Source organism: Rattus norvegicus, chromosome 4, assembly GCF_021556685.1.
Source record: "Rattus norvegicus strain SHRSP/BbbUtx chromosome 4, alternate assembly SHRSP_T2T, whole genome shotgun sequence".
Lineage (NCBI taxonomy): Eukaryota > Metazoa > Chordata > Mammalia > Rodentia > Muridae > Rattus > Rattus norvegicus.
The window spans coordinates 126,040,158-127,083,531 of record NC_141537.1 but is presented as its reverse complement, the minus strand read 5'-3'; the positions used below and the strand labels follow the sequence as shown (position 1 = coordinate 127,083,531).

Here is a 1,043,374-nt window from a genome sequence, read left to right as displayed (position 1 = left end):
GGTTCAATTCATATCAAGCCAGCCAACCAGGATACATGGTGGTGTGTGATAGAAACCAAAGAGCTGAGGTTTCTCTCTCGATTTAAACAAAATTAACCTCTGAGTGAGCTAATAGTGTGGTTTCCTATAAACAGAGTTTTCATGCAAACCAGCTCACAGGAGAACAGAAGTGTAAGGTCAGCTGAGAACTAGTCTCACATTGCTAACCTAGCACCGATTCCCACGGATATTTAGGGGTTGAAAACAATTTTTTTTTCTTTGCCTAATTTCTTACCACTGTGAACCTGGAGCCAAGATCCTTTTCATAGCAGTTTCAAAGCAATCTTTTTTCTTAGTTTGCTATATGTTATATATATATTTTAATATCATCAAATATTCATCACTGTTTTGTGAAGGTGAAGTGTGTGTGGGGGGAGGGGGCGGTGTTCCAGAGCTTTCCAAGCCAGGCTTACCTCACCAGGGGCATCCAGAGAGTCTTTCAGCAAGACTGCCCTGAAACCGGCTCAATTACTTTAGTTCAAAGGACTACCCAGGTGTTGTTTGACCTTCAAACATATGGGCTGTTGAAGCAATCGAAGTCTCACCTGTTCCCATAATGCCCTGGGAAGAGGATGGGGGTGTGCTTTCATCTCTGAGTTTTGTGAAGGGATGATTAGATTTGGGCTGAATGGGTTATTTACTTTTCTTTTCTGCACAGTGGCAGGCTGCTGTTGCCTTTGTTGGAGGAACATCAGGTGTGAGTTGACACTAACCTTAACTACTGAAATAGAGCGATAAGGGATAACTGGGATACACAGCAAGGGCTTAAGCTCTGAGCTGTACAAGAATGGATGCAGGATATAAGTCACAAGAAGACCCCCCAAGCTGTGCCTCAGGCTTAGGAAGTGAACTTGATGCCTCTGGTAATAGGGAGCTGAGGTGCCACAGTGGCTTTTTCCTTTTTCAGGTAGTAGGGTGACTGCTGGTGTTTTAAGACTTGTAACCAAGTGATAATCATGTTTTTCTTGGGTCTTTTTTATTGAGGAGGCTTTTTAACCTAACAGTCCACGGCTTTTGTTCATTTATATGAGTATTTATTCATATTTATTTATAACTCCCTACAGGCATGATGTGTTTGAAGAAGGGGTGTGTGTGCATGCTACATGACATATATGGGGTCAGCTCTCTTGTCTCTGTGGGTTCTGAGTAGGGACTGAGCCTAAGTAACTGGCCCTTCCTGACCAGTACCTTTATCTATTGAGCAATCTCTTGGCCATATCCTGTACATTTGGAATCTGAACATTTCCCAAGAATATTAGGGGATATTGAAAAACAATCATTCTGGGGTGTTATCGAACGTGGGGGTAGAAACCTATGCATCAAGCCAGGTCTGGCAACTTGTCCCCAATAAGCCAATTAAAATAACCAAACTAAAAGCGGAAAACAGGGGGAAAAAAGGTTTATTTAGTCAGTGTGGCCCTATTGAGAAGTGGGCTAAAGAGATTTGGGGAAACTCACTAAGTCTGTCTTTGGGCTCCTGAAGAGAGATCAAAGTTTAAATCAAAGGGCCAAGGATATGCACATCTTAGTAGGCACAGGAAAGTGCTGCCCCGCCCACCACTCACCCATCACTCTCTGGGTTTTAGTGCCAGGTGGCCTGACAAGTTGTTAGAACTGAGCTCCCCCTCCGACTGGCACCTTTTCCCAGCATGAGATTCCTGAGGAAATCCCCATTTCTTGGGTCCATTGTTTCAACAATTTGAGAGACACAAAGTGTCTTCTCGAATGTCTTCCTTTCTGCCAGGCTGGTAACAGTTTGGAAGTTAGAAATATCCAGTTTCAAACAACTGTCCTTCCTGTTGGCAAATTGGGTAATATCAGGTAAGTATCTTTAGCCCCCCCCCAAAAAAGCCCTGCTGTTCTTGGCTATAAATGAAATTAATAGTTTTTCCTTTACTATTTGACAATGGTTGAATGAGAGTTTTGTCTGACTCCAACAACAGCCATAACAAAAAGGAGAAATAATGGCCAAATACATTTGGAAAGACCTTTAGATAATTTTCATGCATCTTGTCAGACTGGGACATAAAAACTTTTATAGAAAATAAAACTTTAACTTCATTAAAATCAAAATGTCAAAAGGTATTGGGGGTCAAGAACCTTGTTCTTTCCTTTCGTAGAAAATGGAAGCAGTATTTTATAGAATGCAAATTATTATTCATGGTGATTACAAAGGTAAAAACAAATTTAAGTGGATGTCTTTTCTGTCTATCTCAGAATCACCAAGTAAAGTAGGCAGCATTATAAATACATAACTGTGGAGGATCTGAGTATCCATACATCCATATTTTAAATAGAGCCCTTAGATCAGTGTTTCCAGTTTGTTTACAAAGTCCAGCTATGAAATGGTTAGTGGCTGTGGTTTAGCGTCTGTGCCGAGCCACTCTGTTGGTTAGCACAGTCATTCGCATGTTCAGTGGTTCCAATTGCTTTTGCTTTTGTAGCTGTGGATTGTGTCTCAAAAATAACATCTCTTGGTAATTTAGCTCCAGGTTTGTCTGACCCCTTTATTAGCTAAGTTGGGATTCTACAAATCCTTAGGGGTTTGTAAGATGACGGTGACCTGGAAGGCTATTGCATTAGTTAACTCTAACTGAAGCAAAGCCTTGACTAACATGAACCATCAGAGGGTTAAGGATATTGGAAAGGTCGTGTTCTAACCATACCAAAAATCTTGCCTTCGTGGAGTTCACTATTTCTCTTGTCTTGAAGCCTGGAACATGTGCCTTCTCTGTCCAAAACCTTCTTTTGTTTTGTTTTCCTGCAGTTTGCCACTCAGGTCTGTGACTGTTGAGTTTCCCAGCTCTGCCAGTCAGAACTAATGCATCTTCCCTTGGTCCTCTAGCCCTTTGCACTCGCCTTTCCTCAGATCTTACATCTCCTTCTCAGGCTTATGATTTGTTTGTCTTCCCTGTTGAACTGTGAGCAGCAACTAAGCCTAGGCTGGCTTCATGATCCCAGCATGAAACACGGCATCGCTACTGATTAGTGAATGAAGGGTGTCAAGCCCAAACTTCAAAATTATTTCAGCCTTCAATGGAAAGAGTAAGAACATAGCCTACTTGTTACCATCTACATACAGGATTATCAAAGCATTGCTTCATAGAACTACTAGCTGAAATAATCTTGAGAATTTCTGCATTAAAACAATTCTTATTAGTAAATTACATTGCAGGACTGTTAAAAGAAAGAGCCTATTTGGGGCTGAGTCTTGAAGAGATCCAAAGAAAAGCAGGTTCAGAATCTCACTTTTTAACAGCTCTCTGAATGATTGTGAATGAACTCAAGGGAACCAGTTCCCCGGAGTCTCCCTTGAAGACTGTGACCTCTCCCTGTGGACTCCTCTCTTGATAAACTCATGTCCTGGTCCAGTTGCACAACTTCTCTCATTCTTATGGTCTATATTCTAAGTCCCACTCATCTTTCCCCTTCCTAATGAAGACACGTAGACTCTGAAAATATCGCGGCTTATCAAATACACACAGCTAGATAGAGTGTAGGAATAACATTTAGGAAACTTCACCCCCCTCCCCCCCCATACCCAATAGTCTGTGTTGTTACATTGAGGCATAAGCTTTCTTCATGGGAGCTACACTAGCAACTCAAGTCTTTCTTACTGGACGTTGATGAGTGTGTTTCCACTGGAAACCCTTTAACCAAAGGAAGTGCACTGCACCGGAGCTGAAACAGACAGCAGATTATTTCAAAGTTTTGTGCTTACATTGATTTCATTGTTTGAGCATCCTTGGCACTAAGTGTCAGTCATGGTTTTATTGGCAAGGAATCACCTTGGTTTTAAGGAGCCACAACCTCAAAATTTGATAGGTTATTTCTTGCAAAGGTTTCTGTACTTTGTACAATATGTAGAAGGTAAAATGAGACAGGAAATTGCTTCTTATAGACACTTTCTCAAATAAATTGATTATTTTTAATTGTATGGTACAGTAATGCATTGATAAGACATTTTTCCCCATTAAAATGACACAATGCTGGAGAAGTAGCACCAGTGTGGAGGGAAAACCTGTTTAGTACGAAGCACCAATGGGCAGGGGACAGGAAGCTAGAGAAGGTGCCCAGAGTCTCGCATTATTGGTGATGTATGCCCCTCACTTTACAAATGTTGTAAAGGTCACCATCAGTGTTATGTCCTCTGATGCTACAACTGGACATGAACTGGGTCCTAACAACTGATGTGACCATCCAAGGAGCCAAGGAATACAAATTTCTGGCATATAGCAGTTCGGGGTGATGTTCTGTCCACTTTGGTTTCACAAGATGATCTATTCTAATTTGGCCTCTGGGTTGGAATGGTTTAATTGACTGCTCAGGGCACCTTTGTTTAACTGTACTCTGTCCGGCTCCTGAAGGAGAGGTCATTCCCAAGCCTCTTTTGTAAACAGAAGCATTTACTCTTCTATTAGCTGGCTTCTCCGTGTTTTGTCTGAGAGCCACCTGCATGAGGTTTATGGGCATTTGAACCACAGTTGTCTACACCTTTGACCTACAATACCCATATTTCAGTTCTCTTTCATCTTTTAGCTTCCAGAGGGTGAACTGTGAGAGACTGGGACTCCGAGAACACAGGAAGAGGCCTGGAAGACCCTACAGCCAGTCAATCCTCATCACTTGACAGATGGGACAGCAAGGCATAAAGAAGCACCACAGTGGTGGGCAGCGCTCAGACAGAACCATAGTTTACTGTCTCATGTCTCTCAGACTCTTGTGTCAATATTCATCCTACTGCACTGTAGTTGACATTCCCTTTGTCTGTATAGCTAACAGAGTTTGGATTTATTTTTTATGCCTGTGTTTTAGAGGGAAAATATTCAATTTGGGATTTTCTAGTCTTCGGAGTAGGGTTCAAACAGTCAATAGCTCCCATTTATGATAGATTCTTCTCTCTCTTACTCTGTTCTTCCCCTCTCCTCCACCAGCTTTGCATCCCACTTTCTATATATCCTTAGCTGTTTATGGAAGACCCAATAAATGGGATCCCTGCCTCGGACAGGTCAGGACAGGCATTGTCTCCTCAGCACTTTCCCCAGGGAATGTCTCCTCCTTCAAACTTAGACAGAAGCTTCCACCCTTCCTTCCCTGGATTTTTCTCTGATCCCTCTAATCCCAAACATGGATTCCTAAGATCTCTAGGTTCTCGTTTTGTATGGAATATAACTCTTTTCAGGTTGACTGAAATTATTTTTATACATGTGTCCCCAACTCTGCGTTATAAAGAGGACAAGGACCATGCTTAGTGCTAAAGGACATAAACGAAACCAGTAGCAGTTTTTCTTTATCCATGGGTTTACTTTCCATGGTTCCAGTTATGGCCAACTGTGGTCCAAGGATGTCAAGTGGAAAATTCCATAAATAACTTGAGAGTGAAGAGTTAGACTGTCCATCACTCTGACGTGTTAATGAAATGCTAAGCATCTTGCTCAGCTCTCTGCTTTGTCCACTCAGTGGCCATCTTGGTTATCTGATGGACAGCCTCAGTTCTTGGGTTCAAGGAACCTTTACTTAATAGTGGCAACAATGCATCTCAGATACAAAGCGGGGCATACAGGGATTTATTAACTGAAAAAGTAAGAGTTTCCTGTTTAAACTATCTGTGCTGAGACTACGGAAATTTATCTTAAGAATAAATAAACGCGGGGTTGGGGATTTAGCTCAGTGGTAGAGCGCTTGCCTAGGAAGTGCAAGGCCCTGGGTTCGGTCCCCAGCTCCGAAAAAAAGAACCAAAAAAAAAAAAAAAGAATAAATAAACCTGATGACACGAAGAGCTCTATCTTTCCTTGTTGTGGTTTGCCCTGAAGTTATCTGTATTTTGATGCTAATTCCACTGCCCCAAGGACAGCTGCCTAGTCATGTGCTGGGGATCAGGTAACTTCACCAGATCCTTCGCCCCACTGAATTTGTAAAGTACAGGTGAGGGGCAGGTACAGGATAGAAGGAGGCTTGTCATTGGACTAGAAGGAAGGATGGGTGGGAGAGAAGTTTGAAGGAAGAGGAGGAGACTGGAACAGAGAGGAAGAGAGGAGGAGGAGAGGGGAGAAGCCATGGCACGTGATGTTAAGATTCTGCTCTGTGGGGGTTGGGGATTTAGCTCAGTGGTAGAGCGCTTGCCTAGGAAGCGCAAGGCCCTGGGTTCGGTCCCCAGCTCCGAAAAAAAGAACCAAAAAAAAAAAAAAAAAGATTCTGCTCTGTGTATTTACAGGTTGTTATTAATGTTCCTAAGGGATGGATGGTACCGGGTTTTGTATGTTTAAGTGGGCAGTTGGGTCAAAGATTATTGTGTTGTGTGTTCTTTTATGTGACAGTTTGAGTGTAGGAAAATGTGCGGCGGCAGGAGACACTGGGCTGCTGCGGAGTTGGGATGTGTTTCCGTCAAGATATCTAGCCGATATCTTGGGGCACTGCAGTGCAGACCTAGAGAGGTAGAAGACAACTGTACTTTTTAAATTTTTTTATATTTTTACAACATTACCTGTGTGCCGTGGGAGTGTTGCAGAGTGTTCCTGGTGGTAAGGGGATGTCCTCCTTACATCTGTCATCAACGATCCTTCGGCAGAGCATGGCGTCAGAGTCCACCCTGACACCTTCATCTCAGAGACAAACCTTTCAGGAATGACCCCAGCTAATCCTGACCTACCTTCCCTCCTGCTGCTTGTCAATGTTGGTGCTGATCATCACAAGCTGCCCCGATGTTCATCAATAACTTGGCATGTGAACTTCGCAATCATCCTGCGATATATTTATCACTACTAAATGATAATGCCAGCCATATGAGAATTTATAGAGGGTGTATTACCCAGCAAGTTCTAGGTCATGGTCTTTGCACTATCTTTTCCTTAGAATCACCTTGCAAGATGGTTTTGTTTATCCTTTGAGATAAGAAATCAGAAGCTAAAGTAAGTTAATTTCCAAAAATATCTAGACCCAGTAAGAAGTGAAGTCTGTGTTTCTTTCTCAGATTCTCTTCCACTCTGAGTGAAACTGTGAGCTAACCAGGGTTAGAGCTCACTGCTGTATCACTGTGAGTCTGGCTGGGTCTTTGGACCTAGTTGAACACATAAGCAACAGTGGGAAGCACGTGAAAGCAGTTGCATATTGCCAGGAGTAGTCAACAACTTCAAGCTGTCTCCCAAAGAATGTCTTTTAATTGAGAGGAAAATTGAAGAGTCATTTTGTAACCCCTCAAATCAATTTAGATTACTGTGGTTTGGGAGCTTGTAAAACTAGCACTGTCCACACCAAACTCTTGTACTCTGTAACCTTTGTCACTTAGCAGACTATGATGTGCCTTCAAATATCAATGTATTGAAAAGCTTCTGTCTCCCAGTTTCTCTCCTTCCTTTTTCCATGTAGAGTTGAGAGTACCAACCTAAGCAAGGGCCCTTCCACTGAGCTAAACTGCCAGCCTCCGCATTCCCATTATACACAAAGTAGGAAGAAACAGGATAATGGTAGCATGCAGCTCATAGGGTGTATTTGAAATTAGATAAATCAAGGAAAACTGGTACCTTAACTGTTGACAATACAGCACACAGTGTGTGGAGACATCTTCTCACCATAGGAGGCCTAACTGGTGTCTAGTTGGTAGAGACCAGCTGTGTTGCCAAGCCTCCTGAGATGCACAAGATGAGGGTCTCACAGAAGAATTATCAAGGCAAAGTGTCAGGCAAGATCAAAAAAGCATGGGGTGTATCTCAGAAACACCTGAAAATCTCCTTGGTAATATGGGTGCTGGGACACTGAGATACAGGTTCGTGGCAATTTCACTTTTCACCTAAATATTTTGAAGTCATGGAAACTACGTTTCTGTTCCTCTGCTGGAGTTCTTTGTCTGATGTTAAAGAGCTTCCCAAAGCTGGAGGTTCATGAGACTGGACGCTCTGTTTCTTCCATTTCAAAAGTCCCTTACTGCTTAACATCACTAGGGGAAGTGGAGTTTTATTTGTTTTTATCCATTTTGTGTAACTTAAAAGCATCTTGAATTATTCAGCCAGCTCTTTTCCAGGCCTGCAAATGTTTTCAGCGTGTTGCCCAAATTTCCTTGAGTCAGCACATGGAATGATCTTAAAAGACCTCAGTCAGCCAGGGCCTCCTCCTTCTCACGTGGACAGGTTTCTTCTGGATTGACATCTAGGGTGTTCACACTGACCTTAAAGAACGGATGTCTCTCCCAGAACCCTATGGTACCTTTGCTCAGGACAAAAAGGGCTGTCACATTCTTCTAGTCTAATGAACAGAACAAAGGGGTAAGGATCCAGCCAGTCATTTCATATTTTCCCTGATTTCTTGGGCTGTTGTTCACTCAGTTTAGCCAGAAGCCAAACTATACAGTAAAGCCTCCAACTCATATTTTATGGAAGACAATAAGAAAATACTTTGAATTACGGTGAAAGAATTCTTTCTTTCTGTGGAGTCAAATGTTTTTAAAAGAAACAAAGGGGGTGGGAGAGAGAGAGAGAGAGAGAGAGAGAGAGAGAGAGAGAGAGAGAGAGAAACTATGTGAGTCAAATTGATGAAAACCAGTCAAAATATGGCCTTGTTGTGGCTGATAGACCTCCGCTGACTAGTCCTGGAGCACAGAAGGCATTTGCAGGCATTGCTTTCTTTGCTGACTGAACGAGATATCTGTGTCAAGAGTTTGAAAGTTACAGCCTTTCACCCCACATGTCTGAGTATATTATTGAAAATTATCAGATCTGTTTTGCTCATTACCAGGAAATTGAAAAATGACTTGGAAAAAAAAAAGGCTACAAGGTGTTCTGTAGCTGGCACAGGCTGGTTTTTAAACAGATGTGTCTTGAGCTCTTGAGTCCATCATGGAGGGTCACAAGCCTGCGGGAAGTTATCATTCATAATAACCCCACGGGAATTTCTACTGGCTCCTTGGGGATGGATAGATTCCCAGCTAAGTGTGCTTGCTTCAAAAGGATTCTGGGCATAGAATTTGCTTTCCAGGTATAAATGCATGCACCCTTTATAAATTTCATCCATGTTTAACTGATACAGAGTCAATGTAAATAAGGCTATCTCTTCATGTCCATCTGAATACTGGAAATTGAAAGCCAGCAATTGTATCCTCAGGGAAGCAGAGAGGACATAACTCGAGGCCTAGCTGAGATTTACAGATCCGGGGAGATCCCTTAGATTTCCCAGCTAATCAGCCTGCAGGGAGCATAAGGGACCCCAGGCAGGGGCCTCGTGATGTGATACATATAGCAGCTGAGCCACACTGAGTCCTATCGACTCCTGACTTTCTTGTTTTCCTGGAAGACTCAAGGGCACAGCTCTCATTTCTCCCGTTATTCCTAACAGTTCATTAATAACCCTTGTTCCCGTCTCCCCCAGCTGACTTTGAAGAACCTGACTTCATTTGGGCTTTCATTAGCAGTAATTCTTTACCTGTCAGACCCCAGCTGGACTGCATCTCTGAAGAGAGTCACTTCACTTTGCTTCTAGGGACTGACTGCTTCCAAACAATTAAGGCAGAGGAGCACCTGTGTAAATATGCAATATTCAGCGATAAGAAAACGATTAGGCAGTAGAGCCTGAGCTGAATTTGTTAAGAAAAAAAAAACAACAACAAAAAAACAATTTTCCTGGGGGGTGGGGGGTGGGGGGTGGAGGGTGGGGAGGTCCTTAAGCAACTCTGATCCCAAGAACAAAGTCAAGTATTTTCCACTCCCCCCCCGCCCACACACACACACACACACACACACACACACACACACACACACACACACACACACACATTGTTTTCTGGGAAAACCGAGTTAAGCTGCTGTTCCTTTTTTTTTTGGTTCTTTTTTTCGGAGCTGGGGACCGAACCCAGGGCCTTCCGCTTCCTAGGTAAGCGCTCTACCACTGAGCTAAATCCCCAGCCCCAAGCTGCTGTTCCTAGATTCCAGTTTGCTTGGGAAAATGAAAATGTTAAAGGATGAAAGTGGAGATATAAGGTAAACTATTAAAAAAAGTGGTTTTCTAAGGCCCAATTGTCTATATCAGCAGACTGAGAATGGAAACTCATGTTGGACAATGGTCTCTGTCCCACTGTGTTGGGGACTTCTGTCGTGGTGCCTGAACAGTAAAAAATAGCAAGAACTTTGTAATCTCACAAACCAGCTGTGTGAATCTTAGCTTCACCTTTGGGATCATGTGATGTGGGACCCAGTGGGGGACTCAGGTGCCAGGCTTGTGAGAAAGACTTGGTAGTAACCCTAATTCCAGGCCGTGCCACATCTACAGTGCCAGGCTTAGTACCTGCTAGAGAAAATGCACATAACTCTAGGTGAGAAAACCCATCACCTTTGGCTTGCTCACGATTCAGGAGGCTGAGTCTATGTTTCAAGCGGCTCATTGGTAACGAACACCTTTTAGCAGTATGAGGTGCCACCATGAAGTTATTCTAAAATTCCTTCATCTCTCTTAAATGGTGCCCCATCCCCTTCAGGAACCTTCTTTTCTCCTGTGCCTCAGACTCATGTAGACAAACCATCAGAAAGATTTTTTTTTTCAGTCCTGCAGTTGGACATTGAAAAATACTGGTTTTTTCCTACCTGTTGATGTAGTTTTTGTTTTCAGTCTAATGGGTCTTTTTAGCTGAAGGATATCCACAAAGTCATGCTTTGGGATGTTTGTCTCTTCTTTTCCTCCTCCTCTTCCTCCTCCTCCTCCTCCTCTCCCTTCTCTTCCTCCTCCTCTTCTTCCTCCTCTGCCTCCTTCAGTTCCCTCCAGTTGTATGTATTGATGTTGAGAGATTTTGGTGTCATCGTTGTTTGTTTTTTAAAGGTCAATGTTCATTATTTTTCCTGCCTCGGTTTCTCCATGCTGAGTGAAGACGACCAACAGTATTATTCAGAAAATTTAGTGAGTTGAATGGGATTTGAACAGAGAAACAGCTATAAAAAGTTGGCTGTGGTGGTGGCTCTCATTATTATGGGGAGAGATGGATGCAGCTAGCCGTACAGCTGGTCTCTTGGGAAAAGCTGGTATATGCGCCGTAATGTTCAACCCAGTCAAGTCTTGCTGAATCACAGAAGTCACTACTGAACATGGTCTTATCTTTATAAAAGTCATACATGTTTTGGATTTATGTTTGAAATAGTGGTTTATACTTGTGGCTTCTGAACAAGACAATAAAATGTGAGAAATTCTTCATGGTGATGCCATTGGATTACTCCTACAGGAAGGTTCAATGGGCATTGGACCTTGAGTCTAAATTAAATAGTCACTATCTTGAAAATTCACAAGATGTATTCTCTGACTTCAAGTTGATATATTTGCAAGGCTGGAAAGGGAGAAAAAACAGAAAGTGGTTGTAAAAAGTCAGTAGTTCTTTGTCAACAGTTTTTAAATACATATGTTGAAGCAGTAAGGCGGAATATCGGTGTGGGTAGACATAGCATTCTCTTCAGAACTACACTCCGAAGTTGCTTTAAACCTGATCGAATTCTTACTTTAATAGTGTCTTCTGTGTTTGGTGACCCCGTTGCTTATTTTCACTCTGCAAAACGAGTATAAAACATGAACAATCTAAACAGTTAAGAAGTCCTGGAAGCAAAGGTGGACTCTTAAGCGGAGATAGGAGCACCAGTACAGATCTGGAGAAGGCTGTGAATGGAGTTCTGAACACAAAACTTACAGATAAGAAGAGACATCACAGGCTGGAGAGATGGCTCAGCTATTAAGGCTAGGCTCACAACCAAAAATGAGAGACATCACTTGATTTAGCATGAGCCCTTTTACTTCCTAATTTTTTAACCAAAATGATCAGTATTGACTAAAGAGATAGGTTGAGTTGATTCTCTTTGGACTACGAAAGGCACTCTCCTAATGACTAAGCTTCTAACACATTTAAAACATAAGTTTCCTCTAAGAATACCCTTAGGTCGTATCGAATTCACTGAGCAATGAGCTTGCCTTGTTTCTTTTATCCACTCTATATTCCTGAGGGTATTAACACTCATTGTACTGGAGTGGAGCTCTAATGGGCTTCCTCCCTGAGGTGCTATCACTTAACTAGTCTGTTGATTAACTTTGTACATCAATATACCATGGTCCTATTGAGGAGGCTATATGTGTGATAAATACGACAACAATAACCTCGTAACATCTGAGCGAAGAAATAGATGGAGTGTTGATGAATGCAAGGGTCAACATTGGATTCCCAAGATGTGCTTTCTTTCTGCTCTTTCAAAGCCATAGTTTAAATGCCCAAATGTCCTGCCCATGAGCTTGTCAGTGCATGGTCCTTTAAATTGGTCCCACTTTCATAAATATTGGTTAACTTCTCTAAGGAAATCGAAGAAGTTATTCTTCTAATTCTACTTTTGGGAAGCTCTATAATGAATCTTAATTTTTCCCTCAGTCTGGTTTAAATATTCTGCCTGTACCTTTCATACATGACTTCCCGGTCAATTTCCACTTAAGTCTGAGCAGCTGCGAACTCTCTGACAGCTATTGATCCGCAGTCTCCTTGCTAAAGGTTGCTAACTTCATCCCCATTGATGCTGTAAACTGCATCTCTCATTCCTTGGCTTACAATGAACGTTTAGTTTCAAGCTGTTTAATGTGTCGACACCCATTTCACTGTCATTCCACAAAGACTTAAACCTTCCTGAAGACTATTGCTAAGTTAACATACCTGGGCTTCTGACTCAGAAGTCAGGTTTTGAAAACAGTCTTAGTCGTCAACAGAAGCAGCTTTCAGAGAAGCAAAATCAGTGAGGGTTTGCTGAGTTTCACACCAACCACCTTCCTGCCTCCCTTCAGTGATGTCTGCATGCAGGAACAGGTCTGTGTTCAGAATGGGAGAGGTGTTAAAGGCCTATATATGTGACAAGTGGTTAATGTATACACCGTGGTATTAATATGAATTGGAAGACTATAGAACCCTGGGTGTCCCCTGGGATGGCATACACTTTTCTCAGCTGTAGCATTGACTCGTGAAATGTATGTAGTTTGCGTCTTGTACAGCTGAAGTTATGGCAACATCTAGAAATTGTTATCTTGATCTGTGTTTGTCATATAGTATGAAAATGAAGCTTACAAGGGACTAGAAATCCATAGAATATCAACAAAAGAAACTTTAAAGAGAGGGAGTATACCAGCATGGTGTTACAGGCCTTTAATACCAGTACACAGGAGGCCAAGGCAGATGGAGCTCTGTGAATTTGAAGCCATCCTGGCTATAGAGAGTTCCAGTCCAGCCAAGGTGACATGGTGAGATTCTGCCTCTAACTAACTAACTAACTAACTAACTAACTAACTAACTAACTAACTAACGAGGTGTGATACCATAGCTATATAGGCAGAAAACAGTTATAACTTTCCCCTAGATGTTTATGAATGTACATATGTATATAATTTCATTAAAACCTAATTTACAAAAAATAAAAAATTAATTTACATAGGACACAATGTATCTTAAAGTATAGCTCAGTGAGGTTACTATTATTTTTTCTAGATAGTGTTCAAAACAATGGATTCCATTATGCCATTTTAATTCATTGATACTTTGTTCATCCTCTCACTGGTCTCCTGGTCCCTTACTTCCCTCAAGTATCCTACTTCAGTTTCCTTGCTGTGTGTGTGTGTGTGTGTGTGTGTGTGTGTGTGTGTGTGTGTGTGTGTGTGTGTTTTCCTTTAGACCTAGATTCTGTCCTTAAAAGAAAGCACATGGTATTTTGCCTTTCATTTTCCATTGCCCTCTCTGGTCCCCTCTTCTCTTCCCTTCATTTTAGGTCTTTATTTCAACCTAGACTCTGTATATGTGATAAAATCTGTTGTTTGCCTCTCTGAGTTTAACTTATTGGGTAACATGTTGATCTCCAGTTCCATTAATTCCTGTGAATGACACAATTCTGTTCCTCGTTATGCTGAATAAATTGCATTGTGTGCATATATAATATGTTCTTATCAGTTCACTTTCCGTGAGCATCTAGATTACGTCTATGTCCTAGCTATTATGAATAAACGTGAATGCGGAAGTATCCCTGGGATATGTTGACTTTGAAGCCTTAGGGCAGATACCTGAGAGCAGGAAAACTGGACCATCTAGCAGTTCTGTTTTCAGTTTTTTGAGAAATCTATATTTCCATAATGGCTGTACCAGTCTATACTTCAACAAGGATGTATGAGCTTTCCTCATTTTAGACGTCCTTGCCAGCAGTGATTGTCCTTTGCTTTCTTGCTGATAACCATTCTGATGGGGGTACATGGACTGTATCAGTTGTATTTGTATGGTGTGTGTGTGTGTGTGTGTGTGTGTGTGTGTGTGTGTGTGTGTCTATTTTTTATTGAGAATTTCACACATGCATATAATGTTTTCATCAAGTCCCCCCTACACAAACACATTTCTTCCCTCCAGTTCCTTCACTATTTCTACCATCACTGTTATTCCCTCTCGATTTCATGTTTTCCCAAAACAAGTGAATAAAAGACCCCAACAGAATCCACTTAGTACTCATAACATGAGCATGGGTGAAGGACCAGGTACTATAAAGTGAGAAAGCTTCTTGGGGGCCTCATCCCTGAAGAAGACTGACTGTCCCCTAGCAGCTGTCAACTACCTCAGATAGGGGTGGGATTTCTTATCACCTCTTTATACCAATGCCAGGGTTGTATTGGGTTTGGCCTTATGTAGGTCTTATGTATACATTCATAATCACTGTCAGTTTATGCATACACTGCCCTGTTGTGTTCAGAAAACACTGTGCAACTCCAGTCATACAGTGCCTCTGACTCATAATTTTTCTGTCCCCTCTTCCATGATGATCTCTGAGTAGTAGGTCTAATACAAAATCCATGTTCAGTACTGACTATGAAATTTCTTATTCTCTTCATGCTAACCAGTTGTGGGTCTCTGTTAATAACTATCTACTGCAAAAGAAGGCTCTTTGATGAGTGCTAGTCTATCAATACAATGACTAGACATTAGGAATCATTTTAATATTATGTCATATTATATTTATAATATGCACATACACATTACATTTTATATGTAATTATAAATATTGTAATACTAATAATATCTTATTAGCAGAGTAGTAGTAGACTCTTCCCTAGATCATATGATCTTCTAGCCTTGAGTTCTTGGCCCCATTAATGGAGCCAGACATGAATGAGTTCTCTCTTTAGGAGTGGGCCGTAAATGCAATCAGAAAGTATTTGGTTGCTCTCATGACACTTATGCCATCATTGCACCATTGGGAATATCTTGCCAGGCCAGTCTTTATTTGTAGTTCACTGGATTCGCAGTGAGATGAGACTAATGCGTACTTTTGTCCTCTGGGAGCTTGTCTATCAACTGCCAGCAGTATAAAAGCTAGGTAGTAAAGATGAAGCTTCCAGGACAGGGCCAGCTTGGTTTCTCCCTGGTCTGTGACTCAGGTCTGTGGTTTCTTCAGCACTAGGGTCCTACTGTCAAGCTCAGAAATGTAACCAAGAGCATTGGTAATAGGCTGCGATGTTTGTAGGTCTAAGGGACCCAACTGACTAACAATTACAAAACAGCTAACCTAAAGGCTTTGGAAAAGACAAAATCAGACAACATCCAAAAAAACATCGATGAAGAGAAATAATTAAAACCAGGACTGAAATTAATGAAGTAGAAGTGGGAAAACAACACAAAAAATCAATAAAAAAAGAGGATCTTTGAAAAAATTAAGAATATTGGCAGGCTTCTATCCAAATTTTGAAAAGGAAGAAAGAAGATTCAAGTAAATAAAATCAGAGATGAAAAGGGAGACTGTGGAAATTAAGAAAATCAGAAGGACATGCTTTGGAAATCCATATTCAACTAAATTGGAATATCTAAAAGAAGTGGACAAATTTCCACACATATGTACTTATCAAAATTAAGTCAATACGGAGTTAATAATTTAAACAAACCACCAAAACCAATGATAGAGTGGCAGTATTTAAAACTCCCACTACTAAAACAAGCCTAAGACCAAATGGACTCAGTACGGAATTCTCCTTGCCCTTCAAAACACCAACACCTGATACCAAAGCCAGATAAAGAGCTTCCATTAAAAAAAGAAAGAAAGACAAAAGAAAAGCATAGACCAATCTTTCTGGTGACTGTAGGCGAAAATAAAGAAGGAAACCTTTTGCAAACTTAATTCAAGAACACATCAAAAAAAAAAAAGTCATGCACATGAACAAGATGACTTCCTCTCAGAGACATAGGACTGATTCAGCATATGTAAATGAGCAAATGTGATCTATCACATAGGTAGACTGAAGGAGAGAAATCACATGATCACCTCATTAGATGCAGAAAAGTCCTTCCGAAAAATTCACAACCTCTTCATGACTAAAGTCCTGGAGAGAATAGCTATCTAGAGGACATATGTCAACATAACAGCGACAATATACGAACATCCCACCATCAGCATCATGCTAACCTGGAGAAAACCCTCAAAGAACTTCCACTGAACCCAGAAACAAGAAAAGGCTGTCTAATCATTTCCCTCCCATTTCATAAAGCGTTTACTGTCATAGCTACAGAAAGACGGCAACTAACTGAAGGAGACACGGGGATACAAGTTAAGAAGAAATCAAAATATCCCTATTTGCAGAGGATATGGTTCTATGTGCTCTAAATAAATAAATAAATTGTTATTTTTTATTATAAATTTAGAAAAACCTAAAAACTTTACCAGGAATCTTCTCCAGCTGATAAACACACTCAGCAAAATAGCCGGACACAAAGTTATCACAAAACAATCAGTAGACAACCTATATTACAGTGTCAAATATATGAAGGGAAAACGTGGACACAATCCAGGTAGCTTTAACTTGTGTTCCTTCAGAGCTAATGATGTTGAGCATTAAGATCTCTCAGTGAAACTCCAAGCCTGCCTCATGTGGCTGGTTTCCCTCACCAGCTTTCTCTGGGGATTCCCCTTCTCAGCTGTCTAAGGTTGGAATTATAGGTGGCTGATACGCCTGCCTAACATTTACATGGGATCCTGGGAGTCACCATGTGGGTGCTGGGAACTGAACCCAAGTCCTCTGCCAGACCAGTCAGTGCTCTTCATCTCTGAGCTACTCTCCAGAAACATAGGTTCTTGGCATCTGAACTCCTGCCCCTGTGTTTGTCAGGAATGCACTTTAACCAGCTAGTAAATCTCTTTTTACTAGTATGGGTCCTCAGATGTCTTTCCTGCTCAAGTTCATAAAGTTTTATAGTTTTGGGTTTTATGATTTGTTTGTAGTGTATATTGTGTATGGTAAGAGGTAAGCGTCGGGCTGATAGTTTCCAACACATGCTTCATTTTTATAGCATCAGTGATTGGAAAGAACAGATTTTTGCCATTTTTGTTCCATTTAGGATTATGGACTTTCTGTGATATCAAATTGTTGTTGTAGGCTTCCTGTGCTTTTTTAAATTGTTTGTCATAGGTGAGTTTTTTCAATATAAGTTTGTGTCTATGGTCAGAAACAAGACAAGTTGTTCTTTGAAAACAGGAAAGGGGATATATGGTGCTAAAAGGACCCGAGTTAATTGAAACGCTACTTAGAGCTAAGCTAGCACCCTGGCAATTATTAGGCACTATCAGGATGGAGGAATTCTAATGGGCATGACTGTTCCTCAAAAAGTAAAAGTATTAATATGTGTGTTCCATTTGAATTCTAATTAAAATATCTTAGTTCACTGACTCATAAGAAAACTTATTTGAAAAGTATATTCTTCAATGTTATTCTAATTGGGATCAAGAAAGTAATTCTGGTTTTACAGCAAACATTAAAATCAACAAGGGACTCTTTACACAGGAATAGCTATGTTTGGGCAAATGGTGTATTCTTTTAGTCCTTGGGACTGTCTTTGTACTCTTGGTCATGTTGGAATAGCCCTCCTGGGCACTGCGTGAAGAACAGAGATGAATGATGTGTTGCAAAATGGAGCAGTTGCCTTCTGTCTGTACTACTAGAGCCACTAACATTTCACCTAGCATGGGCACAGAGAATGCCCGGCTCTTGAAGAGAATGCTCTTCAAGGTTCACTAAGTGCTGAGCATTTCTTCAGAGCTGATATTGAAACAGAAAATAATACACACACACACACACACACACACACACACACACACACAGACACTCACACTCACACACACACTCACACACATACTCACATACATACACTCACACACACATACTCACATACATACACTTACACACATACACACATACACACACACACACACACATAAATCCTTGATTTTTTGGTGCTTGTATTTATATTATCTAATGTTCCAATGACAACCAAAGATAGCTCCTGGTTACCTGGTCACACATTGTCCCTAAACACCCATAAGAATAAAGAGTTCTCTACAAATAGTTTCATAACCATCTCAGTCTAACCAGAAAGATCCCAATTTACTTTAAACTTCCTACTGAGGCCATTTCTTATGCTTTTAGGCAATAGTTGTAATGTGTGGAGAGAGAGCTTTTTTTTTTTTTTTTTTTTTTTTTTTTTAGCAACAAAGTACCCATAATCCATTGCAATCAAACAACCCCTGATCTTTCCAGAATGCAACATATGCTATTGCTGGTAGAGAGCGCTCATATTAGATGAGTATGTCTTCCATTGAGTTTTATGTTCACTTCCTTGATTTTTTAAAAGAATTTTCTGAATATCGTAACAGATTTCTTGCCCAAAGTCAGGGTCCATCATCTCTATCAGTTATCAATTCCTCTATCTGTACTGAAATTCATACAGATCTGGAACCTCTTCCCCATTAAGCCCTTCTTGTATAAGGAAAAGACTCTATTCTGACATTCCAGTCTGGAAAGGTGACTCTCTTTCTTAGATTTTCAATGTTTTTCACAGGCACAGCCACCCCCAGAGAGGCTGCAAGGAAGGATGGAAGAAATCTTCAAAAATGTGTTTGGGCATACACTTGGTCCTCCTTTTTGACTTACAGTCAGTGGAATTATGAGGACTACTATGAACTCATGGAATTTTCAGTCCTTAGAATCCCCAGATGGCTTCAAGTTATCTTTGAAGCATTCTTATTTTACAATGTGTGTTTTTTCTTAGAGAAGGAGAAAAACAGAGTTGGTCTTGTTAGAGAGCAAATGAGACAAGGTTAACTCCTTTTTATTGTGGATTCACTATATCCCAGTCATTCTATAATTCACTATCACTTTCGCCTGAAAACACACACACACACACACACACACACACACACACACACACACACACACAAATGAGCTACATGTAACCTTATTTTACAAATGAGAAAGTAGTATATTTTGGTCAGCACTTAATTTTTCTAAAGTAGAGTCAAGATCGACTTCTGATTGATTTCAATAAAAGTTTTCCATAGACAGTTTGTTAATATTAGTGTTGAAGTTAAAATCAGGAACACAGAAATATGTAGAATTTTTCCTTCTATATTCATTTTGTAGCTAAACAAACTGAGTTAAACAAAATGTGGCATTTCTCTCAAATTAACCAAGTGTCAATATGAATGAGAACTCTAGTCCTTTGAATTTTATTTATTTCACACACACACACACACACACACACACACACACACACACACACACATATTGTTCATCCTTGGGTCAGATAGGATTGCTCAGTTTAAACTCAAAGGCTCAACCATTTCAAAGAATATCTAAGAGTGATAGCAGTAACATTGCAAAGATACCTATTTCATTTTAGTCAACAAATACTTATTTCAATATTAAATTAGTCTGTGTTCTCCCTCTTGGCCACCCAGCTACCCCCAAGGAAACCACATGAAAATAAATGATAAAATTCTCTTTCAAACCGGAGGAGAGTGTTTTGGTCTATGCAGATTAGCTATGACACTGAGAAAAATGTGCAGATGGGCAGCAGGTGAAAATACAAGAAAAAAATGTCTCTTTAATAAAAATATCCCATTAAGATTGGTATTTGAAATAAAAAAATCGTCTAATTAGAGGAGGCACCTAGTTGTGGAAGACAGGCATGTTTTAGTCACCCTCACTGCAAATGCAATTACGTCCAATTCCCAGGAGTCTGCCTAATAAGAGAAGGCTGTAGTGCGCATGGCTAACAAGGGAAGCTAATCACGGTAACTTCTTTTCAACATTTCCCTCGGCTAAACTTCTTCAGCAGAGTTGCTGCATGGACTGAGACTTGCAGGCTCTGGTTTCCTTCCTTTCCCCCTACGCCCAGTATCCTTCAGCCAGCCCCCGTTACCCTTTGATGGAGAAGTTTAGAAGCCATGAGGTAGCCAAAAACTGTAGGAGGAAGAAGAAAGAAAAGTTAGTCAAAATCTTGAAAAAAAAATGCAAGTTATTTTTATCTGCATACAGTGGAATGGACATATTCTTTTAGACTAATATTCTGATCATACATGCGTGTACAAGAAGCATGTCTCAAATACAACTTTTGAACACCCTATATATAAGTGAAACAGAAATCCAGTATTGTTTTAAAACATTAAAAAATACAGATATGGTTGACATTTTTTTTATCTTTATTCTAGAATTTAGAGCAGCTTTTTTTTTCAACAGGAACTCTGCCGTCTTAACCCCTGCTCATTACACCAAAAGGTTCAGTTTTGATGCAGTTTTTATGTTTGCACAGAAATTTAGTTTGAGAAAATGACTATGTTCTTTCTGTGTACAGTAGTAATTGGCTTCTTATGAAGCACAGCAGTGCACAGACCTAACCACAGTGACCAACGCATTGCCTTAGCTGGAAGTGTTGCCAACAGATGTTTTCAGTTGTGCAGACAGACACCCAAAGTTGCCTCCTCCTCCTCCTGGAGTCAAATACACCCAGGACTGACCCAGTTTCACTTGATCCCGTGCACTAGCTTTTCAAGTTTATTATGGTCCTATGCATACCATGCTGGGACGGTCCAAGTTTTCACAACTCAAAAAGACCTTCTTAGTGCCAGAGCACCCTGTGGGGTGACCGAGTTACTGTTGACTCTATATCACAGCTCCTATCCCTTTGTCTTATCCTGCTTCTTCAAATGTTGAACTTAAGAATATTCCAATAAATACATCAATTTCAAATTATAGTCCACTCTCTACAAGATCTAGCCTTTGGTTTACCCAGTACAGCACCTTATAAGGTCTATTTACTGAAAAACACAGATATATCTCTTGAACATTGGAATATGTGTGGCAGAAAATGGTAAATTTCTGTTTTTCTTTCTCCTTGAACCTGAACTGTATGTAGACTATATTATGATTGGCTGTGGCTATTACTGACTTCTGTTGAGTGGACAGTGGAGAGAAGAGATGGGTGACACTTTCTGGCCTGGTCAGTTAAACACTACTGAAGGCTGGCATCCTTTTTAATGAATGCTGTTTTCAGCAACTTGACTGAAAGGATGCAGGAGAGGACGTTTCCAAAGGCTGCATAATAACAGAGGTAGAAGATGAAAGAAAAGTGGATCACTGAGTAACCAGGACAGATTCTGACTCTCTTGAATTATTTAAGGGTGTTTCTTATATAAATTAGCCATATTTACATATTTATTTCTGAATTGCTTTTTCTAGGCAACTTCTACTTTCCCCTTAAAAGTTAAACAACTCGTTGCTTCCTGCACATTACAAACCACACTTTCCTGAATACTTTATGTTGCCTTCTTCTTTACAGTGTTTATTATCGCCGTTATATTTTCTAGTGCATATTCTTTATGTGTGTTCTCTATTTGAATATTCTCTATGTAAATTCAGAGAAGTGAAGCTGCTGTGTCTTGAGATGTACCAACTTTAAAGTTCAATACATATCTTTGTACAATTTTCCAAAGGAATTATACTAGCTTGTATTTTCTCTAGCAGTGTAGTAGAACACCCCTCTCTTGTGTTTTATACACACGGCATATGCAAAGTACAGTGCCAAGCAATTTACATATATGAGCTTATGTGAGCCTTCTGATATGTCCTGGTCCATTGATTAACTTTGTTTTCCAGATAAACAAACCTAGGTCAAGTCAATGTAATGTATAAATAAAATAACTAAGATATATGCTGAGACTAAGGGCTAGCTAGCTCTCTTATTAGTTAAACTATAGTGCTAATGAGTAACAAGGTCTTCAGAGTTCAAGGCTGTCAGATAGAGCATTTAATCAAATTATACTGTACCTCAAGTTTTATGGGGCTAACATGACCATGAATATAAATTTCTTATGAATGCTCATGCTATATTTCCATGGGTAGAAACCCACACAAGAAAGCCGAGCCTTTTCTCTTAGCTTTGAAAAACATATAAAATCATGGAGATCTATAAATTGTTTAAAAGTTTTTCAACAATGACTAAAACACAACCAATAAAATATGCATCTGGGCTTCTATTATCAAAGCAGCTGTCACCACTTGGCCACATCACATCTTGCTCAATGTCTCTCCCTGAACTTCCTTTGTCCTCCTTCAGACTGAACATCATACAGAGAACGACTGTATGGGTGTCAGACACGATGGAATTGAATCCAGCTATTTTCAAAGGCTACACTAGAAATGCAAGAGGCCAAAAAAGGTTGCTGTGAAAACTGCCTTGGAAACCTCCATGCGATGCCATGTGTCTGTTCCAAGAACTATGGTGAGGATTAGATGGGTAACATACAACACAAAAAAAAATTCTTAGGCTGATATAGGAGGCGCAAGAACATATTTGACTTCTCAAATTTCTCCCATTTTTGTGGTTTTTGAGGTTGCAGGAGAATTCAAACCTCTCTGGGTACAAGTTCATGTTATCTTGACAAACTATGACTTCCTATGTCAATGAAAGGAGGTTTTGATTTTCTTGTTAAATGAAGATAATTTGGTGAAATAAATAGTTTTGACCAAGTCTAAGTGAATTAAGATTAGTTCTGTTAACATATACAGGAATAAATACACATGGGAATGAAACATAGGCAAACTTTTTGGGAGGTTGCCTTTGCTTTGTTAATTCAGAAAAACTCAGAATTCCTCTTTCCAGTTTGGTAAGGGGACAAGATGGCCCAGAAAAAAATGGAGGGTTTTAAACGGGCATATCACTGTTAGTCAGTGGAGTAAGTTTGATGTCAAGCATCCAAGCTGTTATCCTCTTTTAGAAATGATATGTACTTATTCATTAAAACATAAGGATGACTTTGTGAAAGAGTTAGACATTTGCTCTGCATTGAAATAGGGAGACGTTGATGCATTTGTTAGCATTTGTTCATAGCTCATGAACAAGTCTATAAGCCCAGACAACTGCAGGTAAGACAGTAAGTAGACTGTACCAATCATGGTGAAAGAGGTGACCTGTGCACACAAGGCTCTCCAGGCCCATACATGGGAAGGGGCATGGACTCCACTACTCACTTCTCACGAGACACAAAGACAAAGAAGGGCTGGAGTGTCTTGGAGTTTGTGGCTAGAGCTTCCTGCAAACATTAGTCAGGATATTATTGAGGGTACCATGACCTAGATGGTCCCAGACAATGGAATGTCCCTGGAGAATTTTAAGCAAAGAGGCAACATGGTCTGATTCACTTTTCAGAAACCTTATTCTAACTGTAATGGATATACTCCACTTAGAAAAACACATGAAAGAGAAAGAATGAGGCGAAAGCAGGGGACAAACATTCTTTAAAAAGCAAGAAGGCCGAGGAACAAAAGCAGAATGTATTTATTTGTCTGTTCTTTTATCATTGGCTGAACTCTCGTGGAACTCTGTCCAAAGTGACATGAATGTGTAATGTTTGAATCCATATAGCATGGGTTCCATTAAGTATGCTTGGTAAAATTACAGGCAGACTGGAAGGAAATTTTAAAAGTTTGTGAATTGTTCAAGGCCACAAGAATCCAAAGCATCTCTGTCTGTGATTATACCAGTGTGCAAAATATTTGATTATCTGGGGTTTGGCCAGTGTTTGTATGTGATGCTGATGGTCATCATGACAGTAAGATCCATTGGCAGGGTGTTAAGAGATGCTCTTGGCTTTGAACCAGTTACTATTTAATGGAGAAAGTAGGTAGTATCGTATGTGATGCACTTCTGATTGTTCTGTGCTTATGTTCATAGAATATATGAAAAGGGGGAAGGGGAAGCATAATGTCTGTTGCTTGGTGGCTGTTTTTTAAAAGGTTAAACATCATCATGGAAAGGCTTTGTTAGAGAATTTTGACTGGCTTTCATGTGTTGCACTGCTCATAGATATGCACCAAATGGAAACATTGGTAGAAACTTTGTTGGTGTGGTGGTTTGAATATGCTTGATCCAGAGAGTGGCACTAAAAGGAGGTGTGGCCTTGTAGGAGTAGGTGTGACCTTGTTGGAGGAAGTGTGTCACTGTACAATGAGTCCCTCTTCCTAGCCACATGGGAGCCAGTAGTCTCTTGGCAGTCTTCATATGAAGATGTAGAACTCTCAGCTCCTCCTGCACCATGCCTGCCTGGATGCTGCCATGCTCCCGCCTTGGTGATAATGGACTGAACCTCTGAACCTGTAAGCCAACCCAATTAAATGTTGTCCTTATAAGAGTTGCCTTGGTCATGGTGTCTGTTCACAGCAGTAAGCCCCTAAGACAGTTGGGGTGACTTATAAATACTTCACTGTCCACTGGAGATATTGTTGAGATTGCCTAGGTTTATCCATGGATTAGCTGTTTTGGAGAGAGTGGGACACTGGAAGTCCCATAGAGCCACCTTATTCTTTAAAATATTAAGGTGACCCAGACCCAGAAAGAAAACAACACTTGTCAGTTCTTATTTGTGGTTCCTAGCTCAAATCTTTGGATTTGGTATTTAACTAGAAAGAGTACCCATGGTCAAGAAAGGAGAGAGGTACCATGGGATGAACAGGGAAGAGAGAGTTCCAGAGAGGGATTGTAGAACACAGGTACCATGAAGAAGGATGGGGAAAGTGTGGAGGACTTTAACTAGGGACAGGAAAAAGGATAAATAACACAAAAGATATTTCATAAGGAAACATTCTATTTTAACATACTATGTTAAAATGCATAAGATACATGTATATGTGTTCATATTAACTACTGTCTAATTGGGTTCACGATCTATTCAACAGGAGGGAATTGATGCCTGAAAATGTAAACATTACCATCTACCCATGGCTAGAGAGGTCATAGACCCTAGAATAGGACCTACTCTTGCCATTTTCCTAGACCAATATAGTTTCTAACTGTATTCTAAGTGCTTACCACAAATAAGTGGTAATTCTTATCAAAGAAGCTTTCTTTTTGCAAGAGAGACTACTACAGAGATGCACAACTATTCAAAATGCAGCTAATAAGTGATTATGGGTGCCCGACCCCAATTGACATATCTACAATCCAAGTTTCAAGGAAATTTGTGAAAGGAAGAATAACTGTAAAGTCCAATGACCAGGGTGCCTCTTGGGAGAGTATCTTCTAGACGGGGCAGGGACACTAAATCCATGACATTTCAACAATATGGCTCGCTAAACAAGAGTTGTATAATGACACTATTGTATAACGACATGCTAACACAGACAGGAAGATCCACATGGTCCCAAACCTGGATGAAAAGCTATGAAGAACCAATGGCTACTGACAAAAAGAGAATCAGTTTTCTCCTTTTGCAACAGGCTTCCTGATCTACTCTCCCAATCCCAACTGATCATATGGTTAATACTAGATAGAATGATATGATTGTACATGTATACATATACATACACATGTGTATATATGTACATCCTATACATTAAAACATATGTGACAATAGTAAGCACAAATGAAGAGTCCATGGATTTGGGTGGATGGGAGATGTAAGGGAGAAAAGAAGGAAGGGAATAGGTGATGTAGACACAGTACTGATGTAGGAAATTCTCTAGCTGGAGAGATGGCTCAGTGATTAAGAGCACTAAGTGCTCTTCCAGAGGTCATGAGTTCAATTCCCAGCAATCACATGGTGGCTCACAACCATCTGTAGTGGGATCTAATGTCTTCTTCTGGTGTGTCTGAAGACAGCTACAATGTACTTATATTCATAACACAAATAATAAATCTTAAAAAAAAAGAAATTCTCAAAACAAATAGAAAATTTAAAAGTCACAATATTAGTTTCTTGCAAGGCAAATAATATCTTCAATAGTAAGTTTGTTTAGAGCTGAAGAAATAACTCATTTAGAGAAATTTTATCTTCAGAATTCAGATATGGTAGCTTGATAATTTCAGCACTGGTGAGGTAAAGACAGATTGATCACTGGACAGTTAAGTTAGCTCCAAGCCAATGACAAATCCTTTCCCAGAGAATGAAACAAGGTAGTGGAGGTGATTAATGATAGAGAAACAACACACAAGGCAGTCCTCTGGTCTCCACATGCAAATGTGACCACACATGTACTTGCACACCCATACATACACATACAAAATATGTTTGTCTAATTTATTTCCATTAGCTATGGCTTGGGTCTTGCATTCAGCATAAGTCACTGACTGAGCATCCATCATAAGACTAATGCTGTGTGGACTGAGCCCCCCAGCATTAAGCTAAGGGAAGCAGAATGAGGGTGGGAGAGACAGTAGACAGAACTCAAGGCCGATCGAAATAACACAAGCAAAGGAATTTTGGAATCCCTGGCCTTTCACTTCCTCATCAGTTCTGGTCTACTTGACATGCAGGGAACACTTTACCCCACGTTTGTGCTGCCTTCTTCGAATCCAAATGCTTAATTGGGTGTTATCCCTTTTGCCATAGCACACAGCGGGGAAAGGCAGGCAGATCTCTGTAAGTTTGAAACCAGCCTGGTCTACATAGCAGAGCTCCAGGCCAGCCAAGGCTTCATAGTGAGATCTGCCTCAAAAACAAATGTAATTTGAAGGTTTAATTAAGCATCAGCATTCTTGGCAGCCTCTTAGGGAAGGGTGTGATCAAAGTACTGCTTATGGCAGAGTCCATATTCCACAGATCACTGAAATGAGTAACTGCTAAGGATTTGAACATCTTTAATCTTTTAAATTGCATCACTCCCTTCTCCCTCCTCCTTTTCTTTTTCCTCCTACCCTCTCTCCAAGCTCCCCCCGCCTTTCATATATATATATATATATATATATATATATATATATATATATATATATATATATATATATATATATATACCAGAGGACAGTTTTCAGAATCAGTTCCACCATTGGGTCCTAGAGGGGTCTGGTCTGGCTCAGGTCCTTGAACTGAGCAGCAAGCTCCTTTGGTCTTGCGGCCTCTCACTGGTCTAGATCTAGGCATCTTATTTAATGAGGAACAACATCAAGTAACTTTGATACAGCTCTCATCAGACACTGCTCTGAGCTCTCTCTGAGGTTTTCTGTTCCCTAGAGAGAAAATAGAAAAGAAATTGCTGTTCAACAAGTTTATGTGTTGGAACTTTTTGCTGTCTCACTGAGAAGCAAAAATCCTATGACGTGAGTGTGTGTGTGTGTATGTGTGTTGAGTTATATATAATTTTATGTAAAAATTGACAAGAATCTTTAAATATTCGAAGCAATGGTATTAAAGCCCTTTCTAGCTCTTAGCATTGACATCATGCCCCATGTTAATTTAGTCAAGCATGGCTAATCTAGACACTAGCAGCAGACCGCATGCCACTCTAGTGAACTTTTAGTTATCTCTCCACCGTTCCCAGCAAAAAGATGCAAATATCTTCTCACTGTAAGGAAGAAACAAAAAGAAAAGCTATAACCTAGAACTTTCTGTCTCAAGTGCTGATCTTTTTACATTTGATGAAGGAATGCATGCTCTCGGGGGCAGTGGTTCTCAGTCTGAGGCACTGGGACTTTCAAAGTGTGAATGCAATGTCTAGACAGTTTTTAGTTGTTGAGGAAGGGAAGGAAATGTAGGTAGAGACCAGAGATAGGGTTATATGTATGTGACAGCCCCGACCCAACAAAAAGTTATTTGATCCTAAATACAGTAGTGCCATCACTAACTCTTTGAATGCTTCCACCACAGAGCCATGTGTGGAAGGCTTGTTTGTCAGTCTGTGATGCTATTAGAAAGTGCTAGAACTGTTAAGAAGTAGAGTCTGATGTGAAGAAATTAGGTTACTAGGGGAAAGCCTTTACCTTCCAAGGGAGTCCTGGGACCAGCATGTCTTCATCTATCTGTTTGCTTCCAAGTTGTCACCAGGTGAGCAGTGTCTGCACCAAACACTTACACCATGATGTCTTGCCTCACTGCAGACCCTAAAGCAAGGCAGACAGCCCAGAATAAATCTTTCCATATGACAAAAGCTAGGCACAAAGGACAGTCCTTGCATGACTCTGCTTTTACAAAGGGGCTAGAATGGACAAATTCCTAGGGATTGAAACTCTCCAAGGGTGAGCTGGAGAGCACAGCGTTGTTTGTGAGTTGTTGTGCACAGAATTTTGGTTTCAGATAGAGTGTTACGTGAATGGTAGTGAGGGCTCCACTATAATGGCACTGAGTGTGCACTGAGAAAAGATGCCTGGTAGCTTTGATATGTATAGTTTATCACAGTGAAATATTTTAAAGCAGCTAGAATACAACAACAAGATTATTTCTTAATGCTTATACTTAAAAAAACAAGCATCATGTAATTTATTGATTACATGCTGTATACTGTGGTAATCATTTTGGATAGCTTCTATTAAGTAAGTATATTAGATGCTTACGTTAACTAATTTACCTTAAGGATTCAAACCACACTTGTACATCATTCTTCCCAGGCAGCATCAGATAACCCAAGTGTGCACAGCTAGGAGGGGGCAGAGCTGAGATGAAAACATACATATCTACTTCCATTTTTAAAAAGACACCAATGGCTTATGTTTTCAACGGTGCTTTCAGGATGCCACACGTGACGGATAGCCACTACAAAATCTGAAGCTTCGTAAATGAAGTTCGTGGGTGTACTGATGATCCACACCGGCCAAGACCATCCCCAGTTGATTGCAAACCTCAATCATAACCTGGTCAGGAGCAGAACACGAAGGAGCTGCAATGTAGGCCACAACTTCTTTTAGCTCTGGCTACCTCAGTCTCATCAATGGAAACTTCTGTTTTCTTTACTCTGGCTTTAAACTCCACGGAGAGCACTCTCGGATGGTGTCAGGGTCACTGACAGTCTGCAAGGCATGTACGTCGGATCCATTACCATCCCTGCTCTAATGAGAATAACCTGCCTGACTTGGCATAGCATACAGTGTTAGACTGAGCATACTTAAAGGTAGTGGTGGTTACACCCCACCAAGTCTTCATTCTGCATAACAACTTTGCTAAATAATGACCTGTTGGCAACATTATTTCTCTTCTGGCTTAGATGAAGACCAAAGAATGTTCTAACAGCTTTTCCATTTGGTCTGTAAGAATGGACCATCTGAAGAACAAAGGAGTTTTCTTTTTTTCTTCCATTCTTTTTCTTTCTTTCTCCCAAGGTTTTGTTTATTTTACATACGTGAGTACACCAGCACTGCCAGTATCCTCAGACACATCAGAAGAGGGCATTGTATCCAATTACAGATGGTTGTGAGCCACCATGTTGTTGCCAGGAATTGAACTCAGGACCTCTGGAAGAGCAGTCAGTGCTTTTAACCGCTGAGCCATCTGTCTGGCCCACTTTCTTTTCTTTTCTTTTTAAAATATTTTCAAGTATTTTTTTCCATATCCTAGGGCAACAAGACCATCAAACACTCTCAAAAAATGATTTTTGCAGTTGGGTCATAACAAATGTCAGGTTATAATATATCAAAATTATCAAATGAAGATATCCCATGGCCGCTCTTGTTCTTGAATATGCGGTGGGTGTAGACATGAGTGTTGGGTAGAGGTTTACACCATGTAGACTTCTCCAACTGGGATTCCACCAGCAGTGCCTACCAGGTTGATTTGCTAGCAAGAAACCACAACTGTAATATCTAACACTTCTCCGAGTTCCTTCACCAATGGTCTGACATTCCAAGTACCACACCTGTTTATGAATCCTGGGGCAGCACTGAGAACCACAGTGGGGCTCTTGGGCTTCAGTGCGTACACCCCGGCAGGAGTCTGATGAGGGTTCCTTTGCTGTACTATTTCCTGAAGTAATCTGAACTGTTTTTATCACATTGTGGGAGTGTGGCATCTGTTTCCTGAGAAGGTGTTCTTGCTATTGGAGCTCTGCATCACTGCAGGCATTGCCACCGTCCTCCAGTTTACATAGGACTGCCCCTCTGCATGGTTATTGAATGCAGCTCTCTGCGAGGTTATTCTGCCAATATTGACTGGCTTTAACAACTGCAGCAACAACTGTATCTGGAGAAGCCAGGATCTTCATGGATGCATATAGGTCACACTAAAGTCTGTCTACATTGGCATTATCTTCTGGAATACTGTGCCATAATAGACTGAAACCACCACCACCACCCCATGTCAGGAAACCCCATTTAGCTCACACACATTTCTGACTGTCAGGCGACCATCTCTGAGAGTTTTTTTTACCATGTCTCTGGCAATGACTCGATTCAAACTGACAAAGGCAAGATTTCTGGAAAATTCTATGAGGCTAGTTTTGTAAGACATTGAACAGGGCGAGGTGGATGAGAGCTATGGCTGGGAGTCTGAGGACCAGGCATACAGTCCATGTGCACATAGACGCAAACATGGTTACCCTGTCTTACAATTCTGGAAGTGGGTACTATGTTTACTCCATCACCTGGTTCATACATGTACATATATACATATACATATACATATACATATATATATATTCATCACATTTTCAGTCTTTAGCCCAGACCTTAGAAGAATATTACTTTATGCCCCCTGAAGGTAATTGTAAAAGAGTTCCCATTTATCTTGACACAAAGGGGAAAACTGAAACACTGTAGGTGGAATGATTTGCTCATGCCCTGCCTGTAGCAGAGCTGGAATTCCAACCCAATTTAAAGCCAGAGTCTTAATATAAGTACCATCCCAAGGAGCCCAAGAACTCCCTGGTCAAAGATAAACTTTTCAATATTTTAAATTTTCTGAGCTGAGGATTCATCTTATTTTATCAATATAGTACTCTCCCAACACTTTAATATTAATATGCTTGATATCATCAGAGAGCTCAGGCAGTGGGGGCTCCAGGGCTTAGAATATATTGTAGGTGTATGGCATTTATATGTTTATTTTAAAATGGTACCTGTCTGAAGAGTACCGGAAACTAGACCCTAGGTGCTAGATGCAAGAGGAAAGAACTCAGGTGACAAGAATGGGCATGTGCTGGGGAGAAGCTTCCTCCCACTAGGTGCTTCTGAGACCAGAAATGTGAGGTCATGCTAAGATTAGATCATATGCCAACTATGTAACATTAATACTCATTAAATGCATGTGATACCTCTGGATGAGACTATGCCTATGTAATTTTAGAAAGTTTAGATCTTTCTGTAGTCCTTCCAGTCACTGTTCCCTGTGCCCAATGTTGTATTTCCTCCTTCTCACCATTATCTTTGCCCCACTATGGAGACCTGAGTGCATGTGAGCCCAAGATCTTTGCATATGCATGGTTAAGAGCTTTAAGAGCTTTTCAGATTAGAGAAAATGGGGCAGGACAACTTAGAGCCAAATAACAGGCTCTAAAACCTGTATCCTTGACTTGTGCTGATCTTAAGAGATGCTCTGGAAAGGAGAATGAATCAGGTAAGTTTTGCTGTGAGAGCTCTCTAACAAACCCATCTCCCTAGGTACTATGGTGAATAGGAGGGTTTTCCTACAGCAAAACAACGTTTTTGTTAACGCCAAGAGGCCAAGAGGCCAAGAGGCTGGGTTTGTAGACTAGAAAGAATAAATGATCTGAACAGAGTAAAAGAAATAAGAACCTTTTCCCTCCCTCCCTTTTCTCCTTCCTTCCTTCCTTCCTTCCTCCCTCCCTTCCTTCCTCCCTCCCTTCCTTCCTTCCTTCCTTCCTTCCTTCCTTCCTTCCTTCCTTCCTTCCTGTCTTTTGTCTCCCCTCTCTATACTTCTCCTCTCCCCTTATTTTTCTTCTACCACTTGCAATAGAGAATATCCTTCAGGAAAAAAGTCTTACTTAAGAGAATAATTGGGTATTCCTTAGTAACCATAGCATTTAAAAAGCCGTGGTAGTAAAGGCAATCACTTCCTAAGGACAGTTATCTTTGGTGGCACTAGGAATCAAGCCCAGGACCTGGTTAAACAAGTGTTCTATATGGAACTATATCCCCATTCCCTCCCTTACAGTTATTTTTATTGAGACGATATATAATATTTCACAAGACATAGCCAAGGTTTGGGTGGCTAGCTTAAAATTCTCTGAAATTTTCCAAATCATTGTCGCTACTATAAATCCAAAGCGCTGCTGAGATTTCAAGGCTGACCTCACGGTTCTACAAATGGCAGATGGAGAGAATGAGCCTGTTTCTGCGGAGGGCTTTGAATTATCCTCATCATCTAATATTCATGCTATAAAAACTCTGCAAAAATGCTATTGCCTAAGTAAATGTCAAGAGTCTAGATGGCATTCTGCGAGTGATTCCAAGAAGAGTGCAAACAGTGTTTCCTTAATTAAAAGCAAGCAAAAAAATGATAGCTAATTAAATGTCATGATGTGAAATGGAATGAATAGGAGAAACAGAGAGCTCCAGGGGACACCCATGTCAGAGAATGCATCAGACTCTGAGATGAGCTCACATGGGAAAAACCTGCCCCAACTACTGTAGAACCATGTCCAGCAATGCTAAAATATTACCAGAAACTGAGTTCCCAGGGGAAAGGCTATCTATCTATCTATCTATCTATCTATCTATCTATCTATCTATCTATCTATCCATCCATCCATTTCTCCTCCCTCCCTATTTCCCTACTGAGACAAGATCTCACTATATAGGCCAGATTGGCCTGGAATTCATGATCCTCCTATGTCCTGTTGCTGAATTATAGGTATGTACCACCATGCTCAGTTTTAGCATCCTTTGGAAACAGAAGTAATGAATGGGAATCTACAGTTATGCAAACTGCACTGGGCCACTGTATCTTCCGTGCTAAGGAATTTCTAAGCACACTACTGGACACCATGTCAAGTTTGTGTAGAGCACCAATACAGCTCATTAAATCTTTTTTTTTTTTTGCAGACATCGGTATTTTAGTTTGTGTTTCCTCCAAAGCACAAATCCTTATCAGAAGGGGATCTGGGATGTTGCGGAAGATGTTTACAGAACACTGCCTTCATCCTACTTTGAATTGGAACTGTTATTTCACCTGAAGTAATGGGTGGATAGGCAATACCACACCATTTTAACATCCCATAGCTTCCAAGTGTTAGCCTGAGTCTAGCTTGTTAGGGTTGCCTTGGCCCAGACCCTAACAGTTCTAATAGGAGGACACTATTCGTCTTCCTGGCCTAAATTGGCTCTGAACCCCAGGACTGGAACACCGCCTGCCCAGGGCAGGTACACTGCCTGCTGGAGATTCCCTTTGTCGCTACTCTGTGCACTCTGTGCCTCACTCCATATCATCACTCCTCAGGATATTTCTCCCCAGGTTGAAAACACACATCCTACTTCCAGGCATCTGCTTCAGGTTTCCTGGATGGCCGGGTAATGTGTTTGTTTAACTCACTTAGCGTTGGACTATAGATTTTGCCAGTGGCCCTTGGCACACCGGTCTCAGGATGTTTGTTTTTCTAAGTTCTGCCTTATCTTACTTCCTCTGGAAAAGCCTCACTTTTCACAGCTTGGCTGAAGCTTGAGCCAGCAGCTCTCCCGAGCCCTGCCTAGAGAGTTCGCCCAAGTGGGCTAAACCATCTGTTGTTTGAAAATCATAAGCACTTTGCCATGTAGTGTTTCACCTGAAGGTGAGGGAAACAACCTGAGAGCGTGGCTGAGACACTGAGCCTGAATTAGCAGTCGTCCGTTTCTGGCTGCTCCTTAGTCTTTCTCACCAGTGCCTGGAAGTTAGTTGAAGTTCAGGAAGTCTCGTATACATGGGATGAACTTGGGTTGCTTGTTAAAATTCCTTTTGTCTTCCTTTTCTTGTTTTATTTGATATTTTTTATTTTTTTATTTATTTATATTTCAAATGTTATCCCCTCTCCTTTCCTGACATTCCCCTACACTGGGGGGCCCAGCCTTGACAGGACCAAGGGCTTCTCCTCCTTTTGGTGTTCAACAAGGTCATCCTCTGCTTGTTAAAATTCAAGTTCCCAGCCTATATCCTCTTAGAGTCCAACTGAAAACAGCTGGAGGGGCCTGGGCCAGTTATTAATTAAGTCATAATTGTTTTACTACTCCTGGGCAGTGTTTTTAATTGAAATACCCCTGACTGGCCATCTTGGTGAAATATTTTATAGATCTGAATGGGAGAAACCTCAGTGAAGTGCTGGCAATCTGGCATGTGAACATCCCCTATCTCCTTCTGAATTCTGGTGAGTGACCTTGACCCATTGTCTTCAAGTATGGACAGAAGTTAAGGTGGCAAAGGGGTCTCGAGGATTTGGCCCCAGTGTTCAATGAAGAGTAGTTCTCATTTTTATGTTGTTTTTTTCCAAAAGCAGCACAGTTTTGAATGTGAAGAGGGCAGACCTAGAAACTAAGGCAACATGCCTGGAGACTGCAGTACGAACAATAGAATGAAATTGCCTTTCTCTGACAACTCTGTTGATCTCTAGTGTGTGTCTCTTCTTGGCTTGATAGTGTCGTGAGCACCTTTTAGTGATCTCCACTTCTTCATGGACGGGAACTACTAAATGCCTAGGTTAGCGGTGGTTAGTTCTCTCCAAACGCTCCCCAAGTCTTATTGCTGACTTCTGACTTGATGTTAGAACTGATTTCTAACTCCCTGCTAGAGGCTAAATTCCAGTAAGGAGTGGGATCTACCTTCCCCACCTCCTGTCCTTATTCCTGGGCTTTGGATAAAAGTTAGGGTGTACTTTTAAGAAAGCTATTAGTGCTGCTTAGCTTAGGAATGGAAAGCCTAGACACCCTGACTTGCCTGCCACAGTCTGTTCATTTAAATGGACGGTTTGGATGTCCTTGCAATGAACTCATTGACTCCTTTTTTTTCCCCCAGGCAGAGAAAAAGTTTTCTGGAACATCTGAAGGCAATATTGGGCCATTTTTATTAAAGAAGGGCAGAAACCATAATGAATGTAAAGAGCTAGACAAAGCACACAAGAAAACCTCAGATAACAACATCAATTTTTGTTAGTTTCCCATGAAGCACCTGAAGGGGCTCTCTAAATGATGCATTGCTATAGCCCACAGGACCTCTCAAGGATGGCAGGAAAAATTAACGGGGTATGGACAAAATTATGTTATTTACCAATCTTTGAAGCTTTTCTGTATTTCAGTTCTTTCCCCTTCCTCTCATGGTGACGTCTTACATCAGTGTTAATATCCCACAGAGACAAGGTAATTCACTGGGTGATTGAATTAAGCCCTATGTCATAACTGTTCTGAAACCTTGGAGAAACAGCAAAATTCACGCCTCATTTCCAATCTGGAGGAGCTGAACTGAAATTTTTCTCCGTTGTCTTTCTGTTTCGGGTTCTAACCCCAAACTGAAAGGCACTTTTATATCCTTTGACACGTGTTTCTTGTGAGGAAAGAAACCTTCCAAGTGCGCCTGAGTAGACTCAGGAAACAAATGCAGAGAGCTCTGTTTCTTTTGGCATGGAGTCAGTGAATTCCGTTCTCCGGGCTGAAGTTTACATTGCTGTGCTACAGAAGGATACCTGGACCAAAAGTGAGAGGGGCAAAGCAGTCTTTTACCCGGTGCTTTTAACCAGCTTAGTCCTTACTAGAATTTAATCCACAGGGCAGACCCTTAGACAGAATATTTATTCTTCATTATGCACAGAGAGGATCAGCACAATACCATAAGGACTCCCAGGCCCATATTAAGAAGCACATGACAGTGCACATATTCCCCATTCTTCGTTTATTTTGCAAAGGCATGGAGGTGCCAGATTCAAGGCTTTCTACAGATATTTCTGTGCATTTATTTGAACCAATTTATTTTCTTTCACCCAGTAAAGAAAATACACGGAAAACGAAGGAACATTTTATTCCCTGGCCAAACGCTGACAGCTCTGACTCCAGACCCCCACAGCTCTGTAAGGTCACTTTACAGGGGCAGGGATTCAGCCAGTTTGAATAAAGCCCCTGTACTCTTTGTTTCTGCTTTTTCAGGCTTTACCCCTAGTAAGGACAAAGGGGACGTGGGCTTCCCTACTATCAGATGGGAGCGGGGGTTGTTTTGTTTTGTTTTCTTTTGTTTTGCTTTAGTATCATATCTTCAAAGAAGTTTACCTGGGAAAACATACATCCAAAGCAGCGAGAAGATTTCACAGTAGCGATTTGCTGCAAGATGTGTTCCTCAGGTGACAGCGTCCAGTAAGTGTCCTGACGTAACGCCATTCAGGTTTTACTCTATGGAAGGCACTCTATGGATTACTCGGTTCTGGAACAACACATATTCTATTTAAATTAGCTCTGTTCAAATTCAGCCCGCCTGCTTCCCAGCATCTCCATTTCTAATTATGAGCCTCCAATGAAATTTCCTGGGCCGACTCACCAGCTCCTTCCCCACTCAGCTACCCTGTCTGTCCTCTCTTCAGGCTTTGTTTATTGTGAGGATTAACTGTGGTAGTCTCAGAAATGCCGGTATTTTGCAAGTCATACCACACATAGAAGGTATGATAAGCACCTGCCTATTTCACACACTCTAGTAGCTACGGAACCCGCCCCTTTCCACTTTTTGCCTTCATTTTGTATTGCCTTACTTTTGTGACACGCTTTGCTTTTACAAATGCTGGCCTAGAGGTGAATCCAGGAGGACCCATCACATGGGGAAAACCTGTATACACAGCGTACCAATAGGGTAATTCCACCCAAGGAGCTAATCGGTATGTAACAGGTCACCCCACTTCATCTGTTGAAAATACTTGTGCTGACCAAGCACTTCCTTCTGCTGGGCCATTGCTTGTGAAAGCAGGCACAGGCACGGGGTCTAGCACCTTCCGGTGGCATACCTGAGAGTGTTTGCAGAGCTTTGTTTCAGGAGTGGCCACCTCTTTGCCAATCCATGTCAAGTACATTTCATTTTTCCTGCCTTGGTCTCTGTCAGGGACAGAAAACAAGACTGAGGAGGTTGAAGGGAGGAGCAGAACATTCTCTGCGATGGCTGGAGGATTTTTCACTTCCTTTCAGCTAGGGTCGAGCTAGTCTGTCTGTCTGGGTCTGTCTGTGCCCTCCCTCTATGTGTGTGTGTGTGTGTGTGTGTGTGTGTGTGTGTGTGTGTGTGTGTGTGTGTTTGTGCGTGTGCGCACGCGCACGTGCAGGTGCACATGTTTGTGGAGGAGAGAAAACAATCATCTGGATTATTGTTCCTCAGATGCTGTTTGCCTTGATTTTTTTTCTTTTCTTTTCTTTTCTTTTCTTTTCTTTTTTTTTTTTTTGAAACAAGGCTTCTCATGGCCTAGGATCTTTCCAAGTAGGTTAAGCTGATCCACAATTCGAAGAGCACTTTGTTTTGGGGGGAGCTCCTCACATTCGCCCCTCTGCCAGTCCTTGCATACCTCCAAGTTCACAGATGGATCTGATTCTCAATGCCAGAGCTGCAAGTGCTGGAGACAAACATAGCCAGGTGGGTGGCCACTGGCAGGGGACAGTCATGTTCCAATGGGCTCGTGGGTATTGGTAGGATTCCAGGTGTTTTCCAAATACGCTGTTAAACTCTGCTTCTCGTCCCACTTTTAAATCCCTAGGCTCTTTTGTCACTCTTGTTTCCAATTAAATAGTTTGTCTTCTTTCCATTTCCTTCAAAAGTAATCCATACCCATTGCTCTGAATTAATCTACAAATGATCAAAACAAAATAAAACGCAGAGCCACCAGTAACGCCATCATGTAAATATAATCCGCCCTGCCTAAGTGTTCGTTAGTTACTTTAAAACATGGAAACATCCGTGCATACTGTATTATAAACATCTCCCACTTGCTTATGCATCTTGACTCATTTTAGAGACAGAGGAATGCTCTTCGGTTCTATCCAATCAAGAATCTGGGTTCTGCTCTGTGGCTCTGTGTGTCGTGATATAGTTGATTCACAATCTGTGGTGACATAGCAGGCAGTGGTCTAGTGCCTTGGGGTTTTCCTCCCACAACAAGACAGGGTTATAGTTAATATCCCTATAACAAAATCTTTACACTCATACCCTCAGGTTTGTTCTTTCCTTTAAAAAAAAAATCAAAAACAGGAAATGTTATCCTTTAAGTCTGTAGTGTCTCCCATGGGCCGGTGTTTTAAATGTGTCTTCCTTAGTAAGTGGCAACTTTAGAAGTATGTGGATCCTTCCACAGGGCCTAACTTGTTTAAACAGGTAACTAGAAATGGGCCTTTAAAGGGCCTACCCTGGCTCCTAGTTCTGGAACTCCCCAGCCTGGCCTTGGTGTCGGGAATATCTGCCATATGCTCCTGTTGCCATGAGCTCTGCCATGCATTTCCTGCTATCATGGACTAAGACTCTCTGAACCAACAGGCCAAAATCAACCTTTCTTCTGAACTTAGCCAGTATTGTAGATCCCACTGAGATGAAGCAGTGACCAGTGATGTTGCATGGGTACTTTAACACGCCTCATGACAGTCCACGGGCAAAATGCACACATGCCATCATGTGTGTTGGTGCTTTGCTTCTGTCTTGAATATGGCCCTTCATATGCAGTGAGCTAGAGAACTTCCAGAAAGCTTTGGATTTTGAGACATGGCAAACAGACTTTAGATTGCAGATTTTGGGTGCTCTGCTTATGTACAAATGCCCCATTATAGTCATATTCATGACATCTGTGCTGTCTCTACCCAGCTCTTATTACCTCAGTCCTACAGTAAGCATCCATAACTATACAGGGTGATACATACAGTATGTAAGGTAATATAACATGCAAAGTAATACAGCTTCTGAACTGAATTTCCTCCACTGGCCCACTGACCTATGTTGGCCCCACAGTTAATTCTACCTTAGTGGTGCTGTCTGGTAAGGCATGTCCTCTCACTTCAGTGTCTTATTTGCCCCTTGTCTCTGTGTACACTGGAACCAGCTAACTAAAATTTAGAGGGTGGGATTCCATTGGAAGAGGTTGTATTTTAAACATTATGGTGGCCTCTAATCCATGGGCATTTAAGTAATCTTAATAACTCTTAATCAGATTCTTGTAAGCTCTTCGAACATCTTTACCTCTTGAGTTAGATTTCTCCTTACAAAGTTTTTATACTATCTTCTTAAATCTACATTTTTGATTTCTAGTTTATCATAGAACAGTTGGGTTTATAGATTGATTTTATACCCAGTAAGTTTATATAATTAGGTAAATCAAAATAAAATAAAAATATTTTAGGCTTTATGAACATGAAGTCATCATTTTAAAAATGGAACTTCTTTTTCCCCCTTTCTAATGGTTATGGCATTTATTTATTTATTTATTTATTTATTTATTTATTTATTTATTTTTGGCCATTTCATTGTATGAATACCATCATAGTATTCATTAGTTTTCTTCCTATAACTGTGATAAATAGCATGACTAAAAACAACTTGGTGTGGGAAGGGTTATTTGGCTTACTCTTCCAGATCACCGTCCACCATTGAGGGATCCAAGGTATGAACTCAACCAGGGCAGGAACTTGGAAGTAGGAACTGAAGCAGAGACCATGGGAGAATGATGCTTATTGGTTTGCTCCTTGTGACACTCTCGGTTTGCTTTTTATACAACCCAGGACCACCTTCTCAGGGGTGGTACTGCCCCCAGCGACCCCCCCCCATCAATAATTAATAAGAAAATACCCTCACAGACTTGCCTACAGGCAATTTGATGGAGATATTTTCTCAATTGAGATTCTGTTTTCAAGGATTATTCTAGTTTGTATCAAGTAGACAAAAACTATCTTGCACATTGATTATTTTGCTGATTGGAACTTTTGGGATGTTACTGGAATTGGCACATCTATTTTACCATATTCAATTAATTAAAGTAAGTCAGTAGGCCAGCCCAGAGTCAGTAGAGGGTGTGTCAAGTAAAGTTATGGTGCTGGATTTTTATTTTTGAGGCATTTATATATGAAGCATCATTGGTTAATTATGGTCAATATAAAATATATTACAGTCAGTTTTATTCTCAAATGTCCATCTGTTCCTTGGATAACTGCAGTAAACTCAACTTGGTCATGAGGAATCATCTCCTATATGTGTGGTGTGTTTGTGCGAGTGCTTGTTTGTGTGAATGCACATGTTATGCACATGTATATAGAAACCATCGAGGCTGACTGTTCAGCAAGCCCTTGGATCTCCTAGTCTCTGTTTCCCCACTCTGGAACTACAAGTGTGCATCACTGAACCCTACATTTTTGTATGGATTCTGGGGCTCAAACCTTCACACACAGGCAGCAAGTACTTTATTAACTTTGCTATCACCAAGTCATAATGCATTCTTTTTAACTCTTGTGTATTATTGGCTCATTTGTTAATTTTCCCTCTGTAATACAGTTTTTAAATGGTGAGATGCCTTTGCCTTGAAAAGAATTCAGTGTCACCCACATATGCTAGTAGCTGATGCACTCCATTTTCTCCTAGCCACATGTCCATCGAGACTGGAATTCCTTGATCTTTCTTTCAGATCCATTGAGCCAGCCCCAGTGCTCTCAGCCTGGCAGCACCGTGGAATCTATGATTTCACTCCGTGAGTCATCCTGATCCTTGTGGATGGTGCCACCTTCACACAAAAGCATTCGTCACACCCATCACTGGCAGTGAAATGAATGTCCCAGAAAGCCCCCTCTTCTATACAACATCACAATAGCTTCTCTGGAAGGATTGTGACAGCAGCTTCCTTATGCAGCTCAATAAACACAGGGTGACTCAATGCCTCCCACGGGGAAGGAGATGCTTCTTTTCAGTGATTACTATGGTCTCTCTCTTTTCTTTCACTCACTCATTTGCTGATCATAACTTCCGTTAATTTCATGAAAAGATCAGAATACCACCATAAGGTTATTAGAATGCCATTTGGTTATTGCCACAATAGATGCTATTTGAAATATTAGAATTTAACGTATGTTGGACACTGTGCTTTGCATATGATGGCAAGCTAGACATTCGCAAAATTGGAGCACCATCCCTTCATTTGCAAGGTTTCTAACTCTGTGCTGGGCAGTTTTATGTCAACTTGACACAGATAAAGTGTCAAGTTCCTTCTGAGAGGAAGGAACTTCAAGAAGGGCTTGCTGAGACCCCAAAAGTACAACAATGCCAAGCAACCAGAGCTTCCAGGGACTAAGCCACTACCTAAAGACTATACATGGACTGACCCTGGACTCTGACCCCATAGGTAGCAATGAATATCCTAGTAAGAGCACCAGTGGAAGGGGAAGCCCTGGGTCCTGCTAAGACTGAACCCCCAGTGAACGTGATTGTTGGGGGGAGGGCGGCAATGGGGGGGAGGATGGGGAGGGGAACACCTATAAAAAGGGAAGGGGTAGGGGTTAGGGGGATGTTGGCCCGTAAACTAGGAAAGGGAATAACACTAGAAATGTAAATAAGAAATACTCAAGTTAATAATAATAATAATAATAATAATAATAATAATAATAATAATAAAGGGCTTGCTGACAGGAGCCTGGTAATAAGCTGTCTCCTGAGAGCCTCTGCTAGCACCTGACCAATACAGATGCAGATAATCACAGTCAACCATTGGACTGAGAACAGGGACCCCAATGGAAGAGTTAGGGGAAAGACTGAAGGTGCTGAAGGGGATTGTAACCCCATAGGAAAAACAAAAATATCAACTAATTGGACCACCCCGAGCCCCCAGGGATTAAGCCACCAACTAAAGAGTACACATGGAGGGACCCTTGGCTCTAGCTACATATGTAGCAGAGGATGGCCTTATCTGACATTAATGGGAGGGAAGGCCCTTGGTCCTATGGAAGCTTGAAACCCCCCACATAAGGGGATGCTAGAGTGAGTAGGGAATGGGTATGTGGATGGAGGAGCACACTCATAGAGGCAAAGGGGAGGAGAGATGGGATGGGGTTTGCAGAGGGGAAACCGGGTAGGGTGATAACAATTGAAATGTAAATAAATAAAATAACCAATTACAAAAATGCTTCCAGAAGACCATGTTGTAGGGTTGTTGTTGTTGTTGTTGTTGTTGTTGTTGTTGTTGTTTGTTTTGTTTTTTTAAATTAGTGATTGACTGGGAAAAGGGCCTGGCACTTTGTGGATGGTGCCAGCCCTGGCCTGGTGGTCCTGGATTCTATACGAAAGCAAGAAAGCAGGCTGAGCAAGCTACGAGGAACAATCCAGTAAGCAGCACTCCTCCATGGCCTCTGTATCAACTTCTGCCTCTAGGATCCTGCCCTGTTTGAGTTTCTGCCTTGGTGTCCTTTGATGATTGTCTTAGTCAGTGTTCTATTACTGTGAAAAGACACCACGTCTACAGGAACTCTTAAAAGGGAAAGAATTTAACTAGGGCTTACTTACATGGTTTAGAGGTTTAGTCCACGGTCAGCATGGCAGGGAGCATGGTAGCATGAAAGCAGACATGGTGCTGGAGAGGCATCTGGATCAGCAGGCAGCAGAAACAGAGAGAGAGATTGGGTCTAGCTTGAGTATTTGAAACCCCAAAGTCTGCCCCTAGTGATATAATTCTTACAAGGCCACACCACCTCCAAAAAGGCCACTCCTCCTAATTCCTGTCAGTAGTGCCACTCCTTATGAGCCAATGGGGACCATTTCTGTTCAAACCACCACAATGATCAGCAGTGGGATGGAAGTATAATCCAAATAAACCCTTTCCTCCCCAACTTAGTTTTTGGTCATGGTTTCATTGCAGCAATAGAAGCCCTAATTAAGACACTTTTCCTCCTATGTCAACAGGGCATTGGAACTGCTTTGAACAGAAAGATAAGCAGAAAATAATGTTGAATCTATTTGTAGGTCCAGGCCTTAGTAGACTTAAATTTCTATTTCCTCTCTCTTAGGGTGAGACTAGCTTTTAAGTAGAGCATCCCATGCTTTGGGAAAACCATTAGCCACAAAGAGTAGAAATTCTTTACTAACTAACCAACCATCATTCATTCCAGCTATCCCAACACAGGTGCTAGGCATTCTAGAAGAGAAGCCCTCAGATGGGCTTTACTGTCATCTGACGATGTCCCGGGAAAGCCTCAAACACCTATGATCCTTCCTGTCACCACAATAACTGAACAAATTCTTAATAAAGGTCTTCCTTAAGCAACTATAGGCAGACTTAATAGGGAACTAAATAAGCTTTCATCTTATTTAACTTTTATTAGATGTCTTGGAGGCAGAGACTACCACCGTGCTTATTTGACTGATCAACAAAGAGAGATTACATGTTTGCTCAAGTCTGAGGTAGAAAGGTAGCTCTGCCTCCATGACTTCACCACCTCACGTGCTCAGGTCAGTGCGCATGCTTTGATCTTTCTTTCTTTGTTGGAACTAAGAGCCTATGTTCTGTTATCATGGGATTCTTTCAGTCTAATAAAGAGAAAGGGTGGGAATGAATTTGGTGGTGTCTGGGGAATGAAGTTGGTTGGTTGAACAAAACTGACTCGTATCTAATCTGGAATTTTGTCCAGAGAGGGCAAAGAAGATCTCTGCCCATTCAGAGGTTCAGGAGGCAGGAGGGAAGGTTCTTGAACCATACTAGTCCCCTGTGGTCCCTGTACGTTTTGTTGAAGACCGTAATCTTCCCACAGTCAGTGGGAATTTGATGCTTAAAATAAGCATCAGCCATCAGCTCTTTTTAGATCAGGTATTTGGGAACTTCTTTTGTGAAGAACTCTGGCTGGTAGCTCTAGAATTTGAATCTATTGAATAAAGAAATTTACTACTGGCAGGGGTTGGGGGTTGTGGGGGATAAGGCTGAGACAAGTGGATTCCATCAACTCTCTGAAAAGCCAGACTATCCTTGACTAGCCTTGGCAAGTTCTAGGCCAGTGAAAGACTGCCTCTTAAAAACATGGACAATACCTGAGAAATAATACCAAAGTTTGTCCTTTGACGGACACAATGCACATACAAATGCACACGTGCACACCTGCACACATACACAGAAGAAGAAACTTCAAGAGGCCCAGCAAACGATAGCTTTGCTTTCAGTAACCCCTGGATTGTCACTTCCAACTGGGATGATTAAAACAAGCATGAGGAAAATCATTGACTAATGTGGACATCTGGACTGTGTCCCAGCAAGTCACATCAGGATTGCTGGGACTCTGCACTTTCTTGCACAACCCCTAGGTGATTCCAATATACAGGCAAGTTTAAGGGATGACCCTGTTTCCCTAGCACATAACTTTCCACCCTCTCCCACTTTCTTCTTTCCCTTCTCATTTGGTTCCAGAACTTTCTTCATTTATCACCAGTTCATTCAGATGTAGAATGGCTACTGACTGGACAGGTAGCTTATACCGATTTGGTGTCAGTTGATACTTGCTGACATAGAGAATGTCTTCTGAGTCTAACTTGCTTTGGTTGTACTGTGTTTGAGGTGCTGTAGTAGTAGAATAGAGATGCTTGAGATTTGATCTGAAGGTTAGTGTGGATGAAAACCCTGAGTGTGAGTATGGTTAGGTTAGGCATTGTTACTTGTAGCCCCCTCTTGTAGAGAAATGTTGCTCACTGGGTGTAGCAGTTACATTATAGTGTTTTATTGTAAGCTATATTATAGTGTTATATATATATGTATATATATATATATATATTAGAGAGAGAAAAGTGATAGACTCTATACAACCACACCCTTTTCTAAGGCAATTCTTATGTGTCCCCAAGAAAAACTATCAATTCTGCCTCCCTCTATAAAACTAAAATGAAATATAAAATTGGTAAGTACTGTTTTCAAATATGAGCTACTGATTATGGGAATGCATGGTCTTTTGTGAAGACATTTTCCCAGGGTAAAGTTGATTTGAAAATTTATCTCTTCCTGTATCTTTTCTCATGACTTATAAACACCTACCCAATATGGTCATTGACTCTTGCCAGGGCCTTATTCCTTCCATCATGTCTCTGATTCAGTTTTCTCTAGCTAACCTGAGGTTTTGAATACAGAACTCTCCCTCCTTCTTTCCTCCTTCTTCCTCTTTATTTTTGGAGAGAGAGAGGATGTATTTATGTATGCATGTTCATGGGCACAAAGTATGTAATATATTTATACCAATGCACACATGCATGCAAAGATCAGACCCTGGTGTTCAGTGTCTTCCTAGCTCACTATCCCTCTTGCATATTAAGACAGTGGTCCTCAGTTCAACCCAGAGCTCACCAATTCAGCTGGTCTAGCTATCTTACTCTGGGGTTCCCCTGTCTCAGCCTCTTAAGTGCTGGATTACAGATGGGCTACCACACCTACCCAGCTTTTACACAGGTGCTGGGGATATGAACACCAACCCTTATATTTTCATAGTATTCATCTTACCCCCTGAGCCATCTCTCCAGTCCAACATTTGCTTTTGATCTTCCCACAAACCTTCCCAGGTAACTCTGGCTCACGGTCAAGAATGAACCTAAAACAGAGCTATCATCTTCTCAGAAAGGCTGTGTCAACATACAGCAGTCACACTTGACTTCCACTTTTAAAAGCATCTATTTGTCTCTAGTACATTTTTTTAAAAAATGTCAAACTTTTATCTCTATAAAGTCATGACTTTTGAAATTCTAATTCCTGGAAATGAGCTAGTACATGGGTGTCCAGTAAACAGCTTCCCAGCAACTCCCCTTCTTATGTACTCTGGTTCATATCAGTTGAGAGACATCACTACCTGTTTTTAAAACTGGATGCATCTTTTCATGATTCTCGTAGCTCCCTTATGAAGCACATTCTAAGAGACTATAACAGTAGACAAACAAGGCAATGCTAATCACTAAAGATACCCCCCAATTCTTAACCTAGGTATATAACTGGGCTACTAGTGTGGACCTTAAGCAACAAATTTCAACTGCTTGGTGGGACTGTTTTGTTTTGTAAGGGAAAAGAACACAGAGCTTTCAGTGGAGGGCAAACCAGGGGTGGTATATAGGCCAAATCCAGAATTTTCCAAATTAGTGTCTTTCTTGGATATTACATGTTAAAAAAGGATAGGAAAGTAACTTAGCAGTCCTCTTGGGAACAGAAGGTTTTGACATTTTAAAGGTCGCATCTGTCCCCCAAGGGAAGTGTATAGAAAATAGAATCAGGTTCATTCCTTAAGCTCATGACTTGAATGATTTGAAGACCATGCTAACAATACTAATGGACAACACAGAACAGCAGAGGTTGGCTGAGAAGAGAAAGCAAAGCCGAGAAATCTTCTTTTGAAGGAAATCTAACTGTAATCCCAATTTCTAGAACTGATCAAAGCATAGGAGCTCTGTTTGAAGTGTTTGTAGCCTGAAGGCTTAGCTCTGTCAGGTAGCCTTACACAATCCCTATACCCTGGAGGCCCTGGAGGACTGAAGCCTAGTGCTAGGCTGAGTGTGATTTGGAAAGCATTAGCCTAGATATTGCATTTTCGGGGTGGTGCCAGATCTCACCTAGCTAAGAAAACCTGTTGTAGTAAACTTTGAGCTAATGAGTGACAGACTCTGCGGGAGTCTGCTTTTTTCATCTCATCATTGCCTGTAACACTGAGACTGGCTGGACTGGATCCCTTCTAAAGGCATTTCAGCGTACAGAAGCATCATCTTGATACCACACTTTGGTAGGTCTGAGATACGGTCCCAGATCTTTGTTTCTGACTCTCTGCCAATGGCAACCACAGTTTAGGCTCAAATATTTAGAAAATAACCAAGAGGAAGAGGAAAAAGCAAATTGGGAATGACTCTGCATTTTAAAACCTAAAAGCCCACTCCCAATGACACACCTCCTCCAACAAAGGCACACCTCCTAATCCTTCCCAAACAGTTCTACCAACTGGAGACTAAACAAATGAGCCTATAGGAGGAGTCATTCTCATTCTGACCACCACATTCTATTTCCTGATTCCACTTCCTGACCCCCACAGGGCTGTGCCCATCATGGAGAGGGGGGATGCTTTGAGATTTCAGGAGCCCGCATCACTTACATTTATCTTTAGCTCTCTGCCTTCTCTCTGTGGATCAAGATGTAGCTTTCAGCTATTGCTCTAGTACCCTGACTGCCTTGCTACTATCAGGTTCCCCAACCATAATGGCCATGAGCTCACCCTCTGAAAATATACATTCCCGATAAACTCTTTCTTCTATAAACTGCCTTGGTCACAGTGCTTTGTCACAGTTACAGAAAAGTAATGGAGACAGAAATTTGTACCAGTGAGTAGGCTATTGCTATGACAGGCCATACACTGCGGTATTTGGGAGGAATGTGGAAGGCCTTGGGATTTGGTGCTAGGAAAGCAGTTGAACTCTCTAATCAAGGGTTAATTGGTCATCATGGTAAGAGTTTGGAAGATGACGGTGTTCAGAGCAATATGGGCCATGGAGGTTCAGCCTAAGAGGTTTTAGAAGGAAATAATATTAGTAATGGGGGAGGGGTAGAGACCATTGTGGTACTTTGGCAACAAATCTGACTGCTTTGTTTTTTCCTTGTCTTAAGAATCTGCCTGGGCTGGAGAGATGGCTCGGTGGTTAAGAGCACTGACTGCTCTTCCAAAGGTCCTGAGTTCAATTCTCAGCAACCACATGGTGGCTCACAACCATCTGTAATGAGATCTGATGCCTTCTTCTGGTGTGTCTGAAGACAGCTACAGTGTACTTACATATAAATAAATAAATAAATAAATAAATAAATAAATAAATCTTTAAAGAATCTGCCTGAAGCAAAATTGAAGAGTTTTGGACTAATTTCACTGGCAGAGGAGATTTCAAGACATCCTAATAATGACTCTGTCACTTGGTTATTAGTAATCACTCTTAGGAAGATCTGCAACAAAAAAGAGCAAGGAAGGCAAAAAGAAACACAGATGTCCAGTTTAAGAGGAAAATGGGGCACTGGGATATTTAATGTTAGCAGGAAGACTTGTGCTGGAGTGATGAGAGGCTTGGTGTTCAGTGAAATAAAGGGAGTGGTAGCCTCAGGGCAAGACTCCACCCAGATAAACTTCCAACTTCTGAAAAGAAAATGCCTAAAGATACTTCTTACTAAAGCAAATGTAATTCAAGGTGGTGGGGGCCAGGTTCTAACCCAAAAAGGCAATGGAACATAACTGATTTGGCCTCATGGTTCTTGGTTGAACATCAGAAGGACACCTGAGTAAAGGACTTTCGGATTCCTCCCCCGTGGTTAAAGAAAGCCAAAGCCACTGACTGGGGCAGAGGAGTCCCTGCATACAGGCCCAGAGGGACTGCTGTATGAAGCTTTGATTTTGAAAGTAAAGCCCAGATTGTGTTGGAGATCCAAAAATGCTGGAGATGCCATAGGTGGTTCTTAAGATTGCTACAGACAGGGTGTGGAACCAGCATAAGAGAGGGAGGTGTGTTGTAGTCAGAAAAGTTTTAAGGAAAGACCCAAGTCCTTTAATATCCAATATAGAGCTACAGGATGTAGAGTTTTTCCTGCTGGATTTCACTCTTGCTTTGGACCAGTGTTTCATCACTGTGTCCCTTTCCTACTTATAGAATGGTAACGTATATTTTGTGTCATTGTATGTTGGAAGTATGTAATTTGCTTTTCGCTTTTTACAGGTGGTTACAATTAAGAGTCTTGAGTCTCAGAAGAGACTTTGAACTTTTAAACTTTGTTGAGACTGAAAAAACTACTGGGACTTTTGAAGTTGGACTAAATATATTTTTGTATTATGATGTGGCCATACACATGAGGGTCAAGTGGTGGAATGTGGAAATTTAAATAAAATGATCTCCATAGGCTCATAGATCTGAATTCTTGGTCACAGTGCTGGACCTGTGAGAAGGTTTAGGCCGTGTGGCCTTGTTAGGGGAGGCATGTCACTGGGGATGGATTTTGAGATTTCAAAAGTCCATGCCATTCTCAGTCCCCTTTGCCTTCTGCTTGTGGAAAACATGTACGCTCTCAGCAACTGTGCCAGTCTGCCTGTTGCCATGCTGCTTACCATGGTCATAGATTCTAACCTTTGGAATTTTGAGGTCCCAAATTAAAAGCTTTCTTTTATGGTGTTTTTGTCATGGCACTAGGAAAATAACTATGACAGGGACTTACCTTCTACCTTTAGGGACCGAGCAAAAGCAAGGGCAATAATAAGTTGATAATGTTTTGGGAATCTCTTAGACAGAGCTGATCCTTACCTACATTCTAAATATTTGTCCTTCTACACACAGATGAATATAGTCATCACCCCTCATCAAGGAAGCTTCTTTTTGAAACAGATAGAAACCATTACAAGAAAACTACAGCCAATAAAAATGTGGAGTTCTGAAGTCCAATCCCAATGGATACATCTACAAAACAATTCCTGCATCTAAGGCTCAGGGATCACTGGGAAAGAGAGGTTAGAATGATTGCTAGAACCAGGGAAACAGGGAGTTCGCTGTGAGTTTGTGTCTCCTAAGAATGTCAGAAGCTACACCCATAAAGTCTCATTAACATGACTGCCTAACAGGAGCTGAACAAGGACAACTATTAGACATGTTAACATGTATGAAGGTGGAAGTGGAGGGGTAGCTCAGGAGGCCTCAACCTTGCACAAAGATCTACAGGCACCCAAAGAATGCAGAGAGTAGGAGAAATAATGTTCCCTAGGGACAATCATACCAATTGATTATTCAATTCCAATGGTCAGCACTGCAACAAATACCATTGTATGTGTGTGTGTGTGTGTGTATACATATATATATATATGTATGTGTGTGTGTACATATATATATATATGTATATGTGTGTGTGTGTGTGTATCTAACAACGATTAATGAAAATTAATCTGTATATTTGTATGTGTGTGGAGTCGGAGTGTTGGATGGAGAAACCAGAATTGGGGAAATGATTTAATTATATTGTAATCTTGAAAAACAAAACAAAGCTAAAAGGAAAACAAAACATTCCCAGTGTTCTTTAAAAAAGAACTCAGGAAGACAACAAACTCCAGGGCAGCTGAAGAGCTTGCAGATAAGCCCAACTTTCCTTCTGGTGAGACCGCCAAGGCCCCAGTGTCCATCCGACTGTGCTAAATTCCCTTCACTTGACTTGGCATGCTCTAGTTTCTCCTGGGACACCAAAGGCTTCCTTGTCCCTGCTTTTGTGTCTGGGACCACAGACTCTTTCCCTGTGGCCTTCTGCTGTATTGCCAAGGCCTAGCACAATGTCTGGTACCGGTCGAGTATTAGGGAAATGGGACTGTTTCACCTTCATGCTGGGTCTGTGCTTACACAATTATTTATAAGCTTCTTATTAATAATACTAAGCTAGAGAAAGGAACACTGATGGCCCAGAAGAAAGTGTCAGAGCTCTCTGTGAGTCTAAGGGCTGAGAAATGGCTCAATTTGGTGAAAGGCTTGTCTTGCAAACATAAGGATCTGCATTTGATCCTCAGGATTCTTGTAAATCAAGCTCAGCCTGGTAGTGTGGACTTGTAATCCCAATACTGGGAAGGTGGAAACAGATGGATCCTGGGGCTTTCTGGCCAATCAGTTTAGTCAACTTTACAAATTCCAGGCTGTGAGAGAGGTGGGTGGCTGAAGAAAAACAACATCTGAGGTTGTCCTCTGGCCTCTTCATGCATGTGTACACACGTGTACACATGCACACAAACATCCTGGCACACCCACCCACACACAAAGAGTAGAAATACAGTAGGCAGTAACAACAGTGGCCTGCAGATAATAGAGGAAATGAATTGGAATCTGGCTCTGACTCCCTATTTATTCAGGCAAAAATCTTAATGATTTTGCTTAACAGCTTTGAGTTTCAGTTTTCTAATGGATGAATTGGAGACACCAAAACATGAGATGCCATGAGCTCCTGTGACTACCTACTCAATGGCTGGTATAAAATGTTTAATGCACAGTCGGGCACGCAGTATGAACAGTTCAGTAGAAGCCCTGTGGATGACGAAAGTGAGACAAATGATTGTCTATGAGTGTCAGCACGGTCCACACTGAAAGCCCCTTTTAAGAGTGCAAGAGGATCAGCTCTGAACCTCTCCTGTCTTGGGTTTATGTAACAGGATAGGATAAACAAACTTAGTTTTGCACAGCTTCCAGATAAACTTTTCTATAAGATATATGATGTCACCCCTGTAAGACATAAGTGTATTGAGATACTAAGGAATAGAGTACTGGGATGGGTCACATATAGAGGCAGTCAAGGGGTGAGAAAGAGTAGGATGTGTAAGCTGAATTCTCCATGGGCGTCTTTCTGCAAGGTCCAAATATTGGCAGTCTGGCTTAGAGTGTGCTGCAGATACTTGGTACAAGGGTTTCTGGGGCAATGTGTTTCAATCAGCAGCCAGACGTTGTAGGCAGGTTATTTTTAGCCTGATTACCAAATGGAAGAATGTGACTTTGAAAGCCATGCTTCAAGAGTTCTCTTGGGTAGCCAAGTTTGTGTGATCATTACTAAGAGGAAGTGTGTTTTCTCAAGTGTTCAGGTTTTTGGGATAGTGGTGATTTTCAAACACTCGATCCCCTGTTGTGCGAGTAAAAATCTGTTTGTCGAAGCAGATATGCTGAGCTTGTGGGGAAGTACTTGAGGAAGCATGAGGAGCTTAGACCAACACAGATATCACATTAAAGAGTCTTGGTGTACTGAGTCAAAATTACTACATATTATAAATTGGCATGACTTTCTCTGTTCTTCAGTTATGAGTCAGAATTGGGTTTTGTTTTGGTTTTTAGTTGTAAGTGATAGAAACTGATTCAAACCAGCTTACACAAAAGGGTATTTACCAGATTTCTAACTGAAAAGTTCTGAGGACTCATAGAATGTTGGCTGGCTGAAGATTCTCAAGCAATGACCTGGCTAAGCCCCCTCTCCTTTCCTTCTCGCTTCCTGTGCCCTGTGTTAGTCTTACTCTCTTGGGCTGAGTCATCTTTGAAATGTCCCCATAAGACCTTGGTATATCCTACCAGCTTAGCATCCAGACAGGAAAGAAGTAATGTATTAAACTATTTCATCAAAATCTCTGGCTCAACCTGGATCATTTCCTGATTCTTTCCATCAGTCAAAGAAGTTGAGAACCACATGAGCTGGAAGGTACATCTTACTTCCCACCATCAAAGATACTAACTAAGTTTTGGATGTGTTATGATTTGAAGGTGAAATGCTCCTTAAGGTGAATGCATTTGAATACTTGGTCCCAACTGCTCCCATTGTCCTGGGTAGTTATAGAGGTGTTCCAACCTAGGACATATCAGACAACTATGGACAAAGTAAGGTCAAGCTTTGAAAGTCAGAGGCCATTCCTTGCTGTCAGTCCCATTTCTGATTCCTGATTTGCCAAGATCTGAACAAACCAAGCCACAAGCCTCCTGACTCCCCCTTACTGCCAGGGGGGCTATACCCACTGAGGTCAAGAGACAAAATCAATTCCTCCTTTTTGAAGTTGCTTGAATTGGGTGTTCTGTCACAATAAAGAGAAAATATAACACCCAGAGAGGATGGCATGGTCACTGGGGAGGGCAACAGAAAGTCTCCTCTTACCCCTTCCCTGGGAGTCAGAATTTCCCATTGCCCCCTTTATAGCTAGTTTTCTTAGGGTAAAATCCCCTCCCACTCCACAGTGAGATCTATCCTCAAGAGATCTGCCTCTTGCCCACTGATGATACCCCTCTGGCAGCTGTCTGTCTGGAGATTTGAAACCCTGACAGGTCCGTGGTCTAGTTGCTGACTTTCTCCATGTGAGAAAATATTCCTGGAGATTTTCTTCCTGACACATGGGCTTCCATTTGCTTCTTCAGTCCCCATGAAGGTCTGTCAGTTAACTCCTGCAGTTCTTTCACAGTTGGAGAAAGAATGATGATACTTGCCCCTGTGGGCTGCCAGGAAATGCTACTTCTGGAGTTTCCTAGGAAACATGGAGACTACTGCCTCTGTGTATCATCTATGTGGAGTGGCCAGTGACAGAAGAGTGGGCACACAGTTTATCTTAGCCAGAGCTCCCAGGATGATCGACTTATGACCAATCTGCAAAATGCATTTAGAGAACTAATTACTTAGGCATTTTCAAATGAGAATCATTGTCCTTATGAGCAATAGTTTACTTTATTCAGGGAGAATTAACATGTATGTGATGTAAAGAAAACAAAAACAATAACAACAACAACAACAACAAAAAAAAAAAACCCAACACCTTAGCATATTAATGCTCATGGTGAGGCAAAAGGAAGAATTCCATTTGTCCAGTGTTTAGATGAGGATCTGAGGATTTAGAAAGGAGACAAACAGTATATACAATATATATATTTATTTAATACAGTGAATTAGCCTTCCTGGAGGGCTGGTTGTAAAGAAACGACAATGAAGGCTGAATAGATGACTCAGAAATTAAAAGCATTTTCTGCCCTTGCAGGAGACTCAGTTCAGATCCCAGTACTCATGTCAGGTGCTCAGAAAAGCCTGTAACTTCAGTGCCATGTGATCTGATGCCTCGTTCTGGCCTCTGCAGGCACCCATACACTTGTGCATATGCACACAGAGACGGTTATATATTTCAAAATAGTAATAAATGAAATAAAAACTTTATTTTTTTTGGTTTTTGAGACAGGGTTTTTCTGCTACAGCCTTGTCTATCCTGGAATATGCTCTGTAGACCAGGTTGGCCTTGAACTCACAGAGATCCACCTGCCTCTGCCATGTGATTAAAGGCATGTGTCACCACCACCTTTAAAAAGTGCAATAATTTTGCATCATTCATTATCTGTCAGACAGCAAATAGAACAGCAAATAGCTCTAATCCTTGGAAGGAACAATACTATTATTATTTCCACTTTTTTTGTTGTTTAAAAAGAAAAGCTAAGGTACTATGAGTCTATCTGTAAGAACAGAACTGTACAGAACCCTTAGGCCATTGATATCTGGACCCAGGATTCTAAAAATATCAGATATTTTGGCTACCTAACAGATATTTTTAATTTTCTCATTAAGTATTGAAGCCCTTTGCAGTGCCAGAAATTAGATGTGTGTGATACACTGAAAATTTTTGAAAGACAACTTCCAGATAGTACCAGATAGAGATGAAAGGCAACGATACCTAAAACCGGTGGATGCTTTCTGACATGTCTTTTCTGACAGGCTCCTTTCTCTGACCCACACACAGCTTCATGAATTAGAAACTACCCTCACTTTACAGTAAAGAACAAGGCTCATAGAGGTAACTTACTGTTGAGAATCTACAAATCCAGTGGTGGAGCTGTGACTTGAACCCACCAAGCTGCAACTTTTGCCTTTGATGTCTTGTGCTATGACAACCAACTAGATTCTGTCATCTTCTAGCTGAGTCCAATCACACCCTCTTAAAATCCAGTTAATTTGTGTGTATATGCATGCACATGCATGTGCATGCATGTTAGTTTGTGTGTATGTGTGTACATGTGCATGCATGTTAATTTGTGTGTATAAAATGTGCAGTGCATGCATGTGAGCATGAGTATAGAGGACAGAGGTTAGCCTCAGGTGTTATTCCTCAGATGCCAGCCACCTTTTCAGGGTCAGGGGTAGAGTATTTCACTGGGCTGGAGTCCGTCAATTTAAGTAGGCTAGTTGGACAGAAAGCCCCAGGGATCTGTCTGTCTCTACCTCTGCAGGCACTGACATTACAAGTGTATGCCATGCTTTTTCATGTGGTATATGGGGATCTGGATTCAGGTCCTCCTGTATATTAAACAAGAACTCTACTGACTGAGCCATTTCTCTAGCTCCTAATATGCCAGGTATTAGTAACCAAACAATATTATTTCCTGCATTCACACACACAGTGAGAGAGAGACAGAGAGAGACAGAGAGAGACAGAGAGACAGAGAAAGACAGAGAGAGAGGCAGAGAGAGAGACAGACAAAGACAAAGAGAGACAGAGAGAGAGAGAGAGAGGGAGAGAGAGAGAGAGAGAGAGAGAGAGAGAGAGAGAGAGAGAGAGAGAGAGAGAGAGATTTACTGCTAGCCCAGCCTAGGCTCTGACTTGACTCGTGTTCTTCCTATCTCTGCCTATGACAACTGAGACTCACAGCTGTGGATCATCACACCTTGCTTAGTAATTCGATGTTCTGTTTTCTAAGTCCTATTAAAGCTTCCCATGATGGTGTTTCATATTAAAATTCAATTGCAAAAGGAAAAGAATTGGAGTAAGATGTGTGCTGCTGAGGACAGTGACAGTGCTGTGTTTTTCATCCATCCTACATATTTCCCAAGAGGTCTGAGCTGCATGTGAGATGCAGGCGGGCATTCATTCCGACTGCATTCTCTGGCAACACGCATGTCAGGCTTTGTGAAGTAGAGGGAAGGTGGAGCAACATTGGGGATGGGGGTTGTCAGAAGTACTTTGCAAGCCAGTAAAGTGATCTCCCAGCAGCTGCTTATGGAAGGTATGCGCTACACCAAAGGGTATAATATTTATAAGACAATATATTTCTTTGAGAGCAACGCTAGTTGCAAATTTTAACAAATGTCACCTAACAGGTACTGAAACCGTGCACAATCAGGTCCTTTCCAGCATTGGCTTGGGTGCTCCCTGGTCTCCCAAGGTCCTTTATGTGTACTGTGTTTGTTAGTTGATAATGTCCCATGCACTCATTGTCTCCATTATCACAACATGGCTGCTGTTACTCCAAATGACGTCAAGGTAGAAAGTAGGCAAGAGAATGCTGGTGGAAACTATCTTTCTTATGACGGCACTCTCTCTTTAATCAATGAAGGAAACAATTTTATCCAAAGTTTCCTAGAAGACTTCACATCACTTTGGTTATAATTGTGTCACTCCATGACGTAGACCTTCCTTCAAAGAAGGAGGGGAAGGAGGAGTTCCCAGCTTCTAGGCTTCACTGGGAGAGCTCAGGAGGAAGACACAATGGCTGACTTAGCTAAACCACTAGTTTCTGCTACAGAGTGCAGCAGCAATACGGCTGAAGTATCTTCAACCATATAACTAATGTAACTGTGTGAACAGGGACCAACTACTCATTGCCATGCACCCAGCTAGTTTTGTGGAGTTAATCATGTAGAATCAGGAAACAAATAGGAGACTGGGAAATACATGCCTATCACTCATGAGGTTTGAAACTGTAACCATGGAAATTAGTAGTTTGGAATCGGGGGGCTCGGGGGAGGCTTACATCCTCCCTCACACAGGAGTTAGAATAAGATGTGATTTAAAAAAAAATAGTAATGTGGGACTGGATAACATATTCTACTGCTCACTTCCAGGAGTTTTCTTTAAACTAGTCAGCAGTTGGACTGAATTAACTTTCAAAACTCCATCTTAGTTCTGACTTATAAGCTACGCAAATCTCACTGCAGTTGGTGACTCTCACAGAAAAATTAAACGGTGGGGCTTCTCAGTAGATATACGATCAAGAGTTTTAAGTCTGTGAGAGCAGGGCTCACTGCCTAGCACACAGCCATGTGTAATGGCCCAGTTCCAAGGCTGATGGAGGGCTTTTGTTTTGCTGCTGGAACCTGGATATGAGAGGGTGGGAGATTACTATGGAGAGGCGATTGGAGGTGGGATCAGCTCCTCAGAGGTACCACATCATAGCCAAGATGTCCACTGATGTCTTTTCTCAGATATTTTTGATGTCACTGTTGTAATGGTTAACACAGACTTGGTTAATTTGCAAAAGAGAAATTGTGAAGCCCCTTTTATAGTGAAACAGTGATTCATGATGACTGTTTTCCCTTCCATGATCACAAGTGTGTGACTGGGAAAACCCAGCCATCTTATGTGTCCCGGGGCTTACGATGAAGCTCCTGTATTTCATGAAAGCAGTTCTGTATTCATCGCCTCCCCCCCGCCCCCCAGCCAGTCATAGGCAAGGTGAGCATTTTATGAGAGGTTAGGTAAGGTTCTGAACACTGAGTGGGGCTCTCCCAGCTTGTCGCTTTTGTGTTTATCTGCTAAGATATGAATGTGCATGAGGAAAGGCTTTGATCTTAGAACTGCTTGCACCATGACTTCTTATCTGGAAACAAGCTTGAATCATGAGGAGCCTGTCTGAAGAAAAAATATTTATGAAAATAACTATGTTGTTTGGCCAAGTAGGCTGAAGGCTCTCATCATGGAACTGGCAATCTTAGAATATGCATTAGAAGGCTGAGGAGGTAAGTCACATGCAGGGAGTTAATTTCTTCAAGAGAGATTTTCATCTGTCTAGGATGCAATGGGGATCATTTGTTTAGTTTTTCTTTTTTCGGTTTTTAATTCGGAATATTTTCCCACTTTCTGATTTATTGTTTAATCCGTAAGGAACATCTTAGCTATCACAATAAAATCTCAATTTGGTTTTGTGTCTAACGACTTAATTTATTGAAATTTGTGAGTAAATTTAAGGAAGTTTGGGGAGGGGGAACATTACACCAAGTCTTCTGAGGTAACGATACTGTGGTATCTGGGCTCTTGGGCATCACCTGGGTGCTTCTGTGCTCTCCCATGACTTCCTCTCATATGAATGACCCAGGGGAAACCTCACTTTTACAGGCATGGTGCTGTAAAAGAGACTTCTTTGTGGGGGGTGGAAATACTGCTTCTCTGTAGCATTCAAACATGTAGCACTCAGCTGGGAAGTGAAGAGCAGCGGGAATGAATGGAGCAGTTGATTCCTGCCCAAACCCATTGGAGAAGAGGAAGTGGGTCCTTTCTGATCTTTGACACACAAAAGCACATTGCTTCCTGGTAGATATTCCACAGAAAAAGCAAAATCCAAACAAACAGCGCCATTTTGCTCTAGCCTACGTACAAAGCCAGTGAGATTCCAAGTATGCGAGCTGTGGGAGGAAACAAAGACTTACTTACTGCCCCAGTCAGTGGCCACTGTCCACAATACGAGCTCTGAACCCATAAGGACTGATCCACATCCATGGCTGCATCTTCCTTGCCTCTGGAATTTGGACTTCGGTCTGTGTCTGCTGTTGCTGCTCTTGCTGTGTTGCTCAGGGTGCAGAGTGTTGAACATAGGGCTGTACTTGCCATCCCCTTCCTCAGTCTGAGATTTTCTTGGTGTTTGTCTGTTTGTGGTGTGTCTTAGAAGTTTCATAGCTGTGAAGAGACACCATGACCAAGGCAACTCTTCTAAAGGAAAACATTTAATTGGGGCTAGTTTGCGTGTTCTGAAGGTCAGTCCATTATCATCATGGTGAGAAACATGGCAGCATCCAGGCAGGCATGGTGTTAGAGGAGCTGAGAATTCTATATCTTGTTCCAAAGGCAAACAGGAGAAAACTATCTTCCAGGTAGCTAGGAAGAAGGTCTCAAAACCTACCCCGAACAGTGGCACACTTTCTCCAAGGCCACACCTACTCCAACAGGGCCACCCCTCCTAATAGTGCCTCTCCCTGAGCTAAGCACTCTAGGATCTGGTTGACACCATTCCACTGCTGCTGCTGTTCTTGGTGATCATCCCATAATACTGGCATCTCAAATTTGCTGGTGTCTGCTACTGAATCTGGGCTTCACCAATAGCTTCTCATAGGCTTCCTTCATGGTTGCAAGCCTCAACTTTCTTGCATGGTCCCTTCAGTCCTGGGTCATTAACTATAACTAAGGCTGCACCTTCACCAATGGCTTTCAATGACCTCTCACAGTGCCCAGCCTCAGCTGCTCTCCATGACCCCTTCATGCTCTCAAAACCAGTACCATCTGGGTGATTTCTTACATATTACCAAGTCCAGCTGAAGCATGAGGTACAACCTTGGCTGTCTCTGAAACATAGCTTCTTTATGCTCTCAAAAAACACTTCCCAGAAGATTTCCCCTCAATGATGCTGATCTCCTCTTAATCACCACCATTTCTTAGTTGGAGCTAAGAAGTTGTCACAGTATCAATTGTTCCAGTAGTCCCTTCTATTCTAGACTCTAAAGCCAGGGCTACATGATTGAAGCTGCTGAGTTCTGCTGCTTTCTGGGACTGGAACATGGCCCCCTTGTTCTATTAGATTGTCACCAGTTTTCTATTTTCCAACTCCTTCACATGTAAGTTTGGCTGTCCTGAAACTTGCTCTGTAGACTAACCTTGAGCTCAATTAATGCAATTAATATATAAATAAATGCAATTAATATAAATCTCTTTACCTTAGCTTCAGGTTGACTCTTTAGACAAGGGCAAAAAGCAGCCACATTTTTCACCAAACTACCATAAAAACAATCTCTAGGCCACATACTGAATTCTTCTCCACTGAAACCTCTTGGCCCAGGTCTGCACAATTCAAATAACCCTCAGCACCAACGTCTTCCACATTCCTACTAGCATGGCCCATCAAGTCATCTACTGTATTCCCAAATCCAAAGTCCCACAATCTGCATCTTCCTAACAAAAACATGGTTAGGCCTATCATAGCACTACTCTAGTCCCTGGTACCAACTTCTGTCTTAATTGGGATTTTTAACGCTGTGAAGAGACACCCATGATTAAGGCAACTCTTTCAGAACAAATTTAATTGGGGTTGGCTTACAGGTTCAGAGGTTCAGTTGGTTAACATCATGGCAGTCTCCAGGCGGGCATGGTGTTGGAGGAGCTGAGAGTTCTACCTCCTGTTCTGAAGGCAAACAGGAGAAGACTATCTTCCAAGCAGTTAGGAGGAACATCTCAAAGCCCACCCCCCTCAGTGACACACTTCCTCCAATAAAGCCACACCTACTCCAACAAGGCTTCCCCTCCTAATAGTGCCGCTCCCTGGGCCAAGCATATTTAAATTACCAAATGTTGTGCATGCAAACATGTGTGAGTGTATATGTACTGGGCTGCCTATGCTATGTGAGTATTTAGTGGCCTGAAGTTTCATTGCTTTCTACTTTATTCACTAAGGCAGGGTCTCTATTGAACCTGGGGCTCATGATATGGCCAGTCTTGCTACCTAGCTTGCTCCAAGGGTCCTCTTCTGAGAGCTGAACTTCTAAGCAGGGTTCCACACCCACCCAGCATTTATGTGGGTGCTAACAATACACACATTTCAGTCCTCATGCCTGCTCAGCAAGTGCTTTATGCACTGAGTCATTTACTCAGCCTCCTCACCTGTCTGATGTTTATCTTCATTGCTCTTATTTTATGTGTGTACATGTGTGGGTGAATGGGTGGGTGCGCGTTCCTGTGGAGGCTAGACATCAACATCAATTTTCTTCTTCAGTCACTTCTCCACTTTATTTTATAAGAGTCTCTCATTGAATCTGGAGCTCACCAATTGGCTAGACTGGCCTGCCAGCAAGCCCCAGGCATCTGTCTGTCTCCACATTCTCAGAGTTGGGATTCTAAACCCAGCCCCAAACCACCCAACCCCAGCGATTTAGATAGCATTTGAAAGATAGAAACTTGGGTTCTCATACTTGGATGGCAAGCATTTTACCAACTGTACCACATCCTAAGTTCCTTAATTCTCTTCTACAAAGAAATACAGTGTTCTTCATTTAGACAACGTAACTTTCTGTCAAAATATCTAAGGCTTGGTTTTGTCTATCTTCTGGTTGAGGTGCGAGTGAGATTGGTGTTGGCTAACCAGATGCTCCTACAGCCTAGTTTGGAGCCATGTAGCTTCAGACACAGGTGCTCTGTCTTCCCATCACACCAACCTTTTGACCAAGGCCCTTTGAGTTAGGTTACATGCTAACATCTTCACTTCTTCCTTAGGCAGGGACCTTGATCACTGGCCTTTGTGTCTCTCTTACCCTAAGGACCTTAACAAGCATTCTCTCCCAAAGAAACATCGTGTGTTCATTGACCATGTAAACCCCTATAGGAGATAGTTTAGGGCACTGTTGAAGGGGGAAGGGGTTGGCTTTGCTAAAGCCATACGAAGGAGAAAAAAAACTTGATCCTACTGGCCACGGTGAACTGCCAGGAGGAAGACTGTTTAGAAAACTGGATGTAGAGAAGACAGGATAAAAACCAGGATGTGGGGGATGGAAATAGATGTGTAGCTCTGTCTTTGGAACTGAGCTCATGGAGGTTGTATATGAACATCGAGGAATCAAAAGCAATAGGATGTCAAACTTCATGGACTTTCCTGTCTACTATGGCAGTCAGTAGCCAGATGCTATTAAACTTATTAGTTAAAATGAGATGAAATAGGCTTACAAGATGGCTGCGACCAGTGGTGGCTTCCAACCTCGTGAGCGGCGTTTTTCAGTGCAGGAACAGGACTGGGACCCTGCGCCGCCTAAGAGACCCCGGCTTGGGGCAGGAAGCAAGTGTGGAGGCCGTAGGCTCATTGTGGTGTTGGAAGGGGCCAGTCTGGAGACAGTCAAGGTAGTTTTGAACATGAATGCGGAGGTAGTCCATTGATGAACCAGATTCTGTGGGGCACAGAATGAATGGAAAAACGGAGCCGTGAAATTTGCTTTTGAAGGATGACCTAGTTTTGCAGGCGGTTGACATCCTGGATTGGCAGTGTTTTCTTTTGCTCTTGACTCTCATTTTAGCTTTTAGTTAATTTATCAGGGACTCTGTGATATAAAATGCAAAATGGGGGAAGCATTGAGGTTTCCCACATTTCTAAAGGCCAAAAAAAAAAAAAATGAGATGAAATAAAAAACCTAGTCGGTGAGATTTCCTAAGTGCCACATATCAAGTACTTAGTTGCCACTGGGGACTAGGGACAGTGCGGAGCGGCACAGAGCATTTCCGCGTTCTCAGAATAGATCTGGGACAGCATTGCTCCTCTGTTTGTTTTTGATTCTAGAAGCATTAACTGACCAACGTCTTTGTTCTTGGCACTGCACCGAGGAGGGTTTCAAAGCATAAGCACTGCAGCAGGACTGTTCAGGCACTCACTGCATGACCACGGGCAAGCCATGTATGCACTCTAGAGTTTACTTTTATCAGCTCTTAAATCAAGAGAAATTTGTGCAATCCAGGGAGTTGTGAAAGAGTAAGTGGATGTGTTTGTCTAATGTGCCTCTTTACACATATGCATGTATATGAATATATTCATGTGGGTATATTGTATGCATTCTTGTGTGTATGCACACAGATATTCATATGAACCTCCGCACAGTTTCTAAATGGATTCACTGAGGGCAGAATGTGAAGTTTTATCATTTGTTGGGGTTTATTACAGAGTAATATTGAAAACCACTATGACTCCTACTGCCCTGTTTATCATCCAGGGAGAAATGCATAAACCCAATCATTAAGCAAATTGACAATTGCATACTAAGCCAGGCATGGGGAACATGATTGGAATTCTAGTGTTCAAGTGTTCAGAAGACCAAGACAGAAGGATAGCCATGCATTTGAGGCAATCTTACATTACGTAAGTTTTAGGGTTTACCATTTGGTAAAACTATACTTTAAAAAATCTAACAACAATAAACTATGTCAATAAATGTGGAGGAAATGACTGGGCTGAATGAGAGAACACTACAGAGAACGCTGGAAGGAAGTAGCATTTGCAGTGAAACAAGAGGAGAAGAGATGCTAGCATTGCAGAGGAGGGAGGGATGGAAAGAATCAGAGGGAGAAGAAAAGTGTTTACTGCACAGGAATATGTTGCAGCCATAAGACAGTAACGGTGTGGGGTCGTTTGCTGGGGAGGCAGGCAATGCTAGAAAGCCTGCACCAGAGAAAGGTGTCTAAATGTCCCCCTTGGGCTATGTGAGGACCACGTTGGAAGATAAGCAGCAGTGAACTGGAAGAATTACACTCTAGGAGAAGAAAGAATTCAGACTCAGTCAGGAACATGGAAATAGAAGGAAATGAGCAGCTTCTGGGTGTGTTGGAGATAGAGAGCCAACTTGACTTGTGGAAGAGTTGGGGAGGGGGATTTGGGTGAAGAGTGACTAAATGAACTGGGCCAGTAGGATTTTCATCTCCTGAGGAGAATGTGCAGAAGCTTTTTTTTTTTTTAACTTCATGCGACCCCACGTGTGGATCATTGATTTTACTTCCTGTGCTGCGGAAGTCCTGTTAAGAAACTGTGAGTTGAAGTCTATCCCTATTTTATCTTATGGCAGGTTGAGGGTTTCAGGTCGTACACTGAGATATTTGATTGACTAGGAGTTGAGAGATAAGGCTGCAGTGTAATTTTTCTGCATATTGAAATCCAGTTTTCCCAGCATTGTTTGATGAATATGATTTCTTTTCTTCAACATGTATTCTGGCTTCTTTGTCAAGAATCAAGTAGTTGCATTTGTGTGGGCTTCTATTCTAGTTCCCTGATCGATGTGCTCATTTTTGTCTTTTTGTTTGTCTGTTTGGTGTGTGTGTGTGTGTGTGTGTGTGTGTGTGTGTGTGTGTGTGTGTGTGTGTGTGAAAAGAGAGAGAGAGAGAGAGAGAGAGAGAGAGAGAAAGAGAGAGAGAGAGAGAGAGAGATGTTCTTTTTAATATTGTATTTTTCTTCCCACAGTGTTCTTTATGTTTGAGATTGCTTTGGCTTTCCTTCGTTTTTTGTGCTGTCACATAAACTTCAAGATTGCTTTTCTATGTTTGTGAAAAATGGCCCCAGAATCTTGACTGGGATTATGATGAATCTTCAGATTGTTTTTAGTAGGATGGCCACTTCCACAATACTTATTCTTCTAATCAATGAGCCACCTTCTAGTGTCTTCTTCAGTTTCTTTCTTTAGCGCCCTAATGTTTTCATTTCATTTCCTGGGTTACATTTAGTCCCCTGAGTTATTTTTGTTTGCTTTATGGATGGTGTGGCTACTATAAATGAGATTGTTTCCCTGATATGTTTTCCAGTGTGCTTGTCACTGGTACGTAGAGAATAATCTGTGTGTGTTAATTTTGAAAAAAGAAGCAGGAGCTGTTGAGGAAGAGTTTGAACAAAAGTACTCAGCATGGTGAACAATGCTGCTCCCAGAGTACATGGATTATTAATGCAAACCTTAGTGGCAGGCACAGGATACCTCCCTATGAGTCAGAAGCACCCCAGACAATACAGGATCTTGGCATTGTTCCTGACTGCAGTTGACACTAGATGGTAAGAGCCTATTGCTAAAGATGCCACTCATCTTGGATATAGGACACAAAGAAATCTATTTCAAGTTAGCCAGAAAATATGCATCCTACTTACTAGTGTATATCATTCCACAGAGTGCAGGGCAGGCTACTAGGGGAGAAAAGTCAACAGCGTCTTACACAGCTCTGGACCATTCATATTACATACAGTATCAACCTGCTGGCAAAATGTGTCTGCTGGTGTAAGAGTGGCTGATGGGTAAAGGGTTAACTATCTGCTTTTTCTTGGTTATGATGCATGTTCTGTAGGAGGGATTTCATACCCTGTACTATAAACATGCTCAAAGCCCATGAACGGGAAGATCATAGACCCTGGAGGGAACATACTATTGTTTTGTTAAATGATTATGCTGTGAAACGGCCTTCGAAATATCTGTGTTAATATATGAAGACTTGAGCTGCTCTCAATTTTGATCATAGAAACTTGTGTTTGCAGTGAATATTGGTTAATACAGAGACTCATAACTAGTCAAATTGCCAATTATAAATAACTCTGAGCACTCAGTTACCAATACTTACGACATCTATATCAATCATAAATCATCCAAAGCCCTAGGATCTTCGTAGAAGGAGGAGGAGGAGGAAGAGGAGGAGGAAAATAGAGAGAGCTATGAAATTCATGGACCATGCATGAATCAAGTCAAAGTAACTTTCACTGCCTGCATAAGATGTGAATATAATCAAGCCAGTTCAAGTTCCAGCATGGTTGGGGGAGGAGATCCTGAGGCCCCACCCATAACAGAAGAGCTATTGGCAGTCTATAGTTACTGTAGGAAGGAGAGTCACTCTTCTTTGTATATATGGCTCCTGGCTGGTTGTTTGTGCCCCAGTGAATAGATACACATTCATACGGGCATTGACTAGATTTAGGGGTTTATTAATTAAAGAGAAATGTTTTAAAAAGTACATGAAGTTGGAAAAGAAATGGGATGGAAAGGACATGGGGGAGTTGAAGGGAGATGGTGGGGGATGGATATGGTTCATGTACATTGTATGAATATAGAACCCAGCATTTTCACCCCTAGTTATATATCCAGTGGAAATGAAAACCTTTACTTGCATAGAAATTTATACAAGAATGTTTGTAACAGCGGTTACTAATCATAGCTCGGAGGCAAAAAGACCAATGCTTGTGTCCATCAACAGGTGAACAGATAAGCATATTTTGTTATGTTCACAAAGTGAAATATTATATAACCATAAAGAGGGATGGAGTACTTATGGATGAACATTGAAAACACTCTAGTGAAAAACAGACATAAGTTACATAATGCATGAATTTTTAAGTAAATCATCTAAGATAGAAATACCATTGAGATTAAAAGACTGTGTTTGCAAAGGGACGAGGAAGAGGGTGTGTGGAATTTCTCTGAGGCCATAAAAAAATTCAAACCAAAGAAACTACAGAATGTGAGGGTTATACAATGTGATGAGTGAGATAAAAGCCATGAAATTTTCCACTTTAATAAGTTTAGCATTGTATGAATTTCACCTAAGTTAAAACATAGTAAAGACAACAGTATTGAGTGTGTACTCCTGGTAAGAACTGCATAATAAAACAATGTATATATACACCCACTATTGGGTTTATAGGATGCTGAAATGTCATACATTTGAAAACAGGAGCATAAAGGACATGAACCAAAATGATACCCAGCACTCAGGTTAAGTAAAGAGACCAGACAGCAACTGAAATCTTCAGAAAGAAATGGAGCAAATCAGACTTGGTGAAAGGGAAGATTAATGTAATACTTTGCAAATACGAATTTATGTGAATCTAGATTCTATACGATATGTACACTATGTAAAGTAATTACTAGAATTCATGTGAGGTTTGTAACATGTAAATGGCAATATATAAAGGATTAAGATTACAAAATATGGAGAGAGTGTTTATATACTAGGTTTAAATCTTTTCATACAAAATACATTGTATGAAATTCACAAGGAATTAATAAAAGTATTTTAAAAGTCAAGTACCAGGTGATGTCCCCAAACATTCTAGGCCATTGGCATTGCTCTTGGTTTCCTATCAGAACTTGATATTAAGACGCTATTGATGAAGAAACCACACTGTTATGGAGGAGGACATGGAGGAATGAAGTTCGTACTGACCATGAAGCTTTCTCCCTGCTGCTGGGATCTCATAGTCCTGGAAGGGGCTATGCACTGTGGGCTGCTGGAACAATAGTCTTACTCAGCTGTGAACTACTATAGTAACAGCAGTGCAACAAGCTATGTTCATGGGCACAGTAGTGGCACAAATATTATGGCATCAACCAACTGCCTTCTGATTGGATTTAAGAACTACCCCACAGGAGGAACTACATGCCTGATATTATATATCTGGCCAGAACTCATGGTTGAGGAGCTCACAAGCTTCGTGGGTGATCTTATTACTATTATTTTTCTAAATGGGCTCTGTGGTGAACTGACATCTCTATATCCCTAAATTAGTACAGCTATTACATCCCATAGAAATTTCCTTAAGCAGTAGATATCAGTTAACATAGAAACCTCCAATCATAAAAGTATAGAGAACAAGAATCTGGGGAGTGTTTTGTCATAAGTGGGACACCGTATCACACCCACTCCTCCAAAGATCGGGATCATTTTGGAAGTGGGAGCAGAAGGCTTGTAATGGCAAGAGGTGGAGGAGGACTAGAGGGAAGCAGTGTCTTCTGGATATGACAAGGCCAGTGCACTCACAAAATCTCAGTAGCTGTGGCTGTCTGCACAAGACCAGCACAAGATCAAGTCAGTCAACATTTCAGCGTGGAGAGAAAGAGTGCCATAATTTCTTACCCTCAATGAGCAGTTGTTGACAGTTGGTGGCTTCTGGGGAAGGAGGAATACACATTCTTTAAGGGTGTGGCCCCTAGTGTATTAACCATGCACGTGTGTGCCTATGAGTATATAGGCAGCATATACTGGACTCTCTAGTATTTTTTTAAAAAGAGAGACTTAAAATTGATAGCAAATGAAGAGTAAGAATAGTTTCAGGAAGAGTTAGAGGTAGAAGTGGGGGTAAATATGATCTTAAAATTATATTGTATTTATGTATGACATTCTCAAAGAAATAATAAAAACATATCTTTTAAATCAAAGACATGAAAACATTATACTATAAAATATCTAGTTCTCATAAAGGAAGGCAGCAAAAGAAAGATAAAAATCTATGAACAACATTTGAAGAATGAAAAGTCAAAAGCAAAGAGGCAGAAGTAAATTGAACCTTAATTACGAATAATTACCCGATCTAGTCAAAAGGCAGGAATTATCAGACTGTATTAAAACCTGAAACAAAACCTAACTATATGCTGCATAAAGAAAACACACTTTAGATATAAAGATTCTCCTAGGTTGAAAGCAATAAGAAGGGAGAAGATGAACCATGCAAACAGCAACTCTGAGAGGCTGCATTAATATCAGACAAAGGAACTTTGAAATAGGAGCTAGAAAAGGGCGAGACCACCCAGGAAGAAGACAGGGGCATCGAGGAGCAGAAAGTGTAGGGTGAGACTCTGGAAATTCTCAAATTAAGAAGTAAGATGAAGAGGAAAGGTTTTTGAAAAAGAAAACCCATATTACAGCATTTTTCTAGGCCACAGTAGAAAATGCACACTTTAGAACCCTTCAGACCAGATGCAAGACTGCAGGCAGTAAGCCACGTGCTCCTCACTGACCCGGCTGTGTTTGACAAATGACGAAATGATAGACAGTAACAGGAACTTCCCAAGCCAGAGGAATAATAGAGCAGAACTGAACCTAAACCCTTCTTTCTTTCTCTGCCACTTTCTGTCTTGTCTTCTCTCCTTTCCCTCTGTTCCCTATTCCGACCTCTCCTCCTAGTTCCCTTAATGCTCCTGGGTCTTTTTATTAGTCAAGGTTCTCAAAGAGTAACAACTTTTAGAATGAAACTCCCTATATATAGAAAGGAGATTTATTAGAACAGCTTCTAGGTTGTGCTCAAGCTAGTCCAACAATGTTGCCTATGAATGAAAGGTCTAAGAGTCCAGTAGTTGTTCAGTCCATGAGGCTGAATGCTTCAGTTGTTCCTCAATGTGTGCTAGAATCCTGAAGAAACAGGCTCTAATGCTAGTGAATGCACTTGTAAAAGCAAGCAGGCAAAAAGCAAAAACTTCCTTCCTCCATGTCTTTACGCAAGCTTCCAGCAGAAGATATGACCCAGATTAAAGGTGGGTCTTCCCACCACAAAAGATCTAGATTAAAGGTAAGTCATCCCACCTCAAAGATCAAGATTAGAAGTAGATCTTCCCACTTCAAAACCAGGTGTCTCCCATTTGAAAATTTTGGTTAATTCCAGTTGTAGTCAAGTTGACAAACAAGAATAGCCACCACAGTCTATATCACTGTTTTGGGGGACCTTGAGATTGTAGAGTTGCAATCTGCCTGGGATCTTGGTAGAACATTAAGATTCCAAATTAGTGGAAGAATTCAGTGTGCTCTTTAATTATCTATTCCTTTGTGGGTGGATGGCTAGATTTCCTGGATTTTAATTTCCATAATTTCAAAAGAGAAGTCACACTGTTAGAGAGATATAACTTCTAAGAAATGAATGAGAAATGCACCCTACTTGAAGGAGTTTACACAATGTATTGAAGACCAAAGCCATTCTATCAAGGACTTAAAGACCCGAGGAGACCCTAGGGGTCTTTTAAAAAGTAATGCCCCTTCAGTAAGAACTTGATCCATATGTAGAGAGAAGCAATTAGGGAGAGCCCAATGCCTCTAACACATTGTGAATTAGTTGCTAAAGAAGACCCATTGCAAAGCTAACAATGACTTCAGATGTTAGGACCCACTAATGTTTATGCAAAAGCAAATGTACAGGCATTCTCTTGCCATGGAAATGCCAGTGATTCCTGATGGCCTGGACATTTCAAGTGCTGCTGCTGATGCATGACATCAATGCCCTTGGGTGGCTTTTATTTGGAAAAGCCATTAACAAACAGATCCTTTCATTCTCAGAGGTCCATGAGAATTCAATAGAGATAAGCTGAGTTTATGGTTTAGATCCTTCATAATGGTTTCCATGCTTCCTCGCTGGCATTATCTGCAATAAGAATCTGAAACCAGGGCTAGTCTACCACAGTTGAGGCGAATTCCTTTATTTAAGGAGGAGGAAGAAGAGGAGGAGGGAATAAAAAGGCTCTTATATACAGAATTGTTTCTAGTAGTGGTAAAAAGTAATTGTTTAGAATAGTAAATCATTATCACAATAAATACAAACAGAGCCAGATCTTCTTGGAACATAAACAGTGATAAGAAAAAAAGATTAGGCAGCTTGGAAAGCCTGCCATGGATTAGCGCAGAATGTCTCATACAATTTACAAATGAAGAGTGAATGGAACATGGGACAGTGTAAGATTTATCGGTTCCTTTCCTTTCCATTGGGAAGGTTAGCTATACATTGTGACACACACACGCACACACACACACAGACACACACACATAGACACACACACATAGACACACACACACACACACACTTCCATTTTCAATTCTTAGCAGTTGGGCACAGTAAGAATTCTGATGCTCAGTTGAAGGTGACTCTGAGGGTTGTTGGCTACTTTTCTTTTCTTTTTTTGTTAATGGAAGAAAGAGATTATAGATGCATATGCCCTGCTGTTCTGCTGATTTGATGCAGAGAACACTCAGTAGCTTGGCGTTCCTGAAAAGGACTGAGTCACTAGCAACAATGCTCTCTGTAGAGCATTAAGTGAACTAAATAGGACTATTGAAGTGCACTGGTTGAGTATATGCTCATGCATATGCATGTTTATGTGAGTACACATGTATGTATAGGTACCTGTACTTATGTGGAAGCCAGAGGTCAACCACAGGTATCAGTCTTCAGAAACCTAGATTTGAGACATGCCTCTTACTTGGACCAGTGGATCACCTAATACATTAGACTGGAGGGTCAGCAAGCCACAGGATCCAGCTGTCTCTCCCGCTTCAGCATTGGGATTCCAAGTGCAGGCTACCATCATTCCTGACATTTTTAGGGACGTCCTGGGAATTGAATTCAGGGCCTCATGCTTACACTGCAAGTACTTTGCTAACTAAACATCCCCCGGCCCCTTTATCCTCTGAGTTTGGTGTTTATGATATAGAAAGTAAGAAGCATCATGACTTTTCAGAAGCAATTACAAAGGCAGAGGGAGACTAGAGGGAAAGGGAAACCATGAACCCTCCCTGCTATAATCCATGGCATCTTTACTTGTTTAAAAAACATCTTTAGTTTTTAAGTAAACATACATGGTGCTATTAAGAAAGAGAAAATTGGGGCTAGAGAGATGGCTCTGTGGTTAAGAATACTTGGCTGCTCTTCCGGAGGAACCAGTTTCAACTCCCAGCCCCCAGTGACAACTCTCAACTGTCCATAGCTCCTGTCCCAGGGGATCTGGCACCTTCACACACACACACATTCAGGAAAATACCAATGCACACAGAATACAAATAATCTTTTTTAAAATTGAAAGAGAAAAATAAGCTTTGTTGATCACCAAAAGTGTTTACTTGTGTGTGCAACATATTACTATTACACAAAGTATAAATGTCCATTCTTACTTCTGAGGACTATGAACCAGCTTGAGCATTAATGTGAAGGGTAATAATGTTGAATATGGAAAACCACTTTTAAGACATGGCTTATTTTTACTAGAGCCCAATCTTTTTCTTGAGATTTTTCTTGTTTCATTGTAAAGTTTTATCCCTTAAAACTTCACATTTAGTAATGAGCCCTGTGTCGTCATAACCTGCTTGACTCCCTGCTAAAGCTTTACAGTGGTGGTGTTTCTCAATCACAACAGCATTACCTCGAACTGCTTAGATTGATGTGCCAATGAGCCCGAGTAACAATGAATTTTAAGTCCTCAATCCTAAAAAAAAATAATTGCTTGCATCTTTTCAACAAAAATATCTCAAAAATATTTTGAGAGATCACCACAAAGGCAGAAACAAATCAGCTTCCCCAGTGCTTTCCCCACCACTCTCTAGTTATTCTTCCCTTTAACCTTACAACAGAGGCACCACCAATGTAGCTACTTAAAGAAGGAAGCAGGGGTTTACATGTATGTGAGGGGACAGTTTACAGAAAGGGCTACAAAAGGAACCACTTGCTGCCCATGTCAAACTGGGATGAGCATTGCGTGTCTTCAGTGAATGGGCATTTCCTCTTCAGTGCTGATGATCAGATCAATGGTGCTTCTTAAACTGTGCAAGAATCCAAAGAAGCATTGACAGGAAACGACTTCCTTTTCTTCTCATTCAATCAAGTGGATTAGCCATCGGCTTCCTGTAAGGAGCAACATTAGTAAATAACACAATAGCATCAAATATTCCAGTTGTCATTCCTGATTTGGAAAGCATCCTTGGAATCTCAGAATTATCTCTTCTAAACTGAAAGGAACATAACTCACTGGTATTTATCGCCTCTCGGAACGTGAATTCCTTTGAGAGTCTGCAGAAGTAATTGCCGTAGCTTCTTGTCCCTGAAAAATAAATAAAAATAAAAACTTCCATTAACTATTCCCATTCATAAACCGACGTTTGCCTGTTCAGGAGATCAGAAACAGACCCAAGACCACAAAGTTTGCATGCCCACGTTCCTGTAACTCTGACCTTGGTTCCTTTTCGAATTCTTCATTGCTGCCTTTACAAGGACTGGTGAGTGTTCTACAACTACAACTACAACTGGTGAGTGTGAGGAAATCACACTCACGTTCTGCTGAGGTGCGGCTCTCTTCATCCAGTAACGATGTCTACTGAGTGTTGTCTATGCATTAGGCACAATTCCTGACCTACAGAGACATTTTTTTTCTTCTATATCATGGACCTCAAACCAAAGAATTGAAACAGAACTCTTCCCCATTGGTTTCACGGTTGGGAGAGTCTCACGGAACACTGTTTTGCTGGTGCCTTATGTGAGGTGGAGAGCTTTCAAGTGGTCCTAGATTAACCCAGAACACTCAATATTTCTCTGGCACTTTTATGACCAAGCCTATTTCCCTTCTTAGCACTAAAAGCTCAGGTATACACACAACATTTAAATCCATTTTCATCTTGACAGTTGTAATCTCCACATGACTTTCCTCAAGGCAGATATTTCTACTCCACACTGTTTTTTTTTTGTTTTTGTTTTTGTTTTTTGTTTTTTTTTTTAATGTCAGGTCTATTGGGAGGGGAAGATGGACCAATGGGCGATATGATAACAATTCTTTTCGTAAATATGAGAACCTGAGACCAAATCCCTGGCACTCACATAAAAGGTGTGATGTAGGGTGTATGATTGGAACCCCAGGCCTGGGAGAGGGGCAAAAGAAAAGAGGATTCAAGGGTTTGCAAGCCACCAGCCTAGCTCTAGGTTTGATGAGAGACCTTGTCTTGAAGTATTACGATAGGGAGTGATGGCCTTCTCTGCCCTCTGCACATATATAATGTCCTATATACCAGCATTTACATGCACACATGCACGAACATGCGAACACACACACACACACACACACACACACACACACACACACTGTAAAACTAAAAAACACCAGTACTGCTGCTTCATCAAGTGGTTCCACTCTGGAAATTATCATAGTTTTATACATTTTTCCAAGCAGGGATCACTTCTCCCTGGATTCTATTTTGATTGCTTACGTTAAAATCCCCATTCACTTAGCCTCTTCCTGATTCTTAAAGCTCATAGGGCTATGCCCATGTGGGTGTTAATGGTTGATCCTCCGTGCAGGTTTGTGGTTCATTATTGACTCTCCCCCACCTCTTGATGGCTCGGTTTAAATGAAGACAGGTTAAATAGAAAAAGAAAAGGAAAAGGAAAAAGAAAAAGAAAAAAATCATGCTTCAAAGGAGCCCAAATTATTGGACGTTTTAGTAACTGACTATTAATAGTAAGCCCCAAACATGCTGAAAACTTAGTCTACCTTCAATACGGATCCTATAGCTCAGAATATTCCTCTTACTTCTATTTTCTTCCACTGTAGAGCAAACATTGTAAGACTGCCTTTCAGAGTGACAGGAGTGTAATACGCAGACCAAACCAACAAGACTATGTAAATGAATATTCCAGAAGCCTAAGACATAGAGTGTCTTCCATTTCTCTGCTCAGCCCTAAATGCCTCCTGGTTGTAATTAAGTGCTTCAAAGTCTTCCACACACCCTTTTAGAAATGACTGCCCCCAATACAAAATGATGTCCAATCAGATGTAAATCATCCCACAGTAGGGAGAGAGAGAGAGGCTGGGGAAGCAGTCGTAAGCACTTGGACTAATCAGAAAGTCTGATCCCCTGATGAGGATTTTCGTTTTTCTCATTTGTCATTCTAGCCACTGAGGTCTCAAGTGGCCAATTTGCTCCCTATTGGTAATCAGCTAGTTATTTTTACTCTCATTCTTCCCTCTGGAACTGTCAGAAGACTAGGAGCAATTCATCGCCCATTTGGGCCAAACTTTTCTATGACGGGGAGTGAGGGAAGAAAGATATTCTTCTGCGAAAGATAAAATCAAGGAATATTTCATCATTTATATTTAGTTTTTAAACAATGATTTCCCCAATGAGGTAAGTAAAATAATGACACAACTGGGTAGATGTGGAAAAGAAAGGAAGGAAGGAAGGGAGAGAGAGAGAGAGAGAGAGAGAGAGAGAGAGAGAGAGCGCTCCAGGCTATGAACATTACAGGATGGAAATTATCTCCCGCTGTGAAGTTTGCTACTCTGAGATGACTTGTTCTTAGATTGTCTTTACAACTCCCCAAAGAGCATTGCCTTACACTCATTACTTACTTTGCAGGAAACTGCCTGTATGAAAATTATAAATGCAGAAAGGACATAATAAGGCTGGAGGAGACATTAGTAGTTATCCTAAACCACGCTGCCCTGCCACCTGGGAGGAAGGCAGTCTTTGACGGTTATTTGGTCTGAAACAGGACAGTTACTATGTTACGAACAGCCCTCCTTCATTTGCAACCCCACTCCTGCCAGAACTTCTCGCTTACAGCATCCCCCTTTAAAGAGCCTCTTGCGTTTCCTTTCCTCCTTCTCTCTGGCAATTGCTGTCTGTCTCTAACAAAATCATTTCCAAACATGTTTTTAGGTGTTTCATTTCTCCAAGTTCACCTTGGGAGCCATGCGAAGGTTGACTCTGCCACTCATTGCTGCTGGTTCTCTGATGTCAGTACATTGTCTAATGAGTGGGTGTCTGAGTGTTGATCTCTGCTCAGATTTCCCTCTGCTATTCTAAAAAACCAAATTTCAAACCCTCAGGGCCAACTGTTCCACACAGGCGGTGGTTCATATTCTCTGAGTCCAGGTTCAGCCCTGAGAGAGATGTTAGTATGACACAAATTGGCATTTTCTTGGCATTTCCTTTGCCCATAGCCGGCTCTTTTATTCCTTGGAAGGAGGCTGAGAGTTGAATAGCCCTTCTAGCTGTTTCCTGATCTGAATCTTGAAATGTTTATCTTCCTCCACCAGTATTGCTGTCTTGAACCCTTTCCTGTGTCTTTACAGTTTATAAATGCTGTCCTATGTAACTTTACTTTTAGGTGTGCCTATCTATAAGAAGAATGCAAAGAGACAGCGAAAGCACGTTTACATGCCCGTATCAAGTGTTCTACCTTTTCATCTGCTAATTCCCTCCATGCATGACTATTTGCACACTGGATGATATCACCCAACAGCTGTCTTGGACTAAAAACTGAAAATGCCTGTAGATTTCCAGGCTTTCGTCTTACCTACCCAACAATTTGTCTCCTTTCCAAAACACTAGATTAATGAAGGAATGCTTGGCTTCCCTTGGCTGAGAACTGAATCCTAGAGCTTTAAAGAAATCATTTCACAACTTACCTAATGTTTTATTTTAATTGTCTAATTTAGTTTGTAATTGTCAAATTTAATTCTAAATTTGCTTTCAAGAATCATTAACTGTGATGCCTTCTGGATATGAGCTTTACTATTTAGTAAAAGAGAAAAATAGATTTTTATAAAAGTCTGTTTTTCAATCTGTCTGCACTTTGGGGAGAGGACGTGTGTGTGTGTGTGTGTGTGTGTGTGTGTGTGTGTGTGTGTGTGTGTGTGTGTGTGTGTGTGTGTGTTTATGGTGTAATAAAAGGGTTGACACTTTACTTGCCCAGTGTTGCCAGGTTGACCTAAATGAGAATCTTTGTCTGGTAGGCTTGTAGATCCCTTAGGTACAATGAACCGAGTTTTCTGCGTCCCATTTTACACAAAAAAATTAGTTTAATTACTTATTATCCTTTAACGAGTATCATTATTATCCATTCTTACTAAATGACATAATATTCATGCATATATACAAATGCCTTCTCAGTGAAATATAGATTTCCGAGATTCTTTCCCTTCCTCCTGATCTACTCCCCCATCTCAGTCTCTGTCACCATGACAATACCCATCCTCCACTCCTTGTCTCTATTTTGGTCATTGTTTGATTTCTCTTTATACTCCACAATGTTTGTTTATGTGAGAGTGAAACTGTTACCACTGAACGCTTCTCCAGACTGCTACTGGATTACCTGGGAATATGCAGACATGATTTGCAGTGAAACACATTTACAAATGTTAACTGTTTAACCAACACCCAGACTGAGGAAAAGAATCCTGAAATTAGAGAGCACTTGACCTAATCATAATAAACAAAACAAGAGCTCACATTTTGCAGATTAAAAAAAATAGACTAATAAAAGGTTCAGAAAGAAAAATCCAAGCCAAGTGAAATTAAACAACAGAACTGGTCCTTTGTCTCAGATCAGTTGAAAAGAACTCAGGCCGATGATCTAAGACCCTATCAGATTTTGAGCCTGTCTATTCTCAGTTGCTAGGATAGCCTTCTTGTGAGATCGATCATTCTTTCCCAGGGGACCCAGGTCTCCCAAGCAGTCAGGATTGCACCCTCTACATCATGCTTCCTTCTAAGAAGCTATCATACTTTCTACAAAGCCATTTCTTTGGGTTTAAATGAAGTTAAAATAGAATGTCTCTTCAGAGACTTAAAGTCTTGCTTTCCCTTGGGGTTCTTGCCTGGAAAATGTCAGTGAAACTCAAAAATAACTAGGGAAAGGCTCCCTGGCTGAAGACCAACCTCTAGTACAATGGTTACATCATAAGCTACGTCATAGAAATTATTTTCCCGGTTTTTCTATAGAAGCTGACATACAGGTCTGTATTTGTCTTCCTCTCGTGCTAAGATCATGTGCGGATGTCAAACTTTCCTGTTCTGAATGAGTACAAGCTGTGATATTGCCATTCATGGACTTCCAGTAGCTGCAAAAGGAAAATTACGAACCAACTCCCCTCAGAGAGGAAGTGCCTATTCAAACAGCCGCTGTTGGCTGTGAGCACAGGCAGAGGTTAGCTCCTTCCTACCAGGAATGGCCCACTCTCCAGCACTGTTGCCTCTCCAATCACAGGCTGTTAAGATTGGCATGGCAGGAGGATGCTTGGCAAAAGCAGCATTTGGCATAGTCCCACTTATCCCATAAGCACTCGGGGAAAGAATTAGCTACGTGCATTTCCCCCAAGTTTTCCTCACTGCTGGAATGGATTATAGCCAGGCAAGAGGTAGTACATACACTGCAGACAGGACAGGCCTTTGCTGGAGCAACTGATATGTTCCTCTCCCATTTTACATCTAAAATTGCAGAAAGAGTCACAGAATTATCATTTGATTCATATTTTTACTGCCTCCCAAGGACCTCACTTCCTAAGCTCTGGTGTCTGCTCTTTTGCCTGGGTCACATTTGGGATGGAATAACTGGAGATTCCCAGAAAGCCCTTCCCTGAATGCTGTTCCCTTCAGCTTTCCCACAGTCCTTGGTTTTGAGGTCAAGACAAGACACTCTTGATTGTGGCGATGGGGCTGTACTCCTGCCAAGAGCTCTGCCTCAATGAGACTTGAGAAATACTGGACAGATGACTTCTCCTCATCACTACTGACTCCAATGTAAGCCATCCCTTCTATGGACGTACTGATGACTTTTCACCATGGCCCTTACAGGAATCTCTTTTCAAAAATCTAGTAAATGTCATGAGGATGATGCATTATTTTTCTAGTTATTGTGATAAAATATATGATAAACAACTTAGAATAGGACGGCTTTATTTTGACTCACAGTTTGAAGATGCAACAAACGCATCATGGTGTGGAAGGCATTGTGGCAGGAGCCTGAGGCATCCCCAGTCAGGAAGAAAAGAGCAATGAATGCCGCTCAGTCACTCTCCCTTTCTTTATGGTTGCTCTCCCCACACTCTTAACCTAATCTAGAAGCTTTCTAACAGGCATGCCCAGAAGTCGGTCACTTCTGATTCCAGATACTGTCAAATTGGCACTATTAGCTGTCACAGATGGCATCTAAATCATTGCTATGACATTATTACTTTATTTCTTTCTACAATTCACCCTCCCATTTGTAGTCTTATCTAAAGCCTGGCACTGGACCAAGTGGACAGCTTTTAAGAGGGTACACATAGTCCCTTCCCTATACAGCCCCATTTGCTAGGACACAGACATTATGCTGGCAGATATATCTAAGTATGGAAAGTGTAGAATCTTATCAAGAAAGGTTCCAAAGGACTGCGGCTGGGACCTTGACTAAGCAGCCTGAGTCAGATACTTTCCTGTGTACTTCTCCTAATGAGGAAAGTACACATTGGTAGGCACTGGAGCATGCTAAGGACTTATTATTATCTCTCCCTGGGTATCTCAGCTGTAGTAGCATGTCCTAAGGTGATCACCTTCTAACGAAGCTCACATTACACCTTGGAGTAAATGTAAGGCCAAATTAAGACAAGAATATAGAGGAAGGGGAACAGGCAGACAGAAACAAGAATAAGAATAAAGAAAATAGAGGAGAATCGACAATAGAGACAAAGAAAAAGATACATAGGAACGTGTATGTGTGTGTGTGTGTGTGTGTGTGTGTGTGTGTGAGAGAGAGAGAGAGAGAGAGAGAGAGAGAGAGAGAGAGAGAGAGAGAGAGAGAATATGTGATCACGCTGAACTTTCAAATAATCCTGAGCGAGAACATGATTATGCTAACTTTCAAGTAATCCTATTGGCAGACATTCTTCCTTGTCTGGAAGAAAACATACATAAAGCCTGACTCAAGACACCTGGACATGAGTCACACGCCATGCTCCCATCACACACAAACTCACCTGGACATGAGTCACACGCCATGCTCCCATCACACACAAACTCACCTGGACATGAGTCACACGCCATGCTCCCACCACACACAAACTCTGGCTTTGGACATGTGGCCTCTGTGTCTTCATTTGTACTCCAAAGACTGGAATAAGATAAGCAAGTTAGTGCCCAGCAGCGGTGCTTCCAGTGTGTAGAATGCTTAGACACATTCCTCCTCACTGCTCTTAATTACATAAATGAACATGTGTCCAGAGCATGGAAAGGAGTACTCTGCCTTGGACTTGCTGGAGTTGAAAGGCAAACAAGGCTGTAGAACTCTGTGGTACCCAGAAAGAGGGGATATACAGATTTTTCTCTACAATATTTCCTTTCCTATCATCTCCAGTGTGTGTCCCTAAGCTCTCCAAGCTCTCTCAAGTCAGTCATTTCCCATCTGTGCTGGTCTAACTTAAGATTGCTATCTAGTGACCATGTTCAAGCTTGCAGGAATCATAATGCATGTTCTTTGGCATGTGTCCATTAATGTCCTCACGAGGCTATCGGGAGATAGAACATCCTTGCTGAAAGAGTATACTTACATTTGGCAAGCAAAGTTCTCCTAGATCATGTTGCTCTGAGAACCCAAGGGAAAAAAGAATTGCAGCAAAGTAGATGAGGTCAGACTTAGGGGAGCCCATTGATGAAAACCATGCTTGCCAAATCAAAAGCAATACTCCGTCAAATTTGGGAATAATCAGTTCTTGGGTACTTAAAAGGGTGACAAACTTCCTATCTTCAATGCTGGATTATCTTATTCCACTGTTCATTATCAGGAAGGAATTCCTCTTGGGGAATGGAGAACAATGAACTTTTAGGAAATGTTCCACTTTAGATTTCAGGTGACACCCTTCCTTCCCACTGTCCAAAAGGCTTATTTGTAAAACTCTCCCTCTAGCTTCTGATGCCACTGAAAGTTGATTGAGCCACAGAGACTCCACATTCATCAGTGGGTGTATCCATTTATGGATTTGTAATAGGATATCATCAGGAATGCTGGAAACTTAGAAGGTGGGGCCAGCTTGGAGGAAGCAAGTCACTGGAGTGTGTTCTTGGTGGCTATGTCTTGTTGATGGATGCTTTGGGCACCCAGGAAGTGAACAGCTGTGCCCTCCTCATATGTTCTTCCATTGTGACCTTCCATCTCATCATAGCCCACAAACAATGGAGCCAGCTGAATGTAAACTGTAACATCTGAAACTATAAGCCCAAATACACAGATCTGTTGTCTGCTCTGCTCAATAAGCAACCATTATCAAGCACCATGTGGAAGAGAGGATGATCAAGAACGGAGAGAAGCAAGCATCCAGAAGCAGCAATAACCAGCATCGGGTTCTTTGGTCTCTTGGGGAGTGATAAGGTGACTCTTATTTGAGTCAGTGATGACTGCCCCACAGTTTTCCCTTACTTTATGGCCCCACATCAATCCAGGAAAGAAGGATGACTGAGGAAGGGCAGTGTGGTAGAAGGCAGAAGGCCAGCATGGTAAAAGGGCAGCTGGATGAGGGGAAAGGAAGCTTGCTGGAAGGAAGGACAAAATGGAGGAGGTCTGAAGAACAGAGCTGAGTTGGATCTGAGTATACAACCCAGATATACTTAGTAACTGTAATCTTAAACAGTCTGTTATCCTTGTTGAGACCCACCTTCCTCATCTGAAAAATGGATGGTATTGTTCTAAAGCTACTAAAATAATGCCAGGTCAAACTATTGAGAAAGTACTCACCATAACTCCTGAAGTATAGTAGGTAATTAATCTGCAGTAGGTTTTTTTTATTCATTTATTTAAGAGGTCATTGTGTCCACAGGATAGTTTAGACCTCTTAAAATTCTTTCCTTCTTTCCTCAAAGGGGACTTTATCATTGACTCTTGTTCTAATTGCCCTATTTAGACTCTAAGCCACTCTCCACTCTTGTGTGCTACCTTGTTTCTATCCCATGGGACCTTTATGTCTAGTGGGTCACACAATTGACTTAGGTTGATTCTGTCTCATAGTGGCATGGACTTTCACCTGTAAGACATTACTCGAAAACACGACACATAGTGGGTGCTAATCAATATCTGCTGCTTGAACTAAAGAAGACTAAAGAAGCAGTTAAGTATGGTCCAAGGCTGGTGTTTCCCAGCACTATGAATGTAATGTTTGGGATATTCCTGTCAGCCTGTTTCCTCCTCCATGAGACACCAATGATGCTCTTTTTTTCAGGGTAGACACAGAGCACTACAGACGAAGCATGGCCCCCATCTTTCAAAATAAAGAAAGGATCTGAGAGAAAAGATCAAGAAGAATCTCCATCCATACCGCAAGAACACAAGTGTAGGCTTTAAAATGCCCAGTGAGACATCTAAAACACACATACATTGACAAGAAGTATTCCTGCAAATGCCTGCATCTGAAGGAGACACATGTCTAATATGGTGACCGATATGAAGAGGCAGGGGCATTGCCATTTTTCAAGACCATCTTCACTGTATCCACAGGGACAACTGCTTCAGGAGGAAACATTAGAATGTGCCTGTGTAACTTCCCCTGTTTCAGGGCTGTGAAGATGAGCAATGTCATTACCATAGCCCCGTGCAGGGTCCTGAACAGCAGCAGTGTGCCCTTCAGTATCTTAGGGTTAATACTGAAAAGCAGTTCCACAAGGTCTAAGACTGAATGGCAGTTAAGTTATTTCCCACTCAAAGAAAACTAAATAGCAACAAGTAGTTACAGCAATGATTTTTGCCAATCAGAGAGTGAAGTGAGGTAATTCCTGTAGAGAATTGGGCCAAATCTCTGGGGCATGGTAACTACTAACCAGAACAATTAAAATATGTGTTGAACACTTTCTTGATTTCTAATCTAGCATATACACGAACAAGCCTTCTTTCAAACATCTCTAGCCTGTCATTTGGTGGCCAGTGGGAAGCCCAGAGGCTGTCATAGGTTTGGCCCACAGTTTGAGTGGTGCTGGGATTATGTCAGTGTGGCTGCCCACGACCTGTCATGTTTCTATGAGTCTGTCTTGTGATGGAAATAAGAATTATTGTCACTGGTCCTAAGAACCTGTTAATCCCACAGTTTCTCAGACATTGACCAAGGCTTTGCTTGCCAACAGGCATCATCATCTGTGAGTGTGTGTGTGTGTGTGTGTGTGTGTGTGTGTGTGTGTGTGTGTGTGTGTGTGTGTGGTGGGGGGGTTGGGCATGATTGGATCCCAGAGGCTGAGGGTGTGCAAGAGCCACAGAAGTTTCTGGTAAATGAAGAAGGTAGCTGTCATATTTTCTTATGTTCCTTCCACTCACATGAAAACCTTAAGATAGATTATTGGAATGCATTAAAAATGAAGTCTGGAGATGTGGGGAGATGGCTCAGCACTTAAGAGCACCAGATGCTCTTCCAGAGGATATGGGTTCAATTCCCAACACCCACATGGCAGTTCCCAACTGTCTGTAACTCCAGTTCTAGGGATTCCAACATTCTTATACAGACATACATGCAGGCAAAACACTAATGCACATGAAATTTAAAATAAATAAATACATTTTTAGACGAAAGATAAAAATGAAGCCTGGAGCCACCTCATGTCTTTGGGGAAGAAGCTTAACCTTTCTGAGAGTAATTAAAACTAACATTTGTTTGTGTGTCAGGTCCTTTCTATATTAGTCATTTTTATGGCCATTTACTCAGCTATTTTTTCTTGTTTACCTTGAATTGGTTGAATGCCACCTTTATACAAGGCACTGTGGATTCAATGTTGACTAGGACATAGGTGTATACTATATCATGAAACTTCAATATCGATGATGGAGGTAAAGAATGAGCAGCCATTGTATTGAATCTATCTACTCGAATCATAATTAGTTGTCAGTTCATTCATAAGAACTTGGTATTCTCAATTGCTTGATTGATTAATTGTGATCAATACTGTCAAGCAGGTATACAGGGTACTTTTCTGTTCCCATGTAGGTAGGTAATATTCTAGTTTGAAAACTTAGCAAAGACTTCTAAGCAGAAGTAACAACTGAATTATGAAATTCAAAGTTAGGTGAGGTTTATATGTGTAGTCTTATTTTGCAGATGATGAAATACGAACTCAGAATTGTATTACTTAAAGAGTTGAGGTCTGAAACAAAACAACAAAAACAACAACAATCAACACCACAACAAAAGCAAACAAACAAACCAAAATCAACCCACAGCTGCATTCTTTGTGTAGAAGAGATTGCAGTTCTAGAAGTAGGAAATTTCAAGATTAGGGACAACCTCTGATGAGGGCACCATATGGTGCCATACAATGACATATGGCATCACATGGGAAAGTAAATAAAAGAATGAGTGATGCTTATGGAGGAGAGGGGGGAGCATGGCAAAAAGAGAAGCAGTGGAGCAGTCTCAGGAACCTGATGTGTGTTCGTAGAAACCAACCCAGTGTCTTGAGACCTAGCCTAACTACTGATGAACACCCATGCCTTCAGGAATGGTCATCCACCTGGGAGAAGGCTCATCTGGGAAAGTACTCCCTCACAAACACCAGGGCCTAGTTCATATCCCCAACATCGACATAAAAAGCTGTGCCTATAATCCAAGCACTGGGGACCCAGACCATAGCATCCCTGAGGTTTTCTGGTCATCCAGTTTAACTGAATCACTGAGGTCCAGGACCAGTCAGAGAGCTTATCCGAAAAGATAAAATAGAGTCAATAGAAAGAAATACCCAACATTGACCTCTTATCATCATGAACATACCCATGTACATGCATGCATGGGCACTACATACAGAATAGTATACACACACATGAACACACACATACACTCCACAAAGAACTGAGTCCTCATAACCTAACCGCCTATTATGCCTTCATCTCTTAAATGTTCCAACACTTTTTTCTTAGGGATGTGAAACTTTAAGGGAACAAACGATTTGTGAACTCTAACATACTGTAATTCACAGGGTCCAGATTTTATGGATCCAGTTCTAACTCTAGACCTGGTGTTCTTTCTGGCATGCTGTATCTGATGTGATTTTATTCTAATGAAGAAATATATTTTAGTGTTGCTCAAAAAATTTTTCTCTAAGTCTATGAATTGTGTGCTGGGGATCCCTGAAGAGGTTCTGGTTCAGTGGATTCCTCTGGTGTGGGCTCCACAAGTGGTTGCATGCACAGTGCTGAGGAAAACATTGCCTGGGTCTTTCTGATGTTCTCTACACCAGAAAGTTATAGCACTTCATGGGGGAAGCAAATACCACTGTAAGTGGACGCTCTCCCCGTCACTAGCAGCCTTAGCACTCTGGACCTTCCAGTCTCTATAAAGCTATGCCTACATTGGTACTTTCTCAGTAAATGATGCTTAGATCTCCAGTATGGACAACTGACCCTGAATCTTCAGAGAACGGGTCCAGGAATAGGCACTTACTGGAAGTTTCCATTTAATTGAATGGTAGATGATCTCAAAGGTCCCTTCTGACTTGGAAATCTGCATCTATGAAATCAGCCAACCCCTGTGGCCTGGAGATGTTATGGGACAGTGGAGGATGCAGGGAACATTACGGAAAGCTCAGTTGGGGGTGTGTGTGACTGGAGCTGGGAGCTGACATATTGCCAAGACCCGCTGCTCTACTCGGCAATGTCTTTGTGAAAATAGTAACCCCCGTTTTTTCCCTGACTGATTTATGTGACAGTTGGAAAGCAGCTTCCAGAACAGCGTGTTCCTCCCCTCAGCATTATTAACATAAATATGTGCACCGGCCTTCAGCTCCTGCTTTCTGTGTACACTAGGCTTAAGGGGCCTTGAGAGCCGCAGGCCAGCTGAAGAAAAACCAGAAAGAGGAAGTGTTGTTAGAAACACTGGAATGAAAGGGGGAAAAAGGACAGGAGGTTGCTAAGAGACAATGTCAAGCTGGGCCATGGGATTAACAGCCAGAATCAAAGCAAGAACTTAATGGTATATTCTTGCAGTATGAGCCTTTTCCAAGCACAGGGGGTGGATGGTGATTACCCAAGTAATTCCACCCTAAATCAGGCGGAAAGGGCCCCCTTTCCTTCTTGGCTGGATGCAAAGTAAAAACTAAGTGATTTAAAAAAAATAATTCTAGCTAATACCATCCTCTAGCTCCAGGAAATGTGGAGCAGTGCTTAACTGTCTGCTGACTGGCAGGCATACTATGCTAATGAGTAAGGAGATCACTAATGCTGAAATTGCTTGCAACCTGTTTATTGAGAGTGGTCAAACATTTTCCAAGGCATGTTTTGGGAAACTGGCTTATAAAATGACTAAGACATTTCATAGCCCCGTGTTTTTGTTTCAAACATAAATCAGTTGATTATGTCTAAACAGTAGCCTTGTGAATTGGTTATTCCACCCTCCCAGCCCCCACACACCTTTGCAGAAGTAAAGGCCTGAAGAGGCTCACCGATTTGTTGAAAATGACGCAGCTAGTGAGGAGTGATAGGGGGTTCTAGGCTCTGGGCTCACATCTTGCTCCTGCTGACACTTCAAGTTAGGGCTTAGTTTTCAATGTGAAAAATGGAGACGTATCTTACAGAGTCGTCACTCTTAGAGATGATACGCATGTTATTTGTTTCAAAAATAGCCATAGATACCATCACTTCTTCCCCTCCTATCATCAACACCGTCATCGTCGTGGTTGTCATCGTCATGAGTTTAATGCGTGGAAAGGCAGTTCATAGAAGCACAGCGTAGGGAATATGAGTTTTGGTTGAATCGAGTTAAATCATAGCTTTAGGCATGCAAGAGGCTTGGTAAATGATAAACCTCTTGAGAGAAATGAAAGATCTTGTTGCCATTCTTTGGGCCAAACCTGCTACCAGCTACCAGACATAGAATCATCTTGGCCAAGAGACTTCATGGGGCTGGGTTCTGTTTCACAGTAGATGGTTAGTAGAGCCAGAGGAACTGGTGACTTCTGTCCATCTTGCCACAGTAATCCTTGGACTTGCTCACACAGCTTTCTAAGTTCTGGCCTTGACATGCCTGAACCCGCCTGTCTATGATGATTCCTGGGAAACACAGGCATATGGGAACTTCCAAGGGATCCTAATCATCAGCCTGCTTTTGAAGCCACTGGACTGGACTGGGTATGGCAGCACAACCCATAAACCCCAGCACTGGGGAAACAGAGGCAAAGACAGAGGCAGAAGCATGTGGGTCTCTATGAGTTCAAAGCCAGTCCATGTAGTGAGTTCAAGATTATCTAGGGCTTCAGAGTAAGAGCTTGTCCAAAACAAACAAACAAACAAACCAAAAAACAACAACAAAACCCTCCAACTCTCCACCCCCCTAAAACCCAAAACAAACTAAGCAAATAAACAAAACCTACCAACCTCTGTGCTGATGAAGATGTGAAAATCACTGGACTCAAGAGAAACCGGTAAAATTATCTCTTGGACCATTTTTGGTTATTATTCTCAGTTGGGTTTTTTGGTTATTATTTTTGGTTATTATTTACTGTGGTCTTCCCTTGTGCAAATACACAGCATTTAGACATTCTGGCTTCTGAATGTTTTCCACACTTCGTGTTCAATATAATAACTTGCATTGGTGAATAGAGGACCTTGAGAGGCTTTGTGTGAAGACACTGCACAGATGTGTATGCTAACTAGGCCTGGGTTCAGATCACCATGTAGAATTAAGGAGAGAGATAAAATACACTGTAGATGGGATAGGAAAACTATGGAGTATGGAGACCGTGTGTCCACCTAGAAGACCATGATATTCAAAGTGTTTAATGTCACTGCCATCAGCTCTGTAATGGCAGTGAAAAGCCAGGCAGGAGAAATAAAATCCCCAGTTATGGTTTAGTAATTGCCTCCAAGACAGCAGGAAATAAAAGTGCTCCCAAGTTCTTGTATATTGGCATGTTTCCCTTCGTGGGCTAGCATGCACTGAGTAACATTTTCATGGCTGACTTTAAATTAGCCTTGATTTCTCTGTCAAGTAGAGTTAAAGTTCTCTGTAAGATATTTCATTGCTTGCCTTAACGTGATGATTTCAAGCCTTCTAAATATTTATGCCCATGTCATTATTTAGGAAAATAATCAAAAAGAAAAGGCTAGACTTTACCACTATTATTGGCCCGGGGTTCTAACGTATGTCCTAAAATAGTTCATACTTGAAAATTGAATTCTCTATTAATATGTCACCTCACGAAGATATGTACTAGAAGGAATATGAATGCTTGCCTCTTTTTAGTTATGTAATCCGAGGCAATGTTCTTCAACTCCTTACATATCGCTTTCTGGTTTTTTTCCTCATTCTGATTCAAAGATAATTGTATCTGATTTGATGGTTTCTAGGAAGGTGAAAATAGAGAACCAAGGTCAAGAGTTTGGCACATACTAAAAGCTTAAGAAGCAGTAACATTTTTATCTTTAGTTTGCTCCAATTCAGTTTACTCATTACATGTCCCCCCACCAAGGTTATGTTCCCTCATCTGTAAAATAGGAATAATTCTATCTATTTATAATGTCGTCATGTGACATAGGCGATGGCTCCATGCAAACACCGAGCAGCCTGTATGTTCATCAGTGTTGACTTGTGTTGTTTGCAGAAATGATGGACTCTCCTTTTTTGCACAGAGCTCCTCCATTCAAAAACCACACCACTCATTCATTCGTCTTAATACATCTCAATCCACTTGGGAGCCCTGGAAACAAAGTAACTCAAAGGTATGATGTCACTTCTTTCTGTTCTCAGGGAGGGCATCTCTCAGATGAGAAGAGGCCAAGAGCCAAGTGCTAGGAAGCAAGTGCATCATCACCTAGTGATATCTAGGGCCCCTTTGCCTACAGAACTTCTGTTATCATCTCCCAAAATGATATTATCGACCATCATGTTGGCGGACACCAGATGCAATGCAGATGCACTCAGTGCAATGGTGCACTCTGTAAACCCTTAACTCAAGTCCTTTTTCTTCATTATTATGCACTCAGGGCTGAGTGATTGTGTTGGAGATTTTTATGTCATCTGGACAGATGTTAAAGTCACCTAAGAGGAAGGAACCTTAAGAAAATGCCTCCAAAGCCAAGTAGTAGTAGTGAATGGGAGCACTGGGGAGGCAGAGGGTGATAGATTTCTGTGAGTTTGAGGCCACCTTTGTCTTCAGAGTGAGCTCCAGGACAACCAGGGCTATACAGAGAAACTTTGTCTCAAAAAGAAAGAAAGAAAGAAAGAAAGAAAGAAAGAAAGAAGGGAAGGACAAAGAAAGAAAGGACAAAGAAAAAAGAGAAAAGAAAGAGAAAGAGAAAACAAAGAAAGAGAACACAAAGAAAGAAGGAAAGAAAGGAAGGAAGGAAAGAAAGACAAAGAAAGGAAGGAAGGAAGGAAAGAAAAAGAAAGGAAGGAAGGAGAGAGAGAGAGAGAGAGAGAGAGAGAGAGAGAGAGAGAATGAAAAATGCCTCCATAATATCAGACTGTAGGCAAACCTGTAAGGCATTTTCTTGATTAGTGATTGATGGAGAAAGGGACCAATTGTGGGTGGTACCATCTCTAGGCTAATGTTCCTGGATTCTGTCAGAAAGCAGGCTTTCTTATAGCAGGCTCAAAGCCAGAGTGAGTGAGCCAGTAAGCAGCATCCCTCCATGGCCTCTACATCAGCTCCTGCCTCCAGGTTTCTGCCCTACTTTAGCTCCTGTCCTGACTTTCTTCAGTGATGAACAATGATATAGAAGTTTAAGACAAATAAACCCTTTCCTCCCCAACTTGCTTTTGTCATGGCGTTTCATCACAGCAATGATAACCCTAACTAAAACAGTGATAAACTGTTAGCGTTTTCTATCCCCCATGAGCTCTGTAGATGACTGTTCATTTTTCTGGGCATGATGAGGCTCGAAGAGGACAGTATTTGATAGGAGGATAAGAAGAAAAACAGCTTGAGTGTAAGAGGCAGGAGTACAGGAAGATGTGAAATTCACCATGGCTATTCCTTGCTGGGGTATTTAGAAGAAGTGGAAATGGTGCTCACTAGACCCCACATGTGGTTCCTGTGGGAGATGATTTCCAAGACCGTGCTCAATGGACTTCACATCTTGACGTCCAGACCCTTAAATAACCTCTCCTCGTAAAGGTGAGCTTACTGAATACTTCCTTTTAGCAAGAAGAGTGTAGCTAAATTGATGAGCCTTCCATGACTGTGCTACAGAAGACTGAAACACCCATCGCACAGACATTGCTTCCCTGTCCTCAACTTGCTAACACCCCCCACACACACACCCCTCCCACACATCTCTCCATGCTTACTCTGATGAAACTCCCTGTTGAGAGGTTCTCAGGACAAGGAACTGAGCAGTTCAACCACCCTTAAGAAACCAAGTCTCAACCTTAGCTGGGGTAATCACAGCTAGAGGCAGAGCCTCCTTGTAGCTTGAAAGACATTCCAGGTCCAATGACTCAGGTAAGCTGTGCCTGGCTTCCTGAACCTCGGAAAATGTTAGGCCAAAAATTGTCTTGTTTTAAGCTGCTAAGATGATAAGTGACTAGTTTGATATAAAACACCTAGAGTCAAGATACTCTCATATAATGTCAGACACCAAGAGAAGGGGCACAGTATCGAGGAGAGTGAATGACAAGTACTCACATATATGGCCAGGACAGCAGAAATATCCGAGGATGGTAAGACAAGAGAAAGCTTGACAAGTTAGCTGGTGCTTAGATTCACAAAGAAATCACATGAACATATTGGGAGGAGTTGGAGAATAAAGAATGTTGGGGTCTCTGGGCTTACACACCTCCAGATACTGCTTCAGGCACCAGTGTGACTTTTTGAGGGTTAATAATACGATCTGGTTTTGCTTTCCATACTGTGCTCAAATTCTTGGTTGGATTTTATGATTCTGCATTTCTAAATGCTCTCCCAAAGACATTTATTAATGAATTTAGCAGTTGGCTCTGCAGAGGCCCTCCAAATTCTTCTTTCTCTGTCTCTGGATTCTGAACCCAATGGTGCACTCCGTAAACCCTTAACTCGAGTCTTTTTTCTTCATTATTATCTGTCATCCCTCGAGCCGACTTGGAAAGACTGTGAAAAATACACATACGAGTGTGACGTAAGGGTCTTCACTGCTACAGAGTCAGGTTCTTTCCTTGCTTGCCTGTCAGGGGTTTATGGGTTGTCCAACTGGTCACTCTCCCTAGAGTAAACCGTTCGCATTTAGCTCAGAGCAGAACTATCAAGGGATTAGGAAGTACCATTTCAGTGCCTCATGGGTTCAAGGATATGTATTAACTGTTCTGTGGAAGTGTTTAGAAGAGGAAGGGTTGAGTACAAATTCCCAAATGCCCAGAACTGTGTGAGAAAGGAGCTAACCTTTGTGGTTTCTTTTTTGGTTCTTTTTTTCGGAGCTGGGGACCGAACCCAGGGCCTTGCGCTTCCTAGGTAAGCGCTCTACCACTGAGCTAAATCCCCAGCCCCACCTTTGTGGTTTCTTACCTGCCAGGCAAACCTTACACTCTTCTAGAAGCTGCCGAGCCAGCAGCTGCCTGAGACATGTCATGAATAGCCTGCAGGGCAATTTGCTTTCAAAGAGAAATAGGTAAGGGAGTGCAGGGAGGCAGCAGCAGTGGGCACAGCCTTAAGTCTGGACAAATTTGGCAGCAGTAAAATGCACACTGCTCAGCCTGTGTCTGTACAGGACCTCACAAGCTCAATACTGTCCCGAACCCCCACCCACTCCTACATTTATGATCAAGATCGGTTGGGGTTACTCCATGGCACCTGTACCTACATATTTTAAGCCCGGAGTTGCCTCAAATTACCTTGCCCTTTATTATTATTAATTTTTTTTAGAGCCACCAAGGCCTTCCCCACCTTCTGCCAATAATGTTTGTTTTTTCTCCTTGATTTCTCTCAAGGCAGGAGGAGCAGATGCAGGGACTATTTGAGAAAATATGCAGCACACCGAACAGCTGTTGCCAGCACTTCAGAGCGTTGATCTCAGAAGAGGATATGATGGCTTGTATACCAGAGACTCCTGTCACCAGATTCCTGGCTTCCTTGTTTTCCTTCTGGAAAACAACATGGCTCTTCTAGCCCCAGGTTGGGATGTGGTTGTACCATTTTTTAGCTCCAGGGTAAAGAGCTGATCACCTCCCCAAAGAGGCCCTTCCTGCTAAGCCATCTAGCCCACTCCTCCCCAACCTCCTCATAATGATTACTTACTGCTCTTCAGTAGCCCATTAAATTTTCTTAACACAACATGATTGTGTCCACATTCAAGATCAAAGCACTAGTTAGTAGTAGCATCCGGACTGGAATTTTTAAAATATAGTTATGCCATCCGATGTGTTAGTCATGTATTGTTATCGGGCACTTGAACTGTGGCTAGTCAAATTGAAATATTCTATGACTACAAAATGCATGCTGGAGTTGAAAGGCTTAACCCCAGTTGGCTATCACTTGTGCAAAATGCTTGGGACCAGAAGTGCTCGGACATCCAGGTTTCCATCTGCATAGACGTAACCAATTAAGTGAGCCCACTTAATCTGAAAATCTGAACATCCTGAGAACTAGCATGACCCTTGAAATCTTTTGGTGTTGGAGCATTTCAGATCTCCAAGTTTTCATTAGGCATGGTCCACCTGGGTGACAATAAGGGTGAGGTTGCTAAACTGTGACTAACGTTCTTTACATTGATTGCAGTATAATGATAATTTCATGCACTAGGTTAAATAAAGTAGAATGTTGTAATTAATTTGGGCAGCTTTTTCTTCCTCTGAAAACTATAGCTATTAGAGAATTTCAGTTGTATTTCTAGAGGACAGTACTGAATTGTTCCTTTCACCACTGTATTTGTAAGTGAAATGCCAGTAGACTTGACATAGTGTCCCCTCTGGATACTACTGGAACCAATAACTTATAATCTCTTCTACTGGTTTCAAAAGTTCATTTCTTTTAAAAAATGGAACTATTTTCCCTTTAACATTCCATGTTCATTGGGTAGCTACTCTACATAAACTGCTGTGCAAGATGCTTCTTACTGCAGATACAACCTAAGTAAATCAAGAAGGACCAGAAACCTAACACAAGTTACCTCGTAAAAAAGCCTGGGTATTTGGAAGGATTGTGATACCCTTCATACATTTGAAGTGAGGGCTGAATGAATGTCAGAGATGAGGCTCCAAAGCCTCACCCTTCCTCTCTCAGTTCTTCCTCTACATGAGTGTTGGTTCCACTTTTCTTATCCCTTTCCTCCTGTGAACATAGCTAGAGGCAAGTTTGAAGGGGGTTTACAGAGATGTCTTGAGTATAAACTCCAAACAGCACTCTTATTCATTGGCTTGGATTGATCCTGTGGAGATCCCTGGTACAATCACAGGTGGGGTATAGTGATTGGTCAATGTGGTATTCTGTGCTCAATCATGTAAACAAAATGTTGGTTAAATCAATGGTGAACCCACATTAAAACAAATAATTAAAGCCATGGAGCAGGCATTTACAAAGCAAAGGGGCTACTTTTGAATTAAAGAAGAAATGCTTGGCAGACAGAGCAATTCGTCCACGCTGCACAGTTTGTTTCCCTCAGGGGAATAACCTTGAGAAATTATGGACATCTTGACTGAAAGTAAAGACTGTGACACCGGCTCTAATGCTTCTGACCAGCAGGAAAACGTAGGTGTTGTTGTTTCTTTGGTGTGTGTGTGTGTGTGTGTGTGTGTGTGTGTGTGTGTGTGTGTGTGATGAGAGAGTGTGTGTGTGTGAATGTGTGTGAGTGTGTATGAGAGAGAGTGTGTGTGGGAATGTGTGTATGTGAATGTGTGTGAGTGTGTATGAGTATATATGTGAGTGTGTGTTTGAGTATGTGTGTGAGTGTGTATATGAGAGTGTTTGTGCATGAGAAAGTGTGTATAAATCTGTGAGTGTGTGAGTATGTATATGAGTTTGTGTGTGTATGTGTGTGGGAGTGTGTCTATTTGTGTGAGTGTGTGTGTGTGTGTGTGTGTGTATGTGAGTGTGAGTGTGTGTGTTGTATGAGAGTAAATAAACCTCAGCATGAAACTTCCTTTAAAATGGCAGTTCTCAACCTGTGGGTTGTGATCCCTTATGGTGGGCAGTAGAACAACCCTTTCACTGGGTTTCATGGTTTTAAGACCATCATAAAACAAAGACATTATGATTCATACTTATGAAGTAGCAAAGAAAATAATTTTATGATTGGGGGTCACAATAACATGAGAAACTGTATTATTAAAAGGTCAACATTAGGAAGGTTGAGAACCACAGCCTTACAAACATTGTTTTTATCCATTATGTCTGCTCAGGATAGCAACTTGCACATGCAGATGCTTCAACACTGAGTGTATTTGACCTCTGCACCACTTCTTTTTGCGTGGCTGTCACTCAAATGCCAGACAGAAACAACTTGGCAGGGGAAGAGTCTGTTCTCAGTGACTATTTCAGAGGGTCTCAGGCCACTGTGATGGGGAAAGCATGGCTGTAGGGTGTGTGGCAGAGGCTTGTCACACAATAGAGCAGGAAAGAGAGTGTGGCTAGAACTAGAGGCCAGGCTCCAACCTGCACAAATGCACCTCCCTGGCCCTCTCCTGCTAGCCAGGCCCCACCTTCTGAGGGTTCCAGAGCCCCCAAAAACAGCACAATACCTCTCTGGGAGTACCTCACAAATGCAACATGAGATTGTCAGGAAAAGTTTGTATCCAAGCTATAATGATGTGGACCTCTGGAATATCGCTGCTAACAATTTATTATGTGCTAACAGTGCAGAACATAGAATTAAAAACAGTTCTGGTCTACTAGACAAATAGCCACATCTCACTAATATTATCTGAGCATGCCCTGCAAGGAAATGGAGAGCTTTACCACTCACTGTCAATATTTTCCTCTCTCCCTCCCTCTCTCCCTCCTCCTCCTCCTCCTCCTTCCTCTCTCTCTCTTTCTCTCTCTCTCTCTCTCTCTCTCTCTCTCTCTCTCTCATGAAAGAAAAGAGAAGAAAAGAAAGGAAAAGAAGAGAGAAATGTTTTGGTTCCTACACGGAAAACGTATTTCCTCTTTGTTTGGGGTTGGGTTCCCCATTTCCAGCCTCATGCTTTAAAGCTGCCTGCTTAACCTTCCCACCACTACTGCCAGTATCCATGAACCCATAGACTCTTTCCCACATGAGTCACGTTTGAACACATTTCATTAGGATGGAGAATATTGGGCTTCAGGAGCAGGTGAAACTGCAGACACTGAACAGATCTTGGCGTGATGGAAAATCCCACCTGTGCCCTGAAAGCCCAGTGCACACATGTGCATATCTATATTCTCATTTCATACAGAAGTGCTTCAGAACATGTGTAGTCTTCCTTTATTTCTGGAAAGGTAGGCAAATCATGGGATTTTACGGTCTTATTTTCTTTCTGGATACTCAGTTCCATAGGCACAAGGAGATAAGACTTTTCATCCAGGATGCTGGGGCAGAAGACATGGGAAATAAGAGATGGTATGTTGCCTGGGAAGCTCTCATGTGGAGAAAAGAGTGGGGAAGAAGGGTTCTCTACATGACTAGGGTGTACTGGACCCAGTCAGCATGTTCTTGGACTCCTTTGAGCTGATGTTTCCAGTACCTCTCCTTCACTGTGCATCACGGAAGTCACAGACAGGTGGCCCAGGAGGCTAGTATTACATCGATGCGTTGAGACTCCCTTCAGTAGTGTACTCATATCAGAGAGTCTTGATATCTGACCAAACTTGGGAGTTTTCTTTACGTTCATCCCCATGGCACGGGATGCAGTTTTCCTGATGTGGGTCACACGGATACTTTCTACAGATCCCTGCGAGTTACTTCTCTAATATATGCAGTGTCTTGGGAATGGAGGGAGATCTATAGAGATGTTGCTAAAAGGGTGAGTGGTAGTTGGGGAACATGTTTTCCTCCCTGAAAGCTTTCATGTTTAATTAAATCTGTGGATTCAACATTTTTCCCCTTCTTATTTAAATCCCAGCCAACTGGGGCCTTGGCTCACACACCAACCTACATGTCTAGCTTTGCAGGTAATGGTGATTCATTGTTGTAGCTGACGGAGGAAGAAGACACACACGGAGGGCTTCTTCTCTTGCGGCAGAGCACAGAATATAATTTTTGGAACAGTCAGTAACTTCTAGCTAAACATTGCCAGGTACATTGCCAGGTTTATTTTAAAGGGACATTCCATGACTGTGTTTGTGTGCATTTGTGATTTTTATGCTTGAAGTTATTTCAGAGTAAAGAAAAAAAACAAGTTAATCATCCATACAGGTAACCAATGTTGACTTGTAATTATTTGCCTAGGCAAAACGCCAGTAGGTATGAGATCAGAATATCCAACTCTGTTTAATTTTAGGCATTAAAACCAGCTAGAGCTATTAGTGGTAAAACCCTTAGTTTTTTTTTTTCTGTTGTAATTCTGGTATTTTTCTTATTCTGTGATATATGAGTACTTTTCTACCATGTGTCCACAATGTTGCCTTGGTGATTTGAGTATCTAGCAAGCAAGTAATTTGGTTTTTATCCTGAGGTGAAAGAGGAAATAATTCATCATTAAATGACTAATACTTTTATCTCCATAATTAAGCACTGAGCCAAGTGAATCAGATTATTAGTGGATTCCAAAATATTGGGCAAAGAATTCAGGATGCAGAGTTCTCTGCCTTTACTACCTCCCGCCCTTTGGACATGCTGTTCCACGGCCAACACCTCCCTGTCCACTCCCTTCCTCTGACGATCCTCCTCACTACTCTTCAGTTTAATATCATGTCCTAGATACTGCCCGACTGGTTTAGTTCTCATGCATACTCTCATTTTTCTTACAAAAACATTGTAATTTATCAGATCTGGTCTGCACTGGGGCAGTCACTGTGGGGTGAGTGTGGCTGCAGTGTCAACAAGAGTTCACACTTAACCGCTACTCTATTCCATCCATCTTGATGCAGGTCAGAAGTGGAAGATGATTCCCACTTAGAACCTACATAAACCTTAGAAGTTGAAGAGTCCAATTTCTGTTTCCAGACCAGGGCTATCTCTGGAAGTTCAAGCTTCCTTCCCATAATGCATGTTGATAACCTCTGTAAGTGTATCTTGCTGCTTCAACACTGCTTCTAACACAGACTCGGGAAACTGTCATTATACATAGGTGTTTGTGATGGCCCCATGACCCTCCCCTTGGTCACTCTCTGTATGTTTGCCTCCCACCATGAATGAATGCTGAGTTAGGAATGGTCTCTGCTCACTTCCTAGGTTACTGTTTGGCTCCAAGGTTAGGCCACTTTATTGGTTAATCTTGATTGTCAATCTGATTGGATTGTGATGCCTTGAAGATTAGCAAGGCGTGTTTCTGGGGTGTGTCTGAGGATGTCCAGAGAAAATTAAGGGAAAAAGACCTGCCATGTGGGGAATTGGAGTTGTGAGTAGTTCCATCCCAAGTTTTAGGGCTATTAAAAACTAAACATGGGACACCCGCGGATCCCGGCCCGCAGCAGCTCTCTGCTCCCAGACCCGGTGAGAGAGAGACCCAACCGCCTGGTCAGGTGGGCACTCCTGAGGCTGCAGAGCGGAAGAGACCACCAACACTGCTCACCCCTGCCCACATCCCTGGCCCAAGAGGAAACTGTATAAGGCCTCTGGGCTCCCGTGGGGGAGGGCCCAGGAGCGGCAGGACCCCTGCCAGAGACACCGCCGGACCCTGAAGGAAACAGACCGGATAAGCAGTTCTCTGCACCCAAATCCCGTGGGAGGGAGAGCTAAACCTTCAGAGAGGCAGACAGGCCTGGGAAACCAGAAGAGACTGCTCCCTGCACACACATCTCGGACGCCAGAGGAAAAAGCCAAAGACCATCTGGAACCCTGGTGCACTGAAGCTCCCGGAAGGGGCGGCACAGGTCTTCCTGGTTGCTGCCGCTGCACAGAGCCCCTGGGCAGCACCCCACGAGCGAACTTGAGCCTCGGGACCACAGGTAAGACCAAATTTTCTGCTGCAAGAAAGCTGCCTGGTGAGCTTGGGACACACGGAAGCAGAATTTCTCTAGAACCGGGCACGTTCTGTGTTTACCGGAAGTCCCACACCCGCGGATCCCGGCCCGCAGCAGCTCTCTGCTCCCAGACCCGGTGAGAGAGAGACCCAACCGCCTGGTCAGGTGGGCACTCCTGAGGCTGCAGAGCGGAAGAGACCACCAACACTGCTCACCCCTGCCCACATCCCTGGCCCAAGAGGAAACTGTATAAGGCCTCTGGGCTCCCGTGGGGGAGGGCCCAGGAGCGGCAGGACCCCTGCCAGAGACACCGCCGGACCCTGAAGGAAACAGACCGGATAAGCAGTTCTCTGCACCCAAATCCCGTGGGAGGGAGAGCTAAACCTTCAGAGAGGCAGACAGGCCTGGGAAACCAGAAGAGACTGCTCCCTGCACACACATCTCGGACGCCAGAGGAAAAAGCCAAAGACCATCTGGAACCCTGGTGCACTGAAGCTCCCGGAAGGGGCGGCACAGGTCTTCCTGGTTGCTGCCGCTGCAGAGAGCCCCTGGACAGCACCCCACGAGCAAACCTGAGCCTCGGGACCACAGGTAAGACCAAATTTTCTGCTGCAAGAAAGCTGCCTGGTGAACTCAAGACACAGGCCCACAGGAACAGCTGAAGACCTGTAGAGAGGAAAAACTAGACGCCCGAAAGCAGAACACTCTGTCCCCATAACTGACTGAAAGAGAGGAAAACAGGTCTACAGCACTCCTGACACACAGGCTTATAGGACAGTCTAGCCACTGTCAGAAATAGCAGAACAAAGTAACACTAGAGATAATCTGATGGCGAGAGGCAAGCGCAGGAACCCAAGCAACAGAAACCAAGACTACATGCCATCATCGGAGCCCAATTCTCCCACCAAAACAAACATGGAATATCCAAACACACCAGAAAAGCAAGATGTAGTTTCAAAATCATATTTGATCATGATGCTGGAGGACTTCAGGAAAGACCTGAACACACTTAGGGAAGCACAGGAAAACATTAATAAACAAGTAAAAGCCTTCAGAGAGGAATCGCAAAAATCCCTGAAAGAATTCCAGGAAAACACAATCAAACAGTTGAAGGAATTAAAAATGGAAATAGAAGCAATCAAGAAAGAACACATGGAAACAACCCTGGATATAGAAAACCAAAAGAAGAGACAAGGAGCTGTAGATACAAGCTTCACCAACAGAATACAAGAGATGGAAGAGAGAATCTCAGGAGCAGAAGATTCCATAGAAATCATTGACTCAACTGTCAAAGATAATGTAAAGCGGAAAAAGCTACTGGTCCAAAACATACAGGAAATCCAGGACTCAATGAGAAGATCAAACCTAAGGATAATAGGTATAGAAGAGAGTGAAGACTCCCAGCTCAAAGGACCAGTAAATATCTTCAACAAAATCATAGAAGAAAACTTCCCTAACCTAAAAAAAGAGATACCCATAGACATACAGGAAGCCTACAGAACTCCAAATAGATTGGACCAGAAAAGAAACACCTCCCGTCACATAATTGTCAAAACACCAAACGCACAAAATAAAGAAAGAATATTAAAAGCAGTAAGGGAAAAAGGTCAAGTAACATATAAAGGGAGACCTATCAGAATCACACCAGACTTCTCGCCAGAAACTATGAAGGCCAGAAGATCCTGGACTGATGTTATACAGACCCTAAGAGAACACAAATGCCAGCCCAGATTACTGTATCCAGCAAAACTCTCAATTAACATTGATGGAGAAACCAAGATATTCCATGACAAAACCAAATTTACACAATATCTTTCGACAAATCCAGCACTACAAAGGATAATAAATGGTAAAGCCCAACATAAGGAGGCAAGCTATACCCTAGAAGAAGCAAGAAACTAATCGTCTTGGCAACAAAACAAAGAGAATGAAAGCACACAAACATAACCTCACATCAAATATGAATATAACGGGAAGCAATAATCACTATTCCTTAATATCTCTCAATATCAATGGCCTCAACTCCCCAATAAAAAGACATAGATTAACAAACTGGATACGCAACGAGGACCCTGCATTCTGCTGCCTACAGGAAACACACCTCAGAGACAAAGACAGACACTACCTCAGAGTGAAAGGCTGGAAAACAACTTTCCAAGCAAATGGTCAGAAGAAGCAAGCTGGAGTAGCCATTCTAATATCAAATAAAATCAATTTCCAACTAAAAGTCATCAAAAAAGATAAGGAAGGACACTTCATATTCATCAAAGGAAAAATCAACCAAGATGAACTCTCAATCCTAAATATCTATGCCCCAAATACAAGGGCACCTACATATGTAAAAGAAACCTTACTAAAGCTCAAAACACACATTGCACCTCACACAATAATAGTGGGAGATTTCAACACCCCACTCTCATCAATGGACAGATCATGGAAACAGAAATTAAACAGTGATGTAGACAGACTAAGAGAAGTCATGAGCCAAATGGACTTAACGGATATTTATAGAACATTCTATCCTAAAGCAAAAGGATATACCTTCTTCTCAGCTCCTCATGGTACTTTCTCCAAAATTGACCATATAATTGGTCAAAAAACGGGCCTCAACAGGTACAGAAAGATAGAAATAATCCCATGCGTGCTATCGGACCACCACGGCCTAAAACTGGTCTTCAATAACAATAAGGGAAGAATGCCCACATATACGTGGAAATTGAACAATGCTCTACTCAATGATAACCTGGTCAAGGAAGAAATAAAGAAAGAAATTAAAAACTTTTTAGAATTTAATGAAAATGAAGATACAACATACTCAAACTTATGGGACACAATGAAAGCTGTGCTAAGAGGAAAACTCATAGCGCTGAGTGCCTGCAGAAAGAAACAGGAAAGAGCATATGTCAGCAGCTTGACAGCACACCTAAAAGCTCTAGAACAAAAAGAAGCAAATACACCCAGGAGGAGTAGAAGGCAGGAAATAATCAAACTCAGAGCTGAAATCAACCAAGTAGAAACAAAAAGGACCATAGAAAGAATCAACAGAACCAAAAGTTGGTTCTTTGAGAAAATCAACAAGATAGATAAACCCTTAGCCAGACTAACGAGAGGACACAGAGAGTGTGTCCAAATTAACAAAATCAGAAATGAAAAGGGAGACATAACTACAGATTCGGAGGAAATTCAAAAAATCATCAGATCTTACTATAAAAACCTATATTCAACAAAATTTGAAAATCTTCAGGAAATGGACAATTTCCTAGACAGATACCAGGTATCGAAGTTAAATCAGGAACAGATAAACCAGTTAAACAACCCCATAACTCCTAAGGAAATAGAAGCAGTCATTAAAGGTCTCCCAACCAAAAAGAGCCCAGGTCCAGACGGGTTTAGTGCAGAATTCTATCAAACCTTCATAGAAGACCTCATACCAATATTATCCAAACTATTCCACAAAATTGAAACAGATGGAGCCCTACCGAATTCCTTCTATGAAGCCACAATTACTCTTATACCTAAACCACACAAAGACACAACAAAGAAAGAGAACTTCAGACCAATTTCCCTTATGAATATCGACGCAAAAATACTCAATAAAATTCTGGCAAACCGAATTCAAGAGCACATCAAAACAATCATCCACCATGATCAAGTAGGCTTCATCCCAGGCATGCAGGGATGGTTTAATATACGGAAAACCATCAACGTGATCCATTATATAAACAAACTGAAAGAACAGAACCACATGATCATTTCATTAGATGCTGAGAAAGCATTTGACAAAATTCAACACCCCTTCATGATAAAAGTCCTGGAAAGAATAGGAATTCAAGGCCCATACCTAAACATAGTAAAAGCCATATACAGCAAACCAGTTGCTAACATTAAACTAAATGGAGAGAAACTTGAAGCAATCCCACTAAAATCAGGGACTAGACAAGGCTGCCCACTCTCTCCCTACTTATTCAATATAGTTCTTGAAGTTCTAGCCAGAGCAATCAGACAACAAAAGGAGATCAAAGGGATGCAGATCGGAAAAGAAGAGGTCAAAATATCACTATTTGCAGATGACATGATAGTATATTTAAGTGATCCCAAAAGTTCCACCAGAGAACTACTAAAGCTGATGAACAACTTCAGCAAAGTGGCTGGGTATAAAATTAACTCAAATAAATCAGTTGCCTTCCTCTATACAAAAGAGAAACAAGCCGAGAAAGAAATTAGGGAAACGACACCCTTCATAATAGACCCAAATAATATAAAGTACCTCGGTGAGACTTTAACCAAGCAAGTAAAAGATCTGTACAATAAGAACTTCAAGACACTGAGGAAAGAAATTGAAGAAGACCTCAGAAGATGGAAAGATCTCCCATGCTCATGGATTGGCAGGATTAATATGGTAAAAATGGCCATTTTACCAAAAGCAATCTACAGATTCAATGCAATCCCCATCAAAATACCAATCCAATTCTTCAAAGAGTTAGACAGAACAATTTGCAAATTCATCTGGAATAACAAAAAACCCAGGATAGCTAAAGCTATCCTCAACAATAAAAGGACTTCAGGGGGAATCACTATCCCTGAACTCAAGCAGTATTACAGAGCAATAGTGATAAAAACTGCATGGTATTGGTACAGAGACAGACAGATAGACCAATGGAATAGAATTGAAGACCCAGAAATGAACCCACACACCTATGGTCACTTGATTTTTGACAAAGGAGCCAAAACCATCCAATGGAAAAAAGATAGCATTTTCAGCAAATGGTGCTGGTTCAACTGGAGGGCAACATGTAGAAGAATGCAGATCGATCCATCCTTATCACCCTGTACAAAGCTTAAGTCCAAGTGGATCAAGGACCTCCACATCAAACCAGACACACTCAAACTAATAGAAGAAAAACTAGGGAAGCATCTGGAACACATGGGCACTGGAAAAAATTTCCTGAACAAAACACCAATGGCTTATGCTCTAAGATCAAGAATCGACAAATGGGATCTCATAAAACTGCAAAGCTTCTGTAAGGCAAAGGACACTGTGGTTAGGACAAAACGGCAACCAACAGATTGGGAAAAGATCTTTACCAATCCTACAACAGATAGAGGCCTTATTTCCAAAATATACAAAGAACTCAAGAAGTTAGACCGCAGGGAAACAAATAACCCTATTAAAAAATGGGGTTCAGAGCTAAACAAAGAATTCACAGCTGAGGAATGCCGAATGGCTGAGAAACACCTAAAGAAATGTTCAACATCTTTAGTCATAAGGGAAATGCAAATCAAAACAACCCTGAGATTTCACCTCACACCAGTGCGATTGGCTAAGATCAAAAACTCAGGTGACAGCAGATGCTGGCGAGGATGTGGAGAAAGAGGAACACTCCTCCATTGTTGGTGGGATTGCAGACTGGTAAAACCATTCTGGAAATCAGTCTGGAGGTTCCTCAGAAAATTGGACATTGAACTGCCTGAGGATCCAGCTATACCTCTCTTGGGCATATACCCAAAAGATGCCTCAACATATAAAAGAGACACGTGCTCCACTATGTTCATCGCAGCCTTATTTATAATAGCCAGAAAATGGAAAGAACCCAGATGCCCTTCAACAGAGGAATGGATACAGAAAATGTGGTACATCTACACAATGGAATATTACTCAGCTATCAAAAACAACGAGTTTATGAAATTCGTAGGCAAATGGTTGGAACTGGAAAATATCATCCTGAGTGAGCTAACCCAATCACAGAAAGACATACATGGTATGCACTCATTGATAAGTGGCTATTAGCCCAAATGCTTGAATTACCCTAGATCCCTAGAACAAACGAAACTCAAGACGGATGATCAAAATGTGAATGCTTCACTCCTTCTTTAAATGAGGAAAAAGAATACCCTTGGCAGGGAAGGGAGAGGCAAAGATTAAAACAGAGACTGAAGGAACACCCATTCAGAGCCTGCCCCACATGTGGCCCATACATATACAGCCACCCAATTAGACAAGATGGATGAAGCAAAGAAGTGCAGACCGACAGGAGCCGGATGTAGATCGCTCCTGAGAGACACAGCCAGAATACAGCAAATATAGAGGCGAATGCCAGCAGCAAACCACTGAACTGAGAATAGGTCCCCTATTGAAGGAATCAGAGAAAGAACTGGAAGAGCTTGAAGGGGCTCGAGACCCCAAAAGTACAACAATGCCAAGCAACCAGAGCTTCCAGGGACTAAGCCACTACCTAAAGACTATACATGGACTGACCCTGGACTCTGACCCCATAGGTAGCAATGAATATCCTAGTAAGAGCACCAGTGGAAGGGGAAGCCCTGGGTCCTGCTAAGACTGAACCCCCAGTGAACTAGTCTATGGGGGGAGGGCGGCAATGGGGGGAGGGTTGGGAGGGGAACACCCATAAGGAAGGGGAGGGGGGAGGGGGATGTTTGCCCGGAAACCGGGAAAGGGAATAACACTCGAAATGTATATAAGAAATACTCAAGTTAATAAAAAAAAAAAAAAAAAAAAAACAGTAAAAAAAAAAAAAAAACTAAACATGGGGGTTGTGGGGGAGAGTCAGAGACAGAGACAAAGAGACAGAGAGAGACAGAGGCAGAGAGATCCAACTCATGCATGTAATCATTCAATCTCTGTCTCTCTGTCTCTTTCCCATGACTCTGTCTCTGTGTCTTGCTGTCTGCCTCTCTGTCTTTGTCCCTCTGTCCCTCTGTCCTTTCCCTCTGTCTCTGTCTATCTGTTTCTCTCTCTCTCTCTCTCTCTCTCTCTCTCTCTCTCTCTCTCTCTCTGCCTCTTCATATGAAATCTCTAAAATTGTGAAGCAAAATTAATCTTTTTTTTCTTAAGTTGCTTCATTTATGTAATTTTGCCACAGCAATGAAATAACTAAGTCCTTAAAGGCATTACAACCCATGTCTGCGTCTTCCGGAGGCTAGTTTCTTAAATCACATACAGTGTTTCATAACTGAATGAGGAGGTCACAAAAAAAAATTAACACTAAAGGGGTTCTGGACACACAATGGCAAAAGGTTGATTCAGAATCAAACACAAAATGAACCTGAAGTACTTCTAGCAGGTTTTACCGTTGGTGTCTTGTGATGTCATTGTGGCCTTGAATTCACGAAACCTGTTCTTCGTTCTCTGCGTGTCCCAAGCCCCACACTGCAAACAATCTCAGATTCCAGCCTACTGTACATCATGAGCTGCCTTTATGGAAATATAATGGTTTAATTTTGGAAAACAAAGATTTCTAACATTTTCCAACCGTCACTCCCCAGCATGTAAGTATCAAATGAATCTATCCTTGGATTGTCTTATATTAGAATTTTTGCTTTTGAATAACACTGGTCTAGTTGCTGACTTGTGTATTATTCAGAGCAAACGAACAAAAACATCCAGCGAACTTTGCTTTGGGATTAAGACAGAATTTTCAACAACTTCTGAAGTGATCTTAAATCTGCTTCTGCTGCCTTGTGCTGCATGGTTATGAGAAACTTGCTCAGTGTTGATAATCACAAAATCAACATTGACAGCTCTGAAAACTGCTGAGGATCTACAACTTATACTGCCAGTTATTCATGGAAATTGCATGTGTATAAAATAATCATCTTTAAATAAATGTATAGTTATTATCAGCAAATGTTTGGTTTACCTCTCTCTCTCTCTCTCTCTCTCTCTCACACACACACACACACACACATACACACACACACACACAGGATAATATATAAAGGTCTTGTATAAAGGGGTCATGAGTGGAAATGAGTGGAAATGTTTAGGAAGTCCTACTTTAGAGACTATGTTTTGGCCAAATCCAGCTATCTTGCTAGAAAACACAGGAGGTATGGGAGCTGTCTTTTTATCTCACTGCTGTGACAAAATACCCAATGAAACAACTCACTGAAGAGTTTCTTCTGACTTCCAGTAGGAGGGTACTGTCCTCTATCATTGTGAGGTCATTGTAGCAGGTCACATTGTGTACACGGTTGGAAGCAAAACGTGATAATGCTTAGCTCTCTTCACCCTTTTTGCTCAGTCCAGCATCCCTGCCCATGGAATGGTGCCATCCAGGGTGACCTAATCTAAATAATCCATCACAGGCTTGCCTGGTGGTTTATTTTCTAGATCAGTGCTTCTCAATCTTCTAATATCATGACTTTTATATAGTTCCTCCCATTGTGGTGACCTCTGATCATAAAGATTATTTTTGCTGCTACTTCATAATTGTAATTTTACTACTCTTGTGAATAGTAATATAAATATCAGCATTTTCCAATGGGACTAGAGATCGTGAGAAACACTGTTCTAGATGATTCTAGAGCCTTTTAAGTTGACAACAAAGATGAACTGGTTCTATGGAGAGGTCCATGTAGAAAGAAGCTGAGGCCTTTATTACTAGGTAGGGACAGGTTTCTACAGCCCCTAAAAGTAGCTTCAGAACCTTAAGCTCATGGTTTCGGGAAGAAATTAAAATATTATAGTAGATATAATTTTCAATACTTCATACTTTGTCAACAGTCTCTTTGGAAAACTTCTGAAAATAAATACAGAACTGTGCCTCAATGGTACAGCACTTGACTAGCGGGCTTAAGGGCCTGAGTTCAATATTCGGGACCAGGAAAAAATGGAAAGGCATTCTGTGGGAACTGAGAAATTAGCTCAGTAGGTGAATGATTGCCTAGCAGGTTCAAGGCCTTGGAGTCACTGAGTTGTGTGAACAATAATAATGACAACATTTGTTTAATATTGATTGGAAACTCAAACTTTGAATACTCTTCACAACTTGACTAATGCAATGAATTCTATTCAATTAAAATCAGTTTTTCAGGTCAAACAATAGTTTCAATGACCTCAATCTCACCAGCAAGCTGGTCTTTATATTTTTCATAATTAATTTTTGGTTCCTAGAATACCTCAGTCAATGGTGCCTTTGTGTCCCTGCAACTGGGCTTTCTGCTTTATAAGCAATAGTTTCTGGGAGCATTATCCCTCTGGAGAGGAGAACTTCAATTAAACTGTAATGTGTATTATGAAGCTTATGGAATTTTTGGTCTCCATGAAGGTTATTTCAACATCTTTAGTGTTAGCTGTTCTTCCTTCTTCTTACCTACTCTTGGCATAAAGAATGGATGTGTGTGTTCCTGTTTCACACGGCCTCATCTCGTGCCACAGAGCACTGTCTCCCTCTGTCCCTCTTTTTCTTTCCATTTTCTATTTTGCCACTTTGTTTTGTGTTTGTTTTGATTTTGTTGTTGTTTGGTTTTTTTGTTTGTTTGTTCGTTTTTAGAGTTTTGCATTTAGAGTGACTTTTGTTTGGGTTATCTGATCCTTTCCAATAGCTAGCCTAGGTTAGACTGAAACCTATGCTTCAAGGTCAGAGTGGTTTAATCTATTCCTTTTATACTTTTCCATTTCCCTTTTTTAAAATAAAATATTATTATAAAGAGAATAAATCTATGACAGCTAGAAGCCACTATGATTAATAGTTTAGTATTTATATCTTTCAAAGTTTTATGTTTGCATTTCCTTTGTATAAGTAAACATGTATGCATAAGGAAAATTTTGTTTGTATAAACAAGATCATTTAATGGTAATCTGTAACTATAAAAATCTCAGCAGTACAAAGATATTTACTTGACGACAGTGACCTTACATTTACTGAGTTATTTAGATGCAAGATTATCTTCCCCAATTCTAAAAAACAATATCATGTGAGGACTACTGTTAGCGTCTCTGCTTTATAGATAATGTTGGCATCTTGGAGAAGTCAAGTATCTTGTCTAGTGCCATAGAACTGGTAAGAGTTGAGTTCTGTTTTAGTCTTCAGCAGCTGTACAGCAAAACTCAGCCACCGTCTACCTCACTCTCCAGAACTGTTTCTCTTTGGAGCAAATCCCAATTCCCTATGACTTACCTGTGAGGTGCTCATACTTTTCTGCCCCAAAATGAGTATTCTTTTTAAAAAATTAATTATTTTATTTATTTACATCCCAAATGTGGCCCTCCCTTCTGGTCCCCCCTTCCAGAGTTTCCGGCCCCATCCACCATCCCTCATCCCCTTCACCTTTGAGAGGGTCCCCCCTCCCCCCGGCATTCTCCTTCTTTAGGGTAGCAAGTCTCTTTAGATACATCTTCTCCTACTCGGGCCAAACAAGGCAGTCGGTCCTCTGCTAAGTATGTGCAGGGGTCCTCAGACTAGACAGCGCATACCCTTTTGTTGGTGGGTTAGTCTCTGGGAACTCCCAGAGGTCCAGGTTAGTTGACACTGTTGGTCCAATGGGTTCTGCTCAGCACCCTCCAACCACCTACCCTTGCTGACTATGGTTTTGCTCTACTATTTCCAATGAGTCCTTTCTCTCAAGGTATGTTTTGCCTTCTTAAATTGTCTGATGGTAGTACATTGTGGGAGTGTTATTCATAAAATTTGCTGGGCCTTATTTCTTAGAAATAAGTACACCCAAAGGGCAATGGTCCCTTCCTTTTCCCTCTTACTCAGATTTGCAGTACTCATACCTGACTCAGTTCATTCATGGTCTCCTGATTAATGTTCCCAGCAATGCTTTTGGCTTGTTCCCATGACTTTAAGTTTTGTTCTTGAGAAAAAGAGGACCTACTTGTTCTGTGACCTGGAATTAGAAGGGGGATGGGAGGAGATTTAGGATCAGAAAAGGGTGAAGCAACTGCTCTTGGTTTTCAGACTTGGAAGCCAGTGTGAATCTCTAAATCTGCACTGTGTCATGACCCAGGTCTCCCACATATGACACAGTCACTATGCAGGGAAAAGCACATTTTCTGAGACCTAATTCCTCAGGTAGAAGTAGGCCTTTTACTTCGTTCTTGGCATGGAAAAAAATGTAGTTTGCTTTTTCTGGGAAGCAAAAGACCGTCACAATTAGGGGAATTGGTGGCTTCCCAACTGGCTTGGTGGCAGAGAACTCTAGGACTTTTTACAAAACAGATTGCTCTGTAGCTTGTGAAGTACCAAGTCTCTGATGAACTCTGTTTCTGGAACTTTCCAAGCAGTCCTCATAAAGTAACACTAACCACACATTGTGCACTGAGAATCATGCAGTGTTGTTATGGTAACTATACAATGTTGTCATAGAAGCTGCTAAAATGGGGAGGGGTACTAAGCAGAAGTTGACCTTGGAGGAGAAAATAGACTTGCTTCAGGAGATGAGCTGAAATAGACCAGTACTGGCTCTCTACAATATGGAAATAGAAGGATTCTGCAGTCATTCTCAGAATCAAAGGGAAACCCCTCTAAGTTTGACTTGTAATGTCTGAAACATCATGTTGCACTGTGTGTGTCATAAGGACAAGTTGAGGAGTTCTTTTAAGGCTGAGCTCAGCTCTGTTTCTTGTTAGCTGGAATTAGAACTTGTAAAATTGACTTATTTCTATATCCTCAGTTTTTCCACTTTCCTGTTGACTATTTTTTGCAATGATAAATTCTTACTAAGATATCTAAGCAATAAAAATTGGTGAGTGTGAACTGTCTAGACAAATGAATAAAAACTTTATCACTAGAGAAATATCACTTGAGTCAGGAATAAAGCAAATATGTATGATCTTAGCATTTTAAATGTATTATTGAGTCTGAAGTCCATTTCTCCTTCTGCCTTTTATTTCCATTTTGACTAGGTTATGGTTCTGTGTGACTGCCATAAGCTTTAGTGTATGTCTGTCTTGTTATTAACAGAAATTTAATTAGGTTCTAGAGTATCTTAATTTTACTAACTTTAAAATAATATTATCTATGTATACATTTTTGTCTGCATGTGTGTCTGTGTACCACAAGCATGCCCATTGCTTTCAGCGGCTTGTAGAAGGAAGGCATCAGATTCCCTGGGATTGGAGTTATAGGCAGTTGTGAACTGTTGTGTGGGTTCTGGGAATCAAACCCAGGCTCTCTGGAAGAGCGACAAGGGCTCTGAACTGCTGCACAATCTCTCCAGCATTGGTTCCTTAATTTAAAACCTGAATTTCAAAAGGCAGACATAATAATGTAATTTCAGAGTTGGAGACAGGTAGGGTAGAGACGGATCCTGGAGGTCATTGACTACCCAGATTAGTGGAATTGATGAACTCCAAGTTCAAGGAGAAACCCTGTGTCAAAATCTAAGGTAAAAAGCAATTGGAAAAAAAAACCTGATATTGACCTCTGACCTCTTCATACACACACACACACACACACACACACACACACACACACTAACACATACACATGCATACTTACACATGTACAGTGCACACATGAGCACATGCACATACTACACATACATACACAAAATCTTCATTTGAATTATTTGCAATAGTATGGCTCTTATACTAGAGACTAAAGTGGGATATTCTGATTGGTTGTTTTTCTTGTGTCTTTGAGAAAATAACTTAATGACTCTGAGGTTCAGTTTTCTTTTTAATTAAATAAACATATGCAAGAGGCATATAGAACAACAAATAGGCTCAGAAATGAAAACCCTCTCATCATACAAAAGCCCAAACACTAAATATATCGGACAAAGAAAGGATATTGAAAGCTTCAAGAAAGAGCAAGTCTCATATAAAGATCCATCAGAACAGCAACTGATCTTTTAATAGAGACCTGAAAGTCAGAGGGCTTCAGGGATGTTGTACAAGTTACAAAAGACCACAAATGCCAGCCTAAACTTCCTTATGCAAAACTATAAGCCATAAAAGAAAGAGAAAGGGAACCTTTCCATGACAAAAACAGGTTTGAGGAATTGATGACCACTAAGTCAAGTCTACAGTGGCTATTGGAAGAGATACTTCACTCTGAAGAGATTTATAGTTTCTATCACCTACATGGTGGCCTACAAATGTCCATAACTCCAGTTCCATGGTTCTGATGACTCTTCTGGATTTCACGGACACCATGTCTCTCTCTCTCTCTCTCTCTCTCTCTCTCTCTCTCTCTCTCTCTCTCTCACACACACACACACACACACACACACACACACACACAGAGTTCCACATAACAGCATAACAGTTCATCATCAAAAGCAGTGAGGAGAGGAATTCATATGGTAGGAACATCAAGGGAAGAACTGATGCAGAGGCCAGTGGACGACTGTCGCTTACTAAGTTGCTCATCCTGACCTGCTCACCCTGCCTCGTTAGAGAATCCAGGACCACCAGGGATGGCATCATCCCCAATGAGCTGGGTCCTCCTCCATCAATCACAGATTATAAAAATTCCTTAAAGGTTTGCCTACAAGTTGATCATATGGAGGTATTTTCTTAATTTGGCTTCCCTCTCTTGGGTGACTTTAGCATGTGTCAAGTTGACATCAAACTATCCAGCATAATGTCTTCTTCAGTTGCTTTGCTCTCTATTTTTTGAAACAATATTTCACTAAAATTGGAGTCCCACTAGACTGGCTAGCCAGTAAATCCCAGGTATCTACCTGTCTACACCTCACTCATCCCAGAACTGGGGTTCAGGTATACATAAAATAAAAGTAAATAAATATTTTTAAATGAATTTCCACAATTATAAAATGAGATCTAAAAACTCACCACAACAAAACAACAAGAATTAGCACACATTATTCAATAATAGGTCTCCAATGGTAACTGCATCATTTCCCCAATAAAGAAATACAGACCAATATTGATTAGAAAACAGGATCCATCTTTTTGTTGCCTCCAACGACCATACCTCACCATCAAAAGTGATACCACCTCAGGGTAAAAAGAGAGGGCAAAGCATTTCATGAAACTAAGAAACAAGCAGGTACAGCTATTCCAATATCCAACAAAATACATGTCAAATAACCACTAGTTAAAATGATATAGAGGATCACTTCATGCCCAGTAAAGAGAAATCTACCCACAGCATGTTTCAATCCTAAACATATACGCTCAAAACACAAATGCACCCAGTTTTATAAAAGAACTATTATATCTAAAACTACAGGTTAAACACAACATATTGATAGTGAATGACCTCAGGACTTTATTCTTACCAATGAAAAGGTCATCTGGAAAAAAACTAAACAGAAACTCTGGAGTTAAATTACACCATAAATCAAATAGATCTAACTGATATCTACAGAAATTTCCAACCAAGCTCTAAAGAATACAGGATATTCTCAGCAGGAGCCCCTGGAACTTTCTCCAAATTTAACCACATATTAGGATATAAGGCAAGTCTAAACAAATATGGGAAAGCTGAAATCATATCCTGCATTCTGTCTGAACACAATGGAATAAAGCTGGATATCAACAACAATAGCAACTACAAAGAGTACACAAACTCACAGAAACTAAGCAACATACTACCAAATGTTAATAGAGCAAAGAAAGCAATCAAGAAGGAAGTTTAAAAATTCTTAGAGTTGAATGAAAAAATATAGAAATACATATTATAATGATATATAATATGTTATATGACATAATAATATATAATAAATGTACAAATAAATAAAGAATAAATATACATATTATATAATATATAAAAGTAAATATAATATATATATAAGTAATATATAATATAATATATAAATAATATATATAAATAAATATGTACAAATATATTCCCATATATGTGGAAGTAAATTTCATCATGTAGTGAAAAACATAATAAAAGATTTTAGACAGTGAATAAAAAACCTGAAGACACCAAATAATAGAAAGACTTCTAGATTTATAGAATATCGTGAAAATGATCATCTTACCCAAAATGATCTATAGACTCAGTGCAATTTTCATCAAAATTTCAATGCATATCTTCACAGACATTGAGAAACTAATCTTAAACTTCGAATGGAAACACAAAATACCAAGGGTAGTAGTAAGGTATTTCTCTGTGGGTGAAATGGGCCAATTCAAGCCAGATTCGATGATATTAAATGCAGGTTTATTGGAAAGCTGCTCTTTCATGAGTCCACTGGCCTCAGGGACAGATGCCAGGAAAGTCACCATAGGGAGGCGGATGTGCGGAGACTGACCCCAAGGACTGAGGCCAAGGATGTAGCCATGGGAAGGGAAAGAAAGGGGAGGAGAGAGAAAGAGTCTGCACAGAGAAAGAAGAGAAGAAAGGGGGAGCAGGAGGAAAGAAAGAGGGAGCCAGAATATCTGGATGATAAATGGAAGAGACTCTGAGGGAAGGGAAGCCAAACCAAAAAAGTTCAGGGTTGGGGACAGGGTATGCCAAGTAGGGACTGAGGGATGCTGGGAAAACTTGGAGGCCAGTTCTACTTTGATATGAAAAATATGCAACTCAGTCTGAAACCAAACAGGTAGCCAAAACAATCCTTAGCAAATAATTGTTGGAGGGATCCTTACCTTAGATTTCAAGTTGTGGTTCAGAGATATAGTAATAAAATCAGCATGGTACTGGCATAAAAACAGGCTCATTGATCAACGGGATGTAATTGAGGACACATATAGAAGGCCATGCTCCTAAAGCAACCTGATTTTTGACAAAGAAACCAACAACATATAGTATAGAAAAGACATCATCTGCGACAAATAGTGCTAGTCAAACTGGACAGCCCCATGAAGAAGAATGAAACCTGCACATAACCCAACTCCAAATTCAAGGACCCCAACATAAGACCTGATACTCTGAATCAGGTAGAGGAGAATGTAGGAAATATACTTCATCCATGTTCACAGGAAAGGACTTTTGGAGCAAGACCCTCATACACGGGCATTTAGACCAACAACAAATGGAACCTCATGAACTAAAAAAGCATCCATTCAGCAAAGTATGGCAAAATGTGGGTGAAGAGGAAGCCTCCAGAATAGGAAACAAGCCCAGTATGGAGAGGAAATATGGACATGGAATCCTGACCTAGCTAAGGAAACTGCTGGCAGTGGGGCAGTTAGCTTTTTTTAGTAGCATGGCCTCTGGTAGGTTGACTGTACACCCAAGACATACATAGACTGCACAAATTGGAATTAATGGTTCTTTGAAAATTCATAGGCAAAAATGTTTGTGGATATTGATAGTGGGGGGACCCTGGAGGAACTGGGGAAGAGAGGGTAAATATGATCAAAATATATGAAATTCTCAAATGATTAATAAACACAAAAAAAGACATTAAATGGCCATAGTACCATGCTTCACAGTTTAAGTGTCTGTCAGTAAGAGGTTTACTAGTGCAATGTAGTGGTTCTCAACCTTCCTCATCTGGGACGCTTTAATACAGTCTCCTATTTTGTGGTGACCACCCCAACACTAAAATTATTTTCATTGTTACGTCATAACTGTAATTCTGCTGTTGTAATGAATCATAATATCAATATCTGTGTTTTTTGGTGGTCTTAGGTGACCACCGTGAAAGGGTCAGTTGATCCCTGAGGGGTTGAGACCCACAGGTTGAGAACCACTGCTCTAGTCCTTCCTATCTAACCATCAAAGAATAGACTACCATACAAAATGTGGAAGGCACATTCAGTTCAATTTTAAGTTTCAGATAATCAGTGAAACATATTTATAGTAAGATTTTTGTAATTTTTCTGAAAATCAAGCCTTATTTGTGTAGTTTAGGTGTGCCCCCAAAAGATCTAGTGTTAGATAGTCTGTCCCAAATCCATCTATGAGTGACATTTGGAGATGAGGCATTCGGGAAATAATTAGAATACAATCAAGTCAATAATGATGACATTAATTGTTTTACAGGAAGAGAAAGAATTCTCAAGAGAGATATATGGGTAAAGGAGTCTGTGTTGAACCTTGATGTGTAATCTGAGTTTAATCCCTGGGATCTATGTTCTGGAAAGGGAAAACCAACTCCTTCAAGCTGCCTTGTGACTTCCCCGCACTCATGTGGTGCACCCTTCCCCAAATAAACAAATTAAAGAAGAGGGAGCAGAGCTGGCCTACTTCCTCTGTCTCAGCAGGGGACACCTTCCATGGTTTTCTGGTGTAGTAAGTAGCCCCTCAGTGGATGCCAAGAAGATGCCAGAACCATGCCTAGCTTACCAGGCTCCAGGAGGCTGAGCCATTGTAAACTGCCATTCTTAGACATCAACTGGACCCAGGTCTTTTTTTATAAGAACTGAAAATGAACTAGCAATGAGTAGCTGAGGTCTGTGACATTAGTGAGTGGGAGAAGTGGTTAACACATGACACCTATTGGGCGTATTCATAGTAGTCAACAAATTAGGGGTCCCATTATCTGAAGTTCCTTATATTTATAAGAACACCCAAATATTTCCAAGCTTATTATCTCCTTCTTCTCCTCAGCTTCTGATGGGGGCAGGATTGGCATTCTTGTATCCTTGGCAGAGGGAGTAATTTAGAATCCAGGAAGAGGAAGCCACTTAGTGGCAGTCACCTTGCACAATGAGGAGGAGTGGGTATGACCCACAAGCTTGGTTCCAAAGTCTATGTTTATCTTCTGACCCATGGCACTTCCTTCCTTGTAAATATATCCTTGCATGAGAACTTCCAGCATGGCCTGATTTAGTTTTTATTAAATTAAAATCAGCATTCACATCCAAAGACAACCGGGGTGGTTCTTTGTTATAAAGAAAATAATCCCATCTATGTTGGATTTTTCATTCATATTTATCTATAAGATAATAAAAACAAATAGTCCACAAATCCTGGGGAGAGATCAGAAAAACAAGTCTCACTGTTATTTTTGTGCTATAAGAACGGTGAGCTAGAGCCATAATTGGTAGCGAATGTTCTGTAGCCTGCACTATTTCCCTGTGCTAACGGTAAAGCAAAGGCTGCTTCCCCTCTGAGTCTTTAAGACTCAGAACTATCATTGCCCCCATGTTATTACAATAGCTTAAAATTTCAGTCTCACTCCAAATGGTCCTTTGGAAGCCAATTGAATCCTTGTGCTGCGTCTCTGGATTATCACTAATAGACCATCCTCCCATCTTTGACTATCTTTCTACTTAAAAAAAAGAAAGGAAAAAGCAAAAAAAAAAAAAGAAAAAAAAGAAAGAAAAAAGAAAGTTGTTTGTGGAAAATGCTGCATTTGGAGACAGTAGATGGAAAGTGCTTTGAAAAACCAGGCAGGCATCCAAGCTGACCTCAGGCCAAAGTCTTTATGAAACCTGATGGTCTGCAGCCCACAGGTACAGGACAGTGTGGGAGGAATTGACAATGGGTGGGTGCCCTGAGAGTTTCCATCGTTCTGGAGTACCTGCTATTGAGGAAGAAGGCTGGAGGCAGGGGGATTAGCAAGAGGCAGCAACTTCATGCTTCTGCACAAGGTCTAGAGGCTCAAGTACGTGTCAGATTAACAAGGAGAACAAGTATTTAAATGTGTAGATCAAGACAAATATTCATTCAAAAAATAAGCAAAGAAAATGACAGAAATGAGGGAGGAAGGAGGAGAACGAAGGAGGGAGGAGGGAGGAGAAGAAAAGAAGAGGAGGAAGAGGAAGAGGGTGAAGGAGACTGACAGGATAGAAAACACAAACTACAATGCTTCTTTTTGAGTGGCTAGTCAAAATGATTCCACTTGTAAATACAGAATTTCAGCTGAACCCAGTGTTAGTGAAAAGGAGAAGAGTCACACTGGATTATGTACACAAGTGACTGTTAATAGCTCCAGATGGGCTTAGCACTGGGGCTTTAACGTGTCTTCCAGCCTGCTCCTACATCACTGGCATTTGCTCCCTTCCCTGTTCTTCACACTTACTAATCCTGCCCTCCAGAGCCCAGGAAATGAGAGCATCTTCCAGTAACTTCAACAGAAGGCCCACGCAAAAGAATTGTCCCCCAGGATTTCCAGACTCCCTGTCCCACCCTAAGGAAGAGCCAGCTCCATTCAGGCTGAGTAGATCGAGTGGGACTACGAACAATCTGGAGAACTGACACACTCAAGTAAGGGCTTCAGGCCAAGCAAAACCATACACTCCGGACTGGATTTTTAACCTGCCTTTTTCTAGACTTTTATTTCAGAATAACTTGCGAACATTCCGTATTATAGTATTATATTGTGATAAGATCTTAAGGCTTTATTTTGAAAGGTATTTTGAAGTAGGGAAGAGTCTAGCACCTACAGGGTCCTACACTTTAATGCCTATAGTTGCCTTTTAAGTAGATGCTGGCAGCTGGCATCAACAGTGACTGCATCTGGTCTTGCCATAGATAATGGCCCTAAAAGGAAAAATAGCCCAGGCCGGCCCAATTGAGGCTCACCTGTGCAGATGAGGCAACTTTGTCATACTATGCCCCAAGCACCTCACATACTTCTTATGAGAAATGTGGAGGGGGTAAGGTAGAGTACTGTATGCATCTGCATAGTCAGTTAGGTTCTGTAAGTCAAAGGAGGCTGTGAAGACAATTTACTTCTCTTTCCATACTTTTGAAGTTCTCATTTGAATGTATCTTCTGACACTGACTTCACTGTGACTGGAATTATTAGATGGTCAAATATGTCTTTCCTTTTCAAGAGGTCATTATAACTGGCACCTGAGACCCATGAATTACTCCTTCCTAAGGAGCATAGAGCAGGTGTGCAATAGCCACAGATGAAGAATTGAGATTGATTCAGGCACCTGAGTAATGCTTCCATGGAGACTAGACACCTCTGCCATGACTTCAGCCCAAGGGTGGGGCTCTTCCTTGTCTGCGCCAGAACCTGACCTTGCTAGATACTACGTAATCACCATTCTTTGACACTCACAGACAATGCATTCTTAAAGCTGATCCATCACAGCCTTTCTTGTGGTACAAAGTTGAGTCATGGGAACCCTGGCTCTAGGCACTGACAGTACATGGAGTGTTTGCCTTGCCAGGGTTGAGACTATACATCAGCAAGTCTCTCTGTAGAGACCCTGAGCCCAGCTCCTTCCAACAAGAAAAGGTCATATTAAGGAGGTGTTCTGTTTCCTGAAGCTATTGCCTTCTGAAACCAGGACTGGAGAGCTTTTGAAAAGAAGGTCGACATGTGGTTTTTAAGGACTGGTTTCAATTTGTGAGATGGCTTAAGATCTTGGAAAAGAACAGGCTAAGCCCTCCTGGCCTCGTCTCCCAGAAACATTTCAGGAAATTTCCTTCTGGAGGATGCTCAGCAGTGCAGAGAGCAGTGTAAGTTGCTCAGCAAGTGCGGTTTGTTGGTTTGGGAAGTTGCTTCCTTAGAACAAAAGAAAATCAAAAAGAATACATTAAATTTCCACTTCTATTAAAGAAGCGTGGTGGTGTAGCCCACTTGTCATCCACCCCAGCTCTGGGGAGGATGGAACTAGTGAACCCCTTGGAATCCCTATCCATCGGCCTAGGTACTGAGGAAGGACATCTGAGGTCATCCTCCACTCGTACATGCACTTGCACACATGTGTACATGTACTTGCACACGTGTGCACATGCACCTCACACACACATACCCAAAGAGAGAGAGAGAGAGACAGAGACAGAGACAGAAACACAGAGATAGAGACACAGAGATAGAGAGACAGAGACAGCGAGACAGAGAGACAGAGAGACAGAGAGACAGAGAGACAGAGAGAGACTTCTGACAGCAGTCTTTCTTGCCTAACTTTTCTAATCACAGTCAGACTTTTCATGATATTTCCTACCTCTCTTCTGTTCCTGAACTACTCCGGTTGTGTTCTCATCATGGGGTGTTTGCACAGTCCTCCACCCGAGATGCTATTTCTCTTGTTCCATTCTATCAAAGTAGGGTTAGCTAATATTTTTCTTCCTCTAAGATGTCATTTTGGATCACTCCGCGTGACCTCACTCTCCCCAAGTTCCTCTCTCCTCATTACAGTTGTTTTTCTCTATCGGGATGATACAATCTGACTTTAGCAGATGTAACTTCGTTAAGAAAGGAGCCCCATAGCCTTTATGCTTACATCTGTCTTCCTTTCTAAGTAATATCCTGTGCTCATCATCTCTAGGGCTCAGTTAAGATGCCATCCTCTGCCCATTGCTGAGGAAAGATGACTTTGCTATTTTACAGACAAAGTTAGAACATGACGACGTTTGGAATTTTGAAGCTCTTCTGTGGGGCAGCACTCTACACATTATGATTTTCCAAGGGTATTTCTGCTGAGCCTGAAATTTATGTGCTTGGCATTTGGTGGCATTTATGGGAATTCCTTTTGGAGTTTTACCAGCTATAGCATAATGTTGTCTCTATATGTCAAGCTAAATCAGAGCTTCTTAGAATTCATTGAACTGCTTGAATGCATTGGGCATTATTCTGTTTTCCAATTTCTGTTTCTCAAACACTATTCCAACCAGGCCTTCCTACCTGAAATAGAAAAAAGATAGAAGGGAGAGCATGCCTCCTACCCCATTATGCCACAGGCCTCTCCATCAACACTGCCTGTACTGCACAGAGACTCAAAGCACCATGGCAACCGAGACCATCATCACTGAGGTCATGCTCTCTCTCAGTGTTGTGCTAGGTAAGTTAGAAAGACTATACATAGTTTCTTCCTTTCCCCAGCAGAAGGAACTCCATTTACTATGGCTGTTGAGCATTTTAAGTAACCAACTCCTCGATCCTTAAGACAAGACATCTGAGAAGCACATTCTTCAAAGCTGTCCCGAGGACTGGTTGTCCAAAAATTTAAATTAGCTCCTTAAGGCAACTTGAGTTGGTATCTATTTCCAGCCTAGCTTCCCATTTCCTCTGCTAATGCTTCTTATACATTCACCTTCTAAATAAAACTGTTTGCATTGAATCCTTATCTCCAGGTCTGCTTTTAGTGCTGTCTAATCTTAGACAGCATTCTACAGCTAAACATGCAAAATAAACTTAGATGTGCTGAGCCAATCCCCCCAAAGTCTTCCTTCCCTGACCTTTGGCTTCTCACATGGGCTAATACGTATTGTGAAATTCCATGGCAGGACTCGTGGCAGCATTTCCTTTAGCTGTGGAATTTGAAGGGATATTACCCTTTCTAAAGGAAGCATGTGTAATTGGTGTACCTTAGAATAAGACAATTTAGCAATCACTAATCCCAAGCCAAGAAAATTCAGAAGCACATATCTGGAATCCTGGAACTCAGGAGGCAAAAGGATCTTGAATTCAGGGCCAGCTTGGACTAATAATGAGATGTTATTATAATAAAATAATGATAACGGCCACAATAAAAATAATAATGAAACCAACCACTTATCTCATTCTTGTCTCCTTTATTTGGTGTCAGCCCTCTGAGCTTCAAGTCATGGTGTTGCAATTGACACGCAGATGCAGTCTGCATATTCTCTTGGCAAAAGCGGCCTCAGGTATGCTAAAATTTGGTTCAGAAGTAACTTAAAAGATGAAAGACTCGAGACCCGGTGAGAGAGAGACCCAACCGCCTGGTCAGGTGGGCACTCCTGAGGCTGCAGAGCGGAAGAGACCACCAACTCTGCTCACCCCTGCCCACATCCCTGGCCCAAGAGGAAACTGTATAAGGCCTCTGGGCTCCCGTGGGGAAGGGCCCAGGAGCGGCAGGACCCCTGTGCCTGAGACACCGCCGGAACCTGAAAGAAACAGACCGGATAAACAGTTCTCTGCACCCAAATCCCGTGGGATGGAGAGCTAAACCTTCAGAGAGGCAGACAAGCCTGGGAAACCAGAAGTGACTGCTCCCTGCACACACATCTCGGACGCCAGAGGAAAAAGCCAAAGACCATCTGGAACCCTGGTGCACTGAAGTTCCCGGAAGGGGCGGCACAGGTCTTCCTGGTTGCTGCCGCTGCAGAGAGCCCGTGGGCATCACCCCACGAGCGAACCTGAGCCTCGGGACCACAGGTAAGACCAAATTTTCTGCTGCAAGAAAGCTGCCTGGTGAACTCAAGACACAGGCCCACAGGAACAGCTGAAGACCTGTAGAGAGGAAAAACTACACGCCAGAAAGCAGAACACTCTGTCCCCATAACTGACTGAAAGAGAGGAAAACAGGTCTACAGCACTCCTGTCACACAGGCTTATAGGACAGTCTAGCCACTGTCAGAAATAGCAGAACAAAGTAACACTAGAGATAATCTGATGGCGAGAGGCAAGCGCAGGAACCCAAGCAACAGAAACCAAGACTACATGCCATCATCGGAGCCCAATTCTCCCACCAAAACGAACATGGAATATCCAAACACACCAGAAAAGCAAGATCTAGTTACAAAATCATATTTGATCATGATGCTGGAGGACTTCAAGAAAGACATGAACACACTTAGGGAAGCACAGGAAAACATTAATAAACAAGTAAAAGCCTACAGAGAGGAATCGCAAAAATCCCTGAAAGAATTCCAGGAAAACACAATCAAACAGTTGAAGGAATTAAAAATGGAAATAGAAGCAATCAAGAAAGAACACATGGAAACAACCCTGGATATAGAAAACCAAAAGAAGAGACAAGGAGCTGTAGATACAAGCCTCACCAACAGAATTCAAGAGATGGAAGAGAGAATCTCAGGAGCAGAAGATTCCATAGAAATCATTGACTCAACTGTCAAAGATAATGTAAAGCGGAAAAAGCTACTGGTCCAAAACATACAGGAAATCCAGGACTCAATGAGAAGATCAAACCTAAGGATAATAGGTATAGAAGAGAGTGAAGACTACCAGCTCAAAGGACCAGTAAATATCTTCAACAAAATCATAGAAGAAAACTTCCCTAACCTAAAAAAAGAGATACCCATAGACATACAAGAAGCCTACAGAACTCCAAATAGATTGGACCAGAAAAGAAACACCTCCCGTCACATAATTGTCAAAACACCAAACGCACAAAATAAAGAAAGAATATTAAAAGCAGTAAGGGAAAAAGGTCAAGTAACATATAAAGGGAGACCTATCAGAATCACACCAGACTTCTCGCCAGAAACTATGAAGGCCAGAAGATCCTGGACTGATGTCATACAGACCCTAAGAGAACACAAATGCCAGCCCAGGTTACTGTATCCAGCAAAACTCTCAATTAACATTGATGGAGAAACCAAGATATTCCATGACAAAACCAAATTTACACAATATCTTTCTACAAATCCAGCACTACAAAGGATAATAAATGGTAAAGCCCAACATAAGGAGGCAAGCTATACCCTAGAAGAAGCAAGAAACTAATCGTCTTGGCAACAAAACAAAGAGAATGAAAGCACACAAACATAACCTCACATCCAAATATGAATATAAAGGGAAGCAATAATCACTATTCCTTAATATCTCTCAATATCAATGGCCTCAACTCCCCAATAAAAAGACATAGATTAACAAACTGGATACGCAATGAGGACCCTGCATTCTGCTGCCTACAGGAAACACACCTCAGAGACAAAGACAGACACTACCTCAGAGTGAAGGGCTGGAAAACAACTTTCCAAGCAAATGGTCAGAAGAAGCAAGCTGGAGTAGCCATTCTAATATCAAATAAAATCAATTTCCAACTAAAAGTCATCAAAAAAGATAAGGAAGGACACTTCATATTCATCAAAGGAAAAATCCACCAAGATGAACTCTCAATCCTAAATATCTATGCCCCAAATACAAGGGCACCTACATACGTAAAAGAAACCTTACTAAAGCTCAAAACACACATTGCACCTCACACAATAATAGTGGGAGACTTCAACACCCCACTCTCATCAATGGACAGATCATGGAAACAGAAATTAAACAGTGATGTTGACAGACTAAGAGAAGTCATGAGCCAAATGGACTTAACGGATATTTATAGAACATTCTATCCTAAAGCAAAAGGATATACCTTCTTCTCAGCTCCTCATGGTACTTTCTCCAAAATTGACCATATAATTGGTCAAAAAACGGGCCTCAACAGGTACAGAAAGATAGAGATAATCCCATGCATGCTATCGGACCACCACGGCCTAAAACTGGTCTTCAATAACAATAAGGGAAGAATGCCCACATATACGTGGAAATTGAACAATGCTCTACTCAATGATAACCTGGTCAAGGAAGAAATAAAGAAAGAAATTAAAAACTTTTTAGAATTTAATGAAAATGAAGATACAACATACCCAAACTTATGGGACACAATGAAAGCTGTGCTAAGAGGAAAACTCATAGCGCTGAGTGCCTGCAGAAAGAAACAGGAAAGAGCATATGTCAGCAGCTTGACAGCACACCTAAAAGCTCTAGAACAAAAAGAAGCAAATACACCCAGGAGGAGTAGAAGGCAGGAAATAATCAAACTCAGAGCTGAAATCAACCAAGTAGAAACAAAAAGGACCATAGAAAGAATCAACAGAACCAAAAGTTGGTTCTTTGAGAAAATCAACAAGATAGATAAACCCTTAGCCAGACTAACGAGAGGACACAGAGAGTGCGTCCAAATTAACAAAATTAGAAATGAAAAGGGAGACATAACTACAGATTCAGAGGAAATTCAAAAAATCATCAGATCTTACTATAAAAACCTATATTCAACAAAATTTGAAAATCTTCAGGAAATGGACAATTTCCTAGACAGATACCAGGTATCGAAGTAAAATCAGGAACAGATAAACCAGTTAAACAACCCCATAACTCCTAAGGAAATAGAAGTAGTCATTAAAGGTCTTCCAACCAAAAAGAGCCCAGGTCCAGACGGGTTTAGTGCAGAATTCTATCAAACCTTCATAGAAGACCTCATACCAATATTATCCAAACTATTCCACAAAATTGAAACAGATGGAGCACTACCGAATTCCTTCTATGAAGCCACAATTACTCTTATACCTAAACCACACAAAGACACAACAAAGAAAGAGAACTTCAGACCAATTTCCCTTATGAATATCGACGCAAAAATACTCAATAAAATTCTGGCAAACCGAATTCAAGAGCACATCAAAACAATCATCCACCATGATCAAGTAGGCTTCATCCCAGGCATGCAGGGATGGTTTAATATACGGAAAACCATCAACGTGATCCATCATATAAACAAACTGAAAGAACAAAACCACATGATCATTTCATTAGATGCTGAGAAAGCATTTGACAAAATACAACACCCCTTCATGATAAAAGTCCTGGAAAGAATAGGAATTCAAGGCCCATACCTAAACATAGTAAAAGCCATATACAGCAAACCAGTTGCTAACATTAAACTAAATGGAGAGAAACTCGAAGCAATCCCACTAAAATCAGGGACTAGACAAGGCTGCCCACTCTCTCCCTACTTATTCAATATAGTTCTTGAAGTTCTAGCCAGAGCAATCAGACAACAAAAGGAGATCACGGGGATACAGATCGGAAAAGAAGAAGTCAAAATATCACTATTTGCAGATGACATGATAGTATATTTAAGTGATCCCAAAAGTTCCACCAGAGAACTACTAAAGCTGATAAACAACTTCAGCAAAGTGGCTGGGTATAAAATTAACTCAAATAAATCAGTTGCCTTCCTCTATACAAAAGAGAAACAAGCCGAGAAAGAAATTAGGGAAACGACACCCTTCATAATAGACCCAAATAATATAAAGTACCTCGGTGTGACTTTAACCAAGCAAGTAAAAGATCTGTACAATAAGAACTTCAAGACACTGAGGAAAGAAATTGAAGAAGACCTCAGAAGATGGAAAGATCTCCCATGCTCATGGATTGGCAGGATTAATATAGTAAAAATGGCCATTTTACCAAAAGCAATCTACAGATTCAATGCAATCCCCATCAAAATTCCAATCCAATTCTTCAAAGAGTTAGACAGAACAATTTGCAAATTCATCTGGAATAACAAAAAACCCAGGATAGCTAAAGCTATCCTCAACAATAAAAGGACTTCAGGGGGAATCACTATCCCTGAACTCAAGCAGTATTACAGAGCAATAGTGATAAAAACTGCATGGTATTGGTACAGAGACAGACAGATAGACCAATGGAATAGAATTGAAGACCCAGAAATGAACCCACACACCTATGGTCACTTGATTTTTGACAAAGGAGCCAAAACCATCCAATGGAAAAAAGATAGCATTTTCAGCAAATGGTGCTGGTTCAACTGGAGGGCAACATGTAGAAGAATGCAGATCGATCCATGCTTATCACCCTGTACAAAGCTTAAGTCCAAGTGGATCAAGGACCTCCACATCTAACCAGACACACTCAAACTAATAGAAGAAAAACTAGGGAAGCATCTGGAACACATGGGCACTGGAAAAAATTTCCTGAACAAAACACCAATGGCTTATGCTCTAAGATCAAGAATCGACAAATGGGATCTCATAAAACTGCAAAGCTTCTGTAAGGCAAAGGACACGGTGGTTAGGACAAAACGGCAACCAACAGATTGGGAAAAGATCTTTACCAATCCTACAACAGATAGAGGCCTTATATCCAAAATATACAAAGAACTCAAGAAGTTAGACCGCAGGGAAACAAATAACCCTATTAAAAAATGGGGTTCAGAGCTAAACAAAGAATTCACAGCTGAGGAATGCCGAATGGCTGAGAAACACCTAAAGAAATGTTCAACATCTTTAGTCATAAGGGAAATGCAAATCAAAACAACCCTGAGATTTCACCTCACACCAGTGAGAATGGCTAAGATCAAAAACTCAGGTGACAGCAGATGCTGGCGAGGATGTGGAGAAAGAGGAACACTCCTCCATTGTTGGTGGGATTGCAGACTGGTAAAACCATTCTGGAAATCAGTCTGGAGGTTCCTCAGAAAATTGGACATTGAACTGCCTGAGGATCCAGCTATACCTCTCTTGGGCATATACCCAAAAGATGCCTCAACATATAAAAGAGACACGTGCTCCACTATGTTCATCGCAGCCTTATTTATAATAGCCAGAAAATGGAAAGAACCGAGATGCCCTTCAACAGAGGAATGGATACAGAAAATGTGGTACATCTACACAATGGAATATTACTCAGCTATCAAAAACAACGAGTCTATGAAATTCGTAGGCAAATGGTTGGAACTGGAAAATATCATCCTGAGTGAGCTAACCCAATCACAGAAAGACATACATGGTATGCACTCATTGATAAGTGGCTATTAGCCCAAATGCTTGAATTACCCTAGATCCCTAGAACAAACGAAACTCAAGACGGATGATCAAAATGTGAATGCTTCACTCCTTCTTTAAATGAGGAAAAAGAATACCCTTGGCTGGGAAGGGAGAGGCAAAGATTAAAACAGAGACTGAAGGAACACCCATTCAGAGCCTGCCCCACAGGTGGCCCATACATATACAGCCACCCAATTAGACAAGATGGATGAAGCAAAGAAGTGCAGACCGACAGGAGCCGGATGTAGATCGCTCCTGAGAGACACAGCCAGAATACAGCAAATACAGAGGCGAATGCCAGCAGCAAACCACTGAGCTGAGAATAGGTCCCCCGTTGAAGGAATCAGAGAAAGAACTGGAAGAGCTTGAAGGGGCTCGAGACCCCAAAAGTACAACAATGTCAAGCAACCAGAGCTTCCAGGGACTAAGCCACTACCTAAAGACTATATATGGACTGACCCTGGACTCTGACCCCAAAGGTAGCAATGAATATCCTAGTAAGAGCACCAGTGGAAGGGGAAGCCCTGGGTCCTGCTAAGACTGAACCCCCAGTGAACTAGACTATGGGGGGAGGGCGGCAATGGGGGGAGGGTTGGGAGGGGAACACCCATAAGGAAGGGGAGGGGGGAGGGGGATTTGCCCGGAAACCGGGAAAGGGAATAACACTTGAAATGTATATAAGAAATACTCAAGTTAATAATAATAAAAAAAAAAAAAAGATGAAAGACTCTTCCGGAGTCCACCTTTTCTCCAAGCAAGTCTCATAGTGTAGTTGAATGGCTACTATCATCCTTCGTTCTTTACCTTTGCAGGGCTGAACACTGCAAGGTTAGAAATGAGCTTAGAGGGGTTAGGGATGTAGCTCAGTGGTAGAGCGCTTGCTTAGAGCAGCTGGCATATGGCTGGTTCAAACACTGAGGATGGTAAGGCACTCACCAGTCAACCCTTAACACTGTGGAATGTGAAATGGATACATGCAGGGCCTCATGGAATCTCAGTCAAGGACAGAGAGGCGAATGTAGGAGATGCAAAAGTTATCAGTCTACACCCTGAGAAGCAACAAACGAAAGTGTACGTTGTCAAGAGAGCATGCATCAGGAGTATTAGCCGAGAAGCAGGGGTGTTTCCTGGAGATGTGAAGGGTGAGGTAGGGAGCCCCAAGCCTGAGTGTAGAAAGAAGCAAGACTTTAGGGGACTAGTTTTAAGTGTCTGGAGAAGGGAAAGATGCAGTGGTGAGAATGGACATGGGCCAGGTCAAGGTCATGTACTAGCTTTGTGGACTCAGCTCCCACATTGATACTGCTCTGAAAAGCGGGAAGGAGTAGCAACAGCTGTGTGAAGTTTGTAAGGATTACTCAAAATTAACATCTGTAAAGCCCTTTGCAAACATCTTGATATGAAGCAGGTTCTTGGTAAATGTTGTCACTTTAATTTGCTCAGAAGCCAGTATACTTTTTTTTTATTAACTTGAGTGTTTCTTATTTGCATTTCGAGTGTTATGCCAGTATACTTTTTTTTTGGTTCTTTTTTTTGGAGCTGGGGACCGAACCCAGGGCCTTGTGCTTCCTAGGTAAGTGCTCTACCACTGAGCTAAATCCCCAGCCCCCAGTATACTTTCTTTAAGGGGAACCCAAGTTGGGTCTTTCTGGTGGATCCTTTGTTATTAAAAGTACTGATATATATTCCAGGTTGACTTTATTGACCATATCTCATACAGATTCTATGAAATTTAAGTGGCCTCTGTATATAATTATTTTGACTGTACCTAGGAATCAAACATGTAAGAAAAATGGTTATAATATTTTTGGTAGAAAATTTGCTCTATAGGATTTTACTTATCATTATGATAATTTGATTTTTGAAATAGGTAGGTTTTATTTTAATTAAAGTGGTAAAAATGTCATTGCTACACAATAAAATTCTAGGTGACTTAATGCTGTATTTATAACTATTCTCCCAAAGGTAAAAAACCTGCTAGAGTTCTAGGTATTCTTCCTGGCCCAATATTCAGGAGTTACTCATTTCCCCAGTTCTGGAAAAGAAAACCATGTGTGTATGCAGGACTCACGTCCTACCAGGAATTGACTTAAAAGACTATGAAGCAAACTTGAGAAAGAATCCAGCCAATGTTGACGCTCCCCTTTAAAAAGGAAGGGGTACTTCCTGCTTTTAAGGGAACTCAATAGGAAGTATAGGAGTGGCGCACTTCCAGGCAAACTCCTCACTGCTCAGAGTATGTGTATGCGTGCCCAAGAGCAGCCACACACAGCTACAGTACATGTATGTGCGCGTGCATGTGCACACACACGCATGCACACACGCACACACACACGCACACACACGCACACACACACGCACACACACACACACACACACATGCACGCACACACACACACCAGCAGCAGCAGCAGCAGCAGCAGCAGCAGCAGCTACATGAACTTTATTTCTTTACTTAGACTCAAAGGCTTAAGGCATTTTTCTATATACATTAGAACCAGAACTGGACTGGAGTAAGACCTTAGAATTAGCAGGGAAATCACTCATGGGTATTTGTTTTTGACCCAGAGAGAAGGCATTTTCACTAAGGTCCTTATTCATCTTTTGCAAGGCAGGAACCATAAACATACGACTGGCTGTGGGGTCGAGTTCACCAAAAGCGTGGCTCGGGCTTCACGAGAACCAAATTGGGATTTGAATGTTCCTCTTTAAGCATGCATTCTCTCCCCCATCTCCCCATCCTCCCTCGTGTGTGTGTGTGTGTGTGTGTGTGTGTGTGTGTGTGTGTGGTGTGTGTGTGTGTGTGTGTGTGTGTGTGTGTGTAAATGTGGACATACGTCACAAAATATGAAGGGAGATTGTAGGACCTCAGCATTCTGAGATCGCAGCCATGTGTTGATGTGTCCAGCTTTACATGCATTCTGAGGATCTGAATTCAGTTCCTCATGTTTGCATGGTAAGTGCTGTACCCGCTAAGCAGTATCTTGACCCTTACCCATCTATCTCTTTGATGTTTTTATTTGTTTGTTTTGTTTTGCTTTGCTTTTTTTTTTTTTTTTTTTTTTTTTTTTTTTTTTTTTTTTTTTTTACTATACAGATACTTTGTCAGATCACAGTGTGTCTCCGGCTGATAAATTCCATGAGCTGGAAAGTGTTTGGTGAAAAACTGCTGCGGTATTGAGTCCTAGTGCTGATGCTGCATGGGGAGCTTTTATGTGGATTAGGCTCCAGCCAGAAAGAAGAAGGGAAAAAGAAAAAGAAAAATGAAAACAAAACAAGCCTGTCTCTTGCCAGATTCAGTCCTCCCTCTCTTCTCAGAAAACTGAGGCTACCCAGCCTTCGTTTCCCAAGAGGTACTTGGAGCATCCTAGAGCATGTCAGGGGATGATCACTTATTAAATGTCTACTGTGTTTCATATACTCCAAAGGCATGTTCAGAGAAGAGAAGTTAGCCGCTTCTCTAGCAGGCAGACTTTTTGGCAAACGTTTCCGAGGTAAATGGGGATTTATTTGAAGCTTAAGACAGAGGATGTGGGTTCCAGACGGTACTCGTGTGACTATGAACTTTTAAGTAAAACAGGGCTGACCTCATAGTGTAAGGAGCACGTTTTTGCAAATTATTAGACCATCCGTCACTGGAGGACATTTGAATAATGCCTTCCAGAGGAAATCGGAGGAGGTTACGTGCCTGTTTTTGAAGGTGTTATTTCTGAAAGAATTTGCTCACGAGGTACTTCATGGATTCAGAGGGTCGGCCCTCAGGGTATCTGAAAGGTGTGCTGAAAGCCTTAGAGCCTCAGGAGTCCCTACCACAGCCACGAGCAATCACCGCCTTCAAACAATAAATAAGCAGAAGACCATTGCTATGTGTTGGTGTGGAAGCATGTTCACAGCGGATAGTGCAGTGCTCAGGCCCGGCCTGAAACGCTGGTATTCTCAGACTTGCTGGTGTTCTATTGGAAGAGGCAGGAGGCAGGAGGGAGAGAGAGAGAGAGAGAGAGAGAGAGAGAGAGAGAGAGAGAGAGAGAGAGAGAGAGAGAGAGAGAGAGAGAGAGAGAGGAAGATAGAAGGTACATGCTGAGGACTTTAACATCAGCCATCATGTCTCTTAGACCCGGTTTTTACTCAAAAGAATCATCTTCCCTGGGCTCCTCCTGAGATACTGTCTTCTTCCTTTCTTTCCAGGTGATTCTTTTTCCCTGTTCAATATTGCCTCGGGCAAATCTCATTCACACAGGCAAGATGTCAGTTGATTCTCTAGATGACCATCCCATTGTGGCCACATGATCACATTGCTGTCTTTCACTAGGCTGTGAGTAATCTGTTAGTGTTAATCATCTCTGTCCTGTTACACAGGATAATGCCTGAAGCAGCTGTAGTGGAAAATGAGTTAGAAAATGAAGGAGATTTGTCTAAGAAACTAATGTTGTTCTCATTCATTAGTAAGCATGTGTGTATGAGTGTGTGTGTGTGTGTGTGTGTGTGTGTGTGATGTTTTCAAAGAAGAACAATGAGATATAGGTAATAATTACCTGAGAATGTTTTGAAATAAAATTCAAACATTACCTGGCATAGTTGTTAAAACTCAATATTGGGAAGTGGTAGTATTAATCTAGGCGTACTATGAAATTGCAAGTATATTTTATGAATCTTTTTCCTTTGCTTTTCTATTTATTTATTAATATCATTCATATTTTCTATTTATTCATTATTAGGAGCAGGGACACATACATGTGAAGGTCAGGGAAAAACTTCGGACTACATTTTTTTCCTTTTGGGAGAAAGATTGCTTGGCTTCAAGGCTCTTTTTACAAAAGCTCGCTCTTTTGGAAAGAGAGTGAATTTTCTTGCCAGCTTCTTACATGCATTTTTATGAACAACCATTGTAGTGGTTCAAAGTTTAGTTTCATGGGTCAGAATAGTTGGGTTGGGTCCTGTGACCTTGTCCACATAATTTGTGCTGCCCCCAAGTTTCAACATCATCACTATAAATTGGGGATATCTTTTATCTCATGGAACTTAGTATTTTGGCTAAATCACAGTAAGCAAACTGCCTAGCTTAGCACATGGCACAGAGATAGCTCTCAATGAATATTGCCTATTTTTATTATCAAGAAACAGTCTGTGTTTCATTTGGGATTTAAATGAAAATACATAGTTTTGTTCAATTCAACAAAACTTCTCACTGGTGCTCATTGTGTTGGTGTCTTAGGGTTTTAACACTGTGAACAGACACTATGACCAAGACAACTCTTATAAAGGACAACATTTAATTAGGACTTACTTACAGGTTCAGAGGTTCAGTCCAGTATCGTCAAGGTAGGAGGCATGGCAGTGTCTAGGCAGACATAGTGCAGGAGGAGCTGAGAGTTCTACATCTTCATCTAAAGGTAGACAGAGACAAGAAATGAGTAGCTTCCAGGCAGGAAGGAAGAGGGTCTCCAAGACCACCCCTACAGTGATACAATAAGACCAAACCTACTCCACCAAGACCACACCTCCTAATAGTGCCACTCTCTGGGCCAAGCATATTCAAACCACCACAGTTGTGTAGTGTGCCTTGCACAGGATGCTCAACTTATGTTGATACATGGTCTTCTCATTAAAGTCTCAAAATTTATCATGAAAACCAAAGCAGAGACAAGTAATTAAAACATGGTATCCATGCCCTCTTTGTAAGGCCATAAACAAGGTATTGCAACAGACATGTCAAACATATCTTGTTAATTATGTTGAGACTGGCTGCTTTGACATGCTGTTGTGAAGAGAGCTATGATCATTTAATAATTTCTGTTGGATATAAAAGTCAGGAAACTTAAGGGGTCTGGTATCATACATAGATCAGTTAAGAAAGGGAAAACAGGAAAGACATCTGAGAGGGATGGGCATTTCCACTCTATGCTAGTTTATACTCTTGGGGTGAATCAAAGAATGGTAAAGAGATAATTAAGGCACAATGAAGTTAATTGGAGCAGTGATTCTTGAATTGGACAGCTCCAAACCAGAAGTGGCTCAGGAGTTCCTAGAAGGGAATAGCAAGTGTGTCTTCAGTAGGACAAACACAGAAGAAAAACAGAGAAAATCTTTGGTTACAGTCATATAGCTGTTGTCATTGGTCTACCTCATTGGGAAGTCCCCACTTATATAATTTTGAGTTTGGTTGTCACTTCAGATTGGTTGAGCCTAAACTTTGTTTCTGTTTTTCTTATAAGCGTTTGTAAGAAATAGATCATGTTAAGTTTTACTTCTTCTTGCACAAGTAAGCAAGGTCGTTGCCAGGAGTGTAACTCCATGGTAGAGCTCATGCTTAGAATGTTCAAAGCTCTAGGATCACTCCAACAAAAACAGCAATAGAGCCAACACCAAAGTTAAGCAAGTTTGAACCTAACGTGCTTTGTCTGCCCAAAACAGTCTTCAGGCCTTGTTTACATTTGAATTTACTTTAACAGGGATCAGATTAAAAACTATTCAAGGTTTGATTGCTTGTTTGTTTTCTTGATTGAGCCAGATAAGTAGAGCTAGGTAGGTAGGCCCTGCTATGTTATCCGTACATATTTTAAACTCATGGGACTCAAGAAAATTCCCCTGCATCAGCCTTCTGATTAACTGGAGATATAGGAGTGTGTTATTATGCTCATTTGTGGGTTCAAATTGGTCCTTGCTGCCTTTGCTTTGTACAAGTTACTAAGTATTTCTGAACCTCATTGGTCACCAAGGTAAGTATTTCTGAACCTCATTGGACACCAAGGTAACACAGATGATTATTGTGTGGATTACATGCAAATACTTGGCAATGGCCTTGGCACTCAAAAGGTGCTTAAGAAACTATTAATCATTGTTACGGTGATCTAGGACTTCCTAAACCACTTTGGAATCATGATGTCGCCCCTTAATTTTCTGCTTGCTTGAGTCAAAGACTCAACCCTATTTGAAATTCAAAAAAGGGCTCAATTTTTATCTCATCAAAACCACAGCTCCCTCTTTTGTCATGGTCTTCAGTTGCCTCCCAGAAATTGAAAACGTTATTGCTGAAGACACCACACACATTGGAAGGAGAACTTGAAGACGGAACTGATGGTTGTTCCACTGGGGATTAGCAGAAGGAGCTGTATAAGCTGCCAAGGGAGAAAAGTCTTACTCCGCTGTGACTTCCACGAAACCTAATGATCAGAATGACAAGATACCACCAAGATGTGATAGTGCCACTTACATCCTCAGGTAACATCATCTAATGCCTGTTCAGTAGGATGGAATCCCTATCTAGCACTATAAATCTAGCCACTACCCTTGGCTGGTGAGGATATGAACCCTGGAGGAGAACCACTACTACCACTTTCTAAGAAACTATAATTTATAACTCTATTCTAAATACTTATATCCAGAGAGTAGTGCAGCATCAAAGAGATGTAGCAGACAGAAACCATTACAGAAAGACACAACTGGTTAAAATACAAGAGAAGAACTGACTACAGTAAGAGTGTTACAATTATTTCATTGAGGTTACAAGAGACATGAGAAGTCAAACTTCAAATAGCTAGCACTGCCTTGTTCCTCACAAGCTTTCTGTCACATGGCTATTCCTTCTAAACATGATAGGTAAGAGAACCAACTCATGCATTTGGCATACCTGTCAATCAGTTAGAAATAATTCATTTTCTGTGTCAAGCGAGAACCTTATGTTATATAGCTGCACAAATAGCTCCCAACTTAGGATGATCTGAGTAACTCCTTTTTTCAGCTTTATGTTGGTGTCCAAGCTTTGCACGCTCAGTAAAATCCTTACTTTGATGTACTCTTTTTGATCACATATAGGACTGTTGTCTTTTTCTTTGAGTCTGGACAGTGACAGCGAGTCGTGACTCCCAGGCAGTCCCATGATACAACTGAGATTTTGGACATTGTGTTTGATGTTTTTGTGCCCCATAATTTCTGAAAGATGCTGACGTGCATGAAAGTGAACTGTTTATGATTAAGTAGGTTTTGGGTTAAGTGGTGTTGGCAAGTGTGCAAGACACAGCTTATTTAAGACATAGTGGACTAACCATTGACAGTCAGTAATTTAGAAGTATCAAATTAGTTTTCCCTTTATGGAATGTGCAGCTTCTGATGGGCTTACTGTAGGGTGCAGTCCTTTTGAAAATCAAGAGTATTTGTCTGTCAAGAAAAATCAAGAGTGTAGATCCTGCTCCCTTACCGCATGCTTAATTCTAGGAAGGTTTGAGATGATTAAATCTTACACACTTGGATACAATTCCTCAACACACTTTTGTTGTCTTCTAAAAGTTAAATATGACAGCTATAGAGATGGCTCAGCCTATGAAGTACTTGCACTCAACCCTGAGGACATGAGTCCAATCTTTACCCAGGTATGGTGACCCGTGGTACTTGTAATCCAGGCACTAAGGAAGTAAAAAAAAAAGCAAATTCTTGACAAACAGCCTATCTTACTCAGTGAGCTCTAAGTTAACTAGAAATCATATCTCGACAAAACGGGCTGTGACTCTGGGAGAGCACCTGAGGTTGTCCTCTGCCCTTTACATGCATAGGCATACACATATGCACCCATACCCCAAACACACCACACACACACACACACACACACACACACACACACACACACACGACACCCATGCTCCGTGGATGCTCCACAAGGTGCATGTGTAGTTTTAACATTTCGAAAATCCAAACATTCTCAAAGTTTTGTCATTTTAAGGGCTCAACAGTGTGTTTGTGCAGCTCTCACTATATTTGCTGAGTACATTCAGATTTTCATAACTGAAATTTCATAACTGAAATTGATTGGTTCAGAGCATACCTAAGATGACGTCCATATTCTGAACATGTGAGTATCTAGCAAAATTCTGATAAGTAGTCACCTTGTCAGTCATGGCTATAAAAGCAAACAATCAGCTGACTGAAATCATTCAGGGCAGCACATCCCACTAGGCAAATGTCTACTTTACCAGTGCCAGTAAGTCTTACATTTAGATTTTTTTTTTAGCTGTTAAATTATTGTGCAACTGTTTGGGGAATTTACTCTATCCTTATCAGGACATTATCAGCTCTCTGTCTGTGAACATACTGTTTCCTAAATCATGACTGGCACTATGATTTAGATGTGTATATCATTTCCTTTTTGGTAAAATGGACAATAGGAACTTAATTAGGAAATTAGTTTACCCACTGGGAATAGACATACTTCTCTGTAATACACTCTTCGTCCCTTAAAAGCTTTTGTCTGTCATAAAAGGAAGCTTGGGACATTGTATGATCATTAGAGTTTCTATGCAAATATAAACCTCAGATGCCTTGTCGTGTTCTTTATAGAACAAAAAATGAAACTAAAATAAAATAAAAGTCTGAAAATAGATCTATACCATTAATATATCCATCCAAGAGCTGTCTATACCATTCTTGGGTATATACCCCAACACAAAGAACTTATATCTTACTGCACGATATCTTGTCATCTATGTTCATAGCTTATATATCTGTAATAGGCAGAAATTGGAAACAGACTAGATTTCCATTAACTGATGAATGAAAAATGGAAATGTGGTACATTTACACAATAGAATATTGTTTAACTGTTAAGAAAAATGAAATTATGAAATTTTCAGGTAAATGGATGGATCTGGAAACAATCATCCTGAGTGAGGACCCAGACCCAGGAAGACAAATGGTGCGTGTTTTCTTTCATATGTGGATGGTAGCTTTTGTGCTTTTTATGTTTTACTGAGAACACCCACAGTATTTAGCTAGTAAAGGACCAAGGGAGAGGAGGGATCTTCCAAGGAGGAGGAAATAAAATCTAGTGTTATAAAGAGAGAAGAGGGAAGTTAGAGTAGGAGAATGGAATGGGGGGGAGGAAAAATGAAACTCTAAAAACCTTCTTAAAAAGGCACAGGAAAAACTACTATTGTAGGAACTTCCTAAAATCCATACATATACAAAAAGAGTTTAAATGGAATAATCATATAACAAGAAGTCAATACCCCAACTAAATACTATTTGCTACCAATTAAATTCCTCAGTTCCAGGAATGGCCATCTTTTTAACATATTGGCCAATGGGTTTCCAAAGGCATCCTGCCACCAAGTATCACAGGCTGTGGCCAGTGCTATTGGTTGCCTTCCCAAATTTGACACTAAGATCTTATTGCTAAAGACACCATGTGCTTATGGCAGAGAACATGAAGAAATATAATTGGTGCTCAACTGGGAGGTTCATTCTTATTGGTTCATAGTGCTTGAAGATACGCATGCTTCCAAAGGAGAAAGGTAAACATTAGTACCGTCCAGCTATGAACCCTGTGCACTACAACACAACCTGCCTGCATGATAAGCCTGCTAGGGCTAGAGCGGCATTCATGTGTGAGAGCAACCAATCACTTTTTGAAAATCAGATTTAAGGCCCATTCCAGGAGAGAGGAGCCCGTGTTGACACTATCAATGAAGTCAATAGATAAATAGGTCAGAGGTCATAAGGGAAAATCTACTACTAGGTATTCTGGTATATGAACATAGAATAAAAAGACTCCTAAGGACATATTGCTCATCCTACGGATCAATGTATCAAACAGCCCTCATCAGAAACTTCTTGCAGTAAACAGTAATTAACACAGACAAACTCACAGCTGTTCGATATGCAGAAAGTAAGAGATTTTGGAATGCTCAACCCTAAATGGGGTATCCATGTCATACTCCTCTATTCAAGGCTCAGGCAGAAAAATTGTGAGCCTGAGGTGGCAGATTTCCAAGGAAAGAGCATTTCATATACACAGAGCAGACGAACTCAGAACACTTGTGACAGCATACACAAGACCTGTGTATGCGAGCCAGACAAAATCCCAGCCTGGAAGAGAGGAAGTGAGCAGGAACTCCTACCCCTAATAAAGGAGCTATTGGACATTGATAGCTGCCAGGAGAGGGAAAGTAAGTTTTCTTCAATGGAGTAACATTGTATCAACTATACTCCAGATCAAAGCTCAGGAAATACAGACCACGGGAGAGGAGACTGTGGCTCAAAATGGACTCAATGGCTTTATCTTTTCAGAGAGAGAGAGAGAGAGAGAGAGAGAGAGAGAGAGAGAGAGAGAGAGAGAGAGAGAGAGAGAGGGAAATGTTAGGTAAGTAGAAAAGTAGTAGAGATTCATGGAGAAATTGGGGGAGAGGAATGAATATAATAAAAATTATTTGCATGAAATTCTCAAAGACTAAGTGAAAACATTAAAATAAAAAATAATCTTAGTTTTTTAAATTTCTTATTACTCTGTATGCATCTGGTGTGTGTGTGTGTATGTGTGTGTGTGTGTGTGTGTGTGTGTGTGTCTGTGTGTGATGTGTGAATGACACATGTGTGGGAGTTATGGGACAATTTTCAACAATCAGTTCTCTCTTTCCACTATATGGGCTTTGGGGATAGAACATGGCCATGAAATTTCATGGCAACTTTTTCTGGCTGAGCTACCTCTTTGGTCCTTAAAATTTGTTCATTTAAGAACTCAATAATGTGTCTCTGATAGAGTTCACTTTATCTATTCAGTTCTTTCATATAATTGGAAAACACAGAGACAATGTACACTACCTAATTAAACACATGTACAACCAAGTCTGTGATGTGGATTAATAGGTATTTAAACTTCTTTCTCTCTCTTTCTCACTTACACACACACACACACACACACACACACACACACACACACACACACACACCACAAGTAAGATCTGTTTTTTTCCACTGAGTGTAACTGAAAAACCCCGAACAGAAGACAGGTAGCATGCAGAAGAAGGCAGTATGCCATGTATCATCTAGACATGGAGTTTCCATGGCTCCACTCATCTGGACCCAGCAGCAACACGAGTCCTAACGAGTGCATGGAGCACAGAGGCAGTGAACCCAGCAGATGTTTCTCCAGTCTGAGCTATGGGAAGGAGGGAGCTCTACGAGACAGAGACAACAGTGGGATGTGATGTGAGTTCTTTTTCTTCTATTCCCATTGTGGTCCAGAAACTATAATCCCAGAGAGTGGTGAGCACGATGGAGTTCAGTCAGGCATCCAGAACTGCAGAAGGAAGAGTATGTGTTCTCTAAGCAGAGCAAGTGGGCTCTGGAGAGAGGAGAAAGGGAAGGTTCCTGGGGATCTTCTTTTTATCCCTCTCTGTATTTGCTTGTCACCCTGGTAGCAGCTCCAGCTGTGAGTAGAGGGAACACTGAAGCCTTTGTTTTCTAGTAAAAGAACCAGGACAACAGTCCCTGTCCATCAAAGAACATCTAGTAGGGTTAATATACTTCATGTAGTCCATTGGACCTAAAATATTCCAATAACAAAATATTACTTTGATGTATCCAATTTATACATAAACTATATTTATATATAATCTCTTGTGTACATCCCTATACATACATATGTGTACATATATGTATGTCTAAGTCTGTGTGTGTCTATGTGTGTGTGTCTGTCTGTCTGTCTGTGTGTATATTAAGGCCACTGATACTCTATCTCTGTGACCTTTGAACTTATACAATGTGGCAAGTCAAAATTGAGATGTGCTCTAAAGATAATTAGATGTCAAAACGCCTGTTGAAATAAATTTTTCAAAGTCAGAGTCACTAATTACTTTTCCTTTCTTTAGTCACACCACTCAGAGATGTACAATGAGTTCTAATCACTTCTAATCACACGACATTACTGAACTGCTACAGAAGTATTTCACTGTAAGACCTTTAGGGAGAAGTCGATTCAGGGCCTGGAGGTCAATGCCACTGAGTGCCAGAGATCCTGGAGAACAGAGTACAGCTGGGATTATTAGTGGTCTGCAGGGAGCTGCTTTCCCATGGAGCAGGTTGGAGCTGACACGGGAAACCCTAAAGCTGTGGTTCTCAACTTCCTGATGCTGCGATCCTTTAATACAGTTCCTAATGTCCTGGTCACCCGCAACCATAACATTATTTCATTGCTACCTAGTAACTATATGTTTGCTACTGTTATCAATAGTAATGTAAATATTTGGTATTCGACCCACAGGTTGATAAACAGATGCCTTAGAAAGAGGAAAGGTGTGTGAATTCCTAAGGCCTCTGCTGCCAACGGTTTGTGGCTAAGGATAAATAAAAAGGAGACAGGCTGGAAGGTTCCCGTGGAGTTGACAGCTGATCTTGCTCTTCAGAGCCAGGAGCCAGCTTACAAGGTTTGCAGAGCTAGGAGGCGACCCCCACGGCTAAGGAGTGTCTGTCTAAACATTAGCGTAACACAAAGCCAGGAGGATAAAAATCAGACAAAGCCAGGAGGATAAAAATCAGAGACTGGTCTAGAAGTTGTCAGGCCCCAATTTTCTAACTTCTTTTTCCCTCTAGGAACTGGGTCTTCAGCTTGTTGGAGAAAAAGCTGTTTTAGGTATCTGCCTCCTCACCCCAACTCCCAACTATGCGAATTGAATGTCAAAAATAATAACCTTGGCTCATATTTATCTAACAGCTTATAATGTTCCCGGGACTGTACTGGGTGTTCTTTCATTCATATTGTCAGGGAGTCCTGGTCTGTAGGAATTAATAATTTCCTTTTGTAGTATCAGAAGAAAAGCTCAGAGCAATGAAGAGACAACATTCATAGTCAATCAGCCGCTACACAGCTACATACAGTCTAATCAGAGTATGACAGTGTGGCTCTAACAAGCTGCCCCACTGTGACATCACCTGTGGGCTGGCTTCTCAGCTATTGCAGTCCTCAGTACTCTGGGGAACCCCAAACAGCCTAGCAGAAACAGGATAGATGTCTGCTGTTTTGAGCCTGCAAGAATTCAGTACCTGCCTCTCTCCACTGGTACTTGGATACATGTCATAGGCCAGAGTGTACTTTGAGTCAGGTATGCTACTTCAGAGAGGTGAGTGAGGGGATCTGCTCCTGCCTACCTTTGGGCAAATAGTCTCATTCTATCACTAAGAAAGTTTCTTTTTTTTTTTAATTTTTTTTTATTAACTTGAGTATTTCTTATATACATTTCGAGTGTTATTCCCTTTCCCGGTTTCTGGGCAAACATCCCCCTCCCCCCTCCCCTTCCTTATGGGTGTTCCCCTCCCAACCCTCCCCCCATTGCCGCCCTCCCCCCATAGACTAGTTCACTGGGGGTTCAGTCTTAGCAGGACCCAGGGCTTCCCCTTCCACTGGTGCTCTTACTAGGATATTCATTGCTACCTATGGGGTCAGAGTCCAGGGTCAGTCCATGTATAGTCTTTAGGTAGTGGCTTAGTCCCTGGAAGCTCTGGTTGCTTGGCATTGTTGTACTTTTGGGGTCTCGAGCCCCTTCAAGCTCTTCCAGTTCTTTCTCTGATTCCTCCAACGGGGGTTCTATTCTCAGTTCAGTGGTTTGCTGCTGGTATTCGCCTCTGTATTTGCTGTATTCTGGCTGTGTCTCTCAGGAGCGATCTACATCCGGCTCCTGTCGGTCTGCACTTCTTTGCTTCATCCATCTTGTCTAATAGGGTGGCTGTATATGTATGGGTCAAATGTGGGGCAGGCTCTGAATGGGTGTTCCTTCAGTCTCTGTTTTAATCTTTGCCTCTCCCTTCCCTGCCAAGGGTATTCTTTTTCCTCATTTAAAGAAGGAGTGAAGCATTCACATTTTGATCATCCGTCTTGAGTTTCGTTTGTTCTAGGTATCTAGGGTAATTCAAGCATTTGGGCTAATAGCCACTTATCAATGAGTGCATACCATGTATGTCTTTCTGTGATTGGGTTAGCTCACTCAGGATGATATTTTCCAGTTCCAACCATTTGCCTACGAATTTCATAAACTCGTTGTTTTTGATAGCTGAGTAATATTCCATTGTGTAGATGTACCACATTTTCTGTATCCATTCCTCTGTTGAAGGGCATCTGGGTTCTTTCCATTTTCTGGCTATTATAAATAAGGCTGCGATGAACATAGTGGAGCACGTGTCTCTTTTATATGTTGAGGCATCTTTTGGGTATATGCCCAAGAGAGGTATAGCTGGATCCTCAGGCAGTTCAATGTCCAATTTTCTGAGGAACCTCCAGACTGATTTCCAGAATGGTTGTACCAGTCTGCAATCCCACCAACAATGGAGGAGTGTTCCTCTTTCTCCACATCCTCGCCAGCATCTGCTGTCACCTGAGTTTTTGATCTTAGCCAATCGCACTGGTGTGAGGTGAAATCTCAGGGTTGTTTTGATTTGCATTTCCCTTATGACTAAAGATGTTGAACATTTCTTTAGGTGTTTCTCAGCCATTCGGCATTCCTCAGCTGTGAATTCTTTGTTTAGCTCTGAACCCCATTTTTTAATAGGGTTATTTGTTTCCCTGCGGTCTAACTTCTTGAGTTCTTTGTATATTTTGGATATAAGGCCTCTATCTGTTGTAGGATTGGTAAAGATCTTTTCCCAATCTATTGGTTGCCGTTTTGTCCTAACCACAGTGTCCTTTGCCTTACAGAAGCTTTGCAGTTTTATGAGATCCCATTTGTCGATTCTTGATCTTAGAGCATAAGCCATTGGTGTTTTGTTCAGGAAATTTTTTCCAGTGCCCATGTGTTCCAGATGCTTCCCTAGTTTTTCTTCTATTAGTTTGAGTGTGTCTGGTTTGATGTGGAGGTCCTTGATCCACTTGGACTTAAGCTTTGTACAGGGTGATAAGCATGGATCGATCTGCATTCTTCTACATGTTGCCCTCCAGTTGAACCAGCACCATTTGCTGAAAATGCTATCTTTTTTCCATTGGATGGTTTTGGCTCCTTTGTCAAAAATCAAGTGACCATAGGTGTGTGGGTTCATTTCTGGGTCTTCAATTCTATTCCATTGGTCTATCTGTCTGTCTCTGTACCAATACCATGCAGTTTTTATCACTATTGCTCTGTAATACTGCTTGAGTTCAGGGATAGTGATTCCCCCTGAAGTCCTTTTATTGTTGAGGATAGCTTTAGCTATCCTGGGTTTTTTGTTATTCCAGATGAATTTGCAAATTGTTCTGTCTAACTCTTTGAAGAATTGGATTGGAATTTTGATGGGGATTGCATTGAATCTGTAGATTGCTTTTGGTAAAATGGCCATTTTTACTATATTAATCCTGCCAATCCATGAGCATGGGAGATCTTTCCATCTTCTGAGGTCTTCTTCAATTTCTTTCCTCAGTGTCTTGAAGTTCTTATTGTACAGATCTTTTACTTGCTTGGTTAAAGTCACACCGAGGTACTTTATATTATTTGGGTCTATTATGAAGGGTGTCGTTTCCCTAATTTCTTTCTCGGCTTGTTTCTCTTTTGTATAGAGGAAGGCAACTGATTTATTTGAGTTAATTTTATACCCAGCCACTTTGCTGAAGTTGTTTATCAGCTTTAGTAGTTCTCTGGTGGAAAGAAAGTTTCTTTTGATGAGGACAAAGGCTGGGCCCTGTTAAGTCAAAATTCAGAGGCATGGAGCCTCCACACCGAGGAATGGGTGCAACGCCCACACACTCTGAGTTTCTGCTCAGCCTCCATGTCTGAACGTGGTCTCTTTACCTCAAGCTTTGTGGAGTACAAGGCACAAAGCAGCCACCCAACCAACACCGATTAATTTAGAGAGATGCTAATGTTCATCTCCACCTGTCTCTACCCTCGTGCCATATCAAATATAAAAGCATATCTGCTTCTTAAATCAAGTCCCTGGGAAGCAAAACAATAAATGAGGCTCGGAAGCTGAGAAGGAAGAAGACATCTGAGTCTGAGGAGGAAAGGGGAGGGGTGAGGCAGGGCCTGAAGCCATCAGGAGCCAAGGAAACTGAAGTGTGGGAACGGCCTCCAGACGTGAGGGTGCTGCCCGGCTTCCCCAAGGACTTGCATGAGAACTGTTGAACCTTGTGTTTTTCAAATGGTAGGTTATGATCCTGAGGTGAGGAAATCCTTTCCATGAACCATGGCCAGAAATATGTTTTAGCATAGTAGAATGTGAAATAAGATTTATATTACTGCTTCACAGCATAAAGTTGATCTCTCTACGATGCTGTAATGCAAGATTCCTGGGAGGTTGTTGCTACTCCTTCGTCTAAACTCACCACACCCTCCTGAAAATGATCTTTTCGACTGCTGGTAACAGGAATTACGGTGCAATATTCTCATCCTGAAGCACCTTTCACCTTCCTCCTGTCTCTTCCTACAGAGACCAAACCGCTGCAGAGTATTTTATTAGTGAAGAGTTGGTACATGCATCCCCTTAACTCTTGGCAACTTATAGACGTGACTCTCATTTAATCTTCCCCCCATTGTATTCTAAACTGACAGCTACCTCCACAAGTCAATTCAGCTTCCCTCTACACCCGTGTAAAGACTTTGGGTCAGCCTTGATGTCATTATTGATGTCACTTTCTGAGAAGATGGTTAGAACAAGATTTGAACCCTCTCTTCTTCTTGTGTACCTGTGTGTAATGTGTGCATCTATGTATATTCCTGTGTGTGGTGTGCAGGTGTTTAGATGGTATGTGTGATATGGTGGGGGTTACATATATGTGTGTTTTACATGTATATATACGCGAATGTGGAGACCTGAAGTTGGCAAGAGCTGTTTTCCTTGGTCGCTTTTACTTGGTTTATTGAGGCATGGTCTCTTGGTGTTCCCAAACTCTGAGACTCTAGCTAGATTAGCTCCAGCTTGCCCCAGGGGGCCTTGTCTCTGTTTCCTTAGCTCTGGTATTACAGTGGCCACTGCCTCCCTTTTGCTCTTGATGTTAGTGAAAAGTGCCAAGTGCCATCACAAATCCTTGCTGAGCAAAGTTCAAAACATGACAACACAGATAAGTAAACGTTATTAGTGTTGTCCAGTCAGCCTGCGCAGCCTGACTTCTCTTTGGAGCTCGGTCAACTCCTATTTCAGAAGAATGGAGTCTTGCATTTCCTAGTTCCAGATCAAGCGTTTGCTCTCTTGTCTGGGATCTACAAGGGATCCTCAGCAGGGTGTGGTCACTTTCACAGCTTATCACACTGGAACATCCCAGCTCCACATCTTGCCAGACCACCTACACTGTCTTTTCACATTCTCTCTACTGTCTGGTCTCTTCTGGTCTTTCTCAAATGCAAGCTGCATCACCACCGTGTTCCTGTGTATCTCTTTGCTAATACATAAAGACAGTCAGTGACATCCGGCAGCTTCATGTCACCAGGGTCTAACAACCTTCCTCCTCTCCCCTCTTATCTCTTTCATACATAACCATGTCTTTATTCTGTCACTTTGGGCATCATTGTAGCAAAAATTACTAATGAGTACCATAAAGGTTTTTAGGACTTTTACAGTTTAAAATCAAACTTTTTGGTTGGCAAAGAAATGAGTTTCATTATGTTAATGAAACTTTTTCTCTCTTGTTTTTATTTGATCTTTGATAATTTCATACAATGCATTTTGATCTTAGTGATCCGCTTTATCCAACCCTTCCCATATCTACCCCCTCTCTACCCACCTTTGTCCTCTCTCTCTCTCTCTCTCTCTCTCTCTCTCTCTCTCTCTCTCTCTCTCTAGACCCATGCAATGCTATTTGGTCATCCATATATTCTTGGATGTGTGGCCTTCCACCAGAGTGTGGGCCCCTTACCACGGCCTACACTGTAAACACTGACATCCTTCTCCCCATAGCTGCCAATTCTCAATTCTCACTGTGGGGGCTGGACTTGTATTATACTATTCCCTCAGGACGTCTTTCCTGTGATGTTCCTTGTTCCTTCTTGCCACACGATCATAAACTAGGCTGTGCTTTCTCCTACAATCATTAGCTTTATTGACTCCACTAGAAGTGACCCCTGTCTTTCTAGGCAGGTGACTTACAATGCTATCTCAGAACACCCTGGGGCTTTTCTTCATAGTATTGTACTGCTTAATTTTACACATCATTTAGTTCTTTGACTCATGTCAGTCTCTCTCATTGGACTATGAGCTCTACTAGGATAAGTATACTGTGTGTGTGTGTGTGTGTGTGTGTGTGTGTGTGTGTGTGTGTGTGTGTGTGTGTGTACTTTTGTCCCAGGGCCTAGAACTGTGCTCAGTTCAGAGTATAGATCAGGACATTTTACCTTCAACTTCTTGGGCCTCTTTTAAAGCAGGCATGTGAACCAGGTGCTCATATTTGGCCTGGACTCTCAAAGCAGTGGAGAATACCCAAAGGCAAGTCTCCAAGGGATTAAAGAGCCAGGTTTAGGGGCAGGAAGAACCTTTTCAGTATCAGTGTTGATGTCTCGAAGCCTTGGTATTTATGGTTTCTCCTTTGTTTGGTTTGGACGCAGGCATTCCTCTATCTCCTTTGGAGTCTGCCCTTTCCTTGTTTAGAGATTTAATTAAGTCTGCTCCCAACATGCTACAAAGTGAGAGAGAGAGAGAGAGAGAGAGAGAGAGAGAGAGAGAGAGAGAGAGAGAGAGAGAGGTGTGAGCTGTCTACACTGGGGAGATACGTTAGTTGTGCACAGTTCGGTGAAGCTGAGGGTTTTACTGTGAGCCTAACTCCATGGTGGATCTGCATGTGTTCTTAGTCTAATCCCAAATTTTGAGCTGTTCCCTTGGCTTTCTGTTTCCTAAGGGATCTAAGGGTAAGTAGTAGTAGGAAAAACAGAAATCAAACTTCTCCGTAAACGAAGAGAAGTATTTTCTTCAGGCCCCCTTTCCCAGCAATGGACAGACCACGCTGTGAGAATACTAACAATTAGCAGTGGTGGTGAAATAGCCTTGATAGAACTTCTTTTTTAAAGTGTCAAGTGCTTTGCCTACAGCATCTTCTTTAATATCTGCAACCATCCTAGGAGGGGCTCCATATGACCAGAGAGAAAACTGCAGCAGAAAGGAGGAAGCCGGCTCTTTCCTGGAGACCACACAGGAAGTAACAGGTGGTAAAAGAATTCAGAGAGAGAGATGCAGATGATCTTTCTGTCTCATTGCCCTTGACCACTGTTTTATCTCCCCACTTTGGTCTTTCATTATTCCTTCCATAAATCTTTTATTTTCAGGACTTTATTGTATAATGGTCACCAGGGAAATCAAAGGATGATAACTTCCAAGCCTCTTTCTCTGGAAAAGTTGACCACCCCGTGGGTTATAGAGTCACTAATTTCCTTGCTGATATCTTTTCTCTTTCCTCTCCCTTTGGCCCCTTTTAATTAATTAATTTTAATTTGTTTAAGCAGAATCTTATTCATACCCCAAGCTGGCCTGGAATTTACTATGTATCCCAAATTGGCCTTGAACTAGAAGGCAATTTTCTTTTCTCAGCCTCCCAGGTGCTGGGATTACAGGCATGTGCCGCCATATCGGTTCCTTACTAACCTGACCGAGCACTTCTGGGACCCAGGTTTTCAATGTCTTATATGTGATAATTTATTATGCCTAAGTTGATGCTCTTACCACTTTCCGTAGACGAAAAAATGCAAGCCTGAGGTGAAATAACTTCCCCTAAGTATTCAGGGAGTCACCTAAAAGTTCATTACTTAGGAAGGATAATTTACTCAGGCTGGATGAAAGAGAGCCTCAGACTTACCTGACTTAGTGAAATGTCTATACATAGCACTAAACTATATCAACATGAAGAATGCACAGATAAAGGGACCTCCAAGGCACTTTAAGAGCTTTGGGTTAGATGCTTGTAACTTTTCCCAGAGAGGGCTTCTTGAAGAATTCTAGGACTAAGAAAACTTAAACGTGTCAAGTTTTTGTGGTAACTTAGTCCTTTGCGTTACACTAACTGGACCCATAACTGGGCAGGTGCTTCTGCCAAACACAAGCTCCTTGGCTATTCCACTGAATATCCTAATGGTCCTAAGAATCAAGTCACAGGCCTTGCACATCCTAGAGATGTACTCTACCACTGAACTACCCCCAGCCCTTCCAATGGCCATCCTGATTCAACAGATCAGAAACAGGTTTCAGACACATTTGCATGTGTGACAAACTCTAAATGTAGTTCTCGAGTTCCTGACATCACAGAATCTCAAGTGCATCGATAAGCTCTAAATTTTTTTCCAACATGGAGGTTCTGCAAGCTAATGTTTCCTAGTGGATACGCCATAAACCACTCAACCAGAAATAGGATCAGCCGTCTTGATCTTTGGAAAACTAAACAGTGGAGAATTTACATTTTCAAGATTGTCTTGTCTCTACCCCAATGACTCAACTTAAAGCCATAGCTGGTGCATAAATGGGTGAGCTGGTGGTGTTTCAATAACATTTTGTTTGCAGAGTGGGTGGTAAACCAGATCTGGCCTGTAGATTATAGCTTGCTGACCTTAAACTGTAAAAACCCAGGTTACAAAAATAAGATTATGAAAGCTGCAAACCATATGTCTTCATAAATATTGATGATATATTAGCATTGTGAGGATTCTAAGGCATGAGAAGTAAAAAAAAAAAGAAAAAGAGGAAAAAAAGAAAAGTAATTGGTTTAATTTTGAACAAACTTAATTTCTCAAATTTACTTAACCATACAACTCTATTAGGAAATATTAACATTCTCTAGAACTGTAATTACACTCTTTACATTCCAGAGAACATACTTTAGAAACCATCTTTCATGTCTTATACGTAGGCAGTTTTTAAGAACAATTTGTATTTGGTGCTTCAACTTTGCCCACTGGAGGCATGACCTCAGATTAAAATGAAAACACCCTTGGTATAAATTCCTTTGTCTAGTTTTCTCATCAGAGGTACTACTGGCTTTGTTTTAATGCTTTTTTGTTTTTGTTTGTTTGTTTGTGATGATTCTTGTTCTGTTTCTAGAGAAGGTCTCTGATTCCTGGGCTCACATGATTGTTCTGCCTCAGTCTGCCAAGGGTCTTGTGTTACAGGTACAGGTATGCATCTGACCAGGAATGTTTTTCAAAATGATGAAACAGAGGAAACTGGATTATTTTGAAAGGGACAAAAGACGTATGAAAAGGAAAACTAGAAAATGGGCTAAACAATAATAGACTTATTAAGCACTTGCTGTGCTCACTGCCATAGTAAAAGCTTTGATCTAGATTTGCAGTTCCCAACTAGAAGAGTTTTACTACCTGAGGGACATTCATCAAGGAGTCATTTCAAATTGCTGTGACTGGGCATGGCACAGAGCATGAAGACCTAGTGGCAGAAGCCAGCGATGCTGCTGGTACCTACAGGACAGTGTCAACTGTCCCTAGTGCCAGTGACAAGAAGTTTCTCTGATTTCTGCCATGCTGTGAAGCTGTAAGGTGAAACATATTTGTACGTTTGAGACATTTAAATGGCAAAACAGAAACAGGTGGGCAGCCAGACTTAATCCTGTTGCCTTAAGGCATCTCATAGAGAGTAACAGTGTGAGCATAATTCGTAAGAATGCAAGTGCAAAGGCAAACGACCTCAGTGGCTGTGCACTGCCTAGGACTCCATAAGTTCCTGCCTTGTTCTTTCACATTACTCCTCCCTCCTGCCACTTCCTCTCTTTGCTCTTCACCCCCATTTTTTCTCCTGCTGATGCATCAGGCAACTGTCCTAGAATGCTGACCAGCACACAGTGTGTCTACAATGACCACTGAAACACTCCTTATTAGAACCCTGCATTCCATCTGATGACAGCCCGACCACTTACAGTGAATTACCTTTGTGACATTAGGCCAGTGATTTTAATCTACAGGTCTTGGTTTCACCTTCTGGAATGGGAACAATGCTTAATTCAGTCAGCTCCACTCAGACATAAGCCTTAGGCTCAATACTGTGCCTGGAGAGTTGGGGAGATCCCAGGAATGCAAAACCTCCCAGGGATACTATGTCCCTGGTGACAGGATCTTGTGGGAGGAGACTTTTTTTTTATAGGCCAGCCCAGCTCCAGTTTCTCCAGCAGCTAGAAGAATGCTGCAGAGTGTGGGCTTAAGGGGGTCTGGACAGCATCACCAAATGACAGTCATTAGCTCTGATGCATGGCCAGGGGATAAAACGAGCCAAAAGTACAGGAATGGCAGCACATTAGGAAGTGAAAAGGTCCTAGATTCACCTCCGGGAAGACACTGAGGAAGACTATGATCAAGATGCCTTAGAGGTATCATCAGGGCCTTGGCTCTCAGAACAACTAGTCACTCTCCTGTCTGTTAATGAGGAAACGTGAAGCCCTCATGCTTCATTTTTATCATGTCTAAGTTGAGCGATCCATTTGAGACAGTTTGTGAATAAAAAGGCTGTTTCTGGAAACACGATGCCTCATGGATTCTCACAAAACTCTGAAAGCAGTACTCAGAAAATAAAAGCAACAGAATAGCAGGAGTCTTTCAAATGGCACTTCCTGGCTGCAGCGTCTGGGGTATGGCTGGGAGTCTTGAAGCTCCCAGCCACAAGAGGTTAGGCGGTCCTCTCTGCCTTTCATCTTTTGCTCCTTTTGGTGACATCAGCTCCTTTGTTCTCTTTCCATCTATACCGCTCTGGCAGTTCAATTATTTCACAGAGAGAGGAGAGATGCTCCAGGAATTGGAAATGACAAAAGAGAAGCTACAATCATGGTGAAACTTTCTTTTCAGAATCTCCGAGTCTCTCGGAAATGAGCAATTGCTGAGTACTGCGCGCTTGCTACTCACAAACACCAGGAACTGAAGAGTAAAGAAAAAATCATGGAAGAAAGACTCTGAAGTCACTGGTTCCTATTCCTAACATTAACAAAGGAACAAGAAATAGTGCGATGTGAGTGTGGGTAAAAGCTGGAAGACACTAGGTAGGGTGCTAAGTAGGGAACTTTAGGCACATCCCCAGGGAGATGCATAGTGATTGCCCAACTCATGAATGGCTGAACCACATGAGTTCGTTCAGTTATTTCATAGCGAGAGCTATGTCCCATGTGATGGATATTTGTGGCAAGTCCTAAGTTATTTGTGCCAGATTCTCCCTTTGCTTTCTACTGTGTTTCCAGAAGGAGAATAGAGTGAAAAGGCATACTTGGAATAGAGAGAAAACCTGATGTTCTTGGCTCCACCCGTGATTAACTGGATGCTTGTGGACCCATGGTCTCACCTCTCTAGGATTTAGTTGTCTTAATCTTCCAGTGAGGAGATTTTATTTATCTTACAGGCTTCTTGGGAGAAATGAAGGAAATGGTGCATGCGAGGTATTTAGATTATATCGGGCACTTAAAAGTAGCAACTTTGTTCTCCAGTCAAATGAAAATGAAATTATTTCGATACCCCAGTAAACTATGTTTACTGGAGATACCTGAACTGGGGAAATGGTTCATGATTAAGGCACTTCCTGTATGAGTAGAAAGCGCATCGGAGGGAAAGGGAATAACACTCGAAATGTATATAAGAAATACTCAAGTTAATAAAAAATAAAAAAAAAAAAAGAAAGCGCATCGGGCAGTCTCCACAGAACATATCTACTTGTGGGATAGATGTGGTGGCCTGTTTACAATCCAGCCTCTAAAGGCAAAGACAAGATTCCTAGAGTAAGATGTCTAGCAAGACTAACCTTTCAGCTAGCTGTGGGTTTGACCTAGAAACCTGCCTGTAATAGAATACTGTGTTTAAGTTCATGACCAAGGCAGGTTACAGACGGAAGAGTTTGAGTTTGTGGTTTTAGAGGAATAAGAGCTCATGATGGTGGGACACAGGCATGGCAGCAAGTTTAGAGGCTGAGAGCTCACCTCTTGAACCCCCAGCACAAAATAGAGAACGAAGACTGAAAATGCCATGGAGTTTTTAAACTCCCAAAGCTCTTTCCAAAGAGTCACCAAACGAGGACCAAGTATTCAAATATTTGAGCCTATGGGGGACATTCTCATTCAAATCACCACTACATTAATAAATAAGATGAGAGAGAAATTAAATAAGAATCATATATCGCTCTGGTTTTTCACGAGTACAGACCCAAGAAGGAGAAACAGAAAGATACATGACTTGCCTCCTAAAGACAGTGAGCTTATCTTTGGTGGACCTGGTCATCAGTGGGAAACCAGATTGATCATCGTTTTCACTTGCTGCTTGACTCAGGTGGGTGTTCAAAGTAGGAAGTCACAGTGCAAAGCAAGCAGCTGGAGTGAGCAGTGCACTTACAGGAATCCAGATTTGATTGCAGATGAATGACTTTTAAGAAATTCTTGTAAACACAGGGTTAATCTCCCATAGGAGCACAGTCTGATCTGGTTCATGTTATCATTTCTGGGTTTCCTAAAACCAGTGACTCAAAACCAGGCTGCCCTTTTAGCCTGGGAACTCTGTAAAGCGGAAACTGGTGGGGGAAAGAGGTCCTTTGTGATTCGTCTCCAAATGAATCACTAGCGATTAGAGCCAAATTCAATTTTGGATTCATTCAGCTAAGTTACCTTGAACAGTGGAAGGACCCTGCCTTTCCCTTTTCCTCTCTTTGTTCCCCTCCCAGCCAGGGCTCCCTCCCTCCACAACACCCTTCACCTTTCACACAAAGACCTTCAGAATTCTGAAATTTCAGTGGCTCCCCCGGGACAATGCAGGTGGACGCCCACTCCAGCACTACCCGCTACTCTTTCCTCACAGGTGCTCGTTGACTAAGTTTCCCCTCTGCACAGCTGTGATACTCTGTTTTTCCTCTCTTTCAGTAACCTCCATGAGTCAGGTACTCACCATTGTCGAGGAGAGTTAGCAAACACTTGGGGACTAGTTAGTCCTCATTGGTTAGTCCTCATTAGTCATTGAGAGTTGCTGGTTAACAGTGTTAAGGGCATGGAAAGCCCTGCACATCACCAAGCAGGCATTCCTAATGCCTAGAAAACCTAGGCAGAAGATGTAACCAACAGAGGTATCTGACAATTACCTGAGGACAGGCTCCTCTGGGACTCTATGTGACCTCTTGGGGATGTGCTGGGCAATTCTTTCCTATCTTCCTGCTTTCCTTTTGTCCTAAGACAAGACACTTAGTGCTTTGAGAATGGCAAGGGTAATTCTGAGGCAGGCTTCTATGGTTTGTTCTCTATTCCAATTCAGTCAACTGTCCCTGAATATGGGACAGTTCTGAGACCTACGGGGCTTATTTTGGCCCCATCCTTGCCCTCTGAGAACTGCCATCCATGGGGGAATGGATTTGAGGATATCTGCATTAAATCATATCTGCCTTCTTCAATGCTGGCTGGCTGATTGCACCCTACCTTCGCATGCTTTGCCGTAAAATCAATAGACAGACTAGCATTTTCCCACCAGTTTTCTTCAGCTATCCCCTCTTTATTAAGTATAGTTTAATCCTAACCAGTATGCACTGGGAAATTATAGGTAGCTGCATGTCTGCACTATTATATGTACACATTAAAAGATATATACAGTAAAACACATACAAATAAATATAAAGACCTATTCATCTGTGTACCTTATACCTAGAATACTTCCATCTCCCCCATGGTGTGTGTTGCCCATAGGAGAACTTGGTCATACTGTGTGCCTTGTGAAGTTATGTGTTAGATGTCTTACAGAGGCTGAGGCAGTAGGTCCAGGGAGGAGGGAGAGGAGAAGAGGTGTAGCAGACTTCCCTAAGAGCCTTAAACTGAGAGTCACAACATGAACAGGAGATTGCTAGAGATTCCCAGTTGGAAAGTTGCTCCAAATGAAAGGAACACAGACTTTTAGCTTTAAAATACTAGAGGAGGGAGTATGGACGGTATATTTAAGCAGTCAACATTTTTTGAGTGCTTAGTTTAAAGTCACATGTCTATCAGTTTTCTCTGTGAGGCTGAGATCATGTACTAGGAAATTCGATAAGTCCCTGTCACGTAGTTTACACTTTGGTTAAATAGTCACCACACACACACACACACACACACACACACACACACACACACACACACACACACGGATACAGTGCTCACTATTTGTGGGCTCATAGCCTTAGATTCAGCCAATCAAAAAAGAAAGTTACATCTGTACTGAACACAAGGGGACTTTGTTATTATTGGGTTGTCATTTCTTCTAACTGAAACAGTGTAACTCTGTCCGTTTATATTATACTGGGTATGAGAAGTAATCTGGAGATGTTGGAAGTGGACGGGTAGATGTGCACAGGTTATAAGCTTGAGTATCTGCAAACTGTCATATCCGTGGGGGTTGCGAGAGTAAATTCCCTGCAGACACAGAAGGAAAAGTGTACAGGCATCAGAGATAAGCAATTCAAAGAGAGGCCACACTTAAGGACCAGAATAGCACTACTGATAAGAGTTAGTGTGAGCTCAGACGGGGAGCTCCCATAGAAGCCCCAGACTGTGAAAGGCATCCTGGAAGCTGGAGACCATGAGGAGTGGGGTGGAATTTGGAGAGCAGAGTAAACAATACTTCAGGCTGGAGGAACGGATGAGAAGAAACAGAGGACAGACAGCAGAACTGAGATGACAGAACTATAGACCCTGCCTCCATCCCTCACAGCCAGTCAGATGCAGATGGTGGGAACAGTTTCTATCCTAAGCACTTAACCCTGGGTTCTGGCTTGCTGTTAGGGTATCTGTGAATTTTGTGAATTCTTATGTTCATTGTGGGAGGGGGACAGTGAGCCTCTCTACTTTTTTGTCATGGCCTCCAAAATTCTCAAGAGTTTTTCGGTGTCTTTGGTTTCATTATCCCAGCCTCCTATTTTGTTTCTTTCGATATCTGATTTCTTTTTCTTTCCTTTCATTACAAAAAGAATTCAATTTTCACAATCTGGAAAGAAAACAAAATTTCTCAGAATGATTAGATTAACTTGCCCAAGGATGCTCGGTAAAATCAGGCCTCTGAGGTCAAGGTTTAACGCCCACCCGAGCTCTTTGCCAAACTCTGTGCTTCCTCACATGGTTTCCATGTCCTCCTTGGCTCAGAGTGTTGTGTCCCCCACCAGGACTTTATCATCTCAGTTCAGTAAAACACTAGTTGGGTATTTCTCCCGGTCACTGACCATGACTTGTATGCACATTTTTTCCCTTTGACACTTGGCCCCGTTACCCGTGTGCTGTCCTCAAGAGTCACTGGAACTTGTGGAAAGTGAGATGGCTTTCCAGGCCTTCAGTGCAACCCTTGCTTATAGCAGAGTATTTCCTTGCACTAGTAAGGTATAAAGCGATGTTCAAAAGCAGCACCACCCTTTAAAAACTGAGCCTGCTGGCGAGTCCTCTGCTGCTTCACAATTATTTACCGACCACCTTTCCTTCTTTCTTCATTGTGCAACGGCATGATGAAGACGATAAGCAAAGCTTATCTCCTCCCCTCCTCCTGTCATTGAACAACTCATGGCTAGCCTGGCTTCCTCTTAGCCCCTTTCTTCCACAGCCCCTACTCAGATTGTTTTGTAACCAATGGTATACATCATACAATTTTGCCTTTAAACATTTCAGCATTGTTCAGGGTTTTAAATAGGCTTTGATATATATAAATAGCCCGGGGCACTTGCCAGGTCACAGAAAAGTTTGATGTTCTAGAATACCACATGGGGCAGTTGGATCGGAGCAGCCCCGAGGTTTTCCTCTGAAACATGTCTTTGTTCCGTTGCGTTCGTTAAAGTCTCTTGGATTGTGTGAACTACCGTTTGAGTCAGCTCTGTGGAATTAACTGTACAAGCTCAGTTCTGTTATCCAGCTTGTTCTGTAAGTAAGTCCGTGTGGGCTCCAGCACTGACAGCATGGTAAGGAATCCTTTGAACATAAACTGAATTTCACGTTCACTTACTCACAATTTCACCCCTGAGAGGCTCAGATGGACGCAGAAAGTAGTGCCCAAAGACTTGAACTTCGTGGGAACATGCCCAACACACACTGGGACACCCACCATCCATCTCAGCTCCACAGGTAGAGTAGACCACACCCACACACATCTGTACTACAGCTAGGGTTTGGAGAAGCCCCTTCTACCACTTTCCAGTAACTAACAGGCAGCTCCTTGCCCACACTCACGTCCACAGGCAAATGCCAGGTCATTTGCAGAGCTGACTACAGTGTGTGTTAATGTACTCACATATCTACAAAACATTTAACGTGAGCTACATTGTACTAGTATTTAATCAGATTTTTATCATCTTGCTTTCCTTTCTGTAATGTAACTCTAACACATTTTTGAGTGTTGTTCATAAATCCTGGGTTTCTCAGCCTTAGCCCTACTGAGTTGCCGGCGGGGTAAATCTTTGCTAGGGATCAGTGGAGAGCCTGTGTATCACAGGACATTTAGTAGCAGTCTGTCTTGGCCTTTATCCACCACGAATGCTAAATTCTGATCTCCCCTACCACACCTTAGCAACCAAAAAAAATTATTATAGATATTGTAAATATCCCCTAGGAATATGGGTAAAAACCACAGATTTTTCTGAGTACCTGGAAATGGTTGCCTTAATTCTGATTCCTATAATCTTTGTGGTGTTTATCACATTGCTCTGCATAGTATGATGAGTTTTAGGACTATGTGTGCACTGTAGAAGAGCTGATTCAAAGCTTTGCACAAGTATCTTTGCATAGGTCCTCAAGCTAACACAACTTATGGCTTGCTATAGTAGTCATCTACAAGCTGTACATCGAGCTTGAAATGCAGACTCTCAACTTAAGATCATTGATTGATCCTTATTTTCAAAGTCTGTAGACCTTGAACCATACCAATGTTGGCATTTAGACTAGGCTGTGCCTCACAGTTACCTGACAACAGCCAGGTACGCCTGACTCACTATAAAAGGGGCTGCTTGCCCCTCCCTCTCTTGCTCTCTTGTTCTTGCTCTGTCCTCTCCACTACTGATCTCCCTCCCCCTCCCACTCACTCTCTATGTGCTCGTGGCTCTTCTCTCTCTCTCTCTCTCTCTCTCTCTCTCTCTCTCTCTCTCTCTCTCTGCTTTTCTCTCAACTCCCCTCCCCATGCCCTGAATAAACTCTATACTATACTGTCTTATGGCTGGTCCCTCAGTTGGGGGAAGGGATGCCTCACCATAGGCCTCATACGCATCCCCTTCCCCCACACCTTACCTCACCTCCACCAAACATATTCCTTCTCTATTTTTATAAAACAAACACCAAGTTTCTGACAGCAATAGCTTCCTACCATTTACTGAGACAACTCACTATGCTCTACCCCTCACAACCTATGTCACATTTAACCCTCCCAAGAGCTGCTTCTGGGAGTCATTGTCCATCACTCCTAATCCCCAGGTCTTTAATAGACAAAAACTCTAAGGAAGAATACGAGACCCTGAAAATGGAGCTATCTGCTTGATGTCCACCCTCGACCTAAAAAAAACAGAGGCATCAAGCCAGGGTCCTAAACTATCTTTTCTGTCCTAGGAACCTCTTCCCTTAAGGATACAAGCAGCTACTTCTTAAGTACCTGTGAACATTTCCAAGGTAGCACATATTCAGAAGAGTCAGAAGTTCTTACCCAAAGCAGCTAAGTGAGACAAAAATCATCTCATAGGGTTATATAGAAACTGTATGCTACTGCTACAAATAAGACAACAGTAAGGGGACGAATTATATAGAAATGTGCTCATATGTTAAGGGTTTTTTATGTTTATTATTATTGTATCTGTGTGTGCTGACCGTGTCAGTGAGGTTGTATGCATATCACAGCATTCACATGGAGGTCAGAGGGCAACTGTCAAGGGCTGGCTCTCTTTCCACATCCAGGTAACCAGGTTCGCATGGCAAGAACTTTAAGACATTGAGCCAGCTTGCCGCTATTATTATTATTATTATTATTATTATTATTATTATTATTACAAACAAACCCAACAAAAAACAAACCAAACCGACAACAGAAACCTTGTTTGTTGACATAGGATTACACACGTCCCAGGTTGGACTTGAACTTACCATGTGTGACATCACCAGGTGTTCTCATGCTTCCTTCATCCATCGGCACACGTACCTGCCTCCACATTAAAAAAGAAACACACACACACACACACACACACACACACGCACAAAGGCTATCTCAAATGAAGAAGCAAGAAGAACAGGTTTTTAAAACAACTTTATTTGATCTAACTATAGCTTTTGTATAAGTCCAGCCATCATACATTACATATATGTTGGTGGATTTTTTTTTGGTTAAGAAGCATTTTAGAGAGGAGGTTTATAGACAAAAAATTTGCACAAGAGATAATAGCAGAGGAACTGGATACTTAATGAGTTCAAGTTGGATTAAATTCTAGAATACAGAAAAGACTTGCAGATGTGATTACAAAACCACTGTCAGTGTGCTTAAAGAAATCAGAGACTGGGATGGAAGCCAGGCTATTGGAGACAAGAATATGCTACTCCAGTTTTCAAAAATGAGAAAAATGTGGATTCTAAAGACTAGGGGGAGATGATCGTAGGATACGGCATCCAATTACCCACTCGTATTTTAGGAGACTGTAGGAAGGGGGTTTGGCAGGGATGGCCAGGAGCCTGCAGGGCTCCAGTCGCTCCTCTGCCCTAAGCTGCTTCCTCTTTCAGTGGTTTACTTTTGATAGATCAATAAAATATTCCAGACAGTATGCACTTTTATTTTAGCAAGCTCATTTGATACACAGATGTGTGTTTTTTCCTTATGAGAGCAAGGCTGAAATGGTGACTCAGTGAAGGGATCCACAGCTCACTGAACAATGAAGAATCACTCAAAGGCTCCAAACTGCCTCTCCTGGTCACTCTTCTATGCTAAATACCTGGGACACACAACCCAAACAGATGTCCACCCACTCCGGTTAGTCTTACCTCCAAAAGGAGAGCTCTGTGGGCTTCCGGAGGAAGAGTCATATTCTTGAAGACACACAGCATCTCAGTGGCTGAGTTGGGGTTTGTCTATTTGACCCCCTGGGCTCTCTATTGCCTTCTTAATAAACAATGGGATTGAAATGAAAATTTTAATTAAGGCTGTGGTTTTCCGTCCCAGGCAGTATGTGGATAAAGTCTCCTCAGAATTAGCCACCCTGTGCTGGGCTCCAATTCCTCTCCTTTGCTTGGAAATGGGCGGACTTTACAACTGGTGTAGCTGGGTCAGACTCCCTGAGGAACCCCAATCCTTTCTTTCCAAAAACAGCATCTCTAAGACCAGTGTGAGGTTCATGTTTTGCCCGAATGAGAAAGATTAATCCCATTTATTTTACTAACAGATCTTTGGGGATAAAAATTCTCCCGGCTCTAAAAATAAAGGACTTCTGTCTGTCTTAAGCATCCTCCCATAGCACTTTGTTTTGGAAGTAAAGAAAAGAGGGGAAAGTTGAAAAAGGAAGAGCAGAGGGGTAATAAAGAGACAGGGGGAGGAAAATTTTAAGACAGGAAAGGGGGGAAAGGAAGAGACACACAAAGTGAGGAATGAGCTGAGGAAGCCTCTCCCTTGTGTGGTGTAACCAAATTCCTTCTCAAGTCAGCAGGGCAGAATTAAATGGTTGCCGTCCCCCAGCTGTTTGGTCTGAGATGCTGTGTAAACAAGCCCGCCCCTCATCTGGCCCCCAGGAGGCTGGAACCTCGGGAGGGAATCCTGCTCTGCCAAAACCACCATGAACTCTGCAGTGGGGTCCCTCGCCTGCTTAGTCAGCAGGAGCCGCCAGAGGAATTCAACTGTTTCCAATTTTGTTTCTTCTCCATGTCAAGAGCAGAGTGCTCAGGTGAGGGTGACGTCCTGGGACAATCAAGGTCAGCTCCGGCTTGGAAATCAATCGGGACGAGGTTCTTAGATCCTTCCTGACATTGTAGAGTCCAAGTTTGTGGCAAGATTATTCCACACTGGTGTCGTCCAACGCGCACAGGGAGGATTTGACTGGGCAGAAGCCCGAGGCTTTGTGTTCTACAGTGCCTTCTGTGATTTTCTTTTCTTTCACAAGAGAATCCTGGCATATTTGTATCAGTGGAACTTTCTGTGGTCATTAGCATATTTGACATACTTTTGAGCAATATACATTTTTTGTCAGGAGAAGGTACCTGCCATCTATTGGTTACAGAAACACAAATGTGTCCTTACAATTAACATGTTATCTCTAGAAGGTAGGTTTGAAGGTTTTATTTTTCTTTAGCTAGGCTTTTATATATAATATGTACAGAGAATTTCCTGTGCATGAAGGGCCACATGGACCACCCAAAGGCATCCTTTCAAAAGACCCATGAATTAGCTATTGCTCTTATTTGATGACGCGGCCTTATAAAATCACTGGCCTAGGCTTACGTCCCCAAAACAATGACCGAAGTCAGACTTCAAACCCACACTAGAGTCCATGCTCTAAGCACCTGGGATAATACTTTTTCCACAATTAATTAATTAATTAATTAGAAAAACAAGAGAATTAAACATAAAAGTAGTCTGACAACTTTGTTATTGTATTTTGCTTTTTGTTGCCATTGTTTTGCTTTGTTGTTTTTGTTTTGTTTTGTTTCGATATGGAGTTTCTCAGTGCAACCAACCCTGGCTGTCCTGGACTCACTTTGTAGACCAGGCTGGCCTTGAACTCACAGAGATCCACCTGCCTTTGCCTTCTGAGTGCTGGGATTAAAGGGTTATGCCACCCCCATGCCCAGCTCTGACAACTTTTTAAATCTGTTTCCAAACCAAATGCAGGTACTTGAAGTGAACTGGCAAGCAATCTCCCACTAACACGTAAGATGTTTCTAGAGCTTAATTATGTGGCTAGGCTGGTCTCAAAGATCATTCGTGAGCATGCGTGCATGCACGAGTGTGTGGGTGTGTGCTTTCTTTATCCCCCAAAACACAAAACCTTAGGTCTGATATGCTAACGGTTACTCTTTTAATGACAGGAGGGGATAATTTTAGACTCTTCTTCTGACGCATGGTATTTTCAAATTCTCTGTCATGGCAAGTACAACTTTGGTAGGAGGCAGAGGCAAAGGACGGGGGTTACTTTACCCTGCTTTTTAGCTTCTTAGGGTGCCACCCCAGTACAGTTTCCTAAGGTGCTTCTCGAACAATTGCTTATCTTCTCCTTCTTTCTCTCCTGGGACGACCTAAGGCCGCATGAATTTGAGCTTCCTTTAGGGAAAACCTATGTTGGTGCCTCCAGGCAAGGGACACAATCCAGGACCTCCACAGAGTTGGCAAAATACCAAGAGATAAGGCTGACTTAAAAGTTTTACTTCTCTGGCCTGTCTACACTTTGGCAGCTCAGAGGCCAAAGACTGCTTATCGGGTGGGGCTCATTAGTGGTAAAGTCCCTTGACTCCTGGGGACTTCGGCTGATCATTAAAAACTCATGTTAAGGTTCCCAAAAAGACCTCCATGAAGGCAACTTCATAATTTTTCTTGCTCCCAAAGGAGAGGGGTTGTACCACAGAGGGACTAAAGAAGAACAGGCTTCCTGCCCTCATGCATGCTATGCTCTTGTTTTATAATGCAGTGATGATACATTCAGTGAATGCCTGCTGGAGTCAAGAGAATGTTCTAGTTGATGGGAAGGTTCTATGGTTTGAATCTGAAATGTCCCCATCAGGTTAAACTTACCAAGTGTGGGAGAAATCCTCCAGGTGCTTTTCAAAACAGGTCTTTGTGGACATTTTAACGCCCAGCCATCTAGCAGCTAGAATTAAAGGTACGATTCTCAGTATATGATATTCTGAAAAAGGCAGCATATAAGAGAGAGCAAAGTTACAAAGGTTGAAATGAATGGAGGTCAAAGTTTACTACAAATAAGCAGAAGGGAAACTTGGAAACGACAGCCTGTCCCTCGTTTGATCGCTGTGTCATCACACAATGGTACACAGTGGCCCAAACTTGTAGGACTATATTCTCCATCACCATGTTTGGGGGTGAAGAAAAAAGCAAACGAGATGTACCACACAAAGCATCTTAGGCGCAGTGCCTGTGGACATTTTACAATTAGAAAACGGGAATCGGTGGTAAAAATCCTCTCCAATACTTTTCCTGGCATCTCAAAGGCCGATACACAAGAACTGCTCACATCAATACCAAGAGTCGGCCCCACCCACTCAATCACATAACCAATCTCTCTTGCCCCTTTTCCAGCCACACTTACTTTTACTTACTTCTGCCTCTTGGTGTTAAGTCCATAACAAAACATCAAAGGTTGCTTTGAAAGGACTTAGAAAGAAGACATGAGGTATGTCTCTGTAGTAGGCTTGTCAATAGAAATGGGGGCTAATACAGGTCCTCGCCTGGTAGCACGTTCTTCCCCAAACGTCTTTCCCCGCTCATTTGAGCTAAACCAAAACTGTAAACTAGACTAGAGTGGGCTGACAAGAGGCCTTGAGGATGTATGTGAACATGCTGACCCACCTCCAAACTGCAAAAGGAAACACAAAACCCACAGAGATGAATCCAGTCATCCAAAAAGATGGAGGAACGTGCTATGGAAGGACTTTGCTTAGTAGCAATGACAGAAATCTGGACATTGGAATGTAGCTTAGTTCATGGAGGGCTCACCTAGCACAAGGGTCACTCTACATTTGACCCCCAGCACTACATCAATTAGGAGTGGTGGGAGTCCCTGTAATCCCTGCACCGAGAGGACAGTGTCAAGTCCAGAGGCATCGTTAGTTAAGTATTGAGTTCAAGGCTATGCAGAGAGATATGAAAGCCTGTCTCATAACAAAAACAAAAGATACTGAGATCATCCCATATGGAAAGCTACTAAATTTTAAGGTCTTTTTGTTAAAGCAATATAATTCTTAATCCTGTATTTTATCGCTAAATTTACAACAACCTTAAGGGTACTTGACCCGGAATAAAGGACTAAAATTCTTTTTAATTAATTATTTTATTTATTTACATCCCAAATGTTGCTCCCTCCTGATGCCCCCTTACAGAGTTCTTCCATGCATCCCCTCATTTGCCTCTGAGACTGTGTCCCTGACCCTGGGCATCCCCTTTCCTTGGGGTATCAAGTCTCTACTGGATTAGGTGCATCCTCTCCCACTGAGGCAGACAAGGCAGTCCTCTACTACACATGAGCCCAGGCCTCGAACAAGTTCATGTATGCTCTTTGGTTGGCAGCTTAATCTCTGGGAGTTCCCAGGGGTTCAGGTTAGTTGACACTGCTGGTCTTCCTATGGGGTTGCTATCCCCATCAGTTAAAGAACTAAAATGAACTCTCTTGGGTAGACAAATTCTAGGAAAATGTTGCACTCAGTTTTGTAATTACATGATCTTGAGTGGGAGGAAAGATAGAAAGTTTTACTAACTTAAAAGCAGGAGATAAGACAAGAGCTGTTGACTGGAAAGTTGCTGGGTTTTGGACATACAGAGCATGTGGGAGCTAGAGAGGTAGAGGCTGATCTTGCCATGGAGAGACTTTGTAGGACTAGACAAGCCTGAAAGGACTTCTACAGTATTTGAGAAAAATCTAATAGGTAAGAAGGGGATAGGAACTGCACTGGGTTGGGAGGGGTTTCTGATGGATCCTATTTGCTTGATAGTTACACTTCAGTATTTTTATTTACTGAGGGTGGAGCCTGTGTGTGAATATCTGGAGGCTCAGAAATTGTGTCTATTATGTTTCATCTTACTCTTTGAGAAAGGGTCTCTCAGTGAATCTGGAGCTCACAAATTGGCTTAGCCGGGAGCCGCTCCCCCCACACCATGCAAGGGAATGATAGACGCTTAGCTTTTTAGGTAAGTTCTGCGGATCCCAAATCAGGTCACCATACTCTCACATGCTAAGCACTTTATCGCTAGTCTTGAAGGTAGATCTTAAAAGAGCTTTGCCAAGAATTTGGTAAGAGGTAGATGACCACTTTGTCTCCCTTCTCAGAGCTGAAGCATGTAAACTGTGTGCACGTGAGCATGTGAGTGTGTGTGTGTGTGTGTGTGTGTGTGTGTGTGTGCATGTGAGAGACTGTGTGTGTGTTTATGCATGTGTATGTGCACTTGTATGCTTAGGGGTGCATTTGGAGGCTAAGTATTCCTTCATATGTCTTCCCTCAAAAGCCATCCACCTTCACTTTCTATATTTTTGAGTCAAGGTCTCTCACTGTCCTGGAACTCACCATGAAGGTTAGGATGACTGAACGGTGAATTGCATGGATCTGTCTACCTGCTTCTGCCTGCACTAGTCATGGTATTACTGGCACAGGCTTCTCTACCAAGCTTTTTCATGTTGCTTCAGGTATGTGTGCATGGTGGCAGGGGCTGGGGGTTGTCACGCTCAAGTTCTCATACTTACAAAGCACTTTTCTGACCGAGCTATTTCTAAACTCCTTTTCAGACAAAGTCCAACTAGAGGAGGCAGCCACAGAGTGCTGAGCTGGAGCCCAGGCAACATGGTCTTCTCTGAGATTGGAAGAGTATGGTTTCTAATAGCTGCTGGCAACCACATTTCTCCACTTATTCCTCCTCTCTCCTTGACCTCAGGGTAGCCTATGATCAACAGGGATGGCTTAGGGAATGAAATCACTACAGAAAATCAGGTCATGAGGTGGATCTAAAAATACATTGTTCCTCTGAGATGAATTTAATAACTTAAACACACACACACACACACACACACACACACACACACACACACACACACACCTTGTTTCTTTCCCTGCAAACCATTGGCTCCAAATAAGGAATGGAATTGTACGTCACTGTACGAAAACTCACACCCATCGCCCCCACCCCCAGTCCACCACTCTTTTGTTCTCTCTCAAACTCTCTTCCATTCCTATTGTCTCATCTCATCATTACATGATGTGATATAGCATTGTGTGAGACAAGCCCTGCTCAGGTTAAATTTTAGTCATGTGAGAAGCCCCAGCCAGTACTGTCTATAAGGCTGTGTGATTAGTTACAAAGCAGTTAGCTGGAGAAAGGAAGTGTCAGCATTCAGATGCACAAAAAATTCAGATGCATGAAAAGAGTCAGAATCTGCCAAACAAAATGCTTTCCTTAGAGCCGAGTCAATATTCTCTCAGGGACAGACCTGAGGAACCAGGCAGCTGCATCTGTTTAGAGTTTCCCATGTATCTCTCACCTCTTCCTTCATCAGCCAGCTCTAACCCAAAAGCTGAAGCTCTCTTCACCCAGCCTCCCTCTTCTCAGCATGGGACACAAGTAGGGAAAGAGAGAGAGCCAGCTGTCACTGAACAGTTATATCATCTGCCCTTTCCTTATCTTTCCCTCCTTTGCACACATTCAGATGCTCTTTCCTGTTTATCTGTCTGCAAGAAGTTCGAGTTGTCCTTACCATCCTCATGCTCCACTTACTGAATACCTACTACATCTGAAGCACCATGTTTGTAGGTATAAATATATGTATGTGTGTGTATGGAGTAACTGCTGTAGGTAAAACACAGCAAAGTTAATGGAATAGTAAGGCTCATTTGACCTGATGCTACAACTGAGGATGAGCATTGCCAAAAGCCGCACAGCTTCAGTGGCGTTTCTAGGAATTTAAACTTGTCTCCTCCAAAAGAAGCTTTAGGCTATACTGATAATCCTTTAGAAAATCAAGTGTGTTTGAATAGTTTTGTCACCCTTCCTTCCTTCCCTCCTTCCTTCCTTCTTTCCTTCCTTTCTTCCTTTCTTTTCCTTTCTTTCTCTCTCCCTTCCTTCCTCCCTCCCTCCCTCCCTCCCTCTCTCTCTCTTTCTTTCTTTCCTTTCTATTTACTTTACATCCCTCTCACTTCCTCCTAGGCATCTCCTCCCATAATCCATCCCCTGTTCTCCCTTCCCTTCTCCTATGAGAGGGTGGAGGACCCCCTTGGGTCCCTGCCCCCCCAAGGCACAGTCCAGCTAGAAGAACGTATCCTATGCACAGGTAACAGCTTTTGGGACAGTTCCCACTCCAGTTGTTCGGGACCCACGTGAAGACCAAGTTGCACATCTGCTACATATGTTGGCACCCTTCCAACAATGGCGTTTTAAAGTTTTTTAAACTACTTTTAGTAAGTGCATGAAGTATGAGTTTCTTGATGGCATTCCCTTGTGGGTGTTTCAGTGCATTTCGCTCTGTTTAGTGCACTTTGCTCTTGTTTGTCTCCAGAACAATCCTTTCTACCTCTCCGCTTCTGCCTAGTCCCTTTCCTCCACTCGAATAGTATCCCCATTGCTTTCATGTCATGTACACACATAAACACACACATATAGAAATATGCATTGTAACTCAGGGTTCTGCATATGAGAGATCACGTAATATTGTTTTCCTTTCTGTTATCAGTGCTCTCTCTTCATTTCCCTCCCGTATCCCCAAAGTCTTCTTTCTACCACTGTGTGCATCACCTTTTTTTTTTTTTTTTAAAAATCTACTCATATGCTGATAGGCATCTACACTGATTCTACATCTTGGCTGTTATGACTAGGGCTTCCCTAAACATTTCTGTGTGAGCATCTTTGTGATGCTTTATTAGATTTCATTGTATATATGCCCTTGAACAAAAGAGCTGGATCATATGGTAGCTGTATTTTTAGTTTTTTTGTTTTTTTGTTTTTTGTTTTTTGTTTTTTGGTTTTTTTTGGTGGAACCACTGTACTGATTCACATAGTGTTCGAAACAGCTTACAATATGCTCTTTTCAAGCTATAGAAATGCCCTTGCAACTTCTACTGTCTCGTGAACTTCTAAGGGTTTTAAGAATTCTAAGATTATCTTTTCTCAAAGACATGTATACTTGATAGCTAAGTCTTAGAGAACAAAGGAGCTTAGGGACCTCATGGACCTGTGGCTGAGTCTCAGAGCTTGGGAACCAGGCAGGGAAGAGCTGTCCTGCTCAGCTTTAGTGAAGGAGTCTTCCCAAGGACTTGAGACTACTCAATGTCTTAGCAGAACCCCACCCTCTCAAAACAGCTACACAGAAATCCTCCAATTTATTCACACCAAAACGACAATGCTTCAAGGCCACTGCTCTAAATCCACAGAGCCTGAGGAAGTGTGAGGACAGTTTTATAAATATAGCAATTCAAATCCCTGGTGTGGCTTGTATCAGATGGCCCAGGTGGTGGTTTTCTAGCAAATAAAAACATGCTCTTTGGACATTCATCCCCTTGGGTCCCCAGGATATGTCTTTCTCTCTCTGCTCTTTACAATCCAAAACATTCCAGTTGGCAAAACAATAGACTTTACCCCTGGTAGACCACTGTGAGTTGACTTTAGACAATGATTGTTCTATTTCCAGAAAGTTACTGGGGATGGAAGAAGGAGGCCTCAGAAAGCCAGTCCCAGTTAGATACCACCTCAGGGGCTCCTGCTCCACAGACCTTCCAACCCAGACCATTTCCAGTGTTTGCACTTCCTTAAAGAGCTAGAGGATGTTTTTTGTTCTGCTCTAGAATGGTGTATATGAATTTCTGGTCCCGCAGCCCTCATGTGTGCTGACCTGTAAGCTAGGAGATACAGTTCAACAATAGAGCGGTTGCTTTCTTTTCTTCCCACAGTGTTCTGCTGTGTACAGGAAGAAAGGTTGAGTAAGCGCTGCTCTGGGCATTCGATTGGCCCTTTGCTGTAGGTTTGTGGAAACAAATGTTTCCCTGGGGGTTTTCTATGGTAGCTACATTTTTCTTCTTCACTAAATGAGTCATTAATATTTTAATATGGAGCTGGGCCTCATGTCGACAATTTATATGCAGGAAAACACCCTCCTTTTTCCTCAAAGCAATGAGATCCCCCACTCCCCACCCCTAAAACCCACTAGGAGGACAACTTAAAAATAAGTAAACATTTGGGTGGTCTGTTGATATTCACAAAGCACATTTGAAATTAACTAATTTGCCTTCTATGAGAAACAGATTTTAACGCTGTTCAAAGAGTTGCTTCTTTGAAATTAAGTAGCACAAGTTGTCTCTGCATGTCCTCTAACTTGTTTAGACTGTAGTCCTAAGGGCAGCATTTGCTATTGAGGGGAAACAGGTCGCCAAATCTAGGGACAGAAGGCTACAAGGATTTCAACCATCAACAGCAAAGAGGCAAAAGAAGTCTTAGTATTTATGATTTTGTATTTTAAAAATTTGTTTCTTTCTTATCCTCTTCCTCTGGAAAACTCTCTCTGCCCTAGGGGAACCACCCTTGTAAACTGCATTCTTGATGCTCTGGGATTAACTAACTTCAAGTTGGGTTTAAAGAGCTAGACATTAGCCAGAAAGCCATAGGGAAGGGAGAGGTTGCAGGCTTTTCTGGTCCCACAAGTCCTGTAATCCTTTACCAATACACCCTTCTGTGGATCTTCAGCCCAAGGGGCCGTCAGGAATTCTGAGCTTGTTAGTCTCTGGGCATCTTCCTAATTCTCCTGTTTCCTAAACCACTCCCACACCTCCCTTAATGAACAACTTTCAATATAATCACTTAACTGCCAGGATTCCAAAAAGTGAGTCTGCTGGCTTTTCCCGAGAGAGCCTTAAGAGTAGTAGGAATGGTGTCTTCATGATGACTCAAGAGCAAATGGATCGATTACAATCCCTGTGTGCTTTTTCCTAAGTTTTCTGATATCCTATACTAAGCCTTGCAAGGTACAATCTCAGAACTGGAGGCTGGAAAAGTCCACTAAAGTCATGAACCGTGAGGCAGGAACCACTGACAGAGTACTTAGAGCCAAAGCTTGGGAATCTCCAAAGGAAAGAATTCTTAAATAGAAATATTAAACTTTCTTTTTGTAGATATTTTTAATAGTGTATATTAGCTATCCAAAACGGTGGGCTTCTGTACGATAATTTCATATGGGCCTATTCACCTTGCTCATTACTCTACCTTTATAAAATATTTTCTATGAATGGCCCTGGGTAAATGTGGACACTTTCTTTGTTTACTAATAGCTATGAACTTGTCATTAACTACTGCTGTTTCTAGTGGCAGTGACAGCCAAGTAGCATTTGGCCTTGCAAACATGTCAGTATTGAAGTGATGATGAGCTTTCCTTTTACAGACATATAGCATGGCATAAGCTTCACCCCTTTTCGTTACAGATTCTGCACATTTTTGGGATGTTTGAAATTAGCAAGCATTGCCACTATGGGATTCCAGATTGCTGTCATCGCTCCCAATTGAAAGCCCATGACTGCTAGAGCCCTCCCCTCTCATCCCCTGGGAACTACTAACGTCTGGGCCCTATGGCTTTGCCTACTGTAGAATTTCATGTAAGTGGGGTTATGCAAACTTTCACAACTGGCTTCTTTCACATAGCATGTTATCTTTAGGATGTATTTGTGTTATAAATATAGTCTTTCACTCTTTCTGGGCAAACAGCCTCTTGTAGTGTGATTTCAGTCTGCTTACTTTTTCATTGGGTGATAGATTCAGAATTTTGGGCACCTTTGAGATACGGTGCTTAATATTGCTGTCAACATTTGGGTCCAAGATTTTACGTGGGCATGCATATCGATTACCTTGGGAACTATGTGCATTTGCCTCCCTACCTAGTACCTTCTTCATTCTTGCAATTAGTCCTTGTGTTTCATATGTGTTTGATTAATTCCAAGGATGGCCACTTGATCAAAATTAACCATCAAAAGAATTTTGTACTCCTGGCATGGTTAGCAGTTCATTCATTAAGGATCATTCAAGGTAAGTCAGTGTCCTTTGATAGACTAATATTATCACCCAGACATACATGGAAGAAGTGATTTCCCAGGAGAATACCTTATCATATAGATATTAGAGTCCCCCCTCACACACACACCCATAGGGAGAAATTACTCAAATGATGGAGAGAAACACAACTAGATTTATTTGAGTGCCTGTATCCTCTTGGCTTTCATTAGGCTACTGAGTTCATACTTGTTTCAAAAGAGTCACAGTATCCTTCTCCTCTCCTAATTCTTTGCTTAGAGTCCAGAGACATATACATAACAATATTCTCATATAGCCTCCTGCTATGTGCTGCTCATCAGAAAGATGTTGGTTTCTGGGGGCCAGTGTCCCGGGGGACTAGTTCCTGGCTCCTAGAGGCACTCTCCAGGCTGCTTCAGGTTTTGACACTCTTGTTTATGTGGAAGTGATAGAGCTCGGGAAAGAAAAGAACTCCTCCTCACACCTGCCCCCAACATCTTGCATTTTCTCTTGAAATTTGTGTTTTTCTCTGACCTTTACCCAAGCTTAGGGGGATAGTAATTTGAGTATGTTTGCAGTCCTGGTGCTGGGACAGTGGCTTGCATATGCTTCCTGTGTCACATGGATTTTATCTGATCTACTTCTGTCCTATGCCAAGCAAGTTTGAAAAGCTTTTGATGTTCTGTTAGTTTTCAGGGACACCGAACTCATGCTGTGACACCTGTCACAGACAATGAGCATTTCTGATGACACACTGAGCTTATCAAGAACAAACAAAGTCAGGATGAAGATGGCACTTCTCTGTAAGGAGAATTCAAAGGAAAAGGTGTTCAAATCAGAATGAGATAAACAAACATGAAAAAAGTCATGGCTTGCAAGATCAGATTGGAGGCAATAAATATCACCTTCTTCCATGGTCTTGGTGGCTCTCTAATGTGACAAGTGACACAGTTAGTATTCACTGCCATGATCTAATTTCATCACTGTAACATCCCTACATATAACTGTTCTCACTATCATTACATAGATGGGAAATCTGATGTTCAAGGATATTGGATAGATGGCCTAAGACTGCACAGCTTGTATGTGGTAGAATATTGACTTTAACCTCCGCCCATATGCTACCAAAGTCTTCAAAACAATGACATAAAAATTCCTATGGATATATGCAGCTTTGGTTTTAGTTTCAGTTGTGTAGGTCTTTATGTCTTAAAAAAATCAAGCTGCAAATATGCAAATGAAATGAGAAAACTTCCCATCACTCTCACTTTTTTATGTGTCATCTCTAACTTCTTGCATTGTCCGGCTATAGCTTTATGGACTCTGACCCAGTCTTCAAGGTTTATTGCTAATGCTGACTTGGTAGGAAAGCTGAGTATTTGGCTGGTAGAGTAATCTGCCCAGAGTTTCAATGCTAACTCTGTTTAAATCTTGTCCCTACTGAGTATAACTATTTAATTTCTTTGTCAGAGTATACTTTGTAAAGCGTGACACACACAATACCCTCCATAGATAGTAAACACACATCTAATATTAACTCCATAGCAAGGAACACAGGAGGATGATCAACACGGTTTAAAGGTGAATTATACATAGTTCATTAAAATGCTAGACATGGTAAAGGGGTGGGCTCACAAAGCCCCATCCCTGGTTGAGGAACTATTAGCCATTGATACCTTTTACAGGAAGGAGAATCCTTTTTCTTCACTGATTTTATCTACAGGTTAGCTGTCCATTTCCTAGTAACGCTATAACCATGCACATCCATACACAATACACAACCCTAATCAAACCTAATAGGTTATTTAAAAATAAAAAGGGGCACCTATTGGGAAAAAAGAGATGTATATGAAAAAGATATGTGTGTATGTACATATATATATATATGTATATATATATGAAATTATCACAGAGTGAATAAATGAAATTTTCCTAAAATTTCAGAACAAAATTGTGAATTTTGATCCAAAGTTGATTGATTTCAGGACAATTAACTGGCATCTTAAAGACTTGTCCTTTTCCTGAATAAAAATTATTTTCAAGGTAAGATCAGACAACCATCCAACTTTATGGTCTGGGCTCTGGGTAGCAGTCAAGTTTAGGGCAACTTTACTTCCCCTTAGAGAAACCGTCTGAACACATTTTATGCAATGAAGGAAATATTCAGTCTCATCTGGCTATTAGGATAGCCACTGACCAGCTTCATACAGCCCCTGAGCTTTGTGTGTGAGTGACCAGGGGACTAAAGTTTTAATTTCATTTAATTCTGTTTGATTAATATTTAATTTTGAAGAGCCATGTGGGATTAGTGACCACTCTACTGTATGGTCAAATCCTCGACTGAACATCAAATGACCTTTGTGTGAACTAGCCAGAACACTTCGTGTGACTTTGAAAGGGCTCAGGGTAATATGTTTGCTTTATTTCCCAGCTTGGGGATTGTCATAATTAGTTTTGTCAACTTGACACAAACCTAAACACATCTGGGTAGAGGGAACCTAGATGAGGAACTGCCTCCCCAGGACTGGCCTGAGGGCATGTCTGTGGGGGGTTTCTTGATTGCTAATTGACGTAGGGGGGGCCCAGCCCAGTGTGGGCCCTTGCCACCCGTGGGCAAATAGGCCGGGATTGTATAAGAATGTCGGCTGAGCATGAGCCAAGGAAAGCAAGCCAGAAAGCAACATTTGTCTATGGTCTCTGCTTCTATTCCTACTTCCGGGTTCCTTCCACGGCTTCCTCAGATCATAGACTCTAAGCTGTAAGCCAAACAAGCCCTTTCCTCCCCAAATCAGTTCTAGTCAGTCATTCATAACCACAGCAGAGAAACAGAGTTGGTCAGGGGTATTTTTTTTAAATAGGCTTATTTTTTTTCTCCTATATTTCCTTCTATCAATCTACATTTTTTTTGATGAAAAAAATTGGGAAGAGACTGGTCTATTTATAGATGGCTGCTAGTGGGGCTCGTGGCCAGCGTTCAGATCACACTGAGGCCTCTCTGGGGAAAGAGTATGCAGTGCTGGGGCACCACTGCAGGCAGGGTGGGTGCAGGCCCGGCTGGGGACAGAGGGAACTAACATGCTGTCCTTAGGAGGTGAGGGGTAAATGTCACAGGAAAGACCTTGAATATGGTGGTACTCATCCCGTTCCTCCATCAAGGACATTAGGAGATGAACTGTTCTTCAAGGCTGGACTTGTAGTGTTATTCACCCTCCGAGTAAGTTTCAGCTAAGGTGATCCCAGGATAGGAAGGTTCTTGGATTTAATTGTTTACCAGCGAAATTCCTAAAAGTCTCTTCATACAGAGAATAAGCTCATCTAATAAGAAAAAGAGGGAAGGAAAAAAGAAAAATGTATATTCTTTGTGGTAAAGGGGCTGTGGGTGGTACAGCACTATTTGTCTAGTGGGGTTGTTTCAGAAAGAGAAGAGGGGAGAGAGTGGGGTCATGGAAAGAACACCCCTTTAGAGGCCCTGGCATACCTCATTTAGAGTAGACCTGTCCCTGGTCTGTGTTCCCAGTTCTTACAGGGGCTTTGCCCTTATTGAATGCAGGGCTCCTCCTTGCTGACTCCTCAGCCTCCGCACTCTTCCCTGCACAGAGCTGTCCCTGTCTCTTTTCAATGCGTCTTCAGCATGGACTCCCAACGATTATGTTTGCCCTGGCTTGCCTCAACGTTTATCTGCTTGTTGTTCTGCCCCAGATTTGCTGTCTCTGGATGGGACCTAAAGCTTAAGGATTCCAAGTTTGAAATCCATTTTCCAGGCCTGGCAACCTGTGATGCTGGTTTCTTTAATCCTCCTCTTTCACATGGCTCTAATATGTTGAGGACTTTCCTGAAAGGTTAAGTAAACTTTGGTGGAAGTCACAAGAAGTCCCAGAGAAGGAAAGAAAGTTAAAGCAGGAATCGTGACTGCATTCAAACAGCCTTGAAATTTTTTCTCTTCAATATTTTTAAGCCCCACTCACTTTAAATGGAAGACTCCTGGAGATATGTATCAACGATACCATAAAACCACAATGGCTGTCATTCCCCCCAACCAAGACAATGGAACTAAATGATTCGTTTATTGCTCTTGTTCAGGAACATGGCTCTTGGGTTATAATGAACAGTTTATTGAGTAATTACTATGACCCAGCCAACATGTTAGAACTGTCAACAAAAGCACGCTTTAATGCTCATCACACAGAGTTAGTCCTGTGTTCGTTCCCCTGAGAAAAGTTTAGATGCTTCACCCAAGATCACTCATCTAGCAAGAACAAGATCGACCCATAGATTAAACTCTAGGTGTGTTAATCCCATTGTTCAAATCAACAGTCTTGAGTTCCAGTGTAAGCTTTGAGTTTTAGAGAGTAAAGAAATTATTTGTAAAATGAAGATGACAATATTCTGTCTTTAAGGTTAAGGAGTTGAGACGAGTGAGAGTTCATTTCTAGACTTTAAAATGATGGGCATATGTACCGTGTTATTATTTTATGCATCCATTAGTTAGTGGGATACCATGCTAATAGGATTCTAATTAATTGGCAAAGAATGCTCAGACTGTAGCTGAGAAGCCTCACTATCCATAAAAGGAAGACATTGGCTTTGGACTTGCTCCAGCTTGACTTAGTTACTGAGTGACATTGAGCAGCTCAATTAAAGCTGGCCTGGCTAATGAAGTAGCCAGCTCGAAGCTCCCTGGTTCTGCCCTGGGTTTTGACACTCTCATTTGTTTTACACAGTATGCAAATATACAGGAGTCCAAATACGAGACTATTACACTGTTGGTTTTTTACGTGTTTGAGGTCTAGGTTAGAAAACTTGACATGAATTTGAAGAGCCTCATGGTATTCTCTTTGCCTTATTCGAAGTTTCGGGTGATTTTTCTACTTTTCTGGTCCTACCTTCTTATTTCTATTCTAATGACTCAGATGGTCTTCCTAATTCTGAACGAGTCTTCTCATGACTTAAGAGTCTTTTTCTCTGCCCCAGGCAAAGAAAAGCAAACTGGACTTAATTGAGATACCTCTTTAATATCCAAGTCCAGTGCTTCTCCAGAAAGGTTAATGTCACATGCCAATGATCAGAGACACGCCCTTCCAAAACCAGCCCTGTCGAGAATGGCATGTTTGTGAAGGGACATAAAACTCAGCATGTTGTAGAATTCTCTCACATAGTATTGAAACTTGACTTTTAATTTTTTCAACTTTAGGAGAAAAATGCTATCTCAGTTTAAACAATGCTTCCTTAAGGGACACTGCAGAGAAATGACCGAGTCCCTGGAAACTGACTGGGCAATACTGTTGGTATTCAGGAACTTCAAGTCGTAAGTTAATCTCAAGTCAAATTTTTGTGAAATGTCAGATTTTAGCAACCAAAAAACAAATCAGTCAAACATATCCACAGATATTATCACAGAATATGATCTGTACTTCATGCCTTTCCGAGTGAGCCACTTCTGAAGACATTGTGAGAGAATCTACATTTTCCCATAATTTGCAATTAGCAAGGTGGTGCTGAAATGTTTGTTAAGGCAAGATGGTGATGATGATGATGATGATGATGGTGGTGATGATGATGGTGGTGATGATGATGATGGTGGTGGTGGTGGTGGTGGTGGTGGTGGAGGTGGTGGTGGTGATGATGATGATGACAAATAAAAGAAAAAATGCTTAGCCCTGGTTTGGATTGAGTGAGACCATGGCAAGCAATGTTACATTCTTTTCTTTCTCAATAGCTTTGACTCTTCTTTTCTTTGAGTATTGGTAATGCTCAGAAGACATTTTCAAATATCTGACTTCCAACTCTAAGGCCAACTAAGAAAAAATGACCTGGAATAGGGATTTAGCAGAAAGACAAACAAAAAACAAAACAACTTCAGAACATTTAGCTTGGGCTTCACATCAGAGAGAGGTTAAATAATATATATGGCCAAAGAAATATTTATCCAATAAATTCTACCTGTCAACATTGTAAACGTGGTATTAAAAGCCCCAGTCCTGTTTTTAGGAAGCAACGACAGAGGCAAGGGACTATGAACAAGCTCTGCCATCCGCTCCTACTTGAAAAAGACACCCAGCCTTCCACAGTAGATCCTCCAGGTCTGCTTAGAATGATTGACAAGGGCTCTTTAGGAAAGAAAAGACAGGGGAGAAAACTCAAACCCTTTGAGTTGGTGCACATCATGCAAAGAAGATAAAGCATTAGAAATTTGGTAAGTTGACCCTTGGTTTTCTCTTCTGAATGAAAAAGACTATCTCCATTGTTCTTGCTGACTAGCATCGAGGCAGGCCCACCTCTAATCATGTTTCTTACTGAGGAAGCCTCAGAAGGTATGGGAAAAGATCAATCTTAGCATGATATGGCTTCCTTTTTTAATTTGATTGATGCCAAAAAACCTGCTTTGAGTGGAAGGCTTCAAAAAGCCTTCAAAATGCAGTCAATCCATTTCCTTGGCCTCTGCAGGGCTCCTGAGTCATGGCCCTTAGGTTTTGCTTCTTTTTTTTCTTTTTCTTTTTCTTTCGTTTTTTTTTAAATCCTCCCTCTCTGGATTCTGCATATGAATCAGAACACTTTGTACCATGGAGAAACAATATAAATAAATCATGTGATAAAATGACCTTTTTGAAATCACGTTTTGGCTGGACGATGCTTTTCACAGCTGTCTCTCTGCTCTGACTGCAGATGCCAGGGCGAATGCAGCTTTTACAAGTCCCTCACTGAAGTCTGACATCCAGTTGAATCCAATTCTGAGGAAGCTAAATTCAACACACTTCCTTTTCACATTTTTTTTTTGGCGGTTTGAAAACACAAACTGCCAGTGATCTGGCATGTGTGCAAGTAATATCCTTATCTTTGGCCTTCAACATTGCTTCTGGAGGGAAGACAGTGGTTCTACGAGAAGGGGCCTGATAACAAGATCTGGAGACAGGATTGCTTGCTTATTTATTGTTTTTGTTTACTGGAATCATTACAGAAGCTCACTGTCCTGGGAATTGTTTACTGCAGTGTCATGTAAAGAAGGAAGTGGCCTGAGAAGTGACATGGGAGTCCTCTCTTTCTGTTGTCCTTTTACTAAAAAGTGTGACAGGTCTACATATGCCAGGAGCTGAGACACAGATACAGGGGTGAGACCAGGGGCAGGATGTGAGATGACTGGGGGTGGGGGCATTTCTCCAGGTGTCCCAGTTTTGAGGAAGTATCTGACAGACTGCTCTAGTTGTCAACATTGCCTAATCCACATGTCAAACAACATTTCCAGGAAATGTCCTGTTTGTGTTCCTTTCCAGAAGGATTAGAATTAACAGATGCACGAGTCCCCAGAATGACTGGAGAAGCTGTGAGGGAGAAAAACATGGCTAGCTGGCCTCCCTTCCTCCCTTCCTTCCTTGCTTCCTGCCTGCCTGCCTTTCTGCTTTCCTCCCCTCCTTCCATTTTGTTTTCAAATTAAAATTTATCTGAGTTGTTATGTATCACTGGGGGCAGAATAAAAAGTAGAAATTAAACATTTTCTCTGAAAGCAGTTCTGGAATGTTCCTGCCCCTTTCTTTCCTAGTCGCGCTAAGTTCTTCTGGAGGGATAGAAAGAATAAATCATAATTTAAAAACAAGAAGCATCTACTCTTCTCCTATCCAAGTGACCTGTGTGTGACTCTTGCCTGGAAGCTAGGCCCTCCCTTCTCCCTTACTCTCCTTGTGACTTCTCTCTGGTGCCCTCCTTTGGATGGCTCAGCTCTTCACTTCTCAGAGTTTATCTTCTTTCACTTCCATCCACTCCTCCTCCTTTACACTCCCATCCCCCTGCCTCTCTCTCTCTCATCAAGACAGCTTCTGTACCTACTTTACTCACTTTCTAACGATAGAAATTGGGTTTGTAGTTTTCCTTGGAATCCTAGCCCAGATACATTGCCCTGAGGTGGACATAGAAGAGGGAAAGAGCCCACTCCTCCCACTCCTGCCCCTGTGCCCTTTTTTGATCATTAAGACAGATACTTAGCTTGTCATGGGCCAGCTCCACCAGGGATGGTTGTAAACTCTACAGAGAAATTAAAAAGGTAAAATAAAGCGATATTTTAAAAACTGTGTTAGCCACATCTCAGCGCTCAAACTTTGCTTTGAAAAACCCGAACAAGAAAATATTGTTGTGTTTTTGAGGACTTCATACAAAATAAATGTTCATCATTTTGTTTATAGTTTAAAATTTGTTTAAGCTTCAGATGGCAAAAAAGATGGTGAAAAATCATTAATGCCAATCATTTAATACATGTAATAAATAAAGATACTTCCTTTCCATTAAAGGCAGCTGACATGCTAGCTAAGCATTAGTATGGATCCTATAATGGTGCCACCAGTCAACCATTTTGACCTACAAAAATCAGACTTTCATGTGGTTCCATGTAACAGACTGACTTTATGTTGTTTTGCTTTGGACTAAGTATGTCTATAGTTTCTAGTCCTGGAGAACACACAAGGGCTTCATCCCTCACTCCCACTGCCAATCCTTTAGGAGCTAAAGAGGTTGGGTCTTCTTTCCTGACAATCTGATGGTACAACTCACCTAGAGGTGCCAATCACAGGTCAACAGCTTAACTCTTACCAATCTAGTGGAGATTAGAAATACATCAGGAGCCCTGATCAAAACTATGCATTTCTTACAGGTGTAGTGATGTACTTGATGAAGACGTGATTGGTGGATTAGAGATGGTATGCTATACATTGTTTTGGATGAGCTCAGCCTAAAGTATTCATTTGTTTTTCTTTTTCTTTCTTTCTTTTTTTTACCAATCCTTTATTTTGAAAATGGGAAAACGAGGGCTAGGGCTATAACTCAGTTGGTAGAATGCTAGCCTAACATGCACAAAACCCTGAGTTCAGTTCCAAGTAATGAGTAAGTTAGGCTGATGACGAATGCCTGGAATCCTAGCATTCTGAAGTCGGGGGTGGGGGGGGGTTGGAAGTCACTCTCAGCTTTGTACTGAGTTAGAAAGTAGCTTGAGCTAAAGGAGAACCAGACTCTAAAGATTAAAATAAAATAATAAATCAAAATAAGCAAAAAGCAAACCAAAACAAACTGTAAATGCCTTACTTTGGGTTTTATTGCTGTGAAGAGACACCATGACCACGGCAACTCTTATAAGGGAAAACATTTCATTGGGGCTGGCTTACAGGTTGAGAGGGTTGGTTCATTGTCATGGTGGTAGCATGTAGCCAGACATGATGCTGGAGCCAAGAGTTCTACATCTGGATTGAGAGCAACAGGAAGACAGACAGACAGAGAGAGAGAGAGAGAGAGAGAGAGAGAGAGAGAGAGAGAGAGAGAGAGAGAGAGAGATTGTCACCAGTGACATATTTTTCCAACAAGGCTACACTTCCTCAAACAAGGAGACACCTCCTAATAGTGCCCCTCCCTATGAGCCATTTTCATTCAAACCATCTAATTAAGCATCACAACCATCCCCCTCACATGGCACCTTAGAGTGCAAGTGTCAGTGCTTCTGTGCTTAGTTTTACCTGCTGCATACACCTCCCATTGATTTTCTGGTTCTTTGTCTTCTTCTCAGGCTGTACCTCTTTTTCAAAGGGAGTAGGAAGGACCTGTGTCTACATGAACACTTTTCACTTCCAAATGGTAACATAAACTTCAGCCTCCCCCAAGCAGCTACAAATAAATGAGAGCGCTTCAAATAAATGGATTTAAAATGAATATGCAAAACCAGGAAGGAGCTTTCCATGAGCCAATTACTTGTGAGAAGACTCCAGAAAGTAGAAAAGAAAGTAAAAACTAGCATTAGACAAAGGTAAAACTCCAGCCCTGCATGTGTTGAGAAGATTAATTTGCAGTTACCAATTTCCATGCTTCCTCCCCATCCCAGGCTGAGTGACAGTCTTTGCCCCTCCCTTGACCAAACATTCCTTCATCGTTTGATCCTACATTAGTTTTTATCAATTCACAAGGAACTTGTGAAGCCATTCTTCCCTACTAGATTCACCCCAGTGAGATTTTAATACTATGATATACATCTGTGTATACAATGTAGTCTGTGCCTTGTATGTAAAACGAGTAAGAGAATTTGCAATAAAGAATAGCTATCTGATACATTTGAATTTCTAAGGCACTTTTCCTTTCTACAAGATTATTTACAGTTTATTTAAGCTTTTGCTTGACAGATGTTATTTTGGCTGATCTAGAAACATATTGGACACAGCACTAAGTGCTTTACTAAACCCAAAATAAGTAAATGCCACATTTCACATTATAATTATTTTAGGTCCCATATTTTGAAGTCTGAGTTTGAAGTGAGACATAAATGAGTCTAAACAAATGTGATTTGCTTGCATAGAAGTAGCCATACTCAGCTGACCTCCCTTTAGTCACTGCTCGATTCTGACTACTGCATTAGTCCATTTATGCTGCACCAATACACGATCCCGACTATTTCCCAAGGAAGGAGATTCATTTTGCTCACAGTTTTGTGAGTTGACAATCCAAGATTAGGTGGCCCCACATGTTCAACTTCTAAAAGGGAGTCCACTGGAGTCCATGGCTGAAGCCAGACATGCAGCTGCTTTGTAACAGCCCACACTGTTGAGAACTAACTCTTCAAAAGTAGCATCCAGCCTTCCCAAGGGTAGAGCCCCTAGTAATCCACCTCACACTGTGCCTTGCATTCAGGATTTCATTACCTCAGTACTGACACACTGAGGACAAGTTCCCTTACGCATCTAAGCTATAGCAACTATCTAATATGACTTCAGGCCTTCTATTCCCAGTAATTCAGTAGCTGTAAGCAGTAAAGTGTTCATTATCTCTGTGCAATTTATAAAGACTTAGCCCCAAATATATGGCAACAAGAGATTGACAAGGAGTGTTCAGCAGTTCATAGTAACAGTTCCTTTCCAAAGCACAGTAACACCCTGACCCACATGTCAATGGATAATTAATGGCCTTGTCTATTTGCTGGAATAGAGCCAATGGCTCTACTATGTGGTTCTATTTTTGCCCAGTTCAAGTCATTATATCCTCCGCATGTTGGAGTTTGATTAATCAATGCATCAAATATCAAAAAAGATAATGACTTTCTCTTTTTAACTCATATTTTAATTAAGGTATTTTATTAATTCCCAGTTGTCTTTCCCCCCGTCCCCCGGCACTAATTTAGTGAGCTCTTCCTTTGAGACATTTTTAACATCATTATTAGCTTGGGTTTGTGGGTGTTAAAATTGTTTGATTGATTCAGACAGCAGCCTCCCTTTTCAAAATAATCAAGATTTTCTTTGATGAACAATAAACCTAGAAAAATGATGTTTGTCTAAAAGTTTTTGATTAATTAAATTGCCTTCTACCAAAAACCTATGTAGATTAGTGTAAAGAATGACGCAGTCATGGCTGAGCTGATGAATAGAAGAGAGGAGGTTCTGAGGTAGCAGCTGAGGGTCCCACACTGTGCTCATATAGTAAGTAAGCAGGCCCTGGACCTGGAGTGGCAGAAAGGTAGTTCCAGATTTGCAGGTCAGGTGTGTGTGTGTGTGTGTGTGTGTGTGTGTGTGTGTGTGTGTGTGTGTGTACGTGTGTGTATACATATATATAATATATATACATATATATGTATATGTGTGTGTATGAATGTTGTATGTTTTTATGTATGTATGCATGCATGCATATGTAAGTATATTTTTAGGAAGCTTCTCTAGCACTGGGTTTCCATGTGACTTTTTTATGTAGAATCTTCTAAGGATTCCAAATCCCCAGAGTTTGATATCTAAACAACTAAGCAACTTGTCATTTTCTCAGCCCTTGAGTTGTTTAAACATGGAGGCCTAAAGTCACAGAGAAGGTGAGGAGACAACAGAGCTTGTTGCCTCAAAGTTTCCTCTTGCATATCATCCAATCCAGAATTCTTCAGTTGGTGACAAGGTCTGGATTCACACCTCCCTGCTGCTGGGGAGTAGACTCAGTCTTTCAACCTCACGGGGTCTGTGTGTCAGAGAAAGGAGTCTGTCGATGAAAAGCCTTGCAGAACCAATATTGGAATAAGACCAGCTAGATTCCTTTTGTATTTATGTTCTCATGAGTTGAGTTCCCATTGGAACAGTGTCTCAACTCAAAAGAAAAGAGCACAGGACTGACGAAGGAGGTCTTCCTTCCCCCTTTTGCTTCTGCATTTCATATCCCTTGTCAACTATATAGTAAAGCCCATTTCAACCAGCATGTATGTAACATTCCAACCAGCATGTATGTAACATTCAACTACCATGTATGTAAACCAGGCTTCTCTTAACACTGGTCTGCCTTATTTTTTTCCCCAGTAATTTTCTTCATAAACTCCAGGAATCATTATGATGTGTGTGTATAGTTACTGTTTAGTGTCTCTATGTCTAACCCTTGCCATAACATACCCGAAGCGGAAGACAATGCTAACTTCTTCATTGGGTCATCTTCATAAGCCAGCACGGTACATGATGCATTTATACAACATTACTTGATGAAGGAATAAATGTAAACCAAATTGACTTTCACTGAAACACTTCCTGTTCCATTTCTTGCTGTTGTTAAGTTATGAACCAAGAGACAACTTTCCACATTCTAGGAATGAATATTCCTAACTTCTATTTCTCCCTAGATCTGAGATAAGTTTGATCTAGAAGCAGTTGTTTGGAATCATAATTGTCTCTAACTTCAAGATCCAGGGATAGGTCCCCTAAGGATGAGTCCCTTCAAGGGAAAGTTATTCAAGCAGTTATGTGAAGCATGCAAATGTCATGTCTAAAGCCCACTTAGACATAAGTTTGGGGTATTCTACTTCTGGAAAGAGGGTGCATCAGTTTCATGTTGTTCAACAAAGCCCCTCTTTGGGACCTTTGGATATATAGCTGCTGAGATAGCATTTTGAGAAGCATTTAGCACTTATTAGGATTTCACTGTTTCTATTGGACCAGAGGGCAGGGCTAAGTTACAAAGAATACCAAGGTGATGTGGCTTCAGTTTAAGGCTACAAATCTTACAAACTTGATTTTACTTCCCAGCTTGGTCACTTCTTGGTGGTCTTGGACAAGTTACATATCCTTCATAAACCTTTCGTTCCTCATCTAATTGTGATAACAGACTACACACTGTACTGTTGCAAAACAATTTAAACATTTTCCCTTAAAAATTACAGGGCCCAGCACATAGGAAGCATTTTATGAATGCCAACCATATAGGAAAATTTAAAACTGGGCTACAAATTCTTAGGTACTTTTCCATAGAAAGCAAAGGTATGTCCCTGTTTTTAGAATGCAGAGGAATTTGTGGTGACTCTAATGGTAAACTTTGGTAGCACTGGCATTTGGTTCCCTTCCAAGCAAGAAGTAGTAAGCAGACAGTATCCCCAATCTTTTGTATTGGCATACTGATTGACTCATGGAGTCCCACTTCCATGAGGCCACTATGCTGCAGAAGACATGATACTCTATGCTAGTTGGTAGGTGAGCTTCTGGGATTCTCCTGTCTGCACCTTCCAGCTTCCTGTAGGCATGCTGAATTTTTAGACACACTGTGTGTCCAGCTCTTAGGTGTGTTCTGTAGATGCAAACTCAGTTCCTCGGGATCTGTGCCACAAGTATTTTACCCACTGAATCATCATCCTGGCCTCACTATGAAGCTCCGTGGAGGCAGCCTCTGTAGCTGGCCTATGCCAGCATCTTCTTATCTAGTTTTCTAGGGGGAGAGGGGTGTCCCATACATACAATTTTTCCTTCAGACAACAAACTGAAATCTGTTTAAAACCAACATCTAAGGGCCATCTCAGCTGTTTCTTTTGTCCCCTTCAGGAGTATAGACCTGGTCTACTGATGGAATAACACTATCTTGTCAGTGGGTAGAGAAATGACTTTTCCCCCCAGTAAGTATGCAAGTAAAGATGTTAAAGCCAGCTGCTGAGGTAGTTCTTGCCTTTGAAACATTCTGTGTCCACCCCTCTGAGGAGGGAGCTACTGAGGCTTATTCATAAGGAAATGAATGGCCGGTCAGAGTCACCCAGAGACAGATCCTCCTTGGCAGCTGCAGAATGCTTTTTCCTGTTTCATGTCTGTTTGTAAGCACCCTCATGAATATATCCCTATGACACTTGGCAGAGAAAGTCTTTAATTGTGAAATAATTATAAGACCTAGTTGCCTTACATCAGCATAAATTTTAGAAAGAAGGAAAATGGAAACATCTTTGGAACATACCCATGAGTCTGTCTGACCAGGGCTCTGTGACTGATTGACCCTCTCGCTATCTCTTTCTCTTGGTGATGTGCTCACGGCTCAACTGGCATCGGCACAGCTGTTCACAGCTGCACACAAGATGTGAGCAAGCGATGGACTCAGCCATTTCTCCTCATGTGGTGCAGCTTCATTCAGAGAATGGACTGTGTTCTAGCTGGGATCTAGTCAGGAAATCTGAAAGGCATTCAGATTTCCTGAAATGAGGTGTGTTCTCTGTATGACTCTTCTCTGAGTACCCCTCTGAACACAGGGAGTCCTCAGTACTCACCCCCACCCTCATAATACAGTGAGAAGGAGTCTCTCCACAGTGAGTGTGTTTTTAATAGACCCTGAGCAGGAAGTGAACTGAGGTGGAACAATTGTCCTCATTATCTGAGGGAGAACCACAGCTGCCCTAAACTGCTTGGCCATATTAACTGACACCAGAATGCTCGTCACCAAATAGTTCCATATAATATGACAGTGTGTGTGTGTGTGTGTGTGTGTGTGTGTGTACATATATATGTATGTGTTTCATATATTCATAAATATAAAATATGTAATTTAAATATATAAATATATAATATAAATTGAGCATTTACTATGTACAGGGCCAAAAGGAACCATTTTATTAGAGTGCAACGTTCATGTGTTGCTCCTGAATGACTTCAACATGGTCAGCACAGTTTCATGCTTAATAAATGATAAATGAGTGAATAATAATAATAGGGACAGAAATGAGTCAACGTTGATAGAGTGTTAGCAGCCCCCCCAGTGAGCTGTACCCAAAAAGATCAGAAAGCCATATCTAGGTACGGTGGGAACTGTGATCTTCGAGGCAGTGTCTCTCAGGGGAGGGAAAAGGTAAGATCCAGTGTGCTGTACACCTACCTGCCTTCATGTGCTAAGCATAACCAGCACAGCTCTTCCAACACCCCTCTCACCTGTTAGTTTGGGTTTTGAGTTTGATTTTTAACCCTTTGCTCTCAGTTTCTGAAAAGAGTGGCTGTCCGGGTCCAATCACAGTAAAACTCTCTGCCTTCATAGCTCTTGCCCCTCTCAATCCATTCACTTCTGCTTTTATACCCAAAAGCTTTGTGGTTTTGTCTGTTTTTCTAAGTTTCACAGTGTATGCTGTTCAATAGAAAAACATTAAACACATACTTTTGATCAGGTGTTGGGGTCCACGCCTACTCTCCTAGCATAGAAGATGGTGGCAGGAGCATTAGGAGTTCAAGGTTGGGCTGAGCTATATGAATCTCTGTTTCAAAAATAGTGGAGATAACATGGCAGAGGGAGATGGCCTGAGAATCAAAGCATTTGTCACACAAGTCTGGAGACCAGAGTTCAGATCCCAATACCCAAGTAAGTGCCAGCTGCAATCCCAACACATAGAATGCAGGAGACCCCCCCCCACCAGAGCAAGATGGCTAGCTAGATTAGACAAATCCAAGGGCCCTAGGTTCAAGTGAGAGATCCTGTCTCAATACACAAGGTAAAGAGGCCAAAAAGACAGCTGACATCCAACTCTGGCCTTGAACGTGTCCACACTATGTGAAATGCACACCCGAAAATACATATGTCCACACAAGTAAGCATGTGTGCACATACCCCATACATAATAAATCTACACACATAAAACACAAATATTTAAATCTCATACTCAATTAACAAAACCACCTTCTTACATTTAACTCTTTTAGAGCCAAAAGAATAAGTATTACTTATGAGAAGAAACTGTGAAACAATGATATTTTCTGACTATTAACTAGAGTTTCTCTCTAAGTGTTTAAGGAAACTCACCCAAAAGCTCTTGGAGAACAACCGTTGTGCCAGTAATTGAGGCCAAAACCCACCAACCATAGCTTCTGGTTGCAGAAGCCAATCTAATTGATCTCTGAACAATTAGGTCCAAAAGTTTCCCAACAAGGCATAGTCAACATTTCCCTTCACTCATTTAATAAGTGAGTATTAATTCATAAATTGGAGAAAAGCAATTATGTGAATATAAGTAAAAATAAGTGTGAATATATAATCAGAAGCTCTTGTTTCTAACAGTACCCTTTTGATAGTAAAAAAAAAAAATGAACTAAAAGATTCACAACTAAGACCTAATGTGAGGAGAAAGTTGAACTTGAAATACTGAAGGAGAGTGAAGAATAGATTTCACATCCAAATTGTATAGTGAGTTATCCCTATAAAGCAAACATGGCACTATCTGACTTTGTACAATTTCTCATTTCCTAATATTTTCTTGGAAATGTTTTTGAGAAGTAAATAAGGATATATCTTTAATTTAAAACATATCTTCTTAAAATTAAAAAGATTTGTGTGTGTGTGTGTGTGTGTGTGTGTGTTGTACATGCATTTGTGTGTGTCTGAGTGTTTTGTATGTATACTGTGTGTCTTAGTCAGGGTTCCTCTTTCTCACAAACATCATGACCAAGAAGCAAGTTGGGGAGGAAATGGTTTATTCAGCTGATTTCCATGCTGTTCATCACCAAAGGAAGACAGGACTGGAACTCAAGCAGGACAGGAAGCAGGAGCTGATGCAGAGGCCATGGAGGGATGTTACTTACTGGCTTGCTTCCCCTGGCTTGCTCAGCTTGCTTTCTTATGGAACCCAAGACTACCAGACCAGGGACAGCACCACCCACAATGGGCTGGGTCCTTCCCCTTGATCACTAGTTGAGAAAATGCCTCATAGCTGGGTCTCATAGAGGCATTTCTTCAAGGGAGGCTCCTTTCTCTGTGATAACTCCAGCGTGTGTCAAGTTGACACACAAAACCAGCCAGTACACTGTGTGTGCAGCGGCCTCTGGAGGTCAGAAGGGGGCATCAAATCTCATCTAGAACCGGAGTCATAGGCTGTTATGAGTTGCCATGCAGGTGCTGGGAACTAAACCCAGGTCCTTGGCAAGAGCTTCAAGTGTCTTAACTGCTGAGCCATCTCTTCTGCTCCCTGGGATTTTTCATTCTGATACAAAGGTTTAAATTCATGGACCATACTGATAGCCAAGAACATGAATGATAATCAATCCATCTTGACCCCTGAGCATAACCACTTTGATAACTCCACAGTCAAATAAAAATGCACGGTAAAATAAATACAGAGTTAAGTCACTAAACACGAGTGGCAGGATTCATTAACTAGTGTGGTGGGTGTTAGAGGACATATCATAATTTCTTCAAGTTGCCTGCATCAGTACTTACAGTTTAAAGCAGCATGGTGCTGCTAAGACAGCAAGAGAATCCCTTAGCCAAGGAAACAGACGATCACAATGAAGCCTACAGAAATATGGCAGATAGGAATACGCACAAGCATCCATCTCAAGTCTAATTAATGTTGGAGCATTTATTGAAATGCTCCACGATTTAATTCCATGCTAACGGCATCAGAATTAATTTGTAAATGTGCTTCCTAACGCCAAAGAAAACAAAACTTATGACACGAAAGGCTTCCTGATCCATCCATGGAGATAAGGAAGAAATAATCCTAAACCATGAACAGAATTTGAAAGACACCAAAAGAAAAAAAATCTGAGATTAGGTGATGGATAACTACTTAATATGCAAACAACTACCGTGCTAAGGGACTGAGAGTAGGTCAAGAGCATTGGCCTGTGTTTTAGTTATTTTTTGATTGCTGTAGCAAAGTATCTGACAAAGCGAACTAAATGGGGAAGGGTTTGTTTCGTGTAGTCTTCCCGGAGTTACTGTCTATTGTTGGCTAGAAAATGGAGCTTCAGCCACCAGGTCACATTGTGCCCTCAGTCAGGAGGAGCAGAGACGGCTGCTGCTGCTCGGCTCACTGCGTTCGTCCATCCTCGCCTCGTCTAAGACCCAGGTCATGTAATGGTGGCACCCACATTAAGGGTGGGTCTCCCAACCTCTGTTAATCCAATCCAAAAGCATTCCCCAGGGAGCTGTCTAGAAGCCTCTCTCCTGGTTGACTAAAGATCCTGTCAAGAGGACAAGCCATGTTATTAACCACAGACCAGCTCTAGGCTTATGGCTATGGATGGCTGTCATTGGCTCATGCGTTGAGATCTGGCTCTGGACTCCTTGACCCACCTTTGTTTTCTTTTTCTTTATAGGATTGTGCTTCAGGAAAGGAAGAGAGATTCAACCAGGACACCGTCAGCTTCTGCTGTCTCAAGTCTGCCTAGGGGGCAGCCCTCTATAACTGAACACTGGTGAACCTGATCTTACGAGGACTGTGACAGGTACCCACTGAGCAGACTTGATTTTAGAGGCGAGGTAGTATCTTCTCTCCCTGACCCAGGGCTGGAGTGTGCTGCTTACTGAATTTAGAAGTTGAGACACTATCCTAGAGACCGTATAAATACTTCTGAAATGTTAATGTTTGTAAGAGTAGCCTGGGCCTGGAGAGATGGCTCAGTGGTTAGGAGCACTGACTGCTCTTCTAGAGATCCAGAGTTCAATTCCCAGTAACCACACGGTGACTCACAACCATCTGTAATGGGATCCGATGCCTTTCTCTGGTGTGTCCGAAGACAGCTATAATGTACTCATATACATAAATAACTAAATCTTAAAAAAAAGATAGCCTAAAGGTCTTTTTGAAATATGCTGGCCCTTACCTCAGAATCCATAGTACCCTGAGTCTGGAGCCCAAATAATTATTTTTTTGAGCAAGTTCCTAGGTAACACTGGTGTCTAGGAACAAACTTCTGAGACTCATCTTTTGAGAAATTAAATTAAAATGAGATTATATTTTATTTTGTCTTAAAACTCCTTTGTCCTGAACTGTTTCTATCAAGTACAATGAAATAAGCTGCCAGAAAAGAGAAACAACAGAGACTTATACCTGCAAACTCCACTGACAATCTGGATCCCACAAGCAACATTTACTGTTCAAATTTCTATAAATATTTCCAAAGAGTATCTCATCTCTTCTTGGTGTTGGGCCTTGGCTGTGGGTCTGCCGTGGCTCCTTGCCTGATGGGTGAGCACTGTTTAGACATCCTCGAAATGATTAATTGCCTCAGCAATTTCTGGAGTAATATCCAAATTCCCCAAACCTAAACCATAATTCCTCCAGGCTGGCAGCAAAAAACCAGCAGCATTCTTTTAAAAACCATTCTGATAGTTTCATAACACACAATGTGTGTGACTGTATTCGACACCCCCTACCCCTTTCCTCCTTCTTCTCAACTAGGCCCCCAGTGGCTATACCATCCAAGAAGATGCCACTCCCTTCTGTAGCAACCATCAACATGTAATAGTCAATAGCTCCTCAGGGAGGGGTGAGTCCTTTGGGTGACCCTCTGTGTAAGAGGCAGTGCAGAGGGCCCACTCTTGTGTCTGTGTCCACAAGTGTTTGGGGTTGCAATGGCCATGCCACAGGTGGATGGTTGAATTCCATGCACACCTCTCCACCCCCCTCTTCTTAGTCTTTCTACCTTTCTTCCTTGTGGGCCTTGGAGGGATGATGTACCATTTATGGTTGAATGCCCATCAGTCACTTGCCCTCAGCACTGTGACCAGGTCTGTCTTCATAGTTTCCTTATTAAAGAGGAATGTGGTGACTTACTTTCAGGCTGAAGTCATATTAACAAAAGAAACTACATAGTACTGCTCATTGTACAGCATTCTCAAGATGGTTCTGTTGACAACGTAAACATTAACACATACATATTTATGAAATATCAAGATGTTTGATTCAGGTGTACCTTACATGATGCTTCAGTCATTCCTCGATTGAAAGCATCTATGGCTCACACTTTCAGATCCTTTTCTGGCGGGTAGCTCGTGCTGTGTGAAACGAGCCGTTATCTGCGGTCACCTCACCGCGCAGCAGCAGCAGCAGAACTTCATGCTACTGCCGAGAAGTGGCTCAGTACTGCATCACCAGTCCACATCCCCTTCAGTCTCTCGCAGCTACCCTTCTGCTCTGCACTGCTGTGAGATCAACGCTATCTGGATTCCAAGTGAGTGAGGCAGTCACATGCTCTTTGTCTCTCTGTGCCTGGAGTGTTTCATTTACTACATACGGTCATCTCCAGTTACAGCTATGGAACAAATACCACTATTTCTTCCTTTTTTTACGGATGAATGGCATCTCTCTGTGTGCGTGCATGGTATTTTTGTATCCATTGGGGTTGGCGAGAGCAGTTGAGTTTCTCTGCCTTTCTCGGCTTCTGTGTCTAGTGCTCACTGTGAATGGAAGTGTAGCCGTCTCACTACACCGCCTTCATTTTCTTTGACTGCATCTGCAGAGTAGGGCTACTGGGTTCCCAAACAGTTCTGTTTTTGTTTTGTTTTGAAGAAGCTCCATATACTTTCCCACCACCACTAGTGTACTAATTTACATTCTCACTGGCATTGGATGGGGTCCCATTTTCCCCATATCTCACAGCACTTGTTATAGCTGATAATAACCATCCTTTGTGAGCCTGAGTTGCCATTCTGAGTTTGATTTGCATTACCCTGTTGATTTTTTTTAAAGGAGCCTCTTTTCCTATACTGTTGGCTATTTAATGTCTTTTGAAAAGTATGTTAGGGTTTATTGCCCCATTCCTGACAGGTTTTTTTGGGGGGGGGTTGGGGTGTTGTTTTGTTTGTTTTTATTTTGTTTGTTAAAGAAAAAAATTTAAAGTCCTTAAAGATGAAAGTCCTAGCAAACAAGCAGCTGTCGCGTGATCTCCTTTATTATCTATAACATCTGCTACCCCTTGAAACACTGACAATGACTGGTGGTGTTTTCTGAACCCTTGCTGTTGCTGATAATGCTGTTATTGATAACTAATGCATGTTCCTTTCCTACATTCTTCACTTACAGTCTGAGCAGCTCACAAGGCAAGTACAACCATCCTCGGCATAGAGGAGGAAGGTGAGCCTCTCGAAGTGAGACCCCGTGGTTCCCAGGCATCTTGCATCCTGAATACATGACACCATTCAGAGAAGACAAGTGCCCTGGTGGGTTTGTACACCTGTGTCCTCACACATCCGTGTGTTACTCCAGGTCTTTTCCTTCAGAAACCCAGGCCCGGGGAAAGTTGTGGGCTTTATGCAAAGCCTCCTGAGAAGGCACTGGGACAGTCAGACCACAGCTAGGGCTCTGGCCTGACTAATTAATAGGCTTATAAAGCCCCACTTTCCTCCTTGAACATCCTCAAGTGAGTCCTCAGCCAGGTTTAAAGAACCAGCATTCCTGAGAGATTAGGAGACATCCTACCACAGATGGGTCCTGTAGTCAGATCACTTGGAAGTGTTTGATGTCTGGGATCACCACCAAATTGTGAGCTGCTATCACGAGCTAGGAACAATGACAAATCATTTATAGATTGTTAGAGTTTTTATGTTTTCATCTCTGACCCGAATACCTGAAAACAACAGCTTAAGGGGAGAAAGTTTTAGTTTGGCACGAAATGTCAATGTATAATCCACCGTGGTGAAGGCATGGCTCGGCTCTGTGGTGGTGGGAGCCTGCGGGTGAGCCTTGTTCACGTTCTGGCTATGGACCAGGAAGCAGAAGAGAAGTCTAGAGCCAGAAGAGAGTGTGACCTTTCTATCCACCCTACATACCCTGCCATTCAGGCCTTGATTACTATAGTATTCATGGCTTTCAACATGTTGCCCAGGGATCAAGGTTTAAGCCAGGGAGAGAGACCCTGTCTCAAAAAACAAAACAAAATAACAACCAAAACCCAAACCAAACCAAAAATAAGAACATGTGGGGAAGGGTTCAGATCCAAGCATCACAGAGAGACTGACTAGAATATTCCCCCTTTGAGATGGGTGCAGCCAGGTGCCACCTTAAAAGGTTGATTTTATTTAGCTTAACATTTCTCCAAATTTAGAGGTAAAGGAATCCCTTTCTTATATAACAAATATCTTGGGGTTTTTTGGTTTGTTTTTGGTTTTGGTTTTGGGGGTGTGTGTTGTGTTTTGTTTTGTTTTGTTTTGTTTGCTTGTCTGTTTTTGGTTTTGTTTCTTTGAGACAGGGTTTCACTGTCCTGGCTGTCCTAGAGCCCATTCTGTAGATGGGGCTGACCTTGAATTCAGAGATCACCATGCCTCTGTCTCCAGAGATTAAAAGTATGCACCACCACAGTGGGGCACAACCAAGATCTTAAACAATGCAGACACACACAGCAACAGACTGAAAACAATTTCCCAGCTTCCACAGTCTATGGCCATATGAGTGTTTTCTTGTTCAACAGAGTAGAAAAGCCAAAAAATAATCACAAAAATAATAATAGCTACACCTTATAGTAAGAGCTGTCATTAACCCTCCACTAGACCAGACACCCAAATGCTGCTGGGATTGCTTCATCCTGACTGACTCACTTAACACCTAAAACCACTGCACTATGACAAGTAGAGTAGCTAATGTCTATAATTGGCATAGAAACTACTATCCCATTTTACAGCTGGGGGAAGCTGAGGACTTAAAGAACAGCTGTTCTCTGAAAGTGAACCCTCTCTGAGATGGAGGTTTTCATGATGCCCCAGAGGCAGGGTTAAGCAACACTCAAAGCACAAGCCCATCCTACTTGTATTTGATTGTCCTGGGGCTCGTTAGCATATCAAAGCCCCTACTGTGGCTGTAATCTGTCCTGTTGAACATTTCTGACTTTCTCTACTGTCCCTCTGCTTAAAAACCTGACTCACATTCATTACCCTCTTGATCAAGTTACAGACAAAAGCAGCCTTCAAATTAGGTCTATTAAGATTTATTTTTAATGAGGAGATAATTCCTCTAACAACACAAGCCAGACTCGTGTGGGTACGATTACACAAGCAGGCTGTCTTCAAAAAAGGGTAAAGAAAAACAGGTTTGTGCCTCCCTCTACTTGCAAGGGGTTCGGCCTGCCTTGATTAACTCCATGCTACTTAAAAGCACAAAGTACATGGGAGGGCTTTGGGAGCCATCACACACACACACACACACACACACACACACACACACACACACACACACACACGCAAACACACACTCCCATGATTAAACCATCACTATGACGGAGGGGAGTTCCTGATGCAGGAATGTGGACATCATAAGAGGGCAAGTGTCTTGAGCTGTGGTGCTGGACATTACAGAAGAAAAGTTGTTCAGAAATTGGGCAGTCTGCTTGTTCTCCCATGTGCACAGTCCTGTATCCCCTGAGCCCCCCTGCCAACCTTCTGTTGGGTTTTCCTGAGTCCCTCCAGAGAATTTGATAGTTAACCCCAACATTTTCGAGTTCCTCTGAATGACTTTTATGTTTTAGTAGTAGAAAATAATACAAAAACTTCTTCATACTCACTTTCTAAAATATCTCCCCCCAGGTCATCTTTAGACATCTATATCCTATGGCCATTCCTCCTTTTTAACCCCAGCTAAACAAATTATTTTATTTTAATGAATAATTTATCCAGTAATCTTTTTGTGTTTAATAACTACCACAAAGAGTCACTGATATAAAATGATCTTTTCATACAGTTCATAACAAGCAGAATTCAGGCCATCATAGGCTTTGTGGTCCCCAACGTTAGTCCCTGGTCCTTTTGCTCTCTCTCTGCAGCACCGCTGGGAGGGAGTGGATCAGCTTACCCAAAGAGTAGAAGAGACTGAGCAACAGCACGTTGTTGAAGAGGTTTGTGTAGAATTAGCAGGAACAGCAAGGCACAACTCCTAAGCACAGGCAGGACAGACAGATAAAGGAAGCCCTAGGGGAAAACAAGAGGTATCAGCAAACGTATGATACTACCACATGTAATCCTAGACTCTGCCAAATGATTCTCCTGTTTGTGTAAACGTGGCAGGAAGTGCTGCGCAGCACTGGGGATACGGGATGGATATCATGGGCAGTGGGCTGCTCCGAACCAGAACAATGAGTCTAACTAACCCTAGGGTACTGTGGCCCCTGTTCCCGCCAGATGTACATACACATTTGCACACTCACATGTGACTCATTGTGGATTTCTGCACACTTCTTCTGTGCAGTAGATCTGTCCTCCTCCTCGTCTGACAGCACCCAATCCACAAACCCTGTTGTGATCTTTTTTACATACTCATTCAAACATTACATGGACTCTCTCTCTCTCTCTCTCTCTCTCTCTCTCTCTCTCTCTCTCTCTCTCTCTCACACACACACACACACACACACACACAGAGTTAGCTCAAGTAAATCATAAACAGCCACTCTAGGCACTATTTCTAAAGCCATCTTTTCCAACATTGATCCCATTGGTTATCCTTAGATGTGATATTATAACAGTGAGTTATTGGAGACATTTTTCCATTCTTTTCAGGCTTCTTCTTATAATGCTTCTTATTATAACACTCTTTAATGGCAAAGAATATATCCATCCTGCCCTTTCCTGTCTCTTACCCACAAGGAGTACGACAAAATAGGTGTCTTATGTTTAGCTTGCAGGGCAAAAGATACCCACTTGACCAAATTTCAGCAGCCATTTTGGTCTTCATTTCCTGGCATTAATTCCCGTCACTGGAGGCAAAAGTTGAGTTTTTAATGTGGATCCCAGCCTGTTTTTAAGAAATGCCTCTCACCTTCATTCATGTGTTTCCAAGTGTGGTTTAATCCACTATCACTCAGTGAGTGTTATAGGTAAAAATGCTGGAGAACTCCATCCTTTGAAACTTTACTTAATATTTCTCCCAGATGAATGAATTACCTTATAAAAGGACTCTTTGTCTCTCACAGTTAACAGGCTCTTTGTCTAGGCTGGTACCCAGCATCCCAGAGTAAAATGTCAGATCTCTGTTTCATCAGTGTTTGAGTCTTGGCTTGTATTTCAATAAGGGGGACAAAATGGTAATTCAAATGTCATAGAAGATACGTTTTTGCGCCTTTTCCTGGTATATGTATATGAATCCCAACAACACAGAATTTACTTTCAGCCCATACTAATCTCTTGGAGAAATGTGCTATTTATTTGCCAAAGGACTAAACAGCTGCACTGACCTGTCAGACACCTGGCATATGCCATACCTCTCCCCACCAACAAGAGGTCATTTGATTGTACTCAGCTTCTCTTCCTCCTCTTCCTCCTCCTCTTCTTCCTTCTCCTCCTCCTCCTCCTCCTCCTCCTCCTCCTCCTTTTCCTAATTCAAAAATAGCAGTCTACTATTTAAAGACTATTGGTTCCCATAGTTCATTTTTTGGAAAACTTATCTATAAGAAAACTTTTCTAAAGTATGGTTTGTGTCAATTAAAGAGCTTGAATATCCAATTACATTAGCATTAATAATTAATTAGTTACACATTAACAATAACATTAGCATCTTCAAGATGGAGAAAATATATCAGAAAATCATCCTGCTTCATTTAACTGACTAGTTCCTCAATGTTTTTGGCTGTAGCAGTGGCTCACAAACTGAGGGTCCCAGGCCACCAGATAACTTGTTAGAAATGCAAAGTATTGGGTCCCAAGATGAAATTACAGAATCCAAAACCTTAGTGGGGAGGAGAAGCCTTGCAGTCTCTATTTCATCAGCTCTCCTGGAGATTTAGGGATGTGTTTAGTTTTAAGAGCGATGCAGGAGCTGGAGAAATGGCTCAGCGGTTAAGAGCAGTTGTTCTTGCAGTGAACCCAGGTTCAGTTCCTCACATTACATCGTGGTTCACAGCTATCTGTAATTGTATCCCCAGTTCCAGGGGGAAGCCAATGCTCTTTTCTGACTTCTGTGGGCACCAGACATATGTGTACTATGTAGGCATACATGAAGGGAAAATGCTCATAAACTACAAATAAATAAATTTAAAAAGATTAGTAGAAAAAAGCCACTGGAATATGAAATTCTTAGGTGAGGACCCACTTCCAATGTCTTGGGGTTCATCATGTTTTAATCATCTGGGAAAGCACCTAGTAGATATGACCCAAGATTCATTATGTGATACTAGTTCCTAATACTGATACTTAGAGTATGCATTGACTAGTGGGAACTTTAAACATTTACAGCCTAGAAAGACATGGCTGCTGTGGATAAGGAAGACTCTTTAGACAGGTTCTTCTAATAAAAAATTGCAGGCAGAGTGTTTCCAGTGGTCCATTGGGCCAGCCATCCTCCAGTTTTCCACACATATTCGTTGAAAGATGAGTGGAAATGGTAACCAGATGTTCCCTTATCAGACCACACCAGGCAGCAAATGAGGAGGTGGGGCCAGGAATTCTTGAACAGAGGGATTTTTCTTGCCATTGCAAATAGGAAAGTATCACCTATATGATGTTGACAACTTACATAACTCCCTAGAGACTCAATTTCTCTAACTAGTCAAGCAGTACCTATTGTCTTATCTGTAGTGAGAGCAAATGTCACATTCTCATAGGATGCTGACACCATGGCACAAAAGTGATGACGATGTCATTAAAATAAAGTAGCTAGAAGTCACCTCATGAGTCAATAGGAAAAGCGGATGTGAAAGCCTTAGGTCATGTTGTTTCCTTTATCCCTGGGAAATAAAAGTTTGCCTTTTCACCCTGAATCTCTGCACAGTACCTGGTGCATGAGAATCTACCTAAATTTTTACAAACATTCTAATTGGCCTTTGCTCCTTTGTAAAACACAATGTGCATGCACTCGTGCACACACACAGGTACTCATGCACACACATACTTGCAAATACAATAACTGAACAAAAGAATAGTCTCTCCTAAGGGTTGATATCTTCTCTCATCTTTAAACATTTCAAGATTTCCTATTTACTTGGGCTCCGTGCCTGTTGCTGTGTGGGCTAGGTGATGGGCAAGCTTTCTCAATGGGAAGAAGCTGGATACAAACTAGAAAGACAAGAGAGCAACATGGGAAAGAACCAAGACTGTGGATACTAAGGTTTGGTCAAGGAGAGGAGGCTGGGAAGTCAGTAGAGGTCAGTGGCTGGGGTCAAGTTTAGAGTTGAAGGCAGAATGATGTACGAGGAACTGCTTTGAGGAGAGACTCTAATGGAGGGACGGAGAGCTCATCCTGTTTCCTATACCTACCTCTCCTAGGGAAGACTTCTAGAAGAATGCAAAGTTTATTTTTAGTGATTTGAGGATGTCGGAACTCTGCTTTTGTTTACTGAAACAACATTCAGACACTAACTGGGAGGTGATATTGTATTACCTAGGTAGCATGTTCCCATATTTTGTCAATAAAAGATTGACTAGCATGTACTTCATGCTTTAATAAAGGAAATTTCTCCTTAAAATTTAAACATACAGATTTGTCCAAATTAGTGTTTGTCAGTTGGGGCCTGCTTCACCACCCTCACCAAAAGATCTATGGCAAAAGCTAGCTATCATTTAGCTGTTGTTATTTTTAATGATGTATTTATTCATTTTATGTATATGTGTGTGCCTAAGTGTATATGTGTGTATCATGTACATGCAGACATCTGCAGAGGCCAGAAGAAGGTGTTGGGTCCCCTGGAATTGGGGTTCCAGGGGCTCATGAGTCTCCTAACTTGAATGCTGAGAACTTAGCCTGAGTCCTCTGCAGGAGTGGCCAGTGCTCGCAATCTCTAAGCCATCTCTCCAGCTTCTTTTCTTGCTATGTTTGAGACAGGATCTCATATATGTCAGCATGGCCTTGAATTGCTGATCTTCCTGTCACCACTTCCTGAGAGCTAGGATTACAGGTGTATTCTTTATGCTTGACTTCTGTGTACTGGAGATAGAAACGGAAACTTTATACATGCAGTACGAACAGTATGCGGGTATAGTACAGACTGATCTATAGTCAAAGTTCCAACATATTGCCCAGGTTAACCTTGAATTCTCTGTTGTTTTTGCTGTTGTTGTTGTTGTTTGAGATATGGTTTCTCTGAGTGGACCTGGCTGTCCTGGAACTCACTCTATGGACCAGGCTGGCCTTGAACTCAGAGATATGCCTGCCTCTGCCTCCCAAGTGCTGGAATCACAGGCACGGGCCACCATGCCCAATTTGTTCAGTCTTTATAATTGAGCCCAGAGCTTTATGCTATAAGAAATATACTACCAGCCAACTGACCTATATTTAAAGCTCTAGGCACCATTTTGGTTATCACACTTGGGGGTAGTTGTGGCAAATGGTAGGGAGAAGTCAAGGAAGCTAAAAATGTAAATCATAATTAATCCATTCAGACAATTCCAAACAGGCAATTGTCTGGTTCAAAATTTCAGTGGTGCTGTAGATTCGAACTGGAGTGTGCTTATTTTGGAAAAAAAAAAAAAAACCTCTCGATATAATTTACATACTTTCAGTAATTAAAACTGTAAGGGAAGTTTTCTACATGTATCAGATTAGGAGATGTTCTCTCCCTTTTACTATAGTCATGTCGAAGTCCTAATAATGACCAGTTTTGGGGGGCCATCCTTGTTATAATATACTCAATTAACAAAGAAATTGTCTAATTCTATGCTATCATATTTTAAAGTTTTCTTGCAAGTAACAAAATGTAGGCTGCCGGACATGACTGCTGTAGTCAGTGCAGTCACTGAGGGAGCTGCCATCTTGGCAGCATTACTGCCAAACAGTAGAGGGGTGGTATTGCCTAATGGTAAGAGCATCACGGAGTTCATGTGCAGGCTCAGTCCCGCCACCCTTAAGTTCTGTTCCTTTTGGTCTGCTCTGAGGCTCCCTCTGAACTCTGAACTCTGGCTGAGAGCCTTCTCCACGAGGAATGATGCCTTTCAGTTCATCTCTGAAAGAACATTAAATAAAGATCAGGTCAGCCTCAAGTTCAAGAAAGTATTTGTGCTGCTCCTGAAAAATGGAAAGAAAAGAAAAAAGGAGCTGCCAATGTTAAATTATGTCTAAATGGAAAGGCAGTGTTTTCCCTAGTATGAGAAATTTGTATCCAAATAGAATTCGAAAAATAACAAAGTGTAGATTCTTCCCACAACACAACCGTGAATCAACACTAACATCTGTTGGATGTTTTTTCATCAGCCAAGCCAACATCATATTAGGAGTCACAGCCAGTCCTCACCCACCCTCCTTACTATCCCCCTCTGAAACGAAGCTAAATAGTTTTAAACACACACGAAACAATTTGCATTGACTTCATTGTAACAGAATGTAAAGACAAACACATCTTTGAAGTTCCCCACACAGATGGCTTGTCCCAACTCTCCCATGGTAAATGCTAAGCATAAAACGTGACTGAACCACAGGAAGCTGAGGAGACCACAAATACCTCACATCACAGCGAGGGCCCCAGAATGCCACTGACCAACATTGAACCCAAGCATAGTTCTGAAGCAGTCTGTCACTGCATCTTTTGGAGCTCTCCTTCACTTAACGTGCACTGCTGGTAGGTTTTTACATCGGAGCCATGGGGTCTGCTCACTTGAGTCTTATTTCTTAGAAGGAGAAAGGGACCTATGTGCTTCCTTGGTGAGGTCTACTACTTGGTTCCCATGGTAACACGCAGCTGGTATTTGTCAGGCTTCCTCAGATTTGGAGTCATATTGGACAAGTGATTTTTTTACTTCAGCACTTAGAAATATATGTCACAGTGCTATCCAGTAGACGAAGCTGCACAGACTCTCAAGTTTACATTTGCTTCATGACTCTTTATCTGCATATGTGTAGTATATGTTAAAGTTCTTATTCTCTTCTGTTTCTGGCTTCCCTTTTGCTTACATGCTGATCTTGAACCCTTATGTTGACTTCATGGTCCAGTCCAAGAAAAAAAAATATATATAATCTTGACAACTTTTAGTCCTAGCAGCCCCTCACTGGCATAAGCCATAATCTCACACAGTCATAATCTTTGCTCAGCAGTCCAGCCATTCTATTCTCTCCCTCTGGAGTGATATTTTCTCGGTGCAGAATGGATCTTGTTCTTAACTACTTCATAGTCTTCCATGGGGACAAGGAGGATTTGATCACTCAGTAGAGCGCTTGCTACAGAAGCAGGAGGATCTACGTTTGGATTCCAAGTCCTCATTCAAATAGCTGGGTGCTGTGTTACATGCCTGTAGCTCCAGCACTGGGCAGACGGAGGCAGACAGCTCTCTGGGCCAAATCACTGAACTCCAGCTTCAGTGAGAGATCCTCTCTCAAAAAAATGAAGGAGCAAGCAATAGATAAAGATACCCAGCATAAACTTTTGGTCTCCTGACCTATACATGTGTGAATACTTGCATAATCTCACATAATCATGAACACACACACACACACACACACACACACACACACACACATATATATATATATATACACACGCATGCACGCATAAGCACATGCATTCACATTTTCCAACATTTATCCTTTGGATAAATGCCTTCAAACAAAGCTTGTTGATATATGATTACCATTCAACTCTCCTATCTTTAGCTCTCGATAAGAAGTCCTGTCTCTACCATCTAATTCTCTGTACCTGTGTGCACAGAGCTGCCAGTGTCATAAGCACTTGTTGATTTCTCCTACTAGGTCTAGTGTAACCAGCATCTTCTGACAGATCCCAATTCCCAAAACATGCACTACGCACATCAAAGAAAAGCATACAGTTTTTATTTTATTTTTTTTTAAAAGAAGTCAATCCGACAACGTTCTATAATCTAAGTCTTGAGGAGTAACAATCCTACGTCTGGAGACTCTAAACATTTTTATGGTGGTAATTTTTTACACATATTTTGTTTTTCATTGAGACAGGCTAATCTAGGCTTTCTATGAATAAAGATGCCACTGTGCTCCTGATCCCCGTGCCAACACCTGCCAAGTGCTAGGTTTGCAAGCAACGCCATACCCCGTGTGCATGGTGCTGAGGATCAACCTGGGCCTTGTGCTGAGCTCTGTGACAGGACTGTGGTAGGGATGGTTAGCTACAGAGAGGACCCCAGGGAACTCATCTGACCACACTCTTTAAAAAAGGATCTTAAGAAGGACACAAGAAGAGAGGGGGCAAGAAGTTCAGGGAGACCCCAAAGCTTTCATCAGTGGGGATAACAGGAAGCTCAGTCTCAAAAGAGGAAACTCAATGAAATCCCATTCCATGGTTGTGGTAAGAATCTTGGTGAGAAGTAATGGTGACCACAACACGATTCTCAAAATGGAAATGGTTATTCTAAAATCAATGTGTGCTATACAAAATTATACCTGTAAGACAATTGAAGAATATGAGGCAGACATTAGTTTTTTTTAAATGTAACTATATAAAATCTGATGCTATCCTATTACTATGGTTAGTGATTTTTTTGCATGTGTGTGTGTGTGTGTGTGTGTGTGTGTGTGTGTGTGTGTGTGTGTGTTTGCATGCATGTGTGCAGGTTCACATATGGCTAAGTGCATGCATGCAAATGCATGAAAGACCAGAAGATGTCTTCCTTGGTCACTTTCTACTTTATATATTGTACTGGCTGGTTTCATGTGTCAGCTTGACACAAGCTGGAGTTATCACAGAGAAAGGAGCCTCAGTTAAGGAAATGCCTCCATGAGACCCAGTTATAAGGTATTCATTCTCTCAACTAGTGATCAAGAGGGGAGGAACCAGCCCATTGTGGGTGGTGCTGTCCCTGGGATTGTAGTTTTGGGCTCCATAAGAGAGCAAGCTGAGCAAGCCAGAGGAAGCAAGTAACATTCCTCCATGGCCTCTGCATCAGCTCCTGCTTCCTGACCGGCTTGAGTTCCAGTCCTGACTTCCTTTGGTGATGAACAGCAATGTGGAAGTGTAAGCTGAATAAACTCTTTCCTCCCCAGCTTGTTTCTTGGTCATGAAGTTTTTGCAGGAGTATAAACGCCAACTAAGACATTTACTAATGCAGTGTCTCAGTTGAATCCAGAGATCACCAATTTAGCTATTCTAGCTAGTGGGCTTATTTTAGAAATGCTCTGTGTCTGACTTCTGATTTACTTAACTGGTTGGAATCCAGCCTCCAGTCCTCGTGTATTCAGGGCAACAACTTGACCTCCAGATCTTTGCTAGATAAACTGTAATATTTACTCCTGAAATTGCATTAAAAGAACATACTTTAGGAAATCGATAAAAATTAAAATGCCAACATGCCAATAAGTCTAAGGAGTTCTTTTCTTGGCTTTTGTATGGCTTGTGCATAACTATTATGAAAAAAAAGTCAAAGGTAAAAGAGTTGTGAGGTAGAGTAAGAAGGAAGACGCTTGACATCTTAGATTGGATGTCTCAGGAAATGGAGGTAGAGATGTGCATAGGAGCTGCTTCAGTATTCTCTTGAGGCAGTTACAAGAAGTAGAAACAGGCAGAAAGTGATGTTAAACTGTGATACAGTTACAGGAAGGACCACAGCTCCTTCCAATGGGAGCTTTGGAGCTGCCTTGGGGGCGGGGGGAACCAGGTTCTTGTGCACCTCTTCTCCTCACCCCCACTCATACACGTATGCTGGCCAAACTCCCATGGGATATGGCCTAGGATAAGGACATCTGGCTGAGAAGAAGTACACAGAGTGACTCTTCTAACCAGGAGTCTAAAGTTTCAGTATCAGGGCTCACGGGAACAGGAAGAAATCCCCGAAGAGGACTCTGGGCAAAATACCATGGCATGCAGTTTACTCATCATTTCCTCACTCTTTCTTTCTCTTTGATGTGTGTGTGTGTGTGTGTGTGTGTGTGTGTGTGTGTGTGTGTGTGTCTGTATGTCTGTCTGTCTGTCTGTCTGTCTGGGTTATATTTACATGTATCTGTGCTTGTGTGCACACAGAGGCCAGAGGGAAAACATTGAATGTCTTCCTCTATTACTCTCTGTTTCTTTTCCATAAGAGAGGGGGGGTCTCTAAGAATCTGGAGCTCCTGTTTTTGGCCAGCCTGGCAGCCAGTGAGCGCCAGAAATATTGTCTCTGTCCCACTACCTGCAAGCAGTTGGATTAGAGGCACAAACGGCCATGCCTGGCCTTATTATGTTAGTACTGGGATGGTAACTCAGATCCTTACGCTTGCGGAGTATGTGTTCTTACCCACTGGATCATCTTCCCATGTCTTCATCCTTATTCTGTTAGCATGATGATGGTCTTCCCATTTCACATGGAGTCAATGGTTATATTTGTGCATCCTTGGCTATTATAAGGAGGGGTGTATTTGCATAAAGAGGGCATGTTTTGACAAGACAGAGATCTACTGCTTTAAATTCTTCTTGCAAGTGGTTTTCATTGAAATAGCAGGAAACTAATGTTCTTTTAAAACTTTATTAAAATCATCTGGCTATACTCAGCCTAATAAAAGCACAGTGCAAGGCTGCTGTACTTCCTGTAGCTGTAGATATGGAGAAAAGGGGCTTAAACAGCAACCTACATTTGCAGTCATGTAGACAGATATGTTGTAGGCATGAGGAAATATGTCTTTAATGAAGTGGACACACAAATAGCATCCTGCTCCATTTCTGGGGCAGAACATTTGGTGTCTTTTGGTATTCTAGCTCTCCTGGTCATTTTGTTGCTTGTGTGCTTATGAACATCAGCACGGTCTTATTGGGGCTGTCATCTCATCTTCTTCAGTCCAAGATCTTTCACCTCTCTACTCGGGAAAGGCTGGTTACCAAGTGCATCTTTACACAGAGCTGTACAATAACCCTCGGCTTCAGGACCAAGTTTGTTTTTTCAATCCAAGAGGCCAGTCCCATCATCATAACTCAAGGCTACCTAACCTAGCCATGTTAATTAGTTAAAACTATTAATCAGAAAGATGAGGCGGCCATATTTAAGGAACTCATTCACACGGATATAGCCAGGCTTTCTTCTCTCCCTCCCCTACCCCTGAACTTCTCCTTTATCCCCTGTCTCATACTTGTTCTCTCTCTCTCTCTCTCTCTCTCTCTCTCTCTCTCTCTCTCTCTCTCTCTCTCTTCTTTTTCCTTCTATTTCTTTTAAATCAATTTCAGGCAAAAGAAGAAGGAAGAGGAGGGGGGAAGGAAAAGAAGGAGGAGGAGGAAGAGGAGGAGGAGGAAGAAGAGGAAAAGAGGAGGAGGAAGAAGAAGAGGAGGAGGAAGAAGAGGAAGAGGAGGAGGAGGAAGAGGAAGAGGAGGAGGAAGAAGAAGAGGAGGAGGAGGAAGAGGAAGAGGAGGAGGAGGAAGAGGAAGAGGAGGAGGAGGAAGAGGAAGAGGAGGAGGAGGAAGAGGAGGAGGAGGAGGAGGAGGAGGAGCACTTCTTTGGGCTGTTTTAGAAAAATGGCACCAAATGGTTGGAACTGGAAAATATCATCCTGAGTGAGCTAACCCACTCACAGAAAGACATACATGGTATGCACTCATTGATAAGTGGCTATTAGCCCAAATGCTTGAATTACCCTAGATCCCTAGAACAAAGGAAACTCAAGACGGATGATCAAAATGTGAATGCTTCACTCCTTCTTTAAATGAGGAAAAAGAATACCCTTGGCAGGGAAGGGAGAGGCAAAGATTAAAACAGAGACTGAAGGAACACCCATTCAGAGCCTGCCCCACAGGTGGCCCATACATATACAGCCACCCAATTAGACAAGATGGATGAAGCAAAGAAGTGCAGACCGACAGGAGCCGGATGTAGATCGCTCCTGAGAGACACAGCCAGAATACAGCAAATACAGAGGCGAATGCCAGCAGCAAACCACTGAACTGAGAATAGGTCCCCCGTTGAAGGAATCAGAGAAAGAACTGGAAGAGCTTGAAGGTGCTCGAGACCCCAAAAGTACAACAATGTCAAGCAACCAGAGCTTCCAGGGACTAAGCCACTACCTAAAGACTATACATGGACTGACCCTGGACTCTGTCCCCATAGGTAGCAATGAATATCCTAGTAAGAGCACCAGTGGAAGGGGAAGCCCTGGGTCCTGCTAAGACTGAACCCCCAGTGAACTAGACTATGCGGGGAGGGTGGCAATGGGGGGAGGTTTGGGAGGGGAACACCCACAAGGAAGGGGAGGGGGAGGGTGATGTCTGTCCGGAAACCGGGAAAGGGAATAACACTTGAAATGTATATAAGAAATACTCAAGATAATAAAAAAAATAAAATAAAATAAAAAAAAATTAAAAAAAAAAAAAGAAAAATGGCACCACTAGTCATTAAGGATACAAATGTAAATCACAAACATGTCCTCCAACTCCAACGAGATACCTTAATTGCATTTGATTCCGGAACTTTGAAATGCAAAGAGAAATATGGAACACAGTAGGGGGAAAAGTCCTTTGCAGCCAAGACCTAGGAGGAAGTCTTGAATAACATTGCTGTAGCCAATGTACACAAGCTGAACACTGCTTTTTAACCTATGGCCATGTGCATTAAAGATGAATATCTTGCCTGTGAAAAATTAATATCCCAGACCTCTTACAATTATTGTTTGTGTAGCGAAGTATCCAAGATGTCTTTGAAAAACACAGCCTTCTAGGGGATTAGATTGTTTCTTTCCCCTGGCCTGCACCACGAGTTGGGAGGTGACGTGGAGCAAGTGAGCAGATAGCAGGTAGAGATTATCCAACGGCTTCACAACAGCATGGAGGCAGTGGATCTGGTGAGTGAGATATTTCACCTCCATGTAAAACAAATAAAACATCTCTTCTGTTTTCTTTTGATCTTGTAAAAGCATACAGGCTTCCTTGCTCTTTGCTTGGCTAATAGACTGAGTTTTCAAACAAAGAAATCTCATTTGGAAAGTTAGCGTCAGAAGAGCTCTGCTGAGGAGAACAGGGCTGGCCTGGAGACTGTACGAGTTATCAGATTTATGCTGTGTCTGGCGTAGAGACTTTGATAACCAAGTCTCCCGGGGCCCTATACAATTTAATTTTGATGAACGACCAGTTTGGTAAATATTATTTACATTACTGCAGTTTGCTGCCTGCTGTTTCATTCATGTGCGAGCAACCCATGTTGTCGTCGAAATAAGTTTCTCAAGTTAATTTGCACAGGCCGCCTCTCTCCACTGTTAGTTCACAATTAAGAAGATGATTGGTAATGAATGAGCTGTGCTTTGAACTAAAAATGAAAACATGAGCTCATCACTCAGTAATCTAGAATTGTACCTTTTTTTTTTTGCCTCAAAAACTTCAGAAGTATATTTTTGAGGATGTACAGAAATGGAACTATTGTTTTTAATTTGTTTCTGCTTTTAAAATATAATGTGTACATGCATATGTGTATACATGTGTGCACATGTGTGTGTATGTGTGTCATGCACATGTGAAGCATGTGAGGTGTATGTTTGATCATGGGTACACTTGTCCCTGCATGGGTGTATGGAGGCCAGAGTTCAGCCTCTGGCATTTTTTTCTGTCACTCTCCACATTATTTTTCAAGAAATGGTCTCACACTGAACCTGATGATCCCCTGTTTGGCTAGGTTGGAAACCCCTGGAATCTTCTTGTCTCTGATTCACCAGTACTGGGGTCATAAACACTTTCACATCTGGCTTTCACTTAGGTGGTGGTGATTTGAATTCAGGTTCTCACAGGCCCACAAGCACCTTACCCACTGAGCCAGATCCCTAGTCCTAAAATCAATGTTAGGAAAAAATGTCAGGGTTTAGGCAAGATATTCCAAGTACAGTCTCATCCTCTTAATACATTATGTCCTCCACTCTTTATCCTTGTGTGTTCATGCATCTATTCTCTTTGTAAAGCATTCCATGTGTGTCAGCCCATCATGGGCCAAGTGGTATTAGGTTTTGAGGGCCCCATGGTGTCTGATCAGGTAACACAGAAGCAAAGGGCCTGGCAATGTTCTAATAAAACTTTATTCATAAAAACAATGGGTCAGAATTAGCCTAATGCTTCCACAGACTATAAGCCTATACACACACACACACACACACACACACACACACACACACACACACCCCAGTGGGTACTTCAAATGGAGGAAGTAGATAACCAATTAAAAAGAGATTGGGCAGCATATGGAATTAAACACATTTCTCATATTAAATACATTCAGTTAAAGTTCAGTGTGATGCTTTACTCAGGTATTTTGTGTGTGTTTTCTCTATATCTATCCATCCGTCATTTTCCCTGCTTCCTAAGAGCCTGCCTATAGGAGATGCTATACCAGATCTCATTCAGTACCTAATACATCTACTTAAACCTAATTTATGGAACTATCAATGAGAGAACAAGGGGATCAGCATGTTCATCTTATCATCAATTCATTCTCTCTATTCTTCCATTCTGCTTTGGACAAAGAAACCCAGAAATTCTGATTCAAAAAAAAGAAAGAAAAAAAGAAAAAGAAAGAAAAAAAGAAAAAGAAAGAAAAAAAGGAAGAAAGAAAGAAAGAGAGAGAGAGAGAGAAAGAAAGAAAGAAAGAAAGAGTGCATGTGGAAGGGGTTGACTGTTGACTGGGGAGTTAGTTAATGTTACTTTCTGCTGCTTTCCTGCAGCTTTGGGGGACCCTGAAAACCAGATCCCAAGAGCTAGAAGATCAGAAAAACATAAGAAAAAGATACATGTGACCTCCTGCTTCCCAGTCAGAGTTTGGATACTGCTGCCACACACCAGCCCCTGCCATCCATTTAGCTAGGAGCGATATCTCTTAAAAAACAAGAGTTCTTAAAACTCAGAAGATTCGTTGACTGCCAACTGGATGTAGAATACAGTGAGCAGACTCCTGTCAGGAAAGGGTATCTGATAGTATGACCCATTCCCTCTGTCTAGGATTTAGAGACTGAGGGTAGGGACAGAGCTGAGGTAGACGGCAGATGACAACAGGACATGTGGGGCAAGCTTCCTTCCCCTCTGCTTGCATTTGGTGCAAACTCTATCCCAGGCAGTGTAAAGCATCAGAGAGCTGCTCTATCCATCCCTCATGCTCGCTTTGGGGAGAAGCTTTACTGGAACACTCTAATAGGGCGACAGGATTTTCCAAATAATGGCCAACCTCTCTGAGTCTATGCACCAGTCACGAATGTTACCATTTACCCAATCCTCATATCCAACCTAATAAGTAGTGCCATTATCATCCCTACATGGGATTTTATACATGGGAAGACCGAGTCACAGCAGTACAGGGAGACTTGTCCAGCATACCTTCTCACACACCTAGCCTTGGGATTTGTGCTCTCCATGTCACTACTCCATAACTCCCATGAGGAATGAGAATATTCTACTAAATTCTTCCATACCCAACTCAATTCCAGTACACAGGCCCTGCTCAAAGCTTCACTGTCTCTGACAACGGCATTGGAAAAAATTACATCTGGAGATACCCAAGGTTGCTGTGCTATGAGCACGAAAACTAAACCGTGTCAATAAATTCAGCCATTTTGGTAAGAGAAGTAGAAATTTTCATCTCTATTGCTTTGGATCGTGGGTCTATTTTCTGAAATTATGGTACCCAATATTGAGGAACAAGGATGTAATTAATTCTCACTCTATGACCCCAACATAATAGAAGTACGGCTAGTAGCAAGAGTAAAAAGTAGCTAAAATCACTATGTCCTAGCAGGCATTGTCCAGGGTGGATCACATGCAGTGTTATTATCCCATTAAGGGAGGCACTGCACGTTATAGAAGGCAAATGAGGAATTAAATTTGAGGTTGTCAAGTGGGCTTTTGGTATATAAAAGGGCAATGACTATTTTATTGGCTATACTGTGTCTTAATAAGCAAGTCTAAGATTTGACTACAATAGCCTTTGATGTTAACATCAAATAATTTTGCCTTTCATGGGGCCACTCACAATAGATGGCAATTAGTATTGTCTGAGAGCATTCAAAGGTAGAAATAGCTCAGAGGTGCTGACTGCAAAGTAGCAATGTGAGATTAGGTTAGGCCATTGCACTTGAAGACCACTTTGATCTGTTCAGCTCTTCGGCATGTGGACATGCCCGATAGCAAGTCATTAATGCCTGTCACTTACACACAGCCCACACAGCTCACACAGCCCCTACACTCTCAGCCTCATATACTGTAGTCTATTCATAAGCTGCTTTCACAATACAAATTGTGGGACCTTGCTAAAAAGTCATGCTCTCCTAGATAAGACATCCAATGTCAGCCTTTGTTTTAGGGTAAGAAACAAATCTGCGGTGTGCACTGGAAAGTCTGAGCCCCGCTATCTTTGTATCCCTATGCCTCCAGGTTTCCTTCATTTTTGTACCATGCTTTTTTTTTTTTTTTTGGTTCTTTTTTTTTCAGAGCTGGGGACCGAACCCAGGGCCTTGCGCTTCCTAGGTAAGCGCTCTACCACTGAGCTAAATCCCCAGCCCCTGTACCATGCTTTCTTACTCGGGCCTTGTGTTCCTTCATGACTTGGATTGCGTTCTCCTGAACAGTCCTCTCCTATGCTGGATGTCTCATTTATGAACATACTTATTCTTCAGGCTACAGCCTGAATGCTCCCTGTCTTCCTTCCCTGTCTGCTTAGCACCACAGTTCCACACCCAGTTCTTTTCCAGCCTTTCTCAGCATGTTTCTCCGTCTGTAGTTATTTGTTTTTCTGTGGCTACTGATTCTTCTGTCTGACTTCAAGAGAGACATCATGCCTGGAACATGCTTGGTACTGCCTGTGGATATCAAATCTTGTCGATGCTGTGAGCCTCGGTGAGTTTTGCCAGTGACCTTCTGTTTCTGACTCTAGGCTTCTGTGCACAACCTTGAAGTGTGGTCAGTACTGACACCATTGGTGAATACATTTAAATGGTATTGATTTAGGTCTAGTGGATATGGTTGCATGGTCTGTGCACTCTCCAGCTGCAGGGGTACCGGGCACTTAGTCAGTACTGTTAATGGTGTTGATTAGAAACATAAAGCACAATGGCTCTTCATTGGGTAAATAAATGAATAAATGAGTGGAGGAATAAAAGAAACCATTGATTGATGGGTCATTGACACAAAGGTATCTAGTATGGTAAGTCATATTTGACAGATAGTATTTCTTAAAACCTGCAAAATTCCATATGGATATAAATGCCTTCATATGTCAGAGCCCCAATTATTTTGATACTACATGTATTCCAATTGAAAACCTTTTCCCCCTTCATTTGCATTCCCAGAAATCCTTTTCAGAATCTTGAACTTCACCCTCAAGGTGACAAGATGACATTCCATTTGACTTTTTCAGCGTACAGAGACCTCACTTTTGATTTGCAGGGAGGGGCTAAAAGCTGCACTTCTTTGGGAAACAGAATGCACTTTCAATATAGCATCTTCTCCGGTGGGACCTCTTGAATGACAGCTGAAGTATTACAGTATGATAGTGAATTAAATGCAATCACCAGGGGAGGGGAAATGTGACAACCAGAGGAAAGGTCTAACTTGTGGGGTTGAGAGCTGGATTAGCAACGTGAGATAACTCCCTGTCCATTTGGCTATGGTGACATTCTCTAGGTCCTCCCACATGAGAACTCTGTTTCTGACCACAGACTTCAGCCCATCAGAAATTGATCCATGCTTGTTAGAAAAGCTGTTTATTGAAAAGGGAAATGACTCAAGAATAAAACAAGGGCTTAAAAATAAGATGATATAGCTCAGAGGTGAAGAATTTGCCTGCCGTGAATGGGGCTATGGTTTTGATTACCAGCAGGGCAAAACCCAATCCTGCCTCCTACTCTCAGCCTTGTTTCTATTTATCTGGGCAGGGCAGGATTGTTTTGAGTCTCAGGTTTCACATACTGAAGATGATGTTGAACTTCTGACCCTCCAAACTCTATTTCCTGCGTGCTGAGACTATGAGTACGAATATCATGACTTCTTTCTGCACTGATAGAGAAGGATACCTGATTGTTCTCTAACCTTTTGACATGTACACACACACACACACACACACACACACACACGCGCGCGCGTACACACATGAACACGTATAAACACATGTAGCACACTATTGATGACACTAATGTAAAGGCATTTAATAATATTTTAGCAATAGTATATGGAAAGAATCTCCTGTGTATTGTATGGTTGCATCACTTGTCAATAAAAAACCTATGGCCTATAGGAAAGGGTAGAATAGAAGGTGGGACATCCGGTATGCAGAAAGGATTCTGGGATAGACACCAGAATTTGGAGGCGGTCAGAAGGATGGGAGCTGAACAAAGGTAACCAGCCACAAGGCAGAACTTAGCATAGAATAACAGGATGGTTAATACATGAGCTAGTCGGAGAACAGCCTAAGCTTACAGCCAATGTATCTGTAAATATAATCTGAATCATTATTTCAGGGGGCTGGAGGTGGAAGGGGAAAAAGTCCTCTATTACAGTAGTGCTCTTTTAGTAGGAATCAGCAAACTAGAGGTACAAGAAGAAAAGGAGGCCACCAACAGGAGAACCAGGTTAGACCTCCATGATTACTCACTGTTGGTAGTTGATGTCATGGTACCATGAAAGAATGACTCAGAACAAACTAGTTATAACAGACATTACACAGCCTGCAAAGTCTAATGTGCAGTTTGTCCCATCACAAAAGAAGTTTGCTGAGCCCAGTCTACAATGACAACAGGCCATACTAAGACAATGTTCAGTGGGGTGAGCACACCCGGGAGGCAAGCAACTCTCTCTGTGTAGGGAGCAAAGAAAGTGCTCATCGATGGCTGTTGAAGATAGAGACATAATTTGTATTTCACTTTTTGTTCTGTAGTCTCTACAAGAACATGAATAATTGCTGTGGGATGTTTTTAAAATCACTCTTTTGAAATTTTACCCTGTTTCTCTAGTATATTTCACCATTAAGGATTTTGTGATGAGCTGGCTGTGGTGAAAGCTGCTGGGAGTGGAAGGGGGGTGAGAACCAAGGAATTTGTTTCCTAACACTCCTCCGCCCCCACTCTGAGTCAAAGGAAAATATGTAAACAATGCAGTGTAGATAGTGAAGCCTTACTAGCTTTGGGAGTGAGTGGCCAACTGGCCATGAGAAGGCCTTTTGGTGGTTATCCTGTGTCTCATCTCTTTTTGTTTTCCCTCAAACAACAGGAATCCTGATGATGTTTCCACAATAGCTTGCTGTATACGGTTATACCATCTATGCTGAGAAGAACTGGTTTTATTTAGCTTGTGGGTGTCGGTGCTTTTTAAATTCCCAAGTGAATGTAGAATGCCAGCCCATTCTGCCTATAAAAATAACATAGCCATCCCTACAATAATATAACTAACAATTGTGGAAGAATTCTCCCAAGAAATACCATGCTTACAATCAGTGCATTTTATACACTTAGTAAATTTTCAAGAATGATCTTGCCTGCCAATTCTTACCTGAGGCAGTAATGTGCTAGAAAGGTGGCCAGGTGGCCAGGTGGCCAAGGAATGCCCCCAACACACATAAACACACAGATACACACGCATACATACACACATACAGAGAAGTTTGTTCTTACCAATTGAAAGCTTTGTTTTTCTTTCGCTGTTTAAGTTAAAGTGAGTATTATTAGATTTCTGACCAAGTCTGCTGAAATGTCTGTGTCGATAATTGATCACTTCATAGTACTACGCAGAAACAGAATTATCTTTAGCATTTTGAAATTCTTATTACTTAGTCATGCCAAACAAACACCTAGTTCTAGTAAATGCTTCTATTTCATCGGTAGAACTGAAAGTCACTACCATCTACAAATACAGTAAAAGAAAAAAATTAACATGGGCTTTGAAACCAAAATATAAATGCTTGGGACATCTTATTCTTGCTAGTGTGACACTTAAGAAATGCTGTTAAGAATCTGGACAAAGGGGATGTTTGTGCACTGTTGTTGGAAATGTAGGTTAGTTTAGCCAATGTGTGAAATGGTACAGAGGCTCCTCAAAGAATTAAGGTCAGAACAACCATACACTCAGCTTGCACACCAATGTGCTCAGCATACCCCTGACATATCTGCACTTGTGATATCCACAATAACCAAGACATATCTACCAGGGCGTCCACTGACAGATGAATAAAGAGAATTCCCTGCCTCCCTTCTCCTCCCACACATGTCCACGCACACCACAATGAGGTAATAGTCACAGATAGGAATGAATTTTTGTCATCTGTGTCAAAGTGCATAAAATTACAAGAGACTTTCTTCAATGAACTCTCCAGGCACAGAAAGATAAATATGGCATGTTATCCATTATCATGGAGGTCTAAAACAATTGACTTCATAAAATAGAGGAGACTACAGCTCATTAAGGACTTAGGGGGAGGAGTTAGGAAATAGCCAGCATACATAGAAATTTATCAATAGTCAATAAACAGGAAGATTTTTTTACTATGTTTCATGCAGAAATGGCCTAATTGTTGCCTACAGTAAGTAATGATATACTTTGAAATAACTAAAAGACTTTGATGCTCCCCAGAGCAGAGAATGATAAATGAAGAAATGGAAAAACTAAATCCTCCAAACCGATCACTCACTATCATATGTTAACTTGCGACTGAGCTCTATAAACATGGACACGTTAAGCTGACAGTTTGCCCTCAAATCTTGGAAACTTCTCCTTGAAACACAGTAGGAAATAAATAAAAATAGAACATACATTTAAACGTTTACAACTTCCTTGATTAAACATTAATGAAATTAGGTATCTTACTGTTATCTTCATTTTGTAGAAATAAAACTTGAAATTCAGAGGATCAAGAAGCATGCCAAGAACTCTGGGTGTGTTCAATCCTAGTGCTAAGGAGGCAGAGATAGGCGCACTGGAGACCACTGGCCGGCTAGCCTAGCCTGCTTGCTAGCCTAGCCTGCTTGCTGTGTTCTATGCCAAGGAGAGGCTGAGAGGCTGAGAGGCTGTCCCTCAAAAAAAAAAAATAATAACAACAAAACCCTAAATAGCACTTGACTCCCCATCCCTTGGCTTCTGCATTCATATGTGCTTAAGCACCCAAACATGTATACATACAAAGAAATAAACATACCATGGCTGTACAACCACAAAGAGGCATTATAAAACACAACTTCTGGTATGGAGAGATGAACGGCTCAGTGGTTAAGAGCACTGATTATTCTTCCAGAGGCCCTGAGTTCAATTCCCAGAAACTGCATGGTGGCTCACAACCATCTGTAATGAGATCCGATGCCTTCTTCTGGTGTGTCTGAAGAGAGCCCTACTGTACTTGTATACAATAAACAAACAAACAAACAAATAAATAACCAACACACACACACACACACACACACACACACACACACACACACACACACTCACAAACTCTCTAGACTGCAGGGCTGGATTTCTCAGTTTGGGACCTATTGACATGGAGTCATGGTGGTCCTTTGTATCTTGGGAGGTGATGTGTTCTTCCCCAAGCTCTAACAATCAAATGTCTCTGAACAACTCGTTCCCAGGGGTCAGATGTGCCCGGTTTAGAACCCCTGCTTTGAGTCCCTATCTTACACACTGTGTTTTTTGCCTTTTCAAGAAAGGTCATGGTCACTGCTGTTCAGTGTCCGCCAGAAAACTGTTCTCCACCTGTGCAGATCTGGACCACAGCAAGTTCAATTTTCTCTCATTTACCTTAAAAGGAAATGCCAGGCGTCCCCAATCTGAGGTGACTTGGGGTATGGATCCAAAGCTAAATTAATAAAAATTAATGAATTGCCCTGCTCTCATTACAGAAATCTGAACTAGAACTGCATCCATGTGCAACACAGGGACTTCTAAAGGGAAGGCTGGGTGGGAAGACTTCAAGTTCAGAGCACTCACCATTGCTCTTAGAGTTAATTTGATGAAGAAATAGAATAAGAATTGCAAAGTCATCAAAAATGATGGGTTTTCCTTTATGACCCTTGGCACCAGAACAGAGAGTCTATTTTTGTGGGTTTTTGAATTTCCAGAATAAAGGGAATAAGAATGTTTAGGTAATGTTTGGATGGCTTGGAGACTGTTCTTCCATTAGTGATAGGTCAATTAATATCAGAACAGTTCAAAGAAGCAATTATTTTAATTTATAAATCACATCAGAGGTAGGAAGCTGCCATCCATTAATGTGGTTTTTACAAATCAGAGAGCTCATGGTTGTGTGTGTTCCTGTGTGTGCTTTCCCTCCATGTCATCCTATCTGGCCCGAGTTTCAGACCAGATTACATACCTTCATGATTATGTATTTGTCTCTAGGGCCATGCCAAAAGCATAAAGCACTGAATCTTGCAATTTGAGCCCTGCCTGAGACCTCCTTCCTTTTTGAGATTTTGCTCTGCTGAGAGGTACTACCACAGACGATGTGGCTTCTAAAAGTCAGCTTCTAACTTTACACTGTACATGGCAGGGTCTCTGAGTGGAGACCCCTCAGCAGGTTATGCTGTTTATTGGTGATTAGGGGACACAGAAAGCCAAAGTAACTGATGGGTAGAGGGAACACAGTAGACAATTAGCTGGTGAGTTACCTCCAAATATTTTTGAAAGCCATGCAAATCAAGATTTCCTTTCTTAAAAAAAGTCCTTTTATGGATATTTAAAATCACTAATTACTGAAGCTGGAGATGGCTCAGTAGTTGAGAGCACTTGCGCTTTGCTGAGGACCAGGGTTCAGTTCCCAGCACTCACGTCAGGTGGTTCACAACCACCAGGAACTCCCGTTCCAAAGATCCAAAACATCCTTCGGACTTCTGGGGCATGCACATACACATTAAAATGGATACTCTGAGTGACAACCAAGCACCAAGCACCACAGCCAATAGTAGAGCTATGAGAGTACTTAAAACAAATGCAAACTTAATGGAGAAGCAAACTAAGAAGCTGGACATTGTGGGAACCCTGCTGGCTGTCAGAGGCACCATACCTCTTCTGGAAGCTTTCAGAAGGAAAGCATTACCACTTCAAAGCTGAAATAAATGTATGTTAATCCAGTGACTTGGAGAATAGGGGGGAGCTAGGGAGGAATGGGGGGTCATCATAAGGAACAGGTGCCAAGATCCAGAAACAAAAATTTCTGACAATCCCAGAGGGCAGAGTTCAAGAGAAGGAAGTTTAAGAAAACGGAGGGGGAAAGGATGGAGCTAGCAATGTGGGTAGGCACAAAGACATTAAATAGTTCCTAAATTGTGGTAGAGTTGCAGTGAGAACATTGGTGCATGATCTCAGGATATGGCATATTAGCACCTCCTTTGTGCTGAGGACTACTAGGGCAAGATTAGTGAAAAACATTGGGAACCAAAAAAAAGCTGTTGGGAAAGGGGTGCAGGAGTGGGGGTGGGGGGAGGTGGTACTACACCCATGCCTGTTAAGTGTGAGACCAGAAAGAGGATCTTCTGATGGTTAATGGAAATTTCAGAATTTGGTTGTGACTCAATCCAGTCAATAATAAATCCCCCAGTAAACCTTTCCATTACTTGTTTTTCACCCTTATAAATTTAGGCTATAATTATGTTGCCAGAGACCCACATAAACAGAGTGGTGGGAGCAGGGAAAAGAGAGGGAGCTTTCACTGATTGACTGCACTAATAAAAATGTTCAGGCATTCATTGAGTTTGTTGAGTCCCCAGCCCATGCCTGGCACTGTTCTAGAGTTGGCCATTGACTGTCTTACTTTCCGAGAGCACCCCTTTTAGTGATGGGGCTGGTTCTAGGAGAGACAAGCAGGTATTCACCCAACAATCAGTTCTAAAGATGAGAAACCGCAAGGTTACATAGCAGATCATTCTTTACAGAGAGGAAGTTTCCTCAAAGGTGACACTTTAGCTGTGACAGTAGCAATAAAGACCCCACCAAGGTAATTCCTACACACAACCAAGGCCTTGGGACGGGTTGACGGTGATGTTTCAGGGGGCTGAAGACCCAGAGAAGCACTTTATGGGGGTCTTCTGAACCACAGCAAGGCAGCTAGAGACCACCCTTAAGTCATTTCCTTAATGATTAGACATTGGCAGACTCATTCCAAAGGCTGAAATAAACCACCTGCTTTGAGCTATGACATATCTGTATTATTGCAGAAAATTGTTTATTATGAGATTCCTACTTCCTAGCACCAGCTGATGAAGCCTTGGCTGCAATACATTTCAGTGGGGAAACAAAGCCGATGGCCTGAGTCAGGAGCCTTAATTAGAGCAATGATTATTCACACCCCAAGTCTAGGCGGCTAGGTGTGTCAACAGTCCAGACCCTTTCTGGTAAGAAGAACAAAATGGGTCAGCTGAGCCCACTCAACCATCCACTTAGCCAGAGGGACACGTCCAACACAAGTAGGATCTGTGTGAACTCTGGGCCAGGTGCCTCGTTAGTAATTAACTCAATTCTCTAATTATGAAAAGTGTCTAGGAAACTGAAGTAATGAGTAGAAGATCAGCCTTGGGGTTGTGTATGCTCTAAGGACCATTCTGCCACTGCCAAGTCTCCTGTGCCAGCTGGGAAGGAATTTATGGGAAGAAGCTGGGGAGACGGTTTGGTGTGTAAATCACTTGCCACACAGGTGTGTGGACCTCCGTTTATATCTTCAGACACCACACAAAAGCTAAACACAGTCATACATGTGTGTGTAATCCATGTGCTCTCACGGGAATGGGAGAGATGGGAAATTTGAAGTGTGGCATACTGTAAGCAGCAGTGAAACCTGTTGCAAATAAAGTACAAATGGAAGACCAAAACCCAACATTATCCTCTTACTCCCAGGTCTCACACCCATATCCCCCCACCCACAGGAATTTACAAGCAGAGAGTTGTGGGTGTGAGACTGGGTTCTGCTTCCTGCTATGGCTTCAGGGACAAAACACTGCAACGTCAGTTTCAAGTATAGAAACTTTGATTGTGCTCGGCTTAAGTGACTGATGATAGAAACGTGGGCACACTGGGTGGACAAAGTCACTTACATTTTCTTGGCTTCCCATCTCCATGAGCCTCTCCTTTTCAGTAGAATCTCAAGTTTCACAGACTCCAAATAAAAAACCGGTTACTTCTTCAGCAGCCATCACCTTCCCCTGGAAGACAGAGCAGACTGCTGTGTTAACTTGGTTTCATTTTATCACCACCAAAGGATAGCAGTTAATCAAGGCATGGCATAAAGAAAGTCGTGATGTTCTCTCCATGATGAAAGATTTACCTAAAGGCTATTGTTTGTTATTGAAGTACTGTCGGTGTCTAGTGAAATTTAAAAACACAAAACAAGATGTGGGCTAAGTACGTGGTTACAGATAGGAGAATTCTTAGAGAAGTTAATTTATGTGCGGCTCAGCCAACACATTACATCACACTGTTTTGAAAACATTATCATAGTACCATTAAATTTAATCTTGTGGTCCCACGACATTATCACATTCAAGTCAAGAATACTTGTTACCATGAAAGGTATACTAATAACTAGAAACTTAAATAATCATTTTATTTGGATAAATTTCAACCTTAATACTCTCTACGTTGTCCACGTTTCATGGCATCTTAATATCCAAAGACAGCAGGAAGCTGAGTGATCTTGAAAGAAATGTAGGTATGGACCCCCTTTGTGATTAACCTACTAACCTGCTAACCTATTAACCTGCTGACCCTACACATGTCGAGGACCCAGTTTGTAACCTTGGAATGGTGAAGACTGGCATTTGAGTCCCAAATCTACCTCTCACCAGATGTTTGATCTTAGCACAAATTGTGTTGTCTTAAAACCTCAGTTTCCTTCTCTGCAAAGTGGGAAACAACAACAACATTTGCCTTATAAACTGTCATTAGACTTGAGCCTCATGACAGTGCTTGGGATAAAGCCTATTGCGTAGTAAGAGGTCAGAGAAAAAAGCCATCATTCGCTGTTAGCTGTGCTGCCTTTAGCTGATCACTTTAAGCAACTTGGACACTAAATACTTAATTTGTAAAATGCAGGTCTTCCTCCTGCTTCTCATGTACCCCATCTGCTTTCTTGGAGTTTTGTGTTAAAGCCTGGGATAGCTTTGAACTCACAATCCTTCTGCCTCAGCCTCTATGATACCAGCAAAACACAGGTTCCGGATTACAATCAGTTTCCTAAATGTAATTATTCTTCTATGACCTTCAAGTCATTTGTCGTTTTTGTGGAAACTATAACAGAGTTCTGAAAAAGTATGAAATCACCCTCAATATATCCATGTAAATCTATGAATTGAAAATCGATATTTCACTCTGTGTAGGTGAAGTGACCATTTGATGTAGGGATCAGAAGCCCTGAGTGACTGAAGTCTGTAATGACAATGTCCTGTTGACATAACCATGTCAAGGATCTCAAAGCCTCAGTCCCAAGGGAAATGGCAAAGCTTTCAATGGGCTAGGCTCCAGAAAATGACAAAGCCTAACTTCCTGGTTCAGATGTGGGTGTTAATAATGTGTGGAGAAAATGTCCAACATAGCTTTATTTCTGCAACAGATATTTATGTCCTAAAGACTGCTTCCCTACAAAGACTGCTCCTACAGTGTTAGCTATTGAACCTGCCTCATTGGTTGAGATGTATGTCATAGCCCTGACTCCTTAAATCATCTCATGCAGTAACCCCCTTCCCTGTCCAGATATATATAATAAACACACTGTGCAGTGTCTCTCTCAGAGAGCCCAGTCCACCCAATCCCCAATCCGAGTGTGTGGCTGTCCTTTATTTCCTCACTATAGCAATAAGCTCAAGTCCCTGGATACCTGCAAGGAGGTGGGCATTTGGTTTTTTTTTCATTTTGTTATTTTAAGGCAAGTTCTTCCTATATTTCTAAGCCAAGCTCTCCCCAAACTCACCATGCAACCTACGACGGCCTTGATCTGTTGCAGTTTTTCTTTCCATCTACAGCGTTGGAATCGCAGGTGAGTACTGTCATACCCGACTAATGGAGCTGACTGTGAGAGCACAGAAGATCGCTCCACATACCTCTCCAATGTGTGGTTGTGGAAGACTCCATCACTGGGAGATAGGCCCAACCATAGACTTCATGTTTGTAACAAATGAGTTACCAAAACTCTGCACTCCTGAGGTACCTCTGAAGCCACTGTGTCTAGTTATCTTTTTTTTTTCATAATGAAAAGTCTTTCATTTATTTGGTTGCACTTTGCATAATGTTATCAGTGTAAATAATAGATGGGTCATACATGTTATAAAAGCCAGGCAATAGTGATGCATGCTTTGGCTCCAGCACTCAGGAGGTCCATGACACATATTTTAAATTTTTCATATCAATTCTAAAACAAACAAACAAATCCAAAGGAACAAAAAAAGAGGCCATAAATTTGAAGGGAACAAAAAGTGATGAACAGGGGTATTTGGAAATAGGAAAGGGAAGCTAGAAATGTAATTAAAATTATTTCAAACACATCCCAATAAAACACATATGAAAGTAATGTTTTCTATAGAAGGGTAGAAGACAGACTTCAAGCTAGACAGCTTGCTACCAAGTGACACTTTTGGTTTCATGACAAAGTGAGTGTTTAACAACTGTGTGCCTTCATCTCCCTATCTACAAAATCAGGATGAGAAAGCAATAAGTATGGTTTTGAGATCTTTAGATGAGTTAACAGACAAAGCAGTGAGAATACTCGACACAAGCAACAATATCAGTTGTTCTCAACTGTGGGTCTCGACCCTCGGAGGATTGAATGATCCTTTCACAGCTGTTCCCTAAAACCATTGAAAAAATCTACATTACAATTCATACCAGTAGCAAAATTACAGTTATGAGGCAGCAATGGAAATAATTTTATGGTTGGGGGTCACTGTATTAAAGGTTTGTAGCATTAAGGAGGTTGACAACCACTGAACTATACCATACTTTATCAAACAGGGGAGTGTATCATCTCAGAATTCGATTTTGTCCCTGAAATCTCTAACCAGTTAGTTGAGGATATGTGGGTCCCAAATCTGTAACAGACAGGTGATGTACCTTGTTGAGATTTTTTCTTCCTATAAAATTGTAGAATATTGTCTCCTAAGTACAGTAAAAAGCTACAATTGGCAAAGGCCTGTATTTGAGCAGCTATAAGCATCCCATCGCTCCACAAACGTTCCTGCTGTAGCCGTGCATCTAGTGAGCCTAAGCAGGGCATTGATGTGAGGACCAAATGTTGATTGGTAATTCTCCCCTGCGTAAGCAAAACCATAAGGGAATAGAAAAATCATTTCTCTTGCTACAGTTTTCCCACCAAGAATACTGAAGAAAACTAGACATAATGTGAATCCCATATGTCCAAATATATCACTAATTCATTTGGTTATAAAAAGTAAGTCTCTCTGGCCTATCATATTTGAATCCATTTTTATCTCATATTCAGACTCTGCCTCTAAATCTCCACACACCTGCATCACGTTGACATCCAAAGCAAGCATGATTCCTTGAAGCCTGGGGTATTTCTGCCCCAGAAGAAGCTCCACAAGAAGAGAAACACTGGACTGAGATTGGAAATGGAATACACAGATGAGTCTGTGTGGCTAACTCGCACAGCCTTCATACTGGGAGAAGCTCAGGGGGACAAATCAACTGTTCCGGCTACTCAAGCAGAATTACCAGATGCTTAATTGCTATGCCTCACTTGAGAAGGTTTTTGAAAATTACAATGAACTCAAAGTCATGCTTTAAGACTTACTATGGCAAATTTTTATGGCTTTTAACTTGAATGGGATCGGGTTTTGCTCTGTAGTTAAGTTCTTGTGTCAAAGCTAGGTGGACGGACAAATCCTAACTAAAGTAACACTGTGGGGTGATGAGGGCAAAGCCAAGTGCACTGTGCTTTGTTCTGTTTGAGAAGAAGGCTTTGAAGCTGCCTGTGTGTTTTGGTTTCTGCCTACTATCAGGGGACTACCCGTAAGGTAACAATTTTCTTTTTCTTTTTCTTTTTTTTTTTTCTCGGAGCTGGGGACCGAACCCAGGGCCTTGCGCTTGCTAGGCAAGCGCTCTACCACTGAGCTAAATACCCAACCAAGGTAACAATTTTCTACTGAGATTACCTACTGTCTTAGAGTCTACTTACATGTTTCTCATAGAGATTTTTACCATTTTTATGTGTGCCTTTCAAACAAATTAGTAATTTGTTAGAGAAAGCACAATGGAGACAAGAATTATTTGCTAACGGACAAATTCTGAGAGATGCGTGCATAGGCAATGGTGCTGTGTGACCACCGTTGAATGTGCTCACACAGCTCTGTGTGGTACGGTTCATGACACAGCCTCTAAACAGTGTGCACCCTGTGTTTGTGATCCATCTCTTGCAAACACCATGTGTGGTTCCGAGTTGTGTATATGAGATGTTAATTCAGAATCCACTCAGTCAACCCTGTCATTCTACTGGGTTATGGCTGGCCATGGAGATCTGTAACAACCTTTCTCTAATGACTTCTTCCTAAACCAAATCCATCCTGCTGACCTAGCTCAGATTATTAATTCGGATGCATTGCTCTTTCCACCCTTTGCATTATCTTACCATTTTTTTTCTTTCTGAAGTTTTATTCCTCCCACCCTGCCTAGACCTGGGTAGATAAGACTAGGGGTGAGAGTGTTCTTGACTGAATATGATTCTTCAAAGAGCACTCTGCTGAATCCTATGTTGCCCAAGTCGAGCAAAGCCTATCTGCATCTATTATACCCAAACAACCCCACTGAATACAAGGGACTAAGACAAATGTCATATGTATTGTAACTTTGTATTATATACATTATTTATGAAAAATATCAAGGAAGGCCCCATTCTAAGATCTTAGCATGTAGAAAGCACCCATGCTTATACATTTATGGAAACACCTGACTTGGCATATGCTGCTATTTTTTTAATGAAACAATATCTTATTCTTTGACATTTGCATAGACATATACAACCAATCTTGGTCACATCTGCCCTCTCTATCCCCCTCCGTCTGGTCTTCTCTTCAGTTAATCACCCTTCCTGACTTAAATACTTTTAAAAAAATCTATTTATCTATGTATCTATCTATGTATCTATCTATCTATCTATCTATCTATCTATCTATCTATCTATCTATCTATATCTATTTTTACACACATATAACATACGGAATCCATTATTCATTCCCAATCCAATGTTTCCATTTTTAGTGAATTTTTTGATATCCCTTCAACTATCTTACTATATATTCTTCCCTTTACTCACTGGAATATAAATTGACAGATATGTCTCTAACAACTGGGATAGTCTTTGATACATAAAAGGGCTTTAATAAATAAGCATTTAATTATAAAATTGTTTAATGACTGAGACCGAAGAGATGTGTCAGAGGTTTGAAGCTCTGGCTATTCTTTCAGAGGATTCAGGTTCAATTCCCAGCACCCACACCACAGCTAACCGTCAATTCCAGTTCCAGGGTTCTGATGCCCTCTGCTGGCTTCAGTAAGTGCCAGGCATGCACAGACAAACATGAAGTCAAGACACCCACATTAAAAAAAATCTTTAAAGACTGATTAATGAATTATATTGCAGTGTTTTACTGAATGTCCCTTGAATCCCACAAGGTCTTCTAGTCCATCTTGCAAGACGGATTGGTGCCTCCGTAAAATGTTTGCTTCTCACTCTAAGGCCTTTAAAACGAAAGCTTGATTTTCACATCTGTGCTCTTACCCAGCAACAGAAGACTAGATCATCTGACCTCCTGAGAGCTCTCTGGCCCTTGACATCCTAATTCAATTCCACTTAAAAGTCCTCAAAGTAATTTGTGGAGAAATTCTTTTCCTCCTCATCTCTGGATTGGAGTTTGCATTTATCTAATTATTTCCTTGGTACATTGACCCAGCTTGAAAGGAGCACCATGTCATCTCCCCTGGAAATGCTCTAAGCCCTCACTTTATAAAAAAAAAAACCAAACCAAACCAAAAAAAAAAAAAAAAAAAAAAAAAAGGAGAGGGCTAAAGACTCAGATCTCTAGGGAATTAAATTGCATTCAAATACAATTAAGGCTTTTTGACTCACAAAAGCAAGGACAATCAGAGGCTAACTGAGCCAAAGCAATTGTTCAGCAAACTAATCCCCGGACCTGTTATTCACAAAAGGACTCTCACAACTGAAAAGAGGGAAAAAATACCCAGAAAGGAATGCTGAACTGGACTGAGTTAGGGGAGAGTTCTTGAAACCTTGCCCCTCCCCTCCTAGGTACTAAATGGGTCCTTCCTCAGTTCTGTTGACTCTGGTTCAATACCTCCCAATGACCTCAATGAGAATCTTTAATGCGGATGGAGGAGGTTCATCCTCTGCAGACATGTTGAATAAGTGCAGAGAGCGAAGGTGCAAGACAATGTCACCGGGAATCAAAGGATGAATGCATGTCATTCCTCGATTTGAAGGGTGATATTTTGATCTCTTAAAGGATATAGATTCCTTCTTTAATAAAAAATAGTATTTTGGTATAATAAAACAAGGAGCACAAAATTGCTAAGAAAACCAATTACATTAAAATCCATGTTAGCAAAAAATATTTTCTCCTCCAAACAGGTGAGTAGCGCATGCATTTCATTAATACATTCAGCTGAGGACCAGCATTAGTCTGATAATTACAGTAATTTTATAGTGGTGACACATTTAAATGACAGTTTGAAGTGTTTCAGCAAACAGTGCTATGCTATAAATATCTATAATTTATAAATTTTGTATGAAAAGGACAGATGTCACAGGTAAAGCTAATGCTGCTGCGGCTTATCCTCTGCATTCATAATGGAAAGACGTGTAATTTCGGGTAAATATGAGTATAAGTAATGATGGATGTAATCATCCCATTCGAGTTCATGGATGTCCCTCACACTCTATCCCAGGTTGGAAAACCTGATGTAGACATTACAGAGTTCTCTGAAGAGTTCCGGAACTAATATACACTATCCGCACCTTCCCTTGTACTTAATTGTGTTCACTCTGACCGTTCGTGGCCAACAAGTATAATTGTTGGCCAGGTCAGTAAGAAGGCTTGAAAAACTGGAAGGTGACCAGCCCTGTCATGTGTGCTTTTTGCTTAGAGAATAGACCTCTTCAGACTGATGGGGGAAGGGTTCCCAGTTGCCATAGAATTCTGGCTCTGGGTGCTCAACTTGCCCCTAATGTGGCTTGAAAAATACAAGCCCTGTACCCTAGAAACAGCTCAGTTCTTGACAAAGCTGGATGATTAGTGGGTGCTTTAGAGTTGGAACCCTGTGCTCTCCATCAGTGCATTAGTGCTCAGAAGCTGGGCGTTTTAATTTCAATATGGGGAGAGCAACATCATCAAGGCTGTAATAAGAATGAAGCAAGGACGTATGCGGAACGCAGTGCCTGTCACACCCTACACCCTTAAGAAGCCCTGGCATCCGTGATCATTGCTGCTGCTGTTGGGACAGCTCCTTCTTTCTACTGATCTCACCTTCCTGTGTGCCAATGCAGAGTTCAAGACCGTCCACAGAGTCTGTCTTTTCATGAAGACTTCAATACTTTCAGATATGCTAATAAAATAGCATGCTACGCTAAACCCAGAAGAGTGACAGTTTTGTAGCACAACGGTTCACAATTGATATTGTTGCACAGTCCAGCGTAGCACATGACATTGATAGCAGGGACTGGTGTATAGGAGACTGTCTCTCTAAAGAGTCTTCCTTCCTTCCTTCCTTCCTTCCTTCCTTCCTTCCTTCCTTCCTTTCTTCCTTCTTTCCTTCTTTCCTTCCTTCCTTCGTGATTCTGCCCATCCTTCCACAGTCACCCCTGAGGTTCACTGAGGTTTCTGGTGTTCTGTTAGAAAACTCTTTTCTATTAAGCAATTACTTGGACGCTTAATAAAATTCTTTTAACATGATATAAGCTACATGAAAATAAAACATAATAAATCAAACTGAATTTGGAGGTGCATGCCTGTCACCCTGGCACTCAGGAGGCTGAGGCAGGATACTTAGTAAAACTCGGTTGTCAAGAAGGAGGAGGAGGAGGAGGTGGGGGAAGGAAGGAAGACAGAGAGGGGGGGGAGGGAGACAGAGACAGACAGACAGACAGACAGAAAGAAAGAAAGAAAGAAAGAAAGAAAGAAAGAAAGAGAGAGAGAGAGAAAACAACAAAAGAGAGATTACTTGGAATTGGGTGTCAGCTCTCTACAGCAGCCACTAAGCCATCTTCACTCGGAGCTGAGGAGAGGGTAGCACCTTGTATCATCCCTTGTCTCTTTTATAATTGTGATTAAGTAACACCTTCCTAATAGTCTTTGTTCAAAGAAGCTCGGTAATTGTGAATGATTGAAAAGGAGGATTTAAATACCATTTGAAGTAAATGGAAAAGTTATATAGCTAAGGTTGGGAACTCAAAATAACATCATGAAGGCAAGATCATTTATTTAACTCTTATAGGGAACAGCATTCTCCTGTGTGGAATGCCCAGCCTCCTGTGCCTGCGAATTCCCTGAAAGGCAGTTAGGCAGAAGTGAAATGTGGCCATGCACTAAAATGCTTCAGGAATGAAATACACACTGGATTTCAAAGACTAGGTAGTAAATAAAAGATATGAAATGCATCATTAATCATCTGTATTGTGATCACATAGCGAGAGCACAGCAATTTGGACATATCAGGTTAAACATGTCTCGTATTATCATAAATCCAAAGTTTAGCCAATAGCTCAAAGACAGTAGTAAAACGAACTTCTCTCTTTCAACTGGCTTTTTCCAATGTGTCCACTGACACACTTAGCACTCCGTCCCTGACACAGCCAAATGTTCCTTGACAGATGGGTTAGTAACTGAAATGAAGACGCGTGCAGCAGAACACAAGCCTTAAGGCGGAATGAATTCCCTCTGCTACAACGTGGATGACCTTTGAAAACACACCACGGGGAAGAGAGCAAGTCAAATACAACCGAGTAAATACCGTTGGATTCGGCTTGTGTGCAGCACCGACCGCAGGTAAACCCACGCAGAGAGAAAATGGTAACTGAGGGGAAAGGGCAAATGGAAGCCTACTGTTGAATGACGACAGAAATGAATGGTCTCTGGAAATGTTGGGTGGCAAGGGCTACCTGACAAGAACATACTGAATGACCGGTATCAGATTGGGCCAAAATGGATACAGTGGTAAATTTTTGTTATATGTATTATATGTATTGTTATGTGTACAATTAAAAACTTCCATAAATGGCTCTCTCATGTGGCTCACATTTCCGTGGGTGACACTGCTCTAGAGTTTGAAATGGGGGCTAAGAAGCAAGTGCCACGCTACTGTGGTCACTGAGGCTTTGCTATGGAAAACTCAGGCCTTGAGTGCTGACTAGCTAGCTTCTCCATCTGAGAAATAGGCAAAGTGTGGCCCATTGGGTTATTTTAGGTCTAAAAGAGTTCGTCTATTTAGTGAGTAGCACAAGCTAAGTGGTGCCAAATAAAGGTCCTCGCTGCCCATGCAAGGAAAACCGGGCGTCTTGCTGCTGCTGAGACATCACTAATGCGGAAATGACTAAGAAATACCTCAAAGGTTCTGTCAGCATCACCCAGTTTTGTTGTGGGTTTGGTCTAATGCTTCTTATATTATGTTAATTTGGTCCCCAAAATTACATGAGAATCTGCACGTCTGCACATAAGATGCTGAAGGACTCTGCCCCCTTAGTTTTGATTGGTAAATAAAGTTGCCAGTGGCCAAATGGCTGGGCAGGGAGACAGAGGTGGGACTTTAGGATTCCCAGGCAAGGATCTGAGAAAGGAAGAGAAAGGATATAGCTGTCATGCCGGGAAAGAAAAGGAGTAGAAGTGTGTGTGTGTGTGTGTGTGTGTGTGTGTGTGTCTGAGTGTGTGCCTGACAGAGAACATAGCCGTCTTGTAGGTACTGGGGAACTCAGCTGGAGAGGCCTGCAGGTCTGGGTCTGAGGCAGTAAAGATGAAATATAGGTTGTAGTAAGCGATTATCAGACAGTACATTTGCCACATGGAGGTTAGGAAGTATCCCAACCATCGAGCTGTTTAAAGCATATTAAAATATAAAGGCTGGGGCTGGAGAGATGGCTCTGCTCTTCCAGAGGTCCTGAGTTCAATTCCCAGCAGCCACATGGTAGCTTACAACCATCTGTAATAGGAGCTGATGCCCTCTTCTGGTGTGTCTAAAGAGAGTGACAATGTACTCACATATATAAATATTAATGTATTTATTAACATATTTATGCTTAGCCAATAATTATAAAAATATTTAAAGGCTGTGTGGGTGTGTCTTTCATTCAGGAACCCAGAACATTGCAATGGGTAGTGAGGAGTGCTGCCATCACTCCATCAGGGTCCATTTGAGTAGGATGAATTGGGAACTGCTATGTGGTTTTCCTGGGCAAAGCTTATTCTGTAAGTGTAACTTACTGGGGACTGGGAGGGAAGGGTTGGGCTCTATTTTATAGGAAATAGGCACTCTGGGGCTGTGGAGATAGTTCAGTATATCAAGTGTTTGCTCACAAGCACTTGAACCTGAGTCAGGTCCCCTGAAACCAGGCGCTATGGCATGTGCTGATAATTCTTCTCCTGAGGAGAACACAGAATGATTCCTGCGATCTTTGAGGAGTCCTGGCTAGCCAGCCTAACTGAATTGGCAAGGCCCAGGCCAGTAAGCTACCCCATCTCAAAACATAAGGTGAGATGTTTCTGGAAATATCCCTGGAGGTTGTCCTTTAGCCTCCCCATTCATATATCCATATGTGTGCATGTGCCCTCACATATATGTGTACACCATTGACAGCTGTGCTCTCCTTAACTCCCTCGTCCACTGTGCTCAGTTGTAGCAGCTCATACTGTGACATAGACTTCCCTAAACCAATTCCCTCCTGTCCCCAAATATACACTAACGACAGTCAAGCTGCAGAGGTGCCCATCCCTCCAGCAGTCCTACTTCTCACTAACAAAAGCCACTCAGCATGGCTAAAATCTGCTCTGGTGGGTTTTGAAAAAGTAAGCCCACACATACGCAGACAGTGGCAAGCGTGGGTAAGCTAGGCAGTTCAGCAGCCTCACCAGGGCAGGCCTGAAGAAGGCTGAGAGAACAGAAGCAGAAGCAGAGCTCTGAGCTATAGGACCGCCATGGAGCTGGACACCCACAGGCAGTCAACCTACCAGAAGCTAAGAACCAAGCTGATCTCTGGGTGCCTGTTTCTGAAGATGCCCTAGTTGTGGATACTTGTACTAGTGTATTCTTTTAACACAATTTAACTGTCTCCCAATGTCAATATCACTGCAAGCCAAGCTGAAGCTATTCCTTTAGGATTCTCACTGCCCCAGTGCACCTCATCTGTGGAAAAGAAGCATCACCAATGAGATCCTTCTGCACACACTGCACAGTCAGCATTCTTCTTATACAGAAGGTTGACCGATTTGGAGCCCAGAACCATGAGTTCTGTATTTGCTTCATTCTAACGAGCATGCCATATGGCCGAATCATCCTACTTGAGATTTACAAAACTTGTACAGAAATGACATCATCATGTGCAGTTTATTGTTGAATACTTTGCTCAACAGCCCCAAAGTAATCAAGTTGCTTTAGGATTCACATCCAGTCAGCTAAGCTCTGAAACAGTTCTCTTAGGCACCATCCTGCACCGTGCTCATTTTAGGCTATTAGAGTTATAAGACATGTGACCAGAACTTTGTGTTTGCTCACTCCACAGCCTTTTCTGAATTTCCTGTTAACTACAGTACTGATGAAAATAATTTAAATGACCCATGCCTTGTTCATTTATGTTGCTAATGTTGTTTGAGACAAAGGATCTCACAGAGGCGCTGCTGGCCTCTAACTCATAGCAATACACCTGGCTCGGCTTTGCAATTGCTGGGATTAAAAGCTGTTCTATGTAGCTGTTCATGGACTGATCTAAAATGAACAGTGGAAGCAGAAAGCAAGATATCTCATCATCACCTTTGTAGGTCTCCATTTCTGGGGCTATTTTTGTTCGTTTATCACCTGTCAAGTAAGCAGGAGAGGATCCCTGGCCAATTGCAGATGGCCAGCAGCTTGTGTAAGCAGGATGGTCCCTATCTAGCCCCACAGCAGTTACTGAGGAGCAGGAGTTACTGAGGAGCTCCATAGCAAGCAATCGAATCTTCAAAGCTAGAAGAAAGTCTAAGGAAGAAAGTACTTGGTTGAAATTTAAAACGTGCTGCTCTTTCCAGGGCGTTCAGTTAATGGAGCTATGCTAGCCATTAAGACACTAAATAGTTTGAATGCAGTAGACAAGTACCCATCTCTTGAGCTTTCCAAATGCTCCTTTTATGACAGTAGTTCTCAACCTGTAGGTCAAGACCCCTCTGGCAAACCTTGATCTCCAAAACTATTTACGCTACTACACATTAACAGTAGAAAATTATAGTTAGGAAGTAGCAACAAAAATAATTTTATGGTTAGGGGTCACCATAGCGTGAGTATTAAAAGGTTCAGCATTAGGAAGGTTGAGAACTACTGCTCTAGCTAAACTCTTGAGATTACAGTAGTCCATTTGTATTCATGGCGCAAGGGGTAGAGAGGGAAAGGGCACATTGGAAAACAACCTGATTCTGCTACTTAAATGTTTAACTACTGTGTGTGTGTGTGTGTGTATACAGGTAGTCATGAAAAATTCTCAGTGCTTGAGGTCCTGTGGAGTGGTTAAATTTGATTTGGAGATGTGTTTTTTAATATTCAAGAGTATATATAAATATTAATTCAGAGCTGGAGTGTACCTCACTTGTAAGCATGCATGAAGCTCTGAGTTTGATTTTTAGCATCTCGAACCTTTTTTCAGCTCAATGATTGAGCCAAAGAAATAAGGGAAGAAGGGAAAAAAGGAGGAAGGAAGAAAGTTTGTTGATTGTGGCTCCCCTCCATCCCTGTATCTTCATCTACAGCTCTCCCTCAGAATCCTAGATTATCCACCAAAGGTGATTAGCATTCTCTCTATTCTATGCCCACGTGATACTCTCTTTCTCCTAGTAGTACCTTCACATCAGTTGGGCCGACCCCAGCAAATTGTTCACACTGAGCTATGTTGGTTCTACTTGGTATTGAGAAATGGGTATGAAAATCTCGTGAGCCTATTTGTGTTGAGCAATGCCTTTGAGAATCACTCTGGGGAGGTAGCCAATTCAACTTAATTTAACTGTTTTATAGGACTTGGGCAGGTCTATTTAGATTTGATTCATCACTAATTTAGCACTAAGGAACATATTTTCATGATTCCAGAAGTCTTCTGAGCTTTGCAGCAGACACGCACTCATCTCATTTCCTTGGGCTCTTTTCCTCCCTGTCTTAAAGGATGGTATGGCGGGTCATTATAAAGTCTGTGTTCTCCCTGTCTTCCCAAGAGCTGAGGATGGGATCTGGGGCACTGGGGTAGCTTCTGGCTGTGGGCCACCTCCCTAGATTATTCATGTGGAGCCAAGATTGGTGTGTGTCCAGCCACAAAGAACCAGGACCAAGGCCCAGGGGGAGACTCTGGTCAGAAATAATTGCAGACAGCTCTACTGGCGCCTTTGACTTGGAAGCTTCAAGGAGAACCACATGACTTCAGCTCAAGTCCAAGTAGCCTTTGACCCTCTGCCCAACTCTTATGCTCTCCAGAAGAGGTGCTCCAAGGAGCCAAGGTGTCTCTCTGGCCTGGCTTAAGCTTGAGTTTTGATTCATCATGTTTTATTTTTAAGCCACCCTGCAAGAGGTTTTAGAAGGTCCTGAGAATTTAGAATAAACACTAATCTCTAGTCTCTAATTTTCTCCTTCTGAACTCTTGTAATTATCTGATTGGTGTGAAGCTGATTGTATGGTGTTAGTGTAACCACTGAGTGCCTATCACACACACAGTGCTGTGAGAGTTACGATGGGGCCATAGAGGTGGAGAAGACACATTAATGGTAACTTTACATTGGAGCCACGTTGATAGCTGACGTTAAGGGCAATGTCTTGAGGTAAAGCCTTTAGAAGAATTCTGCAGTGCCACAAAGCATCATGGGATAGAATAGTGGGATCTAGTCTTACTCCCTGTGGCAGAAACTCCTTTCTGACTAGCAGTCTAATAAGAGAGAAGATGTGCCTCCAGTCAGCCACACAACTTTAATAACATATTGGCCAGAGAAAACTAGTTGTTACTATTTTCTGGGTACCAGATCTATTCATGATGTTAGGTAGGCATTTAATAAACAGTTCCTCTTGCATTTTAAGAATACTGAGCATCGTCCCAACAGGGTCACTAGTAAATGTTATTGTGCCTGAAGTTTGATCTGTGGAGTCTTCATTCACGCTCTAGTTGCAGACTCACAGTTGTATATTTATCCAGTGTGTGATAAAAGAAGTAGCCGACGTTCTCGGAAGCCATCCCATATTCTAGCCCATTCTCAGAGTGTAAACTGTCAGTCACACCTTGATGTCTTAAGTCCATCCCAACTCCACAAGCCACAGCTCATTTCTCTCATGAGTAGATGGGTTGACCCATAGTAACTGACAGAGAGTGATTAAAACCATGTATGGGTCCTGTCTGGAAATAGCTCAGGGGCTTACTGGCTGTCATCCTGAAAAAAGAAAGATATGCTACTAAAGTGCCCACACGCAGCCCATCTGAGTGGATTTTGGACTCTCCTAGGTTTGAGGAAGACATAGTCAGGGAAGTTGCCCAGAGTGCAGTAACTTAAGTACACAGGGTGATATATGAGATTTGTTAATCTCTCATAGTCATGACCAGGTCACTGAAGACATGTGGAGAGAATATGCTCTGATAAAGAATACAAAATGAACTCTTTTAATTATGTCCGAGACACACGGCATTGTGGCTGAGCTGTGTGGACATTATTGAAAACCTTGTCAGCTGCCATTCAGTTGCGCAGCCAGCCAAGGGAGCCCTTGGGAATCTTGGCTCTGTCCTTTATCCAGGCTGTTTGTCTATCTGTGTAACTTTAGGAATGCTCTTTTGAATAGGCCAGCTGGACAGCTGCTGACCCTAACACACAGTAGCCTTTTAATCCTAAAGTATCCTTTATCACATCACGGGAAGAGCAAAAGAAAGAAAGGAATCTCCTGCTCTATTTTTCCTGGAGGAACACAGAACCAGTTAATAAATGAGAATGAAGACAGATTCTCTCTCTCTCTGTCTCTCTCTCTCTCTCTCTCTCTCTCTCTCTCTCTCTCTCTCTCAGCATTCTAGATATGTTTCTTAACTTACATTGGAAAACACATCGGAACTTAAAAAGCCGGAAGAAGCTGGTCGTTATTTTATTTTATTTTTTTGCCATGCATTCATACTTGAGTTGAAGCAATGTTTTTTGCATTTTTTTTACAAAGGGCTGGCTGTGATGGTAGTCCCCCATATTTGGGGAGGCTGAGTAAAGTGCCTCATGTGGAGCAGGCTAGCCTAGGCCATGTAACAAGCCTATATAAAAACAAACAAAAGGAGGAAAAGCCAGATAAGACAGAAATGTGAACCACTGCAAAGATCATATTAAAATTTGAAATCCAGCTGGGTGGTGATGGCACATGCCTTTAATCCCAGCGTCCAGGAGGCAGAGGCAGCTGGATCTCTGCTTTTAAGGCCAGCCTGGTCTATAGACAATGAATTCCAAGACAGCCAGGATACACAGAGAAACAAAAACAAAACAAACAAAAAAATCCGAACAAATGAAAATTGAACTCCAGAGGAAAGGATTTGCATCGCATAAGGAAAACTGTTTACATTTGTGCTCCAGCTGGAATGGGTACCCTGAAACTTGGGGCAAAAAGTCACTCTTTGATGTTTGTTCTGGGACAGCAGTTAGTGTTACACCTCGTATAAGGAGGGCTGCCTGTGATAGCATTTAAGGGTGTACCCCAAAGACCTGGAGGCTCTCTTTCCTAGCAATCCTTTTGGTGTCAAGTGAGTGAACCGAAAAAAGATTTGATCCCTCAAACAGTCTCTGGAGGAAAAGAGGAAATGGGTTCTATTTCCAGACTTTTTCATATTTTTCTCAGCACCTCACTCAGTCCAGTATAAACTCCCAAAGAAGAGCTAAGCAGTGTCTAGAAAGAACAAAGTGAGGCAGAAGACACTCTGTGTCTCTCAGACTGTATCACTACTTCCTCTCTCCATCCATGTCTTTAAACCTCAGTGGGAGGGAGCAACTACAGGAACATTACCTGGGCACCCAGGAGTCTCTGGATTTGCCTTCTTTCTCATTAGACTTTTGATTGCTGCTTATCTAATGCTTTGAGCACCTGCTTTAAGGCATCATTCTCGTGTTGGGTCAGCTGGGTGGCTCTTCTGTAGATGTCATGTAACATTGTGGCGCTACAGAGCCAGGTGCTAGCCTGATGATCTCTCTAGAAAGATGTTCTGGGTCTTTACCTGGGTAATGCCATATTGAGAGGCAATAGCGATTCATGATCTGTGGATAGAGTCTACATAACTCTAACAGCCTGACCCAGTTGGCAGGAATGGGTAGCAGCAAAGACGAAATTGACTTTTAGTGTTGGTCAAAGACCAGAGGACAAGGCTCCAGTACTTGGAATTCCCGCCTTCAAGCTGAGGCAAGGAAGGATGACAAAGACATTTTGTTCACATTCAGGGAAGTCCTCATTTCTGCTTTGAAAAGTGGCCAGCTGAAAATGAATTGGATATTTCAAAAAAATATTTTCCCTCCATTGGTCTAATGTCAGAATGAGTACTAGCTTTATATATTCCCCAATTATTTATTTCCATAGTCTGAGTCTGAATTAGTACCCAGCTTTTCTCACGAGTACCTGTTACACATAATATATAATATAAATAATGCATAAATTATATATATATATATTACTGAGATATGGAATGCTAGCCGTGTGAGCAGAAAGTTAGACATTAGAGATTTAGATTTTCAGAAGCACCAGTCAGCCAGCCACTCTTGGGTCTTCACCATTGAGAAACAGCCTTAGCACAGCCAACCTGAGCACAACAGCTAGAGAAATGGACATGCTCACACACAATTACGTTTGAGCTATTTGCCCGGAGGACTATGTGTAAGATCAGAGACTCTCCAAGTGGGAAGGAATCTCAGCTCTTTCCTCTTCTCTACTCTACTGTGGTCTAAATTATTCAAGACAGATGGACTCAGCTTAACTGATGCTCCCCTCATGCCAAGTTCCTCCCCACCATCGCGTAGTCATTTTCCCCCTGCCTTATGGTATAAAAGGAGTTAACCTCTTGATTACAACTACAAATATAATTACAAATATATAAGATAAATGGGACCTGGAAGTGTTTAGAACTGACAAATGAGGTAGAGGGAAAGGAGAGAGAGGGAGAGAGAGAGGTGACATGTTGAAAGACTACAAAGGGACAGATAGAAAACAGTATGCACGGTTTGGGCAGTCTTCCAAAGAAAGCCTTACTTTACTTTCCCCATGTTCCAGGTAACTTCAGGCACTTAAGCATTGTTGCAGTGTGAGAACACTGTCTTCCAGATGCATTTGAATTCCTCCATGAGGCATATGAACAGGAAAAGATATCAATAAACATGACAGCATTGACCCCTATGTCACGTAAGTCTTTGCTTAAATTTAGGCCACACTAATTCACACCTTGATTTTCCCATCATTTTGAAATAGTGGTGCCTTATCCTTTCACCAAGAAGTTGGGCGCCTCTCCTGCACCCATGAAGTTTTGAAACCAGGAGAACCAGAAGCCCAGCACCCATTTGGGGACATATTTATGAATGTGGTCACTTCATAAAAAGATGTCTCCTGTGTTTCCTTTCTGGGGCCAGAGGAAGCGAAAATGCAAAACATGCAGACAGTGAAGAGACCTCAATCAGTAGAGCCTTGCAAGCATGAGGAGTGGACTTCTCTCTCCAAGACACATGCAAAAAAGCTGGGGGTAAGAAAGTGTACGTGTAAGCCCTGATGTTGGGGATGATGAGAAAGAAACAGATCCCTTACGCTCCCTGCCCTTCACTCCAGCCGAAGTGGTGAGTTCGGGGTCAATGAGAGGCCCCGCCTCAACATAAATGTGTGCAGTGCCTGAAGAATGACACCTGAGATTGGCCCTCAAATATCACTCTCATGCTCATGTGCAGGCATGTGCATCCCCCACACAAGAACACACACACACACACACACACACACACACACACACACACACACACAGGGACTGAACTTTCCCAGCAGAGCCCATTAAAAATAGTCATCCTGGAGAGGATTTACAATGGATGGCTTTCAGCTTCTAGGGAAATATTCAAAGTGTATACATTTGTTTCCCTAATTGCCACAAATACTCAAATTGTTATCAGTGACTTGTAGCATATATTTATTTAAGACTATCATTATAGTCCTTCCCCTAAATTGGAAAAAAAGCAGCTGTTTTGCCCTTCAAAGAACAAGACTTGTCCCTTTGACTGATCACTTAAAGAGGACAGGGATTACAAGTATTTACTTAGGATTTTTAAAAATAGGGCTGGGGTCAGTTCGTTGCAAAATGGAAATAATTCCTTGGGAATCTTCCATTGTGACTGATTACTGCAGTAAATGGATAAACAGGAATTTGAGATCAAACGGCATTCCTCTGGTACAAATACTATGTAGATGTCGTTGCCACCTGAATGTGCCACTTACTGGGTCATGGTCTTTGCTGTCAGTGGCCGATAGTGAGCACATGAATCCATGATGTTGCTGATTTGTTAACTAGTCTGCTAGCTAGCCACATGAGAAAATGTTCTCTGAGATGGACTGCTCATTCAAAAAAGGAAAAAAATAAATATGTCTTTTACAATTTTGCCATTAATTCAAACAATAAAAATGTAAAAAATTAAATGTCTAGATTTTAATGGATGATTTGCATTATGTTGCACTGCATACAACGAGAAAAGGACTTAAAGTCAAGCTTTGTTTTTAAAATTTAAAATGGATGGAAAGCCAACATTCTCGCTTGTGTTTATGTACAGGAACTATAAAATGTATGATGAATTTGGCTTTTCCCACATAAAACATATTGTTTATATATGAAAAACTGCTGTACTTTTAGGGGAAGAACTTAAAAGTAAGTTCACTCTCAGTGTAACTATATTAACGTAAGAGGAAATAGCTGTGTTTACTAATGCCATAGTTAACAGTGTGTGAAGTTTAATTTAAAAATCATATACAAGTAGTTTATTGTTTACAAATTGCCCAGTTGAAAAAAATTAGAAGCAGAGATTTAAATAGATTTCTATCAGCACAGCATTCCAGTACACTTTTACCATCCAATTATTTCAGACTATCTTCAAGGGAAATGGTTTCTTATCCAGTAAGAAGCACAGTACAGCAGTCTACTTTTGAGGGAGGAAGAGTGTTAGGAATGAGCATGGACATTGCTGTACTTTGGTTCATGACTGTAGACGTTTTTGAATGTAGCTAAAGGTTCTTGCCTATTTCAGAAAGTTACTGAGTTCAGAAGTGGGCCTGGAATAAAACTCTTAATGCAATAGAGTGACAAGTCTGTGTCCTAGACTCCAGGAATGGCCTGAGGTCTCTTTACAGAATTCCCACACGGTGGAAACACCCAAAGAGACAGTAAAACTAAACATTAGACCCAAATAGACATGGTACAAAAATAAGCCCTTGAAGATTGTCGTCTGAAAAGACAGGCATGGGAAGCTTGAATAGTGATGGTGAAAGCAGATCTGGAGGTTGGCCTCTTTATGGTCACCAGCTGGTCTTCAATGTCAACTGTCCCTGATCAAAGCCAGATGCCAGGTTTTACATCATCTGTGTTCTGGGACTCCTCTTGTACTTTCTCTTCAGGTGATTTTTCTTTCTTGTCTTTGCAACAACTATAACAGTATCATGCCCTCCCTTGGGTAGGGTAAATTTAATATAATTCTCTTTTTCCTTCCCTTTCCTTCCCTTTCCTTTCCTTTCCTTTCCTTTCCTTTCCTTTCCTCTCCTCTTCTTTTCCTTCCTTCCTTCCTTCCTTCCTTCCTTCCTTCCTTCCTTCCTTCCTTCCTTTCTTTCTTTCCTTCTTTCTGCAGATGCTCATGTAGTTGGGAATGGACTTAATGTTTCATTTTTCTGCCTCCAGCTTTCAAGTGTAGGTATTATAGGTATAGCCACACCCAGTGTAGGCGGCGCTAAGGGACTGAACTACATGTGGACAGTACCAAGTGAGCTGATATCATTCTGACCGACTGATTGCTCAATGTAAGGCTTTTCTTTGAGTCAATCTTTGAATCCTCAGCGCAATCACATACCTGATACTAAACAGACATTCAGTGAAGAAATATTAAATATGGAGTCGTTTCAAGGGTTAGAGAAGTAGCTCAGTGATAGAGCACTTGCCTAGAGTGTGCAATTGGTTGGTTTTTGGGTGTGTGTGTGTGTGTGTGTGTGTGTGTGTGTGAAAAGAGTAAAGTATACAGTTAATCTTGTGTCTTTGCAGAGCATATATTCAATATATAAGACATATCATTCTTTTTTTTTTTTTTGGTTCTTTTTTTCGGAGCTAGGGACCGAACCCAGGGCCTTGCGCTTCCTAGGTAAGCGCTCTACCACTGAGCTAAATCCCCAGCCCCAAGACATATCATTCTTATTATTAGCCTTAGATCAGTATCTGCCACATAGATTCATAAATGCTGACTCTTCAGACTCCCTTATGGCAAAGTTTACCAAGCAATTCAAGCTTGGAGACCTGAAGAACTATATACTCTAGTTATTTTGTGGTGGTCAGGACTGAGGAAACCACAGACTTCTCAGTCAGAATGGCCATCTGTCAATGTACAACAGAAGATATAATTCTCTTAGATTCAAGGCTCATGGAACCAAGTCCTGAATTTGTAGAATTTGCAGTCAAAAGGTTTCTGTGTGTCTCTGACTCAGAAAAAAGAACATTATTGTCTTAGCTAGGGTTTTATTGCTGTGAAGAGACACCAAGGCAATTCTTAAAAAGGAAAGTATTTGATTGGGGCTGACTTATAGCTTCAGAGGTTCAGTCCATTGTTATCATGGCTGGAAGCATATCAGGATACAGACAGACGTGGTGTTCTAGGTGGGGCTGAGAGTCTACATCTTGATCTGAAAGCAACCCAGAGAAAACTATCTTCTGCACTGGATGTAGTGTGAGCTTATGTATGAGACCTCAAAGCTCACCTCCACAGCAGCACACTTTCTCCAATAAGGCCACACCTACTCCAACAAGGTCACACCTACTTCAACAAGGCCATACCCCCTAATAGTGGTATAATGGTACACCACTCCATATGGGCCAAGCATTATATGGGGGCCAAAGCTATTCAAACCACCACAATTACCTAGATGGTCATAGGTTGCAAGTCAAAGGCCATTCTGTTTGTTTCATTACATGTCATTTTCTGGGTGTTGTAAAGTTCATATCCAGAACCCTTCTCTACTGTTAAGAGAAGGAGAAATAAGTTGATTTGCCCCAACTATGCCTTTGTAATTTCCAAAATGGAAGGAAACTTAGGGATCTACTTCCTTAGACAATAACACTTTTGCTATAGATGTGAGGATGAGGCTAAAGCTTGTTTTCTCTGAGAGAGCTGGATAGACAGTGGCACAGCAAAGACTTGACTCTGTTCTCTCCATTTGAGTCCTTCAGGTTCATTCTTCTCTGTCAATCAACAGTCCCCACAATAGAAAAGTCCCAGCAGCATTACCAGTCTAATTCCTGGGATCAATAAACATACCTTGAATGAGAAAAGTATTTTGAAGACATGAAGAAACGAAGTAACCTGATGTTCAGAGGTCAAGACTGGGTCAGAAATGATTGATCAGGAGCACATGGGAGAAAAGATAGGTTTGCTGGTACAAGCCTTGGAGTCTGGCATGATGTGGCCCCATATCCAAGAATAGCAGCCTAGAGAAGCAGAGGGGCAAAGAAATAAGTATTCTCTGTAAAGCAGCAGAGAAGGCAGGTCCCTACTAGCACCTTGATTTTGGCTGGGGACACTGATTCGAGGCTTTTTGACTCCAACACTGTGAATGAATCAGTTTCTAGTGCTATGAGCCACAGGGTGACAGTGCTTTGTTACAATACTCACAGGGAACTACCCCTATGGAATGGAGAAACTGTATTTTTTTTATCTTAAAAAAATGGGCACATAATATAACTACTATGCAAAATATTTAATAGACAAACTACCCCGGGAACTTCATATAACTTTTCATCCAAACTCAGCTTTTCTAGCACAAGTGTTTCAAGGTTGACCAGAGTATATTTATTTTATATTTGTATGTATTTAGAAAGGATTCTTCAAGAATACCCTTGGCAGGGAATAGAGAGGCAAAGTTTAGAACAGAGGCTGAAGGAACACCCATTCAGAGCCTGCCCCACATGTGGCCCATACATATACAGCCACCAAACTAGATAAGATGGATGAAACAAAGAAGTGCAGGCTGACAGGAACCGGATGTAGATCTCTCCTGAGAGACACAGCCAGAATACAGCAAATACATAGGCGAATGCCAGCAGCAAACCACTGAACTGAGAACAGGACCCCCATTGAAGGAATCAGAGAAAGGACTAAAAGAGCTTGAAGGGGCTCAAGACCTCATATGAACAACAATGCTAAGCAACCAGAGCTTCCAGGGACTAAGCCACTACCCAAAGACTATACATGGACTGACCCTGGACTCTGACCTCATAGGTAGCAATGAATAGCCTAGTAAGGGCACCAGTGGAAGGGGAAGCAATCGGTCCTGCCAAGACTGAACTCTCAGTAAACGGGATTGTTGCGGAGAGGGCAGTAATGGGAGGAGGATGGAGGACAGGGAGGGAAACACCCTTATAAAAGCGGAGGGGAAGCGGTTAGGGGAATGTTTGCCTGGAAACCGGGAAAGGTAATAACAATTTAAATGTAAATAAGAAATACCCAATTTAATAAAGATGGAGAAAAGGAAGAAAGAAAGAAAGGGTTCTTACTCAAAAAAAATTGTAGATGTTTTTAGAAACTCCCTTATCTTGTAAGCAATGTGTGTAAGGAGTATCGTTTGTTATATATCTTTTTGCAAAGAAATTTATATGATAGATGGCACTGTTACTAGCTTTTTTTCCAGAGGATGGTTTGTTTGTTTGTTTGTTTATAATTCATTATGAACTATAATTATACCATTTCCTCTTCCCCTTCTCACACCAATCCCTCACAAGTTCCCAGCTTCCTTTAAAATTCATGGTTTCTTTTTCCTTATTATTGTTACATGTGCGTGTGTGTGTGTGTGTGTGTGTATGAATAAATATATAAATGTAACCTGCTGGGTCTGTTTAGTGTACTTGTATGTATATGTTTAAAGGGATTAGATAACCCTTTGGGGATTCATCTCTAGGGAAGACTAATTCTCCCTCTTCTAGCAGTTTTTAACTCTTCAATACAAGTAGGTCCCCATGTGATTTTCTGCTCCAAGCTAAGATACACTCCCTCTGGAGGAGTTATGGTATAGATAGTTCATATAGCGGTAGACTTCCATCATTCCTCCCAAGGGTGGATTCAGATCCACTGCATCATCTTGGCTTGGCTGTATCAGCTGTTTCTTTAATCTTTCACAAAACACATCTATATACATTTAATCTTAAACATGTATGCACCAGTAGTGCAAAGGAGGTGGCCATACATGTTGCTAAGACAAAAGAATAATTATTACTGAATGTTTATCTAAATAAATTATGACTAAGGGTAGAACTCTTAGCGCACATTGACCTTTGCGGTCACTTAGGGTACCACATTAGGCATTAGATTTCAGTAGCAGTGGAGTTCTGTCGCCTGAGAGTGACCTGACTTTAATGTTTTATCAGCAGTTCTCATATGGCGAACACAGAAAACAAACTTTCTAAAACTTACCCAATTAACTTATTTATTAATTTATTTTCAGTAAATAATTACTGAAAAGTACAGGTTATGAGGAACTTTCTGTACTCATCTGCTAGCTATCTCCAGCACAGAATGGAAAAGACAACATGGCATCTAGCACTGAGGTAAGAAGACATCCCAAAGGGATAGAGACACAATGAAGATCACATTCTCCTTGAGAACCAGAGTCACATTGTTTATTGCTGATGATTATTAAGAGTGCTAGAGAACCCACATCAAATAAGAGAAATATGGGTGCCACCATTCCATCAGTTGGGACCCCAGAAGCCTTGTTAAAAAATAATTATTAGAGGAGAGATTAAGGAAAGCGTGATTAACAGAGGTGTGGGCCAGGTAAAAAGAGGCCACACAGGACAACATCCTTTGCAGGGCTGGTAACAATCACGAAACTTCTCAATCCGAAGGAATAAGAGGAAGGCATGGTTATTAGGATGGAGAGAAAGCAAGAGAAGGATAAGCCAGGAGGGGCTGGAGCAATATCTCTGACAGGAAGTGTGACAACTCTGCAGAGAAGGATCTTTAGGCTAAAACTCCAAACTCTCTTTTCTTGGGATCATTTCTCTTAGGCAAAGGACATGAGCGTCAAGCATTGCCACCCATACAATTTAGCCTTCTGAATCCCCAGCACTGGAAAAGGATGGAAAATGGATCTAGGGAACTAAGAAAGACATTCAGGACACCAGCTACTCGGAGCTAGCTTTGAATGTCAGAGCAACAGTGTAACACCTGCATTACAACAAATACATCTCATGCTCTTTTGTCAGGAACAGAGGAGGAGACGGAAGCGGAAGTAGTGAGATAATGATGGAGTGCCTCCTACATCCTAGATGATGTAACCACACTCCAGGTGACTGGAACATGTAATCTAAATGCAACACCTTCTAGCTAGATCACCATAAAGTCACGGAGGCTAGAAAGCTCCATTTAAATGACTAAGATCATAAAGTGGCTGACCTGTGATTCACTCCTGAGACAGAGTTGCACATAATATGTTCCCACACATATAATAAACCTATTACATATTAATTAGAGAGTTGGGGGCTCATGTATGTGGATATTCAGAAGACCACAGCAGGGAAACAGCTCAAGGAAATGTCATTCTACATGTCAATCTACATGTCTTTAGTGCATGATGGCCCAACAGCTTCCAAAATGTAATCATTTAGACCCTTTCCTTCCTTGGCCTATCATGTCATACTTCAATCTCCTTCCTTCCATATTTATCATTTAAAATATTCATGTCCATCAAGATACAATACACAGCTTTTTCTAAAAACATAAAAAAAAGAAAACCCCACTTGTTGATTCCTAAATATCTCCAAACCAATGACTTTTCTTTTTTCTCAAATGGCTCGTATGGAACAGCTATGATGCTCAGGCTTTTGTGATAGCAAGTGTTGAGTGTGCCCTTCTTTTTCAGCGTATGATACCTGAAGAATTTACCTTCCATGAAGTTGATTGTCAGCTTGGAAGGATCTAAAATCATGAGAAATAGTTCTGCCAGAGAAAGTTAAAGGCCAAGGTACCTACATTAAAAACTGAGAGAAAGCACAAATAGATAATTTAATAATACGATTCAGAGATTTGGAGAAACAAGAACAAGTTAAACTCAAATTCATTACCAGTAAGAAATAATAAGAATCAGAGCCAAAATTAATGAAATAAAAACAAAGAAAGCAACACAAAGAATCAAAAAGTCTAAGAGCTGGTTCTTTGAGAAGAAAAACAAGATCAACAGACCTCAGCTTCAACTAATTAAAAGAAAGAAAGCAAGGACCCAAATTCACAGAATCAGAAATGAATTGAGAAACATTACAACAAGTCCCGAAGAAATTCAGAATACTAAGACGGAGTAATTTTAAAACCTGCACTCTGTTATTCTGGAAAACTTAGAAGAAATGCACAAATTTCTAGATTCAGCCAAACAACCAAAATTAAACCAAGAAAAAAACCAACAACCTGAACAGACTCATAAGGAATGAGGGTATTGGATCAATAACAAAAAAGGCTTCCAAATAAAAAACTCCAGTCCTACACAAATTCACAGAGGAATTCTATCAGACTTAAGGAGTATTTATAACCAATTCTTCTTGAACTGCAAAACAAACAAACCAAAACAGAAGGTGCACTCCCAAACCCAAAACCCTTCTTTGAAACCAGGATTATGTTAATACCCAAACAGCAGGGTATAGACACAACAACAACAACAGAAAAGTGCAGACCAATATCACCATTGAATATACACTCAAATGTGCTCAATAAAATTCTTGTGAACTAATTACAGACACACATCAAAATGACTGTCCACCATGACCAAGTTTCGTTTATCTCAGTGATGCAAGTATGCTTCAGCATACATGGACTTACAGACAAAAATCACATGATTATCTCAAAAGACTCAGGAAAGGCCTTTGACAGATTCCAATATGCCTTGATGATAAAAAGTCCTAGAGAACTAGAGGGAACATACCTCCACATAATAAAAGCTATATCTGAGGAATCTATTCCCATCATGATCATAAATGGAAAAAATTAGACCAATCTCACTGAAGTCAAGAAATAAATGAAGCTAGTCACTATCCCAGGAGCAGAAGTAATTAAAAATTCTACTCAGCTATGAACCATAATGACCAGCATGACATAATAATCATAAGTGTGCAATACTGCCTTAGTGATAACCAATACCTCTCTAATTGGTCTTATGGCCTATTCAACAACAAGGAGACAATGCCTAGTATTGGAAACCTAACAACCAACTGTGGTTAATGAAGTCATGGATCTTGGAGAAGCTACAACTACCACTTTGCCAAACTAACATACCCTAACTGTATAATGAATATTTATCGTTATGCCTACAGATAAGTATAGCTCTCATCCCTCATCAAAGCGGTTTCACTTTGTAACAGATAAGGAGGCCATTACAAAAAACCACAATGGATCAAAGTGCAGAGAACAAATCGATGCCCAGTCTCAACTGATATATCAAAAAATGATTCCTGTACCTAATCAGGAATCATTATGGAAGAGGGGGCAGAAAGATTTTAAGAGGCAGGCCAACAGGAAGCTTGCCTTGAGATTGTGTCTACTAGAAATGTCAGAAAGGCTACAACCCTGAAGTCTACCATATGTACCACATGCATGGTTGCATAATCAAGACCTGAATAACAATGGGCATGCTAACATGGAAGGGGGAATGGTTTTAATCATAGAAATATATCTAGAGGCAACTATATTTTCAGTGGTATTGATGACTGTACAGTTGAGAAAAGGGACACAGAAGGCTTCTGTGACAACCTTACCCTCACCATCCCCCAAAAAAGTAAGAGCCTAGACAGAAAGACATCACAGAAAAGTCTTTAAAATTGTGATAAACATGATAAAGTGTATCTCTCAACAACTGATGACTTCTGGCAGGAATATGGGTGGGAAAGCATTCAGTTTTCTTTAAGGAGCTCGCCACTGGGAGTTTCACCACACTCCAGTGAGTTTATGGGCAAATTGGAAAACTGGACCTGTTTCTTCCCCTTCCTCTTCCTCTTCCTCTTCCTCTTTTCTTCTTCTTCTTCTTCTTCTTCTTCTTCTTCTTCTTCTTCTTCTTCTTCTTCTTCTTCTTCTTCTTCTTCTTCTTCTTCCTCTTCTCCTTCTCCCTTCCTCCACCCCTCCTCCTCCTTCTTCACACTGTCCTCCTCCTCCTCCTTCTTTTTTTGGGGGAAGGTCAAAGGGTGGAGAACAGACCTGGGGGGACTGGGAAGTGATTGTGACCAGAGTCCATGATGTAAAAATAACCAAGTAATCAATAAAAGTATTATACATACAGACTGAGAATGTTGTATTTATGTATTTAAGAATACACAAATATACATGTACGTATGTAACAAGAACTAAAGAAAAAGGGGTCATAAGTATGAGAAAGGGCAAGGAGGATGGATAGGAGTGAGGAAACAAAAGGGGAATGATGCAATTTCAGAGAATAAAAAATATTATAAATAAAGCCATAGAAGACAAATCTCCTGGTAAATCTTTGACAGACATTCAAGACTAGGTTAAGTAAGGTAAGAAAATTGACCCTAAATGTGGTAACACCATTCTAAGGGACTGGAGTCCTAGACTGCATGAAAAGGAAAATGCTAGTTAACACTAACTAAGCATTATCTGTGGACTTTTGCTGGAATGTGCAATAGAAATAGTTGAGGCAGAGTCAACTAACCTGGAACCTGGGGACTGCCAGAAACTGAACCACCAACCGAAGAGTGAGCATGGGCTGGATATAGTCCTCTCTCACATGCGCAGCTTGGTCTTCATGGAGGACCCCCAACAACTGCAGGGGGGCCGTCCCTGAATCTGTTTGCTGCCTGTGGATCCTGTTCCCCTTCCTGGGCTGGCTTGTCTGGCCTCAGCAGTAAGAAAGAATGTACCTAGTCCTACAGTGACTTGATGTGCTGGAGGGAGGACACACAGGGGAGCAACCCCTTCTCAGAGGAGAAGGTGAGAGGTGAGGAGGAGGATCTAGAAGAAGGGACTGGGAGGGGGCTGATATTGGGATGTAAAATGAAAAATAAATAAATAAAGGAGTGAGCGAGTGAGTGTGTGAATGAATGAATGAATGAATGAATGAATGAATGTAGTTGGGGCATGAAAGTCTGTTTTTTCACATGCTGTAAACTGTACAATATAAAGTCTGGAGCCACTCCCTAGCTAAAGGCTTTACAGAAGTGAAGCAGATGCAGAAAGAATTGAAGTGAAAAGATCTGAAAAGACCAAATCCTGGTGACAGCTCACTTGAATCTCTCATGTTAGCCAGTGGGACCTCTACTTCTTCAAGCCCATGAGCCAGCACATCTCAGTTTTCAGATACTTCCAAGAAAACATTTCTAACTCCAGCTACCCAGAAGAGCACCTGACTATTGCAAATCCTTAGAAAGCATTCCTGTAGCGAACGGAATGGCATCCTTTCACACTCACCTGCCCGCACAAGAAGGTCCGAAAACCAAAGTCAAGTCGTAACTGTATCTTCCCAGGGTCCAAGTAGCACTTAACATGTGTCTATTGAAGCCTCACAGAACTCTATGTTCTCCCTTAGTGCGTGACACAATTGCAGGGAGACACAGTGTGGTTAAAGAAATGCATGTGGCAGCCAGAACCACGCCTGGTGTTTTTGAGGCGTTGAAAGCTGGTGATAAACCTACTGATGGTGTCCAAACCATCTGCTAAGTGGCTCCCATGGACAGTTTGTCGTGTGTGTGGGATAAAGATGGTTGAGATGCTAATTGCGTAGGAATAATACAATTGGGATTCTCCCTTCTACTGTCGTGTCATTGACTCTTACATACATATTTTTGTTCTTAGACTACTCTTCTGATTAGAGTATGTGACACATTTAGATTTATATGGACAGTCTACAGTGAAATATTTGCTAGTTCTCACCCAATCCATAGCGGAAGACCAACAGAGGCGAAGCATTTGGATTTTACAACCTATTAGAATTGGGATGAGTGTCTGAAGTGGGCCAGGTCATGGTTTCCTAGATAAAGACCATTTCTGACTCCGTCATTCCCTGTGAGTGGAACCCCCACATGTGGCCTTGGGAGCGGCGGGAGGGCATCTCTTCTCACCATGTGAAATAAGCAGAGAAAAGCAGCCGATGAATAATAGTAGAGTTAGACTCCGTGGCTTCAAACCTGGCCATCTCTTTCCAGGCCAATTCTAGTCTTGCTTGAACACTCACTGCTCTCTTCACACCATTACAGAGCGGAATCCTTATGCCTTTATACTACATAATGATTTTATGTTGACGTTGCCCAGGCTGATCTCAAACTGCCTTGGACCACCCTGAATTAATCACCCCAGTTACCAGGACAATGTGTGCACACCTGGGTAGCTTTCTCATCTAGTGATTGAGTTAACCCAAAGTAATATCTGGCTCATTCCCTCTCTCTCCCTCCACCTACGCAAAACCTCCTACAGTAGTCAAAACTTTCTTAAGATGGGAAATTACCCAGGTGAGAAGGTCAATAGTCAATTCCCAAACCACCAAAGACATTCCCCTCAGTACCAAGAAGAGAAAAATAAAGCTGGCCGGTGCAGAGCTGAGATAAGGTGCGTGGACTGCTCCATGGTTCGCAGAGCTCCAGAACATGAATTCCTTCTCTCTCTTCAGCCTGCTGCTGAGCTGGGCGTTTTATTCTTAAGTACCATCCCATGACTTCATAACAGCGTTTACACACCATAAAGACTGCCAAGTCAGATAGCATGTTTGCCGCATCCCTGACACAGAGATAAGTGTTCAGATCAATAAAGCCAGTGTCCGGTACAAGGTACGAGCACAGCAGGCAGTTTGACAAGCCTGTGTCTTCATGGCCTCCGTGGAGTTGGAATTCCCCAGCTTGGCTCAGTAAGAAGAAACAGGCATGGTGGTTGTGTCAAAACACACTTGCAGATTTTTCTTCTTCCGTTACTGTTGCTCATTGGCATTTGTGGAAGATAACAGATTTTAGGTTATGAAATCTACATTTCCTGCCTGTTGTTTCAAAATTATGCATGGTGCAAGGGAATATCATCACCTCTAACACACAAATGAATTGACATCGCCATAAAAAAAAATCTATCTTTGGTCCTCTGCAGCTGAGCAGATAAACCATATAAAACAATAGGAATTGTTTTTTTGTCCTTAAAAAAAAATGACCTTTCACTCGCTTGAATTGTAAGATGATCCACATATTATTCAATGTCCTTTTTTTAAGGGCCTAGATAAAGTTACAGATGTCATGTTAACGACATCTGCAGGTGACACTAAATTGGGAAGGGTTGCCTTTATTCTGAAGGATAATGGCGTGTAAGACAACAGCATCACCGAGAGAGAAGGATCAAATAGAGAGAGTTATGTTCTAAAGGAAGAGAGCAGGAGCTATGGAAGATGAAAATAAATCCGTGGTGTGAGAGCAGAGTGAGCTTAGACAGATGAGCTCTAAGAACTTCTCACATCTACACGGACACACAGTGGACAGCAATTAGAAGTTTGAATACCTTGGGGAATGAGAACTGAGCTATTTTTAGTTCCACAAGCCCAGGCATTGTGTCTTAGAACAGATAGTCTTTTCTTCTGAAACTTTAATAAGGCAGCACCTGGCATGGGGCGTTCAGTTCTGGAATGGTACCAGAATGACATTAAAAAAAAAAAATTCTGAAATGGAAATGTTCAGGTTTTTTTGTTCTTCTAAGAATGCAGCCATCTTTATTTTTCCCCCGCTCTCTCTGACAACGTATTACCTGCATTTGTCGATTGGCTCCTTACTGAGTGTATCCAAAAGAAATGTGAATGCCTAGTAAGTAGATTATCCCCAAATTATCATTTCCAAGCCTAAGGCTGGCCCGCTTCCCGTGTGCCTGTTGAAGCCTGCCCACCCCTCACTGTTCCCGTCTCAATTTCTGAACTCAACGCCTCCACTTAGTCCAACTGCAGAGCATTCTGCAACTCCACTCTTTAAACAACACATCATATTCACAACCAATCACTATTAGCTTTACCTGCAAATAGACCCAGAATATAACCGCACGCCATGCCCTCCGGTGCTACTCCACTGATGCAGATCACTTGAGCTGCCTTCTCAGAAAAGCCCACTGAGCCAATAAGACCCTAGATGGTCCGCTATCGTGTGCTTCATTGCTTACATTTTCCACTCCCACTTCGCGTTCTTTGCCACACTCTGGCCTCCTCCCTGTTCCCAAAACACCAAAGTCAATCTCTACTTGTATCTTTGCCTTTGAGATTCCCGTGCCTGGAATTGCCTTGTCTGAATGCTCACATGTCTTTCTTCCCTCAGACTTTACTTCAAAATTGCCTTTCTCTTGGAGGTATGGGGTGGATGAATTTCACAGCCATCCTAGGATTCATACAACATATTCTCTCCTCTTCTCTGTACATTACCTTTCCCAATCAATCCTTCCTTTGTCTACAGTGTAAGTGACCAGTGTAAGAGGATAAGTAGCACTTTCTAGCCTGGTCTTGTCTAGGTAGAATGCTGCTCTGTGAAATTTTTAATTCCCCGGAAGATATTTACAGAAGTGGGCAATGGCTACAGTAAAAGTCCACTTTAAAGTCTCAGAAATAAATTCCTGAGAGTGAATCTAGGGAAAAGAATGTTCATTGAAGAATTGGACAAGAGCCCACGTGGTATTCACAAGCACCATTGGGATAGAAGTACTATTGCTATTCCCTCCACACAGAAAGACAGCCAAGCCAGAGAATGTGGGAACACTACTCAGTGTCCAAAAATCTCTTAACAGATAATTGTGTAGGTCTCCCAGGAAGAAGTGGTTCCAGACTCCACGTTCTCACATAAAGATTTTCACATGATTGGGCTCAGGACCCCCTAAGAACCAATGCAGACCCAAAATCATTTCGATTCTGTATATGATTCTTATTTGTTGAATTCAAAATTAGAGCTTTTATAGAATGTCTTTATTAAATTATTTTAAATAATAAAAGCTCACTAACATATTTTGAAAAGAAATAATATTTTCCAAAAAATCAAAAACTTGGTGTGATAGATGATAAACCTGGTTATCAACTTGAAAACATCTGGATCAATCAAAACCCAAGCAGCTGGGCACACCCGTGAGTGTTTTTCTTGATGGGATCGTTTGAGGTTGGAAGATCCGCCTTAAATTGGGATCACTTGGAGTCAAAAGAGCCATCTAAATCTGAACCATACCTCTTGGTGGCGGCCCACCTAAGGTGACATGAAACAGGGAAGCTTTGGCGTTTTGCCTGTTGCTCTCACTCTGCCAGGTTCTCCTATCCTGCTGCTGAGACATTCCTTCAGTATTAGAACCCACTTCTCCAGGATGCCAATGGAGACCGAAGACCAGCAGCTGTCTAGGCATTCCCCAGAACACCAGAAGTAGATCAGGACTGATGAGACAGCCAGTCTCATGGACTAACCCACTACCAGATCAGTTATCAGAAAGCCAAAGGGCTTTTCTGATGGGAGACAGCCATTGCAGGATACCCAGACCACAGCCTGTCAGCCACTCTAATAGATTACATGTATTCTTCCTATCAGTTCTGTTCCTTTATAGCACCCTGACTAACGTGCTTGGTAAAGCGAGTAGTGTCCATTCGCCTGCAATGTCTGCTTTAATAGAAAGCAGCTGGATGGTCCATCTCACCGGTTTCTGCTTTCAATCTGCTGTGATGGCTTGTTTTGACTGAAGTCTATGAAGAAAATCCAACTCTGTAGATGCATAATTGGAAAGGGCCATTAGTTTAATAGCTTTCGAAGTCATCATAGCCGTACTTTTTAACAGCACGCAGTACCTGGCGAGTGATATTTCCATAAAGGTTAGTTGCAATGTGGAATCTGAAACTGGAGCAGTGAACTTTTCATGGTCTGTTACAAGAGAAGCTATGTATTTCCTGCATGTTCACCCGCTCTTCTGGGGAGGGAGGCTCCTTTAATGTTAGGTCGCGGACATTTGGAAGACACTGGTTCACTGAGTCTCACCAGTCTCCTCAAAATTGTTTTTGGAAGTCACTCTCTTAATGTCACCGTAGCTCTTGCTTTTGCCTTGAGAGGTAAAAAGCAGACGAGATCATTCCTGGAGTCACAGACTTTCTAAAATCTGATGTTTTTATGTAAGAATTCAATCACATTACTGATGGCCGCATGCCGTTGTCCCAAAGGCCTTTACCTTGTTGGTATTATTTCTAGACATTAGCTTCCAGGTGCAGTCTTGTTTTCATCTCCTGACACTTTTTTTTGATGACTGTGTTTATACAAAGTCCACGTCTATCTAGGGAAAAACCTAATTCTTGTCTATGATTAAGATTGCTAATAAAAAAGTTAAACATGTTGCTGAGGTACAGACAGCTTTATTCACCCTTGCTCCTGACTCATGGCTGCAAATGCCAACGCCATAAAAAAGATAAATAACGTCTCGGCGCTACTTCGACAGTTGTTGGAGTTGTTGACCACTTGCCCCTTGCAAAGGCCTCAGGCATCACAGAGCATGCACCAGGGAGAGACTAACTGTACTAAAGAAGCTTAGAAGCTCGCACTTACCTTACACAAATTGCACCACTTACTGTCTCTAGGCTGCAGTCCTCCATCATAAAACAAAGATGTGTGTGTGTGTGTGTGTGTGTGTGTATGTGTGTGTGTGTGTGTGTGTGCATATGATACATATCACTTCTGGTTTTGCAAACCATGTCAACTTGATACATGTTACATTCTTGGGAAAGCATGTGTCACACAGAATGTTCTAGAAAAGTGGTACCTATCACTCATGATAATGTCTAAGCCGTTTGCTCTGCTGCACCATACCAAGTGAGTATAGCAGACCTCGGTGTGGCAACAATGGCTGCAAGGAGCAAAGCGGCTGATTATTTTAGTTGATCAAGGATCTCACTGGTGAATATACTGGGTGATTATGGCCACAGTCAAGTGAAGCTGTGAAGACTGTGTATGCTCTGTTCTTGGATTCTAAAGGTGCCGTGTACCAGCCATACGGCTTTGTACAAATTCTCTGAGCTGCCGATATGTAATTTCACACTTGGATAATAATAGCATCCTGGGAGGATGCTATGAGAATTAAATGAGATAATACACAGGTATAGACTTAGGAATATATGTGCCCCAAATAAGTGTTCAACTAATGGTTAGCTACCTGTTCTTATAGTGATAGAACTTAGTGGGTAAAGGTATTGACTGCCAAGCTGACCTCAGTTCAATCTCAGGGACCCGCACACGGAAGTAGAACACCAGTTCCTGAAAGTTGTCATCTAACTTCCACATGGGAACCTTGACATGAGTGCCTCTAAACACACACACACACACACACACACACACACACAATCAATCAATCAATCAATCAATCAATATGACAAAAAATAACAAAGAAGACCTTTTGTTAGGCTCCTACCTCAGCTCAATATCTCTTCTTCTCCAGGGACACTTTTATGGCCATCCAGTGAAGTTGGCCCATTTTCAGACCTCATTAATCCCTATACCCATCATCAGACATACAGTAGCAGCAGTGCCGCATCTTGTTATACATGTGATAAGTTTGCCATGCACACGAGGCCACGCTCAATGAAGACAGACATAGAGTCTCTTTTGCTCTCTATTAAATGCCCACTCCTGGCTCTGGGCCCAGCACAAAGCAGGTTTCAATAAGTACTTATTGAAAGAATGAATGAAATAACCAATTTACTGGCTTGGCAAACCATCGCCTCACTCCATTATAATTTTATCTGAACTTCCTCTAGCACTTGTGACTCAAGTGTGGTCTTTGTGTGGATGGGGACTAGCAACCCACCAGGGCAGGTTGAAATACAGATTTCGGCCAGGACTTCAGACCTACAGAGTTGAAAGCTTTTGTTTTAACAAAATCCAGAGGTAATTTTTATGTTTGAAGAGCTGACGCCTGCCTCTCTTCTTCCTCACCAATTTGGTAGAGAGAGAAAAGAAGACTCCAGGGAGAAGAGAGGGAAAAAGATGGACAATAGATGTGAGGAAGAAAATAGAAGAAGAGAGCAGAAGGTGACTCCCTGATCCCCTCATGCAGTAGCCCTCCCTCCTGCAATTCCAGGTCCATCCCACACCAAATACTAACACTACCACCAACATGGCCAATTCCCACATTACCCAGTCCCAGCCAATTCTATGTACTGTTTCCACTCTTCTCTCTTCACGTGTGTGTGTCTGTGTGTGTGTGTATACAAATATATATATATACATACATATACATACATATATATATATATGTCATTTGTTCCAGAAGACTTGGTCCAAAATATTTTCTGGAGACTGAAGTCATACCATAAGTTCCCACTCCTGAATAAACATCACCAAACCATGCTCTCCTGTTGCCAAATCTGAATGTCTGCTTGTCTATTGCAACTTCAGAGAGAAGAGAGAAAACACAGCAAAACCTCTTCCTTACTACCACCAAAGCAGACCTTGAGCAACACAAAGAAATATTTAAACAAACAAACAAGCAAACAACTTCCTGCTGCCTGTGTGGCTCCCGAGGACACCTAGGTCTCTCTGTAATAAGAAGGTCATTGGCTTTAGAACTTAGCCTCACACATACACGCTAAAGCTCAGTCAGAGACTTTATAAAGACTCCATTTTCCCATGCTCAACCTCCCCACATTGTGGGGTCCTGGCTTCGGCACTCTCCTTGCTGCAGTGCTCCCTGCTCCCCCAGGAAGGCACAGGCCTAGTCAGTTGTCAAGCTGTATTTCAGCCCTGGGGTCCTCTCAAAGTACATTGGCCTGGCTGAAGCCAATGCGCCAGGACTGACTGGCAACCCAACAGGACTGTTGGCTCTTCAAGAGCTGTTATTTGCTGGGTCCCCCTCCCCCTCCCCTCCCCCTCCCCTTCCCCTTCCCCCGCCCTCTCTCCCTCTCTCCCTCTCTCCCTCTCTCCCTCTCTCTCCCTCTCTCAATCTGGCTTTCTCCTTCTTCCCTCCTACAGACACATATGAGAGTTGCCAGCTCTAAGAGCTGCTGGGATTTTGGAATCAGCCTTTACGTGGTTCATAGTCTCATCACCAAGTCTTCTAACTCTTCATTTAGGTTCCCCTGGCATCTCGGGTATGAACAGAGTGAGAAGAAAATGCCCGGGTTACACTAAAAGATGGAGATCCTAAGTGAAATCCAAGCTATTCTGACGGTGTTTTCTAACCAGATGAGCCGAGGGATTTCTCCTTTATTGCTATACACACCAAACAGCACAATTTCAAACCTTAATCTTGGCTTTAATATTACTAGCTCTGGTTGCAAGATTGTATTTTATTATCAGTACTTGGTTTCTGTGTCATAAAAATACATGTACTATATCCCTTCATTATATTTTGAAAGATTAAAGGGTGTGCGAGACAGAAGGAAATCTTGAGATGTGTTGATTGGCAGCTCTCTCTTTTCTGGTTTTATTGCATTCTCTTTGAACCTAGAATGATGACTGGCAGTAAGGCAGAGACGATTCAGATATATCTTATATCTTACATAGTTATGTATGTATATTTAGTTAAGCATATTCACACTATACGCTTATGCTATGTAAGTATAATGACTAAGGACTTGGGGCCAACTCATAAACCCCACATACAGAACTGAGAATGTCAGGGCACACTTTTAATAACAGAAGACAGATCCCTAGAGCTTGCTGGCCAGGCAGTGGAGCTAAATCAGTGAGCTCCAAGTTAAGTGAGAGACGCCCCCCCACCTCCAAAAGAAAAAAAAACCCATGAAACGAGAGAGATTGAGGAGGACAGCCATTGTTGACTTGTGTCCACATGATGTCACACCCTGGCAGACTTATACACCCAGAAAGACAGATCAGTGCTGATGCAAAGTGGAAGGAAGTGAGAGTGCATCAGGGAGCGAAAAGGCAGAGACTCTGAGCTGGAACTTACCTGCAAAGGTGACTTACAGGGATCCTGGTCATCCATCTCAGCGCATTCCCAAGGTTGTAAGGTTAAACTGGGGTATTCTTTAAATCATAAAACCTGTATCGGGTTTGTCTGTTTTTCCGATCTTAAGCTATTTAAGGCTTCCTCTACTGAAATATGTTTCCTACCACCCCAATGCTTCATCTTAGTCCTCAGGACTTCAACAAGAAGACGACTCTGACTCATTGTTGAAGTGTTGATCCTGACAGCACAGTGAACACTGCTAACTGTGTGCTAGCGAGGAAGAATAACATTACCGGTAGCGACCAACTTCCACATGTCTGCACTGGTCAGCTACTGTGCTCGATTGGGCAGCGCTCTTTCAGTCATCCAGGGACACTGGGGTAAACAGGACTAACCTGTCCTCATTACACAGGACAATTAAAGTGCTCAAACCCCTACCTAAGGCCGCACAGGGCCAACACATGTCAGAGGTGAGGTTGTAAGCCTGGGGTATGATCTCAAAATCTTAGTCTGCCATCACCAGAAATAAAATGACAGTCCCACAATAGTCTACCCAAAGCATTTGCTGATGTAAGCATGTTCTTATTTCTGAGCCTGGAACAGAAGAGAGGAACTGGATAGTTTTAATAAAATATATTAGTAAGATGCCCCAAATGTCACACATTAGAGAACATTTTATTCCCTTAGGTTGGGAGGATGATGGAGACTTACATAGAGAGGGTATTTTCAGAAGGACTTAAAGACTGACTAGGAGCCTGCCAGACAGAAACTAAAGGAAGTACGCCAAAGACCACACAGACAACAATAAAAGTCTGCAGTATTCTGACAAAATAAATGCCTAGCCTAGATCGCTAATCCTCATGATTTAGTTCAACTGAACTCACAGGATTTTTTTTTTCTTCAACAAACTAAGGAGGCAGCCAAGTCCTTGGGGCTTCTGATGAACTAAAAATTTGCATTTCTAGTGAATTTTCATGTGCAGCTTTTGACTACTCTGCTGAGAGAGCCTGTGCCCCAAACCAAAGACCTATCTGGAACCCCCACCACTTGTGTGTGTACAGGAGAGAGATGCCAGGGTCAGCAAGCCCTGTTCTGAAATTCTCAGAAGACCTGAGGGTTTCTCTGCCTGCAAGGAGCAGTAGTGAAATTTTACTGTTGGTTTGGGGAGCAATTAATACTGAAGCTGTCCAGTGGGAGGAAATAGGAAACCACAGCTTGAGGCTGAGCTAGGGAACCTAGGATTTTATGGCGTTTCTGTCCCCTCAGTGCCCCTATTCACAGGCGGGTGAGGGCCTGAGGCAAGAGTATTTTGAAACACAAGTTCTTTTGTTGTGGGAGTGAGGAGGGAAACGATGTTTTCACAATTCCTCCTCCAATTTTGAGGCTGGGTCTGCTGACTACAGCTTAGTTTGTGTGCTTGTCTCAAGGTACTTCTGCTGACCTCAGCACCCAGCCAGGAGTGAGGAGGGACAGGCAGGAATCCTAGCTGAGAATGACAGGAGTAAGGCCACGGCCAGCTCTGTGGATGCAGCTGGGACAGATGAGAGCCTTGGGAAATCCTTCCACTTCTAATTCAATTTCTATGCTTAGCTCTTGTTTTCCAGGATGGAAAAAATCTAGACTCTGAAAGGTCAGCTTCCAATTGTAGACTCCCTCTCAGACCACACCCACCGGCTCCCACAAGCCCCTGCAGCTCTGAAGGTCACAGCTGCCCAAGAATTGAGGAACAGGAAGCCGCGGAGTCCCTGTCTTCTTTTCACCAGATTGCTTTGCTAGCTGACAGCCATCAGCTGTGCTAGCATTCCCGGCCTGTCCCCTCTGCACCCGCCATACTTGGCATGGAGGATAGGGAAAGAAGGGCAAGCGGTGGCTCCTAGAGATCAGGAAAGGAGATGAAAGCAAGAAGTTCAGGTTCTGCATTTCATTTCGGTGTTCGTTTGTGACGTAGCTGTCTTGCGGCTCTGCAGGAGTCTTGTGGGAATTTCTAGCCATCTAGTTGGCAGTCCTAGGTTACTACACCATTATGTCCCAGAGCCACTTAGTTCAGGACAATCATTAGCCTACTGTTGACCAATAAGGAAGAGACTGACGATTATCTACATGAGAAATACTACCAGAGGCAGCGCGGTCTTGGCTCATCTTCCCCTGGCACCCAGACTGTTATTCCCCAGGTTATGTGATCCACACTTTCTTTGTAGAGATGGAGTATTTTTGTCATTGTGTCTGTTTCACGCAACAACACAATTAGGGGAGGTTGCCTCAACAGAAGAAGCTGATTAAGGTCACAGAGTTATTGTGAAACCATTTGGGAGTTGTGGAAAATGAGTCTCACTGCTAAGCTTTCTTGCTTTAAGAAAAAGAAAAGCCAAGCTGCACCTTGAGTTATCCATCTATAACAGATCATAAAATACCCATAACCTCCCATGTAATTTACTCATCTCAAGAGAGATACTAAATGCTTCTTCCAGGCTCTCAGTACCTTCCCAAGAGTTCGGCGATTTTACGGGATGGGAGGGGGTAGGACTCTGATTCTGCAGCGGGGTAGGGCAGACAGTGGCGAACTGCCAGGATACGTGTCACAATAGAAGACTGTACTTTGCACAGCTCGCAAGCCAGTGGGCGGGAGAGCCTTGTTTTATTTGAGTCCCAGGAAAGCTGCTGTAAATAGGACTGATGGAAACTAAATCCATTTTCAGTAGCAACGAAGACCGCATTGATGATGCACCTTTGACCCGGATGCCCAATGTCCTGGAGACAGAATCACAAGCCATACTTCAAAAACCATGCTTTCATGGAGGTATCAACACACAGCTTCGGCTTTCACTTACCTAACACATATCTAATGCAGGTTTCTGCAGAATATGGGTTTCTGCAGAATTATGTGATAAAGGTCAATGGTGTTCCACTCCCTTCATTCAGAATCCGTAACAATTGGATAGAAGACCATTCGTAAAACTCCTCTTGAATTGGCCAAGGTTTGTTTATTTTATCAAATCAATATTTCAAGAATATCAAAATGAGCATTATCTCCTTTGCTACACAGTCTGCTGAGGGTTGGATTGGTTTGTTGAAATGGACAGTTTAAAGGGCCAAGTCAGCTTTAAATCCACTCTTCTTCTTGTGTCTATGATCTTAACCACTGAGCTTATCTCCTCCCTGACACTCTATCACATGACTGCTAATGTACCTTAATTCACCATTGCTTTTTTTTTTTAATACAATTGAGTCTATTTCCAGTCCTCAAAGTTGGTCACCTGTTGCCTGTATCTATACTTTTTTAGTCATAGAGCCTGCCTGGTGTCACATTATATGATATGTCCCCCACACATCAGATTGTTGTTTTCCCATCTTCCTGGCCCTCTCCTCCCATAATCATTTCAAGCATGCGTTCTAGGAGCCCCACCCATATTTTTGGTGGGTACACAAAGATGTAAGGGAACTGGCTGTTTCTAGGTTTGTAGTCTACTTTGGGCAAAGGAAATTTATTCTGCAAAATTAAAGCCCATGAAGATCCTGATAAAATGGTGTTGAAAGTATCCTGAGTTTTATGAGATTTAGATTTCCTCTTCCCCCATTTTTTTAAAGTGCAAAACTATAATCCAGAAATACGAGTAGTGCTCTAACACAAGAGCAGAGAGCAATGAGTCTAGCTGCCTCCGGAGCATCCCTCTGTACGAGCTGCCAAGGTCAGCCCAGCACCGAGGCAGAGGCAGAGAGCGGTAACACAAGGAGCACGATCTACAGCTGAAACCCAAAGCATCGAAAGCTCGCTGACAAACACACAGACTCAGCAACTCCTGATGCACTTTCCATAGTACAGAATCTGAGACTTGGATTTCTTCTATCATCACTATCTTATGGCAAAATCATGTAAGAGGAGAAAGAGGCATAGGAGGAGGCAAGGAGTTATCCTAAATCCTTCTTCTGTACCTCAAGTTAACTGTTGATAAAACTGGGTATCATCACACTCACACACATACACACACACATACACACACATACATACACATACACACACATACACACATACATATACACACAGACACACACATATACACACACACATACACACATTCACACACATACACATACACACACATACACACATACATATACACACAGACACACACATATACACACACACACATACACACATTCACACACATACACATACACACACATACACACATATATAAATACATACACACAACACACACATACACACAACACAAACAGCTACTTGGGAATCATGTTGTCTACTGATGACCTCTTCAGTGCAGATAGCTCGGGAAATGGAACTTTTGAGGCAGGCAGAGTAGTGATTGAAACTTATTATCACTGACCCTGTCATAGCAGAGGTAGAGCCAAAATAAAGGGGGGTAGTGTGCTCAGTTCTGTAACATTTCACCTGAACCCTGGCCTCTCCAGTTCCCTTCACCTCAGTGAAGCTGGCTTCTTGGACAGACTTAGCTGTGGCTAGGAATACATCTGTGACAGGATTAACCCTGCTTTGGCACCCATGGACAGACTAATTTAATGAGCACCTAAATGAACTCAGCCCTTCCTTTCTCCACGGGCCAAAGGCGCTGGATGGCTTAGCGCTGTTTGCAAGGAGTTTTTGTTGTTGCTCCGCTCCATAGTTGATGCGCTCAGTGGGTTTTCCTCCTTTGTTCTCCAGAACAGTCTTAGAAGGTGGAACTGTCATTAGTTGTGGTTTATGGATGGCTACACTGAGTCTTGGAGAGAAACGGATGTTTAAGAAGGCATCTCTCTCCAGGTTGTGCAAGGGCATTCAGCTCAGACCCTGGCGTTCTATGGCCTATTCTCTCCACAGTGAACTCCCATCCCAGCCTTCATGTTATAGGATAGCTGAGTGGGAGCATCTCTTACATATTACTTTCCTGGACAGATTAGGTATGTTCTGTTCCAGAATGTAAGTAAAGAGAAAAATGTTTGATCTATGTATTGATAGTGAATTTGTGACTGTTATGAGGAACTGTAAGTAGGACCTCCAATGTTGCTGGGGGTGGGGGCAGGAGATCATTTATTTCAATAGAAACACTAATTATAAGGCTATAAATTTGTTGGATACAATTGTCATGAATACCAAAGCTGCCTGCAGCCCACACCAACTTAATCTAGTCGGATCACAGTTGACATATTACAGTTTGTTCTCTGTTTCTCTACCTTACAAAAGAATCACTTAAAATTTGCCTCTAGTTATTTTAGTTTTTGAAATAACACACACAATAAAACCATTTCTAAAATTTAGGTTATCTCACAGGAAATAATGGAAAAGGGGTCGGGGGAGTGGGAACAGGGCCAAGAATCTTACTTGTTACATGAAGAGCTTTTAAAGTAAGGTAGAAGCTATTTGACAATAAGGTCTGGATATTGTTTCATGGTGTAGCACTTGGCCATTGTAAGAAAGCCGCTGTGTTCAATCCCCAGCACCTCAAGAAACTATCGAGTAGTAAAAAAGGAAATGAGATATCGAGGCACCCAAACAGGAAAAAAATTTATCCCAACTCAGACTTACCCCAAAGCTCCGTGAAAGATGCTTGTCTGAATGACTGTAGGGATGCTGTCAACCCTACGGCATTCTAGAGAGGGTGAAAGTGTGAGAGCTTGCCCAGGAGAGTGGGGAATAGGAGTGAGGTGTGAGCTGTTAGAACACACACGAACTTTAGGGTAGTGAAAGTCCTTTATTGTACACTAGACAGTGGTAGGTACGTGTCACAATGCTGACCAAGCCCACAACATGAACAATGCAGAATGGACCAATGTAAGCTGTGCGCTTGTGATATGACCTAACATAATTATTGTAATAAAACAAAGTATCAGCACCTGGCTCATCACTGGCTTTACAAACATACCATCAATGCAGATGGCATCACCAGGGAAAACTGGAAGAAGCTGTTGGGGAAAAGAACACAGCTCTTTGTACTTGCTTTTTATCTTTCATGTAAATATGAATTTGCTCAAGACAGCACTTTCCTACTTTTAAAAACTAAAAGCAAAGACCAAAGAGAAGCGCACCACTCCTCAGCCCCACAGCATCTCTATAGATGGTGTGCCCCTTGTGGGAAGAAAGGAGAATATTCTTAAGGACCCCCAACACTTTGGCACTTGGATTGTGACAATCACAGAGTATATGAAAGGTCAACTTACTTGTCTCAGTGGGTTGGAAAAGACAAAGCAGACTTTGTCCTCAGTAGAATTCACCCCTTGAAACCCTAGCGATGGCAAGAGATAAAACAATACTCTTTATCAAGGCAGATTAACCAGCAAAGACACGTTCCTTCTCCATTTATCCTATGGGCTTCTAAGGACAATGGGCCTTTTGTCCTTACACCTGTTGGGGGGGTGGGTGGCAAGAGCCCAGGACGCAGGCTGATGAGGGTTAGATGAGGTCATTTGCTTCAGATTTCTTACCTGCATCTCCAATGATACATCTCATTTCATAACATGCCTTCCAATGGAGAGCCTGCTCTCAGAATGCAGAGGGATACCAACAGGTCCCAGGCTTATTGGAGAACGATAAAATGAAAATCCCAATTGGAGGGAACTAGAACATGGCTATGTCACCACAGTTCAGCTTTTTGAGTGACTTCAGGCCCAGGTAGGTACCTTGAAGGTCTTGCTGCTGCCTTGAGCTCAGCTTCTAGTGCCACACCAGGCAGAGAGGGCAGGACACTCACTAGAGGCTGAGCAGGTAAATGAATCCTGAGGTCTTGGCTGTAAGAAAACACACACACACACACACACACACACACACACACACACACACACACACATACACACACACACAGAGAGAGAGAGAGAGAGAGAGAGAGAGAGAGAGAGAGAGAGAGAGATCTTCCACATCAACATCAGGTTTACCCAGCTGCTGCATTAACATTTCTTGGCTCACAATTTTACAGGCATGTGTGTGCTAATGTCCTTCTTTCTGAACCCTTGCTTGGAATGGGATCTGTCAGCTTTGACTTTTTTCCTTTGTCTTCTTTGGGGAACAATGCTCCAATTTTACTTTGAAGCCACCAACCTTTCCCCTCCTCTTAAAATGTGAAGGTTGAATTTAATACTTCTATTTCACCTAAGGGGATTGTGTTTGGCCAACCAATCAGGATGCTGTTCCCATTCTTCAGAGAACAACACATAATTCATGCTGGACCCATGAAAATCCCCTCCTGGAAACTCGCTGCATAGTTTGTAGTGTCCTTTCTGCCAGTGTCATGGTAAGGCTAATGTAGTGGCTAGGAGATGGCTCCATGGGTAAAGCGCTCAAAAAGGAGGCTAGGAGTCCAGATCTCCAGCATCCACTTAAATACTAGGTAGGTGTGGCAGCCTGCCTGTAATCCTACTGCTTGGGAGACACAGACAAGAAATCCCAGGGTCCACAGGCTAGCTGGACTAGCTGAAACAGCAAGCTCTGGGTACAATGGAGAGGATCTCCCTCAATGAATAAAATAGAGACTGATTAGGGTTGGGGATTTAGCTCAGTGGTAGAGCATTTGCCTAGCAAGCGAAAGGCCCTGGGTTCAGTCCCCAGCTCCAAAAAAAAAAAAAAAAAAAAAAAGAAAGAAAGAAAGAAAGAAAAAAAAAGAGACTGATTAAGCACGCACACACACACACACACACACACACACACACACACACACACGTACAAGTAGACTTAATTTCCATTGCAGCTGGGGTATGGAGACGGAGTAACTCTTTCAAAATAAAAACCAAAACAGAAGAAAAGTGAGATAGAATTTGAAAGAATAGCTTTTGTGGAAATGGTTGAACAATAGGAAGCAATCAAGTCAGAAGTCAACATATTCACTGGATCTTCTATGAAAAAGACCATTAAGTTTCCAGAAATTCCGTAGCCCATTATAATAAGAACGTCTACTCTTCTCCCTTATATTTAAGTCTACATCATTATTCCATATAACCCTGTCATTCTGGTTAGAAATCAACAGAAAAATCTGGAATTAGAGTGGTTCAATCCAAAGCCTCATTCACTTTCCTTGGTCCCTGTCGCACCTCTAGATAAACAAAGAACATATGAAACGGAGCACTGGCGTAGTGCTACCAAGTTCCAACAGAAGGCACATACCACACCTCCATCACCGAACACTCAACTGCAGACACCATGAATGTGAAATGTCTGTGACTGAGAAGAAGCTTGCATTCAACATAGCCCTGGGAAGTACCTGGCTCACTTCACGAGGACATGGCCCAGTGCCACTGCCCCTTCTAACCTTCCATGCTCGATTTAAGAATAGGAGTGAAACTCGAGAGTGAGGAAAACTTGGATTCAGAAATAACCTTAATTTGTGGGTGAGTGAAATAAAGGGAGAAACACAGGCCTTACTACACATTCATCACTTAACCTTAGAGAAAGTAGCACGTACCAAATACTGCTGCTCTCCTGGGACTTTTTTTTTAACCGTCCTTCACAATGTTTTGTGGTAGGCCCTGCTATCATCTGGTTCTACAGTACAAGGAATACACCTAGAAAATTTAGAAAATCCGATCCCTGATTCCTGAGCAAGACTCCAACCAAGTAGCATGAGCCAGGCTTTCAACTGAAACATAGCCTTGTCCTTTTGGTAGCAACATCTGAAACTGTGCATCTATCATTAGCTTAAAAATTGTGACAATTCAGGTTGTACCTGAGCGTTAGTCTCAACAGCATCATGTTAACCTGACGAAAGAACTGGGATGGAGGGAGAGAGATGATTTCCACCACATTAGAGAATTATGCTCTGAGTATCTTTTCCGGTTCACACCTCTTGCCTTGGGGTCTACACATCTTGCTCCACACACCCACCATTTCATTGAGCATCCTCAGTATAGATCCAACAGGAATTGTATCTTTAAAGCAGTTCCCTGATCACTTAGCATACCTCCACTGTCCTCAAAGTGCCTCCCTCTCTCAAGGGTCACAGATGATCCCACCATTCAGAAATCAGAAAGCAAGTATGCAGGCTTGCAGGACCTCTCTGCATCCCAAAAGCCAACATCCACTTTCATGAGTCAAGCTCTGCACTTTGACCTAAGTATTTTAATGGGAACTCTTCATTAACATGATGCCCAGCACGGATATTGAGGACATTCGGGTGGATTAGTAGGTCCTATCTTGGTTTTTAAACTGGTTATCCCAAAGTAAGAAGTATGCTGTGCCCAGGATGATGTGGGAGATGCCAGGTGGGAGGAAAACCAGTTTTAGTGTTCAGAGTCCAAGGACTTATCTAAGAAGGCAGTTTTATCTCCTTCCAAAAGATACCCTCAGCACAGAGAGAAAGGTGTCTGGCCATCTGATTGTAGGGGGATGCCAGGGTGTTGAGGTGGGAGTAGGTGGGGGGGAGCATCTTCATGGAAGCAGGGGGAGGGGGAGGAGCATGGGAGAGAGGGAAAAGGGGATAACATATTAAATGTAAATACATAAAATATCCAATAAAAATAAATAAAATAAATAAAATTTTTAAAACGAAGGCGAATTGAAGATAAATAGAGAAAATTTCAATAAACTAACTCCAGATGTACAAATCCCAACACATAAATAAAAACATTATTAAAAGAAATAAATGACATCTCCAAAAAATATCATCCTATAGTCATGAGCAATAATAAAAATAACATGGGAAATTTTACAGAAAAAATAATTCAAAAGAGTAATTATAAATATGGCCAAAAAATGTGAATGGTTTGAATGGAAAACATCACCCATAGTATCAGGTATTTAAATCTTGGTCCCCAGGTATTGGGGATGTTTAAGACTGTTCAGAAGGTGTCCTGAAGGAAGTATGTCGCTAGGGGTAAGCTTTGAGCCTTTGAAGACCCAAGTTATTCTCAGGTTGCTCTTCCTGGACGGTGCTTGTGATTCAGGATATGAACTCTAGCTTCCTACTCCCGCTGTCATGGCTGAGGCCTCCCCTCCAGGATTGAATCTGGCTTGTCTGAAACCATTAAGTCCAAATAAACTTCTCTGTATATAAGTTGCTCTTACCATGGTGTTCTATCATAGCAACAGAAAAGTAACAAGTACACAACTCAAAAGAGACAAAGTCACACAGACAAATGGTTGAAATAACAATCTGCATTCAGTCTTTGAAGGGATAAAGATGAATAGCAAAAGCAATAGAAATGGCAGAAAATACACAAACTCATGGGAAGTAAACAACACACTACTGGGTCATTGGAGAAATCAAAAAAGAAATTAAAATCTATAGGACACAATGAGGACAATTCTAAGATGACCATTTATAGCTCTAAGGAGCCTACATTACTTCCACTTAAATAAATAAATTATACATATGTATATATATTTGTATATATGTGTATATATGTATATGTGTATATGTGTGTATGTATATATATATATATACACATATATATGTATGTGTATATATATATATTCTCATCTTAATTTCCAGAGAGGTTGTACCAGCTTGCAAACCCACCAACAATGGAGAAGTATTCCTCTTTCTCCACATCCTTGCCAGCATCTGCTGTTACCTGAGTTTTTTATCTTAGCCATTCTGACTGCTGTGAGGTGGAATCTCAGGGTTATTTTGATTTGCATTTCCCTGATGACTAAGGATGTTGAGCATTTCTTAAGGTACTTCTCAGCCATTCGATATTCCTCAGCTGTGAATCTTTGTTTGGTTCTGTACTGTATTTTTTAATAGGATTACTTGGTTTTCTGGAGTCTAACTTCTTGAATTCTTTGTATATACTGGATATTAGCCCTCTATTTGATATAGGATTGGTAAAGATCTTTTCCCAATCTGTTGGTTGCAGTTTTGTCCTAACAACAGTGTCCTTTGCCTTACAAAAACTTTGCAATTTTATGAGGTCTCATTTGTCGATTCTTGATCTTAGAACAAAAGCTATTGGTGTCCCTGTTCAGGAAAATTTCCCCTGTGCCTATGTGTTCGAGGCTATTCACCATTTTCTCTTCAGTTAGTTTCAATGTATCTGGTTTTATGTGGAGGTCTTTGATCTACTTGGACTTGAACTTTGTACAAGGAGATAAGAATGGATTGATTTGCATTCTTCTACATGCTGACCACCAGTTGAACCAGCACCATTTGTTGAAAATGCTATCTTTTTTCCACTGGATGTTTTTAGCTCCTTTGTCAAAGATCAAGAGACCATGGGTGTGTGGGATCATTTCTGGGTCTTTAATTCTATGCCACTGATCTATCTGCCTGTCTCTGTACCAATACCATTCAGTTTTAAATCACAATTACTCTGTAATACTGCTTTTGATTCCCCCAGAAGTTCTTTTATTGTTGAGAATAGTTTTTGCTATCCTGGGTTTTTTGTTATTCCAAATGAATTTGCAAATTGTTCTTTCTGACTCTAGGAAGAATTGAGTTGGAATTTTGATGGGGATTGCGTTGAATCTGTAGGTTGCTTTTGGCAAGATGATCATTTTTACAATATTAATCCTTTCTATCCATGAGCATGGGAGATCTTTCCATTTTCTGAGATCCTCTTTCTTTAACTTCTTCAGAGACTTGAAGTTCTTATACAGATCTTTCACTTGTTTGGTTAGAGTCACACCAAGGTATTTTATATTATTTGTGATTATTGTGAAGGGTGTTGTTTCTGTAATTTCTTTCTAAGCCTGTTTATCCTTTGAGTAGAGAAAGGCTACTGATTTGTTTGATTTAATTTTATATCCAGCCACTTTGCTGAAGTTGTTTATCAGGTTTTAGGAGTTCTCTGGTGGAATTTTTCGTGTCATTAAAGTATACTATCACATCATTTGCCAGTAGTGATATTTTGACTTCTTCCTTTCCAATTTATATCCCGTTAACATCTTTTTGTCGTCTAATTGCTCTGGCTAGGACTTTGAGTACTATATTGAATAAGTAGGAAGATAGTGGGCAGCCTTTGTCTAGTCCCTGATTTTAGTGGGATTACTTCAAGTTTATCTCCATTTAGTTTGATGTTGGCTACTGGTTTGCTGTATATTGCTTTTACTGTGTTTAGGTATAGGCCATGAATTCCTGATCTTTCCAAGACTTTTAACATGAAGAAGTGTTAAACTTTGTCAAATGTTTTCTCAGCATCTAATGAGGTGATCATATGGTTGTGGGTTTTTTTTTTTTTTTGAGTTTGTTTATATAGTGGATTTCGTTGATGGATTTCTGTATATTGAACCATCCCTGCATCCCTGGGAAGAAGCCTACTTGATCATGGTGAATGATCATTTTGATGTGTTCTTGGATTTAATTTGCAAGAATTTTATTGAATCTTTTGCATCAATATTCATGAGGCAAATTGGTCTGAAGTTCTCTTTCTTTGTAACATCTTTTCATGGTTTAGGTATAAGCATAATTGTGGCTTCATAGACGGAATTGGGTAGTGTTCCTTCTGTTTCTACTTTGTGGAATAGTTTGAAGAGTATTGGTATTAGGTCTTCTTTGAAGGTCTGATAGAATTCTGCACTAAACCCATCTGGACCTGTGCTGTTTTTGATTGGGAGACTTTTAATGACTGCTTTTATTTCTTTAGGGGTTATGGGACTGTTTAGATGGTTTATCTGATCCTGATTTAACTTTGGTACCTGGTATCTGTCTAGAAAATTGTCTATTTTATGAAGATTTTCCAGTTTTATTTAATATAGACTTTTGCAGTAGGATCTGATTTTTGTTTTAATTTCATTAGAATCTGTTGTTATGTCTCCCTTTTCATTTCTGATTTTGTTAATTTGGATACTGTCTCTCTGCCCTCTAATTAGTCTGGCTAAGGGTTTATGTATCTTGTTGATTTTCTCAAAGAATCAGCTTCTGGTTCTGCTGAGTCTTTCCATAGTTCTTTTTGTTTCTAGTTGATTGATTTCAGCTCTGAGTTTGGTTATTTCCTGCCATCTACTCCTCTTGGGTGTGTTTGCTTTCTTTTGTCCTAGAGCTTTCAGGTATGCTCTCAAGCTGTTAGAGTATGCTGTATTCAGTTTCCTTTTGGAGGCACTCAGAGCTATGAGTTTTCCTCTTAGCACTGCTTTCATTGTATCCCATAAGTTTCGGTATGTTGTGCCTTCATTTTCATTAAATTCTATCTTAATCATCTAGTGATATACTTGAAAGCTTTAGAAAAGCATGACTCTCTGATAGAAAGTTACTATCTAGAATATATAAAGAGATAAAGCAACTGAACATCATGAAAATGAAACAATTAAAAATGAGGCAAGGAACTAAGCAGAAAGTTCTCAAAAGATGAAATGCACAAAGACATAAAACAAATTTAAAGAAAAGTTTAAGGTCATAGGGAATTTAAATTTAAACTACTTTGTGATTTATTTTATTCCAGTCAGAAAAGCCAACATCAATAAAACAAATGACAGTATATGCTTAAGTTGGTTAAGTATTCAGAGAAAAAGAAACATTTGTTCTTGCTGGTGGGAGTGCAACCTGGCACAACGACTGCGGAAATCAGTGTGGCAGTCTCTTCAGGAAGTTGGTAATGGATCTATCGCAAGATCTAGCTATACCACTCTTGGGCAAAGAACTCTACATCTTACTATAGAAACTCTTGCTCAACCATGTTCACACTCAATTCATAACAGCCAGAAATTGAAAAAGGCTTAAATGTCCACTAACTGAATAGATAATGAAAATTTGACATATTTACAAAATAGAATATTATTGAATGTTAAGAAAAGTGAAGGTATGAAATTAGAAGGTAAATGAATGGAGTTAGAATCAATCATTCTGAGATAACCCTGAAAGACAAGTATCATGTTTATTTCTCACTTGGGATGTTAGCCTTAACTCTTCAGATATGTTCTTCATTTGTAATACCCTTAGAGTTCAGGAAATTAGGAAAAGGATATGGATTGTTTCAAGGGAGGAGAGATAAAACAAAGAGGTAGAAAGGATACTAATGGAACATGGGTAGTTAAATGGAGAGTGGAATGAGAGGGCAAATAGAGTACAGAATCTAGGGAGGGGTAAGGAACACTGAAGACATTTTGAGGAAGTTATATGGGAACTTACTCCTGAAAAAACTCCTTAAAATATATACTTACACATTTATAAAAAGAATTTTAATGGAGTTTCCCTATAATGGATCAGCTAACAGCCCTAGTAGACAGAATAACAAATAAAAGTCCAGTGTCAGAGGCACAAAAAAACTTTTGTAGCTGTGGGCAAGTGAGCTCACATGGGCCTCCAAAGTTTACAAGATACTGTTGGTGCTCTTGGTTGCCCTCCAGAATTTGAGAGTAAGACTTCACATACTGAGTCATAGAACAAGAGGAAACAATCTGGTATTCACCTGAAAGCTTTATTCCTATTGACAATCTTTTACAGTGTTATAAGGTGTCATGCATGTAACCAGTAGAGAAAAGTAATAATCTCATCCAGCTGTGATTCCTAAATGCTCAAAATGACCAGTGGATCAAGACAGCCCTACTGGTGCAATGGTGGCACAAATGTTACTGTAGCAACCAACCACTTTCTGATTGCATTTAAGGCCCACTTCCACAAAGTGGAACCTATAGCTGGCATAGTAATTGGGACCAAGAATATGTGGTGACATAGGTCAAAGGCTCTAAGGGAAAACCTACTACTATCACTTTACTAAGTAGACATAGTGTTACATTGACTTGTAATGACTTGTTAGCCACATAGAGTAGTGTATCTGTTAACCTTTATCAGAGAAGCTTCTTTTTTCAGTGTGTGGTACTCATTAACTCAAATTAACTCAAATGCCCACAAATGGTCAGGGTGCAGAGAATAAGAGACTTAAGCATTATTAACCCTAAATGAGATGTCTATTTTACTCCTCCTTTCACCAAGGTTCAGAAATCATTGAGAAAGAGGAGGCTGAATGATTATAAGAACAAGAGGTGCTGAATAACTACAAAGAAATAGTGTTTTCCTGACACAGCAGTATATTTGCACAATGAGAACTCACGGTAGTTGTAACAACATGTACAAAATCTGCATAAGGTTAAACCAGACAAAAATCTCAGCATGGTGTTAGGAGAGGTGGTAATGAAGTCTCCTTGGCTAAGAAGCTGTTGACAATTATAATTGTTGGGAAAGAGTCAGTATTTTTAAAGATCCAGCTCCTGGTGGACTGACAAAGGGAGAGAAGGCCACATATACAAGAGTAAATGAGCAGTAAAAATTGTATTTGATGATGATGATGATGATGGTGGTGGTGGTGGTGGTGGTGGTGATGATGATGTGTGTGTATGTTTTGTTTTGTTTAGATACAAGGCTAGATATGTAAAGAAGAGACATAGATGTGGTAGAAGTGTGGGAGTGGTGAATATCATCAAATGCATTGTATGAAATTCTTAAATAACTATTTTAAAAAGAGGGAGGGAAAATAAATTTACCGTATTAATTTGACAATTTAATTGAAGGTCACAATTAAAGTATACTTTATTAATATAAAAATAAATTTAGTTATGTTTTATGCTAGGATTTATGATATAAAATACGAAAGACATTTAGATTGAAATGGTTCTTTGTGTGTGTATGTAAATAGTCATTATGAAGATAGTGTAAGTCTTATCATTGAGTACTCGGGACTATTCTAAACCACTGTAATTCACAGAACGAACTTTGTATTAAACACCTAGAAAATATTGTGTTCTTTCTTGAACACATTTATAAAGCATACTCTGAATTCTTTGATTAAAAACACGATCATATTACAAAAAAGTAAATTGAAATTAGCTTAAAATCAGCAGTTTTGGCTACAAGATGGTCTATGTAAGCATTAGGATAACTCTGCAGCAGATACCCAAAGGAAGACACGGGAATCTAAGACAAATGGCTGGCTGTGTTGCTAACTATTAGCAAGTGGAAAAACCTTACTGATACTAGCCCTTAAGTGTTCTTCCCTGACTCCCCTGCATATAAGGCCATCTGCTGTGTGTCATTGAGCTAGTCTAATTGCTTCGAAGCCTTATGCTTCTTGTTATGTTTGTAAAATTGTTGGTGAGAGTGGTGTCTTCTGTGATTGTGTACTGTAATCTAATTTCCTTGATCCATCATTCATTGATTCACTGTTTATAAAGTTGTGCTAGAAGATACCCATTTGCTTTATCAGTTCCCCGGGCTTTACACTATATATTTCTAAATGGGGCACTTAGGTTATCCTTAAGTCAGACCACTATCAAATCAGTGACTATTAGTATTTTTATATTTCAAATCAACAATATACATCCTTGATCTATGTCTTAGGTACTTTATGTACATGTTTTTAATTGAAAATAAGTTTTAAAATTTTAATCAAAGTAAACTCTATCATTTCCTCCCTACCCTTTTCTCCCTCCAAGCCCTCTCATAAGTCACACTCAAATTCATAGCCTTTTACATTTTAATTATTAATATTAAACAAACATACATATGTAAATACATAAATGTATAAATACAATCTGCTCAATCCAAGAAACACACCTTAATATCAAGAATAGACAGCAACTCAGAATAAAAGAATGGAAAAAGATATTACAAGTAAATGAATCAAAAATCCAGCCAATATGGCCTTTTTTTCTTGAGACCTGATTTCTCTGGGTAGCCCTGACTATCCAGAATTCATTTTGTAGACCAGGGTGGACTTGAACTCAGAGATTCGCCTGTTCCTGCCTCCTAAGTGCTAGGATTAGAGGTGTGTGCTGCTATCCCCCAGTAGCATACTTAAATGTAATCATTTAAATATCTGACAAAATGGATTTCAAACCAAAACTAAGGAAAGTCACTTCATACTATCAAATGGAAAAAAATCTACCAAGATGATATTGAAATTCTTAACATCTGTTTACCAAATGTAAGGGCACCCAGGTTCACAAAAGAAACAATACTGTTGCTTAAGCCACATATTGACTCCTACCCACTAATCGTGGATGACTTCCACACTTTACTCTTACCAACAAAAAACTAAACAGAGACATCCTGAAGCTAACTTATAAGACAAATAGTCCTAACAGATATTTACAGTCCATTTTACCCAAATATGATAGAATATACCCAATTTTGAATTGTACTACAAAACTATAGTAAAAAAAAAAAAACCCAGCATGATATTGGCACAAAACCAGAAACATTGATTGAACTGAAGACCCATGAAAAAGTTTACAAACCTATGGACACCTGTTTTTTTTTAAAGTAGCCAGAAAGGTGCACTGGAGAAAAGATGGATCTGCAACAAATGGTGCAAGCTAAATTGGATGGCTGCAGGTAGAAGGATCCAAATTGATCTATACTCATCACCCTGCACAAAACTCTGCTCCAGATAGGTCAAAGACCTCAACATAAGTCCAGATACACTGACTCAGATAGAGTAGAAAGTGAGCAATGTTCTTGAATTCATTGGCACAGAAAAAGACTTTCTGACCGGAACACTGATAATACAGACACTACAAACAATTAATAAATAGGGCCTTACAAAACTGAAAACCTTCTTCGTGGCAAAGGACACCATCACTTAAAGAAAGCAGCAGCCTATAGAATGGAAAAAGGTTTTTACAGACTACATTTTTCAGCAAAGGGTTACATATCTAAAAGATATAAAGACCTCAAAAGGAAACTGGACATCAAGAAAACAGTCCCATTAAAACGTGGGGCACAGATCTAAACAGAGAATTCTCAAAAGGGAAACTCAAATGGCTGCGACGCATTTAAAGAATTGTTCAACATTCTCATTTATCAGGGAGCTGCAAATCAAAACTACTTTGAGATTTCATTTTATATCAATTATAATGGCCAAGATCAATAAAATAAAAGACAGATCATTCTGGTTAGAATGTGGAGTAAGGGGTACACTCATCCATTTCTGGTGGAAATACAAACTTGTACAGCCACTGTGGAAATCAGCATGACTCTTCCTCAGGAAGACTGAAATTAATCTACTTCAAGATCAAGCTGTATCACTTCTGTGCATATACCCAAAGGACACTCCAACCTACTACAGAGATGTTTGCTGAACATATGCTCAGTGCTGTTCTATTCATAATAGCTAGAAATTGGAAACATCCCAAATGTCTGTGAACAGATAAATGGATAAAGAAATGGTGGAACATTTATATAAGAGAATATTATTCAGCTATTGAAACAATGAACTTTGTAGGTAGTTCCAGAACTAGGAAAAATCACACTGAATGAGGTAACTCAGGCCCAGAAGGACAAATATCACATGTATTCATTTATAAGTGCCAGCTGTCAAGCCATTGATAACCAAGCTACAACCCATATAACCATAGAGGTTAGGTAAAGAGCAAAAACTAGTGGGAAGAATGAATCTTCCTAGGCCAAGGAAATCAAGCTGAATAGATTCCAGGGGGACTGGGATGGGAGGGTCAAACCAGAAATGAGTAGGGAAAAGGAACTCCAGGGAGGGAATATGGTGAGGACAGCTAAAACCAAAAGCCTTTTGAGGTATAGTGTGAAAATCTAACAGTGGCAGCTTCCTTTATAATATACATATATGAAGGCCATCTAAATAAAATCTCAAATAATGAGGGTGACCCAACTTTTGTCACCAAATGAAGCTTCCAGTACTGGAAATTGGTTACATCTAATTGAATTGTTAGCCAAAGGCCACCTATGGGAAACTCCAAACAACACAAGCTATTGCCAAAACTCTTGGTGGCTCCCCATAAACTGACAGTAAGGTCCTATTGCATACACCCTCATAACTCATTAAATGCAGAGAAGTCTAAATAATGCCTAACTAGAACCTTCACCACTACAGACTAATATTCATGGTACTAGAAGGCACTCTATGTGCTACTAAAGGGAAAATATAAACACTATGCCAGGTACAAATCCTTCAGTCTTCAATGGTGTCCTACTTGGAAGATATACTGGTGCAGTAGTGGGACAGAGTTTATGGGAGTAACTAAACAATATCTGATTAGAGTTATTTATTGCCCAGGCCATGAGATGAAACTCATGCTCAGTGTTGCTTGGAGTCTGAGACTAGAAAGGCCAAGGACCTAAGGGAAAAGCAAATATTTCTGTTCTGTTAAAGGAACATAGCAATAATATGAGACCTAATGGCATTCTGCTATAGTCATATTATCTGTGTCCTGCTCAGTCATCATCAGAGAAGCTTCCCCCGGTAGCAGATGGGAACAAATACAGAAACCCACAGCTAGACAATAGGTAGAGAGTGAGAGATCTTGGAATATGCAGCCCTCAAAAGGATGTCTCCATCAAATCCCTCCCATTAGGGTTCAAGGAACTCTGAGGAAGACTCAGGGAATGGAGGACACCAAGAATCAAGGTCTTCTAGATACAACAGTGCTGGTGCACATATGAACTCACAGAGACTGAGGCAGCATGCACAGGACCTGCATGGGTTTGTACCACATAGGGTCCTAGAGACCTAGAGAGACACAGGTCCACATCCATTCATAGCTTCTTGCAAATGAAAACTCAGTTTTCTCCAAGAGAGTCTCACTAGGGAATCGCCACTGTTAAGAGTAGTTTCTGTGTCCAGCGGTAGATGGCCAAGTAACTCAACAGCATCTTTGTAAGTGCTTTTCCTCCTTATCTTAAGTCAGTGGTATTTTTGTATTGTTTTGTTCTTCCTACCTGATGGGTCCTTTGCATATATATACTACAGCTTCCAGTTCGGGGTTCATACGGGATTTCCTGAGCATGTGCAAGTGTGAGTCTCTGTGTCTGTACATTTCTTCTACTTTTTCTTTGGCTCTTTTTCTTGTTTGTTCTTTCATGTCCTGACGTTATTTTATTTTAATTCCTTAGATACCCATTTATTTTCTAATGAGAGCCAACACACACACACATGTATGTGTAAAACAACAATAATTAATGAGAAGTTCTTGGAGGAGCACAGGAGGAATGGAGGGGAGAAAGGGAAGGGTGGAAATTATATAAATATAGTATTTGTGTATGTGCTTCACAAAAAATAGATAAACTAAGTAAAAATACAGTTAGAATTGGTAAAATACATGGTATTATGCCATTTCTTATAAGATATGTTAAGAACCAATAAATGAAAGAAGTTACAATGTTTGGTAATATCGGGCACTCAGACCTAATATCAAACTTAAGACGGTACCTGCTCTCCTTTATTGATACTACATTTCCTTGCTGACTGCTTATGATAACAGATTTACACTGCTTAAAGGAGTTGAGGTTTTCAGTGTTTAGAAAAGTTTTCAATGTCACTTTGATTCTGAAGTAGCAAAGCCAAGATCTGACTTTAATATTTCTAATAGGAAACTGCATTCTGCTGTCTTTTGTGTGACACTACCATCCACACGAACACACTCATGAGACTCAGCAAATATTATTAACGCTCCTTAGCATGTGCTGTGTAATAAAACACTCAGGAAGTAATAAAACACTTCCGGTAGCCTGCCCCCTCCCCCTGCAAGTCTGTAAAGTGCCACCAACATGGGCTTTCACTCCTCTCCCCAAGACCGAGTATTAATAACAATGCTAGACCCTAATATGAAGGTGAGGGGTCAGTATGCCTTGCAGCTTGGCACAGATCATTCAGACGGCCATTCTGATTTTTACATTTCTGGGAGATATTCTATAAAGTGGCCATAAGAAGTGTTGTCTTAGACAACATATAAAGGGTAGATTCATACATTCTTTCTTTCTGGTTTATTTTTTGTCTTGTTTTTGTTTTGTTGTTGTTGTATTTTCTTTATGTGTTTTGTTTTGTCCCAACAATCAGAACATTGTCTCTTGGCAGTCTGCAGGAAATTAATGTTACTCCCTTCACACGCTTATGACTCACAGTGTGAAAGAAAAGAGTATATGCATTATGCATTTTCCTATTTTATCAAATGCAAAAGATTGCATTATTCAGCTGCTGCCCTATGAAGCCATGCTCGAGTAATTACTTTGCTTTAAGAATAAGAAACCATAGACATCTCTCAATATTTTACAGGAATTAGTTTCACCTGTATGAATACCGAAATCCTAGGGTGTTTGAGTTCATTAGGTAAAATGGGATGATGTTTGTATAACCTACACAAACCTTTCTGTACACTTTCAGAACAACACTTTATACAATTCAAACACTAGAATTTCTTTAACTTATTATTTGTGGAATGAAGACAGCATGGGGGGAAGTCAGCACATAGTGCAGTAACAATTCGATTTTTAGGATTTTTTTTGTTAATTATTTTATTTATTTACATTCCAAATGTTGCCCTCCTTCCTGGTCCCTCCTCCACAAGTTCTTCATCCTGTTCCCATGTCAGTTTATTGAATTTGATATGGAGAGTCAACTGAAATTGCTGGGGAACTGTGAACTTACTTTCTAATCAGGAGGCCCCATAGCAAAATGCTTGTAATGTTAGCAGTGCTGCTTGTAAACTTTATGCCATATGGGTAAGGAATCTGAAAGGTTTTTATAACATAAAGCTAGGTAGCAGCATGTATGTGTATCCATGTGTGCGTGAGCTTATGCACGCATACACACATGCATGCACACACGAGTGCAATAGACATTGTCTTATCTGGCCGGAAATACCCCAGGGATGAGATAAAAAATGCACACCACCTTACCTAGGTTGTTGATGTGAGCTCTGGGGATTGGCAAGCACTTTCCCAACTCAGGTGTCTGTCTCTTCAGCCCTGAAAGGATCTTTTATTGTTGGGATGTAGGTTTGGAACTTTAAATACATCTCACACATGAAGTGGGTATTTTGTCTCATTTAACAATTTGTAAACAAGAAGGGGACCTATGACATTTTCCAAGCTCAAGAGCCTTGACTTAGCTGAAAAAAAAAATAGTCTAAGATTGCAAACCACTGTCTAAGCAAATGGGTTACACTAATAAGAATATACATCTGGATACATCTGAAAAACAGCTTCCACTCCTAAGGCTCAGGGAACATTGGCAGAGGGGATGGACAGATTGTAAAAGTCAGAGGATCCGTGGCTTGGAAGTGAGACTGTGTCTCCCAGAAATGACAGGATTTACACCCATGAAGTCTCACCAACATGACTGCCTAAACATGAGTTGAACAAGGACATCACCAATAGACATTCCCACGTGGATTTGGACTGGGAAAGCCCAGGAGTTCTCAATCCTACACAAAGAACTGTAGTCAACTAAGAAACACTGAGAGTGAGAGACATAGGTTTCTCCTGGGAAGAGAAAACATTTGGTTAATCCAATACCAAATGCTCATCTCTGAAAATATGCACACAAGGAACATCATACAGACTGAGCAGGTTGTATTTAGGAATACACATGCATGTGTATATACATATATGTATATGTATATAGCAATTAATGAAAAATGAGGCCATGAATTTGGAAGAGAGCACAAAGGAATATATGGGAGGATCTTGATGGAGGAAAGGAGTAATTGATGTAATTACATTATAATTCCAATAATAAAAGGGAGGGGGGAAAGAATATTCATCTGCACTTTGTCCCATCAACCCAAGTCTTGGTGTCTGACACCACCCTCTCCACCCCCTACACAGGAAATCCTGCTGCATTTGTGTTCCTTCAGTCCTTCTACCCAATTAACCTTCAAGTGTTACTAATTCTACTTGATTGCCAGCTCTGCAATCTGTCTGCCGTCGCACCCCAACTGCCTGCACTTCCAGTCAGCACCATGGCCCACCTAAACAATTGCCTGGGTCTCTACGTGAGCTACCTGATCCTTTCTGCCTTTAGCCCCGCCGCTTGTTAAGTGAAAAGTCTAATCATATCACTCTCTGGCTTAATCTCTTCAATGGTTTCCTGTAGCTCTTCAGATAAAGCCCCAAGTCCATTGTACAGCTAACTGGCCCTGCAGGAGGGGCCTCGTTAATTGTCTGAGCCCCCATGTCCCTTTCCCCTTCTTCAGTCAAGTAAAACTAATTTCAACAATTCCACCGGCCCACTCTCCGACTCGTATACATGTGTAAAATACCCTCCCTTTTCAAGTTCATAACTAGGTTTTGCATCCTGATGATGGCTTGCTCTTGCTAGTTTCCTGTCTCCTACCCCAGGACGGCTTTCTTCTTTAGGATTATCCGATACAGACATCCATTTCTCAAGAGCAAGAACAGGCTCTTAGTCTCTGTTGTAGACCAGGGAAGGCGTTTCCACACTAGACACAGCCTCCATGTCTGAAAGGCTGACAGGAAGCGGGGCACAGACATTCACTGTAATACTTTTAGAATGGTAATACATGTTTAATGAAAAATATGTTCATTTCCTTTTAGTAGAATCCCAGATAAGTAGAATTAATTAGATGGATAGTCTTTGTTCCCAAGTAGGGTTGGGGTTGCTTTTTGAGTGGGCTATTTTGAATCATTTTTACTATAGTCGGTATCCTCAAATCGTCTGTGCTAAATGAAAGCTAGGATCTCACAGCAATGGCTGGGATGCAGCTCAGTGGTAGAGAACACTTGAATACTCAGTGTGCTGGGCAAATTCCCGGCGCCACAAAGCCAAACCAAACATAAAACAGACAACGTCTTCTGAAGAGCTAGCCATGCATATAATCTATCTGATCTGGTTTTTGTTTTTTTGTTTTCTTTTGTTTTTTTATGCACAAAGTACATTCCTACTATAACCAGCATTCTCTTCCTTTTTGTATGTGTTAATTATCTTTTTGTTTCTAAAATTTTATTCATACTATGGTTGTTTCATGATGTTATAAAATAGCATTGTGCTGGTGTGATATAGTGGAGACATTCTCATGTAACTTCTTGTTGAGAGTCAGTCATATTGCTGGATGTTGCTGTTGGTTATCTGGTCTGACTATATCTTCTCTCTTTGTTTGTTTGTTTGTTTGTTTGTTTGTTTTGTTTTGTTTTCAAGACAAGCTTTCTCTGTATAATTGTCCTGGTTGTCCTGGATCTCAGTTTGTTGTCCAGGCTGTCTTTGAACTCAGAGATTCACTATGTTTTTCACTGTGAAAGTTCAAAGGTGAGCTTTAAACCTTTAAATGTCCTATATTCTGTAATCCATTAGACTATAATATTTCATATACACTGTAATCCATTAGACTATAATATTTCATATACACAGTGTAAAGGAAGGCATTACACACACCATGTGTGCAATCATGACTGGTAACTGAACAACAGCAATCCTACTGCAACTATCTATGTCAACCCCCTTCTCCTTTCGCTTAATTTGCTCAAATATTTTGGAGATTTACCAGGTGTTGGTCACTGTCTGCGACAGTTATGTTGGAATAGTGAACAGAAAAACAATTGATGTATGGATCTTCTCATGGTACAGAACTGCTTGTGAGCTCAGGATAGAAGTCTGTTACAGAACACTCCCTTTGTTATGCTGTACCCTAGCTCTAATCGCTAGCATGGGAAGACAGACTGTATTTTAAAGTTACTCTTCTGAATTTAGGTCCATCCTTCTCCTTAACCTTACAGTTTTATTATGTAACTATGACTCTCCAAACTGTTTATTGGTGAGCTTATGCTAACACCACATGTGTTCTTGTAAGCTTCTTTAGCACTTAATGTTCTTATACTGGAAATAGTAGTCTATTTATCTTTAGTCCCTGAGGTTTTCTACTGTGTGTCTATGTCAGAGTTTATCCATCTCCTTGCTTCTGAAGGTTTCAGTGTCTTTAGATTTTCACTCTTGCGAACAACGCTTCTATAAAATGTGCTGCATAAATATATTCAATTTTTACTGTGTGCAATTTATCCTTGGATTTATCTCAGCATACCTTTCATGCAATGTTTTTGATCTGACACACAAATATGGACGGCACACTTGTGTTGGATAAAGCTGGGCCTTAAGTAGGGATATATGCCTGTTTTAATAGCTGCTGTTGGAAGATTGTCAGAAGTGCTTATGTGCTTTGTGCTTCTACCACAGTGCTTTTGCAGAAGATGTTCTAGTCCGGTCAGCCTGAAGATGAATGCTAGTGGTGATAATGACTTAAGCAGACATGCACAGATTATTTGATGGTGTCTTTCATGATACAAAGTTCAACACTTTTGCCTGCTTTGTTAATTGCTACATATTATGTACTCATTTCTTGTTGATATAGGTCTTCTGCACTGACTATTCTAATGCTTACTGAGGAGAGATAGCACAGTGATTTAGATTTGTGTTGTCCTGATGTTTCATAACATTGGACATCACTCCATGTGCATTTGGGCCATCTGCATCTCTTCTTAGAGGTGAAGTGTCCAGTTCAGTTCTTTGCCCACTTTTATGTTTACTTAGTTTGCCACTGTGCTAGAGTGCGTGCCGCAGTTATGGGGTATACATGAAGGTCATAGAACGACTTATGAGAGTTGGTTCTCTCCTTTGACCATGTTAGGCTTGGAGATTGAACAACTGGCTTGGAAGCATGTGTCTCTACCTGTTGAGCTATCTTGCCAACCCCAATTTCACAAGTTTTGAATAAGGACTTCTGTTGTTGCTGTGGCATTTTGGGAATACTCTTTTCAGAATACCCTTTCCAAATATATGATGTAAAACATATAAATATTTTCTCACATGCTGTGGGTGGTACTTCTTATTCGGTGGATAATACCTTTGATGCACAAAATTTTTAATGTAGTCCAGTTTCTCAAACTTCTATACCATTGACTGTATATTTTGTACCTAGAAACCAAATTCAACCACATGAAGCTTTAGTTTTCTTCTCAGAGTTGCATTGATTCTATATTTAGAAATTCGATCCATTTTCAGTTCAGTTTTTGTACAGAAAAATATCAAATTTCATATGGACAACCAGTTTTTCTCTATCTTTTTTTAAAGGACAGTCTTAGTGCATTTGTCAAAATCATTTATAAAAGGTCTTTTGTGTGTGTGTGTGTGTGTGTGTGTGTGTGTGTGTGTGTGTAAACATATTAAGGCCAGAGGATAACCTTATGTGTACTTACACAGGTACAATCCACCTCTTTCTATTTTTTTAGACAGTGTCTCTCACTGGCCTTGAGATTACCAAGTAGCTAGCTGACTAGCTAGTGAACCTGGGAGATATTCCTGTCTCTACCCTCTCAGTACTAGGATTGCAAACATGGCCATTACTTCTCATCTTTGTTCAGAGAGTTTGGGGTAACTGAACTCAGTTCTTTATGCTTCCAAGGCAAATGATTACAAACTGAGCAGTCTCTCTAGTTCCTGCACAGGTTATTTCTGAATACTCTGAATCTATTTGGTCTATGTTATAGTGATAATTTTATGCCTATATTGGTTACTTTACATTGGTCATAAGTTTTGACATCAGAAGATGGACTTCCTCCAGATTTGTTCTTTTTTGAGATCATGTTGAGCATTCAGTAATGGTCAACATTTCAAGGGTCCATAAATGTTTTAAGGTTGCTTTTCTATTCTTAAGGGAAATTTCAAGGGGATTTTGATAAGAGTTGTAGAGACTGTTAATAAACATTGGTTAGTGTGGACATTCTAACAATATTAAGTTTTCTAATCCAGGAATATGGATACACTTCAATTTTCAATCTTCATTTATTGGTTTCAGTAATTTTCATTATTAGTCCTTCATTATTAGTCCTTGTGGTTGAGTTATTATTAAATATTTTACTTACAAAATGGCAGCTTACAGAATTGGAAAAGCTCTTCACCAACCCTACATCCAACAGAGGCTTGATATCTAAAATATATAAAATACATAAAAGCGTCAAGAAATTAAACACCAACAAACCAAATAACCCAATTTAAAAATGGGATACAGAGAATTCTCAACAAAGGAGTTTCTAATGGGTGAGAAGCAATTAAAGAAATGCTCGATGTCCTTAGTAAAAAGGGAGATGCAAACCAACACTACTCTGGTATTCCATCTCACGTCTACCAGAATGGCTGTGATTAAATACTCAAGCGATAGCACATGCTGGCAAGGATGTGGAGCAAGGAGAAGACTCCGCTATTGCTGGCAAGAATGCAAACTTGGACAACCACTTTGGAAGTCAATCTGGCTGTTTCTCATAAAACTGGAAGTAGCTCCACCTCAAGACCCAGGTAAGCCACTCCTGAGCGTATGTACAAAACATGCTCCACCGTACCAGAAGGACACCTGCTCAGCTATCTTCAAAACAGCGTTATTTGTAATTGTCAGAAACTGGAAACAATCCAGATGTCCCTCAACTGAAGAATGGATAAAGAATATGTGATACATTTACACAATGGAATAGTACACCTAATGACTCTTTGCCAAACTCCTTTGAACTAATCTACTAGTTCTAATAAATGTGTTGTTTTTATTTTTCATAGATCCCTTAAGAGTGTCTAGAAAATCATGTCATCTACAAACAGGTATAAGCTTACTTCTCCCTCCTTACTCGGGATATGTGTTTTTCCCTTAAGTTGTAAGGCATTGGCCACTAGACATTATGTTGCCCATAAAGTTTTCATGCATAGCATCCATTATGGGAACATGCATTCCCTGTATCCTCACAGCTGAGTGGTATCATGACATGGTGCCAAGTTTAAAGGATTCAAATGCCTTTCTCCATCAACTGAGATGACCATGGTGTATTTTCCTTCCCTCTGCCAATGTGATGATTCATATATTAACACACCTTTGCATTCTAGAAATTAACCCCACTCGGCCATAGTCTGTAGACATTTAATATGTTGCTGACCTCACTTAGCTAGTATTTTCCTAGGAATTTCTGAATTCAAGTCTTAAAGGAATATTGAACTATACTTTTATCTTGGGGCATCTTTCTCTGGCTTTGATGTCAAGGTAACGGCCTCATAGGGCATATCTAGACATACTGCTCCTTTTCAGTTTTGTTTGTCTTATAAAGTTTAGGAAGGACTTGTATAAGTTCTTCCTTCACAGTTTTGTGTCATCCACAAAGACAGCCTTTTGATCTAGTTTCTTTGGGGGGGGGTTGTAGTACTCATTCAATCTCCTATCTAGTAAAAAGATCTGTTCAGTTTTAGATTCTGTTCTTTATATTTCCCCACGATTTGGTAGGTCTTCTATTTCTAAGAATTTTTCCTTTTGATGTGGGTTATCTGGTTTATGGGTAGCCCTTTGTTTCCCCCATGGAATGACCAGCAGTGTCCTCGGTTTCTAACTAGTGTAATTTGAGTCTTCTCTTACTCCATGGAGCTAAATGCTTACCAGGCTTCTTGATCTTCTCAAATAATCACCTTCAGCTTTGACGATTTTTTTTCTGTTGTTCTTTTAGTTCTCTGTTTTCTCTTTGCTCTAATCTTTATTATTTCCTTCCTTCTGATAGCTTTGAGTCTGTTATTTTCCTAGTTCCTAAAGTTGGTAAATTAGATCATTGATTTGAGGTCTTCTTTATCTGTTAATAGCACACATTCACAGGCAGTATATCCATAGCAGCATACTAACCAGGACTGACCCTACTTAGCTTGCAAAATCCAGGCAAGATTGCACACCTTCAGAGTGATGTGGCCATCCATGTTCGTTAATTTCTAAGTGTTTTTTTTTCTTGTGGTTCTTCCTTTAGTCCTTGGTCATTTAAGAGTGTATAGTTTAATTGCCACATATTGTTTAATGTTTCTGCTGTTTCTTCCATAAGTAGTTTCTAATATTGTTCTGTCATAGTTAGAGAAAATACTTTGTGTTCTATCTATTTTCAAAACTCTATTAAAGAGTGATGCACATCCAAAACCCCACCTCTTGATAGCCTGAAGAAGGAGTCTGCAGTAAGCATGAACTGAATAAATATAAAGATCTTATTGCTGAAAAAAATGTTAACATTCAATTTGGAGCATAGCATACAGTCTGTCTTGTGAAAGGATCATGTGCATTTAAAGTAGTTAACCAATGAGGGGAGAGACTTCTCTCATTTTGCTGTCATGTGCCTCATAGATTTTTGCCTGCCTTTTTTCTGCCTTTCAGGCTTTAGTTGATTTCTCATAGTGAATGTTGGGATTTCTTTCTCATTTTCTTAATTCCTTCCACCACTGGGTCTGTTTCCTGGCTTTGTTCTACCTTCCAATACACTGATGAAGTCTTCCATCTGACCAAATCTTCTCCTGAAACTCTATAATGGATTTTTCATTTCAGCCATACTTAACTTTTAGATTTTTATCTTAATGTGCTCTGTTTACTGATTTCTATTTTTCTTGACTTCTTCCACATCTCTGAGCTCTTAAAGACATTTTAAGCATCTCTAGCTAGATGCTGAATTCTTAAGTCTTCTTCATGGTCAATTTTTAAATTTTTTGTGCGCATGTTTTGGTTTTTTTGTTTTGTTTGTTCATATATTTTTTGATTTATGGCTGAAAACTGGACTTTTGAGCCTAAAAAACCAGTGATGGTAGAAATCAGATTCTCTTCCTCCTTGAGGCCTGATAGCTTTTATTACTAAATTTGATGTAGTTTTAATTTACTATGGGTTCACTATATGCCTAGGACCAGCTGAGGACTAACCTTAAGGTCTCCTCTCATCCTTTATTACTCTGCACTTCCTGCAAGCATGCAAGCCACTTTCCAATGTTGCCCATGGATTTCGATACTGTAGGTTTTTTCTTTTTAGTATGTATCTCAATTTTATTATCATTATTAGTTTGTAGTTGATATTCAGTCTAATGAGTTTCAGTAAGACATTTTCACGTGTATGTAACACTGTAATTCACTCATTTTCTCCTCCACTTTATTTGTTCTATCCTACCTCCTTCTCCCATTAATTCCCTTTCTCATCCTGTGCTTGTTAGTTTTTGTCAACATGATACAAACTGGAGTGACCCAAGAAGACAGAACCTCAACTGAGGAGTTGCCTCCGTCAGATTGGCTTGTAGGCAAGTCTGTGGTGTATTGATTAGGGTGATCCATGGGGGAAGGCCCAGACCTCTTTGGGCAGTGCTGCCCTTTGAGATGGTGGTTCTGGGAGGTATAAGAAAACAGGCTGAACTGGGAAGGTTGGCACATTCCTTTACACTCAGACACTTGGGAGGCTGAGGCAGTCAGATCTCAGAGTTCAAGACCAGCCTGGTATACATAACAAGTTTCCAGATAGCCAGGGCTTCATTGACCTTGTAGAAGAGAAGGAGAAGAAGGAGGAGGAGGAGGAGGAGGGAGAGGAAGAGAAGGAAAGGAAGGAGAAGAAGAAGGAGAAGGAAAAGAAGGAAAAGAGGAGGAGGAGGAGGAGGAGGAGAAAGAGTCGGAGGAGAAGAAAAGAAGGAGAAGAGGAGCAGAAGGAGAAGGAAAAGGGGGAGAAGGGAAAGGAGAGGAAAAGAAGGAGAAGGAGAAGAAGAAGGAATAAACTGTATGAAGTAAGCTAACAAGAGGCATCCCTCCATGGCTTCTGCTCAGGTTTTGCATTCAGGGTTTTGTTGTGAGTCCCTGCCCTAACTTACCTTGATAATTGACTTTAACCTATAAGATACAATAAATCCTTTCCTCCCCAAGTTGGTTTTGGTCTTTGTTTGATCACAGCAACAGAGAAGCAAAGTAGAATACATTCTAATGTTCATCAGAGTCACAAGGTCTTCCCTCTTAGCTCCTTTGTATTGTTTGCTCTTGAAAACATCCCCTTCTAATTATATATCATAAGTATAAACAATTAAATCTAAGATATCTGTATGAGAGAAAACACATGTGTCTTTTAGAGTATAATTTATTTCTCTTAACATCATTGTGTCTTATTTAATATACTTTCTATATATCTTTTGATTCCATTCATTTTAAAGATTAAATAAAATCCCACTGTGGATACCTACCACTTGTTTTGTCCATTCATGTAGTGATGGACAACTAGACTGATTCCATATCTTCGCTATTCTGAATAATGTAGCAGTGTTCTTTTAGACATCATTCATGTGTAGAGATGTGTCATATGGCATTCTACTTTACATTTTAAATGTTCCTTATTCTTTATTGTTTTGTGTAGTTATACAATGAAATGTGATCATATCTACTCTTTCCCAGTTTCCTCTCAACTTCCCAGATATACTTTAGCATGTCCCCCTCCCAACATCATATTTCTATCTTTTTGCTTCCTGGCCTGTTTTTGAATAGTACACTAAGTCCAGTTAATGTTAGCCATAAGTACATGAGTATGGAGCCAGTCACTAGAATCTAGGAGGTCTACACATGTCCACATCATCAAAAAGAATGATTTTGCCTCCCGCAACATCTATCCACTGCCAGTAGCCCCTCAGTAATGGGTAGGACTTGGAAATCATCTACCCCATCTAGGTTGGGATTTTGTCTGCTTAATCTTGTCCAGATCATTTGCAGGCAATCCCTGCTGCTTGAGTACAATACCCATGTCAGGTCGAGGAGACAGAATCCTACAGTACTCCTCCCCCACATCTTCGAATTTGTATGTTTCCCATCTTCTGTTTCAGAGTGTTCCCCAAACCTAGGTTATGGGTGGGTAATAAGAGTACTTGGCCTCTGATTCTTAGCACTTTGGCCAGTTAGGCATCTCTACATTGACTTCTTCCCACTTTAACCAAGAAAAAGGAGAAGGAGAAGGAGAAAAAGGAGAAGGAGAAGCTTCTCTGGGCCATGATTAGAAGCAGCTAGATCTCTGAGTATAAATACAAATATTTAGTAGAGATTTTAACAAAATGAGTATTTGGCAAATTTCTACCATGGGGCTCTTGTCCATGTAACTAAGATTACAAAGTATGAAATTCCCCACTGTGGAGCTGGCCTCAAATCCAATCAGAAAGTAGTTAGCTACCCCATACCCCAGAACAGCGATGCCATTATAGACCATGCCACTATTGCATCAGTGGACATATCTGAATAGTCTGTCACTATTTTAGGACACAGAGTCTAGTGCTAATGCCTTTTCTCCACTAGCAATCTACATACCACTTTCCAAAACTATGAAAACTAGCCAGCAAGGAGGAAGATTCTTAGTGGATTTGAGATTAATTTCTAAATGTTTTACCATGCAGCTATGGTGGATAATCAAGGGCAATGGCAGTAGCCAGTATAATTTTGGAGACCTCCAGAGCCTCCTTGACTTGTAATTTATAAGGAGATAGCTCATGCTTTGTGTGCAACTTTCACTTAATGACCCATGTCTTCTAAGAGGGACACTATCCACCATGAAGGGTAATGCTACTTTAACTTTTTTTAATGCATTGCACTTGGAAATTAGCTAAATAACTAATGGGTATCGTAGGACGTTTTCCTAGATACTTACTTTTGGTCAAGCCACCAACTCCTCCTTTCTCATATATTCCTCTCCCTATCCCTGCTTAATCCTTTTAACCCCAGAAACTCCTCCTCTTATTTTATTTTATTGTCCACCCAATTATTACTTTAATTGGAATGTGAAACAAATGCATCCGTAGAGCTTTTCACAACTTCTCCTTGGCTCTGCCCTCCACCCCCAACTTGTACACTCCTCCCTGCTTAAGCCTTTCTAGCCTAGTACTCTGCTCTCAACTTTTATTTTACCCACACGACCCCCTCCCATTGCTTGCCTTTCTCTGAAAAGTATACTTTCTATTTCCCTGGCTTCCACTTATGCTTTAAGTTAAACACAGAACAAAAGATTTGAAGTTGGGCCTGCTTATGAAAGAGCGTGTGGTATGTGTGGTTTGTCTTTCTGGATCTGAGGGTTACTTCACTTGGCATAATCTTTTTACCAGTTTCATCCATTTGCCTGCAAACTTCATTGTTACGATTTTTTTATTCCTGAGTAATGCTCCTTTGTGCATGTGTACAACATTTTTCTTATTCATTTATCTACTGATGGATATTTAGGTTGATCCTGTTTTCTAGATATTGTGAGTAGAGCAGATATGAACATGGATGTGCAAGTGTCCCTTTGTAGTATAGAAAGTCTGTTGGGTACATGCCCTTGAGTGGTGTAGTTGGATCACATAGGAGTTCCATTTCTATTTTGTTAAGAATCCTCCAGATTGATTCCCAAAATGGCTCTACTGGTTTTCCATACAGCAAGCAGTGCTCAAGTTTGCCACATTCAACCTAGCATTTACCATGACGTGTATTCTTGATCTTGTCCATTCTGACTGGTGTGAGGTAGATTCTTAAAGTAATTTTAATTTTAATTTCCCTGATGGCCAAGGATATTGCCTTAGTTTTCTTTCCATTGCTGTTATTAAAAACACGGATCAAAACAAACTTCGGACAAACAGGGTCTACTTTTTGTTACACATGCAGGGTCACATTCCATTGAGGGAAACCGTGACAGTAACTCAAAACAGGAACCTGGAGATAGCAACTGAAGCAGAGACCATGGAGGAAAGTTTCTCCCGGCTTTCTCAGTTACTTTCTTATACACTCCAGGACAATCTCCCCAGGGATGGTCCCACATACAGTGTATTGGATCCTTCCACATCCATCATCAACCAAGAAAATGCCCCTGCAGATCTGCCTACAGGCCAAACTGATGAAGAAATTTTCTCAACTGAGGTTCATTCTTCTCAGATGACTCTATATTGCATCAACTTGACAAATAATTAACCAACATAGATGTTAAGCATTTAAAAAAATTGTTCCCTGGTTATATTTATTTCTTCTTTTGAAAGTTTTCCTTTTAGTTCTATAGTCCATTTTTAAATTATGGTATTTAACAGAGGTGAATGCCAGCAGCAAACCACTGAACTGAGAACAGGACCCCCGTTGAAGGAATCAGAGAAAGAACTGGAAGAACTTGAAGGGGCTCGAGACCCCATATGAACAACAATGCCAAGCAACCAGAGCTTCCAGGGACTAAGCCACTACCTAAAGACTATACATGGACTGACCCTGGACTCTGACCTCATAGGTAGCAATGAATATCCTAGTAAGAGCACCAGTGGAAGGGGAAGCCCTGGGTCCTGCTAAGACTGAACCCCCAGTGAACTAGACTGTTGGGGGGAGGGCGGCAATGGGGGGAGGATGGGGAGGGGAACAACCATAAAGAAGGGGAGGGGTAGGGGTTAGGGGGATGTTGGCCCGGAAACCGGGAAAGGGAATAACACTCGAAATGTATATAAGAAATACTCAAGTTAAAAAAAAATAAAATAAATAAATAAATAAAAAAATAAAAAAATAAACAATTCAAAGGAAAAAAATTATGGTATTTGTTTTCTTAATGTTTAGTTGCTTTAGTTCTTTGTATAATCTGAACTCAAATCCCCTGTTAGATAAACTCTGGCAAAGGTGTTTCGTCATTCTGGGGCCGCCTCTTCACTCAATTGACAGTTTCCTTTGCAATCCAGAAGACTTCAAGTTTCACGAGACCCTGTTTGTCAGTTGCTGGTCTTGTTTTATGTGCTTTTCTATCAGAGCCTGATTTAGAAAGCATTTACCCATGCCTATAAGTTGAAATATACTCTCCCACGTTTTCCTTCTATGTTAGGGTCTTTAATCCATTTGGAGTTGGGTTCTGTACAGGGTGAGGCGTAAGATCTAGTTTCATTTTTCTGCATTTTGAAATCCAGAATTTCCAGTATCATTTGTTGAAGATGGTGTTTTTTCTCCAATGCAAATTTCTAGCATCAAAATGAGGTAACTGTAGTTGCATGGACTTATATCTGAGTAGTCAATTCTATTCCATTTATCTGTGTCTGGTTTTGCACTAGTGCCATGCTGTTTTTCTTATGATGGCTCTGTAGTACAATCTAAAATCAGGTTGGTAATATCGTCTACCTTCTTTTTGTTAAGGATTTCTTTGACTCTCCTTGGTCTTTGTGCTTTCATATAAAATTTTGGATTGTGTTTTCTATGTCTGTGAAGGATGGAATTGAAATTCTGATTGGGATTGCATTTAATCTATATAGATTGCTTTTGGTAGGATGCTTGTTTCACAGTACTCTATCTTCCAATCCATGAAATACCTTTCATCTTCCTTGGTTTCTTTTTTTTGATGTCTCAAAAATCTCAATCTAGAGGTATTTGATTTTCTTCATTTCCTAGTTATATTTATTCCCATATGCATGTGTATGTGTGTGTGTGTGTGTGTGTGTGTGTTATAAATGGGATTGTTTCCCTAATTTTTTTTCTCAGTTGAAGGCATACAATTTTTGCAACCTACTTTTAATAAATGTCCAACTGCTCCTCTTGCCCACCACCCACCAGAGGTAGTGAAAGAGACAAGTTATTAAAATATAGGGGAAGTAGACATGTTTAGCATTGCATTGTAAAAGTCAACTTGTGGTAACTCTGCCATAAGAGAGAAACACCAAAGAACTGCTAATGAGGTTCCTGTAGTGGCGGCTTTCCATTTCAGTAAGGTTTCTTCAGAATTGAACTACAGCTTCTAGTTCATGTATGTCTGTATGCCTACAGGACTAGACTGAAGCTGCTGGTTCAGGTGTGGTATCTGTCTGCCTAGAGAACTGGTTTGCAGCTGCTGAGTCATATTTGGTGTTTGCTACAGGACTGAACTGCTGCCCCAAAAGAGCTATTGCGAAACAGATTTCAATCACTGTATAAAAAAGAAGTACAGAGAGTGGTTACAGTTGTCTTTTCCTTATTTCCGTGGAAATCCTTTGAAGGTTTTCTCCATTTATTACTATGTTGGTTATAGTTTTGTCATAAATAGCTTTTGTTATATTGAGGTATATTCCCTTTTCTCCTAGACTATGACTTTTATCATGGAAGAACGTTTGATTTTGTCAAAGACTTTTTCTCTGTCTATTGAGATGACCGTAACATTTATTGATTTATAAGTTTTGTACCATCAAGTTGATAAAGTAAATTTGAACATGGTGAATGAGCTATGTAATGTGATTGTTAAGTGTTTTATTAAGAATTTTTGTGGGACTGGAGAGATGGCTCAGTGGTTAAGAGCACCCGACTGCTCTTCCAGAGGTCCTGAGTTCAATTCCCAGCAACCACATGGTGGCTCACAACCATCTGTAAAGAGATCTGATGCCCTCTTCCGGTGTATCTGAAGACAGCTACAGTGTACTTATATATAATAAATGAATAAATAAATCTTTTTTAAAAAAGAATTTTTGTACCTTTTTTCATCAGAATGATTATTCTGTAATTTTCCCTATTTTGTAATATCTTAGGGTAATATTGGCTCCAGAAAAGAAAAATATGAAAGGTTTCCCTGTTTTTTTTATTTTACAGATTAATTTGGTGTTCATTATTCTTCAAAGGACTGGTAGAATTCTTCGATGACTCTATTTGGTCTTGGGCATATTTTTAGTCATGAGATTTTTGCTACTGCCTCAATCTCATTGCTGGTTGTAGATCTGTTTAAATTATTTCATCTTGATTTAATTTTGGTATATCATGTATATCTAAAAAAGTTCAACCATTTCTTTTAAATTTTTCAGTTTAATGGCGTATATATACATTTTTAAGGTACATAGTCATGATTTTTTTAAAATGTCATGGTGTCTGTTGTAATATCTCCCTTTCATCTCTAATTTTATTGATCTGGGCCTTCTCATTCTTACTTTCAGTTGATTAACTAAACATTTGGTAATCTTGTTTGTGTTTTCAAAGACAGGCACATTATTTCATTACTTGTTTGCATTGTTTTGTTGGTTTGTTTCTGTTTCATTAATTTCTGTGCTAATTTTGCTTATTTCTTCTCATCCACTGTTTTTAGGTTGTGTTTGGTCTTGTTTATCTAAGGCTCTAAGCCTTAGGCTTTATCATTGTTTTATTTATCTGTGACCTTTAAAGTTTTTTGATGTAGGCCTTTAGTCAAATAAACTTTCCTCTTAGGATTGCCTTCATTAGGTCCCACAGAGTTTGTGGTAAGTTGTGTTTCCATTGTCATTTAACTCTGTGAGGTTTGTAATTTCCTACCTGATTTCTTCTGTGATCCACACACTGTTCAGTAAAGTGTAGTTTAATCTATGTGAGTTTGTATACTTTTTACAGTTTCTATTATTATTGCTATCTACCTTTATTTTAGTGGTCAGACAGAATACAGTATTTTACTTTTATTCTCCTATATTTGTTAAGACTCACTTTGTATCCTAATGTGCCATTAATTTTGGAGAAAATTTGGTGATCAGCTGAAAATGGAATGTAGTCATAGTGTTTGGGTAGAATGTTCCGTAGATGTGTGTTAATTCAATTCAGTTTATTGTGTCTTTTAGCTCCAGTGTTTTTCTGATTCTTTTCAGAGTAGACTATGTAATCACCCACTGTCACTGCACTGGGATTATTCTGTAGGTTTCTATATAGTAGTATTCATTTGGTCAAACTGAATGTGCCTATACTTAGTATGTACGTTTAGAGTTGTAAGTCCTCTTGATGAATTATTACATTGACAACTACGAAGTGACTGTCTTAGCTACTTCTTTATGATGTTGTTTCTTCACAGCAATAGAAAAGTACCTAATACAGTGGTCTTTTTATTTCTCCTATTTTGGGTTTAGAGTATACTTTTCAGGTTATCAAAATGCCTGGGCCTACTTGTTTCTTAGTTTTATTATTTAGAATCAATTTCTTCTGTCCTTTTACTCTAAGATGGTGTCTACTTTTGGTCATGAGGAGTGTTTCTTGAATGTATGATAGATCCTATTTTCTAATCCTATTTTGAAGGCATGATGAATCCTGTTTTTATTTGAGTAATTAAAACCACTAACATTCAGAATTATTCTTGAGAGATATTCACTGATTCCTGTGGTTTCATTGATTTAGTAGCATTTTCTTAAACATCTTTGAGTAGTTGTGCTATCATTGTTATTTACGCCTAGGCACCTAATATCCAGTTCTTTATCCACTGAATGAGGAATACACAAAGAGAGAAAAGAATGTTGGCCACTGATTTTTAAAAGGTGTTGTAAATGACTTCTGCTGGAGGAGAAAAAATACAATGCTGGGGGTAGGGACAACTCAACACGAATTAATTTCTCATGGTTCTGAACTCTAGGAAGTCCAAGATCAAGGGCTGATTTAATGCTCAGTTAAGCATGTTCCTGTTTTGCATGTGGTTTCCTTCTCAATATGCCTTCATATGTCAGGAATTAGAAATATAGGCAAGCTCTTAATGTCCCTTCCTTCAAGGGCACTGCTCCCATGGTGATGTCTTACCTTTATAACCTCATCCAAACCTAATTTTTTTCCAAGGATGAATCTTAACACCATCACATTGGGGATTAATCCATCAACAAACACTTTTTGAAAATGTTGTGATATACTGTAGTACACGAATCCCAGCTGCAGCACAAGACATTAGGAACATATGGATTTACTTTGACAAACGTTACACTAACAAAATACAGAGCAAGTAGTTATTCAAAATGCATGGAGTCAAATAAAATTGGAATCTTATTTAATCAATTAAATTAATCAATTAACTAAGTAATCAAGCAATTTGGTGCTGCTGGGAGTCAAACCAGGGGCTCCTTAGAATGCTAAGTGAGCCACCTACCGCTGAGCTGCAGCCCTAGCCTTCTCCCCTTTTTCTCCCCTTAAAGCATCTATGATCTAGCATGTACTCACTTTTAATATATAACTTATTCATTCCTATATTTCTTCTTTGAAATGAGTAAACTAAGGTAGGTAATCTGGGGTCATACAGGAAAAGGCGAAGCAAAATTTGACTTTAGATTCTCTCTCTTTTTTTTTTTTTTTTTTGTTCTTTTTTTCGGAGCTGGGGACCGAACCCAGGGCCTTGCACTTCCTAGGCAAGCGCTCAACCCCTTGACTTTAGATTCTTAACCCAAGTGTTAATATATCCCATTTTTGTGTGGTTTTTCACAAAGTAGAGTTCACAAGAGTTAGCGTTGTTTTTCTACTTTCGGAACCTCAATCTGAATGAAAGACTTCATGTCAACCCTTAGGTGAGGGTCTGATTGGACTAGCACTAGTCACATGCCAACAGGCCAAAGGTCAGAATGCTGTGACTGGATACTGTTATTTTCCAAAACAGAAAATATATTTTGAAAATCAAATCTCTTAAATGAAAGCTTTACACAATCCCATGTAAGATTAATGCCATAGTTTAAAGTATACATGGAAGGTGATATAGTCCAGTCAAAAGATAATAAGCAAAAGGAACAAATTGCTTTCTTAGTCAATCCAGCCTGTTGGTCAGCCCCACTTGATTGGCATACAGCGTGCAGAGCAGAAAGAAAGCCAAGGCATGCCCACTGAGCCACAGTGTTTGTTCGTATCCTGTGCTATGCCCCATTTGAGATTAAATGGTCTACTCATAAATGTAGCAGTTGTCGTAAGTAGTTCCCAATGCCCTCCCAGCCTGCAGGTAGCTCTAATTTTCTATATTTAGTCATAAATTTTGGATACAGATTCCTAGATAGCCAAATATGGGGATAAAAGAGAAGCATTTTATTCTGACTCAGTCTAAATGCCTCTTTTTAAATTGGTGCTTGGTCTTGCAGTGCTTGTAGGACCATAGACATTTTAGTTTCCCATAGGCATCACAGAGAGTGCACAGATTCTGAATCAGAATCTCATATGAAGAAAATGTAAACAACAACGAACCCCGTCAAGTCATTGTTCAATGAATATAATCTACATAAAGGAAACTAAAGTAAAAGTCCAATCTGTAGCTTTTACTGGCCCAATATATCTTTAAAGCAGCAAATTGCACTGTTACCAGCTCATTCATTAAGAGTAGATACAGAGTTTTCTAGCCTTTTGCAATCCACGTCTTTTGATAAACTTACACGCATCACCCCAACTCTCAGAATTTTTGAAATTTTCTATCTCTGTGATCGAAAAGCCAACTTCTCTACTTTCTCCATTAATAGTCAATAAAGCAGCCAATCTTCACATACAGCGCCTTGGCAAGAGTCATTAAATTTTGCTTGTCCCAAGTATACAATTTTAAATGTTTTTTTTTTATTTCACCAATTAAATCAAAACATTAACTATGCATTTATAACTCCCTATAAAGGAGGGGAAGTGTGCCTCCATGAGACTCCTACGAATGGTCCTCATTTACTACAGACCTTCCTTTTCTCTCGACATTTGTTGAACATTAACTAACTTCTCCATGATGGTTTCTGAACCCGAGTCCTTCACGCATAGGCAACACACAGTAAGGTTTCATAAAAATGGTCATGAAATTCCTGGGGTCATTATTTGTGGACTATAATACAAGGTCAGTGAATGTTAGATTCTGATGAACCATGTTGCTACGAACGGGCTGCTCACTGCGCAGCTCCGAGGGCTGCAAACCCAACTGCAGTGTGAAAGCTGGCTCCAGTGGTGCATAAGCAGTAATACATATGTGGACAGACGAATGAATGGCGATGTGGGGAGAAGATAGATGCGAAGCAATATTATTTTACATTCTTAATGAATTATGAAAATTGCCCAAGACCAGGATGACTGAATTACCCAGCTTCACTTTCTGCTCCTGCTGCATGGTATCACCAGAAGAGCAGGAAGTCCAAGCCAGCCAAGTATGCAGTATCAGGCCATCGGGATCCTATCCAAGTGATTTCCCAGGCCAGCTTTTGAAAAGGAATAGCATTTCTGACCCACAACGAATGGGAGTGAAGAACTAGAAACATCCAGAAGGGGCCATGTGAGGTCTTCTGAAACTTCCAGGCTCCGGAGGAAAGGGTTTGTACCATTTTAAATGTTGGCTGTTTTTATAGGGATCGCCCCAGAGCAGTTGCTGGACTGTTCTGAGTGTGCACAGATGAGGGGGGCTCTCTCTGTTTGGACCAGCAGCAAATGTCTGCCCTGCAGCCTGTGGGATGGAAGTGTTTCATAACTGAGGGATGCTTCAGTTCGTGCTAGAGATGTGTGACCACAGAACAACTGGAGAGGAGAGGATAGTCAGAGCAAAGGGAGACTGGAGGACATTCAATTCACCACAAGCTCCTGGACCATGTGTCTTATGGCATGAAACACTCCAAGAAGAATGTGACATTAAAGGAAATAGAGGGATCTGTGACCAAATAATATTAGTGTGGGGAATTCTAATTGGGCTTTCTACTCAGAGAAGTTCAAATACTTCCAAGTAGTGGGAGGTTTATCTCCCAGACACGTAAAATGGTACTGCTAACTTCTCTCCCTTTCCATTGATTTCTATTTAACCCCAACACTGCCAAAGCTGGACTTTCATAGCAGGAAATGTGTAAGCATTTGGTTCAATCCAAAGGCATTCTTTGCCTACCTACTATATGCTGGGTAAAAGGGTGCAGGGTAGGATTAGAATAAAAAAGATGTACACTCTCTACTGAAAGGCAGATAGAGTGGCCAGGGAGCTTAACAGAAAGGGAAATGCCTGCAGAGGGGTAAGCGTGCAATCACCCAGTGACATGCACAGTCCTTTGAGAATGATGGACAACCAGAGAAAACAAGACACAGATTGCCAATTTATTCTCACAGGAAATTTACAAAGAACTTGATGACACAAAGAAATGTTGAATTTAGAACAGAATCCAATTTGCTGAGGGAAAGGCACCCACAGCCTCTCCAGGGAGAGGCTCGTCTGTAGCTTTTCAAAGTTGTGTTTTCACCTGCTACACTGCTGTTTTCTGTTTGCTTTCACCTCAGACATTGAATCCATGATTAATTAATTGATGTGGGAAATTTTTCATGATTAGTTGGACCTAATTTATTTGCTGAACTCAATGTATCTGGGAGCGAATGTGGTGACAGAGCCTTTCAAAAGGCTGTCCTCGATCTCGGTTCCTAACCATGCAGACCCTTCATCCTGCAGGAGGAAGAAGCACTTCCAAGTCTGAAGAGCAAAATCTGCCTAAATGTGGACTTGGACAAATGAAAGTTCATTTATGCACATTTAGTATTTTGATATATTTTTAAAAAATGGCGCATGGCTTCACTCTTGTATTTGGCAGGCCTTTCAGTACCAGCCATAATCCCCCTCCTGTTCAGTAACCTTAAGTCCAATTAGAGAGCTGCTGGCTAGCAGCAATGTCTGAGGGCCACTATTACCCCTTTGGAGTTACCATTCTATGCAAGTCATAGGTATCAGAGATGAGAGGAGGCTCTGGGTCAGATACAGCTCTATTTTTTGGAGTTCTATGTGTGAAGCCAGTGGTGTCTTTAGCAATAAGAACTTAACTTCAGTCTTTGGAGGCAAACTAAGGACAACAAAAATAGCCTATAATGTTTGGTGGTGGTTTCTTCAGTTGGAATTTTTAAAATAAATCTACAAATTCTAGGTTGAAAATAGAAATCAAAATGTAGCTCTTGTAGGTCTCCAGGTGTTTACTGATTTAGGTCATTTCTTGAGTTAGTTGTCTGTTGTATTCAATAATGGGTCCCCAATCATTTAAGAGGTCTGCATATAATCTGAGTCAGTCTTCTGTTCATCTGAACAGAACAATAGAACACAGTTCTTTCCCTGTAAACTAAATGTCCTACTAAATGTCACTTGAAGAAATCACAGTGAACCAAAAAAAAATCAAACCATCAGTTGTTCACTTTAAACAAAATGATGACAAGTCCTCAAATATCTCTTCTAGATGAGGTGGGGGATTTGGATCTACTTAAGCTCTTGTTAGTGCTTTAAGTGAGATGGTAGTTTTAATTGGCCATTTTAGAACAAAGACAATGCCTTATCCAAAGCCACGTGACCAATGAAAGCCACAGAGGGGATGGAAACAGTCTTCACAGAAACCCAGGGAAAGCAGTAGATTTTGATCTCCATGTTTTTACTGCAATACTGCTCACAAAGTAAAAAAAAAGTCTCAACTACACTTAGTTCTTCTGTCACAGAATAGCGAAAAATTCTACTAATATCTACACACCTCCATTATCTATGAGGTAATGAATTAGACATTACATTGAGAAATAGCAAGAACAGAGATGGAGGTGCCAAGGCCATTAATCTCATCACATAATGAAAGCAATATCAGTAGTATCTTCTGCTCTTCATGTAGGGGCTCAGTCATTCATTCAGCAAACACTCTTTGAATGCTACTGCCTGTACAGACTTTTCTTAGTGTTTTCTTCGTTTCTAGAAGCTGCATATAAGGATCCTGTTAAATGGTGTAGTATGTATAAATTGTTTGAACCACTCCAAATTTCCCCAATGCTCTGTCTCACTACTGTAAGGTTAACAATACAGTATCTGCATGTATGTGTTTACATGTGTGTGTATACATGGGGTCTGCACACATGTGGATACACTGGGTATGTACATTTTATGCATGTACATATGTGTATGTGAATAAAAAGTATGTAGAGGCCAGAGGTCTTAAATTTATTTTCCACACAGTATCTCTAACTAAGCCTGAGTTTGTCAGTTTGACCTGGCTGAGTGGCCAGATGTTTCTAGGGACTGATCTCTTTCCATGCTGCCCCAAAACAGAATCACAATTGAGAATTGCCACACCTAGTTTTTCAAGTGGGTCCAAAAAGTCTGGACTCCTTCTCTCAAGCTCACAAGTCAAGTACTTTCCAAAGTGAGCCATCTCCCCATCCCTACGACTTCAGATATAGTTTGAATACCCTCCTGGTTGACTTCGTGGCGGTATGTATTTCTCCTGTAAACCCTCATTGCCTAAGGTCTCGTGCAGATGAATGACACTTGGCAAACACTCTGTCATGTGTTGGTTCCAGACATAAATACAGTGTCAAGATATCCCTCCCATGATGAAACAGCCACAAAGATACACAGAGTCACAGATTTGGAAACAGAGTCAACTATATTCTTGCTTGAAAACTATGGCCTCTGCTTTAGCAGCCTATATGGTTTGGTTTGGTTTGGTTTCCTGCAAAATGGGAATATTCACACCAGTCTCATAGAAGGGTGGAGATACAGAATTAACTATACGGATGTATTCTCTAGAAAGGAAAGCCACTTAACAAGGAGTGTTCATGCTATATTGGGTGGGCAGGGCTCCTTTTCTCACCATTTGTACAAATGTATGTGCATGAAGAAAATTTGCAGACAACCAGGGGACATGGATACAGCACACTGCCTTCCCCACTGCTCATCCTCATCCTTCATCCCTATGTTTAGTGCTCCACCACCAGCCTTGTGGTAGACCAGGGTTAGTGAATGTCTTCTCTCAGCTCCAAATTATAAGAATTGCAGGTTTTGTGAGTCACTCGGTGTCCACCATAGCTTGTATGCTCTGCCTCTGTAGATCTGGAATAGGCACAGAGGACGCATGCACACTGTGGTCAGTAATATTGAAGAGAAGGACACTGTAGCTACAATCCAAGTACTTTTTGCATATTATAAAATATATTTTTGGTTCCCCGTGTCCCTGTCTGAACTACTTAAAAATAGTCAAACTGTTTTGATCTCACAGTAAAAAACAATCGGTCAGCTAGAGTTCAACTGAATTGGTTGGAACTTGCTAACCCTAAGTGAGAAGGGAGAGCCTACCCCTTTCCCTCCAGTAGCATCCGTTTCTATATCTATTTGCCAATCTGGCCATATAATCCCACTCTCCCTCTCTGTAATTTCCCCACTTTTGATCCTCTCAAATTATGGTTTGAGGGTGGGAGTAGGGATGCTAGGCAATCTGCCAAGAACAATGCTGGTTAGCAGTAATGAGAGGGAAGGACAGGAGGATTAGGAGCCTAAGGTCAGCCTGGATTACATTGTGATACAAAATAAAAGATTAATGGATCAGTTTATTCCTAACTTTATCTGAAACATCTCTGAATATTAATCCCTTGGTATTCAAGGTTTCAGGGCAGCAACAGAGAACAAACTCTTATGAATATCACATTTCTTACACAAAATGCTATAGCGTCTGCATATGCCATATGCACATATTTTTCTATACATCTCCTCATCAGTACATTACTTACAATAGTGAGTGCAATACAAATTTTATACAAAGGTATTGCAGAGGGAATAATGGCAAATGCCTTAACATGTTGACAACAGGTACAACTATTTCTTGTGACTCTTTTTGATCTGCAGTCAGTTGGATATGAAGATGAGGAAACCAGGCTTATGGAGGGCTGATTACCATACAAGTTTATCCTACCCTACCCCAACCCAGTGCTGTGCTCTCACTGCTGCTACACGAACTATTACTATTATTATACCCAGCTATTCTTTCTGCTGTTTTGTTAACATCATATGTAAGAGTTGGGGGAGGCAGAGAACAACTTAGTGTAGTTGGTTCTCTACCCTGCTTTTACGTCAGATGTGAGGATTGAACTCAGGTCTCCAGGCTTGCACAGCAAGCTGCTTTACCACTAAGCCATTCACTAGCCTCCTCTTATTTAATCTGTCATACCCCTGAGTATGTTAGCTACAGGACAGTTCCCGTGTGTGGATGGAGTCGCTGTTTCTATTAGTAAGTGCATTAATGTTCCAAACTTGTGAAACAGTGAGCGGGACTTCTCAGATAAAAATTCAGATCTCCATATTTAAAGAGACTTTAGCCATCATAAAATTTTTCTTATTTATTTAATGTTGGGGAAAAAATAGGGACTGTTCTCAAGGTGTCTAGCTCATAGGCAGCAGAGAAATCTAGTCACCTCAAACTAAGAGACCTTTCTACTTGGATTGTTTTGGCACACTCTGTATTCCCTTTCAGCAGTGGACATCAGTATTCAACCCTGCTGTTCTTCCTCGTCTAGACCAGTCAGTCTCAACTGACAGCCATTGTCGACACTCCAGCTATAACCCATTACTGACTTGTCACTGGGAATATAAAACCCATTTTGCCATGTGTGAGCATAAAACATTTAATATGATTTGGAAGCTATTGCTTAGTGATGGGTACCTAGTACACAGCAGCGGGCAGAGGACAGGCAGTGCTCAGTGGTAACATCACAGCAGCCCTACGAGCTTGACTGTTACCAGTGCAGAAACTGAAGTTAATAGACGTCATATACTTTAGCCAAGGCCACACAGCCAGATGGTAGCAGACTGAAGATTTGAGTCTAGGCCTTAAAAAAAAATGTGTCCATACATACATGCATGTGTACTTACATGTATGTGGATATATGTGCTTGTGTTTCACCTCAGCTTTCTCAGTTTCAATACAGTTCTAAAACCATCTTGATCAGGTTCTGTTTTTCTTTCATTTATCCTGATTCTGGAAAGGCGTCTTTCTTTTTCCTTTCCAAATTCAGCAGTGAGATCAGATGTTCCAGGTTCCCTGGCTTTGAAACGCAAAGCACGTCTCTATCTTTGCCATCTCACCTCTGTTGTAACTTGCAGGTCAGAAGAGATCTTTCCCTGAAAGTCATATTTGGCAAAATATAGACTGCCTTTTGTTCATGCTGTGTTGGGGCTATGCTTACTGTACCCCCTGTCTTATGCACACCCCCTCCCACTCCTGGCTTCACACAGCTTCCTGACCATCTTTGTCCTGGGACAAAAATGAACCAATTCAGCCCTGCCCAGACTAGCATCTTCCATAAAGCTAGAGCTGGGCCGGAATCAAACACTCTAGCATTTTCTAGCAGTTTGCCAGCGAGAAAAATCCAACAGATCTATGGCAGTTTCAGTGACGAGTAGATGCCACCCATAGATAATGAGGCCTGATATATTCTAGAACCTCAATTCTGATCAATCAAAAGAGGAAAAAGAAAAAGAAAAACTGAGGAGTGGTTCACTAGGCATAACTTTGTTAGTGGCTTGCCCCAGTCTGGAGGACAAAGGTCAAGGAAGAACACCACAGGCTGTCCCTTTTTGAACATGCAAAGGATCCATGGGATAGACCATTCCTCAACCAGTATTCCCAGCTGTGGATGACCCAGCTTTGTTCCTACACTACAAACTGGAATTCTAACTCACACCTTCAGTATTAGAGTGGCCCACGGGGCCTGCTTCCAAGCCATGGATCCCACTTTATAACACCAACCCTTCTCTAAGCTTCTACTTGATACAGAAGTTATATATCAGTCATACCGAATGATCATCTGGAAACAGCAAATTTCATTTATCTACCTACTAAAGAAGCTGGAAAAAAATAACATTGGTGTTTGAATACTGGGAACAAAGAATCAACCTTCTCTACAGGAAGCCGTACCCTCAGCTTGTTTCTGCACCAGATTCTAACGAAATTCTGATGCTCATGTCCCCTTAGAAAGATGAACAGGTCACAGATCCCAGACATGTTGGCTGGGATTGCTTGCCCTGCTGGCATACAACATGAGTCGCCAAAAAGTGGTTATCCTATCTGCAGACTCAGGCGTCATCGGTAAACAGTTTATTCTGTACTTTGTTAATACTCAGAGGTACTTAATGTAAACTCTGAATTATTCAAGTGCTGTGCAGCACTTGGAAACACAGCTGCACCTCCTGGCGTTTTGTTGAAATCCCTCTGTTTGGTCTCCATCAAAATCGTGTAGCGGTCATGTGCTGGGAAGCAGAGGTAAATAGCTGTTGATTTCATCCTTTCTCTACATCTGTGTTTGTAAGCACAGGGCTGCTTGGTGCCGTATGCAAATGCCATTTGAGGTTCTTTGGTTGAGTCGTGAGCTAAAGAAGTGCAGTGTCCACACACACTGCAAGCGAAATCAAATCAGCACACGTGTCCAAACTAAACAATGAAAGCAGTTTCTAGCATGTATAGACAATACTGCAATTCTTAAGAAAGAATGATTCAGAGGCCCAGGAAAAGATGGCTGACTTGGTGGGTGAATTGCTTGCTGTACACATGTGAGGACTTAAGTTCAAGCATCCAGAACCCACTTAAAGCTGGCCGCTTCTGTAATACCAGCACTCTCACAGGAGAATCCCTGGAAGCTGCTAGTTTAGTTAGCTAGCTTGGCAAACTCAACAGCGAATGAAAAGCCCCTGTCTCATACCAGGAGGAAGGCAAGGACTCACACCCACTGTTGCGCTTCACTGACCTCACACAGTGGCGTGCATGCCTCCTCCCACATCCATTTCCTCCTCCTCCTCCTCCTCTTCCTCCTCCTCCTCCTCCTCCTCCTTCTCTCTCTCTCTCTCTCTCTCTCTCACACACACACACACACACACACACACACACACACACACACACACAGAGTGAAGGTTAAAAAGAGAGTGTGCACTCATCTCGTGCATACTCAGTGATGGCAAAGACTTTAGTGTCAGCCACAGACACCGATTAGTGTTTAACTAGAAATGGACATGCCCAATGCACATACACACCCACAATACAACTTTGAAAGCAAAGTCTTGAATGACAATTTGTACGTCACTTATATGCCTATGCGTCTCCGTGCAACTTCCTAGCTTTATTTTTCTTACACTTTAACACTTACAATTTTCCTCATTCTCCTTCCTAAGAGTTTTGTTCTTATAAGTACTACACATATGTATCTTCCACTGGCCCCTACCATTGTGCCTGTGGTATGTGGTTGACATTTAGCAAACATTTATTCAATGAAAATCTCATCCACAATCTACTTCTCAGTTTCTTTTCCAATCTCATCCTATGAATTATTTGATTTTTGTCCCTTTCTGCTCTGTGTGCCTCTTACTTACCTCAATTGTAAGATTAAGTGTTATTGTTACCATGGGCAAGATATACGGTTTGCAGGATACAATTCTAATACTGAAGCATCGTGAGGCCAGACTCATTCTGGAGGTGATCTGACTGATTCCAGTGAACAGCACTCTGAAGCTAGGAACATTCACTCTCATGATATTGCAGATGACAGAAGTAGAACGGAAAAGGAAAATCATTGGTTCAAGGTTCACCCAGAACAGTGCTTCCTAATACCCATATAATAATAATACGTTGTGGTGACCCCAGCCACAGTTGCTACTTCAGAACTGTAATTTTGATAATGTTATGAATTATAATGAAGATATCTGATGTGAGGGATGTCTGATATGCAACTCCTGTGAAAGTGTCATTCAACCTCCCGAAAGGGGTCATAAACTTTATAGGTTGAGAGACACTGAACTAGATGGTATGTGGGGGATATAGCTCAGTCCTGCCCACTTCACCTCAGCTCTCAGATCTGGAGTCTGTTCAACAATTAAGCCATTATTTCAAGATTCCATACAACAGGGTAAGGCTTTGACACCTCCTTCAAGACACCTCTGACCTCTATGTGGTATAGAAAAATACCAAAAGAAAAAAGGCTGGACTAGTGTAACAAAAATATCACAAACCAGGTAACTCATAAATGCCAGAAAGCTATCATTTACAGCTGTGGACACTGAGAAATCAGAATCAAAGGGTCAGCAAATTTGGTGTGTGAAAACACTAGTCCCTCACAAGCAGTCCTTACACTAGTCCTTTCTCTGTGTCCTTGCATAGCAGAAGGATTAGAGGATCCTGGCTTCCTAAGAGGCCCCAATTCTTATACTATCACATTGGAGATTAGCTTTCAAGAAAGGAATTTTGAAAGGATGTAGACAGTCTATAACAAAATCAGAAGAGGCAGGAAGGGTGGGGATTGGGCTTCGATCCACCACTAAAGCCAGCTCACGTGTGCATATGGTTTCTCAGGCAGGTTTGCTATACTCCTTGAATTTTTTACTATTACTTCCAGCTACTGAGTGAGAAAACAGTTCATGAAGCACAGTTTTGTCACATAAAGTCTACACGGGGAGGCAAGAGGTCCTGGGGATGTGTTACCTCTGAAGGGCTTTACTGTGGGCATAGTTGTCCTTTCACTTGCTTGCAGATGTCAGAGAGAGCATCACTGGGCATTGTTCAGGAATTCCTTACTTCTCTCCACTTTCCAAGCTACTGTCTCCCACCAGAGCTTCGAATATAGGTTTAGTGCCTACCAGAGTTTGACGTCGACTGTCCACCAGTTTGTAGCTATGGAAAGACTTGACTAGTGGAGAAAAATCTTTGCTTCCCTCACAATTCTGAATGTCCATTTTCTTGGGATTCAAACTGTCTTCTGTCTTTGGGACAGGGTTCAAATCCATTTTGTCCAACAGTTCAATTATTACTGAACATTTCCCAGGGCTTATCAGAAGCACATAGTTAGGTAGAAGGCTTTCCTACAAGAAGCAGGAGGGAGCGAACCGTGGAAAGAGGGTTCTGCCTACCTATGTGCACAGAGTGGGGCTTCACTGCTATGGCCCATGTGGACTTATCCCGAGTATAAGACTTCTCTTCAGGAAGCTGAGAAAATTGAAAGACTCCAAGAATCAATTTTCATGAATTTTAAGTTTGGAAGTAGTTTTAGCAATTTTTCAAGCCAGTAATTTTATGAGTAAAGAAACCAAAAATATCCCTGGAACAAGATTGTTTTGTTCCTTTAAGACTAGGTGACAATCCCCAAATACATTTAAGAATTTTCTAAGCCTAAATTGAAGATATGGGAGAGCTATTAAACAGTGTGGCAAAGCATACCTCACCCTCAAATAAATACAAGGTACTCAGTTTCTTCTCATTGTCTTTCCCGTGATGCCCTCTTCCCCAGATTTGATATCTCTATACTTTTCCATGTGCCTTTCATAACATGATTATTAAAATTTCTTCTGACAGCCTGACCCTCTTTCCAGGCAAAATCAATCCTTTCTATTCTGCTGCATCCCCAGTGGCCTTGCTATATCAGAATGCATAGAAAGGAAAGTCACTTTGAGAAAAGGGCAATACGATTCTGTGTGCTAGACTCAGTTCTTCTGTTACCAATAAATTAAACTGTTTATCCAATTACTGCCACTCAAATTCCTGTCTGGAGGATGAGGGGGCTGTAAGTGCCAAGTGGAGAGATCACCTCCTGAGCCTTCTCCTTCCCAGCTCCCACACTAGGCTCTAGGAGCAGGTAGGAGACATTCCTGCCTCAGGAAGTCAGACAGCCTACACGTCAGTATCAGGACAGTTGAGTGCAGGAGGTCACAGGTAATGACATGGAAGAGAATCTGTCACTCAGTGCGTCAGTCTCCTATGAGTGACTTCCCTCTTCCACAGCCAGGCCAACGCTGCATAGAGGAACCATGAGGTCACATGGGTGACCCCAGGCCACCAGGGCCATGCTCCATCACTGGATGTTTATGTTGGCCTGCTTCCAAGAGACTAAATATTTTCAGAAGTGGAAGAGGAGAGAGCTAAAGGAAAAGAAAGTGCTTCTAGTTAGAGCTGTCTAGCACTTTACTACAGAGCGAACTTGCAAAGAAACAAAAACTGGAACAGCCTCAGCCTATATGGAATGCTGAAGCATCCTCGAGACTTGTGGGCATGCTGAAGTGACTCTGGCCTCTTTGTAGCATGTCCTACAGTCTTCCCAACTCTTCATGTTACCAACTCGTTCCCTGTTTGGGCACAAGGAGACCTTCTGCCTTGGTTTCTCCCACTCTATGCCTTACTTAGCTAATGCCTATGAATGCCTTGTGTTTTGGCCTTAATTTTGCCTCCTTTGGGGAGTGTGTTCCCCACTATCATCAGCATCTGTGTGTTCTGGAGTGGATGCTAGGGCCAGCATCAGGCATTGGGAATCTTTCATGAAAGGTTTAGATATGGTGAGGTTTGCCTTGAAATAAAGGGAGAAGGAGGGCTTTGCCTTGCAGCACCTCAGTGATGACTGGAAGCAGAGTGATCTATGGTTCAGTGAAATTTTACTAACAGATATAAGTGATAAGCTGGATTTTGCCAACAAAAACTTATGTTTCCCTAGTCCCTTTACCTGTCTGTCAACACCCTAATAAGACCCAATAAACATAAGTCTTTAATATTGATACTCTCAAGAAGCTCACATCATGCATGTTGTCAGCTATATAGCTGAAAATGATCGTGAATTCCTGATCCTCCTGCCTCCACTTCCTTATACTGGGATTATAGGCATGTACCAAGTCTGCTGTAAGATGTTTTGTAAAACACTACAGTTGTATTTGGATTGGGATGGCAGATGGAGTTAGCAAAAACTTTACCCTAGTCAGCTCTCTGAGAGATTAAAAAAAGGATGGAAAATTTCTTCCTTTTTAAAAAAATATATATACATATATACATATATACATATATATATATGCATGAATGTTCTGTCTGCGTGTTTGCATGTGGTCTGTGTCAGAAGAGATACCAGATGCCCTGGATGTAGGCTTGAGCATGGTTGTCAGCTATGATGTGGGTGCTGGCAACACACCTCAGGTCTTCTGCAATAACAGGGAGTGTTCTTGGCCACAGAGCCACCTCTTCATACCCCCAAAATTTGTCCTTTACAAAGTTTCAGGCCCCAAGTCTCCATTTGTTCTTACTAGCTATTCCTCCTTCTATCCCCAAGTGCTTAGTGTATCTGGTCAAAGCAAATCATTCCTTGAGCTTCTACACTGGGGCAGACAACAGTCTGCACACTCTAGGAGATGTCTATGTGCTGCCTTCTACTCAGCACTCAGCTAGCCTGGCTGTTCCTATGTAAGCCTCCCTGACTGTCTCTCCAAAGCCATGACAGCTAGCTACAATGCCTGAGCAGACCTGCATATCCCTCTGGACCCTTCATGGACTGAGGACATTCTCTCCTGTTCCCTCTGTAGTTTAAAACCAAGTGTACTTTAGGATGTCCTAATTCACCATAACACCTTCAAAACAAAACAAACGAAAATCTATATCCTGCCACTGTTCAGGGAGGCAGAAGGAAGGGAAAGTGAGGTTGGCAAAGACACAGGTAACTGTTGTTCTTTCTTTCTTCCTTCCTTTTTTTTTTAATTGTTACTCAGTTTCCATCTCCTTTGAACTTTTGTAAAATTACCCCCTCCTTCAGGCCATGCGTTCTACATGAGCTATGTCCCAGAGGAGAATGCATGATCAGTATCCACCTCCCTGGCCGGAGAGACTGCCTTAGAGCACTGCCAACTTAACTCACTCGTCTCTGGGGAAATTGTGTGGCAGTGGGAAGATAGCATGTGCAATCGTGTGTAAGAATCAACAGGCAGTCGCCCAGTCAATGGATACAGGGCGAGAGCTGGTCACGGTGGTGGTTGTTGCTTTCCTTTGTTTTGCGTGTTTGTTTTTGCCTTTTGGAGACAAGGATCCACATAGCTCAGGCTTTCTTGAAGCCCAAGTCGGCCTTGAACTCATTCTGTAGCCAGAGATGATCATGAATTTGCGATCCTCCTCCTCCAGCGCTAGGATTAAAGGCAGGTGTGTGGCAAAGCCAGGGTTCTAATGGAATTGTTTGGGCCTCTGAGATTCCTGACATGACACAGCATCCTCTCTGAAACTTCCTGGGTTTAAGGGGTCAATAAACAATGATTTTTTTACTTAAGTTTGAGTCTGCTTTTGGACATTGTGACTCAAGGAATTCAGGATAACACAATGCATAAACACTTCCCCCAACTACTGGAGAAAGCTGGGGAATGTGGGGTTCCCCATTCTGGTAAATGCACATGGGGCTAACAACCAATTTTCTCATAGTTACCACTTTCAAATCAGTCGCACACGAGAGACTCTCCATATTGTCTTCTAACCACACAAGTTCCCTGGCATACATATGCATCCACGTATCCACCACACAGAGAGAGGGGAGAGAGGAGAAGGGGGACGGGAGATGGAGACCAGAGACAGACAGGACAGTATAGGTTTTAACTTGTTTGAGACAGGTTCTTTTGTTGTCTGCATTATCCTGGTTAGTTTTTCTCAGATTAGAGTCACTTGGGAAGAGAGAGCCTTAACTGGGGAACTGCATCTACCAGACTGGCCTGTCAGTATATCAGCTGGGCACTTTCTTGCTGCATGATTGATGTGGGAGGGGCCAGAACGCTGAGAGCAGTATCATTCCTGGGTAGGTGGTCCAACGTTGAATGTATAAGAAAGCTAGCTTTGAGCCAGTGAGCAGCTTCCTCCATGGGTCCTGCCTCTGCTCCTGCTTGAGTTCCTGTCCTGAGTTCTCTCAGTGATGTGGAAGTGTAAGCCAAATACATCCTTTCCTACCCTAACCCCAAGCGACTTTTGGTCAGTGTTTTATCATAGCAGCAGGGAAACAAACTAGGACACATGGATAGAAGCCTGGCTGGCTAGCAAGGTTCCAAGGATTCTTCGGCTCTGTCTCCGACCTCAGTGCAGAAGCTCTGGGACTCCAGATGTGCATTACCGTGTAGGTAAAGCACCATTGTGGGGATCCAAGCTAAGGTCTTCATGATTGTGCAGTCAACGCTTTACCAACTGAACCATCTTCTCAGCCCTGCCATACGCTTTCTTCAGAAAAGAATTTTGCTGTAAATCACTTATGACCTTCTACTCTGAATTTGTATTTCTGGGTTCTTGTGGTAAGGAAATGCTACAATTAGAATGCATGTGTGGACTTGGCTTTTTAAAATCTCCCCTTATTTCAGCACTATTTGTACCAGTTCAATGTTGGCAACATTCTAAACATTCGTCTCCTGGAAGTGGCGACTGTGTATGGAATTTCAGGAATGGTTTGGTTAGGGCTCGCTTGGCTCAGAAACCCATTCTTAGGAAGTCAGAAACCACTGTTCAGTAAGGCTTGGTGCTGTGAGGTCCCTAACCACTAGGGAGGGTGCATCAAAGCATGTGCACTTGAAATAGATGCCTTTTTGTTTGTAAAGCTTATTTTACTAAAGATGGGTAGGCTTCATTTACTCTGTGCATTTATGGTTAGTAAAATTTATCAAACAAAGTAAATTAATGAAAGTGTGCTTATTTGTGTGAGATTCTTTTTGTTTGAAAAATAGTCATGAAATGATGATTATATAGCATTGTATATTATGTGACATATAAAGTAAAAAACAAAAAAAATCTAGAAGGTTATACTCCAAAATGGTCTTTAAATAGTCTAAGAAGTGGGGACAGAGATCATTTTTGTTTGATCTTTTGTCGTTGTCTACATGTTTCTGTGAGTGCTCTGTTTATTTGTGTTATGCAAGCATCTCCCCACGTTGCCTTAGCTGTCCACAAGTCACTATGTACGGCAGGTTTGACTTAACCTTGTGATGACTCTCTTGCCTCTGGCTCTAAACTGCTGCCGTTTCATTTATTGTTCTTTAAAAGTAATTTTACTAGACAAATTAAAATGTGCTCCCCATTTGAAAAAAAAATCACAGTGCAAATAAAACACAAGATAAAGACATCTCCAGGTCCTTCTGATAATTGCCTTTTTGTGACTTCTTGACGAGCTTTCTAAAGCACACATAAGCATATAGGAGAATAGCTGAGATTTTTGAGGTATAAATAAGTCTTCTGAATACAGAAATAAAAGCAAGTCAACTGTACTACCTGGAGTTGTCTCTCCTTCACGGTTTATCTTGAGGAGATTTGAGGACCAGTGTGTGTAAATAAATCCATGCTGTTATCATCTTGTTGTAGATTATTCCACTATCAGGATGCCAAACCACTTGTAATGCATTTGCCAATCTCAAATCCTATTACTATTTTTCTTCAATAGATTTGCAAATATTCTAGACAAATGACTGAAAAGTGGATTTGGAAGGACAAAGGATATAAGTGTGATTATCTTTGTTTTGTATGCCTGTATGTAATATTATCTGATTCTATGGTGCATGCTTTAAAATTAAACAAATAAATAAAGTAAAATTAAAAACAAAAGATGAGTTACATTTAAATGGCAGTGGTGAGCCACGGTTCCTTAGAGGTCCTTGTTACATTCAACTGTTGCTCATTTGACCTGGGTATTAAGCTGACTGCGGTGCCATGCCCAAAGGGCACAGTCTCAATGAGAGGATGGCTAGAATCCAAAGGAACATGCTTAATATACAGTCCGTGTTATTGTCCAGAAGCATCTCAGGCCTATTTCCCAACACTGTAAACCTGTTTAACAAAGAACCAGCCAAGAAAAGTGTTGGCTGGAGGAACTGGGACTCTACTACTGATGCCTTTGGCATCAAAATGCCACGGAGACGAGCTTGAGATATGGCTCAGAGGTTAAAAAGCACATATTCCTGTCCCAGGGGGCATAGCTTCAGTTCCCAGTACCTACAGGATGTCTATAACTCCAAGGTCAGGGAATCTAACATCTTCTGACCCCTGTGGGAACAAGGTACGCCATGATGCACATGTCTGCACATACATGCAGACAAAATATTCACGTATATAAAATAAAAATCATTTTTGAATGATATTGCGAGGGTAAATGGTGAAAACCCTCTAAGACTCCCATAGTTATTACAAGTATCATGGCAGGCTCTATAGAAACTAGGAGCAAAATGGTTTCATTTTCATAAAATGGGAAAAAATAGAATCAGTGTTCAGACAAAACAGCTCTAAGTTATTGTAGAATATTATTAAGAATATTATTAAGGAGCAATGTTAGTGAGCTAGGACTGGGACAACACTCAAGTGACAGACAATAATTTTCTTCGCAACTGGGATCATAGCAGAAATCTGTTAACCGTGAGTTTGGAGATTAGATCAGGAAAGAGCATTAGAGCAACTGTCTACATGGGATGATACAAACATATATTGCCATGGTTCCTCAAAGGGGAGGAAGGGTAACGTTGCCAGCATTCCTCAAACGGCAGAAAATGTGTTTGCTTGGATCACCCAGACACGGGATTAAAACAACATCATCCAATGAATTACCTCCCACCCCTTAGGCTTCCTGCTAACCTTACTCAGCTTGCTTTAAAATTCTTTACAGAGACAGAGAGATGGTCCAGTGCTTAGGATCACACATTGCTCTTGCAGAGGGCCAGAGTGTGGATCCCAACACCCACAGCAGGGGGATCACCACTGTCCATCTCCAGGAAATCCAACACCATCTTCTGATCTCTACAGACACTTATACCTACGCTTGCACAAAGCCACACATGTACGCATAATCAAAAATAAAAATATAAACATTATATAGGCATATTTGTTTGTGGTTCTTGTATTTCTATACAATAATAAATTTTATGTAGTTTTGCTTTTTGCATCTACCTCTAAAAACTCTTTGGCTTGCATTATCTTAATGTTGATGCTAGAAATTAATCAGAGAGAATTAAGTTACATGAGAAGGTGATTCAGATGTTAGATTTAAACACCTTTCGAAGCTGAAGAACAGAAGATCATGGAGGAATTAAAAGTAACCAACAGAATGAACAATGGGAAGGCTGGAGGGGGGTGGATGGCCCAGTCAGCTGAGAGCCTGCTATGCAAACTTTCAGATCTGAATTCAATCCCCAGAACCTACTTAAATAAGCCAGGTAGGGCAGTGCCTCTCTATAACCCCTTTCCTGGGGAGATGGCAGAGACACTGGAGTCTTCTGACAGCCAGATCAGCCAAACTGGTGAGCTCAAGGCTCAGCAATCAAAAACCAAGATGGAGAATGAATGATGCATGTAATTGACATGGACCTGCCCCCCCCCCATTCCCATGCACATGTAAACACACATGCAGGAACACATACACACACATTGAAAAAAATGAATGAATGGTTCCAGAGTATGTATTTTCTGAGCTGTATAATACAGGGGTTGCACGTAGCAGTTAATATTTAAAATTAAAATTAAGTAAAATGTAATCCAATCTGCCTCCTACTGGTCAGTCCCATTCAATAGCTACACGTGGGCCTGGCTTCTCGATTGGACAGTGTGGATTTACACATGTCCTCATAGAACATTCTAGTGGAAACACCTGGGGAATGAAAGTCTCTCCTTTGGCCACAGCTACCACTGAGGTTTCTGAATGTCACCGCTAGTCATTCCCACCTCATTTTCGGTCCTCCTTTTAAGTCATCTGGTGAAAGGACAGGAGTATCTACAGCTAGAGGCTCTCAGAGGACAGATATGATGTTTTATACCTAATTCAGGGCCTGGAGTAAAACTGACTCTTACTAAACGTTTATGGACTTAGTGATTTGTTAAAGGAGGAACAAATCTGCCAGAACTATGCCGATCTTTCCAGACAAACAGCAGTCTTCTTAAAGGACAGCAAACAATACACTGAGGTTGACGTGAGAATGGTTGGACAGAGGAAACGGGCCCTTCTCAATCTGCAACACAGCCTCTTCAGTTAGGCTTCTGGATGCCATTTTGTCCGGATACCCGTCAAGCCTGCAAGGCTTCCTGTAACAGATGATGCCATGTGTGGTCTGCAGGCTTGCCCGCCAAGAAAGCGCACAAGGCTACGGAAAGAGTACTGCTCACGCACCGGCTTAAATCTTGTCTCTGCCCCTCCCGTCTTCTCAAATCCACCCATCTTCTACAAACAGAGGAGCTGCTCAGGCCAGCTGATTGTTTAACCATTGTTTCCCTTTAAGCCGAGGAGCAGGGTACAAGAAGCAAATTCGAAGATGGCCCCTTCGGCTTTGCCTTCCGGCGTTACTTCCAAGGATCTGTGGTATATCAGACTGTGTAGGTGAAATTAAGGTCACTGATTTGTAGACTTCACGGCAGACTATCTGGAGGCCCAGCTCAGTCACAGGCACTGGAGGTGGTGCGGGACGAGGAAATACGTGAGACTACAGTGTGAGGTAGAGGCCGCACGCTGGTGGGCCCACCTACATGGCTGAAGCAGGAGGATGCTACAATTGAGACCAATCTCAAACCGGAGAGTGAGACAGACCCCTGCAACACCACAAAAATACAAAGCGGTTCAGTGCAAAGGGACGGACACTCCATCGCTGGCTTTGAAATGACATTGCAGGGACTCCCATGGGACGCGCATAAGCAGCAATCTTTTCTAGGGACAAATAGATGAAGACAAGATGGCTTGGTGAGGAAAGGCATCAAAAACATATCGGAAAAAAATCCACCAAGTACAAGGAAGCTCCATTCCAGACTTGCAAGAACGGAAATTTGTCAGCAACCAGAGTGGACTCAAAGCAGACTTGTCCAGAATGCCCAGGCAGGCTGAAACCTTGTTTCAGTCACTAAAGCCCTAAGTAGAGAAGCTTACTGAGGCTGCCCAGACTTTTGACTTCTAGAACTCTAAGGTATTGGATGGTACTCTAAAAGTCTGTTTCTGGGCTGGGGAGATGACTCCTGAGTAAAAATGTTTGTTGTGCAAGTATGGAGTATTGTCCAGAATACTCCAGAATTTTAAGGTACTTTGGTATACAAGTTGTGTGTGTTGTGTTGTGTGTGTGTGTTGAGGGGTGTGTGTGTGTGCATGTTGTGGGGTGTGTGTGTGAGTGTATGTGTGTTGTGGGGTATGTTTTTGTGTATTATGGGGTGTGTATATGAGTGTGTGTGTTGTGGTGTGTATGTTGTGTTGTTTGTGTGTGTGTTGTGCTGTGTGTGTGTGAGTCTGTGTGTGTGGTATAGTGTGTGTGTTTTTGTGTGTGTGTTGTGGTGTATGTGTGTGTATTATGGGTGTGTGTGTTGTGGTGTGTATGTTGTGTTGTTTGTGTGTGTGGTGTAGTGTGTGTGTTTTTGTGTGTGTGTGGTGTGGTGTGTGTGTGTTTGTGTATATGTGTGTGTGTGTTGAGGTGTGTCCTTCTGTGAATGTCATGCAGAGGCCAGAGGGGCAGCACATCCAGTGTCTTCCCTGTTGCTCTCTGCTTGTAACAAGATCCCTAAAATCAATGGAAGCTCATCTTTGTGCTAGGCTGGCAAGTCGGGGCACACTGCCAGAGTAACAGGCGCGCACATCCAATTTTAGCTTATGTGGATGCTGGGGTTTCCAACCCAGGCACTGCTCCATGCTCTTATCCACAACACAGCATTTCGTTTTTGATGTTTTATCTAGGTGTGCTGGAACCATTTGTATAAGCAACGTCTCTGGGAATCGCTTTGAAAACTCCGCTCATGAAAAGAAGCGCTATGAGCAACATGTGTCATGGAAGCAATTGAAGCTTTGCCGTCTGAATCAGAGTTTAATGGGGGGTTTGCCGGGTGGATAAAGTAACTGTTGGAAAAGCTCAAGATCAGATTTAGAGCTGAAAGGGCTTGACTCTGCCTTACTGATGTCTAATGGCTGCTGAACAGAAGACAAGGGATCTGTGCCTTGCTTACAGACTTGGAAGTAAATTGGCCCCATTAAAAAGAGTTTGGAGAATCATATTGATGATGATAATGCTAATGCGACGACAACAGCATCCCACTCTGACCTTGACTGGGCTTTGGTTCTGGGCCAGCTTCCTTGGAGCCCAGCTACTTAGCTCACACTGGCTTTCACTGCTGATTATCATAAACCTCTGGGACAAAGGGCAGTCTCCTACCTCCGAAGTAAGCAAGCAAATAAACATGACAGTCAAGACCTTCTGTGGATGCCCTCCCATGTGAGGCCTTGGCCACTCTGAACTAAGACTGCAGACAGGTTTAAGGGCTTTTGCCATTTACTGGAAATCTATGTAACAGGAAGACTTACTGAGGCCAGTGATTCTAAAACAATAAATATAAAAGACATGGACTCAAATCCAAAGCCACACAAAACTGCCAGGCAAGCTGTAGAAATAAAAATCTTAACGCTGAAAGAGAAACCAGATTACAAACCTGTGGGTTCCTGTCAGCCCGTCCCTGCTTTTCATAAACACTTCAGCCAAACTACAGTTTTAGCTCATTTTCAAGCAAAGCTCTTCCCCCTAGTTATCTGGAAATAAACACAAAATTTACCTCTTATCAAGGTAAGCAGAAAAATGGGGGTGGGGAGTCTTTCACCGCCTAAGAACAATCCTGGGGTCAGAAGATTGGGCATGACTCCCAGGGCCATCAGCACAGGAACCGGAAATGGGATGAGACGGTGAATTTCTCGGACGTAAGGACGAGCGCAACACTCATCTTTCATTATCTCTTCTCTCATTCCTGGTTTTCCTCCTTCTCTCCCCTTTGTAAGGTTCTATTTGGAGTTACACTTTTAAACAGATAGCTGCTTAGTCCACAAATGCCATTATCCTTAGTGGGGCTAAAAAAGAGCACAGCACACACCCCCACTGTGGCCCTTGCCAACAAACTGCATGTGTTTGGAGCTGATCTCAGCCTTAACCTCCCTCTAGGACCCATCAGAATAATGGATAGTGTAACTTCTCCCTGATAATGCGTGTATGGAGTTGGGATTTTTTTCTTCTCTGATTAATAGGTACTCAGACCTTGCAATCCTTTCGGTGTTTTCTTTAGATTAGAAGTAAGCTCGGTTTAGAGTCCAAAGGGCAGAAAAAAGTGCTTTTCAAATCCCGGCAGAAGGGATTGCTGTCATTTCCTTTCTGTTTTGCTTTTCACCTAGTGGTACAACTAGCCGTTGGGAGCCTGGAGGAGGGCCACATTGGACAGACCGAGTTATTGCCACTTCAGGACTTCTCAGCACCCCGCCTCTCTAGGGTAAAGGAATAAGTTTCCATCTCTCAGGGCTTGTGGGAGTCGACTATCATAAAAGATGGAAAGGCCATTTGCAATGTGTGTGTGTGTGTGTGTGTGTGTGTGTGTGTGTGTGTGTGTGTGTGTATACAGATGTGTGCACATGAGCATACCTACATGTGAAAGCTAAAGATCAGATTCAGATAGTGTTCCTCGGGTACTATCCACTTGTGTTTTGAGATGCCCTCTCTCGTTGGCCAATGACTCACATGGTAGGGGATATTGAAAATCCAGTGAACTCTGGGAACTCTTGTGTCTACCGCTCCACCACTGCAATGGCCAGTGAGAGCTGCTCTGCTAGACATTACACAGCTTCCTGAGCTCACACTGGGGTCTTTATGCTAATAAAGCAAACATTTTACCAATTAAGCTATCTTCCTAATCCCATTAGAAATTATCTTGCCAGAAGGCGATCTAATGTTGCCAGAACGTTTCTTAAATTCTCCAGAGATTCTGATCAGGCCTCAAAAAGATCTTTGACATTGGATAACTGGTTAACTATCCAAGAAAGGATGAGGCCTTATCAGATACTAATGCCCATGTGACCAGGGACATCGGTGTTCCCAGAGTAGAATTCTTAGTTACATTGATTTAAAAAAAAAATTTAAGAACAGATTTGAAAGGAAGCTGGAGGGAATTTTATTCTAATTCAAAAGAAAAATCTCTAAGCAGGCAAACTATAAATCTAGGCAGCTGCTCAGAGGGATGAGATTGACCGGAGGACAAGAAAAAGCCATGCCGTTTACATTAGGTCTGTGGTTAGCCATGCGGTGGACAAGCAGATGACTGGTAATAAAGCTGGGGGTGGGAAGGTAGAGAAAATGCCAGAAAAATCATACTTACACTCTGGCCAGCACCCAAAAGACAGAAGAGGAGGGTGGTTAGGACGCAGGGTTAGAAAGGAGCAATCTCATGGTTATTGTACTGACTGCACTGTGGGGTGGGGATTCTGAGAAAGAAAGTACATTATCTCATAAAACAGGTAATTGTTCCTCCTATCTCTTAAGCATGACTTAAGGTGGATTTGCCTTGTTGAGGGGTGGTGCCTTAGCTAACTGATTATCCACCTTAACTGGATTCTTAGGTCTCCACCCAGGCCAGAGATACCATTGTCTTGACCAAAATGAAATATGATAGTTTTTCCTCAATAGGCCTTTACTGATACTTAATACCAGTACACATAAGGGAAGGACCTCTTCGGGTCGTAGACAGCAAATATAGTGTGAAAAAACAAACCCTGTGTTGAATTGATACTGGCTGTTTACAAACTTACAGAAAGGATCGTCCATTGTGGGCAAAGAAGACATTGGTCAGACGAGCTCCTACTCACGGCAGTGGACATACGTCACATAATAACACAAAAGACTTGGGCAGGAAGTAGGGTCAGGTTTTAGCTTTAAGGCATGTCCTCCTGACCCACTAATGGCCTACTTCCTCTAACTAAATTCTACTTCCTAAAAGTTCACAACCTCCCCCAAATCACTCCATCAGTTGAGGATCAAGTGTTTACACATTGAGCCCGTGGAGGACATCTCACTGGTAAACCATAACAAACTGATCTTGTTACCACATCAAGGCCATGACAGCTCAGAGCCTAGGGACTTCTCAGAAATGCAAATTCCTAGACCCACTTTCTGACCCACTATTTAAAAATGATGAGGTGACTCTCCCAATATGTACATATTAAGTAGTCACCCAGGTAAATGTGATTGATGCACGTTAGAGAGAAACATCCAGGGCCTCGCTTTGCTAATCTGTCCAGGGTGTGGGATGAAATTGGCTGACTCTGGAGGGAAGTGTCAGAGGAAGCAAACTAATGTCCAGGTCTCCATGATGGAAATGGCTTGGTCCCTTGAAAAGCACATGAAGCTAAACAGTCAGTCATCCTGATATGATAGTCCTTCTAGATATGGGTGCTAAGCCCAGTTCAACCAAACAGCTGAACGCTACTTGTATTCACTCTGTGGAATCAGGGACAGGCACTAGGAATTAGTCCAGTGAGGGCCTTTTTGCCCTGTGTGCACTGAAGCTAAGGAGGAAGTAAAAGGCACTAATGTGTTTACTCGAAGAACAATATTTCAAAGCTAGGCAGAGTGCGGAGCAAACATAGCTGTTAGGTTTAATTGCATGAAAATGTGACTGTGTTGGGCATGGTTCTTTTGTTCTTAATGGAATCAGATTGGCTCCATGTTGATTTCACAGATAGACTGAAGCTGAACTTCATGTGGGCCAGAGTTCTTTTTCTTACCATGATGACTGGTCAGGAAACCCAGGCTGGCCAGTGAGAATAGGTGCTTCCCTACTGAAGAGATCACAATGGTCAAAGCTGGAGATCTTCATTGGTCTGAATGAAGCTCCTGGAGATCAGAGATGGCTTACTTCCATGAATGACGCTTACTTTGGACAAGGCTAACACACAGCACCATAAATATCAGGTGCTAGCGTTATCAGCTTCATTCTTAAGCATGTTGTCTCAAGTCTTAGACAGTATGCTATTTACAAGAACATCTGAACAAGGCTAAAGGGAGGAAGGAAGGAAAGAAGGGAGGAGGAAGGAACTTGCTGAAGAGACCAGAGATAAAAGCATACTGAAGAATTTTCCAAACAAAACAAGAAATAAATCAAGAAAGGAACATGGCAGGAATCACTGCGTTCTGGTCTAGTGGTAGAATACTCAACAGTGGAGACCTTAGTGTGTTAAAAGTCACTCTCGCCACTTGGGCCAGAACTCAGAAAGCTGTGACACTTGTGATGTAGAACAGAACTAAGGCAAAGAGTGGGAGTAACGATCCTTTAAGGCACGACAGAGAACTCAAACAGCAAATGGAAGTATAGCACATCTAATAAGTGGATGAAAAGGCCAGCGGTTGGAACATAAAGAGCAAGAAGCTTGGTTCACAGGTAGTCAAATAGCAGCAGGTGTGCCCCGCTGGCTTGAGGAGCTGGTTGTTCTTCAATGGTGACTGGCTCACACGGACATGTTTGGCTATGGTGGGCTTTCTTCTGTGGGCCACAAGAGCTACAAACTGAACTGGAGCGGCATGACTCATTTTAGAGAAAGACAAATACATGCCTTGCTCTCCTTACTGGTCTCTGCCCATGCAAAGGCATTTGGGGGTCACACCATTTCCATCACCTCAGCAGAATCCAGAGGGTTTCCTCAATGACCATGACAACTCTGCACACTGACAGGAGCTTTGGGAAAGGTGAAAGAGGAGCCCATACAATCCTTTGCATGGAAAGGAAGCCCCCAAAAAGAGCCCCAAGCTAAAACTCTGACACTCCTCATCTTCCCTCTGGTACTCAGTCACCTGCTGCAGCTGGTTTCAGTGCTGTCACCTGCCAAGAACCGAGAGTTTTGCTTCCTGTGTTGACCATTCCTCTCAGTTGGAAGACGCTTCCAGTGTTCTTTACACACATGCATTTCTGACACTAAAATAGGAATTAAAATACACATTTAATGTAAGATTTCTTTTCTCTTTACCCTCCAAGATTATACTAATTTAAAGGTGTGTCTTATAATTCATGTGTTCAGGAACTATCACAGACATGATACTCTTGATAACTATCTCCTTCCATTGATCTCTCTCTCTCTCTCTCTCTCTCTCTCTCTCTCTCTCTCTCTCTCTGTCCCTGTCTTTGTCTCTAAACCGCCCCCCACCGTGTGTGTGTGTGTGTGTGTGTGTGTGTGTGTGTGTGTGTGTGTGTCTGCATGGATAGCACATATGTGTGTATTCGTGACACATGTACACTGCTGTGTGCCAGTAAGTATACATGGGTCTGCCATGTGAAGGCCAGAAGTAGATGTTTATTGTCTCCTCAATTGCTCTCCACTTAAGACAGGGTCTCTCCCTGAGGCTTGAACTTACTGATGCTGATAATTTGGCTGGCCAGTGTACACCAGATACCCTCCTGTCTCCTCCCACAGTGCTGGGATTACAGGTGTTCACCACCCCAACCAGATTTCTACATGCTGGGGATCTAAACTTAGCCCTTCATGTTTTTGTGAAAAGCACTTCAGTGTCAGAGCCATGACCCCAAGCCCACCCCAACTCCTCTTAGGTTAATAAAACATCATATTTTGCATTATTTTTCTCTCTGGCATACAATTGCCTGTTCAAGTCTTTTCCCGTGTGCAGTAAACTCCCCTAGGTCAGTGGGTACTTTCCTGTCTCCTCCTCAACTACCACTAAAAAGGCCCATGCACATGCTAGGTGTGAAACACTTCTTGAATCAATGGAAAACTAATAGGCTGTTATATAAGTGATGACCCCTAAGCAGGGTTCAAGAATATCTTTTAAAGCACTTTAAACTATATGGTAAATGACATAGAGTTCTTTTTTCTTCTATAATCTGAGCAGAATCTATAATCTCAATCATTCTAAAGGAGCCACGATTGGACCAAACTCTGTGCTAAAAGCTTTACATGGTACAGCTCATTAAGCTGCAAATAAGCCTCAGTCACTATAGCGTCATCCTCTCCACTTTCTACGATAGACTGATGTGAGAGAGTCTGTGTCCTGAAGTCGCTAGCTCAAAAGTAGCAATGACATAACTGTGTCCCAGCTTGACCCGCAGATTGCCCTCCTATGGCCACAGTGAAAATGGGAAGCATCCCAACTCCAGATTTCAGTAAAGAAATTAAGGACCAGGCTCTTTGAACCTGTGGTCTCTGCATCCCTTTCCACCCCTTCCGTAGTAATAATAGAACCTGGCTGCTGAGTCGGGAACACTATGCAATGAAATGGGCCTCACCCCACCCCCAATTCCTTTGTTATATGAAAGCCCAGCTCAGGAGAGATGCACATATTAATAGAACTATTTGAAGATTTCTCTCTATGTAGGAAATTTTCTCTTACCCCATTTCAACTGGGTGAGGTTTATCTGCTTGTATTCAACTTTGAATGTAAAAAATCATTCTCACTAAATCAGACATCTCTTATTAAAAAAAAAGAAAGAAAGAAGTGGAAAGAATTACAAGACATCATGATAGGATGATGGTACAGATGAGTCAGCTGAGATAAAATGGAGTGGGAGGTATTATCCCATTTAGAAGAGTGTCAAATCATGTTCCCTTGACCTGAATATATTAGGAACTGTGTGTGATTCTACTGCGCCCCCCCCCATAGGAAGAAAGATCCTGTTTTAAGTGGTTACCAGGACAACAGAAACAAAGACTGTACCCTCAGAGTTGGGAGGAAACAGATAGTAGGGGCTGTGTGTGTAAATTCTTCCCAACAACCTATAAGTGAAAGGTTCACATGGTGACCTACAAACATGGCTTGAATGTCTGATGCCTCAGCTCCTTTGTGCTGTGTTTTTTATCTCTTCTTTTCTGATGCTTGAAATTTCCAAGGAGTGGCTGAAGTCACCTTCTTGGGCCATGGTGATTTGGGAAATGAAAATCTGTGCACTGAAAGGAGACACAACAAGTTCACAAGGTCCCTGCAGCTCTAAACTGACCACATCTAGATGTTGTTGTTAATGATGATAATGTGTATCTGTGTGTGTGTGTGTGTGTGTGTGTGCGTTTGTGTGTGTGTGAGAGAGAGAGGGGGGGAAGGAGAGAGAGGGAGGGAGGGAGGGAGAGAGAGAGAGAGAGAGAGAGAGAGAGAGAGAGAGAGAGAGAGACCTTTGCTATGACACAAAGCTGGAGGTCAGAGAATGACTTTTAGAAGTTGCTTCTGTCCTTCCACCATGGGTTCCAGGGATCAACCTCAAATCACCGGGCCTGAGTTGAAAGCACATTCACTTGTTTAGATATCTTGTCATTCCCTAATTTGGCATGAGGGAAAAATAAAGCTATATATTTTTATAAGCCATTGTCAGCAGTTTGATAAATAGTTCAATCAGATATTCTTATAACAGAGGAACATGCCAATAGCATTCAGTGAGCTCTGACAGTACTGCCTAGGCCACAGATATGAATGTCAAATTTATACCAGCCTTACAATGGGATCAAATAGATTCCCTTTAAGATACAGGTCATTCATGCATATGCTATCTGGAAATAATATACAAATAGTGATTATTTCTTGACAGTTAAGGAGTCCTATAATAATTAGAAAAATAGTAAGTAGAACACATACACATAACTCTACCTCCCTCGGCCCCCACACAAAATATAATACAATAGACAGTTCAGCTGCAAAATGTAAGGAAGTTATCCACCTAGGAACTAGAAAAGTAAGGGTAGGAAAGAGGAGGGGTGGGGGATAACTAACACCAAGGATCTTTGAAAAAGCTGTACAGAAACCTATTCTTTTATAAGCTTCATATAAAAGACTTGGAGTTTTGCTACACGTGGGGATTTTGTTCATCCCAGAAGCCATGGTTGTCAAATAAAAATCCCATTGCTAGAAGTAGGAATGTTCCTCTCAAGTTGTTGGTCAGAGGTGTCCTAGAGAACGTGCTCCAAACAATACAGACTATTGACACTGCTTATGATTGCCCACAAGAACTTGATGGTAAGATTCTATTGCTGAAGACACCATACACAGTAGTCTCAACTCATAGAGAAATCAAATTGATCCTGACCCGAAAGTATCTCTCTTTTTCTCTGATGCATAGCTCTCATAGTACCAGAAGGTGCTATGTTTCTGGGAACAGGGGGCATCATCAATATCTTACCCAGATACGAATCCTGTCACTTACAATAATTACTGACATGACAAGATATGTCCATGGTGCAAAGTTATAGGTGACAACCAATGCTTTCTAATTGAATTTGAGGCCTCCTCCACAGGAAGAAACATGTGTCTGATATTACAAATCATGGTTGGGTGCCTACAGGCTGTAGGAGTGAACTTACTACTGCTAAATAAGCATAGTATCAAACTGCCCTCTAAATTAACATCTCTGTACCCATTGATACAGCACAGATATCAGATATCATGAGAGAAGTGTCTTTGTATAATAGACAATGACAACACAAAAAAAATCATAACTGTTCTGTGCTATACTTATATCAACTTGACACACAAACTAGAGGCATCTGAAAGGAGGGAAACTTAATTGAGAAAATGCCTCCATATGATCTGGCTGTAGCACATTTTCTTAATTAGTTATTGATGGAGGAAGGCCTGGTCCATTGTGGGTGGTGCCATACCGAGGCTGGTGGTTCAGGGTTCTATAAGAGAGCAAGCTGAGCAAGCCACGGGGAACAAGGCAGTAAGTAGCACTCCTTTGTTGCCTCTGCATCAGCTCCTGCCTCCAGGCTCCTGGCCTGTTTGAGTTCCTGTCCTGACTTCCTTCAGTGATGAGCAGTGCAAGTGTAAACCAGATAAAGTCTTTCCTCATTAACTTGCCTTTTGATCCTGGTGATTTATCCCAACAATAGCAACCTCAACTCAGACATGGTCGAAGTTCAAATAACCGAGTGTAGAGTGTTAAACCACATGGGATGTCGAGGTCACATCTACTCCCCAAGGCTCACAGACTGGAGAGAATGGAGATTGAAAGATTGTAAGGGTTAGAGGTCAGGAGGACAAGAGTGTCTACTGGACATGACAAAATCACTGCACTCTGAACTCAAGCTGTGGTCACCCACAAAAGATCAATCCAGTTACATTCTAGTGTGGAGTGGAAAGAGGTTCATGATGCCCCAGCCCTAACTGAGGAGCTACGAACAATTGATAGCTTCCCGGGAAGGGAGAGTCCATTTTTTACTTTTTGTTTTTGTTTTTGTTTTTAAAATCTGATTTCTGATACTCAACTCCACTCCAGGGCATTGCCCCATACCCAGAAATACACAGCACAAATGGGAGTCATTGGGTTATTAAATAAAAATAAGTATAAAATGAAGAATTTCATTAAATAATCCAGTGAGAAGTAGGATATGGAAACAAATTTGAGTTGGCCCTGTAAAATCTGCTAGTCCGATTCACTACCTACCCCCATGAAGAGCGAGAGTGGGGAACTTATCTCGTGAGCCTCTATCTCACCTTAACACATCTACTCTATTAAAACGGCTCTCGACCTGGCCACACTGAAAAGGCAGATACTGCTTCAGGTAGCCTGGGAAGACCTCCAAACAGTCTTTTAAAGCCATTCATTGACACTTTAATACTTGTGTATGCCTACAAGGGAGAGGGTAAAAATTCAGTATACATACAAAATAGGTAATGAGCCAACTTCCAATTTTGTCATTTCCACTTCCTTAAGCATTTGTTTCTTTCTTTTTGCAGCCTAGGAAATCTTTCCTCAGTCTTTGGAAATTATGTGGTAAGTTATAGGCAATATTCACCATGTTGTATATAGAAACATCTCATTTATTTCTCTCTCATTGAATTTTAGTAGTCACTCTCTAACCTTCCTTAATCCACCTCTTCTTCCTCCTCACCCCTCTTAAATCTCCTAGTGACATCTCTCTTCTTTGATATCAACTTTCTTTGCTTCTTTGTACGGTTGAGAACACGCAGAATTTGGTGTCACTGCCTATAATAGTCTACAGTTCTGTCACTTTTGCCACCAATAATGGGGCTTCACTCTGTTTTAGTGACTAAATGATAATCCATGGTACATCTACACCAGGTTTTCCGCATTCTTTTGCTGATTGTGTTTATTAGATTTTAGGAGTGTTGCAATAAATACTGGATGCATACATCTCGTTGGTATCCCCGTTTCCTCTCCCCTAAATGTCCACCAAGAAGTGAGAGAGCTGGATTGCTTGTGTCTTCTTTTTTTTTTTTTTTTTGTTCTTTTTTTTTCGGAGCTGGGGACCGAACCCAGGGCCTTGTGCTTCCTAGGCAAGCGCTCAAACCACTGAGCTAAATCCCCAACCCCTATTGTGTCTTCTTTAATGGGTACACGGATGTACATTTTCATCAGCAGGCTTCTTGACTTCCATTTGAGCTCAGCGACGGTGGTATGTTGCCAGTTCACATGCAGGCCATGTTCAAGGACAAAGTATCCACAGAGTGCCAACCAGATCTCTGAATTCCCAACCAGAACACATCTATCCTTGACTTAAAGCTCCCCAATAGCTTCTTGTGAGACCCACCATAACCTGGCCCTGGCCACATAGCTGTCCCAACACTCCTCTTCATACCCTTGTCAACACTGCTGCTTCCACAAGAAGATTTATTTCTTCCTCTAAACCCACTGTGCTCATCCCCTTGCCATTGTTCGAATTTGTTTCTATGATTCTTTCTGGCATGAGTGTAAGTGTCTGAAGCAAAAATATTCTCAACATCTAGAATGGTGCCCTACAAAATAAGAATTCAGTACAAATGAGTAGTAAAATCCAAAAGTTTGGAATCTGAGGAGATAGTTCAGTCAATAAAATACTTGCTATGAAAGCATGCACAAAGACCTGAGTTCAATCCCACCCTCCAGGTGGATCCCTAGAGCTCAATGACCAGACAGTGACTAGGTAATCAGCAAGCCCTACTGAGAGACCTTGTTACACAAAAACAACACATCAAAAAATAAAAATAAAAACAGAGCAGATGGCTCCTGAGACAAAATAACCTCTGGCCTTCACATATGTGCATGCACATGCATGTGTACACACACACACACAAACACACACAGACAACAAAAGTAAAAGGTAGACTACAAAAGTAAAACTAGTAAAAACAACACATTCTTAGGAACACAAATCTGATGAACAAGAGGAACTTAAAGACAGAGTAACAATGCCATTATCTACAACACACACACACACACACACACACACACACACACACACACACACACACCCTACTATCCTGGAGGAACCAACTCTAATGTACAACCATCACCACAGCAAACAGTTTTTGATCTGTACTCTCAGTTTAACAGGAGATGGTGCATCTTCAGCAATGTCAGAGATAGCAAAAACACAAGACAACACATGCACTCAGGCACAGGCTTGGTATTTGGTGTAAAATCCAGCCTTAGGTTTCCTTTGGTGAGACTGATCATTTTGGTAACAAAGAAGCCTGGAGGCAGGGCCTCACCGATTGAGAGTCCCTTTCCTACTGCTGAGCTCCTGAAGAGAGTGCACCTCACCCATTTTATCCTCTTGCCCCTTTACTTATGACGCTATAAACTACAAACATGCATAGTTCAGAAGGCTGGCCAGTTCATGCCATTGGAAACTGGCCTTCATGTGTTTTCTTTCAGCTCACCCCTGATTCCCTCCACAAGGATGGAAATAAAACATTTTGAAGGTCTGAGAACATTCAAAGCAAGCCATCATTTAGAAGTAACTGCTGCTTGTGCTATGCACATAAATAAAAATCCATTCTAAGCTTAAACACATTTACAAGGTCTATGTAAAGACTTTGCCTTTTCTCTATAAATGTCTGAAAAGATTAATGAAGAGAAGGATGACTCATCCATCTAGATTGATTTAATGTATACTTAAGGGTCAGACTGGAAACAATGCTTAGACACATTACCATACAATTTGCCCACAGTCATTAGTCTATTTATTTTTACTTGCTGACAATATTTCTAGAATTAAGTCATTGTTAATCTATGTCTGAAAGGAGAGACAGGACCACCCAACTCCTCATCCAAGAAGACACATCTTCTCTCACTTCCCAATATGAGCATACACATTCCAGTCTTCTGGGTTTGTGACAGGATCAAGTTATCACAATACACTGGAGATGTTACTAAAGGCACCATCTTACTCTCAGACCTCTGCCTCCCACCAGCCTTCTGAACAATACTTCTGAACTTCTTTCTTTCTTCCTTTCTGTAAAAGTGTCCACTTGCACTGAGATAAAACTGTTTTGGGAACTCTTCTGTTGCTTTGATAACACACCATGGCTGAAATCAACTAGTGAAAAGAAGAGTTTATTCTGTCTTATGGTTCTAGATGGAGAGTCCATCGCAGCAGGTGGCCAGAGCAAGAAGCTGAGTGATCATATTCTCAACCACAAGCACAAAGCAAGAAGATCAAGCTGGAAATGCGTCCAGGCTATGAACTCTCCAAGGCCACCCTCCGTGATATTACTTTTTCCAGCAAGACTGAACCATGGGCCACAACAATGGCACTAAACGAGGGCTAAGTGTTCAAGTACCCACATCTATGGGGGATAATTTTTACTCAACTAACCATAGAAACTTATGCCCTCTTCCCAGAAAAGTGACTAAAGAATAATGTCTAACTATTTGTAACTTATTTTTACATGTCTTATGCCCCCTTTATTTTAATTAATATGCATAAGTCTGTAAAAAGTCCAAAATGTATTCATAGATGAGGGAAACTTTTGACTTTCATGTAACTTTAAGAGCTGTAATTAAACATCTATATACAGGTAGTTTGGTGTATCACACCTATACTCCATGATTTGGGGGTTGGTTTTGATCAGTTTTGCTTCTTTAAAGTAAACCCATCACTGTTCATATACCTAATGGCAAAGCAGAGTCAGCCTCAGCCCCCGAAAACATTTGCCCGGGTTGTTGGAATGCATGGTATGTTGTTAATTTTTATTTGACTGTTATTTGGTTATGGTGGCCAATTCTCAATGCCATGTTTATTGATATAACTCCTAGGAGGATTTTTTTTAAAGCTTGTCATACTTCTAGGCTGACCACACAGTTCTAAAATGAGACTACCAACACAGGTCTAAAGAAAGCAAAGTCAATGAACAACAATGCCAAGCAACCAGAGCTTCCAGGGACTAAGCCACTACCCAAAGACTATACATGGACTGACCCTGGACTCCAACCTCATAGGTAGCAATGAATAGCCTAGTAAGAGCATCAGTGGAAGGGGAAGCCCTTGGTCTTGCCAAGACTGAACCCCCAGTGAACATGATTGTTGGGGGGAGGGCGGTAATAGGGGAGGATGGGGAGGGGAACACCCATATAGAAGGGGAGGGGGAGGGGCTGGGGGATGTTGGCCCAGAAACCGGGAAAGGGAATAACAATCTAAATGTAAATAAGAAATACTCAAGTTAATAAAGATGAACAAGAAGAAGAAGAAGAAGAAGAAGAAGAAGAAGAAGAAGAAGAAGAAGAAGAAGAAGAAGAAGAAGAAGAAGAAGAAGAAGAAGAAGAAGAAAGCAAAGTCAAAGGGACCAGAGCGCAGTTCTGCTCGTGTGTAGGGTTGGGGATAAGAAAACTCAGGGTTTGCATCTGCTTACCACCATCATTATTGGACAGGAGAGTTACGTCACTTGAATGTCAGACTCTGGGTTAGTTGACCTGTAGGCAGTTGAAAGTATTAAATGAGGTGCTGAAGGTAAAGTACATTGTGTCTGTCACATACCAGCATCTCAAGCACTCAAAGTCTTAGGATCCCTACCACTGCGCTTGAGAAATATTTAGATATCTCAGCACCTGTGCACCAAAGGGAACCTTTGACAACCTCAAAGCACAATGCTTCCTCTGAGGTTCAGAACCAGGGAGTAAAATCCCTAAAGATCAAGGTTTTTATTATCCTAAAAAGAGACAGACAGTTGTAAGAAAGTAGCAGCCAATCTGGTTCCTCGGGTTGTCACAACAATAGAGTAAAACATGAAAAATATTTAGTAGTCCTTGTTTCCCCTCAAAGATCACAAATCCTCCTTTATACAATTTTATATAGCTTCTTGTTAAGAAAACACTCAGGGGTTTGACGGTAATTACAGCATTTTTCTTTAGTTTTGTCATTTTAGATTTAATAATCCTGCCTTCTTTGGCTTTCCCTCTCATGTTTATTAATAATTTTTATTGCTTTATCATTTCTCTGTATCATTTATATCTTAAATCTTATGTTAAGTCTCAACAAGGAAATAACTCTTAAAAACAAATTTGAAATATTCTATCCTTTGGCCACTGAAGGCTTAAAGACAAAAGAAAAACAAAACAGAGACCCAAAACTTCATCTGTTAGATCTCCAAAAGAAAATAAGAATTCAGTTTATGATGATTTGGTCGCATGACACTCTGTCTCTCTGTCTCTGTCTCTCTCTGTCTCTTTCTGTCTGTCTGTCTGTCTGTCTGTCTCTCTCTCTCTCTCTCTCTCTCTCTCTCTCTCATCTTTTAGACACGTGCATGGGCTAGGGAGGAGGTTTCAGTGGGACAGATCTGCTCCATAGGAACAAGAGAAGGAAAACAAAAAGGATGAAGGACAATGAAGTATCCTTTAAAATGCCCAAATTTCCACAGAACTGTTTACGAGAGAAATCATATGAAGTCCATGGCTTAGTATAAACATATATGTAAGGATATTAGAAATAACTCTATTTTCCAAATGGTCTGTGCACTGTAGTTAAGGATGTGGAAGTGTTGATTTGGGGCTGTTGTTGTTGTTGTTGTTGTTGTTGTTGTTGTTGTTGTTGTTCACAAACTAGTAGGAAGCAGTAGTTGCTTAGCAATTATATGGCTTTGACACAGGAAGCAGAGGGATTTCTACTTAGCTGGGGACCAAGTACAAGCATAAAATGAACCATCCTTTTTGGAGACTACATTGGTAGTATTAAAGAATGTTGGAGAATTATGAATGCATGAGTCCTAGCCCCGGTTCCCTAAGCAGAATAACAACTGTAACCGATTGGCTGAGCCAAGCCTCCTCTGGGCCTCCTACCTTCTGGAAAATTCCTGAAATTGGCTATTTACTTACTTTAAAGTACCCTGTGAAGTATAAGGTAGGTGATGTGCAAACTGGTGGGTCTTACTGTTTTTTTTTAAACCGTTACCTCCAGACAAGAAGGCTTCGGGAGTGCTGAATTTTCCCAGTGCTCTGAAGAATGGGAAGAATGAGGAGACTTGGCTGGAGAAGGTCAGATGTTGTAAACTTAATGGTGTCCTATGAAACCTTAATGTGACCATATTGGGACAGACCTTTAAGGAATTAGATATAATTAGAGGAGGTAGTAAGGATGAAGCCCTAACCCAATGGGAGCAGTAACCTTGCAAGAAGGGTCAAAGATACAAGAGTAAACATACAGAGAGGGAAAAGAAGGCCACCCACAAGGCAAGCAGAGGGAACTCAGGAGAAGACAAACATAACTGTTGAAGCCAGCCCTCAATAGGATTGGATTAGAGCCGTTCTAGCATGGCCACATGGGGTATATCAAGGCCTCAGTGAGGGATGTTAATCTTCAATGAGTGAGGAATAGTTCATCAGCAAAAAGCATAGGGAAAAGAAGGCACTTTTGGTGTTCATGCATCCAATTAAGTTGTTACCTCCAGAAATAATATGTGTCTCAGATGCCTTTTAAATGTCTTACCGGTTTATAAGTTATCAGATTTCAGAATGGGTTGTCTTTCAGCAAGAGGAACTCAGGGAGCGTCTGACTTGTCTCTACTTATAAATGTGCAAAGCACAGCGCTCCCAGCTTAACTTTTAAGGATTCAGGGATTCAGTGCAGCCTAGTATTTTAACAACCAGGCGTTCCCCCCCCTCTCTTCCTCCCGCCCCCTTCTTCTCTCCCTCTCTCCCTCTCCTCCCTCTCCCCCCTCTCTCCCCACTTCTTTGCCTCCCTCCTTCTCACTCTCTCTCCCTCCCTTTGTACCTTCTTGAAGGTTGTTTTGAAGCTCTTGTAAAAGCTTTATCCAAGCTATGAAAAATTCAACACACTCTCCCACCCATCCACTCTTAGCTAGTGCCTGGCAGAAAGTGGCATGAAAATGCATTGCACATAGTAGTAGTGAGAACTCTGAGATCTATGTCCCCTACTGTTCTTCAGTTCCCCTACAGGCTGTCAGTTCTCCCACGGGCTTGCAATCACACCCTTGCTGGAATCCTGGTCTTGAAATCTGCTTTAAGGAAGAATATAAACCAAAATGTTGGAAATCTTAGGTAGATTTTTCCCATCTTTCTGTTTCTAGTTTCCTTATCAGTAAAACAGAGCCTATGTGACCACTTATAGGAAGTCAAATACGAGGACATATTTGAGGTGATGCTAATCTAATACGCAGTGCTGCTCTTGGCAATGATGATCCTTTGAACTGACCCACTTCCTCTGTACAAAATCTCTGATGGTTGAACAATCGCACATAGTGTTCATGTGACAGGTCAAGCTCTTCCTGAAGACACAGGTTACCATCCAATAAAAGGCAGCAATACCATTAAACTCAGAGCCACAGTGCGGATGGATTTATTGTGTCCACTCTCTCCCCTACCGTCACGTCCCAAATCAGAAGACTCCATCCTGAGCCACAAGTCCCGTCTGAAGGACGCCATGGCTCCTGAGTTCCTGGTTAACACACTGGACTGGAGCCTGCTGCGTGCCTGACCCCAGGAAACTGCCCCTGATCTAAAGGAGGAAAAGTGTCAAGGAAGTGAGGCAGACAATTAGAAAAGCATCACTTCCCCGCAGCGCAGCGGTGTAGAGCGAGCATGACTTCATATGGGGAGGAGGCTTGCCTTTTCGCCTGTCATAGAGAAATCTGTTCGCTCTGAGCCCTGCCCTCCCTGTGACAATCAATGAATACAACATACAGCATGGTTAGAAAGAAAACCTTAAAAACAAGCTTCCTCCTCGGGGCGTACGTTCTGTTCTTATTTAAAGGTTCTCCATAGTTCTCCTTTAGTCATCATGACTTAACCTCGAAACATTCAGGGGTCTCTGCGGGAAAAACTGGATACCACAAAGTACTCCAGGAACTCAACAACCTCCCCGTGTCCGCGCAGAAGGACACCCTCAGCCCCAAAGAGAAGCAGCCTAAGATGTTAAGGGCTGTACTCTGGATCGGGGCCAGGCCAGGAATAACAACAAAGCTGAAATGAACTCAGAGGACTGTGAGTGGATGTGACTATTTTAGAAGCCAGGAACATCTCTACAGCTACATGAGACACTATTGGGGAAACCCCCTTTTTACTAGTGTCGTCTTCTTGTCCTGCAGTAGGATGTCAGTGTCGGGGACATTTCCTATTCGAAAATCACAGGACTCCATGTGGCACTTGGAGAAGCTTGAAAGACTGCCCTGGTTAAAATGCTAGCATTTCTCTTTCCAGGGGAAAATAGTTTCATTCTCATGTTTTATTGGGTCAACACAATTAAAACAGTTTGTGCCACAGTCTTTCTGGTCATGAAGCATAAATTCTTAGCAATTTATCCTTGCATGCGAGGGTTTCTAGAGATTCTGAAAATGTGTATGGTAGGAATAGAATGAGCTGGTTTTAGGTCCTCCGATCTCGCTTTCTCACAGCCTCGGTTTCTCCTATATTCCCATGCAAGCTCCCTCCACCTTCTGGCAATGTTAGACATGTCTGAGGAACAAGCACTCACATTCCTATCACAGAGCATGCAATCAAGCCAGGGGGGTTCTGGGATTAAAAGGAGTCTCGTGGCTCTTCCGTTTCTATGAAAAAGAACATAAGGAACAGTACTGGAGGCAGGTACAGTCTACATGCCATGGAATCAAAAGGGAAAAGACAGTGACCTTTGCCTTACAGAAGCTTTGCAGTTTTATGAGGACACATTTGTTAATTCTTGATCTTAGAGCATGAGCCATTGGTATTTTGTTCAGAAAAATTTCCCCAGTGCCCATGTGATCGAGACTCTTCCCCACTTTTTCTTCTATTAGTTTGAGTGTATCTGGTTTGATGTGGAGGTCCTTGATCCACTTGGACTTAAGCTTTATACAGGATGATAACAATGTATTGATCTGCATTCTTCTACATGCCAACCTCCAGTTGAACCAGCACCATTTGTTGAAAATGCTATCTTTTTTCCATTGGATAGTTTTAGCTCCTTTGTCAAAGATCAAGCGACCACGGGTGTGTGAGTTCATTTCTGAGTCTTCAATTCTGTTCCACTGGTCTATCTGCCTGTCTCTGTACCAATACCATACAGTTTTTATCACTATTGCTCTAATACTGCTTGAAGTCAGGGATGGTGATTCCCCCAGAATTTCTTTTATTGTTGAGTATAGTTTTTGCTATCCTGGTCTTTTTGTTATTCCAAATGAATTTGCAAATTGATCTTTCTAACTTTGTGAAGAATTGGATTGCAATTTTGATGGGGATTGCATTGAATCTGTAGATTGCTTTTGGCAAAATGGCCATTTCTACTATATTAATCCTGCCAATCCATGAGCATAGAAAATCTTTCCATCTTCTGAGATCTTCTTCAATTTCTTTCTTCAGAGACTTGAAGTTCTTTTCATACAGATCTTTCACTTGCTTGGTTAGAGTCACACAAAGGTATTTTATATTATTTGGGACTATTATGAAGGGTGTTATTTCCCTAATTTCTTTCTCAGCCTGTTTATCCTTTGAGTAGAGGAAGGTTACTAATTTGTTTGAGTTAATTTTATATCCAGGCACTTTGCTGAAGTTGTTTATCAGGCTTAGTATTTCTCTGGTAGAACTTTGGGGTCTCTTAAGTATACTATCATATCATCTGTAAATAGTGATATTTTGACTTCTTCCTTTCCAATTTGTATCCCTTTGACCTCCTTTCATTATCTGATTGCTTGAGCTAGGACTTTGAGTACTATATTGAATAAGTAAGGAGAGAGTGGGCAACCTTGTCTAGTCTCTGATATTAGTGGGATTGCTTCAAGTTTCAGGACACTGTTATTAGGACAAAATGGCAACCAACAGATTGGGAAAAGATCTTTACCAATCCTACATCTGATAGAGGGTTAATATCCAAAATATACAAAGAACTCAAGAAGTTAGACTCCAGAAAGTCAAATAACCCTATTAAAAATAGGGTACAGAACTAAAACAAAGAATTCTCAGCTGAGGAATATCGAATGGCTGAGAAGTACCTAAAGAAATGCTCAACATCCTTAGTCATCAGGGAAATGCAAATAAAAACGATCCTGAGATTCCACCTCACACCAGTCAGAATGGCCAAGATCAAAAACTCAGGTGACAACAGATGCTGGTGAGGATGTGGAGAATAAGGAACACTCCTCCATTGTTGGTAGGATTGCAATCTTCTACAACCACTCTGGAAATCAGTCTGGAGGTTCCTCAGAAAATTGGACATTGCATCACCTGAGGACCCAGCTATACCTCTCCTGGGCATATTCCCAAAAGATGCTCCAACATACAACAAAGACACATCCTCCACCATGTTCATAGCAGCCTTATTTATAATAGCCAGAAGCTGGGAAGAACACAGATGCCCTTCAACAGAGTTATGGATACAGAAAATGTGGTACATCTACACAATGGAGTACTACTCAGCTGTCAAAAACAATGACTTCATGAAATTCATAGGCAAATGGATGGAACTAGAAAATATCATCCTGAGTAAGGTAATCCAATCACAGAAAAACACACATAGTATGCACTCACTGATAAATGGATATTAGCCCAAAAGCTCAAATTACCCAAGATGCAATCCATGGACCACATGAAGCTCAAGAAGAAGGATGACCACAGTATGGATGTTTCAGTCCTTCTTAAAGGCGGGAACAAAAATATTCATAAGAATGGGTATGGAGGCAAAGTTTGGAGCAGAGACTGAAAGAATGGCCATTCAGAGCCTGACCCACATTTAGCCCATATATATACAGCCACCAAACTAGATAAGATTGATGAAGCTAAAAAGTATATGCTGACAGGAACTGGATATAGATGTCTGCTGAGAGACACAACCAGAGTATGTCAAATACAGAGGCAAATACTAGCAGCAAAACATTGAATTGAGAACAGGACCCCCATTGGTGGAATTAGAGAAAGGATTGAAAGAGTTGAAGGGGCTTGTAACCCCATAAGAACAACAATGCCAACCAACCAGAGCTCTCAGGGACTAAACCATGGATTGACCCATGACTCCAGCTGCATATGTTGGACACTAGTGGCCTCTTTGGACACCAATGGAAGGAGAAGCCCTTGGTCCTGCCAAGGTTGGACCCCAGTGTAGGGGAATGTCAGGGGGTGGGAAGGAGGAGGTAGATGGGGAGGGGAACACCCTTATAGAAAAAGGGGAGAGGGATGGTATAGGGGGCTTATGTCCAGGAAATCAGGAAAGGGAATGACATTTGAAATGTAAATTAAAAATATTCAATAAAAGAAAAAATGCAAAAAAAGAGAGAAAAGAATGGGCTTCAGATATAAGGCTTGCCACATCCTAAAGGCATGACTATGAATGGTGCTCTTCTCACATCAAGCAGTTCAAGGATCCACTCTATAAGACTCCTAAGGATTGAGTGATAGAATTCACACAAATACGACCCAAAGTCTGGGACCTGGTCACTCTTAAAGTGGATATTTGCTTTCATTAGTACCATAATACATATTTTAAATCAATAAAAATTTTATTTCTTTGGTTTTTTTGTTTTGTTTTGTTTTTTTGTTTTGTTGTTTGTTTGTTTTTCATGCCTGAAGTCTCAAGCTGTAACACCAGGCACAGGTTTCTTTTTTTTAAAAAACTCTCTCTCTCTCTCTCTCTCTCTCTCTCTCTCTCTCTCTCTCTCTCTCTCTCTCTCTCTGTGTGTGTGTGTGTGTGTGTGTGTGTGTGTGTGTGTGTGTGTGTGTGACATGTTCATAAGTAGGTGAATATGTATGAGTATTAGTGTGGGTATTACTGTGTCTATGTATGTGTGCCAATTCCAGGGACAATCACAAGTCTTTCTCCTCACCTTTCACCTTGTTTGAGACAGACTATATTGTTTGTCACTGTATTGTATTGTTGACCAGGCAAGCTAGCCTTCAAGCTTCTCTGCCTCCCAGCTTGCCATGGGAGCTCTGGGATTACTGGTATGCACTATTTCAGTTGGGATTCTATGGGTGTAGGAGAATCATAAGAGAATCTGAACCCAGATCTTCACACTTCCACCACAAGTACTTTATCCCTGGAGCCATCCCTCCAGTTCTGGCTGCTGACTGGGAGAAGCCCATTATGTGGCCACCTCTGAGCTGATAGTTCTGGATTCTATAAGAGAGTGGGCTAAACAAGTCACAGGGAACAAGCCAGTAAGCAGCATCCCACCATGGCCTCTGCATCAGCTCCTGCCTCCTGATTCCTGGCCTGTTTGAGTTCCTGCCCTGACTTCCTTCAGTGATGAACTGCTATGTGGAAACCAAATAAATCCTCCCATTCCCAACTTGTTTTAATCATGGTGTTTCATCCCAGCAGTTGTAACCCTAAGACAGCCATTCAGAAGGACGCAAAGTTCTTGACAGCATTATCATGATTGGTGGAGGGTATTTTTCCAGACTGCAGATTCCACCCAAGATAAAGCTAGCCACTCCTCTTATCACAGAATGAGTTCAGATCCTCAGATGTTACAAAATACACCTGTCTATCCATCTGTACTAGGCCAACACAGTCTGGATGGGTCTCCAGCATGACAGCTTGCGTGAGGCTTGATAAAAGAAAGCTGTTATGAATTTTATTTATAGCATTTGTGTCTGTGAACATTTCTGTTCCAAATAACAAACTGGGCAGAAATAAGGTTCCCCAGATCAAGCACACTTCTATTTCCTTGCAATGTTAGCTTTGTTATTGTTAAGTGAGAGACCATGGAAAAGATTTGCAGTTTGCTACTCTGAAAATGTTTGAACCTATACTGATTATAGTGAATGTTCCCTGTCAACCTATACCTTATGTATCCCAGCCACTTAGACATTTGCTTTTCCATTTGGTGTTTATTGACTTCTTCTATTTAACTCACTTGGCACAACAGAGAATTATTATTATTATTGTTATTATTGTTGTTGTTGTTGTTAATTTAGTTACTTTGTTTTTTGAGACAGGGTTTCTCTATGTTGTCCTGGCCATCCTGGAACTCACTCTGTAGACCAGGCTAGCCTCGAACTCAGAGATTCCCCTGCCTCTGCCTCCTGAGCACTGGGATTAAAGGCATGCACCACTACTGCCCAGTGAAGTTTAATCATTTTATTTTCATTTTACATAAGCTATGTCTAAAGCTCACTGACAATTAAACAGCATGATCTTTGTCAGTTGATATGTGATATCCGGGAATTTCTCACTATCCTAGATATGAGTCTCCAGTTCTATATATATTCATACCTATAGTTAGAGCAATCGCTGACTAGCGGGGCTAGAGATAGACTTGTGGAGAATAGACCTCATTCATGGTTTCCTTTTTGTCACAAGAAAATTTTAAAGAATCTGAGAAGTGCTAAGAAGCCAATAGGTGAGTTAATTAGCTTTTCACTGTTGTGATAAAATACCTGGGGTAAAGAATTCTCTTGGCCTGTGTCTTAGAGACTTTAATTTAGGGTTACTTGTCCTTGTTCCTTTAGGTTTGCAATGAAGTAGAACATCATGACAGGGAATAGGTAGAGGAGGCTGCTCATCTTCTTGTCAGGAAGTGGAGAAAAAGATCGGGAGAATTTCAATAGCTCCTTCAAGGTCACACTTCCTGTTACCTAGCTTCCTTCCAATAAGCTACACCCCCTGAAGCTATGTCAGGCTAGTAATAGGCCTTAAGCATAGGGCTTTGGTGGGATACTGAAGACCCACACCACAGCAGTAAATGAACCACAAGACAATGGCAAGATTGATCACAACCCAGAAGCAATTAACAGGCAGCAGGATACAGTATATCCAGCAAGGAATTAACACTTAAAGCCTTCCTATTTGCATGGAAACAGTCACTTTGCACATAGCTTTATCCCTGCTCAATCCCTGTTCCCTTCAGACCATCCTGTAGATGCAAAATAAACACAAGCACCACCAGACAAACAAGAATCAGAGGGGCTGGGCAGGAAGAAAAGGGTTTAGAAACCCTTGCCTGCAATAGACAAAGGTTAGTGACTGGCAAACCCCAGGCTTTGCAGATGCTATTTGTACACACAGAAGCCCCTCAAAAAGTCACGTTTTCCATATTCTATTTTTAAAGTAAAAATTGTTAAAGGACCTATATCATTTTTAACTGTAATATTCCTCTCCAAGAAGTTACTGCACGAAGAGCTAAGCACTTGTTGTTGCTCCCCTTGATATATGGTAGGAACGTCCACATGAACATTAATGACAACCAAGGGATCCTCTGATTGAAATGCTCATTTCAATGAAAAATAATATTGGTGACCTGGGGTGAAAGCTCAGTTAGTAAGGTGCTTGCCTTTACAAACATGGAGGCTTGTATTAAGACACTCAAAGTCTACATAAAGAAAAAGGGAGTGTGGTGGTAATTCCAGTGCTGGGCAGCAGAGACAAAAGGATCTCTAGGTGTCTATGGCCAACCAGCCTAGCTGGCTTGGTAAGTTCCAAGCCCAAGAGAGACTCTATCTCCAAAAACAAGGTGTCAGAAACTGAGGTGCCCAAGGTACCTCTGCATGCGTACATATCTACACACATGTCTATGTGCACACATATAGTCATGCACACACACAAACATACACTAAAGAAGAAAATAAATATTGTTATCAAACTGGACTTTATTTGCCACCATTTTCAGTGAGCCCTCTGTACACACTGGTGTCTCATCTACATAGAAAAGACTTTAAAAAGAAAAGAAAAAAGTGGCATTGTTGCTGCTACAAGTAATGTAGTTGGCTTTGCAATGTGGTCAGATGCAGATTTTTTATCATTGTTTAAATAATGTAGCATAAAAGCTATGTACATAATACACATATTGCATTAGCTATGCAGAATTTAGGCCTGAATTATTAAGAATTCAGAAAATGTGCTTAAATGCTATAAATTTTACACAGATTTTGATATCCACAAAGGTCTTGGATACCCAGGGACAACCATGCTCTTTCTCCTAATACATAGTTTTAACCATGGCAGGATCAGCAGGAAGAAGAGTTACAAGAGACAGAAACAGGAACCTGAGGCCATTTATGCTGAACTAGACTGGTAAACTCTGGCCAAGGAGCAAGAACTATCCTGATAAAAAGCCTGAGTTCTGCAAGGCTCTGTTCTTGGGTTGTGAAGGTGGCCGTGTATTCTAGAGGATAAAAAGAATTTCCTTCATTATGCTGGCTTTCCCTCTCAGTACTCAAGAGTCTCTTAAGAAATTTCAGAACAGAAGTGACAAGATCGAGATCTGTCTTCAAAATACTGTCCTGACAGTGGTGTGGTTGTCAAAGGGAGGGGAAACTGGCATACAGCAGTGTGCAAAGCTCATGGCCCAGGCACTTCGGCTGGCTACAAAGAACTCCTCAGAACTGAAGCCTTTCCAGGTTGAGTGCAGCCCAGGGATGACTGTGTTCAGCATTATCCTGACTCTTCAAGGCATCAAACAACTCAGGGAGGTGAGCAAAGAATTATCTTACATTCATAGAGGAGGAGGTGTCACCCGGTAACAAGACCACAGCACACTCTCCTGTTAGTGTAACCGTGTTAGCTGAAGCCCACTAAGGTTGAAATCTTTTTCAAGATTCATTTATTTTTATTTCATGTGTGTGTTTTATCTGTGTGTCTGTGCACACTGTGTACAAGACTGGTGCCTACAAAGGCCAGAAGAGAACACCGGACCCCCTCACATTGGTGTTAAGGACAGCTGTGTGTGTAGGTGCTGTGAAAAGAACCCAGGTTCTCCGAAAGATAGCAAGTTCTCTTAACTGCTCAGCTGTCTCTCCGGCCCTGGAACTGGGATTTAGTATATGTAGCTAGGAAGAAGAAAATGCTTAAAATGCTGGGGAAACTACTTGATGCCCATAAGCAAGAATCAATGACAACCAATGATCCAGAAGCATTCTGGGGTTTTTTTTTTCTTATAAAAACATTTAATTGGGGCTGCCTTACAGGGTCAGAGGTTCAGCCCATTATCATCAAGGCAGGAATGTGGAGGCATCCAGGCTGGCATGGTGCAGGAGGAGCTGAGAGTTCCACATCTTCCTCTGAAGGCTGCTAGCGGAATATTTACTTCCAGGCAGCTAGGGTGAGGGTCTTAAAGCCCACTCCAACAGTGGCACATCTACTCCAACAAGGCTACACCTCCTAAAAGTGCCATTCCTCTAATCAAAGTCAGCGGTAACAGTAAAGAGCTCTGAAACTCTTGATGTTCACATGGGCAGCTTTGACTGAAGATCAACAGGAAGGCCTGAACAAGGAAAGCCTCCACAGACTTGGGAAAAGATTAGTAGTTTTCCCCACTATAGTGGGGGGTGTGTGTGTGTGCAGGGGACAAGTAGCTGCAAGAATCAGTTTTAAAGACATTCAGTTGAGAAAGAATAATTTAATTCACTAAGCCCCATGCTCTAGACAGCCCATGGGACAGTCTGACTGCAACAAACACACATCTGAGTGCAAAATTGAAAAGTAACACTTGTCACTGTGCAGCCACACTCTTCAGGTGACACTGACTCCTTAATATCCCGATTGTCTGTCTGTTCCCAGCTCACCAAGTTTTTCCCAATGGGTCAACAGCTTGATGCGTCTAGAGACACTGCCCTGATGAGCAGAGCCCACCTTCGCAATGGCAAAAGCAGGAAACGCACTTCTTTTTGTTTCAGATATTGAGTGGTCTCAACAAAAGGCTAAGTAATTAATACAAAGTCATGTACAGCATGCCTGAAAGCCTAGAAGCTGCTGTCTGGGATCTGAGAAATATTAAAAACACTTGACAGGACTGGGGAGATGGCTCAGACAACAGTGTCTGCCATGTAAACATAGGGCCTGAATTTGAATTCCCAGAACCCACACAAACAGCTGGTCACACCACCCATAGCCCCAGGACTGGGAGAGACAGAGGCTGGCAAACCCCTGAATCTCATTGGCTAGCCAGCCTAGCTGAATCAACGAGATTCTGTTTTTTAGTGGGAGTCCCTCAATCAAAACCATTCACAATAGAAAAAGGTCAAGGAAAGAGACCAGCATCTATCTCTGGCTTTCAGAAGTACCATCTGCACATACCTACATTAACGTATACACATTACACACACAACATATTATATACACGCAAAAGCACTTCATAGAAAATATTATCATCTCTTGCATCTAACATTATAACCTTTAAAAAGATGTTTTAATGTGGAATGTTAGGCTTGCTCGATTGTGCAGATTACAACTCTTAGCAGACTATGCTAAGATTAGCTTTAGAAAAGCATTTGGAACAGCCTGCAGAGCACACATACTCTGAATTGTAAGGGAAAGCCAGTGGCATGATTCAGTGTGAAGGCTGGAGCAACCTGGGCCTTCACCAAAAGCTAAAGACCTGAAGAGACAGGTGGCAAGGTAGAAGTTGGGCTACAGTCTCACAAAAACCCTTATTTCAGCTCTTCCCATCAGCCTTTCAAAGCACTACACGAGCCCTGTCTGTTTTTGTGAAACTGCTATTTACTCAATCTGTTGACCCACACAGAAACATCCAAAAGTAATAATTGACCCACGCTATGGGCATCCTCTGGCCCAGTGAAGTTGACACACATAATTAATCATCATGATATTTTTTTCCCCTGACAATTTTTTGGACGTTCTGCTGAGCCTACAGATAATATTCCCAAAGTAGGGAGAGAGATAATAAAGTGCTCTTTAGTGCAGAGGACGACACGTATCATCAACTTTGTGTTTCAACAGAACACGCCAAAATAAAATTGGGTCAGCTTCGTTTTCACTCACCCAGAGCTCTACATGATCAAGAGAGATTTCAGGTGATTAGAAGGACAGGAGGACTACACCGCCCTTAAATGAAATTTTCTAGACCTTCATGGCATCAGTGTCAAATGACCCATGGGCTCTAAGTTCCCTGGCGTCCAGCTGCATCTCCTCTATGGACATATTTCCTCAATTTGCTCTTCCTGTTCCTCCAGGGAGGCCCACACACGTCTTCCGGATGCATCAAGCACACCGATCTGAAGCCTTCCCACTTACAATCTGTACTTCCCAGAAGCAGCTGCTTCTGAGGATGTTTTCAGGCTCACTTCCTTCCTTCTTTCACCCTCCTCTTGAACAGCCATTCTGCAAGGTGGCTTCTTTTAGCCTCTTAGTCTGGTTTCTTCGTTGCTATAACAGAACGCATGAGTCTTGGCACTTTGCGAAGAACAAATCTATGTACCTCATAAGTATGGAAGTCCAAGAGCCTGGTTGGAATCTGGGTACCTTCTGATAAGCCCCTAAGTCATTGTAAAAGGCAGAAGGATGATCACTCAATAGCAAAGGGACAAATCACACCGTGACCTTGTTTAGAAAACCACACTCTGCAAAACTGACTCACTCTCCTGGGAGCTAGAAGGGCAAATCCCTCATGAACCTAAGCGCCTCTTCAAGCTTTCAACAAGATCACACTGGGAATCTAATTTCAACATGAGTTGTGCAGGGAATGACAGACATGTTATCCATTGTCTATATCAACAGATTGCTCTATCAGGCTATACCAATAGATGGCTGTAAACCATAGCAACCAGGAAGTGGTTCTCACCGCTCTTTGACATTTCTTTCTGATGCCCTGATTGCACCCAGCATTCTTATCTACCTGTGGGTGGTTTTCTTTTTATTATCCACTCCTACCTCATAGGAAAACGTAAAATCCATGAGCATCAGAACTCAGTTCTTTCTCTCCACACCACCAAAGACCTTCAACTAGTGTTGGCAGATAAAGTCAATTAATATTTATAGAAAAGAAGAAATAGATGAGAGGAAAGAAATGCCAATTCACTAAAAGTGGCACAAAGTTATTTCTATCAATAGTACAATTTTCATTAAAATGAGATCTAATCATCATCATATCATCATCTTTAAACTTTTATTTGTAACAAACTATACACAGCATGAACATGGACCTTACACATTCTTAAGTAACAGTTCAGTACAGTCCTCTGTGGTCATTCCTATCATCCATAAACCACCTAGCACATTAAGCTACAAATCTTCATTGCTTTCTCTCCGTGCCCTGGTAAAGTATCTTATGTCTCATGAATCTGATTGCTTAAGAGACTTTTAAAAATATGTATTTTTCCCTGCCTCATAAAACAAAAAATATATTTATCTTCTTTTACATGTGTGAGTATCTTGACTTCATATGTGTACATCCTGTGCATACCTGCTACCCAAGGATTCTTGGAAGCCCTCCCAAATAAATCATATGCACGAAGAGGGAATTTGTATGTAAACTTTGTCTTAAACGGAGCCCTGGACTTAGCTCTCCATTGTACGCTTCTAAACTTATTAAAGACTCTACAGAGATGTTTCAGTTAAAAAATGTATGCTCCATTCCTAAATATTTTCATTAACTAGGTCAATTAATTTTCTTAATATCTGAAACAATGCAATGTAACTTTCTTCTGCCAAAGCAAGGGAACGGAACTTAACTCTCAAGCTCAAACCAACAAAACCCATTAACTTTTAATACACTATGAACAGTATGGTTCAATGATAAAACAAGAACATAAGAATGTAAAGCAATATAATTAACTTCCTGTTTTGTCAATGATCTAAGGTACATTAAGCAAAACCTTGCACAGTAAGAATGCCAGACACTTCCATTCGGAGCTCTTTGGGAACAAGGAATGGGTCAAATGACCCTTGAAACACAATTATTTTACATCACAAGATTGGCCAGGTGGCGGCTGAGCCTAGGGAGAGGCTGCTGCTCACCCAGGCAAAGCTAGTACTCCATCCGGGTCTTCTGACAGCAGGTTCTGAGGGTTCCACTACACAGGGCTACAAAGTGACATCCCTGGATGGGATAGGCACATTTCGTCTTTTTTCTATTTCTTGCTCAGCTTTTGAGGGTAACTCTAGGTGCAAATCTCTTCCTCCAAAACTCACAAAGTGTTTGTTTGTTTGTTTGTTTGTTTGTTTGTTTGTTTGTTTGAAGAGAAACTTAAGCCATGAGTTCTCTAGACTAACATAGCACGTGGCACCTCAGACCTTGCTTTAGGAAATACAACTTAGTTGAGTGGGATGCTGAGAAGCGAGCTTGGGATGGATGTAACAGCTTAATAATAGTCGCTGGCCAGATGGTATTCACTTGCTCCTAAACTTCCCCTTGTATTAAAATATGGCTTTTTTTAGATTACCATAGCAATGACTAAATAGGTTGAGATCACAGTTTTGATCCTAAAGGGGTCAGTTCCTCTGTTTGGAGCTTTAAGGTGTACTAGATGGCTAGCCTCCATTTCACGGTCACCATCTTTACAGAGTGAAGCGGGATGAAGACTCAGAACACACCCATTGCTAGGAATCCTAGCGGCAAGTGGTCAAGTCACTCAACCAAATGCAACTATGAAATTCTTGAATACATTTGCGTGTATTTATACATCTAATACAGTGGAGAAGATTCGGAGGTAGCACCCACAAACAAGAGAGAACAGTGGCCTTTGTCTTTCCGAGTCTGAGTTGCCCTAGCACTTGCTACAAAATTCTCTCCGTCCATCCACTTATCTACAAACTTCATTTTTCTTTACAGCTGAGATGGGTGTGTGTGAACATGTTCACTACCCATCCACTGGGTGAATGGCATTTCAATTGCTTCTGTTCCCTAACTATTGTGACTACAGTGACAAGGAAGTGACCGAGCAACTCTCTGTGAGCTAGGGTGTGGAGCCCTCTGTGCACATGTCAAGGAGAGGAATAGCAAATAGTAAAGATCTATTTGCTAGATCTACTTTTAGCTTTGTGAGAATTATCTATACTCATTTTAATTCACCAATTCCCATAAAAAGTTAGCGACATGTGGCAAGTTCTTATTATGTAAAAACAAAACACGAAGAAAAGGAAAAACTGTATGGATTGAAGGTTGGAATACCACAAACCTCGGACCCAATGAGATGTGGCAGACGCTTGCAGTCCCACTATTAAAAAATGTAACGAAGAGGATCAGAATTGCTGCATTAGGCTCTGCCACATAGCAAATTCAAAGCATACCCTGGCTAGATGAAGCCATATCAAACTAATACATTGTTATTATAAAATTTAATATAGTGACTACTGCAATAAGCTGCAAAAGCCATAGAGAATTTACATACATGTGAATAAAGTAACTATTTTGTGTTGTCTAGCACTTTTTAAGTGAATGAACACTCACCATTATCAAATGCTGCTAATATTGAGAAGTGTTCACTTGTCCCTAAAATAAAACTCTCTCCCCTTTTTATGTTTAAAACCAGAGAGGGGTCAAGAGATGGCTCAAAGAGAAAAGATGCTTGCCACCAAGTCTGTCAAGATGAGTTGTATTTCTGCACTCACATAGTGGAAGAAGAGAACTGACTCCTTCCAATGGTCCTCTGACCTCCACATGTGTACGAGTGCTCTGGCATATACATGCTTATGGGGAGAGGAAGAGAGAGAGAGAGAGAGAGAGAGAGAGAGAGAGAGAGAGAGAGAGGAATATAATGAGAATAAACAACAACAACAACATGCACATTCTCAGAAAGCTCTTTTTTTTATTAACTTGAGTATTTCTTATTTACATTTCTTTTTTTTTTTTATTAACTTGAGTATTTCTTATATACATTTCAAGTGTTATTCCCTTTCCCGGTTTCCGGGCAAACATCCCCCTCCCCCCTCCCCCCTCCCCTTCCTTATGGGTGTTCCCCTCCCAACCCTCCCCCCATTGCCGCCCTCTCCCCATAGTCTATCTAGTTCACTGGGGGTTCAGTCTTAGCAGGACCCAGGGCTTCCCCTTCCACTGGTGCTCTTACTAGGATATTCATTGCTACCTATGAGGTCAGAGTCCAGGGTCAGTCCATGTATAGTCTTTAGGTAGTGGCTTAGTCCCTGGAAGCTCTGGTTGCTTGGCATTGTTGTACTTATGGGGTCTCGAGCCCCTTCAAGCTTTTCCAGTTCTTTCTCTGATTCCTTCAATAGGGGACCTATTCTCAGTTCAGTGGTTTGCTGCTGGCATTCGCCTCTGTATTTGCTGTATTCTGGCTGTGTCTCTCAGGAGCGATCTACATCCGGCTCCTGTCGGTCTGCACTTCTTTGCTTCATCCATCTTGTCTAATTGGGTGGCTGTATATGTATGGGCCACATGTGGGGCAGGCTCTGAATGGGTGTTCCTTCAGTCTCTGTTTTAATCTTTGCCTCTCCCTTCCCTGCCAAGGGTATTCTTTTTCCTCATTTAAAGAAGGAGTGAAGCATTCACATTTTGATCATCCGTTTTGAGTTTCGTTTGTTCTAGGGATCTAGGGTAATTCAAGCATTTGGGCTAATAGCCACTTATCAATGAGTGCATACCATGTATGTCTTTCTGTGATTGGGTTAGCTCACTCAGGATGATATTTTCCAGTTCCAACCATTTGCCTACGAATTTCATAAAGCCGTTGTTTTTGATAGCTGAGTAATATTCCATTGTGTAGATGTACCACATTTTCTGTATCCATTCCTCTGCTGAAGGGCATCTGGGATCTTTCCAGTTTCTGGCTATTATAAATAAGGCTGCGATGAACATAGTGGAGCACGTGTCTCTTTTATATGTTGAGGCATCTTTTGGGTATATGCCCAAGAGAGGTATAGCTGGATCATCAGGCAGTTCAATGTCCAATTTTCTGAGGAACCTCCAGACTGATTTCCAGAATGGTTTTACCAGTCTGCAATCCCACCAACAATGGAGGAGTGTTCCTCTTTCTCCACATCCTCGCCAGCATCTGCTGTCACCTGAGTTTTTGATCTTAGCCATTCTCACTGGTGTGAGGTGAAATCTCAGGGTTGTTTTGATTTGCATTTCCCTTATGACTAAAGATGTTGAACATTTCTTTAGGTGTTTCTCAGCCATTCGGCATTCCTCAGCTGTGAATTCTTTGTTTAGCTCTGAACCCCATTTTTTAATAGGGTTATTTGTTTCCCTGCGGTCTAACTTCTTGAGTTCTTTGTATATTTTGGATATAAGGCCTCTATCTGTTGTAGGATTGGTTACATTTCGAGTGTTATTCCCTTTCCCGGTTTCCGGGCAAACATCCCCCTAACCCCTCCGCCTCCCCTTCTTTATGGGTGTTCCCCTCCCCATCCTCCCCCCATTGCCACCCTCCCCCCAACAATCTAGTTCACTGGGGGTTCAGTCTTAGCAGAACCCAGGGCTTCCCCTTCCACTGGTGCTCTTACTAGAATATTCATTGTTTCCTATGAGGTCAGAGTCCAGGGTCAGTCCATGTATAGTCTTTAGGTAGTGGCTTAGTCCTGGAAGCTCTGGTTGCTTGGCATTGTTGTTCATAAGGGGTCTCGAGCCCCTTCAAGCTCTTCCAGTTAGAAATCTCTTTTAAAATGTCTGTTTTAAGTCTTTTTCCTTCCGTCTAGCTTCCATGGTTCCAGAAAATACTGTGCAATCTGCCAAGGGAGGGACTCCATTAAAGAATCCTATCCAGCTGTGACATCTGTGAATTATGTCAATTACCAGAACAGAAGGAGGATCCTACCATTGCTCTTCTAGAGAAGCATAACTTCATACTGTATTTGAAATCTTGTCCTTATACCCATAGATAAGGAGCCTCTCTCTACAGCAAATTGAGACCATCAGAGAAAACAACAGCTGAGATGTGCAGCAGACCATGGAAACCAGTCCCCATGCAACAGCTCCTGTACCTACCTACATTCAGGGAACATCTTGGAAGACGAGGTAGAAAGATTATAAGAGGCAGAATATCAGAAAGTCTGCTATGAAACAGTCTATCCCAGAAATGGCTGTATAAGCAAGACATGAACAGTGTCACTATCAATGGGCATGTCAATTTGGAAAGGGAAAGTATCAGGGGGCCCCACCCCTAGACAAAGATCTTCAGGCAACTATTGACAGCTTGAAGAAGAATTAGCTCTCCCAGTGATGAGCCTTCGTACTGGTTTTTCAGTGCAAAGTGGTCAGCTTTAAAACCATATACATACAAACAACAAAAACAGATTCAGTAAGCAGTATTTATATATTGGTATAGACACATACACACATACACGCAAGATCAAAGAAAAAGAAGCTATTATCTTGACAGTTGGGGAGGGATTCAAGGAAGAGTAGCTAGGAAAAACTGGAGGGAGGAAAGGGTGTGATTCTATTTCAATTAAAAACATATTTAAAATAAAATTTTACAATAAAAACTTCCTGTTTGGTTTTTTTCTTTTAAGAGTTCAAAATTCATCCACACTCCTATAACATGGTAAGTGTCTAAGAAGTGGCCTTCATTTCTTTTGTACCTGGGCACAGACTGAACACTGTGTTCTCTTTGGGGACCCTAAGCATATGAATGTTTTATTAAGTAATCACTGAGAGAGTATGTGTCAGCTGTCAGCTGCCTGAAAAGGCCTACTTCAAAAGAATCGCGTCACCAAAAGCTTTCCCTCAGGTGAGCTGTATGCTTTCCAACAATAAATTTCTTGTTCGAAAAAGATAACCCAGCTTTTGGACAGGTTATCAGAGTGTAGAAGCTGATGTTGACATTTGCATGTCTTTTGGTGAGATCATGAGTTTGGGAGCCAGCGAGACCAACCTTTGAAACTTGTCCCTAGACTCTCCTAAACTGTAGTTGGACACTAGCTCCTTTTTTTTTAGCTATGACAAAATGCATTCAGTAATAACTCAAGAAGAGATATATTTTGATTAATGATTTCAAAGCAGTTTACTCTATCACTGTAGAGAAAGCATACGAAGGCCGCTCCAGTCATGGCGGTGGGAATGTGTGGCAGAAGCTGCTCACATCGTGGTGAACCAGGAATTGGAGAGTGAGTGAGAGTAGCTATGAGAAACCTAACAGTATCTCAGACCCATCAATTTGTTAACCCTAAGATAGGGTAAAGTAATCTCTCTTCAAGAAATGGTTGGGAAGACAACTGATTTGTGCAATAATGAAGCCAATGCCTGTCCTATAATATGAACAGGAAAGCAGTAATACTAATGATGTCATTGGGAACAGTGAAGGTAGGGATGGGACAGCACCAGAGCAGCCGGTATCCAAGAGGGATGCTGATGAGGATGATGTTCATCTGTTCAGTGTGTCTTTCTCTCACACCCAACTCATACTTCCAATTGTGTGATGTCACGCAAATGAATTACATTGAAATTTAATAATCCCAAACACCAAACAATGTGCGATTATTCCTCCAGATTTCCTAAGCCATCCTAGGAAACAAAAATTAATTCATCTGAGATGGCTAACTTGCTTTCACAAAGCTAACTGGCCTAGACAGAGATAAGATCTTGGCCTCACCAATGTCATCTCATACCCAACTAAGCTAACATGAGTCCAGTATGAAGAATGAACACAGTCCCAAAACAGTCCCTGGGTTATTTTCATTGGCTCCATTATAGAACTGGCTACAAGAGATATTTTTATTATTCTAGCCCTTTCTAAAAGTCCCCAGTGAATGTTCATTTGAAATAGTTTCCTTTGAATTGCAATGGTTCTCTTAGCAAGAATCGTAAGAAGTTGGAAAGCAACTCCCATTCCTGGGACTTAAGAATAAATACTCCATTTCATTGTGACCATCTAATGAGCTCCCAAAATGCAAGCGCCATAGTGAAAAGTCAAGTCAATTTGAAATTCTAAAGTTAAGACAGCAAATAGTAAGTTACTTTCCTTTGTAACTCTAGTTTCTTTACAGAGCAGAAAATATCCATTACTCTATACATAGGAAATAGATACTTTCACAACACTATTTTTTTTACATAGTTTGGTTTTTAATGTCGTTAGCTGGAAGAATTTCAGTGTACTCAATAAAGTAAAAGCTTTGAATAATGCACAGTTCGAAATAGACTGAGAACTGAAGCAACATCTTAGCATTTGACACTACTGTCCAAGAGTTGGCTTCTGCTTTGGCAAGGCCAGGCACTCACGTTGTAGCTGTTCCAACCTGGTGAAATGTGTCACACAATACTTAGCTGTAGCATTTTCAAAATTAGTAAATTTAGATGGAACTAAGCCTGAATTTTTAGACACGTATCTTATCTTCTTACACTGTTACTTGGGAGTTAGAATGCTAAAGGTTGATAAAGTAAAGTTCATCTAATATTTTTAATTGAGTTATTTAATTCGACTTTGTTTTGAACATGATCAAGTTTCACTAAGGGTTGGAAGCTAGTGTTTCAGTGTGAATAATGAGGGTCCTGGAGGATGCAGAAAGAGTCACTTAAGGAAAAGGTGGTTCTCTAAAAGAACAGAACCGATAGAATTAATATACATGTATTTTACATTTTATTGCATATATACGGGCCTACATAAATAATTAAAGGAGGATTTACTACAGCAATTGGCAGGCTGTGGTTCTTATAGTTCCACGATGGGTCTGTCAAAGAAATGGCCAAGAAACCAATGGCTTAGTCCATGAGACTGAATATCTCAGCAGCCCCAATCTGGTGCTGGCCTCCCAGACGATTCCTAGAGAGCTGTTGGTACTCTAGGATAGCAGAACTTAAGGTTCCAGAAACAGGAAGCAGAAATTGTTTCCATGAGTGATAGTGAATGAAACTATCTCTAATTTTACCCCTGATTTCTTGATCCATTAATCCTGCATAGGAGAGAAGCTACATTGGATGCTGTTTCAAAGCATATACCATCTTCAGGAGAAACCTGCCCCAGCCCTCTAGGCTACTGTCACCTAATTGGTGCTGTAACTGTGTTTTCAAAAGAAAACAATGTTCTAGTAAGCCAGCCATGTCTAGATGGTGAGGGACATGGTAAGACCAGTGGATTGCATAAACATGGGCCTGCTGATGCACTTCTATGGCTATGATAAGTTCCTTGATCAGAAGCACCATGTAGAATACCATGATGTTAGATAAAGCATTCTCTAAGTTCACAGATGGTGGTTTTAGTAGAAGCATTACATGCAGGAAAAGCAAATCCATAGCAGAATGAGTATACACTCCTGTGAGAACAAAACATTGCCCTTGCCATGAAAGAAGTGGGCAACCTGCTGCCAGGTTGCTGGCTGGTCTCCGAGGAATAGTAGCATATCAGACCTCATGTTTGCTCTCTGATGCTGGTAGATCTGACCCTCAGTTGCAGATATAACCATGTCAGCCTTGGGTGAATAGAAGTCCATGTATTGTTGAATCCATGCATCTCTGCCACTGCGGCCACTTTGTTCAGGGGCCTATTAGGCAATAACAGGGATGACTGGGGAAAGAGGCTGACAGTCCACAGAGCAAGTTATCTTAGCCACTCAATTGCTGAATTTCTCCTCTGCTGAAGTCACCTTTCAATGAGCATTTGCATGAGACACAAATATCTTTGAATCCTTCACATATTTGCAGAGGACCATCTACACTCTACTTCCCTAAATGTCTTCCTTACCAATTTTCCAATTGAGTTCTTTCCAGTTCTGACCATCCAGCTAATTCATTGCCATACCACATACCAGTCCACAAATCAGGGAACAATCGTCTTCATAAGACACAGAGCCATCACTAAACCAGGCCCTAGTCTTCTTCAGTCAGTTAATCATCGGGCATACCCTATGAGGCTGGTATGTGCATGCTCAGGGAAGGCATTGCAATGGGAGCAGAAACTATAGGCATTTGAGCAACTTCTTCATGTAACTTGCTTGTGCCTTCGGGACCTGTTCAGCCCAATCACATATGCACCACTTCCATTTGATGTTGGAGTGCTGCTGTGCATGTCCTACTTTATGGCTTGATAAATGAGTCAGATAATATCTAACTCATGGTGGGAAACTCAGGCTGAGTGATAACTTGTTGACCTATTGTCTAGTGTTAAGCTTCCACTAAGGTCCAATTGTAGGCAAAGAGTCCCACAAAGGAAAAATAGTCAAGATAATGATAATGTATTGCTCCAAAATCTCAAAGGTCTTTACTTTGATTCATATAGCACTAGTTATGATAAGCACTCCCTGAATATCTATCATATCTCATGTACATATCACAGCTCTCTGAATAGGAAAGCTTCTATGAAGTAAAACGAAGGATGTGTTGTGCTACAATGTTTGAATGACATCAGAGGAAAAGAATACCAAAGCCTCTAGATACTGTTTTTAAAAAGGTACAGATATAAACATATATACATATTTAGATAGTTTGTTTCACTTGGCACCCCCTAGTGTGAAGAACAGAGAAAGCAATTTCCTGCTAAGGCTACCTTTGCATTTCTCCTAGTCATCATTTGCCCCTTGAATGTGAGACAGAGTAGAGAGTGAAACAGACTTGCTTCTATCTTCGAGGGGTTCAGTGTGCAATATGAGACTCATAGCAAACGATTAAAAGTTCTCAGCTCCTCTTGGTGGTGATCCCGTTCTCTAGCAGCAACCTAGGTCCTGAGGTGGAAATAATTGGGAAGCCCTAGCAGGTAATCATTCTGCTAAAATGAGGAGCGCTCTGAGTGGGGAACAGAATGCTCAGACGTGCAAATGTGCATCTGTCCTTAGACACCATGGAAAGCAACTCGTTGTAGCTGAAGCCTTGTAAGGGAAGAGTGAGCCTAGGCATGTGAGGCAGCTATGCCTTAATGAAGATGAACCCAGTTTCAAGATGTTTATCCTGTGTGTGAAGGGAAAAGGCAAGGAATTTAAGCTGGTCCCTAATTGTGGGCTGCTGTACTATGAAGACCATCCTGTCTGCTCTGGGCAGAAAGAAGAAAGGTCTTACTGCTACTGGAGAGACTATCAAGAAGTCTCTGTAGGAGTGGGAGAAGAGGTTCATTCTTTGGATTGGACTAGAGGTTTTCTAGCTCCGTGAGATTTCCTCCAGGGCAACGCTGGTGATGTCTAAAGGGATGTTTGTGTTATAGGACACCAGTGATAGCAAAAGCAGAGAGAACAGGGAGCTACTAATGGCGCTACAGTGCCAAGGAAAGCATCCACAACAATGACAGGAACACATCTGCCCAAATGTCACTAGTACAGCTGGAAAACCCCATGCTATAGGCTTGAGGTCCTGACAACAACACGCTGATAGTCGTTTTATTTGAACTGGGGAAGAAAAGTGTTGAGTGTTTGTGGAGTGACTAGGGAGATAGAGGTACTCAGCAGGACTGTCTTAGGGGTACTATTGCTGTGAGTAAACACCATGATAAGCAAGTTGAGGAGGAAGGGGTTTATTTGACTCACGCTTCCACACTGAAGGAAATCAGAGCAGGAACCTGGAGGTAGGAGCGGACGCAGAGTCCATGGAAGAGTGCTGCTTACTGATTTGCTCTTCATAGCATGCCCAGCCTGCTTTCTTACAGAACCCAGGATAGCCATCCCGGAGGTGGCACTATCCATAATGAGTTGGGCCCACTCCCATCTATTGCCAATTAAGAAAATGACCTACTGCTGGATCTTATGGAGGTATTTTCTCAATCAAGGTTCCCCCCTCTCAGGTGACTATAGCTTGTGTCAAGTGCACTTAAAATTAGCCAGTGCAACAACTCTGTAACTCTCTGACTTAAACAATGGTGGGGTGCCCTTCACTGCGACAGAGAAGACTGAGAGACGCTAGATTAACAACACAGAATTAACTCAACGCATAGAATTAATTCAACAGATTTTGAATATGTCAAATTTGAACTGTCTGCCAGAGAGCCAAGTGGAGAGAGCAGATCTTCCAGAGCTCAGAGCTCACGCATATTTGTTAACATTGATTACGTCTGTTGGGCAACTACGGTGCAGTAGGCCTCATTTGGGGATTTTTCCACATCATTTTTATCAATTCTATCAAGAGAACATCAACATCCTTTCGTTGAATCCTTTTGATGTGTGGTTAAGTTTCCGTATCAGGACCAAAGAATTTCGCTCTAATATTCCAAAAAAGCTTTCAAGTAAGAAAACACTCCTCAAAGCTAACAGTAAACACATGTTTCCTAATAACACATAGTGTCAGTGAGGTGGCTACCCTAACCACTCTGCCGTAAAAATCATCTACATTGTATTATTGTTCAAATGGCCTCCATTGTTTTCTAACAATGAAACGTTCTGAAATTATCTGCCTTCTTTCACTTCTCTAGTTTGCATAGTAGCAACACTTTGCCTCACACAGAATACAACCTAAGAAATGTCTGCACACTTTCTAGAAACAATGAAGGCATCTTAGGCTGCTTTTGGCCATTTAATATTTGTATAAAGCCATCTGGCCCTCTATTTTCTCAGCCAAATGATACAGTGTCTTTAAAATCAGCAGATGGTCACCAGCTCAAGTCAGAGATCCTGGAGAAAGCCAACAGCCAGGTTCTGAGTTATATGATACAGACGTCAGTCCTCAGGGTTCTTGATGGATGTCTGGGAACAAGTTCTGCTTATTTGGTCTGGGGTGGGGGGGAGAATCTTAAATAGCATGACTATGAAAGCTCATATTGTCACTGCTCGAGTCCTCTTGTGGTTTTGAGAGTCAGCTAGACCTTAGGAAAATGGGACTTCAGTTAGGAATTCATCAACACAGCCAATTCTTGGTTGAGTCCATTTGTAATTTGGCCTGAACCCAGAGTTTCAGGTCAACTCACAGTAAAAGAAAATGAAGTATTTAGTTCAGGTAGGGAAGGAGCTGCTCAGCTCAGACCAGGGATGCAAATCACTCCTGGTCCTCACACAGCTTGGATGGTCTATGGGAGATCTTTTCAGGTACTTGTCCCCACCACTTTACCAAGATCCTGGCAGGATTGTACCAGGTGAGAAAGATTGCTGAAAAATCAGGCCCTTCCTTAACACAACAGAAGGTGGTCAGCCTCAGACTGTGTCCTGCAATTCATATTTTGTTTGTTAAATGCAAGGCCTTTTGGTGTCTACAGAGAAAAAAAAAGAATTTCTAAATTCTGCAGTTGGCTAGTCTGTATTGAAAATCCCTTCCTTAGAGTCAACAGCTTTTCCTGCCCTTCATTACACAATTTCCTTAGCTGTTCTAAAAGTGGCTTCAGGATTTTTTTTCCCTCCAGGGAAGGAGAAGGGTCAGGGAGTTGAGTACTGAGCAAAGCTTCAGTGGTATTTCCAGGCGCAGCCAAGGTTGACAAGCTGCTGTGGGCGGGCAGTGTGGAGCACCTGTCTGCCACCTTGCATGAGTGGCCTGAACAGGAAAAAGACTTTTTTACCTCACTAGTTCCAAATACTGTTTCAACCAAAGGCTGTTAAAGATGGCAGAAGACTTTTTACTACACATTTCAAGGCAGCGACTTCTCTAACTTGCTTTTCAATCTCTCCCTCTCCTTCTCCCTCTCCCTCTCCCTCTCCCTCTCCCTCTCCCTCTCCCTTTCCCTCTCTGTCTCTCTTTCTCTCTCTATCGATCTATCTAGCTAGCTATCTGGAGGAGAGTATCTCTTGTTTGGGAGGAAATTCGGAAAGTCATCTAAAATTCCACCAAACATACAACTGATAATGTGCTAATAAACAAATATATAAATCTTCCACTGTGTTAACCTTTCTCCTAGTCCAGGATCCACATCTTAAAATTCTGTGACTCTAGCTTTGTGTCTCTGATGCTTTCAATTCAAAATTATTGGCAGTTTTTGGGACACGTGTACCCTGTTGGATCAGTAGACATAAATATGACCCACGTATAAGGAATGAATTAACCTCATATTGTGGACACAGATCTCTGCTGGGGGTTTACCTGCAGTGGTGAATTCATTAGGCCAGTACCATACAGGGAACTCATAGGCATGTTCACACTAAGTATACAACCTTCTTTAATTCTGAAAGCAATAAATGCATATTCTTTACTCATAAAATTACACATGAATATTAAATGGATATTAGCAAAATAAATATGTTTGGGAAGAAGTGATAATCACATGCCCAAGAAATAGTTACAGTTCAGTATTTTCTTTTTTTAAAGAGTGAGTTATTTATTTATTTATTTATTTATTTATTTATTATTAGTACACTGTAGCTAGCTATCTTCAGACACATCAGAAAAGGGCATCAGATCCCATTACAGATGGCTGTGAGTCACCATGTGGCTGCTGGGAATTGAACTCAGGACCTCTGGAAGAGCAGTCAGTGTTCTTAACCTCTGAGCCATCTCTCCAGCCTTCAGTATTTTTTTACATTCATTTTTTTCTAGGTTAAAATTTTTGAGATCTTATTTTACATATGAATATTTTGGCTACATGTATATGTATGTGTTTATAAGTATACACACACATACATACATATATATGCTGAGGGTATCTATATATATGAGTGTGTGTATACAAACATATATACATATTGCATATGTGTATACATATACATATACATATACATATACATATACATATACATATACATATACATATACATATACATATACATATACATATACATATACATATACATATACATATACATATACATATACATATATATATATATGCCCTGTGTGCTAAGGCTTTCTAAAAAATCTACTTGCAATAATATTAAATTATAGGTGTCATGCATTACATGTAATAATGCATAATGGTTTATTTTTTCAGTCAACACCAAAAGTGCTTTTTTATAAAGTGTTGTCACCTTGTTTTATTCGTTCTTTGTAAGTTTTTTACAGCATTTTTTGATCATATTAACTCTCCATCCCCCAGCTCTTGCAAGGTCTACCTCATCTTCCCTACCCACCCACCAACTTTGTGACCCTTTATTTCTTTCGTTTTAAACCCTTTGAAATCGATTTATGCTTTCCAAATATTCTTGGATGAGTGTTCTTCCACTGAAGCATGATCTTTGAAAAATCTCTCTCCTCTCCCATCAGCTAACAATTGCCAATAGCATCTCAGCTAGGGGTGGAGTTGTGTGTCCAACGCCCTTCTCTGCTCTGGCATTTGTCTGTCGTGGGCTTGACAGATGCTGCTATGCTATCACAGTCACGAAGTTTACATGAACACCGCCCTGATGCATCCAGAAGACGCTGCTTCCGTTTAGTCATTCATCACCTCTAGCTCGTACCCTTTAACGTCTCTGAGCCATGGTGGGGGATTTGGAGTGAGGAGCTGCTCTAGGCACCACAGTCAGTTGTGGGCCCTGTATTCATCAGCATCTGCTGACAACAGACATCTCGTAGGTGAAGGTTGAGAGATGCACTGATCTATGACTAAAACATGTTGGTTACGAGTTGGCTTGATGATGTGTATATTTTTACCAGCACAGTAGTGTTTGTTTCTTGCCTCTACGAGCTTGTCTAGACACAGGTTCACGATTCAATAACAGTACTAGCTATCGGTTTCAGTTTGTGGTCGTAGCCAGCAGGGTTCACCGCTGGGTGTGACAGTAGCTGCTTCTCTCCTCCAGGAGCTTCTAGAACCAGGAAAGCTAGCCAGAGGGAATAAAGATTTCAGCTCTGCACCAGATTGATTTCTTCATATTTTATGACTCAAGTATGTTGTCTTTAAAGCAATATGTCTTACCATCAGGTTCTGGAGGGTAACTGAGAGCCACAGTAATAGCACATAGGAGTCTGTGAGACCTTGTTGTTCAACAACTACAAAACAGGTCACCCATTCCTGGGATTGGGCTTCAGGCTTTTTATTTGTTATTATCTGGAGTATAGTAAGGCCATTGTCCACCTTGGACCCTCTATACCAGAGCATTCTGTTCCCCTCCCTTGCAGGTCCCTAGTCAGGGCCCTTTACTAGCTTCCTGACCTCTGCAAGTATTTTTTCATTAACTTATTTATTTATTCACTTTACATCCCAACATCAGCCCCTCCCCCTTGACTATTTCAAAGGAAACGTACATAAATGAACATTCAAAACCATCGTCCACAGATGAAAGAGAATGTGATTTTTCTTCTTTTGGTTTGGGTTGCCTCACTTAGAATGACTGTTTCCAGAACCATACATTTACCTACAGGTTTTGTTTTTCTTAAGAGCTAAATAATATTCTACTGAGTAAATATACCACTTTTTTTTTTGGTTGATGGAATCTACCTGGCTATTGTGAGTAGAGCAGCAATGAACATGGGTGAGTGAGGATCTCTAGAGTAGGAGATGTGATGCTTTGGACGTCCTACCAAATGCCTGAGAGTGGGATGGTGGTTAGACCAAGGGCGGTAGATCAGCTTGAAGGTTTTTGAGCAACTTTCACACTGATTGGCAGAGCGCTTGTGCCTATTTGCATTCTCATCAGCAGTAGATGAGCGTCCCCCTTTCCCCACATTCATGCCAGCATTTATGGCCATTTGTTCTATTGGACCTTAGCCATCCTAATTAGAGGAAACTACATATAAAAGAAGTTCTAATTTGCACTTCCTCGATGGCTACAGGTGTTGAGCATTTTTAAGTATTTGTCAGTCATTTGTGTTTCATCTTTCGAGAACTCTCAGTTTAGTTCTGTCCCCTATGATTTTGATCCTCTTCTGGTGTGGTTGGTCAGAGGAGTCCAAGAGGCCCCCCCCCCAAACAATATAGACTGTTGCTGCTGCCATTGACTGCCTTTCAAAACTTGAAAATAAATCTCTATTACCAAAGGCATAACTTATTTTGGATAAAGGACTTGGAGAAATCGAGCTGAATCTGACTCAAAAGCCTCTTCTCTGAAGATGAGCTTTCATAATTCTAGAAGGTGCTATTTAAGCTGCCAAGGGAGGAAAGCAGTCAACGGCCCTGCCAAGGTGTGGTATCTGTGATCCATAACAGTGATTGGTATGGGAAGATTTCCCCAAAGTGTAACAGTGGTATTGGCATCTCGGTGGTAACCAACAGCTATCTAATTGGACCTAAGGCTCACTGAACAGGAAAGAATTCATGCCTGATACTGATAACCTAGCCAACAAGCTGTGCTTAGTGAGGTCACAGATCTCAGAGGAGAACCTACTAACACCACTTTCCTAAACCAGTCCAGTTCCTAGTGGCATTCTAAATACCAAGCTCTCACCTTCATCAAAGCAGTTTCCTTCAGAACAGACGGAAATCATTACAGAAACTACAAATGCAGAGAACAACTAACTTTGGGTGCCCAGCCCAACTGATACATCTACAGTAACTCATTTGTTTGTTTGTTTGTTCGTTTTTCAAGATAGAGTTTCTCTTCGTGGCCCTAGCTGTAATGGAACTTGCTCTGTAGCTCAGTCTGGCTCCAAGCTCAGAGATCCACCTGCCTCTGCCTCCAGAATTCTGGGATTAAAGACATGTACCAGCAAGTCTGGCTGTTCAATAACTCTTTTTTAAAACATTTTTATTTTAATTAATTAATCTATTTACTTTGTATCTCAACCTCAGTTTCCCCTTTCTCCTCTCCTTCCAGTTCTTCCTTGCCCTCTATCCACTCCTCCTTCCTTTCTCTTCAGAAAAGGGAAGGCCTTCCATGGATATCAACCAGCCTTGGCATATCAAGTTGCAGTAAGACTCGTGGCACACCACATCTTGTATCCTGTCCTATTGAGTCTAGATGAGGTAGTCCAGTAGGAGGAAAGGGCTCCAGAGGCAGGCAATAGCGTCAGAGACAGCCCCTGTTCCCACTGTTAGGAGACCCACTGTATGACAACTCTTCTAAGGCTCAGGAAATATTGTGGAAGTAGGAGTTAAAGATTGTGAGGACCAGAGGACCAGAAAGTCTGTTCCAAGGTTGAGTCTTCTAGATATGACAGGGAAACTATGCCCATGAAATCTCTACAATTTAGCTGCTTCAACCAGAGCAATGTCAACACTTGTTGACTTGACATGCCAGCATGGATGAAGGAATCACATGGGACACCGCCCTGCCACCCAGACGAAGAACTACAGGCAATCAACAGCTACTGAGAAAGGAAGAATTAGCCTTTTCTAGAGATGAGCACCCTGAAGAATTACTCGATCCCAAATGGTATCATAGACAAACGAACAATAACAACAAAACCATACATGTGACAGAAAATGAACTCATCAGGTTGTATTTTATATGTGTATGCGTATGTCTTACATATATGTGTATGTATGTGTATATTTACATATGTTAAGATAGATGAATAAGAGCATAAATTTTAAAGGGAATGGAAGGAATAATGGAAGAGTTTGGAAGATGGAGAGGGAAGGACAAAAAGATAATTAAATAAATAAAAGGAAGACACTCAGAACAAACTGCGGTTCCCCTCCCCTGTCTGCAGTGATCATACATCCATGGTGGAAATTGTCACTTAACTTGGCAAACACACTGTCACAGAATGGAAGGTCTAATTCGGAAGATGTCTGTTCCCTCCCAGTCCAGAACCAGGGTGTCAGCGTGGTTGGTTTTGTGTCTTGGAATTGTAGACAGCTGCCTCATGACCCATAAAGTCTGGCCTCACTGTGTTTGTTTCTAAACGATCTCTTCCTATGAACGTGGGTGATCATGGAGGAGGCCTAGTTTCGTGTCCTTACTTTACCTTAATCACTTCTTAGAAGGCTGTGGCTCCAAATACTGTCACACCCCATGACCTCAGAGGTCAATTCAGTATGTGACTATTGAACGGATACATCAAGCCCTTCATACATATTCGTGGTTCTCAATGAGGAGACACTCTCCCTCCCCTTCCCCCTCCCCCTCCCTCTTCCCCTCCCCTTCCCGCCCTCCCCCTCCCATCAGCAGTCCAAGTCTACTTTCCCTCTCCTGCTAGGATGACTAGCAGGCAAACCCCAGTTCAGAAGGAAAAGAAAGCAAAGGAAAACAGATGTGCCATCTCTCTGACACTCCCCAGCCTCCAATGCTAAGGAAAAAACAATTGAGGTTATTTTCCCCATTTGAATTATCAGATCACTACTGCTTTGCTTGGGCAGGTTTTCAAATCTTGGGCAACATTTTAGGCGAGCAAGACCCATAACTTTTGCACTACATTCCTTTAAGAAATAGCCTAGCTTAAACTACAGTGTCAAAAAAGAAGAGAAAGGGGAGGCTGGGGTGAAAAGAATCTGCTCCTGGAAGCCAGCTCTAACATAGCCTTGGGCTGTTCTTGTCAACCAACCTTCTGACACCTGAGCCCCGGGGACATTGTCCAGGGCTGGCCACAGGCAGGTCTGTCCCACTTGGGGCTCAGACCAAAAATAAACCCTCCTTTCTTCTTTGTACGTGATTACAGTCTTTCCTACTAAATCTAAACAGCTCTAAATACGCCCTGAAAGGTATCCTCAAGAAAAAAGGCACATATGTGAAATAAAGAACCTAACTCTGTAAAGATTTTGTTTAAAATGAGCCACCCAAACTTCTCCATCGGAAAGAAGTTGAAGCCTGGCGGAGACTCTTCTCGGAGGGCTCTTCTTTGAAGACATGGCCGCCGCTGGCTCCTTTGTTCTTTGAGTTTTGCGGGAGACCCAGAGGAGAGGTTTTGTATCCCTTCCCATATCTTTTTGTGAAATCTAATCCTGTTTTCCTAAAGGTTGCCTCTTGTTCAGTTTGCTGCGCAGGTGGGGGTGGAAGGCTGCCATTTAGCCCAGCATGGAGCTCTCTTGAGCTTATAACATGGGGGCTGCTGAAGAAAAATCTGTCTCCCTGCGAGGGCCCTGGCTCCCAGACGAAATATCCGCTTTCTCTAGGACATGTTATGATAAATAAAATACTAGATGATTATTGTATTTGAGATGAAGTGACTGATTCTGAATTTTCTTTCTCTGCCAAAATGAAAACAAAAGATGACTCAAAAATCCTAGTGGGAACACGGAAAGATTTTTTTTTTTACCTTTGTTTTGGATGGTGATTAGTATAACTAGAAGTCAACTACTCTGAGTCTTTTTGTATGTTGTGGCATAGGGCAAGCCACCTGCTTGGTCAGGAGACCACCTGTTGTGGACTAGTCCTTGGGACTGAGGAAAGGGAAAATACCCTATTAATTTCATCTTCGTAAGGTTATTTCATTGTTAGAGAAGAAAAGCCCACTGATTAGACCAGACTTGGTTATTTTAGCTACCCGCCCTCCTCTATTGCTGGAAACTATACTGACCCCACGGTGTGCACCTTGCAAGAAAACATCAATGTCGTTTATGAATGGATGGTTTCATGTAAATCTCTGGAAAATCAACTCATGGACCTGACAGTATGAGTCAGTAAGACCAGCTTTCACGATTTGAAATGTAGGACTCACCCATGTTTTCCTCTAAACTATAAATCTATGACGTTGGCTTGATTGACTAAAGAATTGAAGGAAAGGCTGGAAAAAAAACCCACATCACGTGACTGCAGGGGCCTTGTGAATAAATCTTATACCTTAACTCTATGACCATGAGGGGTTTTTCCGAATGATGCCTGTGCTCCTCACGTCGTGTCAAGTATTTTATTCTCCATTTTTCATCTTCCAAATAGGATTACCCACTGTACTCTGAGAGAATGTTCTGAGTTCCTGACTCTTAGGTTACCATCCATCCTGGCTTGTCTAGAACTCGCAAGGCTGGGATATAGGCTGGGAAGGTGGGCTAAGAGGGCTAGCCTGGGAAAACTTTAGGAAAATCAGATTGAACTCTTTACGCTGTGGCAGGGACCTCACCATCTCGTACTGGTTTTTATCCCACCCAGTCTCACCGGCCCTCCTGGATAAATGGATACCTCTAGTCTTCCCATCTATCGGTGAGACTCATAAATGTCAACTAATAAAAACTCAGGACTTTATCAAAGCCTGAAGATTGGTCACATACGAATTAGATGGGATGACCATGGAGCTCTCCTATTACCTAGGATGACCGTAATGGATTCCCATGTATCATTTTATCATCCACAATTACCACTATCTCGACACTTATCCGGGTTTAAACCATCTACCCCATCATAAGTCTCTCAGGGCACGGAGGATAGGGACAGTGCCCTATACCAGTGTTCACATCTATCTGTAGACTCAACGAGATAAAAATCCATAAAAAGAAAATCCAAGGATCACCATAGAGTGGAGTTTTTATATCTACTTGTTCACAGGTCAGAAAACATTGAGTTAGGAAAGGAAGAAAAGACATAACTATGGAGAAGGAAGGCAAGACATCTTCGCTAATGTGTGTAGTGTGGTTTATAGCATGAGTGAAACCTTATCATATATTTGGCAAGATGGAGATTGGAAAATGAGATGCTTACATAGGTTTGGTGAGAGAATATGTGTATTTGGGCGTTGCCACCTGTTCCTGGCACACAGTACCTGACCCTTTGGAGTTTCCTGTGTGATGGGTGATCAAATCCTGCCATGCAGGAGAGCTCCAGGGCTCCTCACTTCTGCTCTTAATGTCTGGGTGGTAAATGAGATTGAACTGGCTTAAATAATCCAAATAGCCTTAAGTAAACTGTCACAGGCAGTGAATTAGTATTAAAATGAGAGAACAGGACAACGACGTGAATGAACAGAAAAACAAGTCCAATATACGATAATTAGAACACAAAATAGCACTTTTCTATATAGTATTAGTAAGCAAAATAGCAGGGACACCAAAAACCATTGTCAAAAATGTTCAAATGGACAGAAAGAAAATATTTACAAATGAGTTCAGTATGCAGAGGATAGGTAGAGTTTCTACAGTTCAACAGCAAAAGACAATTGTGTTTTAAAATAAGAACTTGGATAGATATTTCTCCAAAAGTACACAGAGGCAAGCAAGTAGGCACTAGCAGACACACTCACACACACTAACACATACACATGCATGCACACGTGCGTGCGCGCACGCACACACACACACACATGCTAACACATACGCACTCACACACACATACACACACACACACATGGATTGCAGTTTTTTTTAAAAAAAATAGACAACAGCAAGTGTTAGAGGGGATGTAGAAAAATTGAAACTTTTGTATATTTCTCATTTGAATGGAAAATGTTTAGTACATTGGCAATTCATTAAAAGTTAAAAGCAGAGGTGCCATATTACCTGGCAGTTCAGTACCTGGACACAGAGGAAAATAAATCTGAGTCAACCGAGACACTAGTGCTATGGTTTACTAAAGTGCCGGCTGCATAAGAATGAAGACCTGAGTTTGGTTCCTTAGGACCATGTCATAAAACTGGGTGTGGTAGCATGGACTTGTAACCCAGTACTGAGAGGTAAAGCATCCCTGGAGCCCATGGCCAGTCAACCTTGCAGAATGCCAAGTCTTAAGTCCCAGCAAGAGACTGTCTTGGAAAGAATGGTAGTCAGCCTATTAGTAGCCTATAGCATCCACACCCACGTGTACCTACACACACACACACACACACACACACACACACACACACACACACACACACACGAGCCCTTGTGCCCACACACCCTGCCCTCCCTCACTCATAAGAATGATACTGATATGTGCTACAGTTTAGATGAACATGGTGCCTCAAATGAGCTGGAGACCAATGGTCACGTGTGAGTCCATGTCTGGAAAATATCTCGAATAAGTGCTATAGAGACAGAGTGAAGACTGGTAGTTGCCAGGGCCCGAGGAAAGGGAGGTGGGGTGGAGAAAACAATCACTTAATGGACACAGTGTCATTTCTGGGGTGATGAAAATATTCTGGAATCAGACGTGATAACTGTACATTATGAATGTATTAAAGATTACTGAAACATTTACTTTAAAACAGCTAATGTAGTGTGCGAAATTCACCTCAACAACAGAAAAATAGAGGTGGAATGTGAAACCATTGGGATAATTTTATTAGGAAAAGTTTTGTTTCAAATGTATATAAATAGGTTTGCTTATGAGACAAATCTTAGTGTGCTGCCCTGAGCTCAAGCAATTCCCTTGCTTCAACCTCCCAAGTAGCTGGGCCTAGTCACCAGGCCTGGTTCTAGATGTGATTTTTAACAGTTTCTATTTATTTTTATGTCATGTACATTGATGCTTCTCCTGAATTTCCATCTGTGTGAGGGTGTCAGATCCTCTGGAACTGAAGTGAAAGACGACGGTTGTGAGCTGCCATGTGGGTCCTGGGAATTGAACCAGAAGACCAGCCAGTGCTCTTAACTGCTGAACCATCTCTTTGGCCCTCTTGACGTAACTTTAAAGTGATGCATTAAATGTAGGCGTGTGTGCTTTTTCATTGGACAAAGATGTACTTGTTTTTATTTCTTCACAGTTAGACAGTCCACTTGAGAGACATTCATAATGATTGGTGTGACTGGTAAACAAGGGGATGGTGCCATGGAAACACATCTCGGGATCACCTAGTGACAGCATTCCCCGGCTGGGCGCTGCCCTGCTCAGAAATCTCCACTCTGTCATGTCCTCAAGATCAGCATAGGCAGCCTTAGGTAGCTTATATTTGGGTTTCCTGGATTCCATTTACATTCTGTTGGCAAGGTTTACTCGTGGCCCATGTAAAATTTCTTCTCATTAACTATTTCTGTCAAACATTTGCTAATACCTGACACAAGCTTGATTCAGCTTCTTCTGAAAATCCACATGAAGATGCGAATCGTAACGTATCATTCGATCACTTCATATAAACCTATGACATGTTGGATCTAGGCATGCATACACACACTTGTATCAAATAGCATCCTACTATACACGCCAAGAATAGACTCTTTTGTCACTAGCTGTGTCTGTTTCTTATGTCCAGCTTCTTCCCGATGTCTGTAATGGCCTTATTGCCATTCTCTCATGAAGAGGGCATAATGAGGGCATGATGGCATAAACCCCATGGATCTGTGACTTTTCCTTCACTCTGGCACTAAATTTCCAAGCTTTCCCTCCTCCTTTATCTCTCTCACTTCTCTTTCTGTTAAGATGATATTAGCATCCTGACAGATAGTAAAATCCTTACAAATAGTAAGCCAATGATTTAACTTAGACACATGTGCTCATCTGTGGATTAAGAAATCTAGAAGATTCTGACACCAATAGATTTCCTTCCTTTTAGATTTACAGCCTTTGGCCTTCGAATGACCATTGTCCTGCATTCACAGCAAAATGGCAGTTCATAACCAAAGCATCGCTTTGCTTTTTTTACACTTATTTGTAGTTAGACAATATGCAATAGGGTTTAAATATCCAAAGAATTATCGAGCACACAGGGAAACAGCCCTCTTCTGTTCACAAATGTCATGTTCTTTTGGGAGTGACCAATATTTTCATATCCTTCTGCATTTCCTTGTTTTAAAAAAAAGATACATTCATAAATACTAGTAACCCAAACACACATTCTGTATCTTGTACTTTGAGCATGTACAGTTTGCTCTTCCTTTACAAATGTATATTCTACATTGTTGGGTGTCAATGTACCAAACCAAACATTTTTTTGATGAATTTTCAAGTCTCCTCTAACCTTTGACCCCTGTGAGCCATCCTGTAAATAGACTGCTTTGTCCAAGGACAAATATATGTGTCTAACTCAAAACTGGCTTGCTAATTTAAGGATCTCAACATTATTTCAACCGAAGAAAGAAAGGTTCAAGAAGGAAGAAAAGCTGATGAATGTAATGGTTTTAAGAGAGTAAGAAATGATGCAGTTTCTCAGGGCTGCGCACTTGGGAAGTCCCTAACCAGAAACTTCTTCCTTCTCTCTTCTTCCTTCCGTCAGGGTCCGAGATTTTCAGAGGATTGAGAGCAGCAGAAAGGGGCTAAGTGCTAAATCCCCAAAGGCAGCAGAGTCCTTTCCACCCCACATCTGCTGTCTTACAAAGAACCAAATGACCTTCCAGAGAGGTATCTGAATTCAGGAAGGGCTAAGGGGCAAGCCCGGCAGGAGGACTCAAAACTCCCTGTTCACAAAGTCAGAATGAAAACACTTACTTGAAACATGGTTTCATATTTATGTTAGAAATTGATTGCATTTACTTAAAGGGAAGCTTTTGAAGAACCTTCAGGTAGCAAGGACATTGATCACAGTGGTATCACTTAATGAATTTTTCACAAAGTAAGTGAATTTAAGATATTTTCACACAGATCAACCAACAAGATGTGATCAGGCCCCCCCCAGAACCCAGATGAACCCCTCCCTCCACACACTAACCCTCAACACCCCACATCTCTCAGTTTCCACTGCCTGTACTCATCTTTACGTAAACAGAGGTGCACGATGTGCCTTCTCTGTCCTATTTCTCAACATGATGGTAGAATTTATCTATGATTTCTCTTCTATCTCTGTTCTGTGTGGCTTTGCTCATTCCACAAATATTTATGGTTACTCTGTGCTAGGCATGAGGCTAGTGCCGGACCACGATGGCAATCACACTGATAAAGTCTCCACTCTTCTAGGACACACACATAGAGAGATTGTTTTCTTCTAATCCCCAAAAAGGGGCCTCCGCGGACTGAAAATGTAATTCTTTCCTGGGAGTCTAAGGAGGTTTGTCAGCATAGGTCACTTCATGGAGTGCATTTGTTAACAAAATCTAGGAGATCGTTCGGTTGAAGTGGACTGAAGTGATTTTTTACATTTGGACCCGCAGACTCTCCCAGCACCATTACCTGTTATATAAGACCGGAAATCTGAAAAAAAAAGTCTTGGCTATATCTCACGGTTGCATTCCAGCATAACATTGAATAGCTCTAACATATCCACCAGGTAAGACTCTAGGGGGAGGCAGCTGAATCTATGTAATTCTGCCTCAAACAAGCTTCAAAGAAAAGTAAAGGCCCAAGAAGGTTTGTCATCCATCCATCCATCCAATCAACCATCCATCCATCCATCCATCCATCCATTCTTCAGCATCTGATATTTTCTTGAATAAGAAAATAAACTGGGAAATGTTTCATACAGTTCGTGAGGATTCTGAACTAATCCAGGAAAGAGAAGAGACTATGGATATCCCTGCTTGGGTCTCTCACACAAGTCAGAAATTCTAGTAGTGTGTGTACATATTAGGAAATGTTGTCATTTTCAACAGATTTTTTAAAGTTTAAATTAACACAACACTAAAATTATAGAATACATGAATTTATCCAAATACTTTAAAACTTAAGGGCATTGCAAATAAATTTGAGGTGCCTTTAAACAAGCATCATCTACAGCCTTGTTCTTTCCCCTTCCTCCAAATGAGAATTTGGAGTGATTTCTTCTAGATCTTTTTATGTGTTGTTCTACATAAGCTTCTAGTGACCTATTTTTTAATATAAATGATCATACCTTTTTTCTTTCTGGCCAGTTGAAAAGTATATGGTTCACTCTTTTGAGCTAAAGAATAGTATCCCACCATTTGAGCACTGTTTAATAGAAAATTGTCATTTCTCAGCTGAAAACATGTAGCTTCCTGCTGTTCACCTTATAAGTCATGTTGCTACACACATCTTTGATGTGAGTCCTGAATTTGAACACATATCTCCCTATAGAAGTGAATAGAGGGACTACAGAGATGGCTTAGTGGGTAAGTATGGGTGGCTCAAAGTGTGAGAACTAGTATGCAAATCCTAGAATCCACAAGAAAATATAGTAGCGGATAGATCCAGGAGGATCTCTGGGGCATGGTGACTGCCAGCCTCGCTCTAGGTTCACTGGGACATTGTCTGAAAGGAGGAGGTGGAGAGGGATAAAAACAGGGCACTCAACATCTGTCTCCAACACACACAGACACACACACAGTCATACACACACAGGCAGGCATACACTCACAGACACAGACACACAGGCATAGACATACAGGCACACATTAGCACATACATGCAGGCATACACTCACAGACACAGACACACAGGCATAGACATACAGGCACACATTAGCACATACATACAGGCACACACAGACAAACACAACACACAGACACACAGAGAGAGACACACACAGAGACACACAGACGCATACAGGCACACACACACAGGCATACACTCACAAGTTCAGACACACAGACACACCACAGGTACACACAGGCACAGGCACACAGGCACACACACACACACACACACACACACAAGCACAAGCACACATAGGTAGTGTACATATAACGCACACATATATGTCACATTCACACAGACACACAAAGAGATGCAGAGAAATAAAGTATCTCTGTATTTTACCCTAGAGTTTGGGCCGTATGCTGTCTTCACACTTCTTAAATTACTCAGTCTTCATGTCTTCATATTTTCTCTGAATTTTTTGTCCTTAGAAAAGATCTGCTTATCCCACCCCAGCCTTTTTGATCAAGTTGAGAAATTTTTCTGCTCTGAAGAACTTGCACATGGCATTTTCTGCACATAAACATGTGACGTGCGTGAAATGGAAAGTCTGGGTCAAAGAGTGTAAGACTTTCCAGCTCTGATGAGTGTTATCAAGTTGCCTTCTAAGGAATTAGGACAATTCTCATACAAACAAGGGTGTCTAGGAGTACCCACATCTTATCAAACTGTAGGATTTATATGCCTGGTAACTAAAAGGCTGCAAATGAGAGCTTTTCAATTTGAAAAAAAAATGTTATGAGCAAAATCAAGTATATTTTGTATCCTTTGTACTTTTGTATTCAAGTATCAATGTATCTTTTTGTATCTGCACTTGTATCTCCTTTCTTCACTTGATCTTAGCCAAAAGGCAGAGAAGCAATTGTATCTCCTTTCTTTTGAGACTTTTTTATGCTGTGATAAGTTTTTCATATAAAATTGAAGAAAACCTTCTTGTGTTATGAGCAGAAATCCTTCTTTTCTTTTTACATTTTGCCATTTGATTGTTTCCTGATTGTTTGTTCTTGAATGTGTTTGCTCCAAAAGCATTCGTTGGAAGTTTAATCTTCTAGGAAGTAGGACCCAGGGAGAAAGCGATCAGGTCTTCAGTGTAGAATAAATGAATTAATGCCATTATTGCTGGAACAGATTCCTGCTGAAAAGGGACTTTGGCTTCTCTCTGTCTCCATCTGTCCTTTCCTCACCCTTCCACCACCTGAGTAATGAATAAGATGTCACAGGTTCTATGATGACACCTTGACATAGGACTTCTTATCTCTGGGAACTGTCAGCTGCTCCATCCATTCACATTGCCTGCTCTGAGTGAAGACTTGTGAGGCAAAATTTGTGTTTGTCTCCTTCTCAATGAAGTTGAGAATTGAATGGTTTTCTTTTATGGCTTCTGGATTTTGAGTCATAATCCTGAGGGCTTTTTGGTACTTCAGGTACAAGAACAATATTTCTTCCTGTTTCTTTTTAAAGCAGTGCTGATCTAGGTTTTATGTTTCATTCCTGGTGCATTTGTTGCAGATGAAGTATATATTTTAAGTATCAAATACAGTTGTTGCTTTGTGAAGCATGTGTGTGTTCATGTGTGTATGTGTGTGCATGTGTGTGCATGTGTGTATTCATGTGTGTATGCATATGCATGTGTGTATATACGTGTTGTGTATATGTATATATGTGTATGTGTTCATTTGTATGATAGAGGTGGGGGTGTATATGTGTGTATGTGTGCATGTGTGTATGCATGTGTGTATGTATTCATTTGTATGATAGAGGTGGAAGAGTATATGTTTGGGGGTGTGGATATGTACATGTGTGTTGTATGTGAGGTATGGAGTGTGTTTATGCATTGGTTCTGTCTCCAGCACCACATAAATTTGCATAACGGTCCATTCCTATCATCCTAGCATTCCAGAGATGAATACAGGACGATCACCCTTGAATAGGATGACAAAAAAAAATAACTTAATGCTATTTTGTGGGAATAATACAGAAATGAACAGAATAGAAACTATATGAGATTTTAATAGAACTGCTCAGGAAGAACAACTGGTTCCATTTGGATGTGTATTTATAATTTGGGACATTCGACTGCGTGTTTTAGCCTCTCTGACATAGATGGAGTTAGTTATTATTTTTCTTCCTTTTTATGATGGGAGGACCCAGTTAAATAAATGCCGCTGTGATTCAGTTGCTGGGTCAAGCATTTTGGGCATGTTTAAATTCTGAACATCTAACTTTTCCATGTCCTTTAAACAACTACCTAATATTTCATTTATTGAAGGTCTCTAGACAGCTCCTTTCCATTCACAGCAGGACAGCCATGCTGAACCCTTACCACAACCTTCATTTGGTTCAAAATCGTACCACAGAAGTACTACAAGTACCCAAGTCTAGGTTTAAGTTCAGGAATAAGAAACTAAACAATCTGAGAAATACTGACTTCGAATGTTTACAGAGGTAAATTTGTGCTCTGTACTGTGACGAGGAATGCCCTACTGCCCCAGTGGGGTGTCCCAAAGAAAGCCATCCCCCTGAGCTCCTATCGGCCATAGCTGTGCCTCTTGCAACAGCAGCTGCAGCTTGGACGGTTACATTACTGTGAATGCCGCTGATGTACACAAGTCACGCCCATTTCAAGTAGGAGGAAAATCTGCAAAACTAGGGGTTTTTTTTCAGCATCTGATGGGTCTTGACAAGGCACTAATTGCTAGGCTTACATTTCAGGAAGCAACTTATCCTGTTATTGGTACCTGTTAATACAGAGGCCATTTGTGGTGAATACACCATGGACAACTGGCATTGATCCGACACCACCTAAGCTCATTGCCAGGTCTCGTTGTAACATGTGACGCTGGACATTTCAAATATCTGCACACTCCTATGAAGATTCTTCCAAAGCCCCACCCAATCCCCACTGTCCATGGTAAGGAGGTAACTTGAAGAGTTGTTTGAGAGGCTCTTTCAAGAGGCCCCAACTTAATTTACTGCAAAGAACACTGCAAGAGGCCCCTCTTTCACAACCCCAGGTAGGAGCTATTTATCCAGAAGAATCACAGCATAGCCCAGACACTATAGAGACCCTGGATAGAACTGAAGACAACCAGAGCTTATAGAAATGGTTGTGACAGTGAAGTTGCTAAAGACCAGTGCTCCCAAAGGCTGGTCTTCTAAAGCGGGGCAAGCCAGCACCCTAACCCTCAGGGAAGGCAGTCCACCCATCCCTCATCCAGTTGGCCTGATGCCCTGCATCACAGCCCAGACTGACTCCCTGAGACATTCCCGGTAATTCCCTTGATTCCTATTGCCTTCCATTTGAATTCTGCTAACATTCACACTTCCATTCCTTGGAACAGAATCCCTAAGCTTTGCCATTTATCCTGAACTAAGCTTGATAAAATATAAACACATGTGAGAGACGCTGCGGTTCGATAGTGGGGGAACATGGGCCTTGAAATCAGACTGCGTGGCCTTGAATCTTTGTTCAGTTACACTAGCAGTGCATTTGAGGCAAGTTGCCTAACTTCTCCGTGGCTTCATTGCTTCCTGCGCAAAGTTCCCCGGGTTGTCAGAAAGATTACATGTGGTATTATTCATTAGTTCTGGAAGTAAGCTTTATCCTAAATGTAATTAGGACAGAAAAACCTGTAAATACCATCTGACTCCATTACTTATTTAAAAAAAAACTGAAAAAGAAAAACAAAAAAAAACATTATTGTGCAAGTGTAAAAATTGATTTACCATATAAAAACAGGAATTTCTTTCAATGCTCATAGGGAAATAAAATTTTGGCTGTTTCAAGAACTGTGGGGCCAGCAAGATGGCACATCTGGTAAAGGGCCCTCCCATCAAGCCTATCAACTGGGTTCCACGCCCCCAGAGTTCATATGGAAGGAAAGAACCAACTTCACCACAATAATCAAAAGAGGAAACCCAAAAGAGCACTTGAATGTTCAACATCCTTGGTCATCAGGAAGATGCAAATCAAAACAACCCTGAGATTCCACTTCACACCAGTCAGAACGGCCAAATAAACAAGACAAATCATATTCATATTGGCAAAGATGTTGAGTAAGGGTACTCCAAAGTTCATCCATTGCTGGTGGGAACAAACTTGTGCAGGATAGAAGTCTGTGGTAGCTTCTCAAAGACTGGAGTCAATCTACCCTGAGATCCAGCTATACCACTCTTGGACATACACCCAAAGGACACTTCACCCTACCACACCAGAGATGTTTGTTCAACCATGTTCATTGCTGGACTTCATAAGAGCCAGAAACTGGAAACAACCTAGATGCCCCTCAACAGAGGAACTGGTCAAGAAAATGGAATATTACTCAGCCATTAAAAAGTTAAATCTTAAAATTCATAGGTAAATGGATAGAACTAAAAATCAATCAGTCAGTCAATCAAACAAACAAACAACAACAACAATAACAACAACAACAAAAAGCCCCTCAAGTGAAGTAACCCAGACCCAGAAAGACAAATCTGACATACATTACTTATATGTGGATACTAGCTGCTAAGTCAATGCAAGCTACAATTCATAGAACCACAGAGGTTAGGTATTAAGGGACTAGGGAGGATGGATAGATCTCCTAGGGAAGGAAATTACAGTAGATAGTTATAGATGGATGAAGTGGGGGAGGGGACAGGAGGGTAAGTCAGGGAGTGGGGAAGAAGGACACAAGGTAGGACATATGGGTAGAGACAACTAAAATTAAGGATCATTATGGGGTAGTATGGAACCCCAATAAGTAGAAGCTTCCTCAAATATATACGTATATAAAAGCAGTCCTAATGAAATTGCCTGATAAGGGGAAAGACAGAGGCCCAACTGGACCTCTCTTACTACTAAATGAAGCTTTCAGTACAAGGAAGAGGTTACATCTAGTTGAGTTGTTCCCCAGTAAATTCCTATAGGTTGCTCTCCAGTGAAGGCAACACCTACAAAACTCATCGAACACGATGATGATGCCGAGCTGGTGCCTACACAGAGCCTTTATGCCTGTGGGCTGGTGTTCTCAGTACTGGAAGGTATTCTGCATACCACCAAAGGATAAAGGTAAGCACCAGCCCAGCTACAAACCCTTCAGGCTACAACGTGTCCTGCCTACAAGATAAGCTAGGGCAACGGTGGCACTAAGCTTGTGGGAGTAACCAACCAACATCTGATTTGGGTTAAGGCCACTCCACACAATGGAACCCATAGGCAACAGTGCTTGGTGGCCAAGAACGTGAGACTAGACAGGCCAGGGATCTATGGGAAAATCCATTGTTCTACTAGAGTAATGTAACAATGAAATGACTCCCAATGGCATTCTGCTATGCTCATAGATCAGTGCCTTGTTCAGCCATCGTCAGAGAAGTTTCATCCTGCAGCTTTACTGCTGGGAACAAATATAAATTAAAAAAATAGTCCCTTTTTTTCTTTTTCCTCCTTTTTAACCCTACAGGTCCTCTACATATATACTATGGCATTCAATTTTATGTTTTTTATAGGATTCTTGACTGTGAAAATGAGTGGTCTCTGCATTTATTTCTGTTCTTGGTGCACTGTTCCTTCTGTTTCTTTGTTTAGTCCTACTCTGCTGTATTAGAAATGTTTATATTATATATCATTATAATCCTTTAGGCGACTTTTTTTAAAAAATGAGAAACAGTAAGAGGGTGGACCCCAATAGGAGGAGAGGTAGAAAGGAACTGGAAAAAGAGGGAGTGGAAATTGCAATCAAGATATATTGTATGAGACAAATCAATCTTCAATAAAAAGAAAAATAACAACAACGACAACAAAGAAAAGAATTATTACTATGACCTTCCTGCATATGCTGTGACCTACAGTGGATGAGAGCACACGCATGCACGCACGCACGCACGCACGCACGCACGTACGCACGTGTACTCACACGCGAATAAATAAACAAAAAAGCAAAGAAGCAAAGAGAAAAATGTTCTGGTTAAAAAAGTAAAATAAAAAATAAAATGCCTGAGAGAGAAAGAAGTGTACAATTTATATGCATTGGCTGTATACGAAAACTCTGAGATAAAAAATAAACTCTTGTCTTTTTTTTTTTTAAATTCAAGTGAAGGAATAACTAGGTCAGTAAATTACTTACATCACAAGCACAAGGACCTGAGTCCAATCCCTAAGGCCCATGTCAAAGAATGATCAGGGCTGTGATTGTGCAACCCTGGAACTGGAGAAGTGAAGACAGGTGGATGCCTGGGGCTCAGGGGCCAGTCAGTCTAGTCAAATCTGTAAATTCAGGCCAGTAAGGAGGCTTTTGTCTCACAGAACAAGATGGATACACACACATACACACACACACACACACACACACACACACATATATATATATACACACATATATATATTCATATATATATATATATATATATATATATGAGAGAGAGAGAGAGAGAGGGAGAGAGAGAGAGAGAGAGAAAGACGCACATACACACAATGCCAAAGGATAATGGGACTAACAGCAAGTGTATGTATGAGAACTATTCACATAATGGACACATAAGTGCACAGATAGAAAGTGAAGAAGACTCCTAAATGATGGCCCTGATGATCAGGTTACTTGACAAAGACATACTGAGCCTCTCGCTCTTTCTCGTTCTGAATTCAAGACTGGCACCTCCTGAACAGCAGGTCTGTTCCAGGGGCACTACTGATTAGAAAGTGTAGAGTCCTTGGCTTGGAGTCAGCACATTGGAGTCATTTCTTGACACCCTCTGGGTCTGGTGGCCTTCATTCCTCCACCTTCAGGTTAGGTAAAAGCTATATAAAGACGAGGCCTAACTCTAGTGCGCTGCACTGAGCAGACAAGGAATGCTGAGTCACGTACTAGAAACAGCCAATAGGGAAGAATAGCCCTGAAAGCTTCTGTTTCCAAATAAATAAATAAATATTCAAACTTGAAATTCTGATGAATTTTTGTTAAACCAGTACTTGCTTTCCCCAGAATGGTGACATCATGAAGAACAGAAATTTACTCAATTGTATGAAATTATATAAAACCTGTAAGAGTACATATTTATAACTGAGTGATTTTCATAAATTAAGTGAAACGGTCCCTTTTAAAACAATAACCAAATTGGTGGCAGTGGTTAACACATTTGACAAATACAGAAGAACCTACGCTGCCTGTATCGTGGCAATACATTGAAGCAGATACAGTTGCCTTTTATGTTGGTTCCCACAGCAACAACCACTTACATCTCAACTGGGCCAGGAGAAGTTCTGGACTCGGACCATACACATGTATAGCTATAAATACTCTGACCCTTGCCAGCTTCTAGGAAGCCATATTTCCAGTAGCCGTCACTGTCCAATATGCACTTTTAGGACATAGAGGACTCAAACAGAGGGCGCAAATCCCGTTGTCTTCTAATCTTGCTTCACTTGCATGGTTTTGATCTAATCTAGAAGTCTAGTATTTCTGAATGTCATTTGTGGTTAAATCCCCGGGCCTCAGGACAGCAGAGGAAGCAGAGGAAGAACGTGAGCGCCTGTGTACAGCAAAGGAAACCGCTGTAGAATTCATATAAGGAATTATCGACCTGAGGTTAGAATGACGAGGAGACGAGGAGCACCTGGTGATTAAGCAGGCTAAAGGTGGAAGCTATGCTGTGACCTGATGGGTGTTTTAAAGAGCCACCTCACAAGCCAGACCAATAACTTTATGAGGCGGTCTCAGTGGAAGCTTTTCAAAACTCAGTAGAAGAATAGACAGGGTTCTGTCCCATCATGTTTACCAGGTCAGATATAAAGGCTGAAAGACGGTGAACAATCAGACGAGGCAGCACTGAATCATGGAGATCACAGGTTTGGGAGCTGAGCCGAGCTCAGTGCGCACACATGCTCTGTACTCTTACTTCAGTGAGGCTCAGCAGGGCACTGCCCTTTGCTGTCTGACTCTCTTCATAAGTAAGGTGAGGATACTAAAAACTCAACAGTCAGGTTGCTCTGAGGACCAAATAAGCAGCACAAAGGAAGAAGTGCCCACTTATAAATCCCACGACTCAGGAAGCAGAGTCAACTTCAACTTCCAGGCCAGCCTGATCTCCAGAGTGAGTTCCAGGGTACACAGAACCTAATGTCCTTCATTTCACAGGAAGATACATTCTTAGCGTGGCAGTTTTCTTGGAGTCAGTAGCTGTGACACTAAAAGGTCAGTTAACCACGGGGCAAGCAAAGATGATGTAGTTTCTTTCCACTTCCATCCTGTAAATAAGTGGTTCCTGGGGCTAGAGAGATGGCTCATTGATTAAGAGCAACAGCTGCTCTTGCAGTGGACCCAGGTTCCGTTCTTAGCACCAACATGGCGGCTCACAACCTCTGTCATTCCAGTCTCAGGGATCTAATGCCCTCTTCCGGCCACCACAAATATTGCATACAAAGGCATCTACATGCATAGGCATAAAAATGAGGGAATCTTATCTTTAAAGAAGCTGACTCCCAGATAATGCACGGGATTGTAGAGTTCAGCTACCATCCGTTCCTCATTGGGGACCTTGTTTACCAGAATCCAATGAAGTACAATTCCTGAGGTTTATCTTTCTCATATCTCCTGCTGCTGGCCCTTCAGGAGACATGTCCCTGTGGTTTCTGGTTCCTTTATATCTTTTGGGTGCGGGCATTCTCCTTCAGTGAGATCTTTGCTCCCTCTCTCTTTCCTGTTCCTTCATTGTCATTTATTTCAGCAAATGGAATAATTTATAGTATGATCTCTCTTACTTCCATCTTCTAGGCTATCCACTGCCAGGAGCACTCCTTCGGGACCCAATTTTCATGCAGAGTCGGCCAAAGAAGGCCTCCACTTTAACCCACAGTAACAGTCAATTCCAGTAAAGACTCCGAGAAAAACTGGCTAGCAACTCTCTCTCTCTATGAACTCAAAATGACTTCAGAAAGCACTGAATCTTTCAGAGGACACTTCTGTGGACATTGGGGTAGTGGGGAGGGCAGTGCTCAAAATCTACATTTCTCTCTCAGACTTGGGCAATCTTAATACCACTTTATAGAGTCAACCTCCAATACTCTTTCCCCAGTGTGTGCGTGTGTGTGTGTGTGTGTGTGTGTGTGTGTGTGTGTGTGTGTGTGTTGAAGGTGAAGAGTGTGTTCGATTATTTGTTTGTTCAGATCTTTCAAGCACACTATGTGCAGGGACTGGTCTGCGTCCGATGGAGAAGCTATGAAAATAGGAGATGGTAATTGTTACTCAGCATCAGAAAAAAGAGCCAAAGTGGCGTCTCATGCCTCTAACTCCAGCTACTCTTGAAGATGACAGGAGACAATGACAAGTTCAAAACCTGAGACCTGCCTGGGGTACAGTGAGAGTTCAAGATGAGCCTGAACAACTTAGCTGAACCCCTTTCGGGACCAGGGATGTAAGTCAGTGGTATAGGGTAACAAAGAATATACTAGACTTGAATTTAATGGTTTAATCCCCAGCCCTGGGGAGAAGAGGAAGGAATAAGACATTGAAAAACAATTTTCTGGACAATATTAATCACCTCCAAACCTAGCTACATTTCTACTTAGTCATTTACACATTATATAACTATGGGTTTATTGTTTGATTTTTGAGACAGGGTCGCACTCTATAGATAGCTCTAACTGGCCTGGAACTTATATAGATCTACATAGAGATCTGCCTGCCTCTGCCTCCCTAGTACTAGGTAGGATGTGAGGCACAAACACCACGGCATCAGTTTACGCACAATTGCAACGTTAGAATAAACTTCCGAAGCAATTTGAATCAGTTCACTTACTAGCCAAGTATTTTTGTTAAAGTACTTCATTTTTTTTTTCACCTTGGTATTTTAATCTGCAAAATAGTTAACACCACCTGCCTTGTAAGGCTATTTTAAAAATTAAGTTAGATGTAGTACATTAGCACAAGGTCTGGTACGCGGCCAATCCGCAATGAAGGAATTATTATTTAAGATTAACGCCTGGAATAGCAAGCTCATTTCTGCTTTTCTCAGGATTTGAAGCAGGGCTCTCTAAGATTTCCTTTACAGGTGTGCCTTCTGAGGCTGGCCAAAACATTTGCTCACTGATAATCACTTTCCTGGTGGCGAGAAAGTCATAAGCCCATGGTCCCCAACACCTCAGGAGGTCAAGGCAGGTGCTTTGGTTCTCTTTGTCCCATCAGCTGCAAGCAGAATCTGGTATTAAGGTTTGAGACATAAAGCAAAAGTGTGAAGCTACACCGGAGAAAATGTGTCCCTTTCTGTGGTAATTTTTAAGACCTTTTTTATTTTTAATTACACATATGTGCATATGCGTGCAGAGTGTAATTTAGGGGAGTGGCCAGAAGAGAGTGTGGGACCTCCTGAAACAAGTTACAAACAGTTGTAAACATCCAAATATGGGTAGTGGAAACCAAACCCAGGATCTCTGTAAGGGCAGCAAGTGTTTCTTACCAAAAAGCTATCTCTTCAGCCCCTCACATGGTAAGGTCTGTGAGGTTAGCATCTCTTGATCAGGAGGTGTTTGAATTAAAATTGAGGAATTGTCTGGTAGAAGATACTATCGGAAGCGCTAGGCTTATGAGCTACTGTGGTAGTGCTATAAAGTCCTCACTGCAGTTGGTTCCTGTGGACTGATTTCCATGCTCAACTCCCAGCAACTCCCAAGCACCAGATTAAAAGTGGTCTTTACCACCTAATGCAAAGGAAGGTGGCACGCGAGAAGGAATTCACTTTCATGAGTTATTTTGAAGATTCAAGGTTGAAAGGACACCTTTTAAATTCTCTGCTTCTTTTGTTTGCTATTTTATTTTACATCGTGACAGGGTCTCTTGTATAGTTTAGGCTGGCCTAGATCTCTCCAACCTCCTGTCTCAGCCTCCTGAATAGGTTTCAAGTGCACACCAGCACAGGGATACCGGATGCCTGGCCCTTTCGCTGTGGCAGTGCTGCCTAGCCAATTGGATCAGCAACATCTTTAGGAAATGGCAGCCAAGTCATTTTTCCGCTATCATCAGAACTGTACACATCATTGTTTCCAGGATGGGTGGCACTCGCAGCACACTGCTTTCTGGTCTCTATCAGCACTAATATTCTCAGCTCTGAGTAGCGGGCCAAGCAGCAGAGAACTCCGGTTCTAGGAAACGTGGACAATTATAAATTTGTTAGTCATATCAGTTACTGAAAATGCCTTTTTCCTTTCCCTTTGAATTAGTGCATCCTCTCTTCCCGAGAGCTAAGGGGGAAAGGTGCTTTTGAATAATCCATGGTTTTAACCATTTTCCCTCTTCACTTCCTCCCCCTTCTCCCTGTTGCTCTTTTCTCCTTTTCTAGAGTTCTGAATTCCAAATGTTCATCTTCAACCGGAGGGAGATGATAGATTACTTGAAGTATCTGTTTGGAGCCACTTCCATGCTCGCATCCTCTCTAACCGCTGAAAGCAAGCGGAAGTGACTGCGAACTCCCTGGGGGTTTGAGTGCCTTCCCCAGGACCTACAGCTTCACAGTCCTTCCCTACTCCCTTCCCTTCAGATGTCGGGAAGAGTTGGGGGCTTCCAAGACCCCAAACCCCACTAACTGCACAGTAAGCACCTTAACCTTTTTGGGAAAAAGACCTACAGAAACCTGTAGACGCTCTAGCCACAGAGACAGAAGTCCCGGGAAGACCCGGGTTTAAACTGTTGCGAAACTTTCAGGCAACTACGGATCTGAAACACTACTGGAACTACAGGACTGAGCTAGATCCCTGACTTTTAAACTCTCGACTTGGGGCAATTAAGTAGAGTGGAGCTCAGGTGACAAATCTGGTTTCTAGTGATCAAGTGTAGGATCTAGACCGAGCAAGGCTACTTTCTCTTGTAAGGAATGCCAAGTGGGGTGATGGAAAGAGACCAGGGCAGAATGAAGAGAACAGGCAGAAACGGTGAAATGGAGAAAGCGCAGTAGAAAGTGGAGAAGGGAGAGACCATCGGAGAAGAGGGACAGGGGCCCAAAGAGACCTTCACCAAGACCTGGCTAGGGAGAGATTCCAAATGGGAGACCTAAGTCGTAAAGGAGAGTCGGAGTGGGTGGCTGAGCGCCACCGAGAACTTTCTCTGCTCTCCGTCCTCAGTCTCTGAAAACCCCACCTCGGGGAGGTGACGCGGACGGCCGCCAATTGCTCCGGCGCTGCCGGCGTCTCTGGCCTCCGCCTCCGGCAGCTGGAGGGGCCTAAAGCGGTGAGTCCTGGCACCCGCGGCCGGCCGAGGAGGGGACAGGATCTGCAAGGAGGCGGGACGCCTGCCCCGCTTTCTCCTCCCCTCTCCTCCTCCTGGAGGCGTGCACCTAGGGTATTTGAGCGCCCGCGGGGGCCCCCGCCCCCTGGCCCCCCATTCAAGAAGCGGCTCGGCTAACTCAGCCAGCAAAGGGCGCCCGGCGCGCCTCGGAGCGCACGTTCCGCGCCTTCTCCTGCCCGCAGGCTGGACATTATGCGGCGGAGCCGCCGAGCCCTAGTCCTCCGCCTCCTTCTCCTCCTCCTGCGGCCCGAGCGCCTCAGCTCACGGCAGGCGGCAGCGTTGCTCAGCGGAGCGCAGACGGGACCCTCTCTGCAGGACCTCAGCGACTCCTAAAGTCAAAAAGTTGGCGGCAGGGCGCCGGGGTTCCGCGCGCTCTCCACGGCCGCTGCCTCGCGTCGCCGCCAGCCACCAAAGCCGGCAGGAGGGAGGGGGTGGGAGAAGCGGGGGGAGGGGTGAGGAGCACCATGCAGTTAGTATCCTGGGCCACACTGCTAACGCTCCTGGTGCCGGACCTGGTTGAGATGAGGAGCCCCGACTCCGCGGCGGCCGTGCGCAAGGACAGGCTGCACCCGAGGCAAGGTAACATGGCTCTGGACCCTCAAGCCCCCCCCACGCCCCCACACACTCCATCTCCACCTCCTTGAACACGCTCTGGGGCGGGCACCCCGCAGTAGAGGCCTCTCTCCTTTTCCTAGAAAGAATTACCTCCCGTTTTGGAACCTCTCCCTTCTCTGGGTCATCCTTAGTCAACTATTAGGGAGGGAAGCACTGCAAGAATTTTAGGGTCACCCCCCAGTTCTTTTTACCTGACTTTTTACCATCTTATCCCCTGTCCCAAATCAACTCTATTTAATAACTTGGATCACCAGAGAGCGCACATTTTATTGTATTCAGGATATTTATCAGAATATGTAATTATTTTGTTTTTAATATTTGTTCATTGTCTGACTTCTAATGCTCTAATCTCAGCCCCTCACCTAGTTCTCGGCTGTTACTATTACAGTAGGCGCTCAACAAATATTTATCCAGTGGTGGAGCCTGAAAGAATTGACTTAAAGTGGCTGCAAAATAAATTAGGACAAAGCCCCCCATCTTCTTTTTAAATTAAAACTTTCGGGGGAAATGAATGATTAGCTCATTTGCCTCTGTTTCTCCCTGCAGTGAAATTATTAGAGAGTCTGAGCGAATATGAGATCGCGTCTCCCATCCGAGTGAACCCCCTCGGGGAACCCTTTCCCACGAACGTGCACTTCAAAAGAAGGCGACGAAGCATTAACTCTGCCTCTGACCCCTGGCCTGCCTTCGCCTCCTCCTCCTCGTCTTCCTCTACCTCTTCCCAGGAGCATTACCGCCTCAAAGCCTTCGGCCAGCAGTTTCTATTTAATCTCACCGCCCATACCGGATTTATCGCTCCACTGTTCACTGTCACCCTCCTTGGAGAGCCAGGGGTGAACCAGTCCAAACTGTATTCCGAGGAAGAAATGGAACTTAGGCACTGTTTCTACAAAGGCCATGTCAATACCAAGTCTGAGCACACTGCGGTCATCAGCCTGTGCTCCGGAATGGTAAGTGGGCGCGTGCCCCTTCCCTCCTCCCCGCCTCCTCGTCTGCTTCTTTAAGACTTAATTGCACCCTAGTCTGAACCTACCGAGTCTATGCTCTGGCGTTAAATATCAACATTGGCTTAGGTCTCGGAACTGGGGGTCTACCGGTGTAGTGCGTGCTCTTCCACTCAAGAAGGGTGTACACATCTATCCCGAAAGGGTCGTGTACGGTTTGGAGCTGTCTTAGATTGGATGAATTGGGTTTGCTGTACGCAGCCCAGCTCTGCAGAGTAGCTTGCATGTAGGTTTACAAACTCGGAGAAAGTTGCTGGGGTTGTGGTTTCTTGTAGCAAACTTGGCTGCTCTGGAGCCCTGCAGCTGAGCGCAGGGCGGACTCAACTCCTCATTGGCGCGTCCAGAGTCAGGGATGTAAACTGACAATCCCTGGACACCCTTACTGGCGCGCTGGGATATCTCTCTGGTTGTGGACGCTGCTACACAGCCTAGTGTCCCCGCGTTCTTTCCTCTCGGAGCTTTTTATCACGTCAAGGAATTTTGAAACCGAACCAGATTGACAGGGAAGCCGATCCTGTCCCGGGAAAGGAAGGGTGGGCCAAATACTCTGAGAGCCGGGAGTGAGGGCGGAGCCTGTCTCTAAGGCGGTGTTTAGGGTTGGAAGGTGGGGGGAGGGGTGATGCACTGCAGTCCGACTCTGCACCCTGCTGGCGTGGTGGCTGGAGGCGCTAGAGTAGTGGGAGAGCCTGGAGAGATAACCTTAAGACGAACCCTATTCTAGAACCTGTGGCTGTTTCAAAATGTAGGAATGAAAATGTATAGCGCACGTTTCTCTAGGAAAGTTGGGTGCGACGGATACCGCCGGGAGCTGTCTAGTAGGCGTTTAGTGTGAGATCCAAGTTGGTATCTCCACCCTCTTTTTCCTGACCCCTCTGTTACCCTCCATTGGGATTAACAAGGCATCAGTCCCCAATCCCTCTGACAGTTGAGAGTCTTGTACAATTCTGGACCCAACTAGAGTAGCCCTTCGCTTTCCCAAGCGACATGCGTTTCTACCACGCGCGTATGACGCAGAAACTTTCCCGCGGCTGTCTCTCCCAGCTCACTGCACCGCGCATTACGCACAATTGGTTATTAAAAGTCTGTGCCCCTGGCGCATTTACTCTCTCCCCTTGACACACACACCCTCCCTCTCGTCTTTCTAAATGGGGGCTTGGGTACTCACTCGCATGCTCGGCTGCCACATTTGCTGGCTGGTTCTTGCGTCTTAAATTCCGGGTCTGGAGGTTATATCCTTCTTCGACTACCAAGAGCCTGCTCTTGGATCCCGGCAGGAGTTCCGCACTCCGGAAGACTGGGAGGAGAGAAGGTGGGATATGGGGAAGAGGGTGAACCCCTTCACCCACCAGCTAAGTGCTGAGAATCCTGGCGCCCAAAGTACTTCCTTGAGATTGATTGAGGGTAGGCGGAGACCACAGTTTAGCAAGGGGAGGCGATGCCGCGTTGAGTCATCACAGCCTCAAACCTGGGCTTAGACACTAGAATGGCTCCAGTCTTTGAGAGGTTATTGCCTAGGTAGACCTAGGCTGAAGTCTTGGGGCCGATCCCAGAGAATCAGTACACCTCACGATTTAAAACTAGGGACCCCCAATTCCTGGATCTTCGACTGGACTGCTTGTGTACTTCGTTGGTAAACAGTCTTTACTCCTCCTCTTTCCCCGCCTACACACCGGTGGAATCTGAGTGGCCCCAGCAGTTGTATAAATATTTTTCTGCGTAGGTCCTTAATTTCCATTGGTGGTTTGACATGGTAACACAGTGCACGTGGTCTCCTTAAGAACTGAGAACCCGGGCTCCTGAAAAGACTCTCTGGGGTATACCATCCCCATTATCATGACATGTAACTTGCAGCATGTCTGGGGTCCCCCCAAGTCCCGCATATATTTTTAAAATAAGCGAGCTAGATTTTTATGTCTTTAGCCACTAATCTAGCTCAGAGCTTCCTGCCTCCTTTGTCTCCTGGAATTTTTATTTCCTCCCAAGACCCCTCTTCATCGGTTCTGCTGCTGTCAGTCCCTGTATAATGGTGTTCCTCACTTCGTCCAGAGAGGCCTGTAGGTGATCTGCCCTCATCAGAGTGATCCCACACGGTGCACCGCACACCCATACCATCATACCCCACTGCTCCCCTTGGCAATTTCTTTGAATCCCACCTCACACATTGCTCTTCTCTGCCGAGAAAATGTCTGTACCACAGTTTTGTTTTGTTTCTTCCTTTCTTTTTAGGACCACTGTCTGAGAAAGACCTCCACCTCCCTGCTTCTCTCCCAGCTTCTTTTTTCTTTCTCAACTCCTGCCACACACCAGTAACAGATCAATCAGTGGGCTTCGAAACCTCCCCGACAGCCACCCTTGATCACATAGCCTACACCACGTCTCCTTATATCCTAGTGAATGATATCAAACTCGGCAGCTGACAATAAGATCCTGACATTACATCTTGTCACACATAGCCTGGGGTCCGATTTCACCTTCGTTTTCTCTTCTGAAATTCTGTATTTCAAGTAATTGGCTTTATACTTTCTTTAAATTCTGTCTTAATTTCCTGTGAGATACACACACACACACACACACACACACACACACACACACACACATATATATGTATATATATATATATACATATATATTCTCCCACTGTGTGTGTTCATGTGTGCGTATGTTGGTATGTTGCTGATAATTGGATTCTGAGTCTTGTGTTTGCAGGCAAGAGCTTTACCACTGAGCTACATGGCCACATTTTTTTTTCTTTGAAAGGGTTTGCATCATTTCTACTTCCCCACAAGACTCCATGTAATATTTGTTCCAAAATCATAGACACTGTCTTCTCGGGGTGTGTGTTCTCTTCTGTCCTAGGCGTTGGCACCAGAATATCTCTCTCTCTCTCTCTCTCTCCATACTACAGTTTAGATGATACATGGTGTCTATATGTATATAATGCATGTATTTAAAGGAATGGTCACCTCAGCCAGCATAAGACAAGTTAGGCTCCATTGATTATTTCTGAACCAACAACAAAACTGATTTCGTCTCCATGTTGTCAGCATTCATTGAGCTTTTGCTGAAGGCTCTTAGATACAATGGCCCAGTCCTCAAGCTACCTATTTTGTTTGTAAGAATATCTGGGCCTTGAGAACTACCATCCTCTCCCAGCCTCATAATGATAGGTGACCGAGTTGGAATTATATTACTCAAGAGAATGACTGGATCTGTTTTTTTCATACACTGAACTAAAAATCATGATCCTGGGTCCAAGAACTCTGGGTCCAAGAATCGGCACTAACACCAGCCTGCTCTATACCACTGAAAAGCAAATCATTTCCTGTCTGTGCCTCTGGGGCTCCTTTTACTCTCTCCCTAGGCCTTGCAAGCCCTGTGTTTATGAGATACCAGAGTTGCAGACTGACTGCCAACAGAGGTGAGCATGGATGTACTAACCTGCTGCTTCTCTGGTGACCCGTCAATCTGTCACAGACTCTACTAAAACTGACTTCTGCCTGAGTCTATGTTCTTGAGTCATGAGGGGAGCTGTGTTAAAATGTCAGGTTCTAGACATCACGCCTAGAAATTCTGAATCTGGAAATACAGTGCGTCACTCGGAATCTCATCAGAAAAAAAGTTTTTCTCCCAGGCTGCTTTGATCTTCCTTGCTTTGGGAAAGCAAAGCCTGCCTTGGCCTGGCATTTCTAATGCATTTTCTCGAATAAGACACCTGGGAGGAAAGCACACTGAAATTCTGATTCTTGAGTTGACTCCAGAGATTTTGGTGCAGTTCAGCAGAGAGGAGGCATGGGTCAGTGATCTGACTCTCTAATCAGCTCTGGAGGACGCTGGTGTAGGTACCCACACTTGTATTCAGGGGTGATGGCTTCTCTTGTGCATCGGAAATGAGAGAAGGCTTCTGCTTATTTTCTGTGTGTGAAGAGAGAACAGTTTTGTGTCTCCTCTGAGACCAGGCACTTTGAATGTTCATATAACATTAAATGGTTCGAGCTTGAGGCCTTGTGAATCATTTGCAAACTTTGTACAGATGCGGAGAGGGTACCAGGAGAATGGCCTTTTGCAAGGTGTTCATTCATAGTGCTTGGTAAGAGCAAATTGGCCCGAGACCAGTGAGCTACAACAGAACCCACTGGTCAGTTCAGTGCCTGAGAAGGTTCTCGAACCTCGCTAATCGAATGACTGGTATCCCATTTAACCTTCACAACTGCCCTTTAGGAACTTCACCTCCAACTGACCAGTAAGGAAGTTGATTGATGAGGATAGGTGTGGTTCTGGGCGTGCAAGTAGCAGCCTGTGACGACACTGGTTTTCAGGATATTGCTCTGCCTTAAGGGAACAGGAAGAGCCCATGTCACAGGCCTCACTACCTTTAGGGCATTGTGGCCTACGTACGTGTACCTGGTGAATGTGAAGGGAAGGTTTCGGCTTGTTCCTCAGCTATACACTGGTGTCTATGACTTTCCAGGCAGCCTGAACACTCCACAGGATCTCTTTTAGCTGCCTGTTTGCATTAAGAGATTAAGCACCAAGGAAAAGCTAGCTATGAAAAGCAGGTGAGATGAAGTTGAGAACTAGCTCCCACTAAGGCAGAAGGTGGAGATGAGCCAAGACTGCCCCAGGCTACCTCAGAAGAGTTTCAGCAGCCCCCCCCCCCCCAGGGAGGAGCCAACAAACTGCTCTGCTCCTCCCTGGAATTACTTCAGTCTTTGGGTTGTTTTTGTCCCTTCTGTTGGCTGAGTTGTGTTAAATCAACCACTCTTCTTTCTTCACAGATGGGCACGTTCCGGTCTCACGATGGAGATTATTTTATTGAACCACTGCTGTCCGTGGATGAGCAAGAGGATGAGGAGGAACAGAACAAACCCCACGTCATTTATAGGCGCAACAACCCTCAGAGGGAACCCTCCACAGGAAAGCATGCCTGTGACACCTCAGGTATTTGCATCTTGCTTAAATATAGATACAGTGAGTGTTGACATGGGTTCATTGCCACGCTGCAGCTTTCTCGCTGTTTGCAGGACCACTACCCCGTACAATATGGCTTAGTCATTCCCCCAGTAAGGTACGTATAGCCCCTTGTATAGATGGAAACAACAGAGAGGTTTACTGACTTGCTCAAGATTGCACAGCTCAGAAATTCCAGTCAGGATTCGAGCTCAGAAAGCAATGACTCCAGTCCATCCGTGAGCAAAGCCTCCACTTCTGTTGAAGTTATTGATACTTAGAACAGGGCTGGAGTCTGAACCTGTGACTCAGTGAGCAATGGTTTGGTTTTCTTCATCTCTTCTGTTCATTTGGTTCCACTTTTAGTTTCATGCCACGTTTGTAACTTATGCATGCTTGCATAGGTTTTTCCATTTGTTTGTTTGTTTTTTATCTTGTAATGGAGCTCACAACACCTGCTATGTATTTCTCAGTTTGACTAATGCCCTGAAACCAGGAAATCCAAGAATGGATCTGCGAGCTTCTTAGTAGGTTTCAGTCCCATCCTTATACTACAAGTCTAGGGCTAAACTTCACTCCATTCTGGGCAGATCGTCATGGATTTGGGGCTGATGTGTGGGTCCATCAATTAGGGGTGTATTTTCCTGAGCTCCTGAGGAAGCAGGTACTTGTCTGTGAGCTTCAGTCTGTAGGGTTGCAGCATTTCCTACTGACTCCAAAGTCTGGCTGTTTTCACCCGCTTGTAGCTTACCACTGAGTAGCATCCTTACCGTGTTCTCGAGTATTAAGGTGTTTCTTACAATGTTTTTAAAAGTCCATTGACTTCTTGGCTGTGGAACCATTTCTTTCTTTCTGTCTTCATAAAAACTGCGTCAACAAAGTGACCGTCTATTCAAAGTTTTCTGGTATCTCCATACAAGACCAAGACTGCCTTGGAGTGGCTTTAAATGCTAGCCCAAGGAGTTGCCGGCCTCAGCTTCCATCTATAGCAGAGTTGCTCAGAGTGAAGCTGTCTCCTGTCCTCATCTCCACTACAGGTGTTATTTCTAAAGTGAATCCTAAAAGATGAGGACAGCTGCTTATAGTCTGAGAGTAGTCAGTGGCAATGGTAGAATTATCGTTCTCCAGACTCATTGCATCCACTGCGGTGGTCTTACCTGAGAGGAAGGCGGGATATGACTGAAGTCACTTTATTCAATCTCTCTAAAGGACTGAAGAAGCCATATGGCACACACCTGGAGGATCATGAGTTCAAGGCTAGCCAGGGCTACTTTGTGACCTCCAGAACTGCCTGGTCTATGTATTGAAATGTTGTCTAAAAACAAAGGAAACAAAATAAAAAAGCCAAATGTTGATGTTGGTTTGATGTACTGAGAAATAATGCTCTCAGATGCTTAGTTGAGACAAGTCTGCCAGCCATTGGCTAGTTTAATAGTTAAGATTTGTCAACTTTTATTTTGTAGACCATGGTAAGCCAGGCTTATTTTAATTTCTCAAATCTGTATTAGCGAGCACATATTTTAAACATGTGTTATATGTGTTTATATGTGTTGTAAACATGTTTATACATGTTTAATCTGTGTTATTAACGTATTTTATGTGTTTATATATTATAAACATATTTTATGCATAGGATAGAAGGAAATACATGATTTCTCCCTTTCTGTCTAATTAATGTGTTAAAAAGACATGGATATGATACTTGTGTTTAATGTCCTGAACACGTGATCCATGCGCTGATGTGCTTTTCCATGCTCTAAGGTTCTTTTCCCTAACATGGCTGCAGAATAGCTTTTAAAAGGTAGCTAGGATGTCCAACACAGAGGTCAATGCTAGCAGCAAACCACCGAACTGAGAACAGGATCCCCTTGGGGGAATTAGATGAAGGATTTAAAGAGCTGAAGGAGCTTACAACCCCATAAAAACAATTCCAACCAACCAGAGCTTCCAGGGACTAAACCACTACTGAAAGACTATACATGGACTGACCCAGGGCTCCAACTGCATAGGTAGCAGAGAATAGCCTTGTTGGGGCACCAGTGGAAGGGGAATATGGGGGGCAGTAAGGGGGATGTATAGGGGGAATACCCACATGGGGGAGGGGGAGGGGAGGAAATGGGGACTTATGGACAGGAAACTGGGAAGGGAATAACGTTTGAAATGTAAGTAAAGAAATATATCTAATTTAAAAAAAGGTAGCTAGGAAATCCTTGCCTTTTTTTTTTTTCCTTTTTGGATAGTCACTGTACAAAGCACAGGCTCTACACTCTTCCCCTCCATCTCTACTACAGACACAGCAAGGCAGAACACATTCTCTTCTGCCTCCTATCTGGTAAGGAAACTGATGCTCATGTGGGTGAAGCAGCCTGCCCAAGACCTCACTGACAGCCCAAAGTAGAGCCCTGCAAGGGTCTGCCTTCTCTTCCACTCATCTTCACTCTGCAGAAATGCATGTAGGAAAGTGAAGCAGGAGAAAGTCTTAACCATATCATTCAAGAAAATTTTCAAGGTTTTTGTTTGTTTGCTTTTGCTTTAATGAATTACATGACACAAGTTAATAGACTTTTGATTTTTCTGGGCTAGAGGACACATTTTTCAGATCTTGTTTTAAAAGAAAGAAAGAAAGAAAGAAAGAGAAAGGAAGGAAGGAAGGAAGAGAGAAAGAAACAAACAAACTTAAATGCAGGAAATTGAAGATGATCACTGGAGGATAGCTCATCTGTCACTTAGCCTCTAGTTGTTGCATTATTGGGGTCAGAGGATGCAGCCTTCCAAATCACCAAGACCAAATGTTTGTTTACTTTCTGACATTAATTTGCCAGTGACCGCTGATCTGCTGAATACTTCCTTCACCCTATGGGATGAATCAGAAGCCTGACAATTTTGGGTTCTTTAAGACAGTGGCTCCTGCACAGCCCAGGCTAACTTGGAATTCACTTATGTGGATCAGGCTGACCTTGAACTCACAGAGGTTCACCTATCTCTCTACCTGCAGAGTACTGAGATTAAGGATGTGTATCAACACCCCTAGGGAGCCTGGAGTTTTGATTGCCTCTACCAAAAGGTTGCTGTTGGACTTCGCCCCTTAGGCTTTTCTGTCCCAGTTGCTTCTGTATCTCTTTGAGTTCAGATGCAGTAGTCTCAGAAGAGTCTTTAAAAAATTTCAGAACGTGGTACAATTCACCAACACCCTTAGCAGCACTGACAGGCAGGTCTTGGATAACAGGTAGCCTGGGCCTAGGGAGTGAACATAGCATGCTGGTGGGAAGCAATAGCTCTTGGCAGAGAGGAAAGGATATGCCTAGTAATGTCTGTCCACTCAGCCACAGTGAATTCTCCTTCTAGTCCTTAGCAGGGATTGGTCACTTCCCCTCTGGAGAATACGGATGCAGACTCCCTTAAAACAAAGAAACCGACTAGTCTGCGTCTCTCAGGCAAGTGAGATGGGGTCAGGTTAGCACTTTTAATTATTGTCCAGGTGATTGGGATCTTTAAGTAAATTCAAGCCTCACTGCTAAAGCTGAATGGAAGGCGTATGTCTCTCTCTCTCTAACTCGTGCAGTTTGGACCACCAGGACTTCATTTTCTTATATCAATTCCTTCTGGTCTTTGCTGGTAGAGCAATAGACTATTTGAACGGGTATCTTCGGTAGTAAAGTCTAGTTCAATACTCTAGTTGTAGATGGGAAGGGAAGTCAGAGCTGAGCTGTGGACTTCGGTGCTTATTTTAAGGAGCAATCACCCTGCACTGTCGATAACTGATGGAACTTTCTCTTGCCCAAGTCTAGGAGTGGCCTCTGGGAGCCCTAGACAGAGCTGGGTGTCACCTTTTAGTTGCCAGATAATGGGATTCTCAGCAGGGCAGGCTACTCTGCCTCTTGTACTGCTGCACACAGATGGGGTGTCAGCCTCGCTCGTTTCTGATTCTTGATGTAGGTCTCGTTCTCAGAACAGAGTCTGAGACGGTGTGTGAGAAATGTGTGAAGGAGCCTAACGCACTGGGAACCGGGGACTTACAAGTGAAGGTGTAGCTTTGTATGCGTTTATTCATCGAGCCATCAAGCACTTGTTGAGCAACCTTTCTACGTCCTGATGAGAGAACTAGAAGCCACCTATTTTATATGACCTGAATCATATTATAGGATACCAAAGAGAAATCGTGAATCCTCCAAGGCATGTTCAGACTGAGCATGAAATAATGAAGGTCCCAGGAAAGGGTTTTGCAGATAGTATGTATTCATAGGATGGAAGATGAGAGAGAAAAAAAGAGGAAAGTTCATGAAAATAGGGAAGATAACATTGTGGTCAGGGAAGGGAAAATAGAAACACCAAACCCAGATGTAATCACCTGGAGTTTTTCCGTAAGCACATTGTTAATGGAATATGCAGCTTGCCCAAAGCTGTTGTGACCACCATTGGTAAGACTGAGTGCCCTTCCTGTCTCTTAGTTCCTCTTCAGCCTGTGTAGCATTTTGTTGATGGAAAGCTCTTGGCCTAGTGTCTACCCTTGCTGACCTGGCTCTGTTTGGAGGCCATCGGATGTATACTTTGATTCCTTGGATATATCTATATGTTTTGTCTTTTCATTCTGTTTGTGAATCCACTGAGATTCACAATGGAGAGGAGGGTGTCAACTTCTGGTTGCCGTCCCTTTGAGAGAACAGAGACAGGTTCACTGATCTCTCTGTCTACCTGTTCTTCGCCCGAGGGACCACCAGCGGCAGGTTGGGGCAGCCCTCAGAAGGACCATTCTCATTTCCACTGTTTGCTTCCAGGTAAAAACACAAGCCCTGTTTCTCTGTCTTTGTCTCTCTCTTCATCTGTTTATGTGTAGGTTTGGGGTGTGTGCAATTGTGTGCAAGTGGATGAGATGGCTGGCAGTTGACATCAGGTGCTGTCCTCCACTGCTCTTCTTACTTCTTCAAGATGGGATCTCTCAGTAAACCTGGAGCTTGTCAACTTGGCTAGACTGGCTGACAAGGAGCCTCCAGAATCCTGCATCTCCATCTATCCTCCCAGCGCTGGAATTAGAGGATGGCACACGAGTGGGCTTTTTATCATAGGTGCAGGAACAGAACTCATGCCCTCATGCTTGCAACATAACATTTGCCAACTCCCCATCCCCAAGTTCTGCTTTTGTTTGACCCGGAACCTTTCACAGGAAAATTAGTCTGATCAATGAACTGACAGGCTTGCTGGTAACTGTTACTATAGTTTCTCCTTTAGTCTGCATTGCACCAAGACCAGCTTCCCCCACCGCCATTAGGACCTTGAGCATTACGTTGCTCCTTGGCTCGTCAATGCCACACTTAAACAATTGGACAGTTGTGTTCAAGCGGTTCTGAACTGTTTCAGTGCTGCTTATTGTAGGAAAGAACTAGAAACAAGTACTACCTCCCCCCCCCCCAAGAAAGACAGGTGAATACGGTACTGTGCTAATGCAAGAAAGATTCCCGTGGAGTCATTACAAATGAGGGTGCAGATTTAACACTAGGAAGTACAGAGCAGATGCAGATTGTGAATTAGATGCACGTAAAGTCCCAGCTTTTAAAAATGACCAAGATGATCTGTGCTTATGGTTTTTTGTGCTGTATCCTAGGGCACAGGACAGTGGGCTATATTAATAGTTGTTTACCAATAACTGTATATTTATAATTAACAAGATTTTTTAATAATATAATTGTAACATAATATAACAGTATATGCAGAGGCACAAAAGTATGGGAAAGTGATTATTTCTTGTTTTAAAGAGCATAGGCAATCTTTGCTTTTCAAGTTTATACTCTTTTGCTTTGTTTTATTCTTTTGCTATTATTCTGTAGTACTTTTCACAGAATTTGGCAAGTGTGTCCAACCTGTAGTCTACTGGCCACATGAATGTAAGGGTACATTGACCAAAACATAAAGCTTACCCAAAGTTTTTGAGGTGTGTGTATGTGTGTGTTTGTGTGTGTGTGTGTGTGTATGTGTGTGTATGTGTGTGTGTATATGTGTGTGTGTGTAGGTGTGTGTGTATGTGTGTAGGTATATGTGTGTGTGAGTAGGTATGTGTGTGTATGTGTGTGTGTGTATGTATGTGTGTGTATGTATACGTGTGTGTGTATGTGCGTGTGTGTGGATGTGTGTGTATGTGTGTATGTGTGTGTGTGTGTGTGTGTGTGTGTGTGTAGCTAAATTGCACAGTTCCTGAGCATGAGCTTTGTAGATGACAACATCATGTCACAGGGTCAAAAAATCATACCCACTTGATTCTTATCCCTTAGGACTAGAGACTGCAGTTACTTTTAAGTGGACTTGTCACAGTGAGATAGATGAAGGTCCTTCTCTGTATTTATTTCTTTACTCTGTATTTACATGGTCAAGGTTGAGTCTCTATCTCAGCTCAGCAGCCTCCTAGACTGACCGCTGGGTACTGCAGTTAGTGTGTATCCTGACTACTTAATGGGCCCTCAAGGGTGCATACTTAAAGACTGGGGATCAACACAGTTCAGGCCATCATATGGGACTCTCCTCGTGTGCATCTGAGATTGCTTTACCACATATTATCATATCATTACGTTCTTCATCATCATAGGAAGTCATATCATTCCTATTCAACAACTGAGAAAAAAACACAGCTTTCCAAAGTCACACTCACGGCCGGAAGTGGGCGTACACCTCCACCCCAAACAAACAAGTTTAGTTTGTTCTATACTAGGAGCCAGACTTCACTGAAAACACAAATAAAAGCTGCCTTCTAGAGAATTCTATTTTGTCCCCATGTTGGTGAGATACATACTATATAGTCTGGCTTCACCTTGAGCTTCTGGTCCTCCTGCCTCTCCTGGCTGACACCGCAAATGGATGCCATCATACCCAGATTGTAAATTCTTTCAGACTTAAATTTTCAGAGCATCGCTTTTGATTTGCATCTAATGTCCAATTTTTGAGCAAATTTCCTATGGCTTGTGTTGAGCATGCATCCTGTATGGTTATGAGTCTTTATATAAATCACATGAGGGTTTTTTCCTGTTTTTTTTTAATTGTTATATGTTAATTATATACAGTAGGAACTGGTATGGCCTGTAATACAATTCATCCCCCTCTTTCACGAATTTGTCCCCTCCCTCTCTCACTGATCCCTTTCCCTTTCCCATCCTTTGCTTGCATGCCCCCAACTCCATTTTGAAATGACCCAGTGAGTTTTATTACTGTTGCTTACAGAGGGTAAGTGAAGAGTGGTTTACAGAAGAACGAGCACCTTATCAGTGGCTCCTCCATTGAAGTAAATGTTTCTCCCTCAACTCTACCAACCATTAACTGAGTAGCAACCCCCAGGTGGGAGTGGGGCCTTGGGAGCTACTCCTCTGGGTCATATGATGTAATTCTTCAAACACCTTCCACTTGTTGGTGAGAAAACTGAAGCACAGAGCTCATAAAGCAGAGTGATGTAAGGTCTAAATAACTCATAAGTGTAGATTTCCCCCAAGCCTTAGATCTGGTCTAGTTAGAAGACTTTCCCAGGCCTGCTCCTTTGTGGATTCAACCGCAATCATAGGAACTACCGTTCCTGGACAGATAACCCACTGGCCTTCCTGGAGTCTGGTTTGATTATGAGGAACTCCATGTCCCAACTTTTTACCCTGTGGCTTTGTGACTCTAGCATGCCCCTGTTGGAGTGTCTGCTTGTTACAGATTACCTTCTGGGATCCCCGTAACAATTTAGCATCAACCAACTGATTCCATCAGCACCTGCAGAGCAGGGAAATGCTCAGGAATCCCTCTGGGGAATTTTATGAACAACCCCGAGGCAGCTGGCCAGTGCCTGGGTTAATGGTGCTCCACAGTGGACTGATCAGTTTTTAGGCTGAAGCCAACCCTATTCTCCTTTGTACACATTTCCTGCATTTCCCTCTCATCTCCATCTCTCACCCTGTGAAATAAGAACAGGCAACTTCTAATTCAGGGGGACTCTCGGATTATTGTGCAGGACTCCAGATAAGTGCCCTGCTGACAACAGAGTGAGGACTTCGGATGTAGGAATGAACGATGTCTTCCTTCGTTTGTTCTCTCAGTATCACTATCTCACCTAGGCCTGGCCTCCAACTTGACCCTTCACTCTTAGTCTTCACAGTGCTAAGATTATAGGTATGTCCTGACACATCTGGTGCCATCTTGTTTGGTTTTTTTTGTTTTTGTTTTTATTAAAAACCACATTTTATTATGAATGTATTCAAGTGTGCATAAAATAGAGGTGATAGCAAAAGGAAAACGCCATCTATATTTAATAGAGACTAAGGATTTCCCACTTACCTCTCGTTGGTTTGCTTTTTCCTGGAATGTTTTGAGCTCAAGATTCATGACTTTACATCTCTAAATATCTCAGTCTGGACACCTAAGGGAATTTCTCTACAAAACTGAAATCCATTTTCTGTGGTAAGCAAAATTAGCACCAATTCCTCCACAGCACCCGAACAGCAGCTCCGTTAAAACAATTCCTACTTGTCTCGCAGTTCCTTCCTATTTGTTCAGATTGGGCTCTCCACACAGTCTGGGAATTGGGTGGAGCAGTTGCATCTTCAATAGTGTTTGTGTCGTTATCATTGCTGATGTTAAAATCGCCGTGTGGTTTTAGATTTGCTTAAGCTGGCCCAGTTTGTTTGTCTGTCTGTCTGTCTGCTTGTCTGTTTGTTTTCTGTCTGCTTGTTCTAGTCTGTGCTTCATCCTGGTCAATTTGCTGCTACAATAATTTGAAGATCGAGCTAGCCCTCAACCATAGGGTGGGTATCACATGAAGTCTTTGGTAGTTTTGGAGGGATTCAGAGAAGCGCAAAAGACAGTGTGGTTGGGCACTTTTGTTGTTGTTGTTGTTGTTGGTGGTGGTGGTGGTGGTCATGTGTGTGTTTCACATGCATGTACGTATATGTGTTTACCTATGAGGGCTCCTATGTGTATGTGTGTTCTTGTGTAGACAGCCCAATGGTTTCTGTCAGGTATCTTCTTCAGTCACTCGCCACCTAATTTATAAAGGCAGGATTGCTTACTAGATCTGGAGCTCACCAACTCTGTTCATTTAATCTAGCTAACAAGCTTGCCCTGTATCTCTGCCTCCCAAATATTGGGATTACAGAGAGGCCTCCATGCCAATCCAGCATCTATATGGGTGTTAGGGATCTGAACTATGTCTTCACATTTGCATGGTAAGATCTTTACCTACTGAGCCATCTGCCTAGCATTGGGCTGGACTGTTTTATTGTTGTTGTTTTGCTTTGCTTTGTTTTAGTGTGTGTGTGTGTGTGTGTGTGTGTGTGTGTGTGTGTGTGTGTGTGTATGTGTGTGACTCTATGCTTTGCTTTGCTGTCTCTTGGACTTTTCCTACCAATAGAAACAGTCTCTATTCATAGCACTTCTTCCCACTGTCTTCTATGATGCTCAGGGTGGTCCCTTACCTGGGAGTTGCCAGAAGAACTAGTTTGAAGATAGAAATGTAAAGTGGCAAGATAGCCTTGGACCTGAGGACATGTTGTGAGAAGGACTCTCCTGTGCCTTACTTCGAGCATTTTGAGTTTCTGAACCAGAGAGAGCCTGGAGGTGCATTTCCCTTACTGCTGCCAGGGTCAGGTATTTCCTGTCTCTTGCCCATCAGGATCTTGGGAGTTCCTGCTGTACTTTGGAAATCTCTTTCTGCTGCTAAGCGCTGCTTGCTAATGTGTTCATGTTCCCAGAAGCCACTTGAAGTGGGTGTGGATGCACATCGTTCTGTAAAGGGACCGTGAGAATTGTCAGAGGGCTTCTGCTGGTGGGAGCAGGAGCTCTTAGAGTTAGTATGAGGATCCTTCCTTCAACCCTTATCCAGGATTGGCTATTTCCAAGGTTTCTTTGTATGAGGAGACAATTGGCCTAATAATCATAGACTATTTATCATACAATGGTGATTTAGATTCCATAACTCTGTTTCCTCCAAGTTTTGATTCTTTGGGATAATCAGACCATTGCCGAGTTGATATTATGGTCTTTCTGGGTAAACTTTTGCAGATAAACTTTCTCATGCCACTTTTTGTAATGTTTGGACCAGATGTCTGGGTGAGCATTCTGTATGAATGCAAATCTTAAATAAATAGGAAGTACCACTGAGAGGAAGACAGGTAGATGCTGCTGGGTCAGGCTTATAGTGGGGCTGGTGGCTTTCAGGAGAGAAGAGACCCCAGTGAAGGCTGATCTGGGGTGTGCCTTCCGTTTTCATCCATTCTTTGTGATGTTAGAATGTTGAGAAATGCAGCTTGTGTCTGGAGAGGGTTCAACCTGATTTCAGCATAGCCTTAGAATGTTTTCTTCTCTGACTTTTAAAGATCTTTTTATTTTCCTCTTGGGTTTCCCAGTATTCCTGTTCCCATTTTATTTTAAGGTACAACTTACCTGCTGGAAGAGTCTTAGCATACAGTTGTGCGAGTTTGGGCAAATATTATGATATCAAAATAGTAGTCTCTCTTTTCCCACCAATACTCTATAAACAGGATCAGCAAGTTCATTGCATTTGAGATTCACCCACACCCCTGTCTTTGCTAGTCATCTACCCAGCCAGTTGTAGCCAGTTGTCCTTTTTACTACGAAGCACTACTCCATTCTATGGATGTAATGCTCATCCACTGTACAATTGGTGAGCACTGATTCTTCTGTTGCACATAAAGCCATTCTAAACACTGGAGTACAAATCTCTCTATGAATACACTTTTCATTTCAGCTGTATGTCCACCTTAGAGAGACTGGCTAATATAAAAAATGTGTATATAATTTTAAAAAGCAACAATTTACTAAGCTCTGTGTCATTCTGCAGTAGGGTATGAAAGTCTGTTTTCTGGGTCCTTACAAGGTCTTGCTACTTTGTGTATTTTGTTTGTTTGTTTGTTTACTTATTTATTTATTTATTTACTTAGCAAGTCTAGGATGGATCAGAGTCTCTGTGCAGTTTTGATTTGCATTCCCTCGTGACTGCTGGTACTGAGCATCTGTACTCAGGGTTGTTCGCCATTCGTGTATCTTTGATGAAATAACTATTTATATATTTTGTCCATTTTTTAAAGAACAGGAATGCTTTTTTCCCCTCACTATTAAAGTTTGAGAGTTCGTTATCCATTCTGGATATAGGACCCTTATCAGACACAGTCTCTGTGAATATCGTCTCCTGGGCTAAGGCTTGTCTCTTCCGGAAGCTCCATCGTTTGCAGACACGAGCTTCCCAGGCAGCTTCTTCCCTTCTCTGGCAGCACTTAATGCACTTCAGTGTTCCACACTGTCATGGACCTCCACGGCAGCAAAAGCCAAGGGCTTGTCAAGAATAAGTGGAGAAAAGCGGAACAGGAGAGGCGTATTTAGTGCTTGTTAGTCAGAAACAGTTTCTCCTACAGGATGGGTACGCTGATGTTTTTATTTCTGGCTGGCATCCAGCAGCGTGGTTCCAGTGTTCATCCACCAAGCTGTGTGTTAGGAATGTGGGTGATGTCAGGGCAGACCCGAGGATGCTGTTCTGTACCTGTGAACAGGTGTGCACATAGGAGGATCAAAGGAGCCAGGGGAGCAACAGGGCAGACCTGGGCAGAGGACTTGGCAGTGGAAGTAAGTCCCACCCAGCCATGGGCTGTTTGGGGAGGAGGAAAAACAAACACATAACTCCATTATTCTTGAAATTTCCTATTCTGGGCTCTGCAGGTTCTCCCCCGTACATCACTTTCGCTCATTCAAGCCAATGGCTAATCCTCACGTCTGATGTCATATTAGATACAAATGGAAGTAATTATATTCAGACTATCATATGTGTTAGAAGGTCAAAAACAAAAGCAAAATAACTCACTGTATCTTCTTCAGCATAATTTAACATTAGCTAAAAACCATCTTTTTCATATTGGTCTCTCCTTGGCAATTATTCCATTCTACCCTGCTGAGGGTTGTTTCCATCCATATTGCCTCTGTGAGTCTAGTTTTCGTTACTATTACAAAATGGCTGAGTGTGGGTAGCATGTACAGGAAATAGGTTATAACTTGGGAAGCCACTAATTAGACCTGTGGTGAGGGCCCAACAGAAATTGGCATCACGACAGGAGAGAAAGTGGGAGACAGAGATCAGATCGCTAGACCAGCAGCTGTAGGATAATTTAGGATTTAAAATCACTCTTGTGAGAACGGGCTTAGGTCTTACAAAAGGGGCAGGACAAAATTCCTATTGAATGGCTTAAGAATCTTGAAGATCCAACCACCTTACTGCCAAACCAGACAAGACTCTAACATATGATGTCAAACTTCATCTAACTCCTAATACAGTCTTTGATTGACCATAGCCAAGAAAAAGCCTTGGATTTTACTGATTTCGAGGCTAAGGACTCTGTTTATCTCTGTCCATTTTTATCTAATACAAATGTTCTGCTTCTTTTTTCTGTATTGAGAGGATCAAGGTCAGGACACCAGAGGTGGGATGAATGTCAGCCTTAGGTCCCCAAGATAGGCCTCGGTTTTCAGGCCCGTGTCTTTTCTGGGATGTGACACAAGGGAAAGCTGCCTCTGGGTGGTGCAAACTGGAGTTTGGCTGTAAGCGTGAGGATAATTAAAAATAAACGTGTGAGATTGTTCAAGAAGCTGCTTCAAACCCACAGAGGAATTTTTCACCCTCTAGTTCATTTAAAAGATTAAATTGTCCCAGTGAGAGCTGAATTTACATGAAATATTATTCAAGAATAATAAGATAGGGAGTGGTTGTTGGAGAGATGGCTTGGTCAGTGAGTGCTGGGCACACAAGTGTCCCCAGCACTCAGACTAAAATGCCAGACTCAGGAGCCTGTGTCTGAAACCCCAGAATTGGGAGATAGAGACAAATTGGTGAGCTCCAGATTCAGTGAGAAAACAAGATTGAAGATGGCCTCTTCAGGATAGTATTCAAGAAGAGGGATGCTGTCCCAATGTCCTTAACATATAATACAAACATATGTATATGTGCAGCACACACACACACACACACACACACACACACACACACACACACACACACACACGAGAAAAAGAAAAACAGAACTTTTTAGAACCAGGCCAGGACACTGGAGGAAGTGCCCTATGGTTATACAGTTCTCATTGTCATCAAAATATAGGAAGCCACATCCAAACTACTCCCTTCTGTGCCCAGTGGTACAGGCACCCTGGGATGGGAAAGAGTTACTGTTGCAAGCCCTGGTATAAGAAGGCATCCCTGGGAGGCTCCTGCTGTATCAATCGCATTCACAAGGAATGCTCTCTGGGAAGTGGTCCTAATTTTTAAAGCACTCCAGCCCTACAAGCTCTTTAATCTCAGTTCTGGGAAGGGAACCTGGTTCCCCCACAGGCATCCCAAGGCCACCCACGAGCTGCACTGAAGTGTCAGACAGCACCAAGCTCTGGAGCCGCCTGGTTTCTGCAGCCCCGAGGCAGCCCTCTTCTATGGACAGTGATGGCAGCTCTTACCCCTAGAGCCCAGGTCAGGTATAGATCCTGGTTCAGCATCCAGTACCTCTGTAGTCCTTAAGACTGGCCAGCGAGCATCCCAGGTCAGAGTGGCTGGAGTTTCTGTTTCATAGGTAAGGAGAAAGTGGTGCGGGTGCAAGGTCACACAGAGCAAATGAGGAGAAGCTGGCTTTTGAACATAGTCCCTCTGAATGCTGACCCCACCTCTAAACCCCCCAATCCCACTGCCTCCTGCATTTACTTTGCAAACTGCCTAGAAGTCTCTGTCCTCTGTGATCTCCAACTGATCTTAGACATGACTAAGGCTTCATGTTAAAATGGTAATACTCTGGATATGCTCAGTTTGTGGTGTGTTAAGTAGACTATATTAAGATTGATTTCTTTTTTAAATATGTATTTATGGTATGTGTGTGAATATGTGGTGGGGTACACACCACCACCAACTGGGGACCAAGCATTCAAATACCCGAGCTGCAGAGAATAAAGGACATTGCTCATTTAAACCACCACACAGTGGTCCAGTTTCATGTCTTAGTCCTCTCTCCTTGTCTCTGTGTGTGTCTCTCTCTCCTCTTTCTCTCCCTTTTTACCTCTGTCACTCCCGTGCGTGCATGTCTGTGTGTGTGTGTGTGTGTGTGTGTGTGTGTGTGTGCATGCATGCTCTCTTAACTGTCTCTTCTCTCTGCTGTGTTCTCTGCTGTGCAGACATGTTTAAATTTCACGTGATTCCATTTGTCAGTTCTTGGGGTTATACCCTGAATTATTGGAACCCTTCTCAGAAAGTTCTTGCCTCTGCCTATACTGTCAAGTATCTTCCCTATGTTTTCCAAGTAGATTTCCTGGAAATATCTTTTTTAATTATTTCAAGCACCCTTCATTTTTCTGTCTATGAACTGAAATCAATAGTCCCTATCATATGTGTTCTCTGTGAGGAATAATGGGGCTCATCGCTGTAAAGTGCCTAGGACAGTAACTCACAGAGAAAACTCACACAGAGCAGCCAGTAGCATCCTAGCCCAGAGCCGCCATTGCTAATTCTCTGAGCTTTTTTAACCCCAGGACACAGACTTCTCTCGCCTTGTAAAGAAAACTCGTGTGCAGTCCCTCTGCCCTGTTGTATTTCCCGGGGATATTTAGTCCCCACCCCTTCTCTTAAATGGGCACAGATCCCATAACCACACACACACACACACACACACACACACACACACACACACACACACAAAGTGATTAAACTTTGTAAACTTTGTAAACAGATGTAAACTGTTTTCCTTCATGAAAGATGTCTCTGAGCTTTCAAAATGCTTATGTGTGTGGAGAAAGTTCCAGATGTGAATATCGTACATCATGTTTAACCTAATTAACTTGTTTTTTGAAATATCTTATGACAGAAATGTCCAGAAACCACTCTCACAGAAACATCATTCATAAAAGTCCAGGCAGCCAAAAATAAGTCTTCTGCCCCAAACTCTCTCATGCCCTTGTGTTTGCACCCATCGCTTGCCTGTACCATGCATGTGTCACTGGACAGTGGGGAACTTGGTGCTTTTTGTTCTTGTTCCTGCTTTTTTATTTTGTTTTCTAACACAGCCTATAGTTGGTTGCAGACACTCATGTTGGGAACATAACCCTGGGAGTATCTCAGAGCCCATTATCATTTTTGAAGTCAGGACGCCGAAGGCCTTTAAAGAATGATTAAACCCTGTTGGTTTCCACTCACGCCAACTGGAGCTTTATGCACCTGTAACATCCTGACCCTCACTTAACTCTTCCTGCACCTGCATTGAAGCTCGGGGCAACTTTACTGAACTATCCGGGGGGGTTTGGGGGCTTTTTCTCTTCCCTTTTTCCCTTGCCCCGTTGCTTTGTCCTTTGTTGCTTCTTACTCCTCTGACCCAATGGGACTTTCTTGCATTTTTCAGTCTCTGTCTGAAGGCTTCATTACGTATCTATGAACATGACCCCAGCAGTGGGAATCCTAGCTCCAACTAGAACTACAATGGCAGAGGCCGATCAGCTCTGTGCTGTGTCCTCAGCTCTCCGGTCAGTTAAGACATGGTGGTGTTTGTTGCAGCGACTCAGGGTGGTGCATTCGTGGCTTTTCTCGTTGCAAGGAGAAAGGGGGAGGCTGCGATCAGGATGTAAAGTGAATAAATGAATTGAATTAATGAAAAAACAGAAGGGGTCTCTTTGATACCGTCAGTATAACAGCACCCACTATGTTACAGTGTTAAGTGGGGGTATTTAATGCTTTCCAGGCTCCTGCTCTAAAAGAATCCGATGTGCCGTCCCCTTTAATAGCCACAATTCTCCTTTTGTAGGTTTACTATTATTATCTTTATTTTACTAAGGAGGAAAGTGAGGTTCCATGGCAGGAAATTGTTCAAGGAAGGGCAGCTGGTGAGTTAGAGCAGGAATGGGAGCCGAGACCTGACTCCCCTAACTAAGTGGGGAACAGTAATGGTGGCCGCTGGCTTTCCTTCCCTCGGCCAAGTTCCAGCACAACAGAAAGGAGTAGGGGCTTTGTTCTTGAGGCCTCCCTTTGGTCCTCGCCATGTGATTCCTCAGCCCACCAAGACCATGAAGTCACAAGGTCACCCTGTGCCTTAAGAACACTCGGTTAAACTTTGATAAGTTTGCGAAAGTGCACAGCAGTAATTAACCTCCTGACTGTTAACATTAACATTTGGATCGGCTCCACTCAGCCCCAGCTGGCAGAAACAGTTTGGTGAGTAGCCACTAAGTAACAAGAGTGTGTGTGTGTGGTTCTCTAAAATAACCCAGACTCTTTAGTAGTGCGGTGAGCATTTCCATACATTATAAAATGAGACTTACTTAAAATGTTTTCAACAATGTATGAGCAAACATCCCCAAAATTTGGTTGTAAATTTTTTTCCCTAGTGAGGCATGCTAAATGTTTACGATATTAGATTTTTAAGAGTTGAACTCAGTTTTAAAATTGCTCTGTGGTTACTTTTGTCCCTTTCAACTTACTTGGGCATGAAATAGGTGCTCAAGACGATGTCTTAAACTTCCAATTTATAAGGAATGTTTCCTATAAGTACTTTCTTATTTAATTCCCAGACACGCTTGAAATGGAAGCAGGAGTTTTGTTTTGTTTTGTTTTCCTGCTCCACTGGGAGATGGAAGGCCACCCTCAGTTCCTCTGGCCACACCCATCTTACTCCTTTCACCCTAAGGTGCAGTGATGTCAGCACCGAAGTGTGGTGTGCTGTGCTCATCGGCCCTACCCATGAGGACAAAGATCGTTGAAGTCATTATCCCGAGCCAAAACATTATTTTTAAGTGCACTTAATCACTCTACCCTAAATGGTTCCTTTTAAAATCTAACTCATATTATACTTTTAGGACTGGTTTAAAAATAGCAAGCAAGAATAATGACAGGATTTATTTACTCCTTCCTGTGCACCAGGCAAGAGTTAGCATGTTGCATTCATAAACGCCCATTATCCAAAGGAGCTGTAAACAGACACTGTTTTCCCTTGGTCTGGAAGTGGGAGAACAGAGAGATAGACAGGGATGTGCCCAGTGTCAAGTGGGGCTTCTGTGATGTCTCCTCTCACTGTGTGAGTTCTTAGTGCTCAGGGTGTTTGGTGGAAGAGAAGCATTAGTACTTTTGATGACATCAAAGTCAAAATGATTGCAAAAGCCAACACTAACTTAGTTTTAGTAATTGCCCATAGGAACTGTAGTGCCTAAGCTCTAGTCACAGGAGAGACGACTGCCTGGCCGAAAGTCTCTCTGGGTCTGTCTCTCTCTGTCACATGAGCACATGCATGTGCACACGCATGTGCACACACACACACACGCACAAGCACACACATGTTCCATTTCATTTCATTTTGTTTTGTAAAACATGGTCATATGTAGCCCAATCTGGCTTCAAACTCCAAATCCTCCTTTCTCTACTTCCAAAGTACTGGGGTTACAGGTGTGCACCTCCCCGCCCAGCAAAGAATCTGTTTACATGCACAGATGAGATTCATATTGCTTAAATATTACATTTTCTCAGACATGCCCTTGATTCTCAGAAGAATCAACACACTATTGTAGTGTTTGAATGAGGTCAGTTTTCTTATAAGCGATTGGACAAAGTAAATGAGCTTAATTTTCCAAGACTGATTAAAGAAGAAGAGATATGAAAAAGGATTCCTTGTTTCTAAGGTTTTTATTCAATCCCCAGGAAGCAATGTGGCATTTGGAAAAAAAATGTTATAGCTGCTAAAAATGTAAAATGCAGACTTATCATGTGGCCTTGAAGTTCTACTCCTGCATATATATACATCTATGTACATATATATATATATCCACATTTAGAACAATGATACAATTTTTAAAAATTTTTAGCATTAGAGAACACTAGGCACTTTGAAAGCAATTTTATTGCTGTTTGAAATGCAAAATGTAGCATTGTTGTGTGATCTAGAATTCTACTCCTACATATATATTTATATATATATATGAATATATGTATGCATATGTGTATATTCATATATATATATATATGCAAAATGAAAACACACCCATCCATATATCAGCTTCCTTCTGTCAGTTTGCTGACTATCCACCCAGATATCAAATAGAGAAGCGTGTTGGTATATCCTTTACAGTGGGTTATTTGGCAATAAAAAGCAATAGAACACAGACGTATGCTACAACATGGAAACTTTAAATGAGGTAAAAGAATCTAGGCACAAAATGCTACACAATGTATGAATCAGTTCATATGCTCTGCATAAAGAGGCAAACCCACAGATGTCAAAATGTAGATTCGTAATTGGTAGGGCTGGGAAAAGGGAGCAGTGGGGGAGTGAGTGCTGATAGGTGTAGGGTTTGTCTTGGAGACGATGAAACTATTCTAAAAGTAGACAATGGCCGTATGGTTCAATTCTATGACTAGATTAAAACCCACTGAGTTGGGCTAGAGGTGGGGAAAACTCGGTGGTAGAGTATTTATGCGGTATCATGAGAGAATGGGCACCTGTAAGAGCACATACACGCCTACACAGAGGGCGAGGATACACTTCAAAGGGACATGTTCAGTGGTGTGTAAATCTAAACGGAATTGCTGTTGAAAGGTGATGATGAATATGAAGCTATGTATGAAGAATTGCACCAAGACTTAGCCATTTGTAACACGAGAATAAAATTAATCAGTCCATTTTTATAAAAGTCTAAACCAAGTGACACTGTAAATTCCTGAAACACACCCCTTGATTCTTTTATGCTGGAAGACCACTGAAGAGAATGTTCTCCAGGACTGAGAACTACCCTTCTGTTTTGAGGCTAGAGAATGAGTAAGTGTATTGGCTCAGTATCTCTGTGCTGTTGTTGCTGCTGCTGTTGTTGCTGCTGCTGTTGTTGTTGTTGTTGTTGTTGTTGTTGTTGTTGTTGTTGTTGTTGAGATGGGGTCTCTCTATGTAATCCCGACTGTCCTGAAGCTCACCTTTTAGATCAGGCTGGACAAGAACTCACGGAGACTCTCCTGCCTCTGCCTCTTGAGTTCTGGAATTAAAGGCATGCACCACCATGCTTGGCTCTAATGCAACATTTTAAATAACTTGCTAAAATGACCAGTGTGCTAGACACTAGTTGGGCCGATTAAATCAATAGATAACTCATGAGGAGGAAAAGTGAAGTAGGTGAAAGGCTGAGGAGTATCACACACGAGAATGTCTTCATTTCGTTATGAAGAAGTGATTTGATTTCTGCAGTTTGGTTTAATATTTATTTCACTCTTCGTTTATTTGTGTTTGGGAGGGTTGGGCTAGTGCGTGCCTGTGGAGTCAGAGCACACATTTCCAAAGTCCGTTCTCCCCTCCCACTGTGGAGCCTGAAGATCAGGCTTTCCCATTCCTAAGTTTCTTCTGACAAGAGTAAACCTTTTTTTCCTTAATGCCTAAAGTAGTGTGCTACAATTTGGTTGTGGCTTGTCCTTCCAAGGTGGGTGTGTTCTGGCTTCAACCCAGTGAGGCAGTGTGAAAAGGGAAGGCTTTACTAGGTGAGACCTAATGGGAAGGTTTCCTGGCTGCTGGGGACAGGTCCCTAGAAGAGGTGTACGTAGTTCTCTTGAGTCCCTGGTTAACGACCCCCCCACCCCTGTGTCTCTCACAATGGCTTCCTCTGTGATGTTATCCTGAGAACCTTACCCAAAGACAAACAAACTGGCTGCCTGAACTAAGGTTTCCAACCTCCAAAACTGGGAGCTAAATGAACAAGTTTACTCACACATTTTCTTTGCTAGATACAGCTACTTATGTATTGAGAATTCCGTGTGTTCTGTATTTACATTACTCTGCTTCCTCTCCGTCCTCCAATTCCAAGTCCCTCCTACCCCTCAACTTGTGATCTCTGTTCACTAATGATAATTACTACTACTACTACTACTACTACTACTACTCACACACACACACACACACACACACACACACACACACACACGCATACTCCCAGGTAATTTTCACTCCCTGCCATTTTCCCATTCCCCTCTCCATGGCACCTACATGTAGCTATTCCCTTTTCTGTATCTCCTTCAACCCCTGCTTCTCCACTTCTGGTAGTTTCTTTTTACTTTCCTGGTGTCTGCAGTTATTCCAAGCATGCATTTATATTTAAAGATTTGGAACTGAGATCTCTGTGAAAAGAAAACATCACATTTGTCCTTCTGGGTCCGGGACGCCTCATTCAGTATAGTATTTCGTTTGTTTGGTTGCTTGGTTAGTTTTGGTTTTTAAGACAGAGTTTCTCTGTGTCTTTCTGACTATTCTGGAGCTGGTTCTGTAGGTCAGCCTGGCCTTGAACTCAAAGATTTGCCTGCCTCTATCTCCTGAGTGCTCAAGATTAAAAATGTGTGCCACCACGCCCAGCTTTTATTTGGTATAATATTTTCTAATTCTATTCACCTGCAAATTTCATGATTCCACTTTTCTTTGCAGCTGAACATGTTACACGTTCTGATCATCTGTTCCTCAGGTGAAGGACGTTTGTCTGTTTACATTTCCTGACAACTGTCGAGTAGACTCGCCATGACCTTGGCTAAGCGAGTATCTGTGGCATAGACTCTGGAGTCCTTTGGGCATCTGCCAATTAGTGGTCTAGCTGGCCCATACGTTAGGTCTATTTCTAGCTTTTTGAGAATTGTCAACACTGATGCCCGTAGTGACTGGACAGTTTGCAGTTCCTCTGACTGTGAATGCCTCCTGTCCCCACTGCCTTTCCAGCATTTGTGGTTGAGCTTAGCACTTTCTCCCTGATGTAAAATGAAGTTTCAGAATAGTTTTAATATCAGTCTCCTAATTGGCAATAATGAGATATTTCGTAGCCCTCGTCATTTCTTCTTTTGAAAGAAATCTGTTCAGATCTCTAGCCCACTTTTTTTTCATTGGCTCATTTATTTTCTTGACCCTATTTTTTTTTAGTTCTTTCCATATTCTGGATATTAATCATCTATTAGATGCATAGTGGGCATGGATACTTGACCTTTCTCTTCATTCACTTGATTATTTCCGTACAGAACTGTTTTAGATTTATAAGGTCCCATCTATCGATGATTGGTCTTAATTCCTGGGGAAATAAATCCTATTCTGAATGCCTTTCTGAAAACTCCAGTCAAGTGGCAGGATGTGAAATGAACTTAGAAAATCACTAGGCTTTCTATACATCAGCAAGAAACACCCTGAAAAGGAGATTGTGAAAACAGTCCCATTCGTAACACCTTCAAAAACTGTGAAATAAATCTAAGAGGCGAAAACTCCAAGTCTCTGCAGGAGGAGACTGAGAAAGATATTGGGGAAGGGAAAGGGAGCCCATGCTCCCAGATTGGCAGAATTAATCATGGAAGAGTGATCATTCTACTAAAAGCCATTTGCAAATGTAATGTAATCTTTATAAAAATCCCTACAACATTCTTTATAGAAGTAGAAAAAAATTCAACTTCAAATGGAACCCCCAAACCCTAATAGCCAAAGTAATCTTGAGCAAAAACGAACAATTCTTGGGAGTTTATAGCTCCAGATTTCAAGATATGTTACAGAGCTACAGTCATCAAAACAGAGTGGTACTGGCAAAAAAAAAAAAAAAGCCACGTAGATCAATGAAACCAAAGTCCTGCAGATAAGTGCATGTAGCTACAGGTATCTGATATTTGGCAAAAGTGCCAGAATATACACTGTGGAAAAGGCAGCATCTTCAACAAATGGTTTTAGGAAAACCAGATGTCCACATGTAGAAGAATGAAATCAGACCCCGTATCTATCACCTTGCCCAGAAAATTGACTCTAAATTAATCAAAGACTCAAGTGTGAAACCTGAACTCTGAAGCACAGAAGAAAGCATAGGCTTTTCCTACTAGCGTTTGGAAACAATGTTACTGAGTCACAGTTCTCTAACCATATGAATCACTCCCTCAATGTGTTAATGAGTGTGATCATCATCGGTGTCTCGGGGGCACACACAAGTGAAAACCCTACTGTTTAGCACACTTTGAGATTAAAACGCTCTCCTCCTTCCGCTGCCACTTCCCTCCTCCTGTCCTCACTACATGCCCAGCCTGAAGCAGCTGCTCCTTTTTCTTCTGGCTCTGCCTGTGGCTCTGCCTGTGCTCATTTTCTGAGCATTTCATGTGCCTAACGTCATGTCACCTGTGGCCTTTTGTGACAGACATCTATCATCTGACTGATACAGTGAAGTTCAGCACAGTGTCTTCTAATGACCCAAAGGTCAAGTTGTTTCCATTCAAATTAGAAGTCCGGCCCTTTCGCTATACACCAGGACCTGAGTTAAATGCCTAGAAACCACACAAGTGTAGGGGTGTACACTTGTGATCCCAGCAGTGAAGAGATGGAGAAAAGCGATCATTGGCCAGCCAGTGCTACCTTTTCGGTGAGCACAGGTACCAGGGAAACACTATGTTTCAAAACTAGGGTGGAAAGATTTTAGGAAATATATACATACATATATATATACATATATATATACATATATATATATATATGGTCCTTTGCTGTCCTCTACATTCATGTGCATATATGTCCCATCCTTACACCCTCCTCAAAAGAACATTCGCAGATGTCATCAAGCACAGAGTATTTCCTACGCAATGGATGAATTGTATGGAAATGTGTGGACTAATTTTACATTTCAACATGCCTCATTCATCTAATGCAAAAAGCAAACTCCCTTGGAAAATGTCCATGGCTAACTGTTTTGTTACCGGTTCAGCTTCCCTTTGGTAATGGTTAATCTCCAGCTGTTGAAAAATGATGCCAAATGACCGACACAGTTAGGGTGCTGGTAGGATATGTGCCTGGGACCTTCTACCAATGTCCACTGCTGTGTAACTTTGGCCAGCTGCTCGGCTTCTTGATATTAACTTCTTTATCTGTAAAAGGAGAGGTCATTTTCTGAGTTTGAAAAGTAGTTTAGTCTATGAGATAATAGACAAGCCTAAGAGTCGCAAAAGCACAGTGCCTGGCCTGTGTGAGATGCTAATCAGTATCTGTTCTGCGTTCATCTGGGGATGTGAAACTTGAATGACAGCCTAACCCCTGTGGCATTGGTAGACTGAGATTATACCTGAAAGAGAAGCTAGGACGACACGTCTAACGTTGCAGGCTCTCATGTCCCAGGTTTTGAGTTAGCTGTGTTCTTTGTAGTTGTATTGCACAGGACTTGTTCAACAGTTCGAAATTTTTCACCATTTTAATGATCAGAATATTCAGTTGGGCCCAATACACACCCCAGGCTTAATTCTTTAAGCAAGTGGTTATAATTGTCAAGTACTCAGGCCCATCAAGTATGAAAACACTTAAAGTCTATCCTTTCAATTTGTATCTTTGGCATTGATGGAAGGAATCATTTCTCAGGTCCTAGGCACTGAGGAATACTTCTTAATCATGCAATTCTGCTCCATTATTATAACATAAATTGAATGCATATTTATGAACAATAAGCAAGATAACTGATGAAATCAAGTTTTTTTTTTTCAAAATGTGTTTTGACAGGCCCTTTCATATGTATTTTTTTTTTGTTCTGTGGTTGGTGATATGAAAATTGAATGTTGCATTTCAACATTTGAGCTTTTTATTAAATTCCTCAGAAACAGTCTGGCTTCCACAGGTGTACGCACACACATGCACACACCTAGGCCTGGGTAGGACAGAGGAGTCCCTTTCCCAACAAGACTACAGGTCCTTACAGGGTTGCTACACCATGGACCACGCTTTGCAGAAAACCTGGAAGCCAGGAGGCTTGGAGATGCATCAAGCTACCCTGGCAGAAGCCGGAGTCTCAACTCCTGGCCCACACTCTGCCCTGAATCTGTTTCCTTTCCTGATCGCTGAAATGAATTAATTGCAAGTTCAGAGATATCAAATAGCAGTGACTCTTCTGTCTCACTGCCATGATGACCTGAGGAAGGAATAGGACGTTTTACTCTGTTCTCTAGTGTCTTTTACATTGTTAGCCGGTTACCTCTCAGACATCTCTCTGCTGTCTACCATTGGATTTCAAACAAACAAACAAAAACCATTTACAACTTTCCTTCCTTGGCCTTTACTATATCCATGATAAAGATCAACGGGCAAGAACCATTTAAATCCTAATGGAAGGAGCCTTATGCTGTCATTTTCCTTAACCCAGGCCTGATAGTCTAGGCTAGTCAGTATGAATCTATTGAAGCTTCCCAGGGAAACTACTTCCAGATGTAGTCATTTCAGTCAGACACACAGTGAGAGTGTGGCTTAGGTTCTATTTATACACCTCATAGTCTGTAGTTTATTTTGTATGTCATTTGAGTATAGAGGCATTTATTTATTTAGTGTATGTGTATGTGTATGTGTGTGTGTAGTGTGTGTGTATATGTGTGTGTTGTGTGTGTGTGCAGTGTTCGTATGTGCATGTGGGTGCTTGTATATGTGCATCCAGGTGTACATGCACATGTATGTATGTGTTTGTGTATACTTGTGGAAGCTAGAGGTCAATGTTAGGTGTCTTCCATAGTTGTATATATTATTTTTTTGAGATAGCATCTCTCATTGGACCTGATGCTCACTAATTTGGCTATACTGGCTTACCAGTGAATTCCATGGATCTAACTGTGTCTGTCTTCCCAGCCATGGTATTTCAGTTCTCAGAACCAACCTGGTTTTCTATATGGGTGCTAGAGATCCAAAGTCAGGTCCTGGTATTTAGACAGCAAACACTTTACTAACTGAGCCATCTCCCTAGCACCTAAAGGCATCATTTTAAAGCATGTACAATGTTTAGCATAAGTAGAGACTGATGTGTAATGAGTGCCCTCTGATATCTTACAGAACTCAAAAATAGCTACAGTAAAGACAAGAGGAAAACCAGACTTCGAAAACGGAGAAAGAGGAATAGCCTGGCTGACGACGTGGCAGCGTTAAAGAGAGGCGTGGCAACTAAGGCGTTCTCTGGTTATAACAACAGGACAAATGGCACGAGGGACAGAAGGAACCACAAAAGAACCAAACGCTTTCTGTCCTATCCACGGTTTGTAGAAGTGATGGTAGTGGCTGACCACAGGATGGTTTTATACCATGGATCAAACCTTCAGCATTATATTTTAACCTTAATGTCAATTGTAAGTATACCAGAGACAAGGCTGTTCATGAGCTGACTCAATGTGCTGCTGGAGGGCGGGCTTGCTTTTCCATTCTGCTTGTAGTATCAATTGGAGACGGCATTTCAGTCATTCAAGTAAATGACCAAAGAGAGTATGTGGTTATTCACGGGCTGCCTTTTTATATTAAAGGTAGTAGTAGACACCAGCACTGAGTGTTGGTTCTCCTATGGCTATTGCACTTATTACTGGGAAAGCATTGCTTGGCTTAGGTCGAACTATCATCCTCTTTTGGTAGATAGGAACACTGACTCTGGAGTTAGGCCATTTGCTCATGATCAGGCACAGCTAGTAAGTGCCTTAGAGGCTATGCGTGACCTTCAGTTTACTGTTTCTTTGTTTCTTTATTTGTTTTCTGGAGACTCGTGTTATTTAAGGAGCTTCACACAGTCTGGTGATACTATGCAGTGCTGGTTTAGAGTCTCAGTCATCCATGATGCTTTGAAAAAACATATCTGCCCAGTCTAGCATCGTACTAGGGGTTATAATCAGGTAGGCCAGGGGAGAAGTTAGGGATCTCTGTATTTTTCTGCTCCTGTATTATATTGGAAACACAGTAAGTCTGCATGATTAGAAAACCAAGTAGAACCTAACACTAATCGTCCATCTTTGTGCATACATGTTCCCTGCACCTCCCGGGGGCAAACACTGGGAAGGTTCCTGCTGCTTCTAACGAGCATGGTCCAACAAAAATATAATCTAATTCACATTTTGAATTTTGAGTATTCTAGTAGTACATTTTAGACAGTAACAAAACAGATAAAATTAATTTTAATCTATTTTTTGTGTCCATATACTATCATATCAATAATTATGGTGAAAGAGTTTCCATAAGTTTTCCACACCAAGCTTTCAAAATCCAGTTTCTGCTGGTTCAACCAACCATGTATCCAAAATATTTGGAAAAGCCAGAGTGATAACTCAGCAGGCAAAGTGCTTCTCTCTCAAACATAAGGACCTGAACTCAATCCTTAGCTTACATGTCAAAAGCATACATGTTGTGGGCACATGTAATCCCAGTACTGGGGAAGCAGAGACTGCTAGAGCTCGCTATCCAGTCAACCTAGTCTACTTGACAGGCTCCCAGCCAGAGAGAGATTCTGTATCAAAAAACAAGGTAGACAGCTCCCAAGAAAAAATACTCCACGTGCACATACAGCTGTGCACTCAAATGCACACGCACATACATATGTGCACACGCACGTGCATACATACACACATCAGAAAAAATCTTGCAACTATGCTAAACATGCAAAGAATTTCTTTTCACTCTATAATCAAGACAATATAACAATTGCTTACATTTTTTTTTTTGGCTCTCGTATGTAACCTAGAGATGACTGACAGGCTATGGTTATCCATAGGCTCTGTGCGGGTAACGCACCATTTCACAGAGACAACTTGAACGTGTGCATGTTCCCCATCCTCAGCAGTCCTGGAGCCAGACTCTCAGATATACAGGAAAGTTACTTCACAACTTCCACTGAAGCAGAAAGGGAGCATTCTCATGCACTCCCTATACCTTGTTTTTGTTTTTGTTTGTTTGTTTAATTAATTTTACTCGGTGATGCACAGAGATCCCATGTCACTCATTTTCCTCTGATGGGTTAACCCTTCTTTACCTGAACAACAGTCTACTTAGTAGGAATTTCTAGGTGTGTGAGAAAAGCCACCAACTATGCTTGGAGATGCCTATTGCTCTAGGCTGTCCTCTTCCCTCCCCACACCCTGTCCTGCTTCTTGCTCATTGTTGTGGACCATCTTTCCCTCCTCCTGCCTTTCCTCAGTTCTAACCCTCCATGTCTCATAGGCCCCAGCCCTCTAATACCCAGGGGATAGAGGGAAAACCTAAGCAGACCTCACAAGCCCCAGTTCCACATCCATAACACTGTTTCCGGATGTCAGAGGATTTTGACTACAGACCTGGCTTTTGGGTCAGATGACCTAGATTGGGATTTCTGGTTCTGCTATTTGCTGCTGTATAGCCTTTGTCTAGTTACTTTATCTGTCTGAGCCTCCTCCGTGACCTCTCTTGTTTCAAAGGGATGGTTGTAGTACCTAGCCCAGGGTTTCGCTGTGGGAACTAAGTGTAAATCCAGTTTTCTGCCAGAATCTAGTCTATGGTAAGCGCCAGCCAACATAGCTGACATAAATCAATAATTAATAGCAACAACAACAATAATAATAATATAATAACAGTGCAGAAACAGTTTGCATTGCAGTTGAGCATATAAATGGGCAATGAGCATGAGGAACGTGTATCAGTATTTATGTGGGAACTCAGGAATTCAAATGGCAGCGAAGTGCTTGATGGAAAATTAATATGCAATGCCTTGGGACAAATAAGTCATACAATGATGCAGCATCAAGGGAAAATGCCTCAGAATTTAAATTTGCTAGAGTTCATTTTTATCTTAAAAAAAAAAAATCCTGCCATCTATGAATTTTACGACAATGCCGTAAGTCAATATTTGTACCGTGAACATTCAGAACCATAGACCACGTGTGTTGCACGAAACGTAGGAAGCGATGAAAGCCAACCTAAGAAGTGAATTGCTTGTTGCTTACCCAGAGAGCCCACCATTAACTTTGAAAAATTTATCTCGGTTGCAGGTAGCTTCTATCTATAAAGACTCAAGTATTGGAAATTTAATTAATATTGTTATTGTGAACTTAGTTGTGATTCATAATGAACAGGTAATAAAGTTTATTTTTCTCTTTTCTTTTCTATCTGTATCCGAAATGGCATATCTAATTGGTGTTGTTGCATAGACCAAGAGCACTTCTTCTCTGTGTTTAGGAAGGACCTTCCATAAATTTCAATGCCCAGACAACATTAAAGAACTTTTGCCAGTGGCAGCATTCCAAGAACCACTTGGGTGGGATTCAGCATGACACAGCTGTTCTAGTCACAAGGTAAATGGATCATTGGTTCCTTGGACCCTTGATGTCAGCAATGGGAGGGGCCCTAGATTGCTGGTAGGCAGTCCTACCAGGAGAGGTTCTTAGCATAGTCACTATGGGCTAATTATAGCAGCTAACTCTGTTGCTCTGGCTGCCCTGAGCACTGCAGTGCTTTTGACAGAATCCCTGCCTCTGTTCTCCACACACCAGTAGCACTGTCTCAACCCTGACAACCAGCAGGGTCACCAAACACTGCTACATGTGCCCTGCGGGTGAGGGGGTGTTACCACTCTGGCTGAGAATCTCTCACATACAAGCCACAGGAGGACTCAGTCTGTAAGGCAGGCCCAAAAGCAAATGCCCTTCTCCAGCAAGGGAAGCTGCTAATAACACCCAGCTTGTAGCCGCCGTGTAGGACCTGAGGCTAGTGTTGCCAACTGATAGGATTTTTTTCATTTTTGCAAGAAGCCAGAAAGAAGGAATTTTTAACAATACAAAAACCTCTCCATGTTTATATGATAAGCTAATCATGAAGGATGTGTTTGAAATGTACAAGGCAAACAGAGAGGTGCTGGCTTATTGGTTTCTCTTATCATAGTTTCTCTTACCACCTCTGACATAGTTATAAATACTCCCATTGCCCCACAGCCCATTATCAGGGATTGAACCCAGGGTTTGCCCAGCCCCTTTTCATGTACTTTACATCTAAGCCACAGCTCTCAGCCCATCGTTCCTTTTAAATGGTCTTAAGTGCAAATCAGTGAGTGCTCTGTAGTCTCAAGGATATTGAGGAAAGCATTTCTGGGGACAGGTGGAGGACATCTAACTGTGCTGTGGCTACCCTGGAGACAACAGTAGACTTCTCCATGTAACCTTTAACCCTTAAATCCATGCTTCACAAAGTTTGGGGGGGGGTGCAAAACCCTGACCTTGCTAGCTAGCCTTTTGCTAACCCCCTCCCTAATAGGAACCAGAAGTCTCTGGGGGATTCTCTCTTGTCGCCCTTTACTCTGATGTTGTCAAAGCCTAAGTCTGTTTTGCTCCTAGGGAGGATATCTGCAGAGCTCAGGACAAATGCGACACCTTAGGTGAGTCCTCGTACATGTCCCCATGGCTAAAGCTAAACTGGTTTCCTCGATGTTTCTCTTCTGAATCATAATTGCTTTTTTAAAGCAAACCCACATTGGTTTCTCCCCTGCCTCCTAACAGGTCTTGCCGAATTGGGAACCATCTGCGACCCCTACAGAAGCTGTTCCATTAGTGAAGACAGTGGCTTGAGCACAGCGTTCACCATAGCCCACGAGCTGGGCCATGTGTAAGTCATTCTATTTACAGTCTCCTAAAGCTTGTTTGATTTTTACCAGTCAGTATTTCCTCAACTTCAGCGGAGCCCAGACTTCAGAGCAGATTTGACAGGATGGAAAGAGTCAAGGCAATCCACCCTCCTCAGGCCCAGTTCTGGGTGCCTTTGGTTGAACTGTTTATGTCTGATGTTCAAAGTCTCCATGATTCCTCTCCTACTATCGAGGACTCAAAGAAAGATGCATTTTGATTCCTTCTAATACAGTAAAGAATGGGTTAACTTGGAGAACTTTCTTGACTCAACATATAAGTCTGGAAGGTTGCCTCAACATGGCTCTGGTCCACAGATTTTTGACAAATCCGTATCATTCCCGATGCTGGTTACACATAGCTCTAACCCAGACAGGTATTATCTGGAAAAGCAATGTCACTCCTTCAGAGGATAAAATGAACCGCGAAACAGAGAAAGGTTCATTTCCAGATTATGATCAGAATGCGGCCATTATGAGATGACTTCTCCTGTTTGTTTTTTCAGAGAGAAAGAGAGAGAGCACAGAGAGAAGACAGGGAAATCAGTGTAAATGTACCTGAAATTGTTCTGATTTGGGACCACGTTAGTGTATTTCTAAAATAATTGAAGTATATATCATTGGTGTCTTCTTAACGGCTTCCTCAAGAGAATCCTAGTGTAGTCTGACTGTATGGCCTTCTGTGTCAGATGTCAGCTTGAATGGAGCTAACATCATCCTAGTATAGTCTGGCTGTATGGCCTTCTGGGTCAGATTTCAGCTTCGTATGGAGCTAACATCTTCAGTGAGGAAAGCTTTTCAGCTCCATTGCTTTGCAAAGGCCTCTTGTACATGCTATGCTAGGGGTGGAGTACAACATACCCTCACACTTACACACGAACAGGCACAGACTCACAAGTTTAATTCATTCAGTGCCTTTCAACCCGATGTAAGAACACATCTTTGCCATTCTTTCCCAAGGAAACGCTGTGAGAGATGTAATGTTTAGAATGTACTGAAAGCTTTCAGGGTAGGCAGGCCACACAGATTTTTAGTCAGCATCTCCTTAGTCCGTCTGATTCCCAAGACAGTCAGTCATGAAATGCAAAGAATCCTCAAGATGACTTATATTTCCAGGTTCCCCCTGTGAGTAACAATAGCATGACCTGAACGGACCAGGCAGGGAAAGTTCTCTATCCCTTACTTGTTCATCTACAAAGAGTAGGGAATTCTACACTTATCCTTAGGTGTCTGTGGGAAGCTGCTTTTCAGGTCTGTCATAAATACCAAACTCCACAGGTACTCAAACCCTTTCAATGAAGAGGCATTGATTTTGGCATCACCTGTGCATATTTGCTATATACTTTAAATAGTATTCAGGTGACTCATAATACCTAGTACAGCACAGATAGCTGCTATATTACACTGATTAGGGGAAGAAAAGTCCTTGCCCATTCAGTACAGAAGCAAGTTTGTTTTTTCCCCTAAATACCTTCCATCCACAATGAATGGAACCTGCGGGCGTGTGATCCATGGATGCAGTGGGTCAATGGTACTGTTCGCTGCATCCACTGAGTGCTGTAATGGAGCATCCAAAACACTGAATACATGTTCTCTTGTGAAGTCTCAGTTATCATTGGTCAGGAAATGTTCAAAAAATAATTATTACATCTCCAGCAGTGAATAAATGTGCTAGTTTAAGTGAAAATAAGTTTCTGCTTATTTGTCCGAGGAAATAAATAAATTCCATTTTACCAAGTTATGGGGAGTTGGGAGTAGAGGGCAGCTCCTGTCCACCACAGAGGAGCAAGGTAGGGTCGTGTGCCATCCTTGCCTGAAGTGTGCTTGAATCAGTGTTGTGACTACATAGCTGGCACCTACAAGCCACGTAGCTTCTTTGAAGAAGAGGGCTCTGCAATGTTTAAAATCTTTTAGTAAATTTATCTAATACAGATCACATTTTTTTCCATCTCTACTGGCAAACTGAAGAACCCACATGTTTTAAAGAAAAAAGAAACAGAACACAAAAGAATTAGTGGAACAGACGCACGGGCTTTAGTCCAGGATTTTCTTTTATACGAAACAGGTCTACACTCCTGTATCTCACTCACACTTCCTGATGAACTCAGGAAGGGAATTCCTCTCTAGGTGCTAAATTAACCACATGCTCCATGTTCTGATTGACAGCAGCCTTTCCCAGAGAGAAAAGATGACCCCCTGACCTTGTCAACTGGTGGATAATTGCCTGGGCTGGAAGGCCATGTGGGTCATGGAGGGGGTGTACGTTGAGGAAATGCTATCGTTTTTCCCCCACTTCCTCTGGTGAAGCCAAGAATGGAAAGTATGTGTGAAGGACGCTGCCACAGCCCGAGAGGACACTGGCGTGCTCTGTAGGCTCCCCTCAGGCAGAACGAGAAAGAGTTTAAGAACCTTTTTATGCCTGGCTTTTCAGGAAGCCAGTTCCTGTGAGCCGACATTGGTGTGGGAATCCCTTTGCTATCTCTGCCTTCAGCTGGCTGGGCATATATGCCTGTGCACTGTGTGTCACTCCCTAGGAGTTCATGTGCACATTTTATGTAGCTTCATAATGAGACTTTATTTGATAACACAGGTATATCACTTGTCACTCTGTCCCAAAAAACGGGAGATGCAAGCCCCACAGGGATCCTCCTATTACAAAGTGCTTGGTTTCCATTTATGACACCGATTTATTCTTTATATCTATCGACGACAGTATAACATCCTGCCAAAACCTTGTTCTACGGATTGCCCTTTGGCTGTCTACTAGCATTCCCAACTACTGTAGTCTAGCACCAACTACTGCACGTTCAGAGCCTCTGCAGTTCCAAAATACACACTTGCACCCAACGAGTGGCCTGTGCATACCTTCCTGCATTCAGTAAAGGCATTTATAGCAATCAAATTGGATTTAAAAAAAATCCTCTGATGTTCTATGCTCCATCTAGAATTGTCTTGTAATTCATTCTGCTCATTCAGAGTCTTAGCCCCTGGCACAGTAGGTCAATGGTTGTACTTTCTTCTTAGATTTGTTAGGCAATGATGCCATCGTGAACCACTGTGTGTTCTGACATTCTCGCCGTCGCTTCGTTGACTTTAGGTTTAATATGCCTCATGATGACAGCAATAAATGCAAAGAAGAAGGCGTTAAGAGCCCCCAGCATGTCATGGCGCCAACACTGAACTTCTACACCAACCCCTGGATGTGGTCCAAGTGCAGTCGGAAGTACATCACCGAGTTCTTAGAGTAAGACAAGTTCCCTTTTAGCGGCAGCTCTAGGGTGTCCATTCTCAGCCCGTGGATAGCAATCCTTTGGGGTCGCATATCAGAAGCTTTGCGTATCAGACACTTATATTATGATTCATAACAGTAGCAACATTGCAGTTATAAAGTAGCAACAAAATAATTTTCTGGTTGGGGGTCACCACTATGTGAGGAGCTGTGTTTAAGGGTCAAAGCATTGGGAAGGTTGAGAACTATTGCTCTGGTATCTGCTCTAAATGAGGTAACTCCTGAAGGGAAAGAAAATCCAGAGTTCGGCATTGTTTTTGTCTTGTTTTTCTTGATAACATTCCTTGGAGGAGGAAAAAAATTACTCTATAACATCTGCTAGTTCCTAGCCTTGCCAATGTTTGCAAGATTACAAACTCATCTGAGCACGGAGCAGGGTTTGTAAAGGGACTATGCAAATATTTCTATGTTTGTGTAAATGCTTTGAAATTTATTCAGGCCTTTGGAAAGTGCCATGATGATGAAAGGCCCAAATATTTATGTACTGCTGACCTAGTAATCGAGGCTTGGGAAGGAATAGGGTAATGAGAGGTTGCCAGAAGAGAGTATGTGGTAGAAATAGGGGCATTGTTTCTATCTCTATCTCTATCTCTCGCTATCTCTATCTCTCTCTATCTCTATCTCTCTCTATCTCTTTCTTTATCTCTGTCTTTATCTCTATCTCTATCTCTTCTGCCCTCCTCCTTATGTCCTTTCTTTTCTTTAAGGTACTTCAAAGATCCAGTTATGTTATGCAATGGCCACACATCACAGACTCAGGGGTCTCCTTTCCCAGAAGTGCAGAAGGTTAAGCAATTACCTCGTCACTGCTTTATATTTCTGCAATTCCAGATGGGGTAGGGGAGCTTTGTTAATCAGAACTTAACTGGTACAGATTTTCCAGGAAAGATGTTCGCAGAAACCTGATTGAACTGGAGGGCCGATGCTTTCCCTCTAAGCAGGTGGCTTGAAATGCTATCTTGCTATGAGTCATCGAGCCCTTACTCATTGTTCAGCAAACACTTACTGAATATCTTGTGCTACAGACCAGGCCCAGTGCAAAGATAATCAGACAGAGTTGTGGCCCTAAGATGCTTACTGTCTATTGGGAAGGATTGAAAAAAGAAGAAAGCAGATAATGACCTCTCCAGGAGATTAGTGCTCCTTCAGATACTATGTGCCCTGGCTGTGTCGTATGTGTAAAATATCTTTCTACAGAGTATGTGTCAAAAATACAGCTTTCAATTCTAGAATTACCATTGACCTAACCGTGGATGAAGGGAATAAAGGCTAAAAGAACCAGTCCTTGATGCCTTTAGGTGTACGTGTAGCCTTTGCCTGTCTCTGCAACCCTCAAGAGCCTATCTCACCATCCATATGTTTCTGTTTCCGATAGCACTGGGTATGGAGAGTGCTTGTTAAATGAACCTCAATCCAGGACCTATCCTTTGCCTTCCCAACTGCCCGGCCTTCTCTACAACGTGAATAAACAATGTGAACTGATTTTTGGACCAGGCTCTCAAGTGTGCCCATATATGGTAAGTGTTCGGGGTAGTCTCTGCCCTCAACTGGTAATTGATTCTGGACTTGTTTATGGTCACCTTTTCCCATTGATTCTCACTCTGAATCAATTACCCAAGTGAAGGGTCAGAATGAACTTGCTGTCAGCGGCGCTGTCCGTGGAGACTGTGGTGGGCTTGGTAGTTTAACTTGGGTTTTTCATTGCATTCCTAAGACATCTCAAAGATGACATTGTCACTTGCAGAGAGTAGGAATGAGAGCCCGGGGTTGAGGAGGTCAGCTCATTGCTCTCTTTCTATGCCATTCAGCTTGTAAAAGTAACCTGAACTATTGGGAGTTCTCCACATCTGTACAGGGAATTCATGAACCAATCCTAGCTCGCTGACATAACTTGTCAAGAATGTGTTCTGTGACCAGCTGGGTCACTTCTGATCACTTCTGATCATTGTCTAGTTGGCTGGGTGTCTGGGTAGTATTTTGATGCGTTAAGGATCTGTGTAGATAAGAGGACATATGGTTTGTCCTGGGGTGCCTCGGGCTCATCTTTGGGAATGTGTGTTAGTTTTACTGAAGAGGGCCTTCAATAATGGTGGGAAGGTTGGGAAATATAGGGATTCTGTGGAGATGATTTAAAAGTTTAAATAGCTCCATCTAAAATGATGTCTACTTCTCTGTCACTCATACGGGAATGAAGCCCTTGGGTTGGGCATGATAGTGCTGAGGCGGAATGATAGAAAACCCTCCTGAGGGCAGCATGAGCTGAGTAGCTCTATATCAGAATGCATAGGGCGAGGGGAGAGAGGTCAAACACACTTTAGTGTCACCTTTTAATAAACTGTTACATGGCAGTGAGGCTCAGTACTTGGGAATATACACCAGAGTAGACTATTTGAGAGCATATGTCTTCAACATCAATGAGAAGGAAGATTCTTCATCAGGAGAAGGAAAACTACTAAAAATCCAAGTGGTTAAAGGCTTCTTTTTATGCTTTTTAAAAAAAAAATGCATCTCATCTCTGGTAACTTTTAAACATTTCTCCTGTAAGTCTGGTTTGCTTTAATAATTAGGATAACGTTAAGGACTTAGGACCATCTTTTAAAGTATACCTTGAGAGACTGGAGGTTTGGTTCCATAGATAAAATGCTTCTCTGGAAAACTGGAAGAGCCGAGTTTGATGCTGTGTGGTACCCCTGACTTAATCCCAATGCTAGGGACACAGAGACAGGAAAACCCAGTGTCTTGCCAGCCAGCCAGTCTAGCCTAAACGGTAAGCTCTGTGCCACTGAGAGACCCTGCCTCAATGACTATAGATGACACCGGATCGGGCAGTCCTCTGGTACCCTCATACACATGTGCGAGCACACCTGAACATATACCAGCACACAAGGAATATACCTTGGATATAACTTTAAATACAAATATACTTAAAGTATATTCATGGGCTAAGTGTTAAAAGCAGTACTCAGTAGAAGAAAAAGGATACAAAATGTGTCCATGGGTTTCCATTGATAGGAAGCTTAAATGCTGTGCTAAAGAGAGTCACCACTGAGGTAAAAGGACAAGGAATTGGAACTCAGGGGGAATATACAAGACCTTAGCTTCCCTGTGAATTGTTCTTTTCCTTAATTTGGTAATAATGGTAACACATTAGCTATTATATTTTGTGTGTGTGTGTGTGTGTGTGAGAAATATATTTTAGTATTTTTTTCTGTATTTCCTCCCACAACCTCCAGATCTTAAAAATGGCTCATTACATGATCATGGTATTATGTGCATACTTATGCAAATGCATGTACATGGGGGAGAGGACTGACAAAGGACCCTGTGATGTCATGTATGTCTCAGAGGCTCCTTCAGGCAGTCCCCCTTTTACAGCACCATCTCTCTTGCTGGGACAGGAATGTGTCTTGGGTGGCTACATTTTGGAATATGTAATAACGATAAGTATGTCATACCAAGAAAGAAAAAAATCCCTTGGCAAGCCAACTTTTACCACCTGCAAAGCGTGAGTTGAAAGGGATTCTTGCCCTGCATGCTTACACTGTGTCTCCCCTTCCCCCGAATGGAACAGATGCAGTGCAGACGGCTCTGGTGCAATAACGTGGATGGAGCACACAAAGGCTGCAGGACTCAGCACACGCCCTGGGCAGATGGAACCGAGTGTGAGCCTGGAAAGGCAAGTAACACGCTGTGTTGCCTGTTCTCCTGAGACAGAAACGCTCCTGACGTGGATGGAGGCAGTGTGGTATGGTGTCGTGTACTATGTTATGGTGTGTTCCAGCACACGTATTCTTTTGAGGATGAAGGTGTGGCTTACAATTGAGTGGTGTGAAACAATTTTTTTTTTTTGGTTTTTTTTTCCGGAGCTGGGGATCGAACCCAGGGCCTTGCGCTTCCTAGGCAAGCGCTCTACCACTGAGCTAAATCCCCAACCCGGTGTGAAACAATTTTAACATATAAGCCACTTAATCTCTCTTCTGAGAAGGGCTCTGGAAAGCTATTACAGTTGAGCCTATTAGAATCAAAGAAACACCATGACCCTGCTAGCCTGGTGTCTTCATTGCTATTTTCCCAGGCTTCTTACCGAGTATGTTGTTTTCTTTTATATAGTTCCATGATGCTACCTGGGACATATCTTAACCCAGGTTCTCATGAGCTGGTTTTAGTTTTAATGATTCCAACAAGTTCGTTAATATCTCAACAAAAACACACTGTTTGGGCCAGTCATAACAGGGCTCCGTGCCCTTAGGAGTATGATTGATCTGACCTTCAGCACCTGGCATGTGCCTATGAACAATGACAGTGGTCCCTCCATTTCCTCATCACACCCAACTGTCTGCTGAAGGAAAAGTCTTAGTGCTAGGTCCACGTGGGCTTGTGTCACTCAGCCTGGATGCAATCTGTGGGCACTATTTCCAAAACTCTTATCCTTCCTTTCATTTCTTGCCTTTTCTCTGTCTTCCCATTTATTTTATTTTATTTTACTATTCCCTTTGAACAGTTTTGAACATCTGAGTTCCTATGCCTCTACTTTACCTTGTAGATTTAATGATATCCAGGCTGTTTTCTTGGAAGGAGAACTAAGAAATCAATGACAGAATTTTATTCTCCCTTAACTGATTTTATACATAGGGAACTAAAAACAAAGCAAAACAAAACAAGTGTTTCCCCTGAGATCAGTCAAGTCATCTGGGGAAAACTGCCCCAAACCCTTCCAGGGTAAAGCCTGGAAGCCTCTTGCTTCTGAGAGACAGTGGGTTGCTTGATGGACCCTGAATTCAGCCCTCTGAGTGACTCCACTTTCCAACGCCAAACTTGAGGTCATGACCCAAACAGATTTTCATGACTCATCTCTCAAGGTGGCTACGATGAAAGGAAACAGAGGATGTGAAAAGTACCTGTCAAATTTTATTTATGAAGTTGGTTTTGAATTAAGTTGAGGATAAAGTCAGCTCATCTTCTCTCTTCCCCAGGGCTGGGTCCTAAAAAATTAATTCAAAGTACAGCTTTCCAGAGTAATAGCTTAGCAGGGAACAATAGACATCCTAGCTTCTGGAACTTTCATCATCTGAAAAGATAGAAAGAAAGAAAGAAAGAAAGAAAGAAAGAAAGAAAGAAAGAAAGAAAGAAAGAAAGAAAGGAAGGAAGGAAGGAAGAAAGAAAGAGGGAAAGAGTATATTCTTTGTTTGAAATTTGAATTTCTTTTTTATATATTTTTAAAATTTATTCTTATTTTTATTTTATTTTTTCACTTTACATCCCATTTATTGCCCCTCTGCCTAGTTACCCCCCCCACAATCTTTCCCCCCTCCCCTTATCCTCTGGAGGGTATCCCCTCCCCTGTGTACTCCCACCATTGCACATCAAATTTCTTCAGGGCTAGGCACATCCTCCACCCACTGAGACCTGACAAGGCAGCCCAGCTAGAAGCATATATCCAACATGAAGGCAACAGCTTTTGGGACAGTTCCTGCTCCAGTTCAGGAGCCACCTGAAGACCACGCTTCACATCTGCTACATATGGGGGGTGGGGCTTGGGGGGAATTGGCTAGGTCTATCCCTTGTATGCTCTTTAGTTGGTGGTTCAGTCTCTAAGAGCCCCAAGGGTCCAGTTTAGTTGATTCTCTTGGTCTTCCCGTTGAGTTCCTATCTCCTTTGGGGCCCCTCAATCCTTCCCCCAACTCTTCCATAAGAATTCCCAAGCTCCAGCCACTGTTTGGCTGTGGGTGTCTGAATCCCTTAGAGTCAGCTTCTGGGTGGAGCCTTTCAGAGGACAACAATGCTAGACTCCTGTCTGCAAGCATGACAGAGTATCATTAATAGTGTTGGGCATTGCTGCTTGACAATGGGATGGGTTTCAAGTTGGGCCAGTTATTGGTCGGCCATTCCCTCAGTCTCTGCTCTGTGCTCTGTCCCTGCATTTCTTGTAGACTGAATACATTTTGGGTCAAAAACTTTGTGAGTAGGTTGGTGTCCCCATTGCTCCACTGGGGTTCCTTTCTGGCTACAGGAGGTGGCCTCTTCAGGTTCCATATCCCCCAATGCTGTGAATCACAGCTAAGATCATCCCCATTGATTCTTGTGAGCTTCCCTTATCCCAAGTCTCTGTCACTCCTTAAAATGCCCCCCACATCGTCAGATGCAGATTTCCATTCATTCTCGTGGCCATCTGACCATCTCTTTTGTCTCTCCCCACACCCAATCCTGGGACCTGCCCAAACCCATTCCTCTTCCCATCCCCCTCTCATGACTATTTTATTCCCCCTTCTAGAGGAGATTCACGCATCCTCACTTGGGCCTTACTTCTTGTTTAGCTTCTTTGGGTCTGTGGAGATAGCATGGGTATCCTGTATTTTATGGCTAATATTCACTTATAAGTGAGTACATACCATGCATGTCCTTTTGGGACTCATTCACACATTCTCAAGTTCCATCCCTGTGCCTGCAAAATTCATGGTGTCTTTGTTTTTAATAGCTGAATAGTATTCCATTGTATAGATATACCACATTTTCTTTATCTATTCTTCAGTTGAGGAACATCTAGGTTGTTTCCAATTTCTGACTATTACCAATGAAGCTGCTATGAACATAGTCAGGCAAGTGTCTTTGTGGGATGGTAGAGCATGTTTGGATACATGCTCAGGAGTGGTATAACTGGGTCTTGAGGTAAAGCTATTCTCAGTTTTCTGAGAAAACACCAAATTAATTTCCAAAGTGTTTCTTGTGTTCAGCAGAATGATAGATCCTGGTTTTGCAGCAGAATGATGGGTCCTGTTTTGACATCCATTCTGTTACCCTGTGTCTTTTTATTGGGGAATTAAGTCCATTGATGTTGAGAGATATTAATGAACAGTGATTGCTTATTCTTGTTATTTTGATGTTGGTGGTGTTGGGAGACACACACACACACACACACACACACACACACACACAGAGAGAGAGAGAGAGAGAGAGAGAGAGAGAGAGAGAGAGAGAGAGAGAGAGAGAATTTCCCTTGGTTTTGCTGGTATGGAGTCACTTATTGTGTTTCTTATATGTAGTTGTCTTCCTTGGGTTGAAGTTTTCCTTCTAGTATTTTCTGTGGAGCTGGATTTGTGGATAGATATTGTTCACATTTAGATTTGTCTTGAAATATCTTGTTTTCTTCATCTATTCAGTGTTCAGTGTTTTACTGGGTATAGTAGCCTAGGTTGGCGTCTGTGGTTATTTTAGAAGTTGCAAGATATCTGTCCAGATCCTTCTAGCTTTTAGAATCTCTGTTGAGAAGTCGGTTGTAATTCTGATAGGTCTGTCTTTGTATGTTACCTGGTCTTTTTCCCACAAAGCTTTTAATAGTCTTTCTTTGGTCTGTAGATTTGGTGTTTTGATAATTATGTGGTGGGAGGATTTATTTTTTCTGGTCCCATCTGATTTTTGTTCTGTAAGCTTCTTGTATGTTTGTAGTTATCTCTTTCTTAGTCTAGAAAAGTTTTCTTCTATGATTTTGTTGAAAATATTTTCTGGCCTTTGGAGCTGGGACTCTTCACCTTCTTCTTCCTTTTATTCTTAGGTTAGGTCTTTTCATGTATCCCAGATTTCCTGGTTGACTTGTGTCAGGAATTCTTTTAGTTTTAACATTTTCTTTGGCTGATGTATCAATTTCTTCTATGGTATCTTCTTCGCCTGAGATTCTTTCTCTCAACTCCTGTATTCTATTAATGATACTTGCATCTGTTGTTCCTATTCTCTCCCCTGGGTTTTCCATCTCCAGGATTCCCTCCCTTGGTGGGTTTTTTCCTTTTTCCTGTTTCTTTTTCCTTCTATTTTCATTTTCAGGTCTTGAACAGTTTGATTTATTTCCTTCACCTGTTTCATTTCATTTTCTTGTATTTCTTGAAGGGATTTATTAGTTTCCTCTTTAAAGACCTCTACTTGTTTGATTGTATTTTCCAGTATTTCTTTAAGGGATTTATTTATTTCCTCTTTAAAGGCCTCTATCATCTTTATAAGATTGGATTTAAGGTCATTTTCTTGTGCTTTGGTTGTGTTGGGATATCCAGGGCTTGCTATAGTAGGATAGCTGTGCTCAAAAGGTGTCCGATTGCCCTGGCTATCTGGATGACTTTGGTCTTGGATGTGTCCTGTTGTAGTAAGTATTGGGAGGGGGGTTAACCTTGATGGCCTGGTGTGGCAGGCCTCTGATGGGTATCCTTGGGCTGTAAGGCTCCAGATGCACAAGTCTGATGAAGGTGGGCAGAGAGGTTGTGGGAGAATGGAGGTCCACCGAGGACAACAGACTACTCAGGGCCAGTTTTGAATTTCTTGTGGAACATTTACCTTAGTATGTCTGGGTGGAGAGATGGCTAAGTTGTTGAGAGTACTGACTGCTCTTCCAGAAAACACAGGTTCAATTTCCAGCACCCACATGGCAGCTCACTACTGTCTATAACTCTTATGCATGTGGTATATAGACATATGCAGACAAATCACCAGTACATATAAAATAAAAAACATGAATAAAATAAAACTTGGTTTTGTCTGTGGGTGCAGAGTCACAGGCTTTTGTAGGAATGTACTTCTCGGGTTTCCACAGCAATCCTTGAAAGTCGAATATGACACTCATTCTTACACAATCAAGCATGATTTCTAAGTCCTTCTAAACACAGTAGCCCAGGGGCTGCTACCAGTTGACAGTAGATAACAGTAAGCATGATTGATCCCTGACAACTTGCTTCCTTAATTAGAGTAGAGTCAACCCAGATCACTCAGATTGACTGATCTCAACAAAATCATGGGTCATTATATGGTGGTTCTTCACCTGTCTTCTGATCCACCCACCCACTGTCTGTTTCTGACATGGGTTACTGCTGGGAAAGTCACACTAAAGGAGCACAGTATGATGAACTGACTTGTATTTAGTAAAATCATCGTGAAGGGACTCCCGAGCTCCATGCAGTTTCAGGGTTTCCGACAAATTCCGGACCACAGAAAGCCTTAGAGGAGGTCTACTGTGCCAGGTTCTCAGATTCTAGGTTTTGCAGCCAACCAGAAGAGAAAGCAGTTCAGGACACTCTCATAGCTTCTGATAGAGAGAGTGTGTGCATGTGTGTGTGGGGGTGTTCTTGGGCAACCTTCCAGAAGACCCTTCCTCAATGGTTAATGAATTCATCTTAGAGAATGGAGTTGAGGCCTGCCACAGAATAAGATACAGACCGGTGTCAAGCAGTTTTAGAAAAATATCTGTACAAAAAAATATATATATATATAAGCTTGATTTTACACTCTTGATTGTGTTTTAGAACTTTGGTCAAGCCTAATTAAAGAGAGATAGAGGGAGAGATACAGATATAGATAGAGAGATAGACACATATTCTTCATATTGTGAGGAATCTGTATACGTTTTGCAGATGCCAAAGGAGATGTTTACGCTGGCATAGGAGTTGTGATTATTGTTTGTTTGTTTTGTGTTGAGTGCTCAGATTTGACAGTGTAGTCCTTTTCTCCAGCTCATTCTCATTCTCTTTGTCCAAGCCCTTCCCCCACACCCCTTCCTTTCTTTCTGCCCTGCTGACTCAGCAGTAATCTATTTTGAACTAGACTTCTACTACAATGTTATTTTTGATGAATGACTCACTTCTAATGTCTCCTTATTTTCTCTGTTCTCTTGTTAAGCCCACGGACATTTTCATTTCAATCCTGTTAGTGAGCCTGAAGTTTGGAATTCTCTTGTTTCAATACTTCTTAGAGCAAACCTGACCTCCACGTCCCCCTCTCTGACCTCTTAGAAAGGTGCATGTATAGAAAATATGGTGTGAATCTAAGAAAGATTGGAGCAGAAGATAACTCATTGGTAGGAGTGCTTGCTGTGCTAGCTTGAGAACCTGGGATCATGTTCCAGAACACAACTATGCATGGCCTTCCACAGGCCTGTGACCCCAGTATTACAGGAAAAGACGAGGCTTGCTAGGAATCAGCCTGGCTCCAGGTTGAATGAGAGACACTGTCTCAAAAAGAATACGGTAGAGAGTGACACAGGAGGACACCCACTTCCTCTTTTGGCCTCTGTCCATGCAAACATGAGCTCATATACATACGACTCCGTGCTCACACAGAGACACATACTAGCACATATGTGTGCACAGGCATACATCAAAGTCTGGTCTGCTCTAACTCAATCCACTAGCCACTTAAACCTTGATTGTTGTCTTAGTTTTCTGTTGTCATGATAAAACACCATGGCAAAAGTGACTTGGAGAAAGAAGGGTTTATTTGGCTGATCATACTCCTTCACTGAGATAAGCCAAAGAAGGCTGGAGGCAGAATTGTAGCAGAGACCATGGACGATTGCTGCTTATTGGCTTGCTCCCTAGAGCTTACTTAACCATCTTTCTCATGCAACCCAGGACAGCCACAAACCACATGTGGCCTCTTGAGCATTTGAAGGGTCATTGTGGTCTGTGATGCTACTTATGCACACAGCAGGATCTAGAGACAAGTTATGGAAAAAGAGGATCAAAACAATTTTACAGTCTGGACTTTATAGTGCATATTTTTAATATTAGAACTCAGGAAGCAGTGGCAAGTGGATCTCTGTGAGTTCAAGGGCAGCCTGATCAACATAGAGCATTTCAGGCTAGTAATGACTGTCTTCAAAACAACAGACAAAAAAATCACTTCATGGCTGGAGAAATGGCTCAACGGCATAGAGGACATATTGTTTTTACTAAAGATCTGAGTCAGGTTCCTAGCACCTTGTCAGATAATCCTTCCTCAGATGCCTTGAGAAGAAAGTTAAAGAGGAAGAGGCTGGGATAGTCCAAGATTGTACTCCTCCATTCCCCACCATGTCTTCCTTTCCTAGCAGGGATCATCCCTCTGTGTCCTTCCCCTGTCTCCTGTTTGCCTCTGCAAACTACCCAGGCCTCCTCCTTCCTCCTCCCCTCCCCTCTCCCTTCCCCTCCCCCACAGAGACATCACCACAGTCCAACTCTAGCCTTCCACTTCAGAGGTTCAAGAGAGCCACAGGAGTCACCCCCCTGTAGCTGTAGCTACTGCCACTTCTTTTGTCCCCAGCTCAATTGCCTGGGCTTTATGTCACACATGAACAAAAGCAGGGATTTGAAGTAGGCTCCTCCACTCCTTGTCTTGCTGGGGAGTTTTATTGTGTTTTTATTATTATCATTATTTTTTAACATCACAGGCCTCTTCCTGCTCCAGGCTGGAGAGTCTGAAACCATCAGGACAAGGAAAAAAAATGTAATAAAGTTTAGGACTCTCTGTAATCTGCCCCTTTGCCTTAGTCTGATCCTAAGGGCTTTTGTGGGAGTGGGTTTAGAAGAATTAAGTAGCTAACCCCCCTCCCTCACTGTAATCAAAATTGGGGTTTTCAAATCAGGGCTATTAATGAAGCTTTCGATTTTAGCGAGATTGTAGGGTCTCGAAGCCTTGCTAGTAGAGTCTGCAAATTCTCGAATTCATTATCAGCAACTCTCTGCTGTCCGTGCCCCATTTCCACTCCTTGTTTTTCCAAGTACACAGAATAATTGAGCAGTTTAAAGCTGGCCGTTAGAGCTACCCATTCAGCATGGAGCCAGCCACTCACTGGCTTGTATTTTATTTTAGAGCATACTGTAAATGCAAACGCCACCTAAAAAATCGATGAGCATGATATGAAAATGCCTGCAGTATCAGTTACTCATGCTGGTTTCAATCCAGCACATGAGGGTGAGAGGGACTTAGAAATGTGTTGTATTTCCATGGACAGCTGGTCCTATGATGGCTCCCAGCTCCAAGCTCTCCCTCACTGTTCCTTTTATTAAATGCAGCACTGCAAGTTTGGATTCTGTGTTCCCAAAGAAATGGAGGGCCCTGCAATTGATGGATCCTGGGGAAGTTGGAGTCACTTTGGGGCCTGCTCAAGAACATGTGGAGGAGGCATCAGAACAGCCATCAGAGAGTGCAACAGACCAGAGTAAGTTCCAGAAGGGACTGCTGTCGCCCCTCTTGTGCAGAGAGATGGAAAAGTACTCAAAAGGAATTCTTAAGATGGGTGCTGAGGAGAGAGAGCTGGTGGACTTCCAGGGCTGGGAGACCTAAGGTACCCAAGGCACTTTAATTCCATGGTATTCTTCTCCTTTCCAGAACTGTTGCTATTCATTAAGTTTGTCCACCAAACAACTGATGCTTTTGCATTGGCTGCTCTCCATGATCCGGCAGTGTCCTTGTACCCTAGAGTTTGGGATAGCAGGCTCAGAGAGAGCAGAGAGATTACAAGTTGGCGTGTACAGCACTAACTGGGGCAAGGAGAGACACCATCAGACTTAAGGGTTCAGCACTAACTGGAGCTAGAAAGGGCACCATCAGACTTGTGCGTCCTTCTCTTGTTATTTTGCTTGCAAATTTGGCTCAGAGGTTCCTGATGGCAGGAAAAAGAACCTATCTAGAATCTGTTGATAGGAAACAAGAAAACTGGAAATAGGAAAAGAGGAATCAGAACAAAAGCCTAGTTAAGAAAGTCAGACAGTTATTCCTTCTTGGTGCTTCTAGTTTGCTTTTAAATTAAAAATAGGTCAAATTTCAAAATTACGATGAAATTTCAAATTTGTCAATTTGGAAAAAAAAAAAAAGATCATGAACTTGATTATTTCCCACTCGAGCTCTTACCATAGTAACTTCTTATAAAAATCTTACTTTAAAAAAATTAGCACATGTATGTTTCATTAAAAAAATAAATTCTAAATGTTATTTTGTCAGTACAGATGTAACAGAAAGGCTTAAATTCCTTTACATATGTATCCCTTTATGCTTGTGCACAGCACATGTGCAGGGGTCAGAGAATGACCTGAGGATGTCCATTCTAGTCTTACATGAGGGATCAAATTCAGATGGTCAGACTTGGTGGCAAGAACCCCCAAAAGTTGAGTAATTGTCAGCGCACCAGGTTTTGAGGCATTGATTAAAATGAACCATTTTCAAAATGTTGAGAACCGGTGATTATGAAAGATCCAGTAACTAATGAAGAATGCAGACATCAGTCCCATAGCGTACCCTTTTAGAAAGAATCATTAAAGGTCGACGGAAACCCCTAACTTCTCGTCTAACTCTAGAATAGAAATCCTGCCCTATACTTCCCTGTAAGTATAGGGACCAGCCCACCGTCGTTATCTCAGGAGAGAATTTTTTGGGCTAACCCAAATCTGATTCATCTAAATACATCAAACGGTTGGTACTTCTGCTCCAGCCAATGGGTAGACAAAAACGCGGCTATCTCGAAGAGGAGGATGCACCTGCGGTCGCCTTTGCACAAACTCCTTCCTAACCTTGAGGACAGTGTAAGATCCAAAGTTAACAGCTTGGGTTGTGTAACATTGAAGGGATGACCTAAGCTGCCTATACAGAGTGATAATTAATGTCCCGGTCTCCTGAAGTCCTTTCAATGTCTATTTGGCACAAAGTATCCTTAAAAGACCTTTTATCTAGAAGATACAACTAACAAAAGAAAAAAAAAAAGCTGAGTTTCCTCTAGTTTCAGTATTTGCCTACATGGAAAAAAAATATAGTAGCAGCCAAACAAATTTCTTAATTATGAGATTAATTTTTTTCCATTCTGAAAGGTTTATGGTTATAGATTTCCATATTATACGCTACACACAGATCTGATAGGAATCACATTGTCTAGGAGACATACAGTTCAAAAGGGCACATTTACATTCATTAAAGCCATATGCAGAGGGAAGGAGGAAATTATAATCTGCCTTTACACAAAAAACAAAGTCATAGACGGAGTTTGATATGCAGAGTGCTGGGATTGAAGACATGTGTTAGAGAAGGGGAAACTGGAGCTCAGGGCACAGTAAAGAGTGGGCAAGACTGGTAGCCAGAACCAAACTTACCACCTACAGCCTGCCCCTGTCTCTTTGGGATTGACATATCTCCCAGTCCCTAAGATATCTTCTTGAAAAACAGAACAAAACCTGTTTGGTTTTCCCCCTTCAAAATCCACTTCTTGTTTATGATTACTCTGAAAAATTCACTGAGACAAAAAAAAATTGTAAACTTCCTCTTGGAGCTCCATGGTGTTCTGAGATAGTTGTGTGTTCTGAGCTGTTCAAGCATTTGTGGCTGGGTTCTGAGGCCTTCCCTACCTTCGTGATGAATTTGGCCGGCTGCTGATAGCCGGGGGCAGGGGAGTTGTGTAACTTATACTCTGGGGTCACATCTGGAAAAGACATGTGCAACGTTTCATGCCGAGAATAAATTTGCACTATGGCGTATCACCAGAGTGTACCTACTTGAGCGACACAGAGAGAGGTAAGGAAGCTGGGGTGTTTTCTCCTCCTCCTCTGAAGGGGGTCAAAGGTGAACATATGGCGTGTATGCTGTTCTAGTTTATAAATCAAAACAAAAGAAGGCTGTTGGAAAGAAGACAGGGAAGGGCAAAGTGCCAAGCAGTGGAAGAGGGTGTGTTCCTGTGGTCTCCTGTGTGGAGGTCAAGGTGGAGAAGACTGACAGGAAGCAATCTAGTGGCAGTGCTGCTTTTCCTACAAAATTCTCACAGTTGAAGGACTACAGTCACTTGGGAGAAGGGAACAAAGCTTTTTGTTTCATACTTGACATACTCTCCTCAGAGCAGGTTTACCAAATCTAGGTCTGGTGATGCTTGCTTGTAACTCCGCCATTCCGGACCCAGGGGTGGGAGAATTAGGAGCTCAAGGTCATCCTCAGCTCCATGGGGAGTTGTAGGACAGCCTGAAATACATGACACCTAGTCTCAAGGAAAACAACACAGAACCCAGACATAAAGTAGCCACATCCCGTTTCACAGTTGTAAGTGCCAAGGCAAACGTTAAACTGATTTACTTAGGTTGACAGGTAAGCAAAACTGGGCCCAGAGGAGTTGAAGGGCAAGAGAATGCAAACCTGAATCTGGAGCCATGTTCTTACTAGGAAGGTGCGGGGACCTCCTTCAGGGTACTGAGGTGGGGAGGCCAATCAGTTTCATGGACAAGGGGCCCGGGACATACAAGGTTGTCACAGCAGCTGTTCTGCAGAGATAAACCAGTAGATCTTTTTCACAGAATTAGTAGTCAGTATCTTTTTTAAAATGAGCTGAATCAAGCTGAAAGACTTGAAGACTCTGAGCCCTGAGTAGATGAAGGTTGCAGAGTTGTTCAAGAAGTCTCTGTAGATGATCACTGTGGTGATCCAGTCCCAACACAGTAAGGATGCAGAAGCCTTCAGGGGCAGCCTAGAGACTTGAGGTAGAGTCACCCAGGAGAGTGTTTTGAGTCCACAGACAAGTGCTCAGTGTTAAAGATAGGATGGAACCGTAATAGGATGGACATGGTGGGGAACCTTCCATGGGATGGGATGCAAGGGACGGGGGGAGCCTTGTATCTCCATGGGCAGGGACACAGGACACAAATGTTACAAACTAAGAATACTGGCCCAACAGCTTCAGGTAAGTTCTTGCTTTAAAGTGCTCAAGTGATTTCTTCTTTTGTCATTCGCTAACTCAGAGTTGCTTCCTTAAGACCCAGCAAGTCATAAGTGAGGTCATGATAGAGACATAATTTCCAATCCATTGTGTCTGTCGTTCTCCATTTTCTCAGGCCAAAAAATGGTGGGAGGTACTGTGTAGGGAGGAGAATGAAGTTCAAATCCTGCAACACCGAGCCCTGCCCGAAGCACAAGCGAGACTTCCGTGAGGAGCAGTGTGCTTACTTTGACGGCAAGCACTTCAACATCAATGGTCTGCTGCCCAGTGTACGCTGGGTCCCTAAGTACAGTGGAAGTAAGTGTACTAGGGGTTGGAGCATGTGGCTGACAGGCCGGCATTCAGTCCAGGCATGGAAGTCACATTGCATCACGATCTTCCTCTCTAGTTTTGATGAAGGACCGATGCAAGTTGTTCTGCAGAGTGGCAGGAAACACAGCCTACTACCAGCTTCGAGACAGAGTGATTGACGGAACCCCCTGTGGCCAGGACACAAATGACATCTGTGTCCAAGGCCTTTGCCGGGTGAGTCCAGGTGACATTTTCTTCATCGAACCATCCTGTTACCAAAATGATTTGTGGCTTCCTTAATAGAATGACAGCTGCTTTTATCTGTGACTAACTCTTGGGCAGAGTATCTCAAGGTGTAGTCCATGGATGCAGTTAGTTTCTGTCTTCATATGATTCTGATGCATGTTATGCCAAAATTTGAGGAACAATATTCTGGATTTTTCTTGGTGGTTTCAATCTCCATGAGGATCTATGCAAAAGTTCTCCCCATAACTGTGTAATGCTTAAGGTTAAACCCAAGCACCTCCTTACACACACACACACACACACACACACACACACACACACACACTTATCATAATTGAGTGCTCAAGGTTAAACACCAAGAACTTCCTAACAGAAGTGTTTCCTGATTGAATTGCTTGTATTCTAGAACAATGGAAGGAGGAGACCCTAGCCTCTCCCAGATGTCTCTGTCATTTTAACTACAATTGCCTCACCCAAACCCCTGACTGTTAGTACTAGAAAAAGAGAGCTAAGAAACGCCTGGCAATGTGCAGAATCCGACTGATCTCTCAGGGCCTTGACACTATTTTGTGTTTTCATTAATCGGAAATCATTGCTAGCTCAGCCAAGCTCTAAACTGATGAAAATGGTCACTGTAGGTGGCCCCTGAGCCAATTATGGTTACTAGAGGATCAGATTTGATTGAAAGATCACCTAAGGGGCCTGAGAGATGGTTCCTTGGTTAAGAACACTAGCTGCTCTTGTAGAGGACTTGGGTAGGGTTCCCAGCACCTGCATGACACTTGACAGCCATCCCCTAAATCCAGTTCAAAGAGGATCTGATGTTTTCTTCTGACCTCTGACAACAGGCATGTGTGCGGTTGACGTACATATTCAGGCAAAACATTCACATACATAAAATTAAATAAATATTTAAAAAGAGAGCGTAACCTAGGAGGCTTACCTACCCCTCACCTTGCACTGAGAGTATGGACTCTCTTGTCATTCCACTCAATGACAACACATTGAGCTTCTCAAAGACAAGTTCTCACTAAGAAACAAGAGATGAGAAGGCTCACTTCTCCTGAGGACTTGGCTGTTGCCAGGGTCCTCCTAGGATTGGCCAGAGTTCTCCCTGGACCTCAGTGCTCGCTTTGCTAGGTAACGGATTATCCTGTCATACTTTCCAAGGTATGCAGAGAAAACATTTCAACCTTGCAGATTGCACTGCGAAACAGACTCCCAGTCTCTCCTGATAATTTGGAACATTTCTTCCCCCCCCCCCCATCTTTATTAACTTGGGTATTTCTTATTTACATTTCAATTGTTATTCCCTTTCCCAGTTTCCGGGCCAACATCCCCCTCCCCCCTCCCCTTCTTTATGGGTGTTCCCCTCCTCATCCTCCCCCCCTTGCCGCCCTCCCCCCAACAATCTAGTTCACTGGGGGTTCAGTCTTAGCAGGACCCAGGGCTTCCCCTTCCACTGGTGCTCTTACTAGGATATTCATTGCTACCTATGAGGTCAGAGTCCAGGGTCAGTCCATGTATAGTCTTTAGGTAGTGGCTTAGTCCCTGGAAGCTCTGGTTGCTTGGCATTGTTGTATATATGGGGTCTCGAGCCCCTTCAAGCTCTTCCAGTTCTTTCAATTTGGAACATTTCAACACTGGAATTCTGGTTCTAAACATCAGCAGTAGCCAGGAGTGACGTGACTTGTCCCTTAGGATGTGCAGGAGTTCCCTGGTGCGACACCAGCCTCACTGCTCTCTTTTAGCTTTCGTTGCCAGGCAGTTTTTCTCATTGACTCTACTTATTCACAGAGCGTTATGTCTCAGACTTTAATTTGTGCATGAAGCACCTGGGAAACTGGCTAAAATGCTGGTTCTGATTCACTGGAGAGGAGGGTCTAGTACAGTGCTTCTCACCCATCCTAATGATGCAACCTTATAATACAAGTTCCTCATGCAGTGGTGACCCCCAATATTAATTTATTTTTGTTGCTTCTTCATAACTGTATTTAACTACTGTTAAGAACCATAATGTAAATGTCTGTGTTTTCCAATGGTCTTGGGCTATCTCTATGAAAGATTGTGTAAACCCCAAAGGTTGAGAACCATTGATCTAGAGGTTCACTCTATCAACAGAATCCAGGCTGTCAGGTGGCTGCGGGTCCAGTGACCACATCTTAAATGGCCAACTGTGGACAATTTGAGTTCCCGACCTTTGCAAGTTTTAAAACTGATGGCTGCTTTGTCACCTTTGGACTCATGTGACAGGAATGCACGACTTGCCATTTTATTATCTCTGTAGTACTTACCACTTATTTCAATTGTTTTTCTTTTAAAAAGCAAGCTGGATGTGATCATATTTTAAACTCAAAGGCCCGGAAAGATAAATGTGGGATTTGTGGTGGCGATAATTCTTCATGCAAAACAGTGGCGGGAACATTTAACACTGTCCATTATGGTAAGGCTCTGCTCCTGAAAATCAGGGGGAAGGGAATGTTTAAACATAAATTGTTAACTTCATGTCATACAGAAAAGTATTACTGTGAAGGGCAAAATCAGCCTGGCTGTAGTATATTATTAATCTGGCTATACGGCATCTCGTGGCCGTAATTGTCTTTCTTTTTCGTTGCCTGCTTTTACTCCGTCCTTGGAGACTGCGTGATGTTCAGCCGAATACTGATTTTCTGCCAAATTCTTTGCAGGTTACAATACTGTTGTCCGAATTCCAGCCGGTGCTACCAGCCTTGATGTGCGACAGCACAGCTTCTCAGGGAAGTCCGAGGATGACAACTACCTAGGTAAGAACCCAGCCTGGAGATTTACAGGAATTCCGACTCTCTTTCTGGAGCGGCGGGCATTCACTCCTCCCTTCCTCTGTCTCCCAAGGAGAGCTTCCTTCCGTAAAGAAGATGATCATGAAATCCACTCTTTTATTTTTTTCTCCTGCATACCCCCTCAGAATATTGACCCAGGGGTTATGTTGTTGAGGCATTCAATAGCAAGGGATTTGCTTCAGATCTTAGAAATGCCCTCTGACTTTAGCACAGATCTGGAGGAGCCCTTTAAGAATGTGTGGCTCCTGTGTAAACTGACTTGCAAATGTTTTCTTAGAAGCATTATTTGACTTCATTTTTATGTTATCAGCTCTAACCAGGAGCAGACTCTTTTTAGGCCTATTCCATTTTTTTATTAATCCTGATTCCTATCTCCATTTCTCCTTTCCAAAAGAGTCTATCATGGCATTCGTTATTTAAGTCATCATTACAGAAGTCAGCCTGTTATAGGTTTTTCAATTATTTTTCCTCTCACATATATTCCTTACATCTAACCACACAACTATTTTATATCTTTTCTTATACTTAACCACATAAGTAGTCCGTATATATTTCTCACTTTTTAAAAGCACAATACACCAAAGACCTCCACTGATTTTTTTTTTAGTTGCCTTCCGACCAAGACTAACTTCAACTTCTTGCTCTTCAAATCACCTTAAATAATTATAAAATTTGCCCTCGGCCCTGTGAAAGAAGGATATGGGGAAAAGAGGAGTGACAGAAAGGGATTTGGCAGGTCACCTTGTACAACTAGGCTCCTCCTCAGGCCTCGGGGCTTGACCATAGCTGGTACTTGGCTGTAGAAACAATCAAAGCTGTCATGCTGAGTGGTCATTGTTTTTAAAAAAAGAAATTGATTTACTGTTTCTCTAGAATGTGCTGGCAGGAATTCCATTTATCCGAGTGAAGCCTAGAGAGTTCTACTCAAGCATTGGACCCGCAGAACTGGTTAACCAATAAGTGTTGAATCAAATGAGAACTTACGTGTGTGTTTTGTAATGTCTGTAAGAGCTCACGCATTTATAGCCAGGCATGCTGGTCATGCTAACTTATATGTGGCTCTGCTGCAGTCTCCTCTACTCTGTCACCGTCCCCTAGCCACTTGCTATTGTGCACCAGCATTACTTTCAACACAAGAAGACAGACTCTAATCACGAAAATCTATCGTTGTGAAGCCTTCTTTTCATGGGACGGGAAAGACAATAAGCAGAAACCGAACAGGCAGGGTCTGTATTGGAAGACGGTGATAAGTGGTATTGGAAATCCAAACAGCACACAGAAAGCAGGTTTCAAGGCTAAGGTGGAGACGAAACATTTACATCATAGGGACAGACCATGAAGAAAGTTGTTGTAGGGGAGGGAGTCTTTGTAAAGTCTTTGGGTGTGTGTGTGTGTGTGTGTGTGTGTGTGTGTGTGTGTGTGTGTGTAGCTGGTGGTGGAATGTGTGTGTGTGTGCACACACAGATCCTATCACCTACCCTGTTCTATCTCTCCTATTATTCTTATCAGGCCTCTTAATGAAGCCGAGGCTAGCCTGAGGGCCAGCAAATGATCTCTCTGCATCTGGCAACACCTGGGCTACAAGCCTGTAGAAACACACACACCCCTACTTATTTCAGTGGGGCTGGGAGTGGGGGTGGTTGTTTTCCTGCCCTTAATGGTTGTGTGCAGCCATTGTTCTGACTCATCCTTCCCAGCCCCTCTTTGTAAAGTCTTTGAAGTCGAACTATATAAAGAGCAAAGACAGAGAGGTCCATGTGCCTGGTGCCAAATGCAGGGGTAGAATCTTAGGACTAAACAGTTTTACAAAGCGAGATCATGTTGAACCATGAAACTACTGTAAGGACCTCGTTCTAAACTCTGAAGGGCACAGGAAGCTATTGATGGTTTTGAGCTGCTGCTAGCTGCCGCTGGACATTTCGAAAGGAATGCTGGGCTGTCATCTTGAGCATCTCTGGTCAGGAAGTTATATCAAGAGTCCAAGAGAAGTTTAACATGGTTAACTCCAGCACAGAGGAGGCTGAGGCAGGAGGGTGTGAATTTGAGGCCACTCTGGGCTACATAGGAAGGTGTTGTCTCAAAAATTAAAAAGGAAAAATAATACAAAATAAAGAGGAAGATGCTATGAAGAGGAATGCTGGTGGCTGGGTCTCAGTGAGGGGTGTGGAGGTGATTCTGAGTGGTAGGGGCTCGTATCTACAGTTTGTCTTCAATTTGGAGCTCTCTTGATTCGTTGATGGATTGAGTGTGGTATAGGAGGGAGAAGAAGGGTCAAGGGCTGTTATCCCTGGGATTAACCCTTGCAGTCTGTGAACAGAACATGATAGCAGACACTGTAATCCCAGCACTCCAGAGATACACTCAGGGGGATCAGAAGTTCAAGGTTATTTCGATTACATAGTAAGTTTAAGGCTAGCCTGGGCTACATGAGACCCACTCAGAAAAAGAAAGGAGAAGGAGGAGTGGGGAGGGAAGAAGAGGGAGAAGGACAAAGGTCAGAGCCAGGTTAGAGTCAAAGGAGTGGAGAATCCTCAGGTTTGGACCTAAGCAATGGGAGGCAGTCACTACCATGGAGATAGGACTTGTTACTTACTCATCCACACAATCCCAGCAGTTCAAGGTCAGGGCCGTTGCTACATCTTCAGCTCCTGATGCAGTGTGCATATGAAAAGCCCTGAGTAAACACTTGCTGGATTGCTCAACCACCATGGCTAGTGCTTCACAGAGAATGAAATTCTCTGGGAGATAAAGGTTCACCTTTTTCAAAAGGCTATAAAGCCTTATGTGTAATTAATTACGGAACAGCTGCATCCGCCTTTAACACTGAGTATTAAATGGAGCGGCAGCTTTACAGGAAAATGATACAGGGAGTGGGCTGTAGCTCAATTAGGAACTGTGTGTTTACAACTGAACATCTATTGGGCCCTAGGTTCTGCGACACAGACACACAGATTAATACATGTATGCTCAGGAACACACACACACACACACACACACACACACACACACACACACACTCACACATGCATGAACTAAAATAAGATAATTAACAGGCTTAAGTTACTTTTGGGGAATCTCACATTTCCCATTCCATGACTGCTCGAAATATGTCAGGCATCTTCTCCCCACCCTCATACTTAGAGTTTGTAGTGGTTTTAATGTTCTAAGTTCATCCTAATTAAGTTAAAGAGCGTGGCATGACGCGTCCCTTATAAATTAATCTCTTGAGAGCCAAAAACACCACATTGAATCATCCGTCCCTCTGCTCCAAAGGTTCCCTTCTATTTTCCTTGGGAAATAACCTCTGTCCGAGTACTGTCCGCCTCGCTTCTGTTGATGGGTAATCAGCACGTGTGAGGGGCTGACCTCAAGCAGAGTCTGCTGACAATCTTTTCTTCTTTCCTGGGCATTTCTTAATCTCCCTGTGAAAGAATGAGAAGAAAGTTAAAGGGGACCGGTCATCAGGAACGGGCAAGTATGGGGAAGTCACTGCTCCGCCCAAGGGAAGCCTCTCTGAAAGCAGATGTGGAGTGTGCAAGCACGGATGGCGGGTCACAGCCCATTGAGTGTGAAAACGGGCCTCTGAGGGAGCCTCACAATGGTTCTTTAAGAAGATCTGGTTCGCAAGGAGGATCTGGTGTCACCCTGGCTGGAGTGTGTGCATATTTACCCTTGGCTTGAAGCAAGGTGCTGTTAGTGGAACCTTTTAGGTCCTTTACAGTACCTAAAACCACCCTGTTTTGCTGAGCCCAGTCATTGCATTCTGTTGCTAAGCAACCTTCATCCTTATTCTCAAAAGCTATGTGAAGATTGGTCAAGTCTCACACTCTCCCTGTGTGTTTTGAGGAGGAATGCTTTTCTAGTGGAACGTCTGCAGCACTCTAGTTCTGATGGCTGCAGCAGGAGGGACAGCAGCTCAGGAAATTAGCTTCCCTAATCTCATTAGCAGGAAGTGGAGCAGGGGACTCTGGATTTGGGGAAATGGTTTGTTTCTCGAGGTACTGAAGCAGAAAGCCTGCCAGTCAAAGGTCAACTTCCAAGGGGATCCCTCTTGTTGGGTTAAAGCCATGTTGTACTGCCCCTGCCTTGTTCCTCTCTCTTCTGGAGGTGTAAGCATTTTTGTGATACTTACTTGCCTCTTGGATGCTTAGCCCTGGGTTGATTCTGGCTAGGGGAAATCTCATGCGGTGCAAGAGAAAGCCAGCATTTCAGTTCACTGATACCTTTACCGAAGTCTGTGGGCATATCATTATAGGAACAAATCTTAAGAAGGGTTTTACATCATATGAGGTCTTGTCTCATTGTGCACTCACCACTAACTGGCACAAGAAACAGGCAGTGATGAGTGGCCTTCTCCCCAGTTCGGTTAGAAGCAAGAGAGGCAGCTGAAGCCATGGGAAGAGACTGGGGATTAACACAGAAGAGACCATGTTCTTTGCAAACAAAGCCAGACTGATGTTCAATTTATAACTCTGACATGTGGCACTTCATTCCCTGGTTTGGGGTAGCTGGTGTGTGACTTGTGATGGTGTTGACAGCTCATCATGCGATCATGTGCAAGTGACCTGCCTTGGAACCACCCTGGGTTGCCAAGGGAACAATCGAATTTCTTTGTAACCCATTGGAAACCCCGCCTCTCACTCAGCTGGCGGGTCTCCAGGTTCAGGAGCTAAGAGGAGTGAGATGTGATTTTCTGAGGTTCATACCAGCTAGGGAAATAGGCTTCAGGATAGAAGTGTTCTGTTCTCCTCACGGGGCTGTCAGCTTCAACCACCCTTTCATCTTAACAGCATCTTCACTGGCCTATTATTGGTTGGGATCCTGGGCTTTGCAGAGGTGAGCTGTGAAGTGATTTTCACTGTATGAAAAGGTTCCTGGGGTTTAGCAAAACATGCCAAGCTGTTAAAGAGCTTAGCCTATCTCGCTTCTATTTGCAAACAAGAGAAAGAATGAATGAGTGGATTTGCCAACTTGACAAATGTTTGCTGGCTCTCTTCTTGGACCATTTGATTGCCCTCGGTAAATGAAGTTACTGATTGGTAACTCATACTTTTCTCATTTGGACATCCTTATCTGCAAATGTGTGACGCGTATAACACAGCAGCCTCATAGAGGTGTGATAAGTAGTACACTGCAAGCTACTAAGGGTGGAATGGCTGGCCAATGGGATGCAGGTGTAGAAAACAGGCTTAACCTGTGGCCAGAATTGTATGGTAAGTGCTAAAGAAAAAAATGATCCCATCAGGTTTAAAAACGCATATGTTTTTAACATTTTATTTATTTGATTGAAGTGACATGCATGTGCCACTGTGTGTAATATGAAGGTCAGAGGACAACTTGAAGGAACAAGTTCATTCCTTCCATGGGGATCCTGGGGGTTGAACTCAGTTTGTCAGGCTTGGCAGCAGGCGTCTTTACCTGCAACTGTCGCTGGTATATGATTCACTTCAGGCTACTGAGGACTTCTATATCATACATAAAAACCACAGTACATAGGCGGTTTTCTTTATCTCCATTTATAAATAAAGGAACTGAGGACATGAAGGATTGATTGTCCAAGGCCACATAGCTAGCACATGGAAACCAAGACTGTGGAATCATGGCCTGGCTGACAAGCCTCAGGTCTTCTCTTCTGCCAGCCCTTGCCAGTCAGAGTGTTCTTGGTTGTTTGTTTGTTTATTATTTATTTAGAACACAGCTGGTCACTGGCGTCACCTCACCCAATTCTCTTTTCCGTCTACAGCTTTATCAAACAGTAGAGGTGAATTCCTGCTCAATGGAGACTTTGTTGTCTCCATGTCCAAAAGGGAGGTCCGCGTGGGGAGTGCCATGATTGAGTACAGTGGATCCGACAATGTGGTGGAAAGACTGAACTGTTCGGACCGTATCGAGGAAGAACTTCTCCTACAGGTAAACGCTCGGCTGCTGGCTAGTGGCCCTCTCCTCTTGGCACTGCAGGCCAGCAGACTTCTCCCCAATCTCTCTGCACGTTGCAGGTATTGTCAGTGGGGAAGTTGTACAACCCAGATGTGCGGTATTCATTCAATATTCCAATTGAGGACAGATCTCAACAGTTTTACTGGAACAGTCATGGGCCGTGGCAAGCATGCAGCAAACCCTGCCAAGGTACCTGCTCAAGTTTCCGCTTCTGCGGGTTTGAGGATGGGGTGGGAGTGGGGGCGAGGGGCTCTGTTTCATTTATTTACTGATTTACTGGTTTTTTGGTTTTTTTTCTTTTTTAAGAACAGCTATGTATATACAATCTGCAAACCTTTCTCTAACTCTATGCATCCTCTCACCTCTTTTACTCCGACCTTTCTGGTTGTCAAGTTGAACTTTATAAAATTCAGGTCATATCAGGTCATTTTTGCCTAAGAAATTTGAATATATGTGTAAAGCCATGCAGAATCAATACTGCCACTTTAATTTTCTATAATGTGACTTTACTGGCAATAATTTATATTAGTTTTGTTTCCTTTTGTTAAATTAGGGTCAGCAAACTATAGCAACAGGATCAAATTCAGCCAGCCCCCACCCTCTTTTTATTAATAAAGTTTTATTAGAGCCTGGACACACCAATTAGTTAACAATCTGTCTATGGGCAGCTGGTTTTGTCCTGTCCTGGTAGAGTTAAGGAGTGTGGCAGAGATCATATGACCACCAAAACTGAAAATACTTATTATCTAGCCTTTGATAGTAAGTGTCGGAGAGTCCTTGATCTCAGTAATTTAGAGCAGATTATGTCCTCAGTATAATGTTCCCACTCTTTGCTTAGGGGAGCGGAGACGAAAACTTGTTTGCACCAGGGAGTCTGATCAACTTACCGTTTCTGATCAAAGATGTGACCGGCTGCCCCAGCCAGGACCTGTCACTGAAGCGTGTGGTACAGACTGTGATTTGAGGTGAGGCCTCTGTTTTCCTTGTCTCTTTCTTCCGGAGTCAAGTGGGCTTGAGGGCGGTTTCTGTGGGGAATGCAAACGAGACAAGAGTTGCCAATCTTTTCCTAGCCTTCCAGTGTTTTCCTCACACAAGCTCCAGCCAGTTCTGAAACCATTCAGCCGAGTTCTATAACTCTGGATTTCTTGTTCTCCTAAGAATTAAAAATAGTTGATAGGGCAGAGCACTTGTCAGAAAACAACTCGATCTTCACAACCCACTGAATCAGATCTTATGTGAGATTCCTCATGGTGTTTCCTTTCCATCCAGAGCAGACACAGTGCAAAATTCTAATGTGCATAAAAGTCTCAGCGTCCACATATATCAAAACATACACAAACCAGACAGAGAGAGGAGACACACACACACACACACACACACACACACACACACACACACACGAGAGAGAGAGAGAGAGAGAGAGAGAGAGAGAGAGAGAGAGAGAGAGAGAATGCTATGCATTATTGTAGAGGCATAGAGGGAATAAGAAGAAAATCCAAATATGGCTATGTAGGTATTCACGCAATTCTGTGTTTAAGAAAGGTATGGCGTCTGATGGAAGAAATATTGAGGGGGTGGAAAATTCTAAAGTATTTCTATTGCCTGAGAGGGTAACTGTGTATAAATATTCAGCAGCAGGAGGGCCGTTTTGTACAACCTGCATGCCAAGTCTGCAACTGTTCTGGGAGATAGACTAGTACAGGAATGCGCTAAGGTCTCTCCATTCACTAGGAGCCGAGTGAAGAAGTTCCACTTTACCATGCCCGATCTTCACAGTGTTAGCTACCTGGTACAGGAGTACAGATCATAAGGCCCCTTTGCGTGTCTGAGAGAAGAAGTGTCACGATCAATTACTAGTGTTCTGTTCTAGGAGTCAGAGAAGCAGTAGTGATGTGCGCATCATGGATCTTCTGGTCCTGACCTGAGGCTCTGACTTCAACACCAGGCCCTTTCCACCCTGTCACACCTTTTCTTTTTTTTTTTTTTATAGACTTTGACAATACTTTTTATTGTTTATTTAGCCCTTCACAGCTCACCCCACACAGAGAAAGGTTCTTATTTGTAGTGGGTAGCTCATTTTGTAGCTTATGTGGGGAATATGGTTCAAGCAGAACTCATGTCTGGCTGCTGGTACTGCAGAGCAAAGGGGAATCTAGGCACACCCATAAAGTGGGTTGATTGGTAGGCTGGAAGACAAAGCTCCCAAAAAAGGCACTTTAACAGGGATGTAGCTCAGTAGAGAGTGCTTGCCCAGGAGGCACACAGCTCTAGGTTCAATCTCTTGTACCATAAGCAGTTTCCATGGGGTCAGAGAATGGCTGGAGAGTTGTAGAAACCAGAAGAGGTATTGTTTTGGAGACAGGACCTCACTGTGTAGCCCTGGCCTCAAACTCAGAGATCCACCTGCCTCTGCCTCCTGAGTGCTTGGATTAAAGGCATGCACCACCACCGCCGCCTGACAGGAGGAAGTTTCTGATGGAGGAGCTATTGACAGGTAGCAGAGACAGCCGAAAGACGATCATGGGCCATCTGTGGGGTCACACCTTTTCTGAGGCTATTGTCACTGACTAGGTTGCTCAGTGGCTTGTCAAAAAGTATGGACAGAAGTCACTGTAAAAGCACGACGTTAAAAAGTTAAAACAAAACAAAAAGGAAAGGAATGGAAACATTAGGCAGTGCTTTATTTTAGGTAGTGTCTGTCATTCATGTAAACCTATTTGCTTCAGTCAGCTGAGTCTAACTAGATAAGTTAGGACTAAGTAGCCCTTTGATGGGAAGTTAAGATGACGAGTCACTGAATTCTTGCACAACTTCCTTGACAAGCATTGTTAACAAGCTGAGGAAGATTGTGCTTTCATAGTGCCTTAAGTCTAGCCACGCTACATCTTCCGCCATTCTCCAAGTAATTATGGTAGAGTAAGCCATTCCCTAAGACCTGGGTTTGTGTCCGTTGCATTTGCTGTTGCTATTGTTTTCACAGAAGTGGACATGGAACCGAGAGAATTATACATTTCAGGCCGTTGAGTTAACCCCAGCTTTCTCTCTACGTTTTAAGATAGGGTCTCACTATTTTTTACAGCTTTATGTAATATCGCCGCAGTCAGAGGATGGGTTTTATGATTCTATTACCACAATTAGTAGTCTATAAATTTTTCAGGTACTGCTTCTGTCTCAGTCACTGTGCTATTGCTGTGAAGAGACACCATGACCAAGACAACTCTTAGAGAAGAAAGCATTTCATTGGGGCTGGCTTGCAGTTTTCAGAGGTTTAGTCCATTATCATCACAGCAGGGAGCATGGCTGCAGGCAGGCAGGGTGCTGGAGAAGTAGCTGAGAGCTATATTCTGATCCTTAAGTATATGTGTGTGGTGGGAGGGCTGGCATGACATTTGAACATCCCAGTGACACACTTCTTCCAAAAAACGCCACACTCGGTCCACCAAGGTCACACCTCCTAATCCTTCTACAATAGTGCTGCTCCCTCGTGACATTCAAACAGATGAGACTATAAAGACCATTCCTGTTCAAACCACTACAACCGCGGCATAGATTTTTATCATTATTTTACATATAAAAAAATATTAAACCTGACTGCTGCTATACAGATTGCTTCGGTTCACACTGGCTAGCACAGCAGCCATGGCTTAAATGTGGCCCATCCATTGGGGGAGTCTGTGTAGTTCAGCTCTGGAAGAAAGCTGCTTCCATTCTCACTTTGTTAACTCTGTAGAATGGTAGTTATGCACCCCATTCTGCCATCCCGTATACAAAGAAGTAACCTCTGCCAGTGTTTGTCCTGCGTCATCCATTCTGGGACGCCATTGTCTGACTCAGACTGGGGCTAGTCACATCCTGAATGATACATGCAGTGTCTGTAGGCCTGCTACCTCGAACATTAAACCTCCTACTCTAATGGTGGCAAAGAAAATGTGTCTGTGCAAAGCATTTCAAGAAACCAAACGTGTGAAACCAAACAAATGCTATTCAATAATCCTATTCCAGGCTTATCCAGTAAATACCCTTTTCAAAGAGGAGTTAATGTTTATTGTTACTTTAAGAACCAAGTACTTTTCTCTTTGGGCAATCTCAAGATGAGTCACAATTCAGGATGTGATAGTTCTGGATTACCCTGCAGTAGACACCATTAAGCATAATGTTCACACAGATCTTAAAAGGCAGTGTAGGACAAGGCAGACTCACTCAGAAGAGTGTCACCTTTGGTTGCATGGACTATCACAAGGGTGCTGCTTCCTCATTGGCTGACTTTTAAATTGAGCTGAAACTAGGCACAGTGGCCTAACATCGGTGAGGGAAGTAGGGAAATAGGGGCAGAAAGATTGAGAGTTTGAAGCCAGCCTAAACTACACTCTAAGACCTTGTCTCTCAAAAACCAAAGGCCTAGGATGCAGCATGGACAAATATGGACGAGGCCTGGGGTCTGCTCCCCGGCACTGCAGAAAAATTAAAAGAAGGAGGCAAAAAATAGAAGCTGCTTGGAGACTCAAATGCCAAGGATGGCAATAGTCATAATGATAATGATAATAATAATAATAATAATAATGATAATAATAATGGGTAATTTATTGTGTGTCCTCCACGGGTGTGACATGCTACTCTCCACCTTCTCCCACTTAATCGCCCCCCCCAAATGGTCAACTCAGGCTCTCTCTGCTAATAAGCGTGAGAGCTTCCATTCCTTCCCAACATTTGCTGATTAAATAGCACATACTGATTTTTGTTGATATTCTCATCATAATGCCAAATGATGCTTCAGCCTGAATGTTCTATTCTGATCAATAGTGAGGTCAATGTGTTATTATTTTCTAAATTCCCCCTTTAGAGTCAACTTTTAAAAGCTTTTTTTTTTTTTTTTTTTTTTTTTTTGGAACTCTGCAGAGGCCAAGTAGGGACAAGAGCCGGAAGCACAGAGCTGAGTGACAAAGGCAGTTCTGATTGCAGATAAGAGGGGACTGCATTTCTGTCTTCTCACAGAGGTAGCAGATCAGAGTGTGGAGGAAGTCAAAAGCGGAGGGCTAGCTTTTAGAGCCACACAAAGGGGCAAGCTTATGCTGGTGCTTAGAAGTCAGCTAAAGACTGTAGCTTTCAGTCAGTGCTCAGACGCATCTCTCACTACCGGCTTTTTACTGACCGTTGGGAAAATTAAAGGTCTCTGCTAAAATATGCAGAGACGCAAACCAAGTCTCAGAAAGATGCGCTGTCCCTTTTTACCCATCTGACAGTCCATCTAATCAAAACTCCTGCTGAAATCTGGCCAATCGGCTGTGAGCACAACTGAGAGAACAGAGAGTCCGGTTGGTCAGACTCCAAAGTGGTTTCTCCCATTCATGTTCATGGGATCGCTAGTCAGAGGAAGCAACTCTCAGCCTGTGTGTTTGAGAAGCCCTCCGAAAGATCGGCTTCCTCGTGGGGAGATTCTCGATGCTGACAAGCAGATCTACATTGTAGCAACCCATTTCTTCTAGTAATTCTCAGAATCATGTAATCCAGCCCCCATATCTACCCCTACACATGTGTAACACATTTTTCTCGATTCTCACTTATTAACATATTGGACTGCATTTTATTTTGCTTTTTCAGTGTTGGTAGCCAAACACAGCCCTTTTTGCCTACTGGGCAAGAGCTCTACCATTGAAGTACATCCCCAGTCCTTGGATTTCCGAGGCAGGAACTCTCTATGCAGCTCAAGTTGGCTTTAAGCCCACAGCCCTCCAGCTCCTACCTCCCAAGATACACATACACGTAACTAGAAAATACTTTCCTGAAATATATATAGCTAAATATAATCATAGCATTTTATTTCCCATAAAATGAACCAGCACCACACCATACTGAAGAACAGATAACTGTCTAGAAAGAATATAGAGCAAATTAGGTATCATTTAGAGTTTGATTGTTTATATAGATTCTTCTTGGGGATCTCTGCTTGGCCTCTAGGCATTAAGGGGTGACAGGGAAGTGACTCTGGCAGCTGAACTGCAAAGTGCTTTCTTGTCAGGACATCTCCCTCCTTTCCCCAGATGGTAAATAACCTTCCCACAGGGAAGTGACCATGCAAGCATGAGGAGGTAGCCAACAAAGTGCAGATGAAAGTTCCAGATGCCTCTGTTGAATGAGTTCGCTATTTTTTTCCTTACTTCCTGTAGGAAGTGACAGTTTGCCCCAACTGGCCTGTGACAGGATGAGATAAAGCGTGGGTTTATAAGCCCTCATTTACTGTGTTAGAACAAAATCTCCCTGACGTTACTTCAGTGTAATGGAAAATCACAGCCCACTTTCATTGCCCATGGTCAACTCTGACCTACTTTTGGACATTACTTAGAAATTCCTTGATAAGCATGTTGGCCTGAGTTCCTCTACTTTCCCAATCCCTCCCCTAGACAGGTGTGTATGAGTGAAGTGTTAGAACATTGAGGAGTGCCACACTACCCAATCACTGAGGAGATGTAGAGACTTAACAATGGAAAATAAAATTCCCTGCAGGTTAAAAGGAAATTAGTTATCTTTTTCTAGATTTCCAAATACATTTCAAAATCACTGACTTAAAACTTTGAATTAAGCATTTTTTTATTTATGTTTTAAATTCAAGCACTTTGGATTCTGTTCCTGCTGCATTATAAAAAAGAGTCATCATTAGTATATTCTGTGTACCTGCTGTGTCAGAAGGCTTCGTTGTGAATATCAGGGATATAAAGGTGGCAAAGTCTTGTGGATTCAAATCTCATTTTAAAAGTGTAAAATGAGTATTTGGGAGACAGCAGTTATAAACTGCTTCTGCAAGCACAAGGCACTGAGTTCAGTCTCCATAGCCCACATTTAAAATTTTGAGTGCAGTGGTGTGGCTGTGCAACCTCAAAGATGGGGTTATAGTGGAACCCACGAGGTGGAAGAAGGTTTTTGGCCAACTGGCCTAGCAAAATCTGAGATTCCCAGGTCTCTGTGACAGAGCCTGTCTCAGAAAATAAGGTAAGGCTAGGAAAATAGTTCAGAGGGTTCATGACCTGAATTGAATCCCTGAAACCACATGATAGAAGGTGAGAACTGTACTCTGAGCTCTACACCTGGTATATACACACAGACACAGACACAGACACAGACACACACACAGACACACACACACAGACACACACACAGACACACACACAGACACACACACACACACACACACACACACACCACAGTGATTAAAACAACAAGGTAGAAGGCACCGGAGAAACAATACCTTTAGTAGCTTCCACATGTACCCATGCACATCTACACACATGCACACACACACATGCACACAGAAATTTACACATATAAACACAAGCACACACACTGACACACAGTCACATATACACTGAAACACACAATAACACACACACACACACACAATCTGCCGTCTTTAAGAAGTTTCTAGCATTGTGTGTGTCTATGTAGTGTATACACATATGTGCAAGGGTGTGTGCACCTGCTTCCCAGAACCTGGAAGAGGTCAGGTGTCCTGTTCCATCACTCTGTCCTGTTCCATCACTCTCTGCTTTATTCCTTTGAGACAGGGTCTCTTATTGATCCTAACATTGAGCTGATAGCCACCCCCCAAAAAATTTAATCTTTATTCCAAAATAATAACAACAACAATAATGTGTGTAAGAAGTACACTTGAAATTTTAATTTTACTCCATATTACTCATCCCTGTGTTATTATCAGAATAGTCCCTGAGCACTTGCAAACACAGACAAATAAAAAAGGAGCATTCCACCGGTGAGTTTCCCAAGAGCAGGAGTAAGGAGCCAAGCGAAATGCCACATATAAAAATTGCTGCCCCTGCTTTGCTGAGTTCCCGGTTTTGATGGTTTTGTTGTTTTGGGGTTTTTTGCTTGTTTGTTTTGTTTTGTTTCTTTCTGCTGCTTGAATTTCAGACTAACTGTACTGAGAGACTCTTCACAGAGGTAGCATTTCTGTCTATGGTTGTGTGACTTCCATGTACATTGGCAGCCCATGAAAAATACATAGACACACTGGCTTGAAGTTGGCTTGTAACGGGCTGTGACTTTGAGCTTTCGCCATATTTGAATTAAGAAAGAAAGAACTCAGCCATCCTACGAGTTGGATGTGACAGTCGCATTTAACACAAATGTTGGTTTTCCACCATTATTTACATTTAGGTGGCACATCGCCAGCAAGAGCGAATGCAGTGCCCAGTGTGGTCTGGGTTATCGTACTTTAGATATCCACTGTGCCAAATACAGCAGGGTGGATGGGAAGACGGAGAAGGTAGATGACAGTTTTTGTGGCAGTCAACCCAGACCAAGCAACCAGGAGAAATGCTCAGGAGAGTGCAGCACAGGCGGATGGCGCTATTCTGCCTGGACAGAAGTAAGTTGGTTCTCATCTGAGTCTCGGACACCAAGTCTGCTGAGCTAGCTGATCATGTCTCCTTCTGGGATGGTGTTAAGAAACCCATGGAAAAGAGATCTGCAATTGACTTACAATGCCTAGCTAAGTCAAACCCTGCAAGGACGACTCCCAACGTTAATTTGTAATGTCTGATTTGAGTATAACATGCAGAAGACTGTTAACGGCACAACTAATCAGCCAACCATCTTTTTGTTTTAGATCCCAACTTTAGTCTCAATTTGCCAGTGAGATAATATTGACTTCAGTATAAACCTAATAATTAGCATTGAAAAATGCTCATAAATAAAAACTAAAGTTGGCTATGGTGGGGCATTTATTTCTTAAGGGTTGAAAGAAAGAGCATGGCCGTGATTTTAAGCATTCTTTATAAGGAACTCAGAAATGCCCTATTTTCTTTTATTTTTTTAAATGATCATAGTGTTCTAAAAGCTGTGATGGTGGTACCCAGAGAAGAAGAGCAATTTGCGTCAACACCCGCAATGATGTCCTGGATGACAGCAAATGCGCACAGCAGGAGAAAGTCATCGTACAGAGATGCAATGAGTTCTCCTGTCCTCATTGGAAAACAGGAGAGTGGTCAGAGGTGAGAAAGGGGAGCTCTGGTTTCTAGCTCAGCTCAGATGCTTCTGGATTCCCCAGCCTCTGGTGGAGGTGTAGACTGCTGTATCGTTCTTCCGTCCCACACCCCAAGCCTGAGGAAACAATGACTCTGATCCTCCATTCACGTTATGATTGAAATCCTTTAGTCTGCCTGGGACCTCAGAGTCACTAGGGCTCTGGCTGGATCTCATAGCTCAGTAGCTTCTGCTGCTGACTGTGACCAGTGGCTCTCCCCTTCCCCCACTTTGAACTATAAATCATTGGCTAGAAATTGAAGCTTAATTAAGAGTGAGGTTAAAATAGTTTGGACATGAATCCAACAAAGAGGATGTCCATGTCTTCCTTGTCTTTGAAATAAGAGATTAGACCACCTGGCTTACACTTCCAGTCGCATGGGAGCACTTGGGTAGGGGGAAGCCCAATCTGAGTGTCCCAAACGATGACTTCTCATCTCTTGCTTTATGATGCCCAAGGCGATCCCGTTTGTGCCCTGTCTATGGATCTTTGGATACAGTTTCATCTTCACTATTAATGCACGAATTAATTAACTCAACATTGTTATAGCCCAGTGAGATCCTCAGCAAGAGGGATCCTCACTTCGCCTCCTTCAAGTAGTTGAAAAAGAGAAGTCCCTTATTAACTGGACAAGACAGAAATGTGGGGAAGCAAAGTTGCTACAACCATAGCTTCTTACACACACACACACTTATCCCCCTGCATGTGAGTGCAATGTTAACTGTTTATTTCAGGCATCAAATCTGAACAGAGTACCCCTAATGGGGCTGGAATGGTCAAGTAGCAACATGCATCCTTACCTGTGTCTGATTTGTGGACACATGATCAACAAACTTGGTGCTTTCCCAGTAGGTTAAACACTAAATCCTTTATTTTTAAAAAATTGTTATTGAAGATAGCGGTTTCACACTTTATGCAGATAGCGAATATTTTAATGTCCGGTTATTCGAGAAGCCAGAAGTGGTGGTGCATGTCTCTATTCTTACTCTTGGGAGATCAGGAATTCAGGAGCACCCTTGGCTGTGTGTAGTGTAGTGAATTTAAGGCTCGGCCGGAGATACATGAGACCCTTGTCTTAAAAATAAAAAAATAAAGGAGAGGAAACTTTATAGCAAGCCCTGACTAACCAAGTGTTTGAATAAATACTGAGCATACAGCTCAATTGTCCCAACGCTTAGTTAACACTTAGTACCCTTGGATAAAAAGACTGGAAAGGGAAGAGTAAAGAGCTGAAGAAAAAAAAACATTTGATTATTTTACTTTGTCTTTTGTGTTCTTTAGGCATTTTTAAAATGTTTCCAAAGTGAGCCCAAATAATAATAATGATTATTTTTAACATTTTTTTTTCTTTTTTGAGAATGTCATATATACATAATGTATGTGCTAGACACTTTAGCTTCTCTAGGTCAGAATTATTGTCATCCCCATTTTATAGATGTAAATATTGAGGCACAGAGACACTGTGATTGGAAAACCCTGACTACTGATTGTTCCTTAGAGCATGGTACTCTGCTTTTCTGTGTTCAAATCTGGCCATAAGACCTCAACTACGAAGGGAATAAGAGAAAATGATTCAGGAAAAAGGGAAGAAGAAGGTGGGAGAAAGAGTGGAAGGAATGGGGGGTGCACAAATATGGGTGAAACATAATGATAAGTATGCATGAGAATTCCATCCTGAAATCGAGTAAGAGGCCAGAAGGAGGGTGCTGAGGATGTAGCTCAGTTGGAGAAAGCACTTACCTCACATGCACAAAGCCCTAGGTTGGATCCCCAACAGCATATAGCCCAGACTTAGTGGGCAAGCCTACAATGGCAGGAGTTGGGCAGTAGAGACGAGAGGATCAGAATGCCCAGTGACCCTCAGCTACATGGTGAATTGGAGGCCAGCCTGGGCCTCAGGAGGCCGTGCCAGGATAAAAAGAATGAGGGAAAGGAGAAAGAAGAAAGAGAACGGGATGAAAGGAAGTGAAGCTCACTGGATGTGTTTGCTCATTGCTGCCAGCAGTGGGGAGGGGCTGGGTGTGGGAAGAGGCCACCTGCTCTCATTAGAGAACAGCCCCCACGGGCCCCAGCACATTGATCAGAAGCAACCCTGATGGCCTCTGCTTCTCATTCCAGTGCTTGGTCACCTGTGGAAAAGGACATAAGCACCGCCAGGTCTGGTGTCAGTTTGGTGAAGATCGATTAAGCGATAGAATGTGTGACCCCGAGGCCAAGCCGGAGCCCATGCAGATGTGTCAGCAGCCAGAGTGCGCAGCCTGGCAGGCGGGTCCCTGGGGACAGGTATTTTGAATGATAAGATTCTTAACTGCATTCTTTCCCCCCTTATCTGGAGAGGGGCATTCCAGTGGTGAGGTTTTACGGCCTTGCACTGTGTGACTTGGCCTGGGCCGTACTTCAGTGGCTCCAGGTCCAGCACATGGCACTCAGCAACTTGCTGTCCTGCAGCCCTTCCAGGGTTACCTTGCCCTGCTGGAACTAATTACTCCAGTTACAACTCCACGTGCAGGTTTTCACCCTGTTCTAAACTGCACACAAGTATTTAAACAAATTCACAACAGACGTGGCATCTGGCAGATGTGATCTTCCCTGGAGTGAGCCTCTGTGGGTATGTGATCCTGCCAGCCAGCTGATTTGGACCAGAGGGGTCTGGGCTGGGCTTTGGAAGGGATCTTTTGGCTGCCAGTGAGAGGAATCCAAAACTCACCTCTCTCGTAAATAAGTGAGAGTCTTCAAATGTAGTCAGATCAAAGGGGTCCAGCATCATAACCATCAGGTTGAGAATCTTTTCCCAGTCTTCTAGTGTGTAATGGGTTCCATGTCTACCATTTCAAAAGGAGAGAGTGCACGTCCCCCGGGCCCAGTTTGCTCTTGGAATCTAGTCTTTCCTAATATAGAAGCAAGAGAGTGCTGTGTACTATTTAAGCAGCACTCCAAGTTCCCAGTAGAAGTGGAACAGCTGTCTGCTGTCACTTATGCAATCTGTTGAAGAATGACTCTCTCTGCCCTGGCCAGCCACAGTTACTCCCACTCCTTAGCCTCTGTCTCCATTTTCAAACGTGCATGCAATACATAGGCAGCTTTACAACCGTGCCTCCAGCTTCCTCAGCCTTACTGACAGTGTTTTCGAAATTTGTCTTGCTACATTTTTTAAAACTTAGTGTGTCTGTGTGTGTGTGTGTGTGTGAGAGAGAGAGAGAGAGAGAGAGAGAGAGAGAGAGAGAGAGAGAGAGATCTGTCCTGTACATTTGGAGGCTAGAGGACAGCTTACAGAGCTGGTTCCTCCCTCCATCATGTAGGTCCTAAGGACTCAACTTAGAAGCAAGCACTTGAACCATTTTCAGACCCCCATACTGTCACCTTTCTGCTAGAATCTTCTGCTACAGAGGACACCCCAGTCCAGTGGCAAATCATTTCTAAACAAAGAAAAGGAGCCCTTTCATCCTCTCAAATAGTGCTTCTTATTGGTCCAGATATCTATAGCACTTCTTGACTAATGAGAGAGTGCTAACATACCTTGTGCTCACTGTCAAGAAGGGACTGTCATATCTACTACAACTGACAGGCCAGTTTCTCATCCATCCTTTCCCTATCTCTCTCACAAGGGACCTGCCTTTCTCCAACTGATCGTGCAACCTAGGCAAACACTTATTTTTAAGATGTTATTAAAGAGTCAAAAATACTCGTAAGAAAAAATTTCCAAAATATGTGTTAGCAAAGAGAAAAAAATCAAACACGTTGCTGACTGAGCACAGCATTTAAAAAAATTTTTTTTGGAATGTATTAGAATTATATTCTGCCTGTATTTTTGATTGGATAGAAACACACAGGACATGAAATTGACTATCTTAAAGAAATTGGTGTTATTCAGTGTGTTCATGGTTTTGACCTTGATCTACTTGCAAACTATTTCCAGCACCCCAAAAGAAGCCCTATACGCACTTAGCAATTATTTCCCACCCCACTCTGCGATAGCCTCTGGCAACGCCCCAATTTGCATTCGGGGGTCTGTGGATTTGCGTAAGCTGGACTTTTCATAAGCATGGGCGTCTGTATATAACAGGCTTCATTCACACTACACAAAGCTTCTCATACTCATCTGCATAGCAACATGTGTCAACTTCTGAATCCTATCCCATTGTGTGGATGAGTATCTAAAATAGAGATTCAGTTCTCCCCACACTTTGACAACTATGAATTTTGCTGACATAAATGAACAAGTATTTATTTCACTGCCCAATGACACTTTTTTGGAATCTGTTCCCCAGGGATATAATTGCTGGATCCTATAATTCTGTGCTTAGGTTTTAACTTCCAAGTGGCTCTCCCAGGAGGCTGCACCATTTTCCAGCCCTCCCAGCACTATGTAAGCACTAAACAATTTCTTTCTTATCATTGTCAACAGTTGCTATTTTCTCTTTGAAATCGTAGCCCTCCTCCTGAGTGTAAAGTGCTGTCTCGCTATGGCTTCTGCTCACATTTCCCTAATAGAAAAAGATGTTGGTCAATCTGTCATGTGTTTGTCACCATTTGAATATCTTCTTTGGAGAAATGGCTAGTCAAACTTCTTGTCCATTTAAAAAGATTAGAATGTGCCCCATCTGATCTGGGCTGAGGCTCTGTAGGCAGAGTGTTCTTGTAGCACGGACCAAGTCCTCGGTGCACCCCTTGCACCAGACATGGCACATACACTAGGAAGGCTGGCATATCCTATCAGTAACCGGGAGATGGAGGCAGGAGGGTCAGAAGTTCAGTCGACCCTGATGACATAGACAGCATAGGGGCAGCCTGAGCTACATAGAACTCTGTCCAAATGAAAGGGAATCAAACAGACCTGTCAACCACTTTAAAGCGTACCCCTTTCCCCACTTCTCACATGATCTACCCAGTACCATTCCTTTTCCTAGTCCCATCCAGTCTAGGTCAGAGGTCAGGAGGCTGCTGACGTTATTTGAGTTCTGTACATGTCCTGGGTACCGATCCTTAAAAATCAGATACATCATTTACAAATACTTCCTTCTCTCTCATTTGCTGCTTTATTTTTTTTTTTTAACTCTGCTGATGATGTCCTTTGATGGACAGATGTTTTTCATTCAGGCACAGTGTAATCTATCTGTTCGTTTGTTGTCTTTGCTTATGGTATCATAGTGAACAGACCATTGGCAAATCCAATAGCACGAATGCCCTTTTTGTTTTTAGAGTTAAAAATAGTTGGAGATGCTGGTTTTAGGCAGCCGATGCAGATATGAGATGGGAGTCTGACTTCACGTGTGTGGGTCAACAGCTGTCCCTGTACCATCTGTTGAAGAGACTTTCTTTCTCCGTTAAGAGTATTGGCGCACCTGTCAAAAACCACTAGAGCATAGTAGACATAGAAGTCTGTTCCTGACTCGGAGCTCTGCCCCACTAGTCTGACTACCTGTCCCGATGCCAGCATGAAACCATTTCAACTCCTTTCAAATATGAGTCCTCCAACTATATTCTCCTTTTTCTATATTTGTTGGTGCTTGGACTCTCTTCCTATTTTATATAAACTCTTTCTGTATGAAACAGTTGGTATTCATGCTTCACAAAGGCCATGTGATTCTTTGACTGGGTGTGAGTGGACTCTAGATCTGTTTGGGGAATATTGACATTTTTACCCTTATTATACAGTAGATAAGTACCTTTCCATTTATTTAAGCCTTTTAATTTCTTCACTCTTCTACAGATTTTAATCGTAGAAGTCTTTCACATTTATGGCTACATTTTTTCCTGATGTTTTTATTCTTTCATATAATATTATAAATGCACTTATTTTCTTAATTTCCCTTTTGGTTATTTTTGATGATTTGTGGAAACATATAATTAATCATCATCATCTTTTTTAATTATTATTATTATTATTATTATTATTATTATTATTATTATTATTATTTCATTTGGTGTCCAGAGAGTGCTGGATTTGAGTGTTAGCTACAGTGGTTTCTCTGCAGATTCTTTGGGATGTCTGTGTTTGTTGTGATAACGCCTGCAGACAGGCTAGGCTTGGCTTCTCTTTCCACCTCTCCCTGCTTTATCTCCAGGTACACTCCAGTGTGCTCAGAATAGTGACCTCAGAGGAGAAAGCCTCCCTCCCTGCCCTGTGTAGGAAGGAAGCATGTGGAGGGAGGGGCATTTCACCACATTGAGGAAGGGCCCCCTCACTTGTTCTCTGGGTGCATTTGCATGAAAAGGGTTTTTTCTTTTTTAATTTTGCCAAGTGACTTTTTTTCAGTTGACATGATCGTAGACAGTTTTAAGCATTTTTTTTTCTGTTTTATATACTTATATGATACATTTCATTAGTTTTTTTTTAATCGCAAGCCAGCCTTGCCTTCCTAGGCTAAATCCCGCATGACTACAACCCATACTGTATTACAGGGTTTAATTGCCAGTATTTCCTTGAAAGGTTTTGTATCTTTATTTACAAGAGATATTTGTCCATATCCCCTCAAAACACATACACTTTTGATATTAATATCCCTGGCCCTTTGGGATAAATTTTCAAAAAAATAACTGAAAGTTGTATCAATATTCTTGCCTAGAATGCTCTTTGCAGTATTTTTAATAAGAGACAAGATGTTTGGTTCTTCCATATTTAGGTGCTGACCCTGTGGAAAATGATCCTTCCTCAATATTTTGGGAGTGTTTGAAAAGAATTGATGTTAACATTTCTTTAAATATTTAGTAGCATTCGCTCCGACTTTATTGAAAATGTTTTGTTATTGAGTCAATCTCTTTGTGTAGATATATTCATATGCTTATTTCTTCTCTTTCGTGTGGTGATGGGGATTGAACCTAGGCCCTCATGTATGCCAGGCATGTGCTTTCCTACCAAGCCACGCCTCCTGTCCTCTGGGTTTTTGTTTCACTCTATAACTCATTCAAGCCCACTGTGGTGGTATTTATTACTCTCTTCTTCTTTTGGATTTAGCTTGCTCTTCCTTTTGTCCCCTGAGATAAAAATTTAGGTTATTTTTTATTTCTTTGGGAATTTTCTATAGTACATTTTTCTCATGTTTTTTCCTGTCCCTCAACTCCTCACAAATCTCCCCCATTTTCCTAACCACCCAAGTTTGTGTTCTTTCTTTCAGTGGCCACAGAGCCACCAAAAACCATGGAGTCTGATTCGTGTTGGTTATCTACTTCTGAGTACAGAGAGTGACTCAGAGTGTGATTAATATACCCAGGGTCACTTCACTGAAGACAACTGAACTTAAACAAAGTCACTGCATAATAGAGGACGGTACCCTAACTAGCCACTAAATGCTACCAAATTAAAAACCCTAGTACCAAGGATTGGTTACATCTTTTTGTGTCATTGGCCAAAGGGTCCCGTAGGCATCACCATCATCACCATTACCATCACCATCACCATCATCATCACCATCACCACAGAACATTGCCAATGCTATAGGTTCCCTTCCACAACTTGAGGGTAAGCTCCTATTGTTAGTAAGGCTGCTGTTTTGAAGTCTTTCTTCTTATGTAGCCATTTGCTGAGATCCATTTCCCTGCATGCCTTGCTTTCGCCTTGTCTCTCCAGTTCTCTTCTGCTTTTTTCATCTTTCTCCCCGGAGTATTTTTTCATGTCTCCACCATTTGTTCTCTGGCATATTGCTTGCTTCATCAATCCAGGGAATTTATCAGTTCCCACGCATTGGTAAACTTTCCAGGTTTGCTTTTGTTACTGCCCCGTTTCACTGTGGCCAGAGAAGATACATCCCGTGTTATCTCATCGCTGTACTGATACTGGCTGTGTGGCCTCACTGGTGGCCTGTCTCGAAACAATGTTTCATATACATTGAGATGAATGCACAGTGAGCTTGGAAGAGTAAAAACTGCCGTGATCCTTTGTTACTCAATCTGGTGGCTTCTTACTTCATTAAGTACGTGTCTACTTACTGCTAAGTCATAAGGTTTTAAAGTTATTACCAGTAAAACTCCAATTAACAGTTGGCTTGTATCCATTGTTGCTTGATTAGTGACGTTTTCAGTGTAGGGATGGGTTCTTTCAACATCTTCTGCTGTCTTACTCATAGCATCCCCTTCCCCATCCCCATCCCTTTCCTTGGCCTGTAACTCTGACAGAGTGCCTTGCAGCCACTGTATTGATCTCTGTATTTCTTGTATGCTATGATATGTTTAACTAACTTTTGACTATAGTATATGTAGGTGCTTTCCAATATCTTGTCTACTTCTTACTAATAACTCTGCGAAAATATTGATAACTTTCAATGATTTTTCTGGAAATTATTTCCCAGAAGTTAATGATCACAGAAGTCTACAAAACCCCTGTGTTAACCAGGAAACTCTAGCTGGTGGAGTGTCAAAGGCCTGACAGTTATGGAGACATGTTCCTCTTCTCCCTGGAGCTGAACCCTTACAAGTGTAACTCCAATAGCAGACAGAAAGAGTTCTAAATATCATTATAATAACTGACCAGTGTAAATTGTGTGGGGCAAGACTGCATAGTTTTACCGATTCTGTGTTGGTGTCAGTCCTGAGGTCCACTGTGACAAACGGGCTTTTCTCTTGGAGAATATTATGAAGTGCGTATGTGAAAGAAAGGTTTTGGTGACATTTTGCTTTATTTCATTCCCCCAGTGCAGTGTCACTTGTGGACAGGGATACCAGCTAAGAGCAGTGAAGTGCATCATGGGGACTTACATGTCAGTGGTCGATGACAATGACTGTAATGCAGCCACTAGGCCAACCGATACCCAGGTGAGTCTCCTGTTTTAACACAGGTATTGGCTTTGGGCCGTAAAGGGCCAAAATCTCACTGGTTCAGACAAAACTGAAGCATTTCTACAGAGAAATCCATAGACTGAACAGCTGGGTTATTAAATTATCTGGGAATTACTTATTTTCTGCATTTGTAATCTAACTTCCTTTTGTAAGTTGTTTTAAGTATCTGTGGATTAGTGTTTCATTCTTCTCGAATAGCAAATATTAGCTGGCTTTTTCTTGAACTTGGAAATCTTACATACTTTATTTGAAGATTCCTCCCGGAGTTCACGCTTAAGTGCAAGGAGTGTGCGATGTTCAAGCTTGTCTGGAGCAACTCTTAAGACCCAACAACAAACTTCACAGGGCCCTGTGAGCTGCAGGCTGTTCTTGGGACTGCAAAATACTGGGGAGGAAGGACAGCGGATAAATCCTCACAACTCACCACTTAGAAAGTTACACTCTTTATCGAAGTCACCTGTGCTCGTGAGGTCACTGACCCCTGCATGCGTCTGTGTGGGCTCCTCAGCTCTGTTAACAAGGTCAAGTGCACAGCTTGGCATCTGGCGTGGTGAGAGAGCACACAGCACACAGGTTGCTATAGCTTGCAGCTTCATTTACTGTTTTGTCCATTGTTTCTGACTTCAGAAAGTGACAGAGACACTTTAACAACTTGTAGTTGGTTCACTACAAATAACGCCTGCAGGTGAATATTTGAAAATTATTATCTGATTCTGTAATGAATTTCATTTCAGTAGGGTAAGTTCTCAGGCAGCCCAGGCTGGCTTCACTCTTTGTAGCTAAGAACAATTTTGAATTGCTGATCCTTCTTGAGTTGTGAACCTCCCGACATGTGTCCTTGCCTTGGTTTAAGCAGTCCTGAGCATTGAGCCTCGGGTTCCATGCATGCTAGCAAGGATTCTACCCACTCAGCTACGTCCCCACCCGCCCCTCACCCAAACACTGTATGAAATTCAGCAATACACATCAACTATCATTTTCAGCAATTATAGTCATCCTTTGGCAGTAGGTTCAAAAGTTGAACAAAAAGATCAATAGAAGTCTCTTATTAGAACCAATTGGCTATATGAAATCTGAGATGATTGTCGGTTTTAATGTCATTGGTAAATTTTTCACTATACATCATGTAACTCAATAAAATGTCCAAGTGTGTACAGAAATACAAATATCTGTATGTAATGCCTGCTTAAATGTACAAACACACACAAACACACATACACACACATACTCACACATAAAACACACACACATACACACACATGCACACATATACACGTGCACACACACATACACACACACATACACACATGCACGCATACACATGCACATATACACATGTACACACATACACACACACAGTTTTTCCCCTCATGAAAATATGGTGCTTCACAAGCTTACTGTTCTGTGAGTGATCTTGCTATCATTTACATCAAGAGAAAGAAGGTTTGAGTTTGTGTAACAGATTTGATTACTACTAAAGATAGATTTAAGCCAGCCAAGTCTGTCCTCAGAACTCAGATTTAAAAAAAAAAAAAAAAAAAAAAAAAAAAAAAAAGGCCGGTGCAGCAATGGACTGTCTCCAGGTAGGTCCATTCACTACATTCATTGATGGGTAAAGACTCACGGAGGGTGAATGTAAGGACATTCGTCATATTATGGCTGCTTATCAGTTAACCTGATAAATGGTATACCCCTATAAACTTTGTTTGTACGATTCTATTAAAATGTTCAAAATGACATACATGGAGTGGGTTGCAGGGGTGGGGAACTTTCTCTGTCCAGAAAATATTTTTCTGTCCAAGCGTGAGGACTTGAGTTCAGTTCCCCAGGGCCCGTGTAAACGCTGGGCACAGGGGTATGTCTGTAACCCTGAGGTAGGAGGGAGAAGAAATAGGTGTATCCCTGGAACTCCTGGGCCCGTAAGATTCACATTGTTCGAGATATCCTGTCTCTAAAACTAAGGTACCAAGTGATTAAGAAAGACATCCAATATCAACCTCTGGCCTACACACACACACACACACACACACACACACACACACACACACGCATACATAGTAGTTCATCGCAAGAAAATGCCAGTCTTCACATCAGGAGAAATGTTAGTAATTCCCTTAGTAATTTCAGTGGGATTTTTCTCATTCTATAGTGTTCATTTATCCATAGGCTCCCACAATCCATGGACAAATTGTTTACTTTTTGCGAAAGTCCCCTGGGACTCTCTTTGGAGCACAGGCAAAGGAGAAGGCCAGGCCTGGAGCCAGGTCGTACGGAACGTTATGCCATACTAAAGTTTGTAGGAGACCAAGCATTGGTGACCTTCAGTCTCAGGCCCCAGCAGCTGCACCGAGTCAGCTGACTCCGGGGCCTTTGAGAACTATGTATCAAACCGAGGAGCTGCGGGCAGTCCTGAGGTTGGGAGTAATTTTAAACAGGTGTGCTCTTTTGTTTTCCACTCTGTAAATAAGAGAAGTGTATCCACCCACAGATGATGGAGTTCACTACTGCAATGTTCTCAGAGTGACTGAGGGGCATTATGCAAATTCCTGCCACTGGCCTGCAGAAAATTCCTTTTTTTATCAATGGTTGACCTTCAGGGCCCCGGGTGTTATCTCTAGGTGCCCCCTGGGAAAACAAGTTTAGGATTAGCAAATTTTGATTAGGAAACTACCTGAAATGTGGGAACACAATTTAGCCTTGAGAATATTTAAACATTAACAGTTAATAAATTTTTAATGTAATTCCTGTTCTTTCCAGACACATACACCCCTCACAGTGTTTCCTCTCCTTTCCTATAAGCCGGTGACTAAGGAGGACTTTCTTGATCATTCAGGAGACCCTGCCCTGTGTTAAAAGCATCCAGAAAAGAATTCAGGTCATATCCCTCTTTGAAACTGAAGCAACTTGGACTAAGAGAAGTCAGGGGCTAAGTGAGACATGGGTTTGTAGAAACAGGCAGAAATAAGAGAATTTAGACTTCTTGGTGTGGCGTGCTCTCTTCCTGTAACTGTCTCTATGTGCTGCCTCGGAGGTAAATGTTTTCTCCTTTCATATCTAGGACTGTGAACTATCGTCCTGTCACCCTTCCATACTCACCCTGGAACCAAGGAGACATGTACACGGTGTACCCAGAACCCAGTGGCGATTTGGGTCTTGGACTCCAGTAAGAAACGGACCGGGGTGGGAAAAGTGGGGAGGTGCACAGAGGAGACAAAAATTCTCTGATCTGACTATAGAAAGGTGGCTAAGAACGGAGAAGAAACTGGGCTAAGTGAAAAGCACTAGGAAGCCATTTCAAATATGTCTGTTTCACTCACTCCAACACCCAGTGCTCAGCCACTTGTGGAAAAGGTACCCGGATGAGATATGTTAGCTGCCGGGACGAGGACGGTTCTGTGGCTGATGAGAGTGCCTGTGCTACCTTGCCTAAACCAGTAGCCAAAGAAGAGTGTTCCGTGACACCCTGTGGACAGTGGAAGGCTCTAGACTGGAGCTCTGTAAGCATGGATTTTGTGGGGTTGGATGGGATTGGAAGATGGGGCGTGGGGGTAAGGACTGGGGGGTCCATATTATGAACATGATATTTCAGAATTGGGCATGAGACTTAAATTACCCTATTTCACACATATATATCTAGCTAAGTGTGAAATAAATATTAGTCAAATGTCCAAGGAGTGCACATTTAAAAATAGCATGTGAATCAGTACCTGTCCTGCTGGGTGAATTGCAGATGTCATTCTGAAGAGGTGTATCAGTACGTGACTGACTTACAGAGCCCAAATAGTGGCAAGGAGTGGAAGCAGGATGGGGCTTCTCTGACTGAGTCTGATAGCTCACGCATCCTGTGATCTCTCAAAGGCAGGTGTGTCCCTTGGTTCCCTTCCAGGAGTGCCATGGGACCTTCTCACAGTGCTGTGAGCCCTGTCTTCTAGGGACACGAGCACCATTTGTATGGACTTTTATAAAAGCGGATGAACCTTTCTTTCTTCAGGCAACTTCCGATGTCAGCCCTTCAACCCTCCCACAATCCAGGAAGTAGCTTAGGTTAGGCAAACAGGGAGGCTGTGGAAAAATAAGATTAGTATTACAGGACATTTCAAAATATATGTGTGAGATAGGGAGTCACAGAGCTACGGGAAAAGTCAGACCTAGTCATTTATTGATTGCCTGATTCAGAGCAATGTAAACTCTTTGAGCCACATTTTCCCTCTGCTCTTAAAAGAAGAATGGGCCTAGGATATGGTTCAGTGGGTAAGAGCTCTCTCTCTATGTGTGCCAGCAGGACCTGAGTTTACATTCCTGGCACCCACATAAAGGCTGGGCATGGCGGGCACGCTGGTAACTCAGTGCTGGGGAGCAGAGATAAACAGATTCCAAAGGATCCCCAGAGCTTGCTGGCTTGTCAGCCTAGCTAAAAACCAAGAGTCTATGGTTTAGTGAGACACTGTCCCAAGGGAATGAGACAAGGAATTATAGAAGGACAACGCTGGTCATTCTCAGGCCTGCATGCATTCGCACGCACACACACACACACACACACACACACACACACACACACAGGCACACATTGTTGGTGTGACTGAGATTATATATCTTAGATGCTTATCAGAAAATAGGGGCTCAACAAATGACAAACAGTCTCACTTTAATCCATGAAGTGGGGGGAGAAGAAAGTGAAGCTGTCTGTGGTTCCACAGCAACTGCATTCACAGAAGGGCCCTGAGATGAGTGCTTCTCGGCTCGTTCGAGAATCTTTAAATACACTATATCAAGAGTGAAAGAGCAGCCAAGGCAGTAGCCAGAGGCTTCGTAGTCGAAGGCCTAGCAAATCGACCAGGAGTTTGGCTATTGTTTTAAGTGAGCTGGGAAGTCACCAGATGGGTGCCTGAGTTAGGCTGTAATTTTGTCACTGCTAAACAATACATATGTGGGGTGTATCAAGTCCTAAGCAGAAGAGCCCAGCTGATAGCTACGACATTAATTCTGGCAAGAGACATCAGATGGAAACGGAAGAGAGCATCAAGGCTGAGCCTAACACTTTTAGCTGGGCACCTGGGAAAACCATTCAGCCACCCGAAGAAACATATACTCAAACACATAACTCTGACTCCCAAATGACGGCCCCCTCTTTCTTTCTAAATATTCAACATAGTGTTCCGTGACTTGTGGGCAAGGTAAGGCGACCCGACAAGTGGTGTGTGTCAACTACAGTGACCACGTGATCGATCAGAGTGAGTGTGACCCAGATTATATCCCAGAGACTGACCAGGACTGCTCTATGTCACCATGCCCTCAATGGACTGGCTCGGCTTACCCATTTCAAAACGAGGATTTCCGTCCCAGGAGTGACAGCCCTAGCCGTACACACGTGCTTGGAGGAAACCAGTGGAGAACTGGCCCCTGGGGAGCCGTGAGTACCCACTCTGCTTACTTCTCTCTCAGACTTGAGTAGTGTCTGGTGGGAAGCGGACTAGAATTGCTTCTGAGGCCGTTTTCCTTGGAAAGATTATTTGCACACATTTGCAGTCAAGTGGGGTGAATACCGATGGGTTCATTTCAGTCCCAGGGAATAGCCCCTTTGGAGGAGGGGGTTTCACTCCTGGGTGAGGAGTCATCATGATTGCACCATGAAGGCCAGGCACAGTATACCTGGAGGAGAGAGAGCAGAGAGACTTTCCTAAAGAGGCGTTCTTTTTTTCTTTACTTCTTAAATGTTTATTTGTACGTGTGTGTGTGTGTGTGTGTGTGTGTGTGTGTGTGTGTGTGTGTGCCGGCAACTGCATGATTGTGCAAATCAGACAATGGCTAGCTAGCTGCAGTGGATTCTCTCCTTCCACTGTGTGGGCCCGAGGATTGAAGTCAGGATAGCAGGCTTGGCAGCAGGCCTGTTCCCCTGAGGAGCTATCCCCCAGGCTGAACGGAGGCAGGTGTCCCTTCCTAGGTAAACCTCAATTTCCTCATCTACAGGAGGATGACAACATTAAGTCCTTTCTGTAATCTCACGGGTTAAATGAAAGGGCTGCGTGCTTCACCTGCTTCGGGATGAAGCCAGGCAACCGCTGAGTTATTTTTATCATGCTCATTATTACTGGCCTCCCAGCCACCAAGGCCTTGAAAAATATTTAATGTCAAAAGGAAAGAAATTGCATTCGGATGGTTTTAAACTGTTACACTGGATGATTTTTCAAAACTGTGTTGTAGAATGCTGAAACATGTCATGGCATTCTGAAGGGAAGGATGAGAAGAGATTCTGCAGACTGAGTAATTAGAGTGGGCATGCAGGTCCCTGGGAGTCTTGTTGGTTTTTTATGTCTAGTTTCCCTCCAGTACCGCTAATTGTGTTAAGTTATTTCTGGGCTGAAAGGAATTAGAAGTCTGCCGCTCCCCCACAGTGAGTGTAAATGTGGTGGAAATACTGGCCTGTGAATGCTGATTGGAGTCTGTGTAGACTCCTGAGTGTGACTGTTGGCTTTCTAACCCAGCACTTTCACCTGCGCTCCTCCTCCTCCTCCTCCTCCTCCTCCTCCTCCTCCTCCTCCTCTTCCTCTTCCTCTTCCTCCTCTTCCTCTTCTTCCTCCTCTTCCTCTTCTTCTTCCTCTTCCTCTTCCTTTTCTTCTTCCTCTTCCTCTTCCTTTTCTTCTTCCTCTTCCTTTTCCTCTCTTCCTCTTCCTCCTCTTCTTCCTCCTCTTCCTCTTCTTCTTCCTCTTCCTCTTCCTTTTCTTCTTCCTCTTCCTCTTCCTTTTCTTCTTCCTCTTCCTTTTCTTCTTCCTCTTCCTCCTCTTCTTCCTCCTCTTCCTCCTCCTCCTCTTCCTCTCTTATTTCCTGTAAGTCTCCCTCCCCTACTTAGGAGAAAGTTTTCAGTTCTAAAAAACTGACCTGTGATCAGAGTCAGTGATTACTTGGGTTTTCCTGGTTTGAAACAAAACAAAACAAAACAAAACAAAACAAAACAAAACAAAACAAAATGTGTAATTCAGAAGTCACATGTGTATATTTCGATGATGTTATGAAAAGTTTTTTGTTGTTGTTTTTGTTTTTGTTGTTGTTTTGCTGTTGACAATGTTTGGTGTGGGGAGGGGTTTCGTTTTGTCATTTAGTACTATTTTTATTTAAATCCATTTATAGGGAAGATGTGTTTGTTTCCAGTTGAATGATTCTGCCCTGAGGCAGAGTCCCCAATCTAGAAGGATTAGATCAGAGAAGAATATTATTTTCCTTATGATGCTTTTGGTTTTCTCTTGTGTTTATTTTTATTTTTTCTCTTTTTCTAAGTGAGGCTTCAACTGGGCAGTGTAATTTTAATCTTTATTTTTGTATTTTTTGCCTCATGTTGTCTATTTTTTTGCCTCATGTTGTCATGTATCCCTCCTCGGGGAGTGAAATTTGCCCGTGAATCTTTGCATTTAAGATGGCAACTGGGTGGGCACAGCTTGTAACACTGAGTGCTCCTTATGGTAGGGTGACAAAACTCATAGGTGACAACATAAAAGAGCGATACAAAATGGTAGAAAGCTCAAGGGATGTTGCAAGTCCATTTGCAGCATGCAGGCCTAATGTTTTAAATTCTGCTCCTCAAAGCTATTAAGATAATTGTTCTCTGTGTCTTTATTATATATTAGCTTGAAACTAAAACAAACAAGCAAAAAACAAAGTAGGCTGAGAGTAAATATCCATAACCTTCAGAGAAAAAAGAATTTGTAAGACAAAAAGCACGTAAATAGTTCTCGGACAATACCAATCGATCTATGGTCCTGCCCTATGATTGAAAGTGGCGGTTCTGTATAGGGTGTGTTTTTACCTCTTTTTCTTTTTCCTTTGTGCACACATGAGAGAAGATCAAAGGGCAACTCCCCAGAGTCAATTTTCTCTTTCCACCACATTAGTCCTGGGAATCAAACTGAGACCATCGGCTTTAGAGGCAAGAGCCTTTACCCACGGCTGCACCATATAGCCCCAGGATACTATGAGAGGTTTTTAGCTTTTTAAATCACTTATAAATTGACCAAGATAGGTGAGCAACTGTTATTTCTCAGCACAGAAACTGAGCTGTAATCAAATGCCCTCAGCGACATATTTTTCCTTCACCTCTTGATATGGCTCAGGCTGGCGGAAGCACAGTCGGAGGATGGTTTTAAATGACACTGGCTTTGAGAACCAGTGAGTGGTGGGATGGATTTGGTGGCCCCCATACCTGCAATCCCAGAACCCTAGAGGCCACAGAGAATCTAGAGGCAGGAGAATCACACATGGGTTTGAGATTAGCCTAGGCTGCACAGTAAGACACTTTCTCTGAAAATTAGAACCTACGACTAAAACCAAACCACTCAGCTTGTTAGTTAGAGAAAATTCCATAGCTTCAAAGACTCATTGAGTATAAGTGTTCCAGTCTTTCCTGGTCATCATAGTGGAGGGTGCCGAATTTCTGGAAAGAGAAACACTCCAACTGTAAGTTCATAGGCGAGCTATGAGAAGTGTGTGTGTGAAAGCACTGAAATGCAAACAGCAATGGCCATTCAAGAACATTCCACTGAAATGGATTGAGAGATTTGTCAAGATGGAATTCAACTGAGTTCATTGAGGAAGCAGAAAGCACAAAGCACGCCTTACTAGCACCAGCTACTGAAGGAGACAGGTTCTTGTGAAAAAGCAAGGGTGGGGACTAGGAGGACAGTCACCCACTGTCTAATGTCTAAATGACATTCGATGGTACCATTCTGGAGTCACTGAAGGAGTTCACATGCAAGATCGATTATTTCCATAATTGGCAGTTTATCAAGTACGAGCGAACCTCTCATGTGAAAGAGAAAATCCCATTGCTTCAAAGACTCACTGAGTGTAAGCGGTCCAGTCTTTCCTGGTCATCATAGTGGAAGGTGCTAGAAAGCACACTAGGTGTTGAAAGAGACTCAAACATTGGTTCTAGACGCTCTTGACATTTTGAAAAATGTCCACAAACTGTGACACTTCTGTCCCTCTCAGAAATGAGAACGGACATGGGGTGGACAATGAGCAGGAGGGCTGCGCAGAGAACACTACACGTGATCGCTAACAGCAGCGGAGCCCCTAGTGACAGCCTGGAGAGTGTGAAAGGAGGCCCCCTCTATCATCCAGGCATCTGCATGTGTGTACAGAGTGAACAGCCCCAGCTTGGGGAGGTACCCAACCTCTTTACGAACTCTCTCTGCTGTCTGTGAGGACTGGAATGCTGTCTCTGTCTGGCTGACTGAGGGGTGGGTAGGGGGAGGCAGGTGACGCTGAAGATAAATCCGCTGCTACGTGTGCTTAGTGTTCTAGTACCTGTGCCGGAGGCTCCCAGAGGCGAGTTGTGGTGTGTCAGGACGAAAACGGATACACAGCCACCGACTGCGTAGAGAGAATCAAGCCTGATGAGCAAAGAGCCTGTGAATCTGGCCCGTGTCCCCAGTGGGCTTACGGCAGCTGGGGAGAGGTAAGAGCGAACCATTCGTCTGTCCGTCCTTTGTTGCCTGCCTACTGTTGTTTAAGATTTCATTGTTCAGAACCAGATCTAGGAGAAGCTTCTGGATCTGAGATTCCCTAGGAGATCTCTGTTGGCTCCATACTGCCTTTTAAATGCACTTACTACTAATGAGAAAGCTTGACTATATAAGGGGTGATGAGGAAAGGCTGTGCATAAATCTGGGTTCTTGATTAGTTAGCTGGTAATAGTTAAAAAAGAAAATGAAGGCCTATGAGGGGTGGAAACCACGTGTTAAAGTAGCTATGGGAGTCTTGCCATTATTCTTATAGTTTTGAGTGCACTCGTTCCCATAGCAGAGTGCCCTCCAAGGTTTCAAATTCTTTACAAAACCAGAATGAGTGTTACTCTTATCACAGATGACACTAAGTGAATGTTGAGGTGTATGTTCTTCATTCTCCAATAAAGATCTCTTTGGCCATTAGCTTTGCAGAATTGCCCACTTTTCCTGATAAAGGCTAACATGGTATTTGGAGTGTGTGAAAACAGGTCCACTTCCTGACTGCAGTTCTCTTTTTTTCTAGGATATAATTGAGTATAATTATATCTTAGAATATAATTCTAAGATTATATTTTCCTCTTCTCTCCAGCCCTTCCTGTGCACTCCTTTGTTCTTTCTCAAATTCATGGTCTTTGTTTAATTGCTGTTTTATATACATTCTCTATACATATATAAATAAACCTAAATAGGAACCAAGCCGTGGCAGCACATGCCTTTTGCCCCAGCGCTTGGGAGGCAGAAGCAGGTAGACATCTGAATTCAAAGCCAGAGTGAGTTCTAGGGCAGCCAGGGTTATACAGAGAGACCCTGCCTCAGAAAACAAAACAAAACAACAACAGCAATAATAATCTTAAATACATACATAAAACTTGTCTGTTCCATATACTGTTACTTCTGTGTTATGATTCCAAGGATGACCACTTGTTATTGGATAACCGATCTGGGTGCTCTTCCCTGGGGAAGACATCCTCTCACTTTCAATCTTCATTAGTTGCCTATAGTTCTTGGTCTAGGGTTGGAGTCTGAGGATATTTCCCTTACATGGTAGCATCTATCTGTTGATGCCATCTTTGTTTAGGGCTTGTTAAGGCAGCTATGTTGATGAAACTTCCTAATTGTAGCTTCCTGGCATTTCTAAGACATGAAATCTCACAGCAAACATCCTGTTCTGGCTGCAACAATCTTTTCACAGCACTCAACTCTGATCCCTTAGCTTTAGGTGCATGAGTTGTGTTAATAGCTGGGTTTACATATATATATATATATATATATATATATATATATATATATGTGTGTGTGTGTGTGTGTGTGTGTGTGTGTGTGTGTGTGTATGTGCACGAGTTGTATTATAGTCCATTTGAGGCTAGGTACCATATGGCCACTTGTTCTCTGCATTTTGAACAGTTGTGGTTTTCTGTAGTGGTTGCAAAGAGATATTTGTTTGATGGTGGTTATAAGGATAAATATTTAGAATGAATTTGGCAAATATGGAGTTTTAGTAAAGTGATGGCTGCAGGTTCTCCTCCAAGACCACAAATTCATTAGCCTCAGGTAGCTGGCTATGTTTCCAATACCATGCGTGATTTCCCTGTTGTTGAGTCCAAGTAGATAGCTGTTGGTTACCACCAGGGTATGCATGCCACTGTGCACCCTTAGGGATATTGTCATGCTGGATGTTGTTTTAACACCTAAGCATTATAGCTGGGAAGTTTGTATGGCACGTTATGGAAAGACAGTCCTCATGAAGGAGGCAGGAGCTCAGGTCCTCTGGATCCCAGTTCTGATGAAGACGTGGTGTCTTCAGCAATGGGAGCTTAGCTTCCATCTCAGGGAGGCATCAAGTATAACAGCAATCACCTATGTTTTGGAGTCTCCTGGATAAGTCTGACCAACAAGTCAAAAGAAAGCTCACACCTTTAATCCCAGCACTCAGGTGGCAGAGACAGGTAGTTCTCTGTGAATTTGAGGTCAGCCCGATCTACAAAGTGAGTACAGGACAGCCAGGGCTATTACACAGAGAAACTGTGTCCCTCCCAACCCTACAAAAAAAGGCTTCTCAGCCCAGACAATATATGTAACTCTATATTTATATGTATACACAGACTTGTCAGTATTATATGTAAAGTTAGGTAGATAGAGAAGGAGTCCTATGACTTTTCCACACATCTTAACTATCTAATCCTCCTCTCCACTTCTTGTTTATTTCCCTCTCCCCTCCCTAAAGAGCCCCCCTTTCCCAATCTCTCCTTTGAAATCATTTGTACACTGCTACTCCTCTCTCTACTGCTCCCCACACCCTACCGTCTCTTTTAGGAAACTCAGATTAGGGGCTGGAGAGATGGCTCAGCCGTTAAAGGCTAGGCTCACAACCAAATATATAGGAAACTCAGATTAGACAGAAAACAAGTGACATTTGTCTCTCTGGGTTTGGGTTTGCTCATTCAATATGTTCTCTTCTAGTCCTGTCCTATCTTCCTGAAAGTTTCATAATTTCATTTTCCTCTGCAGCTGGATGATATTTCATGATGTATGTGTGCCACATTTTCATTTCAGCTATTGTCAGTTAAAGGACACTCGGGTTGTTTCCAACTCCTAACTGTCATGAACAGAGAGACCCACAGTGTCCCCGGCTGAGCAGGTATCTGCAGGGTAGGAAGTCCAATCCTTTGGGATCTGCCAAGGAGTAGCGTAGCTGTGTCATGGAGCAGACTTATGTTTAGCTTTTTGAGAATTTCCCATACTGATCTCCATAGTGACTGGACCCCTTTGCAGTCCCATCAATGGTGAATGAGGGTTTCCTTTCCCTCCAACATCTGTTTTTAAGAACGCTCTTTTCAGATCCCAGGCCCAGTTGCTGTTTTTGTTTTTCATGAGAAATTGTAGTTTAGCAATTCTTCGAACTTAGAGTTCTTTATGTACTATGGATATTAATTCTCTGTCATATTGTATAACTGGCAAGGATTCTTTCCCACTCCGTGAGATTCCTCTTCACTTTACTGCTTGGTCCCTTTGCTGTACAGAAGGCTTTTAGTTTTGTGACGTCTAACTTGCCAGTTGTTGCCCTCAATACCCGGGCAAATTGGGTCCTATTTGGAAAGTCCCTCCCTGCTCCTATGTCCCGTCCTATTGCCCACGTTTCTTCTAGCCAGTTCCATGCTTTAGGTTTTGCAATGAGCTCTTTGATCCATTTGGACTTAGTTATTGTGCCAGGTGATAAATATAGGTCTAATTTCATTTTTCTTCATATGGACATCTAGTTTCCCCAGCTCAATTTGTTGAGGATGCTTTCTTTTCTCCAGTATATGTGTTTGGAATCCTTGTCAGATATTAGATGGCTGTAATTAAGTGTGCCCATACTTGGGTATTCAATTTTGTTCCATTGGTCTATATGTCTGTTATTGCACTAGCACTTTGGTCCTCACTGTTTTAGTTTTTTGGGGTTCTTTTGTTTTGTTTTTGTTTGTTTGTTTGTTTTTTCTTACCAGTTTGACACAAGCTAGAGTTATCTGTGAAAAGAGAACCACAATTGAGAACATGCCTTTAAAAAACCTGGCTGATAGGCAAGTGTGTGAGGCATTTTCTTTTTCAGTAATTGATGTTGGCGGGCCCAGACCATTGTAAGTGGTACCATTCCTGGGCTATATAAGAAAGCAAGTTGAGTAAGCCATTGAGAGCAAGCCATGGCTTGTGCCTCAGTTCCTGCCTCCAGGTTCTTGCCTTTCTTGAGTTCCTGCCCTGACTTTCCCCAGTGATGAGCTATTACCTGGAAGCATAAGATGAAATTAACCCTTGTTGCTTTATGTCATGGTGTTTTATATCACAGCGATAGAAAAACCTAAGGCAGGTATTGTTTTGATTACAACTATGGCTCTGGAATATATCTTGAGGTCTAGAATGATAATCTCTCCTGCACTGTTCTTTTTGCTCAGGACTTTTTTTTTTGGTAACATATTTTTGTTGATTTTAATTTCTGTGATTTTGATTGGGATTGTACTCAAATTGTAAATAACTTTTGACAAAATGATTATTTTGACAATACTAATTCTATCGATCCATGAACATGACAATGGTACGTCTTTCCATTTTCCAGTGTTTTTTCTCTAGCTTTTCCTTCAGAGGCTTAAAGTTTTCATTGTAGAGGTCTTTTACTTCCTTGATTAAGTTATGCCTAGATACTTTATTTTCTTCGAGGCTATTGTGAATGAGAGTGTGTGCATGATTTCCTTCTCTGTATGCCTGGAGGTTGAAGGCCACACAAGCTGGGATGCCAGCTTTTTCTAGGGCACTGGTTGTGGAACTTTGGCTAGAGCTGGGGAATTGAGGAGGGAAGGATCAGTCTCATCCCACTAGACTCTGGTTCGAGATGTGCAGAATCTGACTGGACCTAGCTATGATCTTTATCCGTTTTGTGATATTTGCAAGTAATAATTTAACCTAATTTTCACATCATTATCTATAAACTGGAATAGTTATAGTACCACCTGCATAATGCTTATGACTATTACATGAGACAGCGTCTATTAAATGCTTAACATGTAGTCCTTGATCAATCAAGTGATACTGTAGTAATTTATTAATAGTAAGAATGATATGCATTAGTAGTAGTATGGTTGGGAGTGCTGAGTTCCTGTTATATTTTAAAGTGGGACTTATATACATATTTATGTTAATCAAAATCCTTCTCTATTGTTGAATCTGTAAGAAAGGCACATACTTAAAGTTTGTTGAGTTGTTCTGTTGTGACTGTTTACCAATTAAAGCCTGAAAATTAACACCTGGGAGACCCCAGCACTAGGAGAAAGAAAAAAAGACATAAGAGACGACGGGGCCACTTGTCCAGTCTTGCGTCTCATCAGATCATACGCATAACCTAGAAGTCACAGGAAGTTGTCCTGGGGGACTTTTGTTGCCTCTCACTGATGTCATTCTGGGTAGTGCTGCTGAAGGGAGGGAGGGAGGGAGGGAGGGAGGGAGGGAGGGAGGGAGGGAGGGAAAGTTTGATGTGAGTCTTCCCAACGCTCTGGGCAGTTTTGTCCTGTGGGATCCATAATTAGGCTTCTGTAATTGGATCCAAGCCAGGTGAGCCTACGCCTTTGCTGTAATGCTTTCGTTATCATGGTCCGACTCTTCCAAATGCTGTGGGAGAGCTGGCCTTGACGCAACAGGGAAACTGAATGTCTGTGTTCCTGGATTTGAGCACAGCAGCGCTGTCCAAGAACTACAACTTGTTCCTGTCTCACAACAGTGAATTCTGCCAGGAGTGGGAACCTCAGCTAGCAGTCACTGCTCCCATGCTGACTGTTTAGCCCAGGGGAAAACTATACTTGTCCTGGGCTTTGAAATAGACTTAAACAGCTGAGCATCGTTAGAGTAAGAGAATCAGCAAAGGCTCATCCATGATGACTTCATAGAAGTTGCTGGAACCTGTGGGTTTGTGTAAAACTCAGTCCTTGGATTAAATCCCCAGCAACGTTTAAAAATAAAATTTGAACGTGGACCTGGTTGCTCATGTCTGTAATTTCAGCACAAAGGAGGCTGAGGCAAGAAGCCAGTCTGGATTACAGCGAGTTCCTCCAGACCAGCCTGGACTGAACAGTGAAACTATGTCTCAAAACAAAAACCAAAGAAAGAAATTATCAACTGCCATCAAATAAAATATAACTGGCCAAGCCTTTTTCCCTTTATTTGATATTGAGTAGTTTCTAGTTATTTATTTACTGGGTTTTGTATACCTTGAAGAATTTTATCTTGGCTACTGGTTAATAGATTGAGATTAACTTCTCAACCTTCAGTTTATTATGTATGAGCAAGTAACCGCGTTCTCAACCTGATGAGGTAAACTATATAAAAGTCCTTAGTACAGATGGAAAGGAAGCCCTCACTGAGGGATACCTAATGTTCACAGGAGGAATCATGGTCCATTGGCTGTATCATTGTTGTTAATTTGCCTTGGCTCTGCCTGTCAGTTAGGCTACCCCAATGCTATAATAAAGTATAGCCAAGAAAAGCTTCCTGTGGGGAAACAGAATTTGTCGTGTGCTGTTCACACAAAATAACAGTAGCATTCTTTGTCCCTCTTCCAGTGTACCAAGCTGTGTGGTGGAGGCATGCGGACAAGACTGGTGGTCTGTCAGCGGGCCAACGGTGACCGCTTCCCAGATTTGAGTTGTGAAGTCCTCGACAAACCTCCTGACCGTGAACAGTGCAACACACACGCTTGCCCACAAGATGCTGCGTGGAGTACTGGCCCGTGGAGCTCGGTACGGCCCTAATGCTTCATGTTTGTTCCCCAAGCTCTGAGACGATTGTTAGGAGTATTCTGGTGCATGCCTTCATAGCCGAGAACTGTCACGCCCGTGAAGGCACACTAGATACTGTGCTATGAGCGACTCATTGCGCTCTCCCTTGTATAGCACAGTCAATTGACACTGGATTACACTGCCAAAGTGACTTTATAGAAAACATATACCTCATGCAGGAATGGCACCAAGAAGTAGCTTCCTTGGCTTAGAAGAACAATGTGTGTATATATTGCTAATGACTTAGAGAAACAGCTGGTAGTAGCTAATCTTTGCTTTCTAAATTGTAGTAGCTGTGACTATTGGAGTAAGGTTCCGGCTTGTTGAAGGCCAGGCAATTTTTTTCTTCAGCGACTATTATTTACTTTTGTGAAACTTGGATATACCTTAGCACAATCAACAGGAAGTTTATACCCACCAATAGACTAGTCATTTTTGAAATCCAGGAGATTAATTATTATTAGAATTATTATTTTCCAGTGTAATAACCAGTGACCCAATATCTTCTAAGGTATCTGGAGTCTCTTCCCTACCCCCAGACAGAAAGTCCGTCTCGACCATTTCTTACTTTGCTCCTATTTTTCTGTAGCCAGTAGCTGACACGGTGAGGCAGGTTTGCCACTGTAAATGCTATACAAACTTCTGGGGCAGTGCTCAGCAAACAGAAGGATTAACCGTGTCAACACAATACCTTGGCTAAGCTGTGGCAAAAATTATGGAGCCAGTAGGTCTGATGTATGCAAGTACAGTAAATGTCCTACAAGCACATTAATTGCAGTGAAGCTGAAGTCAGCCATTATGTAAAGTCATTTCCAGAAACCCTTTTGATTTGGTCCGGTCCTGGGAAACTCCTTCTCATTCCTAGTGTCAGGTGAAGAGCGAATTAACAGAAGTAGTGTGATTGACGCCCACTGATGCTTTTCTAATTCAAGGGTTTCAGCATTTGTGGCTGCATCGGTGGGGATTGGCCCTATAACCTAGTTGCAAGGCTCTATATTCGACCGAGCTGGAAGTCGAAGCAGTAGCTAGGCCATGGGATTTTATTCCAGAGTTTAAGAAAAGTTACGGTGTCCCATCTACGGTTCTCCAGGGATATTCTGTCTATAACACTGGCAGCTTTTCCAGGCGTATGCTTTGAAAGAGGCTTTAGGTAACCTTAGGACAGGCAGGATGTCCTCTGAACGCTCCAACTTCCCTCTGTCACTTCCACATACATGAAATGTTCCTTCTCAAGCCCGTGGCATGTTCACTTGGCCTGAGCTAATTCTTCCACAGCTATTCAGACTCTCGAATGTAGTGTGTCACTAGTTCCAAAGTCACTGGTTAGGCAGGTCCCTGTGAGATCCTTAGAAGCCTCCTTATTACATAGTCTTGTGGTTTGATGAAGAAAAGAAATCTGTGTTTTCCTTCTCCAGATTTTAACCCTTACATCATCCCATATTTTTCTAAAATAAATTGTTTAGAAAAGTGGGGGAAATATATTTATAGTGAGTTATAAAATATAGTGTTAGGGATATATTGACTTGTATATATGTATGTGTGTATATATATGTATGAATATACGCACGCACACATATATGGATGTGTATATGTGTGTATGCACATACATATATATATGCTGGTTTCTCTTCTCTTCTTTGAACATTCTCTTACTATATCCCCTATTGGTAATTTAAAAGCTTAAATATGTAAGCACAAGCTGCCTATTGTTTGAACTGAACAGCATTGCTAGTCTTCTTGGGGCTGCATACAGTCATCTAAACTATAAGAGAGGAAGAAAGGAGATTAAATTTTCCGTGCTCTGGCATGCAGATTATGGGTTTTAAAGCTAGTCTCACTGCCTATGTAATCTCATAAAGCTTTTGTTTGTTTGGCTTAGATTCCAATTCTACTGTCTTAAGAGAAAGGTCACTTTTACTAGGTTTTTAAGCTGTGACTTTTTTTTTTGAAGAATTAAATCAAAAGCGCTTTGTTTAATTAGATAATTTAAATATATTAATTTTATGTACATGTGAGAATGCAATCATTCAAACTCTTACTGTAGGATTTTGATTTTATGTTTATTTACATGAATGCTCTTAGGAATTTACGTTTTGGCATACCTCAGTGACACCTGTTTCTAGCCATAAAGTCTTTTTTATGGTGCTTCACCATGGTAACTACAGCGAAGTTAACAAGACTACAAAAGAAAGAATAATGCTTTTGAGGTGCTAACGCCTTGCTTCCAACAGAAAGCAACGTAGACTGACAAGAGGCCAGAGTGATAGTGACTCCTCCAGCAGGTTGCTTTTGCTCCCAGGGACTCCCACACGTAGACACTGCCATATCAGAAAGTAATTACTGCTCTGTGACACAGCCAAGGTCAAGTGGAGACAACTTATGTCTGCGCTGCCCGTGAAGGAGCAGTATTTGAGGAAGAAACCCCAGGTCATTGTTACTTCAAGCTTCAGAGTCTTTACCATGAAGCTTCTTTGAATTTAAGATTCAAACGTCCCTTTTAGAGAGACTACAGGTTCTGGCTCAAGTCACTGCAGATCTCTTGTGGGTATAACATTGGTTGCAGTGTCTCAGTCAGGGGTGTCACTTCTAGCTCGAGACCATAGTAAGTTCCCAGCCAGCCAGAGCTACAAATACCCCTGTCTCAAAAACAAAAACAAACAAAAAGGGGGCAAAAAAATGATTGAGAAAAATATCCTGCAAAAAATGTCTTTTCTAGCGGTTTAAAAATGTCCTTGGATTCTTGATATTGTTTTATTTGGGAAATAGTGTTCTTTGGCTCTGTCGAGCCCGTCCTAGAGCACATTGGGTAGCAAATAGACTGTCCCATGACAAATGGGACAAACTGGAAAGAGAACCCTCTATTGTCAAGGTGAAGTAAGAGCATTCTAGACCGAGCTAATCCATCTAGAAGTGGCGTCGGTATCAATGCCACATTCGCAGGACAGTTAGGTGACATTTCTTTTTTTGCAACGCCCCGTATTTCTGTTTGCTGATCATCCTGGAGATGGTGCTTCTTTGCAGAAGCTGCTTGTTCAGGTGTTTCCATGACAACTCTATAACAAGCATTCTCTGAGCCTCTGAGGCCTGTGCTTACCAACAAGGGTGATGGTAAGCTTTTGTGAGCTTGCAAGGGAGCTATGCTTTTGTTTCAGCCTGGCAAACTTAAGTATTTGTGTCTACCTCATTTTCATATCACAATGTGCAGTTTCTATAGGTAGAAAGAGAAGATGTTTGACATCAGTGTTTCACAACCTCATTATATCACTAGAAAGAAAAAAAACTATAAATATCACAACCATATTGCTAAAAATAGTTTTAAGCTGCCACATCTACATATTTCTGAGTATTTTGAGTGGTACAGATTTCTACATGTTTATATAATAAAGTATATTTATTTTTTCATGTTATTTAACTTCATAAGCAATGTTTAAAAACTAGTATGTGTGAGTTGACTATGAAGGCCAATAGGCTATGTGAATTAGAAATGAATGTATGTTTCTTTTGATTAAAAATATACATATATATATTAATTTTGTAAACTCTGTCCTGTCGCCCTCCCCCAAACTCTGAGCAGCCATGTATTAAACTTCCTGTCCTTGGCTAGGCTAAGGTGTACATTTTGAAAGGTTACTTTGAAAGAATTCTGAATCAAACGTGATGATGGGTTCCATGAACAAAAATCTGTGAGGCTTAGCACTGTGTTGGCTAGCTCACTCTTTTCTAATAATGAGGTCTTGATTTATTGAGTTTCAACTACGAAATTGGAATGCTCTGTTTATTGAACTTGAAGATAATGGTATACCACACCAAGAAGACAAAAGCCAAAAAGATGACTAGAAGAGGTGATTCTGAGACAAACCACTAATGTACGCACACAGGATTACACCTGGGTCTCTGCCCAGACAGCTGCAGAAGGCTTCTGTTTGCCACTTCTTTTGTTTGCTTACCTTCAGTCAGCTTCAGAAAGCATTTATTACTAAAGAAAACTAAATGTAATAGCAACGAAGGTGGAAGTTCCAAGACAACCTTCCCTTTGCAAAAATGTAAATCCAGAGGATAATGCCTCAGCCCGTCCTCCATTTCCTCCTTTCGTTTACAGTGGTCCCTACACACAACACATCCATAATAAGGGAGAGGAGATTCTTGTGTGAGTTAGAGGTTTATAAAGATGGGACATGAAATAGCCCTGCAAAGTAGTGATAAAAACCATAGCTAACCTTACTGAGCAGTCTCTGTCCTTTTGCTGTCCTCTGAGGGGGACCACCGTTATGCCACAGTGCATGCTGCTAAAGTCTGCTTTAGTGACAAGACCTCTCAAGTCATGTGCCTACTCTATTAATACCACTTTGAGAGACATAAATCAGTTTATGTTTAATGAATTATAAGACTTTTGGTAGGAGATTCCTAAAATTTAAATATCACTCAACCTGGACATTGTGCCTTTCAGCTGAACACCAGAATATCCTAAATATTGGTGCTATTGGCAATTTCCTATACCCAGCAGTTACAGAAATGTCATGTGACTGCCTTAAGGTAGGCATTGCCAAAACAACCCTCTCTTTCATGTTAAAGATACATTTTTGGCCACAGTTGGGTGATCACATAAGATTCTGACTTTGAGAAAAAAACTATAATTAAGTATAAAAATTTAAGTGATACTTTTACTAAAATAAGCATATTGATAACACTTTTAAAAATGAAATACTCACACGACCTATTTTGTTTTGAGGCAAACATCTTGCTATAGCCTTGGTTGGCCTTGGACTTCTGATTGTCTCGCTCAACCTGAGCTGGATACATTGTTTTGGATTTTGTTTTTTATCAAAATACCATGACATATGAAATCACATATTCACTAAATTCAATATAGATTAAGACTATTTATGAAACACCCCTGTCTGGGGTGTTCAGAGCCATCAGAATGCATGTCTACATCTGCTTATTGAAGGGAAAACAACTGACAAAATTTGTTTTGTGTTTATGGTGACTGTACACCTAAGTCACTTCTTTTGTGAGCTATTTCAGCACATCTTTTGTTAGCTAGTTCAGGGTGGCTTAGTAGATTTCACTTCTGTGGATTTAGGTCTGAGGATGGGAGGCTGGGATGGGAGGCTGAGCACAACTAGAAGTGTTCTGCACTCAAGGGAGTCTACTTCCTCCCCACTCAGCAGTTGTTGCTCTATTGAGGAAAGGGATGAAAACCCTGGAATGTGGTGGGGGCAGCAGGGGTTGCACCCAAGAGTGATTGGTTGGGAGGGGATCCCCAACATTAGCAAGGGCTTATCCAGAAGGTTTGTCTTGGGGGGAATGTAAAGGAATAAATGACTTGACCTTGTTCCCTTCCAAATAAAAGCCATCCATTTCCCAGCCAATCCTTCCAAGGCGCCTACTGCGGGTGGTCCTGTTATAGGTACAGTAGATACAGCGGGGAGCAAGTCAGAGCTGGGCTCTGCAAATGACCAAGGGAAATTTTAACAGGAAATGGAGACATCCAGACTCATGTAATCAAAGACCAGTCACACCTTTTGCTGGCAGCTCCACCAGTTCCAACTAAAAGGACAGATGGCTGCTAGAACCCATGGCCTCACCGATCCTGATGATGTTCACTCAATAAATAAAAATTAGCCATCCAAGTACATGTGACGTTGTCCAATCATTTTTAAATAGACACCAACGCTGTGGGAAAAGAGACCTTAAAATGTGTTTTTTGTTCGTTTATTTGTTTTTAAAGCCCTGCCCTACAAACTACACATAGTTTATCCCAAATGTGGTTGATTGGTCTGAGGCCCACAATCAATGGAGGACCGGCTTTCTGCCTCCTCCTTGCTGGGACCCAGAGGCTTCTCCTGGGGAAATTGTGATCCAAGAGCACATTCCCCCTTTGTTATTTAATAGAGGCCAATAAAAAGACCTGTGATGTGGGGATGACCACTGCCTTCCCTGTGTCTTCTCCATTTCCCTTGAAGTGGGATTGTTAAAACAGCTTTAAAACCAAAACTTCTAGAAGTTTATAAAATAGAAAACTGGCAGCTAAATAAACGTGTGCAGTTGGTAGTAAGCAAGATTAACGCACATCAGGTTAGTCCACACTCCATCATCTGTCTTCGTCTGCATCCCACGGCTCTTCTGTGAAACACTTTATGCCTTGATCCAGAGGCTGACAACATCCTACACTGAGGGAAATATTTTGTACTCCTGTCTTCCGATATGGAAGTCGCTAGTAGCATGCTACCAACACTAGACACATAAAGTGGACCTGGTGGCACAGACCTATAATGCCAGCAACGAGGCCGCCTGAGGAGGTAGAATCCCAAGCCTTGGCCTAGGCGACCAAATAAATCAGCTTGGGCAGCTTAGCCACACCCTGTCCCAAAAGTCCTTTCAAAGGGTTAGAAAGCAGTTAGGGGTATATACAGCTCAGTGGTAAGGCATTTACTAGCAAGTACCAGACCGGAAACTCTATCCCCATACCACCCGAAACAAAACACAGTATAAATAAGAGGCAAGAAGTTACATCTTCGAAGGTATTAATTTAACACTTTTAACCATAGTTACCCCAAACTTTTCTAAACTTCCTGTTGCTGGTGACTACCAAATGGACTATTTGGATTCTAGTAACAAATACAGCTATAAACTAGTCAAAAACCAAGTTTAACAAAGTAAACGCCCAGACTACTTTTGTTTCAGCGCTGAGAGGTCCCTGTGTAGTAGAGTATGGCCCCAATAATTAGCATTCTCTTGCCCTTCTGGTGGTTTGTGCTTTGTTTTACAAAATGTCAGCTGGCCACAGCTGGGCATGAGAGAAAAGCAGGATGGTGGAAAGACAGACTCTCAGAACCAGCTGTCCCCGGGAGGACTAACCCCAGCCTTTCTTCGCAAACGCAGCTGTTACAACAAACTCCTCTCCTTCCGCTCAGAGTTCAAGTTCATAGTGGCAGGAAGTTCGTGTAAGGAGAGAGATGTTTACGTGTGCAGTGGCTTGGAAGTGCAAGACCTGACTAGTGCCTTTAGGGAAAGGGCGAAAACGAAGAGCACCAGGTATCCACCTTGTAGATTCTGGAATTCCAAGAGATCATTGTCTCTTTGAAGCGGAAGCTTTAAGGAGACAGCTTTTCATAGTCACTGAACACCGTGGGTGAGTGACACTGAGCAGATTAGCTTTGCCGACTCCATTTCAAAGACACTTTAGAAGACTCCAGAAGCTGTGGTGGCCTCTTTTTCTTCATCTCCATTGTTGGCCTTGGTCTTGGCAAACCTCATCATCCTTTGCAGAGTTAAGAAAACCTGGATGGGTCCATTCACAGTCATGCCTCAAACTGAAGACAATCCCCCCAACACACACACACACACACACACACACACACACACACACACACACACACACACACACAGTTGAAATACATGCAAAAGCATTCCACGAAGCTACCAATTCTCTTTCTGAAGGTGGGCTGTGATCAAGAAGTACTTACCAGTCTTATACTCCTTCTCAGAGCACCTAAGCTTTAGAACAAGACTAAAGTAATCCTCCCCAAGCCCCCAGCCACTTCCAAGCATCTCAGACCTAAATAAATAAGTCAAATAAAAAAACAGTCAAGACTCCCAGTCATTCAGAAGTGACCTGATATCTTCATTGATCAGGAAAAGAGGAAATAATGCTGGCCTGTCTCCAGGCAAGGAGAAGCTAACACATAGTTGGAAGGTTGTAAATGAAGAGATGGATGTGTGTGTGTGTGTGTGTGTGTGTGTGTGTGTGTGTGTGTTTTGTGTGTGTGTGTTTTGTGTGTGTGTGTGTGCGTGTGTTAATATTGTTGGTTCGAGCACTCTAGAGAGAACGTAATAAGGATTATAATTTTTATGTATATTTGCAATTTTACAAAACATGTTATTCTTAAACACTTATTTAAGTAAATATGTTCAGACTGCATGTTCCTTCACAGGGAAGAAAAGAGTAGATCTGGGTTTATTTCAAGCCTTTGAAATTTTGGATAAGCTTTAGGGAGCTGTTTGTAATCCCACTTTGGCCCTGTAATGACAGAAATAAGGGATGTTACTCCCTCCCTACCACCCGGGATAGAATCTGCTCACCTTCTTAGTTTTCTCTTTCCTGGTCTCTCTCTTCCTGCATGGTTCCCCCCGGCCCGTGTAATTGAAATAAAAAGCTTCTGGGTATCTGAAAATTGTGCCTTTTATGCCTCCCTTCCCCAAGGAAATCCCAGCTTTCTTTCAATACAGTCCCTGCTCTCAAATTCTAATAAATAGCAACACCCTGCCTTTAACCTGCCCCTGCCCAAAGTCTAAACTTGGAAAGCCAGAGACTTTTTCCAAAACCGTGTGCTGTTTGTTTTCTTTGAACTTAGTCAAACCCCCTCACCCAGCCAGCTTACCTGTTTCTGCAGTTCTGCATGCAGGACACTGATGAAGCCATGTTCCCTTCTTCCTTTGAATCAGCTCTGACCTATCTAAGAACCCCTTAGGTGGCCAGTGACCTGCTGGTGTCAGGGAGGAGCTCTGTCCCCTAGAGCTTGTTGGCTGTAATTGAAATCCTGTGAAATGTGGTGTAAGGGATTTCACGACCCACATGACACACTCTCTATAGAGCAAGGCTCCCCAACTTATCAGCCCAAACCCTAACTTTGCAGAAATGAAATCCGCATGAGTCCACAACTTCCATTTATCAGGAAGATTATGTGCCCTGCCCCCTCAACATGCATTCAAATCAAGTCACTTCCGAAACTTGAAGGACTTTCCTGGAGCCTAAGGATGAATTGGTGATTCTCACTTGTGGGCAATTTTATCCCTTAATGAACCTTTAATCAGTCTGGAGACACTTCTGGTAGTGACTTCCGTGAGTGGAGGTTCTCCAGGCATCAGACAGTTGAAAGGAGGAAAGAGGATGCATCAAAGACAGGGTAGCCCAACCTGAGAATTTTACCTCACCCAGTGTCTCAAAAGATGCTAAAGTTAGAAGGTCTGGTTAAAATGGAGTCATTCCCGTTGAGAGGGTGTGACGTTGTTGTTAAATACAATTCTGAGATCCTAGGATACCTTCCATATCTGTCAACTCCCAACAAGGTCGGCAAAGATAAGCCGGGAGCAGAAGGCTCCAGAAAGTAGATTGTCTAGCCAGAATGTGAATTCGCAAACCAACAAGGAGTGTCACTTATCCCAGAGGTGGGGTGCACTGGGTGGAGGTGGGGTAGTGTAAATGTACTAACGTGGCCCAGTATGGTGAGCTGAATTTCACATGGAAATTCTGGCTTGAGTGATGGCCTTCATAAACAAAATAGTGATGGTGTAGATAGGAATATTCCTCAGCATTTCAGGACATTGGATATAGTTCCTATTTGATTCTTATTCATCAGATGTTTCATCAATAGTAAAACTCTGCCCCTGGGTACGAGTCCAACACCCCCTAGCAACTGGTGGGTCTGTGTGTCATGTTTGAATATGTTGGTTGTAGTTTGGGAAACTTGTTCAAAAGTATAATTCATTCTGTTGAGCATTTGTCTGGGAAATGGGGAGCACAATTCTGATTAGGAACTAAGACAGCAGTACAATCTCTATACTGTAAATAAGTATGAATCAGACTTTCTGAAACATGACACTTGCGACCCCAGAACTCCATTCTGTGTAGCATCATCCTGGACATTGTAGAGTGCTTCTTAGCTTCCTTGGCCCCTACCTACCTGGTGCCTATAGCATACCCTTATATCGTGATAATGGAAAATGTCTTCAGACATCACCAAATGATGATCTGGGTGAGGATGACAAAGTAAGATGCCCTTTAAGCTTATTGATTTCTCCTTGCAGAATTTGGCTTTTCATATTTTTATGAGCATTGGGTCAGTGATGCTCAGCATTTCCAAAAATATATTTGATACCAAATCTTTACTTTTAGGTCAATAAAGTCTTTGAAGTTATACAGTTATTCTCTTTCTCTTCTCTGGGAAAAGAGGGGTTGTTTTGCATAGTTCTCACTGATTTATGACCTTGGGACATTGGTTGTTTCTCTGCTATTTTTTAACCCATTGGAAGAAACTATTCATGGAGCCAGCTCTTCCAGATGTGTTGATTTGGCTCTCCTGAACAGGAATTTCTGAGGGTTTCTGAGTTCCACTCCTCCAAACCAACATTGTTTTTTCTCTTTGCAAATCATTACTGCTTTAGCAGCCGACAAATTATATCTCTACCTACCAGTCCAATCCCATGCCACAAATATGACAAATATACTCAGAATGGAAAGGTCTGAGATCATATGCGCAGAGAACATTGTAGATGACATACATCTTGGATCCAAAAGAAAAAAATGAATCTTGTTTCTTCTCTTTCAATAAACTCATAAACATGACCAACGCTCTAGACTCTCAGATGCCTACAGTTTGACACTGTATCTTGGCATTGATAACTGCATAGTTCATACTTAATAATTGTACAAATGCAATTACAAAAATATCAAAGGAGATGAGAAGATGTCTCTGTGGTTAAGAGCACTTGCTGCTTTTTAGAGGCCCCAAGTTTGATTTCTGAGCACCCAAGTCAAGCAGCTCACAACTTCCTGTAACTCCAGCTTTGGGGGGCTCCAACACCCATGTAGTCTCCATGGTAACCTGAAAACAGGTGGCACACATTTACATAAACATACATACACATAGCAAAAAAACTAAAAATAAGTTCATAAAAATAATCTCTCTCTCTCACCACACACACACACACACACACACACACACACACACGCACACACGCACACACACACACAAATTCCCCTATGTTTTAAGTTAATTTGTACTTTTCTGTTGGGCCATATTTTGCCTCTGTTCTCAGCCAAGTTCTGTGTATGAAAACCCTGCCCAAGTGGTGCTGAAGTTGTGATGCTAGAGTGCTCTGTTGGTAGGGATGAAAAAGCAAATGAAATAATCCCAAGAGACTACCATTAGCCTAAGAAATAGCATAGCAGGACTTACCGTGGAACACTGCACCTCCCACTCCAAATTTAAACTAGGTGCTGGAAGATTGCAGAAAACCTGACTGAAAGCAGGTCATTTGCACTTGGCTCTTCATGAGATAATGGGTGCCATTTTCTATAATTAAATTGAACCTAAAGTTATTAATGGACTACCTATCTCAAAGGCTCTTTAAATTAAAGCTACAAGGCCTGGGGAAACAGTTCAGTGGGTAGTGCCTAGCATGTATAGAGGGAGCCCCGTGCTCCAATCCTGATATACATGAACTGGCCAGAGTGGCACATTCCTACAATCTCAACAGTCATCAGGTAGACACAGGAGGGTCAAGGACTTAAGGTTATCCTCAGCTACATAGTAAGTTAAAGGCAGGTCTAGGGGATGCATGTGATCATGTCTCAAATAAATAAATGAATGATTGAATGAATAATAAATAAATAAATAAATTGAATTTGTTTCAAATATTAGAATTTTGACCTCTGAATACATATATAACCTTGCCAGTAATTCTAGGTTAAGGATTTAACATGTCCAGATTTTCCCTAAAACCCACAAGCCACTTCTTAAAAAAAAAAAATCATACCTGCTTGACTCAGTGTAGTCCTGAACAGTCTCCAGTTGGTATCTCATTGGCTGTCTTACTTCTAAACTCGGTACCCATCTATAGTTGGCCAGATGGTTTTGACTGGGATGGAGAAATAATAGCCAAGACTCCCAACATTTTTGGCTCTGTGCTATGGGCCATGGTCCAGATCATGTGTACTATACCCACAACTGATAGTCCTCATATAATCCCGCAGAATATATTTTGTCTTGTCCATTGTGCAGGTAGGAAAACTGAGGCATCAGAAAGTTAAGGAACTTTTTTCAATTTCATGTGTCAGAAAGCTGTGGATGCAGATATGATAGAGTCCAAACTTTTGAGCTGACTCTAATCATCTGAAAGCTCCATTAAAAGAACACCACCACTTGCTCAGGTGAAATGGTTTAGCCCTACCCCTGCTTTTGAAAATTCCTTAAGGCTAAATCCTTGAGATCTGAATGTTCCCCAAGAGTGTTTTAGCTAGGACCTGCTTTTTGTCATACTTCTCACTAGTTGTGGGGGCTGAGCGTTTGCATTGTTTGAAGTGGATTTTTTTTTACACTGTACTGTATTTGATAAAGCTATCTAGGTACCTTGGAAATTGGATTTGATCACCCAGCGCTCTCTGAGCACTGAGTTTGAAATGGCTTGGTTTTCACCTGGCTGCACCTACAGGATGGGGCTTCCAATGTCTGTGAGGAAGGCCTTTCTGGACATGGCCTGATCCTAACATCAGGGGGTAGGACCTTGCCAAATAGATAGGCACACTAGTGGCAGCTTATCAGGATCTCGTAAACACAAACCTCAGATTCACACCACACAATTCAGTTACAAAATCCTGGGCTCCCCGTTTGCTTCTTAGTCTCACATAAGCCTATATCTGTTCACAATGAAAAGGTACTTTTTAAAGGGTCAGTGTTAAACAGGGACATACTGTCTCAGGAGCCATGTGTGAGTTTGCAGGTGTTTTTCACATAGGTTTTTAGTCAGAATGGAAATAGAAATTACCTGGCCCTGATAGACTTCCTTGCCTGATAGACGTGCTTCCTTCCTTCTCTTCCTCCTTATCCTCCTCTCCCTTCTTTCCCTCCTCCTCCTCCTCATGGATCCCAGACAGGCCTTGAGCACTCTGTACCAAAAGTTTCAGTACCACAGTGCTCTTAAGTGGTGGTGTGAATCAAGCACAGGATTTCATACACACTAGGAGAACTCTCTGCCAATGAAACTCTACGCATAGTCTCTCACTCATTACGTATCATACATTATATATATTTCTATCTGGAAAAATTCTATCTAAAGTGGCACTTCTGGGTAGAAGTAGCATTCTGGACCACTGAAGATCCATGGTGATCATCCATCAGCAATTAGAGAGGAGCTCTTTCTTAGTTCTTCCTCCTTCCTTCCTTTCTTCCTTTCTGTCTTCCCGTTTTTCTGACTTTCTGTCTTCTTGACTATCCTCACTGTTGCTTGATACAGGGTCTCATTATGTAGCCCAGACTGACCTTGAACTCACCATGATCATCCTGTCTGGGCTTCCTAAATGCTGGGATCATAGGCATGTGCCTCCATGTCCAGCTGGAGCGGAACTTTCTGTGTCTGTCTAGCATATGGGGGTAGCATAGATTTCTGAGTTTCTAGTTTCTGCCTTTTGCTGTTTGTTTGATATTACGATCTCAGATAAGCTTCCTCTTAGTTGTTTCTTACACAGTAACCAGCTTTATAGTTGTGAATTAGCATTAAAGTACAAGGGTGATTAGTCAGGTAGGGTTAAGGTACACAGGAGATTGGAGAGAAGATTGTTATTTATTTGTCCTTAAAATAAGCTGAGCATTGTGGGAAAGGTGGACTTGTTACTTCACTGTTCTTGTAGGGTAAATGGCAATAACAGTGCTATGGCAGCACTCATTGGTGTGTTTTATAATTACTTGTATGTTTTCCACATACCAGACTTGTTTTTAGTCTCTAGGGATTGAACAGAACACACATGCATGTACAGTCTCTCTCTCTCTCTCTCTCTCTCTCTCTCTCTCTCTCTCTCTCTCTCTCTCCATATGAAGTATGTATTTTGGGGAGTAAGGGAAGCCTATCAATAACAGTAAAGAAAGGAAATAGAGATTTCGAAAGAAGGTGATAAAAATGTATAGATTCAGGGGGAGAAGTAGGGCTTCCCACGGAAGAGTGAATGGAGACATGGGTTTAAAGGAGATTGGAGGAAGGTATCCGACAATCTTTATTTGAAGATAAGGGGAAATACAAAAGAAAACCAAGCAGCATCCAGAAACAGGATGTTTCTGGAGGCAGGAGTGTGCTGCATTTAGTGATCCTGAAAGGCAGGGGAGCTGAAATGGAAGAGGAAGACATAGGATATAGGAGTTACAGAGGGAACGGGAGGCATGGAGACAAGTTGTGGTGTGGGTAGAGAGGGGCAAGGACTAGATCACAGAGAGAGAGAGAGAGAGAGAGAGAGAGAGAGAGAGAGAGAGAGAGAGAGAGAGAGAAAGAAAGAGAGAGAAGAAGCCTCTAGGGTGGAGTGGGATGGGTTGAACAGGAACACGAGTTATTTTACAAGGGTGACTCTGGCTTCTGAATTTGGGGAAGGAAGCAGGGGAAATCCCTTTCTAGGAAGACATTGCGATAACTAAAATGAACTGTGGCTTGGAGAACTGTGCTTGGAGATGATGAGGCATTGAAAAATCTTTGAGGTAGAACTAAAGGATTAGCTGAGAGTTGGGATATAGAATAAAAAGGAAATAATGGAGTCAGATGACTGCAGGTTTTATGGACTAGGAAAACGGAAGGACAGCATTCCTGTTGTTTAAAATAGAACTGCCTATAGGAGGAACAGACATGTGGAGAGAAAAGAGAACTTCTGTTGGGAACCTAGTCATGTGATACGCACAGTGGCTTTGACTTCACATCTCTGCTGAACACCAATGCAAGCAGATGTTGGCAGTGTTGAATGTCTTTAGGTAGACAACAGAGGGAAATATGGCACTTACCTAACCATACTCTTCTTCCTTAGTCTTTGGACACCCTCTTCAATAAATCTTAGAGCAGTACAGGAATGATTTAAATTTGTAAAACAAAACAAAAAATTAAATATAATCCTAGTCCTTCCCTTAGTCAAGTTGTTTATTTTTGTATATGTCTGTTTTCTTCTCCTCTCATCTCATTCGCTGTGGCATTTTTTAACCTTGTTTTTTTTTTAACTGAAATGTGGGCAGAAGGAGAAGAGATGAAGGATTTGAATGGAGCATTAAGAGGGAAGGAGTGTGGTTTGATCTCTCAGTAGAGTAGTGTGAAATTGGAGGACCATCTGACTCAATGACCTTTGCCCATCTGTTCAGACATGGATCTCTGCAAACAGGCTCAATTATGTATGCATACTGCATTAGTGTTAGAACCCGGATGCCACTTGGTTACCCAGACTGCTTCCTAAAACACAGGGGAGATTTCAGTTCTCCCTTAGTATCTTGGAGTTGTGTGAGGGTTCCAGGACCCCTTGCAGGAACCTCCAGGTTCTGTAGATGGAGAAGTGCAAGTCTTTTGTAAGAAATAGCGTAGCACTTTTTAATACAATCTGTGCGTGTCTTTCCTAATACTATAAATCAATATAAATTCTCTACAAATATGTCTGCACTGCTTAGAGAATAATAAGAAAAAGGTCTCTACATGTTATGTGCAGGTGTGATTTTTCCCCCAGATATTTTTGATTCAAGGTTAGTTGCTTCTGTGGACTCAGAGTCCAGGGACATTGGGGGGCCACCTATATGCTTTATTTTATAGCTTCTAAGTATAAAGATGCTCCCATTACACCAAGCAGTGTATTCCCATTATGGAAAAAGTGCCAGATAGACTGAGAAAGCAGTGTGGAATGAAGGAGACCAGAAAAGACACACCGTTTCTATGTCTTTTAGCTGACCGACTGGTACTTGGCCTGAGAGAGATGCAGTTCAGCAGGAAACACTAGAGTCTAGAGATAAATTGATGAATTGCTTTTCCTACAAAAGCATTCAGTTGTAACTGAAGCTTCCCAGATCTTGGATGCTAACATAGGCCACACCACGCTGGACTGCCAAGACCTGACAGCTGCTAATTGACGAACATCTCCAGATCGCCTTGATGGCTCCAGCCCAAGACCTTTGCTCACACTCCGCTTTCAAGTTTCAGGAAAGTTTGGTTACCACTCCCACCAGTCATAGCTTGCCCATCATAGCTGAGCTACTAACTCAGACCCTTATGTTTCCTCCTTCCTTCCAGGCATATGCGTGTGGTGCACAGGAGCATGGGTGTACATATCCAAATATGTGTGGGTACATGTGCATGGGTTTGTTCCTGCACAGATATGGACATGTGCAGAGCCCCAAGTCTTCTACTGTTGCTCTCCACCTTCTTCATTGAGTCAGGTTCTCTCAATTGAACCCAGAATTCTCCAATACATCAAATATTGGCTAGCCAGCTTGCCCTAGAGATCCTCTGTCTCCTCTTTCTGAGCCCTAGAATCACTGGTGAGCTACCATGCCCAAGTAACATTTACATTCATGTTGGAGATTCAAATACAAGTTCTCATGTTTGTAACGCAAGTGTTTTAATCATTGAGCCATTCCCCTAGCCCATTTCTCAGATACGTTTCTACTTACCTTTGGAACAAGGAGATTAAGGTTTTTGAGTCTGTATCTCACCCACTACTTCTTCCAGCTGCTTTCATAAACACTTTTATTGCAGGCAGAGTGGGTCCTTACACCATCCTCATTCCCTTCCTGAAAAACACCAACGGTTTATGGATAGCCTAATGGGTAACCTCTAGAAGGATAGAAGAGCTACAGAACTGGGCAGTGGCCTAGGGCAGTCACAAGGTACATTAAGAAGAATCAGATCTGGTGATAGGATATGCCTCAGACTGCCCAAGCATTATTTAGTCAGCATGAAATTCACCAGATACCAAATTTGCAGATTTTCCTGGTTTTTGTCTCTCTTGATGAGGAGAAAAATTCTAACAATCACATTTTTGCAGAATCAAATGTACAGCGGTTTGGGTTTTCACAGATTGTCTGAGTTCATGGACTGGTGTTATTAGTGCTAAAATACATTACTCCCTCTAGGATGAACTATTTACACTGTGAGTGAAGGTGAAAGAGGGGAAGCTAGAGAGCCCTGTGCCTCCTCATTCTTGGGGGGCTTGTTGGGTTAAAGGCACTAGCACTTGACTTCAATACTGACAGATGTTTTGAAGGATAGCCCAATAGATGACATATCAATCATAGTTTCTTTTCTTAGATCTTTTAGCATTTAGCATGCCCAGAGCAACGGGGTGGGATGAGGCCAAGAACCGAATGATGGCCTCATGCCCCATCCAGCTGGGATGATTGTGACCACCATATCACCTTTCTTCTGTGCTGTTGCCTGGCAACCTCATGCTTTCTGGGGTCCTTTTCATACTAATAAGTGCCAGGGTGGTCCTGGACAGAAATAGTCATCAAGCAAGGCCATTAACACTGGCTTTACACCCTGAAATCACAGCCCTTATTTCCTATTGAAATTCTCCCTTTTCCTGTTCTGTAGTTTGGCTCTTGACCAAGAGAAGTAACTACTTACACATGAGCAGAGCACAGAAGGGGGGAATATGTATTTAGTGATAGTTGTTTCTGGTGCTAACTCTGTTCCTAGGATACTTGAAGTAGCCATATCCCAAAGTCCAGGGAAGAACAGCTGTGTTGATGGAAGTGAGAAGGATAAGCAAGAGTGGTGAGCAGAAAAGATGCATGGCACTCAAGTATGGTGCCAATTTTTCCTTACTTTGGTGAATAGAGTCCATATTAAATAGGGAATAGTCTAGAGAAGAGCAAAGAGTGTTAGCAAAGGTGTCTTCAGCACGCGTATCTGCTCTGCAGATTTTTCCGCACTCTTTAGAAAAGAAAGCACTTCACTGATATACACTGTCACCCAACTGGAACTTTGCTAAAGTCCCATCTTCACAAGTCAGCATCTCACAGAGTGTTCGGCTTAGGGTATATAAGCTGACAAGTATTTTCTTTAAAAATGCTACCTCTTTGGTGGCATATTTGGAGACATGCTAGAAATGGATAGAAAAACCATTGTGGTAATAGAAAATCCATGTTATTTTTATGTCATCTGCTCAAAATATGAAGTTTTGTATGCATTATCTCCTTTATTTGCCACAAAACTGCATTGCTCAGATTGACTCGTCTTAACAGAGAACAAATCCAAGGCAAGAGAAGTTGTGTTCCCAAGCAGCACAGTGTTATGATAGCAGTTGTGATTCAAACCCTTGGTTGCACGTTGGAGCAAGGTGGACCCCTTGCAAAAAGCTGTTCTTTTTTTAACCTCCGGTGAACAGCCAACTCTTGGACTTTCTTCTTTACTGGCTTCATGGGATCACTCTTACTAGAAGTCCTTAAAAGTCCGAAGGGCATAGTATCTGCTTGAATTCACTCTTTTCTGCTCTTTATGATAGCTGTAGATGACATGCCCAATTGGTAAAGCCAAGAGTGGGTGCCTGGTTAGCCATGGTTCTGGGCAGCATGCAGAACCATTAAAACCTCCGGTGGGACTGGCGCCAAATGATTTCCTCTTCTGTTGATCAAAACGCTATGTGTGGCTTTCTTTCTGCCTGACCTATGTGTGTCATCTAGTGTCTTCTCAATCCTTGAGCCTGAAATTAATAGGTGGATAATCTTTGTGATGGCTCACAATTCAAATATTTGAGAAATTGACCTTCCATGAATTGACAGCCCATAACTTAGAGCCTGCACCCTTCCATCCATAACTGTACTAAGATCCATTCATCAATCAACAGAATTGATAATTCACTGCAGGATATTAGGCAGTTAACAAAGAGTTAGTTAATATACTTCAAAAATGACAAAGAGAGAAGCAGGGCGTGTTTTTAGCTAAGGGGCAGGCCACTGTAAAAAAGTGTTGATATCAGAACTATTAGCACTGCCTAGCCACTCTTCCTTTTAGGAAGCTGAATGATCAGAGGACTCTGGGAGAGTCTTACAAGGCATTTCTCTGTGGCCCTTGCTTCTAGGTATTCCCATAGGGAGGTAGACATGAACATTACCCTGCTTACCCAGCTCCTTATCTAATCTAAGGACTAACATGCTGCTCATGGAGATGTACTTAAATCCTAACTCTGCTGCTTCCCGGTTTTGTGACCCTGGGTAAGTGATGTCACTCTTAGGCCCTCGGCTACTTCCTTTATATAAAGGACCCCTAAGAATACCTGATCCACATGTTTCTTTGTGATTAAAGGAGGGAAGCTAATGCATTTTAGCCCAGTATCCTGTTCGCATTAACAATTAAGTAAGAGATGCCTAATCTAGTGGTTAGTATTTATGGTCAACCTTTATCTTTGGGTAGCCTTTTTTTGATCTTCGCTTATATCAGATTAGTTCTGCACTAGAACTGAGAGATTCTGAGGGGCTCTTTCTTTATCAATATAGTATGTAGTTTATGGTTCTATTCTACAACTTAATGTGTGTTCATTTCATAAATATGTTCTGACTAGCTATAGTATGCAGAGAAGAGAATAAATGTATGTTAACTGGAGCCACATCTACCGTCTTTTTCCATCTTCTGCATGGTTCTCTAGGCTTACCATTCATTAGTGTTTGAAACTATGACCCCCGAGTCTGTGGAACAAAAGCTGTAGGCAGTTGTTCTTTTGTTTTCCCCAATGTTGTGACACTGGTGCCCTATTCGTTTCATTTGTCCCTGTATTGGCAATACAGCCTGGCAAATGGCCTTGCATCCTCCCTGATGGCATACTTCTGGGTGGCATTTAACTTTATTTTGTTAAAGGCAAAATGAAAGGAGAATCAAGAAAAACCACTTCTTTTAAGTGTAACAATTTAGGTATTATCTGCAAATTCCATAGAATCAGAAGAGAAAGACTTTGAGAAGTAATAAATACAGTGTCTAAATAGAACTCTATTCACCTACCTCAGTATGATGTTAGCCATCTGACTGCCAGAACCACTTAGAAGATTCGCACTCTTTTGCTAATTGGCTCCAGCACATGACATCCTCTTGGTCTCCCAATCCTTGTTATTCTCTACCTGCAAGTAATCAATCCTGGGCTTAGAAGTATCTGCTAGTTGATCAGGATCCCTCACTGCACATTTCACATAGGCAAAACCTCATCTGTCGAGATTAGAAATCATCTAGGCAGACACTAGACAAGGGCTGTCTTCTTGGACCACCCACTAACCGACATCTTTCAGACATCTGGTACAGTTTGACCAGTCCTGGCCCACAGTCTACCGGAGCTAGAAAAGTCAAGCCCCACCCAAATGCTTCCTACTAGCCATATTCCGTGAGCACACCTGGCCCCACCCTCCTCTCCTTACCTCCGCTAGTCCCCTCTTCTTTCTTCTGAGTTCTTTGTGATGAACTTGCCAAGTCCATCAGGAACTCTGTCATCATAGGGATGTCCATTTCCTCCTCAGTGTCACAGCTCATCCGCGTTCACCGTTGAATCCCTCTCCATCAGACGTGTACACCAGCGTGGCTTGCAGACTTCTTGATAGTTAAGGAAGCTTGACCCTTAGCCCAAGTTCAAGCTAAAAAATGCCTGGATCCTCCAAGACCAGGACCAGGGACCCACATCCATCCTCACGTTTAAAACTATGTCCCTAGAGAGCTTTAAGCCTTTGGGGAGAAACGAAGAACACGCTGCCTTCATCTTGAGTTTCCTTCCCACCAGCTGAGCTGAAATGCAGAGATTTCACATTTTCAGACAGTAGTGAGTGGAAAACGTCAGCACTTCTGACCACAGCCCAGCTTCCAGCATGCCCTTTGAATGGCCTCGCAGAAACAAAAGCTTGAAATCTCAGGCATTCAGACTGGCTGACCTCAGTGCTTCTAAGTATCAAGCAGTGATAATGATGTTTGGACTCTTGCTCAAATTTGGGGTGGGGGTTGGGACAAGGAAGAATCAGTCTCGTAACTATGTTGAGTCATTTCCCAAGAGAAAAAAGTCAGTATTCCAGGCAAACTAGGAGGCTATTTCGGCTACAAATGTAAGGAATTAAATGTTCCCAGGAGCAAGAACTTTGAGATATGTAGCCAGTAAATAACGAGTACTGGTTGACGTACTAGATGTAACTACTGTGTGTTGGTGACGCTGGCTGATGTAAATGTCATCTTTTCCCGGGAAAAGACAAAATGATCAGATGGCATTTTCCCTTGGAATGTAAGAGCTGGAACCTGTGTTTATTTGATTATCAGGGTGACAGCTCCTTTATGAAGTCATAATAGACCCATTAGTGAGCCTGGTATTTGAGTATTTCTGTGAACAGCTGATTTTCTTCCATGGTAATTTAGAAAGCATGGAATGAAGAGTGTTTGCTGTCAGAGGAGATTCCGTGAGGATTTCCAAATCACTTTGAGATCTTAGTAATTGCAGGCGACTAACATGTGTGGTGCATCATGCTAAAGTAACATTTTTTCTTTCTTTCATCACTTCTATTCAAGTTTCATCCAAAGCAAATGTGTATGGAGGTGGATGGGGGTAGTTAATCTATATATCGAAGGCTTCATGTTTAGAACTTAGTCTCTTCATCACTGGCTCCTTGGCAATGACGTTAATAGCAGGCCTCGCATGCGTCATTGACAGTAAAATACTTTTTTTTTTATTGTTGCACCGTCATTGTTCCCAGTAGAAATCTATCTACTTGTACTGGAGCAGTGTGCGTGAAACAGAATTCAAGGCATTGTGGTTGCACCGTTTTGTAGATAGCACTTGACTTATCTCGAGTGACAGGACCTGTTTCTGTTATCACAGTGTATTGGGAGGTTGGGATAGCGAAACTATACAAGGTTTAGGGATGATAACCTCTTAGGGCAGTGTCTGGCACATAGTGAATGTGAGAATATTGAGGCTCTTCTAATTCCAATGTTTAGACCCTGTTTTCTAATGACCCTGGCAGATTATTAACTCTCTCGTGAACTCTCTTTCCCTACTTCACATTGAGGGATGGCTTGTTTGTACAGTTTGCACACTGAGATGACTATTCCTAAGGATGTATTTGCACTAATTTCACCCATGTTTATTTGATGAACATTTAAAAAACTAATCCTTTTTTACTCTAGTCAAGCAAATGTTACCACCTACTATTCCATATGCTTTGTATCAGACCCATTTCTTACAAATAAAAACACTCTTGATGCTCAGTGTTTTTTTTTTCCTACCAGGGTGTACCACCTTTAAAGTGGTAGCAAATATTACCATCTGTTTAGCTGCCCAAACCAGAAATCTGAATGTCATCTTTTGCCCTCTTCCTTTCATGCTACTGCTGACCCATAAGGCACTATCACTTTTATTTAAAAAAAAAAAAGGCACAACCTTAACCTACCAACTATCCCCACCCAAGTATATACCAGCGGCTCACAACCTCCCTAATGGCATTCAGTTCCTTGTGTTGAGATGACCCCAATGTAAAATTATTTTGGTTTTGCTACTGTTGTTAATCATAATGTAAATATATGATATGTGACAACCCACAGGTTAAGAACCTCTGTTCTTATATTCATCCAAGCCCCCACCACCACAGTGACTCTTGCCAACACAAATATGGTGGCTTCATTTCCACTGACCTTGTATTCATGTCTAGTACTTGCCTCTTTAGTCAAGGTAGAATTTTCAAAACAAAAGTTAGAATATTCCTTATCATGAATTAAGTCTCCACTAAGATTTCCCATCATGTGCCATATATAATTCAGCCTCATATTTATGACCTTCAGGCTCCCCTGGTGTAGCTCTGCAGAAGACCTCAGGGAGCTCTCTGTGACTTACTCCAACTATTTGTTTCTTAGAAGGCAACTCAGTGAAGAGTCACACTACGCAATAATGAGTCATAGTTTGGACAATGTTCATTTCCATGACTTGTCTCAATGCTCCCTGAGGTCAAGGGCTTTGTCAATTTTGTTATTACCTTATCTCTAGTGTGTCATATGATTTCTATCACAGGACATGTACACAATAGATGTTCTGTTCATTAAGCCAATGAACTTACCCCAAATTGTAGTTATAACTTCATGTTTTCCTATTGAAAATGATCAGTTGATTGCTTACAGTAGAGATTATCTTTATGCAAGTCATTAGCCATTCTCAGACACTGAACTTCTAAGAACTTTATTACAAGCAGCCTATAAGAATGATACCCAGTACTCTTCATGTACCCAAACACTATGGGTTAACTGTTGTAGTTTTTGTTTGGATACAGACATTCCAACTAGGCTTGCTCCTTCCAACTTGTAAAATATTAAGATTTCCATAATGGCTACTCCAAATCATATTTTCATGAATATTTTAATCTTAAAGTAAAAAGTTAAAGCCAAATGCACTAATATACATATTTTAAGTTCTCTACCAGCTCCAGTGGAAAATTTTATAATGGTTTGTTTTTTAACAGAAAAACATTTTTGGCACATTTATGAATGGTATAACTTTGAGGATGTCTGGTAATAATGATAAAATTAGTACTTGGCTCCTTAGTTTACATGGAGCTGTTTGTCTATTAGGCATAAAAGGGCACTTTGGTAATTTAAGCCAAAAAATAACAAAGTTATTGCAGGGAGTGGGGATAAGAAATGTGAAATCAAGAGAAATATAATGTGAAATCTATTTTCATTGAGACTTTGCTTTTTTTCCCCTCCATTCTTAAATTTACTCCTCTCTAGAAAACAAGACAATTATATTGGGAAATAAAATGTCTGTAAAGATCTGAGCCATCGGTTTATGATGGCTGAGTAAAGACTCATAATTGCTAATGAAGCCTTGGATGTTGAATGTCTCAGTGCACCCATTGGGGCCAGCCACTTGCCTGTTCTACAAGAAGCTGTCACGTCAAATTCTTGTCCAGACTCCATGGGCACTTTGATTCTTAAACCTTTCTAAGAAACCTAATCTGAAATCAAAGTCAAGTTCCCTAGATGTGGTCAGACAGGGTCACATTTAAAACAGTCCAGTGAACCCACAGATCAAAGTTGAAAGGTAATGCCTCCCTCCTGAGGTCGGCACAGACTCACCCACCAGCTAACCTTTTCAGGGGTTTTTTCCTTGCCTCTTTCACCTCTTTCCAATGGGCTGGAAAAATGAGAGCTTTTTCCCTTAAAGAAATAGATGGAGAGTTTCCTTAAATAGGATCTTGAAAAAGTTGGGCGCGGCCATCTTGAAAATGTAGTTTATACCAGTCAGTGAATTGGGAGATATTTCATTGAAGATGTGTTTTTAAGCTTTTGTAGCTGAACTTCCCTCAGTAAAATGGTCATAGTAATTTCAGAATCAGTTTTCAGGTTAAATTGTCAGGATCTTCCCATGCTCCTGTACGAAGCAACACACCACACAGGGCTCCTGCCAGAATGTTACACTGCATGGGCTTTTGTTTGTTTGTTAGTTTGTTTGTTTGTTTTTCTATTGCTACCTTTCTTCCCTGTAAGACTTTGAGTTATTCTCCAGAATGGCCCTGGAAATAAGTGGGTAACTCTCATTAGACTTGATCTTATCGGCATATGACACGATTTCTTTTTTTTTAAAATCAAAGTCACTGTGATTAAAAAAAAAAAAACAACAACCTTGCCATTGCTTTATATTGCAGTGTTCTGTCTCTTGTGGTCGAGGGCATAAACATCGAAATGTTTACTGCTTGGCAAAAGATGGAAGCCATTTAGAGAGTGATTACTGTAAGCACCTTCCTAAGCCACATGGGCACAGAAGGTGCCGAGGAGGACGGTGTCCCCGATGGAAGGCTGGCGCATGGAGTCAGGTGAGCGATGCTTCTCTACTGCTTCTTACTGTCCAGCCCTGGGCCTGACACCAGCATATTCTCTTGTGTCTCTCTGCCCTGCTCTCACTTTACAAACTGGGAGGAATCTTCACCAGGCAGGCTGGGTGGCCTTAGACAAGTGATCTCAGCCAACAGTGCTTTGGGCCACTTGTGGGGCTATCTCAGATGGTGATAGGCAGCAGACGTCTAATACAGAGTAGCCCTTCCGTTTGTGGCTGGTGGCCATGAGCCATCATTTGCCACTTACAAAGGTTTCACTTAGAGTGCACTGAGATGAGCTATTGTCACCTGGCTGGAATGGACACTCAGTTTACCTCAGAGATTCTTTCCTATCATATAGAGTATCTAACAGAGATGACTTTGGGGAAAAGGAGTATATTTTGAATTTCCATTTCAGAGGATACTGATCTGGCATAGCAGGGAAGGCATAGCACCTGGTGCAGCACAGTCTGTGGACCAGTGGTTTGGGGCACAGCTGTTCAAATCTTGCAGGTCAGGAAGGAGAAAGACAGAGCTGAAAGCAAGCAGGACCAATCTGTAACCCTCAAGGGCAACCCCCAAGGACCTGTCTCCACTAGTGATAACTCCCACCCCACAGTGCTACCATCTGCGAATGAGGATGGACATGTGGGACACTTCACCTTCAATCCTAACAATTGTCAGTATGAAATGCTGGCTAACATCTCTCTGCCAGTTTGCTTGTTCACAACTGAAATGGGGAACATGAAGGAGAGCTCTCTGTCATTTTGTAGCTGTGGAACATTGGGTGGCTTGTTTGACCTTCCTGGGCCTATCCCATGTGGTTCTTAGGGGGGTTTAAAGTAGCAATGAATGCCAAGCGCTTTGCTGGTGGGAGAGAGTCGGGGGAGTTGAATCCAGTAGAGTCTCAAGTCATTTTGTTTGGATAAGGGTGATGTATGCTTTAGATGGGGAGGAGAAGAGGGACCCAGGACTCCAAGTACCTGCAAAAGCAACTTTAGAAGCTTGACAAACTCAAGTCATTCTTATGTCCTTAGAGTCGGTCTCCTAGAACCCCACTGCTTGTATATTCTCCCACTATGGTTCACGGTGCTCGCTTGAAAGTAGTGAGGTTCAATTTCTTTTTAAAACATTCTACTCTTAATGCTGAGCTGATCAGATTCAGCAGGAGGTATCCAGTCTTCTCATTCTCCCAAGCTGTGGTAAGTCACGCTAATGACTCCCAAGGATCAGTGAAAACTAGGCTTAGGGTTCATGGTTTCCAGAAAAATTCTTCCAGCTCTGGATGTAGCCATATTAGCACCAGGAGAGCTGTGGATTTTCCACTTTAATATTCCAGAGGAAAATCCCTCTAGAATCTGAATGCTGCTTAAACGTCCTCCACTGATATTGCTGTTCTCTCTACCCGAGTTCTACTTTACAGAAGAGTACAATGCAGGGCACCATTCCCCAGCACAATGGCCTGGCCCTCTTGAGGCTTGTGTCATAAAGAAACATCTGGGATTTGCTTGTTGGCTTTAATTTGGCAATCAAAGAATGTGTGCTCTGCCTTCCCCTGGCTTCCGTCAGGGATCCTGTTCAAGGCACTATGTCACACTTGTCATCTTCTCTAATGGTTTCTAAGTGACCATTATCATCTCTTAACTTCCAGCCCTTTTGTTTTTGGAGCTATTCAGTTCATGCAAAGCCTGCAGCTAACATTATTTAAGATGCCACACTAATTAGGTTGTCCTCTCGTAGGCTTTCATGCTCTGTTACTCTTTGCTATGTTCCTTGGCCTTTTCTTATCTATTTATCTAATGCACTCCCCCACCCCAGAATATTAAGTTTAGAGCATGTAACCATCATACATCTTAAAAACCAATTTATTCACTGAAGAGATGCATAAAAGAGTCATTTGCTCTTTACTAGGAAACAAGAACTGAGTTTTATTTCAATATCCAGGAGACGCCTAAAATTGCTTACAAAGTAGGATGTTAGGTCTAAAACCTGTTTTGTTTGTATCTTTGTTTTTTTAAACATAGATTATTATCAAAATGTCTCTTTAAAAAAAAAAGCACACCTGTTCAAAACAGTCACTCAGAATTGATTTGCAGGGATATATTATGAAAAGAGGCAAGACCTGAAAATTACTTGGACTTCCGGTTGATGGAGAAAAACTGCATGCTTAAGGATTATGGACTCCCTAATTAGCTAGTGGTAAACAAGGCTATCCCTAAGGCTATGATGTTGAGCAAAAGAAATGAATGCTCACTTGTATAATATTCAAATTTTTTATCTGACCCTTCTGTTGTCTGGTAGTCTATGTTCCAGTCATCTTGTCTTCCAGATATAAAGAATTATTAGTACGACTGTTCATCTTGTCAACAGGTCTGATGTTTCTAGGATGTATTGAATGTTGCCATAGAGCTCTACCATCCTTAATAAGCTCCCAAAATGGAGTGTTTTGTGAGGTAAAGTGGATGTTCCATTTCCGGATCCTTTGAAATCCTAAAGCTGTAAAGGAAATTCACTTAAAAAAAATCCTCAGTAAAGTCTTAAAGGGTTTCTTTTTCCCTCAAACATTCATGTTCAATTTGTTTGGAAGATTTTGATCAAGGGCTAAGGGATGTTGATGAAATTCTAAGACAAAATCACCACTGGGTTCTTGATTCAGCCTGATGATGTGAAGGCTCAATGCTGTCCCCTGGGGCCAATGCCCTATGAGGTACAGTTAGCTAGGATTATGCTGATCTTCTAGAAGATCACCCCCTAAAATGATCAGAAAAAAAGCATATTGGGTCAAAAGGAATACTTCTTTACTCATTGGTCCTGATCCTGAGGCGCTGCCCCTTTTCTGATGGGTGGGGTCAGGATGGGCCTTACAAACCATGGAACTCCATCCACTTCACTTCCTTACTGATGCAACATGTAATGGAATTCTCCAAGCCATGATGTCTCAGATTCATAAGATTTCACTACCAAGTGATCTCTGCTGCAGACGTAACAATGAAACTGTCAGGTTGCCCTCTCAATCACTGCCCTTCTTGGTGTTGAAGGGAAGCAACCTGATTGTGGCACTTGCTGCAGGAGGCTCGTCAAGTGTGTTCTGGAGACAGCGGTAAATACGCTGCTTGTGCCCTTTGGGACATTAAGGGGACAGTCCTGTGAATGGTGACTAGAAACAGTTGCTTTAGTGCTTTCTGGTACTAATTACTTGATTATTTGGGTTTTATTTGAGCCATGATCATTGATGGTGCACAGTATAAAACGTTGCCTTATGGTAGTACCGAGTTTGAAAACTGAGAGCCAAGCTTTAATCTAATCTACAATGGCTTTGCCACATTGCGGTGCCAAATTTGATTTTGATTCAATTTTTTTTTTTTTTTGCTTTTTTTCCCCCTTGAGCTATGGTAATTGTCTCTGTTCTTCACTGTGTTTGTGGGATGTCTATTGGAAAGGCTTATTAGGAAATAGAAATTTAGTTTATAGAAGATGCTTAGCACACTGCTAATCACTTAACTGGAGGTTATCTTGTACCCCATGAGACAATTAGCAGCGAAGTCTGGAGATGGAGTCTTCACAGCTTGTACTGAGGGATCCCTAACTGGGTTTAGTAGAGACAAAGGAAGAACACATCCGAACTTCTATGGTGCCCAGAACATCCCAACAACAGAGAAGTACTTGGCTGAGACCCCTGTATAGAACTCAGCACATGGGTTGCACTTAGTGAAAGCCTAGCAAGTGATATTATTATTTATAGAAGTTATTATCATTATTATTATTATTTCTAAAAGATTTATACATCCATTTTCAAGTTAATTCCCATTTTTAAAATAATGTTACCACAAAAAAGCACAGCATAAGTCTAGAATAAATTGTGTGACAAAAATCCTTTCTAATTTTTCAGGTTATACATCGATTCCCCCAAACATGAGAAATTTCACAGATTTTATATTTTTTTTTAAATCTATATAAGTGACAGGTTCCACTTAAGCCAGTGAGTTCTATATTCTAGCACTGCACAGCAGGGAGCTAAAAGAGATGAAGCCGGGCTCCCAGCTCAGCTCACCGTGAAAAACACCCCCTTTCAGAACCTTTCAAACAGACAGGCCCTACCAAGATGATGGGAGGGGCGCCTTAATAAAGGGAGTGCAGACATCCTCTGCCTTGGAACTAAAAAATTCACTGAGCATAGCTAGATCCGGGATCGTGCTGGGGGACTTTCTGATGCTGGGTTTTTCTAAGGGATTCAGCAAAAGTCCCTCAGAGTTCATCAAGCAAAGCTGGATGCGACTGCACATAAATTGTTGTCTTCCGGGAACCAGTGCAGGAGAATGAAATACAGTTGGAGCATACCTCGTTCTGTGAGGAGATTACCACAAATGCACTATCCAGAAAGGCAGGCTTTGCACGTCACTCTTCATTTAAGTCATAGTAATTGCTTCTAACTAATAAAAGTATTAGTTCAAAGTTGCCCTCAGTATTATGATAATCAGAAGCCAGAACAACGTATTGTGTGATAAAGGTCTCCTGTGTCTTCAATTTGTCTCATGCAGAATTGTGAAGCATCTAAGAAGTGATTGTTAAAGCTGTAGACACTTAACAACTCTCAGCTCCTTACTTTCACTGCCCGTTAGGTGCTTCGTTTTTTAGTAGTGATAGCCTCGAAAAGAGGTTTGGGGGTCTAGGGAAATAGCTTGGCAGAATAGTCCATGTTCTGTCAGCATGAGAATGAAGATTTGATTCTGGGCCACCCAGGTCAAAATCTGACAGCACACTCTTGTCGTCCCACTTCTAAAGGAGGCAAAGCCTGGAAGATCTCTGTTGCTTGTTGGCTAGCCAGTGTAGTTGAATCTGTGAGGGAGCCTTTCTCAAAAAAGAGTGATTGGGGAAGAAACCCACCATTGAATACTGGCCACCATATGTACTTCACCACCCGCTACATACACAAAGGAGTTTCATTTACTTAACAGGCTAATTAGTACTAGATTTTCTAAAGGTCTTGTCCACTTTTATTTGTTGTGAAAACATCATGTGATTTTTTTTTTAACTTACCAACTTTATATCAAATCCCTGTGTGTTTGCCTCATTCTTCTCTTTATATTTCTATTGCATACTGTTCTAGAAGTATATTCTTGGATTTAAGGATCCAAATCCAAATAGCCAGAACTCTTTGGTTGTTGTTAACGACATTTGAATATTTCTATCATTTGCTGGGCAACTCTACTCTGGTCCTTTTTCCAGTGCAGCCAGTGTAAAATATTATAACTCACGTAGTCCCTGTCAGCCTTAAGTGGCTGTTGTTTGAAGACAAAGCCATTCGAGGTATTTAAGAGTCCTCCCCTTATCCTTCCCGGAACATAATGACTTTAAAGTCTGGTTCCTTGTGGGTCACAAACTCATTCAATTCAATTAATCCAATTAAACCCAGACAATGGCAGCCATGTTGGGACGAAGCATTGTCTTCCACTCCCTTTGATGTGAGCCATGAACCTCTTCCCCAGCATAGATTTCTCTGAAACAATAGGATTTCCAAAGCCGCCTTCTTCTCGGAAGAAGCCTAAGCTGCAGAATCATCCCCTTGGCCTTACAGACATCTTGACAGAATTTCCATCTTTCACAGAGCACCTTGAATTTTCCTACGAGTAAATTGGACAAGCGTGCAATTGTAACATAAAGAACCTGGTTCTGATTCAGAAGAAGACCTCTCTCTTCCTCACTACATGGCATGAATGTCTGATAACTTGGTTTCTCGACACCAGGCAAATTAATAGAGACTGATTATACCCACCCCCAAATTGCTAATAAACTCTAATAACCAAGTGCAGTGTTATGCAGCTCTTTCTAATCAAAGGTTGCCTTTGGTTTCTGACTGCCAAAACCTTAATAAAGACAATAATTCTTGGCTTGCCCATAAGTGAGATTATGCAACCAGCAAGGAGGAAACCATTAAAAAATTAATTTAGGGGAAAGTTAATTGGTGTTTTGCAACTTGGTCAACAAAATGTTTCTTCGTGATTAATGGGATTTTTCAAGGACTGAAAAACAGTAAGCCTGAGGAAATTACTTTCCCTTCCTAGCTTTTATTCTTCATCTATCCATTTGAGATTATAAGGAGGCAGAGATAGTTAAGGAATTCCATGATTTGAACAAACAAACAACAAGCGAAGCAATGTTCTGCCTCCAGGAATAGAAACTAGAAAAATAAAGAATCAGGAGAAAGTCATTCTGCTTATGTGGTCTTAATTGTCAGTGGTTGGCTCTCTGTGGGTTAGACTATAGAACTGTATCTCCCAATTTTCACAACCCATCCATCTTCCAGCAAGGAAGTCATGCACAGTTTTTCATTTGTCTGTTTCAATGTGGCAGCAACACTTCTGGATTGTGCTATTTCCCCACAGTCTCTCCACCCTCTGTCATCCACTGAGAGCTTTGCTTCCTCCCCGCTTGTGGCTCCTGCTCCTTGCCCAGCACTGGCAGCAAGTTTCCAGCTTTTAGACCTTGCCTTGGTGTCCCCCTCCTTGGAAATGAGAAAGCATTTTGACTGCTGTGAAAATCATTGGATTAAGAAAGCATTGGCCTCCCCGTGACCCACCCCTTCCCGCCCTCCAGAAGGAGCCCAAGTGCCTACTTACATCCTGTGTCTTCTCAGTGCTCTGTGTCCTGTGGCCAAGGAGTGCAGCAGAGGCATGTGGGCTGTCAGATCGGGACACACAAAACAGCCAGAGAGAGTGAGTGCAGTTCATACAGCAGACCAGAGTCGGAGCGTGTCTGCCAAGCCTCACCATGTCCTCTCTACACTTGGAGGGCAGAGCAATGGCAACAAGTAAGTAGAGCCATGAAGTAAGTGCACACCAGTCTGCATGTCGCTCCACCCCCTTGTCAGCATCAGATCCGCACCCTATGGAGCCGGCAAAGCCATTGAGCACAGTGGCATTGCTGGCTCCTTCCCAAAAAAAAAAAAAGTTTGCTGTCAGGCTCTAGACAATTCCTGTTTGTGTCTCTCCTTGTGTTCTTGGATATTCCAGAGCTGGGTTCACTGAAATGGGAAGGGGGAGAAAAAGCTTTGGTATGCCTCTGGTCAAGAGTATAGGGATAGAGGAGGAAACTGCCCTTCACTGGAGGGCAGATGACGATGACGGGAGGAATAGTTTAGTATGTGTTTGGACTGGGTTATTCTGTGTTCATTTGAATAGCCTTAACCTGCTAGTACTTGTGGTAAAGCTTAGTCTCTTATTTTCCCTTTTCCTGTGCCATTGACTGTCAGGGAGAGAAAATGAGCTCTCGAGTGAAACACTCACCAATTAGGGTAGAATTTCCAGTGGTTTCCACAATTGGTAGAATCCACAGGAACTGTTAAGTTCGTGCAGAAATGGGCTGGACTTATTCTCCTACTCCTCAAGTTAATGCTTGACTTTAGCAGACATTTAGGTGTCTGTGCTGGAAAGTCTAGTTGCTGAGGGGAGGAGGGTAGAGGTGGTATAAGACATTAGAGGGAGATAACCCCAGTTTCCAGAACAGAATGCTGGGTTATAGAACGAATAGGACAGAATTAGAAAGTAAAATCAGATCTGCTGACCCTGGAATTACATAAAATATGCACACTGCTGAAGAGGGAAGATGAAGGTCCCACCTGCACTGAGACTGGCTGGCAACCCAAGGCAGCATACTTTGAGGGTGATTGTTCTGCACTTGGCGCTGTGCTGGGAGCTTTCTGTCTATCGTCTCAATTTATCTTTTGGACAACTAGATGAGGTGAGAATTATTATCATCCCCTTTCTCAGGTGGTAAAAGTAAGGTTCAGACAGACTTTGCCAGGTGTCCAAGGATCCCACATCTAGCAGCTTGAGGAAGTCACACGTGGCCCTGTTTGATTTCTCTCATCTTTATGATTTTCTACTGTATTCTGCACCCCTGGGATTGGCTTCCCAGCCCTGCTCACCTCTGTCCGCTCTTGGTGATGGATCCATTCCTTACCACAGTGGTTCATCTCTTTAGGGATGCTTCCTTCTCCATCTGCTTGGTCATGTTGCTTGTTTTCGTTCTAGACCTTTCTTGCTTCTGTCAGATAGTATCGGGAACAACACGTAAGACAGTTAGGTTTAAGATTATTTGAACTTGAGCCAGATATAGTATCAGGAACTTGTATGCTTAGAATAATACCACCGTGGTCTCTATCTCAGCCACATGACTTGGAGCAAGAATTCTTATATCTCCGAGTCTGGGCTTGCCATTTGTAGGATGGCAATGGTAGTAGCTGTTGTGAGAAAGTTGGAAAGGATACTAATCGGTCATCCGTTGCAGTCTCAGGACTGGCTGTGTCAGATAAAGAAGAGGTTACCTCATCTCCCTGACTCACTGAGACTTGCAACTGTCTTTGGGATTCCTACTTCAGACTTACCCCTGTCGATTTTCTCCAACTCACTCTTCACACCCTACTCAACTCTGTCTCTGTCCCAAAGATCAAGAAGTGAGAATGTACTCATAGATGAGGCAAAGCTAACTGCTTATGCTGTAGCCAGCGTTTGAGAGATCAAGAGCCAATCATGAGCATCTAAGCTCCATTCCCAATTCCTTCTGAATCCCATAATGTAGAAAACCACACAAGAAATGTGGCCCGAAGCTTCTGTCTTTGCATGAGCTATGCAGGTGGGTCTTTTGAAATCCTTCCTTAAATATTGCTATCAAGCTCCATGTAAAAAGACTTAAGCTTGATGACACGTCTTTAGTCCCAGCACTCAGAAAGAAGGAGCAGTAGATCTGTATAAGTTCCAGGCCAGCCAAGGGTACAAATGAGACTCTGTCTCAAAGGAGGAGGAAGAAGAGGAAGAAGAAGACAATGACGTGAGGAGGAGATGGCCTGATGGGGCTTGTCTGTAGTAAATTCAGCAGAGTTTAACCGTAGTCATGGAGAGAATGGACTCTGTAAATGATTAAACAAAAACAAAAACAGAAACAGGTTCTAGCTTTACCCTACTGCTAATGTGCTTTTTCCCAAGGAGGAGAGTTTGAAGAGGAACCACATTGGTGAGGGAGAGTAAAGTTCAAGGTAGCAGAGGAGAAATAGGCCCCATCAAACCCTTGTGCACGGCACAGTGTGAGCCTACTAGAGCACCAAGGCTTAGAGGGGAGGTTGAAAACCACAAGGCAGCCATCTTAAGTAGCCACAGCAGAAAGCTATGTCTCAGTCACACTCCCCTGCAGTGGGATGATATTACCAAAGATGTTCTCATCAAACAGTAAGTGGTGCTGACTGCACAATGCAGCACCTCCCACCCTCCCCTGCATCACCTTCTCTCTTCCTGTCTGCCTCTGGTCTCCCCTCACATCCTCTCAGCTGCCATTTCACCTGATCTCATCCCCGAACAGGCTTATGTTCTAGAGACACATCATTTAAGGTTGGTGACACCTTAAGTGTTAGTTAGTTAGTTAGTTAGTTAGTTAGTTAGTTAGTTAGTTAGTTGTTGAGTTTGTTGGTGAGTTAGTTAGTTAGTTAGTTAGTTAGCTAGCTAGCTAGTTAGTTATCAAGGTGCATTTTCTACTAGGCCCATGAGCAAATGACACCGTTCTCCTGTTAAGAAACAACTAGGGAATCTGTGTGAAGCAGAACTTTCACATGCTCGCCCTGAGATGATTATCGGGGATATTTCCTACAGCTGCAAGGATTGTGAACTGCACAATCCCAGGGAGAGCTTTTCCTATGAGGTACAGTGTGAGGGGCTTCCCTTAGAATTGCCCAGTTCAGAGGCTCCACACTGATGATACCAATCATAATAGAATATAGCATTTACTAAGCAATGCACAAGGCATTCGATGAGTATTTTTACATGAAGTGACCTATTGAACTACTTCCTTAACTCTTCGATGTAATCTTATCTTATCCCATTTATTGTGAAGAAACAGGCAGATAAGATAGGCTAATCCATCACAGTCCTCACATGCAAGGTGAGAATTTGAGGCCCAGGGTCCTGGACTCTAGAACACAAGCAATGAAAGTTTGTACCCTTGGTCCCATCAGAGTGACTCTTGCCTGAATTATTTCAATTCCTTCATGGTGGTGCCACAAGCCTCCTCTTGAAGAGTTGGTTTCAATGTATTGCTCACTTTCCTGGGTTGCAATGCCCACCTGCTACTAAAACCAAGATCCTCTGTGCCATTGGGTAACTCTGACGTAAGGATGGTAGGAAGGCCCTGGTGTTAGCACCAGTCTGCTCACAGGGATGCCTGTGACTGTGCCAGTGAGTATGACTGGCAGCTGTTTAAGGCAGGGACTTCATTTCCAGATTTTCCCCAGCATCTAGCACAGTACCTACAGCACGTAAGCTAACTTTGAATAGTTGAATTTATGAATGGAGGAGAGAAAATGGTGGGGGTGCAGGGGTTGGGGAGTGGGCAATACCTGCTTCTTGAACTAAAGAATAAAGACATTCCATTGTCTTCTGGATCAGTTAGCAAATGTTCTTTCTGGAAGAGCAGCTGCTGTGTTTTCTTGTCACAGGGCCATGAACATGCTGTGACTTTGTAGAACTGCCCGATCTGTTGCTGTTTGGCCCAGAACAGGAACTGGGGCCCCTTTAGAGCATATTTCAAGTTTAAGAGCATTTCTTGTACTCGCTGTAGAGTGATTCTTGAGTTCATCTCCTTAGAACAGAACAATTGGAATGAGGAGCAATTCCTTGGTCAGTTGAGTGATAAGATTTTCATGATGTTTACAGCAGGAAGTGGAGAGGACTTGGTGTGTTCAGAGTTAGACCTTAACCCTTTATTACCCATTCTCTCCTTCAACAGCATGTGTCAGTCACCTGATGAGTACCAGGTGCTGGATGTTAGACCCGTTTGGAGTTTGGGGGTTTTATTGCTTTTGTTGTGTTTTGTCTTTAAATCTCCAAACCTCAAATCCTATCATCTAAAAGCCTTTACCTGAGTCTAAGTGTCATGATGGCATGTGCCCACAATCCCAGCAATGAGAAGGCAGGAGGGTGGCAAGAGTGAAGCCAGCTAGAGCTACATGGGGAAGCCCTGTCCAAAAAGAGAGCTGAGCCTGTAATAACTCAGTGGCAGAGGTTAGAGTGCTTGGTTACCATAGAAGACCTTGGTTTCAGGCCCCTCCATCCTGAGAAAGGATAAAGGCGAGACGAACTGAGATACAACCGCTACCCGCTGTAATCCTCACCTCGCCATCGGCTGTAGCTGCTCACCTCCATCCTTACTAAATCTTGAGGTGGTCCCTCCCCTTCTGGTAACTCACTTGCTCCTGCATTTCTTTTCATCAGCTGCCGGGTACACTTTCAATATCAGAAGGACTCCAACTCCCTCCTCTTTCCTAATGCATGGCTCCCATCTCGGTAACATTATCTATTCTGGAATCCACGATGACTTGCATGATTACACAGGGGACCCTTAGGATTAAGCCTCAGTGGTTACCTAAAGGACATGTGAGACCCCAAGCTGAGAGTGGCTGGCTCCCTGGCTGTCAAGCAAGTACAGAAACAGTTAGAAATCATTAAGCTGACTTCTAATTCACAGCACAGACCTGTGCCCACTGCAGATGTGAGTCAGGTGAATGACTTAAGAGTTACGAATACCTCCACAGTAGTGTCTCTGCCTCCCTTTTCCATACAAATGGCTGCTTTTTCTTTCTTTTAGACAACAGTAGATGAATCCCTTTATCCTTCCCTTCCCTTGGGACATAAAAACCCAGCAAAAGCAACTCAGTGTTATCAACTTCCCCAGTTGGGTCTGACCTTCATCTGTCCATGTGCTTCCCAACAAAAGTGATCTGATACCAGAAGTGACAAATCCTGTCATCCCTGGGGCAAAGAGCCTTCAAATAGTACAACCTGTGAATGTCCAATGGTTTTCCTTTTCCCTGTGGTTGGGAAATTGTGACACGATATATGCTTCAAGATGAAAAACAACTTTATTATAATTCTTAAGGATTGCATTGAATGACCCTACTTAGACCACCAACCTAAAGCCAATCAACATGTTGAAAGAAATTTAGGAATTTATTTTAGGTCCTCCTCACCCTCCAATTTTGAAAGTTATTTCTGGTTAGTTTCAGCACCCGGGAAGGCATGCACCCTGCAGGACAACGGATGTGCTAGCCTGTTTAACTTGGCACTGCGACTATTTCCTTTCTGCATCTAACACATGCTGAGATACACAGAGGCCAATGCTGTCACCCAGCCATTTATCTGGTTGTTGCTTTATTAATTCAGAAAGCCTTAATGAAAACCCAGAAAACTTTCTGCAAATTGAAATGAGGTAGCTGGAACGTTCTATTTCCTTAGAACAGTCTAGATAATATCCCAGGATAAGAGATGCTGTAGATTACTGAGGACAGGGGAAGTAGCATTTACCAAAGCTGAAACACCCCAGTAGCATGGGCTGGATTTACTTCCCCCATGACTTTGCTAAAACTTAAGTTTCCAGGAGAAAAACCTTGGTCACATGATTTCCAGAGCATGAAAGAAGTCAATTATTTACCTGGTTTAAAATTTAATTTCCCAGAAAGTTTTATTCTAGCTAAGTTTTCTCAGTGCAATTCCCTGCCCCTGTCAAAACAGTTTTTTATAAGAGTTAACTATTCTTCAAGATGGGAAGAAAATACTTAACAAACAGAAACTGTTGACAAACCCTGATATTTCTGCTGGGAGCTGTTACTTATTGACACTGATTCAAGCCTCGCGGATTAGTGAGAATGTACTTGGACATGGCAGGGTTTAGTTGAGGTTCAGCTGTGATTGATGTTCCTCAGTCCTAATTTTCCAAGAAATTATTTTGTGCGTAAAGTTTCCTTCGAAGGTCCATGTGGTTTTTAACGTTCAGCAAAGCATTATAACTCCCTAATAGTTGCTGGTTTACTTCAAGGAAACCCAGAAACTCCAGACTCCTAAAGCTTGAACCAGGGAGCAAGGCTCAGCAGTTTCCCACCAGTTTAAAGTGGTTTAGAGTCTTCTCATCATCCCGTGACTTCGGCTCATATCTGTGCCTCTAAAAACATGCCAGCTATGAAAGTTTGCTTCCAAACAGCTAAACATTTTAAGAATCCAATGATAAAGCTACTGGAATGACCGATCATGTGTCCTTTGCTTCCTAAAAGAACAATGACTCGTGAAACACAGAGGACTCCATCATATGCTCTAACAACTTCACTGCTAGGAACAGACTCACTTGAATTGAAATCAAGAGTTAAAATTGTTGTCTGAACGTCCATAATAGACTCATTCACAGTAGCTCAAAGGGAAACCACAACACGCTCATTTTCAGATGGGTGAATGAATGAAGTGTGGCATATCCACACATTGGACTACCACCCAGCCGTGAGAGCGATGACGCACAGAGACATGCTCCAACTTGGAAGAACTTAGGGAAAACTATGCTAAGTGAGAGAAGCCTAGCAGAAAAGGACACTGGGTGGGTCTCTGAATGTGAAGTCCCCAAAATAAGCAAATTCATGGATACAGCAAGCATGGTCATAATTGCTAGGGTCTAGGAGAGGGAGGCAAGATGAATGAATGACTGCTTCATGGAGTCAGATTGGAGTGATGAAAATGGACTGTAGTGATGGCTGCACAGCCTTGCATTTGGGGTCATTGAAATGACATTTTAAGATGGTGAAATGGTGGGTTTAAGAAAGGGTTCTTTCTTTTTCCATTATTGATGTATGTGCACATGTGTACATACATGTGTGCATTCATGTGTATGAATGGGAGTATTTGGGAGGCACATACATATGAGGTTGGTCAGAGGACAAACATTATCTTTTGTGAAAGAACCCTGAGTTATTCTCTGCTGTGTATGTTCAGTTAGAAGACCCTCTAGCTCCCAGGATCTTCCTGTCCCATTTCCCATTTCCCCCGCAGGGGTGCTGGAATTACAGATACTCACACAATTCCTCCAGCTTTTACCTAGATTATGGGAACTCAAATTCAGGTCTTCAAACTTGCATGCCAAATGTGTTTAACACTGAGCCATCTCATAGCCCTTGTATTATTGTGCCCCCCCCCTTTATAAATCATGTAATAGATGTAGGATACATTGGGGAAGACATTTCAGAGTGAAGCTGTGTCTCAAACTCAAAAACCTTCCAGGCAAAGCAGATAAGAGAGAATTTCTGCCTGTGGTGACTACTTTTATGTCAACTTAACCTGGCTAGAGTCATTTGAGAGGAAGAAACCTCAGTTGAGAAAACATATCTGTCATATTAGGCTGTGGGCAATTTCTTAGATAGTGATGGATGGGAGAGGGCCCAGCCCGCTGTGGGTGATGCCAATTCTGAGCTGGTGGTCCCGGATTCTATAAGAGAGCAAGCTGAGCAAGCCATGAGATGTAAGCCAGTAAAGCAGCTCCCCTCCATGGCCTCTGCATCAGCTCCTGCCTCCAGGTTCCCGCTTTCAACGATGAACAGTGATATGGAAGTGTTAGCAAGAGAAACCCTTTCCTCTGTAAGAAAGGAAATGGTTTGGGAAATGGGGTTTCATCACAGCAATCGAAAGAGTAAATAAGACACTGCCATTATGCATAAAAAGAGAGGTGTCTGGGCTCTCCCTGAAGAACTTAAAATGAGGAATTCTGAAGGGAAGAGTGTGACAACACACCCAAAGCTTGCTGATGTTCTATGAGCCAGGGCAACAGACACCCAATCTCCATGCAAAAGACTCAGCAACTCTCCCCTGCAGCTTTCTGAAGTAATCCAGACTTACAATGCCAAGTAACAGTAAAGCTCTGAACAGGCTTTGGTGACCAAGCAGATGACAGAAGTCTACCTTCCAAGTGGAGTTTGCTGTTGGAAGGAAGCATTCCACATGTTCTGATTCCCTTTGCGAATCATGGAAGTAAGCGGGTGTGGCAGGGAAAGTGGCTTAGGCTCTAACTGTTCCAGGTTCTGCAGCTAAGGCTTGGAGATGATAGTCTCTGCCCCTTCACACTGCCCACGTGTCCCTCTTTACTGTCCATCCTTCCTGCTCAAACAGCTCCTTCCTGAGAACAAGGGAAGTCCCGATTATGGTCACCCTTGTCCATCAGGACCTACTTTCAATTTTAACTGGGTGAATATTTGCTAAGAAACTAGAGCTGAGAGCAGATCACCTGCAAGAGGTCATGCTTCCCTCCCCCCTCCCCCCTTCCCTCCCCTTCCCTTCCTTCATCTTCCTCCTCTTTCTCCTCTTCATCCTCCCCCTGCCCCTCTTTTTTCAGACAGAGTTTCCTTGGCTGTCCTGGAACTTGCTACATAGAGCAGGCTAGCTTCAAACTCAGCAATCTGCCTATCTCAGCCTCCAAAGTGCTTTTCTTCTTTTCTTTTCCTCCCTTTCTCAATTTCTTTCTCCCTTCCCTCCTTTACTTCCTATTTTTCTCTTCAGCAATAGAGGGTGAGCCCAGAGTCTTACACAGGCTAAGCAAGTGTTCTACCGCTATGCTACATCCCTGACCATGGATTTAGTGTTTAAGTGAGTGTTGAATTTAAAAAAAAAAATACCTTGAGAGCCTCATCCAACCTGGTGTTCATTCATTCACCCTTTTGTTTCCTCATTCAGACAGACATGCATGGGAAAACGATCCCTATGTTAGGGACAAAGTTGTCAGGTGCCTAGATAGGAACAGTCAACACCTAGAGCGCTCACATTTTAACAGCTGTGTAGCTAAGTCATAGAACAACTGCAAGCATAAGAGCTTGAAGCTTTGTGAGTCGTCATCTCACCCCACCCCCATCTGTCTCTTGCAGTGCACCAAGACGTGTGGAGAAGGTTCCCGGTACCGGCAGGTGGTATGTGTGGCAGAGGACCAAAGTGAAGTGCACAGTGCACATTGTGACTCAGACCAACGGCCTCCAGACCGTGAGAGCTGCAGCCTACAGCCCTGCGAGTACGTGTGGATCACAGGAGAATGGTCTGAGGTACTGTCCTGGGGAATCTGTGATGCCTTCAGTGTAGGAGCAACAGAGTAAAGGGGACAGGAAACCTACCTTCCAGGTCTGCTTCTGAAAATCACGGGTTCTCACCCAATGCCAAGTTCCCTGAGTTCTGCATTCTGTGAGTCACCTTGATTTCCTTTTACTAGAGATAAAAAGGGACTTATGACAGGGGCTAATAATTCATAGGATGCCTTTAAGTGCTAGCAGAAGATTGTATCTTGAGGCTAGGGAGAAAGCTAAGTGAATAAGAGTGTTTGCAGAACAAGCATGAGGACCCAAGTTCCAATCCCCAGAGCCTATATAGAAACTGGACATCATGACTTGAGCATTTGTGACCTCAGCACCCCTACTGGGAGATGGGAAGTAAAGGAAAGAGAATGCTTAGAAATATATGATCCGCATATCCTCTTGTACACAGAGGAAGGAAAGATAGAAACCCTGTCTCTAAACAAGGTGGAAAGTGAAAACCAGCACCTAAGGTTGTCCCCTGATCAACATACACCCTGTGACATGTGCACACAGATGAACTTCAATACACACACTAAAAAAAATAATATTTCAGTGTAGGGAGATGCTAGGTAGAGGTAAGGGGCTGGCCCATGTGACCAGACACTCTTTTATGGTGATAATAGTTGTACATGAACATGCATTCACCATTACCCCACTGGAATTCTCAAAAAAAGGACAAAAGTCTGGACATGTGGTCTCTTAACTTGAAAAGGGGGCCTAATATTTTTATTTGAAAATATTTTTAGGCAAAACCAAATGCTTTCTGCCATCCAAGTGTGGGTTGACCATTTAAGCACCTTGGTCCCAGCGAAACCAAAGAATGTTCTGTGATATCTAGTGACTCTCAAGCCTTATTTTTCCCCATGGGCTCTTGAGGACAATGCCTACATAGATACCTTTAGTTAGTAATAAAACAATACCAATAACAGCATGGTTATCTGATCTTCAAACTTCATGGTGTTTTCAAAGCACTAAAACATCTAAACTTCAAAAACATTGCAATTGCCCAAAAGAACACAGACATTCAAAGTAGAAGCACCTTGGTTCACAGTAGAGGGGATAGCAATGGTAGATAACATACACATTCACCTGGGGTCTCTCCACATAGACCAGAAAGTTCCCCCCCAAATGACATATTTGCCTCTAGTGATATATTTGCTGCCTGTTGAACTGTGTCTGTACTCAAATTGGTCCAAAAAGTCTTTCCCAACCATGACCCCCGACCCTGTACTCTATGGCACTGATTTTTGTCCTCTCAGAAGATGTCAACATTAGGAGGTATGTCTGGTTGTCACAACTCTGACAGGGATATGTCTGGTATCTGATAGGTAGAGTCCAGGGTCATTACAAAGTGATGGACATTGCACTGGACCTGACCACAACACACACTTATATATCTGAGGTCTAGAGTTCAGAGTAAAAAGCCCTACTTTGATATGTCTCATGTGTCTCCAGACAGCAAGAAGAGCCCTTAAACAGTGAAGGGAGATGGCTTAGTGGATACTGTTCAAGCATGAGAACCTAAGTTCAGATCCCCAAGGCCCATGTAAAAAGCCAGGCATGCCAGCACATATTTGCAATTGCAGACCTTGTAGGCAGCAGCAGAGAGTCCTCCCTGGATCCCCCTGGCCATCCAGACTAGCCAATCAGTGAGGTCAAGGTTTAGTAAGAAACCTTTCAAAATAGAAAAAGCATCCAGCATTGAACTTTAGCTGCTACATTTGTGCCTGTGATCATGTGTGTGTGTGTGTATGTGTGTGTGTGTGCGCACGTGCGCGTGTGCACGCACACACACACACACACACACACAAAGATAGAACATTAGGATATACATTTATACAATTGCCACCTAGGAACAGGTGAGTCCAGATGAGCATTCAGAAAATTCATTGACTGGCTCAAGGCATAGCTTCCAAACATTCGGATCCCAGCAAGGGAAGTTTGGGGAGGGTGTCTGGATACACTTCCTCTCTTCTCATTCTTTTGTTCTTCTGCTCCTTGTCAGACATGGGCTTCTGGCTATTTCAAGAGACTCACCTCCCCTGGCTCTCAGAAGCAGAGAGCTCTCCCTCACACTTCTCCTTCTGTCCATCCACAGGTCTTTCTGTCTCTGTGCCTTCCCAGCCTTCTGCCTCCTAGCAGACTCTTCTTGGCTCTGGTTCCTTCTGGCTGTAGTTGCTACGCCTCCCACTCAGTCAATACTGGTATCTTCCTCTCGGTTAGCCTCTTATATGGGGCTTTATTATGCCGAGAGACTTGTGGTCTCTTTCTGAGAGTCATGATGTACCTGTCTGTAGTTTTAATGCAGCCTCAATCATCAACAAACGAGAGAAAGAATGGCTTTGTGTACATGTACATGTGTGAGCATAGTCATGTATACATGTGTTTAAGCATATGTGGAGACCAGAGGGCAGCCTCAAAGGTTATTTCTCTCTTCCATGGTTTTGGACCCTGAGTGTCTTATTACACTAGAAGTCACCAAGTAGGCTAGGCTGGCTGGTCAGGAAACCTCAAGGATCCATGAATCTCTGCCTCCACAGTGCTGGGATTTCATGTGCATGCCACCACTTCTGGCTTCTTCTGCCTGGGTTCTGGGGACCAAACGTAACTCCTTTGAACTGCACAGCAAACTCACCAAGTTGTCTCCTCAGGCCCAGAAGAGCACCTTTTGGGACATAGCTTTCTACAGAGTTTCAAGTATGCTATGGATTGAAAGCTAACCTGCATATTTTATAGCAAACAATTGGAAACAGATTTGGGGACAAACACAAGGACAACAGCACAGGGCCAGGGGCTGCAGGGTCAGGGACTGCAAGGATGTAGGCAGGGAAAGGCTGGCCCCAGAACACCTTCTAGAAACTGTGCTTGAAGATGCTAGAGCCACTGGAAGCCATTCCCTGACTCTGGGCCCTTTGCTTTGGTAGAGTTCTCTGTGTTTTGCTCAACGTTCACCCCACCTGAGTGTGTGGGGCCTAAAACAGACATGTGAAGAGGGCTGAAAGGAACTTGTGTAACTCCTCAACAGGAGGTCTGAAATGCAGTCCTGGAGAACACAGCAAGTTTGCATTCCTTTGTTGGTGCAGTCAAGTTAGACAATGAAGTTACCCATGATGAGCTTTATACATAAGGCCACAGCATGTGGAGTCTACTTACCACACAGCTTCAGAATCCAGCATGGGAGAAGTTGGAAGCCGTCAACTGTTCCCTATCATGGCTGTCAACCGACCCATAGTGTCGAGTTGTTCTGGATGCTTTTCAGGGGTTCCGAGGCCTCTGACCGTAGTTGCGGACCAGGTTTGTCAGCAAATGTGTGTCTCCTTAGGAAGCACAGCTCTTGGGCATGCTGCTTTTGCTTTTGATTTATAGGGGTTGGGGTCTCAGCATCTGCCTTCTCTGGTATACAGCCTTGGGGAAGTCAGTACAGACTGAGACCGCAAAGGCATGAGGTCATACCCTCTAGAACACCCACAGCTCAGTTAGGCAGAGCTTGTCAACATTGCTCTGCACTGAGACACTGGGGTAGCCTGAAGTGCCCTGGCCAGGAGTCAGCTGGGTCTTTCCAGCATGTGAGTGGCAGCCAAAGAAGGAAGAAATAAGGATGGCCCATTTCCAGGTCTCCAGCCAGCTGGGAGGGAGGGCTCAGGGACGCTCAGCGTGTCTCTGGTTCACTGCCTTCCAGCTTGTTGCTAGGATTTCTTCAAGGCCCACCCAGAAAGGTTAAAGGAAAAGAAAATGGAGTGGCTTAAAGGGACAGGGCAAGAGGTGCCAGGCAGACATGATGACTTTTAAATATCCTTAGGGATTAATGATAATGGGTCCCTCACCCCCAAAAAACATGACGTGCATGTGACATGCTATTCAGGAGCTCCTCTCATGTCCTACAGAGCCCAAGGTCTGGGGAAGAGGTATACAGATTGACCCCACTCTGCATTTCTGCTGTGCCTTTACAAAGAATGGCCCTTACTCAATGACACTACCTAGAGGTGTCCTCTGAGTGACATGGCTGTAACTTAGTTTTATTTTATTATTTCTATTAGCGCATGTTAATTATAAACTAAAATGGGCTTCATTATGAAAATTTCATCCAATTACCCTCTCTTTCCCCCTCCTATTCCCCACTGATCCCCTCCCTTCCCTGCTAGTCCTTCTTTTACCGTGTGTGTGTGTGTGTGTGTGTGTGTGTGTGTGTGTGTGTGTGTATGTGTGTGTGTGTGTGTGTGTGTGTGTGTGCATACATGTGATATGTGGTTGAGTTTCATTAGTGTTGCTTAAAGGAGCATGGGTAAGACGTTATTTACTGAAGTAAACTACACCACCATAGAAAATGTTTCTCTCTCTCTCACCAACCATTAATTTTGTACAGCTCCTCAGAGAGGGGTGGGGCTTGTGAGCTCTTCCGTCCATCATCAGAGGCTGACTGGCACAATCTTGTGCAACTCTAATACAGGTTGTCATAGCTTCTGTGCACTCAAGAGTGCCACAGCCATACCATGCCCAGAAGGTTCCAGAATTCCAAGAAACTCTTCATCCTCTGGCTCTCAAATTCCTTCCCTTCTGCCCTTTTTTCCACAATCTTCCCTGAGCCGCGCACATGTGCAGAAGGGGGTCATAGGATGTCTCATTTGTGGCTGAGCACCCAACAGTCTTATTTTCAGCTTCGCCCAGTCATGTGTCTCTGTAATTACTGCAAAAAAGAAGCATCTCTCACCAGAGCTGACAGCAGCACTAAACCAGGGACATAAATGTAATTATTTAGGAGGCAATTGACAGAGTGTCACGTCCACCACTGCCCAAGTGGCAAACTGGAAGTGTGCGAGTAAAACTGTTGCTGACAATTCTCTCACCTGCAGAGCACATTCTGTCATGGTGGAAATGGGGAGGGAACTTCCAGTGCAATCCCAGCTCGGTTTCCCTAGGTCCTACAGTCAAAGCATCCGGTGCCTTTAGTCGATATGTGGCAATCAGCCACAATTGCTTGTACTGTTTGGGGTGGGGGTGAGCGGTGTTTTGGAAATCTCCCTGACCAAAATTCACAGGGAGGTAGCCCACCCCATCACTGAGATTTCATCTTGTTATCTGTGGTGTGTGAGGTCAGCTTTACCCACCTTTTCAGGATACCATTTTTAGACTTTGTATTTTTAGTTTTACTTTTTAACCGGCTCACCAAGTATCACACTTCCTTGCACCTTTTTCATATGCCCTTGGCTTACCCCTCAAACCATCCTCTCTCCCATCTCCCTGCTCTGCCCACCTTCTCCGCTTAAGCCATGCAACCCCAGTATCCCTCCTGATGTTTTCACAAGTTCTAGTACCCCCTCCCCTGTTCCACTCTCAATCACCCTACCCCACCCCCGTGATGGTCCCTTTCTAGGTTCCTGGCTTCTATACATACTCACTCCCACATAAACATGCATATGTAAAAATTAGCAGCTGGGACCTGCAAATGAAAGAGAGTCTGGGTTATCTCACTTAACAGATTGTTTTCCACTCCACCCATTTTCCTGCAATTTAATAACTTCATGTTTAGGAATGGCTGGATTAAGTTTCATTGTATATTGCACTGTATTTTCTTAAAGATTTTATTTTTAATTATGTAGATATGTATGCATCTGTGTGAGGCTGGGCACCTTAGTGTAGCGCTCAATGAGACCAAAAGAGAACGTCAGGCACGACAGAACTGCGGTTCCAGTGATGATTGTGGGTGTTGGGAATCAAACTCAGTCCCTCAGTGATTAAGACAAGTACAGACTGTTCTTCCAGAGGTCCTGAGTTCAGGTCCCAGTAACCACATGGTGGCTCACCAACCATCTGTAATGGGATCCAGTGCTCTTTTCTGGTGTGTCTGAAGACAGCTACAGTGTACTCACATACATAAAATAAACAAACAAATATTGCTCCACATCTTCCTTATCCATTCTTCAGTTTATGAACGCCTAAGCTGACCCCATTCCTCTCTGTTGTACACAGAGCTGCAGTAAGTATGCAAGTGTCTGGGTACTGGAGTATAGGGTCTTTTGGGTACATTTCCAGAACAGCATATCTGGGTCACGTGGTTGTTCTAGATTTTGGTTTTAGGGGAAACTTCTGCATTGATTTCCATAGTAGGCACATCAGTTTACCTCCCACAGTGAATAAGCTATCTCTATTTCTATAAACTTGCCAGGATTTGTTTATATTATAGTAGGAATTCTGACAGGAAGAGATGAAATCTCAAAAACTTATAATATGCATTTCCCTGGTAGCAAATGATGCTGAACACTTTCTAAACATTTTACTTGCTGTTATCTTGGTTAGTTGATTGGTTGGTTGGTTGATTGGTTGGTTGGTAGGTGAGTGGGTGGGTGTGTGGTTGGATTGGTTGGTGGTTGGTTGGTTGGTTGGTTGGTAGGTAGGTGGATTGGTTAGTTGGTTGGTTAGTTGGTTGGTTGGTTGGTTGGTTGGTTGGTTTTTCAAGACAGGATTTCTCTGCAAAGTTGCTGTGCTGCAACTCACTTTGTAGACCAGGCTGGTCCTGAACGCAGAGATCCACCTACCTCTGCCTCTTGATTGCTGGGATTAAAGGTGTGTGCCACCACTGCCCAGACAATACTTCTAAAAATTATTTGTTCAGATCCAGAGGCCATTTTTAATTGGGTTGCTTGAGTCTTTTTAATTTTTAAAACTTTTATATCTTTAGTAATCCTTGGTCAAATGTATAGCTGACAAACATGTTCTCCTACCTTATAGGCTGTCCCTTAATGCAATTAAGTCTTTCCTTTGCTGTGCAATGTTTTAATTCTATGGGGTCTGATTGTTGGAGTTATTTTCTGAATGACTGGACTGGTCAGAAAATCTTTACCTATGTCTAAAGTTTGGAGTGTTTTTTTCCTTATTTTTTCCTATATTAGTTGTGGAGTTTAGAGTCTTACATTAAGGTCATTGAGATATTTGGGTTTGATTTTGTGCAAAGGAAGTGATGAGGTCCAGTTTCAGTTACCTAACCTATAGAAATCCAGTTTTCTCAGCACTGTCTTCTGTGCAGGCTGCTCTCTCAACTAATGTGTACTTTTGACATCTTTGTCAAAGATCTTGAGGTTATAGCTGGGTAGTTTATATGTAGATATTCTATCCCAGTGGTTTTCAACCTATGGGTTGTGACCCCTTGGGGGAGGTCACATATCAGATATCCTGCATATCAGATTCATAACAGCAGCAAAATTACAGTTATGAAGTAGCAACGAAAATAATTTTGTGGTTGGGGGTCACCACAACGTGAGGAGCTGTGTTAAAAGGTTGCAGTGTTAGGAAGGTTGAGAACCACTGCTCTGTTCTACTCCATTGATCTACCTGTCTGTTTTCATGCCAGTACCATGTTGATTTTATTACTGTGTCTCTCTAGTATGACTTGAAGTCAGAGGTGATGGTTCCTCCAGTATTATTCTTTTCTCTAAGGATTTCTTTGGCTCATTGGTGCTTTCATGAATTTTTATTTTTATTTTCCTAAAAGAATGACATTGGAATTTTGATGGGGACTGTACTGGTTCTGTAGATTGCTTTTGGTAGGATGGCTATTTTCATACTATAAATCCAATCCATGAGAGGTCTTTTCGTCTTCTGACATCCTCCTCTGTTTGTTTCTTCAGTAATTTAAAGTTCCACAGTAGAGGTCTTTTACTGCCTTGTTAGTTTTATTTCAGGGTTTCTGTCTTTGAGTCCATTTATGTGACGAATTGCATCTATGGATTTGCATATGTCAAACCACCTCAGTGTCTCTGGAATAAAGCCAGTTTGGTCATGATATCTTTGATATGTTCAAGAATTTAGTTTGCAAGTATTTTACTAATAATTTTGTGTCTGTTTTTATCTGGGATATTAGCCTGTCCTTTGCATTTTTGCCATATACTTACAATCAATAAGAGTCACATGATGACATGACTTAGAAGAAAAGAAAGGAGAGAGGTGGCTTGGTGGCCAAATACTAATTGGTAGCTAAAGAGAAAAGAGAAACTGGGGGAAGATGGATGTGCAAAGCAGAGCCCCACAGAGAACGGGGGACTAAATGGAGGGCCTCTGAGAATGTGACTCACAGGTCAACTGCAGGCTCCTTTCCCCCTCCACTTTTGGTGGGTTTCCAACATGGTCTTAGAGGTCCAGGAAGGGGGAGTCTGGTGGCAGATGGATATCTTTTTCTTCTCCGGGAGTCCCAGAGAAAGAAAGGTTTTGAAATGCCTGCCGAGTGAAGCCCTAGTTTGGAAAGTGTCCTGGGGAACTTGCTGTGGCTGGAGGTGAAGGGTGAAGGGTTGAGAAGATAGGTAAGAGAGAGCATTCTGCAGTTTCCACAGGAGGGCAAACTCGATGTGGAGGATGGAGGCCTTCTGTGACTGTCATAGGAAATCTTTGAAATGTCCCCTCTTGACCCCTTTCTTTTCAGTGCTCAGTGACCTGTGGAAAGGGCTACAGGCAAAGGCTGGTCTCCTGCAGTGAGATTTATACGGGCAAGGAGAATTACGAATACAGCTACCAAACCACAGTGAACTGCCCAGGCACACAGCCTCCCAGCGTCCATCCCTGCTACCTGAGGGACTGTCCTGTCTCGGCCACCTGGAGAGTTGGTAACTGGGGCAGTGTAAGTAGGGGGCTTGGGTTGTCAACTCTAAAACCTCAAATCTTCTCTGAACCCTCCTGCCTGCTTACAACTTGGCATGGCTGATAGGAAGAGAACTGGTTATCTAAATCCAAGCTAAAAGTTCATCTTGCTTCATCCAAGGAAACTGCAATTCACCAAGGTTTGTCCTCCATTTTTTTCATTTATATAGTGGACGGCTATGAAGATGAAGTGAGTTAATATATCAAAAGCACTTAGATTTCTGTGGCTGGTTTCACGTTACATTTTTTCCTTTTTTTTTTTTCTACATTTTTACTACACTTTTTTTCCGACAACCCTTTAAAATCTGACATCTTGCAAGAGATGCACAGGATACATTTTGCTTGCTTCCATTGTTAAAGACTCTATGTTCCAGTCTGTTTCTGTAAAGAGGACTTGGTTTACTCGGGGCACAAAACAGAAGTCTAATGAGCATATTTGGAAAACCCGTTGCCACAGTTTTCTGGCTTTGGGCTATGAAGCTCTCAGGCAAAAGTGTGTGATGTGATGAAAGTTGTTGGGATTTGAATCCCAAGTTAATGAGGACCTTGAACAGATTCCTTAATCTGAGCCCAGGTCTTCCTTCTGTAAAAGCAAGTAGTGGCAGTTCTATCTCATGGGGTTACTATGCAGTTTAATGGGGGAGAGTGTATGTATAACTACAGTATGACCCATGTGTATAAATGCTTCATGTAGAAATGGGTATTATATATAGAGAGGTAGAGTATATATGTTTCATATATATGGAAATATATATGGATATAAAATGCTTAAGTGTATATATGTGAAGCTTAACACAACAGCTGCTCTTAGTAAGAAATCAGTAAATGCCAGTTGCTGTTGCACAGCCTGGGACTCCAAGCTTCCTGTCATCGGATGCTCAGATCTCTCAGGCTCCAGAGCCACCCCCTGACTCTCCTTTTCCCTCCAGTGCTCAGTGTCCTGTGGCATGGGAGTGATGCATAGATCTGTGCAGTGTTTAACTAACGAAGATCAACCCAGCCACTTATGTCCCACTGATATAAAGCCAGAAGAAAGAAAAACCTGTCACAATGTTTATAACTGTAAGTCACTCAGCTGAAGCCTTCTTTGTCACGGAGGACAAAGTGACTTTTCATCTGTCAGTCCATCCGTTTTAGAGATGTAGTAATCCTCTGTGTGTCTGTGTGATGTGCTCATGTGGGGGTGCGGGGTGAGTGCCCATACTTGTATGCTCAAGGTTTTGGAAGACAAGGATTGATCTCAAGTATCTTCCTCAATTGCTCTCCACCTTCCTGTTGAGACAAAGTTGCTCATTGTACCTAGAGCTGACTGATTCATTAAACTGACTTCCAGTAGACTTTCATTCTGTCTCCACCCCCAAGTCCCGAAATTACACAGTGCACATTCACACCCAGCTTTTCTATGTGGGTCCTGGGGTACCAAGCCCAAGCCCTCATGTTGGCCTGGCAAACACTTTACTGACTGAGCTATCTCCCTCTCCTTGTCTCTCTTCTCCCCACCAAGAGCTCTCTCTCTCTCTCTCTCTCTCTCTCTCTCTCTCTCTCTCTCTCTCTCTCTCTCTCTCATCTACCTCTTGGACAGTTAGTGCAGACTGTGTGATGTACTCTGTTGGTAGATACTGAGCATCTAAGACTACTGCCTCCATTTTTATGACTTGTGTCACCTAGGTGAGTTACCCCAGAACTGCAAGGAGGTAAAAAAACTCAATAGCGCCAGCGTTGATGGGGAATATTTCCTGGCTGTCAGGGGAAAGCCACTAAAGGTGAGTATTGAAGTCATTGTTTGCAGAATGTTTTCATAGTAAGGTAACCGTATCACTCCTTCTGAGTGCCTCTGCTGGGTCCTTCCTTGTGTATCTTGCAGGTATTCTGTGCAGGGATGCATTCTGACTATCCCAAGGAGTACGTGACGCTGGCCCATGGTGACTCAGAGAACTTCTCCGAAGTTTACGGGCACAGGTAAGAGGCTCGGTGTCAGAAGAGCTCAGATGCCTGAAGGTTCCTAGAGAAAACCATCCCATTCTTACCAGAATGCTATCTCCACGGCTTAGGTTGCACAACCCAACAGAATGTCCCTATAACGGGAGCCGACGGGATGACTGCCATTGCCGGAAGGATTACACAGCTGCTGGCTTCTCCAGTTTCCAGAAAATCCGAATTGACCTGACCAGCATGCAGATCATAAGTAAGTTCAGGGAGGTATCCCACAGTCTTGAACACCTCCTAGACACTCAGGGGACACAGGTCCTTTGAGTAGGTAGGTACAGAAGGAAAGTCACAGAAGGTGATCCAGGAGTGACAACCCTACCATATGCTTAACAGGCCAAAACTTTGTTCTTTGTGTTCAGTAGGGAGCTCCAGGGCCTATCAGATGGCTGCCTGTCTTCGTCAGGTTTCCGTTGAATGAGGAAATGAAATAGATAAATATTTGGAAGTTTCACCAATCAGGGTGGCATCCTAGTAAGCATGGCCTTGGGATCAGGACCTTAAGGTTATGAAAGGGTTAGGCACCAGGTGTCTATACAGAGAAAGCAATAAAGCAGAAAGAAGTTTCTAGAGCACCAGAAACAGCAGCCAGGAAACCCTGTAGCAAAGTCATTTGTAAGACACATTCGCCTCCAGATGGATCTTCCCAGCACAAAGCACACATGCACTTAGGCAGAAAACTAATTTGATCTGATTGTTGATTTATGGAAGAAAAATGGATCCAGAATTACCTTTCCTAACAAGCCCGTGCACAGTCTGACTTCATACTCTGGCCAGCACTCTGGTTCTGCTGGCCACATTAATCATTGCTGCCGGTAAAGATAACTAAAATATCTAAACACATTCTCTTGAATAGTGAAAGAACAGAAACAATGAAGGATTAATTTTTTTCTCATTAACATTGCACCCATAATATTACCCTGGTTCCCTCTTAAGTTAGATTAAATGTGATTTTTATGGAGGGTTTTTTTTTTTTAATTTGCTGTCAGCTATACAAATTAGACCTAGATGCAGTGTGGGTCTGCAGTTTCTTTGTTAAGAAAAATCGGCAGAGGTTGGGTGTGGAGGGGTAGCTCATGAGTCTGTCCCCGTAGCAAGCATTGCCTTTAATCCTACCCAACTGAGAGGCATTTCCTTAGTGGTGTAGTCATGGATAAGTTTCCCTTTAAATAACTCCTCACCCATGTAACTATAAATGACTGTAATGAAACTTATTGGGTCCCACACATAGACAGTGAAGTTCTTGGGAAGAAAAGAAGTTGAGTGGGCATAGGAAGGGGAGAAGAGAGGGTAATGGGGTGAATATGTTCCAAAGATATCATGTGTGTGCACCGATGTGTGTGCATAAGTGTGGGTGAAGAGGCCATAACCCACCACCATATATAATTAATATTTACTAATGACAACTTTAAAAAGAGAAGGACCCCAACGAAGAGCTACTAAAGTGACTGAAGATGTCTTTGCTTGAGAATGGGAATCCCAGATCTTTCTCCCTCAGAAGCAGGACTTGCTGTGGGAAGTGTTGGGCCTGGAGCTGTTTCTGAAAGGGCAGAAAGATAAAAACAAACGAACAAACAAAAACCCTACCCATCCCCCAGAGCCACCATCTGCAGACCTTCTGCTTGCTTGCTGCTGATTCTCCTGTGTGTGTGTGTAGCAGTAACGGGGTTACAGACAACTGTGGGTCCCCATTGTTTTGTGGCTTTTTCCCCCTTTTAAACTTTAAGCTAGCCCCGAACTTGAGAAATTGCCATTAATAATTTCAAGATGTGCCTTCTAATTGTTCTACATTCTGGCAAGAATAGGCCTTGGGCCACAGGAGGACAGGAGACACGTTGGGGATGGCCCCTGAGTGGCTGGAAATACTTCCCTGGCTTCTTGCCCTGTCCTTAAGCTGGGGACGCCGGGGAACAGGAGGTTCACCCGTGCTCAATCACACTGTGCTTAAGTATTCCTGTTTATGTAGGAATCAATTCTAAGGTCATGTTAAACCTCTTGTTGGCTTCCATACTCTGCCGAGACAGACAGTCAGTGCTGATAAAGCCCAGGGAAAGCTCTCAGAACCGCAAATGCAATAGGGAAACACCACAGCACATCTGGATCCATTTGCTCACTAATAATTCAAGTTATTTCTTTCTCTCCCATTCCTCCTCCTCCTCTTTCTCTCCTTCTCCCCTCCTCCTCCTTTTCCTCCCCCTCCTCCTCCCCCTCCTCTTCTTTTCTCTTTTTCTTTCTTCCTCTTCCTCTTCCTCATCTCTCCATCAATACCCTGTCCCTTCCCTACTTCTCTCCCCCTTCATTTCTTCCTCTCCCTTTAACCCATCCCCCACCCCACAGCCACTGACTTAGAGTTTGCAAGGACAAGTGAAGGGCATCCTGTTCCTTTTGCCACCGCTGGGGACTGCTACAGTGCTGCCAAATGCCCACAGGTATGTCCTCAAGCCTTACCCTTACCAGGAACCCTCTACTTGTGCTGCTTCTCAGGCCACTCTGCCCATTGCCCCTATAGATAGAACTAGAACAGTCGATCAGGGGACAGTTTAGCTGCATTGTTCCATCCAGGGCCTCACTAATACTTTTGGAGTATTCGGCAAGATGCATCAGGTATAGTGGTCAAGACTTGTAAACGAATCAGATGTTGGAGGCAATGACTTGATTCAATAAATTATGGCTCCTCGAGCAAATGCTGTGGTCAGTAGAATGTTGGATAATGCTTAAAGATGGGCTTTTCATCCACAAAATTCATTTCTCTGGTATAAATATTCTCCCCATAACTGATTTAAACTGTCACCAACAGTATGTCACTAAATGAGAAGACGTGGATAGAACTGACTCTTTAAAAAAAATCAGCATAGAACCAAGGTTGGTGATATAGGTCGGAAATCTCAGGTATTTGGGAAGATGAGGCAAAGGGTTAGAAGTTTGAAGCCTACCTAGGCTGAAAGGAATTCCAAACGAGCTTGGCAGCCTACTGAGTTAGACCTTACCCCAAAAGAGCTTACCCAGCATCTGTACACAAGAGCACAGATTCAACCCCAACACCGGCCCAAACAAACAAAGAAACAGGAACAAAAAATATTTCAAGTGATCCTCAGCATAGCCATTTGTCATTATAAATTCTGAATATTATAAAATATAGAAAAACACACATGGGGCTATGAATGAGAAACCAATATCAGAAATAGAGTATGTAGCATGATACCATCTATGTGTTTTAGGTTGCTTTTCAGTGTGTGTGTGTGTGTGTGTGTGTGTGTGTGTGTGTGTGTGTGTGTGTGTGTGTGTGAGAGAGAGAGAGAGAAAGAGAGAGAGAGAGAGAGAGTGAGGGGGGTTGTAGTGCTTGGGATTGAACCCAAGGCCTCACGCATGCTAAATACCTGTTGAACAGTTGAGCTACTCTACCTGACCGTTTTTCTTAATTTAATTTTTGAGAATTTCATATGAGTAGTGAGTTTACATTATTCCAACCCCTCCCTCTCGGTATGCTTTTGAAAATGTGTATTGATAGAGAAAAACTTCAGAAGGAGTATTTTTTTAAAAAAAAATCAGTGGGTGTTTTATGGTTTCAAATAAATAAATATTGGAACTGGTTTGTCTCAAATTTTGTAAGGCGTTCATGAGTTTCCTTTGACTCTGTTAACGTTGGGCTTCTAGAACAGCTTCAGCAAGTTTACACATACTCTGAGCCAAGTCACATCTCTGTTGCTGGAGATTCACAACGCCTGAGCCCAAGGAACCCATCACCCACGAGGAGAATAAAACAAACAACTATGATATTCTAGAAGTCCCCTTCGAATGAGGCTTGGGTCTCTGTAGGTGTATTGATTCCAATTGCTAGCTCCATTGCAGATGTATACAGTTCGTGTTGTGTGCACCACAAATGCAAGTTCGGCGTCTTCAGCCCTTTCTGCCCACTCTACAGTCATTGGCTTTCTTGCCTCTTCCACGGTTCAGCCTTGGGAAAATGCTGTGTTAGGAGACCTGGGCTAATTTTGGAATATGGCCAGTGGTCTTTGCAAGAATCTTTAACACTTGGAGCAAAGGACAAACTTCAAGAACCTTCTTCTAGACAGAAAACCCAGTCCACTGCTTCCATTGGTTCCTCCGAGGTCTTTGCAAAACTGTTGTTAGGCTGTGCTGGGAATTCTCCACTTGGGAGCATTCAGAAGCCTGGGCATTGGGATTGGAGGCTGCATTCTAAACCCCAGGCCTGTCTCTGAAGGATGAATGGATTTGTCCCCAACCACAGATTCATCCAAACTCATGTGAACTTTCTTCTACAGAAGAAGTGTTCTCAAAGTGTTTTGTAAGCCTGGAGCTTTAGGACAACATCGGTAAGCATTTTAGAGGCATGCACAGGTGCTCCATGGGAGAGAGACAGGCAGCAAAGGACTTAATGCTTGGAGGGTGTTTCCTCCATCACCAGGGTCTAAATGCTTGCACTGCAGGTTCTTCAGAGGGTGCCTAGCTCCAAGCATCCTGTCAGTGTGGCTTGCATTTCAGTGGCTAAGAGGCTGGCCCTGCCCTGCCTTTTTCAACCGTCTCAGGATTTCCTCATTTCTATGTGCATATCCTTTGGGAAGTTAATTCTTCAATAAATGAAGGGTAATTTGTTTTCATTTATTTTAATAACTCAGAGACACGAACTCATTTACTAAGTTCTGATAAGAAGCAATGGCTAAGTAGGAAAAGTCTACGCCAGGGAGAGGATTTATATTTTCCCCTCAGACAATACTTCAGACTCTATTGGGCTCCTTAAAAATTTATTGAGCACTAACTGTACTTACGAAAACCAGGAGGTTCTTTTTTTATTCCAACTTGATTTTCCAGGGAACGGTTTATAGGTCGTCTGCTTGTGTGCAGTAGTCTGCAACTTCATGGTTGCATCGGCATCAAAGCAGAGGGATGCTCCATTTGAGCCTCTGTTTCCTCCTCTTCATCCTTGGTCTTTGTTTTAAAAACATATTTTTCAGTACGAGTAAATTTCCCCACCCGTCACCTCAGCAGATGCTAGGATGTGGGTTTATTTTTACTCTGACTGTGGTAGACTCAGCATTGCTTCCATTGCCCCTGAAGTCAATCACTCGCCGTTCTTGAGAGTTTTCCGTATTTCAGACGCTGTGCTTAACACCCTTAAGACATTAGCACTGAATCTCACTTTCCCATCCCCTTGAGATGAAGTTCTAACTTTTCCAAACCACACAGATGTCTAAGGACAGGATGGACTTGATTTCAAGATGTCTGACTCCATCTCCACTATGGTAGATGTCTTTCTCACTCTGTTAACAGGCTGAGTTCTGACTCATTCACTCCCTCCTGTTGGTCACAAATAGGATCCCTGTTGGTCTAAGTACCTTTTTCTGCAGACCCTCAGTATATATCCTCATTCCCCCCTGCCTCCCACCCAACCAAGAGGCAGCGGTTACAAGTCATATGCCTCTTAAATGCCAACGACAAGACTATTGGTGCAAATATGTTCCACAAGAGAGATAGAAGGAGCATCAGGGTTTCTTCCCCTCTCAGGTACTTAGCTCTTAGAGTGACTGGATTGGAATTTCCATGCCAGCCCCTTCACAGCATCTACATTCTGGGGACTTCAATAACAAAGCAGACCAGGTGTGGCTTCTGCAATGCAGCGAGGTGGAGTGGACAGCAAGTGGGAGGGAGAAAGCAAGCAGCCCTGGGTCACCTGTGATGTGGGACACTCCGCATGGTGGCTCCTGCTCCTCTGAGTAACAGTGACCAGGAGCTCAGGGAGTGACCGGTGGAATCTGGGCACAGTCTTGTGCACTCTCAACACTCCAGAGGCTAAAGCAGGAAGACACCAAGCTCCAGACAGCCTAGGCCAATAATGAGACTTTCTCTCCAAACTCTTTCATTAGGAAGGAGGCAGGGCATGGGGGAGGGACTCTGTGAGGGGAGTACCAGAAGGGGAACAGCAATTGGGATATAAAATGAATGAATAAATGATAATAGGGGAAAATAGTAAGGAAAAATGCCAGCAACAGAAAACTCTGAGAGGAACCTGGCTTGGAAGTCCCAAGCAAGCCATACTCGCAAACACCTTGTTATAAAGCCACTCTATATAAGGAGCACTAACATCTACACAGTATGGTCATTTAAATTATCTAATAATACTTCTCTTTTTCTGCCAGGTAAAAAGCTAGGTACAGTATAGGGAGGCCTTCCATCCCATAGCCTCCTTTGGAAAACAAAGTTTGGTTTCACCTACTTTATGGGTAGGCTGGCGAAGTGAGCCACTTGTCTACCCTCCCTGACACAGATGCAGGAGAGGCCGTTGTGGAATGGATCCACCTTTTGCACCTGCTCCAACATTTCTCAGTGCAGCAGCTTGGACCTGGAGAAGCAGGCCGGATAGCTCTGAGGGGAAAGGGGAACTCTTCTGTTACTTACAGCAATCCCATGGAGTTCTTGGTGTCCAGCTGTTGCATACATCCCTGCCATTGACTGGAGTGTCTCGAACTGTCTGTAGACATTGCCACATTTCTTCGGAAGATGCATCACCCCTACTGGTATCAGTGATTGGTCACTCTGGAAGCAGAAATCTTCTTTCCCATGTCATATTTGTAGTGCCTTAGCTCCAGAAGGATTTGGAAGTCATTATTTCCTATTTATGAAACTTGCAGGGAGAAGAAACTCTGAGGCACTCCTCTTAGAAATTTCACCCGAAGACCTAAGATGTGTTATTTACTGGAAAAAACGGTCAACTTCCAGGGACATGTTACTACCAATAGCTAATATATATACATAGACCAAGTAATACTGAGCCCCTCCCCTAAGTAATTACCATTAAACCAGGGCAAAGAAAACAAGAATTTGTTAGGAAACAGTTAGGAAATTCAGGAGCATTTAGAAATTTAGAAAACACAGAAGTTATACTTGTATTTTTGTTACAGATGCCAGTGTTTCTACTAAGTATCAACAACATGAGAGCTTATTTACTTTCATATTTCTCCCAAGTTTTGTTTAAGGCAAGGTTTCCCTAGGTAATGCAGGTGGCCTGGATCTGACTGCCATCCTCCTCCTCAGTCCTCTGAGCAGTGATATCATAGGCAGGGCCTACCACAGCCAGCTTCTACACTTCTAACTTTATTTACTTCTCATTACTACAGTAAATGAGGGAAGTATGTACATTAACTTCCATTTTAAAGATGGACCAACTGAAGTTTGGAAAGGGCTGAACTAACCCCTCCTTCCCCCCTCCCCTCTTCCCCTCCCTCCCTCCCTCCCTCCCTCCGTCACCCCCTCCCTTGCCTCTCCTCCTCTCTCTCTCCTCCTCCTCCTCCTCCTCCTCCTCCTCCTCCTCCTCCTCCTCCTCCTCCTCCTTCTCTCTCTCTCTCTCTCTCTCTCTCTCTCTCTCTCTCTCTCTCTCTCTCTCTTATCTAATCATTGCTGAAGGAGTTAACTCTGACATACTAGGTTTGGTTCTGAGTAACAGCTCTCCGTTATCTCTTTGTTTTAACTTTTTTCAAAGTCGTGGGTTCTCAGTTCTGGGAGAAAGTAATCCTGAGAACATGTTCAGGGTCACAGAACATTCTCAGCTTGGAAACCGCCAGTGTTGGATCTGGTTTTGAGAGAGGGGAGACCGGTTTAGTACTACGGCACTGGCTCCTTAGAGATAAATATCAATATTAAAGGCCCAGACCACACACCCTTGTGGCCTTTGGGAATTCTGTTCCGGAACTAAGTCTGTGTGTGCCCGCGGGCGCGCGCGCGGGCGCTTGGGTGGGGGGGTGTTCAGAAGATGGACTGGGAGTGTGCGCTATCTTCAGCAGGCCAAGAGCGTCCTCTTCTGGCTACCTTTGGAAACGCGCCACTGCTTTGAACTCACACCCAGCGGTGCTTGGTACAGAGTGTGCTTGCTCTTCGCCCCAGGGAACTGGAAGCCCGGGAAACTTTGGCAGCTAGATCTTGTTAGAAAAATTACACTGTGGCATTTTGGTCGTGAAGGAATCCGATAATTGCGAGCAACATCGGGGTTACTGTGCTACGGAGGCTGGCAGGAGGAAGCTTTGAGAGAGGATTTAGAAGTCAGTAAAGACGACCTGAGAGCTTTCTGTGTTCAGGAGGGAGTTAATCGACTGTGATCCAGGGTTTCACCATCTGTAAACAAAATCCCTACCTAGAAATCATGAATGTAACACACCTGGTTCTGACAATGGAACAACAAAATACCTTCAATGATTAGCGGCCATCAAAATTAATTAACACCCTTCTACTTACCAAAGTCCCTTTGAATGTGTCAGCTCTGCCTTGGTTGGTATGTCACACGGGCTGAAAGTCTTTTGTGTTGGCTTTGTGTTCCAGGGCCGTTTTAGCATCAACCTTTATGGGACCGGGCTGTCCTTAACCGAGTCTGCCAGATGGACATCACAAGGGAATTATGCCGTTTCAGACATCAAGAAGTCGCCGGTAAGGCTCTGTATTGCTTGGGGGATGGTTCTTGTTTAACATCTTATGAAGACGGTGGCTCTGTACTGAAGGAGCAGAGCCGGCATGCTTTTCCCATTCACCAAACTTTTGTTCCCCAAAGTGCCAGAGAGAAAATTTAGGACACAAATACGGGAAGGAATTTAGAGGTGGGTGAAACAGGAGAGACTCACTGGTTGAAGCTTTTCCCACCTACTAAATTCGAAGCCATCCAAGCGCCTGGAAAGACTACTGGATCAAAAGGGGTCGGGGCAGGGCTCTAGCATACACACAGCTCAAATATCTTAACTAATCAAATGCAACTTGCCTATTCGAACCTCGAAAAAATTGATGTTTTGGTTTGGTTTGCTCTGCCCAGAAACAGTTGCAGTTCCAGTAGGAAGAGGTTATGGGGTGATATTTTCTGGAAAGTTAGGAATACAATAATCCACTTTTGGGGAGTGGAGGTTGAACCCAGTACACTTAGCATGTCAGCAACCCCAAAGCATTTGGAAGGCAGGAGCTAGGACCCTGGTCTTCTGGGTCCAATTCTGTAGCTGAACAAGCCCCCAAGTGGTTGACAAGCATAGCCCGAGAATCACCCACCCTGTGGAACCACCTGTTTAATTGTACCCTCTGGTCCCTCTGACTAGGCTGAGGGGATCCAAACCTCTGGGGCTGTGTCTCCATGGTGATCCTAAAGGACAGTGGGGCAGAAACTCCTCCTTAAAGCCCTTCCACTGAGTTCTCAGGCCAGTGCAGCATCCAGCCTCCTGGAGATATGGGATGTTTCCCAGTACCTATTCAGGAACTGCACCCGTGACCTGAGAAGAGAAAGGGGGAAGAAAGGAGATCTGAGTCCAGAATAACCCGGCCAGATGAGTGCAGCTACCTCGTTAGAACTGCAAGTTAGAATGCCAGGTCAACCATGACACTTTTTTTGGTTTTTTGGGTTTTTTTTTTTTATTTCTTTAAGCTTGCATAGGGGATTTACATCTTTTTAAACAGTCTGTTCCCAGGACACAGCTATTACCTCAGCACTGGAGAAGCAGAATAGGAGAGCCTTCAGTTTAAGACAAACTTGGCCCACATAGCTAGACCCTGTCTCCTAATGACTAGTACTACAAATAATGACACGTAATGCTAATATGTTGTTTACCTGAAATCCATATTTGATGAGCATTTGGACTTTCACTGGCTGAGTTTGGCAACCCTCCAAGTGTGTTGCCTCGGGTTGGAGCCAAAGGATGAAGCAGCCACTCAGTCTGCACTGCCCTGAACCCCCGGCACAGGGGAGATCCCGCAGGGCGCCTCAGGACGATGTGTTTCCTGACTCCTTTTTAAACTTCTGGAATCCTGCCTGTATCTCAGGTCCTGGTCTTGCCACAAAGCTAAGCAGGGGTCCCAAATCTGATTCAATTCAACGTGATTGCTATGACTTAATCATAAGTATTGCCCTCCCACCAAATGGAATAGAGACAGTTGTGATCTTTGCCTGAGCCCTGACATCACGATACCTTCCCCTACTACTCCCCACCCCACCCCTGATCCTGTAGACTTTTTTATAGGAAATAAAATTAGTATTTTTTATTGTGTTCATGTTTTGACAAATGCATTATGTCTCTATGACAATATTTGAAATGTTTAACTATTTTAGATGTGGTTGAATGAAATCATCTTTGTAAGATATGTATGCTTCATTCATACATACGTACATGCATGCATACATACATACATAAATACATACATACATATGTTAGAATTTTGCTAGACTGTGTCAATCTATTGAAATTTCAGCCAGAGGCTAAAAGTAACTCGAGTGCCATCTTATGGACATGTCAAGTAGTGCAAGGCTGTTCCACCCTTAGAATAAGTCTGCCTGAGAGAGTAGCATGGATCTCTCTCTCCCTCTCTCTCTCTCTCTCTCTCTCTCTCTCTCTCTCTCTCTCTCTCTCTCTCTCTCTCTCTCTCTCTCTCTCTCCCCTGAAGGTGTTAAGTAAGTAGAAGCTAGGACTGCAGTCTTCCTAACTCCTGCCAGACCAGAGGACTTCCAGAACTGTTATGGTTGGGGGAACATACAGATGGTGTTCTCTCTCCCTGAAGAACATTTCCTACCTCCAAGACTCAGGGATCATCTCCTAGAAGGTGTGGGAACATTGTGAGAGTCGCATGCTGTGGACACCTGCAGCAAAAGTGTCGGAGTTGCACCCTGTGAACTCACAGTGTCTACCGTGCACAGGACCTGCACAAAACCAGACCAACCCCAAGTCCAGCATGGAGAGAGGAGGGGCTATTGGCAGCTGATAGTTGCTTGGGGAGAGGGTCAGTTTCCTGCAGAGATACGGTCTATGTTCCACATATCATCTCCTATCCACACACATACAGCTAGCTTCCCATGGACTCAATGGACTTTAGAAACTAGAAGGAGAAAATATGAGGCAGGTGGGCAATGTGAAAACATTACCTTGCTAGTGACAACAGTAAAATCCATTGGCCATGTGACTTTGTTTGGAGCAGAATCCTCAGAAGAGGGGCGTGTTGCAGTGTCACCTGCAAAGCTTATTAAACCATGGTCAGCCTCTTATTCAGCCCCCTCCACTTCTGTTCTTGGCACTGAGAACACATGCAGGGCTCGGCACCTGCTGTGTCACTACAGGCCGAGTCCTCAAATGTCCATAACCTGTATAAGAAACCAGAACTAAACATCTCTAATGTCTTCCAGGCTGATATCCTAATCCTAGTCAATAACTACGGTTTGAAAGCTTCTGTCCTAAGTTAAGCAACCTGGGTCTCACATTTACGCCTATAGTATATCCACACGAGCAGTTCTACCTGGGGCACTCTGGGAATTGTGTGATACTCCACTCCCAGGCAGTCCCGCCCCTCAGTGAAAACCTCCCTTCTCCAAGCCTGCTTAATAATAACACATTCTCCATGAACAAAACTGCATGATCTCAGTGATGTAGGCTCAACCCGGATCTGTAGTGCAACCAGAAGCCAGAGATGCCACCTCACTCCTGGGGACATTTTCAATGCACTCCCTAGGATGAAGTGCAAAGAACCCTAACACCTGTCTTCCCCTAAAACAAATTAAGATTCTCATTCAAAGGCAGAGGTTCTCTCTTGTACTTCTAAGGCTCTCAGGCAAGGCCTGAGATCTCAGGTGATACCAAACTCTGACTACCGCCTTTCTTCTGTCTGCCTGTTCCTATGATGGCTTGATTTATGAATAAGTCACAGGGAGAGGTTAATCACAACTTTTGATAAAATCAAAGCAATTATAGTGATATACTGTAAACAAGGATGTGTGAGTATGTGCTGTCGAAACGCCCACAACAAACATGCGTGTTTGCACGTGTGTGTACACAGTATAGTAGAATCTCATGTATGTGCCTGGACTGCTCTCCAGCAAGTACCCAGACCTATAAAGTGGAATTCCATAGGTTCACATGCATGTACATTTTATTCTGCACATTTCTTTCTTTTTTTTCCCAGAGCTGAGGACCGAACCCAGGGCCTTGCACTTGCTAGGCAAGCGCTCTACCACTGAGCTAAATCCCCAACCCCGAGTCTGCACATTTCTATGGAAAGTGGACAGTGTTTATACATACATAGATGTATGTCCGTAGTTGTCTGAGGACCGTATTGGGAAAAATTATGTGTTACATGTTTTATACAAAGTTTCAGAAAAAGTCAATTTTGCGTGTCCTCTTAACCCTAGCATTTCATTTTAGGTCCTAAAACTATGTCTCTGTTAATATCTTTATGTATTTTCTTACCAAAATCTTGCCTCTTACCCCTTCCACTAAAGACAGGTGAATGAACAAGCTTCCACCAAAGATAGGCCCCTCCCTAAATCACAGGCATCAGCTTCCCTGAATCCTGTCCACCGGGAAAAATTTAAGACTTGGTGAAAACTGGGAATACAAACTATGTCTAATAGGGCAGTGAGTCATTCAGTTAATTTATATGCAATAGTTGGGGCTATTATTAACAAACTATTTTTTAAAGAGAATTCGCCTGTAATAAAGAAATAAAAGCCAGTTTCGTTGCATGCCAGTGAGGGCTTCTGGGTCCCTTTCCTTCTGAAAGAAGCTGTCTCCATGGCAGCCATTTTTTCTCACTGTGAAGTTTTTTGCTTTTCAATCTGGAGGCTGTCGGGGTGCCGACATGCTAGGACCATCTTCAACGTCATTTGAGGACAGTGCCATCACAGGCAGTAAAAGGTTAGCCGCACTTTTTCTGTTTTGCCTAAATTAGCAGAGTTTCAGTGGAGGACGTAGTACAACTACTGTAAAGCCAATATCAACTTTATCTTGCTTTCAACTTATGACTACCAAGGCTTTTTCTCATTTGATGAGAAGAGGCCACTATGGATGTCCTCAGAGAGTGGCTTTGTAAGGACAGAGAAATATAGTCACCACAGTGCAGAGTTCAATTCCCAGAATTCACATAAAATGACTGGCTAGACATAGCAGCACATACGTGCAACCCCAGTGCTGAGATGGGCAGATCCCTCAGCCTCACTGGTATGCCAGTCTAGCCTATATGGTGAGGGGTAGGTCAGTAAAAGGCCCTGTTTCAGCAAGTATAGAACGACACCACGCCGTGGTCCCAGGTCCCACACATACACACAAACCAAGTGTGCTTACCAACACACACAGATACACGCACAAATGCCTTCATGATGATGACAGCTAACACTTGTGAAGTCCGCAGGTTAGGCCGAGTCCTATGCCAGGTGGCTAATGCGTGTTCTTTCACTACAGCAAAGTATGAGGAGAGACATGTTTGCCCATTTTACAGGTGCTTCAGAAAACCGAGGCCTCCTGGACTTAATTAAAGCCAACTCCAACCTTAGCAACCAAACCAAACTAAAACGTCTGTAAAGAGGCTGCGTCCGCTGCAGACCTGTGCACCAGAGCCTCTCCCCTGCTGGATGAGGAAAGTTTGAGCTTAGATTAGCTTTGATGATGCTGAAGATGGTCCTAGCATGTCAGCATCCTGTGTTCTGCTTACAGATCCCGACGGGAGAACCAGATGGTCCAACATCTGCCTCCAGGCCGAGCTCAGCACTCAGGAGATGATGTTGGGACTCATTCTCATACCAGTCACTCCCACAATCAAATGCATGAAAAATGTTAAAGTGGAGAAGACATTTTGTTCTCTCCTTTTATTGTTAAATTAGCACTGCTTTTCTTTCTCATTCTCTCTTCTGGGTGGGGGGAAAAAACCCTGAGGTTACCCAGTGCCATTGTTTGCAAGAGACATCACAAGTGGGCTGTAGGAACCATTTCCTCATGACCCTTGACCAGTTCTGGGGATGAAGCCCAAAGATATGAGGGATACGTGTGTTCAACTCATTCACAATTGTGGAGAGAGTACAGTTTTGTCCAAGGAGGCTTCGGGGCAGGGCTTAGTTAGCACGGTCCATACAGAGAACAGAGTATAGCGCTACATTGCAGAAGGGGATATTTTCAAAGTGTGAAAAAGCATCAGGGAAATGAATTAGCAAGACATTTACAGCTCAAAAGGAAATCCAGCTTTGTTTCTCCAACTATTCATCTCATCCATTTAATAAATGTGTGGTTAGGATCACTATTGGCCTTGCACAGTCCTTGGTCCTAGGTGCTTCCAAATTAGCAAGATAGCACTTGTACACCATGGGGCTTACATCCTAGCATGAAACAGGATGCTAAAGAACACGATCCAGTTGTGGGGAGCCAGCTGCAGATAACAGCCAGTTATGTCCCAGTGGAGGCTGCCCTTGAACTGAGTTACGGCACATTTCCCAGGCGTTACCAGGCTGGGCAGCACATACAGGAAAGAACAAACGAGCATTTCAGCCGAGGCAGAATGGCATATGCAAAGGTCCTGTGGAGGAAGGCTCATGTCATGTCAGAGGTGCAATCCAAAGAAATGCAGGTGTGGAAAAGACTGGCCGGAGACAAGTGTGCCAGGGTGGCCCAGTATGGACGGTGTGGGGCTAGACTAGGGATCAGCAACCCTATTCAGGGAAAGGGCCAGATAGAAAAGATTTGGGGTTTTTGTTGTTGTTGCTGTTGATGATGATGATGATGATGATGATGATGATGATGATGATGAAGAAGGATTTGGGGTTTTTCGATTGGCTTTGCTTTTTTGCCAAATGACAGGATTAGTTATATATATGTAATATGTGTGTGTACATATCAAGAGACTACAGGCATCCTCAAAAATGTTATCATGTGGGCTGAAGAGATGGCTCAAGGGTTAAAAGCACTTAATTGTTCTTCCAGTGTAACCAGGTTCATTCCTAGAATCCCCATTCCAGTCCCAGGATGATCTAATGCCCTCTTCTGGCCTGCGCGCACGCACACGCGCGCGCGCACACACACACACACACACACACACACACACACACACACAAGTAAACCTTTTTTTTTTCCCTTAAATGTTACTGTTGAATTCTAAAGATAACTGGGTAACATTTCAACCCAAATCTACCAAAGCTATAATGGAATATTGGAGAAGGAAAATATTTTGTCTCACTGGTGGTTTCTCTTATCAAAATTTATGGTAACCATTTGTCTGTTAATGCTGATGGGAAGGAGATCTTACGTTTCATGTTGGTAAATGCCTTTTTACGTAGACAGCCATTGCCAAACTCTGCTATCTCTTCACAACTATACAACTTTAATCAAGCGTGCTCATGTCTGCCAGGCATTTGTAAAATTTTACTAGAGTTTTCTTCTGGTGCTTGCTTGTTTACAAAGTTTATTGTTTTGCTTGTGAGTGCCTGCCTGACTGCATGAGCTTGACTTTCCAGATGTGTGCGTGCAGGAGCTCAAGGAGGCTAGAACGCCTGACTCCTTGAGGCTGGAGTTAGAGCCAGTGTAAGCTGCCTGCTGTGGGTGCCAGAGAGCACTGAGCACTCATAACTGCTGAGCCATCTCTCCTGCACCCCGATACCTGTTCTTCCATTAATCATTTGCAACCGAAGGTGATATGGAAGCGTCTTGTTAAATGGCCTGGTTAAGTGGCTTTTGAAATATGAAAATGCTGTCCTCCACACACCACAGTGCAAGTCACACTATTGCCTTTGCAGTTTGTGCTCAGGATACATAATCACTGCCAGTGTGCACGGAATAGAGATGCATCTCCTTGTTTTAACTTGTGATGTCCCAGGTAGAGCATTTAAAACACTTAACGTTGCTCGTTATTCAAACAATATTACTTTGACATAGTGTAAGGTTGTCTATAAGGATCATCTCCCTCAGTTATGGGCTAATTTTCTATGGATAGCAAAGTTAACTTTCAAAGCCACTGAGGGTTCAGTTGTAGTGACCCGGAACAGATTTTATTCTCATCTATGACCTCAAAAATGTATTCAAAATATTGGCTGCTGTTCAGCTCTTACTACTTACAATAGGACAAGTCAAGGGTTTGGACTCTAGGTCTCACCACAACTAATCCTAAAACTGTGGGTGGCTGAAGGGAAGGGTACCACTGTTCATCTCTCTCCCTGCTTTCTGACTGGGCCATCCAGTGTCTGTCTCGCTCTTTCGGGTAGCCTGCCACACTGCAAACTCACACTAGGCTGGACTGGAGGGAGGGAGCTTAGCTGGGATGGTTGGGTGCAGACAGGATCCATGAGCAGCTTCGGAGAACTAGTTCAGTTTATTGAGTGAAACAAAGACTATTTAAAACTTTGGGGGTGCGTAGGGGATATCATATCGGGATGAGTGCATGTCATTGGCTGGAGCTAGTCGCTGGGGATGCCTCATTTGCATAAGAAAGAATTCCGGGTGCTGCCAGACCGGACTTTATAAGGGAAAAGGAAGTTTAGCCTGGCTACTGGCTATGTGACCTCCTCTGGTAAGGCAAGGGTAGGAGCACAGGGCTGTGTCCTTCAGGAGGTGCTGGCCCACAGGAGGGGTGAGGAGGTGGTGCAGGAGGTGAGGGTGCGGAGGTGGGGAAGCGATCCTACTGCGGATCTCAGGACGGGATTTTCGGGCTTTGGACGTGCCTCAGCCTCACTCCTGCCCCAGGTCTTCTCCTGGTCCCCGGGTTCCCTGGTCCCACACCCCCCGCCCTGCTGCCTCACTCCCCTCCTGCGGTATGTTTTCCCACATGTACTCTCAAACGGAGTCCTCAATAAACCCTGCCTTCTCTCTTGAGCTGCTTCGATTGGGTTCGTGTGGATGAGAAAAGTTACCGAAATCTCCAGGGAGTCTCTCGGTCCCTCTGCTCTGGTTCTTTCTCCACATCTTGGAGATCTCTGAATCCAAGTCTGCTCCTCAGAGACAGTGCACACACATTTATCCTAGTCATTGTACAGTGAGTATTGTCTCCTTGAATAAACAGCAAGGTCTTTTGACTCATCAGAAGTCAAAAAATACCTACACAAAGTGACCTCCCTTGCTCCTCACTAACTAATGGTCTGACTCCTGTTCTCAGGCACTTTAGAGAACCCCTTCTTCTTGCCAAGAGCCGATTTTCTTAAGCTGGTTTGCTTCCCCTGCATATACTAATTCAGTTCTTGCTGTTAAGTAAAATATAATTAACTCAGCCGGCAAATTATTTTTCTTATTTTGCTAAGAATTGAGGCACACGGAATGCACCTATTCCCACTTTTTGGTTTTGTGAGCAAACTACATTGTGTTGATATTCTATCTTAAATTTTCCACACTTTGATGGCAGCTTTCTCATAAGTTGGAAATACTGTGACAAGTGCTTAGGGTGGGGATGTCGGTGTCTGGTTTTTTTTCCCCCTTTAAGCATACTTGTAATGCTGTTGTGCAATAACACAATAATTTGTTGCCTAAAATTAATTAATCACAGAACACTCCACATCCCCCTGTATCTTAAAAGCAGGACTTTTAAAACCCACTGCCCTCATCTTTTTATTTTCTTGATGTATCGTGGTCTGATGGGCTTGTTCGTGTATTAGTGATTCGTCCCAATGATGTGACAAAATGTCTAATAAAAACAATTGAAAAAAAGAAGGATTTATCCTGGCTGTCTGAGGGTACACTGTCCATCTTTGTGAGGAAGGATGGCGATAGGAGCAGGAAGCGATACAGCGATCACATTTAATCCACAGCCAGAAAACGAAAGATGAATAGGAAAACGCATGCTTTCGTGATTCTTCCCCACAACTGACTCAGCCTGAGCTCTGAGCCCGTATTTTAGACTGCTGTTCCCTCCTCTGAGACATATCCAGACGTGCATTTCTAGGTGATTCTAAATCCAGACAAGGCGACAATGAAGATTTACCATCGCCACTGTAGTAAGAAAATAATGAAAACACTGTGATCTAGCAATGCACCTCACACCTGTCACACAGTCGAGTTGGGGCTGCGCTGCTGGATTCATGGTGTATTGAGCAGTAGCTTGGAACTACAAACTACCCATTCCTCTTAGTACACCATGAAAGCAGCTACAGGCTTTAGAGACATGAGTGATGCTGGCTGTGCCAAAATTTGAATCGTGTACAATTTTTAGGTGTCAAGATAAACTTATCATAGTTTTTCTCAACTCTGTAGAAAGGCAAAACTAAACAGGCATCGAGGCGCATACCTATAATTCCATACCCAGGAGGCTGAAGCAAGCCTGGATATATAGCAAGACCCTTGCTTCGTATCAGACAAACTAAAAGGCAAATGCCACTCTAGCTTTTAGGACATTCGGAAACAGGCGATGGCCTGGATTTGACCCTGTGAGCCTAGTCTGCTGACCTATGCAATTAGATCATTATGGGTGTGTTGAGTTTCATTTCAGTACTTACTATGGGTACAAGAATTACTTTCCATCAAAACCACCACAAGTCCCAGAAACAATAACCTCGCACACTGTCTAAGATGATACATGTTTTTGCAGGACGGTACCCGGGTCATAGGGAAATGCGGCGGTTACTGTGGGAAGTGTACACCATCCTCCGGCACTGGCCTGGAGGTGCGAGTTTCATAACTAAGGTAAGATCTCCCTCCCCTCCTGACTTCTTTCATTTTAATCTATAGCCTAGTGATAAACAGATGTGGGTAAGCAACCTTTCCCCCAAACAGAGCTACCGCCAAGCTGACCCAGTAAGGCATTCTTGCTTGTCTGTCTTTCTGTGTCTGAGGCCATGTGTCCCTCACCCCTGAACCCAAGGTCCCCAGGCCTCGTACACTAAGTTTCTCTTCATTGCCTGCTGAAAATGATTCTTTCTGTGCATCTCACCTCCAGGAGTCTTACTTCCTAAGGTCTCTGGTAGATCCAGGAATCTATATTTTAAATATTGGAAATTGTGAAGTAGGGGCTGAGATATAGAATATCTCTGGATATAATATATATCCTGGAATATGTATGATATATAGTAATTTTTACTTTTATGAAAATAAAATATATATAGTATGTTATATATAATAATATCAGGGATATAAAATAATCACAGTGGTGCTGATGTTTGTTGAGCTTTCACTGCACCAGCAATTTACGGGAATCGTTTTCAGTGACTCCTCACAGGCGGTCATGAGGTAGAGAGCCCTTGTCCTTATTTTGCAGTAGAGGAAGCAGAGGCCACAACCATTAAGTAGCTTTCTAAGGTCACAGTGAATTCCCTTGCAGACTCCAGTGATTCCTCACACCATGAACTGTGCTCTCAATCACTGAAGTGTCACAGATGTGCCGCTCACAGCAGGGCCAGTGTCATCTGAGATCGTATTGTCCATGCAGATCTTAGACCCTCTCTGCACACAGTGAAAACTGAGTCTTTATTCTATCCAAGTCCATAGGAGACAAATTCGTATGCCAGCAAGTGCTCCCTCTGCTGGACAGAGATGAAACAGGTCACTTTTCATTATCCTGGTGCCTTCAACTGCAAGACACGGAAGTTCAACCGACTTGTGTGGCCTTCTAACACCTTCCCTATGCTGTCCAGTGGTCCCTTCAGTTCCTCAGATAGCCCATTCATGCTCTGACACATGAGTTACTATTGGACAAGTGCTTCAGTAAACATCAGTGTTAAAAAGTATTCTTTTAATTTTTTTTTCTTTTAATTTTTTTAAAACAGGCTCTTGCTTATTAGCCCAACCTAGGCTCACACTTGGGACTCTGATGCCTCTGTCTCCCAAGTGCCGGGATTTCGTTTGCACACAGTTGCACGCCACCACACGTAGGCAAAATTGCCATCTAAAATTAGTACTGTTTGTGTTGCAAAAGGCAAAGATGAATTGTTAAATAACTGGGACGCTCACATGGTGTGCTCCCTTCAGTATCGTTCTCCATTGGTCAGCAGTGAGCCCTCGTGGTGCTTCTCCCTCAACATGCTACCTTTCCCATACCTAGGTCTCGCTATGATTACATCATCGTTAGAGCTCCTGATTAAACCAAATGCCTTCCACAACCATTCTGAAAAGTAACTCTCCCAGGGCCGAAGAAATGGCTCAGTAGTTAAGAGTACCTACCACTGGCTGTTTTTCCAGAGGATCTAGGTTCAATTCCCACCACCCATATGGCAGATCATCTGTAACTCTAGTTCCAAGGACTTGATACTTTCTTCTGGCTACCCAGGGCACCAGGCAAACACATGGCACATACATATACCATCAGGCAAAGCACCCATATTCAAAATAAATATTAAAACAAACAAGCAAGCAAAAGACCTCTCCTTATGTCTGGTTGGATCACTGGGTCAGTTCTGAAGCAATTAGCATCTGGTGGCCTGAGATCTCATGCATACAGAGACAAGTGACTGACAGCTGCATTTGGAAGAGAGTCAGTTCTAAAAGAGCAAGGGGAGGTTTGACTTGGGACTATAGCTTAGTGGTAAGGCACTTTACCAACATGAACAAGGCACTGGGTTTGACCCTTAGAATCAGAACAATGAACAAAACAATAGTGAGTAAGTTCCAGGACAGCCTGGGCTAAAGAATAAAACACATACATACAACACACACCACAAACACACCATATCATACACACACACACACACACACACACAACACATACACACCACATCACACACCACATACACACATCATACACACACACAACACATACACACCACATCATACACACACACAACACATACACACCACATCACACACCACATACACACCACATCATACACACACCACATACACACCACATCATACACACACACATACACACACACCACATACACACCAATCATACACATACACACACACATACACACACACCACACACATATACATCACACATATACGCACCACACACACACACCACATATATACCACATCATACACACATACACACACTCACAATCACAGTGGTTGAGGGAAGACTTGACATCTAAAAAGAGAAGATGGGGTGCAGTATGCAAAACTCAGCAGATATACTCCAGAGACCCCATTTTTGTATGCATTCTATATCTTCTTGTGTCTGTCATGTGTCATAAAATATGAGTGCATACATACAAAAGTTACATGTATGTAAGAAGGCTAGAAGGAGATGTACTAGCTAGCATTCAAATGTTATCCTAGATGAGATTTCTAGGCATGGACTCTTCTCTTTCATTGTTTTGTAATTACTCTTGTTAAATTACATTCATATATTTATGTGTGTATGGATTGGGGTATGGATCTGAGACCAACTCACTGGAGTCAGTTCTCACCTTCCGGCAGGTATCTCTCCTCGATCTCCATGTGCCTGTTCTCTCTCTCTCTCTCTCTCTCTCTCTCTCTCTCTCTCTCTCTCTCTCTCTCTCTCTCTCTCTTCCCTGTGGTACTGGAGGTCAAAACCAGGACTTCACAGCACTGGACAGGCACTCTGCCACTGAGCTACATCCCCAACCCACTTCTGTAGTGCTTATAGTTGATAGACAGACAGACAGACAGACAGACGAGTCCACTTTCCAACCTAGAGAATATTCTAAGCGACTACTTGTGCACATGGAAGTGCAGGGTTTCCCTATTCTTGACTCTCAGCTTTTGATGCGGACGGTTTGTAACTTCTGGTTTGTTTGTTTCAGGGGCTCTGAAGAGGAAGCCGTATGAGACGGATGAAGGATGAATTCAATACCTCCACCTTAAATTTGGGTGCATCTGTGTGAGTGTGTGTGGATCTAGCTGCGTGTGTGTGTGAATGTGTGTGTATGTGTGTGTACATATGCATATATATAAATATATATTATATATATATATATATACAGGTTGAGCATCCCTCATCTAAAAATTTAAGCTCTGAAATGCTCCAAATTCCGAAACCCATTGAGGGCCAGCGTGAGATCTCAGACTTCATGCCATGAAACTTCGTTTCATACACAGAATTATATTTCTGTCACGCATGTAAAGGCGTATAGGGAACACAAACAAGACGCAGAACCCACATTCTTAGGCATGTATTGCTCTCTTCCTGGGTACCTTATTTCTTAAAACCTTTGCTAAAATCTCCTAGTAGACTACAGCTCATTTAAAAGAAAGAAGCATAAATTAATACCATGTTTAGACGAGCCCCACCTCCAAGAGATCTCATTTTAAATAGGAAAAACATCGCCAAGTCTTCAAAACTTCTGAAACACACACTGATGGTCTCAAGCATTTCAACGAGGGATACTCAACCTGCGGAATCCCCTAATGATGTAAAGTTTAATATTTATGTTTGAAATTATTTATTGCGATGTAATATTTTTGTACGTAAAATGATTTTATTGTGACTGCCCACGCATGATGCTCCCCCTTGCAGTCAGACCGCTGCATTTTACGTACTCTACGTTATATGTAGTATATGACAAAGTGACTCTTCGTTATCACGGTACACTGTTGTTTACCTTTTACCTGGAAATGTGTTTTACTGTTACATTTTGAAAATTGTAATTATTTTTTTAACAACCTAGCTGACATCAAGGTGCTACGTGAGTTGAATAAGGGTATTTTTGGCAATTGTGGGAACGTTTCATTAGCCAATGTGTAAGTTAAGCAACATCACAGGTTCTACCACTTTTAATCATAGCCTCTGTTCCGTTTCATGTGATCTCTGGGAAGAACTATGCTGCCTTGGTGCTAATATATTATGTTTTTAAAGTAATTGTCAAGAGGAAAAACTGTAAACACTTAACAAAAGGGAGCAAGAGCTAGACAATTCCCAATGGATAAAATCGTTTGCCACAGTAAGACCCCCTATTTACGCTTCTTTTTAGACCTGTCTCTTTTTTTATAATAGCTGGACTCTTTTCTTACTTACCGTTGTTGTTGGGAATATGTTCTACTCTGGTCCATGGTGCCTTGGACTCCTTTCAATCACTGGAAGGGTCCACCAATAGCTTCATTACAGAGTAACACTGGGAAAGGAGGCTTTCCTGCTGATTTGTCACGATATCCTCCAAGTTTATGAGCAGCAAGACAAAGGATATACCAGAGGAGTATGGCCGGGCCTTAACACGCCTCTGCATACTCATGGCCTTCAGCACCCTCCGGCATACTTGGAGAATGACAGGAGATCGACCACCTTTTACCTGAAAACTTTGGCCAATGATATGACGTCCCTTGAGGCTGGTAGCCTAATACCCTGCCGGGTTTCCTGTGGTCTTCAGCGTTTGTGTGAAAAACAAACTGGTGTATAGGATGCCCAGGTCTTTCTGATCTTCCAGGAATCCACCTTTTGTTACTCCTTTCAGGAATGAACATGCTGGAGGCAGTGGTCACAGACGTTTTACTTGAGAAAGTCTGCCCAAGCTTTCCAAGACCAAAGAAATTAGGAAAACCCTGACAGTATTCTCCAACTCCACAGAAATGCCAGAGCACTTGGTGTATGAACAAGTGTCATTTTTCTATTGTTAATACATGTGAAACATATTATGAATAAATATTGTGACCACATCCAAACCATAGTTGCTTCTCTTGGCTTCTGGACTCTTGATTAAAGTTCAAATATGAATCTCTAGGGGTATATATATCTCAATATACATTATATAGGTATACATATATAAGATTGTATCTAAGTATCTAATATTATATATTATAACCCCAATATACATATATACATATGTACATATACATATATTGCATGTATATTACACATATTATGTGTACATATATGTATAAAATATTATATACATATACTTATAACCTCAATGTGTATAAAATATGTATATTGAGGTTACAATATAATTACATTATTTTTTCCATCGCTTTCCAGCCTCCAAGCCTTTCCATATACCCCTCCTTGCTCTCTCAAGTTCATGGCCTCTTTTTTTTTTAATTGATTGTTACATATATAAATGTAACTTGCTCAGTCTGTGTAATGTTACTTGTATGTTTGTCTTCCGGGCTGATCTTCTGGCCATGGATAACCACCTAAGGCTAAGGTTCTGTGGTCTTTCCCCATCCACTTAGCCATGTCTGTCTTGTCCTTCTGCTCATGTTTAGGTCGTCATGCTAATGAGATTCTTAGGAGTGTAGCTTTTGATACTCCTAGGACACAGCTGATAAGCTCTCTGGTTCTCTGGTTCTCTGGCTCCTACAATCGTTCGTCCCTCTTCTATAATGTCCCCTGAGCCTTACCTGTGGGAATTGTTTTGTGGAAGTGTACGCTGGGACTGGGATCCACAACTGTACATTTTTGGTTGCCTGTGATTATCTGTAAAGGCATCAATCTGTTGCAAAGAAGAGTTTGCTTGATGAATGAGGACTATACTCATCTTTGGGTATAAGGACAGATATTTAGAATATGATTAAGGATTATGTTGAATTAGTGAAGTGATGGCTGTGGCTTCTCCTCCAGAATTCATGACTTCCCTAGCTGTGGGTTCTAGGTATGGTTCTCCCTTGTTGAACAGGTCTCAAGCTCACTTAGAGAGCTCTTGCTAACCACCAAGGTATGCACTCCACTGCTGCATCCTTAGGGTTATGGCGCCATGCTGGTCATTGTTAAGGTTTACAGGCACTGTCGCTGGATAGGACTGCTGATTGCTTCCCTCCTTTGGAAGCTTGCGCAGTGCCTTCTGGTACCTGAGTTAGTGCTCAGGAAGGAGGCATTCGGGTCAGCTCCAGCCAAGGAGCTACTGAGCCTCGTGCCTGAAGACAACTGTGCATGGTGACTTCAGCTATCACCTTCTGCTTCTATGGGGCAACCATGGGCAATAGCAATAGTTTATAATGTTTGGAGAGTCTCTTGGACAACCCTTTTCAATGATTCAAAAGAGGGTTTCTCATGTAAACTATATGTGCATGTTTATACATAAGGCTTTGTGAGGTATAGTGGTTATTTGGGTAGATAGCTAATAATATGATTCCTTATGGCCTTTCAGACAGCCTTACTGTCTTACCTTCCTTCTTCTGTAGTTATCTTCCTCCCTTCCCCATTGGATCCCCCATTTCTCTCTCTCTCTCTCTCTCTCTCTCTCTCTCTCTCTCTCTCTCTCTCTCTCTCTTTCTCCTGCTGTTTCTGCTGTTACCACAGGATATGTACTCACAGCTGAAATTTTGGAGCTAGGAACCTCTGATGAGAGAGAACATGTGATATTTCTCTGGGTTACTTCATTCAACAAGATATTTTCTAGTTCTTTCCAATTACTTGCAAAGTTTGTGATTTCACTTCTCTTTACAGCTGAATGGTACCATGTTCTCATCATTTGTTGGTTGAAGGCATGTAAGTAGTTTCCATTTCTAGCTACTGTGACTAGAACAGCAATGAACAGGGCTAAGCAAGTATACATCAAGTAGAGTATTGAGTCCTTTGGGCATATACCAAGGAGTGGAATAGACTAGGTCATGTTGTAAATTTATATTTAGTTTTTTTCCCAGAAGTCTACACACTGATTTCCATAGTAGTTGTACCAGTTTGCAACCCCAACAATAGTGAATAAGAGTTCCCCTTTCCCCATATCCATGTTGTTGTAAAATTATTTTAAAAAAAGGGGGGGTTGTCTTCTATCCCACACTAGATCTGGCACCATAATGCCCCCAAGATATCTGATAGATATCTTCATCTCAGTCAGCAAAGCCTCTCACCCACTTTGTTCCATCCCATATCACACTGCCAACGGCCCCTCCCTGGCCCTGGCAGCAATCCCTCCACCCATTCAGTTCCCAAGGCAGGCTGCTACCATGCCAGAAACACATATCCCAATTCTGTGGTGGCCCAGTGTCCCCTGCAGCCACATACTTTCTTAAACTCAAATCACCAAATGAAAGAAAACACAACACAATAACCTCTGATCCAATTGATAAGATATAATTGCCCACTGAAACATGCAAAGCCCTATACACATCCACCCCTTAAGAATATTCATAATATCCTGTAAATACACAGAGTGGAATCTTAACATCAGCTTTCATGTTCTCCCCGGGGCTTCCTCTGCCTCCCTTTCAGTCTCCTCCTCTCTCTAAAACTTTTCTCCCACCCATCCTTCCTTCTTGTCCAATGGCAGGCCTCGTTCTATCTTGTCCTGCCTTCACCTGTGTAATAACATCATCCCACATATCCACACCAGTGTTTGTTGCTAGTTGCCATTCTGATAGGGATAATATAAAAACCTCAAGGTTATTTTAATTTTCATTTTCCAAATTACTAAGAACAAAGAATTTTTTTTCTGTTCTTTTGAGAACTCTGTTCAGGTTCTAGGCCCATTTTTTAAATGGGTCATCATTGGTTTTGAAAGACCACCTGGGTGGGGAAGACCCCCACTCAAATCTCAAGACGACGCAACCCCCCAAGAACTCACGAGAAACCGGTCTTGATGTAATAAACAAGAGTTGTATTTAAGGAACCAGAGCTCTGGGGACGACACGTATGTCACACAGGAGACAGAGGAGTTGACCCTGAGCCCAATTAGGGGAAGGGATTTATAGGGAAAATTACATAGGTAGTTGGCAACAGTTACACAAAGCAATTTCATTGGTTTGTAACTTGGGTTCAGTTCAACTCTTGCCCCACCCTGCTTCTGGGGCAAGCTGACCCTAATTCTCGTTTTTCTCAGGACATGTTATGTTATTCTTTGCTGTGAGGTGCACTTGTCCTCACAGCAGGGTCAGTGGGGGATAATTTAAAATCTTTATTCCTCCAGTTTGAGTTTCTGTTTTGTCTTGAGTTTTGTTTTTTGATGTTTCTTATTATTATTGGGGAGGTGAGGTTCTTTATATAGTCTGGATATTAATCCTTTGTAATGCATATCTGGCAGGTGCTCTTCCCTTCTGTGGGCTTCCTCTTCACCCAGTTAATTATTTCTTTTGTGGCCTGTGACCAGTGTGCTATGGTGTCTTCAGCAATAGCCCCTTACCATCAAGTTCTGGTGGGCAATCATAAACTATAAAATGCCTGTGTTGTTTTAAGGGTATCTGTGACACCTCTGAGAAAGTGGAAGCATCCCACGCCTGGCAGTGGGCTTTTATTTAGCAACGTGTAGATTGAACATAACTCCCAATTAAATGTTTGTATATGAATATATGTGTGGATTAGATTTCCATGTGGCTTTTCAAATACCCTTAGAGTTAGCTTATGGTGACCCCCAACCCACTTCTCTGCTCTACCCTGCCATCCCTCTTCCCAGGTAAGCCTCCCTCCTCACCATTCCACAGTTCCCTTCAACTCTCTCAGCTCCCTTGAGAGCTTTCTTCTACGTCCCTGCTAACTGTCCCTTTCGAGTTTCCGTGATTCTGTCAGTACCTCAAATTAAATGCATGATTCTAAAGATTCAATGAGCTGCACGTGAAGGAGAATACATGACAATAGTCTTCCAGGTCTGGGTGCTTCACTCAATATAATGGTGTCTACCTTCGTCTATAATTTTGTTTTCCTTTACAGCTGAATAAAATGCCATCGTACCACATTTTCATCAGGGGATGGGCATCTGGGCTGTTTCTATGTCCTACCTGTTGTGAATAGAGCAGCTATGAACATGGATGATCACGTCTTCATGATAAGCAGCCCTTTGGGTATATGCCCAGGATAGGTAGAATCATGTCAATGGGTAGATCTAGTTTTAGTTTTCTGAGGAACCACCACACTGATTTCCACCAGCCGGTAACTGCACCAATTTTCGGTACTACAGTGCACAGGGGTCTCCATGACTACCTATCGTCAGTACTTAGAGCCTTTTGTTTTTTTAACTCGGCCATTCTGACAGGGGGTGGGTAGATGAAATATCGAAGTAGTTTAAATGTGGATTTTCCCGATGGCCAAAAAATGGTGAATACCTTTAAAAATGTTTCCTAGTCATCTGTACTTTTTCTGAAAATTTTCTCTTGTTACATATACCACTTTTCTTTTTTTTTTTAAAAAAAAATGAGTTTCACTACATACCCCTAGCAAGCCAGGAAGTCAATTTGCAGCTCAGGCTGACCTCAAACTCATGTAGATACCCCTACCTCTGCCACCTGAGCGCTGAGGTTAAAGGCTTTTTCCCTGATGCCTACCCCCATAGTCCGCTGTTTCATTGGGCTGTTTTTTAGTTTCTTGTGTATCAGAGACACTAACAGCCAGATGAACACATGCAGATCCCCACTCTGCAGACTGCGCCCTCAGTTGACTAAAAGTTCCCTTTGCAGGAAGGAAGCAGTTTTAATTTTAGGAAGCTCTGCTTAGTGATCGTTGTCGTATTTCCCAAGCAACTAGAGTCTCATTCAGACAGTATATATCCTGAAGTGTGCCCAACCTGTTCTGTCATATATGCATAGGTACAGGGCCTTCCATTAGAACATGGCCAACCTACCACAAACCATAACCTAAAGAAAACTGACTTACCTCCCCGCCTCAAAAAAAAAAAAAAAAGAAAAAACTGTTAATGGATCCTGAGCTACTGTGTTGGGAAACCATGAGTCCCCGCCCCTCCACAAACAAACACCAAACAAAAACATGGAGTTAAATGTCAGCCTAAATCAAATGGACCTAATAGATACCTACAGCACATCCCACCCCAAAACTAAAATATATACGTTCTTCTCAGCAACTTACGGAATGTCCTCCAAAATTGACCACCCATTAAGACACAAAGTAAGTCTCCACATTGAAGTGTTAACTGTGTTAATCTTATGCAGGTCTTGTGCAGGCAACCACAGGCACTATGAATTCATCAGTGTTGTAGTCCTGCCGTGTGCAGAAGACACTGTTCCACTCCGATCCGTCCCAAGTTCTGACTCAATTTTTCTTTTTTTTTTTTACATTGTATTTATTTTAGTTATATTATTACACTGTAACTATCTTCAGAGGGCATCAGATCCCACTATAGATGGTTGTGAGCCGCCCTGTGGTGGCTGGGAATTGAATTCAAGACCTCTGGAAGAGCAGTCAGTGCTTTTAACCACTGAGCCATCTTAATGGCTGAGCCAGGCTGACTCCATGACAAGTTGCAAACTAGCAGTTTAGGAGACCAGGCCTGAGTTCATATTTCCCAGAACTGGGCGAGTCAGTTACTGGAACAACTGCAGGCTTATGTCAAGAGGTACTGGTCCCCAGCTTGCAAAAGGACAGTTAGCTAAGGTTGTGGCCAAGAGGTCAAGAGCTACCTTTCCTTGTCATAAAGCAAGAATAATTAGTCTGAATCATAGCATTACCCAGACTCCCAGAGATAGAGCCCACCAATCAAGATATAGATCACCTACCCAACATTCCTCTAGTTGGCTTTATAACTAAATCTGTGAGTTCAGTTGGGGTCCTTCCATCCAGATGGAATTGGGCCGCTGCATGCAGGAATAAAAGTTCCTTGCTTTTGCATGCTATTTGAGTCTGAGGTATCATTCTGAAGGGGGGTGGTTCTGATGATTTGATTTAATCAGGAATCTGGGAGTACTGACACTGAACGTCCTTGTCCTCAATTGGTTCTTGATCAATTAATAAAAATGCCTGTGGTCAATGACTGGTCAGAAAAAAAAAAAAAAGAGGTGGGACTTCCAGGTTCCTGTAAGCCAAGAGAGAAGAGATCAAAATATTTGGGAGATATAGGACAGACTCGTAGCTACAGGGGAGATCTTCCAAAATGTAAGTGGGAAGAGAAAGTGCCCCGAAAATGTCTTGTGCAGCAAGGCCAATGGGCTTCACAGAACGTAACTGGGCAACTAAGCTGAAGGAAGATGGAGAGTGTTGAGTTAGGAGTGAAGGTAAGGGCAAGCTAGTTGCGGAGGGCTTAGAAGAGCCCAGCTACAGAGCCAGTAAGCCGGTTTTAAAAAGAGCTAAGGTGGGTGTGTCTTTTATCTGCAGATCTGAGATAGCTCCTGGGTGGGTGTGTACGTGTGATCATGGAGAACACAAAGCGCTGTAGACAAAACTACATGCTACATCATTCTTTAGCAATTCACAGACCCTAACACCCATAAAACATGGATTTCCTCTGTGAAGCAGGCCTTAAATATAATCATCAAATGGTCGGCTACTTCAATAACACCCATGCCACTAATGCACCCACAGGCATAGCTTACCAAGCCAGTTGCTACTGCAGCTCAAGAAAGACACAGCTGGATACAAATGTTGATGACGTTTTCCCCAAGAAACCTGCATAGCACCTTCTAGTACTGTGAAAACTAGCCAATTAGGAAGACAGGCAAGAAAAGGTGGAGATAATAGGAAGGGGCTTCAGTGAGGAGAAGGATGGAAGGTTAGGGAAGGGGCCTAAGAATCACCTAACTGACAGGCTCACCCAGAAGCCTCATGCACACCCCAGAGGACTACCTTTCAAGGCACAGGGGCAGTGTGAGAGATAACTAGCAGTAAAGATATTTAAGGAGACTCTATGGAAATATACTATTTTATAGGACACACACACACGATTTAATTAGAGTTAACTTACAATGAGAATGATTTTCCCTTCAACCATAGGTCGCCAAACAAACAAACCAAGCAGGATGCTTCCCTTTGACTCATGGCTGTGCTGCAGCTGCCCCCCAACTAATACAGGCTATTGCCATTGATCTCAGTTGCCCACCAGTACTTGATAGTAAGGTTCTAGTGCTAGAGACACCACAATCTTTGGGTACAGGACAGGAAAAAATAAAATAATACTGGGTCCAGAGACCTTTGAACTTTATAGAATTCTACATTCGTTAATATACTTTCCAGGGCACAGAATTCTTAGAGCTATCAAGGGGTGGTTGAGTGTATGCTAGATGTCTTTTGTTGTTTTATCTGACCAAGGCTTGGAGAGCCTCTTCTGACAGGGCAGACTTTTGGGACATGGGCAGTTATTAACTACAGAAACTCTCATGGGTATGTGGAGGAAGCAGAGCTTTCATTATTCTGGGTGACCTGTAAGATAACCGTCACTTATTTCTTAGCCTCATAACAGCAGCTACACAACTTGGAGTCTCCTGGGTCCCATCATATGCAAAGCAAACCACAAGACCTCAGAAGGATCTTTGGGGTTTCCTGAACATACCCAGGCCTACTTGAGAAGGGGCTTGAGAATTGCCCTAACTGACAGACTTCCCCAGAAGCCTTATGCACACTCCAGAGGACCACCTTTCAAGGCGCTTTACACACACTGTGGTGAGCTGTACAATATGAGATCTTTCATCCTGTCATTCTGTCCTTTTATCTCTGTTTACAGTTTCGTGTGCAGATGATATAACTTGTGATATTTTCTTTACTCTTTACCTGTGGAGCCTGGGATATGACTCTTTCGCTTCTTCAGAGAGAAAGAACATGCATGCACCTATGTCTATCTTATATGTCTATAGATGGTAGGTATAGATAGAGTGGGATAGAGATATAATATATATAATATATTTTTAGCTCAGGCTATAAGGTTGCTACAAAGGTCAATATACTAATACATTTAAAGCATTTAGAAGATAGCATGGCATGTAGTAACTTCTCAGTATGACTTTAATTCCTTGATTATTAGAAGAGATATGAATGAGCAAATGATGTCCACATATCATCCCTTATTTGATTAGGAGAAGATTATCATGTGGACACTCTTGGCTGCAATTTTAACTTCACCACAGGGCCCAGTGTTGAAAAAGAAAACTGGATTTTCCTGAACATATCCCTCTTAGATTCCATTTGTACATAGTATAGTAGCGTTCTTTCTGGATGCTTTCCAAGAATATGAATGAAGGTTGTAAATCAGAGGCTCTTGGGACCAGAAAGATCCTAATAAGGCATATAAAGCAGGGAAGATGGTAACTGTACCACAGGAATAACTAAAACTATGTTTATGGATCATGTCTCAGCCTGTGTGAAATATAACAAGACAAACACCATAGACTTGGTGGCTATAAATTACAGAAATGTATTCCTTAGTTCTGGAGACTAGGAATTTGGAGATTAAGATGCCAGGAGATTCTCTTCATTCTAATCCCAGACAACAGAATGGCGAGGGGGGGGGTCTCTCTTCCTTTTACAGGGTCATTAATAGTATTCATAAAGGCTCTGCCCCCAAGACCTAATTACTTTCCAAGAGTCCCAGCTGCGGAGAGCGTCTCTTTGGTGTTGAAGATCTCTATATACAAATTTGCCAGCAGCAGAACAAACATTTTTAAGTGCAGCTGTCCTGGTTAATCTTAACTGTCAACTAGACACAGCCTAGTCACCTGAGAGAAGAAGCTTCATTTTAGGGATTGCCTAAAATGGTTGCTGTGTGGACACGTCTGTAATAATTATCTTGATTATTAGTTGGTGTAGAAGGTCACCCACTGTGGGTGGCACCATTCCTTAGGCATGAATTAAGCAAAGTCTGTACTAGGAAGAGAGCCAGGGAGGAAACCAGCAAGTAGTGTTCCTTCATGGTTTCAGGTCCAGGTTCCTGCTCCGACTTCCCTCAGTAATGGATTATGACCCAAAGTGTAGGGTGCAGTGAAACTTTTCTTCTCTTGAGTTGCTTTTGATTGTGGTATTTGTCAGAGGAACACAAAGAAAGAAGAGCAGTGTCGCGCGCCTAACGTCTCGCCAGCAAGAATGACGCGCGGACACCAGGATCCTTCTGCAGCAAAGTGTTTATTGCATCTTAAAGAGGAAGAGACCGAGCCCCAGAATGGCGCTGCTTATATACACCCTAATGTGGCATGTCCACGCCTGATTGGTCGCTTACCCATGATCTCATTGGCATGCCCCGGGGTGGGCAAAGACTTGGCGCGAACACACTCTTGCACATGCGCACACAGCTAGTTTCCTGAATGGAAGTCGGGCTGGCGCAGTGGAAGCCAGCGCCATCTTGTTACGGCGAATGTTATCACGGCTTTCCACATCTCCCCCTTTTTGTTTTACTAGAATGAGGCTGGTCTAGGCCTCTGCAGTTACGTCCATCTGCTGTGGCTCCTGTCTTAGGTCGTTCCTCTATTGTCACAGCCTTATCCGTCATAGGGTAACCCTATCGCCACCGGGCCCCGTGTCTTAGATTGGACTGTGCATGAGGAAAGTTGCCTGTCTCTGGATACCACAATGCTGTGTGACAGTAACTGCTAAACGACCTAGGGCGAACTCTACAAAAGAGGCCAGCCAGAAAATGAGTTAGTGGGGAAATCATGATCACCCTATCTCATGCAATGAGGAAACCTCAGTGATGTAGAAGGGCTGATCAAAGAATCATTGAGTCTCTCTAATCCCAGTGCAATGGATCCACAAATCCATGGGGTGCAAGAGCAGAGAACTCAGATGCCGACTAATTCCTGAGCATAGATAACCAAATTCCAGGGGAGGCCCCTTGTTCAATGGTCACAAGTGCTTGAGTGACAACGACCTTGTCACGTTTCTGTTGAGATCTGAGTTTTCAAACCAACCACAGCATGAACACTAATCCACAGCATAGGGCTGCACCAAACAGAGCCACTCCCGATAAGTAGTGGGCACCTCATCTGGTTCTCCTCAGCTGCTACCACCAAGGGCCATAGTCAAGCCGCTCCTATAATAAAATTTAGAATTCCCAATTGTTAGCAACTACTCCAGAAAGTTCACCCACTGTGCTTGCCTAACAATAGATTGGGGGAGGGTAACTCTAGACACTGCAGACACAATGGCTGCAGCAGTAATGGCTGCTACAATAGCAGCAAAAGTAACAAGGTCTTTCCCAGGACAGTTTAGGATCGGTCATTCTTCTCTGGAACAACCAGCAGGCAATGGAACCATGTCTGAGATCTGCACAACCAGGGCAGAGTTCCCCAGTCCACAGCAGCTTCACACAGATGGCATTCCTGTGAAGCTACAGACTGCAAGATGACAACACCAGTTAAGGCAGCAAGAGTCACCAGGGGAATGAGGGGGGCAGGGGTAACAGCTGGAGTCCAGATTCTCCAGCAAGCAGCAGTGCACAGAGGGTCTGAGCGTAGGACACAGTGGGACAGGAACACGCAGTGGTAACGCTGACTATAGCAACGCCAGAATTTCTGTGATGACAAAAGATGAGGGGGGATCTTCCATCTTCCTCTCAGGGCAGAGGAATGACTCCAGGGACCCGAACCATGAGAGCTGAATCTTCATGTAACCAGGATCAGCACGTCTCACCAACCACCTCTGGCAGCTGGCATACTCTTGTAGCATCCTGTAGAAAAAACACAAACATTCCGTCTTCCCCAAATAAAATATCTGAACAGGATCATGTCAATATGTGAATCTTTCTATTTCACCTAGGTAGAAGTATGCCTAGTTGTAGGGTGTCATAAACACTCAAGGGTTCCTTGGCATCCAAATTTTAAAATTGAAATAAAAGGAGCATTATTTAGCATACAGGGATAACTCCCCCTTTTTGTTTATTAAGATATAAACTGTCTAGTATCATTGTCCTCCCTCGTTAAGGGGTCTAGGCAATCCAGTTTGAGTTCTTAAATGGCCTCTAAAGAAACAGTATTTAGTGTTCTTAACCACTAAGCCATCTCTCTAGCACCTCACAAACTTTATTTCCAATGAGGATAACAAAGACCTAAGTCCTCTGGTAAGGTGAGGTACTTAGCCAACTAACATATCCTTAGAAGTTTAAAATTAGTTTCAAATATTCTTTTCTGGAGTAGTGTAACAGCTACTCCCCAAATATTAAAGCTCATTTTGAGAGCAAAGGTTTGTAGTAAAAATTTCCATATACACTTAGATTTAAGTTCTAACTTCTTACATTGAAGAAGCAACAAAATTACATAATACAAGGCTGTTAGCCATTCTTAATGATATCACTTTATGGGCTCTCTAAAATTATAAGCAAGCTCACAAAATGAAAACTCACAATCGCCAGGACGTAAATAAATTGCATAAAAACAATCCTCTAAATCTATCTTGAAATGGCAGTTGGAGTAAGCAAACAGGCTCTCACAAGTTCCAAAACCTCATCAATCCTTAACGATCTCTACCTGTTTGATTTTTTTCTTAATTACAAATAAGTTTGAGTTAGTCAATGTAACACTGGCAATCCTTAATCACAATCCTTAAGTTCTCCTTGTAACACCAGAGCACAGCCACAACTTTGGAAAGTCACCTGAGTTCTGAGTACTGTCCTTGGGGCAGTAGAATTAGCATTAAAATACAGATAACTTCAGGGCAAACCACAATTTTGGAAAGTAAAACTCAACCTCTAACAACCTAGTCTCTAAAATCCAGTCTGTCCTTCATGCTACAAAGTTTGACTGTCAATTCCTACATATGAAAACACGATGGTGCGCTCTCCAATACCTCAACAAAGAGACATTGCCCTAAAATCTTTTAGAAGCCTGGTTTCTAGAATAAGAGTTCCATAAAAATATTACCTCAATTTAGACCTGTTTCCCTAGGTTGGCTCATGCCACATGTTGTCTAGAATGACTCCATACAAATTACCAGCTTTATGTCAACTCTCTGTTACTAATATTATACTTTTTTAACCATATCCAATAACTTAAAAGCCAATAGTCCATAACCAAGGCATGTAGAGCATATTTATACATTTATAACCAATGAGAAACAAAAGCACCATTTTTACTTTTTCTAGCTGTAATATTAAGAGAAGCACCTTGTCACCTGCTAAGTAACATAGAAGCTGAGGAGCTGTTGGTGCCTTTAAGATCAGCTCATGTAGACGCTCACCCCCGGGCAGCTTCTCCAGCTGACCTATGCTCCTAGCTACAGGTGTAGGGCTCTAAAGGCCGATTGAAACTGCTTTTTATTCATTTGTTCCTTTTTGAAACGAGTTAAAGCCAAATCAAGATGTGAACGATTGACAGATAAAGTTTTTACCATTTTTTCTTTTGAACATAAAACATAAAACATTTAAACAACGAGAAACAAAAACCACAGACATGGGGTTGGGGATTTAGCTCAGTGGTAGAGTGCTTGCCTAGGAAGCACAAGGCCCTGGGTTCAGTCCCCAGCTCCGAAAAAAAAGAACAAAAAAAAAAAAAAAAAACAACCACAGACATAAACTGACATACATGGACAGCTTGATGCACCAAGGACAGACAATAGACATAGAGGGAAAAAACTAGATGGTGTCCCACCAAAGGGACCCAGATTCCAATAGGAGTCAGCAGAGAGGTAAGATTTCCCCTTTCCCACCACTTCCATGGTGACCATCCACTCGAGTGGAGTTGATATGGACGATGGATTGTCTCAATTCCTGGACTAGTCCATCAACGTGTTGAAACCAAATTCCTGTAAGATACTGAGATATATTACGGGATATCTGAGCAGCACGACTGACATTCACAAATGGTATGGAAGTGAAACACAGTCCTGAATAAAATACAACTCTGAAGACAAAAGTTTAGAATTGAGATATCTTTTTGTTTGATTCTCCTGAATAAATGTTTCAGGCGGTCTACCTCTATCAAATCTGATCAGTATGACTCTGTGAAGTTTCCAGAGCCTAATCACACCTTTTACAAGCACAAAGACAAAATTTTTCTCCCAAAATACTGTGTTCCTTTTATCTCCTTCCTGTTTCTCTCCCAGGGCGTACTTTCCCTTATCTCTCGCTTCCTCGGATCCAAGGTCCTTGGAAGGGCCTTTTTTCTTAGATGCACCTTTTCTCTTTGAGCTCTTTAATCTTTCATTCCGCTCTGTTTCTGACATGCTGTCCTGTAACTCTCCTAGCACTCCCTGTCCTGCTCTTACTGTTGGGCGGCATTTCCCATCTTCTAGGCACGACTTCTGACTGTGCCTAGCGGCAGCCGCAAAATCAAAAACCAAAAGAGAAAGAATGAGCGCTGCCAAAACGATAACAAAAGCTTCCACCACAACCGGGGAGAGAGACGAGAGAGATCAAGACCAAACATGCCTCTCAGAGCCTACCTGCAGTTCTGGACCCTCTCCGCGAACAGAGGCTCTCCTCGGCGCCGGCGATGGTGTGGCGTTTTCCCCGGGTTTCGGCACCAAATATTGAGCGCCTAACATCTTGCCAGCAAGAACGACGCACGGACACCAGGATCCTTCTGCAGCAAAGCGTTTATTGCATCTTAAAGAGGAAGAGACCGAGCTCCAGAACGGCGCTGCTTATATACACCCTAATGTGGCGTGTCCACGCCTGATTGGTCGCTTACCCATGATCTCATTGGCACGCCCCTGGGTGGGCAAAGACTTGGCTCGAACACACTCTTGCACATGCGCACACAGCTAGTTTCCTGAAAGGAAGTCGGGCTGGTGCAGCGGAAGCCAGCGCCATCTTGTAATGGCGAATGTTATCGCTGCTTTCCACGTGGGGCACAGCGGAAGCCAGCGCAATCTTGTGACGGTGAATGCTATCGCGGCTTTCCACGTGGGGCACAGCGGAAGCCAGCGCCATCTTGTTACGGCGAATGTTATCACGGCTTTCCACAGAGCAGGAGCCATCCTTTGTTTGGCTGACCAAACAACTGACCAAAGCCAGCTTGAGGAGAGCACTTTTTTGGCCTGTAGGTTACACTCCATCATGAAGGGAAGCCAGGGCAGGAAGTCAAGGCAGGGACTGAAACAGAGACCGTAAAAGTGTGTTGTTTACTGGCTTGCTCAGCTCTCACTTTTAGACTGACCAGGAGTTACAAGTCCTCTCGCATCATTGATAAAGAAAATGGCCCACAGACATGTCCAAAATGCTAGTTGGATTGACAGAGGCAATTTCCAAAATTAAGACTCCCTCTTCCCAGGTGACTCTGGCTTGTGTCAAGTCGACAAACCCAACACGACAGTAGATTTTATGGTAGTTAATTTTTGTGTTAATTTTGAATAGGCTATGGGATCCAGTTTGGGGGTCAAACAGCAGTCTCATCGATGTTGCTCTTGATTACGTGGATTAACATTTAAATCAAAACAGAGTAAAACAGGTGACCCTCCATTGGGCTTTATCTAATCAGCTGAAGACCTTAAAAAAAAAAAAGACTGTGCATAGCTCAACGTAAAATTACAGAGTCGGCCTCCATATTTAAGGTTCAACATTGTTGGCTCTTCATACCAACTGGAGCAGCAGGGAGGCTTTTCCTGTCCTGGACTCCCTTTGTAAACCATGTAGGCATTGTAAAGGCAGGGTTTACAAAGAGGTCAGCGCCCCACTCAGCAGCGCCAGTGGCCAGGATGTGCCCCTAGACTTTCCTAAAAGCACCAAGGGTCCTTTTCTAATATTCTCTAAGGAGGCTGAGGCTGAAGAGTGGCCAGGACCCAGGCTACAAGAAAAAAAAATCACAACAATTCCTGAGCTTGCTCCAAAGATCAGGTCCTTCAATCCCAGGCCACCCTGGAAAGCCCCACCCCAACACCCTCAAGGAACACTATGTAAACCCTGCATTCTGCTCAGCTCTCTGCTGTTTCCCTTCTGAGAAGAGGCAGCCATCCTCCTGGATTTTCTCTCCCAATAAATCTCATGTGTGAGGTTTGTTGTGTGGTGCGATTTTTATGGTATTCCTTGGCTCCCGACTTCCTCCATCCCTCTCAGAACAGAGCTGTAACACCTTCCCCAGGGAAACATCTCCCTACCAGAGCAGTTTTGCTGGGAAAAATTCCCTCCCACCCCTCCACCGGGCTCCCCAGAACAGAGCTGTAACACTTGCATTTGGGAAACTTTCCCAGCAGCTACAGTGCAACTTCTGTAGGGGAAGCTTTTACCTTCAGAGCTGCAGCAGTTATAGACATCGCCTTCACACTGTGGCTCCAGCTGAACATCCTCTTGCAGATTCCCAACTGCCCCGTCCAACTGTCATGTGATTCCTTCCCTTCCCATCAGTCATTGCTGTACAGAGCAGTACAGAAGTGTGTGTGTGTGTATGTGTGTGTGTGTGTGTGTGTGTGTGTGTGTGTGTGTGTAATCAACAACAACAAAATACAACTTTCACCTCAAAGGGAAATAAGAGTTTATTCTGGAGTTGATTATTAGTGACTGCAGCCTAGGAACACAGATTTAGATTACCTCAGATTCCATGTTACAAGTTGGAAGCTGTTTGGTGAAATTTTTCTAGTAACAAAACAAGGAAAGTCACAAATCAACGTGCTTCTCACATGCCCTGGTGGATAGCTTAGGGAGGCAGTTACAAAAAAAATCTAAGGAATCTCACCAGTAGGCCTCAGAGGCTACCTGATGAATCTTAGTATTCTGGTTTATAACTATAAGCTATGGTTTTATTAAGCCATTCCAAAAGGTTTTTTTTTTTTATCTGTTAGTCATAGGATGTCAGTTAGGACACTGAGGTGGGCAAGGGGTGGCTATTTAAAAGCCTAAAGATAGCTCAAGGTAAATTGTACGTCGGCTCTGGACCTGAATATTCCTACCTTTACGTCACAGAAACTCTAAAAAATTCTTCAGCATTTGCAGATACAGCTCCTTTCCAGGAGAGAGACAGACATGGCTCTAGGTGTGGATGACACTGTGTGTCTGTATATTGTTGGTTCTCCCTCTATGGATATCCTGCCAATGACCCATACAACCTATGAGAGACCAGGGTTTATTCTGCTTCCCGAGGGTGCCATGGACTCCAAATCTCAAGCCCTAAAAGCTATGCTAAACACTGGGCTCCCATTCCCCTTATGAAATCCTTATGACACCTCTCAACTAGATATGGTGTTTTTTTTTCCCATTTTAAAGATGGGGGATTGAGCTGACTCAAGCCTGCTGTCTGAATCCGTCGAATGAACTGAGCTCCAAAGTCACAGAGCCTAAAGCAAAGCTTTCTTCAGCACAAGGCTGGAGTCAGAGCCCCTGACAGCCCTGACATGCTGGCCTGCACACCTTCTCATAGGAAGCAGAGCAAATGAAGAACCTTGTGCTTCACGCGATCCCATGGAGGCTCCCGTTGGTCCTCGAAGAACATTTCTTGTGCCTCCAGACTGCTCTGCAGTAGAAACGAACAGGTAAAAACTCCAGGTTCCTCTGAGACTAAAGATCAAATAATTTTCCAGTTAGTTAGCTAGATCTGCTGCCTTTAAAAACCTGCACTGTTTGAATCTACTTTTAATACAGTTTAGAAGTCATTAGGAAGGCATTCCAGTCCTTCCAGACTGCTTTTTGGTACAGAAAGGTCCAGCAAAAAGTGTGGGCTAATTTGCGCCCCTCAGTGATGGGAGGGGAATAAACACTTCTTGTCCAAGGAAAGCTCCCAGCTCTTCACTCAGCAGCTCACTGCTGTGAAGAACCCTGTGGCTGTTAACTAGCCCCTCGATGTCCTTCTGAGGTAAGGGCTGTTTTCTGACTCCTCGTAGGTATTATTCAACTTGGAAAGTACAGTGTTAAAGCAATTGCTTGGCTGGTTTAGGCTAACCCAGGGGTTAGCAAATCCATGCTTCTTGTACAATTTACAAAATATTTTCTTTGTAGTTGTCCTGGAAGCCCAAGTGGGACTAATGGCTTTAACTACCACCCAACACTTTCAAAGTGATTTCCCACACCAGGAAGCCATTGTCGGCTTCCCCAGACACTTAATTGGTACAGGATGTGAGCCATTCTAAAGGACACACTTCTGGGCTTGGCTCAGTCATGGCTCCAAGAGAAGCTAGTTCCTGGTAAGCATTTCCATTTCTGCCTTTTTGTATGCGTTAATCATTTTGTGGCTCCATTTTTTCTGTGGACTCAACAGTTTCCTTGGTAATAAAAACACATTATGGACCCTTGGTGTCCAAGAAATGGAATTGGCTTTGTTGCCACAAGGCAAAGGTGCTCTGTGTTGCCATAAAATCTTAGCGGGCCTACTGTCAAGCACAGTCTTTGTCAGTGAGGAAGGGAGTACGGAGATAAGGGGGTATGGTGTATAGGAGGGGTGATGGTGTATATGGATAGGTGAGAGGGGTTGGGTCTGTGAGAGGGAGTGTGGGTGGATGTGGGTATGGGTGGGTATTTAGGAAGAGGTGTGCTTGTATAGGCAGGGGTGGCATTCAAGGGTGCAAGCCTTGAACAGCTGAGCAAGTCTCCTTCTCAGTTTCCTTATCTGTCAGAACAGTCCAGCATAGACAAGGGTGAGTCGGGGATTAACAGAATAATACACACTTCCTTGGAACAGAGATGGGCACACAGGACAGAAAGAAATCCTCTTGACTTTGCTTTTCTCTTACTTCTATTTGCCATCTGCTTCATCCTCGTCTTTGGGGAAAGGCCCCTTTTAAGAGATGGTGGGAAATGCAATCAGTAAGAGAACATGAAAAAAGCTTAAAATCACACAGGGAAAAAAGAAAACATCCAGAACTGAATTCAAAAATAGATGATAGGGAGAGGGAAAAATGCTTTTCCACACATCTGCCAGACAAAGAAGAGCTACCTAGTTCTGTCCTTTTGTTTGTTGCTTAATGTTGATCTGAAGAGAAAGTTCAGTCCCTGAAGTGTTTGCCTTGCAAGCCGAGGATGAGCTCAACCTCTAGAACACCTGGGGAAAGAAGCCAGATAGGACGGGTACATCCTTGTAAGCTGGATGTTGGGGAGGTGGAGTTAGGAGATTTCCTGGTGTTCACTGGATAGCTATCCTTGCCTACATGAGGTTTTGGATGGGATGGACTATTCCAGAGGACACTAGGCCAGTGACTAGCACCATGGACAGACAGATAGACAAGGGGACAACAGTATGGCAAAGGCTCCAAATAGTTTGGTCCTCAGAAGACATGAGTGTCTCTGAAGAGAATCCAAGCCCATACAACAGATGAGGGAAGTTTCATATTGAGAGCCTGCAGCCCGACCCTCTGGTTCCCTGACAGAAGATAGGAAAAGAGGTGGGGGAAAGGATACGGCCCACCCAGGTGAGATGCTACTGTGCCAGCTAGGTGGGCGATCACAGAGTGTTCGAATAGGCTGCCTCTTGGTATCTATAAGAGGAGGTTCAAGCAGAAGCTGCACTCTAGCATTACATTTTATAGCCTTTGCAGTTAGTGGCAGAGGACTAGGGTGACTGCTTTGAAATGTTTGAAACATCTTCTGGACATGACCAAGATGCTGCTCCCATGAACTCGTATCTCTCAGTGGTGATGGCTGTTTACACAGGATCAGCCAACAATCCAGCATGGGGGTGGAGAAGGGCTCGTGAGGACTCCCCTAGCAGAGGAGCCTCAGGGATGGCTGCTGAGGGAGGGTTAGCTTTCATCGGGAGTCTTGTGTGTGAGAGGGTGGAAGTAATAGACATAGGAAAAGTCACCCGTGCCAGGAAAGTGGATGACAGGAGGGGAGAGTGGGGAGCACAGATGTGGGGGGCCACCAGGTGACAGTCACAGAACAGACAGACACACAAACTTTATGAGAATGAAGAGCTCCATCTGGGATTATGGGAGTGGTCCCAGAAGCGGGAGTCCACCAGGGGAGTTCTGGGTCAAAGGTTTCACAGGACCCAGGGACTCTTCCTTTTCCACCTGATTCCCAGTCTCTCATTGGTCCTATCCCCTCCCACCCCAGCCTTTAGTTCCTCAGGAGCAAGGAGCAGGCAGGCCCCCTTAAAGAGTCTAGTTCCTATTTTCCAGCTAGACCCAAGCCCCCCGACCCTCCTTCAAGTTGTCCATGCCCCAGTGGTCAGCCCTACACTCATATGTTTTGACCAACACTAACAGGTTGTGTGCGTGTGTGTGTGTGTGTGTGTGTGTGTGTACACATATGTATATCTAGGCCCACATAGATATGCATATATATGTTTGTGTATGTATATGTATATCTTTATGCAGACATTTATATACATGTATGCATGTGTAATGCATGTATATGTGCATATTCACACATGTATATGCATGAATGTTTGGGCATGTATACAAATGTATGTATATATGTGTGTATATGTGTATATGTATACATATGTTTGTGTGTGAAGAGGACATGAATTCAAAAAGAGGCTTGGGGACACAGAAGTAAAACAAGTACACCTTATCAAGTGCATATACTTGTATATGAAATTCTCAAAAAGTATTTAAAAGAAATGTTACCATCTAGAAGTCTAGATCAGGTTCATTTTTCTCTGCCAGTTAAAGAATTAAAAGGCAGAAAAAAATCTGTAGGGTAACAGGTAGCAGCAGGGAAAACCATAGTTACAGTGGACAGAATAAACTGGAGTAAAAGACTTAGATTACAAGTAAAGAAACACGCTTGTACACACACAATCAGCAAGACACACAGAAAGACCCACTGTGAAACAGAGAGGGGAGTCAGAATTCTATCTCTTCTAGAGAGAGGACTTGGGCCTTGTAAAGGTCCTGGAGGGTCCTCTTTCCCCAATTTAGAGTTGAACAGTTTGTACAAAGAGAAGGAATCTGATTGGCTCACAACTGTGGGTAAATACAGCCATCCACATTGGTCTTGAACTTGACAGGTGGGTCTGCTGGCAGGAGAAGAAGCTTGACTAGGTTTGTGTCAAGTCAGAAGCATAAAGAAGAAGCCAGAAAGTCACCATCTTTATTCTGTGACCCCCTCTCCCGTCTCTCTGCCTACCAGGGATCTGTCTAACTCTTATCCCTCAGGAAGAGGAAAAGAGAAACCAGGAGAAAAGGGAGAACCTCTATCAATAAATAAGGAAGGACCTGCACCTGAGGAATGACATCCAGAGTTGTCACCTTGTGTCCACATGCACACAAACATACATGTACAGGCGCCATGCCCGCATATGTATTGTCATTCACACAAACACGTAAAACTAAGTGCTCACTGAAGGAAAGCAAAGTAGCTAAAATACAGGATAAGGATAGAGAAAGGACAAGGAGGAGAAGAAATAGAAAATCAATGATGAAAAGACACAAGTGGGCAGCCCCCAGAACGTTTAAAATAAATAACAAATAAGTGAGAACGACCCTGTTTCTTTCCCAGTGAAAGATAAAGTGTCAGCAATCAACAGAGGGACAGCTGTTACTGCTCAGTAGCTGACAGAGCGTCCTTTGCAATACATTTGTGTTTACTTTTCATAGCTGATTACAGCCCTTTCAAGAAAGCAGCATTGACGGAGGTGCAAGCTGGTGAATAGTCTGGAGTCAGTTTGGGAAATCTTACAACCCCAAAGGTTTAAGTCCACCGTAAAAACGCCTCCTTAAAGCAGGCATACGGAGCATCATTGTCCATGCAGAACAGTAACTTGGATGTTCCTGAACAGTGGATTAGTTGTATAAGGTGCTGTAAGCTATGCAATGCTATACTCGTTGCTTATAGCTGCCTAACAAACTAGGCCAAGACACGGCAGCTTCAGTCTGTCCAATTATGTACCAGTTTAAAGCAATCATAAGAAACCCAAACACCACATCTATTTTCTCACAGTATCTGTGGATTGGCACCCAGGGGTGGCTCAGCCGAGTCTAAGGTAGATGGTGATGGGACTTGTAGTGAAGTCTGGGATGGTTGGAGAAGGGCTGCTTCCAGGCACATGCCTACAGGCTTGGGTATGATTTGTTTCCTTGCGGACAGTTGGCTATCTGGGCTCCTTATCCTAAGGATCCGACTGATCTCATCATTAGCCCAGAGGGCAGTGCCAGACATAGTACTTGTTATATATCAGAGTAGGTCCTGGGAAGCCAAAAAAGGACTCTCTCTCTCTCTCTCTCTCTCTCTCTCTCTCTCTCTCTCTCTCTGTCTCTCTCTCTGTTTCTCTCTCTCTCTCTCTCTCTCTCTCTCTCTCTCCCTCTCTCTCTCTCCCTCTCTCTGTGTGTGTGTGTGTTTAAAATACACTAATCTTGGAGGTGACCTCCCAGCCTCCTTGCTGAATTCTAGATGTTAGAAGCAACTCATTAGAATTTCTAGCATCGTGAGCTTTCAATCCCAAACTGTTCAGCATTCATCTTCCAAGAGTAAGAACCTTGACCTCATCAACCACAATGCAATCATGACATCTTGTGTGATTAAAACAATTCCCTATTGTCACCTTAGACCACATTTTCATCTTCAGGCATTTCTGGTTGTCCCCCAAACATCGATTTGTAGTGGGTTTGTCCTAAAGTTGCTTGTATTCTAATGTTAATTTGGGTCCCCCAAACTGCTTACCCAAGTGTTTGTACACAGCTTCTGGGAATCTGCTCCCAGTTGATTGTGATTGGTAAGTAAAGATGCCAACAGCCAATAGCTGGGAAAGACAAACAGAGATGGGACTTTTAGGATTCCTGACCTAGGATTCCTGAGAAGGAGATCCACCCCAGTGGGGGAGGGGGATTGGGGGAATGGTGCGTGGGGGGGATGGAAGGGTGGGTCCTGGGAAGCCAAAAAAAAAAAGGACTCTGTCTGTCTCTCTGTCTCTGTGTGTGTGTGTGTGTGTGTGTGTGTGTGTATGTTTAAAATAAATACACTAATCTTGGAGGTGACCTCCCAGCCTCCTTGCTGAATTGGGGGGATGGTGGGGTGGGGGGATGGAAGGGTGGGAGGACAGGGGGGTTGGGGGATGGGGGGATGGGGGATGGAAGGGTGGGGATGGAAGGGTGGGGGTTCAGGGAAGGAAGTGTGGAGGAGAGGAGAGACATATCATGTCTGAGAAAAGTGCAGGACAGGGAGGCATGGCTGCCATGTGAAGGAGCCTGGAGAGTGCAGCCCAGAGCAGCCTAGATGAGTACAGACTTTAGTAAGTAATAACTCAGGATTATCAAACTCATGGAGGTTAGGAAGTGGCCCAGCTATTGGGCTACACGAGGCATATTAAAATATTAAATATTAAAATATAAAGGCTGAGTGTGTGTCTTTCATTCAAAATTTTATGAAGGAATTAATTAAAGATCTCTTAGAGATGTTTCCTTACATCCATGATCCAACTGAAATCCACATCTTGAATAAAGTTGTTTCCTGTGTTTCTTGACTCTTTTAACCCAGTCCACCAAACTGCCTTCATACACACACACACACACACACACACACACACACACACTATTTATCGACTTATTGGAAAGAAGAGTGCAGCCCTGACATCTTGTGGATTGGTCTGAGTACTTCCACAGACACTCTTACACTTGTTCCTCTAACTCCTGAATTATTACACAGATACTAAATCTCAGCGTTCAGCAGAACTACTTCCTAAGTGCTCTCATTTCCCTCCAGTTCTCGGAGATGCAGAATGACTGTCCTCATTACTACTTGAAGCTTTAAAATGGACCAGATGATCCTTATAAATGCTCCAGTCCCAGGCTGGGTCAATAGCTCAATGAGTAAAGTGCTTGCTCTGAAAGTATGAAGACCCAGGGTAGTGGGGTGGGGAGAGAGTTTGAAGACCTAAGTTTGTTCCCACAGAAACTGTGTAATTCCTGTAAACCCCCCCCCGCCCCCATCCTGCTTGTAGTTCTAGCCTGAGGAGGTGGATCACTGGGGCCCCCTAGCCAGCTAAGCCAGCCTACCTGGATATTTTAGTACACAAGATGCAGAGTGGAAAACATCTACTAAAGAACAAAATGAAGCACTGGCCAGTTCTTCTGGGGAATTTTTAATTTGATTCTACTTCTCCTTATCTTTTGAAGGGCTCTGTAATGGTTTGACACCAGAGAAGGCATCTTCTCAGTGTCCAGCTGGCCCTTGTGAGACACCAGAATCTGAGGCACCTGGCCAGACTTACCAAACAGGAGCTGCAGTTACAAACCCCCAGGGGGTCACATGCATTTTATTTGAATTATAGCTTATTATGGTCTTTTTATTAACTTTTACCATAGATTCAAATTAGCATAAAAAGTAATGGATTTCTTCATGCGTTGTCATACATAGTCTGCGTCCATTATACCCCCTTGCGTTTTGCCATCTCCCTGTTGCCCACACTCTCACCTCCCACCCACTGGCCCTCACCCCCACTCACCTCTGCCACTGTACCCCTTCATCCTCATTATTACACTTTTAATTTTGTATCACATGTTTTATTGCTCAATCCTCCTCCCCACTTTAACCCTCTTTTTTCCCAACTCCCAGGCCCCCTTCTAGTTTCCCCGGCCTTGCCCATATTTGATTGGCCCTGAAGATACACATATGTAAATAAAAGCTAAGGAGAGAGAGAGAGAGAGAGAGAGAGAGAGAGAGAGAGAGAGAGAGAGAGAGAACACGCATTATTTATCTTTTTGAGACTAGGTTACCTCAGGGTCCTCCACCACCACTACCACCCGGTTCTATCCATTTTCCTAAAAAATTAATAATTGTGTTTTTACAGCTGAATAAAATGCTACTGTGTGATTGTGCCACGTTTTCATAATTTATCCACCAGCAGATGGATATCTAGTACGATTGCATTTCCTTTGCGTGCATCTTAAAGTCAGAGAGATTACCTGATCACTTCTGAACCCTTCTCTCCTTTCCGCTCCACTTTCCAGTTCTGATCCAGCCACTGCCATTGTTAAACTTCAGAGCCCAACCCAGGAAGCAGCTTCCGGTGCCTCCTGAAGTATTTATCTAAGGCGCGTCTGTTCAGTTCCTTCCCTCCAGACTTGAGCTGTTTGTAAACATTGAAATTGTCGTGCAAACTGTGCGGGAGCTCTTGGTCCAGAGGCCTCGCGTTTCCTGGCCAGTCCGCCCCCTTCCACTTCAGTTCTCTGGGGACGAGTAAACAAAATGATTTATTTCCCCTTGGAGGGCGTGCCTTCTCCCTTCTTCCCTCTTGTTGATCTGCTTTAGTTCTGCTTAGGAAGCTCCGAGTGCTGGGACTGAGGACCAGAGAGAGCTAAGGGCAACCTTTTGCCTTCACTCAGCAGAATTTTCCTGAGCAGCTACCATGTGCCATTGTGTGTGTGTCAGAACACAAGGTCAGGAGCTGGTGAAAGCTCCGAGCTTGGTCTAAGGTAAATGAGAAGAAGCACGTGCTTTACCAGTGGATTTCAGAAAAGACAACACTGACTTGTGTTTTATTGTTTTGAAATTGATTGCTAACTTATTTAAATGTCTCCTGTTTAAGAAACAGCAAGGTTAAGCCGGGTGTGGTGTCTTTAATCCGAGCAGTGGAGGATAGATAGAGGCCAGCCTGGTCTACAAAGTGAGTTCTACACAGAAAAAAAAGAAAAAAAGGAAAAGAAAAGAGGAGCAGCAAGGTTTAAATTCAACTCATGTATCTTTTAAGTCTTATAGTCTTTCAAACTCTTTGGAATAATGTTTGATTTCATTTTCAACCTTAATTCTAACACTAGCAAGCAGGTTTAAAAACTTCAGACGGTGCAGGCCTCTACTGGAGGATGGGTGCAGTCCAGAGAGGACCTTGTAAGAATCAGAGCTTCACCTACCTGTCACTGCTCACAAGAGGCCTTGTGGGGTGGATGGAAGTTAATGGAATACAGAAGAGGGAATGGGCGGGGGGGGGGGGGGGGGATATATGTCAAGTGACTGGTGAACATTTCTCGTGGGCAGCCATCATTAGAACTCCACAGGTGCGTGGCCAGGAAGTTAGGCTTTATCTACTATGGCCGGACATGACATGTGGGGTTGATGTGTGTGCATGTGTGTATGCATGTGTGTGTGTGTGTGTGTGTGTGTGTGTGTGTGTGTGTGTTTAGGGGATGGCTTTACTTTTGGAAAATTAATTACTGTGGTTTGGGGAGATTTCTCAACATTGGAAGAACCAGAGCATATGTTTTTATTAAATATATTTCTTTATTTACATTTCAAATGTTATTCCCTTTCCCGGTTTCCTGTCCATAAGGCCTCCCTCCCCTCCCCCTCCCCCATACTGGTGTCCCCCCCCCCCACCATCTACCTCACCTTACCACCCCCCAACATTCCCCCTGCACGGGGGGGTCCAACCTTGGCAGGACCAAAGGCTTCCCCTTCCACCGGTGCCCCAATAAGGCTATTCTCTGCTACATATAAGAGCAGACATTTTAAAGCCACATTTAAAAACCCTCTTTTTGGTTTCATTTTTAGTAGCTCATTTGTGTTATTGATAAACCTTCCTAGGTGTTTAATCTTTATAAATCTACTAAATTAAGCTAATTGACACAGTTAGTGTCCTTAAAGTGTCTTGAATACTCTAACATATCAGCTTAATTAGATTTCAAATTAAAATCTTGAGTCAAGATCAGTTATTGCTCAATTACACAGCTTAAGTGGGTTCTATTGGGCCACATTCTAATACATTCTAATAGAATTATTAAATATAAGCATATAAAGTATATTCTCACATAAAATATGTAACATGTTGCAATGAATTTGGCCATATATATGTGTGTATATATACACATATATATTATGATGGATATATATATATATATATATATATATATATATATATATATATATATATATGTTCCCAGGTTGCAATGATGGCATGTGGCAGCAGCCCCTTCCAGCGTGAGAGAGCACCTTTCAGGTTTGCTGAGCTTCATCTTTGTCTTTGTACTTCGAACTCTCCAGTTCTCACAAGATGCCTAAGAAGGGGTTGGGGACAGTCTTAGTCCTGTCCCATAAAATCACCAAGTTTTGAGGATGAGACTCATGATGTGGTGATCCATGCCTAAAACCCACGAGCAAGAAACAGGAAAAAAAAATCTCCCATGTTTTGAAAGTAAACACCTCCTTACTCTGTTAGCCATGCATTAACACAGTTAAGTCCATCCTATCCTATTTGCCTAACGGGTACATGAACTTAAGCAGAGTCTGGCATGTTAAAACTAAGTCCACAGCTCCAGGACAATTACAGATGTATGACTGAATCATGACCGTCTTTCTGGAAGAGGTGGAATTTTAAAACCTGATGTCCAAGATGATCTTCCTGATAAGATGTACAGCATGAACTGAAAATAAATGAGAGCAGGGGGATTGTGGGTAATGAGAGGCTGCCATTTTATAGGTGACCAGGGGTAGCCATGGGATCACAGACTGAGGATGGATGGACACAGACAGGCCCATGGACATCCTTGCCTGAGAGAGTAGTGTTCAAGGCAGAGGACTGTGCTTGGCATTTTTGAAGGAACATAAAGAGGGATGTGAGGGAAGAGTAGGAGGGGTGAAATTAGAACAGAGGGCCATTTAAGCATGGCTTTAGCAATCAGGTCTTTTCTAATCAAGAAGACATTTATTTGACTTCAGCTGTAAGAAACCTTCTGTGCCTGTTAGAGAGCAGGAGGCCAGGGCCAAGGTAGAAGCAGAAAAATGGTTGAATGAACTTCCTAGAAAAAGCCAGTCCAGAAAGCAGGTGGTCTGTGATTACCATGGAAACGGTGCAGTGTCTAGCTCTTAGACATGTTTTCATAGCAACACAGTGATTAGCGAGTGGAGGGAACAGAGAGAACTACCACACCTGGAAGCTTGAAGTGGGTCATTTATGCACCTAAGACTTGTCAGGTGGGAGGCACTTGGGAGACACCATGGACACATGAAGGTGGAATCCACGGTTAGCATCCGCTCTCATCCACGCTGAGCTTCAGGATGGTGCCCAGCTGTACCTTGATGCCCCCTCTGGGTGTCCAAGAGTCATCTGTGACCTGGAGCAGGAGGTAGTGACTGCCCATGAGCACCGTCTGCCTTGGGTGTCCGGTGGGAAAGGGCTCTAGAGGAAGGACCTGGTCCATTCTATTAAGACAACTAGACGGTGCCTTCCGAGTAGGTTTCTAGGATGCTTAACTACTTCTTGTGGTGGGATTTCAAAGGCTAACCTGTCCAGATGTCCAGTTCAGTCAAAGCATGTGACAGGCTAAGGACTCAGCATAGAGTCCTGATGTGAGTCCTTCCACCTGCCAACTTCTGGCCTCATGGTGGTTCCTCTCACATGCTGGTGTATTCTTTTACCTGGATGCTGAGTAAGTGCCAACACTTTCTCTCCTGGGCCCAGAGGCTCCAAGCCAAGGTGCAAGCAGAGGAATTGCAGTGGCTGCCAGCACTCCTGCTGCTTCAGCGCCTCAGTTTTGACCTCTTGAGTTCACAAGCCTTTTTCTCTTCCTGGATTCTACGCCATCTCTCATGGGGACACTTCTCATTGGATTCAGGTGACAGAGGATGGTTGCAGCTCCAGATCTGTAAATTAATTAGCTGTATCTCCACAGACCCCCTTTCCAAGTAAAGCCTTACTAACAAGGCCTGAGAGACGGAACCCATGATATCTTTGGGGGATGCTCAACTAACGAACCCATTATGTCCAGTTGGTGCTTACACAGAAGAAAAGATACCACCATTTCCGTATTCCTTTAGCTGTGAAGTATTTAAAGAGCCATTGCTTGGGCGTACACATTACTGGTGACTGGATATTGACTGCTACTGACTAATCATTGGTGAAAGATCATTGGTGAAGCTTAGCATGTGTCCCAGCTTTAGGGAGCAGCATAAAGAGGAGGGGGCCCTCTCATGGTTTTCCCTGTCTATTATTCTATTTAACCCTCTCAGTTCGGGGCAGTAACTATCGAGGCTCCCATCAGTGTAAAGCAACCTGCACGCAGTGGCGATCAGTAATTCGGTCAGGGTTGGAACTCAGGTTGTCTCGGCCACAGCACAGCTTTCTCTGGTCCCCTCAGCTCTGCTGTCCTCTAAGACACTGTGTTTGTGTCAGGCCCGGCTGACTTCTGTGGCCCAAAGCTCAAATTGGTAGGAAGGAGTTTTAAAGTTAATTTCTATGTAACTAAACAGAGTGAAATATTCCTGGAGTTTTCAGGTCAATTCTTCAGGCAAAGTACTTATGTTTATTTTTTTTATTTTATTAAATTGGGTATTTCTTTTTTTTTTTTTGGTATTTCTTATTTACATTTCGATTGTTATTCCCTTTCCCGGTTTCCAGGCCAACATCCCCCAACCCCTCCCCCTCCCCTTCTCTATGGGTGTTCCCCTCCCTATCCTCCCGCCATTACCATCCTCCCCCCAACAATCACGTTCACTGGGGGTTCTGTCTTGGCAGGACCAAGGGCTTCCCCTTCCACTGGTGCTCTTACTAGGCTATTCATTGCTACCTATGAGGTCAGAGTCCAGGGTCAGTCCATGTATAGTCTTTGGGTAGTGGCTTAGTCCCTGGAAGCTCTGGTTGCTTGGCATTGTTGTTCATATGGGGTCTCAAGCCCCTTCAAGCTCTTTCAGTCCTTTCTATGATTCCTTCAACGGGGGTCCTGTTCTCAGTTCAGTGGTTTGCTGCTGGCATTCGCCTCTGTGTTTGCTGTATTCTGGCTGTGTCTCTCAGGAGAGATCTACATCCGGCTCCTGTTGGCCTGCACTTCTTTGCTTCATCCATCTTATCTAGTTTGGTGGCTGTATATGTATGGGCCACATGTGAGGCAGGCTCTGAATGAGTGTTCCTTCTGCCTCTGTTCTAAACTTTGCCTCCCTATTCCCTCCCAAGGGTATTCTTGTTCCCCTTTTAAAGAAGGAGTGAAGCATTCACATTTTGATCATCCGTCTTGAGTTTCATTTGTTCTAGGCATCTAGGGTAATTCAAGCATTTGGGCTAATAGCCACTTATCAGTGAGTGCATACCATGTGTGTTTTTCTGTGATTGGGTTACCTCACTCAGGATGATATTTTCCAGTTCCATCCATTTGCCTATGAATTTCATAAAATCATTGTTTTTGACAGCTGAGTAATATTCCATTGTGTAGATGTACCACATTTTTTGTATCCATTCCTCTGTTGAAGGGCATCTGGGTTCTTTCCAGCTTCTGGCTATTATAAATAAGGCTGCTATGAACATAGTGGAGCACGTGTCTTTGTTATATGTTGGGGCATCTTTTGAGTATATGCCCAAGAGAGGTATAGCTGGATCCTCAGGTAGTTCAATGTCCAATTTTCTGAGGAAACTCCAGACTGATTTCCAGAATGGTTGTACCAGTCTGCAATCCCATCAACAATGGAGGAGTGTTCCTCCTTCTCCACATCCTCGCCAGCATTTGTTGTCACCTGAGTTTTTGATCTTAGCCATTCTCACTGGTGTGAGGTGAAATCTCAGGGTTCTTTTGATTTGCATTTCTCTTATGACTAAAGATGTTGAACATTTCTTTAGGTGTTTCTCAGCCATTAGGCATTCCTCAGCTGTGAATTCTTTGTTTAGCTCTGAACCCCATTTTTTAATAGGGTTATTTGTCTCCCTGCGGTCTAACTTCTTGAGTTCTTTTTACATTTTGTATATAAGCTCTCTATCTGTTGTAGGATTGGTAAAGATCTTTTCTCAATCTGTTGGTTGCCGTTTTGTCCTAACCACAGTGTCCTTTGCCTTACAGAAGCTTTGCAGTTTTATGAGATCCCATTTGTCGATTCTTGATCTTAGAGCATAAGCCATTGGTATTTTGTTCAGGAAATTTTCTCCAGTGCCCATGCGTTCGAGATTCTTCCCCACTTTTTCTTCTACTAGTTTGAGTGTATCTGGTTTGCTGTGGAAGTCCTTGATCCACTTGGACTTAAGCTCTGTATAGGGTGATAAGAATGGATCTATCTGCATTCTTCTACATGCTGACCTCCAGTTGAACCACCACCATTTGCTGAAAATACTCTTTTTTCCATTGGATGGTTTTGGCTCCTTTGTCAAAAAATCAAGTGACATAGGTATGTGGGTTCATTTCTGGGTCTTCAATTCTATTCCACTGGTCTATCTGTCTGTCTCTGTACCAATACCATGCAGTTTTTATTACTATTACTCTGTAATACTACTTGAGTTCAGGGATAGTGATTCCCCTAGAAGTCCTTTTATTGTTGAGGATAGTTTTAGCTATCCTGGGTTTTTTGTTATTCCAGATGAATTTTCAAATTGTTCTATCTAACTCTCTGAAGAATTGGATTGATATTTTGATGGGGATTGCATTGAATCTGTAGATCACTTTTGGTAGAATGGCCATTTTTACTATATTAGTCCTGCCAATCCATGAATATGGGAGATCTTTCCATCTTCTGAGGTCTTCTTCAATTTCTTTCTTCAGAGGCTTGAAGTTCTTATCATACAGATCTTTCACATGCTTGGTTAAAGTCACACCAAGGTATTTTATATTATTTGGGACTATTATGAAGGGTGTTTCCCTAATTTTTTTCTCGGCTTTATTTTTATATTCTGAAAACATACAGGTCTCAGGTTAGCTTACATTGTGAAGTTCCAGAGGCCTTGATCCTATTAAATAACCCAAGAATGACAGAAAGGTGTCTTTGCCGTAGCAGCTGAGGACCAGGATTGTATCTAAAAGGGATATCCCCCAAGTCTACTACATCCAAAGCCCAGTACTGCTCATACTGATTAGAATTAGAGTTTATGCAGAGTCTCCACCTGGGGAGGCATGCCTGTATGCAGAACAGGGTTTGGAAAGATTACCTTTGTTTATCTTCACAACCTAGGAAGAAGTAAGAGAGTAGGGAAAACACACACACACACACACACACACACACACACACACACACACACACACACACACATGTTGCTTGCAATGCTCGGCCTAGTCCCAAGAGCTCTAGAGTCCTCTTAGAGATGCTGTTCTTGACCCCTGGGTGACATGGGTTGTACAGGCTGTTCCAACCTGAGCCTTAGATTCCTGTTGCGAAGGTGAATATTTCTACAGTCACTGGCCCCTCTGACTCTGAAATGCTATAACCACTAGCGCTAATTCCGTTGGCTAGGATGTGTTCTTACGGCCAGGCATAGTTCACTTTTATTTTAAATGAATGGATACATGAAGTAAATAAGAATAGTTCATTTTAAAAGATAATGAATTCTGTGTATGCATCCATTAAAAATTAATTTATGTGGGTGATAATTGTGTCACTCCAGGATTTAAAATTTGTCCGCTCACTGGATGCACTAAGTGAAGGACCATTTCTTTAAGGTCAGCTCTACAGCAGTACTATCCTGGGGGCGAGGATCAGCCACTCCCTATGTGTACAAAGGAGGCAAATGGAGGAGCATGTTCATGCAGCATTATGGGTCTCTTGTCTTTGTCAGTTTCCTACCTCTGCCAGAGGTAAGGAATGTACATCACAAAAAGGTGTCCTTACTATTCTTCCCCTACTATGTGCTCTCCACGGTTGCCCTTACACTATACAGTGTCTTCCTGTAACCTGGCAACTATACCCATTCAGGAAACACCACTCTGCAAACAGCTTAGGGGACAGAGGCTCTGAAGTAGGCTGTGGCTGGACAATAGAGCTAGGGATTGTTACAGTACTTAGTTGTCCCCTTGGCAATGAACATTCTATCCCATCAAACAGAGCAAGTCTGTCTGTCTCAACCATTTAAGTTGCCGCTCTGTCACGGATGTGGTTTGTCTTTATTTTGAAAAAGCCCGTGAAGTAGCTTTGTTGGAGGTTGCCCACAGAGGCTCTTAGGGGTAGGGAAGAGAATGGTGTCTCGGAGGAAATGGAGGAAAAAGATCCATCCTATAGCTGAAACAAGATGACCGCAAAAAAAAAAATATTCGTTAGTTTGCTCTGTGTAGTGAAGTGACCATGGCTTTTCCTACTTTGTTGAGTGAACTGTAGGCCCCAAGAAATTGAGGAACTTGGATGATGTTGCATAGCAGAGGTAAGATGTGAACCACACAATCAGGGAAATAAATCCTTGCTGTATTCCAGAGATCTTCAGTTACAGATGGGGATCAGCTCCTGGGGACAGTTGACAGTGTTTGGAGACATTTGGGCCTGAGCAGCTAGGGCTAGGGCTCTGCTCTGCTGGTATGTCATGGGTAGAGGTCAGAGATACTAATAAAGCATCTCCTAATCCTCCAAGTCACAGGCAGGCCTAGAGTCAGGATATTCTCAGAGGATGGGGCTGCAGGCTTCAGGCTGCAGGCTGTTGGGACACTTTCTTGGCACTGCTAGGAGTGGGTTTCTATTCCTGGCAAGTGGATCATATGTCATCTTGGCTTCTTTTAGTTACTGATACCTCACCCTCTTCTAGAAAGGCTGTGAAGCTGCTAACAAGGAAAAGCAAAAAGCCCTAGGTGCGTGTCGATTACCCCAAGTGGGAGTTGGCTCAGTGAGCCAGTACTCTACTCTTGTGCCACTCAAGCTCAAGCAACTGAGTTTGGTCCCCAGCACTGGCACCAAAGCCAAGAAAGGTGGCAGAAGCTTACAACCCCAGTGCTGGGGGGGGCAGACGCAGGGAGACCCATGAAGTTCTCTAGACAGCCAGACTAGCCTAAGCTAGTCCCAGTGAAAGCCTGTCTTTAAAAGGTGTTCCTGAGGAAGACCACCCAAGGTTGTCCTCTAGCCTCCACCTGTATGAGTAAACATATGTACAAACACACCAGTCACACACACAGTCACACACACACAGTCACACACACACACAGTCACACACACAGTCACACACACACAGTCACACACACACAGTCACACACACACAGTCACACACACAGTCACACACACACAGTCACACACACACAGTCACACACACACAGTCACACACACAGTCACACACACACAGTCACACACACAGTCACACACACATTCACACACACAGTCACACACACACACATATATATACAGTCACACACACTCATGAACGCAGTCTCTTACACACATACACACATAGTCACACACTCATGAACACACACAGAGAGAGAGAGAGAGAGAGCACATAGCACAGGGCAAAGAGATACAGGACGGAGGCAGACATGAGGCTTAAAATGGCCCTGAACACATTTCTGGCTACTGTAGATCTGCTGTGAGGCTGTGAACACTGTGTCCCACCTCTGCTGGGCCCATGAGTCTTCATGTCTCAGCACGTGAACCTCAATATTCATCTGTCAGACACTCTGCACCCTCAAAGCAAACAAACTTTTTTTTACTGAATATGTTTAACTAAGACTCCCTGATACAGTGGAGGAATGGTGTTTGTGAAGAGACACTCTGGTGAGAAGTCTTTTAATGTTGTTGGTGGCGGTGGTGGTAGTGGTGGTGGTGGTGGTGGTGGTGGTGGTGGTGTGTGTGTGTGTGTGTGTGTGTGTGTGTGATGTATGTATATGAGTGTGCAAGTTGCAATGCCCATGTGAAAGTCAGAAGACAACTTTTAGGAATCAGTTCTCTTCTTTCACCTTTACTTTGGTTCCAGGAATTGAACTCAGGTTCCCAGGCTTACAAGACAAGTGCCCTTAGTCACTGGGCTATCTCACAAACATCTAGTGACACAGCATTGACAGAAGGATAAGTCCCTGCCCCCCATAGAGTTTCTTTTCCAGTGAGAGACACAAAGCACAGAAAAGCACAGAAGCCAGCAGGTACCAGAGTCCACACCTGTAGTACATTTGTTGTATCGGATCATTAAATGAAACTCTCAAGGTGTCATTTATGCTATAATGGAGCAAACAAGAAAAAGACTCAAGAAACAAGGAAGAGGAGAGAGTTGTTGGATGTGAGGTTAGGGGGTTATTATGTTAATTTGGAAATGTGTAACCTGAAGGAGTAGGTGACAGTTATTACAGACTGGAGGTCAAGGTCTCTCATCAAAGAGACAGATGGACAAAACACCTTGGGGTGATATTTGAAGAACCCAAAGGAAGCCAATGCCCCAAAGGGAATTGAGGTTATAAAACAATAATCCAGACCCTGTGAGACATGCAGAATTCAGTCTTTTCCCTGTGCAGTAGGGGACTGTGGAGTAGGGGACCATAGAGAACTGTGGAGTGTGGGACTATGGAGGACTGTGGAGTAGGGACCATGGAAGACTGTGTTGTGGGGGCTATGGAGGACTGTGGAGTGGGGACCATGGAGGACTGTGTAGTCACTGAAGGTCACTGTGTCCACTTCCCCTTTTCTTTTCTGAATAAAATCCTCAAAGAATCTGGTGATGAGTTTAGATGTCTAGTATACACAAAACCCTGATTCAGTCCTAGCTTGTTGCAGTTCTATAATTCCAGCACATAAGATGTAGACTTAGGAAGGTTAGGAGTTCAAGGTCATCCTTGGCTAGGTGGTGAGTTTACAGGATACTGAGACCCTGCCTCAAATAAATAGATACTTTAGAAAATCAAATAACAGCAGCTCCAAACCAACAAAACACTACCAACAACAACAAAAAACAGCCAACAGACAAACAAAAAACTCCGCAAGATAAGAATAGGAGCAGTATTATGCAGTCAAGAATCATGCCTGTCTCTTGGAAACAAGAGTTTGGAGACAATCATTTCATCTTTTAAGGTCTCAGTCTTTGCCTCTGTAAAATGGAGCCAGTAGCTCTGTCATATGATTATTGTGAAAATTAAATGAGAATTTGTGTGTTGAAAGACAGTCTGGATATTATATTTAAAATTTGTAATAATGAGTATTATCTTATCTATGATATATAATTTATAATTGAGCCTTCTATTACAACTGTCTCTAAAGGCTCTATCAAAGAAAGAGTAGAGCTGATGTTATGTTCATTTATTGACTGGGTCATTTTCCTAGCATTCCTGTAAGCTAGGACAATTCCTGTAAGACATTGAATGCTCGATAAGGGTTCACTTGGGCAATGAAATTTTGAAAGACCTGGAATTGAACTCAAGGTCAAAAATTGAAGACCACACTTGTCTTCTTCTTAGCTAGAATTGAACTTAGAAAAAGAAACTTTCTTGCTCATCTTCCTCCCCAACTTTTCTCCTTCCTCCAGTCTCCTCTCAGACTACACCTGACAACTGAATTTTTCTGTAATATGAACAAGAGATCAAGGACACCTCTCCTATGGCCAGTAGCCTTTGAAGTCATCTCTATAATTTTGGAAACTGCAATTCAAGAGACCCTGCACCATGGTAGAGAAATCATCACAGACTCAGGAAATAAGGTAGAAACTGCTGGCTGTTCAGTAACCTTGACCAGGAGACTACATATCCCAGCTTCCCTTGCAACTAAGTATAGCCATGTGTTGTCTCTCTGACACAGCATATTGGAGAGAAGCTGTACTCTGTTTCTAGGTTTGATCCATTACAACTTCCTTATCTTTACCTTTCCCCTTCCCTTACAGGAGGCCACCTGTTCCAGACAGAGGAATCCCAAGAAAGAAGGTGGTTGTGTCTTTGAAGTGATACTCAGAAGAGACACCCCAGTGTGAAGATCATTTGTTGAAGTGGAAGTTAGTTATATTTTGTGTTAAGTCTTTGAGTTTGAGGAGGTAGATATTTACCACTGACATCACATCCAGTGCTACCTCAGCTGTAACAGCAACGAGGTGGCTGTACGAAAGAAAGCTGAATGATATGCCATCAGTCTTCTGTATCTACAGGTTCCCTTACTGTTGATTTAATCAGCCATCAATCAAAAGCAGAGTTTGGCTTCTGTCTGTGTCAGTGCTGAACATTACACTTTCTCTTTGTGACATCATTTTCTGAGAACACAGTACAGGAGCTGTTTGAACATCATTGATTTTGAATTAGGCACTCTGGGTAATCCAGAGATAAGTCAAAATATCTGGGAGGATATACAGAAAGCATGTGCAAACACTCCCGCTTGGATTTTAGTTTCTACAGCAGGGTCTAGATTAATCCCCATGTGGGTGCCAACAGCTTGCTGAGGAAGAGCACTGTATGCTGATGCCGCACTATGACTCCAGGAAGTGTTCTGGTCCTGCCCCCACTACTTCCTGTCAGTGCTGTGCTTCCAAAGGCTCTGAACAAGTTTTTTAAAAATGGGAAGTGTTCTGCCACCCTTCACTGAATCATCAGTCTCTTCAGAGGTGATTCTGGGAGAACCAAAGAGCCAGAGGGAAAGGCAAGAAGTTTTGTATCTCGGCTCCTTTTGACATTTCTGTTTTGGCTAAGAATGTAGAGTTTAAAATCTCCACAGGAAGAGTTCTCATCTTTTTGTTCTGCTTCTTTCTCTGTGTGGTGGCAAGTGTGGAAGCAGCTATCCAGGGTTCATGACCAATTCTGCCTCTCCAGGAGTGTGGCCTCAGCCAGGCTTCTTTGCTTTTCTTGATCTCTGTTGAAGATACCATCACCACTCTTTCCGAGTCCTTCTGTGGACACAATGGGACATGATGTCAAAAGATGACAGCACACTAACAAGCCTTTGAGTCTAAATGTCACACTTTCTGGTCAGGGGCTCTATTAACTCTTTTGTCCTGCAGTCATTTACTGAGCACCCATGGGGTTATCAAGATGAAGCCCCTGCATTTAGGAGCCTTGAAATCTAGCCACTGTGTTCTATGTGAACAGACTTGAAAAATAATTGCAGTAAAGGAAATAAGTCTGGTAAGGAAAAGAATGGGAAAGTGTAAGGGGAGGCACATATAGAATAGGGCAGTCAGGGAAGGCATCCCAGAGGATGTGACCTTTTATCACTCTCACAAACCAAGGGGTATCTAGTCAGCAAAACTATAGGTAGATTCATCTGGCCAAGATGGCGTCAAAATCTCTAGGTGAACAAGGGCAGGCAGGAGACGAGGGTGGAGCTGGAGCAGAGGAAGTGAAAATCTACAAGACCAGCTGGGCCATCTACTGCCTGGCAGACCACATGGCACAGCATGTGAATTTTTAAGGTTTTGTTTTTATTTTTGTTTATCGTGGTGTTGGGGATAGGACCCAGAACTTTCTTTGTGAGTCCTAGGCAGGTGCTATACCACTGAACCATAGGTTTGGCTACCCCTGCAGGCTTTTGGTGTGGTCCTCAGGCCAAAGTAGCCCTTGGGGGTTTGTGAAGAGTGGGAATTCTCAGGTACACTAAATCAGAAACTATAGGTGAGCCTCAGTGGTCTGTGGGGCTTCCGGAACTTCTGGTCTGGTCTAGAAGTTGAGTGATTATCTAGTCATCCACAGAAGAATCATCTAAAAGCTTAAGGAACCATGAATATTGGACTCTTCCCTCTGCTCGGTGTCTTTAAGACATCTTTAATCAAGGATTAGCTCCGTTAGTTCTTGGACAGTCCGTAGGGTAATCCAAGGGCTACAGAAGCTGGATCCATTGCTTTACTGCCTTCTGAAGACAACAGACCAGGGAATGAGGCGACGCCCCAGTCTGGGGAGCGGTGATGGAAGCTTGTCCTAAGCTGGTGTCAGACAACAGGAAGTGCGCGGACCACTGTAAACATATTCAAGCTGCTTTCCTGTTGACGGGGCAGGAAGTGGCACTTGGGTTCAGCATCAGATGGAAGATTAAGTAATCTCGTGTTTGTGGGTAAGACAGCCCCTAGACACTCTGGGATCGTGGCTATTAGGACCATACAAAAAATAGGGACCAAACCAATTCCCTTTCTTCCTCTGCAGAAAAGGCTGTGACGACTTTAAGGAGGTTAGAACAATCTAAGTTTCTCCTGAGGCTTCAAGGTCCCAGTCTCTCTTCCTCCACCCGGTTCTTTGACCTCTGTGCTATCAAAGGACTCAAGTGGGGAAATGACCAGCAGGGGGCGAGCAAGACTCAGAAATGTGTTTTGCCAAGCGCAAGGCAGGTCTTGCAGTGTGGGGTTTACCAGGTAGAAAAGAATTCGCAGGGAAATCAGAATCACGTGCACTTCACTGAGGCAGCTTCTGCACGTTAGATTCTGCGTAAGTGCGTTGGATGTTTTCTCTTTTACTCCTCATTAGGTGCCCCCGTGTTACACACACTCGGAGTTAGAAGTGACACTGCCTGTGTCACCTAGGCAGAGATGCAAAAGGACTTGTGCTCCAGCCTATTTGATTCTAAACGCGTGTCAGCAACAAATGCCCGCTCCCCTGTAGCTCCTTGCCCATGGTAGTGTTTTCTATGTCTTAAGGAGATGGCCGTGGAAGGCAGCATCACCACCTTACGTAAGGAAAGGCTGTGGAGTCTGGCTCCTTAGCTTTACATCACACATCTGCTGTGTGATGGTGAGTTACTTAGCCCTTATAAAGTTTCCACACGTCTAAAATGAGGTCATGTATGAGGTAATGTGCTGTGGTGAAACGAACCTGTGGATTTGATGGGGAACCTTTCCTGTCTCAGGAGACAGCCTCAGTGAAAAGTCACTTTTCAGAGCTAAATGATTTCACAGGAGGCAGATCCCATTTGTGGACCCTAACACTGTGTTTTCTGTAAGCACCTTCCATAATGTAGAGTGTTCTCTGCATGCTGTCCACTAGACAAGTCCTGGCCCTGGGTGGCATTAGAGCACTAGGTTGGGAAACTGAAGAACTGAATTTAAAATTTCAGCTACAATGAATTTAAATCGAAATAATCATGTTTGACTAGTGGCCATGCTGTTAACAGTGCAGCTCTACAATGTATCTAACTAAGTTTAAAAAAAAATCTACATCTCTCCCGAAACCCTTTGGATGTAAAATAAAATAGACAGCGCTCACCATTTATAGCCTGGTTTACAGCAAGGGTTTGGTGCGTTTGAGTTTGGAGGAAATATAAGAGAAAGGAAAATCTATAAGCATTGTTAGGTTTTGTGCTTGGCAGGTTTTGTGAATTGGGGGGTGGGGCTAGACTTTCCTAAGGGACACCCTCACCCTGCCCCCCACCCCTAGCAGAGCTTAGCACATGCAAGGAAGATGGATGTGATGGGCAGTCTTATTTGACTCCCCCCCCCGCCCCCCCTGCCCCGGCTGCCTCAAGCAGAGTTCTTTAAATATTTCTTCACCTTGTGTTTGTAAGGCAGAACAAAGCCACAATGTGTGTGTGGTGTTCAACACAAATTCTCCTCACCCATTTGTTGCCTAAAGAAAGTCTCCCATCTGAAGCCTCTCACACTTCAGCTTGCTTTTACAATTTTATAGACAGACGGTGTCACAGAAAATTCTTAAAGGTTCAAAGTGTGAATAATAAAATAATTGCTCCCCCGAACAGTGTTCCACAGTGTAGTTCTCAGTTTCAGCGTTGTCCTTATAGGTATTTGAACTTTGCCTTTAATTGGTGGCTATTGGTGGGATCCAGAGTCCACTGGCAGAAAAGCTGCCCTGCAAAGGTCAGTTTGCATTGGGGACATTGTTGTTCATGTCTCCCCGAGGGGCAGTCCTCTGACACTCTTAGGTTCAGTTTGCCTCCAGTTATATAAGGAAACCTGAATTAGCAGGCACATTATTCCCAGAACATTCTAAACCATGAGCAGTGTTCCTTGCAGACTGATACCTTGAACTGCTAGCTTGCCCCTCATCTGACCCTGGCCCAATTACTACCCAGCCACTGTCTTCCAGAGACACTCTTACTGCTGGCTCACCATGTCCTGCTTCTCTGGGTGGTCAGTTAGATCCTGGTGTCATTTCTCACCTCCCCAGGACTTGCATTCTCTGTGGGTGCCCTGACTACTGCCCTCATGTAGACCTAATCACAGTAATTGGAGAAAGATTGATGGCTCTGGTGGTGAACAGCTCAAGTAAAAGAGCTGGTTTTGCTTCCTGTGTTTTGTTTCTTTTAGTTTCTTTCTCCCTTGTTGCAGAAAGGTAGAGAACCTTCTGCCCAAATGTCCTTCTGTCATTTAAGACTCTTTTCCTTGACACAGCACTTTGCCAATTGTGCCACTAAAGTTCATTTGAACTAATAGGGTCCAGATGAAAATAAAAAGCACTTCTCTGACTCCATCTTGTGCTAGAAGCAAAGACGGCTACAGACTGACGAGTAAGAAGTCCCCTCACCTTAATGTCCTCATCATCCCCAAATTGTTGTGACCTTTTCCCTAGAATTGTAGCAACCAAGCAGCCATGAAGATATGTCTATAAGGTGTGTGTAACTGCGGTCAGTGAGATAAACATCATAGTCTGTTTCGGTTTGAATGAAAATGGTCCCATTAGGTTCATAGGGAGTGGCACGATTAGGAGGCGTGGCCACTGGAGTGGGTGTGGTCTCCTTGGAGGAAGTGTGTCACTGGGTATGGGCTTTGAGGTTTCAAATGCTCAAGCCAGGCTCAGTATCTCCCTCTCCCTGCTTCTAGATGACTCTGAGCCACCTCTCCAGTGCCATGTCTAACTGAGTGCCACCATGCTTCTTGCTATGAGGATAATGAAGTAAACCTCTGACCCTGTAAGTCAGCTGCAGTTAAGTGCTTTCCTTTGTAAGTGTGGCCAGGATCACAGTGTCTCTTCACAGCCATGGAACACTAAGACACAGTTTGAGGCTCTGCAGGACACAGGAACCTTCTGCCAGGCTTAGCTGGCTCCTTCTTAAAATTGACTTAGTGGCTGGCTGGGTTTTCACAATATATTATTGCTTGTTAACATAGGATCGTCCTGCAACCTTGTCCCCTGCCTCCCCTCTCTAGCCCTTCTGAACTACTTCAACCTTGTCTCAGGGGAAGGCGTTCGCATCTTAAAATATTCCACTCCAGACCCCCTATCGGCCCATGATGACTGATTATTGGTCATAGACCTTTGGCGTTGATGGGCTCAGCCAATGCAGAGTAGGGGACTTGGAAGAACAGCAAGTAGATGGGATTCCTTGACCCTTGCTTTTGAGATCCTGCTTAGCCAGGCAGTGTCCCCAGACTAAGGTCTCTGCTGCTTCAGACTTCGAATGTCATACTTCTCTCCTAGGTGCTGACCACAGTTTTCTTCTCTTGCCCCTTGTCCTTTGAGCATGCTAAGCCTTTTGCTGCCTCTACCCTTGAATTCTTGCTTCTCTTGGTATCTAAGTTTGCCTGGACATGACCCCTCTAAATGCATATTTTATCTATACCTAGTTAGCCTAGCTTGAGTGGCTCATCCGGCTTTCTCAGGTCCCTCACTGGTTTGTCTTGCATTGGCATGGTGATATATTTGGCCGTTACTTTCTTTCTGGTTTTGGTTTTTCCGTGAACCTTCCTAGCAACATTTTCTTTTGTGTTTTGGGTTGATATGTTTGCTAAATCTCCCACCTTTCAAGTGTCTCAGGTCTCGTCTTTTTATGTAAAACATTGATTCGTTGTCCTTCTGCTTTTTTTTCTCATGTTTTGCCCTCCCTCCTGTCTCTTTGTCTGCCCTTTCTCATGGTCACTTACACATATAAACTCCAGAGCTGAACTGCCTGAGTCCTAGGTCGTCTACCCACTGACGTTGTGATATTGGCTTGTGTACTTTAAATGTTCACGTCTGGAAGGTAGAGCTAGTGGTTGTCGCACCAATTGAGCAACGTCTAAGGATGCCATTTTCTCCTTCTCCGTGTCTTAGGTTGCCAAGGACTCACTTTTTTGCCTTTCTACGTGGTCTCTGTCCTCATTACCCATGGTTCTGAAGCACCTTTGTGAGCTGTGATCATTAAAGAAATCCTTACATTCCCAATATAACCAGAGAGCAAACTCTCACCTGCTTCTTATACTTCAGTTCTCCTATCACCCATACCTACTGGTGGAGGGCAACAGAAGGGAGTTTTAAATTGCATTATTATTTTTAGGATCTCCTGTCAAGTACCAGCTCTTCACAATGCCACAAAGGGAAGCATCAAGAGACACACGGCTCTTTTCTTACCAAACCATGCACAGCAAGAGGGAGACTCTGACACCAAATTCTAGCAGACTTAAGAGGGAGGAAAACACAGCACAAGGAAACACTGAGTGCTTGTGGCTTTGCAGCGGATGTCATCACCCGTCACAACAGTTGCCTTGGACATTTGGGAAGGTCTGTGACCAGTGACAGGTGTATGAAGGGGGGTGATACAACTTACTATTTCTAAGCACCTGAGAATTTTAGGAAAGGTGTCAGGAAGGAGTGTGTGTGTGTGTGTGTGTGTGTGTGTGTGTGTGTGTGTGCGCGCGCTGCGCGCGCGCGCGCGCGCACAATCCACTGACAAAGAGTTAAAGATGCAGCTACAATAACACCCACAGCTGAGCACATTTTCCCGATGCTCCATTGATTTCTCATTTTTTCATATTTTTATTTTCTCAACTGTTTCCTAAAATAGCAATCTGTGCGCATTTGTCTTCTCATCTAATTTTGCTTTAATAACAGTTGGGAAAACACAGCCAGATGCTTTCTTTAAAACAAAAAAGATATCATGTTGATATCTTCATGTTGATATCAATGTAAAAATGAATCCTCAGGCTCCAGAAAAAACACTCTCTCAGTTTAACTGATGATGAAGTTCAAAACCTTACCTCTCAAGTTCCAGGACATCACAGTTAGGATCTAACCTAGATCTAACCCTTAGCAAAGTCATCTAGCTCCTCCTCCTTCTCCTCTTCCTCCTCCTCCCCTCTCCTCCTCCTCCCCCTCCTCCTCCCCCTCCTCCTCTTCCTCTTCCTCCTCCTCTTCCTCCTCCTCCTCCTCCTCCTCCTCCTCCTCTTCTTCTTCTTCTTCTTCTTCTTCTTCTTCTTCTTCTTCTTCTTCTTCTTCTTCTTCTTCTCCTTCTCCTTCTCCTTCTCCTTCTCCTTCCTTCTCCTTCTCCTTCTCCTTCTCCTTCTTCTTCTCCTCCTCCTCCTCCTCTTCCTCCTCCTCCTCCTCCTCCTCCTCCTCCTCCTCCTCCTCCTCCTCCTCCTCCTCCTCCTCCTTCTTCTTCTTCTTCTTCTTCTTCTTCTTCTTCTTCTTCTTCCAGGCTTCCTTATTTAACAATTAAATGTTGATTATCTAAGTTGGAGGTGAAAACACTATACATTTAGGGTGTAGTTTTCCAGACTTTTTATTTGCATTTCTACACATATATGTACATGTAAAAAGTAAATCACATGTATTTTTCTTCAAGTTTGCTTTTCTGGATGTTTCCTATAGTCCTGTTTTCTCTGGCTTCATGTTCTGGAAGATCCCTAAGACCAAAGACCTTCTGAGTGTGTTGTTTATTTTGCCTCGGGAGTAGGAAGTTGCCAGAGCCATTTCTTTGTATGACATACAGTTGAAAAACTACATAAAGTAGGGGCTATACGATGGCTTAGCAAAGGGTCTCTATGCAAGTATGGGGACCTGAGCTTGGATTCCCAGTGCCAAGGGGATGAATGGACTCCATCATCCCAGAACTGCAGAGGTAAAGATAGGAGAAGCCAGAGCTTGTGGGCTGGCTGGTAAGGGTAGCCAAATCAGTAACCTCCAAGTTGAGTGAGATACTCTGCCTCAAAAAATGAAGTGAGGGAGAGTGATTGAGAAAGACACTCAATGTCAACCTGTGGCCCACATGCACACATGCACATATGTGCACATGCATGAACATGTAAATACACATATACACCAAAAGGGGAAACAATTTAATGTGGCTAAAAAAATTTTACTTTTATTTCCATTCTAGTGATGCTTAATAAAAACATTAAGAAGAAATTTCCCACTAAAAATGGAGTAGTAGAATTTAAATTGGAATTTAAATTGGACAGATTTCATCGAACATACATTTTACATATCAAGGAACATATTCATAGGAGGAAATGAAGCAGCTGAAAAGAACAGAGATCAGGACCTTCTTCATTCAAATGAACATCCCTCTCTCACTTCCCTCCTCCTTCCTTCCCTTCCACTGTACACGGCCTCTTTCTTCCATTCCCCTAACTCAGCAAATTTTGTTTCCCGTTCTACTACTTACCTAATATATGTGGGTTGGGCAGGGCCTGGGGAGTCCTGGGTTGCTTCAAGGTCACTCAGTTTCAAGCAGCCTGGCCAGAAGTTTCCTCCTGTTTCTTACATTCCTACTTTGCTGCAATGGGTGAGTCCTCTGCTGATGTACCAGGGCCCCGAGCACTAGTCTGTCTTCTATGTACTTTTCAGTGTCTAAAGCAAATTCTGTGCCCATAGCAATGTTGGTGGTTACTTTGAGATGCAACACTCTATGGCTGGAGAAGGGGAAGACCTAGAATAGCACTGATAACTAGCATCTTTATTTCTGTTCGCTCTTTGTTTTTTGAAGAAAGGTATCACTGTGTAGCCCAGAAGGTCTCACTATGCAACCTCGGGCTGGCATTCAGCTATTCATCCTTCTGCCTGAGCCCTCAGTGCTTGGGTGATAGGTGTGTATAATCATTACCAGTTCTGAAAACTCTCCTTAAAAACATATTTCACTTCTTCTTGCCAGTATAATGAGACTCTGGGGGTGGGGGTGTTAGGAGCTGTTTTATTTAACTTCCCCCTTCCCTAGTCAGACTCCTGTAGTTGTGTTCTTCTTGGCAAACTCATCTGCTCACCCCCATTCATGGACTTTCTGCTTTGAATTTCTTAGCATCTCAAGCTGACTGCTAAATGCTGATGGAGGTTGTACTGAGAAGGATTATAGAGTGTTCTCACCCATCCACCCTCACAGGACACCATAGGCTATTGGCACTGTTATTATCCAAGGCTTACCCTGTGCTACCATGTATCCGGTAGCTTTTCAGAACAAGCAAGAAGAAATTAGGAAGGGAAGAGGCAGATTAGACACACTGAGTAGGCTGGCAAGCAATCATTCTGGCAGTGGGAGCTCCATGCATGCTAATGACTAACTGAAAAGTGACCTGGGCAAGACACCTGCCCAGTATTTGGCACTTCCTGAAATCCCAATGTGGAGTAGGTATTACTGATTTGCAGGTCCAATTATGTCAGCATTTACGCCTTTCAGCTCCTCAGAAGGCAGACTTTTCCTTGTCCTCAACACCGAGTTCAAAGGCGCTGGGGGATAATGGTATATGGTAGGCATTTGATAAACATTCATTTCTTATTAATGGACATTTTACAGGTCACACTCTTTGTAGCCAAGCTTCTGTTACCAACTCACATGTTTATTAAGCTAATCATTATGACTTATTCGGTGATGAATTATTATTATTATTTTTAGCGTTGAGCACACGTCATGCTTTGGACTGGGTCTGGAGGACACTAGAAAATATAGTTGGCAGTATCTATCATCCTGTAGCCTGTAGCCCCACAGGGATGGCAGATGTTCTACAGAGGTGCACAGACAGTGGTAAGACTGTGTGGTCCGTACTATGAGAAAAATCACGAGGGCCAATGAGGACACATAACAAAGGGCCAGGGAGTTTAGCGTATCAGGAATGGGAAGTCACACTGAAGCTAAGTACTCTGTATGAGTCTACCATGTGGAGAAAAGGAAGATGGACCAGGGGAAAGTGTCTCACAGGGCCCTGGTCAGGAAGAAGACCCCGGTAACCCAGAGGACACATCCTGGAGGCTTAGGAAACCAGGAGAAATAAATCATGCACCAAACTGCCGCCTTTCAAAAAACAAATGCTCCTCTGTTGGAACCAAAATAACTGACTGGTGGGTGAGAAACCCACGATCAAAACAAATGCCCCAGTTGTCACTGAATTGGAAAGCATTTTATTGACGTCAAGATGTTTAAAAATATGAGTGGCAAGTTTAAAATAGCCCCTTCCTGCTTTTCCCGGATCTGTTCCTGCTCCAGTGATCAGAACTTCAGACCTTCGGGGACCTCACGAGTGGAAAGAACCAGGGAAACATGATGAGCCCTGGTCTGCTTTGGCCTCACCATGGTGGTGGAGGCACTTTCACCTAAAGGCCTGGAGGGCAAGGTTTAAAGGAATGTATACAGATTTGGAGGTGCAATGCAAAGACTGTCACTGGAAACACGAGGTCTTATTGTCATCTTTCGTTTGTGCTTCTGTTTCTTGCCCATTGTATTTATCAACACTGAAGTCAAGCTCAAGAACATGAGGTGTTGCCTCCCTGTCAGACATGGAACCGAGGGTTCCACGTATGCCTTCTCACTGAATCTCTGCAGAAGTCCATAGGATAAGCGCTGTTAGCGTGATGTGAAACTGTCAGTATCTGACAGTTTTATACAGAATGTTCATTACATAAAGTGGAGCTAATGTTACTTTTCTTTTTCTCTAGGGGATGTAGGGCTTGCAAAACTGGTCCTAGTTCATGACTAGGAAGATGCTGGACTGAGATTCCTACCCATTTGTATGGAGGACCAAAGTTTTGTTCTGATGGATGAATGAAAAAGATAGGAAAGGAAAGAAGCAGGAAGTAATTACCATGAAGATTTGTTTTTCTTTCTCCTGCCCTTGCCAACCAGTCTATGTGATTTGTGGGTTCAGAGATGAGAGAACTGTGAGAATAGCCAAGGTCTGAAAAGCTTCTGTGTCACCTTCTTATGCTGCTAATCCATTCCCACCCTAGCCCCATCTGAAACCCATCTTGCCAACCAGAGACTCATAGATTCAGTCCTGGAAAGTCTAGATTCATCCAGGCAGATCCTTCAACAGTACTGAGGAAAAAAATTATCTTTGTGTAGATATATCAGATGTTCTCTCCACCTATTGGTACAGGCTCATACCACATGGCCAACCACCCTGCTGGGAAGGGAGGGAAGAAAGTGAGGGTAGGAAAGAATATGAGGTGTTTCTAAAGAAGTCCCTTTGGCCTACCATATCATGTATCAAGGCCTGAGCAGTGATGGTCCCTTCCTTACCTCTCTTCCTGAGGATATGGCAAATGTTCTCCCCAGTTTTTTGCATTTGATAATTTTATTAAATTCTCCTTTTCATATCTCTATCTTCACATTTCCCCAAACCTACAATTAACAAGATACATTATGGTTGCCAAGTCTGGTTTGGCCATGGCAGGGATAGCATAACATGATTCCTGCCCCAGGAACAGAGCCAGTAGGATGTGTGCCTCCAAGAGTTGCTGTGGGCATAAGGGGTGTGTGTGTGTGTGTGTGTGTGTGTGTGTGTGTGTGTGTGTATTTTTCCTTCATGTTCCTCCTTCAGGAAATGTTTTTCCTTCCAAGGTTAATGATGCCATGATTATTAGAAGCAGTATGAGTCCAGGAGTCAAGGGTTTACGGTAAATGCTGAGACCTTCAGGATAGACCTTAAGGCTGTGGGAAGGAACTCTGAAAACATGAGTTCAAAAATATATAATTTCTCAAGTATGCAAAGTATAAGGATGCAATATGAATTATATGAGGGGCTTCATGGACCTAAAAGAACAGAGGCAGTTGCACTTATGAGTGTTTGACAGAAAGATACTAAGGAAAGGGACAAAGAGATTTAGGGGGTGGTGATCACAGGGCAAGATCCCACCCAGCTAAGTTTACTTTTTGTTCTTACAAAGTAAGGCAGATTTATGAGTTCTAGGTCAGCCTCGGATAGAGGGAATAGCAGGAATGTCGAGGCCCAGTCATGGTAGGATTGATAATTTCAGGGCAGGGTCCCACCCAGCTATCTTATCATCTGTGCTTACAAAGACAGACAGATCTCTGAATTCTTTTGCAATGTTAAAAAAAAAGGGGGTGCTTGCTGTCTTCATCTAAGAAAAAAGGGGCTGGGATCATGGGATGCTGATTCATGGGATAATCAAAAGGCAACCTGGGGTAATGACTGACTTGATATGTAAATAAAAGAAAGGGATTTAAAAAAAAAAGTTGTCTCAAGATCTCCAGAAAAGACTGGAAAGCTGTCTGGAGCAGAACCTGAGCCTTCAGCTTTTAATCCCAGATTTGACGTCGAACATCCTTTCCTCAAAACCCCCCTCCAAGCCAAGGCTGGTCCTTGGCACATGGTGATAAATTTCTTCTTTAATTTTTTAAACTAATTCTTTGAAAATTTCAAGCACCGTATCTTAATCATACTGAGACCCCACACTCCCCTCAACTCCTCTTAAACCCACCCTCTCCTCACCCCAATCCCCCCCCCTCTCTCTCTTTGAAGGAAGGAAATGAGAGACTTTCCTAGTCCTAAGGCTCTTAAAATCTTTTTCACATCCCTTTCAGTGATGTCTCCCTAAGCCATAAGTGTAGAAGCTGTGTTACAGATGTATATATTGGGGCAAGCACCTTATGGTCAGTTGATATCTGCATTTTGACTACTGTTTTGTTGTTGTTGATGGTTTTGTTTTTTGTTTTGTAATGACTCTGCTGAAAAAAGTAAAAAGGAAAGAAAAGAAAAGCTTTTGCTTTAGCCCTTTGGGAAGTCTAGACACTAATTTTCATGGTGGTTGCTTATCATTCTCCCAACGGTGCGTAAGACCCCTCCCCTTCCACATTGGTGCTAGCATTTGTTGTCAGTTGCTTCTTTCTGCAGTAAGATGAAATCTCAAAGCTGTTCTAATTTGCATTTCCCTAATTACTAAGGATGTCGGGCAATTTTGAGATATTTCTTAGTTATTGTTGTTTCCAGTTTAGAGAAGTCTCTGTTCAGATCTATAGCCCATTTTTTAATTGGGTTGCCTGCTTTGGTGACTCTTTGTATTTTGAATTCTTTATATATTATGGATATTAATACTCTCTCAGGAGTTTTAGAGAGATCTTTCTGTATCTGTTCTTTTGACTATTTTAAAAATAGATATTCTTGGAGTTGGGGATTTAGCTCAGTGGTAGAGCGCCTGCCTAGGAAGCGCAAGGCCCTGGGTTCGGTCCCCAGCTCCAAAAAAAAAAAAAAAAGAACAACAACAACAACAAAAAATAGATATTCTTTGAAAATCTTGCTATGAACCCATCTGTGCCCAGACTGTTCTTAGTTGGAAGTTTTTTGTTTGTTTGTTTGTTTGTTTTGTTCTTTTAATCACTGGATCCCCTTATTGTTATGTGTCTGCTTAAGTTGTCAATCTCTTCTCGGCCTAACTTAAGTGGTTTGGATGAATCTAGACATTTATTTATTCTTTTCAGATTTTCTGACTTAGAGGTGTAGGTTTTTTTAAGTTTTGCCTTATAATATTCTGACATTTTTTCCTTGTTGATTCTGTTAATTTGCATCTTCTCTTTCTCTCTTTGGTTATCTAGTCTATCTTCTCAGACAATCCTCTCTGGGATTCATTGATCCTTTGTGTTGTCATTTTTGATTCTGTTTTATTAATTTATGCTTCAAATTTTTTTTGATATTTCTTGCCATCTACTGAATTTGGGTTTGGTTTGTTCTTGTTTTTCCAGATCCTAGAGTGACATCATTAAGTTGCTTATTTGTGTTCCTTCTGGGTTTTTATGTAAGCACTTAGAGCTATAAGTTTTCCTTGTAGAGCTACTTTTAAGGAACCCAAAGATTTTGTTGTAATGAATTTTTATCTTATTTAGTTCCAGGAAATCTTTTATCTCATTCTTGATTTCTTCTTTGACCCACTCATTATTTGATAATGTGTTTAATCTCCAGGAGTTATGTTCTTGCTAGAGATTCATTTGCTGTTGGCTATACTTTTTTGCATTGTGGCCAGAAGTTTTTGACGTTTATTGTTCTTCATTCTTCTCAACAGCTCTAAAAATTAAGGGCTATCATCATCACCCCATTTTACAAAAACTGGGAAGAGACTAAAGCAGAGAATGATCAGAGAAGTGACCACAGGACAGAGAGCTAGTACACTTAAAGAGCCCTGTGCCTCTTTAAGGACTTGGAATGTACTGGTTGATAGCCATGCCTATGTCTGGGATGGGGGAATGGGAACAGGATAAAGAATCAGTTCTGTGCATTTTAGCACTTCAGCCACATAAACTGATAGTATGGGAGGGTTTTTCCTATGGGAAATACAGTGTTCCTCTCTGGAGACATGGGTGTGGGTACCATTCAAGTACCTTCTACAATGAGACTATAGAAAGTTCAGGGTGGGGGGTTGGGGATTTAGCTCAGTTGTAGAGCGCTTGCCTAGCAAGTACAAGGCCCTGGGTTCGGTCCTCAGCTCCGAAAAAAAAAAAAAGAAAAAAAAAAAAAAGAAAGTTTGGTGTGTGTGTGTGTGTGTGTGTGTGTGTGTGTGTGTGTGTTTGGTTTTTTTTTTGTTGTTGTTTCTTTCTTTTTTTTTTTTAACACAGAGGGTATTTTTCTCTGCAGTCTGAAGTTGGGCCCTGATTTCAAAGGACAGGGGGCTATCTACAAAAAGCTCAGAGGAAGGAAGTGGTAATTAAAAGGTCACTACTGGGTTTTATGATAAAAACAAAACAAAAACAAAATCTCATAGCATTATAAATTAGAGAGAATCATAGCCTATAGCTTACTACTAGGAATTGGAAGCAGGACAGCCAGCAGTTCATTCCAAGAACAATAAAGGGATAGGTTCTATTGAATTCCACTTACTTATTTGCAAAATGGAAATTAAAATACCTAGTGTACTGATAGGGATTTAGATGCTTTAATAAAAGGCAAAGCCTTGGCCTGGTGCTTGGCATCTGGCTAAGAATACCATGTATTCTTAGTACATGGTAATGGCTGTCAGGAATGTTGCTGCTAAAGCTATTCAAATAGCTGAGTCCTGGGCACTCTTCTTCATAGGCCTCTCTTAATTCTTTTGTTCTTTTTGCAGGATCACAAGATCAAGGGCTTCTCTCAATATCTATAATCACAGACCTCCCTTGGCATTTTCCCAGAACGTATGGTTTGAATTGGGACTTGACAATGTGGCTGCCATCCACATGGACCACTCCAGTATTTTTTTACTCTCTTCTGTCAGATATTTGGTCAGGAGTATACCAATGACACACTGCCGAGTCATTATTCCCTTCCCACTGCTTGGCCTTCTAAAGGGCAGCCTGTTCAAACTCTTATATTCCACCACTCTTGGCTACTTCTCCTGGCAACTTTGCAGGGCTCAACCTCAGAACCCACTTTTCTGCCCTGCCTACTCTTTGAACTCTGCCAGGATTCTGTGCACTTGACACTGTAGATGTACCTTGCTTCCTGACTGATATAAGTGGATCTGGTTTCTCTTTGTAGCAAATGACAGAAACCCAAATTGAGGTCACCTTAACATCTATGTAATGGCAAAGTCAAGACACGGTAGAATCTAAAGATTCAGGCAATGTTGGCCGGGCTCTGTGTTGTTTACCTCTGTTTTGTTTTGTTGTTTGTTTGTCTTGTTGTTTGTTTTGTTGTTTGTTTGTTTTGTTGTTTGTCTTTACTTTTGGTTTTATTTGCATACTTTCCAAAGCAGGTAGCAAAAGAGCTAACTAGCTTAACTGCGGCTGTCACCCTTCCTCAATGCTTGCTCTCTACCTATGACTTTGCAGTTTCTTTCACCAGAGGTAGAGTACATTTGTCATCTTACCCATGTCGTAGGGAGCCTGATGATCTAGTTAAGATGAAGGAATATAGTTCTAAATCACAAGATACTAGTTCTTAGCCCAGGTCTTAAGAGAAATCTCCTGTTTTCTTTTTGTTGCTTCCTTGTATATTTGCAAGTGCCATGAGCATTCACCACACCTAGCCTGCTAGCTCACTGCAAAGCCAAGACTGTGAGATGAGAGCTACCCTGCATAACTACAAGTATACCTTACCTCCAGGAGCAGAGGTGCTCTGGACACCTGGAGACGCGTGAATGTGATAACAAATACTGTCCCACGACACTGAATTATGAGAAGATATGTTGTGTATCCTTATTAGGTCACGGTTGATAAATACACACACCATCTGCTAACAATTATAGTCACAAGAGACTTTCGGTTGAGCAGACATGAACCTGCTGCCAGTGCCCAGATAGTAAAGAAAGAAACGGGCCCTGTACAAAGTCATAGGGCTGAATGTGAAGAAGAAATTATGGTGTTGGTAATGAAAGAAAGATAAAGGATGCTGAGCAGAGAACATGACTTACTCTCCTTCACCATCCCAGAATGCACTGTAGAATTTTAAGCCCCATAGTAAGTCAAGTATATAGCAAGCCAGGACTCAGATGTTTCTCATCTCCGTGTAGCTGGAGAGGAAGAGCTAGGAGCTAACCACCACAGACAGGGCCATGTAGTGACTCCAGTACAGACTTACAGCAATCAAAATCAGGAAGAACTGTACCTTGACTGCTCTCCCTTGCAAGGTGGATTTGGCCAGCTATCAGGCTCCACTTGGCAACACAGTAACTTTCCTCCAAGTACAGTTCCACCCAAAGGAGAAAAGTAATGTTTAGCTGCTTAGTCCATGGCTGGTTCTCAATTAGTCCAATCTTTTCTTTGCCAGCCCTAAGGTTTGAGTGGACACGGAGGGTACCTAGTCTCCAGAACACTGACATCCCTCCATGTTTGTCCTTTACAGAGAACAGCCCCACTTCATGGGGTCATTAAGTCCCCTTCTGAATATAGTGCTAAACTACGTGATCCAAAGCTGCCATAGCCTTGTTTGCTTTCTTCCTCTTTGCTATCCCCACCTTTGTCCTTGCTTTATTTAGTAGTTGGTGTCTTTAAGGAGCGGCACCCAGTTCTAAGATAATGATGGGCATCATCTTTATTTGTGGGTGAGGTGGGTGGGTGGGGTACACTTGGAGACTGGAGGCTGGGGGTTGACTTCTGGTGTCCTCCTCCATCAATATCTTACTTTTTGAGACAGGGTCCCTCACTGAATCTGGTGCTCACCAATTCAGCTAGCCTGGCTGGCCAGCAAGCCCCAGCATCCTCTTTCTCCATCTCCCTAGTGAGGGAATTATAAGTGCATGCTGTCATATCTGGCTTTTTACGTGGGTGTTGGGGATACGAACTCAAGTGCTCATGCTTCTGCAGGAAGCAGTTTACTGACTGGGACATCTCAGCCTTCTTCTCGGGTTTTTGGTGGACCCTATGTTGCGAGAAAGTTACTTTATGCCTCATTCTGACTGAATCTATCTCAATGTTGTAAGGCATCTTGCGTTTCCTCTAGGGCATTTGCCACATAGAACCATTTACAGTTAGAAAGAGGCTTTGCTTTCTTTATTCTCTGGACTCACCCAATCCTTTTGCCATACTCTCCCCTCCCCCACGCTCTCTTTAAATGCCAAATCTCCCGGTGGAGATGGGAGAAAATGTTGGGAGAAAGCCCGGTGGGGAAAATAAACAGTGGCCAGTGTGTTCACTCTGATTACAGCCTTAAGTGCCAGACAATAGCTCCTGTGAGCCCAAGCAAGCAGAGTTCAATGCAGCTTTCTTCCCTCCTCAATGCAACTCTGATTCAGCCATGGCTACCCTGGAGAAATGGCGATCTAACTGGGACAGCGCAACCTGGGAATCATGTGCTGCTGTTCTCTAGGGTTGTCTCCTCTCACGGTCTGGAAAGCAACTGAGACCAAGCTTGAAGTGTTTCATGGACATGAACCACTTCCACAGCAGCAGAGTCCCCTTACCGTTTGTTAGCAATCGTTCTAGAAACCGAATGATCTCTAGTGCTGCTGTCTCTCAGGCCCAAATCTACCTGTGTTTTGGGAGGTGGTGCTTTAAAAATCATTTCTTCTCTCGGGCTGGTGCCATGTTAGATTTCACCACTAGGCGGCATCAGAGGGCGAGTGCAAAGCTCTGAGCTGGGGGAGGGGAGGGAGGCTTTCGCCTTCTAAATCTTATCAACTTCATCCTGCCAGGAGCATTTGTTTTGTTTCTAGCGTTCTCAACACTACTTGTACTAGCCTCTTACTCATTTGTCTGCCCCACAATTTACAAGATTTCTCCTACTTAATTAAAAGATGCTCTTCTGGTGTTTAAAAAAACACAGTTCCACTTCTCTGTATCCGTCTTTTACTCAAAACATAGAAGAGAAGCACGAACAGCTGCTTCGCGGGGAGAAAGGTCCCTCATGCTTAAAGATCCAATTTCCTCCTGGGTGGTGGATAAAGCTAAGGAGATAAAAACTGACCTTTCACCTCCAGGAACAGAAACGTAAGATTAATCCGAAGCTTTGAAACTAATGAGTTGGTTCATCTCATCAGAGCAGCCCATGAATAACATGCCATGTGTGGAACCAGCAACCTGGCAACTTTTGTTCATCATATGGGGCTTGGGAGGGAGGAGAGCTGAGAAAGGAATTCATTTTTAAAAATAATCCTCAGAGGATGCTATCTGCTAGGTCTCCATGAAGCTGGTATTAGAGGGGGGAGAGATGGGGGGTTTGGGGGGGTGGAGAATCCTGAGCCTTTAATGAGCTTGGCTTCTCCCTGTAGGATAACAGAAGGATTCAGACGGGCAGGAAGACTGTGAGGTGGTTAAGGCCATGATCTTGGAGTTGGACTCCTTGGTATCTGTGGATTCCTCCATGTGAAATCATGGGTGTGTTTCTTAACTTGTGCTTTGGGAGGTTTGGGTTAGATAGCGCACGGAAAGTACTATATATTCTAGCCAAGAATCTGGTTAGTTTTGCATTTTTACTAGTGATTGAAGGAGGCAGGAGCAATTTGAGGGTGATTTATCCAGGGAGTAGGAAGTCTAAGGTTTCTTCTCCGACGAGAGGAAATGTCTAACAACAGAAGACCAAAGTAAATCACAGAAAACTGGTTTCGGAATCACCCAAGTCTCTTAGGACGCCAGGATGGCTGAGCGACCACAGGGAGGGCTGTCTAAAGAGATGCTCTGAACACCTTCTCTGCAGGCTTACGAGCAAGCAGAAACTCTCTATTCCAGGAAATGATAAGTTATTGGTAAGGATCCTTCCCCTGCCAAAGTTCTGCCTCTCCTTCCTGCTAAAAAGGGTTTCTAGGATTATCGACTCTCTTGGGGTCTGGGTTGCTTCATTTGCGAGTTAAGCTGATGGAGCTATTGATCCCCCTCGTAGGATCATGTTCCCTTTGTCTATTGCTTCCTCCAACAAACGAGTGCTCATGAGGTGGTAGGCACTGTGCTAGGAACTGGGACACTAATGGGAACGGAGAGATATATAGTCATTGATTCAGCAAAAGTGCAAGCATTTAGTGAAGGGGACAGAAAAATAAACAGATAATTGTTTGCAAGCTTGCCCAATAGACAGCCATTGGCTGTCCTGGGAGCACAGAGAAGGGGCATCTAACCTGATGGAGGTGACATAGGAAAGGAGTCAGAGGACGCTTTGCTATTGGACATTGCTCAACTAATTACAGAGTAGAAGCAGAAGAGGCTGTGAACAAATACCTAGATATAAGAAAAAACAGAGAACATGGGACAGTATAGGAAAGATAGCTTCATGGGGCTGCAAAGTGGGGGGCAAGAGAGACTGAGATAGAACTGAAGGGGCAGCAGAGGCATCAGGATGTGAACCAGAATTCAGCACATCACCAACATCAGACTTCCTACTCCCTGAATAAATCACCCTCCGACTGCTCCTGCCTCCTTCAATCACTAGTAAACATGCAAAACTAACCAGATTCTTGGCTAGAAAACACTGGGTGGCACGTGCAGTTTTCCAGTCAGAAGGACCTCTCTGGAGAGAGGTCACTGTGGAAGATGAACTAGAAGGAGGCCAACCAAGCCAGGCCACCAACTCAGACTACTGCGCTCAGGAAGCCATCTAAACCAGAAGGAAAGATGCCCGGAGCAAAGCTACGTACAGACCTGCAGGGACCATCCAGTGACCGGGCACTCCTGGAAGCCCAGAGCAGCAGGATTCGTTTTGTATGTACAGGGTCAGTATAATTATGGTCACTGTGTAAAAGTTGGATTTGGGAGCCCATTATGAAACAAACAGACAAACAAAAACAAAAAACAAAAAAAAAACCCCTGCCTCCTATCTGAGCTAGATTTGACCTAAAACCTATTTCCCTCAAGACTAGCTTTCATGCTTGCAGAAGGTGTCATAAACCTTTCATATAGGCTGTGGGAAGCAGCCAGTAGTCAGACCCAGCTAGAATACCTATGAGCTAAAACAATGACTAGTGCCAGCACGGCATGCCATCCTCAGGATGCAATGATGACACACATACCTTTGTGATAACCAACAGTTCTCCGATTGAATGTAAGGCCTACTGAACAGGGAGCAAGTCATACCTGGTACTGGAAACCCAGTCAAATCCCCGGGGTGCGTAAGTCATGGATCCTGATGAAACTACTATTACCACTTTTCTTGAACCAGCATAATTCCTAACTCCTTCTAAATAGTTATGCTCACAGATAAGTAAAGGTCTTAATACACATCAAGTAAACACCTCCTTGAACTAGGCATAGGCCAATCCAAATACAGAAAGAAATGACCATGTGGTGCCTAGGCCTAACTGATACATCTACAACATAATTCTTGCACCTAAGACTCAGGGCTTGCAGTGGAAGAGGTGGGGGGCAAAAGAATGTAAATGCCTGAGGAACAGTAAGTTTGCTGTGAGATGTTTATCTTCTAGAAATGTCAGAGAAGTTACACCCTTGAATTCTCACCAACATGGCTGCCTGAACAAGCTGCAAACAAGGATGACGCCATGCTAACATGGAAGGGAAGTCTCATGGGACCCCAACCCTCCACAAAGATCTATAGGCAGCCAAGGGGTGTGAGTGTAGGAAAAATAGTCTTCCCTGGGAAACATCACACCAACTGGTTATAAGATACCAAGTGGTCAGTGCCGAAATCATACATAAAAGTACCTCTATTCAGACTGAGCAGGGGTGTGTGTGTGTGTGTGTGTGTGTGTGTGTGTGTGTGTGTGTGCGCGCGTGCGTGCACGCCATAAAGAAATAGATGACATGAATAATTTGAGAGAGAACAAGGGGGATGGACAGAGGACAAGGACTGAAGTTGGAAAGCAAAGGGAGAAAATGATGTTCTTGGCCTTCTTACTACTTTACCTGGGCAGTGACAATAAAAAGCACACATGTGGCCTACAACAATATTAAGGATGTTTATCCCTAAAACATGCTTTTAAGATGGTAATGAGGCCACTGACTTGAGAAACAATTTTGAAGATGTTTCTGGAATAAAAAAAAAAAAGGACTGAATTCTGTTGATATTGGAAGAATGGGGGAGAGAAAACACAATATTAAATTTCATGCAGGCAAAGTACAAAGGGGATACTCTCAAATGTGCTGAACTGTTTTTGCAGACAGCTGTAAATTCACCCACATAATCTTTTGTTACCAGCATATTTTGGACCTTTGGAGAGATGCCCTGGAATACCCCACCTCAGGGAAATATAGAGGAGTGTCTCAGTGCAAGTGTGGGGTCTGCTTCCAATGCTGTTTATGGCAGAGCTGAAAACTGTCTTCAAAATTAACAATAGATGTGCATAAATCTTCCTCAGTTACCTAGCAACTGATCTAAGACAAGGCTGAGGTTCACTGGGCTGGGTGGAGGTAAACCTGTTTCAGGAATGCCATGGGGTGGTCTAATAATACTTGGAGACTGCAAAAAGGGAAAGAAAGAAAATCAACTCGATAATTAGATGTTCAGGGTTTTTGTTGTTTTGTCTTTAGCAAAAGTAAATACAATAATGAAAATGTTTTGGTTATCTCAGGTGAAGGTTTTTACAAAAACTGACTAGTGTGTGTGTGTGTGTGTGTGTGTGTGTGTGTGTGTGTGTGTGTGTGTGTGTGTGTGTGTTAACAGGAGAGACAGGGTGCCATTATGCAGCCCTGACTGGCTGGGAATTCACTAGATAGACCATGCTGGGCTTGAACTCACAGAGATCCAGCTGCTTCTGTCTCCCAAGGGTTTGGCTTAAAGGCATGCACTACCCATCTGGCCTCCACTAAGTGGCTTCTGAGTTACTTTCCCAAGCTAAAATTTGGGGGCATATATTGGTTGTATGCCCTTATATGTAAAATTAGAAACCACAATAAGAGGATTGTAGTTTTATCCTCATTTCTAGGATTTATGGGACCCCAGGGTGTTTATATTGGTTTTGTTGAGTATGACACCAAAGACGTATGTCCAAAGTTAAAGTTAATCCTGTAAAAGCAACAGTGTTGACATCATGATGCCACAGGTAACTCAAGAAACATACACAGCAGGCTGGCAAGATGGTTCAGAGGTTAAGAGCACTGACTGCTTTTCCAGAGGATCCAGGTTCAATTCCTAGCACCCACATGTCAGCTTATAACTGTAACTCCAAGAGCTGACACCTTCACACAGATACAGATGCAGGCAAAATACCAATGCACATAAAAATAAACAAAAGAAAGAAACACATACATATGGCATGCCCCTACCCCATGTGTGTGTGAGTGTGTGTGTGTGTGAATGTGTGTGCAACTATTTTCTGAAGAAGTTATATAGTTGGTGATGATTCATGAGAAATAGATATGAGCTTGTATAGACCACTGGCTAACAAACATACCCAGTTTCTTTAAAAATAACAAAATAATTTAAAGCTATTTGAGCAAACAGAGAGTACAAGCCAATAGTAGCAGTCCCTGTAGTCAGTGCTTCAATGTCTGCTGCAGGTTCCTACTTGAAGTTGTTGCCTTAGCTTCCCTCAGTGATGGAGTATAAACTGTAAGATGAATTAGATTTTTTCCACCAAGAGCAGCTTTTGATTACAGTGTTTATCACAGCAATGGGAAACCAAAATAGGATGACACATGGCCAGTAACGGCCCAATGCGATGTTAAGGCAAGAAAGCATGAGCCGTGTACACAGGGTTCTTCATGCACAGCATCCCAACCCTTTTGGTTCTGTGATGCTGGGAAGCCCTGACCTTTCTGCAGGGGATGCTGACTGAGGTTTTATACACTCCATGTGTGTGTGTGTCTCTTCTTCGTAGAAGGACACCAATCCTAGTAGATTAGGGTTACCCCAAGTCTTCATTTTAGCTTACCTCTTCAAAGATCTTATTATCAAATACAGACTTATTAGTTACTTTATTATACAGCCATGACAAACTACTCAACAGAGGCAACTTAAGGCAAAATGACTTGAGGGTACAGCCTATCATGGCAAATAAGGCATAGCAGTTGGGTGCAGCCTATCATGGTGGGCAAGGCATGGCAGCTAGATCTGCTCATAGCTTTGGTGACAGGAACGTGTGGTTGTTTAAAACTGCAGATCAGGAAACAGAGAGGATCCATCTCCATCGGGAAACAGCACCAGCCTATAAAGCCTTATGACCATCCAGAACCCCACTTCCTCTAGAGGGTCCCCACCTTCAACAGGTTTCACAGCTTCTCAAAACTAGCGCAAACAAGTGGGGACTGAATGTTCAGGCACATGAGCCCACTCAGGACATTTCACACTCAAGGCATCACATCCTGAGATACTATGGATGAGGGCTCTAATGAATTGGGAGACACAATTCAGTCCCCAATAGAAGCCATTTATTTTCTTTTTCGTTGACTTCACTGTAATATTGTTTTTAGTATTGGAGTGGCTGGGAGAGGCCTCTGGCATCCTGGAGACAGAGTGTGGGACAGCATGTTAGAGAACCCGAGGGTATGTATGTATCTCCTGATCCCCGTAAAGGCTGACCCAGCCTTCAGTAACTGCAGCATGTGCGGAGGAATGCAGTGTTTTCCCACCCTACACCTCAGCACTCACACATGAGAACACATGAAATGGAGGCTTACAGTTAGCATGGTCCTGTCTTACTTAGGATTCTTGTTTTTATCCACTGGCTTCGATTTAAAATACTACAGATGGGAACCAGTGGCATCGTCCATCACATCAGGTATTGAAAGTAATCGCAAAGGTTTCAGTAGAATAGGATTTTATACATACTTTGGAAATTGCTGCAGAAAAATATTGGTGGTGTGAGAAAATATGCATGATGGATGAAGAAAAACAAAAGCATTTTTACAAGGAAATACGCATTGTTTTGTTCTAAGCTTTGAGGAAGCTGATTATGTGTGCGTTTGTCTTCATACTTGTGTATTCATCTAAATAACGTACTCCAAAATATTTTAAGTTACTGATTTCTCAGTGAAATTAAATTTTTCTTTTGTTTTTCTTTGTTTTAAACTCTTGAAATAAGGGGGAAATTAAGATAAAAGTCTGCAGAGAGTGTCCTTTCCTTTAGCATCTGTCATAAGAATTGCTTACTGTCATTGGGATGGCAATGGGCTAGAGAGATGCCCCAGTGGGAAAATTGTGTGCCAAAGCTTGAAGACCTGACTTCAAGTTCCCTGAAACCCATGTGTCTTACTGTCTGATTGCTGTGAAGAGACACCACTACCAAGGCAACTTATAAAAGAAAGTGTTTAATTAGGAACTTGCTTATAGTTTTGGTCCATAATAATTATGGCAGGAAGCATGGTGGCAGACAGACAAGCATGGTACTAGGGCAATAGCTGAGAACTTGCACCGGTCTGCAAGAAGAAGAGAAAGCAAGACTAGGCCCGGCGTGGGCTTTTGAAAAGTCAAAGCCCCCTCCCCCCATTAAACACATCTCTTCTAATAAGGCCAGACCCCAACTACTTTCCTAAGAGTCCACCAACTGGGAACCAAACATTCAAATATATGAGTTTATGGGGGCCTCATTCAAACCACCAGATCATGTAAAACCAGACACAATAGAACATGCCAGTATTACTAGTGCTTTTATAGTGAGATAGAACACCAAGACAGACAATCCCTGTCCAACAAGCCTGGTGGACACATTGGCAAGACCCTGTCTTAATCGAGGTGAAAGACTAAGACCAACACACTAAGGGGGGGTGATCACCCACACTTTTGCATTTGCGCATGTGCGCACACGCACAAACACAAATACACACACAAGTGCACAATTTTTCAAAAGCTTAACTTACAGTGTCCCAACATAATTCTTAGCATCATTACTTGTGTTCTAGGTGTGTGTGCATGTGCATGTGCATGTTCGTGTGTTAGGTCTACCCTCCTCTCTCTTTTTCCCCCTATGGTTCTCAGTTCCCATTAGGGGTTTTAAAGGGGTTAGAGAGTAAACTTGGAGAAAAGGTACTAGTGAATAGATCTGGAAAAAAGTGATAAAAATAAACAAATGGACTAGTTTAGTGTGTCCAAAATATCATCCAAGGTGACCTAAAAAGAGGCAAGATTTGCTTCATGGTGAGTTTATTTTTTCTCTTTCTTTGAGGCATCCTTTAGGCACATACTCTTTTTAGAGAAGGCTTTGATTGGTTAAATGACTCCACAATGTATTATTCTACAAAGAAGAGGCTCATGAGGAGTGTGCCGCTGGGGCTCCAGTCTCCAGCACTAGGTAGGCATCTTGAGTTCATAAAACCTCAGCATCCCCTGCTGTTGTAAAGGTCAGAGCTCCACGACATCACAGAACTAGAAGGAACCTGGGTTGGAATCCTGTGCACGAAGAAACATTTCTACCCCGTCTGTGCTGTCTCTCCTTAACATCCCAATAGGCAGTTACTGAATATGTGTTATCCTAGTTTGGTGTTAGTTCCTACCATAAACACTGTGACTAAAAGCAACTCTTGGAGGAATGAGTTTACTTCATCTTAAAGCTTGCACTCCATGATGGAGGGAAGCTAAGGTCGGAACTCAAGGCAGGAACATGGAGTTGAGTCCATGGAAGAAGGCTGCCTATCGGCTTCCTCGCTCTGTTGTTCTCAGAGATACCTTAACTTTTATTTAGTTGGTTTATCCATGTGTATTTGTAAGTGCCTTAATCTATGAGTGCAGAAGCCCATGGAGTCAGAAGAAGGCATTAGATCACAGGACTGGATGCATGGGGTCACTTTGCTAGTGTAGCCCCAGTACAGTCTAATGTCTGTGTTGAGTCATCTCCTCCTGAACAGAAATAACTGCAGTGGAGACTTGACATCCAGCCTCAGAAGAGTGATGTGCAGCTTCCAACTTGTAACCTTTATAGAATTTCTCAAGGTCATTTTACCTTCCCTTCCTGAGACTGCCAGAGCATCTCACCCACTGGCCTCACCCCAGCTCTCTCTAAGAGCAGCCCACAGGCCTGGCCTGGCTATTTCATTATCTCTCACCTGCATTGGCTCTCAGCAGCACAGCGGATCAATTTTTTCCCCACTGCTTCTTCTTCATCCTGTCTCCTTCTCCACCATCCATAATACCCACACTTCCTACAACAAAGGAAAATCTACAAAATGCTTAACAAACAAAATCTCACCCCTGCTCCTCTATTCCAGTGGGGTCTGTTTTTTCTATATGCAGCATCCTGATTTTGTGATTTTTTTTAAGTACTAAAGAAAAGCAAAGTTGATGTCAAAGACAGATTTCTCTTTATTGAGTAAGACGAGAGAGGGCTAAAAGTGACTGCCGGGCAAATTAATAAGCCTTCCTGCTCATCCCAATATTGACTTCTCTGGCTGCCCCCAGAGCCCAGTGGCTGCTCCACAGTGTATGGTCTCCTCAAGTCATTTTAACACACAGGTGTTTCAGACAAAACCCATCTACTCCAAGCTACTGTCTGTGTAATTTCTTTTTCAGTCCCTGCTCTTGTTTCTGCCCTCTGGGAATATCTCCGGCTGAGTTCCTCCCTGATTACCATGCTGGGGAATATTAAACAGTGGTGTTTTGTGCACCACTGGCTCAGAATGAAATATAGACCACTGCACTCTGGATCCAGTACTGCTCATGAACTAAAGTTGGCCTTTGATCCCAGCTCTGTCTGCCATGTGACACCTTGTTACCCCAAATCACCTCAGCTTCCCCTTCTGGAAGCCAAGACCCCTAAAACCAAACTCAAAGTATTATGAGAATTCAGTTTAATTAACTCAAGTAGAGTGTTTTTTGCCCAGTGAAAAAGCTAGTTCTATATGTACCCCAGTATTTCTGCTTTTGCACTTACCACTCTTTTTGTGTAGGAAGGGAAGGGTGATTTTGCCAGGAAGGTGTATTGTTAGAGTTCTCTAGAGGAACATAGCCAATAATATGTATGTAAATATTTATTTATACGTGCGTATAGGGGATTTACTAGGTTGGATTACATGACTGGAGGTTAAAGAGTCCTGTTACAATGGAGTGTACACACAGAAGAAACAGAGAACCCAGAAATTTCTTAGTCCAGGATAAAAGCTTCAGAAAAAGAGCAGTGATGGAGTCCTAACACTGCTGACAGTCTGGATGCTCCATGGAGACTTTCTGGAATGCATCTCCATAGAAAGGGTGCAGCAAAACAAGAGCTACGGCGTCTTGTTCTCTGGAAGAATGCATCCAACAGGCTGGGTTTCTCTCCAACCATTCCACCCCATTCAGGTCACTACCCCTGTAGTGGATGGTGCTGCCCACTTTCCAGGAAGGCCTTAGCCCCTCAGAGGCTATTCCACATGTCAGTCCTCTTCAGAAAATCCCTCAGACACAGGCCCTTTACTAGTCCCCTAGACATGTCTTAGTCCAGTCAATTTGATGACCAAGATGAATCATGGTAGGAGGGAAGAGATCTGGGAAACAGCTTAGAGCGGTTGCACCCAGGAGAAAATTCAACCCACCACCTGTTCTGTAAAGCTTCAGTGAAGCACAGTCACACTTTACAGTGGTGGCTGAGTCGTGATAAAAAGCTGTGTGACCCACACAACGTAAAATATTTCTTAATCTGGCCCTTTACAAAAAAAAGTCTTTTCATCACTTGGCTTAGAACATACAAACAAAATAGCTTTTCTCTATGACCTCCAGTGATGAGAAGTCTAGCCTTGCTTTTTCTGTCAAGTAAAGTTGTCAGCCATTAATTAGGCATTGCTCTGTGCCTACTGGCTAATTTCTATTAATATTTGGATTCCTTGTTTTCCTAGCAAGAGGTAATATCTATGTGGCTCAATGAAGAATGAAGTAAGAGAACTTGGGGCATAAGTCCGTGGTACAGCCCTTGTAAAGCAGACTCAAAGCATTGTGGTCAGTTCCCAGCAATACATGCAACCCCACATACTAGGATGAGTTACTGTCCCTTAGAAGCTTGGGCAGTACAATCAGGAATGTGGCAGAGGGTGTCTGAAACAGCTCACATTTCTGCCCATGCCATTGTGGAGTGATGACAAGCACATGCTTATATTTCCTAAGCACAAATCGGGCTCCAGTAGTGCGAGCCACGACTCAAGTTTCTGAAAATAGCATTAGCAGTGAAATAAGTTTGATATTCTTCGGTAACCTTCCACAATTCTCCTCTTTCTTACCTCTTCTTGTCAGGTTCATATTATCCAGTGGAGAATAGTATTCAAAGAAAGCAATCTAACCGAATTGTCTGGAATACTGGGAAAAAGCCTCTATTCTGCATTGTCGATTATCATTTAGTTACATGTGGCTAATATGATTGAGAAAGAAAATTTTTCACTTTTAGTTCATGCTACTGAATAGTCACATGTGACCAGTGACTACCATATTGGACACTGAAGTCCTGGGTGATGCAGACGCAGCCACTAGTAAGTCACAGATGCAAATATCTGGATAGAGCTGAGTACTATCTCCCATCTCCTCATTTCCTCCCACCCTCTCTCCACCACCTCCTACCCCTTCTCCACCTGCTTCATTGTTACAGACATAAAACCAACCATTCTTTTGGCAGTCCTGTAGAATTTAATTGTACCGGAAAAGCCAGAAGCCTGCTCTAACTCTACAGGACCAAATTCTTACAACTACTTTTATGAAGAAATAACAATCCAGTCTACTACTCATCCGTTTTACAAGCCCAAGGAATGCCAGGAGCCACCATTTGGGTCTCGTTTCCAACTTGGTCCATGACAGTGATTATCTCAATTAAATGGCAAAGTGGACACAGAGCAATTGGCCTACTGACCCCAATTGTGAGCTACAAATGAAGGCTAGGTTTTTTTCAAAATCAAGTTCTATAATTCTTTTTTAAACAACTCCTTTAAATTACACGAGCCCTAACCATGACAGAGAGAGAGGGGGGCATCTGGTTTGAAGATTTATGTATGGTGTGGAAGAAGAGCACATGGAAACAAAACCAGAAGTTTCATACCCAGGAGATAAGAGTTTGTGCTGGAGAGGAAGTGAGTTCATGTCCAGGAGTCACTGAGCAGCCAGACATCACTCTCTGGGGGCCGTTCCCACAGGGGCCATGAGCATTTAGCATGACATTTTTCTTGGTCATTTCCAAAGTGAGATGTTTAGCATGCCACTGGAGCAAGACCTCTGGGGGCCCCTTCTCATTTCCCTCACCCTCCCATCCCCTCTCTCACAGTAACTCAGAAAAGCCCTTAAAGTTTCAGTCCAAAGCATGAAGAGTTGGTATCACACCAGCTGCTTGCCTGCTGTGTGCTTCAGATCTCCCTCGTGTCCTGAAGTAAACTAGCAGAGACAAGTCACCTCACTTTTCTCGGCCTTATTTTCTTTCAACAGAGAATAATAATACATTTGCCTCACAAAAGCGCTATCAAGCATGCAGAAACACTTAAGCAGGCTGATGGTGGTGCTTCATACCTTTAATCTCAGCACTGGGAGGCAGAGGCCAGCAGATCTCTGTGAGTTTAAGGCCAGCCTGGGGTATAAAGCAAAATTCAGGGCAGCCAATGATACACAGTGAGACACTGTCTCAAAAATCCAAATACAGGTGTGTGTGTGTGTGTGTGTGTGTGTGTGTGTGTGTGTGTGTGTGTGTGTGAGAGAGAGAGAGAGAGAGAGAGAGAGAGAGAGAGAGAGAGAGAATGATAATAATGAAGAGAAACAGGATTTTGTGGAGTCCATAGCCTGGGGAAACAGGGTTTACACCATATAGCTCCAAACCCCATGAATCAGGGAAGGGCTTCTGGGTGTCCCTGCCTTGAAGATGAGGACGTAAGCCTCCATTAGAACAGTGCTTCTCAAACTGCATAGCGTCTGTTAAACACACATTCTGAGTGATTAGACTAAAGGAGGCCAGGGAGCACATGGGTGACTTTAAGGCTGCTACTAGGTCTCCGATATCACAGTTGAGGGGCAAGGAATTAAAAGCCTCGTTCTGATCTGTTTCTTCTGTACAGCTACATGAAAGAGAGAGCACAGTCTACTGTGGGGAGTGGGGGTGAGAAGCTTTGTAAGAGGATCATGTGGGGTAGCACACAGAGGATAATGTGGGGTAGTGCACAGAGGATAATGTGGGGTAGTGCACAGAGGATAATGTGGGGTAGTGAACAGAGGATAAGGTGGGGTAGTGCACAGAAGCAGTGTCTGGGCAGATGAGTCAAGAAAGTATGGGAAAAAAGAGATTTTCAACCTTGGCTAGGCTCTAACTCACTTGGAGAACTTTAAAAACTATCGTTGTCTGGTCCCAACTCAGGATATACTGGTTTAATTCATTTGGATGGGGCCAGCTGTGGCATATTAAATAAAACAGCTCCCCAGCTGATTCTAGTGTGCAGCCAGGTCTGGAACTGCTGGGCTAAAGAGGTGACTTCCCCAGCTGGAAAGAATCAAGGAAAGGTCAGATCCAGATACTATGTCAAAGTAGGTTTTTAGAGGGGGGAGGGGGAGTTGCTAGTTAATTACAAGTAGGAGAAGTCAATTGATTGAAATCTTAAACAACCAGATTAATTTGATAATATTGTTAGAGAAAAAAAATCCCCCACTAAATCTCCAATTCAACTGAAATCATAGACACTTAGCCTTTAAACTGATATGTCTGTTGAGAAGCCAAGCATGAATAGGAGGGATGAAATTTAAAATATTTATTAAAATTGGACTTGCTTATTTCATTAGATTGTGGATTTAGTTATACTCTGTCCTTGTTCAGACTGGGGAATGATTTTAATTAGGATATATAAGCTGCTCTATTCTGGGAATCTTTGGGGGCAGTTCCCACAGGGGTAGTGAGCATTAGCATAAAATTTCTCTTAGTCACTCCCAAAGAGAGGCATTTAACTTGTCACCAGTGCAAGACCTCTGGGGGCTCTGCTTTCTCTCACCCTCCCATAGTAACTCAGAAAGAGTTCTTCAAGTTTCAGTCCAAAGCAAGAGGAGTTGGTATCACACTAGCTGCTTACCTACTATGTGTACCGACCTGCTTCTGGTTAAAGTGATCTGACGTCTGATTTCTCATAAAGAAAATTAACATTGGAATCAAACAGCTCTCCATCAAAATCCTGAATCTGTCATGCGCCCACCAGCATGGGGAAAAAGAGCATTTCATTTTTCTCAGCTTTACTTCCTCTGATAGGGAGTAAAGATAAGCCTACCTCACAAAAACCAGTAACGAGGACATAGGGACACTTCAAGCAGGATGTTTTTTAGAGTCCATACCTTAGGAACTGAGGGTTTAAATCACATTCTTCTAAGTCTAGTGAGTCAAAGACTAGGTCTGCACTTCAGAGTGACATACAGTTTCAGCACAGGTGTTCCAACAAATTGCAACGGAGGAAAGTCATGGGTTTTGCCACAAGTTGGGTTAATGTTCTTGAAAATGAAGGACAGACTGCCTCCTTGTTGGCAGATGACAGTTCAACAGTGGCCTTTCCCAGCCCAGACACACAGCTCAGGCCCCGACTTGGATGCTCTAATATCATGTCAGGGCAAGCATCTGCAAATGTTATGATTATATACCAGAATGAGGCTGACTGAGGAACCAGACAACACTTACTTGAACAATTCCCAATAGATACATCTCCCCTTGAATCACATGACCAGTGTGCTGTCTAATTTCACGTCAACTTAATATCATAAGCTAGAGTTATCAGTGAGGAGGGCGCCCCAATTAAGAAAACGCCGCCATATGCCTCAGCAGCAAGGCATTTTCTTAATAAATGATTGATGGGTGGGCCCAGCCCATTGTTGGAGGGCCATCCCTAAGCTGGTAGTTCTGGGCTTGGAGCAGAGACTGAAGGAAAGGCCATCCAGAGACTACCCCACCTGGGGATCAAGCCCATATACATACAGTCAATATCCCTGATGCCAAGAAGTGCATGCTGACAGGAGCCTGATATAACTGTCTCCTGAACGGCTCTGCCAGAGCATGACAAATACAGAGATAGACGCTCACAGCCAACCATTGAACTGAGATCGGGGTCCCCATTGGAGGAGTTAGAGAAAGGAGCAGAAGGGGCTTGCAACCCCATAAGAACAATACCAACCAACCAGAGCTCCCAGGGACTAAACCACCATCCAAAGAGTACACATGGACAGACCCATGGCTCCAGCTGCATATGTTTCAGAGGATGACCTTGTTGGGCACCAATGGGAGGAGAAGTCTTTGGTCCTGCCAAGACTCAACATCCCCCCCCAAGTGTAAGGGAATGTCAGGGCAGGGAGGTGGGCAGGGGTGGGTGGATGGGTGGGGGAACACCTTCATAGAAGAAGAGGGGGGGAATGGGATAGGGGGTTTATGGAAAGGGGATAACATTTATAAGAGAGAGAGAGAGAGAGAGAGAGAGAGAGAGAGAGAGAGCGCTTGAGTAAGCAGCCATGGGAAGCAAGCCATTAAGTGGCATTCCTTCATGACCTCTGCATCAGCTCCTGCCTTCTGACCTGTCCTCACTGCTTTTGATGAAAAACTGAGTGAAATAAACCTTTTCCTCCTCAAGTTGCCTTGGTCATACTGTTTCATTGCATCAGTAGTAACCTAACTCAGACAGACAATTGAGTCTTTCTCTTGGTCTCCATAGCGCTCACCCCTTCCTCCATTCCTTTAAGAGGCAGTGAGCATCATCTCTTCTAAGCATTGCACAGTTGCCAGTCTCTTTCTGGTTTAAACTTGAAATGTCCCCCATAGGTTTGTGTTTTGAATGCTTGTTTCTCAGCCACTGATGGTATTTTAGGAGGCCATGGGTCTTTGGGAGGTGGAACCTTTCTGGCAAATATAGATCACAGATCCAAGTGCCTAGCTTCCTCTGCTCCCGGGCCTTCTTTCCAGGGTCCAGCTCTTCCATATGTCCCTGCAGCCACAGACTGATGGACCATGTTTTCTCACTCTGATGGACCAAGACCCTCGGTGTCTAAGAACTGTGGACCAAGTACACTCTCCCTCCCTTCAGTTGTTCTTTCAGCTACTTGGTTCCAGAGTCACAAACATAACTTAATCATGGAGTATATCCAGGTATGTCAAGTACAGTCTTCTAGAGACTAGACTCTGCCTCCTTAGACACCATGGCAACCATCACTGGGTGTTGACCAGGTCACTCTGACAATAGTAGAGGTGGGTACAGCTTCTGGTAAGACAAAAGACCCTGGAAGATGCTCCAGCTAAAACAGCTGGCTAGAGGAAGATTTGTTATATCATGGGCGAAGCTCTGGAGTAATGCTTGTTTGAGGGAATCAGCTGGGGAGTCCTTTTTAAATATTTTTTCTATTATAATGCAATCCTGTTATTCCCCCCTCCCTTTCCTCCCTCCAAACCTTACCTGAGAAATTCTTAAAGTGTGGACAGCTGGGTCGTGACTCCCACCCAAAAGTCAGGTTTAAATGACCTAGGATTTGGACTGGGCTTATGAGCTCTCTTTAACTTCTCCAAGCTCTTCCTGGGAGACACTCTCTAAGCTGTTTAGGTATATTTGCCGAAGGAAAAAGGAGAGTAACAGTTGACTTTTATGCTGTAATGGTCACGTCCCTGTAGTTGACCTACTTTGGGTTTTGTTTGGAAGCTTTTAATCCATTAACTGGGATTAAATTCAATTAAACCTCCAATTTTACCAGCAGAAGCACAGAAATGTAGAGAACCACTCTGTAATTCTGAATTTTTTCTAAAGACTTACTTATTTTAAGTATGTGACTGTATATATATGCAGATGTACACACACACACACTGGGAACCCAGCCCGGGTCCTTGCAAGAGCAGCAGGTGCTCTTACCCATTGACCCATTTCTCTAGCCTCCTAGTTCTGAACCTTACTTCAACAAAGATTTCTGGGAGGGGTTATGAGATGGGGAGAGTTAATTTCTAGCTAGCATTGAGAAGACATAGCAGATTTCTGTGTCAGAACAGTAGCCTTCATTTCTCCATGCTCTCGGGGATGGATTAGGAAGACCATGGTCATCCGCTGCATGGAAGTTTTCCTCTTTTCATAGCTCCTCCTTTCCAGTTAGGTGAACAAGCCAGTCATGACAACTTAGACACTGCAGAGAAAAGTCTAATACAGGTGAGAGCTGGAGAGAAAGGTTATCAGGAAACAAAAGTACTCATGGGGAGACTGAATGTCTACTCTCCTCCCTGCCTGGCATGCTGGTTGCTTAAACACACTTCCGGGTGAATTAGAAAGCACCATTCTTTTCTGGATGCATCCAGATCTCCTATCAGATCACATGTGGGAGCAGAACAGTCTTTAGGTCTTTTCCTATGAAGTTATTCCTTGGGATACTAAGGGATCAATACACTTAAGCTCATCTCTCTCACCACCACTGGTACTAGACAAGTCACTGTCTTTCTTGTCTTCCCCTCTAACCTTACCTGAGGCTCCCAGTTCTGATACAGATGCCAAGGAATCTGCTCTACCTCAGTAGACTGACATGAGAAAGAAGATATGATTAAAAAGTTGATTTTGGGTCAATGTGCTTTTAGAGAGTTTTTTTTAGCAAGCACACATACATTGTAAAGTCAGAAGAGACCAAAAACAGTTTTCTGTTAGTACAAAAACCATTTAATATTTATAACAATGGTAACCCAAAAAGTATAGCAAACTGCAAAGAAAATATCTGAAATATCGTCATCAAAACCCTAATGTTTGTCTCATAAGACAATTATATATGTGTATTTAAAATGTATAGTTTCAGTTTAAAAGTGAACTTTAATTTTGGTGTAAAATATAATTTTTAGTATAAATATAATTTGGTATAACATAAAATTAGAAAGTTGTGTTAATTAAGTTTCTGATGACTGTGACAAAATACCTAAGCAAAGAACTTAAGGCAGAAGGATTTGTGTTGGCTCAGTGTGTGTGCGAGGGGGGGGGGCGGTACAGTCCATCATGGTGGGGAAGACACAGCAGCAGGAGCACAATGCAACTGTTCATAGGATCTGCAACCAGGAAACAAAGGGAAACAGATGCTGGGGCTCAGCTCACTCCCCCTTTTTATTAGTCCAGGACTCCAGTCCACAGGATTCCATTCACATTCAGGGTGGGCCTTATCTGCTCTGTAAGTTTCTCTGGAAACAGACTCTAAGAAACCCTCACAGCTGTGTTTCTATGACGACTCTATATTTTTGGTTGTGAGCCCAGCCCTTAACACCTGAGCTATCTCTCCAGCCCTCTACAGTGATTCTAAATCTAGTCAAGCAGACAGTGAAAAGTAATAGTTACACAGTAAACTATTCCATCACTTGAAAGTCAAACTAATTCTCTTAACTTGTAACACTGTTTATTTTTAATTCTAGTCTTTTCTTTCTGTTATTTTTCTGTGTATCTAATTTTTTATTTACAAATGCATGTGTTTTATAGTGGGTACCCCATATCTTCCATATGTGTGTTTTAATTATTATTTTGTAAACTGTTTTTCAAATAAAATAATACTCAGGAAAAGTGTCCCATATTCTATATTTTCAATGAAAAAAGAGTATCAGTCAAAGAATGAGATACCATATTCTTAGTTACTTAGTATTTTCTGTTGTTTTGTAAACCTTCTGTGCTTAGACAGTCAGATAAATGGTGACATTTTTGTCTCAGAAACAACTCTGGACTATTCCTTTAGCCACATAGTCATAATTTTTTTCTTTGTATTTAACATTTAGGACGAGTTGGGGCCATGTCTCTAAAGGTGCTAAGGTTTCTCAATGAGAAGTATGCACATTGGTTAGTTCTTTTTAATTTTTCTAAGTGCATTAGAGCATACTTATGAATTCTAGATTATTTAATGCTTTGTAAAGTACTTAGCCTAAGATTCTGTTCTTTTCTTTCCTATTTATTTTCTGATTATATACTTATATGTATATATATCCACATATATAAGTGACCCATTTACATATATGAAAATTGTGTATATGTGTGTCCATAATATAAATGTATATGTACATACACACATATACACACACACACACATATATATGTAATATATATCAACGTGTGTGTGTGTGTGTGTGTGTGTGTGTGTGTGTGTGGTCTATGCTCAGATGGGAAAATTTGTAGAATACAAAAAAAAAAGGCTGCTTGGGAAGAAAGAGAAAAATCCGTATTTTCCATCACTAAGAGTCTCTGTGGTCACCCTCCTCAATTTCCCCAGTCTGAAAACCTCTTTTGTAAAATACCACTTGTAGACTCCTGATCCCAAGGACATCCTGATGGTACTTGTAAATGCTGACTGCTGTTCAGGTGATTTTACCCTTTCACAGCATCCACATTTGTCACTAGTACATTCCACAAATAAATGTTCCCCTGGTGAGGCTGCACACACTCTGTTCTTCGTTCCTGTTATAGGCAGCTCTTTATGGACACACCTTTGAGGTCTTCTGCAGGTATGCTGGCACAGCAGGAGAGAAGCTTCACCTGACTTAAAAAGCCACAGATTTATATAAGAGAAAAAATAGAAAAGCCAAGCTAAATAATTTAGGGACCTCTATATAGGTTAAGGTGAGGGGAGGCACACAGTGTTTGCTATACATGGTCCGGATTTAATGTTGAAAAAAAAAAACCCTCTCAAGCAACAAGGGCATATTTCTCAATTTTAGATCCTTTTATGTTTCTGTTTATGGAATGAACATATGTTCATTACAGGAACTATATTTCAGGAGCAGAAAGGCAAAAAACTTTAAATCTCATATCAGTTCATCCTGAGGTGTGGTGTATGTCTTTCCTAATCAAAGCTACTCTGCCTTGGTTTTGACTTTCCACTTCATGTTTCAGCAGAGACCCCCATGCTGACAAATGTGTGTGAAGATTTCTTCATGCTCTGTTAGTAATCGTATTGCCTGGAGAGACTAGGAGGGAACGTAGATCAAAGACCACAAATGCAAAAGTACAGCAGAACAAAGTTGTCTGCTGTATGCATACAGCTGATGGCAAAAGTTCGTCTTCCTTCCTCACTAAACATCATCTTCCTAATCAAGAGAAAACGACTGATGAGTATATAGGGAAGATCTTATAAGCCGCAAGACATTTATACCTGTCTGGCAGGAATGTGTCAGTAGAGACCAGGTCCATGAAAAAATGCTCTCATAAAACTATTCACAGAGAAAGCACTCCTGCAGCCTGATTTATGGGGTGTGCTAGGGCTCATGCCTGTGTTGTGTGATACTACTCCTGGGGAGACATAAATAAATGTCTCCTCACTAGAGATTGAAAGCTAATGACAGACCAAAGGATGGATACCACCAAAGTCTAATTTGATGAACAAGTGAGTTCTATTGAGTTACTTAGAGGAATATGGGTGAGGGGTTACTTCCAGGAGCAGAAATGACTCAAATAAAGCTCCATCACCAGAAGTCCACCCACTATGGGGGACAATGAGTTCTGGAAATCTAGACCACACTGCATATCCTGAAAGCATTTTAACAGGTTTGAGAGTGTCCATTCTAGATGTGATTCCCTTTCAGGAAGCTCAGCTTGTCTAAGAGCATTTCCCAGCAGTTTTTACTGTGTCTATATACCTGGGGAGGAGGAGCCTAGTGAATCTGGTCAGTTTCTGGAACTTCCTAAAGTCTTTGAGTTGTTTACTTCCTTAGCTTCCCTGCAAGATACACTGTGTCACTTCCATTTAGACCAGCATGTGCTTCATCTCCCTTTTAACATCTTAATGTTAATTCCCTCCATGATGGAAGTGTTTCATCTTGGGGAAACTACTATGTAACAATGTGGCTTATCCTGATAACTCATGAAGTTCACTCACATCATTCTTGCATGGCCTCTTTATCTAAACAACAAACGTTTCCTAGACTCACATTCTCAAGGATGTCATTATTGCTCATTCTTTACCAACCAAATCTATCTAGGAGCAAGACCTGGGACAGGGCACCCGCCAGTAGCTCCTGTGGCCACTTTTGGGGAATAAATAGCAGGTTTCATTTCCTCTGAACATCTGCTGTCCATCTCCTGGAAACTTACTCAGCACTGATGCTCTTACTGTGTTGTCCTAAAAATGTTTACAATTAAAAATATGTGTAGACACCATCCATAATTTCTAGCATCAATGGTGTTCCTCATCCTTGTTCCTACAGGGCAGACAAGAGTGTGCAGAAACTCTCCTGAGAGCATTCTTCAATGGAGAAGTTTCTATTACTATACTACCCCCCCCCCGCCAAAAAAGCTGAAGCTTCTGCCTTATATTTACTCAATAAAGTGCATTTTTACTAATTCTTTGAGGATTTAATAAGTGCATGCTTGCTCACCCCCTCCTTCTACTCCTCCTTTGTGTTCCCTTTGTACAACTCATAGGTATGGGGTCATCCATTGATACTGGTAGAGCTACTAGAGGACACACCCTTAAAGAAAATTGACTCTCCCTTCCCCGATGCCACCAAATGTCAATAGCTCCCTGGTTAGGGGTGGGGAGATCAGGCAACCCTTCTTTCTGCACATTGGTTGGCATGTTGATGGCTTGACCTTGTGCAAACAACTCCAGCTGCGGTACACCCATGAGGGTAGTGGTTCTGTTATGTTCAGAAGACAGCATCACTCCATACGCCATGGCATATTCTCTACGACTGCCACCAAATATGATAGTGGGAGTTCACCACTTACGTCAGTGAAACAGAAGATAATCAGTCTTTACTGTCTGAATTTCAGAGCATTTCAAGTGCACGCTGTATACATGTTCAAGTGTGCGCAGGCGCTCTGCTGTCTCAGGGGTTATCCACTTCGTTGTTGTTGGGATTTTGTTTTGTTTTGAGACAGTGCCTTTCACTGGTCTGGAGCTCACCAAGTAGGCTAGACCAGCAGATCAAAGATCTTCCTGTTTCCACATCTCGAGCTCTGAGTTTACGTGTGTATTCCACCATGCCCAGCTTTTGTTTCCTTCCGTTTTTAAACGTGGGTTCTGAGGATCAAATGCAGGCTTCATACTTGCAGAGTAAGCATGTCAACAGCTAAACTCTCACTGTAGCCCTCTGGGTCTCAGAGCATTTTTATAAGGGCTGGGATGTGGGTGAAGTAGGTGAGGCCAGGCAGGATAAGGCAGGATTCAGCGGATATATCTGGTATTGATTTTGATTCTTTGATCACAGTACGTAAATATTTGTCTTAATTACTGAATTTCTTTCCTGTAAATTTTGCTCCTGAGGCATAGGCCTTACATCTCCCCTAAGCACGGAACTAAACTTTGTTGTCTTGTTGGTGAAGGTGGACAGCTTGTTCTGATGAAGGGGGTGTCTGAGTTGCATCTGGCTATCCCCTTGACTTTGATAAATAGGTACCCACCCTCACCACCATTGATGTGTTATTCCAGGTGCAGATGGCTTCTCTTCATTCAACTTCAATGCCCTGTATATAAAATACCAAGCCAGAAGATGAGCATTTTTTTCTTCAGTGATGACAAATTGCCTTCTTTTGATTTACAGGAATATCCAGAGTGTGCGAGCCTACATAAGTGCTAAAGTAAAGAAGACAGACAAGGCCCTCCTGTCATTTGGCTTTGGTTGAGAACAGATGTCAACACATACTTTGTATGTCAGGAATGTGTAAGAGATGGCACATTGGGTGGTGGAGAGAGTTCAGGGGAAGCGTTATTTGAGCTGAGGTATCAATGACTAGTGGACACTGTAGCCTGTGTGTCTTAGAACAGCATCCTTGTTCTCCATTCCCAATATTCCATCAGTCCTGAGTTTGTGCCCACCATAACCACTGCACGTGTCCCGACTCACCCTTCAACCATGCTATAAGATAAAGGCTTCTGTTGCATCATTTAAAAAAGGATTGATACAAGGGCAGACAATGGTGGTACATGACTTTAATCCCAGTACTTAGATGCCAAGGGCAGGCCAATATTTTTGAGTTAACGGCCAGTGTGTTCTACATAGACCAGCTAGGGTTACATAGTGAGACAACCCCCCCCCATCTATCTACCATCGATATCTACCTACCTATCTACATATATAAATTTATATATACATGTTCAATATACATACATTTATATGCATACATTTATATTAGACACATATCTTAAGACATAGGAGTTTAACAAATTTTGAGAGATCATTAATACACAGCGGAAGAAGAGTTTAAATGTTTAGTTTAACGTGGAAATCTCTCATCTTTGCATCCCCGCCCCACGTCTGTGAAGTGTCCCCTGCCCCCTAACTTCAGGGACACAGTGAGTGGAAGAGCTTTTAGGGGCTGGGCCAGCCAAAGAGTTCTCCCCAGAGGGCAAGGAAGCAGGAGAAAAGAGAAAGTGGCCTCAGCTGGTGCCAGAGAGGATGGGACTGGCTAGGGGAGGGCGGGGAGCTCGCAGAGAGGGGAGGGACCAGCAGGCGGGGAGCGAGCTGCAGAGGGAAGGGAGGAGGGTAAACGTGCTCTCCCGAACCAGGCGGGACAGCTAGGCGGAGACCGCCCGACAGACGACCGCGCCGGGCCAGGCCACCCGCCCTCCCGGCGGCTGCAGCGCGGACACATTCAACCGACAGCGCTGCTGGCAGGAAGCGCCCGGCCATGTTCAGCCGGAGCTCGAGGAAAAGACTGTCCCGCCGCTCGGTGAGTGTCCTCCACCCGAGCGGAGCCGCCCGCCCGGTCCCCACCGCCAGCAGCCAGCGCCCGGGCCCTGCCCCTCTCCGCCCCGCGGCCGCGCACCTGTGGCCCCAGGTAAGCTGGCCCCGCGGGCGCGCGAGGGGCTGGGCCCTACCCCAGGCCGGGCGATAGTGCCACTAGGGACCTGGACCCTAAATGCCATAGTTCAGGGCACCGGGGGTGAACCTTTTTCTTTTCTCTTAAGGAAAATGGGAACCCCGGCATAGAGACAGAACCTGGGACTGGCTTTTGGGCGTCCCAACTACCCTTTTTCTAGGAGCCCTGGCTTAGTCCAGGGCAGCCACCAGGTGGTCCCCGCAACTCCAGGGAATGGAAAGGTCTTGCTTTTGTTTCTTAGAAACCGGTGACCAAGGTGTCTGGGGGAGACAAAGCCCCAGCCAAGCCATTTCTTGGTGATTTGGTGCCCATGCTCTCTGTATAGACAGCCCACCTGGGACCACACGCCCTTCTCCAGGTGGGAGAATCTGGCCCCAAGTCCCCAGCATCAGAAAACAGTTGAGGTGGGGTGGGAGGGGCAGGCCTTCCTGCCTAGGATACAAGTGGGGCTTTGAAGGGAGCCCTGATGGTGGACATGCTTGTGTTGCTTTTTGTTTTGAAGTTGACCGGACTGGGCCGGATTGAGAGAGGCCAGCCATGTAACGCCTGTGGTGACCAGTGTCCTGGGTTCGCTTTGCATAAATGGAGGTAGGATGGTCTTAAACACATAACACTGTAGGGAGGAAAATACAGACACTTTCCCCCTTTTAAGTCTATCCTGTAAGTCACATGGAAAGAATGCAAACACTGTTCCTTTAAGAGCCCAGCTACATCTGCTACAAATATTGAAGGTGGAAGTGGTGGCCAGACACTGGAGGATGCAGGAGATGCATTTTCCTGATGCCAGAGCTTTAAGTGGGAAGTCTCTAGGTAACCCAGCCCCAAACAAGTCAAACCTGGAGCACGGTGGTGTTGCCAGGCACCATGGTGCAGTGGGTGGAGGATTGCCTAGACGAACTGGTGTTTTCCAGTTGTGCTTTCAGTTCAGCCCTTGTAACTCTGGGTCCCAACCACAAATCCACCACTGCCTGCCTGTGCTGTGTCAACCCTCTTCCCATGGCCAGATGTTTCTTATTAATGTGCCTCGAATGTTGATTTTCAGGCAGCCTCAGCTGGCTCGAAATGATTTTGTTTGGGAGCGGAGGGATCCGGGTACCCTCCCACTGCATCTGACTGGTAGGAAAGTTGGGGTGTGGGTAACTTGGTGACATGAAGGTGAGTTCTCGACTCCCTGTCATCTTCATGAAAGGGAAAAAGTGGGTACAGTGGCCAGTTGGCCAGTATCATTCTTGGATTAAAGCATGCTTCCTACCACTCGCAGGGTCCTTTGAAGGACTGTTTTGGATACAATGGAGAAAAGTTATCTGTGGTCCCTCAGCCCCACTGCCACCTTTGCACGTCTCTAGTTTCCTACAGCAATGGCACATGTTGGGCATTCCATGTTAAGGAACCTCCTCCTGGTTTCTTCAGAGATGAAGTGCTTTTGTTCCCACCTCAGATGAGCCTGGCAGGCTCTCTGCCTTTGTTTCAGGGCAATGAGCAGAGACTTGGGGCTTTCAAGCATTTAATGACTCCTCTGGCAGAGTCCAGGCAGGCGACATTATAAATATGTGATTGGAGACATAGGCATCTGTCAATAGCGTCAGTGCTGGCTTCAAGGTGACAGGTTCTGGACAGGCCGTCGGCTGTCTCAGGTATGAAAGTGGCTTACACCTGGGCGTGGACATTGAAATCTTTTCGTAAGCTAAATTCAGTGTGATAGAATAGCTCATGGCTTCTCTGGGTCCAGCTGGCAACGTCATAGAAGTGACGAGTAGGGCAGGTGGTTTGCAGTCTCCCTGTCTCCCTTTGCCTGTGGATCACCCTCTGACCAGAGGCCAGTTGGCGAATGGCTCAGTGAGGGTATAAAGCTTAAACCTTATTCTCAGCTGTGTGACCTCTGAACACTCAGTCCTTAAGAGTCCGCACTTCCCAATTTCTCTGCCATTAGACAGGAGTGGCAAGGACACTCACCTGGGTTTAAGTGCGGTGTTCAAAGTATTATTTATTTCCAAGCCCAGAGTAAACGTGCACTAATTTCGTTGGTCCCAGCTTCCTTCCAAGGGCTGCTCAGAGAGCCCTAACTCACTTATCTGAGGATGCTGGATGACCACGACTGCTTTGACCTTCATGATCATAGCTTCTTAGAACTTTACATCACTTCAACCCAGTTGATTTTGTGATGGGAAAACAAGGGTTTTATTTTCAGCCCATGAAGGAAAAGAGACCTTTTCATCAAACTGGGGGATTTTTCACATGGAAGCAATTTCCCCACGAGCACCAGCAAAAAGGCTTCCCTTTGTGCCATGAATAGGGTTTTTATGGTGTTTCCTCTCATCACTGGACAGGAAGCAGTGTGGGTGACCTTCTGCCTCATCATTTGTGGGGTTGTGGTAATCTTTGTGGTCTTCTTTTAAATGGTCCTGCTACCTTCTTTTACTGGGGAACCCTCAGCCCTTTGTTAGACACCAATGCCTGGGGATGAAGGGCTGGAGTGCCAGGCATCCAGAGCTTGCTTTTGTTCTGACACAGGGAGAAGAACACACATCTTTCCCCAGATTTCAAGTCTCATTGCTGCGGCAAGCTGTATGACCAAAGTAACTTAAGGAAGGAACAGTTTATTTTGATTGTAGTCTGAGGGTGGTCTGCAGCAGCTTGGGTCTGATGCTGTTTGTGTCCTGTAGCCAAAACTGGTTCCTCAAGGTGTAGCTACACCCAAGGAACAGATCTTCCCAAGTGACGCCATGGCAACCTCCTCCCAAATTTAAGTGGTTAACAAAAGGCTAGCGCCTGTGACTGGGCAATGGAGGGAGGAAGATAGGCCTGGAGGTTCAGGAGGAGGTTGCGGATGTAGGGGAGAGAAGAGGATAGACTGGAGGAAGCTGCCATAGACCAGAACCATGTGGCCAGGAGAAACAGCAAGTACCAAGGGACTTTCCAACTGGGGAAGAAGTTACAGTAGCCCTAGATCTGCCCAATCTAGGCATTGGTCTTGTGAATAAAATATCTGGATTGTGTGTCTTTTATATGGGCTTATTAGAACGTTAATTCCAACAACAGTAGTCTATCACCATGGGAAGGGCATGAGGGCAGAAGCTGGAATCAGCTAGTCACATTGTAGCCATAGTCAGGAAGCAGAGAGAGATGAATGCTGGTCCTCTGGCCTTTGGGGTGGTGTCTTCCAAAGTGGCTTTTTCCTTCTCGGTTATACTTTTCTGGAAACAGTCTCACAGACAAGCCTAGAGATACACTCCCCAGTGTATTCTAAGTCTGAGAAACTTGTGGATGAAGATTAGCCATTGCAACAAAACCCCCTAAGAGCTTCCCTTGTGACCTCAGTCACTTAACTGGACTGTGTACGTTCAGCCTGCCCCTCCTCCATGCCAGCACCCACATGGGCAGCTCTTCAGAGTCAGACAGAAGTAAGGTATTGCCTCCTAGCATGAAGGGCTGTGAATTTTAGGAAGGAAGCCCAGAGAAAACGAACTGCTTTCTTCTGGCACAGTGCTCAGACCTGGGGCTTTGAAGTACACCCAAGATTTAGCTGGCATCTGTGCTTTGACTAGCTCTGTGACCTTGGAAAAAAGGACTGAGGCTCCCTTTCCTGTCTAGCTGGAAGATTCTACAGCACAAATGTTTGAATGACTGTCATATGCCAGGTGTTTTATTGGTGGTGGCGACTCAGCAAGAGACAGACAAATCAGGATCCCGGCCCCATTCCACAAATAATTAAATCCTAGATAAGGTGGTTCACGAGAAGTCTCTGTGGAGATGACACTCGGGTGGAGATCTGAATGAAGAAAGGGGGGAGGATCTTGATGAGTGGAGCTGGTAAGCAAACCAGCATTCCAGCTCCTGGCAGCTTCTTAGGAAAGGAGTCTGAATCCCATCCCTTGACCCGGAGCAAGGCACCTGGCTGACCTGCATGCACGTTAACGTCAAGAGGCACCGAGTTAATGTAGCTAGCAGAATAAGTGGCAAAACTATTCTCCTCATGTTGGGTCTTACCATGAGGGATAAAAGATGTCTGAAGAAGTGTGAGTCTTATTAAAATGACTATATTTTATCACAAGGACTTTGCCAAGTGATGGTATACTCCCATTTTATTGTTCCGTTTTCCTTTAGGCAGCAAATGTAGGTATTTTTAGGATTTCTGATAAAAATAAGGGGTTACGTGTCTTGGAAAACAGGACCCACAATTCTTGCACTTTGTGTCGAGCAACCGGAAGCCTAGGTGGCCTCTGTTCCCTACAGGTGACCTAGAGAAGGGAAAGCATCATGTCAGAGCAGCTTAGTGGAAAACCCCACAGCTTAAGGAGGAGGAGGAAGACAGCTTCAAGGACTACGACTTGGTACTTAGTGCGTCTGCTACAGGAGGGATACTGTGGGCCAATTGTGCTCATGTGTTTGCATCGAGTCTGCGTCATCGGCAGGGAGATTTGCACAGTGGTTTGATCTCTTCACATTTGGGCACCAATGGCAACAGTATCAGATGCCCATCATGAACGCCAATAAAAAACCAGAACACGGGGCTGGGGATTTAGCTCAGTGGTAGAGCGCTTACCTAGGAAGCGCAAGGCCCTGGGTTCGGTCCCCAGCTCCGGGGAAAAAAAAAACAAAAACAAACAAACAAAACCAGAACATATGCAATAATAGGACAGACTGACTGGAAGGTGTCAGGCTCCCGTGTGTAACATATAAGCTTACCAAACCCTGTGAGCTAGGAGTGGTTATTTTATTGATAAAGAAATCAAAGCTACTAGCTGTTATATCACTTAGTTAAGGCCACTGGGCCACCGAGAGTCATGCTCACCACTGGAGACTTACCTGTCTCTTGTCACTTAGTATAAAGCAGTGGTCACAGCCGAAGGCTCCAGTCATCCATCAGTTAGTGGGGTCTGTTTCCTCCACTTGGCATATTGAACAAGCAAGGCCCCTATATTAAATTCAACCTTCTGGCTTTCCTAGGAAAAAAAATCTAACTATTTGATACGGTCAAGCCAGTTTTCTTCCTTGACTCTTGAGTAGTTTCCCTTTACATGGGGTTGAGTCTGACCTACCTTAGTTGCCCGAATTCTGATTAAGTAGTTCAGGACCTCTTTGAGTCTCCAGGTTACCTGTCCTGTACTAGAAATCCTAGGTGAGTACTCTCATCTCTGCCAATGAGGTTTTGGAAACACTAAGGTGCTCTAAAACTGTAGAAAACAGTGACAACCGGATAAGTGCTTTGTGTCCTATCTCTTAGGCTTGGCAGCTCTTGGATGTGAATGTGACTGTTGACTTTTTTTTAGTAGGAATCCCAGGGAACTCAAGCAGAATGCCTGGATTTCCACAGCCAGCCAGTCAGCGACCATCCAAATCCATCTGACTTTAAGCATTTTCTTATGGGGCAAGGCCTCTCGGATTTTATCTGCTTATGCATTGCCTAGAGATTTTGTCATCTGGTTCTCTTGGTTTTAGATAGGACCCGAGTCTGTCCTGAGAGGCTGCAAAATGCTGCCTGCGCTGCTCCAGGAGCCACCCTGTGTACTGCAGACATCGAGACTGTGGCTCACAAATTCTGACCTCTTGGCCAAATCTAAGCTTCAGGTCTTTTTATGGTTGGGAATCAAAATTTATATAAATGGATTTTATAATATTAAAGAGGAAGCAGAAAGTTACCAGAATGGTAATTCACAGGTTAGGGAAGTAATCTGAAGTTCAAATTTCCATGTTTATATACGAAATTACTGAACAAAGCCTAGCTCATTTCTTGATGTTTCTTTGTTTGTTTGTTGTGATAGCAGTGGGGTTGAGAAGTTGAACATGAGACCATAGCCCATATAGCCCAAACTACTACCTGATGCTATAGAAAATGGGCGCTGGCCTCCGGACTGGATTACTTACTATTTAGAGTGCACACATCCTTAGTTTAGAAACGAGGAGTCTGAGAACCTCTGGAGTCACAGCCCTAAGGAAACGTTTCCTGCCGACTTAGTCGAGAACAGAGGTAAAAATAAAAGCAGCCAGAGAAGCAGGGCACAGACCAAAGCTCTTTCTAAAAGGCTGTCAACAGGGTTTGCAAGGCCAGATCAATGGCCCTCCAGGGGCTTCTAAGCCCCCTTGTAATCTCTTTAACATTGCAACTTTATGTATACATGTAGGTAGACTTTTACAACAGCCTCCTGGAGTCCCATTTTCATGAGCAGCTGACAGGGGCAGCCCACAGCAGGGCTAGACTTGGTGAAGCCATTATAATTATGTAGAACAGTTAGTCTCTGGATAAGGGAGGCTTTTCCAGGCACATGCTTTGGCTGGGCCATGGTTGCTCCAGAGGCACTGCCCTCAGGGGGCAGCCATGCCTGTGCCTTGAAAAGCATCCTTTCTTAGTTGCCTTGGCGACTCTGAGCTGCTAACCACAGCCATAATTTTGGGGTGATGCTGGCCTGGTTTTTAGTGGATTGTTATTTGGCTATGAAATAGTTTCCCACCTATTGTGCTGTCTCAATCAATAAATTTGCTAAGAAAAGGGAAAGTACACATGTGTGTGTGTGTGTGTGTGTGTGTGTGTGTGTGTGTGTGTGTGTATAACAAACAGACAGACGGACAGACAGAATAGAGAAAGGCTTACGCTCTTATACCTGGGATCCTCTTCCAGACAGGACTAAGAAGTGTGATTTGGTTAGATGTATGATAGAAATTGAGTCCTTTAATAAATGTAGTCCTCAATATATTTGACATCTCATATTTGGAAATAGATATTGGTTTTATGAAAAGGAGTCTCTCTCACACAAACACATGCACATTCCAGAGGGGAGGAAACTGCAGTTGTGGAGCAAAGCCTGCTACCTGTTTCCGACCTGCTAGCTGAGATGGTTTCCATATTTTTAAATGGTCAGAAAGTGATAAAAAGAAAACATTTTGTGCCACGTAAAATTATATGAAAATTCCATTTTAGAAGCCTGTAAATAACGTTTCGCTGGCAGTCAGGCCCACCCACTCTTTCGGTGACATCTGAGGCCGATGGTAGTGAGTTACTTGGCCTCATGTCCTGCAGAGCTGAAGGTGGCTGTGACCTTGGACTGTTCAGAACCAGTCTCTCAACTGCTGAGGGAGAGATACATATTAATTATGGTTTACTATCTGTTTCTCAGATTTATAACATTTGTATAGAAATGATATATTCTTCATGTTATCATTTAGAGCTTGCATTTCTCCCTACTTTGAAATAATCTATAGTTATTTTCCACATTATTTTACATAGGACATAAAGATCTGATACATTTCTTAACTCTCAGCATGCATGGTTAGGTTATTTTGTTCTGGTTTTGTTGTTTGTTTTTGTGGGTTTTTTTTGTTGTTGTTGTTGTTTTGTTTCTTACTGAATACTTTTACCTCATCACCATTCCATACCTTTGTGTTTGCCCAGTTCTATATTTCTGTCACATAACTGGAACTCCTAGGTTAGAGGATATGGACATGAAAAATTAAAAACAAAACAAAACAAAACAAACCCTTGTCAAACTGTCCTGCCAATTTCCATCCCAATTCCTTTAAGAATCCAAGAATGTATGCCTCTTGGGCTGTGATGTTGAGGTATCTCAGCTGGTATGGCAACCTGGTAATTAATCCTTGCTTAATTGCCCCAAGTGACAGTTTGTATCTGATGAGCAGTGAGAAAACAGAACATCGGTGTCAGTCACCTATTTTCCACCATATATTTTAATTTGCCTTTAATTCTGCATGTGACGCTCACGCTCTGTTGAACTGTATCACTCACCCCAATATTTCCGAGGTTTCCGTCAGCAGGAGGAAGGAGAACGGAATAAATTTGCTATTTTATTGTCTTTTGGTTCTGCAAGCTCAAAGGTTACCCTTTAACCTTGCCGTTAATGAGTACCCCAGAGGGATTTCCCTGTGGAGAGAGGGGGCATTGCCCACTGGGAATCATTGCCAGATCCCCCAGCTTCTTGAGATCAAAGGTTTTCTATCTACCTACATAGAGGACAGCAATAGGTACAGTCTCTGGGGGCAGCTGGAGACTGTTTCCCGCTAGTGACTGTTTCTTTGAGGCTTGTAAAGACTTACTGTGGAGCATTTCAGTAGAGTGGCTAAAGGGGCAAGCTTTAAACGTTGGTTGTTGGAATCTGTCTGTCTGAATGTGTGCATGTGTATGGAGGCCAGGGTTTAATTCAGATGTCATTCCACAGGAGCCATCGTTTGAGCCTTTTAGACAATGTCTTTCACTGGAACCTGGGGCTTGCAGATTTCACTAGGCTGGGTGTCTAGTGAATCCCAGGGGATCCCCTGCTTCTGTCTCCCCAGCATAGACTGCAGAAGTGGTTACCATCACACCTATCTTTTTACTTGGGTTCTGTGGATGTAACCCAGGTTCTCATGCTTTTGCAGCAGGCACCAGCAACTCCCTAAAACGTTGCCCTGGTTCTGGTTCTGAGGCAGAGCAGCAGCACCACCAAACAAGTGATGTAACCTTTCTGAGCTTGGTTTTCTGAGTGAAATAGAGGCAAGACAGCTTGTCTGGTGAGGTGGTTATCTAATGGGTTGAAACACACATGCCTCCGATGGAGACCGTGTTCCCTGAGTTCACAGGTTTCAAGAAGATCCAGTGGAAACAGGACTATATGAAGAAAGTTGTGGGTTCAAGGCACTAAGGTAGGTTTTTAGGAAGCCACTTCCTCAGGAGCTAAAGCCTATCAGTCAGTGGAAGTGATGATTCTCCTCTTATAATCAGAGAGACAGCATAGCGCTCCCAAGAAGGAGCTTAAGTGAAATTAAGAGAATGGGATCTCACGGAAGGGTAGACTTAGACCCTTCTTACCTGTGGACTTTTCTTGGGGTGGGGGCAGGGCAATATACACATCACATGAAATAGCTTTGGTAGAACTGGACCCTATACCCTCATAACCTCCACCCAAGCAAAGTGTGCACATGGTGTTCATGAAACACTCTTCAAAGGCTAAGAGGAAGGCAACTTTCAAACAGCCACTAGGGGCCCCTTGTGAGTGTCCTGTCTCACCAGCTGCACTCTGAAAACTCAGGTTCAAGATGAGAACTACACTGTAGAACACACAGTCTGTTTCTCACTACCCCGCTTAATAATAGTCCATGAGTTCGGTGGCTCTCCAGACTTTCCAAGCACTTCCATTTAAATGAGCGCTAGTCCTTAATCCAAAGCTCCCTGCGATATGGCATAAAAAGGAAGAATGTTTATTCAATGTCTGAACCTGAGATCAGGTCCTGAAACCTCTTAAAGCAAGATCTCTATTTATATCTTGTTAACATTATGCAGGATTAAAATCTTGAATTAGTTGACATTTGATATGGGCAAAAAATACAAAGTTTAGCTTTCTTGGGATAACCAAAAATATGTGACAACGCGTCTCCCACAGTTCTTTGCTTTTAGATGGAGCATGCGTGTCCAGCGGGCACAGTCCCTACTGTCCACTCTACTCTCATACTTGCTCTGCCTCGCTTGTGCACACCGGTGGCTAGTGTCAGCACACAGCTGATTTTGTGGCTACGGATTTAATAGGGACCATGACCACAGATGGCTAGAAGGAGGCTAGGAATATTAAGTCACTTCTTGGCAGGGACAGCCATGCAAACCAAGACATTTAGGCAACAAAGTCCTCCAAGCCTGGGAGATGATGTGGGAAGGGAACAGTGTTATGGAGACTTCGTGTGTGCCTGGTTCTTACATGTGCCACTTCATGGCACACTTAAAGCTGTTTTCTGAGATGTATCTTTGACCTTCCATTTTTCAAACATAAGATAACGTGCAAGGGATGTAGCAACAGATAGCAAAGTCTAGTTCACTCAGACAGCAAGTCATGGGTCTTTCACGTTCAAGATACCAAGTCGTTCAAAATTATAAACTTGTTTAGTTATAATTTTTGGTTTTTCGGAGTCTCAATATGAAACTGTACTGTGAAGTAAGTCTTCTGTCTTCATTGTGTTGGGAATGAAATCTGCTTCCTGTCTGTAAATGAACCTGTCTGAAGAACCCTGGATTAGCTGGTACATTTGAGACTGGGCCCTTTCACATGAAACTCCTATCAAATTGGAGGAGATGGTGACTGTGTGTTAGGGCCTCTGAAAGATGCCTCCAGAATTCCAAGTTCCATAGAAGGGGAATTGTAGCTTGACCAGATCTGTGTGTATATTAAAGATGGGGCTTCATTCAGCTTGTAAATAGCTTGGGGTTTAGTTGGACAGACTGGAAGAATGAGAAGGAAGTCTTTAGAAAGATCTTTAGAAAGATCATTGTGGCCTGGGGAGATGGCTCAGTGCATAAAGGTCTTGCCATACAAAAGTGAAGATCCCTAGAACCCATGTAAAGTCTGGAGGTAGGACCTGTAATCCCAGCACACCTATGGTGAGATAAGAGGTAGGGACAGGAGAATGTCTGCGCTAGGTTCCACAGAGCTGTGAACAAGAGACCCTACCCCAAACCAGTTGGAAGAAAAGGACCAATACCATAGGTCAGCCTTTGACCACTACAAGTATGTGGGGCACAGTGGCATGTGTACCCCCCCACTACCTAAACTCTACACATAAAAATCAAGAAAGGTCATAACCATTTGCATGTTTCCTGAAGGAAATCCCCACAAAAGCGACCAAAGAGAGAGAGTTCATAGTATGCCCTCTGTGTCTAGATTGAAGCAAGCATAACGGTGCGTCATGTGACCATTTTCAGCCTTTGATTCGGGATTTTGAATGTATATCCTGACACTTTGGAAATCTAGGCGTCTCACTGGCAAAACCAATGCAATCACATGTGGACAGTGAAAGGCTTTAATGTGGCCATTATGAGACTCTGTGGTTTTTTTTATCAGCGTATGAGATGGTATAGAACTGGCTTGCCCATGCTTAGGAGATGACTCGTTGTGTGTGTGTACTGCCTAGGAATGCATGCTCCAACTTCAAATGTTGAGGAGTTAGGCCTCGGGGGAATTTATTAAAAGAATGCAAGTGACTTTTTTTTCTCTTTCAGTGCTCTATAACATTGCCTCGATGACATAATTTTCAAAGCCTTTTGCTTTACAGTCAGACACCCAGGGCTTTTCTTTCTCATTTGTATCTTTGATGACTTTGGCTTTTGAAGCTCCTCCAACAACTTGAGTTGTTTAGAAATCTCCATGCCAGGCTCCTTTTCATCTTTATGAATCCAAACATTGGAGGCAGTAAATGAACCGGGAAATGCCTGCTCTCTCTCGGGCTTGGAATACTAGTAGTCCTAGAAAAGGACACAGTGATGACTTTTGGCTTCTGGTGGGTGGAAGAACAAAATAGATGTTTCCTGTGATTTGGGGTCATTGTTATGGTTTAAGTGTGAAAATATTCCACCACAATCTCAGGTGCTTAAATGAGCCTCCCTAATGTGCTATTTGAGGAGACTATAGAACCCTTGCATGTAGGGTCTAGGTATGGGTCTTGAGAAACCCATGTTTGGTACTCTTTTAATCTGTCAAGATGTAAACAAGCTCCACCACAAGCCCCTACTGCCACAAATAGACCAGACCCTTCTCTGCCACCATAGCCTGCCCCCTGTAAACTGAGCGAAGCAAACCCTTCTCCCTTCAAATGGCTTCTGTATGATGTTGTCACATTGACAAGATGGTAACCAATATGATATTTAAATTGTTTTTAATGTATTAGATAATAACATTTTAAGGTAGAGTCGTCTCTTTAATTATGGCAGAAATGCCAGATAGCTAGTGTGTACTTTAGACAATTTGAAGAGTCAGCAAAGTTAGGTGATTTTTGAATAAGGAGAGAAATAGTGAGCTCCATCATCCAGAAATGTGTAGCCCTAGCAGTTAGGTATGATTTTCTTCTGGTCTGTTTCCTTTGTGTGCAGTTTCACACAGTCTGTTACTTCCCTAGAGCTGAAGGAAATGAATCCTACATGACTGCCTTAAAGCAACAGAAGCTCCTGAGACTTCTGAAGTTAGAAAGGTCCAGAATCAGGTATGAGCAGAGTGTGTTCTCCCTGGAGACTCATGGGAAGATCTGGTTGCTGCCTCCACTAGCTCTGGTGGTGGCCCCTAATCACTCTTCGTGTTCCTAGCTTGTGCACTCACCACTCCCATCTCCACTCCATCATCACATGGCATTCTTCCTGCCTGATGTGTCATCTAAGGATTTATTTTTGGATGGAGAACCACCTTAATCCAGAATGATCTCATCTCAAGATTTATAATTATATCTGCAAAGACCATATTTTCTTAAAGTAAGGGCACATCCCTCCCCATCAAGTTCATCTATCTTTTAGGGGCCTCTGTATTAGTGCCACTATAGTAATCCATGAAAAAAATTATGTGATTCCCTTCTTAAGTATCCTGTCCATGAATGACTTTCTTAAAAAAAATGATTTATGTATATGGGTCTTTTGCCTACACGTATTTATGTACACCGTGTATGTGCCTAGTGCCTATTGAATCAAATGATGGCATTAGATCCCTGGAACTGTAGTTAAAGAGTTATTAGCCATCATGTGGGTGCTATGTACCAAACCCGGGTTCTCAGTAATAGTAGCCAGTGCTCTTAACTACTGAGACATCCTTCCAGCCTCCAGTAAATGGCTTTCTAAGTGTGTCATTTGTGAAACCATGTGGGTGCATAGAATACCTGGGCCTTGACTTTAGGATAATTTTGTGAGGAACCCAATTGCCTTTTTTTTTCTTTTTTTCGGAGCTGGGGACCGAACCCAGGGCTTGCTAGGCAAGCAAATCCCCAACACCCCCAATTGCCTTTTTTAAGGCACAGTTGAGGGCTTTCAACAGGAAAGGATTGTTGAAGCTGCTACCGGTGGTGGGTGGAATTCTGCAATGGAATTTGCAGCCCATATTGATGAGGTCTGAATCATTTGACCCACCCTGGGTCACCCTACAGAGTCCATCCATCTTCTTTTAATGCTTTTTTTATAGCTTTGCCAGGGAAATGCATAGGAAATGAACTAGTATCGGGCAGAGAGTTATTTGTGGAAAGAGTATTTGACCTTTTGTCCTTTTAATTAAGGTCATATAATAGATCCACATTCAAAGAGGGGAGAAAATAGTCTTTTCTCAGAAAAGGAAGTTTTTAGTAATCCTAGAAATGAATACCATTCTTACAAATCCTGCTGAAGCCAGATCAGTCCCTACAAACCCCACTTCATGAAGAGAAGCATGAGGAGGAGGAAGAAGAGGAGGAGGAGGAGGAGGGGGGGAGGAGGAGGGTGGAGGGGCAAGAGGGGGAAGAAGAGGAAGAAGATGATGATTAATGCTCCTTCTCAGTTGTCCCATTTCAACCCTGTGAAAGGATCTAGACTTGCTCGCAAAGCTCATCTAAAATGAAGATGAGTGGTGGCTTTTTCTTTGTTGTGATCATTATCATATGACTATCATTAACTGATCATTTGCAGTGTCCCAGGAGTATTATAGGAATCACATTCCTTGAGGTCTTATACAGTGGTAAGTGTAGCCGAGACTGGCCTTGAACTCACAGTACTCCAAGTAGCTTCCCAGGTGCTGAGATCGTAGGTGTGCACCACCAAACCCAGCCTCTTACATAATCCTCGAAACCACTCACAGGCCAGATACGAGTTTCTGCAGAGACTGAAGTGCTGCAGGTCTTGGGCATAGAGCAAGTTGATACCGACACTGATATAGATCTTTTGATTCTGAGTACAGTCTGGATCCTCAATCTGTGTGCTTCCCTCAGGCTCTGGATTGATGGGTGTAGACTTTAAACCATTAGAATATCCTGGGGGTTACCCATCGATCCCATGTTGTCCATTTATTTAGTTTTACTTGGGACTTAGAATAGGAAAGTTCTCAGGAATTGTTGGTCTGGGAGTGTGGTTGTAAACTTCATGTGTTTCAAATCAAGTCCAGCCTCCTGGGATTTGATAGGCATGTCAAGGACACAAGAAGAACATAAGAATGAATGTACACACATGCACACACACACATGCACGCATGCATGCATGAACGCATGCACAACTTAAATAATTTAAACATCATTTTGGTCCAGCTTCCCAATAGCTTGTTTTTTTTTTTGTTTTGTTTTTGTTTTTTTTTTTTTCATAGACTTCAACCTCATGTTAAGAATATGGGGGGATGGCAAGGAATGAAATAGAGAGTGGCAAGGAAATTAATCTAGTAGCCCTTCCCTCCCTCCCTCTTTCCCTTCCTCCCTCCTTATCCCCACCCTTCTCCCCAACGGTCTCTTTATGTGGTTCCTCCGGTCTCCTGAGTTCAGGGATGACACCTGGCCTTGAGTTTTTCTTGAGCAGGAGTTTTTTCTCACCATCTCCTTTCCTATGACTTACAATTTATGGAGTATGGCATAGTGGTCTTTAGGATCTTGGGTCAGATGCGGACTTGAGCAAACCAAAGTATGGTATCTCTGTGACGATGATCACACATAAATGAGACCATCTACTGGATAGTAAAATGGACATCCTTAGAAATCTTAAGTATTATAGAACTGGACAGGAGCAGAGAGAGCCCTGGGACAGAGCAGAACACTCTGAAAACTAGACCCAAGCCATTGGAGAAGTTGGTGGCTTTTTAAAACAGTGGAGAAATATACAACAATTTGAACAACATTACTAAGGGAAACACCCAGCTTTCCTTCTGGCTTGGCACGAGAGAGAGGTGGGAGGGGGGAATCTAAAGCTTAAAATAAAAGTCACACCTTTAGTGTGGGGTTCAATTCTTACAAACTTGGAAGTAAAATGTTTATCTTATGTAGACATTGTATCTTCCTTCTTTCCCTCCCTACCCTGGAGCCACACTGCTAAGGCAGTAGGCACCTTCTGCCTCAGGTGTTTGCACATACTGGCACTGCCAGGGTATATTTGTGTAGCTTGGCCCTCTCCTACCCACAGGCCTGTTCTTTCTGGAGAACAGTTTTCCTACTGATCTAAAATAAAACTCTAGTCCCTAAGCCCCCTTTTCTCTTTCATGTTTTCATAGCCTGTGTCCCACCTGAAGTCATATGTCAATGAATTCTGGGCTTTTTGTTTGTCCCCAGGAATAGTTTAACTTATATAAGCATGCCAGAGACACACAATTTCATTGCCTGTTTTGTTGTTGTTGAGTTCTTGATTCCTGGAGCCTAGCAAACATTCCATGCCGATGCCCTGACTGACTGAACTGCTGGGTGGCATGGAACTCAAAGGTCATAAGCGAAGGTGGATTATTTTGACAGTCATAGTTTTTAAAAAATTAAAAGTCAAGAGAAAATTTGAACAAATTATCTGATCATCTGTACTATGCAGAGGCACAGTCTTTTTTAAGGTGAGGTAACTTTCCTCGCTAATGACAAATTGCATGAGACAGCTTCGTTCTGAAATTTGCTAAGGTCTCTCAATGGATGGATGTGTAAGGAAATCTTATTTGTTTTCTCAACAGGGATGTGACTGTTTCTCTTGCTTTTGTTAATTTGCAAATGTAGCTCAAGGGCTACTATGTCTGTGTTCATGTCTCATGGTGAACCCTGTCTTTAGTGAATTATACCATCTCCTGTGGAAACTGTTAAGATAGTAGACATCACATGTTATGTTTGGGAGTAAGCGTGACTCATTTCTTAATCAAGATCTCAAAACAACTTCTGGGACTATAGGATTTGGGCTTGTACATAGGTGTAACAAGATTGATAATTACGGTTTTGTGATCCAAGAAGAAGTAACAAAGAACTACATTTCTAGGCCCCAAATGTCACCTTTGCTTCAGAGACCCATAGATTTGAGCATCAAAAACTGCCTCCCTGCCTCCCTACTTACTGCCTGCCTGCCTGCCTGCCTCCCTCCCTCCCTCCCTCCCTCCCTCCCTCCCTCCCTCCCTCCCTCCCTCCCTCCCTCCCTCTCTCCCTCCCTTCCCATGCTGTTTGGAATTTAGTAGGCTGAGGCCAGGGACATTAAGCATCATGGCATCAGTGCCACCACAATAGAAAGGACCTTCCCAGTGATAATGGCAGCCTCTGTCCAGGATGAAGAGTGGGAAAGAGTTGAAAGAAGCAGATGCTTATGTAGGAACACATACTACACTTCTGAGATTTGCAAACCCGACTAACTTCTCTGGGCCATGGTCCTCCAAATCTATGACTGGAAGGGGATTTTAGAGTCAGGGAGGGTCCTGTATTCATGAACATACCATACAGCCCCAAGTTCAGAAGTCTCTCTCCAGGGCTGTCTTTGAAAGCCCCCAACGAATGGTATAAAACTGTGTCATGTCTCCTCCTAAAGCCAAGTGTGCTCCAGCTGCCTGCTGTGGTGCCCCCAGGTACCCCTGGAAACCCAGGAAGCATGGGCACGGGGAGAACAAAACTAGCTTTTTCTGTGGAAACTGAGTGCTTGGGAATAACTAAAAAAGAATGTTGAAAAAGAGTGAATTCAACATTTTGGAAATGTAAATGAAGCCTGAAAGATTTTTTTTTTACTTTTTTGGACGGTGTCTTTAAATTCAGACTCTACTCTTTAAAAAGAACAAAACAAACCCTGAACTGAAAATTTAAAAGAATTTACATTATAGGTATGTTTTATTCAAGAAATAGAAGCTATTTGAATCTGTAAAAGCCATGTGTAAAATCCATTCCCTGATTAAAATGAGCCTATAGTTGTGTATTTCAACAGAAAGGTAAAGATTGAAGAGTGTGTGTGTGTGTGTGTGTGTGTGTGTGTGTGTGCGCGCGCGTGCGTGTGTGCGTGTGTGTGTGTGTGTGTGTGTGTGTGTGTGTGTGTGTGTGTGTTCCTTAATGTAACAACTATTGCTACTTATCCCTGCTTCTATAATTCTATCCTTAGGATTATATCCTTCAGTTGTATCCTTGCTTGTTTTCCAAAAGAAAAACAAACAAAAAAATCAACAAAGAAACCTAACCTCCGGTTGCAGTCTGGCATATGACCTGAGAACAAAGGCCGGGCTTCCTAGCCCTCATTAATTTCTCCTAGGACTTGCCCTTTAGTTACACTGTAGCCAGAGGGGTAGAAGTGAAAGCTACAGTTAGGGCTTCCCTGTGCTCCAGGGAAAGCAAGCAACCCTTCTCTCCCTGCTTCCTCCCACCCACCAGAACTTGAGTGAGACAGTTGAAGCTTAAGTAGCTGCAATGAAGTAGAGTCCTGGGGCTGAAAGGAGAAAGTGTTTGTGAGGACCAGAAAGACGCCATATTAACCTTAGACTGTGTATCTCTAGCCTATATTTACTTGGGGGAGAAATGAATCTCCATTTTGTTGAAGACACTGTGATTTTTGGTTTTACTTGTTTATAGCTAAATTTCATTCCAGCTGGATTCTTAAAAATTAACAAACCAAGTGCAGATGCTGATTATGTTAGACAAGGACTCCCTCTTAGCAGATACTGCCTGAGGGTTTAGAATTCAATTCCAATGCTTCAGCAGTGACCATATCTGCCTTTTCTTTTTAAGAACATTTTTACTTTTATTTTCTGTGTATGTTTTGCCTGCCTGCATGCTTCTGTACTACATGTATGCAGTGCCCACAGAGATCAGAAGAAGGCATCAGATCTTCCAGAAATGGGAGTTACAGAGAGCTGTGAGCTGCCACATGGTAGTTGGGAACTGAACCCAGATCCACAGGAAAAGCAGTCGAGTATCCTGATCCACTGAGCTATCTATGTATCCCAGAACTGTCTTTTCTAACTGTATCCGTTATGTGTTTGTAGTGCTTGGAAATTTAAAATCAACCTTTTTTCTTATGTTGTATTCACTAAAAAAATATTTTAACTGAAATGGGGTTACGCTCCTTTCTTTCCATTCCTTTCGCCCCCCCCCCCCGAGACCTTACCCTCCTATGCCACCCCATCAAGTGGATCGCACATATTCTTTTGGTTATTATTGTAACACACACACACACGCACACGCACATGTACATGCATGTACAAACACATAATTTGGAAACCTTGGCTAAAGACAAATGTGCTCTTGCAGATAATGCGTGGGTTACAATGATATCATCAGAAGCCGTGGCTTTCATAAGTTGCTAGAGGAAATTTAATAAATTTGGATATAGTGGGTATTAGAAGATAACTTATTTTCATAGGTTCTCCATGAATATGGGCCCTTATCTATCAAAGAATAACCTGAACAATCTTAGGAGTGTCATCCTGTATCATGGACTTTGGTGTCTTAGAATGTATTCGGGGCTGCTTATTTTAGGATTAAAGGGTAGAGAAGGAAGGAGCACTATGAATCCCTCTGATAGCCCCTATTGAGTTACCAGCCAGTTAAGCAGAGGGATCAAGTTCACGTTACATATGCAGAGAAGAATGCCCGAGCGCTACCGTATGAGCATGTGTGAGGGGTGAAACCCCATTGCCTTGTGCGTGTGCCTTTTAACCTCTTAATTGAATAATCACCACTCAGAAGATCTCCTTGCTGGGAAGTCAGCCGTATTGCTTGTGACCCAAGATAATTTTTGTGCGTGTGTGAAAATCTTTTAAGGTTTCTCTTTCTGGTGGTTATTATCCACCAGCTTTCTTCAAGTAGAGTGTCAAATTTGTAATAAAAGCTCGAGTAAACAGGACTGGAGAGATGGCTCAGGGTAAAAACCTCTCTCTCAGAGGGTTCAATTCCTGTCACCCACATGGCTGCTCAAACTGTTTGTAACTCAAGTTCCAGGAGGTCTTGTACTTTTCTTCTGACCTCCAGTGGCACCGGGCACATACATAGTGCACAGACATACATGCAGTCAAAACACTCAGACACATAAAATAAAAAGTGAAAAGTTTAAAGCTAGACTATTAACTTATAAGAAACTTGGAATTGATTAAAGAATTTTTTGTGTGCCTACCCTAGCCTCATATTCCATGGAATATGACAAAAATGGCAGATAAGTTTATATGTTTGAATGTGGTTACATATTTTTCCTTATGTCCATGAGTTATACATATATAGTCATACTAAGGTCAATGTGACTATGTCTAAGTCTATGTATGTATATATGCTTTGTTTTTTTTTCTACAAATAATGTGAAACCTTAGACTGTTTAACAGTAGGTCTTATAGTTGTTTTCACATCTGTGAACATAAATAATAATAATTAAACTTTCCAAAGTTTGTATTATATCATTACAGCGATACTGTATTTTTTCCAGTTCTCTGGCAATGATCATTGTGGATGTTATAAGCATCTACTTATTTAAAATGATACTTCATTTTTCTCTGTATCACCACTGCTTCGATGAGTGAAAAATGTCAACAGGACAAAGTCCTACAAGTGAGCGATTGGTTCAAGGAGTATATTCATTCTCACTGAGTGGCTACTACTAAAAGGGAAAAGAAAAATCCCTGTTATTTCAAACATGGATAAACCTATCAAGTTGTATGAAGGAGAATGCTATCCAATTCTAGATGTATAAAAAGAACCTAACTTCAGTAAACTTTGAGATTCTACAAAAAAACAAAAAAAACAAAACAAAACAAAAAAACAACGTATTAAAATAACTTCTGTTGCTATTATCCTGATGGTATCTGTGAGAACACAACTTACAGTCTGAATTAAGACATGGACCAGGGGTTAGGGATTGAGCTCAGTGGTAGAGCGCTTGCCTAGCAAGCAGAAGGCCCTGGGTTCGGTCCCCAGCTCTGAAAAAAAAGAAAAAAAAAAGTCATGGACCAATGTGTGGATAATACACGTGCTTATAGAATTTAGGTGGATCAGAAGATGAATTGTTTGGTCATAACATTTGGTGAGAAGGAGCCAGGCAAGGATTTGGGTACTGGTCTATTCTGCCTCTCCCCTTTTATCCCTTCCATCACTGGATCTGGAATTACACACTTGAGGAAGTCAAAGGGTTAAACGGATTAGGGCTAAGACCTCCATCCTTCATCCTCTCCATTAGCCCTTCCAGAGCTACTTCTTCACTTTATTAGTTTGACTCTAGTTTGAAAAGTCACAGGTTTAACACCAGGTCTGGCCTGGTATTGCACACCTTTAATTCTGTCAGCTAATAGAGAGAGGCAGGCAGATCTTTGTGAGCTTGAGGCCAACCTGGTCTACACTGTGAATTGCAGGTCAGCCAGAGATATGTAGGGGAACCTGACTTAAACACATAAATGAACACAAAATCCCCAAACAACAAACAATAAACAAAACAGAATAAAAAGCAAACAACAAGCAAGTCATAGGTTCTCCTGCCTGGAGGCACTTCCTTTCCAACCTCTACTGTATTATCAGAAGGAGCCCAAACAAGCATAGGTTATGGCCTGTGAACCTTTGTTTTTCTCGAATCTGCTTTCTCCGCTTCTCCCTTTAATCTATTTTCCACAGGATAGTCAAATACAAAGAAGTAGTTCCATGAAATATTGAGCAGTTGCAAAAATATTGATAAAATATGTATAACACACAGACAATAGACAGCAGACGTGTGCGTGCCTCCCACTCGGCTTTAGGAAAATGAGCCTTCTCAGTGCATTTTCTGTTTATAGTATTATCCTGCCATCAAGGTATCACTATCTTCAATTATGTTTTCATGACTTCTGCTTTGATTAATGCTTTTGTTGAAAATATGTTTCTCTGATTGTTTCTTCATGTGTTCTTTGAGGACACATACACAAGAGCGTCTCTGGAGTGTGTAGCCAGCAGTAGATCTGTGAAGTCATGAGAGATGAGCCTGTAGTTTTGCTAGATAAAGATACATTCTTTTCCACAGACATTTATCCATTTATGCTCCCATTAGCAGATAAGATTCTATTTTCTCCTTATCTTCCTCTGTATTTAATCTTGTCGCATCTTTATGCCCTCCTTTTATATATGTTTTCTTCCTTCTGGATTGTCCTTCCCTACCTTTTTTATGTGGGTATGTGTGGTAGTTTGAATGTGTTTGAATGGTTGGCCCATAGGAGGTGTAGCCTTGTTGGAGCAGGTGTGGCCTTGTTGCAGGAAGTGTGTCACTGTGGAGGAAGGCTTTGAGGTCTCCTATGTGCTCAAGCTACAGCCAGTGAGACAGACTCCTTCTGCTGTCTTTGGATTAAGATGTAGAACTCTCAGCTTCATCTCCAGCACCGCATCTGCCTGTACTGTGACATGTTTCCTTCCTGGCATGACAAGAAGGGACTAAACCTCTGAAACTCTAAGCCAGCCCCAATTAGATGTTTTCCTTTATAAGAGTTGCTGTGGTCATGATGTCTCTTCATAGAAATAAAAACCTAACTAAGAGTTTCTCATCTTAACCTTCCAGGTTTGGGTTTAAAAATCACCTTCTGAGAACCCTTCTTATGCTATATTCTCCTTGCCCCAAGGCCAAGGTCCAGGGAGGGCTGTGCCCACATCCCTTGGGTTCCCTACTCTGTTCTCCCAGTATAGCACCACACCTAGACATGGTAGATACTTAGACTCTAGCTGGCAAAATCAGTGGCTCTGAGTGAAGTCCTCTCTAGTTGGCAGTTCTCTGTTCACTGACTTGGATAAGGACGTGAAAAGGTTAATGGAGACTTGCTTCAGGGGCCTCCGGCTTCAGTGCCATCTCATGATGATGTTATTTGAAACCTTCTTCAAAGGACCATAGAAGCTAAGCTGTACTGGTGGAATAGAACACTTTAACACGGACACTACAAAAAAGGATGCCCAGATGAAGTTAACAAGCACACGGATGGTAAATATGCAAGAGTTACATATTTGTCTCTAAAGATAGGGGAGGCGTCGGGTGTATGTCAACTTCTCATCTGGCATTGCATTGAAAATACAAATAAAGTGACGAGAGTCCAGGTGGGCAGCCTGGAAGGGCTTTGTCAGAGTCAAGGCTCTGCTGGTGACCATTCAGATTCGTTTATGGGCACTTTTGTTCTGTGGTGTGTGCTTCTGGGGATTAGAATCTTTCAGGCTCACAGCTGCACACTGCCTAAGAACTGTGCGTGCCAAGCCGTACAGTGCGGCTGAGTACCAGGCGTCCAGGATCGAGGTGACATAATCGCACGGAGAGGCCAGGCGCTACATATAGGATGTAGGCCCTATTATAAGGAATCTCTTACAACTAGAAGAGTCTTCTCCATACATCATTTCATCAAATTGAAGGTGTGGGGAGATTGATGGGTGCTTAATATTCCTAGCAGAAGGGGTCTAGCCCCCGAGGTCTATAAACGGCTCTATCATAGGAGGCTCGGTTTGCTCATTGTCTGGCCTTGCGCTCTCAGGCAAATCACTTAGCATGTGCTTTGGTTTCTTCCTGTGATACGGAAATATGAAACCTGGACAGCTTCCCATCAGGGAACAGTGGTGTAGCAAAGGTAATCACCGTGCACAGTACTCAGCGTGTGGAAAGTTCTCAGATACTTTTTCTGTTTTACGACTGTAATCCCCATGTCATATATGGTGGAGTAGGAGGATGTGCTAAAGAGGCTGGCAGATTGGAGTTGTAGAGTTGAAACTATCCAGAGTCCAGCACTTCTCTAATATCCCTGTATAAATTTCTACTGAGATAACTTGACCACATCAAGCCTCTCTCAATTAAACTGTGTGAAGAGGTGCTTTAACTTTTTTTTTACCTACATATAATTTAGTTCTGTTCTTACATTTACAAACTATAAAAGTCAGAGTTAGACAGAGCTAAGTGATAAGGAAAAGGATCGTCTTTTTAGTACTCAGGATCATTAAGAAAGCCTCTGGTTTCAGAGATTGGAAAGACAAAGCAACTACAACTCCTACTTTGTCCAGCTATGGATCAGTAAATGTGGAATCACCATGAAGGTTCGACAGGAACACCTCCCCTGCCCACACAACTCCAGAGAAGCAGAAGTTCAACTGGTCTTGACAATAACAAGGAAAAATCGTGAATTTGGCTACATGGATGGTCTTAAACACTCAACAGGAAAGTACATCCAGGAGAGGCTAATTAACATTGGTATGCTTTCTAGAAAACACCCCCATGGATCACACTCTGCAGACATATGCTGGAATTCATAGGAGATTTTATTGAAATATCTATTTATCACAATGACTTTCTCACTAAGAAAAATCTTGCCAAGTCATAAGAAGTCTTGAGCTCAATTCAACTTTACTACTACTATTGTACCTACACAAGGACCTATAGTACAGAGGCAGAGGTCCAGTATTGTTCCAACTTGAAAATCATACAGTGATTACATTTCTTCTCTTTCCTTCTCTAGAAGTCATACAAGAAGAACCTTACACCATGAGTCTAGCCCTTATAAAAGCTATCCAAGTCTCTGAAAGTGAACCCTGAGTCCAGCCTCGGACAAAAATAAGCAACACAACCAGAAAGAGATCCCAACGAATAGTTGCTTTTATAGGCCTATGCAGAGATCTAATGGATTTTAACTCAGCCTTTAAAAAAATATCCTTTGTTCTGCCTGCTCCATATACGTTGCCTAGGGCTCGTAACGCTAGCAAGTATTGCCCTTACTCTCAGATCTGTTTTCATGCACCAGACAAGGACTCCCATAACTGCCTGTTATACAAATTAAACTCTTGCTATGCTTTTGGGTACCCCTAGATAAGTAACGCTGGAGAGCTACCCTAACTGCTGTACCTGACAACTCTCTCATCTCAGCCTTGACAGATCAATGCTCCAATCCCTAAACAGAAGTTTCTTTGGTCGTTGGGGATGATGAGAACAGGAGATGGAAACTAGGCAGGCAGCTGAGAGCAGGACCCCCTAAAGTGACAGTGCCAGGAATACCAGAGGGAATGCTGGTTTATTGCCTCTTCCAAAATGAAGACTGGTCTTCAGACAACCCCTTTTAGGTGAAGTGTTTTAAAACTGGGTGTCTAATTTTCATGCTAACAATGGATTATGCCTGTTACCCAGCTTCAGCCCATTTCCTAAATTAACAAGAGACCAGCACCCCTGAGAGGAAACCTTTGTTTTACTGGGATAATTGATGTTGGTTACCTGGAACTCAAACATCATCAGTGGTTATTGTGAGTCCAAAGTCCTTGAGGCAGGATCTTCTGGGAAGTATTTCCTCAGGGTCAGCTATGGTCCAGAAGAGAGGAAGATCGCCTCTCAAGCTGGTACTTGAACTTGGTGGTGTGTAAGAGTCTCCCTCATGGGACTGGTTCCGAAGGCACGAAAAGTGGTGTGACAGAGAGCAGCCTGGCACTGTGAGGGGCCGTGGGTGAAAATGCAGCTTTAGTTGCGCTGGAGACGCCAGTACTGGGGGAAGACCACCAAAGACAGTGGCCGGTGTGGGTTGAACTGACCTGTGCCTATGAGACACGCTGGGTATGCAGCAGATGGCAGAGCAGAGAAGTAGGATGCGGCGAGTGAAGCCCGCAAGTCTGAGGGAAGTCTCCAGATGTGGAAACACCGAGCTATTTATGTACTTGGACTTTGCCTTTGCTTAGATCTGCCTGTAACTGTGTCTTGTGTCTTTTCTTTGAAATAGGAACTAAGCGATCCCACCCCCCCCACCCCCCCCACCCCCCCGGGAGCCTGTAGTTAAAGTAATTTTGATTTTTAAGTAATAATTCTAAGTTTTAAAAGACTTAGATTTTTAAAAGTTGAACTGTTTTTTTTTTTTTTTTGGTTCTTTTTTTCGGAGCTGGGGACCGAACCCAGGGCCTTGCGCTTCCTAGGTAAGCGCTCTACCACTGAGCTAAATCCCCAGCCCCTGAACTGTTTTTTTTATGTCATGATATTAACATGAGCTTTGAATGCACAAGAAAGGAAGAGTTATAGTTTATGATGTGTTTGTGTGTCAAGTTGACAAGTGGTCAAGGGTCAGTAGCACCGGTTAGTTGATGGTTTGTTTTCTGTCAACTTGACGCAAACTAGAGTGATCTATAAAGGGAGACCCTCAATTGAGAAAATATCTCCTTCAGATTGACCTATAGGCAAGGCTATGGGGCATTTTCCTCACCGATGAATCAATAAGGGAGAACCATACCGCCGTGCATGTGGTAGCCCTGGTTTGTATAAAAAAACAAAACAAAAAAAAATAGGCTGAGTGAGGCATGGAGAGCAAGCCAGTTTACAGCATTAGTTCATGGCCTCTACTTCATTTCTTTCCTGCGGGTTCCTGCCTCAGGTTCCTGCCTCGAGTTCCTGCCTTGGGTTCCTGCCTTGGCTTCCCTCAGTGATCTGGAAGTAAATAGACTCTTTCCACCTCAAGTTGTGTCTAATGTTCATCCCAGCACTGGCGTTAATGTCTGGAACTTTGACCTCTGAAAGTTTAATATTGTATAGAGATAATTTGCTCGGTTTTACAGAGAGCCACTCATCTTTTGTGTATACCTAGATTGACAACCTATCCTATGCTGTTTGAGCTCCCCGAGATGCTCGCTCCGCAGATGGGATTTGGCCTTCCTACTTCAGATGCAAGCATGTTTTTGTCAACGTAGCCTTCAAAATCACCAGTCCTGAGCCAGTCTAGTTCCTTGACTCTGGTCAGAGAGAAAAGACAACAACAAAACAGTCTTTTCAAAAAAAGTGCAGACATTGTATCCTTACAGAGGCCTCAGGCTCGAGAGTAGTTGACCAACCTGTAAGGAACTCAACAGTTTTTGTGTGTGTGCTTTTACTTGGTTACAGTGTGAAGTTTATTTGGGGGTGGCTGTGGTTTTATTTTGTTTTCTTGGCTTTGTTGTTGTTATGGGATGGAAAGAACTTCAAGTCCAAGGGATCTGGAAGGATTCAGGGGAGAGGAAGAGTATGATCAAAATGTATTCAAATTTAAAAATTGTTTTAAATAATAAAAATTATTTTTTAAAAAGGACAGCTAAAGGGTCTTCTAACAGAGGCAGCACTATCATAAAGATGCCTGGAGTGGAAACAACTAATCAAATCCATGGAGGAGACACTGCCCAGAATTTCCTAATCAGTAACTCCAGCTTCACAGCCTTAACAGGGCTGCCTTGGACGATCTCTGCTGGACGCTGTAAACAGCATCAACTGATGATATTTTGCTGTTTATCTGCAGCATCTTTCTGTCTAATTATACTCATTTAAAAGCACAGTAAGGCAGATCATTCTCTGACTGTACAGAACACACACACACACACAACTTTTGTCTTCTGTTTTCAATAGGATTTTCCTGGAAACCTAAAAGCCTAATGGTTTTACAGTATATGCGCAGGCCATTTTATCTTATTACATATTATGCTATTGTGTGTGGTTTGGACTCAGCTATCTTTTAATAAGATGATACTTTTATTTGCTCGTGATACAATGCCTTATGGTGTTAAAAATGAAAAAAAGATAAGAAATTATTAAGTAGGAGAGAGAAATGTCAAAAGGATGTAAACATAAAATTTTGTAGTAAAGAAATGTTTCTCTGTGTTAAGACACTGTCCTATGATGGCCAGATGCTTCCAACATGAAAAGGATACACAATTAAAATGGAAAGCCTCAATACCACTTAAAAGGTGGAATAAATTGTGTAAGGCATGCAAAAGGTGCTATTTAACTGTGTGTGTGTGTGTGTGTGTGTGTGTGTGTGTGTATGGCTGATATATTAATCATATATATGATATATAGTCATATATAATTTATATAATATATATAATTTATACAATATATATTATATAAATATTATATATATGTGTGTGTGTGTGTGTTTTTAAAAGCCTTACAGGCCTCTTTGTCTCAACACATTTTTAGCTACTAAAAAGTAAAAATAGAATTAAAACTGTAGACTGGGGATTATAGGCTAGAGTATGAATGGCTTTGAAGGTTTGTTAAAAATGAAGCAGGAAGCAAGAGGCTGTTATGAGGAACTTCAGGCCCTCAGCTGTCTCTGGGTGAGTAGGAGTGGAGAGGCCAGGCGATGCTCTATGGCCCTTGCTTGTGATGTGTGCAGGCCTCTTCTAAGACTGCAGCTGAGAGGCAGTCCCTCTGCCAGTCACAGTGTGATGAAAACTGGCAGGCTAGTGTGATATGCCCTTTGGGGTGGCATGCACTGTAAGCCTCTAGTCCTTCTTTTTCAGCCCTGAGATTTCTTGACATATTTTTTTCCAGAATACTTCAAAGGCAAGCCCCCACACAGGGTTCAGAACTCCCCCTAAACTTGGGTAGGAGAAGTTTGTCTTTGCTTCTATTTGAACTTTGGCATATTTCCCTCAGTTAAGAAAGAATCATGGTCACTGCATTAGGAATACCTGTGACTTTGTTGCCAATAAAATTCCAGATGCTTTCAAATCACCTAATAGTTGTGGCATCATTGCTTGGAAATGAGTGTAACCATTGGACTTGTTGCTAGACCTCTGTGTATCATTTCAATAAAAACATTAATACCATATACACTAAATTGTATGAGACATACGTATGATGTTGTATATGTACGGTGTTGTATAAAGTATATAGTATGTGTGTGTATCCCATTCCTTGTATACATCTATATGACAGATATATGTGCTGTCAACCTAAATACTTTAAACTGTTACAAAGTGTGTATGTACATCTTACATGTATGTGTGCATATATATATATGAAAGAAATGTAAATTATGCCATCAAAGCTTAAAAACATTTTAATCACAGTTTTAATGTAATTTCTTCCCTTTACACTTTGAACATTTTCTTTTGCTTGTTTTTCTTTGATATGGAGTGCACTAATGTTCCCAGACTGCTGGGGTGTGAAACACAGACTTAGGGCCCCTCAGCCTGATAAGGAGGGGCAGGAAGAGTTTGTTCAGGAGGAACATGAGCAGGCAGCTGTTGCATGAGGTATCCTGTCCATCCTCTGTGTTTCTCAAAATAGAGACAGTATGAGAACGTTCAGAGAACCAGAACTTTCTGAAGGACTTGTGGCTCTGCTTTTCCACTCCCCTGTCTGCTCTTCGGATCTTTACAGTCACTGACATCACACAAAGGAGCATCTCCTCTCTCTGCCTTCCTCCCTTTATCAATGGGTGTTGGACCCTTTCCCTCCCCTCCTCCCAGCCTGAGCTTGGAAAGGGAGGGCAGAACCAGATTTGCTGAGATCACTGGGGAAGAGACAAGGCCTGGCAGCCTTGGCTTTTCCTCCAGGGTACTGGGACCAAAGTTTCCTCTGTCCTCCATGACTTTTGTCACATCTAAGAACCTTGTTGCTGAGAGATACTTCTGTGCCGTAGTTCTGTTTGAGAGCCCTGGTGTGTGAGCATGCGTCTGACTTTGCTTAGCCACCATGTTTTAAGCATCATAGGTGACCATTTCCTTGTTGATAAATCTGGATTGGAATGGTGCTTACCTAGGGGTTACTGTGAAGGTAAAGTGAGTCACACCTGTAGTGCTGAGAGCAGCACGTGACATAGATCAGTCTATTTAAGCATTAGCTATCGATATTAGTGATTTATAACTTAATGTTCTCCTTAAAATTGGCTTATAAAAGTGGACAGGAAATGGAGAAGATAATAGAGCATATGTAATGGAGGAAAAAAATTGGGGGCGGGAGGTAGAAAGGTAGAAATTTTAGACTGCATGGGCTTGGGGGAGCAAGGATGAAATGTTGAGTGGGATAGCATGGGCATGCCTTGGGGAGCAGTGGGGTGGTGGGCACAGCATGGGCCTGGGGGAGGAATGGGGTGGTGGGCACAGCATGCATCAGGGAGAAAGGTGTGGGTACACAGCACAGGTTTCAAGGAACAAGAGGGTGGTGGGCACAGCATAGGATTGGAGTGGCCAGGTGTATAATGGGCACAGCAGAAGGCTGGCAGTGCTGACCTGGGGCATCTGACTGACCTTCTGAGTTTGAGTGAAGTTGGATTTGAGATATGAAGGACAAAGAGCTGAGCTGGGTGGCGTGATATCCGAACCTGTACCTTTGCTAGGATAAAGGACCGTGGGAAATGTGTGCCTATGGCAGGGCAAAGCAGGGTCAGTATGGAGCACAAAGGGAACCTGACAGATGAGGGCACGAGCAATGGAGGCTGAAACTGAAGGGGCCTGTGGAGTAAGAAATGGTATTTGGATGGGACTGTGGATATTCAGAGGCAGGTGACGACCTTTTCAGAGATGTACAAGCACAAATATCCTGTTTAAAAACACCACGTTGAAACAGAAAACATACAGATTTACATAAATCATAAAGTAGACAATTCGAACTTTCCCCCCAAACTAGGCAGCAAGTATCTATATTAAGAAACACCGTGAGGGGGCTGGAGAGCTGGAGGCCTAACTCTCCCTCCCTCCAGAACCCACATAGGAAGCTGGGTACAATAGTGCTTGTTGGTAACATCAGCAGTTCTGAGATGGAAGGCAAAGATAGGTACATCTGCAGTGCTCATAGACCAGCTAGCCTAGCCTACTTGGTGAAATTCTAGAGCAGGTCTATGAGAGATCTTATCTCAAAGGAAAAAAAAGGAACATGTTTGCAGAATGACACTAGAGATTGTCCTCTGTCCTCCACACATCGATGCACCCTTGTGCACACTTGCATCCATGCAGAAGAAACAACATACCTGGCTTCTTCTACAAGTGGAGTATTCATCACTGGCACGAGTGTGAATCTCTTAGAAATAAATCTGTGGCACAATCACAGTAACAGGATCTTGCTACTTTAGCTGGACTCGGGTTTGTATGCTCAGCAGTTTTTTCTATGCTCAGCAGTTTATGGAAACAATGACATATGCCCCCACCTTTGCCCATCAAGCAAAACAATAAATGTGATTATCCAAATATAAGAAGGATAAATGTTTGCTAGGTTCCTACTTGAAAACAACGAAACCATTCTCAAAATAACTTTGAAAAGGTTCAGCCCAGAGGGAGGAATTTAGTGAAGTTCATGGTTTTGTGAGGATTAAATGAGCTAATATATTAATGTTTAGACAAGTGCCTGGCATGTATTAAATTCTTTGTCGAGCATGAATTACTATAGTGACCCAATAGAGGTGTTTAATAAATGTTATCTTCGGCGTTGCTAGCCTGCCTGCTCGACAGTGTTTGTTCAATCTCATTATTGAACATGTGTCTTTAATGTTAGCCGGTAATGGCTAGTCCTTGGGGCTAGAGCATCTAATCACACAGAGATTCCGCTTAATGGTGATGCCTGATGGTATTGAAGCCTCTTTTATCCATTGACTCGTTCCCCTAACGAAGCATTCAATTTCAATTTTTGTTTCTTGCCACAGTGGAGACAGGTTCTGTGAAGAGGTCTGCTTTTTCTCTTCCTTAAAGGGCGTGGATTATTTTTCTTCCCTTGTCTTGGTATCCACACCAGTCCTCACTATTAACAATTAAAAGAAAAGAAAAAGAATGTGATCTTTTAGAAAACCATATCAACTTCATCTACTTAGGGAGGGAGGAAATTTTTGTAGTAGTCTATCCATTTTCAAATACTATGGAAGATTGCCTCTGGAAAACGAAATGGGTCTGCTTGAGAAATTTCAAGGCATAGCACCCTCACTGGCTCTGAAATAGCTGACATTTGTTAATTCGATTTTTTTTTTTGATTCCCCAGACTTCTCAGGCTAGGGTAGAAAAGGTCAGAATAGTTTGTGAAGAAAAGTGATACAGGTTTTATTTTTCTCATTCTGTAATCATATTCTTCTTCTTTTTAAATCTTTATCTCTTCTCAAGTGCCAGCCTTCTAAAAATAGCCATGTGTTGGTTTTTGTGCTTCCTCAGTCTAGCCCAGGATGATATTCTTTTTTTAAAAAAAAGAGATGTTATCACAGAGCCTGGTTTCCACTGATAATTTACATGGCCACAGAATCGCCCAAGCAAACTCATGTAAGATCAGCCAGGACAAATGTTTAGCATTTCGCCAAATTGTCTCTGTTTGTTTAGCATTTCTTAGCTTTTGAAGCTGCCCATAAATAGTTATGAAGTTATCACAGAGGAGATCAGCAGAGATGGATTGATGTTATTCCCAAGTGCACGTCTAGTACCAAAAGCTGGCTGGTATTTCAAGAGGTGGCCGTGGGAGCAACATTAACTGTGTCGTGGAAAGCTGTTTGTCATTGCCTTGTTGGAAGCTGCACTATTGATGGTCCTCTGTGTGGCCAACCCTGCTGGACTGTCAGTAAACATTTGGGATTTTGACTTCATCCTAGTGGGATGTGAGCAAGAATTAGGAGATAGAAAATCTGTATCCTCAACAGTAGTTTGATGAATGTTTTCATTCGGGAAGGAATATCAGGTGGCCCCCAGTACTGCCTCTGACATAAATATTCTGTCAAAACTACCATCAAGTACCTGAAGGGCCCACAATGGAAACATGCACCAGAATAGAGAAATCTATCAACCTCAGTGACCTGGGTGATTGGACTAATGATGTTCTCTGTTGGACTGTGGAAGCCTTGTGTTGAGAAACATGGCAGCCATCTTTTACTGTTTGAAAGTCCTGCCTGAGGAGCCAGCTCCAGAAAGTGATGATCCCAGAGCTCTTGGTGGAAAACAGAGCAGGGTAAACATCTTTGCCAGAACCTGGGCATCCCCCAACCTGTTATAAGTGCTTAACTTCCAATGTTGCGTTTGCTCTTCCCCTGTCACTGCTCTAGGCTGGCACTGTCATAGCCATTGTACAGGGAGGATAGTTGAGGCACAGGGAGATGAAGTTGCTTACCAGGTACTACAAAGTTAATGGGAGCATATTCTGTGTTATCTACCGACCATTCAAACACAGGCTTCTATCTTACATGTAGCCCCCAATATTTTGTTACATCATTCTCTTATACCACTTCATTTTCTGAGTTGATACCAATTCTTCCCCATTTGTGGTAAAATACAAACACACACACACACACACACACACACACACACACACACCTAGTATTTACACTTCTAAGAATTTGCATTAGGGGGTATTTTCTTTTGTTTGTTCTTGGTGGTGGGGTGGTGGTGGTAGTGGGTGGTGGTGGTGGTGGTGCCTTGTGTGTGTGTGTGTGTGTGTGTGTGTGTGTGTGTGTGTGTGTGTGTATTTTTGGTAGTATTGGGGTGGATATTAAATCTAGGCCATCAAAATGGGAGTTACATCCTCAGCTGCAGGATTTGGATATTTTTAAATTAATTATTCCATTATTTTACATCTCATATGATATCCCACTTCCAGGTTACCCCTCCACCAGCCCCCCATCTCAGAGTGTGTGTGGGGGAAGCACTCTCATGCAGGCAAAGGGGAGAGGGGAGGGCAGGATTTGGATTTTATCAAGTTCATTTCCTTTTTCTTTTAAGTTTTGAGATTATGATTTAGTTATAATATTTCGCCCTTCCCTTTCCTTCATCCAAACCCTCTCAGGTACTGCTTCCCCCTCTCCTTCAAACCCAAGTGGCCTCTTTCTTCACTAATGAACAGGTTCGTTTTATATGGGAAATAGCATATCCAAATTTGTACATCTCTAATAAATGAAAGCGGGAAGCTTTGGGGGTGGAAGGAGGAGAAGTTCACTGTGACAAAGTTGGTCTTGTTGATGATATCATGGTGGGGTTCTCTAGAAAGACAGAGGGAAGCTGGAGTAATGTAAATGCAGACATTACCAGCTCATCTACTTAGGCTATCTGTCCCCAGTGTGAACATAGCAGGGATGTCTTACTCAGTGAGTTTGTTTGTTTCTTGCCTTTAATTTTGAGGCAGGGTCTCATGTTGCCCATACTAGCCTCAGCTAAAAATGACCTTTGTCTTCTTAACCTTCTGTTTCCGTCTCCCACATGCTGGGACCCCCCCATGTGCACAGCTGTACCTGTTTTATGTGATACTGGGGATCAAGCCCAGAGCTTTGTATATGTGAGGCAAACATTCCAGCAGCCAAGCATGTTAGCCCACTTTCTGTCACACATGACAAGTGCGTGAGAGAATCCATATACAGGAGTAAAGTCTACTCTGACTCGTATGTTTAGAGGTGTAGGTTCATGACTGGCTGGTTGCATTGCTTTTACACCTCTGACAAGGCCAAGCATTATGGCAGGGACTGTTGTGTGGTGGAGTTAGAGTCTCACTTCATGGTGTCTGGAAGCAGAAAGGAAAAGCAAAGGCCGGGGCATGCTGTAACCTTGAAGAGCACACCTCCAATGACTTGCTTCCTCATAGGCTTTCCTCTAGGCCCCACTTTGCAAAGTTTTTACTACCTCTCAGAAAATAGCCCATTGATGAGGTCAGAACCTTCAGGATCCAGTCACCTCCCCAAACCTCACCTTTGAACATGGCTACATTGCAGACTAATCCATAAACACATGAGCCTTAGGGACACTTAGAATCTGTATCGTAGCAGAGAGAAAAGGATCTCCCGACTCTTGGAGTTAATTTTTTGAAAGCCTCTGGTAGTGCAGACTGCTCATCATGCTATAAGCATAGAGCACCTAAGGACATGCGCCTTTTAGTGCACTGTAATCCTTCAGCGAAAGCCAGTGACTCTCTGTAGTGTTTAGTAGGAGCATCAATATCTGTATTATCATGGAGGACAATGGCCAGTGTACACTAGAAGAGGTGGCTATTCTCCAAGATGGCATGCATCTTCACAAAGCCCTTTCTAATGGACCATGGTCCTGTGCAGCAGGGTTTCTGAACCTCAGTACTACCGATATTTTAAGCTAGATTTTTCCTTGCCTGGGTCTTTCCTGAACCTTATAGGACAGTTAGCAGCAACATGAGTCTCTGGTGCTAGACATCCACTGTGACAACCAATAGTATATGTAGAGATTGCTACATGTCACCCGTAGGGCAAATTTCCCCAAGTCAAGAATTGCTGCAGTCCTTGATCTGACCTTGTATACCGACGCGAAAACGTGAGTTCTACCTAGCATGAGGGTTTTATTATAAGACTTCTCAAAACTGGCCATGGATGTGATAACCTCGGCAGGTAGATCCGTGGAGGGATCGCCTCAGAGCACACCCTTAAATCATTTATTGATTGAGCTTTTACTGAACACATGTGCCAGAAGGCCTCAGAACTGCAGGATGAAGCACGGGCTGTCACGAAGGTTAGATGTTGCTTCTTTGTGCTCACAAAGTATGAAACATCAAATAGAAGGTGCCCTGTGGGGAAGACACAGTTTGACAGGGCTAGGAGGCCCAGAGAAGATGTCATTGAATTTGAGAAGTGGAGAATGCATGCACAGGGCACAAGTGAGGGAAAGAATGTCTCTGGTCCTTATGCCAAGCCCTTAAACAGAAAACAGCTTCACACGTTTAATGGACTTTCAGGCCAGTCTACTTAATATGTAGGAAACAAGGCAGACTCAGGCAGACGTACAGAGCAGAAATGTACAGGCCAGACTGTCATGGAGATTAACGATTTTATCCTAAGAACAGTGGGGAGTCACCGAACAAATTTTACACAGGAATGACGTGACATGATTCAATTGGCACTTTGAAAAGATCAATCTATTCCTGCCTGGGTCCAGAGAGAGTGAGTTTCCCTCAAGGCCATGAGGGTTTACCTTGTTCCCTGCTGGGCCACTTGGATATGAAGTCTTTTGACATTGCTGCTGCCTTTGGTGCCCGTGCCCATCCTCCAAGCACCCCAGTTGGGAATCTTTTACATCTTCAAAAAAATAAAGCAATTCCTGTCCATGTTCTACCTTTGTTCTCCTTTAAACTGTGATTGAAGCCAGGCTCCAGATCTTTGAAAGCCCCAGAGAAGAAAATGATTTCCATGGTAGCTGTAACCATGGGAAACCCTCAGACTAACTCCCACCCCTGTACTCCACAGTGCCCCATTAGCTCTCAGTTAACGTGAAACAAGGGTTCCTGTTCAGCTCTTTTCATCATAGCCCATGGAGATATGCGTCTACCTTTGACTTCTGCCTTCATCCCGTCATCATTCGGGGAGAAGAAGAAGTGCTGCTCACACACCTTCCTTTGTTCACAGTTAGAGAAACTCAAGGGGGAGCCATGGAGAGGATACAGTCTCAGGTTTCTTTCCCAAACCTCTGTCACTTATCAAGTTGTGTTGACAACTCAAGAACAGCATACATCTTTGAAATATGTGAAGATTGGTTTTTCTATGGTACATTAAAAGTAGCTTCTTCTTAGTTTCTCTTCTACTCCATTCTCTCATGCTCTTGGCGATAAGATATCTCTTGGTGATTTATAGACATGCCTAACCTTGTGACAGCGTGCCATGATACTGTTTTGGGATAAAGTCATAGATGTCTAAGATGCATGTGGACCATGGTTCACAGGTTGGAATCAGGTATACTTAAAGAGATGCTCAAAATACTTTCAGGAACATATAATTCCCCACGAGGAAATTTTATGTCATCAAGATCAGGGCTTCGGATGCAGTTTCTAGTCCAGTGCTACAAAGTTGAGCTGGCCAGGGTTTCTCATGATGACTGTATTCTAATGAAACCCAGCCATGATTGAATCAGAAGCTGCTGTAGAAGTTAATAGACAGGGTTGGGGATTTAGCTCAGTGGTAGAGCGCTTGCCTAGCAAGCGCGGGGCCCTGGGTTCGGTCCCCAGCTCCGAAAAAAAGAAAAAAAAAAAGAAGTTAATAGACAGGAGGGCATGGGAATAGTGTTTGCCTTTGGGGAGACTTGGGCAAGGAGAGCTTGAGAAAGGAATTCCAAAAGAAGCTGAAGCACTCTCATTTCCAAAATGTTTGAAAAATACATTGTGTATATACTACCTGAGTTCAACCAGCTGAGGGAAGTTTTTATATTCAGCCCTTCCCTGGGTTACCAGACAGCCAGGTTACTTCTCCATCATCTCTGTGTGTGATAGAAAATGAGGAAGATCTTCTGTACGCAGCAGCCTCCTGCCAACCTGGTGGTACCCTGTTGCCTCCAGAACTCCCTTATAAAAATAATGCGCAACTATTGTTGAGTTGGACTTATCTTCTGTCATTTTTATTTGGGTTTATTTCTCAAACAAGGGACCTGGCAATCAGTCAAAACCATCATGCTGGCAGTTAGAGATTTGCACTGGAAAGCTGGGCCTGCCCTTCCGGGTGTTGGTGGTGTTTTAAATTCAGATTGCCATCGATGGGAGCGTGCTTGTGAAAGTTAGGAAGATGACCTGTGGTACAGCAACCTAGCATAATAAATGTCAGCTCCTGGATCGCATTAAGCTTTTGTGAAGTTGATTTGAGGGAAGACAGTGGGGTCTGACTGGGAGAACCATCCTTGATGTGGCTGTGGTGAGAGCTCTCCTTCAGCTCTTCTCGTGGAAGCCCGTGACTCATGGTCAGATGGAGAGATGGGAATTGTTTAGTTTTAGTTTCTGCTCTCAGTGAAGACAATTAGCTGAAAACAAATTCTTTCTCCAGAAGCCATTCCCAAGAGTATGACATGGGGCAGCTTGACTTGAGAGAGCCACTCGGAAGCCCACTTCAGCCTCTACCCCCACACTTGGCTGCTCACAGCCTCCGTGCTGGCACCATATATTTGGAATTTCTTTAAGTTGGCCTTAAGAAAAATGTTCTTCCTCTTAAGTCATTAACATTTAAATAACAGCCACCTCTGTACCTTTACAGTGTAATTGGGCTCATTAATTTTTTTCAGTGTGTATCTGCCCTTGGTGGTTTGAGAAATTCCTCTATGGAAGACTTCCTGCCCTCACACACCCTGTTGGTCAATGCTTGGAAAATAGAAGTTTTTACTAAAATGTTACTTAACATAAACTCCTTTCCCTTTATTCTCCATAAAGTACCTTAGACTAAGGACAGCGTGTGGCATACCTCTTGTATCTAGTTGGTAAAAGTGACTTACACGAGACTAAGATGTACGTGTGCCTAATCTTTTGACATTGTGGCACGACCGTCTGCAAAGCCCGTGCGTGAGAACCGCACAGTTAAGTTGCAAAATAAAATCATAAAAATTCATAATGTTAATTTTACAGTTTTGTGTTGGGCCATATGGTTAGCTATCCCGGAAGCACATGTAGCCCTCACGCTGTAGTTGGACATGGCTGCAAGTCTCCAGGACCACCTGTGCAGGTTGGATGCAAACGCACTGCTACTTCACACAAAGAACGTCCATATCCTCAGAAGATGCACTCCACGTGGTCTTTGAAACAGCAGCCTGTGAATGTCAACCGTAGACTGTGGTGGTCATCTTTTAATCTCTATAGTAGCCTTGTGGAATAAGTATCATCAACACAGAACTCCCAGACGTGGAAGCTAACCGAATATGAAGGTTTTAGCATAGATCCTGACATTGGCTAAAAGCTGCTGTTAGAGGCTGTGATAGGTACCAAATTTCTTGGACTTGAGTCCATGTCAACAAAGAGGCCTCGCCCAGCTTTCCTGTAATGTGAAGAAGTTTTTCTAACAGCTGAATGCTTCCTTTCTGCTCTTTGGCTTAGCCTGACCAAGTAACAGTAAGAAACGATGCTATTCGTTCCATGAATGTTAACTGTTCTCCTTTCAGAAGTTCCCTATATCCATATTCAGATGTACCCTTTGATTTTAGGCTATTCACGACCACAGTCCTGATAGGCACATTTTATCTACATATTTTGTTCCTAGCCCTCTCGTTTATCCTTGAGAATCTGAGTCCCACAGCAGGGATATAAAGGTTCTATTTAAAACTACATAACAATAGGCGGGGGGAAGAACCCAAGACATCTTTCAGGGCAATGCAGAAATGTATTATATCTCACATTTTCTCACACGTGGAACTAATTGTGACATCCTGGAGCTGTTCCTGCACACAGATCCCAGGGCTATGCTGTGAGATTATTGGAATCCCACCTCTGCTGATGCCCAGTTGGAGAGCCTGCAATATCAGCCCAGAGCTATGCAAGAATAATAAAACTGAGCCATGTTTTTTGAAAGCTGACCCGTATGTTTAATACATTTCAGTACAAGAATGAAGTCAGGCTTGATTAGAAGCCATATAATAACTTCAGTTAGACTGTGCTCTTCATTTTAGAGAGTATGCTGGTTTTGGTTTTTGAGGGTTTTGTTTGTTTGTTTGTTTTGTTTTGAGCAGTGTTCTCTCTCTCTGGAAGCTGGATTTCTTCTGCCTCTGTTTACCCATTCTGTCGAGGATACTTTTTAATCTTGCATTCACTCTCTCAGGTCTTAGGCTATGATTTCATGAACATGACCTCTCTAGACTAAAAGCAACATTAATCATAATATTATGGATAACAGGGCATTGACCTTCCCATACTCTTGGAAAACCCCTTTAAATTGAAATTTCATTTTGATTGTTAGTTCTCAATAAATGGATCCCATTGAAGCTCATATTTTTTTAACTTATGGAATGCCAATGTTTATGACTGGGGATCCATTGTTAAGTACCGTTAGTTCACTTTTCCTTTGTTAACACCATTAGAGAGGTGTGCCCCTTGGATATGTTTATCACTGTGGTGTGCACTTTATTTGCATGTTTTAGAAAAATGTTTTGCCTATTACTATTATCTGAGCGTTTTGTTGTTGTTGTTGTTGTTGTTGTTGTTGTTTTACAGTCACTATTTTGTGGAGGATGAAGGCCCAGAGGTGAAAGGGCTTGTCTAACAGAGCTTTGATATAACAGAGCCAAGTGAAGCTTGAGTCCCTGTCTCTGCCTCACGAGGCCTGGCCATTCCTCAAAGGAAGCTCATAGAAAATTAAGCTTCCTACCTTCATTTAAAATCCCTTTTGACAGAATACTAACCAACAGGTCAACACAGGCTAGTATGGACATCTTCTAATAGCTAACTGATATAGACATGAATTCTAGTCTATACAACCCCCCCCAAGGTAAATGGGAATCCCATTTTATAGATGAGAAAGCAGGCTCATAATGTTGTGCCTTGCACGAGTTTTAAAATTATTAATATGTGGGTTGGGGATTTAGCTCAGTGGTAGAGCGCTTGCCTAGCAAGTGCAAGGCCCTGGGTTCGGTCCCCAGCTCCGAAAAAAAGAAAAAAAAAGTTATTAATATGTTAACCAGGCATGGTGCCACACATGGGAGGCAGAGGCAGGCAGATCTCTGAGCTCAAAGCCAGCCTCATCTACAGAGAAAGAGAGAGTTACAGGACAGCCAGGGCTACACGGAGAAACCCTGTCTTGCAACCCTCGTCCCCAAATAAAAGAAAGTTATACAGTTGTAGAGTTAAGGTTTATATAATCAGTTTAGGCTACTTCCAGAAGTTGGGACAGACACGTTGGCAGCTCCAAGTTTCTTGCAACTGTAGGCTATCTGTGCTAATTCATCAATGTGGGAATGTCCATAAAGCAATTGTAATAATTGCCAGTGAAAGCTACAGAAAATTAGTTAGAAGAAGTAATAAGCTATGTGGCAGGGGAAGAGGGCTCATCGCAAGAACTTAACTCTACAGAGCTGTCCTCTTATCTCCACACAGCGCTGTGCTATGTGTGTGTGCCCCCATCCTGCATACACAACAAGCCAGAATCATGGATTTTCTCCCTGCCTGTCAGGCCTTATCCAGACTTTACCTCCAGAGGTAGAGGGCATGCACCATTCGTCTCTTCAGACCACTTGAGCTTTCTTTCTTTGATTTCCCAGGGTTGCCACCTGGTATTGCCTAACAATTTGCTATGCCCATGAGCCTTAGGGAGGCTTCCACAGTTGCCTTCTCTTTGTCCTGAGAGCCTTTCCCTGGCCTTAAGGCTGAGTCATCAAGGGTGTGAGCAGTTCTGTTCTCAACAACATCCTCTGATCTGGGATGCTCCCCAAACATTTCTTCCTTTGGTTACAAACACCGTGGGGGTCTTTTCCTATTTGGAGGGCAGAGGGCAGAGTTGAATAGGTCAGCTTCCTCTATTGGCAAAAGTCCTAAGCTTCCTGGACCTGAAAATCCAAACACCCAAACTTTCTGCAGTAATGAAAATCCACAGCAGAGGGCAGTCTCCCACGCACGGCAAGGTGTCCTTGGCCCTGAGCTTATTTAATTGAAAAACCTACAGAAAAGTAATTAGCCTGGCTTCATAAGAGAGGCAAATCCCTTGCCGCCCCTCAGCCCATCTTTTGTTTAAAGAAAGCCATTTGTTCTTGAAGTGAAGCTTCCCCCCTCCTTCCCTTCTTGTCCCCTGCCACAACTGTTAGGTCTAATTTCTCTAGCTCAAAGATAGAAAGGGGTTAATTTTAGAGAAGCAACCCCTATTTGCTTTGTTCTATATGCAGAATAGGAAGGACTTTGGAGCATGGTACCGGCAGTTCCTCCATTTCTGGTCTGTCAGATTTTCTTGGTCCCCTCTTGAGAAGGCAAGCCTGAATGAAGGATATGAATCCCAAATGTGTGTTTTGCTCTCTCCTGCCAGGCTCTCTCCCAAGGCTCTTCCACACACTCTTTAAATGAACGCAGATCCGCCATTAGCAGATCTGCTTACTACTGTCACGCACACATGGGGAGATGGAGACCCTGATAGGTTTGCTGTTGTGGTTCTCTGGGCTTTACCTCTCACATGCTTTAAAACAGGGAGAATCAGATAAATTGCTCTTGAAACCCCTATCTTCTCTCCATTGGAGACAGAAGCTTGGAGGACAGATTTCCCAGGAAAATGGGTGTGTCTGGGGGGGGTGGAGGTGCTGTCGCTGTTGACAAAGAGCTTTGTTACTGCCCCTTCCCACCCAGCTGAGCCTGTGCCTCCTCAGAAGGTTGAAGCTGGGTCAGCTTATCCATCAGTGCTGTGCTGAGTCTGGTCCAATTTTAGCAGTAACCTGCTTCTCCCTAGGAATGTTGCAGTAGGAGCTACAGCTCTGGTTTTGCAAGCCTGGTCAGCTCACATGGGCTTCTGCTCATCCCTGGAATACAGAAAACAAACTCAGGAGTGGTCTACCTTGGGTTTTTTTGAGAGTGTCTCTTTGGAACCCGGGGCTTACCGGGGCATAATTAGGCAGGCTGACCTGGCAGTGAGCCCCAAGGATCTGCCTGTCCCTGGGATCACAAGTTTGTGTCACACACTCAGCTTTTGTATTTATTTTATGTGTTTGGGGGATCAATCTCCTGTCTTCGTGTTTGCACAGCAATCTCAGTGGGCCTCTTTACCAAATGGAAGTCTTATTCTCTGAGGCATCAATCAGCCAACAGATTTATTCTGAGTCTTCCCACCTAGTGTTTCACATTGGATCGTAGGTCTCTAACCCAGCACCAGGTCCCGGGAGCTACTTGATGGAAGTTGGACAGATGCTGGAGTGAAAAGCCACAGTCTAAATGCCTCTAAAGTAAATACAGAAGCACCTTGGTCACTCTCCTGGTTAGCCTCTGAAGTCACCTGAGGGGGAAGCTGCAGTAGGAATCGCCTACATCAGGTTGGCCTACAGACTGTCTGTAGAGATTGTCTTGATCATTGATTGGTGTAGAAGGACCAGACTATGGTGGGTAGAACCATCCCCTAGACAGGTGGCTCGGGCTGCATAGGAAAGAGAGCTAAGTACAAAGCAGCCAATCAGCAAGGGACCATCTGTCCCTCCACGGTGTCCGCTGCTGCTTGAGGTTCTGTGCTGGCTTCTCTCTCTTTTTTTTTTTTTTTTTTGTTCTTTTTTTCGGAGCTGGGGACCGAACCCAGGGCCTTGCGCTTGCGCTTCCTAGGCAAGTGCTCTACCACTGAGCTAAATCCCCAACCCCTGTGCTGGCTTCTCTTAATGATAGGCTAGGACCTGAAACTATGAGTCAGGTGCGTCTTCCCTTGCCCTAAGTTGCCTTTTGTGTGTGTGTGTGTGTGTGTGTGTGTGTGTGTGTGTGTGTGTGTGTGTCACAGCAGCAGAAAGAAAAGCAGAACAGTACACCTTGCAGCTAGTTCACAGAGGTTATAAATGGCAGTAGGTGCAGAGTTAATGGGTTTTCTGGGTTTACAAATCATGTGACCAGAAGGCATCAGAGAGAGAGAGAGAGAGAGAGAGAGAGAGAGAGAAAGAGAGAAAACACGCGAGCGCGAGCTGATGGTAGGAGTGAGAATTTTTTTTTCCTGCTGGTTGCTATATTAAGCTATACCATATGAAATCGCTGTTTGCTAGGGAAGATCTGGGCCGGGAAGCATAAATTTGGGAAGCACAGGCATATTGATGGTATTTAAATCTGTGAATGAGATCACTTAAGGAGAAAATGGAGGTAGGGCCAGGACTGGGGGCCTGCTGCTACAGCCTGAGGCTCTGCAGCCTTCAGAGGATTCACAGAAGAAAAACCCCCAAAGAAATTATAAATGAGGGAAAACATGGCTGAGAAAAGCATCCACCCTAGTCTTGAGCTCGAGTGTACATAGGTGTGCGTGTGCTTGCACAAGCTAGAAGTCCTGTTCTCTGATCACTTTCCCAGGTACCCTAGACCCTACCAGATAACCTCACTTGGGGAGGAAGCAGATGCAGATGAAGAAGTACCAGGGGCTGCTGAGCTGATGACTCATTGTCTGTTAATGGTTTCTCCCCTTGGTTTTCTTCTATTCCTCCCAGCACACACCTGCTCTTAGTGAAATCGTCTGCCTGCTGTCTAGAAAAGTCTGTCTGAGTGAAAGTCTCCAGAATTTTTAAACCCGCTGTGCTGCTCGTGATGGATTGTTTTGTGTGTCAACTTGGCTGTGCCACAAGGTGCTCTGATAGCTGATCTCACAGTATTCTAGGTTTTTCAGTGGTGGTATTCTCGGATGAGATGAACATTTAAATCATTGGGCTTCCATAAAGCAGATTGTTCTTCAAAATAGAGGTGAGTTTCACCCAGGGAGCTGGACTGACCTTCCCCACAGGGTGAGGGAGGTTCCCCAGCCTTTCCACTTCACACTCAGCACTGGCTCTTTTGACCTTTCAATGGTGACAGTAACCTACTGGGGTCTTTTGTACACTAGCACATACTGTGGGGCTTGACTTTCTCAGCCTTGTGGTTATGGGAGCTGATCTCTTATCATTGGTCCCCCTGCCTCCCTTCCTCATCCACTTATCTACATCTGTCTTGTGTGTTTATCTCTTGTCTGCTTTGTCTTTCAAAGAGAACCCTGACTAACAGAGTACTTTAGAGTCTCTTTGTTACACAAGCTTCCGAGACATTGGCTCTGGTAGGATCTGACCCTTACAATATTTCTTCTGTTGGAACATGCTCAACAGAGTGGACGCCTTGGTATTGTCACATCCTTTATAGCACAGCCCTTCATGTTGGAGTTGCTGCCCTTCTTAAATGCTTATAAGGCCGACACTAACCATGAAATACTGTTTTGGAGTCTCTCCCGATAACTACTTGGATTCTGCCTAATCATAGCTGTATGATTGACAGTCACCCTTTTAAAAATTTATTTCTCCTTTTTCAAGTATGCTTTGCAGGTTGTTGGGGCTTTCTGTTTGTTTATCTTTTTGTTTTTGTTTGAAATTAGTGAGCAGAAAGTGAGAGAATGAAGGAACGATGTTTCTGCTTTCTTTGCTTTACCAAGTACAATTCAGTCAGTAGCTTTAAAAGGTGTCCCCAAAACCTATTTTAAGAAATATTTACTGTTTGTTTTGAAAGACATCTTCTCATGAATTAATTAATTTAAATAGCTCAGGAATCCCTGAAAGGTATAAAAATAAGTATTTCTCGGGGTTGGAGCTTAGTCACGAGACCCCAGCACAGCTGTGCTGTGTTTAAGGTGGTAACCGACAGTCCTGGAGCAGTGAGGTGGTGACAAGGGTCTGAGAGGTGAGGTGACAGCCATATGGACACAGATAAGGAATAGCATTAGCTAGTTTATAGTACCAGGTGGGGACTTCAGAGAAAAAGCAAGGGTCAGAGGTGACATTGTTAGCTGAGGCCAAGGTTGGGTCTTTATCTCTAGGTCATGTAGAAAGAGCTGACACCTGCTCACTGGCCAAGATATGTGCAATGTCATCTGGATTTGTTCTACAACAAAGTGCCTGCGGCTGGGGCCCCGGTGACTGGGGATGAAATGTCTTTGAAAGAGCAGAATGTGTTTCCCATGCCAGCCGTCATTTAGACAGGGACATAATTTGCTAGTGAGAACTTCACCAAACAGAAGGTTATGTCAGCGGATCCCCAAATCAACAAATGACTTGGGAAACGGTTTGCTCCCTAATATGCGGAACAGTGGAGATCACCAGGCAGTTTTGTCAACAGCTTGCTTTTCTGCATAGATAAGTGTCATACAGAGAACAGAAAGAAAACGTGCTTCAACTTTTTGGCATATGCTTTTTGTATATTACATTTATTATTTTGAATATAACTGATAATTGTTTTATCTTGTAGAAAAGCAAAGAAGGTTGTCTGGCACCAAATGCTGGACTGTTTTTCTCTCTACATTACTCCTTGGAGCTTGCGGGGTGGTTTGAATGAGAATGGCTCCCATAGGCCACCAACTCCTGGTTCCAACTAATGTTTTAGTTACTTTTCTATCACAATGAAAAGACACCGTGACCAAGACAACTTATAAAAGAGAACATTTATTTGTGGGCTTGCTTATGGTTTCAGAGGGTGAGGCTATCATGTCAGGGAGCATGGTGGCAGGCCATGGGCCTACTGGGCCAGTAAGATGTCAGTCAACCTAAGGCAAACAAAGACTGGGAATGAAGATGTGATCTGCTGTCATCGTGCACTTTGCCATTGCCATGAGAAATAAGTACCTGAATGCTAGCTGTCTGGTCCAAGACACGGAAGGAAGCAGGGTAGATCCCACTGTTCCAGGTCTGCCAGCCCAGCCGTTAAAGAGAGAGCCCTGTAGACAGACTCAGAGCAATGACTCACAGATCTTATATCCAGTATTGTTGTTGTAATAGGTAACTGATACACCCAGGCTTGAGGAAAAGTGTATATTCTAGTAGTCAGAATATCCATAGGGACAATATCTTTTTTTTCTTTTAAATTTTTTATTTCCCAAATATGTTTGATACCTCACAGGTATTGTAGCTTCAAGCTGACATGGCCCCAGCAGTGCCGACCAGATTTTCAGCCCATGGCAGGACATCGTTATTTAAAGTCTGCAGGGAAATAAAACCTGTGTACTCATTTGAAGCTGCCTTGTAAGTGTCATGAACAGTCATCTGTGAAAATAAGGAAGGAGATTGTATTTCTCTGCAGAATTCCACTGATGACTGCTCAGGATAGTAAGAGCCTAGGTCTCACATTGCTGCCAAGCACAATCTCTTGGATGCTCTCAGACTCTCTCTGGTACTGACGCAGAGTCACAATGCACTCTGTTGCTAAGGGTGTACAGGGTTGTGAGGAGGGACAAGTCACCTTTGCTTTGAGTATTGTAAAGGCTAGAATGTTTGTGAGAGGCTTCAGTGCTGGGGACATTGGGAGGGAAGCTGTTGGAGAACCCCTGGGTCTGGCATCTTCTGGATGCATGATCCCGTAGCTATGTATTGGGTATCTCATTTTCTCCTTCATGTCTGTCAGATGTGTGGACATCTTCCGCTAGGTTGTGATTCCTCCATGGGCGGCAAGTATGAAGCATTTAGAATATACTTGAAACTCATGGGAGGAAAGGAGGAAGGAAAATAAAGAAAAAAGGTCATTAAATATTGACAAGTGGCTGCTTTGTCTTACATGAATGTGTGTACTTTGAAGACTGTCAAAAGAGAAAGAGGCGTGTGTAACGCTAGGCATGTTACATAATCCCTTCAATCTTGTTTTTCCATCAGAAGCAATACAGGTAGCCCCTGTCTCATAGGATTGGAATGAGGATTGTTTAATCAGATCCAAGGGATTTAGTATAATAGCTGGCGCAGTATACACAGAGCTGACACTAAACTGTAGGTGGTGCTGCTGATGCCAACAGAATGTATACCTTGGTGACATACATTATACTTAAAGACACACACACTCCTCCCAGAGAGAATCCACGTGGACACGTATTTTCTTAAATAGAAAGAACACTGTGAAAAAACCAGCCCCAACAAGAATCAGCCCCTACTGCACACAGGACAGACTGAGAGGGCCACAGAAGCACAGGTTGGGCGGAGAAGGGCCTCAGGTGGTCAGACGTAGCTTGGGTGGTACAGACTTTAGGTATTTATGGAATTCTGGGAAGGTTCGGGTCCCCCAGGACGGGACCTGGAAGAGCTTGATGAGAAAAGGGCCCCTTGCATTGGGAGTGATTAGGGAAAGCCTGGCCTTGCTTCTTGAACACTGTGATTTTACTCTCAGGTCTGGATAGAGAGAATGCAGCTGAAAAGCAGCGCCGGAGCTTGTCTCCCCTGCTCTTACTTCCTCTTCTTTATTCTGTATCTTCCATCCCTTTCCATCGGTCCATAAAACATCCTGCCTATGAGTTTGCAGAGATCTGAGGTCTAGGTTCAGATGCTGCTGCTCGCTTCTGCATTTGTTTGTTTGCCTGCTTAATTATTCTATAGCGCACTGTTCCCCTTTTAACCCCCCCCTTTTTTTTTACATCTATGAGATGGGAAAATAATTCCTACTTGAGAAAGTTCTTGGGAAGGCAACAAAAGGTAATATTAAATCAGGGCTGTGTTCCGAGTTGAGAGGAACAATTACTCCTCCTTTTTTATTCCTTCCACGATCCTTTTCATCCTACAAGAGGCGCCTTTGACAGCTAGTTGAGACCCAAAAGTTCTAATTGGCCTCACCTTCCTCTGGAAGGAAGCATCTTCCCTCTTTAGCTGTGCAGGTTTCCTGTGGGATATGACTTGGTGCTCACATAGGCTGTATGGAGAAATACCAAAATGTCCTCTAAACATTTCCAGGTATGTCCTTCTTACAGAATCCTGTAATTAGCCAAGGAACTATTGATCGATCTCTCTCTCCCCCGCCCCTCTGTCTCTGTCTGTGTGTGTGTGTGTGTGTGTGTGTGTGTGTGTGTGTGTGTGTGTGTGTGTGTGAGAGAGAGAGAGAGAGAGAGAGAGAGGGGGGGGGGAGGGAGTGGAGGAGGGGAACTACAAAGGATAGGACTACTTAAGAAAAACAACAATTGAACATTGGCCACTCAGTTCTCTAGCCTATGCTTTTTAAAATTGGCAGGTAGCAGGTCTTAGCTGTTTCGTGAATTTCGCCACATCAGTCCTGCTGTACTAGGGATTGAGCCAGGTACTGGGAGCATGTTTAGGATTAAAATGTGAAGGGGAGGGGGGAGGGGGATGTTTGCCCGGATACCGGGAAAGGGAATAACACTCGAAATGTATATAAGAAATACTCAAGTTAATAAAAAAATAAATAAATAAATATACTGTATGAAAAATTAAAAAAAAAGATGTAACTTACTGTAACTGTCCTCCCAGAGGACCTAGTTATTCTAGGTTCCTGTCTGCAAGCATAACAGAGCATCATTAGCAGTGTCAGGGACTGGTTCTTGCCTGTGGAATGGGTCTCAGTTTGGGGCACTTACTGGCTGGATAGTCCCTCAGTCTCTGTTCTATCTTTGTTCCTGCACATCTTGTAGGCACGACATATTTTGAGTTGAAGGTTTTGTAGGTGGGTGGCTGTCCTTATCCCTCCACTGGGAGTCCTGCCTGGATACAGGAAGTGGCCACTTCAGGGTCCATAGCCCCCACTGCTAGGAGTCTCAGCTAGAGTCTCCCCCATAGAAATCCTCTGGGACCTCTCCACATCCTAGGTCTCTGGCATGTCCTAGAGATTGCCACCCTTCCCCTGCCAGCTGATCACCTTGCTCTCTCCCCTGCTCTCTCAACCTTCTGTCCCTGCACCACTCCCCTCCCTAACCCCTTTTCCCCTCAGTTCCCTCCTTCCATCAACCACCAATATCTATTTTGTTTCCCCTTCTGAGAAAAATTCAATCATCCTTCCTTGAGCCCTCCTTGTTACTTGGCTTCTTTGGAACTGTTGATTATAGCATGGTTATTCTGTGCTTATAAGTGAGGACATAACCAATGCATGTCCTTTTGGATCTGGGTTACCTCACTCAACATGATACTTTCTAGTTCCATCCATTGGTCTGAAAAATTCATGATGCCCTTGTTTTTAATGGCCGAGTACTATTCCATTGTGTAAGTGAACCAAGTTTTCTTTATCCATTCTTCAGTTGTGAAGCATCTATGTTGTTTCTGGTTTCTGGCTATTATGAATAAAGCTGCTATGAACATAGTTGAGCAAAGGTCCTTGTGGGATGGTGGAGCATCTTTTGGGTATATGCCCAGGAGTGATGTAGCTGGCTCTTGAGGTAAAACCATTCCCAGTCTTCTGAGAAACTGCCAAATTGATTTCCAGAATGGTTGTACATGTTCATACTCCCACCAGCAGTGGAGGAGTATTCCCCTATTCTGTTAGGCTCGCAGGTAGGAACCTAGCATAATCACCCTCTGAGAGGCTCAATTCAGCAGCCAATAGAAAGAGATGCAGAGACTTACACCCAAACATTTGGTGGAGCTTGGAGAGGGAGGAAGATTGAGAGACCCGAGTAGGATAGGGACTTCACAGAAAGACCAACAGAGTCAAATAACCTGGTTCTTTGGGGGCTCCCAGAAACTGAATCACCAACCAAAGAGTGAGCATTGGATGGACATAGCCCCCCTGCACATATGTAGCAGATGAGTAGCTTGATCTTCATGCAAGTCCCCCAACAACTGGAAAAGGGGCTGTCTCTGGGCCTGTTGCCTGCCTGCCTGCCTGCCTCTGGATCCCAAGCCCTACATGGATCACCTTGTTTGGCCTCAGTGGGAGAGGATGTACCTAGTCCCATAGTGACTTGATATGTGGGAGATGGGTGTTTAGTGGTGGTGGGTGTTTAGTGGTTCTCTCAAAAGAGAATGGGAAAGTGAAATGGGGGGAGGATTTGTGTGAGAAGTCCTGGGAGGAGGGGCTGATATTGGGTTGTAAAATGAATGAATGAATGAATGAATGAATGAATGAATGAATATGTATCTTCCCCTTCAGAGGCTCACATTCATAGGCCCTTCAGGGTGCATTAATGCTTTTGCTATATAGAGTGTTGGGCTGCAGAAACACTGGAAGAGAACTGATTACCTTCTGTAGTAGTTACTTCTCTCATTGGTGTCAGAAAATACATGACAAAATATAAGGAAGGAAAAGGTCAGTTTGACTCACAGTCTGAAGGTGCAGTCCACCATGGCTGGGACATTATGACAACTGGAGCTTGAGATAGCTGGTGGCATTGTACCCAAAGTCAAGAACAGAGAGGTCAATGCCACTTCTTATGTGCTTTCTCCTAATCCAGCCCAGGACCCAGCCCAATGTTTGGTGCCACTGACAGAATTAGTTAATCCAATGTAGAAACTCCCTCACAGGCACACTCTGAGACTTGTCTCCAAGGTGGTTCTGACAATCAATATCAATCACTGTACTTTTCTATTTCGTTCTAGAAATAAAACTTTATCTCATTTATCTGGTATTTCACAAAGCAACATTTATCCCTGTGGATCTCAGATGATGGATTTAGTCTCTTTACACTGATAGACGATAAGAAACACGGGGGTTATTTATAGTCATTTCATGGTTGTATAAATATTCAAAATGTTTTATAAACGCTGGCACAGATGCCCAGTGCTGACAACCTGTGTTGACAGTAGCCCTGAGTTTTGGAGGACCCCTTCTGACCCAAAGTTAAACCTTATGTGTGGGAAGGGTATCTTAGAGAGGGATATAAATGGTTGACTGTTTGCCACCAAGTCCTATCACTGTGTTGCATCAGGTATGAGTGTTAATGATGACCACCAAAAAGTCATCCTTGCAGGTCAAGCCTGGTGACCCTCCTTCACACATGGAGAACTTTCTAAGACCATTAAGTGCTAAGTACTGTGTTAAATCTCCCTTACCTTTGGGTGGCTTGCCATCTCACCCTGCAGCCAGGTTTCCTTATTGACTGACACTCAAATTCATTAAACCTGCCTTGGTTAATGGATGTGTGCAGTTATTCAAGGCAAACATCATAGGCAATGGACAAGAATGCATCATGTTCTGAGGCCAGCAATATTTTTCCTATTGTAAAACAATTCTGTTCACCTACCTTTTCATCTCTTTGAGAATTTCATATATAAGGACTATGTTTATATCACTTCAGCCCCTCCTTCTCCCCCCTCTAACACCTTCTGCCCACCTCGTCCTTTTTCTCAAATGTGTGACTCCTTTATTATATATTTATATATATGTATATATGTTTATACACACACACACACACACACACACACACACACACACACAACCTGTTAGATAAGCCCATTTAGTGTTGCTCATATGTACATGTGTTTAGAGCTGACTACTTAGGATTGGAAAATCTATCAGGAAGTTCATCCTAAAGAAGATTGATTCTCTCTCTCTGGGCAGCCATTGAATGCCTGTATCTCTTCATCTAGCAATAGTGACTTGTGAGACTTTCCCCATCAATGTTACCATGTCAACTGGTATCATTGTGCCTGCCTTGTTTAGGTGACCATGTTATGTAAGTTCCCTGAAATATAGAGAAGACACTATTTTGCAGCAAACATAGTGGTCCTCTAGCTCTTAACATCTTCCCTCGTCCTCTTTTACAATGATCCCTGAGCTTTGGAAGAGTAGCATTGTGTATGTAGCAGTTGCAGTTGTTGGACACCCCACAGTAATATATTCTTTGCATTTTGACCAGTTGTGAATCTCTGTAGCAGTCACCATCTACGCAAAGAAGAAGATTCTTTGATGAGGGGTAAAGGCTATATGTATCTAAAGGTATAAGAATATGTATTAATTTAGAATGCAATTAGAAATTACACTGATTTAGGAAATAGTAGTAAGTTCTCCTTAGGCTCTGTGATCTTACTAGCCATGTATAGTTTGGATGTTAAAGTTTACAGTACCAAGTATGATTTTCGTGTTATGTATAAGACTCTAAGTTCAATTAGACAGCTTCAGTTGTTCCCAAAATATAAGTGCCACTGTTGCACCCTTAGAGGATGTCATGCCATGTTGGTCATTGCTGTGGTTTTTAGGCATGACAGGGATAGACTGTGGACTGCTTTTATCCCTTGGAAGCTTGTGTGGTACCTTCTGATACTAAGAGCTAGTCCTCTTGCTTCCAGGTTAGTTTTATAAAGATTTTTTTTAAAATGTATGTATAGCCTTTGTATGCATACAATGTATGCCTGCAGGGGGCAGAAGATGATGTCAGATATCCTGAAATTACATGTCTTTGTGAGTCTCTTCTTCACATGGGTGCTGGGAACTAAACATGAGTCCTCTGGGAGAGCAGTAAAAGCTTATACTACATAAGCTTGAATGGTTGTCCTTTTACAGGCGGCCCTACTTTGCTTCAATCCATTGTGGTGTAGTCTGCTCTCTGGGGATCCACACCCAGCATCTGAGCTTAGTGTTGTAACTTCATGGTTTTGCCCAGAGTAACATTTTGTGGTGACATGCATGGCTTAGACAAAGGTTTCTGTAGTTAGTTGACATTCTTCTTTTACAAATTGCTACCTTTGGAGATTGGTTTTCTTTGGCAAACCCAGTCTCTGTCCTGAGAATCTTGGCAGCATCAGATGTCTGCTTGGCTTTTGTATGTTTAATGTTATACTTCAGTGGTTCTCAAACTGTGGGTTATGACCCCTTTGGCAAAGCTCTATGTCCAAAATGATTTATATTACAATTCATAACAGTAGCAAAATTACAGTTAGGAGGTAGCAATGAAATAACTTTATCATTGGGGGGTCACCACAACATGAGGAACTGTATTAAAGGGTCACAGCATTAGGAAGGTTGAAAACCACCGTTTTTGGTTTGATAACCATTTTTATTTCCAACTTGGTGGGAATGTTTTTACCTGGTAACCTTCTGTGAGTACAAAGACTACTATAAATCGATATGTGTATTTGATTTCTGTTCACTGGCATGCTATAGTAGGCTCTTTAGGACTCCAGGGCAGAATGGGTGCTGGTGAATCTCATTGATAATCACCAACATCCCAAATAAGAACATGAAAGGGGCTACCTATCCAAATCATAAACCAGAAACATGAGTTAGCATTTGCAGGAGAAATGTGTCCAAGGTGGTAGAACTTCACATCAGACTGTTTGGCAAATACTACTGAAGCTGGAAATCAGTCATCCCCATCCCTGGATTTAGGTGAAAGGACCCAATTTGTCAACTGCCTTCCCAAAGAGAAATCTATGTCTCTAGAGAGGACTTAGAAACTTCAGGAACTCATTTCTTTATTGGCTTATACTATTGAAACTTTGCCCAGGGCTAAGTTTTTTAATTTTATTTTATGTGCATGGATTATTTTGCCTGAATACAAGTCTATGTACCCTGTATACACTTGGTGCTCATAGGGGCCAGAGAGAACAGGAGTTAAAGACCCACCATGTGGATGCCGGCAATTACACTTGACTCCCCTGGAAGAACAGCAAATGCTCTTAAACACTGAACCATCTCTACCAGAACTCACTGTGGCTACAGTCCAGACTTTTTAAAAATATTATATTTTAATTAATTCTCTGAGACTGTCATACATTTATACAATGCCCATTGATCATATCACCCCAGATCTTCTCCTCACCCTCTACCCTTTCTAAAATTCATGCATTTTTTTGAAAAAATAAATTTATAATTTAGTATGACTGTACATTTTTTGTCAGCTTGCCTTAAACTCGGGTAGTCTGGGAAGAGGGAACATCAATGCAGAAAGCACCTATTCCAGATTGGCTACTGGGGACATCCATGGGAGCATTTTCTTGATTAATATTTGATGTGAGATGACACAGCCTCCTATGGGCAATGCCATTCTTGAACAGGCTGTCCTGGGAGGTATAAGAAAGGTTAGCCAAACATTATCCTGAAGTGCAAGCCAGTAACAGCATTTCTGCCCAGCCTCTGCATCATTTCCTGCCTTGAGTTCCTACCCTGAGTTTCCTCCATGATGAACTCTAATTTGTAAGGTCAAATAAACCCTTTCGTCCTCAAGTTGCTTGTGGTATGGTGTTTACCACAGAAATAAAAGTAGATTAGAGCACTCATCCACTAGTCCAGTTTGTACAGCTCTTGTACTCATGGGTATTAGACCATCCACAGATGCATGGTTGATAACTTAGTAGGGGCCTGTAGTTGTTAAGAAAACTGATTCTCCCTCCCATCCCCAGAAGCTGTCAGTTGTCAATAACTTCTTAGCTAGGGGCCAGAGCTTGTTAGCCATTACCCCTCCATGCTGGGGATGTTGATTAGTTTGATCTTGTGTAGTCTTGTGAGGGCATCACAGCCACAGTGAGTTCATGAATGCAGTGGTCCTGTCCTGTGCAGAAGACACTGTTTCACTCTCATTTCTCTGACCTCTGATTTTTAAAACCTTTCTGCCCCTCTAATGGTCCCTGAGCCTTGGGATGAAGGCATGCAATATAGACATACTGTTTGTGGCTGACCATGTGAGTCTCCATGTTAACTGTCATTCATGGCACAAAGAACATTCTCTAATGAGGTCTGAGAACCACATCACTCTATGGGTAGAGAGATACATATTTAAAGGGATGCCTGGTGCTGTGTCCATTTAGCAAAATAACAGTAGTTCAGCACTGGGGTTTATAAAACTATGGTTTCTTTGTCAGATTTACAGTATTTGCCTTTCCCATGAATGTGGCCTTAAATCTAGTCAAAAACAAGGGATAAGTTTTAAGCAGATAATTGTTTAGTCACAAATCAGCACCCTATGTAAGCTGTCACTGAGCAAACTAGGGAGCAGTCCCTGTGATGCTTAATGTGGCTTTAGTCTGCTTTTCTTGAAGAACCAGAAGGGCCTGTGTTTCTCCCTTTCTCTTCCTTTTGTAGTCTTGGTCCATTGCTTGATTTCTGTTTCCAAATCCCCTGTTGAAAGCTGAGTGTGAGGATGACAGGTGCAGGCAACCAGAGGCTTTGTGTAAGGGCAATGATACTGGATGGAGAAGAAGAAAGGACTGAGTGAGAGGATGGGAAAAAAAGTTGGAAATGGAATGGCTGAAGCTCTGGAGACAGCTCCAAGTATAGTGTACAAGGAGCCCAACACACACTTCTATGTTATGATGAAATGTAGAAATTTACAAACCAGGAATAGTAGAAATGGCTCTCACTGTTATTGGTGCAACTCCCTACTGTTTAACATGTTAAATGCTTTGATTTCATTGCCCCATGGCTTCAGGGGGCTGGAATTTATGACCTTTATTTTCTTGTGGGAGAAACTCAAGCAAACAATTGTTAAGTTGTAAAAGGGAGATTTCTAATCTAAACATCTGACATCCACAATATTCCAGCATCTAAACTATCTTCAGCACCATCATGATGCTACAGATGGAAAATTCCAACACCTGACTTCGTGACAAGTCAAAATGTGGGCACATTGACAGTATTGTAGAAAGTGACTTTCAGTCTCTGTCTATGAGGTCTGAGAATTATAAATAATGATTTCATATTTAGAAGATTTCATCACCCAAAATTTCTTATTATTTATATGTAAATACCACCCTACTCCACTCCCAAGCACTGGAGTTGCAATAATATTGCCATGCCTGTTTTTAATGTGGGTTTAGATGTTGAGGGATAGACTTCAGGTTCTCACGTTGGAAGGAAAGCACTTCCCTGCCTGAGGAGGCCGAGACAGGTGGATCTCCATGAGTTTGAGGCCAACAAGATCAACACAGTGAGAGACCCTGTCTCCAAAACAACAACAACAACTAAGTTGTTTTTCTTTGGGCCTGGAAATCTGCAAAGAACAGTGTTCTAGGGAGGGTTTCCATTGCCGTGAAGAGACACCAGGAGCAATTCTTATAAGGGATAGCATTTCATTGGGGCTAGCTTACAGGTTCAGAGATTCAGTCTAATATCGTCATGGCAGGAAGCATGGCAGCATCCAGGCCGTCATAGTGCCGGAGAAAGAGCTGGGAGTTCTACATCTTGTTCTAAAGGCAAACAGGAGAAGACTGGTTTCTGGGAGCTAAGAGGAGGGTCTTAAAGCCCATGCCCACAGTGACACACTTCCTCCAATAAGACCACACCTCATCCAACAAGGCCATAATACCCAATAGTGCCACTCCCTGGGCCACGCATTCAAACCACCACAGGTTTTAAAGAATTGATTGAGTTGGTTGAATCCTAAGACAGAGTAGTGGATGTATTACCACCATTGGCTGGAAAGTTCTGTTTTTAGTATATGTGCTGCTGAAGCGAGCACGGCTGGAAAGTTCTTAACCAGCTGGGATTAAGATCATAAATTTGTGAGAGCTGGTAGATGGCTCAGTGGATAGAGTGCTTGTGAACTAGCGTGAGGACTTAAACTTGAATCCTCAGAACCTACATAAAAAGCCAAGCGTGAACATAATACCTATAACTCCAACGTGGGGGCAGGGAGGATCCCCCAGTGCTTGCTGGCTATCAATCAGCCTAGCTCCAGGTTCAGTGAGAGACCTTGTCTCAGGAGACTGTTAGAGTAGAACACCTGACATATTCCTCTGGCCTCCACATGCATGTAAGTATACAACACGCACACACACGTGCGCGTGCGCACACACACACACACACAGAGAGAGAGAGAGAGAGAGAGAGAGAGAGAGAGAGAGAGAGCGAGCGAGCGAGCGCCCTTTTCACAGTGCAGTCCTTCCAAGATATGTGCTATTACTCTTCTGATTTAGTGTTTGTGGTGAGATGCAACTAGAAGGCAAGTCACTACATCAGTCCAATCTCTTGTTTATATAGTTAAAGAAGAACAGACACCACCTCCTAAAATTCCATGGACCAATAAATCATGCACTAAATAAGGCCTCCAACAGAGCGAGGCAGCATATGGCAGAAACCCATCCTCAACGCTGTATTGGTTTGTTCCTTTCTCCATCCTTCCTTCCTCCCCCCTTTATTATTCTTTTCCTTCTTCCTTCTCCTCCCTTCCTCTCTTACTCCCTCCCCATCTGTCTTTTCCTTTTCCTTTGTTGCATCAGAATTTGAACCAGTAGAAAGAAGGTATTTTGGAACACCAAGTGGGAGAGTGCAGTTAAGTTGTAGGAGGTGGACTGTTAGGAGGAACAGCTCTGCGGGGAACATGATCTTCTCTTTAAGGAGCCATATGCTGTAGCTCTTTGACCGTGCTGAAGCCCCAAAGCTCCAGAGGAACCCAATTGCTCTGTTGGAACTTTAGATAGTGCAGAAGGCCACTGTAGCGCAGCTTCTGCCCCACTGATGGTCTAGGGTGCGGTTCCAGTTAGGGACAATATAAAAGTTTCCTTCCCAGCAGTGCCCCAATGGTGGTAGGTTTTATTTTTACTTTTTTTCTTTTATATGTCGTTGGCAATTCTGCTCATGCTTTAAAATGCTCTGGGCCCAGAGTGAGGCCTTCATGGTGCTGATTTTGATTGGGCCCGCATACTGTATTTATTTGCTATTTAAATCATCTTTGTCTGGAGCAGATCCCTTGTCTGCAGCATCTGACCCCTGCTGTTGTTAATGAAGGGAAAGGGAAGGGGAGGCAGGTCCCCTCAGAGCAGCCTATTGTGTGTAAGCATCCCATGGGAAGGGGAGAGAATATGAAATTCAGCATGACCAAGAGCTGGTTGGCTGTTGTTGGAGAGAGGCTTTGTCTGAGTTGTGTCTCTTCCTGGTCCTAGGACCAACTGATGGATAGATGAGCCTTCAGGACTGTTCTAATCATGTGAAATATACAACATCATTGTTTTCTTCCCCATTGGCCTTCCATCCAATTGTTCCTGTACTTTTCTTGGACTCTTGCCTCTTTTGTCATGCCTCAGGGTGACATCAGGTGCTGAGTGACCAAGGTCTGCCTGTTTTCTATGAGTGGGAGGATCTGGACTTGGGAATCCTACCCCCAACTCCCAAACCCCTCAGAAGAGTAAAAATCAGGGCCTTGGACAAACTAACCTTACTTAAGGCAGGACGTGGGCAGAACTGGGAGAAAAAAACAAAGAATGAGGCTGGCAGATTAACCCCATTTCTTAAGATTTTTACTATTTCTTCATGGCCAACTTATTTTTTGTATTCATTTCCTAGAACTTAAACCTCGAGCCCCCTGGATTCAGGAAAATACTCTGCTTCTGACCTGTATACCCAGTCCTCTGATCTTTTAACAAAATCTTATGAAGTTGTTATTCTTCTGGATCCCTGAGCTGTTGGGTGAACCTTGAGTTTGTGTCTACAGTATCTCACTGCTTCCCCTTATATCTGTAATCTCTAGTAAGCTTGATGTGACTGCTTTAGACATGACGGGGGGTGGGAGATGGCCGAGTTCTCAAAATCATGCACCAATCTCCTAGAGGAGCTGAGTTCAATTCTCAGAACCCACCCTGGGCAGCTTGCAACTCCCTCTAACTCCAGCTCTAGGGAGATTTGATGCCTCTGGCTGTCATAGGTACTCATGCACTCGTACATGGACACACGCACACACACGTGCGCACACACACACACACACACACACACACACACTCTTAAAACTAAAGTAAATCTTGAAAATACTTTTTACATTTAGTATTTATTATTCAGGTGTGTGTGTGTGTGTATGTATGTATGTATGTATGTATGTATGTATGTATAATATAGGAGGAGAGTTTGTTCTCTTCTCTCACATAGGATCTAGGGATTGAACTCAGGTCATCAGACTTGGCAGCAAGAGCCCTTGTGTACTGAGCCATCTTACCAGCTCCCATGAGTTCTTTTAATAACATTATCCTTGTAACATTGGTTACACTGCTTGCAGTCTTTTGAGCTCCTGTTCTGGGCATGCTGGTCATATTATCAGCCCGGATGAGTGTACCTGCCTGAAGTAGTCACAGTGACTATTCCTATAGAAAATAAGCTGCATAGGCACCAAGAAATTACTCAGGTCAGCACCCAAGCTAGAAAGGTGGAAGTAGGAGTCTTCCCCACCCCCACCCTCATCCCACCATGTCTGGTTCTAGTTCTCTTCTGACTAGTATCTGTAAAAAGTATTTCTCCCCCTGTTCTCTGGAGATGGACGTCCTGGTTTTCTCAGCAACTAGAACTTGGCCACAGAGGCACTGGATTGTCTTCGTTTCAGCTCAGGTGATACCCATCAAGTTCAAGTGGTGCTGAAACACAAGATCTGGCAAGTATACATGGACGTTCTCAGTGCATCTGTCCATGCAGAAGGCTAGAGGCGTGCCAGGCTGGTGAGTTCCCACGGATCAGAGCAGTGGTTTGGAGAGTAGTTGATTATGTGGGACTCTTGCACAAATATACTATGGAAATACTGTTTCTTCAGTGATCTTGTAGCATATTTCTTTGCTTTTACTTGTATTTTCCCCTTGAATATATTTATCTTGGAGTTATTAGGAACCTGAAACTTTATACTTGAAATGTGGTTAATTCTAATTAATGTGTTACCTATGCCAGTTCACACTGAAGTTTGATCTCTCGGTCTTTTTAAAAGCAAAACCTTGAATGACTTTATTTATTTTATTATATATATATTTTTTTGGTTGTGAGCCTAGCCTTCAACGGCTGAGCCATCTCTCCAGCCCTATTTATTTTATTAATGTGTATATTTGCCAATATGTATCTATATCTTGCTAGGCATGGTGTCACACACTTTTAATTTCAGTGTTCTGGAGGCAGAGGCAGGTGGATCTCTGTGAGTTCAAGGCTAACCTGGTCTACATAGAGAGATTCAGAACAACTAGAATTACGTAGAGAGAGAATTTCTTTCAAAACAAAAAATCAAGGTCAAAACCAAACAAACAAGAAAGTGAGGTTCCTATTTTAGGCAGAGTAGCATATTTCGTTATTCCACCACTTGGGAGCGAAAGCAAGTGGATCTCTGAGTCTGAGGACAGCCTGGTTTACAAAGTGAGTTCCAGGAGAACCAGAATTACACAGGCAAAACCTGTATTGAAGTACCAAAAGAAAACATGTTTTTAAGGTTTGTATTTATTTTTGTTCATACAATATATTTTGATTATATTCTTTTCTCTCTCCCAGTTGCTCTAAGCTCCTCCCTACTGCTCTATCCACCCAATTTCATGTTCTCTCTTTCTCACTCACAAAAACAAAAACAGGAAAAAAAACAACAAAAAATAAAAAGTGAAAATCGGCAAGATAAAGCAAACCAAAAAGCCAAAACCAAAACCAACCAACAAACAAGAGACACACACACACACAAAACCAGAATGTATTCTGTGTTGGTCGCCTGCTCCTAGGCACAGAACCTGTCCTGAAGTGTGGTTGACATGAGCAGTAATACCCCAGTAGAACAAGCTGGTGTTTCCCTTCTGCAGCAGGTATGCATTACAGAGAGCTTCTCGGGGGAGGGGTGAGACTGTCTGCTCGCCTTCTCAGTGCTGGGATTTTATCTGGTTTGAACCTGTGCAGGTCTTGTCACAGTCTCTGAGAGTTCACATTTGTATCCGTTTTGTTATGTCTGGAAGATGTAAGTGCTTTGCCTTGAGCCATCTCCCTAGAGCCTCATTACAGGTTTTTGTTTCTTGTACAGCACTTTTATTTCACACGTGTCAATGAGTGATTTTTTTTGTTTGTTTTGCTTCTACAATGTCCGCTAGATCATCTTATGTTTAATTAAACACTGGGACTCAATAACCTACAGTAAACTACGTCATTTGACATCAGGTTTCTCAAAAAGCTGTAGAGCAATGACTAGTCACTGCGGCAAGGTTAGGCCTCCTTCGAGAAAGTGAGTGTGTGGCGGTTATGTGGCATGAGCATCTTCATGGTTCTCGGAGACTCAGTGTGTGCTAGCAGTGGTTCTCAACCTGCGAGTCACAGCCCCTTTGGGCCCTGTATCTGATGTGGGGTGTTGTACATCAGATATCCTACATATCTGATATTTGCATCACAATTCAGAACAGTAGCAAAATTATAGTCATAAAGTAGCAATGAAGTAATTCTATGGTTGGGAATCTCCAGGACACAAGGATCTGTACTAAGGCGTCAGAGCATTAAAAGATTGAGAAAGTCTGTATGACTGCTCAGGGCATGCAGCTATAAGAGGTTGTTTTGTTATGTTTTATTTTGTTTTGTTTTATTGGCTTCTTTAAATTTACATTTATCCCCTTTCCCAGTTTCCCTTTCAGAAATCCACTATCTCCCCCTGCTTCTATGAGGGTGCTCTTGCACCTACCCACATATCCCTCCCACCTCCACGCCCTGACCTTCCCCTACACTGTGGCATTGAGCCTTGACAGGACCAAGGGTCTCTCCTCTCATTGATAACTGACAAGGCCATCCTCTGCTGCATATGGGGCTGAAGACTTGGGTCCATTCCTGTGTACTCTTAGGATGGTGGTTTAGTTCCTGGGAGCTCAGGGGCATCTGGTTGGCTGATATTGTTGTTCTTATGGGGTTACAAACCCCTACATATCCTTCAGTCCTTTCTCTAACTCCTCCATTAGGAAACTTGTTATCAGTTCAATGGTTAGCTCCGAGCATCTACCTCTGTATTTGTCAGTCTCTTGCAGAACCTCTCAGGAGACAGCTATATCGGGCTCCTATCAGCATGCACTTCTTGGTATCCACAATGTTGGCTGGGTTTCGTGTCTATGTATGGGATGGATCCCCAGGTGGGGCAGTCTCTGGATGGCCTTTCCTTTAGTCTTTGCTCCACACTTTGTCTCCATATTTCCTTCTGTGAGTATTATTGTTCACCCTTCTAAGAAGGACTGAAGCATCCACACTTTGGTCTTCCTTCTTCTTTAGTTTCATGTGGTCTGTGAATTGTATCTTGGGTATTCCAAGCTTTTGGGCTAATATCCACTTATCAGTAAGTGCTTACCATATGTGTTCTTTTGTGACTGGGTTACCTCACTCAGGATGATATTTTCTAGTTCCATCCATTTACCTAAGAATATCATGAAGTCATTGTTTTTAATAGCTGAGTGGTACTCCATTGTGTAAATGTACCACATTTTCTGTATCCATTTCTCCATTGAAGGATAACTGGGTTCTTTCCAGCTTTTGGCTATTATAAACAAGGCTGCTATGAACATGGTGGAGCATGTGTCCTTGTTATCTGCTAGAGCATCTTTTGGGTATAGGCCCAGGAGTGGTATAGCTATAATAAGTTTTTAATGTTCCTAGAACCCTAGGCATAGCTCCCTGTTACACATCTGGACCTTTCTTATTTCAGAAGCAGCTTAGTTCTCAAGATTTCTAATCCCAAACATAAGCAAGGTTGTCTGGTAATATAGTGTCTATACAATATCATCTTAGTTTTCAGAAGAGCTGGTCGGGTAGCTGAGGTCAAAATGGTAGCATTTTTTACTTTGAATTGCTTATGTAGTGTAGCAAAATATACAAAAGACCAAACAAATAAAAAAAACCCAACAACTTAGTTTGCATTCCCCTGATGTTTCTGGTGGATTTTTTCTATGTTTATCAGATATTTGTGTGTCATCCTTTGAGGACTGTGTATTTGTTTTTTTTGCCCACTTATTGATTGAGGCATTTGACTCCAGTGCTTTGTGTAGTCTAGATACCCCTTATCAGCTGTGCACGTCTGCAAAGATCTCTCCATTCTGTAGGCTCTCTTCACTGGACTGTTTCTTTTGCTCTTCCAAAGACTTTAAATCCATTAAGATCTCATCTATCAGTTGCTGGCTTTATTTCCTGAGCAACTGGAGTTGTTTTTTTTGTTTGTTTGTTTGTTTTTAAGAAAGCCCTTGCCAGTGTCTATGTGTTCTGTATATGTTTTCCTCCAGCAGTTTGAGGTCTAATATTAAGGCTGTTGGTCTGTTTGTTTAAGTTTTGATCAGGGTGGGAGAAAAGGGTCTAATTTCATTCTCAACATTTGGATACCCACCTTTTTCAGCATCTTTTTTGAAGAAGCTGCCATTCATCCGTCCATCTGTCATTCCTATCTATCTGCCCATGTAGAAGTAGCTGTAGCTTCATGGGCTTATATCTGAGTCCTCTGTTCTATAGTGCTATGCATCTGTTTTGTTCCAGTGCCATGGTGAGTTTGTTACTATGGATCTGTAATATAACTTGAGATAAAGCCTTATATTTTTGGTTGTGAGCCTAGCCTTTAACAACTGAGCCATTTCTCCAGCCCAAGTTGAGATAAAGTACCATCCCTTTTTTATTTCTTTCAGAATTTTTGGCATATTTTGGGCAGGTTATTCAGTGAAACTACAGACCCAAGAATGTGTCTCAAGAGCTGATTTATTTTTCCTAAAAAGAAATTTATATCCATCTTTATTGGTAAATAGTATGTACAGATATCAGCCTTTCTGTGTGTGATTTCTCTACCTGCTTAGGAAAGGACTTTGCATAGGAAAAGAGATTGGAGTGGTGGTTCAAACAATGACCCAGATGGGTGGGTTTTAGTGACCATCATCCAGGAGATTTTATCTATAAATCAGGAAGTCTTTATTCATGCACTTCCTTCCACCTTGTCATAATTTATGTTGTCACTCCATTGTCTAGCCCCTCTTTCTTTCTGTACATATTCATGGAGTTTAGCCCTTCTTTTGAGTGTCCCGTGCCCATCTCTGTGTATGACTCTTGCGTTTCCCTGTGTTAATAGTTGTATTTTTTTAATTGATGATGTATAATAGCAGTTTATTTTCTAGCCAAAAATAATTATGAGATCTTAAGGAAATCATTATATTGAAAAGTTCTCCAAGCTGTAAAATCTAAGTGAAGTAGAGTCCAGCAGAATCCTCGTCTGGTGAGGACTTGCTCTCTGCTTCAGAGGGAGCTTCACCTTGCTGCAGGTTACATGACAGAAAGGGCAGCCAGTCTCTGTTCAGATCTCTTCTTCTATAAAAGCAATTGTCCCATTTGTGAGGGAAGAGTCCTCATGACTTAGTCACTTCTTCAGAGAGCTTACCTCTTAGTACTTTCACGTAGTGTTTAACTTAACATATGAATTTTGAGAGGATTAATTCTTAGAACTTGATAGCTCCCAAACTTGTTGGTAGAAGACTTTTGGGGGCACACAATGAAGGTGCAGATTCCTGGGGGCTCCACATGGAGCACCTGGCTTAGCCTCTCTGGGTCAAGCATATCCCCTGAGTTATAAGTGGTAGACCCTTTCTACCACTTCCTCTCACCTGTGTGGTTTTTTTCTTCTCTCCTTCTCTCCCTTTTCTCCCTTCCTTTCTGTTTTGTTTTGTTTGAGATAAGGTCTCATGTGACCCTAATAGTTTCAAAGGGTAGCTTCGATCTTGTTGTGTAGCTGAGGCTGGTCTTGAACTCCTGATCCTTTTGCTTCTACCTCCGAGTGCTAATAGGCATGCACCTTCAAATCTGGATTCCCTGAATCAAGGTATAAATAAATATAGATAGGCAAATATCTGTGGCTATCACTGTAGATAAAAAACATAGGCAAGAGCTTTCTGTAAAGGACTCCAATTGCTCAATAACTAATGCCAACACATGACAAATGGGTTTTAATGAAATTAAGTGTTCTGAACAGCAGCGGAAATGGTCAAGTGAAAGGAAAACCCATAGAATGGGAGAAAATTTCTGCTAACTATATTAAGACTTTTCACTGTTTTGGGAATCTCTGTTTGTTTGTTTGTTTGTTTGTAGGAAGCATTTGCCAGTAATCTAGTCAGTTTCCTTTTATTCCTCTTTTGCTTGCACTGTAGGGTATAGTTTACTTCCAACTAGGTCCTGTCCCTTCCACTTCCAAAGCCATGTCTCTGTGAGTTCTCCACTGTCAAGAAACAGTTAGCACATTATATTAACTCATGGATATAAATTAGTTCATAACCCATACCAGGGTTATATTGCTGTTTTCTTGTTGTTGTGTATGTGTGCACAGAGGCCAAAGGTCTGCCTGGGGTATATTTCCTCAGGATGCTACATACCTTATTGTTTGAGACAGAGTCTCTCTCTTTTGGTTCTGTTGGTTGACCAGTAGTCCCAGGGATCTTTCCGTCCCTCCCTTCTCAGCACTATGATTATAAGCTCATGGCACCACATTTTTAATTTTTTACTTGAGTTCTGGGGTCAAATTTGTGTCCTCATGTTTGCATGGCAAGCACTTTACTGATTGAGCTACCTCTCTGGCCTCAATACGACATTTAAAAAATAATTATTCTAATTAATATGTCATTATGTGCACTGCATGCGGGGCCTTGAGATGCTGAAAATGGAATTTCACATCTGTCTCTCTTGTTTAGTAGTCCTGTTGATTATGGTAAGTTTCCAGGCCCTCTAGGTCTTACTTTTCTTTCGTATGAAAGAAATCTAGTGTGGGACCTCCCGTATTAAGCAAGTGTTAGGATTCAATGAGATGCTGTGTATAGCATGCTTAGCACAGCAGTGGGCTAACAAGCTAAGTGAAGTAACTACTGGTTGTAAACAAGAGTGTGTTTCTTTGCTCCGTCGGTAGGATATTTTGCTTCATGCTCAATTTTGGTTCTAAAGGGCTTCCTTGCTTCTTGGTGGAAGTACCTTATAAGCAGATAACGCAAGGCTATGCTTATAATCCATGGCTCGTGTGACTCATTCCCAGAGTTGTGTGCAGTGTGCACACAAATGGCATTTTGTGCCAATTCAGACTTCTAGAAAAGTCCTCAGTGAAACCTAATTTAGAGCTCTAGAAGAGTTATGGAAGAGATGTGAAAGGTGCTCCCGAACTGGCTGTTTCCTCCTCTCTTTCTTTGACATTCTTAGCCCACTGAGACCTCCAAGTCACTCCATGTCACAGAATTCTCTAGACCTTGCTGGCCAACCTCCACCATATCCTATTGCCAAGACTCCCTGGAGGTGCTACTACTCCCTTGCCTTAAATTCTCCATACAGTATTCACTCTCCTCCATGTCTGCCTTCACTGCTGTTACCCAGTTATACCTGGGTTTGGTTCCAGGCTTGTCTTACTTGTCATATTCTGTGATGGTATTCTTGAATGATGTCACTCTTCTGAGGTCCTTAGCATTCTGGACAGGCTATCCTGAGCTCTTTAACTCTCGGATGATGTAACCATTGACAACTCCTCTGCCTTTCTGATTGTCTAATATGAGGTGGACCTTCCTTAGAGGATATAGGACTTCTAGAATTTATTGGCATCCTGGTGCCTTGTGGGATGGAGGGATGAGAGGAGAGGAAGGTGACCCTTCTTATAAATAACTCAGAACATTTAAGTTTGACAGTTCTAACTGGAGAGACTTTCTAGCATGATTTCCATATGTAAATGGCATTTTCTGGTGTAGCTTATGCAATGACAACACAAATAGATTAGTGTAGTCTACTGTCCCTGCCACCTCATTGTTCTTATGGCCGAGTGGGCATGGTAATAGATCTTGTCCCAAGGTTGCTGTTGATGTGTGAGATGATGCAAGAAAAGCTCATAGTGACAATAGATGTTTTTATGTAAGTGCAGAAGAATGTTCTAGAGACCTCCAATGTTGTTTCTAAGATGAACCACCACCAATAGTTTTCTTCAAGGAGGAGTTGATTTTTAAAAACAATGATAATTAGGCAAGCAAACACCATACTGGTTGCAGAGAGGGAAAGGTATTCTGTTTTGGTTGGGTTTTTTTTTTTTTTTTTTGCTTTTGTTTTTCACACCTGCTTTCTCAAAGGAATGGAACTCAGTGTTCAACAAAACTTGGCAACAAGTAAAATACGTGGTTTAAAGTTGTCAGCAGTCATAGCAAATGTGAAATCAAATCTCTCATTTGCTTTGGAGGGTCTGGACAGCAAGGACAGCTGGAGTGTTGCTATTTTTTATTTCAAATAAAAGAGTCAGCTATTCGTTACCATAGAAACCACCAACCTAATTATAAGGAGTTTTGCTCAGTGGATAAAAGTCATCATTTCTCCTCTCTTTCCATGCACACCCAGATCTCCAAAATATTGCCATGGATTTGGTCTTGGATGAAGGGATTTGCTCCCCTTTTCAAGATGATTAGAATGTATTGACAGCTAATCCAGGAAAGAAAAGCAAGAAACTTGGAGAAACAGCATTCACATTTACAACTTGTATTCTACTTTGAAGGAGATAAGGAAAGAAATGGGAAAAAGAAAAACTCACAAGCAGTTACCAAGAACAATTAGTCTCTAAAATCCAAAGGAGCTGATCTTTCCAAATCTGCCTCTTCTCTCCCCGACACTGGGTAGACATTCAAATTCTCGTCTAAGGGAAGAAGAATTATTTCTATTCTAAATCTAGCTCTGGGGTCTTCCTGGTCTGAAATCTTATGATAACATTGTATGATCAGTCATATTACATAACAGTGCAGTTTGGAGAAGGAGTGCTAACTATACCCAAGAATGGACAGGTTGATTAGAGCACATGTGGGGATGAATGGACACACTCACCATCTAAGGCAGCAGGTCTCTACAAACATTAGACAACATGTATTTCTAATGGTCAGCAGCAAAATTGCAGTAACAAAGTAGCAATGAAAATAATTTTATGGTTGGGGGTCACCACACATGCGGAACTGTACTAAAGTGTCACAGCATTAGGAAGGTTGAGAACCACTGATTTAGGGTCACCTCAGGAAACACAGCACCTTCTTTTATACACCTGTCTTTGAACTTTCTGTCTGCTTATTTAAGGATCATCATAGTCATCCGAGTCTACCTGGATTTTTCTGGCCTGATCCCAAATAAATAGTCTCCTAACAGTCAGCAGACAGAAAGTTAACTGAAATTGAGGAGCAAGCATTATGGGTGTATTTTGAATATAAGATCCCTCAGAGATTAGAGATTTGCATCTTCAGTTAGTATATTTTGAGGGGATTCCATTTATAGAACATAGCAGCTGTAGGCTAATGCAAGTGTTAGGCACACTGCTTACATTTTGTTGACCTAAAATGTTCAGTTGAGCTATGAATGTTTCATACGTTCCAGGAGTTCTGAGAGATCCTTCAGGCTATTTGTGATTGGAGGATGGATCATACTTCATAGGACAGACAAGCGTTTGTGAAGACAAGGTCTTTGTGGAGACTGAAAACACTAAGCATATAAGTATGTTGGAGGATGTTGGCAAAGAGTGCATTAGGAATGAAGTCGTTTTCACAATTTATGTAACATCTCATGATGGGAGATGCTTATCTTGTGATGGGGTTCCTTACACCTTATTCAGTTTTTCTCTATTCTTCCTGCCTATCCTCCTCACCGCTCCTCCCTCTCTTCCTCCCTCTCCTCCTCCCTCTCCTCCTCTCTCTCCTCCCTTCCCTCATATTCACTTTGTGTAGACGGGCACACAAGTATAGGAGTTACCCTTGTGCGCTTTTTCTCTGTTCTTACTGCCCATCCTTCTCCTCTTCCCCTTCCTCCTCCTTTTCTTACCCTCCCCTCCTGACTTTGTGTGTAGGGGACACGAATATATAGGAGTGTGCAGGTGTACATATATCGAAGTCAGAGTAGGACATCAGATGTCTTTATCCATCATTTTCCACATTATTACCATGAGACAGTCGATCTCCCAAACTAGAGTTCCCCTTCCCAGCCAGGCTGGCTGTTTAGAAGCCTCTAGGGATCTGTCCATCTTGACCCTGCTTTTATAAGCCCCCCAGCTGTGCCCAGGAGAATATTTAAGATGCCCCTTTTCTTTTTAGTTATTTGGAAACATAATATATGTTGTTATTGGCCACACACAGTCAACCTACTTGGCTATAGAACACTGGAACATGTGCCTGTATAAGCGACACTCTCCCTGGTGAGCAGCACCTCTCCTCTCATTGTTCTCCCACAAGCCTCTGTTTTCAATCATTCTATTCTCTCCTTCCTCGTCCATGCCCCGCCCCCCATCCATTATTCTATACTCTTCTTCCCAGAGCTCAACTTAGGCACATGGAAGAACATCCTATGAGTCAGGCGTTAGTGTCTCTGCATCTGCCGTGTTTCACTTAGGATAATGTACTGTGGCTTATCCATATCGCTACAAATGAGACTTTTCTACCTTTTTAAAAGGTTAAGAGTGTTTATGTCACATTTAAAATCCATTTTAAGTGGCCTAGTGGCATTCTCTTCCCGGAAATTGTAAATAATGGTGCATTGAACACAGAATGCAGTCACCTCTTGAGGAAAGAGTTTCCATTCCTCTGGGTGCATACCCAGTTGCAGGACCACTGGATTATGCGTTAATTCTGTTCCGTGTCCTCCGAGGATGCTCAACACTGCATTCCAAAATGGTGCTAATTCACAGTCTTACCAGGAGTGTACAGGAATTCCTTTCTTTCTACATCCTGTCAACACTTATATTGTATATCACCTAACGAGTGTAAGTTGATCTCTTACAGTGGCTTAAATGATGAACATCGTTTTTGGAGTATGTCTTGGTCATTTTTAACCATGAGTCAATTCTGCTGTTCTTTGGGGAAATGTCTAGTCGGGCTCTTTTGTATTTTGTAATGAGATTATTTTTCAGTTGTTGGAAATTTTGAGTTTTTTCTTCATCTTAGGTGTTAGCCCCTTGTGGGATGTGTGATTTCAAACCCTTTGTTTTGCCCTGTCGGCTGTCTCTATTCTCACTGTGTTCTTTCTTGCACGGTGCCTTTTCATTTGCTGCAGATGCTGTTTATCTATTTTTGCTTTTATTGCCTGTGATTTAAGAGTCATATTCAAGAAATTGCTCCCTAGATTAATATCATGTTGCTTTCCCCTAGAAGTATTTCGGTTTCTAGTCTTACGTTTGAGTCTTACATTTTTCTATAGCTTTGAGAATTTTGTACATGAGTTGGATGAAGTATCACTGTGTCCCCCTACTGACCTCCCCAATTCTACCCAAACCTTCTTTTTTTTTTTGGTTCTTTTTTTTTTTTTTTCGGAGCTGGGGATCGAACCCAGGGCCTTGCACTTCCTAGGCAAGCACTCTACCACTGAGCTAAATCCCCAACCCTCTACCCAAACCTTCTTAAACATACCCCTCCTTGCTGCATATCTCTAGAAAAAAATAACCTTCTAAGTACAGTTAGAGTTACATGTGCCTGTGAGTGGCAACTCTCTCAAGAATCAATTGACCACCAATTTTATGGGTTTATTTCTGCACCGTCAGTCTATTTCATTGATCAATATGTTTTTGCAGGCAGTATTGAGCTTTGTACTGTATCTTGATTTCCAGTAGTGTGGCCCTCCCCACAGTCCTACTGTTTTTGCTTCAGATGATTTCGGCTATTCATGGTCTTTCATGGTTCTTTATGAAATTGATTAGTTTTGTTTATTTTGAAAGATGGAATTTTATTGGTTTCTTTTTAGTTTGCTATTAATACATAGAAATGCAACTTAGTTCTCATTCCATTTTAATAGACTTGAAGTTTTCTACATATAAGGTTGTAGTATCTATAGACAAGCAATTTTACTCCTTCTAGTCCAATTTGAATGCTTTATATATCTTTTCCCGAGTTGCCGTGGGTGGTTTTTATTGTACACTCTTTAACCTCCATGTTTAAATTTACACATAAGGTTTTGTTTTGATTTTGATTTATTGTTGCTTTGATGCTTTTATAAACAGATTATTTCCTTATTTCCTTCTGATATCTTCTGCCACTCAGATATTTTTTAATGTTTATGATTTGTTTGTTTATGTTTTTAATGTTTACCTACATATACGTATATGTTCTACATATTTGCCTGGTGCCCTCAGAGGCCAGAGAGGATGTCAGATCCCCAAGGACTGGAGTTAAAAAGGGTTGTGAGCTGCCATGTAGGTGCCGAGAAGGGAATCTAGATCCTCTGGAAGAACAACCACCATTCTTCCGTGGTGAGCCAACTCCTCGGCCTCTGTCTCTCTGATCTTACTGCGGGATGTACTTTGTTGCATCCTGATCTCTCTTCAAACGGGAGTTCTTCAGAGAGAACTCTCCTTTCTTGGCTATCTTGGTTTTGATAGCAGATCTCCATTCCCTTCACAGAGCTATCCTGTTTACATGATGAGATTTTCTTATAGAATTTTATAACATAAAATTCTACTATGAAGTCTAGTAACCTATGTGGTAGGGAAGCTTAGTTTTCTAGAATGTAGACTCAAAAGGACAGGGGTATCTTCTAAGTTACTTCTATGTACGTACAGTTTAGAATTCTGTGTGCATCATGCTGAGAATCAAAAAATACGGGTTGAGAGCATTAACCAGTGAGAGGATGGTATAGTAAAATGAATCCTAAGAATTATGGTGTCTTCTTAATATACAGATGAAGAAACTGGGCTTAATTTTGTAGAGATAATTATGATGTCCCATTCTCATAGAAAAGGCAAGTAGTTGACTTTCCTAAGAAACTCTGTGATTCTTGAATTAATAACTCCTTAAATTATTCAGCAATCCAGCCCTGCCATGCCTAATATATTTTCTCAGTTATACAAATCTTATTACTGTATTTGAGATGTTTTATTTATAAGAAAGCTGTCTTAGTCTGTTTGTAACTCTTTGTCATAATACCTGAGACTGAATCTAGTGAACCAGACTTTCCTGGTTCACAGTTCTGGAGGTCAGGAAGTCCAGTACTGAGGTGGAGGGGGGCTGGTGTCCAGTCCTGGGGGAGGGGTTGATGTCTGATATCTACTTCCTTTGTCATCTGTAACAGAAGATAAAAGAAAAAAAAGTATAAAAACAAGAACAAAGGGAGCCCAAACTCTACATTTTATAACGGACAACACTCCTGAGATGATGAAAATCAATCTATCTTCAGAACCTCAACACCTCCACTGTCACCCACCCAGCTCTATAGCACTGAAGATAGAGCTTTCAAAGTGGGAGGGGGTGGAACCTTTCAACCATAACAATTAGTTCTAAGTCACTGTGTGGATCTACTCTTGTTAAACTTTAGCAATGTTGTTGTAGATGTTTTCATTGATATTTATATATAATTAACCCATTTAAATGGTATGAACTCTGTGTTTAAATGTATCCCAGAGTTGTTCAATGACTCAAGAGTAAACCTCAGAGGTCGCAGCTTCACCACCCCTAATAATGTAAACACACTAGGGGTCACTTTCCACAACCCCAGCATCTTCTACCCACGTCTAGTCTAGATACCTACTAGTCAAGTTTCTCTTGTAGACTTGCTTTTTCTGATCATTTTTACAAATTGAACCATGATATATGTGGCCTTTTGAGTCTGATCTTTGTTACACCAGCATTATATTATTAGGATGACTTTGTTGCAGAGCCGCAGGTATCCATGCTCTATTTCCTGTCTCAATGTACTATATTTTGTTTATTGATTCAACCTTTGATAGACATTTGGGTCATTTTCATTTTCTGGCTATGCTGAATCCTGCTGCAGTATTTATGCATGTGTTTTTGTGTGGTCAGGCACTGGGGGCAGGGGTTACGGCTTTTGAAAATCCACTAAACGATTTTCCCAAGTAGCTGTGTATTTCCACTAACCACATTGAAGGATCACCATTTCTTCACACTTATTGTCTGTCTTTTTATTTTTTTGACTACAAACTCTTAAAAATGATCTCTTGATGTGTAGAAGTGGGGATTCATTGTTGACTTTTTATTTCTACAGAGAAGGTAAATCCTGAGAGCTGTCCTCTGGGAAATGAACAAGTCTAAGTACTTTGATTATGGTTTCTGATAAAACACTTTTTTAAAACTTCCTTTTATTTATCTTCAGTAGTTGGGTAATTATATTGACTTTTAACAAACAGCTTTAGAGAGATGTAATTTACATCCTACACAATTCACCCTTTAGATAATATAATTTGGTGACTTTTGGTAATATTCAGAGAATTGTGCATTTGTCATGAAATTTTTCAAGTACTTTTATTACTTGGAGAGGAAACCTTGTAATCCTAAGCCATGATCCTTTAGGTACCTCTTCCCAACCCATTCATAAGCAACCTCTAATATACATACGTTCTGCCTCTATTGATTTGCCGACTTAGAGCATTTCCTATATTTTTTAAACAGTGGCTACTTTCCACTTACTTCAGAATTTATTGGTTTTTTCCCTCAGGAACTTAAAGTTTCCTTTTAGTAGAAATAAGAGAACTAGTTAGCTTCAACATCACATAGCAATAGTAACAGTGATGTGTGCAGACACAGTTGAGGTCACCACAGTATTGTGGTATCCACTGAACAGTCTACATCAGTGAATGGAAAAAGCCATTGTTTTAGAAATGGTGGCTGATACTTGTCCTTCTGACTAGAATAGTCCAGAAGAATACACCATCTTTGGAATACAGATGCACACATCCCCTAAGAGCATCTCTCTAGGGAGCTGAGTGACATTGTATGTCACCACTCCAATTTGCTAATGAGTCATGGGAGCTTCATATTGCTGTGACCTCAACAAGGACAAGTCATTGACAGAGGGAAAGCATAGGCCAAACTCCTGGCCATTTTCATCCACAGCCATCAGGAAGCTCTGATCTGCCCCATCCTCCTCCAGCTTTGTTTCTCTTGAGACAAAGTCTAATGTTCCCCAGGCTGGCCTTGAACTTACTATGTAGCTGAGGATGAACTTGAACTTCTTTTCATGCTCTTGCCTCGGCCTGTCAAGTGCTAGGATTACCTCTGGATGCTGAGTGAGTGTAGTGCGATGGATTGAATTCACGTTTCCTGCTTGCTATCTAAGCATGCAGCCAACTTAACTACATTCCTAGCGTCATCCCTCAACCCCCTCCTTACTGGCCTTGAGCTCACCTCCCAAGCAGGGTTCGGGTATAAGAATACTCACTTCTAAGCAAAGGAAAGCTTTGCTCAGCTGAGGGTATTTGAGTAGCCATGTTTTCCTGCTCAAACGACCCAGCCAGCTTTCAAGTTTCAAGCACACTGCCCTTAACCATGTTGACAAAACCACAGGTTACCTCTTTATGTTTTTGCAAATTGTATCCAAATCAAATCTTGCAAGCCACATTCTGTGGTGGGCAGAGCGGTTCCTTATGGGCTTACAAAGTGACCCGAAGGCATGTGTACACATGCATACCTCAACATTTGGAATGCATCAGCAAACCAGAAACATGCTAAATGATTTCTTTTAAAAACATTCTACAAGCAAAGTGGGATTTAAAAATGCATTTAACATGTTTTCCTTTGGTCAGATTAACCATATGTTATAGGCAAGCTTCACCTATGGCAACAGTTTTCATCTGAGGCTTATTATAGCTTAATAAAATAGTGTGGGGGTTGTAAGCAGAACTTCGTGCAGATCTCCTAGGAAAATTGGGACTTGTGGCTTCTGTCTTTTTGCCTCATTGGTGTACAGATGGCTTGATTTTCACCTCAGTTGCAGATGGATGAAGCTAAGTCCCCATTGCTAAGGTGATAATTTCCCTCCAGTCAGCATGCCAAAGAACACACTTTGGGGTCTCCTTTCCCTAGCCCTAGTCCTATAGCACCCACACACAGTATGGTGGAGAGCCACAGGAAAGGGCACCAACTGGATCTGGAGACGTCATGAGAAACCCACAGAGGAGACCTCAGAGTTGAAATTTAGTGGTTAAAAAGTAGTTCAGAATGTGGCAGCACGAAGCAGCCTGCTATGGATGGATTATAGGGAAGGTAAGTGTGGACAGCCCCAAGACACAATCTGGGGCTGCAAGTAGTATGAACTGGCCCCACAAGGAAAACCTCTGCTCTGGTACACAGATGCCTCCTCAGACCTGCTGGGACCTTGGCAGATGGCACCTCTTGACCAGGGACAGGGGTGTGAGCTCTCTGGATCTCCCTGGGCAGCCTGAAACAGTTCCTATCACCAGAAAGACTTCTTATTTATACTGGCAGCATCTTCTGTTGAGAAAGGGTAATGTAGTGTTCATTTCTCTGCTTCTGTCTGGTTACCTTTGGGTTGTGAGTTACGACCAAAATAAAAAATAACTAATGTTGAGAATATTGGACCATGTGCCTAAATAGCCAGTGGCTGCAGCTATGGAACCCAAGTGTAGTGATTTGTTCAGTGATCTACCTGCCATGGTCGGTCGGTCTGTCTGTCTGTCTCTTTGCTTTCTTTTGTTCCTGCCATCTCCTTCCCCCTTTGCCTCCTCTATTTCTTGGTGTTATCTTGAATGATTTCCTTGTGATTGAAGGGGCCCTCAATATCCTAGGATTATATTCTATTCAAATGGTACCCAGTGGAAGAAAGAGTCTTCCTTCCAGGTTCTTCCTATAAGCATTAGGACATATCTCTGCACTGGGATATGGGATATGCCCATCCCTGAATTCTCTGACCAGTCATGGCTTCTTTGTATTAGAGTGAGAGATGCCAGTTAGCCTAGCTCACAGACTGAAGATGGGTCCTTCACAAAACAAACTTAAGAGCTGAAATTGCACCTGGGAAAGCATCTTGAAGCAATGGCAGGAAGGATAAGAATATGCTGGAACACACAGTTCCCTCTCAATGTGATACAATCACATGGGTCAGAGTGAGCAAGATGACCTATGCTAGGTCAGCATCAAGGTCTGTGAAGGCCTTTTGCAGAGGGGGTAGAGAATAGCTGTTCAGTAGGAAACAGGCAGATTTGCGGCAAGACCCAGTCTTACTGGTCCCTCCCCCCTTCCTACCTGTTTAGAAATCTTAAGACAAAAGAGAATTGATTGCATCTAATTGCCTATAAAAATTCTGAAAAGGTATTTATCACACACTATAAAAGGGGAAATACCTACAAAGTGAGTGCCACTCACCCAGAATTCTAAGCTAAAGGGGGAGATTGCCAGTTTGTGTCTATTTAGGATTTAGCAGTGAGACAGAAACTTACAACTGATAGCTCTTAATACTGGCCACACACGGAGACAGGCAGTCCCCAGGTTCGGGGTCAGGCAAACACCTACTTACTTCCATATAGGATTGGTGGTATGAGATGTTAGGATGCTCTAACTTGGGACTGAGACACGAAGTTATCTTGACCAGGTAGATATTATAGTTCATCTTGGTAAATCTAGCAAGTTTTCATTGTAGAACCCTACCATTTATCTCAGATTATGGTGTACATCTGTTAGTTGTTATCCTCATAAGCCTCTGTGTGGGGAAAAAACATGTCTTTCAACTGCCGGGTATGAGTCAGTGGGTAAGAGCTGCTTGAGGATTAAGTTCAGATCACTAGCACCATGTAAAAGTCATTCCTAGCTACAGACACCTCTCACTCCAGTGGAGGAGTGCAGAGATGAGCAGATTCCAGGAGCTCACTGGACAGCCAGCTCAACTGAAGGAATGGGTGTTCTGTTCAGTGAAAAAACTATGTTTCAAGGGCTTAAGTCAGAGACCTATAGAATAGAATACCTGGTGTCCTCTCTGGCCTCTGAATTTGTGTGCACAGGTTCATACACCAATGAGCATGCACTTACACACACACACACACACACACACACACACACACAGAGTAAAGTGTGCTCAACTCTATTTGTACAAATTTTGAGTCAAGACCAAAAAGCTGAATTTTATTAGCACCAACACTTTGGCATTGGTACACATCTCTTTGACTCAAAATCATCCAGCGATGTTTATACCAGAATTTATGGATTGGCTTATAGGCTGTTGGTGAACCATTGCACTTTTTCATAGACCATTAGTGCGAGCTATAGAAGAGTAACCTGTCCACAGGCAGGGTCAGCCCACCTATCTTTCCTGAGAGGGGCCAGGCACCCTCCATACGTATATCCACGACCCCATTCGTTCATCTCTGAAGCATACTGCACAGTGACCCAATGTGGGAGTAGAGAAAACAGCAAACCTTTCCTTCACATTTATTAATCTTATAAGCGTGTGAAGTAGTTTAGATCTATAGGGCATTGTGCTGAGAACTCTTGCCCCCCTTCTTGCTTTCTTTTGTTAATATCTTGGGAAATCATCGTGCAATAAGCAAAATTAGGAAATTCGCATTGCCGCAGTACTTCAAGGACAGCCCCTGTGCGTGTGTTCACTTCTTTTCCAGTGAAGTCCCCTTTTCTGGTTCTGGACTCCATCCAGGATCTCCTGCCATGCGTCGCTTGTCCCAGCTACTTTGTCTCCTCTTCCGTCACTGATCCATCCTTCGTCAATCTCATGATTGAAGCATGTCAGGACAACTGCTCAGTGATAGTGCGGGGTTGCCTGTGATCTGCATTTTTCTGATATGATTGGACTGAAGGATTCACTTGATAATCCAAGCCATTGAAGCCACATTGTGACCTTCTCTGTGCAATGTCCAGGGTATGGGGTGTGCCTGGGGCTTATTGTTGGTGATGTAAGCTTCCATTGCTTATTTAGATTGCTGTGTGCCAGGGTCCTCCAAAGTAAAGGTATGTTTTCTGTCCTCCCATTTATATGCAACTATGGGGAGACACTTCTGCGATGGTGTAAGTACCCCATTTTTCAAAATACTTCCTCTCTTCATTTTACCCAACCCTGGTGACTTTTGTTTGCAGTAATTATTATTGTGCCCTCTGTGTAACAACCTTGATGAAAATTAAAAATACATCCATTCTATTATTCAAATTCCATGTTATATATGTGGTCTTATGCCAGTATAACTTCCATTTTCTTTTCCTTTTTTTTTAAATCATGTGCATATATTCACTCATTTACAAAAATGACTCACAAATAATTTTTACAAATGCCCTATTTTAAAAGAATACACAAATAACTTTTGGAAGCCTGTCACTGTCAAAATTAACAGGCTGGAGACTTGAGCTCCATGCATGAAAAAAGACTCACAAAAAAAGACAATGTTCTTCTGTTGCGTGCCTCATAGAGCCATGGTATAATGCAGTCTTGTTACTTGGTGCTACATCCCAAGCTTTCCCTCTTGTTTCCAGGATTGATAGTTCCAGTTAAAAAAGAGATATACCTACCTACTTACCTACCTACCTACCTATCTACCTACCTACCTATTTATTTAAGAGAGAGAGAGACAGACAGAGACAGAGACAGAGAGACAGAGAGACAGAGAGCGTGAGCGAGCGAGTCCTCTGCAAAACAGGTGCTTCAATCCTCTGAACTTTCCCTATAGTCCTATTTGCCACTTTACACATCTGCATAATATCCTGCATGCTTCAGATGAGTGTTTAATGTTGTTCTACATTAGGGTAGATGCACACAGCAGTCACCTGAAGTGTTTTTAAAGTCCTGGTCTTTGGATCCCATGCCCAGAGATTCTAGTCTAGCAGGTGGTATGACAGGGGCATGGAGAGTTTTAAAATGCCTCCAAAGATGCTACTCCTGCCACTCTGTGACACCAGATAATTCCTCACTGCATTCTAAATACATAACCTTATACCCACTATACCCACAGGCAAGTATAGCTCTTACCCCTCATCACAGAAACTTGCTTTGCAGGGGACAGACTATTACAGAAACCCACAACTGGTCAAAATGCAGGAAACAACTGATCGTGGTGTGGTCAACCTCAGTGGATACATCTACAGCACAGCTCCTGCACCCAAGGCTTAGGGACATCGTGGGAAAAGGAGAAGAAAGACTGAGTCAGAGAACCAGGAAGACTGATGTGAGATTATGTCTCCGAGCATGACAGGGAAACTTTATCCATGACATGTCAACAATATGGTTTGGTAAATAAGACCTGGGCCAGGACAACATCAAAAGGCATGATAACATGGAAGGGAGAAATTCTGTGGGGCCCCACCACTAGACAAGAACTGTAGGCAACTAAAGACTGTCAGAAGAAAAATAGTCTTCCCCAGAATTGGGCCCCCTAATTGGTTGGTTGGCTATCCAACATCAACTGGTCTGCTCTGGTCAACCTACACTGACTCAGCAAATTGTACTTATATATTTGTGTGTGTGTGTGTGTGTGTGTGTGTGTGTGTGTGTGTGTGTGTGTGTGTGTGTGTGTAACAATAATAATGAAGGAGAGAAGGGTTAGGAGAAGAAGAAAGAAGGGAATAATGTCGTTATATTTTAATCTTAAAACTAATTGCGGGCTGGAGAGATGGCTCAGCGGTTAAGAGCACCCGACTGCTCTTCCAGAGGTTATGAGTTCAATTCCCAGCAACCACATGGTGGCTCACAACCATCTGTAAAGAGATCTGATGCCCTCTTCTGGTGTATCTGAAGACAGCTACAGTGTGTACTTATATATAATAAATAAATAAATCTTAAAAAAAAAAAAAAAAACTAATTGCAGGTTGGGGATTTAGCTCAGTGGTAGAGCGCTTGCCTAGGAAGCGCAAGGCCCTGGGTTCGGTCCCCAGCTCCGGAAAAAAAAAAAAAAAAAGAAAAAAAGAAAGAAAACTAATTGCAGAAATACTCATTTAAAAGGACCCTGAGTACCTCTGGCCTGGAGACTTCTATGACATGAAAGCAAATGCTTCCTGGTATATGAAAAACATGGGTATTCACTATGTTTTAAATGTTTGTGTATCTGTAGATAGTGCGTGTGCATGAGTGTGTGGGTGCAAACGAGTCCATGGACAGAGGCAGAGGAGGTGCTGGCTGCCCTGCTCTTTGTTTTATTCACTGTTGTTGTGGTAATATAGTCTGACAAAAGCAACCTGGGAGAGAAACAGTGTGTTTTAGCTTAAAGTTTCAGATTATAGTTCATCGTGGTAAGGAGGTCAAGTCATCATGAATTTGAAGCAGCTAGTCACCTATATCCACAGTCAAGAGCAGAGAGGAGTGCATTATATTTATGAGTCATCAGTAATTTCTCAAGTCTTACCTAGCTCTGGATCCATGGGACTCACAATGATCTCCCCATCTGTTATCATGATGTGTACCCTCCCCTCACCCCCCACACCAAGGCAGACATGCTCATGGGCCAACTTGATCTATATAATTCCTCAAGGAGACTCCCTTCTTAGGTGCAATTCTAAATCGTATCAAGATAGCAATTAAAACCTACCATCATATGTTTTCACAAGTTCCACCTTAATCCTTTGAGTAGAACTTCCCACTGACTGTGAAACAGGCTGCTGGCCACAGCAAGTCTCTGGGATTCTCTTATCTGGACCTCCCACAGCCCCAGGGTTATAGGCACATGTGCAGCCACATCTAGCATCTTACTTATGTTCGAGGGTTCTGAATTCAAGTTTCCATGCTTACACAGCAACTGCTCCTGCCTTACAACTCCACAGCCTTGTTCTTTCCTAGTATCCATGGAAACTCCTACCGATTTCAGTCTTGTAGACTCTACAATATAGAGCTAATCAGACAAGCAGTCCTACAAAGAGTTGGTAACAACATGGTCACATCCTAAGATTGCATTACAGCCTTCATTGAGAATCTAAAATCCAGGATACTCCAAACCAAGAACATTGTGGGCACTAATCCGATTTTACAAGTAGAGGATCGCACAGAGTAGTACTTTGTTTCATATACAAAATGAGTAAAGGTATCACATAAAATTGCCTTTTAACCCATATGCTTAAGGGATAGATGAAGTCTCGGTATATTTCTTTCTTGGGTCATCCCCAGGAAATCTCCATGTTTACATCACTATTCTAAAATGGGAAAGCTAGAATACATCTAGTCCCACTTACCTTGGATATGGGATATTCAACCCATTTTACCGCACTATGCTGGAAAGGAGGTACAAGAATGTTTTACTCCCAGGCTTTTATCATCTATGAACTGTAGACATAGATTAGCTCCCCCCTCCCATCTTCATGCATGATTAAGAAATTGAAGTGAGGCCAGTGAGATGGCCCAGCAGGTACAGGCATTGGTTGCCAGGCCTGACAACCTGAATTCAGTCCCCCAAATGCACACAGTGGAAGGAGACAACCGGGTCCTTCTGATTGTCCTCTGACTTCCTCATGTGTGCCACTGTGCGTGCATACACAAAGAAATAAATGGATGAGCATAAGTAATAATAAAAATCTTGAAAATGCTCTATACACATAGCTTTTTCTTATAAGCATTTTGGAGAAGGATTATAGTCACTATCTGATTTAGCAGAAGGTATCTCAGGTTGAGAAGTCACTGTAGTAATTCTCTCTAGGGCTGTCTTTCAGATGTTGTGGAGCCATCGTGGGGATGGTTCTGCAGTGCTGGACTTAGTGAAAAACAAGGAAGGATATGAACCTTCTCTCTCTCTTCACTGGCAGCTGGCCTCTTCTGTGGTGGCTCTCCTAGCATATGGTAGGCTCGGACACCAATACTTATGTTGCTTTTTGTTCTCTTACTAGCATCTGTTTTGGATGTTGCTTTATGCATGTGAAGCCACGTTTGAATTACACGTGACATCATAAGTACATGCTCACAAATGCCACATTCTCCAGTGGAAAATAGAATGAGGTTACATCCCAGAGTTAGTGATAAAGTCAGAAATAGAACTGAGTTATTCTAATAGTGTTATGCATGCCTTTATAAATTCAAAATCTTCATTAATTACAAACAATGTCTGTTATTATTGAATAGTCACTATTTGCCAAGTATTCTACTAAAATTTTTACAGTTTTATTTAATTCTCACAATTTAGTCTTTGAATGGTAGCCCAGGTTGAAATAAATATTGATTTTAGAGATGAAGAGATGTAGTGGTAATAGCAATTTATTCAATTCTTACCATGCTCCAGGTACTGTCAAAATAATCTTATTTGAACTCATTTTCTGTTAATATATTTGCTCAGAGAAAGTATTATCATTCGCCCACTGCCTTACAACTTGTAAACACAAAACTGGGCATTAAACTCAAGCCAGTTGGAAGTAAAGGCCATATGCCCAGGCTGCGTTTAATTGTTTTGGCTGAAAGACTGTGTTTGGTCAGCTCTGCATCCACGCACAGGAGCCAGGTGAAGGTTCCGTCCCGTGTCAGGCTCCAGTAGATACGTGCCTAGCAGGCCTGAACCAGCTATCTTCTGAAACCAGGCAAGGTCTCACGTGGAGAGATTTGGACACGGCCCAGCCACACAGCCTTCATCCTACAGTTTGTCCTGCCTGCAGAATGTGCTGGGACCAGAGCCTAGCATAATCGCCATCAGAGAGACCAGAAAGACTTCATCCAGCAACTGAGGGGAGTAGATGCAGAGTCCCATGGGCAAACATTAGCTGGAGACGGGGAGAGTCCTGCAGAGGAAGGTGAGGAGGGATCAGAGGAACCAGAGGGGTCAGGGACACACCATGAGAACACTGCCCACAGAATCAATGGACTGGAACTTATGCAGGCTCACAGAGACCAGAGAGCCTGTAGGGGTCTGCCTAGGCCCTCTACGTATATATAATGGCTGAATGGTTTAGTGTTCTTGTGGGGTTTCTGACAGTGGAAGAGGAAGCTGTCTCTGATTCTTGCCTACTTATGGAGCCCTTTCCCTCCTACTGGGTAGCCTTATCCAGCCTTGCTGTGATGCCTCTGTCTGGTCTTACTGTGCCCTGTCACACCGTGTTTAGTTGATGTCCCTGGGAAGCCTGCTCTTTTCTGAGAAGAGGCAGAGGAATGGGGGTGGATCTGGGGAAGAAGGAAGGTGAGGTGAGGGGGAGAGCCTGGGAAGAGATGAGGAGAAGAAACTACAGTGGGGATATAGTATATAAGAGAAAAATAAAAATTAGGGGAGGGAGTGAGGGAGGGAGAGAGATGGGGGGGGGGGAGAGGAGAGAGAGGAGAGAGAGAAGAGAAGAGAAATGTGCTTTGCATGTTGTTAGGTATAGCAGTACCTCAGTAAAGAAGGACAATAGAGATGCTGGTGATACTAGTGGCCCTGATCTGGTAATTGTCTGTCTCTTTGGGATGAATTGCCTGAAAAACACAGTATGCTTACTGATTTACGAAGCTGGGTTTATGACTAAAAACGACAAACAGCCCCTTGTTAACTGTCTCTGAGGTTGGTCACAATAGCCCCTCTAGTCAAGGTAACTTGGGCATAATTGTCCTAGAGTTTCTGTAGGTCACATTGGCCATCCTGTGGGAAATGTTCAGTGACTCTGTCATTTACAGTGAGACCCCTTCTTGAAAGATGTAACTACACAGCTCTTATAGATGCTACTCCAGGTCTCTAATTGAGCTGCTGTGTTTAACACTGGGGTCTTTTTTGCTTTGCCTCTGGAATACCCACCTTTCTGCAGCTTGGTGTGGAACACAGGCACTCTGTGTGTGCTGCCCTCAATTCCCCAGTATAGGAGGATTTGAATTCCCAACTCTGCTACAGGGGCTCTGTTACTGAGCCATTCCCTTAGCTGCCAAGTTCCTCTGAACTGGATTTGCCCCCTGTCGTATGACAGCTCCGTCGATATCGTGCATGGTGGGCCTGTCAGCACGGTGGAGCCAGCATCCTGTGGCCTAGTCTCTAGATCTCAGGCAGGTGAAGGCAAGTGTGGAGGCTTTGACTGATCTCTACTTTTCTTTCTAATTGCAAGCTAGTGTTGGAGGTAGTCCTCATGAGGGCTCTCTCACGGGGGACTAGTACCCCTTCTCCATCTGAGTACATGTCGTCCGCCTCTGAGCTCAAGCCCTCCCCTTGTGAACTCTGGCAGCTTTCTTCTCTGAGTGGTGCTTGTGAACACTGGGTTTAGAATGATACAAAGAATGACACTCGTAGGACGAGGGTGCCAACAATCATTGCTCTGCCCTGGGGACATATAGGACAATCTCTTATCGGAAAGGATTAGCTGACATTTATGACCCTTGCCAGCTCTAGACCAGCAGTGAGAAGTCAATTTAAAACAAGAAAGAGTAGAGGGCAGAAGCAGGGTCTATTATTGGCTTTCATAAATGATAACTGCTTTGAAAATGCCTTCCAAGTGGGGGAGGCAAAGGAAGTCGGGAGTTGCGGAGAAGTCAGATTCACAAGGCAAGTGGGAGATTCAAAAGTTCGGTGCATCAGAACACAAGCAGTGCACATTCAAAAAAATATATATATACACACATATATACATACATATATGTACATATATGTATGTGTACATGTATGTATGTATATATGTATATGTACATGTATGTATGTATATATGTATATGTACATGTATATGTGTATATATGTATATGTACATGTATATATGTATATATATATTGAGAGAGAGCGCGTGCGAGCGCATGCGCCATTGTGCCTATTAGAGAGAAAAGGTGGTTCGGGAGTGTGGAGGAGATTGGTTGCATGTCTCTGATGCTCAGTGTTGATGAAAGGCTGGGTGATTGACTCTCACAGTGTTAGGGACACACATTAGTTCAGAATCTGACCCAGTGATATCGGAAGGCTGGGAAACCTGTGTACCTTTTGATTCAATAAATAATGTCATTTGCAGGAGTCTTGTTTAGGAAATAACCAGAAAAGGGAAGAAAAGGAAGTGTTTATGCTAATGTTATTTTTATAATTGCAAATTAGAAACAATATAACTATGTAAAGCCTTTTTAAGGTATGAGACATTCTTGTAACAGGCAGGGGGAAGAATGATGAAATAATATACCTATTGAAGTGATGCTCACACAAACTTTTACAGTGTAGGGAACGCTTATTCAATTGCATTTAGTTGTTGTGTGTGTGTGCGTGTGCGTGTGTGTGTGTGCGCGCGTGCGCGCGCGCGTGCATGTGTGTGCCACAGCCAATGTGTGGAAGTCAAAGCACGATTGCAGGAGTTCTCTCCCCTTCCATCCTGTGAGTTCCAGGAACTCAGACCTTCAGGCTTGGGTGGGAGAAAAAGAACCTTTCCTGGTGAGCCATCATCTTGCCAGCTGAGGAAAGCTAATTCTATATTAAAGATGAGTGTCCTACAGTTTTTCTCAAATATTTGTTTTTTGATGTAGAAGGCAACATGCCAAAATGTTAATGATTATTGGTCAGGGTGAAACATTTTCCTATCAGTTCTGCTCCTCCCCTGTTACTGTTTCTATGCCTGCTATTTTGTTAAATTCTTTCCAGCATTTATTTTAAATAATGAATATTGATCAGGCGCTGATTATGTATCAGCTCCAATTTATTAGAGCTGTGTTTGTTGTGGAGGTAATTTCGTTCCAGTGTGTTCGTAAATGGGTGACAACACTGAAAATGGCTCTCTTATGACTGTCAGGTGATTAAGTCCTTATTGATGGGGGGGTGGCCTCCTTCATTGTCCTCACTGCGAAGGCTCTGCCAGCCTCTTGTCCACTTTCCTTGGCTAGCATGTCAGTTCTGTAAATACTAACTTGATAACTGGCATATGGCATTAAGGAATGGTGTGAGAGAAGTTAGAGAAATGGCTTAGTGGTCCAGAGCTCTTGAAAAAGACCCAAGCACTCAGGGCACGAGGCTCACAACTACCTGTAGTTCCAGCAGCCAGGTAATCTGAGGCATCTGGCCTAAGGGGGAACCGGCACTCACACCCTACTTCCCCCATACACATAACTAAAAACAACTTAAAGATCATTGGAGACAGAAGTGGTACTAAAGGTGCTATGAATATGTCAAAGAAATCCATGTGTAAAGATGCTGAGAGTGCAGATGTTGTAAGAAAATGCTCACAGGAATGAATTCAAGGAAACAAAGCACAAAACAGCAGGTACTGAGATTCAGGTTTGCCACCATCCCGCCCTCACATCAGAAGGTACCACAAGCATCACCAAGGCTGAAAAGATGAGCCAATAACTGTATAGAAAAGTGGATGGGAGGTGTGAAAAAAATGGTGAAATGGCATGATTTGAAGGCAAGGTGAATGGGAGAATTGTAAGTGTGTTGAGACAGGCTTTATCCAAAAACCCAAGGCTAGGGTGATCTGGGTTATCTCACCCTTTCGTTCCCAGGAGAACATTGCCTTCAGTGTAAGAAGAGAGAGAGAGAGATAGATTCAGTGGTGTGTGTTTGTTTTCATGTGTATGGGTGTTATGCCTACATGTGTGTCTGTGCACCAGATCCATGAAGTAGTCTTAAAGCGTGTATCGGATTCTCTAGGACTGGACTTACAAATGGCGGTAAGGCATCATCATGTGGGTGCTGGGAATGGAATCGGAGTCTTCCAGAAGAGCAGCCAGTGATGCAGAGGTAGGAGGGTCACCCAAATCGCCTCCGGAGCCAGCTTGCTTGGATTGTACAGAGCAGCTGAGACGAGAGACTAGGCTTCAACAAGCTGAAAGGAGAGGACCAACTCCTGAAAGTTTTCTGGCCTCCAGGCTTGTTCAGAGCACTCACGGCCCACACTCACACATGCCTTCACACGCATGCACTGAAAAAATGTAAAATGCATTGAGATCCCATTACTCCAGTCAGATTGAGTATCGTAAAGAAAACTAAAAAAACAACTGTTGGCCAGGATGTCAAGGAGTGGGTAAAAGAACCCTTCTGCATTCATGGTGGCTGTGTAAATTAGTCCATCTTGTATGGAAATGATTTTAGAGGCTTTTCAAAGCGTTAAAAATAGAACTACCACACTTGGGTATATGCTCCCAAGAATCACTGCAAGTGTGGGTACCTGCCTAGGTACAGTTACTGCAATGCTATCCCAATAGCCAAATTAAAGAATTGGTTTAGCGTTAGAGGAGTGTGTGTGCGTGCGTGCATGCGTGCGTGCGTGTGTGTGTGCATGTGCGCGTGTGTGTGTGCGCGCGCACGCACGCGCGTGCTTATAAACACATGATAAAATTTTATCCAGCTACTGAAATGAATAAAACTATGCCCTATATAAGAAAATGGAGGGTACCAGATATTAACATATTAAGTAAAAAAGTGCCAGTCTCACAAAGACAAGTGTGCTTTGTCTCATATGTTGAAGGTAATTGAGGGGGAAAAATGAAAGGTTAATGTTTAGGGATATAAAAGGAAGAAGAGGAGAAGATAAGTAAGTACAATAGAGGGTGGCTGTGGTCAAAGTCCATTATATGCGTGTATAGAAATACCATGAAGCCCATCGATTTGTGCAATTAATATATACTAATTAAATGTTTTTTAAATGGACAATGACAGGTTAGGCACATAATACTGAGAGACTGGTGATGCTTAATGACCGCTGCCCTTTTACAAGTTTTTTTTTTTTTTTTTTTGGTTCTTTTTTTCGGAGCTGGGGACCAAACCCAGGGCCTTGCGCTTCCTAGGTAAGCGCTCTACCACTGAGCTAAATCCCCAGCCCCTACAAGTTTTGATGTATGATTTGCTATCTAACAGCCTTCCTCCCATTAGTTCTCGGGTGGAAAGACAAATTTAATCTTTCCAGTGTTGTAAAAATGGGACAGTCAGTTCCTGAGTGATCGAGCTGTAAGCACAGAGACAATAAACTTTGAAAACACTACAAATGCAAATACCCTCCTCCACCCTTCTCTCCCTCCCGGAGCCACTGAATGCCACGTCTGAAAATGTGCAAAACATTCTCAGGTACATACTGTGCAAGAGAAGCCTTATGTTTACAGAACGCTCCCTAACATTGATGAACTCACTCAAATTGCAGCCCCTTTCTAAAGGCTATACAGTGCAGCTCCTCAGACATGCGCAACAGAACGAGTGGTCCCCCTGCGTTCAGTGTTTGCTATTCGGGGAGCCTCAGCTGCCTCACCAGTGTATATGCACACGCTAGTATCACTTTATGGGACGGTTGACTCTCAGATATTGGCTCTTAGGTGGCTGGTTATGCATGTTTACATATTTTCGTGCTCTGGAGCTTTTTCGCGTTTTGTAAAATAGTTAATTGAGGATTAACATGCCTGTGTGCATACACAAACTTCTTACTGTATATAGAACTTGAACTAGGCAAATGTTCCATTGCTGTATATAGAACTTAAACATGGTGCCAGACGTGTTGGAATGAATGACCTCCCTTATTCTAGCTCTGCTTTTTCCCTGCATGGTAATCCCCCAAAAACTTTTGTTGAAATTCCTCTCATTCCCGACCTCACTACTTTCCAATATTTCTTGGAAATTTTTGTTTCATCTGAGAGGCCAGTGCCCTGCTCAGATAGCATTTTCTTTCTGATGCAAACAAGAACAGGAGGTCACTGTGTTTAGCAAAAGGCACCGTTTATAAGCCATTTCCTAGTGATTGTATTTGGAAATCATACAGCTCTGGGAGTGGTTTGAATGTGAAGCCTGGGCTGGGGCTGGATGTTGGCTTGGGTCAGCATCTGGGCATCGATTATTCTGGGAGAGGTGCTCCAGAAGTGAGCAACTACTTTGAATAATTACCCCAGGAAGTCTTGTACCCTTCTTCTGTGTCAGACCAGGGTTGATGCCAAGTGAGATGACCAGCAATGCACTGGGGCTTCATTCTTGTCTTAATTAGGGTTTCCATTGTTGTGAAGAGACACCATGACCAAGGCAACTCTTATAAAGGACAACATTTAATTGGGGCTGGCTTACAGGTTCAGAGGTTCAGTTCATTATCATTTAGGTGGGAGCATGGCAGCCTCCAGGCAGGCATGGCAGCCTCCAGGCAGGCATGGCAGCCTTCAGGCAGGCATGGCACTGGAGGAGCTGAGAGTTCTGCATTGCCATCCAAAGGCAGCAAATTGTCTTCCAGGCTGCTAGGAGGAGGGTCTCAAAGACCCAACCCTACCGTGACACACTACCTCTAACAAGGTCACACCTCCTAATAGTGCCACTCCCTGGGCCAAGCATATTTAAACCACCACAGTTCTGTACTGGCTTTTCCCCTTCCTGTTCTGCTTCCCCTGATGCTTCCCCTAGAACAGAGTTCCAGCTACTGTTGGAAGCACACCCATGGGTCTGGGAAGCAATGCTAATGCTCCTCTGATTTCTCGTAGCAGGACGTGAAGCCTTACTCCCCAGTCTCTTGGGCTCGCACAACCTGCTTCATTTTCCTCCACTACCCCTTCCGCCTGTCTCCTATCCGGAAACTGAGGATGAAGAGGTACCATTGCAGAGACCAGTATCCTTGCAGCTGGGTGGATCAGGCCCCTCCTTTAGGGCCTGCCCTTCTGTGGAACTCAAGGGTCACACACCACTTCTTTTCCCCAAGTAGGTGGAATGTGTCTGTGGTGGTTTGAATGAGAGTTACCCTCAGAGGCTCATGGTTGTGAATACTTGGTGGAACCGTTTGGAAAGGACTGGGGGGTGTGGCCTGTTGGAGGAGGTGTGCTTCTGAGGGCGGGCTTTAGAAAGTTTGAATCATTTCAAGTGTGCTTTTCTCTGCCCTCTGCCTGTGCATCGAGATGTACGTTCTCAGCTGTTCTGCCTCCATTCCCTTATTGTGGATGCTAAACCTCTGGAACCAGTAAGCCTAAAAGTAAAACTCTCTCTTTTATAAATGGCCTTGGTCATGATGCTTTATTACAGCCACAGAAAAGGTAACTAAGATTGTGTATGTGGAAATAACAAGTTGTCTCTGACCTGTGATGATACTGAACAGAAGGGGGTGCTGCTGGGAAGGAGTCCGAGCCCCTGGTCCTGTGCAGTTACCACATCAGCCCTGCACAAAATCAGATTGTTACACAGACCAAATGAAATGTTCTCTGCAGAAGTACTGTTACCTTGAACTATGATGATTGACAGCACGCACGCACGCATGCACGCATGCACCCGCGACTTGCTTCCTAAGATACTTAAGAGACAGAATCTGAACTTAACAAAGTCTGGTTGAGGTTTGGCTCTGCTAGTCACTAGCTATGTGTCTTGAGTAAACTAACCTCTCTGAGCCTTGAGATCCTAATGTGTCCCTCAGGGAGTATTTCCACAAAGCATTTTAGCCATTGCTTGAGGACACACCATCTAATGAGTGGGTTTCTTTGGAGCCAAAGCAAATCAACAGGTATTAGAAGGTCTGGGTTTGGTCAAACTAATGGTTCACTAGGCATATTTGTTTTTAACTGAAGTGACAGAAGCCGAGCCAGTTGGGTAAGGATCGCTGGGGACTCGGAAATGGCCTTTCCTCTCCTCCGCTCTTCTTCCATGGTCCAATATCAGCTTCCTATCCCGCGTATCAAATTTCAAATTGTTGTCTGTATTATCCCTTGGGTGATGTCAGAAGTCTTCTTTTGTACCGGAACTTTATATGGGATCATCTGGGAGTGAAGTCAACCCAAACATTTGACATTTATCTTACTTTTTCAACGCATTTGTTTGTTTGGACTGGTTAAATACTTGTACTCTCAGGAAGGAGCCTGTCTCCCAGTGTGTTCCTCACATCTTTCAAGTGTGGTACAGATTTTGTCATAAGGATTGATGTACTGGGATCAGCATGTACCTCTCGGCATTTGCCTTCCAGTTCTGTGTATCTGTCTTGTGTGGACAGAAAAAAGGAAGGTTTTCCTGAATTTAGGTTTGAGCCTAAATTCTGAGGTTAGACTCTCTTTAGTTGCATTATTATATGGACATAGATGACATCTATGTAGATAGATATACGTGGATATATAGATATAGATCAAATTAACTGCACAACCACAGCTAGTTTCCTACCTCTCTGGGCCTTAGTTTTTACAACTGTAAAATGGAGGGAAAGATTTGTCTTCAGAGATTGCTATGATGTGAGAGTTAACAGTCACAGCCTCTCTCTCATATCCTCCATAGTCCTTGCCTGCCACTGTACTAGGATCTGCAAATGCCACTGACATTAGCTAATTTGTTCCTGAAGTTTAAGAATTAAACAAAAGATAGCTTTTAGAAAACGATGGCTATGCCGGCTTTCTGGGTCAGTATTCAGGACCCACTGGCCCCAAGGCCAAATCCTGCTGTCTCTGTCAGTTCTATGGAGAATTCGTTTTATACTTATGATGGTTAGAATAAGCCAATCCGGTGCAGTGTGGCATGAGCAATAATGTGACACTCATTGTGTCAGCAAACCCGCAGTTCAGGTTTCGCTCACACCCATCCATTCCTCTTTGTTTCTCTCCCGCTTCAGCAGTGGAGCTGGATAGCCAGAGACAGAAATAGTCAGGCCCACAGACCCTAAAATACCTTCTCGCTGGCTCTTCCCTGGAAAAGCTTGCTGACTCTGATTCTCGGTAAATTAGAGACAGGGTTTGGTACAGTAACGTGAGTCTGTTCATCCTTTACTGCCGAAGTAGCTTATTTCTTAGGTTACTTTACCCCTTGATCTCAATTTTCTCATCTATATATGTCATAGGATTATTTTAAGGACCAAAAGAAACTGTGTATGGCTGTATGTGGAGAAGAATAAATATACCCTCTATGGTAGAAGCTGCTATTTGAAAGCATTTCTCCACATTTCTGGAAAATTATTGTGTGTAGACACAAACACACACACATATGAAAATATATATATATAGGAATATATATAGAGAAATATATATGGTGGTATGAATGTATTATGCATATGTGTTTCCAGTAAAAAAAAGTAGTATATCTCTAGTAACATATATACAGAGACTTATATTTAAACTATGTGTATACATACTCACACATGTTTAAATATCTTAAGAAAGATGATGCTGGGTAGTAGAATTATAAATGATTTTTTATGATATAAATCTGTACCTTTAGGGTTTTTTATGTTTTTATTTTTAGTTTTATACACTGGGCACATGTTTTACAGGGTACTTTAAACTATAAAATATTAAGAGCATCAATAATAATCGAAGGGGCAGAAACAACCCAGTCTAACCACATTGAGGGCCAATGTTGTGCTAAAAAGAAAGACGTTTACATACCAGCGTGTCTCAGGCAGCCTCTCCCACTGCTTTAGGCACCACCTGGAAATACAGGAGCAATCTGTTCTTTCCAGAGAGTTCTTGGCTTGACCGTGGAACCTGGCATCACCTGGGCACTCTGGAGATTGCAGAGAGGATGTGTGGCTTCGGAAAACCCCACAGAACTTCCAGCTGTGGAGCTGGACATCCAGGGGAGCAGCTAACTTACAAGTCCCCCTGGTCACATTGCTCATGGCCAGTTCAACTTTTTAAGAACATACATCTGGGACTTGAAGGCAGGCTGTTCCCCCGACCAACTTTACCTTGGATCTTCAAATGCCTGCCCTTGGATGATTTGCAGAGAAAGCTGATGACATGGAGTTGTCAAAAGAAGGAAGGTTTCATCGAGGGCACAGAAGTTGTGTTTGGCACACGGCATGCCAGATCTCCGCCTCTTTATTCAGCCTTCGACTTGGCAGTCATGTACCAGTAGCACTTTGCCATCAGGAGCCACCCTTTACATGACACTACTGTGGAGACTCTAAGATTGTGAGGCTAATACAACTCCTCCTTTGTTCTCCAGGACTGAGCATACCAAATGTTCTCCAGGAAGCTTCTCAACGTGTGTCTTTAGAAATACATGGTTTATTTAGGTTTCCTCAAGCTATAGCACTTGGTAGAAAGACTAGATGGAAAATACAAGTCCCCACAAACAAGAGACATTAAAGAACAGTGTGTGTCCCATCTGAGGGAAACCAATTCACCATTGTTCATCATGAATTACACTGGGCTTTTGTTCCCAGGGTAAAGGGGACAGAGGCAACCAGAGGCAACCAAGAGTAAACAATAGCATCAAAGAGGAGCAGCAATTTCCTACTTCTACCTGGATCAAGTATTTATTTGATCTCAATAACTCTATGGAATTTAAACATCCTATGCCCATTTTATAGATGAAGTAAAAAGAGGCCCTAGTGAGTTTAAGTTGATCAAGGCTATCATGGTGGAGTTAGGACTTAGACCTCTGCCTCATCACCATGGTATGAACTGTCCAGGCAGTAATTCTCTAGACATTCTCATGGTTGGACCCAGCTTGCCCCCTTTTTTTGTTTACTTGTTTGTTCCTTTGAGATAAGTTCTCACTATGTAGCCCAGGTTTACCTCCAACTCAGGATGTTCCCTGCCCCAGTCTCTCACGTGCTGGGATCACAGTCCTATGTCCCTTCTGTCATCTGACACTGCTCCTATAAGGACTAGAGGGCAGGAGAGTATCTCAGTGTATCCCCCAGAAGAAATGAATCACTTATGCTTTGAAATTTTTTAGTTTGAATCTGTGAAATGCCAGGTCCAAAAGAATCAGCTGTGTCTTGTGGAAATGTAAACTCTGCAGGTGGTTGAAGATAGTGATTAGACAGGATATTGAACTGTGAATACACTCCTTCACTTAAGCCATTTTGCTTCTATTTCTCTGTGGCAAAATGAAAGCATTCACCTAGACAGTTTTCCAATGCCAGGTTTCTCCTCTTGGGTGCTTCAGACATTCGGAGACCTATCCTGAGTATTGTAGAGTACTGCACAGTATCGTTTGAACTTTAGTTAACTCTAGCCACACTTTCCTGGTGTGATGACCAAACATATCTCTACAGTTCGCAAATGTCCCCTGGGATGAGGGATACTCCTGGATGGGAGCCACCACTACCAGCCACTGTGCTGCTGTGATGTGTCTTGGCCTTGCCACTGCCATTGTCGTAGGCAGTGTCTCAGCTTTGGTTTTCTCCTCTGAGTGTAAGACAGAAGTGAATCCCTGTCCCCGTCGTGGCTGGGTGGATAGAGTGAGAAAAGCAAAGGACATAATTGTCAGGACTTGGTATACTTGTCCTGGCTCGTTTGTGACAAGAACCAGAGTTACCCTCAGAAGAAGGGAACCTCAAGAAAGGAATCTCCGCCATCACATTGGCCTGTGGCCAAGTGTGTGGAACATTTTCTTGACTGGTGATTGACATGGGAGGGCCAAACCCTCCATGAGTGGGGCTATCTCTGGGCATGTGGTCCTGGGTTATATAATAAAGCAGACTGAGAAAGCCATAAGCAAGGCAGTGTTCTTGCATGGCCTCTGCTTCCACACCTACTTTGGCTTCCCTTCATGGTGGCCTGTCACCTATAAATGCAATAAACCCTTTCCTCATCAAGTTGTTTTGGCCAGTACTGTATCCCAACAACAAAAGCAAGCTATGCCAATACTATATGTTCTGTTTTGTTTTGTTTTGTTTTTAACCATTCTTTTCCTTCATCCTCCCAAATTTAACAATCATAACTAGAATTCTTAGTTTTGGTCCATATAGGTGTGATAAACCAATTTATATTTTTATGGAAGCTAACTCTTTAGAATGAGCATGTTGGAATTTTCTTCATTATCTCCCTCTCTCCCCTCTCTGAGGTGATATATTCCTTTCTTTTTCAAAGGCTACAGGCAGGTCTTTGATGCTACTATTCAGTGTAAACGATTACTTCATCGTCAATCAAGGCCAACTCTTTTGAAAACCTACTAACAGTTGAGAAGGAAATAAGCTTACATAACAGCTCTTGGGACTTCAGTTAGATAAAAGGAGGAACTTTCAAGCAAAACTAGCAAACAGTTGAAGTTCACGGCCAGGCCAAGGATAGAATGGCTTGTCTCGGGGAATGTCAAAGCCTAGAAAGCCACTGATCTGGAACAGTCTGGAGTAAGACTTCTTTGGGAAGCATTCCAAACCTTGTGCTTTCACTCTTGAATAATCTGCCAGGCTCACTCTGGGTCTGCATTTCTATGAATGATCCTAGAACATTGAGAGAGTCTTATCCTTTGTCTCCTGTCACTCTCTACCTGAGGCCCTTCCCCCCACCCCCCATATCCCAAAGAAAGAATCTGAGGGGCAGTTGCAGAATTTTGACCACCAAGACCTTGGCAAAAGCAAAAATAAAACAAAAGAGAAGTAGTCAACCAACTTTGCCAGCTTTTACATTGTACTCTTTCAATGTGACTGGGAAGAAAAAGCAAGCAGAGGTCATGGGTCTTCTGTTTCTGTACCACATTGCAAAACTATTGTGTGGAGGCAGAGACTCAAATAGTGAATGCTGACCCAGGATCTTGGAAGTCTGAGAGGTGCCCAGTAAGCAGTATTTTACACACACACACACACACACACACACACACACACACACACGGGCGGGGGGAGGGAGAGAGAGAGAGAGCGCACTTGAGCACATGAATGCACAGAAACCAGCCCTGTGTTCTCTTCTGGTACCTCCCGCCAGTGGAAGGCATTGAGGACCTGAGGTCCTTCCGACCTTGTGCTTAGCACAGAGCCCAGCAAAAATGCAACCTGTTTTATAAGTTAATGTCATTGCTACTGTGACCACTGTCCTTGCTGCCACTTCAAACCTAGAAACACTGGGCCCTTCCCTTTTGCCTGTCTCCAAACTACTTACTAATTCTGGATAACTCTAAATATTTTTAAAATGTATTTCTAACATCTGTTTCCCCACTCTTTGTCCTTCCTCCAGGAGAAGCTGGAGTCACCTTCAGATATGCACGGTGTGCCACTTCCTTACTTAAAATCCTTTCTTCACTTAAAATAAGACAAATTCCTTTCCGTCAGTGTGCAGAGCCCCGCTCTGTCTGGAAGACATTGCCCAATGCCACTTCCTGCCTTGCCCACTGTGTTGAGTCGCAGTGATCTCTGGTCACACTGGGATGGACTTCTTTAATTCCTTGGACCCTTTGCAAAAGGCTTCTCCGCCAATTGCAGACTCTCCTGGGATCCAGTTCTTCTCCCTTTGGGCTTCAAGTGTTTTCACTTCTTCGAGGAGACCTTAGCTGTAGACACCCATATGAAACATCTATCTCATCCTTTGTTGTGTTTATCCATAACATGATACATTTTCCGATTGCTTTATTTCGGTGTCCTCTTGTGTTTTGTCACTGTCACATGATAAACCATTTTTGGTTCGTTCATCAGCCTGTGCCATAGCTCCTGCTTCAGAACTTGTTTTGTATCTTTTATGCTCGTAGTTTGAACCACACATGAATGGGTAGATGGGCTTGTTTCTCACTTGTCCACAGATACTTGGTAAATAGCTCCTACGGACAGGACCTAGCACAGAGTCCCCAAAGACGAGCAGTAACAGGGTGAAGATTGCCATACAGAGAAGTATTTTAATTTTTCCAGAAATACTGGACTGATTTTACTTTTCAGAGACAGTTCTGTAATTGTATAACTTTCTTTTTCTTTTCCACATCGACTGCTATAAAATTAGAGCCAAATTCGTGGCCCATACGTCTTTTGGGTAGACAATTCAGCCTCGTTCTTGGATCTGTTTCATGTCCCTGTCCTCATTTTTCTTCTCCTTTTGTTCCTATTTTAAATTTATGCCATCTTATATTTCGTATGTCCTCATAGCTGCCTTAAGTTCTCTCTAAAACAAGACAAAGTGTCAGTCAATCAATACGTGGAAACGTGGAGAGAGAAGCCCCTGCAGTATAAAGTGAGCAGTGTCTCCTACCTCACGGAGGGAGCAGTTCCCTAGTGAGCTCGGAAGCCCCAGGGAGCAGGTGGGGAGGGAGGTAGGAGACAGCTCCAGTGAGACCCAGACTCCTCATAGGCCCAGGAGACATGGCTTCAGCTGAGATTAGCTAAGAACTTAATTTTGGTAACTGGTTATTTCACTTGTTTGGGCTGCATCCTGGGGCTCTAGACGTCATGTTAGGCTTTCTCGTTATCTTTTTCCTTTAGAAGTACCATATAATTTTCAAAGTAATCAGAAGTCACCCCATCTGCTGCCTGACATATACATATGTATTCTAAATGTAAGCCTTCATCCCCTGCACTAAATGGAAGCAGAAGAGTCTTTGTCTTACATGGTGATGTATCCCCAGGGCCCAGAACCGTGTCTAGTGCATACAAGTTCTCCGTTATCTTCATTGAATTAATGAATGAAGCAGTCTGGTTTCTCAAGTGAGAGCAGCTTTCATTTCTTCTGAAGTCCTGTCTGGTTTTATAATGTTCTGTATTATTATATCCTATAATAATATTCTGTAAGGTGTTAATTACATTGATACAATTAGAGCCGGTTCTTCCAAAGTCAGTTGTTTGTGACTGAACAGTGTTCTCTGTGTGAACCCTACGCAGCTCTTCAGTAACCTCTGTCCTTGAGCCTCCCAGAGCCATCTGGAAATCATTCGAACAAACATCCCTTCTATATAATAGATCACTGTTTCCCTTTTTAATAGGACTCTGGATCCCCAGAGCCCACAGCCAGCGCTGAGATGGATCCCTTATCTCTGTTTCTTCGTTAAGAATGTGCACATATTTGGTTGCCAATGCTACGGGTCCTCCACAGTGCTGCTTGTTGCAACAAAAGAAAGCGCTTGCCAAATGACTTGTCAGCATATGTTCTAGAGCTGCACAGGCATAGCGACTGTAACTGGAAAATCCTGGTGCTGCTTCGTGAAAGATTAAAGACCAAGAAAGGGTGCACAGCTTCATGTAAAGGCACTTAGAAGTTAGATAAAAACACAAGGGCGGGGGGGGGAGGAAAAGAGAGGGATTGGGAGAGAGAACAGAAAGGAAATAGATTGCAGGCAGCAAAATAAAATTCTGGAGCCAGGGTCCAGATCACGGGTGCGGATGATGCATCTCATTCATCCCCCGCATCCTCCCAGGTGATAACCTGTGCAAGCTCATTGGTGGTCTGGATCAGCTCTGTGGAAGAGAAGCATCCTTGAACTTTCCAAGGTCATGGCTCTATGGTCTAAGAGCCATATGGCTCTATGGCTCATGGCTCTAAGGCAAGGTCAAGCAATCCTCACGCCCACTGAACCCCCAGATGGGCCGGGCAGTCGGAGGTGCTATTGCCTTGACGAGGAAGATTCTGAGTCCTGAGGTTGCTTGCGCACTCAGCAGCTGACCATTCTGGCAGCCCCCGGGGAGAGCAGGTTAGCAAGCCTGGCCCCTTCTCTGCAGCAGAGGAACATCTGACTTCTTGATGATCTCCAGACAGTTTCCTAATTAGGAGACTCTGGCAGATCTCAAAAGAACAAACCAAACATGACTCCACAGGACAGGAGGAGCTGTGCTGTGTGCACAGAACACAAGGCAGAACTATTGTCCTTGTGTTCAATGCTGAAGCCCATAGTACTAACGGGGACGCCTCTTATACTCACCACTAAAACCAAGAATAGCGAGAGGCACTTGGGTTTGTTTTCATTACAAGGCCGGTTTCTGATCCAGTTAGAGCTTGCTTCACCTACCGTTCCTTGGACAGTGTCAGCAAGTCAATGTACGTATAGGACAGACATGGGTTCTGCTTAGGACAGGAGGTTTCTAACAATTGCAATTCATGTTGTCCTGGCAAATTTATCTTGCAGCGAGCTGCATTCCTTTGTCGTACCACAGAAATCACCCCACATTCAGCTCCTTGGAATGTTTCTAATCGAATAAACTCAAGAATTTACAGCTGGGAGATCATGGCAGGGTTTTCCAGTTCGAGGGCTGTAGCTTTGAGAATACCTGTCTGAGAGCTGAGATACTGCGCTCACGGAGAAAATGGTCACCGTCCTGTCCTGACACACGTGAGGCTGCTGGCTTCAGACGCTTCTACTTACATTATGTCTTAGCTAACAGTTTTCTCCCATCCCCCAGTCATGTCGGCAGGAAGAGAGTCTACATTAAAAAGAGATTCCTCAGGAAATGAGGAGAATGTGGAGTTCGGTTGAAAAATTCCAAATGGTTTTGAGTCAAGTGATTTTTGTCTTTCTGTCTGGTTGGCAAGGTGACCTCCCCCACAGCCCCACTCAAGTTGAGAGGGAAGTCCACGCTGAGGACATGTAAAGCAGCCAGCAGCAACAAGGGCAACAGAAAAGCCACCGTGAGCATGAAATGTGGGTTCATTATCAACCCAGATGTACATCCTGGGCAACTGGCGATGCAGTTCTAGCAGATGAGAGATGAGAAGCAAACTCTTCGCCGTGGTTAGTGTCACAGCTCTCTCCGGCTAGCATTTGATTATAGCAGTTTATGTTCTTTTAAAGAAGCTCTAAAAAAACCATGAGCTCAGGAGGAAGTGGAGTGGCAGTTCTCCTGCTGTCTACACATTATGTTTTAATCATGTTATGTGGAAAGATGTGATGTTTTCTGAGAAAATTTGTCAAAACTAATAAGGCAATTTTTAAACCTGTAACAACTTCTTCCCTAAGTGAATTCATGTAATTACTGGGGGCAACTCGGGTTGACTCTGGGTTTTCACGTTTTCTTTCTCCATTGCGTTTAAGTCCTACCAGTGCTATCATAATATACCTGTGATCTCAGAATTCAAAAGGCTAGGGCAGGAGGGATGCTTTGAGTTTGAGGACAACCTGGGCTACATAGAGAGACACTGTTCCATTCAACAATAAGCTGACTGGGAGTGAACTATGACACCAAGCTGTCCCTTTCAGTGTAGTCTTGTAGATGTGTGAAAAAAATCTTACACCATATCTTTCGGATAAAAGTGTTGTTTCAGCAGTTAGGTGTGTTTGCATAGAGGTACTGTCTCCATACAACAGTCTGTAGGATGTCTTGCTCTATGGTCTAGGAATCAAGAGTTGGATGTGGTGTAGGTAAGAATTTCATAGGATGTCTTAGGTCTGTAAAGATGCTTAACCAGGATTTAGAGCACTTTCAGGGATGAAAGACTCAGGTCCTACACAGACCTATGTTGATATCACCCTAAAGCAAAGTAGGGCTCATCCACCCATGAGTATTGAGCCATATCCAACCTACTGTGTATGTGTGTGTGTGTGTGTGTGTGTGTGTGTGTGTGTAACATACACACATGCACTTGTGTGTGGAGGTTAAAGGTCAACTTCAGATGTTGTTTCTTAGGAGCCATCTGCCCTGTTTTTAGACTATGCTTGTTAACCAGTTAGTACCTGTTTCTATCTCCCCAGCTCTGGGACCAAAAGTGTGGAATACTAAACCTGACGTTTTTCACATGGGTTCTGGTGTTCAAACATCCATTCCTGTGTTTATGATGATGCAAACACTTTATTGACTGGGCTGTCTACCAAGTCCCTCACTGCTGTCTATTCTTTTTTTTTCCTTCTAAATAAAGATTTATTGAAACATCCCTTATGGTTTGTTTCTGCTTATATGTTGTAGCAGTAAAGTTGAGTAGTTACGACAAACATTATATGACCTGCAAAGCCAAAAAAAAAAAAAGTGTTTTCTGGCCTTCTGTAGACTCCTCAACCCTTGATCTAAAGCAGCGGTTCTCAACCTGTGGGTCATGAACCCTTTGGCAGCCCTCTAGCTCAAAAAAAAAAAAAAAGTTACATTGCATTTCATACCAGTAGTAAAATTACAGTTGTGAAGTCTCAACAAAAATTATTATATGGCTGGGGATCGTCACAACATGAGGCACTATATTAAAGGGTCACAGCATTAGAAATGTTGAGAATCACTGGTCTAAAGGAATAGTGTTTAACTTGCCACTGTTTTTCAGGAGCATCCATTGATGGCCCTTAGTGACATGAATTCCCTGAAGTTACATGTAGAATATTCATGTATGTAGATGTGCATATCTTTGTGAGATTTTCTAGAGAGGACCGTGGATTCTAACAGTCCTTATAGTATGTCTGTGACCCTAAGCTGAAGATGGTTCCCTTAAAAGGATTTGTAGACTTTACTCCCATGCATACTCCTGCCTTGTGCTTTCCATTGACTTCTTTGTTTATCTGAAACATTTTTAGTTATCAACCTGCTAAGTAATTGGTTGGAAAAATGACTTAAATCTGATGCACTGCATTTCAGGTCTGTCATGAAAGGGTTTTGTTCTGCACATAGAATTTTATTTGAACCAAGCCGTCTATGCCTGAACCTAAAGACATTCATTTTAAGGACACCATCAAGTAAAAGTTCGGGCAAGGTGGCTGAGGCTAGGTGGCCAGGATGCTGTTAGCTGAAGTCGCTGAGAACTCATCAATTCTGCTTAAGAGATAATAGGAACAGTTGTCTTTTTGACCAAAGGAAAGACATAAAGCTGTAACAAACCTTTTTCTTTTAGCAGCGTTCTAAGCATGTTGTACACAGGGTGACTTCACACAGCATCCCAGAAGACCGATATCTGTGTTGTTAGAACAACAACTGGTACAAAACTGGTTGAATCCTGTCGCCATCTCCACCATCCTCACCTGCCACTGGAGGAGACCGAAGCTCGGATTTGTTTGAGCTTCCCCAGCTCCTGAGTAGCAGAGGGAGAACTAGAATTTGGGTTTGCCAGTTTCAGAAGCCAAGATTATTCACTTCCAAGATTTGGCTTTTAAAAAAAAAATCTATTCTGGCCAACTTCATGTTTCCTAGGACGCAGATCCTCTTTCCAGAGGCGCCCAGAAAGAATCCTATAATGTTGGTGTTGAACAAGGTATGACTCCTCACATCTCCACCTCATCTCCCTTCCAGGGATTCTCCTTTTACCGGTGGTCCTCAGTCCTGGCTATCATCCATATCGTCTGGGAAACTTCTCTGAATGCAAATTTGCAGTGGTCTGGCTAGGCCCCGCTGTATCCAGACTTCTGTGGGGTATATATCCAGGGAGTCTGTTTAGTTTATATATATATATATATATATATATATATATATATATATATATATATACACATATACATATATATATATGCATATATATGCATATATATATTAATATATGCAGTTGCACTCTGGTCAGCCAGGCATGGGGAACAGCTGTTCTAGGTACCATGAACTCTGGCCATGTAAGGTGGCCATTGTAAGAGAGGGCTGCTGCTGGGAGAGCTGACTGCCTAAACTCAAGTGACCTGCCCATTCTCAGAAACAGGCAGCATGTTCCCTATGTGCTCTGGGTTTTCCTGTCCACAGGGAGCCAACTGTTTGTGGGTGGTCCCAGGCTCACAGGAGGACTCCCTTCTGCCACAGCCCTGGGAACAGGCTGCGATGCATTTGGTTCTTAGGAAGAAAGAGCGGGGTGGGGGTGGTTAGCCCAGAAGCAGGGGAATTAGGAAGTCATTTGGAGCGCCAAGTGGGAGGAAGAATTACACACGCACCCCCTCCGCGCGCACAAGTAGGCCTCATTATAAAGCCTTCACTAATATTTTCATTTAACTCACAAGAGCTATGAAACTTTAGCATGATAAAAAATTTTATGGGCTTTTATTTCCTAGTTTATGGACAGTGTCTCTGGTGTTCAAACGAATCACCTCCTCCAGATCCTGTGCTGTTTACGCATTGCCAGCTGTAGTTTAGAGCTTTGTAAGTCTAAAACACAAACCAACTGTAACTGGAGGGATGGCTGCAGGTCTGAAGTGGCTGGAGAACACAGTAATACATTTGATGAGAAATCTATATACAGTTGAAATCTGAGCAAGGCGCTCCGTGTGTCTGTTTATGTGTGTGCGCGTTTACAGGTCTGCCCTGGGTCTTTTGCCTGAGGGAGGTGGTGAGTGTTGGAGCAATTAACCTTATGTTTTTCTTTTAACTAGAAGTTTGGGAAGAACTTGCAACATTTAAAGTTTAGAAAGTGCACAAGGAACAGATGTATTTATGTTAAACTCGGTATTTGAAAGCTTTCTTTCCCCCTTCTCAGTGCAAACACAGCTCTCACCTTAAAGGGACTAAGAGAGAGTTTATTCTGGAGCCAAATGTGAGTGGCTGTGCCGCCCCTGAAACAGAGATTCAGATGACCCCAAATACCATATTCACTGTGGAAGTGTTATCATGAGACTTTATTAATTATAGAACAGAGAAAGTCATAAAGCAAGGTGTTCACCAGTTACATTCGTGGAGATCACATATTGACATTCTTAGCCTGGGCATTAATGCAGTCTGGGGCTAGAAAGATGACTCATTAAGAGCACTTGCTCCTCTTCCGGAGGACCTGGGTTCAGTTCCCAGCACCCAAACAGCAGCTCATAACCATCTCTAACTTTAGTGCCAGATGTAATGCACTCTTTCTGGCCTCCATGGGCACTAGGCACCAATGTGGTACACATACATGCAGGCAAAACACCCATACATATATAAAAAATGTATTTTAAAGGGTTTAATAGTCACAAGGATGTTAGGGTGAGCCATGAGTGGCTTTCAACAGAGCTAAAGAGATTCAAGGCAATTTTGGTTCTGGTCTCTAACATGTGAATGCTCTACAATCATGTAGTTTGGTCATTTATTTGGAATATTTAATACAGGTGTGCACCCCCCCCCCACAACTTCGGTTCACACTCCAGAGCAACATGGGTCCTACATGTAGCTTTCTGTCTAGATTTTCCTGCTGGGTTGTGGTGTCCTCGGAATCTCCAGGGTACACGGAAATGTTATTTTTAGCATTTGCTAAAGCACTTGACTCCTGGGTTAACTCATGCAGGAGGGATACAATAAGTAAGATGTAAATTACCCATAACATCTCAGCTAATTGAATTTTTAATTGGACAAGCCCTTCTCACAGTCAAACTTCCCTGAATGCTTTGCTGTTTGAACCCCTCCAGTAAGTTTGGATTCTGATGCAATCTTGTGTTCTGTTAGTATGTGAATTTAAGAAGGATCGGCAGATGGAGGTAGGCTAGTTAAAATGAAAACTCTAATTAGTTGCGGAGAAGGAGAACAATTCAGAGATGTCATTGTATCACACTCACAGCCAGTTCTTTCCCTGCCATCTTCCTTTGACTAAATTATTTTTTAAAGACCAAGACACAAAATAGTTCCCCCTTGTGAGTATTTCCATCCCCCAGACAGGGGGACTTTCAAAGCAGAGACTACTCCATGGAGAATTTCGAAAACCTGAAATGAAGCTGGTGTGTGAGCTGTTGTATGAGCTGGTGTATAAACTGATGTGTGAGTGAGCTGGTGCGTGAGTGAGCTGGTGTGTGTGTGAGCTGGTGTGTGTGTGAGCTGGTGTGTGTGTGAGCTGGTGTGTGTGTGAGCTGGTGTGTGAGTGAGCTGGTGTGTGTGTGAGCTGGTGTGTCTGTGAGCTGGTGTGTGTGTGAGCTGGTGTGTCTGTGAGCTGGTGTGTGAACTGGTGTGTGAGCTGGTGTGTGTGTGCTGGTGTGTGTGTGAGCTGGTGTGTGAGTGAGCTGGTGTGTGAGTGAGCTGGTGTGTGAGTGAGCTGGTGTGTGAGTGAGCTGGTGTGTGTGTGAACTGGTGTTTGTGTGAACTGGTGTATAAACTGATGTGTGAGTGAGCTGGTGTGTGAGTGAGCTGGTGTATGAACTGATGTGTGAATGAGTTGGTGTGTGAGCTGGTGTGTGAACTGGTGTGTGTGTGAGCTGGTGTGTGAGCTGGTGTGTGAACTGGTGTGTGTGTGAGCTGGTGTGTGAGCTGGTGTGTGTGTGAGCTGGTGTGTGTGTGAGCTGGTGTGTGTGTGAGCTGGTGTGTGAGCTGGTGTGTGTGTGAGCTGGTGTGTGTGTGAGCTGGTGTGTGTGTGAGCTGGTGTGTGTGTGAGCTGGTGTGTGAGCTGGTGTGTGTGTGAGCTGGTGTGTGTGTGAACTGGTGTATAAACTGATGTGTGAGTGAGCTGGTGTGTGTGTGAGCTGGTGTGTGAGCTGGTGTGTGTGTGAGCTGGTGTGTGTGTGAGCTGGTGTGTGAGCTGGTGTGTGTGTGAGCTGGTGTGTGTGTGAGCTGGTGTGTGAGTGAGCTGGTGTGTGTGTGAGCTGGTGTGTGAACTGGTGTGTGAGCTGGTGTGTGTGTGAGCTGGTGTGTGTGTGAGCTGGTGTGTGAGTGAGCTGGTGTGTGTGTGAGCTGGTGTGTGAACTGGTGTGTGAGCTGGTGTGTGTGTGAGCTGGTGTGTGTGTGAGCTGGTGTGTGAGTGAGCTGGTGTGTGAGTGAGCTGGTGTGTGTGTGAGCTGGTGTGTGAGTGAGCTGGTGTGTGTGTGAGCTGGTGTGTGTGTGAGCTGGTGTGTGAGTGAGCTGGTGTGAGTGAGTTGGTGTGTGAGCTGGTGGCTCTGTTACACACACACTTCCTGGAGGGACTTCCCCACCTTTACCACATTCTTTTCTCCAGAACAAAGCAAAAGCCATGTCTTACTGTGTGGCAGCAGACAGAGTAGAGGTAGGACTGGGCCAAAAGGGAGCCCTAAACTTTGGCTTGAATCATCATAACTGCCCTCAAAGTGGGAAGGTTATAGTTGTCCTTAACACCCACCTGAGGTTTTTTGGTTTTTTTTTTTTTTTAACACCTTTGAGATGGAATTCGCTCACTTTAAAAAAACCTCTGACGTGAAGTGGACAGGTCTAGGATTTTTAGCAGAATCATTCAAACATCATTATTCTTTTCGGGGGGGGGCAGGTGGAGTGGTCTTTATTTAGTTTTTGATCTGTAGAAAGGTGAAATGAGATCCTTCATGCATTCATATTCACCTCCTCTATTGCCTTCCAGCCCATCCTCCCTGGCTCCTGGGCTATCTGCTGCCTTTACAGTCTTGACTGCTCTGGATACTTTGTATAAATCGAATCGTACATGATCAGCTCCCAGAACTTTCTTTCAAAGTGTAGCATAATTTTCAGGGTTCATTCATATGTGAGTTAGTTAGCTTTTATAAGTTTGAGACAAACTCGAGTTCCCTAGGAAGAGTAGCCTCAACTGTGGCTTTGCCTTCCTCAGCTTTGCCTGTAGGCACATCTGTGAGGATATGTTCTTGACTAGTGACTGGTATTTGCTTTCTTATATAACAGAAGACCAACTGCTCCTGAGCCTGCGTGCACACACTCTCTCTCTGTCTCTGTCTCTGTCTCTCTCTGTCTCTCTGTCTCTCTCTCATACACACACACACACACACACACACACACACACACACACACACACACACACACACAGAGGGGATGGAGGAGAGAAGAGAGAAGAGATCAGATGGCATCCTTACAACGTTTCTTGATGTTCAGAATATACCAGGCTAGCAGGCTCATAAACTTCTAGAGTTTGTCCTGTCTCTGCCTCCCATCTTGCCACAAGAACATGAGGATAACAGATTCGTGCTACTGTATCTGGATTTATGTGGCAAGGGATCTAGCTAAATTCAGCTTATGATGCTTCCCCTTATCCATCTCCTCAGTCCAGCTATACATTTTTTCTTTCCTTTTTTTGTTTTTCTTTTATATATTATATTCTGACCACATTTTCCTCCCTCCATTCCTAGCTACAGCTACCTTTCCTCCTTCCCCTTATTCCTCCCCCTTCTCCTTATCCCTTCCCCTTCCCCTTACCCCTCCTCCTTCCCTTACTCCTCTCCCAACCTTCTCCCCAAGATCCACTCCTTCTGCTTTTTCCTTCAGAAAAAGAGCAGGCAGGCCACCCAGAGATATGAACCAAATGTAGCATAACGTGTTACAATGAGACTACGCCCAAATCCTCATATCAAAGATGGATGAGGCCCAGTAGGAGGAAAGAGTCCCAAGAGCAGGCAAAAGAGAGATGATACCCTTCCCTCCCATGGTTAGGAGTCCTGCAGGAAGACCCAGCAACACAACTATAATAATGCAGATAGGATGATATCTCTCTGCTGACAATTGGGCTAGGCACCGACCGGTGAGTATAGCAGAATAGCAGGATATCATTAGGAATCATTTCACTGATTTTTCCCCACTCATACCTGGTTTTATCCTGGGTCTCTGGAATGTTCAGCCAAAGATCTTATTTACTTGATGTTCATGAGCATTCTCCATACATGTGTGTGCTCCATGAATGCCTGGTGCCCACCGAGATCAGAAGAGAGCGTCAGATCCCTGAAACGAGGTACAGGTGGTCACGAGCCACCATGTGGGTGCTGGGAACTGAACCCAGGAGCTCTGCAAGAGTAACAAGTGCCCTTAACAGCTGAGCCATCTCCTCAGCCCCTCCATGCCTTTGCAATTGTACCCTCTCAAGAGAAAATACTTGAACATAGACTGCCAACCAGTGCATCGTTACTTATCAGTAAATTATGCAGTATATAGTATAATTATCTAAACCAAGTAGCTTTGCACAGCAGTGTAAGACCATGGACATGACGACAAAAGCCAGAAGTCGGCAAAGCAACCTCAATAAGCAGTGAGAAAAATTTCAACTGTAGCGTGACCTTTAAAATATCATGCAAGCCATTAAAATTTATCTCAGTGTTGGTTATACTTGCATAGAGAAAAAGGAGAAATGATGGAAAAACTGATATTTGTCTAATGCACTTCAAATTAAAATCAGAAACATGGAAAAATTAAAGTTGTATTTTCTTACAGAATTTTATCAAGAATTATTTGAGCTAATCTTCTTTCTCCTGTCCTGTAGCTTCAGGACAGGTTAGCGTGTTCTCTAGAACTTGGCCATTTGTTATATCCCACTTGAGTTGGGGAATCAGCGTCTAACACAGGACCCTTGTGGTTTCAGTATCTTGAATGCCGCTGAGGATTGTATGAGGCGGACCTTTTCATTAGTCACTTCTGCTGGGACAAATCCGTCCTTCCTGTCAAAAACACTTTCATCCTCTATGTTGACAAGGTAGCCTGTATTAAATTCCTCTGACAGTGTAACTGGGTTTTCTTGACTCTCTGGTCAGTTCTTTCTTGTATAATTTCATTTAAATTCTATTTGAATTTTGCTCCCATTGTTATTGCCTTTTGATCTGCAGACTACATTTCCAGTTTGGGTTTCCACTTAATCTTGGAGAAGGTCAAATATTTGTATTGTGGCCAATGAGGAGGCAACACAGCCTGCAGTTTGCTATCCCAGAGTGAAGCGAGCAGTAGGCGTGCAGTGACCAATCACTGGCACACTTTGAAAACTGGCCATTGATTGTCACGCACGTAGGTTACAAGAGTGTTGATTTGAGACTTAAAGCCAGGAGGTTTGTCCTTTACACCAATGGTTCACAATTAATGTTATGGAAACTGAAATTTGTACAGACCGGAAGCATGATATGGAAACTGCCTTCACACTAAGGCGTGCTATGTAAAATCCGTATTTTAAACAGTCACATTGATTACTTTTTATCTTTTAAAGTCAGATTATCATTACTATTTCTCGTCACTGTTTTTCCTTTGCAGTACAGTGGTCCAGAGCCTATCTCAGAAGTAGGACATACAGCAGCCCGATCTTTTTCTTGTTTTCATGGCTTGCGTAATTATTGTTTACTCCATGGACTTTTTTTGTAGCAATCTATGTAGGTCATTTGTAAAAATTCAGTGATGTTATCTACAAATCCGTAAGTACCCTTAACCTAGTAAATTCAGTAATATTCAGTCACGATGCATTAAAACCTAATCTTGGATGTCACCATTGCCACATGTCCCATACTGTGACAATTTTGTGTTGTCTTCGGGAGATATCAGTGCCACCCAGGAGGTGTGGCCATGACCCCCAGCAGTATCACAGGAGGACCCCCATATTACGTAGTTTCAAAGTTTTATTTCTTACACTTTATGCAAACATTTAAGGTAAACTGTAATATTGTCACTTTCTCTGGCTGCTGCAGGACTAAACACTGGGCTCTACATGAGTTGTCCTGGGGCTGTAGAAAGGGGAGGACTCGGAACCTTCTAATGCCAGCATGGTGAGCGTCATGCTCAGGGATGGCATTAGGGTTCGAATGTGCATGTCCACTGTAGGCTCATGTGCTTCGCACCTGTTCTCGGGTGTTGGCATTATTAGAGGACGATAGGATATGGATATGGAAACTTGCTAGAGGAAGGACCCAGTGGCACTGGCCTTTTGAGATGTTCTATCCGAGCCCTACTCTCTGCTCTCTGCTTTGTGACTATGAAAATGAAGTGACCAGTCACATCATGCTCTCACCTATAACGGACTGTATCCATTCTAAAACTTCCTTACATCCTTCCTTCCTTCCTTCTATTCTTTTATGGGGAGTTTTGTCACAGTAGCAAGAAAAGAAACAAATACAGCAGTCACTGCACTTCTGTCATGAATTTGCCTGGGGGAACTTCTGAAGAGGACTCATGCTGGAGTCCCACTCTTGTCCCTTTAAATAGGTTTAGAATCCAAGATACAGCATATGTCTGTTAAAATCTATATATAGTTGGTTCCAACAGATCCAACAGATGATGTTAGCAGGTGTAGCCTCAAGGAAAAGAGGGCAAATCTTTACATGATCCTCCCCAGGTCGCCAGTTTCAGGGGACCCTTATTTGTAAATTGAGTGTGTTGTGTGTGTGTGCGCGCGTGTGCACGCATGCATAGGCATCCTCCTCCGATAATCAGCCTTCTCTTGCACACATATGCTTACCCTGGAAGAAAACTAAACTCTCTCTGGTCATTCCTAGTGACTATCCTTCAGGGAGTATTTGTGACCTCAGTTGGATCCTCTAAATCCTGTAAGAGACCTACGGCTCCTTGCAGTGTTTGTCTGGTAGTGTGCTGCAGTCCATGCCTTGCCAGGCAGTCTTGGTGTACAATAGCTGCCACAGTATCCATACAGCTCACGACAGTCTCGCTCATCCGGATGTCCTGAGTATAAAGGAGGCGCAGTCAGTCTCAAAGGGATGGGGACTGAGTTACCCAAGAAGGACAGATTCTTTCCATACACGGAAATCCAGCAGAGTTGGAGGAATTGTCTCCAGCAAATGACATGTGTGTCGAAGTACTAGCTTCTCTGTTCTCCAATCCTTACCTGTTCTCCAGGACTGTTAAGTGTAGCCTTTTCTCGAGCTCCACTTATAGCTGAGTAATGAGAGAAGTAATTAGAACTCATGTTTCTGGGCACCTTTAGAGCGTCATGGAGGTGGTAGAAAGTTCCTGGTGTCCGCTCTGTGTGGCACGCTTGCGCGGGAGGATCGTGGTTGCGCTATAACATGCTTCTCTGTGATAATGTTCTGCCCCTGATACCCCTGCCCAACCATGTCCTGGAATTTGAAGAATGAAATGCAGAGGGGTCTCTGGTGTTCTTGCAGGCTTCAGGCTGTGTTTTGAATTCTGATCCAAGCATTTATTGAGTGTCTTTGAAAAAAGACACTTTTATAGCCAGGGGTGATGATGGCTCACAACTTCAATCCTAGCATGTGGAAGGCTGAGGCAGGCACATCTCTGTGAGTTCAAGGCCACCTTGGTCTACAGAATGATTTTCGGAACAGCTCGAAGAACATAGTAAGACCCCCTTTTGAAACAAAACAGAAAAGAATACACTATATATATATATATATGTGTGTGTGTATATATATATATCGCACTATGTTTTTACAATATAAGTGAGATGGTATGTTTCTTTCTTACCATTTATTTATTCATTTTAATGAATAAATTAAAATGCTTTAGGATCAGACACAGACAGAATCAGAGCCCACCTTCCCTCTACTGCTTATTAATTGTTCAAAGTTGAGCAAGTTGTTTACAGTTTCAGTTTTAGCTCCTTCATTCAAAAATAAGGAAAATTAAATCTACCTCGACTTAACTAACTGTGAATCTTCCTGTAGATAATACTGCCCGAATCTCAATGTGCATACACTGTCACTTTCTCCAGACACACCAGAAGAGGGCATTGGATCCCATTACAGATGGTTGTGAGCCACCATGTGATTGCTGGGAATTGAACTCAAGACTTCTCTTCTCATAACCACTGAGCCATCTCTCCAGTCCAGTATGTTTCTTAAACTATTATGAGTCATGTAGATGCATGGCCCTGGGGAAGTGGGTGAGCTTTGGGATCAGACACAGACAGAATCAGAGCCCACCTTCCCGCTACTGCTTATTAATTGTTCAAAGTTGAGCAAGCTGTTTGCAGTTTCAGTTTTAGCTCCTTCATCCAAAAATAAGGAAAATTAAATCTACCTCGATTTAACTAATGGCGAATCTTCCTGTAGATAATACTGCCTGAGTCTCAATGAAAAGAATGCTGTTTCTTTTCTACAGGATAAGTTGTATTTTTCTGTTTCTTGAATGAGTACATCATGTTTTAATTTGTGGTATGAGTTGGCTAAAGAATATTTTACACGAACTTTTTCACAGAAGAGCAAAGTTTTTGCAAATGAGCAACTCACAAAAGAAAAAACCTTGTAGAAATAGATTAAAAGAGATACGAGATGATGCTGTCTTTTCGTTTATTTATTTTGCACAAGTAATTCACACATCTGGTCGGGGAGAGGATTCTAACATCGAACTCCTTTGCTCTGCTTGATCATGGCCTTTAGTTTCCAGGGTGGTCTTATTTATCTTCTGAGCATCCGGGGGAGGGCAGATACACTGATTCCCATCTTCATCTCCATTCTACATTCAGGGAGTGTTCAGCTTGACCACTGCAGCTTGTATTTAAACCCAGAATTCTTGGAGTGCTGCCCTCCCTACCCAGGAAACAGAACGCAAGTCCAGATGCACACCTTGGAGCTTTAATGGCTGGCTTCTAGATGCTCATCCCCTTTGCGTGCTGTTTCCAAGGAACAGGTTTGGCTTGCGCTAAGGTCTGAAATAGACCACGCTGTAGGAAGTGCAATGGGGTTGCCTCATTAGCACTCTCTGTGAGCGAGCGCTCTCTGTCTTGCCTTTTCACTGCATGACATGCCAAGTTTACAGAAGCACCTACCACTGGCCACAGCTCAACTCTTGGTGTTGACTTGAACATAATTAAAATACATGTAAAGTCAGCATAGCCATCTTCTTAAGTATTTAAAAAAGAAAAAAAGTCTCTGATTGAAATTGAATTAATTAGCTGTTCAAATCAGTAACTATTTTAGGAAATGCACAGAAATTTTTGGGTTTTTTTTTTTAGATCTGTTTTTTAAAACATAAAACAGGCCCAAGGCTGCTTGCCTGCCTTAGACTAAAATACTGTGGCTTTAGTAAGTGGATATGTGTAAGTATAGTCATGGCTGCCACCACTACCACCACCACTACCATCTCCTCCTCCTCCTCCTCCTCCTCCTCCTCCTCCTCCTCCACTACCACCACCACTACCACCACCTCCATCATCACCATCATCATCACTTTTAATGGTAGTATTGAACTTGTGGCAATCCTCTTGCCTCTGTCTTCCAAATGCTAGGACCACACCCAGCTTCAGTTTTGTTTTTCTTGTCATTGTCATAAAATATTTTTCTGTGAGTTCGAAGCCAGCCTGCTCTACAGAACAAGTTCCAGGACAGCCAAGGCTACACAGAGAAACCCTCTCTTGAAACACCAAACCAAAACAATAAAAACCAAAAAGCATGTATCTTTATCCTCATCATTTTCTTTATCACCATCCAGATTTTTCTTTTATGTAATGACCATTTCAAGGACATGGAAACATTTTTTCTTTAATAATCTCCAAACCTTTTTCTTTTCCTCCTCCCAACTACCTTTTCATTTTTGTTGCTGTGGGATTTGGCAACCCAGTTTAATTTATGATAAGACGCCTTGGAAAATTGAAATGCGATAACATGAGTTGATTGGGGGAAGAAAATAACTTCATCTTAACTCTTGAAGCAGAAGATATCAGGCTCTCTAATTCCTTCCTTTCGTCCTTGAAAATAGAACATCAGCCACGGAGCACACCTGTGCCGAGTTCTAAAATGAATCTGTGGCAGCCGTTGCCAGAGTAGCAATTAGACAATTAAAGCTAGATTTCCACCCACAGAGGCAGACTGAAGAATACTGGTGGTTTGGCCTTCCACACTTGGGGATGAAGTAACTAGTCCATGGGTGGTGTCCTTCTACCCCAAATGGCCTGAGGGGTGTTCTATGCAGCACTCAGCCAGACTCCCCGTCCTTTTTGCATGTCTTTGTATGTGTTCAAATGTGTATATACACGCAATGCATGTGTGTGGAAACTGGAGGTCAATGTCAGGGGTCACCCTCTATCGCTCTCCACCTCATCTTTTGAGACAGGATCTCTCACTGAACACAAAACGTACCACCGGTTCAGCTGGACTCGCTGACCAGTGAGCTCCATGTATCTCCCCATCTTCCTCCCACCTCGCTCTCTGCTTTGGCATTAGACTACCCAACTTCTATGTGAGTTCTGGGATCTGAATATGGATCCTCGTGCTTGTAATAGTGTGATGTTTGTATATGCTCAGCCCAGGGAGTGGTAGTATTAGAGGGTGTGGCCCTGTTGCAGTAGGTATGGTCTTTTGGAGTAGGCGTGGCACTATGGGTGTGGCTTTAAGACCCTCATCCTAGCTACCTGGAAGCCACTATTCTGCTAGCAGCCTTCAGATGAAGATGTAGAACTCTTAGTAACTCCTGCACCATGCCTGTCTGGATGCTGCCATGTTCCTGCCTTGATGATAATGGGATGAATCTCTGAACCTGTAAGCCAGGCCCAATTAAATGTTGTCCTTATAAGACATGGTCATGGTGTCTGTTCACAATAGTAAAACCCTAACTAAGACCTATAGGAAGTACTTTACCAACTGATTGGTCTCTGCAGCCTCTCTCCCCTACCCTGCTTTTACTGTCTACTTCTCCTCTAAGTATGGGGCCCATTACACTTGCTCCTCCTCCTTATGGAGCTGTTGACACTCTATTACCTCCAAACCTTCTCCTCTGTTGCCTCCTTCTGAGAACTCAGTATAGCACAGAGCCTGTTCACCTGCCAGTTCTCTCACTGCAAATGTAGCTAGCACCCATGATGAGAGTCCTCCTTATAAGTCTTAAACTCATTTTGTATGCCCAGCTCCTAGAATGGAGGCTGGCCATACTGTGCTCAATAAACATAGTTACATAAATGTGTTAAAAATGTCCTGGATCCATAAAGCAAAAAACACAAACTGAATGCCCAGGGGCTAAATTTAGCTTAACTTGCCTCTTCTTTGTTTGAATTGCACAAAGATATTACAGTATAAAGATCTCGAGTTAGTAGCCAGCCCGTGAGTCTAGAGTGCATCATACAAAAAGCCCATGCTTCTGGCTTCTCATCAGTCAGTCAAAAATGCTCCACACTGGGCCAGAGTGAGGAGAAGTGGCTAGAAAATCCTCAACTAGAAAGAATGCAAATTCTTGGTCTCCTCAACCAAGTTTTAAGAATGCTTTCAAATGAATCTAATGTTCCCTAAAGTGTGACATCCACTTCCTACCCTGATTGCTTACAGGGGCCTGATCTTCTGTGAAAGCAGATCCTGGGTCAGACTTTCAGCTTTGTCACAGTTCCTCATCATGCAGTGTGCACCGTCTCACGGTGGCTCCATCTGATTATAGCATGGGAACCAGAGGGCCTCCTTGTAAGATCGTGGGGCTTAAATGAGAGATGTGGTACAAGGTCTCGAGCCAGGCAGAGGGCGTGTGTTGGTGATGTAGTTACAGTTTTCAGAACCAGGGCTACCTCCATGAGGTGGAAGCAGCCTAGGTCTCTCTTTGGACATTATACTCTTCCCTCCTCTAAGGGACTGTTCTCCCTGATGGGAATCTGCAGAACCAGCGGCAACACCTATTTCCACGTTCTCCCAATAAAGAACGACAATGTTGCTGGGCCCAGTACATACCTTATCCTCTTTTAGTTCACAGGATCTCTTTATTGTCATTGTGACAGAAGTCAACTTGGTTTGAGAGGCAGTCATTTGGTTTCATTACTTTGGGGCTCATAACAAGGCAGATATATAGAGGAGGATAGCTTCTTAGCTCATGGCAACCAGAAAGGGGAGAGTGGGAGGGAAGGCAGAAGCCAACCATTCATAAGAGAAACCGTGAAAGGCACACACACCTCCACAGCTCCCTACTTCCTCTAATGGGTTCCCATCTCCTACTTTCTCTGGCCTTCGAAAAATGCCATCAGGTCATGGATCCATCAGTGTACCAGTTCATTAGTTTAAAGCAGTACTTCTCAACCTTGGGACTACCTCCAAAGTATTTACAGGACAACTCACCACCATACAAAATTACAGTTATGAAGTAACAACAAAATAATTTTATGGTTGGGGTTCCCACAACATGAGGAACTGTCTTAAAGGGTCGTAGCATTAGGAAGGTTGAAAACCACTGCTCTAAAGATTGGAGCTCATATAACACAATCCATTTCCTCAAGTCCTAGCTCTGGGCATTGCATTCAGGACCATGCCTTCAACCAATGAGTTCAGGGGCTCTTTTCATATTCAGAAGTAACAATCTGAGCAAAAGCAATATCACTGTGTCACTTTATAGATGAAGAAACTAGAGGCCCAGAAAGGGTAATTTGTCTTAATCTATACGCCTGGTAAACAACAGAGAAGAAAGCAAACGCAGGTGTTACATTTTAGGGTTTTCCTGCTCATCTGTGTTCTAAACATGTGGAGCATTTACCTTAGTAGTCTGTGAATGGTTTTCATATGGTATTGAGAAGGTTTTTGGTGGAACGGAAGATGGTTTTAGCCATTGTAAAGTTCTGCAAATAAGGTACACAATAAGCACACTCATATCTTGTAGGTCTCTGGTAAACTCGAAAGTTCAAGCTGGTGCTGAAGAGTTACTTATTAATATATTTGTTTATTTACTTACTTAGGTATGTGTCTGTGATATAAGTGTATGTGCACGCACATGTGTGCAGGGTGTGTGTGTGTGTGTGTGTGTGCGTGTGAAGTACAGAGCTTGACACTTGGTGATTTCTTCATCATGTCTCACCTTATTTTTTGAGACATAGGTTCTCACTGATCCAGAAGCTCGACTCTTTGGCTAACATGGCTGACCAGTGAGTGTTCAGGATGTATTTGCATCCATTCCAATCCCACCCTTACCCCTGCACCAGGGTTATAAATGTATGCTGCTGAGCCTAGCTTTTACATGGGTGCTGTGAATCAAATCTAAAGTGGTTACAGCAAGTGTGTAACCACTGAATTGTCTTCCCAACCCTAACAGGTCTCTTAAAGAAAAGAACTCCAGGGCGATAATATTGAAGATGGTGTCAAGGAAGACTGAATAACATTTAAATGTATTAATTTTCTACTTAAAATGAGTAAGAGAGATTTTTATGTTTAGTCACTCTATGAAGCTTTCGTTCAGGTGGAATATTTTCATAAAACAAGAAGCGAGTTAAACCTATGATCAATTTGCAATCTTCAAGGTGATCTGTTGATCAGGGGGAGGCAACAGACTCTCGCTGTTCTTTTAAGGTCTGACAAGTTGAGAGTCTAGAATAAACTGAAAATAGATGAACACAAGAAAAGGCATGCAAATGTAGGACATGTATATGCATGAGAGTCTCAAAATGCAGGAAAAGAAAAGACAGATGATTGAAGCTTATATACTGCCTTGAATGTAGAAAGAAATTGGAGGTTAGAGTTTCTCAGTGGAGGAACAAGTTATAGGAAGGCAATGGAAGAAAATCTGTGGCTTTCTTACTATGCAGACGAATGCTCAATAGCTTAGTGGGACTGCATGCTTGGCAACAGCAAATTGGAATTTGAGTGTTCTGGACACAAAGATTCAGTAAATATTGAGGATATATATATATTGTATATATATGTGTATGTGCATGCATATATATGTGTATGTGCATGCATATATATGTTATGCTGTGACCCCAAAATATATATAGTCAAGTGTCCATTAAAATTTACATAAAACCTCCCAGTCTCAACCCTTAGAAGAGCAGGTGACAAGCATGGGACAGTGTCTGGGCAAGGTGCTACCCTTTAGTCTCTTTTCCTTGCCTAGGATTCATTCCTCAATGCTGAAGGGATTCTGATAGACTGAATTCCTCCTGAAACATGGGTCTTTAATCAGAGAAGAGGTTTCCAAAGGTTTTCAGATTAGAGTTATCACAGCAGAACACCATGGCCTACCACAAGTCCCACCCAACATGACACATGTAATAGAAGTGAGATTTGAATGAGATGGGAGGACAGCTCCTACTGCCCTAAGAAGGAAGGACATTGTTGGCTGCTTTTCTGCCCAGGCAATCACCCAGGGCTCTGTTTAGCTCTCCAAGGGGAGGTGTGGCCAACAGCTTAGGTCTGGACTGCCCAGCAGAGACCTGGTTGAGGGTCAGTTGAGGAGTCATTTAGAGGGGTGCAATTCTGTTAATTCAGAACCACCAGCTAGGCCAGCTTTGGAGCACTGAGCTGAGACCTTGCTCTGCAGGTGATGAAATGAATATGAAACCATGACACAATGGCATGTACCACCTCCCAGTAGGTATTTAAACTACGGACAGATTCTAATAGGAGGCAGTGCTGTGAAAGGGGAAGTGGTGACTTGTGAGTCTTTAGGTTCAAAGTTACTGCCTTTACACTTGGAAAGGTAGACATCCCCAGCCGTTGTCTTCCACAAGGTGGGCCAGTTGCAGCCTTGGAGAAGGATGGGAACACTTACATCTCCCACTTAGCAGCATTTTCGGCTTTGGGCAAGTCACTTATTGGAGAGAGTGTATTAGATGTGGATTAAGCTGGTGGGAATAGGACTCACAGAGTCTGGCATGCAGTAGGAAGAATTTCTCGTGGGGATAGAGGTTGACTGAAGGAATGCAAACGTGTGTATTTTTCCCGCCTAAAGCTCTAAAGGCCAGTGATTACTTTGGGCTCACCATCTAGTTGTGTTTTAGGGCTCCCAGAAAACTACCAAGAGGATAGATCAACGGCTGTTTGTGGCAAGAGATGTGTTTTAGGAAATACCGAGGCAGCTGTGGAGGCTGGCAAGTCTAAATCTACAGTCAGTCAGGTGGCCTGTTAGTTGAACTGTCTCTTCTTTGTGAGGAGGCCCTTCTTCGAGCAAACTATTCAAACGCCGAGACAGTGCTTACCCACTGAGGAAGGCAATGCATTTTGCTCAAAGCCTGCTCTGTTAGAGCAGAGGTCAGCCCCACCCAGTCCAACTGGACAGAGGCCCAGAGAATGAGTATTTGCGGTGGGGGAATCAGAAAGTTATGGCGCTTTCAGGGTGTAACAGGATGCTGGACAAGCTGGAATGCCTAACATGCTCTGCCTTTGCTCCTCCCTGCCTGCCACCTCGTTCCTCCACCGTTTCTTTCCCCCTCTTTCTCTTCTATAGTGCACAAAGCCTTGTGTGTCCCTTTGAATACATGGATGCTCTCTTCATTTTACAATTCCCAATTCATCTAAGGAAACAGATGCTCCTGAAACCAGCTTCCTCGGAGAGCAGCTTCCAGCCTGCTCCTATGAGTGTGCTCATTGCCCAGAGACAACGTGGTACCGGCTGATTAGTCAGAACCTTACACTTATGTTCCCTGTGTGGGAGGAAGGAACTCAAAGTGTCTTGGTGCTGACTGATGCTGGGGGAAGGCAAATTGTTCTCTCTCTCGCTCTCTCGCTCTCTCTATGTGTGTGTGTCTGTCTGTCTGTCTGTCTGTATCTATATGAGTGTCAGTGTTGGTGTCTGTATGTCTGTGTGTGTAGCTGTGAACTAAGCCAGAGATCAACAGCGGAGAATTTAAAAAAAAAAAGCAATTTATCTTTAAGTTATAGCCCATAGGAAGAAATTACATGCTGGAAAAAGCAAAGATCAGAGCAAACATTGTATGTAAATAGTTTTGTTGTATATAAAGTACACATATGTGTGTGTTTAAGGTGTCTTAATTATGTTTTAATTCACATAGCATAAAACCCAGCCATGCAGTATAAGTCGTGTGTTTTAAACATATTTACAAGGCTGTGAAACCCCAAACTCTAATGTGAGAACATTCTCGTCATCTTACAGAGATGCTGCATACCTGTCAGCTGCTGCTGCCCATTTTTCTCTTCCCTTAGAGCCCCATGACCACTGCTACACTTCTGTCTCCACAGGTTGTTCATGGACAGCTTATAGCTTTCATACTTGACTACTTCCCCTCAGCATGGTCAGGTTTCCCTATGTGACTTCACAAATTAATACATCACTTTTTTTGTGCCTGAAACCAAATAATTTTTCCCTGTATGTGCACCATGGGCAGGGCGCCTTTTGGCATTTGGTATAAATGCTGCTGTGATCGTGAGTCTACACGGTTTTCTGTGGTTGTGGGATTTCACGTCTCCTGAGTACTTGGTGAGGAGTGGAATCAGTGGGTGCTATGATAACCCTCTGGTAGCTTTGCAGGGCTGTCCAACTGCTTCCAGGGCAGCTGCACCATTTCACATTCCCTGAACACCATGGGAAGGGTCTGATTTTCCCATATTTCATCCCATCTTGTTATCTTCTGCCCTTTGATTAGAGCTATTCCAACTGATGAAAAGCGGCATCGTTTGTGGCTTTGATTGTCATTCCCCTGGTAACATCATTTGTGGCTTTGATTGACATTCCTCTGGTGACTAATCACACTGAAGAGCCTCCCATACTCCTTGGCTATTGTTGTTTCTCCTTTGTTTATTACTGAGTTGTACCTGGGCTTCATGTGTTCTGATTAACAAATGCTTTTTGACTTAAGTACTTGGAGTTCTGTAAGATTTTGACTTAGAACAACTTCTAAGTTAAGAAAACTATCCTTCAAGCCTAAGGGGAAGTGTTGTGATTAGAATATGCTTGGCCCAGGGAGTGGCACTATTAGGAAATGTGGCCTTGTTGGAGTGGTGTGCCACTTTGGGAGTGGGCTTTGAGACCTACCTCCTAGCTGCCTGGAAGACAGTCTTCTGGCAGCCTTCAGATGAAAATGTAAAACTCTCAGTTCCTCTTGCTCCATGCCTGTCTGGATGCTGCCATGCCCCCACCTTCATGATAATGGTCTGAACCTCCAAACCTGTATGCCAGTCCCAGTTAAATGTTGTCTTTATAAAATTTGCCTTGGTCATAGTGTCTTTTTACAGCAGTAAAACCCTAACTAAGACAAGGAAGCAAGAGTCTACCAAGTAGAAATAGTGCCAGTGATTTGGGTGCCACGTAAAAGTACATCAATACTTAGTTTCCCCCAGTGTTTTTCCTTTATTTTAAAATTTGAAGCAGGGTCTCATGGAGCTCAGGCTGGCCTCAAACACATTCTATAGGTAAGGATAAACTTACACTTCTGATCCTTTTGCTTCTACCACCTAAGTGCTAGGATTTACCAGGATACCTAGTTTATACAGTGCTGTATGTTAAGGAAAGGTTCTACAAATTGAGGCACTGTACCGGATGGTTTTGTGTGTCAACTTGACACAAACTAGAGTCCTCATAGAGGAAGGAACCTTGGTTGAGGAAATGCCTTCATGGGATCCAGTCGTAGGGCATTTTCTATACTAGTGGTCAATAAGGGAGGGCCCATCCCACTTTGGGTAGTACCGTCCCTTGCTGATGGACCTGGGTTCTGTAAGAAGGCAGACTGAGCAAGCCAGGGGAAGCAAACAGCACCTCTCCATGGCTTCTTCATCAGCTCCTGCCTCCCCTGCTTGAGTTCCTGTCCAGACTTCCTCCAGATCTGGACTGCAGAGCTGGAAGTGTAAGCCAAGTAAACCCTCTCATCCCCAACTTGCTTTTCAGTCATGAGGTTTCATCACAGCGATAGAATTTCTGGCTAAAACAGCCACATCCCCTCCACTTTATAATTATAAAGAAATATCTGAATCATTTAATTGAGATAATGACACCAGGAATACCCTGGACATTGTGGTGGTGGGAGTGAGATGCCCATATTTTGGGGCATTTGACTGCTCGGTCTGGGTGTATTGGCATTGTTTGGGGAGGATTAGGAAGTATGGCCTTGCTGGAGGAAGTGCATTTACTTGGGGTGGCTTTGAGGTTTCAAAGCCTCCAATCAGCCCCAGATGTCTGTGCTTTTTGTTTGTTATGGTCTGAGACATGAGCTCTCATTTCTCAGCTCTCAGCTGCTGTTTGTGCCACCTGCAGCCTGCTACCTCAGCCCCTCCATTGTGGACCATAAGCCAAAAATGCCCTTCTTTCTATAAGTTGCCTTGGTCATAGTGTTTTGTCATAGGAACAATAAAGTTACTAGTGCAGCCTTCCATCTGATCTCTCATGTTTGCTCTACTGTCCCCTCCTGCCTTGTTCATGTGTATGTATGGGTGGGGGTGAGGAACTCAGTTGTATTTGTTTTTTGTCAATGAAGGCAAAAGTTGCATATTTGGTGTTTAAGACCCAGAGAAAATCTAACTGTAAACATTTCATGACGTTTCCAAGTACTGTCCAAACTGGTGGCATCTTATCTAGCTACAAGTAAGTCCTTGTGACAGAGCCATGGCTTTCTAAGGTCATAGGTAGTGTGGCCAACCCTTTCACCTTATATTAATTAGGACCTTAGCCACCTGATTTTACAAATAAAAATAATTCATAAGAGATAGTAAGCAACTCTGACCATTCCATTCACGAAGCGTGTGCCCAGATGATGTGTAAGTCAGGAGTGTGCAGCTGCACTCAGGGAATCTATGTCTCTTGCACCAATGGTGCTCACACTTGCTGCTATCACGGGTTCCTGGTTTTTGTCTTTTGTAATTAACAATAGGAAATAAATTTTGTGTATGTATTCATGTTATACACTATGATTTTCAGTTTATGTAGCACTCTTATATTAGTGCCTTACTCTATGGGATCATTAGTTTTATTGGTAATTTGAGAGATCTTGTACGTTGATTTATTAATTAATTTTTATACAAAGTAATTGGTTTCATTATGGTATTTCCATAAGTACCTTGCTTTTCTTGATCCTTCCTACGCGACTTCCATCCTCCTTGCCTACCTTTCTTTGTCTCTTTTCCTCCCACAATAGCCCTGCTTCTACTTCATGCCCACTATTACCCACTCTCAGATGCATAACTGGAAAAGATCTTTTCCTATTCTGTAGCTTGCTGCTTTACACAGATGATGCTGTCCTTTGCCATTGAGAGATGTTCAGTTTCATAAGGTCTCATTTATTAGTTATTGGTCTTAGTGCCTGTGCTAACAGTGTCCTCTTTACAATGTCCTTTCCTGGCCAATGAATTCAAGCCTATCTCTGACTCTCTTGGTCTTAGGTTGAAGCTCTTGTCCCATTGGGAGTTGGGTGTTGTGTAGGGTGATAGATTTGGATCTATTGTCATTCCTTTACATGAATCTAATCAGCTTGATCAGCACTATTTGTTGAAGATGCTGTTTCTTCTCCACTGTATACTTTTGGCTTCTTTGTAAAAAATTTAAGTGTCTACTGGTATATGGAATTATGTCTGAGTCAAATGTCTGTTTTTATGCTGGTACCATACTGTTTTTATTACTACAGTGCTTCAATACAACTTGAAATCTAGGTTAGCAATACCTCCGGGAATTCTTTTATTATTCATAATTGTCTAAGCTCTCCTGAGTTTTGTGTGTGTGAAAGAGAGCATGCGTGAACACACACAGTTTGTGTGTGTGTGTGTGCTTTCATATGAAGTTGAAGATTGTTTCTGTTTGCTTGTTTTTCTGAGATTAGATAGGTCACGGGCCTGGAGGAAACTCTTATTACTATTATTCTGCTAAGGGAACATAGCAATAACATGACCCCTAATGACACACCGCTATGCCCATAGATCAGTCCCTTTCTCAATCCACACAAGAAGAAGAGAAACTTCTTCTTGCAGTATATGGAGAATAACACAGAAACACACACTGGACAGTGTGCAGAGAATGAGAGACCCTGAAACCTTTAATCCTAAATGGGATGTCTTCATCAAAGCCCTCCCCTCAGGGCCCAGCTCTCTGTGTGGAAGAGGAGACAGAAAGATTGTAAGAGTTGGAAGTGATGAATGACTTCATGGAAACAGTGTCTTCCAGACACAACAGAACTGATGCATATATGAACTCACAGAGACTGTGGCAGTTAGCACAGGGCCTACATAGATTCAAAGCAGATGGGGTCCCAGCACTGAGATGGGGAAGTGGACACTGGCTCCCAACCCTTACAAGGAGCTGTGACTGACACACCCACTGGCAAAGGGAAAATCTATCTCCTCCATTGAAGTCTCACTGTGTATATCAACCACACTCAGGAGTGGCCAACACAAAAAAGAATGAAATGTATTTTGTTTCATTTTGCTTTGGTTTCGTCTTATTGGTCTTTTGCCTGTTGCTTTGATTTTCATTTTGTGTACTTATGATTTTTATCTGTTTGCTTCTTGTTTTGTTTTTGTTTCTTATATTTAAAGGAAAGGGGAACATAAAGTTGCATGGGTAGGGAGGTAAGGTGGATCTTGGAGGAGCTAGACAGGGGAAACATGATCGAAGTATATTGTATAAAAAATTAATTAAAAAAGAAAGAGCAAACAAAGAGCTGAATATCGGCTAAAACGATTAAATATCTTCTGGAAATTTTCAGTCATCAAATATTTATCTCCAAAGGCCAATATCTTTCTCATTAGGAATTCATCAGCTTGGTCACTGCTGCCTGGAGCTGTGGGCATGGAAATGTCAATGCTCTCCCTGGCAAGCCGGTGGAATTTGCTGATGACACATATCTTCATTGGCTCTGGAGATGGCAGACATCTGAAAAGCTGTGAGTCACTCGGAGGGGTCAGGGAGAGTCTGCTCATTAGGTGGTGGGGGGCTAAGGGGGGAATAAGCATATTTAGCCAGAAGGAGAAAAGTCAGACTTCAGGCAGCAGGCATTTTACTGTAAAATGGCTTCTTTCTGCAAAACTGCCTCAAGTTCTCTGTTGATGAACAGAGGAAAATTGATGAGAGAGAAGGAGGAAGATTGGGGGGCTGGGAAGAAATAAGAGAGGGGGGAGTTAGAAGAGAGAGAAGGGATGGATGGGTTAGGGTGAGGAAGGAACAGCTCTGGGTGCCTGCACACAGCTCAGAAGGCAAATTCTGGTCCCCATACCCAGAAACTATGTTTATTATGAGAAATGTGGATGAGAACGGTTAACCATTCGTTAATCACTTGGTCACTGGACTCTGTACTCATTCTTCTCATGTTCAGTGTTTTTCATTTGTTATCTGTGCACTCAATTGCTGCCTAAAGAAATGTACCTGGTTCAGACCTTCCAAGAGGCTACACTGCACAAACTAAGGAACAATGGGTAATAATGGTAATAGTAATGGTGGTGTTAGTGCCATGTAAATGGCAGTGTCTGGTCTCAATGCCTTCTGCTATCTGAACACAGAGCTGCTGCTGGAACAAGGCAAGCTATGATGAAGAGCCCATGGGGAAGGCCCACAGCAGGGGCTTGAGTATGTTTTGGTACTCATTTAATGGCCTAGGAATTGGATTCAGAGGTAACAAGCATTTTTAAGTATGCACATGGCCCTGGTTTTGGTCCCCAGTACAGACCCTCTTCCCAAAATTTCACTGAACAGTTATTTATTGAGTTGGCTCTCAAAAACATATCTACCCTAACGACTGAATGAGTACCCCCCTAAGAAAACCAACTTTTTAGTGTTTATTTTTTTTTTACATTAGACAAAGCTCTTAAGATATTTCTATTTGGGCATTTAGTTGAGTTTATTGCACCTTTATTTAATCCTTGACCAAAATCTGACATGTGACTCTGTTCTGTCCCCCAAGTCTCTTATCATTGTGACACCAATCTGAGTTGTGTTTTACATATCTAGCGGGGACTAAGGGTAGGGAAAAGGGAGAGAAGAGATTCCAGAAGGAACTGGGGAAGGGGTGGTCTGGGATTGAGTACACAACAGGGGAGCTAGGAAGGAAATACTCCAGGATTAGTGCTACAGGGTTACAGAACGCTTTCTCCTTTCTCCTTAGTGATAATCATAGGTAAGTATCCTGGCAAGTCTAAGTGAAGACCCTTTTTCATTTTGCTACTCAATGGACAAAACATGGATATGTTCGATGGTTTTCCTGAAGACACTAGCTTGATGACTCTAATGCCAGAATTAACAACAGGCCTTACTGCCTCTAGACCCAGGCTTCATCCTCAGTTCCCCTTTCAAATTACATTCAGCCTCTGAGCACCATCTGTAAGACAGCTTTTCTGTCATTTGTCTTTGCTTGAGCCATTGCAGTTTTCTGTCTGGGTTCCTGTGACCATTCCAGCCATGTGTCTCTGTTGCCACCGTAGCTTTCTGTCTACAGTCTGTGTTTACCATTGGAGCCAGAACAGTGCTCTCAAGTATTCACAGAGCACAGTCTTACTAGGACTCTTATTATCCTGACTGTTAAACCAAGAGTCCCAACTCTGGCCCACAGTGCAGGCCTGGAAGATTCAGAGTTCCAATTGTACCTATGGAGACTTTGTGTTCTCCTGCACCATACCTTGTTGCATCTGTCTGACCTCTGTGCCATTAGCAGAGGCTCTCTCCCTAGGGATCTTGCATAGCCCTCTACCTACAATGGTTTCCCTCCATGTATCTTTTATACTTGTTCTGGTCATTTCTCTTATGTCGCCTTAAGAGTAGCCCTTCTCTTAGGCAAATTTAGAAAAACCCACTCAGTGAGACTGGTCCATCTAAACTGGTCACATCAATATTTTGCAAAGGATGGTATGACAAGAGTTGTAAACCGATTTCTATGGCTTTGGGCTCTGATGATAGTTGAGTGATTTGTTAAATATGTGGTAGAAAGTGGACAGAGAGTGTCTAGATTGGACTGAGCCAGTCCTATGCCAGAGTTAACAGTGTGGTAACACAGAAGAAACTGATCCACTATTATTAGTTTGGAAGCTGCATATCACCTCCAAAGGCCAAAAGGAGTTGAGTCTTGACTCCTGATTCTTGAGTGAACACAAACTTGGCTCTAAAGCCCCAAAGAAGTAAATTTTACCGACAATACACTGAAGGTTAGAGGCATATTGTTCCTTGAGGCTTCCTGGTAAGCAGCCAGTCTGCCAAAGTTATCTCTTAGTCTTGTGAGACTCTGAGCAGAGCCTAAACAGGCCCTGTGGATTCTGGCTTGTCGAGCTCTGAGATAATGAATGAGTGATGTTACGGGACTAAATATGTGGTCATTTGTTACAGAAAAATGGAAACCCAATACAGAAGGCAAATAGAACTGATTTCTCAGGGCCAATCTGAGCATTCAGGAGTGCCTGTCTGCAGAACTTAGAATTCTGAGCATGCAGGCTACATGTTGGGAAAGCAGCATGTAGAAGTAACTGGATGTTTGCCCTACTTGATAGGCCTGTGCTGTTTGAGACTTTATCCTGCTGTTAGACACATACACCTGAAAATCAGGCCACCGTCATTTGGTTTGCATGGCAAGTTCCAAACATGTTTGCCCACTGAGCAATCGCAACAGCCCCTTTTCCAGTAGATTAAAATAGGGAGCAATTTGAAAGAGATTCTCTCTCTCTCTCTCTCTCTCTCTCTCTCACACACACACACACACACACACACACACACACACACCCAGAGAGAGAGAGAGAGAGAGAGAGAGAGAGAGAGAGAGAGTCTCTTTGTCTCTCTCTCTGTCTCTTTTTCTCTCTCACACATCAGATTACTAATCACTAAAAGAAAATCAGTCAGAAAAAGAAGCCCAATTCAAATCTAACACCAGAATATGGATCCTAGCGAGGCATGAATTTTGCTTGTTTCAGTCTGTGCTACTTCTCACTGCCTCTAACAGTGTTTGTGCTATCATATAGCAGATGCTCGATGGGCTCTCTTGAGCTGAAGATTGAGTAGAATAGCCTGCCTACTAGTTAGGGAAATGTGTCATCATCATAAAAAGTCCTGGAGTCAATTTTGTTCTTTCACCTAATAGTTTCTTCATCTCAGATACAGAGGCAAGAATACATTTTGAGAATTAATTGGGGTAGGATGCTTATATCATGGTTTGGATCATCATTTAAATGTTTTTTCTCTGATTAGTGATACTGTTTTAGGGGGAACCTTGAGCAGACAGGGCTGAGCTAGGGAAGTGTGTCCCCAGCAGCAGAGCTTTGATGGCAAGAGCTTGGTCCTGCCTCTGGGCCTTACTCTCTGCTTTGAGTTGCTCTGCCATGCATTCCCCACACTCATGAACTGTAGTGCTCTAAACCAGTGAGCCAGAAGAAACCAGTTTTCCCTTAAGTTGCTTCTGCCGGATATTTTATCACAACAGTGCAAAAGAGATAGGTCCAGTGATGGTCTGATCAGCATTCACCTAGTGGGAATGTCTTTTAAGTTTGAAAACGTGTGTGTGTGTGTGTGTGTGTGTGTGTGTGTGTGTGTGTGTCTGTCCATCCACAGAAATCAGAAGAGGGCTACAGAGCCCCTAAAACTGAAGTTACAAATAGTTGTAAGCCATATGACATAGATATTGGGAACTGGGAGTCCTTTGCAAGTGTAGGATGTGCCCTGAACTAAGTGGTTCACACTTAGTCATCTCTCCCATCTCTTTTTTCAAATTTTTATGTCAGTCTGGGTTCTAAATTGTCAGAAGTAGGGCAATCATGAACTTGAGAAGGTACAACAGGGAGATTATAATTCAACAGCTGTCGTGACTGTCACAGAAGTTCCAGGACTGGTCCATGTGGGGCCAGCCCTGTACTTACCTAATACACCATCCTGTAGAGTTGCCCCGGAAACGCATTGTGCTATGCCCATTTGAAAGGTCAGTGTCATTGGCCCTTCCCTGCTCATTAAGTATCATTAGAGCTGTACTCAAAATCCATGTTCTTGTTCACACCCATGCTGCTTCTACCTGGAGGGATGGTGATGGCCGTGTTGCTTTGCTGCCTCTCTGGTACATGTCCAGCACCATCTTCCGCGTCCATGTTCTTCATACATATGAATTTAGATGGCAGACAATAGACCTCTCCTCCCCCTAAAAGCATAAAATTCCTTGTGTTCATCATTAGATTGCTAATTCAGGATCAAAATACTCTTCTTGAGGGGGGTAACTGAAGCTGTAGGATTGTCTCTGAATGATTCAAGGAGGAAATCAGATCCATGGAGCCTGAAGTACTCAGATAGACTGGAAGGGGTCTTGTCTTCTGTCAGATCTGGACTCTTAGACTAATTCCTTTTGTTGAAACCTATACAGGGGTTATAAATTATTTAAATGTCATATATCTACCAGCAAATTCAATTGGGCCAGGAATCTGCCTATTTTTTATGCCTGTTTTACCTGCCCGAGTTTTAATGTGATTCCCAAATGGTCTTCAGCCTCCTAATAAGATCTGCAGGCACCCGTAAAATGTTACAAACAGTAATAAACAGGTCTGGAGCTATACAAGTGGCTGTTGCCAATAGTTCTTTTTGGTTTTGTGTCTTATAAAAACTATCATATGGTAATAGGCAGCATTTATCCAGTGCTCATTGTTCTGTGGCCAGTGGCTAAAAGCCTTTTGTGGTACACCACCTATTTATTCTTTAACTCAAGCATAGTATAATTAATAAATAATAAATCAGAAGACATAGATTTGGGAAGCAGGCCACCAGGTTGCAGGTGGTGAAACTTGGCCCTGACCCCAGAGCTGTGGTCTCACCTGCATGTTGATATAAATCTGATAGAGTGGGAGCAGTTAGAGGTTCTATTTCTATTTATTTATCTTTATTTTCTTTTCTTTCCTACACAAGCCGTGCCCTTCATCATTAAGCATCTCCAGAGGTCAGTGTTTTGTGCAAGTTCAGCATGAAGATTTTACATATCTAAAGCCACACCCCTCCCTTTCTAATGTGGTGTGCAAATTCTGGAATACTTTGGATCTTGAAGTCGTTGATCAAGGTTTTCCTTGAAGATGAGGTTTCTTTAAAATATCAGTAGCAATGTGATAGGACACACCTTTTTTTCCCATAATCAAGATAATGAAACTGAGTTGTCTCTGTTTATTCACAGTGATTACATGTAATTAAAACTAAGACATCATCAGAAAAGGTCAGATAACGAAAACAGGGTAGAAAAGAGAAATTCTCTTTTCACAGAATAGAGTCTGGAACCCACCAAGAGCTGGAGTGCTCCCACCCAGCAGGGCTAAGCCCCAGGGGTCTGCTTACCTTCTCCTTTGCACCGTATGCTGTCACTGACATTCTAGGCCAGCCCATTACTCACTGCATTCATTTCATTTCATCTAATGCCTTTCAAACATGAGCTCCTTTGGAGATAGACCTTTGGTTTTTTTTTTTTTAAGTCTTTGTGATACACATGTGTATGATATGTTTGCATATACATGTATACATTCTGTGGCATATGTGAAGAGGTCAAAGAACAATGTGACAAGGCCAAAGAACTTGCCGCCTTCTGTGTTTGGGACATTGTCTCATTCTTGTTTTTATCAATGTATGTTCCAGGCTAGGCATCCAGTCTCTTGTTTCTGTGCCTCCTCACTGGCTGTGGGAGGGCTGGAGTTGTATAGATGCACTCCACCATACCCAAATTTACATAGTTTTGAAAATTCAAACTCTCAGGTCCCCATATTTGCACAGCAAGCATTTTACCCACAGAGCTATCTTTCCACCCTCAGGCTGAATTTTACTTTCAGGCTTTGATAATTCTCACAGGATGATAAGAGATGAGTTACATAATAGGAGCTGATAGACATTTATAAATTTATTGATTGGTGTATTAGGCAGATATAGAATGAGATGGGAGAAAATTGTCTAAGCCCAGAGCATATATTTACATGAATACCTCAGAAATCCGCTATCATGAAACAGAGTTCAAAATGGAGTGACTTAGAACCACAAACATTTGTCTTCCTTCCTTCTTCCTCTTTCTTCCTTCCTTCCCCCTCCTTTCTTTCTTCCTTCCCTCCCCCTCCTTTCTTTCTTCCTTCCTTCCTTCCTGATCTGTGAGTAGTCATGGATTTGGTCCTCTATTAGATGGATAAAGTACCTTTCTTTCCCATGGTAAACAACCATTAATTGGGAAGGCTCAGTTGGTTCTGGAGAATAAAAGCTGAGTAAGTTCTTGGTGGAACTATTGGTTGGGGTGTTTCGGTCTCACTACACATGAATTGTCTGCAATGGCCTCTTGCCAAGTCTGGCTTAGCCATGTAAGGGATAGTATGACATGATTTTCTGCCCCTGGAACTGAGCCACCTGGTCATGGACCTCCCCGAGTGTTGGCAGTCACTGAGGGCATAAGACAGCATAAAGTATATACATTACATAAGTGTGTGTGTGCATGATGCGTGCGTTTGTGTGTATGAGCGTGTGCATGTGCATGTAAGCGAGTATGTGTATGTTCCTCCTTTGGAGTAATGTCCTCTCTGCCAAGGTTAATGACTCCATGATAATCAGAGACAGCAGGAGTCCTGGAGGCGAGGGTGTAGCTTATGTCTCAGCAAAATAGTAGAATGCTGTCACCTTCAGGACAGCCCTTAAGGCTGTGGGAAAGAACTCTGAAAACATTAATTCAAAAATAACTTTTAAACTATGCAAAATTTAAGTATGCAATATGAATTGTTTAAGGAGCAGAGACAGCTGTGCTATGAACCAGCTTGTCAGAAAGATACTAAGGAAGGAGATTAAAGAGATTTAGGGAGTGGTGTTCACAGGACAAGAATCCCTCACAGCTTAAATTTTATTTATGCTTAAAAAAGCAGGTGGGGATTGCAGACTGGTACAACCATTCTGGAAATCAGTCTGGAGGTTCCTCAGAAAATTGGACATTGAACTACCTGAAGACCCAGCTAAACCTCTCTTGGGCATATACCTAAAAGATGCCCCAACATATAAAAAAGACACGTGCTCCACTATGTTCATAGCAGCCTTATTTATAATAGCCAGAAGCTGGAAAGAACCCAGATGCCCTTCAACAGAGGAATGGATACAACAAATGTGGTACATCTACACAATGGAATATTACTCAGCTATCAAAAACAATGACCTTATGAAATTCATAGGCAAATGGAGGAAACTGGAAAATATCATCCTGAGTGAGGTAACCCAATCAGAGAAAAACACACATGGTATGCACTCATTGATAAGTGGCTATTAGCCCAAATGCTTGAATTACTCTAGATGCACAGAACACATGAAACTCAAGAAGGATGACCAAAATGCAAATGCTTCACTCCTTCTTTAAAAGGGGAACAAGAATACCCTTGGCAGGGAATAGGGAAGCAAAGTTTAGAACAGAGGCAGAAGGAACACCCATTCAGAGCCTGCCCCCCATGTGGCCCATACATATACAGCCACCAAACTAGATAAGATGGATGAAGCCAAGAAGTGCAGGCTGACAGGAACTGGATATAGGTCTCTCCTGAGAGACACAGCCAGAATACAGCAAATACATAGGCGAATGCCAGCAGCAATCCACTGAACTGAGAATGGGACTCCCGTTGAAGGAATCAGAGAAAGGATTGAAAGAGCTTAAAGGGGCTCGAGACCCCATATGAACAACAATGCCAAGCAACCAGAGCTTCCAGGGACTAAGCCACTACCCAAAGACTATACATGGACTGACCCTGGGCTCCAACCTCATAGGTAGCAATGAATAGCCTAGTAAGAGCACCAGTGGAAGGAGAAGCCCTTGGTTCTGCCAAGACTGAACCCCCAGTGAATGTGATTGTTGGGGGGTGGTAATGGGGGGAGGATGGGGAGGGGAAGCCCATATAGAAGAGGAGGGGGAGGGGTTACGGGGATATTGGCCCGGAAACCAGGAAGGGGAATAACAATCGAAATGTATATAAGAAATACTCAAGTTAATAAAGATTAAAAAATAATAATTAAAAAAAAAGCAGGTAGATTCCTGAGTTCAAGGTCAGCCTGGGACAGAGGGAGTTTAGGTCCAGGCTCAGGCCCAGGCATGGTACAGTTGATAATTTCAGGGTGGGGTCCCATCCAGCTATCTTATTGTTTGTGCTTGCTGTCTCTTTCTAACAAACAAGAGGCTGAGATCAAGAGATGGTGATTCATGGAATAATTATAAGGGAACCTGGGGTAATGACTGAATTGGTATGTAAATTAAAAACTGGGCTTTTGATCTGCAAGAGAGATGAGCTATCCAGGGTTTTTAGAATAGCAAAGAAATCCGTCTTGAGCAGAACACACACAGAGAGATAGATAGATAGATAGATAGATAGATAGATAGATAGATAGATAGATAGATAGATAGATAGATAGATAGATAGATAGATAGAGCAGTCTGAAAAGCCTTGAGTACAACATAGACCATCAGCTTGGACCCACAACTTGACTTCAAGTTGTTTCACTGCTCCTAGACACCCCTTCGTCAGAACCCCTCTCTAAGCCAAGGCTGACTTTGGCAGCCTGTCATCCTGTCATGACCTGTTCATCATGTACTCTCTCTCTCCAGCTACATAGTCTGGACTTCCTTACCTGGTGGTTCAGTTTCCAGAGTGAAAGTGGAGGCTCCCAGGCCTCTCGGAACTTCAGCTTCTGAATTCCAAAGTTTTTGCTTCCGGAACATGCTATAGTTTAAAACCACCCAATAAGCCAACTCAGATGAGATGGCCAGTGGGACAGACATTGCCCCCCCACACACACATCTCGTTCTGCAGGCCCTGGCATATTCTCACTCCGTGTGGGCAACAGAACCAGATCTACACATTCCAACTGCCTCTCAGCCATTTCTTTCACACACTATCCTCTTTAGCCCAGTAAATCAAGGTTCCAGAAACTTGCAATTTACCAATTAGATTTACATGTTAAATTCCCAATCCACGATACATCCACACAACAAGTTCACTGTCAATTAATAAAGATTTAAACCGCCCACCTACGCAAGACAAAGTTGACCCAGTCCGCCTGGGTTTGGATCTTCCTGTTCTGTTGTTTCCATCTTGATTTCCCTCACTCCTCTTCCTCCTCCCTCCTTCCTAGACTTTTCCCCACCTACCCTTCCTTTTCATTCAATAACAGGCTATGCCTTATCCTGGACCCACCTTGCTGCATAATGACATCGTCCTACAATTCATGGTGTGACATACCTTCCTTTTTAAGGATGAAGAATATTTCATAGTATGTATGTATCCCAGTCTCCATGCAGCCATCACTGTGCAGAAGGATGACTTCTCCCTTTGGGCTATCATGAGTCATGCATCTGTGAACATAGATCCCTGCTTTCAGTTCTTCTAGATACTGACCCAGAAATGGAGCTTTTAGATCAGCTTATTTCTGTTTTTAATATTTTGACGAACTATTAATAGCAAGTCCCATGCCAGCTGGTCCAAGAATGGAAGCTCTTTGTGGCCATCCGGAACACCATAGAAGACACTATACTGACTACCTTTATGAGAAACTTTTAAAAAGTAGATGTCCCTCAACAGAGGAATGGACACAGGAAATGTGGTACATTTACACAATGGAGTACTACTCAGCTATTAAAAATAATGATTTCATGAAATTCATAGGCAAATGGATGGAACTAGAAAATATCATCCTGAGTGAGGTAACTGAATCACAAAAAGCACACATGATATGCACTCACTGATAATTGGATATTAGCCCAAAAGTTTGAATTACCCAAGATACAATCCACAGACCACATGAAGCTCAAGAGGAACAATGCAGATGCTTCAGTCCTTCTTAGAAGGGGGAACAAAAATATTTATAGGAGGAAATATGAGACAAACTTTGGAGCAGAGACTGAAGAAAAGGCTATTCAGAGACTGACCCACCTAGGGATCCAGCCCATACACATACAGACACCAAATCCAGACAATATTGCTGATGCCAAGAAGTGCATGCTGACAGGAGCCTGATATAGCTATCTCCTGAGAGGCTCTGCCAGAGCATGACAAATACAGAGGCAGATGCTCATAGCCAACCATTGAACTGAGAACAGGGTCCCCAATGGAGAGGTTAAAGAAAAATTGAAGGAGCTGAAGGGGCTTGCAACCCCATAAGAACAATACCAACCAACCAGAGCTCCCAGAGACTTAACCACTATCCAAAGAGTACACATGGACAGACCCATGGCTCCAGCTGCATATGTAGCAGAGGATGGCCTTGTTGGGCACCAATGGGAGGAGAAGTCCTTGGTCCTGCAAATGTTGGAACCCCCAGTGTAGGGGAATGCCAGGGTGGGGAGGTGGGAGGGAGTAAATGGGTGGGTGGGGGAGCACCCTCATAGAAAAAGGGAGAGGGTGGATGGGATAGGGGGTTTATGGATGGGAAACTGGGAAAGGGGATAACATTTGAAATGTAAATAAATAAATTATTCAATAAAAACAAAAAATAGGGCTTAGGGTGATGGCTTATTGAATAAAAGCATTTAGTATACAAAATAAATAAGAACTTTATTTTCTGCTAAAACATATGAAGACATTCATTTTTTCTTTAAAGCACATTCTTCCTTTCTGTACCCGTGTGTGTGTGTGTATGGCCTAGAGAACTCTTGTCAGGCTTTTCCTCATTCCCAGGGAAACCAACCCCTCCCTATGACACAGAGAAAGTCTGCCAGGTAGCAAGGTCACACTCCTCAAGGTCTGCTCTCTGCCTTGCTTAAGCACCACCACTCATTTGGATTTCTAGGCTCACATGGCCTCTTTTTCCCTGAAAAGCCTTGCAGCTTTACCCTGGAAGCTGACTCTGAAATACCTCCAACTTCCCAGCATCCTGCCAGCCCTCTATGACTAATCTGAAAATGTATCTTTTGAGAAAAAGAAGGGATAAAAACGGAGAATACAGTACCCTTCCAAGACAAAACAATAAGAAATAGCTAAAAATAATTGAAGCTTTGTTGCCTCTGTTCCTAAAGGCCATATTTTTTGGCTAGCTCTGGTGATTATTCAACCCCCTGGGGCATATTTCATTTTCTCACCAAGACTGTGTAAGGGGAATAACTCATAATTTGGGCTACAAATTGGGTGTGACATTTCTGTATCTTTATTTGGTGGCTGTCTCTATTATTGCCTGAGAAGACCATTGGCCGTTTCCTAGGCATTGTTTGAAAGCAATTACTAACCCCCAAACAAGAGTCCCCCGCCCACTGTAAAGAGGTATGATGGGGATTAGCTCTCCGGTTTTTAAGAAAAAGATTACCCTGCCTTTGCAGTACTGTTCTGTACCCCAGACTCTAACAGGAGTGGTTGTGCTCCTTATATCCCTCCAGCATTCAGTACTGGGAGGGGAACCACAAACGCAAACCTACAGGGGTGTATTCAGGACTCCAGAAAATGAGGACTAAGTACACGTTCTTTTGAAGGTCATCTTTGACTCAAAATTTTGTTTTCAGAACTTAACATTATCATAGTGTGGTCATCAATATGGATTTTTAACTTGAAAAGGCCTAGGGAATGTCTACCAGGGATTGTTTAGATCAGATTACTCTGTGGATCTGTCTGGGAAGGGCTGTATAAGCTAAGTCAACTGAGATGGGCTGGAGTCTGGGCTAAGGAAAAGGGGGTGTCAGCTGGGCATTAGACTTCATCTCCCTCTGCTTCCTGACTGTAAACGAAAGCTTCCTGCTCCTACTGCCTGCCATACCTCTCCAGGCCACTGTCGAGGTATTTCCTCAAACTGCAAGCCAGGATAAACCCTTTCCCCCCTTAAATTGCTTCTTGCCAGGTATTTGGTCACAGCAAGCAGGAATACACAGGGAAAATCTTCAGAGTACCAGTAAACACCAAGAACTTCATGGTCTGGCATATTGGGCTTACAGCTGGGACTGCTCTAAATAACTGTATGGCCTTGATCAAATCATTAAATATTGGTTTTAGTTACTGTGGATTCGGAATGCACAGTTCAGCAATGCCTCCCTCAGTAGACGGAGTTGAAAGTGAGCTAACGTTGCCTGGTACAAAGACTATTCCTTCTAATTAAGAGCTCCCTTCGGGCAGAGCCAGATTCTTTTCATGTGTGAATGCACAGAGTTTCCTGAGAACACGGTGACGAATCTTAATATTTTCAACTTGATTAGATTGAGGACCACCTAGGGAATTAGTGAAACACACCTCTGGGTGTGTCTGTGAGAGCATTCCCATACAAAATTGGATCCCAAGGAGGACTCTGAATTGATAATGAGTGGGTTAATCCCTTGATGGGTTTATAACATGATGACATTATTGTGAGGTAATGAAAACTAGGATGCTGGTGCCTGCTCAGAGGAAGTAGCACAGAGGGGAATATCCGTGAGGGGGTTGTATTTTGGGCTAGCCTCTTCTCTCTCCCTTGCTCTATCTACTTCCTGTGTGCTATATAATATGAAGTGTTCTGCCTGCCCTCTCCACCAGGGTGCACTGCCATCTCCAAAACTGTGACCTTCATTAAGTCTCTCCTCTCTAAGCCAGGTTTTTTTTTTGTCCCAATGATGTGAAAGATAACTCCTGTAACTAGTAAGTACTCTGGATTGAGCTGCTGAAAGGAACTGCTCAAAAATAAACAGCAGGAGCACCATACAACTACATACAGCGTTTCCGTACTAGTTTTTCGACTATAACAGTTTCAGCAACCTGATTTATGTGTTGGGTGTTGAGGGCTTTTTTTTCCTTGTATTTTTTCTTTTAATCTTTACATGTGTTAGCGCATCTAAGCCTGACCATCTCCTGAGGAGCAATACGTGTCAGACCAATGCCCAGTCTACAGAAAGGGAACAAAGTAGAGATAGAGTTGGGTCAGTTCTCTTAGAAAGAAGCAGAACCCAAATCTAAAGCTATCATTCATCCCCAGAGTCTGTAGACTTTGTGGAATCTCAGAGTTTGTGTTCTCAGTGTCTCTTGCTTCGCTAGAAAGAGGTTTAAGTTATAGCTGCCCACAGTTAGCATAATTTACGCCGTTTTAAAATGTTTATTTTGTATATGGCAATCAGACTTTCGTTACTGACAACTTCACATATCATATTTTCCAGGGCAACAATCCATGTGAGTGGCAGCCTTGTTTCAGGGGACCTTAATGCCTGTCTTAGTGGAAGGCCAAGGAGTAATCCTGTGTGAGAGAGTTTAGTTTATGATGGTATTGGTGTGGGAAACGGCAGGCACTAAGGGAGGCATTTTGAGGACTAAACAGGGGCCTTCACGCTGCACAGTCCACTTATTCCTTTTCTGATTTTATGATCAGATCAGATCAGATCAAGGAAGAGGCAAGGTTGTAGCCATTTTTCTGAGTGAGCACCAGAAAAGCAGTGAAGTTAGAAGGCAAATCTCACCTGCTGTGTTTTACTTAACTGACCCGACTGTAGCAAAGGAAACTATTTTTATATCCATTTTGTAGTTAAGAACCTTGGGCTTTTTCTCCTTCTCCCCAGCTCTTAGTGTATACTTGTGTGCATGCATGAGTACGTGTGTGTGTGCATGCGTGTGTCTGTGTGTATGCATCTGTGTGCATGTGCACGTGTGTTTGGCTGAGTATTTGAACCCAGGACCACACAGATTCTAAGCAAGTGCTATACTACTGAGCGACTGTTTCATCCCTGTTAAGAACCTGAGACCTAGAAGCACAGTAAGCAAATGCCTTGGCCTACCCTCTGCACAACAGCATGGAGGAGTTGTCATTCTTTCCAGGGATTGCTATGCTGAGGTTGAGTCACACAAAGCTGGATCCCTTCCTTCTTCTCACCCCACCCTGGAGATACCCTGTAGTCAATGTTTTCCTGTCCAGATGGTTCTTAGGCGCCCCAGCTCTTTCATTCAGTGTTGCCTTCAGACACACAGCTGCCGTCCAGGGAACTAGCAGATGCTGCACCCTGATGAATGAGAAACAAATGGTAGTGGTGCTGGCAATGGTGGTGACAGTGGTGGCAGTGGTGGTAATGGTGGCTGTAGCAATGGTGGTGGCAGCAGCAATGGCAGTGGTGATGGTAGTGGTAGCAGCGGCAGCAATGGCTTTAACTGGAAGGAGGCCATATCTAGAAGTGCGTGGCTAATGGGTGTCAGAATCTTAGGACCCGGCGATGCCTACACTGCCAAGCTGCCACCTGCTCTAGCTTGTGATTGATGCAAGAAAAGCAGTGTTTAAGCAACACACCCAGACCCCGGGACTTAACCAAGATGCTATTATCAGCACAGGGTCTCTGTTTCACGGATTTTTTAAAAAGAATCTTTCAGGCGTTTCCTATGTGGTGACCTAGTATTATTAACCCTACGTGAAGCATTTGTTTAAAGAGAATAGGAGAAACGTAGCTTATACTTAGTGAAGCCTGCTTAGTTGCTCACCAAGTCTTGGGAATTCAGATATTTTTTCCATTTGTTCCAAGAGTCAAAAACAGCTCACTCTGAATTATTCTTTCCTTGAAGCTTTCACTTTGAATTGCTGGGGGATTGTTTCCTTTGAGGCTCTCCTTTCCAACCCAAACACTCACAGATCAATTTCTTGGTCAGACATTGTAATACTCACTTGCTCCAGTGCAAAAACCAGAGGGAACTGGCTCTTCTACAACCAGTTGGAAGCTTTTATCTCCAGGTTTTTGCATTCGATGCTGGAAACTGCATTACGTGCACTGGCTGGCATTCTGTTTTCATTTGGAGTCCTGAGTGGTCTTCAAGGAGAACTAGCCGACTAATCAATGTGGACTTTTTATTTACAATTCACCTTTTGGTACCGATGCTAAATACTTTTTGTAAAAAGCTTCTGGACTTCACACTCCCATCCTGTTAGAGAGAAAAAAAAATCTCCCACTGTGGCTAAAGAATACCACTTGGTAAAACAAAGACTTGTCTGTCTCTGTTATGCAGAAGCCAATACCCAGTATTTATTGTTAGTCAGTGTGTTCTGCCACCACAAGGTGCTATAGCTATGGTGGCATTAGCAGTAGACGTTTCTTCTTTCACATTGCTGATAAGGTCAAGATCAAGGTACCAGCAGCATTTGTTGGTGGTTTAGTCCCCTTGTCCTGACTTGATGACAGCTACTTCTCTAGGTCTTCACATGGCCATGTGTACTTATGCGTATGTGTGTGCTCATGAATGCGTGTGAGTGTGCGTGTGTGTGTGTGCATGTGTGTACATGTATGTACATGTGTGTGTGAGTGAGTGAGTGTGTGTGCGTGTGTAGAAGACAGAGGACAACCTCTGGCTTTACCTCTCAGAATGCAGTCATCTTGTTTTTTTGTAACACTGTCTCTCACTAGCCAGGACCTCATTAAGTAGGCTAGGCTGGCTGCCCATGGATCCCCAAGGACTTTCCTGCCTCCGCCTCCCCACTGCTGGGATTACAAGCATGTACTGACACAGCTGATATTTTATGTAGGCTGGGCATCATGCTTACAAGAGAAAGCATGTTACTATCTCCCCAGCCTACATGGCTTTGTGGGTCTGTGCATACAGAAAGAAAAATGGCTGCTGTCTCCTCTTATAAAGACAGAGGTCTGGTTAAACTTCTACCCTTGTGACCTAATTTGATCTTTATTACTTTCTTATATATACCATCTCCATCTCCAAATATAGTCACACTGCAGCTTAGGGCTTTGACATATGAATTAGAAGAGAACACGGTGCTGTAATAATCAGTAGGGTTTTTTTTTCCTCCTTCAAGAAAGCTAAGATGGGAGTCTTTTCTGTGCTTCCTACTCACGTGGTGCCCTGCTCTACTATAGTTTCTTCAGGAGAATGCAGTTAGCAGGCTGGGGGTGTAGAAAGGACACAGTAAACCGGTTCAGCTGGTGAGAATGGCGTGTGAAATGAAAAGCACTGAAAATTTTAATCTTATCTCTCCCTCTCCCTCTCCCATGCAATGAATGCAGCCTGTCCTATTTGTACCTGCCTGCTTCCTCCTCGGCCCTTTCTGATGGATGCCTGTTATTAAAGTGGAGCAGGCCCTGAAGTGATAATGACAGAGGCCATTTCCCAGGGTGCTGAGGTTTGCTTAGTGTGAAGATTAGCATTGTGTTCAGCAATCAAGCCTTTATCCAGACACTGGGGAGGGAAGACCAGGGTTGGGACGGCAGCCTTTCTTCCTGATTTTACATGGAATGTGAATGCATCAGGCCGTTCCATTCCTGCCGCCTCAACTCTTCTCTCGGCTCACCTGGCTCCGATGCTTTTGTGATGGTCGGAGCTTAGGACCCCTGCTGCAGGTTACGCTTTATTGTTCTAAATTTTTGATTCAGCCCAAGAGTAGAGACAGAAGGTACAAAATGCCCTTCAGTTCTAAATTCAGAAGTCACTTTCGTTCAAGGATGACCACAGAGTCCTACCAAGAAAGAGTGGGTCTTTCCAGCATTACTCCAAATCCAAGCTGATATAAAAGGCAGTTCATGGAGAGACAAAGGGTCTTATTAGGGAGAGCTATTAGTCCCCATTCCCTCCTATAAAGCTGCTGAGAGTTTTCCTCTGTTGTGGGCAGACCAAGGCCAATTTGATTCCTCTTAGACTCATGGCAAAGCTGCTAATGAAGTTAAAGTTGAGGAGTGTTAGCCGTTCTCCTATAATCTCTCTTTTATTTTAATAAAAGCAGGCCTCAGACCAAGTTCACCCACACATACAGACATTTACTACATGAATATGCATTAGTAGAGCAAGCTTAGAACAGCTCAGACATCTACCCTGTGCCCGATGCAGTCCTGGCTTGCTGTCTGTCGGGTGGTGGAGCTCTTCCCTGCCCATGTGCTGTAGCCATCAGGGAGCCTTCAGAAAACATTAGTGCTTGTCCTACCTCCAGACATTCCTACATGTTTTTCATCTGGATGAGGCCTGCTATTTCTGTAAAGGCTCCGCTTGACACACTTGTTAGCCCAAGTTTGAAAAATAGATTCTGAGATGCTCCAACTATACCCTCTATAAAAGGTTCACCTAAGGCCAACCCACAAGTATCACAGAGGGATGGTTCAATTTTCCCACCTCACATCTCTTTAGTCTGAAAGGCTCCAAAATCAATGCCCAGGACTTGCTTTGGGGATTAAATGATAGGCATCATCATATAGAGTATGGGGTACCAGGCTAGATAGGGTCTTACGCCTCATTCTTGGAAGAATGGGAAGTGTCTCCAGACTTCTGAAGCAACTACACACATCCTAAATAACTCGAGTTTCACCAGTGAGAACATATTTTTAACTGCCACTTTGTTAGTGGTTAACACAGCAGTGCTTTTAACATTAGGAACTCATTCTGAGTCTTCTGGGATGTGAATATTCTAAATTTACTCCTCATTGTGGGGTACTAAGAGTGTAGAGAATTCTACTGTGCATTTAGGGGTGGGGTTAAATGAGACCCTAATCCAACAGAACTGTGGCCACATAAGAAGAAGAGAGGTCTGAGCTAGATGGTCTGCCTCACCTGATGTTCTGGGCTGACTTGAGATTCTGCAAAGAACCCCACCAACAGTAACAGCCTCAGTAGAGAGTAAGACCTTTTCCAGTCTTCAGATCCTTCACAGCCTTCAGAACCATGAGACAAATCAACCTTTTTTTTTTTTAAATAGTCCATCTGTACTGTTCAACTATGGCAATAGAAAATTGTCTAGACAGCCTTCTTGATGCTAATTAACAGCTGCTGGTTGTCGACCAAGCTGTGTTGAGAGATTTGTGCAAGATTAGCCATCCTAGATGATAGTCCTTTCCAATGTGGTATTGGCTGACCTCACTGAGTCTGTGTATTGTTAGCATGTTAGTACCTCGCAGCCCTTAAAAGACTAACCTACGGGCACATTCATGAGATCGTGAATGTGCTTACATGTTTTAGTCATAGTAGTACTTTACTTCCCTAAAGCAAAAGAGATGGTTATTCTTGCCCTATGAATGAGCTCCTAAGGCTGGACACATCTCAGTTGCCAGTCACGGACTCTCTACTGTGAAGCCAAAGTCTGGTGATTGTCTATGGTTCCCAGATTGTGATGTTTAATCTTATACCCAAAATGAAAGGGCAGCAACTACTTCAGGGAAGACTTCCACAGGACATTGAAAGAAGAGAGCAAGCCACAGTGTTTATGGATGCTCTAAGACTGATGTGCCGTATCTGCTATAATCCTATAGGCAAGGGGAAGTCACATGACCAACCCCAACATCAATGAAACATCAGGTACTCCTCTTAAGGAGGTATATCATATGGGGGAAAGTATTTTTTGAGCAGTTAACTCATGTTCTTCGGGAATAAGAATATCATTTCTTATCGTGTCCTCATCCCAAGTTCACAGTCGTGGTAAGCTAAAGCAACCGATGTTTTTGTAAAGGAAAACATTCTACTTCAAGCTTTTAAACTACATGTAATAGAGGAATGGGAAGGACGTGATACAAACACAAAACTGAAGTTTAGCAAAGTCTAGAGGGTCGTCAAGGAAAACAAGGTTGGGGTGCTCCCTATAGTTCAAGTTTGGGATGCTTCCTACAGTTCAAGGTTGAGATGCTTCCTATAGTTGAAGGTTACTGACAAATTGTAGAGTTGGATAAAGATATTCACTTGGAAAACCATCAACCCAACAGGAAAGGGGAATTTGACACAGTCAGTGAAATCCTGAGACTGACAGAATTTATCCCATTTCATGTTTATGTGTCCTCAGTGTCCCCACATTTCTTGGTAATCTGTTACATATGCTTGCTTTGATGTCACAAAAGACCAGGCCTTTGTAGAGCCTTTGTCTAGTGGTTGAGCGGAAGAGAAAAGTTCTTATGAGCTGTGCTGGGGGGAAACCACTTAGCTGGCAGGATGCAAAGGAACAGAACAGACAGTCTCTATGGAGATCTTACCCTTACTCTACTGTAAAAATGTTGCCTTCTCTCTTTTGGCTTCCAGGTGTTTGTCTCTTCTGGATAAGACTTCCTTTACATAGAATGATGGTTCCTGAGCCTCCAGTTCTGAATCCTATTATAAAGGGTTTTCTGAGAAAAATGTGGCTAAGGTCCGGGAGAAAAAAAAAGAGTTTAGGGAGAAAATGTTAAAAGAAATGAAATCAAATAAGCATGTTTACCGGCACACATCCTCATTGATTTTTCTCTCTCTGGCTTAGGAGTCCTAGTTCTTGTCTTCCTGCTATGGAACTGAATTTTGTTCCCTTCTTTCTCTCAGGTATTATGTCACAGACAGTTGTAAGTTTCACAACTGAGGTAAATTTAATCTCTGTAGTCTGCTTCCCAAATCTGGGTAATCCCCATCCTCCAGCGTTCCTGTCAACGTTCTTAAATGTTGAACTCTAATTCACATTTCACAAACTTGCCATTTAAAATGTACATTTGGATGGCTTTAGTGTGTTCAAAAAGCTGTATCACCAATACTAGAATTTAACTTCAAAATGTTTTCATCATAAAAAAAGACCCAAGCCCGTTCCTGTTAGTATTCATCCCGGTGCCTCTCTGCCCCAGCTTCTCCTAACCACCCCTCTCTATGAGTCTGGATTCTTCTGTTCTGGACATTTTATGTAAATGGACAAGACAAGATGTGGCATTTTCTTGAAAATCATCTTCTTTCACATGTTACTAGAGTTCATTTGTGTCACAGCCTGGATTGATATAAAAAAGTTTTATATTCCTTTTTTAATGTTCAGTTTCACTCCATTTTGTTCATCCAATTGTTAGCTGGTGGCAACTTGATTTCTTCCTTTTTTTTCTCTTGTGAATGTACTGTTGTTGGTTCATAAAATGGGTAATAAGCATATGTTTTTGCTTCTCTCAGTTGTACCTTTACATGTAACTTTGTTGAGTCACATAGCGAGTGGATGTGTTTAATATTTTGGGGAACTGACCAGCACTTTGCAATGATAGGGTTTTGAATTTCATCATGAATGTATAGTGTTCCAGTTGCTTCTACAAGCTTAATGACATCTGCCTTATTAAACATAGTCATCCCATAAAGTGATACTCCACTGTTATTTCTCTAATGACAAATGGCGTTCAACCTCTTTTTTCATAAAATGGTGGTTACTTTATGACCCTTTCATACATAGATATCATTGTGCCTTGTGTGCATCCCTCCTCCAGCCACCTCACTACTTTTCTGGGTAGTCAGAATTGTTTCATGTGATGCTGGCTGTTTGTATGTTTCCTTTACAGAAATACATATTTAAATCCTTTGCCATTTTTAATTCTTTTTTTTTCATTTTTCTAAGAGTTCTTTATATCTTCAGAATGCAGATGTCTTACTATATACATGGCTTATAAATATTTTGTCTCATTCTATGGGCTATCTGTTCTGTTGGTAGCATCTTTTGAAGCACACAGAATTTTGCTTTTATTTCTGTGAACTCAAATTCCTTGTTTTCTTTGTTGTCTGTGCTTAGTCTGTCTTCACTTGAGTTGATTTTCATGTTTCGTAAGAACACCACACCAGTTTTTTCTTTTGTGTGTGTGTGCACGCTACCCTCAGGAATCCCCCTTTGTACATCTTACATGCAGCTCTACTAGCAACAAGGCCTTTCCCTGTTTCTCTGGCAGTGCCATGAGGATGTCTGCATCGAGGCTGCTCCTTGCTGCTCTCATCTTCTCTGCACCCTTACCATGATTCTACTGCGCCGAGGTGCACATATCTTTTAACCCATCATACTTGGATCTTATTGAGTTTATTGGATACATAGACTAACTAATGGTACTCTTTAAATTATTAGGGTCTTTCTGCTCCCTCCTTCTCTCTTCTGCAATTCCTGTTACAACTGTGGAACATAGTACACTTGAGGAAGTCTCATGGGTCTCTAAGGTGGTTTGTTTTTCTCAATATTTTGTTTCAGTATTCTTCATTGGGCTAGATGTAAATCTGGGGAACTGGTTCACATCCCGGTGTTATGATCAATTCTCCTGCCAGCTCAAATGTGTTCTTTAACCTGGTGACAGTTTTTTACCCTCACTATATTTTGTAATTCAAGCATTTTCATGTTGAATTGTATATGTGCATCTTTTTATTGCTATTCTTTTTTGTTATTGCTCTCATATTTTGCTCCAGTTGTTTATATGTGATTTTCTTTTATTCTGTGTGTGTACGTGCGTGCATGTGTGTGTGTGCAGTGAACTTTCCTGATGATATTAAAGAAAGTAGGGATCCCTAGGCCTCTCCCATTATCTGAGGGTCTAAAATGGAAACTGTGAAGAAGATGCTCAGTGTCAGGGGCTGAGATGGAACCTCAGCAGCTGAGGAACTCTCTCACTCTCTTGTTCTTGCTGGGGTGAGTGATCCAGAGACCCTTACTCCTTGGAAGCCATGCAGGCCATGAGGTCCACTGCCCTGTTGCTGTAGCTGTACTCATTGTTATAGGAGGAAATGACCTTTATAAAGTTGTCATTGAGAGCAATACATCAAAGGTAGAAGAGTGGAAGTCACTGTTAAAGTCTCAGGACCCAGGATGTCCTTTAGTGGACCCTCAAAGGCCTCCTTCATTACCTTTTTGATGTTATCACACTTGGTTACTTTCTCTAGGTGGCTTATTAGATTCATGATAGACACATTGTGGGTAGGAATGTGAAGGCCATGCCAGTGAGCTCCCCGTTCAGCTCTGAGATGACCGTTTTTATATTCTTGGCAGTGGATGCAGGGAGGATGTTCTAGGCAGTCCTAAGGCCATACACCACAGCTTTCCAAAGGGGCCACCCAGTCTTTTGAGTGGTAGTGATGACATGGACTGTGGTCATGAGACCTTCTATGATACCAAAGTTGTCATGGACTGGCCAGGGGGACTAAGCAGTTGCTGGTGCAGGAAGCATTCCTGACAGTGTTGAGTGAGTTGTCATATTTCTCATGTTTCACACCCATCGCAATCATAGGGGCATGAGCAGAAAGGATGGAAATAACCCTTTTGGCCCCACACTTGAAGTGAACTCCAGCCTTCTCCATGGTGGTGTAGACTCCACAGCATACTCAGCACGAGCACCACCCCATTTGATGTTAGCAGGATCTCGCTTCTGGAAGATGGTGATGGCCTTCCATTGATGGCAAACTTCCTGTTCTCAGCATTGAATGTGCTGTTGAAGTTGCTGTGACTAGAATCATACTGGAACATGTAGATCATGTAGTTGAGGTCAATGAAGGGTCAATATTCTTATTGCCAGATAAGAAGGCATTCCTAAAAAGAAAAGAAGAAGAAGAAGAAGAAGGCATTCCTAGTAACCAGGCACTCAAACCTTCACTCCAACCTTCACCATCATGTCTATGGCACGAGGCTAGACCTGCAGGAGGAGATGCGGCTGTCTCAGGAACAGGGATGAGCAGAGCTTTTCTTTCATTCTTTTAATATAGTGTTAAAATCTTTGTCTCATTATCACCAAATTCAAGCTTCTTGAATACAGGTTATGTGGAATGCTCCCCCTCCCCCTTGCACACAGATTCCTAGTTTTTATTCATGTCTTATAATATGGAGTAGTGTGTTCTGGATATTTGAAATATGTGATGTTTACATCTGGAAATTCTATGTGTTCTATCCTAAAGTTTGGTGTTGCGACTTCCTTAGATGCTATTTCTAATTTCTTTATCATATACATCAAATGAAGATGTCTGTCCCATTAGCCTAAAGATTATCTAATATTAGACAGGGGGTTAATAGATATGTGGGGTAAGAGTTCCCCATTTGCCAGTGTACTGAAGGGATGCAAGCCTTTAATAGCCAGGCAATTTATAACACACATGAGTTTCTCACGTGTCAGGTGCCTTGGCATCAGCTACTGGTGAGAAATGGGCATTATTCTGGGCTTTTTCTCAGACTCATACACAGCTTTCTCCATGTTCATAAATTCCCAGGTCAGCAGGAAATTGTTGGAACTTGGAGTGACTTTTTTTTTCCTCCTTTCATTACAGCTCCTTTTTTCCCCTCTCAGCCCTGCCTCCCTCTGGATGACTTTTTGTTGTTGTTTCAAATAGCTGCCTTGTTACACAATTGTTGATAATTGTTGTAAATGAGCATATGGATATAACTCTTTCCCATTAATTAGCTCCAATCTAGGGACAAGCCTGACAAGCCGCATTAATGGTGTTTTTCCAGGGAACCCTCAGAGTAGTTAAGAAGGGGCAGCTCTCTCTTAGCTTTCTACCCCATTCTGTCTCTCTCTAGGCCTTGTCAACAACCCCTACTCCAACCCCAGTTCACCTTGTTGTTGTCAAGGCTTCACAGAGCTGAGAAGGAGGTGAGAACAGTCCTAGTCCAGATGTCTCAAAGCATGATGCTCACAGTACTTACAATGCTTGTGATGCCTGCGAGATCCCACTGCTTTTCTGGAATAAGTAACCCTCAGCCCTTAGCTGGTTGCTGTTTTTTTAAAGAAGTGTATATTGACATTTTTGTCAGTGCCCTTGTTGTTGTGTGGAGATAATTGGTTCTGTCATTCTGGAAGTGCTTCTCCAGGCAAAGTTAATTTCTGAGCCTGTATGTTAGAAAGTTCATAGTGAGTTCTCTGAAGAGCGAGTTGAGAATGAAAGGAGAGGGTTACAAGGATGGAAGTTCTTTGTGCACAATGACTCAAGGATTGATTTATTCTTTCCTACTTATTCAAGATCATTTGTGGACATTGGTAGCCAATTCTCCACACATCATGAACAGAGAGTCATTTTTCTTTTAGTTCTCTTTGTAGCGATGCATAGTGATTTATTCCTGGAGAATATTGAGTTCATCTGTCATTCATGGCTACTGACTGTGGTCCAGATAGGTTATTAGACATGTACCTTTGTATATCTAAGTCAGGTGATCAGACCAATCTATTCAGCAGACTCACTTGCTGAAAAGTCTGGACAATTAAGGTAGCATTGTGTGTGTGTGTGTGTGTGTGTGTGTGTGTGTGTGTGTGTGTATGTGTGTATGTGTGTGTGTGTGTGTGTGTGTGTATGTTTAATTCTTGAGACTGTATTATTCTTTTTAATGTGAGTGTTGGGGATAATTTCCTTTATACTTTATTCTTGGTCCTTTATTTTCAAAAGCCTTTATTGATAGAGAGACTGAAAAGTAGAAAGAGTGTAATTTTAAAACAAAATTTTCTGTACCTTTTTCACATCTTTTTAAAAAAATTTAGATTTATTTTTGTCTGTGAGTCTGCATGAATGAATATGCCCTCTTGTGTGCAGGTGCCAGAGGAGGCCAGAAGAGGGCATCAGATCCCTTAGAAGTGGAGTTATAAGCTACCCTACATAGGGGCTGGGAACTGAACTCAGATTCTTTGGAAGAACAGAAAGTATGCCAAACTGAGTACTGACCCATCTCTTCAGCTCTCTTGACATCTTTTTAGTTGAAATATCTTTATGTTTAAAGCATTGGAGGCTAATTGTAAGGCATGCATAGTTTCTGGACATGTTGCAGATTAGTGACTGGATGTATTTATTTTATTTAAACTTAAGATATCTGTACCAGTTAACAGCCCGAATGGCCAAAACTTTTTTGGACTGAAAGCCTGGAGTTTCAGCTATTTCTCGTGACTATGGTTTTTCTTAAAATAAGCTTTAGAAGGATGCCAGACTCTATAAAGTAGTGTTATCCAAGGGACTTAGCTACTAGAATTCTATCACCCATATTCTTCTGGCTATTCAATGAAGGTTACACAGTTGTAGAACTTCAGTGTTTATAACGCATTTTACTTATCATTGCTGTTGTTGTTGTTATTTAATTTCCTATTGACTTTTTGTGAATTTCACCTCATGCACCCCAATCCCACTCATCTCCTCATCCCTTCATATTTACTCTCTGCCCTTACAACCTCCCCTTCAAAAGAAAAAAAATCTCATTGTGAAGCTGTTTTATATAAGACATTTTTAAAAGATAAGGTTCTTGCTTTCTTGCTATGTACCCTTAGGCTGGCCTAGAATTCATAATCCCCTGCTTCTGTTTTCAAGTACAAGGACTATTGATGTTATTAGACCGTTATACCTAGCCCTTTACAACAGCTGCCACCCCCAATAGGGCTAGAGGTATAGGTCAGTCAGTCAATCAGTCATGCATTTACATACATTTAGAGTGTATGTTTAACATAAGGCCTTGGGTTCAATTCCTAACAATGACTGCCACTCCTAAAATTAAACAGTTTAAAAAGCTATAAATAGGACCAGGAAGATCCCAGTTCAGATCCACAGTACATATAAAGGATGGGGCATTGCACAGTGTCCTGTAATCCCAGTATTAGGAGATAGAAACAGGAGGGTTCCTGGACCGTGTTGACCACCTATTCTTGCCAAATTGGTGAGCATCAGATTCAACGAGAGAACCTATCTGAAAAGACAAGGTATAGGGTGATGTCAGACATAAAGTTCTGGCCCACACAAGCACACCTTTATGCAACCACTTGCACATGTACACACTTACACACAGACACACAAGTTTCCAGTTTTTCATTGCATAAACGTTGGCAGAAATTATCCTTTCTTGATGGCCTTTCCTTTCCCCCTTACCTTTATGCTCAGTTTATTACTCACCCTGCCTTCTGACAAGGAACATATAAACAAATTGCCTCATTAGGAGAGAGCCTGTTCTGTGCCAGTATCCTCTGGCAATAGGATTCAGGAAAGAAAGCTGACCCTTTGGTAGTTCTCAGTTAACTAACTTATAGGTCAGCTCCCATTACAGCAACCAAATAGCAACACAGCAAAACCTTGGAGTAAAAATCGGACTTCCAGATCTCAAACAAACAATGGCCTGCTCACCACAGCCATTAAATCCCAGGCCTACATGTGTATTAGGACTTTTTCATAATGGAATTTGACCTGCAGTCATGCTAGGAAAACAGAATGGAGCTTTAGGAATGATTCTGTGCATGAATGGGAGAAGGAAATGGCCTCATTTGTGTTTCTCTGAAATATGCTATCAGCGAACCAGAGCAGCCCTCTAATAACGTGATGAATCCTTGTACACGTCCAGGAGATTAGTAAAAGCTGTTCATTGAAATATGAGCAGCCGCTGGGGCTCGCAGAACAGACAGCCGCTGCTAATCTCTAACCCTGGCACCTGAGATGCTCTTAGGAACTGTCTGCTGAGTGAAGAAAAGATTAAATGAAACTTTAACTTCTATTTCCTAAGACTGTGGATGGAAAAGATCCACGAGGTGAATCTGACTTTCCAGAGAGGCAGCTTGTAATTACCAGTGCAAACAAGTCCAGTCTCTGCTGAGTCTGCTGGCCAGGGTTCTGATGGCCGCTGTAGGTTTGTTTCCCTTCGGCTCTAGAGGGTGAATAGTTGATGAAGTGAGCTGAGCTGTCACCAGGAACATCAGAGGTTGTTGATCTTGTGTGACCCAACTGAAGTTTTCTGAAAGAGGCCTTGGGCATACATAAGAATCTATAGAATGGGGTTGGGGATTTAGCTCAGTGGTAGAGCGCTTGCCTAGCAAGCACAAGGCCCTGGGTTCGGTCCTCAGCTCCTGAAAAAAAAATAATCTATAGAATGAAGAATCAAATTCTCCAGCCACTAATGTGGTTGTCATGGTCGTCTCTGTTGAGATTTGGGAGGAGCTAACCCCTGCTGGCCCTTGCTATTATTTAAAAATAAAAATACCATCACAATCAGTAATGATGATGATGATGATGATAACAGAAAATCCTTAAGGGTCACTGGCAGTAAATATAGCATATGGTGGAAAAGACCAGTGTTTATAATTTGGCCATAACAAAAAATTAAATCTGTAAAGTCATATTGTATATTCTTTACAGATAAAGATTCCCTGAGAGTAGATACTTCTTTTTTTACTTTGCAAGTGAGAAAATTAAAGAGAGTTCAGGTATTTTTATCCAAAATCACATAGCTATTAAGTTTCACTGTTCGAATTTGAACAGAGTCCATTCAGCTCCATAAACCATGCACGTGGAATGGGTAGACGGCTCAATCAGTGCAACGCTGCCTTCTAAGCATAAGGACCTGATTCTTATCACCAGAACCCATGCAACACTAGAACATCAAGGATCCACAAATAAAAGAGAGTGTTGTGGCATTTGTCTTTCTGGATCTGGATTACATCAGTCCGTATAATATGCTCAAATTTCACCCGTTTACATGCAAAGTTTATAATTTCACTTTTCGTTATGAATGAATAGATTCTCTTGTGTGACATTTAGGTTGTTTCCATTTCATAGCTATTGTGGCTAGATTGGCAATAAATATGGACGGGCAAGTGTCCATTGAGTAGGATGTTGAATTCCTCAGATAAACAGCAAGCAGTGGTATAGCCCAGTTATATGGTAGATCTACTTTACCTTTTTGAGAATTACTCCATATTGATTTCCATAGACCTTAGTGCTGACTCTTTAGATGTGAGCATATTACTTTGAGTACTTGTAGAAACCAGAAAAGTGAAAGGGGAGGGAGTAGGAAGAGATGGAGAGAGGTGGAGAGCCTGACAGGTGCTATGAAAAGGAAAAACAGGAGGAGAGGAACTTTATCTGGGAAGCAGGGAAGATGGATAAAGAACACTAAAATTGATCAGGAAAGCCATTGAAAATTTTTACGTTTACTTAAAATACATATGTAATATGTAAAGTATATACGTATTCATATATAAGTAATTTAAGTGACTTTATGCCACTTGGAGTGATACTGCTTCCCCACAAACCATAGACTTTCCCATGTAAATCCTAGTATCTAGAAACTTCCTTTTGAACTATTGGTCAGAAGAATCCAAGAAACTTTCAAATCAATGTAGGCTGTTGAGCTCACCCTTGGATGCCATCCAGAACTTGAAGCTATTGTGAAAGATACTACACAGTTTAGATACAGGACTTGGAGAAACAAGCTGGAAGTGACCGGGAAGCCTCCTCCCTGAGGACCAGTTCTCATACTGTCTGAAGGTGCTGTGAAAGCTGCCAGAGGAGAAAAGCAACCAATAATCCTACCCAGCAGTAAGGCCTGGAAACCTCAGCAATGGCCAGTGTGGCAAGACATCCAAGGGTGCAGTAGTGGCACTTGGTAGTGTCCGGGATAATGGACAGCTAGCTAGTTGGACTTAAGGCCTACTCTATCTAAAGGAATTTATGCTGCCTTCTATAAACCTAGTACTGTAAAGCTGAGCCCGCTATCTGTAGCTGGGAAGGTCATAGACCCTAAAGGAAACTCTGCTACAGCCACTTTCCCAAATCAGTATAACTCCCAACCACACTCTAAATACCTACGATGCCCACGGGTAAGTACAGCTCTCACTCTCATCAAAGAAGCTTCTTTTGCAGCAGGCAGAGGTCACTACAGGAATCCACAACTGGTCAAAAGACAGAGAGTAACTGATTGTTGAGTGTCCAAAACCCTGTTGGTAAATACAAACCACAGCCCCTACCCCTCAGGCTTAGAGAGCATCATGGAAGAATTGTGAGGTAGCCGTCTTCTGTATATGGCTGGGAACTGCACTTGTGAAAGCTCAACAACATGGCTGCCTAAGCAAGGCTGGCAAAATGACAATACCAGTTAACACTCTGACTTTCCAATGTGATTAAGGGAAATCTCACAAGGCCACACCCCTAAATGAAGAGCTACAGGCAATCAATGACTGCTGAAAGGGAAAAATTAGTCCTAGTTAGGGATGAGCCCCCTGATAGGTTATCCAGTACCAAGTGTTCATCCCTAAACACATGTACATATGAGCAACACTAAATGGGCTCGGCAGGGGTGTGTGTGTGTGTGTGTGTGTGTGTGTGTATGTATGTATGTATGTATGTATGTATGTATGTATGTATGTATGTGTGTGTGTAACAATAATTACAAAAGAAGAGGTAATGGGTTTGAGAAAAAATGAATGATACACAGGAGAATTAGAAGGGGTGAGGGATGGTATATAAATTATGTAAACTCAATACTCACACATGAAATCAAAAACAGTACAATAAATATAAAAATACCAAAGTGTGGTAACAAGTGCTTGTAATCTCAGTGCCAGGAAAACAGAGACAAATGGATCTTTGGTGCTCACTGGTAGCCAGTATAACCTACTTGGTGAGTCCCAGGCTGGTGAGCAGCCCTGCTCAGAAATCAAAGTGTAGAGCACTTGAGAAAAGATACCCACAGTTGTCCTCTGTTGCATGCATATGCACCTACATACATAAATGCATCAGCACACATAAAACATGCATGCACATACACAAAACATGCATGTAACCACATTCCTTCAGTGAATGCTATCCACAGAGTCCCCATATTCAAAGCAGCCATTTTTGGTCGAGGGACTATTCAACTATATTAATCAAGCATCTATGGAACACCCAACATGGGCCAGGCTTGGGACTACAGTAGCAAATACAAGGGGATGACACGACTTCCCTCTTATTTGTTAGTGGCTATATTTATGAGGGTTAGGAGAGAAATTAAGCATGGTTCCATTGTGACCTTTCATACAGGAACTGGCTTCAGACCAGGAAGAGACAATACATAGGCTTGGGTCCACAATGAGGACAGGCAAGACTAGAGGCGTGTGGCGCTCCATACAGTAGAGGAGCATATGCTACAACCAGTGGCAGGTGGGACCATGGACTTTTCATATGGTGGCACAAGTGAGGTGGGGTGAGGCTTCAGAGTTTGGACTTGGCAAAGCATGAACAGTTCTGTGATCACAGAAGACTCACTTCATAAAGAGCACAAATCTGTTGAGGGGCAACAAACAACGAAACATATTGAGGTGAATATACCTGGATTCTGAAAAGATCTCTCTGATGTATTCAGCAAGTAGTTTGAAAGGACCTTGGTCAACCCTCCCCCCTTTCAGATGCCATCCCTAACTGCTTTTGAATGCCGCAGTGGCGATGGGTAGAGCCTGCAGTTCTGAGAGAACTAGGGGATATCATTGATGAAATACTGAGGGGTACAGGGTGTCAGACTCTGGTGTCCAAAGGTCCAGTTCAAATCTAAATTCCATCTCTTTTTCCTCACTGTGCCTTCAATTCTTTATCCTATTTTGGCACTTTCTTCACGACCCTGTGACAAAATTAAAGGGAAGACAATTCTTGTGAAGGCTTGACTGCATGGCATCTGGTACATTATGCTAATTCAGAGGTTCTCAACCTCTGGTCTCAGCCTCTTCACAGGGGTTGCATATCAGACATCTTGCATATCAGATATTTGCATGATGGTAGTAAAATTACAGCTATGAATAATTACAGCAACAAAAGTAATTTTATGGTGGGATCACCACAGCTTGAGGAAGTGTGTTAGTGGGTCGCAGCATTAGGAAGAGAACCACTCAATCAAGGCCCCCCTGTGTGGGGCCTGGATACCTTCAGTCTTCACTTCATCCATGTTTTCTCGAGTTCCTTCTTTCTTTCACCTTCTCAGAAGCAGGTCCTCCACCTCCGTTAGTAAGCCAGCACACCAAGTTTCGGTGGCCTCTTCACTCCTTGCTGCAGGAAAGGGAGCCAGGAGGAAACAATACAGTAACTGTTTATTCTAAACATAGTATTCAAATTTGTGTGGTAATGTCTGGTGGAAAGAGAGATTTTGAAACAGCCTTTCCTCACAGTTGAGCAATAAATGAGGTGCTTCCTAGGCAAGCCTGGGCTTGTCTGAGGAGAAGCCATTCCCTCCCAGAACTGCTGTCCAACTTGTTTAATCACTGTGTGGTAGTTGGCCTAGGAATTCTTCAGCTTTTGAGGCATCCTGATTTATTAATATACTAAAGTATACATTGATATATACTATATACAGTATATAATATATACTAATATTTTACACACATACACACACACGCATATGTATGTATGAAGTAGTTTTCCCTTTTTCAACTGACTTGTATACCGGGTATGAGATACACATCTATTTCATTTCTTAAATGTAAATGTCCAGTTTTCCCAGCACTGTTTGGTGAAGAGGCTGCCTTTTCTCCAATGTTTGTTTTTGGCATGTTTGTCAAAAGTAAATCACCGGCCTTAGCTGAACTAGTGTATGTCCGTGTTCTCTATCCCATCCCATCAGTGTATGTGTTCCTCTTCTATACCAGTATCCTGCTGTTGCTGGGGCTCTGCAGTAGAACTTCAGTCAAGTGTCATTGTTTATGCTGAACATTACTTTGGTTATTGGAGTCTTTTGTGTCTTCCTCTGAATTTTAGGAATTTCTTTCTGTTTCTAGGATGAATTACATTGGAATTCTGATGAAGATTGCATTGAATCTGTAGACTGCTTTTGGTAGGATGGCCATTTCACAGTATCAGTTCTTTTAATCTATGGATGTGAGAGATTTTTCCATTTTTCAGGTCTTTTTCCGAGTCTTGAGTGTCGTAAAGTTTTCACTGCCGCAGTCTTTCACCTGCTTCATCCAGTTCACTCGAACATGGGGTTATTATGGCTAACTTTGTATTAAGTGTGAATGGCGTTTGTTCCCTGATTTCTTTCTCAGTCTGTCTGATATATAGGGCAATATATACACTATATTGGTGTATAGGAAGGCTGCTGACTTTTGTATGTTAATTTTGTATCCTGACACTTTGGGGAGCAGCCTATAGCCTATACATGCTTATTTAACCTATACCCATAGAGCCCAGGAGATTAGTAAGGGGTGGACTCAAGGAGGGGAGATGAAACATAGTGATATAGAGCTGAAGGAAAATAAGGGGACAAAAAAGGATGAACTGAAGTGGGGTGGGGGGACAGGCTAAGGGAAGAGGATGGGAGGGACAATGAACACCAAAGGACTACTGAAAAAGTTACATGGAAACCCTGCTACCACAGAAGCTTCCTACAATTGTAAATGTGTAAAAAGAGTTTTAATGGATCTACTCTACAACAGGTTGGATAGTGCGCCAACCACACACCACATACTAGCAAATAAACGCCCCAGTACCTGAAATTGATGAGTTGTGGACCTATGGGATCCCATAGACCAGCAGACATTATAGGCTATCACCAACACTGTTTTCTTCCTCAAGTTGTGTCAGGTTCTTGCCATTCTGACATCTTTATAAATCTTTGGTCCTCGCTTAGAAATGGAAATTACTAAACAGTTTATATTTTAAGATATATTTATGAACTCAAAGTATTTTTAAGGTCCTTTCTCCTGGTTTGTTTATGAATGACACAAGCAAGAGCTGTCTGGGAAGAGGACTCCCAGTTAAGAAAATGCCTAGTCAGATTGGCATATAGGCAAGTCTGTCGGGAACTTTCTTAGTTACTTATTGATGTAGGTGGGAGCAGCCCACTGTGGGTGCTCCCACCCTTGGACAGGTGATCCTGGGCTGATTAAGAGAGCAGGCTGAGCAAGCTCTAGGAGGAGCAAACCAGTAAGTGGTATTTCATCATTGTCTCTGCTTCAGGTCTTGCCTCCGATTCTTGCCTTGAGTTCCTCCCCTGACTTTTCTTCATGGTGAACTAAACTGTAAAGTGACATCACCCCTAAGCTGGTTTTGATCATAGCTGGGTTTCCATTGCTCTGATAGAATTAAGACATCACTTGGCTTTCTCCTCTTCCCCCAAGGAATTACCTTTTCCTTCCCCCTTGTCTTAGTTTGGGTTTTATTGCTATGAAGAAACACCATGGCCAAGACAAATCTTCTATCTAATACATTTAATTGGGGCTGAGTTACACTTTCAGAGGTTCAGACCATTATCATCATGGTGGGAAGCATGGTAGATTATAGGCAGACATGGTGTTGAAGGAGCTGAGAGTTCTACATCTTGATCCAAAGGCAGCCAGGAAGAGAGTCTCTTTCACACTGGACAGATCAGTCAAGGCCCACCCCAACAGTAACAAGGTCACACCACCTTATAGTGCCACTTCCAATTCGTCAAGCATACTCAAACCACCACGCCCCTTTAATAATTCTTATATCTTTAATGAATTAAGTGTATAACTAAAGTGTGATTTAAAGCATCCTAAAACTGTTAAGTTTCATAAAAAAAAATAAGTCTGTAGCAACTACTAGTTAACTGTTTTCAATTAGAATTACAGGAACAATGTGTTATTCAAACAGGATGGATTTTCCTAAACATTAAAACAATTTACCCAATATTTACATGTCTCAAAATCACAAACAGTTAAAGGGGTTTTTGTGGGTTCGTTTCTTCTAAATACCTCTATATTTCATTGCAACTCTTACCAAAGTTGAAATGTGCTGACCTGGTAAGGAAATGCTTATACTCCAACGCCTTCAGGCAGTGCCTTGGCAACCAGTTGAGCTTTTGTGATTTCAGAGTCTCTCTGTGAGGCACAGACTAAACTATTCCCTTTCATGCTTTTGGGTCATCCTAACCATGTTCACAGTTTGTATGCCATGGACAACATAAATTTAAAGCTGGGGAGCCTATCACTTAAGTTTCACAGACATTAACCCACAATAATCCTCCCGCTTACTCTGTGTTCACTACATGGGGTTTGCTTTTTTTTATGGTATCTAAATGTCTTGCCTGGTAACTGACCTTTTGCAGTTATTGGAAAGCAGCATGTTTGTGAGGGTGAGGAGAGAACAAAGAGGAAAGAAGGGGGTTAGGGAAGGAAGGAAAGAGATGGGGAAAGAAGGAGGAAGAAGGGAAGATAGATTGCTATCTCTTGGGGCAACAACTCTTACAGTATTAAAATGATGCCAGGTTAATCTTAAGTATCTTGATTGATATGCATTTATAGCTTAGACTTTGTGACTGTAAGGTTAGCCCAGGTCATTAACTGCTTTGCGACTAAAGGCTACCTACCATGACAGTTAAATGTCATGTATGTAGGTTCTTTGGCAGGCTCAGTCATAGAGGGAAACAGTAAGGCAGCAGCTGAATGAGACTGTCTGGATCACAGTCCGATGCCTTCATCTGGAAGAAAAGAATACATCACCACGGTTTGGGTTCAGTGAGAAACACACAAGACACTCCTTACTAGGAGCTAGATTTGGTGGCTGACCCCTTTGTGGTTGTTCAGTGCTATCCTTAGTCCTCCTCTTTTGAATCTAACTTGTTCATAGATGCTTCTCATAATTGCTGTGAAAAAGGGACACTGGGTACTTAGATTTTTGCCTGAGTTTTATTAGTTGAAAAGTATAATAAGCACATCTTGGACTCTATCGATATAATTAATTCTAAAGACTTTTGTATAAAAAGCCTCACTTCAGTTTGGACCCTTGGATAAATGTATCCCTTGAGTGTCTGCTTTAGAGGCTGTCTGGGACTGGACTATGAAGTTCGTGTGCGCACTGTCTGCACTTGTTTTCTTAGTATTTAAACTCGTTTGGTTGGCACATAGCTTTGTGAGCTAAATATTTTCAAGAGAATAGCATATCATTGTTTACCACCAAGACATCAGGATTTTGTGTAGAATTCACAGTCAGACACCCCATACCAGCCAGGCTTTCTCTGCTAGCCATCATTTATTTTGTGGTTTATAATGAAAGTTTTTAGTCATTTATGCTTTGGGCTTCCAGAAATAGAGCCTGTTAGTGGTATTATAAATACTAAACGTGATTGTCTTCCCCCCCAAATTGCCGTGGTTTGTCTCATCTCTGTGCCTCCACTTGAAATACACTTATCAGTATTCCGAGGTTTTGATTAAACTGGAAAATTATGGAAATTGAGATTTAAATGCTACTAAGTCAACAAGCATAGCAACTGCATGTTAGTCTAGTGCTTCTCAACTTTCTGTCAGGGGTATAGGGATATAGGGTTTCCTCTTACCGCCAAAATGATCATGTCTTTCTCTGGTATGATCACATGTATACGATTAGCACTCATGTCTTCTAAGTTCCAGCATTCATCTCAGGGTTCTAGGTGTTTATTCTCCGCCCCTGCTTCATGTGTGTTTAACTTTCTTCCTCTATCTCAGACTACTTACTGGGCGTACCAAGTCCCAGTCTCCTAATTCAGCAGTGACCGGTAGATGTAAATTTCAGAAAGGCTCAGAAAAGACGGCCATATAAAAGAAAAGTAACGACCAATGAGATGTCATAAATAGAAGGGACCAAGCCAGTTTTTCTTTTCTTTAAGACCCATAATTCTAGTTATACATCATTACTTGGTTACAGTCATTCTCAAAAGTAATAATAGGTCTCTCACCATAGGAAGTTACAGACAATTTGGTCACGAGAAACGGAAGTAAGTAATTTTTTCAATTGATGCTAAAATGTTTATCAGTCTGTTTGGCTGTGTGTTGATCTGCTGATGGCAGGAATACATTGTGAAGGCTTTTGGCAATTCTAGGAACCTGAGCTGTGAAGTCAAAGATTTCTCTGTCATCCACACAGACATCATCCAAATGTAAAAATAGTTGCGTGCCGGCGCACTCTAATACTGCACAGTAAAAAGATGTGCATTCTGTCTGCCTGTGCCCACGCACGCATTTGCCGACGAACACGTTCTGTCCAGGTGGAGCCCTCCCCCACTTCTGGCCAAGATTTTCATTCGAGAACTGATTCCAGATGCTTTCAGGTGCTGATGTCTGTCTGTGCTTCCTGGGCTGCACTGAGACTAGCATTGAATGCCCTGTGAGAGCGCAAACATACCCTCTTGCATGAGTGTCCGTTATCTCTTCACTGGGGTAGACTAGAGTGCCCCCTTGACTGATTGGCATTTGCTAACCAAGGGAACTTGGCAGCAGAGACCAAAGCTGTTTACCTGTGAGGATGTAGGTTCTTTCTTGGTACAAACAAAAGGCACCAATGGCTGTCAGGCAAGCAGGATCCCCTGGGGGAAATGTTGGGTGGTTGTGGATTCTTAAGTTCTTGACTCTTTCAAGCTCTCTAGGTCCAGAGTAACAGGCATGTGCCTGAAGTGGAGGCGGGTGTTGAAGAGGGAAAAGAACTGGTGGCTCATTTTAAATTTCTTAAGAGACCTCTAAGTTCTTCTCCCTCTCCCTCTCCCTCTCCCCCTCTCCCTCTCCCTCTCCCCACCTCCCTCTCCCTCTCCACCTCCCTCCCCCTCCCTCTCTCCCTCTCCCCCATCCCCATTTCCTCTCCCCCTCCCCCTCTCTCTTCTCTTTGTGTGTGTGTGTGTGTGTGTGTGTGTGTGTGTGTGTGTGTGTTCCTTTTTTTTTTTAATTGTCAACTGGTAGAGATATCTGGGATATATAGGATGTGCCAAACAGCTTATCTGTTAACCCGAAGGATCTTGTGGGCTTAGACCAGTCTCTTCCAAAAGTCCCCAGAGCAGCAACCTTGGTATCATTTAAGATCTAGGTAGGAATTCAGACTTGCAGACCTCACCCCATCTTTCCTAAAACATTTTGACAAGATTTTGAATAATCACTTTTTATACAAATGAAACTTTTGAATCATTGATAGATTTTTTTTTCATTTTGCGTTTGCCTTTTTTGTTGTCATTGTTTGATACAGAATTTTCATTATATAGCCCAGGCTAGTCTTGAGCCTCATGACCCCCCCTAGCTTGCCTCCTCCCTAAGTATTAGAATTATAGGTGTGAACCACACCCAATTCATTGTTGGAAAAGAAAAATATCTATGGATAGAGCCTCCTTCTCTAAGACATCATTCTACTGTGTCACTGCTCATGTGTGCCTATTGATTGTTGAGCCCATGGAGAAAGAGGTATATCCTATTAGACATAGGATATGCCCCATGACTTTTAGCACTATGACACAGGAGCATTTAATGAATGAACAAACACAGTGAAATCTCATCATATGGGTTCCAATTAGACTTGACAGAAGGAGGAATCCTTGACAACTGTGAAATGTTTTTTAACTTGTCTGTTCTCTGGACTTCATTGTATTTTGTTCACTTTGTATCTGTAAGACCTGTTGGTGTTCCATGGTCTCTACACTGTGTGATTGTTAGCACTGTCCTTCTTAGGGAGTTTGTCCCATGTGGCTGCACTACCTGGTGTCTCACTGCTGTACTTGAGCAAGGGCTGAGCTTTCGGTTCTTGCTGTTTTGTTTGTTCACGGTCTTAAAAATATTACTTTTCATCTAGCATAGCCATTTTGAGCATTTGGGTTTAGTTTTGAAAAATACTGTAAAGCTTTTACCATACATAAGAATTAGATAAATAAGAATAATGAGGATTCTATTTTAGGCCTCAAAGAGCTACAAAATTGGCTTCTGTAAATGTGTTGTATCACTTGCCATTTTTGTTCATCGCAAACAAATGAAGGAATAATTGTCACTTTTGAGAATTATGATATAATTAGTATAGGTATTTGACTATAATAACCTTAAAGGCTTTTATACAGTATTCTTTTTAATAACAAGGATATTGAACTATGCTGTTAAGTTTAGTCAACTGGTATTTTTCTGACATTAATTTCTTAAGCAGGGCATTTGGATAGACCTTTAGCAGCGTGTGCATAATTAAAGGGCAAACATAAGGTGACGCACGTTAGATTATTGATAGTTCGTTACAGTCATGAAGTAAAGGTGACGGGAGGAGAGCAGGGTTTCTATTTTGCATACAATGTACATGGAATTTTAAAAGCTTGTGTTGCTTTTGTGAGTTAATTAAAATGAAGTATATGATAGCTCAAGGAATTTCATAAACTTTTTAACTTAATGGAATACAGTTGGAGATTATTTTTCATCTTATATTTGCAAAGCTCATTCTAAAAGTGATATAATAGAATCTTCCAGTGGAATTTGGTGTATGGATGATTGGGAATGTTTTGATGTGCTTTTGGGGTAGTATTTTTTTTTTGAGATTTCTTTTGGGAAATAATATTTTGTGGTCTCGATAATTGGAACAATTGTTTATATTACATAATGTTTTCATAATTTTATGGAATATGAAGGGTGTAGAGGTATGCAGGCATGAATGTGCTGTGGGGAGGATGTAGAAGTAATAGGGCAGCCCTGAGTATCGGTTCCTTACTTCCTGCTTTGTTTGAGGCAAGATCCCATTGTTCTCTACCACTATGTGTGACAGACTAGCTGACCAATGAGGTTACAGGGATACTCTTGTCGTACATCCCATCTGGCCACAGGAGCATTGAGCTTAGACACATGCACTCCTTTGCCCAACTTTATATATGTTTCAGGGATTCCACCTAAACTTTTTATACTTGCATGACAAGCAATCTCCTTACTCCTCAAAATAAATGTTCCTGAGACAAAGTAAATGCCGCAGAGAGCCAGTGTGGTCTGGTTTAAAATCAGTACTCTAGAACTAGGACTTCCTGGGCTCAAAGTCTGGTTCTGTTACATTGTAGCCATATGACTTTGGGCAAAAATTATCAGATCTCTGTGTATTTGAATTCTCCCATTTTTTGTGCTAAATGATAACGTTATTCCCAAAGAAATATTATACAAGAATCAATAGGTTAGTTTATAAAAAATTCTTTAAAGGATATCAAACACAATGTAAATACTGGATCAGTTAGCTGACACTGCATAACAAAACACCCCAAAATTTAGTTGATGATTTTGATTAAACCGTCCTAGGCTGCTTTGGCTGGAGATTGATAGTCGAGGGTGACTTTGCTCATTTGTGTTATGGGATGACAGGTCAAACATGTGGCTATAGCCACAACATTAGCCTCAGTACCAAGACAACAATGCTCAAATTCAGAATGTCCTTACAAGCCTCTGTTGCTGGAACATTTGCCAACACCTATTGGTCAGAGCAAGTCATAGAGACAAATGCAGTCACCCTGAGAAGGGACCACTGAGGAACTTAAGTGCAAGAAGGGGACCTGCACAAAGCATTTTGCAGACCTTCTCCTTCAAACACTGTATAAGCATTAGCCACTATTGTTATTGTCAGTATTATTGTTATCATGGCTCTAAACATAAAGCCCCTGAAATTAACTGCTCTTGAGTATGCCTTCGGTTAGTCATTAGTGTTGCTGTTTCCAAATATTGTGGGAGCCTCAAAAATTAATACTTGCAACAGGAGAGTTTTTAAGAGGAGCTTATTCTGCAGAGCTGAAATTATTATTTTTGTTACAAACTGTAGCTGTCCCTGTTGGTCTCCCTGGGAGCATTTTGCAGGCTATAAAATACAGCGATTACTATGGTAATCATATTGCAAGTATAAAATGGCTTTGACCTACTTGTTAAAATGCAGCGTGCATTAAAAAAAGACTGTGATCTTAAAGCTAAATGAACTCAGAATAAAAACGGAATGGCAAGTCCGTAGTGCTAGATCTTCACCGGAAAGGAGGATATTGGATATAGAGAGGTTCACATTGCTTTAGCTCCCCCATTTTCTCCCTGAGCTGCATGCCCTCTGTAGAATGGCACTCATTCTCGGCATTTCCCACCCTAACTTGCAGAGTCACCATTTGCAGAGCGGCTGTGACAACTTTTGCATATTTTACTCTGCTGGCTCTTACAATCCCTTCCTTAGTTTCACGTCGTAATAGCACCATGAAGCAGAACTCATCACTTTCCTTTTATCAGTGAGGAAACTGAGGCTTAGAGAAAAACGATCTGCCTCAGGCATAGAAGCTCTTCCTTCAAAGCCTCAGCTCACTAAAGGCATGGAACCAGGAGTCAGAGACTTCAAAGAAGAAATTGACCAGTTTCATAATTTGATTTGGTTCCATAGATTCCATTCATTAGATATTTTCATTGCCTTTGTAAATTGACATTCATTTATGCAAGAGATATTTATTGGATACCGCCTGAGTGCCAGGCAGAGTGCTGGCAATTATGTTCTTCCGTAGATAGAGCTCAATGGATTTTCTACAGTGAAGGGAGACTCTCTAGGCAGCCCAGGTGAGAGTTGGAGTGTTGTAGGCATTACTTAGGGGACTGCTTTGTGTTTCAAATAGCCACAGTAAGAAGAGAAAAGACCCAGAAGACCTGCACAAAGGGCAGCTTAACACAAACATGAGTATTAGGAACTGGGGACATTTGGGAGCCAGAAAAAGTTTTGTGTGGGTCATGTAATGTGGTCATTACAGCCACAGTCTGCAGATGGATTGGGGTTGGCTGAAGAGAAAAGAGGCAAGACTTCTGAGGGAATTCTGTTAGACTGGCTGGTACCAAATTCTTGGAACAGGACACAAGATCAGGAATGGAGAAATAGAGTATTCAGGTCGTTGTGAAGCCATTCTGAGTAAGAGGAATTGAAAGTAGTGTCTGGTGTCTGTCTGCCCGGGGCATCTGGGTAAATTACTCCACGGAGGAAGGAAACTTAAGGGAAGATGATGGTATACCAGTTTTGAGTGGGAAGATTAAAATTGGGTCTGTAAGATTTGAGGGTGGGCATATCCAGCAGATCATTTGTTCATATGATAATGAAACTTAGGGCACTGATCTAGGTTCGAAACAAGCTCAGAGGTCAGCCATGTTCTCTCCATCCTCTTCTCCTCCTCAGCCACTCCATTTTTCTGTACCTCTGTGGAAACTGAGGTCAGTATGGCAAAGAACCCATATATTTAGTTTATAGAAAAGACCCACACCTAGAACAGTGCCTGGCAGAGAGGATAAGAGAGGCTCTGGAGTAGTGCACATCTTTAATCCCAGCACTTGAGAGGCCGAGACAGGTGGATCAGTGAGTTAGAGGTCAGCCTGGTCTATAGAACAAGTTCTAGGACGTCCAGGGCTACAAAAAGAAATCCTGTCTTTAAAAAAAAAAATAGATAGATAGACAGGCAAGCAGGCAGGCAGAACTAGAGGGTGAGGGGAAGAGCTGTATTTTAGGAGGGAAAATGCAGTTGACTTTGCAAAGTAGAGGTGTTAAGGAGAGAAGGGGCTCCAGACAGACTTGAGAAAGAATAGACCTGGGAGTCTACCAACAGAGAAAACGGACTGGTGTCTCTCATCTCTGCTTTGAGGGTGTCATTAGAGGGAGCTGCCATGTGCACGAATGGCATTTAGCATTCAGAACTTCCAAGAATGCAGGCAGAACAGCCCTGAAGAGGGGATGATTTCTGAAAATGATAGGCAGAAGAGACTTGAATCTGTACTTCTTTTTCTCCCTCCCCTCCCTCTTCCCTTCCTTCCTTCCTGTTTCCTCTTTTACTTCCTCACTGCCTTCTTTATTCTTTTTCATTTTCTGCATTTAAAAAAATTAGTTTTTATCCAAAGGCATTTGTCTGTAAGCACAGTGAAGAAAGATGACTCAGCCCTTTGAGTTGTATGGGAAACAAAAAGATTTTCTTTTCAGGCTATTGGATCAGTCAGGGCTTCCTTCCAGAAAACCATGCACTGGGAAATGTTCAGGGTTTGTGCCAAGGTCTGCTGGAGAGTGCTGTGATCTTTAGTGTGCTCTGCTGTGGACATAGACCTGGACCCTGTCATAGCTGAGAGGCAGCCACCACTTTATTCAAAAGAATCAATTAGTCTGAGTCATAATTCTTCAGAAACACACACACACACACACACACACACACAGAGAGAGAGAGAGAGAGAGAGAGAGAGAGAGAGAGAGAGAATATGAAAATATTCTCTATATGTAAATTCTGCTTCCCAAGTCGTCTCTGGTCTTCTGCTGGGCAGCTTGTGGCCCTCCTGCTGGTCTCCCTGGCTCAATTTGCTAAGGAGATAAATCACAGAGGAATGAAGATGGCCTTTTTGCGGCCTAATAATTTTCATGCTGCCCAACGACACTGTCCCTCCATAACTTACAAAGTACAGGCTACCAGGGTTGCGCACAATCACTTTTTCCTTTGACGTAAATATTTGAGACATGACCCTTAGTATTATAATCACCCGAGTCATATTAATTGACAAGTTAATTGCTGCACACAGACAGGTTAGTAAATTCAGGACCACGGATTCTAGACTTAGTCCTAGAAAAAAGCATAAAGGAAAAAGCTCCCTCGTAGAAATGGTGATTTTTAAAATGTGACCTGTTATTAATAGTTTTTAATTCCATGATAAAGAGTTATCAGAACTCTGTTTGCTACATCTCTGACCCTGTTCTGTTGTATAACCATGTTCTCTCTCCTTACCATTCTCCTCCTTCCTAACTATGCCAAAGCAAGTCTCCAGGGCCATGTTACTTTAGCCTTATGGATCTATATATGTTTCTTTGAAATGCCTGGACGCTTTCTAGCATAATTGCATCCCAACTAGCAGCGACTTGGTTGGCCAGAAGTTCTGATCCTCTGTCCCATAAGCAGTAGTTGACGATGGCAAGACTCGGGTTGTGAACAGAACTGGGTAGGGAAGGGATGAAGTTGCACTCTAGGATGTGTATTTGAGAGAGGGATGGCTGCCAGCTCCCAGCACGGAAGAGCTAAATGAAGGACCCAGCTGTTGTGGGAGGAACTGAGTGAGCATCTGAGGAACTGTCTGAGGAACTGTCGGCCTAGAGGATGAAGTGCGCGCACTCTAGAAAGTTTCTGTTCATCTTACGGATGCTGTTTGTGAAGGGCCTGCTGTGTGAAGTACAAGGAATGCAGTTGAGCGCCATGTCTTCCCCTCAAGAAGTCTCACTATGCAGCACGATTTCCCACGCTGTGAGGTGGGAGAGGCAGGGGTTACAGTACCAGTCCATTCATTAACTGACATCATTATACAAGGCTCAGGGAACATTTTTTTGGACTTTTAAATCTTGTAGTTATCTCAAAAAGTAAACTTCACTGGAGGCTAGAATTTCATCTCTCTTTGAGTGCAGAGGGAGCACCTTCATAGCCTTTGTCATGGTTCCTAATTAACAATGTTGTTTACATAAACATTTGTTTACATTTTTGCGGGTTTTTTTAATGGTCTTTGTAAAAATGAATGAAATAATGGAAAAGTGCTCAATACAGAAAAAATGAAAACTGAAATGATAGATGGAAATTACCCTCCTGTGTTTGGGGGGAAGCTGTCAATTTATTTATTTTTCATGCAGCGAAATTTACTCACAGACTCACTACTTCATTAGCTTTGACAAATGTAACTGTCCCTGCAATCAACGTATAAATCAGTTCTATCTCTTCCCCCCAAATTTTTCATGTTACTTAATATCACCTTTGTTGCTCAGCTCTTGGGAATGTCTGATCTGCTTTCTGGTTGGTGCAGTGTTTCTGCCCTTTCTGGGCATACCATACACACGATAGAAACATCTGGAAGGTAGCCTTCTGAGTCCATCTGCTTTAGCTTTGCATGATGTGCTTGGCATTCTCCTTTTAGTTGCCTCTGAGTTACTGTAGTAAGCAGTCTAATGTCTAGTTATGTCACCATTTATTGCGAATGATTTAAGGTAGATAATAACATAAATGTATCATGAACATGATATATAGTAAAGTCACATTTTGTAGAAATCTTTTCAGCATTACACAAATGGTTAGGGTGGCTCTAGTCTTAACCAACATAGGGACTGAAGAGTTGTTTGCCATAGACTGTCTGAAAAAACATTTCGGTGTGCATGTACTTGTGTTTATATGTGCATATGCACATAAGCTGTGGCATGTTTGACATAGGTACATGTTGAAGTCAGGAGACCACTTATAGACAATTCTGGGCATCAAAATCAGGTTGTCAGGAAAGTGTGGCTGTAGCTCCTGAATCATCTCGTTGGCCCCTCAAGTCATCTTTTAATTTGTCTACATCACCATCAGCAGCAGTGGATCCTATTACAATATAAACATGACCCGCTCATGTCATCTAAAGCCAGAACATAGCTTTCGAAGTGTCGAGTTGAACGTCATAGTTTCCAAAAGCCTCCTTTCTACATTCTCTTATTCCTTTTAATCCATTCCCTCTCTGTTCCCCTTCACCATTGCCTTCCTCTATATATGCCTTTGCTCCCCAACTCTCTCCACTCCCCCACCCCCACCTCACCCCACCCCACATTCCATTGGCATTTTTGTAACCGAATTAATTAGACCTGTTTCTCAAGGAGTTAGTTTTCCATAAAGTTCATTTTGCAGTTGGCATGACAAAAGAGCTGGCATATTAATCAAACGCTACAATTTGTCCTTTGTATATGAATCAGTCCGGGGGGTGGGGGGGCTCAGGCTTATCAGTTGCCATTTGTATCACTGTGTCCCTTGCAGCAGTGAACCTGGCTTCTTTGTGGCTGGGTGGGTGATGGTTGTGAGTGTTGACTGAGAGTGGAATGGCTTAACAGGGACAGGCCCTATCTCTCTAGATAGTGTTACAGAGCCCTGAGGATATAAAGTGTCTGTATATAATAGCTTTTCTTTTCCTTGTTTGGCTGATAATATCTATAGCGTTAAATGGAATAACAGGATGAAAACTTTTGTCCTTTCTTAAATACCATGTCATTTGATGTTTTATGTATTCGTTTTGTGTTTCTGAAATATAGTCACTTAATTCCTCCTCCTTCATGTACTTTAAATCCTCAAACATCCTCAGATTATTAATATAGTGTGTGTGTATGTGTGTGTGTGTGTGTGTGTGTGTGTGTGAACTGGAGATATATTATGTACTCCTGGAGGGGGTCAGAATTGGTAGTTTTACTTTTAGTCTGTCACAGAATATAGACTTGTGAAGGAGTTGAATTCATGTCTTAAGAATCCATCAGAAAATCTCAAGCTCGCTCTCTCCATATATATGTATATGTGATGTATATATCACATATTTGATATGAAGGCTCTTGATTGCCTCTGCTAGTGTTGTCAAATTGAAAATGTTACAAGAAGAAAGATCAGTTCAGTTTTCTCATCTGAGGGGTGAGATGCCTAGATTATTTGGGAGTTTTTAGAGGGGCTGTGTAACTCCTTATCCAGTAACATGACAGACATTACTAATCAATCATAGCATACCTTTCTACCAGACTATATCCTCCAACTTCTTGTTAAGTCAGCACTCCAGGAAGCCATTGCTGATCGGCATTGTTACCTAAGAGATGAAATCTGATTATCATTTTGAAACAAGTATTGTTTAAGTCCTAAAATATAGTTGGAATGGTTTACAGAAGTTGGAGAGCCATTGAATGGTACAGAAAGTGTAGGAGGCTGTGGGTAAATTAAAGTGACAATGTCAGATTTCAGTATGTCATGCTCTCTGAGGGCAGGCACCATGCTTTGTTCATGTTTGCTTTTACCTAGCCTCTCCTACAAATCGTTCCTCTTTGTAACACTGTGTGCACATCCATTAGATGCTGCATGAAAGAATGACTGGAAGACCAGGTCCCTGCCCATCTTTCATCTCTCCGTAAGACTTCACCCTTCGGTGCATCTTCCGAAGAGCAGGCACACGGTCCTGCAGACTGGCCTAAGAGTTTTATGTTCTTACTGACAAGCAACATGGTACTGTTGCCTGCACTTGAGTTTCCTTTCTACCCTTTGCCATTCAAGAACTTCCCAGGGCAATGCTGTGAAGGATGCATTGAATCCTTTCCTGTCCAGATCCTGAATGCTGCCGCTGTGATCAGTAGTTGAAAATTAGATTTAATGACATTGTGTTCTCAGTTTTAGACAGAGCAGAAAACCACTTCCTTGAAATCAAATGTATGCAGACCTTGTCCCTTTGAAGGTTAGTTTATGCTTCCTTTTTTGGGAAGGACTCTGAGGGTTAGTGCCACAATCACCTCGCTTCTAGAAGATTGCTATTCAGTAAGCATTTTCCACTTCTCTGAGTAGTTTTGTGAAAATAGGCTTAAGCCTCTGTCCTCTTGAGCTGTTAGAGAAAATACATACATCTTTGCACACAGAAAACATTGTCTTTCCTACCCAGTCAGTGGGGTTTCTGCAATAATAATATTAAGAGTCCATTTAATAAAAAGGCGTACAGGCTAGATGCTCTGCTCAGTGCTTTGTATATATTCTCCTAAATTTCAAACAACCCCAGGAGTAGTGCTGTGGATTCCATTTTCAGGTAAGTGGGGCTCAGAAGTCATGTGACTCAACAAAACCCAGAAGATAATAAATGCCCATGTTGGGGTCCCAAGCCAGGCCTAACAATTGAAGTGTTCCCTAAAGGTACCAGCTTGGCATTTTTTTTTAAGGAGTCTTCACTAAGCTGCCTTTTCTTGCGAGGCTTGCAAGATGACCTTTCTCTGCATATCTTTTATTTCCAATGGTAGGGAGCTCTGGTTTCGTGGCCCTCTGTTCTCTGTATCTGTTTGCTGTTTTTATTTAGTGGCTGAATATATTCATCTTCCCTAGAATATCTGTGCACTGTGTCCTGGTATCTGGACACCTTATATGAAGCACAGGTTTAAGAACCTGCTGTCACTTGGTGCTCATTATGTTTGCCCATGAAAGAGCAAGGAAGTGTCTTCCAATTCCACATGTGGAAGAGCAGCCATTGCCTGTTTCCCAACCGCTGAGCCTCCTGCCCTCACCTCTGACACTTCCTTAGAAAACATTTTCATTTTCCCCCACTTCTTTTCTTAAATGTACTGTAGATATAAGAATGATTAACACACACGGATGTTTTCTTTGTTTATTTATCTTGTTTGAGGTACATCCTGCTCCTTGAATTGTGATGATTTGTGAGTTTTATAAATGCCTGGAAAAAAAATCCTCGGAGCCGTGATGTCTCCAGTGCTTGCCTTGCCCCAGTTTCCTACATCCTTTTCACGTTGTTTTACGGCCTCTGATTCTTGAGTCTCTGATACTCTGAGCTGACATGCGGCTTTGTGGGTTCCTTGGATGCTGTGGGGTTTTCCAGCAGGAACTAATGTGTCCCTTATCTGCACATAGCCAGGATTTGAGAATTAAATCCTTAAAGGCACTTTAAAACAATTGCTTATATGGGGTTTTCTTGGCATTTCATGAACAAAACTAGACGTGGTGTTAGTTTTCCTTCAAAAATCCCTAATTCTGCCTTTTCAGTTTTCACACTCCAAATTCCTAAATGCCCTGAGCCTCAGGCTCCTAATTTTGGAGTAAAATTTCTCCTGGAGACTGGGATTTCACAATCCTAGCTAATAGTCTTCTCATCCTTATGATTATTGCATGTGGAACCTTAGCGAGCCTTCCTAGAAGACCTTGTCAATCTCCTGCATGGTCAGTAAAATCCAGGCCTGTCTTAGTTTGGTTGTCTGTTTCCGTGATAAGGTACTCTGAAAAAAGCAACCTCAGGGGAAAGGGTTTGTTTTGGCTTTATAGTTTGAGGATCCAGTCCATGATGATGGGGAGGACCTGGGGCCAGGAGCCAGTCACATCACTTCTGCAGTCAGAAAGCAGGGACTAGTGAACACTGATGTTCAGCCTGCTTTCTCTTCTTAAAGCATTCCAGGACTTACACCCAGAGAGAGACCCACCTGTCTTCTTACCACTGTTAACCTAACCAAGCAGCTCCCTCACAGACAAGGACAAACTCTAAAATGGTCAAGAGAGCCCTTCACAGATATGCCCAGAAGATGGTCTTCTAGTCTCCTAATCAGTTCTAGAGGCTGTAAAGTTGATGGCATTGATCTTCATGGCTCCCAAAGAGCCAAGACAAACCTCATCCCAGCAGACAGTCACTCTCCATCTACCTCACACCCGAAGCCCATGTTGGGATGTTTCTCATATGCTTCTTCAAGGTTATTTCACCTCACGAGTGCTTCCCTGTTCTTATTTTAAATTAGCTTAGAACTTAAAAGAAGTTTTGTTATCTAATTGACTGGAGTGCCTGACCCACATGGTCCAGGAAAACTATGACTGGTCCCAACCCAAAGTCATAAACAAACAACCAAGAGATGAGAATTCGAGCATGGAGGGCTCTCTTTGTAATGTGATGGCGAGGGGTCTTGAGCATGACTTGTGTAAGTGACAGTGTTCCATCGAAATGTCAAAAGCCTGGGCATACCTGTAACATCTCGATATTTGGAAATTTGGATTCTTCCGGCTGTCATCTGCGGCATTTAACACAGGAATGTGTACTAAAATATTAATCTTCCTTCCATCTGTAATGTGCTCAGCCTTTGAAACACTTTGTTAGAGACTTTGCCATTTTCTTAAGCATATTTCCAGGATCATTTTGTGCATATATAATATGCATCTACCTACATGCCTAAAACTTGAAAGTTTGTTTATGCTAAGTATACATTTCACTCTCTGAAATATGTGTATATGTACATAGATATAGATAACACAGTTCACTTAACATTGTTGTTTTCAGCTCTACTTTTTTCTCATAGCTATATAGTATCCCATTATATGGAAACAGCATAATGTATGTACCAAGCTCCCTATTGCGGAATAATTGTTTTCAGTTGCTTTCGTTTTATAGCAAGTCCACCTATCCCTGTGCCTTGCCTTGAGCATCTTTAAATGCGATTCCTTATTTGTCTGTTTTTCCATTCCATTCTGCATCATTCTATTCTACTGTGAGTTCCTCATGGTCAAGGACCTCCTCTTTCATTGTTCATCCCATGGCCTAGCACAGCTGTCCTGCCAGCAATTGACCTGTATTTCCTTTTATCTTACAAGTGTCCATTTTCTAGGAAGCAGACCTAGTCTCCTCCCCCAGATTCTCTAAGCCCTGTAGCCAGGTCAGCTCTTGCGGTTTGAGTCATCTCTCTATGCACCCACTGGTGTCCGCCATCCTTGTGAACTACTTTACACTTTCCAAAGTACAGAACGTGACTGCGCGTGGCTGAGGGGAAACCGTGCCCAAGTTACCTAAGGGAGACTGGAGTAAGATGTGGATCCCGGTTTTGTGACTACAGCTCCTTAATTCAGAGCCAACTGCAGACGTGCTCTACTGTTGTTCCTTATTCAATCAACAAATGCTGCTCGGAAGCTGAGTTTACAGAGAAGGAGTGAGACGTCTGGTCGATGGATAGAAAACTTCTATACTGGCGCAAAGCCATGAGAAAAGTGAAATTGTATAGAGGACCAGAAAGCAGACTGAGCAGAGACTGGGATCACACTGCTTCCCCAGAGGAAGGCACGTACATTGGAGTAGTCCAGAGAAATGGAGAACTTGGTCCAGTTTGTCTGCCCTCTTTCCTCTTTCTCATTTGCTCTGCCTGCCAGCTGGCCTATGCTGCTACCAACTGCTCCTAAGCACACTGGGCCCTTGATGCCTCTGTCCTGCTTCACTAAGGTGTCTGGGTACTCATAGGTTCTTTCTAATTTTAAAGCAGTAGTTCCCTTCGATTTAAATCTCAATTTGGGAACAGGCTTACGATTGGCCCGCGGCTGGGAAGTTTCACCAATGAGCGTCTGTAGGAGGTGGGGCAGAGTCCCTTTAAGCTGCCCACAAGCTGTCTGGAGACCTTCTCTCGCAGGAGCTGGAAATTTTCAGGATCCAGGGCTGCTCCCGGAGCAGCTGCTGCCCCGGGAATGTCCTCACTCTCGTCAGCAGTCCCTGCAGGGCCCTCTCAGGCTCTGCACCCTTGGCGGCCAACACCCCGTGGGGACCCTTAGCCTCTGCTCCCTTCGCTGGTCCCCAGTGGTTCTTCTGCCTATCTGCTGTTTCCCAGGGGTGGAGACGAAGGGTGACCAGCAAGCGGACCAAGTGAAACTGCCTGGTAAGTGAATCTTCCCCAGCACAGGGGAATAAAGGAGCAGAGGCTCCAGCCCCAGGGTCCTCCCTGGACAAGAAGGAACCTGGCAATAGGAAAGTGACTTGAAAAAGGAGTAGAGGGGAGAGGAGAGAAGTGTTCTCCATCCAAAAGCTGAGTGGTGTGCTCTGTCCAGGGGACCCTGGGGACCACTGCGCCTCCACCAGCATTCCTATAGCCACTTCATTAACCAACATTGGGACTCATAAGAGCCCCATAAGGGGTTAACATTACTGCGTTTAGGACTTGGTGTGTGTTGGGGGAGGGGAGTTATTCTTGGTATTTGATTTTTAAATAGTATTTTATTTGCTCATAATTCCTTTCTTTTAAATATTTCAAGTGTATGTACTGCTAATGACTTACTATTTGCTCTGTTAAACAGCCAGGCGTATTTTAAGTCACCCTTTTCACATACATTTATGCCTTGAGCTTACAGCCCCTAAAAGTGAAAGTGTTGCTAGGACCTGAAAAATTCTTTTCATGGTTCCTTGTTGTGGCTGTATAGCATTAGTCAACTGTAGGTTTGTACGGGTTTTCTCTCTGAATCCAGGTAGGAGGAGCCCCCCTCCCCTTCCTAGCTGTCTGTAAGGGGTGTGTGTGTGTCTGTGTGTGTCTGTGTGTCAGTGTCTGTGTGTGTGTATCTGTGTGTGTGTCTCTGTGTGGTGTGTGTGTGTATGTGTGTGTGTGTGGAGTGTGTGTCTCTGTGTGTGTGTCTCTGTGTGTGTGTGTGGAGTGTGTGTGTATCTGTGTGTGTGTGTATCTGTGTGTATGTCTGTGTGTGTGGTGTGTGTGTGTATATCTGTGTGTGTGTATGTGTGTGTATCTGTCTGTGTGTATCTGTGTGTGTGTCTGTGTGTGTGTGTGGAGTGTGTGTGTATCTGTGTGTGTGTCTCTGTGTGTGTGTATGTGTGTGTGGTGTGTGTATGTGTATGTGTGTGGAGTGTGTGTGTGTGTGTATCTGTGTATGTGTGTCTCTGTGTGTGTCTGTGTGGTGTGTGTGTGTGGAGTGTGTGTGTGTGTCTCTGTGTGTGTGGTGTGTGTGTGTGTGTCTCAGTGTCTGTGTGTGTGTATCTGTGTGTGTCTCTGTGTGTGTCTGTGGTGTGTGTGTGTGTGTGTGTGTGTGTGTGTGTGTGTGCTCGAGTGTATGTGTTTTGGAGACAGCTGGCAGGAGTGGGGAGCTCCGTCCTGTTTGCCCAGAGCCTCTCACACGCCCTGTTAGCTGACTCCAAGTCAGAGAATAATGAAGCCTGTGGTGCTTCCAGCCTCTGGGGCTTGGGCAACTTCACTCTGAAAATTTAAAGCCAAATTAATGGTGAGAGATGGTGGTTCTCTGGGTAGGTTAGATTTAAAAGATACATTCAGGCAGCTCCCCACCCCGGATCTGTTCTCTTGTTTGTACCTGAGCAATATGTTCGAAGATAATGCAAAGGGTCGGAGTTTATTTATGTATTTTTATTTTTTAAAGAGGAAACAGCTGGAAGACGTGCCTTCCAAAGTTGGAGTAACGTCTGATGCGTGGATTGCCAAACTCCATTTCCTCCCATATTAAATTATTTTTGGCTTCCGCAGCCTTCTTTGGGTAGGCTGGCTTGTGTTTGAAATTGTTTAGGTGGTGTGAATCATTTATATACTTTGGGTTCCCTGCTCTTTGCACACACATGCGTTTGTCTGGGCAGCTAGTTGAGTAATTAGAGAGACAGACCCTGGCCCAGTCCTTAGAGGCAGAAAAAAAATCCACTTGGGGAGGATTTGCGCCTTTCTTCTTTCAAATTATCAATTGGCAAATCGTCCCAGCCACTATGCAATTCAGATAAAGGTGTCAATGACCTGAGCAGTGAAAAATTTACATGTAGCTAATTCTGCTCATCCCACCACAAACCATCTTCCTATGGGGCCTAGAAGGAGATTCTGGGATATAAAAACAAGCTTGTGTTCTTAGTTGGGGACGGCCCAGCTCTCAGTGGATTTCTGAGGGCCTGCCAGGAGAAACTGTTAACTGGACAAAAGTTTCAAGAAATGCAGAGCAGAAATCAGGACAGCCTTCCTGAGTGACTTATTTCTGTTTGAAGGAAAGAACACTTTGTTAGAATAACAAATCATGGCTGCTTTTCAAGAGAAAAAAAAAATCTTGTTCTGAAGGCACATAGATTTTAAGAGTGTAAATCATTTGATGTAGGCTGTGTGTGTGTGTGTGTGTGTGTGTGTATGTGTGTGTGTGTGTATGTGTATGGTGTTTGTATATGTATGTGGTGTGTGGTTTGTGTGTGTTTGTGTATGTGGTGTGTGTGTCTGTGTGTGTGTATGTGGTGTGTGTGTATTGTCTGTATGTGATATGTGTGTGTAGTGTGTGTATATGTGGTTTGTGTGTATGTGGTATGTGTGTCTCTGTGTGTGTTTGTGTATGTGTATGTGATATGTGTGTGTTGTGTGTGTATATGTGGTGTGTGGTATGTGGGGGAGGAATGTGTGTGTATCTGGAGATGATGGACATCCTGTCTGCAGGAAATTGCCAAGAGATCTGAGCATTTTCCTGAGTCAGCCTCAGATGGTATGCAGCTTTGCATGTAATACAAATATTTCTTCCTTGATCTCTTTAAGTTAGTCTTTTTAGCTTCTCCATCAATAAGCCTTTTATTTTATTGTATTTTATTTATTGTTAATTTTTAGAATTGCACTTCATTTAAGAAACTGAAATACCTCTCACATTTTCTTCCTGAGTCCTCCCCGATCCAGAACCTCCCCTATTGGCTCAAGCTGACTTTGAACTCAAGATCCCTCACCCCAGCCTGTCAAGTGATAGGACTCCACACCTTGCTGTCTTGTATGGCTTTGTAAGAATCTACTTCTAAAACCATAGTTCCTAGTCTGTTTCCCACTGGCCTCCTCTCACCATCTTTAGTAGGAAGGACTCTTGGCTTCCTTTAGCCATATTTCCTTTACACAGTGTTTGCTCTCCACGGGGGTACACAGGAATCTTCAGGAATGAGAGCAGTGCAAAGACTTGACCCAGTGCTCAGCAACTTGGTGTGGCATTTACAGTCTTGTAGAGCTATTTGCAAAGCAGCAAAGTGCTTCTGTGTTGGGTTTACCCAGAAGAGCATCAACCATGAAAAGAACTGGCAATTCAAAGACCCACGGGCACACCCGAGAAGCACAGCTCAAGGCCGTGTGGTTGTATGTTTAGAGATCTGTGCTTTTTAATTTGGAAAAGCAAGTCTTAGAGTTTCTGTATTCCCCAAGATAGTTTTCTTAATCATTCTTGAAAAATACCCAGGCACATTAAGCCCTTCCTAGCTCTGTCATAAAATGGGACACACCGGGAGATCATAAACACAGCGTGGTATTCTTATGTCGGTGGGCAGAAGCAGAGGGAACCGTGTTTTTTGCTTCTAAATCACAGACTGGCAATCCTAGTTAAATATGATGATACTTTATGGAAGCTCATATTTCAATGTAATGTTCTAAAGGGTTTCTTTGATATATTTTCCTGTTTTAAAATGTAGATAGATTTTTCTAAGATATTTAATATTTGGTTAAGATGCAAGATTTTGGAGTAGCTTTTATAACAGCTGTTCTCAACCTGTGGGTTGTAGCCCCTAAGGGGTCATCAGAAATTTACGTTATGATCCCTAACAATAGAAAAATTACAGTTATGAAGTAGCAATTAAATAATTTTATGGTTGGGGTCACCACAACATGAGGAGCTGTATTAAAGGATCACGGCATTAGGAGGGTTGAGAACTGCCATTTTATATCCTGCCTTGGGACAAGCAAGGAAGACCTCCATCTTGAACGGCGTAGGGGCAGCAGAAGGGACAGATACATCAGTGTCAGGCAAAAGTCATGAATGATTCTGTGAGTTGAGCCTGAAGGCCTTGGAGAAGCACTTTGCATTTGACCTTAAGCAGTAAGATCTGTGTGTGGAAATCAATGTGCCTCTCAGCAGCCCATCCTGTTGACAGAGCACCTTCCCAGCCTGGATTGCTAGTCCATCTATAAGGAGTAAACAAGACACTGCTCATTATAAACCTGAATGCTTATTTCCTTTACTTTTTAAGAAATATGTATTTATGCATATGAGTACTCTATTTGCATGGGTGCCTGCATGATAGAAAGACGGCATCAGATCCCATTACAGATGGTTGTGAGCCACCATGTGATTGCTGGGAATCGAACTCAGGACCTCTGGAAGAGCAGCCAGTGCTCTGACCTGCTAAGCCATCTCTCCAGTCCACCCGCTTTACTTTTTTAAGACACTTAATCTGTAGCAGTCTTGGTATAAGATTACGCCACATTTTCCTGAGTTATTGTCCTTAGTCTCCTTTTTTTTTATTTTACATTTTGGGGTGTTATGATGTATACACAAAGTAACCTTGAACTCTGGTTCCTCCTATCTCTACTGCTTTATTTATCCATTAAGAACTGAGGCCACGTTCAAGCTTCCAGGCATGAGCAAACATCTGTTGTGCTGGATTTCAGATAAATCCTAATCTTGAACACTGGGAAATCCAGTCTTGGAAAAGAGACCTCCTCCTGGCCTGCTTTAAAAGATAGTGGTAATGCACAGGATGGTAGCTGTGTAGTTGCCAAGCACAAACCAAATGCCTTAGCACGCTGTCTGTGTGTGAAGATGTCCTCTGAATTCTCTGCCCCTACGCATCTATGGTATGGCCTGGAAGTCTGCTTTTTAAGATACATCCAGGGTTAGAGCCTTAAACTGAATCTTCACAAACACATTGTTCATTATCATTTAAAAGCCATCACAAGAACAAGAACTCCAAGAGGTCCATGCTATGAAGATCTCATTCCTCAGGGAGATCCAATCACTTCCCTAGGTTACCAGTCTACTAAATTGCCTCCCAAAGCATGTGACCCTATGACTGTCTGGACTCACAAGTATAGCCTCAGCTTGTGAATTCTCAAATAGTACCTAATACCCACCCCTCCTTTGCTGAGGCGTCCTCTCTAAGATGACCACATTCTGTACACAGCAGTCTTCAGGGGACCCATACCTCACAGTCTGCTGTGAGACATGGAAATTAGGGAGACCACACAGAGGTAAGCTGGTACTATTTCAATGCATAGCTACCTTGTCTTGGAGTCTTCAAGTACTGAATGGAGACAGTTCAAGATAGAGTGGCTGGCCGTGTGTGTATCTTTCAGTCTTCCAAACTTTAGAAATCTTAGCATTCTCTGTTCTTCTACAGGCCTTTCCACAAATGTCACCTCCTCTCCCATCAGGCCAGAACAACTGCTTGAAGGTCTCTTATCCACCCAGCCATGCAGAGCCCTCCAACTTGACTTCCTTACATGATGGGGTCCCAATGTAGGCTTTGTTCTTCCTCTCTCTCTGTATGCTCTTCTATTCTGGGGAGAATCTTGCAGACATACAGAGGGCTTCATCACTGTAAGATTTTCAAACATGAAAAACCCTCAAGAGCTTTGCTTTCATATCTGTGAAATCAAAAGCCCACATCACCCTCTGTCCTGGAGGTAGGAGTGACAGAGTGTACGTTCCAACACAGTTTTAGGGGGTGTCTGTGCTGTCTTGTGGCCGTGGTCCCCTTCCTGTGATCTAGAGGACATCTGCTTGATGAATTGCTTCTACAACGTAAACAGAAGGCTTCGTAGATTCTTGACACACGTGCTCTCCCCTGTGTCTCTCTTGAGGCCTCACTGTTTATAACAACAGCAGAAACCTGAGAAGCCTTGGAGGATCAGAATCTCTTTAACCTTGGCTTTGCATGTTGTAGGCTAGGGTGGCCCTGGTGCCATTTGCAGTCTCATCTTCCGGTGTGCTGCAGAGCTCACTGAAGAGGAAGCTACCTACCAAGCTAGGTGGCATTTTTGACAGGCCATTGTTAAACCTCAGTGTCCATGTCTGTAAAGGGAAATAATAGTGAGTGACTTTGGAGAGACTAAAATGAGTTGAGGAACGGAGAGATGGGCCTCTGCCTGAGAGCAGCATCTGTGCAAATCCGTCACTCCCCCCTGCTTCTCTGTAGATGTCAGTGCCCACATTTGCTTTACCTTCTTTTAATCCAGTGTACCCTTCTCTTGCCTTCTTCAGGAGTTGGACTGCCCTGCCCTTTTCTTTCTGAAAAGAGGTGACTCTTCCACTTCTAAGGCCCCTTCACTGGTGTCATTTCCTCTGTGGCTTCATGTTCTCATACAGTAATACCCAACAGGTTCATATGTCCTCCAGATTTGTGCCATGGTCTCTTGATATCAGCAGGGGACTCTCTCTGGTACTCCTGTGGATGCCAGAATTGGAGAGTGTTCAATCCCTTAAGTGCTGTGTTTGCATAAAACCTACATGCTTCCACATAGAGGAGTGGCTCTCAACCTTCCTGATGCTGCAACCCTTTAATACAGTTCCTCGTGTTGGGGAGACACCCAGCCATAAGATTTTATTCATTAATATTTCATAACTGTAATTTTGCTACTGTTACAAACTATAGTATGAAGATCCAATAGGCAGGATGTCTGATATGTGACCCCCCACAAAGGAGTTGTGACCCACAGGTTGAGAACTGTGTAGGGGATGCTTTAGCTCATCACTTCATGATCTAAAACATCAAAAGTGGTATAAATACTAAATAAATGTCTATAATGCTGTCCTGATTAGATAATAATGGAAATTAGGGATGTACCTATTCTACCTACCTATTTTGTAATGACTGAAAAAAAAGTCTTCTGAATCTGTTTCTTTGTTAAACCTATAGATATGGAACTCAAGAATTTAGAAGACTGACTGTGTGCCTTCTTGTCTGTTTTTTTGATGGTCTTAATTAAGTATTCACTAGGCTTCTCAAACTTAGTGCACTATGATCCTGGACCTACTTCTATCTCCAGGGCCTCATTATATCAGCCTATGGCACCTCCAGCTGTCCTAGTGCCTCAGCTGAAAACTTCTTATCCAATGATACACTCCAAACTTGGGCAGACTGGGTGAGAAGAAGAGGGCAGAAACTGGATAGAAAGGAGCTTGAAGCACCTTCCTAGTGTGCTGAGAATATATTGTGTCTTAGCCATACAAGGTCTGAGTTGCTTGGATTTGGGCATTTGTCAAAATATATCAAAAGCTGCACATATGAGCCATACATTTGCTGCATGTAGATCCCATTAGGAGAGAAAAGATATGTGTCCCAATGGACACTGCTCACTACCTCCACATTTGATCATAGTAGCTACAGGGCCAGGAAGCAGTATTTATCTGTATGTCCAGCCTTCAGCCACTTAGCCATAATAGCTCACCTTGACTACTTACTACATTCCTTCAACCTAACTAGTGTCAAGGTTTGACTCAGATCATAACACTCCCCTGTTGACACCTCAGTCAGCTCCCCATTGCAAGGACAAAAATCCAAACCCTTTTCCCTGACTCTTATTCTGAGACTCTGTCATGATCAGGTGGCTCTCATTCTGAGACTCCATCACGATCAGGTGCTTGTCTCCTAGAGGACATCTCTCTTTCAAGCCACTAGCTCCTAGACTCCAGCCACATGGGCTTGGGAGCACTCACTTTCTTCCCATACTGGCTGTTCTGGGCTTGGAAAGATCTCATAGTGTTGCCCAGCTCGCAGCTCCTCCCCCGAGACCTCAAATTCCACTTTGTCAGAAGAGCCTCTTTCTTGCTGTTAGTTCATTCACACCTCTCATAGCTCACCTGTTTCTTGTCCTCTTTCTCTTATTAAGTATTCTCCAAGGCACTTCTCAGGGTCTGAAACACTAGTCCTTTAAATCCAGTGGCCATGTCTTATGTGTTCCATGACCACTGACAGTACTTGCTACCTTCTAGTAACTCCCTGACTAGATTTTGACTGTTCCCTTGCCTGGTGCCTGACGTAGCAACTGCAAGAAAATTGTTAGCTAATTAAACATTTTATCATTTACTCCTTTCCCTTTCTCCTGTCTTCTCTCCACTTCCTGAGGTACGGAAAAATTAATGTGTCTCTTGACCCTGCTAAGTTTCTATACTTAACGTTGCTGAGATTCAATTTTTTTTTAACTGCAAAATGAGGTCAGCGATCATCACCTTGGATGGGGGTCTGTAACCCCTGGAGGAAGGTGTCCTTGCAGTGGGTGTATGTTTCATCACCTTTGAAAAAGTGCACTCTGGCTAATGGCTCTCTTTGAAGCCTCGGCTTTTGAGCTTTCTTGTCTAGGAAGTTCCATCAGCTGCAGCTGTTTAGGGAATTTACTTACTCAGAATCCCGAAGTTTTTAACATCAACTACAACCTCCCCACAAGTGCTTAGGGAACTTAGATTGCAGTAAACATATATTTATGTTTGAGTCTGTTAAACAAAGGCTTTCCCCAAGAACAAAGGTTGAACTGTATGCATGGGCCTGCAGACTTCCTGTATGCACTGACCCGAGTTTGCTCCCACCTCTCACCCAGTATCACTGTTGGGGTGCTTGGCAAAGGATTGCAGGACTGAGAACTGAAAAACATCAGAGCCAGCAGATACTAGTGTGTATACTCTTCCTGAGAAAGAGGAAAGTAAGGCAGCAGCATCTCTGGAAATCCTCTGGCTTGCTTTACTGGTTTATACTGCTCCTCATGTTACTGGGTTGGGAATGGCCCAGAGGCTTTACTTGTTTAGAGCTGTGGTTTGAGAAGGAGGGGTCCCCTTCACAATGCTGTAAAATTGGCAATGTCTAAAATAGTGGAAATCACTATTTCACATCTATAAGAGATGTGAAGGGCGGGGGAGTTGGCTCAGCAGTGAAGAGCACTTGCTGAAGACCAGCTTTGAGTCCCAGCGCCCACACCCCAACCATCTGTAGCTCTACTACCAGGGATCCAAAGCCCTTTTCTGACCTCCATGAGCACCAAACACACTCATGGTGCACAAATGCACATTCAAGCAAAACATACATATAAAATAAATATAATAAACCAATTTTAAAGGAAACAAATGTGAGATTTGAAGGGTCTGTGGACATCATCCAATCAGACTCTTGCGATGTAACTGCTGTGCAGTCAAACTTGACAGATGGTAACTCTTAATCCTTTTCTTTTGATTGCTGTGGATTAAACCTAGGGCTTTGCTTATGCTAATCCCATGCTCCATTAATGAGCTCCAACCCCAGGTCCTGGACCTCAAAGGCAATTGTTCCTCTTGGGTATTATGAGGGCCAATGGGGGTCATTCCACCTAGTGGCATGCATACCATGGTCTACTGCAGTACAGGGCTCATGGTTCCTCACAAGGCAGTCCTCAGTCACTCAACACTGAAGACATAGACATTATTATATCCCATTTTCAAGGAAGAAGAGAGGCCTTGAGAGTCCACCAGCTTTGTGTGGCTCTTCTAACCTCTGGGATTCCTGGGTGTTTTTAGATGATACTGGGTGAGGTGTAATTAGTGAGGAGTATTTGGTTTTCCTAGAATATGACAGATCTTTGAAAGATAATTTTTCAGTCCACCACAGTGATTCAAGTCAGGAGACCTGGATCACATTCACACTCCGCCATGAATCCCTCTGGTCACAGATCGAGTACATACATTACTAGTCAGGCTCCTTTCTCATCCCCTTGGAGTCTCAGTATCCTCAGATGTAAAAAATAAGATCTAATTACGGAAGCTTCTGTAGTTCATAGATGTGTGTGGTGAAGGGTGCATACACATGCATGCCTGCCTGCCTGTTCTACCAGAGTACCACAACTTGGTCAATCAGGAAAAAATCACAGATATGTATTCTCTCATGGTTTTGGGGGGTAGGACTTTGAAAGTCAAGGTGCTAGCAGGGGTGTACATCCTTTCAGAGGCTTTGGGAGGGACTTTCTTATCTCCAAAACTTCAGGCAGTCCTTGGCTTGCCCTCATACCACTCCTATAGCTGCTTCAATATGCACACTGACTTCTCTGTCACATGACAGACTTCCGTCTGCCTTCCTCATGTAAAGTGCTTGTGATAATGACACTTAGGACCCATTTGGATAATTCGCAGCCATGTCTTCATCCTAAGTCCTTTAATTATCTCCAAAGACGTTTTCCCAAATAAGGTGATGTTTACAGGTTCTAGGGATTAAGACATAGACAGATCTTTGAAAGATAATTTTTCAGTTCACCACAGTGATTCAAGTCAGGAGACCTGGATCACATTCACACTCTGTCATGAATCCCTCTAGTCACAGATGGAGTACATACATTACCAGTCAGGCCCCTTTCTCATCCCCTTGGAGTCTCAGTATCCTCAGATGTAAAAAGTAAGATCTAGTTACAGAAGCTTCTGTAGTTCATAGATGTGTGTGGTGAAGGGTGCGTACACATGCATGCCTGTCTGCCTGTGTGGAAGCCAGAGGACAACCTCCAGTGTTGTTCCTTAGACACCATTCAGTTTTGGGATTGTTTTGTTTTGTTTTTTTTAATGACACAAGGACTTTTACTGGACTTGAGCTCCCCAGACTAGGTTGACAGGCCTGTAACCAACAGGGACCCACCCATCTCTGACTCCCCAACACTAATAGTATAACCACACTACCATGTCTGGATTTTTCACATGTGCTTTGGAGCTTGAAGTCAGGTCCTTATGCCTTTGAGGGAAGTACTGTCTGAGCTAAAATATGAAATGTAGCACAGGGCATTGTAATTACGCATTCAGTAGGATATGGTGGCCCAGACCTGTAACGTCAGTGTTTAGGGGGCAGAGAACGTATGATTGCCACAAGCTTAAGTGCAACCTGGGCTACCCAGGTAAGAACTTACCATCATCATCAACAATAGCAAACAATAGGTTTTTACCACTGCCATTGTTGGTGTCGCCACCTATTACATTCCCCTCCTTAATCCTATTGTCAGTGAGGTCATGTGAGCTTCTCTGGCTCAATAATGCTGAGGGGCCTTTTCAGAACTAACATATTGTAGTTCTAGATCTCTGGAGGGCCACATTATATGTTTTAAATCATTGCACTCATACACAGCATGTACCTATAGGAGAATAAACATATTGTCTTAGTTCCTCATCTTGTTCTGGTTGAGAGTTCCAGAGACTTGGTCTATCCTGGTGGGGAAGCCATGGCAGCAGGTGCTGGGAAAGGCTGGACACTTTGCATCCTCTGTCAGGAGAAAGAGGGTGATGAACGCTAGTGCTTACCACAATTTGTTCTCATCATGAAATCTAGAACTCTACCCATGAGATGGATCTATGGATGTTGAGGGTGTATCTTCCCACCCCTCCTAATCTAGATAACCCTTTCCAGATAAGACGAGAGGTTAACCTAGTCTAGGTCATACCTCACAGATGTACCTGGAGGCTGGTGGTCTGAGTGATTTTCAGATCCCGTTGACAGTCAATATTAAGCAACATATATATCACAGTTACTTAGCTCACCAAATGTTCCTAGGTGTGCTGTTCTTGATGCATATACAAGGCAAGAGATAAAATGTTTTAGTGCTTTAGATGTCTGCTTCTGACCTTCCTCCATGCCCTTCACATTATTCTCATTTCTAGCATAGATTTTGCCTGGTTTGTACTTTGTAAACGTACTCATCTGTACCCATTTTGTTCAGTATTTTGTTTGTTTCCACTATTTTGTTGAATATGCTTTCAGATTTTTCATTTTAATTGCCATGAATTGTGTTGTAAAATATACCATGTTCTATCTGTATCTATTCAGATAGATAGATAGGTAGGTAGGTAGGTAGGTAGGTAGGTAGGTAGATAGATAGATAGATAGATAGCATCACTTGAAATATAATGCTAAATAAAAATATCCAATAAAAGAAAAATTAAAAAAAAAGAAACACAATGCTACCCCTCCACCACCCCCAAAATAAACCTATAGACTATCTAACAAAGTCCCTGTACCAGGCATGGGGACATTCCTTTTGAGTTATTGGTCAGGGGAGTTCGAGAACTCCCAAAACAATACAGGTTCTTGCCAATGTCCGTGGTTGCCTCCCAGATGAATGGAATGTCTACTGCTGAAATCATGACACACTTTGGACCACACAGTTAGAGGAACTGAGCTGAGACAGGGGTGCTCAGGCTTCCCCCTGGTTATCCATCCATTCCCAAGTGGTCATCCCTAACACACACACACACACACACACACACACACACACACACGAACACTAAAGGGACTCAACAGATTGTATTTATAAATCTCCGTGTATGTTCAACAATAATAATTAATGAAGAGATTATGAACTTGAGAGGGAGTTTGGGGCAAGAGGCATGAGAGGACTTAGAGACAAGGTAGAGGAAATAATTTGAATATATCATATATGAATTCTCAAAATAAAAAACTGGTAAAAATGAGAAGGAAAGAAAGTGCACCATGTTTGGTTGTGTGTAAGAGTTTGGTTGGTTTCTAGTTAGATGCCATTACAGACAATGGTGGTCCTGGTTAATTTTAACTGCCAATTTACAACATAGACTCATCTGGAAAGAGATTCTTAAGGAAGAATTATCTCGATCAAGTTGGCTTTGTCTTGCTTGTTAATTGAGGTAAAGATCATCCTCAGTGTAGGCAGCACCAGTTCATTAGCCATGCCCTGAACTATGTAAGAGTAAAGAAAGATAGTTCTGCGGCCTGCGAACAAGGGTGCACTCATTCTCTCTCCACATTTGACTGTAGGTGTGATGCTTCAAGTTCTTGACTTGCTTTGTTGAAGGGATGGACCTTGTAAGCCAAGTAAACCTACCCAAAGTTGCTTTTTGTCTTGGTGTTTTATCTAGGCTGGACATTGTATCCTGGACATTCTAGCAACTTAGCTTTCAAGAGAATGTATGACATCAGAACACAGCCCTTAGCTCTTTTAACCATTAATTTTCCCCATAGTCAATTGTTCCAGCTACTGCGCCATGTGGAGAACTTTAAAAACAAAAGTGTCTTAGATGAGTAGTTTATAATAAGCAGAACCTTCGCAGTTCTGGAAGCCAGGGGTTGGGGGAGAAGTGGGGACCTAGCAAATTGCCTGAGTGCTGTCATGCTTCCTTTTGTCTGCTTGTGTCTTGTGTGATGGACAGAAGAGCTAGCTAGCTTTTTGGGGAGAGCATTTATTTACTTTTTCTCTCTTTCCTTCCCTCCCTCCATCCCTCCTACCCCCTCCTTTGTTCCCACCTTTTCCCCTCCCTTCTCGCTCCCTCTCAGTCCCCCTCCTTCCTCCTCCTTTTTGTGAGTCAGGATCTCACTTTATAGTTCATGCTTGCCTGGAATTGACTGTGAAGCCCAGGCTGTCCTTGAAACCAACAGATCCTACAGCTTCAGCCTCTGTAGTGCTAAGATTACAGATGTGAACCACTATGCTTGGCACTGGGGATCCCTTCACATAGGGTACCCATTCAATTGAGAGAGCTCTGTCCTTAGGACCTAGTTACCATCTAAAAACTTCCACCTCCTCGTACTGTCACCTCAGGTTAAGATTTCACCATAATGAATTGGGTGTAGACGCCCAGGTGATTGAAAGGGACTGTTCTCTTTCTATGGATTTCCTGTTCACCAACCTCCCAAACGATTATTGATATCCTCTGCATGTTCTTGATGTGCCAAAATGCTTTAAACAACCACTCTTTTCAAAATGGCCTTCTACTACCTTGTGGTAGAATGAGGACAGGCCGTGTGATCCTGCTCTGCCTCCTGGAATCCCATTTGATCTTATTCATTTACCCACCCCTTCTTCCTCTGGCTGTTTTTGAGGAGAAAGAAGATGGCCATCATGAACAGCTCCTACCTTCCCATTTCAAATACCAAAGACTGGATTTGGAACTGCCCAGACTGTCGTGCAGACGATAGCTGAAGGTTGGGGCAGAGGCAGAAGTTAGTGGGAAGAGTTGGCACAGGCTGCCAGGATGCTGTGGACATGAGCCAGAAACCTGGTGCCACTTTCCAGAAGGCTTAGGAGCTGCCAGTCAAGCTCAGCCACATGATTTTTCTTTCGCCGAGCAGACCAACGATACCTATGCTTTCTCGGCTAGCATTGTTGGTTGAAGACACTTCCTGGATCCTCAGGCTGATGTTGGTCATAGACTAATAAATGAAGCCAACTAGTTAATAACATATGTGAGTGACTCTGCCCAGGATTCCATTAATTTGTGTCAGTTTGGCAATCGTTGAATTAGTTGGAAAAGTGCTACATGTTGAGCTCAGTTACCAACACACTCCAAAGACATGTAAATATTAGGCTCAGTGCCCCATGCTCCTTCCTGACTTCCCACTTTCCTATTAGGCGGCCTTCAAAACGCATCTGCGATAGACGCGCCAGGAAGAGGACATTGGGAAAAAAGTGTCGCTGGAAGGCTCTTGTGTCAGTTTTTCTTGCATGATAACCAAGAAGTGAGGGTGGGGGAGGGGAACATAAATGGTTAGGATGAGTAACTCTGGGAAATTTGTTTTCTCTTCAAATCAATAAACAATTCTGCTATGCTTCTCTGTGGGAATGTAAGAGCTCACAAAAGAGAATCCATTATGAAGTATTCTGCCTTCTGGAGCTACGATTATAATAGCAGTTGTCACTTCCTAAGCATTTTTGTTATGGCCAGCAGTGTGATGGGGACTTTTCTACATCATGGGTCAGTGGATGATTTGTAAAGATCCACATGGAAAAAAAAAAGGAATTTTTTTTTCAAATCAAGAGTGTACTTATTTAAAGAGAAAACAAATTCCCACAGAATTGGGTTGATTAAATTAAAAACACAGAGGTAAGTGATATTCTTTTGGGAAGGGACAGGGAGAAAGGGATAAAGGGCATAGAGTTACTGTCCCCTGTCACGATGGCAAATGTGCATTTATAAAAGTCTGTCGTACTCAAGAGCCACAAAAGCAGGTGGCGGGCTGGCTTCGCCCCACAGACCTTAGTTTTATTTACATTATTTCCTGGGAGCAGCTGTAAAGGTCTGGTCTTGCTGCTTCACTGTCCTGGAGACCCAGATTTGTTTTGGCCTGCCCTGCCAACTTAGCATATGGCCTCTTTCTTCAAAGTCACTCCACAGTCACAGTCTGACCAACCGTCGCCACCACATCTGCAGTCCAGGCAACCAGAAGAAAAATGGAGAGAGGTGAATCCACGTCTTCTGTCTTGGATGGGGATTTCCCAAAGTTCCATCTAATGGAAATGCCGTTACTTTGCTGGAACGTGGACATAGGACCATCATGTGTTAAATGAGGCTGAGGATACAGTTGTTTGCTACAGCTGTTCCTATGCTTGGATACGAATCCTGTGCTGAAGTACAAGAGGACATGCTGGGGTAATTACAGCAGTCCACTCCTCTCTGTAGTTTCAGTTTCTGTGGTTTAAGTTACCTTGGCCAACTGTGATCTAAAAATATTCAAGGGCAAATCCAGAACTAAACAGTTTATATGTTTCAAACTGTGACTGCTCTGGCAACTCTCGTGCTGATACATGACCTACTTTGTCTTACCAGGCAGGAGACTTGTTCCTTTGTCCTCTGTGTCCATTCCACATGTGACACCTGTCCGATGCCCGCTTAATCACCATTTTGTTACCTGACTGCCATGTTGCTGCATTTATATTCAAGAAATATATGGGTTTCAGAGACAGGGAAATAGCCCAGGCTTGCCTTGCTAGCATGAAAAACCGAGTTTGTCTCCAGAATCTACTTGAAAAAATAAACAAAACTAAAATAACATCTGGGCATGATGGCACATCCTTGTAATCCCAGTGCTGGGGAAGGGAAGATGGATTGAACCCTCAGGCTCCCCAGCCAATCACCCTGTCCTACTTGCTGTGTTCCAGGCCACTGAGAGAACCTGTCTCAGAGGAAGGTGGATAGTGTTTGAGGAAAGACTCCCAAAGTTGTTCTTGGGATGCACACACACACACCATACCACACCACACACCCCCAAATAAACCATAATCAGTACTGTCTTGGGCTTTCTATTACTGTGATAAAACACTATGACCAGAAGCAATTCAGAGAAGTAAGACTGTATTTCACCTTACAGCCTATGGTCCGTCCGTCATCCAGGAAAGTTAGAGCAAGAACTCAAGGCATAAGCCTAGAGGCAGGAACTGATGAAGAGGCCACAGAGGAATGTTGATTACTGGCTTGATCCTCTTGGTTTGCTCGGCTTGTTTTTTTTTTTTTATACACCCCAGAACCACAACCCACGGGTGGCACAACCCATAATGGGCTGGGCCTTCTCACATCCATCACCGATCAAGCAAATGCATGACAGACTTGTCCATAGGCCAGTCTTACACAGGCATCTTTTCAATTAAGAGTCCTCCCTCCGAGTAGCTCTAATTTGTGTCAAGTTAGCAAAAAGGAAAAAAAAAAAAAAAAAACACCACCACCACCAGTACTATCCATGGATTCAGACATCCATTGGTGGTCCTGGAGCTTAGACCCAGCATATAAGCAGGAAATACTGTAGTTCTCAGCCATGTATAATTCAGTTAGAACATGAACCCCAGATAACCATCTCCCACAAGGTCTTATGTTAACAGAGGACTGCTTAATGAAAGTCTCCCCAGCTCCAACTTCTTCCTCTCTCCCTCTCCTGCCCTCAAGCATAATGGGCAGGTACCCATGCATATTATTAGAAATTAGGTGTTGGCATGACTTATACATGCTCTGCTTCTAAAGACATTTCCCAAGAGACCAGTGAGGGAGGTTGAGGACCATCATCCTTCTGTGGAGAGTCCTGGAAAAGCTGGAGCTTGCTGGGTACAGCTAGAGATGGCTGGGAGAAACGCTGAAATGGGGCCTCCCAGTTTCCCTAAATACAGAAGTACTTGGATCATACCAGACCTTTTTGCTATTCGTAGGGATCAGGAGACAAGGGCAGATATCAGCACGCTGGGGCATGCAAACTGAGAAAGCTGGCAGACACCCAACTACCAAACTTCACGGAATGAAGGACTTGAGAGTGAGGAAACAGTGACCAGACATGGGACCTTTCTCAGTGACCCCACCACCACCACTTACTACTGTGTCGTAGAACCTGCCTGGGAAAGCGCACATCGTGTCTGGAACAGGAAGCTGATAGGACTGTCCGTGTTCTTTCTACATGTGTGCATGTGCATGTATTTCTGGCCCTTAGGGAGAGCAGTAGGTGCTTGCCAGGTAGCACAGGGTTCATCTTGCACCATCTCACAACCATCCTGTGGGGTACCATCATCATTCCAGAGGATAAGAGTATACTCTGTTGAGAACTTATGAAACTTGCCCAAGACCAACCACACAGCTCATAATTGGACTCAAGCTCAGGCAGTTGGAATCAAGTCTTCATTTTCAACTGTACAGTTCCTGGCTGTAATACTTAAGTCACCCTGTGAGATAAAAGCTATAATAGTATTATAGAGAAACATGGGATTTAGGGTGATTAATTTTTGACTTGGTAAGAAGGACAGGGGAAGCTTCTAAGAGGTAGTGACATTTGAGCTGAAAGCCTCATTTCAGTCTCATTTTGAGCTCAACTCAAAAAAACTGATAAGGACTGTGTGGGAGGGAAGAATAAAAGTCCATTGAGATAAATTGTGGCTAGTCAAATATTTCCTCTAATATACCATAATCATCAGGAAGTAGGCGTGGCAGTTAGGAGATGTGAAATGGCTCCCAGGACCTTGTTTTCCCTCCGTTTCCCATGTATCACTATCGGTACTGCTGTTCACAGTCTAGAGGCCTCTCCTCACTTAGCCCTACACTGTCTTATATGTCATGCCAAGTTGCAGAAGCAAAGGTCTGGCCAGAAGATAACTCGCACAGAGTTTTAAAGGCCTTCCATGGAATTTTCTGGGCTTCTTCCCACCACGTTCATGACTCCAGTTTGTCTAAGCCTGGCTGTGTGTTTGTGTGAAAGAATAAAGCTCGTAAATAAAAGAGGAGGCAAAAGGAGATTTGGGTAATGAGTCTCTTGCTTAACCACACCAGCAGGCCAAGGAAAGAGCCATGAAATATTTATCAAACTGTTGCATTAACATTTCTGCCATGCCCCCTGCAGACACTGGAGCTCTCTAGAGAATGCAGTTATCCAGTACCAAGGGAGGGAAGGAGTCATTTTTTGAGGAAAAGCATATACTTGTGTGATCATGAACTTGCATCCAGCCAAAGCACTTTCTGAGTTTGTGTCATCACCTGTCCTAGAGGAGAGTGTGCTGAAGTCTCAGTGTGACTTCTTCATAGTCACAGATAGAGACCCTGCAGGCCTCTTACCTTGAGACGACTCTTGTGAGGTAGACCACAGGATCCTCTGCACATTCCAAGCAGCTCTGATTTTTCCTAAAGCCACTGTGTCTTGAGAGGTTTGTTTATGATTAGATTAATGGTGGCAAACTCTGGCGATATACAAGTCCTTGATTTTTCTCCCTCTCTTAGTTTAAAGAATTCTTCAAATAGCTGGGTTTGCCCTCCCCAGAGACTGCCGATTGCATCAGCAGATCTAACAGTTGTCCCATGGCCACCTCCAAATAAGGCATGCCATACATAGTCCAGCTGCTGTGAGGTCTCAAGCTGGTTCAAGAAATCAATTATTGTGTACTAAAAGGCAATCCTTCTTCTGGAGTCATGAACTCCTGTGTTATTTTTAAGTCAACCCTTAATTTATGTGGTACACAGAACCAGGTTTTTCAAGTGAACTTCTGGAAGGTTCATGGGAGAGAAACAAGAGAGGAGGTAAGTTGGGGGAGGTGGGGTAAAATGTCTGAACAACTCTGACAGTTTAAACAAGGGCTCCCGAGTTCATCCAACAGTTGCTCCCAGCACAGCCAACCCGTACTGTTCAGTGGATCATTTATACTGCTGGCACCTACGAGATACATTAATTATTGCATCATTTATCCTAATGCTCTAAGGATCAAATGGGAGAATATACATAAAGCCATCAGTGTAATATTTCGAATATTTTGTATACAGTTACTATGTAATAAATGATCACTGCTATTTTATACACTTTTAGTTTCAAACCAGAGGAGTCTCCACGTGACTTTAGATATAAGGTGGCTGTTAAATGATCAAGTCACGGGCATTCAGAACTAGGGGGTAACATTCTAGGGACCCCACTAATTTGGGAAGCTGTTGACAGTGATGATCTGGCTGAAATCGGTCTGGTTTCTTCAAAGGTAAAAGTTTCACTGAAGCATATTCCTCGGTCATTTGTGTTGCCTTTGGTTGTTGTTCTGTAAGAGCAAAACAGAATATTCACGATGGAAACAACGTGCGCCACCAAGCCTAATATTTTCACTACCTGGCCCATACAGAAAAAGTCAATTGGTCCTTGATGTAATCCAGTAAGATACCCTTGAGCAAAGCAAGACTGTTGAAGGACATGACTTGCTAAGAAACCCAGAGAGTCCTTCATAAATACTCTTGTCCTGTGATGAGTCCCCACTGTTGTACCTGCTGTGTCTTGGTTCTCCTAGGAAGGACTGTACAGAGTCGAGGGGAAAGCCCAAGTCACTGGAGTACAGGAAACCATAGCAACAGTGTTCTCGAGTCAATAGATGTGAAGGGTCAACATTGGAGGAAGTAGCATCCATCCCTGTTCCTGCATCAGCTGCTGTTCTATTCAAGCTTACTTGGTTTGCCAACCTAGCCTCCCATACATGCAGAGGCTGTGTACTTCTACATGGACCCTGGAGCATGTGATGGGTGTATTTGATGGTGATTGAGTTCCTAAGACATAGGTTATGTGAGGAGGTGGTTTGCAAAGAGTCTTTTTTCCTTAAGAGCAACTAGTCAAGCTGATTGTCTCAACATTTTCATTTTGTGTTTTCCTATTTGAAACACTTCATTTAATTCCCCCAGCAGCCACGTGAGGTGGAAAACTAAGGGTGTAGGTTATTTCTGCTTTTTAATTGTTTTGGACTATTTTGGGTTGATTGAAATGCATCCTTAAACATGTTGCTATTAAACATCCATTGTGTTTTATTAAACTGTGAATTCATCCATAAAAGCAAATCTCACGAGACAAACTATAAATCACATCTGTATACAAAGTGGCAAGAGACCCCAGCCCTTAGATGGTGAGTCAAGGACGAGGCCTATGGATCGATCTCATGCTCACGTGTCTCCAGTGTCTAGAACAGACTATGACATATTATAGGATCATGGTATTTGGTTGAGAATTTGATGACCTAGAATTTGAGAAGTGAATCAATTTGGCTTATGCAGGTGTAGCTGGATTACTATGCAGCCAAGGAAAGATCCCTGAGGCAGGTCAGAAATAGGAGACTTGAGAATTTCACATCAGGATGAATGGTCACCAGTAACAGATTCCCTGCCCCCGGATGAAAAAGTATGTCCCAAAAAGCAAGTCCCCGTCCCTGGTGTCAATCCGCACTTCCCTCCTATCTTGTGTGTATAGTAAACATTCCGCTTCCTATCAGCTACATCAAGGGAAGTGTCACACACCTTCTTTCCTAGTACACGGAAATCTTCACATTCCTGTCAGGTCCCCATTGCATCAGGCTGCACACTGGTTCAATGTCACAGGGGTGACATCTCAGAGATCTTGCCTCCTGCTGATGGAGAACCAGTTCAGAGCTCAGTGTATTGGCTGGAACATAAGAAAATGGTGGCAGAGCAGGAGCTGACACACCTCAGGGATTCCTTTGGGCTCTCCTGCTTCAACACAGTCCCCCAAAGGATTCTATTAGCAGAGTTAGCTTAAGTTCATTTTAAATGTTTGAGATTGCCATCGCCTGCAAGTTAAGAGCATGGAGATGACCGGCTGCTTTCAGATGGGGTTCCACATCTTGGAATATTCTGCTTATTCCTTCATCAAAGAGGTGTGTTTGTGTGTGTGTGTGTGTGTGTGTGTGTGTGTGTGTGTGTATCTGTGTGTATCTGTGTGTATGTGTGTGTGTGTGTATGTGTGTGTGTGTGTGTGTGTGTGTGTGTGTGTGTGTGGTCAGAGAACCTTAGGTACTATTCCTCAGGAGACCTCCCTCTTGTTATATTTGGTTGTTTGATCAGTTGTTTTTTGTAGCCGTTGTCTGTTTTTAAGACAAGATCTCTCTTTAATCTGGAATTTGTGGATTAGGCTTGTCTGGTTGGCCAGTAATCCCCAGGGACCTGCCTGTGTCCTTCTCCCCTAGGATTTCAAGCATGAACCACCACATCTGGCTTTCTTCCCACCCCCACCCCCACCCCACCCCACTCCACCCACCCCAGCCCCTCACCCCCTCACCCTACCCCATATGGGTTGTGGGAATCAAATTCAGCTACTCCTGTTTGTATGGCGATCACTTTGCTATCTCTGAACTATCTCTCCAGCCGTGTGAGAGGATCTGTATTGTGTTTCTGAGGAATATGAACAGTGAACATGAAGTCCCTACTCCTAGGAAATGAGATGCTTAACCAATCACAGAAAGTAAACACAGCATGTCAGAGGATAGCTTCTTCAGAGCTGTTAAGCATAGGACAGTCACAAAGGCCATGCTGTATATAGATCTGGAGGTAGCACAGCATATTGGCAAGGGTGGGGTGTCTTGTCTGTAGGCCAGCATGTATGACAAGTGCCCAAGTGTGTCAAGGACAGGATGAAGGACCCTGGGACCTAGAAAAGGGAAGTGAATAAGGGAAGCGGGCGAGTCCAGGTTGGGGGTGGGGTGGGGGCTGACTGCTTCAAGGGGCACTTGATTTCCCTCTGTGACAGGAGTTTGTGAGCCTTTCCTAGCTGTGCTGCAGGGATGTCATGGGGGAGCATTTGGGTGTCTCGACATTTCAAGTAAACCAGGATCAGCCTAAGCAGACTGCATGGACATGTGAGTAGCAGTTCTATGCAGTGGACATGGTTTCTGACACTACTGGGTAAGCATTCTTACATAGCATTTAAAGGGCCTCCTGACTTAACAGCAATACTTTTTTTCTATGCAAGTTCTCGCCACCTACCCTTAAGTGAGCGTCAGCAGCTCTGATTGGCTGAGAGCAATGATCTCCTATTTTTCCAATGTTCAATATCAAGCCCCCTTCTTCTAGTTATACTATCTGACTTTCCGTTGATATCACTCACAGTAATGGACTAATAAAGGAGGAAGGAGCAGTGTGGGAAGCTCTGGTTTGTCGTTTTCTGCCATGTGCCCATCTGAGGCAAGGTAGACTTGGCCTCTATGTGATCGATGACTCTCCCCTATTCCCAGGAAAATTTGGAATGCCTAAAGATGTTTTTGATTGTTACAGCTTGGGGGGAGGGAAGAGGTCTCCTTGAATCAATGGTTCTGCTTAATGTCCTCCGACGCCCAGGCCCTTCTCCTGAGCAGTTATTCTCCCTATTTTGTCAGTGATGTGGAGGCTGAGAAACACTAATACCACTTCACAGGGGTAGCAGCAGCTCTGTGAGAAGCACCATTGGTCCAATGAAGTGTGAGACGCTCCCCTAGTTTTTCCTAACATTTGCCAACCGGTGACACTATGGTAGAAAGCCAAATCAGGTCTTGGTAAGGTAAGGAAAGCAGTAGGGTGTTGAATGTCCTAGGTTCTATTCTACTTCTGATGCTCGAGAAGTTCGAGCTCTTAAGCAAAATTTTAGCCTTAAAAACCCTCTTACCAAGTTACCACCAGAGTTGACTAGAAGCTCCATGTGGAAGCAGTTAATAAACTGGCACGTGGCACAAGTGATGCCTTCTAGTGAATGGTTTGGTGTGTTGAAGGAACTGATGTGTTAGGTGAGGCACCATGTTTTCTACAGGACAGTCTCCATCCTCAGAGGGTCTTCTGCAAAATGAGATGCCAAGATTGGAGACAGGTAGGAAAGTATCCTCAAAGGTAGAAGAAGGGCTCCCAGTGGCTAAGTGTAAGCATTTTCCAAGCAACAGGCTAGAGTTAGAATGCCCAGCATCTACATAAATGTTGGATAGATGTGATGACTCATTCATAATTCCACTCTTAAAAGGCAGAGCAAGCTGGCTAGTGGCTCTAGCTAGATGGTCCAGTTTTGGATTTCATTAAGAGATCTTGCCTCTCAATGAAGGTATTAAAAATGGAGGAAGATTTCTGAGATCCTCTTTGGGCTCACACACATGTGAACACAGAATATATATGTCTGTACATATATCCCCATGAAAAAAGAAAAAGAAAAAAATGGTGCAAGAGACTCAGACTTGGGCAGCAGAACGCTCTATCTGATTGATAGAGCAGATACAGGGTTCCTGATAGAAGCTTGTAACATGATGTATTTACCAGATAATTGTCCTCTGTTGGGGACTGAAGTCTGCAGCAAGGAGAAACTCTGTGTGTGTGTGTGTGTGTTTGTGTGTGTGTGTGTGTGAGAGAGAGAGAGAGAGAGAGAGAGAGAGAGAGAGAATATCTTTTACAACAGTTGTGCTAACCCCCAACCATAAAATTATTTTGTTGCTACTTTAGAACTGTAATTTTGATACTGTTACATATCTGATATGGGACTCCCCAATTGGGTCACAAACCACAGGTTGAAAACTGCTTCTTTACAGTGAACTTGCCTTGAAAATCCATAAACTGGAGACTCCTAACTTGAAGGTCTACTACTTAACAGAATTGATGTTTTATTCCCCATGGGTTGTTAGTGTATTTATTTTATTTTCTGGGAAAGGCAAAGATAGTATTTTGAAGATAGTAAATCATGGTGGAAAAGACTTAAAAATTCATAAACTGTAGGGGCTTACATTAAATCATAGTTTTAAATTATGGTTTTCCATGAGGAATAAGAAATATTTTTCCTTAAGAATTAAGTTCTACTCAGTTTTCAGCTTCATTTAAGTTATCCTGCTGGCCAAGGTAATATATCACCCTGACTTGTGTAGAGTCCAGTATTAAGATTTGACTTGGTTTGCTAAAGGAATTCCATTAGGATGAAAGGCTTGCCACACTTCACGGGTGGGGTATCAGAGAAGGGTGGTGATGCTTCTCCAAAAGAGGTGCCACCTCAGCACATGAAGGGACCAGGTTTTCCAGCTGTGTTTGGCTCGCTGGTTTCATCTTTAACTCCTTTGATGTGTATGGTGATTGATCTGTGTTCTTTCTTGACAGCTCAAGAGGTTAGCCTTTTTCTGTTTGTGGTGGACTTTAATTATTAGCCTACAATTTCATAAAGGGGTGGGTGATGTCTTGTGTACACTGGCTGTTTGCATGTTAATTAACTCGCTGGTTCTTTCTAATTGGAAACTCACCAGCCAAAGGGATTTTCCTTTAGAGTTGACTAACAAATTGTGTGTGTGTGTGTGTGTGTGTGTATCTACATCTACCTCTCTCTACATGTGTATATATACTTTATATGTTTTATGTATGTAGAGCTATACATCTATTGTTTTGTTTTGTTTATCCAATCAATTGCCACAATTAAATATTTTCCTTGGAATGTATAAAGATGATAGAGAGGAGTCAGATGAAATCTAATCTGTTAAGGAAGTTAGTGGGAATGACCTACAAAATTGACCATCAGATGAATTGTGTAAGTTTTCTTCTGCTGAGACAGACTGCCGCCATTAGGGAAGAGTATGTGTGTTCAGTTTGTACTGCAGAAGACTCAGGGAGGGCAGTGCCAGTTACGAAAGTTTGATAACGTTGGCTTTGAGTTTTTCCGACTGGCTCAGAGTGAGCTTGAGAAGGCTGTTCATTTTCTGAGACATCTAAGGAAGGAGTGACTGATTTCCTAGTTGGTGACAAGCTGGTGAAAACAGGTCCAGACCCATGGTCACTTTGATCTTTGGATGACTTACAGCCCCTGTGTTGGGAGGACCCTTAAAGAATGAAATTCCTTACTCCAATTCCCACTTAGATGTCTTTTCCTCAGTAAGAATCATTTTAAGTTGTCAGCCCTATGGCATTCTACATCAGAGAAGGGTTTTTTGCACAAATTATTTTAAAACTCAAACTACTGCTGAAGAAACTAGGAGGAAGAGGGCTTTTTTTTTTTTTTTAAATCTTGATCACAGCCCAGGTTAAGTTCTGACCTCTAATGCTCAAACCCTTTCACTGCTTTTGAAAGGGTATCTGATTACCAAAAGAACTTCCTGCCTTGCTCTTAATTGCTGCAAAATTTTGCATAGTTAAACAATGGATTTTTAAAGATCCACCTACAATTAAAGCCTGATTCAGGATGATACAGGAGGTTATGTGTGATGTAAGACAAAGGGATTGTGAAATCCAGAGCCTCTGGGAATAATAGTCATTTCAGAGTGTCACTTACTCCTTTCAGATCAGAATGCTTAAAGGTGATCTGCAGCCTATAAATATGTGGAAGGGACATTAAAAATAGAGCAGTGTCACTGTCTGTCACTTAAAGACAATTCACTTGTATCTTTTGTGTACATTAAATGCATGCACAGTGAGAGCTGCAATTACCAACTGTGGTGGGAGCCTGGCCTTACAGAGGAAGGGTCTGTGACAGAAGCTAAACAATCAAGAGTCGCAGATTCTGGACACAGCTCTGCTGGTAGCTGCTAGCATTGTGGCTTTGCATGGGTCACATGACTTGTTTTGGTTTCAGGATCTGCATCTGCAGAACAAGACATTTAATATGTGATTTTTAGATATGCATGCAGTGGGTGCAAATGCTGTGTGTGTACATGTGCATGACTATGTGGAGATCAGAGGGCCATCTTGGAAGCTTTAACTCAGACACCACCCACTTTTTTTTTTAATAATGCTTCTCCTTTTTCTGGAACTTGCCAAGCAGGGTAAGCTGTCTTGACCAGGGAGCTGCAGGGAGCTGCCTGTCTCCACCTTCCCCTTGCTGAAATTACAAGCAGTGGACCACATCTAGCTTTTTAAATGTAAGTTCTGGGGGTCTAGCTCTGATCCTAATGCTTGCAAGGCAAGTACTTCGCTGCCTACAATGTCTCCTCAGCCCCCAAATATGTAATTTTTACAAAGTCACTTCAACTTGAATCATGGTGCCTGTAGTTTCTAGCTTCCTATGTGGACACAGCCTGTGACTGAATCCAGTCAGTAGATCTTGTGTCTTTCTCCTCTGGGATTCCTTGCTGTACTGGTCAGCAGGAACTTTGGGAAGCCAGAGAATATATGATGGAACTTTCTAAGAAACATGAGTGTGATGAAGGCAGGGGTAGGGGGAATAGCATGGGAATGCTAAACCTTTAGCTGCAAAATGAATCAAACACTGAAGAAATGTCTCTATCACTCGGGCTTCAACATCAAATTCAAGCATCCTCAGAGTAGACCATCAAACTAGGTAGAGATAAAACTTCTCAGACTCCACCTACCTGCAAACCAGAAAACACTCAGACTGAGGCCCAGCCTTCTGTGTTTGATAAGCTGTCCGAATGACTCTGTTACACATTAAAATGTGTGTGTTTATGCATGTGTACGCATACATGTGTGTTCATGTGAAAGCCAGAGGACAACTTCAGATGTTGTTTCCCAAGTGCAGTCTGCCTAGTTGACCTAGAGGTTACAGTAGGCGAGGCAGGCAGGCCAGGGAGCCTCATGTGTCAGCCGGTCTCTACCTGCACCAAGGCTATAAGCATATGTGCCACCATGCCTACCTTACTTGGCAAGTGTTCTGGAGATTGGATTCGGCTCTTTTGTGCTCCCAAGGCAAGCACTTTATCTAATGAGTCACCTCCCCAGCCCTTGCTCTTTAAATTTTTAGAACCACCAATCTGATGAAACCAGATCACAGACATCATCTCATAGAGAAACTATAAGATCAAAAGGGACCAAAGAGATTTTTATTCTTATTTTAATGGTACAACGAGGGGCATGAGGAGAGCTGTGGATTGGGTCAGGGTTATCTGAGTGGGTCTCTGAAGTATTTTCCACTTCTAATAGAGGCACCAAGATCTCTTAAGCATGATTTTGAAATGAAAACTTGACAATGACATTTGCTAAAGAACAAAAGTAGACACCAAGAGGATTTTGCTCTGTGATATTCAGAAGAACCCCAACCCCAACCTCTGATATTCAGAGAGAACCTTGTGTTCTCTCTTTATTTGCAGAAATAACTGTGTTGTCAGCAGTTAAGAGCTTGAACTTTTTCTGATAGCTGGTCCTCTCATTCCTGCCTTCCTGTCAACTGAACAATGCAAAATCAAGTATACATTTCAAACCCAGGATCATCATCTAAAGAATGCTTAGCTGCTATTTGTCCTGAATTTTAAATTTTTCTTGGGAATGATCCATTAATAACAAGAAAACTCCTAGGTCTCTCTGTAAGAGAATGCTTGCTCAGGATAGTGTTAGTGCTGTCATCTAGCCCACAGCCTTGTTGCTCAAGGTTGTGTGAACACACACTACCTCTCCCAGGGTCTTTTTCTTTAAACCTCCCGTTGTTAGGGGGGATAGACTCCCAACAGAAGCAGTCTACAGCCAGAATATGAGTTTCTGAACATTCTGTCTTGAAGTAGGAGGAAGCAGAGCTTGACGGCTCAGGCTCATTATCCCAACTACGGGAAGGCGTTGATGCAGGAAGATCACAAGCACGTGGCTAGCCTGGATAGCTTCCTAGAGACCATCTCAAAATAAAAATGAGTATAAAGAGAGCAGGGGATGCAAATAAGTGGTAGGATACTTGCCTGGAATATGTACAGTCCTACATTTAGTCTCCGGGACAATAAAAAATACAAAAGGGAAAATAGAAGGCAGCTAATAGGGGTAGAGCCCATTTCCATCGCTCTGACTCTAAAACTGTCTTGAACCCAGTGTCTTTCTCTTTGTCCCAGTTCGAGAGAAGAGGTAACTTTGCATCTGTACTTAACCTAGCATCCAACCTTTGGTTTCTGGATCCCAGTCAAACACCAGAAGCTTGGGTAGGACATTTTAAAGGAAGCAGAGTAGAACTTGTCTTTAAAAACAAGCTTTAGAGCATGAGGGAAGAGATAGAACATTATCTATCTGGTGTGGAACGTTTAGAAAATTGGCTTGAAATTAGATTGTGCTTCATGCCTCTTACTACTATAAATCACCCCCATTGAAATGACGAGACCAAATAACCCAGTGCTGCCTCGCCCAGGGTAGCTGTCAGTGTCAGAGTTTGTGCTAAGCAATCAGAGCAAGATGTAGCAGCTTAGATTTAAAGGATTCACATACCTTCTTATGGACTGCAGCACACTGGCTTAGAGTCGTCCATCTAAGCACAACCTCTGTACCACTATCCATGAGTGTTATCTACGCAATTATCTCTTTGCTTTTTAAACCATGACCCACTTGATCCAGGGACTCTATGGTGTTCCTCTCACATCTTGAAAATCAAGTAAAGCCCAGATTATGCTAAATTTTACTTGGCTGAAGGCAAGAAACCGATCGGGTCTAAATATTGCCTACCCACCTGACATACCATTCACCCTTTCTCTTCTAGGTTTATCATTATTTTTCCTTTTATTGTCATTACCTAGTAGCCACGTTGGTAGACATCAGAATGTCCAGCACGCATCTACTAAATCCAGCATGATTAAATGTCAACCCTAGTTAGGGAGAGTTCACTCGCTTCTATGTGTGACTTGGTAATTAATCCTGACATTTTCAAGTAGAAAACTAATTACTGCAGCAGTAACTACATGACTCCGTTCTGCCAGCCAGGGCATCTCATCTGTTCACGGAAAAAAAATGATAAAGCAAAAGAACACAGATCAGAGCCTCTTAGTATGGGGTTTTCCCACTGGGATTGAGATCCCATGATTTCTAGCTTTGATTGCTAGTAATGGCACAAATATTTTCACTGAATTAGTTCAGAATTCTGCATTTTCCTCTTGCCTACAGGCCTTTTATTTCCATCAAACACAAGGTGCTGCAGGGCTCTAATAGATGAAGGTCAGCTATCAAGGCCAAAGTGGTTCAACTTTTGAAATGCTAAGAGTATTGCTCAGAGTCCCTGCTGATGCCATAGCTAATGCAGTAGGATTCTCTGTCCCCTTTGTCTGCGATTTTGTTCCCTTGAGACAGTTGGTAGGGCTTCCATTTAAGATACTGTTTTCCATAATGTGGCCAGCACAGGTTGGAATACTCCAATTGTGATATGAAAGAACATGGATGATATAGAAATAGCACTTTAGGACACTCCAAGATACTTTTAGGTAGAAAAGGGTGGAAGTCTTTCAGAACAGAAGGCAAAGGCAAATAATACAAAATTCTTAGACAAATGGCTTGTGCCATTGTGCTGTCTAGTTTTATGTCAATGTGACAAAAGCTAGAGATATCTGGGAAGAGGGAACCTGAAAAAAAATGGTGGAACTGTTTGGGAAGGATTTGGAGGTATGGCCATGTTGGAGAAAGTGTGTCACTGGGGACAGGCTTTAAGGTCTCAAAAGACTGGTGCTGTTCCCAGGGTGAACCCCATGATGCTCTTGCCACCACCTTTTTATTTTGTCATTATCAACTATAACCCCCTGAAAGTGTGAGCCCAATTAAACTTCTCCTTTCATAAGTTGTCTTTCCTCTCCAAGTTGCTTTTGGTCATGGTATTTTATCACAGCTATAGAAACCCTAACTAAAACAGTCATGTTTATGGCCAGTAACTCCACTTATGAGCCTCAGTTTACTTGTGCATGACATGATATGATTAAATTTGATATCTACCAACATCTCCTTCACAGTTGTCATGGTAATAGCTGTTGTTACTCCACTTAACTGTGTGTTACGTACTTTGTTCAGAGCTCCATCTAAATTACCTACTCTGTTTTTTTTTCAGATTTGTCCGCATTTTATACTAAAAGATTCAAAGAGGCTGGATAGATTTTTTCCCAAAGACCAATAAGGGACTGAGCTGAGATTTCTACTCTGATACATTTCACACCAGAATTGCTACTCTTCTCTTCTCCAGGCCTGAAAGTAGGATTCTGAACTGATTCTAGACCAGCAGATTCTGGCATGGGCAATTATATTCCTGAAAGGACATTGTCAGTTTCTAGAGACATCATTGGTTTGGGGCTTGGGGAAAGATTCACTAGTAGCACCTGTTAGATAGACGCCAGAGATGATACTGGACACTGTGCAACTCAGGCACATGCTATTCAGTAGCTATCACATCATTAGGTGATTTGTTATTATGCAAATATAAAAGGGTAGTCATTGGTCTTGTGTCTCTAGATGGTAAAACCTTATGGGATCACTGTCATACATGTGATATATATCATCGTGCTATATTTGACTGTATTTAACATAGGTACTGTCTTAGGGTTTTACTGCTGTGAACCGACACCATGGCCAAGGCAAGTCTTATAAAGTACAGCATATATTTAGGGCTGGCTTACGGGTTCAGAGGTTCAGTCCATTATCATCAAGGTGGGAACATGGCAGCATCTGGACATGGTGCAAGCAAGGGTGAGAGTTCTATATCTTCATCTGAAGGCTGCTAGTGGAAGACTGACTTCCAGGCAGCTAGGATAAGGGTCTTAAAGCCCACACCCACAGTGACACACCTACTCCAACAAGGCCACATCTACTCCAACAGGGCCACAGATTCTAATAGTGCCACACCCTGGGCTGAGCATATGCAAACCATCACAGGTGCAATAACAACAACATCAAAAATCTTACACAAATTGTCTATAATATCAAAGTAGGGATGTTCCATCTAGGCAACTCTTGAAAATATCACTATGACTCACAGATAATAAATAAAGACACCCTTAGGAATGGCATCCCTGCTTTTGAATTTTTGCATTAAACCTCATCAAGTCTAATCTTCTCCATCTATCATGACACTTAAGCAGCACAGTCTTTGATACAAGACATATCTGCATTCAAACTTCTGTATCACTTTCTACTTTCTTTTGGAATATCCTTACACCCCTAAGCCTTATATATTTGGTTCTGCCAATTGAGATGCTCATTACTAAGCTTGGGATAGTGAGGCTATAATAAATGCTCACTTCATCATTATAGCCTTTGTTCCTTGGACTCTAATTTTCCCTTTGTAACTCCATCAGTCCAACTGCTTCTTTTCCATAAAGTTGGTATGCCTTTGTCTCCGTTGTCCATGCTGGTGGACAGCAGATTGTTTTGTACAACCTTCTACTTAATGGCTTAAAAATGTAAAAGTTGGTGTTGGTAAAATCTTCTCAGAGTGAAGCCTCTATAGAGCTAGGGAAATAGATCAGTTGCTAAAGCACTTGCAATACCTGAGTGAAACCTGAGTTCAACTCCCAGAAGTCATATAATAAAGCCAAGTATGGTGGCACACAGTTGGAATCCCAGTACTGGGAAGGTAGAAACAGGTGGGGCAGACACAGGCAAATCCTTGTTGGATAACTCTCTAGACAGCCTAGATGAATGGACAAATTCCAGGTTAGGGAGAGACCCTGCATCAAAAACCAAAGAGGATGATATCCTGAGAAAAGACAGCCAAGGTGCATACACGCACATGTATATGCACGCGCGCAGAGGGGGGGGGAGGAGGAGGAGGAGGAGGAGGAGGAGGAGGAGGAGGAGGAGGAGGAGGAGGAGGAGGAGGAGAAAGAAGGGAGAAGGGAGAAGGGAGAAGGGAGAAAAAGAAGAAGAAGAAGAGGAGGAGGAGGAGGAAGAGGAAGAAGAGGAAGAAGAGGAAGAAGAAGAAGAAAGGTGGATGGATGGATGGATGGGAAGAAAGAAAGGAAAGGAAGGAAGGAAGGAAGAAAGAAAGAAAAGGAAGGAAGGAAGGAAGGAAGGAAGGAAGGAAGGAAGGAAGGAAGAAAGAAAGGCAGGCAGGCAGGCAGGCAGGCAGGCAGGCAGGCAGGCTGCTAGAAAGTAATGACTCCAAGTGTATGAGGATGGTAAAAGGTTCAGGAATCTTGGCCCCCTAGCCAAGGCATCTGCTGAAGTGGGGTTCTCAGTGTTGGGTACTTTTATTGTAGAATAAATTGTTATTCTATAATGTAAATGGAAAATTAACTTGTGTAATCAATCAAAGAATCTTGATGAGTCTTTCTGAAACATACCACCCAGATTAGCTGAGGAATTGTGCAGTTTCTTTTAAAAGAACATTTCTGGGGTAAACAGGATGGGAAAGAGAGTGCACTTTGAAGGAAGGGAGCACATAGAGTCAAGTGGAGAACTTGGCATTATGCAAAGGGTCCCGAGCACTGGGTAGTATTGAATATTCCTCCATTAATTTCTGTGACTTCAGTTGAAAAGCAGCTAGACTGCTAAGAAAATCACTTGGGTGTTGTGGTACATATCTTTAATCCCAGCATTTTGGAAGCAGAGCTAGGCAGATCTCTAAGTCAGTCAAGGCTACATAGAGAGACCATGCCTAGAGAAAAACACACACACACACACACACACACACACACACACACACACACACAATATAAAGATATGCCCTTCTTCTTAAGGACAAGGTTATTATTGGGCAGACATTATTTATTTGTCTGGGGCATCTAGAAATGGGGATCCATGAAAGCAAGCAGAATCAATGTGGAGAACTACAAGTAAGAACCCCTGATCATGGCCACTGCTTGCAGAAATAAGAAAAGACAATTAGAAGATATGCTGGTTAGTTGTTTTGATGGTCAGTTTTTCACAGACTAGAGTCGTCTAGGAGGAGGGACTCTCAACTAAGAAAGTACCTCTATCAATCAGATAAGCAGTCTGTGGGGTCTTTTCCTGACTAATGATTAATGAGGAAGGGCCTGTCCCACTGTGGGGCACCCTGTGCCACCCTGAGCAGGCAGTCCTGGAAAGTAGCAGAAAGGCAGTCGAAAGTGACCCAGGGGAGCAAGTGAGTAGGCACTGTTCCTCTCTAGTCCCTGCTTCACTTCCTCCTCTAGGTTCCCACTCTGCTCCGGTTCCTGCCTTGGCTCCCCTCAGTGATGGGTTGGGATCAGGATGTATCCTTTCATCGTGGAGTGAGTAGTAGACATGGTGCTTAGCCAAGAAACAGAAACCAAGCTACTGTGGAAAATAATGGCCTATCCTCAAGCTTTCCACAGATCCTTCAGCTGTTCTGATCCAAGGCACATGCACACAGGGATTTCTCTCCATGGCCTCTCTCTAGTAGACAGTGTGTAGTGGATGACCAGTGTGAATGAATTAATATCCATTTAGATCGACAGTTAGACACCTACTATAGGGGGGAAAAGAAATAAGCCTTTCTCCTTGCTTTTGCCAGTGCTATAGGCCCCCTTTTCCAGGCTGTTACTATTACCCTGATCCCGTCAGAATCCCACAAAGGACATAAAAGAGAGATGAAAGATTTGCGGTTGGAAATGAGGCAGCAGCTTCTTGGAGGATCAATGTCTTGCTCAAGCAACAAGAAGAAGGACAGATCAGGAGGTGGAGGCTGCATCCCTGAATTTCAAACCAGGCCACCCCCTCTTGCCAATCTGCAGGCTCAGTGATTTAGTCTAAGAAATAAATATGCGGGCTGGAGAGATGGCTCAGTGGTTAAGAGCACCCGACTACTCTTCCAGAGGTCCTGAGTTCAATTCCCAGCAACCACATGGTGGCTCACAACCATCTGTAAAGAGATCTGACACCCTCTTCTGGTGTATCTGAAAACAGCTACAGTGTACTTATATATAATAAATGAATAAATCTTTAAAAAAAAAACAAAAAAAAGGGGGTTGGGGATTTAGCTCAGTGGTAGAGCGCTTGCCTAGGAAGCGCAAGGCCCTGGGTTCGATCCCCAGCTCCGAAAAAAAGAACCAAAAAAAAAAAAAAGAAAGAAAGAAATATGCAGTAGATAGATTAGCAGATGAGCTAGACACATTTATTACATACTCAGGGGCACCCAAGAAAGAAAAGCGAGTACCCAGGAAGTTTATTTACCTTCTTCATAAGGAAGATGGAGGTGAGCAAGTAAATAATTCAAGCAAAACAAATAAATGTGTCCTCAGCAAGGTAGATAATCTATTAAGATAATCAATCAATTAAGATAATCAATTAAAGATTGAGGAGTCAACTTCCAGTCTCCTCTCCTATGGTAGGTTAATGTTCGTATCATGAGGACGGATTTTTAAAAACATTGCCACGGATGCTTTTTGTGACAAGCGGCTCCCTCTGGAGAGCCTGGCTTAGTCAAGGGAAGCCCAGAGGCAGCCCTTCATGCATCTGTAAGTTCCCAGATGCCCTCAGAGTGAAGCCAACATCATTCCAAAGCAGCTGTCCTGGGGAGAAGATTTCCCAGATTCCTTCCTGAAATTAAGTTGTTATAAGTTAGAGATGATGGAGTTTCTGTCATGGGAGCTGGTGAAGATCTAAAATACCCAGATGCGAACATACAGAGTATACATGCTCAAAACCACTCTGTATGTGCATACATTCATGTGGCTGAAGTAAGCACATAGGGGCAAGAAGAATCACACAAACTCCTGGCTTCTCTGGTATTTGCAGACAAAAATGTCGATGCTGTAGAAAACCAGGAATTGTATCATCAGCTGAAAGAGGATCATTCAATTCAGATGATAGATGCCTCTTAGAAACCTGAACTCCCCTGGGCCAGAAACTATGATGTCATTTTATTTATTGCTCTTTAGAAATATTTAAGAGAAGCCATTGTTTAGGGGACTGGCAAGATGGCGTAATGGATAAAGGCCCTTGCTACCAAGCCTAGTGACCTGAGGGTGGTCTCTGCAGCCCACATGTTTAGAAGGAGAGACATGACTCCTGCAAGGTGTATTCTAACCCCCCCACCCCCGACACACACACACAACAGCAACTGAGGCATGCCCTCTTTAAATATAGGCTTAAAAATTAAAATGCAATTATTTGTCTATGAAGTCTACAATCTATAGTTTCAGGCCAAATTCACTCCCACCACAGCCTGCTTGGATAAAATGTTCTGGGGATAGAGTTCCCATACCATTGCTGCAGATGGGTCCTCATTATTGCTTTGACTGGATTTAAAATTACCATGGAAATATATCTCTGTGAGTGAGGATATTAGGAAGGTTTACATTTTACCTAGATGTGATTAGAACCATTTCATGGGCCTGGGGCCTGGGCCTGAATAGGAGAAGAGAGAAGGCTGAACAGCAGCATTCACCTCTCTCTGCTTCCTGACTACAGCAGTAATATGAGCAGCTGCTTCGTGTGCTTACTCCTGCTCCTACCCCACCATGATGGACTGTAACCCTTCAGACTATAAGCCAAAGTAAACCCTTCCTCCCTTAAGTTGCTTCTGTGAGACAGTTTATCATAGCAATGAGAAACATGACCAATATACTGTCCTTGGCTAGGATAACTTTCACTCTACAGCAGCAGAGCTGAGACATTGTGACAACCTGAACGGCCCAGGCCACACGGCCTTCAAAACCTCATACACACGCCTACTTCTTGGCACTTGCATCACACTGTCTCCTGAGCTCTGATGTAAACCCAGTACAACTCAAGTGTAGGTCAGATTTCATGTGGAAGATATCATCTGGCCATACTGAACCCCTTAGAGGCTCTTCTACCCTCCTGCTTTTGCTCACTTCTTCTTTTTTGGCCAATGGTGGTTGTATGCAGAATCTCTGGAGTTCATGCACAGACTTCAGTGGCTTAGCTCCGTTCCTAGAAGGCAGATTCAGAAGGTCTGGAAGGAGGGGGAGCCTTTAAATCTGAATTTTCAGCAGGGGGCCTGGTGTTGGTGCTGAACAAGATCACGTGTTCCGTGCTGCTGGAGAGAACTCCCAGCACCTGGCCATTAAAGCAGATGGCTTGGCCAGAGAAGATGAATTAATTCTGCAGAACTCTTGGGACTGACTTATTGAGACTTTTCAGCTCACATAGGGACTTTAGGCAAAGAATTCATGGGTCCCCAGTGTTCTACAAAGTTCCCTTATTCCCTCGATTTTAATTGTATTCCATGGGCTCCTTCCAAACCCAACTTCATTTGGCTTGCAAAATGGCTGTCTGTATTCAGTGTTTTCCATTATTGTAGCTATATGAGCATGAGTTATAGCTGTTAATCCTTCATTCACGATAAGCCCAATGAACTTGACCATTATTAGTTCTTCGGGACTTGTTCTTCAAGAGTGAGTCTTGGTGGTCCATACCAGGTGTCCCTTGCATCATGATCAACCCAAATCTAATAAGGAAAGAGTTGAGATTTAACAGACTAAGTGGATAGTTTAATAACAGGAATAAATAGAGGTAGTAAGAGGAAATGGATTTAAAATTTAGATAGATGCTTACACTAACTACTTAGATGTTCATGACTTTTATTTCCTTATCTATGATAAATGAGACTGTAGGTGTGACCCTGAAGGGTTAAATTAAATGTTTTATATGCAGTAAATGTCACCTACAAATCAGGCTTATAACTCTTCTCCCTGTGGCCTGACTTACTAGCAATCATCTTCGTTACATGGAGATTCCCAAAGAACTGTGGGCCTGGGGATGTCTGTGGATAATACCTGGTGGTTAAGGTTGAGTTTCTCAGTTGTTCTGTCCTGGACACTCTCCTGTTTTCCCTGGAGTAAACTTTCATCCCTCATATATCCTATTGCAGCTACATGTCTTCTCTCACCCCAGCTAGCTGAGCTCTCTCTCTCTGTAGCCTTTTTTGGCCAGACTCATAACAGCCCTTCTTACTGCAGCCTCCCCATTGTGATGACTTGAGTGGAGAAAAATCAGCCAAGCCCCAAGCCCCTCCCCCACCCCCCGTAGGGGTTTGCTGTACACCCTTTAAGGGAAGACAAACATGGCTCTTGGTGATGAGTCACAGGCTGTTACCTTGCTATGTGGGGAGCTGTCTGTGAAGTTCACTCCAGGGCCCTTCAGAGAAGGTGCTAAATAATTCACCAAAACAGCCTGCTCTTACACCTGTCCTAGCCTGTCCCCTGATGACCTCCAGCATGTATAAGTAGGCTCCTATTAGCAGTATCATGGCGTCAGGGGCGGGGGTGGGGTTCAGGGAGATGAACAGGCAGCATGGAGCTTGCCCTTGTTGTCTGGAACTCTCCAGATGCCAGAGTACATAGTATGATTGGTGGGTACTGATGACTTTTTGAATCTAAGGACATAAGACGCTGTGGTTATACTCAGGAAGTAATAAACATTTATTAAGCAGCTACTGTGTGCTTGACAATTTGCTTATCTTATCACCCGCCAGTCTGCAAGGCAGAAACTATTGAGCAAGCTCAGAGAAAAAACAGGATGTGTCCTACTCCACACTACGGGTAGGGACAGAGTCAGAATTGGCCCTAGACCACCTCCCATTTGACACAGTGACTGTGACAGAGATCCCTGCAGCTGGGGACACTTTTAGATCTTATAGACTATGGCTACCTTGACGATTTACACATTATATCCTATACATTAGTCCTAATGCTACCAACTTCTCTAGATTAAAGCATATTTGTGATACATGTTAATAAGCCCTCTTAGGGCTCATTTCAATCTTTTCAGGCAGCTGCTTTCATTTTATCATTACTCTTTTATGTTTTGACCTGGTCATTTACTGATCAAAGTGCTAACTAGAAGATCTTTTTCAAAATAATGTCCTGTCCCGACAACTTCCTGTGTGGAGGGGAGATGTGTGTTATTAGACGGAATTCCAGGAATCTCCTGCAGAGCTCAATTTAGCCTGGCATAGAACAGACCCAGAGGAGGAAACAGATATACCAGGAAAATGTACCAATAAGGGTGTACTGGCTGGTTTTATGTGTCAACTTGACACAAGCTGGAGTTAACACAGAGAAAGGAGCCTCAGTTAAGGAAATGCCTCCATGAGACCCAGCTGTAAGGCATTTTCTCAACTAGTGATCAAGGAGGCAGGACCCAGCCCATTGTGGATGGTGCCATCCCTGGGCTGGTGGTCTTGGGTTCTATAAGAGAACAAGCTGAGCAAGCCGGTGAAAGCAATCCAGTAAGTATCTTCTGTCCATGGCCTCTGCATCAGCTCCTGCTTCCTGACCTGCTTGAGTTCCAGCCCTGACTGCCTTTGGTGATGAACAGCAATGTGGAAGTGTGAGCTGAATAAACCCTTTCCTCCCCAACTTGCTTCTTGGTCATGATGTTTGTGCAGGAATAGAAACCCTGACTCAGACAAAGGGATAGGCCAGTTTCTCAGTTTTAGGAGGAAAACTTTTGCATACTGTGGTGGTTTGTGATGGTTTGAAATTCGTGGTCCATGGGAAGTGGCATGGGAGGTGTGGCCTTATTGGAGGAGGTGTAGACTTGTGAGAAGAAACGTGTCACTGTGGGGGTAGGTTTTGAGGTCTCCTATACTCAAGCTCCTCCTAGTTCAGAAGAGAGCCTTAAGCCAGTCTTCTCCCAATTGCCTTCTTATCAAGATGTAGAACTCTGGTTCTTCCACCACCATATCTGCCTGCACACTGCCATGCTTCCTGCCACAATTATAATGGACTGAACTTCTGAACCTGTAAGCCAGTCCCAGTTAAATGTTTTCTTTTGTAAGAGTTGCCTTGGTCATGGTGACTCTTCACAGCAATGGGAATCCTAAACACCTACATAATACATCATGAGAAGTCTGCCTTCCAGATCCTCTTATTAGATGCACTTGGCCTACCATAGTTGGTAGATGGGTCTATATAGGACCCCCTTTGCAGGGTAATTATAGTAGCTAATATCTACCACGAGCTTTTGGTATATCTATCTGATACTGTGCAGGGTGCTTTATAAGCATAACTATGATTATCAACCATTGTTTATATGTTTAAATAAAAGGAATCTTCAAAGCAAAATAGTAATCAATTTGTCTATCTTTACACACACACACACACACACACACACACACACACACAATGGGAGGTGGGGGCAAGCAAGCAATAGAGTAGGCTGGGAATAGACATATACTTATTGATTCCAGTAAAAAAAAAAAAAAAAGCTAGTTCCATACAGCAGGACTTTGTTTCAAACAAAAATAAATTATTTATCTTCTGCAGCAAGCTATGAATAGCTGGAAAGGAACATTTAAGGTTAAAGAGGAAAAAGGCAGACTGCAGAGCAGCAGGTTAGAGGATGCAGATGCCATGGCCGTACTTGTTATTCCCTGTCTCCATCAGTCATGGACCGCAGGTGTGGCAGTCTCAATGTGCTATAATCAAAACACAAATAAGTTACATGGTCCCTCAGCTTCTGCCAAGGTGCTCCATCCCTCCAAGGAAGCTAAAGCCTCAGTGGTACAAGGTGCTCGCCGCATCAGTGACTGGCACTACCCTGACAATCTATGCCATAGCCTCAGCCTCTGAGCTCTCTGCATCTCTCCACCCCCAGTCTATACCAGGTAATGGCTGCAGAGGCTAAGATCGGTGCCCTCATTAAAGCAGCCAATGTCAATGTGGAACCTCTATGGCCTGGCTTGTTGGCAAAGGCTCTCACCAGTGTCAAATTGGAGGCCTCATCTGCAGCTGGGGTGGAGGACATAGGCTTGGTCCAGCCACAGGATCCTCACCACCTATAGACAGTTCTGCCCCATCTGGAAGAGAAGAAAATGTAAGCCTGAAGAAAGCATCTAAAAGGTCGGGTGACCTGGGTTTGGTGGTTTTGACTAAACCTCTTGTTAATATGTTCAGTAAAAAGCTAAAGCCGATGTGCCTTGCTTTGTTTTTAAGTTGTGTGGAAATGAAGGGTTGGTTGCTGTTTTCAACACTGCGTTACTGGGAAAACAGAGGTTCCATTTTGAAGTTCTTCGTCTCGTTAAATAAAGGATTTAGAAACAGATTCAGAACTCCAGGACAGTCTGATTAGCGTGTAGAAGAAAAGCAGCTCTTCTCTCTTACGGGTAGGTGAAGAGTCCCTGCAGCTGCCAGGAAGAGGTCTGCAGGGATATTATGTCTTCAAGTTAGGGATGGAGAAAAAATAGAGAGGGCCTGTTACGAAAGGAAAAGTACTCCCGAGAATAGAGGTGGACTCCTTAGCTGAGGAAACACCCCTAAAGCTCCTTTTATCCCTGCTCCTTCCCACTTGGCTATCTGGGTTTCTTTTCCCATATATTCCTTGGGTGATGCTGGGATACGGAAGGCTCTCGAGCTTCAGCTGCAAACTGCCTTCCCTCACCTGTTCATCTCGATGTATGCGCTTTGCTGTTGCTACTCTGTCATCTCACATGAAGACATCATCAGCTATTACATCTTATGGCCAGCCATTAGCCAGGCAGTAGGTCGTGAGCACTTAGTCATCCATTCATTTAGCCAGTCATTATGGAAGGACTGTGAAAGGAACCTAGTGAGCAGGCCCTGGAATTTATGGGCTCTCACAGAAACTCATCTGTAGTGACAGGAAGGAGATAGTTCATTAAGGGGGAGAAACAGAGTGGCCTGGAGGTGTGCTTTGTCTTCCCTGTGACCTGGCTCCGAGAAGACAAGGGCGGAGATGAGATCTCCAGTGGCCTTTTATGCAATAACGCATCCCTCGCCTCTCCCAGGTTTGTATAGCATAGGCTTTTCTCTCTTGGCTGCCAGTCCCACCCTCTTCCTCATGTTCATCTCCGGAGCATCCTGTGCTGTTCCCCTGCCCCAGGACTACTACATGTCCTGCCTTTCCAAATAGGAGTCTAGTTCCACAATGAGAGTATAAAAAAAGGGGGTGGTGAGGAACATGGTAGACCCTTTGATTGACAGAACAATTTGCTGAAAAGCACATTAATACATATTTTAAAGGCAATCACCTAAGCCTTCTGGAACATTTCCTAAAGGCATGAAGCCTGATAGTAAAACACCTAATCATGAAAACCTACTAAATCGTGCAAGGCAATGATCTAGTCTGGGGCATGCGAACTGCCCTCCTCTTCCCTCCTAACACAGATCAGTACAATGGGAACTCTAATCTGCAAGTACACAGCCAGGAACCAGAAGTCTAGAGCTATTGTTTGATTTTGGGTGGGGCAGCTCTAAAAGATGGACAACACCCTGCCCTTGCAAAGAAGCCTCTCTTTCATCAGATCAAACTTTTAGGCAATTTATTGCAAAAGATGTTGTCAAGCACAATAGAACAATCAGCCGGCTGTGAGTACTAGCTAACAGCTAACTGCTATACCAGTACATTCAGACTAGACCAGTTGCTCATGCCAGCTGTGCTCATGCCCTCTGCCAACCACCACTGAAGACAAACAGCTCCGTTTAACCTCCCCAACCAGTCACTAAAATAATAAGTCCTGCTGGTCATCACTGCACTTTGTAGGCTTCACTGCTAGCTGAGATTATTGACTGCTTTCCTCCCTGGGAAGCTGGCACACCTCTGGATACTGTAAGAGCTAGTCCACAGGGCATGGAGGTCGGTTCTAGTTTGATTCCTCCAAATCCTGGGACTAAGTCGTATAATGCCTTCAGCAGTCATGGTACCCTCAAATTCTGAAAAGCAGCCAAAGGCTATAATGACAGCCTTTATCCTTTGGGGGGGGTTTCTTGAGCTTCCCCAACAAACAACTCAAAGGGTGGTCTCCTGGTTTCCCCTGACTGGCTCTGAGGTTTTTGTTGATAGTCTCAGCTCTTGGAGGAATAGTGTCACCCTGTGCTGTACTTTTATTTAAACTATCTATTCATCTCTCTATTCACACATGTATACTTATATACTTTATATGTGTGCAAACTTAAGTAGACATAAAATAATGTGATTCCAAACTCCCTTAGCATCCCTCTTCCCTCCCCCAAAAGCATTATCCCACGTGGTGCACTTTATATATTTTTATGTTTCTATATATGATAAACATATACATACACATATATCATATAAACATATATATGATAAATGTGTACATGTATTACATGTTTTTAAATAAACATAAAATATTAAGATTTCCTATGACTTTTTCAGTCATCCATAGAGTTCTTTATTCCTCCTCCATTGCTTTCTCTCTCTGTTGACCTCTTTTGCCTCTCTTCAGTTAAAGTCCCCCCATTTTCCCGTTTCTCCATTTATAGCACCTATGTCCTACTAACTCCATCTCTAGAATTCCTTCCAACACACACAGACACACATATAGACACACACACACACACACACACACACACACACACACACACACACACACCCCATGCAGTCTGTTTTTATTTTTCTGGTTTCTGACATCAGTTTGGTTCCACATTCACATCAAAAGCACTAGGGTCTACAAAGAAGGCAGAGCATGTGGCATTTGTCTTTCTAGGCCTGGACTGCCTTACTCAGTATGATATTTTCTAGTTCCATCCATTTACCTGGTGTGGGTGGGGGAGGGGGTGTGCGCATGCGTGGACCACATCTCCATTATCCATTCCATGGACGTTGCAGTTGTTTACATTGTATAGCTACCATGAGTTGAGCTATGATAAACATGGCTGAGCAAGTGTCTGGAGTAGGCTATTGAGTTTGCGGGACAGATGCGAATGAGCGGTATAGCTAGCTCATGTGGTAGATCTGCTTTTAGCTTTTCGAGGATTCTCTACACTGATTTGTAGAGTGACTTTACAGTTTGCAGTCCCAGTAACAGTCATTGAAACCACCCTCCCCCATCCCCATATCCTCGCTAGTACTTGTTATTAGCTGTTTTCTGATCCTGCCCATTCTAAACAGGGTAAGATAAAAATCTCAAAGTAGTCTTAATTTTCATTTCTCTGATTTCTAATAATGCTGAACACTTTAAAAGGTATTTCTTAGCCATTGTTATTCCTTTTGAGAATTCTCTGTTTAGTTAGATGATTCATTTTTTTAATTAGATTGTTTCTTGATTCTTTGGTTGTTGTCATTGTTTATTAACTTATTCTGTTATTTCTGTTAATATTCTGAATATTAACCTCTATCTAAGATATAGCTGACTGAGACCCTCATTTAGTAATATGGTGTTTAATCTCAGTGAGTTGTATACTTTCTAATGATTTGTTTACTGTTGATTTGACGTTTGATTGCATTGTGGCCAGGTAAGGTACGTGGAGTTACTTTAATTTTCTGAATTTCTTAACATTTGTTTTGTGTCCTAGGATGTTGTGTGAGGAGTAGAACATACATTTCTGGGGTTTGGCTGGAATGCTCTTGTACACATGTCTCTGTTAGGGTGATTTGTTAAAATCATGTAATTCTGAAGAGGCTTATAACTGGTCAGAGCGCTGCAAATAAATAACTGTTTAATGCTCAGCCACAAATGAGACACTGAATCGCCCCCTCGAAGACCCAGGGAACCTGGCAGTCGTGGGAGCAGAGTAAATAGAAGGGGTGGAATGTTGTAGAAGGCTGTCTTCTGGGCACGATGTGGCACTCTCCTCCTCACAGCAGCTGTGACTACCTGGACAAGACCTGCGTGAGAGTGGGCCTGTTAGCATCACGCTGTGGAGTACCACTGGGGGCTCATAAAGACCTCCGTGCCCTGAAGATCTGGAGGCAGTGGAAAAAGGAAGCAATGCTTTTTGTCAGTAGTCATCAGTCTATGATCCCTGAAGACAATCCTAATGGAAACCACTAGGTCACAGACAAACAAACAAAAACCCCTAAAAACAGAAGAGGACAGTTGAGAAGAAGAGAGGGACCAGCAGACGTGAGAGGGACAAGAGAGACTACCAGTGAGCGTGAAAGCAAATGAGCACAGGCATTGTGTGCAAACAGGAAAATGTTGTACTGCGGTCTCTGGGATGCCCTGGGGGAGTGACACACTCACTCACTGTGCAGGTGTGAGGCCTGGAATTCAGATCCCCAGAACACACATGAAAGCTGAGTGGGCAGGACAGACAGCTGTAATCCTAGCTGGTGGGAGGTGGAGACAGGACCCCTAGAGGAAACCAAGCTAGCCAAATGAAATGGTGAGGTCTGAGTTCACAGAGAGGCCCTCTTCAGTGTATTAGACAGAGAGCAATTGAGAAAGACATAACATCACGTATGTGCATGCACACGTACCTCCACACGCATGCATCCATACACACGAACATACACAGTTCATTCCAACATAATAGATAAAAGCAAAAAAATTATATATAAATGTTATAATAAATCCCACCTTTGTACAATTATATATATATTAATATGGGTATATAATCAATGTGTAATTAATAACAACATCTACTGTTTAATTTAGTGTCCTCACTATCCTCCCGAGCCTCTCAGTAGTGCTACCAGATGGGAAACAATGTCTTTCGGGGGCTACTTCACCTCCAAACCATAACATTATACCATATAACAATATAAAATATTGAATTTGACAATAAGAACATAACCATTCACAAAGCTTGCATATGATAAATTTTATTTGTATGAAAATGCTGAATAGGAATATTTGCATATACAAAATAGATTAATGTTTGTCTAAATCCAGGATAGAGAGGCCACTAGGGAGCAACTTATTAGAGAGTCTCTTTGTAGGTCAGTTAAAATTCTAAAATTAGTCCATAGTAAAGGTTGTGAATATACTAGAACCATGTATTAGTTCACTTTAGATAATGCAAATCGCATACTATGTAAAGTATGTCCCAGCAGAATGGTTTTAAGAGAATGTCAAAGGGAAAAAAAATCAGAAAAGTTTTGGTAGTGTTAGAAATGAGGAGGGGTTGTTCTCACATAGGCTCTCCTGAGAGCCACAGGGAAGTGCGTGGCCTAGATCTGGAAGGGCACCATCAGACAAGAGCAGAGTTGGATTTTGTGCAGAAGTCTGACACAAGCCAATCTCCCAAAGAGACCCACACAGAGGTGCCATTGTGTGAATACGCTAAAGAGAGGCGGCAATCCACCAAGAAGGTGGCTGAATTGATGTCAGCCTGGCTCTCCATACAGGAAAGAGGTGGCAGTGACATGGACGGCAGTAATAACAACAGAAGCAAAAGAAAGGCGTTGGGTGGAGCCAACATCTAACTCCATTGGATTAGGTAAACACTGGAAAATATTTAGTGTTCAAAACAAGATTAGCAAATTTCTTAATTTTGGCAAGCCATCAAGTATTTGTTGGAAACTATTCAAGTTTGCTGGAGCACAAATATAGCTATAGATTCCTAATGTAGATACATAAATACTATGTAGATATATGGATGGTATGATTGTATTCTGGCATTTGTGAGAAGACATGACGCAAACTGTATTTGGCCTTTGAGATATAGATTTTCCCTCCTATGACTTACAAGCTGAAGGGTGAGAGGAAGTAATATATAGATGCAATCTCGAAGGAATTTGCTCTTTTCCCATCGTGATGATGAAGTTCCCATTAGCTAACCTTTCAGTGTCAGAAGCTGAAGTATATGTGTGAAGGATATGGTACAAACATGGTAGTTGAGAAGCCTCTGACATGTACATTTAGATATGTTATAGCAGTAGATATGTAAGCCTGGAGTTGATGGGAGCAGATTGGGCTTCATTCACTAGCACCAAGCCAGAAGTTATAACCTTAGACCAGATCTAAGAAGCAAATGAGAATAGAAAAAGTAGAAACTCCACACTAGAGGCAGCTAGCTGTTCTCCTGCATGGAGCTCTCAGGGAGACAAGGATGAGCTTGGGAAAGAGACCAAAAGTTCAAGCCACAGGAGACTCTGGCATCTACCTTTTTCTCAATCTCCAAAACTTGTCAGAGTGTAGTAATCAGGGAGCTATAATTGCAGAAGTAACCCCAAACGCCCTACAATTTCCAGACAAGAAAATTTGTCAGACATTTACCTCTCAGCAAGTAATCATGGGTTGCCAGGTCACAGGGTGCCAGGTGTTTGGGACAGAGTACTAAAGAGCAACAAAAATATAGCACTTGCTCCAAATAACATAGCATTTAGTTAGAGTAACATTAGTTAAATCTTTATTGCTGTCTTAGTTACTTCCCTATTGTTGTGAAGAAACACCATGACCAAGGCATCTTACAGAAGAGTTTATTGGGGCTTACAGCTCCAGAGGGTTGGAGTCTATGATGGGAACCAGGCAGCAGACACAGGACTGGAACAATAGCACAGCGAGCCTACATATCTACAAGTAGGAGTGAGAAAGAGAGAGCTAACTGGGAGTAGCATGGGCTTTTGAAAACTCAAAGCCTACCCTCTGTGATTCTCCTCTTAATCCTCCTCAGCAGTTCCACCAGCCGAGGACTGAGTATTCAGATATTAGAGCCTAGGGAGTCATTCTCCTTCAACCACTCCCATCGTTATTAAGGGAGTATCACCACCACGAAGAATGAAAGAATGAAAGACGATGCCATAGAATAAGAACTCTAAAGGAAAGAGCCTCTGAGGTAAACCCCATGTGTTCTTTCTTTGTATAAAGCAATCCACCAGTTAAAGGAACAGAGAACAGTCTGTGCTCTGTGTTTTTCTTAAATCATTTTCACTATATTATGCTCTGAGTAAGATAATAACACCTGGACTTTGAATGCTGTGAGGCTTGAATTAAAGGAAGGACCATAGCTGCTGTAATGACCCAGGAGTAGATCTCAGTTATGGATCCTTGTTCTATTAGTAGGTCTGAATGGTTCATGGTGATAAAAGTTACATTATTAGATGAGGACTAAGTGACATCTTCTGCATAGAGCACCTGGCACTTGGCTTCTTCTTGTTCCCTGTGAAAAACCATGTCACGTTGTCCATCTGTGATGTTTTTCTCTCCCAGGATAATTTGTCCAGGGAAGATCTTTGCTGTCTATTCACTACTTTGTGAGGCAGATAGTTTTTTTGGGTCTTTCTTCTAGGGTACTTTATATTTTACCACAGTTCTCTCAAGAGAAGTGCCTCTGTGGGGAAACCCAACTAATTAAGGTCTAAGTCTACCATGATGGGATAGCTTCTCTAAGCTCTGTGCAAAATGGAGAACGTCCTCTTTTCCCAATAAGAATCTACCCAGCAAGTACCTGGGGTTCCTGGAATGCCTCTCCATACAAATAAGGTATTCACAGAATTTTAAACTCTAACCAATGATTTTCATTTACCCTGAAAACTCCTCCCCACTCCCCAAGGTCCATATATAACCCCGGTTCACCCAGAATAAAGTGTATGTATGCCAACCCATTCCAAATAAAGGTATGTGTACAGGCTAAGACTGGCTAAGGGAGCTGTTTCATTGAAAATCGTGAGAGAAGGCCTTTGTCTAGCAGAGTTGTAACACCACCTTTTCTCTCTTGTCCCCACCCCCACCTCCTTAGCACTAACTCTCAGCTGAACCGGAATCATGCAGACCCTCACCCATTCTGGACTCTCCTTCCTTCTTCCTGCCCATTGCACAGGGACATCGACACCCTGAGAGGGAGAAAGCTAGGGATAGGGAATTGTAGCTGGACCCCAGCAGGAATACCACAGCTGGCCCCAAAGTGTAGCTGCCCTTGGAAGGTGTGGGTGCCTTCAGAGGTGTAAGCATCCTCTACAGTGAGTGGCCTATTCTGTACAGTAGAAGCCTGAATTTCTAGTTCAGTTGATGGAACCAGTAATTCAAACAGCTGCCAGAATAAATGCAGCTACCTTTTTTCTTTCCTTAATTAAAAACCTATTTAATTATTAGCATGTCATGTCAATTTAATGATATGTTAATGAAAGCATGCAGAAGTAAGCCTGTTTAAACCGTTGACATAATTTTTAACTTTTTGGTGTGAGTAAGCATAGGGTTTAGTAGCCTTTTATTTTGATATGTACAGTATAGCTTGTCCATATCTCATATTTTAATTAATATAATTAAAATCGGATAAAAGCTGATGTTAAAATTGTATGCGTTTCATTATTGGAATCAAGGCTAATTAAAGTATATGAAATGTGGCAATTCTTAAGATGATAAGAAAAATACAGGATATTGTTTTTCTAAATTTAAAATGCGGCAGATGGCTTTTCATGAGATCTAAAATTATCAGTGATCTGTGGAGGATTCATAATAGGGGTTTTTCATACACGGACAAAGTAAAGGCCTAGGAAGGCCTTCTTGTGTCTATCATGAACGATGTCATCATGTGTTGTAGCAACAATACTTTTTGTGAATTTCTTTGAAAACTATACAGCTTGACAAGTAGTCTACAAACATTTATATATTGTGGTTTTATCCACCTCACCCCCGCCTCCCGACTTTGACATTGTATAACCTTGGCTTTCCTAGAACTCATTTTGTAGACCAGGCTGGTCTCAAACTCAGAGATCCTCCTGCTTCTACCTCCCAAGTGCTGGGAACAAAGGTGAAAGGTGCATATAGGATAGGCTGTCAGCACCACAAACATGCACTCGGGAGACAGAAGAGCTAGATTCCATCCAGATCATGTTTTGGGGCTCTTGCGTAAGACACTGAATTTCCATTGGGAAAGTGGTCAGAAGCCATTGAGGACATCTCTCCTGAACACTTCCTTCTGGGAAGCTAACTCCATCACTGTGAATGCCTTCTGCCTCTGCCTCCACAACAGAGATGCTGCACATTTTAAACATGAGTCCCTTGAAAGGTAGCTTGGTGTAGAGACTGTTGCTTGAGTGATAATTAAAAGTCAGAATATATATTTTCATTGTCTTCTCTGGATCACGTGCTGTTTGGGACTACCCAACGAATACGGGTTGTTTTCGCATGCTAAACTTCCATTGTTCTATGGCATCCTAATTTTAATAGATTGTGCCTTTTAAGTGTCTTTATACAGCAAAAGTTAAAGCTGACCTGTGACATGCCTTACAGATGTGTTTATGGTCTACGTTTCCTGGTTTTTGGTACACACACACTTGTCAGCCTCCTTGCAGTTGAATGACGTCATAGAACTGGCTTGATCAATCAAAGCGATATTATTCATCTTCAGGATGAATCACATGGAAGCCTATTCATGTCTCATTGCTTGCGTTGTTGGAACTTGGAAATTACAGGTTTGAAATCAGAGACACACCAGGGAACTAGGATAAATCTTTGAGTCACAGCTTGGAGGGAGGATATCTACAAAGCCTATGTTCCCTGCCTGTCCCCCACTGTCCCCCATCAGTCATGCCTGACTGAGAACTCAATGCTACTTGGGTTAAACCACAGAAATCTGACATTGTCTGATATGCTGTCATTGGGTCTGTCCCTATTGATGTGACAGTTCCTTGTTACCTTCCCCACCCCCATTGATGTCTGATTGTCAGAAACCCTCCATTATTTTAAACTACGTATCCACAGGAGTGCGTATATGCACACACATGCAGAGTGCACACTTGAAAAAAAAAAGTTAAATGATTCTTATTGGATGTGTGGTTTGAAGGTTTTGTAATGTCTCTTAGTAGTAACTAGGATTTCATGGAAGGTCCTGACCTTAACCAGCTATGATGGTCTTTATCTTTTTTAATTTCTCCAAAAAATGAAAATACCATCATATAACTGATCCATACCAGCTCTTACCTCAGTGCTCAGAAGCTTCCTTAGGTTCATTTAAAGTTCATCCTTCATTCCACTCATCCCATAGGTATTCAGTATCTATGGGGATGGAGATTAAAACTTGTTCACTACACCCTTCCTCCTAAGACCTTCTAGGCTGTCATGGTCCTTGCCGCCACTAACCTTCTTTTTCTCTATGCTATCCAGCTAACCAGACTCACATAGCCTTCCCTTGTAATTCTCTAATTCAATTCTAAGCAGTGCCTGCTGGAGTCCAGGATGATTTGCTCTCCCAGTCCATGGAACGGTCTCTTTATTACCTGCGATTGTTATCCTAGTGCTGCCCTGTATCCCACACCCATGTTGCCAAGGTTTTTAATTCTCTGTTGTTTTTTTTTTATTAATGCCTATCTTTTCTACTGCTACTGCTTTCCCTCCTGCCTAGATATTAAAATTTGACCTTGGCAATTTCACCAGAAATTTTTTCTATTTATAGCTTCTAAATATCATATCATGTTTAGGATATGCCTTCCTCATAGAAAATTGTTTCCAAAAAAAAAAGCAAGAATTGCTTTGACCTGAAGTGCAGACAGTTTCCCTGGTCCTTTTTCTCTGGTTCAACACAGTTTCACTTGCCTTTCCCCTTTCCTCTGTGGCATTGTCACTTCTATCGTTTTCCATCTTCCCGGTTAAATACAAAGTTCTCAATGTCAGCATCTGCATCTGTTTTACTGGCCTTTAATGGGTTCTTGATGGGTTCGCATGCCTTGTACACATATTGCCCGCTCTGCTCTACTCTGCCCATGTGTGTCTACTCATCAGGTTGTCCTCTGTTTTTAGAAGCACAATCCACACAGTACAAGCTCATCCATATACCAGGCCTCCGAACTTTCCCAGTAGTTCTTGCATTATCTTGCTGAATATGTAAAAAGTATTTTCAAAAACTCAACAGAATTGTCTCTGGAATAAAGAGCAACATCATAAGGAATTAATCTACGTGTAGACCATTACTTTAACAATCTATGCATTCCTGATTCATAGATATCCTGCTTCCTCCGTACACTGAGCTTTGGAACACCCCTTGAATGATAATGATATCTAGATTTCCTATGGACCACATAGGTCCTCTCAAAACACACATTATATCCCACTCTAATGGCTTATTTCATTGTCTTCCCTTTTCATTACAAAACTCTTGATGGCTGGACCCATTTCTGTGTTGGTGACTCTAGCGTCCCCAGCAGCTTGTGTAATGTTTGCTTCCCACAAGATAATGAGTAGATGAAGCCCACGTTCCAGAATTATGCAGGTAGACACTAGCATAGGGGAGTGGATGCTTCTTCAAATTCCTAAAAAGCCTTAACTTTGAATTTTGACTGTCAGCCTTTTCCAAAGACAGTGATGGATGCTTTGGTACTTTCTTGGGATGCTGGATGTGGCAGTGAGCTCCAGTTCTGGGGCAGCCTCGTGGTCACAAGAAGAAACACTGCCACTCTGAGGGTGCTACCGTTAGGTAGCTACGATGCTTGGCTGGTCGGGTATTTCAGAAGCATGTAAACTTACATTTCAACTCTTTGCTTTACTAGGGGCCACCTCCCTGTGTGTGAAGGAGAATCTTTGGTTTGACCCAATATACAATTTCAGAAACAGAAATGTCTCCCTCTTGGTATTGATCAGTTTGGAGTTGTTTTGTTTTTGTTGTTGTTTTGCTTTTGTTTTGTTTTATGCTTTCTTTGCCTACATTTTTAGGAGTCGAAGGTGTTTGTGTTAGAGTATATGGAATAGGGCTTATCCACATTAGGTGGAAATTTGAGGGTATACCCTTAGGAGTGGGAGTGATTTTAAAGTCTTCCTTTTAACCCTTGAAATCAATCAGTTAAGCAGATAGTCCCCCAACAGCTCTGTGAAGCTAGGTCAGTATTATTTAGTGATGGAGGACTTACCTAGCATATGCATGGCCCACCCAGAGTTTCATCACTAGCAGCAAGAGAGCCTCAGGCTCCAAATCAGAGAAATGGACCCCAGATCATCCATTCTGAGCTCCATACTGTGTTACCAGTTCTGTACCATGTTATGAATCCCATGCTATAGTACCAATTCTTATGAAATCTGTAGCCTTGTCTTAAATCTGTTCTAGCTGAAGATGAGACTCAAGTCATTTTCTCCATTCTAATTCTCTTCCCCATTGTCAATCACTTGTGAATCACATCTCATGATCTTCAGGCAGTAATGCCAAGAAGGTCAGAGTGTGGCGTGCCCTCTTCATCTGACAAAACTGGGCCATAAGCAAGTTGAAAAGACTTGACCATGGCCACTCTGAAGTTGGATGTCACCACTTCTACTAGGCCATTGGTGGCTCTAAATTATTTTATTAAGTGACCTCTTGAAAAATAATGAGGGCGGGCATGCTTGTAGTTCTGTGCAGTGGGGACCTAAAACAGAGTATGTCTCATATTCCATTTCTCTGGGTAAAAAGTTATTCCAAGTCCCATGTTGTTAATCATAAAGGTCTTCTGTGAACCAGGGAGAAAAAAACCTTCTGGAAGAAATGATTAAGCATTATTAATACAATTATGCATAACAAAAGACATAATTTACCTTCTCACCATCCAACAAAGAAAGTCATTTGAAGCTTCAGAAGCTCCAGCTGAAAGGGCAGGTCTCATCACAGTGGGCTCTCTGGCAGAGGTGGGGTGGGGGTGAGAAGCTGCACTGGCTGCTTTGTCCTCAGGGACCTCAGTGCCTGATGGACTGGGCCTCCCTCAGCCTCTGCAGCTGACAGCCCCCTCCCTCTCACAGGCATACACACACACACACACACACACACACACACACACACACACACACACACCACAGCCCTTGCCTGTAGTTTTTCATTGTCTGAGGCTCAGGGTCCAGACTGCTGTTTTGTACCTATTGTTTACCTGGCCTGGGGACTAACCGGGAACATGGAAAGAAAATTACTTTAGCACAATAGGATATGACAATGGAGAAAAACACTCAGAAAAACTCGACAACCCTGATAGATTAAACATCTAGGTAAATTTTTCATTGAAAAGCCCAAAAATTATCATTATTTATTAGACTGAATGGCATTTTGCTCACTGTCGCCATAGTTGAGTAGTTCACGTTTGTACTGCTATTATCGCTCGTTGGTACATAAACTCAGTGAGTGCAGAGGCTATGAAAGTGCCCAGTCTCTATAGCCTTGCCTTCAGGCATGAGGACCTAAACCCCAGCTCCAGAACCCATGAAAGAAAAGTCAGGCCTGGAGGCTCCAGCTTGCCATCCTTGTACTGGGAAGGCAGGGACAGATGGACCAGAAGACTCCCTAACAAGCCAGGCTAGTCTACTTGGTGTCAGGCCAAAAAAACACCTGAGGAACGGCGCCAAAGCCTATTCTCTGATCTCCACGTGCATACATATATGCACTCACCCCCTCACAATCACACACAAGCACACACATGCACACAAATGCTTATCTGATGAGAGAATGGTACACATTAGGTCTGAAGACCTCACAGGTTAAATTATTTGTCTAAGATCACTTAGCTATCAGGAACTAAAGGCAGAATCTAAACCCTCATGTTTTAACTCCAGACTTTTGTTTGTTTGTTTGTTTTGTTTTTCCTTAATTGCTTCTGATTATTTGAACAGCTTCTTTTGGTACAGGAATATAGAGAGCTCAAGGTATTTAAAGCCGTTCCTTCTAAGACCCAGCAGTGAGGTTCTGGCTGGCTGAAATCCCAGGGGCTCATGGGGAAAAGCCTGTCCCCACTCTGCCTGATTTCTGACCGTAGAATAGAAGCCAAGGGGACAGTGCTGTCTAAGTGCCTGAGGGTCCTCAGACTCTTCTGCCAGGTTTGTGACAATGTTATCTCCTGTGCTCACTTGAAATTAAAGTTAAGGAGTCAGGAGTTATATGTGACCTATTCACAGCCCAAGCTATTCACAGCCCAAGCTAGTGGGAATGCATTTTATTCTGGGGTTCATATAATCCCAAAGGTGACTTGATCTGGAGCAGCAAACAGCTGACACCCTAGAATGAACATTGAAGGGAAAAGAAAAGTACAGCATTTGAAAAGAGAGAGAGAGCATAGCGAGAGAGAAGAGAGTAGGGAAGGTGGGAGGGAAGGAAGGAGGGAGAGAGAAGAGAGGAGAAGGGGAGTGAAGAGAGAAAGGGAGGAGAAGGGGAAGGAGGAGGAAGAGGAAGGGGAGAGAAAGAGACAGAGACACAGACAGACAGACTGGAAGGAAGGAGGGAAGGAGCAGGGGAAGTGAGTGAGGAGGGAGAGAGATTGATCTAGTTCTGGCTGTAGGGCTGGTACAGTTTCTGGTCTGAACCAGGCACCCAGACTATAACTGTGCCCAGCTAAGATCTCTGGTATGTTGCTTTTAAAAAGAAGGTGGGGGCGAACAGCCATGTGTCTTTCAAGCCTCTCTGAGATGTGATTTTTTTTCCCCTTCTTCTCTGCTCCTTTGGAGGCTACAGAGCTGAGCCTTTGCATTAGCAAAGGTTCTCCCACCACCCCACCACCACCCCCAATCCCCACTTCCTCCATCCCCCCCCCCCCCGCCGCTGCCCCCCAACACTTTGGTTTAGGGATTATTGATTTGGAAGGCGAGGCTAATTTACATGTAAATAAATCTCAACCCTGGGCGGCCAGACTGGGACGTCCAGATGCTGTGACTGACTTGCTGACATCACAGCCTCATTAGCATGCGGAGGATGCAGGCATTGGAACTGCGAACAGCGACTTCTCCAGCTCTGCCAGGCGCTCCGTGACAGTTATTATTATTTTTTGGATGAGCTGCACATTTCCTGGTTCAGTGGCCCGGGCTTTGTGAGCAGCTGACTGGTCTCCCAGGTCTGGCTCAGGATCAGCTGATGACGCAGAGACTGGGGTCTGTGACTTCCTTCAGATAATCGTGAAGTCGGCGAGTTTAGAGGAGAAGGGTTCTTGAGAAGACAATTCCAGGACTCAGGCAGGCCTAGAACAAGGGCACAAGTCGCACTCTCTGGCTTGGTGGATCTCTAGCAGGGTCTGCTTTCAGGGAGGGCGTTCTCTCGGAGGGAATGCAAAAGAAGACCGGTTTGGGTTTGAGCCTGCTGCCTGCCTCCGGAAGGGCTCAGATTCGCAGAGACTCTGTAAAGGAGATGTTTGGGCTGCCTGGGGTCCTGCTTGCATTTTCTGGTACCAGCTCCAGGGGGAAAGTGAACTGGGGCAACTGACCAGATCAAGACTCGGTGGCGGCTTCTTCTAAAGCTTCGCGGCTCATCCTCTAGGAGGTGGGTAAGAAATTTTGTTAATTCCCAAAGCAAGCAGGAATGTGTTTAGTAGTCTCTGGGTTGAAGAAAATATTATCTCTAAGGCCAGGACGTATGTGGCTTTGGTGGTCTAGCACTTTTGTCTTTCCTTTGCTGATTAGAAAGTTCAAATGGCAAAGTGACTTGGCACAGGTATACAATAGGCATCCTCAAATCTTAGTGCTTAAGAAACAGTATATCTCTAAAAGTGACTCTTTTTTAATAACAACAACAGTGGGGGTGGGGGTGGGGGTTAAAGAGCAAATACTGCTAGCATCCCTTCCCTTACTGATGCTCTCATTCCGGCACACATCCGAAACATCAGAGGTGCTGAGGCATGCACACTTCGCCAACTCTTCCAGATAAAGAAATGGCTCTCAAATTATTGAGGTTTAATTTTAGCTAGTCCCCTTGGCTTCGCAATGGTGACAGAGCTTCGGAATCTGACTGCCTAGCCTGCTGTAACACACATGGCTGTGTTTGTTCCCTACTGGCCTGTCTGCACAGTTAGTTCCTCTCACTAGCTTTTGATTTCCCCAGAACCAATCATAGCACCGTTGATCCGCCATGGAGGTTTGGAGCTGAAGTTCTGATTTTAATCTCCTTGTCATTTGCTGTGTGATCTTATACCGGGCTGTGATCTAGAAATACATATGCCAGATGTATAGGACGAGAAATATATATGCCAGATGTGGCGACATCCTCCAGAGTGGCTGGGGAATTACCTAGACTTATAGATTGCTTCCCCAAAGCTAGAGGTCTACTTACACTGTGAACATGTGTGGAATCATGGGTAAGGGAGGGCTTTCATATGACTTGAATATAGAGGCATGGGTACCACATATAAGAGGCCTGCAATGTACGTTGCTTTGCTATGTATCTCTTCCTGAAGGCAGTTTTAACCCATCTCAGTAAGGCTTTAATAGAGGAAGCAGGCTTGTTTTCTTGCTAGAGGCCACATTGGCTGCTCTCATCCTGCCCCCTAGGAGACAGCTGATGACTTCCACAGATGATCAAGATGGAGCTCAAGAGTAAGTTACAACTTCGATAAAAATCACCATGTTCTGAAAATTGGGGTTTTAGTGCCTCTTGGGGGTCCTTGTAGAGGTTTTTCCTTTCCATCAAATGCTCTTTCCCCTTGGGACTTTTCTAACGTGAGAATTTAAGCACAGTGGCTTCATCAAACATTGTGTTCTTTAACATGTTACAGAGCAATGAGCAAAAGAGAGCCTCTTTGACCAGTACGGTTATTTTTGTAAAGACTTCCCCCATGCAATATGTGTGGGTTGGGGTGTAGTGGGGAGAGTTAACAATATGGGAAAGACAATGCTTTATAGAAGTGGAAGGAGAAGGGAAAGAACTCAGAGGTTAAATGATATGAGATAATTTTTAGGCAGGCTTGGAGCCTGAGATCTGGAGAGACTTGGATATCTCTTAGAGTACCCATTTCTGTGGAATAAGGAGAGGCGTGAGATCTGTGCGTAGCCTTCAGTGAGGTGACCTATAAGAAGCCCCCAGAGCTGGGTCAGCCATACTGTAAATGGCCTGGCAAATGCTAGCTCTTAGTCTTGTTCCTTCACTGACATGAGCATCATAACCATTGCTGCAGAAAACAAACCACTGAAAAGGTCAGGTATTCACTGTTGGGAGGTAAAACTGCAGAAAAGACGTGGTTCCAGTCACTGCTGAAGCCAACTCTTCTATTCAAAGGGACTGCACACCCTGTTGATGGAGTTAATATAATAAAGTCTATTGCCTAGGACTACTGCACTGGATGCACCTAAAAGATGGTTTAAGGAAAATCAGCCAGTGTTAGTTGGACTAGGTCCCCTTAAAAAGGGCCCCTGCCTCAGAAGCTGAGGGAGCTGTGGGGTACTTTAGGGTCTCTGGTCTTCTCCTTTCTTCCTTTCCTGTACTGATGTTGTCCTCTCTGCCCAGGCTGGGCCTCTGAGCTCTGTTTCACCTGCTGGATGACTCCTCAAAAGTTCCAGGGTGAAACTGGTGCCACCATCTGGGTGGTTTCAGCCTCTGGGCTATGGGAAAAGAGAAAATAATAGGTCTGCTTGCCTCTCTCTCTCCCTCTCTCTCTCTCTCTCTCTCTCTCTCTCTCTCTCTCTCTCTCTCTGTGTGTGTGTGTGTGTGTGTGTGTGTGTGTGTGTGTTCCCATTCATTCATTGCCATGACACCTCTTTCCCAGTGATCTGATGCAGCCACACATAGTTGGCCTGTTGTTTCTCCCTGCCCTCCCAGGGTCTACCTTTCTTCTTTCCTTCCCTTTCTTCCTCCTTTTCTTCCTTCCAGAAATATAACCCCAATGTCAGCTTTTGTGAGACAATTATTAAATTAAATTAGGGCTAGTGATTTGGTCAGTGACAGAGCACTTGCCTAGCAAGCATTTAGTTGGTCCCTGTCACCACAAAAACATGGTGGTGGAGTAGTGTAGGATTCAACAGATCCAGAGAGATGTCTGCTATAAAATCCGTTTTCCAGAAACTCAGAACTGAGAATTTGTACCTCCTGGTTGACGTGACCTTTAGTATATTGTATATTAGTATATTGTATAATGTTTTGATAATAATATAATAATTATAATAATAATTTGAGAATATAATGCCTGCCTCCATTGCCTTCTGAAAGCATTGGGAGAATCACTTGACACCTCTTTAAAATTTGCCTTTTGTCACAGGAAACTTGGAAATAAATCGTAACCTCTCCCCTGTCCTTGATCTCCTCCTGGTGACCACAACTTTATTTTTTCTCATTCAGTCTCAAACTGTGAACAGTAGGGGGCAGTAGATTTGATATTTGTTCATCCAAAATACTGAAATGCTAAGAAAGAAAAACCTCATTGGTGACAGAGAGGGTGACAACCTCTGGTTTCTAAACCCCAGTGTCTCAGGAGTGAGAGAGGCTCTTGCCCATCCACTCATTCCAAACGCTTCGTTCTAACGTCGTCTAAGCCTGTGCTTTCTGTTCACTGCTGTCATCAAGGATACAGAGTCAAGTGCCCTGTCTCTCAGATAGAATTCTGAATGGCATTTGGACAATGACTTTCTTTCAAGTGTGGTGGCCACTGATGCCTTTCTTCTCTGAGTCTCTCTGAGATGTTGTTACTTAGTAAATTGATGGGCTATGAACTATTACAACCTAAGAAATGGCTTATATAAGACTTTGGCAAAATCTGTTTTTCTTGATTGATGTAATTGACAAGCAGTTGATACTTGATGTTCTTGTCCCAACTTTCAAATACAACTTTTGAGCCAGGCAGTGGTAGCACTCACCCTTAATCCCAGAACTCAGGAGGCAGAGGCAGGCAGATGTCTGTGAGTTCAAGGCCAGTGTGTTTCTACAAAGTGAATTCTGCAACAGCCAAGGCTACACAGAGAAACCGTCTCATAAAACAGAAACAATAACAACAAAACCCACAACATGTTGGCTTTAATACCCCGATCTCACACTCACATATGTGTGTGCTTGCGTGTGTGTTTTGGAGGCTGAGTTTTCAGTATATAGGTGGCTAACTCCAAGGGAGAATTGGTGTTCTCGGGGGGGGGGTGCCCCCTAACTGGTCACCCAATGCCAAGTGGGTTATCCTGAAACTATATACATATAAGCAACACCAAATGGCTCTCAGGTTGTATTATATATTTATGCATCCACACACATGCATATACACACACACACCTATAATAATTAAGGACAAGAGATCATGAATTTGAGAGGGATCCAGGGAGGGATAGGACAGAGGGAGGGAAATGATATATTTATATTTTAATTTTAAAATGTTGCAAAAATAATTTGAATGAAAGCCAAGTTGTAGATGAAATGTAACTCGGTAAGGAGTTATGGAACATAAAGACAATGTTGGTTGGCAGTGTGGACATGAGCGAAGTGAGGGGTGACCTATTTGGGAATGTGTCACTGGAATCACACTTGCTCCTAGTTCTAGTGGGAACCTATAGCAAGGAGGCATATTAGACAGTCATTGTTTTCCCCTCTGTTTATGTTTTAATTTACTTTTTTGAGAATTTCATGCAATATATTTTCATTATAATCTTTCCTCCAACTCTTCCTAGATCCTCCCCTATTTCCCTAGTTATCCAATTTTATCCCCCCTCTCTCTTTCTCTCTCTCTTTTTCTCTCTCTCTCTTCTCCTCTCTCTCTCTCTCTCTCTCTCTCTCTCTCTCTCTCTCTCTCAACAACAACAACAACAACAACAACAACCAAAAAAGGATAACAAAGCAGGAAAAAAAGAAAACTATGAAGTCTGATTTGTGTTGCCAACTACTCCTGAGAAAGGCGCCTGCTCTGGAGTGTGGGTATGAGTGTGGCTGTAAACCCTGCAAGCTATAAATAGCAAGCCATCTGCACGATGTGCTCACTGGTGCAGTAGTGGCACTCACGTTAAGGGTGTACCAGAGATTTCTACTCCTTCCCTTCTTTCCCACTCTGGGATATAAGCAATGCAGGGACTAATGGAGGCCTTTCCGACTTAGGATGTAGTGAGAGTTGAACTCTTGGTTGGACCTTTAGCAGGCCATCACCCAGCCTGTCTCAGATGACAGATGCCTGGCTTTACTTGTCTCTCCTCTTACACTGGGAACTTCACTGACCTCAACTCCGCCTTGATTTTCCTCCTTAAAATCAAACTTCATAAATATTGCCCAGCCCCATCCAGGATTAAGAGTAACCAAGACAAAAATTCTTAACATTTCATTTCGCCTAGGCAGCGTGCCATTTTCCCAACTCTTTTCTTGGCCTCTGTTCATCAGTTATGAGTCCTTGGAGATATTGATTCATGAAAGTTCCAGCACTCAACTGAGAAACATAAATTTTCAGTTTCAGAATAGTTATAGTGTACATAGAAATACATGCTTTTGCTTGTCTGCATTCTAGTATTTGGGTATATAGAAACAATAATATCTATCAGGGCATAAGGATCTACTTGCTACTCAACATGCATTGTGATTCACATAATTTACCTGATTCATACAGCTCTCATGTATCTAATTAATTACTTAATTATGTGATGAACATATATGTTGACTTGGTTGTCTGAGGTGGTTCCTAGGTGGTCTCCATTCTGGTTAACTAATTTGGGGTTCTTTAGAAATATGAATTTGTTTTCAGTCTTGGCTTTGCAAACTTGAGCAATGTGTTAGATCCATTCTTCCTCTATGAACGGAATCCTCTCCATTGAATATATGTAATATGAAATATGAATATATTTGTGCTCAGAACAAAGCCATCATAAGACTTGTTATCCTGAAGATGAGGGGAAGTCAGAGAAAGGGAGGCAAAGGTATGCAAAACAATTGGGCAAACAAGACTTCCAGAGGCTAAGGAACTTCCTCTCAGTTCATAAACAGTGAAGAATAAAGACGAGACTCTAATCCAGCATAACCATAGTCCCATGCTGAGTTGTGCCCACCTTTTTAAAAGGCTTCCTTGTACCTCTATGGTGCCAGGACTTATAGATATTTCTTTCCTTCTCAATTTTCTTTGCAGACCCCTCAATTAAAAACAATCTTGTTTCATAACTATTGGATTGAAAGCATTCAAGACATTGGCACAAAGGTGAATTTGACACCTACTGTTTTTAATTGGCTTATAGGATGTGAGTGGGAGATTGGGTGGGAGAGTAGGAAAGCCAAGAGGGGACATGTAGCCAGATGAGAGGGAATGGGAAATTCTGCCAAGCTGAGCGTTCCCTATGTACATGCCCCTTGGCTTCTGGGGAGAGGGGCCAGGGTTGTTGCTCAAGACCTTTGTCTAATGTCAATGGCTGTATTTCCTTTTGTTCTTCTCCCTTGAAAAGAAGGGATTCTGAGTCAACTGATCAGTAAATTGATTCCCAGCCCTGGCCTTAGAGGGATGTGAACTTTCTAAGTGACACTCCCTGGTACTGCTGCTTCAGAAGGCTCTGGGTTCTTATTTTTTATTTGAGTTATCTGCTTCAGGGCTTAGTCTGTACCTCACTGTGTGATGAAAGCAGTGAGGAGCTCCATGCTTCCTCCGTCCCATTACCTCTGAAGGTGCAGGAAGCTCGTCACATGTAGGAGTGATGGGCCATCCTAGGTCTTATTCAGGCTGGGTCCTGTGAAATACCTGTCTCATTGGGAAGCTGGGTGAAAACGTTGCTCAGTTGGATTGGGGGAGATGGTGGGGCGATGGCTCAGTCAGTATAGTTCCTGCCACATAACCATGAAGACCTGAGTTTGGAGCCTGAGATCCGTATAACAACCAGAAATCATGACACATAGCTGTATCCCTGAAGAGGGGAGCTCCAGGTTCCCTGAGAAGATCCTGAATCAAAAAACGGATCAAGCATTGACCTCTGTCCTTCACTCCACTTGTAACAGAAACATGTTTTTCCACTTTCACAGATGAGCATGCTCATAAGAATACATGTAGACACACACATGAACACACACACACACACACACACACACACACATACACAGTAAAAAAAAAATGCCACCCAAACAGCTCAGTTTGGCTAATGCCTTTTGGGAGTTGAAGAGGGGGAAAGCTGGTAGTTCCTGGGCAGAGCCAATCAGGAAGCCTGAAGCTATCTTCCTTTCCGTTTGTCAGCTGGTTGCCTAACCTGCCCCCACAATGTCCTTACAGCACCTTAGAACTGTTTACAACCTTCACTGATGAAGTGTGGCCATGCAGTGTTCCTGGCTGGTCACTGTCATATCATATGCTAGTTTGAATTTCTGAAACAGCATCACAGAGAGTAAGACATACCATTTCAAGATCTTCAGGGTGCAAGACAAGGTTTAAGGCTTTGGGGGAAGTCTAAATTCTAAGTCTAAGTACAGAAAGTAAGAAAGTATGTTATTTCTTTTTTCTAATTTAATGAATTTAAAGTTTTGCTTTGCAAAACAAGGAAGGACTGTACAACAATGAGAACATATGCAACACTACTGGACTTCACCCTGATAAATGGTTGTAAAGCTATGTCTTTAAAATGCTTTACCACATTTAAAAAAAATTAAGGTGGAAAAAGGTTTGTAAAATGATTTCCTATTTAAAAATTCATGAAGATACAATGGAAACTGGTATGTATCAAATAATAAATACATGCTTGTCTCTGTTCTGTACAATGAAGAATATTACCAAGTTTGAAAGGAAAAGTATCTTTTATTTCTGAATTCCATTTTTAAAAATTGATTTATAATTATATAAAACAATAATTAAAAGATGACTTCAATATACCCATTAAAGTGCTGAAAATATCATAATGCTCTTCCGTTGGGATATTCAGGAATGAATATGGAATATTTTTGGGAATGCAAAATATATGGTATTTCAAAAAGAAATACATTTAAAAATAACCATGTTATTTGAGAATTTTTGTACAGGATATTTTTATCATATTCTTTCCCATCCCCCCAACTCCTCCCAGCTCCTACTTTTTTACTCACCCAACTTCATGTTCTTTCAGAGAAAGTATTTTCACACTTAAGCAATTCAGGAAACCAAGCTTTCTCAGGCACACCACAGTACTGAGAGGACTGATGACCTTTGAAATGAAGTACAAAATCTTCTATGAATGTATATGTGTTCATTTATAAAAAATGCAAAGAACCTCAACTCTCTTCACATTCCAGAAGACACCAGGTCACCCCCACTTAAGAACTACTCCTCTAGTAGTACGTGGTTGAATTATAGTTCAGAGAACTCTCCTTGATTAATGGAGGACTAAAAACCTAGCAGTGTTCAGCCCATCAAGAACATGCCTCCTGTGCTCATGAGTGCATGGGATCTAATGCTGTATCCTGTTGGAACGGAAGAAGAATCCATGATTATAGATTCCACGTTCTAGATGGGTCAATTAAGAGCTGTGGTCTCAACACTAAAGCCATGGTAGCCCTTGCTTTTTCCTTTCCTCAGATCCTTTTGGACCCTTCACAGCTTCACAGTGCTCTTGAACATTTCCAGTGGGCAGGCCAGAGGATTTTAGTCTATCTGCTCTGTGAACATTTTAGTCTCTGGACTTTTATATATTGAATATTCAAAGCAAATACAGCATGACCAAAGGATACTGACATCATGCTGTCTCGGCAGTAATGATCATCCTGTCATTAGTCTTTTATGTACTTCATTTGCAGAGGCCAAAGGTCAAAGGTAGTTTTCTTTGATGTGATCTTTGTAATATACTTATTCATACCACATACCTGAGTCACACTACAACTGTGACCTCATAACAGTACACGTTTCAAGTTATTGCAAAATATAACTATTTAACAATTTTTTTTTAATTTATTTTATGTGAGTACACAGTAGCTATTTTCAGAAAGACCAGAAGAGGGCATCTGATGCCATTACAGATGGTTTTGAGCCACCATGTGGTTGCTGGGAATTGAACTCAGGACCTTTGGAAGAGCAGTCAGTGCTCTTAACTTCTGAGCCATCTCTCCAGCCCCAACAATTTTTTATTTAAATTATTTGACTGATTTATTTACATTCCAGTCATTGTTGTTCCTTCTGTCCCCCCTCCCACAGTTCCTCATCCTATTCCTCTTCCCTCTTACCTCAGAGAAGATGTCCCTCCCCCTGCCACCAGACCTCCCACTTCCCTGGGGCCTCAAGTCTCTTCAGGGCTAAGTGCATCTTTTCCACTGAGCCCAGACCAGGCAAACCATTTACATGCCAATAATATCTTGTTTGCGTGGCTATCATGAGCATGTGGTTCACTGAGCGCTACCAAACCAGATTTGGGCAAGAATTAGAGATTTGAGTTGTTTCATGAACTACTTGCTGGATACTGACTGTTCTAGTTACAAGATCCTTGACCTTATGGAATTTGCATTCTGTAAGAAAAATCTGAGAGACATACCAACAAAGATAATTTCAAATAGTGATAACTGCTACGGGAAAATTAAATATAATAGACTGGGGAATGAAGAGGTGAGCACCTTTTTTTTTTTTTTTAAATAAAGGAGAGTCTGCATATTTGAGTGACGTCACAAGTGATGACAAGCAGACCAGCTGACCAGGCACTCAGGGAAAGATTTTCTAGGCAGAACAGCAGCTGCAAAGGTCTAATGGTGAGCTGGCCTCAGCAAGTTCAAGGGACAAATGCAGGCCAATATGGCTGCAGCATTAACCAAGACTGTGAGTGGAGAGCAGTACAGCTGGACAGAGAGGACTGAGACAAAGTCCACGGGGACTGATGACGACAGTTAGGGGACTTGTCCTTTGCTTTATTGCCATTGACACCTTGCAAGCTGGAGAGTTGAGTGTCACTAGCATGGTTGTAAGAACAGTGATAGAAACTAGATTTTAGAAGGGGAGGAGTAGGGAGAGAGTAGAGCAGGCTGCTGTGGGTAGCCCAGGCCTGAGGTGGAGGAGGGGGAGGATAAGTACTGAGATTCATCTCTTATCCCCCAGCAAACTTCATCTCATCTGCTGTGCTCCAAGAGTATGGGCATCAGCACATCCTCCCAGTCTGGAAGGAGGAGGAATCAGGAGCATCCATCTTTCCTCCCCACGCCACATCTGAACATAGCACATTTTCAAAACGTTCCTGCTGCGGACCATGTGAATCCAATCCACCTAAGGCTTCTTTCCAATAAAGCAGGAAACCAGGAAATGTTATTTTCATCCTATGGACTTCACTCTTTCCTTTCTCTCCTGCAGAAAGAGGAAATGAGTTCAGGCCAAGAACAAAACCACAAAATCCAGCCTGGTGCAGGGAAGTTAGCCTCTTATCTTCCTTTTCCCCTATCCCTCCGGTGGGAAACCCTAAGAGTTTTGTTTTGTTTGTGTTTAAGACCTTCCCTGGAAAAAAAATCATCTTTCGCTGTTGTGTCTAATTCAATATGAATGACAGGCTTCCTATCCAGCATTGGTGTTTTTTATAAACTCGCAAATTCTTGTTGCTTTTGTTTCGCAAGTCCACTGGGGTCATCTTGAGCTCTTGGCCTCGAGCAGCAAGAAATGTGGATTTCTGGGAAGGTTTTGCCTTGAGCTTTTCAGTACAGATATTAAAGGGCCCCTGTCAAGTTCTGAGGGTGTGACCAGTGCCAGAATCCCTACAAGCCAAGCCCCTGAAGGATGTGGCTGCCAGCTGGCCCCCATTCCCACCAGAGATGGTTGGCTTTCTGCGGTTCTCTGTGTATGGAGCTGGCCACATTCCCTTGGATGAAAGGCGGCCTAATATAAACTGAAAATGTTATTAATAAGCAGCCACTTAAGAATTTCCTATGACTTGCCAGTGATTTGGGGGCCTCTGTGTGAGTAGAGGGGGAAAAAAACACTGCTTGTTTTACATGGGTTAAGGGATCGACATAGTCTGTCTGCAGGGGCCTCACAGAGCCCTTGAGGTCTTGGTGAAGGCTTGGATAAGTTCCAGAAACTCTTTCAGTCTTGGTTGTCCCACATATAAAGTGAAGATAATAATTCCCATCTCTTAGTGTGGTTTGAGGATTAAGCAATGACTACAGGAGAGGTCTTAGAGTCTTTTAACACATACTCACCAAATGTTTCCTTAAAAAGAAAAGTCAAGATGAAGTCTCAGGACATGAAACCAAACTGACTCCCCTTCCTTTGGCTCAGGGGAAAAAAAAGTAATGTGGCACTCCAGATACCTCTAACCCTAAAGGCCAATAAACACAGCATTGGGTGTCTCTGGGCCTTACTGTCCTCAGCTATGACATCATTGATCTTCTGACTGGCCTAGAAGAAGGTATGAGAAATTACGCATTACCTAAATTGAATGCCTTTGATCAGCCCAAGAGATTAGTACTATCTAATTTTCTTTTTATTATGTGTTATAACATGAAGAATATCATTTGTATGATCTTAGAAGCAATAAAAAATTATGGTAAAGATGTGTAATGCCTTAACAAGGATCACGATCAATATCTTACATTGTCCACACCTAAGTATATCAAATATCCAGTGAAGCAAAACGTATATGTATATTCAGTTAGCACATATACAGAGAGAAGTGGAGGCATTTGTCCAAAGGACGAACCTATACTGTCTGTCCTAGTTTATTCTTAGCAGAGCAGCAAGTCTGACAGCTAACGAAATCAGAGCGTCTCTGGATACCCACAGCCTTGCATAGGGATGCAGTGATGCAAGTAGCAGTGTTGCCATGGAGACACCATCCATGGCCAAGCTCTTGTCCTCTGAGAGCTCACTCTGTCTACTCATAATGGTGCTGAATTAGCTATCTGTGAACTTGGTAGGCAGATTCTACAATGGCTTGTGGATGCTTTTTTAACAAAGTCAAAACTCCTAACAGATTGTATGTGTCACTCACCACCTGCCATCTTATCATCTCAATATCTTAGTGACACCATGTTCTCTCCCACCTCCACCTTTATACAACTGTTAGGAATATTCTTTCCTTTTCCTTCTGCCTAAGACTTTCTACTCTGCTTCCTCAGGGGAGCCCTCTGTGACATCTCATTAATCCAGAACCCCTTAAAGCACAGTGCACACGAACCAAAAATACAGTACTCTTCACTTTGTTTCAGATTTTTTCCATTTTTAAAAGTCACAGTGTTTTATGGTATATCAGACACTTATCTATTGCTGTGATAAAACACCATGACCAAGACAGCTTATAGAAGGGATGGTTTATTCTAGCTCATGACTCCAGAGAGAGAGTCCATGGCGGGGTGGTGGATGTGGCATGGGGACAGAACATGGCAGCGGGCAGCCAGAGCAGGGAGCTGAGAGATCACATCTTCAACTGCACACACAAAGTGGAGAGAGCAAACTAGAAGCTTTAACCCTCGGAAAGCCCAACGCCAGTGCCTTAATTACTCCAGAAGGCTCCACCTCCTAAGTTTCTAGAACAATCCTTAAGCAGGACCACTCGATGGGGACCAAAGTGGTCAAATACCTGCACCCTATGAGGATGTTTCTTCTTTAAAAACAAAACAAAACAAACAAACAAACAAACAAACAAAAACACATATGGAAGTCACAGGGATGGGATAGGTAGCTTTCATATGCAAGTCTAGATTTTCCTGTTAACATTGTGTCACATCTGTGCTACATATTCTCTAGACATGCTTCCTCCTCCCTCCTCTCCCTCTCCCTGACTTCTCTCTCTCCCCTCCTTCCTTCTCCATCTCTTCACCCACTTTCTCTTCCCCTCCTTTCTTCTCCCTATCTCATGCCCTCCCTTCTCTATTTCTTCCTCACCTCTTCCTTCCCTTGCCTCTCTCTCCTAGCCCCATCCACTGGCCCTGCTTCCTCCCTGCTCTAACCACTCCCCCTTCCTTTTCCTCTTCCTCCTCCCCACCCCATCTCACATCTTAATTCTACTGAACCATGCTAGACTAGCTCCGAACATCATCCTTTATACGCCTATATCTCTTAAGAATAAGAATGATCTCTCAGGTAAGTGTCGCCTTCCTAGAAGTTTTAGGCTGGCTCTGTGTGATCTTTTTTGTATCCCAACAGGGATTCCTTTGCACCTTGTGGCACTGACTATGACCCACAGGACAAAGTAGATGCTCAGTGAGTGACCTTTCACATAGTGGAGCTACCTCGCCCCACACATTCTATCACTGCCCTGAATTCATTGGCCCTCCCACTCCTGTGGACTCTAGCCTGTGGTTCCCACTGCTACAGGAGATGCATTGTTCTGCCCCTGGCTGCTTATCTTTTCCTGTACTAAGGGTCCAGATGTGGTTTTCTGCCAAAGACTGCGAAGAATTGGGAGATAGCAGCCCTGTCTCTCCTTCAAGCAGCCTTATCTAAGGAAGATTTAAAATGGACCCTCATTCCAAGGTTTGAACAGGGGACCTTGGTTGTCTAGTGTACCTATCTACTTTGTCATTATTCCTCCGTCCACCATGTCATGGCGTCCTCTCCCACATTTTCTTCTTATTTTTTTACTGGTCCTTCTTGGGATGATCTTTTGAGGATCTCATTCTAAACTGTGGCTCATCCATCACTGAGACATCGTATCTGCCAAGCTAGATGCAGAAAGAAATCCCTTTAAGAGTGAGTTCTAAGCAAAGTCACCGGGATGGACCATTTTTTTCAGGGGTGGTGTGCATCCATGCCTCCTGAATTACAAATTAATCTGAAGCAGGACTCTGTTGTGAATTGGCATATTAAAAGGGGACACCTGGCACTGGGAACTTCTCTGTGCTGCCATCGGCTATGCTGGGAGAGAGGGGCACCTCTGTGCAGATGGTAGGAGTCACCAGCCAGGCGAGGAAGGGAAATGGAACAGAACCAGGCAGCAGGGTTCTGGCACTCAGCACACATCAGCCAAGTACCCAGCTGGCCTTGTCACGGTCTCCACCCTTCAGCTCTGTATTCATTAGGAAATCTTTTTTCCTTTCTCACAGAGATAGAAATCTTTCTTCCAGACATGGCAAGTGTCAGGGTTCATGTCCTTCATTCAGTCTGAACATTTGCCAAACAAGAGATAAACAAAGTATTGTGACTGGAGGGGGGAGACGAAGGAGCCAGAAAGGCTACATATAACCGGATGTGCTGATGTCTGGGTATCGGGACAGAAACCCAGGAATTCCAGGGAGAAGTGCATTAGAAGAAAGGACTTCCAGATGCCCACCAAAGTGGCAGGCCTCCTGAATCTTACATTTGTGCCTGGGCTTTAAGCCAGGCTGTTGTCCAACCAGTTTGGCCACCACTGTCAAGGCAGTTGCTGCTGAGGGAGGAGGGAGACTTCTGTGAACAACTCCAGGAGCCACCCTCCACCTCAGTGCCTTTGGGCGCCTGCTTTTTCTGTGCTGGGAAAACTCTACCCCAGTTGTTGCCTTCTGGCTGTTTGGCAGTCAATAGGCTCTTAAAGGCATCTCAGATGTCCCTTCAGTGGAGAGGGCTTTCTCCCCTACCGCAGCCCCTCTCTGCTATGACATTTATCACAATCTAACAAGGGAAAGTTTCTCCCCAGTTACTTCAGTTATCTATCTTCTCTTAGCTTGAAGTTCCATGAGAGTAAAGAGAATCTCTGCCTTAGAATGAAGGCAGACTTTTATCTAATGCCCAGAAACTTAAAGCAATGGCTAGCACACAGTTGACTATTACTCTGTATTGTCAGATTGATGGGGGGGAGGTGAGTTGATGGATGTGTGTGGATTAATGGGATGACGGAGGAGGGATGAAGAGGACGGGATGTGTGGGCCTTTACCGAGAACAGAATCATGGGAAGTATTGGTCTTGGAGCTGGATAACACAGGTTCTAACGTCTGTAAACTTTAACCAAGTTACTTATGAATTTATGCCCAGGCTTTTGAATCTGACTCCCAGATCACGTGACTGTCTCAGGGCCAGCAGGTTTTGCTTCCATTCTTATTGACTCAGTAGACAACAGAGCGTGTCTTTCTGAACAACATCGTTTATCTGTTTACTTCCTCTGGGCATCCTATAGCCTCAGAACCATATTTTTACCCAAAATACCCCCAAATGAATCACCTCCTGGAACCTGGTATTGCCAAAGGTCAGAGAACTTGAATCAATGTCTGACTCACTGAAGACGGATGAAATGGTTCAAGTGAAGGTTGATACTGTGACTGGGAATGCAGGGAAGGTGGGCAGAGGAGCTGGTGAAGGAAGCCAGGCTCCTTTCTACCAAGCAGCTTCACTGGGGGTTTGAAGCGATGAAGTTACCATAGCCCTGGTGAGTGTGTGACTGATCCACAAATATGCAATTCAGAGCCACATCTTGTTGGCTTGTGTTTAGCTGTCTCTTCTTGCTCAGAAAATTGGAAGTTTGACAGTTAATGAAGTCTGTTTTTTCAGATGTGTTTTATCTGAGACACCTAAGCCTTCAGTCTGTGGCACCCATAGTTATACACACAATTCCCACACCAGCAGTTTTCTTCCACACTAAGTCTGAATCCTGGATTAGAACAAACTTTGGTATATTTGCTGAGAATTGTTATGTGATGGGGTGTGTGTGTGTGTGTGTATGTATGTGTGTGTGTGTGGTTGTGTCTTTGTGTATGTATGTGTATATGTGTGTGTGTATCTGGTTGTGTCTTTGTGTCTGTCTATCTCTCTTTCTCTCTGTGTGTGTCTCTGTCTCTCTGTCTTTCTGTCTCTGTCTCTGTGTATGTGTGTGTGTGTGTGTGTCTGGTTGTATCTTTGTGTATGTATATGTATGTGTGTGTGTTTATCTGGTTGTGTCTGTGTGTGTCTGTCTCTCTGTCTCTGTCTCTCTGTCTGTCTTTCTCTCTGTGTCTCTCTGTGTCTCTCTCTGTCTCTCTCTGTCTCTCTCTCTCTCTGTGTGTGTGTGTGTGTGTGTGTGTGTGTGTGTGTGTGTGAGTGATGGCGTCTTGCGCAGGCCAGAGTCTTATCCCTTGACTCATAGAGAACATACAGATTGAAGACTGATTTCCAGCGTCTTAGTATTAAGGGAAAAACTGGTCCAGGAGCTGTTTCTGTTTAGCAGTGATTATCTTGGGATTGTGAGTATTTAGACTTTTTCCTTCTTTTTACTTATCTGTAATTTATGACTTCTTTCTACATTAATTGTATGTTAAGAAGAAGAAAGCATTAACTTTAAATTCTAAGTATAATAAACAAAAATGTCTCCCTCTTTAGAGAAGGGATGATTCTTTTGCCTTTGGTATGATAGTCATGGAGGAATTGAAATACCTAGGGACACATTTGTCCGTTGGGGAAAAGCTGTGGATACCTCTGGGTAATGTTATCCTTTTGACTTTATCAGAGGTTTACTTGCCCACCGTTCCCTTGACTGCCTGAGATGTGTCCTTGTTGGATCCTCCTGTCAGTCGATTGGTTTACAATGGATCTAAGATGCTTTAGGCAGCACGCCTGGCCCTAAACATATGCAGACAGCCTGGGCCTGATCTAGCCTTGTATTTGAGACCATGGAACCCATACCCCGGGGAAGGCGGGAGGCAGAATAACTGGCAGAGCTGCAAGCAGAGATGCTGCTCTTGTAGAGCATGTATCTTGCCTCAGATGAGTGGCAGGCAGCCTGAGTGTTATAAGAGCTTTCAGTGTGTCAGTTATTTTGAGTTAACATAAATCCTCTTGAAAAAGTTCAAAATGTTTATTGCCTGGATTTCTTGGACCATTGTGTCTACTGTTAGAATTCACACCGGTTTTCAGACTGTGATCTGAAAGCCTTCTTTCCATCTAAGAGACCACCTAAGAGAGCATCCTCCAAGTGCATTCAGAGGACTACTGCATGGCGATCCACTGACATCCTTAAGAGCATGCCTAGTCAGGAGACCTGATTAAGATGTGTCTAATCCATCGCAAGGATATGGCTTCTACTCCTGGATTATCTTTCTTGTTGCAATGTCTCGGCAACAAGACGAATAGTTTTCTATGACCAGATTCATCATTTATAAAGGATTTCATGATTAGGAGGTGTGTGTGTGTGTGTGTGTGTGTGTGTGTGTGTGTGTGTGTGTGTGTGTGTGTTTTCTATCAGAAACCTTTGCTTTATTTTTTTCATCTTTCAAATTATAAAGCCCATAGTCCATAGTTCCTGTTTTGGCAGGTCTTAAGAATTACTTAAAGGATCTAGGAAATATGATGATCTTCAGAATCATGTCTTTGAAACCCCCAAACACAGGAGAACCTCAAACTTGCCTGAAGTTCAGGGAGGTTGAGCATGAGAGAAGTTGGACTTGCCATCTCTTCCTGAGACATCAATTTAGACAGCTCAATTTTATTTATGAACCTTCCTGCATATAATTCCTTCTACCAAAACAATTCTCAAAAGAAAAATGGCTAAAGGAGGGAGAAAAGTAGGACTTAATGCTGCTGATAGTCAGAAATGTTTATCAAATAAGGTGGAATCTTTGCCCTCACAAGTCACCCATTTATAATGAATTCTTTGACATCATTCAAGTCAGTTCATTGGCATAAATCACTAGTCCTCATGCAAATGTTGTACTCACTGGTGGAAATGGCTGTGCTGTGCTGAGATGGTTCAGGAAATGGCCTTCACCTGGCAATATCGTACAACCTGTAGAAGAAGGGATTGTGAATTCCATGCTGCAGAACCAAACAAATTGATGGCTGCAGCTCTGGTGAGGCATTTGCAGAGGTTATGTGAGGGTAAAGGCTGGGAAGGGAGGTGAACATGGCATTTCCACTCTCTGAATCAGGGATGATTTCTTGGAAACCTGTCAGTGTCAAATCCAATTATGTACAGGTAGAATGTCAGCTCTGACAGAATGAAACCAATGCATCCTCTCTCTCTCTCTCTCTCTCTCTCTGTGTGTGTGTGTGTGTGTGTGTGTGTGTGTGTGTGTGTGTGTGTGTGTGTTTAAAGAAATCCTGCTTTACTATCAGGTTTACGTTCACAAATGTGTATTTTTCATTAAAAACAAATCTCTTACTTTCACACATACACACCTGGTTATGCTTCATTTGGGTAAAATTATTTAATTAGTGTATTAAAAGAGAAAGCTATTTGCTGCCACTGTATTTTTCAAAAGGGAAGCAAGAGAATGAGGAACCAGAGATCCCTCCTGGCTTTACCTCTGCCTCACTATGCCTTTCAAAGCACCTCAGACTTGGGCTTCCAACTTGTAAATGGAGATTATTAAATTAGCTTCTCCAGTTGTCAGGGAACCACTCAAAGGTTGCAGATTCTTTGCAAATAAAAATGTCTTGCTGTGGGAGCTCCAGTTAATTATAAATGAGGAGTAGTAGTCTGGCAGCCAGCAGAGAAGACAGAGAAAGCCCTTGTGGTTTCGATTTACTGGGCTTTTCTTTCCTCTTTTCTCCTTGACTTTGCTTTTTCGGAGTGATTTGTTGTTGTTGTTGTTGTTGTTCGGAGTGATTTGTTGTTGTTGTTGTTGTTGTTGTTCGGAGTGATTTATTGTTGTTGTTGTTGTTGTTGTTGTTGTTCGGAGTGATTTGTTGTTGTTGTTGTTCGGAGTGATTTGTTGTTGTTGTTGTTGTTGTTGTTCGGAGTGATTTGTTGTTGTTGTTGTTGTTGTTGTTGTTCGGAGTGATTTGTTGTTGTTGTTGTTGTTGTTGTTGTTGTTGTTCGGAGTGATTTGTTGTTGTTGTTGTTGTTGTTGTTGTTGTTCGGAGTGATTTGTTGTTGTTGTTGTTGTTGTTGTTGCTGCTGCTGCTGCTTTTGTTGTTGGAGTGAACAGCTATTCATGTGAAATCAGGTGTAATAGTTGTGTTTGGGGTTTACCAGGCCTTCTTTGGCTCCTCAATTTGCCCTCCCTTTAGGGATTCCTTCCAGCAAGTTCTACAGAAGGCATATAATAATCACTTAAGAAGACGACCAGCTTTCCTGACCTAGCATTGAGGGAAATGCAAATCAAAATCAGATACCAGGCCATATCCACTAGAGTGGCTACCGTTGGCGTGGTAGACCATAACACTTGTGGCAAGAGTTCGAGAAAGTGTAACGTGCCGTCATTGAAGGTGGGAACTTTCAGATAATTTTGAACACAATTTGCCAATCCTTCAAGATGATAACATTTTCGTGTGATTGATGCTGGGACGCCTTTGCTAGGTCTCTGTCTAAGAGAAGTGATGGCCTAGGTCTATATAAAGATTCAATTAGAATTGTTCAAAAGAACACAGAGTCTAAATATCCACCAGTTGATAAATACATGAATACGATACATCCCTACAATGGAATATTCCTCAGCAGTAAGTATAAACATTCAAGAGACTGATGCATGCTGCGGCCTGGATAGACACCATTATTTCATGTGAAAGAAGCTAGTTCCAGAAGATTATATTCTGCATGGTTCCTTTATGTGAAATGTCCAAAATAGGCAAAAGCAACAGCGACAGAAAGATTAGTGGTTGTCAGGGTGTGTGAGCTTGGGCTATGAGAAGTCCCTGTTCATGTTCATGGGTTTAGTGGGGGGTGTCTAAAATTAGTGGTGATTGTGAAATTCTGACTATATTAAGAGCTAGTGAATTATACGCTTTGGAAGGGTGGGTTCTATGCTATGTGAATTATCTGAACAAAGCTGTTGTCACAAAATTCAGACACACATGGAGTTTAGAATTCTGGGCTCTCTCACTGCCTTTGTAGTGTGCTACAAAAAGATCAGCATCCACGCGGAATACTTGTTAAAGTTTGCCGCCTCCATTCCGTTCTGCTTATTTTATTGTTAAGAGAGAGAAGTGTGTGTGTGTGTGTGTGTGTGTGTGTGTGTGTGTGTTGCTTGACCTTACCATTCTCACTGTTACAATATTTAGATAGGGACAAGGATAAGGAAGTAGCTGGAAACCTTAAGGGAGATGCTCAGTTTGAAGAATTTGCATTCTTGACTAGAACTATGGAATAATTCACGGTTGGAAGGAGAGCTCAGTCAGGAGGAACAGAGCCAGGCATGGTAGCACACACTTGTAATTTCAACACTGCTGAGGTAGAGGGAGGCTGAAACAGGTGGGTCCCTGGGGCTTGCTGGTCCCTAGCCTTTTTGGTGACCTCTAGACTGACAATAGACCCTATCTCACAAAAAGAAGTAAAGAGCACCAAAGAACAAAACAAAACAAAGAAAACTACTTACTCTCTCTTTTCCCCTCCATCTTCCCCCCCTCTCAGAAAAAAAAAAAAGATTCAGATGTGTGAACTACAAACGTTGTTACATTTTGAGTTTCTAATTAAGACTTTAAACCATGGACCTTTAATGGTGGTGAAATCATCTTCCTATACGGGTCTTGGGACCACATTTGTTTTAGGGAAAAATGTTTGTTCCTTACTCCTAAATAAAACAAAAATCATACCCATGGTTCTTTTATAACCTATTTTTTTCTGTTTGCATGATTTAAGAGCTTAAAAGAAAAAAAGAAACATGTCAGTGTTTATTAAATCTGGTAATATTTCTGGTTACTGTGTGGATTCTATATATTTAATGCTATTATAGTGGATATTATAGTGAAGGGAATTCGTATCTACTGGTGTGTGTGTGTGTGTGTGTGTGTGTGTGTGTGTGTGTGTGTGTGTGTGTGTGTGTTTGGAAGAAGGTTGGTCTGCGTGTCAGCATGCTCACCTGGTAGTTCCTGATCGTCACCTACGTGGCTTTCATTTGACACATTTATAAACCAGTGCTCTTTGGATTGTAGCTGGTGACTGTGTTTATGGGTTGGAATCCGAAGGCTGGTGATTGGCAGGCAGCCTCTAGACAAACAGATGGCTTTTTTCCTCCCTCTGACCTGCTGTGTTTGCTGTCTACAGGAAGATCTGCCTGCACTGCAAGTGTCCCCAGGAGGAGCACATGGTGACAGTGATGCCGCTGGAGATGGAGAAGACCATTAGCAAGCTCATGTTTGACTTCCAGAGGAATTCAACCTCAGATGACGACTCGGGCTGTGCTTTGGAAGAATATGCCTGGGTCCCCCCGGGGCTGAAGCCTGAGCAGGTAACCATCTTCCTGGGAGCCTTCCCCATGCCGCTAACTTTAAATGGTGTCTTCCTCGAGTTTTCACACCCCAACTCAGAAGGGAAAGGTTGCTCTGCTGATTCAGGGTTGTTCGGCAATAAATGAGTTGAAGACATCCCAGGCCCCAGTGGGAAATCGAGCCAAGCCTAGAATAATCCATCGCTAATTCATTCTGTATTATCAATGTCAACTGTTTGTAGATTATCTGGAGACATCTTAGAAATGATGAAGGTTAAACGTTTTATTCCGGAGTGCAGGGAGAGAAAGCATCATAGCACCAACATGAATCATCCCATTCAGTCTCTAGAAAGCAGTGGTTCCCAACCTGTGGGTCATAACCCCTGTAGGGTCGCATATCAGATAGTTACATAATGTTTCATAAGAGTAGCAAAATTACAGTTCTGAAGTAGCAACGAAATAATGTTATGGTTAGGGTCAGCACAACATGAGGAGCTGTATTAAAGGGTCGCATCGTTAGGAAGGTTGAGAATTGCTGTTATAAAGGCAAATGAGTACTTGCCCTTCCCTCAACAGTGTTTAAATATTAAGTTTGACCTTACTGGCTGTAAACATCACTGTCCTGATCAGAATATCTTTCTCTTTGCTCCTTCCGTTTTGCATTTTTCCTAGTCGTACCAGACATTGTCTTTCATTCTTGGTACTTGGTTTTCTCTTCCTGGGAAAGCTGAAGTCAGCCTAGTAGTACATCTGTAAGCAGGAGCCACTTACCATCTTCCTGATAATGACTTTCAGAGACAGCTAGGGTCTTAAAAATGTGTTAACTACTATTGTCCTCCCCTGAACCATTAAATTCGTGAGAGTTCTGTGTCTGGTGAAGTATTCAGAAGCTCAAACGGCATGGCTTTATGTGTCAGAAACTTTAAGCGTGATAATGCTTTCAGGAAAAGTACTTTGTAATTAAGACCCAAGAATCCACTAATAACTAGAGAAGTGGTTCTTCTATGGAGTCCCTGATTAGCCATTTTCCATTTTCTCTGTCTATTGTCCTGCTCTCACTTCAAGTTTCCGTGATAAAATGCTCTCTGCGGGAGGTGGGGGGGTGGGGTGCGGTGCTGGAGAGGAAAGGTTTATTTTAGTTCACAATTCCAGCTCCCATTGCAGAGAAGAACTCTGCTGCTTGAGACAGCTAGTCATATCACATCCACAGTCAAGAGCAGAGAGAGAACGAATATGCTTATGATTCGCTCGCTTTCTCCACCCTTATGCTCTCCAGGACTCTGCCGAGCAAATGGTGCCTCCCTCAGTGGGCTGGGTGCTTCCACACCAATTAACTTAATTAAGGCATGCCCGCCGGCCAACCCAATGCAGACAGTTCCTCATAATGACTCTCTTCCCCGGGTGATTCTAAACCGAGTCAACTTGACGGTCAATGCTAGCCCATCCATTTTTGCTACACCAAATTGGCATATGAAATCTGTCTTCTACGTATGGTTTGTCTAGCCAGAGAAATATGGTATAAATGTGGGAGTTTTCATATGGGAGTTTGTGTGTATGTAGATGGCCAGCTGAGGATCTAGGAGTTCATTCCTGCAGAGACACGGTTGCGTGGGGTTGAGCAGTAGCTGTTTTCTTCAGACACTCTCTGAAGTGCATCCTCTGCACTGCGAAGCTTCTCACATTGTTTCCCTGTGCATGCTTCAGCCTTGTGATCTCTTTTCCTCTTCACACATAGAAAAATACCTTGGAGGAGAAACAATCACAGAGAACGTGTCTATGAGAGTCAAAGGCTGTGCCTTCCTGGGAGAGTAGCAAAGCAACAAAAAGTGCTTTCTCATCGCTTGTGGGTTGAGATTCTTTTACTCTCCCTCAAGACTGCATTCTTGAATTAATCTTGAAAGGAGGGGGACCTTGAATTTCTCGAGGTGTTCAGAGAGGGTGCTGCTGACGGAATGCCACTGACATAGCTGCCGCTCTGAGCGACGAGTCTGTGCACCCAGGTAGATCCAGGAGCTTGAATCTTTTTCCTGCTGACCTCATTTCCAGCAGCTTCGTTTTGGTCCATCGTTGTCATCATTATACCTCATCTAGACGCTGTCGCTTCCTGCCGATTAGGCCCTGAATCTTCCTGTTTAAGTAGATTTATTCTCTAAGGCCATGAACAGTCTTCGGTGATGCTAAGATTGCAGGAAAACTTTCTACAGGTGTTGACTGAAGGAAGCAGGCAGTTGTAGAAGTTAGGATCTTGATTAAACCCGGTAGTTCTAATTGCGAATGACTGTCGGCCACTTGACTCATTCAACTGTCGTGGGGAAATGTAAAATGGAAGTTTTTAAGTTTATTTCGAAAGAAAATGATGAACTCTGTTAGCGCAAGTGGTGGGAGTGTGCCAAGTGAAAGGGTGCCCCCCTCTTGTGGTTGTTCTTCGGGTTTTCTTTATTCCCAGCACTCATGAGACCTCCGTGATGCACGTAACTGGAAAGGAAAATCTCCCTCAGAGACAGAATATCAGGGTATTTGGATGGTTCCATAGTTGCCCAATAAAATGTGAGTCCTACTATTTAAAAGTCTTTGAAGGGTCATGTTGTGTGATAGAAGGCTTCAGGTTTGAAATTTTGAGATCTTTAGAGCCTATTATTACAAATAAATTTGTGGGTTTAAGGATTTTTGAAGAGCTGTCTGGTATGCACTTAGAGTAGAAAAAAAAAATCCCTAAATGCCTTCCCTTAATGAAAGTTCTGTTGTTAATATCATGTTAGTTGTCTGTGAGTTGAGAGAAACCGTTTTTCTATCTAAAGAAATTATGGTGGAAAATTATGGTATGAAAAAATTATGGTATGAAAACTGCTTTTGGCTAGAGTCAAAATATTAAAGACTAATTAGGGTAGTGAATAATGTTCTTGTTTTGGTCTGGAATCTTCCCCTCCACAATGGCCGAGCTGATGGTACACCTTCAGGTGATGTTCTTTATTCTTTCTCTTGAGTAATTCCTTCAATTTAGTAGAACGCATGTGAAATTCACCTCACATGCAGAGGAGTCGTCTTGACTCTAGGCATTTAGTTTCATAAAATTCTGTGAGCTTCAAAACGGACCCTTCTCACACTAGTGCAGAAGTGGTGAATGGCATAGATGAAGTTGGAAAGGCTGTCACCTCGTGCTGCTCAAAGCTCATTGGTGGTGATGATTCAAATCCTCTGCTCAGCTCACTCAGTATTAAGGAGCTTGGTATCATTTGGAGAATCCTGAGGTGGCCAGCCAGAGAGCTGCAGTCTACCCTTAGGAGGCCACTGGAAATCAGTTTCAAAGCTCCAGTTCTCATTCAGACTGAGGTAATAATTGTAGCCATCTGCTAGAAATGCTTTTTGACAAGCTATAATAGAAAATCATAAACAAGTTAAATAAAGCAAACAGCAAGCAAGATTCCTCACTGTCGGCATTTCTAGGTGGATAATTCTTATTTTAGGAGATGCTCAATGTCTTATAGAAGGGTTAGCAGCTACTCAGCTATCAAAAACAACGAGTTTATGAAATTCGTAGGCAAATGGTTGGAACTGGAAAATATCATCCTGAGTGAGCTAACCCAATCACAGAAAGACATACATGGTATGCACTCATTGATAAGTGGCTATTAGCCCAAATGCTTGAATTACCCTAGATCCCTAGAACAAACGAAACTCAAGACGGATGATCAAAATATGAATGCTTCACTCCTTCTTTAAATGAGGAAAAAGAATACCCTTGGCAGGGAAGGGAGAGGCAAAGATTAAAACAGAGACTGAAGGAACACCCATTCAGAGCCTGCCCCACATGTGGCCCATACATATACAGCCACCCAATTAGACAAGATGGATGAAGCAAAGAAGTGCAGACCGACAGGAGCCGGATGTAGATCTCTCCTGAGAGACACAGCCAGAATACAGCAAATACAGAGGCGAATGCCAGCAGCAAACCACTGAACTGAGAATAGGTCCCCTATTGAAGGAATCAGAGAAAGAACTGGAAGAGCTTGAAGGGGCTCGAGACCCCAAAAGTACAACAATGCCAAGCAATCAGAGCTTCCAGGGACTAAGCCACTACCTAAAGACTATACATGGACTGACCCTGGACTCTGACCCCATAGGTAGCAATGAATATCCTAGTAAGAGCAGCAGTGGAAGGGGAAGCCCTGGGTCCTGCTAAGACTGAACCCCCAGTGAACTAATCTATGGGGGGAGGGCGGCAATGGGGGGAGGGTTGGGAGGGGAACATCCATAAGGAAGGGGAGGGGGGAGGGGGATGTTTGCCCGGAAACCGGGAAAGGGAATAACACTCGAATTGTATATAAGAAGTACTCAAGTTAATAAAAAAAAAAAAAAAAAAGAAGGGTTAGCAGCACCCCTTACCTCTACCTACCAGACGCCAGGAGCATCTCCCAGTTGCAACAGCCAACTACATCTTCAACAATACCATCTGTTTCTAAGAATTAACTAGCGATTGGATGAAAGTCATGTTAAAAGTTGGAGTGTGGGGACTAAAGAGATGCCTAACAGCATTCGTTGCTCTTGCAGAGGACCCAGATTTTGCTCCCAGAACCTGGTAGTGGCTCACAATCATGCATAACCCCAGTTCCAAGGAATCTGATTCCCTCTTATGACCAGTGCAGGCCCCAGGCACACTCATGATACACATACATACATGTAAGCAAAATACTCATACATCCAAAATTAAATAAACATATATCTCTAGACAGAGAGATGCTTGGAGTGTGTCTCACCAGGAATCTGCTGCAACTAAGACAAAAGAGGATGGCTCCCCTTAACGCATGCTCACTTAACCCTCATCCTACTTTGACTCCTACAAACCAATTGCTATCTTATAATACACCCGAGAGCTTAGAAGAGTACTACAGTTGTGACCCACTCACCGTTTTTGAGGTTGTCCCTGTCCTTTCCACTAAGTCAAAACAAGAACTGGAATGGATGGAGCCTGTTGTACATGGTTCCCCAGTTGGAAATAGCTTTTTGTCCTCTTTTATAAAGGAGAGAGTCATGGACAAAAAAAAAAAAAAAAAGAAAAAAGAAAAAAAAAAAAAGAAAGTGGGAGCTGGAGAGATGGCATAGTGATTAGGAACACTTGCTTCTCAATGACAAGGACCAGAGTTTAGATGCCAGCACCCATGTCTGATGGCTCATAAGCACCTCTAACTCCAGCCCCAAGGGATCTGGCTAGTTTTGTATGTCAACTTGACACAAGCTGGCGTTATCACAGAAAAAGGAGTCTCAGTTGTGAAAATGCCTTCATGAGACCAGCTAAAGGCATTTTCTCAATTAATGATCAATGGGGGAGGACCCAGCCCATTGTGGGTGGTGCAGTCCCTGAGCTGGTAGTCTTAGGTTCTATAAGAAAGCAAGCTGAGCAAGCCAGGGGAAGCAAGCCAGTAAGTAACACCCCTCCATGGTCTCTGCATCAGCTCCTGCTTCCTGACCTGCTTGAGTTCCAGTGCTGACTTCCTTTTTTTTTTTTTTTTCTTTTCCGGAGCTGGGGACCGAACCCAGGGCCTTGCACTTGCTAGGCAAGTGCTCTACCACTGAGCTAAATCCCCAGCCCCGCCAGTGCTGACTTCCTTTGGTGATAACAGCAACGTGGAACTATAAGTTGAACAAACCCTTTCCTCCCCAACTTGCTTCTTGGTCATGATGTTTGTGCAGAAATAGAAACCCTGACTAAGACAGGATCCAAAGTGATCTTTTGTCCTCTGCAATTATTTGCACACAAATGTGTGCCTGCACTCACACAGACATGTGCAACACACACATACACATAAACTAAATAAAACCAATGTTTTCAGGGTTGGGGATTTAGCTCAGTGGTAGAGCGCTTGCCTAGCAAGCACAAGGCCCTGGGTTCGGTCCCCAGCACCGAAAAAAGAAGAAAAAAAAAAAAGAAAGAAAAACCAATGTTTTCTAAAAGAAAGCAGGAAGCATCTAAATCAGCAAATGAAAATCCTTTCCCCCAAAGGGTGAAAATTGTAGCCCAAACTTTTTAGTATGTTCAAGTATCTGCATCGAGAGAGCAATGAATGTCTTTTGTGTGGACTTGGATGAAAATATGTGGTGATGTACTCTACTTCCCTGACATGGCAATTTCTTTTCTTGTATTACGAACATTTTTCAGTATCCATTTACTTCAGAGTAAATTCTCTTCTGTAGTAAATTGGGTTTTCCATTGTCTAACCTGAAGTGTCCCTCACCACGAGGAAACTGAAACATTTGGAAGTCTATGTCGGGGATTTGGAAGGAGTCAGTTTCTCTGAAGGACTAACAGATTCTAACAGTATATGAGTGGAACTTTGAGATATTAAACAGCCTGAAAATAAGCAGATGACCTAGGACAAAGGAGAATGGCCACTATGATGTAAGAAGCTCAAGGTTTGATCGGATCATAGCTTCGTTATTAGTTTGCGTCTGAATGACGTACAATAGCAGTAGCTAACTCTATGGATCTTATAAATATCCCCTTTTCTCCCCTTAAGAATGGTCCTGGAAGAGGCATGTCCCATGGGAGATATTAAAAGTCTTGTGTTCATTATGACAAACTGCCATCCTGTGAGGTTGTAGCTGCACATTATTAGGCAGTCTTCTTTAGGTATACAAGACAATGCTGTTTGTATTGTTTCTCCCTTTGGCTGCCCCTTGAAAATCTGAATGGCTTCCTGCTATCTCCTGAATGTCATTTTCATTGACATTTTGGATAGCCCAAGTATCCACAACAGAATCTCACATATAAATATGCCAAATCCTTAATCTTCAACGTTAGTAAGTGATCTTTCCTTGACCTTAACTGTGTCCCAGTGCTGGAAAGTCAGCTATTGTTCCCAGATCATTCCACATTCTCTTCAGACTATCCAAACAAGAATGAAAAACAGATGCCAGGCGTAATTGCCCGTTTTTTGACTTTTGAAGCTTTCTTCCAGTGAAAAATAAAACGCCCAATGCTACCCAGAGATGAAGTGAGTTAGATGGTTTGGGCCTTTATGAAATTACCTCTATTGAGAGATTATAAATCCTTTGTTTCCTTTTTCATGATCTTTGCTTATGCATTAATCATCAGATTAAATGTCCTCTGAGACATTTTTGATCAGCTACGGTTTTTAAGGTCTGGTCCCCAGTTGTAAGCTTTGTAACAAAGTCTTGCAATTTCCCTGAATGTGTATCAAACTCACAGTTGGGTATTTAGTAGCATCATGATTCGCTTAATATTTCACTCCCCTCACTTGGCTTTAGTACTTGGGTAGGCAGAGATCTTGCCTTGTTCTTTGGGAAATGACCCCAACCAGGCTATAGTGCACAGTGCCTGTAGGCACCAAACAAGACGTTATCAAGAGTTGGGCAGACAGGAGTTTCCTGCAGAAGGAAGTGTTTATGGATGCATAACATCAAAAAGATGACTCTTGGATTTTTTCCTGAGAGATTGTTTCTTATCCCTTGTTTTCATCCCCCATGCTTCCTCTGAATATATGCCATCTAGGCAGATTCTCTAGCTGTCTTAGTCACACTAGACTCTGTTAGACTGCACAAAGGCAGGAGAGAGTAACATGCTGTTAAGACCTCTGCTCTAGTGCAGACCTGAATCAGCACTGCTGGCTCCAAGACCAGGATCTGGAGCAGTGGGGGAGAAGCTGAGGGCTGGCAGCAGATCACTGTTTCCCAACCGAGGCATCGTCTGTGTCTGAGTCTAAGTTCCTGGCACTATAAAGCCATGGCCTGCAAAAGCAACAGTCCATCCCAGTGGGGGATCCTAGCTTCTGTAGTCAGACACATCTGGACACCTGACTTGTCACTTTCTGACCTCAGGAAAGTTGTTCAGCTCCTAGGAGCCTGGGTTCGTCTTCAAGGAGGAGGAGGAGGACAAGGACGAGGACAAGGACGATGGTGGTGATGGCGATGTTACAGCTGGCTTTCAGCTCACCACCATTTTTTGTGTGCCTGTGTGCACGGATGCTAGTTCATGGATGTGGCTACACATGTATGGAGCACAAAGGATAACTTTGGATGTCTTCAAATGTAATCTACCACGTTTGTTTGTTTGTTTGTTTGTTCTTTCTCACACAGTCTCTAACTAGCCTGGAGTTTGGTAAGTAGGCTAGACTGTCTGGGCAGCAACCCCTAGGGATCCACCCGTCTCTGCTTTCCCATTGCTCAATTCTAAGCACTGACCACCATACCTACCACCTTAGGCCTTTTCATGTGTGTTCTGGGACTCGAATTCAGGTCCTCACACTTGCAAAACAAGCACTATACTGATGGAGCTGTTGCTCCAGCCTCAACCACCATTTAAAAAATTAATTCACTTTTAAGTTTTTGTGCAAGTATATATTAAGTGTTGAACACAGTCCCAGCCATCCTCTCTTTTCCTGCCTTTCCCTCGTCTTTATAGTTCTTCGATTCCTACACCATTTTTCTTTTGACTTCATGTCATATGATTTTATGTAGCTATATAAAACCTAGGATCCATAAATGAGAGAAAACAGATAATAGTTGTCTTTTGGAGACTGGTTTAATTTTATTATCTCCAGTTCCAACCATTTTCCTGCAAATGATACAACTGTTCTTTTTTTATGGCTAAAAAAACCAATCCATTGGGTATAAAATATACTCTATTCTCTTTATCTGTTCCTCTGCTGTAGGATAAATAGGTTGGCCTCACAACTTAGCAATGATAAGCAGTGCCAAGGGAATCATCGATGTACGAAGATCTCTGTTGTGAGCTGACTTAGAGTCCTTTGCATGTCACCGCCATTTTTAACAACCTTATTTTGTCTCCATTGTAGAAGTGAGTAAACAAGGCTTAGAGAAGTTAAATGACTTGCAGATAGCCAGACCTTGGAACCAACATGTTCAGACTTGTCAGTTCCAGGACTGGCCTGGCTCTGAATGAACACTTATGAAGCACATAGACATTGCTCAATCAAATAGTTGCTTCTTTGCCACCCTTCCTGGAAGATGCTATCTACTACTACTCCTCTGAGTTGACTCACAGAGGCAAAAGTAGTGTTTGGCTGTCCAGGAAAGATCAAGATTGGGTGGGGACATAGGAGAAGAGAACAAGCAGATTTTATGGGAATCCTGGGTTTCAGTTTCTTTTCAGCTTTCTCTGAGGCTGCAGAGCTTTGCATCCTCTGGGGTGTGCCACTAGCTTGATGCAGAAGGGCATAAATGGAAAAACTTCAAGTCTTTCCAGTATAGGACTCTGTTCTTCAACTGCTGTATCTGAGGAACGGCCTCTGTTGATGCCATCAGAGTGAGGTCACCTAGGGCTACAAGAATGGATTGTGTCTCTCTAGTTGTTTAAGGAATAAAAAGGCAAGAAAACAAAGTCTCAGAGCTCAGCCAAATTTTACTGAAAACAGAAACAAAAGCAAACACACAAACAAACACACACACGCACACACGCACGCACAAAGAAACATTCCAAAGGTGGAGAGACAGGGCTGGTATCTGCATCTGCTTGGAGGATCAGGGGTTTTTAAATGTTTGGAAATGGGATGAGCTCTCTTCTTCTTTCAGAATGGGAAGCCCACCAAGTCTTTGTTTTGGAGGAGAAGAAGCAAAAAACTAGTCATCTTAAATGTTTAAGTGAAAAGTAAATGTTTACCTATATTAATCTACCTAAAGCCTCTTTTCCCTGATTGTCTGCTTGCCAGAGATATGGCTCTTATGACTGCACAACTTAATGCTCATCGTTTTCCATGACCCCACTGTGCCTGAGCTGCTTGGCAAGGGCCCAGGCAGAGCCACCTGATTCTAGATTATCCGGTGCCTCAAGCAAGCTTCAGGACCATGCACTTAAGGAATGAAAACCTCCACCGCCATACACCTTTCTTGGTACTTGTGATCTTGGGGTCTTGTCTTCATACCCCCGAAGCCTTCAGAAACATTGGAGCATGCTCAATAGGCAACCAGGGAGTCTGCCCACTAAGAAGAATGTTTTACATACCTTTCTGGATGGAAGAAAAACCAACAGGTCAGCAGGGGGCATCTGTCTGGCCCCTTATTTTGTAGCAATTGTCTTTAATGGCTGGTCAGTGAGCTCACTGGAACCATTTTACTCAATTTTTCTCCCTAATGAATGTATAAAAAAATAAATGGAAGCATATCCTAGAAAACGATGGAGAAAAGGAATGGCTTTCAGGTTTTTTTTCCTATTTACTTCTTCAGCGGATATTTATTGTATACTAAGTATGCTTCAGTCTTTGTTTGGGCACTGGGGATAAAACAACTAAAAAGATAGTTCCTACTATACCTTAGGTGTAAGGATGATGAGGGAAAGTTAGAAACAAATCCATAAACAAAATAACTCCAGATTATTGGTTTTTAAGAAATTGTGATAATCTCCACAATAGTGAATAATAGTGTTGGACGGGGCTCCATATTTCATCTGTGCCTTATTCAAACTATGTAAGACTAGGAACTGAGTCCAGTGTCATGAATATGGTCCCGAGTGGTGAAAAGCTGGCTCATTTGGCCTGATCTCTGAGGAAGTAGTGGTTGAGATGCTGCTGAATGAACCATATGAAGACATCTATCTGCTGTGTAACACCAACCTAGTTTGTGTGCTCCTTTGAGTAAAGCTTAGCGATGAAATGAACTTGGCACTTTCTTTATACAAAAGCATTTGAGGAGAGCTCTGACCCATAATTTGGGGAGAAGTGAAAGGAGGCCAAGGCAGCCTTAGGCACAAGGGCTAGGAGGCCTCACTGCCTTGTATGCCCAATAGTGCCATGATGTTGCTGTGGCTTATAGAAGTAGAATAGCTAAGAACACTCACTCAGAGTGGGCTATGGACGCCCCAAGAAACTGCCACATGCTGGATTTGTGGCAGACAAATACTGCTTTTGTCGTCTGTTCTGCCTTCTAAAGTATGAGCGTATTAATATGGTGTTCTACATTTTCCTCTTCACTCGAAGCTCAAAGCCCAACATCAGGTGCATGTTTACCATCAATAACCAGCTGTTGCATGAACAAACAGTTGTATTTAAAACCCCCTCATAAATATTGAGATTCAAAGATGACGAGCAAATAAAACAAGAGGCTGGGAAACCAAGAGCCAGCTCTACGGTCTCCTGTCTCTGTCATCCCAGAAGCCACTGGGCTTTCATCCTCCACTCTGCCTCTCCCCGGGTGCTCCACCCAGGACAATCAGGTGTAGTGAAAGAGTAGAGCACCACCTTCCACCAGCTTTCTCTCTGCGGGCTGGAAATTTCCCCTAAGCTCGGGTTGGCCTTGGTGACTAAGAAGTGTTCCCATCACTACAGGAAGCAGGGCAGTCCAGCCTTCCAAGACTTGTCCCCATTGTCAGTTTCTTGTTTTTCTTTGGCTCTCTGCCATCTCTCATCCCATCCTTACTCCACTTCAGACTCGCCTGTTCCTGGTATAGTGTCTCTCCTGTTCCTGGTATAGTGTCATGTATCTGGCCATTGGCACAGACTTTTAATCTCAACATTTATAAGGGGGCATTAAATACAATTGTTTATTCATGCAACAGCTGGTTATTAATGGCAAATGTGTGCCTGAGGTTGGGCTTTGAGCTTACAATGGTAAAGAAAAAGACGGAGAACCCCATATAAGAGGTTCATACTTTAGAAGGCAGAGCAGACAATAGAAGAGGTGTTTGTCTGTTACCAGTCATCTGCGACATACATGCTTAATGACAACCATTTTCCTAGCACTATCCTGTTCACTAAAGGAAGGCATGGATAAAGACACAGTGTCTCTGCCCTTGTGCAGGGGACAGTCTACTCAAAAACACCAATGAGTTAAACTTCTGTAAAAACTATCATTAGACTTGCCAACCATCTCTAGAATGGTGTTCTCATCTCATTGCCCCAGCAGTACACGCTGAGCTCCAGATGAAGTCCCATGGCTGTAGTGAGCTGCATCCTTCTGCAACTGAACTGGTAGATTCTATTCCCCCAAAGCTGTAGCTCCTGCTTACACTTCACTGTCATTCACCCCAGTGTACTCAGTGCGATTCCAGAGATGTGTGGGGTAAGGGAGGCAAGAAGGAGACAGGAGGAGGCTGCCAAGCAGTCTCCTCCGTAGTTCTCAGGAAATTAGTCACGTGAGCAGTGTGTGTTTATCTTGGCTCCAGAGAGACCCTGATGTCATTGAATGAAGATGGGAAATATGCATTTGTGTGCAGCATTTAACACAACAGCCTGTTAATAAATTTGTCTTCAACAGAGTTTTCAGAGATGAGGCTAGAACCTGGGTTCGCGGGCTTCGGGGCCTCTGCCAGATGAAGTCAGCAACAATGTGGCTTCCACCAGCAGGGACTTGTCAAAGCTCATGGACAGAATGTGAGGCCTGGGGGAGCCAAGGAGCATTTGCAAGGGCAGGATGGAGCCTGCTGTTGAAGTTCTCAGCTCTCAATACAAATAACTCTAACCTTGCCCGTGAATGTATCCTGAGATGCTAAGGAGTGGGTGTGGGTCCCAGGACTTGGACTTCCCTGTGTGAATTCACTGCGCACACACTCGCTGCTAACTGAGCTGGGATGAGAGCTGACTTATTCTCAAGGTGATCTGCTCAGTCTTAGGACTTGGGAGGTATTTTTAGTCGTTATGGAAAGGCTAGATGAATTTACCCTCAAACCATCAGATAACTACTTTCCTTCATCATCTTTCCACCTCTCTGCCCATCCACTTATTCATCCAGTCAAACATCTAACCATTCATTCCTTCGGTAGTTGTTTATTAAGTACACATTATGTGCACATCATTAGTCTAGGCGGCTCCTCTCCAGATGCAATAGGACACTCCCAGTCTTATGATTTTACTTTATGTATCATAGAGAATTTCTACCTCTCAGGGAGATAAAGAGAAAAGACCCACACTGACTTCAATTTCTGGGCTTGTCTTGTTTGGTTTCTAACTTCAAGTGCCTGTCCATGCATGCTGGACAGGAATCCCTCTGTGCTCTTAACTTTGACTAGTATTTGTGCTGTGTTCAAATCCTGGCTGTTGGCTGAGTGAATTTACCTTCATTAGACTTTAACTCATCTTCTGCAAGTAAGAATGTCATCACCTAACTATAGTATAGTTCTAAGGATTCAGAGGATTCAATGTCTTAGGGACTGATGCTTTCAAAAGAACTATTGTGTAGAACAGTAGGAAATCACTCAGGTGTTTGTCAACAAGTGAATGGATTAACAAATGAGTCCCATTTTTGTAAGATGCTACTATCAGCAACAAAAGGGTGCAAAACTTTGATATATTAAACAAGGTGGATGAATTTCATATTATTATGCCAAATAAAAGATTGAGACAAAAAGGAACAAACAGTATGATTCCATTCATGTAAAACTCTGGGAAATGCAAATATACAGTGACAGCAGACCAGTGGCCACCTGGAGATCGAGTAGTATGGGAAGATAGGGAGGCGATAGATGGGTTCACTGTCTTGAATATGCTAATGTAAGTATGAGGGTATACATATGTCAACCAATCCTATATGTACTTTAAATATGAGTAGTTTGTTATGTGTCAAATACCCCGGTGAAGTGAGGTGAAATTGCTCTTCAGCAAACAGGAAGGCCTGCCAGTGAAATCTTCCTAAGTTTCTATGACTTGCCTCAGGAAGTAATTGAGCCAATTACTTCTGGCCAATTATTGCTCGTAAGACCCACTCGATATTAATTATGCACAATAAAAAGAGGAACTGAAGGCAGGGACCCAACAACATCCAAATGGATGGTACTAAAACCTCAGCCCCAGAAACTTGCTCATTTCACCATCTGTGAATTCCTGAGGGTGGTGTGTCATATATAGTTGGCACTCGGTAACTAATGGTTCTAGCTGTTACAGAATGGAAGTTAGGAAGACTGATAAAGTCTCAGCGGTCAGATCTTGGTCAGGAAAGCTGAGTGTTTCAGAATTTTCAAGTGTAAAAGAATAAATCCATAGGCGGGGAGCTTGAAAGGATCTGGGTCTAACATACAGGTATACATACAGTCCTGTGCATTGTGCAAAGGTGTCTGGGTGAAGGCGCTATGGGGAACTGGTTCTCACATGGGCTGTGGTGACCTTAGGAAGAAGTGCATCCATCATTTGACATGTGATGCCGCACAGCTTCCCTGACTGATTCAGGGCTCCATCTGCCTTCATTGCAGTTCCCATTTTCTCACTTGTAGTTGGGATGCCCTAAATCTCCAATTTACTTAAAAACCTAGTAGTAGCCTGGAACATTGACTTCCCTTCCCACCTCAAGGTTCCTGGAAAACTCATTTCCAACACTTTCAAAGAATCCTACAAAAAAGAAATGACATTTCCATCCTTACTGGTATCCCTTGAGGTGGTTATGATTTCCTTCGGAATCAATGGCCCAGACTGAACACATAGAGTCTCTGTTGCATGTTGTTCCACATTTCTGCAAATTGTTGTGGGTACCACACACTCAGAACAGAGAGGCTTGAGAGGAAGGGCCTCAATACCCACCAGCTAGCTTCTGCAGCCACTTAGCTTCTCTTTTGCTCCTGCTTTCGCTCTCTCACTTTCACTCTGTGTGTGTGTGTGTGTGTGTGTGTGTGTGTGTGTGTGTGTGTGTGTGTGTGTACGCGCGCTCGCGCACATCTGTTTGTGTCTATGTCTGTGTTTCTGTGCGTGTCTGTGTGTCTTTTTTTTTTTTTTTTGATTCTTTTTTTTTTTTTTTTTTGGAGCTGGGGACTGAACCCAGGGCCTTGCGCTTCCTAGGCAAGCACTCTACCACTGAGCTAAATCCCCAACCCCATGTCTGTGTGTCTTAAGGAGAGGTCAAACAATGTAGATAAATTTGAGACTAGACTTTGAAATTTCCATCTCTTGTTGGATGCCATTACTGAGTATAACCGATCAACAGTTCATTTTAATGGTGAATGGGCCGTAAGTAACTGCTCTGCTGAGATACAGCCATTGGGCTGTCCTTCTGAAACAAATAGGCGGTAAACATGGCTTTGGATCACCCTCACTCGTAACCTCACCAAGTTCTGCAACTCTTGTGCTCTACAATATTATGATCAAAGAGAGTTAGCTTTTCCTTTCTAATCTATAAAATGAAACAAAGGAATCTTACCTAATGGTGTCCCAACTGATACCTGGCATTTCACGGACCTCTAGAATTACTATTGCTGGGAGATGGTCAGCAATTGATGTGAAAATGTTTTTCTAGGCAAGGCCTAACTGAGGAAAGGATACAAAACTTAAAGTCTCAAATTCTCATCCAGAGGTGGCAGAGCAGGAACAATAGAATCCCAGGGCGTAAGCAGAGCGATGCAGAACAGAAACCACATAGCCCAAGCCTTGCATCTGACAGTCAAGACAGTCTCTAGGGAAGTTCAAAACATGCCCTGTTGTTAGATTGTCAGAGGTAAGGAACAGATGGCTCACGCTGCCACTCTTCTTGTGACGTCAAGGGAAAGTCTTCCAGTTTCCAATGGCCACTTGCACTTCGAGGATATGAAATAGGTTTTTCCTATTCATTGTAAAACAAGAATAAACAAGGCAATTTTGCAGTTCAGAACAGAACAGCAGTAAGAGATCATGAAAAATAATTACCACTGGTGTGGCATGTTCCATAACTTCTGTGACGTTTATCTTTTTGTTCTATCAAAGCCACAAAGAGTCATCTTATGGTGGTTATAGATTTGTTTCTCTTTGTATTTCAGCTTTTTTTTTTTTTTTCGAATCTATTTTGGGATGCTTGAAAGCTCACGATTACATTAGATATTAAACAGATTGTTGTTTTTATTTTGGAACAACTTTATTTTCTTCTTCTTTTTGGCAGTAGTAAAGATTGAACATACGGCCTCAGGCATACAAGGCAAATGCGCTTCCACTGAGGAATGGCCTCTCCTTCTTCATTTGGGGGAGGCACTTAACTTATTTTAACATAAATTAATTAAAAAATATTTATGGACACATACACTTTTGTATATTTTCACAGAGCCTGGCAACTTCAGGATTTTGACACTGACTGGTAGCTGGTAGGGGAGATATATATATATATTGCTGTCTGTCTCCTTTCATGACTGAAGGGCAAGACAAGGGATGAACACAGTGGTCCCAATGGCAAGAGAAGAGAAGAGAGTGGTCTCACTGTTCTGGGCCCCTCAAATAGCCGCAGTATCATTAATTAGTCATCTAGGCCTGAACATCTCCCACCAGCTCTACCACCCGCCATTGTTGCCTTGGGTATCATTTCTGGTGCCTCAGTTTGGGGGTCACACTCATACTGAGGTTTCACTTTTGAAGTATCCCAAATACCCTTCAGCCCCAGCATCTTTTACTTGGGGTACTTTCTGATGACTTGTTCCCTTACTTATTTTACCAGTTGCTCTGTTACTCAGAATATTTATTTCCAGAGTGATGGTGACCTTATGAGACACCCGTTTGACTGTGATTACATAGCAGTCCCATGGAAGATGCTTCCTCCTATCTTAATTACCCTGGATCTCAATATACTTCTCAACAACCCCACTGGGTTTTGAGTTTATATTTGTTCAAGTCTGTGCCCAATGCAGTTTTGAAAAGTTCTTCCCTCCCCTCTCGCTCCCTAGTTCTCTCTCTCTGTTTTTAGTCACAGTTTCAGTATGCAGCCCAGACTGGACTCAATCTTGCATTCTCCCGCCTCTGCTTTTTCAGTGTTAAAATTGTAGGTGTGCACCACCAAACCCAGTAAAAGTTTCTCTTAATGTGTGGTGTGTGTGTGTGTGTGTGTGTGTGTGTGTGTGTGTGTGTGTGTGAGAGAGAGAGAGAGAGAGAGAGACAGACAGACAGACAGACAGACAGACAGACAGACAGACAGAGTGAGCGTACATGTACCCCATATATGTGTGGGGACCTGCAGAGGCCAGAAGAGGGTGTTAGATTCCCTGGAGCTAGAACTATAGGTGATTTTGAGCCTCCCAATATAGGTACTGGCAACCAAAGTCAAGCCCTCTGAAAGAAAGAATAGCAAGTGCCCTTGACCACTGAGCCATCTTCCTAATCCTTTGCTCCCTTCACTGGACACAGACAAGAACTGGTTTTCAGGTTTTCTACTCATGATCCCTTTCATGTTGACAAGGAGGAGGAGGGAGGAAAAGGAGGAGGGAGAAACAGAGGAGGAAGAGGAGGAAGAAGAGGATGAAAAAAATATGATCGAAGTTTTTTGTTTTTCTTAAGTATTTCCTACCAAGGCGAAGCAGGGTTTAGCAGAACTTTCAGTGAAGTGGCTGCAAAAGCAAAGAGCAGCAGGCAAGAAAAGGGGAGGTGGGTATAGTAAATCGACACTAGAGGGCAATGCTGTAGCTTGTCCCACCAAGGGCCTAGTGTGTCACAGGAGGAGCAAGGTTTGAGATGAGAAGTGTGCCTTGCTGGGTTGCCAAAGAGGACTCTCCCCAGGAGCCATCTCTCTATTGAGAGACCCTTGTTCATCAGAGTGCCCTTCTGTTTGATTGTTGACTCCACCTCAGGTTGCCTCTCCTGCACTTCTTGAGCAAGAGAAAGAGGCTCCTGAGTTGTAGTGGGAATTCTGCAAGCAGTACAATGTAGACAAGATGGCCTAGATGAGACTAGAATATTCAAAAGAGATAACTGACCCATTATCCCCGGTGATTTGTTTCCATGGAGACACAGCAGGAACAACTGAGTCCTCAGATCCTTTCTATTGCTATGAGCTCTCAGGCCTGTGATCTTTCCTTGTCTTAGTGAAAACAGAAGGGAAGTTGCTTATAGAACTTAAATGCCAGTGTGGATGGCTCATCTGACTCATGTTTTCCCTACTGATTTTTCACCATAATTCCAGAGAAGTGTTACCAAAGGAGAACATTTGGTCCCAACATGTAATGAAAATCACTCTCAAATTGTCAGATTTGTTGAGACACAGTGGAGAACAGCGGTTGTCAGGGGCTGGGGGAGGGAGAAGTGGGGAGTTAGTTATTCGGTAGGTGGGGGAGGAGATGAGCAATTCTGGAGATAGGCGGTGGTGGTGATGATTGTACAAAAGTATTGGGGTGCTTCAAACCACTGACTGCATTTTAACAAAGAAAAGGGTCACTTTTCTTATGTGCATTTTACCACAAAATAAATGAATGCAAAATTGAAGTGAGATAGCACAAGGGATAAAGTCACTGTGAAGAATTCCATCAGTTACCTCTAAGACCCCATGACCTCTGTTGGGGATGAACGGAAGCACACCAACTTCTCACCCTGCCACTCTAGGGGAAAACATTTGTCAAGCACAAGTCCATTCACTTGGTGTTAACACCAAGATGCATCTGCATACTTCCAAAGAATATGCATAGCCAGGCCACACACTTGATATCCACCTTTGGAATTCAAAATGATCTACAAGGTTTTCACGATTAAAGCTCTAGCTGCCCTGTGTCCAGTTCCTGGTTTTAGCAGGAATTGCAAGCTCAAAGAATGAATGGTGGCTACACTGCTTATTATATAATCCTGACATGTTCTTGGAGATAAGAATGAGCTTTGAAATCAGATATAAATTTAAATCCTGGATCCACCTTTATGCTAGAGCATGGCGGATAGCTTATAATTTAGTTGATTCCCTTTCTTTGTGTTCTCTCTTCGATAATTTGCCTCCTTGTTAACATTTCTTTGCAATTCCCAAATCAACATGCATAGTGTTTTCATGGTCATTAACAGACCAAAAACAAGGTGATATTTGGGCTTTAGACTTGATATACCAAATGGTCTGATTGGTGCTACATTTTCACATTTGGTGGGGTTGGTTGGTAGGTTGGTTGGTCAGTTGGTTGGTCGGTTTTTTGCTGGTTCTTATACTGTTCAAAGTGCTATGAAGAATTGTGATGCATCTAATTTTCCCAAGGGCAAGAAGGCTGCTGTTGGTTTTTTTGGAGAAAATATATATGTTAGATACTCTTTAGTCAGGGGTGCCTTTAGCTCAATGACGTGTTTTCATTCTCTGATAACCTTTAGTCGTCATGTCCACCTACCGTGGTTTGAGGAGCACACTGAAATTCAGAGACCTGGGCAGCATGGTCTTGAAGCTGGAGGCTCAAGATTCGACATTAAACATCAATGCAATCTCCTTCTCTCACACTCTGAGCAAGCATCAGCTTTGATTACCCTTGAGTAGCTATCTGCAATGTGGAGGCTATTTTCCCCTTTTAAGGGAGAGCCACTGACTACCATAACACAGATTGATAATCATATGAGACTTAGAAACAGAAGTTACATTAAGGCTTGGGGACTTGATCTTATTCGTGAAGGTATATAATGTTCAACCTCCTCCTTAACGTTAGGAAACCAAACAGCTGGTGGCACACAGTAATTTTAAATGTTCTTCTGCTCTATGTCTTGTCAGGGGATTTGGGAAGGAAACAGGAGAGGAGAAAGGAAAAGGTCACAGAGAGAAAGGGAGACTTCTTGGGAGGTGGAGCATAGGTCCCAGGAAGCAGACTTAGAGCTAAAGATGTGCATGTAGTCCAAAGGTCACATGGGGCTCAGTGCATGAACTTGCCTGACTGTATGATCTGTGACCACAGAATTCAGCTGGATAGCAGGCCACTTGTTATCATAGCCTTTGAAGGACCTTTTGGCAATACAGACCCTTCATTCTTCAGCTTACCAGTTGTTTTTATTTTATTTTATTTTATTTTATTTTTAAATATTTGCCAAAGAACCTGGCCATTAGAAGTTTCTTTTTATTTTTTATTTAAAACTCTTCATACAATATATTTTAGTCATATTCTTTCCTCTCCTGCAGTTTCTCCCATATACTCTCCTCCTCCCTTCCCACTCTACTTCGTGTTCACTAATAGACCACCCCCCACCCAATCACAAAGACCCATAGGAAGGAAACAAAAACAAACAAAAACTGAAACGAACTAAACAGACAAAAATTGATTAAACAACAAAAAATAACAAAACAAAAAGTGCACAGTGAAGCTTCTGATGGTGACATCGTTGAACCATGAGATAAAGTAACTCCCCTAGCTATATACAGATGGCGTTAAGTCAAACATCATTTGCATACAAACAAACCAACTTGAGCTCAGAAACTTCTCTGGCCTCTCCAATTCTCTCCTTTTCAGTCCTGGGACTTGAACTAAGGCCTCATGCATACTACCCAGGCCAGCAACTATTGATCCACACCCCAGCCTCACCCTTCTATTTTATATTTTCATGATAGCATTTTACTGAGTTATCCAAGTTGGTGTTAAACTCCCTCTTTAGTCCAGGCAAACCTCAAGCTTGGCATTTTACAGCCTAAACTTCTGAAGTATTTAGATTATGGGTCTGTTTCACTTTACCATGGGCCTTTCCATTAGGACAATACATAACTGATAGATAATGTCCTTAGTGAACTGGAAAGTGTTTTCTAACTAAACATCTGGTCTACTATTATACATTTTAAAATAGCAAGAGTTGAAACGAGAAGGAGAGGGTTAACAGAAGGAGGACAGCGTGAGTGACTGGAGTCATGTACCTGCCAAGGAGTAGCAGAATTATTTCTCTTAATTCTTTAAATACTAGGACTCAGCAGTTAAGAATGCTTATTGCTCCTGCAGAAGACCAGACAGAGTTCAGTTCCCAGCACCCATGTCAAGCAGCTTACAGCTGCCTAGAACTTGGGCTCCTTCTTCTGGCCTCTGTATGCATCTACACACACACACACACACACACACACACACACACACACACACACACACACACAGTGTGCATAAGCTTGGCTCAGAGTTTCTCTTCCAGTGCACTAAGATCCTAATCCCTGAATCCACATGGTGGCTCATAATCTATAACTCTAGTTTCAGGGAATCAAGTGTCCTGTTTCTGGCCTCTGTGGGCATTGGGAACATACTGGGTGCACAGGCATTCATGCAGGCAAAACATTCATGTGCATAAAATGAAAAAAAATTAAGCTAACTCAAAAAAATTTCTGGCTTCAAATATAAATGTTTTGTCTCATTCTCTTGAAGTGTCAGTAGTTACCCTAAACATCTTTAATCTAGGACCCACATACCTTAGCCATTAATCTCTGGAGAAAAACACAACTGTTTGAGTCAATAGAAGGGAATCCTGCTGCTCTTTCCTGGTGCTCCTGAAACGCCCTCGTTGTTTCCTCTCAGCATTGATGAGACGCTAGGCCCGTGAGGTTTGAATACATTTCTCCAACTACATAAGGTAGCCAGATCTTCTTCCAGGGCTGTGGAGGAAACAGTCTCAGAGGCACCATCTTAGATGCTGGAACAGAAACACTGAGCAAGGAGTCAGCTTCGCAGTCAGCAGTAAAGTTTTGAAAGCCACACGGGCCAAAAGCCCGTGTGGTTCTGTCATTATTGGTATTCTGTTGTTATCACTGTCACAATGTGGTATATGCAAGTGCGTGTGCCTGGATGAGTGTACAACTTGTATATGTGTGCAGGCCAGAGGTCAGACTCAGACGTCTTCCTCTATTGATCTGTGTTTTAATTTTTAGGGAAGATCTCTCACTGCACTGGAGCTTACAGGTTGGCTAGTCTGGAAGGCCAGTGAGTCACATGAATCTTCCCATCTCTGCCTCCCAGTGCTGAGAGAATAGGTACACAGCCATGCCCAGGTTTTCCCATGGGTACCAGAGATCCAAACTCAAGTTCTTATACTTGTGCAGCAGGTAATTCACTTATGGAGTCCTCTCCTCAGTCCCAGTGTTGATTTTTTTTCTTAGATTTATTTTTTTTAATTGTACATGTAGATGTTTTGTATGCACGCATGTCTGTGCACCGCTTGCAGGCAATACTCACAGAGGCCAGAGGAGGACACTGAATTTCCTGGAACTGGATTTATAAATGGTTCTAAGACACCAGAGGGTTCTGGGAACTGAAGCCAGGACCAGCAGGTGCTCTTAACCACTGAGACATCTCTCTAAGCCCCAGTATTAACATTTGGACAGAAGTGTCCTTGCTGCGGGTGTGAGCTCAGCATTGTAGGAAATTTAGCAGCATCCTTGGTCTCTACCCACTTGATGCCACCACCAGCCCCTCCCCCACCCTTGACAGCCAATAAAAGGCTATAGACATCTAGACATTTGATACCCAGTTTAGAAGCAGTGAACTAAGCGTATAAGAAAACCTGATACTGACCAATAGGATCGTGAAGGGAAGTCCCTTGTAGCATGACCCCTGAGCAAAGAGTAGAAGTAAGGCTATGTCCCATGGAGAGAAAAGGTCCTGAGGTGGAAGTAAAGATGGCATCTTGAACAGACTGGGACCTGAAGAGTCCAATAGTAGTGTTGGACAAAGGGATATAGTGTTACAGTGAGGACTGTGCCCTTGTATTTGCAGGGAGAGGGTTTATGAAAGGCTCAGGTACATGGGGCCCTATCCCAGTTATATACAGGCGAGATGGTTTTCCCATTGCATAGGAATTGCAGACAGAAGCTCAAAGGTCAGAGGAGAGTCCAGAAGCAGTTGTAGCCAGAGCAGAGGAGCCAAGCCGGTCTGGGAGGGGTGGCTAGTCATGAGGCAGTAAATATCCTACAATCATGTTCTCAGTCTCAGAGCCTAGACCTGTCAGGAGATGTTGTTGACCTTTGTTGACCTTTATAACACTGGCATGAGAAATAAGTGAGATTTGTCCTTGAAAACATCTCAAATGAGCTCACTCTTCTAAATTTGACTCCAGTCCTGCAGGAGTCTGAGCATGATGGAGATGTTTGGGGATTACACCGCTGCTTCCCCACTTGCGTTCTGAGCAAACCAATTAAAGTTATAATGTGCATCTCCAGGGGAGAAGAGACATGTAGGGGAGTGAGACACCGCTTCACAACACTTTCTCTTACTTCTTGGTTGATGAAGTTCTGGCAAGTAAGAGCAAACTAAACTGTCTGACCTTCAGAAGCACTGTGTCCCCATGGCTAAAATGGAACCCATGTCTTCTAGGTCCTCTTCTGAGAACCAGTGTGTACTTTTCATAAATCTCACCATATGCCCCAAAGTCTGGCCACATGTTCCCAGTGTCTGCACCGCCTGCCTATCAAGAGAGTCCTGTGGGCTACAGATCTCGCCGCCCCAGGTTGAGAGTGAGCCAAGGCTCTTTGCTTCTTGGGGAATGGGAAGCAGGAAGCCTGCGCTCTGGTGAGTTCCGAGCTTGGATGAACGCTCCCTAAGCCCTCACAGCACTGGTTCACGTAGGCGATTTCAGAGATTACAGTTTAAGAGTTTCTGCCTGTGCCTTACAGAATCATTTTTACTTTCTCCTTAAACCTGTCTGTCTCCCAGTATAATGTGAGTAATTTGGTCAGACTTACAGGCTCCTTCTCTAACACAAAGGCAGGATAACGACCATGGTGGTCAATAAAGGTGTCACATGATTTTGAAGTATGCTAATGTTGAAAAAATACCTCTATCTTAGGAAAGGATTATAACCACTCCTGTTAATAGACACCCTAAATGAAGAAACTATTTTCTCACAGGTTCATGGTCAGCACTGTCATTTTATTTATTTATTTATTTATTTATTTATTTACTTACTTACTTACTTACTTACTTACTTACTTATTTATTTATTGTTATTATTATCAGGTTGTTTTTTCAGATGGGGTCCAACTATATAGCCCTAGCTATCCTAGAGTTTGCTACATAGACTAGGTTGGCCTCAAGCTCAAAGATCCATCTGCCCTTGCCTCTGCCTCTGGCTCCTAACTTTCTATACTATTTTTAGGCCACAAATTCCATTTGTAATCTTACTTCATTGTACATCGTGGCTGCTGGAACTCCAGCCGTCCTGTGTATTTCTCTTTCATGTAAAAAACAAGACAAAAGGGGCCAGTGGCATCCTGAAGGAGCCACAGAAGTCATACCCATGCCATCTATTGTCTAGACTACAGCCAAATGGGCTTGTGGCGCTCCAAGGGGAAGGGTGGCAGAAATACTGCTCTTGGGCAGGTATGTTGAAATGCTCAGTAAAGTTGCTGAGAAAAGGGGAACTAAACAAGTGTGGCAGCTGTAACTGCTACAGGGTCCTGACATCATCAAGCCGTGATATTGTGGGGGACTGTTTAGTACAGAGAACATTTGGACTCACCAGAGTTCAGTTTGAATTTATTGCGTACTCCTGTGTTGCTATGTTATGGAGAACACCAAAAGAAAATGTATGCTTCATTTCTATAGTCAACAATACAGACATAATGAAGAGGGGCTACATGACGGACTTTTGGTTCTTTTTCCCATCCATCTTTGCAATGGGTAAATCCCTAAAGACCAGAATAAGGGGATGAGGAAGCAAGTGTTCACAAGCAATGCTCTTTGCATGCGTGTGCATGTGTGCATGCGTGAGTTCGTGTGTGTGTGTGTGTGTGTGTGTGTGTGTACAGGTATGTGTACACATGTGTGTGTGCAGGTTCATGTGCAGGTATGCAGGCACATGTGTGTATGTGTGAATGTGCTGGTTTATGTGCAGGTATATATGCACATGTGTGTGCGTGTGCATGCATGTGTGCAAGTTTATGTGCAGGTGTGCATGCACTTGTATGTATGTGTGTGAAGGTTTATGTGCAGGTGTGTGTGTGTGTGTGTGTGTGTGTGTGTGTGTGTGTGTGTCCGTCCATGTTGATGTGTGGGTATGCATGCACATGTGTGCATGTCCTTATAGATGGCTAGAGGTCAACCTTGAATGTCATTCTCATGTTCCATATACTTTCCTTTTAAAAACAAGGTCTCCTCATTTTACGTGGAATTTGTTGACTTGGCATACTGGCTGGTCAGTGAGCCCCGGGGACCATCCTATCTCAGACTCCCCCATCCTAGGATTACCAAATAATACCCAGCTTTTTATGCGAGTTCTGATGTCCAAATGCAGATCCTTACACTTGGATCACAAGCACTTGACCAACCAAGCTATTTTGCAAGCCTTAGCATTTTCTTTTTAATGGCATGCTCTGCTGACTATGAAACTCTCACATCTTGATGCTTGGAGGGTCCATGGAATACTACACATACAAATGCTTCAGACCCAAGAGCCACTCAGTAAATAAAGAGGTCATGGATCCCTTTCTTAGAAGGCACTGAAGAGCAATGGATTCTGGGGCCAGGAAAGTGCATGTGTCTTGCTTTTGTTGAGTTCCTGCTATAAGGAGAGCTAGATATAAAAGTCTTCCCACCTCAGAACATTAGCACTCTGAGTTCCCACCAGGGCTGTGGACTCTTCCTGCCAAGTCATATGCCCAGGTGGAGGAGGAGACTTCTGAATGGCTGAATGGAGTTCAACTAATTGTTCCTTCTTTAGAAATTTCTGGATGTCTTGGAGAAAATGGGAAGCCTGCTGGGCTGCTGAGAGGAAGTAGTAGGATAGCTGTAAAACTCTGAGATGGTGCACAGTGGGCCAGTAGGATGACCTACATGGTTATAAATGCACATTGCAGGGTCCACACCTGCCACGTTAGAAATCAGGTGAGTCCAGTGCAAGCTACAGTAGGCAACCTGCTGCGCTAAACCAGGTGTTTTATACAGCTGCAGTGGCAGCAGCTGCTGCTTCTGTTACAGCTGCTCTTTCTCCTCACTCTTTTTACAGTGGATGATTTTCTCCTGAATGCAGTCATCAACTCTAGCTCCCATCTCCACCCAGACAGAAATATTGTCAAATGTGCAAGTCCATCAGACAAGCCCAGTCTTCACAACTGGGTGAGGCCTTGCTTTGTACAATGAGTTTACACACTGGGTGAAGCTCTTACCATCCATCCAACACAAATGGAAGCTGCTGCCAAGCTGCCTAGACCTCGAGTAATGTCTTAGATAAAAGTCTCCAGCAGCTTAATTTCTCAGGCAATTTAATGTGTTCCCATCACTTTCATGCAGGCAGAGTGAACCCAGTGTGACTTCACCCAGGCAGAATCACGGGACACCCTTAACTGGAAACACCTGAGTAGAACGAAGCTTCTAGCGCATTTAGCGTGGTCACTTTTGAAGAACAACTCAATTAGCAGTGCTATCGACATGCCAATTGATTAAGAGCCTGCTAATGATCGTTAACTGATAAAACTATTCGGTTTGTGTATTTACTTATAAAATGAATACATGAACGTGTTTGGGCTAAAATAAGCCTTTTGTGGGTTTTCTTGAGGTAGTGTCAAATTGAATTTTGTAGTTTTGAAAAGTAGACTTCATAGTTTCTCATTTCCATTGGTTCGGTTGATGCTTATTTGGGGCCGTCCTGTGACTATGGCAGGGGACGCCAGGTGAGATGCATGCAGCCTCCATTGACCAGGGAGTCATAAGAACTGTTTCTTCCCCTAGTTAATGACCACCATTATCCCTATTCCCATTAGAACTTCTAGAACCCAACCCTGCAGAGATGAAGAAACCAATATGACAGGCCCTCAACAGGTTTTGGAGAGGATTAGAAGTCAGTGAAGGGCTGAGTCATCCTTTTCCTCAGAGCCCACAGTGTCACCTGCCTCGGGACAGGCAGGAACTTGGAAGATCATTAATTGATGTGAACTGATTTGTTTTGAGAAGCATCAACTTGCTTAGAAACGTATTCAGTCCTCCATCAGTGTTGGTGACCTTGGAAGAGGAAGTATTTTAGCAGATTCTGTATGTGAAGATTAACGAGATACTGGGAGAGAGGATGGATTTCAGTGGTGATCATCAGATGTGAATTTAACAGGTAACATCAATTGTCCAGAAAAGAAAGAGCTATATTACCAGAAAGCAGTCACTGCCTCTGTTGACTCAATAAGTCTCTCCAGAGTTCTCTGTGGGTGCCCACCTCACCTTGGAACCCCTTTGTCCTCTAGTCTTCATCTTGTGTAGAGCTCTTTGCGTCCCATCTCCCAGTGCAGACCCAGCCCAAGACAAGTACCAGGACCTTTCTCTGAGGAATTTATAGTTAAGAAAAGCTACTTTGGGACAGACTGTTGAACTGAAGCAGTGCTGGGAGAAACCTTCAGCGCTGTGCAGGTTTTACAAGGAGAAGAGAGCGGAAGTCAGAGGATTCTAGGATGAGAGAGATTGAAAAGCTGAGGAGAAAACACATACCTTCATAATTTGACATTCCCTCCTTAGAAATTCAGCTCATTTTGATAGGACTATATTCCTTGCAGCCTATTATTCTTGCTTGGGCTTAGACATGTGGCTCCCAGATTTTGTCTCACTCTCTACACAACCAATGTTGCTACAAGTCCTAACATGAAAGAAAGGCCGTTGTATTAGTCAGGGTTCTCAAAATGAACAGAACTGATAGAATGAATTGTGCATAGTGTGTGTGTGTGTAGTTGAGATTTATTGGAATTATAGTCTGTGGTCACAGTAGTCCAACAATGGCTGTCTCCTGATAGGCCAAGAACCCAGCAATTGTGCAGTCCGTGAGATGGGATGTCTTAGCAGTCACCATCTGGTGCTGGAGTCCCAGGGAAGTCTTAGGGAGCTGTTGGTTTCCAGCCTACATTGAAATCCCAAATACCAGCCCAGCAAAGGGATGCCTCAGTGACGGGATAGATGAGCTTGTCAGTGAGAGTGAGAGCAAGCAGTCAAAAACCTTCCTCCTTCCACGTCCTTTTATGGGAAGTGTCATCAGAAGCTGTGACCCACATTTAGGTTACGTCTTCCTATCTCAAATGAGCCAGTCAGGAAAAATCTCTCATGGCCATTCCCAGCTGCTTGAGTTTTAGTTGATTTCAGATGTAGTCAAATTGGCAGCCATTATGGCTGTGAAACATCCAGAATATTCCATCTTGATTAGCTCGGTCTGGGTAGTTCATCATTATGCATTTCTGTCATATGAACCCCCTCTCATTTAGTCCTCATGATCTTACGATGAACCTGAACACTTATGTGCCTTGCTTGGGAACCTTACAGAAGGGAAATGGCAGGGCCCCAGTGAGAGGTTCATATCTATCTGCCATGCTGTGGAGGGTACAGAGAGGATCCTGCCCTGGAAAAATATGGGCAGCATCACAGCGGGCTTGGTTTGATGTACCACTAAAGTGGGGCTCTTGGGAATGGCGGCTGCAAAGATAATGAGCAGTGACTGACAGGAAGGTCAAGGGAGCTCCAGCTGTCTCTGTTACTGAGCGTGGCGGGGATTTATCTCATGTTAGCTGATGCTTTATGATTGTGAAACTTTTAAGAATGACTAGAGCAAAGCTGCCTTTTTTCTTCATTTTTACCTACCCCTCCCCCGCCCTCCCACTCCCCCCTCCCCCTGCCCTCCCCCCCCATTACTGTTGAGATAGGGTTTCACTATACAGCCGAGGCTTCCAATCCTCCTGCCTCATCCTCACAAGTTCAAGGGTTACAGGCATGTGGCCTGTGTCTTGGAAGATCTTTAAACAATGTTCTGACTCAGGGGCAAAGCTCAAGTGCCAAACTACAGATACTGGGTCCCTCTTCCTTATATCTGGCGGATGTCCAGTGAGGCATATGGTACAAGGACTCTCAGAAGACGTTCCCAGAATAGTGTGGTCATCAGATGGCCAGATAACCAGCCACTAATCTCAAGCTAATTTGTGATATGAGCTGTCACTTCTTGGGAGTGCTAGCCATCTGTGACCTGCCTACGAAACTCAGAGCGGATCCATCCATCCAGGCCATGGCTCCCTGCCAGCCACCTCTAAGGAGGGATTACAGCAACTCAGACTTCCTTCCAAAAACCAGCTAGTCAGCAACATGGAGTCTGTGGTTACTTTCAGGACTAGATTCAGAGGATTAGAGGCACATCACGGTGAATGGTTCCTCTTATTTTAAAATAAAGATGGCTTTCACATTTCTTAAACCTTGTCATCTCAAACCTTGTCATCTGCTTGTCCTGCTAACACTCATAACTTGGTTTCTAGAGATCCAAGTGGACAGGGCTTTTATAGCTCTTCGCCCCAGCATTCCTGGGACATTGGTTCATATCCACCACTCCTAATGCCAAGGACTGAGAGGAAGCATGCAGAGGGCAATATGGAGTATGAGCATGTAACAGTGTTAGAGCCCAGACTCTCACTCCAGCTCATTGAATAAGTGTGTTGTTTCACGAGAGTGGATTACCCTGCTCTGTGGGAGATCTTTGAAGCATCCTCCATGGTGTCTGAGCCTAAAGGGATTTCTTTCCTCTTCTATAAAATTGCACACCTTGGATTATAGCAGACTGTCGGGCTGGCATCTGTGTGTCTGTCTCTATATGTGTGTGTGGGGGGATATATGTATTCGTTTGTGTGCATATGTACATATATGTGCATATGGAAGCTAGAGGTCAACTATGGGTATTTTTTTTCTGTTCACACTCCAACTTTTTTTTGAAGACAGGGTTTCTCACTGAGCCTGGAACTTACTAATTGCTAGGCTAGCTAACCAATGAGATCCAGAGGTCTACCTATCTCCCTAACGCTGCTCTGCATTGCAGATGCATGTTATTCTACAAGCTTTTTATGATGACACAGAGGCTCCAAACGCAGGTCCTTATGCTCGTCCCTGATTGAGCCATGCCCCAGGCCCTTTCCGGTCAGTTTGACTCCTGTTTATTTTTCAGGTGACCTGATAGTGTTGATACCAGCTAGAGAATGGGTTCTTTTTCTTCCTCAGTTAAAGAATTAAAATACAAGAAGACATCACGTGCATAGATGTGTATAGGCAGGCAAGCATTGTAGACTTCTCATGTCAACATGGGTTGAGCGTATCTTACCTAGAGAGTCTCCTGTCTCCTGTTTCTACTGCTCTAAAGGTGTCTGTGTCACTTCCGTAGGAAGGACTTGGTCTTTGCCTCTGTCCACGAGCACAGCAATATCTAAGAACCAGAGGAGCAGAGAGTTTGCTGTGAGACTGAGTCTCCTAGGATGGCAGAAGCTACACCCATAAAGCCTCACCAACCAACATGGCTGCCCTCTACCCTCTGGAAGCACTGACACACATAAACTCACACATGCACACACACATACACGTAAACATATAACAAATAAATATTTTAATTAAAGATAGAATTATACCATCTTCTTCCCTTTTCTTCCTCCAATATGTATTATATAATATATTTAAGATAAATATATATTTAGAATAATAAAAATATTTTAAACATATATTAATTCACAAAGAAGTAAAAAAAAAGAAAGAAACTCACTGCCTGCTGCTGTAACTGAGCCTGTTATGTTTTGCATTCAATGTCCTAGGGGTTCACAGCCTCAAAAGAATATCTGCCTTCTTTTCTTAGGCAAAATTGGATTGCTTGGTACTTTCTCCAATGTTTAGGAGTGAACTTCAGAAGCTGCAGGAATGCATCAGGTCTAACGAGCGGCATTTTAGGAGACCAGAGGTGCTTGTGCTGCTGATGTTGAGTTCCGTGCTCACAAGCTGGCACTGAGTCTCTTACCAGTGCTACCTGCATTGAAAACAGCTCAGACCTGGAGGGCTTTTGACGTAGGTGGAGGCTGAGACACCCAAGTACCTGCAGAGTGCCAGAGAAAGGTTTGAGAGCAGTATTTAGGCAGGCACTGACACATCCCTTGGCTACAGAAGTGCCTCCCATGGGACAGCGGCACAGAAAATGGTAAAGCAACACTCTGGGAGTCGACTGGGAAAGCTTGCCCTCTGGCTTCACCTGTGCATTTGTGAATTTTCCTTTGATAAGGAATTTCTTAAATTTTCTTTTCCCCTTCCAGAGAGGGATAGCCCCAAGTGAGGGGCAATTCACTTGGCTCTGTCTTTTAGGATGCCCTTCCGTGCGTTCGATGGGACAGACAGCAGTTGGCTGTCTTAAGGGGTGGTAGGAGCAACGGAAGCAGCTGGAGTTCCACTGTGAGCCTTCCTCAGGGTGGCGAGGGGTGGTGGCACTTGGAGTGAGTAATGGGCAAGCGCTCTGTGTGTTCTGTCCCTCAGGTGCACCAGTATTATAGCTGCCTCCCAGAAGAGAAAGTTCCCTATGTCAACAGCCCTGGAGAGAAATTGCGAATCAAGCAGCTACTGCACCAGCTGCCACCCCACGACAATGAGGTAAGGTGCTCGGAGGGGGCTTTGTTGGTTTCCAGGGCCTTCTGTGAATTGTCCCTCTTCCTAATCATTGTGGTCAGTAAGATTGTTGCCAAAAATAACTTCCAGCAATTGGTATTAAATTTAGGCTTCGTTAGAATCTAAAGAAACTGGTTGATATTTCTGGAGAGTGCTCCCCAACCCACCCTACCACCCCCAAATAACAGTCTCATCCTGGACTGGGTTAGACTCCAAGCCTGGCATGACTGAATAGTACAGAAAACAGGAAGCACTAGTGTTTGGAGCTCAGGCCAGTGTCCTCTGACTTGACTGTGTCCCGTCAGCCACTGTGGGAGTTGGGAGGATGACTAAGGTCCACTTCATGCCCAGAAGAAACACTGCGAGTCTCTCCAAGTCTCGGGGTGATTTCCTAAGAAGTGAATGTGCAGGTTCCCCATGTCAAGGGCAGCCAAAGTTGCAGGTCTAGATTGGCAGTTCTCACTAGGATTTCTATCAAGCCAACGTCGACCTTGGTAGAGTCATCCACCTTTATTTTGGAAGTATTGTGAGCATTCCTTTTTCCTAATCACCAAAGCTCAGCTCTGTAAGCAGGCATGTATTTATTTAATTTTTGATTATTTTGATTTTTTGAGGCTGGCTTTCACTTTTGCCAGGATAACTCAGAACACTGTCAGCAGCTCAGTGAGCTCTCAGATCTCCCCTCTCTGAGGCCTGAGTGCAGATGACCTACAGTGCCTGGCCAGCGTCACTTATTATCAAGATGACGTTGATCCTAGGGAAGAAATCTGTAAGCAAGCTTTTAAAAGATCGTGTTAGGCTTCTAAGCTGGAAATTAATTTGTAGGTATCTGGTTTTAAGAATCTTACAGATTTGCACTAGTTAGCTCTATATTTAAAACAAAAGTATAATTAATTTTAAACTGAAAGAAAGAATTACCCCTGTAGAGAGGAGCTGGAAACCAATTTCTACCAACTCATCACATACATGGCCTGAGTCCCAGGGGACATATTTGCATAAAAGGGAATAATTTGTTTTTACATTTACATGTAGTGTGTGTGTGTATATGTGTGTGTATGTGTGTGTGTGACACACACATACCACAGCATGTGTGTAAAGGTCAGAGAACAGTCTGTGGGAATTGGTTCTCTCTTTGTACCATGTGGAGGGATCAAACTCAGGTTCAGAGCATCATGTTTTGCAGCAAGCCCCTCCACCCACTGAGCCGTCTTGCTGACCCCAAAGGTGACGATTTGAGCTGCTCATACTAAGGAACTGAGTAGACTGTAGCACAGCCCTTGCCTAACATGTGCAAAGCCCTGGGCTTAGTCCTCCACACTGCAGAAATAAATAGATGAATCTGAATGAGTGAGACAACATCTCAGAAACTAAGGCAACTCCCTAGAAAGCTGCGATTCTCTCTCCTGCTGCTTATTTCATAGTTCATAAAGCACACACGAAAGTTAGCTGCTTTAAAGATGAAAGCAAGCATTGTAACCGGATGCCCAGTTAACTCATCTAGACGTGAAAATGCAAGTTTTTACAAGCAGGAGGGGTGCGCCTGTTTTTAAAAGCAAGCCCATAAAATGCCATTGGTGAAACCATGTTTTCTGGGCTGTTGGGTTTCTGGAACATTCCCCTGAAGAGTTTTTTTTTTTTTAAACTATCATTCGAGGGAAGACAATGATGGGCCCCATGCTTGTAGTGGTTCATTCTGTTTATGCTTAACTGAACTCTCATTAAATAGACATCACTTGGATCACGATCCCATGATGGTAGAATGTATAGTTGGAAGCCAGTGGACAGGATTGATTCATTTGGCATGGTCATATATGGCCTCTTCCAAAGACAGAGATTGACTCTGAAGCAAAGACTTAATGGTTCTCTTTTCATGTAGACAACACAATTTGAGCAGACATAGCTGCTCTGACTTTCAGATTAGCACACACTAGTCCTCACTGAAAACTTTTCCTGACTTTATAAAACTTTATGAAAGATTGTCTGAGCAATGCAGCCAACATCTCTGATATCTGGATTACTCCAGAAGAAATCATGAAGTGCTTTAGGACCACATATCCCAAAGGAAGGTATAAGCATGACTAAGGGTGGGATTTGAGCATGGTAGTATGCGACATTGAATCTGTAATGAGAGCTTATTTCTTTTTATATCACATTTCATCTTTGTGATGCCATAATTGGATAAGGAGAAATGCTCAGCCTGGTCCTAGCAGGTATCCTAATGCCACTACAGCCTGCTCTGTTCTCCCACTTTAAGTAAGAACATCAATTTTAGCATCTGCTGAAGATGCAGTGGTCATCTGGAGGAAACAGTATGGTTTTGTTCTCTGATTTTAGAGTTACCGTCCCATCTTTACGGGGACTGATTTTCCTATATGTAGCCATAGTCTGCTTTCCTCTTAAGTAAATGTATCCAAGTTTCTTAGCATGAGTCATAGTTAAAAGTAGCATCGATAAACAATAGCCCAGGATCATGACACAGTCACCAAAGGGCAGAAACAGTGGCACAGCATGACAGATTCTGAATGCAGATGCCCTCGCTGTCCCTCCCTTAATTCTTTGACACTCTGTGTTTTAAAAAAGAAGAAAGTGTCTTTCTCCTATTGTCACACTAGTAGAAAGCCAAGTGAAAGTCCACCTATTCTTGCTTCCCAACAGAGGATGGAGACCAGATGATACACTCATACTGACAGCCAGATTGCCACCATTCTTCAGTGCAGGGGTCATTCTCATTGACACAGACACACAAAGCCTTCAGCTCCTTACAGTTTGGAAAGGAGAATGTTCCCAGAAATTGTCAGCTCAGATCCACTCTTGGTGACTTAGATCTGCATGCGGGAAGGGTGTGAAGGGTGGGGAGCTGTTCTTGAACACCTAACCTGCCTGAGGCACGAACCCCAGAGTTCACAGCCTTTAGAAAGCCTATTTGCTTATCGCCCTTCTCGGTGCTGGCTCACCTTGATTAGTTAGCTCCACGCCTGGACTTGGTAATTAATGTTTCAGCAAGTGTCAAACCGAGTAGCCGAGTTTCTGTGAGCCCGGGATGGGGACTTCAGTACTTCCCTGGAGCAATGAAGCCTCCTCTGTGCTGTCCTGTGTGTTCAGGTTCGGTATTGCAACTCCCTGGACGAGGAGGAGAAGCGGGAGCTGAAGCTGTTCAGCAACCAGAGGAAACGTGAGAACCTGGGCCGAGGCAATGTCAGGCCCTTCCCCGTCACCATGACAGGGGCTATTTGTGAACAGGTGAGGATGGACTGGGGCAGGGAAGAGGATCATTCTCCAATTATTGCATTAAACACATGGTGTGTGCTCATCCCTCTGTTAGGCCTTGAAGGTTCAGCAGTGTGCATCAGACATGAGAGATAGTTTTCCTCATGTAAAGAGGTACGAACCAGGGAAAGACGTCAGGCAAAAATCAAATCAGCAAAGTAGAAAAACAGCAGCAGGGAAGGGGGCAAGAAAGACTAGGAAGGCAGGGTGGCTGCAGTCTTGAGCAAGGTGGTCAGAGAAGGCTACACCGAGAAAGTGGTATCTTGAGCAAAGGCATGCAGAGACGTACAGAGGAAGACAAGTGCAGACCTTCCCTCAAGGCAGGAGGATAGCTCCTGTGTACAGAGAAACAGTAAGCTGGCCATGACTGGATCCGGAGGAGCAAAGGGAAGGAATGGCAGATCAAGACAGAGTTCATGGAGAGCCATATAAACAATTGGAAGGACCACACAGAGTAATGGCTTCATCCTTTGAAAATAGTTATCTGGACCATGAGTTTCTCATCCAGGATCATTCCAGTACGGATGACCTTTAAAGGGACCTTATGGAGAGGATGGCACCTAACCTTATTCTCAGTTTGAAGGTCTGAGAAACCCCATGCCATCTCCTTAGGACATCAGTGAGTTGAAGAATCCAGATGTACCTTTCCCTACTCTGCTGTAGCATGCTTAGGGCATGGTGGAGGAGAGTGCTAAAGCAGGACAAGCTTCCTGCCTGGGCTAACCTCACCCCGCCTCCCTACCATTCCTGCTTTCTATGGGAGCCCACCATTTCCTACCCTTCTCTAAATCTCCCCAGTTTTCGTGCAGCTCCTTCTAACGCAAGCTTTGGGTAACGGTCCGGCTACCCTGGTGAGAGGAAGCTGGAGACTATCTTTTAGGAGCAGATAGTTCTTAGAATCCCATTTTGAGATTTCACCAGAGCAACTGAAAGAATCTGGTAGTGGATGGTAAAACTGCTTGACCAATGAGGGGCCAATGGGTCATCATCCTTGCAAAGAGCCCTTGAGACTAATTCCTGAGATGTAAGTGGTTCGTGCTCATGGTATAAGATTCACTGTGCTCAGTTCAGTGCCTCACCCACTCTCAAATCAGACTCCTCATGACTGGGGCTTACTTAGAGGGGAAGAAAAGTCAGGCCCACGTCTGTGCAGAATAATGTCAGGAGTGTTGAAGCAGAAAGGCCTACCATACAAAACCTTTTGAAATGATTGGAGGAGGGGATCATATATGATTAGGTGTGTGGATGCTTTAGTTGACCTTTCATAGTCACCGAAGAGAGGGTTGTTGCCCTCTGTATTGTAGTATTACATGCACAAGCTATTAGAAGCCAGTCCTCTAGTCTGTGCCCTTACTGTATGAATCATATTAGGTCAGACAAGATCCACACTGGGCTTTGGAGGCACCATTTTTACTCCCTAGTCATTATCTGTAGAACTCATCCATCTCTGTGAGCCATTCTGCTAGACACATGTCACGACCTCATGGCCAATACCATAATGAACAGAGAGCATCTTTATAAGCCCCAACCCCTCCTCCTCCTCCAAGACCCTCAGAACATAACTGTATTCTAACCCCAGCTGTAAGCATGAGTCATCGGTCATTTCTGCTTTGTATACTCTGGGCTTGAAGAGTAGTGCCTTTCCATCAAGATTGTATGAAGAGATGCTAGTAGAGAGCTAAAAGGCACGCCTGGAAGGCATAGGAAAAAGGAAGAAGCTATTTAAGAGTAAATGGATTTTATGTGTCCAGTCCCTCCCATTCAGCAATGCAGGCCCCCTCCCCAGCCAAGCCCTCTCTGTATCCTCTCCTGATGATGTTAATGTGGCTGTGCCTCTGCATGCACTTTCAGAAATGTAGGAGATGCTTACGCTTTCTTTCCGTGCCCTGTACGTCGGCTTGATGGCTGCAGATCCCCTTGTACACTACCATACTGAGAATCCATCTCTCAAACCTTTTGTTTATCATTCTCTGTTACTTAAGTTGTCTTACTTAGGCCCTGGGGTGGGAGCTCCTAGAAAGAACAAGGGAAATCTCTACCAGGTATGTAAAACAAGGAACACACTAACTCGTATGCATATAGCTCCCCAGTAGCTAGCTGTTGGTAATAGCTGGATCATTCTTTCATGACTGTGAGAGCTACCGCTGATGTTGCTGCTATGTGTTTCCCTCACAGTGTGGAGGTCAGATTAAGGGCGGCGACATCGCTGTGTTTGCATCACGTGCTGGCCATGGCATCTGCTGGCATCCACCATGCTTTATATGCACAGTCTGCAATGAGCTTCTGGTTGACCTGATCTACTTTTACCAAGATGGGAAGATCTACTGTGGCAGGCACCATGCTGAGTGCCTGAAGCCGCGCTGTGCAGCCTGTGATGAGGTCAGAGCCCCATCCTTGTGTGTGAATATTTTAACTGTTCTGGTATATTCATGGAAGGTAGGGATGGCAACTTCAGTGTCATGATGTCTCTGTCTCTGTGTCTCTTTGTCTCTCTCTCTCTCTCTCTCTCTCTCTCTCTCTCTCTCTCTCACACACACACACACACACACACACACACACTCACACATTTACATTTCCCATAGACTATTCCCAGTGTCCTCACCCCTCTCCACCATCCCTATGTTGTACCACATCATATGACATCACGTCCTACCATACTCATCATTGGATTCAGAGACTTGTGTAGGAATAGGCACAACCACCGAAATTCTCAAATGGCATGTAACTGGTACAAGGCCTCATATAATTAAACATACAGGGGTTGAGGATTTAGCTCAGTGGTAGAGCGCTTGCCTAGCAAGCGCAAGGCCCTGGGTTCAGTCCCCAGTTCCGGAAAAAAAAAAACAAACATACAGACCTGCGCACACATTCAAACATACAATAAATAAAAACATAAAATGAAGAAGCCATTGAGCAACTTTAGATTTCAGCTAAAAATCTGGAAAGTCCACATCTGAAATAGAGCTCCACTCCTAGAAGATTCTCTGGAAAACGTGGTTAGAGAGGGGAATAAAGTGGATTGTGGTGTTTGGGTTTTCTCTAGAGGTCAGTGGATAGCTCTCTGGATCCTTCCACCCCTGCTGCTACAGGTATTTGAAAGCTCTGTCCTAAGAAATCAGAATGGCATGCAATTGCCAATTTACCCCCACTAGACGCATACCCAAGTAACAAGAAATCGTTGCACTACGGAGTAGCAAGCTTGCCTTCACTGTAGAATCTGGAAAGAAGAGTGTTGTAAACCTGACCCCTTACAGGAACCATTTAGGGGAAAGTCTTAGACAAGGGTCTCCAATCTACAGAGAAGCTCCGTGCTTCTGTCTGAGCTTATAAACAGGTGTGGAAGCAGTACTCTCTCTGCCTGTCTGATCCACCAGAACAAGGATATTTGTCTCTTATAAACTGCCTCGGGGAGGGGATCCACTTTTCTAGTGATTTGGCGAGCCTTTACTAACGTAGATTCTGATGGGAAGGTTGAAGTGTTCAACTCTCCAGCCCCTGCTGGCACACTGGATGTGGGCCAAACTCTGGGGACGCCATGCAGTCTTTTGCCTTCTGGCTCAGACACACAAGTGCACATTCATGAAGCTGAACCAGAATCTCTACTACCTGATCCTGAATCATGTTCGGCAACCAAAAAGTCAGTAACTATGTCCACCAGACACCATTCTCTTCCTCTTAACCCTTTCTCCCAGCCTTGTCCCTGTCCCTGTCCCTGGATTCAAGAACGCTAGACATCTTGAATCATTTTATATAATGTGTCTTTTTGTATATTGCTGCTTCCACCTAGCAGTGTTTTGAAAATTAATTTATGTTATAGCAAATATTAGCACTTCATTCCTTCTCGTGGCTGAGCAATTAAATGACTCTACATGAACGGTTTCCTGAATATATCACATTTGGCTGAGCCGTTTAGTACCTAAGGATTATTTGCTTTTTCTTTTAACAGTGATGAACCATGCTACTTAGGAACATTTATGCTTAAGTCTAGGCACACATGAATTTTACATCTTGAATGCTTTTCATGATAACTCTAAGCCTTGCTTCGGAGAGAAGGTCAGACTATCTTCTAAAGCGTCTGCTCCACTTTCCCACTCACTGTCGAGGGAAGACAATTCCAGTTCCCACATGCTCGCTTTAATTCTATAATTGTATTCTTTTTTATTATAGCCATCCTATCTAGGTATAAAAGATACCACAAATGCTATCTGAATTCATAATTTTCTAACCACTAATAATGTTGGGAACTTTTAATTATTTTTGTCTATTCATTTATTAATTTTGAGGGGAGAGAACTATGGATCTGAAAGCCTTTGCTCATTTCTCGCAGTTGGATTAATTTTTTTTACTACCTGTGAGGTTGTTCAGAGGATCTGGATACAAGTCTGTTACCAGGGACATGGTTCATAAATATGACCTTCTTGTTCTCTGTCTCTATTTTTACTTTCTTATTGATATCCTTTGAAGCATAGAAGTTTTTGGTTTTGATAAAGTCCATCTGATCTATTGTTTACGTATATTATGTGCAGTTGTGTTGCCATATTACCAAACAATCACCTTGTCAAAGATCAAGAAGATTTATAATTATAGATTTTTTTAAAAAAAATTTATTACTCTTTTTTCTGTTAGGTCATTGATACCCTTTCAGTTAATTTTTGTTAATGTTGAGAGGTGGGGAGTCAACTGATATTTTACATAAGACTTCTAATTATCCCAGCCATATTTATTGAAGACTATTCTTCCTCTATAGTATAGTCTTAACAAAACTTTTGGCAACCAAGTGCCATGCATATACATAGACACATGCACACAGACAAGCACACGTACACACACATATGCAGTCGTATGCTCACATGCACACACATGCATGCACACAAGTCTTGATCTCTCAATTCAGAGAGCTTATCCATACGTTAGTTTTTATGGCAATACCACACTAAACTGACTACTAATAGCACCATGATAAATTTTGAAATATATGCTTTGAAATTGAAAACAACTCTGATGAGTCAAAGCCTAAAACACTTCTCAGGGCGGGGAGAGTATTAGACATGAAGGTGACCAATTCCGAGGCACTAGGGCTCATTGAAGACCGACTGGCCACTGGAAGAAACAGTCACTTTCCTTAGCTAAAGATTCCTGTCATAGATGAATGCAATCCAAGCAATGCCCAATTTTGTGGTTTCAGGAAGAGAAAGAAGAGCGTTCCAAGGATTCATATGACATTTCCCACTTTAGAAAACACCGTGTATCAGCCAAATGAAGCGAGTGCCTATGAGCTATTTTTATTTTGCTTTATGTTCCCTGTGGTAGACCATTGGCCCTCTACAAAACTGTGGAACCGAATTAATTGTGCTTCAGGAAGATGAAGTTGTGGAGCTTGTACATATGTGGAATAAGCTTACAAAGATACAGTGTCGTTTGATAGTTTGTGGGTCACCCTGCTTTCTATCTCTCTAGTTTGGGGCTTTGTAACTTCCTCCAATGTGGGCTCATGATGTCTTATACACTGACCTGGTGGCTTCCCGTCTCCAGATCATCTTTGCAGATGAGTGCACAGAGGCTGAAGGACGACATTGGCACATGAGACACTTCTGCTGCTTCGAGTGTGAGACAGTGCTGGGGGGCCAGCGCTACATCATGAAGGAGGGAAGACCCTACTGCTGTCACTGCTTTGAGTCCCTGTATGCAGAATATTGTGACACCTGTGCCCAACATATAGGTAAGGTTGTGCTTGGCATTTAGCTTGATCTGTCTGAGGAGACCTCAACCTGCCATAGTTTGAATCCCTTTGGGTACAATTAATTTACACACACACACACACACACACACACACACACACACACACACACACACACACAACCTCTTACCAGTTTAAGTGAAAAGGAATCTCTTCACTCATTTTACTAGACAAGCCAGGGTATTTGGCTTCAGGTAGAGGTGGATGAAGGGTTAAACAAAGCCTATTGTTTTGTTTTTCTCCTGTGTCAGCTCAGTTTGCCTTCTATCAGCATCTTTTGGGAGCAAGTGATCTTCAGGTGGTGATTGAGATGTTTCTCTAGTTATTACTACCTTACATATTACATATCTTAACACTTGCATTCTCAAAAGGAGGAAGGAATTGGCTATACCAATTTCCAAGTCAGTTCCTCTGGATGGAATCTTATCAACCCTGGCGTGGCCATGGATCCTACTTCAAGTGGGACTATGTGGTATACTCTTCCATGCTCTGGGAAGTGTGACGCTCCAAAAGGAAACTTGAGGAGAAGACACATCCCCCAACAACCTTTGGGACAAAACCAGAAATGGGCAGAGAGAAGGGTGTGGGGTCCTTTGGTAAAGGACAGTCACTAGCTTCTAGCAAGTGTGCCTTCTAGAAACTCAACAACAGAGAGCTAAGCCAAAGGCAGAGAAGAAACAAACAGTCCACAAGCTGCGTGCTCCCAGTTTGTGAAAGCCAGGAGGTGATGAGAATCATCCCAATTTGTTCAGCCCTTCAGCAGGTCAGCTTTTGTCAGACAGGCTTTCTTCTTGCCTTCTCTGGCATCTTGGGAATGCAACACTTTTTTAAGAAATGGTTTCTGAGGGTTGGGAATTTAGCTCAGTGGTAGAGTGCTTGCCTAGTAAGCACAAGGCCCTGGGTTCGATCCTCAGCTCTGAAAAAAAAAATGGTTTCTGTGGACAAATGTCTGTGGTCATAGTGTGACCTTCCTCTGGTCATAAAACTCCAAGAAGCTTTATTTAGAAGTTGCCAATGCCATACCGGCAGTGAGGAGATGTGGAGACCCTCCATGTATGACTCCATTTTGCTCCAATTAGCTTCTGTAAGGATCCAAAGAAGAACCTTCTCCCTGGGATTCATCAGAAATGATAGACTTAATATTGCCTACTGGTGACAGCAAGTCCCCCAAGTCCCCTTCCTCTCACTAAATGACCCCTTGACAAGGTGCCCAGAAACCTTTCTGTTTACAGGATTGTCACAGTAGACATGCCGATGGTCTTTGGTGCTTTGAAGTAGGAATTGTGACTGAACATGTAAGGCAGGGAAGTGGGTGGGACCATAGAAGGAACAGCAGTGCCATGTGTTGACCCCAGGTTGTGAATGCATGGACACCACCTTCTTGATAGCCTTTCTGTATCCTTTCTCTTTCCACAGAGGCCATGAGCCTTGTCACAGATGGCTACTTGTAGGTTTCTCCCAGAAGTTTAGGAAAGAAAAATTCATTGCAGACTAGGTCATGTGTACCTCAAATGGCCCCTCTCTCTGTCTTCTGTCTTCGTTCAGCTGTCCACAGCTTTTATTGGCATCCCCCCCTTCCCCTCAAATCCATAAAAGGCATCCATCCATATTTCCCTGCCTGCAGTCTGTCGGCTGCTATAGTTAAAGTTGCTGTCCCTGAGTTTTAAAGGCTACTTTTCTGCAAAAAGTAATTTCTCTAGGGCAGCAAGATCCTGTTGTGTGTATCATGTATACCCCAATCTTCGATGCCGCACTTCTGACCATACTGTACAAATATTCCATATTTATGCAGCTGCTCAGAGCAGATCCTACATCAGGCAGCCGTTGCCAAGGCAACGGGACTCTTGCTTGTGCATAGCAGAGTAAACAGTCTTATAAACAGACGAGGCTGTGGTGGCTGCAGATGCGTGCTCCTTTAGAGAAGTGCTTAGAGGGCTTAGAGGGGAGATTCTTTAAGAAAGCATGCTTAGATGTTGAACACAGAGCCCTTTTCCAGATGTTTGGAGTTCAGGAGCAGTTCAGAACACCATCTGACATTGATGATGTTTATCAGAGGCAATGTTCAGCTGCCTGCTGGGCTGCTTTGTAATTTGCCTCCCCCTCACTCCTGCCTCTCCCCACCCTGCCCTGTGAGGCCCTATCCCAGAAAGCTTCATCTTCCTCTGATACCTCTGAACGCATTCCCTTGCATCATAGTGGTGGACAGGGCAGAGGACCCACCCTTCCAAGTTCTCTGGTAGAGAGGTGGCAAGGATACAGCTGTGGGTTACCATACTAAGTACCTGCCTGTAGTCAATGATCCCAGGCAGCTGAGGATACAAAAATAAGCTCTCAGGACTCTTGACGTATGGAAGAAAAACTGCAGAGGAGGAAGGAGAAGGCTGTGCAGTCTCAGGGGTTACTTTTGGACAGCATCTAGACAGTGGCCTTCTGCAAAGAGAGAGCTAGACTTTTGGACCTAATCAAACCGAAGGGAAGGCAGTTTCAATAACTTGGGACTAAGCCCTCCTGATAGTCACTCACAACAATGTAAGTTCATCTCTGTGCCTCTCCTGGGGAGAGCAAGGCCTAGAAGGGAAGCCACTTACCTTGGAACCACACCAACAGAAAGCACTGAACTAAGACTCAACCGCAGCAGGTGGGCTTCGGCAGTCTTACAGCCCCCTGGAAGTGGTGGAGCTGGACTGGCCCCACTCTCTGTACATATTTCTGCATCAATGTACAGCCCACTGCTTCTCTCATTGGCCCGGGCAGAAGCATCAGCTGGAGCTCCAGCCTAGAGATGTCTATTTCCAGCCCCGCCCCAGCTTTCCTTCCTCAATGTACCTGGGAATGCTAGTGGTCATGAGGGTAGAGTCTCACAGTGCCTTCTCAATTGGGGTTGCCCTGAAACAGCTCTTGTCCTCACGATGCCCTCCTCTTACTATCCTAGGGATTGGTGCCTAAGTGAAGAGACACTTCTTTTCCCCACTTTGGAGAACATCTAGCAAGAGAAGAATTTGCCTCTTTCTTGCCTATCCCTTAGCAAAGAACCAGAGCCAGCTAGGGATAAGCTGCTCCCTACAGCACTTTGGTTCCAGAAATTCAGTTCTTAGTTTACCCATCGTTAGACTGTTGTCTAGAAATCACACCTTGGAAATCCAGGCTGTGGAATTCTGTGGAATTCAAAAAGTCAACATTCATTTTCGTGCCGTCTTCCTGAAGAGACCTTTATCATCTTGCGTTGAAAGTCTTATGAGGTCTGTTCCTGCCCACAGAATCCCATGGGTCTATGATCTAATAGGCTGGCCCTGGCCCTGGAACAGGGACTGCCTGCTTATAGCCTAGCGTATCACTCTCAGAAGCCCTAGGTGACCTGCTCTTTGTCCTGATGCTGGTCATGAGCCATCCCTAGATCAGATCCCAGGACTAGGAGATACTGTTCCAAAGATTAGTTCCAAAGGTGGTTCCAATGCCCCAAGCTAATGGCTTGGCATAGAGTTGGAATCCCCAGGTACAGGACTCTCTTTCCATCAGAAGGGGGCAGAAGAAATAGTGAGAAACACGAGCAGAATGAGGAAATGTGGGTGCTTCCTAGCACATAGGATCACTTGGATTCTGTGCAGCAGAGTTCTGCCCTGGAAGAACTGTGCCCCTTCCTTTGATGATGACATTAGGTGAAGGGGGTTCACCAATGGGATGCCATTATCTTTTACAAACACACCCATGGTCTTTCCTTACCAAGAGTCAGCAGGATTTTCCCCACTGCGAGTTGAAGCACACTATTTATTCCTTTCCACTGGTTTTGTCCATTGAGGACCACACTGGGCAGTTTGTAAACAGTAGAAACATTTCTTACAGTTCTAGAGGATGTGAAGGCCACCATAAAGGACCTGGCATATTTGGTATCTGGAAAGATCTACTTTCAGGCTCGGAGCTGACCTCTTGCCATGCCTCCAAATGGCAGCAAGGATGAACAAGACCCCTTGGGTCTTTTTCATAAGAACATTAATTCACTCATATGGGCAGAACCTTCATGATCTAAGTAGCTCTTCAATGATCCTACTTTTTTTATTAGATATATTTCTTTACTTACATTTCAAAGGTTATTCCCCTTCCCAGTTTCCTGTCCATAAGCCCCCATCCCACCCCCTCCCCCTCCCCCATATGGGTGTTCCCCCTATTCATCCCTCTTACTGCCCCCCATATTCCCCTGCACTGGGGGTCCAACCTTGGCAGGACCAAGGGCTTCCCCTCCCCTGATGCCCCAACAAGGCTATTCTCTGCTACATATGCATATGAGTTGGAGGCCTGGGTCAGTCCATGTATAATCTTTCGGTAGGGGTTTAGTCCCTGAAGCTCTGGTTGGTTGGCATTGTTGTTTTTATGGGGTTACAAGCTCCTTCAACTCTTTCAATACTTCCTCTAATTCCCCCCAAGGAGGTCCTAGACTCAGTTCGGTGGTTTGCTGCTAGCATTGACCTCTGTATTGGACATGCTCTGGATGTGTCTCTCAGGAGAGATCTATATCCGGTCCCTTTCAGCATGCATTTTCTAGCTTCATCAATCTTACTTAGTTTTGGTGGCTGTATATATATGGGCCACATGTGGGTCAGGCTCTGAATGGCTATTCCTTGAGTTGCTGCTCTAAACTTTGCTTCCATATCCCCTCCATGGATATTTTTCCCCCTTTTAAAAAGGAGTGGGAGCATCTGCATTTTGGTCATCCTTCTTCTCGAGCTTCCTGTGGTCTGTGGATTGCATCTTGGATAATTTGAGCTTTTTGGCTAATATCCACTTATCAATGAGTGCATACCAAGTGTGTTTTTATGTGATTGAGTAACCTCACTCAGGATGATATTTTCTAGTTCATTCCATTTGCCTATGAATTTCTTGAAGTCATTGTTTTTGATAGCTGAGTAGTACTCCATTGTGTAGATGTACCACATTTCTTTTAATCCATTCCTCTGTTGAAGGGCATCTGGGTTCTTTCCAGCATCTGGCTATTATAAATAAGGCTGCTGTGAACATAGTGGAGCATGTGTCTTTGTTATATGTTGGAGCATCTTTTGGATATATGCCCAGGAGAGGTATAGCTGGGTCCTCAGGTAGTGGAATGTCCAATTTTCTGAGGAACCTCCAGACTGATTTCCAGAGTGGTTGTACCAGTTTGCAATCCCACCAACAGTGGAGGAGTGTTCCTCTTTCTCCACATCCTCGCCAGCATCTGCTGTCACCTGAGTTTTTTATCTTAGCCATTCTGACTGGTGTGGGGTGGAGTCTCAGGGTTGTTTTGATTTGCATTTCCCTGATGACTAAGGATGTTGAACATTTCTTTAGGTGCTTTTATGGCCATTCAATAATCCTCAGCTGAGAATGTTTTGTTTAGCTCTGTATCCCATTTTTAATAGGGTCATTTGGCTCTCTGGAGTCTAACTTCTTGAATTCTTTGTATATTTTGGATATTAGCCCTCTATCAGATGTAGGGTTGGTAAAGATCTTTTCCAAATCTGTTGGTTGCCATTGTGTCCTCATGACAATATCTTTTGCTTTACAAAAGCTTTGCAGTTTTATGAGGTCCCATTTGTCAATTCTTGATCTTAGAGCATAAGCCATTGGTGTTTTGTTCAGGAAATTTTCCCCAGTGCCCACGTGTTCAAGACTCGTCCCCACTTTTTCTTCTATTAGTTCAAGCATATTTGGTTTGATGTGTGGAGGTCCTTGATCCACTTGGACTTAAGCTTTGTACAGATACATCATTCCCAAACTTATGGGACACAATGAAAGCGGTACTAAGAGGAAAACTCATAGCTCTGAGTGCCTGCAAAAAGAAACAGGAGAGAGCATATGTCAGCAGCTTGACAGCACACCTAAAAAACTCTAGAACAAAAAGAAATAAATAAACATAAGAGGAGTAGAAGGCAGGAAATAATCAAACTCAGAACTGAAATCAAGTAGAAATGAAAAGGACTATACAAAGAATCAACAAAACCAGGAGCTGGTTCTTTGAGAAAATCAACAAGATAGATAAACCCTTAGCCAGACTAACCAGAAGTCACAGAGAGTGTATCCAAAATAACAAAATCAGAAATGAAAAGGGAGACATAACAACAGAATCAGAGGAAATTCAAAAAATCATCAGATCCTACTACAAAAGCCTATATTCAACAAAACTGTAAAATCTGGAGGAAATGGACAATTTTCTAGACAGATACCAGGCACCAAAGTTAAATCAGGAACAAATAAACCATCTAAACAACCCCATAACTCCTAAAGAAATAGAAGCAGTCATTAAAAATCTCCCAACCAAAAAGAGCCCAGGTCCAGATGGGTTCAGTGCAGAATTCTATCAGACCTTCATAGAAGACCTCAAACCAATACTATCCAAACTATTCCACAAAATTGAAACAGATGGAGCACTGCCAAATTCCTTCTATGAAGCCACAATTATACCAAAACCACACAAAGACCTAACAAAGAGAACTTCAGACCAATCTCCCTTATGAATATTGATGCAAAAATACTCAATACAATTCTTGCAAACCGAATCCAAGAGCACATCAAATCAATCATCCATCATGATCAAGTAGGCTTCATCCCAGGGATGCAAGGATGGTTTAATATGCGAAAATCCATCAACATAATCCACTATATGAACAAATTCAAAGATAACCACATGGTCATTTCATTAGAGGCTGAGAAAGCATTTGACAAAATTTAACACCTCTTCATGATAAAAGTCCTGGAAAGATCAGGAATACAAGGCTCATATCTAAACATAGTAAAAGCAATATACAGCAAACCAGTAGCTAACATCAAACTAAATGGAGAGAAACTTGAAGCAATCCCACGAAAATCAGGGACTAGACAAGGCTGCCCACTCTCTCCCTACTTACCCAATACAGTACTTGAAGTCCTAGCCAGAGCAATCAAACAGCGAAAGAAGGTCAAAGGGATACACATTGGAAGGGAAGAAATCAAAATATCACTATTTGCAGATGATATGATAGTGTACTTAAGCGACCCCAAAAGTTCCACCAGAGAACTCCTTAATCTGATAAACAACTTCAGCAAAGTGTCGGGGTATAAAAATAACTCAAACAAATCAGTAGCCTTCCTCTACTCTAAGGATAAACAGGCTGAGAAAGAAATTAAAGAAATGGCACCCTTCACAATAGTCCCAAATAACATAAAATATCTTGGTGTGACTTTAACCAAGCAAGTGAAAGATCTGTATGATAAGAACTTCAAGTCTCTGAAGAAAGAAATTGAGGAAGATCTCAGAAGATGGAAAGATCTTCCATGCTCATGGATGGACAGGATTAATATAGTAAAAATGGCCATTTTGGGTCGATTCCTCTGTCTCCTGTGTGAGATACATGTCGACCCGGGAACCCGCTAAGACCCGGGATCTCGTTAATAAAGCTACCTCGTGCTTTTACATCAAAAAAAAAAATGGCCATTTTGCCAAAATCAATCTGCAGATTCAATGCAATCCCCATCAAAATTCCTACTCAATTCTTTATAGAGATAGAGCAATTTGCAAATTCATTTGGAATAACAAAAAACCCAGGATAGCGTAAACTATACTCAACTATAAAAGAACTTCTGGGGGAATCACCATCCCTGACTTCAAGCAGTATTACAGAGCAATAGTCATAAAAACTGTATGGTATTGGTACAGAGACAGGCAGGTAGATCAGTGGAACTGAATTGAAGACCCAGAAATGAACCCACACACCTATAGCCACTTGATCTTTGACAAAGGAGCTAAAACCAATGACCCTACTTCTTACTAGCATGCTAGGTGTTAGGAACTGGGCATAGAGTTTGAGGGAGAAATACTCACACTACAGCATCCAACAACCTGCTGTAGTATCCACCCTTTGATTGACAGTGAGTAGTGATAGAGTTCACCTATCTACCTACTATTAGTAGGGCAAAACCCCTATTACACAGGTCCTGGAGATACCTTGGAAACTTCTGACCTTGTCTCCATAGAACCCCACATTCTATGAAAGACATAAGTAATAAACCTGGACATGCATATGATGGCATCATGTAAGGGAGTATAAATACTATTAGGAAAAGTGGAGGAGCAACCAAGCCTTCCGTCAGTTGTGGCCTAGAGTGCTCTTGAGACAGCTCATCAGACACCTGAGTAAAGAAGACAGGACTGTTAATAGTTGTTCAGAATAATACTGCTAAGGACAGATCTGGTCTCTGATGCCTAATTATATTACCCTAGGCAAGTCATTAACCTTCTGTGTCTCCATTTCCTCATCTGGAAAACAGAAATAATGGTAGGAACTCACCTCATATAATCAAGAGTTTTATCACATTAGTATTCTCATAAATGGACTAGCTAACATGTTTGAGAGCAGAATTAATTCAGCTTTTAGAACCTTGCATTCTATAACGAGGTACGTGAGGGATAGGATATAAGTCTAAACATGAAACTCATTTATATTTCCTATAGAGCTTATGCATATAAGCTCAAGATATTTTTATATGCCATCTTAAATACGTTTTATGTACGAAGCAGTTTTATTATATAGAATTTTCTGCTTGCAGCATCTTGTTGACACCAAAGTTTTGGCTTTTGAAGCATTTTGAGTTTGGATTTTTCGATTAGGGATGTTCAACTTCTGTTGCTATTTGGGGAAAATATATCTCTGGCAGAATTCAGGGCTAAGCTGTTCTGATCTAGATTCTCATGCTGCTAGCAAAAGAAGTTGGGAAGTCTGCTGACTAGTAGACTATGCTATAACAGGGTGTGGACACTGATTGGACTGGGCCTGATGGAGGAGCAACTGGCATAGTGTCTTTGATGGCAGTGATGTTTCTCGTGGTATTATGGTGCTCAGTCAGTTCCTCAGCCTCCTTTCTGTCTCTTGCTTCCTAGGAATTGACCAAGGTCAAATGACCTATGACGGCCAACACTGGCATGCTACGGAGAACTGTTTCTGCTGTGCTCATTGTAAGAAGTCTCTCCTGGGGCGGCCATTCCTCCCGAAGCAAGGCCAGATATTCTGCTCACGGGCCTGTAGTGCTGGGGAGGACCCCAATGGCTCTGACTCATCTGATTCAGCCTTCCAGAATGCCAGAGCCAAGGAGTCTCGCCGCAGTGCCAAAATCGGCAAGAACAAGGGCAAAACAGAGGAAACCATGCTGAACCAGCACAGCCAGCTGCAGGTGAGTTCTAACCGGCTCTCAGCTGATGTGGACCCCCTGTCAGTGCAGATGGATCTCCTCAGCCTGTCCAGCCAGACGCCCAGCCTCAACCGGGACCCCATTTGGAGGAGCCGGGATGAGCCCTTCCATTACGGGAACAAGATGGAGCAGAACCAATCCCAGAGTCCTTTGCAGCTCCTCAGCCAGTGCAACATCAGAACGTCCTACAGTCCAGGAGGGCAGGCAGCAGGAGCCCAGCCTGACATGTGGGCCAAGCACTTCAGCAACCCCAAGAGAAGCTCATCAATGGCCCTGAAGGGGCACGGTGGCAGTTTTATCCAGGAATGTCGTGAGGACTATTACCCAGGGAGGCTGATGTCCCAGGAGAGCTACAGCGATATGTCTAGCCAAAGCTTTAGTGAAACCCGAGGCAGCATCCCGGTTCCCAAGTATGAGGAGGAGGAGGAGGAGGAGGAGGAAGAAGGTGGCATATCTACCCAGCAGTGCCGGCCCCGGCGTCCACTCAGCTCCCTGAAATACACAGAGGACATGACACCCACAGAACAGACTCCTCGTGGCTCTATGGAATCACTGGCCCTGTCAAATGCAACAGGTAGGCTGGTCTTGAGTAGTTCAGTATTTTTCTATACAATGGCCTCCTCCAACTGGCTGCTAAGGAAGGTCAACCCAAGTGTCAGATAGCTTCTGTCTTTAATGAAATATAGAGAAAGCCTGAGTCCAAAGTCTGAATGCCTGTAATATTTGGTGAGGTTTAAAAGAGGGCAAACACTATCAGTAGAAGGGGAGGAGCCAAGTGAGGAATGGTATCTTCTCTGGGGGTCTGGTTTCAGTTTGCCCCTGGGACTCTGGAGATTATATAGCAAGTCAGTTTCTACTGGTGACATTCAGACTGATGTGTCATCCTACCATGCCCACCTTCATTGCCTTTGGACTACTAGAGAGAAGTAATGTGTATGTATGGGGGTAGAGGATATATAAGTTGAAGTTGTGGCCACCAGTCAGGAATCATGATGGCCAGCAGCATTCATGGGAAAGAATAACTGTAAGGTGGTGGTGGTGGTGGTGGTGGTGGTGGTGGTGGTGGTGGTGGTGGTGGTGGTGGTGGTGGTATTCACCACACAACTGGGAATGTAAGTGCCCCAGCCTGGTGTTGCTTGAGGAGCCCAGTTTCCAAGAGTTTTCTGAATCCCTGTATCTCAAAGATATTCAAATAAATATGTAATATATTTACATATAGTATGTATATGTATATGTATATATGCACATACAGATGAGGAAGTGGACTGATTAAAATGGACAGGAGAGAGGTACACCATCTCAGGATACTGTCCCCAACAGTTTCCAGGTGGCTGTAGACATAAGACAGTTGCGTAAGATGGCCATGGTTTTACCATCCAAGTGCAGAACACTGTGTCGTTGCCTTATTAATCAGGGTGTGTAAACCAGCCAGGGTGCTGTTTAAGACTCAGCCGGTGAGTCACTTGTCGGGAGTGTTTCAGTCAAGCACAGCAGAGCCACGTGTTAGTCTGCAGCTTGGTTAGAGTGCTCTAGGATGTACTGAATGTCTGCCCCTCTAATGAAGGACCAGAGGTGTGGGTGTACCTTCACAGCAGGTCCCACACTCTACGATGTGTGTGGGATCTGCAACATTTTGACCTTGCAACATAATGACATTGAATAGATCAAGCCACATTCATAGCTATCCTGGGGTTCATGAAGCCGTGTAGGCCATGAGTTAGGCATTCTTGGGCTGTGGATATAGGTGAAAAACTCTGTCAGTGCCGTCTGATGGGTCCAGCCCCAGCTAGCAGTTATCATAAACATGAATATTTTACTAATAATACACACAGTTCTTACCACATGCCAACCGTACCACATGTCAGCCATTGTTCTGAGCATAACACAAATATTCGCTATTAATTTAATTGTCACAACACTACAAAGGAAACATTATTTTTCTTATTTCTGAGTTGGAAAAATCAGGACCTGAAGGTTTGAGAATCGCCCCGCTTTTTAAAATTAATTAAGTTTGCCCTTTGACAATTTCATACATGTGTATAGTGCATTCTGATTACGCTTGTGTCCCAATTTCTCATCGCCCTCCCACTCCTGCTAACTTTCCTCCTCCCTATAGATCCCTTTCCATGTTTGCATCCTTTTGTTTTGCTCTGGGACCCACTGAGTGTTAACCAGGGTTGTCTGAGTGACCGTGAGCATGGGACTGCCCAGTGGAACCTGGCAGGCACACAAGTAATAGATACACATCTGGGTAATAGGATACGTAGCTAGATATGACTCTCCATCCGTCTAAACCCATCAGAGGCTGATAATTGATCAGGGAGGAGTAGGGCCTGCATGGCCCCTCCCATCCAAGACTGGCTATTGACCCAAGTGTTTTAAAGATGGGACAAGATGGTGCCCTTGACTTCAGAGCCATGCTTTTCCTTAATCCAGCTGCTGCTGCCACCATACTCGCCCCACTTGATTAGATCTTTCGTAGCGGTTAAAAACACAGATTTTCTTTTTTAAGATGCAGGATCCATTTAAACTCTCTCCTAGACAAACAAAAGCCTGATCAATAGGCTGTCTATACAATGAGTTTTACCTTTTATCTCTCCTCAAATGCTTTTACTAACTGTGTTCCTACTTGTCCCAGAAAACAGAGCTCAGCTATTCTTACCCCCCACCCCACCACCACCCAGTGTTTCAGGTAGAAAAAAAAGGGACTTTGGTGACTAAGTGTCTCCCTGACGTTGTAGAAATAAGCACTCGGTACAGTGAGGACTTCCTGGAGCACCCATGTGCTGTAGTTAGTTAAGAGGACGATAGGTGTATATGTCCTTCCACTCTGAGTCTGGGTTTCTTAGGCAAGACCCCTAGAACCACTGGGACATGTGATTGAGATGGAGCTCTTCAGCCTCCTCCCCGGGCCCTCTGGAGCACAGCTCAACAGAGGTAGAGCCCAGGAATCTGTGTTTTTTTCCCCAGCTCCTTGCTGTTAGGATGTGTACCATTTGTCTTCGAACAAATGTTCTGGGCTTGTCTGTTGTGATGTGGTGGTCTCACATTAGGGGACCTTATGAAGAAATCAGAGTTCAAAAAATAGGAATCTGGAAGGAAAGAAAGAACAGTCTCCCCTCCTAAGAAAGAGGTGATGGGCTGGTTACTCCCATGATTCTCAGAGGATTATCAGTGGACAGGATCCCTCTGCCTCTGATTTCTGAGAGGAAACACTGAGCCATGTGTGAGGAGGCTGAGAACAGAGTTTCCAGATATCAGCACTGTTTAATATGGTAGCTAGTAGTCACTTGTAACTATTCAAATCACATTAAGATTAATTAGTAACATCACAGGCCATTGCTGTACAAATAAGACGTAAGTGTTGTATTAGTCAGGGTTCTCTTAAGGAGCAGAACTGACGCACGCACGCACGCACGCACGCACGCACGCACACACGCACGCACGCACGCACGCCCGCCCAAGGGAGGGTGTGGGGTCTTATTAGGCCGGCTTACAGGATGCAGTTCAGGTAGTCCAACCACGGTTGTCTCACATTGGAAAGGCCGAGAATCCAGTAGTTGTTCAGTCCATGAGGCTGGATGTCTGAGCAGTCCCAACCTGGTGCTGAAGGCCTGGAGGACTCCTGGAGACCTGCTGGTTTTCAGTCTGCATTGCATTTCCAAAGACACCACTCATAGCACTTGCAAAGGAATGTCATGGCGACAGGACCGGTGAACTAAAAGTGAGGCAAAGAGCAAAGCTTCCTTCTCCCATGTCCTCTCATCCGAGCTTCCGCCAAAGCATGCCACCCAGATTTAGAGCGAGTCTCCCTACCTCAAATAATCTGATCAAGAAATCCCTCACAGGAGTGCTCAGCGGCTTGGGCTCATTCCAGGCTCCGTCAAGTTGACAGCCAAGATGAGCCATCACAAGTGCAGCAACAATGGGCTGCAATTTAAATTTCCTTTTCATTAATTTAAATTGCATTAGCTGCATGAGGCTCCTGGCAGTCCTGCTAGATGAAGGGAGTGTGGTATGTGGGGATGGTGGGCTAATCCCACTGCCAGGCTCTGGGAGCTCTTAGACGGGCCTTGGTCTTATGGATTTTCAACCACTGATTTAAAATAGTAGGTTGGGAGTTATGGTTCTGATCTTAATTCCCTTCAAATAGTTTATCTGTCTGTCTGTCTGTCTGTCTATCTATCTATCTATCTATCTATCTATCTATCTATCTATCTATCTATCTATCTATCTATCTATTTTAGACAGGGCCTCGCATATCCCAGGCTGACCTCAAACTCATTGTATAGCTATGAATGCTCTTCAGCTTCTGATTCTCCTGCCTCCTGGTGCTCGAATCACAGGATTATGAGGTGCTAGGCACTGAACTGGGGACTTTGGGAACACACTACTCACTGAGCTACATCTCTTATGCTCTCTAGGTTCAGATCTTCTTTTCACTTCTTTTTTAAAGGTATGACTAGGGATTGAGCCCAGGGCCTCACGCCTGCACAGCAAGTACTCTACCGCTGAGCTGTGTCCGCCCACTTTTTCTTGTCCCTGATTATCTGAGGCAAGGTCTTACTCAGTTACCCAGGCAGGGTTTGATTCATAATCCTCCTGCCTTAGCCTCCTGAGCTGCTGGGATTGCAGGCTTCTGCCACCACACCTAACTCCACTTCCTTGCCCATGCATCCTGCAGTCTTAAGTCACTAAACTCCCTAACACTCTTCCCCCCACCCCCCCAGAAATTGGAATTTAATAACCATTCATACTTCCTTTGTGGCATTTTGGGAAAATTAAATTATAGGTGCAATTAAGTTCAAGAAACACATATGACCCTCAGCTCTGTAATGGTTTGTACTGTTCCTTTTCCTCCAAAACACATTGCATGATGACATAGTCACATTCCTTTCTTGGTGCCCACCAGTGTGTGGCTTTGCTGTTTGCAGAAATGTCCCTGTGACCTCATCTTTCCCCAAGAAGCAAGAGGCAATATATAAAATAGGGAATTAAAGAATGTATTTTTGTGCCCTTGATTTTTTCCATGGTACTATCAGACATGACAGCGAGGGTAGGACAACTATATATAGCTATTATTACATGCATACTTTCTGGTCCTCCCTGTAGCACAGCATAAGTGACTTTTACATCCTACCCTACATAGTCCTACACTGAAGATAAGGCTTTGAAAGATGAAGAGAGATGGCCTTCTCTTCGCTGATCCTCACTCATGCATTTGAAGTCTGCCAGAACATTTAGTAGTCTTTTGAGGAGACAATGATCTAAACCATCCATGTACTTTTAAGCCTTAGAGTCATAGACTTGAGTTACAGGTATAATTCGCTAACCCCTTTGGTTATGCCTCTGAAGCTTGGTTCAAGATAATGGATTTATTTTTCCTTCTGAGGATGGTAACTCATGCTATTGAGTAAGCTCAGTGTTTAATCTGGCAGACAGCATGAGCCTTTGTGGACAACATTGTTCTTTAGAACAGATCTTTATAAAAGCTCAACTCAGCCACTTGCCAGCATCTGATCCGGGCCCTGGCACTGCCCAGATTGTTTAGAACTGGGAGTGTGCACGCCCTTCTCCATGGAAAACACAGTCCCTGCTGTCTGCTACCACTGGCTGACTCAGGAAAGCACAGCTACCACTGTGTAAACAGCAGTGTGAGAGTGTCAGGAAGCTCCTTAACCCTGCTCTGCCCAAATAGCATGTGAAGCTGCTCACAAATGATAATGGTGGTTGAAGCAGACCACTGACCACTGACACCTTTACATGCATCATATTTCTGAAAGCTTACAGCCCTCAAAAATAAGACACGTATCACAGCCATTTCACAGATGAGACACCAGTGTTCATAGAAGTTGTCAATTGCTGACACTCAAGGCATAGACGAATAGAAGTTTCCATTTCTTTCTTCTAAGTTCTAACGAGTGGCAAAGACTTGAACCCAGGTGTGCCAGGCTGCCCTGATCCATGTCCTCACAAGAAGGACCATGATCACAGCCAGAGAGTTTGCACAGTGATTTTTATCTGAAGGAGCAAGGCCTCCCTTCCCTGCTGTAGCCTGTGTGTGTTGGGGGTGGGGGGGAATGTGTGTATGTGTGTGTGTGCGTGCATGTGTGTGTATGTCTGACTCTGGTAATGAAGTGTAAGAGCACAAGCATGCAATAAAGCCAAGGTAGAGGGGTCAGCAATGATAGGCAAGGGAGACCAGGACAAATGGTCCGGGGGATTGGTGCCCAGGCAAGAATCACAGATGAGATCATGGAATAAGGTCATAGCTACAAGTTAGGAGTCAAGGGCTAAATTCTACATGGGGCCCATGTGTGTGGCAGAGAGGGAGTTGGATGGGAGAAGTCATCACCACAGACATCTATGGGCTATGGAATGGTCCCCGTTGAAGGATCCTGATGAAGAAGAATATGACTGAGAATGGTCCTGAAGGAGTAGCCACTTTTTGCAAGAGGTGGTTAGAGGAGCAAGGGCCCAGGCAAGTAGGACCATCCAGGTGCATGGAGTTGGGCAAATAGAACTTCTTCACCAACCCTCTCATTCATTTGGCAGAGTGCCTGCTCTGTGAATTACAGCTGGCTGAAAGAGAGCACAGGCTATAAACAGTCTGCTGAAGTCATAGGCTAGGCTTGCTCCAGTGTCCTCAACTCTAAGTTGTAACATCAGGATTGCCATGGGAATTGAATTATTTCCTTTAAGAATCTAGAACAGCGCCCAGCACCCTGCAAGTGTCCAAAGGACATCAGTGGCTGCTAGCATCCATAGGGACAGCTGCCTGTGCGAACTGATAAGGATGTGCTACTAAGCTAAAGTAATCCTGGAACTTCTCTGCCTGTATTCAAAATCTAGTGATGTGGAAAGTAACTATTCAAATGAGCAGTGTAAAGTTACAGGTGGTAAGCATGGGGCTGAAGAGGTACGCAGAGGAAGAATATTGATGTGGGTGGGCAATCAGGGAGGGCATGCTGAAAAACAGAGACAGTAATGGAGGGGCTGTGAGCAGTGTGGTGGTTAGCATGTGCAAAGGCCCTGTGGTAGAAGGATATGGAAAGAATACACTAAAGGAAAACGTTGCGGCTGGGTGGGGCACAGTCATAAGCCTGATAAGAAGGGCAAGAGAAGGATTGGTCTGAGCCACTTGGGGCAAATTTAAGGGTACAGCCTTTCAAGGGCCCTGGATAGCCCTTAAAATGGCATGCAAAGAAGGGAGCAAGGTACCATCATCTGATCCACACTTTGACAAGATGGCCATAGCAGTTTTATGAGCATGTAACTAGAAAAGGGCCAGTATGGCCTCAGAGGAAGCCCTAGGAGCCAGTCCAGACTACAGATATAAGCAGGGTAAAGTTCAAAATAAGAGGAAGACCAGGGCAGTGTGTTAGGAGAAAAAAAAATGGGCAAAGGTTTGCAGTGACGCAGGGAAAGGGTCCTAGAGCCAGAGGAAGATTGACTTGTGAAGCACTAGTACCCGGTGAGATTTGTGACTTCATAACTGCTGACTTGTGCCAGCATCAGCAGAGAATGCTTATGTGGTTGGCCTGACTCCAAAGCAAGACCTGAAGGGCTTCTTGTCGCATCCGTAGCACATTATGTCATTTGTACCCTTGGACAGGCTCATCTCCCCACCCAGAAAAGAGGCAGCTCAGTTGTTCAATGATCCCATTGGGTCAGGGTGGGGATTTGGGGGCATGGAGAGTGATTTTTCTCAGTGTTGCTGACAAACTGGAGAAGTTGCAAACAACAGTTTCAGAGTCTGAAGCAACCATTGGCATAGCTCACTCTCCCAGGAATGTCTGAAATGCTTTTTAATCCTCATAATGAAAACGGTTCCACGGTGCACTTGAGGTGGAACATTTCCTCTGATCTGTATAACTGGGCTGTCTGTTCTCTAGCTTGCTTCCTGTATTTAAATAGTTAAGCAAAACCTCCTTAACTGGTTGGCATCATTTGAGGGGCCACACCTCAGACATGCTCAAGAAATGTCTGGCCCTTTCTTTGTATTAATTTTCCATCTTGTTGTGGCTAAAGCAACTTAAAGGCGGAAGACTTTATCTTGGCTCACAGTTCCAGAGTATAGTCCAGCACAGTAGGGACAGCATGACAGCTGGACTTCGTGATACCTGAGGCCCTGCTCATGATGGCTGAGCACACTGTGCCCATAGTCAGGAAGCAGAAGCAGGTGAATATTGGGGTTAGGTTTGCTTTCTCCTTTTTATTCAGTCTAGGACCCAAGCCTAGGAAATGGTGTTTAGAGTTGTACATTTAAAAACTTAGAACCCACTTGAGTACTATCCATTGGCCCCAGGGTCAGCCCAGGACAGACTTGGGAAACACTTCAGGATTGCCATTGTACTGGCATTTGTAAGTATTACCAGTGGTCTGTACTGTATGTTTTCAAGTTCTTGACCCCTTACTCTAGAATGAAATGAAAGTCCACACTGCTTATAAGACAGCAAGGTAATTATTCAAAAGCAGAGCCACAGTACAGATTAGAAAGGAATAAATATGCCAGGTGTTGTAGCATAATCCCAGCACTCAAAAGGCAGAGACAGAGGCAGAGGCAGGCAGATCTCTGTGAAAATGAATAATTATGTTGTCAGGATTGACAGTGGGCCCCATGAGGGAAGGGTACTCAAGGTACCTGGTTATTGTTTGAGGTTTCCTTTATGGGGTTCAGTAGATAGAGGTATTCGGTTTCTAGGGGTAAAATTTGGATGGTTCTCTATTTGAGTCATAGACCGGATGGGTCCCTTCCCTATAGTTCCCAGTTTGTGATCCAGGATCTGTTTGAATAATAACAAGATGTGATCAAGGCATTGCATTTTGTAATTTTTGCTCACTCCTCATGTCTTTCCCATAATGCATCTGATTTCAATCATATGCATGCCTGGCTATGCCTAAGCATAAAATGATAATTAGGAGACCCTTGACTTGAGGACCCCATTGCCCTTGTCATACACCCAAACTTGATCAGACTGGATGGGTCCCTTGCCCATAGGTCCCAGTTTGTGTTCCAGCTTGTGTTTGAATAGAAACGGGATGTGATCAAGGCATTTGCTATGGAAGTAACTTAGTCCCATTGTTTGAAGCAGGTATGAGGCTCTATGCAAGTGGGGAACCCGAGCTGCCAACAAGTTGCTAGGTGTTTTGTTTGGAGAGGGATGTGTGCATAGCCCAAGCCAGGTTGCTAAGTTATGTAATAAGACGGTGACGGTAGGTGTCAGCAGCCCTATACCTTAGGATCCAGTAAGAGCTTGCTTTTTTTCAGTAGTCCAGCCCCAAAGTCCAGAATTAAATCTCATTGGCCTGACTTGGATCACTTAACAATTCTTATTGATCTCCATGGGCAGAAGGTATGAATCACATGACCAGTCCAGGACCAAGTAGTGAAGTCAACCCTTTATTACTGTAGGAGATGGGGTGTTATGCTACTTCCTTTTCTGCTGGTGTGACAAAGCACCATGGCTTACGTTTCCAGAGGGATAGAGCTCATCCTATGAGACAGTGTGCTAACAGTCAGAGAAAGCATAACAGAAGTGAGGATCTGGTGGGGCTGGGGATTTAGCTCAGTGGTAGAGCGCTTGCCTAGGAAGCGCAAGGCCCTGGGTTCGGTCCCCAGCTCCGAAAAAAAAAAAAAAAAAAAAAAAAAAAAAAAAAAAAGAAGTGAGGATCTGGGTGAGCACATTCTTATCAATATACCGGAAGCGGGCTGGAGGAGACAGGAAGTGAGACAAAGCTAAGCCCTCAAAGCCCACCCCAATGACATTATTCTTCCCTCCGAAGGTTCCATAACCTCCCCCAAGTAGTTCCACTAACTGGTAATCAAGTGTTCAAATACTGTGGGAGACATTTCTTATTCTCACTACCACAAGGATTCTCAAAAGGAAACTAGGTTGTGTATTTAGAGGGAAAGGTGAGACCAATGGCTTCTAATCTATTATTTGTGTTCCTCCCCTCGGCGACTGTCCTTTTAAATTAGCCCTATCCCCTTGGAGTCCCACCATCTGAATTTAATATCAAATGCTATATTTTATATGACTGGGTTTTTTTTTTCTAGAGGGGGAAAAAAAGCACTGGTTTGAGGGAGATGATCCTAAAGAGATCTTAATATAGGCTTCCAGAATGTTTAGTAGGGTGGATTGGATGGAGTCCAACCTCAGATTCGCTGATGTGACGTGTCTGAGAGCATGCTTTCCCCTGAGGTAACTTCTTTTCAGTCCCCAAAGAAGCTGGGTTATCTCATTGGCATTTTAGGCTCTAAAATCATCCCTACACACACATGCACACACACGCGCGCGTGCGCGTGCGCACACACACACACACACACACACACTCATACACACACACTCTCTCTCTCTCTCACTCACACACACACACACACGCGCGCGCGTGCACACACACACACACACACTCATACATACACACACTCTCTCTCTCACTCACACACACACACACACACACACACACACACACAGAGGGGGGGGGGACTCGAGCAAGCAGTGCCAGTGACAACCAAATAAAAGCCATGGACAATCTGTTCCTGACTCTCCTTTCCAGGTCATTTCCTGGTATACAGGAGAATAGGGGACAGAGCAAGTGAGAGAGGAAAGCAGCAATAGGCAGGGGAGATGGAATCCAGTCCAGAGTGCTCAGCAGACCGCTCCTGCATGCCATGCACGGTCTTGCTGACATTCTCTGGGTCTGGGGAAGTTCGTCCAGTATTTCAGCGTTTGCTAACTGTTAGGGAGGCACATCTATAAGCCTCTTTGGGGTATAGACCAGCACATGGTCACCTGCAGCACCTCTTGCACCCATTCTGGACCTAGTGCAAGACCCTCCAGTGGGTCTGTCCCAAGCCTCCATCTTACAGAAAGTTTCTGATGTGATCCAACCCTAGATCCAGCTTTGCGGAGTATACTTCTCTCCCTATGAGTGTGTGGAGGGTGTCTGTGTGTGTTTATGTGTGTGTGTGTGTGTGTGTGCTGGGGACTGACATTGGGTGTCTTCCATCTCTCCACCTCATGTTTTGAGAAAAAGTTGCTCACTCAACCTGGAGCTCATCCATTCAATGAGATTGGCTGACTAATGTGCTCCAGAGAGCCTTCTGTCTGATGCTACATCACTTCCACTACCTACCACCTACCCCATCACCACCCACCTCCTACCACCATCACCACCCACCTCCTACCACCATCACCCACCACAACCACCTACCACCATCACCCACCACAACCACCTACCACCATCACCTACCACCTACCACCATCACCCACCACAACCACCTACCACCATCACCCACCACAACCACCTACCACCATCACCTACCACCTACCACCATCACCCACCACAACCACCTACCACCATCACCACCCACCTCCTACCACCATCACCCACCACAACCACCTACCACCATCACCACCCACCACCTACCACCATCACCCACCACAACCACCTACCACCATCACCTACCACCTACCACCATCACCTACCACCTACCACCATCACCCACCACAACCACCTACCACCATCACCCACCACAACCACCTACCACCATCACCCACCACCTACCACCATCACCCACCACAACCACCTACCACCATCACCTACCACCTACCACCATCACCAACCACAACCACCTATCACCCAAACTACCCATCCCCACCCACAACAACTACTCACTACTACAATCAACCACCACCACCAATACCAACATCCATCACCCAAATCGCCCACCACAACTACTCACCACTGCAACCACCCACCACCAGCACTACAACTACTATTTATTCCTCTTCCTCCTCTTCCTCTTCCTCTTCCTCTTCCTCTTCCTCCTCCTCTTCCTCTTCCTCTTCCTCTTCCTCTTCTTCTTCTTCCTAGGACTGAGGTTCCAGAAGCACACTGCCACACTTGGCTCTTATGTGGTGCTAGGGATCTGAATTCACACCCTCATGCCTACATGAGAAGCATTTCACTGATTAAACATTTCCTCAGCACTTCGGAGAATGTGTTTAATCCATGTAAATAACCAATCATTTACTCTATCCTTCAGAGGAAACCAGAGATCCACATGCGTTATGTTCACCTGAATACTTGTCTGTCATGCAAGCTCTGGGCATGATCTAAAACTCACAAACAGGATCTCTCATGGATCCAGTAGGGAAACTATATCTTAGCATATGTCCAAGAGAACTCACTGAGTTTAAGGACCACCAGGTTATAGAAACCCAAACCATCATTCACCATCCAGGTGAATGCACCTCCTACTAGTTCAGCTGGAATTAGAACTTTTATCTATGCCTCAGTGCCCTCTTTGCCCATCCTTAGCATCCCACTGACAACAAAAAGAATAAAAAAAATTAAAGTATATCTCAGAACTTCAGAGTATGGTGGTATGTAGCTGTGATCCCAGCAGTAGAAAAGTGGAGACAGGAGCCTGGACATTACTGGCCAGTCTAACCAACCAGTAAGCTCCAGATTCAGTGAGAAGTAGGATCTAAACTTAGAGGGAAGACACTGGACACTGACCTCCAGCCTTCACATGGATGTCCGTGCACACACAAACTCATAAACACAGGCACACATACCACAATAAAAACAATACGTTCAACTTCACATCACTCTTGGTGCAGTAAATGGCATCTCGGTGAGTAAAGAAAAGATTCATTGTCTATCACATGTGAATGACATGTTTCTTAAATACAATATATGGGGTAGCATGCCAGGAACATTTGATATCACCAAATAAATGCAACAGGAAGTGTGGATAGCATACTCTGATCTTGTAACAGGGTCCTCTTTGGCTCTAGAATCAAAGTAAAACTCAAAGTACCTGAGAGGAGAGGTTCACAAGAGTTGTAAGCTAGTTAGTATGGGATTAGCTCATAGAGGGATGGAGTTTGGGAAGATATTAGCTAGTAAAGTGCTTGACAGCATAAGGACTGGCCAAGACCCCTAAACCCATAGTTAAATGGGAGGTCAGTCATGGTTGTGTGTGCTTATAATCCCAGTGCTGGAGAGGCCCAGACAGGGAGATGCCCTTGGCTCGCAGGCTATCTAACATAGTATATCTGTTGAGCTCCAGGCCAGTAAGAGGTCTTGTCTCAAAAGATGGCACCTGAAGAGCAACACCTGAGATTGTCCTCTTACCTCCACACGTATGTTCACATGTGTGCATGCACACCTGCATACCTGATGTGCACACACATCACCACCACACTACACTACACCAAATGACCACACTACATACCAGATGGAGGGGTAAATTCTCTTTCCCAGAGATGCACCATCTTCCATGGGCACTGGCCTGCTAGGAACAAGGTGGCCGAGGTCAGAGACTGCTGGAGAGAGGGCAAGCTTGCTGATACCCTGAGTATCACTACTGGGTGCTACTGGCTTCTAACAGACAGAGGCAACGAAGGCTTCCAGACATCGTATGGTGCGCAGAACAACAGCCAACCCCGCATCTGCTGCCCCAAAGCATTTCCTAGCACCATGAGGAGTGCCAAGACAAAAAGACTAGACTAGCTATAAAGGAACCACACTGAAAATCTCCATCCTTCCTCTAAGTCATTCTGGACCAACTCAGAGGATGGTGGCATGATGTGGTGTGAAGGAGCCTCCCAGATGGCCAGTGGCATGAGCCCCGTTTCCTTCTTCGTCTGTTCCACTTGGCTTGAGCTTAGATGGCATCTCCTTCCCATCTCCTCTCTAGCTCCGTGCTCCATACCCTCAAGACTGCTGCTTGCTGGCCAAATGTAAATTCTGCCACCTGAGGCCACTGGGAGGCATGAGGTGATGCATCTGAAGCCTTTCCTTGCTCAGGTGGCACCTGGCTGATGTCAGTATGGAAGAACTATTATTACTTTTAGTGTTAGTCACCCCAGGGGCCCACCTCCTGCTACCTTGATTTAATATGTTTAATAAGAGAAGGAAGTTGAATGCAACTTAGGAACGCCATAATAGAAAAGTTAGAAGGCAAATGCCAGAATTAGTGAGTGTGTGTGAGGTTTGGCCATCTGGAGATGTCAGTGGCCCAGACCTGTGTGAACTCTCTCACCAGGCAGCCCTGTTGTTTGGAGGTTTTGGAATTCTCTTTAGTGCAAGAGATGAGCCCTTCTCCACTGGATCTGCTTTCCTGGCTCGCCTGAGTCAGAAGAGGCTGCCAGAACCCAGGCCTAACTATGACCCCACCGGCCTCCCAGTAAGAATGGCTGTCACCTCACAGCTCCGGTTGCCTTACCACCACCACCATCACTACCACCCGTATTAACTTTGAAGAGAATTCTCATTTGATACAGCTTAGAGAAATTAACTTCAGTTTATGAACGATAAACTGGCCTGGCTTAAGGGTAGGACACCAGGAAGACAATGGAAACATCACAGCAATGGACATTTTTCTTGGAGATCATTTTCAGCTATAGAAGTGAACCTATCATGGCCCTAGGCAATGGGTCTGTTTCAATAGCTGCACCATCTGTAGGGAGGCAACAGCATCATGTCCTGCTGCTGCTGCCCTCCCTGTAATACAGCTCCTGTTATCTCTGAGCCACTCAGCACCTGAGAACAACAGGACTTCACTGAGTCTGATGCTCTTTCTCTTCACAGAAGTTAGGACTTCCCAAGAAGCAGACGGCTTCCACTATCTTTTCTGCCCTCTGAACCCGATTGTTGCAGGGGTCATTTTGTAGCTAGGGATCCGTGTGACACACTTCCATCTGGCTCTATCAGATGAAGCCCATGAAGGGAGAGGACATATATTATTCCAGCTGTCTTCTGAACCCTAGAACTCCAGGGGAAGAATTTCCAACCCCTTTTGTGGTCTCAAAGACTCTCAACCCCACCCACTCCCATTATCTTCCCGGCTAAGCTTAGGGGCCACTCAGGAACATTCATGTGTAGATAGTATTTACTCTCAACCCAGACCCTAATATCGTGTATCTCATTTGCAGAAATGGCCTTAAGATGCCACATTCTCCCAACACAGCATCTTTCCTCCCTCCTCAAACCTATTCTAAGGCACCAGCTTTCTGGTGTGCCTTGCTGGCAGGTCTGCTCACTAACCTACAGCAGCCTTAACAACTCTGCTTTATCTGTTTCCCAAACCAAAATCTGGTCCAAGATGTTTTTGGAAGGAGAAAAATTAGAGAGAATGAAAAGGTATCTTATGGAATTGTGGTGTTGAATTGTTCTATTTTCATTTATTCAACAAATATTTATTGAGTGCCTACCATGTGTCAGCCCCCTGCTAGTTGCCAACTACACACTAATGAATAAGTCTGATCTACTCCCTGTTCGGGTCAGGGCCCCAGCAGGAAACAGCTGCTGCACTCGAGGTAATTATGGAAAGCTAGATGTAGACTCTGAACTGCAAATCTAGTCTCAAGTAGAAAAGTACCTGTAGCCTAGTATGAAGAAGCCAGACCAGTAAGCCCTTGACCTCTGGTCTTCCTCTCTCATCCTCTCCCATGGATCAATCTTACCTGGAAGCCAGAGGGAAGGGAAGCACCAGTGCGGCTCTCAGGACAGGGGGCAGTAGAGAATTGGTTTGATATCTAACAGGGATATGCAAGCACATAGAGAAACAAAGTATAAAGAAAGAAATGAGCCAGATTAGAGAAGAAAATGTCAAGGTTCTGGGCTCCACAGAGAGTGGTCAGGCAAGCGTTCTGAAATGCAGGGGAGGCGGGAAAGGGGAGCGTGGTCACAGGTAGCGTGGGCAAAGTCCCTGGGCAAGAGAGCACTTGCCTAGTTCCAGGAGCTCACAGGAGCCCAGGGTGATGAGGGAACCTTGGAAGCGATAGCTTTATTTAGAATTGTAAAACACACCTCAGTGCCCGTTCAAACTTAGCCTCCCGCTGCTCCTCTGGCAGCACTGCCCTGCTCCTGTTTTCTTTAGTCAGGTGCATTAAAGTGGAAAGTCAGAGGACTTGCAGGGAAGGCTGAGAAAGCATATTTAAGACCATACGGAAGCAGTAATAAAAAATAGCACTTATGCTGGGTGAGGGAGAAGTTGCTATTTAAAGTGGAAATAAGAATAAAAAAAAAAAAAACTATGAACTCCTGTGGGCATTTGTATTGATAAAGTTTACCTTTTTTAGGACTGCCTTCTGCTCTGGTTAGATCTGGATTTCATACACAGTTTATTCTCATTTTATCTCAGATAGCACCTTAGTCAAACAACTGATTTATAAATCGAACCAGAGCAAAAGCTTCCCTTTAGATGAACAGTAAGCTTTAAAAGCAAGCTAAACAGAAGTGTGATTCACATAGTCCCACTATTTATCTTCTTCTCTTGCACAAACAAGCCAGTATTGGCTATGGACAGCCAGATGCAAGCGCTTTGGACCTATCTATTTGTCTTTAAGAAGAAAGATTAGATAGTTGACATTTCCCTGTATATAGGGTTGCCATAGTTACAAGGCTTTCATCCATCTTTTAAAGTTCTGCATCCTTCTGCTTGTCTTAGTTTCTTCTTTCTATGATTAAAAAAATATATACCCGGACAAAAGCAACTTAAGGGAAGAAGTCTTTATTTTGGCTCAAGGTATAGCCTGTTACAGTGGAGAGGTCAGACCAGCAAGTGTTTAAGGCACTGACTACATTGTATCCATGATTAGGAAGAGAGAGCAGTGGTGAGAGCATGCCAGCACTTGGCTTGCTTTCTCCATCTTTAGAGTCTCTCTTTTTTTAACGACTTAGTGTGTGATTCTCACATCCCCATCCTGAGTTTCTGACTCCTTCCACTCCCACTCCCTTGTCCACAGTGTCGCTTCTGTAAATCCCCAAGTCAACCAAGATCTACTGTCATAAGTGGAGCTAACAGCTGGCAAGCCTTCTAAGTGGGACACTGTGTTAACTCCTACTGTATAATTATCCCAGTTAATTTTTGTAGCAATGCCAAGCAGTATATGTACACAGAACAGTTCTACAAGAATTGTCCAGCCCCAAATGTCAATGAAGATGAGGTTCAGTACCCTGCCGCAGGCTGGTGAGGTAGTGCATACCTTTCATCCCAGCATTCAGGGGGCAGGGATAGGTGGATCTCTGAGTGTAATGCCAGTTTGGTTTGCATGACATGCTCCAGGCTATCAAGGGCTATATAATAATATTCTCCTCACAAAACTGTCTTTTGGGGGAGGTCATATTGTGAAAAGGTAATATGGTGTCATAATACCAAGTAGGCTTTTTTTCTTTTTTTCTTTTTTTTTTTTAAATTGGATTCTTTTTTTATTTACATTTCAAATGCTATCTCCTTTCCTGGATTCTTCTGTGGAAACCTCCCATCCCATCCCCTTCCCCCTGCTTCTATGAGGGTGCTCCCTCCCCCACCCACCCACTCCCTCCCACCTCACTGCCCTAACATTCCCCTACACTGGGTCATCCAGCCTTCAGCTGACCAAGGGCCTCTCCTCCCATAGCTGCCAGACAAGGCCATCCTCTGCTACATACCCAGTAGGCTTTTTAAAGTAGCCCTGGCTTTCCCATCACCCTGGCTCTCTTGTTTCAGATGGAGAATGGCCCACAGTAGCCATTCTCTGGGTTCTGAAGACTGAGTTTATTGAGATCAAATAGGATGAAAACAGCAAGCAGCAGGAAGATGGTAGTGCTTCTTATAAGACAGTTATTTACTGTATCCATTCCTCTGTTGAAGGGCATCTGGCTTCTTTCCAGCTTCTGCCTATTTCAAATAAGGCTGCTATGAACATAGTAGAGCATGTGTCTTTGTTGTATGTTGGAGCATCTTTTGGATATATGCACAGGAGTGGTATAGCTGGGTCCTCAGTTAGTACTATGTCCAATTTTCTGAGGAACCTCCAAACTGATTTCCAGAGTGGTTGTACCAGCTTACAATCCCACCAGATACAGAAACTGTGGTACATTTACACTACTCAGCTATTTAAAACAATGACTTCATGAAATTCTTAGGCAAATGGATGGAACTAGAAAATATCATCCTGAGCGAGGTAACCCAATCACAAAAGAACACATATGGTATGCACTTACTGATAAGTGGATATTACCCCAAAAGCTCAGAATACCCAAGATACCATCTACAGACCACATGCAGCTCAAGAAGAAGGAAAACCAAAGTGTAGATGCTTTAGACCTTCTTAGAAAGGGGAACAAAAATATCCACAGGAGGAGATACAGAGACAAAGTGTGGAGTAGAGACTGCCCTACCTGGGGGATCCATCCCATATACAGACACCAAACCCAGACAATATTGCAGATGCCAATAAGTGCATGCTGACAGGAGCCTGATATAGCTGTCTCCTGAGAGGCTCTGCCAGAGCCTTACTGATACAGAGGCAGATGCTCACAGCCAACCACTGAACTGAGAATGGGGTCCCCAGTAGAGGAGTTAGAGAAAGGACTGAAGTAGCTGAAGGGGCTTGCAACCCCCATAAGAAGAACAACAGTATCAACCAACCAAACACCCCAGAGCTTCCAGGGACTAAACCACCATCCCAAGAGTACATAGGGACGGAACTATGGCTCCATCCGAATATCTAGCAGAGGATGGCCTTGGTAGCATCAATGGGAGGAGAAGCCCTTGGTCCTGTCAAGGCTTGATGCCCCAGTGTAGGGGAATGTCAGGGTGGGGAAGTGGGAGGGAGTATGTGGGTAGATGAAAGAGCTCCCTCATAGACGCAAGGGGTTGGGGGATGGTATGGGGGTTTCTGGAGGAAAAACCAGGAAAGGGGATACCACTTAAAATGTAAATAAAAATAATAAAAAGAAAAAGACAATTATTTGCTCTGTCACAGAACTGAGTGTAGATACCCCAGGGACCAAAAGTACCAGGGGGAGCAGAATGTCTTCTCCTAGGTGAGATTTCTGATGCTCTGTTACCACCACTGTGGAATTTGTATACTGTGGGATCAACAGTAGCTGAGTCTTTTGCTTTGGAAAGGTACCTGGGAACGATTTACCTCCCAGCTGTGTTCAAGGACACAAGGCTTTCAAGCCTGTGGTATATTCACTCTTGAACTGTTTTGCTTGAACTGTGTCTCCTTTTCCTTCTCATAGGGCTGGGGCAGCACATCCTGGACAAGGTGTCTTGGAGGACACTCTAAACATGTTTGGGTCTGAAGTATGTCAACCCTACCTCCAAATACAGCCCTCTCAGTGAACTTAAACAGCACAGGACGGTTTGCTGACATAGTGATGGGGGACAGCTTGGTCATTCATGTCTGGCTTTGTGAATCCTGACATTAGACATTGTCATAGCAGCAGCAGGTAGACCCTGCCTTCAGAAGTGTCTCTGCCAGCACAGATGTTCCAGGTCTGTTTTGCATCAGCAGCAATTATGGGTGTGCGTCAGGCAAATGTGTGCTCATGCTCCTGTTAAATCTATCATAGGTGGTCTTAGTCCAGGCTAACCCCTTCTACAGCTTGAGTGCTGCTTTTCTCTTCCTCCACCACCTCGCTGTTAGCAGACTGTGAGCTCTTCTCCCTATGGTAACAGACCTATTGCTGTGAAAAGGAGAAAAACAAACTTTTATAATCCTCTAAGCCACGAGAATCATCTCCCCCAACCCCCATACTCTTTCCAGTTTAATCCCTGCCTACTGCCTGAAGAGGAACTCCACTAGAAAGAGAGGAATATGAGGGCACAACTTGCTGTCCTAGCTCTCGGGAGGCTGAAACAGGAAGATTATGTTTGAGGCTATCCTGGGCTATATGATGAGCCTGTTTCAATTTAAAAGAAGGAAGAGGAGGAGCATGTGGATGCTAAGAAGAGAACCCTCTACAAGAACCTATCCCATCTGAGGCTGTTTGATTTAGGGAGCTAAAATCATAAACTAAGACCATGAGAGAAAATAAATTGTGCAGAGCGGTGGTCTAGAGGAGCTTACCAAGCAGAGAGAGTAGTGACAGAGGGTACCACAGGCTGATCACTGAGGTCTCAGGAAGAGCATGAGCATCTCCAGGATGGCTATTTGGTTCCATCATGCCTTGGAGGCAGCTAGTTACCGCAGCCTTCTTCTGCCTTAGCCCAAGACTTGAATGAACCTGGTTGCTCAGCCTGGGTCACTCCGCTTAGACTCGGATTGCTCTTTTAAAAAGAAAGAATAACAGTATCTACTACTCTTGAATTCAAATGAGGTTAGAAGTGGAAACTTTTGGTGAGCATTTAGGAGGCGGAGACCTCCTAGAGAGCTTTGTAGCCAGCCCACATCCTGTTCACTCTTTGCTCCATGAGTGTGGATACCAGCCTCCTGCCCCTGCCACCATGTCCTTCCTTGCCAGCTGCTATGTCTTCCCCACCATGATGGACTGTATCTTACTGAAGCTGTGAGGCAAAATACACTGTTCCTCCCTTAAATTCATCTGTGTTTTGTCATAATAATAACAAGGTAACTAAAAGAACAGGAATTACACAGGGTCTTTTGGTTTAGTTTGGGGTTTTGTCTGTTTGCTTGTTTTTGGTTTTGTTTTTTTGTTTTTGGGTTTTGAGGGTTTTTTTTGGCTTTTGGTTTTCTTCTTCTATTCCAACCGCTTAAGCAATGACACACAGTGGGCATTTAATGAAATTATCCCTTTTTGGCATTCATAAATGATTTGGTAAATGAATAGTCTCTCTTTTACAGAGACATGAAGGGGCTTAGAGAGGCTAAGGAATATGCCCACGATCACATGACTAAAAGGAGGAGGAGGCCTTAGCAGCTACAGTAAACTTCATCGAGCACTGTTTCACCAATGGCAATGACCTCACACGGCTCTGCAAACTAGTTGCAGAGACATTAGAGTTCAGAGTGATAAGGTTGAAGTCCAGGTGGAGTTAGAATGGTTGAGATCCCTACAAGATCTGAAACCACCTGGCATCTCATACCTCCCTAAGAATCCAGATATGTACAGTAGTTAAAACAAATAAAAACTCTAACTAGCATCCCTCAAGACTCAGAGAATGAATAAGTAGGAAGGGGTGTTTACTTCTGCCAAACCTTGCTTACAGCTCTCTTGGAAGTGACAGACCTGGTCCCAAACAAATATGCTTGTCCTCTATTCAAAGTCAACACCAGAAAAAGACCTTCCCGTTCTCTTAGAAGATAGGTCAAAGTGAAAGAGATAGGCCTCCAACTGTTTCACATACAATTTTATTATTTTCCCTAATAACAAAAATATTGTTTATAAATAAATATTTTATAAATTGAAATGTTCCCATAATCTCCCTCCCCGACCTACTATTCTGTTGGCACTTGTTTCTAGGCATTTGCTGACAGATACATAGCTAGAAACAATAAAAAGCTCTTAACATTTTATAATCTGTGGGTTTCTTCTAAGTAGTCTAGACTTTGTTTATCTTTGTTCGCTCTAAGACATCTGAAGCTGTTAGGTATTTCATTTGCCCTAGCTCTTTTCTTTAAATTTTATTTATTTTTACTTTATGGATATGAATGTTTTGTTTGCTGTATGTCTTTGTACAATGTGCATGCTGTATGCAAAAATTACAGAAGAGAATAACAGATCCCCTGGACCTGGAGTCATAGAAGGTTGTTAGCCACAACATGTGGATGCTAAGAAGAGAACCCAGGTCCTCTACAAGAACCCATCCCATATTGCTGGACTTTTAGATCCTACCTCATCCTAGGTTTTACTGCCTCAGTTTGTGTTGAAATATTCTTCTGACTTGTATTTGCATGCTAACAAATATATGTCCTTGTTATAAATCCCTAGGAATGGGACTGCTGAGCTAAGACATGTGTGTGTTATAAGTTCATATGAATATAGTAACCAAGCCAGCCTTCTAGCTACCATATCAGTTGCTCATCATTGAAGAAGTAGGAGCTCAAAGTTGGATGCTACATGGAACCTACTTTAGGATAGGAGCTGCATTGGCATAGTGGACTAGTCTTTTCAGACTCTATGTGCTCGGCAGAGAAGAGCTCAGACAGCCCATGCTGGAGGCAGATCAACTCCTCTCTCTGCCAGATCTCTAAAACCCTAGTCGGGCACCAGCCATCTGAATGGTTTCCAGGGAACTGGTTTGCCATCTACTCCGCTGAGTCCATTCTTGGTAGGTTGGTGCAGGGACCACATTTAGTTACAGGAGCAGGGAAATTAAGTCATCAGTCCTCACCAGCCAGGATCTGGCAGGAGAGGTGGCACAAATTGTCCTGGAAATCCTCTCTCCGACAGCAGCCCTTGGGTTTGCCAGTCCTACCTTGCTTGGTGCCAGAAAGGCCAAGTGACCTAACAGGCACTGTTCCCAGCTCTGAAACCTGTGGTTGCCCACAAGTACAGAACCTAGTTCAGATACCCTGGATATCTTTCCATACCTAAAGTATATGGAAGTGGTAGTTCGAGTGGTTAAAGGGCATAGGAGTCAACTGGAGAACTTATGGAAGCTACACATACTTGAGTGACACTCCTGACTGTAGATTTGGGACCAGACCCTGGAACCCATATGATTTGCACCCCTGTGCTGCTGACGCTAACCATTGGACTATACATTTACACACTGGAGGAGCAAAGGGTAGGTATTACACCCACATGAGATGCAGTGATGGGTTTGAATTGACGAAAAACAATAAACTTTTCTCATCCTTTCTCCCCTCCGTTTACAAACAACTTACTCAAACATCTCCCAGCTATCTAGACACCTCCTAAATGTTTTTGTGTCTTCCCTCCCTGGTGACTACCATACTCACCTTTCCTGTGAAGACAGACTCTGCCAACTGCCTTTTGCTGGGGTCATGTGCCTTACAAAGCTCCTTCAGTAGGAATCCACACGGGCCGAAGGAGGGTACGGCCCCCAGCCTAGACACACCATCTAATAGAAATCCCTTGCTATCAGAGAGGAGAGACCATGAGATGCTCTGATTTAAAAAAAAAAATCAGTTTTGGCAGGGGAACAATTTATTTGGGGACTCATCCATGGGTGTTTGGCAGCAGAGTGACCACCTGCTTTCCAAGCCAGGTGCTTTCCCACACCCGGGGAAGCCTAGCAAACAGTAAACAGACAACACATGGAATTGCCCAATGCAAAGATCTAAGGAAGCTAGAATACAGCCAACTAACTGGGTGGGGCTGCAGGGAAGCCACATGACAGAGACAGGCAAAACCCTCACCAACCCTGTAGGGGAATATCAATTTAAGAAACAGAATTTGTGATTAAAAAAAAAACCATTTAACAAAATAGATAACGAGTTTTTCTAGGTGGGCCCTGCTTCCCATTTTCTCCCCCGGCTCAGACTGCAGCTGCTGTACAGCCAGCCACCCCCCTGCACCTCTTCCCACTCCTCCTTCTCGTTTGCCTTGTCTTCACTTCCATGGCGGACTGTATTCCCTTGAACTGTGAACCGAAATGAACATTTTCCCCCTTAAACTGCTCCTTGTCAGGTGTTTTGGTCACAGACAAGAAAAGTAAATAGTGCACCTGTGTCTGAGAGGTCCGGTGAAAATGTCACAAGTTTGTTGCTCTCACAGAAACTCTTTTCAACATAATCCTGAGAGGGGAACGCCATCAAAAAACTCCTTAACTCACAAGCTGCTTCCATGGGAAGGTTTTCAAGGAGGGAGAAGAAAGATTTGAGAGCCCGGGGAACTCTGCGTGGTTGTACTTCCTATCAGGGAGTAGCTGTTTATTCTGTCCATGTGGTGGTTGATCCTCACCAAAGCCAAATCGATGGAGGGAGCCCAGGAAATGGCGCAAGCACTGCTGGGAACTGGAGAACGTGAGCCGGGGAAGATGTTTCTGTGACCCAGTTTGACATCCTTACGCTGTTCTAGGGAACCAGTTCTAGCTTCCTTCACCTCAGCAGAAGTAGGGCCTAGGTGGGTGATAGCTCCATAGCCATCAATGTGAAGAAGAAAAGCGCAGAGCAAAGCCCTGCTCTATAGCCCGCCCCCATATGGTTCCCTGGATCCCTAACCAGAACCTTGGGGATTTCGTATGCCCAGAAAAAAGCATCTCAGTTGGTCACCAAAACGCACAGCTTCTTAGGAGTGGTACTTGACTTTGGTCTCATACTCATACTCTTGTATTTTCAAATACAGTCTATGGGACTATCAGGATGGCTCAGCTGGCAAAGGAAACTGCTGACAACCTGAGTTTAATCTCTAGAACACACATGGTAGAAGGAGAGATCAGCTCTTGCAAGTTGTCCTCTGACTTCCACATTCTAATACACACATGCATTCATACATCTATGCACACACATACATATATGCATGCATACATGAATGTAAAACTACTTGAAAAGCAAAACCCGGGGCTGGGCATTTACCTCAGTGGTAGAGCGCTTGCCTAGCTAGCGCAAGGCTCTGGGTTCGGTCCCCAGCTCCGAAAAAAAGAAAAAAAAAAAGAAAGAAAGAAAAAAGAAAAAAAGGGAAAAGCAAAACCCACTGTGGCACCTCCAACTATGTGGCTAACAACAACTCTATTAGCATCTTCTAGGACATTGCTAGAAATTTAGAATATTGGATCCCACCTTAGACTTAGTGGACCTGCATGTGTTTTTAAGCAGGTCCCCAGGTGATTGGCAAGCCTGCTGAAGCTCTAAGTGAGCTGTCTTAGAAGAGCGGGAGATCAGTTCAGTCCCCGCCTCCACCACTGACCCCACCCTCACCGTGGCCTTGGGTATCGTGCTCATCTTTCTCTATGTTCAGCTCCTACTTTGCCGAGGGGAAGTGCCACTCCTGGCATCTCCCGCACTGCAGTCCGCCATGCGCTCTCGAAAGGATGAGCTCTGAAAAAGCCTAACTTTTATTTTTATATTCTACTGCGTGTATTTTACAGCTCAGAGCCACGACTCTCCCGTTCCTGCCTCCCTTCTGCATCCCATTCACCAACTCATCGGAACTTTGTTTTTAATCAGGCCCATCTCCTTCCTTCCATCTACCAATCTCTTAGAATATGCCATCCAGGCGTGTCTGTTATATCCCTGAGTTCACCTTTTAGCCAGTCTAGAAAAGTGGCTCCATCATAAATGCAGTCATGAGTGACACTCTGTCAGTCTCTAGCTCTGAAGAAGTAGGGTCGTGATAGCAAAGATTCCAAGCCAACAAGGGAACATTGTGCACTGTCTCTTAGTCTGTGAACCACTTTCACCCAGACAACTCTCCTCCTTTTCTAGATAGAAAGGCATATGCCTTATGGGGAAGGCAATAGGGTAAGCAGGCAAGTATAATAAATCTGACCACTGATGGCGAAGGCCCTGGAACATGCCAACTTAGAGCAAAAGGAGAATGGGGCTGTAGTTGAGTGGATGTGAAGTTCTTAGCTTTAATGAAACCCTGGCTTTTATCCCCTGCACTGCAAGAAGTGTATTGCTTCCAATTTGAGTCACATGACAGAAAGATGCCATTGAAAAGTATGTGTTCGACTCCTCCACTGTTGGTGGGATTGCAGACTGGTACAACCATTCTGGAAATCAGTCTGGAGGTTCCTCAGAAAATTGGACATTGAACTGCCTGAGGATCCAGCTATACCTCTCTTGGGCATATACCCAAAAGATGCCTCAACATATAAAAAAGACACGTGCTCCACTATGTTCATCGCAGCCTTATTTATAATAGCCAGAAACTGGAAAGAACCCAGATGCCCTTCAACAGAGGAATGGATACAGAAAATGTGGTACATCTACACAATGGAATATTACTCAGCTATCAAAAACAACGACTTTATGAAATTCGTAGGCAAATGGTTGGAACTGGAAAATATCATTCTGAGTGAGCTAACCCAATCACAGAAAGACATACATGGTATGCACTCATTGATAAGTGGCTATTAGCCCAAATGCTTGAATTACCCTAGATGCCTAGAACAAATGAAACTCAAGACAGATGATCAAAATGTGAATGTTTCACGCCTTCTTTAAAAGGGGAACAAGAATACCCTTGGCAGGGAAGAGAGAGGCAAAGATTAAAACAGAGACTGAAGGAACACCCATTCAGAGCCTGCCCCACATGTGGCCCATACATATACAGCCATCCAATTAGACAAGATGGATGAAGCAAAGAAGTGCAGACCGACAGGAGCCGGCTGTAGATCGCTCCTGAGAGACACAGCCAGAATACAGCAAATACAGAGGCGAATGCCAGCAGCAAACCACTGAACTGAGAATAGAACCCCCATTGAAGGAATCAGAGAAAGAACTGGAAGAGCTTGAAGGGGCTTGAGACCCCATATGTACAACAATGCCAAGCAACCAGAGCTTCCAGGGACTAAGCCACTACCTAAAGACTATACATGGACTGACCCTGGACTCTGACCCCATAGGTAGCAATGAATATCCTAGTAAGAGCACCAGTGGAAGGGGAAGCCCTGGGTCCTGCTAAGACTGAACCCCCAGTGAACTAGACTGTTCGGGGGAGGGCGGCAATGGGGGGAGGGTTGGGAGGGGAATACCCATAAGGAAGGGGAGGGGGGAGGGGGATGTTTGCCCGGAAACCGGAAAAGGGAATAACACTCGAAATGTATATAAGAAATACTCAAGTTAATAAAAAAAAGAAAAGAAAAGAAAGAAAAGTATGTGTTCGGAGGGAAGAGTTCTCTAGTTTACATATAGTCATAGTTAAGTCCCTGCCTTTTGAGGGTAGAGGGATATTTAATAATCATAGATATTATACAAGCAGACATACTGACACTCAATGAATTATTGTAGTCATGCTGCCATGTTCATGGTTAAAAGTAACCCAGCTCCCAAACGTTGCCTTGTGCTCACCCCACTGTACCCCTTCCCAACACCTGTACCCCTTCCCAACACCTAACAGCACAGATGCATTCAACATTACAAATAGTTCTACAGAAATGGACCCATACTGTGTATTCTTTTATCTCTGGCCCCACTGACTTTATTGTATTTGTGAGAGTCCCCCATATCACGGGGAATGATGGTTTGTATTTGTACAAGAAACTGTATATTCCTACAAAGGATTGGTTTCATCATTGCTGCTTCTGAGTTAATGGTGTATTAGCAAATGTCAACCTCTTTGCCATCTACCCATCCTCTTACTGAATGCTGGTGTCCAGGCCACATCCTCTTTCGTGGTCCCAGTACTGCGAGGCAGGCAGGCAGGGATGTGGAAACCTCAGGAGTAATTGCTTCGTGACCATGAGTTGGCTCTCCCAGTTCACCATTACCCACTTGAAAAAGAAAATCCCATGTGGTGACATGACAACACCTGTAAGAATTCCCTCAAATAATCAATACGAGGCGAGTAAGAGGATTTAGCATGCATATGATCTTAATGGGCCCGCAGTATTTGGAGTTCTCTTCGTTCACCAATTGGTGATTTTACCCCTAGATTATAGTTATAACCATTTCACAAAACATACCTGTACTGTTTTTCTTTACTGTCTATGAGAGAGCATGTGTACGCATACATGTGTTTGATGGCGTGTCCATGCCTTAGCACATGTGTGGAGGTCAGAGGATGACTTGTGGGACCTGGTTCTCTCCTTCCACCATGTTGGCCTTGCCCTGACCCGATGAGCCATCTCACCTACCCCCAATACTTAACTGAGGAGGCAGGGAACTGAAAGGTAAAATCCAAAGTCAGTGCCCTCCACCACGCTGTCCCTCAGAGGTCTTTATTAATGCCATCTGCAGTCACACGAAGGCCACTTCCTTGGACTCCTGTTTATGCCTTCAGCCTCATCTTGCCTCTCTTCCTCACACAGAATCTTCCAGGTACATTTTTCCTTCTTCCACTTCTTAGAACACAGAAAACATTCTCTGTCACAAAATGTTCTTGTTCCCTCTGCCTTGGAACACTTTCCTCACCATTGGCTTGGCTGTCTCCTCAGGTTTCACCCTAATTATCACTAACATGGAGTTCTTGGCCCACACTGTCAGGATTAATACAGCATATTGTCATCTACCTTAGGATCCTGCTGTTTCCTTTCTGGGGTTGTCCCCTATCCTGCTTGCATTGTTCTGGTGTCTTGGTTATATTCTTTCCCCTACAATATAATATGCTGTTAGTGTCACCCCAAAGCCTCCTGTCCACACCTGTACATACAGAGCCTGGCAATGTCAGGGTTAGGTTAACATCTTTAAGGAAACCACATGGATCTCCAAGCCCTTGGCCTCCCACTCTCCATCATGGCCCCTGGTATCTGCCGTTGCCTGAGCTAAACCTTCAGTGTGGTCTGCTTGTTTATAAACCATGTCTGGAAAGCACTGAGGTGTCGCTATGAGCCCAGAGCTCATTCTTAGACAATCTTCAATTGACTGGAAACTTGTACACCCTTTCAATTAGCAGTAGACACTGTGACAATACAGTCAGAATCCCCCAAGAAGTCCTGCCGAAAACTGGCTTCATGTGATTAAAATAAGCACGACTTATTTGCAAAAGGTATTTCTTTCTAAGCTCCACCTCCATTTTTTATTTTATTTTTTATTTTTTGTTTGTTTCCTGGTTTTTCAAAACAGGGATTTTCTGTGTAGCCCTGGCTGTCCTGGAACCCAGGCTGACCTTGAACTCAGAGATCCACCTCCCTCTGCCTCCTGAGTGCTGGGATTAAAGGCGTGTACACCACCATGCCCAACTCTACCTCTGTTCTTATAAGACTATCTTTTTTATTGGATATTTTTCATAAATGTTTTATTTTTATTTAATTTTTTCATATAATATAATTGATCACATTCTCCCCCTCTGCTAACTTCTCCCAGACTCTCCCTACTTACCCGACTTCATGCTTGCAATTTTTCTCTCAAGCAAAACAAAAAACAAAAAGCCCACAAAAAAAAAAAAAATGGATTCCCTTTCATGTTGAACAGCTGCTCTAGGCATGAGGAGTGTGGTTGATACAAAACTATCTTTATCGAGACAGACAACTGTTTTATTAGAAAGTTAGAGGAATGAACACGCCAGGGATTAAAAGGTAGGAGACCTCCAGTCTGATCCAGTTCTGACTAGGGACAGCTTGGTAATGTACTGGTTCTGTTCCTTTCTGGTGGCTCCCCAGATGGCAGGCTCAAACCCACACCTGTCTTTGGGACCAGCTGGTTGTGAGGAAGCCAGTTAATTCATTGCAGTCTTCCAGAGTGTGCCAAAGACAGTCAGATGGTGTCTCCCAGGTGAGGGAGGCAGGGACAGGCTGGAGAAAGTGTGAGCTGTGAAATCAGGAGTGCGCAGCGGGCTCCTACCATTTCTTCCTGCCATGCCGCCTTGGCAGAGCCGACAAAGGAAAGTGCTCCCAGATGTTCCAGCCCTTCATGCCACAGGAGCAGGTGGCTGCACAAACCTCCAACCTGCCAAGATCTGCTGGGCCCTGGGAACCGGAACAGGAGCCCTGATGACCGCAGTTAGGAATTGAGAAAGATTCTGTAAGAGCTGGGGACCCAGAAAATAAGGACAAGGAACCCTGGAAACAACACTCCACCAATGCATGAGTTTGTCAGTGGTTCCACAGAAAATAAGTTAGCAGTTCCCAGATTTTGATGCCATTCCACACTGAGCTAGTGGAACATGGAGGCTAGTATATCAATGCCTGGTAGAAATCGAGTTTTCTGTATGGATACAGCCTGCTGCCACCATGGTGAGCTAGAGAGACTTCCTACAGTCTCAGATCAGCAGCAGCTGCCAAACTGCATCCCTCAGAGCTGTGGTTTTTTTCAGCATCTGGGGCATTGTGAGCTGTCATACTGTGAAGACTGCTGGTATCTAGCCCAGGCCAGAAATGTAGCCAAACATCCTAAAATTCACAGGGCCATCCCATAGTGCCTATGCAATCTGAGATATGGGTAGCATTCAGCCTATAAGACCCAGAATGGAGTACCTGAGGGCATGAAGACAGGCTTCCTAGGGTAGTAATACCTTCTTTGCAAAGAAATTCTTTTGAATTGTACTTTTCTGGGGTGAGCCTGAAAGTCACCAGGGGATCTTGTTCAAACATAGATTGGGATTCTGCACTTCTGGTTAGAGTCTGGGAGGCTCCAGGATATGCCCCTGTCTACAGATCCCATCTTGAGGATGACAGACTGTGTGTGTGCATAACACCACCACCCCTTTTCCCTTTATCGTCATCCCTTCCCCCAGCCTGCCCTGTCGCACTCATTTTGAACCATCCCAGGGCCTGTCATCAAAAACCATATGGTGGTATTTAAACTCCACTGCCTAGATGACAGTTTCTCAGCAGCTGTTGCCTGTTTGAAGTTCAGGGTGTTGATGAAATCAATGGACTCAGTAGGAAAAAAGGATCCTAAGGGACCTGATCAAACTGCACTTGCATGCACACATGCACACACACACACACACACACACACACACACACACACCAAACAATCTTGAACTTCAAGACCTTTCTCACATGGTCTGAGACATACTGATGCAAGCGGATTGCTATAACAGTCATTTCTATAGAGAACCAAAAAGTAAATATTTTTGGCTTCACAGGTCATAATAGACTTTATCAACTGTAACGAACAATTGGATTCTGGGAAAGAGTCCTAGGTAACAGGCAAAAAAGTAAGTGTGATTGTATTCTAATAAAATTGTACTCACAAAAACAAGCAGGGAGATGAATTGGGGGCCCAAAGTTTGCAAACTCTTATTCTAAGTATTTTAATTTTTTTTTCATGTCGCCAGTTCTTGCATGTAGTCTGTGAATTGTTATCATAAGAAATAATTCCTCTTTCTTCATCAGCAGAGACAAAAATAATGTGGGAAAATCTTGTTGAAAGGGAGCTAAATCATCGTTTTGAGAAGCAAATGTCTAGAGGACAAAGCAGAGCAGATTCCGCTTCTTCTCCTCACAGCAATGTGAAATGTGAGCGTGTCTTTTAAGCTGGCACAATCATAATTCTCTGTCTTCTCATGCTAGTTCTTCTTTTCAGGGAGTAGGACAAGACAGGGAGATAAATAAGGAACAGAACATTGTGCCCACGGGCTGCCTTTAAATTTGAGTCTGTTTTCTTCTTAAGCGTGCATCTTCTGCCTCTAAGCCATGTGGGGGAGGGGAACACAGCAAAGACTGCATTTCTCTGCCAACCAACTGTGGTCATTCCTTGAAGCATTGATTTTTCCACCACGGCCCGTTTCTGTGAACGCCTTGCCTCCTCTTCATAGCGGGTGAGGATGTTACCCACATGAAAATGCTGGTGTCGCTTACAGAATCCTGGCTGCACCAATGAATCACAGAGACGCACGAGCTAAATTCCGTCCTGATCCCTTTTGCCAGAGTGAGGCCTGAGGGTGCTGAAAGGACCCCACTTGTGGCCCTGTGTGGCACAGGGCGTACCTTCAGCCACAGCTCTGCAGAGAAGGTAAATCAAAGCCGTTCACCTGGCCGTCCCCGTCACATACCTCTCACAGAGCCTCTATGATCTGAAGAGGAACACCCTGTCTACTGATAAAACTGAGTTTTACCTGAAGGGAAAAGGCCTGGCAGCTTTGTCTTAGTGATGAGTGGGTTCTCTAGCCAGGTCCCCTAGCACAACGCCATCATGCCAGTTTTAAATGTGAGGCCGGACTTTTGTAGCCAGTATTTTCTACAGAATGTATCTCTTGTCCTATATATGTGCTCATATATAGGTGCATATGCATACATATATAGAAACACATATATACACATATGCAAACAAATATACACATACACACACTTATGCACACACACATACACACACACCACACATACACCAGTGTTCTAGAGGCAAGAAAATTACATGTGTTTCGGGAAAGTGGAGGGACATTTGAGGAACCTTATTGTTTGATCCAATCATACCGATTCTCCATATTTTAATAATGAATCTTTCTACACAGCATAACTGAATGTCAGCAGTGTCAAGAAGAATTCCTAGGCATCACTGGAAAGTCAAATTATTCTGAGCAGTTGCTGATAGTCTAGTGAACATTAAACCATGTCAGGCAGAGCATGGGTTGTAGGCCATAGATTTATTCATTCACACAAATCCACAGTTAACCAGTGTTTGTTTTTATTTGTTTGTTTGTTTTTATGGGTGTCAATTGGAGGGGAGGGGAGGCATGATTTCTTTCCTTGGGGACTCTCAGGCCTTGCTTTTTTCCTTGTATCCCATCCTGGATGCCAGGTGAGGTGAGACAGCTAACACAATAATATTCCCACCCTTTTGGGGCTTAGCCTCACCAGAAGGATTGAAAAAACAAAACCTCATGGAAGTCTTAATGCTACGATATTAATACGAAGAAGAAAGTTCTTTCTTCCCCCTCTGAGCATTACTGCCATTTTCGTACCCAGATATTATCACTGTGCCCCTTTTAATTAAGCTCACAGGGTTTTAAACGTCACCCAGCCAGGAGGTAGCTGTCTTACTCTGCATAGTTCGAAAAGGGGGAAATGTTTCCCAATGGGAATATGAGCTCTGAGGATATATTTCTATGCCAGGGACCTGAGAACTGCTAACTTAAACCAACCTTCAGAGCTAGGATCAATAAGACAAACATTTCCACAGTTCAAGGAGCTAATTATAAATCCTATCTGCCTCAACTTTCAAATCAGGAGCGCCCTAATGCCAAGCTGCACAGTGGTTTGCCAGAGACACAAGACCGATAAGCTTGATTGCAGTGTTTTGTTCCTGGTGTTTCCAATCTTACACATTGGAATTGCATCCCTGGCCCACACCAGGTCAAAGGTGATCACTTTACCAGAGCCGGGGGCTGCTAGGGGTTCATTTGCTTTTATTCTGAGCATGGGTATTGAGTACCCACGGGGTTCTTGATCCTGCGAGTTCTATGAGGATACAGAGCACAGGATTGCTGCTCCCCTGCAGAGCCATTTCAGCTATAACTTAACACACAGACTCTGAAAAGACTGCAATAGGGTGGGCAGCTTAAGTAAAAATCAAGTGAAGGGGTTGGGGATTTAGCTCAGCGGTAGAGCGCTTGCCTAGCAAGCGCAAGGCCCTGGGTTCAGTCCCCAGCTCCGAAAAAAAGAAAAGAAAAAAAAAATCAGGTGAAAAGGTAGTTAGCTGGTCATGGGGCAAAACTACCTTTTAAGGGGTGATCCGCCAATGCTGGGGAATTGCCATCTTGTGCAGACTTGAACAAGCAGAAGTCAGCCATGCAAAGGACAAAGATTCTCCAGAGAGTAAGTGAGCACGCTGGTGTGTGGAAGGAGGAAGCAGTCTGCAGTCGCAGCCGAGGTAGGGTCAGCAAGAAGCATTGACTTAATGAAGATGTGTATAGAGAGGTTAGGAGCTTGCAAAGCTGGGCCCTGAAGTTTGCATTAAAACTCTGGATTTGCCAATAAAGAAATTAGCTACAGAACCACCCTCTTTGGAAACAAGTACACAGGCAGGCATTGCTCATCTTCGAGCTGCCCTTGCATGCAAGAAGACCCTACAGGAAAATGTGGGCTGATGAGTCACAGCGAGCTTCTCTCAAGAGCAGCAGGCTAAGCGAGTGATCTCATGTCACGTCCCTCAGCACCGTGAATTCTGTCTGACAGGATTACTAATGGACATGGATAACTTCTTCTCTTGGCAGAGTACCTCTCATGGGAACGGTGGGGGGCAGAGAGGACGACACACACTCACCCACAGATCACCTTGGACTGTGAGCTTCAAGAAGTACAACCCAAGAGGCTCCCCTTCCCCATGTCTAGGACAGAATAGAAGCCACCGCTTTTACCTCAGCGTGGAACTAAGAACCAGTCCACGTGTGTCATAGAAATGTTTTACTGCCAGACTGGCTGGGGCGAAGCCTTCATGAGAATTTGTGGTATTGTCTAGGTTGTTGAAGCTGACCTTCTTTCCACTAAATAGCTTGCATAGAGAGTCCTGTAAAGATAATGGCGCCCTCTGGGTAACTTTTGGAGGATTCTCTTGTCTTCCTTGGGAGAAGTCATCTGCATCTGTTCAGAGCTTATCCATCCTCTGAGCATGACAGGTTCCTCTCTCCAGCGTCAGCTAGACAGGGCTCTGAAAGTGACGAAATGGTTGTAGGTCAGCTTTTGTGATTTATATACCAGGGAGAAGCAGCAAAAAAAGCAGGCACTGGAGCCCAGCTCCTCTTGCACTGACAGTAATTAAATCGTTTAAGAATTTACTGGAGAGTATGACACAGAACATGGTTGGTGCTCCATATGAGTCCCATACCTGTGTGTCCAGCCAGCGCCCAGTAGGAAATCCAGTTAGGATTCATACGGATCATGTCTGCATCCGTATGAAACCAGGGACAGCCTGTTATCTTGTTCCCTACCCAGTACAGTGTGGCAGCTCCTTACATTGAATTCACATTGTATTTGGGGTCGTACATACTGTAGAGGGGTTCTAAGTATATCCTACATCCCATTACATAGACTCTTGAGCAGCTGTGATATCTAAGGAGGTCCTATAACCAGTCTCTTCGTGGATATAGAGAGACCTCTGAAGTTTCTCTGTAGGTATGTCCAAGATTAAAATTTGACTTTTCACGAAGGTTCCTTGAGTTTTTTTTTTTATACTGCTTCATTGAGGTACGTTTTACATGAAATGAAGCAAACGTATATTCAAATTATGCCACCTGGATTTTTGCACCTGTAGATCTTCTTATAAACTCCACCCAGGTCTAGTTAGATGACAACCCCAGTGTTTGTGTGCTTCCTTCCCTTGATTCCCTTCGCCATAAGCAGCCTTAGCTTAGCCTTAAATAATGTAAATGGCAGTCGTGCATCACACACTGTGCCCGCAGTACACTGTTTAACTAAATTCGCCTATTGCTAACATTTTGCTACCTTTCTTTTGATCTCGTTTCAGGGGAGGGCGGTTTAGAGCTATCCGAGCATAACTTAAACCTTAGCTCTTTTTTTTTTTTTCCGGAGCTGGGGACCGAACCCAGGGCCTTGAGCATGCCTGGCAAGCGCTCTACCACTGAGCTAAATCCCCAATCCCTAAACCTTAGCTCTTTATATGCATTTTCTTATGTGTAGTTTCTAAAACTAAAGACCTTTGCTAACATTATCGCATCTGACAAATAGCCACTTTAAATATGGCAAAAATACTTTTTTTTTATTCTTTCTCCTGTGTTTAAGGTTTTTAAGAGACCAACACCTTTCCTTAAGCATTTGTGGTTTGCCCCCCACCCCCAAAGAAGGGAGTTCAGATCACGGTCAAGTATTGTCTATAATTCCCATGTTTCCTTCATACTCATGTTAATTAGCTTTCATCAGTGTGGCAAAATATGCCAAAGATAGTTCATTATAAGGAAGAACTGTGTATCTGGTTCACAGCTCCTGAGGTTCCCTTCTGCTCTCCTTTAGACCCATGTGGTGGCAACCATGGCAGGCATGTGGTAAAAACAAGCAGCTTTCTCACGGAGGCAGGGAAGGAAGTGGGTCAGAGGAGAGCACAGGGTTCCAGTATCTCCTGTTAGGGTATGTCCTTAGTGATTTGACTCACTTTCCCTATACCCGCCTCTTACCGTGTCTATGACCTTCTAATAGCATCAAGCTCGGAACTGTGCCTTTGACACGGGAGCCTTTAGTAAACATTTAAAGTGAGCCATATAGAAGATTCTCTCAGCCTGTGTTTAGTTTTGTCTTCTGTACTCTTATCACCCTTGTTTTTCTTTTTTTTTTTTCTTCTGCAAAGAACGTGTTTAATATATTATCTTGATCTAGAAATACTGAACATTTTTTTTTTATTAACTTGAGTATTTCTTATATACATTTCGAGTGTTATTCCCTTTCCCGGTTTCCGGGCAAACATCCCCCTCCCCCCTCCCCTTCCTTATGGGTGTTCCCCTCCCAACCCTCCCCCCATTGCCGCCCTCCCCCCATAGACTAGTTCACTGTGGGTTCAGTCTTAGCAGGACCCAGGGCTTCCCCTTCCACTGGTGCTCTTACTAGGATATTCATTGCTACCTATGGGGTCAGAGTCCAGGGTCAGTCCATGTATAGTCTTTAGGTAGTGGCTTAGTCCCTGGAAGCTCTGGTTGCTTGGCATTGTTGTACTTTTGGGGTCTCGAGCCTCTTCAAGCTCTTCCAGTTCTTTCTCTGATTCCTTCAATAGGGGACCTATTCTCAGTTCAGTGGTTTGCTGCTGGCATTCACCTCTATATTTGCTGTATTCTGGCTGTGTCTCTCAGGAGCGATCTACATCCGGCTCCTGTCGGTCTGCACTTCTTTGCTTCATCCATCTTGTCTAATTGGGTGGCTGTATATGTATGGGCCACATGTGGGGCAGGCTCTGAATGGGTGTTCCTTCAGTCTCTGTTTTAATCTTTGCCTCTCCCTTCCCTGCCAAGGGTATTCTTTTTCCTCATTTAAAGAAGGAGTGAAGCATTCACATTTTGATCATCCGTCTTGAGTTTCGTTTGTTCTAGGGATCTAGGGTAATTCAAGCATTTGGGCTAATAGCCACTTATCAATGAGTGCATACCATGTATGTCTTTCTGTGATTGGGTTAGCTCACTCAGGATGATATTTTCCAGTTCCAACCATTTGCCTACGAATTTCATAAACTCGTTGTTTTTGATAGCTGAGTAATATTCCATTGTGTAGATGTACCACATTTTCTGTATCCATTCCTCTGTTGAAGGGCATCTGGGTTCTTTCCAGCTTCTGGCTATTATAAATAAGGCTGCGATGAACATAGTGGAGCACGTGTCTCTTTTATATGTTGAGGCATCTTTTGGGTATATGCCCAAGAGAGGTATAGCTGGATCATCAGGCAGTTCAATGTCCAATTTTCTGAGGAACCTCCAGACTGATTTCCAGAATGGTTTTACCAGTCTGCAATCCCACCAACAATGGAGGAGTGTTCCTCTTTCTCCACATCCTCGCCAGCATCTGCTGTCACCTGAGTTTTTGATCTTAGCCAATCGCACTGGTGTGAGGTGAAATCTCAGGGTTGTTTTGATTTGCATTTCCCTTATGACTAAAGATGTTGAACATTTCTTTAGGTGTTTCTCAGCCATTCGGCATTCCTCAGCTGTGAATTCTTTGTTTAGCTCTGAACCCCATTTTTTAATAGGGTTATTTGTTTCCCTGCGATCTAACTTCTTGAGTTCTTTGTATATTTTGGAAATAAGGCCTCTATCTGTTGTAGGATTGGTAAAGATCTTTTCCCAATCTGTTGGTTGCCGTTTTGTCCTAACCACAGTGTCCTTTGCCTTACAGAAGCTTTGCAGTTTTATGAGATCCCATTTGTCGATTCTTGATCTTAGAGCATAAGCCATTGGTGTTTTGTTCAGGAAATTTTTTCCAGTGCCCATGTGTTCCAGATGCTTCCCTAGTTTTTCTTCTATTAGTTTGAGTGTGTCTGGTTTGATGTGGAGGTCCTTGATCCACTTGGACTTAAGCTTTGTACAGGGTGATAAGGATGGATCGATCTGCATTCTTCTACATGTTGCCCTCCAGTTGAACCAGCACCATTTGCTGAAAATACTATCTTTTTTCCATTGGATGGTTTTGGCTCCTTTGTCAAAAATCAAGTGACCATAGGTGTGTGGGTTCATTTCTGGGTCTTCAATTCTATTCCATTGGTCTATCTGTCTGTCTCTGTACCAATACCATGCAGTTTTTATCACTATTGCTCTGTAATACTGCTTGAGTTCAGGGATAGTGATTCCCCCTGAAGTCCTTTTATTGTTGAGGATAGCTTTAGCTATCCTGGGTTTTTTGTTATTCCAGATGAATTTGCAAATTGTTCTGTCTAACTCTTTGAAGAATTGGATTGGTATTTTGATGGGGATTGCATTGAATCTGTAGATTGCTTTTGGTAAAATGGCCATTTTTACCATATTAATCCTGCCAATCCATGAGCATGGAAGATCTTTCCATCTTCTGAGGTCTTCTTCAATTTCTTTCCTCAGTGTCTTGAAGTTCTTATTGTACAGATCTTTTACTTGCTTGGTTAAAGTCACACCGAGGTACTTTATATTATTTGGGTCTATTATGAAGGGTGTCGTTTCCCTAATTTCTTTCTCGGCTTGTTTCTCTTTTGTATAGAGGAAGGCAACTGATTTATTTGAGTTAATTTTATACCCAGCCACTTTGCTGAAGTTGTTTATCAGCTTTAGTAGTTCTCTGGTGGAACTTTTGGGATCACTTAAATATACTATCATGTCATCTGCAAATAGTGATATTTTGACCTCTTCTTTTCCGATCTGTATCCCTTTGATCTCCTTTTGTTGTCTGATTGCTCTGGCTAGAACTTCAAGAACTATATTGAATAAGTAGGGAGAGAGTGGGCAGCCTTGTCTAGTCCCTGATTTTAGTGGGATTGCTTCAAGTTTCTCTCCATTTAGTTTAATGTTAGCAACTGGTTTGCTGTATATGGCTTTTACTATGTTTAGGTATGGGCCTTGAATTCCTATTCTTTCCAGGACTTTTATCATGAAGGGGTGTTGAATTTTGTCAAATGCTTTCTCAGCATCTAATGAAATGATCATGTGGTTCTGTTCTTTCAGTTTGTTTATATAATGGATCACGTTGATGGTTTTCCGTATATTAAACCATCCCTGCATGCCTGGGATGAAGCCTACTTGATCATGGTGGATGATTGTTTTGATGTGCTCTTGAATTCGGTTTGCCAGAATTTTATTGAGTATTTTTGCGTCGATATTCATAAGGGAAATTGGTCTGAAGTTCTCTTTCTTTGTTGTGTCTTTGTGTGGTTTAGGTATAAGAGTAATTGTGGCTTCATAGAAGGAATTCGGTAGGGCTCCATCTGTTTCAATTTTGTGGAATAGTTTGGATAATATTGGTATGAGGTCTTCTATGAAGGTTTGATAGAATTCTGCACTAAACCCGTCTGGACCTGGGCTCTTTTTGGTTGGGAGACCTTTAATGACTGCTTCTATTTCCTTAGGAGTTATGGGGTTGTTTAACTGGTTTATCTGTTCCTGATTTAACTTCGATACCTGGTATCTGTCTAGGAAATTGTCCATTTCCTGAAGATTTTCAAATTTTGTTGAATATAGGTTTTTATAGTAAGATCTGATGATTTTTTGAATTTCCTCCGAATCTGTAGTTATGTCTCCCTTTTCATTTCTGATTTTGTTAATTTGGACACACTCTCTGTGTCCTCTCGTTAGTCTGGCTAAGGGTTTATCTATCTTGTTGATTTTCTCAAAGAACCAACTTTTGGTTCTGTTGATTCTTTCTATGGTCCTTTTTGTTTCTACTTGGTTGATTTCAGCTCTGAGTTTGATTATTTCCTGCCTTCTACTCCTCCTGGGTGTATTTGCTTCTTTTTGTTCTAGAGCTTTTAGGTGTGCTGTCAAGCTGCTGACATATGCTCTTTCCTGTTTCTTTCTGCAGGCACTCAGCGCTATGAGTTTTCCTCTTAGCACAGCTTTCATTGTGTCCCATAAGTTTGAGTATGTTGTATCTTCATTTTCATTAAATTCTAAAAAGTTTTTAATTTCTTTCTTTATTTCTTCCTTGACCAGGTTATCATTGAGTAGAGCATTGTTCAATTTCCACGTATATGTGGGCATTCTTCCCTTATTGTTATTGAAGACCAGTTTTAGGCCGTGGTGGTCCGATAGCACGCATGGGATTATTTCTATCTTTCTGTACCTGTTGAGGCCCGTTTTTTGACCAATTATATGGTCAATTTTGGAGAAAGTACCATGAGGAGCTGAGAAGAAGGTATATCCTTTTGCTTTAGGATAGAATGTTCTATAAATATCCGTTAAGTCCAATTGGCTCATGACTTCTCTTAGTCTGTCTACATCACTGTTTAATTTCTGTTTCCATGATCTGTCCATTGATGAGAGTGGGGTGTTGAAATCTCCCACTATTATTGTGTGAGGTGCAATGTGTGTTTTGAGCTTTAGTAAGGTTTCTTTTACATATGTAGGTGCCCTTGTATTTGGGGCATAGATATTTAGGATTGAGAGTTCATCTTGGTTGATTTTTCCTTTGATGAATATGAAGTGTCCTTCCTTATCTTTTTTGATGACTTTTAGTTGGAAATTGATTTTATTTGATATTAGAATGGCTACTCCAGCTTGCTTCTTCTGACCATTTGCTTGGAAAGTTGTTTTCCAGCCTTTCACTCTGAGGTAGTGTCTGTCTTTGTCTCTGAGGTGTGTTTCCTGTAGGCAGCAGAATGCAGGGTCCTCGTTGCGTATCCAGTTTGTTAATCTATGTCTTTTTATTGGGGAGTTGAGGCCATTGATATTGAGAGATATTAAGGAATAGTGATTATTGCTTCCCGTTATATTCATATTTGATGTGAGGTTATGTTTGTGTGCTTTCATTCTCTTTGTTTTGTTGCCAAGACGATTAGTTTCTTGCTTCTTCTAGGGTATAGCTTGCCTCCTTATGTTGGGCTTTACCATTTATTATCCTTTGTAGTGCTGGATTTGTAGAAAGATATTGTGTAAATTTGGTTTTGTCATGGAATATCTTGGTTTCTCCATCAATGTTAATTGAGAGTTTTGCTGGATACAGTAATCTGGGCTGGCATTTGTGTTCTCTTAGGGTCTGTATAACATCAGTCCAGGATCTTCTGGCCTTCATAGTTTCTGGCGAGAAGTCTGGTGTGATTCTGATAGGTCTCCCTTTATATGTTACTTGACCTTTTTCCCTTACTGCTTTTAATATTCTTTCTTTATTTTGTGCGTTTGGTGTTTTGACAATTATGTGACGGGAGGTGTTTCTTTTCTGGTCCAATCTATTTGGAGTTCTGTAGGCTTCCTGTATGTCTATGGGTATCTCTTTTTTTAGGTTAGGGAAGTTTTCTTCTATGATTTTGTTGAAGATATTTACTGGTCCTTTGAGCTGGGAGTCTTCACTCTCTTCTATACCTATTATCCTTAGGTTTGATCTTCTCATTGAGTCCTGGATTTCCTGTATGTTTTGGGCCAGTAGCTTTTTCCGCTTTACATTATCTTTGACAGTTGAGTCAATGATTTCTATGGAATCTTCTGCTCCTGAGATTCTCTCTTCCATCTCTTGTATTCTGTTGGTGAAGCTTGTATCTACAGCTCCTTGTCTCTTCTTTTGGTTTTCTATATCCAGGGTTGTTTCCATGTGTTCTTTCTTGATTGCTTCTATTTCCATTTTTAATTCCTTCAACTGTTTGATTGTGTTTTCCTGGAATTCTTTCAGGGATTTTTGCGATTCCTCTCTGTAGGCTTTTACTTGTTTATTAATGTTTTCCTGTGCTTCCCTAAGTGTGTTCAGGTCTTTCCTGAAGTCCTCCAGCATCATGATCAAATATGATTTTGAAACTAGATCTTGCTTTTCTGGTGTGTTTGGATATTCCATGTTTGTTTTGGTGGGAGAATTGGGCTCCGATGATGGCATGTAGTCTTGGTTTCTGTTGCTTGGGTTCCTGCGCTTGCCTCTCGCCATCAGATTATCTCTAGTGTTACTTTGTTCTGCTATTTCTGACAGTGGCTAGACTGTCCTATAAGCCTGTGTGTCAGGAGTGCTGTAGACCTGTTTTCCTCTCTTTCAGTCAGTTATGGGGACAGAGTGTTCTGCTTTCGGGCGTGTAGTTTTTCCTCTCTACAGGTCTTCAGCTGTTCCTGTGGGCCTGTGTCTTGAGTCCACCAGGCAGCTTTCTTGCAGCAGAAAATTTGGTCTTACCTGTGGTCCCGAGGCTCAGGTTTGCTCGTGGGGTGCTGTCCAGGGGCTCTCTGCAGCGGCAGCAACCAGGAAGACCTGTGCCGCCCCTTCCGGGAGCTTCAGTGCACCAGGGTTCCAGATGGTCTTTGGCTTTTTCCTCTGGCGTCCGAGATGTGTGTGCAGGGAGCAGTCTCTTCTGGTTTCCCAGGCCTGTCTGCCTCTCTGAAGGTTTAGCTCTCCCTCCCACGGGATTTGGGTGCAGAGAACTGTTTATCCGGTCTGTTTCCTTCAGGGTCCGGCGGTGTCTGTGGCAGGGGTCCTGCCGCTCCTGGGCCCTCCCCCACGGGAGCCCAGAGGCCTTATACAGTTTCCTCTTGGGCCAGGGATGTGGGCAGGGGTGAGCAGTGTTGGTGGTCTCTTCCGCTCTGCAGCCTCAGGAGTGCCCACCTGACCAGGCGGTTGGGTCTCTCTCTCACCGGGTCTGGGAGCAGAGAGCTGCTGCGGGCCGGGATCCGCGGGTGTGGGACTTCCGGTAAACACAGAACGTGCCCGGTTCTAGAGAAATTCTGCTTCCGTGTGTCCCAAGCTCACCAGGCAGCTTTCTTGCAGCAGAAAATTTGGTCTTACCTGTGGTCCCGAGGCTCAAGTTCGCTCGTGGGGTGCTGCCCAGGGGCTCTCTGCAGCGGCAGCAACCAGGAAGACCTGTGCCGCCCCTTCCGGGAGCTTCAGTGCACCAGGGTTCCAGATGGTCTTTGGCTTTTTCCTCTGGCGTCCGAGATGTGTGTGCAGGGAGCAGTCTCTTCTGGTTTCCCAGGCCTGTCTGCCTCTCTGAAGGTTTAGCTCTCCCTCCCACGGGATTTGGGTGCAGAGAACTGTTTATCCGGTCTGTTTCCTTCAGGGTCCGGCGGTGTCTGTGGCAGGGGTCCTGCCGCTCCTGGGCCCTCCCCCACCCTTGTTTTTCTTAATATGGTGTCCTTCATCTCATGGTTCCTCTCCAATGCACCAAGGACCTGCATTTTCTTCTTGGCTGAAGTACTGCATAAGGTAGAGTGTGCCCTTAGGGCTCTGGGGGGACATACAGTCCAGTTATCCTGCACTGGTGATCAGGCTCGCTGGACTTCACTATTACAGAGTTGCTAATTCTGCTGTAACTCATAAGAGCCAGGTAGGGAAACACATTCAGACCGGCGTCCTTTCCTACCCAGCACTAGGTGCTAACACAAGCCAGCTAAACGGTACTTTTTAAACTTTTTGTTTCAAATAAACTTTGTTTCCCCGTTTTTTGTCTTACTGGCCTTTTGCTTGCATATTTGGGTTTCAGTTTTATGGCTGTGTGTGAGAGAGAGAGAAAGAGAGGGAGGGGTAGACAGGGAGACAGGGAGGAGGAGGAGCAAGAGGAAGAGAAGAGAAAGTAGGGAAGGAGGGGGAGAAAGATCGGGATTCGGGGGGCTTGTTAGTTTGGTTGGTTGTTTTGTTTTTTCTTTGCTTGTTTTCTTTTTAAAAGAGAAAGCATGGAGTTGGATGGATAGAGATATAGTGAGGATTTGAGGTGGGAGAGGGAAAAGTCTGATCAGAATGTCTTATACGAAAATTTTTCAACTAAAAAAGAAATGAAGCAAGTCTTTAGTACATTCAGAAGGAACCATGAGATAAAGGACACCATATTAAGAAAACCAAGGACAACATTCTTGTAGGGAAAATAAAATATAGAAGACAAAACCAAAAACGGGCTGAAAAAAATATTACGTGGCTCAATTAAATGTTTGCCAAAGGCTCGTGTGGTGCTGTCCCTGTTCGTCAGTGTTTATTCCCTCTGAGCTCTTGTGTTAAGAACCTTTCCATACCGTCGGTTGCAAACTGGCTTTCCAGCTCTGGCTAGCCAGCCTGTCCTCCCGTGTAGGCACTCCCTTAACAGCAAGCAGCACCTTGCTGGGCACAAGAACTCCACTCATTCCCCCAGGTTACTGACGAAATGACATTTTTCTTGTCTGTTATCAGTGTGAAGTTGCAAATTCCTACTTGTTTCACTGGTTTGTAATAGCTTCTTTCCATAAATATCTTAATGTTCAAACTGTCCAGAAAGTGCCGTTGGGACCAAGTGGAACTGTGGTCTTCCAACAGGCTCTTATGTTTTATCCTTCATGTTTACTTTTTTATACAAGGTGTTTTCTTTTCCTACTCTACCCTGAAACCCATTCCTCCAATAAGCCCAGATACCTTTTAGTAATGGCAACCAGAATCACAATATATTTATCCATTTTGGCATTGGTTGACACAAATTATTTCCAGTTCCAGGCTGTTCTAGGAAAGTTCCACTGTCTGAATGGGCCTGCATGGTTTTGGAAGGTATTTACTAACTTATTGGGTGTGTAACCAGGAATGGAAATGACAGTGGAAAACCGAGGCCTCTCACTTGGGGTTTTTATGCACAGGAGGGTATGATACCAGAAGCCCCTACAAAATGGTTATGTTAATTCATGTATGTTTGCATATGTGTAGTTAGCTTTAGATGTTGCTACATATTCTTAAGGGCTTGAAACATTGATTTAGGTCTGTTGGGGGTGGGAGGACATATTGGATCCCACTGGGAGGCCTGGATAATCAGCGGTGGGGTAATAATGGTTTATTGCAGTCAATGTCCAGGAATGAGAACATGGCCAAAGTTTTCCTTTGTGATAAGGAGCATCTCCATAGAGTGCACATCCCCCCCACCATCTTCAGAATGGTTTGTGTCTCATCCTTTACAATGTGAAAGCACGTCAGGAATAGCTACCCATTTCTTGGGTACCAGCTCTTAGGCAGTGATTAAAGTCAGTGCCTTATTTTCCAAGGCACCTCTTTCGGGATAGAGGAATGTCCCAGGCACAATTCACATCCTCTGACTGCTGAAGAGTTGCTTATAATCCTGACCAAGCCAAGAGAATAAGTATCTCTTTTTATCTACCTAGGGAGTCACTAAGTACCCAAGCCATTTGAGATGGACAGCTACCTGCCACCTAGGAAAACAAACCAAGCAGGAAACTGCTTCAGGCCAGCAAAGATGCAGACTGGTGCAGTACATCAGAGTGAGAGTCGAGGCTTACCTTAGTAAGAAACAGCTTAGGCCTGGCCAGTTACTGGCCAGATAGCTATCATCTGTCCTACAGAGCTTCTAGAGCATGGTTAGAATTGAAGATGCAGCGGAAGGATTTGGTGATGTGAAATATTTGTAGGATGCTCAATGAACCTTTATTAATAAGAAATTAGCAACTAGGAAGGCACACATGTCTGTTGATAATTTGAAGCATATACCTTCTCTATGAAGTTTACTCCATACCATGTAGGCATCGTGAGAGCCTTTGTGAAGTATTTCACAGCCATATTTCACCCAAAGAGACCCCAGATTGAAAATAGTATTGACATCCCTCCCCCAATCCCTGTACATTTGTATTAACCATATGGCCCTCTTCTCTAACCCCGGTCTTGCAGGCCTGTCTGCTGAAGGTGGTGCCAAGCGCCAGGAGCACCTATCCCGGTTTTCCATGCCTGACCTCAGCAAAGACTCTGGAATGAATGTCTCGGAAAAGCTGAGCAACATGGGCACTCTCAACTCCTCAATGCAATTCAGGAGCGCAGAGTCTGTCCGCAGCCTACTGTCTGCGCAACAGTACCAGGAGATGGAGGGAAACCTTCACCAGCTCAGCAACCCCCTGGGGTACAGGGACCTACAGTCCCATGGAAGGATGCACCAGAGCTTTGATTTTGATGGCGGCATAGCGAGCAGCAAGCTACCAGGGCAGGAAGGTGTTCACATCCAGCCCATGAGTGAGCGCACCCGGAGGAGAACTACTTCCAGGGATGACAACCGCCGCTTCCGCCCTCACCGGTCCAGGAGGTCCCGACGCTCACGTTCAGACAACGCCCTGCACCTAGCCAGCGAGCGGGAAGTCATCGCTCGGTTGAAGGATAGGCCCCCTCTGAGAGCCAGGGAGGACTATGACCAGTTCGTGCGCCAACGCAGTTTTCAGGAGAGCATGGGGCAGGGTTCCCGGCGGGATCTGTACAGCCAGTGTCCCAGGACTGTGTCAGACCTGGCTTTGCAGAATGCCTTTGGGGAACGATGGGGACCCTACTTCACGGAGTATGATTGGTGCTCCACCTGCTCCTCCTCTTCAGAGTCCGACAATGAGGGCTACTTCCTAGGAGAACCCATCCCCCAGCCAGCCCGCCTACGATATGTCACAAGTGATGAGCTCCTGCACAAGTACAGCTCTTACGGTGTCCCCAAATCCTCCACCTTAGGTGGCAGAGGACAGTTGCACAGCAGGAAAAGACAGAAGAGCAAAAACTGTATCATTTCGTAATGTGATGGTGGTTGGGGAATCGGGGAGATGGGAGCTAAGAATGTAAACTCAGAAACGTGCACTGTTGTGAATTCTCAAGTGCTCTTGGGGATGGTTCATGGAGGAGAGATGGAGAATGCTCTCAGTTGAGGGAGGCAAGGCTGCAGGTTGACTTGGTAGATACACTTGGTGTCACAGTTTGGGACGTGTTAAATATGATTTGCACATTTCACTTTGGAAACACAGGCTGTGGAGGCCAGGGTAGGTCATGTCCTTTCCAAGGTGGAGTGGCCATTAACCAGATGACACACTGTAACCTGCTCACTTATATTCTTTCTGGTTCTCTTCCTTTTAGGATCCCTTTTCCAGTAAATACTTTATTAGCCAGGACCCCAGACTAAGTTATTTACATGTTCATTGTAAATGCAATGTAAATGAGAGTTCTGATAAAATATTTTTGTATTTTGTAATAACAACAGAATTTCTATATCGTAGGATTCAGTGGGGACTTGCATGCCTGTCCACCAGTACCTTCGAGTGATAGTAAACGGTGGCCCAGGACCACCTGGTGTTTGTTGTTTGTTTTGATTTGGTTTGGTTTTCTTTCTATACAAATCTGTTACATGTCAGTGAGACTGTTTTCAAAGGAGTATATTCAATTTGGCTTTTTGTGGCTGAAAAAGAAAATTTTAACTATCCTACCCAAGGCATTCTATGCTCTAGTTCATCTAAAGGTCCGTCTTTAAGTCCACTCCCACCCTCAGTAGAATTTATTCTCTACAAAGTAAGTAGGGTTTTTTTTCTTTTAAATTTTTTTTTATTGCAAATGTCGCTTTTGCTGATTAGATGACAACCAGTGTCAGTCCAGTTCTGTGAGAAATGCCATCCTTGTTTGGAACCTTGAAGTTGCTTAATGTCGATCTGTCCCTCAGGGGTAGTCGCAGTGACTGTGAGCGGTGCCGGTGTATGTGTCAGCATGGCCTTGTTTTGAGTGTGGAACTGTTTGGTGCTCATGTTTCCTGGATTGTATTTTCTGCTTTCTTCTTCCAAGGCAGACGGAGCTGCTGCCTTAGCCTGACAACTGTTTGTCCTCATAGCAAATGAGCGTCAACGTTTAGCACTGAGGGACAAGAAGATGCTGGGGTGGGGAGGGGCTCTGGGTGCACTGGGTTGGTGCACATTATACAAGGGGATTTGAAAACTAAAAGCAGGTAGATGCTGAAAGGGGGAATATGAAGGAAAGTCAGGGAGAAAGAACTTTTAGGAAGAAATAGAGGTGACAGTCACCTTGACTAGTCCCCAGTGCTTTAGAGAGAATCCAATCTGACAAGCTTAGTCACCACAGGGGCCGGCTTCTTACCCTGGAGGGTCAAGCTGCTGAGATGATAGGTAACAACATGGAAAAACAGACCTTGTGGCAAGAGAGATTTCCATTTTGAACTTTGAGGACTGTTGGTCAGACAGAAAGGCTCAAGAGTAAGTTTGCTTAAAGAAGACATTTCATTGCAGGTGAGATAAATATATAGTGAAAAAAAAAAACCTTCTTGCCTCGCTTCAGTTTTTAAAAAAAAAAAAAAATGAAGCCCTTGCTCTTGGTCCATTTTCTCCCTCTCCTCAGTGGATTGTGGCAAAAATCCATCGGAGGACCCACCTTTTGTGAGATGTGCTGTCCCCTTATGCACAGTGTGTCTCAGTGGCCATTTGCCGTGATGGCGAGCATGGTCTCTTTTCAGTATAGTACTTAACATTTTCTAGGGTTTTTTTTTTAATGGAGAGAATGGGAAGAGTGGCTTTTCAGACACCATGCTAAATGGGTCTGGGGTCGAGGGAGGCTGTAAAGGATATGGTGATGATACCCCATCCAGGATGTATTAAAATGATTTGCTTTATAGGTATTAATACCACATTTGTCATTGTCACTGACTTTTTTTTTAAAGAAGCAATGCAAATGTTGGTTGTGGCTGTTTTCCGCATGCTATCTTCATATCTAAGTGTTTCATTAATTATCCAAGCCTCTGGAGAATTAACTCTATTACGTTTGTACAGTAAGTTAATAAAGCTGCTTGACAAACTGTTTAAGAGATAAATATGCAGCACCGTGCCACTCGGGTGGCAGGTTTCTGGTAGACATTGGGTGAGTCCAATTTGGAGCATTGAGTCTGTTGATTGGTGAGAATTAGAAAGGCGCTATTGGGAAAAGAAAAGAGGGGAGCGTAGATCACTTAGCAAATGGTTGAAACCATGTATCCTCTCTGGCCCCAAATCCAATGAACAAAATTTCCCCACTGGAAGTCGTTTTCTCACTCTGTCCTTGGCAGAGTACCTCTTACGTTTCCCAGATATGTTTTTGACCAGCCCTCAGCCCAAAGAAGAAAGCAATATAGAAACTGCTTAAGTTACATCGAGTCTAGCTGTCCAGAGAACATTCAAGCTCTTTCTAACCAAAACTTAAAATATAATGAGATACAGGCTTCAGGGTCAAACGGTCCACCAGCAAGATCATCCCCTTCTGTCGAACCACTGAAGATTGCTTCCCATTCTAAAAGCAGCCAGGTGCCCTACAGAGAATGTCACCTGAGGAAGGCCAGGTCCTCACAATGGTAGTAGGTCCTTAAAGCTACTGCCCATGTTGTGACAGTAAACTAGAATTTCTCTACCTTGAAGTAACAACTTAAGAGATTTAACACCCGGAATCTCATTCCCAAAATTCAAGTGCATTCTTTTCTGAGGTGAGAATTTAGGGTCCTCCCTGATTCTTCTAGTATATCCCTTACCTGCTACCAGCCAAGTTTCCCTGAGGAGTCAGGCCTGTACTCAGTTCCCCTAAGTCGTTGTTTTATCTTCTGCAGACTGGCTTTCAGAAGAGCCATCTTTCTCCCCTTTCTCGTCTCTGATGATTTGGCTATTTTTTCCCATCTCTCCTCTTATTGGGCTGACTTCTATTTAGAACTACAGCTCTAGAGTTCAGTTCGTGTCACACTGCTGCCAGATCCAGCACCAGCTAAGCCAGCCCCCTTCTCCGGGCCAAGGAGCGTGTACATCATTGAAAGTTTCTGAGCGCACATCCCACCTTTGGTCCTGCAAAAAGGGTTCATGCTGAAGTGCGGTAGCTTCCAGCATCCATCGTGGCCTTCAGAGACCCGCCCTTCTGTCCTGTGTAGTTCTAGATTCTCTACCATGAGTGTGAAGGTCAATGGGGTGAGGAAAATCGGACCTCATTTCCTGGTTTTTAACATACCTAAAGGAGAATTGCTGGTGTTGGTTGTTTGAAACCCTCATTTACCGTCTAAGCAGCTGTCTGAACAGATTGGAGTTTTCTAATAGGAAAAGTCACAGTCTTTTCCTACAGAAGGCTCCCCCTACAGAGCTGTAGGAAGATGGCGTTCTGTGCGCCCCTTCTAGGAGTTCCTACTTCCTATGACCTAGTTGGCCATCTTTCATCAGGTGGAGCCATGGTGGCATGAATGTAGCACTTTCTATGTGTGCTCTACCTGCCACCTTAGTGGATGACAAGCAGTGGATTACTGCACTTTCCAAGGAGAGCAGACTCTCATCCCAGGTATCTTCACAAAACTCCAACAAGCCAGGGCTGATTGACTAGAGCCGGTCTCCTCTGTCTTATGACAGATCTTATTCATAAGCTGACTCTTTCCTGATTCCCTGGGAAAGGAGTACACCAGACATATAGGAAGCATCCAAAACCAAGAATTGGGAGACCCCCCCATTCCTTCCCACACTGTGGAAGCTACAGGAAGCTGACCTCTTAGGCCAAACAAGGCTCCCTTTGGCCTACTTCTTCGTGCTCAGGGTCTTTGCCAGTTATGTGAGCAGCTCCTGCTCACTTTGCAGAAGTCAGCTAAGAGTCTGTTTTCTCATCCCAGTCCATATTAGAGGGACACAGGACACTTAAATTCCAAAGCAGAGTGTTCTCTGCATTCGCCTAACAGAGACCAGACGCTGTGCCTCACAAAGATCCACCTATGACCAAGGGAAATAGAAAACTGAGCCAGTGGCCTGAATGTCGCATGCAAACAGAGTTGTTCCTGGCCCCTGCCTGGCACCTTCAGGCAGATCCTGTTCCACAGGCTTCTATTACTGATCTAGAAGGCAGTTGCACATTATCACCTTTTGGAAAGTACATTTCTTTGAGCATACAGGAAATAGGAATGAGACCTTTGCCTTCTTGTCAGTGGTTCACCCCAGAGTATGTGTGTACGACCATCCAGACGCCAAGAAGGTCAGGATGGAGGAAGAATTGATTTATTTTTCTGTTTTCTCATATTAGAAGCCCAGTCAACACAACACCCCTATAGAGCACGACTATCGGAAGCTATTACTCTGATATAAATTTATTTCCTGCTTCCAAAACCAGCCTCCCTCAGAGGAATAAAAAGGAGGTTGGAAAGGTCATGTGCTATTAACAGACATCTCTGTGGTTCAGATGTGATAAACTCACAAGATAGATGTCTAGTTCTATCTCGAGCAATTTCTAAGAAAACCTTCATGGTCTAGGCATTTGGCCATGGGGGTTCAATAGGTCACCAACCAAATGTTTCTAAATTTTGGGAGGTTACTTGCCAATATGACCGCTTCTTGTGTTTATCTAGTTGGTTCCCATAGTTTTCAATAAAGTATTCTGGTTTAATCCTGACCCTGAGCTAACAACATAAGACCAGTGACTCTCCTGTAGTCTTCAGCAAAGTAGGCCAGCATTTATTCTCCCTAAACTCGTTTGTTCCTGCAGAGTTGCTTTGCTCAGATCCTATTTAATTCCACATGCATAAACAAAACCTCAGAGGGCCCAAGAAGGCGAAGCAGGCTGGAGTCTGTGTTATCTGTCAAGTGTCAAGCTGTTTGTTAAGAAGGCCTGTCACGGGCTTTTGGCGTGGGATCTGCCAGAGACTGTTCTGAACTCTTTGCTTGAGATCCGTGCCCTGTAAAGTGGATATGATGTTTTACTGATTCTGGAATACATTTGTAAACTTCCAATAAAATTTGAATAAAAGGAATGTTGTCATCCTTCTCAATCCTCACTCACGGTCCAGATTTGAGGAGTGGACTTGGCCTTAGGGAAAAGGCCAAGAAAAAGCATGTGTGTCAGAGGCAGATATTTTCAGCAGAACTTGAGTCTAATTTAACAAAATGATCATCCATCAAAATAATGAGAGCAGCTCCTACCCTAGGACCTGGGACTTCCCCAGTCATGGGTTTTTGACCAGGTTACAGTACCAGGCATAAAATTCCTTCTCGTGGGATTCAAATCCAATCAGAAATTGGTTAGAGACAACATGCGATGTTTGGGGTCTGGGTTACATCACTTGGTATAATTTGTCCAGTTCCATCTATTTATCTACAAATGTCATGATTTCATTTTTCTTTAGCTGAGTAGTATTCCACTGTGCATATATACCACAATTTTCTTATCCATTCATCTGTGGTGTACATCTAGATTGATTCCATTCTCTGGCTTTCATAAATAGACCAACAGTGAATATGTACAAATGTCTCTGCAGTAAGAGAGAAAGTTGTTTGGTCTATGCCCTGGGATGGGATAGGTGATGTAGTGGTATGTAGGCCTATTTCTAGTTTAACCTCTAGACTGATACCCAAAAGTAGCTACATTAGTAGCTATTAGCAAACATGCCTGTGGTTCAAATGTGATGGACTCACAAGATAGATGTCTAACCCTAGCCTGAGCTACCACCTGAGAGTGTTTGGAGTTTCCCTTTGCCACATCCACACCAACATCTGTAGTCATTTGTGTTCTTGGGGATGGCTATTCTGATTGGGCTGAGATGGAATCTGAAAGTTGTTTTAATTTTTATTTGCCTGATGGCTAAGGATGTTAGGGCACATTTTAAAATGTTTCCCAGCCATTTTCATTTCTTCTTTTGAAATTTTTCTGCTCAGTTCTTTAGCCCATCTTTAATTTTTTTTAAATTCCTTAATGTCTAGTGTCTTGTGTTCTTTGTATACTGTAGAAACTAATTCAAATGAACAGCTGGTATTTCCTGCACTATTTTTTTAAAGATACTATTTTTTCCCCAGTATAAACTTTTGTGTGCCTTTCTCAAAAATCAGGTAACAGTAGTTGTGTGAACTTATAACTATGTCATCAACTCTCTGCCATTAACCATGTTTGTTTCTGTACTGGTGCCATGCCATTTTTGTATCTGTGGCTCTATGGTATAATCTGAAATCAGTTATAGTGATACCACCCACAATGTTCTTTTTCTTTGGGTCTGTCTTTGCTTTTGATGACTCCGTGTAACTTTTTTAGACTATTTTTCCTATGACTGTAAAAAACAAAACAAAACACACATAGTATGCACCCATTGATAAGTGGATATTAGCCCAAATGCTCAAATTACCCTAAATGCACAGAATACATGAAACTCAAGAAGGATGACCAAAATGCGGATGCTTCATTCCTTCTTTAAAAGGGGAACAAGAATACCCTGGGGAGGGGATAGGGAGGCAAAGTTTAGAACAGACTGAAGGAACACCCATTCAGAGCCTGCCCCACATGTGGCCCATATATACAGCCACCAAACTAGATAAGATTGATGAAGCAAAGAAGTGCAGGCTGATAGGAACCAGATGTGGATCTCTCCTGAGAGACACAGCCAGAATACAGCAAATACACAGGCGAATGCCAGCAGCAAACCACGAAACTGAGAATGGGACCCCCGTTGAAGGATTCAGGGAAAGGACTGAAAGAGCTTGAAGGGCCTCAATACCACATATGAACAACAATGCCAACCAACCAGAGCTTCCAGGGACTAAGCCAATACCCAAAGACTATACATGGACTGACCCTGGGGTCCAATCGCATAGGTAGCAATGAATAGCCTAGTAAGAGCACTGTGGAAGGGGAAGCCCTGGGTCCTGCCAAGACTGAACCCCCAGTGAATGTGATTGTTGGGGGGAGGGCAGTAATGGGGGGAGGATGGGAAGGGGAACACTAATATAGAAGGGGAGAGGGAGAGGTTAGAGGAATGTTGGCCTGGAAACTGGGAAAGGGAATAACAATTGAAATGTAAATAAGAAATACCCAATTTAATAAAGATGGATGGGAAAAAAACTTGCAGTCCCAGTAACCAAGAGGGCTAGAGCAGAATAGCAAGTTTACTACACACTGAAATGTGAATGTGACAATAATAGTAGAAAAGAAACCATATTGTAAAATAAGACAAATAATTTCCTGTCCAGCAATCTATAGATTGCTTTTGGAAAGATGGTTATAATCACAGTATTAACCCTTCTGTTGCCCTAGCCTCTGCCCCTTGGGATGGTTCTTGGGGGTAAAGGGTAAGAAAGCACAGCAGAATCAACAACAAAGAAGTGAAAATAGATTAGTATATTGCAGAATTGGGGAGAGCCTTTATACCCTCTGTCCATGTCCTATTGGTTCATGATTGCTCATTCTGCATGGTTAGCACCAGTTGATTGGCTGCCCTGGTCACATGCTCTGTCATTGGTTGTTTCTGGGAGTTAAACAGGTTCCAAAGTTAGCAAATGTAGAAGCGACTGCTGCCCATCCCTGGGCCACTGCAGACCACTTCCTTTGGAGGGGTGAGGGCGGATAGCCTAGTGCTGATTACAGCATCATTATTTACTGGAAAAAGTCCCTAAGCAAGCAAGGACCAAGGACAGAATCAGAGTGCACTTAGTGGAGAATAGGGCTCTCTACTGAATTAGAAATAAGTTGGACTTTTGTTTGTTTGATAGGACAGTTGATTGGTTTTTCTTTTATTTTATGTATGTGTACCTCTGTCTGTGTGTGTGTGTGTGTGTGTGTGTGTGTGTGTGTGTGTGTGTGTTGTGAATGGTATTGTTCTAATTTCTTTTTTGGTCTGTTATTAGTATGTAGGAATTCTAGCTAGATAACAGTGTTTTCCAATTTAAAGGAGTAATAGTGCCTTGGACTCCATAATGAAGTCACTGGCATTTCAAGTGCTATCAACTGCAAATGCAGAAAGCAAAAATCAAGAGTTCATGGCCCTGAATCATAATCAGATGATTTATAATATAATGAAAGAACCATCATTAAAGAAGTGAAGATTTAAGAATAATCAAATCCATATGGATTGGGAAAATGTTACTGAGAAATAAGTTTATATTAGCAAATGGAATAAATTATCATATTTTAACATCCTTCCTTCATGGGCCTAGTGCTAATTACAGTGTCATTGTTTATTGGAAAATGTGCCTAGGCAAGCAAGGACAGAATCAGGGCGCACTTAGTGGGAAATAGGACTCTGTACTGAATTAGAAATGAGCTGCATGCTACACATGGTTTCCTGAAGCCTTAATGGCAGAAACTGTGTGTGTGTGTGTGTGTGTGTGTGTGTGTGTGTGTGTGTGTGTGTGTGTGTGAGAGAGAGAGAGAGAGACAGACAGACAGACAGACAGACAGACAGACAGAGAGAGAGAGAGAAAGAGACAGAGAGAGAATAATGATGCCTTCTACTCAATAACAAAAAGATTTAGAGAGAGCAAATGTTATTATTTTGGAAAATGCTGCCAACATTCTGTAGACCATAAGACTGTCCATTTGTCCTGCCATCCAGAATCTTTTATGTCCTGTATCAAGTGGAAAACAGATCTTGTTACCTGAATGTAAGCATCGTAAGATTGACCTGTGGGAGTGGGGGGAGGTCAAAGAAATATGGATACACACCAAAGTCAATAGTAAATTTCCCCAGTGCAGAAGGAAAATGAACTATTGTCCTTTCCTTTCAAAAGTATTATCAGACAAAGACTGAGAAAACAAAGTGGTCCATTTATTCATTAATCCTATCAACTTCTCTACATTGTTTCTCCATTCTTACTGAATCAGGATGTGAAGATTTTTGTATACTGGTCGTGTTTGTTGCCCACCAAACACCTATGTGTCCCAACTCCTGTACCCAGGTTTTGCTCCCTTGCAGGATTCTGTGATTGGTAAAGAAAAGCAGTGTTCAGTCTACCTGTTTGTCTCTGTCTCTCACCTGAAGTCATAATGAACTAAAAGTCCATGTCCGGATGTCCAGTCGTTGCCTAGAAGCAAATGGATCCCTGAGTCACTGTGTTTCCGCATAAAAAGAGTTACTTTTTTAAAGAATCATTTGTCATGTTAAACTGAAAAATCCAGAGGAAACTTTGTACTAACACATAATCTGACCTGCTCGACTAACACATGGCGATCAATACCAACTGTTCTTGCAAGTTCCCTTCAACACTACAAGATACAGCCAAGGATGTCATCAAATGATCAGGAATTCTGAGGGCTGATGGGACCAGGGCTTTGGAGACATGGGTTGATTGGTTAGCTTAGTTGCTTTGATTGGGATAAAAAATTACCCCTTAATTAGAGCCTGCAGCTGTGTGTTTGGCCCTGTGAAAATATAACCTATGGACTAGAAGCACCAAGGAGGTGCTCACTTACAGTACCCACATTGAATTTACAAGTAAGTGCCTGATGAATCCAGGGTTTAAAAGAACTAATTAAACGATCAAAATGACTGTGCAAAATATTTTAAAAATCGTATTGAGTTTGTGAGTCACCCATAGGTGCCTCTTGAAAGGTGAAGGAAGACTCCCCCCTCCATAGAACAGCAGGAGCCATGGAAGAAAATCTCAGAGCTGAGCTCCATAGGCAGCATACTCACTGCTCAGATGATTACTGAGTTCCCTCAGTGGATGTTACTCTAAGGTGACAGACAGGACACACAGTAAGTTGGATGAATCACCAGTCTCACTGGGGGCTGCTCTGCTTTTTCATGTCTTTTTCCAAGCCTAGAATTTGCTTTATCTAATCATCTGAGTTAACCCATGGATGAGCAATGAGCCCACTTAACAAACCACACTGTCTGGAGCCTCGGCTCCTAACCAACCAGTCTTACTTGCCCATAGTGAGGCCCTCCTTGGAAGTCCTCTTCTCCCTTGGTTCCCATTGAATTGAGTCTCCTCCACCCTTATCTTGAGAACCTCCAACCTCACTCTAAAGAAAGGTGTTTCCTTCTACAGTCGCTTGGCCAATGCCTGGGTCTGTTTCCTGTTGCTTCTGTAAGCACACCTCCAGCCAGTTCAAAGAGTGAGTGTTTTCAAGAGGTTCTCTGTCCCCAGAGAAATGCTTCAGTCATCCTGAGTTTCACTGCACCTGCTCAAAGACTCTAGAAAATGAAAGGCTCCTACCCCCCATGCCCAGGCCACTCCTATTGTACCATCTGAGATCACTCAAGGCAGCAAAGCTCCTCAGAGCTGTTAGACACACGTGAAGCTTCTCTTCTCCTCACTGCAGTGTCCCCACACAGCTGTGAATACAAGCCTCAGGAGCTGGGGTGGTGGGTGACCTCCCAGCAGCCACTGAGTGTTTTGAGAACACTCAGCCTTTCTCAGGACACCCATGCCTCCAAACCACGGTTTTTGCAACAACAAACTTCATCAGAGCAGCCCTCTTTCCTTGACTTCCTGACTCTTTATTAAAAAAAAAAACTGATGCCATGCAAAATATTTTGTAAGTGACTTGTTTTTAATATTGAGGCCAAGTGTGGGACACAATAGTTCAGAGTAGGAACAGGTTCCAACCTCACAGGCTGGCATCCGTACATAAAGTCCTTAGAGTGGGAAATAAGTTTCTTTGAATAGAACAAACTGTACAGGAACTGTGGAAGGAAACAAGATCTCCCGATGCTGGGGAGCCAAAGCATCAGGGATCACCAGGTCTTACCCTGCCGCCTTCATGGAGGTTGCTCCCCCTTCTGCTTCTTGTTCCCATCCCTGCTTTGTACATGTGTTTATGTATGACCCATGGCGGCCATTGGAAGCTTCTTGCTTCGAGTAAAGAACAAGCATAATAATGAGAGAACTGCATTCAAACTGTTAACTGATAGAGAAGGGGCCTTCATTGTTCTTTGCCAAGACCAGAGAGTTCCCCGGCTGAGGCCTGGGCACTGAACTTCAGTAACCCTGGACCTAAGGTGCAGGGAGAAGTCAAGGGGCACACAGGCTCCTCCACTTTCTAACTTTATGGTTCACCAAATCTGAAATCAGAGCTGGGCATCCCTCTCTGCATCTCCCTGATAGATCTGGTCCTCTCTGCTTTTCTATTGCCCACTTACAAGCACACACAATAATTGTTTAGCCTGGACTTTGTGCTCAAGAAAACTACAGTGCCTTACTCAAACAGTGACAGACCCATCCCCGTGCTTGTGTGTTTCATGTATAGCCCTAGAGAAAGTAACTTTGTTCGAATTAGGATAGGACTTTCAACTGATGACACATTTTTACAGTGCATCTGCATATAAACTGATTAACCTCTAGGGTGAAGCTACAGAATGCTGTATCCAGAGTATCCCAAGAAGGAGAAGCATGATGTCCACGTGTGGTTCATCCTAGGGTTGACACCTGCCATCAGGACCTTGCATCTGGCCTTCCCATTCTCTAGCACCTTACTAGAGTTCATCAGGACAGTGTTCCCCTAAATTCTAGGATCCTATTCTGATTAGAAGGGGGGAAAGTCAATGGCAGCAATACAGGCAGTGAGAGGATCCTCTAGTCTTCTCTATCTCTCTGCATACATCAGAGCCAACATGCAATGTGCCATGCACACAGCTCAGGAAGCAAAAGCTCAGGAACTGATAAGCTTCTTGCTGTGTCCTCTGCCTGAAGCTCCAGCCCATCCGTAAGCATGTGCCACATTCACCTTCAGTTTGTACCCTGGGGATGACACACTACAACCCTGAGAGTGGCTTTCTCATCTTGAACTTTGAGTTCTTCCCAGCAAGGACGAGTTGGAGCTTTCTTCTTTCATTTTTGAGGCAGAGAGTTAAAAGACAGTATTTTATGATTGTCTTTGGTTTTGTTTTACAACACGAGCGCTAGCTCTCATATTCTCCCCCTGTGCCAGTAAATGCTTCATTGTTCATGTTTGATTTATGAACCTAACTCACTGAATGATGAGGGAACAGCCACTTGACATTTATCTCCCAGCACAGAACAGCTGAGCTTGAAAGACTTGGAGAGACCATTCTATATAAAAAGAAGGAAAGTGTGTGCCATTGTGCGTAGCTAAATGACTGCCTGGGCATGACATAACGTAATTCTAGGTTCATAACTTTGTGCTAGGTTTAGAGAGAGAGAATTATACACATTGGCTGAGTCTCACATCCCCTAAACTTGTTCAAGTTCAAGTCCCTTAGGGCCAAAGAAAATCGTTCCATTTAGAGACTCAGTCAGTGACAACTTAGAGGGTCTGCCATCTCCTAGAAATTAAGGTGATTGTCAAACACAGAAAAGAGTGTGTCTGCCCTGCCTATAAGTGTATATGGGAAAGCTGGCCATCAGGAATTCTAGGACACACACAGCAACATAGTATCCTGTCCTATGGGAACTCAGAAATGAGAATGGAGAGCCTAAGAGGGATGGAATTGGGAAGGTTCTGGTAGAAATGTCAAGTGAGGCCTCTCAGGGTATATAATATGATAGCGGACACACAGAGAAATCAGTCTGTTAGGGACAGAGAGCTCAAAGGTGAATCTGCTGTACACAGAGGAGCAGTCACAGCATCCAAGTCGGGGAAATGATGCCCATGTGGGTAGAACAAGGATAGCATGGTATGGGGAGAGCCTAGGAGCCCACCAGGTAGGGAACGCCCAGGACAGCACCAATGTGAACAGATCGGGAAGAGAACACTAGATGGCTAGAACACGGAGGGTGGTGTTGGGGGAGCTGAGAAGAGCACCATATAGTACAAAGAGGAGCACTCCAGAGCAAGCAAGGTGGAGCACTGCAGTATGGGTGGCGTGAGACAGGGAATAGTAAGGATGGGAGCACCAGTGTGGGTGCAGCAAAGATGGGGGAGGTCCTAGTGTGGGTGTAGAGAGGATGGGGGTCCCAGTGTGGGTAGTTGCAGAGGAATTGTAGAAACAGAGGAGAGTGGCCAAATCACTCCAACAACTTGGGCATTTTTTTAGGTCTTGGAGTCTTTTCCAATGGCAAGAAAGCCATTACAGATGTTTACGTAGTAGAGTATAGTGTACTCTAACTTAGAGACTGTGATTATTTTTTAGGGAATGACTTGTAAACAATAATAGACAAAGCAGAAACTATGTCAGGAAATGTGTATATTTATTTCCTTTGCGCCCCTATAATAAATAGATTTAATGAGGGGGACGTTTATTTTGGCACCATATTTCCATCCACAGTCCTTGGCCCCATGACTTTTAGGCGCTTGCTGATGGCATCGTGACATCATGATGGCAGCTGGCAAACATTACTGATGCTACTGTGCACAGAAAACAGAGAAAGAACGCTGATTCTCGAAGGCGTTCCCTTTGTTCCATCATACTCTACCTTGGGTTCCAAACCTACACGAAGTTACAGTGCAGCAGAATACCTTGCAGTTTTACCTCAAGGGTATATTAATTCTTCAATATAGATATTGAAGCTATACAACTTGAGGTAACAGAGTCTATGACTCCCCACAAGAAAAATAGACTAACAAAAACCCTAGTAGTAGGCATGGAAAACCAACCAAGAGTTGTTAGCCAGAGCAGTCCTAGTGGCTCTTACAACAATGTAAGCTTTTTACTGTTGCCCTTGGTTGCCTTCCAGAGGTTGAAGGAAGTCCTGTTTGTGATGACGCGGCACACTTTAGACACAGTATGCAGAAGATTCCAATTGGATCTAACCTAAAAGCCTTCTCTCCCTGCAGTGTAGCTCACACTACCAGAAAGTGCTACATAAGCTGCCAAGGGAGATGTCACTGTGACCAAAATGATCAGAACGGCAAGACATCACTAACAGTGTAGCAGTGACATTCAAGCCTTGGTGGTAACCAACAGGTAGATGTCTAAGTAGACATAAGGCCCACACAACAGGAGGGAAATCATGTCTGGTACTATAATTCCAGGCAATTACATGGGGCAAGTGAGTTCATAGTTTTAGATGAGAACCTACCACAATCACATTGCTAGACAACAGTCAATAAATCACTGCATTCTAAAACTCATACCTACTTGTAAGTGTAGCTCTCGCCCCTCAGCAAAACAAGATTTCCTTTACAGCAAATGGAGACCATTATAGAAACCTATACCATGTTGAGTGCAGAGACCTGTGGATCATGTAGAACTCAACCCCACCAAACACATCTACAATACAACTCCTGTCCTAAGGCTCAGGGAATGTTGTGAATGAAGGAGTGGAGAGATTGTTAGAACCAGAAAACTAGGAAGTCTGCTGTGAGATTGTGTTTCCTAGAAATGACAGAAAATATTCACCCATAACTCCTTATCAATATGGCTGTCTAAACAATACCTGAACAATGATGGTATCCACAGACAGGCTAACACAAAAGAGAAATATCATAGAGTCCACTCCTAGACAAAGAACCATGGGCAACTGATGACTACTGAGAGACAGCGAGGTAGCCAGTCCCCGGGTTGAATCTCCTTTTTGGTTATCCAGTTCAAACAATGTACAGTCACAAACACATACAGCACACTAAATGGACTCAACAGACTATATTTATACATGTGTAACAATAAAAACAGGCCATCCATTTGAGGAGGAGTGAGAGGAGCACGGGATGCATTTGCACAGGCACATGTTTAAAACAGTGTGACTCATATGTATCTTTGGGACTGGCTGATCAATTGTGGGGTTTCCTAGAACAAAATGGATAAGAAGCCTACTTGGTTTCTGTTTGATCTGCATATCCAGGAAACCACTAGAACAAATTTTTAAGCCTGTGTTGCGTTGAATGAATAGGGAATCACAGCCCATCAACCAATTTCCACATTTAGCCAATTCCCAAATTCAGAACCCTTTGAATGAAGTAAAAGATGTTTTCCTGAGAAAAGACTTTTACAATATAAAAGGCCGAGAGAGACCTATGGCCTTTTACTAGGGAAACTGCACATTAGGGGAGTGGGGGATAATATTTGGTTGCTATTGGATAGTGGTTCTAAACTGACAGTGATTCCAACAGACCCCAGAAAGCGCTGTAGCCCTTCCAGGTAAAGTAGGGGCTTATGGAGTTCAAGAGATTGATGGGATTTTGGCTAGCCTAGCTAATCTGACCCACAACGGAGCCAATGGAACCTTGACCTCAGTGGTTATTTCGCCAGTTTTAGAACGTATAACTGTGATAGATACACTTAGAAGTTGACAGAATCCCCACATGGTTTCCTGAGCTGTGGAATGAAGGTTTGTTATTATTGGAAAGGTCAAATAGATGCTCTGGGTGTCACCTTTAATGGGAAAAATAGTGAACCAAGACCAGTATCTCATCCCTAGAAGTATTAGAGAAATTAGCACCACCATTAAGGTCTTGGGGGGGGGGGGTGGATTCCTGCCACATTTCCCTTTAACTCTATTTGTCCTGTGTAGAAGCTAGATGGATCAACAAAAGTGACAGTTAACTATCTACAAAATTAACCAAAAGGGGACTCCAGTTGCGGCTGTGACAAATGTAGTTTTCTTACTTAGCAGATTCATCCATCTCCTGGTATTCGTATGCAGTTATTATTCTGGTCAATGTTTTTTTCCCCTATACTTTTCCCTAGGGATCATCAGAAACAATCTGCTTTCAGCTGGCAACACCAGCAGTATAACTTATGGTCTTACCTCAAGGGTATATTAAATCTTCAGCCCTGCGCCATAACTTAGTTTGAAGGGACCTTGATCACTTGTCTCCTCCGCAAGGTACTACACCAGCCCACATATTGGTGGGAAATAAATCCAACCAAACTCCACAGGCCTTCTACTGTGGAGTAGGTGAAGTCCTTAGTGATCCAGTGGTGTGGGGCATGCAGATGTATTCCTTCTAAAGTGAAAGATAAGTTACTACACCTGACCCCAAACTCCATCAAAAAAAGAAGCACAATGTTTAGTGGACCTATCTGAATTCTGGAGACAGCACATTCCTTACATGGCTGTGTTACTCCAGCCATATACTAAGTGACTCAGAAATCTACTAGCTATAAGTGTTGCCTGGAAAGGAAGAAGGCTCTTCAACAGGTCCAGACTGCTGTGCAGGCTGCTCTGCCATTGGACCATATGATCCAGCAGATCCGATGGTACTTGGAGTATCAGTGGCAGACAGGGATGCTGTTTGGAACTCTGGTGGGTCTGCATCGGTAGATCACAGCAGGAACCCTTATGATTAGAAGCAAAACTTTCCCATCATCTATAGACAATTATTTTCATTTTGAAAGATAGCTCTTGTCCTATTGTTGGGCATTAGTGGAAATCGAACCTTTAACAATGGTCCACCAGGTTGCCATTTGGCCTGACCTTCCTTTATGCACTGTATTATCTGACCTATGAAGCCCTAAAGTTGAGCATGCACAGTGGAAATCCATCATCTGGGATTATATGCAAGAATCATCTGCATGGAAAGAGAAGAGGCAGAGAAAATATCATGCTCCTTCCTTGCCTAGAAAAGACTGCTGACATCAGCTCTGCTCTCGATAACATTTGGTTTCTTTTCTGAAATGCAAAGTCTAAATTGGGCTTTTCAGTGGTAAATTAAAAGACCCAGGAGGGCGCTCATGGTTCTCAGTGTGCACATTTGTTGCAGTCTGGCACAAATATACTGTTGGCTGGCCACACCTTTGGGGAAGTCCATGAGGTCAAGAAGATACCAAACATGTCTCTAACATTTAATTAAGATGCAGTGACTTCATTTCTAGACACCATTTCCTCACTAGAAGCCATTCAGACAACAAAAGGTAGTAGTTACTAATTAACCCAAATAAAACACTGTCAGCATGGCAAGTTTTAAAGGAGCAGTGTCTAGCTAGCCTCTTCTACCACAGTTAATACAAACCAATGTCTGTTCATAGTGTTCACAAGAACCTCATACACTATCAGTCAAAATTTCAATGCCACCCTTCATTAAAATGGAAAACACAATTTATATATAATTATTCATAATATAGATATTATAATTTATATATTTTATATAAATTCCTATACATTTTATATAAAATCACAAAGACTCTAGGACCTACCTACCTAGAGTCTAGGTAGACAAAGCAATCTGGAGCAAAAAGAACAATGTTGTAATTTCAAACTACACTACCATATGGCAGAGGTCACATAGGTCAAGGGAACAGGCTAGATGACCCAGAATGACAACTATATGGCATTGTCTCTGATGTTGTTGTTTCATGAAAATGCCAAAAACATACACTGTAGAAGAGACAGGCCCTAAAGCAAATAGTATTGAGTAAACTGTCTTATCCACATACAGAAAAATGAAACTAGATTCCTGTCTCTCACGCAGTCCACAAGTCAGTTCAACCTGGATCCACGGGTCCATGCTGGATCCTTGACCCTGATGTAAAACCTGAAATATGGACACTGATGAGAAAACATTTCAGCATGCAGGCATATGAAGGAATTCCTGAAAAGGTCTCTGGTGGCTCAGGAAACAGAACCAGATCAACAAATGGTGCTACACGAAGTTAAAAAGCTTCTGCATAACAAAGAAGAACTCAGAAGGAAGAAAAAGCCTAGGGGATAAAATCTTTCCTTGATATATATCCGTCAGAGGATTGATATAAAGAATATATAAACAACTTTCAAAACCAATCAATAAATAAGCTAATGAAATGGACAGATGGTTCTCAAATAAAATACTAGTGACCAGTAAATAAATAAAAAAATAAATATTCAACACCTTACCTATCATGCGATTAGATTTTACCCCAACAAAATGGCTATCATTAAGGAAGAAGTTAAAAAAAAAAAATCCCTGCCCCTAGAGGCATTGCAGGTGTGACTGCTGTGTCATTTGTGCCAGTACAGATGAGGCCTGACCTCAGAATATCTGAATAAATGGCCTAATGCTCCCTGAAAAAAAGGTAACCACCAGATTTGTGCCAGGGAAGTTGGACAGGGAGCTAGCCTGAAACAACCACCAGTCCAACAAGGAGTGAACAGGTGAGACAAACCCCACCAGACCCCAGCTGGAGTGAGCCTGAGGCATACCACCCCTTCATGGCATCATGAGAGCAACCCAGGTGAGGACCAAACCCCATGATAACTACCAGTCTGGCACCATGGGGCTGGGACAGGGGGCTTGCCTGTTGTACAGGGAACTAGTCCCTCATTGTACAAGCCTGGAGAGGCAGACCATACCTGAGATGATCCCTGCCTGGTGCCATAATGTACAGGCAGGATATAGCACTCCTGAGACCCTTCCTGAGATGACCTCAGATACTCAGAAACTCCAGGTGCCACTGAATGGAGCAAGTAAGTGGTGGGGAAATGGAAGAGAAACAGAAACAGAAGACTGTGAGCACAGCAAAGAGAGGCAGAACTGGAGACTCGAGGGTAGTGAGGAACAACCTGATGTGAGTAGCCCGGGATGCCGCCTGGAACCATAGTGGGGTCCAAGACCCTGCAGAAGGGGAGGGTGGGGGGTCTGTTACAACCAAATGCCAGGCAGATGTCCCTGGTCTGGGCTGCTGCCTGGAGACATATTGATGTCTGAAGGTTGTGCAGAACTGACCTCAACCCTCACCTGGGGATTGTGGGAGAACTCTGATCCTGGGGGCATGAGAGCAAGAGTGCTGATCCCACCCCTAGTCAGCTGCAGAACTTAGGAGAGTGGGCCCCAAATGTCATCCAGGAAGCATAGTAGAGATGGCCCTGGTTGCATGAGTGGCAGATGAGCCAACCCCAACGGTATAAGCTTGGGAGTGCTTGGCCTGCCACTCATCTCCCAAGTGGTGGCATGGACAAGGGAAAGATACCCTCTTCCTCTCCTGCAGAAGGCAAGAAACCTGGCCCTGGGTTTGTGAGAGCAGGAGAGCTGGCCCTGACCTTCACTAGCTGCAGCACTCAGGAGAGTGGGCCCTGCACCAGTGTAGTAGAGCTGACCCTGGTGATGGGTGCAGATGAGCCAATCCAGAGGGCATATGAGTGGGAAAGCTGGCTCTGCTTTTGATGGGCCAGCTGGGGCAGGGCAGGGCAGGAGAGCTTGCCATGGTGGTGTGAGTGCAAGAGAGTTGGTGGGTTGACTGGTTCAGATACCTCTTAGGCCCAGATCCAGGGATTTGAGTTGGCCCACCCCAACATCTACCCCATGGATGAACTGCTGGAGTGCATGAAGGGGCTGGTCCTGCAGATCCAAACCTACAGGATCTCCATGACACAGGTGTCTTAGTCAGGGTTCTCTAGAGTCACAGAACTTATAGGTAGTCTCTATATAGTAAGAGAATTTGTTGGTGGCTTTCAGTCTGTAGTCCAACTCCCCAACAATGATCAGCAGCAGCTGTGACTGGAAGTCCAAGGATCTAGTGATGGCTCAGTCCCACAAGGCAGGTAGGCAAAAAAGAGAGACTCTTCCTTCTTCCAATGTCCTTATGTAGGTGTGTCCCAGATTAAAGGTGTGTACCACCACGCCTGGATCTGGGACTTGCTTTGTCCCAGATGACCTTGAACCCGGAAATCTCCTTGTCTTAGGCTCCTGGGATTCACAGCCACTCTGCCTTAAGATCTCCATACCAAGATCCAGGTCAGGAACTTTCATCTCCCAGCCTCAAGATCAGGATCAAAGGTGAGCCTTCCAATTCTGGATTGTAGTTCATTCCAAATGTAGTCATGTTGACAACCAGGAATAGCCACTGCAATAGGTAACAGCAGGATATCTGTTATTGTACAAATATAAAAATAAAAAAAAGTATTGTTGTCTTTTACCTTGCTGGGTCTGCACCGCGGTGTCCCAAGATATCTGCTAGATATCTCTGCAGAAACACATCCCAACTCTGCCTCGGCGGCCCAGTGTCTCCAGCCGCCGTTCTTACACTCAAACCCTCACATAAAAGAACACACAACACAATAATCTTAGAGCCAATTGATAAGATATAATTGCCCACTTAAACATACAAAGCCCAGTACCATCCATCTCTTAAGAACATTGATAACAACCTGTAATTACACAGAGCGAGATCTTTACGTCAGCCTCCATTTGTCCTGCCATGGCTTTTCTCTCTCCCTCCAGTCTCCCTTCCTTTTCGTTCCAGTCTCCTCCTCTTTCTTCAAACTTCTCTCCCATCCATCCTTCCTTCTCCTCCAATGACAGGCTTCCTTCTATCTTGTACCTGCCCCTCACCTGTATTTTACAAATTCAATGGGGAGGTTTTGGTGAAATCAGCTGATTCCTGAGTAGGTGACTAGGCAGCTGTCCTTGGGGCAGTGGAATTAGCATCAAAATACAGGTTACTCCAGGGCAAACCACACCAGATATCTGAGAGGAGTCCCACTGGGGATCCAGTATTGATTGCACCGCAGAAACCAGAGACCTCTTACCAGAACAGTGGTCATTGCTGTGAACACTTGCAAGCAAAGAAGTGAAACAAAAGGGAATGGTGTGGGACACACTGACACACTGACACTCTACAACTTCTACAATGAGCTTTTATTCCCTCTGTTGTCAGGGAAAGTTGCAAGGGTGGAGGGTGGAAATGAGGGGTGGGGGAAATAAGTGGCATTGCAGGTCATGATGTGAAATTCACAAAGAACCAATAAAAAGTTTTAAAAACAAAACAAATGGTCAGTGGTGTTGGTTCATGCCTTTAATCTCGATAGTCAGAGACAGGTGAATTTCTGCAAGTTAAAGGCCAGTCTGGTCTACAGAGCTAGTTCCGGGGCAACCAGGTCTACACAAAGAAACACTGTCTTGGAAGGAAGGAAGGAAGGAAGGAAGGAAGGAAGGAAGGAAGGAAGGAAGGAAGGAAGGAAAAGTAGAAACAAAGAAACACAAATGCTGGAGAGGAGATGGGAGAAGAAATAGAAAGTAAAATATAGCAAATGCATTACCACACAAACTATCTAGATAAATATCAGTTCTAATAATAGCTGGGTATCGATTAGAAACTATTTATATCATGTATGTTAGCTCTTCTGCCTTAGCCTTTAGAAGTAGAGTTAAATGTTATCAATTCTCTCTGGAGTCCCCAGGAGAAAAATGATAGATTATTTGGCTCCTAGAAACATCAGTCCTGCTTAAGGGGAATAAAGAAGTACTAAAGAAGAATGGAGGGAAGCTTGTGTGTCTTTTGGTCACACCGATGGCTAAGAAGAATTTGGAGAAAAATGATAGGGGGGTGCTAATTTGGCAATTAATCCAACTCTGTTCTTGATATATTTAGGGAAGCCACAAGCTAGGAATAACTGGCATACCCCATATTCATACTCCTTCCTTCTGCCCTGTCTCTATCCCTCTTTGTCTTTTTCTTATCCCTTTTCCCCTGTAGAACAAGGTCAGGACTCTCCCAGAGCTTGTGCGAACCAAGAAGAGGGTGAACCTGTACATCGTGTAAGCTTTTACTCCGCTCCCACATGAATGGGCTCACCTACAGTGCTATGAGATTCAAGATACTCCCTACAGCACGGGTTTTAAATATGTCCATATGCTCTGACACTCCCTTTACATTAGGTATGGTAACTCCTAGTTCCATGGCCATAAGTTTAATTTGAGAAATTTAATTAGAGATTGTGGTATTAAAGTCATCAGGTCATCCTTCCTTCTTTCTCTTGAATAACTCAGCCTCGAAAAAGCCAGTTTCCATGTTGTGAAGACACCCGAGCAGTTTTGTGGAGACTTCTGTATGGGAAGGAACTTCTGCCAACAGCCAATAAGGAATTGAGACCTTCGGCTCATGGCCACAAAAATAAACTGATACCATTACAGTCTCGATACCATTTTAAAGATTTACTTTTTTTAACGTCTATAGTACTCTATCTGCATACATACCTGCATGCCAGAAGAGGGCAGCAGATCACATTATAGATGGCTGTGGGCCACTATGTGGTTGCTGGGAATCAAACTCAGGACCTCTGGAAGAGCAGCCAGTTCCCTTAACCATGTGACCAAGCTAGGGCTGTCTGGTTCTCAGGCTCTCGGACACCTAGGCAGACACCCAAGCACCACTGGATGCCGCAGAAGAGCTGAGAACAGAGCGGGGACTCATGGGGGCTAGGGGAGCTCTGGCTGGTCCCTGGGGGGACTGGGTGGGGGGGACTGGGGGAAAGTCTTTGCCTTGGTGACTTCAGGCTTGATGGTTGGCTTGGCATCCACTATAGAGGCTGGGAAAGCAGGGAGACCATCTATGGGAGGTTAAACCGTGGCTCTGTGGGCAAAGGCCTTCTCCATGGCTCCCCCCACAGCGGATCCCAATGCAAAAAGGCAGTCCATGGTTTTAAGACGTTTATTGTCATGGCGGAAAGTGGATGAGTAAAACCATACCCCACTTCTCAGAATGGGCCTGAAATTAAATACCTTTTGCAGGGAGGAGGGTCTGGGAAGGAAAGCTTATTGGCTAAGCCTCCAGGCCTGTAGGTACCTCATTATAATGGAGATCTGTCTTGAGTCTATGTGACCTGTGGTCATGTCCTCTACCTGTGGAGGGGCTTGGAATGTTGCCCTTACATGGCTGATGGTCACAAATCTATGGGGGACTGTGGCAAGTGACAGGGGCCTGGTTACCTGAGAACAGGTGAAACGCTTACCATCCCTTCAGGGTATCTGGGGTTTCAAGCCTTAGCTCAACCAGGAACCAGGGTGCCTTTTATGGTCCCACAGTACCCCTCCCTGTAACCCAGGCAGATCAAATCTTTGTTTGTTTGTTTGTTTGTTTGTTTGTTTGTTATTGGATATTTTATTTATTCACATTTCAAATGTTATCCCCTTTCTCAGTTTCTACTCCACAAACCCTCTATCACTCCTCCCCCTGCTTCTGTGAGAGTGCTCACCTACCCACCCACTCCCTCCCACCTCCCCAACCTGGCATTCTCTATACCAGGACATCAAGCCTTCACAGGACCAAGGGCCTCTCCTCTCACTGATGCCAGATAAGGCCATCCTCTGCTACATATGCGTCTGGAGCCATGGATCACTCCATGTATACTCTTTGGTTGGTGGTTTAGTCCCTGGGAGCTCTTGGGGGTGGGGGTGGGGGGCTCTGGTTGGTTGATATTGTTGTTCTTCCTATGGGGTTGCAAACCTCTTCAGCTCCTTTTGTCCTTTCTCTAACTCCTCCATTGGAATCTCCATGCTCAGGCCAATGGTTGGCTGCAAGCATCTGTATTTGTCAGGCTCTGGCAGAGCCTCTCAGGTGACAGCTATACCAGGTTCCTATCAGCAAGCAATTCTTGGCATCAGCAATAGTGTCTGGGTTTGGTGTCCATATGTGGGCTGGATCCCCAAGTGGAACAGTTTCTGGATGGCCTTTCCTTCAGTCCCTGCTCCACACTTTGTCCCCCTATTTCCTTTAGACAGGAGCAATTTTGGGTTAAAATTTTGGAGATAAGTGTGTGGCCCCATTCCCCAACAGGGGCCATGCCTAACCTCTGGATATGGTCTCTACAGGTTCTCCCTCCCCTTTGTTGGGCATTTCAGCTAATCTCATCCCCACTGGGTCCTGGGAGCCTCTTGCTTTCCTGGCTTCTGAGACTTTCTAGTGGCTACCCCCAGTTCCCCATTCCCCCTTGCTACACACCTCTGTTCATCCCTGTCTCCTCCCATACCTGATCCTACCCCCCCCCCTTTAGATCAGATCTTCTTATGTCTTTCAGTATAAGCCTTACTCCAACATTAAACTTCCTGGTGCTTTTCTTTCTTTCTTTCTTTTCTCTTCAAACCATACCTTTTATATTTATTTTTGCCCCACTTGCTCTTTTTAATTTTAGATCTGCATAAAACTAATTACTAATAACCAGCAATAGAGTCAATATTAGGCTGTCTTCAGATCTCTTCCACCAAAGAAATCAGCCCTTTACTTTTCCATTTAACCTCAGGCAAATTCCCAAGACAAGCATAGAAGGCAGTCACACTCTTCACCAAAATATCACAAACACTGTCTCTTCCCCGATAGCTAACCAAAGTTGCACTACTCTGAAACCTCATGACCTAGGCCTCCACAGTCCACTTTGCTCCTAGCACTACTGCCTTCCAAACCATTTTAGAATGGCCCCTTGATCTCTGCTTGTTTACAGGGTTCAGCGGATCTTCTAATCCAAAGTCTTCCACATTCATCCGAAGAAACATACTCAGGTCTGTCACAGCAACAACCCACTTCTTGGTACCAATTTGTCTTAGTTACTTTTCAACATATATAAAAGAAAGCACTTAAGCGAGCTTATAGTTTCAGAGAGTTAGAGTCCATGATGTCAGAACAAAGGCATGGCAGGTGAGAGTCCACATCTTCATCCATAGTGTGTTAGAGAGAGAGAGAGACAGAGACAGAGACAGAGACAGAGACAGAGACAGGCAGACAGAGACAGAGACAGACAGACAGATGGACAGATGGACGGACAGATAGACTGTGGATAGAAGGAGGCTTTTGAAGCCTCTTCAAGACACACCTCCTCCAGCCAGGTCACAGCTTCTCAAACAGTTCTACTACTGGGAAACAAGTATTCAAACATATGATCCCATGGGGACCAGTCATATAAAAACCACCATAGGTTCCCTTGGATAACTGGGAAATGATGGTTTGCACAGGCTGACACTGTATACGCCAGTGAGGTGAGACAGGAATTGAACCTTCTAAAATGATTATCCAGAAGGACTATCCTTTCAAAATCTGCCTCCCCCTGAAATAGTTCCAGCTAGTTTATTTTAGGGGGAGTCGGAATGTTTCCAAAGTTTACAGTTGTCCCTCTGGTCAAATTGGCATCCTTGTTTCTGAGATCCATTGTGTTGTGCTTCTCCTGATATTGTCTCCACTATTTACCTTCACTATTGTCTTTGCATAGCGGGAGGATCTGTGTCTGCCAGTCCCTCTTCCTTCTCAGATTCTATCTGAGCTACATCTAGGTGGAAGGTCAATTCAGAACAAACGGCTGTCAGTTATCTACTTGCCGGGATAGTTATATGCGTGCGCAGGTTTATAAATCAACGTAGAAATGTGATGTTATAGAATATAACATAACCATATCTGTGCCCTGCCATTTGCTTAAGAATTCTTGCCTCCCCTCATTGCCTCTTGCGTCTCTCTTGTGTCCTGTGTAGCTGACTCAACCACCACTGCACACTCACAAGCGCCCCGCCATCCTGCTCTGACCTCCCATCTCTGCTGCCAACTTCTACTCCCATGATGTGTGCATTTCCCACAACACAACGCCTGCTCGTTGATCTTTCATCACCTCTTCTATCTGAACCACATACCTTCCTCAAACCAAAGAGATCTCACCACAGCAAAGCTGCAAGTGTGCCCTCTCGTGTCTTCTGCTGCCTTTCTTCTCCCCCTTTGAATCTTGTACAGATGTTCTCGTTTTAGCTGTCCATATTCTGCCCTCTCTTTCCTCCCCAACCCACCCTTGTATTTTCCCAACTTTCCAAAAGCCTATGGCTTTCCCACATTCATCTTTACAATCGTCTGTTGTTGTATTGCCCTTGTATGTGTTTTATTCCATGACCTTTCCTAATAGAGCGCCTATCTCTCATGGAAGGAGTCCTTTGGGCCTAAGATAGTGTGATCTGTGCATATGGCTCCCGGTGAATGTTGGTTGATGTTTCTGATCCTATAATGGTCACAATCAGAAAGAACTGAAATTGTAACAAGTGACCGTGCAGCAAAATTAAGTGAAGTGTTGCATTCACTTAGTCTCTTTGGTGACACTGCCTCTGAGGTCCTTTGCATACCAGCTGAGTCGTCTTAAACTTCTAATCAATCTCAGAGCCTTGGGAATAATAACTGTGCCTGCCTAATAGAGCTGGAGTAAAGATAAAATGTGTCGGGTCATGTGGGCTTCTTCCTGTTTGCAAGGGACCAAACCACATAGCTGCTATCCTAATTGGCCGGGCCATGGATTGAAAATCATGGGGTGCGTGTGGTACAAAGACATGCAGGAAAAACACCATACACATAAAAATAGAATATCTTTTTAAAAATTAAAATCGTACGGGATGATTAGTATGTCTCATGGACCATTGCTCCTGCAAACACAATCTAGCAGTGCCCACACTACTGAGGCTCCAGAAGGATTTTTATGTAGCTGTTTTTAAACGTTCTTGAGGTTTATTTTAGTCACATATGGTAAGATGACAGACACAGAGACAGCTGCTTTAGAAAAAGAGAGTTCGTGCTAGGCAGTGGTTGAAGGAACTAAGAAAAAGCACGGACAGAAGTCTTTTTTTTTTTTCTTTTTTTTTTTTTTTATTAACTTGAGTATTTCTTATATACATTTCGAGTGTTATTCCCTTTCCCGGTTTCCGGACAAACATCACCCTCCCCCCTCCCCTTCCTTATGGGTGTTCCCCTCCCAAACCTCCCCCCATTGCCACCCTCCCCGCATAGTCTAGTTCACTGGGGGTTCAGTCTTAGCAGGACCCAGGGCTTCCCCTTCCACTGGTGCTCTTACTAGGATATTCATTGCTACCTATGGGGACAGAGTCCAGGGTCAGTCCATGTATAGTCTTTAGGTAGTGGCTTAGACGGACAGAAGTCTTGGTAGTTCCAGTAGTAAAGGGTGCTTGTGTGGAGATGTTCCTCCTTGGACAGGAAGTGAAATTGACGTTGGGGTTTATAGTAATAAATTCTGTAACACAATTTCCATGTGCTCTGGGATTGTAGTGCATGTAGTCAACCTTGGCTATTAGTTTGGCTCAGGATTTCAAGATGTCAAGTAATCGAGAATGATATGGTAATGAGGTGGTTTGAATGGGTGTGGCCCCCATAGACTCATGGGTTTGACTGCTTGGCCCATGGAATGTGGCAGGAGGTATGGCTTTGTTGCAGCAGGTGTGACTTTGTAGGAGGAGGTGTGTCACTGTGAAGGTGGGCTTTGAGGCCTCCCATGTCCAAGCTCTGCCCAGTATGGAAGCCAGTCTGCTGCTGGCTGCCTTCTGACCAAAGACTTGGAACTTTAAGCATCTCCAGCACCGTGTCTGCCTGTACACTGCGTTGCTTGCTACCATGATGATAATGGACTAAACCTCTGAAACTGGAAGCCAGCCCCAATTAGATGTTTGCCATCGTGAGAGTTGCCTTGGTCCTGGTGTCTCTTCACAGCAACGAAACCCAACCTAAGACGGTTAGAACCCTAAGAAAGTTCCCCACTGTGATGACTGTGCTTTGTAGCAGCTTCTCTTGCTGCCAGTGGCGTTTATATGTCTTGCTGTCTTTTGCAGTCATGCTGGGTCCTGGTTTTCTTTAGATCTCCAACTCTTTGATCCATTTTTCTTTCTTCCCACTCTCCGAGCCTGCGTTCCCTATTCCTGAAGACAGGCGTGCTCAACTTTGCACTCTTCCTCCGCACGTGTGGGCTGTTCCATTTCACAGACATATTTGGAAAACAAGGAAGTTAAAGGCTTGCCATCAGGACAACCCAAGGTAGAGCTGACTTCTCCATGTCACACAATAAACGTTGTCACTTGTGGGCACATGGGATCCTTGGAAATCTTTTTCTGACTCAAAAAACTGTCAACATAAAACACAGCTCTAATAGGTGATAGGCGGCATTTTATTCTGAGCCAGAATAACTACAGCCTGGGAACAAAGTTAGGGTTTCCCAAGTTGTCCTACTATGGACACGGTTATGCTCTCCTTTGCTTTCATGGGGGGGGGGGGGGAGTCTAAGCATTTACCAAGTACATTGCCAGGGACAAGAGGTAGATGGGTTCCAGCTAAGTGAGGAAAATCGACTTGTTCAGATGATGATGGTCTTTTCTTTTTTTAAATGGATGATGATCTATTTCTTTTTATATGCATGTCTGTGTGAAGGTGTCAGATCTCCTGGAGCTGAATTACAGGCAATGGTGACCTGTTACGTGGGTGCTAAGAATTAAACCCAAGTCCTTTGTAAGAACAGCCAATGCTCTTAACCACCGAACCACCTCTTTGACCCCCTGATGACATCATTAACTTTGAGGCTGGCATATTCCAAAGGTTTTAATGTGATAGCTGTGTGAAAGGAATGTAGGTCAGACATAGATGTAAGCAATGCGTGGATAGTTAGGAAGCTAAAGGTAGTCGAAACAATTCATCTCTTGATCTGCAACATCCCAACCATGAAGTTCTAACCAATCGGCACTGTAGAACCTTCAACATAGACATGGATTTAGAAGACTTTGTAAGGGAGGGTGGCCCTCTCAGAGTCAGAACAGGACACACCCAAACAGCAAATTCTCAACACAAAGGAGATTTATTGCCCAAGAGGAGCATTGGGGGTGGTGAGGTAACGCTGCCTCTGGACCAGGCAGAGAGCAAGCAGCAGGAGGAACAAGAGGTGGTTTTTGGCAGAAGTGAGTTTTTAAGGAAAAAATGAGGGTGTCTTGAGGTTTTTTATTGCTGTAAAGAGTCACCATGACCACAACAACTCTTATAAAGGCCAACATTTAATTGGGGCTGGTTTACTGGTTCTGAGGTTCAGTCCATTATCATCATGGCAGGAAGCATGGCAGCATCCTGGCTGGCACGACGCTAGGGGAGCTGAGAGTTCTCCATCTTCATCCAAGGCAAAGATGAGAAAACTGACTCTTCTGCACTGGGAGGAGCTACAAAGCCCACCCCCATAGTGATGCACTTCCTCTAACAAGTCCACAGCTAAGCCAATAAGGCCACACCTCCTAATAGTGTCACTTTCCATGAGTTAAGCATATTCAAACCACCACTGGGAGAGTCTGTGGAAGGGTGAGTTGGTAAATCCTGATTGGACATGTTAACCAAATAATGAATTTCCATTGTTGGACCTTCATGTTTTGTCATAAGTCAGTGGCTAAATAAGGAAAGAGACCATGAGGTAGTTTTAAGAATGTACTCTATTGGTTTTTAGCAAGGGGGAGGGAAAAGGGCAAAACCTGTCAGCACAGTGGTTGCCATGCTCCAGCCTGTTGGACTGGAGCCCTTTGGACTTCAGCTCATAAAGGCTGTGGGAACTTCCTGAGACTGCCTAAGCCTCGCTGTCCACAGAGTTAGACCTGGTGAGATTAGCTATTGTTAACGCAGGATACAACTACAGTCAAATCTACATCCCTATTATAAGGGGATATCCATTTATATCCACACAGCCCCGTTACTGTGGAATTGCAAGCAGCCCTGGCCTTTGAAGAAGCACTTCCTCACTTTTTACTATTTGTAGGCTGGCTTTGTATCCTGGGGTGGCTTTCCAGGCTGTTCCTTCCCATCCTCCCCTTACCGCCTCCTGCTTGGATGAATATGAGGACCCTGATATACAGCCTCCTGCACTGAATTATGGGAGCTTTTTAAAAATAGCTTTATTTATTTTGTGCGTGCACACTCTTATGTATGCAGGAGCATATGTTTGCTCGTGCTTGTGGATGCTAGAGGACAGCTTGGCGCATTATTCTTCGGGTACCACCCATCTTAGTTTTGGAAACAGACTTCTCTCGCTGGAATGGAGTCATGAAGAAGGCTAGGCTGGATGGCTACAGAGCCCTGAGGATACCTGGCTAAGCCTCCCCAGCACAGAGATTATATGCCTTACCCTCATGCCTGGCATCTGCTTAATGGTGGTTCTGGGGATCAGATTCAAGTCCTTATGCTAATGAGGCAAGCATAGACTGAGTGTGCCCCCAGCCTGCATCTCTTTCTCTCTTTTTAATCAGAAGAATATAATTGGCAAGTTTTCTTTATTATTTTATTTTGAACCTTTTTTTTTTATTAACTTGAGTATTTCTTATATACATTTCGAGTGTTACTCCCTTTCCCGGTTTCCGGGCAAACATCCCCCTCCCCCCTCCCCTTCCTTATGGGTGTTCCCCTCCCCATCCTCCCCCCATTGCCACCCTCCCCCCAACAATCTAGTTCACTGGGGGTTCAGTCTTAGCAGGACCCAGGGCTTCCCCTTCCACTGGTGCTCTTACTAGGATATTCATTGCTACCTATGAGGTCAGAGTCCAGGGTCAGTCCATGTATAGTCTTTAGGTAGTGGCTTAGTCCCTGGAAGCTCTGGTTGCTTGGCATTGTTGTTCATATGGGGTCTCGAGCCCCTTCAAGCTCTTCCAGTTCTTTCTCTGATTCCTTCAACCGGGGTCCTATTCTCAGTTCAGTGGTTTGCTGCTGGCATTCGCCTCTGTATTTGCTGTATTCTGGCTGTGTCTCTCAGGAGCAATCTACATCCGGCTCCTGTCGGTCTGCACTTCTTTGCTTCATCCATCTTGTCTAATTGGATGGCTGTATATGTATGGGCCACATGTGGGGCAGGCTCTGAATGGGTGTTCCTTCTGTGTCTGTTTTAATCTTTGCCTCTCTATTCCCTGCCAAGGGTATTCTTGTTCCCCTTTTAAAGAAAGAGTGAAACATTCACATTTTGATCATTCGTCTTGAGTTTCATGTGTTCTAGGCATCTAGGGTAATTCAAGCATTTGGGCTAATAGCCACTTATCAATGAGTGCATACCATGTGTGTTTTTCTGTGATTGGGTTACCTCACTCAGGATGATATTTTCCAGTTCCAACCATTTGCCTACAAATTTCATAAAGTCATTGTTTTTGATAGCTGAGTAATATTCCATTGTGTAGATGTACCACATTTTCTGTATCCATTCCTCTGTTGAAGGGCATCTGGGTTCTTTCCAGCATCTGGCTATTATAAATAAGGCTGCGATGAACATAGTGGAGCACGTGTCTTTTTTATATGTTGGGGCATCTTTTGGGTATATGCCCATGAGAGGTATAGCTGGATCCTCAGGCAGTTCAATGTCCAATTTTCTGAGGAACCTCCAGACTGATTTCCAGAATGGTTGTACCAGTCTGCAATCCCACCAACAATGGAGGAGTGTTCCTCTTTCTCCGCATCCTCTCCAGCATCTGCTGTCACCGGAGTTTTTGATCTTAGCCATTCTCACTGGTGTGAGATGAAATCTCAGGGTTGTTTTGATTTGCATTTCCCTTATGACTAAAGATGTTGAACATTTCTTTAGGTGTTTCTCAGCCATTCCTTTAGGTGTTTCTCAGCCATTCGGCATTCCTCAGCTGTGAATTCTTTGTTTAGCTCTGAACCCTATTTTTTAATAGGGTTATTTGTCTCCCTGCGGTCTAACTTCTTGAGTTCTTTGTATATTTTGGATATAAGGCCTCTATCTGTTGTAGGATTGGTAAAGATCTTTTCCCAATCTGTTGGTTGCCGTTTTGTCCTAACCACAGTGTCCTTTGCCTTACAGAAGCTTTGCAGTTTTATGAGATCCCATTTGTCGATTCTTGATCTTAGAGCATAAGCCATTGGTGTTTTGTTCAGGAAATTTTTTCCAGTGCCCATGTGTTCCAGATGCTTCCCTAGTTTTTCTTCTATTAGTTTGAGTGTATCTGGTTTGATGTGGAGATCCTTGATCCACTTGGACTTAAGCTTTGTATAGGGTGATAAGCATGGATCAATCTGCATTCTTCTGCATGTTGACCTCCAGTTGAACCAGCACCATTTGCTGAAAATGCTGTCTTTTTTCCATTTGATGGTTTTGGCTCCTTTGTCAAAAATCAAGTGCCCATAGGTGTGTGGGTTCATTTCTGGGTCTTCAATTCTGTTCCATTGGTCTATCTGTCTGTCTCTGTACCAATACCATGCAGTTTTTATCATTATTGCTCTGTAATACTGCTTGAGTTCAGGGATAGTGATTCCCCCTGAAGTCCTTTTATTGTTGAGGATAGTTTTAGCTATCCTGGGTTTTTTGTTATTCCAGACGAATTTGCAAATTTTGAACCTTTTTTTATTAGGTATAAAAGTCCCTTAGTGGCTTGAGACCCCATATAAACAACAATGCCAATCAACCAGAGCTTCCAGGGACTAAGCCACTACCTAAGGACTGACCCTGGGCTCCAACTGCATAGGTAGCAATGAATATCCTAGTAAGAGCACCAGTGGAAGGGGAAGCCCTTGGTCCTGCTAAGACTGAACCCCCAGTGAACATGATTGTTGAGGGGAGGGCGGTAATGGGGGAAGGATGGGGAACACCCATAGAGAAGGGGAGGGAGAGGGGTTAGGGGGATGTTGGCCTGGAAACCGGGAAAAGGAATAACAATCGAAATGTAAATAAGAAATATCCAAGTTAATAAAGATGGGGGGAAAAAGTCCCTTAGTAATAAGGTTCCTTCAGGCTTTGATTTCTGCTCCCTTTCACAAAGTACTCACCTGCTAAAATGTTTTAACGTTTAGTGCAGTGGAAGCCGGAGGGGAGGGAGAGAATCTTTCTCTCCATAGGTACTGCTTGGTTTAGGTAGACAGAAGATCCCCAGCATAAAAAAGTTAGACAGGGGAGTTCTCAGCTTTTGATTTTTGGATTTTATAATGCAACAAAAACATTAAAAATCACCCCTTGCTCAGGTTTTTTCAATGTAGCTTTCTTTCTGGGCCCACATGACACACTCTTGTTCGATGTTCATGATGCTGGGCAGTGGTGAGCTTCAGATATAGCCACCTGTCAAACTGTGAGAAGTAAATCAACAATGCTCTGTGCTGTGTTGTGTGGATTAATTAAGAGGCTCTACGAGTTTAGAGCATTAAGTGCCCTTTTTGGCTTGCTGATTTTTGCAATTTCCAATTAGTTTAACAGCGCACGCCCCCATCATTAATTCAAGGAGCACTGCGTGTTTGGAAAAATAAAGTTATTCCCAGTGACAGCCCTAATATGCATCATAGTCATGGCCCACCCTTTATTCCCATGTTCCCGTTCCAAATTGGTCGTCCGATCATCTCCTTGGAAAACCATGCTGTTAGTCTCAGTGAAGGGGACCGAGCAATGCCTCGAGTTCTCATAAAATGCTCAGAAGGATGCAACAAAACCCACCCAGTGACAGGATCAATGCTAGACTAAAATGCAGCTGCATCTCGCTTCATTTGCCAGAAGGAAATGTGATCAGTTTTGCTTCCTCTGTGACATTTATCAGTTTCTGGAGGAATTGGCAGAGGAAAGTGTAAGAACCACCAATACGACAAGGTTAAAAAGCAAGAGGTCCGGTCTGCAGCATTGTGTTCAGACAGTTGACATGCTTGGTTCACCAATCAATCCTGACCTGTTTGGGCTTCAGGTTGGAGTAATTTCTGGACCATTTAGCCTGTACCTCGAAATGGGATATGAGAACATAGTGTCTGAAACCAGCGTTCACATTATGGGAAAATTTGTAATTTAAAAATAGAACCCCAAGAGTCTTCAGCCAGGAAGATGCTTGATTAGATTCACACAGAAGGGATCAGCTAGCACAGTCAAAAGCAAAAACGCTTCCCACTTTGTAGAGAAGTAGGAAAAGGTCCCTACTGTGGTCCCAAGGCCAAGAGACTCATCAGGTGAAAGCCCTCCCTCCATCCCAAGAAGTCACACTTGGCATTCCCAGCTCATTTTCTCCCCTCTTGCCTGTCTTCTTGCTCTGTTCTCAGTGCACAGTGAGTCTCTTTTTTTCTATCCCAGGACCCCATGTTGGGCACACCTCACTTAGATATTGTCCTTCCATACATTCCTCCTGGCTGTAATAATACTCGTGTGTGTGTGTGTGTGTGTGTGTGTGTGTGTGTGTGTGTGTGTGTGTGTTTCTTTTATTGGCTTTTTTGAATTTACATTTCAAATGTTATCCCATTTCCCGGTTTCCCCTCCTGAAACCCACTATCCCATCTCCCCCTCCCCCTGCTTCTAGGAGGGTGTTCCCACCCACGCACTTACTCACTCCTGCCTCCCTGCCCTGACATTCCCCTACACTGGGGCATTGAGACTTAATGGGACCAAGGGCTTCTCCCCCCAGTGATGCCAGATAAGGCCATCCTCTGCTACATACTCGGATGGAGCCACAGGTCCATCCCTGTGTACTCTAAGGATGGTAGTTTAGTCCCTGGGAACTCTGGCGGGAGGCGGGGGTCTGGTTGGTTGATATTGTTATTCTTCATATGGGGTTGCAAATCCCTTCCGATCCTTCAGTCTTTCCTCTAACTCCTCCATTGGGGACTCCATTCTTGGTCCAATGGTTGGCTGCAAGCATCCGCCTCTGTATTTGTCAGGCTGTGGCAGAGCCTCTAAGGAGACAGCTCTATCAGGTTCCTGTCACCATGCACTTCTTAGCATCTGCAATATTGTCTGGGTTTGGTGCCTATATAGGGGATGTATCCCCAGGTGGAGCAGTCTGTGGATGGCCTTTCCTTCAGTCTCTATTAATTAATCTGCATATTTCCTCCTGTGAGTATTTTTGTTCCCCCTTCTAAGAAGGACTAAAGCATCCACACTTTGATCTTCCTTCTTCTTGAGCTTCATATAGTCTGTGAATTGTATCTTGGATATTCCAAGATTTTTAGCTAATATTCACTTATCAGTAAGTGCATACCATGTGTGTTCTTTTGTGATTTGGTTACCTCACTCAGAATGATATTTTCTAGTTCCATCCATTTGCCTAAGAATTTCATGAAGTCTTTGTTTTTAATAGCTGAGTAATATTCCATTGTATAAATGTACCACATTTTCTAAATGCATTCCTCTGTTGAAGGACATTTGGGTTCTTTCCAGCTTCTGGATATTATAAATAAGGCTGCTATGAACATAAGGGAGCACGTGTCCTTGTTATATGTTAGAGCATCTTTTGGGTATATGCCCAGGAGTGGTATAGCTGGGCCCTCAGGTAGTACTATACTGAATTTTCTGAGGAACCACCAGACTGATTTCCAGAGTAGTTGTACCAGCTTGCAATCCCACCAACAATGGAGGAGTGTTCCTCTTCTCCACATCTTTGTCAGCATCTGCTGTCATCTGAGTTTTCGATCTTAGCCATTCTGACTGGTGTTAGGTGGAATCTCAGGGTTGTTTTGATTTGCATTTCCCTGGTGACTAAGGATGTTGACCATTTCTTCAGGTGCTTCTCAGCCATTCGATATTCCTCAGTTGAGAATTCTTTGTTTACCCCATTTTTAATAGGGTTATTTGATTCTCTGGAGTCTAACTTCTTGAGTTCTTTGTATATATTGGATATTAGCCCTCTATCAAATGTAGGATTGGTATCCTACATTTTCCAATCTGTTGGATACCATTCTGTCCTAATTACAATGTCTTTTGCCTTACAGAAGCTTTGCGATTATATGAGGACCCATTTGTGAATTGCATAGTGAGTCTTTAGTCACGTGAATAGTGTCCACCAAAGAAACTACCATGGGCAGGGTAATGCAGTTAGTGTGTGGCCAACCACCTCCCTCTCTACTCACCCGATGCTTTCTCCCTGCAGACTATCATGGGCAGAGCTGTCTTTGCCAGACTAGTTCCTGTACCTGGGTGATAAGACAGAGACAAGGACTAAATGTGAACTATGAAAGCTGTAGCAGGGGAGGGCAGGCAGTAAGATGGGGAGTTGCAAAACCCAAGTCATCCTATGTACCCGATATTTAAGAAGGAACAAAAGATTAGGAGATCGAGGCTAGAAAGATGGCTCAGTACTTAAGAGCATGTACTGCTCTTGCAAGGAACCTTAGTTCAGTCCTAGTTCCAACTTCAGGAGGCTCACAACTTCCTGTAACTATAGCTTCAATAGGTCCAATGTCTTCTTTGAGCTTGTGACGACACTTCATTCACAAGTACACACACACACACACACACACACACACACACACACACACACCTAAAATAAAAGAGTGAATCTTATTTTTAAAGGATGCAGGTATATGCCCAAGAGTGGTATAGTTGAACCCTATGGTAGATTTATGTCTGGCTTTTTGAGGAACATCCACATTGCTTTTTCACAGTGGCTATACCAGTCTGCACTCCTAGCAGCCATTAAGAAGTGTTTCTCTATCCCCACATCCATGCCAGCATCTGTCATCATCTGGTTTTGGATCTTAGTCATTCTGACTGTGGTAAAGATGAAATTTCAAAGCAGTTTAATTTGTATTTCCCTGATAGCTAAGGTTGTAAAACTTTGTTTTAATTTTTTAATTAAGAAAATTTTCATATAGTGTAATTACGTTTTTTACCTCCTGTAATTCCTCCCAGATCCTACCTGCCTCTCCACCTACCCAATTGTTGTGTGACAAAACTTTTTCTGGGAAGATATAACATATTTCTGCTAACCCCTGAGGCAGCCCACAACAGACCAAAATAAGTTTACAGCCAAAGTACAATTTGGTGAACTAAGACTTTTATTTGAGTTACTTACAGGATTATGGATGAGGGGGTTGGTACACATTGCAGGTGCACATTACACAGCCTGCAGGCCGCTCAACAGATGAGAGAGTGTCATTCAAAGGGTCTCAGTTATTCTGAACCTCTTCCAAGTAACTCCACTGGCTTCTGCTTCTTCCAAGCTGATAGCTGGTGTGGTCTCAGAGTCTTCTTCGCAGTTTGGATTGTTTGATAGTCTTCTTCGCAGCTTTGTTCTAATCTCAGAGGATCTCTCAGCTTTTATAGCTTACTCAGGCAAGGAGGGGCCTAGTGAATCTCGTCAATTTCAGGAACTTCCTGGAGCTATTTTGAGTAGTTTGCCTTCCTACTTAAGAAGCTTCCCTATTATACAACACCAATTTTGTGTTCTCTCTCTCTCTCTCTCTCTCTCTCTCTCTCTCTCTCTCTCTCTCAACAGAACAAGAAAAATAAAAAAACAAAAAGCCAATAAGACAAGAAAATGAAACTTAATGTGCACACACAAGAGAGAATCCATTTTGTGTAGGGCAACTACTCCTGCATATTGAACATTAAAAAAAAAAAAAGTTTCTCCTCCATTTGTATTTCTTCTTTTGAGAAGTCTCTGTTTAGTTCCATGCCCCGGTTTTAAACTGGGTTGTTTATCTTTGTGATGTTTCTTTTTTCTTTCTTTCTGTTTTTATTTTAGTTCTTTGTATATTTTAGATATTAATCCTTTACCAATTGTAGAGCTGGTAAAAATCTTCCCGTTCTGTAGTCTGCCCTTTCACTCAAATGCTGATGTCCTTTGCGTGTAGTTTGAGGAGGTCTGGTTTATTAATTGTTTGTCTAAACACCTGTACTACCAGGGTTCTGTTCAGAAAATCCTTCCTTGTGATGACGAACTCAAGCGTATTCCCAACTTTCTCTTCTATCACAATCAGGGTTTCGGGTTTTATACTGAGGTCCTTGATCCATGTGCAGTTGAATTTTGTTCAAGGTGAGAGATAAGGACCTGGTTTTATTCTTCTCTGTGCTGCTATCTTTTTGAGCAACAACACCTTTTGTTGAAATTGGTACTGTTGGCCTTTTGTTAATCTGGTGATGGGTACTTTAAAGGTAGGGGAAGCTGAATGGTGAATATAAGAAGTTAGACAATGGAAGATAAAGGGCTAAACTGCGAGAGGGGATGTTAGATGTTAGGATAGAGGAGAGAATTGGGGAGGGATAACTAAAACTATATCTTTTGAAAAAGTCCTATGGAAAATATGTACTTACATATATATTAAAAGGAGTAACACAATGGAGTAACCTTACTGAATACTGTAGGATAATGAATAAAAAGTTCAGTTCAGGAATGGGCTATATCTTTTAGAGTTGTTGGCCTATGAGGTCCTACAGACTGCAATCATTACAGAATATTATAAATTCTCTGGGTTACCCGACCTACTCAGTTGTTGTATGAGAAAAATTTTCCTTGGGAAGAAGGTAGAAGACTGAAAAATCCATGGGTTTGGGATGACTACAAGGAAACTTTTCTGGACACCGCAGATGCACACATGTTCTCACAGTATTTGTAACAGCAGGCGCAAGAGCCATGAAAGCTCAAGCCAGACAAAACGCCCAGCATAGGAAAGGGCAGTAGGCATGGAATCCTCCCCTTACTTAAGGAGCTATTGGATGTTAGAAGGCAAGTCAGTGCTCATTAAAGATGTAGTCACTGACTAGTGGACCACACTCCAATGGAAGACTACGTACCCAAGAGTATGAAAAAAATTGGGACTTGATGTTGTTTTTTAAAAGAGAACACAAAGTTGATGGTTGGGGAATGGAGTGAAGAAGGGAAGAGTTGGAAGGAGAGTAAACATGACCAAAACACATCATATGGAATTCTCAACGAACTTTAAATAAAAAACTCTGGAAGTGAAACCGAATGACCCACTAAATGTTTTCAGAATGGTTGCATTCTCGGGTGATGATGAAAGAAGAAAGAAATTTTGTGAGGATATAGTTATGAGAGAGTTGTCATTTCATTAGAGACAATAATTCTAGGTTGTCCTGGTTAGTTTTCTTGTCAACTTGACACAGCTACAGTCATTTGAGAAGAGGGATACTCAATTGAGAAAATGCTCCCACCAGACTGGCCTGAGGCAAGCCTGTGGGGTATTTTCTTGACTAACGATTGACATGGGTAGACCCACTCATGGAGGATGGAGCCCCCCCTGGGAAGGTGGTCCTGGATGGTATAAGGAAACAAGCTGAGCAAGTCATGAGGAGCAAGCCAGTAAGCAGTGCTTCTCCATGGCCTCTGCATCAGCTCCTGCTTCCAGGTTCCTGCCCTGACTTTCCTCAGTAATGAACTGTTGCCTCGAAGTGTAAACTGAAATAAACCCTTTCCTCCAAAGGTGTTTTTGGTCATGGTGCTTTATCATAGCACTAGAAATGTAACTAGGGCTCTCTTGCTCTTGCCTTCTTGTTTCCACTCTCTCCCCATTCCTTTCCCACCTCTCTCCCCATCCCCTTATCCCCTCTATCCACATGCTCATGTCCAGCCTCTCCTCCTCTCTCTCTCTCTCTCTCTCTCTCTCTCTCTCTCTCTCTCTCTCTCTCTCTCTCCCTCCGTCCCTCTTTCTGCCTTTCTCTGCCTCTACTACCCTCTTGACTCCCCTCCCCATGCCCTGAATAAACTCTATTCTATACTGTACAGTTGTATGGCTGGTCCCCCAGGGGGAAGGGATGCCTCAGCATGGGCTTGCTGAGGTAACCCCTTACCACATACCTCACCACACCTCCATACAACATATCCCCCCTCCCTTTATCTTTTTATAAACACATCACTAAGACCATTGCTGAATACTTACCGCCTGTTTTCTCATACAGTGTAAAGTAGATCTTAGTACTGCCAGCAGCATTGGACAGGTCACCAGGAGTCTAAGGACACAGTGAGAACTTGGTATAGCAGCCTGAATGAGAATGGCCTCAAGAGGCTCATACCTTTGGATCTTAGTCATGAGATGCTCGAGCTGTTTGGGAAGGCTTGTAAAGAGTAGCCTTGTTGGAGAACATGTATCATTGGGGACATAGTATCTTATCATAGCCATAAAAGCAAATAAGGCAAAAATAAACAAACAAACGAAAAAAAAACACAAAGAAACCTGGGAAGTGATTAGTCTCTTGGATATTTAATTCATATATGTATTTTTTAATTGATGGATCACATGATTTGCTCTGCCTCATTGACTGTCAACTGATCAGCCATAGCCTCTAATTGATATTCAGAATAATCTCAAGTCTTTTTGCTCAATCAGTCCTAATAGACTTCCATTTATCTCCATAGCCAACTTGGCTTTAGTGGAAGACATTCTTTTTGAAGCTGCCAAGACTGGGGCCTTTGTTTTGTTGTTGTTTTGTTTTGTTTTGTTTTGTTTTGTTTTGTTTTTTCAGGAAGAACCTGTGGATATTTGTTTGATTGGTTGGCTTTTTTTGTTTTTGTTTTTGTTGTTGTTGTTGTTCTTTTTTTTCCCCGTGACAAATATATTAATTAAAGCTTTAAAATGGGCTCCTTTGCATTGGCCTGGAATTCAGTTTAATTGGGGTTGAAGATAATTTAAATTAAAATTTTCCCTAAGCAGGAATAAAAAAATCTGTGATTAATTAACCCCTACTGTGTGTCAGGTAATTCATCTGCACTCACGTCCCAGAAAGTACTGATTATCATCTGTGCATACATACTGCCCTGCACTGGTCTAGCCTGGACTTTTGGTTGCAGGATGCTATCAGCAGCCACAAACAGAATCAAAGCCTAGGATCCACCAGCTAAGACATCTTGCCTCTTTCTCATTAAGTCCAACTTTGCCTTCCTAAGAATTGTTTTCAAGATAAATTCAAAGATAATGTTTTTAGCTACCTAGATGTTAAGTTCCTTAAGCTCAGAGGATCACGTCAGCCTAATTAAAATGACCACTGAGTCTGTGAGAAGAGAATGCATATTTTTAGGACAGAGCAGAGTAAAAAATAAATAAATAAATAAATAAATAAATAAATAAATAATTCTATCTCAAAAAAACAACAATAACAACAACAAGATTAAACAAATGGCAAGAATGAAAGAAGCCAGAGCGGAGGTCAGTTGATTGTGTTCACTGTTTACATGTGACACTCTCAAAGTGGATGGACAATGAGTTCGTAATACTTCTAGTGAAAGGACGACACAACACCCATTATGTTTATTTAAGGACCAGGCCTGATTTTGAAAAGAAGGTTATAGGCATCAGCCCTAGGAACTGACCATAAAATCCAGATACAAGGTCATAAAAACTGCTTCCCAAAGAACAGCCTAAGGATAAGCACAGGAACGGGACAATAACTTATTCCAGGATGGGCCATTGTGCTGGGCAGAGCTATCTCATCCTGTGTTAAATATTCATGACATGGGAATGCAGGCCACTGACCACCTGTGAAACCCTAGCACTCACCAATGAAATTTTAGATTATCTAATCCTTCTAGAAAAGTCCCCTGATTTCTTTTAAGAAGGCCTACACGCCTTTGTGTGGGGTGGCCATTTCAAAGTACGGTTGACCTCAGCACGTTGAAATTTCTGTAGAATAAATGTTCTTTGTTTTTGTATACAAGAAAAGAAAAGAAAAGAAAAGGAAAGGAAAGGAAAGGAAAGGAAAGGAAAGGAAAGGAAAGGAAAGGAAAGGAAAGGAAAGAAAAGAAAAGTAACTGCAATTGAATTTGGTACCAGGTCATGGGGTACTGGCATAACAGACCTATCTTTGCTTGGAAGAGGGTTGTGGAAAGATTTTGAAACATTGAACTGAAAAACCATGGAGTGTTCACAGCTTAATAATCTATTATGATGAGAATTCAGGAGATAATGCTGAGAGCAGGGCAGATGATGAAGGCCTGGCTTAGTGTGAGTTTTGGAAGAAAGCGGAAACTATCAGGGTCATCGGTGTGATATTTTGATTTAAGAATCTTTCACCAGAAGTGAAACCTTTGCTCTGTTGGGATACTTGATACTGGTCAGCTGTGGCTGAGGAATGAGCTGTGATTAATTAAAAGCCAGTATCATAGAGGTGAAATCTTCTGGGAAGTATTTCTTCAGTCAGCACACAGAATCTGTGTTCCAGAGCAGGGCAAGGCCTTGTGCCAGCAGCCAAACTCGGTAATGTATGGGAGACTCTCAGGTAATACTGGTTTTGAAACTATGAGGGGATCATGGGGAGAAGTTGAAGCTTGGAACTGTGTGATAGGATCAGAGTCCCTGAAGAAGGCCAGGAGAGTCTGTTGGTAAAGATGTATCCCAGCTGCAGCAGAAACCTCAGCGTTTGGAGATGCCAATACCATGGGACAACGAAGAAGAGGAGCAGTGCCTGTGGAGTGGGGCTAGCCTGAGCTTATGAGATGAGCTGTGTGTGCTGTGGATGGTGGAGCTGGACAAGTGGAACTGTCGCAGCCCTCTGGAGCCAAGCAGGTTGGGAGTGGGTCCTAAAATCTATAGGACTTTGGTTCTGCTTTGATCTGATGATGACCGTGCCTTGGTTCTTCCCTCTTGGAATAAAAGAGCAAGTGCCTTGGATTGTTTTATTTTACAGAAGTCCATAGTTGACAGATCTTGAACCTTTTATTCTCTCTCATAGATTACATCCTGACTGTAGTTTCCCTCCCTCCTCTCGTCCCCATCTCCCCTCCTCCTCAACCTTCCCTCTCTCTCAGATTCATTTCCTCCTCCTTTTCCCTTCAGAGAAGGGCAGGCTTCCCAGGGATATCAACCAAGCATGCATGGCACATGTTGTAATAAGACCAGGCACATCCTCTCATATCAAGGTTGGAAGAATCAACCCAGTAGGGGGAAAGCAAGCAAAAGAGTGTGAGACAGCCCCTACTACCACTGTTGGGTGTCCCACAGGAACACCAAGCTACACAATCATAAAATATATGTAGAGGAACTATGTCAGACCCATAAAGGCTCCCTGATTATCAGTTCAGTCTCTATGAGCCCTTTCGAGCCTCAGTTAATTGATTTTGTAGTCTGGTTTTCTTGTGGTGTCCTCAACACCTCTGGCTCCTCATCCTTCCTCCCTCTCTTCTGCAGGATGTCCCCAAGTTCTGCCTAATGTTTGGCTGTGGGTCTATGCATCTGCTCCCTTCAGTTGCTGGGTGAAGCCTCTCTGGTGGTGATTATGCTAGGTTCTGGTGACCAGTATAGCTGGGTATCAATAGGAGTCATTACAATGACTTTTTTTTTTTATCAAACCAGTCATGTTTGCTTTTACCTTAGTTCTCTGTGCTATCCAGCCTCTGGTTCCTGGTCCTCCAGGCAGTGTCAAATGTGGGCTTCCTCTCTGGAATGGGTCATTGGCCACTCGTATAAGTTCTTTGACACCTTTACCCAGCATGTTTTACAAGCGGGGCATATTGTTATTATTATTATTATACATACCTCCAGACACAGCAGAAGGGGTATCAGATCTCATCACAGGTGGTTGTGAGCCACCATGTGGTTGCTGGGGTTTGAACTCAGGACCTCTGGAAGAGCAGTCATTGCTCTTAACCACTGAGCCATCTCTCCAGCCCCAAGCGGGGCATATTGTAAGTTGAAGGTTTTGTGGCTGTGTTGATGTCCCCGTCCCTCCACTGGAAGCCTTGCCCGGTAACAGAAGATGGCCAGTTCAGGCTCTGTATCCCTCATTACTGAGAGTCTTCAGTAGATTCGTGGGAGTTTCCATTGCACTAAGTTTCTACCTCACGCCTGAAATGCGTGATACCAATCCCAGTTATCTCTCCCAGTGATCTCTCCCTTCATCCCCTCCCCCATCTGTTCCCATGTAACTGTGCCCTGATTCTTCCCTTATTTTTACTTTACAGGACTCCACAGTTGAGAGACCTTGAATTTTAAAGAGATGCTGGAAGTTTAGAAAGGCTTTGGACATCTTAGAAAGGCTGTGGATATTCTAGAGAGACTGTGGATATTCTAGAGAGGCTTTGAACTTTGAAAAACATTTTAGATGTCTTAAAGAGATTGAACTTTAAAAGTGTTTGAATTTTTAAGGACTGTGGAACTTTTGAGAGTTGGAATGTGTTTTACATTGAGATATTTATATTATATAAGATCTTGATAAATATAAAATAACCTGCTGTCGCATGGCTTTACCCAACTACTGTGGCGTCATTTGTTCTCATCCCTCCTTTTCCTTCTGTATTGACCTGCGTCCCTTCTTCCTAGCTGGAGTTCCCTCTTCGTTACTCTGTTACCCACTTCATATCACTGTACCCTGCCACGTTCCTCCCGAGCCCCATTGCCACCTATGGTCTCTTTATACTTTTCTGGCCTTCATGGTTACTCCATGTTCCATACCTCATGTCTGAGGATTTAGAACTAGGAACCACAAATAAGAGAGGACATGTGGACTTTGTCTCCTGAGTCACTCACCATAATCTTTTCTAGGTTCTGGCTGAATCTTTTCAAATTTCACTTTTCTTTTTTTTCTTTTCTTTTTTTTTTTTTTTTTTTTTTTTTGGTTCTTTTTTTTTTCGGAGCTGGGGACCGAACCCAGGGCCTTGTGCTTCCTAGGTAAGCGCTCTACCACTGAGCTAAATCCCCAGCCCAAATTTCACTTTTCTTTACAACTGAATAATATTCCATTGTGTTTATGTATCACATTTTTCACCACCCATTTGACTGTTGAAGAACACTTAGGCTGTTTCCATACCTTGTCCATTGTGAATAGGAGAAAATGAAGATTGCTGGATAAGTGTCTATGAAAGGAAAGAGGATGACCAGTCTTTGGGGCACATGTCAATAAGCGGTATAGCTGAGTCAGATAGTAGATTCTGTTTTAGTTTTCTTAGGATTCTCCATACTGATTCCCAGGGTGGCTGGACCAATTTGCATCCCCACCAACAGTGAGTGAGGTTTTTCTTTCTCTACAGCCTCACCAGTATTTGTTGCCATTGTTTTGTTGATCTTGGCCATTCTGGATGAACACTTCTTGAGGTATTTCTTAGCCAGTTTTGTTTCTTCTACGGAGACCTCGGTTTACATCCCTACCCCATTTGTTTCCTTAACTTCTTGGAGTTTGTTTTGTTTAGTTGTTGTGGTGGTTTTTAGATTTTTTTAGGGTTTTTGTTCTTATCGATGTTTTGTATAATCCAGATACTAGCCCTTGGTCAGATGTATAACTGACACAAATGCACTCCCATTCTGTGATTTTCTTCTTCACTTATCTGTTTCTTTAGCTGTACAGAAGCTGTTTAGTTTTATGAGGTCCCAGATTTCCACTGATGGTCTTAATTCCTTGGCAGATGAAGTCCTGTTCAGAAAGTCTTTCCTATACCTACCTTCTATAGGGCACTGCCTATATTTTCTTCTAGCAGTTTTAATGTCTCGGGTTTCAAATTGAGGGCCTTGATCCATGTGGCTCTCATTTTTTTGCACAATAATAGATACGGGTCTAATTCCATTCTTCTGCATATAGACACTCAGTTTTCCAAGAACCATTTGTTGAAGATGTTGTTTAGTTTCTCCAGTGTATTCTTCTTGCCTATTTGTCAAATAGCAGGCAGCCATAGTTACAGTCACCCATGTTTGGATCTTCTATCTTATTCTATTGGTCTGCATCTTTGATTTTTAATCCAGTAACACATTGTTTTTTATTACTACCACACTATAATACATCTTGAAGTCTGGAACAGCAATTCCTCTACTATTCTTTTTGCTCAAGATCTACTGAGCTATGAAATTAAGTATTTTTTTCTTTCTATTTCTACAAAGAATGTTCTGAATATTTTATTGGACTTGCATTGAATCTGTACATTGTTTTTGGTAGGATGGCTCTTTGCACAATATTAATTCCAATTATCCATGTACATGACAATTCTTCCCTTTCTCTAGTGTACATAGAAGGTAAAAGGCCCTTGTGCACATAGATAAAGCAGTGGAGAAGCCAGGAAAAGTTAAACACACAGCTTGTCTCTCCAAAGAGAGAAGATATTTGGTTGTTCTCCCAGAATGCTGGGGGGATGTAGTTTACAACCTGGTAATCTTTTGCTACCTGTTGAGCTAGGCTCCACCCATATACCTAGAATGTTATGTTTGTTTATCCTAGATTTCCCCCACCAAAAAATCCTTGAGCATTGCTTCTAGGCCATAAAATTCATCCTTGTGAGAGATGTCCTTTGTACTCAGTTTATAACAGCCTAGGTTACTTCTGTGTTATCTTAGAGCCAGGCCAATCCTGACTCCCACATACATTATGTTTATCCCAGTCCTTCTCCCAGACCCTTACCTTGGGCACTGTTTCTAAGTCAACAGAACCCATCTTTGTAGAAATCATATAGACTTCAGTGTAAAGAAGTCTTAGACTTCATTGCACTCACTGGACTGAGTTAGTTGTTACCAGAAAAAATGTTTTCTAAAATCATGTTATGCTTAAATATGGCTAAAATAAATGAACTGGTGTCAGACTCTAGAAGTTTTAGCCTTGCACCGGTATCTAAGTCAGGCTCAGTTGAGTTTCACTCTTCTCTCTTTGTAGACCATAGCTCTGTCATCCAGAAAGCCTACAGGGACACCCACATCCACACACACACACACACACACACACACACACACACACACACACAAGTGTATTTATCTACCTGTTTCTTCAGAGATTTGAAATTCATTGTAGAAGTCTTTTACCTCCTTGGCTAGGTTTATTCCAAGATATTTTATTGTCTCTGATGCTGTTGCGAGAGTGTTCCTATGATCTCTTTTTCAGTATGTTTGTTTGTTAGTGATGTATAGAAAGTCTACTGATTTTTCTAAATGGATTTTGTAACCTGCCATTGTGTTGAATTTTTGATCATTTCCAGAAGCTTTTATGGTAGGAATTTGGGGATTTTTTAGGTTTATTATCATATTAGTGTGTAGATTCTACATCTATGGCTCAGAGAACCTCACAGAAGATGGGGTAAAAAGATTGGAAAAGTCACAACATCAGGAAGTCTGCTGCGGAACAGTATCTCCTAGAGACAACTGCAAAACAAGATCAGAATAGTGACAATGTCAATGGGCATGCTGACATAGAAGAGGAAATTTTTTCTCTAAACAAAGATTATAGGCAACTAATGATTACAGGGAGAGTTAGTTAGACCATCTCAGAGATGAGTCCCCTTATTGGTTGTCCAATGCAAAGTTGTCATCCTTGAAACCATATACACACAAATAAAAATGGATTCAGCAGGTTATACACGTGTGTGTTTGTGCAGACACATTCATATGCACACAGGTATGTATATAACAACAATAATCAAAAGAGAGGCTATCAAATAGAGAATAATTGGGCACGAAAGGGTTTTAGGGGTAGCTGGTAGGGGTTGGAGGAAGGAATGGGAGAGGGAAAGCTGAAGTAATTCTACTTCATTAAAAACATATTTAGAAAATATGAGATCTTGTGGATAAGCCAAAAAAAAAAAGGAAAGGTTGTAGTTTAACAGTGATGTATTTGTGTGTCGTGTTGACAAGGTATCAACTGAACTGACAGAAACTAGAGTCATTTTAAAAAAGAGAAACACAATTGAGAAAATGCCCCACCAGATTGTTTCATGCCAAGCCTGTGGGGCATTTTTCTTGATTAGTGATGTGAGTGGGCCCAGCTCATGGTGGGGGAGTCCTAAATAGTATAAGAAATCCTGGAGAGTCCTAGATAGTATAAGAAAGCAGGCCAAGCGTGCAATGTGTTTCTCCATGGCCTCTGCATCAGTTCCTGCCTTGAGGTCCTGCCCTGACTTTTCTCAGAGGAGACTGTTGCCTAGAAGTGTAAGCTGAAATAAACCCTTTCCTCTCAAGATGCTTTTGGTCATGAGGTTTTGTCACAGCAATGAAAAGGCCACCAAGGCATGTACTTACAAGAGAAATGGCATTAACAGTGAGGTAGCTCAGCAGTATTCAATGCAGAAAACCCGTTAGAAGCCTTTCCAGTGAAGTATCACCCCGTCTTTATCCATGGTCTTTCAGTGGCAGGAATTCACCACAGAGAAGAGTAAGAACACAGACACTGCAGCCAAACTGCAGGGCCTACAATTACTGGCTGTGGCACTGTGGCTATGCTACCCAATATCATTGTGCCTTAAGTTCTGTACCTACCAATTATTAGAATGCTAGCAGAAAGATTAAATGTATACATATTTATAAACATATGTAATCATATTTACATATAACACATAATTAGAGATATAAATGCACACATGTTTATTCATAAAGAATAATCACAAAAGCAAAGTGTCCCATAAAGGTAGTCTAATGTAGAGGATTGTTCCAATCAGCATAGTGAGTTATCATCTCCTCCTGCCCCTCCAGCTTCTCCCCTGCACATTCCCAGGGATTCGTTCTGCCTTTGAGCAATCCATTATACCAAAATCCCAAGTCTAAAATGTCCTAAAATACAAAACTTTTCCAGCACTGACCAAAGTCACATGTGAAAATGTGCATACCTAACCTCATGTGATTGGTCATATTTAAAAATGTAATAAACACACTAAAATACTGTGACCTTAACTTCAGTTATATTTATGAAACATCTTTGAAATGAACATGAATTTCATGTCAAAAATTAGGGCCCCTCCCCTAGGTCCTCTATGCACATATTCCATAATCTGGCAAACATCTAAAAGCCATCAGGTCTTGAGCATTTAGAATAGGTGGCTCAAGCTGTGAGTCCCTTGGAACACTGCTCACTTAGCACATAATATATGAGGTGTAAGCAGTTACTATTATGATAACTGTGTCCAGGTTGTTCCACATAAAAGAAAGTTTATACATTCAATATATTTAAGTCCCCCTTTCCTTCTTGTTCATACCAGTTCTCAGCCAAATGACGTCATGCCAGCCATCTTCTGCCTTCCCTGGGAGCACACACCACGTGTTTCAGGGGGATTTTTATATCTCTTTGCTCTTCTTCCTCCTGTTCAGCAGGAGAACTTCTGCAAATGTCATTCCTCTGCCTAAAACATCTTTCCTTTTATATACTTCATGTTATAACTCAGATTTTATCTCCTTCTGGGTGCCTTCCCTAATGTCTTGACATAGTATTTATGAATACTCACAGTTGTTTACACATTTTAGCATGTCGCCTGGATAGTTTTATATCAACCTGACATAAACTAGAGACATCGGAGGGAAGGTAACCTCAACTGAGGAAATGTCTCCTTTAAATCTGGCTGTTTATGGAGTATTACTTAGCTGACATCATGAAATTTGCAGGCAAATGGATGGAACTAGAAAAAAATCATCCTGAGTGAGGTAGCCCAGACCCAGAAAGACAAACATGATACACACTCACTTATAAGTGGATATTAGATAAAAAATAATAGTGCTACAGCCCACAGATCCAGAAAGGCTGAGTAACAGGAGGGCTTAAGGAGGGATGCGTGGATCTCCCTAGGAAGGGGGATTAGAATAGATTTCAAGGGAGAATTGAGAGCCAGTGGGGCTGGGAACAGGAGGGATCAGGTTGTGTGGGAGGGAGAAAATACTGGGAGAAACTATTGGAATTGGAGGGCATTTGGGGAGTGAGGCGGAAACTTAGTGCAATGGAAACACTCTGGAATCTATGAAAGTAACACTAGCAAAGATTCCTAGTAATGGAGAATATGAAGCCTGAAAAGGCCTCAGGGAGAGGAATTGGGATGCAACCCAGCCACAAAACCTTCAACTTCCCATTTGTCCTGCCTGCAGAGGGTTCTGGGAGTGGAGCCTAGCAGAAATACCATCAAAGAGACCAGAGAGAATTGATCCAGCAACTGATGGGAGTCGATGCAGAGTACCACAGATCTCACGACATCCTGCAGAGGAGGGAGAGGAAAAATCAGAGAAGCCAGAGGGGTCAGAGACACCACAAGAAAATGGCCCACAGAATCAACTGACTGGGACTCACAGGGGCTCGCAGAGACCAGGAAGCCAGTAGGGATCTGACCTAGGCTTTCTGTATATATGTTATAGCTAAGTAGCTTGGTGTTCTTGTGGGATTCCAAGCAGTGAGAGCAGGGGCTGTCTCTCACAAATCTGCCTGCTTATGGGAACCTATTTCTCCTACTGGGTTGCCTTGTCCAGCCCTGATATGATGGTATGTGCCTGGTCTTGTAGTTTTTTATGCCTGGTTTGGTTGATGTCCCTATGAGGCCTGCTCTTTTCTCAGGGGAGGCTATGACAGGGCCTGGGGGAGAAGGAAGGTGAAGATGAGAGACTTGGGGGAAGACTTGGGGGAAGGGAGGGAAAACTGTGGTCAGGATGTAATACAAGAGAGAAAAATAAAAGGAAAAAAGATCCAGTTGTAGGACGTTTCCTTAATGAGTGATTGATGGGGGAGGTCAACAATCCCATTGTGGGTGGTGCCACCCCTGGGCAGCAGTCCTGAGTGCCATTAGACAGCAGGATGAACAAGCTATGAGGAGCAAGCCAATAAGTAACACTGCTCTGTGTCCTCAGCCTCAGTCCCTGCCTCCAGGTTCCTGCCCTGTTTAACTTCCTGTCCTGACTTCCTATAGGACGAACAGTAATTAGAAAAGATAAACCAAACAAACCCTTCTTCCCCAAGTCGCTTTGGTCATGGTGTTTCATCACAGCAACAGAAACCCAAACTTGGACAGAAATTGGCACCAGGAGTTGGGTATTGATGTGACAGGCTTGACCCTATATTCTGGGGAGAACTGTGGAAAGACTTTGAAACTTTGGGTTGGAAAAGCCATTAGTGTAGAAGCTTGATAAGCTGCTTTGGAGGAGCAGAAAATAATATTGAAAACAACGTAGATGACGGACGCCTGGATTGTGAAGCTTCAGAAGGAAGTTTGAGAGCCCCTTAACGACTGTATCAGAGCCATTTGCTATTATATGGGAAGAATCAGCAATGATGAACAAGAGACCAGAACCTCTAGACCTTTGTTTTGCTGGGACAGTTGATGCTGGTTCCAGAGCTGGGAAATTAGCAGTGATTAAGAAGAGACCAGCCCCTCTGGGGTGAAATCTTCTGGGAAGTGTTTCCTTAAGGTCATCGAACAAAAGCTGTGTTCCAGAGGCAGCCAAGATTGCACCTCCTGCTGGCAGCTGAACTTGGTAGTGTAAAAGTCACCCCGGTGGTACTGGTTTTGAAGGTATAAAGCAATGATGGGGAACAGCTGAGGCTTGGGGTGCCAGGAGAGAGGCATTGTCGAAAATGCAACCTCTATAGCAGTTGAAACCCAGGATTGGGGTGGATCATACAGAGAAGTTGAGGCTTGACACCATGGATGGACAGCTATTGATAAAGCTGCAGCACAGTTTAGTAGAAGACACCAGCATTTTGGAGATGCCAGTGCCATGGGATGACCACAAAACCCAGCAGCAGCCATGAAGGGAAACGAGCCAGAGACTAGAAGACTACCTGTGCGCTGCAGAGGGCAAAGCTGGAGAAGTTGCCCACGCTCTTTGGAAGAGCCCAGAAGATGGTGAGTAGAGCCAGACATTGGACACTGAGTTAATTATGCCTCTGAGTGTGGTTTTGTTTGACTGTGACTGTGTCTGGGCTCTTCCCTCTTGACACAGGGAAGTGTTAACTTATTTCTTATTTTACAAGAGCCCACAGTTGAAAGAGTTTGAAATTTTAAAGAGATTTGGGGATTTTACAAAGACTTTAGATTTTAAATGAGGCAATGTTTTGAAGAGACTGAATTTTTAGGTATTCAGATTTTTTTTTCCTTTTTCTTTTTTTTCCGGAGCTGGGGACCGAACCCAGGGCCTTGCGCTTCCTAGGCAAGCGCTCTACCCCTGAGCTAAATCCCCAACCCCCGGATTTTTTTAAAAGTGTGGGACTTTTAAAATTTGGAATGTTTATATTGTAATGTTGATCTGGGCTAGGGTGAATGGGGAAGTGGAGGGCATGGACCCAAACTTACCATTCCTTAAAATGCCTTTGAAAGGTCTCCTCAGCCTACCTAGGTAGCACCTTCTTCAAACCCTTTGATGACTTCCTCTTTGGGGAGTCTCTTGGCTAACCCTGACCAGTATCTCAATGCCTGGTGCTAGGGTTTTGTTAGATGGTCTGTGGCTCTAAGGATGACAACTACCTTTTTTGGTATTTACTTGCCATTTTTATTTCCTCTTTTAGAACATTCTGTTCAAATACAAAGCCTGTCTTAAATTGGGTCAGCTGTTTTCTTAACTGTTTTTGAGGGGTTTTTAAAATATATTCTGGATATATGTTTATATATAATATATAATGTTATAGCTATATAGCATATATTTATATATTCTGGATATTAATCCTCAGTCAGATAAGTAGCTGGCAAAGATTCTCTCCCAGTCTGTAGAATCTCTCCTCACAAGTTTTTTAGTTTTATGAAGTCCCACTTGTCAATCATTGGCCTTAACTCCTAGGCAAATGAAGTCTTATTTTTTAAGTCCTTTCCTACACCTATATCATGTTGAGCATATTTCAGGTTTCACACTGGAGTTTCACACTCATATGCTCTAAGTTTATTAGATGCTCTAAGTATATTCAATGCTTCAAAACGTTTGGAATCAGTTTCAGGCTAGAGGGTGGATGTGTGTCTTAATCATTCTTCTGCATGTGGACATGCACATCATTTGTTGAAGATGGTCTCTTTTCTCCAGTGTATGTTTGTAGAATCTTTGTCAAATAGCCAGTGACTGCAATTACATGCATTCATTGGTGGGGGTGGAGGGGTCTTTTCTTTTGTTCCATTGATCTACATGTCTGGTTTTGTGCCAGTACCACACTATTTTTATTACTGTGGCTCTGTAACATGACTTGAAATCTGGACAGGCAATCCCTCCAGTATTGTTTTCTTTTGTCTTCACAGGATTGCATTTGGCTTTCCAAAGTCCTTTGTGGTTCCATATAATTTTATGATGTTATTTTCAACTTCTATGGAAAATGATGTGGGGTATTTTTTGGTTAGAATTTTGTTGACTCTCTAAATGGCTTTGGTACAATGGTCACTTTTACAATGTCAATTCCACCAATTCGTAAGCATGGGAGGTCTTTCCCAGTGTCTACCTCAATCTCTTTCTTCAGATATTTTCATCATTTCTGTACAGACCAGTGAGCTGCTTCTTTGAACCTTCTCTAAATCCCTTGAATTCTTTGAAGTTTGTGATTCTTCAATTTTCTACCTTAGGTTTCATCTGGATAATTCTAATAGAGGAGCACAGGTCTGCAGGACTTGTGGGTCTGTGGGAACATACTATCTCAATCTTTCATACATCTTCGGGGTTTTTGAATGAGACACAGGCATGTGGACTTCTTTTCTTGGTTCTGTGCCTTACATGGACATGGCATGTTTGGGCAGAGCACAGGATGTGCGGACTAGGCTAAGCCTGGGTGTTGGATATGGTGCAGGTGGGGTGAAGCCAGGTGGACACGGGGCTGGGCTGCCATGCAGGGTTTGCATCCTGGCCCAATCCTGGCTATTGGAGTCTAGGCCTGGACACTAGAAGAGGGACCAGGGCTACATCTGAATACTGGGTGGAGTGCATGGAGGGTAGAATCAGGCAGACTCATCAGGTCAGTGTGTCAACAAAGGTTTATGTGGGACCTGGCTGAGCCTGAAGATGGAATTTAGAGGCAGATAGTCATACTGGGGCCTAGAAATCGGGGATAGCACAAAGGGGGCTCACCAGATGAAGCTGGGGCACTGGATGTGAGAATGAGGCTAGAGCTGAGGATTGGGGGCAGGGGGCATGCACAGGAGGTGGAGTCAGGCAAGTTCACTTGCCTGGGCACAAACACAAGATGTTTGTTCCAGCTGGGCTAGGAGGTTGGCATGGGAAGAAATGAAGTCAGGTGATCACAGAGACTGGCCTATATAGAGAATTTTAAAAACTTGTTCCTATAATTCAGAGTAGAATTGTGGTTACCAGAGGCTGGAAGGATAAAGAACAGGGGAGGCTATGAAATGGTCAATAATTGGATAGGCGCCAAGTTATACTTCCATAAGGAATTGAGAAATTCTACTGTGTTATTTCACAGAATGATGACTTTAGATAAGGACTCTATATTGGGAACATTAGAAGAGAAAACATTTTGAGGGGGTTTGTAGTTGTTGTTGCTGTTAAAACTATTCAAGGATTATTAGGTTATCTTTAACCTAATTGCAGAAAGTATACACACCAAACAACAATAATGGTACCCCACTAATGCATATAGCTATTATTTTATACATTAATTAAAAATTAAATTCAAAATAGGAAATAGAAGGGGTAGAAAGGGAGAGGAAGGGTAGTGGACTACTAGAGGATATGCTCTAAGTATATTGTATGCTTCTAATAATGGACTTTTGTAACTGTATATTCAAGAAATCAAAATGTAAAATGTAAACGTAACCTTGTTACTGGGAGAAAGAAACGAGGAAGAAGTGAGAGAGTGTGCTTGGTTTGTCTAATAAGAAAATAAGGCAGGACATTAAGACGAGGTCACCATGGAAGAACAGTTTGGCTTGGGATGCAGCATCAGGGCTTTGGGGGGAGCACAGATAGAGTTGAAATAGAAATTGTTGTCAGAGCACGTCAAGGTTTGAAGTAGAGTGGAGTCCTCCACAGAGGCTTTGTAGAGAAAAATTGCTTTGCACGAAAAATGATCTCTCCTAATTGATGTTCTCTTGTGAAAGAATTTAAGTGTCTTTTGATGTTGACAGTTGTCAAACTGTATTTCTTAAATAATGTGACAGTGCCTGTAGCCACAGGTGTGTGAAGTCCTAGTTGTGTATCAGTGATTCTATGCAGGGTGGCTGGCTGGCCGGGTGCAAAAATCCGTGTCCGGTAGGGAAATGTAAGTGTCAGGTCACTCTAGCTCATCACATACATAATACTCCAGCACAAGTGATGTTCAACGTCATCCATGGGCTCTCTAGGTATCATATGTGTGTACACACATGTTGTATCTGCTAGATTCCTCATCTTTAGTCATGTTCTTTACCAAAATATTGGCTCCAAGAGCAAATTAATAATTGGGAGTAAGACCAGAGGGATGCTATTCCTTGTTTTTTTCCTATAAACCAATGGTGGAAATTTTCTTTGGGATACAATGTTAATATGAAGTACCAGAATTCTATAGACTGGGTCATTTATTTTTTTATCACAAAAGTCCCGAAGGTATCTTTTACTGATGTAGCTTTACTGGAATCTCTGCTGTGGTTAGGAACGTCTGGATCTGGAGGAACATGTAGCATCCCCTGGGTTCTCACAAAAAGCAAAAAGAGCAGCTATTCCTATCAAATTCTAGGCCTGCTCTTATCTTCAAGTACTGTCCTATTTGGAAAAAGAAAAGGAAGTTACCATTGTCGAGTTGCTGAGAGGGAGGGATATGAATACACTCCTCCCCACAGGAATTGTAATTGCATTTAATGACAACATCAGCCAAAAACTAAGGCATGCAGGGAAGGAGGATCGTAAAAGACAATTCAGTGATGGACCATTTCTTAGAAGTTACCAATTTCTCCTCTTGATGCGCAAACACAGTCATCTTGAAGGTCTCTAACCTTATTACCCTTTAGGGATTAAGAACTTTTCGTGTTTACTAGAGAACACTTAGCTTAACTACTGTCATTGGGAAATTGTGTTCTTTGGGTAATCTACACTTTCATCAGAATTGGCCCTACCTTTTCAATACAAAGTTCATTTTAAGTTAATTTATTAATGATTTTAGATTCTCATACATTGATACTGTAGTTCCATCATTTCCACTTTTCTATCTCCCCCTTCAACTCCTTTCATGGTCCCCACTCCCTCTCAAGTCCATGCCCTCTTCATTAATTATTATTGTTACACACACACACACACACACACACATTTACACACACACATTCACACACTCACAACCCACAACCTGATGAATCCATTCAGTGTTTTTATATGCATTTGTGTTTAGGGCTGACCACTTGAGACTGGATAACCTGTCAGGGGGCTCATCCCTGGTGAGGACTGATTCTTCTTTCCTCAGAAGCCACTCCCTGCTTGTAGCTTTCCATCTAACAGTGGCGTTGTGAGTTTCCTCCAGCCGATATCGGCATGTAAGCTGGTGTACAGATCTTGTTTGGGTGACCAAATTGTTGAGATCTCATGGGTGCAGCTTCCCCCTCATATACAGAAGACATTGGCTCACAGCAGATGTCCTGGTCCCCTTATTCTTGGGTCACGTCCACACCCTCTTCTGCAGTTTTCCCTGAGCCTTAGATGCAAAGTTTGTGTTGTAGAATAATCATTTGTAGTCAGTTATTCTCTACATTTGGGCCACTTAGGGATTCCTTAGGGATCTCTGCTACAAAAAGAAGAGAGGTGATGAGAGGTGAGAGCTACATTTGTCTGTGGATGGAAAGATAAGTAGGATGCAGTTAGGATTATACTGGTTAAGGAAAGTGGAGACTGGAGGGTCTCCTTTAGAGTCTGTTACCTCAGAAGTCATGGATAGTTGGCTAAGTTAATGGTACCAAGCATGGATTCATTTCCACTGGGTGGTATGTGTCTACAGACATATTGTTTTTCTATTGCTGCGATAAGACACAATGACCAAGACAACTTATAAACAAAGGGTTTAATTATGCCTACGGTTCCAGAGAGTTGGAGTCCGTGATGGCAGAGTGAAGGGTGAGCAGCAACTCTGCTGGAGCAGCTGCTGTGTGTTTACTTCCTCCACCAAGACCACAGCTCCTAGTCTTACCTAACAGCCACCAACTGAGGAGCAAGTATTCAGACCCCAGAGACTTACAGAGGACATGTCATTCAAACTAGCACGACGGAGGTGTGTGCATGCGGTGGTTTGAATAGGTATGACCCCCATAGACTGATGTGTTTGAATGCTTGGCCATAGGGAGTGGCTGTAAGAGGAGTATGGCCTTGTTGAGGTGGGCGTGGCATCGTTGGAGGAAGCACATCCCTGTGTAGATGGGCTTTGAGGTCTTAGATATGTTCAAGACCTGCCCAGTGTGGAATCCAGTCCCCACCTGGCCGCCGACAGATGTAAAACTCTCGGGTCTTCCAGCACCACGTCTGCCTGCAAACTGCCATGCTTCCAGCCATCTATAATGGACTAAGCGTCTGAAACTGTAAGACAGCCCCAATTAAACGTTGTCCTTTATAAGAGTTGCCTTGGTCTCTTCACAGCAATTAAACCCTAACTAAGACAGTGTATATGTGAGTTCAGATGACTCTGGAGTCCAGAAGAGGAGTTGGGTCCCCTAGAGTTGGAGTTAAGAGCAGCTTTGCCTGACATGTTTGATAAAAAACCAAACTCCTGACCTCAGCAAAAGCAGTATATATCTTAACTGCTGAGGCCTTCTCCAACCCCTAATTTATTATTTGACTACTCAAACTTTTTAGTTTTCTAGAAAAATAATTTATTCTGTTTTATCATTAAATTTGACTTACAAAGTTTATAAAAATACGTTTATGGCTGGGCGGTGGTGGCACGTGCCTTTAATCCCAACACTTGGGAGGCAAAGGCAGGTAGATCTCTGAGTTTAAGGCCAACCTGGTCTACAGAGTAAGTTTCAGAACAGCCAGGGCTACACAAAGAAACTCTGTATTAAAAAGCAAACAAGCAAAACACTTATAATTTTCTCTGATTATAAGAGATTAGATGGTCATATTGGTTATTTTTATGTCAACTTGACACAACTAGAGTACTCTGGAAGAAAAACTCACAATTGAAAACATGCCTCTATAAGCTTGGCCTATAGACAAGTGTGTTAAGCATTTTCTTGATTAATGATTGATGGGCTGAGACGAGCCCTCTGCAGGTGATGCCAACCCTGGGTTGGTGGTCCTGAATTGTATAAGAAAACGGACTGAGCAAACTGTGGAGAGCAAGCCAGTAGGCATCATGGTCTCTGCTTCAGTTTCTGCCTCTAGGTTCCTGATTTGAGTTCCTGCCTTGGTTTTTCTCAACAAACTGTGATCCAGGATCTTCAAGCCAAATAAACCCTTTCCTCCCCAAGTTTGTTTTGGCCATGGTGTTTATTGCAATAATAGAAACCCTTACTAAGACAATGGTCTTCATGTATGTCATAGTGATTATCTTAGAAAAAGAATTACAGACTATTTTACTTTCATCTCTTGGGTAACAGCAAGAAATCTAACTAGAAAACAAAACATTATATTTTAAAATATTTCTTTAATAAGGAGCAAGAAGAGACTTATTTGTGTTCCAGGATTATCAGAGAAAGTTAATATTTTTCTGGCATTTCTCACAAGTGTTCTAGATTGTTAATGAAAATTCCACATTAAAAAGAGGGAAAGAGGGAGGGGAGTATCCTTATAAGGGGAGGGGGAGTGGCTAGGGGGCTGATAGACTGGAAACCGGGAAAGGAAATAACATTTGAAATGTAATTAAGAAATACCAATTTTTTAAAAATAGAATAAATAAATAGATAAATAAATAAATAAATAAATAAAAGAGGGAAAGACACAATGAAATTGTGTAGAGACATACAGAAAGTTATTATCAGAGCATGTAAAGCCTGAAGCTGTCTTAAATTGGTTTGTATAACTATTTGTCCAATTAAGGTTAAGAGCTATGTAATTACAAACAAACACCAGAAAATCCTGACAATTTAAAGTATATTTTGAAATTAACTTCTACTCCATATCAATGTAAAATTGTCCCACAGTGATGGGGTAAGAAAAGAGAAGTTGTCCTATTTCCTCTGTATCTTAGTTAGACTACAATGAAGCAGTTAATACTATTGGAGTTTCAGTAGGCATTACCTGGAAATTGACAGAATGTTGAGGGTGGGTGAAGTGTGAACAAATATTAAAAATCTTTCCTCCTCTTGGTTGTATAGATCACATGTGTGATGGCTCTGAATCTCTACTCAGATTAGACAGGGAAGTGGTGTTCTGGTTTGGTTCAGTGGCATTTGAGACACAGCAGGTAAAATGTCATTGTCCAAGGACAGTCTGTCGCAAGGCAATGTACCATGATTAGCAGAGGTGTTGTTTTGGTAGTTGAGTGACTCATCAGAAGCAAACACTGAGTTTTATTGATCTATGGAGAGGGTACAGCAGATAGCAATTGTACTCTGAGCAAGAATGAGGAATTACACAGCATATGCGAGGCACAAAGAGAATCTAGGTTGTTGTTTCAGTGATCAAGGGAGAAGGATTGGCAGCCTCGTGTTGCTAATGGCCTGGGGTTGTTAATAAACAACGCTCCCTAAAACAACCAGAATGCACAGCTACATAAATGGAACACACTAATATTTTCACTCAAAGGGTTTTTAGCTAAAGAGCAATCTGCTTCTAAGCAGTCAAAAGGTTCCATTTAAGGTTCATAATTGAAAAATATTTTATCAACCTAATGATCAGGAGGCTGCTGATTATGAGAAACGCCTGCACTAATAACATACCCTATTTGCATTCCATTTGGATGTATGCAGAAGGGAAACTCATAAGGATCGCCTGACGTTCTTGATGGCCTCTGTGTGCCTGGCTCTCCTGGAGGCTAGCCTCAGATAAAGGGGGAGGAGAAGAACAAGTGAGGTAAGAGGGCAAGTGCTGCACCGTAACACGAAGGTTCCAGCAATCAGCAACTGGCATGGGGCTTTTTTGGTGCCAGCAAATCGGCACACACACCTGGCACAGCATACGCCCCAGTCTCACAGCTCCAGTGCTCTGGGACGGATTCGTAAGCCAAGGAGAAAGGAAGAAAAGATGGTCCCTGGGGAGATTTGATACATGGGAAACAAGCAAAACCGAACTGAAATAAACATAATTTTTCTTGTTGTTTTTGTTTGTGTTTTTTGAAACAGAGTTTCTCTGCATCCATGGCTGAGGAAAGAAATGCTAAGGAAGATATAAAATAACTGTGACATTTAGGATCTGAATGGCTGGGCTGATCAGTATCTCTAATCTACTACTATTACCTACTACACACACACACAAACACGCACACAAACACGCACACACACACTCACTCACAGAGACAGAGACAGAGATCCAGAACATCTTTTTGCTTTTAAATAGAAATATATACATTTAGCATTATTTCCCCATCTTTTTCAAAATGTGTTTTTATTGAAATAGAATCGAACCTTTTACCCATCCCTTTCCTCCCCCAAGCCCACTCCAGCTACCCTCCTTCAAACATCTCCTATGTCCCATCCCACTCTCAAGTTGATAGCCTCTTTTTCTTTGATTATTATGTTACATATATGTGTGTGCACAAATATACATAAATACAATCTGCCGAGCCCATATCTGTAGGTGATGCGTATATAGTTTCAGGGATGACTGTTCTGCATTGGACAGGTGATAAGGACCCTCATCCATGTGAGCTAATTCCCCTCCCAGGAATCACTTGCTGCCTTTAGTTCTTTGTGTAGGAATGGGAGCCTGTAAAATTTTCCCTGCTCCATGTTATCATGCCCATTGATACTGTGGTATTCTGGTCTTGCTTATGCAGCCAATTCTAGGAGAGACTGAATCTACCATACTTCCTGGTACTGTGGCTCTTAGAGGCATTCCATTCCCTCTTCTATGATGGCCCCTGAGCCATAGATGAAGAAGCTATGTTGCAGATGTTTCTGTTGGGGATAGACTCCCCAGGATCTGCGGATCTCCAGTTGTGGTTTTCCGTGATGGTCTCCATTTATTATAAAGACAGGCTTTGTTGATGAGGGATGGGAGCTGTATTCACCTGTGGCTAGAAGGGTAAGATTTAGAATATGGTAAGGAATTATGGTAGTCTAGCAAAGTAGCAGTAGTAGACTCTTTTCTAAGGTCCGTGGCCTCCCTGACCGCTGAATTTCTAATACCAAGGATGATTTCCTCCTATTGAGTTTAGGGTAGTTCAAGTTCAAGTGACAAAACAGTATAGAATAAAGATATAGCCCTTAGCTGTAGCCTGCACAAAGAACGATATCAGCTCTAATGAATGCTGGGAGAGAGTTAGCCTCTCACACCGATGAGTCTCCTTATTGCCTGCTTGATGCAGAGTAATGAGCCCTGAAACCACTTACACATCACCTACAAATATGAACTTGGCAGGTTGTGTTTATGTCTATTTGTGCATACACACATATATGTTACAATAAAAACTGTTAGTTACCACTGACATGTGAGTACCACTTATTGTACCTTGCCATGCTGACAATTGCGGTTCATGGGTATTGCAGCTGGGTATGACTGTTAAATAACTTCCCTCCCTTGATGGCTGGCATAGTATTTTCTGGTACCATAGAAGCTAGACCACAGGGGGAAAAGCTTTCAGGTCAGACCCAGCTCATATCACCTATGTCCTATGTCCTATGTGTGCAGGTTAAGAGGCCCACCCTTAACCACTGAGAGACAACCAAGGACTACCTCTATAGTCTAGATGGCTTTTGTCTATCGGACTACCTTGAAGAACTCTTTGAAAGGATGTTTCTCCTGCCTGGTCCTGGAATTTATGTTGTCTATGAGAGCCTGTCAGCCCCAGTGGCTTACTTTCTTATACTATATATTACTATGCAATGTATAATGTATAATACATATAAAATACTATGATTCCTAACAGTTTTACCAAACAACATTGGTGTTATCTGTCCCTAATCCATCCTTTTCCTTCTGTATTGACCTCCTTCCCTCCTCCCCCTCTTCGTTACCCACTTCATATCATTGTATCCTATGATTTCCCTCCAACCCCTTTCCACCTACGATCCCTTCATGCTACCCTGGTTTCTGTGGTGACTCCATGTTGTATACTCACATCCAATGATTTGGAGTTGGGAAGCCCAGATAAAAAAGAACATGCAATGTTTGTCTTTCTAGATCTGGGTTACCTCACTCAGTATAGTCTTTTCTTTTTATATATATTTTTATTGGATAGTTTATGTATTTACATTTCAAATGTTTCCCCATTCCCCTCTCTCCCATCCCCCCCCCCGCTTCTGTGACGGTGCTCCCCCTTCCACCTCAGTACCCTGGCATTTCCCTACACTGGAGAAATGAGCCTTCACAGGACCAAGGGTTTTTCCTCCTATTGATGCCAGACGATGCCATCCTCTGCTACATATGTGGCTAGAGCCATGTGTCCCCCCATGTGTACTCTTTGGTTGGTGGTTTAGCCTGTAGGAGCTCTAGGGGGTCTGGTTGGTTGATATTGTTGTTCTTCCTATGAGGTTGCAAACCCCTTCAGCTACTTCAGTCCTTTCTCTAACTCCTCCATTGGTGTCCCCATGCTCAGTATGATGGTTAACTGCAAGCATTCTTACTCGGTATCAGGCTCTGGCAAAGCCTCTCGGGAGAAATCCATATCAGGCTCCTGTCAGCAAGCACTTCTTGGCATCAGCAATAGTGAGTGGGTTTGGTGGCTGCATATGGGATGGATCCCCAAGTGGGGCAGGCTCTAGATTGCCTTTCCTCCAGTTTCTGATCCACTCTTTGTCCCTCTATTTCCTCCTGTGAATATTTTGTTCCCCCTTCTAAGAAAGACTGATACATCCACATTTTGGTCTTCCTTCTTGAGCTTCATATGGTCTGTGAATTGTATCTTGGGTATTCCAAGCTTTTGGAACCATGTATATTCTTTTGTGATTGGGTTACCTCATTCAGGATGATATTTTCTAGTTCTATCCATTTGCCTAAGAATTTCATGAAGTCATTGATTTTAATAGCTGAGTAGTACTCCATTGTGTAAATGTACCACATTTTCTGTATCCATTCCTCTGACAGGATCCTTTCTGTCTCCATCTGTGCCCTGGGGCTAAGGCTATCCTACAGCCCTCTGTACTCAAATCCTGCCTAAGAGAGCTGGTCTCCCAGGAGTGCTCTCACTCTTAAGCCCACAGATGAAACCCCACTTTCACTCCAATAACTGTCTAAAGTATAATCTTTTCTAAGCCCATCCACTTACCTACAAATTTCATGGTTTCAACTTTGTTGTTTTTACCATAATCCCAATGGTTGAATTTTTACCAATAAAAATTCAGGAACCAGTTACTGGGGTGAGAGCCTCATAGCTCAGAGAGGCAGAGAAAGCACCCAGCTGACCTTCCTTCTCGGCCAATGCCTCAAAAGAAAGTTCTCCTCAAACTGAATGTCCCTCCCTTCTACTTCCTGTGTGTCTCCCTATCCCTCCTTCTGACTTCTTACTCTCTAGGGTTCTTTCCTATGTTCAAATCCCTGTCAACTGATTGCTTACTCTGCCTCTTGATCTATGGTTGACTTTATTTAATACTGTTTATAATAAACAGAAAGCTCTTGGATTAAAGGTATGCACTATGGCTGAGATGCACCACAACAGGTTTTCCAATAAATAATAGGGTTCACAGTATGATCAAATACCCTGCAACACATCTTTCTTTAAAGTTTCATAGTATTCCACTGTGTGTATGTATCTCATTTTTATTATCCATTCATCAGTTGAAGGACACTTAGGTAGTTTCCTTTTCATAGCTATTGTGGAAAGTATTACTACGAATTTTGCAGAGCAAGTATATGTGAGTAGGTTGTTGTCTTAGTTATTTTTCTAATGCTGTGACAAAACATATGACCAAAGAAATTTACCAAGAAACTATCTAATTGGGCTTATCACTTCAGAGGGTTCAAGTCCACAATGGTGGTGTAACAGTATGGTTGTGGTACATAAGTATGAAGGCAGCTGAGAGCACTCATCATAATCCAAAGGTACAAGGCAAAGAAAAACACACCCCAATTGGATCTAGTCTTTTGAAGCCTCAAAGCCCATTCATAGTGACAGGCCTCTTCGAACAAGGCCACATCTCCTAATCCTTTTTTAAAATATGATCCTATGGGGTCCATTCTCCTTCAAACCACCATATTCTACTTCCTGGCCTCAGGAGGCTTTTCCATATCATAATGCAAAATGTGTTTAACTCAACTTCAAAAGTCTATATAGTCTTTCACTGTCTCAATGCTATTTTAAAGTTCAAGGTCTCTTCTGAAACTCAAGACAGTCTCTTAATTGTAATCTTCTGTAAAATCAAAAAGCAGATCACATACTTCCAACATACAATGGCATAGAATATACATTTTCTTTCCAAAAAATAGAAATGGGAGCAAGGTGAAGAGTCACTGGTCCAAGGCAAAACTAAAAACCAACAGGGAAGACTCCAAATTCTATAGATCCATATCTGATGCCAAAGGGCTCTGCTCTTTATCTATCTGTGAGACATCTCTCTCTCTCTCTCTCTCTCTCTCTCTCTCTCTCTCTCTCTCTCTCTCTCTCTAATTTCACTTCCTGCATGAAGTTATCCTTAGCAGATATCTCACATCTTTTGTTCAACATCTTTGGATCTCAAACACAATCCAGGCTTCAATTTCACAGAAGTGGCCTCTCGGGCCCTGGCGTCCTCTCAAGGTCTTTAGACAAGGCCTGTCCTACCACACACCTGGCCTCAGGAGCTCTCTTCAAACTCAGAAGAAGATTCCACAACCATTTTATGTGTGCATCCTTCATAATTCTAAAGCCAGAACCAATCATACCTTTGAATCTCCCATGATTCTAAAGCCATCGCCGGGTTTGGCTGCCCCCTCAGGTGGCCTTGGTCTTTTGAATCACAGGTGCAGCAGCTTTCCTTTCTTTTTTTTTTTTTTTTTTTTTTTTTTTTTTTTTTTTTTTTTTTTTTTTTTTCGGGGCTGGGGACCGAACCCAGGGCCTTGCGCTCGCTAGGCAAGCGCTCTACCGCTGAACTAAATCCCCAACCCCCAGCTTTCCTTTCTTGTTGCTTCTTAGAAACAGAAAATTCCATAGGCCCTTTCTTTGTGCAAGTTTCAGGGTTAAGTTAGAAGGGTCTTACCCTGAAGGTATTCCTTCCTTTATCCCAAGGCAGGTCAGGTCTCAAGCCTTGGCTGCAACATTAAGTTTCCAGGTTCTCTTCTTCTCTGCAAACTATACAGTATGCATTTCTTTATGTCCCACTTGCTCTTTTTTCATTATATACCTGCATAAGACTGATTACTAATAACTATGCCACAAAGTCGATATTAGTCTATCTTGCAATCTCCTCCACCAAATAATTAATCTATTACTTTTCAGTTTAGCCTCAGGCAAATTCTCAGGACAAGAACAAAAAAAAGCCACATTTTAAGAACAGTGTCTGATAATATTGTTCCACTCTGAAACACCTTGAATTGGGACCTCATAGTCTACATAGCTCTCAATACTACCCAAGCTTCTACTGGAACAGCCCACTCAGCAATTCTTATAATGCTCAACTGCCTTTCTCCTCCAAAGTCCCAAAGTCTTCTATGTTTGTCAAAAAACAAAAAACAAAAGCAACAACAACAAAAAAAAAAAAAACACACGGACAAGCCTGTTACAACAATGACCCACTTCCTGGTACCAAGTTCTGTCTTAGGTTTAGATTGCAGTGACAAACTACCATGACCAAGACAACTTAAAACAGAAAACATTTAGTTGGACATAAGTTTCAGAGCAGTAGAGTTCATGATGATGAAGCAAAAGCATAGTGACAAGAACAGCTGATAGCTCACATCTTGATTGACAAGCACAAAGTAGAAAAAAAGTACATTGAGAATGGCACAGTCTTCTGAACCTCAAACCCCTAGTGACACACCTCCTCCAAAGACTATACTTTCCAATCCTTCCCAAACAGTACCACCAACTATAGGCTGATTATTCAAATATGTAAGCCTATATTGGTCATCCTCATTCAAACTACCACAGATGTCAAGATGAGATTTGGACATAAGTTGAGGAGTGGAATAGGTAGGATATATGGTAGATTTATTTTTAGTTTTTCAAGGATGCTTCATACTGATTTCCAGAGTGGCTGCACCAATTGTGTTCCCATCAACAGCGAATGAGGCTCCCTCTTTCTCCACAACCATACCAGCATTTGCTGTCACTTGCTTTGTTGATCTTTGTCATTCCTACTGGAGTGAAATGAAATCTCAAAATTGTTTTAATTTGCATTTCTCTAATTCCTAAGGATGATAAACACTTCTTGACGTATTAGCCATTTTTGTTTCCTCTATTGCTCAAGTTAATTGTGTCTTAGGGTTTCTATTGTTGTGAAGAGACACCATGATCACAACAACTGTTATAAAGGAAACGTAATTATGGCTGACTGATAGTTCAGAGGTTTAGTCTCTTGTCGTGGTGGTGGAAAGTATAGCAGTGAGCAGACCCACATGGGGCTGAAGAGGTAGCTGAGAGTTCTACATTCAGATCTGAAGGCAACAGGAAGAAGCTGTGAGACACTGGGCCTAGCTTGAGTATCTGAAACCTCAAAGCCCACCCCCCAATGACACACTTCCTTAAACAAAGCCTCACATACTCCAACAAGGCCACACCTCCTAATAGTGCCACTCCCTATAAGCCTATGGGGGCCATTTCTTTCAAATGACCACAAATTGGGTCATTCATTTTCTTTACTCTTCATTTTTTTAGAGTTCTTGTTATAATTTGGATATTAATTCTCCGTCAGCTGTATAGCTAGTGTATTAGTGTTCTCTAGAGTAATAAAACTTACAGAATATATATGTGTGTATGTATGTATGTATATATGTATATGTATGTATATATATGCATATATATATGATTTATTAGAATGACTTTACAGGCTATGATCCAGCTAATCTAACAACAGCTGTCTGTGAATAGAAGGTCCAAGAATCCAATAGTTGCTCAGTCCACAAGGCTAGATGTCTCAGTTACTCTTCGGTATACACTGAAACTCTAAAGAAATAGACTCTAATGCCAGTGAAAGAATGGTCTCGCTAGCGAGGCAGACAAAGAGCCTTCCATGTCTTTATATAGGCTTCTAGCAGAGGGTCTGGCCCATATTACAGATGGATCTTCCCATCTCAAAATATCTGGATTAAAGTTGTCTTTCCATCATAAAGATCCAGATTAGAAGTGGATCTTTCCATTTCAAATTAAGCAAACAACATCTCACAGGCGTGCCCCTCAATTTGAGAAACTTTAGTTAATTCCAGATATAGTCAAATTGACAACCAAGAGTAGCCATCATAGCTAGCAAAGATTCTTTCCAATTCTGTGGGTTTCTTCTTCACTTGATTGACAGTTTCCCTAGTTTTCCTGAAGCTTTTGCTTTTATGAGGTTCCAGTTTTCAATTGTTGGCCTTAGCTCATTGGTTAGTAGAGTCCTATTCGGAGAGTCAGTCCTACACCTATATCCTGTAGGCTATTGCCTACGTTTTCCTCTATCAGTTTTAATGTCTCAGGTTTCAAATTGATCTAATTCTGTCCAAGGTGATAGATATGGGTCTAATTTCATTCTGCATATGGCTATGCAGTTACCATTTGTTGAGGATGCTGGGGTTTTTCCCCATGTATGGTTTTTGCCTCTTTGTTAAATATCAAGTGGCAAAACCTGATATTCTATTTTATTCTACTGGTCTGCATATCTATTTTTGAATTCAGTATCATACTGTTTTTATTACCATAGCACTATAATATTTCTTGAAGTGTGAAATAAAAATCCCTCTAGCATTCTGTTTGCTCAAGAATGCTTTGGCTGTCCAAATTCTGGTTCATATAAATTTTAGGGTTTTTTTCTATTTCTGTGAATAACATTGTGGTATTTTTGTTGAGATTGTGAACCTGTAAATGTCTTTGGTAAAATGGTTTTTTTTTTTTACAATATCAATTCTATCAATCCAGGAACATGGTATGTCTTTCCATTTTCTAGTGTTTTTCCTCAGAGATTTGAAGTTTTCAGTGTGGAGATTCTTCGCTTCCCCTTCCTTGGTTAGGCTTATCCCAAAATACTTATTCTTGTCTTTGATGCTATTGGAAGTGGGAGTGGGCCTATGCTATCCATCTCAATGTGCGTTGTTGTTAGGTATAGGAAGGTTACTGGGTTCTGTAAGTTGATTTCGTGCCCTGCCACTTTGCTGAAATTGTTGATTGGTTATAGAAGTTCCCTGGTGGTATTTTTAGGATCTCTTATATCATCTGCAAATAGGCATAATTTGACTTCTTTTCCTATTCATATCTTTTTAATTACTTCTCTTGTTTTATTGCTCCAGTAGTGTTTTCAACTATACTGAAAAGGAGAAGGGATAGTAGGCAGCCTTGTGTCACTCCTGACGTTAACTGGATTGCTGTGGGTTTGTCATCTACAGCCTTTACTATGTCATAAACAGACCCTTAGTCGTGAGTCTGCTTGGGGTGTTGTCCTCTTTTTTATTGAACTTTGGCAATTTGGATAAATCAAGAAATTATTCATCCATTTCTTTTAGGTTTTCCAGCTTAATGAAGTATGTTTTTTTAAGTATTCCCTAATGATATCCTGTATTTCTTTCCCTTGCACATTTGTGATTCTGTTAATTTAGTCATCTCTTTCTTTTGATTAGTTGAGTCAAGGGTCTATTCATCTTGCCTATCTTTTCAAAGAACCAGGTCTTAGATTCACTGATTCTTTGTATTGTTTTCTTTATTTCTACTTAATTAATTGTGATGTGATTTTTATTTCTTGCCAGGTACTAGGTCTAGGCTTGGGGTGTGTTTTGGTTTTTTTGTTTGTTTGTTTGTTTGTTTTCAGATTCTTGGTTTGCATCATTACATTATTGTGACCGTCTGACTTTATTTTAGGCACTTAGGGCTGTAAACTTCCCTCGTAGAACTTCTTTTAACATGTCCCAGAGGGTTTTCTCTGTCTTCTGTTTTCATTTTTAATTCCAAAAATATTTTCCTTTCTTTATTTCTTTGACCCATTCATAATTCAGTAATGAGTTGTTTAATATCCATGAGTGTTTATGCACTTTCTAGGGTTCTCGGTTTTACGTTTTATTGCATAATGTTCAAAAAGGACACATGATATTATTTCAACTTCCGTATATGCTGAGTTTTGCTTTGTGTGCCAGCATGTGGTCTGTTTTAGAGAAGCATCCATGTGCTGCATGCACATGCTTTGAAGTTTGAGTGGGACATTCTGTAGATGTCTGTTCAGCTGATATAAAATGCCATTAATTCTAAGGGTTTCGCCATTTGTTTTTTTGTCCAAATGACCTATTAGATAAAGGGAGGTATTCCAACCTCCTGCCATTATTGGGTTTCTGTTAAATCTGCATCTTAATCCCATTAGTATGCTTCTAATGAAATTGGGTGCATTGGAATTGGTGCATATATATTTAGAGTTCGGATATTTTCCTAGTTAATTGGTCTCTTATTAGAATAAAATGCCTTCTTTGTCTCTTCTGATTACTTTTAGTTTGAAGTCCATTATATCAGATATGAGGATGACAATGCTTGTTCGCTTCTTAATCCCATTGGCTTGGGATACTTTTTCTATCCTTTCACTTTAAGGCGGTGCCTGTCTTAAAAGCTAAACCGAGTTTCTTATACACAGCATATAGGTGGAGTCTGTTTCTTAATCCATTCAACTACCCTATGTCTTTTGATTGGAGATTTGGGACCATTAATATTTAAAGTTTTTACTGAAAGATGTATATATGTTGTTTTGATGCCATTTTGATGTGTTTTCTGGTTTGTGTTCTTAGTTATGATTTGTTTCTCATTAAATCATAACCTAGCTTTTCAGTTTCAAGTATTGATTTTACTCTAACAATTTTGTTTTGTTGCTGTATATGAATTTTTTAGGCTATTTGGATCACGGCAAGCTTTTTTCCCCTCCTTCAACTATGGTGGGTGGTTTTGCTGGTTGCAGTAGTCTGGGTTTGCAGTTGTGGACTTTTAGAACATCAGAGTGCATTGTTCCAGGCTCCTCTGGCTTTCAGAGAAATCGGGTGTTATCATAATGAGTTTTCTTTAAAATGTGACTTCTGCTTTTTCTCTTGAAGCTTCTTCTATATAGAGTTTTGTCTATGATATGTCACAAGATGTTTCTTTTTTCTTTCATTTCTTTGTCTTGTTTATGCTTTTTGTATCTGTATAAGCATTCCTTTCCTTAGTTTGGGGAAGTTTTGTTCTATGACCTAGTGTACGTCTCCCTCTTTTTTGCCTATAATTTGAAGATTTAGCCTTTTGATTGTATCCCACATTTCTTCTTTTTTTAATTTTTTTTTTTGTTCTTTTTTTCGGAGCTGGGGACCGAACCCAGGGCCTTGCGCTTCCTAGGTAAGCGCTCTACCACTGAGCTAAATCCCCAGCCCCTTTTTTTAATTTTTTATTAGATATGTTTCTTTAATTACATTTCAAGTGGTATTCCCTTTCCCTGTTTCCTGTCCATAAGCCCATATCCCCACCCCCTCCCTCATACGGGTGTTCCCTCCATCCACCTCCCTTACTGCCCCCCCCACATTCCTCTGCACTGGAGGTCCAACATTGGCAGGACCAAGGGATTCCCCTTCCACTGGTGCCCCATCAAGGCTATTCTCTGCTACATATGCAGTTGGAGCCCTGGGTCAGTCCATGTACAGTCTTTCAGTAGTGGTTTAGTCCCTGGAAGCTCTGGTTGGTTGGCATTGTTGTTCTTATGGGGTTGCAAGCCCCTTCAGCTCTTTCAATCCACCCAAGGGAGTCCTGTTCTCAGTTCAGTGGTTTGCTGCTAGTGTTGACCTCTGTATTGGACATGCTATGGATGTGTCTCTCAGGAGAGATCTACATCCGGTCCCTTTCAGCATGCACTTTTCAGCTTCATCAATCTTATCTAGTTTTGGTGGCTGTATATATATGGGCCACAAATATATGTGAATGGCTGTTCCTTCAGTCGCTGCTCTAAACTTTACTTCCATATCTCCTCCTATGGATATTTTTTCCCCTTTCAAGAAGGAGTGGGAGCATCTGCATTTTGTTCTTCCTTCTTCTTGAGCTTCCTGTGGTCTGTAGATTGCATCTTGGGTGATACGAGCTTTTGGGCTAATATCCACTTATCGATGAGTGCATACCAAGTATGTTTTTCTGTAGTTGGAATACCTCACCCAGGATGATATTTTCTAGTTCATTCCATTTGCCTATGAATTTCATGAAGTCATTGTTTTTGATAGCTGAGTAGTACTCCATTGTGTAGATGTACCACATTCTTTTAATCCATTCCTCTGTTGAAGGGCATCTGGGTTCTTTCCAGCTTCTGGCTATTATAAATTTCTAATACATCTATATCCTTTGCTTTTAATTGTTTTAATTTTCTTTGCTTATTTTGTCTAACCCTCTACTTTATCTTTGTGTCGTGATATTCTCTCTTCTGTTTGTTCACTCTACGTGTGAGGCTTTCCCTGGGTTTTCTGCTCCATCTTCACTTCAGCTTGTGTTCTCTACGATGTTACTATCTCTTCATTGAATTCAGGGTTCAATACCCAAATTATCTTCATCATCTCATCTAGGCAAAATAGAAAACATTGATATTTTTAATAAATTCTACTGTGGCTATAATGACACTGGTGTGCTTTTTTTATTTCATTTGAAAAGAATGATGATTCTATATAATTTGACACATGGTAGATATCCAACCACCTTACTATGTGTCCTCCGCAGACAGACCGGTTAGATGTCCTTTGTACAGCTATTCAATAAAGTGGTTAAAGTGTAGTATCAGAAACTATTAAGACTTTAGGAAACCGTTCCCTGTGGCCAGGCATCAGAGCCTGCAGATTGGTATCTTAGTGAATTGATGAGACTTGGGAATCGGTGACGTGCAGGAGAAAAGGAAGAAGTCACTGATTTTCTAAAGCTAGATTTCTAAGGCAATAGAGGAACCATTAGCAATAGGAAGTACGGGTTCCTGGGTCATCTTTTTCAACATCAATCACTCAGATGGGCAGGGAAGCCTTTGGGAGTTATTAGGCCACATGGCATTTTGACTCTGCTTTTAAATTTTCTTTCCTCCTCTTCAACTGACAAGGTATCAGCTGTGACTTCCGGCTTCTGTCACTGTGCTTGCTTCTAAGAACTTTCTCCCTTTACTTTCTAATTTTCAGCTTCTAGGAAGCGGGAGCTGTGAGGTTGTTAAGAATAAATGTGAAGCAAAAGTCTACGGGGACCACGCATTGGTCCGGGAAATGTTGCTTATTATAAAGAACAGGGCTTTGTGCTGGCAGAATCGACTGTATATTTAAATGGGTTAGGTTTTTCAAGTCATGGCACTCAGCTAACTATGGAGGTTCTCATTGCTATCTATTTGAAGCTAAAGTAGTTTTTTCTAGCCATCTAGTTACTTTGAATTTAACTTTTTTTTTTTTCGGAGCTGGGGACCGAACCCAGGGCCTTGCGCTTCCTAGGCAAGCGCTCTACCACTGAGCTAAATCCCCCAACCCCTAGAATTTAACTTTTTAATAGTAGTGTACATGTTCACATGTGCATATGCACGTGTGTGAATGTAGGCAGGGAGGTCAGAAACCAATATCAAGTATCTTCTTCAATTGTTTTCCATTTTATTCTCTTGGGCCAATGACTCTCACTGAACGTTGAGCTCACTGGTTTGTCTAGACTGCCAGGTCAGCAAGCTCCTGAGACCCACATGTCCCTCCTTCCAAGCAATGATGCAGGCCATGTGTCATGATTTTCCCCTGAGTGTTAGGGACTAAACTTAGATCCTCATTCTTGCATGGCAGGTTCTGAAATTTTAAGGGGGAGGGGGTGGAATTTGCCTGGAAGTGTAGCTCTGTGGTAGAGTGTTTGCAGAATATGCACAAGACCTTGGGTTTGATCCCAGAACTATACCACATCTTACCAGCAAAAGTTTTCATCTTCAGTGATAATATAAGAAATGATAGCATTTACTAGAGAGTTAGTATTTATTTAGCCTTGTTGTAAGCATTCCATATATTAATTGGTCTTAGCACAGTCACCCTGTAGAGTGGGTAAGAACTCATTTTGAAGAAGGAAAATCATAGACACAGAAGAGCTGATGTCCCAAAACCACACAAAGCTAAGATTGAAACATAGCCTGCCCCCAAACCTATGCTGGTAACACTCTGCCACAAATTGTAACTTAAGAAAAGGGTAGGTAAGGCAAAGGTGTTTTGTTCTATCTGACAAAAGGACAGGATGAGACTCAGTCCCTATTCACTCAGTGTTTCTATGAGTCTTTAGAACCCGAAGCCTGCCTTGCATAATAACACATCTCACTGCAGCTTCCCCTCCTCAACCATCCTCCCGTTCATAACACACATGCATTGACCACATCAGGCCTGGCTTATCAAGCTTCTAGCTTGACTCATGAAGAACAACACACAGACAGCAGAATTCAAGAGTTGAGGATGGAGGAACTGTCTAGGTATTGCTCCTGACACAATTGCAAAGTTACCTGAAATGATCCATTAAGGACAGAAGTTTCTTTTGTTGCATTTCTTTCTTTTACCTCTGTCTGTTTTCACTGTGATATGGACAAATTGGGAAGCCTCCAAATTCATGCATCAAAGCCCCATTCTCCAAATGCCTCCAAGTGTGACTGCACTTATAGACAGTACAAACTTATGATAGTGTAAGCACATAAGAGTGAACCGTAATCATATTCTATTTGTGTCAATACTAGTACCAACCTATCCACAGAGAAGGCCCCATAAAAACCCAGGGATAGGATGGCTATTTATAAGCCGAGAAAGTGTTAGAAGGGCACTATTAGGACCTTCATCTTGGAATATCAGCCTCCCACATTGTGAAAAAAAATCTGTGATTTTCTGTGTCTTGAGCTGAACCATACATATACAGTACTTTGTTATGGCTGCCTCAGCTGCCTCACACTTTGATAAAAAAGAACTTTCAATTCAGAGTCTTTAGTAAGAACTACCTGAAAAACCTCTAATGTGTGAGTTCTTTGAGGAGATTACCTCAGAGATAGGGAGGAATTTGAGTTTCCTCTTAGAGAAAGAAAGTAGGAAAGACGGGAAAGTGGACATGGCATTCTGAAACCTGAGAAGTGGGGAGGTTGAGTCCTACACAGAGACTCCATCCTTAACACCTACAAACTCCAAGTCCGGGCTTACACTTGAATCGTCCCAGCTCACTGAGATTCAGACTCAGAGTCAGGAATTGTTTTATGGTTTGAATACTGTAATGAATTCACAGAGTTAACGGTTAATGCTGCAGTCGTTCCCAGAAGGGCAGAATAGCAGTTGAAGAAGGCCACGCCCATGAAAATAACAATTCTCCAACTTTGGAAAAACTCCAAGCACAACAGAGAAGCCAAGGTGGTTCCTGCCCAGTATCTATCACCCTGACTTTCCTTATGACATACCCTGGTTCATTTCGGAAGACTTCATCTCTCCTATACATACTAAATGATTGGTCCTGGATGACCGGCAGAGCTTGAGTTAATAAAAACAAGCATAGCACTTACCTACTCAAAGTGCAAGGTGCTAGAAGGCAGGAAGTTCTGGAACTATGTCATCCCAGCTTTGGCTTCCTGAAGCAGCCCACCAGACTATAAAAGTATCACAGACAGTCCTAACGAGAGCATTGCTGCAGGCTTTCCACACGCCCAGTAGATGCCCACCTCTTCCCTGAATACATTCTGGTTTGTTTTTTCTTACATTGACTAAAGTCCTTTCCTGTGGCTGACATCCACAGAGACTTTGTTAGTGAGATGATTATAATAGAATCAGATGCTGAAAGGTGAGGCAGGAACAGCAAAGACATTACATTCAACACCATTCTTCTTAGGATGTCATAACCCATATATTGAGAGTTTTGACCTATTTATTTCTTTACAGAATGATTCATTATACAAATATAAATTTATGCCTATTGAAAAAAATCAATAAATAATTCATTCTTTTATGGATTTTAGTGTTGTATCTAATAAATCTTTGCCTCCCCTAAGATCATAAAGATTTTCTCTTTTATTTTCTTCTATAATATTTATAGCACTGCGTTGTAATGCTCAAAGGCAGAGAAACAGGCTCCCTATTTGCATAAAAAATCTAATCATGCCATCATTATTCAGTAAAAAGTGTCTGTACCTTTGTCAAAATTCTATTGTCTGTGTGTGCGTGGAATTGGGTTTTGGCTCTGTAGTCTGTTCTATTAAACACTATGCCCATCTTTGCACCAGTACCATATTGCTTTGATTACTGTAATTTTATAATGAAAATAACATACAAGGAGCGAGCATATGGTACATAAAACTGTAGGGCATCCTATTTCATCCCTAAGTGCTTTAGTGGGAAAGTTTTAGCTTGTCACAGCGAAAAGAAAAAGAAAAGAAAATGAAAGGAAAGGAAAAAAAGAAAAGGAAAGGAAAGAATTATTGGCAACCCTAAAATATCATTTTTCATGCAGTCAGTCCTTATCTAAATATTGCTAATGTCTCTTAAACATTGATGGCTATTTTAAAAGTGTGGTAGATCTCTTATCAGTGCCACCAGCTTCCCTTTGATAACGTGTTCCTGATTTTCCTCCTAAGTGTTAAAGGCTGTCACCAGAGCTGCTTGCTACACTCGGAGGCTCTTTGAGTGGGGCCTGTATCTGAGCTCTCTTCTTCCATTGTCCCGATCTTACTGGGTTTTGCTCACAGTCCCTTTATGGCTCTTGTTCATCTTAATTAGAACCTTGAGAGATCTGTCTTTTTCACCAGTCCTTGCTGGGAAGCAGGATTTGGATCCACTCAGGGATTCCATCTGTTCAAGCTTCTTCATTACTTTCTGCTTTGTTTTATCCCTCTTCTTTATGGTTTTTTTTGAGGGTTTACTTTGTTGCTCTCTTTCAAAAAAATATTAAAGAACATCCTCGGGAATTTTTGGTCTATTTGGCAGTCAGGCGCTCACAGCTATAAATTCTGCTCTGAGCTGACATTTCTAGTGTTTTACATCTTGAAAACTGGTCATTTTTCTTTTGATTTTCCTTTTTATCCAAAGGTTAGTAACAGCTGCCTTTTTGTTTCCAAGGAGGCAGGATTTGGGTCATTTAAGATCTTTTATGTTTAATTTTATTTGATTATTTATTGAAATACTTTGGATTATAATTGTGAACTTACCCCCACTTTTTAAAGATTACTTTTTATGGGTATTCTTGGGCCTTTCTTTGGAAAGGATGTGTTTTTCCCTTATTCACTGGATGTAAGATTCTTTAAGTACAAATCATATCACATTTGCCAAACATGCTTTTTATTCCTTTATATTCTTTTTTATCTCTCTGCTGAATAAGCTAATTAAAATATCAACAAGGGTACAATTATAACAGTAATCTACAGGGGCGTGGTTATAACAGTAATCTCACAAAGTCCTCCTTGGTTTTGTGATGATTTTTGCTGTATCCATTTAGCTTCTGTCATCTCTGTACAAAGACTGGGTCTGTCCTGTTGCTTTAATAAATACAGTTTTGTGATAACATCATGGCGGTGTGTATCCCGTGAGTGTTTTTCACCCCTCCTTTTCCTTTCCTTTCCTTTCCTTTCATGAGGTCATTGTTCTGTTCATCTGTGGTTGATTTTGAACCTTAGTTATTCCTTTGAGAGGGGCATTATACTTTTTTACCATTTGCCCATCTTTGGTTGATCTGAACATGTGATTCTCAGGTCATTGTCCTTTGCTATGCCTCCACCAGATTTTAACTGCTAGCATGCCACATGAAGGGTCTTAGGTCACTCCGATGACTCAGGCATCTTCCCCTTCCTCTCTATCTTTGTGTGTTTGTGTGTGTGTGTGTGTGTGTGTGTGTGTGTGTGTACGCACATGTGTTTTCCATAGGAGAGTAGTTAGAAAACACAAAGAATCACATCAAAACAGGGTCATCTCCATATGCAGTTCTAGGATACTGCATAATTATCATACTTCATCTTAAGAATCACAGGCAACTGGGGCTTAGAACCTTTCTGTTCTCTCCCAGCCCCATACATGCCACCAACATCCAAGGCTGGGTTCCTAGGTGCTTTCTCCAGCTCTTGAATGGAAAATTTCTTCCACTGGTTTCTCTACAAGAGCATCAATGCTTCTAATAGCCCAGAGTACATAACAAGTACATAGCAACCAGCATGTGATACAGAAGGCCTTGTTGCAAAAGATAAGACTTAAGCAGAATAACTGCTAATTTCTTTATATCTAGGCTTCAGAAAAATGCCAATACCAGACAACAGTCAGAGTGAGCAAGATGACAGAAGTCTCTTTGTAATGTCCGTATTCCTAGAATGTCTCTTATTCCTCCCTTAGAGAGAACTTTTTAATAAGACCTACTAGAATCTTGACTTTGGAGGTGTGAGCCCTTCAAGTGTAGAGATTTGGGTGATGATGTATCCATTCTACAATAAACCTACTACCATTTATAACAGATTAGGGGGTTGAGGTGTGCCTTGGTTAGCAGCAAGCTTGCTTAGCTTGCCTGAAGCTCTGAGCTGCATCGCCAGCACAGTATATATTGGTGGATGCCTGTAATCCCAGCATTCGGGTAGTAGAGGCAGGAGTATCAGATATTCAAGGTCATCTTTCCATATAGTGTAAGTGTAAGGCCAGCACAAGATACACAAGACCCTGCCTGTCTTAAAAAATAAGAAACAAGCAGATTAGCTGCTAAGTTATTTTCCCCTGAAATTCAACTACATGTGTGGATACCAGTGTCTCTATTTTTAAAAAGCAGAATGTTCATTTTTCAGGCTATAATTTGGCTTTGCACATGGTCTATTTTCAAAAGGAGTTGATAAGGCTACTGGGTGCACTACGGTATGGCAGACTGAGCAGTTACGTGTCCCCTGAGAAATATTCCTTTCCGTGAGAGACCATCTTATTAAAAAAAATCAGGAGCTGTGAAATTGATGCGTCTGCCTATTTCTAGGTGCTTTCAGAAGGTGTGTACTTAGCGGGAGGGAAGACAAAATATATTTCTATAAATGTGACAAGAAGGCCATAAAAGCCACCCAAGGCATTTGAAGATTTAAAGTCTAATATTTCATTGATTGTACAGAAGCAAAAAGTCTTGCTCAGTTTGAGAAATAATTGTCAACAATATGAGGACTTTTTTTTCTGCCTTGTATAAAACTGAAAAGAAGATAAATAGGAGGAAAGGGGAGTCAAAGATGAAGAAACAATTTATATGAATGTGACTGGAATACAGTACACTTTTCTGAACCTTTTTTGAAGGTTGAAATATATGTAACAAAATGTAATGTTTAAAACCATTTTTATCCCCTTAGAGACATGGTCTCACTATGTCTCCAGCTTCCAGACTCCAGCAATCCTCCTGTCTCAGTGATTATATAGCTAATTTATCTGAATTAAACCTTTTCCTCCTTAAGACTCAGTAAGTAGCTAGGCGTGGTGGCAACACCTTTAATTCCAGCACTCAGAGGGCAGAAACAGGCAGATCTCTTTGAGTTCAAAGCCAATCTGGCCTACATAGTGAGTTCCAGAACAGTCAAAGCTACATAGAAAAACCCTGTCAAACAAACAACAAAAATATCCAATGAGACTTGTGGGAATGAGGAAGTAAACAAATGTCAGGAAGTTCTTGAAACTTACAAGTACCCAAGGTCCCGCCCCTGTGGTTGTATAAGCACAGTATCAATTGCAGGGAGAAAGACTGCAAGCAGCTGAATTTCTTGCAACTCAGGCAGGAATCCGGCATGCAGCTTCTGTGAGTTGTCACTTATGTTAGAGTTGGCCTTTTGGTGATGTAACTCCTACTAATCCATGGTCCTGAAAGTAATGCCTCACCTGTGTCCCTGTATCCCCAACAACTCATTGGTTCACTGACTTAAACTAGGTGGAATTATTTCTTTAGTATATCATCAGTCCTCTATTTGGGGTGAATAGAAGTTTCCTCAACTTTCCCCAAGAACAGTCACATACCTAGCTCCTGGAGAAGTAACTGCCATGCCTGGCTAAACAGCTTTAAGTGTGCAATAATCTTATCAGTTATATGACCATTTTCAAGTTGTTTCAACACTGCCACCAGGAACTGCGTACCTATTAAGAGCTAGCCTCTCAGGCTCCCTGGGAACCTCTATTATACTCTATCTCTATGAATTCACCTATAGACTGAACTATTACTGTGAACTGGAAACTAGTAAGGTGAGGTGAAGCCTGGTCAAAGACACTCCTGACTGATTCACTGAGTTCTGTAGGCAGTCAAGTTTCAGAGCAAGAAATGATACTGTCTGGAGCAGTGTTCTAGGATGGCTTGTCTGGTGGTTGCTCTAGGAGGGTCAAGGAAACTTGAACCAGTCTGTAAAATGGGGACTGCCCTTTAAGCAAGGTTCCTCTCTCCTCCCTGCTTGTTTCACCCTGCCCCTTCCAAGGACATTGCAACCTTTACATTACTAATGGCTGGTGATTGGGACCAACAAGGGAGGAGAGGAAAACTGAAAGGGAGAGTGCCTCAGAAGAAGCCTGACCGAGAGCCCTAGTGTGTACTCTTCTTCCTAGGCCTGTTCCAACCCCTTGATGAGAACTATTTGTCTGTGATAATTTGAATAAGAATGGCTCCCATAGGCTCGTATATTTTCATTATCACTCATCAGAGAGTGGCACTATTTGAAAAGATTAGAAGGATTGAGGGGTGTGGCCTTGTTGGAGGAAGAGTGTCACTGGGAGAGGGCTTTGAGGTTTCAAAACACAATGCCAGGCCCAGTTCCCCACCAATCTCTCCTCTCTTTCTCTCTCTCTCTCTCTCTCTCTCTCTCTCTCTCTCTCTCTCTCTCTCCTAGCAGGTCGGGGTGTGGCTCTCAGATATTTCTCAAGCACCATTCCTTCCTAATGCCATGCTCCCTGCCCATGATGATAATGGTCTAAGCCTCTGAACTCTAAGTTATACCCCAACTAAATGCTTTCCTTTTTGTAGGAATTGCCTTGGTCATGATCATGGTGTCTTTTCACAGCAATAGAACAGTGACTAAGACACTGTTCTACAAACTGCCATTTTTATAGATTTTCCTCCTCCTCTAGCTAGTGCTATCTCTCCCTCCTTTTTCCACATGTCACTTGCCTCTGGCTTTTTTTTAAATTTTTTAAATTTATATTAGTACACTATAGCTGTCTTCAGACACACCAGAAGAGGGCATCAGATCCCTTTACAGATGGTTGTCACCCACCATGTGGTTGCTGGGATTTGAACTCAGGATCTCTGGAAGAGCAGTCAGAGCTCTTAACCGCTGAGCCATCTCTCCAGCCCCTTGCCTCCGGGTTTTATTTTCTTTGTGTGGGCCTTCTTTTTTCTTCTGGAAATACAATTCTTTGCCCATCCCACAGAATGAATTTGGTTGTACCAGCA

General features: G+C 42.7%; 2 protein-coding genes and 9 long non-coding RNA genes across 66 annotated transcripts; 4 read left to right on the top strand and 7 right to left on the bottom strand.

Moving 5' to 3' along the window:
- Nucleotides 1-7,501: 7,501 nt before the first annotated feature.
- Nucleotides 7,502-10,846, bottom strand: LOC147994977 (uncharacterized). Its single transcript, XR_015686913.1, has 3 exons — nt 10,605-10,846; nt 9,451-9,545; nt 7,502-8,456 (listed from the first exon to the last, which is right to left on the bottom strand). It is a non-coding gene; the product is annotated as an uncharacterized LOC147994977 (long non-coding RNA).
- A 58,307-nt stretch (nt 10,847-69,153) lies between these two features.
- On the bottom strand, nt 69,154-379,891 carry LOC102555978 (uncharacterized). Of its 44 annotated transcripts, XR_015686868.1 has the most exons (11): nt 379,444-379,891; nt 277,977-278,041; nt 214,225-214,332; nt 190,207-190,322; nt 187,846-187,926; nt 158,469-158,580; nt 129,414-129,509; nt 118,295-118,415; nt 106,743-106,855; nt 71,497-71,568; nt 69,154-71,372 (listed from the first exon to the last, which is right to left on the bottom strand). It is a non-coding gene; the product is annotated as an uncharacterized LOC102555978 (long non-coding RNA). The 44 variants fall into 44 exon arrangements; XR_015686864.1 differs by lacking the exon at nt 187,846-187,926; XR_015686881.1 differs by lacking the exon at nt 187,846-187,926 and having other exon boundaries at nt 158,469-158,544.
- LOC147994976 (uncharacterized) lies at nt 307,912-311,714 on the bottom strand. The gene is made up of 2 exons (XR_015686912.1): nt 311,596-311,714; nt 307,912-309,721 (listed from the first exon to the last, which is right to left on the bottom strand). It is a non-coding gene; the product is annotated as an uncharacterized LOC147994976 (long non-coding RNA).
- Adamts9 (ADAM metallopeptidase with thrombospondin type 1 motif, 9) lies at nt 376,747-548,355 on the top strand. Of its 3 annotated transcripts, NM_001429136.1 has the most exon segments (40): nt 376,747-377,238; nt 377,821-378,224; nt 383,054-383,216; nt 408,020-408,309; nt 410,962-411,045; nt 411,149-411,264; nt 412,300-412,340; nt 412,462-412,567; nt 415,681-415,827; nt 417,248-417,389; nt 419,444-419,548; nt 427,677-427,822; nt 431,463-431,644; nt 431,736-431,872; nt 434,210-434,327; nt 434,572-434,667; nt 440,447-440,613; nt 440,700-440,829; nt 441,479-441,605; nt 448,807-449,017; nt 449,478-449,642; nt 451,793-451,957; nt 458,303-458,422; nt 461,505-461,609; nt 461,776-461,943; nt 463,599-463,856; nt 467,733-467,894; nt 474,027-474,203; nt 498,407-498,574; nt 505,209-505,382; nt 514,284-514,454; nt 522,892-523,086; nt 524,036-524,168; nt 524,775-524,869; nt 524,971-525,065; nt 525,158-525,291; nt 527,430-527,521; nt 533,421-533,525; nt 543,384-543,478; nt 546,499-548,355. In NM_001429136.1, coding segments are annotated over 39 exon segments (5,799 nt in total). In that variant the 5' UTR covers nt 376,747-377,123; the 3' UTR covers nt 543,474-543,478; nt 546,499-548,355.
- LOC120102343 (uncharacterized) lies at nt 420,466-452,519 on the bottom strand. Of its 4 annotated transcripts, XR_015686909.1 has the most exons (6): nt 452,382-452,519; nt 441,528-441,665; nt 438,006-438,125; nt 435,445-435,500; nt 434,179-434,341; nt 420,762-420,940 (listed from the first exon to the last, which is right to left on the bottom strand). It is a non-coding gene; the product is annotated as an uncharacterized LOC120102343 (long non-coding RNA). The 4 variants fall into 4 exon arrangements; XR_015686911.1 differs by lacking the exon at nt 435,445-435,500 and having other exon boundaries at nt 420,758-420,940; nt 438,070-438,125; XR_015686908.1 differs by lacking the exon at nt 435,445-435,500 and having other exon boundaries at nt 420,760-420,940.
- On the bottom strand, nt 479,942-505,676 carry LOC102554570 (uncharacterized). 3 transcript variants are annotated; one of them, XR_015686906.1, is made up of 6 exons: nt 505,192-505,676; nt 494,156-494,516; nt 493,749-493,864; nt 490,424-490,543; nt 482,627-484,849; nt 479,942-481,526 (listed from the first exon to the last, which is right to left on the bottom strand). It is a non-coding gene; the product is annotated as an uncharacterized LOC102554570 (long non-coding RNA). The 3 variants fall into 3 exon arrangements; XR_015686907.1 differs by lacking the exon at nt 479,942-481,526 and adding an exon at nt 488,783-488,830 and having other exon boundaries at nt 484,112-484,849; nt 505,192-505,221; XR_015686905.1 differs by lacking the exon at nt 479,942-481,526 and having other exon boundaries at nt 482,002-484,849; nt 505,192-505,286.
- A 15,296-nt stretch (nt 548,356-563,651) lies between the features above and the next one.
- Nucleotides 563,652-572,347, bottom strand: LOC147994975 (uncharacterized). The gene is made up of 2 exons (XR_015686858.1): nt 571,971-572,347; nt 563,652-564,643 (listed from the first exon to the last, which is right to left on the bottom strand). It is a non-coding gene; the product is annotated as an uncharacterized LOC147994975 (long non-coding RNA).
- LOC147994974 (uncharacterized) lies at nt 572,310-584,333 on the top strand. 2 transcript variants are annotated; one of them, XR_015686859.1, is made up of 3 exons: nt 572,310-572,480; nt 583,166-583,336; nt 583,517-584,333. It is a non-coding gene; the product is annotated as an uncharacterized LOC147994974 (long non-coding RNA). The 2 variants fall into 2 exon arrangements; XR_015686860.1 differs by lacking the exon at nt 572,310-572,480 and adding an exon at nt 574,911-575,123.
- Nucleotides 584,334-624,118: 39,785 nt separating this feature from the next.
- Nucleotides 624,119-969,285, top strand: Prickle2 (prickle planar cell polarity protein 2). Of its 5 annotated transcripts, none has more exons than XM_087657555.1 (9): nt 624,119-624,303; nt 624,956-625,041; nt 869,219-869,402; nt 900,190-900,303; nt 903,421-903,558; nt 905,761-905,964; nt 909,118-909,304; nt 918,207-919,088; nt 963,423-969,285. In XM_087657555.1, exons 1-9 carry the CDS (start codon nt 624,262-624,264, stop codon nt 964,295-964,297), a joined length of 2,712 nt encoding a protein of 903 aa, XP_087513681.1. In that variant the 5' UTR covers nt 624,119-624,261; the 3' UTR covers nt 964,298-969,285.
- Nucleotides 884,124-889,260, top strand: LOC148006322 (uncharacterized). Its single transcript, XR_015686857.1, has 2 exons — nt 884,124-884,169; nt 886,164-889,260. It is a non-coding gene; the product is annotated as an uncharacterized LOC148006322 (long non-coding RNA).
- LOC148006321 (uncharacterized) lies at nt 928,975-934,095 on the bottom strand. The gene is made up of 3 exons (XR_015686856.1): nt 930,128-934,095; nt 929,728-930,009; nt 928,975-929,678 (listed from the first exon to the last, which is right to left on the bottom strand). It is a non-coding gene; the product is annotated as an uncharacterized LOC148006321 (long non-coding RNA).
- Nucleotides 969,286-1,043,374: the final 74,089 nt, after the last annotated feature.

Bases quoted from the DNA above. Each gene is read 5' to 3' on its own strand.
- Adamts9 (XM_087657556.1), top strand. From the start codon at position 377,124: ATGCAGTTAGTATCCTGGGCCACACTGCTAACGCTCCTGGTGCCGGAC. The intron at 383,217-408,019 runs GTATTTGCATCT...GATATCTTACAG, and splicing joins GCATGCCTGTGACACCTCAG to AACTCAAAAATAGCTACAGT. The intron at 514,455-522,891 runs GTACTGTCCTGG...CTTTCTTTTCAG, and splicing joins TCACAGGAGAATGGTCTGAG to TGCTCAGTGACCTGTGGAAA.
- Prickle2 (XM_087657554.1), top strand. From the start codon at position 624,262: ATGTTCAGCCGGAGCTCGAGGAAAAGACTGTCCCGCCGCTCGGTGAGT. The intron at 869,403-900,189 runs GTAACCATCTTC...TCTGTCCCTCAG, and splicing joins CGGGGCTGAAGCCTGAGCAG to GTGCACCAGTATTATAGCTG. The intron at 909,305-918,206 runs GTAAGGTTGTGC...CTTGCTTCCTAG, and splicing joins CACCTGTGCCCAACATATAG to GAATTGACCAAGGTCAAATG.